The 1,153,433-nt window shown below is 43.9% G+C and overlaps 4 pseudogenes; all 4 read left to right on the forward strand.

The window, feature by feature from the left end:
• Positions 1 to 62,597: 62,597 nt before the first annotated feature.
• On the forward strand, positions 62,598 to 63,890 carry LOC135232967 (SERPINE1 mRNA-binding protein 1-like; annotated as a pseudogene).
• A 101,051-nt stretch (positions 63,891 to 164,941) lies between these two features.
• LOC100671542 (SERPINE1 mRNA-binding protein 1-like) lies at positions 164,942 to 166,958 on the forward strand (annotated as a pseudogene).
• A 530,368-nt stretch (positions 166,959 to 697,326) lies between these two features.
• Positions 697,327 to 699,674, forward strand: LOC100665555 (SERPINE1 mRNA-binding protein 1-like; annotated as a pseudogene).
• Positions 699,675 to 975,082: 275,408 nt separating this feature from the next.
• LOC135232968 (SERPINE1 mRNA-binding protein 1-like) lies at positions 975,083 to 977,433 on the forward strand (annotated as a pseudogene).
• The last annotated feature ends 176,000 nt before the right edge of the window (positions 977,434 to 1,153,433 follow it).

The raw sequence follows: 1,153,433 nt of genomic DNA on the forward strand, positions 1-1,153,433 counted from the left end.
CTTTATCCAGTCTGTGACTCTCTGTCTCTTTATTGGTGCATTTAGTCCATTTACATTCAGGGTAATTATAGATAAATAAGTTTTTAGTGCTGTCATTTTGATGCCTTTTTATGTGTGTTGTTGACAATTTCATTTTTCCGCATACTTTTTTGTGCTGAGGCGTTTTTCTTAGTAAATTGTGAGATCCTCATTTTCATAGTGTTTGACTTTGTTAGTTGAGTCGTTACGTTTTTCTTGGCTTTTATCTTGAGTTATAGAGTTGTTATACCTTTTTGTGGTTACCTTATTATTTACCCCTATTTTTCTAAGTAAAAACCTAACTTGTATTGTTCTATATCGCCTTGTATCACTCTCCATATGGCAGTTCAATGCCTCCTGTATTTAGTCCCTCTTTTTGATTATTGTGATCTTTTACCTGTTGACTTCCATGATTCCCTGTTATGTGTATTTTTTTTTTAATTAATCTTAATTTGTTTGTTTTTGTGATTTCCCTATTTGAGTTGATATCAGGACGTTCTGTTTTGTGACCTTGTGTTGTGCTGATATCTGATATTATTGGTTCTCTGACCAAACAATATCCTTTAGTATTTCTTGTAGCTTTGGTTTGGTTTTTGCAAATTCTCTAAACTTGTGTTTGTCTGTAAATATCTTAATTTCGCCTTCATATTTCAGAGAGAGTTTTGCTGGATATATGATCCTTGGCTGGCAGTTTTTCTCCTTCAGTGTTCTGTATATGTCGTCCCATTCCCTTCTTGCCTGCATGGTTTCTGCTGAGTAGTCTGAACTTATTCTTATTGATTCTCCCTTGAAGGAAACCTTTCTTTTCTCCCTGGCTGCTTTTAAAATTTTCTGTTTATCTTTGGTTTTGGTGAGTTTGATGATAATATGTCTTGGTGTTTTTCTTTTTGGATCAATCTTAAATGGGGTTCGATGAGCATCTTGGATAGATATCCTTTCGTCTTTCATCATGTCAGGGAAGTTTTGTGTCAGGAGTTCTTCAACTATTTTCTCTGTGTTTTCTGTCCCCCCTTGCTCTTCTGGGACCCCAATCATCCGCAGGTTATTCTTCTTGATAGAGTCCCACATAATTCTTAGGGTTTCTTCATTTTTTTTAATTCTTTTATCTGATTTTTTTCCGGCTATGTTGATGTTGATTCCCTGGTCCTCCAGATGTCCCAGTGTGCATTCTAATTGCTCAAGTCTGCTCCTCTGACATCCTATTGCATTGTCTAATTCTGTAATTTTATTGTTAATCTTTTGGATTTCTACATGTTGTCTCTCTATGGATTCTTGCAACTTATTAATTTTTCCACTATGTTCTTGAATAATCTTTTTGAGTTCTTCAACAGTTTTATCGGTGTGTTCCTTGGCTTTTTCTGCAGTTATCCTAATTTCATTTGTGATATCTTTAAGCATTCTGTAAATTAGTTTTTTATATTCTGTATCTGATAATTCCAGGATTGTATCTTCATTTGGGAAAGATTTTGATTCTTTTGTTTGGGGGGTTGGAGAAGCTGTCATGGTCTGCTTCTTTAAGTGGTTTGATATGGATTGTTGTCTCCGAGACATCACTGGGAAACTAGTTTTTCCAGAAAATCCGTTGCGTCCAGTCCAAATCCCGGTGAGATGGTTCCCCCGCTGGGACGCTGCTCTTCCTGCTCCAAGACCAGTCACTGCCTTCCGGGGACTTCTCCTACCGGCTGCGTCCCACGCCGCCCGCGGAACCGTCTCGTCTCCCTTCCGGGGTTAGTTCAGGGGGGTGGAGCAGCTCTCTGTGCTTGTGCCTTACCTGACTGGTATGCTGGCTCCAGGCTCTGGAAACAATCGCTGCTTCCCCGTATTAGTTCGTTCTCCGTCTCTAAATCTGTGTTTGTTGTCCAGGGTTCGTAGATTGTTACGTATGTGATCGATTCACTTGTTTTTCCTTGTCTTTGTTGTAAGAGGGATCCGAGGTAGCGTCTGCCTAGTCCGCCATTTTGGCTCCGCCCTCTCCCATCAATCTCTTTTGAGATATAAAAGAGCAGACTGAGCAAGTTAACAGGCAAGCAAGCAGAGATGGGGGAAAGTAGATGCCACACCACATGAGATCTCCACAGAACCAAGAAACAGAAGCTGAAAAGAGAAAAGGACTGTCCCCCAGAGCCAATAGAGAATCTTCTCCTATATCTGGCACCCTGAACTCAGACTTCTAGCCTCTTAACCTGTGAGAAAATAAATTTGTTTGTTCAAGCGACCCACTTAATTTATTTCTGTTACAGCAGCACTTGATAACTAATGCAGTGACCTAGTATATGCCCTATCCTGGAGAATAATCTGTGTGCACTAGAGAAGAATGTGTGTTCTAGTGATGTTGGGTGGAGTGTTCTATATATATCTACTAGGTCTAGTTGATTTTTGGTGTTGTTCAAACCCTCTATTTCACTACTGATGTTCTGTCTAGACATTCTGTGCATTATTTAAATAACTATGGACTGTAGAAGTGTCTCTCCTTTCGGTTCTGTCATGTTTATTTCATCTATTTTAGAACTCTGTTGTTTGGTACCTATGTAATAGGTAATATCTTCTTAATGAATCGACCCTTTTATCAGTATGTAACGTCCTTGTCTGTTGTAACAGATTCTGACCTAAAGTCTATTTCGTCTGATATTAATATAGCTATCCATCTCTTTTGGTTACAAGTTGCATAGAATTTCTCCCCCACCCTTTCAGTTTCAACCTGTTTGTATTTTGGATCTAAAGTGTGTGTCTTACAGATAGCATATCGACATGTGAAAACTTAGGGGAAGAGGTCTTGACCTAATACAGAAATGGGAATGACTAGTATATACAGGGCAGTTGAAGTCATGAAAATGGTTGTGAATGAGCAGAATGAGACGAGAATACGGGCAAGAATGCAGCTTTGGGGCACCCTTACTGGGAGATTAGGGGCAAGTCACTCAACCTTAGTTTTTTCATCTATAAGGATGGGCCTTGATGTTCTCTCCAGAGCCCTGGTGGTGCAGTGGTAAAGAGATTGGCTGCTAACCAAAAGGTTGACAGTTCAAATCTATGCTCCTTGGAAACACCATGTGACAGTTCTTCTCTGTCCTTTTGGGTCGCTGTAAGTTGGAATGGACTCTACGGCAATGGACTAATGTCCTCTCCAACCTGAAGAGCTATAGACAATTGGTGGACACACTCATTTCAGGCTGTTGCGTCTGAAGGCCATGAGGCCAAGGATCAAGTCTATTGTTTGTCATAGCAGACAGCAGGTGCTCACTAAGGGTTTGTTGAGTGAACAAATATCAGTGTTGACTGGTTGTGGGCTTTATCTTACATCTAATCAAATTACAAGAAACACTAGTTGTGAGATTCTTTTTTAAATGTTACGAATTTTGGTTGATAACTAATTTTCTATAGTGAGTTTATTGCCACAGTTAGGATTTGTTAGGTAAAGAATTGTCTCTTTAGACAGGCAAGGATTTTCTTCCATGGAAGATGGAAGGAGGTAGAACGAGACCACTTGACAACAGCAACAACAATACTGGTGATCAAAGTATTGGAGGTGAAGACTCTGGCAAAACTGTAATGGTCTTTAGAGGCCGGAAGCATGGAGGTGGTCCAGGCCATAGACATTGAGGCCTGGGAGTATGTAGTGGAGGCAGCTGATGAGGCCTAAATAGCCAGTGAGGTGGGGAATGTGGACAAAAGCTGGGTAGTGGAGGGGACTGCCAGTCATGTTGGGAAGTGCGAAGCCAGCCATGTGGGGGAGGGGAACCCAGGCATGTTTTGGAGTGGGACTCCAGTTGTGTTTTGGAGGGGAATCAAGGTTCAGGAACACGGGGGAGAGCGGGGAAGGGGGAAGGGTCTTGCAGAGGTCGAGAAACACAGGCGGGTGAAGAGCGGGGAAGGGTCTAGCTTAAGTCCGATAACAGAGGTAGGAGGAGAAGGTGGACTATCTGGCTAAGGTCCAGGAACAGAGCTGGCAGGAGGTGCCGCAGGTTTTGGTCAAGGTCCAGGAGCACAGCTGGAAAGAGGAGGTGTACTGTCTGGCTAAGGTCCAGGAACACAGCTGGGAGGAGATGGGGGAGTTTTTGGCCAAGGTTCAGGAACACTGCTGGGAGGAGAAAGTGGACTGTCTGGCTAAGGTCCAGGAATCCAGCTGAGAGGAAGTGGGGGAGGATCTGCTCAAGGCCTAGGAACACAGTTGGGAGAAGGAAAGGGAAGATCTGGCCTTGTTGAGAAAATTGTTGAGAAGAGGTGGTGGAGGGTTTGTCCAAAGTCCAGGAACACAGCTGGGAGGAGGAGGTCAAGGTTCTGGCCGAGGTCTAGGAACACAACTGGGAGGAGAAGGGGGAGAATCTGGCATTGTGGGAGGAACACAGTTGAGATGAGGTGGAGGAAGATCTGGCTGAGGTCCAGGAACATTTGGAAGGAGGATGGGGAAGGCTTGGCTAATATCCAGCAACATAGTTGGGAGAAGGTTGAGGGTCTGTCCAAGGTCCAGGAACACATTCCGGGGGAGGAGGTATACAGTATGTTTAATTTCCAGGAATACAGCTTCAGGAGGCGGGGGGAGCTTCTGTCTAAGGTTAAGGAAAGAGTAAAGGGAAGGTCTGGCCAAGATCCAGTAACAGAGCTGGGAGGAGGAGGGGTAGGATTTGGCCAAGATCCAGGAACACACCTGGGAGAAGGAGGGAGAGAATCTGGCCAAGGTCCAGGAACACAGCTGGGAGGAGAAAGGGGAGGGTCTGGCCTGGGTCCAAGAACACACTTGGGAAGAGTATGGGGAGGTTTTGTCCACGTTCCAGGAACGCGGTTGGATAATGGGGAGGGTCTGACCAAGGTCCAGGAACACAGTAGGGGAGAGAAGGTGGAGGGCCTGACCAAGGTCCAGGAACACAGTAGGGGAGAGAAGGTGGAGGGTCTGTCCAAGGTCCAGGAACATAGCTGGGAGGAGGAATGATAGGTTCTGGCCAAGGGTGAGGAACACAGCTGAGGAGTTGCAGGGTCTGACTGAAGTCCAGGAGCACAGCTGGGAAGAGTTGGAGGGTGTGTCCAAGGTCTAGGAACACAGTTGGTGGGAGGAGGTGGAGGGTTCTTCCAAGTTCTAGGAACATAGTTGGGAGGAGGGGTAGAGTCTGACCAAGGTCCAGGAACACAGCTAGTAGGAGGAACGGGGCGGTCTGGACGAGGTCCAGGCATAGCTGAGATGAGGAGATGGTGGGCCTGACCTAGGTCCAGGAATACAGCTGGGAGGAGGAGATGGAGGATCTGGCCAAGTTCCAGGAACATAGCTGAGAGGAGGAGGGGTACGGCCTGTCTGAAGTATAGGTATAGGGCCACAGCTTGGAGGAGAAGGAGGAGGGTCTGGCAGATGTCCAGAATACAGCTGGGAGGAGGAGGGGGAGGGTGTGGCCAAGGTTCAGGAACATAGCTAGAAGGAGATGGAGGGTTTCTCCAAGGTCTAGGTATACAGCTGGGAGGAGGGTGTGGAGGGTATGTCCAAGGTCTAGGAACACAGCTGGGAGGAGTATGGGGAGGGTCTTGACAAGGTTCAGGAACACAGCTGGGTGGAGGAATGGGAAGGTCTGGCTGAAATCCAGGAAGACGGCTGGGAGGAGTAAGGGAAGGGTCTGTCCAAGGTCAGGAACACCGTTGGGGGGAGGAGGGGAGTGATCTATCCAAGTTCTAGGAACACAGCTGGGAGGATGAGGGACAGGGTTTGGCTGAGATCGAGGAACACAGCTGGTAGGTGGAGGTGAAGGGTCTGGCCAAGGTCCATGAACACAACTGGATGGAGCAGATGGTCTGTCCAAGGTCCAGGAACACAGCTGCACGGAGCAGAGTGTCTGGCTATGGTCTAGGAACAGAGCTGGGAGGATGAGGTGGAAGGTCTAGCCAATGTCTAGAAACAGCTGGGAGGAGGAGATAGAGGGTCTGTCCGAAATCCAGGAACACAGCTGGGAGTAGTAGGAGTATGGCCTGGCTGAAGTCCAGCAGCATAGCTGCAAGGGGGAGTTGGAGGGTCTGGCCAGGTTCCCAGAACACAGCTGAGAGGAGGAGGGGGAGGGTCTGGCAGAGGTTGAGGAATACAGCTGAGAGGAGAATGTAGAGGGTCTTTCGAAGGTCAGGAGCACAGCTGGGAGGAAGTGGTGAAGGGTCTGGCCCAGGTCCAGGATCACAGCTGGGAGGAGTGGCGAGAGGGTCTTGACAAGGTTCAGGAAGACACCTGGGTGGAGGAATGGAAAGGTGTGGCTGAAGTCCATGAACACAGCTGGGCAGAGGAGGCGGATGGTGTGTCCAAGGTCCAGGAACACACTTGAGAGGAGGAGGTGGAGGATCTGACCAAGGTCCAAGAATAGAGATGGGGGGTGATGGGAAGGGTCTGTCCAAGTTCCAGTAACCCAGATGGCAGGAGGAGGGTTAGTATCTGGTCAAGGTCCAGGAACACAGCTGGGATGAGAAGGGGGATGGTCTGTCCAAGGTCCAGGAACACAGTTGGGAGTTGAAGGGGCAGCATCTAGCCAAGGTTCAGAAACACAGCTGGAAAGAGGAGTGGGAGGGTCTGGCCAAGGTTTCGGAACACATTTGGGAGGAGGAGGTAGAGGGTGTCTCCAAGGCCCAGGTATACAGCTGGGAGGAGGGGCCAGAGGTCCTGTCCCAGTTGTAGGAACACAGTTGGGAGGATGAGAGGCAGAGCCTGGCCCAGGTAGAACACAACTGGGAGGAGGAGGGGGAGTGTCTGTTCAAGGTCCCGGAACTCAGCTGTAAGGAATAGTGGAGGATCTGGCCAAGATCCAGGAACGCAGCTGGGAAGCGGAGGGGGAGGGTCTGACCAAGGTCCAGCAACACATCTGGAAGGAAGAAGTCCAGAATCTGGCAGAGGCCTGGGAACACAGCTGGGAGGATTTGGTGGACGTCTGACTGAAGTCTGGGAACACAGCTAAGAGGATGTGGTGGAGTGTACGGTGAAGGGTCCGACCAAGGCCTGAGAAGACATCTGGGTAGAGCACATGGCCCACTCCCCACATGTACTGATGGAGGGCATCTATTGGGCAATGTGTGGACGATCGTCCCAGACAAAGAGGATCCCTGGTGCAGCCCTCTGACTCTGCAGAATAGAAGCAGTTAATTTTTTAAAATACTTCTATAGGACAGACCAAAGCACTAAAAAAAAAAGCTGATAGAGAAAGATGCAGGTGTCAGCACCTGGCACCTTCCCATTGACCAGGTCTCTGATAAGCAGCATTAGCGCCATGAAACTCAATGGCTCCTGCTGATCCCATTGCAGATTACGGGGTTTAAAGGATGCAACCGAAATGCCAAAAAACAAAACAAAAACTAGATTGAAGAAGTCAAAGTGCACAAGATACTTTCAGATCATACGTAGGAGTTCAGCCAAGGCTTTGTTAAAAAGGAGGAAAGCACCCCTACCCTCAAGGCTCGAGTGAGGTCAGAATTGAGTGTTTGGAGCCCAGAAACAGCTGCCAAGGAAGTTGATACAGTGATGGTTACAGCACCCTTTAGAAATTCCGGTTCTTCCATTCTATGGTATTTTCATGGAGCATTTGTTCACTCTATCTGTGCAGAAACACATGCCCTCTTGTCTACGCAACGTAGAAAACCTGCTTTCTGCATCTTTCCACTTGACATTACATTAAGAGCATTTTCTGTGTTCTGAAATGTCTTTGAAGCTCATGACTTTTAGGAGCTGCCTCCACCGTAAGGATTTACACTAGATACAGAATCCCTCTACCATGGGTCATTCAGCTCGTTGCCACATTTTCACTGTAATCCATCTGGTTCCATTGAATGTGCTCTCACCAGGTCTTTGGAATCATGGTGGTCCTTTCATTAGGGTAGATGACTAGATGTGGCATGGTGCTGAATAAAGAAAAGAGTGTGAGCATTTCGAAGGCTTTGGGTAGACAGTGTTACATTGTATTTCGGGATGGTTGTGAGAAATCACATTTCCACTACCAGTGTGTGAAAGGGGCCCCAGAAGAGTTAATATTTATTACTTCGTTGGACAGAAAGAATTTGTCACTTAAAAGTTTTCTCATTGAAGTTATACAGTTGTCTTGTTCACTGATTATTCACTGAAAAAGATGAGATTATTTTACAGAGTTAGCTTGATTTCACTCATCAATTTGTGTTCTCATTTATAATGTGAAAATCCAGTAATAGGCCAGTGACTATAAAAATTCCTGATTAGTCATGATTCAAAGCATATCTAAAACCCATTGCCGTCGAGTCAATTCTGACTCATAGTGACGGTATAGGACAGAGTAGAACTGCCCCACAGAGTTTCCAAGGAGCGCCTGGTGGATTTGAACTGCCGACCTTTTGGTTAGCAGCCTTAGCCCTTATCCACTACGCCACCAGGGTTTCCAAAGCATTTCTATAATCCAAAAAAAAAAACATAAAAAAACCCAGCCTGGTGGTGCAGTGGTGAAGAGCTACTGCCGCTAACCAAAAGGTCAGCAGCTCGAATCCACCAGCTCCTCCTTGGAAACAATATGGGATAGCTATACTCTGCCCTGATTATTCATGATTCAAAGCAGATTTACAAGCTATGCTGAAATCCTCACTGAAAGGACAGTGCACACAAAGACTATTGCTAAAATAACTGCCCAGGAACAGAAAAACTTTGGCAAGTTTTTGATCTAGCCCAGAGAAACAATCGTCAAAGAGCTTAACCAGCTTCAAAGAAATGTACAATGTAGGAGTAAGATGTTATCATGGAGAGAAACCCTAATTCAACCTCCAAGAAGTAGCCCCACCCATCAAATATCTCCAGTGGATTCCACTGCTCCCAGGAAGACTGGAAGCTGGCCACCTGGTGTGTCCTAGGAGGCTGGCAGTGTTGCAGTGTGCTGCCTCTAATAGGGTTCTCACTAACCCTCTCTAACCACATCGTAAACACACACAAAGACAAACACATTCACACTGACCACAAAACTTCTGACCACATGAAAATCAATGCAAGACACACTTAGATATTGCAGATGATTGTGTATTCTGACAACACATCTACACTGAGAACTCACACATGTTCTGACCACACATCCTGAATTCACACACTGACCACACATTCTCACATTAGTCTACCTTTAAAATATACAAAACGCTGAGAACAAGCATACACTCATTGCACATTGTCCAAGATCCCACATGTCGATACACCCAACTGACCATAGCAAACATACATACAGAGACCCTGAAATGACCATCTACCTTCTGATTGTACCCAAATATGAAAATCATATGTACATACCCTAACATCATACTGACCCCCACCACAATGACCATTCACTGAATACACAGACAGACCACACACACCCCCAGAGTCAACAAGGCACCTGGCTGTGCATGTGTGGGCTCTGATCCTGGGGCATCGCCCACCTCAGCATCAACATAGAAACCCAGAGAAGGGTGGGGAGTCAGGTGACACAAGGACAAAGTGCAGGAGCTTGTGATGTTGGTCCCTCATGAGGTAAATCTGAGCCTTCAGAGCTGATTGTCACAGTAGCATGTGAAACAGAGATAGGAGAGCCAAGAGGATTAGAAATGGTGCCTAAGAGGTCTCTGATAAAATACCCATTTCCAAATAAAGAATTTAGATATTCCACTCAGTGAGGAAAGGATCTAATAGTTTATTTAATTGGGTTGCTGGAGCATGAATTATGCATTGGCCTGCAGTAAATGAAGTTGAAGTACCAGACATTCTGGCAAGGCTTGTAGGCTTTTGTCATTCTAGATCCTACAGCTAGAACCTGTTCATCTGACCTCCGATTCTTGGAACTTCAGCTACCAGCTTACTGTGGTCTTGCCTGCTGATCTTGGGATTTGTCAATCTCACAATTTGTGAGCAAGAGCCCTGCTCTCCTACTTGCCAATCTTGGGCTCGCCAGCTACTGCAGCTTCATGAATCAGGAGAAGCCTCTATTTTGACCCACGGACTTGGGAGCATTCCATCCTCAAGAACCGCATGACTAATTTCCATGATATAAATCTCTCTCTGTATATATATTTATACACCTCACTGGTTGGCTTCTCTAGAGAACCCAGCCTAAGACATTTGGTACCGAGAGTGGTTCTAGAGAAAGAAAATTGTAAGGTTGAGTCTTCTAAATTGGTTCTCAAGTCTGGTTAGTCTTCAAGATGTTGATGACTTTGCTAATCAATTGCTAATCAATGGTATGAGGTGGCAATACAAATATGCAAAACATCACCACCAATAGCTCAAATATTGGTGAAAGGCAAGGCTCTGGGTGATTGCATGTGTGATATCTTTCTACAGTTTTGCCAGAATAAGAAGTATAAGGTAGTTGGTTGGTTGATCCTACTATTCCTAGACAAACTGGTGAAACAAAGAGATGTGCTCAGGGCTTCAGAGTGAAAACTCAAGTGCTGAATAAACAACCTGAAAGTTTCCACTTGTGCCTTGAAAGAAAGCCTTGAATCTTGTAGTAACAGAGGGGATAGTGCCAAAAACCAAACCCAGAATCTCATTGTAACAGTGGTTGAATTACAATGCCAACTCAACTGTCAGCCTGGAAAGGTGTCTGAAGTTAAAGTGAGAGCATTGATTGGGAAGAAATGGGATCCTGAAACTTGAGATGGGGACATATGGGCAGATAATCAGGAAGCTGGAAATACCGAGCCCCAAAACTCCATTTACTCCTGCCAATAGAACCAGCCTTCTCATTCCCATCTGAAGAGACTATTCCGTGTTTGCCTGCTAAACCACCTTGCCCAGTAATACCATTAGCCCCTCCACTCCCACCTAATGAGATTAACCCAGCTGAGTCTAAAGCACCTTTTCTGAGTCATTGCCTAGCACCTTGCCTGAGGCAAATGTTTTACAAGACAATTCTGAATGTTCTCAAAACATTTCCCCACTGACCTATACCTAGACTTACATCCCAGTGAGCCCCAAAAGGTAAAGTACAAAGTGTGACCCAGGATGAGGTGTAGTACTTTCCAAAAGAATTGCTTGACTTTTCTACTATGTACCAACAAAAACCTGGGGAATATATATGGGAATGGCTATTAAGGGTGTGGGATAATAGTGAAAGGAACATAAAGATGGATCAACCTGAGTTTATTGATACGGATCTACTCAGCACAGATTCTTTCATTCAGTGTTTCAGCTCTAGAAGTGAGGAAAGGATCTAATAGTTTATTTAATTGGGTTGCTGGAGCATGAATTATGCATTGGCCTGCAGTAAATGAAGTTGAAGTACCAGACCTGCCTTGATATACTGTAGAAGAAAGTATTCAAAGACTTAGGGAAAATGGCATGCTAGAGTGGATTTGTCAGGTTAGACCCACAGACACACACAGAGGACACACCTTTTACCACAATGGTGAGGAACAAATTTGTGAAGGGAGCCCCAGGGCCCTTGAAGACTGCTGTGATTGCTATATTATGCAAGTCAGATTTGCCAGTGGGAATTGGCCGAAGTGAATTAAGGCCCCTAAGTATAATGGGGCTGATCGGACCCTGTGGTGGTAGGGGCCAAGTGGCAGCACTTGATTAATGAAGACAAGGTGGGCGTGGTTACTGTAGTGGACAGCAGAGTCAAAGTGGTAATCAGAATAATCTGACTCTTATGGATTAACAGCATGGGCTACTTAATCTTGGTGTCCCTTGGAGTGAAATAGATGGGAAATCTACTAAATATTTACTTGATCTGTACAAGCAGATGAACAACTGTCTAACTTGGATCGCCAGAATAGAGAGACAAGGTTCGTCAATCAATTCCTAGACTTGAGTGAGTTTAAAAACCCACAACCCCTTGAATAAAGGGGATGCCGGGTCTCCTTGAGAAAAGACTCCAATATGCTGCCAAAAACTTACACTGTTGTCCTTTCTCCCAGCCTTCCTCAAAGGGATGTCCTTGTAGGAGAGTGACTGTTCATTGGGGAACAGGAAATAATCAGACTTTTCAGGGATTACTGGACACTGGTTGTGAACTGACAGTGATTCTGGGAGACCACTGTGGTCCACCAGTCAGAGTGGGGACATGTGCAGGTCAGGTTATTAATGGAGCCTTAGCTCATATCCGTCTGAAGTAGGCTCAGTGGGTCCCTGAACCTATCCTGTAGTGATTTCCCCAGTTAAGGAATGCAAAATTGGAATAGATATACTCAGTAACTGGCAAAACCTCTACATTGGATCCCTGACAAGTGGAGTAAGGGCTATCATGGTAGGAAAAGCCAAGTGGAGGCCATTAGAAATGCCGCTACCCAGGAAAATAGTAAAGCAAAGGAATACCACACTCATGGAGGGATTGTGGAGATTACGGCCACCATCAAGGACTTGAAGGGTGCAGGGGTGGTAATTCCCACCATATCCCCATTCAGCTCTTCAGTTTGGCCCTTGGGAAACATGGATGAATCTTAGGGAAAGCCAGTGGATTTTCTAAAACTTAACCAGGTGGTGACTCCAATTGCAACTCCTATTCCAGATGTAGTTTCATTGCTTGAGCAAATTGACACTTCTCCTGGTAACTGGTATGCAGCTTTTGATCTGGCTTTTCTCCATACCTGTTTTGAAGGACCATCAGAAGCAGTTTGCCTTCAGCTGGTAAGGCCAGCAGTGTACCTTCAGTTGCCTACCTCAGGGCTACATCAGCTGTCCAGCCTCATGTCATAATTTAGTCTGCAGGGAACTTGATAACCTTTCCCTTAAACTAGACATCACACTGGTCCATTACATTGTTGTCATCATGCTGATTGGACCTAGCAAGGAAGAAGCGTCAATGACTCTGGACTTATTGGTAAAACTTTTGTGTGCTATGGGTGGAAAATTCACACTACAAAAATTCAGATGACTTCCACCTCAGTGAAATTTCTAGGGGTCCAGTGGTGTGGGGCATGTCGAGATATTCCTTCTAAAGGGAAGGATACATTATAGCATCTGATTTCTCCCACAAGTAAAAACAAGGCACAATGCCGGATACGCTTCTTTGGATTTTGGAGACAACATATTCCTCATTTGGGTGTGCTACTCCAGCCTATTTATCAAGTGACTCGAAAAGCTGCTGGTTTTGAGTGGGGCCCAGAAAAAGAGAGGGCTCTGCAACAGGTTCAGGCTGCCGTGCAAGCCACTCTACCACTTGGGCCATAGGATCCGGCTGATCCAATGGTGCCTGCAGTGGCAGTGGCAGATAGAGATGCTGTCTGGAGTCTTTGGTAGGTTGCTATTTGTGAATCACAGTGCAGACCCTTAGGATTTTGGAACAAAGTCCTATCATCCTGTGCTGATAACTACTGTCCTTTTGAGTAACAACTTTAGGTTTGTTACTGGGCCTTAGTAGAGACGAAATGCTTAACCATGGACCACCAAGTCAAGGTGTGGCCTGTGGTGCCCATCATGAACTAGGTGTTGTCTGACCCACAGAGTCATACAGTTGGATGTGCACAGCAGCACTCCGTCATTAACTGGAAGTGGTATATACGAGATCGGGCCTGAACAGGACCTGAAGACACAAGTAAGTGGCATGAGGAAGTGGTGAAAATGCCCATGGTCTCTGCTTCTGTCACATTGCCTTCCATCTCCCAGTCTGCACCTATGGCGTCCTCATCATGAGTTGACTGAGGAAGAGAAAATGTGTGCCTGGTTACAGATGGTTGTGCGTGATATACAGGCACTACTCAAAAGTGGACTGCAGGAGCACCACAGCCCCTTTCGGGGACCTCCTGAAGGACAGTGGTGGAGACAAATCCTCGCAGTGGGCAGAACTTCGAGCAGTGCACCTGGTTGTTCACTTTGCTTGGAAGGAGAAATGGTCAGATGTACAGTTGTATACTGATTCATGGGCTGTGGCCAAAGGTCTGGATATTCAGGGACTTGGCAGGAACGTGACTGGAAAATTGGAGACAAAGAAGTATGGGCAAGAGGTATGTGGATAGACCTGTCCAAATGGGCCATAGAATTGAAGATATTTGTGTCTCATGTGAATGCTCACCAAAGGGTGACCTCAGCAGAGGAGGATTTTAACAATCAAGTGGATAGGATGTCGTATTCTGTGGAAGCCAGGCGTTCTGTTTCCCTAGCTACTCCTCTTATTGCTCAAAGGGCTCATGAAAAAAGTGGCCATAGTGGCAGGGATGGAGGTTAAGCATGGACTCAGCAATGTGGGCTTTCACTCACCAAGGCCAACTTGGCTACAGCCACTACTAAGTGCCCAGTCTGCCAGCAGCAGACCAGCCCTGAGTCCCTGATATGGTATCATCCGTCGAGGTGATCAGCCAATAAGCTAGTGGCAAGTTCATTATGTTGGACCACTTCTATCATGGATAGGGCAGTGTTTTGTTCTTCCTAGTATAGACACGTACTCTGGATATGGATTTGCCTTCCCTTTATGTAATGCTTCTGCCAAAACTACCATCTGTGGACTTACAGAATACCTTATCCACTGTCATGGTATCCCACATAGCATTGCCTTGGATCAAGGACTCACTTCATAGCAAATGAAATGCAGTAAAGGGCCCATTCTTATGGAATTCAGTGGCCTTACCATGTTCCTCATCATCCTGAAGTACCTCATGTGATAGAACAATGGAATGGCCTTCTAAAGACACAATTAGAGCAACAGCTAGGTGGCAATACCTTGCAGGGTTGGGGCAGTGTTCTCCAGGAGGCTGCATGTGCTCTGAACCAGTGTCCAATATGTGGTTCTCTTTCTCCCATAGCTAGGACTCATGGATCAAGGAATCAGAGGTGGAAATGGGAATGGAACTGCTCACTATTATCCCTAGTCACCCACTCACAAGATTTTTGCTCCACGTCCCCACGACCTTATGCTCTGCAGATCTAGAGGTCTTAGTTCAAAGGGAGGAATGGTCCCACCAGGAGAAACATCAGAGTCCATTGAAGTGGAAGCTAAGAATGTCACCTGGCCACTTTGGGCTCCTCATGCCTCTGGATCAACAGGCAAAGAAGGGAGTTGTCGTACTGGCTGGTGTGATTGATCCTGATTACCAAGAGGAAATCGGATTTATTTTACATCATGAAGGCAAAGAAGAGTATGTCTGGAAAGCAGGTGATCTCTTAGGGTGTTTCTTAGTCCTACCACGCCCTGTGATTAAAGTCAATGGAATACTATAGCAGCCTAATTCCAACATGTAAATTCCAGCATGAATGAAGGTTTGAGTTACCCCACCAAACAAAGAACCACGACTAGCTGAGGGGCTTGCTAAAGGCAAAGGGAATACGGAATGGGTGGTGGAAGAAGGTAGTTCTAAATACCAGTTACAACCACATGACCGGTTGCAAAAATGAAGACTGTAATTTTTATGAGTGTTTCTGCTTTGTATGTGTACATCCGTGAAATGTTTTTGTTTTCTTCACTCATAAAAATAAGATGTAAACAGGCCTAGGTCATGTTTGGTTGTGTGTGTTCACTGTATCATATTATGCCCAAATATGACTTTTAAATAGTCTTTATTCAGAGGTTTTGTATGGTTCAACAAAATGTATGTAGGTGCCAAGTTGACAAAGGGTGAACTGTGATGGTTTAGATTGCGTGCCAACTTGGCTGTGCCAGGATATTTAGTGTTTTGGCAGTTCGTGCAGTGTTGTGATGACTTCCTGTTGAGATTTGATATGTGATCACCCCCATGATGGGATCTGATGTGAGCAGCCAGTCAGTCAAAAGGGAGTTTCCTTGGGCGTGTGGGTGCATGGAATATAAGTGGACATTCTGGCAAGGCTTGGGAGCTTTTTGCTGGTGCTGGATCCTGCACCTGGCTCCCGTTATGTGACCCCCAGTTCTTGGGACTTGAGCTAGCAGCTTTCCTGTGATCTTGCCTTCCAGTCTTGGGATTCATCAATCTTCCAAGCTAGTGAGCAAGAGCCCTGCTATCCAACCTACTGCCCTTGTGTTTGCCAGCCCCTGCAGCTACGTGAATCAGGAGAAGCCTCTATCTTGACCCATAGACTTGGGGCATTGCAACCTCTATAACCGAGTGAGCCATTGCCTTGATGTAAATCTGTTTCTCTCTCTATATATTTATATGCTTTACTGGTTTTGCTTCTCTAGAGAATCGAACCAGGACAGTGTGTATCTGGGCGTGTGTGTCCCTCCTGGAGTGTCTGTGTTTCTGATCTGTGTCTGTGTGTGTGTGTAAATGTGATCTTTGGGTGTTTTTGAGTGTGGATCTGTGTGTGCGTGCATCCATCATGTGTCATCTCATCCTGGGGCTGTCTTGGATGATCTTGAGTGTCTGTGTGTTTGTGTACTCCCTCCAGTGTCTGTGCCAGGGTCTACAATGTGGGTCCATGTGAACTTGTCCATGAGCCTACACCCATGTGCCCCACTGAGTCTGGGAGGTCCTTATGTGTACATCTCCGTGGTTGTTGTCTCGGCACACTTCTGAGTGTGTGTATGTGTGTCTGTGAGTGTGCACCCCAGGAACAAGCAGACACAGAGGGGACTTCTTCTAGGGCCACCGCCAGAGGTGGGTGAAAGGTGACAGTATGTCTATCCTCCTCCCTCAGGCGGGGCTGGGCCCTTCTGCCCCTGCTCCCTTAGCCCCTGGTGTCCTCTTGGTGGTCCCACCACACGCCTCAAGGATTGAGGAAGTGAAGAGTTTGTTCACGGGAACCCCACCCAGGGTTTGATGTAGAGGGTTAAAGTGAGTGGGTGTCTACGGAGCTGCTTGGGCCCCTGGGAAGGGCTGAGGGGGTACTGGGTCCCTGGGAAACATGATTGAGTGAGTGTCCCTAGGGAAAGCTGGGGGTCTGTAGTGCTCTGTGTCCCTGGGGTGGGGTGAGTAGCTGGAGGTTGATGGGAGGGTGGGGGAAGTCCTGGATCCCTGGAGAGGGGTCAAGTGGGGGAGATCTCTATGGAAATCTGAGGGGAGGGCTCTTGGGTCCCTGGTTAGGGGTGAGTGGGGAGCACATCTGGGGAGGATTGGAGAAGTCCCTGGGGATCTTGGATCCCCAGAGAGCCCTGGTATCCCACTCACCGTTATGGCCAGGAGCTGGGGCAGCAGCAGCATTAGTGTCAGGCACAAAGGTGACAGACCCACTGGATGGTGGCAGGTTCTGTGGTATCCGGCCATCAAGTACAGTCATCAAGGGCCGAGCCCCCAGATGCCCCTCTCACCCCACCTTTGGGCTTACCCTCCTTAGGGGCCCAGGAGGAGCCCAGCAGGGCCAGAGCCTAGGGTCACATGGCGTTTCCCTCCCAACCTGAGTGTCCCTGGCCATGGGAATAGACACATGGCGTCACTAGATGGTGCTGGGTCCAGTAAGGAGAATCCATCTGCCTCAGGATATCTCACATTCGTGGTTGGGGAGAATCGCAGAGGAAGTTGTGAGAAGCACTTAGCACAGGCCCAGGCACAGAGGAAGCTCAGAAAACAGAGCCTCTGTTGATGTTGTTGGTGGCATTTTATTACCTGCCAGCCCCAGTCCCAGAACTCACCTGGTCAAACCTAAGGGGGCAGAGCAGGGGAAGAAAGGGTAGTGACTGAATTTACCTTCAGGGAGGAAAAATGTGGGAACCTAGCTGCTCCTGATCCACTTTGAAATCAACTCTCTCAACACACCTCCACCCCACCATACTGGGGAAACTGAGTCGGCCAGAGGTGTGTCCAAGTTCACTCAGTGGGCCTGAGTTGACGGCCGATTTCATCTACCGAAACTCCTTTTCTGAAGTTCACTCCGTTTGAACTTGCCAGTGATGGTTTTGGGCAGCTCTGGGACAAACTCCGCCTGAACAAGGAGAGAGCATATCCAACCTGACTTGGTCCTGCTCTCAGTTCCTTCCATTTCTCACTCACCTACTTGTCACCTGCATAGACCCTAGATATGCTAATGCCATGTGGGGGTCTCCATGGGGTTCACCAGGTATCTCAGGTCCTCCTACTGACTCCCTGTCTGTGGATGTAGCCACGTGACTTCCTTTGATCAAGGAAGTGTGAAGTGTGTCACCTCTAGTTAGAAGAGTTCTGGATGCTGGCCACCTGTCTTCGTATCGGCATAGCACCTGGCAGGTTTCTATATGCTAACTGTCCTTTATCCTGGTCCCTGGGTGAGGGAACATGGAGCAGAGTTCCCAGAAGACCCATAGTAATAAAGTTTCATCGCTCTAGGCCAGCGAATAAGACTTTGGGGCTGTTCGTTACCCACAGTATAACCTAGCCCACCTAATGCTGTGCATCATTTGTTCTGTTCTCTACGAGACAGCATTGCTGTTGCTCTTAGTTGCCATTGAGCCAGCTCCAGCTTGTGATCACCCAAGGACAACAGAATGAAATGTTGCCTGGTCCTGTGCCATCTTCATGGTCATTGGATGCTCAAGCCCTTTGTTTTGGCCACTATGGATTCTGAGTACCTTCCTACCTAGCAGGCTCATCCCTAACACTGTATCAGAAAATATTTTGTTGTAATCCATAGGATTTTCATTTGCTAATTTTGGGAAGTAGATTGGCAAGCCTTTGTTCCTAGTCTGCCTTAGTCTGGAAGCTCCACTGAAACCTGTCCAGCATGGGTGGCCCTGGTGATGTTTGCAATACTTCTCTGCCGGTTGGTGTTTCTGTGGTGCTTGGGTGTTGCTATGATGTGAAAGCTATGAGGCAACAGCCGAAAATGAAAAGAATGAACTTTGTTGTCAGACACACCTGGGTTTGAGCTCCAGCCCTGCATTGTATTAGCTGTAATTTGAGGCCATTTGCTTTGTCTGTGCCTTAGTTTCCTCTATGTAGAACAGGATAGTTACACCATAGCAGGCTGAGACAGGGATTGAATGCGACATGTAGAAGATTTCCTACAGGGCCTGGCATGTAGACTAAGTGATGAATAAACGTTAGCTATATATTTTTTTTATATGATGGATATTGATTGTAAAAATTCAGACAATGCAGCAAAGTGTTAGATAAGAAAGAAATGTTAAGTCTTTGGCATCTGTATCCATTCCAACTTTATTTTTAAGCAAGTAGGATCATACTACATATACTATTCCATATTCTGCTTTCTTCTCTTAATAATGTGTTGCTGAGATCTCTTTAGGTCAAAAAAGAAAATATGTGCATCATCATTTTTAAGTAGGAAAAAACGAAACCCACTGTCATTAAGTCGATTCTGACTCATGGTGACCCTTGAGGACAGAGCAGAACTGCCCCTGAGGATTTCCAAGGCTGAAATCTTTCCAGAAGCAGACTGCCACATCTTTCTCCCAGGGAGCACCTCGTGGGCTTGATCCGCCAACCTTTTTGGTAGCATCCGAGCACTTCACCACTGTGCCACCATGAGGAGCCCATGTTAATTCCATGAATAATTGAATCACTTCCCTATTTTGGACATTGAGATCAGTGATTTTCAAACCGTAGGCTGCCACTCATTAGTGAGTTTTCAAAGGAATTTTGTAGGTTGCAGGCAGCATTAAAAAAAATTAAGTAGAATAGAATATTTTGAATGTATTGCAAGACAGAAGGATAAGTATTTTATTAGGTTTTTAGTGTTATATTAATGTGTATATGTATTGGGTTGCAATACAAAATGTGTTTCTCCCTGTGAATCATGTTACAAAAAGTTTGAAAGCTGCTGGTTTTTACTTCATTTTCAGATTCTGCAGGATTATAAATAACCTTCTTGCAGGTATGTCTTTGGACACGATTTTTTTCTTTAGGTTAACTTGCCAGCAGTGAGTTCCTTTATGGTTTCTGACACAGGCTAGAGGCTCCCATCTAATAAAGTCTGCTTCACACTGTCCTTAAGTTGAATTGCTTCTTAAGTTGAATTGTGGTGGAAAAAGCTAGTGCTGTTGTTTCCCTAAGCTTACCCTAACTGCCCTGGAGGACTTGGGAGAGCTGAGCACCAGAGGCAGCCAGGAGGACCAGACCCCATCCATCTGCATGCTCCCCTTTGTGGGGTGCTTGTACGGGGCTGTCACTCCCTTCACATGCTGCTGCAGTTCCTTGGTGAGCTGGTCCCAGTCACGGGACAGGAACTGTGGGGACATGACAATGAACACCTTCACCCCCTGCAGCTCAGGAGTGAATTCATGGTGAGTGTCAACAAATTATACCCCCAGCCATTGCCATAGAGTTGATTCCCACCAGTAGCGACCGTATAGGGCAGAGTAGAACTGCCCTATAGGGCTTCCAAGGCTTTATGGAAGCAGACTGCCACATGTTTGTCCAGCAGAGGGGCTAGTGTGTTTGAACCGCCGACCTTCCGGATAGCAGCCGAGCATTTAACCACCGCAACACCAAAAATGCCATGTTTATTGAATGAGTGGAAAAGCAAGATGATGCTTGAGCCATGTACTTGATAAGAGCGTGGCGACTTTGGAAAAGAAAGGATCAGGTTCAAATCCCAGTACTTCTAATTCTATCTACGTGTTTGCAAAATTATTTAACGCTCTTAAATTCAGTTTCCTTCTCTGTGAAATGGGGACAATAAAATTTCATCCGTTACTGGGTATCTGTAAATATTCCAAGTGATGATATATGTGAAACATCTGGCTAGTTTAAATTTATTGTTACTGTTGTTTTAAGTAGTAGTATCATCATAGTTATTATTATTTTATGTACAGTTCCCTACATGGAACCTAGTGAGTACTAAATATTGGTCATTGATGATGATGATTAATGATGTCCCCAATTTAACTGCATAGGGCTCAGCACATAGTAGGTTTTCAATAAATCCTTGTTAAATCAAGGAATACAGGCTGTGGAGCCAGATTGCTTAGTTTCCCATTCAGACCCCATCACTTATTAGCTGTGTGATCCAGGTGAGTTAATTTCTTTATGCCTGTGTCCTCAATTATACAAACCAAACCAAACTCATTGCCTTCCAGTCGATTCTGACTCATGGAGACACCATGTGTTAATGGGTAGAATTGCTCCGTAGGATCGTCTTGGCTATACTCTTTATACACGGTGATCGCCAGGCCTTTCTTCTGCAGTGCCACTAGGTGGGTTCAAATCGTCAACCTTTAAGTTAATTTCTGACCTCTTGCCCAGCCAGGGATTGCTGCTCATCTATAAAAAGGGTATAATAAGAGTCCTTAACTCATTCGAAACCCTAGTGGCGCAGTCATTATGAACTTGGCTTCTAACCCAAAGGCTGGTAGTTTGAATCCATCAGCCGCTCCTTGGAGCACTTCAACTTTGTCCTATACGGTCACTATTAGTTGGTATTGACTCGATAGCAACGGGTTTTTTTTTTTTTTCTTTCCTCTTATACCTCATTGGGTTGTTGTGAGGGTTAAATGAGTTGGCACATAGTAAGTACTCATTAAATATTAGCTGTCATCATTGTCACCATCATCATCATTCATAATTATTATTTACAGTGCCACAGAGGAGGCCAATGCCATCTGCTGACCACACAGTGTAAGTCCACACGCACATCAATTATGCCCCCTGCCAGAGGACCAAGACTGGCTAGATAGTGCCTTGATGTTGATCCTGCTTCTGGCTTCCCAGTGCCCACATGCAGATATGATCCTCTACTCACCTCCCCTGGAATGGGGTCCAGACTGCTCGCCACGGCTGATTCAGCCACCTCTGGGTGCTCCGCCAGGGCATTCTCCACCTCTGCTAGAGCAACTCAGTACCTGAAAGATCTGCTGTTCCTTCACGGGGTTTGGAGGCAGATGCCAGAATTGGGGTGACCCATTGCCAAGATATCCGCTTTGAAGGGTCACGACTTCCTTTGGCACAGAGAGTAACTGGCATAGGGAGCCTGAGACTCGCAATCTGCCTATGTCCTGGACTCAAAAAGTAAAACCCTCGACACTCTATGCTAAGAAATACCAACACTCAGGTGCTTTCCAGGGCAGTCATGACCTCAGATGACAGAGAGGGCGATGCTTTGTCTTCCCAGAGCTCTGTGTCCTTGGCTCAAGCAGCTTCCACCAGTGGGAAATTACTTAGAAGCGTCAAATTTTATCATAATCATTTATGTAAATTTAGCATCTTTCCCCTAATGTGTAATGTTTGCTTTAGAAATTAAAAAAAAAAAAACAACTTGATTTCTTTTAATATCTAAGATTATTGGTGTAGGGTAATGTGTTTATTTTTTTTTTCTTAGTGTAGGGACTTGGGACATGAATTTGGAGTCAGACAACCTTGATTAAAATCTGAACTATACCATATGATAGGTTTGAGACTGAAGGCAACCTTCTTCACTGATCTGTGACTCAGTTTCCTCATCCTAAAATGGTATAAAAGTAGTATCTGCCTCCTACCATTGAAGGAGCCTGGGTGGTGCGAGAAGTTTGTGATCAGCTACTAACCCAAAGGTTGGCAGGTGGAACCCACCCAGTGATACCGTGGAAGAAAGGCCCGGTGATCTGCCAAGAAAACCCTACGGAACAGTTCTGTTCTGTAACACATGGCGTCTCCAGGAGTCTGGGGCCAACTCTATGGCAGCGAAGAGCAGCACAACATTGGGGGCTGGGTTAAATGAGTTAATGGGTATGAAGCTTTAGGAGAGTGCTTTCACATCCTAAGTACTCTGTGAAACCAAAATACAAAACCCGTTGCCGTCGAGTTGATTCCGACTCACAACAGCCCTATAAGACCCAGCAGAACTGCCCCATAGGGTTTCCAAGGAGCAGCTGGTAGATTCTTACTGCTGACCTCTTGGTTAGCAGCCAAGCCCTTAACCACTACAGCACCAGAGCTCCTTAACCTGGGAAGTGCAAGCTCTTAACCCCAGATGCGTACACCTGTGTAAACACCACTAAGATCATGACCCTCAGAATCGCTCCAGTTCCCAGCTGACTCCCTCAGGCCCTGTCCTACTCGGCAACCCCGGAAGACAACCAATAGCCAGTTAAAGCCCCTTAGTAGTTCACAGGAGTCCTTGGGTTGCACACATGTGTAAGTTCTTCACTTCTGGCTGAAACGTCGGCGGTTCAAACTCCCCCAGAGGTGCCTCAGAAGACAGACCTGACAGTCTGCTTCTGAAAGGTCACAGCACTGAAAACCCTGTGGAGCACAGCTCTACCGTGAAACGTGTGGGGTCAGCATGAGTTGGAACTGACTTCACGACAACCACCAGCAACAAGGGTAGTTACCAGAAAGGCTGTGACTGAGAAGGATGGGTCTTGGTCCTCCCCGACTGAAGCGAAGTGAGGTGATCAGATCCAAGCTCGCTCCCTAGGGCAGGCTTTTTCATGGAAGAGCAGGAAGATCAGGAGAGGGTTGGGTGGGAGAGATGGTGCCACCACCTTTCATGGTTTGGTGGGATGGGGTTCTCTGGGGATTATAGGGCTTTATTCCTGGGCCAGCCCTAAAGGAGTCAGTTCAAATTGAACCCTGGAGAAGGGCCCACTGGCATCTTCATTACCCCAGGGTCTCATTGGTCCTAAACATGGTGATCTTTACTAATGAACTCACTGCTTATGTCAGTGGTCCCTGTAATGGTTTGTAATGTGTCAGTGTGGCATCCATTCACGTCTCCTGAAGCATACTTACTGTCCGAATAAAGACATGCTTCCACCGAACATGGTCCAACTATGCTGCATACAACCGAGTACATAGTCCCTGCTTTGTCTTTGGGTGTTCTTCTTATGTATCCCTCCCTGTTTTTCTCAGGGGTGTGTGTGCCAGATCCTCCTTTCAACGGCTTTGTTGCTTGGCCTCTCTTGCTGATTGTCCATGAGGCATAAGATTCAAAATGGGAGGAGGGTGATGTTGAAGGCATTCTAAGAACCTTCACAAAACTATTGGCAAATATGGACTTCAGAGAGTTAGGGCAGTTTACATTTGAAAGAGGGAAAATGAACAAGAGGGGAGATGGAATAGGCCCTTCAGAAGAGAATGAATTTCCTATCAGGTATTTTGAGTCTCTTGGGAAAATTGCTAAAGCCCTGAAATTTTTGGGTAAAAAAAGAAAAAGCCCGTCTTGTCGTGGTGGTGTACAAGTTAGCAATGGAGTGAAAGATGTCCTGATACTCATCATATCATTTTGTTGGAAAGTTTGTACCTAAACTCCTCTCCATGGACGTCCATTCATTCTTGGTTTATTCCAGGAATTAGAGCATAGTTGCGATTATAACCTAAATGTGGTTAAATATAAACTTATTTTGACACACTTCAGATTTTTTTTTCCGACGCAAATTCTCACTGTGATTTTCTTCTTTCACTATGTGCTTGTAACTTTTGGATTCTAAATGGACTCACAGTTTTTTATATTATTTTATTGTGATTTCAGTGAAAGTTTACACAGCAAATTAGGTTTCCATTTAACAATTTCTATACATATTGTTCCATGGCATTGGTTACATTTTTTAGAATGTGTCAGCATTTTCATTATTTCCATTCTGGTTGATCTGCCTCCATTAATCTAGCTTCCCTATCCCCCACCCCCTTATCTTCTCATCTTTCCTGTAGGGTAAATATTGATCCTTTGGTCTCATATAGGTGATTATATAAAGGAGGACAGTACTCAAGGGGGATATTGTTTATTATTTTATGAGCCAATCTGTCATTTGTTTGAAAGTTGACCTATGGGAGTGGCTCCAGTTCCAAGTTTAAAGGGTTTGTCAGGGTGAGAGCCTCGGGACTTCCTTTTGTCTGTTCTGGTCCAGGAAGTCTGGCCTTTTTTAGGAATCTGAGTTTTGTTCAGCTTTTTTCTCCCATTCTGTCTAGGCCCATCTGTTGTGTGCCTGATCAGAATATTTGGTAATGGTATCTGTGCACCATCTAGCTCCTCTGGTCTAAGAATATATGAGGCCGTGGTTTTTGTGGGCTATTAGTTCTGTAGACTAGTTTGTTCTTTGAGTCTTTGGTTTCCCTGTTTCCTTTTCAACCAGGCGAGTAGAGACTGGTAGGTGTATCTTAGATGGCCGCTGGCAAGTTTAAGACTGCAGATACTACTCACCAAACTAGTATGTAGAACATTATGTTTATGAACTTATGTTATGCCAGTTGACCGAGTTGTCCCATGAGACTCTAGTCCTAAGCCTTCAAACCCAGTAAACCAATCCTGAAAGGTGTTTGGTTATGTCTAGAAAGTATTTGTAACCGTGCCCCCTATGTGCTTTGTTATATATGAGTATATATGCAGCACACAGAGACATGTACATACGTATGCCTACACAGGCACTTGTACCTGAACACCCACATATTCTCAAGTGCCTTCCTGTACACATAGTTGCATTCATATCTACTTATGTAGCCATACACATATTTTTTGGTTGTTATTGCCAAATTGTATATGTTAACAGCATTTACCAAAATTGTCCCTTATTCTCGTGCCCTTAGTGTTATTGTTCACCTTGGCCAGATTGTGCAGATATCACCCATATTGGGTATTGCCTTTCCCATTACCGAAAATAACAAGTGTCTGCTCTCTAGAAAGTGATTTCTCCTCCCTCCCTCTCCCATCCCTGGTAACCACCAAAGAAGATAGCTTTCTGTATGAATTAATGTAGCTTCTCTTGTCTTTTTATAAAAGTGAGACCATACACTATTTGTCCTTTTGTGATTGCCTTATTTCACTCAGCATAATGGCCTCCAGATTCATCCATTTTATAAAATGTTTTGAGAACTCATCATTATCATATTTTAATTGTGCTTCAGGCGAAAGTTTACAGCTCACGTTAGTTTCTCATACAAAAATGTATACACACATTGTTATGTGACCCTAGTTGCTATTCATAGCTGTGCCAGCACACTCCCCCTTTCCACTCCAGATTTCCTGTGTCCATTCAAGCACCTTCTCTCCCTTTCTGCTTTCTCATCCCATCTCCAGACAGGAGCTGCCCATTTAATCTCGTGTATCTACTTGAACTAAGAAGCACAATCTTCAAGAGTATCATTTTCTGTATTATAGTCCAGTGCAATATTTGTCTAAAGAGTTGGCTTCAGAAATGGTTTTAGTTTTGGGTTAACAGAGTTTGGGGGCCATGTCTTCTGGGGTTCCTCTAGTCTCAGTCAAAGCATTAAGTCTGGTCTTTTTACATCAATTTCAGTTCTGCACCCCACTTTTCTCCTGCTCCATCAGGGACCCTCTGTTGTGTTCCCCATCAGGGCAGTCATTGGTGGTAGCTGGGCACCAGCTGGTTCTTCTAGCCTCAGGCTGTTGGGGTCTTCAGTTTATGGGGACTTTTTTGTCTGTTGGGGTAATATATTCCTTGTATCTTTGGTGTTCTCCATTTGCCTTTGCTCCAGGTAAGTTGGGTCCAATTGATGTATCTTAGATGGCCACTCGTAGGTTTAAGGCCCCAGATGCCACTCACCAAAGAGGGATGCAGAACATTTTCTTGGTAAACTTTATTATGCCAACTGATCTAGATGTCTCCAAAAACCATGGTCCCCAGACCCCTGCCCCTGCCACTCTGTCCCTCGAAATGTTTGGTAGTGTTCAGGAAACTTCTTAGTTTTTGCTTTAGTCCAGGTGTGCTGACTTCTCCTGTATTGTGTTATCCTTCCCTTCACCTAAGATAAGTCTTGTCTACCATCCAGTCAGTGAGTTCCCCTCTTCCTCTCTCCCTACCCTGTAAACATCAAAGAATGTTTTCTTCTGTGTTTAAACCTTTTCTTGAGTTCTTATAAATGTGGTCTCATACAATATTTGTCCTTTTGCGTCTGATTAATTTCATTCAGCATAATGCCTTTCAGATTCATCTATGTTATGAGATTTTTTGAGGATTCATCATTGTTCTTTATGATTGCGTAGTGTTCCATTGTGTGCATATACCATAATCTGTTTATCCATTCATCCATTGATGGGGACCTAAGTTGTTTCCATCTTTTTGCTATTGTGAACAGTGCTGTAGTGAACGTGGGTGTGCATATATCTATTCATGTGATGACTCTTATTTCTCTAGGATACATCTCAAGGAGTGGGATTGCTGGATCCTGTGGTACTTCTATTTATAGTTTTAAGGAAGCGCCAAATTGTTTTGCAAAGTGGTTGTAGAATTTTCCATTTCCACCAGCAGTGTGTAAGTGTTTCAGGCTCTCCACAACCTTTCTAACATTTATTACTCTGTGTTTTTGGATTAATGCTAGCCTCCTTAGGGTGCGATGGTATCTCGTTGTAGTTTTGATTTTCATTTCTCTAAAGGCTAATAATCCTGAGCATATCCTTATGTATCTCTAAGCTGCGTGAAGGCCTTCTTTGATGAAGTGTCTGTTCATATCCTTTGCCCATTTTGTAATGGGGTTATGTTTCTTTTTCTTGTTGAAGTTTTGCAGTATCTTGTAGATTTTAGCGACTAGATTCTGATTGAATATGTCAGCCAAAATTTTTTTCTCAGTCTGTAGGTCACCTTTCTACTCTTTTGGTGAAGTCTTTTGATGAGTGTGTTTGATTTTTAGGAGCTCCCAGTAGTTATCTAGTTTCTCTTCTGTTGTTTATGCATTGTTAGTTATGTTTCTATTCTGTTTATGCCATGTATTAGGGCTCCTATCAGCGTCCCTACTTTTTCTTCCATGATCTTTATTGGTTTTGATTTTATATTTAGGTCTCTGATCCATTTTGAGTTAGTTTTTGTGCATGGTGTGAGATATGGGTGATATTTCATTTATTTGCAAGTGGAAATCCAGTTATGCCAGCACCATTTGTTAAAGAGATTGTGTTTTCTCCATTTAATGGACTTTGGGCCTTTGTCAAATATCAGGTGCTCATAGGTAGACAAATTTACGTCTGGATTCTCAATTCTGTTGCATTGGTCTATGTATCTCTTGTTGTACCAGTACCAGACTGTTTTGAGTACCGAGGTGGTCTAGTTGGTTCTAAAACCAGATAGTGTCATGGCCCCTGGGACCCATCCTCAGCCTAGTTGGGGTCCCTTACCCCATCGGTGACCTGAGGGTTAGAGTCCCTCTGAGTCATCTGTGGTCACCATGTTGGTAACCGCAGGGTTTGAATTCTTCTGTCTTTGGGAACACTCTTCTCTGTCTGCTCTCTATCCTTTATTTTCCTTCTCTTTCCTCTCCAAGTGGAAAAGGGTGGCTTTTCACCCCAAGGCAAAGTGTAACCCCAAGAATTACCAACCTTGGCTGTGGGCGTAGTTTAGGAATTGTGGTAACTTAAAACCTAGTAGTGGTAAATACTTAGAGGAAATGGTGAACAAAAGTTGAATAGCTTGTGACTTCCCTTAGGGGTATGTCATAAAGAATTGTGACCTTTTCAAATCTGAGGGAATGAAGAAGAAAAGGTAATTTTCTCAGGTAATAGTGCTTGTCCCCAATATTGTTTACGGGACCAAGGAAGGTGGTCATTGAATGGGTCGCGGAACAGCAACACCATTCTTCAGCTAGATTTATATTGTACGTGAAATGGTAAGTGGGATGAAAAGCATTATGTGGAGGCCTTCATGTCATTGCAAAATGTTAATGAAACTCAGAAGGCTTGCAAAATCTGTGTACAAAAGGACAAGGAAAAGCCCATCGCTCTGTGGCCGGTGCTAGTGGCGGAGGACCGTTTGAACCCCAGCAGTGTGTCTATCTACAGCTCTCCTCCCTCACCTGCACCTGCTGGAGAAGGGCAGCTGGGGCAAGAAGGAGTGGGCTGGTGAGAGGGGGCAGAGAGCATGCTCCAGCTCCCCTTCTTGGCGATTGTTGTTTCCTGGAGCGGAGTGGAGGGTGGGGAGAGATGGAGAATTGAAGAGAAAAGCAAGGCTGTGCAAGTGCCCTGGGAATCTTCCTTAGCCATCACCCCATACAAGGGGGGGCACCCTATCAAGGGTCAAATGTGGCCCAGGGTGCCACAGAGCCAGGACAGAGCCAACAGGAAGGGCCAGCCTCTGGCTAGTGTCCCTTCCACCAAACAACTCCAGCAGCAGACAGGGGCCAGGTTCAGGTTTGTGTTGCTTTTAGTATAGCAAACCTGATTAACTAGAAGAATTACATTGTGGGATATCTCAAGAACCCTAAAGAAATGTATGAAGTCTTTACTACCATCTTTAACTCTTTTGATGTCACATGGGCAGACTGTCAGTCCCTCTTCAGCACTCTCCTCTGCCCAGAAGAGAGATGGGTAATCCTAGACAGGGCTGGAGAGGAAGCCCAGAGATGACATGATGCTCAGCCAACCAGAGATACAGTTGATGACATCTCCCCCTTAGAGACCCTCCCTGGGATCACAATCACGCAGCAGAGTATGGTATGCTCACCCATTATCGGCAATGTCTCTTAGTGGGCTTTAAAAATGGAGTATCTAAGCACTTAAATTGGAATAAGGTAGCAGAACGAAGAGTTTTCTGGTTCTGTGGTGCAATGGATAGTGCACTGGATGTCTGGCTAGATAGAGGCGCTCAAAGTTATTGGCTCGAATCTCAGCAGAGTGAAGATAAGGATCCTTTAGCTTTCCTCAAGAAAGATTTATAGAGTCTTTAGGCAATATACAGATCAGGATCCAGGATACCTAGTGGAGATGGCATTCAAGGCCTCTAACAACAGGGAAGACAAAGGCAGAAAGCGCCAGGTTGCCTTACTAGCAGCAGCAGTACAGGATAGGCTCCCCGAGAGGAGAAGACCTGTGGGCCCTAGTGGGGCCCGACCCCAACCCCTAGTGTGAAAGAACCAGTGTACATATTGTAAGAAGGAGGGCCACTGGAAAAGAGTATGACCCAAGAAAAAGATTGGGCAATGAGTAACTCAAATGTTAGCCCTCACTCTGGAGGAAGACTCTGACTAGGGTGGACCAGGGGCAGGACCTCCACCTGAGCCTCTGGTTATAATGAATATGGAGGAAGAACCTACTCAATTTTCTAGCCACACCTCTCCCCACTCTGCTCCTGGGAGATCGCATCCACCATGACTGTGTCCAGACGGTGGACCTGGCCTGTGCCAGGCACCCAGACTTCCCTGTTGGTGACCTGAGGATTTGAGTCTTTTTGTGGTAGCTTCATAGAGGGTGGCCAGAAAGGGCTGGCTACGCAGTCTCAGCCACACCAAGGACCTCAAAGCAAACGGTCTCCCAAACGGAACCTCAGCCCAAAAAGCCGAGCTGGTTGCAGCGATGCTGGCTTTGTGGCTGGCCAAGCTCCGAAGTGGGCGATCATTTGTACAGATTGGAAGAATGTGTTGTCAGTTTTACATGCACACGGGGATCTGTGGAAACAGAGGAGGCTTTGAATTCGGCTGATAAAGGAATCAAACACAGCCAACAGATTTTTCAACCTCTTGAGGCAGTGTTATTCCCCTGTGCTCTGGCCATGGGACACTGCAAAGACATCAGCAGAACGTTACACCAGAGGCCCAGGGCAAAGGAAGGGCCGACTTAGAGGCCAAGTGAGCAGCAAGAACAATGACCCCAGCAGTAGTGGTGGCCTTCTTCCACACCCTGGCCCGCCACAAGCCACAGAAGACCCTGGTTACAGTGACACAGACCTTTATGTGGCCCATTAGTGAAAAAGTATGAGTGACTCTGTATGAGGGATGGCAGACATCCTAAAGCACGTACACGAGGCCACTCAGTACAGGAGGAAAATAATGTATGATCAGGTAAAGAGACACTTTGTCGGCCAGACTTTGCAGCCAATTTTCAGAGACATTATTAGACAGTGTGTCACCTGTCAGAAAAGCAACCCCAGGACATTCTAGGCAGTGCCAGAGTGGACCAAGTACCAAGAGTATGTTCCAAGAAATGACTGGCAGATAGACTTCACTGAGATACCCAGGGCTCCAGGTGATTGCCAGTGTCTGCTGGTGTTTGCAGACAGCTCTTTCCAATTGCATAGAAGCATTCCCCTGCAGGACTGAGAAGGCCACAGAAATTGCCAGAAGCCTACTAGAAGACATCATCCCCAGGTATGGCCTTCTCCAAGCCATCAGGAGTGGACACTACCAGAGGGTTCGAGTCCCTCTGTGATCGGCTCTGTTGAGGTTTCAAGTCCTTACCTGTTCTGCTCAGGTCACACAGCTTGTGTCCCAACAACTAAGGATTAAGTGATGTTTTCGCAGTGCCTGGAGACTCCAGTTCAGTAGAAAAGTAGAAGGACTGAACCCAACTAAGGAAATCCATCTGACCAACCTTTCCCAGAAGATCGAATTAACATGGGTGAAGACCCTTCCCTTGGCTGTGTTCAGCATCAGGGTTGCACCTCAAACCAAACTTCAGGTAAGTCCTTTTGAGCTTATGTATGGGCATCACCAACTCTGTGTAACTTTTGGGAGGACTTAAATACTTTGGGTCCTGAAAACACCCTGGAGGCTAAGAACATACACAAGCAAGGCTAGGTCACTATTTGACAATATTTGTATTTTGTGGCGGGGGTCCTTCACTGTCTTTCCAAGTACCCAGTGTGGCAGACACCTGCAGAGCCTGAAGTCTCTCTCCACGTCCAGACCTGGAACACACCAGACCTCACAGGAAAAATAGAAGGGACCTTTTGAGGTGTTGATCACACACACACACACACACACACACACACAGTGCAGTCAAGGTCTCCAGACACGCACACACACACACAGTGCAGTCAAGGTCTCCAGAAGGCGAGTGGGAATCCACCACTCTCGCATCAGACCAGCAACTGCAAAACAGTAAGAGCTGGCAGGGCAGTGATAATTGGAATACTCAGGCTTTAGAGGATTTAAAGTGCTAGATAATTTTTTCCGTTGATTGTCACCCCCTGGTGGCTGTGGGGCTTGTTTGCCTCATTGGTGGTTTATTTTCTGGCTCTGGCTTTGTATGGCCTGGTGCCTGTTTCCCACTGGACTCAGCAACCAGCTGTCACCTCGCTCTGTTTATGGCTGTGTTTGTGTTTGCCACCCACGTGCCTATGGTTGCAATGGAAATTTTGCCCGGCAAACTGTCCAGGGTCTCGCTGACTCCAGTGCTGAAGTCCTGGACAGTTGGTGTGGGACAGCTTATGTAGAGGCTGGTCTGGCCGGCTGGGTCTGCTGCACAGGGGCACCTGCTGGGGAGGGTGTCCAGGAATTTCCCAAGGGTTTTTTGTTTGCTCTTTGGCTGTTTCTTGCCCAGCCACAGGGGGCCTACAGCCTGGATAGGTTCGACTGCCTCTGAGGCATATTCGCAGTGCTGTAGGAGAAAGAGCCAGGGCCCCCGAGTGCCAAGTGTGCTGACCTGAGCTTTGTGCTCTCCTGGCCCTGAAATTGCAGAGCGGTGCTTGGGTCCAGCGGGCTTGCATAGCCTTCAGTGGCTGTGCCATCGCTGGGTCTTTGTCTGCCCCCTGTGGATGTATCTGGGTGCGTGGGTCCCGCTCGAGCCCAGCCGGCTGGGCGATTCCTTGCATCGACCCTGTCACTACCACCAGCCAGTGCTCTCTAGGATTTTTCTCCCCCTCAGGCACCAGTGTCCAATTATACCAGGCCTCTAACTGAACCTCAGGTAATAGATGAAAGAGAGCCCTAGGTTTAATCCTGACTGGGGCAGGTGTAGTAATAGGGCTCCTGGCTCCCTGGGGAGGATTTGCGTATCATGAAGCCACTCTCCATAATCTGACTTTGTGTATAGACAATACTGTGTAATCCACTGCTCGAGCCATCGATGATCAACAAATGAGCATTGACTTTCTGCCAAGGGTGGTCTTAGAGCATCATGTAGTTTGGACTACTTGCTAACTGAACAAGGAGGCGTTTGTGCAGTAGCCAGCACCTCTTGCTGCACTTACATCAACACCTCTGGAGAGGTGGAAATAAATGTGAAGAAAGATTTACAAGAAAGCTGAGGAGGTAGAATGTGACTATTTAATAACAGCGACAGGAATCAGGGTCTTGGAGGGAAGGTTCTGGCACTTCTGGAATTGTATCCAGTGGCCGGAAGCTTTTAGATGGTCGCCACCGAGGACGTTGAGGCCGAGGAGTACTTGGTGCAGGCAGCTTTGGAGGCTCACATGGCTTCTTGGGTGGTGCAAGTGGACCACAGGCGAGCGGGGGAGGGGGACCCCAGCCAGGTGGGGGAGGCCGGAAGGGTGTGGGAGGGGGATGCCAGCCAGGTGGGGGGGGGCCTGAAGGGTGGGGGAGGGGGTCGCCAGCAAGGTGGGGGTGGCCAGACAGATGGGGGAGGAGGACACCAGCCAAGTGGGGGTGGGGGACGCCAGCCAGGTGGGGGAGGCCTGAAGGGAGTGGGAGGGGGATGCCAGCCAGGTGGGGGAGGCCTAGAGGGTGGGGGAGGGGGACGCCAGCCAGGTGGGGGAGGGGCATACCAGATGGATTGGGGAGGAGGTTGCTGGCCTGGTGGAGGTGGTGGAGGCCAGAAGGGTGGAAGAGGTGAGCACTCTGGTGCAGGCTTGATAGCTTTGCAGGGTATGCAAGGAGGTGGAGCCTCTGTCCCAGCCTTGGGAGGCCAGCTGGGAGGAGGCCTGGAAGGGTCTAGGGGTGGTCCAGGAACAGGGCTGAGAGGAAGAGGGGGAGGTTGTAGTGGAGGACCCAGAATACTGCTGGCAGGAGGAGGGGGAGGCTCTGGCTGAGGTTTGGGAACACAGGTGGGAGGAGGAAGGGGAGGGTCTGGCCTGGTTTTAGGAACAAGAGTGGGAGGAGGAGGGGGAGGGTCTAGCCCAGGTTTGGGAACACTGGTGGGTGGAGGTGGGGGAAGGTGTGGCCTAGGTTTGGGAACATGGGTGGGAGGAGGAGAGGGAGGGTCTGGCCTGGTTTGGGAAATAAGAATGGGAGGAGGAGGGGGAGGGTCTGGCCAGGCTTTAGGAACATGAGTGGGAGAAGGAGGGGGAAGTTCTGGCCTAGGTCTGGGAACGTAGGGGGGAGGAGAAGGGGGAGGGTCTGGCCAGGCTTTAGGAACATGAGTGGGAGGAGGAGGGGAAAGGTCTGGCCTAGGTCTGGGAACATGGGTGGGAGGAGGAGGGGGAGGGTCTGGCCCACTTTGGGGATCATATCTGGGAGGAGGTGGTAGAAGGTATGGTGAACAGTCAGTCCAAGGCTGGGGAATACATCTGGGTGGAGCTGGTGGCCCACTGCCCATGGGTACTGCTGGAGGGCATCTGATGGGGCAGCGTGTGGCCGATCCTCCGGGGCCAGGAAGGGTCCCTGCTGAAGCCCGCAGACCCTACAGAATAGAAGCAGTTTCATTTTTAAAATACTTCAATAGGACAGACCAAAACACTACAAAGTATAAAAGCTGAAACATAATGATGCATGCAGGCGTCCGTAGCTAACACCTTCCCCTCCACCAGGTCTCAAAAGAGCATTGGTGCCAGAAAATTCTATTCCTCCTGCTGTTCCACTACAGTTCAGGGGTGCTAAAGGATCCAACCAAAAAGCGAAAAACAAAAACTAGATTGAGTAAGTCACAGTGCACAAGAAACTTTGAGATCTTACTTAGGAGTAAGGAAGGAAAAGAGGAAGCCAGGCCCCTCCTGGGCCTTTCACTTAGAGTCCAACCAAGCCTTTGGTAAAAAGGAAGGAGAAAAGTGCCCCCAACCTCAATGCTGGAGTGAGGACAGAATTGAGTATTCAGAGCCCCAGAAATAACTGTCAAGAAGTTGATACAGAGGTGGTTACAGCACCCTTTAGAAAGCCCTGTTCTTCCATTCTGTGGTATTTTCATTTGTTCACTCTCTCTGTGCAGAACCATATGCACTCTTCCCTTCACAACACAGAAAGCCTGGTTTCTGGGTCTTTCCACTTGACATTACATTAAGAGCATTTTCTGTGTCCTGAAATGTCTTTGAAACATATGAGTTTCAGGAGCTGCCTCCAGTGTAAGGGTTTACACTAGTTCCACCATCCCTCTACCATGAGTGATTCAGTTTGTTGCCACATTTGCACTGTAATCCATCCTGTTCCACTGAATGTGCTCTTGCCAGGTCTTTGGATACGTGGTGGTTCTTTCATTAGGGGAGATGACTAGACGTGGGATTGTGCTGAATAAAAGGGTGTGAGTATTTGGAAGGCTTCGGGTAGACAGTGTTACATTGCATTTCAGGATGGTTGTGAGAATTCACAATTCCACTATCAGTGTGTGAAAGGGGCCCCAGAAGAGTTAATATTTAATTCTTTGATAGAATTTATCAATTTAAAGTTTTCTCATTGAAGTTATATAGTTGTCTTATTCACTGATTCTTCACTAAAAACGATGAGACTGTTGTACAAATTTAGCTTTGGTTTCACGCATGAATTTGTGTTCTCATTAGTAGATTAAAGGCAAATCCAATAATAGGCCAGTGAATATAAAAATTCCTGATTATTCATGATTCAAAGCATATGTATAAACGAGAAAAACCCAGGCCTGGTGGTGTCGTGGTTAAGAGCTAAGGCTGCTAACCCAAAGGTCGACATTCCAGTCCACCTGCTGCTCCTTGGAAACCCTATTGGCCATTCTACTGTGTCCTGATTATCCATGATTCAAAGATATCCATAAGGTATGTTAAAATACTCACCAAACGGAGACGGAAGAGAAAGAGTATTACTAAAGTACCAATCTGCAGAAGGAGGTACGCCGTTAAAAGTTTTTCGTCCGGCTCAGGAAGACTATTGTCAATGGGCTGAAAGAGCAATATTGAAAGTCACAAGAAGCCTCAAAGGAATGGACAGTATAGCAGTCCCAGGGAATCATGGAGAGAAACCCCACATCAGCCTCCGAGAACCATCCCCCCACCAGATATCTCCAGTGGATTTCTCTGGTTCCTGGAAGGTTGGCAGCTGGCCACCTGGTGTTTCTTCTGAGTCTGGCAGTGTTGTTAGAGGTTGTGAGTGTGCTTTCTCTAAATGCGGCTCAATCTCTGGTTCCCCAGAGGCTCTACCTGCCCTTGTGTCTAATGCTGAATCACACTTTTCTCATGGATACATTGAGTTTTTAGCATCTTAAGGACAACCACAGGGCAAAAAAACAAAACAAAACAAAAAAACAGAAGATCACTACACAGATGTCTTTATTCAGAATTAATGAACTTTTAGGGCTTGAATAAAAGCAAAGTGGTGACCATGAAGATGACACTAACAATGTGCAGTTTCTCTAAGATCCTTGATCTTAATTCTATTCTACTCCTCTGTGAATGGAGACAGATATCCTCTGAGTAAGTTGTGACTGCCCCAATACCTGGTCTGGAGAGATTGCTTTGGATTTAACTGTTTGTTCTTGAAAACTCATTATTTTCATTCTAAACGTTTCCTTCAAGACAGTGTGTTCAACAGAGATATGCATTCGACAGAATATGATTCAGCAATAGAAACGAATGAATTATGGAACCAAGCAAGAATGATTCATCATGAACTTGCAAAATGGAAGTATAAGCTGGGACAAACAACCCTGTAAAGGTGCTGCTTTCTGGGTTTTTGTTTAAAGGGCCATGTCCTAACGGGAAGAACCAGCTCTCTAAGTCTCTTTCCAAGGTAAAGGATCAAGGTAAAGGATAAACACACTGTGGCATATTCATATATACAACTTCTACTCAGTAATGAAAACGAAGCAACTATTAGCACACCAAACATCCTGGATAAATCTAAAAATGATTCTGCTGACTTAAAGAATCCTGAATAAAAACAAAAAGTAAATCTTGTATCCTTCAATTACATAAAAGTTCTCTAAAAATGCAGATCAGTGGTTGGAAGAGGGGTGGCAGAAACGGAGGGAGAGGACAGAATGAATTAAATGAATCAGCAGGAGTGTTTTGGGGGCGAGGGTTAGGCTCATTATCTTGATTATGGTAATGGTTTCATGGCCATATACACACATCCAAATTCGACAAACTGGATACTTTAATTAGGTGCTGATTATTATACATCACTTATACACGAGGTGTAGGAAAAAAGATTAGATATACAAACTGTTACAGTTTTCTATTTCCTTGACCAAAAGAATATTGTAAGTATTTTAAAAAAGACAACAGGATAAAAGTTATGAATGTATAAGCCAATTTAGAATTGAGGAAAAAATACTTACATTACGTGGGAATCCTGGCACTCTACAATGGTTAAGAGTACACCCAACCTGTAGGAAAGCCTGAGAAATAATAGGCATGAAAATTCTGTATTAAAGAGAGTATATTTGAGATAAATATAGATATATATAGTTACGGCCATAACTAGGAGAGATAGGCAGTTGCCATCATAAATTCATATTCCAATAAAAAGTACAGAATACTGTTAACACCAAGTTTCTAAAACCATTGCAGTTTTCTTTCAACATTCATTTTCATTCTGAACCAGGCCATGTCATGTCAGATTTTTGAAGTCCATAAGTATTTGCATGAAAGAGGAATCTTGTGTATTATAGATTAAAACTATGAAAATAGCAGCTAGTTAGCAACGCAATTCCAGATAGCCATTAACAAGAATTTCCTTTCATATTTCATAGTATTTCACGTAAACCAATGAATAGCAACATGGAAACTAATACATAAAAGGAATATCAAAATTTCTGGAATGTATGGTCACCACAACAAAAGGCAAATCTTGTTTCTTTAAAAACAAGATTATACAAGTATTTTAGGAGAAAATAACTTTGGAATGGAATTGATACTAATCCACATGGAGATTCAGTTTCATACAGATTGAAATCTCTCTGGAAAACAAAGTCTGAGCTCTCTAACAGTTTCATCTCAGCCCTCACAGCTGAGGTGACTACCGTGTGTGCTTTCAGAAAACACACTGTCTTTGAGTAGCCACTGTCTACAAGGGAGCAGTCACTCTCAGCAGATTCATTAAAGAAGCGGATCAGATGCATGAAGAGACCAAGGCCATCCTTTCCTCACTGGTCAAACACCCCAGTTCTGGGCGCTCTTGTTCCATCTGACTATGGTCGAGACGCTGGTGTCAGGAGAGCCCTACTCCCTAAGTCAGCTCAGACAGGGGCCACTAAACACTGTGGTTCTGCTGGTCACCCTTTGTGCTGGACTGAGTCCCCCTCAATCACCCCAGGAAAAGCTGTTGTTTAAACTAGTGTGAACTAGTGTGAAAAAAAGTGTGAAAGAGCCCAATAAAAGGTCAGAAAGTACGGCATGTTCAAGGATTACTCACATTTTCCAATGGAGTAGTTGGTGGCCAGAGCACCAGGAACCAGAACAATACCCTTTGTGCCTTCATGTCCTGTCCCCTTGACGAGGCTCAGTGGCACAAAGTAGGAGTCGGGTACGTGTGGGATGGGGACAGGGCCAGTTGTATATGAGAGTGGAACAAGGAGTATGGCCTGGAGAGACGGGGGTGCTTGTTCTCCTGGGGGGGGGGGGAAGGGGAGGGAAGGGAAGGGAAAATGGTAAAGATGGCAGGAGTGGGATGGATGAGCAAGGACGCCACACAGGAGAGAAGTTGGAGGAGGTTTCGAAGTCGGTCAGTAGGTGAATAAGGCAGCAAGGAGCAGAAGAGTTGGACTCGCAGGATCAGTAGCCTTCTCCTGTCTGGTCGATGCCTTAGTAACCTGCATGGCTTATAAATTCTCCCTCGTCCAATCCCTGCCTTCGCCCCTGATGCATCACAATGGAACCCAAGCCTGACATACCACAGGTAACCCACCATGTACCATCCCAGACCAACTGCCATACCAAGTACAGGTCCTCTCTGGGACCATCAAGAAACTTGTGATTTATGGTCCTTCCCAACCCATCTTCCTTGTCCCCCACATTCTGGGTTGTTCCCCTCTTTCCCTAGCTCCCAGAATTTCCCATCCGAAGTCTTGGCTACAAAACTTATAGAGTGAACAGTGACAGAGCTTCTAGAAGAAACAAAGAGAAGCAGAGCAGGGGATTTCCACCCCTGCCCTCTCTCTGCAACTGATAGAATAAACAGACAAAAATCAGTAAGGATGTGGAACGTTTGAATAGCAAACCGATATATATATGTGCTTATCTTATTATTCCTAACAGCTGTACTGGAAACGTTATTTTCAAGCACACGTGGTACATTTAAAAAAATCACTCTATTCTGGACTTGAAGCTCGTCTCCATCAATGTCAGAGGAATGAAATCACAGAGAACATGTTCTCTTGTTTTGTGATCATAAGATAATCGTGCTAGAAATTATGATAGAGCACTAACTAGAAACTCCCCATGGTGGAACTGGTAATGTGCTGTTTTAAATGAAACACGAATCAAAGGAGAAATCTCAGGAGTAAAGGAATATGTGTGAACTCAGTGATACCAAAGCCAGATATAGAAAGACCTCATGAGCAAATAAAAATGTAGAGCACTATCCCTTAAGAATATGGATGTAAAAATCCTCAGTGTAAATCTGACAGCACATCCAAGGGATTATACACTGTGAGCAAGAGGGATTTATCCCAGAAATGCGACGGTGATTTTAGGTAAAAGTCGATCAATGTAACAGACTACATTAATAGAATGAAGCACAAAAGCCCATACATGATCATGTTGATTGATTCAGATAAAGCATTTGAGAGTATCCAATACTCTGTCATGAAAAAAACGTTGAGAAAGTTTGAACTAAGAGGGAACTTTCTCAACATGATAAAGACCATATAGGAAAAACCCACAGCTAACGTTATACTTGATGGTGAATGACTGGAAGCTTTTCCCCTAACATCAGGAACGGGACAAGGATCCTTGCTGTGAATACTTCTGTTCAACATGTAACGGAAGTTCTGGCCGCATTAGGCAAGAAAAGAAGTAATTACCCACACTGGATTGGAAGAAGTCAAACTATCCCTACTTACAGTGGATGTAATCTTGTAAAGATTAAAGCCTAAAGAATTAACAGAAAACACTGTTAGAGCAAAGAAACAAATTTGGCAAGGTTACTGGATACAAGATCAGCACAAAAAATCAGCTGAATGTCTATACAGTAGCATTGAAAAATCAAGAAGTAAACCGAGAAAAAAATTCCATTTACAATAGCATCCAAATGAATACAGTACCTAGGAATAAATATAAGCAATGAGGTAAGGTTGAAAGATTTGTACCCTGAAAACTAAAAAACATTTCTGCAGGAATTTAAAGAAGATCTAAATAAATGGAAAGGTCCTGTGTTGGTGAATGGAAAGATTTAATATCCTTCAAATGGCAGTATTCCCTAAAGTAATCCACATATGTAATTCCCTGCCTATCAAAATTGCTACCCTTTTTGTGTAGAAATGGTAAAGTGGGTTCTGATGTTGGTACAGAATTGCAAGGAAACTCAGGTAGCCAAAATAATCTTGAAAAAGAAGAGCACGTGACAGGACTCTCATTTTCCAATTTCAAAACTTACTACAAAGGTTCAATAATCAAAACAGTGTGGCACTAGCATAGAGATACACGTATAGATCAATAGAATAGAACTGAGCATCCAGAGCTGAACCCTCACCTACGAGGCCAATTGCTTTTCCACAAGGCTGCCAAGTCCATTCAATGAAGGAAGAAGAGTCTTTCAACAAATGATGCTAGGGGAACTGGATATCACATACAGAAATTGATGTTGGACTTTTCCTCACCTTGTATACAAACATTAATTCAAAATAATCATTTAAATATAGGTACTTCAACTATAAAAGCCTTCTTAGAAGAAAACACAGGTGTAGTTTTCATGACCTCGGATTGGCCAATGGTGTCTTAGAAGTGTCATCTAAAGCACAAGCACCTACTAAAGAAGTCGAGAAATTGAATTTCATCAAAAGGAAAAATTCTTGTGCATCAAAGGACACTAACCAGAGAGTGGAAAACAAATACAGAATGAGGGAAAATGTTCGCAAATCATATTTGATAAAGGTCTAGTATCCAGAAGTTATTGAGAAAACTAAGGACAAAATCACAAACCACCCAATGCAAAACTGGGCAAAGGAATTGACATTTCTCCAAAGAAGATTACAAATGGCCGACAGGCACATGGAAAGATGCTGAACGTTATTAGTCACAAACCCTATTGCACAAAGCCCTCAATCACGATCCCATATAGGTCTACAGTTCCTGGTGCCTGCAGGCTCCCGGACTCTTTAAATCTACAGAGCCCAAATCCCTGTCTCCAGCGGGTCAAGAACCTGGGCACTTCTCTGTCTTCAGCATTAGTAGCTCCCATTGCCCTGACCCCTCTGTTCTTTCTTCCTTTTTCCAGGCCCCTCAGATAACCTTTGGGCATTTCCTAGACAAACTGGGGCTCTAGGGAAGGTGACTGCTGAGTAGTTGGGCAAGTGTTCGATGCTGCTCGTTACTAACACTCTAACCACATCATAAACACGCGCTCAAGACACACACATTCACACTGATCACACAACTTCTAAGCACATAAACATGAGTGCAGCACACACAGATATTGTAAATGATTTTTTATCTTCTAACAACCCATCAGCACTGAGAACTCACACATATTTTGACCACACTCACATCCTGAATTCACACACTGACCACACATTCTCACATTAGCCCACTTTAAAAACACACCGAAGTCTGACAAGCACACACTCATTGCATATTGTCTAAATTCCCACATGTCCATACACCCAACTGACCATAGCAAACATACATACAAAGAGACCCTGAAATGACTATCTACCCTCTGATCATACCCAAATATGAAAATCATGTACACACCCTAACAACATACGGACCCCAAGCACAATGACCGTTCACTCTCTGCACACACACAAAGACAGACCGCACACACACCCAGAGTTAACAAGGCACCTGGCTGTGCATGTGTGGGCTTTGATCAAGGGGCATCTCCCACCTCAGCATCAACATAGAAACCCAGAGAAGGGTGGGGAGTCATGTGACACAGGGACAAAGTGCAGGAGATTGTGATGTTGGTCCCTCATGAAGTACATCTGAGCCTTCAGAGCTGGTTGTCACAGTAGCATGTGAAACAGAGATAAGAGAGCCAAGAGGATCAGAAATGGTGTCTAAGAGATCTCTGATAAAACACCCATTTCCAACTAAAGAAAAAAAAAAAATTTTTTTTTTCCCCCGACTAAAGGATGTAGTTATTCCACTCAAGCTATGAAGAGAATTCGTCAAGGAGTTAATTAACGTGTTTTCATTTTAACGTGATGATGGAGAATTCTCCCTGGAGATCAGCCAGTATTGCTGGTGAAATTCCTATTAAACCTATTTTTTTGTTTAAATATCACTTAGAACTGAGAATGTCTGTCCTTCGCAGGGGTGCGCGGCCTCCGCTAAAGAGCAGGCACAAAGCCACCTTCCCTGCGCGCCAACAGCCGGCAGAGGGCGCCCCGTCTCCTTTTCTGGCCCTTGGTTCCTCAAAGAGCAGAGGCGCTGAGCTGGGCGTCAGCCTGGCTGGTGAAGGTGCCACTGGGGCGGGAAGAAGAGCTTCGTTTCCACAGGACCCAGCCCCAGGGAGGCGCCCGAGGCTTTGGGACCTGAGAGTCAACAGTGAGTACAAAGCTTCCTTTTAAAAGGGGCCCAGAGTGCTGAGGAGAAGGAGCTTTGCTGTGGCTTCTCCAGGCCAGTCATGGTGGAGCCTGAGGTCAAAGGAAAGATGCGCGGCCCTGTGTACAGGCTGTTGTTAACTTTTTAATGGTTCCTTTTACTTTTCGCTATGAGTCGAAATGCACTCGACGGCAACGGTTTGGTTTGGTTTTTACTTTTAGAAAAAGTCCTCATGGCTCAGTGTTTAAGCGCTCGGCTGCGGTTGGAACCCACCAGCCGTTCAGCGGGACAAAGATGTGGCAGCCTGTTTCCGTAAAGATGACAGCCGAGGAAACCCCGTAGAAACCCTGGTGGAAGCCCTGTGGAAACTCTGGTGGCGTAGTGGTTCAGTGCTAGGTTGGCAGTTTCGAATCCACCAGGCGCTCTTTGGAAAGCCTATGAGGCAGTTCTACTCTGTCTTATAGGGCCGCTATGAGTCGGAATCAACTGGAAGAACAATGGGTTTGCGTTCTTTGTTTTTTTTTTTTAATGAGTCGGAATTGACTTGAAGGCAGTGGGTTTGGTTTTTGTTTCCGTTTTTACCTGTAACTTTGAAGAAGCTGGGAAATAGTAAAAAAAAAATTGAAAAGTAGATGTATTAAAACCCTGAACATTAATTTTAATTATTTTCTTTATTAATATACTAGAAATTACTATAATTTTCCTGTCCTAGTTTTCATGAAGGCGTTGCTGTTGTTAGTTGTGGTGGAGTGAACTGGATTCTGACTGAGAGCGACCCATGTGAGCAGAGTAGAACTGCTCCCTAGGGCTTTGAAGGCTGTGACCTTTCGCAAGCAAATTGCCAGGTGTGTCTTACCAGGTGCTTCTGGGTGGCTTCCAACCACAAACCTTTTGGCTTATAGTCCAGTGCTTAACCATCTTCGCAACCCGGGGAATCCTCATAGAAGCATAAAAACAAACCAAAACCAAAAACAAACAAAAAAAAAAAAGTTGCCATCATGTCTGACTCATGACGACCCTGTAGGACAGAATAGAACTCCCCCATAGAGTTTCCAAGGAGCGGCTGGTAAATTCCAACTGTCAACCTTTTGATTAGCAGCTGTAGCTCTTAACCACTGCACCACCAGGACTCCCATGGAACGATAGTCATCAATAATATTTTTTAAATATAATCCTATTTTTTTTGTCTCATTTTCAATTGAGATAATTGCCAAGTTTGAGGATTTCCATGACTCAGTGATGACCTCGAATAATTTCAAATTTCAGCTTTCTGAAAGGTATTTCATAGGACCCCATCGTGGCCATTAATGTTCAAAAAAAAAATTACCAAAACTTGCTCCAGTCGGTATAATATTGTCCTAAGCACAATTCCTGAATCAGATTTAGATGAACAAAGAACGTTGATATCTATTTTAGTACCAACTATTGATATCTGACACAGCTTAAAACTCTTTAAGATGAAATTTCTGCAGGACTTAAGTTGCTAGAATTTTTAATAGCCAAGCCAATGGCTGTAAGTTGGATGTAGTCATTGAAAATAATTTTTTTTTCTTTTAAAAATTCAAGATTCAGACACAGTAAACTTTTTATGTCTTCACTTTAAGGGCAAAGTCGGGGTGTTCATAATGTCCTGTTTAAAATTTATCTGTTCCCGTAATAATTGATACTTGGATCCAGTGAACCATACATTTCCCATTCCTTCATTTTCCTATATTTACATTCAGAAGTATATGTCTTGTTAAAGTTTTACATCCACCAAACATGCTTTCCAAGTTACTTTCTCTCATTTGCTGTAAGCAAGGGGCTAGGCCTTCTAATAGTCGTGGAGCTTTCTGTGTACTCAGGATTTCTCACTGGACAGCTTTACCGACTGTTTCTCCTCGGTTCAAAATATCATCCCACATTGAGGAGTTACACAAAAAGTTGGAATCTATTTGCACAAATATGCTTTTCATTTCAGCATAGGAGCTTTCTCCATTTGATATTTTATGTATATTAATATTGGAATAATATGTCAGTTTCTATGGGCATTGCTCTGATAACTGTACATCTGATCTTCACATTTATTGGGTATCTTTATGTGTTTATAATGTAGTTTTTAGAATACATATGAGGATATCTTATCTGCTCGTTTAATTTAAACCAAGGTAGTATATTCTTTGTTCTATATTTTAAAGGGTGGTTGTTGTTATTTGCCATGGAGTCCATTCCAACACACAGCAAACTTATAGGACATAATGGGACACATTTTTGTGGCTCTTGTGTCAATCCATCTCATCGAAGGCTTCTCGTATTTTTGCTGACCCTCTGTTTTACCAAACACGATGTCCTTTGTCTAGTGATTGGTTTTTCCTGATGACATGTCCAAAACAAGAGAGCCAAAGTAAACCTTGCCATCCTCACTTCAAGGAGCCTTCTGATTGTATTTCTTCTAAGACTGATTTGTTTGTTCTTCCAGCACTCCACAGTATATTCTATATTCTTTGCCAACACCACAGTTTCTCTTCTGCCTTCCCTTTAAATGCATCAGCTTTGCTCCTGCCTTCCCTTTTCATTGTTCAGGTTTTGCATGCATGAGGGGATTGAAAAGACCATAGTTTAGGTCAGGGGCATCTCAGTCATCTAAGTGACATTTCCAGTTTTTCAAACTTTAAAGAGGTCCTTTGCAGATTCGCCCAATGCAATGCATTTTTTGATTTCTTGACTGCTGTTTACATGGATGCATTCATCGTCAAAAAGACCATTTCAAGATGTATCCTGAAGTACATTGCTGTCAGTGATAGGATAATACCCATATACCTGAAAGGAAGACCAGTTAGTAAGACTATTATTCAAATTTACACATGAATCACTAAGGCCAAACATGAAGAAATTGAAGAGTTTACTAACCTCTGCAGTCTGAAATTGATCAAACGTGCAATCAGGATGCATTGATAATTACTGGTGATTGGAATGCGAAAGTTGGAGACGAAGAAGAATTGGTAGTTGGAAAATATAGCCTTGGTGATAGAAATGATGCTGGAGATCACATGATAGAATTTTGCAAGACCAACGACTTCTTCATTGCAAATACCTTTTTTCAACAACATAAATGGCTACTGTACACGTGGATCTTGCTAGATGGAATACACAGGAATCAAATCAACTACATCTGTGGAAAGAGACGATGGAAAAGCGCAATACCATCAGTCAAAACAAGGCCAGGGGCTGATTGCGAAACAGACAATCAGTTGCTCATATGCAAGTTCAAGTTGAAACTGAAGAAAACTAAAACAAGTCCACAAGAGCCAAGGCATGACCTTGAACACATCACATGTGAATTTAGAGACTATCTCAAGAATAGATTTGACACATTGAACACTAATGACTGAAGATCAGATGAGTTGTGGAAGGACATCATACATGAAGAAAGCAAAAAAAACAAAAACTCATTTCCATTGACTTGATTCTGACTTATAGCAACCCTATAAGACAGAATAAGAACTCCCCCATAGAGTTTCCACGGAGCACCTGGTGGATTCGAACTGCTAACCTTTTAACCAAAAGCCATAGCACTTAACCATTACGCTACCAGGGGATGTCATTAAAAAGACAGGAAAGAAAGATAAGACCAAAATGGATGTCAGAAGAGACTCTGAAACTTGCTCTTGAACGTCCAGCAACTAAAATGAAAGGAAGAAATGATGAGGTGAAAGAACTGAATAGAAGATTTCAAAGGGCGTCTCGAGAAGACAAATTAAACTGTTGTAATGACATGTGCAAAGGCCTGAAGATAGAAAACCAAAAGGGAAGAACACACTTGGCATTTCTCAAGCTGAAGGAACTGAAAAAAAAAAAAAAAAATTCAAGCCTCGGGTAGCAATACTGAAGGATTCTACAGGGAAAATATTAAATGACGCACAAAGCATCAAAAGAAGGAATACACAGAGTCACTATACCAAAAAGAATTCATCAACATTCAGCCATTTCAGGAGGTAGCATATGATCAGGAACCGATGGTATTGAAGGAAGAAGTCCAAGTTTCACTGAAGGCATTGGCAAAAAACAAGTCTCCAGGAATTGATGGAATACATATTGAGGTGTTTCAAGAAATGGATGCAGTACTGGAAGTGCTTGCCCATCAATGCAAGAAATTTGGAATAAAGCTACCTGGCCAAGCGCCTGGAAGAGATACGTATTTATGTCTATTCCCAAGAAAGGTAATCCAGCCAAATGCACAAATTATTGAACAATATCGTTAATGTCACATGCAAGTAAAATTTGATGAAGATGATTCAAAAGCGGCTGAAACACTGTCTCGACCAGGAACTACCAGAAATTCAAACGAAATTCAGAAGAGGAAGTGGAACCAGGGATATCATCGGTGATGTCAGATGGATCCTGGCTGAAAGCAGAGAACACAGGAAAGATATTTCGCTGTGTCTTATTGACTATGCAAAGGCATTCGACTGTATGAATCATAAGATATTATGGATAACATTGCAAAGAATGGGAATTCCAGAACACTTAATTGTGCTCATGAGGAACCTATAACATAGATCAAGAGTCAGTCGTTGGAACACAACAAGGGGATACTGCGTGGTTTAGTCAGGAAAGGTGTGCATCAAGGTTGTATCCTTTTGCAATACTTATTCAGTCTGTATGCTGAAGGAATAACCCGAGGGGCTGTACTATATGAAGAAGAATGGGGCATCAGGATTGGAAGAAGACTCATTAACAACCTGCGATATACAGGTGAACGACCTTGCTTGCTGAAGGTGAAGATGACTTGAAACGCTTACTGATGAAGATCAAGGACCACAGCCTTCAGTATGGATTACACCTCGACAAAAAGAAAACAAAATCTTCACAACTGGACCAATAAGCAACATCATGATAAACAGGGAAAAGACTGAAGTTGTCAGGGATTTCATTTGACTTGGATCCACAATCAACACCCACGGAAGCAGCGGTCAGGAAATCAAAAGTCGCATTGCATTGGGCAAACCTGCTGCAAAAGACTTCTTTAAAGGTTTGAAAAGCAAAGATGTCATCCTGAAGAGTAAGGTACACCTGACCCAAGCCATGGTTCTTTCAATCACCTCATATGCGTGGGAAAGCTGGACGATGAATAATGAAGACGGAATAAGAATTGACACCTTTGAATTATGGTGTTGGCAAAGAATAGTGAATACACCCTGAACCCCCAAAAGAACAAACAAATCTGTCTTGGTACAAGAACAACCAGAATGCTCCTTAGAAGCAAGGATGGCAAGACTGTGTCTCACATCTTTGGACATGTTGTCAGGAGGGATCAGTCCCTGGAGAAGGACATGATGCTTGGTAAAGTAGAGGACCAGTGAAAAAAAGGAAAACCCTCAGCAAGATGGACTGAAGTAGTGACTGCAGCAATGGGCTCAAGGATAACAACCGTTGCGAGGATGACCCAAGACTGGGCAGTGTTTCATTATGTTGTACATAGCGTTGATATGAGTCAATGTCACCTAACTACAACAACAGCTTGCATGGATATTTATTATTGATCGTAGTAGGATGAAATCTTTGACAACTTCAATATATTTGCCATCTAGCATGACGTGGTTTATTGGTCCAGTTGTGAGAATTTTTGTTTTCTTCACATTTGGGCGAAATCTATAGTGAAAGCTCTAGTCTTTGACTTTGATCAGTAAGTGCTTCAAGTCGTCTTCATTTTCAGGAAGCAAGGTTGTGTCAATTGATTATTGAATTTGTTAATGAGTGTTCCTCCTTTCCTGATGCTGTCTTCTTCATATAGCCCAGCTTGTAGGATTATTTGTTCAACGTGCAGATTAAATAAGTAAGGTGAAAAAATGCAACCCTGCCACACACCTTTTTCAATTTGTTCTGTTTGAACAAGTGTCTCTTGTTCCATGTTGAGGTTAGGCATGAGCACAATTAGGTATTCTGGAGTTCCCATTATTTATAATGTTACTCATGTCTGGAATATGCTTTGTTTATTAACTGGGCATTTCCTCTGTTTATCCTGTAGGACAGGCCCTTTGCCTTCCCTTACTTTTGCACACACAGGTACGACTGACACACAAAACTAATCATCACAACACCTATGAAAATTGACAACAGTTCCTGTGGCCTACCTTGACCTCTGCATCCACCAGGCTGTACGAGACACCCCCACTCTAAGGGTCCCTGACAGGATCCAAGTCCCAACCTTGTGCCCAGAGGCTCTTGCCACAGCCACCTAGGTCTGGCCACTCTCAGAGCCCTGGGCACAGCCCTCTAGAGGGCCCCAGCATGAATTTGGAGCCAGGAAAGCACTCCCTGTTGTGACAGCTTCGATGGAGCAGGGCATGCCTGGACCGTAGTCCCGTTTGCCTGCAGTGGCCTCTGTTGGGAGTGCCAGGGCCCTCTGTGTGTCCTGTGGGGCCAAGGGTCTGTGCATGTGTGTGAATGTGTGCGTGCAGTTGTGTAATCTGTGTGGCTGTCTCTGAGTTTCTGAGTCAGTGAGTATATTGATTGTGTGTTGTGTTTTCTCATGTGGCTGTTGTGCCTCTATGGTCTTCTGTATGTGTCTGTGTGTCTGTCTCAGTGAAGAGGTGTATGTCATTTGTGGAAATCCATGTATCTCTGTGCCTGTGCCTCTGTGTGTGTGAGTGTGTGTATCTGGGCATGTGTTTCCTTGCTGGAGTGTCTGTGTGTGTCTGTGTTTTGGATCTGTGTGCTTGTGTAAATTTGCTCCTTTGTGTGTTCCTTACTGTCCATTGTGTGTCAGTTTGCTTGGGGGTTGTCTCAGGTGACCCTGAGTGTGTGTCTGTGTGTGCGTGCGCTCCCCATAGTGTCTCTGCCTGGGTCTGCTGTGTGGGGCCCTGTGAACCTGTACATGAGCCCACATCTGTGTTCCCAGCTGAGACCGGGTGGTCTCTGTTTAAGCGTCTGTGTGCTCATTCCATCTATACATTTCCCACTGAGTGTGTGTATGTGTGTGTGTGTGTGTGTGTTCCCCAGGAACATGCAGCCACAGAGGGGACTTCTTCGAGGGCCACCCCCATGTAGGTGAGAGGAGACAGTTTGCCCATCCTCCTTCCTCAGATGGGGCTGGGCCCTTCTGTCGCTGATCCATCAGCCTCTGGTGTGGTCCTGGTGGTCCTACCTCAGGCCCCAAGGATGGAGGGAGGGAAGGGTCAGTTCACAGGACACCCAACCAGAGGGCAGCTGCAGAGAGTTATAGTGAGTGAGAGAGGATCGGGGGTGGGGTTGGGGGATTCTTGGGTTCCTGGGAGGGGTGATTGTGTGGGTGTCCTAGGGAGTCCTGAGGGTCTGTAGGGCTCTGTGTCCCTGGGGTGGTGTGAGTAGCTGGGGGTTGGTGGGAGAGTTGGGGCAGTCCTGGGTCCCTGGCAAAGGTTTGGGTAGGAGAGATCTCTAGGGATATCCAAGGGGGAGGGCTCCTGGGGCCTGGTTAGTGGTGAATGGGCAGCACACCTGGGGAGGACTGGGGTAGTCCTTGGGGCTCCTGGATCCCCAGAGAGCCCTCATCCCTCACTCACCATGGTGGCCAGGAGGTCGGGCGGTGGTAGCAGCAACAGCAGCATTACTGTCAGGCACAAAGCAACAGACCCACTGGATGGTGGCAGGTGCTGGACTAACTGGGAAACGAGTACAGGCACCAACCAAGGGCCAACCCTGTAGACACTGCTCCTGGGTGACTTTTGGGCCCACCCTCGTGTGAGGCCCAGTAGGAGCCCAGCAGAGCCTGAGCCTAGGGCCACATGGAGTTTCCCTTCGGGCCTCAGTGTACCTGGCCATGGAAACGGGCACATGGGGCCGCCTGATGGTGCTGGATCCAGTAGGGAGAACCTTTCTGGCCTGGGTTATCTCAGATTGAGAGTTGGGGAGACTCGCAGAGGAAGTTGTGAGAAGTGCTTAGCACAGGCCCAGGCACAGAGCAAGCTCACAAAACAGTACAACTGTAGACATTGATGGTGGCATTGTATTACTCCTCAGCCCCAGTCCTAGCGCTTTCCTGGCAACCCCAAAGGGACAGAGCAGTGGGAGGAAGGGTCCTGACTGAATTTAACTTCAAAGAGGAAAAATGTAGGAACCTAGGCACTCCTGATCCCCTTTGAAATCAGATTTCTCAACAACACCTCCCCCCACCACATAGGGGAAACTGAGGCGGCGAGGGGTGTGCCCAAGTTCACTCAAGGGGCCTGAGGTGACTGTCGGTTCAATCCACCCAAACTCCTTTTTCCTAAGTTCACTGAGTTTCATCTCTTGCCAGTGATGGTTTTGGGCAGCTCGGGAACAAACTCCACCTGCACAAGGAGAGAGCAAACCCGACCTGACTCAGTCCTGCTATCATTTCCTTCCATTTCCGACTCTTTACCTTGTCACCTGCACAGACCTCAGACAGGCTGACACCATGTGGGAGTCTCTGTGGGGTTCACCAGGTATCTCAGGTCCTCATCCTGACTCTCTGAAAGTGAATGTAGCGACACGATTTGCTTTGGCCAATGAACTGTGAAGTGTGTTACCTGTAGGCAGAAGAGTTCAGAACCCCTCAGATGGGAGGCTGACCACCCTGTCTTCCCATCAGCATAATACCTGGCAAGTGTCTACAGGGTGGCTGCACTTTATCCAGGTCCCAGGATGATGGGACGTGGAGCAGAGTTCCCAGAAGACCTATGGCAATAAACTTTCATTGGTATCGGCCACTAAGATTTTTGGGCAGTTTGTTATTGTTTTAGGCTGGATTCTGAGGCGAAGGAAAACCAGAAAAGCATATATGTATATATCAATAAAATGGCTGACACAGTTGTAGACTGGAAAGTCCCAAGTCCATGGCTCAGGGTGGACGCTTCTCCTGATTCACGTAGCTGCAAGGGCTGGCAAACCCAAGTTCGGCAGGTTGGAGAGCACGGCTGTTGTTCACAGGCTGTGAAGTTTGATGAATCCCAAGATTGGCAGACAAGACCACAGGGAAGCTGCTAGCTCAAGTCCTGAGAACTGGAGGTCAGATGAACAGGAGCCAGCTGCGGGATTCAGATCTAGCAAAAGCCACTGAGCCCTGCCAGAATGTCCCCCCACACTCCATGCAGGCCATGTGCCCACAGAAACTCCCTTTCAACTGATTGGCTACTTGCAGCTAATCCCATCATGGGGGTGATCACGTATCAAATCTCAACAGGGAAACGATCACAACATTATAAGACTGCCAAAACACTGAGAATCATGCCACAGCCAAGCTGACACACAATAGTAATTATCACAGTTACCCACAGTACAACCTAGGCCACCTAATCCTGTACATCATTTTTCTCTTCACTGTGAACATTGTTGTTGCTGTTAGTTGCCATTGAGTCAGCTCCTACTCATGATGACCCCAAGGACAAGAGAATGAAATGGTGCCTGGTCCTGTGCCATCTTCATGGTCACTATTATGCTCAAGCCCATTGTTTTGGCCACTATGTGTTTACAGTACATTCCAACTTAGAGGGCTCATCTTCCAACTGTGTATCAGAAAATATTCTGTTGTAATCCATAGGATTTCCATTAACTAACTTTTAGAAGTAATTCGCCAGGCCTTTGTTCCTATTCTGTCATAGCCTGAAAAATCCACTGAAACCTGTCCACCATGGGTGGTCCTGCCGATGTTTGCAATACTTATCTAATCTGCCTGTTGGTCTTACTGTGGCGGCTTGGGTGTTGCCATGATGTGAAAGCTATGAGCCATCCTTACAATCGTTGTTATGCTTGAGCTCATTGTTGCAGCCACCGTGTCAATCCACCTCATTGAGGGTCTCCATCCTTTCTGCTGACCCTGTACTCTGCCAAGCATGATGTCCTTCTCCAGGGACTGATCCCTCCTGACAACATGTCCAAAGTATGTAAGATGCAGTCTCACCATCCTTGCTTCTAAGGAGCATTCTGGTTGTACTTCTTCTAAGACAGATTTGTTCCTTCTTTTGGCAGTCCGTGGTATGTTCAATATTCTTCGCCAACACCACAATTCGAAGGCATCAGTTCTTCTTTGATCTTCCTTATGCATTGTCCAGCTTTCACATGCGTATGATGCGATTGAAAATACTACGGCTTGGGTCAGGCGCACCTTAGTCTTCAAGGTGACATCTTTGCTCTTCAACACTTTAAAGAGGTCCTTTGCAGCAGATTTGCCCAGTGCAATGCATCTTTTGATTTCTTGACTGCTGCTTGCATGGCTGTTGATTGTGGATCCAAGTAAAATGAAGTCCTTAACAAATTCAGTCTTCTCTCCGTTAATCATGATGTTGCTCATTGGTCCAGTTATGTTTTGTTTTCTTTATATTGAGGTGCAATCCATACTGAAGGCTTTGGTCTTTGAAATTCATTAATAAGTGCTTCAAGTCCTCTTCACTTTCAGCAAGCAAGGTTGTGTCATCTGCATAACGCAGGTTGTTAATGAGTCTTCCTCCAATCCTGATGCCCCGTTCTTCTTCATATACTCTAGCTTCTCGGATTATTTGCTCAGCACACAGATTGAATAGGTGTGGTGAAAGAATACAACCCTGACGCACATCTTTCCTGACATTAAACCACTCAGTATCCCCTTGTTCTGTCCGAACAACTGCTTCTTGATCTATGTAAAGGTTCCTCATGAGCACAATCAAGTGTTCTGGAATTCCCATTCTTCACAATGTTATCTGTAATTTGTTATGATCCACACAGTCGAATGCCTTTGCATAATCAATAAAACACAGGTAAACATCCTTCTGGTATTCTTTGCTCTCAGCCAGGATCCATCTGACGTCAGCAGTGATATCCCTGGTTCCACGTCCTCTTCTGAAACCGGCCTGAATTTCTGGCAGTTCCCTGTCAATATACTGCTGCCACCGTTTTTGAAAGATCCTCAGCAAAATTTTGCTTGCGTGTGATATTAATGATACTGTTCTATAACTTAATTCGGTTGGCTCACCTTTCTTGGGAATAGGCATAAATATGGATCTCTTCTAGTCAGTTGGCCAGGAAGCTGTCTTCCATATTTCTTGGCATAGACAAGTGAGCACCTCCAGCGCTGCATCTGTTTGTTGAAACATCTCAATTGATATGCCATCAATTCCTGGAGCCTTGTTTTTCGCCAATGCCTTCAGAGCATCTTGGACTTCTTCCTTCAGTACCATCAGTTCCTGATCTTATGCCACCTCTTGAAATGGCTGAACATCGACTAATTCTTTTTGGTATAATGACTCTGTGTATTCCTTCCATCTTCTATTGATGTTTCCTGGGTCATTTAATATTTTCCCCATAGAATCCTTCATTATTGCAACTCGAGGCTTGAAGTTTTTCTTCAGTTCTTTCAGCTTGAGAAACGCTGAGCGTGTTCTTCCCTTTTGGTTTTCCATCTCCAGCTCTTTGCACATGTCATTATAATACTTTCCTTTGTCTTCTCAAGAGGTCCTTTGAAATCTTCTGTTCAGTTGTTTTACTTCATCAATTCTTCCTTTTGCTTTAGCTGCTCGACGTTCAAGAGGAAGTTTCAGAGTCTCCTCCGACATCCATCTTGGTCTTTTCTTTCTTTCCTGTCTTTTCAATGACCTCTTGCTTTCTTCATGTATGATGTCCTTGATGTCATTCCACAACTCATCTGGTCTTCTGTCACTAGTTTTCAATGCATCAAATCTGTTCTTCAGATGGTCTCTATATTTAGGTGGGATATACTCAGGGTCATATTTTGGCTCTCGTGGACTTGCTCTGATTTTCTTCAGTTTCAGCTTGAACTTGCATATGAGCAATTGATGGTCGGTTCCACAGTCGGCCCCTGGCCTTGTTCTGAGTGATGATATCAAGCTTTTCCATTGTCTCTTTCCACAGATGTAGTCAATTTGATTTCTGTGCGTTCCATGTGGCGAGGTCCATGTATATAGTCGCTGTTTATGTTGGTGAAACTGACAGACGTGTGGGGGGTATAAGATCATATCATCTGCAAATAGGGATACTTTTACTTCTTTGTTACCAGCTTGAATGCCCTTTATTTCGTTTTCTTGCCTTACCGCTCTGGCTCAGACCTCCAGCAAAATGTTGAATAAAAGTGGTGGTACAGGACATCCTTCTGTGGTTCCCATTCTGAAGGGCAATGCTTTCAGACTCTGTCTACTACGATGTTGGCTGTTGGCTTTGTGTAAGTGTCCTTTATTATGTTGAGGAATTTGCCTTCTATGTCTATTTTGCTAAGCGTTTTTATCATGAATGGGCATTGGACTTTGTCAAATACCGTTTCTGCATCAATCGATAATATCAACTGGTTCCTATCTTTTATTTTATTTATGTGATGGATAACATTGACTGTTTCTCAAATGTTGAAGCAGACCTGCATGCCTGGCATGAATTCCACTTGGTCATGGTGAATTATTTTCTTTGATATGTTTTTGAATTCTATTGGCTAGAATTTGTTGAGGATTTTTGCATCTAAGTTCATGGGGGATAAAAAAGTTCATGGGGGATATTGGTGTTTAATTTTCTTGTTGTGTTGTGGCGTTACCTGTTTTTGGTATCAGGGTTACGCTGGCTTCATAGAAAGAGTTTGGGAGTATTCCATCCTTTTCTATGCTCTGACATACCTTTAGTAGTACTGGTGTTAACTCTTCTCTGAAAGTTTGATAGAATTCTCCAGTGAAGCCCTCAGGGCCAGGGCCTTTTTTTTCCCTTGGGAGAATTTAAATTACCTCTTCAGTCTCTTCTTATAAGTTTATTTTGTTGTTCTACCTATGTCTGTGATAGTTTAGGTAGGTAGTGTGTTTGTAGACATTTGTCCATTTCCTCTAGGTTTTCAAATTTGTTAGAGTACAATTTTTCATGATAATCTGATATGATTCTTTAAATTTCAGTAGGTTTCTGTTTTGATATTTCCCATTTCATTTCTTATTCAAGTTACTTGCTTTGTCTGCTGTTTTTCTTTTATCAGTCTGGACAATGGTTTATTGATTTTGTTGATCTTTCCAAAGAACCAGCTTTCAGTCTTGTTAACTCTTTCAATTGTTTTTCTGTTCTCTATTTCATTTATTTCTGCTCTAATTTTTATTATTTCCTTTCTTCCAGTGCCGAAGGGGTTTTTTTTACTGCTGTCTCTCTATTTGTTCAAGTTGAAGGGTAAATGTTTTGATTTTGGCCCTTTCTTCTTTTTGGATCTGTGCATTTACTGCAAAAATGACCTCTGAGCACTGCTTTTGCTATGTCCCAAAGGTTCTGGTTGAATGTGTTTTCGTTCTCATTTGATTCTGTGACTGTCTTTGTTCTTCCCTTAATTTCTTCTATAACCCAGTAGTTTTTGACCAAGGTGTTGTTCAGTTTCCATGTATTTAATTTTTTTCTTTGCTCTTTCTGTTATTCATTTCCACCTTTTATGGCTTTATGGTCAGAGAAGATACTTTGTAATATTTCAATGTTTTGGGTTCTGTTAAGGCTTGCTTTTGTGGCCTAGTATGTGGTCTTCTCTAGAGAGTGTTCCATGTGTGTTGCAAAAGAAAGTATACTTGGCTGCTGTTGGATGGAGTGTTTTGTATATGTCTATGAGGTCAGGTTGGTTGATTGTGGTATTTAGATCGTCCATGTCTTTACTGAGTTTCTGTTTGGATATTCTGTCCTTCACCAAAAGTGGCGTATTGAAGTCTCTTACTATTATTGTAGTGCTAAGTCTCTTTTCAATGCTGTTAGAGTTTCTTTTATGTATTTTGAAGCCCTGTCATTGGGCACATAAATATTTATTGTGGTTATGTCCACCTGGTATATTGACCTTTTAATCATTACATAGTGTCCTTCCTTATCCTTTGTGGTGGATTTAAAGTCTATTTTGTCAGAAATTAATTTTGCCACCCCTACTATTTTGGTCATTACTCTTTTTTGGTCATTGTTTGGTTGATGTATTTTTTCCATCCTTTGAGTTTTAGTTTGTTTGTGTCTTGAAGTCTAATGTGTGTCTCTTGTGGGCAACATATAGATGGATAGTGTTTTTTATCCATTCTGTCACTCTCTGTCTCATTATTAGTGCATTTAGTCCATTTACATTCAGCATAATTATCGGTAGGTATGAGTTTAGTGGTGTCATGTTGGTATCTTTTTTGTGTGTTGTTGACAGTTCCTTTTTTCCACCTCATTTTTTGTGCTGAGTATTTTATCTCTATATATTGTCTTTTCCTCATTTTCATTGTTGTTGATTTTGTTTTTCCTGCATCTTTATGTTTTTCTTGTATTTTATTTTGATGTGTAGAATTGTTAGTCTCCTTTGTGGTTACCTTATTATTTACCCCTATTTTTCTTTTTTTTTTATTTTTCTAAGCTTAAATCAAACTTTTATCTCTCTATATTGCCTTGACTTCCTCTCCATATGAAAGATCCATGACTTCATTTTTTATTCCCTCTTTATTGATTTAATGTTGTTATCTTTTACATATTGATGTTCCCGATTCCCTGTTTTTAGGGTTTCAGCATTGATTTATTTTTGTGACTTCCCTATCTAGGTTGATATTTGGTTGTTCTGTCCTGTGTTCTAGTTTTGAGTTGTTTTCTGATGTTATTAATTTTCTGACCCGAGGACTCCCTTTAGTATTTCTTATAATTTTGGTTTGGTTTTTACAAATTCCCTTAACTTCTTTTTATCTGGAAATGCCCTAATTTTGCCATCATATTTGGGAGTCAGTTTTGCTGGATATATAACACTTGGCTTTTGGATTTCCATTTGCTCTCTGTCTATGGATTCTTGCAGCCTGTTAAATTTGTCATTATGCCAGTATATAACCTTCTTATGTTCATCTGTTGCTTTGTCTGTGTGTTCCTTGACGTGGTCTCCATTTTTCCTAATCTCCTTTTTGATCTCTTAAAGAACTCTTTATATTAATCTTTTGAATTCTGCCCCTAGAAACTCCAAGACCCTCTCTCCCTCCAAGAGGTTTCTTGGTCCTTTGTTTTGGTCACTTGCTGAAGCCATCATGGTGTGCCTCTTTATATGATTTGATATTGACTGTTGACTCTGAACCACCAAAAATGTATTATATTTATTTCATGTTTGCTTACTGTGTCCTAGCTTCTTGTTTTGTTTTGTTTTGGTATGCCCAAGTAGTCTGGTCATGTGAGCTACATTGATTATTGGCGTCTTTGAAGCTCTCAGGTCCTGTCACCAGGTGGTTAGATGTGTTACTAGGTACACGAACCCAGGAGTCCATTTACTTTTCTTGAGTGGGTACACTTCGGGTGTCCAGGTCACTGGTCATCGAGTGCGTGGTGCAGGGTGTCACCTACAATCCTAGAAGGGCAGGACTACGCAGGGGTGATTGGAGCAGGCACAGGTATCTGATTGCAGTTGGGGGTTATGTGCTGAGCAAGGTTAAGGGGATGACAGTTGCCACTGAGCGCCTGAGTGGAATTTATGTCCCTGTTACCTAGAGTGCGTAAGTGGGTGAATTTTGTAACTGGACTCTGGGTACCCAGTACTGTTGGCTGTAGAGACTGAGAGGCAACACTTATTCTCAGACCCCTGTTGCGGGTGGCTAGGTGGAGTGAGTGGAGCCACCAGTTCTCAGGCCCCTGATGTGGGTAGGTAAGGATCCTGCTATATGGGCAGGGTGGTGTCAGATGTCATGAATCTGCCACTCCCCGTTAGCTGTTGCAGTTGAAAATAGGCTTCAGGTCTATACCCTGTTGTACTGTGGTAATGAGGGCGTATGCTGTTGAAATGGCCCCACACAGGTCTAGGTAGGGGTGAAGGGCATTCAAAGTCTGTGGATCCTTTGTGCCTGTATCTAGCCAAAGGGGCTGTGCCTGCCCTGAGTTCCTGATTTAGGGGAGCTGGCAGATTATTTTTTCCTGTTTATTAATTTGTTCCCTCTCCACAGCTGGCAGAATGGCTTGGGATGAGCTACAGGTTGTACTTGTGGCCCAGGGGGCAAGGCAATGGCTGTACCAGAGTGGGGGGAGGGGGTGAGTAAGTGGGGTAGAGGTATTTCCCAAAGGGGAGAAGGGATTTTTTCATCCATTGTGGTAGGTTAGACACTTCCACTTAACATTCACAGATTCAGCACTGCTTCTTCCTGGTTCCGGAGGCTTGAGCAGACTCTCCACCGCTCAGTTTCTTCAGGTGTAAAAAATGCATCCCGAGGACTCCAGGGTGCTGGCCAGATCAGGTCTGGCAAATCCTTGGTGCTTCTGAACTGTGTCTCCCTCCCTGTAACACTCAGTCCAGATCCTCAACTTTGTATTTGGTGTTCAGGGCTCCTACATTGTAATACGTAATTGATTCAATTGTTTCTTCAGGTCTTTGTTGTAAGTGGGAACATAGGAAGCATCTGACTAGCCCACCATCTTGGCGCCACCTTCCCTCAATCTCTCTTGTGATATAAAAGTGCAGATGGAGCCAAGTAAGCAGGCAAACAGAATGGGGGAGGATAGATGCCACACCACATGAGATCTCCATGGAACCAAGAAAGAGAAGTTGAAGAGTGTTAGGGACCGTCTCCTAGAGCCAACAGAGAGTCTTCCCCTATAGCTGGCACTCTGAATTCAGACTTCTAGCATCTTAAACTGTGAGAAAATGCATTTGCTAAAGCCACCCACTTGAGGTATTTCTGCTGTAATAGCACTTGATAACTAAGACAATAACCTACTATATGCTCTATCCTAAAGTCTATGTGCACTGGAGAAGAATGTATGTACTACTGATGTTGTGTGGAGTGTTCTATATAGTTCTACTAGGTCTAGTTTGTTTAGAGTGTTGTTCAAAGCCTCTATTTCCCTATTGATGTTCTGTATAGACATTCTGTCCATTTTTGAAACAACTAAGGCTGTAGAACTATTTCTATGCTCAGTTCTGTCATGTTTACTTCATCTATTTTAGGGCTCTGTTGTTAGGTAATATCTTAATGAATTGACCCTTTTATCAGTATGTAATGTCCTTGTCTGTTGTAACAGATTTTGACCTAAAGTCTATTTTGTCTGATATTAATACAGCCATCCAACTCTTTTGGTTGCTATTTGCACAGAATTTCTTTTCCCATCCTTTCAGTTTCAACCCATTTGTGTATTGGATCTAAGGTGCATCTCTTGTAGACAGCATATCGACACATGAAAACTTAGGGAAAGAAGTCTTTACCTAATATACAAATGGGAATCACTAGTATGTAGAGGGCAGTTTAAGTCATGAAAGTGGTTGTGAATGAGCAGAATGACACGAGAATACAGTCAAGAACACAACTTTGGGGCATTCTTACTGGGAGATAGGGGCATGTCTCTCAACCCTACTTTCTTCAGAGGTGACTTTTTTGGGCCCTGATGTCCTCTCTGGAGCCCTGGTGGCACAGTGGTGAAGAAATCACTTGCTAACCAAGAGGTCGACAGTTCAAATCCACACTGCTTGGAAACACCATGGGACAGTTCTGTTCTGTCCTGTGGGGTTGCTGTGAGTTGGAATGGACTCTATGGCGACAGGTTAATGTCCACTCCAGCCCGAAGAGCTTTTGACAATTGTTGCACACACTTATTTCAGACTGTTGCATCTGAAGGCCAGGTGGCCAAGGATCAAGTGTATTTTTTGTCATAGCATACAGCAGGTGCTCAATAAAGCTTTGTTGAGTAAACAAATATCAGTGTAGACTGGTCGTGTAGTTATCTTACATCTAATGAAGTTATGCCAGATACCAGTTGTAAGATTCTTCTTTAAATGTTATGAGTTTTGGTTGATAACTGATTTTCTCTAGTGATCAGGGTATTGGAAGAGGAGACTCTGGCAACTCTGTAATGCTCTTCAGAGACCGGAAGCATAAAGGTCGTTGAGGCCGTGGACATTTCAGCCTGGGAGTATGTGGAGGAGGCTGCTGATGAGACCCACATGGCCAGTTGGGTGGGTAAGGTAGACAAGAGCTGGGTAGCAAAGTAGAGCGCCAGTCATGTGGTAGAGTGTGATGCCAGTCATGTGTGGGAGGGGGGCCCCTTCCCTGTGGGCAAATTAGGGAGTGGGGACTCCAGCTGTGTTTGGGAGGGGAATCAAGGCCCAGGAACACAGTTGGGAGGGTAAAGGGGAAGAGTGTGGCAGAGGTCCAGAAAGACAGCTGGGAGGAGGAGGGGGAGGGTCTAGCCTAGGTCCAATAACACAGCTGGGAGAAGATGGACTGTATGGTTAAGGTCCAGGAACACAGCTGGAAGGGGGAGGGGGGGAGGTTTTGTCCAAAGTCTAGGAACACAGCTGGGAGGAGGTGAGGGAGTTTTTGGCCAAGGTCCAGGAACGTAGCTGGGAGGAGGAGGGACAGGGTGTGTCCAAGTCTAGGAACACAGTTGGGAGCAGGAAAGGGAGGGCCTGGCTTTGTTGAGGAAAATATTGGGAGAAGGAGGAGGTGGGTCTGGCTGAAGTCTAGGAACACAGGTGGGAGGAGGAGGTGAAGGGTCTGTCCAAGGTCTAGGAACACAGCTGATGAGAGGAGGTGGAGAGTCCTTCCAAGTTCTAGCAACACAGTTGGGAGGAGGAGTAGGGCTTGACCAAGGTCCTGGAGCACAGCTGGTAGGAGAAATGGTAAGGGTCTGGCAGAAGTCCAGGCACAGCTGAGAGGAAGAGGTGGATGGTGGGGCCTAGGTCCAGGAGCACAGCTGGGTGGAGGTGGGTCTTTCCAAGTTCCAGGAACACAGTTGGGATGAAGAGGTGGAGGTACTGACTGAGGTCCAGGAACACAGCTGGGACGAAGAGCAGGATAGCCTATCCAAGTTCCAGGAACACAACTCAGAGGAGGAGGGAGAGGGTCTGGCCAAGGTCCAGGAACTCAGGTGGGAGGAACAGGTGGAGGGTATGGCCAAGATCCAGGAACACAGCTGGGAGGAGTGGAAGGAGAGTCTAGCCTAGGTCCAGGAACACAGTGGGGAAGAGGAGGGGGAGGGTCTGAACAAGATCCTCAGCACATCTGGGAGGAGGAAGTCCAGAGTCTGGCAGAGGTCCAGGAATACAGCTGGGAGGAGTTGGTGGAGAGTCTGACTGAGGTCAAGGAACACACCTGGGAGGACGTGGTGGAGTGTACGGTGAAGGATCCAACCAAAGCCTTGGAAGACATCCTGGTAGAGCACATGGCCCACTCCCTATGTGTGCTGAAATCGTCCTGGGCAAAGAAGGTCTCTCCTGCAGCCCTCTGATTCTGCTGAATAAAAACAGTTAAATTTTTTCAAATATTCCTGTAGAACAGACCAAAGCACTTCAAAATATAAAAGCTGTAACAAAAAGATGCGGGTGTCATCACCTGGCACCTTCCCCTCCACCAGCTCTCTGAAGATCAGCATCAGGAGGTGGAGCGAAGATGTCAGAATAGACAGACGCTTCTGGTGGGCCCTCTTTACAACAAAGACCCGAAAAACAAGTCTTCATGAGTATATTTATGACAGGCTAGGCGCCCTGAGCATCAAAGGCAAGCTTGGAAAACAAACTGAGGGGCAGGGGGAGGAAGAGACGGTTCAGAAGCAGAGGAGACTTACCAGACCTGCATCGTGGAGTGCCCTCAAGCACCATTCCTGGGAGCGGTGGTGACAGGCTGGCAGTAGTGTTTGGCCACAGTTTCCTCAGGAAGAAGCAGCCAGCCACACAGCCTGGTCACACCTCCGGAACCAGAGAAGAATGGCGCTCTTGGCAAAAGCTAAGTACTTGTATGTATTTCACCACACCCCCACCCCTGCCTACTCCCACGCCGGCTTCAGTGGCTGACTTCTTTGGGCCGAGATAGGCCCTGTTGAATGCCTAGAGCCATGCTCCCAGCCTTGGAGATAGAATAAACTTGAAATTGGGGGAAAAGATAATTTGCCAGCTCCACTAACTGGGGGAGCTGAGGACAGACGCATCTCCTGTCCAGGCATAAACGGTCCATGGACTTTGAGTACCTTTCCCCTCTGCATGGACCTGTGTGGGCCTATTTCAGAAGAATAGGCCCCTGTTGGCAGACTCCAACCATTTCAGCTGTGCAGTGGAGAGGTGGGTGTTTGATGTTTGACATTGCTTTGCCTATTAAACAGGGTCCTCACCAACCCACATCATGGGCATAAGGACTGGTGGCTCCACTCAGGTCACCCAGCCACCCACAACAGGGGTCCAAGGATAAGTGGTACTTCCCAGTCCTTACAACCAAAAACATTGGGTGCCCATGGTCTGTCTGCAGAACCCACCTATCTGCTCTAGGGAACAGGGACATGCTTTCCTCAGAGACACATGGGGGACGATTCTCAGCCCCCTGCCTTGTTCAGAGTGTGACCCCCTGCGGTAACCAGATACCATTACCTACACCAATCACCCCTGTCCCTCTAGGACTGTAGGACAGAGCCTGTACCACACACTTGATGATCAGCTACCTGGACACCTGAGCTGAATTCATACAAGAAAAGTGAATGGACTCCTAGACTGATATACCTGAGAACAGCTCTAGCCACTGGGGAAAGGATGTCAGAGCTCCAAAGGCAAAAATCATCAAATTAGCTCACTCAAGCAACCCATTTGGGCATATCAAAACAAAACAAAGTCCATCTTGTGGGAAGAGCTGAAGCAGGCACTCTTGGCTCAGCGCGGCCCACAGCAATCTGTGGAGGAACGCACCGCCCAGCCACCATCATGCCTGGGCACTTACAGGAAGGCTTCGGCTGCGTGGTCACCAACCGATTCGACCAGTTATTTGACGACTAATTGGATCCCTTCGAGGTGTTGAAGGCAGCAGACAACAAGAAAAAAGAAGCTGGCGGGGGTGGTGTTGGGGGCCCTGGGGTCAAGAGCACAACTCAGGCCACAGCCCAGACGAACTCCAATGTGGCAGGCAAACAACTGCATAAAGAGTCCCAGAAAGACCGCAAGAACCCACTGCCTCCCAGTGCTGGCGTGGTTGACAAGAAAGAGGAGATGCAGCCACCCATGGCACTTAAGAAAGAAGGAATTAGACGTGTTGGAAGAAGACCTGATCAGGAACTTCAGGGTGAAGGGAAAATAATGGATAGAAGACCAGACAGGCAACCACCTCGGAAAAGACGATTTGAAAAACCACTTGAAGAAAAGGGTGAAGGAGGAGAATTTTCAGTTGATAGACCAATCATTGACCGGCCTATTCGGGGCCATGGTGGTCTTGGAAGAGGTTGAGGAGGCCGTGGACGTGGAATGGGCCAAGGACATGGATTTGATTCTCGTGGCAAATGTGAATTTGATAGGCATAGTGGAAGTGATAGATCTGGCCTGAAAAACGAAGACAAGTGGGGAGGTAGCAGATCTCACAACTGGGGGACTGTCAAATATGAATTAACTGACTTGGATCAATCAAATGTGACTGAGGAAACACCTGAAGGTGAAGAACATCCAGTGGCAGGCACTGAGAATGAGGAGAACGAAGTTGAAGAGGTAAAGGAAGAGGGTCCAAAAGAGATGACATTGGATGAGTGGAAGGCTATTCAAAATGAGGATCGGGCAAAAGTAGAATTTAATATCTGAAAACCAGATGAAGGTGCCGATGGGCAGTGGAAGAAGGGACTTGTTCTTCACAAGTCAAAGAGTGAAGAGGTTCATGCTGAAGATTCGGTCATGGATCATCATTTCCGGAAGCCAGCAAATGATATAACGTCCCAGCTGGAGATCAACCTTGGAGAACTTGGCCGTCCAGGACATGGTGGCAGGGGAGGAAGGGGTGGACGTGGGTGTGGTGGACATCCCAATCGTGGCAGCAGGACTGACAAGTCAAGTGCTTCTGCCCCTGATGTAGACGACCCAGAGGCATTCCCAGCTCTGGCCTAACTGGATGCCATAAGACAACCCTGCTTAAAGATCCCAAACAACTAAGAAATTAAAAAAAAAAAGACTCATTCATACCATTCACACCTAAAGACTGAATTTTATCTGTTTTGAAAATGAACTTCTCTTGCTACACAGAAGTAACAAATATGGTAGTCAGTTTTGTATTTAGAAATGTATTGGTAACAGGGATGTTTTCATAATTTTCAGAGATTATGCATTCTTCATGAATACTTTTGTATTGCTGCTTGCAAATAAGCATTTCCAAACTTGAAATATAGGTGTGAACAGTGTGTACCAGTTTAAAACTTTCACTTCATTTGTGTTTTTTAATTAAGGATTTAGATGTTCCCTCAATTACAAAGTGATTTTAAATATTAGACATAATATTGGTTTTAATACCTGCTTTGTGTTTTCACACATGGTCAGCTGAGACATGTAAACTTGATATGTCAAATTTTATGCTGTGTGGAATACTAACTACTTTATGTATTTTAATTTAGTTTTAATATTTTCATTTTTGGGGAAAAATCTTTTTTTCAATTCTCATGATAGCTGTTATATATGCTAAATCTTTATATACAAAAATATCAGTACTTGAACAAATTCAAAGCACATTGGTTTATTAACCCTTGCTGCTGCAGTGATGCATGGTTCATTAGGTTCAAATTATACTTGTTCACAATTTTAACTATATGACTTTTCCATTTAAAAAAGCAAATTAGATACATTATAGGTGAAAGTTGTTTAAGCTTATTGTTGATAGACAAATCCTGTCGAGTGAAGTAGTTACATGGGTATGGATTTTTTCCCCCTCCAACAGAGTAGTGGAATAGTTTGATTTGGCTAATGCATAATATTTAAAGTATGTAAAATAAGTGTCTGGCCCTTCAGTATGATTTGTATATTTGAAAGGTCCCCAAATCAAAATTGTACTTCTTTAAACAACTCTTTAACCCTTCCTTGTTCTGAAGAAACCAAAGGGCACTGGCTAGTATGGTGAGAGGGGGAGTATTTTAATTTTTGGAATTTGGAAAGCAGGCAGCTTTACATTATAAGGTTGGAACAGCAGCACTATCCATGAAATACAAACAAAAATCTTAAAAAAAAAAAAAAAAGCAAGAAGCTACAACACAGTAAGCAAACATAAAAAACTAATATAATAACTTATACATGGCTCAGAGACAACAGTCAATATCAAGTCACATAAAGAAACAGACCATGATCGCCTCAACAAGCTCTCAAAACAAAGAGTCAAGGGATCTTCTAGGTGAAAGTGCATTCCTGGAATTATCAGAGGCAGAATACAAGAAATTAATATACAGAACCCTTCAAGACATCAGGAAGGAAATGAGGTAATATGGAGAACAAGCCAAGGAACACACAGATAAAGCAATTGAAGAAATTAAAAAGATAATTCAGAAACATAGTGAAAAATTTAAAAAGCTGGAAAAATCCATAGGCAGACAGCAATCGGAAATCTGGAAGCTTAACAATAAAACTACAGAAGTAAATGCAATAGAAAGTCAGAGGATCAGAACTGAACAACTGGAAGGCAGAATTCCTGAACTTGAAGATAAAACACTTGGCACTAATATATTTGAAGAAAAATCAGATAAAATAATTTTAAAAAATGAAGAAAACTTAAGAATCATGTGGGACTCTATCAAGAGAAATAACCTGTGAGTGGTTAGAGTACCAGACCAGGGAGGGATAACAGAAAATACAGAGAGAATTGTTGAAGATTTGTTGGCAGAAAACTTCCCTGATATTGTGAAAGATGAAAAGATATCTATCAAAGATGCTGGTCGAACTCCACATAAAGTAGATGTTAAAGTCACCAAGACATATCATAATCAAATTAGCCAAAACCAAAGATAAAGAGAGAATTATAATAGCAGCTAGGGATAAATGAAAAGTCACCTACAAAGGAGAGCCAAAAAGAATAAGCTCGGACTACTCAGCAAAACCATGCAGGCAAGGAGGCAATGGGAATCCTCACGAGAGCATTAAAACAACAACAACAAAAACGTTGCTGTTGCATCCAACCTACAGCGACCCTATAGGACAGAGTAGAACTGCCCCATGAGCTTTCCAAAGAGTGACTGGTGGGTTGGAACTGCCAACCTTTTGGTTAGCAGCCTAGTTCTTAACCACTGTGCCACCAGGGCTGCCACAGAAGCATAGTCATCAATAATATTTTAAAACTGTAATTCTTAGTTTGTGTCATTTTCAATGGAGGTAATTGTTGTGTTTGTTGATTTTGATGATCTCAAAGAATTTTAAATTTCAGCTTTCTGAACCATCTTTCATAGGATCCATTGGGATCATTAATGTTTAAAAAAAATTACCAAGGCTCATTCCAAGTTGGGATAATATTGTACTAAGCACAATTCATGAGTCAGATGTAGGTGGACAAAGAACATTAATGTATTTTTTAGTACCAACAGTTGATATTTTACACAGCTTAAGACTGTGTAAGATGAAACTTCTACAAGATATAATTTGCTAGAATATTTAAAAAAAAAAAAACTTTTTAAGAGCCAATCAAATGACTGCAATTTGGATGTTTTCATTGAAAATACATTTTTTCTATTAAAAAGTCAAGATTTGAAAACTGAGTTTTTTTATATCTTCACTTCAAAGGTGAAATCAGGATGTCTATAATGTCCTGTTTAAAATATATCTATTCCCATAATAATTGATAGTTGGATCCAGTGAGTCATACATGTCCCGTTCCATTACTTCTCTTTATTTTGAAATTCAGAAATGTACTCATACGTCTTGTGAAAGTTTTACATTCACCGAACATGCTTTCAAAGTTACTTTTTCTCATTTGCTGTAAGCAAGGGGCTAGGCCTTCTCATAGGCCTGGAGCTTGATATACACTCTGGATTTCTTATTGGACGGCTTTATTGACTCTTTCCACTTGGTTTAAAATATCATCCCACATTCAGGAGTTGCATAAAAGGTTGTAATCTATTTGCACAAATATGCTTTTCATTTTGAGCAGAGGCACTTTCTCCCTTTGGTATTTTATATATATTTTATTGGGATAATACGTGAATTTGTATGGGCATTGCCCTGATCACCATACATCTGAGCTTGACATCCCTTGAATATCCTTATATGTTTATAATGCAGTTTTTAGAATAAACATGAGAATATCCTATCTGCTCATTTAATTAAAAAGAAGGTGATGTATCATTGTTCTATATTTTAAGGAAAGCCTGGTGGCTTAGTAGTTAAGAGCTGCAGCTGCTAACCAAAGTGTCAGCAGTTGAAATCCACCAGGCACTCCTTGGAAACCCTGTGGGGCAGTTCTGCTCTGTGCTGTATTTTAAAAGGTTGTTGTTTGTGTTTTTTTGTTGTTATTTGCCATGGAGTCCATTCCGACTCACGGCAACTTTATAAGACATAATGAAGTCCATCGTTGTGGCTGTTGTGTCAGTCCATCTCCTTGGGGGTTTCCCTTGTTTTTGTTGCCTGTTTATGTTACCAAACACAATGTCTTTCTCTAGCGATTGGTCTTTCCTGATGACACGTCCAAAATAAGCAAAACAAAGTAGATCTTGACATCTTCATTTCTAAGGAGCCTCCTGCTTGTATTTCTTCTAAGACTGACTTGTTTGTTCTTCTGGCACTCCACAGTATATTCAATATTTTTTGCCAACACCACAATTTAAGTGCATCAGTTCTTCTTCTGCTTTCCTTTTTCATTGTCCAAGTTTCCCATGTATATGAGGTGATTGAAAAGACCATGGCTTAGGCCAGGGACATCTTAGTCATCAAAGTAACTTTTCAGTGTTTAAAACTTTAAAGAGGTCGTGTACAGCAGATTTACCCAATGCAATACATTTTTTGATTTCTTGACTTTTCCTTGCATGGATATTGATTGTTGATCCAAGTAGGGTGAAATCCTTGACAACTTCAGTTTCTTTGCCATTTATCATGACATTGTTTATTGGTCCAGGTGTGAGTATTTTTCTCTTGTTCACATTTAGGCGTAAAAGGCTCTGTCTTTAACTTCATCAGCAAGGGCTTCAAGTCGTCTTCATTTTCTGCAAGCAAGGTTGTGTCAATTGAGTTTGTTAATGAGTATTCCTCCCATCCTGATGCTGTCTTCTGCATATAGTCCAGCTTCTAAGATTACTTGTTTAGTGTGCAGATTGTATAAGTAAGGTAAAAGAATACAACACTGCCGTACACGTTTTGCAGTTTATTCTGTTGGAACAATCGCCTCTTGATCTGTGTAGAGGGTAGACATGAGCGCAATGTAGTGTTCTGGAAGTCCCATTAGTTGTAATGTTACTCCTGTCTGGAATATGCTTTCTTTATTAACTGGGCGTTTCCTCTGTTGATCCTCTAGGACAGTCCACTTGCCTTTCCTTAGATTTACACACACAGGTAAGATTGACACACAAAATTAATCATCACAACACCTATGAAAATGAACAACAGTTCCTGTGGCCTCCCTTGACCCATTCATCCACCAGGCTTCATAGGACCCCCCCACCCCACCCCCACTCTAAGGGCCCCTAACAGGGTTCGAGCCCCAACCTCGGGCCCAGAGGCTCTTCTCAAAGCCACCCTACCCTGGCCACTCTCAGCGCCTTGGGCAGAGCATGAATTTGGACCCAGGAAGGACTCCCTGTTGTGACAGCTTCAGAGGAGCAGGGCATGTGTGAGCTTTAGCCGTATTTGCCTGCAGTGCCTCTGTTGGGAGTGCCAGGTCTATCTGTCTGTCCTGTGGAGCCAAAGGACTGTGCGTGTGTGTGTCTGTGTGCAGTTGTGTAATCGGTGTGGCTGTGTCTGTCTGAGTTTCTGAGTCTATGAGTATATTGATTGTGTGTTTTGTTTTCCCCTGTGTGGCTGTTGTGTGTATCTCTGTGCCCTTCTCTGTATATGCATGTGTGTGTTTGTGCATCTGTCAGTGAAAGGGTGTGTGTCAGTTGAGGAAATCCATGTAATCCATGTGCCTCTGTGGCTGTGGTGTGTGTGGGAATGTGTGTCCCTGTTGGAGTATCTGTATTCTGGATCCATGTGTGTGTGACTTTGCAACTTTGCGTGTTCCTAAGTGTGGCTCTGTGTGTGCATGTGCCCATCATGTGACAGTTTGTCCTGGGTGGACGTCTGGGGTGGCCCTGAGTGTGTGTCTGTGTGAGCCTCTCCATGAGCCCGCACCCTTTGCCCAGGTGTGTCTGGGTGGTCCTTGTCTGCACGTCTCCATGCTCGTTGTGTGTGTACACTTCTCACTGAGTGTGTTTGTGTGAGCGTGTGTACCCCAGGAACACACAGATACAGAGGAGACTTGCTCGAGAGCCACCCTAGGGATGGGTGAGAGGAGACACTATGTCCATCCTCCTCCCTCAGGTGGGGCTGGACCCTTCTGCCCCTGCTCCTCTCAGCCTCTGCTGTCCTCCTGATGGTCCCACCTCAGCCTCAAGGATGGAGGCAGTGAAGGGTCAGTTCACGTGGCCCCCAGCCAGGGGACAAGTGCAGAGGGCTAGAGTGAGTGGGAGGGCTAGAGAGGATCCTGGGTTCCAGGGGAGGGTCTTGGGGAGTCCTGGATCCCTGGGAGGGGTGATTGAGTGGGTGTCCCTTGGGAGGGCTGGGTTCTGAGGGCTCTGTGTCCCTGGAGTTGGGCAAGTAGATGGACATTGGTGGGAGTTTTGGGGGAGTCCTGGATTCCTGGGCATAGGTTGAGTTGGGGAATTTGTAGGGAAATTCAAGGGGGAAGGCTTCTGGGGCTCTGGTTAGGGGTGAGTGGGCAGCACACCTGGGGAGGACTTGGGTCCCCAGAGAGCCCTGGTCCCTCAGTCACCATGGTAGCCAGGAGCTGTGGTGGTAGCATCAACAGCAGCGTTACTGTCAGGCACAAAGTGACAGACCCACTGGATGGTGGCAGGTGCTGGACTGTCTATCCAGCAAGCGCAGCCACCAAGGGAGGGCCGAGCGCCCAGAAGCCCTTCCTGGGCCACTCCTGGGTTCACCCTCCTGTGGAGCCACGAGGAGCCCAAAGCACTGAAGCCTAGGGCCACCTGGAATTTCCCTCCCAACCTCAGTGTCCCTGACCATGGGAAGGGATACACTGGGCCACCTGATGGTGCTGAATCGAGGAGGGAGAACTCTTCTCTCAGATTGGGGATTGGGGAGGATGGCAGAAGAAGTCGTGAGAAGACTTAGCACAGGCCCAGGCACGGAACAAGCTCGCAAAACAGAGGCGCTGTAGACGTTGATGGTGGCATTTTATTACCCCTCAACCCCAGTCCCAGCACTCACCTGGCCAATCCCAAAGGGACAGACCAGGGAAAGAGGGGTAGTGACTGAATTTAACTTTAAAGAAGAAAAATGTAGGAATCTAGGCACTCCTGATCCCCTTTGAAATCAACTCTCTTAACACAACTCCCCCCACCGTATTGGGGAAACTGAGGCTGCTGGGGGTGTGTCCAAGTTCACTCAGTGGGCCTGAGTTGACTTGTTGACTATATCCACCCAAACTCATTTTTCCGAGGTTCACTCTGTTTGATCTTGCCAGCAATGGTTTTGGGCAGCTCTGGGATAAACTCCACCTGGACGAGGAAGAACCATATCCAATCTGACTCAGTCCTGCTATCATTTCCTTCCATTTCCCACTCCCTTCCTTGTCACCTCCACAGACTCCAGAGAGGGTAACACCATGTAGGGGTCTCCATGGGGCTCACCAGGTATCTCAGGTCCTCCTCCTGACTTCAGGAGGGTGGATGTAGCCACAAGACTTGCTTTGGCCAGTGAACTGTGACGTGTGTCACCTCTAGGCAAAAGAGCTCAGAATCCTTCAGATGGAAGGCTGACCACCCTGTCTTCCCACCAGAATAGTACGTGACAGGTGTCTACATGGTAGCCGTGCTTTCTCCAGGTCCCAGGGTGCCAGAACATGGAGCAGAGTTCCCAAGAGACCCATGATAAAAAACTTTCTTTGCTATCAGCCACTAAGACTCTAGAGCTGTTTGTTATTGTCTTAGGCTGGGTTCTATAGAGAAGAAAAACCCGTAAACCTTATATATGTATTATTTTTATTTTATTTTATTTTTTATATGTATATATAAACCAAACCAAAACCAAACCCAGTGCCTTCGAGTTGAGTCCTACTCATAGCGACCCTATAGGACAGAGTAGAACTGCCGTATAGAGTTTCCAAGGGACACTTGGTGGATTCAAACTGCCAACCCTTTGGTTAGCAGCTGTAGCACTTAACCACTATGCCAGGAGGGTTTCCATATATATGTATATATATATATGCATATATATATATATATACACACACGTATATATATAGAGAGAGAGATTTATATCAAGGAAATGGCTCGCACGGTTGTAGAGGCAGGAATGTCCCAAGTCCGTAGTCAGAATGGAGGCTTCTCCTGATTGACGCAGCTGCAGGGGCAGGCAAATTCAAGATCATCAGGTTGGAGTGTAGGGCTGTTGTTCACAGATGGTGAAGATTGATGAATCCCAAGATCGGCAGGCAAGACCACAGGTAAACAGCTAGCTCAAGCCCTGAGAACTGGAGGTCAGATGAACAGGAGTCAGCTGGAGGATCCAGAACTGGCAAAAGGCCCTGAGCCGTGTCAGAATGTCCCCCCACACTCGATGGAGACCACACACCCAAGGAAACTTCCTTTGAACTGACTGGCTACTCACAGCAGATCCCATTATTGAGGTGATCACACATCAGATCTCAACAGGGAAGTGATCACAACATCATGTGACTGCCAAAACCCTGAGAATCATGCCCCAGCCAAGTTGACACACAATCTTAACCATCACAGTTACCATAGTATGACGTAGCCCACCTAGCATCATTTTTTCTGTTTTCTGTGAGGCAGCATTGTTATTGCTGTGAGCTGCCACTGAGTGAGTTCTGATGCATGACGACCCCAAGGACAACAGAATGAAATGTTGCCTGGTCCTGTGCCATCTCCATGATCATTGTTATGCTCAAGCCCATTGTTTTGGCCACAATGTATTTTGAGCACATTCCAACTGAGAAGGCTCATGTTTCAACTCTATACCAGAAAATCCTCTGTTGTGATCCATAGGATTTCCATTAGCTAAGTTTTGGAAGTAGATTGCCAGGCCTTTGTTGCTGTTTTGTCTTAGTCTGGAAACTCCACTGAAACCTGTCCACCATGGGTGGTCCTGCTGATGTTTGCAATACTTATCTGCCTGTTGGTCTTACTGGTGTTGTATGATGTGAAAGCTATGAGGCAACATAGCCTAAAATGAAAAGCATTGCTTTGCCTATGAAACAGGATCCTCACCTGCCCACATCATGGTCCTAAGGACTGGTAGCTCCACTCAGGTCACCCAGCCACCCGCGAAAGAGGTCCAAAGATAACTGGTACCTCCCAGCCCTTACAACCAAAAACTTTGGGTGCCCATGGTCCCTCTGCAGAACCCACCCACCAGCACACTCTAGGGAACAGAGCCGTGTTTTCCTCAGAGACACATGGGGGTTGGTTCTCAGCCCCCTGCCTTGTTCAGAGCGTGACCCCCTGCTCCAATCAGATACCAGTATATACGCCAATCACCCCTGCCCCTCTAAGAATGTAGGACCTGGAAATGGTGCCTGAGGGCTCCCTGCGATTGAGGTCCAGTGACTCTTCTCCACTTCTGAATGGCCTGTTCCTCTCCCGCCCCTCAGTTCATTGTCTAAGCTTGCCTTTGATGCTCAGGGCTCCCAGCTTGTCACAAATGTACTCATTTCACTTGTTTTTCTGGGTCTTTGTCGTAAAGAGGGCTCCATGGAAGCGTCTGTCTGTTCTGCCCTCTTGGCTCTACCTCCCTTAGTAACATTCTTCAATTCAAAAGGCTGCACCTTGAGAACCAGCTCCAAGTGGCCACCCAGGCTCTGGCAAATTCTGACCTCGGAACTTCCCTCCTCTGGAGGGGTGCACAATCATTAGCCCACCGCTGTACCTGCAGCCCATTCTGGAGCGAAAGCTCCATCTACCAGTACATGCAACCCAAGATGACTCGACAAACTCCCAAACTGGGACGGGGAGGGGAATTCCAAGAATGGGCAGGCTAAAGGGACTGAGGTATAAGATTTGGAACTAGTCTCCCCCTTAAAGATCCCCAAGTTAGAAAAAGAAGAAGAAAGTGGGAGGCCACATTCTACCTGATTTCAGAACCTATTATACAGCCACAGTAGTCAAAACAGCCTGGTACTGGTACAACAGCAGACACACAGACCAGTGGAACAGAATTGAGAACCCAGACATAAATCCATCCACATATGAGCAGTTGATATTTGACAAAGGCCCAGTGTCAGTTAATTGGGGAAAAGATAGCCTTTTTAACAAATGGTGCTGGCACAACTGGATATCCATTTGCAAAAAAATGAAACAGGACCCATACCTCACAGCATGCACAAAAACTAACTCCAAGTGGATCAAAGACCTAAACATAAAGACTAAAACGATTAAGATCATGGAAGAAAAAAATAGGGACAACCTTAGGAGCCCTAATACAAGGCATAAACAGAATACAAAACATTAGCAAAAATGACAAAGAGAAACCAGATAACTGGGAGCTCCTGAAAATCAAACACATAGTATGCTCATCTAAAGACTTCACCAAAAGAGTAAAAAGACCACCTACAGACTGGGAAAGAATTTTCAGCTATGACATCTCCGACCAGCACCTGATCTCTAAAATCTATACGATTCTATTAAAACTCAACCACAAAAAGACAAACAACCCAATCAAGAAGTGGGCAAAGAATATGAACAGACACTTCACTAAAGAAGATATTCAGGCAGCTAACAGATACATGAGAAAATGCTCTCTATCATTAGCCACTAGAGAAATGCAAATTAAAACTGTGATGAGATTCCATCTCACTCCAAGAAGGCTGGCATGAATCCAAAAAACACAAAACAATAAATGTTAGGCTGCGGAGAGATTGGAACTCTTATACACTGCTGGTGGGAATGTAAAATGGTACAACCACTTTGGAAATCTATCTGGCGTTATCTTAAACAGTTAGAAATAGAACTACCATACAACCCAGAAATCTCACTCCTCGGAATATACCCTAGAGAAATAAGAGCCTTCACACAAACAGATATATGCACACCCATGTTTATTGCAGCTCTGTTTACAATAGCAAAAAGCTGGAAGCAACCAAGGTGTACATCAGCGGAGGAATGGGTGAATAAATTGTGGTATATTCACACAATGGAATACTACGCATCGATAAAGAACAGTGACAAATCTCTGAAACATTTCATAACATGGAGGAACCTGGAAGGCATTATGCTGAGCGAAATGAGTCAGAGGCAAAAGGACAAATATTGTATAAGACCACTATTATAAGATCTTGAGAAATAGTAAAAACTGAGAAGAACACATACTTTTGTGGTTACGAGGAGGGGAAGGAGGGAGGGTGGGAGAGGGTTTTTTACTGATTAATTAGTAGATAAGAACTGCTTTAGGTGAAGGGAAGGACAATACTCAATACATGGAAGGTCAGCTCAACTGGACTGGACCAAAAGCAAAGAAGTTTCTGGGATAAAATGAATGCTTCAAAGGTCAGCGGAGTAGGGGCTGGGGTCTGGGGACCATGGTTTAAGGGGACTTCTAAGTCAATTGGCAAAATAATTCTATTATGAAAACATTCTGCATCCCACTTTGAAATGTGGCATCTGGGGTCTTAAATGCTAACAAGCGGCCAACTAAGATGCATCAATTGGTCACAACCCACCTGGAGCAAAGGAGAATGAAGAACACCAAGGTCACACGATAACTAAGAGCCCAAGAGACAGAAAGGGCCACATGAACCAGAGACCTACATCATCCTGAGACCAGAAGAACTAGTTGGTGCCTGGCCACAATCGATGACTGCCCTGACAGGGAGCACAACAGAGAACCCCTGAGGGAGCAGGAGATCAATGGGATGCAGACCCCAAATTCTCACAAAAAGACCATACTTAATGGTCTGACTGAGACTAGAGGAATCCCGGCGGCCATGGTCCCCAAACCTTCTGTTGGCACAGGACAGGAACCATTCCCGAAGACAACTCATCAGACATGAAAGGGACTGGACAGTAGGTAGGACAGAGATGCTGATGAGGAGTGATCTAATTATATCAGGTGGACATTTGAGACTGTGTTGGCATCTCCTGTCTGGAGGGGGGATGGGAGGATAGAGAGAGATGGAAGCTGACAAAATTGTCACGAAAGAAGAGACTGGAAGGGCTGACTCATTGGGGGAGAACAAGTGGGAATACGGAGTAAGGTGTATATAAACTTATATGTGACAGTCTGACTTGATTTGTAAACGTTCACTTGAAGCTCAATAAAAGTTAATTAAAAAAAAAAAAAAAAATTTCCCAAGTTACCAGCTTGGGGAGTTCATGGTTTAGACCCTGCGTTGCTCCTTATCTGCACGGATAATAAACTTGCCACTTTCTGTTTCCCTTAAAACTGTTGTCCCTCTTACTTCAATGGGGAACCCTGGGGCCTATGGTTAAGTGCTAGCTAGGGCTGCTAACCAAGAGTCGGCAGTGTGAATTCACCAGGCGCTCCTTGGAAACTCTGTGGGGCCTTTCTACTCTGTCCTGTAGGGTTGCTATGAGTAGGAATTGACTTGATGGCAACCAGTTTGGCTTTTTTTTTTGTTTTAATGATAGATTCTAAGAACCTAAGAGGCCTTGGGTTACAGAGGCAGCTGCTGAGGCCCATATGGCAGATTGGGCAGGGAAGATGGAGGACAGCCAAGGGATGGAGGGGGACGCCAGGCAGGTGGGTTACTGGGCCCCCAGGTGGGTGGGGGAGCGGGATACCACTGGGGTGGAGGAGGGGGACCCAACTCATGAGGAGGAGGTCGACCCCACCCACCAGGGGGAGGGGGACAGCAGCCAGGTTGACAAGGGTCGCAGCATCCGGGTGGGGGGGATGGACAGCTGCTGGATGGAGTGGGTGGATGGCATCCGGGTGGGGTAGGTGGATGGTAGCCAGGTGGGGTTGGTGGACAGCTGCCCGATGGGGTGGATGGACGGCATACTGGCGGGTTGAGTGGAGAGCAGCCTCCTGTGTTAGGCAGAAGCCAGCTACCTGGAGCCAGGGGAAGCGAGCTGGGTTGGGGAGAGGGCTCCCAGAAGGGTAAGGGAGGGGGAAGCCAGCCAGGTGGGGGAGGGGCTTGCCAGAGCGGTGGAGGAGGAGCGAGCCAGCCTGGTAGAGGAGGTGGAGGCCAGAAGGGAGGGGGAAGTGAGCACCCTGGTGGAGGCTTGGGAGGACAGCAGGGTGTACAAGGAGGTGGAGATTCTGGCGAAGCGTTGGGAGGCCAGCGGGGAGGAGGAGGGGAAGGGTCTAGGTGAGGTCCAGGAACAGGGTTAGGAGGAGGAGGGGGAGGGTATAATGGAGGATCCAGAATACTGCTGGGAGGAGGAAGGGGAGGCTCTGGCCCAGGTTTGGGAACACAGGAGGGAGGAGGAGGGGGAGGGTCTGATCCGGATTTGGGAACTCCAGTGGGAGGAGGCTGGGGAGGCTCTGGCCCAGGTTTGGGAGCACAGGTGGGACAAGGAGGAGGGGGAGGGTCTGGCCCATGTTTGGGAACATGGGTGAGAGGAGGAGGGGGAAGGTCTGGCCCAGGTTTGGGAACACGGGTGAGTGGAGGAGGGGGAGGGTCTGGCCCTGTTTTGGGAACACGGGTGGCAGGAGGAGGATGGTCTGGCTGGGGTTTGGGAACACAGGTGGGAGGTGGAGGTGGAGGTGGAGGGTCTAGCCCGGGTTTGGTAACACGGGTGGGAGGAGGTGGTAGAAGGTATGGTGAAAGGTCATTCCAAGATTGGGGAAGACATCCGGGTGGAGCTGGTGGCCCACCGCGTCTAGCCAATCCTTCTGAGCAAGGAAGGGTCCCTGCTGAAGCCTGCTCACCCTGCAGAATAGAAGCAGTTTCATTTTTAAAATACTTCAATAGGACAGACCAAAACACTATGAATTATAAAAGCTGAAACATAACGATGCAAGCAGGTGTCCACACCTGGCACCTTCCCCTCCACCAGGTCTCAAAAGAGCATCAGTGCCAGAAAACTCTGTCCCTCCCGCTGATCCCAGTACAGTTTAGGGGGTGGTAAAGGATGCAGCCAAAAAGCAAAAAACAAAAACTAGATTGAGAAGTCAAGGTGTACAAGGAACTTTGAGATCATACATAGGAGTAAGGAAGGAAGAGAGGAAGCCAGGCCCCTCCTAGGCCTGTCACTTAGAGTCCAACCAAGCCTTTGGTAAAAAGGAGGAAAGCGCCCCCACCCTCAATGGTTGAGTGAGGACACAATTGAGTGTTTGGAGCCCCAGAAATAACTGTCAAGAAGTTGATACAGAGGTGGTTACAGCACCCTTTAGAAAGTCCTGTTCTTCCATTATGTGGTGTTTTCTGAAGCATTTGTTCACTCTTTCTGTGCAGAAACATATACACTCTTCTCTACACAACATAGAAAGCCTGGTTTCTGGGTCTTTCCACTTGACATTATGTTAAGAGCATTTTCTGTGTTCTGAAATGTCTTTGAAACATATGACTTTTAGGAGCTCCCTCCACTGTAAGGATTTACACTAGTTACAGAATCCCTCTACCATGAGTCATTTAGCTCGTTGCCACATTTTCACTGTAATCCATCCTGTTCCACTTGAATGTGGACTCACCAGGTCTTTGGATACGTGGTGGTTCTTTCATTAGGGCAGCTGACTAGACGTGCAATTGTGCTGAATACAAGGGTGTGAGTACTTGGAAGGCTTCGGGTAGACAGTGAGTGTTACATTGCATTTCAGGATGGTTGTGAGAATTCACAATTCCACTATCAATGTGTGAAAGGGGCCCCAGAAGAGTTAATATTTAATTCCTTTGATAGAAAGAATTTATCAATTAAAAGTTTTCTCGTTGAAGTTCCATAGTTGTCTTGTTCACTGATTCTTCACTAAAAAAGATGAGACTGTTGTACGTTAGCTTTGGTTTCACTCATCAATTTGTGTTCTCATTAGTAGTTTAAAGGGAAATCCAATAATAGTCCAGTGAGTATAAAAATTCCTGATTATTCATGATTCAAAGCATATGTATAAACAAACAAACAAAAAAAAACCCAGGCCTGGTGGTGTAGTGGTTAAGATCTAAGGCTGCTAACCCAAAGGTCGGCATTCCAGTCCACCTGCTGCTCCTTGGAAACCCTACTGGCCACTCCACTCTGTCCTGATTATCCATGATTCAAAGCGTATCTATAAGGTATGTTAAGACACTCACCGAACAGAGACTGAGGAGAAAGATTATTGCTAAAACAGCAATGTCCAGAAAGAGGAACATCGTTGCAAGTTTTTGGTCCAGCCCAGGAAAACTGTTGTCAATGAGCTGAGAGAGCAATGTTCAAAGTCACCTGAAGCCTCAAAAGAAATGTACAATATAGCAGTCACATGGACTCCTGGAGAGAAACCCCAAATCAGCCTCCAAGAACGAGCCCCACCCATCAGATATCTCCAGTGGATTTCTCTGCTTCCAGGAAGCTTGGCAGCTGGCCACCTGGCCCTTCTTCTGAGTCTGGCAGTGTTGTTAGAGGTTGTGAGTGTCCTGTCTGTAACGGTGCTCAATCTCTAGTTCCCCAGAGACTCTACCTGCCCTTGTGTCTAATGCTGAATCACACTTTTCTCGTGGATACATTGACTTTTTAACATTTTAAAGATCAGCATAGGGCAAAACAAACAAACAAAAAAAACAGAAAATCACTACAGAGATGTCTTATTCAGAATTAATCAACTTTTAGGGCTTGAACAAAAGCAAAGTGGTGACCATGCAGATGACACTAACAACATGAGGCTTCTCTAAGATCCTTGATTTTAATTCTATTCCACTCCTCTGTGCATGTAGACAGACTTCATATGAGTAAGTTCGGTCTTTTCTGATGCCTGGTCGGGAGAGATTGCTTTGGTTTGAACTGTTTGTTCTTGAAAACTCATTACTTTCATTCTGAACATTTCCTTCAAGACAGTGTGTTCAACAGAGATACACATTCGACAGAATATGATTCAGCAACAGAAACGAATGAATTATGGAAGGAGGCAAGAATGATCCATCTTGAACTTGCAAAATGCAAGTATAAGCTGGGAGAAACAACCCTGTAAAGGGGCTGCTTTCTGGGCTTTTGATTAAAGGGCCACGGCCCATTTGGAAAAACCAGCCCCCGAGGTCTCTTCCCAAGGTAAAGGGCAAACCCACTGTGGTATATTCATATACAGGACTTCTACTGAGCAAGGAAAACAAAGCAGCTACTAGTACACCAAACATCCCGGATGAATCTAAAACGAGTATGCTGACTTAAAGGATCCTGGATAAAAACAAAGTAAATCTCGTACGCTTCGATTACACAAACGTTCTTTAATACTGCAGATCAGCGGTTGGAAGAGGGGTGGCAGAAATGGAGGGAGAGGACAGAATGAATTAAAAAAAGCAGCAGGAGTGTTTGGGGGTGAGGGTTGGGTTCATTATCTTGATTATGGTAATGGTTTCATGACGCATATACACGTCGAAATTCAACAAACTCCATACTTTAATTAATTAAACCCACTGCGGCCGAGTGGATTCCGACTCATAGCGACCCTATAGGACAGAGTAGAACTGCCCCATAGAGTATCCAAGGAGCGCCTGGCAGATCTGAACTGCAACCTCTTGGTTAGCAGCCATAGCACTTAACCACTACGCCACCAGGGTTTCCATACTTTAATTAGGTGCTGATTATTTTACATCACTTATACATAAGCCGTAGGAAAAAAGATTAGATATACAAACTGTTACAGTTTTTTATTTCCTTGACCAAAAGAATATTGCAAGTATCTTTAAAAAGTCAACAGGATATAATTTATGAATTTATAAGCCAATTTAGAATTGAGGAAAAAATACATACTTACATTATGTGGGAATCCTGGCACTTCACAATGGTTAGGAATATACCCAACCTGTATGAAAGCATGAGAAATAATAAGAATGAAAATTCTGTGTTAAAGAGAGTATATGCGAGATAAATAACATAACTAGGAGAGGTAGGAAGTTGCCATCATAATTTCATATTCCAATGAAAGGTACAGAATACTGTTAACATCCAGCTTCTAAAATCATTGGTTTTCCTTCAACATTCATTTTCATTCTGAACCAAGCCATGTCATGTCAGATTTTTGAAGTCCATAAAAGATTTGCATAAAAGAGGAATCTTGTGTATTATATGATTAAAACTATGAAAATAGCAGCTAGTTAGCAACACAATTCCAGGTAGCTATTAACAAGAATTAGTTTTGTATTTCATGGTACTTCACCTGAACCAATGAATAGGAACATGGAAACTAATATGTAAAAGGAATACGCAACTTTCTGGAATGTATGATGGCCACAACAAAAGGCAAATCTTGTTTCTTTAAAAACAAGATTGTACAAGTATTTTAGGAGAAAATAACTTTGCAATGGAATTCATACTAACCCACATGGAAGTTCAGTTTCATGCAGATTGAAATCTCTCTGGAAAATAAACTCTGAGCTCTCTAACACTGTCATCTCAGCCCTCACAGCTGAGGTGACTACCGTGTGTGATTTCAGGAAACACACTGTCTTTGAGTAGCCACTGTCTAAAAGGGAGCAGTCACCTCAGCAAATTCATTAAAGAAGCAGATCAGATGCATGAAAAGACCAAGGCCATCCTTTCCTCACTGGTCAAACACCCCAGTTCTGGGCGCTCTTGTTCCATCTGGCTATGGTCGAGACGCTGGTGTCAGGAGTGCCCTACTACCTAAGTCAGCTCAGACGGGGCCACTAAACACTGTAGTTCTGCTGGTCACCCTTCGTGCTGGACTGAGTCCCCCTCAATCACCCCAGGAAAAGCTGTTGTTTAAACTAGTGTGAAAGAGCCCAATAAAAGGTGAGAAAGCATGGCATGTTCAAGGACTACTCACATTTTCCAATGGAGTAGTTGGTGGCCAGAGCACCAGGAACCAGAACAATACCCTTTGTACCTTCATGTCCTGCCCCCTTGAGGAAGCTCAGTGGGACAAAGAGTCGGGTAAGTATGGAATGGGGACAGGGTCAGTTGTATATGAGAGTGGAACAAGGGGTATGGCCTGGAGGGACAGGGGGTGCTTGTTCTCCTGGGAGGGGGGAAGTGGGGGAAAGGAAGGGAAAACGGTAGAGATGGCAGGAGTGGGATGGATGAGCAAGGAGACCACACAGGAGAGAAGTTGGAGGAGGTTCCAAAGTTGGTCAGTAGGTGAGTAAGTCAGCAGGTCAGTAGGATGCAAGGAGCAGAAGAGTTGGACTCACAGGATCAGTAGCCTTCTCCTGTCTGGTCGATGCCTTAGTAACCTGCATGGTTTATAAATTCTCCCTCGTCCAATCCCTGCCTTCGCCCCTGATGCATCACAGTAGAACCCATACCTGACACACCACAGGTAACCCACCGTGTACCATCCCCCAGCAACTGCCATACCAACTACAGGTCCTCTCTGGGACCATCAAGAAACTTGTGATTTATGGTCCTTCCCAACCCATCTTCCTTGTCCCCCACATTCTGGGTTCCTCCTTTCCTGCACTCCCAGAATTTCCCATCCTAACTGTTGGCTACAAAACTTACTGCGTGAGTGATGACAGAGCTGCTAGAAGAAACAAACAGAAGCAGAGCAGGGGAGTTCACACCCCTGGCATCTCTCTGCAACTCGTATAATAAACAGACAAATGTCAGTGACGATGTGGAACATTTGAATAGCAAACCGATACATATGTGTTTATCTCATTATTCCTAACAACTGTACAAGAAACGTTATTTTCAAGTACACATGGTACATTTACAAAAATCACTCTATTTTGGACTTGAAGCTCGTCTCCATTAATTTCAGAGGAATGAAATCACAGAGAACACATTTTCTAGTTTTATGATCATAACTGTGCTAGAAATAACGATATAGCGCTAACTAGAAACTCCCCGTGTTGGAAATGGTAATATGCCCTTTTAAATGAAACACGAATCAAAGGCAAAATCTCAAGGGAAAAGGAATATATGGGACCTCGGTGATAAGGATAACATAAAACGGAATTAAAATGCAACTCCTTTTGGCCTGGGATTTCCGATTTGGGTTGGGAAGATTTTCGGGTCTCAAAATCATCCCTTATTAACTTAGAAAATATCACACCTTAAATAGTTATAAAATGTCAATTAACTGTGTCACCCCACTATTCATTAGTGTGGATTTTAAATGATGCACATAAATGGGGAATGTATCAAGCTGACTCTCACACTTGAACTTCCTAGGATCTCCAAAGAACTTGTGCATTTCAAGAAAGTTTCTCAGCTTCAGTCCTGGAGGACAAATAATACCCAGAGAGCATGGCAACCCCAGGAATAATGGGTGATGAGTGTCAAGCAGGTAGGCAGGGCCTGGGGGCGCCGGTGACTAGCACAAACCTGCACAGGTGATCATCTTTCCCAGGCCCTGTCCTGAGTTGAACTCTTATTTAGGTGTTTATCTGCATGATTGAACCTAGTGATTCTGAAATTTATTCAGGCCCATGGCAGCTTCAAGATTGTTACATTAACCCAAATTACAAGAATCAAAAATGAAAGTGATGACATTACTATCAGCCTTACAGAAATAAAAATAGGTTTTAAGTGAATACTTTGAACAACTGAAAGCCAACCAAATAAATAGGGTAAATCAAATGAGCAAATTCCAAGAAACACACGTACTACAAAAGAGCTCAAAAAGGAATAGGAAATGTGTATAGACTTATGACAAGGGATTGAATCAGTCATAAAAAATCTCCCAACAATAAAGGCTGAGAACAGAAGTTTTTGTGGCTAAATTCTACCAAACATTTAAACAATTATCACCAATTCTTCTCAAAATTTTCAAAAACATAAGAAGAGGAGGTAATACTTCCTCACTCATTCTGTGAGGTCAGCATTACTCTGATACCAAAGGCAGAAACAGACTGCATAAGAAAAGAAAAATGTAGCACACTATTCCTTAAGAATATAGACATAAAAGTCCTCAACCTTTTTTTTTTTTTAACCAAACAAGGGCAACGCAAATCCAGCAGCACAGCAAAAGGATTATACACTGTGAGCAAGAGGGGTTTACCCCAGAAATCCATGGGTGTTTTAACATAATCAACCAATGTAATATGCTTCATTAATATAAGGAAGCACACAAGCCCACACATGATCATGTTAACTGATGGAGATAAAGCATTTGAGAACATCGAATAGTCTGTCGTGAAACAAACATTCAGAAAGTTTGAACTAAGAGAATTTCCTCAACATGACAAAGGCCATATATGGAAAAACCCACAGCGAATGTTATACTCAATGGTGAAAGACTGAAAGCTTTTCCCCCTAACATCAGGAACAGGACAAAGATTCTTGCTGTCAATACTACTATTCAACTTGTATTGGAAATTCTATCCAGATTAGTCAGGCAAGAAAAAGAAATAACGTATCCAGGCTGAACTGGAAGAAGTCAAACTATCTGTACTCACAGTTGATATGATAGTATAAAGATTAAATCCTAAAGAATTAACAACAAACACTGTTAGAGCTAATCAACAAATTCAGCAAGGTTGCAGGATACAAGACCAACACAAAAAATCAGTTGAATATTTATACGCTAGCATTGAAAACTCCAGGAAGGAAACTGAGAGGACAATTCCATTTACAATACCATCCAAATGAATACAATACCTAGGAATAAAATTAACCAATGAGGTGAAAGATTTGTACCCTGAAAACTACAAAATATCTCTGCAGGAATTTAAAAAAGACCTAAATAAATGCAAAGATCCTGTGTTTGTGAATAGAAAGATTTAATACTCTTAAAATGGCAATATTTCCTAAGGGAATTCACATATGCAATGCCTTACCTATCAAAATGCCAACCTTTTTTTACAGAAATGATAAAGCCAGTCCTAAACTTGGTATAGAATTTCGGGGAATCTCATGTAGCCAAAGTTATTTTTAAAAAGAAGAACCAAGAAGGCATACTTTCCAATTTCAAAACTTGCTACAAACCTTCAGTCATTAAAACAGCATCATACTGGCATAGAAATATACATATAGATCAACAGAGCATCCAGAATTGAACCCTCACGTATGAGGCCAATTGCTTTTCCACAAGGCTGCCGCGTCCACTGGATGGAGAAAGAAGAGTCTTTTCAACAAATGATGTTAAGGGAACTGGATATCACATACAAAAACTGATGTTGGACTTTTACCTCACCTCATATACAAATATGAATTCAAAATAATCGAAGATCTAAATATAGGTACCAAAGTCTTAGAAGAAAACATAGGTGCAATTTTCACGACCTTGCATTTGGCCATGGTTTCTTAGAAATGGCACCTAAAGCACAAGCAACTATAGAAGAAATAGAGAAACTGATTTTCATCCAATTAAAACAAATTTTTGCATCAAAGGATGCTAACCAGAGAGTGGAAAACAAACCACAGAATGGGAGAAAATGTTTGCAAATCATGCATTTGATAAAGGTCTAGTATCCCGAAGATACAAAGAACACTAAGAACGAAATCATAAACCAGCCAATGCAAAACTGGTGAAAGGACTTGAATAGACATTTCTCCAAAGAAGATCACAAATGGCCAATAGGCACATGAAAAGTAGTTCAACATTCTTAGTCCCAAATCCCTATCTTGCACAAAGCCCTTAATCAAGATCCCATAAAGTTCTACAGTTACTGATGCCTGCAGGTTCCCCAACCCCTTGAACCTACAGAACCCAAATCCCTGTCTCTAGCTGGTCCAGAACCTGTCCTGAGCATTAGTAGCTCCCATTGCCCTGATCCCTCTGTTCTTTCCTCCTTTTTGCAGACCCTCAGGTAACCTTTGGGCAATTCCTGGATAAACTGGGGCTCCAGGGAAGGTGACTGCTGAATAGTTGGGCAAGTGTTCAATGCTGCTTCTCACTAACACTCTGTAACCACAGCATAAACACACACACAGACACATTCACACTGACCACACAACTTCTGGCCACATGAAAATGAATGCAGCACACACAGAGATATTGCAAATGATTGTATATTCTGACAGCACATCAACACTGAGAACTCACACATATTCTGACCACACTCACATCCTGAATTCACACACTGATCACACATTTTCACATGTCAGTCCACTTTAGAAACGCACAAAACACTGCCAACAAACACACATTGCACATTCTCCAAGATTCCACATGTCCATACTCCCACTGACCATAGCAAACATAATAAAATACACATACAAAGAGACCCTGAAATGACCGTCTACCTTCTGATCGTACATAAACATGAAAATCATATGTACACACCCTAACAACACACTGACCCCCACCACAGTGACCACTCACTCTCTGAATACACACAGAGACCAGACACACAGCCAGAGTCAAAAAGGCACCTGACTATGCATGTGTGGGCTTTGATCATGGGGCATGTCCCACCTCACCATCAACATAGAAACCCAGAGAAGAATAGGGAGTCATGGGACACAGGGACAAAGTGCAGGAGATTGTGATGTTTGTCCCTCATGAAGTACATCTGAGCTTTCAGAGCTGGTTGTTATAGTGGCATGTGAAAAAGAGGAGAGCCACGAGGGTTTCACAAATGATGCATAAGACGTCTCTGATAAATACTTATTTCCAGATAAACAATATAGGTATTCCACTCAAGCTCTGAGGAGAATTCCTCAAGGAATTACCGTGTGTTCATTTTAACGTGATAATGGAGAATTCTTCCTGGAAATCAGTCAATATTGCTGGTAAAATTCCTATTTAAGTGCTTCTCTAGATAAAACTGTAATTAATCTTTTTTTTTTTTTTTTTGGTTTAAAACATCACTTAGAATTGAGAATGTCATTCCCAGGGGGCGGTGCGGACACCGCCAACAGTTTGCACAAAGCCACCTTTCCTGGGCGGCAGCAGCTGGCAGAGGGCAGCCAGGTCGCAATTTTGACCGGCGGCGCCTGAAGAGCTGGTGGGTCGGAGCTTCGGCCTGGAGGGTGACCGGGCTGTCGGGGAAGGAAAAAGAGCTTAGTTTCCAGGGGACCCAGCGTCAGGGAGGCCTCGCGGCTATGGGACCCGAGAGTCAACAGTGAGTACAAAGCTTTCTTTTAGGGCCCTGAGTGCTGAGGAGAAGGGGCTTTGCTGTGGCTTCTCAGGCCAGCCACTGTGGAGCCCGAGGGGAAAGGGAAGACGCTACCCCTGTGTACAGGCTGTTGTTGCCTTTTTAATGGTTCTTTTTTTTTTTTTTAACCTAAAGAAGGAACCCAGGTGGAGGCGCAGTGGTGAAGCGCTCGGCTGCTAACCGAAATGTTGGCGTTTGGAACCCACCAGCCACTCAGCTGGAGAAAGATGTGGCAGTCAGCTTCCTTGAAGATGACATCCTTGGAACCCCTAGGGGCCAGTTGTCCTCTGTCCTGCAGGGCTGATATGAGTTGCAGTGGACTTGATGGCAGCGGGTTTTTGTTGTTATTTTTACATATAACTTTAAAGTAGCTGGGAAATAATAAAAAATTGAACAGTAGGTGTATGAAAACACTCAACATTAATTTGAATTATTTTTCTTTATTAAAATATTAGAAATTACTCTAATTTTATTGTCCTGGTTTTCGTGAAACTGCTGATGTTTTTAGTTGCGGTAGAGCGGGTTCGATTTTGGTTCAGGGTGACCCCATGTGTGCAGAGTAGAACTGCTCTATAGGGCTTTCAAGGCTATGATGTTATTGGAAGCAGATTGCCAAGTTTGTATTACAAGGCAAGTCTGGGTGGGTTCCAACCGCCAACCATTTGGCTTATAGTCCAGCGCTTAATCATCTGCACAGCCCAGGGAGTCCTCATGGAACCAGGAAAAAACAAAACAACAAGAAAAAACAAACTCAAGTTACTGCGGCGTCCACCCTGTAGAGACTCTATAGGACAGAGTAGAACTGCCCCGTAGGGTTTCTGAGGAGTGGCTGGTGGATTGGAACTGCCAACTATTTGGTTAGCAGCCTAGGTCTTAACCACTGTGCCACCAGGGTTCCCATGGAAGGATAGTCATCAATTACATCTTTGAAATATAATTATTAGTTTGTCACATTTTCAATGGAAATAATTGCCGTGTTTGTTGATTTTCATGCCCTCAAAGAATTCTAAATTTCAGCTTTCTGAACCATCTTTCATAGGATCCAGTGGGACCACTAATGTTTTAAAAAAAAATTTACCAAGGCTTGTTCCAATGAGTGGATAAATAAATTATTTATGATGAATGGATAAATAGATTATGGTGTATTCACACAGTGGAACACTATGCATCAATAAAGAACAGTGATGAATCTGTGAAACATTTTATAACATGGAGGAATCTGGAAGGCATTATGCAGAGTGAATTAGTCAGTTGCAAAAGGACAAATATTGTATAAGGCAAGTATTATACGAACTCAAGAAATAGTTTAAACAGAGAAGAAAATATTTTTTGATGGTTACGAGGGGGAGGGAGGGAGGATGGGAGAGGGGTACTCGCTAATTAGATAGTAGATAAGAACTACTTTAGGTGATGAGAAAGACAACACAGTATAGGCGAGGTCAGCACAACTGGACTAAACGAAAAGCAAAGAAGTTTCCGGAATAAACTGAATGCTTCGAAGGCCAGCGTAGCAGGGGTAGGGGTTTGGGGACCATGGTTCCAGGGGACATCTAAGTCAATTGGCAGAATAAAAGTCTATTAAGAAAACATTCTCCATCCCACCTTGGAGAGAGGTGTCTGGGGCCTTTAACGCTAGCAAGTGGCCATCTAAGGTGCATCACTTTGTCTCAACCCACCCGGATCAAAGGAGAATGAAGAACACCAAGGACACAAGGTAATTACGAGCCCAAGAGACAGAAAGGGCCGCAGAAACCAGAGACTACATCATCCTGAGACCAGAAGAACTACATGGTGCCCAGCTACAACCGATGACTGCCCTGACCGGGACTGCAACAGAGAACCCCTGAGGGAGCAGGAGAACAGTGGGATGCAGACCCCAAATTCTCATAAAAAGACCAGACTTAATGGTCTGACTGAGACTAGATAGACCTCAGTGGTCATGGCCCCCAGACCTTCTGTTGGCCCAGGACAGGAACCATTCCCAAAGCCAAATATGCATACAGGGATTGGATTGGACAATGGGTTGGAAAGGGATGCTAGTGAGGAGTGAGCTTCTTGGATCAGGTGGACACTTGAGACTATGTTGGCATCTCCTCCCTGGAGGGGGTTAGAAGCTGGCGAAATGGACAGGAAAAGAGAGTGGAGGGAGGGAGTGGGTTGTCTCATTAGGGGGAGAGCAGTTGGGAGTATGTAACAAGGTGTATATAAGTTTTTGTGAAAGACTGACTTGATATGTAAACTTTCACTTAAAGCCCAATAAAAATTAAAAAAAAAACTTTAAAGAGGTCTTTTGCAGATTTGCCCAATGCAATACATTCTCTGATTTCTTGACTGCTGCTTGCATGGATATTGATTGTTGATACAACTAGAAGGAAATCCTTGACAACTTCAGTTTCTCTGCCATTTATCATGACGTTGTTTATTGGTGCAGTGTGATAATTTTTGTTTTCTTCACATTCAGGCATCATCTATACCAAAGGCTCTATGTAGTCTTTGACTTTGATCAGTAAGTGCTTCAAGTCTCTTCATTTTCAGCAAGCAAGGTTCTGTCAATTGATTATTGAGTTTGTTAATGAGTGTTCCTTCCATCCTGATGCTGTCTTCTTTATATCCCAGCTTCCAGGATTATTTGTTTAGCGTACAGACTGTATAAGTAAGGTAAAAGGATAGAACCCTGCCGTACCTTTTGCAATTTATTCCGTTTCGACAGTTGCCTCTGGATTAATGTGAAGGTTAGGTATGAGCACAATGAAGTGTTCTGGAGTTGCCATTATTTATAACTTTACTCCTGTCTGGAATATACTTTCTTTATTAACTGGACATTTCCTCTGTTGATCCAGTAGGACAGGCCCCTTCCCTTTCCTTACCTTTGCACACACAGGTAGAACTGACACACAAAATTAATCATCCCAACACCTATAAAAATTAACTACAGTTCCTGAAGCCTCCCTTGACCTCTGCATCCACCAGCCTCTACAGGACACCCCCACTTTAAGGGCCCCTGACAGGGTCCCGAGTCCTAATCTCAGCCCCAGAGGCTCTTCCCAGAGCCACCCTGCCCTGGCCACTCTCAGCGCCCTGGGCACAGCCCTCTAGAGGGCTCCAGCATGAATTTGGAGCCAGGAAAGCACTCCCTGTAGAGACAGCTTCAGTGGAGCAGGGCATGCCTGGACTGTAGCCTCATTTGCCTGCAGTGGCCTCTGTTGGGAGTGCCGGGGCTATCTGTGCCTCCTGGGGAGCCAAGGGCCTGTGCATGTGTGTGATTGTGTGCGTGCAGGTGTGTAATCTGTGTGGCTGTCTCTGTCTGAGTTTCTGAGTCTGTGAGTGCATCGATTGTGTGCTGTGCTTTCCCCTGTGTGGCTGTTGTGCGTTTCTCTGTGCCCTTCTCTGTGTATGTGTGTGTCTTGGTCATCTAGTGCTGCCATAACAGAAATACCACAAGTGGATGGCTTTAACAAACAGAATTTTATTTTCTTATACTCTGGTAGATTACAAGGACAAATTGAGGGCGTGGGCTCCAGGGGAAGCTTTTCTTGCTTTGTTGGCTCTGGAGGAAGATCCTTGTCCTCAATCTTCCCCTGGTCGAGGAGCTTCACAGGCACAGGGGCCCTGTGGCCAAAGGACACACTCTGCTCCTGGTGCTGCTTTCCTGGTGGTATGAGGTCCCCAACTCTCTGCTTGCTTCCCTTTCCTTTTATCTCTTGAGAGATAAAAGGTCCAGGCCACACCCCAGGGAAACTCCCTTTACCTTGCATTAAGGAGGTGACATGATTAAGGGCAGTGTTTCAATCCCACCCTGATCTTCTCAGCTTAAAATTACAATCACAAAATGGAGGACAGCCACACAATACCAGGAATCATGGCCTAACCAAGTTGACACATATTTTTTTTGGGAAACAATTCCATCCATTACAGTGTGTATGTGTTTTCGTGTGTGTCAATGAAAGGGTATGTGTCAGTTGTGGAAATGCATGTAATCCATGTGCCTCTGGGCCTGTGTCTGTGTGTGGGAATGTGTGTCCCTATTGGAGTATGTGTGTTTTGGATCCGTGTGTGTGTAAATTGCTCTTTTGGGTATTCCTGAGTGTGCATCTGTGTATGCGTGTGTCCATCGTATGAAAGTTTGCCCTGGGGGGCCATCTAGGGTGACCCTGAGTGTGTGTCTGTGTGCTCCCCACGTTGTCTCTGCCTGGGTCTGCAGTGTGGGGCCATGTGAGCCTCTCCATGAGCCCACACCCTTTGCCAGGTGAGTCTAGGTGGTCCTTGTCTGTGCATCTCCATGCTCGTTGTGTGTGTACACTTCTCACTGAGTGTGTATATGTATATGTGTGTGTATGCACCTCAGGAATATGCAGACACAGAGTGGACTTTTTGGAGAGCCATCCCAGGGGTGGGTGAGAGGAGACGGTGTGTCCATCCTCTGTCAGGCCAGGCTGGACCTTTCTGCCCCTGCTCCTCTCAGCCTCTGCTGTCCTTCTGGTGGTCCCATCTCAGGCCCCAAGATGGAGGGAGTGAAGGGTCAGTTCACAGGACCCCCCAGCCAGGGGGCAACTGCAGAGGTTTATAGTGAGTGGGAAGGGTGGAGGGGGTCCTGGGCCCCTGGGAGAGGTGATTGAGTGAGTGTCCCTACGGAGGGCTAGGGTCTCAGGGCTCTGTGGCCTGGGGGTGAGGTGAGTAGCTAGGCATTGGTGGGAGTTTTGGGGGAGTTCTGGATTCCTGGGGTTGGGTTGAGTGAGGGAGATCTCTAGGGAAATTCGAGGGGGAGGGCTTCTGGGGCCCTGGTTAATGGTGAGTATGCAGCACACCTAGGTTGACTCAGGGAGTCTTTGGGGCTCTTGGAATCCTAGAGAGTCCGGGTCCCTCCCTCACTGTGGTGGCCAGGAGCTGTGGTGGTAGCAGCAACAGCAACGTTACTGTCAGGCACAAAGTTGACAGACCCACTGGGTGGTGGCAGGTACTAGACTATCTAGCCAGCCGGTGAAGCCACCAAGCAAGGGCCGAGGCCCCAGATGCCCTTCCAGGGCCACGCCAGGCTTACCCTCCTGTAGGGTCAGGAGGAGCCCAGCAGGTCTAGAGCCTAGGGCCACCTGAAGTTTCCCTCCCAGCCTCAGTGTCTCTGGCCATGGGAATGGGCACACGGGGCCCCCAGATGGTGCTGGTTCCAGAAGGGAGAATCCATCTGGCCTGGGATCTTCAATTGGGGGTTGGGGAGAACCTCAGAGGAAGTTGCGAGAAGCAGTTAACACAGGCCCAGGCATTTTTATCTCCCCTCAGTCCCAGTCCTAGCACTCACCTGGCGAACCCCAAAGGGACAGAGCAGTGGGAGGAGGTGTGGTGACTGAATTTAACTTCAAAGGAGAAAAATGTAGGAATCTAGGCTCTCCTGATCCCCTTTGAAATCCAGTCTGTGAACACACCTCCCCCCGACCACACTGGGGAAACTGAGATGGGGTGTGCCCAGTTTTACTCCATGGGTCTGAGTTGACTGTCGATTACATCAGCTACAACTCTTTTCCCGAAGTTCACTCTGTTTGATCTTGCTAGTGATGGTTTTGGGCAGCTATTTAACAAACTCCACCTGGACCAGGAGAAAGCAGATCTGGCCTGACTTGGTCCTGCTATCATTTCCTTCCGTTTCGCACTCCCATTCTTGTCACCTATAGAGACCCCAGACAGGCTGGCATCATGAGGGGGTCTCCATGTATCTCACCAGGTATCTCAGGTCCTCCCCCTGTCTCCCTGAGGGTGGACGTAGCCACATGACTTCCTTTGGCCAATGAACTGTGAAGTGTGTCACCTCTAGGCAGAAGAGTTCAGAACCTTTTAGATGGAAGGCTGACCAGTGTTTCTTCCCATCGCATAGCACCTGGCAGGTGTCTCTATAGTGGCTGTGCTTTATCCAAGTCCCAGAGAGTGACAGGATGTGGAGCAGAGTTCCCAAAATACCCACAGTAATAAGCTTTCTTCGCTGTCAGCCACTAAGATTTTAGGGCTGTTCATAATTGTCTGAGGCTGGATTCTCTAGAGAAGAAAAACCAGTAAAGCTTATAAATATATATAAAGAGAGAAAGATTTATATCAAGGAAATGGCTCATGCAATTGTAGAGGCTGGAACATCCCAAGTCCGTGGATCAGGATGGAGGGTTCTACTGATTCACATAGCTGCAGGGGCTGGTGAACCCAAGATCATCTGGTTGGAGAGCCGGGCTGTTGTTCACAGGCTATGAAGATTGATGAATCCCAAGATCGGCAGGCAAGACGGCAGGTAAGCTGCTAGCTCAAGTCCCGAGAATGGGAGTTCAGATGAACTGGAGCCAGCTGTAGGATCCAGAACTAGCAAAAGCCCCTGAGCCCTGCCAGAATGTCCCCCCACACTTGATGCATGACACATGCCCAAGAAAACTCCTTCAACTGATTGGCCGGCCACTCGCAGCAGATCCCATCATAGGGGTGATCACATATCAAATCTCAACAAGGACGTGATCACAATCTGAAACGACTGCCAAAACACTGAGAATCAGGCTCTAGCCAAGCTGATGCACAATCTTAACCATCACAGTTCCCCACAGTACAACCTAATTCTATGCATCGTTTTTTCTGTTCTCTGTGAGGTAGCGTTGTTGTTGCTGTTCGTTGGCATTAAGTCGGGTCCAATTCATGACGACCCCAAGGACAACAGAATGAAATGTTGACTGGTCCTGTGCCATCTTCGTGATCATTGTTATGCTCAAGCCCATTGTTTTGGCCACGACGTGTTTTGAGTACCTCCCAACTTAGAGGGCTCATCTTCCAACTCTACATCAGAAAATATTTTGTTGTGATCCATAGGATTTCCATTAGCTAACTTTTGGAAGTAGATTTCCGGGCCTTTGTTCCTTTTCTGTCTTAGTCTGGAAACTCCACTGAAACCTGTCTGCCATGGGTGGTCCTGCTGATGTTTACAATACTTGTCTGTCTTTTGGTGTTACGGTGGTGGCTTGGGTGTTGCCATGATATGAAAGCTATGAGGCAACGGAGCCTAAAATGGAAAGCATGAACTCTGTTGTCAGATACATCTGGGTTTGAGTTCCAGCTCTGCCTTTTATTAGCTGGAATTTCAGGCAATCTACTTTGTGTCTTACTTTCCTCCACGTAGAACAGGAGAGTTATACCATAGCAGGTTATGGCAAGGATGAAGCGAAATAATGCTACATGTAGAGTATTTGCTACAGGGCCCAGGACACAGGGTAGGTGATCAATAAATATTAGACATGTAGCTACATAATATGCATTGATTGTAAAGATTCAAAAAATGCCACAAAGTATTACAAAAGAAGGAAATGTTAAATCTTTGGCATCTGTACCCTTTCAAACTCTGAGCACGTAGGATCATACATCATATACCATTCCGTATTCTGCCATGTGCTGTCGAGATCTGTTTATGTAAAAAATTAAATATGTGCAATCATTTCTAACTATATAAAAAAAATCCTGTTGCCATTAAGGTTGATTACGACTCATAGTGCTCCTACAGGACAGAGTGGAACTTCCCCATAGGGTTTCCAACACTATAATCTTTGCAGAAGCAGACTGCCACATCTTTCTCTCAGAGAGCAGTTGGAGAGTTCAAACTGTCTACTTTTTTGTTGGCAGCCAAGCAATTAACCACTGTGCCATCAGGAGGTGCCCATATTAATTCTGGGAATAATTGAATCACTTCTCTATGTTGGACATTGAGATCAGTGATTTTCAAACCATATTGTGGCCCATTAGATAGTTGTAAAAGAAATTTTGTTGGTTGCAAGTAGCATTTAAAAACAAAGAAGTAGAACAGGAAGTACTGAATGTATTGAGTTATAATGATATTTTATTAACTTTTATATGTCATATTTATGTATATATGTATTGGGCTGCAATACAAAATGTATTTCTTACAATAAATCATGTTAGAGATAGTTTTGAAGCTGCTGATTTGGATTTTTTTTTCAGATTCTGGAGGCTTATAAATAACCTTCTTGCACTTACGTCTGTGGACACTTGTCTGATTTTTTTTCTTTAGGTTAACTTACCAGCAGTGAGTTCCTTTTTGGTTTCTGACACATGCTCAAGGATCCCAATCAATTAAGTCCGCTCCACCGTATCCTTAAGTTGAATTGGGTCTTCTGCAGTAGAAAAAGGTAGTGCGGTTGTTTACCTAAGCTTACGCTAACCACCTTGGAGGACTTGGGAGAGCTGAGCACCAGACCCAGCCCACAGGGCCAGACCCCATCCATCTGCCATGCTCACCTTCCTCGGGTACTTGTGTGGGGCTGTCGCTCCCTTCACGTGCTGCTGTATCTCCTTGGTGAGATGGTCCTGGTCACGGGACAGGATCAGTGGGGCCAGGACAATGAACACCATCACCACCTGCAGCACAGGAGTGAAGTCATGGTGAGTGCCAAGAAATGATACCCCCACCCACTGGCTTCACATCAATTGCCACCTGTAGGACAGAGGAGAACTGCCCCATAGGGTTTACAAGGCTTTATGGAAGCAGACTACCACATCTTTTTCCTGCAGAGTGGCTGGTGGGTTTGAACTGCCAACCTTTCAGGTAACAGCCAAGTACTTAAGCACTGTGATGGCAAAAATGTAATGTTTATTGAATGAATGGAAAAGCAAGGTGATGCTTGTGCTGTGTTCTTGCTAAGAGCATGGTGACTGTCTTAGTTATGTAGCTTTGCTATAACATAAATACCACAAGTGGATGGCTTCAACAAAGAGAAATTTACTTGCTCACAGCTTACTAGCTCAAATTCAGGGCATCAGCTTTGCAGGGAGGCTCTGGGGGAAGATCCTTCTCATCAATCTTCCCTTGGACTAGGAGCTTCTCCACTCAGGAACCCCAGTCCAAAGGACACGCTCTGCTCTTGGCACTGCATTCTTGGTGGTATGAGGTCCCCACTCTGGTCTTGCTTCTCTTTCCTATTAGCTATTACAAGGTAACATTTGGTGCAGGCCACATTCCAGGGAAAGTCCGTTTACATTGGATGAGGGATGTGACCTTAGTAAGGGTGTTACCATCCCACCCTAATCCTCTGTAACATAAAATTACAATTACAAAATGGAGGACAACCACACATTACTGGGAATCGTGGCCTAAACAAGTTGACACATACTTTTGGGGGCCACAATTGAATCCATGCCATCAACTTTGGAAAAGGAAAGAGTCGGGTTCAAATCTAACTACTTCCAATTCCATCTATGTCTTGGAAAATTATTTCCTTCTCTTAACTTCAGTTTCCTTGTCTATGAAACAGATACAATAAAAGTTCATCCCTTACTGGGTATCTGTGAATATTCCAGGTAATGATACATGTGAACCATCTGGCTAGTTTAAATTTATTGTTAGTATTAGTAGCATCATCATAATTATTAATCTTATTGTATGTACAGTTCCCTACATGGGACCTAGTGAGTAATACTTATTGGCAATTGATGATTATGATTAAGGATATCCCCAAACTGACTGCATAGGCCCAGTACATAGCAGGTTTTCAATAAATACTTGTTGAATGAAGGAATACAAGCTGTGGAGCCAGGTTGCTTAGATTCCCATTCTAGCTCCATCACTTATTAGAAGTGTGATCCAGGTGAGTTACAGAACTTTTTTATGCCTGTTTCCTCATCTATAAAACCAAACCAAACCCATTGCCTTCCAGTTGATCCTGACTCATGGTGAAGCCATGTGTTACAGGGTAGAATTGCTCCACAGGGTTTTCTTGGATATAATCTTCATGGAAGTAGATCACCAGGCTTTTCTTCTCCAGTGCCATTGGGTGGGTTCAAACCGCCAACCTTCAAAAAAAAAAAAAAAAAGTTAAAAAGACCTCTGCTTGCCAGGACCGCACCTTATCTGTAAAAACAGTATATAAGAGTACTTAACTCCTTGGATTTTTGTGAGAGTTAAGTGAGTTGGCAGATAGTAAGGATTGCTGCTCACAGGCTGTGAAGATCGATGAATCCAAAGATCAGCAGGCAAGACCACAGGTAAGCTGCTAGCTAGTCTCAGGAACTGGAGGTGAGACGAACAGGAGCCAGGTGCAGAATCCAGAAGGAGTAAAAGCCCACAAGCGTTGTCAGAATATCCACTTACATTCAATGCAGGACAAATGACCAAGGAAACTCCCTTTCAACTGATTGGCTACTCAGACCAGATGCCATCGTGGAGGTGATCACATTATATCAAATTTGATCATGGAAGTGATCACAACTTCATATGACTGTCAAGCTACAATGAATCATGGCCGAGCCAAGTTGACACACAACCTTAACCATCACAGCCTTCATCATCATCATTCATAATCCTTATATACAGAGCCACAGATGAGGCCCACTACCACCTGCTGACCACATAGTGAAGTCCACACACACATCAGTTATGCCCTCTGCCCCAGAGGACCAAGGCTGGTTAGATAGTGCCTTGAAGTTTCTCCTGCTTCTGGCTTCCAAGTGCCCACATGCAGACATGATCACATCGTGTCCTGTACTCACCTCCCATCTAATGGGATCTGGACTGCTCACCTCGGCTGACTCACCGGACTCTGGGAGCTCGGCCAGGGCATTCTCCATCTCTGCCTGACTGATTTGGTAACTGCAAGATCAGCTCTTTATTCCATCATGAGTTCAAAGGCAGATGCTAGGATTGGGGTGACCCAAGGCCAAAGATTGGCTTTGAAAGGTCACATCTTCCCTTGGCACAGAGAGTAACTAGCATAGGGAGCCCAAGACTCATGACCTGCGGGACCTGGACCCGAAAAGTGAAGACCTCGACACTCTATGCTATGAAACACCAATGCTCAGGCACACCCAAGGGCTCTCACAGCCTCAGATGACAGAGGGTGGATGCTTTGTCTTTCTAGAGCTCCGGGTCCTTAGCTCAAGCAGCTTCCACCAGTATGAAATTTCTAGAAACTCCAAATTTTATCTTAATCATTTATGTAAATTCAGCATCTTATTCGCCAATATCTAAGTGTTTGCTTTAGAAATTAAAAAAAAAAAAAAAAAACTCTATTTCCTGTAATATCCAAGCATTATAGCTCTAGGGTATTGTCTCATTCTCTCTCTCCTTTTTTTTTTAGTGTAGGGGTTAGGAACGTGGATTTAGAGCCAGACAAGCTCGGTTAAAATACGAACTCCACCGTGTGATATCTTTGAGACTTAAGGCAACATTCTTCACTGCTTTGTGACACAGTTTCCTTATCCTAAAATGGGATAAAAATAGCATCTGCCTCTTACTGTTGAAGGAGCCTGGGTGGTGCAAGAAGTTTGCCATCAGCTGCTAATGCAAAGGTTGGTGGGTCAAACCCACCCAGTGATACTGTGGAAGAAAGGCCTGGTAATCTGCCAAGAAGACCCTACGGAACAGTTCTACTCTGTAACACATGGGATCTGCAGGAGCCTGGGGCTGACTCGATGGCAGCTAACAACAACAAAAACAACACAGTATTGAGGGCCAGGTGAAATGAGTTAATAGGTATAAAGCTTTAGGAGAGTGCTTTCACATCTTAAGTACTCTATGAAACCAAAAACACCAAACCTGTTGCCATTGAGCCGATTCTGACTCATAGCGACCCTCTAGGACACAGTAGAACTGTCCCATAAGGTTTCCAAGGAGTGGCTGGTAGATTCTTAACTGCTGAAGTTTTGGTTAGCAGCCTGAGCTCTTAACCACTTCACCGCTGGAACTCCATAAGCTGTAAAGTGCAATTTCTTAACCACATATGCATACACCTCTGTAACACCACCAAGATCATGACCCTGAGATTAGGGCCAGTTTCCAGTTAACTCCCTTACAGCCTTGTCCCACTCAGTATTACCTGAAAGTAGCCACTAGCCATTTTAAAACCCTTTAGTAGTTCATAGGAGTACTTGGGTGGCACAAACTGTTAAGTGCTTCACTACTAACTGAAAGGTTGGCAGTTCAAACCCACCCAGCGGTGCCTTGAAAGACAGATCTGGCAATCTGCTTCTGCAAGGTCACAACATTGAAATCCCTATGGAGCCCATGTCTACTGTGAAATATATGAGTCGAAATTGTTTCAACAACAACTACCAACAACAGTAGTTAACAGAAAGGCTATGACATAGAAGGACGTGTCTTGTCTCCTCCAGGGTTGAATCAAAGAGGGCTGATCAGATCCATGCTTGCTCTCGAGGGCATGCTTCCTTTTCAGGGGAGAGCAGAAAGATCAGGAGAGGGATAGGTGGAAGCGATGGCAACAACACCTTTCATGGTCTGGTGAGGTGGGGTTGTTTGGGGAGCATAGGGCTTTATTCCTGGTCCAGCTCTAGAGGATTCAGTCAGTTCAGATTGAACCGTGAAGAAGGGACCACTGGCATGTTCATTACCTTGGGGCTCCATTGGCCCTAAACACAATGATATTTACTGATGAACTCCCTGCTTATGTCAGTGTTCCCTGGGTGAGTTGTCCTGTGTCTGTGTGGCCATCCGTTCATGTCTCCTTAAACAGAATTATTCTCCAAATAAAGCCATGCTTCCATCTAACATGGTGTAACTATGCTGCATACAACTGAGTACATTTTCTTTGGGTCTTCTTCTTATGTATCCCTCCCTGTTTAAGTCAGGGGTTTATATTCCAGACTCTCCTCTCAACAGCTTTGTTACTTGGCCTTTCTTACTGATTGTCCATGAGGTTTAAAATTCAAGATGGAAGCAGGGTGATGCTGAAGAAACTCTAATGTCATTGACAAAACTATTGGCAAATAAGGACTTCAGAGAGTTAGGGCAGCTTCCATTTGCAAGAGAGAAAATGAACAAGAGGGCTGAAGGCATAGGCCCTTCAGAAGAGAATGAATTTCCTATTAGCTATTTAGAGTCTCTGGGGAAATTGTTGAAGCCCTCAAAATTTGGGGTAAAAAAATATTTATACCTAAACTCTCCATCGATGTTGATTGACTGTTTATTCTGAGAATTGGAGCATAGTTGGAATTCTAACCTAAATATGGCTGAATATGAAGTAAACTTATTTTCATACCCTTCAGATTTTCTTTTCCCTAGGCAAATTCTCACATTTCTTTTCCCTTTTTTCTATGTACTATGTATTTATTTTAAAAGTTTTTTGAAAAAAATTTAGTCTCCTGTATCTACTTGAACTAAGAAGCACACTCTCCATAGGTATTGTTAAATTACTGTAAAGTCCAGCCTAATGTTTGTCGGAAGAGTTGGCTTTGAGAATGGTTTTAGTTCTGGGTGAACAGAGAGTCTGGGGGCCATGCCTTCTGGGGTTCTTCTAGGCTCAGTCAACCGTCAAATCTGGTCTTTTTACGTGAATTTGTGTTCTGCACCACAGTTTTCTCCTGCTCTGTCAAGGGCTCTGTTGTGTTCCTTCTAAGGGCAGTCGTTGGTGGTAAGAATTGGTGGTAGCTGGGCACTATCTAGTTCTTCTGTTGTCACACTGATGGAACTTCTGGTTTACGTGGCCCTCTTGTCTCTTTTCTTTTTTTGTCTCTTGGGCTAATATTTTCCTTGTGTGTTTGGTGTCCATTTTCCTTTGCTCCAGGTGGGTTGGAACCAATTGATGCATCTTAGATGGCTGCTCCCAAGCTCTTAAGACCCCAGATGCAACTCAGCAAAGTGGGATGCAGAACGTTTTCTTAATCAACTTTGTTATGCCAGTTGACCAAGATGTCCCCCGAAACTAAGGTCCCTTGACCCTCACTTCTGGTACTCTCTCCCTCAAAGTGTTTGGTAGTGTGTTCAGGAACCTTCTCAGCTTTTGGTTTAGTCCAGTTGTGCTGACTTACCCTGTACTGTGTGTTGTCCTTCCCTTCACCTAAGATATAATTCTTGTCTACTATCTGGTTAGTGAATACCCCTCTCCCTCCCTCCGCACCCTTATAAGGATGAAGGAATGTTTTCTTCTGTGTTTAAACATTTCTTGAGTTCTTATAATAGTGGTCTCATACAATCTTTGTCCTTTTGCGACTTACTAATTTCACTCAGCATAATGCCTTCCAGATTCATCATGTTGTGAGATGTTTTGCAGATTCATCGTTGTTCTTTATCATTGCATAGTATTCCATTGTGTGAAATATACCATAATTTGTTCATCGATTCATCCGTTGATGGGATCCTATGTTGTTTTCATCTTTTTGTTATTGTTAACAGTGCTGCAATGAAGATGGGTGTGCATATATCTGTTTGCGTGATGGCTCTTATTTCTCTAGAATATATTGCAGGGAATAGGATTGCTGGATTGTATGGTACTTCTATTTCTAGCTTTGTAAGGAAGCACCAAATCGATTTTCAAAGTGGTTGAACCATTTTACATACCCACCAGCATTATGTAAGTGTTCTAGGCTCTCTACAACCTCTCCAACATTTATTATTTTGTATTTTTTGGATTAATTCTATCCTTGTTGGGGAGAGATGGTATCTCGTTGTAGTTTTGATTTGCATTTCTCTAATGGCTAATGATCATGAGCATTTCCTCTTATGTCTGTTAGTTGCCTAAATGTCTCCTTGGTGAAGTTCCTGTTCCTATCCTTTGCCCATTTTTTAATGGGTTATTTGTCTTTTTGCTGTTGAAGTTTTGCAGTATCTTGTAGATTTCAGAGATTAGACCCTGATTGGATATGTCGTAACCAAAATTTTTTTGTGATCTCTAGATTGTCTTTTTACTCTTTTGGTGAAGTCTTTTGATGAGCATTAAGTGTTTGACTTTTAGGAACTCCTAGTTATCTACCTTCTCTTCTGTTCTTTGTGAATTGTTAGCTATGTTTTGCGTTTTGTTTCTGCCATGTATGAGGGCTCTAAACGTTGTCCCTATTTTTTCTTCCATGATCTTTATCATTTTAGACTTTATATTTATGTCTTGGATCCTCTTTGAGATAGCTTGTACATGGTGTGAGGTGTGAGTCTTGTTTCATTTTTTCCAGATGGGTATCCAGTTATGCCAGCACCACTTGTAAAAGAGATTGTCTTTTTCCCGTTTAATGGAGTTTGGGCCTTCGTCAAATATCAGCTGCTCACAGACGGATGAATTCACGTCTGGATTCTCAATGCTGTTGCATTGGTCTATGTATCTCTTGTACTAGTACCAAGCTGTTTTACTGTTGTTTGACTGCCATAGTATAATAGGTTCTAAAATCAGGTAGTGTGAGGCCTCCCACATTGTTCTTCTCCTTCAGTAATGCTTTATTTATCTGGGGTCTTTTCCCTTTCTATATGAAGTTGTCAGTTTGTTTCTCTGTCTCATTAAAAAACGTCATTGTAGTTTGGATTGTATTGCCTTGTATCTGTAGATAGTTTGGGGTAAAATTGAGATTTTGACAATGTTGAGTCTTTCTATCCATGAGCAAGGTATATTTTTCCACTTACGTGGGTCTCTTTTGGTTTCTTTCAGTAGTGTCTTGTATTTTTCTTTGTATATGTCTTTTACATCTCTGGTTGTATTTATTCCTAAGTATTTTCTCTTCTTGGAGGCTATTGTAAATGGTATTACCTTGGTGATTTCCTCTGAGTTTCTGTTTGTTGGTGTAGAGGGATCCAACTGATTTTTGTATGTTTATCTGCTATCCTGATACTTTGCTGAAATCGTCTATTAGTTCCAGTAATTCTCTTATGGATTCCTTGGGGTTTTCTGTGTATAAGATCATATCATCTGCAAATAGGGATACTTTTATTTCTTCCTTACCAATTTGGATGCCCTTTATTTCTTTCTCTTACCTTATAGCTGGGGCTAGGACCTCCAGCACAATATTGAATAAGAGTGGTGATAAAGGGCATCGTGTGGATCCCCTTCTCAAGAGAAATGCTTTCAGACCCTCTCCATTTAGGATGATGTTGGTTGTTTGCTTTGAATAATGCCCTTTATTATGTTAAGGAATTTTGCTTCTATTCTTATTTTGCTGAGTTTTTATCATGAATGGGTATCAGACCTTGTCAAATGCCATTTCTTTGTCAATTGATAAGATCATGTCGTTCTTATCTTTTATTTATATGAGGAATTACATTAATTATTTTTCTAATGTTGAACCATCCCTACATACCTGGCATGAATCCCACATGGTCATAGTGAATTATCTCTTTGATATGTTTTTTTAATTCAGTTGGCTAGAGAATTGCTCAGGATTTTTGCGCCTGTTTTAGGGGTTTACTGGTGCGTAATTTCCTTTCTTTTTTTTTTTTTTTTGTGGTGTCTTTACCTGGTTTTGGTATCAGAGTTATGCTGGCATCATAGAATGAGTTCGGAACTTTTCAATCCTTTTCTATGCACTGACATACCTTTACTAGTAGTGGTATTAACTGTTTTCTGAAAGTTTGGTGGAATTCTCCAGTGTAGCCATTAGAGCTAGGGCTTTTTTGGTGTGGGAGGGGCAGCTTTTTAATTACCTCTTCAATCTCTTCTTTTGTTATGAGTTTATTTGGTTGTTCTGTCTCTGTTAGTTTAGGTAGGTAGTGTGTTTCTAGAAATTTGTCCATTTCCTCTAGGTTTTCAAATTTGTTGCAGTACAGTTTTTCATAGTATTCTGTTATGATTCTTTTAATTTCAGTTGAGTCTGTTTTGTTATCGCCCATCTCATTTCTTATTTGGGTTATTTGCTTCCTCTCCTGTTTTTCTTCAGTCACTTTGGTCAATGGTTTATCAATTTTGTAGATCTTCTCAAAGTACCAGCTTTTGGTCTTGTTAACTCTTTCAGTTGTTTTTCTATTCTCCATATCATTCATTTCTTCTCTAATTTTTATTATTTCCTTCTTCTGGTGCCCATGAGCTTATTCTGCTGCTGTTTTTCTATTTGTTCGAGTTGTAGGGTTAGTGTTTTGATTTGGGCCCTTTCTTCTTTTTGGATGTGTGCATTTATTGCTATAAGTTGACCTCTGAACAGTGCTTTTGCCCTGCCTCAGAGGTTCTTGTTGGATGTGTTTTCGTTCTCATTGAATTCTGTGAATATGTTTGTTGTATCTTTAATTTCTTCTATAACCCAGTAGTTTTGGAGCAAGGTGTTCTTCAGTTTCCATGTATTTGATTTTTTTGTTTTTTTCCTTTTTCTTTTATTGCTTTCTACTTTTATGTCTTTATGGTCAGAGAAGATGCTGTGTAATATTTTGATGTTTTTGATTCTGTTAAGGCTTGCTTTTTTGGCCTAATACGTGCTCTGTTTTGGAGAATGTTCCATGTGTGTTGGAAAAGGAAGTATACTGGGCTTCAGTTGGGTGGAGTGTTCTGTATATGTCTATGAGATCAAGTTGGGGTGACTGTGGCCTTTAGATTTGCCATGTCTTTATTGAGCTTCTTTTCGGATGTTCTGTCCTTCAGCAAAAAGTGGTCGGTCAAAGACTCCTACTATTGTTGTGGAGCTATGTCTCTTCTCAGTGCTGTTAGAGTTTGTTTTATGTATTTTGGAGCCCTGTTTTTGGGTGCATAAATATTTAGTATGGTTATGTCCTCCTGGTGTATTGACCCTTAAGCATTATATAGTGTCCTTCCTTAACTTTTGTGGTGGGTTTTGCTGTAAAGCCTATTTTGTCAGAGATGAGTATTGCCACTCCTACTCTTTTTTGATTGTTTTCTTAACATATTTTTTTCCGTCCTTTGAGTTTTAGATTGTTTGTGCCTTTGAATCTAAGTGTGTCTCTCGTAGGCTGCCTATAGACAGATCATTTTTTAAAATCTATTCTGCCACTCTCTGTTTATTAGTGCATTTATTCCATTTACATTCAGTGTAATTATTGAAAGGTATGAGTTTAGTGCTGTCATTCTGATGTATCTGTGTGTGTATGCATGTGTGTTGTTTTTGACAGTTTCTTTGTTGAGTTAATTTTCTGTGCTGAGTCATTTTTCTTTATGTATTTTCTTTTCAACTTTTTTTCATTATTATTTCTTTTATATTTGTTAAGTCTTTATGTTTTTCTTATTTTTTAATTGGGTGTGTAGGATAGTTTCCTTTGTGGTTACCTTAATATTTACCTCTCTGTTTCTAAGTTTAAACCAATCTTTTATTTCGAGATACCGCCTTGACTTCATCACCATATGAAAGTTCTATGACTATCTTACTTAGTCCCTCTTTTTTTGTTCTAATGTTGTCATCTTTTACATATTGATGTCTCTGTTTCCCTATTTTCAATGTTTTAGCTTTGATTTATTTTTTTGACTTTCCTATCTGGGTTGATATTTGGTTGTTCTGTCCTGTGTTCTAGTCTTGGGTTGTTTTCTGATATTATTGATTTTGTGACCGGAGGACTCCCTTTAGTATTTCTTGTAATTTTGGTTTGGTTTTTCCGCATATCCTAAAGTTCTGTTTATCTGGAAATGCCCTAATTTCTCCATCATATTTGACAGAGATTTTTGCCTGATATATAATTCTTGACTGGCATTTTCTTTTTTGTTCAAGGTTTTATATATGTCATCCCATTGCCTTCCTGCCTGCATGTTTTCTGCTGAGTAGTCAGAGTATAGTCTTATTGACTCTCCTTTTTAGATGACTTTTCATTTATCCCCAACTGCTGTTAAAATTCTCTCTTTATCTTTGGTTTGATTATACTATGTCTTGGTGAGTTTCTTTTCAGATCTATCCTCTGTGGGGCTCTGTGAGTTTCTTGAACAGGTGTCTTCTCATCTTTTATGATATCAAGGAAGTGTTTGCTGGCATATCTTCAACAATTCTGTCTGTATTATCCACTCCCCTCCCCCCGTTCTAGTACTCTAGTCACTTATAGATTATTCTTCTTGATAAAGTCCCACATAATTCTTAGGGTTTCTTCATTTTTTAAAATTCTCGTAGCAGGTTTTTCCTCAAAAAATTGCTGTCAAATGCTTTCTCTGCAGTCTCACTAATTGTGACTTCCATTCCCTCAATTCTGCTCCTATGCATTTCTATTCAGTTGTATAATTCTGAAATTTTGTTGTTAATATATTGGGTTTCTGTCTGCTGTTTCTCTATGGATTATTGCAGCTTGTTAAATTTGTCATTATGCTCTTGTATAGCATCCTTATGTTCTACTATTGCTTTGTCTGTGTGTTCCTTGACTTGGTCTGCATTTTGCCTGATCTCCTTCCCGATCTCTTAAAGAGCTCTGTATGTTAATCTTTTTAATTTTACCTCCGATAACTCCAAGACTTTTTCGTCCTCCAGGAAGTTTCTTGGTTCTTTGTTTTGGTCACTTGCTGAAGCCATCATGGTCTGCCTCTTTCTGTGATTTGATATTGACTGTTGTCTCTAACCCATCAATAAGTTATATTTATTTGTTTTATGTTTCCTTACTGCTTCCTAGCTTCTTGTTTTATTCCACTTTGATATGCCCAAGTAGGCTGGTCGTTTGAGCTACTTTGATTATTGGCATTATTGAAGCTCTCACATCCTGATAGCAGGCAGTTAGAGCTGTTATTAGGTATGTGAGCCCAGGAGTCCATTTATTTTTCTTGTGTGGATTCAGCTCAGGTGTCCATGTCTTCGGTCATCAAGTATGTGGTGCAGGCTCTCACCTACAGTCCTAGATGGGCAGGACTACATAGGGCTGATTGGATTAGGCATAGGTATCTGATCGACTCGACGGCACTGGGCTTGTGTTATCTGGGTATAGTCAGGGTTATGTGCTGAGCAAGGTAGGGGGCTGACAGTTGCCACTGAGTGGCTGGGTGGAAGGTATGTCTGTGTTTTCTAGAGCTCGTAAGTGGGTGGGCTTTGCATCTGGACTTTGGGGACCCCATGCTGTCGGCTGTAGAGACTGGGAGGCAACACTTATTCTTGGACCCCTGTTGTGGGTGGCTAGATGGAGTGCGTGAAGCCAACAGTCCTCAGGCATCTGATGTGGGTAGTCAAGGACCCTGCTTAATGGACAGTGTGGTGTCCAATGTCAAGAATATGCCACTCGTCCTTAGTGGTTGCAGTTGAAAATAGGCTCCAATTATATACCCTGTTGTACTGTGCTAATGAGTGGATACACTGTTGAAATGGGCCCACACAGGTCTAGGCAGGGGTGAAAGGCATTCTAAGTCTGTGGGCTCATGCCTGTGCCTAGGCAAAGGGTCTGTGCCTGCCCTGAGTTCCTGGCTTAGGGGAGCTGGCAGATTATTTTTTCCTGTTTCTTAATTTGTTCCCGCTCGAAAGCTGAGAGAATGTTTGAGGACATGCGATGGGTTCCACTTCAAGCCTAGGGGGCGAGGGTGTACTTGAAGTAGAGTGAGAGGGGCTGTGTATATAGGAGAGAGGCACTTCGCAGAAGGGAAAAAGGTTTTTTGAATCCCTTGTGGTAGATTAGATGCTTGCACTTAACTTCCGCAGATTCAGTGCCAATTCTCCTTGGTACCAGAGGCTTGAGCAGACTCTCCACCACTTGGTTTCCTCTGATATGGAAGAGGCATCCCGAGCGCTACTGCTTGCCTCAGCCAGCACACGCAAGGTAATCTAGGCTGCAGGGTGCCGACCAAGGCAGGTCTCGCAAATCCTTGCTGCTTCTGAATTGTCTCTCCATCCCCGATGCTCAGTCTGACTCTTCAACTTTGTCTTTAATGTTCAGGGCTCCTAGATTATCATATATAATTGATTTACTTGTGTTTTCAGGTTTTTGTTGTAAGAGGGACCATAGGAAGCACCTGCCTGGTCCACCGTCTTGACCCCGCCTCCCCTCAATCTCTTTTGAGATATAAAAGAGCAGACTGAGCAAGTTAACAGACAAGCAAGCAGAGATGGGGGAAGGTAGATACCACACCACATGAGATCTCCACAGAACCAAGAAACAGAAGCTGAAAAGAGAAAAGGACTGTCCCCCAGAGCCAACAGAGAGTCTTCCCCTATATCTGGCACCCTGAACTCAGACTTCTAGCCTCTTAACCTGTGAGAAGATAAATTTGTTTAAGCCACCCACTTAATTTATTTCTGTTATAGCAGCACTTGATAACTAATACAATGACCTAGTACATGCCCTATCCTGGAGAATAATCTATGTGCACTAGAGAAGAATGTGTGTTCTACTGATGTTGGGTGGAGTGTTCTATATATATCTACTAGGTCTAGTTGTTTTTTGGTGTTGTTCACACCCTCTATTTCACTATGGATGTTCTGTCTAGACATTCTGTGCATTATTGAAATAACTATGGACTGTAGAAGTGTCTCTCCTTTCAATTCTGTCATGTTTATTTCACCTATTTTAGGACTGTGTTGTTTGGTACATATGTAATAGGTAATATCTTCTTGATGAATTAACCCTTTTATCAGTATGTAATGTCCTTGTCTGTTGCAACAGATTCTGACCTAAAGTCTATTTCGTCTGATATTAATATAGCTATCCATCTGTTTTGGTTACAATTTGCATAGAATTTCTCCCCCACCATTTCAGTTTCAACCTGTTTGTATTTTGGATCTAAAGCGTGTGTCTTATAGATAGCATATCGACACGTGAAAACTTAGGGGAAGAGATCTTGACCTAATATAGAAATAGGAATGACTAGTATATACAGGGCAGTTGAAGTCATGAAAATGGTTGTGAATGAGCAAAATGGGACTAGAATATGGGCAAGAATGCAGCTTTGGGGCACCCTTACTGGGAGATTAGGTGCAAGTCACTCAACCTTAGTTTTTTCATCTGTGAGGTTGGGCCTTGATGTTCTCTCCAGAGCCCTAGTGGTGCAGTGGTAAAGAGATTGGCTGCTAACCAAAAGGTTGACAGTTCAAATCTATGCTCCTTGGAAACACCATGTGACAATTCTTCTCTGTCCTTTGGGTCACTATGAGTTGGAATGGACTGTACGGCAATGGATTAATGTCCTCTCTAACCTGAAGAGCTATAGGCAATTGGTGCACACACTCATTTCAGACTGTTGCGTCTGAAGGCCGTGAGGCCAAGGGTCAAGTCTATTGTTTGTCATAGCAGACAGCAGGTGCTCACTAAGGGTTTGTTGAGTGAACAAATATCAGTGTTGACTGGTTGTGGGCTTTATCTTACATCTAATCAAATTACAAGAAACACTAGTTGTGAGATTCTTTTTTAAATGTTATGAATTTTAGTTGATAACTAATTTTCTATAGTGAGTTTATTGCCATAGTTAAGATTTGTTAGGTAAAGAATTGTCTCTTTAGACAGGCAAGGATTTTCTTCCATGGAAGATGGAAGGAGGTAGAATGAGACCACTTGAGAACAGCAACAACAATACTGGTGATCAAAGTATTGGAGGAGAAGACTCTTGTAAGACTGTAATGGTCTTTAGAGGCCGGAAGCATGGAGGTGGTCCAGGCCATAGACATTGAGGCCTGGGAGTATGTAGTGGAGGCAGCTGATAAGGCCTAAATGGCCAGTGAGGTGGGGAATGTGGAGAAAAGCTGGGTAGTGGAGGGGGCTGCCAGTCATGTTGGGAAGTGTGAAGCCAACCATGTGGGGGAGGGGAACCCAGGCATGTTTTGGAGTGGGACTCCAGTTGTGTTTTGGAGGGGAATCAAGGTCCAGGAACACAGTCGGGGGAGAGGGAGTAAGGGGGAAGGGTCTTGCAGAGGTCCAGAAACACAGCCAGGGGAGGAGCGGGGAAGGGTGTAGCCTAAGTCTGGTAACAGAGCTAGGAGGAGAAGATGGTCTATCTGGCTAAGGTCCAGGAACAGAGCTGGCAGGAGGTGCAGCAGGTTTTGGTCAAGGTCCAGGAGCACAGCTGGAAAGAGGAAGTGGACTGTCTGGCTAAGGTCCAGGAATCCAGCTGAGAGAAAGTAGGGGAGGACCTGCTCAAGGCCTAGGAACACAGTTGGGAGAAGGAAAGGGAAGATCTGGCCTTGTTGAGAAAATTGTTGAGAGGAGGCGGTGGAGGGTCTGTCCAAAGTCCAGGAACACAGCTGGGAGGAGGAGGTCAAGGTTCTGGCCGAGGTCCAGGAACACAGCTAGGAGGAGAAGGGGGAGAATCTGGCATTGTGGAGGAACACAGTTGAGATGAGGTGGAGGAAGATCTGGCTGAGGTCCAGGAATATTTGGAAGGAGGATGGGGAGGGCTTGGCTAATATCCAGCAACATAGGTGGGAGAAGGTTGAGGGTCTGTCCAAGGTCCAGGAACACATTCCGGGGGAGGAGGTATACGGTATGTTTAATTTCCAAGAATACAGCTCGGAGGAGGGGGGGAGCTTCCGTCTAAGGTTCAGGAACACAGCTAGAAAGAGTAAAGGGTAGGCCTGGCCATAATCCCGGAACACAGCTGGGAGGAGGAAGGGTAGGGTTTGGCCAAGATCCAGGAACACACCTGGGGGGAGGAGGGAGAGAATCTGGCCAAGGTCCAGGAACACAGCTGGGAGGAGAAAGAGGAGGGTCTGGCCTAGGTCTAAGAACACACTTGGGACGAGGATGGGGACTTTTTTCCACGTTCAAGGAACACGGTTGGATAATGGGGAGGGTCTGACCAAGGTCCAGGAACACAGTAGGGGAGAGAAGGTGGAGGGTCTGTCCAAGTTCCAGGAACACAGCTGGGAGGAGGAAGGATAGGTTCTGGCCAAGGTTGAGGAACACAGCTGAGAAGAGGAGGGGCAGGGTCTGAATGAGGTCGAGGAGCACAGCTGGGAAGAGTTGGAGGGTGTGTCCAAGGTCTAGGAACACAGTTGGTGGGAGGAGGTGGAGGGTTCTTCCAAGTTCTAGGAACATAGTTGGGAGGAGGGGTAGAGTCTGACCAAGGTCCAGGAACACAACTAGTAGGAGGCACGGGTGGGGGGGTCTGGCCGAGGTCCAGGCACATCTAAGACGAGGAGGTGGATGGCCTGGCCTAGGTCCAGGAATACAGCTGGGAGGAGGAGAAGATGGAGGATCTGGCCAGGTTCCAGGAACATAGCTGAGAGGAGGAGGGCGAGGGCCTTCTGAAGTATAGGTATAGGCACACAGCTTGGAGGAGAAGGAGGAGGGTCTGGCAGATGTCCAGAATACAGCTGGGAGAAGGAGGGGGAGGGTGTGGCCAAGGTTCAGGAACATAGCTAGAAGGAGATGGAGGGCCTCCCCAAGGTCTAGGTATACATCTGGGAGGAGTGTGTGGAAGGTATGTCCATGGTCCAGGAACACAGCTGGGAGGAGTATGGGGAGGGTCTTGACAAGGTTCAGGAACACAGCTGGGTGGAGGAGTGGGAAGGTCTGGCTGAAATCCAGGAAGACGGCTGGGAGGAGTAAGGGCAGGGTCTGGCCAAGGTCCAGGAACACAGCTGGAAGGAGGAGGCAGAGGGTCTCTCTAAGGTCTAGGCATAGAGCTGAGAGAGGAGTGGAGAGTCTGTCCAAGGTCAGGAACACAGTTGGGGCAGGAGGGGAATGATTTGTCCAAGTTCTAGGAACACAGCTGGGAGGATGAGGGGCAGGGTTTGGCTGAGGTCGAGGAACCCAGCTGGTAGGTGGAGGTGGAGGGTCTGGCCAAGGTCCATGAACACAACTGGATGGAGCAGATGGTCTGTCCAAGGTCCAGGAACACAGCTGCATGGAGCAGAGTGTCTGGCCAAGGTCTAGGAACACAGCTGGGAGGATGAGGTGGAAGGTCTAGCCAATGTCTAGAAATAGCTGGGAGGAGGAGATACAAGGTCTGTCCAAAATCCAGAAACACAGCTGGGAGTAGTAGGGGTAGGGCCTGGCTGAAGTCCAGCAGCATAGCTGCAAGGAGGAGATGGAGGGTCTGGCCAGGTTCCAGGAACACAGCTGAGAGGAGGAGGGGGAGTGTCTGGCAGAGGTCAAGGAGTACAGCTGAGAGGAGGATGTAGAGGGTCTTTTGAAGGTCAGGAGCACAGCTGGGAGGAAGTGGTGAAGGGTCTGGCCCAGGTCCAAGATCACAGCTGGGAGGAGTAGTGAGAGTGTCTTGACAAGGTTCAGGAACACACCTGGGTGGAGGAAAGGAAAGGTGTGGCTGAAGTCCATGATACAGCTGGGCAGAGGAGGCGGATGGTGTGTCCAAGGTCCAGGAACACACTTGAGAGGAGGAGGTGGAGGATCTGACCAAGGTCCAAGAATAGAGATGGGGGGTGATGTGAAGAGTCTGTCCAAGTTCCAGTAACCCAGATGGCAGGAGGAGGGTTAGTGTCTGGTCAAGGTCCAGGAACACAGCTGGGATGAGAAGGAGGATGGTCTGTCCAAGGTCCAGGAACACAGTTGGGAGTTGAAGGGGCAGCATCTAGCCAAGGTTCAGAAACACAGCTGGAAAGAGGAGTGGGAGGGTCTGGCCAAGGTTTCGGAAAACATTTGGGAGGAGGAGGTGGAGGGTCTCTCCAAGGTCCGGGTATACAGCTGGGAGGAGGGGCCAGAGGTCCTGTCCAAGTTGTAGGAACACAGTTGGGAGGGTGAGAGGCAGAGCCTGGCCCAGGTAGAACAAAACTGGGAGGAGGAGGGGGAGTGTCTATTCAAGGTCCAGGAACTCAGCTGGAAGGATTAGGTGGAGGATCTGGCTAAGATCCAGGAATGCAGCTAGGAGGAGTAGGTGGAGGGTCTGGCCTAGGTCCAGGAACACAGCTGGGAAGAGGAGGGGGAGGGTCTGACCAAGGTCCAGCAACACATCTGGAAGGAAGAAGTCCAGAATCTGGCAGAGGCCTGGGAACACAGCTGGGAGGAGTTGATGGAGGTCTGACTGAAGTCTGGGAACGCAGCTGAGAGGATGTGGTGGAGTGTATGGTGAAGGGTCTGACCAAGGCCTGAGAAGACATCTGGGTAGAGCACATGGCCCACTCCCCATGTGTGCTGATGGAGGGCATCTATTGGGCAATGTGTGAACGATCGTCCCATACAAAGAGGGTACCTAGTGCAGCCCTCTGACTCTGCAGAATAGAAGCAGTTAATTTTTTTTTAAACACTTCTATAGGACAGACCAAAGCACTAAAAAAAAAAAAAAAAAGCTGATACAGAAAGATGCAGATGTCAGCACCTGGCACCTTCCCATCCACCAGGTCTCTGATGAGCAGCATCAGCACCATGAAACTCAATGGCTCCTGCTGATCCCATTGCAGATTACGGGGTTTAAAGGATGCAACTGAAATGCAAAAAAACAAAACAAGAACTAGATTGAAGAAGTCAAAGTGCACAAGATAGTTTCAGATCATATGTAGGAGTTCAACCAAGGCTTTGTTAAAAAGGAGGAAAGCGCCCCTACCCTCAAGGCTGGAGTGAGGACAGAATTGGGTGTTTGGAGCCCAGAAACAGCTGCCAAGGAAGTTGATACAGTGATGGTTACACCACTCTTTAGAAATTCTGGTTCTTCCATTCTATGGTATTTTCATGGAGCATTTGTTCACTCTCTCTGCGCAGAAACACATATGCTCTTCTCTACACAACGTAGAAAACCTGGTTTCTGGGTCTTTCCACTTGACATTACATTAAGAGCATTTTCTGTGTTCTGAAATGTCTTTGAAGCTCATGACTTTTAGGAACTGCCTGCACCGTAAGGATTTACACTAGTTACAGAATCCCTCTACCATGAGTCATTCAGCTCGTTGCCACATTTTCACTGTAATCCATCCGGTTCCATTGAATGTGCTCTCACCAGGTCTTTGGAATCATGGTGGTCCTTTCATTAGGGTAGATGACTAGATGTGGGATTTTGCTGAATAAAGAAAAGAGTGTGAGCATTTTGAAGGCTTTGGGTAGACAGCGTTACATTGTATTTCGGGATGGTTGTGAGGAATCACATTTCCACTACCAGCATGTGAACGGGGCCCCAGAAGATTTAATATTTATTACTTCGTTGGATGGAAAGAATTTGTCACTTAAAAGTTTTCTGATTGAAGTTACGCAGTTGTCTTGTTCACTGATTATTCCCTAAAAAAGATGAGATTATTTTACAGAGTTAGCTTGATTTCACTCATCAATTTGTGTTCTCATTTATAATCTGAAAATCCAGTAATAGGCCAGTAACTATAAAAATTTCTGATTAGTCATGATTCAAAGCACATCTAAAACCCATTTCCATCGAGTCAAGTCTGACTCATAGCGACCGTATAGGACAGAGTAGAACTGCCCCATAGAGTTTCCAAGGAGCGCCTGGTGGATTTGAACTGCCGACCTTTTGGTTAGCAGCCTTAGCCCTTATCCATTACGCCACCAGGGTTTCCAAAGCATTTCTATACTCCAAAAAAAAAAACACATAAAAAAAAACCCAGCCTGGTGGTGCAGTGGTGAAGAGCTACTGCCGCTAAGCAAAAGGTCAGCAGTTTGAATCCACCAGCTCCTCCTTGGAAACAATATGGGATAGCTATACTCTGCCCTGATTATTCATGATTCAAAGCAGATTTACAAGGTATGTTGAAATACTCACTGAAAGGACAGCGCAGACAAAGACTATTGCTAAAATAACTGCCCAGGAACAGAAAAGCTTTGGTAAGTTTTTGATCTGGCCCAGAGAAACAATTGTCAAAGAGCTTAAACAGCTTCAAAGAAGTGTATAATGTAGGAGTAAGATGTTATCATGGAGAGAAACCCTAATTCAACCTCCAAGAAGTAGCCCCACCCATCAAATATCTCCAGTGGATTCCACTGCTCCCAGGAAGACTGGAAGCTGGCCACCTGGTGTTTCTTAGAAGGCTGGCAGTGTTGCAGTGTGCTGTCTCTAATAGGGCTCTCACTAACCCTCTCTGACCACATCGTAAACACAGACAAAGACACACATTCACACTGACCACAAAACTTCTGAGCACATAAAAATCAATGCAAGACACACTTAGATATTGCAAATGCTTGTATATTCTGACAACACATCTACACTGAGAACTCACACATATTCTGACCACACTCACATCCTGAATTCACACACTGACCACACATTCTCACATTAGTCTACCTTTAAAACATACAAAACGCCGACAACAAGCATACACTCATTGCACATTGTCCAAGATCCCACATGTCAATACACCCAATTGACCATAGCAAACATGCATACAAAGAGACCCTGAAATGACCATCTACCTTCTGATTGTACCCAAATATGAAAATTGTATGTACATACCCGAACAACATACTGACCCCCACCACAATGACCGTTCACTAAATAGACAGACCACACGCACCCCCAGAGTCAACAAGGCACCTGGCTGTGCATGTGTGGGCTTTGATCCTGGGGCATCTCCCACCTCAGCATCAACATAGAAACCCAGAGAAGGGTGGGGAGTCAGGTGACACAAGGACAAAGTGCAGGAGCTTGTGATGTTGGTCCCTCATGAGGTAAATCTGAGCCTTCAGAGCTGATTGTCACAGTAGCATGTGAAACAGAGATAGGAGAGCCAAGAGGATTAGAAATGGTGCCTAAGAGGTCTCTGATAAAACACCCGTTTCCAAATAAAGAATTTAGATATTCCACTCAAGGTCTGAGGAGACATCCTCAAGAAGTTAACGTGTTTTCATTTTAACATGATGATGGAGAATTCTTCCTGGAGGTCAGTGTTGCTGGTAAAATTCTTATTTAAACGATTCCCTACATGAAAGTGAAATTAACCTATTTTTTGGTGTAAATATCACTTAGAATTGAGAATATCCATCATTCCCATGGGGCACTGCTACCTTTAAGCAGCCGGCACAAAGCGACCATCCCTGCGCGCCAGTAGCCGGCAGAGGGCGCACCTCGCCTTATCTGACCGGTGGCTCTTGGAAGGGTTGGTGGTTCTGGGCTTGGGCCTGGTGGGTGACGGTGCCGCTGGGCGGGAAGGAGAGCTTCATTTCCACAGGACCCAGCGCCAGGGAGGCGCCCCTTAGCTTCGGGACCCGAGAGTCAACAGTGAGTACAAAGCTTCCTTTTGGGGCCCTGAGTGCTGAGGAGAAGGGGCTTTGCTGTGGCTTCTCCAGGCCACCCGTGGTGGAGCCTGAGATGAAAGGGAAGGTGCGAGTCCCTGTGTACAGGTTGTTAACTTTTTCATGATTGTTTTACGTATAGAAGGAGCTGTGGTTGCGCAGTGGTTAAGCGCTTGGCTGCTAACCGAAAGGTTTCTGGTTGGAACCCACCAGCTGCTCAGCTGGAGAAAAGTGTGGCAGTAGGCTCCCTATAGATTACAGCTTTGGAAACCCTATGGGACAGTTCTACTGTGTCCTACAGAGTCGCTGGGAGTCGGAATTGACTTGATGGTAGTGGTTTTGTTTGTTTTGACCTATAACTTTAAAGTAGCTGGGAAATAGTAAAAAATGGAAAAGTGGATGTATTAATACTCTCAACCTTATGTTAAGTTTAATTATTTTTCTTCATTAAAATATTAGAAATTATTCTAATTTTACTATCCTATTTTTCATGAAAGCCTTGTTGCTTTAGTTGTGGTGGAGTGGATTCAATTTTGACTCAGGGCCAACCCATGTGTGCAGAGTAGAACTGCTCCTTAGGGTTTCCAAGGAACTGCTGGTGGATTTGAACTTCCAGACTTCTGGTTAGCAGCCATAGCTCTTGACCACTGCAGCACCAGGGCTCCCATGGAAGCATAGTCATCAATAATATTTCTAAAATGTCATTCTTAGTTTGTCTCATTTTCAGTTGAGATAATTCCCGTGTTTAATGATTTTCATGATCCTGTGATGACCTCAAATAATTTGAAATTTCAGCTTTGTGAGCTGTCTTTCACAGGACACATTGTGACCATGAATGGTATTTAAAAAAAAAAGACCAAGGCTTGTTCCAAGTTGGAATAATACTGTACTAAGCAGAACTCGTGAATCAGCTTTAGAGGAACAAAGAACGGTGATATCTTTTTTTAGTACTAACTCTTGATATTTTACAGAGCTTAAAACTGTTTAAGGTGAAATTTCCACTGGATATAAAGTTGCTAGAATATTTAAGAGCTAAGCAAGCCAGTGCTGTAATTTAGATGTATTTATTGAAAATAAATATTTTTCAACTAAAAATTCAAGATTTGAATACAGCGACTTTTTTTATGTCTTCACTTCAAAGGTGAAATCAGGATGTCCATAATGTCCTGTTTAAAATATATCTTTTCCCATAGTAATTGATACTTGGACCAGTGAATCATACATTTTCCATTCCTTTGCTTTATTTTCAAGTTCAGAAATACACTCATGTGGCTTGTTGAAGTTTTATATTCCCCAAACAACTCTCAAAGCTACTTTTCCTCATTTGCTGTAAGCAAGGGCCTAGGCCTTCTAATAGGCATGGAGCTTTATATACACTCTGGATTACTCATTGGATGGCTTTATTGACCTTTTTCACTTCATTCAAAATATCTTTTCACATTGAGGAGTTGCATGAAATGTTGAATCTATTTGCACAAGTATGCTGTTCATTTCAGTAGAGGAGATTTCTCCATTTGATATGTAAATTAGTATTGGGATAATATGTGAGTTTGTATGGTCATTGCCCTAATTACTGTACATCAGACCTTGACATCCATTGGGTATTCTTATGAGTTTATAATGTAGTTTTTAGAATACACATGAGAACATCCTATCTGCTCATTTAATTTAAAAAAAGTGTTATATCCTTTGTTGTATATTTTAAAAGGTTATTGTCGTTATTTGCCATGGAGTCCATTCCAAATCACAGCAGCCTTATATGACGTAATGAGGCCCATTGTGGTGGCCATAGTGTCAATCCATCTCATTGAGGTTTTCCCGTGTTTTTGCTGACCCTCTGTTTTATCAAACACGATGTCCTTCTCTAGTGATTCTTCCTTCCTGATGACATGTTCACAAGAAGAGAGCCAAAGTTAAGTCTTGTCATCCTCACTTCTAAGGAGGGTTGTGATTGCATTTCCTCTAAGACTGATTTGTTTGTTCTTCTGGCACTCCACAGGGTAGTCTATATTCTTTGCCAACACTGTGATTTAACTGCATTAATTCTTCTTCTGCCTTCCTTTTTCATTGTCCAAGTTTCACATGTATATGAGGTGATTGAAAAGACGATGGCTTAGGTCAGGGGCATCTTAGTTATCAAAGTGACATTTTCAGGTTTTAAAACTTTAAAGAGGTCGTGTGCAGCAGATTCGCCCAATGTAATATGCTATTTGATTTCTTGACTGCTGCTTATATGGATATTCTTGATCCGGGTAGGATGAAATCCTTGACAACTTCAGTTTCTTTGCCATTCATCACGATGTTGTTTATTGGTCCAGTTTTGAAGATTTTTGTTTTCTTCACATTCAGGTGTAATCTCTACTGAAGGCTCTAGCCTTTGAGTTTGGTCAAAAGTGCTTCAAGTCGTCTTCATTTTCAGAAAGCAAGGTTGTGTCAATTGACTATTGAGTTTGTTAATGAGTGTTCCTCCCATCCTGATGCTGTCTTCTTCATATAATCCATTTTCTAGGAGTACTTCTTTATCGTGCAGATTGAATAAGTAAGGTAAAAGGATAAACCCAGCTGCAGACCTTTTATAATTCATTCCGTTCAAGCAGTTGCCTCTTGATCCATGTAGAGGTTAGGCATGAGCACAATAGAGTGTTCTGCAGTTCCGATTATTTATAATGTTACTCCTATCTGGAATATGCTTTCCTTATTAACTGGGCGTTTCCTCTGTTGATCCCCTATGACAGGCCCCTTACCTTTCCTTACATTTACACACACAGGTAGGATTGACACACAGAATTAATCATCACAACACCTATGAAAATTAAGAACAGTTCCTGTGGCCTCCCTTGACCCCTGTGTCCACCAGTTCCCACAGGACACCCCTACTCTAAGGGCCCCTGACAGTGTCAGAGTCCCAACCTTGTGCCCAGAGACTCTTACCAGAGCCACCATGCCGTGGCCACTCTCTGGCACCTCAGTGCCCTGGGCACAGCCCTCCAGAGGGCCCTAGCCTGAATTTTGAACCAGGAAAGCACTTCCTGTTGTAACAGCTTCAGTGCAGTAGGACATGCTGGGAATGAAGCCCCGTTTGCCTGCAGTGGCCTCTGTTGGGAGTGCCAGGGCTTCCTGTGTATCCAGTGCGGCTAAGAGTTTGTGGGTGTGTGAGTGTGTGTGCAGTTGTGAAATCTGTGTGGCTGTCCATGTGTGTCTGGGATTCTGACTCTGTGAATATATCGGTTGTGTTTTGTGTTTTCCCCTGTGTGACTGTTGTTTACTTCTGTGTGTTTTTGTGTGTGTGCGTATGCGAGTCTGTGTCAGTGAATGGTGTGTGTCAGTTGTTGAAATCTGTGTATGTCTCTGTGCCTGTGTGTGTGTCGGTCTGTGTGATGGTTAAGATTTTGTGTCAACTTGGCTGGGCCATGAAGCTCAGTGTTTTGGCAGCCTTTTAATGTTGTGATCACTTCCCTGTTGAGATTTGCTATGTGAACACCCTCGTGATGGGATTTGCTCTGAGTAGCCAGACAGTTGAAAGGATGTTTCCTTGGGCATGTGGCCTGCATCGAATATAGGCAGACATTCTGGCAAGGCTTGTAGGCTTTTGTCATTCTAGATCCTGCAGCTGGCACCTGTTCATCTGACCTCTGATTCTTGGAACTTCAGCTACCAGCTTACTGTGGTCTTGCCTGCTGATCTTGGGATTTGTCAATCTCACAACTTGTGAGCAAGAGCCCTGCTCTCCTACTTTCCAATCTTGGGCTCACGAGCCACTGCAGCTACATGAATCAGGAAAACCTCTATTCTGACCCACGGACTTGGGAGCATTCCAGCCTCAACAACCGCATGACTAATTTCCATGATATAAATCTCTCTCTGTATATGTATTTATACACCTCGCTGGTTTGCTTCTCTAGAGAACCCAGCCTAAGACATTTGGTACCGAGAGTGGTTCTAGAGAAAGAAAATTGTAAGGGTGAGTCTTCTAAATTGGTTCTCAAATCTGGTTAGTCTTCAAGATGTTGATGACTCTGCTAATCAATTGCTAATCAATGGTATGAGGTGGCAATACAAATATGCAAAACATCACCACCAATAGCTTAGATACTGGTGAAAGGCAAGGCTCTGGGTGATTGCATGTGTGATATCTTTCTACAGTTTTGCCAGAATAAGAAATATAAGGTAGCTGGTTGGTTGATCCTACTGTTCCTAGACAAACTGGTGACAGAAAGAGATGTGCTCAGGGCTTCAGAGTCAAAGCTCAAGTGCCGCATAAATGACTTGAAAGTTTCCACTTGTGCCTTGAAAGAAAGCCTTGAATCTTGTAGTAACAGAGCGGATAGTGCCAAAAACCAAATCCAGAGTCTTATTGTAACAGTGGTTGAATTACAATGCCAACTCAACCGTCAGCCTGGAAATGTGTCTGAAGTCAAAGTGAGAGCATTGATTGGGAAGAAATGGGATCCTTAAACTTGAGTTGGGGACATATGGGCAGATAATCAGGAAGCTGGAGATACTGAGCCCCAAAACTCCATTTACTGCTGCCAATAGAACCAGCCTTCTCACTCCCATCTGAAGAGACCGTTCTGTGTTTGCCTGCTAAACCACCTTGCCCAGCAATACCATTAGCCCCTCCACTCCCATCTAATGAGATTAACCCAACTGAGTCTAAAGCACCTTTTCTGAGTCATTGCCTAGGGCCTCGCCTGAGGCAAATGTTTTACAAGACAATGCTGAATGTTCTCAAAACATTTCCCCACTGATTTGGGCTTCTAGGCCTATACCTAGACTTAAATCCCAGTAAGCCCCAAAAGGCAGTGGGTTTTTTTTTTTTTTTTTTAAGCCCCAAAAGGTAAAGTATAAAGTATGACCCAGGATGAGGTGCACTACTTTCCAAAAGAATTGCTTGACTTTTCTACTATGTACCAACAAAAACCTAGGGAATATATATGGGAATGGCTATTAAGGGTGTGGGATAATAGTGAAAGGAACATAAAGATGGATCAGTCTGAGTTTATTGATACGGGTCTACTAAGCACAGATTCTTTCATTCAGTGTTTCAGCTCTAGAAGTGAGGAAAGGATCTAATAGTTCATTTAATTGGGTTGCTGGAGCATGAATTATGCATTGGCCTACAGTAAATCAAGTTGAAGTACCAGACCTGCTTTGATATACTGTAGAAGAAAGTATTCAAAGGCTTAGGGAAAATGGCATGCTAGAGTGGTTTTATAAGGTTAGACCCACAGACACACACAGAGGACACACCTTTTACCACAATGGTGAGAAACAAATTTGTGAAGGGAGGTGCAGGGCCCTTGAAGACTGTTGTGATTGCTATATTATGCAAGTCAGATTTGCCAGTGGGAATTGGCCGAAGTGAATTAAGGCACCTAAGTATAATGGGGCTGATTGGACCCTGTGGTGGTAGGGGCCAAGTGGCAGCACTTGATTAATGAAGACAAGGTGGGCGTGGTTACTGTAGTGGACAGCAGAGTCAAAGTGGTAATCAGAATAATGACTCTTATGGATTTACAGCATGGGCTACTTAATCTTGGTGTCCCTTAGAGTGAAATAGATAGGAAATCTACTAAATATTTACTTGATCTGTACAAGCGGATGAATTCTAGGTCAAGTGAACAACAGTCTAACTCGGAGCCGCTAGAATAGAGTCAGGGTTCGTCAATCAATTCCTAGACTTAAGCGAGTTTAAAAACCCACAACCCCTTGAATAAAGGGGATGCTGGGTGCCCTTGAGAAAAGACTCCAATATGCTGCCAAAAACTTACACTGTTATTCTTTCTCCCAGCCTTCCTCAAAGGGATCTCCTTGTAGGAGAGTGACTGTTCATTGGCGAAGAGGAAATAATCAGACTTTTCAGAGATTACTGGACACTGGTTGTGAACTGACACTGATTCTGGGAGACCACTGTGGTCCACTAGTCAGAGTGGGGACATATGCAGGTCAGGTTATTAATGGAGCCTTAGCTCATAGCCGTCTCTAGTAGGCTCAGTGGGTCCCTGAACCTATCCTGTAGTGATTTCCCCAGTTAAGGAATGCAAAATTGGAATAGATATACTCAGTAACTGGCAAAACCCCCACATTGGATCCCTGATAAGTGGAGTAAGGGCTATCATAGTAGGAAAAGCCAAGTGGAGGCCATTAGAAATGCCGCTACCCAGGAAAATAGTAAAGCAAAGGAATACCACATTCATGGAGGGATTGTGGAGATTATGGCCACCATCAAGGACTTGAAGGGTGCAGGGGTGGTAATTCCCACCATATCCCCATTCAGCTCTTCAGTTTGGCCCTTGGGAAACATGGATGAATCTTAGGGAAAGCTAGTGGATTTTCTAAAACTTAACCAGGTGGTGACTCCAATTGCAGCTGCTATTCCAGATGTAGTTTCATTGCTTGAGCAAATTAAGACTTCTCCTGGTAACTGGTATGCAGCTTTTGATCTGGCTTTTCTCCATACCTGTTTTGAAGGATCATCAGAAGCAGTTTGCCTTCAGCTGGTAAGGCCAGCAGTGTACCTTCAGTTGCCTACCTCAGGGCTACATCAGCTGTCCAGCCTCATGTCATAATTTAGTCTGCAGGGAACTTGATAACCTTTCCCTTAAACTAGACATCACACTGGTCCATTACATTGTTGTCATCATGCTGATTGGACCTAGCAAGGAAGAAGCGTCAATGACTCTGGACTTATTGGTAAAACTTTTGTGTGCTATGGGTGGAAAATTAACACTACAAAAATTCAGATGACTTCCACCTCAGTGAAATTTCTAGGGGTCCAGTGGTGTGGGGCATGTCGAGATATTCCTTCTAAAGGGAAGGATACATTATAGCATCTGACTTCTCCCGCAAGTGAAAACAAGGCACAGTGCCATATAGGCCTCTTTGGATTTTGCAGACAACATATTCCTCATTTGGGTGTGCTTCTCGAGCCTATTTATCAAGTGACTCGAAAAGCTGCTAGTTTTGAGTGGGGCCCAGAAAAAGAGAGGGCTCTGCAACAGGTTCAGGCTGCCGTGCAAGCCACTCTGCCACTTGGGCCATAGGATCCGGCTGATCCAATGGTGCCTGCAGTGTCAGTGGCAGATAGAGATGCTGTTTGGGGTCTTTGGTAGGTTGCTATTTGTGAATCACAGTGCAGACCCTTAGGATTTTGGAACAAAGTCCTATCATCCTATGCTGATAACTACTGTCCTTTTGAGTAACAACCTTAGGTTTGTTACTGGGCCTTAGTAGAGACGAAATGCTTAACCATGGACCACCAAGTCAAGGTGTGGCCTGTGGTGCCCATCATGAACTAGGTGTTGTCTGACCCACAGAGTCATACAGTTGGATGTGCACAGCAGCACTCCGTCATTAAATGGAAGTGGTATATACGAGACTGGGCCTGAGCAGGACCTGAAGACACAAGTAAGTGGCATGAGGAAGTGTTGAAAATGGCCATGGTCTCTGCTTCTGTCACATTGCCTTCCATCTCCCAGTCTGCACCTATGGCCTCCTCATCATGAGTTGACTGAGGAAGAGAAAATGTGTGCCTGGTTACAGATGGTTGTGCGTGATATGCAGGCACTACTCAAAAGTGGACTGCAGGAGCACCACAGCCCCTTTCGGGGACCTCCTGAAGGACAGTGGTGGAGACAAATCCTCGCAGTGGGCAGAACTTCGAGCAGTGCACCTGGTTGTTCACTTTGCTTGGAAGGAGAAATGGCCAGATGTGCAATTGTATACTGATTCATGCATTGTGGCCAAAGGTCTGGCTGGATGTTCAGGGACTTGGCAGGAACGTGACTGGAAAATTGGAGACAAAGAAGTACAGGCAAGAGGTATGTGGATAGACCTGTCTGAATGGGCCAAAGATTTGAAGATATTTGTGTCTCATGTGAATGCTCACCAAAGGGTGACCTCAGCAGAGGAAGATTTTAACAATCAAGTGGATGGGATGTCATATTCTGTAGAAGCCAGGCATTCTGTTTCCCTAGCTACTCCTGTTATTGCTCAATGGGCTCATGAAAAAAGTGGCCGTAGTGGCAGGGATGGAGGTTAAGCATGGACTGAGCAATGTGGGCTTCCACTCACCAAGGCCAACTTGGCTACAGCCACTACTAAGTGCCCAGTCTGCCAGCAGCAGACCAGCCCTGAGTCCCTGATATGGTATCATCCCTCAAGGTGATCAGCCAATAACCTAGTGGCAAGTTCATTATGTTGGACCACTTCTATCATGGATAGGGCAGTGTTCTGTTCTTACTAGTATAGACACGTACTCTGGATATGGATTTGCCTTCCCTTCATGTAATGCTTCTGCCAAAACTACCATCTGTGGACTTACAGAATACCTTATCCACTGTCATGGTATCCCACATGGCATTGCCTTGGATCAAGGACTCATTCATAGCAAATGAAATGCAGTAAAGGGCCCATTCTTATGGAATTCAGTGGTCTTACCATGTTCCTCATCATCCTGAAGTACCTCATGTGATAGAACAATGGAATGGCCTTCTAAAGACACAATTAGAGCAACAGCTAGGTGGCAATACCTTGCAGGGTTGGGGCAGTGTTCTCCAGGAGGCTGCATGTGCTCTGAACCAGTGTCCAATATGTGGTTCTCTTTCTCCCATAGCCAGGACTCATGGATCAAGGAATCAAGAGGTGGAAATGGGAATGGAACCGCTCACTATTATCCCTAGTCACCCACTCAAAAGATTTTTGCTCCACGTCCCCACGACCTTATGCTCTGCAGATCTAGAGGTCTTAGTTCAAAGGCAGGAATGGTCCCACCAGGAGAAACATCAGAGTCCATTGAAGTGGAAGCTAAGAATGTCACCTGGCCACTTTGGGCTCCTCATGCCTCTGGATCAACAGGCAAAGAAGGGAGTTGCCATACTGGCTGGTGTGATTGATCCTGATTACCAAGAGGAAATCGGATTTATTTTACATCATGAAGGCAAAGAAGAGTATGTTTGGAAAGCAGGTGATCTCTTAGGGTGTCTCTTAGTCCTACCATGCCCTGTGATTAAAGTCAATGGAATACTATAGCAACCTAATTCCAACATGTAAATTCCAACATGAATGAAGGTTTGAGTTACCCCACCAAACAAAGAACCACGACCAGCGGAGGGGCTTGCTAAAGGCAAAGGGAATACGGAACAGGTGGGGAAAGAAGGTAGTTCTAAATACCAGTTGCAATCACATGACCAGTTGCAAAAATGAAGACTGAAATTTTTGTGAGTGTTTCTGCTTTGTATGTGTACATCCGTCAAATATTTTTATTTTCTTCACTCATAAAAATAAGATGTAAACAGGCCTACTACATGTTTGGTTGTGTGTGTTCACTGTATCATATTATGCCCAAATATGACTTTTAAATAGTCTTTATTCAGAGGTTTTGTATGGTTTAATAAAATGTATGTAGGTGCCAAGTTGACAAGGGGTGAACTGTGATGGTTAAGATTGTGTGCCAACTTGGCTGTGCCAGGATTTTTAGTGTTTTGGCAGTTCATACAATGTTACGATCACTTTCTATTGAGATTTGATATGTGATCACCCCCATGATGGGATCTGATGTGAGCAGCCAGTCATTCAAAAGGGAGTTTCTTTGGGCGTGTGGGTGCATAGAATATAAGTGGACATTCTGGCAAGGCTTGGGAGCTTTTTGCTGGTGCTGGATCCTGTAGCTGGCTCCCGTTATGTGACCCCCAGTTCTTGGGACTTGAGCTAGCAGCTTTCCTGTGATCTTGCCTTCCAGTCTTGGGATTCATCAATCTTCCAAGCTTGTGAGCAAGAGCCCTGCTATCCAACCTACTGCCCTTGTCTTTGCCAGCCCCTGCAGCTACATGAATCAGGAGAAGCCTCTATCTTGACCCATGGACTTGGGGCATTGCAACCTCTATAACCGAGTGAGCCATTGCCTTGATGTAAATCTGTTTCTCTGTCTATATATTTATACGCTTTACTGGTTTTGCTTCTCTAGAGAATCGAACCAGGACAGTGTGTATCTGGGCGTGTGTGTCCCTCCTGGAGTGTCTGTGTTTCTGATCTGTGTGTGTGTGTGTGTGTCAATTTGATCCTTTGGGTGTTTTTGAGTGTGGATCTGTGTGTGCGTGCATCCATCATGTGTCATCTCATCCTGGGGCCGTCTTGGATGATCCTGAGTGAGTGTCTGTGTGTTCGTGTACTCCCTCCAGCGTCTGTGCCAGGGTCTACAATGTGGGGCCATGTGAACTTGTCCATGAGCCCACACCCGTGTGCCCGCTGAGTCTGGGTGGTCCTTATGTGTACATCTCCGTGGTTGTTGTCTCAGCACACTTCTGAGTGTGTGTATGTGTGTCTGTGAGTGTGCACCCCAGGAACAAGCAGGCATAGAGGGGACTTCTTCTAGGGCCACCGCCAGAGGTGGGTGAGAGGTGACAGTATGTCTATCCTCCTCCCTCAGGCGGGGCTGGGCCCTTCTGCCCCTGCTCCCTTAGCCCCTGGTGTCCTCCTGTTGGTCCCACCACACGCCTTAAGGATTGAGGAACTGAAGAGTTTGTTCACAGGAACCCCACCCAGGGATGGATGTAGAGGGTTATAGTGAGTGGGTGTCTACGGAGCTGCTTGGGCTCCTGGGAAGGGCTGAGGGGGTACTGGGTCCCTGGGAAGCATGACTGAGTGAGTGTCCCTAGGGAGAGCTTGGGTCTGTAGTGCTTTGTGTCCCTGGGGTGGAGTGAGTAGCTGGAGGTTGATAGGAGGGTTGGGGAAGTCCTGGATCCCTGGAGAGGGGTCAAGTGGGGGAGATCTCTATGGAAATCTGAGGGGGACGGCTCTTGGGTCCCTGGTTAGGGGTGAGTTGGCAGCACATCTGGGGAGGATTGGAGAAATCCTTGGGGATCTTGGATCCCCAGAGAGCCCTGGTATCCCACTCACTGTTGTGGCCAGGAGCTGGGGCAGCAGCAGCATTAGTGTCAGGCACAAAGGTGACAGACCCACTGGATGGTGGCAGGTTCTGTGGTATCCAGCCATCAAGTACCGTCATCAAGGGCTGAGCCCCCAGATGCCGCTCTCACCCCACCTTTGGGCTTACCCTCCTGTGGGCCCAGGAGAAGCCCAGCAGGGCCAGAGCCTAGGGTCACATGGAGTTTCCCTCCCAACCTCAGTGTCCCTGGCCATGGGAATAGACACACGGCGTCACTAGATGGTGCTGGATCCAGTAAGGAGAATCCATCTGCCTCAGGATATCTCACATTGGGGGTTGGGGAGAATCGCAGAGGAAGTTGTGAGAAGCACTTAGCACAGGCCCAGGCACAGAGGAAGCTCACAAAACAGAGGCTCTGTTGATGTTGATGGTGGCATTTTATTACCTGCCAGCCCCAGTCCCAGAGCTCACCTGATCAACCCTAAGGGGGCAGAGCAGGGGAAGAAAGGGTAGTGACTGAATTTACCTTCAAAAAGGAAAAATGTGGGAACCAAGCTGTTCCTGATCCACTTTGAAATCAACTCTCTCAACACACCTCCACCCCAACATACTGGGGAAACTGAGTCTGCCAGAGGTGTGTCCAAGTTCACTCAGTGGGCCTGAGTTGACTGCCGATTACATCCACCGAAACTCCTTTTCTGAAGTTCACTCCGTTTAAACTTTCCAGTGATGGTTTTGGGCAGCTCTGGGACAAACTTCGCCTTAAGAAGGAGAAAGCAAATCCAACCTGACTCGGTCCTGCTCTCAATTCCTTCCATTTCCCACTCACCTACTTGTCACCTAATAGACCCCAGACATGCTAATGGCATGTGGGGGTCTCCATGGGGTTCACCAGGTGTCTCAGGTTCTCCTAGTGACTCCCTGTCTGTGGATGTAGCCACGTGACTTCCTTTGATCAAGGAAGTGTGAAGCGTGTCACCTCTAGGTAGAAGAGTTCAGGATGCTGGCCACCTGTCTTCGTATCGGCATAGCACCTGGCAGGTTTCTATATGCTAACTGTGGTTTATCCTGGTCCCGGTGTGAGGGAACATGGAGCAGAGTTCCCAGAAGACCCATGGTAATAAAGTTTCATCGCTGTAGGCCAGCGAATAAGACTTTGGGGCTGTTCGTTACCCCCAGTATAACCTAGCCCACCTAATGCTGTGCATCATTTGTCCTGTTCTCTAGGAGACAGCATTGCTGTTGCTGTTAGTTGCCATGGAGTCGGCTCCAGCTTGTGATCACCCAAGGACAACAGAATGCAATGTTGCCTGGTCCTGTGCCATCTTCATGGTCATTGGATGCTCAAGCCCTTTGTTTTGGCCACCATGGATTCTGGGTACCTTCCTACCTAGCAGGCTCATCCCTAACACTGTATCAGAAAATATTCTGTTGTAATCCATACGATTTTCATCAGGTAATTTTGGGAAGTAGATTGGCAGGCCTTTGTTCCTAGTCTGCGTTAGTCTGGAAGCTCCACTGAAACCTGTCCAGCATGGGTGGCCCTGGTGATGTTTGCAATACTTCTCTGCCGGTTGGTGTTTCTGTGGTGCTTGGGTGTTGCTATGATGTGAAAGCTATGAGGCAACAGCCAAAAATGAAAAGAATGAACTTTGTTGTCAGACACACCTGGGTTTGAGCTCCAGCCCTGCAATGTATTAGCTGTAATTTGAGGCCATTTGCTTTGTCTGTGCCTTAGTTTCCTCTATGTAGAACAGGATAGTTACACCATAGCAGATTGTGGCAAGGATTGAATGCGACATGTAGAAGATTTCCTACAGGGCCTGGCATGTAGAATAAGTGATCAGTAAACCTTAGCTATATGATGGGTATTGATTGTAAAAATTCAGACAATGCAGCAAAGTGTTAGATAAGAAAGAAATGTTAAGTCTTTGGCATCTGTATCCATTCCAACTTTATTTTTAAGCAAGTAGAATCATACTACATATACTATTCCATATTCTGCTTTCTTCTCTTAATAATGTGTTGCTGAGATCTTTTTAGGTCAAAAAATAAAATATGTGCATCATCATTTTTAAGTATGAAAAAACCAAACCCACTGTCATTAAGTCGATTCTGACTCATGGTGACCCTTGAGGACAGAGCAGAAGTGCCCCTGAGGATTTCCAAGGCTGAAATCTTTACAGAAGCAGACTGCCACATCTTTCTCCCAGGGAGCACCTCGTGGGCTCGATCCGCCAACCTTTTTGTTAGCATCTGAGCACTTCACCACTGTACCACCATGAGGAGCCCATGTTAATTCCATGAATAATTGAATCACTTCCCTATTTTGGACATTGAGATCAGTGATTTTCAAACTGTAGGCTGCCACTCATTAGTGAGTTTTCAAAGGAATTTTGTAGGTTGCAGGCAGCATTAAAAAAAATGAAGTAGAATAGAATGTTTTGAATGTATTGCAAGATAGAAGGATAAATATTTTATTAGATTTTTAATGTTATATTAATGTGTATATGTATTGGGTTGCAATACAAAATGTGTTTCTTCCTGTGAATCATGTTACAAAAAGTTTGAAAGCTGCTGGTTTGTACTTCATTTTCAGATTTTGCAGGATTATAAATACCCTTCTTGCAGGTATGTCTTTGGACATGATTTTTTTCTTTAGGTTAACTTGCCAGCAATGAGTTCCTTTATGGTTTCTGACACAGGCTAGAGGCTCCTATCTAATAAACTCTGCTTCACACTGTCCTTAAGTTGAATTGCTTCTTAAGTTGAATTGTGGTGGAAAAAGCTAGTGCTGTTGTTTACCTAAGCTTACCCTAACTGCCCTGGAGGACTTGGGAGAGCTGAGCACCAGAGGCAGCCAGGAGTACCAGACCCCATCCATCTGCATGCTCCCCTTCGTGGGGTGCTTGTACGGGTCTGTCACTCCCTTCACATGCTGCTGCAGTTCCTTGGTGAGCTGGTCCCAGTCATGGGACAGGAACTGTGGGGACATGACAGTGAACACCTTCACCCCCTGCAGCTCAGGAGTGAATTCATGGTGAGTGTCAACAAGTTATACCCCCATCCATTGCCATAGAGTTGATTCCCACCAGTAGTGACCCTATAGGACAGAGTAGAACTGCCCTATAGGGTTTCCAAGGCTTTATGGAAGCAGACTGCCACATGTTTTTCCAGCAGAGGGGCTGGTGTGTTTGAACCGCCGACCTTTCGGATAGCAGCCGAGCATTTAACCACCGCAACACCAAAAATGCCGTGTTTATTGAATGAGTGGAAAAGCAAGATGATGCTTGAGACATGTACTTGATAAGAGCATGGCGACTTTGGAAAAGAAAGGATCAGGTTCAAATCCCAGTACTTCTAATTCTATCTACGTGTTTGCAAAATTATTTAACTCTCTTAAATTCAGTTTCCTTCTCTGTGAAATGGGGACAATAAAATTTCATCCGTTACTGGGTATCTGTAAATATTCCAAGTGATGATATATGTGAAACATCTGGCTAGTTTAAATTTATTGTTACTGTTGTTCTAAGTAGTAGTATCATCATAGTTATTATTAGTTTATGTACACTTCCCTACATGGAACCTAGTGAGTACTAAATATTGGTCATTGATGATGATTAATGATATCCCCAATTTAACTGCACAGGGCTCAGCACATAGTAGGTTTTCAATAAATCCTTGTTGAATCAAGGAATACAGGCTGTGGAGCCAGATTGCTTAGTTTCCCATTCAGACCCCATCACTTATTAGCTGTGTGATCCAGGTGAGTTAATTTCTTTATGCCTGTGTCCTCAATTATACAAACCAAACCAAACTCATTGCCTTCCAGTCGATTCTGACTCATGGAGACACCATGTGTTACAGGGTAGAATTGCTGCATAGGATCGTCTTGGCTGTACTCTTTATGGACAGTGATCACCAGGCCTTTCTTCTGCAGTGCCACTAGGTGGGTTCAAATCGTCAACCTTTAAGTTAATTTCTGACCTCTTGCCCAGCCAGGGATTGCCGCTCATCTATAAAAAGGGTGTAATAAGAGTCCTTAACTCATTGGGAACCCTGGTGGTGCATTCATTGTCAACTTGGCTTCTAACCCAAAGGCTGGTAGTTTGAATCCATCAGTCGCTCCTTGGAGCACTTCAACTTTGTCCTATAGGGTCACTATTAGTTCGTATTGACTCGATAGCAACGGTTTTTTTTTTTTCTCTTATACTTTACTGGGTTGTTGTGAGGGTTAAATGAGTTAGCACATAGTAAGTACTCATTAAATATTAGCTGTCATCATTGTCACCATCATCATCATTCATAATTATTATTTACAGTGCCACAGAGGAGGCCAATGCCATCTGCTGACCACACAGTGTAAGTCCACACACACATCAATTATGCCCCCTGCCAGAGGATCAAGACTGGCTAGATAGTGCCTTGAAGTTGATCCTGCTTCTGGCTTCCCAGTGCCCACATGCAGATGTGATCCTCTACTCACCTCCCCTGGAATGGGATCCAGACTGCTCGCCACGGCTGATTCAGCCACCTCTGGGTGCTCCGCCAGGGCATTCTCCGCCTCTGCTAGAGCAATTCAGTACCTCGAAGACCTGCTGTTCCTTCGTGGGGTTTGGAGGCAGGTGCCATAATTGGGGTGATCCATTGCCCAAATATCCGCTTTGAGGGGTCACGACTTCCCTTGGCACAGAGAGTAACTGGCATAGGGAGCCTGAGACTCGCAATCTGCCTCTGTCCTGGACTTGAAAATTAAAACCCTCGACACTCTATGCTAAGAAATACCAACACTCAGGTGCTTTCCAGGGCTGTCATGACCTGAGATGACAGAGAGGGTGATGTTTTGTGTTCCCAGAGCTCTGGGTCCTTGGCTCAAGCAGCTTCCACCAGTGGGAAATTACTTAGAAGTATCAAATTTTATCGTAATCATTTATGTAAATTTGGCATCTTTCCCCTAATGTGTAATGTTTGCTTTAGAAATTAAAAAAAAAAAACAATTTGATTTCTTTTAATATCTAAGGTTATTGGTGTAGGGTAATGTGTTTATTTTTTTTTTCTTAGTGTAGGGGCTTGGGACATGAATTCGGAGTCAGACAACCTCGATTAAAATCTGAGCTACACCATATGATAGGTTTGAGACTGAAGGCAACCTTCTTCACTGATCTGTGACTCAGTTTCCTCATCCTAAAATGGTATAAAAATAGTATCTGCCTCCTACCATTGAAGGAGCCTGGGTGGTGCGAGAAGTTTGTGATCAGCTACTAACCCAAAGGTTGGCAGGTAGAACCCATCCAGTGATACCGTGGAAGGAAGGCCCGGTGATCTGCCAAGAAAACCCTACGGAACAGTTCTGTTCTGTAACACATGGCGTCTCCAGGAGTCTGGGGCCAACTCTATGGCAGCAAAGAGCAGCACAACATTGGGGGCTGGGTTAAATGAGTTAATGGGTATGAAGCTTTAGGAGAGTGCTTTCACATCCTAAGTACTCCGTGAAACCAAAATACAAAACTCGTTGCCGTCGAGTTGATTCCGACTCACAACAGTCCTATAAGACCAAGCAGAACTGCCCCATAGGGTTTCCAAGGAGCAGCTGGTAGATTCTTACTGCTGACCTCTTGGTTAGCAGCCAAGCCCTTAACCACTACAGCACCAGAGCTCCTTAACCTGTGAAGTGCAAGCTCTTAACCCCATATGCGTACACCTGTGTAAACACCACTAAGATCGTGACCCTCAGAATCGCTCCAGTTCCCAGTGACTCCCTCAGGCCCTGTCCTACTCGGCAACCCCGGAAGACAACCAATAGCCAGTTAAAGCCCCTTAGTAGTTCACAGGAGTCCTTGGGTTGCACAAATGTGTAAGTTCTTCACTTCTGGCTGAAACGTCGGCAGTTCAAACTCCCCCAGAGGTGCCTCAGAAGACACACCTGACAGTCTGCTTCTGAAAGGTCGCAGCATTGAAAACCCTGTGGAGCACAGCTCTACCCTGAAACGTGTCGGGTCGGCATGAGTTGGAACTGACTCCACAACAACCACCAGCAACAAGAGTAGTTACCAGAAAGGCTGTGACTGAGAAGGATGGGTCTTGGCTCCTCCACGACTGAAGCAAAGTGGGCTAATCAGATCCAAGCTCGCTTCCTAGGGCAGGCTTTTTCATGGAAGAGCAGGAAGATCAGGAGAGGGATGGGTGGGAGTGATGGTGCCAACACCTTTCATGGTTTGGTGGGATGAGGTTCTCTGGGGACTATAGGGCTTTATTCCTGGGCCAGCCCTAAAGGAGTCAGTTGAAATTGAACCCTGGAGAAGGGCCCACTGGCATCTTCATTACCCCAGGGTCGCATTGGTCCTAAACACAGTGATCTTTACTAATGAACTCACTGCTTATGTCAATGGTCCCCGTGATGGTTTGTAATGTGTCAGTGTGGCATCCATTCACATCTCCTGAAGCATACTTACTGTCCGAATAAAGACATGCTTCCACCGAACATGGTCCAACTCTGCTGCATACAACCGAGTACGTAGTCCCTGCTTTGTCTTTGGGTGTTTTTCTTATGTATCCCTCCCTGTTTTTCTCAGGGGTGTGTGTGCCAGATCCTCTTTTCAATGGCTTTGTTGCTTGGCCTCTCTTGCTGATTGTCCATGAGGCATAAGATTCAAAATGGGAGGAGGGTGATGTTGAAGGCATTCTAAGAACCTTCACAAAACTATTGGCAAATATGGACTTCAGAGAGTTAGGGCAGTTTACATTTGAAAGAGGGAAAATGAACAAGAGGGGAGATGGAATAGGCCCTTCAGAGGAGAATGAATTTCCTATCAGGTATTTTGAGTCTCTTGGGAAAATTGCTAAAGCCCTGAAATTTTTGGGTAAAAAAAAAAAAGTCCATGTTGTCATGGTGGTGTACAGGTTAGCAATGGAGTGAAAGATGTCCTGATACTCATCATATCATTTTGTTGGAAAGTTTGTACCTAAACTCCTCTCCATGGACGTCCATTCATTCTTGGTTTATTCCAAGAATTAGAGAATAGTTGCGATTATAACCTAAATGTGGTTGAATATAAACTTATTTTGACACACTTCAGATGTTTTTTTTCCATCGCAAATTCTCACTGTGATTTTCTTCTTTCACTATGTACTAGTAACTTTTGGATTCTAAATGGACTCACAGTTTTTTATATTATTTTATTGTGATTTCAGTGAAAGTTTACACAGCAAATTAGGTTTCCATTTAACAATATCTATACATATTGTTCCATGGCATTGGTTACATTTTTTACAAGGTGTCAGCATTCTCATTATTTCCATTCTGGTTGATCTGCCTCCATTAATCTAGCTTCCCTATCCCCCACTCCCTTATCTTCTCACCTTTCCTGTAGGGTAAATATTGATCCTTTAGTCTCGTATAGATGATTATATAAAGGAGGACAGTACTCAAGGGGGATATTGTTTATTATTTTATGAGCCAATCTGTTATTTGTTTGAAAGGTGACCTATGGGAGTGGCTCCAGTTCCAAGTTTAAAGGGTATGTCAGGGTGAGAGCCTCGGGACTTCCTTTTGTCTGTTTTGGTCCAGGAAGTCTGGACTTTTTTAGGAATCTGAGTTTTGTTCAGCTTTTTTCTCCCATTCTGTCTAGGCCCATCTGTTGTGTCCCTGATCAGAATATTTGGTAATGATATCTGTGCACCATCTAGCTCCTCTGCTCTCAGAATACATGAGGCCGTGGTTTGTGTGGGCTATTAGTCCTGTAGACTAGTTTGTTCTTTGAGTCTTTGGTTTCCCTGTTTTCTTTTCAACCAGGCGAGTAGAGACTGGTAGGTATATCTTAGATGGCCGCTGGCAAGTTTAAGACTGCAGATACTACTCACCAAACTAGTATGTAGAACATTATGTTTATGAACTTATGTTATGCCAGTTGACCGAGTTGTCCCATGAGACTCTGGTCCTAAGCCTTCAAACCCAGTAAACCAATCCTGAAAGGTGTTTGGTTATGTCTAGAAAGTATTCGTAACTGTGCCCCCATGTGCTTTATTATATATGAGTATATATGCAGCACACACAGACATGTACATACGTATGCCTACACAGGCACTTGTACCTGAATACCCATATATTCTCAAGTGCCTTCCTGTACACATAGTTGCATTCATATCTACTTATGTAGCCATACACATATTTTTTGATTGTTATTGCAAAATTGTATATGTTACAGCATTTACCAAAATTGTCCCCTATTCTCGTGCCCTTAGTGTTATTGTTCACCTTGGCCAGATTGTGCAGATATCACCCATATTGGGTATTGCCTTTCCCATCACCAAAAATAACAAGCGTCTGCTCTCTAGAAAGTGATTTCTCCTCCCTCCCTCTCCCTTCCCTGGTAACTACCAAAGAAGATAGCTTTCTGTATGAATTAATATAGCTTCTCTTGTCTTTTTATGAAAGTGAGACCATACACTATTTGTCCTTTTGTGATTGCCTTATTTCACTCAGCATAATGTCCTCCAGATTCATCCATTTTATAAGATGTTTTGAGAACTCGTCATTATCATTTTTTAATTGGGCTTTAGGTGAAAGTTTACAGCTCAAGTTAGTTTCTCGTGTAAAAGTGTATACACACATTGTTATGTGATCCTAGTTGCTATCCGTATACTGTGACAGCACACTGCCCCTTTGTGTCCATTCAAGCAGCTTCTCTCCCTTTCTGCTTTCTCATCCCATCTCCAGACAGGAGCTGCCCATTTAATCTCGTGTATCTACTTGAACTAAGAAGCACGATCTTCAAGGGTATCATTTTATGTCTTATAGTCCAGTGTAATATTTGTCTAAAGAGTTGGCTTCAGGAATGGTTTTAGTTTTGGGTTAACAGAGTTTGGGGGCCATGTCTTCTGGGGTTTCTCTAGTCTCAGTCAAACCATTAAGTCTGGTCTTTTTACATCAATTTCAGTTCTGCACCCCACGTTTCTCCTGCTCCATTAGGGACCCTCTGTTGTGTTCCCCATCAGGGCAGTCATTGGTGGTAGCTGGGCACCACCTGGTTCTTCTAGCCTCAGGCTGTTGGGGTCTTCAGTTTATGGAGACTTTTTTGTCTGTTGGGGTAATATTTTCCTTGTATCTTTGGTGTTCTCCATTCGCCTTTGCTCCAGGTGAGTTGGGTCCAATTGATGTACCTTAGATGGCCACTCGTAGGTTTAAGACCCCAGATGCCACTCACCAAAGAGGGATGCAGAACATTTTCTTAATAAACTTTATTATGCCAACTGATCTAGATGTCTCCAAAAACCATGGTCCCCAGACCCCTGCCCCTGCCACTCTGTCCCTCAAAATGTTTGGTAGTGTTCAGGAAACTTCTTAGCTTTTGCTTTAGTCCAGGTGTGCTGACTTCTCTTCTATTGTGTTATCCTTCCCTTCACCTAAGATAAGTCTTGTCTACCACCCAGTCAGTGAGTTCCCCCTCCCTCTCTCCCTACCCTGTAAACATCAAAGAATGTTTTCTTCTGTGTTTAAACCTTTTCTTGAGTTCTCATAAATGTGGTCTCATACAATATTTGTCCTTTTGCGTCTGATTAATTTCATTCAGCATAATGCCTTTCAGATTCATCTATGTTCTGAGATATTTTGAGAATTCATCATTATTCTTTATCATTGCGTAGTGTTCCATTGTGTGCATATACCATAATCTGTTTATCCATTCATCCATTGATGGGCACCTAAGTTGTTTCCATCTTTTTGCTATTGTGAAGAGTGCTGTAGTGAACGTGGGTGTGCATATAGCTATTCGTGTGATGACTCTTATTTCTCTAGGATACATCTCAAGCAGTGGGATTGCTGGATCCTGTGGTACTTCTATTTATAGCTTTTTAAGGAAGCGCCAAATTGTTTTGCAAAGTGGTTGTTTCCATTTCTACCAGCAGTGTATAAGTGTTTCGGTCTCTCCACAACCTTTCTAACATTTATTACTTTGTGTTTTTGGATTAATGCTAGCCTCATTAGCGTGCGATGGTATCTCATTGTAGTTTTGATTTTCATTTCTCTAAAGGCTAATAATCCTGAGCATTTCCTTATGTATCTCTAAGCCACGTGAAGGCCTTCTTTGATGAAGTGCCTGTTCATATCCTTTGCCCATTTTGTAATGGGGTTATGTTTCTTTTTGTTGTTGAAGTTTTGCAGTATCTTGTAGATTTTAGCGACTAGATTCTGATTGAATATGTCGTAGCCAAATTTTTTTTCTCAGTCTATAGGTTGCCTTTTTACTCTTTTGGTGAAGTCTTTTGATGGGTGTGTTTGATTTTTAGTAGCTCCCAGTAGTTATCTAGTTTCTCTTCTGTTGTTTATGCACTGTTAGTTATGTTTGTATTCTGTTTATGCCATGTATTAGGGCTTCTATCACCATCCCTACTTTTTCTTCCATGATCTTTATTGTTTTTTATTTTATATTTAGGTCTCTGGTCCATTTTGAGTTAGTTTTTGTGCATGATGTGAGATGTGGGTGATATTTCATTTATTTACAAGTGGAAATCCAGTTATGCCAGCACCATTTGTTAAAGAGATTGCGTTTTCTTCATTTAACGGACTTTGGACCTTTGTCAAATATCAGGTGCTCATAGGTAGACAAATTTACGTCTGGATTCTCAATTCTGTTGCATTGGTCTGTGTACCTCCTGTTGTACCAGTACCAGACTGTTTTGAGTACCGGGGTGGTCTAGTTGGTTCTAAAATCAGATAGTGTCATGGCCCCTGGGACCCATCCTCAGCCTAGTTGGGGTCCCTTCCCTCATCGGTGACCTGAGGGTTAGAGTCCCTCTGAGTTGTCTGTGGTCACCATGTCGGTAACCGCAGGGTTTGAATTCTTCTGTCTTTGGGAACACTCTTCTCTGTCTGTTCTCTATCCTGTATTTTCCTTCTCTTTCCTCTCCAAGTGGAAAAGGGTGGCTTTTCACCCCAAGGCAAAGTGTAACCTCAAGAATTACCAACCTTGGCTGTGGGCGTAGTTTAGGAATTGTGGTAACTTAAAACCTAGTACTGGTAAATACTTAGAGAAAATGGTGAACTAAAGTTGAATAGCTTGTGACTTCCCTTAGGGGTATGTCATAAAGAATTGTGATTTTTTCAAACCTGAGGGAATGAAGAAGAAAAGCTAATTTTCTCACGTAATAGTGCTTGGCCCCATTATTGTTTATGGGACCAAGGAAGGTGGTCATTGAATGGGTTGCTGAACGGCAACACCATTCTTCAGCTAGATTTATATTGTACGTGAAATGGTAAGTGGGATGAAAAGCATTATGTGGAGGCCTTCATGTCATTGCAAAATGTTAATGAAACTCAGAAGGCTTGCAAAATCTATGTACAAAAGGACAAGGAAAAGCCCATCACTCTGCGGCCAGTGCTAGTGGCAGAGGACCGTTTGAACCCCAGCAGTGTGTCTATCTATAGCTCTCCTCCCTCACCTGCACCTGCTGGAGAAGGGCAGCAGGGGCAAGAAGGAGTGGGCTGGTGAGAGGGGGCAGAGAGCATGCTCCAGCTCCCCTTCTTGGGCATTGTTGCTTCCTGGAGCGGGGTGGAGGGTGGGGAGAGATGGAGAATTGAACAGAAAAGCAAGGCTGTGCAAGTGCCCTGGGAATCTTCCTTAGCCATCACCCCATACAAGGAGGGGCACCCTATCAAGGGGCAAATGTGGCCCAGGGTGCCACAGAGCCAGGACAGAGCCAAGAGGAAGGGCCAGCCTCTGGCTAGTGTCCCTTCCGCCAAAAAACTGCAGCAGCAGACAGGGGCCAGGTTCAGGTTTGTGTTGCTTTTAGTATAGCAAACCTGATTAACTAGAAGAATTACATCGTGGGATATCTCAAGAACCCTAAAGAAATGTATGAAGTCTTTACTACCATCTTTAACTCTTTTGATGTCACATGGGCAGACTGTCAGTCCCTCTTCAGCACTCTCCTGTCCCCAGAAGAGAGGTGGGTGATCCTAGACAGGGCTGGAGAGGAAGCCCAGAGATGACGTGATGCTCAGCCAAGCAGAGATGCAGTTGATGACATCTCCCCCTTAGAGACCCTCCCTGGGATCACAATCACGCAGCAGAGTATGGTATGCTCACCCATTATCGGGACTGTCTCTTAAGTGGGCTTTAAAAATGGAGTATCTAAGCACTTAAATTGGAGTAAGGTAAATGAAATTAAATAGCAGAAAGAAGAGTTTTCTGGTTCCGTGTGCAATGGATAGTGCTCCGGATGTCTGGCTAGATGGAGGCACTCAAAGTTATGGGCTCGAATCTCACCAGAGTGAAGAAAAGGATCCTTTAGCTTTCCTCAAGAAAGATTTATAGAGTCTTTAGGCAATATACAGATCAGGATCCAGGATACCTAGTTGAGATGGCACTCAAGGCCTCTAACAAGAGGGAAGACAAAGGCGGAAAGCGCCAGGTTGCCTTACTAGCAGCAGCAGTACAGGATAGGCTCCCTGAGAGGAGAAGACCTGTGGGCCCTAGTGGGGCCCAACCCCAACCCCTACTGGGAAAGAACCAGTGTACATATTGTAAGAAGGAGGGCCACTGGAAAAGAGTATGACCCAAGAAAAAGATTGGGCAATGAGTAACTCAAATGTTAGCCCTCACTCTGGAGGAAGACTCTGACTAGGGTGGACCATGGGCAGGACCTCCACCTGAGCCTCTGGTTATAATGAATATGGAGGAAGAACCTACTCAATTTTCTAGCCACACCTCTCCCCACTCTGCTCCTGGCAGACCGCATCCACCATGACTGTGTCCAAACGGTGGACCTGGCCTGTGCCAGGCACCCAGACCTCCCTGTTGGTGACCTGAGGATTTGAGTCTCTCTGTGGTAGCTTCATAGAGGGTGGCCAGAAAGGGCTGGCTACGCAGTCTCAGCCACACCAAGGACCTCAAAGCAAACGGTCTCCCAAACGGAACCTCACCCCAAAAAGCCAAGCTGGTTGCAGCGATGCTGGCTTTGTGTCTGGCCAAGCCCCGAAGTGGGCGATCATTTGTACAGATTGGAAGAATGTGTTGTCAGTTTTAAATGCACACGGGGATCTGTGGAAACGGGAGGCTTTGAATTCAGCTGATAAAGGAATCAAACACAGCCAACAGATTTTTCAACCTCTGGAGGCAGTGTTATTCCCCTGTGCTCTGGCCGTGGGACACTGCAAAGACATCAGCAGAACGTTACACCAGAGGCCCAGGGCAAAGGAAGGGCTGACTTAGAGTCCAAGTGGGCAGCAAGAACAATGACCCCAGCAGTAGTGGTGGCCTTCTTCCACACCCTAGCCCACCACAAGCCACAGAAGACCCTGGTTACAGTGACACAGACCTTTATGTGGCCCAATATTGAAAAAGTATAAGAGACTCTGTATGAGGGATGGCAGACATCCTAAAGCACGTACACGAGGCCACTCAGTACAGGAGGAAAATAATGTATGATCAGGTAAAGAGACACTTTGTCCGCCAGACTTTGCAGGCTATTTTCAGAGACATTATTAGACAGTGTGTCACCTGTCAGAAAAGCAAACCCAGGACATTCTAGGCAGTGCCAGAGTGGACCAAATACCAAGAGTATGTTCCAAGAAATCACTGGCAGATAGACTTCACTGAGATACCCAGGGCTCCAGGTGATTACCGGTATCTGCTGGTGTTTGCAGACAGCTTGTTCTAATTGCATTGAAGCATTCCCCTGCAGGACTGAGAAGGCCACAGAAATTGCCAGAAGCCTACTAGAAGACTTCATCCCCAGGTATGGCCTTTTCCAAACCATCAGGAGTGGACACTACCAGAGGGTTCGAGTCCCTCTGTGATCGGCTGTGTTGAGGTTTCGAGTCCCTACCTGTTCTGCTCAGGTCACACAGCTTGTGTCCCAACAACTAAGGATTAAGTGATGTTTTTGCAGTGCCTGGAGACTCCAGTTCAGTGGAAAAGTAGAAAGACTGAACCCAACTATGGAAATCCATCTGACCAACCTTTCCCAGAAGATCGAGTTAACATGGGTGAAGACCCTTCCCTTGGCTGTGTTCAGCATCAGGGTTGCACCTCAAACCAAACTTCAGGTAAGTCCTTTTGAGCTTATGTATGGGCATCCCCAACTCTGTGTAACTTTTGGGAGGACTTAAATACTTTGGGTCCTGAAAACACCCTGGAGGCTAAGAACATACACAAGCAAGGCTAGGTCACTATTTGACAATATTTGTATTTTGTGGCGGGGGTCCTTCACTGTCTTTCCAAGTACGCAGTGTTGCAGACACCTGCACAGCCTGAAGTCTCTCTCCTCGTCCAGACCTGGAACACATCAGACGTGGCAGGAAAAATAGAAGGGACCTTTTGAGGTGTTGATGACACACACAGAGACACAGACACAGACAGACAGACACACACACTGCAGTCAAGGTCTCCAGACACACACACACACACACACACACACACACACACACACACAGTGCAGTCAAGGTCTCCAGAAGGGGAGTGGGGATCCACCACTCTCGCATCAAACCAGCAACCGCAAAACAGTAAGAGTTGGCAGGGCAGTGATAATTGGAAGACTCAGGCTTTAGAGGATTTAAAGTGATAGACAATTGTTTCCGTTGATTGTCACCCCCTGGTGGCTGTGGGGGTTGTTTGCCTTATTGGTGGTTTATTTTCTGGCCCTGGCTTTGTATGGCCTGGTGCCTGTTTCCCACTGGACTCAGCAACCAGCTGTCACCTAGCTCTGTTCATGGCTGTGTTTGTGTTTGCCACCCACGTGCCTATGGTTGCAATGGAAATTTTGCCCAGCAAACTGTCCAGGGTCTCGCTGACTCCAGTGCTGAAGTCCTGGACAGTTGGTGTGGGACAGCTTGTGTAGAGGCTGGTCTGGCCGGCTGGGTCTGCTGCACAGGGGCACCTGCTGGGGAGGGTGTCCAGGAATTTCCCAAGGGTTTTTTGTTTGCTCTTTGGCTGTTTCTTGCCCAGCCACAGGGGGCCTACAGCCTGGACAGGTTCGACTGCCTCTGAGGCATATTCGCAGTGCTGTAGGAGAGAGAGCCAGGGCCCCCGAGTGCCAAGTGTGCTGACCTGAGCTTTGTGCTCTCCTGGCCCTGAAATTGCAGAGCGGTGCTTGGGTCCAGCAGGCTTGCATAGCCTTCAGTGGCTGTGCCATCGCTGGGTCTTTGTCTGCCCCCTGTGGATGTATCTGGGTGCGTGGGTCCCGCTCGAGCCCAGCCGGCTGGGCAATTCCTTGCATCGACCCTGTCACTACCACCAGTCAGTGCTCTCTAGGATTTTTCTCCCCCTCAGGCACCAGTGTCCAATTATACCAGGCCTCTAACTGAACCTCAGGTAATAGATGAAAAAGAGCACTAGGTTTAATCCTGACTGGGGCAGGTGTAGTAATAGGGCTCCTGGCTCCTTGGGGAGGATTTGCGTATCATGAAGCCACTCTCCATAATCTGACTTTGTCTATAGAGAATACTGTGTAATCCACTGCTCGAGCCATCGACGATCAACAAATGAGCATTGACTTTCTGCCTAGGGTGGTCTTAGAGCATCATGTAGTTTGGGCTACTTGCTAGATGAACAAGGAGGTGTTTGTGCAGTAGCCAACACGTCTTGCTGGACTTACATCAACACCTCTGGAGAGGTGGAAATAAATGTGAAGAAAGATTTACAAAGAAAGCTGAGGAGGTAGAATGTGACTATTTAATAACAGCGACAGGAATCAGGGTCTTGGAGGGAAGGTTCTGGCACTTCTGGAATTGTATCCAGTGGCCGGAAGCTTTTAGATGGTCACCACCGAGGACGTTGAGGCCGAGGAGTACTTGGTGCAGGCAGCTTTGGAGGCTCACATGGCTTCTTGGGTGGTGCAAGTGGACCACAGGCGAGCGGGGGAGCGGGACCCCAGCCAGGTGGGGGAGGCCGGAAGCGTGGGGGAGGGGGATGCCAGCCAGGTGGGGGAGGCCGGAAGGGTGGGGGAGGAGGTCGCCAGCCTGGTGGGGGTGGCCAGACGGATGGGGGAGGAGGACACCAGCCAAGTGGGGGTGGGGGACGCCAGCCAGGTGGGGGAGGCCTGAAGGGAGTGGGAGGGGGATGCCAGCCAGGTGGGGGAGGCCTGGAGGGTGGGGGAGGGGGACGCCAGGCATGTGTGGGAGGGGCATACCAGATGGATGGGGGAGGAGGTTGCTGGCCTGGTGGAGGTGGTGGAGGCCAGAAGGGTGGAAGAGGTGAGCACTCTGGTGCAGGCTTGATAGCTTTGCAGGGTATGCAAGGAGGTGGAGCCTCTGTCCCAGCCTTGGGAGGCCAGCTGGGAGGAGGCCTGGAAGGGTCTAGGGGTGGTCCAGGAACAGGGCTGAGAGGAAGAGGGGGAGGTTGTAGTGGAGGACCCAGAATACTGCTGGCAGCAGGAGGGGGAGGCTCTGGCTGAGGTTTGGGAACACAGGTGAGAGGAAGAAGGGGAGGGTCTGGCCTGGTTTTAGGAACAAGAGTGGGAGGAGGAGGGGGAGGGTCTAGCCCAGGTTTGGGAACACTGGTGGGAGGAGGTGGGGGAAGGTCTGGCCTAGGTTTGGGAACATGGGTGGGAGGAGGAGAGGGAGGGTCTGGCCTGGTTTGGGGAATAAGAATGGGAGGAGGAGGGGGAGGGTCTGGCCAGGCTTTAGGAACATGAGTGGGAGAAGGAGGGGGAAGTTCTGGCCTAGGTCTGGGAACGTAGGGGGGAGGAGAAGGGGGAGGGTCTGGCCAGGCTTTAGGAACATGAGTGGGAGGAGGAGGGGGAAGGTCTGGCCTAGGTCTGGGAACATGGGTGGGAGGAGGAGGGGGAGGGTCTGGCCCACTTTGGGGATCATATCTGGGAGGAGGTGGTAGAAGGTATGGTGAACAGTCAGTCCAAGGCTGGGGAATACATCTGGGTGGAGCTGGTGGCCCACTGCCCATGGGTACTGCTGGAGGGCATCTGATGGGGCAGTGTGTGGCCAATCCTCCGGGGCCAGGAAGGGTCCCTGCTGAAGCCTGCAGACCCTGCAGAATAGAAGCAGTTTCATTTTTAAAATACTTCAATAGGACAGACCAAAACACTACAAAGTATAAAAGCTGAAACATAATGATGTATGCAGGCGTCTGCAGCTAACACCTTCCCCTCCACCAGGTCTCAAAAGAGCATTGGTGCCAGAAAATTCTATTCCTCCTGATGTTCCGCTACAGTTCAGGGGTACTAAAGGATCCAACCAAAAAGCGAAAAACAAAAACTAGATTGAGTAAGTCACAGTGCACAAGAAAATTTGAGATCTTACTTAGGAGTAAGGAAGGAAGAGGAAGCCAGGCCCCTCCTGGGCCTTTCACTTAGAGTCCATCCAAGCCTTTGGTAAAAAGGAAGGAGAAAAGTACCCCCACCCTTAATGCTGGAGTGAGGACAGAATTGAGTGTTCAGAGCCCAAGAAATAACTGTCAAGAAGTTGAAACAGAGGTGGTTACAGCACCCTTTAGAAAGCCCTGTTCTTCCATTCTGTGGTATTTTCATTTGTTCACTCTCTCTGTGCAGAACCATATGCACTCTTCCCTTCACAACACAGAAAGCCTGGTTTCTGGGTCTTTCCACTTGACATTACATTAAGAGCATTTTCTGGGTTCTGAAATGTCTTTGAAACATATGAGTTTCAGGAGCTGCCTCCACTGTGAGGATTTACACTAGTTCTACCATCCCTCTACCATGAGTGATTCAGTTTGTTGCCACATTTTCACTGTAATCCATCCTGTTCCACTGAATGTGCTCTTGCCAGGTCTTTGGATACGTGGTGGTTCTTTCATTAGGGTAGATGACTAGACGTGGGATTCTGCTGAATAAAAGGGTGTGAGTATTTGGAAGGCTTCGGGTAGACAGTGTTACATTGCATTTCAGGATGGTTGTGAGAATTCACAATTCCACTCTCAGTGTGTGAAAGGGGCCCCAGAAGAGTTAATATTTAATTCTTTGATAGAATTTATCAATTTAAAGTTTTCTCATTGAAGTTATATAGTTGTCTTATTCACTGATTCTTCACTAAAAACGATGAGACTGTTGTACAAAGTTAGCTTTGGTTTCACTTATCAGTTTGTGTTCTCATTAGTAGATTAAAGGCAAATCCAATAATAGGCCAGTGAATATAAAAATTCCTGATTATTCATGATTCAAAGCATATGTATAAACCAGAAAAACCCAGGCCTGGTGGTGTCGTGGTTAAGAGCTAAGGCTGCTAACCCAAAGGTCGACATTCCAGTCTACCTGCTGCTCCTTGGAAACCCTATTGGCCATTCTACTGTGTCCTGATTATCCATGATTCAAAGATATCCATAAGGTATGTTAAAATACTCACCAAACGGAGACTGAAGAGAAAGAGTATTACTAAAGTACCAATCTGCAGAAGGAGATACGCCGTTAAAAGTGTTTCGTCCGGCTCAGGAAAGCTATTGTCAATGGGCTGAAAGAGCAATATTCAAAGTCACAAGAAGCCTCAAAGGAATGGACAGTATAGCAGTCACACGGGATCATGGACAGAAACCCCAAATCAGCCTCCAAGAACCATCCCCACCCACCAGATATCTCCAGGGTAATTCTCTGCTTCCTGGAAGGTTGGCAGCTGGCCACCTGGTGTTTCTTCTGAGTCTGGCAGTGTTGTTAGAGGTTGTGAGTGTGCTTTCTCTAAATAGGGCTCAATCTCTGGTTCCCCAGAGGCTCTACCTGCCCTTGTGTCTAATGCTGAATCACACTTTTCTCATGGATACATTGAGTTTTTAGCATCTTAAAGACAAGCACAGGGCAAAAAAACAAACCAAACCAAAAAAAACCCCAGAAGATCACTACAGAGATGTCTTTATTCAGAATTAATGAACTTTTAGGGCTTGAATAAAAGCAAAGTGGTGACCATGAAGATGACACTAACAACGTGAAGTTTCTCTAAGATCCTTGATTTTAATTCTATTCTACTCCTCTGTGAATGGAGACAGACATCCTCTGAGTAAGTTCTGACTGCCCCGATACCTGGTCTGGAAAGATTGCTTTGGATTTAACTGTTCTTGAAAACTCATTATTTTCATTCTAAACGTTTTCTTCAAGACAGTGTGTTCAACAGAGATATGCATTCGACAGAATATGATTCAGCAATAGAAACGAATGAATTATGGAACCAGGCAAGAATGATTCATCATGAACTTACAAAATGAAAATATAAGCTGGGACAAACAACCCTGTAGAGGTGCTGCTTTCTGGGTTTTTGTTTAAAGGGCCATGTCCTAATGGGAAGAACCAGCTCTCTAAGTCTCTTTCCAAGGTAAAGGATCAAGGTAAAGGATAAACACACTGTGGCATATTCATATGTAGACCTTCTACTCAGTAATGAAAACGAAGCAACTACTAGTACACCAAACATCCTGGATAAATCGAAAAATGATTCTGCTGACTTAGAGAATCCTGAATAAAAACAAAAAGTAAATCTTGTATCCTTCAATTACATAAAAGTTCTCTAAAAATGCAGATCACTGGTTGGAAGAGGGGTGGCAGAAATGGAGGGAGAGGACAGAATGAATTAAAAGAATCAGCAGGAGTGTTTTGGGGGTGAGGGTTAGGCTCATTATCTTGATTATGGTAGTGGTTTCATGGCCATATACACACGTCCAAACTCGAGAAACTGGATCCTATAATTAGGTGCTCATTGTTATAAATCACTTATACACGAGGTGTAGGAAAAAAGATTAGATATACAAACTGTTATAGTTTTTTATTTCCTTGACCAAAAGAATATTGTAAGTATTTTTAGAAAGCCAACAGGATAAAATTTATGAATTTATAAGCCACTTTAGAATTGAGGAAAAAATACTTACATTACGTTGGAATCCTGGCACTCTACAATGATTAAGAGTACACCCAACGTGTAGGAAAGCCTGAGAAATAATAGGCATGAAAATTCTGTATTAAAGAGAGTATATTTGAGATAAATATAGATATATATAGTTACAGCCATAACTAGGAGAGATAGGCAGTTGCCATCATAAATTCATATTCCAATAAAAGTACAGAATACTGTTAACATCAGGTTTCTAAAACCATTGCAGTTTTCTTTCAACATTCATTTTCATTCTGAACCAGGCGATGTCATGTCAGATTTTTGGAGTCTATAAATATTTGCATGAAAGAGGAATCTTGTGTACTATAGATTAAAACTATGAAAATAGCAGCTAGCTAGCAACGCAATTCCAGATAGCCATTAACAAGAATTTCCTTTCATATTTTGTAGTATTTCACCTAAACCAATGAATAGCAACATGGAAACTAATACATAAAAGGAATATCAAAATTTCTGGAATGTATCGTCACCACAACAAAAGGCAAATCTTGTTTCTTTAAAAACAAGATTGTACCAGTATTTTAGGAGAAAATAACTTTGCAATGGAATTCATACTCATCCACATGGAGGTTCAGTTTCCTGCAGCTTGAAATCTCTCTGGAAAATCAACTCTGAGCTCTCTAACACTTTCTTCTCAGCCCTCACAGCTGAGGTGACTACCGTGTGTGCTTTCAGAAAACACACTGTCTTTGAGTAGCCACTGTCTAAAAGGGAACAGTCATCTCAGCAAATTCATTAAAGAAGCGGATCAGATGCATGAAGAGACCAAGGCCATCCTTTCCTCACTGGTCAAACACCCCAGTTCTGGGCACTCTTGTCCCATCTGGCTATGGTCGAGACGCTGGTGTCAGGAGTGTCCTACTCCCTAAGTCAGCTCAGACAGGGGCCACTAAACACTGTGGTTCTGCTGGTCACCCTTTGTGCTAGGCTGAGTCCTCCTCAATCACCCGAGGAAAAGCTGTTGTTTAAACTAATGTGAAAGAGCCCAATAAAAGGTGAGAAAGTACAGCATGTTCAAGGATTACTCACATTTTCCGGTGGAGTAGTTGGTGGCCAGAGCACCAGGAACCAGAACAGTACCCTTTGTGCCTTCATGTCCTGTCCCCTTGACGAGGCTCAGTGGCACAAAGTAGGAGTCGGGTAAGTGTGGGATGGGGACAGGGCCAGTTGTATATGAGAGTGGAACAAGGGGTATGGCCTGGAGAGACGGGGGTGCTTGTTGTCCTGGGAGGGGGGAAGGGGGGGAAGGGAAGGGAAAATGGTAGAGATGGCAGGAGTGGGATGGATGAGCGAGGAGACCACACAGGAGAGAAGTTGGAGTAGGTTTCAAAGTCGGTCAGTAGGTCAGCAGGTAAGCAGGTCAGTAGGATTCGAGGAGCAGAAGAGTTGGACTCGCAGGATCAGTAGCCTTCTCCTGTCTGGTCGATGCCTTAGTAACCTGCATGGCTTATAAATTCTCCCTCGTCCAATCCCTGCCTTCGCCCCTGACGCATCACAATGGAACCCAAGGCTGACATACCACAGGTAACCCACCATGTACCATCCCAGACCAACTGCCATACCAACTACAGGTCCTCTCTTGGACCATGAAGAAACTTGTGACTTATGGTCCTTCCCAACCCATCTTCCTTGTCCCCCACATTCTGGGTTGTTCCCCTCTTTCCTGAGCTCCCAGAATTTCCCATCCGAAGTCTTGGCTACAAAACTTATAGCGTGAATGAAGCCAGAGCTCTGAGTAGAAACAAACAGAAGCAGAGCAGGGGATTTCCACCCCTGCCCTCTCTCTGCAACTGATAGAATAAACAGACAAAAATCAGTAAGGATGTGGAACATTTGAATAGCAAACCGATATATATGGGCTTATCTCATTATTCCTAACAGCTGTACTGGAAACGTTATTTTCAAGCACACGTGGTACATTTAAAAAAATCACTGTATTCTGGACTTGAAGCTCGTCTCCATCAATGTCAGAGGAATGAAATCACAGAGAACATGTTCTCTTGTTTTGTGATCATAACATAATCGTGCTAGAAATTATGATAGAGCACTAACTAGAAACTCCCCATGGTGGAACTGGTAATGTGCTGTTTTAAATGAAACACGAATCAAAGGAGAAATCTCAGGGCTAAAGGAATATATATGAACTCAGTGATACCAAAGCCAGATATAGAAAGACTTCTTGAGCAAATAAAAATGTAGAGCACTATCCCTTAAGAATATGGATGTAAAAATCCTCAGTGTAAATCTGACAGCACATCCAAGGCATTATACACTGTAAGCAAGAGGGGTTTATCCCAGAAATGCGAGGGTGCTTTAACATAAAAATCAATCAATGTAACAGACTACATTAATAGAATGAAGGACAAAAGCCCACACATGATCATGCTAATTGATGCAGATAAAGCATTTGAGAATACCCAATACTCTGTCATGAAAAACAGCTTTCAGAAAGTTTGAACTAAGAGGGATGTTCCTCAACATGATAAAGGCCAAATAGGAAAAACCCACTTTTTTTTTTTTTTTTAACGTTATACTTGATGGTGAATGACTGGAAGCTTTTCCCCTAACATCAGGAACGGAACAAGGATCCTTGCTGTGAATACTTCTGTTCAACGTGTAACAGAAGTTCTAGCCAGATTAGGCAAGAAAAGAAATAATTACCCACATTGGATTGGAAGAAGTCAAACTATCCCTACTTACAGCTGATGTGATCTTGTAAAGATTAAAGCCTAAAGAATTAACAAAAAACACTGTTAGAGCAAAGAAACAAATTTGGCAAGGTTACTGGATACAAGACCAGCCCATAAAATCAGCTGAATGTCTATACAGTACCATTGAAAAATCAAGAAGTAAACCGAGAAAAACATTCCATTTATAATAGCATCCAAATGAATACAGTACCTAGGAATAAATATAACCAATGAGGTAAGGTTGAAAGATTTGTACCCTGAAAACTAAAAAGCATTTCTGCAGGAATTTAAAGAAGATCTAAATAAATGGAAAGGTCCTGTGTTGGTGAATGGAAAGATTTAATATCCTTCAAATGGCAGTATTCCCTAAAGTAATCCACATGTGTAATTCCCTGCCTATCAAAATTGCTACCCTTTTTGTGTAGAAATGGTAAAGTGGGTTCTGATGTTGGTACAGAATTGCAAGGAAACTCAAGTAGCCAAAATAATCTTCAAAAAGAAGACCACGTGGCAGGACTCTCATTTTCCTATTTCGAAGCTTACTACAAAGGTTCAATAATCAAAACAGTGTGGTGCTAGCATAGAGATACACGTATAGATCAATAGAATAGAACTGAGCATCCAGAGCTGAACCCTCACCTACGACGCCAATTGCTTTTCCACAAGGCTGCCAAGTCCATTCAATGAAGAAAGAAGAGGCTTTTCAACAAATGATGCTAGGGGAACTGGATATCACATACAGAAATTGATGTTGGACTTTTCCTCACCGTGTATACAAACATTAATTCAAAATAATGATTTAAATATAGGTACTTCAACTATAAAAGCCTTCTTAGAAGAAAACACAGGTGTAGTTTTCGTGACCTCGGATTGGCCAATGGTTCCTTAGAAGTGGCACCTAAAGCACAAGCACCTACTAAAGAAGTCGAGAAATTGAATTTCATCAGAAGAAACAATTCTTGTGCATCAAAGGCTGCTAACCAGAGAGTGGAAAACAAATACAGAAAGAGAGCAAATGTTTGCAAATCATATATTTGATAAAGGTCTAGTATCCAGAAGGTATTGAGAAAACTAAGCACAAAATCACAAACCACCCAATGCAAAACTGGGCAAAGGAATTGACATTTCTCCAAAGAAGATTACAAATGGCTGACAGGCACATGGAAAGATGCTGAACATTATTAGTCACAAACCCTATTGCACAAAGGCCTCAATCAGGATCCCATATAGGTCTACAATTACTGGTGCCTGCAGGCTCCCCGACCCTTTAAACCTACAGAGCCCAAATCCCTGTCTCCAACTTGTCAAGAACCGGGGCACTTCTCTGTCTTGAGCATTAGTAACTCCCATTGCCCTGCCCCTCTGTTCTTTCCTCCTTTTTCCAGGCCCCTCAGATAACCTTTGGGCACTTCCTAGACGAACTGGGGCTCCAGGGAAGGTGACTGCTGAGTAGTTGGGCCAGTGTTCGATGCTCGTTACTAACACTCTAACCACATCATAAACACACGCTCAAGCCACACATTCACACTGATCACACAACTTCTGACCACATGAAAATGAGTGCAGCACACACAGGTATTGTAAATGATTTTTTATCTTCTAACAACCCATCAGCACTGAGAACTCACACATATTCTGACCACACTCACATCCTGCATTCACACACTGACCACACATTCTCACATTAGTCCATCTTAAAAACACACAGAACTCTGACAAGCACACACTCATTGCATATTGTCCAAATTCCCACATGTCCATACACCCAACTGACCATAGCAAACATACATGCAAAGAGACCCTGAAATGACCATCTACCCTCTGATCATACCCAAATATGAAAATCATGTACACACCGTAACAACATACTGACCCCCACCACACTGACCGTTCACTCTCTGCACACACACAAACACAGACCACACATGCACCCAGAGTTAACAGGGCATCTGGCTGTGCTTGTGTGGGCTTTGATCATGGGGCATCTCCCACCTCAGCATCAACATGGAAACCCAGAGAGGGGTGGGGACTCATGTGACACAGGGACAAAGTGCAGGAGATTGTGATGTTGGTCCCTCATGAAGTACATCTGAGCCTTCAGAGCTGGTTGTCACAGTAGCATGTGAAACAGAGATAAGAGAGCCAAGAGGATCAGAAATGGTGTCTAAGAGGTCTCTGATAAAATACCCATTTCCAACTAAAGGATGTAGTTATTCCACTCAAGCTATGAAGAGAATTCGTCAAGGAGTTAATTGACGTGTTTTCATTTTAACGTGATGATGGAGAATTCTCCCTGGAGATCAGCCAGTATTGCTGGTGAAATTCCTATTTCAATTTCTATTAAATCTTATTTTTTGTTTAAAATATCACTTAGAACTGAAAATGTCTGTCCTTCGCAGGGGTGTGCGGCCTCTGCTAAACAGCAGGCACAAAGCCACCTTGCCTGCGCTCCAACAGCCGGCAGAGGGCGACCCGTCTCCTTTTCTGGCCCTTGGTTCCTCAGAGAGCAGAGGCGCTGAGCTGGAGGTCAGCCTAGCTGGTGATGGTGTCACTGGGGCGGGAAGAAGAGCTTCGTTTCCACAGGACCCAGCCCCAGGGAGGCGCCCCAGGCTTTGGGACCTGAGAGTCAACAGTGAGTACAAACTTCCTTTTGGGGCCCAGAGTGCTGAGGAGAAGGGGCTTTGCTGTGGCTTCTCCAGGCCAGTCATGGTGGAGCCTGAGGTCAAAGGAAAGATGCGGGGCCTTGCCTACAGGCTGTTGTTAACTTTTTAATGGTTGCTTTTACTTTTCGCTATGAGTCGAAATGCACTCGACCGCAATGGTTTGGTTTGGTTTTTACTTTTAGAAAGAGCCCTGATGGCTCAGTGTTTAAGCGCTCGGCTGCGGTTGGAACCCACCAGCCGCTCAGCGGGACAAAGATGTGGCAGTCTGTTTCCGTAAAGATGACAGCCGAGGAAACCCTGTAGAAACTCTGGTGGAAGCCCTGTGGAAACTTGGGTGGCGTAGTGGTTCAGTGCTACGTTGGCAGTTCGAATCCACCCGGCGCTCTTTGGAAAGCCTATGAGGCAGTTCTACTCTGTCCGATAGGGCCGCTATGAGTCAGAATGGACTGGACGAACAATGGGTTTGGGTTTTTTTTTAATGAGTCGGAATTAACTTGAAGGCAGTGGGTTTGGTTTTTGTTTCAGTTTTTACCTATAACTTTGAAGTAGCTGGGAAATAGTAAAAAAATTGAAAAGTAGATGTATTAAAACCCTGAACATTAATTTTAATTATTTTCTTTATTAATATACTAGGAATTACTGTAATTTTACTGTCCTAGTTTTCATGAAGGCATTGCTGTTGTTAGTTGTGGTGGAGTGAACTGGATTCTGACTGAGAGCAACCCATGTGAGCAGAGTAGAACTGCTCCATAGGGCTTTCAAGGCTGTGAGCTTTCCCAAGCAAATTGCCAGGTGTGTCTTACAAGGTGCTTCTGGATGACTTCCAACCGCCAACCTTTTGGCTTATAGTCCAGTGCTTAACCATCTTCGCAACCCAGGGAATCCTCATAGAAGCATAAAAACAAACCCAAACCAAAAACAAACAAACAAACAAAAACGTTGCCATCATGTCTGACTCATGACGACCCTGTAGGACAGAATAGAACTCCCCCATGGAGTTTCCAAGGAGCGGCTGGTAGATTCCAACTGTCAACCTTTTGATTAGCAGCTGTGGCTCTTAACCACTGCACCACCAGGGCTCCCATGGAAAGATAGTCATCAATAACATTTTTTTAATATAATTCTATTTTTTGTCTCATTTTCAATTGAGATAATTGCCGAGTTTGAGGATTTTCATGACTCAGTGATGACCTCGAATAATTTCGAATTTCAGCTTTCTGAAAGGTATTTCATAGGACCCCATCGTGGCCATTAATGTTGAAAAAAAAAAATTTACCAAAACTTGCTCCAAGTCGGTATAATATTGTCCTAAGCACAATTCCTGAATCAGATTTAGATGAATAAAGAATGTTGATATCTATTTTAGTACCAACTATTGATATTTGACACAGCTTCAAACTCTTTAAGATGAAATTTCTGCAGGACTTAAGTTGCTAGAATTTTTAATAGCCAAGCCAATGGCTGTAAGTTGGATGTAGTCATTGAAAATAATTTTTTTTTCTATTAAAAATTCAAGATTTAGACACAGTAAACTTTTTCTGTCTTTAAGGGCAAAGTCGGGGTGTTCATAATGTCCTGTTTAAAATACATCTATTCCCGTAATAATTGATACTTGAATCCAGTGAACCATACATTTCCCATTCCTTCATTTTCTTATATTTGCATTCAGAACTATATGTCTTGTTAAAGTTTTACCTCCACAAAACATGCTTTCCAAGTTACTTTCTCTCATTTGCTGTAAGCAAGGGGCTAGGCCTTCTAATAGTCATGGAGCTTTCTGTGTACTCAGGATTTCTCACTGGACAGCTTTATTGACTTTTTCTCCTGGGTTCAAAATATCATCCCACACTGAGGAGTTACACAAAAAGTTGGAATCTATTTGCACAAATATGCTTTTCATTTCAGCATAGGAGCTTTCTCCATTTGATATTTTATGTATGTTAGTATTGGAATAATATGTCAGTTTGTATGGGCATCGCTCTGATAACTGTACATCTGATCTTCACATCCATTGAGTATCTTTATGTGTTTATAATGTAGTGTTTAGAATACATATGAGAATATCTTATCTGCTCATTTAATTTAAACCAAAGTAGTATATTCTTTGTTCTACATTTTAAAGGGTGGTTGTTGTTATTTGCCATGGAGTCCATTCCGACTCACAGCAACCTTATAGGACATCATGGGACACATTTTTGTGGCTATTGTGTCAATCCATCTCATCGAAGGCTTCCCGTGTTTTTGCTGACCGTCTGTTTTACCAAACACGATGTCCTTTGTCTAGTGATTGGTTTTTCCTGATGACATGTCCAAAACTGGAGAGCCAAAGTAAACCTTGCCATCCTCACTTCAAGGAGCCTTCTGATTGTATTTCTTCTAAGACTGATTTGTTTGTTCTTCTGGCACTCCACAGTATATTCTATATTCTTTGCCAACACCACAGTTTTTCTCCTGCCTTCCCTTTTAAATGCACCAGATTTTCTCCTGCCTTCCCTTTTCATTGTTCATGTTTTGCATGCATGAGGGGATTGAAAAGACCATAGTTTAGGTCAGGGGCATCTCAGTCATCAAAGTGACATTTCCAGTTTTTCAAACTTTAAAGAGGTCTTTTGCAGATTCGCCCAATGCAATGCATTTTTTGATTTCTTGACTGCTGTTTACATGGATGCTTTCATCGTCAAAAAGACCATTTCAAGATGTATCCTGAAGTACATTGCTGTCAGTGATAGGATAATACCCATATCCCTGAAAGGAAGACCAGTTAGTAAGAATGTTATTCAAATTTACACATGAATCACTAAGGCCAAACATGAAGAAATTGAAGAGTTTTACCAACCTCTGCAGTCTGAAATTGATCAAACATGCAGTCAGGATGCATTGATAATTACTGGTGACTGGAATGCGAAAGTTGGAGACAAAGAAGAATTGTTACTTGGAAAATATAGCCTCGGTGATAGAAATGATGCTGGAGATCACATGATAGAATTTTGCAAGACCAGTGACTTCTTCATTGCAAATACCTTTTTTCAACAACATAAATGGCTACGGTACACGTGGATCTTGCTAGATGGAATACACAGGAATCAAATCAACTACATCTGTGGAAAGAGACGATGGAAAAGCTCAATACCATCAGCCAAAACAAGGCCAGGGGCTGATTGCAAAACAGACAATCAGTTGCTCATATGCAAGTTCAAGTTGAAACTGAAGAAAATTAAAACAAGTCCACAAGAGCCAAGGCATGACCTTGAGCATATCACATGTGAATTTAGAGTCTATCTCAAGAATAGATTTGACACATTGAATACTAATGACCGAAGATCAGATGAGTTGTGGAAGGACATCATACATGAAGAAAGCAAAAAAATACAAAAACTCATTTCCATTGACTTGATTCTGACTTATAGCAACCCTATAAGATAGAATAAGAACTGCCCCATAGAGTTTCCAAGAAGCACCTGGTGGATTCGAACTGCTAACCTTTTAACCAAAAGCCAGGGCACTTAACCATTACGCCACCAGGGGAGGTCATTAAAAAGACAGGAAAGAAAGATAAGACCAAAATGAATGTCAGAAGAGACTCTCTGAAACTTGCTCTTGAACGTCCAGCAACTAAAATGAAAGGAAGAAATGATGAGGTGAAAGAACTGAATAGAAGATTTCAAAAGGCGTCTCAAGAAGACAAAGTAAAGGGTTGTAATGACATGTGCCAAGACCTGAAGATAGAAAACCAAAAGGGAAGAACACCTTTGGCATTTCTCAAGCCGAAGGAACTGAAAAAAAAAATTCAAGCCTCGGGTTGCAATATTGAAGGATTCTACAGGGAAATATTAAACAACGCACAAAGCATTAAAAGAAGGAATACACAGAGTCACTATACCAAAAAGAATTCATCAACATTCAACCATTTCAGGAGGTAGCATATGATCAGGACCCAATGGTACTGAAGGAAGAAGTCCAAGTTTCACTGAAGGCACTGGCAAAAAACAAGGCTGCAGGAATTGATGGAATACATACTGAGGTGTTTCAAGAAATGGATGCAGCACTGGAAGTGCTCACTCATCACTGCAAGAAATTTGGACCACAGACACCTGGTCAAGCGCCTGGAAGAGGTACGTATTTATGTCTATTCCCAAGGAAGGTAATCCAGCCAAACGCACAAATTATTGAACAATATCATTAATGTCACATGCAAGTAAAATTTGATGAAGATGATTCAAAAGCGGCTGAAACACTGTATCGACCAGGAGCTACCAGAAATTCAAATGAAATTCAGAAGAGGAAGTGGAACCAGGGATATCATTGCTGATGTCAGATGTATCCTGGCTGAAAGCAGAGAACACAGGAAAGATGTTTCCCTGTGTCTTATTGACTATGCAAAGGCGTTCGACTGTGTGAATCATAAGATATTACGGATAACATTGCAAAGAATGGGAATTCTATAACACTTAATTGTGCTCATGAGTCACCTATACATAGATGAAGAGTCCGTTGTTGGAACACAAGGAGGGGATACTGTGTGGTTTAGTCAGGAAAGGTATGCATCAAGGTTGTATCCTTTCGCCATACTTATTCAGCTTGTATGCTGAACAAATAACCTCAGGAGCTGTACTGTATAAAGAAGAATGGGGCATCAGGATTGGAAGAAAACTGCGATATACAGGTGAACGACCTTGCTTGCTGAAAGTGAAGACGACTTGAAGCACTTACTGATGAAGATCAAGGACCACAGCCTTCAGTATGGATTACACCTCAACAAAAAGAAAACAAAATCTTCACACTGGACCAATAAGCAACATCATGATAAACGGGAAAAGACCGAAGTTGTCAGGGATTTCATTTTACTTGGATCCACAATCAACACCCACGGAAGCAGTGGTCAGGAAATCAAAAGCCGCATTGCATTGGACAAACCTGCTGCAAAAGACTCCTTTAAAGGGTTGAAAAGCACAGATGTCATCTTGAAGAGTAAGGTACACCTGACCCAAGCCATGGTGCTTTCAATCACCTCATATGCATGGGAAAGCTGGACGATGAATAACGAAGACAGAATAAGAATTGACACCTTTGAATTGTGGTGTTGGCAAAGAATAGTGAATACACCCTGAACCCCCAAAAGAACAAACAAATCTGTCTTGGTAGAAGAACAACCCGAATGCTCCTTAGAAGAAAGGATGGCGAGACTGTGTCTCACATCTTTTGGACATGTTGTCAGGAGGGATCAGTCCCTGGAGAAGGACATCATGCTTGGTAAAGTAGAGGACCAGTGAAAAAAAGGAAAACCCTGAGCAAGATGGACTGAAATAGTGACTGCAGCAATGGGCTCAAGGATAACAACCGTTGCGAGGATGACCCAAGACTGGGCAGTGTTTCATTATGTTGTACATAGGGTCGATATGAGTCAACGGCACCTAACGACAACAGCTTGAGTGGATATTTATTATTGATCGTAGTAGGATGAAATCTTTGACAACTTCAATATATTTGCCATCTAGCATGACGTGGTTTATTGGTCCAGTTGTGAGAATTTTTGTTTTCTTCACATTTGGGCGAAATCTATAGTGAAAGCTCTAGTCTTTGACTTTGATCAGTAAGTGCTTCAAGTCGTCTTCATTTCCAGGAAGCAAGGTTGTGTCAATTGATTATTGAATTTGTTAATGAGTGTTCCTCCTTTCTTGATGCTGTCTTATATAGCCCAGCTTGTAGGATTATTTGTTCAACATGCAGATTAAATAAATAAGGTGAAAAAATGCAACCCTGCCACACACCTTTTGCAATTTGTTCTGTTTGAACAATTGTCTCTTGTTCCATGTCGAGGTTAGGCATGAGCACAATTAGGTGTTCTGGAGTTCCCTTTACTTATAATGTTCCTCATGTGTGGAATATGCTTTGTTTATTAACTGGACATTTCCTCTGTTCATCCTCTAGGACAGGCCCCTTGCCTTCCCTTTCATTTGTACACACAGGTGGGACTAGCACACAAAACTAATCATCACAACACCTATGAAAATTAACAACAGTTCCTGTGTCCTACCTTGACCTCTGCATCCACCAGGCTATACAAGACACCCCCTCTCTCAGGGTCCCTGACAGGATCCAAGTCCCAACCTTGTACCCAGAGGCTTTTGCCACAGCCACCCAGGCCTGGCCACTCTCAGAGCCCTGGGCACAGCCCTCTAGAGGGCCCCAGCATGAATTTGGAGCCAGGAAAGCACTCCCTGTTGTGACAGCTTTGATGGAGCAGGGCATGCCTGGATCATAGCCCCGTTTGCCTGCAGTGGCCCCTGTTGGGAGTGCCAGGGCCCTCTGTGTGTCCTGTGGGGCCAAGGGTCTGTGCATGTGTGTGAGTGTGTGCGTGCAGTTGTGTAATCTGTGTGGCTGTCTCTGAGTTTCTGAGTTAGTGAGTATATTGATTGTGTGTTGTGTTTTCTCGTGTGGCTGTTGTGTCTCTATGCTCTTCTGTATGTGTCTGTGTGTCTGTCTCATTGAAGAGGTGTATGTCATTTGTGGAAATCCATGTATCTCTGTGCCTGTGCCTCTGTGTGTGTGTATCTGGGCATGTGTTTCCTTGCTGGAGTGTCTGTGTGTATCTGTGGTTTGGATCTGTGTGCTTGTGTAAATTTGCTCCTTTGTGTTTTCCTGACTGTGTATCTGTGTGTGTGTGTCCATCGTGTGTCAGTTTGCCTGGGGGCTGTCTCAGGTGACCCTGAGTGTGTGTCTGTGTGTGCGTGTACTCCCCATAGTGTCTCTGCCTGGATCTGCTGTGTGGGGCCCTGTGAACCTGTACATGAGCCCACATCAGTGTTCCCAGCTGAGAGCGGGTGTTCTCTGTTTATGCGTCTGTGTGCTCGTTCCATCTATACATTTCCCAATGAGTGTGTGTATGTGTTTGTGTGTTCCCCAGGAACATGCAGCCACAGAGGGGACTTCTTCGAGGGCCACCCCCATGTAGGTGAGAGAAGACAGTTTGTCCACCCTCCTCCCCAAGGCAGGGCTGGGTCCTTCCGTCACTGATCCATCAGCCTCTGGTGTGCTCCTGGTGGTCCCACCTCAGGCCCCAAGGATGGAGGGAGTGAAGGGTCAGTTGACAGGACACCCAACCAGGGGGCAGCTGCAGTGAGTTATAGTGAGTGGGAAAGGATCGGGGGTGGGGTTGGGGGAGTCTTGGGTTCCTGGGAGGGGTGATTGTGTGGGTGTCCTAGGGAGGCCTGGGGGTCTGTAGGGCTCTGTGTCCCTGGGGTGGTGTCAGTCGCTGGGAGTTGGGGAGAGAGTTGGGGCAGTTCTGGATCCCTGGCAAAGTTTTGGGTAGGAGAGATCTCTAGGGAAATCCAAGGAAGAGGGCTCCTGGGGCCTGGTTAGTGGTGAATGGGCAGCACACCTGGGGAGGACTCGGGGAGTCCTTGGGGCTCCTGGATCCCCAGAGAGCCCTCGTCCCTCACTCACCGTGGTGCCTAGGAGGTCGGGCAGTGGTAGCAGCAACAGCAGCGTTACTGTCAGGAGCAAAGGCGACAGACCCACTGGATGGTAGCAGGTGGTGGAGTAACTGGGAAATGAGTACAGGCACCAAGCAAGGGCCAATCCTGCAGACACTGCTCCTGGGTGACTTTTGGGCCCACCCTCCTGTGAGGCCCAGTAGGAGCCCAGCAGAGCCCGAGCCTAGGGCCACATGGAGTTTCCCTTCGGGCCTCAGTGTCCCTGGCCATGGAAACGGGCACATGGGGCCACCAGATGGTGCTAGATCCAGTAGGGAGAACCTTTGTGGCCTGGGTTATCTTGGATTGGGGATTGGGGAGACTCGCAGAGGAAGTTGTGAGAAGTGCTTAGCACAGGCCCAGGCACAGAGCAAGCTCACAAAACAGGACAATTGTAGACGTTGATGGTGGCATTGTATTACTCCTCACCCCAGTCCTAGCACCCTCCTGGCAACCCCAAAGGGACAGAGCCGCAGGAGGAAGGGTCCTCGCTGAATTTAACTTCAAAGAAGAAAAATGTAGGAACCTAGGCGCTCCTCATCCCCTTTGCGATCAGCTTTCTCAACAACACCTCCCCCCACCACATAAGGGAAACTGAGGCGGTGAGGGGTATGCCCATGTTCACTCAGGGGGCCTGAGGTGACTGCCGGTTCAATCCACCCAAACTCCTTTTTCCTAAGTTCACTGAGTTTCATCTTGCCAGTGATGGTTTTGGGCAGCTCTGGGACAAACTCCACCTGGACAAGGAGAAAGCAAACCTGACCTGACTCAGTCCTGCTATCATTTCCTTCCATTTCCGGCTCTTTTACCTTGTCACCTGCACAGACCTCAGACAGGCTGACACCATGTGGGAGTCTCTGTGGGGTTCACCAGGTAACTCAGGTCCTCATCCTGACTCTCTGAAAGTGAATGTAGCGACACGATTTGCTTTGGCCAATGAACTGTGAAGTGTGTTACCTCTAGGCAGAAGAGTTCAGAACCCCTCAGATGGGAGGCTGACCACCCTGTCTTCCCATCAGCATAATACCTGGCAAGTGTCTACAGGGTGGCTGCACTTTATCCAGGTCCCAGGATGATGGGACGTGGAGCAGAGTTCCCAGAAGACCCATGGCAATGAACTTTCATTGGTATCAACCTCTAAGATTTTTGGGCTGTTTGTTATTATGTTAGGCTGGATTCTGAGGCGAAGGAAAACCAGAAAAGCATATATGTATATATCAATAAAATGGCTGACGCAGTTGTAGACTGGAAAGTCCCAAGTCCACGGATCAGGTTGGACGCTTCTCCTGATTCACGTAGCTGCAAGGGCTGGTAAACCCAAGTTCGGCAGGTTGGAGAGTACCGCTGTTGTTCACAGGCTGTGAAGATTGATGAATCCCAAGATTGGCAGACAAGACCGCAGGGAAGCTGCTAGCTCAAGTCCTGAGAACCGGAGGTCAGATGAACAGGAGCCAGCTGCAGGATTCAGATCTAGCAAAAGCCACTGAACCCTGCCAGAATGTCCCCCCACACTCCATGCAGGCCACAAGCCCACAGAAACTCCGTTTCAACTGATTGGCTACTAGTAGCAGATCCCATCTTGTGTGGGTACACCTCAGGTGTCCAGGTCATTGGTCATCGAGTGTGTGGTAGAGGGCATCACCTACAATCCTAGAAGGGCAGGACTGCGTAGGGGTGATTGGAACAGGCACAGGTATCTGGTTGCAGTTGGGGGTTATGTGCTGAGCAAGGTTACAGGGATGACAGCTGCCACTGAGCGCCGGGGTGGAAGTCACGTCCCTGTTCCCTAGAGCGCATAAGTGGGTGAATTTTGTAGCTGGTCTCCGGGCGCCCAGTACTGTTGGCTGTAGAGACTGAGAGGCAACACTTATTCTCAGACCCTTGTTGCGGGTGGCTGGTGGAGTGAGTGGAGCCACCAGTTCTCAGGCCCCTGATGTGGGTAGGTAAGGACCCTGCTTTATGGGCAGGGTGGTGTCAGATGTCACGAATCTGCCACTCCCCCTTAGCTCTTGCAGTTGAAAATAGGCTTCAGGTATATACCCTGTTGTACTGTGGTAATGAGGGGTATGCTGTTGAAATGGCCCCACACAGGTCAACGCAGGAGTGAAGGGCATTCAAAGTCTGTGGATCCTTTGTGGCTGTATCTAGTCAAAGGGACTGTGCCTGCCCTGAGTTCCTGGTTTAGGGGAGCTGGCAGATTATTTTTTCCTTTTTGTTAATTTGTTCCCTCTCCACAGCTGGCAGAATGGCTTGGGATGAGCTACAGGTTGTACTTGTGGCCCAGGGGGCAAGGCAATGGCTGTACCAGAGTGGGGAGGGGGTGAGTAAGTGGGATAGAGGTATTTCCCAAAGGGGAGAAGGGATTTTTTTTATCCGTAGGTTAGACGCTTCCACTTAACGTTCACAGATTCAGCACTGCTTTTCCCTGGTACTGGAGGCTTGAACAGACTCTCCACCGCTCAGTTTCTTCAGGTGTGGAAAGTGCATCCTGAGCACTGCTGCTTGCCTTAGGCAGTGTGAGCCAGCCGATCTAGGCTCCAGGGTGCTGGCCAGATCAGGTCTGGCAAATCCTTGGTGCTTCTGAACTGTGTCTCCCTCCCTGTAACACTCAGTCCAGATCCTCAACTTTGTATTTGGTGTTCAGGGCTCCTAGATTGTCATATATAATTGATTCAATTGTTTCTTCAGGTCTTTGCTGTAAGTGGGAACATAGGAAGCATCTGACTAGCCCACCATCTTGTCGCCACCTTCCCTCAATCTCTTTCGTGATATAAAAGTGCAGATGGAGCAAGTAAGCAGGCAAACAGAGATAGATGCCACACCACATGAGATCTCCATGGAACCAAGAAAGAGAAGTTGAAGAGTGATAGGGACCGTCTCCCAGAGCCAACAGAGAGTCTTCCCCTATAGCTGGCACTCTGAATTCAGACTTCTAGCATCTTAAACTGTGAGAAAATGCATTTGTTAAAGCCACCCACTTGAGGTATTTCTGCTGTAATAGCACTTGATAACTAAGACAATAACCTACTATATGCTCTATCCTAAAGTCTGTGTGCACTGGAGAAGAATGTATGTACTACTGATGTTGGGTGGAGTGTTCTATATAGTTCTACTAGGTCTAGTTGGTTTAGAGTGTTGTTCAAAGCCTCTATTTCCCTACTGATGTTCTGTATAGACATTCTGTCCATTTTTGAAACAACTATGACTGTAGAACTATTTCTACGCTCAGTTCTGTCATGTTTACTTCATCTATTTTAGGGCTCTGTTGTTAGGTAATATCTTCTTAATGAATTGACCCTTTTATCAGTATGTAATGTCCTTGTCTGTTGTAACAGATTTTGACCTAAAGTCTCTTTCATCTGATATTAATACAGCCATCCAACTCTTTTGGTTGCTATTTGCATAGAATTTCTTTTTCCCATCCTTTCAGTTTCAACCCATTTGTGTATTGGATCTAAAGTGCGTCTCTTGTAGACAGCATATCAACACATGAAAACTTAGGGAAAGAGGTCTTTACCTACTATACAAATGGGAATCACTAGTATGTAGAGGGCAATTTAAGTCATGAAAGTGGTTGTGAATGAGCAGAATGACGTGAGAATACAGTCAAGAACACAACTTTGGGGCATTCTTACTGGGAGATAGGGGCATGTCACTCAACCTTAGTTTCTTCAGAGGTTACTTTTTTGGGCCCTGATGTCCTGTCTGGAGCTGTGTTGGCACAGTGGTGAAGAGATCACCTGCTAACCAAGAGGTTGACAGTTCATATCCACACTCCTTGGAAACACCAGGGGACAGTTCTACTCTGTCCTATGGGGTTGCTGTGAGTCGGAATGGACTCTATGGCGACAGGTTAATGTCCACTCCAGCCCGAAGAGCTTTTGACAATTGTTGCACACACTTATTTCAGACTGTTGCATCTGAAGTCCATGTGGCCAAGGATCAAGTGTATTGTTTGTTATACCAGACAGCAGGTGCTCAATAAAGCTTTGTTGAATAAACAAATATCAGTGTAGACTGGTCGTGTACTTATCTTACATCTAATGAAGTTATGCCAGATAGCAGTTGTAAGATTCTTCTTTAAATGTTATGAATTTTGGTTGATAACTGATTTTCTCTAGTGATCAAGGTATTGGAAGAGGAGACTCTGACAACTCTGTAATGCTCTTCAGAGACTGGAAGCATAAAGGTGGTTGAGGCCGTGGACATTTCGACCTTGGAGTATGTAGAGGAGGCTGCTGATGAGACCCACATGGCCAGTTGGATGGGTAAGGTGGACAAGAGCTGGGTAGCAAAGTAGAGCACCAGTCATGTGGTAGAGTGTGATGCCAGTCATGTGGGGGAGGGGGGCCCCTTCCCTGTGGGCAAATTAGGGAGTGGGGCTCCAGCTGTGTTTGGGAGGGGAATCAAGGCCCAGGAACACAGTTGTGGGGGTAAAGGGGAAGAGTCTGGCAGAGGTCCAGAAAGACAGCTAGGAGGGGGAGGGGGAGGGTGTGGCCTAGGTCCAGTAACACAGCTGGGAGGAGAAGATGGACTATATGGTTAAGGTCCAGGGACACAGCTGAGAGGAGGTGGGGGAGGTTTTGGCCAAGGTCCAGGAACAGAGCTGGTATGAGGAGGTGGACTTGCTGGCTAAGATCCAGGAATACAGCTGGGTGGAGGCAGGGAAGGTTTGGGTCAAGGTCCAGGAACACAGCTGGGAAGGGGAGGGGGAGAGGCAGGTTTTGTCCAACGTCTAGGAACAAAGCTGGGAGGAGGTGAGGGAGTTTTTGGCCAAGGTCCAGGAACATAGCTAGGAGGAGGTAGGGGAGGATCTGGCCAAGGTCTGGGAACATAGCTGGGAGGAGGAGGGACAGGGTGTGTCCAAGTTCTAGGAACACAGTTGGGAGGAGGAAAGGGAGGGCCTGGCTTTGTTGAGGAAAATATTGGGAGAAGGAGGAGGTGGGTCTGGCGGAAGTCTAGGAACACAGCTGGAAGGAGGAGGTGAAGGGTCTGTCCAAGGTCCAGGAACACAGCTGGTGGGAGGAGGTGGAGGGTCCTTCCAAGTTCTAGGAACACAGCTGGGAGGAGGAGTAGGGCTTGACCAAGGTCCTAGGGCACAGCTGATAGGAGAAATGGTAAGGGTCTGGCAGAAGTCCAGGCACAGCTGAGAGGAAGAGATGGATGGTCTGGCCTAGGTGCAGGAGCACAGCTGGGAGGAGGTGGAGGGTCTTTCCAAGTTCCAGGAACACAGTTGGGATGAAGAGGTGGAGGTACTGACTGAGGTCCAGGGACACAGCTGGGACAAAGAGCAGGATAGCTATCCAAGTTCCAGGAACACAGCTCAGAGGAGGAGGGAGAGGGTCTGTCCAAGGTCCAGGAACTCATGTGGGAGGAACAGATGGAGGGTATGGCCAAGATCCAGGACCACAGCTGGGAGGAGTGGAAGGAGAGTCTAGCCTAGGTCCAGGAACACAGTGGGGAAGAGGAGGGGGAAGGTCTGAACAATGTCCTCAGCACATCTGGGAGGAGGAAGTCCAGAGTCTGGCAGAGGTCCAGGAACACAGCTGGGAGGAGTTGGTGGAGGGTCTGACTGAGGTCAAGGAACACTCCTGGGAGGACGTGGTGGAGTGTATGGTGAAGGATCCAACCAAGGCCTGGGAAGACATCCTGGTAGAGTACATGGCTCACTCCCCATGTGTGCTGATGGAGGGAGTTTATTGGGCAGTGTGTGGCCAATCGTCCTGGGCAAAGAAGGTCTCTCCTCAGCCCTCTGATTCTGTTGAAGAAACAGTTAAATTTTTAAAAAATGTTCCTGTAGAACAGACCAAAGCACTTCAAAATATAAAAGCTGTAACAAAAAGATGCGGGTGTCATCACCTGGCACCTTCCCCTCCACCAGCTCTCTGAAGATCAGCATCAGGAGGCAGAGCAAAGATGGCAGAATAGACAGACGCTTCTGGTGGGCCCTCTTTACAACAAAGACCCGAAAAAACAAGTGAAATGAGTATATTTATGACAAGCTAGGTGCCCTGAGCATCAAAGGCAAGCTTAGAAAACAAACTGAGGGGCCGGGGGAGGAAGAAAACAAACTGAGGGGCAGGGGGAGGAAGAGACGGTTCAGAAGCAGAGAGGACTTACCAGACCTGCATCGTGGAGTGCCCTCAGGCACCATTCCTGGGAGCGGTGGTGGCAGGCTGGCAGTAGTGTTTGGCCACAGTTTCCTCAGGGAGAAGCAGCCAGCCACACAGCCTAGTCACACCTCCGGAACCAGAGAAGAATGGCGCTCTTGGCAAAAGCTAAGTAGTTGTATAGATTTCACCACACCCCCACCCCGCCTACTCCCACGCCGGCTTCAGTGGCTGACTTCTTTGGGCCGAGATAGGCCCTGTTGAGTGCCTAGAGCCATCCTCCCAGCCTTGGAAATGGAATAAACTTGACATTGGGGGAAAAGATAATTTGCCAGCTCCACTAACTGGGGGAGCTCAAGACAGATGCATCTCCCATCCAGGCATAAATGGTTCATGGACTTTGAGTACCTTTCCCCTCTGCATGGACCTGTGTGGACCTATTTTAGGAAAATAGGCCCCTGTCGGCAGACTCAAACCGTTTCAGCTGTGCAGTGGAGAGGTGGGTGTTTGATGTTTGACATTGCTTTGCCTATTAAACAGGGTCCTCACCAACCCACATGATGGGCGTAAGGACTGGTGGCTCCACTCAGGTCACCCAGCCACCCACAACAGGGGTCCAAGGATAACTGGTACCTCCCAGTCCTTACAACCAAAAACATTGGGTGCCCATGGTCTGTCTGCAGAACCCACCTATCTGTATGCTCTAGGAAACAGGGACATGCTTTCCTCAGAGACACATGGGGGACGATTCTCAGCCCCCTGCCTTGTTCAGAGTGTGACCCCCTGCTGCAACCAGATACCATTACCTACAGCAATCACCCCTCCCCCTCTAAGACTATAGGACAGAGCCTGTACCACACAACTGATGATCAGCTACCTGGACACCTGAGCTGAATTCATACAAGAAAAGTGAATGGACTCCTAGACTGATATACCTGATAACAGCTCTAGCCATCTGGGGAAAGGATGTCAGAGCTCCAAAGGCAAAAATCATCAAATTAGCTCACTCAAGCAACCCATTTGGGCATATCAAAACAAAACAAAGTCCATCTTGTGCGAAGAGCTGAAGCAGGCACTCTTGGCACAGCGCAGCCCACTGCAATCCGTGGAGGAACGTGCCGCCCAGCCACCATCATGCCTGGGCACTTACAGGAAGGCTTCGGCTGCGTGGTTACCAACCGATTCGACCAGTTATTTGACGACAAATCGGATCCCGTCGAGGTGTTGAAGGTAGTGGAGAACAAGAAAAAAGAAGCCAGCGGGGGCAGTGTTGGGGGCCCTGGGGCCAAGAGCGCAGCTCAGGCCGCAGCCCAGACCAACTCCTATGAGGCAGGCAAACAGCTGCATAAAGAGTCCCAGAAAGACCGCAAGAACCCACTGCCTCCCAGTGCTGGCATGGTTGACAAGAAAGAGTAGACGCAGTCACCCGTGGCACTTAAAAAAGAAGGAATTAGACGTGTTGGAAGAAGACCTGATCAGCAACTTCAGGGTGAAAGGAAAATAATTGATAGAAGACCAGAAAGGTGACTACCTCGGGAAAGACGATTTGAAAATCCACTTGAAGAAAAGGGTGAAGGAGGAGAATTTTCAGTTGATAGACCAATCATTGACTGGCGTATTCGGGGCCGTGGTGCTCCTGGAAGAGGTCGAGGAGGCCGTGGACGTGGAATGGGCCGAGGAGATGGATTTGATTCTCATGGCAAATGTGAATTTGATAAGCATAGTGGAAGTGATAGATCTGGCCTGAAACACGAAGACAAACGGGGAGGTAGCAAATCTCACAACTGCGGGACTGTCAAAGATGAATTAACTGACTTGGATCAATTGAATGTGACTGAGGAATCACCTGAAGGTGAAGAACATCCAGTGGCAGACACTGAGAATAAGAAGAACGAAGTTGAAGAGGTGAAGGAAGAGGGTCCAAAAGAGATGACATTGGATGAGTGGAAGGCTATTCAAGATAAGGACCGGGCAAAAGTAGAATTTAATATCCGAAAACCAAATGAAGGTGCTGATGGGCAGCGGAAGAAGGGATTTGTTCTTCACAAGTCAAAGAGCGAAGAAGCTCATGCTGAAGATTCGGTCATGGATCATCATTTCCGGAAGCCAGCAAATGATATAACGTCCCAGCTGGAGATCAACCTTGGAGACCTTGGCTGTCCAGGACGTGGTGGCAGGAAGAGGTGGACGTGGGCATGGTGAACGTCCCAATCGTGGCAGCAGGACTGACAAGTCAAGTGCTTCTGCCCCTGATGTAGATGACCCAGAGGCATTCCCAGCTCTGGCCTAACTGGATGTCATAAGACAACCCTGGTTCCTTTGTGGACCCTCCTCTCTGAGGCTTTGCATGCTTAAGGATCCCAAACAACTAAGAAATTAAAAAAAAAAAAAAAAGACTCATTCATACCATTCACACCTAAAGACTGAATTTTATCTGTTTTGAAAATGAACTTCTCTTGCTACACAGAAGTAACAAATATGGTAGTCAGTTCTGTATTTAGAAATGTATTGGTAACAGGAATGTTTTCATAATTTTTAGAGATTATGCATTGTTCATGAATTCTTTTGTATTGCTGCTTGCAAATAAGCATTTCCAAACTTGAAATATAGGTGCGAACAGTGTGTACCAGTTTAAAGCTTTCACTTCATTTGTTTTTTTTAATTAAGGATTTAGATGTTCCCTCAATTCCAAAGTGATTTTAAATATGGACATAATATTGGTTTTAATACCTGCTTTGCATTTTCACACATGGTCAGCTGAGACATGTAAACTTGATTTGTCAAATTTTATGCTGTGTGGAATACTAACTACTTTATGTATTTTGACTCAGTTTTAATATTTTCATTTTTTGGGAAAAATCTTTTTTCTATTCTCATGATAGCTGTTATATATGCTAAATCTTTATATAGAAAAATATCAGTACTTGGACAAATTCAGAGCACATTGGTTCATTAACACTTGCTCCTGCAGTGATGCATGGTTCATTAGGTTCAAATTATACTTGATTCAAGATTTTAACTATATGACTTTTCCATTTTAAAAAGCCAATTAGATACTTTATAGGTGAAAGTTGTTTAGGCTTATTGTTGATAGACAAATCCTGTCGAGTGAAGTAGTTACATGGGTATGGATTTTTTCCCCCTCCAACAGAGTAGTGGAATAGTTTGATTTGGCTAATGCATAATATTTAACCTATGTAAAATAAGTGTCTGGCCCTTCAGTATGATTCGTATATTTGAAAGGTCCCCAAATCAAAATTGTACTTCTTTAAACAACTCTTTAACCCTTCCTTGTTCTGAAGAAACCAAAGGGCACTGGCTAGTATGGTGAGAGGGGGAGTATTTTAATTTTTGGAATTTGGAAAGCAGGCAGCTTTACATTATAAGGTTGGAACAGCAGCACTATCTATGAAATACAAACAAAAATCTTAAAAAAAAAGAAGCTACAACACAGTAAGGAAACATAAAATAAGCTAATACAATAACTTATACATGGCTCAGAGACAACAGTCTATCAAGTCACGTAAAGAAACAGACCATGATCGCCTTAACAAGCTCTCAAAACAAAGAGTCAAGGGATCTTCTAGGTGAAAGTGCATTCCTGGAATTATCAGAGGCAGAATACAAAAGATTAATATACAGAACCCTTCAAGACATCAGGAAGGAAATGAGGTAATATGCAGAACAAGCCAAGGAACCCACAGATAAAGCAATTGAAGAAATTAAAAAGATTATTCAGAAACATAATGAAAAATTTAATAAGCTGGAAAAATCCACAGGCAGACAGCCATCAGAAATCTGGAAGCTTAACAATAAAACTACAGAAGTAAATGCAATAGAAAGTCAGAGAAGCAGAACTGAATAACTGGAAGGCAGAATTCCTGAACTTGAAGATAAAGCACTTGGCACTAATATATTTGAAGAAAAATTAGATAAAATAATTTTAAAAAATGAAGAAAACTTAAGAATCATGTGGGACTCTATCAAGAGAAATAAGCTCTGAGTGATTGGAGTGCCAGACCAGGGAGGGGTAACAGAAAATACAGAGAGAATTGTTGAAGATTTGTTGGCAGAAAACTTCCCTGATATTGTGAAAGATGAAAAGATATCTATCAAAGATGCTGGTCGAACTCCACATAAGGTAGATGTTAAAAGAAAGTCACCAAGACATATCATAATCAAATTAGCCAAAACCAAAGATAAAGAGAGAATTATAATAGCAGCTATGGATAAATGAAAAGTCACCTACAAAGGAGAGCCAAAAAGAATAAACTCAGACTACTCAGCAAAACATGCAGGTAAGAAGGCAATGGAAATCCTCATGAGAGCATTAAAACAACAACAACAAAAACGTTGCTGTTGCGTCCAACCTACAGCGACCCTATAGGACAGAGTAGAACTGCCCCCTGGGCTTTCCAAGGAGTGACTGGTGGGTTGGAACTGCCAACCTTTTGGTTAGAAGCCTAGTTCTTAACCACTGTGCCACCAGGGCTGCCACGGAAGCATAGTCATCAATAATATTTTAAAACTGTAATTCTTAGTTTGTCTCATTTTCAATGGAGATAATTGTTGTGTTTGTCGATTTTGATGACCTTAAAGAATTTTAAATTTCAGCTTTCTGAACCATCTTTCATAGGATCCATTGGGATCATTAATGTTTAAAAAAAATTACCAACGTTCGTTCCAAGTTGGGATAATATTCAACAAAGCACAATTCATGAGTCAGATGTTGATGAACAAAGAACATTAATATATTTTTTAGTACGAACTATTGATATTTTACACAGCTTAAAACTCTATAAGATGAATCTTCTACAAGATATAATTTGCTAGAATATTTAAGAGCCAATCAAATGACTGCAATTTGGATGTTTTCATTGAAAATACATTTTTTCTATTAAAAAGTCAAGATTTGAAAACTGAATTTTTTTATGTCTTCACTTCAAAGGTGAAATCAGGATGTCCATAATGTCCTGTTTAAAATATATCTATTCTCATAATAATTGATAGTTGGATCCAGTGAGTCATACATGTCCCATTCCTTTACTTTTCTTTATTTTCAAATTCAGAAATGTACTCTTATGTCTTGTGAAAGTTTTACATTCACCGAACATGCTTTCAAAGTTACTTTTTCTCATTTGCTGTAAGCAAGGGGCTAGGCCTTCTCATAGGCCTGGAGCTTGATATACACTCTGGATTTCTTATTGGACGGCTTTATTGACTCTTTCCACTTGGTTTAAAATATCATCCCACATTCAGGAGTTGCATAAAAGGTTGTAATCTATTTGCACAAATATGCTTTCCATTTTGAGCAGAGGCACTTTCTCCCTTTGGTATTTTATGTATATTTTATTGGGATAATATGTGAATTTGTATGGGCATTGCCCTGATCACCATACATCTGAGCTTGACATCCATTGAATATGCTTTTATGTTTATAATGCAGTTTTTAGAATAAACATGAGAATATCCTATCTGCTCATTTAATTAAAAAGAAGGTGATGTATCATTTGTTGTATATTTTAAGGAAAGCCTGGTGGCGTAGTAGTTAAGAGCTGCAGCTGCTAACCAAAGTGTCAGCAGTTCAAATCCACCAGGCACTCCTTGGAAACCCTGTGGGGCAGTTCTGCTCTGTGCTGTATTTTAAAAGGTTGTTGTTTGTGTTTTTTTGTTGTTATTTGCCATGGAGTCCATTCCGACTCACGGCAACTTTATACGACATAATGAAGTCCATTGTTGTGGCTGTTGTGTCAGTCCATCTCCTTGGGGGTTTCCCTTGTTTTTGTGGCCTCTTTATGTTACCAAACACAATGTCCTTCTCTAGCGATGGGTCATTCCTGATAAAAAAAAAAAAGATGACACGTCCAAAATAAGCAAAACAAAGTAGATCTTGACATCTTCATTTCTAAGGAGCCTCCTGCTTGTATTTCTTCTAAGACTGACTTGTTTGTTCCTCTGGCACTCCACAGTATATTCAATATTTTTTGCCAACACCACAATTTAAGTGCATCAGTTCTTCTTCTGACTTCCTTTTTCATTGTCCAAGTTTCCCATGTATATGAGGTGATTGAAAAGACCATGGCTTAGGCCAGGGGCATCTTAGTCATCAAAGTAACTTTTCAGTTTTCAAAACTTTAAAGAGGTCGTGTGCAGCAGATTTGCCCAATGCAATACATTTTTTGATTTCTTGACTGCTGCTTGCATGGATATTGATTGTTGATCCAAGTAGGGTGAAATCCTTGACAACTTCAGTTTCTTTGCCATTTATCATGACATTGTTTATTGGTCCAGGTGTGAGTATTTTTCTCTTCTTCACATTCAGGCATAATCTATACGGAAGGCTCTGTCTTTAACTTCATTGGCAAGTGCTTCAAGTCGTCTTCATTTTCTGCAAGCAAGGTTGTGTCAGTTGTTTGTTAATGAGTATTCCTCCCATCCTGATGCTGTCTTCTGCATATAGTCCAACTTCTAAGATTATTTGTTTAGTGTGCAGATTGTATAAGTAAGGTAAAAGGATACAACCCTGCCGCACACCTTTTGCAGTTTCTTCTGTTGGAACAATCGCCTCTTGATCTGTGTGGAGGGTAGGCATGAGCGCAATGTAGTGTTCCGAAGGTCCCATTATTTGTAATGTTACTCCTGTCTGGGATATACTTTCTTTATTAACTAGGCATTTGCTCTGTTGATCCTCTAGGACAGTCCACTTGCCTTTCCTTACATTTACACACACAGGTAAGAGTGACGCACAAAATTAATCATCACAACACCTATGAAAATGAACAATAGTTCCTGTGGCCTCCCTTGACCCATTCATCCACCAGGCTTCATAGGATCCCCCCACTCCCACTTTAAGGGCCCCTAACAGGGTTCGAGCCCCAACCTCGGGCCCAGAGGCTCTTCTCAAATCTACCCTGCCCTGGCCACTCTCAGCGCCTTGGGCAGAGCATGAATTTGGACCGAGGAAAGGACTCCCTGTTGTGACAGCTTCAGTGGAGCAGGGCATGTCTGAGCTTTAGCCGTATTTGCCTGCAGTGGCCTCTGTTGGGAGTGCCGGGTCTGTCTGTCTGTCCTGTGGCACCAAAGGACTGTGCGTGTGTGTGTCTGTGTGCAGTTGTGTAATCTGTGTGGCTGTGTCTGTCTGAGTTTCTGAGTCTATGAGTGTACTGATTGTGTTTTGTTTTCCCCTGTGTGGCTGTTGTGTGTATCTCTGTGCTCTTCTCTGTATATGTGTGTGTGTGTGTTTGTGCATCTGTCAGTGAAAGGGTGTGTGTCAGTTGTGGAAATCCATGTAATCCATGTGCCTCTGTGCCTGTGGTGTGTGTGGGAATGTGTGTCCTTGTTGGAGTATCTGTATTCTGGATCCATGTGTGTGTGAATTTGCACCTTTGGGTGTTCCTGAGTGTGGATCTGTGTGTGCGTGTGCCCATCATGTGGCAGTTTGTCCTGGGTGGACGTCTAGTGTGGCCCTGAGTGTGTGTCTGTGTGAGCCTCTCCATGAGCCCGCACCCTTTGCCCAGGTGTGTCTGGGTGGTCCTTGTCTGCACGTCTCCATGCTCGTTGTGTGTACACTTCTCACCATGTGTGTTTGTGTGTGTGTACCCCAGGAACACACAGACATAGCGGGGACTTCCTCGAGAGCCACTCCAGAGGTGGGTGAGACTAGACAGTATGTCCATCATCCTCCCTCAGGTGGGGCTGGACCCTTCTGCCCCTGCTTCTCTCAGCCTCTGCTGTCCTCCTGGTGGTCCCACTTCAGCCTCAAGGATGGAGGCAGTGAAGGGTCAGTTCACGTGGCCCCCAGCCAGGGGGCAACTGCAGAGGGCTAGAGTGAGTGGGAGGGCTAGAGAGGGTCCTGGGTTCCAGGGGAGGGTCTGGGGGAGTCCTGGGTCCCTGGGAGGGGTGATTGAGTGGGTGTCCCTTGGGAGGGCTGGGTTCTGAGGGCTCTGTGTCCTTGGGGTGGGGCAAGTAGCTGGAGTTTGTTGGGAGTTTTGGGGGAGTCCTGGATTCCTGGGCATAGGTTGAGTTTGGGAATTCTGTAGGGAAATTCAAGGGGGAAGGCTTCTGGGGCCCTGGTTAGGGGTGAGTGGGCAGCACACCTGGGGAGGACTTGGGTCCCCAGAGAGCCCTGATCCCTCAGTCATCATGGTGGCCAGGAGCTGTGGTGGTAGCATCAACAGCAGCGTTACTGTCAGGCACAAAGTGACAGACCCACTGGATGGTGGCAGGTGCTGGACTGTCTAGCCAGCAAGTGCAGCCACCAAGGGAGGGCCAAGCCTCCAGAAGCCCTTCCCGGGCCACTCCTGGGTTCACCCTCCTGTGGAGCCAAGAGGAGCCCAAAGAGCTAAAGCCTAGGGCCACCTGGAATTTCCCTCCCAATCTCAGTGTCCCTGACCATGGGAATGGCCACAGTGGGCCACCTGATGGTGCTGAATCGAGGAGGGAGAACCTATCTGGCCGGGGTTATCTCAGATTGGGGGCTGGGGAGGATGGCAGAAGAAGTTGTGAGAAGACTTAGCACAGGCCCAGGCATGGAACAAGCTCGCAAAACAAAGGCACTGTAGACGGTGATGGTGGCATTTTATTACCCCTTATCCCCAGTCGCAGCACTCACTTGGCCAATCCCAAAGGGATAGAGCAGGGAAGGAGGGGCAGTGAGTGAATTTAACTTCAAAGAAGAAAAATGTAGGAATCTAGGCACTCCTGATCCCCTTCGAAATCAACTCTCTTAACACAACTCCCCCGACCATGTTGGGGAAACTGAGGCTGCTGGGGGTGTGTCCAAGTTCACTCAATGGGCCTGAGTTAACTTGTTGATTATATCTACCCAAACTCATTTTTCCGAGGTTCACTCTGTTTGATCTTGCCAGCAATGGTTTTGGGCAGCTCTGAGATAAACTCCACCTGGATAAGGAAGAACCATATCCAACCTGACTCAGTCCTGCTATCATTTCCTTCCATTTCCCACTCCCTTCCTTGCCACCTGCACAGACCCCAGACAGGGTAACACCATGTAGGGGTCTCCATGGGGCTCACCAGGTATCTCAGGTCCTCCTCCTGACTTCTGGAGGGTGGATGTAGCCACAAGACATGCTTTGGCCAGTGAACTGTGAAGTGTGTCACCTCTAGGCAGAACAGTTCAGAACCCTTCAGATGGGAAGCTGACCACCCTGTCTTCCCATCAGAATAGTACATGACAGGTGTGTACATGGTATTCGTGCTTTATCCAGGTCCCAGGGTGACGGAACATGGAGCAGAGTTCCCAGGAGACCCATGGTAAAAAACTTTCTTCGCTATCAGCCACTAAGACTCTAGAGCTGTTTGTTATTGTCTTAGGCTGGGTTCTCTAGAGAGGAAAAACCCGTATACCTTATATACGTATATGTATAAAGAAAAAAATATATATAAACCAAACCAAAACCAAACCCAGTGCCTTTGAGTTGAGTCCTATTCATAGCGACCCTATAGGACAGAGTAGAACTGCCGCATAGAGTTTCCAAGGAACGCCTGGTGGATTCAAACTGCCGACCCTTTGGTTAGCAGCTGTAGCACTTAACCACTATGCCACGAGGCTTTCCATATATATGTATATGATCCATTGCCGTATATATGTATGTATATATATATGTACATATATATATACATGCATATATATACACACACGTATATATATAGAGAGAGAGAGATTTATATCAAGGAAATGGCTCACGCCATTGTAGAGGCAGGAATGTCCCAAGTCCGTGGGTCAGAATGGAGGCTTCTCCTGATTGACGCAACTGAAGGGGCAGGCAAATTCAAGATCATCAGGTTGGAGAGCAGGGCTGTTGTTCACAAACTGTGAAGACTGATGAATCCCAAGATCGGCAGGCAAGACCTCAGATAAACAGCTAGCTCAGGCCCCGAGAACTGGAGGTCAGATGAACAGGAGCCAGCTGCAGGATACAGAACTGGCAAAAGGCCCTGAGCCATGTCAGAATGTCCCCCCACACTCGATGGAGACCACACACCCAAGGAAACTTCCTTTGAACTGACTGGCTACTCACAGCAGATCCCATCTTGGGGGTGATCACGCATCAGATCTCAACAGGGAAGTGATCACAACATCATGTGATTGCCAAAACACTGAGAATCATGCCCCAGCCAAGTTGACACACAATCTTAACCATCACAGTTACCCATAGTATAACGTAGCCCACCTAATGCTATGCATCATTTTCTCTATTCTCTGTGAGGCAGCATTGTTGTTGCTGTGAGCTGCCACTGAGTCAGTTCTGATGCATGACGACCCCAAGGACAATAGAATGAAGTGTTGCCTGGTCCTGTGCCATCTCCATGATCATTGTTATGCTCAAGCCCATTGTTTTGGCCATGATGTATTTGAGCACATTCCAACTGAGAAGGCTCATCTTCCAACTCTATACCAGAAAATACCCTGTTGTGATCCATAGGATTTCCATTAGCTAAGTTTTGAAAGTAGATTGCCAGGCCTTTGTTCCTGTTTTGTCTTAGTCTGGAAACTCCACTGAAACCTGTCCACCATGGGTGGTCCTGCTGATGTTTGTAACACCTATCTGCCTGTTGGTCTTACTGGTGTTGCATGATGTGAAAGCTATGAGGCAACATAGCCTAAAATGAAAAGCATTGCTTTGCCTATGAAACAGGATCCTCACCTACCCACATCATGATCCTAAGGACTGGTAGCTCCACTCAGGTCACCCAGCCACCCGCGAAAGAGGTCCAAAGATAACTGGTACCTCCCAGTCCTTACAACCAAAAACTTTGGGTGCCCATGGTCTGTCTGCAGAACCCACCTATCTGTATGCTCTAGGGAACAGGGACATGCTTTCCTCAGAGACACATGGGGGATGATTCTTAGCCCCCTGCCTTGTTCAGAGTGTGACCCCCTGCCGCAACCAGATACCATTACCTACACCAATCACCCCTGCCCCTCTAAGACTGTAGGACCCGGAAATGGTGCCTGAGGGCTCCCTGGGATGGAGGTCCAGTGACTCTTCTCCACTTCTGAATGGCCTGTTCCTCCCCCGCCCCTCAGTTCATTGTCTAAGCTTGCCTTTGATGCTCAGGCCTCCCAGCTTGTCACAAATATACTGATTTCACTTGTTTTTCCGGATCTTTGTTGTAAAGAGGGCTAGATGGAAGCGTCTGTCTAATCTGCCCTCTTGGCTCCGCCTCCCTTAGTAACATTCTTCAAGGCAAAAGGCTGCACCTTGAGAATCAGCTCCAAGCAGCCACCCAGGCTCTTGCAGATTCTGACCTCAGAACTTCCCTCCTCTGGAGGGGTGCACAATCACTAGCCCACCGTTGTACCTGGAGCCCATTCTGGAGCGAAAGTTCCATCTACCAGTACATGCAACCCAAGATTACTCAACAGACTCCCAAACTTGGACAGGGGAGGGGAATTCCAAGAATGGGCAGGCTAAAGGGACTGAGGTATAATTCCCGGAACTAGTCTCCCCCTTAAAGACCCCCAAGTTACCAGCTTGGGGAGCTCATGGTCTAGACCCTGCGTTGCTCCTTATCTGCGCTGATAATAAACTTGCCACTTTCTGTTTCCCTTAAAACTGTTGTCCCTCTTACTTCAATTGGGAACCTTGGGGCCTATGGTTAAGTGCTAGGGCTGCTAACCAAAAGTTGGCAGTGTGAATTCACCAGGCCCTCCTTGGAAACTCTCTGGAGCCTTTCTACCCTGTCCTGTAGGGTTGCTATGAGTAGGAATTGACTTGATGGCAACCAGTTTGGCTTTTTTTTGTTTTAATGGTAGATGCTAAGAACCTAAGAGGCCTTGGGTTACAGAGGCAGCTGCTGAGGCCCCTATGGCAGATTGGGCAGGGAAGGTGGAGGACACCAAGGGATGGAGGGGGATGCCAGCCAGGTGGGTTACTGGGCCCCCAGGTGGGTGGGGGAGCGGGATACCACTGGGGTGGAGGAGGGGGACCCAACTCATGAGGGGGAGGTTGACCCCACCCACCAGGGGGAGGGGGGCCCCAGCCATGTGGGGGAGAGGGACAGCAGCCAGGTTGACAAGGGTCGCAGCATCCAAGTAGGGGGGACGGACGGCTGCTGGATGGAGTGGGTGGATGGCACACTGGGGGGTTGGGTGGAGGGCAGCCTCCTGTCGTAGGCGGAAGCCAGCTACATGGAGGCAGGGGAAGCGAGCTGGGTTGGGGAGAGGGATCCCAGAAGGGTAAGGGAGGGGGACGCCAGCCAGGTGGGGGAGGAGGGTGCCAGCCTGGTAGAGGAGGTGGAGGCCAGAAGGGAGGGGGAAGTGAGCACCCTGGTGGAGGCTTGGGAGGACAGCAGGGTGTACAAGGAGGTAGAGACTCTGGCCAAGCCTTCGGAGGCCAGCAGGGAGAATGAGGGGAAGGGTCTAGGCGAGGTCCAGGAACAGAGTTAGAAGGAGGAGTGGGAGGGTGTAATGAAGGATCCAGAATACTGCTGGGAGGAGGAAGGGGAGGCTCTGGCCCAGGTTTGGGAACACGGGAGGGAGGGGGAGTGGGAGGGTCTGGCCGGAATTTGGGAACACCAGTGGAAGAGGTTGGGGAGGCTCTGGCCCAGGTTTGGGAGCACATGTGGGACAAGGAGGAGGGGGAGGGTCTGGCAGATGTTTGGGAACACGGGTGGAAGGAGGAGGGGGAGGGTCTGGCCTAGGTTTGGAAACACGGGTGGGAGGGGGAGGGTTTGGCCCAGGTTTGGGAGCACAGGTGGGATGAGGAGGAGGGGGAGGGTCTGGCCCAGGTTTGGGAACTCGGGTGGGAGGAGGTTGGGGAGGGCCTGGCCCAGTTTTGGGAATGTATCTGGGAGGAGGTGGTAGAAGGCATGGTGAAGGGTCATTCCAAGATTGGGGAAGACATCCTGGTGGAGCTGGTGGCCCACCGCCCATGGGTACTGATGGAGGCCATCTGATGGGGCAGCGTGTAGCCGATCCTTCTGGGCAAGGAAGGGTCCCTGCTGAAGCTAGCTGACCCTGCAGAATAGAAGCAGTTAAATTTTTAAAATACTTCAATAGGACAGACCAAAACACTATGAATTATAAAAGGTGAAACATAATGATGCAGGCGGGTGTCCACACCTGGCACCTTCCCCTCCACCAGGTCTCAAAAGAGAATCAGTGCCAGAAACCTCTGTCCCTCCCGCTGATCCCACTACAGTTTAGGGGGTGGTAAAGGACGCAACCAAAAAGCAAAAAACAAAAACTAGATTGAGAAGTCAGAGTGCACAAGAAACTTTGCGATCATACATAGGAGTAAGGAAGGAAGAGAGGAAGCCAGGCCCCTCCTAGGCCTGTCACTTAGAGTCCAACCAAGCCTGTGGTAAAAAGGAGGAAAGTGCCCCCACCCTCAATGGTGGAGTGAGGACAGAATTGAGTGTTTGGAGCCCCAGAAATAACTGTCAAGAAGTTGATACAGAGGTGGTTACGGCACCCTTTAGAAAGTCCTGTTCTTCCATTATGTGGTGTTTTCTGAAGCATTTGTTCACTCTTTCTGTGCAGAAACATATACATTCTTCTCTACACAACATAGAAAGGCTGGTTTCTGGGTCTTTCCACCTGACATTATGTTAAGAGCATTTTCTGTGCTCTGAAATGTCTTTGAAACATATGACTTTTAGGAGCTGCCTCCGCTGTAAGGATTTACACTAGTTCCCCAATCCCTCTACCATGAGTCATTTAGCTCGTTGCCACATTTTCACTGTAATCCATCCTGTTCCACTTGAATGTGGTCTCACCAGGTCTTTGGATACATGGTGTTTCTTTCATTAGGGCACTGACTAGACGTGTAACTGTGCTGAATAAAAGGGTGTGAGTATTTGGAAGGCTTCGGGTAGACAGTGTTACATTGCATTTCAGGATGGTTGTGAGAATTCACAATTCCACTATCAATGTGTGAAAGGGGCCCCAGAAGAGTTAATATTTAATTCCTTTGATAGAAAGAATTTATCAAATAATAGTTTTCTCATTGAAGTTATATAGTTGTCTTGTTCACTGATTCTTCACTAAACAAGATGAGACTGTTGTACAAATTTAGCTTTGGTTTCACTCATCGATTTGTGTTCTCATTAGTAGTTTAAAGGGAAATCGAATAATAGACCTGTGAGTATAAAAATTCCTGATTATTCATGATTCAAAGCATATGTATAAACCAAAAGAAACCCAGCCCTGGTGGTATAGTGTTTAAGAGCTAAGGTTGCTAACCCAAAGGTCGGCATTCCAGTCCACCTGCTGCTCCTTGGAAACCCTACTGGCCACTCTACTCTGTCCTGATTATCCATGATTCGAAGTGTATCTATAAGGTATGTTAAGATACTCACCAAACAGAGACTGAGGAGAAAGATTATTGGTAAAACAGCAATCTCCAGAAAGAGGAACATCGTTACAAGTTTTTGGTCCAGCCCAGGAAAACTGTTGTCAATGAGCTGAAAGAGCAGTATTCGAAGTCACGTGAAGCCTCAAAAGAAATGTACAATATAGCAGTCACATGGACTCCTGGAGAGAAACCCCAAATCAGCCTCCAAGAAGGAGCCCCACCCCTCAGATATCTCCAGTGGATTTCTCTGCTTCCAGGAAGCTTGGCAGCTGGCCACCTGGTGCTTCTTCTGAGCCTGGCAGTGTTGTTAGAGGTTGTGAGTGTCCTGTCTGTAATGGGGCTCAATCTCTAGTTCCCCAGAGACTCTACCTGCCCTTGTGTCTAATGCTGAATCACACTTTTCTCATAGATACATTGACTTTTTAGCATCTTAAAAACCAGCACAGGGCAAAAAAACAAAATCACTACAGAGATGTCTTTATTCAGAATTAATCAACTTTTAGGGCTTGAATAAAACAAAGTGGTGACTATGCAGATGACACTAACAACATGAGGCTTTTCTAAGATCCTTGATTTTAATTCTATTCCACTCCTCTGTGCACGTAGACGGACTTCATCTGAATAAGTTCGGACTTTTCTGATACCTGGTCGGGAGAGATTGCTTTGGTTTGAACTGTTTGTTCTTGAAAACTCATTACTTTCATTCTAAACATTTCCTTCAAGACAGTGTGTTCAACAGAGATACCCATTCGACAGAATATGATTCAGCAACAGAAACGAATGAATTATGGAACGAGGCAAGAATGATCCATCTTGAACTTGCAAAATGCAAGTATAAGCTGGGACAAACAACCCTGTAAAGGGGCTGCTTTCTGGGCTTTTGATTAAAGGGCCACGGCCCATTTGGAAAAAACAGCCCCCGAGGTCTCTTTCCAAGGTAAAGGGCAAACCCACTGTGGTATATTCATATACAGGACTTCTACTGAGCAAGGAAAACAAAGCAGCTACTAGTACACCAAACATCCCGGATGAATCTAAAACGAGTATGCTGACTTAAAGGATCCTGGATAAAAACAAAAAGTAAATCTCGTACGCTTCGATTACACAAAAGTTCTTTAAAAATGCGGATCAGCGGTTGGAAGAGGGGTGCCAGAAATGGAGGGAGAGGACAGAATGAATTAAAAGAATCAGCAGGAGTGTTTTGGGGGTGAGGGTTAGGCTCATTATTCAAAATTCAACAAACTGCATACTTTAATTAGGTGCTGATTATTATATATCACTTATACACGAGCTGTCGGAAAAAAGATTAGATATACAAACTGTTATAGTTTTTTATTTCCTTGACCAAAAGAATATTGCAAGTATCTTTAAAAAGTCAACAGGATATAATTTATGAATTTATAAGCCAATTTAGAATTGAGGAAAAAATACATACTTAGATTATGTGGGAATCCTGGCAATTTACAATGGTTAGGAGTACACCTAACCTGTATGAAAGCATGAGAAATAATAGGAATGAAAATTCTGTGTTAAAGACAGTATATGTGAGATACATGTAGATATAGTTATGGCCCTAACGAGGAGAGAGAGGCAGTTGCCATCATAAGTTCCTATTCCAATAAAAGGTACAGAATACTGTTAACATCAAGTTTCTAAAATCATTGAAGTTTTGTTTCAGCATGCATTTTCATTCTGAACCAAGCCATGTCATGTCAGATTTTTGAAGTCCATAAAAGATTTGCATAAAAGAGGAATTTTGTGTATTCTATCATTAAAACTATGAAATTAGCAGCCAGTTAGCAACACAATTCCAGACAGCCACTAACAAGAATTTAGTTTTGTATTTCATAGTACTTCACCTGAAGCAACGAATAGCAACATGGAAACTAATACGTAAAAGGAATACAAAAATTTCTGGAATGTATGGTCACCACAACAAAAGGCAAATCTTGTTTCTTTAAAAACAAGATTGTACAAGTATTTTAGGAGAAAATAACTTTACAATGGAATTCATACTAACCCACATGGAGGTTCAGTTTCATGCAGATTGAAATCTCTCTGGAAAATAAACTCTGAGCTCTCTAACACTTTTCATTTCAGCCCTCACAGCTGAGGTGACTACCGTGTGTGCTTTCAGGAAACACACTGTCTTTGAGTAGCCACTGTCTAAAAGGGAGCAGTCACTCTCAGCAGATTCATTAAAGAAGCAGATCAGATGCATGAAAAAACCAAGGCCATCCTTTCCTCACTGGTCAAACACCCCAGTTCTGGGCACGCTTGTCCCATCTGGCTATGGTCGAGACGCTGGTGTCAGGAGTGCCCTACTGGCTAAGTCAGCTCAGACAGGGGCCACTAAACACTGCAGTTCTGCTCATCACCTTTCATGCTGGACTGAGTCCCCTTCAACCACCCTGGGAAAAGCTGTTGTTTAAACTGGTGTTAAAGAGCCCAATAAAAGGTGAGAAAACACGGCATGTTCAAGGACTACTCACATTTTGCAATGGAGTAGTTGGTGGCCAGAGCACCAGGAACCAGAACAATACCCTTTCTGCCTTCATGTCCTGTCCCCTTGAGGAAGCTCAAGTGGCACAAAGAAAGAGTCTGGTAAGTGTGGGATGGGAACAGGGCCAATTGTGTATGAGAGTGTAACAAGGGGTATGGCCTGGAGGGATAGGGGATGCTTGCACTCCTGGGAGGGGGAAGGGAGGGAAAGGGATGGGAAAACGGTGGAGATGGCAGGAGTGGGCTGGAGGAGGAAGGAGACCACACAGGAGAGAAGTTGGAGGAGAGTTCAAAGTCAGTCAGTCAATGAGTAGATCAGCAGGTCAGTAGGATGCAAGGAGCAGAAGAGTTGGACTCACAGGATCAGTAGCCTTCTCCTGTGTGGTCGATGCCTTAGTAACCTGCATGGTTTATAAATTCTCCCTCGTCCAATCCCTGCCTTCGCCCCTGAAGTATCACAATGGAACCCAAGCCTGACACACCACAGGTAACCCACCATGTACCATCCCAGACCAACTGCCATACCAACTACAGGTCCTCTCTGGGACCATCAAGAAACTTGTGATTTATAGTCTTTCCCAACCCATCTTCCTTGTCCCCCACATTCTGGGTTCCTCCTTTCCTGCACTCCCAGAATTTCCCATCCTAACTGATGGCTATGAAACTTATAGCATGAGTGATGACAGAGCTGCGAGAAGAAACAAACAAAAGCAGAACAGGGGAGTTCACACCCCTGCCCCCTCTCTGCAACTGATGCAATAAACAGACAAAAATCAGAGGATGTGGAACATTTGAATAGCATGTTGAGTACATGTGTTTATCTCATTTTTCCTAAGAACTGTACAAGAAACGTTATTTTCAAATACACATTTACAAAAATCACTCTACTTTGGACTTGAAGCTCGTCTCCATCAATTTCAGAGGAATGAAATCACAGAGAACACATTTTCTTGTTTTGTGATCATAACATAACTGTGCTAGAAATAACGATATAGCGCTAACTAGAAACTCCCCATGTTGGAAATGGTAATGTGCCCTTTTAAATGAAATACTAATCAAAGGCGAATTCTCAAGGGAAAAGGAATATATGGGACCTTGGTGATAAGGATAACAGAAAACGGAATTCAAATGCAACTCCTTTTGGCCTGGGAATTCCGATTTGGGTTGGGAAGATATTCGGGTCTCAAAATCATCCCTTATTAACTTAGAAAATATCACACCTTAAATAGTTATAAAATGTCAGTTAACTATGTCACCCCACTATTGATTAGCATGGATTTTAAATGATGCACATAAATGTATGTATGTATGAAGCTGACTCTCACACTTGAACTTCCTGGGATCTCCAAAGAACTTGTGCATTTTAAGAAAGTTCCTTAGCTTCTGTTCTGGGGGACAAATAAACAATACCCAGAGAGCATGGCAACCCCAGGAATAATGGGTGGTGAGCGTCAAGCAGGTAGGCAGGGCCTGGGGGCGCCGGTGACTAGGACAAACGTGCACACGTGATCATCTTTCCCAGGCCCTGTCCTGAGTTGAACTCTTATGTAGGTGTTTATCTGCATGATTGAACACAGTGATTCTGAAACTTATTCAGGCCCATGGCAGCTTCAAGATTGTTACATTAACTCAAATTACAAGAATCAAAAATGAAAGTGATGACATTACTATCAGTCTTACAGAAATAAAAATAGGTTGTAAGTGAATGCTTTGAACAACTGAAAGCCAACCAAATAAATAGGGTAAATCAAATGAGCAAATTCCAAGAAACACACATACTACAAAAGAGCTCAAAAAGAAACAGGAAGTGTGTATAGACTTATAACAAGAGATTGAATCCAGCATAAAAAAATCTCCCAACAATAAAGCCTGAGAACAGAAGTTTTTGTGGCTAAATTCCACCAAACATTTAAAGAATTATCACTAATTCTTCTCAAAATCTTCAAACACAAAAGAAGACGAGGGAATACTTCCTCACTCATTCTATGAAGTCAGCATTACTCTGATACTAAAGACAGAAATAGACTTCACAAGAAAAGAAAAATGTGGCACACTATTCCTTAAGAATATAGACATAAAAATCCTCAACCAAACAAGGGCAACGCAAATCCAGCAGCACAGCAAAAGGATTATACACTGTGAGCAAGAGGGGTTTACCCCAGAAATCCATGGGTGGTTTAACATAATCAATCAATGTAATATGCTTCATTAATATAAGGAAGCACACAAGCCCACACATGATCCTGTTAATTGATGCAGGTACAGCATTTGAGAACATCCAATAGTCTGTCATGAAACAAATGTTCAGAAAGTTTGAACTAAGAGGGAATTTCCTCAACATGATAAAGGCCATATATGGAAAAACCAACAGCTAACGTTATACTCAATGGTGAAAGACTGAAAGCTTTTCCCCCTAACATCAGGAACAGGACAAAGATTCTTGGTGTCAATACTACTATTCAACTTGTATTGGAAGTTCTAGCCAGATTAGTCAGGCAGGAAAAAGAAATAACGTATCCAGGCTGAACTGGAAGAAGTCAAACTATCTGTACTCACAGTTGATATGATAGTGTAAAGATTAAATCCTAAAGAATTAACAACAAACACTGTTAGAGCTAATCAACAAATTCAGCAAGGTTGCAGGATACAAGACCAACAGAAAAAAAACAGTTGAATATCTATACGCTAGCACTGAAAACTCCAAGAAGGAAACTGAGAGAACAATTCCATTTACAATAGCATCCAAATAAATACAATACCTAGGAATAAAATTAACCAATGAGGTGAAAGATTTGTACCCTGAAAACTATAAAATATCTCTGCAGGAATTTAAAAAAGACCTCAATAAATGCAAAGATCCTGTGTTTGTGAATAGAAAGATTTAATACTCTTAAAATGGCAATATTTCCTAAGGGAATTCACATATGCAATGCCTTGCCTATCAAAATGCCAACCTTTTTTTACAGAAATGATAAAGCCAGTCCTAAACTTGGTATAGAATTTCGGGGAATCTCATGTAGCCAAAATTATTTTTAAAAAGAAGAACCAAGTGGCAGAACGCATACTTTCCAATTTCAAAACTTACTAGAAACCTTCAGTCATTAAAACAGCGTCATACTGGCATAGAAATACACATATAGATCAGCAGAGCCTCCAGAATTGAACCCTCACATATGAGGCCAATTGGTTTTCAACAAGGCTGCCAAGTCCACTGGATGGAGAAAGAAGAGTCTTTTCAACAAATGCTGTTAGGGGAGCTGGATATCACGTACAAAAACTGATGTTGGACTTTTACCTCGCCTCATATACAAATATGAATTCAAAATAATCAAAGATCTAAATATAGGTACCAAAACTATAAAAGTCTTAGAAGAAAACATAGGTGCAATTTTCACGACCTTGCATTTGGCAATGGTTTCTTAGAAATGGCACCTAAAGCACAAGCAACTATAGAAGAAATAGAGAAACTGATTTTCATCCAATTAAAACAAATTTTTGCATCAAAGGATGCTAACCAGAGAGTGGAAAACAAACCACAGAAAGGGAGAAAATGTTTGCAAATCATACATTTGATAAAGGTCTAGTATCCAGGAGATACAAAGAACATTAAGAACGAAATCATAAACCAGCCAACTCAAAACTGAGCAAAGAGGAGGGGGCCAAGATGGCTGACCAGGTGGACACTACCTCGGATCCCTCTTGCAACAAAGACTCGGAAAAACAAGTGAATCGATCACATACATGACAATCTACGAACCCTGACCAACAAACACAGATTTAAAGAGTTGACCTGAGTGACAGAGACCAAGAAGGAACAACTACGGGGAAGCAGCGACTATTTTTGGAGCCTGGAGGCAGCATCCCAGTCAGGAAACCTCGGCACCGGGCTTTGGATTGGGTGCAGGGGAGCTGGGCACGGCATCCTGTGTCGGTGGAAACATGGGGTGCAGCCCTACCCTTAGGAGGGGGCCTAGCCGATCTGCGTGGGCAGTGTGGCGACACGGCTGGTGGGAGGAGAAGTCCCTGGGAGGCAGCGGCTGGTTTTGGAGCCGGGAGTGCAGCGTCCCAGCTGGGGAACCTTGGCGCGTGGCTTTGGACTGGACACGGGAGCTGAGCATGGCATCCTGTGACGGTACAAACACGGGGCGCAGCCCCAGCCCCCTGAACTGACCTCGGGGGAAGCCCATCCAATGCACACAAGCGGCGCAGCGGCGCGGATGACAGGAGGAGAAGTCACCGGGAGGCAGCGACTGTTTTTGGAGCCGGGAGTGCAGTGTCACAGCCGGGGAACCTTGATGCTGGGCTTTGGACTGGCAGCAGAGGAACTGACCGTGGCTTCTGAGACAGCACAAGCACGGGACACGGGCCTGACCCTCAGGGGCAATCTCTACCCAGCCAGCGCACACAGGCGACGCGCCCCTCAGGAATCTCAGATAAAACAGTCATCCCTAGCAAGATAAGTAACTTTGTCTATATTCCGGGGTGCTACTCTCTCCTGTTTTTCTGAACCCTGCCCTCCCCTTCCCAGGCGGCTTCATTAACATTGGAATTTCCTGAGCCAGAGGGAGAACAGCTCCGTGGTTTTTCTTTTCCTTTTTTTTGGTCTTTTCCTAACCCATTCTTCTGGCCTGAGAGAAGCAACCACAAAAAACCCAGGGACCAAAAATCCTTCCCTAATTGGACTAAAAACATGGAACCAGCTCCAGCCAAGCATATGTGATCCACAGTCTCGGGCTTTCATCCCTACAGGGAACAAGGTGGCTATTATAATGCAAAGGCATTTCTGATAGGGATCTGACTGCAATTGTTTTAGCAGATTTACTGGAAAGACAAGTTTCCCAGGTCTGATATCTCTGCGTATTCAACAGAGCCCTCACTGACCCACAACAGGGAACTGAGGGCTGAAGCTCCCCCAGACCACCTAGCCTCCTGCCTTAGGGGTCTAAGGAGGGTGACACCTACCAATCTGTAGAGGTGCTTGCATTGGGGGCCTAAGGTACAGCTGACTGGCTACTCAAAACAAATCCCATCACGAGGTTGTTCACATAGCAAATCTCAACAGGGAAGTGATCACAACATTAAAAGGCTGCCAAAATACTGAGATTCATGGCCCAGCCAAGTTGACACAAAATCTTGACCGACACACACACAGGCACAGAGACATACACAGGTTTCAACAACTGACACACACCATTCACTGACACAGACTCGCATATGCACACACACAAACACACACAGAAGAACACAACAGCCACACAGGGGAAAACACAAAACACAACCGATATATTCACAGAGAATCCCAGACACACATGGACAGCCACACAGATTACACAACTGCACACACACACTCACACACCCACAAACTCTTAGCCACACTGGATACACAGGAAGCCCTGGCACTCCCAACAGGGGCCACTGCAGGCAAACGGGGCTTCATTCCCAGCATGTCCTACTGCACTGAAGCTGTTACAACAGGAAGCGCTTCCTGGTTCAAAATTCAGGCTGGGGCCCTCTGGAGGGCACTGAGGTGCCAGAGAGTGGCCAGGGCTTGGTGGCTCTGGTAAGAGCCTCTGGGCACAAGGTTGGGAATCTGACACTATCAGGGGCCCTTAGAGTGGGGGTGTCCTGTGGGGACTGGTGGACACAGGGGTCAAGAGAGGCCACAGAAACTGTTGCTAATTTTCATAGGTGTTGTGATGATTAATTCTGTGTGTCAATCCTACCTGTGTGTGTAAATGTAAGGAAAGGTAAGGGGCTTGTCCTAGAGGATCAACAGAGGAAATGCCCAGTTAATAAAAAAAAGCACATTCCAGACAGGAGTAGCATTAGAAATAATCGGAACTGCAGAACACTTCATTGTGCTCATGCCTAACCTGTATATGCATCAAGAGGCAACTGTTCGAACAGAATGAATTACAAAAGGTGTGCAGCTGGGTTTATCCTTTCACCTTACTTATTCAATCTGCACGATAAACAAGTACTCCTAGAAGATGGATTATATGAAGAAGACAGCATCAGGATGGGAGGAACACTCATTAACAAACTCAATAGTCAATTGACACAGCCTTGCTTTCTGAAAATGAAGACGACTTGAAGCACTTTTGACCAAAGTCAAAGGCTAGAGCCTTCAGTAGAGATTACGCCTGAATGTGAAGAAAACAAAAATCTTCAAAACTGGACCAATAAACAACATCGTGATGAATGGCAAAGTAACTGAAGCTGTCAAGGATTTCATCCTACTCGGATCAACAATATCCATATAAGCAGCAGTCAAGAAATCAAAAATCATATTACATTGGGCAAATCTGCTGCACACGACCTCTTTAAAGTTTTAAAACCTGAAAATGTCACTTTGATAACTAAGATGCCCCTGACCTAAGCCATGGTCTTTTCAGTCACCTCATATACATGTGAAACTTGGACAATGAAAAAGGAAGGCAGGAGAAGAATTGATGCAGTTAAATTACAGTGTTGGCAAAGAATATAGACTACCCTGTGGAGTGCCAGAAGAACAAACAAATCAGTCTTAGAGGAAATGCAATCACAAGCCTCCTTAGAAGTGAGGATGACAAGACTTAACTCTGGCTCTCTTCTTGTGAACATGTCATCAGGAAGGAAGAACCACTAGAGAAGGACATCGTGTTTGGTAAAACAGAGGGTCAGCAAAAACACGGGAAAACCTCAATGAGATGGATTGACACTATGGCCACCACAATGGGCCTCATTACGTTATATAAGGCTGCTGTGATTTGGAATGGACTCCACGGCAAATAACGACAATAACCTTTTAAAATATACAACAAAGGATATAACACTTTTTTTAAATTAAATGAGCAGATAGGATGTTCTCATGTGTATTCTGAAAACTACATTATAAACTCATAAGGATACCCAATGGATGTCAAGGTCTGATGTACAGTAATTAGGGCAATGACCATACAAACTCACATATTATCCCAATAGTAATTTACATATCAAATGGAGAAATCTCCTGTACTGAAATGAACAGCATACTTGTGCAAATAGATTCTAACATTTCATGCACCTCCTCAGTGTGAAAAGATACTTTGAATGAAGTGAAAAAGGTCCATAAATCCATCCAATGAGTAAACCAGAGTGTATATAAAGCTCCATGCCTATTAGAAGGCCTAGCCCCTTGCTTACAGCAAATGAGAAAAAGTAGCTTTGAGAGCTGTTTGGGGAATGTAAAACTTCAACAAGCCACAAGAGTGTATTTCTGAATTTGAAAATAAAGGAAAGGGATGGGAAATGTATGATTCACTGGTCCAAGTATCAATTATTATGGGAAAAGATATATTTTAAACAGGACATTATGGACATCCTGGCTTCACCTTTGAAGTGAAGACATAAAAAAAGTCGCTGTGTTCAAATCTTGAATTTTTAGTTGAAAAATATTTATTTTCAATAAATATGTCGAATTTACAGCACTGGCTTAGTTCTTAAATATTCTAGCAACTTTATATCCAGTGGAAATTCTACCTTAAAGAGTTTTAAGCTCTGTAAAATATCAAGAGTTGGTACTGTTCATCTAAATCTTATTCATGAATTCTGCTTAGTACAGTATTATTCCAACTTGGAACAAGCCTTGGTCTTTTTTTTTTTTTTTTTATACCATTCATGGTCACAATGTGTCCTATGAAAGACGGCTCAGAAAGCTGAAATTTAAAATTATTTGAGGTCATAAAAATAGGATCATGAAAATCATTAAACACGGCAATTATCTCAACTGAAAATGAGACAAACTAAGAATGACATTTTAGAAATATTATCAATGACTGCTTCCATCGGAGCCCTGGTGCTGTAGTGGTTAACAGCTATGGCTGCTAACCAGAAGTCTGGAAGTTCAAATCCACCAGGAGCTCCTTTGAAACCCTAAGGAGCAGTTCTACTCTGCACACATGGGTTGGCCCTGAGCCAAATTGAATCCACTCCACCACAACTAAAGCAACAAGGCTTTCATGAAAACTGGGATAGTAAAATTAGAATAATTTCTAATATTTTAATGAAGAAAAATAATTAAACTTAACATAAGGTTGAGAGTATTAATACATCCACTTTTCCATGTTTTACTATTTCCCAGCTACTTTAAAGTTATAGGACAAAACAAACAAACCAACCCACTACCATCAAGTCAATTCCGATTCCCACCGACTCTCTAGGACAGAGTAGAACTGTCCCATAGGGTTTCCAAAGCTGTAATCTACAGGAAGCCTACTGCCACACTTTTCTCCAGCTGAGCAGCTGGTGGGTTCCAACCGGAAACCTTTCGGTTAGCAGCGAGCGCTTAACCACTGCGCTACCACGGCTCCTTCTATAGGTAAAACAATCATGAAAAAGTTAACAACACCCTGTACACAGGAACCCGCACCTTCCCTTTCATCTCGGGCTCCACCATGGGTGGCCTGGAGAAGCCACAGCAAAGCCCCTTCTCCTCAGCACTCAGGGCCCCAAAAGGAAGCTTTGTACTTACTGTTGACTCTCGGGTCCCGAGGCTAAGGGGCGCCACCCTGACGCTGGGTCCTGTGGAAATGAAGCTCTCCTTCCCGCCCAGAGGCACCATCACCCACCAGGCCCAAGCCCAGAACCACCAACCCTTCCAGGCGCCACCGGTCAGATAAGGCGAGGTGCGCCCTCTGCCGGCTATTGGCGCGCAGGGATGGTCACTTTGTGCCGGCTGTTTAAAGGTAGCAGTGCCCCCATGGGAATGACGGACATTGTCAATTCTAAGTGATATTTACACCAAAAAATAGGTTAATTCCACTTTTATGCAGGGAATCATTTAAATAAGAATTCCATCATCACGTTAAAATGAAAACACGTTAATTTCTTGAGGAAATCTCCTCAGACCTTGAGTGGAATATCTAAATTCTTTATTTGGAAATGGGTATTTTATCAGAGACCTCTTAGGCACCATTTCTAATCCTCTTGGCTCTCCTATCTCTGTTTCACATGCTACTGTGACAATCAGCTCTGAAGGCTCAGGTTTACTTCATGAGGGACCAACATCACAACCTCCTGCACTTTGTTCCTGTTTCACCTGACTCCCCACCCTTCTCTGGGTTTCTATGTTGATGCTGAGGTGGGAGATGCCCCAGGATCAAAGCCCACACATACACAGCCAGGTGCCTTGTTGACTCTGTGTGTGTGTGTGGTCTGAGTATTCAATGAATGGTCGTGGTGGGGGTCAGTATGTTGTTAGGGTGTGTACATATGATTTTCATATTTGGGTACAATCAGAAGGTAGTTGGTCATTTCAGGGTCTCTTTGTATATTTGCTATGGTCAGTTGGGTGTATTGACATGTGGGATCTTGGACAATGTGCAATGAGTGTATGCTTGTTGTCAGCGTTTTGTATGTTTTAAAGGTAGACTAATGTGAGAATGTGTGGTCAGTGTGTGAATTCAGGATGTGAGTGTGGTCAGAATATGTGTGAGTTCTCAGTGTAGATGTGTTGTCAGAATATACAATCATTTGCAATATCTAAGTGTGTCTTGCATTGATTTTCATGTGGTCAGAAGTTTTGTGGTCAGTGTGAATGTGTGTGTCTTTGTGTGTGTTTACGATGTGGTTAGAGAGGGTTACTGAGAGCCCTATTAGAGATAGCACACTGCAACACTGCCAGCCTCCTAAGAAACACCAGGTGGCCGGCTACCAGTCTTCCTGGGAGCAGTGGAATCCACTGGAGATATGTGATGGGTGGGGCTACTTCTTGGAGGTTGAATTAGGGTTTCTCTCCATGGTAACATCTTACTCCTACATTGTACATTTCTTTGAAGCTGTTTAAGCCCTTTGACAATTGTTTCTCTGGGCCAGATCAAAAACTTACAAAAGCTTTTCTGTTCCTGGGCAGTTATTTTAGCAATAGTCTTTGTGTGCACTGTCCTTTCAGTGAGTATTTCAACATACCTTGTAAATCTGCTTTGAATCATGAATAATCAGGGCAGAGTATAGCTATCCCATATTGTTTCCAAGGAGGAGCTGGTGGATTCGAACTGCTGACCTTTTGGTTAGCGGCAGTAGCTCTTCACCGCTGCACCACCAGGCTGAGTTTTTTTTTTTTTTTTGATTGTAGAAATGCTTTGGAAACCCTGCTGGTGTAGTGGATAAGGGCTAAGGCTGCTAACCAAAAGGTCGGCAGTTCAAATCCACCAGGCGCTCCTTGGAAACTCTGTGGGGCAGTTCTACTCTGTCCTATACAGTCACTATGAGTCAGAATTGACTCGACGGCAATGGGTTTTAGATATGCTTTGAATCATGACTGATCAGGAATTTTTATAGTCACTGGCCTATTATTGGATTTTCAGATTATAAATGAGAACACAAATTGATGAGTGAAATCAAGCTAACTCTGTAAAATAATCTCATCTTTTATAGTGAATAATCAGTGAATAAGACAACCGTATAACTTCAATGAGAAAACTTTTAAGTGACAAATTCCTTCTGTCCAACGAAGTAATAAATATTAACTCTTCTGGGGCCCCTTTCACACACTGGTAGTGGAAATGTGATTTCTCACAACCATCCCGAAATACAGTGTAACGCTGTCTACCCAAAACCTTCGAAATGCTCACACTCTTTTCTTTATTCAGCACCATCCCAAATCTAGTCCTCTACCCTAATGAAATGACCACCATGAGTCCAAAGACCTGGTGAGAGCACATTCAATGGAACCAGATGGATTACAGTGAAAATGTGGCAAGGAGCTGAATGACCCATGGTAGAGGGATTCTGTAACTAGTGTAAATCCTTACAGTAGAGGCAGCTCCTAAAAGTCATAAGCTTCAAAGACATTTCAGAACACAGAAAATGCTCTTAATATAATGTCAAGTGGAAAGATGCAGAAACCAGGTTTTCTACATTGTGTGGAGAAGAGCGTATGTGTTTCTGCACAGATAGAGTGAACAAATGCTCCATGAAAATACCATAGAATGGAAGAACCGGAATTTCTTAAGGGTGCTGTAACCATCACTGTATCAACTTCCTTGGCAGCTGTTTCTGGGCTCCAAACACCCAATTCTGTCCTCACTCCAGCCTTGAGGGTAGGGGCGCTTTCCTCCTTTTTAACAAAGCCTTGGTTGAACTCCTACATATGATCTCAAAGTTTCTTGTGCACGGTGACTTCTTCAATCTAGTTTTTGTTTGGTTTTTTGCATTTTGGTTGCATCCTTTAAACCCCGTAATCTGCAATGGGATCAGGAGGAGCCATTGAGTTTCATGGCACTAATGCTGCTCATCAGAGACGTGGTGGATGGGAAGGTGCCAGGTGCTGACATCTGCATCTTTCTGTATCAGTTTTTTTTGTGTGTGTGCTTTTTTGGTCTGTCCTATAGAAGTATTTAAAAAAAATAATAACTTCTTCTATGCTGCAGAGTCAGAGGGCTGCAGCAGGACCCTCTTTGTCCGGGACGATCGTCCACACATTGCCCAATAGATGCCCTCCATCAGCACACGTGGGGAGTGGGCCATGTGCTCCACCCAGATGTCTTCTCAGGCCTTGGTCGGACCCTTCACCATACAGTCCACCACATACTTCAGTCAGACGCCCACCAACTCCTCCCAGCTATGTTCCCAGACTTCAGTCAGACCTCCATCAACTCCTCCCTGCTGTGTTCCCAGGCCTCTGCCAGATGTGTTGCTGGACCTTGGCCAGACCCTCCCACTCCTCTTTCCAGCTGTGTTTCTGGACCTTGGCTAGATGCTGCCCCTTCAACTCCCAACTGTGTTCCTGGACCTTGGACAGACCATCCTCCTTCTCATCCCAGCTGTGTTCCTGGACCTTGACCAGACACTAACCCTCCTCCTGCCATCTGGGTTACTGGAACTTGGACAGACCCTTCACATCACCCCCCATCTGTACTCTTGGACCTTGGTCAGATCCTCTACCTCCTCCTTTCAAGTGTGTTCCTGGACCTTGGACACACCATCCGCCTCCTCTGCCCAGCTGTGTTCGTGGACTTCAGCCACACCTTTCCATTCCTCCACCCAGGTGTCTTCCTGAACCTTGTCAAGACACTCTCACTACTCCTCCCAGCTGTGATCCTGGACCTGGGCCAGACCCTTCACCACTTCCTCCCAGCTGTGCTCCTGACCTTCAAAAGACCCTCTACATCCTCCTTTCAGCTGTACTCCTTGACCTCTGCCAGACACTCCCCCTCCTCCTCCCAGCTGTGTTCCTAGAACCTGGCCAGACCCTCCAACTCCTTGTAGCTATGCTGCTGGACTTCAGCCAGGCCATACCCCTACTCCTCCCAGCTGTGTTCCTGGATTTCGGACAGACCCTCTATCTCCTCCTGCCAGCTCTTTCTAGACATTGGCTAGACATTCCACCTCGTTCTCCCAGCTGTGTTCCTAGACCTTGGCCAGACACTCTGCTCCGTGCAGCTGTGTTCCTGGACCTTGGACAGACCATCTGCTCCATCCAATTGTGTTCCTGGACCTTGGCCAGACCCTCCACCTCCACCTTCCAGCTGTGTTCCTCGACCTCAGCCAAACCCTATCCCTCATCCTCCCAGCTGTGTTCCTAGAACTTGGACAGATCATTCCCTTCCTCCCCCCAACTGTGTTCCTGACCTTGGACAGACTCTCCACTCTTCTCTCAGCTCTGTGCCTAGACCTTGGAGAGACCCTCTGCCTCCTCCTTCCAGCTGTGTTCCTGAACCTTGGCCAGACCCTGCCCTTACTCCTCCCAGCCATCTTCCTGGATTTCAGCCAGACCTTCCCATTCCTCCACCCAGCTGTGTTCCTGAACCTTGTCAAGACCCTTCCTGTACTCCTCCCAGCTGTGTTCCTGGACCTTGGACATACCCTCTACACCCTCCTCCCAGCTGTATACCTAGACCTTGGAAAGACCCTCCATCTCCTTCTAGCTATGTTTCTGATCCTTGTCCACACCCTCCCCCTCCTCCTCCCAGCTGTATTCTGGACATCTGCCAGACCCTCCTCCTTCTCCTCCAAGCTGTGTGCCTATACCTATACCTCAGAAGGCTCTCCCCCTCCTCCTCTCAGCTATGTTCCTGGAACTTGGCCAGATCCTCCATCTCCTCCTCCCAGCTGTATTCCTGGACCTAGGCCAGGTTATCTACCTCCTCATCTCAGCTGTGCCTGGAGCTCAGCCAGACCGCCCCATTCCTCCTACTAGCTGTGTTCCTGGACCTTGGTCAGACTCTACCCCTCCTCCCAACTATGTTCTTGAACTTGGAAGAACCCTCCACCTCCTCCCACCAGCTGTGTTCCTAGACCTTGGACACACCCTCCAACTCTTCCCAGCTGTGCTCCTGGACTTCAGTCAGACCCTGCCCCTCGTCTTCTCAGCTGTGTTCCTCACCCTTGGCCAGAACCTATCCTTCCACCTCCCAGCTATGTTCCTGGAACTTGGACAGACCTTTCACCTTCTCTCACCTGCTGTGTTCCTGGACCTTGGTCAGACCCTCCCCATTAACCAACCAACTGTATTCCTGGAACGTGGACAAAACCTCCCCATCGTTGTCCCAAGTGTGTTCTTGGACCTAGGCCAGACCCTCCCTTTTCTCCTCCCAGTTGTGCTTCTGGACCTTGGCCAGATTCTCTCCCTCCTCCTCCCAGGTGTGTTCCTGGATCTTGGCCAAACCCTACCCCTCCTCCTTCCAGCTGTGTTCCTGGATCTAGGCCAGATCCTCCCTTTACTCTTTCCAGCTGTGTTCCTGAACCTTAGACAGAAGTTCCCCCCCGCGCCCCCTGCCCTGAGCTGGATTCCTGGAAATTAAACATACCGTATACCTCCTCCCCCGGAATGTGTTCCTGGACCTTGGACAGACCCTCAACCTTCTCCCATCTATGTTGCTGGATACTGGCCAAGCCCTCCCCATCCTCCTTCCAAATGTTCCTGGACCTCAGCCAGATCTTCCTCCACCTCATCTCAACTGTGTTCCCCCCACAATGCCAGATTCTCCCCCTTCTCCTCCCAGCTGTGTTCCTGGACCTCGGCCAGAACGTTGACCTCCTCCTCCCAGCTCTGTTCCTGAACTTTGGACAGACCCTCCACTGCCTCCTCCCAACAATTTTCTCAACAAGGCCAGATCTTCCCTTTCCTTCTGCCAAATGTGTTCCTAGGCCTTGAGCAGATCCTCCCCCACTTCCTCTCAGCTGGATTCCTGGACCTTAGCCATAGAGTCTACGTTCTCATTCCAGCTGTGTTTCTGGACCTTAGCCAGACAGTCCACTTCCTCTTTCCAGCAGTGCTCCTGGACCTTGACTCAAACCAGCCGCACCTCCTGCCAGCTCTGTTCCTGGACCTTAGCCAGATACTCCATCTTCTCCTCCTAGCTCTGTTACCAGACTTTGGCTACACCCTTCCCCGCTCCTCCCCCGGCTGTGTTTCTGGACCTCTGCAAGGCCCTTCCCTCTTGCCCCCACTCCCCCGACTGTGTTCCTAGAACTTGATTCCCCTCCAAAACACAACTGGAGTCCCACTCCAAAACATGCCTGGGTTCCCCTCCCCCACGTGGCTGGCTTCGCACTTCCCAACATGACTGGCAGTCCCCTCCACTACCCAGCTTTTGTCCACATTCCCCACCTCACTGCCCATTTAGGCCTTATCAGCTGCCTCCACTACATACTCCCAGGCCTCAATGTCTACGGCCTGGACTACTTCCATGCTTCCGGCCTCTAAAGACCATTACAGTGTTGCCAGAGTCTCTTCCTGCAATACTTTGGTCACCAGTATTGCTGTTGGTGTTGTCAAGAGGTCTCGTTCTACCTCTTTCTATCTTCCATGGAAGAAAATCCTTTCCTGTCTAAAGAGACAATTCTTTACCTAACAAATCTTAACTGTGGCAATAAACTCACTATAGAAAATTAGTTACCAACCAAAATTTATAACATTTAAAAAAGAATCTCACAACTAGTGTTTCTTGTAATTTGATTAGATGTAAGATAAAGCCCACAACCAATCAACACTGATATTTGTTCACTCAACAAACCCTTAGTGAGCACCTGCTGTATGCTATGACAAACAATAGACTTGATCCTTGGCCTCATAGCCTTCAGATGCAACAGTCTGAAATGAGTGTGTGCACCAATTGTCTATAGCTCTTCACGTTGGAGAGGATATTAATCCATTGCTGTAGAGTCCATTCCAACTCATAGTGACCCCAAAGGACAGAGAAGAACTGTCACATGGTGTTTCCAAGGAGCATAGATTTGAACTGTCAACCTTTTGCTTAGCAGCCAATCTCTTTACCACTGCACCACCAGGGCTCTGGAGAGAACATCAAGGCCCATCCTTACAGATGAAAAAACTAAGGTTGAGTGACTTGCACCTAATCTCCCAGTAAGGGTGCCCCAAAGCTGCATTCTTGCCCATATTCTCGTCTCATTCTGCTCATTCACAACCATTTTCATGACTTCAACTGCCCTGTATACACTAGTCATTCCCATTTCTGTATTAGGTCAAGACCTCTTCCCCTAAGTTTTCACGCGTCGATATGCTATCTATAAGACACACACTTTAGATCTAAAATACAAACAGGTTGAAACTGAAAGGGTGGGGGAGAAATTCCATGGAAATTGTAAACAAAAGAGACGGATAGTTATATTAATATCAGATGAAATAGACTTTAGGTCAGAATCTGTTACAACAGACAAGGACATTACATACTGATAAAAGGGTCGATTCATTAAGAAGATATTACCTATTACGTATGTACCAAACAACAGAGTCCTAAAATAGATAAAATAAACATGACAGAACTGAAAGGAGAGACACTTCTACAGTCCATAGTTATTTCAATCATGCACAGAATGTCTAGACAGAACATCAGTAGTGAAATAGGGGGTTTGAACAACACCAAAAAACAACTAGACCTAGTAGATATATATAGAACACTCCACCCAACATCAGTAGAACACACATTCTTCTCTAGTGCACATAGATTATTCTCCAGGATAGGGCATATACTAGGTCATTGTATTACTTATCAAGTGCTGCTATAACAGAAATAAATTAAGTAGGTGGCTTGAACAAGCAAATTTATTTTCTCACAGGTTATGAGGCTAGAAGTCTGAGTTCAGGGTGCCAGATATAGGGGAAAACTCTCTGTTGGCTCTGGGGGACAGTCCTTTTCTCTTTTGACCTTCTGTTTCTTGGTTCTGTGGAGATCTCATGTGGTGTGGCATCTACTTTCCCCCATCTCTGCTTGCTTGCCTGTTAACTTGCTCAGTCTACTCTTTTATATCTCAGAAGAGATGGAGGGGAGGCGGGGTCAAGACGGTGGACCAGGCAGATGCTTCCTATGGTCCCTCTTACAACAAAAACCTGAAAAAACAAGTAAATCAATTTTATATGACAATCTAGGAGCCCTGAACATTAAAGACAAAGTTGAAGAGTCGGACTGAGCATCAGGGGGATGGAGAGACAATTCAGAAGCAGCCAGGATTTGCAAGACCTGACTTGGCCAGCACCCTACAGCCTAGATTAGCTTGCATGTGCTGGCTGAGGCAAGCAGAAGCGCTCAGGATGCCTCTTTCATATCAGCAGAAACCAAGTGGCGTAGAGTCTGCTCAAGCCTCTGGTACCAAGGAGAAGTGGCACTGAATCTGCGGAAGTTAAGTGCAAGCATCTAATCTACCACAAGGGATCCAAAAAGCCTTTTTCCCTTCTGGGAAGTAACTCTCTCCTATATACGCAGCCCCTCTCACCCTGCTTCAAGGACACCCTCACCCCCTGGGCCAGAAGTGGAACCCATCGAGTGTCCTGAACCATTCTCTCGGCTTTCGAGCGGGAACAAATTAAGAAACAGGAAAAAATAATCTGCCAGCTCCCCTAAGCCAGGAACTCAGGGCAGGCACAGACCCTTTGCCTAGGCACAGGTATAAGGAGTCCACAGACTTAGAATGCCTTTCACCCCTGCCTAGACCTGTGTGGGCCCCTTTCAACAGTGTGTCCCCTCATTAGCACAGTACAACAGGGTATATAATTGGAACCTATTTTCAACTGCAACCACTAAGGACGAGTGGCATATTCTTGACATTGAATACCACCCTGTCCATTAAGCAGGGTCCTCGCCTACCCACATCGGATGCCTGAGGACTGGTGGCTTCACCCGCTCCACCTAGCCACCCACAACAGGGGTCCAAGACTAAGTGTTGCCTCCCAGTCGCTACAGCCAACAGCAATGGGTGCCCAAAGTCCGGATGCAAAACCCACCCACTTACGAGCTCTAGAAAACACAGGCATACCTTCTATCCAGCCACTCAGTGGCAGCTGTCAGCTCCCTCCTTGCTCAGCACATAACCCTGACTACAGCCAGATAACACAAACCCAGTGCCGTCGAGTCGATCAGATACCTATGCCTAATCCAATCAGCCCTATGTAGTCCTGCCCATCTAGGACTGTAGGTGAGAGCCTGCACCACACACTTGATGACCGAAGACATGGACACCTGAATCCACACAAGAAAAATAAATGGACTCCTGGGCTCACATACCTAATAACAGCTCTAACTGCCTGGTGTCAGGATGTGAGAGCTTCAAAAACGCCAATAATCAAAGTAGCCCAAATGACCAACCTGCCTGGGCATATCAAAGTGGAATAAAACAAGAAGCTAGGATGCAGTAAGGAAACATAAAATAAATAAATAAATATTTTTTTGTTTTCTATCAAGAAGAATAATCTATGAGTGACTAGAGTGCTAGAATGGGGGGGTGGATAATACAGAGTGAATTGTTGAAGATATGCCAGCAAAAACTTCCTCGATATCATAAAAGATGAGAAGATACCTGTCCAAGAAACTCATCAAGCCTCACAGATGGTAGATCCCAAAAGAAACTCACCAAGACATACTATAATCAAACCAAAGATAAAGAGAATTTTAAGAGCAGTTGGGGATAAATGAAAAGTCATCTAAAAAGGAGAGTCAATAAGACTATATTCTGACTACTCAGTAGAAAACATGCAGGTAGGAAGTCAATGGGATGACATATATAAAACCTTGAACAAAAAAGAAAATGCCAGCCAAGGATTATATATCAGGCAAAGCTCTCTGTCAAATATGATGGAGAAATTAGGGCATTTCCAGATAAACAGAACTTTAGGATATTTGTAAAAAACAAACCAAAATTACAAGAAATACTAAAGGGAGTCCTCCGGTTACAAAATCAATAATATCAGAAAACAACCCAAGACTCGAACACAGGACAGAACAACCAAATATCAACCCAGATAGGGAAGTCAAAAACATAAATCAAAGCTAAAACATTGAAAATAGGGAAACAGAGACATCAATATGTAAAAGATGACAACATTAAAACAAAAAAAGAGGGACTAAGTAATGTAGTCATAGAACTTTCATATGGTGATGAAGTCAAGGTGGTATCTAGAAATAAAAGATTGGTTTAAACTTAGAAACACAGAGGTAAATATTAAGGTAATTACAAAGGAAACTAACTATCCTACACATCCAAATAAAAAATAAGAAAACATAAAGGCAAATAAAAATCAACAATAATGAAAAAAAGTTGAAAAGAAAATACATAAAGAAAAATGACTCAGCACAGAAAATTAACTGGAACAAAGAAACTGTCAAAAACAACACACATACACACACACACACAGATACATCAGAAAGGCAGCACTAAACTCATACCTTTCAATAATTACACTGAATGTAAATGGAATAAATGCACTAATAAACAGAGAGTGGCAGAACAGATTTAAAAAACTTGATCTGTCTATATGCAGCCTACGAGAGACACACTTAGATTCAAAGGCACAAACAATCTAAAACTCAAAGGATGGAAAAAAATATATTAAGAAAACAATCAAAAAAGAGCAGGAGTGGCAATACTCATCTCTGACAAAACAGGCTTTAAAGCAAAACCCACCACAAAGGTTAAGGAAGGACACTATATAATGCTTAAGGGTCAACACACCAGGAGGACACAACCATACTAAATATTTATGCACCCAAAAACAGGGCTCCAAAATACATAAAACAAACTAACAGCACTGAGAAGAGACATAGCTCCACAACAATAGTAGGAGACTTCGACCGACCACTTTTTGGTGAAGGACAGAACATCCGAAAAGAAGCTCAATAAAGACATGGCAAATCTAAAGGCCACAGTCACCCCAACCTGATCTCATAGACATATACAGAACACTCCACCCAACTGAAGCCCCGTATACTTTCTTTTCCAACACACATGGAACATTCTCCAGAATAGAGCACGTATTAGACCAAAAAAGCAAGGCTTAACAGAATTGAAAACATCAAAATATTACACAGCATCTTCTCTGACCATAAAGCCATAAGAGTAGAAACCAACAAAAGAAAAAGGAAAAAAACAAAAAAATCAAATACATGGAAACTGAAGAACACCTTGCTCCAAAACTACTGGGTTATAGAAGAAGTTAAGGATACAGCAAACAAATTCACAGAATTCAATGAGAACGAAAACACATCCAACAAGAACCTCTGAGGCAGGGCAAAAGCACTGTTCAGAGGTCAACTTATAGCAATAAATGCACACATCCAAAAAGAAGAAAGGGTCAAAATCAAAACACTAACCCTACAACTCGAACAAACAGAAAAACAGCAGCATAATAAGCTCATGGGCACCAGAAGAAGGAAATAATAAAAATTAGAAAAGAAATGAATGATATGGAGAATAGAAAAACAATTGAAAGAGTTAACAAGACCAAAAGCTGGTTCTTTGAAAAGATCTACAAAACTGATAAACCATTGACCAAAGTGACTGAAGAAAAACAGGAGAGGAAGCAAATAACCCAAATAAGAAATGAGATGGGCGATAACAAAACAGACTCAACTGAAATTAAAAGAATCATAACAGGAGGCGGGGCCAAGATGGCTGACTAGGTAGAAGCTACCTCAGATCCCTCTTGCAACAAAGACTTGGGAAATCAAGTGTATCGATCACATACATGACAATCTATGAACCCTGACCATCAAACAGATCTAAAGAGTTGACCTGAGTGACAGAGACTGAGAAGGGACAACCACGGGGAAGCAGCGACTGTTTTCGGAGCCTGGAGCCAGCGTCCCAGTCAGAAACCTTGGCGCCGGGCTTTGGTCTGGGCACAGGGGAGCTGAGCACAGCATCCTGAGATGGCGCAAATATGGGGCACAGGCTAGCCCCCTGAAGTGACCCCAGGGGAAGCCCAGCCAGTGCACACAGGCAGCGCAGTTATGCAGCTGACAGGAGGAGGAGTCACCGGGAGGCAGCGACTGATTTTGGAGCCTGGAGTGCGGCATCCCAGCCGGGGAACCTTGGCGCTGGGCTTTGGACTGGGAGCAGAGGAACTAACCATGGCTTCTGGGACAGCACAAGCAGAGGACACGGGCCTGACCCTCGGGGGCATTCTCTACCCAGCCAGCGCACACAGTCAATGCGCCCCTCGGGAATCTCAGATAAAACAGTCATCCCAAGCAAGATAAGTAACTTTGTCTATATTCCAGGGTGCTACCCTCTCCTATTTATCTGAACCCTCCCCTCCCCTTCCCAGGCAGCTTCATTAACTTTGGAATTTCCTGAGCCAGAGAGTGAACTGCGCTGCGGTTTTCTTTCTTTCTTTTTTTTTTTTTTTTGGTCTTTTCCTAACCCATTCTCCTGGCCTGAGAGAAGCAGCTACAAAAAACCCAGGGACCAAAAATCCTTCCCTAATTGGACTAAAAATACAAAACCAGCTCCAGCCAAGCATATGTGATCCACAGTCTTGGGCTTTCATCCCTACAGGGAACAAGGTGGCTATTATAATGCAAAGGCATTTCTGATAGGGATCTGACTGCAATTGTTTTAGTGGATTACTGGAAAGACAAGTTTCCCAGGTCTGATATCTCTGTGTATTCAACAGAGCCCTCGCTGACCCACAACAGGGAACTGAGGGCTGAAGCTCCCCCAGACCACCTAGCCTCCTGCCTTAGGGGTCTAAGGAGGGTGACACCTACCAATCTGTAGAGGTACTTGCATTGGGGGCCTTAGGTACAGCTGCAGAGCTCACCCACCAAAGTGCCTTAGGAATAGAGACACACCTACCTCACTGGCACTTGGGGGAAGCCTGTCAGCATCCTGCCCCCCCTGGAGCGTGAACCCCTGCTGCTACTAGAATCTGGTGCACACAACTATCACCACTACTTCTCAAGGTGGATAGGTGAGAGTCTGCACCACACACTTGATGACCCAAAATCAGATTCTACTCAAGAATAGTGAATGGATTCTTAGGCTTATATATTTGGTAACAGCCCAAACCAGCTGGTAATAGGACATAAGTGAGTCAAGGGCTACAACACCCAAGACAGCACAATCTAGTAGCCCATCTACGTATATTGAAAGAAAACAAAACAAGATAAGACTCAGTGAGCAAATATACAATAAATCACTACAATATCTTAGTGATGGCTCAGAGACAGCAGTCGATATCAAACCACATAAAGAAGCAGACCATGATTGCTTCTACAACTCCCCAAATTAAAGAATCAAAATCTTTCCCAAATGAAGATACAATCCTGGAATTGCCAGATGCAGAATATAAAAACTAATTTACAGAATGCTTCAAGACATCAGGGATGACCTCAGAAATGAAATAAGGCAAGCTACAGAAAAAGCCAAGGAACACGGTGATAAAGCAGTTGAAGAACTCAAAAGATTATTCAAGAACATAGTGGAAAAATGAATAAGTTGCAAGAATTCATAGAGAGACAGCATTCAGAAATCCAAAAGATTAACAGGAAAATTACAGAATTAGACAATGCAATAGGAAGTCAGAGGAGGAGACTCGAGCAATTAGAATGCAGAGTGGGAGATCTGGAGGACCAGGGAATTGACACCAATATAGCTGAAGAAAAATCAGATAAAATAATTTAAAAAAATGAAGAAACCCTAAGAATCATGTGGGACTCTATCAAGAAGAGTAACTTGCATGTGATTGGAGTCCCAGAACAGGGAGGGAAAACAGAAAACACAGAGAGAATAGTTGAAGATCTGCTGGCAGAAAACTTCCCTGACATCATGAAAGACGAAAGGATATCTATCCAAGATGCTCATCGAACCCCATATAAAATTGATGCAAAAAGAAAATCACCAAGACATATTATCATCAAACTTGCCAAAACCAAAGATAAAGAGAAAATTTTAAAAGCAGCCAGGGAGAAAAGAAAGGTCTCCTTCAAGGGAGAATCAATAAGAATAAGTTCAGACTACTCAGCAGAAACCATGCAGGCAAGAAGGCAATGGGATGACATATACAGAACACTGAAGGAGAAAAACTGCCAGCCAAGGATCATATATCCAGCAAAACTCTCTCTGAAATATGAAGGCGAAATTAAGATATTTACAGATAAACACAAGCTTAGAGAATTTGCAAAAACCAAACCAAAGCTACAAGAAATACTAAAGGATATTGTTTGGTCAGAAAACCAATAATATCAGATACCAGCACAACACAAGGTCACAAAACAGAACATCCTGATATCAACTCAAATAGGGAAATCACAAAAACAAATTAAGATTAATTTTAAAAAGAAAAAAACCCTCAAAACAGGGAATCATTGAAGTCAATATGTAAAAGATCACAATAATAAAAAAAAAGGGACTAAATACAGGTGGCATAGAACTGCCATATGGAGACGGATACAAGGCAATATCGGACAATACAAGTTAGGTTTTTACTTAGAAAAATAGGGGTAAATATTAAGGTAACCACAAAGAGGTACAACAACTCCATAACTGAAAATAAAAACCAAGAAAAACATAAGAACTCGGCAAACATTAAGTCAAATACTATGAAAATGAGGAACACACAATTTACAAAGAAAAACGTCTCAGCACAAAAAAGTAAGTGGAAAAATGAAATTGTCAACAACACACATAAAAAGGCATCAAAATGACAGCACTAAACACATACTTATCTATAATTACGCTGAATGTAAATGGACTAAATGCACCAATAAAGAGACAGAGAGTCTTAGACTGGATAAAGAAACATGATCTGTCTATATGCTGCCTACAAGAAACACACCTTAGACTTAGAGACACAAACAAACTAAAACTCAAAGGATGGAAAAAAATATATCAAGCAAACAATAAGCGAAAAAGAGCAGGAGTAGCAATATTAATTTCTGACAAAATAGACTTTAAACTTAAATCCACCACAAAGGATAAAGAAGGACACTACATAATGATTAAAGGGACAATTGACCAGGAAGATATAACCATATTAAATATTTATGCACCCAGTGACAGGGCTGCAAGATACATAAAACAAACCTTAACAGAACTGAAAAGTGAGATAGACACCTCCACAGTTATAGTAGGAGACTTCAACACACCACTTTCGGATAAGGACAGGACATCCAGTAAGAAGCTCAATAGAGACACAGAAGACATAATTGCTACTATCAACCAACTTGACCTCATACACTTATACAGAACACTCCACCCAACTGCTGCAAAGTATACTTTTTTTTCTAGCACACATGAAACATTCTCTAGAATAGATGACATATTAGGTCATAAAACAAACCTTTGCAGAATCCAAAACATCGAAATATTACAAAGCGTCTTCTCAGACCATAAGGCTATAAAAGTGGAAATAAATAGCTGAAAAATTAGGGAAAAGAAATCAAATACTTGGAAACTGAACCATACCCTGCTGAAAAAAGACTGGGTTATAGAAGACATTAAGGAGGGAATAAAGAAATTCATAGAATGCAACGAGAATCAAAACACTTCCTATCAAAACCTCTGGGACTCAGCAAAAGCAGTGCTCAGAGGTCAATTTATATCGATAAATGCACACATACAAAAAGAAGAAAGAGCCAAAATCAGAGAACTGTCCCTACAACTTGAACAAATAGAAAGTGAGCAAGGAAAGAATCCATCAGGCACCAGAAGAAAAAAATAATAAAAATTAGAGCTGAACTAAATGAATTAGAGAACAGAAAAACAATTGAAAGAATTAACAAAGCCAAAAGCTGGTTTTTTGAAAAAATTAACAAAATTGATAAATCATTGGCCAGACTGACTAAAGAAATACAGGAAACAAATAACCTGAATAAGAAACGAGATGGGCCACATCACAACAGACCCAACTGAAATTAAAAGAATCATATCAGATTATTACAAAAAATTGTACTCTAACAAATTTGCAAACCTAGAAGAAATGGCTGAATTCCTAGAAAAACACTACCTACCTAAACTAACACAATCAGAAGTAGAACAACTAAATAGGCCCACAACAGAAAAAGAGATTGAAACGGTAATCAAAAAACTCCCAACAAAAAAAAGCCCGGGCCAGGACGGCTTTACTGCAGAGTTCTACCAAACTTTCAGAGAAGAGTTAATACCACTACTGCTAAAGGTATTTCAAAGCATAGAAAATGATGAAATACTGCCTAACTCATTTTATGAAGCCACCATAACCCTGATACCCAAACCGGGTAAAGACATCACAAAAAAGGAAAATTACAGAACTATATCCCTCATGAACATAGATGCAAAAATCCTCAACAAAATTCTAGCCAATAGAATTCAACAACATATCAAAAAAAAATGCACCACGACCAAGTGGGATTTATACCAGGTATGTAAGGTTGGTTTAATATTAGAAAAACCATTAATGTAATCCACCATATAAATAAAACAAAAGACAAAAACCACATGATCTTATCAATTGATGCAGAAAAGGCATTTGACAAAGTCCAACACCCATTTATGATAAAAACTCTCAGCAAAAAAACAAAGCCAACAGCCAACATCATTTTAAATGGAGAGATCCTGAAAGCATTTCCCTTGAGAATGGGAACCAGACAGGGATGCCCTTTATCACTGCTCTTATTCAACATTGTGCTAGAGGTCCTAGCCAGAGCAATTAGGCTAGACAAAGAAATAAAGGGCATCCGAATTGGCGAGGACGAAATAAAATTATCTCTATTTGTAGATGACATGATCTTATACACAGAAAACCCTAAGGAATCCTCCAGAAAACTACTGAAACTAATAGAAGAGTTTGGCAGAGTCTCAGGTTACAAGATAAACATACAAAAATCACTTGGATTCCTGTACATCAACAAAAAGAGCATCGAAGAGGAAATCACCAAATCAATACCATTCACAGTAGCCCCCAAGAAGATAAAATACTTAGGAATAAATCTTACCAAAGATGTAAAAGACGTATACAAAGAAAACTACAAAGTACTACTACAAGAAACTAAAAAGGATCTACTTAAGTGGAAAAACATACCTTGCTCATGGATAGGAAGACTTAACATAGTAAAAATGTCTATTCTACCAAAAGCCATTTATACATACAATGCACTTCCGATCCAAATTCCAATGACATTTTTTAATTTGATGGAGAAACAAATCGCCAACTTCATATGGAAGAGAAAGAAGCCCCGGATAAGTAAAGCATTACTGAAAAAGAAGAAGAAAGTGGGAGGCCTCACTCTACCTGATTTCAGAAGCTATTATACAGCCACAGTAGTCAAAACAGCCTGGTACTGGTACAACAATAGGCACTTAGATCAATGGAACAGAATTGAGAACCCAGATATAAATCCTTCCACATATGAGCAGCTGATATTTGACAAAGGCCCAGTGTCAGTTAATTGGGGAAAAAATAGTCTTTTTAACAAATGGTGCTGGCATAACTGGATATCCATTTGCAAAAAAATGAAACAGGACCCATACCTCACACCATGCACAAAAACTAACTCCAAGTGGGTCAAAGACCTAAACATAAAGACTAAAACGATAAAGATCATGGAACAAAAAATAGGGACAACCTTAGGAGCCCTAATACAAGGCATAAACAGAATACAAAACATTACCAAAAATGACGAAGAGAAACCAGATAACTGGGAGCTCCTAAAAATCAAACACCTATGCTCATCTAAAGACTTCACCAAAAGAGTAAAAAGACCACCTACAGACTGGGAAAGAATTTTCAGCTATGACATCTCCGACCAGCGCCTGATCTCTAAAATCTATATGATTCTGTCAAAACTCAACCACAAAAAGACAAACAACCCAATCAAGAAGTGGGCAAAGGATATGAACACACGCTTCACTAAAGAAGATATTCAGGCAGCTAACAGATACATGAGAAAATGCTCTCGATCATTAGCCATTAGAGAAATGCAAATTAAAACTACGATGAGATTCCATCTCACTCCAACAAGGCTGGCATTAATCCAAAAAACACAAAATAATAAATGTTGGAGAGGCTGCGGAGAGATTGGAACTCTTATACACTGCTGGTGGGAATGTAAAATGGTACAACCACTTTGGAAATCTATCTGGCGTTATCTTAAACAGTTAGAAATAGAACTACCATACAACCCAGAAATCCCACTCCTCGGAATATACCCTAGAGAAATAAGAGCCTTCACACAAACAGATATATGCACACCCATGTTTATTGCAGCTCTGTTCACAATAGCAAAAAGCTGGAAGCAACCAAGGTGTCCATCAACGAATGAATGGCGAAATAAATTGTGGTATATTCACACAATGGCATACTACGCATCGATAAAGAACAGTGACGAATCTATGAAACATTTCATAACATGGAGGAACCTGGAAGACATTATGCTGAGCTAAATTAGTCAGAAGCAAAAGGACAAATATTGTATAAAACCACTATTATAAGATCTTGAGAAATAGTATAAACTGAGAAGAGCACATACTTTTCTGGTTACGAGGAGGGGAAGGAGGGAGGGTGGGAGAGCGTTTTTTACTGATTAGTTAATAGATAAGAACTGCTTTAGGTGAAGGGAAGGACAATACTCAATACATGGAAGGTCAGCTCAACTGGACTGGACCAAAAGCAAAGAAGTTTCCGGGATAAACTGAATGCTTCAAAGGTCAGTGGAGCAAGGGCGGGGGTTTGGGGTCCATGGTTTAAGGGGACTTCTAAGTCAATTGGCAAAATAATTCTATTATGAAAACATTCTGCATCCCACTTTGAAAGGTGGTGTCTGGGGTCTTAAATGGTATCAAGCGGCCATCTAAGATGCATCAATTGGTCTCACCCCACCTGGATCAAAGGAGAATGAAGAACACCACGCGGCCCTTTCTGTCTCTTGAGCTCTTAGTTATCGCACAATAACTAAGAGGTCAAGAGACAGAAAGGGCCGCATGAACCAGAGACCTACATCATCCTGAGACCAGAAGAACTAGTTGGTGCCCGGCCACAACCGATGACTGCCCTGACAGGGAGCACAACAGAGAACCCCTGAGGGAGCAGGAGATCAGTGGGATGCAGACCCCAAATTCTCACAAAAAGACCACACTTAATGGTCTGACTGAGACTAGAGGAATCCCGGCGGTCATGGTCCCCAAACCTTCTGTTGGCCCAGGACAGGAACCATTCCGGAAGACAACTCATCAGACATGGAAGGGACTGGACAGTGCGTAGGAGAGAGATGCTGATGAAGAGTGAGCTATTTGTATCAGGTGGACACTTGAGACTGTGTTGGCATCTCCTGTCTGGAGGGGGGATGGGAGGATAGAGAGAGTTGGAAGCTGGCAAAATTGTCAGGAAAGGAGATACTGGAAGGGCTGACTCATTACGGGGAGAGCAAGTAGGGTACGGAGTAAAAAAAAAAAAAAATTTTTTTTTTTTGTGGAGTAAGGTGTATATAAACTTATATGTGACAGTTTGACTTGATTTGTAAACGTTCACTTGAAGCTCAATAAAAGTTAATTAAAAAAAATTTTGGATACATAAAAAAAAATTTTTTTGCATCAAAGGATGCTAACCAGAGAGTGGAAAACAAACCACAGAATAGGAGAAAATGTTTGCAAATCATACATTTGATAAAGATCTAGTATCCAGAAGATACAAAGAACATTAAGAACGAAATCATAAACCAGCCAATGCAAAACTGAGCAAAGGACTTGAATAGACATTTCTCCAAAGAAGATTACAAATGGCCAATAGGCACATGAAAAGTAGTTCAGCATTCTTAGTCCCAAATCCCTATCTTGCACAAAGCCCTTAATCAGGATCCCATAAAGTTCTACTGATGCCTGCAGGTTCCCCAACCCCTTGAACCTACAGAACCCAAATCCCTGTCTCTAGCTGGTCAAGAACCTGTCCTGAGCGTTAGTAGCTCCCATTGTCCAGATCCCTCTGTTCTTTCCTCCTTTTTGCAGACCCTCAGGTAACCTTTGGGCAATTCCTGTATGAACTGGGGGTCCAGGGAAGGTGACTGCTGAATAGTTGGGCAAGTGTTCAATGCTGCTCCTCACTAACACTCTCCAACCACATCATAAACACACACACATACACACATTCACACTGACCACACAACTTCTGGCCACATGAAAATGAATGCAGCACACACAGAGATATTGCAAATGATTGTATTCTTCTGACAGCACATCAACACTGAGAACTCAGACATATTCTGACCACATTCACATCCTGAATTCACAAACTGATCACACATTTTCACATGTCAGTCCACTTTAGAAACGCACAAAACACTGACAACAAACACACATTGCACATTCGCCAAGATTCCACATGTCCATACTCCCACTGGCCACAGCAAACATAATAAAATACACATACAAAAAGACCCTGAAATGACCATCTACCCTCTGATCATACATAAACATGAAAATCATATGTACACACCCTAACAACACACTGACCCCCACCACAATGACCACTCACTCTCTGAATACACACAGAGACCAGGCACACACCCAGAGTCAAAAAGGCACCTGACTATGCATGTGTGGGCTTTGATCATGGGGCATGTCCCACCTCACTATCAACACAGAAACCCGGAGAAGGACAGGGAGTCATGGGACACAGGGACGAAGTGCAGGAGATTGTGATGTTTGTCCCTCATGAAGTACATCTGAGCTTTCAGAGCTGGTTGTTATAGTGGCAGCATGTGAAAAAGAGATAGGAGAGCCAAGAGGGTCAGAAATGATGCATAAGACGTCTCTGATAAATACTTATTTCCAAATCAAGAATATAGATATTCCACTCAAGCTCTGAGGAGAATTCCTCAAGGAATTACCGTGTGTTCGTTTTAATGTGATAATGGAGAATTCTTCCTGGAGATTAGTCAATATTGCTGGTGAAATTCCTATTTAAATGCTTCTCTAGATAACACTGTAATTAACCTTTTTTTTTTTTTCTTTTTGGTTTAAAACATCACTTAGAATTGAGAATGTCATTCCCAGGGGGCGGTGCGGCCACCGCCAACAGTTTGCACAAAGCGACCTTTCCTGGGCGGCAGCAGCCGGCAGAGGGCGCCCCGTCGCCATTTTGACGGGCGGCGCCTGGAAGAGCTGGTGGATCGGGGAGCTTCGGCCTGGAGGGTGACCTGGCTGTCGGGGAAGGGAAAAGAGCTTAGTTTCCAGGGGACCCAGCGTCAGGGAGGCCCCGCGGCTATGGGACCCGAGAGTCAACAGTGAGTACAAAGCTTTGTTTTGGGGCCCTGAGTGCTGAGGAGAAGGGGCTTTGCTGTGGCTTCTCAGGCCAGCCACGGTGGAGCCCGAGGGGAAAGGGAAGACGCTACCCCTGTGTACAGGCTGTTGTTGCCTTTTTAATGGTTCTTTTTACCTAAAGAAGGAACCCAGGTGGAGGCGCAGTGGTGAAGTGCTCGGCTGGTAACCGAAATGTTGGCGTTTGGAACCCACCAGCCGCTCAGCTGGAGAAAGATGTGGCAGTCAGCTTCCTTGAAGATGACATCCTTGGAACCCCTAGGGCCCAGTTCTCCTCTGTCCTGTAGGGTTGATGTAAGTTGCAGTGGACTTGATGGCAGCGGGTGTTTGTTGTTATTTCTAAGTGTAACTTTAAAGTAGCTGGGAAATAGTAAAAAATTGAAAAGTAGGTGTATGAAAACACTCAACATTACTTTAAATTTAATTATTTTTCTCTATTAAAATATTAGAAATTACTCTAATTTTATTGTCCTGGTTTTTGTGAAAGCGCTGATGTTTTTGTTGCGGTAGAGCGGGTTCGATTTTGGTTCAGGGCGACCCCATGTGTGCAGAGTAGAACTGCTGTATAGGGCTTTCAAGGCTATGATGTTATTGGAAGAAGATTGCCAAGTTTGTATTACAAGGCGCGTCTGGGTGGGTTCCAACCGCCAACCGTTTGGCTTATAGTCCAGCACTTAATCATCTACACAGCCCAGGGAGTCCTCATGGAACCATGAAAAAACAAAACAACAACAAAAAACAAACTCACGTTGCTGCGGCATCCACCCTGTAGAGACTCTATAGGACAGAGTAGAACTGCCCTGTAGGGTTTCAGAGGAGTGGCTGGTGGATTGGAACTGCCAACTATTTGGTTAGCAGCCTAGGTCTTAACCAGTGTGCCACCAGGGTTCCCATGGAAGGATAGTCATCAATTACATCTTTGAAATATAATTATTAATTTGTCTCATTTTCAATGGAAATAATTGCCGTCTTTGTCGATTTTCATGACCTCAAAGAATTCTAAATTTCAGCTGTCTGAACCATCTTTCATAGGATCCAGTGGGACCACCAATGTTTTAAAAAAAAAATTTTACCAAGGCTTGTTCCAATGAATGGATAAATAAATTATTTATGATGAATGGATAAATAAATTATGGTATATTCACACAGTGGAATAGTATGCATCAATAAAGAACAGTGATGAATCTGTGAAACATTTCATAACATGGAGGAATCTGGAAGGCATTAAGCAGAGTGAAATTAGTTGCAAAAGGACAAATATTGTATAAGGCTACTATTATATTATACGAACTCAAGAAATAGTTTAAACAGAGAAGAAAATATTGTTTGATGGTTACAAGGGGGAGGGAGGGAGGGTGGGAGAGGAGTACTCACTAATTAGATAGTAGATAAGAAGTACTTTAGGTGATGAGAAAGACAACACAATATAGGCGAGGTCAGCACAACTGGACTAAACGAAAAGCAAAGAAGTTTCCAGAATAAACTGAATGCTTCAAAGGCCAGCGTAGCAGGGGCAGGGGTTTGGGGACCATGGTTCCAGGGGACATCTAAGTCAATTGGCACAATAAAAATCTATTAAGAAAACATTCTGCATCCCACCTTGGAGAGAGGTGTCTGGGGCCTTAAACGCTAGCAAGTGGCCATCTAAGGTGCATCAATTTGTCTCAACCCACCCGGATCAAAGGCGAATGAAGAACACCAAAGACACAAGGTAATTACGAGCCCAGGAGACAGAAAGGGCCACATAAACCAGAGACTACATCATCCTGAGACCAGAAGAACTAGATGGTGCTCAGCTACAACCGATGACTGCCCTGACAGGGACTACAACAGAGAACCCCTGAGGGAGCAGGAGAACAGTGGGATGCAGACCCCAAATTCTCATAAAAAGACCAGACTTAATGGTCTGACTGAGACTAGATGGACCCCAGTGGTCATGGCCCCGAGACCTTCTGTTGGCCCAGGACAGGAACCATTCCCAAAGCCAAATCTTCATACAGGGATTGGATTGGACAATGGGTTGGAGAGGGTTGCTAGTGAGGAGTGAGCTTCCTGGATCAGGTGGACACTTGAGACTATATTGGCATCTCCTCCCTGGAGGGGGTTAGAAGCTGGTGAAATGGACAGGAAAAGAGAGTGGAGGGAGGGAGTGGGTTGTCTCATTAGGGGGAGAGCAGTTGGGAGTATGTAGCAAGGTGTATATAAGTTTTTGTGTGAGAGACTGACTTGATATGTAAACTTTCACTTAAAGCACAATAAAAATTAAAAAAAAAAAACTTTAAAGAGGTCTTTTGCAGATTTACCCAATGCAATACATTCTCTGATTTCTTGACTGCTGCTTGCATGAATATTGATTGTTGATACAACTAGGAGGAAATCCTTGACAACTTCAGTTTCTCTGCCATTTATCATGACGTTGTTTATTGGTCCAGTCTGAGGATTTTTGTTTTCTTCACATTCAGTCATCATCTATACCAAAGGCTCTATGTAGTCTTTGACTTTGATCAGTAAGTGCTTCAAGTCTCTTCATTTTCAGCAAGCAAGGTTCTGTCAATTGATGATTGAGTTTGTTAATGAGTGTTCCTTCCATCCTGATGCTGTCTTCTTCATATGCCAGCTTCCAGCATTATTTGTTTAGCGTACAGACTGTATAAGTAAGGTAAAAGGATAGAATCCTGCCGCACGTTTTGCAATTTATTCCTTTTCGACAATTGCCTCTGGATCCATGTGAAGGTTAGGCATGAGCACAATGAAGTGTTCTGGAGTTGCCGTTATTTATAACGTTACTCCTGTCTAGAATATACTATCTTTATTTACTGGGCATTTCCTCTGTTGATCCACTAGGACAGGCCCCTTCCCTTTCCTTACATTTGCACACACAGGTAGAACTGACACACAAAATTAATCATCACAACACCTATGAAAATTAACAACAGTTCCTGAAGTCTCCCTTGACCTCTGCATCCACCAGGCTCTACAGGACACCCCCACTTTAAGGGCCCCTGACAGGGTCCCGAGTCCTAATCTCAGCCCCAGAGGCTCTTCCCAGAGCCACCCTGCCCTGGCCACTCTCAGCGCCCTGGGCACAGCCCTCTAGAGGGCTCCAGCATGAATTTGGAGCCAGGAAAGCACTCCCTGTAGAGACAGCTTCAGTGGAGCAGGGCATGCCTGGACTGTAGCCTCATTTGCCTGCAGTGACCTCTGTTGGGAGTGCAGGGGCTATCTGTGCCTCCTGGGGGGCCAAGGGTCTGTGCACATGTGTGATTGTGTGCGTACAGGTGTGTAATCTGTGTGGCTGTCTCTGTCTGAGTTTCTGAGTCTGTGAGTGCATTGAGTGTGTGCTGTGCTTTCCCCTGTGTGGCTGTTGTGCGTTTCTCTGTGCCCTTCTCTGTGTATGTGTGTGTCTTGGTCATCTAGTGTTGCCATAACAGAAATACCACAAGTGGATGGCTTTAACAAACAGAATTTTATTTTGTTATACTTTAGTAGATTACAAGTCCAAATTGAGGGCGTGGGCTCCAGGGGAAGCTTTTCTTCCTTTGTTGGCTCTGGAGGAAGACCCTTGTCCTTAATCTTCCCCTGGTCGAGGAGCTTCACAGGCACAGGGGCCCTGTGGCCAAAGGACACACTCTGCTCCTGGTGCTGCTTTCTTGGTGGTATGAGGTCCCCAACTCTCTGCTTGCTTCCCTTTCCTTTTATCTCTTGAGAGATAAAAGGTGGTCCAGGCCACACCCCAGGGAAACTGCCTTTACCTTGCATTAAGGAGGTGACATGATTAAGGGCAGTGTTTCAATCCCACCCTAATCTTCGCAGTTTAAAATTACAATCGCAAAATGGAGAACAGCCACACAATACGAGGAATCATGGCCTAAACAAGTTGACACATATTTTTGGGGGGAAACAATTCCATCCATTACAGGGTGTGTGTGTTTTCGTGTCTGTCAGTGAAAGGGTATGTGTCAGTTGTGGAAATGCATGTAATCCATGTGCCTCTGGGCCTGTGTATGTGTGTGGGAATGGGTGTCCCTATTGGAGTATCTGTGTTTTGGATCCGTGTGTGTGTAAATTGCTCTTTTGGGTATTCCTGAGTGTGCATCTGTGTATGCGTGTGTCCATCGTATGAAAGTTTGCCCTGGGGGGCCATCTAGGGTGACCCTGAGTGTGTGTCTGTGTGCTCCCCACATTGTCTCTTCCTGGGTCTGCAGTGTGGGGCCATGTGAGCCTCTCCATGAGCCCACACCCTTTGCCAGGTGAGTCTAGGTGGTCCTTGTCTGTGCATCTCCATGCTCGTTGTGTGTGTACACTTCTCACTGAGTGTGTATATGTGTATGTATGTGTATGCACCCTAGGAACATATAGACACAGAGTGGATTTTTTTTTTTTATCCCAGGGGTGGGTGAGAGGAGACGGTATGTCCATCCTCTGTCAGGAGGGGCTGGACCTTTCTGCCCCTGCTCCTCTCAGCCTCTGCTGTCCTTCTGGTGGTCCCATCTCAGGCCCCAAGATGGAGGGAGTGAAGGGTCAGTTCCCAGACCCCCCAGCCAGGGGGCAACTGCAGAGGTGTATAGTGAGTGGGAAGGGTGGAGGGGGTCCTGGGCCCCTGGGAAGGGACTGGGGGAGTCCTTGGTCCCTGAGAGAGGTGATTGAGTGAGTGTCCCTACGGAGGGCTAGGGTCTCAGGGCTCTGTGGCCTGGGGGTGAGGTGAGTAGCTAGGCATTGGTGGGAGTTTTGGAGGAGTCCTGGATTCCTGGGGATGGGTTGAGTGAGGGAGATCTCTAGGGAAATTCGAGGGGGAGAGCTTCTGAGGCCCTGGTTAGTGGTGAGTATGCAGCACACCTAGGTAGACCGGGGAGTCTTTGTGGCTCTTGGAATCCTAGAGAGCCCGGGTCCCTCCCTCACTGTGGTGGCCAGGAGCTGTGGTGGTAGCAGCAACAGCTGCTGTCAGGCACAAAGGTGACAGACCCACTGGGTGGTGGCAGGTAATAGACTATCTAGCCAGCAAGTGAAGCCACCAAGCAAGGGCCGAGGCCCCAGATGCCCTTCCAGGGCCACGCCAGGCTTACCCTCCTGTAGGGCCAGGAGGAGCCCAGCAGGTCTGGAGTCTAGGGCCACCTGGAGTTTACCTCCCAGCCTCAGTGTCTCTGGCCATGGGAATGGGCACCCGGGGCCCCCAGATGGTGCTGGTTCCAGAAGGGAGAATCCATCTGGCCTGGGATCTTGAATTGGGGGTTGGGGAGAATCTCAGAGGAAGTTGTGAGAAGCACTTAACACAGGCCCAGGCATTTTTATCGCCCCTCAGTAAAAAAAAAAAAAAAAAAAAAATTTCAGTCCCAGTCCCAGCACTCACCTGGCCAACCCCAAAGGGACAGAGCAGTGGGAGGAGGTGTGGTGACTGAATTTAACTTCAAAGAGGAAAAATGTAGGAATCTGGGCGCTCCTGATCCCCTTTGAAATCCAGTCTCTGAACACACCTCCCCCTGACCATAGTGGGGAAACTGAGATGGACTGGGGTGTGCCCAGGTTCACTCTGTGGGCCTGAGTTGACTGTCGATTACATCAGCTGCAACTCTTTTTCCGAAGTTCAGTCTGGTCGATCTTGCTAGTGATGGTTTTGGGCAGCTATTTAACAAACTCCACCTGGACCAGGAGAAAGCCGATCTGGCCTGACTTGGTCCTGCTATCATTTCCTTCCGTTTCCCAGTCCCATCCTTGTCACCTGCAGAGACCCCAGACAGGCTGACATCATGAGGGGGTCTCCATGTATCTCACCAGGTATCTCAGGTCCTCCCCCTGTCTCTCTGAGGGTGAATGTAGCCACATGACTTCCTTTGGCCAATGAACTGTGAAGTGTGTCACCTCTAGGCAGAAGAGTTCAGAACCTTTTAGATGGAAGGCTGACCACCATTTCTTCCCATCAGCATAGCACCTGGCAGGTGTCTCTATAGTGGCTGTGGTTTATCCAGGTCCCAGAGTGACAGGATGTGGAGCAGAGTTCCCAGAATACCCATGGTAATAAGCTTTCTTCGCTATCAGCCACTAAGATTTTAGGGCTGTTCATTATTGTTTAAGGCTGAGTTCTCTAGAGAAGAAAAACCAGTAAAGCTTATAAATATACATAAAGAGAGAAAGATTTAAATCAAGGAAATGGCTCATGCAGTTGTAGAGGCTGGAACATCCCAAGTCCGTGGATCTGGATGGAGGGTTCTCCTGATTCACGTAGCTGCACGGGCTGGTGAACCCAAGATCATCTGGTTGGAGAGCCGGGCTGTTGTTCACAGGCTATGAAGATTGATGAATCCCAAGATTGGCAGGCAAGACGGCAGGTAAGCTGCTAGCTCAAGTCCTGAGAATGGGAGTTCAGATGAACTGGAGCCAGCTATAGGATCCAGAACTACCAAAAGCCCCTGAGCCCTGCCAGAATGTCCCCCCACACTTGATGCATGACACATGCCCAAGAAAACTCCTTCAACTGATTGGCCACTCGCAGCAGATCCCGTCATAGGGGTGATCACATATCAAATCTCAATAGGGACGTGATCACAACATGAAACGACTGCCAAAACACTGAGAATCAGGCTCTAGCCAAGCTGATGCACAATTTTAACCATCACAGTTCCCCACGGTACAACCTCATGCTATGCGTCATTTTTTCTGTTCTCTGTGAGGTAGCGTTGTTGTTGCTGTTCGTTGGCATTAAGTCGGCTCCAACTCATGACGACCCCAAGGACAACAGAATGAAATGTTGACTGGTCCTGTGCCATCTTCATGATCATTGTTATGCTCAAGCCCATTGTTTTGGCCACGACGTGTTTTGAGTACCTCCCAACTTAGGGGGCTCATCTTCCAGCTCTATATCAGAAAATATTCTGTTGTGATCCATAGGATTTCCATTAGCTAACTTTTGGAAGTAGATTACCAGGCCTTTCTACTTATTCTGTCTTGGTCTGGAAACTCCACTGAAACCTGTCCACCATGGGTGGGCCTGCTGATGTTTGCAATACTTGTCTGTCTGTTGATCGTACTGTGGTGGCTTGGGTGTTGCCATGATATGAAAGCTGTGAGGCAACGGAGCCTAAAATGGAAAGCATGAACTCTGTTGTCAGATACACCTGGGTTTGAGTTCCAGCTCTGCCTTTTATTAGCTGTAATTTCAGGCTATTTACTTTGTGTCTTAGTTTCCTCCATGTAGAACAGGAGAGTTTTCCATAGCAGGTTGTGGCGAAGATTAAGTGAAATAATACTACATGTAGAGCATTTACTACAGGGCCCAGGACACAGGATAGGTGATCAATTAGCTAGAATTATCAATTATCAAGTAGCTACATAATATGCATTGATTGTAAAGATTCGAACAATGCCGTAAAGTACTACAAAAGAAGGAAATGTTAAATTTGGCATCTGTTTTACCCTTTCAAACTCTGAGCACGTAGGATCATACATCATATACCATTCCATATTCTGCCATGTGCTGTCGAGATCTGTTTATGTAAAAAATTAAATATGTGCAATCATTTCTAACTATAAAAAAACAATCCTGTTGCCACTAAGGTTGATTACGACTCATAGTGATCCTGCAGGACAGAGTGGAACTGCCCCATAGGGTTTCCAAGGCTCTAATCTTTACAGAAGCAGACTGCCACATCTTTCTCTCAGAGAGCGGTTAGAGAGTTCAAACAGTCTACTTTTTTGTTGGCAGCCAAGCAGTTAACCACTGTGCCCTCAGGAGGTGCCTATATTAATTCTGGGAATAATTGAATCACTTCTCTATGTTGGACATTGAGATCCGTGATTTTCAAACCATATTGTGGCCCATTAGATAGTTGTAAAAGAAATTTTGTTGGTTGCATGTAGCATTTAAAAACAAAGAAGTAGAACAGAAAGTACTGAATGTATTGAGTTATAATGATATTTTATTAACTTTTATATGTCATATTTATGTATATATATATTGGGCTGCAATACGAAATGTGTTTCTTACGATGAATCATGTTAGAGATAGTTTTGAAGCTGCTGATTTGGACTTTTCTTTTTCGGATTCTGGAGGCTTATAAATAACCTTCTTGCACTTATGTCTATGGACACTTGTCTGATTTTTTTTCTTTAGGTTAACTTACCAGCAGTGAGTTCCTTTTTGGTTTCTGACACACGCTCGAGGATCCCAATCAATTAAGTCCGCTCCACCACATCCTTAAGTCGAATTGGGTCTTCTGCAGTAGAAAAAGGTAGTGAGGTGGTTTACCTAAGCTTACTCTAACCACCTTGGAGGACTTGGGAGAGCTGAGCACCAGAACCAGCCCAGAGGGCCAGACCCCATCCATCTGCCATGCTCACCTTCCTCGGGTACTTGTGTGGGGCTGTCACTCCCTTCACGTGCTGCTGTAACTCCTTGGTGAGATGGTCTTGGTCATGGGACAGGAACAGTGGGGCCAGCACAATGAACACCATCACCACCTGCAGCACAGGAGTGAAGTCAGAGTGAATGCCAAGAAATGATACCCCCACCCACTGGCTTCACATCAATTGCCACCCATAGCAGCCCTATAGGACAGAGGAGAACTGCCTCATAGGGTTTACAAGGCTTTATGGAAGCAGACTACCACATCTTTTTCCTGCGGAGTAGCTGGTGGGTTTGAACCGCCAACCTTTCAGGTAACAGCCAAGCACTTAACCACTGTGACGGCAAAAATGTAATGTTTATTAAATGAATGGAAAAGCAAGGTGATGCTTGAGCTGTGTTCTTGATAAGAGCATGGTGACTGTCTTAGTTATGTAGCTTTGCTATAAATACATATAAATACCACAAGTGGATGGCTTCAACAAAGAGAAATTTACTTGCTCACAGCCTACTAGCTAGAAGTTCAAATTCAGGGCATCAGCTTCACAGGAAGGCTCTGGGGGAAGATCCTTTTCATTAATGTTCCCTTGGACTAGGAGCTTCTCTGCTCAGGAACCCCGGTCCAAAGGACATGCTCTGCTCTTGGCACTGCTTTCTTGGTGGTGTGAGGTCCCCGCTCTGGCCTTGCTTCTCTTTCCTGTTATCTATTGCAAGGTAACAGTTGGTGCAGGCCACACTCCAGGGAAACTCCCTTTACATTGGATCAGGGATGTGACCTTAGTAAGGGTGTTACCATCCCACCCTAATCCTCTGTAACATAAAATTACAATTATAAAATGGAGGACAACCACACATTACTGGGAATCGTGGCCTAACCAAGTTGACACATACTTTTGGGGGACACAATTGAATCCATGCCATCAACTTTGGAAAAGGAAAGAGTCGAGTTCAAATCTAACTACTTCCAATTGCATCTATGTCCTTGGAAAATTATTTCCTTTTCTTAAGTTCAGTTTCCTTGTCTATGAAAGAGATACAATAAAAAATCATCCCTTACTGGATATCTGTAAATATTCCAGGTAATGATACACGTGAACCATCTGGTTAGTTTAAATTTATGTTACTGTTAGTAGTAGTAGTATCATCATAATTATTAATCTTATTGTATGTACAGTTCCCTACATGGGACCTAGCGAGTAATACTTATTGGCAATTGATGATTATGATTAAGGATATCCCCCAATTGACTGCGTAGGGCCCAGTACATAGTCAGTTTTCAATAAATACTTGTTGAATGAAGGAATAGAGGCTGTGGAGCCAGGTTGCTTAGATTCCCATTCTAGCTCCATCACTTATTAGAAGTGTGATCCAGGTGAGTTACAGAACTTCTTTATGCCTGTCTCCTCATCTGTAAAACAAAACCAAACCCATTGCCTTCCAGTTGATCCTGACTCATGGTGAAGCCATGTGTTACAAGGTAGAATTGTTCCATAGGGTTTTCTTGGATATAATCTTCATGGAAGTAGATCACCAGGCTTTTCTTCTCCAGTGCCACTGGGTGGGTTCAAACCACCAACCTTCAGGTTAGGTTAAAAAGACCTCTGCTTGCCAGGACCACACCTTATCTGTAAAAACAGTATATAAGAATACTTAACTCCTTGGATTTTTGTGAGGGTTAAGTGAGTTGGCCCATAGTAAGTACTGCTGCTCACAGGCTGTGAAGATCGATGAATCCAAAGATCAACGGGCAAGACCATAGGTAAGCTGCTAGCTAGTCTCAAGAACTGGAGGTGAGACAAACAGGAGCCAGGTGCAGAATCTGGAAGGAGTAAAAGCCCACAAACATTGTCAGAATATCCACTTGTATTCAATGCAGGACAAATGACCAAGGAAACTCCCTTTCAACTGATTGGCTACTCAGACCAGATGCCATCGTGGACGTGATCACATCATATCAAATTTCATCATGGAAGTGATCACAACTTCATATGACTGTCAAGCTACCAAGAATCATGGCCGAGCCAAGTTGACACACAACCTTAACCATCACAGCCTTCATCATCATCATTCATAATCCTTAGGTACAGAGCCACAGATGAGGCCCACTGCCACCTGCTGACCACATAGTGAAGTCCACACACACATCAGCTGTGCCCTCTGCGCCAGAGGACCAAGGCCGGCTAGAGAGTGGCTTGAAGTTTCTCCTGCTTCTGGCTTCCAAGTGCCCACATGCAGACTTGATCACATTGTGTCCTGTACTCACCTCCCATCTAATGGGATCTGGACTGCTCACCTCGGCTGACTCACCCGCCTCTGGGAGCTCCGCCAGGGCATTCTCCATCTCTGCCTGACTGATTCGGTAACTGCAAGATCAGCTGTTTGTTCCATCATGAGTTCGGAGGCAGATGCCAGGATTGGGGTGACCCAAGGCCAAAGATTGGCTTTGAAAGGTCACATCTTCCCTTGGCACAGAGAGTGACTAGCATAGGGAGCCCAAGGCTCGTGACCTGCTTGGGACCTGGACCCGAAAAGTGAAGACCTCGACACTCTATGCTAAGAAACACCAATGCTCAGGCACACCCAAGGGCTCTCACAGCCTCAGATAACAGAGGGCCGATGCTTTGTCTTCCCAGAGCTCTGGGCCCTTAGCTCAAGCAGCTTCCACCAGTGTGAAATTTCATAAAAACTGCAAATTTTATCTTAATCATTTATGTAAATTCAGCATCTTATTCTCCAATATCTAAATGTTAGCTTTAGAAATTAAAAAAAAAAAAACAAAACTCTATTTCCTGTAATATCCAAGCATTATAGCTCTAGGGTATTGTCTCATTCTCTCTCTGTCTTTTTTTTTTCCTTTTTTTAGTGTACGGGTTAGGAACATGGATTTAGAGCCAGACAAGCTCGGTTAAAATATGAACTCCACCGTGTGATATCTTTGAGACTTAAGGCAACATTCTCCACTGCTTTGTGACACAGTTTCCTTATCCTAAAATGGGATAAAAATAGCATCTGCCTCATACTGTTGAAGGAGCCTGGGTGGTGCACGAAGTTTGCCATCAGCTGCTAATGCAAAGATTGGTGGGTCGAACCCATCCAGTGATACTGTGGAAGAAAGGCCTGGTAATCTGCCAAGAAGACCCTACGCAACAGTTCTACTCTGTAACACAGGGGGTCTGCAGGAGCCTGGGGCTGACTCGATGGCAGCTAACAACAACAACAACACAGTACTGAGGGCTAGGTGAAATGAGTTAATAGGTATAAAGCTTTAGGAGAGTGCTTTCACATCCCAAGTACTCTATGAAACCAAAAACACCAAACCTGTTGCCATTGAGCCGATTCTGACTCATAGCGACCCTCTAGAACACAGTAGAACTGTCCCATAAGGTTTCCAAGGAGTGGCTGGTAGATTGTTACTGCTGAACTGTTGGTTAGCAGCCTGAGCTCTTAACCACTCCACCGCTGGAACTCCATAAGCTGTAAAGTGCAATTTCTTAACCACATATGCATACACCTCTGTAACACCACCAAGATCATGACCCTGAGAGTAGGGCCAGTTTCCAGTTAACTCCCTTACAGCCTTGTCCCACTCAGTATTACCTGAAAGTAACCACTAGCCATTTTAAAACCCTTTAGTAGTTCATAGGAGTACTTGGGTGGCACAAACTGTTAAGTGCTTCACTACTAACTGAAAGGTTGGCAGTTCAAACCCACCCAGCTGTGCCTTGAGAGACAGATCTGGCAATCTGCTTCTGCAAAGTCACAGCACTGAAATCCCTATGGAGCCCATGTCTACTGTGAAATATATGAGTCAAAATTGTCTGAACAAGAACTACCAACAACACTAGTTAACAGAAAGGCTATGACATAGAAGGACGTGTCTTTTCTCCTCCAGGGTTGAATCCAAGAGGGCTGATCAGATCCATGCTTGCTCTCGAGGGCATGCTTCCTCTTCAGGGGAGAGCGGACAGATCAGGAGAGGGATAGGTGGGAGCGATGCCAACAACACCTTTCGTGGTCTGGTGAGGTGGGGTTGTTTGGGGAGCATAAGGCTTTATTCCTGGTCCAGCTCTAGAGGACTCAGTCAGTTCAGATTGAACTGTGAAGAAGGGACCACTGGCATGTTCATTACCTTGGAGCTCCATTGGCCCTAAACACAATGATATTTTCTAATGAACTCCCTGCTTATGTCAGTGTTCCCTGGGTGATTCGTACTGTGTCTGTGTGGCATCCATTCATGTCTCCTTAAACATAATTATTCTCCAAATAAAGCCATGCTTCCATCTAACATGGTGTAACTGTGTTGCATACAACTGAGTACATTTTCTTTGGGTCTTCTTCTTATGTATCCCTCCCTGTTTAAGTCAGGGGTGTATATTCCAGACTCTCCTTTCAACAGCTTTGTTACTTGGCCTTTCTTGCTGATTGTCCATGAGGTTTAAAATTCAAGATGGGAGGAGGGTGATGCTGAAGAAACTCTAACGTCATTGACAAAACTATTGGCAAATAAGGACTTCAGAGAGTGAGGGCAGCTTCCATTTGAAAGAGAGAAAATGAACAAGAGGGCTGAAGGCATAGGCCGTTCAGAAGAGAATGAATTTCCTATCAGCTATTTAGAGTCTCTGGGGAAAATTGTCGAAGCCCTCCAAATTTGGGGTAAAAATATATTTATAACTAAACTCTTCATCGATGTGGATTCACTCTTTGTTTATTCCGAGAATTAGTTGGAATTCTAACCTAAATATGGTTAAATACGAAGTAAACTTATTTTCATACCCTTCAGATTTTCTTTCCCCAAGGCAAATTCTCACATTTCCTTTTGTTCTATGTTTTTTATGTATTTATTTTAAAATTAAAAAAAAAAATTTAGTCTCATGTATCTACTTGAACTAAGAAGCATGCTCTCCATGGGTATTATTAAAGTACTGTAAAGTCCAGCCTAATCTTTGTAGGAAGAGTTGGCTTCGGGAATGGTTTTAGTTCTGGGTGAACAGAGAGTCTGGGGGCCGTGCCTTCTGGGGTTCCTCTAGGCTCAGTCAACCGTCAAGTCTGGTCTTTTTTACGTGAATTTGTTTTCTGCACCACACTTTTCTCCTGCTCCATCAAGGACTCTGTTGTGTTCCTTCTAAGGGCAGTCATTGGTGGTAACAATTGGTGGTAGCTGGGCACTACCTAGTTCTTCTGTTCTCACACTGATGGAACGTCTGATTTACGTGGCCCTTTTGTCTCTTGGGCTAATATTTTCCTTGTGTCTTTGGTGTCCTTCATTCTCCTTTGCTCCAGGTAGGTTGGAACCAATTGATGGATCTTAGATAGCTGCTCCCAAGCTCTTAAGACCCCAGATGTGACTCAGGAAAGTGGGATGCAGAACATTTTCTTAATCAACTTTGTTATGCCAGTTGACCTAGATGTCCCCCGAAACCAAGGTCCCCCGACCCTCACCCCTGGTACTCTGTCCCTCAAAGTGTTTGGTAGTGTTCAGGAACCTTGTCAGCTTTTGGTTTAGTCCAGTTGTGCTGACTTACCCTGTATTGTGTGTTGTCCTTCCCTTCGCCTAAGATAATTCTTATCTACTATCTAGTTGGTGAATACCCCTCTCCCTCCCTCCCCACCCTTATAACCAGGAAAGAATGTTTCCTTCTGTGTTTAAACTTTTCTTGAGTTCTTATAATAGTGGTCTCATACAATATTTGTCCTTTTACGACTTACTGATTTCACTCAGCATAATGCCTTCCAGATTCATCATGTTGTGAGATGTTTTGCAGATTCATCATTGTTCTTTATCATTGCATAGTATTCCATTGTGTGAAATATACCATAATTTGTTTATCGATTCATCCGTTGATGGGATCCTATGTTGTTTTCATCTTTTTGTTATTGTTAACAGTGCTGCAGTGAAGATCGGTGTGCATGTATCTGTTTCTGAGATGGCTCTTATTTCTCTAGGATATATTGCAGGGAATAGGATTGCTGGATTGTATGGTACTTCTATTTCTAGCTTTGTAAGGAAGCACCAAATTGATTTTCAAAGTGGTTGAACCATTTTACATACCCAGCAGCATTATGTAAGTGTTCTAGGCTCTGCACAACCTCTCCAACATTTATTATTTTGTATTTTTTGGATTAATTCTATCCTTGTTGGGGAGAGATGGTATCTCATTGTAGTTTTGATTTGCATTTCTCTAATGGCTAATGATCATGAGCATTTCCTCTTATGTCTGTTAGGCGCGTAAATGTCTCCTTGGTGAAGTTCCTGTTCCTATCCTTTGCCCATTTTTTAATGGGTTGTTTGTCTTTTTGCTGTTGAAGTTTTGCAGTATCTTGTAGATTTCAGAGATTAGACCCTGATCGGATATGTTGTAACCAAAATTTTTTTCGTGGTCTGTAGGCTGTCTTTTTACTCTTTTGGTGAAGTCTTTTGATGAGCATAAGTGTTTGACTTTTCGGAACTCCTAGTTATCTACCTTCTCTTCTGTTCTTTGTGAATTGTGAGTTAGGTTTTGTATTTTGTTTCTGCCATGTATTAGGGCTCTTAGCATTGTCCCTATTTTTTCTTTCATGATCTTTATCATTTTAGACTTTATATTTAGGTCTTGGATCCACTTTGAGATCGTTTGTACATGGTGTGAGGTGTGAGTCTTGTTTCATTTTTTTCCAGATGGATATCCAGGTATGCCAGCACCACTTGTAAAAGAGATTGTCTTTTTCCCGTTTAATGGAGTTTGGGCCTTCGTCAAATATCAGCTGCTCATAGACGGATGAATTCACGTCTGGATTCTCAATGCTGTTGCATTGGTCTATGTATCTCTTGTACTAGTACCGAGCTGTTTTAGTGTTGTTTGACTGCCATGGTATGATAGGTTCTAAAGTCAGGTTGTGTGAGGTCTCCCACATTGTTCTTCTCCTTCAGTAATGCTTTATTTATCTGGGGTCTTTTTCCTTTCCATATGAAGTTGTCAGTTTGTTTCTCTGTCTCATTAAAAAACGTCATTGTAATTTGGATTGTATTGCCTTGTATCTGTAGATAGTTTGGGGTAAAATTGAGATTTTGACAATGTTGAGTCTTCCTATCCATGAGCAAGGTATATTTTTCCACTTACGTGGGTCTCTTTTGGTTTCTATCAGCAGTGTCTTGTATTTTTCTTTGTATAGGTCTTTTACATCTCTGGTTGTATTTATTCCTAAGTTTTTTCTCTTCTTGGAGGCTATTGTAAATGGTACTGGTTTGGTGATTTCCTCTGAAATTCTGTTTGTTGTTGTAGAGGGATCCAACTGATTTTTGTATGTTTATCTAATATCCTGATACTTTGCTGAAATCGTCTATTAGTTCCAGTAATTCTCTTATGGATTCCTTGGGGTTTTCTGTGTATAAGATCATATCATCTGCAAATAGGGATACTTTTATTTCTTCCTTACCAATTTGGATGCCCTTTATTTCTTTCTCTTACCTTATAGCTCCAGCTAGGACCTCCAGCATAATATTGAATAAGAGTGGTGATAAAGGGCATCGTGTGGATCCCCTTCTCCAGGGAAACGCTTTCAGACCCTCTCCATTTAGGATGATGTTGGTTGTTGTCTTTGTATATATGCCCTGTATTATTTTAAGGAATTTTCCTTCTATTCTAATTTGCTGAGAGTTTTTATCATGAATGGGTATTGGACTTTGTCAAATGCCATTTCTTCGTCAATTGATAAGATCGTATCATTCTTATCTTTTGTTTTATTTATATGAGGGATTAGATTGTTTTTCTAATGTTGAACCATCCCTGCATGACTGGCATGAATCCCACTTGGTTATAGTGAATTATTTTTTTGATATGTTTTTTAATTCTATTGGCTAGAATTTTGCCGAGGATTTTTGCGCCTGTTTTAGGGGGATATTGGTGTGTAATTTTATTTTTTTTTATTTTTTTTTATTTTGTGGTGTCTTTACCTGGTTTTGGTATCAGAGTTACGCTGGCTTCATAGAATGAGTTCGGAAGTATTCCATCCTTTTCTATCCACTGACATACCTTTAGTAGTAGTGGAATTAACTCTTTTCTGAAAGTTTGATACAATTCTCCAGTGCAGCCATCAGGGCTAGGGCTTTTTTGAGGGGGAGGGGAAGCTTTTTAATTACCTCTTCAATCTCTTCTTTTCTTATAAGTTTATTTGGTTGTTCTGTCTCTGTTAGTTTAGGTAGGTAGTGTGTTTCTAGAAATTTGTCCATTTCCTCTAGGTTTTCAAATTTGTTGCAGTACAGTTTTTCATAGTATTCTGTTATGATTCTTTTAATTTCATTTGAGTCTGTTTTGTTATCGGACATCTCATTTCTTATTTGGGTTATTTGCTTCCTCTCCTGTTTTTCTTCAGTGACTTTAGTCAATGGTTTATCAGTTTTGTAGATCTTCTCAAAGTACCAGCTTTTGGTCTTGTTAACTCTTTCAGTTGTTTTTCTATTCTCCATATCATTCATTTCTTCTCTAATTTTTCTTATTTCCTTCTTCTGGTGCCCATGAGCTTATTCTGCTGCTGTTTTTCTATTTGTTCAAGTTGTAGGGTTAGTGTTTTGATTTTGGCCCTTTCTTCTTTTTGGATGTGTGCATTTATTGCTATAAGTTGACCTCTGAACAGTGCTTTTGCCCTGCCTCAGAGGTTCTTGTTGGATGTGTTTTCGTTCTCATTGAATTCTGTGAATTTGTTTGCTGTATCTTTAATTTCTTCTGTAACCCAGTAGTTTTGGAGCAAGGTGTTCTTCAGTTTCCATGTATTTGATTTTTTTGTTTTTTTCCTTTTTCTTTTATTGCTTTCTACTTTTATGTCTTTATGGTCAGAGAAGATGCTGTGTAATATTTTGATGTTTTTGATTCTGTTAAGCCTTGCTTTTTTGGCCTAATACGTGCTCTGTTTTGGAGAATGTTCCAAGTGTGTTGGAAAAGAAAGTATACTGGGCTTCAGTTGGGTGGAGTGTTCTGTATATGTCTATGAGATCAAGTTGGGGTGACTGTGGCCTTTAGATTTGCCATGTCTTTATTGAGCTTCTTTTCGGATGTTCTGTCCTTCACCAAAAAGTGGTCGGTCGAAGTCTCCTACTGTTGTTGTGGAGCTATGTCTCTTCTCAGTGCTGTTAGAGTTTGTTTTATGTATTTTGGAGCCCTGTTTTTGGGTGCATAAATATTTAGTATGGTTATGTCCTCCTGGTGTATTGACCCTTAAGCGTTATATAGTGTCCTTCTTAACCTTTTTGGTGGGTTTTGCTTTAAAGCCTGTTTTGTCAGAGATGAGTATTGCCACTCCTGCTCTTTTTTGATTGTTTTCTTAATATATTTTTTTCCATCCTTTGAGTTTTAGATTGTTTGTGCCTTTGAATCTAAGTGTGTCTCTCGTAGGCTGCATATAGACAGATCAAGTTTTTTAAATCTATTCTGCCACTCTCTGTTTATTAGTGCATTTATTCCATTTACATTCAGTGTAATTATTGAAAGGTATGAGTTTAGTGCTGTCATTCTGATGTATCTGTGTGTGTGTGCATGTGTGTTGTTTTTGACAGTTTCTTTCTTGAGTTAATTTTCTGTGCTGAGTCATTTTTCTTTATGTATTTTCTTTTCAACTTTTTTTCATTATTGTTTCTTTTATATTTGTTAAGTCTTTATGTTTTTCTTATTTTTTAATTGGGTGTGTAGGATAGTTTCCTTTGTGGTTACCTTAATATTTACCTCTGTGTTTCTAAGTTTAAACCAGTCTTTTATTTCGAGATACCGCCTTGACTTCATCACCATCTGAAAGTTCTATGACTACATTACTGAGTCCCTCCTTTTTTGTTTTAATGTTGTCATCTTTTACATATTCATGTCTCTGTTTCCCTATTTTCAATGTTTTAGCTTGGATTTATTTTTTTGACTTCCCTATCTGGGTTGATATTTGGTTGTTCTGTCCTGTGTTCTAGTCTTGGGTTGTTTTCTGATATTATTGATTTTGTAACCAGAGGACTCCCTTTAGTATTTCTTATAATTTCGGTTTGTTTTTTACAAATATCCTAAAGTTCTGTTTATCTGGAAATGCCCTAATTTCTCCATCATATTTGACAGAGAGCTTTGCCTGATATATAATCCTTGGCTGGCATTTTCTTTTTTGTTCAAGGTTTTATATATGTCATCCCATTGCCTTCCTGCCTGCATGTTTTCTGCTGAGTAGTCAGAGTATAGTCTTATTGACTCTCCTTTTCAGATGACTTTTCATTTATCCCCAACTGCTGTTAAAATTCTCTCTTTATCTTTGGTTTGATTATACGATGTCTTGATGAGTTTCTTTTGGGATCTACCCTCTGTGGGGCTTGATGAGTTTCTTGGACAGGTATCTTTTCATCTTTTATGATATCAAGGAAGTTTTTGCTGGCATATCTTCAACAATTCTGTCTGTTTTATCCTCCTCCCCCTCCTCCCCATTCTAGTACTCAAGTCACTCATAGATTATTCTTCTTGATAGAGTCCCACATAATTCTTAGGGTTTCTTCATTTTTTAAAATTCTTGTAGCAGATTTCCCCTCAAAAAATTGCTGTCAAATGCTTTCTCTGCAGTCTCACTAATTCTGACTTCCATTGCCTCAATTCTGCTCCTATGCATTTCTATTCAGTTGTATAATTCTGAAATTTTGTTGTTAATATATTGGGTTTCTGTTTGCTGTTTCTCTTTGGATTATTGCAGCTTGTTAAATTTGTCATTATGCTCTTGTCTAGCATCCTTATGTTCCACTATTGCGTTGTCTCTGTGTTCCTTGACTTGGTCTACATTTTGCCTGATCTCCTTCCTGATCTCTTAAAGAGCTCTGTATGTTAATCTTTTTAATTTTACCTCTGATAACTCCAAGAGTTTTTCATCCTCCAGGAGACTTCTTGGTTCTTTGTTTTGGTCACTTGCTGAAGCCATCATGGTCTGCCTCTTTCTGTGATTTGATATTGACTGTTGTTTCTAACCCATCAATAAGTTATATTTATTTATTTTATGTTTCCTTACTGCTTCCTAGCTTCTTGTTTTATTCCACTTTGATATGCCCAAGTAGGCTGGTCATTTGAGCTACTTTGATTATTGGCATTTTTGAAGCTCTCACATCCTGATACCGGGCAGTTAGAGCTGTTATTGGGTATGTGAGCCCAGGAGTCCATTTATTTTTCTTGTGTGGATTCAGCTCAGGTGTCCATGTCTTCGGTCATCAAGTGTGTGGTGCAGGCTCTCACCTACAGTCCTAGATGGGCAGGACTACACAGGGCTGATTGGATTAGGCATAGGTTTCTGATCGACTCGATGGCACTGGGCTTGTGTTATCTGGCTATAGTCAGGGTTATGTGCTGAGCCAGGTAGGGGGCTGACAGTTGCCACTGAGTGGCTGGATGGAAGGTATGTCTGCTTTCTAGAGCTCGTAAGTGGGTGGGCTTTGCATCCGGACTTTGGGGACCCCGTGCTGTTGGCTGTAGAGACTGGGAGGCAACACTTATTCTTGGACCCCTGTTGTTGGTGGCTAGGTGTAGTGGGTGAAGCCACCAGTCCTGAGGCGTCTGATGTGGGTAGTCAAGGACCCTGCTTAATGGACAGGGTGGTGTCTAATGTCAAGAATATGCCACTCGTCCTTAGTGGTTGCAGTTGAAAACAGGCTCCAATTATATACCCTGTTGTACTGTGCTAATGAGGGGATATACTGTTGAAATGGGCCAACACAGGTCTAGGCAGGGGTGAACGGCATTCTAAGTCTGTGGACTCCTTATGCCTGTGCCTAGGCAAAGGGTCTGTGCCTGCCCTGAGTTCCTGGCTTAGGGGAGCTGACAGATTATTTTTTCCTGTTTCTTAATTTGTTCTTTCTCAAAAGCCAAGAGAATGGTTCAGGACATGCGATGGGTTCCACTTTAGGCCCAGGGGGTGAGGGTGTACTTGAAGCAGAGTGAGAGGAGCTGGGTATATAGGAGAGAGGTACTTCCCAGAAGGGAAAAAGGTTTGTTGGATCCCTTGTGGTAGATTAGATGCTTGCACTGAACTTCCGTAGATTCAGTGCCACTTCTCCTTGGAACCAGAGGCTTGAGCAGATTCTCCGCCACTTGGTTTCTGCCGATATGGAAAAGGCATCCCGAGCGCTACTCTTGCCTCAGCCAGCACCCGCAAGCTAATCTAGGCTGCAGGGTGCTGGCCAAGTCAGGTCCCGCAAATCCTTGCTGCTTTTGTATTGTCTGTCCATCCCCCTGATGCTCAGTCCAACTCTTCAACTTTGTCTTTAATGTTCAGGGCTCCTAGATTGTCATATATAATTGATTTACTTGTTTTTTCAGGTTTTTGTTGTAAGAGCGACCATAGGAAGCATCTGCCTGGTCCACCGTCTTGACCCCACATCCCCTTAATCTCTTTTGAGATATAAAAGAGCAGACTGAGCAAATTAACAGGCAAGCAAGCAGAGATGGGGGAAGGTAGATGCCACACCACATGAGATCTCCACAGAACCAAGAAACAGAAGCTGAAAAGAGAAAAGGACTGTCCCCCAGAGCCAATAGAGAGTCTTGCCCTGTATCTGGCACCCTGAACTCAGACTTCTAGCCTCTTAACCTGTGAGAAAATAAATTTGTTTGTTCAAGCCACCCTCTTAATTTATTTCTGTTATAGCAGCACTTGATAACTAATGCAATGACCTTGTATCTGCCCTATCTATGAGAATAATGTATGTGCACTAGAGAAGAATGTGTGTTCTACTGATGTTGGGTGGAGTGTTATATATATAGCTTCTAGGTCTAGTTGATTTTTGGTGTTGTTCAGACCCTCTATTTCACTACTGATGTTCTGTCTAGACATTCTGTGCATTACTGAAATAACTATGGACTGTAGAAGTGTCTCTCGTTTCGGTTCTGTCATGTTTATTTCATCTATTTTAGGACTCTGTTGTTTGGTACCTATGTAATAGGTAATATCTTCTTAATGAATCGACCCTTTTATCAGTATGTAATGTCCTTGTCTGTTATAACAGATTGTGACCTAAAGTCTATTTCGTCTGATATTAATATAACTCTCCGTCTCTTTTGGTTGCAATTTGCATAGAATTTCTCCCCCACCCTTTCAGTTTCAACCTGTTTGTATTTTGGATCTAAATTGTGTGTCTTACAGATAGCATATCGACACGTGAAAACTTAGGGGACAAGGTCTTGACCTAATACAGAAATGGGAATGACTAGTATTTACAGGGCAGTTGAAGTCATGAAAATGGTTGTGAATGAGCAGAATGAGACGAGAATACGGGCAAGAATGCAGCTTTGGGGCACCCTTACTGGGAGATTAGGTGCAAGTCACTCAACCTTAGTTTTTTCATCTGTAAGGATGGGCCTTGATGTTCTCTCCAGAGCCCTGGTGGTGCAGTGGTAAAGAGATTGGCTGCTAACGAAAAGGTTGACAGTTCAAATCTATGCTCCTTGGAAACACCATGTGACAGTTCTTCTCTGTCCTTTTGGGTCACTGTAAGTTGGAGTGGACTCTACGGCAATGGACTAATGTCCTCTCCAACGTGAAGAGCTATAGACAATTGGTGCACACACTCATTTCAGACTGTTGCGTCTGAAGGCCGTGAGACCAAGGATCAAGTCTATTGTTTGTCATAGCAGACAGCAGGTGCTCACTAAGGGTTTGTTGAGTGAACAAATATCAGTGTTGACTGGTTGTGGGCTTTATCTTACATCTAATCAAATTACAAGAAACACTAGTTGTGAGATTCTTTTTTAAATGTTACGAGTTTTGGTTGATAACTCATTTTCTATAGTGAGTTTATTGCCACAGCTACGATTTGTTAGGTAAAAATTGTCTCCTTAGACAGGCAAGGATTTTCTTCCATGGAAGATGGAAGGAGGTAGAACGAGACCACTTGAGAACAGGAACAACAATACTGGTGATCAAGGTATTGGAGGAGAAGACTCTTGCAACACTGTAATGGTCTTTAGAGGCCGGAAGCATGGAGGTGGTCCAGGCCGTAGACATTGAGGCCTGGGAGTATGTAGTGGAGGCAGCTGATAAGGCCTAAATGGCCAGTGAGGTGGGGAATGTGGGCAAAAGCTGGGTAGTGGAGGGCGCTGCCAGTCATGTTGGGAAGTGCGAAGCCCGCTATGTGGGGGAGGGGAACCCAGGCATGTTGTGGAGTGGGACTCCAGTTGTGTTTTGGAGGTGAATCAAGGTCCAGGAACACAGTTGGAGGAGAGCGGGGAAGGGGGAAGGGGGAAGGGTCTTGCAGAGGTCCAGAAACACAGCCAGGGGAGGAGCGGGGAAGGGTGTAGCCTAAGTCTGGTAACAGAGCTAGGAGGAGAAGATGGTCTATCTGGCTAAGGTCCAGGAACAGAGCTGGCAGGAGGTGGGGCAGGTTTTGGTCAAGGTCCAGGAGCACAGCTGGAAAGAGGAAGTGGACTGTCTGGCTAAGGTCCAGGAACACAGCTGGGAGGAGATGGGGGAGTTTTTGGCCAAGGTCCAGGAACACAGCCGGGAGGAGAAAGTGGACTGTCTGGCTAAGGTCCAGGAATCCAGCTGAAAGGAAGTGGGGGAGGATCTGCTCAAGGCCTAGGAACACAGTTGGGAGAAGGAAAGGGAAGATCTGGCCTTGTTGAGAAAATTGTTGAGAGGAGGCGGTGGAGGGTCTGTCCAAAGTCCAGGAACACAGCTGGGAGGAGGAGGTCAAGGTTCCGGCCAAGGTCTAGGAACACAGCTGGGAGGAGAAGGGGGAGAATCTGGCATTGTGGGAGGAACACAGTTGAGATGAGGTGGAGGAAGATCTGGCTGAGGTCCAGGAACATTTGGAAGGAGGATGGGGAGGGCTTGGCTAATATCCAGCAACATAGGTGGGAGAAGGTTGAGGGTCTGTCCAAGGTCCAGGAACACATTCCGGGGGAGGAGGTATACGGTATGTTTAATTTCCAGGAATACAGCTCGGGGAGGCGGGGGGAGCTTCTGTCTAAGGTTAAGGAACACAGCTTGAAAGAGTAAAGGGAAGGTCTGGCCAAGATCCAGGAACAGAGGTGGGAGGAGGAGGGGTAGGGTTTGGCCAAGATCCAGGAACACACCTGGGAGGAGGAGGGAGAGAATCTGGCCAAGGTCCGGGAACACAGCTGGGAGGAGAAAGGGGATGGTCTGGCCTAGGTCCAAGAACACACTTGGGAAGAGGATGGGGAGGTTTTGTCCACGTTCCAGGAACACAGTTGGTTGGATAATGGGGAGGGTCTGACCAAGGTCGAGGAACACAGTAGGGGAGAGAAGGTGGAGGGTCTGTCCAAGTTCCAGGAACATAGCTGGGAGGAGGAGGGATAGGTTCTGGCCAAGGGTGAGGAACACAGCTGAGAAGACGAGGGGCAGGGTCTGACCGAAGTCCAGGAGCGCAGCTGGGAATAGTTGGAGGGTGTGTCCAAGTTCTAGGAATACAGCTGGTGGGAGGAGGTGGAGGGTTCTTCCAAGTTCAAGAACATAGTTGGGAGGAGGGGTAGAGTCTGACCAAGGTCCAGGAACACAGCTAGTAGGAGGAACGGGGCGGTCTGGCTGAGGTCCAGGCATAGCTGAGATGAGGAGGTGGATGGCCTGGCCTAGGTCCAGGAATACAGCTGGGAGGAGGAGATGGAGGATCTGGCCAGGTTCCAGGAACATAGCTGAGAGGAGGAGGGGTAGGGCCTGTCTGAAGTATAGGTATAGGCACACAGCTTGGAGGAGGAGGAGGGTCTGGCAGATGTCCAGAATACAGCTGGGAGGAGGAGGGGGAGGGTGTGGCCAAGGTTCAGGAACATAGCTAGAAGGAGATGGAGGGCCTCTCCAAGGTCTAGGTATACAGCTGGGAGGAGGGTGTGGAGGGTATGTCCAAGGTCTAGGAACACAGCTGGGAGGAGTATGGGGAGGGTCTTGACAAGGTTCAGGAACACAGCTGGGTGGAGGAATGGGAAGGTCTGGCTGAAATCCAGGAAGACGGCTGGGAGGAGTAAGGGAAGGGTCTGTCCAAGGTCAGGAACACAGTTGGGGAGAGGAGGGGAGTGATCTATCCAAGTTCTAGGAACACAGCTGGGAGGATGAGGGACAGGGTTTGGCTGAGATCGAGGAACACAGCTGGTAAGTGGAGGTGAAGGGTCTGGCCAAGGTCCATGAACACAACTGTACAGAGCAGATGGTCTGTCCAAGGTCCAGGAACACAGCTGCACGGAGCAGAGTGTCTGGCCAAGGACTAGGAACAGAGCTGGGAGGATGAGGTGGAAGGTCTAGCCAATGTCTAGAAACAGCTGGGAGAAGGAGATAGAGGGTCTGTCCGAAATCCAGGAACACAGCTGGGAGTAGTAGGGGTATGGCCTGACTGAAGTCCAGCAGCATATCTGCAAGGAGGAATCGGAGGATCTGGCCAGGTTCCCGGAACACATCTGAGAGGAGGAGGGGGAGGGTCTGGCAGAGGTCGAGGAATACAGCTGAGAGGAGAAAGTAGAGGGTCTTTCGAAGGTCAGGAGCACAGCTGGGAGGAAGTGATGAAGGGTCTGGCCCAGGCCCAGGATCACAGCTGGGAGGAGTGGCGAGAGTGTCTTGACAAGGTTCAGGAAGACACCTGGGTGGAGGAATGGAATGGTGTGGCTGAAGTCCATGAACACAGCTGGGCAGAGGAGGCGGATGGTGTGTCCAAGGTCCAGGAACACACTTGAGAGGAGGAGGTGGATGACCTGACCAAGGTCCAAGAATACAGATGGGGGGTGATGTGAAGGGTCTGTCCAAGTTCCAGTAACCCAGATGGCAGGAGGAGAGTTAGTATCTGGTCAAGGTCCAGGGACACAGCTGGGATGAGAAGGAGGATGGTCTGTCCAAGGTCCAGGAACACAGTTGGGAGTTGAAGGGGCAGCATCTTGCCAAGGTTCAGAAACACAGCTGGAAAGAGGAGTGGGAGGGTCTGGCCAAGGTTTAGGAACACATTTGGGAGGAGGAGGTAGAGGGTCTTTCCAAGGCCCAGTTATACAGCTGGGAGGAGGGGCCAGAGGTCCTGTCCAAGTTGTAGGAACACAGTTGGGAGGATGAGAGGCAGAGCCTGGCCCAGGTAGAACACACCTGGGAGGAGGAGGAGGAGTGTCTGTTCAAGGTCCAGGAAGTCAGCTGGAAGGAATAGGTGAAGGATCTGGCCAAGATCCAGGAACGCAGCTGGGAAGTGGAGGGGGAGGGTCTGACCAAGGTCCAGCAACACATCTGGAAGGAAGAAGTCCAGAATCTGGCAGAGGCCTGGGAACACAGCTGGGAGGATTTGGTGGATGTCTGACTGAAGTCTGGGAACACAGCTAAGAGGATGTGGTGGAGTGTATGGTGAAGGGTCCGACCAAGGCCTGAGAAAACATCTGGGTAGAGCACATGGCCCACTCCCCACGTGTACTGATGGAGGGCATCTATTGGGCAATGTGTGGACGATCGTCCCGGACAAAGAGGGTCCCTGCTGCAGCCCTCTGACTCTGCAGAATAGAAGCAGTTAATTTTTTAAAATACTTGTATAGGACAGACCAAAGCACTGAAAAAAAAAAGCTGATAGAGAAAGATGCAGGTGTCAGCACCTGGCACCTTCCCATCGACCAGGTCTCTGATAAGCAGCATTAGCGCCATGAAACTCAATGGCTCCTGCTGATCCCATTGCAGATTACGGGGTTTAAAGGATGCAACCGAAATGCAAAAAAACAAAACAAGAACTAGATTGAACAAGTCAAAGTGCACAAGAAACTTTGAGATCATATGTAGGAGTTCAACCGAGGCTTTGTTAAAAAGGAGGAAAGCGCCCCTACCCTCAAGGCTGGAGTGAGGACAGAATTGAGTGTTTGGAGCCCAGAAACAGCTGCCAAGGAAGTTGATACAGTGATGGTTACAGCACCCTTTAGAAATTCTGGTTCTTCCATTCTATGGTATTTTCATGGAGCATTTGTTCACTCTATCTGTGCAGAAACACATACCCTCTTTTCTACACAACGTAGAAAACCTGGTTTCTGGGTCTTTCCACCTGAGATTACATTAAGAGCATTTTCTGTGTTCTGAAATGTCTTTGAACCTTATGATTTTTAGGAGCTGCCTCCACCGTGAGGATTTACACTAGTTACGGAATCCCTCTACCATGGGTCATTCAGCTCATTGCCACATTTTCACTGTAATCCATCTGGTTCCATTGAATGTGCTCTCACCAGGTCTTTGGAATCATGGTGGTCGTTTCATTAGGGTAGATGACTAGATTTGGGATGGTGCTGAATAAAGAAAAGAGTGTGAGCATTTTGAAGGCTTTGGGTAGACAGCGTTACATCGTATTTCGGGATGGTTGTGAGAAATCACATTTCCACTTCCAGTGTGTGAAAGGGGCCCCAGAAGAGTTAATATTTATTACTTCGTTGGACAGAAAGAATTTGTCACTTAAAAGTTTTCTCATTGAAGTTATACGGTTGTCTTGTTCACTGATTATTCACTAAAAAAGATGAGATTATTTTACAGAGTTAGCTTGATTTCACTCATCAATTTGTGTTCTCACTTACAATGTGAAAATCCAATAATAGGCCAGTGGCTATAAAAATTCCTGATTAGTCATGATTCAAAGCATATCTAAAACCCATTGCCGTCAAGTCAATTATGACTCATAGTGATGGTATAGGACAGAGTAGAACTGCCCCACAGAGTTTCCAAGGAGCGCCTGGTGGATATGAACTGCCGACCTTTTGGTTAGCAGCCTTAGCCCTTATCCACTACACCAGCAGGGTTTCCAAAGCATTTCTATAATCCAAAAAAAAACCATAAAAAAACCCAGCCTGGTGGTGCAGTGGTGAAGAGCTACTGCCGCTGAGCAAAAGGTCAGCAGTTCGAATCCACCAGCTCCTCCTTGGAAACAATATGGGATAGCTATACTCTGCTCTGATTATTCATGATTCAAAGCAGATTTACAAGGTATGTTGAAATACTCACTGAAAGGACAGCGCAGACAAAGACTATTGCTAAAATAACTGCCCAGGAACAGAAAAGCTTTGGTAAGTTTTTGATCTGGCTCAGAGAAACAATTGTCAAAGAGCTTAACCAGCTTCAAAGAAATGTACAATGTAGGAGTAAGATGTTATCATGGAGAGAAACCCTAATTCAACCTCCAAGAAGTAGCCCCACCCATCAAATATCTCCAATGGATTCCACTGCTCCCAGGAAGACTGGAAGCTGGCCACCTGGTGTTTCCTAGGAGGCTGGCAGTGTTGCAGTGTGCTGCCTCTAACAGGGTTCTCACTAACCCTCTCTAACCATATTGTAAACACACACAGGGACACACACATTCACACTGACCACAAAACTTCTGACCACATGAAAATCAATATAAGACACACTTAGATATTGCAAATTATTGTGTATTTCGACAACACATGTACACTGAGAACTCACACATATTCTGACCACACTCACATCCTGAATTTACACACTGACCACACATTCTCACATTAGTCTACCTTTAAAACACACAAAACGCTGACAACAAGCATACACTTGTTGCACATTGTCCAAGATCCCACATGTCGATACACCCAACTGACCATAGCAAACATACATACAAAGAGACCCTGAAATGACCATCTACCTTCTGATTGTACCCAAATATGAAAATCATCTGTACATACCCTAACAACATACTGACCCCCATCACAATGACCATTCATTGAATACACAGACAGACCACACACACACCCAGAGTCAACAAGGCACCTGGCTGTGCATGTGTGGGCTCTGATCCTGGGGCATCTCCCACCTCAGCATCAACATAGAAACCCAGAGAAGGGTGGGGAGTCAGGTGACACAAGGACAAAGTGCAGGAGGTTGTGATGTTGGTCCCTCATGAGGTAAATCTGAGCCTTCAGAGCTGATTGTCACAGTAGCATGTGAAACAGGGATAGGAGAGCCAAGAGGATTAGAAATGGTGCCTAAAAGGTCTCTGATAAAATACCCATTTCCAAATAAAGAATTTAGATATTCCACTCAAGGTCTGAGGAGACATCCTCAAGAAATTAACGTGTTTTCATTTTAACGTGATGATGGAGAATTCTTCCTGGAGGTCAGTGTTGCTGGTGAAATTCTTATTTAAATGATTCCCTACATAAAAGTGGAATTAACCTATTTTTTGGTGTAAATATCACTTAGAATTGAGAATGTCCGTCATTCCCATGGGGGCACTGCTACCTTTAAGCAGCCGGCACAAAGTGACCATCCCTGCGCGCCAATAGCCAGCAGAGGGCGCACCTCGCCTTATCTGACCGGTGGCTCCTGGAAGGGTTGGTGGTTCTGGGCTTAGGCCTGGTGGGTGATGGTGCAGCTGGGGCGGGAAGAGAGCTTCATTTCCACAGGATCCAGCATAAGGGAGGCGCCCCTTAGCTTCGGAACCCGAGAGTCAACAGTGAGTGCCAAGCTTCCTTCTGGGGCCCTGAGTGATGAGGAGAAGGGGCTTTGCTGTGGCTTCTCCAGGCCACCCATGGTGGAGCCCGAGATGAAAGGGAAGGTGCGGGTCCCTGTGTACAGGGTGTTGTTAACTTTTTCATGATTGTTTTACCTATAGAAGGAGCCGCGGTAGCGCAGTGGTTAAGCGCTCGGCTGCTAACCAAAAGGTTTCCGATTGGAACCCGCCAGCTGCTCAGCTGGAGAAAAGTGTGGCAGTAGGCTTCCTGTAGATTACAGCTTTGGAAACCCTATGGGACAGTTCTACTGTGTCCTACAGAGTCTCTGGGAATCGGAATTTACTTGATGGTAGTGGGTTTGTTTGTTTGTTTTGACCTATAACTTTAAAAAAAAAAAAAGTAGCTGGGAAATAGTAAAAATGGAAAAGTAGATGTATTAATATTCTCAACCTTATGTTAAGTTTAATTTTTTTTCTCATTAAAGTATTAGAAATTATTCTAATTTTACTATCCTATTTTTCATGAAAGTGTTGTTGCTTTAGTTGTGGTGGAGTGGATTCAATTTTGACTCAGAGCCAAGCCATGTGTGCAGAGTAGAACTGCTCCTTAGAGTTTCCAAGGAGCTGCTGGTGGATTTGAACTGCCAAACTTCTGGTTAGCGGCCATATCTCTTAACCACTGCAGCACCAGGGCTCCCATGGAAGCATAGTCATCAATAATATTTCTAAAATGTCATTCTTAGTTTGTCTCGTTTTCAGTTAAGATAATTGCCATGTTTAATGATTTTCATAATCCTATGATGACCTGAAATAATTTGAAATTTCAGCTTTCTGAGCTGTCTTTCATAGGACACATTGTGACCATGAATGTTATTTAAAAAAAAAAAATGACTAAGGCTTCTTCCAAGTCGGAATAATACTGTAGTAAGCAGAATTCGTGAATGAGATTTAGATGAACAAAGAACGGTGATATGTTTTTTTAGTACCAACTCTTGATATTTTACAGAGCTTAAAACTCTTTAAGGTGAAATTTCCACTGGGTATAAAGTTGCTAGAATATTTAAGAACTAAGCTAGTGCTGTAATTTAGATGTATTTATCGAAAATAAATATTTTTCAACTAAAAATTCAAGATTTGAATACAGTGACTTTTTTTATGTCTTCACTTCTAAGGCGAAATCAGGATGTCCATAATGTCCTGTTTAAAATATATCTTTTCCCATAATTGATACTTGGATCCAGTGAATCATACATTTCCCATCCCTTTTCTTTATTTTCAAATTCAGAAATACACTCATGTGACTTGTTGAAGTTTTACATTCCCCAAACAGCTCTCAAAGCTACTTTTTCTCATTTGCTGTAAGCAAGGGGCTAGGTCTTCTAATAGGCATGGAGCTTTATATACACTCTGGATTACTCATTGGATGGATTTATGGACATTTTTCACTTCATTCAAAATATCTTTTCACATTGAGGAGTTGCATGAAATGTTAGAATCTATTTGCACAAGTATGCTGCTCATTTCAGTAGAGGAGATTTCTCCATTTGATATGTAAATTAGTATTGAGATAATATGTGAGTTTGTATGGTCATTGCCCTAATTACTGTACATCAGACCTTGACATCCACTGGGTATCCTTATGTGTTTATAATGTAGTTTTTAGAATACACATGAGAACATCCTATCTGCTCATTTAATTTAAAAAAAGTGTTATATCCTTTGTTCTATATTTTAAAAGGTTATCTTCAGTATTTGCCATGGAGTCCATTCCAAATCACAGCAGCCTTATATAACGTAATGAGGCCCATTGTGGTGGCCATAGTGTCAATCCGCCTCATTGAGGTTTTCCCGTGTTTTTGCTGACCCTCTGTTTTACCAAACACGATGTCCTTCTCTAGTGATTCTTCCTTCCTGATGACATGTTCACAAGAAGAGAGCCAGAGTTAAGTCTTGTCATCCTCACTTCTAAGGAGGCTTTTGATTGCATTTCCTCTAAGACTGATTTGTTTGTTCTTCTGGCACTCCACAGGGTAGTCTATATTCTTTGCCAACACTGTAATTTAAAGGCATCAATTCTTCTTCTGCCTTCCTTTTTCATTGTCCAAGTTTCACATGTGATTGAAAAGACCATGGCTTAGGTCAGGGGCATCAAAGTGACATTTTCAGTTTTTAAAACTTTAAAGAGGTCGTGTGCAGCCGATTCGCCCAATGTAATATGATTTTTGATTTCTTGACTGCTGCTTATATGGATATTGTTGATCCGAGTAGGATGAAATCCTTGACAGCTTCAGTTTCTTTGCCATTCATCACGATGTTGTTTATTGGTCCAGTTTTGAAGGTTTTTGTTTTCTTCACATTCAGGCGTAATCTCTACTGAAGGCTCTAGCCTTTGACTTTGGTCAAAAGTGCTTCAAGTCGTCTTCATTTTCAGAAAGCAAGGTCGTGTCAATTGACTATTGAGTTTGTTAATGAGTGTTCCTCCCATCCTGATGCTGTCTTCTTCATATAATCCATTTTCTAGGAGTACTTGTTTCTCGTGCAGATTGAATAAGTAAGGTGAAAGGATAAACCCAGCTGCAGACGTTTTGTAATTCATTCCGTTCAAACAGTTGCCTCTTGATCCATGTACAGGTTAGGCATGAGCACAATGGAGTGTTCTGCACTTCCGATTATTTGTAATGTTACTCCTGTCTGGGATGTGCTTTCTTTATTAACTGGGCATTTCCTCTGTTGATCCTCTAGGACAAGCCCCTTACCTTTCCTTACATTTACGCACACAGGTAGAATTGACACACAGAATTAATCATCACAACACCTATGAAAATTAAGAATAGTTCCTGTGGCCTCCCTTGACCCCTGTGTCCACCAGTCCCCACAGGACACCCCCACTCTAAGGGCCCTTGACAGCGTCAGAGTCCCAACCTTGTGCCCAGAGGCTCTTACCAGAGCCACCATGCCCTGGCCACTCTCTGGCACCTCAGTGCCCTGGGCACAGCCCTCCAGAGGGCCCCAGCCTGAATTTTGAACCAGGAAAGCGCTTCCTGTTGTAACAGCTTCAGTGCAGTAGGACATGCTGGGAATGAAGCCCCGTTTGCCTGCAGTGGCCCCTGTTGGGAGTGCCAGGGCTTCCTGTGTATCCAGTCCGGCTAAGAGTTTGTGGATGTGTGAGTGTGTGTGTGCAGTTGTGTAATCTGTGTGGGTGTCCATGTGTGTCTGGCATTCTGACTCTGTGAATATATCGGTTGTGTTTTGTGTTTTCCCCTGTGTGGCTGTTGTTTACTTCTGTGTGTTTTTGTGTGTGTGCGTATGCGAGTCTGTGTCAGTGAATGGTGTGTGTCAGTTGTTGAAATCTGTGTATGTCTCTGTGCGTGTCGGTCTGTGTGATGATTCAGATTTTGTGTCAGCTTGGCTGGGCCATGAATCTCAGTGTTTTGACAGCCTTTTAAATTTGTGATCACTTCCCTGTTGAGATTTGCTTTGTGAACACCCTCGTGATGGGATTGCTCTGAGTAGCCAGACAGTTGAAAGGATGTTTCCTTGGGCATGTGGCCTGCATCGAATATAGGCAGACATTCTGGCAAGGCTTGTAGGCTTTTGTCATTCTAGATCCTGCAGCTGGCACCTGTTCATCTGACCTCCGATTCTTGGAACTTCAGCTACCAGCTTACTGTGGTCTTGCCTGCTGATCTTGGGATTTGTCAATCTCACAATTTGTGAGCAAGAGCCCTGCTCTCCTACTTTCCAATCTTGGGCTCACGAGCCACTGCAGCTACATGAATCAGGAGAAGTCTCTATTCTGACCCATGGACTTGGGAGCATTCCAGCCTCAAAGACAGCATGACTAATTTCCATGATATAAATCTCTCTCTGTATATATATTTATACACCTCGCTGGTTTGCTTCTCTAGAGAACCCAGCCTAAGACATTTGGTACCAAGAGTGGTTCTAGAGAAACAAAATTGTAAGGGTGAGTCTTCTAAATTGGTTCTCAAATCTGGTTAGTCTTCAAGATGTTGATGACTTTGCTAATCAATTGCTAATCAATGGTATGAGGTGGCAATACAAATATGCAAAACATCACCACCAATAGCTCAGATATTGGTGAAAGGCAAGGCTCTGGGTGATTGCATGTGTGATATCTTTCTACAGTTTTGCCAGAATAAGAAATATAAGGTACTGGTTGGTTGATCCTACTCTTGCTAGACAAACTGGTGAAAAAAAGAGATGTGCTGAGGGCTTCAGAGTCAAAGCTCAAGTGCCGCATAAATGACTTGAAAGTTTCCACTTGTGCCTTGAAAGAAAGCCTTGAATCTTGTAGTAATAGAGCGGATAGTGCCAAAAACCAAATCCAGAATCTTATTGTAACAGTGGTTGAATTACAATGCCAAGTCAACTGTCAGCCTCGAAAGGTGTCTGAAGTTAAAGTGAGAGCATTGATTGGGAAGAAATGGGATCCTGAAACTTGAGATGGGGACATATGGGCAGATAATCAGGAAGCTGGAGATACCGAGCCCCAAAACTCCATTTACTCCTGCCAATAGAACCAGCCTTCTCAATCCCATCTGAAGAGACCATTCCGTGTTTGCCTGCTAAACCACCTTGCCCAGTAATACCATTAGCCCTTCCACTCCCATCTAATGAGATTAACCCAGCTGAGTCTAAAGCACCTTTTCTGAGTCATTGCCTAGCACCTCGCCTGAGGCAAATATTTTACAAGACAATGCTGAATGTTCTCCAAACATTTCCCCACTGACCTATACCTAGACTTACATCCCAGTGAGCCCCAAAAGGTAAAGTACAAAGTGTGACCCAGGATGAGGTGTAGTACTTTCCAAAAGAATTGCTTGACTTTTCTACTATGTACCAAGAAAAACCTGGGGAATATATATGGGAATGGCTATTAAGGGTGTGGGATAATAGTGAAAGGAACATGAGGATGGATCAGTCTGAGTTTGTTGATACAGGTCTACTCAGCACAGATTCTTTCATTCAGTGTTTCAGCTCTAGAAGTGAGGAAAGGATCTAATAGTTTATTTAATTGGGTTGCTGGAGCATGAATTATGCATTGGCCTACAGTAAATCAAGTTGAAGTAGCAGACCTGCTTTGATATACTGTAGAAGAAAGTATTCAAAGGCTTAGGGACAATGGCATGCTAGAGTGGTTTTATCAGGTTAGACCCACAGACACACACAGAGGACACACCTTTTACCACAATGTTGAGGAACAAATTTGTGAAGGGACCCCAGGGTCCTTGAAGACTGCTGTGATTGCTATATTATGCAAGTCAGATTTGACAGTGGGAATTGGCCGAAGTGAATTAAGGCACCTAAGTATAATGGGGCTGATTGGACTCTGTGATGGTAGGGGCCAAGTGGCAGCGCTTGATTAATGAAGACAAGGTGGGCGTGGTTACTGTAGTGGACAGCAGAGTCAAAGTGGTAATCAGAATAATCTGACTCTTATGGATTTACAGCATGGGCTACTTAATCTTGGTGTCCCTTAGAGTGAAATAGATAGGAAATCTACTAAATATTTACTTGATCTGTACAAGCGGATGAATTCTAGGTCAGGTGAACAACAGTCTAACTCGGAGCCGCCAGAATAGAGTCAGGGTTCATCAATCAGTTCCTAGACTTGAGCGAGTTTAAAAACCCACAACCCCTTGAATAAAGGGGATGCTGGGTCCCCTTGAGAAGAGACTCCAATATGCTGCCAAAAACTTACACTGGTATTCTTTCTCCCAGCCTTCCTCAAAGGGATGTCCTTGTAGGAGAGTGACTGTTCATTGGGGAAGAGGAAATAATCAGACTTTTCAGGGACTACTGGACACTGGTTGTGAACTGACACTGATTCTGGGAGACCACTGTGGTCCACCAGTCAGAGTGGGGACATATGCAGGTCAGGTTATTCATGGAGCCTTAGCTCATATCCATCTGAAGTAGGCTCAGCGGGTCCCTGAACCCATCCTGTAGTGATTTCCCCAGTTAAGGAATGCAAAATTGGAATAGATATACTCAGTAACTGGCAAACCCCCCACATTGGATCCCTGACAAATGGAGTAAGGGCTATCATGGTAGGAAAAGCCAAGTGGAGGCCATTAGAAATGCCACTACCCAGGAAAATAGTAAAGCAAAGGAATATCACATTCATGGAGGGATTGTGGAGATTACAGCCACCATCAAGGACTTGAAGGATGCAGGGGTGGTAATTCCCACCATATCCCCATTCAGCTGTTCAGTTTGGCCTTTGGAAAACACGGATGAATCTTAGGGAAAGCCAGTGGAGTGTCTAAAACTTAACCAGGTGGTGACTCCAATTGCAGCTCCTATTCCAGATGTAGTTTCATTACTTAAGCAAATTAAGACTTCTCCTGGTAACTGGTATGCAGCTTTTGATCTGGCTTTTCTCCATACCTGTTTTGAAGGACCATCAGAAGCAGTTTGCCTTCAGCTGGGAAGGCCAGCAGTGTACCTTCAGTTGCCTACCTCAGGGCTACATCAGCTGTCCAGCCTTATGTCATAATTTAGTCTGCAGGGAACTTGATAACCTGCTGGGAGCCAGGCTGCAAGGGCGGCCCCTCTGCACCCACTGCCCCCAGCATAAACATTGAAGAATTCCTGAAAAGTCAGGAAGAGCCAGGCTGCAAGGGCGGCCCCTCTGCACCCACTGCCCCTAGCATAAACATCGAAGAATTCCTGAAAAGTCAGGAATATCTCTGTCATCTGTGTTATGTTTCTGTTTCATTTTCAGCCTGTGTACAGCAGAATGTATAAGCATAAAATTCCATTATAGATTTAGGGACCTTTGGACGGGGGGCGTCCTACTCATAATCCCCTGGTGAAATCTCGGGTAGGGACAGCCCGTGTGTTACTTGGGGATCAACATGAAGTTGTCTTAGGGGAAAAACAAATAGCTCGACTATGGAAAACAAGAATAGGATGGTGAAATCCTGGTATTTACCAAGGCCCCTTTTGTGATTAAACCACCACCCACACATGATCCCATAAAAGTAGAAAAACAAAAGGCAGTGAGTTCTCTCAGCCAATTTCTCAGCCAATTACAGGTCAACCTTCTCGTCTACCCCGCTCACTGCTGCGCTTGACTGGTCTTTGGGTATAGAGATTGGGCTAATTGTCCTTGGCATAATCGTGGACAATATGATGTAACCCAAAGTGGCTGGACTTCAAGAACTTGACCACCCTGGACAAGATGGACAAAGCCTATGTGGCAATGGTTTTGCAAAAAGATTAATTGTTATAAAAACTGTGGAAGGTATTGCAAGATTAAGCATAAGTGTAAAGCAGTGTGAAGTCAATTGTTACTCTAAATCAACTAAACAAAAGCTCATTGTATTTGTGTGTGTATGCGGAACTGTACTATGTGTCACTTGGAAAATTATGTCTCTGGGAAATGATGTTTATGATTATATCTTGTACTGCCCCTTTATTGATCATGCGATGTTATGCTTTTGTAAGCTTATGATATAAAAGACCATGTAAAAAATAAAGAGCAGAGGCTTCTTTTTCTGCAGAATGAAAATATAAGACACTCTACCTCTCATTCTTCTTTTTCGCCGAACTTTACCCCTCCTCTGGTAACCCTGTTCATTGCTGAGGCTGGCCCCCGGCAACTGGCGCCCGAACAGGGACCTGAAGGTAAGCATTGTCGTCTCGGGGTAGATAGGGCTGTTGCCTAGAGCTAAATAAGAAAGGAGAAAAGCTCCCTTTAGCCACCCCGTTGTTAGAGAGGACGGGGATAGGAAAGGAAAGATAGGCAAAACATATGAGAAGTTGTTAGACCCCTGTATAAGCAGGAGAATACTAGAAAAACACTATGGGACAAACATCCTCTGCAGAAAGGAAACTGTTTATTGATATCATCACGTGTATGCTCAAAAAAAGGGGAACCGCAGTGACTAGAAGCCAAGTAGCTCGGTTTTTACATTTTGTTCAGGAACAATGCCCCTGGTTCCCAGAGGGAGGCTCGGTTAATTTGGACATATGGAAAGCTGTGGGAGAACAGCTACAAAAACATTATACTAGATGTGGTCCTGAGGGGGTGCCTGTTGATGCTTTTGCATTATGGATGCTTATCAGAGATACTCTTGACCCAACTCCCGATTCTGTTAAAGCATTCCAAGTACTAGACAATCCTGACTCTGACCCCACTTTAGAGGAGGAAGAAACACCTCTGCTTCAGAAACATCCTTCTGTAGTGTCTACCCCTTCAGCCCCTCCCTTTGTTGGTCTATCTAATCCAATCACGAATGACACTCTGAGCCCGGAGGAGCAAGTCGATCTAGAGGAGGAGGCTGCTAGATATCATCAGGATGAGGATATTGTTCTTCCTTTACGAAAGTTGCAAATTGAGTCACAGCCTCCAAAGTATGAGGTTAAATCATTGACCTTTACTCCTCGAAATAGAGTACCTTTACCTCCCCCACCTCCTTCTCTGGCAGGAAAATCAAAAATCAAAGCAGCCTTAAAACAAGGCTTGTCTGAGGGGGACGTTACCCTCCCTTTGTGCTTTCCAGTACATTATAGCGGGGAATTTGATGAGGATGCAGAATGGACTCCTCTTTCTTATAAATTCCTCAAGGAGGTTAAAAATGCCTGCAAAGAATATGGACCCCTGTCTCCATATACATTGTCGTTAATAGATATTCTGTCAACCAGCTGGATGACTCCTTATGATTGGTATCAGCTGGCAAAAACCTGCTTACCAGGGGGTAGTTTCTTGTTATGGAAAATGGAAAAGACCTGACCCATTAATCTCTTGTGGAAGAGGCTATGCTTGTGTTTTCCTACAGGACAAAACTTCCCCTTTGTGGATACCCGGCAGACTCATCAGACATGCAAGACCCAAAAACCACCAAAAATCCTCCAACACTTCCTCCCTCACTGCTCACAAACCTAACACCTCCCATGACTCTTCTGAGAAATCTGTCTCTTGAAAATGCTCCATCTACACCCCCACCTTCGCCTGTCTCTAGTTCTTCCTCCTCTTCATCTTCTACTCCACCCCCTCTCACTGACTTTATACAACCCTCTACAAACCTCAACAACTCTTCATCTCGAGACAAAGTGCGGTGGAGAAGCCGGAGATATATTCCTTATTCAAGAACCCATCGAACCATTGCGGCTGAGCCCCCAACTTGGGGCCAACTCAAAAAACTTACTCATCTGGCTCACACCTTAACCGTGGATCAACATATTCCCATAAATGCGGGTACTCTTTTTGTGGCTATGCTCGCTATCATTTCCTGCCAGGTATGTGTTGTTACGGCTGATATACATTGGGCTTATGTCCCAAAACCTCCTATATTTCATCCCGTCACCTGGGAAGATCCTTCCCCCTCTGTATTTACTAATAATTCTGCATTACTGGGGGGCGAAACCATATTTTGGAACCCTCAGGGCTTTAATTCTAATTATTCCTATTCTGGTATGTCAGATAATCCTCCTATTTGTATTCAATTAAGAAATTTGCAAAAAACTATCCCTGGCTGTATTCCTTTTGGCTTCAAATCAATGATTACTGATTCACCTAATGGAAATCAAAACCAACAGCCTTACAGATTATTATGGGCTCTACGCCTCATCCTTCCAGAAAAAACTGACTTTCTTAAAGGTATCCCAAAAGTACACACTCCTCTTTTTCCTACCTGTGATAAGTCGCCTCCTGAGGATTCTAAGAGCAATCAAGATTGGGCTATGATTGACCCTTCAAAAGGATTTCCTATTTGGAGAAATTGTATGTATAATTCACAAGTTGTATATGCTTTGCCTAAAATGTCTGCACGTCTTATTGATTGTAGTATTTTAAATCCTGAAGATGATTATCGTCTATTTTTACAATCAGCTCGATATCGTTTTAATTGGCAAGATACCTTAGTCCCTCTCTCACAAAAAGTTAATCGTTGGCATATAAATGGATGGGTTCCCCCTATTCTTTCTACCTTCACGGGTAACATACATCCATCTTTGTGGAGACTGGCAACTGCTGCCGGCAATGTCACTTTGTCCCGTCCTTTTAATAATGAGAGTTTTGATATTCAAGCTTGTGTACCTGCTCCATATGTGTTATTAATTAGCCGCAACAATCACTCTAGTATTGTTATAGAAAACAAGAAAACACATTATGTTAGTTCTTGTGAAAATTGTATACTGACCAGTTGTATAAATCCTGCAATTCCTGTCGAAAGTATGATGATTTTACAACAGCCAAAATATATTATGATTCCTGTACATTTACAAGAAGATTGGTATGATGATTCAGGCCTAGAAGCCTTAAAACAAGCTTCTGCTATTTTATCTCGAGCCAAACGGTTTGTAGCAGCTTTAATACTGGGGATTTCCGCTCTCATAGCTTTAGCAACTTCTCTTTCACTTTCTGCTATGGCGTTAACACAACAGATTCATACGGCAAACTATGTAGATAATTTAAGTAAAAATATTACTTTAGCCTTAGCCACACAAGAAGCCATTGATAGAAAATTACAACAAGAAATTAATGCCCTTGAAGAAGCAATTCTATATATAGGACAAGAAATCACTAATCTCAAAGTGCGACTTACTTTGAGATGCCATGTAAGTTTCAGATGGATTTGTGTTACTCCACTGCCTGTAAATACTACCATACATAATTGGGAAAAAATCAAAAATCATATCCAGGGCATATGGAATCATTCCGATTTGAGTTTTAATATTGACAAATTACATATGGAAATATAAGATATTACAAATGCAGAAAAAGATTTTTCCTCTTCTCAAACAGCCAAACAATTTATTGATTCCTTAAATTCCTTTATTCAAAAATATAGTCTTAAAAACATTCTGTTAAACACGGGTATTTCTTTATGTTTATTCTTGATTTTGTTGTTCTTCCTTCCAGTCATCTTCCGAATCTTAAATCAAGCTATCCAAAAGGTGGCTTCAGATCTTCATCTAGCGAAATTAAAAAATAAAAAAGGGGGAGATGCTGGGAGCCAGGCTGCAAGGGCGGCCCCTCTGCACCTACTGCCCCCAGCATAAACATTGAAGAATTCCTGAAACGTCAGGAAGAGCCAGGCTGCAAGGGCGGCCCCTCTGCACCCACTGCCCCTAGCATAAACATCGAAGAATTCCTGAAAAGTCAGGAATATCTCTGTCATCTGTGTTATGTTTCTGTTTCATTTTCAGCCTGTGTATAGCAGAATGTATAAGCATAAAATTCCATTATAGATTTAGGGACCTTTGGACGGGGGGCGTCCTACTCATAATCCCCTGGTGAAATCTCGGGTAGGGACAGCCCGTGTGTTACTTGGGGATCAACATGAAGTTGTCTTAGGGGAAAAACAAATAGCTCGACTATGGAAAACAAGAATAGGATGGTGAAATCCTGGTATTTACCAAGGCCCCTTTTGTGATTAAACCACCACCCACACATGATCCCATAAAAGTAGAAAAACAAAAGGCAGTGAGTTCTCTCAGCCAATTTCTCAGCCAATTACAGGTCAACCTTCTCGTCTACCCCGCTCACTGCTGCGCTTGACTGGTCTTTGGGTATAGAGATTGGGCTAATTGTCCTTGGCATAATCGTGGACAATATGATGTAACCCAAAGTGGCTGGACTTCAAGAACTTGACCACCCTGGACAAGATGGACAAAGCCTATGTGGCAATGGTTTTGCAAAAAGATTAATTGTTATAAAAACTGTGGAAGGTATTGCAAGATTAAGCATAAGTGTAAAGCAGTGTGAAGTCAATTGTTACTCTAAATCAACTAAACAAAAGCTCATTGTATTTGTGTGTGTATGCGGAACTGTACTATGTGTCACTTGGAAAATTATGTCTCTGGGAAATAATGTTTATGATTATATCTTGTACTGCCCCTTTATTGATCATGCGATGTTATGCTTTTGTAAGCTTATGATATAAAAGACCATGTAAAAAATAAAGAGCAGAGGCTTCTTTTTCTGCAAAATGAAAATATAAGACACTCTACCTCTCATTCTTTTTTCGCCGAACTCTACCCCTCCTCTGGTGACCCTGTTCATTGCTGAGGCTGGCCCCCGGCAATAACCTTTCCCTTAAACTAGACATCACAGTGGTCCATTACATTGTTGTCATCATGCTGATTAGACCTAGCAAGGAAGAAGCGTCAATGACTCTGGACTTATTGGTAAAACTTTTTGTGTGCTAGAGGGTGGAAAATTCACACTACAAAAATTCAGATGACTTCCACCTCAGTGAAATTTCTAGGGGTCCAGTGGTGTGGGGCATGTGGAGATATTCCTTCTAAAGGGAAGGATACATTATAGCATCTGACTTCTCCCACAAGTAAAAACAAGGCACAGTGCCGTATAGGCCTCTTTGGATTTTGGAGACAACATATTCCTCATTTGGGTGTGCTTCTCCAGCCTCTTTATCAAGTGACTCAAAAAGCTGCTAGTTTTGAGTGGGGCCCAGAAAAAGAGAGGGCTCTGCAACAGGTTCAGGCTGCCGTGCAAGCCACTCTACCACTTGGGCCATAGGATCCGGCTGATCCAATGGTGCCTGCAGTGTCAGTGGCAGATAGAGATGCTGTCTGGAGTCTTTGGTAGGTTGCTATTTGTGAATCACAGTGCAGACCCTTAGGATTTTGGAACAAAGTCCTATCATCCTGTGCTGATAACTACTGTCCTTTTGAGTAACAACTTTAGGTTTGTTACTGGGCCTTAGTAGAGACAAAATGCTTAACCATGGACCACCAAGTCAAGGTGTGGCCTGTGGTGCCCATCATGAACTAGGTGTTGTCTGACCCACAGAGTCATACAGTTGGATGTGCACAGCAGCACTCTGTCATTAACTGGAAGTGGTATATATGAGATCGGGCCTGAGCAGGACCTGAAGACACAAGTGGCATGAGGAAGTGGTGAAAATGCCCATGGTCTCTGCTTCTGTCACATTGCCTTCCATCTCCCAGTCTGCATCTATGGCCTCCTCATCATGAGTTGACTGAGGAAGAGAAAATGTGTGCCTGGTTACAGATGGTTGTGCGTGATATACAGACACTACTCAAAAGTGGACTGCAGGAGCACCACAGCCCCTTTTGGGGACCTCCTGAAGGACAGTGGTGGAGACAAATCCTCGCAGTGGGCAGAACTTCGAGCAGTGCACCTGGTTGTTCACTTTGCTTGGAAGGAGAAATGGCCAGATGTGCAGTTGTATACTGATTCATGGGCTGTGGCCAAAGGTCTGGCTGGATGTTCAGGGACTTGGCAGGAACGTGACTGGAAAATTGGAGACAAAGAAGTACGGGCAAGAGGTATGTGGATAGACCTGTCCAAATGGGCCATAGAATTGAAGATGTTTGTGTCTCATGTGAATGCTCACCAAAGGGTGACCTCAGCAGAGGAGGATTTTAACAATCAAGTGGATGGGATGTCGTATTCTGTGGAAGCCAGGCGTTCTGTTTCCCTAGCTACTCCTGTTATTGCTCAATGGGCTCATGAAAAAAGTGGCCGTAGTGGCAGGGATGGAGGTTAAGCATGGACTGAGCAATGTGGGCTTCCACTCACCAAGGCCAACTTGGCTACAGCCACTACTAAGTGCCCAGTCTGCCAGCAGCAGACCAGCCCTGAGTCCCTGATATGGTATCATCCGTCGAGGTGATCAGCCAATATGCTAGTGGCAAGTTCATTATGTTGGACCACTTCTATCATGGATAGGGCAGTGTTTTGTTCTTCCTAGTATAGACACGTACTCTGGATATGGATTTGCCTTCCCTTCATGTAATCCTTCTGCCAAAACTACCATCTGTGGACTTACAGAATACCTTATCCACTGTCATGGTATCCCACATGGCATTGCCTTGGATCAAGGACTCATTCATAGCAAATGAAATGCAGTAAAGGGCCCATTCTTATGGAATTCAGTGGTCTTACCATGTTCCTCATCATCCTGAAGTACCTCATGTGATAGAACAATGGAATGGCCTTCTAAAGACACAATTAGAGCAACAGCTAGGTGGCAATACCTTGCAGGGTTGGGGCAGTGTTCTCCAGGAGGCTGCATGTGCTCTGAACCAGTGTCCAATATGTGGTTCTCTTTCTCCCATAGCTAGGACTCATGCATCAAGGAATCAGAGGTGGAAATGGGAATGGAACTGCTCACTATTATCCCTAGTCACCCACTCACAAGATTTTTGCTCCACGTCCCCACGACCTTATGCTCTGCAGATCTAGAGGTCTTAGTTCAAAGGGAGGAATGGTCCCACTAGGAGAAACATCAGAGTCCATTGAAGTGGAAGCTAAGAATGTCACCTGGCCACTTTGGGCTCCTCATGCCTCTGGATCAACAGGCAAAGAAGGGAATTGCCATACTGGCTGGTGTGATTGATCCTGATTACCAAGAGGAAATCGGATTTATTTTACATCATGAAGGCAAAGAAGAGTATGTTTGGAAAGCAGGTGATCTCTTAGGGTGTCTCTTAGTCCTACCATGCCCTGTGATTAAAGTCAATGGAATACTATAGCAACCTAATTCCAACATGTAAATTCCAACATGAATGAAGGTTTGAGTTACCCCACCAAACAAAGAACCACGACCAGCGGAGGGGCTTGCTAAAGGCAAAGGGAATACGGAATGGGTGGTGGAAGAAGGTAGTTCTAAATACCAGTTACAACCACATGATCAGTTGCAAAAATGAAGACTGTAATTTTTATGAGTGTTTCTGCTTTGTAAAATATGTGTACATCCGTGAAATATTTTTGTTTTCTTCACTCATAAAAATAAGATGTAAACAGGCCTACTACATGTTTGGTTGTGTGTGTTCACTGTATCATATTATGCCCAAATATGACTTTTAAATAGTCTTTATTCAGAGGTTTTGTATGGTTTAATAAAATGTATGTAGGTGCCAAGTTGACAAAGGGTGAACTGTGATGGTTTAGATTGTGTGCCAACTTGGCTGTGCCAGGATATTTAGTGTTTTGGCAGTTCGTGCAGTGTTGTCATCACTTCCTGTTGAGATTTGATATGTGATCACCCCCATGATGGGATCTGATGTGAGCAGCCAGTCAGTGAAAAGGGAGTTTCCTTGGGCGTGTGGGTGCATGGAATATAAGTGGACATTCTGGCAAGGCTTGGGAGCTTTTTGCTGGTGCTGGATCCTGTACCTGGCTCCCGTTATGTGACCCCCAGTTCTTGGGACTTGAGCTAGCAGCTTTCCTGTGATCTTGCCTTCCAGTCTTGGGATTCATCAATCTTCCAAGCTAGTGAGCAAGAGCCCTGCTATCCAACCTACCGCCCTTGTGTTTGCCAGCCCCTGCAGCTACGTGAATCAGAAGAAGCCTCTATCTTGACCCATGGACTTGGGGCATTGCAGCCTCTATAACTGAGTGAGCCATTGCCTTGATGTAAATCTGTTTCTATATATTTATACGCTTTACTGGTTTTGCTTCTCTAGAGAATCGAACCAGGACAGTGTGTATCTGGGCGTGTGTGTCCCTCCTGGAGTGTCTGTGTTTCTGATCTGTGTGTGTGTGTGTGTGTAAATTTGATCTTTGGGTGTTTTTGAGTGTGGATCTGTGTGTGCGTGCATCCATCATGTGTCATCTCATCCTGGGGCTGTCTTGGATGATCTTGAGTGTCTGTGTGTTTGTGTACTCCCTCCAGTGTCTGTGCCAGGGTCTACAATGTGGGTCCATGTGAACTTGTCCATGAGCCCACACCCGTGTGCCCCACTGAGTCTGGGAGGTCCTTATGTGTACATCTCCGTGGTTGTTGTCTCGGCACACTTCTGAGTGTGTGTATGTGTGTCTGTGAGTGTGCACCCCAGGAACAAGCAGACACAGAGGGGACTTCTTCTAGGGCCACCGCCAGAGGTGGGTGAAAGGTGACAGTATGTCTATCCTCCTCCCTCAGGTGGGGCTGGGCCCTTCTGCCCCTGCTCCCTTAGCCCCTGGTGTCCTCTTGGTGGTCCCACCACACGCCTCAAGGATTGAGGAAGTGAAGAGTTTGTTCACGGGAACCCCACCCAGGGTTTGATGTAGAGGGTTAAAGTGAGTGGGTGTCTACGGAGCTGCTTGGGCCCCTGGGAAGGGCTGAGGGGGTACTGAGTCCCTGGGAAACATGATTGAGTGAGTGTCCCTAGGGAGAACTCTGGGTCTGTAGTGCTCTGTGTCCCTGGGGTGGGGTGAGTAGCTGGAGGTTGATGGGAGGGTGGGGGAAGTCCTGGATCCCTGGAGAGGGGTCAAGTGGGGGAGATCTCTATGGAAATCTGAGGGGAGGGCTCTTGGGTCCCTGGTTAGGGGTGAGTGGGGAGCACATCTGGGGAGGATTGGAGAAGTCCTTGGGGATCTTGGATCCCCAGAGAGCCCTGGTATCCCACTCACCGTTATGGCCAGGAGCTGGGGCAGCAGCAGCATTAGTGTCAGGCACAAAGGTGACAGACCTACTGGATGGTGGCAGGTTCTGTGGTATCCGGCCATCAAGTACAGTCATCAAGGGCCGAGCCCCCAGATGCCCCTCTCACCCCACCTTTGGGCTTACCCTCCTTGGGGGCCCAGGAGGAGCCCAGCAGGGCAGAGCCTAGGGTCACATGGCGTTTCCCTCCCAACCTGAGTGTCCCTGGCCATGGGAATAGACACACGGCGTCACTAGATGGTGCTGGGTCCAGTAAGGAGAATCCATCTGCCTCAGGATATCTCACATTGGGGGTTGGGGAGAATCGCAGAGGAAGTTGTGAGAAGCACTTAGCACAGGCCCAGGCACAGAGGAAGCTCACAAAACAGAGGCTCTGTTGATGTTGTTGGTGGCATTTTATTACCCGCCAGCCCCAGTCCCAGAGCTCACCTGGTCAACCCTAAGGGGGCAGAGCAGGAGAAGAAAGGGTAGTGACTGAATTTACCTTCAGAGAGGAAAAATGTGGGAACCTAGCTGCTCCTGATCCACTTTGAAATCAACTCTCTCAACACACCTCCACCCCACCATACTGGGGAAACTGAGTCGGCCAGAGGTGTGTCCAAGTTCACTCAGTGGGCCTGAGTTGACGGCCGATTTCATCTACCGAAACTCCTTTTCTGAAGTTCACTCCGTTTGAACTTGCCATTGATGGTTTTGGGCAGCTCTGGGACAAACTCCGCCTGAACAAGGAGAGAGCATATCCAACCTGACTTGGTCCTGCTCTCAATTCCTTCCATTTCTCACTCACCTACTTGTCACCTGCATAGACCTTAGATATGCTAATGCCATGTGGGGGTCTCCATGGGGTTCACCAGGTATCTCAGGTCCTCCTACTGACTCCCTGTCTGTGGATGTAGCCACGTGACTTCCTTTGATCAAGGAAGTGTGAAGTGTGTCACCTCTAGGTAGAAGAGTTCTGGATGCTGGCCACCTGTCTTCGTATCGGCATAGCACCTGGCAGGTTTCTATATGCTAACTGTGGTTTATCCTGGTCCCGGTGTGAGGGAACATGGAGCAGAGTTCCCAGAAGACCCATAGTAATAAAGTTTCATCGCTCTAGGCCAGCGAATAAGACTTTGGGGCTGTTCATTACCCACAGTATAACCTAGCCCACCTAATGCTGTGCATCATTTGTTCTGTTCTCTACGAGACAGCATTGCTGTTGCTCTTAGTTGCCATTGAGCCAGCTCCAGCTTGTGATCACCCAAGGACAACAGAATGAAATGTTGCCTGGTCCTGTGCCATCTTCATGGTCATTGGATGCTCAAGCCCTTTGTTTTGGCCACTATGGATTCTGAGTACCTTCCTACCTAGCAGGCTCATCCCTAACACTGTATCAGAAAATATTTTGTTGTAATCCATAGGATTTTCATTTGCTAATTTTGGGAAGTAGATTGGCAAGCCTTTGTTCCTAGTCTGCCTTAGTCTGGAAGCTCCACTGAAACCTGTCCAGCATGGGTGGTCCTGCTGATGTTTGCAATACTTCTCTGCCGGTTGGTGTTTCTGTGGTACTTGGGTGTTGCTATGACGTGAAAGCTATGAGGCAACAGCCGAAAATGAAAAGAATAAACTTTGTTGTCAGACACACCTGGGTTTGAGCTCCAGCCCTGCATTGTATTAGCTGTAATTTGAGGCCATTTCCTTTGTCTGTGCCTTAGTTTCCTCTATGTAGAACAGGATAGTTATACCATAGCAGGCTGTGGCAGGGATTGAATGCGACATGTAGAAGATTTCCTACAGGGCCTAGCATGTAGATAAAGTGATGAATAAACGTTAGCTATATATATTTTTTATATGATGGGTATTGATTGTAAAAATTCAGACAATGCAGCAAAGTGTTAGATAAGAAAGAAATGTTAAGTCTTTGGCATCTGTATCCATTCCAACTTTATTTTTAAGCAAGTAGGATCATACTACATATACTATTCCATATTCTGCTTTCTTCTCTTAATAATGTGTTGCTGAGATCTCTTTAGGTCAAAAAAGAAAATATGTGCATCATCATTTTTAAGTATGAAAAAATGAAACCCACTGTCATTAAGTCGATTCTGACTCATGGTGACCCTTGAGGACAGAGCAGAACTGCCCCTGAGGATTTCCAAGGCTGAAATCTTTCCAGAAGCAGACTGCCACATCTTTCTCCCAGGGAGCACCTCGTGGGCTTGATCCGCCAACCTTTTCGGTAGCATCCGAGCACTTCACCACTGTGCCACCATGAGGAGCCCATGTTAATTCCATGAATAATTGAATCACTTCCCCATTTTGGACATTGAGATCAGTGATTTTCAAACTGTAGGCTGCCACTCATTAGTGAGTTTTCAAAGGAATTTTGTAGGTTGCAGGCAGCATTAAAAAAAAATGAAGTAGAATAGAATATTTTGAATGTATTGCAAGATAGAAGGATAAGTATTTTATTAGGTTTTTAATGTTATATTAATGTGTATATGTATTGGGTTGCAATACAAAATGTGTTTCTCCCTGTGAATCATGTTACAAAAAGTTTGAAAGCTGCTGGTTTGTACTTCATTTTCAGATTCTGCAAGATTATAAATACCTTTCTTGCAGGTATGTCTTTGGACACGATTTTTTTCTTTAGGTTAACTTGCCAGCAGTGAGTTCCTTTATGGTTTCTGACACAGGCTAGAGGCTCCCATCTAATAAAGTCTGCTTCACACTGTCCTTAAGTTGAATTGCTTCTTAAGTTGAATTGTGGTGGAAAAAGCTAGTGCTGTTGTTTACCTAAGCTTACCCTAACTGCCCTGGAGGACTTGGGAGAGCTGAGCACCAGAGGCAGCCAGGAGGACCAGACCCCATCCATCTGCATGCACCCGTTCCTGGGGTGCTTGTACGGGTCTGTCACTCCCTTCACATGCTGCTGCAGTTCCTTGGTGAGCTGGTCCCAGTCATGGGACAGGAACTGTGGGGACATGACAATGAACACCTTCACCCCCTGCAGCTCAGGAGTGAATTCATGGTGAGTGTCAACAAATTATACCCCCAGCCATTGCCATAGAGTTGATTCCCACCAGTAGCGACCGTATAGGGCAGAGTAGAACTGCCCTATAGGGCTTCCAAGGCTTTATGGAAGCAGACTGCCACATGTTTGTCCAGCAGAGGGGCTAGTGTGTTCGAACCGCCGACCTTCCGGATAGCAGCCGAGCATTTAACCACCGCAACACCAAAAATGCCATGTTTATTGAATGAGTGGAAAAGCAAGATGATGCTTGAGCCATGTACTTCATAAGAGCATGGCGACTTTGGAAAAGAAAGAATCAGGTTCAAATCCCAGTACTTCTAATTCTATCTACGTGTTTGCAAAATTATTTAACTCTCTTAAATTCAGTTTCCTTCTCTGTGAAATGGGGAGAGTAAAATTTCATCCGTTACTGGGTATCTGTAAATATTCCAAGTGATGATATATGTGAAACATCTGGCTAGTTTAAATTTATTGTTACTGTTGTTCTAAGTAGTAGTATCATCATAGTTGTTATTATTTTACGTACAGTTCCCTACACGGAACCTAGTGAGTACTAAATATTGGTCATTGATGATGATGATTAATGATGTCCCCAATTTAACTGCATAGGGCTCAGCACATAGTAGGTTTTCAATAAATACTTGTTAAATCAAGGAATACAGGCTGTGGAGCCAGATTGCTTAGTTTCCCATTCAGACCCCATCACTTATTAGCTGTGTGATCCAGGTGAGTTAATTTCTTTATGCCTGTGTCCTCAATTATACAAACCAAACCAAACTCATTGCCTTCCAGTCGATTCTGACTCATGGAGACACCATGTGTTAATGGGTAGAATTGCTCCGTAGGATCGTCTTGGCTTACTCTTTATACACGGTGATCGCCAGGCCTTTCTTCTGCAGTGCCACTAGGTGGGTTCAAATCGTCAACCTTTGAGTTAATTTCTGACCTCTTGCCCAGCCAGGGATTGCTGCTCATCTATAAAAAGGGTATAAGAAGAGTCCTTAACTCATTCGAAACCCTAGTGGCGCAGTCATTATGAACTTGGCTTCTAACCCAAAGGCTGGTAGTTTGAATCCATCAGTCGCTCCTTGGAGCACTTCAACTTTGTCGTATAGGGTCACTATTAGTTGGTATTGACTCGATAGCAACGGGTTTTTTTTTTTTTTTCTTTCCTCTTATACCTCATTGGGTTGTTGTGAGGGTTAAATGAGTTGGCAAATAGTAAGTACTCATTAAATATTAGCTGTCATCATTGTCACCATCATCATCATTCATAATTATTATTTACAGTGCCACAGAGGAGGCCAATGCCAGCTGCTGACCACACAGTATAAGTCCACACGCACATCAATTATGCCCCCTGCCAGAGGACCAAGACTGGCTAGATAGTGCCTTGAAGTTGATCCTGCTTCTGGCTTCCCAGTGCCCACATGCAGATATGATCCTCTACTCACCTCCCCTGGAATGGGATCCAGACTGCTCGCCACGGCTGTTTCAGCCACCTCTGGGTGCTCCGCCAGGGCATTCTCCACCTCTGCTAGAGCAACTCAGTACCTGGAAGATCTGCTGTTCCTTCACGGGGTTTGGAGGCAGATGCCAGAATTGGGGTGACCCATTGCCAAGATATCCCCTTTGAAGGGTCACGACTTCCTTTGGCACAGAGAGTAACTGGCATAGGGAGCCTGAGACTCGCAATCTGCCTATGTCCTGGACTCGAAAATTAAAACCCTCGACACTCTATGCTAAGAAATACCAACACTCAGGTGCTTTCCAGGGCAGTCGTGACCTGAGATGACAGAGAGGGCGATGCTTTGTCTTCCCAGAGCTCTGTGTCCTTGGCTCAAGCAGCTTCCACCAGTGTGAAATTACTTAGAAGCATCAATTTTTATCATAATCATTTATGTAAATTTAGCATCTTTCCCCTAATGTGTAATGTTTGCTTTAGAAATTAAAAAAAAAAAAACAACTTGATTTCTTTTAATATCTAAGATTATTGGTGTAGGGTAATGTGTTTATTTTTTTTTTCTTAGTGTAGGGACTTGGGACATGAATTTGGAGTCAGACAACCTTGATTAAAATCTGAACTATACCATATGATAGGTTTGAGACTGAAGGCAACCTTCTTCACTAATCTGTGACTCAGTTTCCTCATCCTAAAATGGTATAAAAGTAGTATCTGCCTCCTACCATTGAAGGAGCCTGGGTGGTGCGAGAAGTTTGTGATCAGCTACTAACCCAAAGGTTGGCAGGTGGAACCCACCCAGTGATACCGTGGAAGAAAGGCCCGGTGATCTGCCAAGAAAACCCTATGGAACAGTTCTCTTCTGTAACACATGGCGTCTCCAGGAGTCTGGGGCCAACTCTATGGCAGCGAAGAGCAGCACAACATTGGGGGCTGGGTTAAATGAGTTAATGGGTATGAAGCTTTAGGAGAGTGCTTTCACATCCTAAGTACTCTGTGAAACCAAAATACAAAACCTGTTGCCGTCAAGTTGATTCCGACTCACAACAGCCCTATAAGACCAAGCAGAACTGCCCCATAGGTTTCCAGGGAGCAACTGGTAGATTCTTACTGCTGACCTCTTGGTTAGCAGCCAAGCCCTTAACCACTACAGCACCAGAGCTCCTTAACCTGGGAAGTGCAAGCTCTTAACCCCATATGCGTACACCTGTGTAAACACCACTAAGATCATGACCCTCAGAATCGCTCCAGTTCCCAGCTGACTCCCTCAGGCCCTGTCCTACTCGGCAACCCCGGAAGACAACCAATAGTCAGTTAAAGCCCCTTAGTAGTTCACAGGAGTCCTTGGGTTGCACAAATGTGTAAGTTCTTCACTTCTGGCTGAAACGTCGGCGGTTCAAACTCCCCCAGAGGTGCCTCGGAAGACAGGCCTGACAGTCTGCTTCTGAAAGGTCACAGCACTGAAAACCCTGTGGAGCACAGCTGTACCCTGAAACGTGTGGGGTTGGCATGAGTTGGAACTGACTCCACGACAACCACCAGCAACAAGAGTAGTTACCAGAAAGGCTGTGACTGAGAAGGATGGGTCTTGGCTCCTCCCCGACTGAAGCAAAGTGGGCTGATCAGATCCTAGCTCACTCCCTAGGGCAGGCTTTTTCATGGAAAAGCAGGAAGATCAGGAGAGGGATGGGTGGGAGCGATGGTGCCACCACCTTTCATGGTTTGGTGGGATGGGGTTCTCTGGGGACTATAGGGCTTTATTCCTGGGCCAGCCCTAAAGGAGTCAGTTCAAATTGAACCCTGGAGAAGGGCCCACTGGCATCTTCATTACCCCAGGGCCTCATTGGTCCTGAACATGGTGATCTTTACTAATCAGCTCACTGCTTATGTCAGTGGTCCCTGTAATGGTTTGTAATGTGTCAGTGTGGCATCCATTCATGTCTCCTGAAGCATACTTACTGTCTGAATAAAGACATGCTTCCACCGAACATGGTCCAACTATGCTGCATACAACCGAGTACATAGTCCCTGCTTTGTCTTTGGGTGTTCTTCTTATGTATCCCTCCCTGTTTTTCCCAGGGCTGTGTGTGCCAGATCCTCCTTTCAACGGCTTTGTTGCTTGGCCTCTCTTGCTGATTGTCCATGAGGCGTAAGATTCAAGATGGGAGGAGGGTGATGCTGAAGGCATTCTAAGAACATTCACAAAACTATTGGCAAATATAGACTTCAGAGAGTTAGGGCAGTTTACATTTGAAAGAGGGAAAATGAACAAGAGGGGAGATGGAATAGGCCCTTCAGAAGAGAATGAATTTCCTATCAGGTGTTTAGAGTCTCTTGGGAAAATTGCTAAAGCCCTCAAATTTTTGAGAAAAAAAAAAAAAAAAAAAGGCCATCTTGTCATGGTGGTGTACAGGTTAGCAATGGAGTGAAAGATGTCCTGATACTCATCATATCATTTTGTTGGAAAGTTTGTACCTAAACTCCTCTCCATGGACATCCATTCATTCTTGGTTTATTCCAGGAATTAGAGCATAGTTGCGATTATAACCTAAATGTGGTTAAATATAAACTTATTTTGACACACTTCAGATGTTTTTTTTCCATCGCAAATTGTCACTGTGATTTTCTTCTTTCACTATGTGCTTGTAACTTTTGGATTCTAAATGGACTCACAGTTTTTTATATTATTTTATTGTGATTTCAGTGAAAGTTTACACAGCAAATTAGGTTTCCATTTAACAATTTCTGTACATATTGTTCCATGGCATTGGTTACATTTTTTAGAATGTGTCAGCATTCTCATTATTTCCATTCTGGTTGATCTGCCTCCATTAATCTAGCTTCCCTATCCCCCACCCCCTTATCTTCTCATCTTTCCTGTAGGGTAAATATTGATCCTTTGGTCTCATATAGGTGATTATATAAAGGAGGACAGTACTCAAGGGGGATATTGTTTATTATTTTATGAGCCAATCTGTCATTTGTTTGAAAGTTGACCTATGGGAGTGGCTCCAGTTCCAAGTTTAAAGGGTTTGTCAGGGTGAGAGCCTCGGGACTTCCTTTTGTCTGTTGTGGTCCAGGAAGTCTGGCCTTTTTTAGGAATCTGAGTTTTGTTCAGCTTTTTTCTCCTATTCTGTCTAGGCCCATCTGTTGTGTCCCTGATCAGAATATTTGGTAATGGTATCTGTGCACCATCTAGCTCCTCTGCTCTCAGAATATATGAGGCCGTGATTTTTGTGGGCTATTAGTTCTGTAGACTAGTTTGTTCTTTGAGTCTTTGGTTTCCCTGTTTCCTTTTCAACCAGATGAGTAGAGACTGGTAGGTGTATCTTAGATGGCCGCTGGCAAGTTTAAGACTGCAGGTACTACTCACCAAACTAGTATGTAGAACATTATGTTTATGAACTTATGTTATGCCAGTTGACCGAGTTGTCCCATGAGACTCTGGTCCTAAGCCTTCAAACCCAGTAAACCAATCCTGAAAGGTGTTTGGTTATGTCTAGAAAGTATTTGTAACCATGCCCCCTATGTGCTTTGTTATATATGAGTATATATGCAGCACACAGAGACATGTACATACGTATGCCTACAGAGGCACTTGTACCTGAACACCCATATATTCTCAAGTGCCTTCCTGTATACATAGTTGCATTCATATCTACTTATGTAGCCATACACATATTTTTTGGTTGTTATTGCCAAATTGTATATGTTACAGCATTTACCAAAATTGTCCCTTATTCTCGTGCCCTTAGTGTTATTGTTCACCTTGGCCAGATTGTGCAGATATCACCCATATTGGGTATTGCCTTTCCCATCACCAAAAATAACAAGTGTCTGCTCTCTAGAAAGTGATTTCTCCTCCCTCCCTCTCCCATAACTGGTAACCACCAAAGAAGATAGCTTTCTGTATGAATTAATGTTGCTTCTCTTGTCTTTTTATAAAAGTGAGACCATACACTATTTGTCCTTTTGTGATTGCCTTATTTCACTCAGCATAATGTCCTCCAGATTCATCCATTTTATAAAATGTTTTGAGAACTCATCATTATCATATTTTAATTGTGCTTTAGGCGAAAGTTTACAGCTCACGTTAGTTTCTCACACAAAAATGTATACACACATTGTTATGTGACCCTATTTGCTATTCGTATGCTGTGCCAGCACACTCCCCCTTTCCACTCCAGATTTCCTGTGTCCATTCAAGCACCTTCTCTCCCTTTCTGCTTTCTCATCCCATCTCCAGACAGGAGCTGCCCGTTTAATCTCGTGTATCTACTTGAACTAAGAAGCACAATCTTCAAGAGTATCATTTTCTGTCTTATAGTCCAGTGTAATATTTGTCTGAAGAGTTGGCTTCAGAAATGGTTTTAGTTTTGGTTTAACAGAGTTTGGGGGCCATGTCTTCTGGGGTTTCTCTAGTCTCAGTCAAACCATTAAGTCTGGTCTTTTTACATCCATTTCAGTTCTGCACCCCACTTTTCTCCTGCTCCATCAGGGACCCTCTGTTATGTTCCCCATCAGGGTAGTCATTGGTGGTAGCTGGGCACCAGCTGGTTCTTCTAGCCTCAGGCTGTTGGGATCTTCAGTTTATGGGGACTTTTTTGTCTGTTGGGATAATATATTCCTTGTATCTTTGGTGTTCTCCATTCGCCTTTGCTCCAGGTAAGTTGGGTCCAATTGATGTATCTTAGATGGCCACTTGTAAGTTTAAGGCCCCAGATGCCACTCACCAAAGAGGGATGCAGAACATTTTCTTAATAAACTTTATTATGCCAGCTGATCTAGATGTCTCCAAAAACCATGGTCCCCAGACCCCTGCCCCTGCCACTCTGTCCCTCAAAATGTTTGGTAGTGTTCAGGAAACTTCTTAGTTTTTGCTTTAGTCCAGGTGTGCTGACTTCTCCTGTATTGTGTTATCCTTCCCTTCACCTAAGATAAGTCTTGTCTACCATCCAGTCAGTGAGTTCCCCTCTCCCTCTCTCCCTACCGTGTAAACATCAAAGAATGTTTTCTTCTGTGTTGAAACCTTTTCTTGAGTTCTTATAAATGTGGTCTCATACAATATTTGTCCTTTTGCATCTGATTAATTTCATTCAGCATAATGCCTTTCAGATTCATCTATGTTATGAGATTTTTTGAGGATTCATCATTGTTCTTTATGATTGCGTAGTGTTCCATTGTGTGCATATACCATAATCTGTTTATCCATTCATCCATTGATGGGGACCTAAGTTGTTTCCATCTTTTTGCTATTGTGAACAGTGCTGTAGTGAACGTGGGTGTGCATATATCTATTCGTGTGATGACTCTTCTTTCTCTAGGATACATGTCAAGGAGTGGGATTGCTGGATCCTGTGGTACTTCTATTTATAGCTTTTTAAGGAAGCACCAAATTGTTTTGCAAAGTGGTTGTAGAATTTTCCATTTCCACCAGCAGTGTGTAAGTGTTTCAGGCTCTCCACAACCTGTCTAACATTTATTACTCTGTGTTTTTGGATTAATGCTAGCCTCCTTAGGGTGCGATGGTATCTCGTTGTAGTTTTGATTTTCATTTCTCTAAAGGCTAATGATCCTGAGCATTTCCTTATGTATCTCTAAGCTGCGTGAAGGCCTTCTTTGATGAAGTGTCTGTTCATATCCTTTGCCCATTTTGTAATGGGGTTATGTTTCTTTTTCTTGTTGAAGTTTTGCAGTATCTTGTAGATTTTAGCGACTAGATTCTGATTGAATATGTCATAGCCAAAATTTTTTTCTCAGTCTGTAGGTCACCTTTCTACTCTTTTGGTGAAGTCTTTTGATGAGTGTGTTTGATTTTTAGGAGCTCCCAGTAGTTATCTAGTTTCTCTTCTGTTGTTTATGCACTGTTAGTTATGTTTGTATTCTGTTTATGCCATGTATTAGGGCTCCTATCAGCGTCCCTACTTTTTCTTCCATGATCTTTATTGGTTTTGATTTTATATTTAGGTCTCTGATCCATTTTGAGTTAGTTTTTGTGCATGGTGTGAGGTATGGGTGATATTTCATTTATTTGCAAGTGGAAATCCAGTTATGCCAGCACCATTTGTTAAAGAGATTGTGTTTTCTCCATTTATTGGACTTTGGGCCTTTGTCAAATATCAGGTGCTCATAGGTAGACAAATTTACGTCTGGATTCTCAATTCTGTTGCATTGGTCTATGTATCTCTTGTTGTACCAGTACCAGACTGTTTTGAGTACCGGGGTGGTCTAGTTGGTTCTAAAATCAGATAGTGTCATGGCCCCTGGGACCCATCCTCAGCCTAGTTGGGGTCCCTTGCCCCATCGGTGACCTGAGGGTTAGAGTCCCTCTGAGTCATCTGTGGTCACCATGTTGGTAACCGCAGGGTTTGAATTCTTCTGTCTTTGGGAACACTCTTCTCTGTCTGTTCTCTATCCTTTATTTTCCTTCTCTTTGCTCTCCAAGTGGAAAAGGGTGGCTTTTCACCCCAAGGCAAAGTGTACCCCAAGAATTACCAACTTTGGCTATGGGCGTAGTTTAGGAATTGTGGTAACTTAAAACCTAGTAGTGGTAAATACTTAGAGGAAATGGTGAACAAAAGTTGAATAGCTTGTGACTTCCCTTAGGGGTATGTCATAAAGAATTGTGACTTTTTCAAATCCGAGGGAATGAAGAGGAAAAGGTTATTTTCTCAGGTAATAGTGCTTGGCCCCAATATTGTTTACGGGACCAAGGAAGGTGGTCATTGAATGGGTCGCTGAACGGCAACACCATTCTTCAGCTAGATTTATATTGTACGTGAAATGGTAAGTGGGATGAAAAGCATTATGTGGAGGCCTTCATGTCATTGCAAAATGTTAATGAAACTCAGAAGGCTTGCAAAATCTGTGTACAAAAGGACAAGGAAAAGCCCATCGCTCTGTGGCCAGTGCTAGTGGCGGAGGACCGTTTGAACCCCAGCAGTGTGTCTATCTGTAGCTCTCCTCCCTCACCTGCACCTGCTGGAGAAGGGCAGCTGGGGCAAGAAGGAGTGGGCTGGTGAGAGGGGGCAGAGAGCATGATCCAGCTCCCCTTCTTGGGGATTGTTGTTTCCTGGAGCGGAGTGGAGGGTGGGGAGAGATGGAGAATTGAAGAGAAAAGCAAGGCTGTGCAAGTGCCCTGGGAATCTTCCTTAGCCATCACCCCATACAAGGTGGGGCACCCTATCAAGGGTCAAATGTGGCCCAGGGTGCCACAGAGCCAGGACAGAGCCAAGAGGAAGGGCCAGCCTCTGCTTAGTGTCCCTTCCGTCAAACAACTGCAGCAGCAGACAGGGGCCAGGTTCAGGTTTGTGTTCCTTTTAGTATAGCAAACCTGATTAACTAGAAGAATTACATTGTGGGATATCTCAAGAACCCTAAAGAAATGTATGAAGTCTTTACTACCATCTTTAACTCTTTTGATGTCACATGGGCAGACTGTCAGTTCCTCTTCAGCACTCTCCTCTCCAGAAGAGAGGTGGGTGATCCTAGACAGGGCTAGAGAGGAAGCCCAGAGATGACGTGATGCTCAGCCAACCAGAGATGCAGTTGATGACATCTCCCCCTTAGAGACCCTCCCTGGGATCACAATCACGCAGCAGAGTATGGTATGCTCACCCATTATCGGCACTGTCTCTTAGTGGGCTTTAAAAATGGAGTATCTAAGCACTTAAATTGGAGTAAGGTAGCAGAACGAAGAGTTTTCTGGTTCTGTGGTGCAATGGATAGTGCCCTGGATGTCTGGCTAGATAGAGGCACTCAAAGTTATTGGCTCGAATCTCAACAGAGTGAAGATAAGGATCCTTTAGCTTTCCTCAAGAAAGATTTATAGAGTCTTTAGGCAATATACAGATCAGGATCCAGGATACCTAGTGGAGATGGCATTCAAGGCCTCTAACAACAGGGAAGACAAAGGCGGAAAGCGCCAGGTTGCCTTACTAGCAGCAGCAGTACAGGATAGGCTCCCTGAGAGGAGAAGACCTGTGGGCCCTAGTGGGGCCCAACCCCAACCCCTAGTGTGAAAGAACCAGTGTACATATTGTAAGAAGAGGGCCATTGGAAAAGAGTATGACCCAAGAAAAAGATTGGGCAATGAGTAACTCAAATGTTACCCCTCACTCTGGAGGAAGACTGACTAGGGTGGATCAGGGGCAGGACCTCCACCTGAGCCTCTGGTTATAATGAATATGGAGGAAGAACCTACTCAATTTTCTAGCCACACCTCTCCCCACTCTGCTCCTGGGAGACGGCATCCACCATGACTGTGTCCAGACAGTGGACCTGGCCTGTGCCAGGCACCCAGACTTCCCTGTTGGTGACCTGAGGATCTGAGTCTCTCTGTGGTACCTTCATACAGGGTGGCCAGAAAGGGCTGGCTACACAGTCGTCAGCCACACCAAGGACCTCAAAGCAAACAGTCTCCCAAACGGAACCTCAGCCCAAAAAGCCGAGCTGGTTGCAGCGATGCTGGCTTTGTGGCTGGCCAAGCCCCGAAGTGGGCGATCATTTGTACAGATTGGAAGAATGTGTTGTCAGTTTTACATGCACACGGGGATCTGTGGAAACAGGGGAGGCTTTGAATTCGGCTGATAAAGGAATCAAATGCAGCCAACAGATTTTTCAACCTCTTGAGGCAGTGTTATTCCCCTGTGCTCTGGCCGTGGGACACTGCAAAGACATCAGCAGAACGTTACACCAGAGGCCTAGGGCAAAGGAAGGGCTGACTTAGAGGCCAAGTGGGCAGCAAGAACAATGACCCCAGCAGTAGTGGTGGCCTTCTTCCACACCCTAGCCCGCCACAAGCCACAGAAGACCCTGGTTACAGTGACACAGACCTTTATGTGGCCCATTAGTGAAAAACTATAAGTGACTCTGTATGAGGGATGGAAGACATCCTAAAGCACGTACACGAGGCCACTCAGTACAGGAGGAAAATAATTTATGATCAGGTAAAGAGACACTTTGTCGGCCAGACTTTGCAGGCAATTTTCAGAGACATTATTAGACAGTGTGTCACCTGTCAGAAAAGCAACCCCAGGACATTCTAGGCAGTGCCAGAGTGGACCAAGTACCAAGAGTATGTTCCAAGAAATGACTGGCAGATAGACTTCACTGAGATACCCAGGGCTCCAGGTGATTACCAGTGTCTGCTGGTGTTTGCAGACAGCTCTTTCCAATTGCATAGAAGCATTCCCCTGCAGGACTGAGAAGGCCACAGAAATTGCCAGAAGCCTACTAGAAGACATCATCCCCAGGTATGGCCTTCTCCAAACCATCAGGAGTGGACACTACCAGAGGGTTCGAGTCCCTCTGTGATCGGCTCTGTTGAGGTTTCAAGTCCTTACCTGTTCTGCTCAGGTCACACAGCTTGTGTCCCGACAACTAAGAATTAAGTGATGTTTTCGCAGTGCCTGGAGACTCCAGTTCAGTAGAAAAGTAGAAAGACTGAACCCAACTAAGGAAATCCATCTGACCAACCTTTCCCAGAAGATGGAATTAACATGGGTGAAGACCCTTCCCTTGGCTCTGTTCAGCATCAGGGTTGCACCTCAAACGAAACTTCAGGTAAGTCCTTTTGAGCTTATGTATGGGCATCACCAACTCTGTAACTTTTGGGAGGACTTAAATACTTTGGGTCCTGAAAACACCCTGGAGGCTAAGAACATACACAAGCAAGGCTAGGTCACTATTTGACAATATTTGTATTTTGTGGCAGGGGTCCTTCACTGTCTTTCCAAGTACCCAGTGTGGCAGACACCTGCAGAGCCTGAAGTCTCTCTCCACGTCCAGACCTGGAACACACCACACCTCACAGGAAAAATAGAAGGGACCTTTTGAGGTGTTGATGACACACACACACACACACAGACACACACACAGTGCAGTGAAGGTCTCCAGACACACACACACACACACATACACAGTGCAGTCAAGGTCTCCAGAAGGGGAGTGGGAATCCACCACTCTTGCATCAGACCAGCAACTGCAAAACAGTAAGAGTTGGCAGGGCAGTGATAATTGGAAGACTCAGGCTTTAGAGGATTTAAAGTGATAGACAATTGTTTCCGTTGATTGTCACCCCCTGCTGGCTGTGGGGCTTGTTTGCCTCATTGGTGGTTTATTTTCTGGCTCTGGCTTTGTATGGCCTGGTGCCTGTTTCCCACTGGACTCAGCAACCAGCTGTCACCTCGCTCTGTTTATGGCTGTGTTTGTGTTTGTCACCCACGTGCCTATGGTTGCAATGGAAATTTTGCCCGGCAAACTGTCCAGGGTCTCGCTGACTCCAGTGCTGAAGTCCTGGACAGTTGGTGTGGGACAGCTTGTGTAGAGGCTGGTCTGGCCGGCTGGGTCTGCTGCACAGGGGCACCTGCTGGGGAGGGTGTCCAGGAATTTCCCAAGGGTTTTTTGTTTGCTCTTTGGCTGTTTCTTGCCCAGCCACAGGGGGCCTACAGCCTGGATAGGTTCGACTGCCTCTGAGGCATATTCGCAGTGCTGTAGGAGAAAGAGCCAGGGCCCCCGAGTGCCAAGTGTGCTGACCTGAGCTTTGTGCTCTCCTGGCCCTGAAATTGCAGAGCGGTGCTTGGGTCCAGCGGGCTTGCATAGCCTTCAGTGGCTGTGCCATCGCTGGGTCTTTGTCTGCCCCCTGTGGATGTATCTGGGTGCGTGGGTCCCGCTCGAGCCCAGCCGGCTGGGCGATTCCTTGCATCGACCCTGTCACTACCACCAGTCAGTGCTCTCTAGGATTTTTCTCCCCCTCAGGCACCAGTGTCCAATTATACCAGGCCTCTAACTGAACCTCAGGTAATAGACGAAAGAGAGCCCTAGGTTTAATCCTGACCGGGGCAGGTGTAGTAATAGGACTTCTGGCTCCTTGGGGAGAATTTGTGTATCATGAAGCCACTCTCCATAATCTGACTTTGTCTATAGAGAATACTGTATAATCCACTGCTCGAGCCATCGACGATCAACAAATGAGCATTGACTTTCTGCCAAGGGTGGTCTTAGAGCATCATGTAGTTTGGGCTACTTGCTAACTGAACAAGGAGGCATTTGTGCAGTAGCCAACACCTCTTGCTGCACTTACATCAACACCTCTGGAGAGGTGGAAATAAATGTGAAGAAAGATTTACAAGAAAGCTGAGGAGTTAGAATGTGACTATTTAATAACAGCGACAGGAATCAGGGTCTTGGAGGGAAGGTTCTGGCACTTCTGGAATTGTATCCAGTGGTCGGAAGCTTTTAGATGGTCGCCATTGACGACGTTGAGGCCGAGGAGTACTTGGTGCAGGCAGCTTTGGAGGCTCACATGGCTTCTTGGGTGGTGCAAGTGGACCACAGGTGAGCGGGGGAGCGGGACCCCAGCCAGGTGGGGGAGGCCGGAAGGGTGTGGGAGGGGGATGCCAGCCAGGTGGGGGAGGCCGGAAGGGTGGGGGAGGGGGATGCCAGCCAGGTGGGGGAGGCCTGAAGGGTGGGGGAGGGGGTCGCCAGCCAGGTGGGGGTGGCCAGACGGATGGGGGAGGAGGACACCAGCCAAGTGGGGGTGGGGGACGCCAGCCAGGTGGGGGAGGGGCATACCAGATGGATTGGGGAGGAGGTTGCTGGCCTGTTGGAGGTGGTGGAGGCCAGAAGGGTGGAAGAGGTGAGCACTCTGGTGCAGGCTTGATAGCTTTGCAGGGTATGCAAGGAGGTGGAGCCTCTGTCCCAGCCTTGGGAGGCCAGCTGGGAGGAGGCCTGGAAGGGTCTAGGGGTGGTCCAGGAACAGGGCTGAGAGGAAGAGGGGGAGGTTGTAGTGGAGGACCCAGAATACTGCTGGCAGGAGGAGGGGGAGGCTCTGGCTGAGGTTTGGGAACACAGGTGGGAGGAGGAAGGGGAGGGTCTGGCCTGGTTTTAGGAACAAGAGTGGGAGGAGGAGGGGGAGGGTCTAGCCCAGGTTTGGGAACACTGGTGGGAGGAGGTGGGGGAAGGTCTGGCCTAGGTTTGGGAACATGGGTGGGAGGAGGAGAGGGAGGGTCTGGCCTGGTTTTGGGAATAAGAATGGGAGGAGGAGGGGGAGGGTCTGGCCAGGCTTTAGGAACATGAGTGGGAGGAGGAGGAGGAATGTCTGGCCTAGGTCTGGGATCGTAGGGGGGAGGAGAAGGGGGAGGGTCTGGCCAGGCTTTAGGAACATGAGTGGGAGGAGGAGGGGGAAGGTCTGGCCTAGGGCTGGGAACATGGGTGGGAGGAGGAGGGGGAGGGTCTGGCCCACTTTGGGGATCATATCTGGGAGGAGGTGGTAGAGCGTATGGTGAACAGTCAGTCCAAGGCTGGGGAATACATCTGGGTGGAGCTGGTGGCCCACTGCCCATGAGTACTGCTGGAGGGCATCTGATGGGGCAGCGTGTGGCCAATCCTCCGGGGCCAGGAAGGGTCCCTGCTGAAGCCCGCAGACCCTGCAGAATAGAAGCAGTTTCATTTTTAAAATACTTCAATAGGACAGACCAAAACACTACAAAGTATAAAAGCTGAAACATAATGATGCATGCAGGCGTCCGTAGCTAACACCTTCCCCTCCACCAAGTCTCAAAAGAGCATTGGTGCCAGAAAATTCTATTCCTCCTGCTGTTCCGCTACAGTTCAGGGGTGCTAAAGGATCCAACCAAAAAGCGAAAAACAAAAACTAGATTGAGTAAGTCACAGTGCACAAGAAACTCTGAGATCTTACGTAGGAGTAAGGAAGGAAAAGAGGAAGCCAGGCCCCTCCTGGGCCTTTCACTTAGAGTCCATCCAAGCCTTTGGTAAAAAGGAAGGAGAAAAGTGCCCCCACCCTCAATGCTGGAGTGAGGACAGAATTGAGTATTCAGAGCCCCAGAAATAACTGTCAAGAAGTTGATAGAGAGGTGGTTACAGCACCCTTTAGAAAGCCCTGTTCTTCCATTCTGTGGTATTTTCATGGAGCATTTGTTCACTCTCTCTGTGCAGAGCCATATGCACTCTTCCCTTCACAACACAGAAAGCCTGGTTTCTGGGTCTTTCCACTTGAGATTACATTAAGAGCATTTTCTGTGTTCTGAAATGTCTTTGAAACATATGACTTTCAGGAGCTGCCTCCACTGTGAGGATTTACACTAGTTCCACCATCCCTCTACCATGAGTGATTCAGTTTGTTGCCACATTTGCACTGTAATCCATCCTGTTCCACTGAATGTGCTCTTGCCAGGTCTTTGGATACGAGGTGGTTCTTTCATTAGGGGAGATGACTAGACGTGGGATTGTGCTGAATAAAAGGGTGTGAGTATTTGGAAGGCTTCGGGTAGACAGTGTTACATTGCATTTCAGGATGGTTGTGAGAATTCACAATTCCACTCTCAGTGTGTGAAAGGGGCCCCAGAAGAGTTAATATTTAATTCTTTGATAGAATTTATCAATGTAAAGTTTTCTCATTGAAGTTATATAGTTGTCTTGTTCACTGATTCTTCACTAAAAACGACGAGACTGTTGTACAAAGTTAGCTTTGGTTTCACGCATGAATTTGTGTTCTCATTAGTAGATTAAAGGCAAATCCAATAATAGGCCAGTGAGTATAAAAATTCCTGATTATTCATGATTCAAAGCATATGTATAAACGAGAAAAACCCAGGCCTGGTGGTGTCGTGGTTAAGAGCTAAGGCTGCTAACCCAAAGGTCGACATTCCAGTCCACCTGCTGCTCCTTGGAAACCCTATTGGCCATTCTACTGTGTCCTGATTATCCATGATTCAAAGATATCCATAAGGTATGTTAAAATACTCACCAAACGGAGACGGAAGAGAAAGAGTATTACTAAAGTACCAATCTGCAGAAGGAGGTATGCCGTTAAAAGTTTTTCGTCCGGCTCAGGAAGACTATTGTCAATGGGCTGAAAGAGCAATATTGAAAGTCACAAGAAGCCTCAAAGGAATGGACAGTATAGCAGTCCCAGGGAATCATGGAGAGAAACCCCACATCAGCCTCCGAGAACCATCCCCCCCACCAGATATCTCCAGTGGATTTCTCTGCTTCCTGGAAGGTTGACAGCTGGCCACCTGGTGTTTCTTCTGAGTCTGGCAGTGTTGTTAGAGGTTGTGAGTGTGCTTTCTCTAAATGGGGCTCAATCTCTGGTTCCCCAGAGGCTCTACCTGTCCTTGTGTCTAATGCTGAATCACACTTTTCTCATGGATACATTGAGTTTTTTAGCATCTTAAGGACAAGCACAGGGCAAAAAAACAAAACAAAACAAAAAAACAGAAGATCACTACAGAGATGTCTTTATTCAGAATTAATGAACTTTTAGGGCTTGAATAAAAGCAAAGTGGTGACCGTGAAGATGACACTAACAATGTGAAGTTTCTCTAAGATCCTTGATTTTAATTCTATTCTACTGCTCTGTGAATGGAGACAGACATCCTCTGAGTAAGTTCTGACTGCCCCAATACCTGGTCTGGAGAGATTGCTTTGGATTTAACTGTTTGTTCTTGAAAACTCATTATTTTCATTCTAAACGTTTCCTTCAAGACAGTGTGTTCAACAGAGATATGCATTCGACAGAATATGATTCAGCAATAGAAACGAATGAATTATGGAACCAAGCAAGAATGATTCATCATGAACTTGCAAAATGGAAGTATAAGCTGGGACAAACAACCCTGTAAAGGTGCTGCTTTCTGGGTTTTTGTTTAAAGGGCCATGCCCTAACGGGAAGAACCAGCTGTCTAAGTCTCTTTCCAAGTTAAAGGATCAAGGTAAAGGATAAACACGCTGTGGCATATTCATATACAGAACTTCTACTCAGTAATGAAAACGAAGCAACTATTAGCACACCAAACATCCTGGATAAATCTAAAAATGATTCTGCTGACTTAAAGAATCCTGAATAAAAACAAAAAGTAAATCTTGTATCCTTCAATTACATAAAAGTTCTCTAAAAATGCAGATCAGTGGTTGGAAGAGGGGTGGCAGAAACGGAGGGAGAGGACAGAATGAATTAAAAGAATCAGCAGGAGTGTTTTGGGGGTGAGGGTTAGGCTCATTATCTTGATTATGGTAATGGTTTCATGGCCATATACACACGTCCAAATTCGACAAACTGGATACTTTAATTAGGTGCTGATTATTATACATCACTTATACACGAGGTGTAGGAAAAAAGATTAGATATACAAACTGTTATAGTTTTCTATTTCCTTGACCAAAAGAATATTGTAAGTATTTTAAAAAAGACAGCAGGATAAAAGTTATGAATGTATAAGCCAATTTAGAATTGAGGAAAAAATACTTACATTACGTGGGAATCCTGGCACTCTACAATGGTTAAGAGTACACCCAACCTGTAGGAAAGCCTGAGAAATAATAGGCATGAAAATTCTGTATTAAAGAGAGTATATTTGAGACAAATATAGATATATATAGTTACGGCCATAACTAGGAGAGATAGGCAGTTGCCATCATAAATTCATATTCCAATAAAAAGTACAGAATACTGTTAACATCAAGTTTCTAAAACCATTGCAGTTTTCTTTCAACATTCATTTTCATTCTGAACCAGGCCATGTCATGTCAGATTTTTGAAGTCCATAAATATTTGCATGAAAGAGGAATCTTGTGTATTATAGATTAAAACTATGAAAATAGCAGCTAGTTAGCAACGCAATTCCAGATAGCCATTAACAAGAATTTCCTTTCATATTTCATAGTATTTCACCTAAACCAATGAATAGCAACATGGAAACTAATACATAAAAGGAATATAAAAATTTCTGGAATGTATGGTCAAAACAACAAAAGGCAAATCTTGTTTCTTTAAAAACAAGATTGCACAAGTAATTTAGGAGAAAATAACTTTGGAATGGAATTCATACTAATCCACATGGAGATTCAGTTTCATGCAGATTGAAATCTCTCTGGAAAATAAACTCTGAGCTCTCTAACACTTTCATCTCAGCCCTCACAGCTGAGGTGACTACCGTGTGTGCTTTCAGAAAACACAGTGTCTTTGAGTACCCACTATCTACAAGGGAGCAGTCACTCTCAGCAGATTCATTAAAGAAGCGGATCAGATGCATGAAAAGACCAAGGCCATCCTTTCCTCACTGGTCAAACACCCCAGTTCTGGGCACTCTTGTCCCATCTGGCTATGGTCGAGACGCCGGTGTCAGGAGTGCCCTACTCCCTAAGTCAGCTCAGACAGGGGCCACTAAACACTGTGGTTCTGCTGGTCAGCCTTTGTGCTGGACTGAGTCCCCCTCAATCACCCCAGGAAAAGCTGTTGTTTAGTGTGAAAGAGCCCAATAAAAGGTGAGAAAGTACGGCATGTTCAAGGATTACTCACATTTTCCAATGGAGTAGTTGGTGGCCAGAGCACCAGGAACCAGAACAATACCCTTTGTGCCTTCATGTCCTGTCCCATTGAGGAGGCTCAGTGGCACAAAGTAGGAGTCCGGTAAGTGTGGGATGGGGACAGGGCCAGTTGTATATAAGAGTGGAACAAGGAGTATGGCCTGGAGAGACGGGGGTGCTTGTTCTCCTGGAGGGGGGGAAGGGGAGGGAAGGGAAGGGAAAATGGTTAAGATGGCAGGAGTGGGATGGCTGAGCGAGGACGCCACACAGGAGAGAAGTTGGAGGAAGTTTCGAAGTCGGTCAGTAGGTGAGTAAGGCAGCAAGGAGCAGAAGAGTTGGACTCGCAGGATCAGTTCCCTTCTCCTGTCTGGTCGATGCCTTAGTAACCTGCATGGCTTATAAATTCTCCCTCGTCCAATCCCTGCCTTCGCCCCTGACGCGTCACAATGGAACCCAAGCCTGACACACCACAGGTAACCCACCATGTACCATCCCCCAGCAACTGCCATACCAACTACAGGTCCTCTCTGGGACCATCAAGAAACTTGTGATTTATGGTCCTTCCCAACCCATCTTCCTTGTCCCCCACATTCTGGGTTGTTCCCCTCTTTCCCTAGCTCCCAGAATTTCCCATCCGAAGTCTTGGCTACAAAACTTACAGAGTGAACAGTGACAGAGCTTCTAGAAGAAACAAAGAGAAGCAGAGCAGGGGATTTCCACCCCTGCCCTCTCTCTGCAACTGATAGAATAAACAGACAAAAATCAGTAAGGATGTGGAACATTTGAATAGCAAACCGATATATATGGGCTTATCTCATTATTCCTAACAGCTGTACTGGAAACGTTATTTTCAAGCACACGTGGTACATTTAAAAAAATCACTCTATTCTGGACTTGAAGCTCGTCTCCATCAATGTCAGAGGAATGAAATCACAGAGAACATGTTCTCTTGTTTTGTGATCATAACATAATCGTGCTGGAAATTATGATAGAGCACTAACTAGAAACTCCCCATGGTGGAACTGGTAATGTGCTGTTTTAAATGAAACACGAATCAAAGGAGAAATCTCAGGAGTAAAGGAATATGTATGAACTCAGTGATACCAAAGCCAGATATAGAAAGACCTCATAAGCAAATTAAAATGTAGAGCACTATCCCTTAAGAATATGGATGTAAAAATCCTCAGTGTAAATCTGACAGCACATCCAAGGGATTATACACTGTGAGCAAGAGGGATTTATCCCAGAAATGCGAGGGTGATTTTACGTAAAAGTCGATCAATGTAACAGACTACATTAATAGAATGAAGCACAAAAGCCCATACATGATCATGTTGATTGATTCAGATAAAGCATTTGAGAGTATCCAATACTCTGTCATGAAAAAAACATTGAGAAAGTTTGAACTAAGAGGGAACTTTCTCAACATGATAAAGACCATATAGGAAAAACCCACAGCTAACGTTATACTTGATGGTGAATGACTGGAAGCTTTTCCCCTAACATCAGGAACGGGACAAGGATCCTTGCTGTGAATACTTCTGTTCAACATGTAACGGAAGTTCTGGCCGCATTAGGCAAGAAAAGAAGTAATTACCCACATTGGATTGGAAGAAGTCAAACTATCCCTACTTACAGTTGATGTGATCTTGTAAAGATTAAAGCCTAAAGAATTAACAAAAAACACTGTTAGAGCAAAGAAACAAATTTGGCAAGGTTACTGGATACAAGATCAGCACAAAAAATCGGCTAAATGTCTATACAGTAGCATTGAAAAATCAAGAAGTAAATCGAGAAAAAAATTCCATTTACAATAGCATCCAAATGAATACAGTACCTAGGAATAAATATAACCAATGAGGTAAGGTTGAAAGATTTGTACCCTGAAAACTAAAAAACATTTCTGCAGGAATTTAAAGAAGATCTAAATAAATGGAAAGGTCCTGTGTTGGTGAATGGAAAGATTTAATATCCTTCAAATGGCAGTATTCCCTAAAGTAATCCACATGTGTAATTCCCTGCCTATCAAAATTGCTACTCTTTTTGTGTAGAAATGGTAAAGTGGGTTCTGATGTTGGTACAGGATTGCAAGGAAACTCAGGTAGCCAAAATAATCTTGAAAAAGAAGAGCACGTGCCAGGACTCTCATTTTCCAATTTCAAAACTTACTACAAAGGTTCAATAATCAAAACAGTGTGGCACTAGCATAGAGATACACGTATAGATCAATAGAATAGAACTGAGCATCCAGAGCTGAACCCTCACCTACGAGGCCAATTGCTTTTCCACAAGGCTGCCAAGTCCATTCAATGAAGGAAGAAGAGTCTTTCAACAAATGATGCTAGGGGAACTGGATATCACATACAGAAATTGATGTTGGACTTTTCCTCACCTTGTATACAAACATTAATTCAAAATAATCATTTAAATATAGGTACTTCAACTATAAAAGCCTTCTTAGAAGAAAACACAGGTGTAGTTTTCATGACCTCGGATTGGCCAATGGTGTCTTAGAAGTGTCATCTAAAGCACAAGCACCTACTAAAGAAGTCGAGAAATTGAATTTCATCAGAAGGAAAAATTCTTGTGCATCAAAGGACACTAACCAGAGAGTGGAAGACAAATACAGAATGAGAGAAAATGTTCGCAAATCATATTTGATAAAGGTCTAGTATCCAGAAGTTATTGAGAAAACTAAGGACAAAATCACAAACCACCCAATGCAAAATTGGGCAAAGGAATTGACATTTCTCCAAAGAAGATTACAAATGGCCGACAGGCACATGGAAAGATGCTGAACATTATTAGTCACAAACCCTATTGCACAAAGCCCTCAATCAGGATCCCATATAGGTCTACAGTTCCTGGTGCCTGCAGGCTCCCGGATCCTTTAAATCTACAGAGCCCAAATCCCTGTCTCCAGCGGGTCAAGAACCTGGGCACTTCTCTGTCTTCAGCATTAGTAGCTCCCATTGCCCTGACCCCTCTGTTCTTTCTTCCTTTTTCCAGGCCCCTCAGATAACCTTTGGGCATTTCCTAGACAAACTGGGGCTCCAGGGAAGGTGACTGCTGAGTAGTTGGGCAAGTGTTCGATGCTGCTCGTTACTAACACTCTAACCACATCATAAACACACGCTCAAGACACACATTCACACTGATCACACAACTTCTAAGCACATAAACATGAGTGCAGCACACACAGATATTGTAAATGATTTTTTATCTTCTAACAACCCATCAGCACTGAGAACTCACACATATTTTGACCACACTCACATCCTGAATTCACACACTGACCACACATTCTCACATTAGCCCACTTTAAAAACACACCGAAGTCTGACAAGCACACACTCATTGCATATTGTCCAAATTCCCACATGTCCATACACCCAACTGACCATAGCAAACGTACATACAAAGAGACCCTGAAATGACTATCTACCCTCTGATCATACCCAAATATGAAAATCATGTACACACCCTAACAACATACGGACCCCAAGCACAATGACCGTTCACTCTCTGCACACACACAAACACAGACCACACACACACCCAGAGTTAACAAGGCACCTGGCTGTGCATGTGTGGGCTTTGATCAAGGGGCATCTCCCACCTCAGCATCAACATAGAAACCCAGAGAAGGGTGGGGAGTCATGTGACACAGGGACAAAGTGCAGGAGATTGTGATGTTGGTCCCTCATGAAGTACATCTGAGCCTTCAGAGCTGGTTGTCACAGTAGCATGTGAAACAGAGATAAGAGAGCCAAGAGGATCAGAAGTGGTGTCTAAGAGATCTCTGATAAAACACCCATTTCCAACTAAAAAAAAAAAAAAAATTTTTTTTTTTTCCCCAACTAAAGGATGTAGTTATTCCACTCAAGCTATGAAGAGAATTCGTCAAGGAGTTAATTAACGTGTTTTCATTTTAACGTGATGATGGAGAATTCTCCCTGGAGATCAGCCAGTATTGCTGGTGAAATTCCTATTAAACCTATTTTTTTGTTTAAATATCACTTAGAACTGAGAATGTCTGTCCTTCGCAGGGGTGCGCGGCCTCCGCTAAAGAGCAGGCACAAAGCCACCTTCCCTGCGCGCCAACAGCCGGCAGAGGGCGCCCCGTCTCCTTTTCTGGCCCTTGGTTCCTCAAAGAGCAGAGGCGCTGAGCTGGGTGTCAGCCTGGCTGGTGAAGGTGCCACTGGGGCGGGAAGAAGAGCTTCGTTTCCACAGGACCCAGCCCCAGGGAGGCGCCCGAGGCTTTGGGACCTGAGAGTCAACAGTGAGTACAAAGCTTCCTTTTAAAAGGGGCCCAGAGTGCTGAGGAGAAGGAGCTTTGCTGTGGCTTCTCCAGGCCAGTCATGGTGGAGCCTGAGGTCAAAGGAAGGATGCGCGGCCCTGTGTACAGGCTGTTGTTAACTTTTTAATGGTTCCTTTTACTTTTCGCTATGAGTCGAAATGCACTCGACGGCAACGGTTTGGTTTGGTTTTTACTTTTAGAAAAAGTCCTCATGGCTCAGTGTTTAAGCGCTCGGCTGCGGTTGGAACCCACCAGCCGTTCAGCGGGACAAAGATGTGGCAGCCTGTTTCCGTAAAGATGACAGCCGAGGAAACCCTGTAGAAACTCTGGTGGAAGCCCTATGGAAACTCTGGTGGCGTAGTGATTCAGTGCTAGGTTGGCAGTTTCGAATCCACCCGACGCTCTTTGGAAAGCCTATGAGGCAGTTCTACTCTGTCTTATAGGGCCGCTATGAGTCGGAATCAACTGGAAGAACAATGGGTTTGCGTTCTTTGTTTTTTTTTTTAATGAGTCGGAATTGACTTGAAGGCAGTGGGTTTGGTTTTTGTTTCAGTTTTTACCTGTAACTTTGAAGAAGCTGGGAAATAGTAAAAAAAAATTGAAAAGTAGATGTATTAAAACCCTGAACATTAATTTTAATTATTTTCTTTATTAATATACTAGAAATTACTATAATTTTACTGTCCTAGTTTTCATGAAGGCGTTGCCGTTGTTAGTTGTGGTGGAGTGAACTGGATTCTGACTGAGAGCGACCCATGTGAGCAGAGTAGAACTGCTCCCTAGGGCTTTGAAGGCTGTGACCTTTCTCAAGCAAATTGCCAGGTGTGTCTTACGAGGTGCTTCTGGGTGGCTTCCAACCACAAACCTTTTGGCTTATAGTCCAGTGCTTAACCATCTTCGCAACCCAGGGAATCCTCATAGAAGCATAAAAACAAACCAAAACCAAAAACAAACAAACAAAAAAAAGTTGCCATCATGTCTGACTCATAACGACCCTGTAGGACAGAATAGAACTCCCCCATGGAGTTTCCAAGGAGCGGCTGGAAGATTCCAACTGTCAACCTTTTGATTAGCAGCTGTAGCTCTTAACCACTGCACCACCAGGACTCCCATGGAACGATAGTCATCAATAATATTTTTTAAATATAATTCTATTTTTTGTCTCATTTTCAATTGAGATAATTGCCAAGTTTGAGGATTTTCATGACTCAGTGATGACCTCGAATAATTTCAAATTTCAGCTTTCTGAAAGGTATTTCATAGGACCCCATCTTCGCCATTAATGTTGAAAAAAAAAATTACCAAAACTTGCTCCAAGTCGGTATAATATTGTCCTAAGCACAATTCCTGAATCAGATTTAGATGAACAAAGAACGTTGATATCTATTTTAGTACCAACTATTGATATTTGACACAGCTTCAAACTCTTTAAGATGAAATTTCTGCAGGACTTAAGTTGCTAGAATTTTTAATAGCCAAGCCAATGGCTGTAAGTTGGATGTAGTCATTGAAAATAATTTTTTTTTCTTTTAAAAATTCAAGATTCAGACACAGTAAACTTTTTATGTCTTCACTTTAAGGGCAAAGTCGGGGTGTTCATAATGTCCTGTTTAAAATTTATCTATTCCCATAATAATTGATACTTGGATCCAGTGAACCATACATTTCCCATTCCTTCATTTTCCTATATTTACATTCAGAAGTATATGTCTTGTTAAAGTTTTACATCCACCAGACATGCTTTCCAAGTTACTTTCATTTGCTGTAAGCAAGGGGCTAGGCCTTCTAATACTCATGGAGCTTTCGGTGTACTCAGGATTTCTCATTGGACAGCTTTATTGACTTTCTCTCCTTGGTTCAAAATATCATCCCACGTTGAGGAGTTACACAAAAAGTTGGAATCTATTTGCACAAATATACTTTTCATTTCAGCACAGGAGCTTTCTCCATTTGATATTTTATGTATATTAGTATTGGAATAATATGTCAGTTTGTATGGGCATTGCTCTGATAACTGTACATCTGATCTTCACATCCATTGTGTATCTTTATTTGTTTATAATGTAGTGTTTAGAATACATATGAGAATATCGTATTTGCTCATTTAATTTAAACCAAAGTAGTATATTCTTTGTTCTACATTTTAAAGGGTGGTTGTTGTTATTTGCCATGGAGCCCATTCCGAGTCACAGCAACCTTATAGGACATCATGGGACACATTTTTATGGCTCTTGTGTCAATCCATCTCATCGAAGGCTTCTCATGTTTTTGCTGACCCTCTGTTTTACCAAACACGATGTCCTTTGTCTAGTGATTGATATTTCCTGATGACATGTCCAATACAGGAGAGCCAAAGGAAACCTTGCCATCCTCACTTCAAGGAGCCTTCTGATTGTATCTCTTCTAAGACTGATTTGTTTGTTCTTCTGGCACTCCACAGTATATTCTATATTCTTTGCCAACACCACAGTTTTTCTTCTGCCTTCCCTTTTAAATGCATCAGCTTTTCTCCTGCCTTCCCTTTTCATTGTTCAGGTTTTGCATGCATGAGGGGATTGAAGAGACCATAGTTTAGGTCAGGGGCATCTCAGTCATCAAAGTGACATTTCCAGTTTTTCAAACTTTAAAGAGGTCTTTTGCAGATTGGCCGAATGCAATGCATCTTTTGATTTCTTGACTGCTGTTTACATGGATGCATTCATCGTCAAAAAGACCATTTCAAGATCTATCCTGAAGTATATTGCTGTCAGTGATAGGATAATACCCATATACCTGAAAGGAAGACCAGTTAGTAAGAATGTTATTCAAATTTACACATGAATCACTAAGGCCAAACATGAAGAAATTGAAGAGTTTTACCAACCTGTGCAGTCTGAAATTGACCAAACACGCAATCAGGATGCATTGATAATTACTGGTGATTGGAATGCGAAAGTTGGAGACGAAGAAGAATTGGTAGTTGGAAAATATAGCCTTGGTGATAGAAATGATGCTGGAGATCACATGATAGAATTTTGCAAGACCAACGACTTCTTCATTGCAAATACCTTTTTTCAACAACATAAATGGCTACTGTACACGTGGATCTTGCTAGATGGAATACACAGGAATCAAATCAACTACATCTGTGGAAAGAGACGATGGAAAAGCGCAATACCATCAGCCAAAACAAGGCCAGGAGCTGATTGCGAAACAATCAATTGCTCATATGCAAGTTCAAGTTGAAACTGAAGAAAATTAAAACAAGTCCACAAGAGCCAAGGCATGACCTTGAGCATATCACATGTGAATTTAGAGACTATCTCAAGAATAGATTTGACACATTGAACACTAATGACCAAAGATCAGACGTGTTGTGGAATGACATCAAGGACATCATACATGAAGAAAGCAAAAAAAAACAAAAACTCATTTCCATTGACTTGATTCTGACTTATAGCAACCCTATAAGACAGAATAAGAACTGCCCCATAGAGTTTCCAAGAAGCACCTCGTGGATTCGAACTGCTAACCTTTTAACCAAAAGCCAGAGCACTTAACCATTACGCCACCAGGGGAGGTCATTAAAAAGACAGGAAAGAAAGATAAGACCAAAATGAATGTCAGAAGAGACTCTGAAACTTGCTCTTGAACGTCCAGCAACTAAAATGAAAGGAAGAAATGATGAGGTGAAAGAACTGAATAGAAGATTTCAAAAGGCGTCTCAAGAAGACAAAGTAAAGGGTTGTAATGACATGTGCCAAGGCCTGAAGATAGAAAACCAAAAGGGAAGAACACATTTGGCATTTCTCAAGCTGAAGGAACTGAAAAAAAAATTCAAGCCTCGGGTTGCAATATTGAAGGATTCTACAGGGAAATATTAAACAACGCACAAAGCATTAAAAGAAGGAATACACAGAGTCACTATACCAAAAAGAATTCATCAACATTCAACCATTTCAGGAGGTAGCATATGATCAGGACCCAATGGTACTGAAGGAAGAAGTCCAAGTTTCACTGAAGGCACTGGCAAAAAACAAGGCTGCAGGAATTGATGGAATACGTACTGAGGTGTTTCAAGAAATGGATGCAGCACTGGAAGTGCTCACTCATCACTGCAAGAAATTTGGAACACAGACACCTGGTCAAGCGCCTGGAAGAGGTACGTATTTATGTCTATTCCCAAGAAAGGTAATCCAGCCAAACGCACAAATTATTGAACAATATCGTTAATGTCACATGCAAGTAAAATTTGAAAAGATGATTCAAAAGTGGCTGAAACACTGTATCGACCAGGAACTACCAGAAATTCAAATGAAATTCAGAAGAGGAAGTGGAACCAGGGATATCATTGCTGATGTCAGATGGATCCTGGCTGAAAGCAGAGAACACAGGAAAGATGTTTCCCTGTGTCTTATTGACTATGCAAAGGCGTTCGACTGTGTGAATCATAAGATATTACGGATAACATTGCAAAGAATGGGAATTCTATAACACTTAATTGTGCTCATGAGTTACCTATACATAGATCAAGAGTCAGTCATTGGAACACAACAAGGGGATACTGTGTGGTTTAGTCAGGAAAGGTGTGCATCAAGGTTGTATCCTTTCGCCATACTTACTCAGTCTGTATGCTGAACAAATAACCTGAGGAGCTGTACTATATGAAGAAAAATGGGGCATCAGGATTGGAAGAAGACTTATTAACAACCTGCGATATACAGGTGAACGACCTTCCTTGCTGAAGATGAAGAGGACTTGAAGCACTTACTGATGAAGATCAAGGACCACAGCCTTCAGTACGGATTACACCTCAACAAAAAGAAAACAAAATCTTCACAACTGGACCAGTAAACAACATCATGATAAACGGGGAAAAGACTGAAGTTGTCAAGGATTTCATTTGACTTGGATCCACAGTCAACACCCATGGAAGCAGCGGTCAGGAAATCAAAAGTCGCATTGCATTGGGCAAACCTGCTGCAAAAGACTTCTTTAAAGGGTTGGAAAGCAAAGATGTCATCTTGAAGAGTAAGGTACACCTGACCCAAGCCATGGTGCTTTCAGTCACCTCATATGCGTGGGAAAGCTGGAGGATGAATAACGAAGACGGAATAAGAATTGACACCTTTGAATTATGGTGTTGGCAAAGAATAGTGAATACAACCTGAACCCCCAAAAGAACAAACAAATCTGTCTTGGTACAAGAACAACCAGAATGCTCCTTACAAGCAAGGATGGCAAGACTGTGTCTCACATCTTTGGACATGTTGTCAGGAGGGATCAGTCCCTGGAGAAGGACATCATGCCTGGTAAAGTAGAGGACCAGTGAAAAAAAGGAAAACCCTCAGCAAGATGGACTGAAATAGTGACTGCAGCAATGGGCTCAAGGATAACAACCGTTGCGAGGGTGACCCAAGATTGGGCAGTGTTTCATTATGTTGTACATAGGGTCAATATGAGTCAACGGCACCTAACGACAACAGCAGCTTGCGTGGATATTTATTATTGATCGAAGTAGGATGAAATCTTTGACAACTTCAATATATTTGCCATCTAGCATGACATGGTTTATTGGTCCAGTTGTGAGAATTTTTGTTTTCTTCACATTCGGGCGAAATCTATAGTGAAAGCTCTAGTCTTTGACTTTGATCAGTAAGTGCTTCAAGTTGTCTTCATTTTCAGGAAGCCAGGTTGTGTCAGTTGATTATTGAATTTGTTAATGAGTGTTCCTCCTTTCCTGATGCTATTTTTTTCTTATAGCCCAGCTTCTAGGATTATTTGTTCAACATGCAGATTAAATAAGTAAGGTGAAAAAATGCAACCCTGCCACATACCTTTTGCAATTTGTTCTGTTTGAACAATTGTCTCTTGTTCCATGTCGAAGTTAGGCATGAGCACAATTAGGTGTTCTGGAGTTCCCTTTATTTATAATGTTACTCCTGTCTGGAATATGCTTTGTTTATTAACTGGGCATTTCCTCTGTTCATCCTCTAGGACAGGCCCCTTGCCTTCCCTTACCTTTGCACACACAGGTAGGACTGGCACACAAAACTAATCATCACAACACCTATGAAAATTAACAACAGTTCCTGTGGCCTACCTTCACCACTGCATCCACCAGGCTGTATAAGACACCTCCACTCTAAGGGTCCCTGACAGGATCCAAGTCCCCACCTTGTGCTCAGAGGTTTTTGCCACAGCCACCCAGGCCTGGCCACTCTCAGAGCCCTGGGCACAGGCCTCTAGAGGGCCCCAGCATGAATTTGGAGCCAGGAAAGCACTCCCTGTTGTGACAGCTTCGATGGAGCAGGGCATGCCTGGATCATAGCCCCGTTTGCCTGCAGTGGCCTCTGTTGGGAGTGCCAGGGCCCTCTGTGTGTCCTGTGAGGCCATGGATCTGTGCATGTGTGTGAGTGTGTGCGTGCAGTTGTGTAATCTGTGTGGCTGTCTCTGAGTTTCTGAGTCAGTGAGCATATTGATTGTGTGTTGTGTTTTCTCATGTGGCTGTTGTGTCTCTATGCTCTTCTGTATGTGTCTGTGTGTCCGTCTCAGTGAAGAGGTGTGTGTCATTTGTGGAAATCCATGTATCTCTCTGCCTGTGCCTGTGTGTGTGTGTGTGTATCTGGGCATGTGTGTCCTTGCTGGAGTGTCTGTGTGTGTCTGTATTTTGGATCTGTGTGCTGGTGTAAATTTGCTCCTTTGTGTGCTCCTGACTGTGTATCTGTGTGTATGTGTCCATCGTGTGTCAGTTTGCCTGGGAGCTGTCTCAGGTGACCCTGAGTGTGTGTCTGTGTGTGCGTGTGCTCCCCATAGTGTCTCTGCCTGGATCTGCTGTGTGGGGCCCTGTGAACCTGTACATGAGCCCACATCTGTGTTCCCAGCTAAGACAGGGTGTTCTCTGTTTATGCGTCTGTGTGCTCGTTCCATCTATACGTTTCCCACTGAGTGTGTGTATGTGTGTGTGTGTTCCCCAGGAACATGCAGCCACAGAGGGGACTTCTTCGAGGGCCACCCCCATGTAGGTGAGAGGAGACAGTTTGTCCACCCTCCTCCCTCAGGCGTGGCTGGGCCCTTCTGTCGCTGATCCATCAGCCTCTGGTGTGCTCCTGGTGGTCCCACCTTAGGCCCCAAGGATGGAGGGAGTGAAGGGTCAGTTTATAGGACCCCCAACCAGGGGGCAGCTGCAGTGGGTTACAGTGAGTGGGAGAGGATCGGGGGTGGGGTTGGGCGAGTCTTGGGTTCCTGGGAGGGGTGATTGTGTGGGTATCCATAGGGAGGCCTGGGGGGTCTGTAGGGCTCTGTGTCCCTGGGGTGGTGTGAGTAGCTGGCGGTTGGTTGTAGAGTTGGGGCTATTCTGGATTCCTGGCAAAGGTATGAATAGGAGAGATCTCTAGGGAAATCCGAGGGAGAGGGCTCCTGGGGCCTGGTTAGGGGTGAATGGGCAGCACACCTGGGGAGGACTCGGGGAGTTCTTGGGGCTCCTGGATCCCCAGAGAGCCCTCGTTCCTCACTTACCGTGGTGCCTAGGAGGTCGGGCGGTGGTAGCAGCAACAGCAGCGTTACTGTCAGGAGCAAAGGCAACAGACCCACTGGATGGTAGCAGGTGGTGGAGTAACTGGGAAATGAGTACAGGCACCAAGCAAGGGCCAACCCTGCAGACACTGCTCCTGAGTGAGTTTTGGGCCCACCCTCGTGTGAGGCCCAGTAGGAGGCCAGCAGAGCCTGAGCCTAGGGCCACATGGAGTTTCCCTTCGGGCCTCAGTGTCCCTGGCCATGGAAACGGGCACATGGGGCCACCAGATGGTGCTGGATCCAGTAGGGGGAACCTTTCTGGCCTGGGTTATCTCGGATTGGGGACTGGGGACACTCGCAGAGGAAGTAGTGAGAAGCGCTTAGCACAGGCCCAGGCACAATGCAAGCTCACAAAACAGGGCAACTGTAGACGTTGATGGTGGCATTGTATTACTCCTCACCCCCAATCCTAGTGCTCTCCTGGCACCCTTAAAGGGACAGAGCAGCGGGAGGAAGGGTCCTGACTCAATTTAACTTCAAAGAGGAAAAGAACCTAGGCGTTCCTGATCCCCTTTGAAATCAACTTTCTCAACAACACCTCCCCCCACCACGTAGGGGGTACTGAGGCGGCGAGGGGTATGCCCAAGCTCACTCAGGGGGCCTGAGGTGACTGCGGATTCAATCTGCCCAAACTCGTTTTACTGAAGTTCACTGAGTTTCATCTTGCCAGTGATAGTTTTGGGCAGCTCGCGGACAAACTCCACCTGGACAAGGAGAAAACAAACCCGACCTGACTCAATCCTGCTATCATTTCCTTCCATTTCCGACTCTTTACCTTGTCACCTGCACAGATCTCAGACAGGCTGACACCATGTGGGAGTCTCTATGGGGTTCACCAAGTATCTCAGGTCCTCATCCTGACTCTCTGAAAGTGAATGTAGCGACACAATTTGCTTTGGCCAATGAACGGTGAAGTGTGTTACCTCTAGGCAGAAGAGTTCAGAACCCCTCAGATGGGAGGCTGACCATCCTGTCTTCCCATCAGCATAATACCTGGCAAGTGTCTACAGGGTGGCATCCAGGATGATGGGACGTGGAGCAGAGTTCCCAGAAGACCCATGGCAATAAACTTTCATTGGTATCAACCACTAAGATTTTTGGGCAGTTTGTTATTATGTTAGGCTGGATTTCTGAGGCGAAGGAAAAGCATATATGTATATATCAATAAAATGGCTGATGCAGTTGTAGACTGGAAAGTCCCAAGTCCATGGATCAGGTTGGACGCTTCCCCTGATTCACGTAGCTGCAAGGGCTGGCAAACCCAAGATTGGCAGGTTGGAGAGCACGGCTGTTGTTCACAGGCTGTGAAGATTGATGAATCCCAAGATTGGCAGAGAAGACCGCAGGGAAGCTGCTAGCTCAAGTCCCGAGAACCGGAGGTCAGATGAACAGGAGTCAGCTGCAGGATTCAGAACTAGCAAAAGCCACTGAGCCCTGCCAGAATGTCCCCCCACACTCCATGCAGGCCACATGCCCACAGAAACTCCCTTTCAACTGATTGGCTACTTGCAGCTAATCCCATCATGGGGGTGATCACATATCAAATCTCAACAGGGAAGCGATCACAACATTATAAGACTGCCAAAACACTGAGAATCATGCCACAGCCAAGCTGACACACAATAGTAATCATCACAGTTACCCACAGTACAACCTAGGCCACCTAATTCTGTGCATCATTTTTCTGTTCACTGTGAACATTGTTGTTGCTGTTAGTTGCCATTGAGTCAGCTCCTACTCATGATGACCCCAAGGACAAGAGAATGAAATGATGCCTGGTCCTGTGCCATCTTCATGGTCGTTGTTATGCTCAAGCCCATTGTTTTGGCCACTATGTATTTAGAGTACATTCCAACTTAGAGGGCTCATCTTCCAGCTGTATATCAGAAAATATTCTGTTGTGATGGATAGGATTTCCATTAGCTAACTTTTAGAAGTAGATTGCCAGGCTTTTGTCCCTATTCTGTCTTAGCCTGAAAACTCCACTGAAACCTGTCCACCATGGGTGGTCCTGCTGATGTTTGCAATACTTATCTGCCTCTTGGTCTTACTGTGGTGGCTTGGGTGTTGCCATGATGTGAAAGCTATGAGCCATCCATACAATCGTTGTAATGCTTGAGCTCATTGTTGCAGCCACTGTGTCAATCCACCTCATTGAGGGTCTGTCTCCCTCCTTTCCGCTGACCCTGTACTCTGCCAAGCATGATGTCCTTCTCCAGGGACTGATCCCTCCCGACAACATGTCCAAAGTATGTAAGATGCAGTCTCGCCATCCTTGCTTCTAAGGAGCATTCTGGTTGTACCTCTTCTAAGACAGATTTGTTCCTTCTTTTGGCAGTCCATGGTATATTCAATATTCTTTGCCAACACCACAATTTGAAGGCATCAACTCTTCTTTGGTCTTCCTTATTCATTGTCCAGCTTTCACATGCATATGATGCAACTGAAAACACCATGGCTTGGGTCAGGTGCACCTTAGTCTTCAAGGTGACATCTTTGCTCTTCAACACTTCGAACAGGTCCTTTGCAGCAGATTTGCCCAATGCAATGCGTCTTTGGATTTCTTGAGTGCTGTTTCCATGGCTCTTGATTGTGGATGCAAGTAAAATGAAATCCTTGACAACTTCAACCTTTTCTCCGTTTATCATGATGTTGCTCATTGGTCCAGTTGTAAGGATTTTTGTTTTCTTTATGTTGAGGTGTAATCCGTACTGAAAGCTGTGGTCTTTGATCTTCATTAGTAAGTGCTTCAGGTCCTCTTCACTTTCAGCAAGCAAGGTTGTGTCATCTGCATAACGCAGGTTGTTCATGAGTCTTCCTCCAATCCTGATGCCCCGTTCTTCAAAGTGTTGTGGAATTCCCATTCTTCCCAGTGTTATCCATAGTTTGTTATGATCCACACAGTCGAATGCCTTTGCATAATCAATAAAACACAGGTAAACATCCTTCTGGTATTCTCTGCTTTCAGCCAGGATCCATCTGACATCAGCAATGATATCCCTGGTTCCACGTCCTCTTCTGAAACCAGCCTGAATTTCCGGCAGTTCCCTGTCGATATACTGCTGCAGCCATTTTTGAATGATCTTCAGCAAAATTTTGCTTGCGTGTGATATTAATGATATTATTCTATAATTTCCACATTCAGTTGGATCACCTTTCTTGGGAATAGGCATAAATATGGATCTCTTCCAGTCAGTTGGCCAGAACGCTGTCTTCCATATTTCTTGGCATAGACAAGTGAGCACCTCCAGCGCTGCATCTGTTTGTTGAAACGTCTCAGTTGACATTCCATCAATTCCTGGAGCCTTGTTTTTCGCCAGTGCCTTCAGAGTAGCTTGGACTTCTGCTTTCAGTACCATTGGTTCCTGATCATATGCCACCTCTTGAAATGGTTGAATATCAACTAATTCTTTTTGGTATAATGACTCTGTGTATTCCTTCCAACTTCTCTTGATGCTTCCTGAGTCGTTTAATATTTTCCCCATGGAATCCTTCACTATCGCAACTCGAGGCTTGAATTTTTTCTTCAGTTCTTTCAGCTTGAGAAACGCAGAGCGTGGTCTTCCCTTTTGGTTTTCCATCTCCAGCTCTTTGCACATGTCGTTATAATACTTTCCTTTGTCTTCTCGAGAGGCCCTTTGAAATCTTCTGTTCAGTTCTTTTACTTCATCAATTCTTTCTTTTGCTTTAGCTGCTCAACGCTCAAGAGCAAGACCCTTTATAAATTTCTCTTCTTCCATTCTATGGTATTTTCATGAAGTATTTTTTCAGTCTCTCTGTGCTGACGTATACACGCCTCTCCACACAACATGGAAAGCCTGGTTTCTGCGTCTTTAGACTAGACTTTACGTTAAGAGCATTTTCTGTGTTCTGAAATGTCTCGGAATCTTAGGATTGCTTCCACTGTAAAGATTTACATTAGTTCCACAATCTGCCTACCATGGGTCATTTAGCTTGTTGCCACAATTGCACTGTAATCCATCCTGTTCCATTGAATGTGCTCTCACCAGGTCTTTGGATGCATGGTGGTCATTTCATTAGGATAGATGACTAGATGTGGGATTGTGCTGAATGAAAAAAAGGGTGTAAACATTTTGAAGTCCTTAGGTACATAGTGTTACACTGCATTTCAGGATGGTTGTGAGAATTCACAATTCCACTACCAGTGTGTGAAAGGGGCCTAAGAAGAGTTAATATTTATTAATTCTTTTGATAGAATTTATCACTTGAAAGCCTTCTCTTTGAAGTTATACAGTTTTCTCATTCTCTGGTTCTTCACTAAAGAGGATGAGACTATTTAACAAAGTTAGTTTGATTTCACCCATCAATTTGTGTTCTCATTTGTAATCTGAAAGGAAATCCAATATGAGGCCAGTGACTATAAAAATTCCTGATTATTCATGATTCAAAGTGTATGTGTAAACCAAAACAAACAAACCCATCCCTGGTGGTGCAGTGGTTAAGCGCTACTGCTGTGAACCAAAAGATCAGCAGCTCGAATCCACCAGCTCCTACTGGAAACCCTGTGGGGTAGTTCTACTCTCTCCTGATTATTCATGATTCAAAGCACATCTATAAAGTATGTTAAAATACTCACTAAAAGGACAGTGCAGACAAAGACTATTGTTAAATAGCAATGCCCAGGAAAGGAAAAGCCTTCGTAAGTTTCTGGTCTGGCCAGAGAAACAATTGTCAATGAGCCGAAAAAGCAATATTCAAAGTCACAAGAAGCCTCAAAGAAATGGACAGTATAGCAGTCACGAATTGGAATCATGGAGAGAAACCCTAAATCCGCCTCCAAGAACTATCCCCACCCATCAGATATCTCCAGTGGATTCCTCTGCTTCCAGGAAGGTTGGCAGCTGGCCACCTGGTGTTTCTTCTGAGTCTGGCAGTGTTGTTAGAGGTTGTGAGTGTGCTGTGTCTAATAGGGATCAATTTCTGGTTCACCAAATGCTTTACTTGCCCTTTTGTCTAATGCTGAATCACACTTTTCTCATGGATACATTCATGTTTTAACATGTGAAAGACCAGCACAGGGGGAAAAAAAAGTCAGCGATGTCTTTCTTCAGAATTAATTAACTTGCAGGGCTTGAATAAAAGCAAAGTGGTGACCATGAAGATGACACTAACAATGTGCAATTTCTCTAAGATCCTTGATTTTATTTCTTTTCCACATTTCTGTGAATGGAGACAGACTTCCTCTGAGTAAGTTTTGACAGTCCTGATAACTGGTATGGAGATATTGCTTTGAATTTAACTGTTCTTGAAAACTCCCTACTATAATTCTAAACGTTTCCTCCAAGACAGTGTGTTCAACCGAGATACTCATTCAACAGAATATGATTCAGCAACAGAAACGAATGAATTATGGATCCAAACAACAATGATTCATCGTGAACTTGCAAAATATAAATGTAAGCTGGGACAACCCTGCAAAGGTGTTGCTTTCTGGGTTTCTGTTTAAAGGGCCATGGCCTAATGGGAAAAACATGCCTTAAGTCTCTTTCCAATGTAAAGGATAATCAGATTGTTGTATATTCGTATATAGGAATTCTACACAGGAACGAAAACGAAAAAACCATTAGTACATCAAAATCATGTATAAATCTAAAAATGGCTATGCTGACTTAAAGAATCCTGAACAGAAACAAAAAGTAAATCCTATCTGCTTTGATTACATTAAAATTCTATAAAAATGCAGATCACTGGTTGGAAGAGGCATGGCATGAATGGAGGAAAAGGGCAGAAGATTGACTTCAAAGAATCAAGAGACATCTTTTTGGGATAAAGGATATGCTATTTATCTTGATTATCGTAATGGTTTCATGGCTGTATACGTATGTCAGAAATTAACAAATTGGATACTTTAACTAGGTACTGTTTATTCTACATCACTTATACATAATCAAGCTAAAGGAAAAAATTGGACACAGAAACTATTATACTTTATTTCCTTGACCAGAATAATATTGCAAGTATTTTTTAAAAAGTCAACAGGATATATTTTATGAATTTATAAGGCAATTTAGAATTGAGTGAAAAATTCATACTTACATTATGTGGGAATCCTGGCACTGTTAAATTGAGTGAAAAATTCATACTTACATTATTTGGGAATCCTGGCATTGTATAATGGCTAAAATTACACCTAACCTGTATGAAAGAATGGGAAATAATAGGAATCACAATTCCGCATTAAAAATAGTAAGTATGAGATAAATATAGAAATGTTGATATATAGCTACAGTTATGGACATAAATAAGAGAGACAAGCAGTTGCTATCATAATTTTATATTCCAATACAAAGTACAGAATACTGTTAACATCAAGTTTCTAAAACCATTGAAGTTTTCTTTCAACATTCATTTTCATTCTGAACCAGGTAATGTTAGAATTTTGAAGTTCATAAAAGACTTGTCTAAGAGAGGAATCTTGTGTACTTTCTGATTGAAATTATGAAAATAGAAGCTACTTAGCAACACAATTCCAGATACCCACTAACAAGAATTTAGTTTCATGTTTCATAGTATTTCACCTAAACCAATGAATAAAAAAAAAAACTAATACATGAAAGGAATACAAAAATTTCTGGAAGGTATGGTCACAACAAAAGTTAAATACTGTTTCCTCAAAAACAAGATTGTACAAGTATTTTAGGAGAAAATAAATTAATCCACACGGAGGTTCAGTTTCATGCAGATTGAAATCGCTCTTGAAAATAAACTCTGAGCTCTCTAACACTTTTCATTTCAGCCCCCACAGCTGAGGTGACTACCGTGTGTGCTTTCAGGAAACACACTGTCTTCGAGTAGCCACTGTCTAAAAAGGAGCATTAACTCTCTGCACATTCTTTAAAGAAGCAGATCAAATTCATGAAAAGACCAAGGCCATCCTTTCCTCACTGGTCAAACAGCCCAGTTCTGGGCACTCTTGTTCCATCTGGCTATTGTTGAGATGCCGGTGTCAGGAGTGCCCTACTACCTAAGTCAGATCAGACAGGGCCACTAGATGCTGCAGTTCTGCTGATCACTCCCTCAATCACCCCCAAGTAAAGCTGCTATTTAAACTACAGTGTGAAACATTCCAATAAAATGTGAGAAACCACGCATGTCCAAGGATCACTCCCATGTTCATTTGGAGGAGCTGTTGGGCAGAGCAGCAGGATCCAGAAGAATAGACTTTATGCCTTCGTGTCCTGTCCCCTTGAGTAAGCTCAAGTAGCACAAGAAAGGAGGTAGGGCAGGGCCTGGGAGGGACAGGGGGTGTGTCAGCTCCTGAAGGGGGAAGGCAGATGGCTAGGGGGAATTGGTATGTGGAAAGGCTAGAGATGGGAGGGGTGTGATGGAGGGGTGAGGAGACCACAAAGGAGAGAAGTTGGAGAAGGTTTCAAAGTTGACCAGTCAGTGAGTAGGACAGCAAATCAGTAGGATGCAAGGAGCAGAAGAATTGGATTCTCACGATTAGTAGCCTTCTCTTGTCTGGTCAAGGCCTTAGTAGCCTGGCTGTGTGTGCCTTTCTCTGTTTTTTAGAAATCTAGTTTCTTACCTCTCTCTCCCTTCCTCCCTTTCCTTTATCCCACCCACCTAGCTGCCTGTGCCATATCTGTCCGTTCTTAATGGTCTGTGCCACACCACCAAGCTAGAAAGCCTCCAGCACGCACACTCTCCAAATCTACACTACTATCAAGACAGGCTCCCTCAGCATTTTTTATCTGGCTTTTGTTTTTCCTCTCCTCTTTCTATGCTTTCCCACACACACTTAGCACCAAACATTGTGTCCTTCTCACTCCCTCCTGCTTATTTGCACCTTGCACTGAACATCACACACCCAAGCAGCACAGTCACGGTCTATCGGAACCTGCCCTGCACTGCCCCTGGCGTGGCTCTGTCAGCCTCAGTATGTGGTACAAACGACCCATGCCAGGCCCTCCCCCTCCACTAGATCTGCCCTGCTGCACCATAGCTGAGAGATGAGCCCTGCCCATTGGACAAGGTGGTGAGAAGTATCATGCCCACAGATGAACAAACAACAAAGAAACGCCCACCCCATCTGCTTAGACATAATCGAAACAAAACAAAACAGGATGAAACAAATATACAACCGATAAATGAAGAAAATAATTACTGAATGTCCTGAAGACAGCAGACATATATCAAAAAAAAAAAAAAAAAAAGAAAGGAGACAGGGTGGTTGCAGTAGGTGTCCAAAATAAAACACCAGATGACTTTCAAGTAGAAGAAAAGGCAGTGAAACTACGTGATAGGGAATTCAAATCCAAGAGATGGAAGAAAAAGCAGATAAAAATGAATAAAAATAGACCAAATCATGGAAAATACAGAAAAAATCATGGAAAAGGCTCAAAAAACAATGGAAGAATTTAGGAAGATAATTCAGGAACCAAATGTCAAAATAAACTCACAACTAGAAATCATACAAAAACAGCAATTAGAAATCCAAAAGAAAAACAACCGAATTTCAGAAATGGACAGTGTCATACAAGGTTTGAAGAGCAGCTTAGAAACAATGGAGGGCAGGATCAGTGAAATTGAAGACCAATCCTTGGATACTACTTTGAGGAAAAATCAGAGAAAAGAAGGAGAAAAATGAAGAAACGGTGAGAACGATGTAGGATACAATCAAAAGCAAAAGCTTGCAAGTGATCAGAGTTCCAGAGCAGGGGGAGAAAATGGAAAACACAGAGGAGCATCGAAGAATTGCTGGCAGAAAACTTCCCTAATATCATGAAAGATGAAAAACTGACCAATTCAAGAAACTCAACGAATACCGTATAGGATAGACCCCAAAAGAAAATCACTGAGGCATATCATAATCACACTTGCTAAAACCAAAGAGAAAGGAGGAATTCTGAGAGCAGCTCGAGAAAAATGAAAAGTCACAGAGGGGAAACAGTAAGACTAAGCTCTGATTACTTGGCAGAAACCATGCAGGCAAGAAGGCAATGGGATGACTTATATAAAACCTTGAAAGAAAAAAAAAATGCTAATCAAAAATGATATATCCTGCAAAACTCTTGCTCAAATATAATGGTGAAATTAGGACATTTCCAGATAAACAGAAATTAAGGGAATATGTAAAACCCAAACCAGATTTCCAAGAATTATTAAAGGGAGTCCTTTGGTTAGAGAACAAACAACATCATAAAATAGCCTGAATCTAGGAAACAAGACTACATCAGCCAGATACCAACGTAGGTAATGAATTCTCAAGGATAAAGCAAAAGTAAAAGATTTACCAGAAGAAATCCTAAAGGTTAGGCTGTAAATGATAACAATGTGAGAACAATAAAAGAGGGAATAATTGGTGTAGGTGTAGAACTTTCAAATGGAGAGGAAGTCAAGACAATGCCAAATAATAAAAGACTGGTTCAAACTCAGGAAGACAAGGGTAAATTCAAGGTGACCACAAAGAATGTTAACAAACCTACTCATCAAAGAGGAAAAATGTAAAGTCTCAGTAAACACAAAATGTACAAAAATGAAAGAAAGGAAAAGAAAAATCCACAGACAAAAAGGAATTCAACGCAGAAGAAGAAAAGAAATAAAGAAAATGCCAGCACCACACACACAAAAAAAAAGCACTATGAAATGACAGCAACAAACTCACACCCATCAATAATTACACTGATGTAAGTGGCCTAAATGCACGAATAAAGAAACAGAAAGTGACACAATGAAATAAGAATAACAAGACCGATGCATATACTGTCTGCAAAAGACACACCTTGGAAACAAAGACATAAATTAATTAAAAATCAAAGGATGAAAAAAATATGTCAAACAAACAATTACCAAAAAAAAAGAGCAGGAGTGGCAACGCTAATCTCAGGTAAAATAGACTTTAAAATAAAATCCACCATAGAAGACAAAGAGGGGCATGATAGAATGATTAAAATGGCAATGCATCATGAAGACTTAAGCATAATAAATATCTACGCAGCCAGTGAGAGGGCTCTGAAACACATAAAACAAACTCCAACAGCAATGAAAAGAGAAATTAATTGTTCCACATTAGTAAGAGGCTTCAACACACCACCCTCGATAAGGGACAGAGTATGTAGAAAGAAAGCCAACAAAGATACAGAAGATTTAAAGGCCACAATCAGCCAACTTGACCTGGTAGACGTCTATAGAACAGTTCACTTAACAGCTGCAAACGACACAATTTTTTCTAACGCACATGGAATATTCTCCAGAACAGACCACATCTTAGGCCACAAAGCAACCCTCAACAAAACACTGAGATAATACAGAGTTTCTTCTCTGATCACAACACTATGGAAGTAGAAATTAACAACATGAGGAGTAAGAAAAAAAATTCAACTACATGGAAACTGAATAACACCCTGTGTAACAACCACTGGTTGATAGAAAAAATCCAAGACGGAATAAAAAAAATTCCTAGACTCAAATGAGAATGGAAACACATCATTCCAAAACCTCTGGACACAGCAAAGGCAGTGCTCAGAGGTCCATTTATACCAATAGACATACATCAAAAAAGCAGAAAGAGACAAAATCAAAATACTAGCTACACAATTCAAACAAATAGGAAGAGAAGAACAAAAGAAGGCCACAGACACCAGAAGAAAGGAAATAATAAAGATCAGAACAGAAATAAATAGAGAATGTAAAAACAATAAGAAGGATCAACAAAACCAAAAGTTGGCTCTTTGAAGGGATCAACAAAATTGACAACCATTGGCCAAATTGACAAAGGAAAAACAGGAGAAGATGCAAATTAACCACATAAGAAATGAAATGGGGGACATTACAACAGACCCAACTAAAATAAAAAGGATCACATGAGAGTACTATGAAAATCTATACTCCAAGAAATTTGAAAACCTAGAGGTAATGGACAAACTTCTAGAAACACACTACCAACCCAAAGTAACATGAGCTGAAGTTGAAAATCTGAATAGACCATAACAAGAGAAGACATTGAAAAGGTAAAAAATAAATAAATAAAAATTTAAGAAGCCCTGCCCCAAATGGCATCACTGGAGAATTCTACCAAACATTCAGAGAAGAGCTTACACTAGTATTTCTCAAACTATTTCAGAACATAGAAAGGAAGGGATACTTCCGAATTCATTCTATGAAACCAGCATAACCTTGTTACCAAAACCAGGCACAGACACCACAAAAAATGAAAATTAATGACCAATATCACTCATGAATATAGATGCAAAATTTCTCAGCAAAATTCTATCCAATAGAATTCAGCATCATATCAAAAAAATAAAACACCACAACAAAGTGGGATTCATACCAGGTATGCAAGGATGGTTCAACATTAGAAAATCAATCAATGTAGTCCACCATATAAATAAAAAATCACATGATCATCTCAATCGAGGCTGAAAAGGCATTTGACAAAGTCCAACAACCATTCCTGATAAAAAAAAACTCTCAATAAAATAGGTAGAAAAAGAAAATTCCTCAACGTGATGAAGGGTATCTATACAAAACCAACAGCCAGCATCGTTACTAATGAAGAGAGGCTGAAAGATTACCCTTGAAAACAGGAACAAGACAAGGATGCCTTTATCACCATTCCTATTTAACATTGTAAAAGATATCATAGCATGAGCAATAAGGCAAGAAAAAGAAATAAAGGGTACCCAAACTGGTAACAAAGAAATAAAACTGTCTGTATTTGCAGATGATATGATACTATACGTAAAATACTCAAAAGACTTCACGAGAAAACTACTGGAACTAATAGAAAGATTCAGCAGATTAGCAGGATATAAGATAAACATAGGAAAATCATTTGGATTCCTATACATCGATAAAGGGAAGGACAAAAAGGAAATCAGGAAAACGATACCATTTATAATAGCCCCTAAAAACATAAAATACTTAGGAATAAATCTAATCAAGGATGTAAAAGACGTGTACAAAGAAAACTACAAAACACTACTGCAAGAAATCAGAAGAGAACTACAGAAATGGAAGAACATACCATGCTCACAAATAGGTGGACTCAACATTGGGAAAATGTCGCTTCTACCCAAAGCGATCTACAAACACAATGCAATCTGGATCCAAAATACCAACAGCATTCTTTAAAGAGATGGAAAACCTAATCCTTAACTTTATATGGAAGGGGAAGTGGCACTGGATAAGTAAAGCGCTACTAAAGAAGAAGAATAAAGTAGGGGTACTCACACTACCTCACCTGAGAACCTACTCTACAGCTATGGTAGTCAAAACAGCCTGGTGCTGTTCCAAGGACAGATACATTGACAAATGGAACAGAATCGAGAACCCCAATTTAAATCCATCCATCTATGGTCACCTGATCTTCTACAAGGGCCCAAAATCCATCAAATGGGGAAAAGACAATCTTTTTAACAAGTGGTACTGGCAAAACTGGATATCCATTTGCAAACAAATAGAACAGGAACCATACGTTACACAATACACAAAAACTGATTCCAAATGGATCAAAGACCTCAATATAAAAGCCAAAAGTATAAAGATAATAGAAGTGAAAATAGGATCAGTGCTAGAGGCCCTAATACATGGCATTAACAGGATACACACTGAAACTAAGGACACAAACTCTAGAAGATAAGCTAGATAACTGGGATCTTCTGAAAATTAAACAATTCTGGTCATCAAAAGACTTCACCAAAAGAGTAAAAAGAGAACCTACAGACTGGGAGAAAAATTTTGGCTATGACAAATCTGACAAAGGTCTAATATCTAAAGAAAAACCCAACACATCTACAACAAAAAGACAAATTATCCAGTTAAAAAATGGCCCGATGATATGAAGAGACACTTCACCAAAGAAGACATTGAAGCAGCTAATGGACATAAGGAAATGCTCCAAATCACTAGCCATTAGAGAAATGCAAATCAAAGTGACAATGAGATACCATCTCACCCTGGCATTACTGACACAAATTATAAAAACAAAAAGTAAGAAATGTGGGAGAGGCTGCAGGGAGATTGGAACCCTTATGCAGTGATGGTGGGAATGCAAAATGGCACAACCATTTTGGGAAACGATATGGTGCTTCCTTAGAAAGCTAGAAATAGAAAATACCTTATGATCCAGCAATCTCACTCCTAGGAATATATCCTAGAGAAATAATAGCTGTCGCCCTTGTTCTTTGCAGCATTGTGTACAGTAGCGAAAAGGTGCAAACAACCTAGATGCTCATCAGTAGATGAATGGATAAACGGCTATGGTACATACACACAGCTGAGTACTTCCCAACTATAAAGAAAAATGATGCGAAGCATCTCACAACATGGATGAATCTGAAGGGCATTATGCTGAGTGAAGTAAGTCAATCACAAAAGGGCAAATATTGTATGAGACCACTATTATAAAATCTCACGAAAAAGTTTATGCACGAAAAGAAACGACCTTTGATGGTTATGAGAGAGGGGAGGGGTGGCGATGGAAAAACACTAAATAGACAATAAATATGCAGTAATTTTAGTGAAGGGTAAGACAGTACACAATACTTGGGAAGCAAGCATAAGCTGTCCAGGGCAAGGTCGTGGAAGCTCCATAGACACATCCTAACTCCCTGAGGGACTGAAACACTGGCTGAGGGATGTGGGGACCATGGTCTCGGGGAACATCTAGCTCAACTGGCATAACATAGTTTACAAGGGAAATGTTCTCCATTCTCCTTTGGTGAGTAGTGTCTGAGATCTTAAAAGCTTATGAGTGGCCTATAAGATACTCCTCTGGTCTCACCCCATCTGGTGCAAGGGAGAATGAAGAAAACCAAAGACACAAGGGAAAGATAGTCCAGAAGACTGATGGACCACAATTCCGCCAGACTTAGTCCAGCACAAGTAGATGGTGCCTGGCTGCCACCACTGACTGCTGTGACAGGGATCACAATAGAGTATCTGAGACAGAGCTGGAGAAAAATGGAGAACAAAATTACAACAAAAACCGCCCAGGTTTAATGGCTTGACACAGACAAGAGAAACCCTCAGAGTATGGCCCCCAGACACCGTTGTAGCTCAGTAATGAAGTCACTCCTGAGGTTCACCCTTCAGCCAAAGATTAGACAGGCCTATAAAACAAAACCATACTAAAGGGGCACACCAGCCCTGGGGCAAGGACTAGAAAGCAGGAGGGGAGAGGAAAGCTGTTAAGAAGGAACCCGAGGTCGAGAAGGGGAGAGTGTTGACATGTCGTGGGGTTGGTAACCAAAGTCACAAAAAACAATGTGTACATATTGTTTAATGAAAAGCTAGTTTGTTCTGTAAATCTTCATCTCGATTACAAGAAAAAAAGAGTACAGATGTAAAAATCCTCAACCAAATACCAGCAATGCAAATCCAGCAGCACATCTAAAGGATTATAAACCATGAGCAAGAAGGATTTATCCCAGAAACGTAATGATGATTTGAAATAAAACCAATCAAGGTAATATAGTACATTAATAGAATGAAGCACAAAATCCCACACATGATCGTGTTAATTGATGCAGACAAAGCATTTGAGAATATCCAATACTCTTTGATGAAAAAATTGTTCAGAAAGTTTGAACTCAGAGGGAACGTCCTCAACATAATAAAGCCCATATGTGAAAAACCCACAGCCAACATCTACTCAATGGTGAATGACTGGAAGCTTTTCCCCTAACATCAGGAACAGGACAAGGATCCTTGCTGCCAATGCGTCTATTCAACACGTAGCGGAAGTTCTAGCCAGATTAGTCAGGCCAGAAAAAGAAGTAATTATCCAAATTAGACTAGAAAAAGAAAAGCAGGATACACAATATTGCTGATGAAATTCCCATTTAAATGTTTCTCTACATAAAAGTGGCGTTGGGTGAAAATATCACTTAGAATTGAGAATATCCGTCATTCCCAGGGGGGCGCAGCCACCGCTAAACAACCAGCACAGAGCGGCCCTCCTTGAGCCCCAACAGCCAGCAGAGGGGACGCTGTCGCCTTTTTGACCCAGGGTGCCTAGAAGAGATGGCGGAGGCCGGCTTCAGCCTGGGGGGTGACGGGGCCCCTGGGGCAGGAAGAAGAGCTTCGTTTCCACAGGACCCAGCCCCAGGGAGGTCCCCCGCGGCTTTAGGACTCAAGACTCAACAGTGAGTACAAAACTTCCTTTTCTGGCCCTGAGTGTTAAGGAGAAGCGGCTTTGCTGCAGCTTCTCCAGGCCAGTCATTGTGGAGGTCGAGGTGAAAAGGGAGATATGCGCCCCTGTGCACCGGTTGTTGTTATCTTTTTAATGGTTCTTTTTTTACCAATAGAAGGAGCCCTGGTGGTACAGTGGTGAAGCGCTTGGCTGCTTGGCGGTTTGCAGTTGGAACCCACCAGCCACTCAGCTGGAGAAAGATGTGGCAGTCAGCTTCCCTAAAGATGACAACTTTGGAAGCCCTGTGGGCCAGTTCTACTCTGTCCTGTAGGGTTGATAGGAGTTGCAGTAGACTTGATGGCAGTGGGGTTTTTTTTGTTGCTTTTTTTACGTATAACTTTAAAGTAGCTGGGAAATAGTAAAAAACTGAAAAGTAGGTTATTAAAACACTGAACATTACTTATTTTTCTTTATTAAAACATTAGGAATTACTCTAATTTTACTGTCCTTGTTTTCGTGAAAGTGTGGGGGTGGTTAGTTGCAGTAGAGTGGATTCCAGTCTGATTCAAGGAGATCACATGTGTGCAGAGTAGAACTGCTCCATAGGGCTTTCAAGGCTGTGATCTTATTGGAAGCAGATTGCCAGGCTTGCCTTACAGTGCGCCTCTGGGTGGGTTCCAACCACCAGCTGTTTGGCTTGTAGTCCAGCCCTTAACTGTCTGCACAACTCAGGGAATCCTCATGAGAGCATTAAAACAACAACAACAAAAACGTTTCTGTTGCGTCCAACCTATAGCAACCCTATAGGACAGAGTAGAACTGCCCCATGGGCTTTCCAAGGAGTGACTGGTGGGTTGGAACTGCAAACCTTTTGGTTAGCAGCCTAGTTCTTAACCACTGTGCCACCAGGGCTGCCCCGGAAGCATAGTCATCAATAACTTTTTTAAAAATAATTTTTATTGTGCTTTAAGTGAAAGTTTACAAATCAAGTCAGCCTGTCACATATAAACTTATATACACCTTACTACATACTCCCATTTACTCTCCTCCTAATGAGTCAGCCTGTTCCCTCTTTCCAGTCTCTCCTTTAGTGACCGTTTTGCCAGTTTCTAACCCTCTCTACTCTCCCATCTCCTCTCCAGACAGGAGATGCCATCACAGTCTCAAGTGTCCACCTGATACTAGTAGCTCACTCTTCATCAGCATCTCTCTCCAACCCATTGTCCAGTCCCGTCCATGTCTGATGAGTTGTCTTCGAGAATGGTTCCTGTCCTGGGCCAACAGAAGGTTTGGGGACCATGACTGCTGGGATTCTTCTAGTCTCAGTCAGAGCATTAAGTCTGGTCTTTTCATGAGAATTTGGGGTCTGCATCCCACTGTTCTCCTGCTCCCTCAGTGGTTCTCTGTTGTGCTTCCTGTCAGGGCAGTCATCGGTTGTGGCCAGACACCATCTAGTTCTTCTGGTCTCAGGATGATGTAAGTCTCTAGTTCATGTGGCCCTTTCTGCCTTTTGGGCTCATAGTTATTGTGTGACCTTGGTGTTCTTCATTCTCCTTTGATCCAGGTGGGTTGAGACCAATTGTTGCATCTTAGATGGCCACTTGTTAGTATTTAAGACCCCAGACGCAACCCTTCAAAGTGGGATGCAGAATGTTTTCTTAATAGAATTTATTTTGCCAATTGACTTAGAAGTCCCCTTAAGCCATGGTCCCCAAACTCCTGCCCTTCCTCCGCTGACCTTCAAAGCATTCAGTTTATCCCGGAAACTTCTTTGCTTTTGGTCCAGTCCAGTTGAGCTGACCTTCCCTGTGTTGAGTATTGTCCTTCCCTTCACCTAAAGTAGTTCTTATCTACTATCTAATCAGTAAATAACCCTCTCCCACCCTCCCTCCCTCCCCCCTCTCATAACCACAAAAGAATGTGTTCTTCTCAGTTTATACTATTTCTCAAGATCTTATAATAGTGGTCTTATACAATATTTGTCCTTTTGTATCTGACTAATTTCACACAGCATAATGCCTTCCAGTTCCTCCATGTTATGAAATGCTTCACAGATTCATCACTCTTCTTTATCGATGCGTAGTATTCCATCGTGTGAATATACCATAATTTATTTAACCATTCATCTGTTGATGGACACCTTGGTTGCTTCCAGCTTTTTGCTATTGTAAACAGAGCTGCAATAAACATGGGTGTGCATATATCTGTTCGTGTAAAGGCTCTTGTTTCTCTAGGGTGTATTCCGAGGAGTGGGATTTCTGGGTTGTACGGTAGTTCTATTTCTAACTGTTTAAGAAAATGCCAGATAGATTTCCAAAGTTCCCACCAGAAGCGTATAAGAGTTCCATTCTCTCCGCAGCCTCTCCAACATTTATTATTTTGTGTTTTTTGGATTAATGCCAGCCTTGTTAGAGTGAGATGGAATCTCATCGTAGTTTTAATTTGCATTTCTCTAATGGCTAATGATCGAGAGCATTTTCTCACGTATCTGTTAGCTGCCTGAATATCTTCTTTAGTGAACTGCGTGTTCATATCCTTTGCCCACTTTTTGATTGGGTTGTTTGTCTTTTTGTGGTTGAGTTTTAACAGAATCATGTAGATTTTAGAGATCAGGCGCTGGTCGGAGATGTCATAGCTGAAAATTTTTTCCCAATCTGTAGGCGGTCTTTTTACTCTTTTGGTGAAGTCTCTAGATGAGCATAGGGGTTTGATTTTTAGGAGCTCCCAGTTATCTGGTTTCTCTTCGTCATTTTTAGTAATCTTTTGTATTCTGTTTATGCCTTGTATTAGGGCTCCTAAGGTTGTCCCTATTTTTTCTTCCATGATCTTTATTGTTTTAGTCTTTATGTTTAGGTCTTTGATCCACTTGGAGTTGGTTTTTGTGCATGCTGTGAGGTATGGGTCCTGTTTCACTTTTTTGCAAATGGATATCCAGTTATGCCAGCACCATTTGTTAAAAAGACTATCTTTTCCCTAATTAACTGACACTAGGCCTTTGTCAAATATCAACTGCTCATATGTGGATTGATTTATATCTGGGTTCTCAATTCTATTCCATTGGTCTATTTGCCTGTTGTTGTACCAGTACCAGGCTGTTTTGACTACTGTGGCTGTATATATGTTCTAAAATCAGGTAGACTGAGGCCTCCCACTTTCTTCTTCTTTTTCAGTAATGCTTTACTTATCCGGGGCTTCTTTCTCTTCCATATGAAGTTGGCGATTTGTTTCTCCATCACATTAAAAAATGTCATTGGAATTTGGATCGGAAGTGCATTGTATGTATAGATGGCTTTTGGTAGAATAGACATTTTTACTATGTTAAGTCTCCCTATGCATGAGCAAGGTATGTTTTTCCACTTATGTAGGTCCCTTTTAGTTTCTTGTACTAGTATTTTGTAGTTTTCCTTGTATAGGTCTTTTACATCTTTGGTAAGATTTATTCCTAAGTATTTGATCTTCTTGCGGGCTACTGTGAATGGTATTGGTTTGGCGATTTCCTCTTTGATGTTCTTTTTGTTGATGTAGAGGAATCCAAGTGACTTTTGTATGTTTATCGTGTAACCTGAGACTCTGCCAAACTCTTCTATTAGTTTCAGTAGTTTTCTGGAGGATTCCTTAGGGTTTTCTGTGTATAAGATCATGTCATCTGCAAATGGAGATAATTTTACTTCCTCCTTGCCAATCTGGATGCCCTTTATTTCTTTGTCTAGCCTAATTGCTCTCGGTAGGACCTGTAGCACAATGTTGAATAAGAGCGGTGATAAAGGGCATCCTTGTGTGGTTCCCGTTCTTAAGGGAAATGCTTTCAGGCTCCCTCCATTTAGAATGATGTTGGCTGTTGGCTTTGTATAGATGCCCTTTATTATGTTGAGGAATTTTCCTTCAATTCCTATTTTGCTGAGAGTTTTTATCATGAATGGGTGTTGGACTTTGTCAAATGCCTTTTCTGCATCAACTGATAAGATCATGTGGTTTTTGTCTTTTGTTTTATTTATATGGTGGATTACATTAATGGTTTTTCTAATATTAAACTAACCTTGCATACCTGGTATAAATCCCACTTGGTCATGGTGGATTATTTTTTTGATATGTTATTGAATTCTATTGGCTAGAATTTTATTGAGGATTTTTGCATCTATGTTCATGAGGGATATAGGTCTGTAATTTTCTTTTTTTTGTGGTGTCTTTACCTGGTTTTGGTATCAGGGATATGCTGGCTTCATAGGATGAGTTCGGTAGTATTCCATCATTTTCTGTGCTTTGAAATACCTTTAGTAGTAGTGGTATTAACTCTTCTCTGAAAGTTTGGTAGAAGTCTGCAGTGAAGCCGTCCGGGCCAGGGCTTTTTTTCGTTGGGAGTTTTTTGATTACCTTTTCAATGTCTTTTTTTGTTATGGGTTTATTTAGTTGTTCTACTTCTGATTGTGTTAGTTTAGGTAGGTAGTGTTTTTCTAGGAATTCATCCATTTCTTCTAGGTTTTCAAATTTGTTAGAGTACAATTTTTCATAATAATCGGATATGATTCTTTTAATTTCAGTTGCGTCTGTTGTGATATGACCCATCTCGTTTCTTATTCGGGTTATTTGTTTCCTTTCCTGTATTTCTTTAGTCAGTCTGGCCAATGGTTTATCAATTTTGTTAATTTTTTCAAAGAACCAGCTTTTGGCTTTGTTAATTTTTTTAATTGTTTTTCTGTTCTCTAATTCATTTAGTTCAGCTCTAATTTTTATTATTTGTTTTCTTCTGGTGCCTGATGGATTCCTTTGTTGCTCACTTTCTATTTGTTCAAGTTGTAGGGACAGTTCTCTGATTTTGGCTCTTTCTTCTTTTTGTATGTGTGCATTTATCGATATAAATTGACCTCTGAGCACTGCTTTTGCTGTGTCCCACAGGTTTTGATAGGAAGTGTTTTCATTCTCATTGAATTCTATGAATTTCTTTATTCCCTCCTTAATGTCTTCTATAACCCAGGGTTTTTTCAGCAGGGTATTTATTGTTCAGTTTCCAAGTATTTGTTTTCTTTTCCCTAATTTTTCTGTTATTGATTTCCACTCTTATGGCCTTGTGGTCTGAGAAGATGCTTTGTAATATTTCTATGTTTTGGATTCTGCAAAGGTTTGTTTTATGACCTAATATGTGATCTAGTCTAGAGAATGTTCCATGTGCACTAGAGAAAAAAAGTATACTTTGCAGCTGTTGGGTGGAGTGTTCTGTACAAGTGTATGAGGTCAAGTTGGTTGATTGTAGCAATTAGGTCTTCCGTGTCCCTGTTGAGCTTCTCACTGGAAGTCCTATCCTTCTCCGAAAGTGGTGTGTTGAAGTCTCCTACTATAATTGTGGAGGTGTCTATCTCACTTTTCAGTTCTGTTAAAGTTTGTTTTATGTATCTTGCAGCCCTGTCATTGGGTGCATAAATATTTAATATGGCTATATCTTCCTGGTGAATTGTCCCTTTAATCATTATGTAGTGTCCTTCTTTATCCTTTGTGGTGGATTTAACTTTGAAGTCTATTTTGTCAGAAATTAATATTGCTACTCCTGCTCTTTTTTGATTGTTATTTGCTTGATATATTTTTTTCCATCCTTTGATTTTTAGTTTGTTTGTGTCTCTAAGTCTAAGGTGTGTCTCTTGTAGGCAGCATATAGACGGATCGTGTTTCTTTATCCACTCTGAGACTCTCTGTCTCTTCATTGGTGCATTTAGTCCATTTACATTCAGCGTAATCATAGATAAGTGTGTGTTTAGTGCTGTCATTTTGATGCCTTTTTGTGCGTGTTGTTGACAATTTCATTTTTCCACTTGCTTGTTTGTGCTGAGACTTTTTTTTTGTAAATTGTGTGTTCCTCATTTTCATAGTAGTTGAATTTATGTTTGCTGAGTCGTTATGTTTTTCTTGGTTTTTATTTTGAGTTATGGAATTGTTAGACCTCTTCGTGGTTACCTTAATATTTACCCCTATTTTTCTAAGTAGAAACCTAACTTGTATTGTCCTATATCGCCTTGTTTTCCTCTCCATATGGCAGTTCTGTGCCTCCTGTATTTAGTCCCTCTTTTTGATTATTGTGATCTTTTACATAATTACTTCAATGATTCCCTGTTTTGAGCATTTTTTTTCTTTTTAAAATTAATCTTAATTTGTTTTTGTGATTTGCCTGTTTGAGTTGATATCAGGATGTTCTGTTCTGTGTTGTGTTGGTATCTGATATTATTGATTTTCTGACCAAACAATATCCTTTAGTATTTCTTGTAGCTTTGGTTTGGTTTTTGCAAATTCTGTAAGCTCGTGTTTATCTGTAAATGTCTTAATTTCACCTTCGTATTTGAGAGAGAGTTTTGCTGGATATATGATCCTTGGCTGGCAGTTTTTCTCCTTCAGTGCTCTGTATATGTCATCCCATTGACTTCTAGACTGCATGGTTTCTGCTGAGTAGTCTGAACTTATTCTTATTGATTCTCCTTTGTAGGAGACCTTTCTCTTATCCCCGGCTGCTTTTAAAATTTTCTCTTTATCTTTGGTTTTGGCAAGTTTGATGATAATATGTCTTGGTGATTTTCTTTTTGGATCAGTCTTATATGGGGTTCAATGAGCATCTTGGATAGACATCCTTTCGTCTTTCATGATGTCAGGGAAGTTTTCTGCCAACAGATCTTCAGGTATTCTCTCTGTATTTTCTGTTATCCCTCCCTTTTCGGGAACTCCAATCACATGCAAGTTATTCTTCTTGATAGAGTCCCAGATGATTCCTAGGGTTTCTTCATTTTTTTTAACTCTTTTATCTGATTTCTCTTCAACTATATTGGTGTGAATTGCCTTATCCTCCAACCCCCCCACTCTGCATTCCAGCTGCTTGATTCTGCTCCTCTGACTTCCTATTGCATTGTCTAATTCTGTAATTTTCCTGTTAATCTTTTGGATTTCTGAATGCTGTCTCCCTATGGATTCTTGCAGCTTATTAATTTTTCCACTATGTTCTTGAATAATCTTTTTGGTGTCTTCAACTGCTTTATCAGTGTGTTCCTTGGCTTTTTCTGTAGATTGCCTTATTTCATTTTTGAGGTCCTCCCTGATGTCTTGAAGCATTCTGTAAATTAGTTTTTATATTCTGCATCTGGCAATTCCAGGATTGAATCTTCATTTGGGAAAGATTTTGATTCCTTAATTTGGGGAGTTGTAGAAGCAATCATGGTCTGCTTATTTATGTGGTTTGATATCGACTGCTGTCTCCGAGCCATCTATAAGATATTGTAATGATTTATTTTATATTTGCTCACTGAGTCTCGTTTTGTTTTCTTTCAATATACGTAGATGGGCTACTAGATTGCGCTGTCTTGATTGTTGTAGCCTTTGAATCATTTATGTCCTATTACCCGCTGGTTTCGGCTGTTACCAGATATATAAGCCTAAGAGTCCATTCACTATTCTTGAGTAGAATCTGATTTTGAGTCACTAAGTGTGGGATGTAGAGTGTCACCTATTAACTTAGAGAAGTAGTGGTGATAGTTGTGTGCACCAGATTGTACTAGCAGGAGGGGGTCATACTCCAGGGGGGGCAGGATGCTGACAGGCTTCCCCCAAGTGTCAGTGAGGTAGGTGTGTCTCTATTGCTAAAGCACTGTGGTGGGTGGGCTCTGCAGCTGTACCTTAGGCACCCAATGCATTTACCTCTACAGATTGGTAGGTGTCACTATCCTCAGACCCCTTTGGCAGGAGGCTAGGTGGTTTGGGTGGAGCTTCAGCTGTCAGTTCCCCGTTGTGGATCAGTGAAAAAAAAACAGGGCTCTGTTTAATAGGTAGAGATATCAGACCTGGAACACGTGTCTTTCCAGTAATTGGCTAAAACAATTACAGTCAGATCACTATCAGAATTGCCTTTGCATTATAATAGCCACCTTGTTCCCTGTAGGGATGAAAGCCCAAGACTGTGGATTTCATATGCTTGGCTGGAGCTGGTTCTGTATTTTTATTCCAATTTTGAGAAGTCAGGGAAGGATTTTTGGTCCCTGGGTTAGAGAACCCAGTACCTACTGGGTACTGGGTTCTCTCAGGCCAGGAGAATGGGTTAGGAAAAGACAAAAAAACAAAAAGAAAAAACAGCAGAACACTTTGCTCCCTGGCCCAGGAAATTCCAATGTTAATGAAGCCACCTGGGAAGGGAGGGGAGGGGTCAGATAGATAGGAGAGAGTAGCACCCAGGAATATAGACAAAGTTATTTATCTTGCTTGGTGATGACTGTTTTATCTGAGATTCCCGAGGGGCGTGTAGCCTGTGTGCGCTGGCTGGGTCGAGATTGCCCCCGAGGGTCAGGCCTGCGTCCCGTGCTTGTGCTGTCTCAGAAGCAGTGGTCAGTTCCTCCGCTCCCAGTCCAAATCCCAGCGCCAAGGTTCCCCAGCTGGTAGGCCGCACTCCAGGCTCCAAAACCAATTGTTCCCTCCCGGTGACTTCTCCTGTGAGCCGCGTCGCTGCGCTGCCTGTGTGCACTGGCTGGGTTTCCCCCGAGGTCGCTTCTGGGGGCTAGGGCTGCATCCCGTGTTTGCGCCCTCTCCGGAAACCGTGCTCAGCTCCCCGACGCCCAGTCCAAAGCCTGGCGCCATGGTTTTCTCAGTGGGATGCTGGCTCCAGGCTCTGAAAAGAGTCGCTGCTTCCCGTGGTTGCTCGTTCTCTCATTAGCGGCGTCAGTGTGCAGCCTGCTTGTGCTGGCTGAGTCTCTGTCACTCAGGTCAACTCTCTGATGTCAGGGTTCGTAGATTGTCATGTATGTGACCGATTCACTTGTTTTTCTGAGTCTTTGATGCAAGAGGGATCCTAGGTAGCTTCTACCTAGTCAGCCATCTTGGCACCGCCCATCAATAATATTTTACATCTGTAATTCTTAATTTGTCTCATTTTCAATGGAGATAATTGTTGTGTTTGCCGATTTTGATGACCTCAAAGAATTTTAAATTTCAGCTTTCTGAACCATCTTTCATAGGATCCATTGGGATCATTAATGTTTTAAAAAAAACAAATTACCAAGGCACGTTCCAAGTTGGGATAATACCGTACTAAGCACAATTCGTGAGTCAGATGTAGATGAACAAAGAACATTAATACATTTTTTAGTGCCAACTGTTGATATTTTACACAGCTTAAAACTGTAAGATGAAACTTCTACAAGATATAATTTGCTAGAATATTTAAGAGCCAATCAAATGACTGCAAATTGGATGTTTTCATTGAAAATACATTTTTTCTATTAAACAGTCAAGATTTGAAAACTGAATTTTTTTATATCTTCACTTCAAAGGTGAAATCAGGATGTCCATAATGTCCTGTTTAAAATATATCTATTCCTGTAATAATTGATAGTTGGATCCAGGGAGTCATACACGTCCCATTACTTTTCTTTATTTTCAAATTCAGAAATGTACTCATGTGTCTTGTGAAAGTTTTACATTCACCGAACATGCTTTCAAAGTTACTTTTTCTCATTTGCTGTAAGCAAGGGGCTAGGCCTTCTCATAGGCCTGGAGCTTGATACACACTCTGGATTTCTTATTGGATGGCTTTATTGACTCTTTCCACTTGGTTTAAAATATCATCCCACATTCAGGAGTTGCATAAAAGGTTGTAATCTATTTGCACAAATATGCTTTTCATTTTGAGCAGAGGCACTTTCTCCCTTTGGTATTTTATGTGTATTTTATTGGGATAATATGTGAATTTGTATGGGCATTGCCCTGATCACCATACATCTGAGCTTGACATCCATTGGGTATCCTTATATGTTTATAATATAGTTTTTAGAATAAACATGAGAATATCCTATCTGCTCATTTAATTAAAAAGAAAGTAATGTATCGTTTTTCTATATTTTAAGGAAAGCCTGGTGGCGTAGTAGTTAAGAGCTGCAGCTGCTAACCAAACAGTCAGCAGCTGAAATCCACCAGGCACTCCTTGGAAACCCTGTGGGGCAGTTCTACTCTGTGCTGTATTTTAAAAGGTTGTTGTTGTTATTTGCCATGGAGTCCATTCCGACTCACAGCAACTTTATATGAGATAATGAAGTCCATCGTTGTGGCTGTTGTGTCAGTCCATCTCACTGGGGGTTTCCCTTGTTTTTGTGGCCTCTTTATGTTACCAAACACAATGTCCTTCTCTAGCGAGTGGTCTTTCCTGATGACACGTCCAAAATAAGCAAAACAAAGTAGATCTTGACATCTTCATTTCTAAGGAGCCTCCTGCTTGTATTTCTTCTAAGACTGACTTTTTTGTTCTTCTGGCACTCCACAGTATATTCAATATTTTTTGCCAACACCACAATTTAAGTGCATCAGTTCTTCTTCTGCCTTCCTTTTTCACTGTCCAAGTTTCCCATGTATATGAGGTGATTGAAAAGACCATGGCTTAGGCCAGGGGCATCTTAGTCATCAAAGTAACTTTTCAGTTTTCAAAACTTTAAAGAGGTCGTGTACAGCAGATTTGCCCAATGCAATACATTTTTTGATTTCTTGACTGCTGCTTGCATGGATATTGATTGTTCATCCAAGTAGGGTGAAATCCTTGAAAACTTCAGTTTCGTTGCCGTTTATCATGACATTGTTTATTGGTCCAGGTGTGAGTATTTTTCTCTTCTGCACATTCAGGCATAATCTATACGGAAGGCTCTGTCTTTAACTTCATTGGCAAGTGCTTCAAGTCGTCTTCATTTTCTGCAAGCAAAGTTGTGTCAACTGAGTTTGTTAATGAGTGTTCCTCCCATCCTGATGCTGTCTTCTGCATATAGTCCAGCTTGTAAGATTATTTGTTTAGTGTGCAGATTGTATAAGTAAGGTAAAAGGATACAACCCTGCCGCACACCTTTTGCAGTTTCTTCTGTTGGAACAATCGCCTCTTGATCTGTGTAGAGGGTAGGCATGAGCGCAATGTAGTGTTCTGGAAGTCCCATTATTTGTAATGTTACTCCTGTCTAGGATATACTTTCTTTATTAACTAGGCATTTCCTCTGTTGATCCTCTAGGACAGTCCCCTTGCCTTTCCTTACATTTACACACACAGGTATGATTGACAAACAAAATTAATCATCACAACACCTATGAAAATGAACAACAGTTCCTGTGGCCTCCCTTGACCTATTCATCCACCAGGCTTCATAGGACCCCCCCACCCCCACTCTAAGGGCCCCTAACAGGGTTCGAGCCCCAACCTCGGGCCCAGAGGCTCTTCTCAAAGCTACCCTGCCCTGACCACTCTCAGCGCCTTGGGCAGAGCATGAATTTGGACCCAGGAAAGGACTCCCTGTTGTGACAGCTTCAGTGGAGCAGGGCATGTCTGAGCTTTAGCCGTATTTGCCTGCAGTGGCCTCTGTTGGGAGTGCCGGGTCTGTCTGTCTGTCCTGTGGCACCAAAGGACTGTGCGTGTGTGTGTCTGTGTGCAGTTGTGTAATCTGTGTGGCTGTGTCTGTCTGAGTTTCTGAGTCTATGAGTATATTGATTGTGTGTTTTGTTTTCCCCTGTGTGGCTGTTGTGTGTATCTCTGTGCCCTTCTCTGTATATGCATGTGTGTGTTTGTGCATCTGTCAGTGAAAGGGTGTGTGTCAGTTGTGGAAATCCATGTAATCCATGTGCCTCTGTGCCTGTGGTGTGTGTGGGAATGTGTGTCCTTGTTGGAGTATGTGTATTCTGGATCCATGTGTGTGTGAATTTGCACCTTTGGGTGTTCCTGAGTGTAGATCTGTGTGTGCGTGTGCCCATCATGTGGCAGTTTGTCCTGGGTGGACGTCTAGTGTGGCCCTGAGTGTGTGTCTGTGTGAGCCTCTCCATGAGCCCGCACCCTTTGCCCAGGTGTGTCTGGGTAGTCCTTGTCTGCACGTCTCCATGCTCGTTGTGTGTGTACACTTCTCACCGAGTGTGTTTGTGTGTGTGTACCCCAGGAACACACAGACACAGCGGGGACTTCCTCGAGAGCCACTCCAGAGGTGGGTGAGACTAGGCAGTATGTCCATCCTCCTCCCTCAGGTGGGGCTGGACCCTTCTGCCCCTGCTCCTCTCAGCCTCTGCTGTCCTCCTGGTGGTCCCACCTCAGCCTCAAGGATGGAGGCAGTGAAGGGTCAGTTCACGTGGCCCCTAGCCAGGGGGCAACTGCAGAGGGCTAGAGTGAGTGGGAGGGCTAGAGAGGGTCCTGGGTTCCAGGGGAGGTTCTGGGGGAGTCCTGGGTCCCTGGGAGGGGTGTTTGAGTGGGTGTCGCTTGGGAGGGCTGGGATCTGAGGGCTCTGTATCCCTGAGGTGGGGCAAGTAGCTGGAGTTTGGTGGGAGTTTTGGGGGAGTCCTGGATTCCTGGGCATAGGTTGAGTTGGGGAATTCTGTAGGGAAATTCAAGGGGGAAGGCTTCTGGGGCCCTGGTTAGGGGTGAGTGGGCAGCACACCTGGGGAGGACTTGGGTCCCCAGAGAGCCCTGATCCTTCAGTCCTCATGGTGGCCAGGAGCTGTGGTGGTAGCATCAACAGCAGCATTACTGTCAGGAACAAAGTGACAGACCCACTGGATGGTTGCAGGTGCTGGACTATCTATCCAGCAAGTGCAGCCACCAAGGGAGGGCCGAGCCCCCAGAAGCCCCTCCCAGGCCACTCCTGGGTTCACCCTTGTGTGGAGCCAAGAGGAGCCCAAAGGGCTAAAGCCTAGGGCCACCTGGAATTTCCCTCGCAACCTCAGTGTCCCTGACCATGGGAATGGGTACACTGGGTCACCTGATGGTGCTGAATCGAGGAGGGAGAACCTATCTGGCCGGGGTTATCTCAGGTTGGCGGTTGGGGAGGATGGCAGAAGAAGTTGTGAGAAGACTTAGCACAGGCCCAGGCATGGAACAAGCTTGCAAAACTAAGGCACTGTAGACGTTGATGGTGGCATTTTATTACCCCTCATTTTCCCTAGTACCAGCACTCACTTGGCCAATCCCAAAGGGATAGAGCAGGGAAGGAGGGGCAGTGAGTGAATTTAACTTCAAAGAAGAAAAGTGTAGGAATCTAGGCACTCCTGATCCCCTTTGAAATCAACTCTCTTAACACAACTCCCCCCACCATGTTGGGGAAACTGAGGCTGCTGGGGGTGTGTCCAAGTTCACTCAATGGGCCTGAGTTAACTTGTTGATTATATCCACCCAAACTCATTTTTCCGAGGTTCACTCTGTTTGATCTTGCCAGCAATGGTTTTGGGCAGCTCTGAGATAAACTCCACCTGGATAAGGAAGAACCATATCCAACCTGACTCAGTCCTGCTATCATTTCCTTCCATTTCCCACTCCCTTCCTTGCCACCTGCACAGACCCCAGAGAGGCTAACACCATGTAGGGGTCTCCATGGGGCTCACCAGGTATCTCAGGTCCTCCTCCTGACTTGCGGAGGGTGGATGTAGCCACAAGACATGCTTTGGCCAGTGAACTGTGAAGTGTGTCACCTCTAGGCAGAACAGTTCAGAACCCTTCAGATGGGAAGCTGACCACCCTGTCTTCCCATCAGAATAGTACATGACAGGTGTGTACATGGTATTCGTGCTTTATCCAGATCCCAGGGTGACGGAACATGGAGCAGAGTTCCCAGGAGACCCATGGTAAAAAACTTTCTTTGCTATCAACCACTAAGACTCTAGAGCTGTTTTTTATTGTCTTAGGCTGGGTTCTCTAGAGAGGAAAAACCCGTATACCTTATATATGTATATGTATAAAATATATATATATATATATATATATATATATATATAAACCAAACCAAAACCAAACCCAGTGCCTTCGAGTTGAGTCCTATTCATAGCGACCCTATAGGACAGAGTAGAACTGCCGCATAGAGTTTCCAAGGAACGCCTGGTGGATTCAAACTGCCGACCCTTTGGTTAGCAGCTGTAGCACTTAACCACTATGCCACGAGGCTTTCCATATATATGTATATGATCCATTGCCGTATATATGTATGTATAAATTTTTTTTTTATATATATGTATATACATACATATATATACACACGTATATATATATATAGAGAGAGATTTATATCAAGGAAATGGCTCACACCATTGTAGAGACAGGAATGTCCCAAGTCCGTGGGTCAGAATGGAGGCTTCTCCTGATTGACGCAGCTGAAGGGGCAGGCAAATTCAAGATCATCAGGTTGGAGAGCAGGGCTGTTGTTCACAAACTGTGAAGATTGATGAATCCCAAGATCGGCAGGCAAGACCTCGGATAAACAGCTAGCTCAGGCCCTGGGAACTGGAGGTCAGATGAACAGGAGTCAGCTGCAGGATCCAGAACTGGCAAAAGGCCCTGAGCTGTGTCAGAATGTCCTCGCACACTCGATGGAGACCACACACCCAAGGAAACTTCCTTTGAACTGACTGGCTACTCACAGCAGATCCCATCGTGGGGGTGATCACGCATCAGATCTCAACAGGGAAGTGATCAGAACATCATGTGACTGCCAAAACACTGAGAATCATGCCCCAGTCGACACACAATCTTAACCATCACAGTTACCCATAGTATAACGTAGCCCACCTAATGCTATGCATCATTTTCTCTATTCTCTGTGAGGCAGCATTGTTGTTGCTGTGAGCTGCCACTGAGTCAGTTCTGATGCATGACGACCCCAAGGACAATAGAATGAAGTGTTGCCTGGTCCTATGCCATCTCCATGATCATTGTTATGCTCAAGCCCATTGTTTTGGCCACAATGTATTTTGAGCACATTCCAACTGAGAAGGCTCATCTTCCAACTCTATACCAGAAAATACCCTGTTGTGATCCATAGGATTTCCATTAGCTAATCTTTGGAAGTAGATTGCCAGGCCTTTGTTCCTGTTTTGTCTTAGTCTGGAAACTCCACTGAAACCTGTCCACCATGGGTGGTCCTGCTGATGTTTGTAATACTTATCTGCCTGTTGGTCTTACTGGTGTTGCGTGATGTGAAAGCTATGAGGCAACATAGCCTAAAATGAAAAGCATTGCTTTGCCTATGAAACAGGATCCTCACCTACCCACATCATGGTCCGAAGGACTGGTAGCTCCACTCAGGTCACCCAGCCACCCACAACAGGGGTCCAAGGATAACTGGTACCTCCCAGTCCTTACAACCAGAAACTTTGGGTGCCCATGGTCTGTCTGCAGAACCCACCTATCTGTATGCTCTAGGGAACAGGGACATGCTTTCCTCAGAGACACATTGGGGACGATTCTCAGCCCCCTGCCTTGTTCAGAGTGTGACCCCCTGCCGCAACCAGATACCATTACCTACACCAATCACCCCTGCCCCTCTAAGACTGTAGGACCCGGAAATGGTGTCTGAGGGCTCCCCGTGATGGAGGTCCAGTGACACTTCTCCACTTCTGAATGGCCTGTTCCTCCCCCACCCCTCAGATCATTGTCTAAGCTTGCCTTTGATGCTCAGGCCTCCCAGCTTGTCACAAATATACTGATTTCACTTGTTTTTCCGGATCTTTGTTGTAAAGAGGGCTAGATGGAAGCGTCTGTGTAATCTGCCCTCTTGGCTCTGCCTCCCTTAGTAACATTCTTCAAGTCAAAAGGCTGCACCTTGAGAATCAGCTCCAAGCGGCCACCCAGGCTCTCGCAGATTCTGACCTCGGAACTTCCCTCCTCTGGAGGGGTGCACAATCACTAGCCCACCGTTGTACCTGGAGCCCATTCTGGAGCGAAAGTTCCATCTACCAGTACATGCAACCCAAGATGACTCGACAGACTCCCAAACTTGGACAGGGGAGGGGAATTCCAAGAATGGGCATGCTAAAGGGACTGAGGTATAAGACCCGGAACTAGTCTTCCCCTTAAAGACCCCCAAGTTAGCAGCTTGGGGAGCTCATGGTCTAGACCCTGCGTTGCTCCTTATCTGCGCTGATAATAAACTTGCCACTTTCTGTTTCCCTTAAAACTGTTGTCCCTCTTACTTCAACAGGGAACCTTGGGGCCTATGGTTAAGTGCTAGGGCTGCTAACCAAAAGTCGGCAGTGTGAATTCACCAGGCGCTCCTTGGAAACTCTGTGGGGCCTTTCTACTCTGTCCTGTAGGGTTGCTATGAGTAGGAATTGACTTGACGGCAACCAGTTTGGCTTTTTTTTGTTTTAATGGTAGACGCTAAGAACCTAAGAGGCCTTGGGTTACAGAGGCAGCTGCTGAGGCCCCTATGGCAGATTGGGCAGGGAAGGTGGAGGACACCAAGGGATGGAGGGGGATGCCAGCCAGGTGGGTTACTGGGCCCCCAGGTGGGTGGGGGAGCGGGATACCACTGGGGTGGAGGAGGGGGACCCAACTCATGAGGGAGAGGTCGACCCCACCCACCAGGGGGAGGGGGGCCCCAGCCATGTGGGGGAGAGGGACAGCAGCCAGGTTGACAAGGGTCGCAGCATCCAAGTAGGGGGGATGGACGGCTGCTGGATGGAGTGGGTGGACGGCACACTGGGGGGTTGGGTGGAGGGCAGCCTCCTGTGGTAGGCGGAAGCCAGCTACATGGAGGCAGGGGAAGCGAGCTGGGTTGGGGAGAGGGATTCCAGAAGGGTAAGGGAGGGGGACGCCAGCCAGATGGGAGAGGAGGGTGCCAGCCTGGTAGAGGAGGTGGAGGCCAGAAGGGAGGGGGAAGTGAGCACCCTGGTGGAGGCTTGGGAGGACAGCAGGGTGTACAAGGAGGTGGAGACTCTGGCCAAGCCTTGGGAGGCCAGCAGGGAGAAGGAGGGGAAGGGTCTAGGCAAGGTCCAGGAACAGAGTTAGAAGGAGGAGGGGGAGGGTGTAATGGAGGATCCAGAATACTGCTGGGAGGAGGAAGGGGAGGCTCTGGCCCAGGTTTGGGAACACGGGAGGGAGGGGGAGTGGGAGGGTCTGGCCGGAATTTGGGAACACCAGTGGAAGAGGTTGGGGAGGCTCTGGCCCAGGTTTGGGAACACAGGTGGAACAAGGAGGAGGGGGACGGTCTGGCCTAGATTTGGAAACACAGGTGGGAGGGGGAGGGTTTGGCCCAGGTTTGGGAGCACAGGTGGGATGAGGAGGAGGGGGAGGGTCAGGCCCAGGTTTTGTAACACGGGTGGGAGGAGGAAGGGGAGAGTCTGGCCCAGTTTGGGGAACACAGGTGGCAGGAGGAGGATGGTCTGGCCAGGGTTTGGGAACACAGGTGGGAGGAGGCTGGGGAGGCTGTGGCCCAGGTTTCGGAGCACAGGTAGATCAAGGAGGAGGGGGAGAGTCTGGCCCATGTTTGGGAACACAGGTGGGAGGTGGAGGTGGAGGGTCTAGCCCGGATTTGGTAACACGGGTGGGAGTAGGAGGGGTGGGTCTGGCCTGAATTTGGGAACACAAGTGGGAGGAGGCTGGGGAGGCTCTGGCCCAGATTTCGGAGCACAGGTGGGACAAGGAGGGGGAGGGTCTGGCCCATGTTTGGGAACATGGGTGGGAGGAAGAGGGGGAGGGTCAGGCCTAGGATTGGAAACACGGGTGGGAGAGGGAGGGTTTGGCCCAGGTTTGGGAACACGGGTGGCAGGAGGAGGATGGTCTGGCCGGGGTTTGGGAACACAGGTGGGAGGTGGAGGTGGAGGGTCTAGCCCCGGTTTGGTAACATTGGTGGGGGGAGGAGGGGGAGGGTCTGACCTGGGTTGGGGAACACAGGTGGGAGGAGGAGGGGGAGGGTCTGGCTTGGGTTTGGGAAAACGGGTGGGAGGATGTAGGGGAGGGCCTGGCCCAGTTTTGGGAATGTATCTGGGAGGAGGTGGTAGAAGGTATGGTGAAGGGTCATTCCAAGATTGGGGAAGACATCCTGGTCGAGCTGGTGGCCCACCACCCATGGGTACTGATGGAGGCCATCTGATGGGGCAGCGTGTAGCCGATCCTTCTGGGCAAGGAAGGGTCCCTGCTGAAGCTAGCTGACCCTGCAGAATAGAAGCAGTTAAATTTTTAAAATACTTCAATAGGACAGACCAAAACACTATGAATTATAAAAGGTGAAACATAATGATGCAGGCGGGTGTCCGCACCTGGCACCTTCCCCTCCACCAGGTCTCAAAAGAGCATTGGTACCAGAAAACTCTGTCCCTCCCGCTGATCCCACTACAGTTTAGGGGGTGGTAAAGGATGCAACCAAAAAGCAAAAAACAAAAACTAGATTGAGAAGTCAGAGTGCACAAGAAACTTTGAGATCATACATAGGAGTAAGGAAGGAAGAGAGGAAGGCAGGCCCCTCCTGGGCCTGTCACTTAGAGTCCAACCAAGCCTGTGGTAAAAAGGAGGAAAGTGCCCCCACCCTCAATGGTAGAGTGAGGACAGAATTGAGAGTTTGGAGCCCCAGAAATAACTGTCAAGAAGTTGATACAGAGGTGGTTACAGCACCCTTTAGAAAGTCCTGTTCTTCCATTATGTGGTGTTTTCTGAAGCATTTGTTCACTCTTTCTGTGCAGAAACATATACATTCTTCTCTACACAACATAGAAAGCCTGGTTTCTGGGTCTTTCCACCTGACATTATGTTAAGAGCATTTTCTGTGTTCTGAAATGTCTTTGAAACATAGGACTTTTAGGAGCTGCCTCCACTGTAAGGATTTACACTAGTTCCACCATCCCTCTACCATGAGTCATTTAGCTCGTTGCCACATTTTCACTGTAATCCATCCTGTTCCACTTGAATGTGGACTCACCAGGTCTTTGGATACGTGGTGGTTCTTTCATTAGGGCAGCTGACTAGACGTGCAATTGTGCTGAATAAAAGGGTGTGAGTTTTGGAAGGCTTCGGGTAGACAGTGTTACATTGCATTTCAGGATGGTTGTGAGAATTCACAATTCCACTATCATGTGTGAAAGGGGCCCCAGAAGAGTTAATATTTAATTCCTTTGATAGAAAGAATTTATCAAATAAAATTTTTCTCATTGAAGTTATATAGTTGTCTTGTTCACTCATTCTTCACTAAAAAAGATGAGACTGTTGTACAAATTTAGCTTTGGTTTCACTCATCGATTTGTGTTCTCATTAGTAGTTTAAAGGGAAATCCAATAATAGGCCTGTGAGTATAAAAATTCCTGATTATTCATGATTCAAAGCATATGTATAAACCAAAAGAAACCCAGCCCTGGTGCTATGGTGGTTAAGAGCTAAGGCTGCTAACCCAAAGGTTGGCATTCCAGTCCACCTGCTGCTGCTTGGAAACCCTACTGGCCACTCTACTCTGTCCTGATTATCCATGATTCGAAGCGTATCTATAAGGTATGTTAAGATACTCACCGAACAGAGACTGATGAGAAAGATTATTGCTAAAACAGCAATCTCCATAAAGAGGAACATCGTTAGAAGTTTTTGGTCCAGCCCAGGAAAACTATTGTCAATGAGCTGAAAGAGCAATATTCAAAGTCACGTGAAGCCTGAAAAGAAATGTACAATATAGCAGTCACATGGACTTTTGGAGAGAAACCCCAAATCAGCCTCCAAGAAGGAGCACCACCCATGAGATATCTCCAGTGGATTTCTCTGCTTCCAGGAAGCTTGGCAGCTGGCCACCTGGTGCTTCTTCTGAGCCTGGCAGTGTTGTTAGAGGTTGTGAGTGTCCTGTCTGTAATGGGGCTCAATCTCTAGTTCCCCAGAGACTCTACCTGCCCTTGTGTCTAATGCTGAATCACACTTTTCTCGTGGATACATTGACTTTTTAACATTTTAAAGACCAGCATAGGGCAAAACAAACAAACCCAGAAAATCACTACAGAGATGTCTTATTCAGAATTAATCAACTTTTAGGGCTTGAATAAAAGCAAAGTGGTGACCATGCAGATGACACTAACAACGTGAGGCTTCTCTAAGATCCTTGATTTTAATTCTATTCCACTCCTCTGTGCACGTAGAGAGACTTCATCTGAGTAAGTTCGGACTTTTCTGATGCCTGGTCGGGAGAGATTGCCTTGGTTTGAACTGTTTGTTCTTGAAAACTCATTACTTTCATTCTAAACATTTCCTTCAAGACAGTGTGTTCAACAGAGGTACACATTCGACAGAATATGATTCAGCAACAGAAACGAATGAATTATGGAAGGAGGCAAGAATGATCCATCTTGAACTTGCAAAATGCAAGTATAAGCTGGGAGAAACAACCCTGTAAAGGTGCTGCTTTCTGGGCTTTTGATTAAAGGGCCACGGCCCATTTGGAAAAAACAGCCCCCGAGGTCTCTTTCCAAGGTAAAGGGCAAACCCACTGTTGTATATTCATATACAGGACTTCTACTGAGCAAGGAAAACAAAGCAGCTACTAGTACAGCAAACATCCCGGATGAATCTAAAATGAGTATGCTGACTTAAAGGATCCTGGATAAAAACAAAAAGTAAATCTCGTACGCTTCGATTACACAAAAGTTCTTTAAAAATGCGGATCAGCAGTTGGAAGAGGGGTGGCAGAAATGGAGGGAGAGGACAGAATGAATTAAAAGAATCAGCAGGAGTGTTTTGGGGCTGAGAGTTAGGCTCATTATTCAAAATTCAACAAACTGCATACTTTAATAGGTGCTGATTATTATATATCACTTATACACGTGCTGTCGGAAGAAAAATTAGATATACAAATTGTCAGAGTTTTTTATTTCCTTGACCAAAAGAATATTGCAAGTATCTTTAAAAAGTCAATTCATGAATTTATAAGGCAATTTAGAATTGAGGAAAAAATACATACTTAGATTTTGTGGGAATCCTGGCACTCTACAATGGTTAGGAATACACCCAACCTGTATGAAAGCATGAGAAATAATAGGAATGAAAATTCTGTGTTAAAGAGAGTATATGTGAGATAAATGTAGATATAGTTATGGCCATAACTAGGAGAGAGAGGCAGTTGGCATCATAAGTTCCTATTCCAATAAAAGGTACAGAATACTGCTAACATCAAGTTTCTAAAATCATTGAAGTTTTGTTTCAGCATGCATTTTCATTCTGAACCAAGCCATGTCATGTCAGATGTTTGAAGTCCATAAAAGATTTGCATAAAAGAGGAATTTTGTGTATTATATGATTAAAACTATGAAATTAGCAGCCAGTTAGCAACACAATTGCAGATAGCTGCTAACAAGAATTTAGTTTTGTATTTCATGGTACTTCACCTGAACCAATGAATAGCAACGTGGAAACTAGTATGTAAAAGGAATACAAAAACTTCTGGAGTGTATGGTCAACACAACAAAAGGCAAATCTCGCTTCTTTAAAAGCAAGATTGTACAAGTATTTTAAGAGAAAATAACTTTGGAATGGAATTCATACTAATCCACGTGGAGGTTCAGTTTCATGCAGATTGAAATCTCTCTGGAAAGTAACCTCTGAGCTCCCTAACACTGTCATCTCAGGCTTCACAGCTAAGGTGACTACCCTGTGTGCTTTCAGGAAACAGACTGTCTTTGTGTAGCCACTGTCTAAAAGGGAGGAGTCACTCTCAGCAGATTCATTAAAGAAGCAGACCAGATGCATGAAAAGACCAAGGCCATCCTTTCCTCACTGGTCAAACACCCCAGTTCTGGGCACTCTTGTTCCATCTGGCTATGGTCAAGACGCTGGTGTCAGGAGTGCCCTACTACCAACTTCAGCTCAGACAGTGCCCTTTTAAATGTGCCCTTTTAAATGAAACACTAATCAAAGCCGAAATCTCAAGGGAGAAAGAATATATGGGACCTCAATGATAAGGATAACATAAAATGGAATTAAAATGCAACTCCTTTTGCCCTGGGAATTCCGATTTGGGTTGGGAAGATATTCAGGTCTCAAAATCATCCCTTATTAACCTAGAAAATGTCACACCTTAAATAGTTATAAAATGTCAGTTAACTATGTCACCCCACTATTGATTAGCATGGATTTTAAATGATGCACATAAATGTATGTATGTATCAAGCTGACTCTCACACTTGAACTTCCTGGGATCTCCCAAGAACTTGTGCACTTTAAGAAAGTTCCTCAGCTTCTGTCCTGGGGGACAAATAAACAATACCTAGAGAGCATGGCAACCCCAGGAATAATGGGTGGTGAGTGTCAAGCAGGTAGGCAGGGCCTGGGGGCGCCCGTGACTAGCACAAACCTGCGCAGGTGATCATCTTCCCCAGGCCCTGTCCTGAGTTGAACTCTTATGTAGGTGTTTATCTGCAGGATTGGACACAGTGATTCTGAAATTTATTCAGGCCCATGGCAGCTTCAAGATTGTTACATTAACTCAAATTACAAGAATCAAAAATGAAAGTGATGACATTACTATCAGCCTTACAGAAATAAAAATGGGTTGTAAGAAAATGCTTTGAACAACTGAAAGCCAACCAAATAAATAGGGTAAATCAAATGAGCAAATTCCAAGAAACACACATACTACAAAAGAGCTCAAAAAGAAATAGGAAATGTGTATAGACTTATAACAAGAGATTAAATCAGGCATAAAAAATCTCCCAACAATAAAGCCTGAGAACAGAAGTTTTTGTGGCTAAATTCCACTAAACATTTAAAGAAGAATTATCACCAATTCTTCTCAAAATCTTCAAAAACAAAAGAAGACGAGGGAATACTTCCTCACTCATTCTGTGAGGTCAGCATTACTCTGATACCAAAGGCAGAAATAGACTTCACAAGAAAAGAAAAATGTGGCATACTATTCCTTAAGAATATAGACATAAAAATCCTCAACCAAACAAGGGCAACGCAAATCCAGCAGCACAGCAAAAGGATTATACACTGTGAGCAAGAGGGGTTTACCCCAGAAATCCATGGGTGGTTTAACATAATCAATCAATGTAATATGCTTCATTAATATAAGGAAGCACACAAGCCCACACATGATCATGTTAATTAATGGAGATACAGCATTTGAGAACATCCAGTAGTCTGTCATGAAACAAATGTTCAGAAAGTTTGAACTAAGAGGGAATTTCCTCAACATGATAAAAGCCATATGTGGAAAAACCAACAGCTAATGTTATACTCAATGGTGAAAGACTGAAACCTTTTCCCCCTAACATCAGGAACAGGACAAAGATTCTTGGTGTCAATACTACTATTCAACTTGTATTGGAAGTTCTATCTAGCCAGATTAGTCAGGCAAGAAAAAGAAATAGCGTATCCAGGCTGAACTGGAAGAAGTCAAACTATCTGTACTCACAGTTGATATGATAGTGTAAAGATTAAATCCTAAAGAATTAACAACAAACACTGTTAGAGCTAATCAACGAATTCAGCAAGGTTGCAGGATACAAGACCAACACAAAAAATCAGTTGAATGTAAAACTCCAGGAAGAAAACTGAGAGAACAATTCCATTTACAATAGCATCCAAATTTTGACCGGCGGCGTCTGGAAGAGCTGGTGGATCCGAGCTTCGGCCTGGAGGGTGACCGGGCTGTCGGGGAAGGACAAAGAGCTTAGTTTCCGGGGGACCCAGCGTCAGGGAGGCCCCGCGGCTATGGGACCCGAGAGTCAACAGTGAGTACAAAGCTTTGTTTTGGGGCCCTGAGTGCTGAGGAGAAGGGGCTTTGCTGTGGCTTCTCAGGCCAGCCACGGTGGAGCCCGAGGGGAAAGGGAAGACGCTACCCCTGTGTACAGGCTGTTGTTACCTTTTTAATGGTTCTTTTTACCTAAAGAAGGAACCCAGGTGGAGGCGCAGTGGTGAAGCGCTCGGCTGGCTGGTAACCGAAATGTTGGCGTTTGGAACCCACCAGCCGCTCAGCTGGAGAAAGATGTGGCAGTCAGCTTTCTTGAAGATGGCATCCTTGGAACCCCTAGGGGCCAGTTCTCCTCTGTCCTGTAGGGTTGATATGAGTTGCAGTGGACTTGATGGCAGCGGGTTTTTGTTGTTATTTTTACGTATAACTTTAAAGTAGCTGGGAAATAGTAAAAAATCGAAAAGTAGGTTATGAAAACACTCAACATTACTTTAAGTTGAATTATTTTTCTTTATTGAAATATTAGAAATTACTCTAATTTTATTATCCTGGTTTTTGTGAAAGCGCTATTTTTGTTGCGGTAGAGTGGGTTTGATTTTGGTTCAGAGTGACCCCATGTGTGCAGAGCAGAACTGCTCTATAGGGCTTTCAAGGCTGTGATGTTATTGGAAGCAGATTGCCAAGTTTGTATTACAAGGCGCGTCTGGGTGGGTTCCAACCGCCAACCGTTTGGCTTCTAGTCCAGCGCTTAATCATCTACACAGCCCAGGGAGTCCTCATGGAACCATGAAAAAACAAAACACCAACAAAAAACAAACTCACGTTGCTGCGGCATCCACCCTGTAGAGACTCTATAGGACAGAGTAGAACTGCCCCGTAGGGTTTCTGAGGAGTGGCTGGTGGATTGGAACTGCCAACTATTTGGTTAGCAGCCTAGGTCTTAACCAGTGTGCCACCAGGGTTCCCATGGAAGGATAGTCATCAATTACATCTTTGAAATGTAATTATTAGTTTGTCTCATTTTCAATGGAAATAATTGCCATGTTTGTCGATTTTCATGCCCTCAAAGAATTCTAAATTTCAGCTTTCTGAACCATCTTTCATAGGATCCAGTGGGACCACTAATGTTTAAGAAAAAAATTTACCAAGGCTTGTTCCAATGAGTGGATAAATAAATTATTTATGATGAATGGATAAATAAATTATGGTGTATTCACACAGTGGAACACTATGCATCAATAAAGAACAGTGATGAATCTGTGAAACATTTTATAACATGGAGGAATCTGGAAGGCATTATGCAGAGTGAAATTAGTCAGTTCCAAAAGGACAAATATTGTGTAAGGCAAGTATTATATTATACGAATTCAAGAAATAGTTTAAATAGAGAAGAAAATATTCTTTGATGGTTACGAGGGGGAGGGAGGGAGGGTGGGAGAGGGGTACTCACTAATTAGATAAAAAAAAAATGAGATAGTAGATAAGAAGTACTTTAGGTGATGAGAAAGACAACACAATATAGGCGAGGTCAGCACAACTGGAGTAAACGAAAATCAAAGAAGTTTCCGGAATAAACTGAACTTCGAAGGCCAGCGTAGCAGGGGTACGGGTTTGGGGACCATGGTTCCAGGGGACATCTAAGTCAATTGGCACAATAAAAATCTATTAAGAAAACATTCTGCATCCCACCTTGGAGAGAGGTGTCTGGGGCCTTAAACGCTAGCAAGTGGCCATCTAAGGTGCATCAATTTGTCTCAACCCACCCGGATCAAAGGAGAATGAAGAACACCAAGGACACAAGGTAATTACAAGCCCAAGAGACAGAAAGGGCCACATAAACCAGAGACTACATCATCCTGAGACCAGAAGAACTAAATGGTGCCCAGCTACAACTGATGACTGCCCTGACAGGGACCACAACAGAGGACCCCTGAGGGAGCAGGAGAGCAGTGGGATGCAGACCCCAATTTCTCATAAAAAGACCAGACTTAATGGTCTGACTGAGACTAGATAGACCCCAGTGGTCATGGCCCCCAGACCTTCTGTTGGCCCAGGACAGGAACCATTCCCAAAGCCAAATCTTCATACAGGGATTGGATTGGACAATGGGTTGGAGAGGGATGCTAGTGAGGAGTGAGCTTCTTGGATCAGGTGGACAGTTGAGACTATGTTGGCATCTCCTCCCTGGAGGGGGTTAGAAGCTGACAAAATGGACAGGAAAAGAGAGAGTGGAGGGACGGAGTGGGTTGTCTCATTAGGGGGAGGGCAGTTGGGAGTATGTAGCAAGGTGTATATAAGTTTTTGTGTGAGAGACTGACTTGATATGTAAACTTTCACTTAAAGCACAATAAAAATTAAAAAAAGAAAAAAAGCTTTAAAGAGGTCTTTTGCAGATTTGCCCAATGCAATCCATTCTCCGATTTCTTGACTGCTGCTGATTGTTGATACAACTAGGAGGAAATCCTTGACAACTTCAGTTTCTCTGCCATTTATCATGACGTTGTTTATTGGTCCAGTCTGAGGATTTTTGTTTTCTTCACATTCAGGCATCATCTATACCAAAGGCTCTATGTAGTCTTTGACTTTGATCAGTAAGTGCTTCAAGTCTCTTCATTTTCGGCAAGCAAAGTTCTGTCAATTGATTATTGAGTTTGTTAATGAGTGTTCCTTCCATCCTGATGCTGTCTTCTCCATATGCCAGCTTCCAGGATTATTTGTTTAGCGTACAGACTGCATAAGTAAGGTAAAAGGATAGAACCCTGCCGCACCTTTTGCAATTTATTCTGTTTCGACAATTGCCTCTGGATCCGTGTGAAGGTTAGGCATGAGCACAATGAAGTGTTCTGGAGTTGCCATTATTTATAACGTTACTCCTGTCTGGAATATGCTTTCTTTATTAACTGGGCATTTCCTCTGTTGATGCACTAGGACAGGCCCCTTCCCTTTCCTTACATTTGCACACACAGGTAGAACTGACACATAAAATTAATCATCACAACACCTATGAAAATTAAGAACAGTTCCTGAAGCCTCCCTTGACCTCTGCATCCACCAGGCTCTACAGGACATCCCCACTTTAAGGGCCCCTGACAGGTTCGGAGTCCTAATCTCAGCCCCAGAGGCTCTTCCCAGAGCCACCCTGCCCTGACCACTCTCAGTGCCCTGGGCACAGCCCTCTAGAGGGCTCCAGCATGAATTTGGAGCCAGGAAAGCACTCCCTGTAGAGACAGCTTCAGTGGAGCAGGGCATGCCTGGACTGTAGCCTCATTTGCCTGCAGTGGCCTCTGTTGGGAGTGCCGGGGCTATCTGTGCCTGCTGGGGGGGCCAAGGGTCTGTGCATGTGTGTGATTGTGTGTGTACAGGTGTGTAATCTCTGTGGCTGTCTCTGTCTGTTTGAGTTTCTGAGTCTGTGAGTGCATTGATTGTGTGCTGTGCTTTCCCCTGTGTGGCTGTTGGTGTTTCTCTGTGCCCTTCTCTGTGTATGTGTGTATCTTGGTCATCTAGTGCTGCCATAACAGAAATACCACAAGTGGATGGCTTTAACAAAGAGAATTTTATTTTTTTATACTCTAGTAGATTACAAGTCCAAATTGAGGGCGTGGGCTCCAGGGGAAGCTTTTCTTGCTTTGTTGGCTCTGGAGGAAGATCCTTGTCCTCAATCTTCCCCTGGTCGAAGAGCTTCACAGGCATAGGGATCCTGTGGCCAAAGGACACACTCTGCTCCTGGTGCTGCTTTCTTGGTGGTATGAGGTCCCCAACTCTCTGCTTGCTTCCCTTCCCTTTTATCTCTTGAGAGATAAAAGGTGGTCCAGGCCACACCCCAGGGAAGCTCCATTTACCTTGCAGGTGGGGCTGGACCTTTCTGCCCCTGCTCCTCTCAGCCTCTGCTGTCCTTCTGGTGATCCCATCTCAGGCCTCAAGATGGAGGGAGTGAAGGGTCAGTTGACAGGACCTCCTAGCCAGGGGGCAACTGCAGAGGTGTATAGTGAGTGGGAAGGGTGGAGGGGGTCCTGGGCCACTGGGAGAGGTGATTGAGTGAGTGTCCCTACGGAGGCTAGGGTCTCAGAGCTCTGTGGCCCGGGGGTGAGGTGAGTAGCTAGGCATTGGTGGGAGTTTTGGGGGAGCCCTGGATTCCTGGGGATGGGTTGAGTGGGGGAGATCTCTAGGGAAATTCAAGGGGGAGGGCTTCTGGGGCCCTGGTTAGTGGTGAGTATGCAGCACACCTAGGTAGACTCGGGGAGTCTTTGTGGCTCTTGGAATCCTAGAGAGCCCGGGTCCCTCCCTCACTGTGGTGGCCAGGAGCTGTGGTGGTAGCAGCAACAGCAGCATTACTCTCAGGCACAAAGGGGACAGACCCACTGGGTGGTGGCAGGTACTGGACTATCTAGCCAGCAGGTGAAGTCACCAAGCAAGGGCCGAGGCCCCAGACGCCCTTCCAGGGCCACGCCAGGCTTACCCTCCTGTAGGGTCAGGAGGAGCCCAGCAGGTCTGGAGCCTAGGGCCACCTGAAGTTTCCCTCCCAGCTTCAGTGTCTCTGGCCATGGGAATGGGCACACGGGGCCCCCAGATCGTGCTGGTTCCAGAAGGGAGAATCCATTTGGCCTGGGATCTTGAATTGGGGGTTGGGGAGAATCTCAGAGGATTACCACAGGCCCAGGCATTTTTATTGCCCCTCAGTCCCAGTCCCAGCACTCAGCTGGCCAACCCCAAAGGGACAGAGGAGGTGTGGTGACTGAATTTAACTTCAAAGAAGAAAAATGTAGGAATCTAGGCTCTCCTGATCCCCTTTGAAATCCAGTCTTTGAACACACATCCCCCCGACCATACTGGGGTAACTGAGATGGACTGGGTTGTGCCCAGGTTCACTCCGTGGGCCTGAGTTGACTGTCGATTACATCAGCTACACCTCTTTTTCCTAAGTTCACTCTGTTGGATCTTGCTAGTGATGGTTTTGGGCAGCTATTTAACAAACTCTACCTAGACCAGGAGAAAGCAGATCCAGCCTGACTTGGTCCTGCTATCATTTCCTTCCATTTCCCACTCCCATCCTTGTCACCTGCGGAGACCCCAGGCAGGCTGGCATCATGAGGGGGTCTCCATGTATCTCAGCAGGTATCTCAGGTCCTCCTCTTGTCTCCCTGAGAGTGGACGTAGCCACATGACTTCCTTTGGCCAATGAACTGTGAAGTGTGTCACCTCTAGGCAGAAGAGTTCAGAACCTTTTAGATGGAAGGCTGACCACCATTTCTTCCCATCAGCATAGCACCTGGCAGGTGTCTCTATAGTGGCTGTGGTTTATCCAGGTCCCAGAGTGACAGGATGTGGAGCAGAGTTCCCAGAATACCCACGGTAATAAGCTTTCTTCACTATCAGCCACTAAGATTTTAGGGCTGTTCGTTATTGTTTGAGGCTGAGTTCTCTAGAGAAGACAAACCAGTAAAGCTTATAAATATATATAAAGAGAGAAAGATTTAAATAAAGGAAATGGCTCATGCAGTTGTAGAGGCTGGAACATCTCAAGTCCGTGGATCAGGATGGAGGGTTCTCCTGATTCACATAGCTGCACGGGCTGGTGAACCCAAGATCATCTGGTTGGAGAGCCGGGCTGTTGTTCACAGGCTATGAAGATGGATGAATCCCAAGATCGGCCGGCAACACGGCAGGTAAGCTGCTAGCTCAAGTCCCGAGAATGGGAGTTCAGATGAACTGGAGCCAGCTGTAGGATCCAGAACTACCAAAAGCCCCTGAGCCGTGCCAGAATGTCCCCCCACACTTGATGCATGACACATGCCCAAGAAAACTCCTTCAACTGATTGGCCACTCACAGCAGATCCCATCATAGGGGTGATCACATATCAAATCTCAACAGGGACGTGATCACAACATGAAACGACTGCCAAAACACTGAGAATCAGGCTCTAGCCAAGCTGATGCACAATCTTAACCATCACAGTTCCCCACGGTACAACTTAATGCTATGCATCGTTTTTTCTGTTCTCTGTGAGGTAGCGTTGTTGTTGCTGTTCGTTGGCATTAAGTCGGCTCCAACTCATGACGACCCCAAGGACAACAGAATGAAATGTTGACTGGTCCTGTGCCATCTTCATGATCATTGTTATGCTCAAGCCCATTGTTTTGGCCACGACGTGTTTTGAGTACCTCCCAACTTAGGGGGCTCATCTTCCAATTCTACATCAGAAAATATTCTGTTGTGATCCATAGGATTTCCATTAGCTAACTTTTGGAAGTAGATTACCAGGCCTTTCTACTTATCCTGTCTTGGTCTGGAAACTCCACTGAAACCTGTCCACCATGGGTGGGCCTGCTGATGTTTGAAATACTTGTCTGTCTGTTGATCATACTGTGGTGGCTTGGGTGTTGCCATGATATGAAAGCTGTGAGGCAACGGAGCCTAAAATGGAAAGCATGAACTCTGTTGTCAGATACACCTGGGTTTGAGTTCCAGCTCTGCCTTTTATTGCCTGGAATTTCAGGCCATTTACTTTGTGTCTTAGTTTCCTCTACATAGAACAGGAGAGTTATACCATAGCAGGTTGTGGCAAGGATTAAGTGAAATAATGCTACATGTAGAGCATTTATTACAGGGCCCAGGACACAGGGTAGGTGATCAATAAATACTAGACATACAGCTACATAATGTGCATTGATTGTAAAGATCCGAACAATGCCACAAAGTATTACAAAAGAAGGAAATGTTAAATCTTTGGCATCTGTACCCTTTCAAACTCTGAGCACGTAGGATCATACATCATATACCATTCCATATTCTGCCATGTGCTGTCGAGATCTGTTTATGTAAAAAATTAAATATGTGCAATCATTTCTAAGTATATAGAAAAAAATCCTGTTGCCATTAAGGTTGATTACGACTCATAGCAATCCTACAGGACAGAGTGGAACTGCCCCATAGGGTTTCCAACGCTATAATCTTTACAGAAGCAGACTGCCACATCTTTCTCTCAGAGAGCAGTTAGAGAGTTCAAACTGTCTACTTTTTTGTTGGCAGCCAAGCAATTAACCACTGTGCCATCAGGAGGTGCCCATATTAATTCTGGGAATAATTGAATCACTTCTCTATGTTGGACATTGAGATCAGTGATTGTCAAGCCATATTGTGGCCCATTAGATAGTTGTAAAAGAAATTTTCTTGCTTGGAGGTAGCATTTAAAAACAAAGAAGTAGAACAGAAAGTACTGAACGTGTTGAGTTATAATGATATTTTATTAACTTTTATATGTCATATTTATGTGTATATGTATATTGGGCTGCAATACAAAATGTATTTCTTATGATGAATCATGTTAGAGATAGTTTTGAAACTGCTGATTTGGACTTTTCTTTTTCAGATTCTGGAGGCTTATAAATACCCTTCTTGAACTTATGTCTGTGGACACTTTTCTGATTTTTTTTCCTTTAGATTAACTTACCAGCAGTGAGTTCCTTTTTGGTTTCTGACACACGCTCAAGGATCCCAATCAATTAAGTGCGCTCCATCACATCGTAAAGTTGAATTGGTTCTTCTGCAGTAGAAAAAGGTAGTGCGGTGGTTTACCTAAGCTTACGCTAACCACCTTGGAGGACTTGGGAGAGCTGAGCACCAGAACCAGCCCAGAGGGCCAGACCCCATCCATCTGCCATGCTCACCTTCCTCGGGTACTTGTGTGGGGCTGTTGCTCCCTTCACGTGCTGCTGTAACTCCTTGGTGAGATGGTCATGGGACAGGAATAGTGAGGCCAGGACAATGAACACCATCACCACCTGCAGCACAGGAGTGAAGTCATGGTGAGTGCCAAGAAATGATACCCCCACCCACTGGCTTCACATCAACTGCCACCCATAGCAACCCTATGGGACAGAGGAGAACTGCCCCATAGGGTTTACAAGGCTTTATGGAAGCAGACTACCACATCTTTCTCCTGCGGAGTGGCTGGTGGGTTTGAACTGCCAACCTCTCAGGTAACAACCAAGCACTTAACCACTGTGACGGCAAAAATGTAATGTTTATTAAATGAATGGAAAAGCAAGGTGATGCTTGAGCTGTGTTCTTGATAAGAGCATGGTGACTGTCTTAGTTATGTAGCGCTGCTATAACAGAAATATCACAAGTAGATGGCTTCAACAAAGAGAAATTTACTTCCTCACAGCCTAGTAGCTAGAAGTTCAAATTCAGGCATCAGCTTCACAGGAAGGCTCTGGGGGAAGATCCTTCTCATCAATCTTCCCTTGGACTAGGAGCTTCTCTGCTCAGGAACCCCGGTCCAAAGGACATGCTCTGCTCTTGGCACTGCTTTCTTGGTGGTATGAGGTCCCCACTCTGGTCTTGCTTCTCTTTCCTATTATCTGTTGTAAGGTAAAAGGTGGTGCAGGCCATACTCCAGGGAAAGTCCCTTTGCATTGGATCAGGGATGTGACCTTAGTAAGGGTGTTACCATCCCACCCTAATCCTCTGTAACATAAAATTACAATTACAAAATGGAGGACAACCACACAATACTGGGAATCGTGGCCTAACCAAGTTGACACATACTTTTGGGGGACACAATTGAATCCATGACATCAACTTTGGAAAAGGAAAGAGTCAGGTTCAAATCTAACTACTTCCAATTGCATCTATGTCCTTGGAAAATTATTTCCTTCTCTTAACTTCAGTTTCCTTGTCTATGAAAGAGATACAGTAAAAATTCATCCCTTACTGGGGTATCTGTAAATATTCCAGGTAATGATACATGTGAACCATCTGGTTAGTTTAAATTTATTGTTACTATTAGTAGTAGTAGTATCATCATAATTATTAATCTTATTGTATGTACAGCTCCCTACATGGGACCTAGTGAGTAATACTTATTGGCAATTGATGATTATGATTAAGGATATCCCCAAATTGACTGCATAGGGCCCAGTACATAGTCGGTTTTCAATAAATACTTGTTGAATGAAGGAATAGAGGCTGTGGAGCCAGGTTGCTTAGATTCCCATTCTAGCTCCATCACTTATTAGAAGTGTGATCCAGGTGAGTTACAGAACTTCTTTATGCCTGTCTCCTCATCTATAAAACCAAACCAAACCCATTGCCTTCCAGTCGATCCTGACTCATGGCGAAGCCAAGTGTTACAGGGTAGAATTGTTCCATAGGGTTTTCTTGGATATAATCTTCATGGAAGTAGATCACCAGGCTTTTCTTCTCCAGTGCCACTGGGTGGGTTCAAACCACGAACCTTCAGATTAGGTTAAAAAGACCTCTGCTTGCCAGGACCACACCTTATCTGTAAAAACCATGAATAAGAATACTTAACTCCTTGGATTTTTGTGAGGGCTAAGTGAGTCGGCACATAGTAAGTACTCCTGCTCACAGGCAGTGAAGATGGATGAATCCAAAGATCAGCAGGCAAGACCACAGGTAAGCTGCTAGCTAGTCTCAAGAACTGGAGGTGAGACGAACAGGAGCCAGGTGCAGAATCCAGAAGGAGTAAAAGCCCACAAGCGTTGTCAGAATATCCACTTACATTCAATGCAGGACAAATGACCAAGGAAACTCCCTTTCAACTGATTGGCTACTCAGACCAGATGCCATCGTGGAGGTGATCACATTATATCAAATTTGATCATGGAAGTGATCACAACTTCATATGACTGTCAAGCTACCAAGAATCATGGCCGAGCCAAGTTGACACACAACCTTAACCATCACAGCCTTCATCATCATCATTCATAATCCTTATGTACAGAGCCACAGATGAGGCCCACTGCCACCTGCTGACCACATAGTGAAGGCCACACACACATCAGCTGTGCCCTCTGTGCCAGAGGACCAAGGCTGGCTAGATAGTACCTTAAAGTTTCTCCTGCTTCTGACTTCCAAGTGCTGACATGCAGACATGATCGCATCGTGTCCTCTACTCACCTCCCATCTAATGGAATCTGGACTGCTCACCTTGGCTGACTCACCCACCTCTGGGTGCTCCGCCAGGGCATTGTCCATCTCTGCCTGACTGATTCAGTAACTGCAAGATCAGCTGTTTGTTCCATCATGAGTTCGGAGGCAGATGCCAGGATTGGGGTGACCCAAGGCCAAATACTGGTTTTGAAATGTCACATCTTCCCTTGGCACAGAGAGTAACTAGCATAGGGAGCCCAAGACTCATGACCTGCCTAGGACCTGGACCCAAAAAGTGAAGACCTCGACACTCTATGCTAAGAAACACCAATGCTCAGGCACACCCAAGGGCTCTCCCAGCCTCAGATGACAGAGGACAGATGCTTTGTCTTCCCAGAGCTCTGGGTCCTTAGCTCAAGCAGCTTCCACCAGTGTGAAATTTCTTAGAAACTCCAAATGTTATCTTAATCATTTATGTAAATTCAGCATCTTATTCCCCAATATCTAAGTGTTTGCTTTAGAAATTAAAAAAACTCCAAAACTCTATTTCCTGTAATATCGAAGCATTATAGCTCTGGGATATTGTCTCATTCTCTCTCCTTTTTTTTTTTTTTTTTAGTGTAGGTGTTAGGAACATGGATTTAGAGCCAGAGAAGCTCAGTTAAAATTTGAACTCCACCGCGTGATATCTTTGAGATTTAAGGCAACATTCTTCACTGCTTCGTGACACAGTTTCCTTATCCTAAAATGGGATAAAAATAGCATCTGCCTCATACTGTTGAAGGAGCCTGGGTGGTGCAAGAAGTTTGCCATCAGCTGCTAATGCAAAGGTTGGTGGGTCGAACCCACCCAGTGATACTGTGGAAGAAAGGCCTGGTGATCTGCCAAGAAGACCGTATGGAACAGTTCTACTCTGTAACACATGGGATCTGCAGGAGCCTGGGGCTGACTCGATGGCAGCTAACAACAACAACAACAACACAGTATTGAGGGCTAGGTGAAATGAGTTAATAGGTATCAAGCTTTAGGAGAGTGCTTTGACATCCTAAGTACTCTATGAAACGAAAAACACCAAACCTGTTGCCATTGAACTTATTCTGACTCATAGCGACCCTCTGGGACACAGTAGAACTGTCCCAGAAGGTTTCCAAGGAGTGGCTGGTAGATTGTTACTGCTGAACTGTTGGTTAGCAGCCTGAGCTCTTAACCACTCCACCGCTGGAACTCCATAAGCTGTAAAGTGCAATTTCTTAACCACATATGCATACACCTCTGTATCACCACCAAGATCATGACCCTGAGAATAGGGCCAGTTCCCAGTTAACTCCCTTACAGCCTCGTCCCACTCAGTATTACCTGAAAGTAACCACTAGCCATTTTAAAACCCTTTAGTAGTTCATAGGAGTACTTGGGTGGCACAAACTGTTAAGTGCTTCACTACTAACTGAAAGGTTGGCAGTTCAAACCCACCCAGCGGTGCCTTGAAAGACAGACCTGGCAATCTGCTTCTGCAAGGTCACAACATTGAAATCCCTATGGAGCCCATGTCTACTGTGAAATATATGAGGTCAGCATGAGTCGAAATTGACTCAATAACAACTACCGACAACAGTAGTTAACAGAAAGGCTATGACATAGAAGGACATGTCTTGTCTCCTCCAGGGTTGAATCAAAGAGGGCTGATCAGATCCATGCTTGTTCTCGAGGGCATGCTTCCTTTTCAGGGGAGAGCAGAAAGATCAGGAGAGGGATAGGTGGGCGCGATGGCAACAACACCTTTCATGGTCTGGTGAGGTGGGTTTGTTTGGGGAGCATAGGGCTTTATTCCTGTTCCAGCTCTAGAGGACTCAGTCAGTTGAGATTGAACCGTGAAGAAGGGACCACTGCCATGTTCATTACCTTGGGGCTCCATTGGCCCTAAACACAATGATATTTACTAATGAACTCCCTGCTTATGTCAGTGTTCCCTGGGTGAGTTGTCCTGTGTCTGTGTGGCATCCATTCATGTCTCCTTAAACATAATTATTCTCCAAATAAAGCCATGCTTCCATCTAACATGGTGTAACTATGCTGCATACAACTGAGTACATTTTCTTTGGGTCTTCTTCTTATGTATCCCTCCCTGTTTAAGTCAGGGGTGTATATTCCAGACTCTCCTCTCAACAGCTTTGTTACTTGGCCTTTCTTACTGATTGTCCATGAGGTTTAAAATTCAAGATGGGAGGAGGGTGATGCTGAAGAAACTCTAACGTCATTGACAACACTGTTGGCAAATAAGGACTTCAGAGAGTGAGGGCAGCTTCCGTTTGAAAGAGAGAAAATGAACAAGAGGGCTGAAGGCATAGGCCATTCAGAAGAGAATGAATTTCCTATCAGCTATTTAGAGTCTCTGGGGAAAATTGTCGAAGCCCTCCAAATTTGGGGTAAAAATATATTTATACCTAAACTCTTCGTCGATGTGGATTCACTCTTTTTTTATTCCGAGAATTAGTTGGAATTCTAACCTAAAAAAAAAAAAAAAAATACGAAGTAAACTTATTTTCATACCCTTCAGATTTTCTTTTCCCAAGGCAAATTCTCACATTTCCTTTTGTTCTATGTTTTTTATGTATTTATTTTAAAATTAAAAAAAAAAATTTAGTCTCATGTATCTACTTGAACTCAGAAGCACACTCTCCATGGGTGTTATTAAAGTACTGTAAAGTCCAGCCTAATCTTTGTAGGAAGAGTTGGCTTCGGGAATGGTTTTAGTTCTGGGTGAACAGAGAGTCTGGGGGCCATGCCTTCTGGGGTTCCTCTAGGCTCAGTCAACCGTCAAGTCTGGTCTTTTTTACGTGAATTTGTTTTCTGCACCACACTTTTCTCCTGCTCCATCAAGGACTCTGTTGTGTTCCTTCTGAGGGCAGTCATTGGTGGTAACAATTGGTGGTAGCTGGGCACTACCTAGTTCTTCTGTTCTCACACTGATGGAACTTCTAGTTTACGTGGCCCTTTTGTCTCTTGGGCTAATATTTTCCTTGTGTCTTTGGTGTCCTTCATTCTCCTTTGCTCCAGGTAGGTTGGAACCAATTGATGCATCTTAGATAGCTGCTCCCAAGCTCTTAAGACCCCAGATGTGACTCAGCAAAGTGGGATGCAGAACATTTTCTTAATCAACTTTGTTATGCCAGTTGACCTAGATGTCCCCCGAAACCAAGGTCCCCCGACCCTCACCCCTGGTACTCTGTCCCTCAAAGTGTTTGGTAGCGTTCAGGAACCTTCTAAGCTTTTGGTTTAGTCCAGTTGTGCTGACTTACCCTGTACTGTGTGTTGTCCTTCCCTTCGCCTAAGATAATTCTTATCTACTATCTAGTTAGTGAATACCCCTCTCCCTCCCTCCCCACCCTTATAACCAGGAAAGAATGTTTCCTTCTGTGTTTAAACTTTTCTGGAGTTCTTATAATAGTGGTCTCATACAATATTTGTCCTTTTACGACTTACTGATTTCACTCAGCATAATGCCTTCCAGATTCATCATGTTGTGAGATGTTTTGCAGATTCATCATTGTTCTTTATCATTGCGTAGTATTCCATTGTGTGAAATATACCATAATTTGTTTATCGATTCATCCGTTGATGGGATCCTATGTTGTTTTCATCTTTTTGTTATTGTTAACAGTGCTGCAGTGAAGATCGGTGTGCATGTATCTGTTTCTGAGATGGCTCTTATTTCTCTAGGATATATTGCAGGGAATAGGATTGCTGGATTGTATGGTACTTCTATTTCTAGCTTTGTAAGGAAGCACCAAATTGATTTTCAAAGCGGTTGAACCATTTTACATACCCAGCAGCATTATGTAAGTGTTCTAGGCTCTCCACAACCTCTCCAACATTTATTATTTTGTATTTTTTGGGTTAATTCTATCCTTGTTGGGGAGAGATGGTATCTCATTGTAGTTTTGATTTGCATTTCTCTAATGGCTAATGATCATGAGCATTTCCTCTTATGTCTGTTAGGCGCGTAAATGTCTCCTTGGTGAAGTTCCTGTTCCTATCCTTTGCCCATTTTTTAATGGGTTGTTTGTCTTTTTGCTGTTGAAGTTTTGCAGTATCTTGTAGATTTCAGAGATTAGACCCTGATCGGATATGTTGTAACCAAAATTTTTTTCGTGGTCTGTAGGTTGTCTTTTTACTCTTTTGGTGAAGTCTTTTGATGAGCATAAGTGTCTGACTTTTAGGAACTCCTAGTTTTTTTTTTTTTTAGTTATCTACCTTCTCTTCTGTTCTTTGTGAATTGTGAGTTATGTTTTGTATTTTGTTTCTGCCATGTATTAGGGCTCTTAGCATTGTCCCTATTTTTTCTTCCATGATTTTTATCATTTTAGACTTTATATTTAGGTCTTGGATCCACTTTGAGATAGTTTGTACATGGTGTGAGGTGTGAGTCTTGTTTCATTTTTTTCCAGATGGATATACAGGTATGCCAGCACCACTTGTAAAAGAGATTGTCTTTTTCCTGTTTAATGGAGTTTGGGCCTTCGTCAAATATCAGCTGCTCATAGACGGATGAATTCACGTCTGGATTCTCAATGCTGTTGCATTGGTCTATGTATCTCTTGTACTAGTACCGAGCTGTTTTAGTGTTGTTTGACTGCCATGGTATGATAGGTTCTAAAATCAGGTAGTGTGAGGCCTCCCACATTGTTCTTCTCCTTCAGTAATGCTTTATTTATCTGGGGTCTTTTTTCTTTCCATATGAAGTTGTCAGTTTGTTTCTCTGTCTCATTAAAAAACGTCATTGTAATTTGGATTGTATTGCCTTGTATCTGTAGATAGTTTGGGGTAAAATTGAGATTTTGACAATGTTGAGTCTTCCTATCCATGAGCAAGGTATATTTTTCCACTTACGTGGGTCTCTTTTGGTTTCTATCAGCAGTGTCTTGTATTTTTCTTTGTATAGGTCTTTTATATCTCTGGTTGTATTTATTCCTAAGTTTTTTTTCTCTTCTTGGAGGCTATTGTAAATGGTACTGGTTTGGTGATTTCCTCTGAAATTCTGTTTGTTGTTGTAGAGGAATCCAACTGATTTTTGTATGTTTATCTAATATCCTGATACTTTGCTGAAATCGTCTATTAGTTCCAGTAATTCTCTTATGGATTCCTTGGGGTTTTCTGTGTATAAGATCATATCATCTGCAAATAGGGATACTTTTAGTTCTTCCTTACCAATTTGGATGCCCTTTATTTCTTTCTCTTACCTTATAGCTCCGGCTAGGACCTCCAGCATAATATTGAATAAGAGTGGTGATAAAGGGCATCGTGTGGATCCCCTTCTCCAGGGACACGCTTTCAGACCCTCTCCATTTAGGATGATGTTGGTTGTTGTCTTTGTATATATGCCCTGTATTATTTTAAGGAATTTTCCTTCTATTCTAATTTGCTGAGAGTTTTTATCATGAATGGGTATTGGACTTTGTCAAATGCCATTTCTTCGTCAATTGACAAGATCGTGTCATTCTTATCTTTTATTTATATGAGGGATTAGATTGTTTTTCTAATGTTGAACCATCCCTGCATAACTGGCATGAATCCCACTTGGTCATAGTGAATTATTTTTTTGATATGTTTTTTAATTCTATTGGCTAGAATTTTGCCGAGGATTTTTGCGCCTGTTTTAGGGGGATATTGCTGTGTAATTTTCTTTGTTTTTTTTTTTTTTATTTTGTGGTGTCTTTACCTGGTTTTGGTATCAGAGTTATGCTGGCTTCATAGAATGAGTTTGGAAGTATTCCATCCTTTTCTATCCACTGACATACCTTTAGTAGTAGTGGTATTAACTCTTTTCTGAAAGTTTGGTAGAATTCTCCAGTGCAGCCATCAGGGCTAGGGCTTTTTTGAGGGGGAGGGGAAGCTTTTTAATTACCTCTTCAATCTCTTCTTTTCTTATGAGTTTATTTGGTTGTTCTACCTGTCTCTGTTAGTTTAGGTAGGTAGTGTGTTTCTAGAAATTTGTCCATTTCCTCTAGGTTTTCAAATTTGTTGCAGTACAGTTGTTCATAGTATTCTGTTATGATTCTTTTAATTTCAGTTGAGTCTGTTTTGTTATCGGACATCTCATTTCTTATTTGGGTTATTTGCTTCCTCTCCTGTTTTTCTTCAGTGACTTTGGTCAATGGTTTATCAATTTTGTAGATCTTCTCAAAGTACCAGCTTTTGGTCTTGTTAACTCTTTCAGTTGTTTTTCTATTCTCCATATCATTCATTTCTTCTCTAATTTTTCTTATTTCCTTCTTCTGGTGCCCATGAGCTTATTCTGCTGCTGTTTTTCTATTTGTTCGAGTTGTAGGGTTAGTGTTTTGATTTTGGCCCTTTCTTCTTTTTGGATGTGTGCATTTATTGCTATAAGTTGACCTCTGAACAGTGCTTTTGCCCTGCCTCAGAGGTTCTTGTTGGATGTGTTTTCGTTCTCATTGAATTCTGTGAATTTGTTTGCTGTATCTTTAATTTCTTCTGTAACCCAGTAGTTTTGGAGCAAGGTGTTCTTCAGTTTCCATGTATTTGATTTTTTTGTTTTTTTCCTTTTTCTTTTATTGCTTTCTACTTTTATGGCTTTATGGTCAGAGAAGATGCTGTGTAATATTTTGATGTTTTTGATTCTGTTAAGGCTTGCTTTTTTGGCCTAATACGTGCTCTGTTTTGGAGAATGTTCCAAGTGTGTTGGAAAAGAAAGTATACTGGGCTTCAGTTGGGTGGAGTGTTCTGTATATGTCTATGAGGTCAAGTTGGGGTGACTGTGGCCTTTAGATTTGCCATGTCTTTATTGAGCTTCTTTTCGGATGTTCTGTCCTTCACCAAAAAGTGGTCGGTCGAAGTCTCCTACTGTTGTTGTGGAGCTATGTCTCTTCTCAGTGCTGTTAGAGTTTGTTTTATGTATTTTGGAGCCCTGTTTTTGGGTGCATAAATATTTAGTATGGTTATGTCCTCCTGGTGTATTGACCCTTAAGCGTTATATAGTGTCCTTCTTAACCTTTTTGGTGGGTTTTCCTTTAAAGCCTATTTTGTCAGAGACGAGTATTGCCACTCCTACTCTTTTTTGATTGTTTTCTTAATATATTTTTTTCCATCCTTTGAGTTTTAGATTGTTTGTGCCTTTGAATCTAAGTGTGTCTCTCGTAGGCTGCATATAGACAGATCATTTTTTAAAATCTATTCTGCCACTCTCTGTTTATTAGTGCATTTATTCCATTTACATTCAGTGTAATTATTGAAAGGTATGAGTTTAGTGCTGTCATTCTGATGTATCTGTGTGTGTGTGCATGTGTGTTGTTTTTGACAGTTTCTTTCTTGAGTTAATTTTCTGTGCTGAGTCATTTTTCTTTATGTATTTTCTTTTCAACTTTTTTTCATTATTGTGTCTTTTATATTTGTTAAGTCTTTATGTTTTTCTTATTTTTTAATTGGGTGTGTAGGATAGTTTCCTTTGTGGTTACCTTAATATTTACCTCTGTGTTTCTAAGTTTAAACCAGTTTTTTATTTCTAGATACCGCCTTGACTTCATCATCATATGAAAGTTCTATGACTACATTACTGAGTCCCTCCTTTTTTGTTTTAATGTTGTCATCTTTTACATATTCATGTCTCTGTTTCCCTATTTTCAATGTTTTAGCTTGGATTTATTTTTTTGACTTCCCTATCTGGGTTGATATTTGGTTGTTCTGTCCTGTGTTCTAGTCTTGGGTTGTTTTCTGATATTATTGATTTTGTAACCAGAGGACTCCCTTTAGTATTTCTTGTAATTTCGGTTTGTTTTTTACAAATATCCTAAAGTTCTGTTTATCTGGAAATGCCCTAATTTCTCCATCATATTTGACAGAGAGCTTTGCCTGATATATAATCCTTGGCTGGCATTTTCTTTTTTGTTCAAGGTTTTATATATGTCATCCCATTGCCTTCCTGCCTGCATGTTTTCTGCTGAGTAGTCAGAGTATAGTCTTATTGACTCTCCTTTTCAGATGACTTTTCATTTATCCCCAACTGCTGTTAAAATTCTCTCTTTATCTTTGGTTTGATTATACGATGTCTTGATGAGTTTCTTTTGGGATCTACCCTCTGTGGGGCTTGATGAGTTTCTTGGACAGGTATCTTTTCATCTTTTATGATATCAAGGAAGTTTTTGCTGGCATATCTTCAACAATTCTGTCTGTTTTATCCTCCTCCCCCTCCTCCCCATTCTAGTACTCAAGTCACTCATAGATTATTCTTCTTGATAGAGTCCCACATAATTCTTAGGGTTTCTTCATTTTTTAAAATTCTTGTCGCAGATTTCCCCTCAAAAAATTGCTGTCAAATGCTTTCTCTGCAGTCTCACTAATTCTGACTTCCATTGCCTCAATTCTGCTCCTATGCATTTCTATTCAGTTGTATAATTCTGAAATTTTGTTGTTAATATATTGGGTTTCTGTTTGCTGTTTCTCTGTGGATTATTGCAGCTTGTTAAATTTGTCATTATGCTCTTGTCTAGCATCCTTATGTTCCACTATTGCGTTGTCTCTGTGTTCCTTGACTTGGTCTACATTTTGCCTGATCTCCTTCCTGATCTCTTAAAGAGCTCTGTATGTTAATCTTTTTAATTTTACCTCTGATAACTCCAACACTTTTTCATCCTCCAGGAGACTTCTTGGTTCTTTGTTTTGGTCACTTACTGAAGCCATCATGGTCTGCCTCTTTCTGTGATTTGATATTGACTGTTGTCTCTAACCCATCAATAAGTTATATTTATTTATTTTATGTTTCCTTACTGCTTCCTAGCTTCTTGTTTTATTCCACTTTGATATGCCCAAGTAGGGTGGTCATTTGAGCTACTTTGATTATTGGCATTTTTGAAGCTCTCACATCCTGATACCAGGCAGTTAGAGCTGTCATTGGGTATGTGAGCCCAGGAGTCCATTTATTTTTCTTGTGTGGATTCAGCTCAGGTGTCCATGTCTTCGGTCATCAAGTGTGTGGTGCAGGCTCTCACCTACAGTCCTAGATGGGCAGGACTACACAGGGCTGATTGGATTAGGCATAGGTTTCTGATCGACTCGATGGCACTGGGCTTGTGTTATCTGGCTATAGTCAGGGTTATGTGCTGAGCAAGGTAGGGGGCTGACAGTTGCCACTGAGTGGCTGGGTGGAAGGTATGTCTGTGCTTTCTAGAGCTCGTAAGTGGGTGGGCTTTGCATCCGGACTTTGGGGAGCCCATGCTGTCGGCTGTAGAGACTGGGAGGCAACACTTATTCTTGGACCCCTGTTGTGGGTGGCTAGGTGGAGTGCGTGAAGCCACCAGTCCTTAGGCATCGGATGTGGGTAGTCAAGGACCCTGCTTAATGGACAGGGTGGTGTCTAATGTCAAGAATATGCCACTCGTCCTTAGTGGTTGCACTTGAAAATAGGCTCCAATTATATACCCTGTTGTACTGTGCTAATGAGGGGATACACTGTTGAAATGTGCCAACACAGGTCTAGGCAGGGGTGAACGGCATTCTAAGTCTGTGGACTCATGCCTGTGCCTAGGGAAAGGGTCTGTGCCCGCCCTGAGTTCCTGGCTTAGGGGAGGTGGCAGATTATTTTTTCCTGTTTCTTAATTTGTTCCTTCTGAAAAGCTAAGAGAATGGTTCAGGACATGCGATGGGTTCCACTTCAGGCTCAGGGGGTGAGGGTGTACTTGAAGCAGAGTGAGAGGAGCTGGGTATATAGGAGAAAGGTACTTCCCAGAAGGGAAAAAGGTTTTTTGGATCCCTTGTGGTAGATTAGATGCTTGCACTTAACTTCCACAGATTCAGTGCCACTTCTCCTTGGAACCAGAGGCTTGAGCAGACTCTCCGCCACTTGGTTTCTGCCGATATGGAAAAGGCATCCCGAGTGCTACTGCTTGCCTCAGCCAGCACACGCAAGCTAATCTAGGCTGTAGGGTGCTGGCCAAGTCAGGTCTTGCAAATCCTGGCTGATTCTGAATTCTCTCCATCCCCCTGATGCTCAGTCCGACTCTTCAACTTTGTCTTTAATGTTCAGGGCTCCTAGATTGTCATATATAATTGATTTACTTGTTTTTTCAGGTTTTTGTTGTAAGAGGGACCATAGGAAGCATCTGCCTGGTCCACCGTCTTGACCCCACCTCCCCTCAATCTCTTTTGAGATATAAAAGAGCAGACTGAGCAAGTTAACAGGCAAGCAAGCAGAGATGGGGGAAGGTAGATGCCACACCACATGAGATCTCCACAGAACCAAGAAACAGAAGCTGAAAAGAGAAAAGGACTGTCCCCCAGAGCCAACAGAGAGTCTTCCCCTGTATCTGGAACCCTGAACTCAGACTTCTAGCCTCTTAACCTGTGAGAAAATAAATCTGTTTTTTCAAGCCACCTACTTAATTTATTTCTGTTATAGCAGCACTTGATAACTAATGCAATGACCTTGTGTATGCCCTATCCTGGAGAATAATGTATGTGCACTAGAGAAGAATGTGTGTTCTAGTGATGTTGGGTGGAGTGTTCTATATATATCTACTAGGTCTAGTTGATTTTTGGTGTTGTTCAAACCCTCTATTTCACTACTGATGTTCTGTCTAGACATTCTGTGCATGATTGAAATAACTATGGACTGTAGAAGTGTCTCTCGTTTCGGTTCTGTCATGTTTATTTCATCTATTTTAGGACTCTGTTGTTTGGTACCTGTGTAATAGGTAATATCTTCTTAATGAATCGACCCTTTTATCAGTATGTAATGTCCTTGTCTGTTGTAACAGATTCTGACCTAAAGTCTATTTCGTCTGATATTAATATAGCTATCCATCTCTTTTGGTTACACTTTGCATAGAATTTCTCCCCCACCCTTTCAGTTTCAACCTGTTTGTATTTTGGATCTAAAGTGTGTGTCTTACAGATAGCATATCAACACGTGAAAACTTAGGGGATGAGGTCTTGACCTAATACAGAAATGGGAATGACTAGTATATACAGGGCAGTTGAAGTCATGAAAATGGTTGTGAATGAGCAGAATGAGATGAGAATACGGGCAAGAATGCAGCTTTGGGGCACCCTTACTGGGAGATTAGGTGCAAGTCACTCAACCTTAGTTTTTTCATCTGTAAGGTTGGGCCTTGATGTTCTCTCCAGAGCCCTGGTGGTGCAGTGGTAAAGAGATTGGCTGCTAACCAAAAGGTTGACAGTTCAAATCTATGCTCCTTGGAAACACCATGTGACAGTTCTTCTCTGTCCTTTTGGGTCGCTGTAAGTTGGAGTGGACTCTACGGCAATGGACTAATGTCCTCTCCAACGTGAAGAGCTATAGACAATTGGTGCACACACTCATTTCAGACTGTTGCGTCTGAAGGCCGTGAGGCCAAGGATCAAGTCTATTGTTTGTCATAGCAGACAGCAGGTGCTCACTAAGGGTTTGTTGAGTGAACAAATATCAGTGTTGACTGGTTGTGGGCTTTATCTTACATCTAATCAAATTACAAGAAACACTAGTTGTGAGATTCTTTTTTAAATGTTATGCATTTTGGTTGATAACTAATTTTCTATAGTGAGTTTATTGCCACAGCTACGATTTGTTAGGTAAAAATTGTCTCCTTAGACAGGCAAGGATTTTCTTCCATGGAAGATGGAAGGAGGTAGAACGAGACCACTTGAGAACAGGAACAACAATACTGGTGATCAAGGTATTGGAGGAGAAGACTCTTGCAACACTGTAATGGTCTTTAGAGGCCGGAAGCATGGAGGTGGTCCAGGCCGTAGACATTGAGGCCTGGGAGTATGTAGTGGAGGCAGCTGATAAGGCCTAAATGGCCAGTGAGGTGGGGAATGTGGAGAAAAGCTGGGTAGTGGAGGGGGCTGCCAGTCATGTTGGGAAGTGCGAAGCCCGCTATGTGGGGGAGGGGAACCCAGGCATGTTGTGGAGTGGGACTCCAGTTGTGTTTTGGAGGGGAATCAAGGTCCAGGAGCACAGTCGGGGAAGGAGCGGGGAAGGGTCTAGCCTAATTCCAGTAACAGAGCTAGGAGAAGAAGGTGGACTATCTGGCTAAGGTCCAGGAACAGAGCTGGCAGGAGGTGTGGCAGGTTTTGGTCAAGGTCCAGGAGTACAGCTTGAAAGAGGAAGTGGACTGTGTGGCTAAGGTCCAGGAACACAGCTGGGAGGAGATGGGGGAGTTTTTGGCCAAGGTCCAGGAACACAGCTGGGAGGAGAAAGTGGACTGTCTGGCTAAGGTCCAGGAATCCAGCTGAGAGGAAGTGGGGGAGGATCTGCTCAAGGCCTAGGAACACAGTTGGGAGAAGGAAAGGGAAGATCTGGCCTTGTTGAGAAAATTGTTGAGAGGAGGCGGTGGAGGGTCTGTCAAAGTCCAGGAACACAGCTGGGAGGAGGAGGTCAAGGTTCTGGCCAAGGTCTAGGAACACAGCTGGGAGGAGAAGGGGGAGAATCTGGCATTGTGGGAGGAACACAGTTGAGATGAGGTGGAGGAAGATCTGGCTGAGGTCCAGGAACATTTGGAAGGAGGATGGGGAGGGCTTGGCTAATATCCAGCAACATAGATGGGAGAAGGTTGAGGGTCTGTCCAAGGTCCAGGAACACATTCCGGGGGAGGAGGTATACGGTATGTTTAATTTCCAGGAATACAGCTTCAGGAGGCGGGGGGAGCTTCTGTCTAAGGTTAAGGAACACAGCTGGAAAGAGTAAAGGGAAGGTCTGGCCAAGATCCAGTAACAGAGCTGGGAGGAGGAGGGGTAGGGTTTGGCCAAGAGATCCAGGAACACACCTGGGAGGAGAAGGGAGAGAATCTGGCCAAGGTCCAGGAACACAGCTGGGAGGAGAAAGGGGATGGTCTGGCCTAGGTCCAAGAACACACTTGGGAAGAGGATGGGGAGGTTTTGTCCACGTTCCAGGAACACAGTTGGTTGGATAATAGGGAGGGTCTGACCAAGGCCCAGGAACACAGTAGGGGAGAGAAGGTGGAGGGTCTGTCCAAGTCCCAGGAACATAGCTGGGAGGAGGAAGGATAGGTTCTGGCCAAGGGTGAGGAACACAGCTGAGAAGACGAGGGGCAGGGTCTGACTGAAGTCCAGTAGCGCAGCTGGGAAGAGTTGGAGGATGTGTCCAAGTTCTAGGAATACAGCTGGTGGGAGGAGGTGGAGGGTTCTTCCAAGTTCTAGGAACATAGTTGGGAGGAGGGGTAGAGTCTGACCAAGGTCCAGGAACACAGCTAGTAGGAGGAACGGGGCAGTCTGGCTGAGGTCCAGGCATAGCTGAGATGAGGAGGTGGATGGCCTGGCCTAGGTCCAGGAATACAGCTGGGAGGAGGAGATGGAGGATCTGGCCAGGTTCCAGGAACATAGCTGAGAGGAGGAGGGGTAGGGCCTGTCTGAAGTATAGGTATAGGGCCACAGCTTGGAGGAGAAGGAGGAGGGTCTGGCAGATGTCCAGAATACAGCTGGGAGGAGGAGGGGGAGGGTGTGGCGAAGGTTCAGGAACATAGCTAGAAGGAGATGGAGGGCCTCCCCAAGGTCTAGGTATACAGCTGGGAGGAGGGTGTGGAGGGTATGTCCAAGGTCTAGGATCAGAGCTGGGAGGAGTATGGGGAGGGTCTTGACAAGGTTCAGGAACACAGCTGGGTGGAGGAATGGGAAGGTCTGGCTGAAATCCAGGAACACGTCTGGGAGGAATAAGGGAAGGCTCTGTCCAAGGTCAGGAACACAGTTGGGGGGAGGAGGGGAATGATCTATCCATGTTCTAGGAACACAGCTGGGAGGATGAGGGACAGGGTTTGGCTGAGATCGAGGAACACAGCTGGTAGGTGGAGGTGAAGGGTCTGGCCAAGGTCCATGAACACAACTGGATGGAGCAGATGGTCTGTCCAAGGTCCAGGAACACAGCTGCACGGAGCAGAGTGTCTGGCCAAGGTCTAGGAACACTGCTGGGAGTATGAGGTGGAAGGTCTAGCCAATGTCTAGAAACAGCTGGGAGGAGGGGATAGAGGGTCTGTCTGAAATCCAGGAACACAGCTGGGAGTAGTAGGGGTATGGCCTGGCTGAAGTCCAGCAGCATAGCTGCAAGGAGGAGTTGGAGGATCTGGCCAGGTTCCCGGAACACAGGTGAGAGGAGGAGGGGGAGGGTCTGGCAGAGGTTGAGGAATACAGCTGAGAGGAGAATGTAGAGGGTCTTTCGAAGGTCAGGAGCACAGCTGGGAGGAAGTGGTGAAGGGTCTGGCCCAGGCCCAGGATCACAGCTGGGAGGAGCGGCGAGAGGGTCTTAACAAGGTTCAGGAAGACACCTGGGTGGAGGAATGGAAAGGTGTGGCTGAAGTCCATGAACACAGCTGGGCAGAGGAGGCGGATGGTGTGTCCAAGGTCCAGGAACACACTTGAGAGGAGGAGGTGGAGGACCTGACCAAGGTCCAAGAATACAGATGGGGGGTGATGTGAAGGGTCTGTCCCAGTTCCAGTAACCCAGATGGCAGGAGGAGAGTTAGTATCTGGTCAAGGTCCAGGGACACAGCTGGGATGAGAAGGAGGATGGTCTGTCCAAGGTCCAGGAACACAGTTGGGAGTTGAAGGGGCAGCATCTAGCCAAGGTTCAGAAACACAGCTGGAAAGAGGAGTGGGAGGGTCTGGCCAAGGTTTTGGAACACATTTGGGCGGAGGAGGTAGAGGGTCTCTCCAAGGCCCAGGTATACAGCTGCGAGAAGGGACCAGAGGTCCTGTCCCAGTTGTAGGAACACAGTTGGGAGGATGAGAGTCAGAGCCTGGCCCAGGTAGAACACACCTGGGAGGAGGAGGGGGAGTGTCTGTTCAAGGTCCAGGAAGTCAGCTGGAAGGAATAGGTGGAGGATCTGGCCAAGATCCAGGAACGCAGCTGGGAAGCGGAGGGGGAGGGTCTGACCAAGGTCCAGCAACACATCTGGAAGGAAGAAGTCCAGAATCTGGCAGAGCCCTGGGAACACAGCTGGGAGGATTTGGTGGATGTCTGACTGAAGTCTGGGAACACAGCTAAGAGGATGTGGTGGAGTGTATGGTGAAGGGTCCGACCAAGGCCTGAGAAAACATCTGGGTAGAGCACATGGCCCACTCCCCACGTGTACTGATGGAGGGCATCTATTGGGCAATGTGTGGACGATCGTCCCGGACAAAGAGGGTCCCTGCTGCAGCCCTCTGACTCTGCAGAATAGAAGCAGTTAATTTTTTAAAATACTTGTATAGGACAGACCAAAGCACTAAAAAAAAAAAAGCTGATAGAGAAAGATGCAGGTGTCAGCACCTGGCACCTTCCCATCGACCAGGTCTCTGATAAGCAGCACTAGCGCCATGAAACTCGTGGCTCCTGCTGATCCCATTGCAGATTACGGGGTTTAAAGGATGCAACCGAAATGCCAAAAAAACAAAACAAAAACTAGATTGAAGAAGTCAAAGTGCACAAGAAGCTTTGAGATCATATATAGTAGTTCAGCCAAGGCTTTGTTAAAAAGGAGGAAAGCGCCCCTACCCTCAAGGCTGGAGTGAGGACAGAATTGAGTGTTTGGAGCCCAGAAACAGCTGCCAAGGAAGTTGATACAGTGATGGTTACAGCACCCTTAAGAAATTCTGGTTCTTCCATTCGATGGTATTTTCATGGAGCATTTGTTCACTCTATCTGTGCAGAAACACATACCCTCTTTTCTACACAACGTAGAAAACCTGGTTTCTGGGTCTTTTCACTTGACATTACATTAAGAGCATTTTCTGTGTTCTGAAATGTCTTTGAAGCTTATGATTTTTAGGAGCTGCCTCCACCGTAAGGATTTACACTAGTTACGGAATCCCTCTACCATGGGTCATTCAGCTCGTTGCCACATTTTCACTGTAATCCATCTGGTTCCATTGAATGTGCTCTCACCAGGTCTTTGGAATCATGGTGGTCCTTTCATTAGGGTAGATAACTAGATGTGGGATGGTGCTGAATAAAGAAAAGAGTGTGAGCATTTCGAAGGCTTTGGGTAGACAGCGTTACATCGTATTTCGGGATGGTTGTGAGAAATCACATTTCCACTTCCAGTGTGTGAAAGGGGCCCCAGAAGAGTTAATATTTATTACTTCGTTGGACAGAAAGAATTTGTCACTTAAAAGTTTTCTCATTGAAGTTATACGGTTGTCTTGTTCACTGATTATTCACTAAAAAAGATGAGATTATTTTACAGAGTTAGCTTGATTTCACTCATCAATTTGTGTTCTCATTTATAATGTGAAAATCCATTAATACGCCAGTGACTATAAAAATTCCTGATTAGTCATGATTCAAAGCATATCTAAAACCCATTGCCGTCGAGTCAATTCTGACTCATAGTGATGGTATAGGACAGAGTAGAACTGCCCCATAGAGTTTCCAAGGAGCGCCTGGTGGATTTGAACTGCCTACCTTTTGGTTAGCAGCCTTAGCCCTTATCCACTATGCCACCAGGGTTTCCAAAGCATTTCTATAATCCAAAAAAAAAAAAACCCAGCCTGGTGGTGCAGTGGTGAAGAGCTACTGCCGCTAACCAAGAGGTCAGCAGTTCGAATTCACCAGCTCCTCCTTGGAAAAATATGGGATAGCTATACTCTGCTCTGATTATTCATGATTCAAAGCAGATTTACAAGGTATGTTGAAATACTCACTGAAAGGACAGCGCAGACAAAGACTATTGCTAAAATAACTTCCCAGGAACAGAAAAGCTTTTGTAAGTTTTTGATCTGGCCCAGAGAAACAATTGTCAAAGAGCTTAACCAGCTTCAAAGAAATGTACAATGTAGGAGTAAGATGTTATCATGGAGAGAAACCCTAATTCAACCTCCAAGAAGTAGCCCCACCCATCAAATATCTCCAGTGGATTCCACTGCTCCCAGGAAGACTGGAAGCTGGCCACCTGGTGTGTCCTAGGAGGCTGGCAGTGTTGCAGTGTGCTGCCTCTAACAGGGTTCTCACTAACCCTCTCTAACCACATCGTAAACACACACAAGGACACACACATTCACACTGACCACAAAACTTCTGACCTCATGAAAATCAATGGAAGACACACTTAGATATTGCAAATGATTGTGTATTCTGACAACACATCTACACTGAGAACTCACAGATATTCTGACCACACTCACATCCTGAATTCACACACTGACCACACATTCTCACATTAGTCTACCTTTAAAACACACAAAACGCTGACAACAAGCATACACTCATTGCACATTGTCCAAGATCCCACATGTCAATACACCCAACTGACCATAGCAAACATACGTACAGAGACCCTGAAATGACCATCTACCTTGTGATTGTACCCAAATATGAAAATCATATGTACATACCCTAACAACATACTGACCCCCATCACAATGACCATTCAGTGAATACACAGACAGACCACACACACACCCAGAGTCAACAAGGCACCTGGCTGTGCATGTGTGGGCTCTGATCCTGGGGCATCTCCCACCTCAGCATCAACATAGAAACCCAGAGAAGGGTGGGGAGTCAGGTGACACAAGGACAAAGTGCAGGAGGTTGTGATGTTGGTCCCTCATGAGGTAAATCTGAGCCTTCAGAGCTGATTGTCACAGTAGCATGTGAAACAGAGATAGGAGAGCCAAGGGGATTAGAAATGATGCCTAAGAGGTCTCTGATAAAACACCCGTTTCCAAATAAAGAATTTAGATATTCCACTCAAGGTCTGAGGAGACTTCCTCAAGAAATTAACGTGTTTTCATTTTAACGTGATGATGGAGAATTCTTCCTGGAGGTCAGTGTTGCTGGTGAAATTCTTATTTAAATGATTCCCTACATAAAAGTGGAATTAACCTATTTTTTGGTGTAAATATCACTTAGAATTGAGAATGTCGGTCATTCCCATGGGGGCACTGCTACCTTTAAACAGCCGGCACAAAGTGACCATCCCTGCGCGCCAATAGCCGGCAGAGGGCGCACCTCGCCTTATCTGACCGGTGGCTCCTGGAAGGGTTGGTGGTTCTGGGCTTAGGCCTGGTGGGTGATGGTGCAGCTGGTGTGGGAAGGAGAGCTTCATTTCCACAGGATCCAGCATAAGGGAGGTGCCCCTTAGCTTAGGAACCCGAGAGTCAACAGTGAGTGCCAAGCTTCCTTTTGGGGCCCTGAGTGATGAGGAGAAGTTGCTTTGCTGTGGCTTCTCCAGGCCACCCATGGTGGAGCCCGAGATGAAAGGGAAGGTGCGGGTCCCTGTGTACAGGGTGTTGTTAACTTTTTCATGATTGTTTTACCTATAGAAGGAGCCTTGGTAGCGCAGTGGTTAAGCGCTCGGCTGCTAACCGAAAGGTTTCCGGTTGGAACCCACCAGCTGCTCAGCTGGAGAAAAGTGTGGCAGTAGGCTCCCTATAGATTACAGCTTTGGAAACCCTATGGGACAGTTCTACTGTGTCCTACAGAGTCTCTGGGAGTCGGAATTGACTTGATGGTAGTGGGTTTGTTTGTTTGTTTTGACCTATAACTTTAAAGTAGCTGGGAAATAGTAAAAAATGGAAAAGTAGATGTATTAATATTCTCAACCTTATGTTAAGTTTAATTATTTTTCTTCATTAAAATATTAGAAATTATTCTAATTTTACTATGCTATTTTTCATGAAAGTGTTGCTTTAGTTGTGGCGGAGTGGATTCAATTTTGACTCAGGGCCAACCCATGTGTGCAGAGTAGAACTGCTCCTTAGGGTTTCCAAGGAGCTGCTGGTGGATTTGAACTGCCAAACTTCTGGTTAGCGGCCATATCTCTTAACCACTGCAGCACCAGGGCTCCCATGGAAGCATAGTCATCAATAATATTTCTAAAATGTCATTCTTAGCTTGTCTCGTTTTCAGTTCAGATAATTGCCATGCTTAATGATTTTCATAATCCTATGATGACCTGAAATAATTTGAAATTTCAGCTCTCTGAGCTGTCTTTCATAGGACACATTGTGACCATGAATGTTATTTAAAAAAAAAAAAATGACCAAGGCTCGTTCCAAGTCGGAATAATACTGTACTAAGCAGAATTCATGAATGAGATTTAGATGAACAAAGAACGGTGATATCTTTTTTTAGTACCAACTCTTGATATTTTACAGAGCTTAAAACTGTTTAAGGTGAAATTTCCACTGGATATAAAGTTGCTAGAATATTTAAGAACTAAGCCAGTGGTGTAATTTAGATGTATTTATTGAAAATAAATATTTTTCAACTAAAAATTCAAGATTTGAATACAGCGACTTTTTTTATGTCTTCACTTCTAAGGCGAAATCAGGATGTCCATAATGTCCTGTTTAAAATATATCTTTTCCCATAATTGATACTTGGATCCAGTGAATCATACATTTCCCATCCCTTTTCTTTATTTTCAAATTCAGAAATATACTCATGTGACTTGTTGAAGTTTTACATTCCCCAAACAGCTCTCAAAGCTACTTTTTCTCATTTGCTGTAAGCAAGGGTCTAGGCCTTCTAAACCTTTTTCACTTCATTCAAAATATCTTTTCACATTGAGGAGTTGCATGAAATGTTACAATCTATTTGCACAAGTATGCTGTTCATTTCAGTAGAGGAGATTTCTCCATTTGATATGTAAGTTAGTATTGGGATAATATGTGAGTTTGTATGGTCATTGCCCTAATTACTGTACATCAGACCTTGACATCCACTGGGTATCCTTATGAGTTTATAATGTAGTTTTTAGAATACACATGAGAACATCCTATCTGCTCATTTAATTTAGAAAAAGTGTTATATCCTTTGTTCTATATTTTAAAAGGTTATTGTCAGTATTTGCCATGGAGTCCATTCCAAATCACAGCAGCCTTATATAACGTAATGAGGCCCATTGTGGTGGCCATAGTGTCAATCCATCTCATTGAGGTTTTCCCGTGTTTTTGCTGACCCTCTGTTTTACCAAACACGATGTCCTTCTCTAGAGATTCTTCCTTCCTGATGACATGTTCACAAGAAGAGAGCCAAAGTTAAGTCTTGTCATCCTCACTTCTAAGGAGGCTTGTGGTTGCATTTCCTCTAAGACTGATTTGTTTGTTCTTCTGGCACTCCACAGGGTAGTCTATATTCTTTGCCAACACTGTAATTTAACTGCATCAATTCTTCTTCTGCCTCCCTTTTTCATTGTCCAAGTTTCACATGTATATGAGCTGATTGAAAAGACCATGGCTTAGGTCAGGGGCATCTTAGTTATCAAAGGGACATTTTCAGTTTTTAAAACTTTAAAGAGGTCGTGTGCAGCCGATTCGCCCAATGTAATATGATTTTTGATTTCTTGACTGCTGCTTATATGGATATTGTTGATCCGAGTAGGATGAAATCCTTGACAACTTCAGTTTCTTTGCCATTCATCACGATGTTGTTTATTGGTCCAGTTTTGAAGGTTTTTGTTTTCTTCACATTCAGGCGTAATCTCTACTGAAGGCTCTAGCCTTTGACTTTGGTCAAAAGTGCTTCAAGTCGTCTTCATTTTCAGAAAGCAAGGTCGTGTCAATTGACTATTGAGTTTGTTAATGAGTGTTCCTCCCATCCTGATGCTGTCTTCTTCATATAATCCATCTTCTAGGAGTACTTGTTTCTCGTGCAGATTGAATAAGTAAGGTGCAAGGATAAACCCAGCTGCAGACGTTTTGTAATTCATTCTGTTCAAACAGTTGCCTCTTGATCCATGTACAGGTTAGGCATGAGCACAATGGAGTGTTCTGCACTTCCGATTATTTGTAATGTTACTCCTGTCTGGGATGTGCTTTCTTTATTAACTGGGCATTTCCTCTGTTGATCCTCTATGACAGGCCCCTTACCTTTCCTTACATTTACGCACACAGGTAGGATTGACACACAGAATTAATCATCACAACACCTATAAAAATTAAGAACAGTTCCTGTGGCCTCCCTTGACCCCTGTGCCCACCAGTCCCCACAGGACACCCCCACTCTAAGGGCCCTTGACAGCGTCAGAGTCCCAACCTTGTGCCCAGAGGCTCTTACCAGAGCCACCATGCCCTGGCCACTCTCTGGCACCTCAGTGCCCTGGGCACAGCCCTCCAGAGGGCCGCAGCCTGAATTTTGAACTAGGAAAGCACTTCCTGTTGTAACAGCTTCAGTGCAGTAGGACATGCTGGGAATGAAGCCCCATTTGCCTGCAGTGGCCCCTGTTGGGAGTGCCAGGGCTTCCTGTGTATCCAGTGCGGCTAAGAGTTTGTGGGTGTGTGAGTGTGTGTGTGCAGTTGTGTAATCTGTGTGGCTGTCCATGTGTGTCTGGGATTCTGACTCTGTGAATATATCGGTTGTGTTTTGTATTTTCCCCTGTGTGGCTGTTGTTTACTTCTGTGTGTTTTTGTGTGTGTGCGTATGCGAGTCTGTGTCAGTGAATGGTGCGTGTCAGTTGTTGAAATCTGTGTATGTCTCTGTACGTGTCAGTCTGTGTGATGGTTAAGATTTTGTGTCAGCTTGGCTGGGCCATGAATCTCAGTGTTTTGACAGCCTTTTAATGTTGTGATCACTTCCCTGTTGAGATTTGATATGTGAACACCCTCGTGATGGGATTTGCTCTGAGTAGCCAGTCAGTTGAAAGGACGTTTCCTTGGGCATGTGGCCTGCATCGAATATAGGCAGACATTCTCGCAAGGCTTGTAGGCTTTTGTCATTCTAGATCCTGCAGCTGGCACCTGTTCATCTGACCTCCGATTCTTGGAACTTCAGCTACCGGCTTACTGTGGTATTGCCTGCTGATCTTGGGATTTGTCAATCTCACAACTTGTGAGCAAGAGCCCTGCTCTCCTACTTGCCAATCTTGGGCTCGCGAGCCACTGCAGCTACATGAATCAGGAGAAGCCTCTATTCTGACCCACGGACGTGGGAGCATTCCAGCCTCAACAACCGCATGACTAATTTCCATGATATAAATCTCTCTCTGTATATATATTTATACACCTCACTGGTTTGCTTCTCTAGAGAACCCAACCTAAGACATTTGGTACCAAGAGTGGTTCTAGAGAAAGAAAATTGTAAGGGTGAGTCTTCTAAATTGGTTCTCAAGTCTGGTTAGTCTTCAAGATGTTGATGACTTTGCTAATCAATTGCTAATCAATGGTATGAGGTGGCAATACAAATATGCAAAACATCACCACCAATAGCTCAGATATTGGTGAAAGGCAAGGCTCTGGGTGATTGCATGTGTGATATCTTTCTACAGTTTTGCCAGAATAAGAAATATAAGGTAACTGGTTGGTTGATCGTACTATTCCTAGACAAACTGGTGAAAGAAAGAGATGTGCTGAGGGCTTCAGAGTCAAAGCTCAAGTGCCGCATAAATGACTTGAAAGTTTCCACTTGTGCCTTGAAAGAAAGCCTTGAATCTTGTAGTAACAGAGCGGATAGTGCCAAAAACCAAATCCAGAATCTTATTGTAACAGTGGTTGAATTACAATGCCAAGTCAACTGTCAGCCTGGAAAGGTGTCTGAAGTTAAAGTGAGAGCATTGATTGGGAAGAAATGGGATCCTGAAACTTGAGATGGGGACATATGGGCAGATAATCAGGAAGCTGGAGATACCGAGCCCCAAAACTCCATTTACTGCTGGCAATAGAACCAGCCTTCTCACTCCCATCTGAAGAGACCATTCCGTGTTTGCCTGCTAAACCACCTTGCCCAGTAATACCATTAGCCCTGCCACTCCCATCTAATGAGACTAACCCAGCTGAGTCTAAAGCACCTTTTCTGAGTCATTGCCTAGCACCTCGCCTGAGGCAAATATTTTACAAGACAATGCTGAATGTTCTCAAAACATTTCCTCACTGACCTATACCTAGACTTACATCCCAGTGAGCCCCAAAAGGTAAAGTACAAAGTATGAGCCAGGATGAGGTGTAGTACTTTCCAAAAGAATTGCTTGACTTTTCTACTATGTACCAACAAAAACCTGGGGAATATATATGGGAATGGCTATTAAGGGTGTGGGATAATAGTGAAAGGAACCTAAAGATGGATCAGTCTGAGTTTATTGATACGGGTCTACTAAGCACAGATTCTTTCATTCAGTGTTTCAGCTCTAGAAGTGAGGAAAGGATCTAATAGTTTATTTAATTGGGTTGCTGGAGCATGAATTATGCTTTGGCCTACAGTAAATCAAGTTGAAGTACCAGACCTGCTTTGATATACTGTAGAAGAAAGTATTCAAAGGCTTAGGGAAAATGGCATGCTAGAGTGGTTTTATCAGGTTAAACCCACAGGCACACACAGAGGACACCCCTTTTACCACAATGTTGAGGAACAAATTTGTGAAGGGAGCCCCAGGGCCCTTGAAGACTGCTGTGATTGCTATATTATGCAAGTCAGATTTGCCAGTGGGAATTGGCCGAAGTGAATTAAGGCACCTAAGTATAAGGGGGCTGATCGGACCCTGTGGTGGTAGGGGCCAAGTGGCAGCACTTGATGAATGAAGAAGACAAGGTGGGCGTGGTTACTGTAGTGGACAGCAGAGTCAAAGTGGTAATCAGAATAATCTGACTCTTATGGATTAACAGCATGGGCTACTTAATCTTGGTGTCCCTTAGAGTGAAATAGATGGGAAATCTACTAAATATTTACTTGATCTGTACAAGCGGATGAATTCTAGGTCAAGTGAACAACAGTCTAACTCGGACCCCGCCAGAATAGAGTCAGGGTTCGTCAATCAATTCCTAGACTTGAGCGAGTTTAAAAACCCACAACCCCTTGAATAAAGGGAATGCCGGGTCCCCTTGAGAAAAGACTCCAATATGCTGCCAAAAACTTACACTGTTATCCTTTCTCCCAGCCTTCCTCAAAGGGATCTCCTTGTAGGAGAGTGACTGTTCATTGGGGAAGAGGAAATAATCAGACTTTTCAGGGATTACTGGACACTGGTTGTGAACTGACACTGATTCTGGGAGACCACTGTGGTCCACCAGTCAGAGTGGGGACATATGCAGGTCAGGTTATTCATGGAGCCTTAGCTCATATCCGTCTGAAGTAGGCTCAGTGGGTCCCTGAACCTATCCTGTAGTGATTTCCCCAGTTAAGGAATGCAAAATTGGAATAGATATACTCAGTAACTGGCAAAACCCCCACATTGGATCCCTGACAAATGGAGTAAGGGCTATCATGGTAGGAAAAGCCAAGTGGAGGCCATTAGAAATGCCACTACCCAGGAAAATAGTAAAGCAAAGGAATACCACATTCATGGAGGGATTGTGGAGATTACAGCCACCATCAAGGACTTGAAGGATGCAGGGGTGGTAATTGCCACCATATCCCCATTCAGCTCTTCAGTTTGGCCTTTGGAAAACATGGATGAATCTTAGGGAAAGCCAGTGGATTGTCTAAAACTTAACCAGGTGGTGACTCCAATTGCAGCTGCTATTCCAGATGTAGTTTCATTGCTTGAGCAAATTAAGACCTCCTGGTAACTGGTATGCAGCTTTTGATCTGGCCTTTCTCCATACCTGTTTTGAAGGACCATCAGAAGCAGTTTGCCTTCAGCTGGGAAGGCCAGCAGTGTACCTTCAGTTGCCTACCTCAGGGCTACATCAGCTGTCCAGCCTCATGTCATAATTTAGTCTGCAGGGAACTTGATAACCTTTCCCTAAAACTAGACATCACACTGGTCCATTACATTGTTGTCATCATGCTGATTAGACCTAGCAAGGAAGAAGCGTCAATGACTCTAGACTTATTGGTAAAACTTTTTGTGTGCTAGAGGGTGGAAAATTCACACTACAAAAATTCAGATGACTTCCACCTCAGTGAAATTTCTAGGGGTCCAGTGGTGTGGGGCATGTCGAGATATTCCTTCTAAAGGGAAGGATACATTATAGCATCTGACTTCTCCCACAAGCAAAAATAAGGCATAATGCCAGATAGGCCTCTTTGGATTTTGGAGACAACATATTCCTCATTTGGGTGTGCTACTCCAGCCTATTTATCAAGTGACTCAAAAAGCTGCTAGTTTTGAGTGGGGCCCAGAAAAAGAGAGGGCTCTGCAACAGGTTCAGGCTGCCGTGCAAGCCACTCTGCCCCTTGGGCCATAGGATCCGGCTGATCCAATGGTGCTTACAGTGTCAGTGGCAGATAGAGATGCTGTCTGGAGTATTTGGTAGGTTGCTATTTGTGAATCACAGTGCAGACCCTTAGGATTTTGGAACAAAGTCCTATCATCCTGTGCTGATAACTACTGTCCTTTTGAGTAACAACTTTAGGTTTGTTGCTGGGCCTTAGTAGAGACTGAATGCTTAACCATGGACCATCAAGTCAAGGTGTGGCCTGTGGTGCCCATCATGAACTAGGTGTTGTCTGACCCACAGAGTCATAAAGTTGGATGTGCAGAGCAGCACTCCGTCATTAAATGGAATTGGTATATATGAGATCGGGCCTGAGCAGAACCTGAAGACACAAGTGGCATGAGGAAGTGGTGAAAATGCCCATGGTCTCTGCTTCTGTCACATTGCCTTCCATCTCCCAGTCTGCATCTATGGCCTCCTCATCATGAGTTGACTGAGGAAGAGAAAATGTGTGCCTGGTTACAGATGGTTGTGCGTGATATGCAGGCCCTACTCAAAAGTGGACTGCAGGAGCACCACAGCCCCTTTCGGGGACCTCCTGAAGGACAGTGGTGGAGACAAATCCTCGCAGTGGGCAGAACTTCGAGCAGTGCACCTGGTTGTTCACTTTGCTTGGAAGGAGAAATGGCCAGATGTGCAATTGTATACTGATTCATGGCCAAAGGTCTGGATGTTCAGGGACTTGGCAGGAACGTGACTGGAAAATTGGAGACAAAGAAGTACGGGCAAGAGGTATGTGGATAGACCTGTCCAAATGGGCCATAGAATTGAAGATATTTGTGTCTCATGTGAATGCTCACCAAAGGGTGACCTCAGCAGAGGAGGATTTTAACAATCAAGTGGATGGGATGTCGTATTCTGTGGAAGCCAGGCGTTCTGTTTCCCTAGCTACTCCTGTTATTGCTCAATGGGCTCATGAAAAAAGTGGCCATAGTGGCAGGGATGGAGGTTAAGCATGCACTCAGCAATGTGTGCTTCCACTCACCAAGGCCAACTTGGCTACAGCCACTACTAAGTGCCCAGTCTGCCAGCAGCAGACCAGCCCTGAGTCCCTGATATGGTATCATCCCTCAACGTGATCAGCCAATACGCTAGTGGCAAGTTCATTATGTTGGACCACTTCTATCATGGATAGGGCAGTGTTCTGTTCTTCCTAGTATAGACACGTACTCTGGATATGGATTTGCCTTCCTTTTATGTAATGCTTCTGCCAAAACTACCATCTGTGGACTTAGAGAATACCTTATCCACTGTCATGGTATCCCACATAGCATTGCCTTGGATCAAGGACTCATTCATAGCAAATGAAATGCAGTAAAGGGCCCATTCTTATGGAATTCAGTGGTCTTACCATGTTCCTCATCATCCTGAAGTACCTCATGTGATAGAACAATGGAATGGCCTTCTAAAGACACAATTAGAGCAACAGCTAGGTGGCAATACCTTGCAGGGTTGGGGCAGTGTTCTCCAGGAGGCTGCATGTGCTCTGAACCAGTGTCCAATATGTGGTTCTCTTTCTCCCATAGCTAGGACTCATGGATCAAGGAATCAAGAGGTGGAAATGGGAATGGAACCGCTCACTATTATCCCTAGTCACCCACTCACAAGATTTTTGCTCCACGTCCCCACGTCCTTATGCTCTGCAGATCTAGAGGTCTTAGTTCAAAGGGAGGAATGGTCCCACCAGGAGAAACATCAGAGTCCATTGAAGTGGAAGCTAAGAATGTCACCTGGCCACTTTGGGCTCCTCATGTCTCTGGATCAACAGGCAAAGAAGGGAATTGCCATACTGGCTGGTGTGATTGATCCTGATTACCAAGAGGAAATCGGATTTATTTTACATCATGAAGGCAAAGAAGAGTATGTTTGGAAAGCAGGTGATCTCTTAGGGTGTCTCTTAGTCCTACCATGCCCTGTGATTAAAGTCAATGGAATACTATAGCAACCTAATTCCAACATGTAAATTCCAACATGAATGAAGGTTTGAGTTACCCCACCAAACAAAGAACCACGACCAGCTGAAGGGCTTGCTAAAGGCAAAGGGAATACGGAATGGGTGGTGGAAGAAGGTAGTTCTAAGTACCAGTTACAACCACATGACCAGTTGCAAAAATGAAGACTGTAATTTTTATGAGTGTTTCTGCTTTGTATGTGTACATCCGTGAAATGTTTTTGTTTTCTTCACTCATAAAAATAAGATGTAAACAGGCCTAGGTCATGTTTGGTTGTGTGTGTTCACTGTATCATGTTATGCCCAAATATGACTTTTAAGTAGTCTTTATTCAGAGGTTTTGTATGGTTTAATAAAATGTATGTAGGTGCCAAGTTGACAAGGGGTGAACTGTGATGGTTAAGATTGTGTGCCAACTTGGCTGTGCCAGGATTTTTAGTGTTTTGGCAGTTGGTACAATGTTGTGATCACTTCCTGTTGAGATTTGATATGTGATCACCCCCATGATGGGATCTGATGTGAGCAGCCAGTCAGTCAAAAGGGAGTTTCCTTGGGTGTGTGGGTGCATGGAATATAAGTGGACATTCTGGCAAGGCTTGGGGGCTTTTTGCTGGTACTGGATCCTGTAGCTGGCTCCCGTTATGTGACCCCCAGTTCTTGGGACTTGAGCTAGCAGCTTTCCTGTGATCTTGCCTTCCAGTCTTGGGATTCATCAATCTTCTAAGCTTGTGAGCAAGAGCCCTGCTATCCAACCTACCGCCCTTGTGTTTGCCAGCCTCTGAATCAGGAGAAGGCTCTATCTTGACCCATGGACTTGGGGCATTGCAACCTCTATAACCGAGTGAGCCATTGCCTTGATGTAAATCTGTTTCTCTCTCTCTATATTTATACGCTTTACTGGTTTTGCTTCTCTAGAGGTTCGAACCAGGACAGTGTGTATCTGGGCGTGTGTGTCCCTCCTGGAGTGTCTATGTTTCTCATCTGTGTGTGTGTGTGTGTGTAAATTTGATCCTTTGGGTGTTTTTTTGAGTGTGGATCTGTGTGTGTGTGCATCCATCATGTGTCATCTCTTCCTGGGGCCGTCTTGGATGATCTTGAGTGAGTGTCTGTGTGTTCGTGTACTCCCTCCAGTGTCTGTGCCAGGGTCTACAATGTGGGTCCATGTGAACTTGTCCATGAGCCCACACCCGTGTGCCCCGCTGAGTCTGGGTGGTCCTTATGTGTACATCTCCGTGGTTGTTGTCTCAGCATACTTCTGAGTGTGTGTATGTGTGTCTGTGAGTGTGCACCCCAGGAACAAGCAGACACAGAGGGGACTTCTTCTAGGGCCACCGCCAGAGGTGGGTGAGAGGTGACAGTATGTCAATCCTCCTCCCTCAGGCGGGGCTGGGCCCTTCTGCCCCTGCTCCCTTAGCCCCTGGTGTCCTCCTGGTGGTCCCACCACATGCCTCAAGGATTGAGGAAGTGAAGAGTTTGTTCACTGGAACCCCACCCAGGGGTGAATGTAGAGGGTTATGGTGAGTGGGTGTCTACGGAGCTCCTTGGGCCCCTGGGAAGGGCTGAGGGGGTACTGGGTCCCTGGGAAGCATGACTGAGTGAGTGTCCCTAGGGAGAGCTCTGGGTCTGTAGTGCTTTGTGTCCCTGGGGTGGGGTGAGTAGCTGGAGGTTGATAGGAGGGTTGGGGAAGTCCTGGATCCCTGGAGAGGGGTCAAGTGGGGGAGATCCTGTGGAAATCTGAGGGGGAGGGCTCTTGGGTCCCTGGTTAGAGGTGAGTGGGCAGCACATCTCGGGAGGATTGGAGAAGTCCTTGGGGATCTTGGATCCGCAGAGAGCCCTGGTATCCCACTCACCATTATGGCCAGGAGCTGGGGCAGCAGCAGCATTAGTGTCAGGCACAAAGGTGACAGACCCATTGGATGGTGGCAGGTTCTGTGGTATCCGGCCATCAAGTACAGTCATCAAGGGCTGAGCCCCCAGATGCCCCTCTCACCCCTCCTTTGGGCTTACCCTCCTTGGGGGCCCAGGAGGAGCCCAGCAGGGCCAGAGCCTAGGGTCACATGGAATTTCCCTCCCAACCTGAGTGTCCCTGGCCATGGGAATAGACACACGGCGTCACTAGATGGTGCTGGGTCCAGTAAGGAGAATCCATCTGCCTCAGGATATCTCACATTGGGGGTTGGGGAGAATCGCAGAGGAAGTTGTGAGAAGCACTTAGCACAGGCCCAGGCATAGAAGAACCTCACAAAACAGAGGCTCTGTTGATGTTGTTGGTGGCATTTTATTACCCGCCAGCCCCAGTCCCAGAGCTCACCTGGTCAACCCTAAGGGGGCAGAGCAGGGGAAGAAAGGGTAGTGACTGAATTTACCTTCAGAGAGGAAAAATGTGGGAACCTAGCTGCTCCTGATCCACTTTGAAACCAACTCTCTCAACACACCTCCACCCCACCATACTGGGGAAACTGAGTCGGCCAGAGGTGTTTCCAAGTTCACTCAGTGGGCCTGAGTTGACTGCCGATTTCATCTACCGAAACTCCTTTTCTGAAGTTCACTCCGTTTGAACTTGCCATTGATGGTTTTGGGCAGCTCTGGGACAAACTCCGCCTGAAGAAGGAGAAAGCAAATCCAACCTGACTTGGTCCTGCTCTCAATTCCTTCCATTTCTCACTCACCTACTTGTCACCTGCATAGACCCCAGACATGCTAATGCCATGTGGGGGTCTCCATGGGGTTCACCAGTTATCTCAGGCCCTCCTACTGACTCCCTGTATGTGGATGTAGCCACATGACTTCCTTTGATCAAGGAACTGTGAAGTGTGTCACCTCTAGGTAGAAGAGTTCAGGATGCTGGCCACCTGTCTTCGTATCGGCATAGCACCTGGCAGGTTTCTATATGCTAACTGTGGTTTATCCTGGTCCCGGTGTGAGGGAACATGGAGCAGAGTTCCCAGAAGACCCATGGTAATAAACTTTCATCTCTCTAGGCCAGCCACTAAGACTTTGGGGCTGTTCGTTACCCACAGTATAACCTAGCCCACCTAATGCTGTACATCATTTGTTCTGTTCTCTATGAGACAGCATTGCTGTTGCTGTTAGTTGCCATGGAGTCGGCTCCAGCTTGTGATCACCCAAGGACAACAGAATGAAATGTTGCCTGGTCCTGGGCCATCTTCATGGTCATTGGATGCTCAGGCCCTTTATTTTGGCCACTATGGATTCTGAGTACCTTCCTACCTAGCAGGCTCATCCCTAACACTGTATCGGAAAATATTCTGTTGTAATCCATAGGATTTTCATCAGGTAATTTTGGGAAGTAGATTGGCAGGCCTTTGTTCCTAGTCTGCCTTAGTCTGGAAGCTCCACTGAAACCTGTCCAGCATGGGTGGCCCTGCTGATGTTTGCAATACTTCTCTGCCGGTTGGTGTTTCTGTGGTGCTTGGGTGTTGCTATGATGTGAAAGCTATGAGGCAACAGCCGAAAATGAAAAGAATGAACTTTGTTGTCAGACACACCTGGGTTTGAGCTCCAGCCCTGCATTGTATTAGCTGTAATTTGTGGCCATTTGCTTTGTCTGTCTCTTAGTTTCCTCTATGTAGAACAGGATAGTTACACCATAGCAGATTGTGGCAGGGATTGAATGCGACATGTAGAAGATTTCCTACAGGGCCTGGCATGTAGAATAAGTGATGAATAAACGTTAGCTATATGATGATTTTTTTTTATATGATGGGTACTGATTGTAAAAATTCAGACAATGCAGCAAAGTGTTAGATAAGAAAGAAATGTTAAGTCTTTGGCATCTTTATCCTTTCCAACTTTATTTTTAAGCAAGTAGGATCATACTACATATACTATTCCATATTCTGCTTTCTTCTCTTAATAATGTGTTGCTGAGATCTCTTTAGGTCAAAAAATAAAATATGTGCATCATCATTTTTAAGTATGAAAAAACGAAACCCACTGTCATTAAGTCGATTCTGACTCATGGTGACCCTTGCGGACAGAGCAGAACTGCCCCTGAGGATTTCCAAGGCTGAAAGGTTTACAGAAGCAGACTGCCACATCTTTCTCCCAGGGAGCACCTCGTGGGCTCGATCTGCCAACCTTTTTGGTAGAATCCGAGCACTTCACGACTGTACGACCATGAGGAGCCCATGTTAATTCCATGAATAATTGAATCACTTCCCTATTTTGGACATTGAGATCAGTGATTTTCAAACCGTAGGCTGCCACTCATTAGTGAGTTTTCAAAGGAATTTTGTAGGTTGAAGGCAGCATTAAAAAAAATGAAGTGGAATAGAATATTTTGAATGTATTGCAAGATAGAAGGATAAATATTTTATTAGATTTTTAATGTTATATTAATGTGTATATGTATTGGGTTGCAATACAAAATGTGTTTCTTCCTGTGAATCATGTTACAAAAAGTTTGAAAGCTGCTGGTTTGTACTTCATTTTCAGATTCTGCAGGATTATAAATAACCTTCTTGCAGGTATGTCTTTGGACACGATTTTTTTCTTTAGGTTAACTTGCCAGCAGTGAGTTCCTTTATGTTTTCTGACACAGGCTGGAGGCTCCCATCTGATAAAGTCTGCTTCACACTGTCCTTAAGTTGAATTGCTTCTTAAGTTGAATTGTGGTGGAAAAAGCTAGTGCTGTTGTTTACCTAAGCTTACCCTAACTGCCCTGGAGGACTTGGGAGAGCTGAGCACCAGAGGCAGCCAGGAGGACCAGACCCCATCCATCTGCATGCTCCCGTTCCTGGGGTGCTTGTACGGGGCTGTCACTCCCTTCACATGCTGCTGCAGTTCGTTGGTGAGCTGGTCCCAGTCATGGGACAGGAACTGTGGGGACATGACAATGAACACCTTCACCACCTGCAGCTCAGGAGTGAATTCATGGTGAGTGTCAACAAATTATGCCCCCAGCCATTGCCATAGAGTTGATTCCCACCAGTAGCGACCCTATAGGACAGAGTAGAACTGCCCTATAGAGTTTCCAAGGCTTTATGGAAGCAGACTGCCACATGTTTGTCCAGCAGAGGGGCTGGTGTGTTTGAACCGCCGACCTTTCGGATAGCAGCCGAGCATTTAACCACTGCAACACCAAAAATGCCATGTTTATTGAATGAGTGGAAAAGCAAGATGATGCTTGAGCCATGTACTTCATAAGAGCGTGGCGACTTTGGAAAAGAAAGGATCAGGTTCAAATCCCAGTACTTCTAATTCTAACTACGTGTTTGCAAAATTATTTAACTCTCTTAAATTCAGTTTCCTTCTCTGTGAAATGGGGACAATAAAATTTCATCCGTTACTGGGTATCTGTAAATATTCCAAGTGATGATATATGTGAAACATCTGGCTAGTTTAAATTTATTGTTACTGTTGTTCTAAGTAGTAGTATCATCATAGTTACTATTATTTTGTGTACAGTTCCCTACATGGAAGCTAGTGAGTACTAAATATTGGTCATTGATGATGATGATTAATGATATCCCCAATTTAACTGCATAGGGTTCAGCACATAGTAGGTTTTCAATAAATCCTTGTTAAATCAAGGAATACAGGCTGTGGAGCCAGATTGCTTAGTTTCCCATTCAGACCCCATCACTTATTAGCTGTGTGATCCAGGTGAGTTAATTTCTTTATGCCTGTTTCCTCAATTATACAAACCAAACCAAACTCATTGCCTTCCAGTCGATTCTGACTCATGGAGACACCATGTGTTAATGGGTAGAATTGTTCCGTAAGATTGTCTTGGCTATACTCTTTATGGACGGTGATCGCCAGGCCTTTCTTCTGCAGTGCCACTAGGTGGGTTCAAATCGTCAACCTTTAAGTTAATTTCTGAGCTCTTGCCCAGACAGGGATTGCTGCTCATCTATAAAAAGGGTATAATAAGAGTCCTTAACTCATTCGAAACCCTAGTGGCGCAGTCATTATGAACTTGGCTTCTAACCCAAAGGCTGGTAGTTTGAATCCATCAGCCGCTCCTTGGAGCACTTCAACTTTGTCCTGTAGGGTCACTATTAGTTTGTATTGTTTCCAACGGGGTTTTTTTTTTTTTTTTCTCTTATACCTCATTGGGTTGTTGTGAGGGTTAAATGAGTTGGCACATAGTAAGTACTTATTAAATATTAGCTGTTGTCATTGTCACCATCATCATCATTCATAATTATTATGTACAGTGCCACAGAGGAGGCCAGCGCCATCTGCTGACCACACAGTGTAAGTCCACACGCACATCAATTATGCCCCCTGCCAGAGGACCAAGACTGGCTAGATAGTGCCTTGAAGTTGATCCTGCTTCTGGCTTCCCAGTGCCCACATGCAGATATGATCCTCTACTCACCTCCCCTGGAATGGGGTCCAGACTGCTCGCCACGGCTGATTCAGCCACCTCTGGGTGCTCCGCCAGGGCATTCTCCGCCTCCGCTAGAGCAATTCAGTACCTGGAAGATCTGCTGTTCCTTCACGGGGTTTGGAGACAGGTGTCATAATTGGGGTGACCCATTGCCCAGATATCTGCTTTGAAGGGTCACGACTTCCTTTGGCACAGAGAGTAACTGGCATAGGGAGCCTGAGACTCGCAATCTGCCTATGTCCTGGACTCGAAAAGTAAAACCCTCGACACTCTATGCTAAGAAATACCAACACTCAGGTGCTTTCCAGAGCAGTCATGACCTGAGATGACAGAGAGGGCGATGCTTTGTCTTCCCAGAGCTCTGGGTCCTTGGGTCAAGCAGCTTCCACTAGTGTGAAATTACTTAGAAGCGTCAAATTTTATTATAATCATTTATGTAAATTTAGCATCTTTCCCCTAATGTGTAATGTTTGCTTTAGAAATTAAAAAAAAAAAAAAACTTGATTTCTTTTAATATCTAAGATTATTGGTGTAGGGTAATGTGTTTATTTTTTTTTTCTTAGTGTAGGGGCTTGGGACATGAATTCGGAGTCAGACAACCTTGATTAAAATCTGAACTACACCATATGATAGGTTTGAGACTGAAGGCAACCTTCTTCACTGATCTGTGACTCAGTTTCCTCATCCTAAAACGGTATAAAAGTAGTATCTGCCTCATACCACTGAAGGAGCCTGGGTGGTGTGAGAAGTTTGTGATCAGCTACTAACCCAAAGGTTGGCAGGTGGAACCCACCCAGTGATATCGTGGAAGAAAGGCCCGGTGATCTGCCAAGAAAACCCTACGGAACAGTTCTGGTCTGTAACACCTGGCGTCTCCAGGAGTCTGCGGCCAACTCTATGGCAGCGAAGAGCAGCACAACATTGGGGGCTGGGTTAAATGAGTTAATGGGTATGAAGCTTTAGGAGAGTGCTTTCACATCCTAAGTACTCTGTGAAACTAAAATACAAAACCCGTTGTCGCCGAGTTGATTCCGACTCACAACAGCCCTATAAGACCAAGCAGAGCTGCCCCATAGGGTTTCCAGGGAGCAGCTGGTAGATTCTTACTGCTGACCTCTTGGTTAGCAGCCAAGCCCTTAACCACTACAGCACCAGAGCTCCTTAACCTGGGAAGTGCAAGCTCTTAACCCCATATGCGTACACCTGTGTAAACACCACTAAGATCGTGACCCTCAGAATCGCTCCAGTTCCCAGCTGACTCCCTCAGGCCCTGTCCTACTCGGCAACCCCGGAAGACAACCAATACCCATTTAAAGCCCCTTAGTAGTTCACAGGAGTCCTTGGGTTGCACAAATGTTTCAGTTCTTCACTTCTGGCTGAAACGTCGGCAGTTCAAACTCCCCCAGAGGTGCCTCATGAGACACACCTGACAGTCTGCTTCTGAAAGGTCAGAGCATTGAAAACCCTGTGGAGCACAGCTCTACCCTGAAACGTGTGGGGTCGGCATGAGTTGGAACTGACTCCACAACAACCACCAGCAACAACAGTAGTTACCAGAAAGGCTGTGACTGAGAAGGATGGGTCTTGGCTCCTCCCCGACTGAAGCAAAGTGGGCTGATCAGATCCTAGCTCGCTCCCTAGGGCAGGCTTTTTCACGGAAGAGCAGGAAGATCAGGAGAGGGATGGGTGGGAGCGATGGTGCCACCACCTTTCATGGTTTGGTGGGATGAGGTTCTCTGGGGACTATAGGGCTTTATTCCTGGGCCAGCCCTAAAGGAGTCAGTTCAAATTGAACCCTGGAGAAGGGCCCACTGGCATCTTCATTACCCCAGGGCCGCGTTGGTCCTAAACACAGTGATCTTTACTAATGAACTCACTGTTATGTCAGTGGTCCCTGTGATGGTTTGTAATGTGTCAGTGTGGCATCCATTCACGTCTCCTTAAGCATACTTACTGTCCGAATATAGACATGCTTCCACCAAACATGGTCCAACTCTGCTGCATACAACCGAGTACATAGTCCCTGCTTTGTCTTTGGGTGTTTTTCTCATGTATCCCTCCCTGTTTTTCCCAGGGGTGTGTGTGCCAGATCCTCCTTTCAACGGCTTTGTTGCTTGGCCTCTCTTGCTGATTGTCCATGAGGCGTAAGATTCAAAATGGGAGGAGGGTGATGATGAAGGCATTCTAAGAACATTCACAAAACTATTGGCAAATATGGACTTCAGAGAGTTAGGGCAGTTTACATTTGAAAGAGGGAAAATGAACAAGAGGTGAGATGGAATAGGCCCTTCAGAAGAGAATGAATTTCCTATCAGGTATTTTGAGTCTCTTGGGAAAATTGCTAAAGCCCTGAAATTTTTGAGTAAAAAAAAAAAAAAGGCCATCTTGTCATGGTGGTCTACAGGTTAACAATGGAGTGAAAGATGTCCTGATACTCATCATATCATTTTGTTGGAAAGTTTGTACCTAAACTCCTCTCCAAGGACGTCCATTCATTCTTGGTTTATTCCAAGAATTAGAGCATAGTTGCGATTATAACCTAAATGTGGTTAAATATAGACTTATTTTGACACACTTCAGATTTTTTTTTTCCATCGCAAATTCTCACTGTGATTTTCTTCTTTCACCATGTACTTGTAACTTTTGGATTCTAAATGGACTCACCGTTTTTTATATTATTTTATTGTGATTTCAGTGAAAGTTTACACAGCAAATTAGGTTTCCATTTAACAATTTCTATACATATTGTTCCATGGCATTGGTTACATTTTTTACAAGGTGTCAGCATTCTAATTATTTCCATTCCGGTTGATCTGCCTCCATTAATCTAGCTTCCCTATCCCCCACCCCCTTATCTTCTCATCTTTCCTGTAGGGTAAATATTGATCCTTTGGTCTCGTATAGATGATTATATAAAGGAGGACAGTACTCAAGGGGGATATTGTTTATTATTTTATGAGCCAATCTGTTATTTGTTTGAAAGGTGACCTATGGGAGTGGCTCCAGTTCCAAGTTTAAAGGGTATGTCAGGGTGACAGCCTCGGGACTTCCTTTTGTCTGTTCTGGTCCAGGAAGACTGGACTTTTTTAGGAATCTGAGTTTTGTTCAGCTTTTTTCTCCCATTCTGTCTAGGCCCATCTGTTGTGTCCCTGATCAGAATATTTGGTAATGGTATCTGTGCACCATCTAGCTCCTCTGGTCTCAGAATACATGAGGCCGTGGTTTGTGTGGGCTATTAGTCCTGTAGACTAGTTTCTTCTCTGAGTCTTTGGTTTCCCTGTTTCCTTTTCAACCAGGCAAGTAGAGAGTGGTAGGTGTATCTTAGATGGCCGCTGGCAAGTTTAAGACTGCAGATACTACTCACCAAACTAGTATGTAGAACATTAAGTTTATGAAGTGTGTTATGCCAGTTGACCGAGTTGTCCCATGAGACTCTGGTCCTAAGCCTTCGAACCCAGTAAACCAATCCTGAAAGGTGTTTGGTTATGTCTAGAAAGTATTCATAACCGTGCCCCCTATGTGCTTTATTATATATGAGTATATATGCAGCACACACAGACATGTACATACGTATGCCTACAGAGGCACTTGTACCTGAATACCCATATGTTGTCAAGTGCCTTCCTGTACACATAGTTGCATTCATATCTACTTACGTAGCCATAAACAAATTTTTTGATTGTTAATGCAAAATTGTATGTGTTACAGCATTTACCAAAATTGTCCCTTATTCTTGTGCCCTTAGTGTTATTTTTCACCTTGGCCAGATTGTGCGGATATCACCCGTATTGGGTATTGTCTTTCCCATCACCAAAAATAACAAGTGTCTGCTCTCTAGAAAGTGATTTCTCCTCCCTCCCTCTCCCATCCCTGGTAACCACCAAAGAAGATAGCTTTCTGTATGAATTAATGTAGCTTCTCTTATCTTTTTATAAGAGTGAGACCATACACTATTTGTCTTTTTGTGATTGCCTTATTTCACTCAGCATAATGTCCTCTAGATTAATTCATTTTATAAGATGTTTTGAGAACTCATCATTATCATTTTTTAATTGTGCTTTAGGCGAAAGTTTACAGCTCAAGTTAGTTTCTCGTGTAAAAATGTATACACACATTATTATGTGACCCTAGTTGCTATCCATATACTGTGACAGCACACTGTCCCTTTGCACTCCAGATTTCCCCTGTCCATTGAAGCAGCTTCTCTCCCTTTCTGCTTTCTCATCCCATCTCCAGACAGGAGCTGCCCATTTAATCTCGTGTATCTACTTGAACTAAGAAGCACAATCTTCAAGAGTATCATTTTATATCTTATAGTCCAGTGTAATATTTGTCTAAAGAGTTGGCTTCAGGAATGGTTTTAGTTTTGGGTTAACAGAGTTTGGGGGCCATGTCTTCTGGGGTTTCTCTAGTCTCAGTCAAACCATTAAGTCTGGTCTTTTTACATCAATTTAAGTTCTGCACCCCACTTTTCTCCTGCTCCATCAGGGACCCTCTGTTGTGTTCCCCACCGGGGCAGTCATTGGTGGTAGCTGGGTACCACCTGGTTCTTCTAGCCTCAGGCTGTTGGGGTCTTCAGTTTATGGGGACTTTTTTGTCTGTTGGGCTAATATTTTCCTTGTATCTTTGGTGTTCTCCATTCGCCTTTGCTCCAGGTGAGTTGGGTCTAATTGATGTACCTTAGATGGCCACTCGTAGGTTTAAGACCCCAGATGCCACTCACCAAAGAGGGATGCAGAACATTTTCTTAATAAACTTTATTATGCCAACTGATCTAGATGTCTCCAAAAACCATGGTCCCCAGACCCCTGCCCCTGCCACTCTGTCCCTCGAAATGTTTGGTAGTGTTCAGGAAACTTCTTAGCTTTTGCTTTAGTCCAGGTGTGCTGACTTTTCCTGTATTGTGTTATCCTTCCCTTCACCAAAGATAAGTCTTGTCTACCATCCAGTCAGTGAGTTCCCCCTCCCTCTCTCCCTACCCTGTAAACATCAAAGAATGTTTTCTTCTGTGTTTAAACCTTTTCTTGAGTTCTCATAAATGTGGTCTCATACAATATTTGTCCTTTTGCGTCTGATTAATTTAATTCAGCATAATGCCTTTCAGATTCATCTGTGTTCTGATATATTTTGAGAATTCATCATTGTTCTTTCTCATTGCGTAGTGTTCCATTGTGTGCATATACCATAATCTGTTTATCCATTCATCCATTGATGGGCACCTAAGTTGTTTCCATCTTTTTGCTATTGTGAACAGTGCTGTAGTGAACGTGGGTGTGCATATATCTGTTCGTGTGATGACTCTTATTTCTCTAGGATACATCTCAAGCAGTGGGATTGCTGGATCCTGTGGTACTTCTATTTATAGCTTTTTAAGGAAGAGCCAAATTGTTTTGCAAAGTGGTTGTTTCCATTTCCACCAGCAGTGTATAAGTGTTTCGGTCTCTCCACAACCTTTCTAACATTTATTACTTTGTGTTTTTGGATTAATGCTAGCCTCGTTAGGGTGCGATGGTATCTCATTGTAGTTTTAATTTTCATTTCTCTAAAGGCTAATAATCCTGAGCATTTCCTTATGTATCTCTAAGCCACGTGAAGGCCTTCTTTGATGAAGTGTCTGTTCATATCCTTTTCCCATTTTCTAATGGGGTTATATTTCTTTTTGTTGTTGAAGTTCTGCAGTATCTTGTAGATTTTAGCGACTAGATTCTGATTGAATATGTCGTAGCCAAATTTTTCTTCTCAGTCTGTAGGTTGCCTTTTTACTCTTTTGGTGAAGTCTTTTGATGAGTGTGTTTGATTTTTAGGAGCTCCCAGTAGTTATATAGTTTCTCTTCTGTTGTTTATGCACTGTTAGTTATGTTTGTATTCTTTTTATGCCATGTATTAGGGCTTCTATCACCATCCCTACTTTTTCTTCCATGATCTTTATTGTTTTTGATTTTATATTTAGGTCTCTGGTCTATTTTGAGTTAGTTTTTGTGCATGGTGTGAGATATGGGTGATATTTCATTTATTTGCAAGTAGAAATCCAGTTATGCCAGCACCATTTGTTAAAGAGATTGCATTTTCTCCATTTAACGGACTTTGGGCCTTTGTCAAATATCAGGTGCTCATAGGTAGACAAATTTACGTGTGGATTCTCAATTCTGTTGCATTGGTCTATGTTATCTCTTGTTGTACCAGTACCAGACTGTTTTGAGTACCGGGGTGGTCTAGTTGGTTCTAAAATCAGATAGTGTCATGGCCCCTGGGACCCATCCTCAGCCTAGTTGGGGTCCCTTACGCCATCGGTGACCTGAGGGTTAGAGTCCCTCTGAGTTGTCTGTGGTCACCATGTTGGTAACCGCAGGGTTTGAATTCTTCTGTGTTTTGGAACACTCTTCTGTGTCTGTTCTCTATCCTTTATTTTCCTTCTCTTTCCTCTCTAAGTGGAAAAGGGTGGCTTTTCACCCCAAGGCAAAGTGTAACCCCAAGAATTACCAACCTTGGCTGTGGGCGTAGTTTAGGAATTGTGGTAACTTAAAACCTAGTAGTGGTAAATACTTAGAGGAAATGGTGAACTAAAGTTGAATAGCTTGTGACTTCCCTTAGGGGTATATCATAAAGAATTGTGATTTTTTCAAATCCGGGGGAATGAAGAAGAAAAGCTAATTTTCTCACGTAATAGTGCTTGGCCCCATTATTGTTTACGGGACCAAGGAATGTGGTCATTGAATGGGTTGATGAACGGCAACACCATTCTTCAGCTAGATTTATATTGTACGTGAAATGGTAAGTGGGATGAAAAGCATTATGTGGAGGCCTTCATGTCATTGCAAAATGTTAATGAAACTCAGAAGGCTTGCAAAATCTGTGTACAAAAGGACAAGGAAAAGCCCATTGCTCTGCGGCCAGTGCTAGTGGCGGAGGACCGTTTGAACCCCAGCAGTGTGTCTATCTACAGCTCTCCTCCCTCACCTGCACCTGCTGGAGAAGGGCAGCAGGGGCAAGAAGGAGTGGGCTGGTGAGAGGGGGCAGAGAGCATGCTCCAGCTCCCCTTCTTGGCGATTGTTGTTTCCTGGAGCGGGGTGGAGGGTGGGGAGAGATGGAGAATTGAACAGAAAAGTAAGGCTGTGCAAGTGCCCTGGGAATCTTCCTTAGCCATCACCCCATACAAGGGGGGGCACCCTATCAAGGGGCAAATGTGGCCCAGGGTGCCACAGAGCCAGGACAGAGCCAAGAGGAAGGGCCAGTCTCTGGCTAGTGTCCCTTCCGCCAAACAACTCCAGCAGCAGGCAGGGGCCAGGTTCAGGTTTGTGTTCCTTTTAGTATAGCAAACCTGATTAACTAGAAGAATTACATTGTGGGATATCTCAAGAACCCTAAAGAAATGTATGAAGTCTTTACTACCATCTTTAACTCTTTCGATGTCACATGGGCAGACTGTCAGTCCCTCCTCAGCACTCTCCTCTCCCCAGAAGAGAGGTGGGTGATTCTAGACAGGGCTGGAGAGGAAGCCCAGAGATGACATGATGCTCAGCCAACCAGAGATGCAGTTGATGACATCTCCTTAGAGACCCTCCCTGGGATCACAATCGTGCAGCAGAGTATGGTATGCTCACCCATTATTGGCACTGTCTCTTAGTGGGCTTTAAAAATGGAGTATCTAAGCACTTAAATTGGAGTAAGGTAAATGAAATTAAATAGCAGAAAGAAGAGTTTTCTGGTTCCGTGGTGCAATGGATAGTGCACTGGATGTCTGGCTAGATAGAGGCACTCAAAGTTATGGGCTCGAATCTCACCAGAGTTGTTAAGATAAGGATCCTTTAGCTTTCCTCAAAAAAGATTTATAGAGTTTTTAGGTAATATACTGATCAGGATCCAGGATACCTAGCCAAGATGGCATTCAAGACCTATAACAACAGGGAAGACAAAGGCGGAAAGCGCCAGGTTGCCTTACTAGCAGCAGCAGTACAGGATAGGCTCCCTGAGAGGAGAAGAGCTGTGGGCCCTAGTGGGGCCTGACCCCAACCCCTCCTGGGAAAGAGCCAGTGTACATATTGTAGGAAGGAGGGCCACTAGAAAACAGTATGTCCCAAGAAAAAGATTGGGCAATGAGTAACTCAAATGTTAGCCCTCACTCTGGAGGAAGACTCTGACTAGGGTGGACCAGGGGCAGGACCTCCACCTGAGCCTCTGGTTATAATGAATATGAAGGAAGAACCTACTCAGTTTTCTAGGCACACCTCTCCCCACTCTGCTCCTGGGAGACCGCATCCACCATGACTGTGTCCAGACGGTGGACCTGGCCTGTGCCAGGCACCCAGACCTCCCTTTTGGTGACCTGAGGATTTGAGTCTCTCTGTGGTAGCTTCATAGAGGGTGGCCAGAAAGGACTGGCTACGCAGTCTCAGCCACACCAAGGACGTCAAAGCAAACGCTCTCCCAAACGGAACGTCAGCCGAAAAAGCCGAGCTGGTTGCGTTGATCCTGGCTTTGTGGCTGGCCAAGCCCCGAAGTGGGCGATCATTTGTACAGATTGGAAGAATGTGTTGTCAGTTTTACATGCACACGGGGATCTGTGGAAACAGTGGAGGCTTTGAATTCGGCTGATACAGGAATGAAACACAGCCAACAGATTTTTCAACCTCTTGAGGCAGTATTATTCTGCAGTGCTCTGGCCGTGGGACACTGCAAAGACATCAGCAGAACGTTACACCAGAGGTCCAGGGCAATGGAAGGGCTGACTTAGAGGCCAAGTGGGCAGCAAGAACAATGACCCCAGCAGTAGTGGTGGCCTTCTTCCACACCCTAGCCCGCCACAAGCCACAGAAGACCCTGGTTACAGTGACACAGACCTTTATGTGGCCCATTAGTGAAAAAGTATAAGAGACTCTGTATGAGGGATGGCAGACATGCCAAAGCACGTACACGAGGCCACTCAGTACAGGAGGAAAATCATGTATGATCAGGTAAAGAGACACTTTGTCGGCCAGACTTTGCAGGCTATTTTCAGAGACATTATTAGACAGTGTGTCACCTGTCAGAAAAGCAACCCCAGGACATTCTAGGCAGTGCCAGGGTGGACCAAGTACCAAGAGTATGTTCCAAGAAATGACTGGCAGATAGACTTCACTGAGATACCCAGGGCTCCAGGTGATTACCGGTATCTGCTGGTGTTTGCAGACAGCTTTTTCTAATTGCATTGAAGCATTCCCCTGCAGGACTGAGAAGGCCACATAAATTGCCAGAAGCCTACTAGAAGACATCATCCCCAGGTATGGCCTTCTCCAAACCATCAGGAGTGGACACTACCAGAGGGTTCAAGTCCCTCTGTGATCGGCTCTGTTGAGTTTTCGAGTGCCTACCTGTTCTTCTCAGGTCACACAGCTTGTGTCCGGACAACTAAGGATTAAGTGATGTTTTCGCAGTGCCTGGAGACTCCAGTTCAGTAGAAAAGTAGAAAGACTGAACCCAACTATGGAAATCCATCTGACCAACCTTTCCCAGAAGATCGAATTAACATGGGTGAAGACCCTTCCCTTGGCTCTGTTCAGCGTCAGGGTTGCACCTCAAACGAAACTTCAGGTAAGTCCTTTTGAGCTTATGTATGGGCATCCCCAACTCTGTGTAACTTTTGGGAGGACTTAAATACTTTGGGTCCTGAAAACACCCTGGAGGCTAAGAACATACACAAGCAAGGCTAGGTCACTATTTGACAATATTTGTATTTTGTGGCGGGGGTCCTTCACTGTCTTCCCAAGTATGCAGTGTGGCAGACACCTGCAGAGCCTGAAGTCTCTCTCCACGTCCAGACCTGGAACACACCAGACCTGGCAGGAAAAATAGAAGGGACCTTTTGAGGTGTTGATGACACACACACACACACAGACACACACACACAGACACACACACAGTGCAGTCAAGGTCTCCAGACACACACACACACACACACACACACACACACACAGTGCAGTCAAGGTCTCCAGAAGAGGAGTGGGGATCTACCACTCTTGCATCAGACCAGCAACTGCAAAACAGTAAGAGTTGGCAGGGCAGTGATAATTGGAAGACTCAGGCTTTAGAGGATTTAAAGTGATAGACAATTGTTTCCGTTGATTGTCACCCCCTGGTGGCTGTGGGGGTTGTTTGCCTCGTTGGTGGTTTATTTTCTGGCTCTGGCTTTTGTATGGCCTGGTGCCTGTTTCCCACTGGACTCAGCAACCAGCTGTCACCTAGCTCTGTTCATGGCTGTGTTTGTGTTTGCCACCCACGTGCCTATGTTTGCAATGGAAATTTTGCCTGGCAAACTGTCCAGGGTCTCGCTGACTCCAGTGCTGAAGCCCTGGACAGTTGGTGTGGGACAGCTTGTGTACAGGCTGGTCTGGCTGGCTGGGTCTGCTGCACAGGGGCACCTGCTGGGGAGGGTGTCCAGGAATTTCCCAAGGGTTTTTTGTTTGCTCTTTGGCTGTTTCTTGCCCAGCCACAGGGGCCCTACAGCCTGGACAGGTTCGACTGCCTCTGAGGCATATTCGCAGTGCTGTAGGAGAGAGAGCCAGGGCCCCCGAGTGCCAAGTGTGTTGACCTGAGCTTTGTGCTCTCCTGGCCCTGAAATTGCAGAGCGGTGCTAGGGTCCAGCAGGCTTGCATAGCCTTCAGTGGCTGTGCCATCGCTGGGTCTTTGTCTGCCCCCTGTGGATGTATCTGGGTGCGTGGGTCCCGCTCGAGCCCAGCCGGCTGGGCGATTCCTTGCATCGACCCTGTCACTACCACCAGCCAGTGCTCTCTAGGATTTTTCTCCCCCTCAGGCACCAGTGTCCAATTATACCAGGCCTCTAACTGAACCTCAGGTAATAGATGAAAGAGAGCCCTAGGTTTAATCCTGACTGGGGCAGGTGTAGTAATAGGGCTCCTGGCTCCTTGGGGAGGATTTGCGTATCATGAAGCCACTCTCCATAATCTGACTTTGTCTATAGAAAATACTGTGTAATCCACTGCTGGAGCCATCGATGATCAACAAATGAGCATTGACTTTCTGCCAAGGGTGGTCTTAGAGCATCATGTAGTTTGGACTACTTGCTAACTGAACAAGGAGGCGTTTGTGCAGTAGCCAGCCCCTCTTGCTGTACTTACATCAACACCTCTGGAGAGATGGAAATAAATGTGAAGAAAGATTTACAAAGAAAGCTGAGGAGGTAGAATGTGACTATTTAATAACAGCGACAGGAATCAGGGTCTTGGAGGGAAGGTTCTGACACTTCTGGAATTGTATCCAGTGGCTGGAAGCTTTTAGATGGTCACCACCGAGGACATTGAGGCTGAGGAGTACTTGGTGCAGGCAGCTTTGGAGGCTCACATGGCTTCTTGGGTGGTGCAAGTGGACCACAGGCGAGCGGGGGAGGGGGATGCCAGCCAGGTGGGGGAGGCCGGAAGGGTGGGGGAGGGGGATGCCAGCCAGGTGGGGGAGGCCTGAAGGGTGGGGGAGGAGGTCGCCAGCCAGGTGGGGGTGGCCAGACGGATGGGGGAGGAGGACACCAGCCAAGTGGGGGTGGGCGACACCAGCCAGGTGGGGGAGGCCTGAAAGGAGTGGGAGGGGGATGCCAGCCAGGTGGGGGAGGCCTGGAGGGTGGGGGAGGGGGACGCCAGGCATGTGTGGGAGGGGCATACCAGATGGGTGGGGGAGGAGGTTGCTGGCCTGGTGGAGGTGGTGGAGGCCAGAAGGGTGGAAGAGGTGAGCACTCTGGTGCAGGCTTGATAGCTTTGCAGGGTATGCAAGGAGGTGGAGCCTCTGTCCCAGCCTTGGGAGGCCACCTGGGAGGAGGCCTGGAAGGGTCTAGGGGTGGTCCAGGAACAGGGCTGAGAGGAAGAGGGGGAGGTTGTAGTGGAGGACCCAGAATACTGCTGGCAGGAGGAGGGGGAGGCTCTGGCTGAGGTTTGGGAACACAGGTGGGAGGAGAAAGGGGAGGGTCTGGCCTGGTTTTAGGAACCAGAGTGGGAGGAGGAGGGGGAGGGTCTAGCCCAGGTTTGGGAACACTGGTGGGAGGTGGTGGGGGAAGGTCTGGCCTAGGTTTGGGAACATGGGTGGGAGGAGGAGAGGGAGGGTCTGGCCTGGTTTGGGGAATAAGAATGGGAGGAGGAGGGGGAGGGTCTGGCCAGGCTTTAGGAACATGAGTGGGAGGAGGAGGGGGAAGTTCTGGCCTAGGTCTGGGAACGTAGGGGGGAGGAGAAGGGGGAGGGTCTGGCCAGGCTTTAGGAACATGAGTGGGAGGAGGAGGGGGAAGGTCTGGCCTAGGTCTGGGAACATGGGCGGGAGGAGGAGGGGGAAGGTCTGGCCTAGGGCTGGGAACATGGGTGGGAGTAGGAGGGGGAGGGTCTGGCCCACTTTGGGGATCATATCTGGGAGGAGGTGGTAGAAGGTATGGTGAACAGTCAGTCCAAGGCTGGGGAATACATCTGGGTGGAGCTGGTGGCCCACTGCCCATGGGTACTGCTGGAGGGCATCTGATGGGGCAGCGTGTGGCCAATCCTCCGGGGCCAGGAAGGGTCCCTGCTGAAGCCCGCAGACCCTGCAGAATAGAAGCAGTTTCATTTTTAAAATACTTCAATAGGACGGACCAAAACACTACAAAGTATAAAAGCTGAAACATAATGATGTATGCAGGCGTCTGCAGCTAATACCTTCCCCTCCACCAGGTCTCAAAAGAGCATTGGTGCCAGAAAATTCTATTCCTCCTGCTGTTCCGCTACAGTTCAGGGGTACTAAAGGATCCAACCAAAAAGTGAAAAACAAAAACTAGATTGAGTAAGTCACAGTGCACAAGAAAATTTGAGATCTTACTTAGGAGTAAGGAAGGAAGAGGAAGCCAGGCCCCTCCTGGGCCTTTCACTTAGAGTCCCATCCAAGCCTTTGGTAAAAAGGAAGGAGAAAAGTACCCCCACCCTTAATGCTGGAGTGAGGACAGAATTGAGTGTTCAGAGCCCAAGAAATAACTGTCAAGAAGTTGAAACAGAGGTGGTTACAGCACCCTTTAGAAAGCCCTGTTCTTCCATTCTGTGGTATTTTCTTTTGTTCACTCTCTCTGTGCAGAACCGTATGCACTCTTCCCTTCACAACACAGAAAGCCTGGTTTCTGGGTCTTTCCACTTGACATTACATTAAGAGCATTTTCTGGGTTCTGAAATGTCTTTGAAACATATGACTTTCAGGAGCTGCTTCCACTGTGAGGATTTACACTAGTTCCACCATCCCTCTACCATGAGTGATTCAGTTTGTTGCCACATTTGCACTGTAATCCATCCTGTTCCACTGAATGTGCTCTCACCAGGTCTTTGGATACGTGGTGGTTCTTTCATTAGGGTAGATGACTAGACGTGGGATTGTGCTGAATAAAAGGGTGTGAGTATTTGGAAGGCTTCGGGTAGACAGTGTTACATTGCATTTCAGGATGGTTGTGAGAATTCACAATTCCACTATCAGTGTGTAAAAGGGGCCCCAGAAGAGTTAATATTTAATTCTTTGATAGAATTTATCAATGTAAAGTTTTCTCATTGAAGTTATATAGTTGTCTTGTTCACTGATTCTTCACTAAAAACGATGAGACTGTTGTACAAAGTTAGCTTTGGTTTCACTCATCAGTTTGTGTTCTCATTAGTAGATTAAAGGCAAATCCAATAATAGGCCAGTGAATATAAAAATTCCTGATTATTCATGATTCAAAGCAGATGTATAAACCAGAAAAACCCAGGCCTGGTGGTGTGGTGGTTAAGAGCTAAGGCTGCTAACCCAAAGGTCGACATTCCAGTCCACCTGCTGCTCCTTGGAAACCCTATTGGCCATTCTACTGTGTCCTGATTATCCATGATTCAAAGATATCCATAAGGTATATTAAAATACTCACCAAACGGAGACTGAAGAGAAAGAGTAGTACTAAAGTACCAATCTGCAGAAGGAGGTACGCCGTTAAAAGTGTTTCGTCCGGCTCAGGAAAGCTATTGTCAATGGGCTGAAAGAGCAATATTCAAAGTCACAAGAAGCCTCAAAGGAATGGACAGTATAGCAGTCACAGGGGATCATGGAGAGAAACCCCACATCAGCCTCCGAGAACCATCCCCCCCACCAGATATCTCCAGTGGATTTCTCTGCTTCCTGGAAGGTTGGCAGCTGGCCACCTGGTGTTTCTTCTGAGTCTGGCAGTGTTGTTAGAGGTTGTGAGTGTGCTTTCTCTAAATGGGGCTCAATCTCTGGTTCCCCAGAGGCTCTACCTGCCCTTGTGTCTAATGCTGAATCACACTTTTCTCATGGATACATTGAGTTTTTAGCATCTTAAAGACAAGCACAGGGCAAAAAAACAAACCAAACCAAAAAAAAACCCAGAAGATCACTACAGAGATGTCTTTATTCAGAATTAATGAACTTTTAGGGCTTGAATAAAAGCAAAGTGGTGACCATGAAGATGACACTAACAACGTGAAGTTTCTCTAAGATCCTTGATTTTAATTCTATTCTACTCCTCTGTGAATGGAGACAGACATCCTCTGAGTAAGTTCTGACTGCCCTAATACCTGGTCTGGAAAGATTGCTTTGGATTTAACTGTTCTTGAAAACTCATTATTTTCATTCTAAACGTTTCCTTCAAGACAGTGTGTTCAACAGAGATATGCATTCGACAGAACATGATTCAGCAATAGAAACGAATGAATTAATGGAACCAGGCAAGAATGATTCATCATGAACTTACAAAATGAAAATATAAGCTGGGACAAACAACCCTGTAAAGGTGCTGCTTTCTGGGTTTTTGTTTAAAGGGCCATGTCCTAACGGGAAGAACCAGCTCTCTAAGTCTCTTTCCAAGGTAAAGGATCAAGGTAAAGGATAAACACACTGTGGCATATTCATATGTAGACCTTCTACTCAGTAATGAAAACGAAGCAACTACTAGTACACCAAACATCCTGGATAAATCGAAAAATGATTCTGCTGACTTAGAGAATCCTGAATAAAAACAAAAAGTAAATCTTGTATCCTTCAATTACATAAAAGTTCTCTAAAAATGCAGATCACTGGTTGGAAGAGGGGTGGCAGAAATGGAGGGAGAGGACAGAATGAATTAAAAGAATCAGCAGGAGTGTTTTGGGGGTGAGGGTTAGGCTCATTATCTTGATTATGGTAGTGGTTTCATGGCCATATACACACGTCCAAACTCGAGAAACTGGATCCTATAATTAGGTGCTGATTGTTATAAATCACTTATACACGAGGTGTAGGAAAAAAGATTAGATATACAAACTGTTATAGTTTTCTATTTCCTTGACCAAAAGAATATTGTAAGTATTTTTAAAAAGCCAACAGGATAAAATTTATGAATTTATAAGCCACTTTAGAATTGAGGAAAAAATACTTACATTACGTGGGAATCCTGGCACTCTACAATGATTAAGAGTACACCCAACCCGTAGGAAAGCCTGAGAAATAATAGGCATGAAAATTCTGTATTAAAGAGAGTATATTTGAGATAAATATAGATATATATAGTTACAGCCATAACTAGGAGAGATAGGCAGTTGCCATCATAAATTCATATTCCAATAAAAGTACAGAATACTGTTAACATCAGGTTTCTAAAACCATTGCAGTTTTCTTTCAACATTCATTTTCATTCTGAACCAGGCCATGTCATGTCAGATTTTTGGAGTCTATAAATATTTGCATGAAAGAGGAATCTTGTGTACTATAGATTAAAACTATGAAAATAGCAGCTAGTTAGCAACGCAATTCCAGATAGCCATTAACAAGAATTTCCTTTCATATTTCATAGTATTTCACCTAAACCAATGAACAGCAACATGGAAACTAATACATAAAAGGAATATCAAAATTTCTGGAATGTATCGTCACCACAACAAAAGGCAAATCTTGTTTCTTTAAAAACAAGATTGTACCAGTATTTTAGGAGAAAATAACTTTGCAATGGAATTCATACTCATCCACATGGAGGTTCAGTTTCCTGCAGCTTGAAATCTCTCTGGAAAATCAACTCTGAGCTCTCTAACACTTTCTTCTCAGCCCTCACAGCTGAGGTGACTACCGTGTGTGCTTTCAGAAAACACACTGTCTTTGAGTAGCCACTGTCTAAAAGGGAGCAGTCATCTCAGCAAATTCATTAAAGAAGCAGATCAGATGCATGAAGAGACCAAGGCCATCCTTTCCTCACTGATCAAACACCCCAGTTCTGGGCACTCTTGTCCCATCTGGCTATGGTCAAGACGCTGGTGTCAGGAGTGTCCTACTCCCTAATCAGCTCAGACAGGGGCCACTAAACACTGTGGTTCTGCTGGTCACCCTTTGTGCTAGACTGAGTCCTCCTCAATCACCCGAGGAAAAGCTGTTGTTTAAACTAATGTGAAAGAGCCCAATAAAAGGTGAGAAAGTACAGCATGTTCAAGGATTACTCACATTTTCCGGTGGAGTAGTTGGTGGCCAGAGCACCAGGAACCAGAACAATACCCTTTGTGCCTTCATGTCCTGTCCCCTTGACGAGGCTCAGTGGCACAAAGTAGGAGTCGGGTAAGTGTGGGATGGGGACAGGGCCAGTTGTATATGAGAGTGGAACAAGGGGTATGGCCTGGAGAGACGGGGGTGCTTGTTGTCCTGGGAGGGGGGAAGGGGGGGAAGGGAAGGGAAAATGGTAGAGATGGCAGGAGTGGGATGGATGAGCGAGGAGACCACACAGTAGAGAAGTTGGAGTAGGTTTCAAAGTCGGTCAGTAAGTCAGCAGGTCAGCAGGTCAGTAGGATTCAAGGAGCAGAAGAGTTGGACTCGCAGGACAGTAGCCTTCTCCTGTCTGGTCGATGCCTTAGTAACCTGCATGGCTTATAAATTCTCCCTCGTCCAATCCCTGCCTTCGCCCCTGACGCATCACAATGGAACCCAAGCCTGACATACCACAGGTAACCCACCATGTACCATCCCAGACCAACTGCCATACCAACTACAGGTCCTCTCTTGGACCATGAAGAAACTTGTGATTTATGGTCCTTCTCAACTCATCTTCCTTGTCCCCCACATTCTGGGTTGTTCCCCTCTTTCCTGAGCTCCCAGAATTTCCCATCCTAAGTCTTGGCTACAAAACTTACAGCGTGAATGAAGCCAGAGCTCTGAGTAGAAACAAACAGAAGCAGAGCAGGGGATTTCCACCCCTGCCCTCTCTCTGCAACTGATAGAATAAACAGACAAAAATCAGTAAGGATGTGGAACATTTGAATAGCAAACTGATATATATGGGCTTATCTCATTATTCCTAACAGCTGTACTGGAAACGTTATTTTCAAGCACACGTGGTACATTAAAAAAAATCACTCTATTCTGGACTTGAAGCTCGTCTCCATCAATGTCAGAGGAATGAAATCACAGAGAACATGTTCTCTTGTTTTGAGATCATAACATAATCGTGCTAGAAATTATGACACAGCGCTAACTAGAAACTCCCCATGGTGGAACTGGTAATGTGCTGTTTTAAATGAAACACGAATCAAAGGAGAAATCTCAGGGCTAAAGGAATATGTATGAACTCAGTGATACCAAAGCCAGATATAGAAAGACTTCATGAGCAAATAAAAATGTAGAGCACTATCCCTTAAGAATATGGATGTAAAAATCCTCAGTGTAAATCTGACAGCACATCCAAGGCATTATACACTGTGAGCAAGAGGGGTTTGTCCCAGAAATGCGAGGGTGCTTTAACATAAAAATCAATCAATGTAACAGACTACATTAATAGAATGAAGGACAAAAGCCCACACATGATCATGCTAATTGATGCAGATAAAGCATTTGAGAATACCCAATACTCTGTCATGAAAAACAGCTTTCAGAAAGTTTGAACTAAGAGGGATGTTCCTCAACATGATAAAGGCCAAATAGGAAAAACCCACTTTTTTTTTTTTTTTTAACGTTATACTTGATGGTGAATGACTGGAAGCTTTTCCCCTAACATCAGGAACCGGACAAGGATCCTTGCTGTGAATACTTCTGTTCAACGTGTAACAGAAGTTCTAGCCAGATTAGGCAAGAAAAGAAATAATTACCCACATTGGATTGGAAGAAGTCAAACTATCCCTACTTACAGCTGATGTGATCTTGTAAAGATTAAAGCCTAAAGAATTAACAAAAAACACTGTTAGAGCAAAGAAACAAATTTGACAAGGTTACTGGATACAAGACCAGCACAAAAAATGGGCTGAATGTCTATACAGTAGCATTGAAAAATCAAGAAGTAAACCGAGAAAAACATTCCATTTATAATAGTATCCAAATGAATACAGTACCTAGGAATAAATATAACCAATGAGGTAAGGTTGAAAGATTTGTACCCTGAAAACTAAAAAACATTTCTGCAGGAATTTAAAGAAGATCTAAATAAATGGAAAGGTCCTGTGTTGGTGAATGGAAAGATTTAATATCCTTCAAATGGCAGTATTCCCTAAAGTAATCCACATGTGTAATTCTCTGCCTATCAAAATTCCTACCCTTTTTGTGTAGAAATGGTAAAGTGTGTTCTGATGTTGGTACAGAATTGCAAGGAAACTCAAGTAGCCAAAATAATCTTGAAAAAGAAGACCACGTGGCAGGACTCTCATTTTCCGATTACGAAGCTTACTACAAAGGTTCAATAATCAAAACAGTGTGGTGCTAGCATAGAGATACAGGTATAGATCAATAGAATAGAACTGAGCATCCAGAGCTGAACCCTCACCTACGAGGCCAATTGCTTTTCCACAAGGCTGCCAAGTCCATTCAATGAAGAAAGAAGAGGCTTTTCAACAAATGATGCTAGGGGAACTGGATATCACATACAGAAATTGATGTTGGACTTTTCCTCACCGTGTATACAAACATTAATTCAAAATAATGATTTAAATATAGGTACTTCAACTATAAAAGCCTTCTTAGAAGAAAACACAGGTGTAGTTTTCGTGACCTCGGATTGGCCAATGGTTCCTTAGAAGTGGCACCTAAAGCACAAGCACCTACTAAAGAAGTCGAGAAATTGAATTTCATCAGAAGAAACAATTCTTGTGCATCAAAGGCTGCTAACCAGAGAGTGGAAAACAAATACAGAAAGAGAGAAAATGTTTGCAAATCATATATTTGATAAAGGTCTAGTATCCAGAAGGTATTGAAAAAACTAAGCACAAAATCACAAACCACCCAATGCAAAACTGGGCAAAGGAATTGACATTTCTCCAAAGAAGATTACAAATGGCCGACAGGCACATGGAAAGATGCTGAACATTATTAGTCACAAACCCTATTGCACAAAGGCCTCAATCAGGATCCCATATAGGTCTACAATTACTGGTGCCTGCAGGCTCCCCGACCCTTTAAACCTACAGAGCCCAAATCCCTGTCTCCAACTTGTCAAGAACCCGGGCACTTCTCTGTCTTGAGCATTAGTAACTCCCATTGCTCTGCCCCTCTGTTCTTTCCTCCTTTTTCCAGGCCCCTCAGATAACCTTTGGGCACTTCCTAGATGAACTGGGGCTCCAGGGAAGGTGACTGCTGAGTAGTTGGGCCAGTGTTCGATGCTCGTTACTAACACTCTAACCACATCATAAACACACGCTCAAGCCACACATTCACACTGATGACACAACTTCTGACCACATGAAAATGAGTGCAGCACACACAGATATTGTAAATGATTTTTTATCTTCTAACAACCCATCAGCACTGAGAACTCACACATATTCTGACCACACTCACATCCTGCATTCACACACTGACCACACATTCTCACATTAGTCCACCGTAAAAACGCACAGAACTCTGACAAGCACACACTCATTGCATATTGTCCAAATTCCCACATGTCCATACACCCAACTGACCATAGCAAACATACATGCAAAGAGACCCTGAAATGACCATCTACCCTCTGATCATACCCAAATATGAAAATCATGTACACACCGTAACAACATACTGACCCCCACCACACTGACCGTTCACTCTCTGCACACACACAAACACAGACCACACATGCACCCAGAGTTAACAGGGCATCTGGCTGTGCTTGTGTGGGCTTTGATCATGGGGCATCTCCCACCTCAGCATCAACATGGAAACCCAGAGAGGGGTGGGGACTCATGTGACACAGGGACAAAGTGCAGGAGATTGTGATGTTGGTCCCTCATGAAGTACATCTGAGCCTTCAGAGCTGGTTGTCACAGTAGCATGTGAAACAGAGATAAGAGAGCAAAGAGGATCAGAAATGGTGTCTAAGAGGTCTCTGATAAAATACCCATTTCCAACTAAAGGATGTAGTTATTCCACTCAAGCTATGAAGAGAATTCGTCAAGGAGTTAATTAACGTGTTTTCATTTTAACGTGATGACGGAGAATTCTCCCTGGAGATCAGCCAGTATTGCTGGTGAAATTCCTATTTCAATTTCTATTAAATCTTATTTTTTGTTTAAAATATCACTTAGAACTGAAAATGTCTGTCCTTCGCAGGGGTGCGTGGCCTCTGCTGAACAGCAGGCACAAAGCCACCTTGCCTGCGCGCCAACAGCCGGCAGAGGGCGCCCCGTCTCCTTTTCTGGCCCTTGGTTCCTCAGAGAGCAGAGGCGCTGCGCTGGAGGTCAGCCTGGCTGGTGAAGGTGCCACTGGGGCGGGAAGAAGAGCTTCGTTTCCACAGGACCCAGCCCCAGGGAGGCGCCCCAGGCTTTGGGACCTGAGAGTCAACAGTGAGTACAAAGCTTCCTTTTGGGGCCCTGAGTGCTGAGGAGAAGGGGCTTTGCTGTGGCTTCTCCAGGCCAGTCATGGTGAAGCCTGAGGTCAAAGGAAAGATGCACGGCCCTGTGTACAGGCTGTTGTTAACTTTTTAGTGGTTGCTTTTACTTTTCGCTATGAGTCGAAATGCACTCGACCGCAATGGTTTGGTTTGCTTTTTACTTTTAGAAAGAGCCCTGATGGCTCAGAGTTTAAGCGCTCGGCTGCGGTTGGAACCCACCAGCCGCTCAGCGGGACAAAGATGTGGCAGCCTGTTTCCGTAAAGATGACAGCCGAGGAAACCCTGTAGAAACCCTGGTGGAAGCCCTGTGGAAACTTGGGTGGCGTAGTGGTTCAGTGCTAGGTTGGCAGTTCGAATCCACCCGGCGCTCTTTGGAAAGCCTATGAGGCAGTTCTACTCTGTCCTATAGGGCCGCTATGAGTCAGAATGGACTGGACGAACAATGGGTTTGGGTTTTTTTTTAATGAGTCGGAATTGACTTGAAGGCAGTGGGTTTGGTTTTTGTTTCAGTTTTTACCTATAACTTTGAAGTAGCTGGGAAATAGTAAAAAAATTGAAAAGTAGATGTATTAAAACCCTGAACATTAATTTTAATTATTTTCTTTATTAATATACTAGGAATTACTGTAATTTTACTGTCCTAGTTTTCATGAAGGCGTTGCTGTTGTTAGTTGTGGTGGAGTGAACTGGATTCTGACTGAGAGCAACCCATGTGAGCATAGTAGAACTGCTCCCTAGGGCTTTCAAGGCTGTGAGCTTTCGCAAGCAAATTGCCAGGTGTGTCTTACAAGGTGCTTCTGGATGACTTCCAACCGCCAACCTTTTGGCTTATACTCCAGTGCTTAACCATCTTCGCAACCCAGGGAATCCTCATAGAAGCATAAAAACAAACCCAAACCAAAAACAAAGAAACAAACAAAAACGTTGCCATCATGTCTGACTCATGACGACCCTGTAGGACAGAATAGAACTCCCCCATGGAGTTTCCAAGGAGCGGCTGGTAGATTCCAACTGTCAACCTTTTGATTAGCAGCTGTGGCTCTTAACCACTGCACCACCAGGGCTCCCATGGAACGATAGTCATCAATAACATTTTTTTAATATAATTCTATTTTTTGTCTCATTTTCAATTGAGATAATTGCCGAGTTTGAGGATTTTCATGACTCAGTGATGACCTCGAATAATTTCAAATTTCAGCTTTCTGAAAGGTATTTCATAGGACCCCATCGTGGCCATTAATGTTGAAAAAAAAAAATTTACCAAAACTTGCTCCAAGTCGGTATAATATTGTCCTAAGCACAATTCCTGAATCAGATTTAGATGAACAAAGAATGTTGATATCTCTTTTAGTACCAACTATTGATATTTGGCACAGCTTCAAACTCTTTAAGATGAAATTTCTGCAGGACTTAAGTTGCTAGAATTTTTAATAGCCAAGCCAATGGCTGTAAGTTGGATGTAGTCATTGAAAATAATTTTTTTTTCTATTAAAAATTCAAGATTTAGCCACAGTAAACTTTTTATGTCTTCACTTTAAGGGCAAAGTCGGGGTGTTCATAATGTCCTGTTTAAAATATATCTATTCCCGTAATAATTGATACTTGGATCCAGTGAACCATACATTTCCCATTCCTTCATTTTCTTATATTTACATTCAGAAGTATATGTCTTCTTAAAGTTTTACCTCCACAAAACATGCTTTCCAAGTTACTTTCTCTCATTTGCTGTAAGCAAGGGACAAGGTCTTCTAGTAGTCATGAAGCTTTCTGTGTACTCAGGATTTCTCATTGGACAGCTTTATTGACTTTTTCTCCTTGGTTCAAAATATCATCCCACATTGAGGAGTTACACAAAAAGTTGGAATCTATTTGCACAAATATGCTTTTCGTTTCAGCATAGGAGCTTTCTCCATTTGATATTGTATGTACATTAGTATTGGAATAATATGTCAGTTTGTATGGGCATTGCTCTGATAACTGTACATCTGATCTTCACATCCATTGGGTATCTTTATGTGTTTATAATGTAGTGTTTAGAATACCTATGAGAATATCTTATCTGCTCATTTAATTTAAACCAAAGTATTATATTCTTTGTTCTATATTTTAAAGGGTGGTTCTTGTTATTTGCCATGGAGTCCATCCCTACTCACAGCAACCTTATAGGACATCATGGGACACATTTTTGTGGCTCTTGTGTCAATCCATCTCATCGAAGGCTTCTCATGTTTTTGCTGACCCTCTGTTTTACCAAACACGATGTCCTTTGTCTAGTGATTGGTTTTTCCTGATGACATGTCCAAAACAGGAGAGCCAAAGTAAACCTTGCCATCCTCACTTCAAGGAGCCTTCTGATTGTATTTCTTCTAAGACTGATTTGTTTGTTCTTCTGGCACTCCACAGTATATTCTGTATTCTTTGCCAACACCACAGTTTTTCTTCTGCCTTCCCTTTTAAATGCATCAGATTTTTTCCTGCCTTCCCTTTTCATTGTTCAGGTTTTGCGTGCATGAGGGGATTGAAAAGACCATAGTTTAGGTCAGGGGCATCTCAGTCATCAAAGTGACATTTCCAGTTTTTCAAACTTTAAAGAGGTCTTTTGCAGATTGGCCCAATGCAATGCATTTTTTGATTTCTTGACTGCTGTTTACATAGATGCATTCATCATCAAAAAGACCGTTTCAAGATCTGTCGTGAAGTACATTGCTGTCAGTGATAGGATAATACCCATATACCTGAAAGGAAGACCAGTTAGTAAGACTATTATTCCAATTTACACATGAATCACTAAGGCCAAACATGAAGAAATTGAAGAGTTTTACCAACCTCTGCAGTCTGAAATTGATCAAACATGCAATCAGGGTGCATTGATAATTACTGGTGATTGGAATGCGAAAGTTGGAGACTAAGAGGAATTGGTAGTTGGAAAATATAGCCTTGGTGATAGAAATGATGCTGGAGATCACATGATAGAATTTTGCAAGACCAAGGACTTCTTCATTGCAAATACCTTTTTTCAACAACATAAATAGCTACTGTACACGTGGATCTTGCTAGATGGAATACACAGGAATCAAATCAACTACATCTGTGGAAAGAGACGATGGAAAAGCTCAATAACATCAGCCAAAACAAGGCCAGGGGCTGATTGCAAAACAGACAATCAGTTGCTCATATGCAAGTTCAAGTTGAAACTGAAGAAAATTAAAACAAGTCCACAAGAGCCAAAGCATGACCTTGAGCATATCACATGTGAATTTAGAGACTATCTGAAGAATAGATTTGACACATTGAGCACTAATGACCGAAGATCAGACGAGTTGTGGAAGGACATCAAGGACATCATACATGAAGAATGCAAAAAAAAAAATAAATAAAAACTCATTTCCATTGACTTGATTCTGACTTATAGCAACCCTATAAGACAGAATAAGAACTGCCCCATAGAGTTTCCAAGAAGCACCGGGTGGATTCGAACTGCTGACCTTTTAACCAAAAGCCATAGCACTTAACCATTATGCTACCAGGGGTGGTCATTAAAAAGACAGGAAAGAAAGATAAGACCAAAATGGATGTCAGAAGAGACTCTGAAACTTGCTCTTGAACGTCCAGCAACTAAAATGAAAGGAAGAAATTATGAGGTGAAAGAACTAAATACAAGATCTCAAAAGGCGTCTCGAGAAGACAAAGTAAAGGGTTGTAATGACATGTGCAAAGGCCTGAAGATAGAAAACCAAAAGGGAAGAACACACTTGGCATTTCTCAAGCTGAAGGAACTGAAAAAAAATTCAAGCCTTGAGTTGCAATATTGAAGGATTCTACAGGGAAAATATTAAACGGCGCACAAAGCATCAAAAGAAGGAATACACAGAGTGAGTATACCGAAAAAAATTCGTCAACATTCAACCATTTCAGGAGGTAGCATATGATCAGGAACCGATGGTATTGAAGGAAGAAGTCCAAGCTTCACTGAAGGCATTGGCAAAAAACAAGGCTCCAGGAATTGATGGAATACATATTGAGGTGTTTCAAGAAATGGATGCAGTACTGGAAGTGCTCACTCATCAATGCAAGAAATTTGGAATAAAGCTACCTGGCCAAGCGCCTGGAAGAAATACCTATTTATGTCTATTCCCAAGAAAGGAATCCAGCCAAATGCACAAATTATTGAACAACATCGTTAATGTCACATGCAAGTAAAATTTGATGAAGATGATTCAAAAGCGGCTGAAACACTGTATCGACCAGGAACTACCAGAAATTCAAACGAAATTCAGAAGAGGAAGTGGAACCAGGGATATCATTGCTGATGTCAGATGGATCCTGGCTGAAAGCAGAGAACACAGGAAAGATGTTTCCCTGTGTCTTATTGACTATGCAAAGGTGTTCGACTGTGTGAATCATAAGATATTATGGATAACATTGCAAAGAATGGGAATTCCAGAACCCTTAATTGTGCTCGTGAGGAACCTATACATAGATCAAGAGTCAGTCGTTGGAACACAACAAGGGGATACTGTGTGGTTTAGTCAGGAAAGGTGTGCATCAAGGTTGTATCCTTTCGCCATACTTATGCAGCCTGTATGCTGAACAAATAACCTCAGGAGCTGTACTGTATAAAGAAGAATGGGGCATCAGGATTGGAAGAAGACTGCGATATACAGGTGAACGACCTTGCTTGCTGAAAGTGAAGACGACTTGAAGCACTTACTGATGAAGATCAAGGACCACAGCCTTCAGTATGGATTATACCTCAACAAAAAGAAAACGAAATCTTCACAACTGGACCAAAAAGCAACATCATGATAAACGGGGAAAAGACCGAAGTTGCCAGGGATTTCATTTTACTTGGATCCACAATCAACACCCACGGAAGCAGCGGTCAGGAAATCAAAAGTCGCATTGCATTGGGCAAACCTGCTGCAAAAGACTTCTTTAAAGGGTTGAAAAGCAAAGATGTCATCTTGAAGAGTAAGGTACACCTGACCCAAGCCATGGTGCTTTCAATCACCTCATACGCGTGGGAAAACTGAACTATGAATAACGAAAACGGAATAAGAATTGACACCTTTGAATTGTGGTGTTGGCAAAGAATAGTGAATACACCCTGAACCCCCAAAAGAACAAACAAATCTTTCTTGGTAGAAGAACAACCAGAATGCTCCTCAGAAGCAAGGATGGTGAGACTGTGTCTCACATCCTTTGGACATGTTGTTAGGAGGCATCAGTCCCCGGAGAAGGACATTATGCTTGGTAAAGTAGAGGACCAGTGAAAAAAGGAAAGCCCTCAGCAAGATGGACTGAAATAGTGACTGCAGCAATGGGCTTAAGGATAACAACCGTTGCAAGGGTGACCCAAGACTGGGCAGTGTTTCATTAGGTTGTACATAGGGTTGATATGACTCAACGGCACCTAATTACAACAGCTTGCATGGATATTTATTATTGATCGAAGTAGGATGAAATCTTTGCCAACTTCAATATATTTGCCTTCTAGCATGACGTGCTTTATTGGTCCAGTTGTGAGAATTTTTGTTTTCTTCACATTTGGGCAAAATCTATAGTGAAAGCTCTAGTCTTTGACTTTGTTCAGTAAGTGCTTCAAGTCATCTTCATTTTCAGCAAGCAAGGTTGCGTCAATTGATTATTAAATTTGTTAATGAGTGTTCCTCCTTTCTTGATGCTGTCTTCTTCATATAGCCCAGCTTCTAGGATTATTTGCTCAACATACAGATTAAATAAGTAAGGTGAAAAAATGCAATCCTGCCACACACCTTTTGCAATTTGTTCTGTTTGAACAATTGTCTCTTGTTCCGTGTCGAAGTTAGGCATGAGCACAATTAGGTGTTTTGGAGTTCCCTTTATTTATAATGTTACTCCTGTCTGGAATATGCTTTGTTTATTAACTGGGCATTTCCTCTGTTCATCCTCTAGGACAGGCCCCTTGCCTTCCCTTACGTTTGCACACACAGGTAGGACTGGCACACAAAACTAATCATCACAACACCTATGAAAAGTAACAACAGTTCCTGTGGCCTACCTTGACCACTGCATCCACCAAGCTGTATAAGACACTCCCACTCTAAGGGTCCCTGACAGGATCCAAGTCCCAACCTTGTGCCCAGAGGCTTTTGCCACAGCCACCCAGGCCTGGCCACTCTCAGAGCCCTGGGCACAGCCCTCTAGAGGGCCCCAGCATGAATTTGGAGCCAGGAAAGCACTCCCTGTTGTGACAGCTTCGATGGAGCAGGGCATGCCTGGATCATAGCCCCGTTTGCCTGCAGTGGCCTCTGTTGGGAGTGCCAGGGCCCTCTGTGTGTCCTGTGGGGCCACGGGTCTGTGCATGTGTGTGAGTGTGTGCGTGCAGTTGTGTAATCTGTGTGGCTGTCTCTGAGTTTCTGAGTCAGTGAGTATATTGATTGTGTGTCGTGTTTTCCCATGTGGCTGTTGTGTCTCTATGCTCTTCTGTATGTGTCTGTGTGTCCGTCTCAGCGAAGAGGTGTGTGTCATTTGTGGAAATCCATGTATCTCTCTGCCTGTGCCTGTGTGTGTGTGTGTGTATCTGGGCATGTGTGTCCTTGCTGGAGTGTGTGTGCTTTGGATCTGTGTGCTCGTGTAAATTTGCTCCTTTGTGTGCTCCTGACTGTGTATCTGTGTGTGTGTATGTCCATCGTGTGTCAGTTTGCCTGGGAGCTGTCTCAGGTGACCCTGAGTGTGTGTCTGTGTGTGCGTGCGCTCCCCATAGTGTCTCTGCCTGGGTCTGCTGTGTGCGGCCCTGTGAACCTGTACATGAGCCCACATCTGTGTTCCCAGCTGAGACCGGGTGGTCTCTGTTTATGCGTCTGTGTGCTCGTTCCATCTTTACATTCCCCACTGAGTGTGTGCATGTGTGTGTGTGTTCCCCAGGAACATGCAGCCACAGAGGGGACTTCTTCGAGGGCCACCCCCATGTAGGTGAGAGGAGACAGTTTGTCCATCCTCCTCCCTCAGGCATGGCTGGGCCCTTCTGTCGCTTATCCATCAGCCTCTGGTGTGCTCCTGGTGGTCCCACCTCAGGCCCCAAGGATGGAAGGAGTGAAGGGTCAGTTCATAGGACCCCCCAACCAGGGGGCAGCTGCAGAGAGTTATACTGAGTGCGAGAGGATCGGGGGTGGGGTTGGGGGAGTCTTGGGTTCCTGGGAGGGGTGATTGTGTGGGTGTCCCTAGGGAGGCCTGGGGGTCTGTAGGGCTCTGTGTCCCTGGGGTAGTGTGAGTAGCTGGGGGTTGGTTGGAGAGTTGGGGCAGTTCTGGATCCCTGGCAAAGGTTTGGGTAGGAGAGATCTCTAGGGAAATCCAAGGGAGAGGGCTCCTGGGGCCTGGTTAGGGGTGAATGGGCAGCACACCTGGGGAGGACTCGGGGAGTCCTTGGGGCTCCTAGATCCCCAGAGAGCCCTCGTCCCTCACTCACCGTGGTGCCTAGGAGGTTGGGCGGTGGTAGCACCAACAGCAGACAGTATGTCAGGAGCAAAGGCGACAGACCCACTGGATGGTAGCAGGTGCTGGAGTAACTGGGAAACGAGTACAGCCACCAAGCAAGGGCCAACCGTGTAGACACTGCTCCTGGGTGACTTTTGGGCCCACCCTCGTGTGAGGCCCAGTAGGAGCCCAGCAGAGCCTGAGCCTAGGGCCACATGGAGTTTCCCTTCAGGCCTCAGTGTCCCTGGCCATGGAAACGGGCACATGGGGCCACCAGATGGTGCTCGTTCCAGTAGGGAGAACCTTTCTGGCCTGGGTTATCTCAGATTGGGGGTTGGGGAGACTCACAGAGGAAGTTGTGAGAAGCGCTTAGCACAGGCCCAGGCACAGAGCAAGCTCACAAAACAGGGCAACTGTAGACATTGATGGTGGCATTGTATTACTCCTCAGCCCCAGTCCTAGCACTCTCCTGGCAACCCCAAAGGGGAATAGGCATAAATATGGATCTCTTCCAATGAGTTGGCCAGGAAACTGTCTTCCATATTTCTTGGCATAGACGAGTGAGCACCTCTAGCACTGCATCTGTTTGTTGAAACATCTCAATTGATATCCCATCAATTCCTGGAGCCTTGTTTTTCGCCAATGCCTTCAGAGCAGCTTGGACTTCTTCCTTCAGTACCATCGGTTCTTGATCGTATGCTACCTCTTGAAATGGTTGAACAGCGACTAATTCTTTTTGGTATAATGAGTCTGTGTATTCCTTCCATCTTCTTTTTTGCTTCCTGCGTCGTTTAATATTTTCCCCATAGAATCCTTCCCTATTGCAACTCGAGGCTTGAATTTTTTCTCCAGTTCTTTCAGCTTGAGAAACGCCGGGCGTGTTCTTCCCTTTTGGTTTTCCATCTCCAGCTCTTTGTACATGTCATTATAATACTTTCCTTTGTCTTCTCGAATGTCTTTGAAATCTTCTGTTCAGTTCTTTTACTTCATCAATTCTTCCTTTTGCTTTAGCTGCTCGATGTTCGAGAGCAAGTTTCAGAGTCTCCTCCGACATCCATCTTGGTCTTTTCTTTCTTTCCTGTCTTTTCAATGACCTCTTGCTTTCTTCACGTACGATGTCCTTGATGTCATTCCACAACTCATCTGGTCTTCGGTCAGTAGTTTTCAATGCGTCAAATCTATTCCTCAGATGGTCTCTAAATTCAGGTGGGATATACTCAGGGTCATATTTTGGCTTTCGTGGACTTGCTCTGATCTTCTTCAGTTTCAGCTTGAACTTGCATATGAGCAATTGATGGTCTGTTCCACAGTCGGCCCCTGGCCTTGTTCTGAGTGATGATATTGAGCTTTTCCATGATCTCTTTCCACAGATGTAGTCAATTTGATTTCTGTGTGTTCCATGTGGCGAGGTCCATGTATATAGTCACCGTTTATGTTGGTGAAACTGACAGACGTGTGGGGGGTATAAGATCATCCAGAACCCAAAAAACCCAATGCTGTCGAGTCGATTCCGACTCATAGTGACCCTATAAGACAGAGTAGAACTGCCCCATAGAGTTTCCAAGGAGCGCCTGGTGGATTTGAACTGCCTACCGAATAGGGATACTTTTACTTCTCTGTTACCAGCTTGGACGCCCTTTATTTCTTTTTCTTGCCTTACTGCTCTGGCTCGGACCTCCAGCAAAACGTTGAATAAGAATGGTGGTAAAGGACATCCTTGTATGGTTCCCATTCTGAAGGGCAATGCTTTCAGACTCTGTCTACTATGATGTTGGCTGTTGGCTTTGTGTAAATCCCCTTTATTATGTTGAGGAATTTGCCTTCTATTTCTATTTTGCTAAGAGTTTTTATCATGAATGGGCGTTGGACTTTGTCAAATACCGTTTCTACATCAATTGATAATATCAAGTGGCTCTTATCTTTTGTTTTATTTATGTGATGGATAACATTGATTGTTTCTCTAATGTTGAAGCATACCTGCATACCTGGCATGAATTCCACTTGGTCATGGTGAATTTTTTTTTTTTGATGTATTGTTGAATTCTATTGGCTAGAATTTGTTGAGGGTTTTCGCATCTAAGTTCATGGGGGATATTGGTCTGTAATTTTCTTGTGGCTTTCCCTGTTTTTGGTATCAGGGTTACGCTGGCTTCATAGAATGAATTCGGGAGTATTCCATCCTTTTCTATGCTCTGACATACCTTTAGTAGTACTGGTGTTAACTCTTCTCTGAAAGTTTGATAGAATTCTCCAGTGAAGCCCTCAGGGCCAGGGCTATTTTTTTCCCTTGGGAGATTTTAAATTACCTCTTCAATCTCTTCTTTTCTTATAAGTTTATTTTGTTGTTCTACCTAAGTCTGTGATAGTTTAGGTAGGTAGTGTGTTGTAGACATTTGTCCATTTCCTCTAGGTTTTCAAATTTGTTAGAATACAATTTTTCATAGTCATCTGATATGATTCTTTAAATTTCAGTAGGTTTCTGTTTTGATATTGCCCATCTCATTTCTTATTCGGGTTAATTGCTTCATCTGCTGTTTTTCTTTTGTCAGTCTGGCCAGTGGTTTATTGATTTTGTTGATCTTTTCAAAGAACCAGCTTTCAGTCTTGTTAACTCTTTCAATTGTTTCTCTGTTCTTTTTTTTTATTTCACTTATTTCTGCTCTAATTTTTATTATTTCCTTTCTTCTGGTGCCCAAAGGATTCTTTTACTGCTGTCTCTCTATTTGTTCAAGTTGTAGGGTAAATGTTTTGATTTTGGCCCTTTCTTCTTTTTGGATCTGTGCATTTACTGCAAAAATGACCTCTGAGCACTGCTTTTGCTATGTCCCAAAGGTTCTGGTTGGATGTGTTTTCGTTCTCATTTGATTCTGTGAATATCTTTGTTCTGTCCATAATTTCTTCTATAACCCAGTAGTTTTTGACCAAGGTATTGTTCAGTTTCCATGTATTTAATTGTTTTCTTTGCTTTTTCTGTTATTCATTTCTACTTTTATGGCTTTACGGTCAGAGAAGATATAGTAATATTTCAATATTTTGGATTCTGTTAAGGCTTGCTTTTGTGGCCTAGTATGTGGTCTACTCTAGAGAGTGTTCCATGTGTGTTGCAAAAGAAAGTATACTTGGCTGCTGTTGGATGGAATGTTTTGTATATGTCTATGAGGTCAAGTTGGTTGGTTGTGGTATTTAGATCGTCCGTGTCTTTACTGCGTTTCTTCCTGGATATTCTGTCCTTCACCGAAAGTGGTGTATTGAAGTCTCTTACTATTATTGTGGAGCTAAGTCTCTTTTCAATGCTGTTAGAGTTTGTTTTATGTATTTTGAAGCCCTGTCATTGGGCCCATAAATATTTATTATGGTTATGTCCACCTGGTATATTGATCCTTTAATTATTATATAGTGTCCTTCCTTATCCTTTGTGGTTGATTTAAAGTCTATTTTGTCAGAAATTAATATTGCCACCCCTGCTCTTTTTTGATTGTTGTTGGTTGATGTATTTTTTCCATCCTTTGAGTTTTAGTTTGTTTGTGTCTTTAAGGCTAATGTGTGTCTCTTGTAGGCAGCATATAGATGGATAGTGTTTTTTATCCATTCTGCCACTCTCTATCTCATTATTAGCACATTTAGTCCATTTACATTCAGCAGAATTATGGGTAGGTATGAGTTTTTTTTATGAGTTTAGTGCTGTCATGTTGATATCTTTTTTGTGTGTTGTTGACAGTTCCTTTTTCCCACTTAATTTTTTGTGCTGAGTATTTTATCTCTATATATTGTCTTTTCCTCATTTTCATTGTTGTTGATTTTGTTTTTCCTGCATCTTTATGTTTTTCTTGTATTTTATTTTGATGTGTAGAATTGTTAGTTTTTTTGTGTGTGTGTGGTTACCTTATTATTTACCCATATTTTTCTAAGCTTAAACCAAACTTTCATCTTTATATATTGCCTTGACTTCCTCTCCATATGGAAGATCCATGACTTCATTTTTTAGCCCCTCTTCCTTGATTTAATGTTGTCATCTTTTACCTATTGATGTCCCTGTTTCCCTGTTTTCAGGGTTTCAGCTTTATTTTTGTAACATCCCTATCTAGGTTGGTATTTGGTTGTTCTGTCCCGTGTTCTAGTTTTGAGTTGTTTTCTGACGTTATTAATTTTCTAACCCGAGGAATCTCTTTAGTATTTCTTGTAATTTTGGTTTGGTTTTTACAAATTCCCCTAACTTCTTTTTATCTGGAAATGCCCTAATTTTGCCATCATATTCGAGAGAGAGTTTTGCTGGATGTATAATTCTTGGCTTTTGAGTTTCCATTTGCTGTCTCTCTGTGGATTCTTGCAGCTTGTTAAATTTGTCATTATGCCATTGTATAACCTTCTTATGTCCGTCTGTTGCTTTGTCTGTGTGTTCCTTGACTTGGTCTGCATTTTTCCTAATTTCCTTCCTGATCTCCTAAAGAACTCTGTATATTAACCTTTTGAATTCTACCCCTGGAAACTCCAAGACCCGCTCTTCCTCCAAGAGGTTTCTTGGTTCTTTGTTTTGGTCACTTGCTGAAGCCGTCACGGTGTGCCTCTTTATATGCTTCTATATTGACTGTTGACTCTGAACCACCAAAAATATATTATATTTATTTTACATTTGCTTACTGTGTCCTAGCTTCTTGTTTTGTTTTGATATGCCCAAGCAGGCTGGTCATGTGAGCTACTTTGATTATTGGCGTCTTTGAAGCTCTCAGGTCTTATCACCAGGTGGTTAGAGCTCTTACTAGGTATGCGAACCCAGGAGTCCATTTACTTTTCTTGTGTGGGTACACCTCAGGTGTCCAGGTCATTGGTCATCGTGTGTGTGGTGCAGGGTGTCACCTACAATCCTAGAAGGGCAGGACTACATCGGGGTGATTGGAGCAGGCACAGGTATCTGGTTGCAGTTGGGGGTTATGTGCTGAACAAGGTTAGGGGGATGACAGCTGCCACTGAGCGCCTGGCTGGAAGTCACGTCCCTGTTCCCTAGAGCGCATAAGTGGGTGAATTTTGTAGCTGGTCTCCGGGCACCCAGTACTGTTGGCTGTAGAGACTGAGAGGCAACACTTATTCTCAGACCCCTGTTGCGGGTGGCTAGGTGGAGTGAGTGGAGCCACCAGTTCTCAGGCCCCTGATGTGGGTAGGTAAGGACCCTGCTTTATGGGCAGGGTGGTGTCAGATGTCACGAATCTGCCACTCCCCCTTAGCTGTTGCAGTTGAAAATAGGCTTCAGGTATATACCCTGTTGTACTGTGGTAATGAGGGCGTATGCTGTTGAAATGGCCCCACACAGGTCTAGGCAGGGGTGAAGGGCATTCAAAGTCTGTGGATCCTTTGTGCCTGTATCTAGCCAAAGGGACTGTGCCTGCCCTGAGTTCCTGATTTAGGAGAGCTGGCAGATTGTTTTTTCCTGTTTGTTCATTTGTTCCCTCTCCACAGCTGGCAGAATGGCTTGGGATGAGCTACAGGTTGTACTTGTGGCCCAGGGGGCAAGGCAATGGCTGTACCAGAGTGGGGAGGGGGTGAGTAAGTGGGATAGAGGTATTTCCCAAAGGGAAGAAGGGATTTTTTTATCCATGTGGTAAGTTAGACACTTCCACTTAACGTTCACAGATTCAGCACTGCTTCTCCCTGGTTCCGGAGACTTGAGCAGACTCTCCACCGCTCAGTTTCTTCAGGTGTGGAAAATGCATCCCGAGCACTGCTGCTTGCCTTAGGCAGTGTGAGCCAGCCGATCTAGGCTCCAGGGTGCTGGCCAGATCAGGTCTGGCAAATCCTTGGTGCTTCTGAACTGTGTCTCCCTCCCTGTAACACGGAGTCCAGATCCTCAACTTTGTATTTGGTGTTCAGGGCTCCTAGATTGTCATATATAATTGATTCAATTGTTTCTTCAGGTCTTTGCTGTAAGTGGGAACATAGGAAGCATCTGACTAGCCCACCGTCTTGGCGCCACCTTCCCTCAATCTCTCTTGTGATATAAAAGTGCAGATGGAGCCAAGTAAGCAGGCAAACAGAATGGGGGAAGATAGATGCCACACCAGATGAGATCTCCATGGAACCAAGAAAGAGAAGTTGAAGAGTGATAGGGACCGTCTCCTAGAGCCAACAGAGAGTCTTCCCCTATAGCTGGCACTCTGAATTCAGACTTCTAGCATCTTAAACTGTGAGAAAATACATTTGTTAAAGGCACCCACTTGAGGTATTTCTGCTATAATAGCACTTGATAACTAAGACAATAACCTACTATATGCTCTATCCTAAAGTCTGTGTGCACTGGAGAAGAATGTATGTACTACTGATGTTGGGTGGAGTGTTCTATATAGTTCTACTAGGTCTAGTTGGTTTATAGTGTTGTTCAAAGCCTCTATTTCCCTTTTGATGTCCTGTATAGACATCAATACATTGTTCCATTTTTGAAACAACTATGACTGTAGAACTATTTCTACGCTCAGTTCTATCATGTTTACTTCATCTGTTTTAGGGCTCTGTTGTTAGGTAATATCTTCTTAATGAATTGACCCTTTTGTCAGTATGTAATGTCCTTGTCTGTTATAACAGATTTTGACCTAAAGTCTATTTTGTCTGATATTAATACAGCCATCCACTCTTTTGGTAGCTATTTGCATAGAATTTCTTTTTCCCATCCTTTCAGTTTCAACCCATTTGTGTATTGGATCTGAAGTGTGTCTCTTGTAGACAGCATATCGACACATGAAAACTTAGGGAAAGAGGTCTTTACCTAATATACAAATGGGAATCAGTAGTATGTAGAGGGCAGTTTAGGTCATGAAAGTGGTTGTGAATGAGCGGAATGACTCAGGAATACAGTCAAGAACACAACTTTGGGGCATTCTTACTGGGAGATAGGGGCATGTCACTCAACCTTAGTTTCTTCAAAGGTGACTTTTTTGGGCCCTGATGTCCTCTCTGGAACCCTGTTGGCACAGTGGTGAAGAGGTCACCTGCTAACCAAGAGGTTGACAGTGCAAATCCACACTCCTTGGAAACACCAGGGGACAGTTCTACTCTGTCCTATGGGGTTGCTGTGAGTCGGAATGGACTCTATGGAGACAGGTTAATATCCACTCCAGCCCGAAGAGCTTTTGACAATTGTTGCACACACTTATTTCAGACTCTTGCATCTGAAAGCCATGTGGCCAAGGATCAAGTGTATTGTTTGTCATAGCAGACAGCAGGTGCTCAATAAAGCTTTGTTTAGTAAACAAATATCAGTGTAGACTGGTCGTGTACTTATCTTACATCTAATGAAGTTATGCCAGATACCAGTTGTAAGATTCTTCTTTAAATGTGATTAATTTTGGTTGATAACTGATTTTCTCTAGTGATCAGGGTATTGGAAGAGGAGACACTGGCAACTCTGTAATGCTCTTCAGAGACCGGAAGCATAAAGGTGATTGAGGCCGTGGACATTTCACCCTGGGAGTATGTGGAGGAGGCTGCTGGTGAGACCCACATGGCCGGTTGGGTGGGGAAGGTGGACAAGAGCTGGGTAGCAAAGTAGAGCACCAGTCATGTGGTAGAGTGTGATGCCAGCCATGTGTGGGAGGGGGGCCCCTTCCCTGTGGGCAAATTAGGGAGTGGGGACTCCAGCTGTGTTTGGGAGGGGAATCAAGGCCCAGGAACACAGTTGGAGGGTAATGGGAAAGCGTCTGGCAGAGGTCCAGAAAGACAGCTAGGAGGAGGAGGGGGAGGGTGCAGCCTAGGTCCAGTAACACAGCTAGGAGGAGAAGATGGACTATATGGTTAAGGTCCACGAACACAGCTGGAAGGAGGTGAGGGAGGTTTTGGCCAAGGGCCAGGAACACAGCTGGTGGGAGGAGGTGGAGGGTCCTTCCAAGTTCTAGGAACACAGTTGGGAGGAAGACTAGGGCTTGAGCAAGGTCCTAGGGCACAGCTGATAGGAGAGATGGTAAGGGCCTGGCAGAAGTCCAGGCACAGCTGAGAGGAAGAGATGGATGGTCTGGCCTAGGTCCAGGAGCACAGCTGGGAGGAGGTGGAGGGTCTTTCCAAGTTCCAGGAACAGAGTTGGGATGAAGAGGTGGAGGTACTGATTGAGGTCCAGAAACACAGCTGGGAGGAAGAGCAGGATAGCCTATCCAAGTTCCAGGAACACAACTCAGAGGAGGAGGGAGAGGGCCTGGCCAAGGTCCAGGAACTCAGGTGGGAGGAAAAGTTGGAGGGTATGGCCAAGATCCAGAAACATAGCTGTGAAGAGGGGAAGGAGAGTCTAGCCTAGGTCCAGGAACACAGTGGGGAAGAGAAGGGGGAAGGTCTGAACAAGGTCCTCAGCACATCTGGGAGAAGAAAGTCCAGAGTCTGGCAGAGGTCCAGGAACACAGCTGGGAGGAGTTGGTAGAGGGTCTGACTGAGGTCAAGGAACACACCTGGGAGGACGTGGTGGAGTGTATGGTGAAGGATCCAGCCAAGGCCTGGGAAGACATCCTGGTAGAGTACTTTGCTCACTCCCCATGTGTGCTGATGGAGGGAGTTTATTGGGCAGTGTGTGACCAATCGTCCTGGGCAATGAAGGTCTCTCCTCAGCCCTCTGATTCTGCTGAATAGAAACAGTTAAATTTTTAAAAATATTCTTGTAGAACAGACCAAAGCACTTCAAAATATAGAAGCTGTAACAAAAAGATGCGGGTGTCATCACCTGGCACCTTCCACTCCTCCAGCTCTCTATCAGCATCAGGAGGCAGAGCCAAGATGGCAGAATAGACAGACGCTTCTGGTGGGCCCTCTTTACAACAAAGATCCGAAAAAACAAGTGAAATGAGTACATTTATGACAAGCTAGGTGCCCAGAGCATCAAAGGAAAGCTTAGAAAACAAACTGAGAGGCAGGGGGAGGAAGAGACGGTTCAGAAGCAGAGAGGACTTACCAGACCTGCATCGTGGAGAGCCCTCAGGCACCATTCCTGGGACCGGTGGTGGCATGCTGGCACTAGTGTTCGGCCACAGTTTCCTCAGAGAGAAGCAGCCAGCCACACAGCCTAGTCACACCTCCGGAACCAGAGAAGAATGGCGCTCTTGGCAAAAGCTAAGTACTTGTATAGATTTCACCACGCCCCCACCCCTGCCTACTCCCACACCAGCTTCACTGGCTGACTTCTTTGGGCCTGAGATAGGCCCTGTTGAGTGCCTAGAGCCATCCTCCTGGCCTTGCAGATGGAATAAAGTTGAAATTGGGGGAAAAGATAATTTGCCAGCTCCACTAACTGGGGGAGCTCAGGACAGACGTGTCTCCTGTCCAGGCATAAATGGTCCATGGACTTTGAGTACCTTTCCCCTCTGCATGGACCTGTGTGGGCCTATTTTAGGAGAATAGGCCCCTGTCGGCAGACTCCAGTCGCTTCAGCTGTGCAGTGGAGAGGTGGGTGTTTGATGTTTGACATTGCTTTGCCTATTAAACAGGGTCCTCACCAACCCACATGATGGGCGTAAGGACTGGTGGCTCCACTCAGGTCACCCAGCCATCCACAACAGGGGTCCAAGGATAACTGGTACCTCCCAGTCCTTACAACCAAAAACATTGGGTGCCCATGGTCTGTCTGCAGAACCCACCTATCTGTATGCTCTAGGAAACAGGGACATGCTTTCCTCAGAGACACATGGGGGACGATTCTCAGCCCCCTGCCTTGTTCAGAGTCTGACCCCCTGCTGCAACCAGATACCATTACCTACACCAATCACCCCTGCCCCTCTAAGACTGTAGGATAGAGCCTATACCATACACTTGATGATCAGCTACCTGGATATCTGAGCTGAATTCACACAAGAAAAGTGAATGGACTCCTAGACTGATATACCTGATAACAGCTCTAGCCATCTGGGGAAAGGATGTCAGAGCTCCAAAGGCGAAAATAATCAAATTAGCTCCCTCAACCAACCCATTTGGGCATATCAAAACAAAACAAAGGCCATCTTGTGGGAAGTGCTGAAACAGGCACTCTTGGCTCAGCGCGGCCCGCTGCAATCCATGGAGGAATGTGCCGCCCAGCCACCATCATGCCTGGGCACTTACAGGAAGGCTTCGGCTGCGTGGTCGCCAGCCGATTTGACCAGTTATTTGATGACGAATCAGATCCCTTCGAGGCGTTGAAGGTGGTGGAGAACAAGAAAAAAGAAGCTGGTGGAGGCAGTGTTGGGGGCCCTCTGGCCAAGGGCGCACCCCAGACCAACTCCTATGAGGCAGGCAAACAGTTGAGTAAAGAGTCCCAGAAAGACCGCAAGAACCCACTGCCTCCCAGTGCTGGCGTGGTTGACAAGAAAGAGGAGACGCAGCCACCCGTGGCGCTTAAGAAAGAAGGAATTAGACGTGTTGGAAGAAGACCTGATCAGCAACTTTAGGGTGAAGGGAAAATAACTGATAGAAGACCAGAAAGCTGACCACCTCAGGAAAGATGATTTGAAAAACCACTTGAAGAAAAGGGTAAAGGAGGAGAATTTTCATTTGATAGACCAATCATTGATTGGCCTATTCGGGGCTGTGGTGGTCCTGGAAGAGGTCGAGGAGGCCGTGGACGTGGAATGGGCCAAGGAGATGGATTTGATTCTCATGGCAATTGTGAATTTGATAGGCATAGTGGAAGTGATAGATCTGGCCTGAAACATGAAGACAAACGGGGAGGTAGCAAATCTCACAACTGGGGACTATCGAAGATGAATTAACTGACTTGGATCATTCGAATGTGACTGAAGAAGCACTTGAAGGTGAAGAACATCCAGTGGCAGACACTGAGAATAAGGAGAACGAAGTCAAAGAGGTAAAAAAAGAGGGTCCAAAAGAGAAGACATTGGATGAGTGGAAGGCTATTCAAGATAAGGACTGGGCAAAAGTAGAATTTAATATCGGAAAACCAAATGAAGGTGCTGATGGGCAGTGGAAGAAGGGATTTGTTCTTCACAAGTCAAAGAGTGAAGAGGCTTATGCTGAAGATTCGGTCGTGGATCATCATTTCCGGAAGCCACCAAATGATACAACGTCCCAGCTGGAGATCAACCTTGGAGACCTTGGCCGACCAGGACGTGGTGGCAGGGGAGGAAGAGGTGGATGTGGGTGTGGTGGGCATCCCAATCATGGCAGCAGGACTGACAAGTCAAGTGCTTCTGCCCCTGATGTAGACGACCCAGAGGCATTCCCAGCTCTGGCCTCACTGGATGCCACAAGACAACTCTGATTCCTTTGTGGACCCTCCTCTCTGAGGCTTTGCATGCTTAAGGATCCCAAACAACTAAGAAATTAAAAAAAAAAAAAAAGACTCATTCATACCATTCACAACTAAAGAGTGAATTTCATCTGTTTTGAAAATGAACTTCTCTTGCTACACAGAAGTAACAAATATGGTAGTCAGTTTTGTATTTAGAAATGTACTGGTATCAGGGATGTTTTCATAATTTTTAGAGATTTTGCATTCTTCATGAATACTTTTGTGTTGCTGCTTGCAAATAAGCATTTCCAAACTTGAAATATAGGTGTGAACAGTGTGTACCAGTTTAAAGCTTTCACTTCATTTGTGTTTTTTAATTAAGGATTTAGATGTTCCCTCAATTCCAAAGTGATTTTAAATATTGGACATAATATTGGTTTTTATACCTGCTTTGCGTTTTCACGCATGGTCAGCTGAGACATGTAAACTTGATTTGTGAAATTTTATGCTGTGTGGAACACTAACTACTTTATGTATTTTAACGTAGTTTTAATATTTTCATTTTTGGGGAAAAATCTTTTTTCAATTCTCATGATAGCTGTTATATATGCTAAATCTTTATATATAAAAATATCAGTACTTGAACAAATTCAAAGCACATTGGTTTATTAACCCTTGCTCCTGCAGTGATGCATGGTTCATTAGGTTCAAATTATACTTGGTTTACGATTTTAACTATATGACTTTTCCATTTTAAAAAACAAATTAGAAATACGGGGGCAGAGCCAAGATGGAGGACTAGGCAGACGCTACCTCGGATCCCTCTTACAACAAAGACACGGAAAAACAAGTGAATCGATCACATACATAACAATCTACGAACCCTGAACAACAAACACAGATTTAGAGACGGAGAATGAACTAATACGGGGAAGCAGCGATTGTTTCCAGAGCCTGGAGCCAGCGTACCAGTCAGGTACGGCACAAACACAGAGAGTGGCTCCACCCCCCTGAACTAACCCCGGGAGGGAGACCAGCCGGTTCCACGGGCGGCGTGGGACGCAGCCGGTAGGAGAAGTCCCCGGGAGGCAGTGACTGGTCTTGGAGCAGAAAGAGCAGCGTCCGAGCCGGGGAACCGTCCCGCAGGGATTTGGACTGGACGCAGGTACGCCATAAACACGGAGAGTTGCTCCACCCCCCTGAACTAACCCCGGGAAGGGGACCAGCCGGGTCACGCGGGCGGCGTGGGACGCAGCCGGTAGGAGAATTCCCTGGGAGGCAGCGACTGGTATTGGAGCGGGGAGAACAGCGTCCCAGCCGGGACACTCGGTCACGGCCCAAGCACGGGGACCTGCTCCACCCATCTGAACTAACCCCGGGAGGAGGCCCAACTGGTTCTCGGAGGCGGCACGGCCACGCGGCTGGAGGGACGAGAAGTCCCTGGGAGGCAGCGACTGATTTTGGAGTCGAGAGTGCACCGTCCCAGTAGGGGAGCCTTGACGCTGGGCGTGGGGCTGGAAGCAGAGGATCTGACCGTGACTTCAGCGGGCCAGACCCCCCGGGGGCAATCTCCACATAGCCAGCACACATAGGCGACGCGCCCCGCAGGAGTCTCAGATATAATAGTCATTCCAAGCAAGACAAGCAACTCTGGCTATATTCTGAGGTGCTACTCTCCTATCTCTCTGTTCCCTCCCCCACCCTCCCCAGGTGGCTTCATTAACATGTGAATAGCCTGAGCCAGAGGGAGAACTCTGATAGGGATCTGACTGCATTTTTTTTTTAGCGGATTTTCTGGAAAAACTAGTTTCCCAGTGATGGCTCGGAGACAACAATCCATATCAAACCACTTAAAGAAGCAGACCATGACAGCTTCTCCAACCCCCCAAACAAAAGAATCAAAATCTTTCCCAAATGAAGATACAATCTTGGAATTATCAGATACAGAATATAAAAAACTAATTTACAGAATGCTTAATGATATCACAAATGAAATTAGGATAACTGCAGAAAAAGCCAAAGAACACACTGATAAAACTGTTGAAGAACTCAAAAAGATTATTCAACAACATAGTGGAAAAATTAATAAGTTGCAAGAATCCATAGAGAGACAACATGTAAAAATCCAAAAGATTAACAATAAAATAACAGAATTAGACAACGCACTAGGAAGTCAGAGGAGCAGAGTCGAGCAATTAGAATGCAGACTGGGACATCTGGAGGACCAGGGAATCAACACCAACATAGCTGAAAAAAAATCAGATAAAAGAATTAAAAAAAATGAAGAAACCCTAAGAATTATGTGGGACTCTATCAAGAAGGATAACCTGCGGGTGATTGGAGTCCCAGAACAGGGAGGGGGGACAGAAAACACAGAGAAAATAGATGAAGAACTCCTGACAGAAAACTTCCCTGACATCACGAAAGACGAAAGGATATCTATCCAAGATGCTCATCGAACCCCATTAAGATTGATCCAAAAAGAAAAACACCAAGACATATTATCATCAAACTCACCAAAACCAAAGATAAACAGAAAATTTTAAAAGCAGCCAGGGAGAAAAGAAAGGTTTCCTTCAAGGGAGAATCAATAAGAATAAGTTCAGACTACTCAGCAGAAACCATGCAGGCAAGAAGGGAATGGGACGACATATACAGAACACTGAAGGAGAAAAACTGCCAGCCAAGGATCATATATCCAGCAAAACTCTCTCTGAAATATGAAGGTGAAATTAAGATATTTACAGACAAACACAAGTTTAGAGAATTTGCAAAAACCAAACCAAAGCTACAAGAAATACTAAAGGATATTGTTTGGTCAGAGAACCAATAATATCAGATATCAGCACAACACAAGGTCACAAAACAGAACGTCCTGATATCAACTCAAATAGGGAAATCACAAAAACAAATTAAGATTAATTAAAAAAAAAATACACATAACAGGGAATCATGGAAGTCAATAGGTAAAAGATCACAAAAATCAAAAAGAGGGACTAAATACAGGAGGCATTGAACTGCCATATGGAGAGTGATACAAGGCGATATAGAACAATACAAGTTAGGTTTTTACTTAGAAAAATAGGGGTAAATAATAAGGTAACCACAAAAAGGTATAACAACTCTATAACTCAAGATAAAAACCAAGAAAAACGTAACGACTCAACTAACATAAAGTCAAGCACTATGAAAACGAGGATCTCACAATTTACTAAGAAAAACGCCTCAGCACAAAAAAGTATGTGGAAAAATGAAATTGTCAACAACACACATAAAAAGGCATCAAAATGACAGCACTAAAAACTTATTTATCTATAATTACCCTGAATGTAAATGGACTAAATGCACCAATAAAGAGACAGAGAGTCACAGACTGGATAAAGAAACACGATCCATCTATATGCTGCCTACAAGAGACACACCTTAGACTTAGAGACACAAACAAACTAAAACTCAAAGGATGGAAAAAAGTATATCAAGCAAACAATAAGCAAAAAAGAAGAGGAGTAGCAATATTAATTTCTGACAAAATAGACTTTAGACTTAAATCCACCACAAAGGATAAAGAAGGACACTATATAATGATAAAAGGGACAATTGATCAGGAAGACATAACCATATTAAATATTATGCACCCAATGACAGGGCTGCAAGATACATAAATCAAATTTTAACAGAATTGAAAAGCGAGATAGATACCTCCACAATTATAGTAGGAGACTTCAACACACCACTTTCAGAGAAGGACAGGACATCCAGTAAGAAGCTCAACAGAGACACGGAAGATCTAATTACAACAATCAACCAACTTGACCTCATTGACTTATACAGAACTCTCCACCCAACTGCTGCAAAGTATACTTTTTTTTCTAGCGCACATGGAACATTCTCTAGAATAGACCACATATTAGGTCATAAAACAAACCTTTGCAGAGTCCAAAACATCGAAATATTACAAAGCATCTTCTCAGACCACAAGGCAATAAAACTAGAGATCAATAACAGAAAAACTCGGGAAAAGAAATCAAATACTTGGAAAATGAACAACACCCTTCTGAAAAAAGACTGGGTTATAGAAGACATTAAGGAGGGAATAAGGAAATTCATAGAAAACAACGAGAATGAAAATACTTCCTATCAAAACCTCTGGGACACAGCAAAAGCAGTGCTCAGAGGTCAATTTATATCAATAAATGCACACATACAAAAAGAAGAAAGAGCCAAAATCAGAGAACTGTCCCTACAACTTGAACAAATAGAAAGTGAGCAACAAAAGAATCCATCAGGCAACAGAAGAAAACAAATAATAAAAATTAGAGCTGAACTAAATGAATTAGAGAACAGAAAAACAATCGAAAGAATTAACAAAGCCAAAAGCTGGTTCTTTGAAAAAATTAACAAAATTGATAAACCATTGGCTAGACTGACTAAAGAAATACAGGAAAGGAAACAAATAACCCGAATAAGAAATGAGAAGGACCACATCACAACAGAACCAAATGAAATTAAAAGAATCATTTCACATTATTATGAAAAATTGTACTCTAACAAATTTAAAAACCTAGAAGAAATGGATGAATTCCTGGAAAAACACTACCTACCTAAACTAACACATTCAGAAGTAGAACAACTAAATAGACCCATAACAAAAAAAGAGATTGAAACGGTAATCAAAAAACTCCCAACAAAAAAAAGCCCTGGCCCGGACGGCTTCACTGCAGAGTTCTACCGAACTTTCAGAGAAGAGTTAACACCACTACTACTAAAGGTATTCCAAAGCATAGAAAATGACGGAATACTACCCAACTCATTCTATGAAGCCACCATCTCCCTGATACCAAAACCAGGTAAAGACATTACAAAAAAAGAAAATTATAGACCTATATCCCTCATGAACATTGATGCAAAAATCCTCAACAAAATTCTAGCCAATAGAATCCAACAACACATCAAAAAAATAATTCACCCTGATCAAGTGGGATTTATACCAGGTATGCAAGGCTGGTTTAATATCAGAAAAACCATTAATGTAATCCATCACATAAATAAAACAAAAGACAAAAACCACATGATCTTATCAATTGATGCAGAAAAGGCATTTGACAAAGTCCAACACCCATTTATGATAAAAACTCTTACCAAATTAGGAATTGAAGGAAAATTCCTCAACATAATAAAGGGCATCTATGCAAAGCCAAGAGCCAATATCACTCTAAATGGAGAGAACCTGAAAGCATTTCCCTTGAGAACGGGAACCAGACAAGGATGCCCTTTATCACCGCTCTTATTCAACATCGTGTTGGAAGTCTTAGCCAGGGCAATTAGGCTAGACAAAGAAATAAAAGGTATCCGGATTGGCAAGGAAGAAGTAAAGTTATCACTATTGGCAGATGACATGATTATATACACAGAAAACCCTAAGGAATCCTCCAGAAAACTACTGAAACTAATAGAAGAGTTTGGCAGAGTCTCAGGTTATAAAATAAACATACAAAAATCACTTGGATTCCTCTACATCAACAAAAAGAACACCAAAGAGGAAATAACCAAATCAATACCATTCACAGTAGCCCCCAAGAAGATAAGATACTTAGGAATAAATCTTACCAAGGATGTAAAAGACCTATACAAAGAAAACTACAAAGCTCTACTACAAGAAATTCAAAAGGACATACTTAAGTGGAAAAACATACCCTGCTCATGGATAGGAAGACTTAACATAGTAAAAATGTCTATTCTACCAAAAGCCATCTATACATTTAACGCACTTCCGATCCAAATTCCAATGTCATATTTTAAGGGGATAGAGAAACAAATCACCAATTTCATATGGAAGGGAAAGAAGCCCGGGATAAGCAAAGCACTACTGAAAAAGAAGAAGAAAGTGGGAGGCCTCACCTTACCTGACTTCAGAACCTATTATACAGCCACAGTAGTCAAAACAGCCTGGTATTGGTACAACAACAGACACATAGACCAATGGAACAGAATTGAGAACCGAGACATAGATCCATCCACGTATGAGCAGCTGATATTTGACAAAGGACCAGTGTCAATTAACTGGGGAAAAGATAGCCTTTTTAACAAATGGTGCTGGCATAAACTGGATATCCCTTTGCAAAAAAATGAAACAGGACCCATACCTCACACCATGCACAAAAACTAACTCCAAGTGGATCAAAGACCTAAACATAAAGACTAAAACGATAAAGATCATGGAAGAAAAAATTGGGACAACCCTAGGAGCCCTAATACAAGGTATAAACAGAATACAGAACATTACCAAAAATGATGAAGAGAAACCCAATAACTGGGAGCTCCTAAAAATCAAACACCTATGCTCATCTAAAGACTTCTCCAAAAGAGTAAAAAGACCACCTACAGACTGGGAAAGAATTTTCAGCTATGACATCTCTGACCAGCGCCTGATCTCTAAAATCTACATGATTCTGTCAAAACTCAACCACAAAAAGACAAACAACCCAAACAAGAAGTGGGCAAAGGATATGAACACACATTTCACTAAAGAAGATATTCAGGCAGCCAACAGATACATGAGAAAATGCTCTCGATCATTAGCCATTAGAGAAATGCAAATTAAAACTACGATGAGATTCCATCTCACGCCAGCAAGGCTGGCATTAATCCAAAAAACACAAAATAATAAATGTTGGAGAGGCTGCGGAGAGATTGGAACTCTCATACACTGCTGGTGGGAATGCAAAATGATGGTACAACCACTTTGGAAATCTATCTGGCGTTATCTTAAACAGTTAGAAATAGAACTACCATACAACCCAGAAATCCCACTCCTAGGAATATACCCTAGAGATACAAGAGCCTTCATACAAACAGATACATGCACACCCATGTTTATTGCAGCTCTGTTTACAATAGCAAAAAGTTGGAAGCAACCAAGGTGTCCATCAACGGATGAATGGGTAAATAAATTGTGGTATATTCACACAATGGAATACTACGCATCGATAAAGAACAGTGACGAATCTCTGAAAAATTTCATAACATGGAGGAACCTGGAAGGCATTATGCTGAGCGAAATGAGTCAGAGACAAAAGGACAAATATTGTATAAGACCACTATTATAAGATCTTGAGAAATAGTAAACCTGAGAAGAACACATACTTTTGTGGTTACGAGGTGGGGAGGGAGGGAGGGTGGGAGAGGGTTTTTTATTGATTAATCAGTAGATAAGAACTGCTTTAGATGAAGGGAAAGACAACACTCAATACATGGAAGGTCAGCTCAATTGGACTGGACCAAAAGCAAAGAAGTTTCCGGGATAAAATGAATGCTTCAAAGGTCAGCGGAGCAAGTGCGGGTGTCTGGGGAACATGGTTTGCAGGGACTTCTAAGTCAATTGGCAAAATAATTCTATTATGAAATCATTCTGCATCCCACTTTGAAATGTGGCGTCTGGGGCCTTAAATGCTAACAAGCGGCCATCTAAGATGCAGCAATTGGTCTCAACCCACCTGGAGCAAAGTAAAATGAAGAACACCAAGGCCACACGACAACTAAGAGCCCAAGAGACAGAAAGGGCCACATGAACCAGAGACCTACATCATCCTGAGACCAGAAGAACTAGTTGGTGCCTGGCCACAATCGATGACTGCCCTGACAGGGAGCACAGCAGAGGACCCCTGAGGGAGCAGGAGATCAGTGGGATACAGACCCCAAATTCTCATAAAAAGAACAAACTTAATGGTCTGACTGAGACTGGAGGAATCCTGGCGGCCATGCTCCCCAGACCTTCTGTTGACACAGGACAGGAACCATCCCCGAAGACAACTCATCAGAAATGAAAGGGACTGGTCAGCGGGTGGGAGAGAGACGCTGATGAAGAGTGAGCTAATTATATCAGGTGGACACTTGAGATTGTGTTGGCAACTCTTGTCTGGAGGGGGGATGGGAGGATAGAGAGAGAGGGAAGCCGGCAAAATTGTCCAGAAAGGAGAGACTGAAAGGGCTGACTCAAGAGGGGGAGAGCAAGTGGGAGTAGGGAGTGAGATATATGTAAACTTATATGTGACAGACTGATTGGATTTGTAAACGTTCACTTGAAGCTTAATAAAAGTTATTAAAAAAAAAATTACACACATTACAGGTGAAAATTGTTTAAGCTTATCGTTGATAGACAAATCCTGTCAAGTGAAGTAGTTACATGGGTATGGATTTTCTCCCCCTCCAACAGAGTGGTGGAATAGTTTGATTTGGCTAATGCATAATATTTAAACTATGTAAAATGAGTGTCTGGCCCTTCAGTATGATTTGTATATTTGGAAGTTCCCAAAATCAAAATTGTACTTCTTTAAACAACTCTTTAACCCTTCCTTGTTCTGAAGAAGCCAAAGGGCACTGCCTAGTATGGTGAGAGGGGGAGTATTTTAATTTTTGGAATTTGGAAAGCAGGCAGCTTTACATTATAAGGTTTGAACAGCAGCACTATCCATGAAATACAAACAAAAATCTTAAAAAAAAAAATAAAAAACAAAGCGAGAAGCTACAACACAGTAAAAAAACATAAAATAAACTAATACAATAACTCATAGATGGCTCAGAGACAACAGTCAATATCAAGTCACATAAAGAAACAGACCATGATCGCCTCAACAAGCTCTCAAAACAAAGAGTCAAGGGATCTTCTAGGTGAAAGTGCATTCCTGGAACTATCAGAGACAGAATATAAGAGATTAATATACAGAACCCTTCAAGACATCAGGAAGGAAATGAGGCAATATGCAGAACAAGCCAAGGAACCCACAGATAAAGCAATTGAAGAAATTAAAAAGATTATTCAGAAACATAATGAAAAATTTAATAAGCTGGAGAAATCCGTAGGCAGAAAGCAATCAGAAATCTGGAAGATTAACAATAAAACTACACAAGTAAATGCAATAGAAAGTCAGAGGAGCAGAACTGAACAACTGGAAGGCAGAATTCCTCAACTTGAAGATAAAACACTTGGCACTAATATATTTGAAGCAAAATCAGATAAAATAATTTAAGAACATGAAGAAAACTTAAGAATCATGTGGGATTCTATCAAGAGAAATAACCTCTGAGTGATTGGAGTAACAGACCAGGGAGGGATAACAGAAAATACAGAGAGAACTGTTGAAGATTTGTTGGCAGAAAACTTCCCTGATATTGTGAAACATGAAAAGATACCTATCAAAGATGCTTGTCGAACTCCACATAAGGTAGATGTTAAAAGAAAATCACCAAGACATATTATAATCAAACTAGCCAAAACCAAAGATAAAGAGAATTATAAGAGCAGCTAGGGATAAATGAAAAGTCACCTACAAAGGAGAGCCAAAAAGAATAAACTCGGACTACTCAGCAAAACCATGCAGGCAAGAAGGCAATGGAAATCCTCATGAGAGCATTAAAACAGCAATAACAAAAACGTTGCTGTTGCGTCAAACCTACAGTGACCCCATGGGCCAGAGTAGAACTGCCCCCTGGGCTTTCCAAGGAGTGACTGGTGGGTTGGAACTGCCAACCTTTTGGTTAGAAGCCTAGTTCTTAGCCACTGTGCCACCAGGGCTGCCATGGAAGCATAGTCATCAATAATATTTTAAAACTGCAATTCTTAGTTTGTCTCATTTTCAATGGAGATAATTGTGTTTGTCGATTTTGATGACCTCAAAGAATTTTAAATTTCAGCTTTCTGAACCATCTTTCATGGGATCCTTTGGAATCATTAATGTTTAAAAAAAAATTACCAAGGCTTATTGCAATTTGGGATAATATTGTACTAAGCACAATTCATGAGTCAGATGTAGATGAACAAAGAACATTAATGTATTTTTTAGTACCAACTATTGATATTTCACACAGCTTAAAACTCTATAAGATGAATCTTCTACAAGATATAATTTGCTAGAATATTTAAGAGCCAATCGAATGACTGCAATTTGGATGTTTTCATTGAAAATACATTTTTTCTATTAAAAAGTCAAGATTTGAAAACTTAATTTTTTTATATCTTCACTTCAAAGGTGAAATCAGGATGTCCATAATGTCCTGTTTAAAATATATCTATTCTCATAATAATTGATAGTTGGATCCAGTGAGTCATACATGTCCCATTCCTTTACTTTTCTTTATTTTCAAATTCAGAAATGTACTCATATGTCTTGTTAAAGTTTTACATTTACCAAACATGCTTTCAAAGTTACTTTTTCTCATTTGCTGTAAGCAAGGGGCTAGGCCTTCTCATAGGCCTGGAGCTTGATATACACTCTGGATTTCTTATTGGATGGCTTTATTGACTCTTTCCACTTGGTTTAAAATATCATCCCACATTCAGGAGTTGCATAAAAGGTTGTAATCTATTTGCACAAATATGCTTTTCATTTTGAGCAGAGGCACTTTCTCCTTTTGGTATTTTATGTATATTTTATTGGGATAATATGTGAATTTGTATGGGCATTGCCCTGATCACCATACATCTCAGTTTGAGATCCATTGGATATCCGTATAAGTTTATAATGCAGTTTTTAGAATAAACATGCAAATATCCTATCTTCTCATTTAATTAAAAAGGTGATGTATGGTTTTTCTATATTTTAAGGAAAGCCTGGTGGCGTAGTAGTTGAGAGCTGCAGCTGCTAACCAAACAGTCAGCAGTTGAAATCCACCAGGCACTCCTTGGAAACCCTGTGGGGCAGTTCTGCTCTGTGCTGTATTTTAAAAGGTTGTTGTTTGTGTTTTTTGTTGTTATTTGCCATGGAGTCCATTCCGACTCACAGCAACTTTATACGACATAATGAAGTCCATCGTTGTGGCTGTTGTGTCAGTCCATCTCATTGGGGGTTTCCCTTGTTTTTGTTGCCTCTTTATGTTACCAAACACAATGTCCTTCTCTAGCGATTGGTCTTTCCTGATGACACGTCCAAAATAAGCAAAACAAAGTAGATCTTGACATCTTCATTTCTAAGGAGCCTCCTGCTTGTATGTCTTCTAAGACTGACTTGTTTGTTCTTCTGGCACTCCACAGTATATTCAATATTTTTTGCCAACACCACAATTTAAATGCATCAGTTCTTCTTCTGCCTTCCTTTTTCATTGTCCGAGTTTCCCATGTATATGAGGTGATTGAAAAGACCATGGCTTAGGCCAGGGGCATCTTAGTCATCAAAGTAACTTTTCAGTGTTTAAAACTTTAAAGAGCTCGTGTGCAGCAGATTTGCCCAATGCAATAGATTTTTTGATTTCTTGACTGCTGCTTGCATGGATATTGATTGTTGATCCAAGTAGGGTGAAATCCTTGACAACGTCAGTTTCGTTGCCATTTATCATGACGTTGTTTATTAGTTCAGGTGTGAGTATTTTTCTCTTCTTCACATTCAGGCATAATCTATACGGAAGGCTCTGTGTTTAACTTCATCAGCAAGTGCTTCAAGTCTTCTTCATTTTCTGCAAGCAAGGTTGTGTCAGTTGAGTTTGTTAATGAGTATTCCTCCCATCCTGATGCTGTCTTCTGCATATAGTCCAGCTTCTAAGATTATTTGTTTAGTGTGCAGATTGTATAAGTAAGGTAAAAGGATACCACCCTGCCGCACACCTTTTGCAGTTTATTCTGTTGGAACAGTCGCCTCTTGATCTGTGTAGAGGGTAGGCATGAGCGCAATGTAGTGTTCTGAAAGTCCCATTATTTGTAATGTTACTCCTGTCTGGGATATGCTTTCATTATTAACTGGGCATTTCCTCTGTTGATCCTCTAGGACAGTCCCTTGCCTTTCCTTACATTTATACACACAGGTAAGATTGACACACAAAATCAATCATCACAACACCTATGAAAATGAACAACAGTTCCTGTGGCATCCCTTGACCCATTCATCCACCAGGCTTCATAGGACCCCCTACCCCACCCCTACTCTAAGGACCCCTAACAGGGTTCGAGCCCCAACCTCGGGCCCAGAGGCTCTTCTCAAAGCCACGCTGCCCTGGCCACTCTCAGCGCCTTGGGCAGAGCATGAATTTGGACCGAGGAAAGGACTCCCTGTTGTGACAGCTTCAGTGGAGCAGGGCATGTCTGAGCTTTAGCCGTATTTGCCTGCAGTGGCCTCTGTTGGGAGTGCCGGGTCTGTCTGTCTGTCCTGTGGCACCAAAGGACTGTGCGTGTGTGTGTCTGTGTGCAGTTGTGTAATCTGTGTGGCTGTGTCTGTCTGAGTTTCTGAGTCTATGAGTGTACTGATTGTGTTTTGTTTTCCCCTGTGTGGCTGTTCTGTGTATCTCTGTGCCCTTCTCTGTATATGTGATTGTGTGTTTGTGCATCTGTCAGTGAAAGGGTGTGTGTCAGTTGTGGAAATCCATGTAGTCCATGTGCCTCTATGCCTGTGGTATGTGTGGGAATGTGTGTTCTTGTTGGAGTATCTGTATTCTGGATCCGTTTCTGTGTGAATTTGCAACTTTGGGTGTTCCTGAGTGTGGATCTGTGTGTGCGTGTGCCCATCATGTGACAGTTTGTCCTGGGTGGACATCTAGGGTGGCCCTGAGTGTGTGTCTGTGTGAGCCTCTCCATGAGCCCGCACCCTTTGCCCAGGGGTGTCTGGGTGGTCCTTATCTGCACGTCTCCATGCTTGCTGTGTGTGTACACTTCTCACTGAGTGTGTTTGTGTGTGTGTACCCCAGGAACACACAGACACAGAGGGCACTTCCTCGAGAGCCACCCCAGGGGTGGGTGAGAGGAGACAGTATGTCCATCATCCTCCCTCAGGTGGGGCTGGACCGTTCTGCCCCTGCCCCTCTCAGCCTCTGCTGTCCTCCTGGTGGTCCCACCTCAGCCTCAAGGATGGAGGCAGTGAAGGGTCAGTTCACGTGGCCCCCAGCCAGGGGGTAACTGCAGAGGGCTAGAGTGAGTGGGAGGGCTAGAGAGGGTCCTGGGTTCCAGGGGAGGTTCTGGGGGAGTCCTGGGTCCCTGGGAGGGGTGATTCAGTGGTTGTCCCTTGGGAGGGCTGGGTTCTGAGGGCTCCGTGTTCCTGGAGTGGGGAAAGTAGCTGGAGTTTGTTGGGAGTTTTGGGGGAGTCCTGGATTCCTGGGCATAGGTTGAGTTGGGGAATTCTGTAGGGAAATTCAAGGGGGAAGGCTTCTGGGGCCCTGGTTAGGGGTGAGTGGGCAGCACACCTGGGAAGGACTTGGGACCCCAGAGAGCTCTGGTCCCTCACTCACCATGGTGGCCAGGAGCTGTGGTGGTAGCAGCAGTAGCAGCGTTACTCTCAGGCACAAAGTGACAGACCCACTGGATGGTGGCAGGTGCTGGACTATCTATCCAGCAAGTGCAGCCACCAAGGGAGGGCCGAGCCCCCAGAAGCCCCTCCCAGGCCACTCCTGGGTTCACCCTCCTCTAGAGCTAAGAGGAGCCCAAAGGGCTAAAGCCTAGGGCCACCTAGAATTTCCCTCCCAACCTCAGTGTCCCTGACCATGGGAAGGGGTACACTGGGCCACCTGATGGTGCTGAATCGAGGAGGGAGAACCCATCTGGCCGGGGTTATCTTAGATTGGGGGCTGGGGAGGATGGCAGAAGAAGTTGTGAGAAGACTTAGCACAGGCCCAGGCACGGAACAAGCTCGCAAAACAGAGGTGCTGTAGACGTTGATGGTGGCGTTTTATTACCCCTCAACCCCAGTACCAGCACTCACCTGGCCAATCCCAAAGGGACAGAGCAGGGAAGGAGGGGTAGTGACTGAATTTAACTTCAAAGAAGAAAAATGTAGGAATCTAGGCACTCCTAATCCCGTTTGAAATCAACTCTCTTAACACAACTCCCCCCCACTGTATTGGGGAAACTGAGGCTGCTGGGAGTGTGCCCAAGTTCACTCAGTGGGCCTGAGTTGACTGTTGATTATATCCACCCAAACTCATTTTTCCGAGGTTCACTCTGTTTGATCTTGCCAGGAATGGTTTTGGGCAGCTCTGAGATAAACTCCACCTGGATGAGAAAGAACCATATCCAACCTGACTCAGTCCTGCTATCATTTCCTTCCATTCCCCACTCCCTTCCTTGTCACCTGCACGGACCCCACACAGGCTAACACCATGTAGGGGTCTCCATGGGGCTCACCAGGTGTCTCAGGTCCTCCTCCTCACTTCCGGAGGGTGGATGTAGCTGCAAGACTTGCTTTGGCCAGTGAACTGTGAAGTGTGTCACCCCTAGGCAAAAGAGCTCAGAACCCTTCAGATCGGAGGCTGACCACCCTGTCTTCCCATCAGAATAGTACGTGACAGGTGTCTACATTGTAGTTGTGCTTTATCCAGGTCCCAGGATGACGGAACATGGAGCAGAGTGTCCAGGAGACCCATGGTAAAAAACTTTCTTTGCTATCAGCCACTAAGACTCTAGAGCTGTTTGTTATTGTCTTAGGCTGGGTTTTATAGAGAAGAAAAACCCATAAACCTTATATATGTATGTGTATGTATATATATATATATATATATATATAAACCAAACCAAAACCAAACCCAGTGCCTTCAAGTTGAGTCCTACTCATAGCGACCCTATAGGACAGAGTAGAACTGCTGCATAGAGTTTCCAAGGAATGCCTGGTGAATTCAAACTGCCAACCCTTTGGTTAGCAGCTGTAGCACTTAACCACTACGGCACGAGGGTTTCCATATATATGTATATATATATATATGCATATATATATATATACACACACGTAAAAAAAAAAAAATTTTTTTTTTTTTTTTTTATATAGAGAGAGAGATTTATATCAAGGAAATGGCTCACGCGGTTGTAGAGGCAGGAATGTCCCAAGTCCGTAATCAGAATGGAGGCTTCTCCTGATTGACGCAGCTGCAGGGGCAGGCAAATTCAAGATTATCAGGTTGGAGAGCAGGGCTGTTGTTCACAGATGGTGAAGATTGATGAATCCCAACATCAGCAGCCAAGACCACAGGTAAACAGCTAGCTCAAGCCCTGAGAACTGGATGTCAGATGAACAGGAGTCAGCTGCAGGATCCAGAACTGGCAAAAGGCCCTGAGCCGTGTCAGAATGTCCCCCCACACTCGATGGAGACCACACACCCAAGGAAACTTCCTTTGAACTGACTGGCTACTCACAGCAGATCCCGTCGTGGGGGTGATCACATATCAGATCTCAACAGGGAAGTGATCACAACATCATGTGACTGCCAAAACACTGAGAATCATGCCCCAGCCAAGTTGACACACAATCTTAACCATCACAGTTACCCATAGTATAATGTAGCCCACGTAATGCTATGCATCATTTTCTCTATTCTCTGTGAGGCAGCATTGTTGTTGCTGTGAGCTGCCACTGAGTCAGTTCTGATGCATGACAACCCCAAGGACAGCAGAATGAAATGTTGCCTGGTCCTGTGCCATCTCTATGATCATTGTTATGCTCAAGCCCATTGTTTTGGCCAGAATGTATTCTGAGCACATTCCAACTGAGAAGGCTCATCTTCCAACTCTATACCAGAAAATACTCTGTTGTGATCCATAGGATTTCCGTTAGCTAAGTTTTGGAAGTAGATTGCCAGGCCTTTGTTCCTGTTTTGTCTTAGTCTAGGAACTCCACTGAAACCTGTCCACCATGGGTGGTCCTGCTGATGTTTGCAATACTTATCTGCCTGTTGGTCTTACTGGTGCTGCATGATGTGAAAGCTATGAGGCAACATAGCCTAAAATGAAAAGCATTGCTTTGCCTATGAAACAGGATCCTCACCTACCCACATCATGGTCCTAAGGACTGGTAGCTCCACTCAGGTCACCCAGCCACCCGCAAAAGGGGTCCAAAGATAACTGGTACCTCCCAGTCCTTACAACCAAAAACTTTGGGTGCCCATGGTCCCTCTGCAGAACCCACCCACCAGCACGCTCTAGGGAACAGAGACGCGTTTTCCTCAGAGACACTTGGGGGTTGGTTCTCAGCCCCCTGCCTTGTTCAGAGCATGACCCCCTGCTCCAATCAGATACTGGTATATATGCCAGTCACCCCTGCCCCTCTAAGACTGTAAAAAAAAAAAAAAAAACTGTAGGACCCGGAAATAGTGCCTGAGGGCTCCCCGTGATTGAGGTCCTGGTGACTCTTCTCCACTCTGAATGGCCTGTTTCTCCCCCACCCCTCAGTTCACTGTCTAAGCTTGCCTTTGATGCTCAGGCCTCCCAGCTTGTCACAAATGTACTCATTTCAGTTGTTTTTCTGGGTCTTTGTTGTAAAGAGGGAAGCTTCTGTCTATTCTACCCTCTTGGCTCCGCCTCCCTTAGTAACATTGTTTAAGTCAAAAGGCTGCACCTTGAGAACCAGCTCCAAGCGGCCACCCAGGCTCTCAGAGATTCTGACCTTGGAACTTCCCTCCTCTGGAGGGGTGCACAATCATTAGCCCATGGTTGTACCTGGAGCCCATTCTGGAGCGGAAGTTCCATCCACCAGTACGTGCAACCCAAGATGACCCGACAGACTCCCAAACTTGGACGGGGCGGGGGGAATTCCAAGAATGGGCAGGCTAAAGGGACTGAGGTATAAGACTCGGAACTAGTCTCCCCCTTAAAGACCCCCAAGTTACCAGCTTGGGGAGCTCATGGTCTAGACCCTGAGTTGCTCCTTATCTGCGCCGATAATAAACCTGCCACTTTCTGTTTCCCGTAAAACTGTTGTCCCTCTTACTTCAACGGGGAACCCTGGGGCGTATGGTTAAGTGCTAGGGCTGCTAACCAAGTCGGCAGTGTGAATTCACCAGGCGCTCCTTGGAAACTCTGTGGGGCCTTTCTACTCTGTCCTGTAGGGTTGCTATGAGTAGGAATTGACTTGACGGCAACCAGTTTGGCTTTTTTTTTTGTTTTAATGGTAGACGCTAAGAACCTACGAGGCCTTGGGTTATAGAGGCAGCTGCTGAGGCCCATATGGCAGATTGTGTAGGGAAGGTGGAAGACACCAAGGGATGGAGGGGGATGCCAGCCAGGTGGGTTACTGGGCCCTCAGGTGGGTGGGGGAGCGGGATACCACTGGGGTGGAGGAGGGGGACCCCACTCTTGAGGAGGGGGAGGTCGACCCCACCCACCAGGGGGAGGGGACCCCAGCCATGTGGGGGAGAGGAACAGTAGCCAAGTTGACAAGGGCCGCAGCATCTGGGTGGGGGGGATGGTCGGTAGCCAGGTGGGGTTGGTGGATGGCTGCCCGATGGGGTGAATGGACGGCATACTGGCGGGTTGGGTGGAGGGCAGCCTCCTGTGTTAGGCAGAAGCCAGCTACGGGGATGCAGGAGAAGCGAGCTGTGTTGGGGAGAGGGCTCCCAGAAGGGTAAGGGAGGGGGAAGCCAGCCAGGTGGGGGAGGGGCTTGCCAGAGTGGTGGGGGAGGAGGGTGCCAGCCTGGTAGATGAGGTGGAGGCCAGAAGGGAGGGGGAGGTGAGCACCCTGGTGGAGGCTTGGGAAGACAGCAGGGTGTACAAGGAGGTGGAGATTCTGGGGAAGCCTTGGGAGGCCAGCGGGGAGGAGGAGGGGAAGGGTCTAGGCGATGTCCAGGAACAGGGTTAGGAGGAGGAGGGGGGGGGTGTAATGGAGGATCCAGAATACTGCTGGGAGGAGGAAGGGGAGGCTCTGGCCCAGGTTTGGGAACTCAGGAGGGAGGAGGAGGGGCAGGTTCTGGCTTGGATTTGTGAACTCCAGTGGGAGGAGGCTGGGGAGGCTCTGGCCCATGTTTGGGAGCACAGGTGGGAGGAGGAGGGGGAGGGTCTGGCCCATATTTGGGAACACAGGTGCGAGGAGGAGGGGGAGGATCGGGCCTAGGTTTGCAAACACGGTTGGGGGGGGTTGGCCCAGGTTTGGGAGCAGAGGTGGGATGATGAGGAGGGGGAGGGTCTGGCCCAGGTTTGGGAACACTGGTGAGAGGAGGAGGAGAGGGTCGGGCCCAGGTTTCCTAACAGGGGTGGGAGGAGGAGGGGGAGGGTCTGGCCCAATTTTGGCAACATGGGTGGCAGGAGGATGGTCTGGCCGGGGTTTGGGAACACAGGTGGGAGGTGGAGGTAGAGGGTCTAGCCCGGGTTTGGTAACACGGGTGGGAGGGTGTGGGGGAGGGCCTGGCCCAGGTTTGGGAATGTACCTGGGAAGAGGGGGTAGAAGGTATGCTGAAGGGTCATTCCAAGATTGGGGAAGACATCCAGGTGGAGCTTGTGGCCCACCACCCATGGGTACTGATGGAGGCCATCTGATGGGGCAGCGTGTAGCATATCCTTCTGGGCAAGGAAGGGTCCCTGCTGAAGCCTACTGACCCTACAGAATAGAAGCAGTTAAATTTTTAAAATACTTCAATAGGACAGACCAAAACACTATGAATTATAAAAGCTGAAACATAATGATGCAGGCCAGTGTCTACACCTGGCACCTTCCCCTCCACCAGGTCTCAAAAGAGCATCAGTGCCAGAAAACTCTATCGCTCCCGCTGATCTCACTACAGTTTAGGGGGTGGTAAAGGATGCAACCAAAAAGCAAAAAAACAAAAACTAGATTGAGGAGTCAAAGTGCACAAGAAACTTTGAGATCATACATAGGAGTAAGGAAGGAAAAGAGGAAGCCAGGCCCCTCCTGGGCCTGTCACTTAGAGTCCAGCCAAGCCTTTGGTAAAAAGGGGGAAAGCGCCCCCACCCTCAATGGTGGAGTGAGAACAGAATTGAGTGTTTAGAGCCCAAGAAATAACTGTCAAGAAGTTGATACAGAGGTGGTTACAGCACCCTTTAGAAAGCTCTGTTCTTCAATTCTATGGTATTTTCATGAAACATTTGTTCACTCTCTCTGTGCAGAAACATATACACTCTTCTCTACACAACATAGAAAGCCTGGTTTCTGGGTCTTTCCACTTGACATTACGTTAAGAGCATTTTCTGTGTTCTGAAATGTCTTTGAAACATATGACTTTTAGGAGCTGCCTCCACTGGAAGGATTTACTCTAGTTCCACCATCCCTCTTCCATGAGTCATTCAGCTCGTTGCCACATTTTCACTGTAATCCATCCTGTTCCGCTTGAATGTGGTCTCACCTGGTCTTTCGATATGTGGTGGTTCTTTCATTAGGGTAGATGACTAGAAGTGCAATTGTGCTGAATAAAAGGGTGTGAGTATTTGGAAGGCTTCTGGTAGAGAGTATTACATTGCATTTCAGGATGGTTGTGAGAATTCACAATTCCACTATCAGTGTGCGAAAGGAGCCCCAGAAGAGTTAATATTTAATTCCTTTGATAGAAAGAATTTATCAATAAAAGTTTTCTCATTGAAGTTATATAGTTGTCTTATTCACTGATTCTTCACTAAAAAAGATGAGACTGTTGTACAAATTTAGCTTTGGTTTCACTCATCGATTTGTGTTCTCATTAATAGTTTAAAGGGAAATCGAATAATAGACCTGTGAGTATAAAAATTCCTGATTATTCATGATTCAAAGCATACGTATAAACAAAGGAACAACAACAACAACAAAAAAAAAACCCAGCTCTGGTGGTGTAGTGGTTAAGAGCTAAGGCTGCTAACCCAAAGGTCGGCATTCCAGTCCACCTGCTGCTGCTTGGAAATCCTACTGGCCTTTCTACTCTATCCTGATTATCCATGATTCGAAGCGTATCTATAAGGTATGTTAAGGTAGTCTCTGAACAGAGACTGAGGAGAAAGATTATTGCTAAAACAGCAATCTCCAGAAAGAGGAACATTGTTACAAGTTTTTGGTCCAGCCCAGGAAAACTATTGTCAATGAGCTGAAAGAGTAATATTCAAAGTCACGTGAAACCTCAAAAGAAATGTACAATATAGCAGTCACGTGGACTCCTGGAGAGAAACCCCAAATCAGCCTCCAAGAAGGAGCCCCACCCATCAGATATCGCCAGTGGATTTCTCTGCTTCCAGGAAGCTTGGCACCTGGCCACCTGGTGTTTCTTCTGAGTCTGGCAGTGTTCTTAGAGGTTGTGAGTGTCCTGTCTGTAATGGGGCTCAATCTCTGGTTCCCCAGAGACTCTACCTGCCCTTGTGTCTAATGCTGAATCACACTTTTCTCATGGATACATTGACTTTTTAACATTTTAAAGACCAGCATAGGGCAAAACAAACAAACCCAGAAAATCACTACAGAGATGTCTTATTCAGAATTAATCAACTTTTAGGGCTTGAATAAAAGCAAAGTGGTGACCATGCAGATGACACTAACAATGTGAGGCTTCTCTAAGATCCTTGATTTTAATTCTATTCCACTCCTCTGTGCATGTAGACAGACTTCATCTGAGTAAGTTCGGACTTTTCTGATACCTGTTCGGGAGAGCTTGCTTTGGATTGAACTGTTTGTTCTTGAAAACTCACATTTCCTTCAAGACAGTGTGCTCAACAGAGATACACATTCAACAGAATATGATTCAGCAACAGAAACGAATGAATTATGGAATGAGGCAAGAATGATCCATCTTGAACTTGCAAAATGCAAGTATAAGCTGGGAGAAACAACCCTGTAAAGGTGCTGCTTTCTGGGCTTTTGATTAAAGGGCCATGGCCCATTTGGAAAAACCAGCCCCCGAGGTCTCTTTCCAAGGTAAAGGGCAAACCCACTGTGGTATATTCATATACAGAACTTCTACTGAGCAAGGAAAACAAAGCAGCTACTAGTACACCAAACATCCCGGATGAATCTAAAACGAGTATGCTGACTTAAAGGGTCCTGGATAAAAACAAAAAGTAAATCTCGTACCCTTCGATTACACAAAAGTTCTTTAAAACTGCAAATCAGCAGTTGGAAGAGAGGTGGCAGAAATGGAGGGAGAGGACAGAATGAATTAAAAGAATCAGCAGAAGTGTTTTGGGGGTGAGAGTTAGGCTCATTATTCAAAATTCAACAAACTGCATACTTTAATTAGGTGCTGATTATTATATATCATTTATACACGAGCTGTAGGAAAAAAGATTAGATATACAAACTGTTATAGTTTTTTATTTCCTTGACCAAAAGAATATTGCAAGTATCTTTAAAAAGTCAATTCATGAATTTATAAGCCAATTTAGAATTGAGGAAAAAATACATACTTACGTTATGTGGGAATCCTGGCACTTTACAATGGTTAGGAGTACACCTAACCTCTATGAAAGCATGAGAAATAATAGGAATGAAAATTCTGTGTTAAAGAGAGTATATGTGAGATACATGTAGATATAGTTATGGCCATAACTAGGAGAGAGAGGCAGTTGCCATCATAAGTTCATATTCCAATAAAAGGTACAGAATACTGTTAACATCAAGTTTCTAAAATCATTGAAGTTTTCTTTCAACATTCATTTACATTCTGAACCAAGCCATGTCATGTCAGATGTTTGAAGTCCATAAAAGATTTGCATAAAAGAGGAATTTTGTGTATTCTATCATTAAAACTATGAAATTAGCAGCCAATTAGCAACACAATTCCAGACAGCCACTAACAAGAATTTAGTTTTGTATTTCATAGTACTTCACCTGAACCAATGAATAGCAACATGGAAACTAATACATAAAAGGAATACAAAAATTTCTGGAATGTATGGTCACCACAACAAAAGGCAAATCTTGTTTCTTTAAAAACAAGATTGTACAAGTATTTTAGTAGAAAATAACTTTACAATGGAATTCATACTAACCCACACGGAGGTTCAGTTTCATGCAGATTGATATCTCTCTGGAAAATAAACTCTGAGCTCTGTAACACTTTCATCTCAGCCCTCACAGCTGAGGTGACTACCGTGTGTGCTTTCATGAAACACACTGTCTTTGAGTAGCCACTGTCTAAAAGGGAGCAGTCACTCTCTGCAGATTCATTAAAGAAGCAGATCAGATGCATGAAAAAACCAAGGCCATCCTTTCCTCACTGGTCAAACACCCCAGTTCTGGGCACTCTTGTCCCATCTGGCTATGGTCGAGACGCTGTGTCAGGAGTGCCCTACTGCCTAAGTCAGCTCAGACAGGGGTCACTAAACACTGCAGTTCTGCTGGTCACCCTTTGTGCTAGACTGAGTCCCCTTCAACCACCCCAGGAAAAGCTGTTGTTTAAACAGGTGTTAAAGAGCCCAATAAAAGGTGAGAAAACACGGCATGTTCAAGGACTACTCACATTTTGCAATGGAGTAGTTGGTGGCCAGAGCACCAGGAACCAGAACAATACCCTTTGTGCCTTAATGTCCTGTCCCCTTGAGGAAGCTCAAGTGGCACAAAGAAGGAGTCTGGTAAGTGTGGGATGGGGACAGGGCCAATTGTGTATGAGAGTGTAACAAGGGGTATGGCCTGGAGGGATAGGGGATGCTTGTTCTCCTGGGAGGGAGAAGGGAGGGAAAGGGACGGGAAAACGGTGGAGATGGCAGGAGTGGGCTGGAGGAGGAAGGAGAGCACACAGGAGAGAAGTTGGAGGAGAGTTCAAAGTCAGTCAGTCAATGAGTAGATCAGCAGGTCAGTAGGATGCAAGGAGCAGAAGAGTTGGATTCGCAGGATCAGTAGCCTTCTCCTGTGTGGTCGATGCCTTAGTAACCTGCATGGTTTATAAATTCTCCCTCGTCCAATCCGTGCCTTCGCCCCTGAAGCATCACAATGGAACCCAAGCCTGACACACCACAGGTAACCCACCATGTACCATCCCAGACCAACTGCCATACCAACTACAGGTCCTCTCTGGGACCATCAAGAAACTTGTGATTTATAGTCTTTCCCAACCCATCTTCCTTGTCCCCCACATTCTGGGTTCCTCCTTTCCTGCACTCCCAGAATTTCCCATCCTAACTGATGGCTATGAAACTTATAGCATGAATGATGACAGAGCTGCGAGAAGAAACAAACAAAAGCAGAACAGGGGAGTTCACACCCCTGCCCTCTCTCTGCAACTGATACAATAAACAGACAAAAATCAGTGAGGATGTGGAACATTTGAATAGAATGTTGAATATATTTGTTTATCTCATTTTTCCTAAGAACTGTACAAGAAACATTATTTTCAAATACACATTTACAAAAATCACTCTACTTTGGACTTGAAGCTCGTCTCCATCAATTGCAGAGGAATGAAATCACAGAGAACACATTTTCTTGTTTTGTGATCATAACATAACTGTACTAGAAATAACGACATAGCGCTAACTAGAAACGCCCCATGTTGGAAATGGTAATGTGCCCTTTTAAATGAAATACTAATCAAAGGCGAATTCTCAAGGGAAGAGGAATATATGGGACCTCGGTGATAAGGATAACAGAAAACGGAATTCAAATGCAACTCCTTTTGCCCTGGGAATTCCGATTTGGGTTCGGAAGATATTCGGGTCTCAAAATCATCCCTTATTGACTTAGAAAATATCACACCTTAAATAGTTATAAAATGTCAGTTAACTATGTCACCCCACTATTGATTAGCATGGATTTTAAATGATGCACATAAATGTATGTATGTATGAAGCTGACTCTCACACTTGAACTTCCTGGGATCTCCAAAGAACTTGTGCATTTTAAGAAAGTTCCTCAGCTTCTGTCCTGGGGGACAAATAAACAATACCCAGAGAGCATGGCAACCCCAGGAATAATGGGTGGTGAGTGTCAAGCAGGTAGGCAGGTCCTAGGGGCGCCGGTGACTAGGACAAACCTGCACACGTGATCATCTTTCCCAGGCCCTGTCCTGAGTTGAACTCTTATGTAGGTGTTTATCTGCATGATTGAAGACAGTGATTCTGAAATTTATTCAGGCCCATGGCAGCTTCAAGATTGTTACATTAACTCAAATTACAAGAATCAAAAATGAAAGTGATGACATTACTATCAGCCTTACAGAAATAAAAATAGGTTGTAAGTGAATGCTTTGAACAACTGAAAGCCAACCAAATAAATAGGGTAAATCAAATGAGCAAATTCCAAGAAACACACATACTACAAAAGAGCTCAAAAAGAAATAGGAAATGTGTATAGACTTATAACAAGAGATTGAATCAGGCATAAAAAATCTCCCAACAATAAAGCCTGAGAACAGAAGTTTTTGTGGCTAAATTCCACCAAACATTTAAAGAATTATCACTAATTCTTCTCAAAATCTTCAAACACAAAAGAAGACGAGGGAATACTTCCTCACTCATTCTATGAGGTCAGCATTACTCTGATACTAAAGGCAGAAATAGACTTCAGAAGAAAAGAAAAATGTGGCACACTATTCCTTAAGAATATAGACATAAAAATCCTCAACCAAACAAGGGCAACGCAAATCCAGCAGCACAGCAAAAGGATTATACACTGTGAGCAAGAGGGGTTTACCCCAGAAATCCATGGGTGGTTTAACATAATCAATCAATGTAATATGCTTCATTAATATAAGGAAGCACACAAGCCCACACATGATCCTGTTAATTGATGGAGATACAGCATTTGAGAACATCCAATAGTCTGTCATGAAACAAATGTTCAGAAAGTTTGAACTAAGAGGGAATTTCCTCAACATGATAAAGGCCATATATGGAAAAACCAACAGCTAACGTTATACTCAATGGTGAAAGGCAGAAAGCTTTCCCCCCTAACATCAGGAACAGGACAAAGATTCTTGGTGTCAATACTACTATTCAACTTGTATTGAAAGTTCTAGCCAGATTAGTCAGGCAGGAAAAAGAAATAACATATCCAGGCTGAACTGGAAGAAGTCAAACTATCTGTACTCACAGTTGATATGATAGTGTAAAGATTAAATCCTAAAGAATTAACAACAAACACTGTTAGAGCTAATCAACGAATTCAGCAAGGTTGCAGGATACAAGACCAACAACAACAACAACAAAAACCAGTTGAATATCTATACGCTAGCACTGAAAACTCCAAGAAGGAAACTGAGAGAACAATTCCATTTACAATAGCATCCAAATAAATACAATACCTAGGAATAAAATTAACCAATGAGGTGAAAGATTTGTACCCTGAAAACTATAAAATATCTCTGCAGGGATTTAAAAAAGACCTAAATAAATGCAAAGATCGTGTGTTTGTGAATAGAAAGATTTAATACTCTTAAAATGGCAATATTTCCTAAGGCAATTCACATATGCAATGCCTTGCCTATCAAAATGCCAACCTTTTTTTACAGAAATGATAAAGCCAGTCCTAAACTTGGTATAGAATTTCGGGGAATCTCATGTAGCCAAAATTATTTTTAAAAAGAAGAACCAAGTGGCAGAATGCATACTTTCCAATTTCAAAACTTACTAGAAACCTTCAGTCATTAAAACAGCGTCATACTGGCATAGAAATACACATATAGATCAGCAGAGCATCCAGAATTGAATCCTCACGTATGAGGCCAATTGCTTTTCCACAAGGCTGCCAAGTCCATTGGATGGAGAAAGAAGAGTCTTTTCAACAAATGCTGTTAGGGGAACTGGATATCACAAACAAATACTGATGTTGGACTTTTACCTCACCTCATATACAAATATGAATTCAAAATAATCGAAGATCTAAATATAGGTACCAAAATTATAAAAGTCTTAGAAGAAAACACAGGTGCAATTTTCACGACCTTGCATTTGGTGATGGTTTCTTAGAAATGGCACCTAAAGCACAAGCAACTGTAGAAGAAATAGAGAAACTGATTTTCATCTAATTAAAACAAATTTAGCATCAAAGGATGCTAACCAGAGAGTGGAAAACAAACCACAGAATGGGAGAAAATGTTTGCAAATCATACGTTTGATAAAGGTCTAGTATCCAGGAGATACAAAGAACATTAAGAAAGAAATCATAAACCAGCCAATGCAAAACTGAGCAAAGAGGAGGGGGCCAAGATGGCTGACCAGGTGGACACTACCTCGGATCCCTCTTGCAACAAAGACTCGGAAAAACAAGTGAATCGATCACATACATGACAATCTACGAACCCTGACCAATAAACACAGATTTAAAGAGTTGACCTGAGTGACAGAGACAAAGAACGAACCACTACGGGGAAGCAGCGACTGTTTTCGGAGACTGGAGCCAGCGTCCCAGTCAGGAAACCTCGGCACCGGGCTCTGGACTGGGTGCAGGGGAGCTGAGCATGGCATCCTGTGACGGTGCAAACATGGGGTGCAGCCCTACCCCCCTGAACTGACCTCAGGAGGGGCCTAGCCGATCTGCGTGGGCAGTGCTGCGATGCGGCTGGTGGGAGGAGAAGTCGCCGGGAGGCTGCAGCTGGTTTTGGAGCCGGGAGTGCAGCATCCTAGCCGGGGAACCTTGGCACGGGGCTTTGGACTGGACACAGGGGAGCTGAGCATGGCATCCTGTGACAGTGCAAACACGGGGCACAGCCCCAGCCCCCTGAACTGACCTCGGGGGAAGCCCATCCTATGCACACAAGCGGCGCAGCGACGCGGATGACAGGTGGAGAAGTCACCGGGAGGCAGCGACTGTTTTTGGAGCCGGGAGTGCAGTGTCCCAGCCTGGGAACCTTGACGCTGGGCTTTGGACTGGCAGCAGAGGAACTGACCGTGGCTTCTGAGACAGCACAAGCACGGGACACGGGCCTGACCCTCAGTGGCAATCTCTACCCAGCCAGCGCACACAGGCGATGCGCCCCTCAGGAAGCTCAGATAAAAGAGTCATCCCGAGCAAGATAAGTAACTTTGTCTATATTCCGGGGTGCTACTCTCTCCTGTTTTTCTGAACCCTCCCCTCCCCTTCCCAGGCGGCTTCATTAACATTGGAATTTCCTGAGCCAGAGGGAGAACAGCTCCGTGGTTTTTCTTTTCCTTTTTTTCTGGTCTTTTCCTAACCCATTCTTCTGGCCTGAGAGAAGCAACCACAAAAAACCCAGGGACCAAAAATCCTTCCCTAATTGGACTAAAAACACAGAACCAGCTCCAGCCAAGCATATGTGATCCACAGTCTCGGGCTTTCATCCCTACAGGGAACAAGGTGGCTATTATAATACAAAGGCATTTCTGATAGGGATCTGACTGCAATTGTTTTAGCGGATTTACTGGAAAGACAAGTTTCCCAGGTCTGATATCTCTGCGTATTCAACAGAGCCCTCACGGACCCACAACAGGGAACTGAGGGCTGAAGCTCCCCCAGACCACCTAGCCTCCTGCCTTAGGGGTCTAAGGAGGGTGACACCTACCAATCTGTAGAGGTACTTGCATTGGGGGCCTAAGGTACAGCTGCAGAGCCCACCCTCCAAGGTGCTTTAGGAATAGAGGCACACCTACCTCACTGGCACTTGGGGGAAGCCTGTCAGCATCCTGCCTCCCCTGGAGTGTGAACCCCAGCTGCCACTAGAATCTGGTGCACACAGCTATCACCACTACTTCTCAAGGTGGATAGGTGACAGTCTGCATCACACACTTGATGACCCAAAATCAGATTCTACTCAAGAATAGTGAATGGACTCAGGCATATATATCCGGTAACAGCCCAAACCAGCTGGTAATGGGTCATAAGTGAGTCAAGGGCTACAACTCTCAAGACAGCGCAATCTAGTAGCCCATCTACGTATATTGAAAGAAGACAAAACAAGATAAGACTCAGTGAGCAAATATAGAATAAATCACTACAATATCTTAGTGATGGCTCAGAGACAGCAGTCAATGTAAAACCACATAAAGAAGCAGACCATGACTGCTTCTACAACCCCCCAAACTAAAGAATCAAAATCTTTCCCAAATGAAGATACAATCCTGGAATTGCCAGATGCAGAATATAAAAACAATTTTACAGAATGCTTCAAGACATCAGGGATGACCTCAGAAATGAAATAAGGCAAGCTACAGAAAAAGCCAAGGAACACACTGATAAAGCAGTTGAAAAACTCAAAAAGATTATTCAAGAACATAGTGGAAAAATTAATAAGTTGCAAGAATCCATAGAGAGACAGCATTCAGAAATCTAAAAGATTAACAATAAAATTACAGAATTAGACAATGCAATAGAAAGTCAGAGGAGCAGACTCGAGCAATTAGAATGCAGAGTGGAAAATCTGGAGGACCAGGGAATTAACACCAACATAGCTGAAAAAAAAATCAGATAAAAGAATTAAAAAAAATGAAGAAACCCTAAGAATCATGTGGGACTCTATCAAGAAGGATAACTTGTGTATGATTGGAGTCCTAGAACAGGGAGGGATAACAGAAAACACAGAGAGAATAGTTGAAGATCTGCTGGCAGAAAACTTCCCTGACATCATGAAAGATGAAAGGATATCTCTCCAAGATGCTCATCAAACCCCATTTAAGATTGATCCAAAAAGAAAATCACCAAGACATATTATCATCAAACTTGCCAAAACCAAAGATAAACACAAAATTTTAAAAGCAGCCAGGGATAAAAGAAAGGTCTCCTACAAGGGAAAATCAATAAGAATAAGTTCAGACTACTCAGCAGAAACCATGTAGGCAAGAAGTCAATGGGATGACATACACAGAGCACTGAAGGAGAAAAACTGCCAGCCAAGGATCATATATCCAGCAAAACTCTCTCTGAAATATGAAGGCGAAATTAAGATATTTACAGATAAACACAAGCTTAGAGAATTTGCAAATCCAAACCAAAGCTACCAGAAATACTAAAGGAAATTGTTTGGTCAGAAAACCAATAATAACAGATACCAGCACAACACAAGGTCATAGAACAGAGCATCCTGATATCTACTCAAATAGGGAAATCACAAAAACAAATTAAGACTAATTTAAAAAAAAAAAAAAAGCTCAAAACGGAATCATTGAAGTCAATATGTAAAAGATCACAATAATCAGAAAGAGGGACTAAATACAGGTGGCATAGAACTGCCATATGGAGACGGATACAAGGCGATATAGGACAATACAAGTTAGATTTTTACTTGGAAAAATAGGGGTAAATATTAAGGTAACCACAAAGAGGTATAACAACTCCATAACTCAAAATAAAAACCAAGAAAAACGTAACAACTCAGCAAACATAAAGTCAAATACTATGAAAATGAGGAACACACAATTTACGAAAAACATCTCAGCATAAAAAAGTAAGTGGAAAAATGAAATTGTCAACAACACACACAAAGAGTCAAAAAAATAAAAAAATAAAACACATACTTATCTATTATTACGCTGAATGTAAATGGACTAAACGCACCAATAAAGAGACAGAGAGTCTCAGACTGAATAAAGAAGCACGATCCGTCTATATGCTGCCTACAAGAGACGCACTTTAGACTTAGAGACACAAACAAACTCAAACTCAAAGGATGGAAAAAAGTATATCAAGCAAACAATAAGCAAAAAAGAAGAGGAGTAGCAATATTAATTTCTGACAAAATAGATTTTAAAGTTAAATCCACCACAAAGGATAAAGAAGGACACTACATAATGATTAAAGGGACAATTGACCAGGAAGATATAACCATATTAAATATTTATTCAGCCAATGACAGGGCTGCAAGATGCATAAAACAAATTTTAACAGAACTGAAATGTGGGATAGACACCTCCAAAATTATAGTAGGAGACTTCAACACACCACTTTCGGAGAAGGACAGGACATCCAGTAAGAAGCTCAATAGAGCCTCGGAAGACCTAATTACTACAATCAACCAACTTGACCTCATTGTCTTATACAGAACTCTCCACCCAACTGCTGCAAAGTATACTTTTTTTTTTGGCGCACATGGAACATTTTCTAGAATAGACCACATATTAGGTCATAAAACAAACCTTTGCAGAATCCAAAACATCGAAATATTACAAAGCATCTTCTCAGACCACAAGGCCATAAAAGTGGAAATCAATAACAGAAAAATTAGGGAAAAGAAATCAAATACTTGGAAACTGAACAATACCCTGCTGAAAAACCCTGGGTTATAGAAGACATTAAGGAGGGAATAAGGAAATTCATAGAATGCAACGAGAATGAAAATACTTCCTATCAAAACCTCTGGGACACAGCAAAAGCAGTGCTCAGAGGCCAATTTATATCGATAAATGCACACATACAAAAGAAGAAAGAGCCAAAATCAGAGAACTGTCCCTACAACTTGAACAAATAGAAAGTGAGCAACAAAAGGATCCATCAGGCACCAGAAAAAAACAAATAATAAAAATTAGAGCTGAACTAAATGAATTAGAGAACAGAAAAACAATTGAAAGAATTAACAAAGCCAAAAGCTGGTTCTTTGAAAAAATTAACAAAATTGATAAACCATTGGCCAGACTGACTAAAGAAATACAGGAAAGGAAACAAATAACCCGAATAAGAAACGAGAAGGGCCACATCACAACAGACCCAACTGAAATTAAAAGAATCATATCCGATTATTACGAAAAATTGTACTCTAACAAACTTGCAAACCTAGAAGAAATGGATGAATTCCTAGAAAAACACTACCTACCTAAACTAACACAATCAGAAGTAGAACAACTAAGTAGACCCATAACAAAAAAAGAGATTGAAACGGTAATCAAAAAACTCCCAACAAAAAAAAGCCCTGGCCCGGATGGCTTTACTGCAGAGTTCTACCAAGCTTTCAGAGAAGAGTTAACACCACTACTCCTAAAGGTATTTCAAAGCATAGAAAATGACGGAATACTACCCAACTCATTCTATGAAGCCACCATTTCCCTGATACCAAAACCAGGTAAAGACATCAAAAAAAAAAAGAAAATTACAGACCTATATCCCTCATGAACATAGATGCAAAAATCCTCAACAAAATTCTAGCCAATAGAATTCAACAACATATCAAAAAAATAATCCACCATGACCAAGTGGGATTTATACCAGGTATGCAAGGCTGGTTTGACATTAGAAACACCATTAATGTAATCCACCATATAAATAAAACAAAAGACAAAAACCACATGATCTTATCAATTGATGCAGAAAAGGCATTTGACAAAGTCCAACACCCATTTATGATAAAAACTCTCAGCAAATTAGGAATTGAAGGAAAATTCCTCAACATAATAAAGGGCATCTATACGAAGCCAACAGCCAACATCACTCTAAATGGAGAGAGCCTGAAAGCATTTCCCTTAAGAATGGGAACGAGATAAGGATGCCCTTTATCACCACTCTTATTCAACATTGTGCTAGAGGTCCTAGCCAGAGCAATTAGGCTAGACAAAGAAATAAAGGGCATCCAGATTGGCAAGGAGGAAGTAAAATTATCTCCATTTGCAGATGACATGATGTTATACACAGAAAACCCTAAGGAATCCTCCAGAAAACTACTGAAATGAATAGAAGAGTTTGGCAGAGTCTCAGGTTATAAGATAAACATACAAAAATCACTTGGATTCCTTTACATCAACAAAAAGAACATCGAAGAGGAAATCACCAAATCAATCCCATTCACAGTAGCCCCCAAGAAGATCAAATACTTAGGAATAAATCTTACCAAAGATGTAAAAGACCTATACAAAGAAAACTACAAAATACTACTACAAGAAACTAAAAAGGATCTACTTAATTGGAAAAACATACCTTGCTCATGGATAGGAAGACTTAACATAGTAAAAATCTCTATTCTACCAAAAGCCAACTATACATACAATGCACTTCCGATCCAAATTCCAATGTCATTTTTTAATGTGATGGAGAAACAAATCACCAACTTCATATGGAAGGGAAAGAAGCCTCGGATAAGTAAAGCGTTACTGAAAAAGAAGAAGAAAGTGGGAGGCCTCAGTCTACCTGATTTCAGAACCTATTATACAGCCACAGTAGTCAAAACAGCCTGGTACTGGTACAACAATAGGCACATAGATCAATGGAACAGAATTGAGAACCCAGATATAAATCCTTCCACATATGAGCAGCTGATATTTGACAAAGGCCCAGTGTCAATTAATTGGGGAAAAGATAGTCTTTTTAACAAATGGTGCTGGCATAACTGGATATCCATTTGCAAAAAAATGAAATAGGACCCATACCTCACACCACGCACAAAAACTAACTCCAAGTGGATCAAAGACCTAAACATAAAGACTAAAACGATAAAGATGATGGAACAAAAAATAGGGACAACCTTAGGAGCCCTAATACAAGGCATAAACAGAATACAAAACATTACCAAAAACGACGAAGAGAAACCAGATAACTGGGAGTTCCTAAAAATCAAACCCCTATGCTCATCTAAAGACTTCACCAAAAGAGTAAAAAGACCACCTACAGACTGGGAAAGAATTTTCAGCTATGACATCTCCGACCAGCGCCTGATCTCTAAAATCTATATGATTCTGTCAAAACTCAAACACAAAAAGACAAACAACCCAATCAAGAAGTGGGCAAAGGATATGAACACACGCTTCACTAAAGAAGATATTCAGGCAGCTAACAGACACATGAGAAAATGCTCTCGATCATTAGCCATTAGAGAAATGCAAATTAAAACTACGATGAGATTCCATCTCACTCCAACAAGGCTGGCATGAATCCAAAAAACACAAAATAATAAATGCTGGAGAGGCTGCGGAGATATTGGAACTCTTATACACTGCTGGTGGGAATGTAAAATGATACAACCACTTTGGAAATCTATCTGGTGTTACCTGAAACAGTTAGAAATAGAACTACCATACAACCCAGAAATCCCACTCCTCGGAATATACCCTAGAGAAATAAGAGCCTTCACACAAACAGATATATGCACACCCATGTGTATTGCAGCTCTGTTCACAATAGCAAAAAGCTGGAAGCAACCAAGGTGTCCATCAAGGGATGAATGGCTAAATAAATTGTGGTATATTCACACAGTGGAATACTACGCATCGATAAAGAACAGTGACGAATCTGTGAAACATTTCATAACATGGAGGAACCTGGAAGGCATTATGCTGAGCGAAATGAGTCAGAGGCAAAAGGACAAATATTGTATAAGACCCCTATTATAAGATCTTGAGAAATAATAAACTGAGAAGAACACATACTTTTGTGGTTAGGAGCGGGGGAGGGAGGGAGGGTGGGAGAGGGTTTTTTACTGATTAGTTAGTAGATAAGAACTGCTTTAGGTGAAGGGAAGGACAATACTCAATACATGGAAGGTCAGCTCAACTGGACTGGACCAAAAGCAAAGAAGTTTCCGGGATAAACTGAATGCTTCAAAGGTCAGTGGAGCAAGGGCGGGGGTTTGGGGTCCATGGTTTAAGGGGACTTCTAAGTCAATTGGCAAAATAATTCTATTATGAAAACATTCTGCATCCCACTTTGAAAGGTGGTGTCTGGGGTCTTAAATGGTATCAAGCGGCCATCTAAGATGCATCAATTGGTCTCACCCCACCTGGATCAAAGGAGAATGAAGAACACCACGCGGCCCTTTCTGTCTCTTGAGCACGATAACTAAGAGCTCAAGAGACAGAAAGGGCCGCATGAACCAGAGACCTACATCACCCTGAGACCAGAAGAACTAGTTGGTGCCCGGCCACAACCGATGACTGCCCTGACAGGGAGCACAACAGAGAACCCCTGAGGGAGCAGGAGATCAGTGGGATGCAGACCCCAAATTCTCACAAAAAGACCACACTTAATGGTCTGATTGAGACTAGAGGAATCCCGGCGGTCATGGTCCCCAAACCTTCTGTTGGCCCAGGACAGGAACCATTCCCGAAGACAACTCATCAGACATGGAAGGGACTGGACAGTGCGTAGGAGAGAGATGCTGATGAAGAGTGAGCTATTTGTATCAGGTGGACACTTGAGACTGTGTTGGCATCTCCTGTCTGGAGGGGGGATGGGAGGATAGAGAGAGTTGGAAGCTGGCAAAATTGTCAGGAAAGGAGATACTGGAAGGGCTGACTCATTACGGGGAGAGCAAGTGGGGGTACGGAGTAAAAAAAAAAAAAAAAATTTTTTTTTTTTGTGGAGTAAGGTGTATATAAACTTATATGTGACAGTTTGACTTGATTTGTAAACGTTCACTTGAAGCTCAATAAAAGTTAATTAAAAAAAATTTTTTTCATACATAAAAAAATTTTTTTTTTATCAAAGGATGCTAACCAGAGAGTGGAAAACAAACCACAGAATAGGAGAAAATGTTTGCAAATCATACATTTGATAAAGATCTAGTATCCAGAAGATACAAAGAACATTAAGAACGAAATCATAAACCAGCCAATGCAAAACTGAGCAAAGGACTTGAATAGACATTTCTCCAAAGAAGATTACAAATGGCCAATAGGCACATGAAAAGTAGTTCAGCATTCTTAGTCCCAAATCCCTATCTTGCACAAAGCCCTTAATCAGGATCCCATAAAGTTCTACAGTTACTGATGCCTGCAGGTTCCCCAACCCTTTGAACCTACAGAACCCAAATCCCTGTCTCTAGCTGGTCAAGAACCTGTCCTGAGCATTAGTAGCTCCCATTGTCCAGATTCCTCTGTTCTTTCCTCCTTTTTGCAGACCCTCAGGTAACCTTTGGGCAATTCCTGGATAAATTGGGGGTCCAGGGAAGGTGACTGCTGAATAGTTGGGCAAGTGTTCAATGCTGCTCCTCAGTAATACTCTCTAACCACATCATAAACACACACACATACACACATTCACACTGACCACCCAACTTCTGGCCACATGAAAATGAATGCAGCACACACAGAGAGAATGCAAATGATTGTATTCTTCTGACAACACATCAACACTGAGAACTCAGACATATTCTGACCACACTCACATCCTGAATTCACACACTGATCACACATTTTCACATGTCAGTCCACTTTAGAAATGCACAAAACACTGACAACAAACACACATTGCACATTCTCCAAGATTCCACATGTCCATACTCCCACTGACCATAGCAAACATAGTAAAATACACATACAAAAAGACCCTGAAATGACCATCTACCCTCTGATCATACATAAACATGAAAATCATATGTACACACCCTAACAACACACTGACCCCCACCACAATGACCATTCACTCTCTGAATACACACAGAGACCAGGCACACACCCAGAGTCAAAAAGGCACCTGACTATGCATGTGTGGGCTTTGATCATGGGGCATGTCCCACCTCAATATCAACACAGAAACCCGGAGAAGGATGGGGAGTCATGGGACACAGGGACAAAGTGCAGGAGATTGTGATGTTTGTCCCTCATGAAGTACATCTGAGCTTTCAGAGCTGGTTGTTATAGTGGCAGCATGTGAAAAAGAGATAGGAGAGCCAAGAGGGTCAGAAATGATGCATAAGACGTCTCTGATAAACACTTATTTCCAAATAAATAATATAGATATTCCACTCAAGCTCTGAGGAGAATTCCTCAAGGAATTACCGTGTGTGTGTGTTCGTTTTAACGTGATAATGGAGAATTGTTCGTGGAGATTAGTTAATATTGCTGGTGAAATTCCTATTTAAATGCTTCTCTAGATAAAACTGTAATTAACCTTTTTTTTTTGTTTGTTTTTTGGTTTAAGACATCACTTAGAATTGAGAATGTCATTCCCAGGGGGCGGTGCGGCCACCGCCAACAGTTTGAACAAAGCGACCTTTTCTGGGCGGTAGCAGCCGGCAGGGGGAGCCCCGTCGCCATTTTGACCGGCGGCGCCTGGAAGAGGTGGTGGATCGGAGCTTCGGCCTGGAGGGTGACGGGGCTGTCGGGGAAGGACAAAGAGCTTAGTTTCCAGGGGACCCAGCGTCAGGGAGGCCCCGCGGCTGTGGGACCCGAGAGTCAACAGTGAGTACAAAGCTTTCTTTTGGGGCCCTGAGTGCTGAGGAGAAGGGGCTTTGCTGTGGCTTCTCAGGCCAGCCACGGTGGAGCCCGAGGGGAAAGGGAAGACGCTACCCCTGTGTACAGGCTGTTGTTACCTTTTTAATGGTTCTTTTTACCTAAAGAAGGAACCCAGGTGGAGGCGCAGTGGTGAAGCGCTCGGCTGCTAACCGAAATGTTGGCATGTGGAACCCACCAGCCGCTCAGCTGGAGAAAGATGTGGCAGTCAGCTTCCTTGAAGATGACATCCTTGGAACCCCTAGGGGCCAGTTCTCCTCTGTCCTGCAGGGCTGATATGAGTTGCAGTGGACTTGATGGCAGCGGGTTTTTGTTGTTATTTCTACGTATAACTTTAAAGTAGCTGGGAAATAATAAAAAATTGGAAAGTAGGTGTATGAAAACACCCAACATTACTTTAAGTTCAATTATTTTTCTTTATTAAAATATTAGAAATTACTCTAATTTTATTATCCTGGTTTTTGTGAAAGCGCTGATGTTTTTAGTTGTGGTAGAATGGGTTCGATTTTGGTTCAGGGTGACCCCATGTGTGCAGAGCAGAACTGCTCTATAGGGCTTTCAAGGCTATGATGTTGTTGGAAGAAGATTGCCAAGTTTGTATTACAAGGCACGTCTGGGTGGGTTCGAACCGCCAACCGTTTGGCTTATAGTCCAGCGCTTAATCATCTACACAGCCCAGGGAGTCCTCATGGAACCATGAAAAAACAAAACACCAACAAAAACCAACCTCACGTTGCTGCGGCATCCACCCTGTAGAGACTCTATACGACAGAGTAGAACTGCCCCGTAGGGTTTCTGAAGAGTGGCTGGTGGATTGGAACTGCCAACTATTTGGTTAGCAGCCTAGGTCTTAACCAGTGTGCCACCAGGGTTCCCATGGAAGGATAGTCATCAATTACATCTTTGAAATATAATTATTAGTTTGTCGCATTTTCAATGGAAATAATTGCCGTGTTTGTCGATTTTCATGACCTCAAAGAATTCTGAATTTCAGCTTTCTGAACCGTCTTGCAGTGGGACCACCAAAGTTTAAAAAAAAAATTTACCAAGGCTTGTTCCAATGAATGGATAAATAAATTATTTATAATGAATGGATAAATAAATTATGGTATATTCACACAGTGGAATAGTATGCATCAATAAAGAACAGTGATGAATCTGTGAAACATTTCATAACATGGAGGAATCTGGAAGGCATTATGCAGAGTGAAATTAGTCAGTTGCAAAAGGACAAATATTGTATAAGGCTACTATTATATTATACGAACTCAAGAAATAGTTTAAACAGAGAAGAAAGTATTGTTTGATGGTTACAAGGGGGAGGGAGGGAGGGTGGGAGAGGGGTACTGGCTAATTAGATAGTAGATAAGAACTACTTTAGGTGATGAGAAAGACAACACAATATAGGCGAGGTCAGCACAACTGGACTAAACGAAAAGCAAAGAATTTTCCGGAATAAACTGAATGCTTCGAAGGCCAGCGTAGCAGGGGTAGGGGTTTGGGGACCATGGTTCCAGGAGACATCTAAGTCAATTGGCACAATAAAAATCTATTAAGAAAACATTCTCCATCCCACCTTGGAGAGAGGTGTCTGGGGCCTTAAACGCTAGCAAATGGCCATCTAAGGTGCATCAATTTCTCTCAACCCACCTGGATCAAAGGAGAATGAAGAACACCAAAGACACAAGGTAATTACGAGCCCAAGAGACAGAAAGGGCCACATAAACCAGAGACTACATCATCCTGAGACCAGAAGAACTAGATGGTGCCCAGCTACAACTGATGACTGCCCTGACAGTGACTACAACAGAGAACCCCTGAGGGAGCAGGAGAACAGTGGGATGCAGACCCCAAATTCTCATAAAAAGACCAGACTTAATGGTCTGACTGAAACTAGATGGACCCCAGTGGTCATGGCCCCCAGACCTTCTGTTGGCCCAGGACAGGAACCATTCCCAAAGCCAAGTCTTCATACAGGGATTGGATTGGACAATGGGTTGGAGAGGGATGCTAGTGAGGAGTGAGCTTCTTGGATCAGGTGGACACTTGAGACTATGTTGGCATCTCCTCCCTGGAGGGGGTTAGAAGCTGGCGAAATGGACAGGAAAAGAGAGTGGAGGGAGGGAGTGGGTTTTCTCATTAGGGGGAGAGCAGTTGGGAGTATGTAGCAAGGTGTATATAAGTTTTTGTGTGAGAGACTGACTTGATATGTAAACTTTCACTTAAAGCACAATAAAAACTAAAAAAAAAAAAAAACTTTAAAGAGGTCTTTTGCAGATTTACCCAATGCAATACATTCTCTGATTTCTTGACTGCTGCTTGCATGGATATTGATTGTTGATACAACTAGGAGGAAATCCTTGACAACTTCAGTTTCTCTGCCATTTATCATGGCGTTGTTTATTGGTCCAGTCTGAGGATTTTTGTTTTCTTCACATTCAGTCATCATCTATACCAAAGGCTCTATGTAGTCTTTGACTTTGATCAGTAAGTGCTTCAAGTCTCTTCATTTTCAGCAAGCAAGGTTCTGTCAATTGATTATTGCGTTTGTTAATGAGTGTTCCTTCCATCCTGATGCTGTCTTCTTCATATGCCAGCTTCCAGGATTATTTGTTTAGCGTACAGACTGTATAAAGTATAAGTAAGGTAATAGGATAGAACCCTGCCGCACGTTTTGCAATTTATTCCGTTTCGACAATTGCCTCTGGATCCATGTGAAGGTTAGGCATGAGCACAATGAAGTGTTCTGGAGTTGCCATTATTTATAACGTTACTCCTGTCTGGAATATACTTTCTTTATTTACTGGGCATTTCCTCTGTTGATCCACTAGGACAGGCCCCTTCCCTTTCCTTATATTTGCACACACAGGTAGAACTGACACACAAAATTAATCATCACAACACCTATGAAAATTAACAACAGTTCCTGAAGCCTCCCTTGACCTCTGCATCCACCAGGCTCTACAGGATACCCCCACTTTAAGGGCCCCTGACAGGGTCCCGAATCCTAATCTCAGCCCCAGACGCTCTTCCCAGAGCCACCCTGCCCTGGCCACTCTCAGCGCCCTGGGCACAGCCCTCTAGAGGGCTCCAGCATGAATTTGGAGCCAGGAAAGCACTCCGTGTAGAGACAGCTTCAGTGGAGCAGGGCATGCCTGGAGTGTAGCCTCATTTGCCTGCAGTGGCCTCTGTTGGGAGTGCCCGGGCTATCTGTGCCTGCTGGGGGGGCCAAGGGTCTGTGCATGTGTGTGATTGTGTGCGTGCAGGTGTGTAATCTGTGTGGCTGTCTCTGTCTGAGTTTCTGAGTCTGTGAGTGCATTGATTGTGTGCTGTGCTTTCCCCTGTGTGGCTGTTGTGCGTTTCTCTGTGCCCTTCTCTGTGTATGTGTGTGTTTTGGTCATCTAGTGCTGCCATAACAGAAATACCACAAGTGGATGGCTTTAACAAAGAGAATTTTATTTTCTTATACTCTAGTAGATTACAAGTCCAAATTGAGGGCGTCAGCTCCAGGGGAAGCTTTTCTTGCTTTGTTGGCTCTGGAGGAAGATCCTTGTCCTCAATCTTGCCCTGGTCGAGGAGCTTCACAGGCACAAGGACCCCGTGGCCAAAGGACACACTCTGCTCCTGGTGCTGCTTTCTTGGTGGTATGAGGTCCCCAACTCTCTGCTTGCTTCCCTTTCCTTTTATCTCTTGAGAGATAAAAGGTGGTCCAGGCCACACCCCAGGGAAACTGCCTTTACCTTGCATTAAGGAGGTGACATGATTAAGGGTGGTGTTTCAATCCCACCCTAATCTTCGCAGCTTAAAATTACAATCACAAAATGGAGGACAGCCACACAATACCAGGAATCATGGCCTAACCAAGTTGACACATATTTTTTGGAGGAAACAATTCCATCCATTACAGTGTGTGTGTGTTTTCGTGTCTGTCAATGAAAGGGTATGTGTCAGTTGTGGAAATACTTGTAATCCATGTGCCTCTGGGCCTGTGTATGTGTGTGGGAATGTGTGGCTCTATTGGAGTATCTGTGTTTTGGATCCGTGTGTGTGTAAATTGCTCTTTTGGGTATTCCTGAGTGTGCATCTGTGTATGCGTGTGTCCATCGTATGAAAGTTTGCCCTGGGGGGCCATCTAGGGTGACCCTGAGTGTGTGTCTGTGTGCTCCCCACGTTGTCTCTGCCTGGGTCTGCAGTGTGGGGCCATGTGAGCCTCTGCATGAGCCCACACCCTTTGCCAGGTGAGTCTAGGTGGTCCTTGTCTGTCCATCTCCATGCTCCTTGTGTGTGTACACTTCTCACTGAGTGTGTGTATGTATATATGTGTGTATGCACCCCAGGAACATGCAGACACAGAGTGGACTTTTTGGAGAGCAATCCCAGGGGTGGGTGAAAGGAGACGGTATGTCTATCCTCTGTCAGGCGGGGCTGGTCCTTTCTGCCCCCGCTCCTCTCAGCCTCTGCTGTCCTTCTGGTGGTCCCATCTCAGGCCCCAAGATGAGGGAGTGAAGGGTTAGTTTACAGGACCCCCCAGCCAGGAGGCAACTGCAGAGGTGTATAGTGAGTGGGAAGGGTGGAGGGGGTCCTGGGCCCCTGGGAGAGGTGATTGAGTGAGTGTCCCTACGGAGGGCTAGGGTCTCAGGGCTCTGTGGCCCGGGGGTGAGGTGAGTAGCTAGGCATTGGTGGGAGTTTTGGGGGAGTCCTGGATTCCTGGGGATGGGTTGCGTGAGGGAGATCTCTAGGAAAATTTGATGGCGGGGGGGGCTTCTGGGGCCCTGGTTAGTGGTGAGTATGCAGCACACCTAGGTAGACTCGGGGAGTCGTTGTGGCTCTTGGAATCCTAGAGAGCCCGGGTCCCTCCCTCACTGTGGTGGCCAGGAGCTGTGGTGGTAGCAGCAACAGCAGCGTTACTGTCAGGCACAAAGGTGACAGACCCACTGGGTGGTGGCAGGTACTAGACTATCTAGCCAGCAGGTGAAGCCACCAAGCAAGGACTGAGGCCCCAGATGCCCTTCCAGGGCCACGCCAGGCTTACCCTCCTGTAGGGTCAGGAGGAGCCCAGCAGGTCTGGAGCCTAGGGCCACCTGAAGTTTCCCTCCCAGCCTCAGTGTCTCTGGCCATGGGAATGGGCACACGGGGCCCCCAGATGGTGCTGGTTCCAGAAGGGAGAATCCATCTGGCCTGGGATCTTGAATTGGGGGTTGGGGAGAACCTCAGAGGAAGCACTTAACGCAGGCCCAGAAATTTTTATCGCCACTCAGTCCCAGTCCCAGCACTCACCTGGCCAACCCCAAAGGGACAGAGCAGTGGGAGGAGGTGTGCTGACTGAATTTAACTTCAAAGAAGAAAAATGTAGAAATCTGGGCTCTCCTGATCCCCTTTGAAATCCAGTCTGTGAACACACATCCCCCCGACCATACTGGGGAAACTGAGATGGGGTGTGCCCAGGTTTACTCCATGGGCCTGAGTTAACTGTCGATTGTATCAGCTGCAACTCTTTTTCCGAAGTTCACTCTGTTCGATCTTGCTAGTGATGGTTTTGGGCAGCTATTTAACAAACTCCACCTGGACCAGGAGAAAGCAGATCCGGCTTGACTTGGTCCTGCTATCATTTCCTTCCATTTCCCACTCCCATCCTTGTCACCTGCAGAGACCCCAGACAGGCTGGCATCATGAGGGGGTCTCCATGTATCTCACCAGGTATCTCAGGTCCTCCCCCTGTCTCCCTGAGAGTGGACGTAGCCACATGACTTCCTTTGGCCAATGAACTGTGAAGTGTGTCACCTCTAGGCAGAAGAGTTCAGAACCTTTTAGATGGAAGGCTGACCACTGTTTCTTCCCATCAGCATAGCACCTGGCAGGTGTCTCTATAGTGGCTGTGGTTTATCCAGGTCCCAGAGTGACAGGATGTGGAGCAGAGTTCCCAGAATACTCACGGCAATAAGCTTTCTTCGCTACCAGCCACTAAGATTTAGGGCTGTTCGTTATTGTTTGAGGCTGGGTTCTCTAGAGAAGAAAAACCAGTAAAGCTTATAAATATATATAAAGAGAGAAAGATTTATAGCAAGGAAATGGCTCATGCAGTTGTAGAGGCTAGAACATCCCATGTCTGTGGATCAGGATGGAGGGTTCTCCTGATTCACGTAGCTGCAGGGGCTGGTGAACCCAAGATCATCTGGTTGGAGAGCCAGGCTGTTATTCACAGGCTATGAAGATTGATGAATCCCAAGATCAGCCGGCAAGACGGCAGGTAAGCTGCTTGCTCAAGTCCCGAGAATGGGAGTTCAGATGAACTGGAGCCAGCTGTAGGATCCAGAACTACCAAAAGCCCCTGGGCCCTGCCAGAATGTCCCCCCACACCTGATGCATGACACATGCCCAAGAAAACTCCTTCAACTGATTGGCCGCTTGCAGCAGATCCTATCATAGGGTTGATCACATATCAAATCTCAACAGGGACGTGATCACAACCTGAAACGACTGCCAAAACACTGAGAATCAGGCTCTAGCCAAGCTTATGCACAATCTTAACCATCACAGTTCCCCACGGTACAACCTCATGCTATGCGTCATTTTTTCTGTTCTCTGTGAGGTAGCGTTGGTATTGCTGTTCGTTGGCATTAAGTCAGCTCCAACTCATGACAACCCCAAGGACAACAGAATGAAATGTTGACTGGTCCTGTGGCATTTCCATGATCATTGTTATGCTCAAGCCGATTGTTTTGGCCATGACGTATTTTGAGTACTTCCCAACTTAGGGGGCTCATCTTCCAACTCTACATCAGAAAATATTCTGTTGTGATCCATAGGATTTCCATTAGCTAACTTTTGGAAGTAGATTTCCGGGCCTTTGTTCCTTTTCTGTCTTAGTCTGGAAACTCCACTGAAACCTGGGTGGTCCTGCTGATGTTTGCAATACTTGTCTGTATGTTGGTGTTACTGTGGTGGCTTGGGTGTTGCCATGATATGAAAGCTATGAGGCAACGGAGCCTAAAATGGAAAGCATGAACTCTGTTGTCAGATACACCTGGGTTTGAGTTCCAGCTCTGCCTTTTATTAGCTGTGATTTCAGGCCATTTACTTTGTATCTTAGTTTCCTCCATGTAGTACAGGAGAGTTATACCATAGCAGGTTATGGCAAGGATTAAGCGAAATAATGCTACATGTAGAGCATTTACTACAGGGCCCAGGACACAGGGTAGGTGATCAGTAAATATTAGACATGTAGCTACATAATATGCATTGATTGTAAAGATTCGAACAATGCCGCAAAGTATTACAAAAGAAGGAAATGTTAAATCTTTAACATCTGTACCCTTTCAAACTCTGAGCACGTAGGATCATACATCATATACCATTCCATATTCTGCCATGTGCTGTCGAGATCTGTTTATGTAAAAAATTAAATATGTGCAATCATTTCTAACTATATAAAAAAAATCCTGTTGCCATTAAGGTTGATTACGACTCATAGTGCTCCTACAGGACAGAGTGGAACTGCCCCATAGGGTTTCCAAGGCTCTAATCTTTACAGAAGCAAACTGCCACATCTTTCTCTCAGAGAGCAGTTAGAGAGTTCAAACTGTCTACTTTTTTGTTGGCAGCCACGCAATTAACCACTGTGCCATCAGGAGGTGCCTGTATTAATTCTGGGAATAATTGAATCACTTCTCTATGTTGGACATTGAGATCAGTGATTGTCAAACCACACTGTGGCCCATTAGATAGTTGTAAAAGAAATTTTGTTGGTTGCAAGTAGCATTTAAAAACAAAGAAGTAGAACAGAAAGTACTGAATGTATTGAGTTATAATGATATTTTATTAACTTTTATATGTCATATTTATGTATATATGTATTGGGCTGCAATACGAAATGTGTTTCTTACGATGAATCATGTTAGAGATAGTTTTGAAGCTGCTGATTTGGACTTTTCTTTTTCAGATTCTGGAGGCTTATAAATACCCTTCTTGCACTTATGTCTGTGGACACTTGTCTGATTTTTTTTCTTTAGGTTAACTTACCAGCAGTGAGTTCCTTTTTGGTTTCTGACACACGCTCGAGGATCCCAATCAGTTAAGTCCACTCCATCACATCCTTAAGTTGAATTGGGTCTTCTGCACTAGAAAAAGGTAGTGCGGTGGTTTACCTAAGCTTACCCTAACCACCTTGGAGGACTTGGGAGAGCTGAGCACCAGAACCAGCCAAGTGGGCCAGACCCCATCCATCTGCCATGCTCACCTTCCTCGGGTACTTGTGTGGGGCTGTCGCTCCCTTCACGTACTGCTGTAACTCCTTGGTGAGATGGTCATGGGACAGGATCAGTGGGGCCAGGACAATGAACACCGTCACTACCTGCAGCACAGGAGTGAAGTCATGGTGAGTGCCAAGAAATGATACCCCCACCCAGTGGCTTCACATCAATTGCCACCCATGGCAACCCTATAGGACAGAGGAGAACTGCCCCATAGGGTTTACAAGGCTTTATGGAAGCAGACTACCACATCTTTCTCCTGCGGAGTGGCTGGTGGGTTTGAACTGCCAACCTCTCAGGTAACAGCCAAGCACTTAACCCCTGTGACGGCAAAAATGTAACGTTTATTCAATGAATGGAAAAGCAAGGTGATGCTTGAGCTGTGTTCTTGATAAGAGCATGGTGACTGTCTTAGTTATGTAGCTTTGCTATAACAGAAATACCAGAAGTGGATGGCTTCAACAAAGAGAAATTTACTTCCTCACAGCCGACTAGCTAGAAGTTCAAATTCAGGGCATCAGCTTCACAGGAAGGCTCTGGGGGAAGATCCTTCTCATCAATCTTCCCCTGGACTAGGAGCTTCTCTGCTCAGGAACCCCGGTCCAAAGGACACACTCTGCTCTTGTCGCTGCTTTCTTGGTGGTATGAGGTCCCCACTCTGGTCTTGCTTCTCTTTCCTGTTATCTCTTCTAAGGTAAAAGGTGGTGCAGGCCACACTCCAGGGAAACTTCCTTTACATTGGATCAGGGATGTGACCTTAGTAAGGGTGTTACCATCCTACCCTAATCCTCTGTAACATAAAATTACAATTTCAAAATGGAGGACAACCACACAATACTGGGAATCATGGCATAACCAAGTTGACACATACTTTTGGGGGACACAATTGAATCCATGACATCAACTTTGGAAAAGGAAAGACTCGGATTCAAATCTAACTACTTCCAATTCCATCTATGTCTTGGAAAATTATTTCCTTTTTTTAACTTCAGTTTCCTTGTCTATGAAACAGAGACAATAAAAGTTCATCCCTTACTGGGTATCTGTAGATATTCCAGGTAATGATACATGTGAACCATCTGGTTAGTTTAAATTTATTGTTACTATTAGTAGTAGTAGTATCATCATAATTATTAATCTTATTGTATGTACAGTTCCCTACATGGGACCTAGTGAGTAATACTTATTGGCAATTGATGATTATGATTAAGGATATCCCCAAATTGACTGCATAGGGCCCAGTACATAGTCGGTTTTCAATAAATACTTGTTGAATGAAGGAATAGAGGCTGTGGAGCCAGGTTGCTTAGATTCCCATTCTAGCTCCATCACTTATTAGAAGTGTGATCCAGGTGAGTTACAGAACTTCTTTATGCCTGTCTCCTCATCTATAAAACAAAACCAAACCCATTGCCTTCCAGTTGATCCTGACTCATGGCAACCCCATCTGTTACTGGGTACAGTTGCTCCATACGGTTTTCTTGGATATAATCTTCATGGAAGTAGATCACCAGGCTTTTCTTCTCCAGTTCCACTGGGTGGGTTCAAACCACAAACCTTCAGGATAGGTTAAAAAGACCTCTGCTTGCCAGGACCGCACCTTATCTGTAAAAACAGTATATAAGAATACTTAACTCCTTGGATTGTTGTGAGGGTTAAATGAGTTGGTGCATAGTAAGTACTCCTGCTCACAGGCTGTGAAGATCGATGAATCCAAAGATCAGCAGGCAAGACCACAGGTAAGCTGCTAGGTAGTCTCAAGAACTGGAGGTGAGACGAACAGGAGCCAGGTGCAGGATCCAGAAGAAGTAAAAGCCCACAAGCGTTGTCAGAATATCCGCTTATATTCAATGCAGGACGAATGACCAAGGAAACTCCCTTTCAACTGATTGGCTACTCAGACCAGATGCCGTCATGGAGGTGATTACATCATATCAAATTTCATCATGGAAGTGAGCACAGCTTCATATGACTGTCAAGCTACCAAGAATCATGGCCGAGCCAAGTTGACACACAGCTTTAACCATCACAGCCTTCATCATCATCATTCATAATCCTTATGTACAGAGCCACAGATGAGGCCCACTGCTACCTGCTGACCACATAATGAAGTCCACACACACATCAGCTGTGCCCTCTGCACCAGAGGACCAAGGCTGGCTAGAGAGTGGCTTGAAGTTTCTCCTGCTTCTGGCTTCCAAGTGCCCACATGCAGACATGATCACATCGTGTCCTCTACTCACCTCCCATCTAATGGGATCTGGACTGCTCGCCTCAGCTGAGTCACCCGCCTCTGGGTGCTCCACCAGGGCATTGTACATCTCTGCCTGACTGATTTGGTAACTGCAAGATCAGCTTTTTTTTCCATCATGAGTTCGGAGGCAGATGCCAGGATTGGAGTGACCCAAGGCCAAATATTGGCTTTGAAAGGTCACATCTTCCCTTGGCACAGAGAGTAAATAGCATAGGGAGCCCAAGACTCGTGACCTGCCTAGGACCTGGACCCGAAAAGTGAAGACCTCGACACTCTATGCTAAGAAACACCAATGCTCAGGCACACCCAAGGGCTCTCCCAGCCTCAGATGACAGATTACGGATGCTTTGCCTTCCCAGGGCTCTGGGTCCTTAGCTCAAGCAGCTTCCACCAGTATGAAATTTCTTAGAAACTCCAAATTTTATCTTAATCATTTATGTAAATTCAGCATCTTATTCGCCAATATCTAAGTGTTTGCTTTAGAAATTAAAAAAAAAAAAAAAAGAACTCTATTTCCTGTAATATCCAAGCATTATAGCTCTAGGGTATTGTCTCATTCTCTCTCTCCTTTTTTTTTTTTTTTTAGTGTAGGTGTTAGAAACATGGATTTAGAGCCAGTCAAGCTCAGTTAAAATTTGAACTCCACCGTGTGATATCTTTGAGACTTAAGGCAACATTCTTCACTGCTTTGTGACAGAGTTTCCTTATCCTAAAATGGGATAAAAATAGCATCTGCCTCATACTGTTGAAGGAGCCTGGGTGGTGCAAGAAGTTTGCCATCAGCTGTTAATGCAAAGGTTGGTGGGTCGAACCCACCCAGTGATACTGTGGAAGAAAGGCCTGGTAATCTGCCAAGAAGACCCTAGGAAACAGTTCTACTCTGTAACACATGGGGTCTGCAGGAGCCTGGGGCTGACTCGATGGCAGCTAACAACAACAACAACACAGTACTAAGGGCTAGGTGAAATGAGTTAATAGGTATCAAGCTTTAGGAGAGTGCTTTGACATCCTAAGTACTCTATGAAACCAAAAACACCAAACCTGTTGCCACTGAGCAGATTCTGACTCATAGCGACCCTCTAGGACACAGCAGAACTGTCCCATAAGGTTTCCAAGGAGTGGCTGGTAGATTGTTACTGCTGAACTGTTGGTTAGCAGCCTGAGCTCTTAACCACTCCACCGCTGGAACTCCATAAGCTGTAAAGTGCAATTTCTTAACCACATATGCATACACCTCTATAACACCATGATCCTGAGAATAGGGCCAGTTTCCAGTTAACTCCCTTACAGCCTTGTCCCACTCAGCATTACCTGAAAGTAACCACTAGCCATTTTAAAACCCTTTAGTAGTTCATAGGAGTACTTGGGTGGCACAAACTGTTAAGTGCTTCACTACTAACTGAAAGGTTGGCAGTTCAAACCCACCCAGCGGTGCCTTGAAAGACAGACCTGGCAATCTGCTTCTGCAAGGTCACAACATTGAAATCCCTGTGGAGCCCATGTCTACTGTGAAATACATGAGGTCAGCATGAGTCGAAACTGACTCAACAACAACTACCAACAACAGTAGTTAACAGAAAGGCTATGACATAGAAGGACGTGTCTTGTCTCCTCCAGGGTTGAATCCAAGAGGGCAGATCAGATCCATGCTTGCTCTCTAGGACGTGCTTCCTCTTCAGGGGAGAGCAGAAAGATCAGGAGAGGGATAGGTGGGAGTGATGGCAACAACACCTTTCATGGTCTGGTGAGGTGGGGTTGTTTGGGGAGCATAGGGCTTTATTCCTGTTCCAGCTCTAGAGGACTCAGTCAGTTCAGATTGAACCGTGAAGAAGGAACCACTGGCATGTTCATTACCTTGGGGCTCCATTGGCCCTAAACACAATGATATTTACTAATGAACTCCCTGCTTATGTCAGTGTTCCCTGGGTGATTTGTCCTATGTCTCTGTGGCATCCATTCACGTCTCCTTAAACATAATTATTCTCCAAATAAAGCCATGCTTCCATCTAACATGGTGTAACTATGCTGCATACAACTGAGTACATAGTCTCTGTTTTGTCTTTGGGTCTTCTTCTTATGTATCCCTCCCTGTTTAAGTCAGGGGTGTATATTCCAGACTCTCCTTTCAACAGCTTTGTTACTTGGCCTTTGTTGCTGATTGTCCATGAGGTTTAAAATTCAAGATGGGAGGAGGGTGATGCTGAAGAAACTCTAACGTCATTGACAAAACTATTGGCAAATAAGGACTTCAGAGAGTGAGGGCAGCTTCCATTTGAAAGAGAGAGAATGAACAAGAGGGCTCATGGCCTAGGCCGTTCAGAAGAGAATGAATTTCCTATCAGCTATTTAGAGTCTCTGGGGAAAATTGTCGAAGCCCTCAAAATTTGGGGTTAAAAAATATTTATACCTAAACTCTCCATCGATGTTGATTCACTGTTTATTCTGAGAATTAGAGCATAGTTGGAATTCTAACCTAAATATGGTTAAATATGAAGTAAACTTATTTTCATACCCTTCAGATTTTCTTTCCCCAAGGCAAATTCTCACATTTCCTTTTGTTCTATGTTTTTTATGTATTTATTTTAAAATTAAAAAAAAAAAAATTAGTCTCATGTATCTACTTGAACTAAGAAGCACGCTCTCCATGGGTATTATTAAAGTACTGTAAAGTCCAGCCTAATCTTTGTCGGAAGAGTTGGCTTTGGGAATGGTTTTAGTTCTGGGTGAACAGAGAGTCTGGGGGCCATGCCTTCTGGGGTTCCTCTAGGCTCAGTCAACCGTCAAGTCTGGTCTTTTTTACGTGAATTTGTTTTCTGCACCACACTTTTCTCCTGCTCCATCAAGGACTCTGTTGTGTTCCTTCTAAGGGCAGTCATTGGTGGTAACAATTGGTGGTAGCTGGGCACTATCTAGTTCTTCTGTTGTCACACTGATGGAACTTCTGGTTTACGTGGCCCTTTTGTCTCTTGGGCTAATATTTTCCTTGTGTCTTTGGTGTCCTTCATTCTCCTTTGCTCCAGGTAGGTTGGAACCAATTGATGGCATCTTAGATAGCTGCTCCCAAGCTCTTAAGACCCCAGATGTGACTCAGCAAAGTGGGATGCAGAACATTTTCTTAATCAACTTTGTTATGCCAGTTGACCTAGATGTCCCCCGAAACCAAGGTCCCCCGACCCTCACCCCTGGTACTCTGTCCCTCAAAGTGTTTGGTAGTGTTCAGGAACCTTGTCAGCTTTTGGTTTAGTCCAGTTGTGCTGACTTACCCTGTATTGTGTGTTGTCCTTCCCTTCGCCTAAGATAATTCTTATCTACTATCTAGTTAGTGAATACCCCTCTTCCTCCCTCCCCACCCTTATAACCACAAAAGAATGTTTCCTTCTGTGTTTAAACTTTTCTTGAGTTCTTATAATAGTTGTCTCATACAATATTTGTCCTTTTGCGACTTACTAATTTCAGTCAGCATAATGCCTTCCAGATTCATCATGCTGTGAGATGTTTTGCAGATTCATCGTTTTTCTTTATCATTGCGTAGTATTCCATTGTGTGAAATATACCATAATTTGTTTATCCATTCATCCGTTGATGGGATCCTATGTTGTTTTCATCTTTTTGTCATTGTTAACAGTGCTGCAATGAAGATGGGTGTGCATATATATGTTTGTGTGATGGCTCTTATTTCTCTAGGATATATTGCAGGGAATAGGATTGCTGGATTGTATGGTACTTCTATTCCTAGCTTTGTAAGGAAGCACCAAATTGATTTTCAAAGTGGTTGAACCATTTTACATACCCAGCAGCATTATGTAAGTGTTCTAGGCTCTCCACAACCTCTCCAACATTTATTATTTTGTATTTTTTGGATTAATACTCCCCCTGGTTTGGGTTGTTGAGGAGAGATGGTATCTCACTGTAGTTTTGATTTGCATTTCTCTAATGGCTAATGATCATGAGCATTTCCTCACATGTCTGTTAGTCGCCTAAATGTCTCCTTGGTGAAGTTCCTGTTCCTATCCTTTGCCCATTTTTTAATGGGTTATTTGTCTTTTTGCTGTTGACGTTTTGCAGTATCTTGTAGATTTCAGAGATTAGACCCTGATCGGATATGTTGTAACCAAAATTTTTTTCCTGGTGTTTAGGTTGTCTTTTTACTCTTTCGGTGAAGTCTTTTGATGAGCATAAGTGTTTGACTTTTAGGAGCTCCCAGTTATCTACCTTCTCTTCTGTTCTTTGTGAATTGTTAGTTATGTTTTGTGTTTTGTTTCTGCCATGTATGAGGGCTCTTAGCATTGTCCCTATTTTTTCTTCCATGATCTTTATCATTTTAGACTTTATATTTAGGTCTTAGATCCACTTTGAGATAGTTTGTACATGGTGTGAGATGTGAGTCTTGTTTCATTTTTTTCCAGATGGGTATCCAGTTATGCCAGCACCACTTGTAAAAGAGATTGTTTTTTTCCCGTTTCTTGGAGTTTGGGCCTTTGTCAAATATCAGCTGCTCATAGACGGATGAATTCACGTCTGGATTCTCAATGCTGTTGCATTGATCTATGTATCTCTTGTACTAGTACCAAGCTGTTTTACTGTTGTTTGACTGCCATGGTATAATAGGTTCTGAAATCAGGTAGTGTGAGGCTTCCCACATTGTTCTTCTCCTTCAGTAATGCTTTATTTATCTGGGGTCTTTTTCCTTTCCATATGAAGTTGTCAGTTTGTTTCTCTGTCTCATTAAAAAACGTCATCGTAATTTGGATTGTATTGCCTTGTATCTGTAGATAGTTTGGGGTAAAATTGAGATTTTCACAATGTTGAGTCTTCCTATCTATGAGCAAGGTATATTTTTCCACTTAGGTGGGTCTCTTTTGGTTTCTTTCAGTAGTGTCTTGTATTTTTCTTTGTATAGGTCTTTTACATCTCTGGTTATATTTTTTCCTAAGTAGTTTTCTCTTCTTGGAGGCTATTGTAAATGGTATTGGTTTGGTGATTTCCTCTGAGATTCTGCTTGTTGTTGTAGAGGAATCCAACTGATTTTTGTATGTTTATCTGCTATCCTGATACTTTGCTGAAATCGTCTATTAGTTCCAGTAATTCTCTTATGGATTCCTTGGGGTTTTCTGTGTATAAGATCATATCATCTGCAAATAGGGATACTTTTATTTCTTCCTTACCAATTTGGATGCTCTTTATTTCTTTCTCTTACCTTATAGCTCCGGCTAGGACCTCCAGCACAATCTTGAATAAGAGTGGTGATAAAGGGCATCGTGCGGACCCCCTTCTCAAGGGAAACGCTTTCAGACCCTCTCCATTTAGAATGATGTTGGTTGTTGTCTTTGTATATATTCCCTTTATTATGTTAAGGAATTTTCCTTCTATTCTTATTTTGCTGAGAGTTTTTATCATGAATGGGTATTGGACTTTGTCAAATGCCATTTCTTTGTCAATTGATAAGATCGTGTCATTCTTATCTTTTGTTTTATTTATATGAGGGATTACATTAATTGTTTTTCTAGTGTTGAACCATCCCTGCATAACTGGCATGAATTCCACTTGGTCATAGTGAATTATTTTTTTGATATGTTTTTTAATTCTCCTGGCTAGAATTTTGCCGAGGATTTTTGCGCCTGTTTTAGGGGGATATTGGTGTGTAATTTTCTTTGTTTTTTTTATTTTGTGGTGTCTTTACCTGGTTTTGGTATCAGAGTTACGCTGGCTTCATAGAATGAGTTCGAAAGTATTCCATCCTTTTCTATCCACTGACATACCTTTAGTAGTAGTGGTATTAACTCTTTTCTGAAAGTTTGATACAATTCTCCAGTGCAGCCATCAGGGCTAGGGCTTTTTTGGGGCGGGGGAGGGGGAGCTTTTTAATTACCTCTTCGACCTCTTCTTTTCTTATGAGTTTATTTGGTTGTTCTACCTGTCTCTGTTAGTTTAGGTAGGTAGTGTGTTTCTAGAAATTTGTCCATTTCCTCTAGGTTTTCAAATTTGTTGCAGTACAGTTGTTCATAGTATTCTGTTATGATTCTTTTAACTTCAGTTGAGTCTGTTTTGTTATCGCCCATCTCATTTCTTATTTGTGTTACTTGCTTCCTCTCCTGTTTTTCTTCAGTGACTTTGGTCAATGGTTTATCAATTTTGTAGATTTTCTCAAAGCACCAGCTTTTGGTCTTGTTAACTCTTTCAGTTGTTTTTCTATTCTCCATATCATTCATTTCCTCTCTAATTTTTCTTATTTCCTTCTTCTGGTGCCCATGAGCTTATTCTGCTGCTATTTTTCTATTTGTTCGAGTTGTAGGGTTAGTGTTTTGATTTTGGCCCTTTCTTCTTTTTGAATGTGTGTATTTATTGCTATAAGTTGACCTCTGAACAGTGCTTTTGCCCTGCCTCAGAGGGTTCTTGTTGGATGTGTTTTCATTCTTATTTAGTTCTGTGAATTTGTTTGCTGTATCCTTAACTTCTTCTATAACCCAGTAGTTTTGGAGCAAGGTGTTCTTCAGTTTCCATGTATTTGATTTTTTTGTTTTTTTCCTTTTTCTTTTATTGCTTTCTACCTTTATGGCTAAATGGTCAGAGAAGAACCTTTGTAATATTTTGATGTTTTTGATTCTGTTAAGGCTTGCTTTTTTGGTCTAATACGTGCTCTATTCTGGAGAATGTTCCATGTGTGTTGGAAAAGAAAGTATACAGGGCTTCAGTTGAGTGGAGTATTCTGTATATATCTATGAGATCAAGTTGGGTGACTGTGGCATTTAGGTTTGCCATTTCTTTTTTGAGCTTGTTTTTGGATGTTCTGTCCTTCACCAAAAAGTGGTCTGTCAAAGTCTCCTACTATTGTTGTGGAGCTGTGTCTCTTCTCAGTGTTGTTAGAGTTTGTTTTATGTATTTTGGAGCCCTGTTTTTGGGTGCATAAATATTTAGTATGGTTATGTCCTCCTGGTGTATTGACCCTTAAGCATTATATAGTGTCCTTCCTTAACCTTTTTGGTGGGTTTTGCTTTAAAGCCTATTTTGTCAGAGATGAGTATTGCCACTCCTGCTCTTTTTTAATTGTTTTTTTAATATATTTTTTTCCATCCTTTGAGTTTTAGATTGTTTGTGCCTTTGAATCTAAGTGTGTCTCTCGTAGGCTCCATATAGACAGATGATGTTTTTTAAATCTATTCTGCTGCTTTCTGTTTATTAGTGCATTTATTCCATTTACATTCAGTGTAATTATTGAAAGGTATGAGTTTAGTGCTGTTCTGATGTATCTGTGTGTGTATGTGTGCTGTTTTTGACAGTTTCTTTATTGCAGTTAATTTTCTGTGCTGAGTCATTTTTCTTTATATATTTTCTTTTCAACTTTTTTTCATTATTGTTGATTTTGTATTTGCTAAATCTTTATGTTTTTCGTATTTTTTATTTGGGTGTGTAGGATAGTTTCCTTTGTGGTTACTTTAATATTTACCTGTGTGTTTCTAAGTTTAAACCAAGCTTTTATTTCTAGATACCGCTTTGACTTCATCACCATATGAAAGTTCTATGACTACATTACTTAGCCCCTCCTTTTTTGTTCTAATGTTGTCATCTTTTACATATTGATGTCTCTGTTTCCCTATTTTCAATGTTTTAGCATTGATTTATTTTTTTGACTTCTCTATCTGGGTTGATATTTGGTTGTTCCGTCCTGTGCTCTAGTCTTGGGTTGTTTTCTGATATTATTGATTTTGTAACCGGAGGACTCCCTTTAGTATTTCTTGTAATTTTGGTTTGTTTTCAAAAAATATCCTAAAGTTCTGTTTATCTGGAAATGCCCTAATTTCTCCATCATATTTGACAGAGAGTTTTGCCTGATATAGAATTCTTGGCTGCCATTTTCTTTTTTGTTCAAGGTTTTATATATGTCATCCCATTGCCTTCCTGCCTGCATGTTTTCTGCTGAGTAGTCAGAATATAGTCTTATTGACTCTCCTTTTTAGATGACTTTTCATTTATCCCCAATTGCTCTTAAAATTCTCTATCTTTGATTTGATTATACTATGTCTTGGTGAGTTTCTTTTGGGATCTACCCTCTGTGGGGCTTGATGAGTTTCTCGGACAGGTATCTTCTCATCTTTTATGATATCAAGGAAGTTTTTTGCCGGCATATCTTCAACAATTCTGTCTGTATTATCCTCCTCCCCCCGCTCCCCGTTCGAGTACTCAAGTCACTCATAGATTATTCTTCTTGATAGAGTCCCACATAATTCTTAGGGTTTCTTCATTTTTTAAAATTCTCGTAGCAGATTTTTCCTCAAAAAATTGCTATCAAATGCTTTCTCTGCAGTCTCACTAATTCTGACTTCCATTGCCTCAATTCTGCTCCTATGTGTTTCTATTCAGTTGTATAATTCTGAAATTTTGTTGTTAATATATTGGGTTTCTGTTTGCTGTTTCTCTGTGGATTATTGCAGCTTGTTAAATTTGTCATTATGCTCTTGTCTAGCATCCTTATGTTCCACTATTGCTTTGTCTCTGTGTTCCTTGACTTGGTCTGCATTTTGCCTGATCTCCTTCCTGATCTCTTAAAGAGCTCTGTATGTTAATCTTTTTAATTTTACCTCTGATGACTCCAAGACTTTTTCATCCTCCAGGAGGTTTCTTGGTTCTTTGTTTTGGTCACTTGCTGAAGCCATCATGGTCTGCCTCTTTCTGTGATTTGGTTTTGACTGTTCTCTCTAACCCATCAATGAGTTATATTTATTTATTTTATGTTTCTTTACTGCTTCCTAGCTTCTTGTTTTATTCCACTTTGATGTGCCCAAGTAGGCTGGTCATTTCAGCTATTTTGATTATTGGCGTTTTTGAATCTCTCACATCCTGATAGCAGGCAGTTATAGCTGTTATTAGGTATGTGAGCCCAGGAGTCCATTTATTTTTCTTGTGTGGATTCAGCTCAGGTGTCCATGTCTTCGGTCATCAGGTGTGTGGTGCAGGCGCTCACCTACAGTCCTAGATGGGCAGGACTACATAGGGCTGATTAGATTAGGCATAGGTATCTGATCGACTCGATGGCAGTGGGCTTGTGTTATCTGCCTATAGTCAGGGTTATGTGCTGAGCCAGGTAGGGGGCTGACAGTTGCCACTGAGTGGCTGGGTGGAAGGTATGTCTGTGTTTTCTACAGCTCATAAGTGGGTGGGCTTTGCATCCGGACTTTGGGGACCCCATGCTGTTGGCTGTAGAGACTGGGAGGCAACACTTATTCTTGGACCCCTGTTGTGGGTGGCTAGGTGGAGTGGGTGAAACCACCAGTCCTCAGGCATCTGATGTAGGTAGTCGAGGACCATGCTTTATGGACAGGGTGGCGTCCAATGTCAAGAATATGCCACTCGTCCTTAGTGGTTGCAGTTGAAAATAGGCTCCAATTATATACCCTGTTGTACTGTGCTAATGAGGGGATACACTGTTGAAAGGGGCAACACAGGTCTAGGCAGGGGTGAAAGACATTCTAAGTCTGTGGACTCATGCCTGTGCCTAGGCAAAGGGTCTGTGCCTGCCCTGAGTTCCTGGCTTAGGGGAGCTGACAGATTACTTTTTCCTGTTTCTTAATTTGTTCCCTCTTGAAAGCCAAGAGAATGGTTCAGGACATGCGATGGGTTCCACTTCAGGCTCAGGGGGTGAGGGTGTACTTGAAGCAGAGTGAGAGGAGCTGGGTATATAGGAGAGAGGTACTTCCCAGAAGGGAAAAGGGTTTGTTGGATCCCTTGTGGTAGATTAGATGCTTGCACTGAACTTCCGCAGATTCAGTGCCACTTCTCCTTGGAACCAGAGGCTTGAGCAGACTTTCTGCCGCTTGGTTTCTGCCGATATGGAAGAGGCATCCCGAGCGCTACTCTTGCCTCAGCCAGCACCCGCAAGCTAATCTAGGCTGTAGGGTGCTGGCCAAGCCAGGTCTTGCAAATGCTTGCTGCTTCTGAATTGTCTCTCCATACCCAATGCTCAGTCCGACTCTTCAACTTTGTCTTTAATGTTCAGGGCTCCTAGATTGTCATATATAATTGATTTACTTGTTTTTTCAGGTTTTTGTTGTAAGAGGGACCATAGGAAGCACCTGCCTGGTCCACCGTCTTGACCCCACCTCTCCTCAATCTCTTTTGAGATGTAAAAGAGCAGACTGAGCAAGTTAACAGGCAAGCAAGCAGAGATGGGGGAAGGTAGATGCCACACCACATGAGATCTCCACAGAACTAAGAAACAGAAGCTGAAAAGAGAAAAGGACTGTCCCCCAGAGCCAATAGAGAGTCTTCCCCTGTATCTGGCACCCTGAACTCAGACTTCTAGCCTCTTAACCTGTGAGAAAATAAATCTGTTTTTTCAAGCCACCTACTTAATTTATTTCTGTTATAGCAGCACTTGATAAGTAATACAATGACCTAGTATATGCCCTATCCTGGAGAATAATCTATGTGCACTAGAGAAGAATCTGTGTTCTACTGATGTTGGGTGGAGTGTGCTATATATATCTACTAGGTCTAGTTGAATTTTGGTTTTGTTCAACCCCTCTATTTCACTACTGATGTTCTGTCTAGACATTCTGTGCGTTATTGAAATAACTATGGACTGTAGAAGTGTCTCTCCTTTCAGTTCTGTCAAGTTCATTTCATCTATTTTAGGACTCTGTTGTTTGGTACCTGTGTAATAGGTAATATCTTCTTAATGAATTGACCCTTTTATCAGTATGTAATATCCTTGTCTGTTATAACAGATTCTGACCTAAAGTCTATTTCGTCTGATATTAATATAGCTATCCATCTCTTTTGGTTACAATTTGCATAGAATTTCTCCCCCACCCTTTCAGTTTCAACCTGTTTGTATTTTGGATCTAAAGTGTGTGTCTTACAGATAGCATATCGACGCATGAAAACTTAGGGGAAGAGGTCTTGACCTAATACAGAAATGGGAATGACTAGTAAATACAGGGCAGTTGAAGTCATGAAAATGGTTGTGAATGAGCAGAATGAGGCGAGAATATGGGCAAGAACGCAGCTTTGGGGCACCCTTACTGGGAGATTAGGTGCAAGTTACTCAACCTTAGTTTTTTCATCTGTAAGGATGGGCCTTGATGTTCTCTCCAGAGCCCTGGTGGTGCAGTGGTAAAGAGATTGGCTGCTAACGAAAAGGTTGACAGTTCAAATCTATGCTCCTTGGAAACACCATGTGACAGTTCTTCTCTGTCCTTTTGGGTTGCTATAAGTTGGAATGGACTCTACAGCAATGGATTAATGTCCTCTCCAACCTGAAGAGCTATAGACAGTTGGTGCACACACTGATTTCAGACTGTTGCATCTGAAGGCCATGAGGCCAAGGATCAAGTCTATTGTTTGTCATAGCAGACAGCAGGTGCTCACTAAGGGTTTGTTGAGTGAACAAATATCAGTGTTGACTGGTTGTGGGTTTTATCTTACATCTAATCAAATTACAAGAAACACTAGTTGTGAGATTCTTTTTTAAATGTTACGAATTTTGGTTGATAACTAATTTTCTATAGTGAGTTTATTGCCACAGTTAAGATTTGTTAGGTAAAGAATTGTCTCTTTAGACAGGCAAGGGTTTTCTTCCATGGAAGATGGAAGGAGGTAGAACGAGACCACTTGAGAACAGCAACAACAATACTGGTGATCAAAGTATTGGAGGTGAAGACTCTGGCAAGACTGTAATGGTCTTTAGAGGCCAGAAGCATGGAGGTGGTCCAGGCCGTAGACATTGAGGCCTGGGAGTATGTAGTGGAGGCAGCCGATAAGGCCTAAATGGCCAGTGAGGTGCGGAATCTGGACTAAAGCTGGGTGGGTAGTGGAGGGGGCTGCCAGTCATGTTGGGAAGTGCGAAGCCAGCCATGTGGGGGAGGGGAACCCAAGCATGTTGTGGAGTGGGACTCCAGTTGTGTTTTGGAGGGGAATCAAGGTCCAGCGGCACAGTCGAGGAAGAGGAGGTAAGGGGGAAGGGTCTTGCAGAGGTCCAGAAGCACAGCCAGGGGATGAGCGGGGAAGGTTCTAGCCTAGGTCCCAGAACAGAGCTAGGAGGGGAAGGTCGACTATCTGGCTAAGGTCCAGGAACAGAGCTGGCAGGAGGTGCGGCAGGTTTTGGTCACGGTCCAGGAGCACAGCTGGAAAGAGGAAGTGGACTGTGTGGCTAAGGTCCAGGAACACAGCTGAGAGGAGATGGGGGAGTTTTTGGCCAAGGTCCAGGAACACAGCTGGGAGGAGAAAGTGGACTGTCTGGCTAAGGTCCAGGAATCCAGCTGAGAGGAAGTGGGGGAGGATCTGCTCAAGGCCTAGGAACACAGTTGTGTGGAGGAAAGGGAAGATCTGGTCTTGTTGAGAAAATTGTTGGGAGGAGGCGGTGGAGGGTCTGTCCAAAGTCCAGGAACACAACTGGGAGGAGGAGGTCAAGGTTCTGGCTGAGGTCCAGGAACACAGCTGGGAGGAGAAGGGGGAGAATCTGGCATTGTGGGAGGAACACAGTTGAGATGAGGTGGAGGAATATCTGTCTGAGGTCCAGGAATATTTGGAAGGAGGATGAGGAGGGCTTGGCTAATATACAGCAACATAGTTGGGAGAAGGTTGAGGGTCTGTCCAAGGTCCAGGAACACATTCCGGGGGAGGAGGTATACGGTATGTTTAATTTCCAGGAATACAGCTTGGAGGAGGGGGGGAGCTTCTGTCTAAGGTTAAGGAACACAGCTGGAAAGAGTAAAGGGTAGGTCTGGCCAAGATCCAGGAACACACCTGGGAGGAGGAGGGAGAGAATCTGGCCAAGGTCCAGGAACACAGCTGGGAGGAGAAAAGGGAGGGTCTGGCCTAGGTCCAAGAACACACTTGGGAAGAGGATGGGGAGGTTTTGTCCACGGTCCAGGAACCAGTTGGTTGGATAATGGGGAGGGTCTGACCAAGGTCCAGGAACACAGTATGGGAGAGAAGGTGGAGGGTGTGTCCTAGTTCTAGGAACACAACTGGTGGGAGGAGGTGGAGGGTTCTTCCAAGTTCTAGGAACATAGTTGGGAGGAGGGGTAGAGTCTGACCAAGGTCTAGGAACACAGCTAGTAGGAGGAATGGGGCGTTCTGGCCCAGGTCCAGGCATAGCTGAGATGAGGAGGTGGAGGGCCTGGCCTAGGTCCAGGAATACAGCTGGGAGGAGGAGATGGAGGATCTGGCCAGGTTCCAGGAACATAGCTGAGAGGAGGATGGGGAGGGCCTGTCTGAAGTATAGGTATTGGCCCACAGCTTCGAGGAGAAGGAGAAGGATCTGGCAGATGTCCAGAATACAGCTGGGAGGAGGAGGGGGAGGGTGTGGCCAAGGTTCAGGAACATAGCTAGAAGGAGATGAAGGGTCTCTCCAAGGTCTAGGTATACAGCTGGGAGGAGGGTGTGGAGGGTATGTCCGAGGTCCAGGAACAGAGCTGGGAGGAGTATGAGGAGGGTCTTGACAAGGTTCAGGAACACAGCTGGGTGGAGGAATGGGAAGGTCTGGCTGAAATCCAGGAAGACAGCTGGGAGGAGTAAGGGAAGGGTCTGTCCAAGGTCAGGAACACAGTTGGGGGGAGGAGGGGAATGATCTGTCCAAGTTCTAGGAACACAGCTGGGAGGATGAGGGACAGGGTTTGGCTGAGATCGAGGAACACAGCTGGTAGGTGGAGGTGAAGGGTCTGGCCAAGGTCCATGAACACAACTGGATGGAGCAGATGGTCTGTCCAAGGTCCAGGAACACAGCTGCACAGAGCAGAGTGTCTGGCCAAGGTCTAGGTACACAGCTGGGAGGACCAGGTGGAAGGTCTAGCCACTGTCTAGAAACAGCTGGGAGGAGGAGATAGAGGGTCTGTCCGAAATCCAGGAACACAGCTGGGAGTAGTAGGGGTAGGGCCTGGCTGAAGTCCAGCAGCATAGCTGCAAAGAGGAGTTGGAGGGTCTGGCCAGGTTCCAGGAACACAGCTGAGAGGAGAAGGGGGAGGGTCTGGCAGAGGTGGAGGAATACAGCTGAGAGGAGAATGTAGAGGGTCTTTCGAAGGTCAGGAGCACAGCTGGGAGGAAGTGGTGAAGGGTCTAGCCCAAGCCCAGGATCACAGCTGAGAGGAGTAGTGAGAGGGTCTTGACAAGGTTCAGGAAGACACCTGGGTGGAGGAATGGAATGGTGTGACTGAAGTCCATGAACACAGCTGGGCAGAGGAGGCGGATGGTGTGTCCAAGGTCCAGGAACACACTTGAGAGGAGGAGGTGGATGACCTGACCAAGGTCCAAGAATACAGATGGGGGGTGATGTGAAGGGTCTGTCCAAGTTCCAGTAACCCAGATGGCAGGAGGAGGGTTAGTATCTGGTCAAGGTCCAGGGACACAGCTGGGATGAGAAGGAGGATGGTCTCTCCAAGGTCCAGGAACACAGTTGGGAGTTGAAGGGGCAGCATCTAGCCAAGGTTCAGAAACACAGCTGGAAAGAGGAGTGGGAGGGTCTGGCCAAGGTTTCGGAACACATTTGGGAGGAGGAGGTGGAGGGTCTCTCCAAGGCCCTGGTATACAGCTGGGAGGAGGGGCCAGAGGTCCTGTCCAAGTTGTAGGAACACAGTTGGGAGGATGAGAGTCAGAGCCTGGCCCAGGTAGAACACACCTGGGAGGAAGAGGGGGAGTGTCTGTTCAAGGTCCAGGAACTCAGCTGGAAAGAATAGGTGGAGGATCTGGCCAAGATCCAGTAAAGCAGCTAGGAGGAGCGGGTGGAGGGTCTGGCCTAGATCCAGGAACACAGCTGTGAAGAGGAGGGGGAGGGTCTGACCAAGGTCCAGCAACACATCTGGAAGGAAGAAGTCCAGAATCTGGCAGAGGCCTGGGAACAGAGCTGGGAGGATTTGGTGGACGTCTGACTGAAGTCTGGGAACACAGCTGAGAGGATTTGGTGGAGTGTATGGTGAAGGGTCCAACCAAGGCCTGAGAAGACATCTGGGTAGGGCACATGGCCCACTCCCCACGTGTACTGATGGAGGGCATCTATTGGGCAATGTGTGGATGATCATTGCGGACAAAGAGGGTCCCTGCTGCAGCCCTCTGACTCTGCAGAATAGAAGCAGTTAATTTTTTTAAATACTTCTATAGGACAGACCAAAGCACTAAAAAAAAAAAAAAAAAGCTGATACAGAAAGATGCAGATGTCAGCACCTGACACCTTCCCATCCACCAGGTCTCTGATGAGCAGCATTAGCACCATGAAACTCAATGGCTCCTGCTGATCCCATTGCAGATTACGGGGTTTAAAGGATATAACCGAAATGCAAAAAACCAAACAAAAACTAGATTGAAGAAGTCACAGTGCACAAGAAACTTTGAGATCATATGTAGGCGTTCAACCAAGGCTTTGTTAAAAAGGAGGAAAGCGCCCCTACCCTCAAGGCTGGAGTAAGGACAGAATTGAGTGTTTGGAGCCCAGAAACAGCTGCCAAGGAAGTTGATACAGTAATGGTAACAGCACCCTTTAGAAATTCCGGTTCTTCAATTCTATGCTATTTTCATGAAGCATTTGTTCACTCTTTTTGTGCAGAAACACATGCACTCTTCTTTACACAACGTAGAAAAGCTGGTTTCTGCCTCTTTCCGCTTAACATTACATTAAGAGCGTTTTCTGTGTTCTGACATGTCTTTGAAGCTTATGACTTTTAGGAGCTGCCTCCCGTGTAAGGATTTACACTAGTTACAGAATCCCTCTACCATGGATCATTCAGCTCGTTGCCACATTTTCACTGTAATCTATCCGGTTCCATTGAATGTGCTCTCGCCAGGTCTTTGGAATCATGGTGGTCCTTTCATTAGGGTAGATGACTAGATGTGGGATGGTGCTGAATAAAGAAAAGAGTGTGAGCATTTCAAAGGCTTTGGGTAGACAGCGTTACATTGTATTTCGGGATGGTTGTGAGAAATCACATTTCCACTACCAGTGTGTGAAAGGGGCCCCAGAAGAGTTAATATTTATTACTTCGTTGGACAGAAAGAATTTGTCACTTAAAAGTTTTCTCATTGAAGTTATACAGTTGTCTTGTTTACTGATTATTCACTGAAAACGATGAGATTATTTTACAGACTTAGCTTGATTTCACTCATCAATTTGTATTCTCATTTATAATCTGAAAATCCAATAATAGGCCAGTAACTATAAAAATTCCTGATTAGTCATGATTCAAAGCATATCCAAAACCCATTGCCGTTGAGTCAATTTTAACTCATAGTGACGGTATAGGACGGAGTAGAACTGCCGCATAGAGTTTCCAAGGAGCGCCTGGTGGATTTGAACTGCTGACCTTTTGGTTAGCGGCTTTAGCCCTTATCTACTATGCCACCAGGGTTTCCAAAGCATTTCTATAATCCAAAAAAAAAAAAAAAACCCAGCCTGGTGGTGCAGTGGTGAAGCGCTACTGCTGCTAACCAAAAGGTCAGCAGTTCGAATCCACCAGCTCCTCCTTGGAAACAATATGGGATAGCTATACTCTGACCTGATTATTCCTGATTCAAAGCAGATTTACAAGGTATGTTAAAATCCTCACTGAAAGGACAGTGCACACAAAGACTATTGCTAAAATAACTGCCCAGGAACAGAAAAGCTTTTGTAAGTTTTTCATCTGGCCCAGAGAAACAATTGTCAAAGAGCTTAAACAGCTTCAAAGAAATATACAATGTAGGAGTAAGATGTTATCATGGAGAGAAACCCTAATTCAACCTCCAAGAAGTAGCCCCACCCATCAAATATCTCCAGTGGATTCCACTGCTCCCAGGAAGACTGGAAGCTGGCCACCTGGTGTTTCCTAGGAGGCTGGCAGTGTTGCAGTGTGCTGTCTCTAATAGGGTTCTCACTAACCCTCTCTAACCACATTGTAAACACAAACAAAGACACACACATTCACACTTACCACAAAACTTCTGACCACATAAAAATCAATGCAAGACACACTTAGATATTGCAAATGATTGTGTATTTCGACAACACATGTACACTGAGAACTCACACATATTCTGACCACACTCACATCCTGAATTCACACGCTGACCACACATTCTCACATTAGTCTACCTTTAAAACATACAAAACGCTGACAACAAGCATACACTCATTGCTCATTGTCCAAGATCCCACATGATGATACACCCAAGTGACCATAGAAAACATACATAGAAAGAGACCCTGAAATGACCATCTACCTTCTGATTGTACCCAAATACGAAAATCATATGTAGACACCCTAACAACATACTGACCCCCACCACAATGACCATTCACAGAATACACAGACAGACCGCACACACACCCAGAGTCAACAAGGCACCTGGCTGTGCATGTGTGGGCTCTGATCCTGGGGCATCTCCCACCTCAGCATCAACATAGAAACCCAGAGAAGGGTGGGGAGTCAGGTGACACAAGGACAAAGTGCAGGAGGTTGTGATGTTGGTCCCTCATGAGGTAAATCTGAGCCTTCAGAGCTGATTGTCACAGTAGCATGTGAAACAGAGATAGGAGAGCCAAGAGGATTAGAAATGGTGCCTAAAAGGTCTCTGATAAAATACCCATTTCCAAATAAAGAATTTAGATATTCCACTCAAGGTCTGAGGAGACATCCTCAAGAAATTAACGTGTTTTCATTTTAACATGATGAAGGAGAATTCTTCCTGGAGGTCAGTGTTGCTGGTGAAATTCTTATTTAAATGATTCCCTACATAAAAGTGGAATTAACCTATTTTTTGGTGTAAATATCACTTAGAATTGAGAATGTCCGTCATTCCCATGGGGCACTGCTACCTTTAAACAGCCGGCAGAAAGTGACCATCCCTGTGCGCCAATAGCCAACAGAAGGCGCACCTTGCCTTATCTGACCGGTGGCTCCTGGAAGGGTTGGTGGTTCTGGGCTTATGCCTGGTGGGTGACAGTGCCATTGGTGCGGGAAGGAGAGCTTCATTTCCACAGGATCCAGCCTAAGGGAGGCGCACCTTAGCTTCGGAACCCGAGAGTCAACAGTGAGTGCCAAGCTTCCTTCTGGGGCCCTGAGTGATGAGAAGGGGCTTTGCTGTGGCTTCTCCAGGCCACCCATGGTGGAGCCCGAGATGAAAGGGAAGGTGCGGGTCCCTGTGTACAGGGTGTTGTTAACTTTTTCCTGATTGTTTTACCTATAGAAGGAGCCATGGTAGCGCAGTGGTTAAGCGCTCGGCTGCTAACCGAAAGGTTTCCGGTTGGAACCCAGCAGCTGCTCAGCTGGAGAAAAGTGTGGCAGTAGGCCTCCTATAGATTACAGCTTTGGAAGCCCTATGGGACAGTTCTACTGTGTCCTACAGAGTCGCTGGGAGTCGGAATTGACTTGATGTTAGTGGGTTTGTTTGTTTGTTTTGACCTATAACTTTAAAGTAGCTGGGAAATAGTAAAAAATGGAAAAGTAGATGTATTAATATTCTCAACCTTATGTTAAGTTTAATTTTTTTTCTTCTTTAAAATACTAGAAATTATTCTAATTTTACTATGCTATTTTTCATGAAAGTGTTGTTGCTTTAGTTGTGGTGGAGTGGATTCAATTTTGACTCAGGGCCAACCCATGTGTGCAGAGTAGAAGTGCTCCTTAGGGTTTCCACGGAGCTGCTGGTGGATTTGAACTGCCAAACTTCTGGTTAGCGGCCATAGCTCTTAACCACTACAGCACCAGGGCTCCCATGGAAGCATAGTCATCGATAATACTTCTAAAATGTCCTTCTTAGTTTGTCTCGTTTTCAGTTCAGATAATTGCCATGTTTAATGATTTTCATAATCCTTTTTTTTTTTTATGATGACCTGAAATAATTTGAAATTTCAGCTTTCTGAGCTGTCTTTCATAGGACACAGTGACCATGAATGTTATTAAAAAAAAAAAAAATGACCAAGCCTTGTTCCAGGCTGGAATAATATAGTACTAAGCAGAATTCGTGAATGAAATTTAGATGAACAAAGAACGGTGATATCTTTTTTTAGTACCAACTCTTGATATTTTACAGAGTTTAAAACTCTTTAAGGTGAAATTTTCACTGGATATAAAGTTGCTAGAATATTTAAGAACTAAACCAGTGCTGTAAATAAGACGTATGTATTGAAAATAAATATTTTTCAACTAAAAATTCAAGATTTGAATACAGCGGCTTTTTTTATGTCTTCACTTCAAAGGTAAAATCAGGATGTCCATAAAAATAAATATTTTTCAACTAAAAATTCAAGATTTGAATACAGCGGCTTTTTTTATGTCTTCACTTCAAAGGTAAAATCAGGATGTCCATAATGTCCTGTTTAAAATATATCTTTTCCCATAATAATTGAAACTAGGATCCAGTGAATCATACCTTTCCCATCCCTTTTCTAAAATTTTCAAATTCAGAAATACACTCAAGTGGCTTGTTGAAGTTTTACATTCCCCAAACAGCTCTCAAAGCTACTCATTTGCTATAAGCAAGGGGCTAGGCCTTCTAATAGGCATGGAGCTTTATATACACTCTGGATTACTCATTGGATGGATTTATGGACCTTTTTCACTTCATTCAAAATATCTTTTCACATTGAGGAGTTGCATGAAATGTTAGAATCTATTTGCACAAGTATGCTGTTCATTTCAGTACGGGAGATTTCTCCATTTGATATGTAAATTAGTATTGGGATAAAGTGTGAGTTTGTATGGTCATTGCCCTAATTACTGTACATCAGACCTTGACATCCATTGGGTATCCTTATGTGTTTATAATGTTGTTTTTAGAATACACATGAGAACATCCTATCTGCTCATTTAATTAAAAAAAGGTGTTATATCCTTTGTTGTATTTTTTAAACAGTTATTGTCAGTATTTGCCATGGAGTCCATTCCAAATCACAGCAGCCTTATATAACGTAATGAGGCCCATTGTGGTGGCCATAGTGTCAATCCATCTCATTGAGGTTTTCCCGTGTTTTTGCTGACCCTTTTTGTTTTTCTGTTTTACCAAACACGATGTCCTTCTCTAGAGATTCTTCCTTCCTGATGACATGTTCACAAGAAGAGAGCCAAAGTTAAGTCTTGTCATCCTCACTTCTAAGGAGGCTTGTGGTTGCATTTCCTCTAAGACTGATTTGTTTGTTCTTCTGGCACTCCACAGGGTAGTCTATATTCTTTGCCAACACTGTGATTTAACTGCATCAATTCTTCTTCTGCCTTCCTTTTTCATTGTCCAAGTTTCACATGTGTATGAGGTGATTGAAAAGACCATGGCTTAGGTCAGGGGCATCTTAGTTATCAAAGTGACATTTTCAGTTTTAAAACTTTAAAGAGGTCGTGTGCAGCCGATTCGCCCAATGTAATATGATTTTTGATTTCTTGACTGCTGCTTATATGGATATTGTTGATCCGAGTAGGATGAAATCCTTGACAGCTTCAGTTTCTTTGCCATTCATCACGATGTTGTTTATTGGTCCAGTTTTGAAGGTTTTTGTTTTCTTCACATTGAGGCGTAATCTCTACTGAAGGCTCTAGCCTTTGACTTTGGTCAAAAGTGCTTCAAGTCTTCTTCGTTTTCAGAAATGAAGGTCGCGTCAATTGACTATTGAGTTTGTTAATGAGTGTTCCTCCCATCCTTATGCTGCCTTCTTCATATAATCCATCTTCTAGGAGTACTTGTTTATCGTGCAGATTGAATAAGTAAGGTGAAAGGATAAATCCAGCTGCACACCTTTTGTAATTCATTCTGTTCAAACAGTTGCCTCTTGATCCATGTACAGGTTAGGCATGAGCACAACGGAGTGTTCTGCACTTCCGATTATTTGTAATGTTACTCCTGTCTGGGATATGCTTTCTTTATTAACTGGGCATTTCCTCTGTTGATCCTCTAGGACAAGCCCCTTACCTTTCCTTCCATTTACACACACACGTAGGATGGACACACAGAATTAATCATCACAACACCTATGAAAATTAACAACAGTTCCTGTGGCCTCCCTTGACGCATTCATCCACCAGGCCCCACAGGACACCTCCACTCTAAGGGCCCCTGACAGTGCCGGAGTCCCAACGTTGTGCCCAGAGGCTCTTACCAGAGCCACCATGCCCTGGCCACTCTCTGGCACCTCAGTGCCCTGGGCTCAGCCCTCCAGAGGGTCCCAGCCTGAATTTTGAACTAGGAAAGCACTTCCTGTTGTAACAGCTTCGGTGCGGCAGGACATGCTGGGAATGAAGCCCCATTTCCCTGCAGTGGCCTCTGTTGGGAGTGCCAGGGCTTCCTGTGTATCCAGTGTGGCTAGAGTTTGTGGGTGTGTGAGTGTGTGTGTGCAGTTGTGTAATCTGTGTGGCTGTCCATGTGTGTCTGGGATTCTGACTCTGTGAATATATCGGTTGTGTTTTGTGTTTTCTCCTGTGTGGCTGTCGTTTACTTCTGTGTGTTTTTGTGTGTGTGCGTAAGCGAGTCTGTGTCAGTGAATGGTGTGTGACAGTTGTTGAAATCTGTGTATGTCTCTGTGCGTGTCGGTCTGTGTGATGGTTAAGATTTTGTGTCAGCTTGCCTGGGCCATGAATCTTAGTGTTTTGGCAGCCTTTTAATGTTGTGATCACTGCCCTGTTGAGATTTGCTATGTGAACACACTCGTGATGGGATTTGCTCTGAGTAGCCAGACAGTTGAAAGGATGTTTCCTTGGGCATGTGGCCTGCATCGAATATAGGCAGACATTCTGGCAAGGCTTGTAGGCTTTTGTCATTCTAGATCCTACAGCTGGCACCTGTTCATCTGACCTCCAATTCTTGGAACTTCAGCTACCAGCTTACTGTGGTATTGCCTGCTGATCTTGGGATTTGTCAATCTCACAATTTGTGAGCAAGAGCCCTGCTCTCCTACTTTCCAATCTTGGGCTCGCGAGCCACTGCAGCTACATGAATCAGGAGAAGCCTCTATTCTGACCCACGGACTTGGGGGCATTCCAGCCTCAACAACCGCATGACTAATTTCCATGATTTAAATCTTTCTCTGTATATATATTTATACACTTCACTGGTTTGCTTCTCCAGAGAACCCAGCCTAAGACATTTGGTACCAAGAGTGGTTCTAGAGAAAGAAAATTGTAAGGGTGAGTCTTCTAAATTGGTTCTCAAGTCTGGTTAGTCTTCAAGATGTTGATGACTCTGCTTCCAGTAGTAAAGGGGGCATTGGTAATCAATGGTATGAGGTGGCAATACAATATGCAAAATATCACCACCAATAGATCAGATATTGGTGAAAGGCAAGGCTCTGGGTGATTGCATGTGTGATATCTTTCTACAGTTTTGCCAGAATAAGAAGTATAAGGTAGCTGGTTGGTTGGTCCTACTATTGCTAGACACACTGGTCAAAGAAAGAGATGTGCTCAGGGCTTCAGAGTCAAAGCTCAAGTGCCGCATAAATGACTTGAAAGTTTCCACTTGTGCCTTGAAAGAAAGCCTTGAATCTTGTAGTAACAGAGGGGTTAGTGCCAAAAACCAAATCCAGAGTCTTATTGTAACAGTGGTTGAATTACAATGCCAACTCAACTGTCAGCCTCGAAAGATGTCTGAAGTTAAAGTGAGAGCATTGATTGGGAAGAAATGGGATCCTGAAGCTTGCGATGGGGATATATGGGCAGATAATCAGGAAGCTGGAGATACCGAGCCCCAAAAGTCCATTTACTGCTGCCAATAGAACCAGCCCTCTCACTCCCATCTGAAGAGACCATTCCGTGTTTGCCTGCTAAACCACCTTGCCCAGTAATACCATTAGCCCTTCCACTCCCATCTAATGAGATTAACCCAGCTGAGTCTAAAGCACCTTTTCTGAGTCATTGCCTAGCACCTCGCCTGAGGCAAATGTTTTACAAGACAATGCTGAATGTTCTCCAAACATTTCCCCACTGACCTATACCTAGACTTACATCCCAGTGAGCCCCAAAAGGTAAAGTACAAAGTATGAGCCAGGATGAGGTGCACTACTGTCCAAAAGAATTGCTTGACTTTTCTACTATGTACCAACAAAAACCTGGGGAATATATATGGGAATGGCTATTAAGGGTGTGGGATAATAGTGAAAGGAACCTAAAGATGGATCAGTCTGAGTTTATTGATACGGGTCTACTCAGCACAGATTCTTCATTCAGTGTTTCAGCTCTAGAAGTGAGGAAAGGATCTAATAGTTTATTTAATTGGGTTGCTGGAGCATGAATTATGCATTGGCCTACAGTAAATCAAGTTGAAGTACCAGACCTGCTTTGATATACTGTAGAAGACGGTATTCAAAGGCTTAGGGAAAATGGCATGCTAGGTTGGATTTATCAGGTTAGACCCACAGACACACACAGAGGACACACCTTTTACCACAATGGTGAGGAACAAATTTGTGAAGGGAGCCCCAGGGCCCTTGAAGACTGCTGTGATTGCTATATTATGCAAGTCAGATTTGCCAGTGGGAATTGCCCGAAGTGAATTAAGGCACCTAAGTATAATGGGGCTGATCGGACCCTGTGGTGGTAGGGGCCAAGTGGCAGCACTTGATTAATGAAGACAAGGTGGGTGTGGTTACTGTAGTGGACAGCAGAGTCAAAGTGGTAATCAGAATAATCTGACTCTTATGGATTAACAGCATGGGCTACTTAATCTTGGTGTCCCTTGGAGTGAAATAGATGGGAAATCTACTAAATATTTACTTTATCTGTACAAGTGGATGAACAACAGTCTAACTCAGACCCACCAGAATAGAGTCAGGGTTCGTCAATCAATTCCTGCTGGGAGCCAGGCTACAAGGGCGGCCCCTCTGCACCCACTGCCCCCAGCATAAACATCGAAGAATTCCTGAAAAGTCAGGAATATCTCTGTCATCTGTGTTATGTGTCTATTTCATTTTCAGCCTGTGTATAGCAGAATGTATAAGCATAAAATTCCATTATAGATTTAGGGACCTTTGGACGGGGGGCGTCCTACTCATAATCCTCTGGTGAAATCTCGGGTAGGGACAGCCCATGTGTTACTTGGGGATCAACATGAAGTTGTCTTAGGGGAAAAACAAATAGCTCGACTATGGAAAACAAGAATAGGATGGTGAAATCCTGGTATTTACCAAGGCCCTTTTTGTGATTAAACCACCACCCACACATGACCCCATAAAAGTGGAAAAACAAAAGGCAGTGAGTTCTCTCAGCCAATCTCTCAGCCAATTACAGGTCAACTTTCTCGTCCACCCCGCTCACTGCTGCGCTTGACTGGTCTTTGGGTATAGAGATTGGGCTAATTGTCCTTGGCATAATCGTGGACAATATGACGTAACCCAAAGTGGCTGGACTTCAAGAACTTGACCACCCTGGACAAGATGGACAAAGCCTATGTAACAATGATTTTGCAAAAAGATTAATTGTTATAAAAACTGTGGAAGGTATTGCAAGATTAAGCATAAGTGTAAAGCAGTATGAAGTCAATTGTTACTTTAAATCAACTAAACACAAACTCATTGTATTTGTGTGTGTATGCGGAACTGTACTATGTGTCACTTGGAAAATTATGTCTCTGGGAAATAATGTTTATGATTATATCTTGTACTGCCCCTTTGTTGATCATGCGATGTTATGCTTTTGTAAGCTTATGATATAAAAGACCATGTAAAAAATAAAGAGCAGAGCTTTCTTTTTCTGCAGAATGAAAATATAAGACACTCTACCGCTCATTCTTTTTTCGCCGAACTCTACCCCTCCTCTGGTAACCCTGTTCATTGCTGAGGCTGGCCCCCGGCAAATTCCTAGACTTGAGCGAGTTTAAAAACCCACAACCCCTTGAATAAAGGGGATGCCGGGTCCCCTTGAGAAAAGACTCCAATATGCTGCCAGAAACGTACACTGTTATTCTTTCTCCCAGCCTTCCTCAAAGGAATCTCCTTTTAGGAGAGTGACTGTTCATCAGACTTTTCAGGGATTACTGGACACTGGTTGTGAACTGACACTGATTGTGGGAGACCACTGTGGTCCACCAGTCAGAGTGGGGACATATGCAGGTCAGGTTATTAATGGAGCCTTAGCTCATATCTGTCTGAAGTAGGCTCAGTGGGTCCCTGAACCTATCCTGTAGTGATTTCCCCAGTTAAGGAATGCAAAATTGGAGTGGATATACTCAGTAACTGGCAAAACCCCCACATTGGATCCCTGACAAATGGAGTAAGGGCTGTCATGATAGGAAAAGCCAAGTGGAGGCCATTAGAAATGCCGCTACCCAGGAAAATAGTAAAGCAAAGGAATACCACACTCATGGAGGGATTGTGGAGATTACAGCCACCATCAAGGACTTGAAGGATGCAGGGGTGGTAATTCCCACCATATCCCCATTCAGCTCTTCAGTTTCGCCTTTGCAAAACACCGATGAACCTTAGGGAAAGCCAGTGGATTATCTAAAACTTAACCAGGTGGTGACTCCAATTGCAGCTCCTATTCCAGATGTAGTTTCATTGCTTGAGGAAATTAACACTTCTCCTTGTAGCTGGTATGCAGCTTTTGATCTGGCCTTTCTCCATACCTGTTTTGAAGGACCATCAGAAGCAGTTTGCCTTCAGCTGGGAAGGCCAGCAGTGTACCTTCAGTTGCCTACCTCAGGGCTACATCAGCTGTCCAGCCTCATGTCATAATTTAGTCTGCAGGGAACTTGATAACCTTTCCCTTAAAAAAGACATCACACTGGTCCATTACATTCATGTCATCATGCTGATTGGACCTGGCAAGGAAGAAGTGTCAATGACTCTGGACTTATTGGTAAAACTTTTGTGTGCTAGAGGGTGGAAAGTTAACACTACAAAAATTCAGATGACTTCCACCTCAGTGAAATTTCTAGGGGTCCATTGGTGTGGGGCATGTGGAGATATTCCTTCTAAAGGGAAGGATACATTATAGCATCTGACTTCTCCCACAAGTAAAAACAAGGCACAGTGCCAGATAGGCCTCTTTGAATTTTGGAGACAACATATTCCTCATTTGGGTGTGCTTCTCCAGCCTATTTATCATGTGACTCGAAAAGCTGCTAGTTTTGAGTGGAGCCCAGAAAAACGAAAGGGCTCTGCAACAGGTTCAGGCTGCCGTGCAAGCCACTCTACCACTGGGGCCATAGGATCCGGCTGATCCAATGGTGCTTGCGGTGTCAGTGGCAGACAGAGATGCTGTTTGGAGTCTTTGGTAGGTTGCTATTTGTGAATCACAGTGCACACCCTTAGGATTTTGGAACAAAGCCCTATCATCCTGTGCTGGTAACTACTGTCCTTTTGAGTAACAAATTTAGGTTTGTTACTGGGCCTTAATAGAGACTGAATGCTTAACCATGGACCACCAAGTCAAGATGTGGCCTGTGGTGCCCATCATGAACTAGGTGTTGTCTGACCCACAGAGTCATAAAATTGGATGTGCACAGCAGCACTCCATCGTTAAATGGAAGTGGTATATACGAGATCGAGCCTGAATAGGACCTGAAGACACAAGTAAGTGGCATGAGGAAGTGGTGAAAATGCCCATGGTCTCTGCTTCTGTCACATTGCCTTCCATCTCCCAGTCTGCACCTATGGCCTCCTCATCATGAGTTGACTGAGGAAGAGAAAATGTGTGCCTGGTTACAGATGGTTGTGCATGATATACAGGCACTACTCAAAAGCGACTGCAGGAGCACCACAGCCCCTTTCGGGGACCTCCTGAAGGACAATGGTGGAGACAAATCTTCGCAGTGGGCAGAACTTCGAGCAGTGCACCTGGTTGTTCACTTTGCTTGGAAGGAGAAATGGCCAGATGTGCAATTGTATACTGATTCATGGGCTGTGGCCAAAGGTCTGGCCGGATGTTCAGGGACTTGGCAAGAACGTGACTGGAAAATTGGAGACAAAGATGTACGAGGAAGAGGTATGTAGTTAGACCTGTCCGAATAGGCCAAAGAATTGAAGATATTTGTGTCTCATGTGAATGCTCACCAAAGGGTGACCTCAGCAGAGGAGGATTTTAACAATCAAGTGGATGGGATGTCGTATCCTGTGGAAGCCAGGCATTCTGTTTCCCTAGCTACTCCTGGAATTGCTCAATGGGCTCATGAAAAAAGTGGCCGTAGTGGCAGGGAGGGAGGTTGTGCGGACTCAGCAATGTGGGCTTCCACTCACCAAGGCCAACTTGCCTAGAGCCACTATTAAGTGTCCAGTCTGCCAGTAGCAGACCAGCGCTGAGTCCCCGATACGGTATTATCCCTCGAGGTGACCAGCCAATAAGCTAGTGGCAAGTTCATTATGTTGGACCACTTCTATCATGGATAGGGCAGTGTTCTGTTCTTCCTAGTATAGACACGTACTCTGGATATGGATTTGCCTTCCCTTTATGTAATGCTTCTGCCAAAACTACCATCTGTGGACTTACAGAATACAACATTATCCACTGTCATGGTATCCCACATAGCATTGCCTTGATCAAGGACTCAGTTCATAGCAAATGAAATGCAGTAATGGGCCCATTTTTATTTGATTCAGTGGTCTTACCTCATCATCCTGAAGTACCTCATGTGATAGAACAATGGAATGGCCTTCTAAAGACACAATTAGAGCAGCAGCTAGGTGGCAATACCTTGCAGGGTTGGGGCAGGGTTCTACAGGAGACTGTATGTGCTCTAAACCAGTGTCCAATATGTGGTTCTGTTTCTCCCATAGCCAGGACTCATGGATCAAGGAATCAAGAGGTGGAAATGGGAATGGAACCGCTCACTATTATCCCTAGTCACCCACTCACAAGATTTTTGCTCCATGTCCGCACGACGTTATGCTCTGCAGGTTTAGAGGTCTTCGTTCCTAAGGGAGGAATGGTCCCACCAGGAGAAATATCAGAGTCCATTGAAGTGGAAGCTAAGAATGTCATCTGGCCACTTTGGGCTCCTCATGCCTCTGGATCAACAGGCAAAGCAGGGAGTTACCATACTGGCTGGTGTGATTGATCCTGATTACCAAGAGGGAATCGGATTTATTTTACATCATGAAGGCAAAGAAGAGTATGTCTGGAACGCAGGTGATCTCTTAGGGTGTCTCTTAGTCCTACCATGCCCTGTGATTAATGTCAATGGAATACTATAGCAACCTAATTCCGACATGACTAGTAATGGCCCAGACTCTTCCGGAATGAAGGTTTGAGTTACCCCATCAAACAGAGAACCACGACTAGCTGAGGGGCTTGCTTAAGGCAACGGGAATACGGAATTGGTGGGGGAAGAAGGTCGTTCTAAATACCAGTTACAATCACATGACCAGTTGCAAAATTGAAGACTGTAATTTTTATGAGTGTTTCTGCTTTGTATGTGTACATCCATCAAATATTTTTGTTTTTTTCACTCATAAAAATAAGATGTAAACAGGCCTAGTATATGTTTGGTTGTGTGCGTTCATTGTATCATATTATGCCCAAATATGACTTTTTAATTGTCTTTATTCAGAGGTTTTGTATGGTTTAATAAAATGTATGTAGGTGCCAAGTTGACAAGGGGTGAACTGTGATGGTTAAGATTGTGTGCCAACTTGGCTGTGCCAGGATTTTTAGTGTTTTGGCAGTTGGTACAATGTTGTGATCACTTCCTGTTGAGATTTGATATGTGATCACCCGCATGATGGGATCCGCTGTGAGCAGCCAGTCAGTCGAAAAGGATTTTCCTTGGGCGTGTGGGTGCATGGAATATAAGTGGACATTCTGGCAAGGCTTGGGGGCTTTTTGCTGGTGCTGGATCCTGTAGCTGGCTCCCGTTATGTGACCCCCAGTTCTTGGGACTTGAGCTAGCAGCTTTCCTGTGATCTTGCCTTCCAGTCTTGGGATTCATCAATCTTCCAAACTTGTGAGCAAGAGCCCTGCTATCCAACCTACCGCCCTTGTGTTTGCCAGCCCCTGCAGCTACGTGAATCAGGAGAAGCCTCTATCTTGACCCATGGACTTGGGGCATTGCAACCTCTACAACCGAGTGAGCCATTGCCTTGATGTAAATATGTCTCTCTCTCTATATATTTATACGCTTTACTGGTTTTGCTTCTCTAGAGAATCGAACCAGGACAGTGTGTATCTGGGCATGTGTGTCCCTCCTGGAGTGTCTGTGTTTCTGATCTGTGTGTGTGTGTGTGTGTGTCAATTTGATCCTTTGGTGTTTTTGAGTGTGGATCTGTGTGTGCATGCATCCATCATATGTCATCTCATCCAGGGCCCATCTTGGATGATCTTGAGTGAGTGTCTGTGTGTTCGTGTACTCCCTGCAGTGTCTGTGCCAGGGTCTACAATGTGGGGCCATGTGAGCTTGTCCATGAGCCCACACCCATGTGCCCCACTGAATCTGGGTGGTCCTTGTCTGTGCATCTCCATGGTTGTTGTCTCTGCACACTTCCGAGTGTGTGTATGTGTGTCTGTGAGTGTGCACCCCAGGAACAAGCAGACACAGAGGGGACTTCATCTAGAGCCACCCCCAGAGGTGGGTGAAAGGAGACAGTATGTCTATCCTCCTCCCTCAGGTGGGGCTGGGCCCTTCTGGCCCTGTTCCCTTAGCCCCTGATGTCCTCCTGGTGGTCCCACCACACACCTCAAGGATTGAGGAAGTTAAGAGTTTGTTCACGGACACCCCACCCAGGGGTGAATGTAGAGGGTTATGGTGAGTGGGTGTCTACAGAGCTCCTTGGGCCCCTGGGAAGGGCTGAGGGGGTACTGGGTCCCTGGGAAGCATGACTGAGTGAGTGTCCCTAGGGAGAGCTCTGGGTCTGTAGTGCTTTGTGTCCCTGGGGTGGGGTGAGTAGCTGGAGGTTGATAGGAGGGTTGGGGAAGTCCTGGATCCCTGGAGAGGGGTCAAGTGGGGGAGATCTCCTTGGAAATCTGAGGAGGAGGGCTCTTGGGTCCCTGGTTAGAGGTGAGTGGGCAGCACATCTGGGGTGGATTGGAGAAGTCCTTGGGGATCTTGGATCCCCAGAGAGCCCTGGTATCCCACTCACCGTTATGGCCAGGAGCTGGGGCAGCAGCAGCATTAGTGTCAGGCACAAAGGTGACAGACCCACTGGATGGTGGCAGGTTCTGTGGTATCCAGCCATCAAGTACAGTCATGAAGGGCCGGGCCCCCAGATGCCCCTCTCACCCCACCTTTGGGCTTACCCTCCTTGGGGGCCCAGGAGGAGCCCAGCAGGGCCAGAGCCTAGGGTCACATGGAGTTTCCCTCCCAACCTCAGTGTCCCTGGCCATGGGAATAGACACATGGCATCACTAGATGGTGCTGGGTCCAGTAAGGAGAATCCATCTGCCTCAGGATATCTCACATTGGGGGTTGGGGAGAATCGCAGAGGAAGTTGTGAGAAGCACTTGGCACAGGCCCAGGCACAGAGGAAGCTCACAAAACAGAGGCTCTGTTGATGTTGTTGGTGGCATTTTATTACCCGCCAGCTCCAGTTCCAGAGCTCACCTGATCAACCCTAAGGGGGCAGAGCAGGGAGAGAAAGGGTAGTGACTGAATTTATCTTCATAGAGGAAAAATGTTGGAATCTAACCGCTCCTGATCCACTTTGAAATCAACTCTCTCAACACACCTCCACCCCACCATACTGGGGAAACTGAGTCGGCCAGAGGTGTGTCCAAGTTCACTCAGTGGGCCTGAGTTGACTGCCGATTACACCCACCCAAACTCCTTTTCTGAAGTTCACTCCGTTTGAACTTGCCAGTGATGGTTTTGGGCCGCTCTGGGACAAACTCCGCCTGAAGAAGGAGAAAGCAAATCCAACCTGACTCGGTCCTGCTCTCCATTCCTTCCATTTCCCGTTCCCCTGCTTGTCACCTGCCTAGACCGCAGACATGCTAACACCATGTGGGGGACTCCATGGGGTTCACCAGGTATCTTAGGTCCTCCTACTGACTCCCTGCATGTGGATGTAGCCACATGACTTCCTTTGATCAAGGAAGTGTGAAGTGTGTCACCTCTAGGTAGAAGAGTTCTGGATGCTGGCCACCTGACTTCGTATCGGCATAGCACCTGGCAGGTTTTTATATGCTAACTGTGGTTTATCCTGGTCCCGGGGTGAGGGAACATGGAGCAGCGTTCCCAGGAGACCCATAGTAATAAACTTTCATCGCTCTAGGCCAGCCACTAAGACTTTGGGGCTGTTTGTTACCCACAGTATAACCTAGCCCACCTAATGCTGTGCATCATTTGTTCTGTTCTCTACGAGACAGCATTGCTGTTGCTCTTAGTTGCCATTGAGTCGACTCCAGCTTGTGATCACCCAAGGACAACAGAATGAAATGTTGCCTGGTCCTGTGCCATCTTCATGGTCATTGGTATGCTCAAGCCCTTTGTTTTGGCCACTGTGGATTCTGAGTACCTTCCTACCTAGCAGGCTCATCCCTAACACTGTATCAGAAAATATTCTGTTGTAATCCATAGGATTTTCATTAGCTAATTTTGGGAAGTAGATTGGCAGACCTTTGTTCCTAGTCTGCCTTAGTCTGGAAGCTCCACTGAAACCTGTCCAGCATGGGTGGCCCTGCTGATGTTTGCAATACTTCTCTGCCGGTTGGTGTTTCTGTGGTGCTTGGGAGTTGCTGATGTGAAAGCTATGAGGCAACAGCCAAAAATGAAAAGAATGAACTTTGTTGTCAGACACACCTGGGTTTGAGCTCCAGCCCTGCGTTTTATTATCTGTAATTTGAGGCCATTTGCTTTGTCTGTGTCTTAGTTTCCTCTATGTAGAACAGGATAGTTACACCATAGCAGGCTGTGGCAGGGATTGAATGCGACATGTAGAAGATTTACTACAGGGCCTGGCATGTAGAATAAGTGATCGATAAACGTTAGCTATATGATGGGTATTGATTGTAAAAATTCAGACAATGCAGCAAAGTGTTAGATAAGAAAGAAATGTTAAGTCTTTGGCATCTGTGTCCTTTCCAACTTTATTTTTAAGCAAGTAGGATCATACTACATATACTATTCCATATTCTGCTTTCTTCTCTTAATAATGTGCTGCTGAGATCTTTTTACGTCAAAAAATAAAATACGTTCATCATCATTTTTAAGTATGAAAAAACGAAACCTACTGTCATTAAGTCGATTCCGACTCATGGTGACCCTTGAGGACAGAGCAGAACTGCCCCTGAGGATTTCCAAGGCTGAAAGGTTTACAGAAGCAGACTGCCACATCTTTCTCCCAGGGAGCACCTCGTGGGCTCGATCCACCGACATTTTTGTTAGCATCCGAACACTTCACCACTGTGCCACCATGAGGAGCCCATGTTAATTCCATGAATAATTGAATCACTTCCCTATTTTGGACATTGAGATCATGATTTTCAAACCGTAGGCTGCCACTCATTAGTGAGTTTTCAAAGGAATTTTGTAGGTAGCAGGTAGCATTAAAAAAAATGAAGTAGAATAGAATATTTTGAATGTATTGCAAGATAGAAGGATGAATATTTTATTAGGTTTTTAATGTTATATTAATGTGTATTTGTATTGGGTTGCAATACAAAATGTGTTTCTTCCTATGAATCATGTTACAGAAAGTTTGAAAGCTGCTGGTTTGGACTTCATTTTCAGATTTTGCAGGATTATAAATAAACTTCTTGCAGGTTTGTCTCTGGATACGATTTTTTTCTTTAGGTTCACTTACCAGCAATGAGGTCCTTTATGGTTTCTGACACAGGCTAGAGGCTCCCATCTAATAAAGTCTGCTTCACACTGTCCTTAAGTTGAATTGTTTCTTAAGTTGAATTGTGGTGGGAAAAGCTAGTGCTTTGTTTACCTAAGCTTACCCTAACTGCCCTGGAGGACTTGGGAGAGCTGAGCACTAGAGGCAGCCAGGAGGACCAGACCCCATCCATCTGCATGCTCCCGTTCCTGGGGTGCTTGTATGGGGCTGTCACCCCCTTCACATGCTGCTGCAGTTCCTTGGTGAGCTGGTCCCAGTCACGGGACAGGAACTGTGGGGACATGACAATGAACACCTTCACCACCTGCAGCTCAGGAGTGAAGTCATGGTGAGTGTCAACAAATTATGCCCCCAGCCATTGCCATAGAGTTGATTCCCACCAGTAGTGACCCTATAGGACAGAGTAGAACTGCCCTATAGGGTTTCCAAGGCTTTATGGAAGCAGACTGCCACATGTTTGTCCAGCAGAGGGGCTGGTGTGTTTGAACCGGGGACCTTTCGGATCACAGGTGAGCTTTTAACCACCGCAACACCAAAAATGCCATGTTTATTGAATGAGTGGAAAAGCAAGATGATGCTTGAGCCATGTACTTGATAAGAGCATGGCGACTTTGGAAAAGAAAGGATCAGGTTCAAATCCCAGTACTTCTAATTCTATCTACGTGTTTGCAAAATTATTTAACTCTCTTAAATTCAGTTTCCTTCTCTGTGAAATGGGGACAATAAAATTTCATCCTTTACTGGGTATCTGTAAATATTCCATGTGATGATATATGTGAAACATCTGGCTAGTTTAAATTTATTGTTACTGTTGTTCTAAGTAGTAGTATCATCATAGTTATTATTATTTTATGTACAGTTCCCTACATGGAACCTAGTGAGTACTAAATATTGGTCACTGATGATGATGATAAATGATATCCCCAATTTAACTGCATAGGGTTCAGCACATAGTAGGTTTTCAATAAATCCTTGTTGAATCAAGGAATACAGGCTGTGGAGCCAGATTGCTTAGTTTCCCATTCAGACCCCATCACTTATTAGCTATGTGATCCAGGTGAGTTAATTTCTTTATGCCTGTGTCCTCAATTATACAAACCAAACCAAACTCATTGCCTTCCAGTCGATTCTGACTCATGGAGACACCATGTGTTACAGGGTAGAATTGCTGCATAGGATCGTCTTGGCTGTACTCTTTATGGACGGTGATCGCCAGGCCTTTCTTCTGCAGTGCCAGGAGGTGGATTCAAATCGTCAACCTTTAAGTTAATTTCTGACCTCTTCCCCAGCCAGGGATTGCTGCTCATCTATAAAGAGGCTGTAATAAGAGTCCTTAACTCATTGCGAACCCTGGTGGCTCAGTCATTATGAATTTGGCTTCTAACCCAAAGGCTGATAGTTTGAATCCATCAGCCGCTCCTTGGAGTACTTCAACTTTGTCCTATAGGGTCACTATTAGTTGGTATTGACTCGATAGCAACGGTTTTTTTTTTTTTTCTCTTATACCTCATTGGGTTGTTGTGAGGGTTAAATGAGTTGGCACATAGTAAGTACTTATTAAATATTAGCTGTTGTCATTGTCACCATCATCATCATTCATAATTATTATGTACAGTGCCACAGAGGAGGCCAGCGCCATCTGCTGACCACACAGTGTAAGTCCACACGCACATCAATTATGCCCCCTGCCAGAGGACCAAGACTGGCTAGATAGTGCCTTGAAGTTGATCCTGCTTCTGGCTTCCCAGTGCCCACATGCAGATATGATCCTCTACTCACCTCCCCTGGAATGGGGTCCAGACTGCTCGCCACGGCTGATTCAGCCACCTCTGGGTGCTCTGCCAGGGCATTCTCCACCTCTGCTAGAGCAATTCAGTACCTGGAAGATCCGCTGTTCCTTCACAGGGTTTGGAGGCAGGTGCCAGAATTGGGGTGACCCATTGCCCAAATATCCGCTTTGAAGGGTTATGACTTCCCTTGGCACAGAGAGTAACTGGCATAGGGAGCCTGAGACTCGCAATCTGCCTCTGTCCTGGACTCGAAAAGTAAAACCCTCGACACTCTATGCTAAGAAATACCAACACTCAGGTGCTTTCCAGGGCAGTCATGACCTGAGATGACAGAGAGGGTGATGCTTTGTCTTCCCAGAGCTCTGGGTCCTTGGGTCAAGCAGCTTCTACCAGTGTGAAATTACTGAGAAGCGTCAAGTTTTATCTTAATCATTTATGTAAATTTGGCATCTTTCCCTTAATGTGTAATGTTTGCTTTAGAAATTAAAAAAAAAAAACTCGATTTGTTTTAATATCTAAGATTATTGGTGTAGGGAAATGTGTTAATTTTTTTTTTTTTCTTGGTGTAGGGGCTTGGGACATGAATTCAGAGTCAGACAACCTCGATTAAAATCTGAACTACACCATATGATAGGTTTGAGACTGATGGCAACCATGTTCACTGATCTGTGACTCAGGATCCTCATCCTAAAATGGTATAAAAATAGCATCTGCCTCATACCATTGAAGGAGCCTGGGTGGTGCGAGAAGTTTGTGATCAGCTACTAACCCAAAGGTTGGCAGGTGGAACCCACCCGGTGATACTGTGGAAGAAAGGCCCAGTGATCTGCCAAGAAAACCCTACGGAACAGTTCTGTTCTGTAACACATGGCGTTTCCAGGAGTCTGGGGCCAACTCTATGGCAGCGAAGAGCAGCACAACATTGGGGGCTGGGTTAAATGAGTTAATAGGTATGAAGCTTTAGGAGAGTGCTTTCACATCCTAAGTACTCCGTGAAACCAAAGATATAAAACCCGTAGTCATCGAGTTGATTCCGACTCACAACAGCCGTATAAGACCAAGCAGAACTGCCCCATAGGGTTTCCAAGGAGCAGCTGGTAGATTCTTACTGCTGACCTCTTGGTTAGCAGCCAAGCCCTTAACCACTACAGCAGCAGAGCTCCTTAACCTGGGAAGTGCAAGCTCTTAACCCCAGATGCGTACACCTGTGTAAATACCGCTAAGATCATGACCCTCAGAATCGCTCCAGTTCCCAGCTGACTCCCTCAGGCCCTGTCCTACTCGGCAACCCCGGAAGACAACCAATAGCCAGTTAAAGCCCCTTTAGTTCACAGGAGTCCTTGGGTTGCACAAATGTTTAAGTTCTTCACTTCTGGCTGAAACGTCGGCGGTTCAAACTCCCCCAGAGGTGCCTCGGAAGACAGGCCTGACAGTCTGCTTCTGAAAGGTCACAGCATTGAAAACCCTGTGGAGCACAGCTCTACCCTGAAACGTGTGGGGTCAGCATGAGTTGGAACTGACTCCACGACAACCACCAGCAACAAGAGTAGTTACCAGAAAGGCTGTGACTGAGAAGGATGGGTCTTGGCTCCTCCCCGACTGAAGCAAAGTGGGCTGATCAGATCCAAGCTCGCTCCGTAGGGCAGGCTTTTTTATGGAAGAGCAGAAAGATCAGGCGGGGGATGGGTGGGAGCGATGGTGCCACCACTTTTCATGGTTTGGTGGGATCGGGTTCTTTGGGGATTATAGGGCTTTATTCCTGGGCCATCCCTTAAGGAGTCAGTTCAAATTGAACCCTGGAGAAGGGCCCACTGGCATCTTCATTACTCCAGGGCCACATTGGTCCTAAACACAGTGATCTTTACTAATGAGCTCACTGCTTATGTCAGTGGTCCCTGTGATGGTTTGTAATGTGTCAGTGAGGCATCCATTCACGTCTCCTTAACCATACTTATTGTCCGAATAAAGACATGCCTCCACCGAACATGGTCCAGCTATGCTGCATACAACCGAGTACATAGTCCCTGCTTTGTCTTTGGGTGTTCTTTGTATGTATGCCTCCCTGTTTTTCTCAGGGGTGTGTATGCCAGATCCTCCTTTCAACGGCTTTGTTGCTTGGCCTGTCTTGCTGAGGGTCCATGAGGCATAAGATTCAAATTGGGAGGAGGGTGATGTTGAAGGCATTCTAAGAACCTTCACAAAACTATTGGCAAATATGGACTTCAGAGAGTTAGGGCAGTTTACATTTGAAAGAGGGGAGATGGAATAGGCCCTTCAGAAGAGAATGAATTTCCTATGAGGTATTTAGAGTCTCTTGGGAAAATCACTAAAGCCGTTAAATTTTTGAGTAAAAAAAAAAGAGGCCATCTGGTCATGGTGGTGTACAAGTTAGCAATGGAGTGAAAGATGTCCTGATACTCATCATATCATTTTGTTGGAAAGTTTGTACCTAAACTCCTCTCCATGGACATCCATTCATTCTTGGTTTATTCCAAGAATTAGAGCATAGTTAGATTATAACCTAAATGTGGTTAAATATAAACTTATTTTGACACACTTCAGATTTTGTTTTTTCCATTGCAAATTCTCACTGTGATTTTCTTCGTTCACTATGTCCTAGTAAATTTTGGATTCTAAGTGGACTCACAGTTTTTTGTATTATTTTATTGTGATTTCAGTGAAAGTTTACACAGCAAAGCAGGTTCCCATTTAACAATTTCTGTACATATTGTTCCATGGCACTGGTTACATTTTTTACAATGTGTAAGCATTCTCATTATTTCCATTCTGTTTGTTCTGTCTCGATTAATCTAGCTTCCCTATCCTCCACCCTCTTATCTTCTCATCTTTCTTGTTGGTAAATATTGATCCTTTGGTCTCATAGAGGTGATTATATAAAGGAGGACAGTACTCAAGGGGGATATTGTTTATTATTTTATGAGCCAATCTGTTATTTGTTTGAAAGGTGACCTATGGGAGTGGCTCCAGTTCCAAGTTTAAAGGGTATGTCAGGGTGACAGTCTCGGAACGTCCTTTTGTCTGTTCTGGTCCAGGAAGTCTGGCCTTTTTTAGGAATCTGAGTTTTGTTCAGCTTTTTCCTCCCACTCTGTCTGGGCCCATCTGTTGTGTCTCTGATCAGAACGTTTGGTAATGGTATCTGTGCACCATCTAATTCTTCTGGTCTCAGAATACATGATGCTGTGGTTGGGTGGGCTATTAGTCCTGTAGACAAGTTTGTTCTTTGAGTCTTTGGTTTCCCTCTTTCCTTTTCAACCAGGCAAGTAGAGACTGGTAGGTGTATCTTAGATGGCTGCTGGCAAGTTTAAGACTGCAGATACTACTCACCAAACTAGTATGTAGAACATTATGTTTATGAACTATGTTATGCCAGTTGACTGAGTTGTCCCATGAGACTCTGGTCCTAAGCCTTCAAACCCAGTAAACCAATCCTGAAAGGTGTTTGGTTATGTCTAGAAAGTATTCGTAACCGTGCCCCCATGTGCTTTATTATATATGAGTATATATGCAGCACACACAGAAATGTACACACGTATGCCTACAGAGGCACTTGTACCTGAACACCCATATTTTGTCAAGTGCCTTCCTGTACACATAGTTGCATTCATATCTACTTATGTAGCCATACACATATTTTTTGGTTGTTATTGCAAAATTGTATGTGTTACCGCATTTACCAAAATTGTCCCTTATTCTTGTGCCCTTAGTGTTATTGTTCACCTTGGCCAGATTGTGCAGATATCACCCATGTTGGGTATTGCCTTTCCCATCACCAAAAATAACAAGCATCTGCTCTCTAGAAAGTGATTGCTCCTCCCTCCCTCTCCCATCCCTGGTAACCACCAAAGAAGATAGCTTTCTGTATGAGTTAATATAGCTTCTCTTGTCTTTTTATAGAAGTGAGACCATACACTATTTGTCCTTTTGTGATTGCCTTATTTCACTCAGCATAATGTCCTCCAGATTCATCCATTTTATAAGATGTTTTGAGAACTCATCATTGTCATTTATTAATTGTGTTTTAAGCAAAATTTTACAGCTCAGGTTAGTTTCTCGTATAAAAATGTATACACAGGTTATGATGTGACCCTAGTTGCTATCCATATACTGTGACAGCACACTCCCCCTTTCCACTCCAGATTTCCCATGTCCATTGAACCAGCCCCTCTCCCTTTCTGCTTTCTCATCCCATCTCCAGACAGGAGCTGCCCATTTAATCTCATGTATCTACTTGAACTAAGAAGCACAATCTTCAAGAGTATTATTTTATGTCTTATAGTCCAGTGTAATACTTGTCTGAAGAGTTGGCTTCAGGAATGGTTTTAGTTTTGGGTTAACAGAGTTTGGGGGCCATATCTTCTGGGGTTCCTCTAGTCTCAGTCAAACCATTAAGTCTGGTCTTTTTACATCAATTTCAGTTCTACACCCCACTTTTCTCCTGCTCCATCAGGGACCCTCTGTTTTTTTCCCCATCAGGGCAGTCATTGGTGGTAGCTGGGCACCACCTGGTTCTTCTAGTCTCAGGCTGTTGGGGTCTTCAGTTTATGGGGACTTTCTTGTCTGTTGGGCTAATATTTTCCTTGTATCTTTGGTGTTCTCCATTTGCCTTTGCTCCAGGTGAGTTTGGTCCAATTGTTGTATCTTAGATGGCCACTCATAGGTTTAAGACCCCAGATGCCACTCACCAAAGAGGGTTGCAGAACATTTTCTTAATAAACTTTATTATGCCAACTGATCTAGATGTCTCCAAAAACCATGGTCCCCAGACCCCTGCCCCTGCCACTCTGTCCCTCGAAATGTTTGGTAGTGTTCAGGAAAGTTCTTAGCTTTTACCTTAGTCCAGGTGTGCTGACTTCTCCTGTATTGTGTTATCCTTCCCTTCACCTAAGATAAGTCTTGTCTACCATCCAGTTAGTGAGTTCCCCCTCCCTCCCTCCCTACCCTGTAAACATCAAAGAATGTTTTCTTCTGGGTTTAAACCTTTTCATGAGGTCTTATAAAAGTGGTCTCATACAGTATTTGTCCTTTTGCATCTGACTAGCTTCACTCAGCATAATGCCTTCCAGATTCATTTATGTTATAAGATATTTTGAGGATTCATCATTGTTCTTTATCATTGCATAGTATTCCATCGTGTGCATATACGGTAATCTGTTTATCCATTCATCCATTGATGGGCACCCATGTTTTTTCCATCTTTTTGCTATTGTGAACAGTGCTGTAGTGAACGTGGGTGTGCATATATCTATTCGTGTGATGACTCTTATTTCTCTAGGATACATCTCAAGCAGTGGGATTGCTGGATCGTGTGATACTTCTATTTATGGCTTTTTAAGGAAGCGCCAAATTGATTTCCAAAGTGGTTTTACCATTTTCCATTTCCACCGGCAGTGTATAAGTGTTTTAGTCTCTCCACAACCTTTCTAACATTTATTATTTTGTGTTTTTGGATTAATGCTAGCCTCCTTAGGGTGCGAGGGTATCTCATTGTAGTTTTGATTTTCATTTGTCTAAAGGCTAATGATCCTGAGCATTTTGTCATGTATCTATAAGCCACCTGAAGGCCTTCTTTGATGACATGCCTGTTCATATCCTTTGCCCATTTTGTAATGGGGTTATGTTTCTTTTTGTTGTTGAAGTTTTGCAGTATCTTGTAGATTTTAGAGACTAGATTCTGATTGAATATGTCGTAGTGAAAATTTTTGTCTCAGTCTGTAGGTCACCTTTTTATGCTTTTGGTGAAGTCTTTTGATGAGTGTAAGTGTTTGATTTTCAGGAGCTCCCAGTAGTTATCTAGTTTCTTTTCTGTTGTTTATGCATTGTTAGTTATGTTTTGTATTCTGTTTATGCCATGTATTAGGGCTCCTATCACTGTCCCTACTTTTTCTTCCATGATCTTTTTTGTTTTTGCATTTATATTTAGGTCTCTGATCCATTTTGAGTTAGTTTTTGTGCGTGGTGTGAGATATGGGTGATATTTCATTTATTTGCAAGTGGAAATCCAGTTATGCCAGCACCATTTGTTAAAGAGATTGTGTTTTCTCCATTTGACGGACTTTGGGCCTTTGTCAAATATCAGGTGCTCATAGGTAGACGAATTTACGTTCGGATTCTCAATTCTGTTGCATTGGTCTATGTATCTCTTGTTGTACCAGTACCAGCCTGTTTTGACTACCGGGGTGGAATAGTTTGTTCTAAAATCAGATAGTGTGAGGCCTCCCACTTTGTTCTTCTTCTTCAGTAATGGTTTACTTATCCAAGGCCTCTTCCTTTTCCATATGAAGTTGATGATTTGTTTTTTCAGCTCATTTAACATTGTCGTTGGAATTTGGGTAAAGATTGCATTGTATCTGTAGGTTGCTTTGGGTGGAGCTGATGTTTTTCCAATCTTGAGTCTTCCTATCCATGAGCAAGGTATGTTTTTCCACTTATGTAGGTCTTTTTTGGTTTCTTGCAGTAGTGTCTTGTAGTTTTCTTTGTATAGGTCTTTCACATCTCTGGTTCAATTTATTCCTAAGTATTTTATCTTCTTGGGGGCTATTGTAAATGATATTGATTTGGTGCTTTCCTCTTCGAAGTTCTCTTTCTTGGTGTAGAGGAAGCCAACTGATTTTTGTATATTTGTGCCCTGCTACGTTGCTGAAATCTATTATTTCCAGTAGTTTTCTTGGGGATTCTTTGGGGTTTTGTGTCGATGAGATCATATCATCTGCCAATAGGGATACTTTTTTTCTTCCTTACTAATTCGGTTGCCTTCTATTTCTTTTTCTAGCCTAATTACTCTAGCTAGGAGCTGCAGCACAATGTTGCCTAAGAATGATGATAAAGGACATCCTTGTCTGGTTCCCATTCTAAAGGGGAATGCTTTCAGATTCTGTCTATTTAGGATGATGTTGGCTGTTGGCTTTCTATAAATGCCCTTATTATGTTGAGGAATTTTCCTTCTTCCTATTTTTCTGAGAGTTTTTATCATGAATGGGTGTTTCACTTTGTCAAATGCCTTTTTTGCGTCAATTGATAAGATCATGTGGTTCTTGTCCTTTGTTTTATTTATGTGATGGATTACATTGATTTTTTTCTAATGTTGAACCATCCCTGCATAGCTGGTATGAATCCCACTTAGTCATGGTGAATTATTCTTTTGGTATATTGCTGAATTCTATTGGTGAGAATTTTGTTGAGAATTTTCTATGTTCCTGAAGGATATTGGTCTGTAATTTTCTTTTTTTAAGGGTGGGTGTCTTTACCTGGTTTCAGTATCAGGGTTATGGTGGCTTCAGAGACTGATTTGGGGAGTATTCCATCCTTTTCTATGCTCTTAATACCTTTAGTAGTAGTGGTGTTAACTCTTCTCTGAAAGTTTGATAGATTTCTGCAGTGAAGCCATCAGGGCCAGGGCTTTTTTTCTTGTTGGGAGTTTTTAAATTACCTTTTCAATCTCTTCTTTGGTTTTAAGTTTATTTAGTTGTTCCACCTCTGTTTGCATTAGTTTATGTAGGTAGTGTGTTTCTAGAAATTTTCCATTTCCTCTAGGTTTTCAACTTTTTTGAAGTATACTTTTTCATAGTATTGTGTTATGGTTCTTTTAATTTCAATTGAGTCTGTTGTGATATTGCCCATCTGGTTTCTTATTCAAGGTATTTGCTTCCTCTCCTGTTTTTCTTTTGTCAATTCAGCCAGCCAGCGGTTTATGGATTTTGTTGATGTTTTCAAAGAACTAGTTTTTTTCCTGCTAACTCTTTCAATTGTTTTCCTATTGTCCATTTCATTTAATTCTGCTCTAATTTTTCTTTTTCCTTTCTTCTGATGCCTGAGGGCTTCTATTGCTGCCCTCTTTCTACTTGTTCGAGTTGTAGGGTTAATGTTTTGGTTTTGGCTCTTTCCTCTTTTTGGATGTTTGCATTTATTGCTATAAATTGATCTCTGAGCAGTGCTTTTGCTGTGTCCCAAAGGTTCTGGTGGGAAGCATTTACATTCTCATGTGATTCTGTGAATTTCTTTATTCCATCCTTGATTTCCTCTATAACTCAGTAGTTTTTGAGCAAGGTGTTGTTCAGTTTCCCTCTGTTTAGTTTTTTTTTTTTTTTTCCTTGCTTTTTTCTGTTACTGATTTCTGCTTTTATGGCTTCATGGTCAGAAAAGGTGGTTTATGGTATTTTGATGTTTTGGATTCTGTTAAGTCCTGCTTTGTGACCTAATATGTCGTCTATTCTGGAGAATGTTCCATGTGTGTTGGGAAAGAAAGTATAGTTGGCTGCTGTTGAGGAGGATGTTCTGTATATGTCTATGAGATCTAGTTGGTTGGTTGTGGCATTTAGATCTTGCATGTCTTTATTGAGCTTCTTTTTGGATGTTCTGTCCTTCACTGAAAGTGGTGTGTTGAAGTCTCCTACTGTTACTGTGGAGCTGTCTATCTGTCTTTTCAATGCTCTTAGAGTTTGTTTTATGTGTTTTGGAGCCCTGTCATTGCGTGGGTAAATATTTAGAATGGTTATGTCCTCCTGGTATATTGACCCTTTAATCATTATATGCTGTCCTTTTTTAATCCTTTGTGAAGTGAATTTTTCTTTAAATTCTATTTTGTCAGAGATTAGTACTGCCACTCCTGCTCTTTTTTGAATGTTGTTTGCTTGATAAATTTTTTCTGTCCTTTGAGTTTGAGTTTGTTTGTGTCTTTGAGTCTAATGTGCGTCTCTTGGAGGCAGCATGTTGACAGGTCTTTTTTCTTTATCCATCCTGCAACTCTGGCTCTTTATTGGTGCAGTTAGTCCATTTACATTCAGTGTAATTATTGATAGGTGTGAGTTTAGTGCTGTCATTTTGATATAATTGGGGGGGGCATTGTAGACAGTTTCTTTATTCCACTTACTTTTCTGTGCTGAGCATTTTTCTTTATGTATTTTCTTTTCATCTTTTTCATTGTTGTAGATTTTGTATTTCTGAGTCTTCATGTTTTTCTTGTTTTTTATTTTGATGTGTAGGATTGTTAGCTTCCTTTGTGGTTACCTTAATATTTACCTCTATTTTTCTAAGTTTAAGCCAATCTTTTATTTCATGATACCGCCTTGACTTCCTCTTCATATGAAAACTCTGTGACTACATTATTTACTCCTCCTTTTTTGTTTTAATGTTGTTTTCTTTTACATATTGACACCTTTATTTCCCTATTTGCAGTGTTTTAGCTTTGTTTATTTTTGTGAACTCCCCATCAGGGTTGGTATCTGGTTGTTCTCTCCTGTGTTCTAGTGTTGGGTTGCTATCTGATGTTATTGATTTTCTATCTGGAGGACTCCATTCAGTGTTTCTTGTAATTTTGTTTTGGTTTTTACAAATTCCCGAAACTTCCATTTATCTGGAAATGCCCTAATTTCGCCATCACATTTGAGAGACACTTTTGCTGGATATATAATTTCTTGTTTGGCAGTTTTTTCCTTCAAGGCTTTATATGTGCCATCCCATTGCCTTCCTGCCTACATGGTTTGTACTGAGTAGTCTGAGCCAAGTCTTATTGAGTCTCGTTTGTAGATGACTTCTTGTTTATCCCTAGCTGCTCTTAAAATTCACTTTATCTTTGGTTTTGGCAAATTTGATTATCTTGGTGAATATCTTTTGGGATCTACCCTGTGTTGACTTCAATGAGCTTCTTGTATAGATATCTTCTCATGTTTCATGATATCAGGGATGTTTTCTGCCTACATATCTTCAACAATTCCCTCTGTATTTTATGTTATCCCCCCTGTTCTGGTACTCCAATCTCTCGTAGATTATTCCTCTTAATAGAGTCCCACTGCATAATTCTTAGGGTGCTTTTATTTTTTAAAAATTCTTTTATCTGATTTTTCCTCAAAAAAGTTGGTGTGAAGTGCTTTACCTTCAGTCTCACTAATTCTATCTTCCACTGCGTCAATTCTGCTCCTATGACTATGTATTGAGTTGTATAATTCTGAAATTTTATTGTTAATCTTTTGGATTCCTGTTTACTGTCTCTCTGTGGATTCTTGCAGCCTGTTCAATTTGTCATTATGGTCTTGTTTAACCTTCTGAAATTCCTCTGTTGGTTTGTCTGTGTGTTCCTTGGCTGGCCTGTGTTTTGCCTGATCTCCTTCCTGATCTCTTGAAGAGCTGTGTATATTAATCTTTTGAATTCTACCTCTGGTAATTCCAAGAAGTTATCTTCCTCCAGGAGGTTTTTTGATTCTTTGTTTTGGTCACTTGCTGAAGCCATCATGGTCTGCCTCATTATGTGATTTGATAATGAGTGTTGTCTCCGAGCCCTCAATTAGTTTTTATACTTATTTATTTGTTACCATGTCCTAGCTTCTTGTTTTGCTTTGTTTTGTTATGCCCAAAGAGGCAGGTCGTGTGAGCTACTTTGATTATTGGTGTCTTTGAAACTGTCACGTTCCATCACGAGGTGGTTAAGAGCTGTTAGTAGGTTTGTGAGCTCAGGAGTCCATTTACTTTTCTTATGTGGATTCAGCTCAGTTATCCAGGATTTCGGTCACCGAGCGTGTGGTGCAGGCTCTCACCTACAGTCCTAGATGGGCAGGGGTGATTGGATTAAGCATAGGTAATGGGCTGCAGCAGGATGTCATTTGCTGAGCAAGGCAGGAGGCTGATGGCTGCCCCTGAGTGTCTGGGTAGAAGACATGTCCCTGTTCCCTAGGATCCATAGTTGGATGGGCTTTGCAACCGGACTTTGGGCACCCAGTTGTGTTGGTTGTAAGGACTGGGAGGCAGCACTTATTCTCGGACCCCTGTCACGGGTGGCTAGATGGAGTGGGTGGCGCCACCAGTCCTCAGGCCCCTGATGTATGTAGGTGAAGACCCAGCTTAGTGGAAAAGCTGGTGTCAAATATTACGAATCTGCCACTCCCCGTTATTGCTGTTGCAGTTGAAAATAGACTTCAGGTATATACCCTGTTATACTGTGCTATTAAGGGCCTAGAGTTTTGAAACATGCCCACACAGATCTGTGCAGTGGTTAAAGCCATTCAGTATCCATGGGCCTTTTATGCCTGTGGCTAGGCAAAGGGGCTGTGTCTACCATGAGTTCACGGGTTACGGGAGCTCCAGATTATTTTTCTCTTGTTTCTTAACTATTTCTCTCTCCAAAGCCAAGAAAATGCCTTGGGCCATGCAACAGGTCCTACCTCCATCCCAGGGGGTGCAACAATTGCTGAAGCTGAACCAGGCCCAGAGCTGAGCAAGGAGGGCCAGGTAAATGGGAGAGAGGTACTTTCCAAAGGGGGAGGGTTTTTTTTGATCCACATGGTAGGTTAGATGCTTGTCCTTATCCACCGCAGATTGAGCGCCGCTTCTCCCTGGTACTGGAGCTTAGGCAGGCTCTCTGCTGCTCGTTTTCTCCCAGTGTGGAAAATGCATCTTGAGCTCTACTGCTTGCCTTAGCCTGTATGTGCCAGCTGATCCAGCCTACAAGGTACCGGCCAGGTCAGATTCAGCAAATCCTCGCTGCTTCTGGATGGTCTCTCCCCCCACCATTCTGCTCAATCCAACTCCTCAACTTTGTCTTTGATGTTCAGGGCTCCTAGATGGCCATAGGTAATCAATTTCCTTGTTTCTTTCTGGTCTTTATGTTAAGAGGGACCACAGGAAGCATCTGACTAGTCTGTCAGCTTGGCACTGCCTCTAATCATTTTTATAACTCCATAACATTCCATTGTTTGCATGTACCACAATTTGTTTATCCATTCCTCCGTTGCTGGACAGTTAGGTTTTTTCTGTCTTTTGGCTATTGTGGATAATGCTGCAAAGAACTTAGGTGTGCGTATGTCTATTCATGTCACTGCTGTTAGATCCCTAAACCAAAAAAACCAAACCCAGTGCCGTCGAGTCAATTCTGACTCATAGAGAACCCTATAGGACAGAGTAGAACTGCCCCATAGAGTTTCCAAGGAGCACCTGGTGGATTCGAAGTGCCAGCCCTTTGGTTAGCAGCCGTAGCACTTAACCACGATGCCACCAACTTTTTGAGGAAGTTCCGTATCATATTCCATAGTGGTTGTAGCATTTTACAATCCTACCAGCAATGTGAAAGTGTTCCAAACTCCCCACAGCCTCACCAGCATTTGTTGTTTTCTGCTTTTTTGATCAATGCTGTTTTTGCAGGGGAAAGATGATGACTTAGCTATTTAGTCCTGCTATAAAACATATACCACAAGTGGGTGGCTTTAACAAACAGAAATTTATTCTGTCACATTTTAGGAACCTGGAAGTCTGAATTCAGTGACCCAGCTCCAGGGAGAAGGCTTTCTGTCTGTGTCAGCTCTGGGTAAGGTCCTTGTAGACAATGTTACCTTGGTATAGGAACATCTTAGCACAGGGACCCTGAGTCTAAAGCACTCAGTCTGCTCCTGGCTCTTCTTGCTGAGTAGTAATGAAGTCCCTCTCTCTCTGCTTGCTTCTCTCTCCTTTTATCCTGAGGAAAGCTATTGCATCTTGCTCTAATGCCCTTTAACATAACCTAATCTTACCTCCTTAACCACAGTTGGATATTAGAATTTATAGCATAGGAAAATTACATCAGATCGCAAAGTGGAGGAGAACCATACAATTCTAGGAATCATGGCCTAGCCAAGTTGACACATTTTTGGGGGGACAGAATTCAATCTATGGCAGGTGGTATCTCATAGCAGTTTTAACTTGCATCTTCCTAATCGCTAATGCTCGCAAACAAATTTTCATATGTTTCTTGGCCGCCTGAATGTCCTCTTTGGTGAAGTGGCTGGATTCGTGTTTTAATTTTCAGTGTTGATTTTTTCTTTTAAAAAGTCTTTTATTGTTGTAAAAATATAAGGAATATATTTGCCAATTAAACATTTTTTCCATGTACAATTCCATAAAACCAAATATATCAGTCATGTGCAACCACCATCAATATCTAGCACCAGATTTTCCATCTCCGTAAACAAGAACCGTGTGCTACCTAAACAATGAAACATCCCTTCCCCCTATCCGTCCTGCCCCTGGTAATCACTCTTAATCTCTGATGTCAATACTTTTGCCTATTCTAGGTACTTCATGTCAGTGGGTGACTAATTTCACTCAACGTAATGTTTTCTATTGTGACATGGATCAGGACTTCGTTTAGCTTGATGGCAGAGTAGTATTCCCTTGTATGTATGTACCACATTTTGATTATTCATTCTTCTGTTGATGGACATTTGGGTCATTTCCACCTTTTGGCTATTGGTGTACATGTGCCTGCTGGTGTCACTGCTTTCAAGTGTCTTAAGAGTGGAGTTGCTGGGCCATATGGTAGTTTTATATTTAGTTTTTTTTTTTTTTTTACATATATAACTTTTTAGAACCTCCATAACCACTTTCCAGAGTGGCTATGCCATTTTGCATTCCCAGCAGCAATGGAGGAGGGTTCCAGTTTTCTATATCCTTGTCAACACTTCTGATATTCCATTTTCTAAACTTAGCCATGTTAGTGGGAGTGACAGGGTATGTCACTATGGTTTTGATTTTCTTCTCCCTAATGGATAGTGATGTTTAGCATGGTTTCATGTGCTTGTTGGCCATTTGCATATCCTCTTTGGTGAAATATTTATTTAGGTCCTTTGCCTATTTTTTGATTGGGTTGTTTATCTTTTTCATGTAAAGTTGTAGTAGTTCTTTGTATATCCTGGATATTAAACCTTTATCTGATATATGGGTCCCAAACATTTTCTCCCATTCTGTAGGTTGTTTCTTCACTTTGTTGATAAGGTCCTTTGTTGCACAGAAGTTTTTGATTTTGATGAGATCCCATTTACCCATTTTCTGTTTTGTTGCTTGTGCTTTTGTTGTCATATATAAGAATCTTTTGGAGACTAGGTCCCAGAACATTACCTCTATGTTTTCTTCTAAGGCTTTTATGGTGTTAGGTTGTACATTTAGGTCTTTGATCCATTTTTAATTAGTTTTTGTACATGGTGTAAGACATGTATCTAACACCAATCTTTTGCATGTGGAAATCCCGTAGTTGTCCCAGCAGTGTTTATTAAAGAGACGATTCTTTCCCCATTTGATGAATTTAGCAGCATTATAGAAAATTAATTCACCGTGTATGCGTGAGCTGAACTCTGGATACTCAATTCTATTCCGTTGGCCTATATGTCTATGACTATACCATTACAAGAGTGTTTTGATTACTGCAGCTTTATAATCTGTTTTGAGATCAGGAAGCAAGAAACCTCCTACTCTGTTCTTTTTTGAGATTGCTTTGGCTGTTCATGGTCTTCTGCAGTTCCATATAAATCTGAGGATTGGCTTTTCCAGTTCTGCAGAGAAGGCTGTTGGAATTTTGATAGGGATTTCATTGATTGCTTTCTATATTATTGACATCTTGACAATATTAAACCTTCTGATCCACGAACAAGGAATGTCTTTTCATTTGTTGAGGTGATCTTTAATTTCTTTCAGTAGCATTATATAGTTTTGGGTGTATAGGTCTTTCACCTCTCTCATTAATTCCTAAGCACTTTATTTGTTTTGATTACTGTAGCTGGATGGTATGTTTTGAAATTGCAAAGTGTGAGTCCTCTTAATTTCTTTTTCTTTTTCAAGATTGTTTGGGCTATTTGGGACCCCTTGCAATTCCATATGAATTTGAGACTCAGCTTTTCCATTTTTGCAAAATAGGGCCATTGGAATTTGTAATGGATTGACTTGTTTCTCCCCAAAATATGTGTTCTAAATCCTAACCACTATGCCTGTGTTTATAATCCCATTTGGGAATGGATTGTCTTTGTTTTGATAATGAGAAAGGATTAATGTAGAGTGTATCTTAAATTCAGCTCTACTGAAATATGAAAGAGATTGAACAGACAAGCTAAAGAAACAGAGATGGGGGAAAGAGATGCCATGCAATATGAAAATCACCCAGCAACAGAAGCTCGAAGAGAAAAGGACCTTCCTACAGGGCCATCAGAGAAAACCTTCCTGTATAGTTGGAACCCTGAATTCAGAGTTGTAGCCACCTAAAATGTGAAAAAATAAAATTTTGTCTGTTAAAGTCATCTACTTGTAGCATTTCTGTTATAGCAACACTAGATAACTAAACAGAATTGGTACAGGGATTACCTTGAACTATAGATTACTTTGTGTAGTATTGACATCTTAACAATATTACGTCTTCCAATCCATAACGTGAAGTGTTCTTCCTTTATCCAGGTCTTCTTTCATTTTCTTCAGCATCGTTTTATACTTTTCAGTGTACAAATCTTTCACTTCCCTGGTTAACTTTATTCCAAGGTATTTTATTCTTTTTTATACTGTTTTAAATGCAATTGTTTTCTTTAAATCCTGTTCAGATTGTTCATTGCTGGTGTATAGAAACCGCACTTACTTTTATGTGTTGATCTTATTATATATTGCAACTTTGCTAAATTCATTTATTAGCTGCACTATTTTCGGTGTATGTGTTTGTGACTGTGGCTTCTTTGGGATTTTCTACATACAGGATCATGTCATCTGCAAATAGGAATAGTTTTATTTCCTCCTTTCCAATTTGGATACTTTTCTTTTCCTTGCCTATTAGCCGTGGCTAGAACTTCCAGTACAATGCTGAAAAGCAGTGGTGAGAGCAGGCCTCCTCGTCTGGTCCTGACCTTAGATGCAGAGTTATCAGTCTTTTACCATTGAGTATGATGTGAACTGTGGGTGTTTCATAAATGCCCTTCATCACATTAAGTAAGTTCCTTCCTGTGCCTAGATTTTTGACTGATTTTCTCATGAAAGCATATTGGGTTTTGTCACCTGTCCTTTGTGCATCAGCTGAGATGATCGTGTGGTTCTTTTCCTTCACTGTATTACGCTGATAGATTTCCTGATGTTGAACCACCCTTGCATTCCTGGGAGAAACCCCACTCAGTCGTGGGTACGGTTTGCTAATATTTTGTTAAGGACTTTTATCTCTGTGTTCATTAGGGATATTTGCTTGTAGTTTTCTTGTAGTATCCTTGTCAGGATAATGGTGGCCTGAAAAAATGAGTTAGGAAGTGATCCGTCCTTTTTTGAGGGGGAGAGTGTGAGACATATTGGTGTCAAGTTTTCTTTAAATGTTTGATAGACTTCCCCACTGAAGCCATCTGGTTCTGGGCTTTTCTTTGTTGGGAGGTTTTTGATTACTGATTCAATTTCTTCATGTGTTATGGAATTGCTGAGATTTTTTATTCTTGAATCAATATGAGTAATTTGTGTGTTTCTAGGAATGTGTCTCATTCGTCTAGGTTATCTAATTTGTTGGTGTACAATTGTTCCTCGTTTTCTTTTATATTAATTTGCATTTCTGTAAATGCAAATACATTCTGTTGTAATGTCCCTACTTTCATTTCTTGCTTTAGTAATTTGCACCTTCTCTTTTTTTTGTCAGTCTAGCTACTGATTTGTCAATTTGATTGATCTTTTCAAAGAACCGACTTCTAATTTTGTTGGTTTTGTTCTATAGTTTTGCTATTCTGTGTATCATTTATCTCTGCTTTGACCTTTGTTATTTCCTTCCTTTTGGTAGCTTTGGAATTAGTTTGTTCTTCTTTTTCTAGTTTCTCAAATTGTAAAGTTGCCTTATTGATTTGATTTTTTTTCCCATGTAAGCATTTACAACTATACATTTCCCTCTAAGCCCTGCCCTTACTGCATCTCTTAAGTTTTGAGGTGTTGTTTTCATTTTGTTTGTCTCTCAGCATTTTTTAATTTCCTTTACTTTCTTCTTTGACCACTGGTTAATAATGTGTTGTTTAACTTCCATATATGTTTGTACTTTCCAGTTTTTTTTCCGTTACTGGTTTTCTAGTTTCATTCCATGTGGTCAGAGAAGATGCTTCGTATGATTTTAATCTTTTCAAATTTATTGAGATTTGTTTTGTGACTGTTATGAATTGAGTTGTGTCTCCCCAAAATATGGATTGTAAATCTTAACCCCTATTCCTGTGGTTATAATCCCATTTGGAAATAGGTTTTCATTGTTATATGAATGAGGCAGCATTTAGTGTAGGATGTATCTTAAATCAATCTCTTTTGAGATATAAAAGAGCAGGTTAAGCAGGTGACCAAGCCAGCAAACAGAGATGGGGGAAGTTAGATGCCACACCACATGACATCTCCACGGAACCAAGAAACAGGAGCTGAAAAGAGATAAGGACCATCCCGCAGAGTCAACAGAATCTTCCCCTATAGCTGTCACCGTGAATCACACTTCTAGCCTCTTATATTGTGAGAAAATAAATTTGTTTGTTAAATCCACCCACTTAAGGTATTTCCGTTATAGCAGCACTTGATAAGCAAGACAGTGACCTAGTATATGATCTGTCTTGAAGACTAATCTGTATTCACTGGAGAAGAATGTGTGCTCTGGTGTTGGGTGGAGTGTTCTATCTATGTCTGTTAGGTCTAGTTGGTTTATAGTGTTGTTCAAACCCTCTATTTCCTTATTGATATTCTGTCCACTAGTGAAATAACTAGGACTGTACAACTATTTCTCTTTTCAATTCTGTCATGTTTATTTCATCTATTTTAGGACCTGTTGTTAGGTACATTTGTAATGGTTATATCTTAATGAATTGACCCTTCTATCAGTATATGATGTCCTTGTGTGTTTTAAGGAAACCCTGGTGGCGTAGTGGTTAAGTGCTACGGCTGCTAACCAAAAGGTCAGCAGTTTGATTCTGCCAGGCGCTCCTTGGAAACTCTATGGGGCAGTTCTACTCTACTCAATAGGGTCACTATGAGTTGGAATCGACTCGACGGCAGTGGGTCTGTTTTAACAGATTTGACCTAAAGCCTATATTGTCTGCAATTAATATAGCCCTCCAACTTTTTTGGTTACAATTTACGTGGAATATTTTTTTCCATCCTTCCATTTTCAACCTGTTTTTGTTTTGGATCTAAAGTGTTTCTTTTACAGACAGCATATTGACACATAAAAATGTAGGGAAAGAGGTCTTGACCTAAAGTACAAATGGGCATAACTAGTATATACAGAGCAGTTGAAGTCATGCAAGTGGGTGTGAATGTGTGGAATGGGACAAGAATACGGCCAAGGACACAACCTTGGGGCACCCTTACATGGAGACTGGGGGCAAGTCACTCAACCTTAGTTTTTTCATTTGTAACAGGTGACTTTTTTGCACCCTGATGTCCTCTCTACAGCCCTGGTGGCATTGTGGTAAAGAGATTGGCTGCTAACCAAAAGGTCCACAGTTCAAATCTACACTCTTTGGAAACCCCAAGGGGCAGTTCTGCTCTGTCCTTTGTGATCACTGTGAATCAGAATGGACTTGAGCATTGTTGCACACACTTATTTCAGAGTGTTGTATCTGAAGGCTGTGAGGCCAGGGATCAAGTCTATGGTCTGTCATAGCAGAGAACAGGTGCTCAATAAGGGTTTGTTGAGTAAATAAATATCAGTGTTGACTGGTTGTATGCTCATTTTACATTTGATCAACTTATGAGAGACATCAGTTGTGAGATTCTTTTTTAAATATTATCCATTTTAGTTGATAACGCATTTTCTGTAGTGAGTTTAATGTCACAGTTAAGATTTCTTAAAGAATTGTATCTTTCCACAGGCAAGGCTTTCTTTCCATGGAGGATGGTATAACGGAATTCCTCGGGTTCTTGTCCTCCTCTACTAGCCAATGGAAATAAGACAGATGTTAGTTTCAAGGCAAACAGAAAGTGGCAATTTATTGTCACGCATTCCTTGTCTACAGACAATAAATTGCCACTTTCTGTTTCCCTTGAAACTAGCATCTGTCTCATTTAGGTCAGGTAATCGGACAGAACAAGAACCCGAGGAATTCGGTTACAAATCCTGGCTACTCTGCTGGAACCTGTGGACCCTGAAACCTGCGCGGTAAGTATCTGGACCCCTGAAGCCCCTTAAAGCATGCCCTGATCTTGTTTCATTGGTAAGGCATTTCGGGTGGCCACCATGATCCCCACCCCAGGATGAGGTCCACCGGTTCCCACCTTAGCTCAGGAACAGGAACTGGACGGGAGCGGGTTAGAGTCCCTCCCCTAAATTAAGATAAGTGTGCTCAGCCAGTTTGTTCCACTGGTCTTGGGGGTTAGAGTCCCCCAGGGGAACTAGGCAAGAAGAGGGTGTCAAAAGCACAGACCTAGGACCAGACCCTAAGGGTTAAAGCCTCATTAGAAAATGAGGGAAGTAGGGGTCATGGCCCCTGGGACCCATCTTCAGCCTAGCTGGGGTCCCTCACTACATTGGTGACCTGAGGGTTAGAGTCCCTCTGAGTCATCTGTGGTCACCGTATTGGTAACCAGAGGGTTCGAATTCCTCTGTCTTTCAGAACACTCTTCTCTGTCTGCTCTCTATCCTTTATTTTCCTTCTCTTTCCTCTCCAAGTGGAAAAGGGTGGCTTTTCACTCCCAGGTAAAATGTAAGCCCAAGAAATACCAACCTTAGCAGTGGGCATGGGTTAGGAACTGTGGTAACTTAAAACCTAGTAGTGGTAAATACTTAAAGGAAATGGGGAACAAAAGTTTGATACCTTGTGACTCCCCTTAGGGGTGTGTCATAAAAAATTGAGATTTTTTCAAATCTGAGGGAATGAAGAAGGAAAGCTAATTTTCTCATGTAATATTGCTTGGCCCCAGTATTGTTTAGAGGACCAAGTAAGGTGGTCAGTGACTGGGTCACTGAATGGCAACACCATTCTTTAGCTAGATTTATATTGTACAAGAAATGGTAAGTGGGATGAAAAGCGTTATGTGGAAGCCTTCATGTCATTGCATAATGTTAAAGAAACTCAGGAGGCTTGCAAAATCTGTGTACAAAAGGAAAAGGAAATGTCCACCGAGCTGCCAATAGTGCTAGTGGTGGAGGACTGTTTCAACCTCAGCAGTGTATCTATCTACAGCCCTCCTCCCTGACCTGCACCTGGCGGGGGAGGGCAGCTGGGTCGAGAAGGAGTGGGTCGGTGAGAGGGGCTGAGAGCATACTCCAGCTCCCCTTCTTGGCCACTGTTGTTTCCTGGAGCGGGGTGGGGGGTGGGGAGTGGTGGAGAATCGAACAGAAAAGCAGGGCCGTCCAAATGGCCTGGGAATCTTCCTTAGCTGTCACCCCACACAAGGGAGGGCACCATATCAAGGGATACATGTGGCCAAGGATGCCACAGAGCCAGGACAGAGGCAACAGGGAGGGCCAGCCTGCAGCTCATATCCCTTCTGCCAAACAACTCCAGTGGCAGACAGGGGCCGGGTTCGGGTTCGTGTTCCCCTTAGTACAGCAAACCTGATTAACTAGAAGAATTATACCCTGGGATATCTCGAGAACCTGAAGAAAATGTATAAACTGTTTACTACCATCATTAACTCTTTTGATCTCACATGGGCAGACTGTCAGTCTCTCTTCAGCACCCTCCTCTCCCCAGAAGAGAGGCAGATGATCCTAGACAGGGCTGGAGAGGAAGCCCAGAGATCACATGACGTTCAGCCAACCAGAGATGCAGTTGATGATATCTCTGCCTCAGAGAACTCCACTGGGATCACAATCACACAGCAGAGTATGGTATGCTCACACGCTATCGGGACTGTCTCTTAGTGGGCTTTAAAAATGGAGTATCTAAGCACTTAAATTGGAGTAAGGTATGTGAAATTAAAGAGCAGAAAGAAGAGTTATCTGGCTCCATGGTGCAATGGATAGCGCATTGGACTTCTGGCCAGATAGAGGCACTCAAAATTATGGGTTCAAATCTCACCAGAGATGTCAAGATGAGGATCCTTTAGCTTTCCTCAAAAAAGATTTATAGTGTCTTTAGGCAATATACCAATCAGGATACCTAGTTGAGTTGGCGTTCAAGGCCTATAGCAACAGGGAAGACAAAGGCAGAAAGCGCCAGCCTGCCTTACTAGCAGCAGCAGGACAGGATAGGCTCCCTGAGAGCAGAAGACCTGTGGGCCCTAGCAGGGCCCAACACCGGCTCCTACTGGGAAAGAACCAGTGTACATATTGTAAAAAGGAGGGCCACTGGAAAAGAAAATGTCCCAAGAAACAGAGTGGGGAATGAGTAACTCAAATGTCAGCCCTTGCTCTGGAGGAAGACTCTGACTAGGGTGGACCAGGGGCAGGACCTCCACCTGAGCCTCTGGTTATCATGAATGTGGAGGAAGAACCTACTCAATATTCTAGCCACCCCTGTCCCCACTCTGCTCCTGGGAGACCGCATCCACCATGACTGTCCAGACGGTGGACCTGGCCTATGCCAGCCACCCAGACCTCCCTGTTGGTGACCTGAGGATTTGAGTCTGTCTGTGGTAGCTTCATAGAGGGTGGCCAAAAGGGGCTGGCTACGCAGTCGTCAGCCACACCCAGGACCTCCAACAAACGCTCTCCCAAAGGGAACCTCAACCCAAAAAGCCGAGCTGGTTACAGTGATCCAGGCTTTGTTGCTGGCCAAGTCCCCAAGGGGGTGATCATGTATACAGATTGGAAACATGTCAGTCTTACATGCACACGGGGAACTGTGGAAAAGCGGAAGCTTTGAATTCTGCTGGTAAAGAAATCAAACACAGCCAACAGATTTTTCAGCCTCTTGAGGGAGTGTTACTCCCTTCTGCTCTGGCTGTGGGACACTGCAAAGACATCAGCAGGAAGTTACAGCAGTGGCCCAGGGCAAATGAAGGGCCAACTTAGAGGCCAAGTGGGCGGCAAGGACAATGACCCCAGTAGTAGTGGCCGCCCTCTTTCCACACCCTAGCCCGCCACAAGCCACAGAAGACCCTGATTACAGTGACACAGACCTTTATATGGCCCATTAATGAAAAAGGATAAGTGACTCTGTATGAGGGATGGAAGACATCCTAAAGCACCTACATGAGGCCACTCAATACGGGCGGGAAATGATGTATGATCGGGTAAAGAGACACTTTGTCAGCCAGAATTTGCAGGCTATTTTCAGAGACATTATTAGACAGTGTGTCACCTGTCAGAAAAGCAACCCTAGGACATTCTCAGCAGTGCTGGAGGGCACCAAGTACCAAGAATATGTTCCAGGAAATGACTGGTAGATAGACTTCATTGAGATGCCCCGGGCTCCAGGTGATTACAAGTATCTGCTGGTGTTTGCAGACAGCTTTTTCCAATTGCATCGAAAGCATTCCCCTGCAGGACTGAGAAGACCACAGAAGTTGCCAAAAGCCTACTCGAAGACATCATCCCCAGGTTTGGCCTTCCCCAAACCATTAGGAGTGGACACTACCAGAGGGTTTAAGTCTCTGTGATCGGCTCTGTTGAGGTTTCGAGTCCCTACCTGTTCTGCTCAGGTCACACAGCTTGTGGCCCGACAACTAAGGATTAAGTGATGTTTTCACAGTGCCTGGAAGTTCTAGTCCGGTAGAAAAGTAGAGTGAATCTGACTGTGGAAACCCATCTGACCAACCTTTCCCAGAAGATTGAATTAACATGGGTGAAGATCCTTCCCTTGGCTCTGTTCAGCATCAGGGTTGCACCTGAAACCGAACTTCAGGTAAGCCCTTTTGAGCTTATGTATGGGCATCCCCAACTCTGTACCTTTTGGGAGGTCTTAAATACTTTGGGTCCTGAAAACACCCTGGAGGCTAAGGACATACACAAGCAAGGCTAGGTCATTATTGAAGAATATTTGCATTGTATGGCAGGGGTCCTTGACTGTCTTTACAAATACTCGGCGTGACAGACACCTCCACAGCCTGAAGTGTCTCTCTGCATCAAGCCCTGGAACACTCCAGACCTGGCAGGAAAAATAGAAGGGACCTTTTGAGGTGTTGATGTCAAACCCCCCTCCCCACACCCACACTGCAGTCAAGGTCTCCAGAAGCAGAGTGTGGATCCACCACTCCCATATTAAACCAGCTCCTACTGCCAATATCAACCAACAAACCCTGCAAAACAGTAAGAATTGGCAGGACAGTGATAATTGGAAGACTCAAGCTTTAGGTGATTTGAAGTGATAGACAATTGTGCCAGTTGATTGTCACCCCCTGGTGACTGTGGGGTTGTTTGCCTTATTGGTAGTTTATTTTCTGGCTCTGGCTTTGTATGGCCTGGTGTCTGTTCCCTGCTGGGCTCAGTGACCGACTGTCACCTAGCTCTGTTCATGGCTCTGTTCACATTTGCCATCCACATGCCTATGGTTGCAATGGAAATTTTGACTGGCAAACTGTCCGGGGCCTCGCTGACTCCAGTGCTGAAGCCCTGGACTGTTGGAGTGCGACAGCTTGTTTACAGGCTGGTCTGGCCGGCCAGGTCTGCTGCATGGGGGCACTTGCTGGGGAGGGTGTCCAGGAATTACCCAAGGGCTTTTTGTTTGCTCTTTGGCTGTTTCTTGCCCAGCCCCAGAGGGCCTGCACCCGAGGCACGCTTGATTGCCTCCGAGGTGTTTTTGCAATGCTGCAGGAGAGAGAGCCAGGGCCCAGAATGCTGAGTGTGCCTGGGCCCGAAATTACAGAGCAGCGCTGCGCCATCGCTGGGTCTACGTCTGCCCCTGGTTAATGTATCTGGGTGTGTGGGTCCCGCTCGAGCCCAGGTGGCCACAGCCTGCTTGTCGTGTCTGGGATATGACTGGGCGATTCCTTGCATCGACCCTGTCACTACCACCAGTCAGTGCTCTCTAGGATTTTTATCTGCCTCAGGTTCCAGTGTCCACTTACACCAGGCCTCTAACTGAACCTCAAGAAATAAACAAAAGAGAGCACTAGGTTTAATCCTGACTGGGACAGTTGTAGTAATAGGGCTCCTGGCTCCTTGGGGAGGATTTGCGTATCATGAAGCCACTCTCCATAATCTGACTTTGTCTATAGAAAATACTGTGTAATCCACTGCTTGAGCCATCGACGATCAACCAATGAGCATTGGCTTTCTGCCAAGGGTGGCCTTAGAGCATCATGTAGTTTGGACTACTTGCTAGCTGAATAAGCAGGCGTTTGTGCAGTAGCCAACACCTCTTGCTGCACTTACATCAACACCTCTGGAGAGGTGGAAATAAACGTGAAGAAAGATTTACAAAGAAAGCTGAAGAGGTAGACTGTGACTATTTAATAACAGCGACAGGAATCAGGGTCTTGGAGGGAAGGCTCCGGCACCTCTGGAATTGTATCCAGTGGCCGGAAGCTTTTAGAGGGTCGCCGCCGACGACGCGGAGGCCGAGGAATACGTGGTGCCTGCAGTTTAGGAGGCTCACATGGCTGGTTGAGTGGGGCAAGTGGACCACATGTATGAGGGGGAGGGGGACCCCAGCCAGGTGGGGGAGGCCAGAAGGGCGGGTTAGGGGGTCGCCAGACACGTGGGGGAGGGGCGTGCCACATGGGTGGGGGAGGAGGCTGCTGGCCTGGTGCAGGTGGTGGAGGCCAGAAGGGTAGAGAAGACGAGCACTCTGGTGGAGGCTTCATAGCTTTGCAGGGTGTACAAGGAGGTGGAGACTCCGGCCAAGCCTTGTGAGGCCAGCTGGGAGGAGGCCAGGAAGGGTTTAGGGCCGGTCCAGAAACAGGGCTGGGAGAAGGGAGGGGAGGGTGTAGTAGAGGACCCGGAATACTGCTGGGAGGAGGAGGGGGAGGCTCTGGCCGAGGTTTGGGAGGAGGACAGAGAGGGGCTGGCCCAACTTTAGGAACATGGGTAGGAGGAGGAAGAGGAGGGCCTGGCCCAGTTTTGGGAACACGGGTGGGAGGAGGAGGGGGAAGTTCTGGTCCAATTTTGGGAACATATCTTGGAGGAGGCGGCAAAAGACATGGTGAAGGGTCAGTCCAAGGCTGGGGAAGACATCTGGGTGGAGCTGGTGGCCCACCACCCATGGGTACTGATGGAGGGCATCTGATGGGGCAGCGTGTGGCCGATCCTCCTGGGCCAGGAAGAATCCCTGCTGAAGCCCGCTGACCCTGCAGAATAGAAGCAGTTTCATTTTTAAAATACTTCAATAGGACAGACCAAAAAACTACAAATTATAAAAGCTGAAACATAATGCTGCAAGCAGGTGTCCGCACCTGGCACCTTCCCCTCCACCAGGTCTCAAAAGAGCATTGGTGCCAGAAAGTTCTATCCCTCCTGCTGATCCCACTACAGTTTACAGGGTGGTAAATGGTGCAACCAGAAAGTGAGAAACAGAAACTAGATTGAGTAAGTCAAAGTGCACAAGAAACTTTGAGATCATACGTAGGAGTAAGGAAGGAAGAGAGGAAGCCAGGCCCCTCCTGGGCCTGTCACCTAGAGTCCAACCAAGCCTTTGGTAAAAAGGAAGGAGAAAAGTACCCCCACCCTCAACGGTGGAGTGAGGACAGAATTGAGTGTTCAGAGCCCCAGAAATAACTGTCAAGAAGTTGATACAGTGGTGGTTACAGCACCGTTTAGAAAGCCCTGTTCTTCCATTCTGTGGTGTTTTCATGAAGCATTTGTTCACTCTCTCTGTGCAGAAACACATACACTCTTCTCTAGACAACATAGAAAGCCTGGTTTCTGGGTCTTTCCTCTTGACATTATATTAAGAGCATTTTCTGTGTTCTGAAATGTCTTTGAAACATATGACTTTTAGGAGCTGCCTCCACTGTGAGGATTTACAGTAGTTCCACCATCCCTCTACCATGAGTGATTCAGTTTGTTGCCATATTTTTGCTGTAATCCATCCTGTTCCACTGAATGTTGTCTCACCAGGTCTTTGGATGCGCGGTGGTCGTTTCATTAGGGGAGATGACTAGACGTGGGATTGTGCCGAATAAAAGGCTGTATTTCTAAGGCTTTGGGTAGACATTGCATTTCAGGATGGTTGTGAGAATTCACAATTGTACTACCAGTGTGTGAAAGGGGCCCCAGAAGAGTTAATATTTAATTCCTTTGATAGAAAGAATTTATCAATTAAAAGTTTTCTCATTGAAGTTATATAGTTGTCTTGTTCACTGATTCTTCACTAAAAAAGATGAGACTGTTGTACAAAGTTAGCTTTGGTTTCACTCATCAATTTGTGTTCTCATTAGTAGTTTAAAGGCAAATCCAATAATAGGCCCGTGAGTGTAAGAATTCCTGATTATTCATGATTCAAAGCATATGTATAAACCAAAAGAAACCCAGGCCTGGTGGCAAAGTGGTTAAGAGCTAAGGCTGCTAACCCAAAGGTCGGCATTCCAGTCCATCTGCTGCTCCTAGGAAACCCTGTGGGGCCGTTCTACTCTATCCTGATTATTCATGATTCAAAGCATGTGTTTAAGGTATGTTAAAATACTCACCGAACGGACAGTGCGGAGAAAGAGTATTGCTAAAATAGCAATACCCAGAAAGAGGAACGTCTTTATAAGTTTTTGGACCGGCCCAGGAAAACAACTGTCAATGAGCTGAAAGAGCAATATTGAAAGTCACAAGAAGCCTCAAAGGAATGGACAGTATAGCAGTCACAGGGAATCATGGACAGAAACCCTACATCAGCCTCCGAGAACCATCCCCACCCACCAGATATGTCCAGTGGATTTCTCTGCTTCCTGGAAGGTTGGCAGCTGGCCACCTGGTGTTTCTTCTGAGTCTGGCAGTGTTGTTAGAGGTTGTGAGTGTGCTTTCTCTAAATGGGGCTCAATCTCTGGTTCCCCAGAGGCTCTACCTGCCCTTGTGTCTAATGCTGAATCACACTTTTCTCATGGATACAGCTTAAAGACCAGCACAAGGCAAAAAAAAAAAAAAAAAAAAAAAAAAACCCAGGAAATCATTACAGAGATGCCTTTATTCAGAAATAATCAACTTTTAGGGTTTGAATAAAAGCAAAGCGGTGACCATGTAGATGACACTAACAGTGTTAGGTTTCTCTAAGATCCTTGATTTTAATTCTATTCCAGTCGTTTGTGAATGCAGACAGACTTCTGAGGATATTCAGACTGTCCTGATACCTGATCTGGAGAGATGTCTTTAGGTTTAACTGTTTGTTCTTGAAAACCCATTATTTTCATTCTAAACGTTTCCTTCAAGACAGTGTGTTCAACAGAGAGATGCATTCGACAGAATATGATTCAGCAATAGAAACGAATGAATTATGGAACCAGGCAAGAAAAATTCATCATGAACTTGCAAAATGGAAGTATAACCTGGGACAATGCTGTGAAGGTGCTGCTTTCTGGGTTTTAATTTAAAGGGCCATGTCCTAACAGGAAAAACCAGCCCCCAAAGTCTCTTTCCAAGGTAAAGGATATAAACAATGTGGTATATTCATATATAGACCTTCTACTCAGCAATGAAAACGAAGCAACTATTAGCACACCAAAAAAACATCCTGGATAAATCTAAAAATGATTCCGCTGACTTAAAGAATCCTGAGTAAAAAGAAAAAGTGAATCTTGTATCCTTCAATTACATAAAAGTTCTCTAAAAATGCAGATCAGTGGTTGGAAGAGGGGTGGCAGAAATGGAGGGAGAAGACAGAATGAATTAAAAGAATCAGCAGGAGTGTTTTGGGGGTGAGGGTTAGGCTCATTATCTTGACGATGGTAGTGGTTTCATGGCTGTATACCACACATCAAAATTCAACAAACTGCATACTTTAATTAGGTGCTGATTATTATACATCACTTATACACGAGCTGTAGGAAAAAAGATTAGATACACAAACTGTTATAGTTTTTTTTTTCCTTGACCAAAAGAATATTGCAAGTATTTTTAAAAAGTCAACAGGATATAATTTGTGAATTTGTAAGCCAGTTTAGAATTGAGAAAAAAATATACACTTACATTATATGGGAATCCTGGCACTTTACAGTTGTTAACAGTATACCCAGCCTGTAGGAAAGCATAAGAAATAATAAGAATGAAAGTTCTGTATTAAAGAGAGTATATTTGAGATAAATATAGATATATAGTTATGGCCATAACTAGCAGAGATAGATAGTTGCCATCATAAATTCCTATTCCAGTAAAAACTACAGAATACTGTTAATATCAAGTTTCTAAAACCATTGAAGTTTTCTTTCAACATTCATTTTCATTCTGAACCAGGCCATGTCATGTCAGTGTTTTGAAGTCCATGAAAGATTTGCATAAAAGAGGAATCTTGTGTATATGATTAAAACTGTGACAATAGCAGCTAGTTAACAACACAATTCCAGATAGCCACTGACAAGAATTTACTTTCATATTTCTTAGTATTTCACCTAAACCAATGAGTAGGAACATAGAAACTAGTATGTAAAGGAATACAAAAATTTCTGGAATGTATGGTCAAAACAACAAAAGGCAAATCTTGTTTCTTTAAAAACAAGATTGTACAAGTATTTTAGGAGAAAATAACTTTGGAATGGAATTCATACTAATCCACATGGAGGTTCAGTTTCATGCAGATTGAAATCTCTCTGGAAAGAAAACTCTGAGCTCCCTAACACTGTCATCTCAGCCTTCACAGCAGAGGTGACTACCCTGTGTGCTTTCAGGAAACACACTATCTTTGAGTAGCCACTGTCTAAAAGGGAACAGTAACTCTCAGCAGATTCATTAAAGAAGCAGATCAGATGCATGAAAAGGCCAAGGCCATCCTTTCCTCACTGGTCAAACACCGCAGTTCTGGGCACTCTTGTTCCATCGGGCTATGGTCAAGACGCTGGTGCCAGGAGTGCCCTACTACTGAAGTCAGCTTAGACAGGGGCCACTAAACACTGTGGTTCTGCTGGTCACCCTTTGTGCTGGACTGAGTCCCCCTCAATCACCCCAGGAAAAGCTGTTGTTTAAACTAGTGTGAAAGAGCCCAATAAAAGGTGAGAAAGTACAGCATGTTCAAGGATTACTCACATTTTCCAATGGAGTAGCTGGTGGCCAGAGCACCAGGAACCAGAACAATACCCTTTGTGCCTTCATGTCCTGTCCCCTTGAGGAGACTCAGTGGTACAAAGGAGGAGTCGGGTAAGTGTGGGATGGGGACAGGGCCAATTGTGTATGAGAGTGTAACAAGGTGTATGGCCTGGAGGGGCAGGGGTGCTTGTTCTCCTGGGAGGGGGGGAAGGAGGGAAAGGAAGGGAAGGAAAAACGGTAGAGATGGCAGGAGTGGGATGGATGAGCGAGGACGCCACACAGGAGAGAAGTTGGAGAAGGTTTCAAAGTCGGTCAGTAGGTGAGCACGTCAGCAGGTCAGTAGGATGCAAGGAGCAGAAGAGTTGGACTCGCAGGATCAGTAGCCTTCTCCTGTCTGGTCAATGCCTTAGTAACCTGCACGGCTTATAAATTCTCCCTCGTCCAATCCCTGCCTTCGCCCCTGACGCATCACAATGCAACCTAAGCCTGAAACACCACAGGCAACCCACCATGTACCATCCCAGAGCAACTGCCATACCAACTACAGGTCCTCTCTGGGACCGTCAAGAAACTTGTGATTTATGGTCCATCCCAACCCATCTTCCTTGTCCCCCACATTCTGGGTTGTTCCCCTCTTTCCTGAGCTCTCAGAATTTCCCATCCTAAGTCTTGGCTACAAAACTTATAGCGTGAATGATGCCAGAGCTGTGAGTAGAAACAAACAGAAGCAGAGGTGGGGAGTTCACACCTCTGCCTTCTCTCTGCAACTCATATAATCAACAGACAAATGTCAGTGAGGATGTGGAACATTTGAATAGCAAACTGATATGTATGTATGTGTTTATCTCGTTATTCCTAAGAACTGTACAAGAAACATTATTTTCAAGCACACATGGTACATTTACCAAAATCACTCTATTCTGGACTTGACGCTCGTCTCCATCAATTTCAGAGGAATGAAATCACAGAGAACATACTCTTGTTTTCTGATCATAACGTAATTGTGCTAGAAATTATGATAAAGTGCTAACTAGAAACTCCTCATGTTGGAAATGGTAATTTACCCTTTTAAACAAAACACGAAGCAAAGGAGAAATCTCAGGGATAAAGGAATATATATGGACTCAGTGATAGCAAAGCCAGACACAGAAAGACTTCACAAGAAATTAAAAAATGTAGAGCACTATCCCTTAAGGATATAGATGTAAAAATCCTCAATGTAAGTCCGGCAGCACATGCAAAGGATTAAACACTCCGAGTGAGAAGGATTTATCCCAGACATGCAAGGGTGATTTAACATAAAAATCAATGTAATAGACTACATTAATATCATGAAGCACAAAAGCCCACACATGATCATGTTAATTGATGCAGATAAAACATTTGAGAGTAACCAATACTCTCATGAAAAAAAAGTTCAGGAAGTTTGAACTCAGAGGGAACTTCCTCAGCATGATTAAGGCCATATATGAAAAACCCACAGCTAGCATTACACTCAGTGGTGAAAGACTGCAAGCTTTTCCCCTAACATCAGGAACAGGAAAAGGATCCTTGCTGTCAATACTTCTATTCAACTTCTATTGGAAGTTTAAGCCAGAAATGGTATAGAAATTGTGTAGAAATGGTAAAGTGGGTTCTGATGTTGGTACAGAATTGCAAGGAAACTCAAGTAGCCAAAATAATCTTGAAAAAGAAGACCACGTGGCAGGACTCTCATTTTCCAATTCCAAAACTTACTATAAAGCTTGAATAATCAAAACAGTGTGGTACTAGCATAGAGATACACGTATAGATCAATAGAATAGAACAGAGCATCCAGAATTGAACCCTTACCTATGAGGCCAATTGCTTTTCCACAAGGCTGCCAAGTCCATTCAACAGGGAAAGAAGAGACTTTTCAACAAATGACGCTAGGGGAACTGGGTATCACATACAGAAATTGATGTTGGACTTTTACCTCACCTCATGTACAAATATTAATTAGAAATAACCAATGATTTAATTGTAGGAACTTTAAAAGCCTTAGAAGAAAGCATAAGTGTCATTTTCATGACCTTGGATTTGGCAAAGGTTTCTTAGAAATGGCACCTAAAGCACAAGCAACTACCAAAGGAATAGAGAAATTGAATTTCATCAAAAGGAAAACTTCTTGTGCATCAAAGGATGTTAACCAGAGAGTGGAAAACAAATACAGAAAGAGAGAAAATGTTTGTATATCATATATTTGATAAAGGTCTAGTATTCAGAAGTTATCGAGAAAAGTAAGGACAAAATCACAAACCACCCAGTGCAAAACTGGGCAAAGGAATTGACATTTCTCCAAAGAAGATTACAAATGGCCGACAGGCACAGGGAAAGATGCTAAACATTATTAGTCACAAACCCTACTGCACAAAGCCCTCAGTCAGGATCCCATATAGGTCTGCAGTTACTGGTGCCTGCAGGCTCCCCGACCCCTTAAACCTACAGAGCCCAAATCCTTGTCTCCAACTGGTCAAGAACCCGGGCACTTCTCTGTCCTGAGCATTAGTAGCTCCAATTGCCCTGACCCCTCTGTTCTCTTTTTTCCAAGCCCCTCAGATAACCTTTGGACAATTCCTGGACAAACTGGGACTCCAGGGAAGGTGACTGCTGAATAGTTGGGCAAGTGTTCTGTGCTGCTCCTCACTAACACTCTCTAACCACGTCGTAAACACACACACAGACACACACATTCACACTGACCACACAACTTCTGACCACATGAAAATGAATGTGCCCACTGCTCAGCGGTAGCCATGCTGCCAGGGAAGGACGGACATTCTCAATTCTAAGTGATACGGCAAATGATTGTATATTCTGACAACACATCAACACTGAGAACTCACACATATTCTGACCACACTTACAGCCTGAATTCACACACTGACCACACATTCTCACGTTAGTCCACCTTAAAAACACACAGAACTCTGACAACAAGCACACACTCATTGCACACTGTCCCAGATCCCACATGTGCATACACCCAACTGACCATAGCAAACATACATACAAAGAGACCCTGAAATGACCATCTACCTTCTGATCATACCCAAGTATGAAAATCATATGCACACAACCTAACAGCATACGGAGCCCAAGCACAATGACCATTCACTCCCTGGACACACACAGACACAGACCACACACACAACCAGAGTGAACAAGGCACCTGGCTGTGCTTGTGTGGGCTTTGATCATGGGGCATCTCCCACCTCAGCATCATCATAGAAACCCAGAGAAGGGTGGGGAGTCATGGGACACAGGGACAAAGCGCAGGAGACTGTGTTGTTTGTCCTCAAGAAGTACACATGAGCCTTCAGAGCTGGTTGTCACAGTAGCTTGTGAAACAGAAATAAGAGATCCAAGAGGATCAGAAATGATGCTTAAGAGGTCCCTGATAAAATACCCATTTCCAAATAAAGAATTTAGATATTCCACTCAAGCTCTGAGGAGAATTCCTCAAGGAATTAACATGTTTTCATTTTAACGTGATGATGGAGAATTCTTCCTGGAGATCAATCAATATTGCTGGTGAAATTCTTATTTAAATGCTTCCCTATATAAAACTGGAATTAACCTAATTTTTGGTTTAAATATCACTTAGAATTGAGAATGTCCGTCCTTCCCTGGCAGCATGGCTACCGCTGAGCAGTGGGCACAAAGTGACCATCCCTGCGTGCCCATAGCCGGCAGAGGGCGCCCCGTCGCCGCCTCTGACCGGCGGCGCCTGGAAGAGCTTCAGCCTGGTGGGTGGTGGGGCCGCTGGGGCAGGAAGAAGAGCTTCGTTTCCACAGGACCCAGCGTCAGGGAGGCTCCCCCACCCCCCACTCCCCGAGGCTTTGGGACCCGAGAGTCAACAGTGAGTACAAAGCTTTCTTCTGGGGCCCTGAGTGCTGAGGAGAAGGGGCTTTGCTGTGGCTTCTCCAGGTCACCCATGGTGGAGCCTGAGATGAAAGGGAAGATGCAGGTCCCTGTGTACCGGGTGTTGTTAACTTTTTCATGGTTGTTTTACCTATAGAAGGAGCTTGGTAGCGCAGTGGTTAAGCGCTCGGCTGCTAACCGAAAGGTTTCCGGTTGGAACCCACCAGCTGCTCAGCTGGAGAAAGGTGTGGCAGTAGGCTTCCTATAGATTACAGCTTTGGAAACCCTATGGGACAGTTCTACTCTGTCCTATAGAGTCTCTGGGAGTCGGAATTGACTTGATGGTAGTGGGTTTGTTTGGTTTTCACCTACTGGGACTTGGATAAACCCCTGGGAAATAGTAAAAAATGGAAAAGTAGATGTACTAATGTTATGTTCAGTTTAATTATTTTTCTTCATTAAAATATTAGAAATTACTCTAACTTTACTATCGTAGTTTTCATGAAAGCGTCGTTGCTTTAGTTGTGGTGGAGTGGATTCACTCTTGATTCGGGGCCAGCCCATGTGTGCAGAAAAGAACTGCTCCTTAGGGTTTCCAAGGAGCTGCTGGTGGATTTGAACTGCCAAACTTTTGGGTAGCAGTCATAGCTCTTAACCACTGCAGCACCAGGGCTCCCATGGAAGCATAGTCATCAATAATATTTCTAAAATGTCCTTCTTAGTTTGTCTCGTTTTCAGTTGAGATAATTGCCGTGTTTAATGAGATGACCTCAAATAATTTGAAATTTCAGGTTTCTGAGCCATCTTTCATAGGACATGTTGTGACTGTTAATGTTGTAAGAAAAAATGACCAAGTCTTCTTCCAAGTTGGAATAGTATTGTACTAAGCAGAATTTGTCAATCAGATATAGATGAACAAAGAACGGTGATATCGTTTTTAGTACCAACTCTTGATATTTTACAGAGCTTAAAACTCTTTAAGAGGAAATTTCTACTGGATGTAAAGTTGCTAGAATATTTAAGAGCTAAGCCAATGGCTGTAAATTGGATGTATTTATTGAAAATAAATATTTTTCAATTAAAAATTCAAGATTTGAATACAGTGACTTTTTTTTATGTCCTCACTTCAAAGGTGAAATCAGGACGTCCATAATGTCCTGTTTAAAATATATCTTTTCCCATAATAATTGATACCTGGATCCAGTGAATCATACATTTCCCATTCCTTTGCTTTATTTTCAAGTTCAGAAATACACTCATGTGGCTTATTGAAGTTTTATATTCCCCAAACAGCTCTCAAAGCTACTTTTTCTCATTTGCTGTAAGCAAGGGGGTGGGCCTTCTAATAGGCATGGAGCTTTATATGTAGTCAGGGTTTCTCATTGGATGGCTTCATTGACCTTTTTCACTTAATTCAAAGTATCTTTTCACATTGAGGAGTTGCATGAAATGTTAGAATCTATTTGCACAAGTATGCTGTTCATTTTAGTACAGGAGATTTCTCCGTTTGATATGTAAATTAGTATTGGGATAATATGTGAGTTTGTATGCTCATTGCCCTAATTACTGTACATCAGACCTTGATATCCATTGGGTATCCTTATTTGTTTATAATGTAGTTTTTAGAATACACATGAGAATATCTTATGTGCTCATTTAATTTTAAAAAATTGTTATATCCTTTGTTCTATATTTTAAAAGGTTGTTTTTGTTATTTGCCATGGAGTCCATTCTGAGTCAGCAACCTTATATAACATAAGGAGGCCCCTTATGGTGGCTGTAGTATCAGTCCATCTCACTGAGGGTTTCCTGTGTTTTTGCTGACCCTTTATTTTACCAAACACGATGTCCTTGTTGTCTAGTGATTGGTCTTGCCTGATGACATGTTCTCAGTAAGAGAGCCAAAGTTAAGTCTTGTCATCCTCACTTCTAAGGAGGCTTGTGATTGTATTTCCTCTAAGACTGATTTGTTTGTTCTTCTGGCACTCCACAGGGTAGTCTATATTCTTTCCCAACACGTAATTTAAATGCATCAATTTTTCTTCTGCCTTCCATTTTCAGTGTCCAAGTTTCGCATGCATATGAGGTGATTAAAAAGGCCGTAGCTTAGGGCAGGGGCATCTTAGTTACCAAAGTGACATTTTCCATTTTTAAAACTTTAAAGAGGTCTTGTGCAGCAGATTTGCCCAATGCAATAGTTTCTGATTTCTTGACTGCTGTTTATATGGATATTGATTATTGATCCGAGTAGGATGAAATCCTTGACAACTTCAGTTTCTTTGCCATTTATCATGATGTTGTTTATCGGTCCAGTTTTGAGGATTTTTGTTTTCTTCACATTTGGGTGTAATCTCTACTGAAGGCTCTAGTCTTTGACTTTGGTCAGTAAGTGCTTCAAGTCATCTTCGTTTTCAGCAAGCAAGGTTGTGTCGATTGCTTCTTGAGTTTGTTAATGAGTGTTCCTCCCATCCTGATGCTGTCTTCTTCATATAATCCATCTTGTAGGAGTATTTGTTTATGGTGCAGATTGAAAACGTAAGGTGAAAGGATACAACCCAGCTGCACACCCTTTATAATTCATTGTGTTCAAACAGTTGCCTCTTGATCCATGTGAAGGTTAGGCATGAGCACAATGAAGTGTTCTGGAGTTCCTATTATTTGTAATGTTACTCCTGTCTGGGATATGCTTTCTTTATTAACTGGGCATTTCCTCTGTTGATCCTCTAAGACAGGCCCCTTGCCTTCCTTACATTTACACACACAGGTAGGTTTGACACACAAAATTAATCATGACAACACCTATGAAAATTAACAACAGTTCCCGTGGATTTCCCTGACCTCTGTGTCCACCAGACCCCACAGGACACCCCAACCTTACAGTCCCCTGACAGGATCTGAGTCCCAGCCTCATGCCCAGAGGCTCTTACCAGAGCCACCATGCCGTGGCCACTCTCTGGCACCTCAGTGCCCTGGGCACAGCCCCCCACAGGGCCCCAGCCTGAATTTTGAACCAGGAAGGCACTCCCTGTTGTGACAGCTTCAGTGCTGCAGGGCATGCCGGGAACGAAGCCCCGTTTGCCTGCAGCGGCCTCTGTTGGGAATGCCAGGGCTTCCTGTGTATCGGGTGCAGCCAAGAGTGTGTGCATGCAAGTGTGTGTGTGTGTGTGTGTGTGTGCAGTTGTGTAATCTGTGTGGCTGTCCATGTGTGTCTGGGACTCTGAGCCTGTGAATATATTGATTTTTGTCTTTTCCCCTGTGTGTCTATTGTGTGTCCCTGTGTTCTGTGTGTGCGTGTGTGTGCGTTTGCGTGCCTGTGCATTTGTGTGCCTGTGGCAATGAATGGTGTGTGGCAGTTGTTGAAATCTGTGTATGTCTCTGTGCCTGTGTGCGTGTGCATGTGGGTGTGTGTGATGCTTAAGATTTCGTGCCAACTTGGCTGGGCTATGAATCTCAGTGTTTTGGCAGTCTTATAATGTGATCACTTCCCTGTTGAGATTTGATATGTGATCGCCCTCATGATGGGATTTGCTGTGACTAGCCTGTCAGTTGAAAGGAATTTTCCTTCGGCATGTGGCCTGCATTGAACATAAGCAGACATTCTGGCAAGGCTTGTGGGCTTTTGTCATTCTGGATCCTGCAGCTGGCACCTGTTCATATGACCAGCCATTCTTGGGACTTGAGCTAGTAGCTTCCTGTGGTCTTTGTTGCTGATGTTGGGATTTGTCAGTCTCACAGCTTGTGTGCAAGAGCCCTGCCCTCTGACTTGCCAGTCTTGAGTGTGCCAGCCCCTGCAACTGCATGAATCAGGAGAACCTGTATCCTGACCCACAGACTCGGGGCGTTCCAGCCTCAACAACCGCATGATCAATTTCCTTGATATAAATCTCTCTCTCTCTCTCTTTCTATATATATATATATATTTATAAACGTCACTGGTTTGCTTCTCTAGGGAACCCAGCCTAAGACATTTGGTACCAAGAGTGGTTCTAGAGAAACAAAATTGTAAGGGTGAGTCTTCTAAATTGGTTCTCAAGTCTGGTTAGTCTTCAAGATGTTGATGACTCTGCTTCCAGTAGTAAAGGGGGCATTGCTAATCAATGGCCTGAGGTGGCAATACAATATGCAAAATATCACCACCAATAGATCAGATATTGGTGAAAGGCAAGGCTCTGGGTGATTGCATGTGTGATATCTTTCTACAATTTTGTCAGAGTAAGAAATATAAGGAAGCTGGTTGGTTGGTCCTACTTTTGCTAGACAAACTAGTGAAAGAAAGAGATGTGCTCAGGGCTTCAGAGTCAAAGCTCAAGTGCCATATAAATGACCTCAAAGTTTCCACTTATGCCTTGAAAGAAAGCCTTAAATCTTGTAGTACCAGAGTGGATACTGCTGAAAACCAAACCCAGAATCTTATTGTAACAGTGGTTGAATTACAATGCCAACTCAACTGTCAGCCTCAAAAGGTTGTGAGTTAAAGTGAGAGCATTGATTGGGAAGAAATGGGATCCTGAAATTTGAGATGGGGACATATGGGCTGATAATCAGGAAGCTGGAGACACTGAGCCCCTAAACTCCATTGAATCACTCCTGCCAATAGAACCAGCCCTCTACTCCCATCTGAAGAGACTATTCCATATTTGTCTGCTAAACCACCTTGCCCAGTAATACCATTAGCCCCTCCACTCCCATCTAATGAGATTAAGCCAGCTGTGTCTAAAGCTCATTTGTCTGAGTCATTATTGCCTAGCACCTCGCCTGAGGCAAATGCTTTACAAGACAATGCTGAAAGTTCTCAAAACATTTCCCCACTGATTTTGGCTTCTAGACATATACCTGGACTTACATCCCAGTGAGCCCCAAAAGGTAAGGTACAAAGTGTGACCCAGGATGAGGTATGCTACTCTCCAAAAGAACTGCTTGACTTTTCTAATATGTGCCAACAGAAAGCTGGGGAATATGTGTGGGAATGGTTATAAGGGTGAGGCATAATGGTGCAAGGAACATAAAGATGAATCGGTCTGAGTTTGTTGATATGGGTCCACTAAGCACAGGTTATTCATTCAGTGTTTTTCAGCTCTAGAAGTGAGGAAAGGATCTAATAGTTTATTTGGTTGGGTTGCTGAAGCATGAATTGTGCATTGGCCTACACTAAATCAAGGTGAAGTACCACACTTGCCTTGGCATACACTAGAAGAACGTATTCAAAGGCTTAGGGAAAATGGCATGTTAGAGTGGATTTATCAGGTTAGATCCACAGATACACACATGGATTACCCAGAGGACATACCTTTTAGCACAATGGTGAAGAACAAATTTGTGAAGGGAGGTGCAGGGCCCTTGAAGACTGCTGTGATTGCTATATTATGCAAGTCAAATTTGACAGTGGGAATTGCCCTAACTGAATTAAGACACTTAGGTATAATGGGGCTGATTGGACCCTGTGGTGGTAGGACCAAGTGATGGCAGTTGATCAATAAAGAGAAGGTGGGCATGGTTACTGTAATGGACAGCAGAGTCAAAGTGGTAATCAGAATAATCTGACTTGTATGGATTTATGGCATTGGCTACTTAATCTTGGTGTCCCTTGGTGTGAAATAGACAGGAAATCTACTAAATGTTTACTTGATCTGTACAAGCGGATGAATTCGTGGTCAAGTGAACAGCAGTCTAACTGTAATCGCCAGAATAGAGAGTCAGTGTTCCTCAATCAATTCCCAGACTTGAGCGAATTTAAAGACCCACAACCCCTTGAATGAAGGGGAGGCGGGGTCCCCTTGGTAAAAGACTCCAATACGCTGTCAAAAACTTATTCTGTTAATTTTTCTCCCAGCCTTCCCCAAAGGGATCTCTGCCCTTTTAGAAGAGTGACTGTTCATTGGGGAAGAGGACATAATCAGACTTTTGGGGGATTAGTGGACTCTGGCTGTGAACTGACACTGATGCCAGGAGACCCAAAACATCACTGTGGTCCACAAGTTAGAGTGGGGGCATATGCTGATCAGGTTATTAATGGAGCTTTAGCTCATGTCTGTCTCACAGTAGGTCCAGTGGGTCCCTGAATCTATCCTGTAGTGATTTCCCCAGTTTAGGAATGCAAAATTGGAATAGATATACTCAGTAACTGGGAAAACCACCAGATTGGGTCCCTGACAAATGGAGTAAGGGCTATCATGGCAGGAAAAGGCAGTGGAGGTCATTACCAATGCCCCTACCTAGAAAAATAGTAAACCAAAGGAATACTACATTCATGGAGGGGTTCTAGAGATTACTACCACCATCAAGGACTGGAAGGATGCAGGGGTAGTGATTCCCACCACATCCCCATTCAACTCTGCAAATTGACCTTTGCAAAAAACAGATGAATCTTAGAGAAAGACAGTGGATTCCCTAAAACCTAACCAGGTGGTGACTCCAATTGCAGCTGCTGTTCCAGATGTTGTTTCATTGCTTGAGCAAATTAACACTTCTCCTGGTACCTGGTATGCAACTGTTGGTCTGGCTAATGCCTTTTCTCCACACCTGTTTTGAAGGACCATCAGAAGCAGTTTCCATTCAAGTGACTAAGCCTACAATACACCTTCAGTTGCCTACCTCTGTGCTACATCAGCTGTCCAGCCTTATGTCATCATTTAGTCTGCAGTGAACTTGATAACCTTTCCCTTAAACAAGACATCACACTGGTCCATTACATTGACGTCATCATGCTGATTGGACCTAGTAAGGAAGAAGTATCGATGACTCTGGACTTATTGGTAAAACATTTGTGTGCTAGAGGGTGGAAAATTAATCCCACAATAATTCAGGGGGCTTCCACCTCAGTGAAATTTCTGGGGGTCTAGTGGTGTGGAGCAATGTCGAGATATTCCTTCTAAAGGGAAGGATACGTTATTGCATGTGATTCCTCCCACAAGTAAAAAGGAGATATAACGCCTGATGGGCCTCTTTGGATTTTGGAGACAACATATTCCTCATTTGGGTGTGCTACTCCAGCCTATTTATCAAGTGACTCGAAAAGCTGCTGGTTTTGAGTGGGTCCCAGAATAAGAGAGGGCTCTGCAACAGGTTCAGGCTGCCGTGCAAGGCACTCTGCCACTTGGGCCATAGGATCCAGCTGATGCAACGATGCTTGAAGTGGCAGTGACAGATAGAGATGCTGTTTGGAGTCTTTGGTAGGCCCATATTTGTGAATCACAGTGCAGATCCTTAGGATTTTGGAGCAAAGCTCCGTCTTCCTCTGCAGATAACTACTCTCCTTTTGAGTAACAACTTTAGGTTTGTTACTGGGCCTTAGAGACTGAACGCTTAACCATGGACCACCAAGTCATGATGTGGCCTGAGGTGTCCAGCATGAACTAGGTGTTGTCTGACCCACAGAGTCATAAAGTTGGATGTGCACAGCAGCACTCTGTCATTAAATGGAAGTGGTATATACGAAATCAGGCCTGAGCAGGACCTGAAGACACAAGTAAGTGGCATGAGGAAGTGGTCAAAATGCCCATGGTCTCTGCTTCTGTCACATTGCCTTCTATCTCCCAGTCTACACCTATGGCCTGATGGAGAGTTCCTCATCATGAGTTGACTGAGGAAGAGAAAACACATGCCTGGTTTACAGATGGTTGTGCGTGATATGCAGGCATTAGTCAAAAGTGGACAGCAGGAGCACTACAGCCCCTTTTGGGGACCCGCTGAAGGACAGTGGTGAAGACAAATCCTTCCAATGGGCAGAACTTTGAGGAGTGCACCTGGTTGTTCACTTTGCTTGGAAGGAGAAGTGGCCAGATGTGCAATTGTATACTGATTCATGGGCTGTGGCCAAAGGTCTGGCCAGATGGTCAGGGACTTGGAAGGAACGTGATAGGAAAATTGGAGACAAGGAGGTACAGGCAAGAGGTATGTGGATAGACCTGTTTGAATGGGCCAAAGAATTGAAGGTATTTGTGTCTCATGTGAATGCTCACCAAAGGGTGACCTCAGCAGAGGAGGATTTTAACAATCAAGTGGATAGGATGTCACGTTCTGTGGAAGCCAGTCATTCTGTTTCCCCAGCTACTCCTGTTATTGCTCAAAGGGCTCATGAAAAATGTGGCCATAGTGGCAGGGATGGAGGTTATGCATGGACTTGGCAACATGGACTTCGACTTACCAAGGCCGACTTGGCTACACCAACTACTAAGTGCCCACTCTGCCAGCAACAGAGACCAGCACTGAGTCCCCGATATGGCATCATCCCTCGAGGTGATCAGCCAGTAACCTAGTGGCTAGTTGATTATATTGGACCACTTCCATCATGGAAAGGGTAGTGTTTTGTTCTTAGTAGAGTAGGCACTTACTGTGGATATGGATTTGCCTTCCCTTCATTCAATGCTTCTGCCAAAACTACCATCTGTGAACTTACAGAATGCCTTATCCACTGTCATGGTGTCCCACACAGCATTGCCTTGAATCAAGGACTCACTTCATAGCAAATGAAATGCAGTAACGGGCCCATTCTCATGGAGTTCAGTGGTCTTACCATGTTCCTCATCATCCTGAAGCAGCTGGCTTGATAGAACAATGGAATGGCCTTCTAAAGACATGATTACAGCACCAGCTAGGCAGCAATACCTTGTAGGGTTGGGGCAGTGTTCTCCAGGAGGCTGTATATGCTCTAAACCAGTGTGCAATATATGGTTCTGTTTCTCCCATAGCCAGGATTCGTAGGTCAAGGAATCAAGAGGTGGAAATGGGCTTGGCACCACTGTCTCTTATCTGTAGTCACCCGCTCTCAAGACTTTTTCTCCCTGTCCCCTCCCCTCCCCCCGCCGACCTTATGCCCTGCATGTCTAGAGGTCTTAGTCTTAGTTCCAAAGGGAGGAGTGGCCCCACCAGGAGAAACATCAGAGTCCATTGAAGTGGAAGCTAAGAATGTCACCTGGCCACTTTGGGCTCCTCATGCCTCTGGATCAACAGGCAAAGAAGGGAGTTACCATACGGGCTGGTGTGATCGATCCTGATTACCCAGAGGAAATCGGATTGGTATTACATAATGGAGGTAAAGAAGAGTATGTCTGGAATGCAGGTGATCTCTTAGGGTGTCTCTTAGTACTACCATGCCCTGTGATTAAAGTCAATGGAATACTATAGCAACCTATTCCGACATGATTACTAATGGCTCAGAGTCTCCTGGAATGAAAAAAACAAAAAAATTGAGTTACCCCACCAAGCAAAGAACCACGACGAGCTGAGGTGCTTGAAAAGGGCAAAGGGAATACGGAATGGGTGGGGGAAGAAGGTAGTTCTAAATACCAGTTACAATCACATGACCAGTTGCAAAAATGAAGACTGTAATTTTTATGAGTGTTTCTGCATTGTATGTGTGCATCCATCATGTTTGTTTTCTTCACTTATAAAATACAGGATGTAAACAGGCCTAGTACAATTTTGGTTGGTGTGTGTGTTCATTGTATCATGTTAGGCCAAATATGACTTTTTAATTGTCTTTAATCAGAGGTAATGTATGGTTTAATGAGATGTATATAGGTGCCAAGTTGACAAGGGGTGAGTTGTGATGGATAAGATTGTGTGTCAACGTGGCTGGACTAGGATTCTTAGTGTCTTGGCAGTCGTATAATATTGCGATCACGTCCCTGTTGAGATTTGATTTGTCATCGTCCCCATGATGGGATCTGCTGCGAGTAGCCAGTCAGTTGAAAGGGAGTTTCCTTGGGTGTGTGGCTGCATGGAATGTAAGTGGACATTCTGGCAAGGCTTGAGGGCTTTTTGCTTGTGCCGGATCCTGCAGCTGGCTCCTGTTCATGTGACCCCCAGTTCTTGGGACTTGAGCTAGCAGCTTACCTGTGATCTTGTCTTCCAGTCTTGGGATTCATCAATCTTCCAAGCTTGTGAGCAGGAACCCTGCTCTCTAACCTGCTGATCTTCGGTTTACCAGCCCCTGCAGCTACATGAATCAGGAGAAGTCTCTATCCTGACCTACGGACTTGGGACAGTGCAACCTCTACGACCCAGTGAGCCTTTGCCTGGATGTAAATTTATCTCTCTCTCTCTCTATATATATTCATACGCTTTACTGGTTTTGCTTCTCTAGAGCATCGAGCCCAGGACAGTGTGTATCTGGGTATGTGTTTCCCTCCTGGAGTGTCTGTGTTTCCGATCAGTGTGTGTGTGTGTGAAATTGATCCTTTGGGCGTTTTTGAGTGTGGATCTGTGTGTGCGTGTGTCCATCATGTGTCATCTTGTCCTGTGGGCCGTCTTGGATGATCCTGGGTACGTGTCTGCATGTGTGCATGCTCCCTGCAGTGTTTGTACGAGGGTCTACAATGTGGGGCCCTGTGAGCTTGTCCATGAGCCCACACCCGTGTGCCCAGCTGAGTCTGGGTGGTCCTTGCCTGTGCATCTCCATGCTTGTTGTCTGTACACTTCTCACTGAAAGTGTGTGTGGGTGTGGGTTTGGGTGTGTGTGCACCACAGGAACAAGCAGACACAGAGGGGACTTCTTCTAGGGCCACCCCCAGAGGTGGGTGAGAGGAGACAGTATGTACATCCTCCTCCCTCAGGCAGGGCTGGGCCCTTCTGCCCCTGCTCCCTTAGACTCTGGTGTCCTCCTGGTGGTCCCACCACACGCCTCAAGGATGGAGGAAATGAAGGGTCTGTTCACAGGACCTCCAGCCAGGGATGGCTGTAGAGGGTTATAATGAGTGAGAGGGTTGTCTAGGGAGGTCTTTGGGCCCCTTGGGAGGGGCTGAGGGGGTACTGGGTCCCTAGGAGGGGTGATTGAGTGTATGTCACTAGGGAGAGCTGGGAGTCTGTAGAGCTCTGTGTCCCTGGGGTGGGGTGGGTAGCTAGAGGTTGGTGGGAGGGTTGGGGGAGTCATGGATCCCTGGGGAGGTGTTAAGTGGGGGAAATGTCTATTGAAATCCGAGGGGAAGGGCTCTTGGGGCCCTGGTTAGGGGTGAGTGGGCAGTACACCTGGGGAAGACTGGGGGAGTCCTTGGGGATCTTGGATCCCCAGAGAGCCCTGGTATCCCACTCACCGTTGTGGCCAGGAGCTGGAGCAGTGTTAGTGTCAGGCATAAAGGTGACAGACCCACTGGATAGTGGCATGTGCAGTGGTATCTGGCCATCAAGTACAGTCACCAAGGGCCGAGCCCCCAGATGCTCCTCCCAGTCCACCTCAGGGCTTACCCTCCTGTGGGCCCAGGAGGAGCCCAGCAGGGCCAGAGCCTAGGGTCACGTGGAGTTTCCCTCCAAACCTCAGTGTCCCTGGCCATGGGAATGGACACATGGGGTCACTAGATGGTGCTGGATCCAGGAAGGAGAATCCATCTGCCTCAGGATATCTCGCATTGGGGGTTGGGGAGAATCGCAGAGGAAGTTGTGAGAAGCACTTAGCACAGGCCCAGGCACAGAGGAAGCTCACAAAACAGAGGCTCTGTTGATGTTGATGGTGGCATTTTGTCACCCACCAGCTTCAGTCCCAGTGCATACCTGGCCAACCCCAAGGGGACGGAACATGGGGGAAGGGGTAGTGACTGAATTCAACCTCAAAGAGGAAAAATGTAGGAATCTAGGCGCTCCTGATCCCCTTTGAAATCAACTGTCTCAACACACCTCCACCCCACCATATTGGGGAAACTGAGTTGGCCAGGGGTGTGCGCAAGTTCACTCAGTGGGCCTGAGTTGACTGCCGATTACATCCGCCCAAACTCTTTTCTGAAGTTCACTCCGTTTGAACTTGCCGGTGATGGTTTTGGGCAGCTCTGGGACAAAATCCCCCTGAACGAAGAGAAAGCAAATCCAAACTGACTCGGTTCTGCTGTCATTTCCTTCCACTTGTCACCTACATAGACCCCAGACACGCTAACACCATGTGGGGGTCTCCATGGGGCTCACCAGGTATCTCAGGTCCTCCTACAGACTCCCTGAGGGTGGATGTTGCCACGTGACTTGCTTTGATCGAAGAACTGTGAAGTGTGTCACCTCTAGGCAGAAGAGTTCAGGATGCTAGCCACCTGTCTTCCTATCGGCATAACACCTGGCAGGTTTCTATATGCTAACCGTGCTTTATCTTGATCCCAGGGTGAGGCAATGTGGAGCAGACTTCCAGAAGACCCGTGGTAATAAACTTTCATCGCTCTAGGCCAGCCACTAAGACTTTGGGGCTGTTCGTTACCCACAGTATAACCTACCCTACCTAATGCTGTGCATCATTTGTCCTGTTCTCTACGAGACAGCATTGCTGTTGCTGTTAGTTGCCATGGAGTCGGCTCCAGCTTGTGATCACCCAAGGACAACAGAATGAAATGTTGCCTGGTCCTGTGCCATCTTCATGGTCATTGGTATGCTCAAGCCCTTTGTTTTGGCCACCATGGATTCTGAGTACCTTCCTACCTAGCGGGCTCATCTCCAACACTGTATCAGAAAATATTCTGTTGTAATCCATAGGATTTTCATTAGCTAATTTGGGGAAGTAGATTGGCAGGCCTTTGTTCCTAGTCTGCCTTAGTCTGGAAGCTCCACTGAAACCTGCCCAGCATGGGTGGCCCTGGTGATGTTTGCAATACTTCTCTGCCGGTTGGTGTTTCTGTGGTGCTTGGGTGTTGCTATGATGTGGAAGCTATGAGGCAACAGCCGAAAATGAAAAGAATGAACTTTGTTGTCAGACACACCTGGGTTTGAGTTCCAGCTCTGCCTTTTATGAGCCGTAATTTGAGGCCGTTTGCTTTGTCTGTGTCTTAGTTTCCTCTATGTAGAACAGGATAGTTACACCATAGCAGGTTGTGGCAGGGATTAAATGCGACATGTAGAAGATTTCCTACAGGGCCTGGCATGTAGAATAAGTGATCATTAAACATTAGCCATATAGCTATATAATGGGTATTGATTGTAAAAATTCAAACAATGCAGGAAAGTGTTAGATAAGAAAGAAATGTTAAGTCTTTGGCATCTGTATCCTTTCCAACTTTATTTTTAAGCAAGTTTTAAGAATATCGAATATACCATGGACTGCCAAAAGAACGAACAAATCTGTCTTAGAAGAAGTACAACCACAATGCTCCTTAGAAGCAGGGTGGCGAGACTGCATCTTACATACTTTGGACATGTTGTCAGGAGGGATCAGTCCCTGGAGAAGGACATCATGCTTGGCAGAGTACGGGGTTAGCGGAAAAGAGGAAGACCCTCAACGAGGTGGATTGACACAGTGGCTGCAACTATGAGCTCAAGCATAACAACAATTGTAAGGATGGCGCAGGACCAGGCAGTGTTTTGTTCTGTTGTGCATAGGGTTGCTATGAGTCAGAACCAACTCGACGGCACCTAACAACAACAATAACGACAACAGGATCATACTACATGTACTATTCCATATTCTGCTTTCTTCTGTTACTAATGTACTGTCGAGATCTTTTTATGTCAAAAAATAAAATACGTGCATCATCATTTTAAGTATGAGAAAACCAAACCCACTGTCATTAAGTCGATTCTGACTCATAGTGACCCTTGAGGACAGAGCAGAACTGCCCCTGAGGATTTCCAAGGCTGTAATCTTTACAGAAGCAGGCTGCCACATCTTTCTCCCAGGGAGTACCTCATGGACTCGATGCACCAACCTTTTTGTTAGCATCCGAGCACTTAACCACTGTGCCACCATGAGGAGCCCATGTTAATTCCATGAATAACTGAATCACTTCCCTATTTTGGACATTGAGATCAGTGGTTTTCAAACCGTAGGCTGCCACTCATTAGTGAGTTTTCAAAGGAATTTTGTAGGTTGCAAGCAGCGTTTTAAAAAATGAAGTAGGGTAGAATATACTGAATGTATTGCAAGATAGAAGGATAAATATTTTATTAGCTTTTGTAATGTTATATTAATGTATATGTGTATTGGGTGCAATACAAATGTATTTCTTCCTCTGAATCATGTTACAGAAAGTTTGAAAGCTGCTGGTTTGTACTTCATTTTCAGATTTTGCAGGATTATAAATACCCTTCTTGTAGATATGTTTTTGGACAGTTGTCTGATTTTTCTGTTTAGGTTAACTTGCCAGCAGTGAGTTCCTTTATGGTTTCTGACACAGGCTGGAGGCTCCCATCCAATAAAGTCTGCTTTACCCTATCCTTAAGTTGAGTTGCTTCTTAAGTTGAATTGTGGTGGAAAAAGCTAGTGCTGTTGTTTACCTAAGCTTACCTAACCACCCTGGAGGACTTGGGAGAGCTGAGCACCAGAGGCAGCCAGGAGGACCAGACCCCATCCATCTGCATGCTCCCCTTTGTGGGGTGCTTGTACGGGGCTGTCACTCCCTTCACATGCTGCAGCAGCTCCTTGGTGAGCTGGTCCTGGTCATGGGACAGGAACTGTGGGGACATGACAATGAACACCTTCACCCCCTGCAGCTCAGGAGTGAAGTCATGGTGAGTATCAACAAATTATGCCCCCACCCATTGCCATAGAGTTGATTCTCACCAGTAGTGACCCTATAGGACAGAGTAGAACTGCCCTATAGGGCTTCCAAGGCTTCATGGAAGCAGACTGCCACATGTTTGTCCAGCAGAGGGGCTGGTGTGTTTGAACCGCCTTTCAGATAGCAGCCGAGCATTTAACCACCATGACACCAAAAATGCCATGTGTATTGAATGAGTGGAAAAGCAAGATGATGCTTGAGCCACGTACTTGATAAGAGCATGGCGACTTTGGAAAAGACAGGATCAGGTTCACATCCCAGTACTTCTAATTCTATCTACGTGCTTTCAAAATTATTTAACGCTCTTAAATTCAGTTTCCTTCTCTGTGAAATGGGGACAATAAAATTTCGCCCTTTACTGGGCATCTGTAAATATTCCAAGTGATGATATATGTGAAACATCTGGCTAGTTTAAATTTACTGTTACTATTGTTCTAAGTAGTAGTATCATCATAATTATTAATGTTATTTTATGTACAGTTCCCTACATGGAACCTAGTGAGTACTAAATATCGATCATTGATGATGATGATTAATGATATCCCCAATTTAACTGCATAGGGCTCAGCACATAGTAGGTTTTCAATAAATACTTGTTGAATCAAGGAATACAGGCTGTGAAGCCAGATCTCTTAGATTCCATTCTGGCCCCATCTCTTATTAGCTGTGTGATCCAGGTGAGTTATTTAAATTCTTTATGCCTGTTTCCTCAATTATAAAAACCAAACCAAACTCTTTGCCTTCCAGTCAATTCTGACTCCTGGAGCCCCCTGTGTTACAGGGTAGATCTGCTCCACAGGGTCTTCTTGGCTGTACTCTTTATGGAAGCCGATCGCCAGGCCTTTCTTCTGCAGTGCCACTAAACCAAAACCAAAACCAAACCCAGGGCCGTCAAGTTGATTCTGACTCATAGCGAGCCTGTAGGACAGAGTAGAACTGCCCCATACAGTTTCCAAGGAGCGCCTGGCGAATTCAAACTGCCCACCCTTTGGTTAGCAGCCGTAGCACTTAACTGCTACACCACCAGGGTTTCTTCTAGCTGGTTTGAAACCGTCAGTGTTTAGGTTAATAGCCGACCTCTTACCCATTCAGAGGTCGCTCCTTATCTGTAGAAAGGGTATAATAAGAGTCCTTAACTCATTGGGAGCCCTGGTGGCACGGTCGTTATGAGCTTGGCTTCTAACCCAAAGGTTGGTAGTTCAGATCCATCAGTTGCTCCTTGGAGTGCTTCTACTTTGTCCTATAGGGTCACTATTAGTTGGTACTGACTCTATGGTAATGTTTTTTTTTTTTTTCTCTTAACTCATTGGGTTGTTGTGTGGGTTAAATGAGTTGGCTCATAGTAAGTACTCCTTAAATAAATATTAATTAAATTTATAAATATTAAATATAATTTAATTAAATATTAGCTGTCATTATCGTCACCACCGTCATTCATAATTATTATATACAGTGCCACAGAGGAGGCCAGCGCCACCTGCTGACCACACAGTGTAAGTCCACACACACATCAATTATGCCCCCTGCCAGAGGACCAAGACTGGCTAGATAGTGCCTTGAAGTTGATCCTGCTTCTGGCTTCCCAATGCCCACATGCAGATATGATCCTCTACTCACCTCCCCTGGAATGGGATCCAGACTGCTCGCCACGGCTGATTCAGCCACCTCTGGGTGCTCCGCCAGGGCATTCTCCCCCTCTCCTAGACCGATTCGGTACCTGGAAGATCTGCTGTTCCTTCACGGGGCTCGGAGGCAGGTGCCATAATTGGGGTGACCCATTGCCCAAATATCCGCTTTGAAGGGTCACGACTTCCCTTGGCACAGATAGTAACTGGCATAGGGAACCTGAGACTTGCAATCTGCCTATGTCCTGGACTCGAAAAGTAAAAACCTCGACATTCTATGCTAAGAAATACCAACACTCAGGTGCACCCCAGGGCTGTCATGGCCTCAGATGACAGAGAGGGCGATGCTTTGTCTTCCCAGAGCTCTGGGTCCTTGGCTGAAGCAGCTTCTACCACTGTGAAATTACTTAGAAGCATCAAATTTTATCTTAATCATTTATGTAAGTTTGGCATCTTTTCCCTAATGTGTTATGTTTGCTTTAGAAATTAAAAAAAAAAAAAAAAACTTGATTTCTTTTGATATCTAAGATTATTGCTCTAGGGCAATTTTTTCTTTTTTAGTTTTGGGGCTAGGGACATGAGTTCAGAAATAGACAACCTTGATTAAAATCTAACTACACCGTATGATAGATTTGAGACTTAAGGGCAGCCTTCTTCACTGATCTGTGACTCAGTTTCCTCATCCTAAAATGGTATTAAAATAGCATCTGCCTCATACCATTGAAGGAGCCTGGGTGGTGCGAGAAGTTTGTGATCAGCTACTAACCCAAAGGTTGGCAGGCGGAACCCACCCGGTGATACCATGGAAGAAAGGCCCAGTGATCTGCCAAGAAAACCCTACGGAACAGTTCTGTTCTGTAACACATGGCGTCTCCAGGAGTCTGGGGCCAACTCTATGGCAGCGAAGAGCAGCACAACATTGGGGGCTGGGTTAAATGAGTTAATAGGTATGAAGCTTTAGGAGAGTGCTTTCACATCCTAAGTACTCCGTGAAACCAAAGATATAAAACCCATAGTCATCGAGTTGATTCCGACTCACAACAGCCCTATAAGACCAAGCAGAACTGCCCCATAGGGTTTCCAAGGAGCAGCTGGTAGATTCTTACCGCTGACCTCTTGGTTAGCAGCCAAGCCCTTAACCACTACAGCACCAGAGCTCCTTAACCTGGGAAGTGCAAGCTCTTAACCCCATATGCGTACATCTGTGTAAACACCACTAAGATCGTGACCCTCAGAATCGCTCCAGTTCCCAGCTGACTCCCTCAGGCCCTGTCCTACTCGGCAACCCCGGAAGACAACCAATAGCCATTTAAAGCCCCTTAGTAGTTCACAGGAGTCCTTGGGTTGCACAAATGTTTAAGTTCTTCACTTCTGGCTGAAACGTCGGCGGTTCAAACTCCCCCAGAGGTGCCTCGGAAGACACCTGACAGTCTGCTTCTGAAAGGTCGCAGCATTGAAAACCCTGTGGAGCACAGCTCTACCCTGAAACGTGTGGGGTCAGCATGAGTTGGAACTGACTCCACGACAAGCACCAGCAACAAGAGTAGTTACCAGAAAGGCTGTGACTGAGAAGGATGGGTCTTGGCTCCTCCCCGACTGAAGCAAAGTGGGCTGATCAGATCCAAGCTCACTCCCTAGGGCAGGCTTTTTCACGGAAGAGCAGAAAGATCAGGAGAGGGATGGGTGGGAGAGATGGTGCCACCACTTTTCATGGTTTGGTGGGATGGGGTTCTTTGGGGATTATAGGGCTTTATTCCTGGGCCAGCCCTAAAGGAGTCAGTTCAAATTGAACCCTGGAGAAGGGCCCACTGGCATCTTCATTACCCCAGGGCCGCATTGGTCCTAAACACAGTGATCTTTACTAATGAACTCACTGCTTATGTCAGTGGTCCCTGTGATGGTTTGTAATGTGTCAGTGAGGCATCCATTCACGTCTCCTTAACCATACTTATTGTCCGAATAAAGACATGCTTCCACCGAACATGGTCCAACTATGCTGCATACAACCGAGTGCATAGTCCCTGCTTTGTCTTTGGGTGTTCTTCGTATGTATCCCTCCCTGTTTTTCTCAGGGGTGTGTGTGCCAGATCCTCCTTTCAATGGCTTTGTTGCTTGGCTTCTCTTGCTGATTGTCCATGAGGCGTAAGATTCAAGATGGGAGGTGGGTGATGTTGAAGAGATTCTAAGATCCTTCAGAACACTATTGGCAAATATGGACTTCAGAGAGTTAAGGCAGTTTACATTTGAAAGAGAGAAAATGAACAAGAGGGGAGATGGAATAGGCCCTTCAGAAGAGAATGAATTTCCTACCAGGTATTAGGGTCTCTTGGGGATATTACTAAAGCCCTCAAATTTTTGAGTAAAAAAAAAAAAAAAAAAAAAGGCCATCTTGTCAAGGTGGTGTACAGGTTAGCAATGGAGTGAAAGATGTCCTGATACTCATCGTATCATTTTGTTGGAAAGTTTGTACCTAAACTCCTCTCCATGGACGTTCATTCATTCTTGGTTTATTCTAAGAATTTGAGCACAGTTGTGATTATAACTTAAATGCGGTTAAATATGAAGTAAACTTATTTTGATACACTTTAGATTTTTTTTTCCGACGGAAATTCTCACTGTGATTTTCTTCTTTCACTATGTACTTGTAACTTTTGGATTGTAAATGGACTCACCGTTTTTTATATTATTTTATTGTGATTTCAGTGAAAGTTTACACAGCAAATTAGATTTCCATTTAACAATTTCTATACATATTGTTCCATGGCATTGGTTACATTTTTTACAAAGTGTCAGCATTCTCATTATTTCCATTCTGGTTCTTCTGCCTCCATTAATCTAGCTTCCCTATCCCCCACCCCCTCATCCTCTCATCTGTCCTGTAGGGTAAATATTGATCTTTTTGTCTCGTATAGATGATTATATAGAGGAGGACAGTACTCAAGGGGGATATTGTTTATTATTTTATGAGCCAATCTGTTATTTGTTTGAAAGGTGACCTATGGGAGTGGCTCCAGTTCCAAGTTTAAAGGGTATGTCAGGGTGATAGTCTCGGGACTTCCTTTTGTCTGTTCTGGTCCAGGAAGTCTGGCCTTTTTTAGGAATCTGAGTTTTGTTCAGCTTTTTTCTCCCACTCTGTCTGGACCCATCTGTTGTGTCCCTGATCAGAACGTTTGGTAATGGTATCTGTGCACCATCTAGCTCCTATGGTCTCAGAATACATGAGGCCGTGTTTTGTGTGGGCTATTAGTCCTATAGACTAGTTTGTTCTTTGAGTCTTTGGTTTCCCTGTTTCCTTTTCAACCAGGCGAGTAGAGACTGGTAGGTGTATCTTAGATGGCCGCTGGCAAGTTTAAGACTGCAGATACTACTCACCAAACTAGTATGTAGAACCTTATGTTTATGAACTATGTTATGCCAGTTGACTGAGTTGTCCCATGAGACTCTGGTCCTAAGCCTTCAAACCCAGTAAACCAATCCTGAAAGGTGTTTGGTTATGTCTAGAAAGTATTCGTAACCGTGCCCCCATGTGCTTTATTATATATGAGTATATATGCAGCACACACAGACATGTACATATGTATGCCTACAGAGGCACTTGTACCTGAACACCCATATATTGTCAAATGCCTTCCTGTACACATAGTTGCATTCATATCTACTTATGTAGCCATACACATATTTTTTGATTGTTATTGCAAAATTGTATATGTTAACAGCATTTACCAAAATTGTCCCTAGTTCTTGTGCCCTTAGTGTTATTGTTCACCTTGGCCAGATTGTGCAGATATCACCCATATTGGGTATTGCCTTTCCCATCACCAAAAATAATAAGCATCTGCTCTCTAGAAGGTGATTGCTCCTCCCTCCCTCTCCCATCCCTGGTAACTACCAAAGAAGATAGCTTTCTGTATGAATTAATATAGCTTCTCTTGTCTTTTTATAAAAGTGAGACCATATACTGTTTGTCCTTTTGTGATTGCCTTATTTCACTCAGCATAATGTCCTCCAGATTCATCCATTTTATAAGATGTTTTGAGAACTCATCATTATCATTTTTTAATTGTGCTTTAGGTGAAAGTTTACAGCTCACGTTAGTTTCTCATACAAAAATGTATACACACATTGTTATGTGACCCTAGTTGCTATCCATATACTGTGACAGCACACTCCCCCTTTCCACTCAAGATTTCCCGTGTACATTCAACTAGCCCCTCTCCCTTTCTGCTTTCTCATCCCATCTCCAGACAGGAGCTGCCCATTTAATCTCGTGTGTCTACTTGAACTAAGAAGCACAATCTTCAAGAGTATCATTTTATATCTTATAGTCCAGTGTAATATTTGTCTGAAGAGTTGGCTTCAGGAATGGTTTTAGTTTTGGGTTAACAGAGTTTGGGGACCATGTCTTCTGGGGTTCCTCTGGTCTCAGTCAAACCATTAAGTCTGGGCTTTTTATGTCAATTTCAGCCCTACACCCCGCTTTTCTCCTGCTCCATCAGGGACCCTCTGTTGTGTTCCCCATCAGGGCAGTCATTGCTGGTAGTTGGGCACCACCGGGTTCTTCTAGCCTCAGGCTGTTGGGGTCCTCAGTTTATGGGGAATTTTTTGTCTGTTGGGCTAATATTTTCCTTGTATCTTTGGTGTTCTCCATTCGCCTTTGCTCCAGGTGAGTTGGGTCCAATTGATGTATCTTAGATGGCCACTCGTAGGTTTAAGACCCCAGATGCCACTCACCAAAGAGGGATGCAGAACATTTTCTTAATAAACTTTATTATACCAACTGATCTAGATGTCTCCAAAAACCATGGTCCCCAGACCCCTGCCCCTGCCACTCTGTCCCTCGAAATGTTTGGTAGTGTTCAGGAAACTTCTTAGGTTTTGCTTTAGTCCAGGTGTACTGACTTCTCCTGTATTGTATTATCCTTCCCTTCACCTAAGATAAGTCTTGTCTACCATCGAGTCAGTGAGTTCCCCTCTCCCTCTCTCCCTACCCTGTAAACATCAAAGAATGTTTTCTTCTGTGTTTAAACCTTTTTTTTTGAGTTCTTATAAAAGTGGTCTCATACAGTATTTGTCCTTTTGCGTCTGATTAATTTCATTCAGCATAATGCCTTCCAGATTCATCTATGTTATGAAATATTTTGAGGATTCATCATTGTTCTTTATCATTGCGTAGCGTTCCATTGTGTGCATATACCATAATCTGTTTATCCATTCATCCATTGATGGGCACCTAAGTTGTTTCCATCTTTTTGCTATTGTGAACAGTGTTGTAGTGAACGTGGGTGTGCATGTATCTATTCGTGTGATGACTCTTATTTCTCTAGGATACATCCCAAGCAGTGGGATTGCTGGATCCTGTGGTACTTCTATTTATAGCCTTTTAAGGAAGCGCCAAATTGTTCTGCAAAGTGGTTGTACCATTTTCCATTCCACCAGCAGTGTATAAGTGTTTTAGTCTCTCCAAAACCTTTCTAACATTTATAACTTTGTGTTTTTGGATTAATGCTAGCCTCCTTAGGGTGCGATGGTATCTCATTGTAGTTTTGATTTTCATTTCTCTAATGGCTAATGATCCTGAGCATTTCCTCATGTATCTATAAGCCGCGTGAAGGCCTTCTTTGATGAAGTGTCTGTTCATATCCTTTGCCCATTTTTTAATGGGGTTATGTTTCTTTTTGTTGTTGAAGTTTTGCAGTATCTTGTAGATTTTAGCGACTAGATTCTGATTGAACATGTCGTAGCCAAAATTTTTTTTTCAGTCTGTAGGTCACCTTTTTACTCTTTTGGTGAAGTCTTTTGATGAGTGTGTTTGATTTTTAGAAAGTCTCTGTAGTTATCTATTTTCTCTTCTTTATGCATTGATAGTTATGTTTTGTATTCTGTTTATGCCATGTATTAGGGCTCCTATCACTGTCCCTACATTTTCTTCCATGATCTTTATTGTTTTTGATTTTATATTTAGGTCTCTGATCTATTTTGAGTTAGTTTTTGTGCATGGTGTGAGATATGGGTGATATTTCGTTTTTTTTGCAAGTGGAAATCCAGTTATGCCAGCAGCATTTGTTAAAGAGATTGCATTTTCTCCATTTAACGGACTTTGGGCCTTTGTCAAATATCAGGTGCTCATAGGTAGATGAATTTACGTCTGGGTTCTCAATTCTGTTGCATTGGCATATGTATCTCCTGTTGTACCAGTACCAGCCTGTTTTGAGTACCAGGGTGGTATAGTTGGTTCTAAAATCAGATAGTGTCACGGCCCCTGCGACCCATCCTCAGCCTAGTTGGGGTCCCTTCCCCCATCAGTGACCTGAGGGTTAGAGTCCCTGAAGGCATCTGTGGTCACCGTGTTGGTAACCGCAGGGCTTGAATTCTTCTGTCTTTCAGAACACTCTTCTCTGTCTGCTCTCTATCCTTTATTTCCCTTCTCTTTCCTCTCCAAGTGGAAAAGGGCGGCTTTTCACCCCAAGGCAAAGTGTAACCCCAAGAATTACCAACCTTGGCAGTGGGTGTAGGTTAGGAATTGTGGTAACTTAAAACCTAGTAGTGGTAAATACTTGAAGGAAATGTGGAACAAAAGATGAATACCTTGTGACCCCCCTTAGGGGTATGTCATAAAGAATTGTGATTTTTTCAAATCTGAGGGAATGAAGAAGAAAAGCTAATTTTCTCACGTAATAGTGCTTTACGGGACCAAGGAAGGTGGCCGTGGAATGGGTCACTGAACGGCAGCACCATTCTTCAGCTAGACTTATATTATACGAGAAATGGTAAGTGGGATGAAAAGTGTTATGTGGAGGCCTTCATGTCATTGCAAAATGTTAACAAAACTCAGAAGGCTTGCAAAATCTGTGTACAAAAGGATAAGGAAAAGCCCATCGCTCTGCGGCCAGTGCTAGTGGCGGAGGACCGTTTGAACCCCAGCAGTGCGTCTATCTACAGCTCTCCTCCCTCACCTGCACCTGCTAGAGAAGGGCAACTGGGGCAAGAAGGAGTGGGCTGGTGAGAGGGGGCAGAGAGCATGCTCCAGCTCCCCTTCTTGACGATTCTTGTTTCCTGGAGTGGGGTAGGGGGTGGGGAGAGATGGAGAACTGAAGAGAAAAGCAAGGCTGTGCAAGTGCCCTGGGAATCTTCCTTAGCCATCACCCCATACAAGGGGGGGCACCCTATCAAGGGTCAAATGTGGCCCAGGGTGCCACAGAGCCAGGACAGAGCCAACAGGAAGGGCCACCCTCTGGCTAGTGTCCCTTCCGCCAAACAACTCCAGCAGGAGACAGGGGCCGGGTTCAGGTTTGTGTTCCCTTTAGTATAGCAAACCTGATTAAGTAGAAGAATTACATCATGGGATACCTCGAGAACCCGAAAGAAATGTATGAAGTCTTTACTACCATCTTTAACCCTTTTGATGTCACATGGGCAGACTGTCAGTCTCTCTTCAGCACTCTCCTCTCCCCAGAAGAGAGGTGGATGATCCTAGACAGCGCTGGAGAGGAAGCCCAGAGATGACGTGATGCTCAGCCAACCAGAGATGCAGTTGATGACATCTCCCCCTTAGAGACCCTCCCTGGGATCACAATCACGCAGCAGAGTATGGTATGCTCACCCATTATCGGGACTGTCTCTTAGTGGGCTTTAAAAATGGAGTATCTAAGCACTTAAATTGGAGTAAGGTAAATGAAATTAAAGAGCAGAAAGAAGAGTTTTCTGGTTCCGTGGTGCAATGGATAGTGCATTGGATGTCTGGCTAGATAGAGGCACTCAAAGTTATGGGCTCGAATCTCACCAGAGTTGTTAAGATAAGGATCCTTTAGCTTTCCTCAAAAAAGATTTATAGAGTGTTTAGGTAATATACTGATCAGGATCGGGGATACCTAGCCAAGATGGCATTCAAGACCTATAACAACAGGGAAGACAAAGGCGGAAAGCGCCAGGTTGCCTTACTAGCAGCAGCAGTACAGGATAGGCTCCCTGAGAGGAGAAGACCTGTGGGCCCTAGTGGGGCCCGACCCCAACCCCTCCTGGGAAAGAGCCAGTGTACATATTTTAAAAAGGAGGGCCACTAGAAAAGAGTATGTCCCAAGAAAAAGATTGGGCAGCGAGTAACTCAAATGTTAGCCCTCATTCTGGAGGACGACTCTGACTAGGGTGGACCAGGGGCAGGACCTCCACCTGAGCCTCTGGTTATAATGAATATGGAGGAAGAACCTACTCAATTTTCTAGCCACACCTCTCCCCACTCTGCTCCTGGGAGACCGCATCCACCATGACTGTGTCCAGACAGTGGACCTGGCCTGTGCCAGGCACCCAGACCTCCCTGTTGGTGACCTGAGGATTTGAGTCTCTCTGTCGTAGCTTCATAGAGGGTGGCCAAAAAGGGCTGGCTACACGGTCGTCAGCCACACCAAGGACCTCAAATCAAACGCTCTCCCAAATGGAACGTCAGCCCAAAAAGCCGAGCTGGTTGCGGTGACCCTGGCTTTGTGGCTGGCCAAGCCCCGAAGTGGGCGATCATTTGTACAAATTGGAAGAATGTGTTGTCAGTTTTACATGCACACGGGGATCTGTGGGAACAGGGGAGGCTTTGAATTCGGATGATAAAGGAATCAAACACAACCAACAGATTTTTCAGCCTCTGGAGGCAGTGTTATTCCCCTGTGCTCTGGCCGTGGGACACTGCAAAGACATCAGCAGAAAGTTATGCCAGTGCCCCAGGGCAAAGGAAGGGCCGACTTAGAGGCCAAGTGAGCAGCAAGAACAATGACCCCAGCAGTAGTGGCGGCCTTCTTCCACACCCTAGCCCTCCGCAAGCCACAGAAGACCCTGGTTACAGTGACACAGACCTTTATGTGGCCCAATAGTGAAAAAGTATAAGTGACTCTGTGTGAGGGATGGAAGACATCCTAAAGCACGTACACGAGGCCGCTCAATATGGGCGGAAAATAATGTATGATCAGGTAAAGAGACACTTTGTCGGCCAGACTTTGCAGGCTATTTTCAGAGACATTATTAGGCAGTGTGTCACCTGTCAGAAAAGCAACCCCAGGACATTCTAGGCAGTGCCAGAGTGGACCAAGTACCAAGAGTATGTTCCAAGAAATGACTGGCAGATAGACTTCACTGAGATACCCAGGGCTCCAGGTGATTACCGGTATCTGCTGGTGTTTGCAGACAGCTTTTTCCAATTGCATTGAAGCATTCCCCTGCAGGACTGAGAAGGCCACAGAAATTGTCAGAAGCCTACTAGAAGACATCATCCCCAGGTCTGGCCTTCTCCAAACCATCACAAGTGGACACTACCGGAGGGTTTGAGTCCCTGTGTGATCGGCTCTGTTGAGGTTTCGAGGCCTTACCTGTTCTTCTCAGGTCATACAGCTTGTGTCCCAACAACTAAGGATTAAGTGATGTTTTCGCAGTGCCTGGAGACTCCAGTTCAGTAGAAAAGTAGAAAGACTGAACCCAACTATGGAAACCCATCTGACCAACCTTTCCCAGAAAATCAAATTAACATGGTTGAAGACCCTTCCCTGGCTCTGTTCAGCATCAGGGTTGCACCTCAAACCAAACTTCAGGTAAGTCCTTTTGAGCTTATGTATGGGCATCACCAACTCTGTAACTTTTGGGAGGACTTAAATACTTTCAGTCCTGAAAACACCCCGGAGGCTAAGAACATACACAAGCAAGGCTAGGTCACTATTTGACAATATTTGTATTTTGTGGCGGGGGTCCTTCACTGTCTTTCCAAGTACGCAGTGTGGCAGACAGCTGCACAGCCTGAAGTCTCTCTCCAGGTCCAGACTTGGAACACACCAGACCTGGCAGGAAAAATAGCAGGGACCTTTTGAGGTGTTGATGTCAAACCCTGCCCCCTACATACACACACACACACACTGCAGTCAAGGTCTCGAAAAGGGGAGTGGGGATCCACCACTCTGCCATCAAACCATCTCCTGTTCTGGATATCGGATATCGACCAACAAACCCTGCAAAACAGTAAGAGTTGGCAGGACAGTGATAATTGGAAGACTCAGGCTTTAGAGGATTTAAAGTGATAGACAATTGTTTCCGTTGATTGTCACCCCCTGGTGGCTGTGGGGGTTGTTTGCCTTAAATGCCTTATTGGTGGTTTATTTTCTGGCTCTGGCTTTGTATGGCCTGGTGCCTGTTTCCCACTGGACTCAGCAACCAGCTGTCACCTAGCTCTGTTCATGGCTGTGTTTGTGTTTGCCACCCACGTGCCTATGGTTGCAATGGAAATTTTGCCTGGCAAACTGTCCAGGGTCTCGCTGACTCCAGTGCTGAAGCCCTGGACAGTTGGTGTGGGACAGCTTGTGTACAGGCTGGTCTGGCTGGCTGGGTCTGCTGCACAGGGGCACCTGCTGGGGAGGGTGTCCAGGAATTTCCCAAGGGTTTTTTGTTGCTCTTTGGCTGTTTCTTGCCCAGCCACAGGGGGCCTACAGCCTGGATAGGTTCGACTGCCTCTGAGGCATATTCGCAGTGTTGTAGGAGAGAGAGCCAGGGCCCGAGTGCCAAGTGTGCTGACCTGAGCTTTGTGCTCTCCTGGCCCTGAAATTGCAGAGCGGTGCTTGGGTCCAGTGGGGGCACAGCCTTCAGAGGCTGTGCCATCGCTGGGTCTTTGTCTGCCCCCTGTGGATGTATCTGGGTGCGTGGGTCCCGCTCGAGCCCAGCCGGCTGGGCGATTCCTTGCATCGACCCTGTCACTACCACCAGTCAGTGCTCTCTAGGATTTTTCTCCCCCTCAGGCACCAGTGTCCAATTATACCAGGCCTCTAACTGAACCTCAGGTAATAGATGAAAGAGAGCACTAGGTTTAATCCTGACTGGGGCAGGTGGAGTAATAGGGCTCCTAGCTCCTTGGGGAGGATTTGCGTATCATGAAGCCACTCTCCATAATCTGACTTTGTCTATAGAAAATACTGCGCAAATCACTGCTCAAGCCATCAAAGATCAACAAATGAGCGTTGACTTTCTGCCAAGGGTAGTCTTAGAGCATCATGTAGTTTGGACTACTTGCTAGCTGAACAAGGAGGCGTTTGTGTAGTAGCCAACACCTCTTGCTGCACTTACATCAACACCTCTGGAGAGGTGGAAATAAATGTGAAGAAAGATTTATAAGAAAGCTGAGGAGGTAGAATGTGACTATTTAATAACAGCGACAGGAATCAGAGTCTTGGAGGGAAGGCTCTGGCACTTCTGGAATTGTATCCAGTGGCCGGAAGCTTTTAGATGGTCGCCATTGACGTCGTTGAGGCCGAGGAGTACTTGGTGCAGGCAGCTTTGGAGGCTCACATGGCTTCTTGGGTGGTGCCAGTGGACCACAGGCGAGCGGGGGAGGGGGACCCCAGCCAGGTGGGGGAGGCGGGAAGGGTGTGGGAGGGGAATGCCAGCCAGGTGGGGGAGGCCGGAAGGGTGGGGGAGGGGGTCGCCAGCCAGGTGGGGGTGGCCAGAAGGATGGGGAAGGAGGACACCAGCCAAGTGGGGGTGAGGGACGCCAGCCAGGTGGGGGAGGCCTGAAGGGAGTGGGAGGGGGATGCCAGCCAAGTGGGGGAGGCCTGGAGGGTGGGGGAGGGGGACGCCAGGCATGTGGGGGAGGGGCATACCAGATGCGTGGGGGAGGAGGTTGCTGGCCTGGTGGAGGTGGTGGAGGCCAGAAGGGTGGAAGAGGTGAGCACTCTGGTGCAGGCTTGATATAGCTTTGCAGGGTATGCAAGGAGGTGGAGCCTCTGTCCCAGCCTTGGGAGGCCAGCTGGGAGGAGGCCTGGAAGGGTCTAGGGGTGGTCCAGGAACAGGGCTGAGAGGAAGAGGGGGAGGTTGTAGTGGAGGACCCAGAATACTACTGGCAGGAGGAGGGGGAGGCTCTGGCTGAGGTTTGGGAACACAGGTGGGAGGAGAAAGGGGAGGGTCTGGCCTGGTTTTAGGAACAAGAGTGGGATGAGGAGGGGGAGGGTCTAGCCCAGGTTTGGGAACACTGGTGGGAGGAGGTGGGGGAAGGTCTGGCCTAGGTCTGGGAACATGGGTGGGAGGAGGAGGGGGAGGGTCTGGCCAGGCTTTAGGAACATGAGTGGGAGGAGGAGGGGGAAGTTCTGGCCTAGGTCTGGGAACATGGGTGGGAGGAGAAGGGGGAGGGTCTGGCCAGGCTTTAGGAACAAGAGTGGGAGGACGAGGGGGAAGGTCTGGCCTAGGTCTGGGAACATGGGCGGGAGGAGGAGGGGGAAGGTCTGGCCTAGGTCTGGGAACATGGGTGGGAGGAGGAGGGGGAGGGTCTGGCCCACTTTTGGGATCATATCTGGGAGGAGGTGGTAGAAGGTATGGTGAACAGTCAGTCCAAGGCTGGGGAATACATCTGGGTGGAGCTGGTGGCCCACTGCCCACGGGTACTGCTGGAGGGCATCTGATGGGGCAGCGTGTGGCCAATCCTCCGGGGCCAGGAAGGGTCCCTGCTGAAGCCCGCAGACCCTGCAGAATAGAAGCAGTTTCATTTTTAAAATACTTCAATAAGACAGACCAAAACACTACAAAGTATAAAAGCTGGAACATAATGATGCAGGCAGGCGTCCATAGCTAACACCTTCCCCTCTACCAGGTCTCAAAAGAGCATTGATGCCAGAAAATTCTGTTCCTCCTGCTGTTCCGCTACAGTTCAGGGGTGCTAAAGGATCCAACCAAAAAGTGAAAAACAAAAACTAGATTGAGTAAGTCACAGTGCACAAGAAACTTTGAGCTCTTACATAGGTGTAAGGAAGGGAAAGAGGAAGCCAGGCCCCTCTTGGGCCTGTCACCTAGAGTCCAACCAAGCCTTTGGTAAAAAGGAAGGAGAAAAGTACCCCCACCCTCAATGCTGGAGTGAGGACAGAATTGAGTGTTCAGAGCCCCAGAAATAACTGTCAAGAAGTTGAAACAGAGGTGGTTACAGCACCCTTTAGAAAGCCCTGTTCTTCTATTCTGTGGTATTTTCATGGAGCATTTGTTCACTCTCTCTGTGCAGAACCATATACGCTCTTCTCTACACAACATAGAAAGCCTGGTTTCTGGGTCTTTCCACTTGACATTACATTAAGAGCGTTTTCTGGGTTCTGAAATGTCTTTGAAACATATGACTTTCAGGAGCCGCCTCCACTGTGAGGATTTACACTAGTTCCACCATCCCTCTACCATGAGTGATTTAGTTTGTTGCCACATTTGCACTGTAATCCATCCTGTTCCACTGAATGTGCTCTCACCAGGTCTTTGGATACGTGGTAGTTCTTTCATTAGGGTAGATGACTAGACGTGGGATTGTGCTGAATAAAAGGGTGTGAGTATTTGGAAGGCTTCGGGTAGACAGTGTTACATTGCATTTCAGGATGGTTGTGAGAATTCACAATTCCACTATCAGTGTGTGAAAGGGGCCCCAGAAGAGTTAACATTTAATTCTTTGATAGAATTTATCAATTTAAAGTTTTCTCATTGAAGTTATGTAGTTGTCTTATTCACTGATTCTTCACTAAAAACGATGAGACTGTTGTACAAAGTTAGCTTTGGTTTCACTCATCAGTTTGTGTTCTCATTAGTAGATTAAAGGCAAATCCAATAATAGGCCAGTGAGTATAAAAATTCCTGATTATTCATGATTCAAAGCATATGTATAAACCAGAAAAACCCAGGCCTGGTGGTGTGGTGGTTAAGAGCTAAGGCTGCTAACCCAAAGGTCGACATTCCAGTCCACCTGCTGCTCCTTGGAAACCCTATTGGCCATTCTACTGTGTCCTGATTATCCATGATTCAAAGATATCCATAAGGTATGTTAAAATACTCACCAAACGGAGATGGAAGAGAAAGAGTATTACTAAAGTACCAATCTGCAGAAGGAGGTACGCCGTTAAAAGTTTTTCGTCCGGCTCAGGAAAACTATTGTCAATGGGCTGAAAGAGCAATATTCAAAGTCACAAGAAGCCTCAAAGGAATGGACAGTATAGCAGTCCCAGGCAATCATGGAGAGAAACCCCACATCAGCCTCCAAGAACCATCCCCCCCACCAGATATCTCCAGTGGATTTCTCTGCTTCCTGGAAGGTTGACAGCTGGCCACCTGGTGTTTCTTCTGAGTCTGGCAGTGTTGTTAGAGGTTGTGAGTGTGCTTTCTCTAAATAGGGCTCAATCTCTGGTTCCCCAGAGGCTCTACCTGCCCTTGTGTCTAATGCTGAATCACACTTTTCTCATGGATACATTGAGTTTTTAGCATCTTAAAGACAAGCACAGGGCAAACAAACAAAAAACCCAGAAGATCACTACAGAGATGTCTTATTCAGAATTAATGAACTTTTAGGGCTTGAATAAAAGCAAAGTGGTGACCATGAAGATGACACTAACAATGTGAAGTTTCTCTAAGATCCTTGATTTTAATTCTATTCTACTCCTCTGTGAATGGAGACAGACATCCTCTTGAGTAACCTCTGACTGCAACAATACCTGGTCTGGAGAGATTGCTTTGGATTTAACTGTTTGTTCTTGAAAACTCATTATTTTCATTCTAAACGTTTCCTTCAAGACAGTGTGTTCCACAGAGATATGCATTTGACAGAATATAATTCAGCAATAGAAACTAATGAATTATGGAACCAGGCAAGAATGATTCATCATGAACTTGCAAAATGGAAGTATAACCTGGGACAATGCTGTGAAGGTGCTGCTTTCTGGGTTTTTGTTTAAAGGGCCATGTCCTAATGGGAAGAACCAGCTCTCTAAGTCTCTTTCCAAGGTAAAGGATAAACACACTGTGGCATATTCATATGTAGACCTTCTACTCAGGAATGAAAACGAAGCAACTACTAGTACACCAAACATCCTCGATAAATCGAAAAATGATTCTGCTGACTTAGAGAATCCTGGATAAAAACAAAAAGTAAATCTTGTATCCTTCAATTACATAAAAGTTCTCTAAAAATGCAGATCAGTGGTTGGAACAGGGGTGGCAGCAATGGAGGGAGAGGACAGAATGAATTAAAAGAATCAGCAGGAGTGTTTTGGGGGTGAGGGTTAGGCTCAGTATCTTCATTATGATAATGGTTTCATGGCCGTATACACAAGTCCAAATTCGACAAACTGCATACTTTAATTTTAATTAGGTGCTGATTATTATACATCACTTATACACGAGCTGTAAGAAAAAAGATTAGATATACAAACTGTTATAATTAATTTTTTATTTCCTTGACCAAAAGAATATTGTAAGTATTTTAAAAAAGCCAACAGGATAAAATTTATGCATTTATAAGCCACTTTAGAATTGAGGAAAAAATACTTACATTACGTAGGAATCCTGGCACTCTACAATGGTTAAGAGTACACCCAACCTGTATGAAAGCAAGAGAAATAATAGGCATGAAAATTCTGTATTAAAGAGAGTATATTTGAGATAAATATAGATAAATATAGTTACGGCCATAACTAGGAGAGATAGGCAGTTGCCATCATAAATTCATTTTCCAATAAAAAGTACAAAATACCATTAACATCAAGTTTCTAAAACCATTGCAGTTTTCATTCAACATTCATTTTCATTCTGAACCAAGCCATGTAATGTCAGATTTTTGAAGTCCATAAAAGATTTGCATGAAAGAAGAATCTTGTGTATTATATGATTCAAACTATGAAAATAGCAGCTAGTTAGCAACACAATTCTAGATAGCCACTAACAAGAATTTCCTTTCATATTTCATAGCATTTCACCTAAACCAATGAATAGCAACATGGAAACTAATACATAAAAGGAATATAAAAATTTCTGTAATGTATGGTCACCACAACAAAAGGCAAATCTTGTTTCTTTAAAAACAAGATTGTACAAGTATTTTAGGAGAAAATAACTTTGCAGTGGAATTCATACTAATCCACATGGAGGTTCAGTTTCATGCAGATTGAAATCTCTCTGGAAAATCAACTCTGAGCTCTCTAACACTGTCATCTCAGCCCTCACAGCTGAGGTGACTATTGTGTGTGCTTTCAGGAAACATACTGTCTTTGAGTAGCCACTATCGAAAAGGGAGCAATAACTCTCAGCAGATTCATTAAAGAAGCAGATCAGATGCATGAAAAGACCAAGGCCATCTTTTCCTCACTGGTCAAACACCCCAGTTCTGGGCACTCTTGTCCCATCTGGCTATGGTCGAGACGCCGGTGTCAGGAGTGCCCTACTACCTAAGTCAGCTCAGACAGGTGCCACTAAACACTGTGGTTCTGCTGGTCACCCTTTGTGCTGGACTGAGTCCCCCTCAATCACCCCAGGAAAAGCTGTTGTTTAAACTAGTGTGAAAGAGCCCAATAAAAGGTGAAAAAGTACAGCATGTTCAAGGATTACTCACATTTTCCAATGGAGTAGCTGGTGGCCAGAGCACCAGGAACCAGAACAATACCCTTTGTGCCTTCATGTCCCGTCCCCTTCAGGAGACTCAGTGGCACAAAGTAGGAGTCGGGTAAGTGTGGGATGGGGACAGGGCCAGTTGTATATGAGAGTGGAACAAGGGGTATGGCCTGGAGAGACAGGGGGTGCTTGTTCTCCTGGGAGGGGGGGAAGGAGGGGAAGGGAAGGGAAAATGGTAGAGATGGCAGGAGTGGGATGGATGAGCAAGGAGACCACACAGGAGAAAAGTTGGATGAGGTTTCAAAGTCGGTCAGTAGGTGAGTAGGTCAGAAGTTCAGTATGATGCAAGGAGCAGAAGAGTTGGACTCGCAGGATCAGTAGCCTTCTCCTGTCTGGTCGATGCCTTTGTAACCTGCATGGTTTATAAAATCTGCCTCGTCCAATCCCTTCCTTCGACCCTGACACATCACAATGGACCCCAAGCCTGACACACCACAGGTAACCCACCATGTACCATCCCCCGGCAACTGCCATACCAACTATAGGTCCTCTCTGGGACCATGAAGAAACTTGTGATTATGGTCCTTCCCAACCCATCTTCCTTGTCCCCCACATTCTGGGTTGCTCCTCTCTTTCCTGAGCTCCGAGAATTTCCCATCCTAAGTCTTGGCTACAAAACTTATAGCATGAATGAAGCCAGAGCTCTGAGTAGAAACAAGCAGAAGCAGAGAAGGAGAATTCACACCCCTGCCCTCTCTCTGGAACTGATAGAATAAACAGACAAAAATCAGTGAGGATGTGGAACATTTGAATAGCAAACCGATATATATATGTACTTACCTCATTATTCCTAACAGCTGTACTAGAAACGTTATTTTCAAGCACACGTGGTACATTTACAAAAATCACTGTATTCTGGACTTGAAGCTCGTCTCCATCAATGTCAGAGGAATAAAATCACAGAGAACATGTTCTCTTGTTTTGAGATCATAACATAATCGTGCGAGAAATTACGACACAGCGCTAACTAGAAACTCCCCATGGTGGAACTGGTAATGTCCTGTTTTAAGTGAAACACGAATCAAACGAGAAATCTCAGCGGTAAAGGATATGTATGAACTCAGTGATACCAAAGCCAGATATAGAAAGACCTCATAAGCAAATAAAAATGTAGAGCACTATCCCTTAAGAATATGGATGTAAAAATCCTCAGTGTAAATCTGAGAGCACATCCAAGGCATTATACACTGTGAGCAAGAGGGGTTTATCCCAGAAATGCGAGGGTGCTTTAACATAAAAATCAATCAATGTAACAGACTACATTAATAGAATGAAGGACAAAAGCCCACACATGATCATGCTAATTGATGCAGATAAAGCATTTGAGAATATCCAATACTCTGTCATGAAAACAGCTTTCAGAAAGTTTGAACTAAGAGGGATGTTCCTAAACATGATAAAGGCCAAACAGGAAAAATCCACAGCTAACGTTATACTTGATGGTGAATGACTGGAAGCTTTTCCCTTAACATCAGGAATGGGACAAGGATCCTTGCTGTGAATACTTCTGTTCAACATGTAACGGAAGTTCTGGCCGCATTAGGCAAGAAAAGAAGTAGTTACCCACATTGGATTGGAAGAAGTCAAACTATCCCTACTTACAGTTGATGTGATCTTGTAAAGATTAAAGCCCAAAGAATTAACAAAAAACACTGTTGGAGCAAAGAAACAAATTTGGCAAGGTTACTGGATATAAGACCAGCACAAAAAATCAGCTGAACGTCTATACAGTAGCATTGAAAAATCAAGAAGTAAACCGAGAAAAACATTCCATTTACAATAGCATCCAAATGAATACAGTACCTAGGAATAAATATAACCAATGAGGTAAGGTTGAAAGATTTGTACCCTGAAAACTAAAAATCATTTCTGCAGGAATTTAAAGAAGATCTAAATAAATGGAAAGGTCCTGTGTTGGTGAATGGAAAGATTTAATATCCTTCAAATGGCAGTATTCCCTAAAGTAATCCACATGTGTAATTCCCTGCCTATCAAAATTCCTACCCTTTTTGTGTAGAAATGGTAAAGTGGGTTCTGATGTTGGTACAGGATTGCAAGGAAACTCAAGTAGCCAAAATAATCTTGAGAAAGAAGACCACGTGGCAGGACTCTCATTTTCCAATTTCAAAGCTTACTACAAAGGTTCAATAATCAAAACAGTGTGGTGCTAGCATAGAGATACACGTATAGATCAATAGAATAGAACTGAGCATCCAGAGCTGAACCCTCACCTACGAGGCCAATTGCTTTTCCACAAGGCTGCCAAGTCCATTCAATGAAGGAAGAAGAGTCTTTCAACAAATGATGCTAGGGGAACTGGATATCACATACAGAAATTGATGTTGGACTTTTCCTCACCGTGTATACAAACATTAATTCAAAATAATGATTTAAATATATGTATTTCAACTATAAAAGCCTTCTTAGAAGAAAACACAGGTGTAGTTTTCATGACCTCGGATTGGCCAATGGTTCCTTAGAAGTGGCACCTAAAGCACAAGCACCTACTAAAGAAGTCGAGAAACTGAATTTCATCAAAAGACAAAATTCTTGCACATCAAAGGCTGCTAACCAGAGAGTGGAAAACAAATACAGAAAGAGAGAAAATGTTTGCAGATCATATATTTGATAAAGGTCTAGTATCCAGAAGGTATTGAGAAAAGTAAGGAGAAAATCACAAACCACCCAATGCAAAACTGGGCAAAGGAATTGACATTTCTCCAAAGAAGATTACAAGTGGCCGACAGGCACATGGAAAGATGTGAACATTATTAGTCACAAACCCTATTGCACAAAGCCCTCAATCACGATCCCATATAGGTCTACAATTACTGGAGCCTGCAGGCTCCCCGACCCTTTAAACCTACAGAGCCCAAATCCCTGTCTCCAACTGGTCAAGAACCCGGGCACTTCTCTGTCTTGAGCATTAGTAACTCCCATTGCCCTGCCCCTCTGTTCTTTCCTCCTTTTTCCAGGCCCCTCAGATAACCTTTGGGCAATTCCTAGACAAACTGGGGCTCCAGGGAAGGTGACTGCTGAGTAGTTGGGCAAGTGTTCGATGCTGCTCGTTACTAACACTCTGTAACCACATCATAAACACACGCTCAAAACACACACATTCACACTGATCACACAACTTCTGAGCACATGAAAATGAGTGCAGCACACACAGATACTGTAAATGATTTTTTATCTTCTAACAACCCATCAGCACTGAGAACTCACACATATTCTGACCACACTTACATCCTGAATTCACACACTGACCACATATTCTCACATTAGTCCACCGTAAAAACACACAAAACACTGACAAACACACGCTCATTGCATATTGTCCAAATTCCCACATGTCCATACACCCAGCTGACCGTAGCAAACATACATACAAAGAGACCCTGAAATGACCATCTACCCTCTGATCATACCCAAATATGAAAATCATGTACACACCCTAACAACATACTGACCCCCACCACACTGACCATTCACTCTCTGCACACACACAAACACAGACCACACACACACCCAGAGTTAACAAGGCACCTGGGTGTGCTTGTGTGGGCTTTGATCAAGGGGCATCTCCCACCTCAGCATCAACATGGAAACCCAGATAAGGGTGGGGAGTCATGTGACACAGGGACAACGTGCAGGAGATTGTGATGTTGGTCCCTCATGAAGTACATCTGAGCCTTCAGAGCTGGTTGTCACAGTAGCATGTGAAACAGAGATAAGAGAGCCAAGAGGATCAGAAATGGTGTCTAAGAGGTCTCTGATAAAATACCCATTTCCAACTAAAGGATGTAGTTATTCCACTCAAGCTATGAAGAGAATTCGTCAAGGAGTTAATTAACGTGTTTTCATTTTAACGTGATGATGGAGAATTCTCCCTGGAGATCAGCCAGTATTGCTGGTGAAATTCCTATTTCAATTTCTGTTAAATCTTATTTTTTGTTTAAATATCACTTAGAACTGAGAATGTCTGTCCTTCGCGGGGGTGCGCGGTCTCCGCTAAACAGCAGGCACAAAGCCACCTTCCCTGCGCTCCAACAGCCGGCAGAGGGCGCCCCGTCTCCTTTTCTGGTCCTTGGTTCCTCAAGAGAGCAGAGGCTCTGAGCTGGGTGTCAGCCTGGCTGGTGATGGTGCCCCTGGGGCGGGAAGAAGAGCTTCGTTTCCACAGGACCCAGCCCCAGGGAGGCGCCCCAGGCTTTGGGACCTGAGAGTCAACAGTGAGTACAAAGCTTCCTTTTGGGGCCCTGAGTGCTGAGGAGAAGGGGCTTTGCTGTGGCTTCTCCAGGCCAGTCATGGCGGAGCCTGAGGTCAAAGGAAAGATGCCCGGCCCTGTGTACAGGCTGTTGTTAACTTTTCAATGGTTGCTTTTACTTTTCGTTATGAGTCGAAATGCACTCGACGGCAACGGTTTGGTTTGGTTTTTGCTTTTAGAAAGAGCCCTGATGGCTCAGTGTTTAAGCGCTCGGCTGCGGTTGGAACCCACCAGCCGTTCAGCGGGACAAAGATGTGGCAGCCTGTTTCCGTAAAGATGACAGCCGAGGAAACCCTGTGGAAACCCTGGTGGAAGCCCTATGGAAACTCTGGTGGCGTTGTGGTTCAGTGCTAGGTTGGCAGTTCGAATCCACCTGGCGCTCTTTGGAAAGCCTATGAGGCAGTTCTACTCTGTCCTATAGGGCCGCTATGAGTCGGAATCAACTGAACGAACAATGGGTTTGGGTTTTTTTTTTTTTTTAATGAGTCGGAATTGACTTGAAGGCAGTGGGTTTGGTTTTTGTTTCAGTTTTTACCTGTAACTTTGAAGTAGCTGGGAAATAGTAAAAAAATTGAAAAGTAGATGTATTAAAACCCTGAACATTAATTTTAATTATTTTCTTTATTAATATACTAGAAATTACTGTAATTTTACTGTCCTAGTTTTCATGAAGGCATTGCTGTTGTTAGTTGTGGTGGAGTGAACTGGATTCTGACTGAGAGCAACCCACGTGAGCAGAGTAGAACTGCTCCATAGGGCTTTCAAGGCTGTGAGCTTTCGCAAGCAAATTGCCAGGTGTGTCTTACAAGGTGCTTCTGGATGACTTCCAACCGCCAACCTTTTGGCTTATACTCCAGTGCTTAACCATCTTTGCAACCCAGGGAATCCTCATAGAAGCATAAAAACAAACCCAAACCCAAAACAAACAAACAAACAAAAACGTTGCCATCATGTCTGACTCATAACAACCCTGTAGGACAGAATAGAACTCCCCTATAGAATTTCCAAGGAGCGGCTGGTAGATTCCAACTGTCAACCTTTTGATTAGCAGCTGTAGCTCTTAACCACTGCACCACCAGGGCTCCCATGAAACGATAGTCATCAATAATATTTTTTAAATATAATTCTATTTTTTCTCTCATTTTCAATTGAGATAATTGCCAAGTTTGAGGATTCTCATGACTCAGTGATGACCTCGAATAATTTCGAATTTCAGCTTTCTGAAAGGTATTTCATAGGACCCCATCGTGGCCATTAATGTTTAAAAAAAAAAAAAATTACCAAAACTTGCTCCAAGTCGGTATAATATTGTCCTAAGCACAATTCCTGAATCAGATTTAGATGAACAAAGAACATTGATATCTGTTTTAGTACCAACTATTGATATTTGACGCAGCTTAAAACTCTTTAAGATGAAATTTCTGCAGGACTCAAGTTGCTAGAATTTTTAATAGCCAAGCCAATGGCTGTAAGTTGGATGTAGTCATTGAAAATAATTTTTTTTTCTATTAAAAATTCAAGATTTAGACACAGTAAACTTTTTATGTCTTTGCTTTAAGGGCAAAGTCGGGGTGTTCATAATGTCCTGTTTAAAATTTATCCATTCCCATAATAATTGATACCTGGATCCAGTGAACCATACATTTCCCATTCTTTCATCTTCCTATATTTACATTCAGAAGCATATGTCTTGTTAAAGTTTTACCTCCACAAAACATGCTTTCCAAGTTACTTTCATTTGCTGTAAGCAAGGGGTAGGCCTTCTAATACTCATGGAGCTTTCTGTGTACTCAGGATTTCTCATTGGACAGCTTTATTGACTTTTTCTCCTTGGTTCAAAATATCATCCCACGTTGAGGAGTTACACAAAAAGTTGGAATCTATTTGCACAAATATACTTTTCATTTCAGCATAGGAGCTTTCTCCATTTGATATTTTATGTATATTAGTATTGGAATAATATGTCAGTTTGTATGGGCATTGCTCTGATAACTGTACATCTCAACTTCACATCCATTGTGTATCTTTATTTGTTTATAATGTAGTGTTTAGAATACATATGAGAATATCGTATTTGCTCATTTAATTTAAACCAAAGTAGTATATTCTTTGTTCTGTATTTTAAAGGGTGGTTGTTGTTATTTGCCATGGAGCCCATTCCGAGTCACAGCAACCTTATAGGACATCATGGGACACATTTTTGTGGCTCTTGTGTCAATCCATCTCATCGAAGGCTTTCCGTGTTTTTGCTGACCCTCTGTTTTACCAAACACAATGTCCTTTGTCTAGTGATTGGTATTTCCTGATGACATGTCCAATACAGGAGAGCCAAAGTAAACCTTGCCATCCTCACTTCAAGGAGCCTTCTGATTGTATTTCTTCTAAGACTGATTTGTTTGTTCTGCTGGCACTCCACAGTATATTCTATATTCTTTGCCAACACCACAGTTTTTCTTCTGCCTTCCCTTTTAAATGCATCAGCTTTTCTCCTGCCTTCCCTTTTCATTGTTCAGGTTTTGCATGCATGAGGGGATTGAAAAGACCATAGTTTAGGTCAGGGGCATCTCAGTCATCAAAGTGACATTTCCAGTTTTTCAAACTTTAAAGAGGTCTTTTGCAGATTGGCCCAATGCAATGCATCTTTTGATTTCTTGACTGCTGTTTACATGGATGCATTTATCGTCAAAAAGACCATTTCAAGATCTATCCTGAAGTATATTGCTGTCAGTGATAGGATAATACCCATATACCTGAAAGGAAGACCAGTTAGTAAGAATGTTATTCAAATTTACACATGAATCACTAAGGCCAAACATGAAGAAATTGAAGAGTTTTACCAACCTGTGCAGTCTGAAATTGACCAAACACGCAATCAGGATGCATTGATAATTACTGGTGATTGGAACGTGAAAGTTGGAGACGAAGAAGAATTGTTACTTGGAAAATATAGCCTTGGTGATAGAAATGATGCTGGAGATCACATGATAGAATTTTGCAAGACCAACGACTTCTTCATTGCAAATACCTTTTTTCAACAATGTAAATGGCTACTGTACACGTGGATCTTGCTAGATGGAATACACAGGAGTCAAATCAACTACATCTGTGGAAAGAGACAATGGAAAAGCGCAATACTATCAGCCAAAACAAGGCCAGGGGCTGATTGCAAAACAGACAATCAGTTGCTCATATGCAAGTTCAAGTTGAAACTGAAGAAAATTAAAACAAGTCCACAAGAGCCAAGGCATGACCTTGAGCATATCACATGTGAATTTAGAGACTATCTCAAGAATAGATTTGACACATTGAATACTAATGACCAAAGATCAGACGCGTTGTGGAATGACATCAAGGACATCATACATGAAGAAAGCAAAAAAAAAACAAAAACTCATTTCCATTGACTTGATTCTGACTTATAGCAACCCTATAAGACAGAATAAGAACTGCCCCATAGAGTTTCCAAGAAGCACCTGGTAGATTCGAACTGCTAACCTTTTAACCAAAAGCCAGAGCACTTAACCATTACGCCACCAGGGGAGGTCATTAAAAAGACAGGAAAGAAAGATAAGACCAAAATGGATGTCAGAAGAGACTCTGAAACTTGCTCTTGAACGTCCAGCAACTAAAATGAAAGGAAGAAATGATGAGGTGAAAGAACTGAATAGAAGATTTCAAAAGGCGTCTCGAGAAGACAAAGTAAAGGGTTGTAATGACATGTGCCAAGGCCTGAAGATAGAAAACCAAAAGGGAAGAACACATTTGGCATTTCTCAAGCTGAAGGAACTGAAAAAAAAAATTCAAGCCTCGGGTTGCAATATTGAAGGATTCTACAGGGAAATATTAAACAACGCACAAAGCATTAAAAGAAGGAATACACAGAGTCACTATACCAAAAAGAATTCATCAACATTCAACCATGTCAGGAGGTAGCATATGATCAGGACCCAATGGTACTGAAGGAAGAAGTCCAAGTTTCACTGAAGGCACTGGCAAAAAACAAGGCTGCAGGAATTGATGGAATACATACTGAGGTGTTTCAAGAAATGGATGCAGCACTGGAAGTGCTCACTCATCACTGCAAGAAATTTGGAACACAGACACCTGGTCAAGCGCCTGGAAGAGGTATGTATTTATGTCTATTCCCAAGAAAGGTAATCCAGCCAAACGCACAAATTATTGAACAATATCGTTAATGTCACATGCAAGTAAAATTTGATGAAGATGATTCAAAAGCGGCTGAAACACTGTATCGACCAGGAACTACCAGAAATTCAAATGAAATTCAGAAGAGGAAGTGGAACCAGGGATATATCATTGCTGATGTCAGATGAATTCTGGCTGAAAGCAGAGAACACAGGAAAGATGTTTCCCTGTGTCTTATTGACTATGCAAAGGCGTTCGACTGTGTGAATCATAAGATATTACGGATAACATTGCAAAGAATGGGAATTCTATAACACTTAATTGTGCTCATGAGTTACCTATACATAGATCAAGAGTCAGTCATTGGAACACAACAAGGGGATACTGTGTGGTTTAGTCAGGAAAGGTGTGCATCAAGGTTGTATCCTTTCGCCATACTTACTCAGTCTGTATGCTGAACAAATAACCCGAGGAGCTGTACTATATGAAGAAAAATGGGGCATCAGGATTGGAAGAAGACTTATTAACAACCTGCGATATACAGGTGAACGACCTTCCTTGCTGAAGATGAAGAGGACTTGAAGCACTTACTGATGAAGATCAAGGACCACAGCCTTCCGTATGGATTACACCTCAACAAAAAGAAAACAAAATCTTCACAACTGGACCAATAAACAACATCATGATAAACGGGGAAAAGACTGAAGTTGTCAAGGATTTCATTTGACTTGGATCGGCAATCAACACCCACGGAAGCAGCGGTCAGGAAATCAAAAGTCGCATTGCATTGGGCAAACCTGCTGCAAAAGACTTCTTTAAAGGGTTGGAAAGCAAAGATGTCATCTTGAAGAGTAAGGTACACCTGACCCAAGCCATGGTACTTTCAGTCACCTCATATGCGTGGGAAAGCTAGACGATGAATAACAAAGATGGAATAAGAATTGACACCTTTGAATTATGGTGTTGGCAAAGAATAGTGAATACACCCTGAACCCCCAAAAGAACAAACAAATCTGTCTTGGTACAAGAACAACCAGAATGCTCCTTACAAGCAAGGATGGCAAGACTGTGTCTCACATCTTTGGACATGTTGTCAGGAGGGATCAGTCCCTGGAGAAGGACATCATGCCTGGTAAAGTAGAGGACCAGTGAAAAAAAGGAAAACCCTCAGCAAGATGGACTGAAATAGTGACTGCAGCAATGGGCTCAAGGATAATAACAGTTGCGAGGGTGACCCAAGACTGGGCAGTGTTTCATTATGTTGTACATAGGGTCAATATGAGTCAACGGCACCTAACGACAACAACAGCTTGCGTGGATATTTATTATTGATCGAAGTAGGATGAAATCTTTGACAACTTCAATATATTTGCCATCTAGCATGACATGGTTTATTGGTCCAGTTGTGAGAATTTTTGTTTTCTTCACATTCGGGCGAAATCTATAGTGAAAGCTCTGGTCTTTGACTTTGATCAGTAAGTGCTTCAAGTTGTCTTCATTTTCAGGAAGCAAGGTTGTGTCAGTTGATTATTGAATTTGTTAATGAGTGTTCCTCCTTTCCTGATGCTGTCTTTTTCATATAGCCCAGCTTCTAGGATTATTTGTTCAACATGCAGATTAAATAAGTAAGGTGAAAAAATGCAACCCTGCCACATACCTTTTGCAATTTGTTCTGTTTGAACAATTGTCTCTTGTTCCATGTCGAGGTTAGGCATGAGCACAATTAGGTGTTCTGGAGTTCCCTTTATTTATAATGTTACTCCTGTCTGGAATATGCTTTGTTTATTAACTGGGCATTTCCTCTGTTCATCCTCTAGGACAGGCCCCTTGCCTTCCCTTACATTTGCACACACAGGTAGGACTGGCACACAAAACTAATCATCACAACACCTATGAAAATTAACAACAGTTCCTGTGGCCTACCTTGACCTCTGCATCCACCAGGCTGTATAAGACACCTCCACTCTAAGGGTCCCTGACAGGATCCAAGTCCCCACCTTGTGCTCAGAGGTTTTTGCCACAGCCACCCAGGCCTGGCCACTCTCAGAGCCCTGGGCACAGGCCTCTAGAGGGCCCCAACATGAATTTGGAGCCAGGAAAGCACTCCCTGTTGTGACAGCTTTGATAGAGCAGGGCATGCCTGGATCATAGCCCCGTTTGCCTGCAGTGGCCTCTGTTGGGAGTGCCAGGGCCCTCTGTGTGTCCTGTGAGGCCACGGGTCTGTGCATGTGTGTGAGTGTGTGCGTGCAGTTGTGTAATCTGTGTGGCTGTCTCTGAGTTTCTGAGTCAGTGAGCATATTGATTGTGTGTTGTGTTTTCTCATGTGGCTGTTGTGTCTCTATGCTCTTCTGTATGTGTCTGTGTGTCCGTCTCAGTGAAGAGGTGTGTGTCATTTGTGGAAATCCATGTATCTCTCTGCCTGTGCCTCTGTGTGTGTGTGTGTATCTGGGCATGTGTTTCCTTGCTGGAGTGTCTGTGTGTGTCTGTATTTTGGATCTGTGTGCTGGTGTAAATTTGCTCCTTTGTGTGCTCCTGACTGTGTATCTGTGTGTATGTGTCCATCGTGTGTCAGTTTGCCTGGGAGCTGTCTCAGGTGACCCTGAGTGTGTGTCTGTGTGTGCGTGTGCTCCCCATAGTGTCTCTGCCTGGGTCTGCTGTGTGGGGCCCTGTGAACCTGTACATGAGCCCACATCTGTGTTCCCAGCTAAGACAGGGTGTTCTCTGTTTATGCGTCTGTGTGCTCGTTCCATCTATACGTTTCCCACTGAGTGTGTGTATGTGTGTGTGTGTTCCCCAGGAACATGCAGCCACAGAGGGGACTTCTTCGAGGGCCACCCCCATGTAGGTGAGAGGAGACAGTTTGTCCACCCTCCTCCCTCAGGCGTGGCTGGGCCCTTCTGTCGCTGATCCATCAGCCTCTGGTGTGCTCCTGGTGGTCCCACCTTAGGCCCCAAGGATGGAGGGAGTGAAGGGTCAGTTTATAGGACCCCCAACCAGGGGGCAGCTGCAGTGGGTTATAGTGAGTGGGAGAGGATCGGGGGTGGGGTTGGGCGAGTCTTGGGTTCCTGGGAGGGGTGATTGTGTGGGTATCCATAGGGAGGCCTGGGGGTCTGTAGGGCTCTGTGTCCCTGGGGTGGTGTGAGTAGCTGGCGGTTGGTTGTAGAGTTGGGGCTGTTCTGGATCCCGGGCAAAGGTTTGGATAGGAGAGATCTCTAGGGAAATCCGAGGGAGAGGGCTCCTGGGGCCTGGTTAGGGGTGAATGGGCAGCACACCTGGGGAGGACTCGGGGAGTTCTTTGGGCTCCTGGATCCCCAGAGAGCCCTCGTCCCTCACTTACTGTGGTGCCTAGGAGGTCGGGCAGTGGTAGCAGCAACAGCAGCGTTACTGTCAGGAGCAAAGGCGACAGACCCAGTGGATGGTAGCAGGTGCTGGAGTAACTGGGAAATGAGTACAGGCACCAACCAAGGGCCAACCCTGCAGACACTGCTCCTGGGTGAGTTTTGGGCCCACCCTCGTGTGAGGCCCAGTAGGAGGCCAGCAGAGCCTGAGCCTAGGGCCACATGGAGTTTCCCTTCGGGCCTCAGTGTCCCTGGCCATGGAAACGGGCACATGGGGCCACCAGATGGTGCTGGATCCAGTAGGGAGAACCTTTCTGGCCTGGGTTGTCTCGGATTGGGGACTGGGGAGACTCGCAGAGGAAGTAGTGAGAAGCCTTTAGCACAGGCCCAGGCACAAAGCAAGCTCACAAAACAGGGCAACTGTAGACGTTGATGGTGGCATTGTATTACTCCTCACCCCCAATCCTAGTGCTCTCCTGGCACCCCCCCAAGGGACAGAGCAGCGGGAGGAAGGGTCCTGACTGAATTTAACTTCAAAGAGGAAAAGAACCTAGGCGCTTCTGATCCCCTTTGAAATCAACTTTCTCAACAACACCTCCCCCAACCACGTAGGGGATACTGAGGCGGCGAGGGGTATGCCCAAGTTCACTCAGGGGGCCTGAGGTGACTGCCGATTCAATCTGCCCAAACTCCTTTTTCTGAAGTTCACTGAGTTTCATCTTGCCAGTGATAGTTTTGGGCACCTGGACAAGGAGAAAACAAACCCGACCTGACTCAGTCCTGCTATCATTTCCTTCCATTTCCGACTCTTTACCTTGTCACCTGCACAGACCTCAGACAGGCTGACACCATGTGGGAGTCTCTATGGGGTTCACCAGGTATCTCAGGTCCTCATCCTGACTCTCTGAAAGTGAATGTAGCGACACAATTTGCTTTGGCCAATGAACTGTGAAGTGTGTTACCTGTAGGCAGAAGAGTTCAGAACCCTTCAGATGGGAGGCTGACCACCCTGTCTTCCCATCAGCATAATACCTGGCAAGTGTCTACAGGGTGGCATCCAGGATGATAGGACGTGGAGCAGAGTTCCCAGAAGACCTATGGCAATAAACTTTCATTGGTATCGGCCACTAAGATTTTTGGGCAGTTTGTTATTATGTTAGGCTGGATTTCTGAGGCGAAGGAAAAGCATATATGTATATATCAATAAAATGGCTGATGCAGTTGTAGACTGGAAAGTCCCAAGTCCATGGATCAGGTTGGACGCTTCCCCTGATTCACGTAGCTGCAAGGGCTGGCAAACCCAAGTTCGGCAGGTTGGAGAGCACGGCTATTGTTCACAGGCTGTGAAGATTGATGAATCCCAAGATTGGCAGAGAAGACCTCAGGGAAGCTGCTAGCTCAAGTCCCGAGAACCGGAGGTCAGATGAACAGGAGCCAGCTGCAGGATTCAGAACTAGCAAAAGCCACTGAGCCCTGCCAGAATGTCCCCCCACACTCCATGCAGGCCACATGCCCACAGAAACTCCCTTTCAACTGATTGGCTACTTGCAGCTAATCCCATCGTGGGGGTGATCACATATCATATCTCAACAGGGAAGCGATCACAACATTATAAGACTGCCAAAACACTGAGAATCATGCCGCAGCCAAGCTGACACACAATAGTAATCATCCCAGTTACCCACAGTACAACCTAGGCCGCCTAATTCTGTGCATCATTTTTCTGTTCACTGTGAACATTGTTGTCGCTGTTAGTTGCCATTGAGTCAGCTCCTACTCATGATGACCCCAAGGACAAGAGAATGAAATGATGCCTGGTCCTGTGCCATCTTCATGGTCGTTGTTATGCTCAAGCCCATTGTTTTGGCCACTATGTATTTAGAGTACATTCCAACTTAGAGGGCTCATCTTCCAGCTGTATATCAGAAAATATTCTGTTGTGATGGATAGGATTTCCATTAGCTAACTTTTAGAAGTAGATTGCCAGGCTTTTGTCCCTATTCTGTCTTAGCCTGAAAACTCCACTGAAACCTGTCCACCATGGGTGGTCCTGCTGATGTTTGCAATATTATCTGCCTCTTGGTCTTACTGTGGTGACTTGGGTGTTGCCATGATGTGAAAGCTATGAGCCATCCGTACAATCGTTGTAATGCTTGAGCTCATTGTTGCAGCCACCGTGTCAATCCACCTCATTGAGGGTCTGTCTCCCTCCTTTCCGCTGACCCTGTACTCTGCCAAGCATGATGTCCTTCTCCAGGGACTGATCCCTCCCGACAACATGTCCAAAGTATGTGAGATGCAGTCTCACCATCCTTGCTTCTGAGGAGCATTCTGGTTGTACTTCTTCTAAGACAGATTTGTTCCTTCTTTTGGCAGTCCATGGTATATTCAATATTCTTTGCCAACACCACAATTTGAAGGCATCAACTCTTCTTTGGTCTTCCGTATTCATTGTCCAGCTTTCACATGCATATGATGCAACTGAAAACACCATGGCTTGGGTCAGGCGCACCTTAGTCTTCAAGGTGACATCTTTGCTCTTCAACACTTCGAACAGGTCCTTTGCAGCAGATTTGCCCAATGCAATGCGTCTTTGGATTTCTTGAGTGCTGCTTCCATGGCTGTTGATTGTGGATCCAAGTAAAATGAAATCCTTGACAACTTCAACCTTTTCTCCGTTTATCATGATGTTGCTCATTGGTCCAGTTGTGAGGATTTTTGTTTTCTTTATGTTGAGGTGTAATCCGTACTGAAAGCTGTGGTCTTTGATCTTCATTAGTAAGTGCTTCCGGTCCTCTTCACTTTCAGCAAGCAAGGTTGTGTCATCTGCATAACTCAGGTTGTTCATGAGTCTTCCTCCAATCCTGATGCCCCGTTCTTCAAAGTGTTGTGGAATTCCCATTCTTCCCAGTGTTATCCATAGTTTGTTATGATCCACACAGTCGAATGCCTTTGCATAATCAATAAAACACAGGTAAACATCCTTCTGGTATTCTCTGCTTTCAGCCAGGATCCATCTGACATCAGCAATGATATCCCTGGTTCCACGTCCTCTTCTGAAACCAGCCTGAATTTCCGGCAGTTCCCTGTCGATATACTGCTGCAGCCGTTTTTGAATGATCTTCAGCAAAATTTTGCTTGCGTGTGATATTAATGATATTGTTCTATAATTTCCACATTCAGTTGGATCACCTTTCTTGGGAATAGGCATAAATATGGATCTCTTCCAGTCAGTTGGCCAGAACGCTGTCTTCCATATTTCTTGGCATAGACAAGTGAGCACCTCCAGCGCTGCATCTGTCTGTTGAAACGTCTCAGTTGACATTCCATCAATTCCTGGAGCCTTTTTTTTCGCCAGTGCCTTCAGAGTAGCTTGGACTTCTGCTTTCAGTACCATTGGTTCCTGATCATATGCCACCTCTTGAAATGGTTGAATATCGACTAATTCTTTTTGGTATAATGACTCTGTGTATTCCTTCCAACTTCTCTCGATGCTTCCTGCGTCATTTAATATTTTCCCCATGGAATCCTTCACTATCGCAACTCGAGGCTTGAATTTTTTCTTCAGTTCTTTCAGCTTGAGAAACGCAGAGCGTGGTCTTCCCTTTTGGTTTTCCACCTCCAGCTCTTTGCACATGTCGTTATAATACTTCCCTTTGTCTTCTCAAGAGGCCCTTTGAAATCTTCTGTTCAGTTCTTTTACTTCATCAATTCTTTCTTTTGCTTTAGCTGCTCAACGCTCAAGAGCAAGACCCTTTATAAATTTCTCTTCTTCCATTCTATGGTATTTTCATGAAGCATTTTTTCAGTCTCTCTGTGCGGACGTATACACGCCTCTCTACACAACATGGAAAGCCTGGTTTCTGCGTCTTTAGACTAGACTTTACGTTAAGAGCGTTTTCTGTGTTCTGAAATGTCTCGGAAACTTAGGATTGCTTCCACTGTAAAGATTTACATTAGTTCCACAATCTGCCTACCATGGGTCATTTAGCTTGTTGCCACAATTGCACTGTAATCCATCCTGTTCCATTGAATGTGCTCTCACCAGGTCTTTGGATGCATGGTGGTCATTTCATTAGGATAGATGACTAGATGTGGGATTGTGCTGAATGAAAAAAAGGGTGTAAACATTTTGAAGTCTTTGGGTACATAGTGTTACACTGCATTTCAGGATGGTTGTGAGAATTCACAATTCCACTACCAGTGTGTGAAAGGGGCCTAAGAAGAGTTAATATTTATTAATTCTTTTGATAGAATTTATCACTTGAAAGCCTTCTCTTTGAAGTTATACAGTTTTCTCATTCTCTGGTTCTTCACTAAAGAGGATGAGACTATTTAACAAAGTTAGTTTGATTTCACCCATCAATTTGTGTTCTCATTTGTAATCTGAAAGGAAATCCAATATGAGGCCAGTGACTATAAAAATTCCTGATTATTCATGATTCAAAGTGTATCTATAAACCAAAACAAACAAACCCATCCCTGGTGGTGCAGTGGTTAAGCGCTACTGCTGTGAACCAAAAGATCAGCAGCTCGAATCCACCGGCTCCTACTGGAAACCCTGTGGGGTAGTTCTACTCTCTCCTGATTATTCATGATTCAAAGCACATCTATAAAGTATGTTAAAATACTCACTAAAAGGACAGTGCAGACAAAGACTATTGTTAAATAGCAATGCCCAGGAAAGGAAAAGCCTTCGTAAGTTTCTGGTCTGGCCCAGAGAAACAATTGTCAATGAGCCGAAAAAGCAATATTCAAAGTCACAAGAAGCCTCAAAGAAATGGACAGTATAGCAGTCACGAATTGGAATCATGGAGAGAAACCCTAAATCGGCCTCCAAGATCTATCCCCACCCATCAGATATCTCCAGTGGATTCCTCTGCTTCCAGGAAGATTGGAAGCTGGCCACCTGGTGTTTCTTCTGAGTCTGGCAGTGTTGTTAGAGGTTGTGAGTGTGCTGTCTCTGATAGAGATCAATTTCTGGTTCACCAGATGCTTTACTTGCCCTTTTGTCTAATGCTGAATCACACTTTTCTCATGGATACATTCATGTTTTAACATGTGAAAGACCAGCACAGGGGGGAAAAAAAAAGTCAGCGATGTCTTTCTTCAGAATTAATTAACTTGCAGGGCTTGAATAAAAGCAAAGTGGTGACCATGAAGATGACACTAACAATGTGCGATTTCTCTAAGATCCTTGATTTTATTTCTTTTCCACATTTCTGTGAATGGAGACAGACTTCCTCTGAGTAAGTTTCGACAGTCCTGATAACTGGTATGGAGATATTGCTTTGAATTTAACTGTTCTTGAAAACTCCCTACTATAATTCTAAACGTTTCCTCCAAGACAGTGTGTTCAACTGAGATACTCATTCAACAGAATATGATTCAGCAACAGAAACGAATGAATTATGGATCCAAACAACAATGATTCATCGTGAACTTGCAAAATACAAATGTAAGCTGGGACAACCCTGCAAAGGTTTTGCTTTCTGGGTTTCTGTTTAAAGGGCCATGGCCTAATGGGAAAAACATGCCTTAAGTCTCTTTCCAATGTGAAGGATAATCAGATTGTTGTATATTCATATATAGGAATTCTACACAGGAACGAAAATGAAAAAACCAGTAGTACATCAAAATCATGTATAAATCTAAAAATGGCTATGCTGACTTAAAGAATCCTGAACAGAAACAAAAAGTAAATCCTATATGCTTTGATTACATTAAAATTCTATAAAAATGCAGATCACTGGTTGGAAGAGGCATGGCATGAATGGAGGAAAAGGGCAGAAGATTGACTTCAAAGAATCGAGGGACATCTTTTTGGGATGAAGGATATGCTATTTATCTTGATTATCGTAATGGTTTCATGGCTGTATACGTATGTCAGAAATTAACAAATTGGATACTTTAACTAGGTACTGTTTATTCTACATCACTTATACATAATCAAGCGAAAGGAAAAAATTGGACACAGAAACTATTATACTTTATTTCCTTGACCAAAATAATATTGCAAGTATTTTTAAAAAAGTCAACAGGATATATTTTATGAATTTATAAGGCAATTTAGAATTGAGTGAAAAATTCATACTTACATTATGTGGGAATCCTGGCACTGTTAAATTGAGTGAAAAATTCATACTTACATTATTTGGGAATCCTGGCATTGTATAATGGCTAAAATTACACCTAACCTGTATGAAAGAATGGGAAATAATAGGAATCACAATTCTGCATTAAAAATAGTACATATGAGATAAATATAGAAATGTTGATATATAGATACAGTTATGGACATAAATAACTAAGAGAGACAAGCAGTTGCTATCATAATTTTATATTCCAGTAAAAAGTACAGAATACTGTTAACATCAAGTTTCTAAAACCATTGAAGTTTTCTTTCAACATTCATTTTCATTCTGAACCAGGTAATGTTAGAATTTTGAAGTCCATAAAAGACTTGTCTAAGAGAGGAATCTTGTGTACTTTCTGATTGAAATTATGAAAATAGAAGCTACTTAGCAACACAATTCCAGATACCCACTAACAAGAATTTAGTTTCATGTTTCATAGTATTTCACCTAAACCAATGAATAGCAACATGAAAACTAATACATGAAAGGAATACAAAAATTTCTGGAATGTATGGTCACAACAAAAGTTAAATACTGTTTCCTCAAAAACAAGATTGTACAAGTATTTTGGGAGAAAATAAATTAATCCACACGGAGGTTCAGTTTCATGCAGATTGAAATCTCTCTTGAAAATAAACTCTGAGCTCTCTAACACTTTTCATTTCAGCCCCCACAGCTGAGGTGACTACGGTGTGTGCTTTCAGGAAACACACTGTCTTTGAGTAGCCACTGTCTAAAAAGGAGCATTAACTCTCTGCACATTCTTTAAAGAAGTAGATCAAATTCATGAAAAGACCAAGGCCATCCTTTCCTCACTGGTCAAACAGCCCAGTTCTGGGCACTCTTGTTCCATCTGGCTATTGTTGAGATGCCGGTGTCAGGAGTGCCCTACTACCTAAGTCAGATCAGACAGGGCCACTAAATGCTGCACTTCGGCTGATCACTCCCTCAATCACCCCCAAGTAAAGCAGCTATTTAAACTACAGTGTGAAACATTCCAATAAAATGTGAGAAACCACACATGTCCAAGGATCACTCCCATGTTCATTTGGAGGAGCTGTTGGGCAGAGCAGCAGGATCCAGAAGAATAGACTTTATGCCTTCGTGTCCTGTCCCCTTGAGAAAGCTCAAGTAGCACAAGAAAGGAGGTAGGGCAGGGCCTGGGAGGGACAGGGGCTGTGTCAGCTCCTGAAGGGGGAAGGCAGATGGCTAGGGGGAATTGGTATGTGGAAAGGCTAGAGATGGGAGGGGTGTGATGGAGGGGTGAGGAGACCACAAAGGAGAGAAGTTGGAGAAGGTTTCAAAGTTGACCAGCCGGTGAGTAGGACAGCAAATCAGTAGGATGCAAGGAGCAGAAGAATTGGCTTCTCACGATTAGTAACCTTCTCTTGTCTGGTCAAGGCCTTAGTAGCCTGGCTGTGTGTGTCTTTCTCTGTTTTTTAGAAATCTAGTTTCTTACCTCTCTCTCCCTTCCTCCCTTTCCTTTATCCCACCCACCTAGCTGCCTGTGCCATATCTGTCCGTTCTTAATGGTCTGTGCGACACCACCAAGCTAGAAAGCCTGCAGCATGCACACTCTCCGAATCTACACTGCTATCAAGACAGGCTCCCTCAGCATTTTTTATCTGGCTTTTGTTTTTCTCTCCTCTTTCTATTTTTTCCCACACACACTTAGTGCCACACATCATGTCCTTCTCACTCCCTCCTGCTTATTTGCACCTTGCACTGAACATCACACACCCAAGCAGCACAGTCACGGTCTGTCGGAACCTGCCCTGCACTGCCCCTGGCCTGGCTCTGTCAGCCTCAGTATGTGGTACAAATGACCCATGCCAGGCCCTCCCCCTCCACTAGATCTGCCCTGCTGCACCATAGCTGAGAGATGGGCCCCGCCCATTGTACAAGGTGGTGAGAAGTATCATGCCCACAGATGAACAAACAACAAAGAAACACTCACCCCATCTGCTCAGACATAATAATAATAATAAAAAAACAGAATGAAACAAATATACAACCGATAAATGAAGAAAATAATTACTGAATGTCCTGAAGACAGCAGACATATATCAAAACAAATAAAAAAAAAAAAGAGACAGGGTGTTTGCAGTAGGTGTCCAAAATCAAACACCAGATGACTTTCAAGTAGAAGAAAAGGCAGTGAAACTACGTGATAGGGAATTCAAATCCAAGAGATGGAAGAAAAAGCAGATAAAAATGAATAAAAATAGACAAAATCATGGAAAATACAGAAAAAATCATGGAAAAGGCTCAAAAAACAATGGAAGAATTTAGGAAGATAATTCAGGAACCAAATGTCAAAATAAACTCACAACTAGAAATCATACAAAAACAGCAATTAGAAATCCAAAAGAAAAACAACCGAATTTCAGAAATGGACAGTGTCATACAAGGTTTGAAGAGCAGCTTTGAAACAATGGAGGGCAGGATCAGTGAAATTGAAGACCAATCCTTGGATACTACTTTGAGGAAAAATCAGAGAAAAGAAGGAGAAAAATGAAGAAACGGTGAGAACGATGTAGGATACAATCAAAAGCAAAAGTTTGCAAGTGATCAGAGTTCCAGAGCAGGGGGAGAAAATGGAAAACACAGAGGACCATCGAAGAATTGCTGGCAGAAAACTTCCCTAATATCATGAAAGATGAAAAACTGACCAATTCAAGAAACTCAACGAATACCGTATAGGATAGACCCCAAAAGAAAACCACTGAGGCATATCATAATCACACTTGCTAAAACCAAAGAGAAAGAAGGAATTCTGAGAGCAGCTCGAGAAAAATGAAAAGTCACAGAGGGGAAACAGTAAGACTAAGCTCTGATTACTTGGCAGAAACCATGCAGGCAAGAAGGCAATGGGATGACTTATATAAAACCTTGAAAGAAAAAAAAAATGCTAATCAAAAATGATATATCCTGCAAAACTCTTGCTCAAATATAATGGTGAAATTAGGACATTTCCAGATAAACAGAAATTAAGGGAATATGTAAAACCCAAACCAGATTTCCAAGAATTATTAAAGGGAGTCCTTTGGTTAGAGAACAAACAACATCATAAAATAGCCTGAATCTAGGAAACAAGACTACATCAGCCAGATACCAACGTAGGTAATGAATTCTCAAGGATAAAGCAAAAGTAAAAGATTTACCAGAAGAAATCCTAAAGGTTGGGCTGTAAATGATAACAATGTGAGAACAATAAAAGAGGGAATAATTGGTGTAGGTGTAGAACTTTCAAATGGAGAGGAAGTCAAGACAATGCCAAATAATAAAAGACTGGTTCAAACTCAGGAAGACAAAGGTAAATTCAAGGTGACCACAAAGAATGTTAACAAACCTACTCATCAAAGAGGAAAAATGTAAAGTCTCAGTAAACACAAAATGTACGAAAATGAAAGAAAGGAAAAGAAAAATCCACAGACAAAAAGGAATTCAACACAGAAGAAGAAAAGAAATAAAGAAAATGCCAGCACCACACACACACAAAAAAAGCACTATGAAATGACAGCAACAAACTCACACCCATCAATAATTACACTGATGTAAGTGGCCTAAATGCACGCATAAAGAGACAGAAAGTGACACAATGGAATAAGAATAACAAGACCGATCCATATACTGTCTACAAAAGACACACCTTAGAAACAAAGACATAAATTAATTAAAAATCAAAGGATGAAAAAAATATGTCAAACAAAAAATTACCAAAAAAAAAAAAAAAAAAGAGCAGGAGTGGCAACGCTAATCTCAGGTAAAATAGACTTTAAAATAAAATCCACCATAGAAGACAAAGAGGGGCATGATATAATGATTAAAATGGCAATCCATCATGAAGACTTAAGCATAATAAATATCTACGCGGCCAGTGAGAGGGCTCCGAAACACATAAAACAAACTCCAACAGCAATGAAAAGAGAAATTGATTGTTCCACATTAATAGTAGGAGGCTTCAACACACCACCCTCGATAAGGGACGGAGTATGTAGAAAGAAAGCCAACAAAGATACAGAAGATTTAAAGGCCACAATCAGCCAACTTGACCTTGTAGACATCTATAGAACAGTTCACTTAACAGCTGCAAACGACACAATTTTTTCTAACGCACATGGAATATTCTCCAGAACAGACCACATCTTAGGCCACAAAGCAACCCTCAACAAAACACTGAGATAATACAGAGTTTCTTCTCTGATCACAACACTATGAAAGTAGAAATTAACAACATGAGGAGTAAGAAAAAAAATTCAACTACATGGAAACTGAATAACACCCTGTGTAACAACCACTGGTTGATAGAAAAAATCCAAGACGGAATAAAAAAAAATTCCTAGACTCAAAGGAGAATGGAAACACATCATTCCAAAACCTCTGGACACAGCAAAGGCAGTGCTCAGAGGTCCATTTATACCACTAGACATACATCAAAAAAGCAGAAAGAGACAAAATCAAAATACTAGCTACACAATTCAAACAAATAGGAAGAGAAGAACAAAAGAAGGCCACAGACACCAGAAGAAAGGAAATAATAAAGATCAGAACAGAAATAAATAGAGAATGTAAAAACAATAAGAAGGATCAACAAAACCAAAAGTTGGCTCTTTGAAGGGATCAACAAAATTGACAACCATTGGCCAAATTGACAAAGGAAAAACAGGAGAAGATGCAAATTAACCACATAAGAAATGAAATGGGGGACATTACAACAGACCCAACTAAAATAAAAAGGATCACATGAGAGTACTATGAAAACCTATACTCCAAGAAATTTGAAAACCTAGAGGTAATGGACAAACTTCTAGAAACACACTACCAACCCAAAGTAACATGAGCTGAAGTTGAAAATCTGAATAGACCATAACAAGAGAAGAGATCAAAAAGGTAAAAAATAAATAAATAAAAATTTAAGAAGCCCTGCCCCAAATGGCATCACTGGAGAATTCTACCAAACATTCAGAGAAGAGCTTACGCTAGTATTTCTCAAACTATTTCAGAACATAGAAAGGAAGGGATGCTTCCGAATTCATTCTATGAAACCAGCATAACCTTGTTACCAAAACCAGGCACAGACACCACAAAAAATGAAAATTAATGACCAATATCACTCATGAATATAGATGTAAAATTTCTCAGCAAAATTCTATCCAATAGAATTCAGCATCATATCAAAAAAATAAAACACCACAACAAAGTGGGATTCATACCAGGTATGCAAGGATGGTTCAACATTAGAAAATCAATCAATGTAGTCCACCATATAAATAAAAAATCACATGATCATCTCAATCGAGGCTGAAAAGGCATTTGACAAAGTCCAACAACCATTCCTGATAAAAAAAAAACTCTCGATAAAATAGGTAGAAAAAGAAAATTCCTCAACGTGATGAAGGGTATCTATACAAAACCAACAGCCAGCATCGTTACTAATGAAGAGAGGCTGAAAGATTACCCTTGAAAACAGGAACAAGACAAGGATGCCTTTATCACCATTCCTATTTAACATTGTAAAAGATATAGCATGAGCAATAAGGCAAGAAAAAGAAATAAAGGGTACCCAAACTGGTAACAAAGAAATAAAACTGTCTGTATTTGCAGATGATATGATACTATACATAAAATACTCAAAAGACTTCACGAGAAAACTACTGGAACTAATAGAAAGATTCAGCAGATTAGCAGGATATAAGATAAACATAGGAAAATCATTTGGATTCCTATACATCGATAAAGGGAAGGACAAAAAGGAAATCAGGAAAACGATACCATTTATAATAGCCCCTAAAAACATAAAATATTTAGGAATAAATCTAATCAAGGATGTAAAAGACGTGTACAAAGAAAACTACAAAACACTACTGCAAGAAATCAGAAGAGAGCTACAGAAATGGAAGAACATACCATGCTCACAAATAGGTGGACTCAACATTGGGAAAATGTCGCTTCTACCCAAAGCGATCTACAAACACAATGCAATCTGGATCCAAAATACCAACAGCATTCTTTAAAGAGATGGAAAACCTAATCCTTAACTTTATATGGAAGGGGAAGTGGCACCGGATAAGTAAAGCGCTACTAAAGAAGAAGAATAAAGTAGGGGTACTCACACTACCTCACCTGAGAACCTACTCTACAGCTATGGTAGTCAAAACAGCCTGGTGCTGTTCCAAGGACAGATACATTGACAAATGGAACAGAATCGAGAACCCCAATTTGAATCCATCCATCTATGGTCACCTGATCTTCTACAAGGGCCCAAAATCCATCAAATGGGGAAAAGACAGTCTTTTTAACAAGTGGTACTGGCAAAACTGGATATCCATTTGCAAACAAATAGAACAGGAACCATACGTTACACAATACACAAAAACTGATTCCAAATGGATCAAAGACCTCAATATAAAAGCCAAAAGTATAAAGATCATAGAAGTGAAAATAGGATCAGTGCTAGAGGCCCTAATACATGGCATTAACAGGATACACACCGAAACTAAGGACACAAACTCTAGAAGATAAGCTAGATAACTGGGATCTTCTGAAAATTAAACAATTCTGGTCATCAAAAGACTTCACCAAAAGAGTAAAAAGAGAACCTACAGACTGGAAGAAAAATTTTGGCTGTGACAAATCTGACAAAGGTCTAATATCTAAAGAAAAACCCAACACATGTACAACAAAAAGACAAATTATCCAATTAAAAAATGGCCCGATGATATGAAGAGACACTTCACCAAAGAAGACGTTGAAGCAGCTAACGGACATAAGGAAATGCTCCAAATCACTAGCCATTAAGAGAAATGCAAATCAAAGTGACAATGAGATACCATCTCACCCTGGCATTACTGACACAAATTATAAAAACAAAAAGTAAGAAATGTGGGAGAGGCTGCAGGGAGATTGGAACCCTTATGCAGTGATGGTGGGAATGCAAAATGGCACAACCATTTTGGGAAACGATATGGTGCTTCCTTAGAAAGCTAGAAATAGAAAATACCTTATGATCCAGCAATCTCACTCCTAGGAATATATCCTAGAGAAATAATAGCTGTCGCCCTTGTTCTTTGCAGCATTGTGTACAGTAGCGAAAAGGTGCAAACAACCTAGGTGCTCATGAGTAGATGAATGGATAAACGGCTATGGTACATACACACAACTGAGTACTTCCCAACTATAAAGAAAAATGATGCGAAGCATCTCACAACATGGATGAATCTGAAGGGCATTATGCTGAGTGAAGTAAGTCAATCACAAAAGGGCAAATATTGTATGAGACCACTATTATAAAATCTCACGAAAAAGTTTATGCACGAAAAGAAACGACCTTTGATGGTTATGAGAGAGGGGAGGGGTGGTGATGGAAAAACACTAAATAGACAATAAATATGCAGTAATTTTAGTGAAGGGTAAGACAGTACACAATACTTGGGAAGCAAGCATAAGCTGTCCAGGGCAAGGTCGTGGAAGCTCCATAGACACATCCTAACTCCCTGAGGGACTGAAACACTGGCTGAGGGATGTGGGGACCATGGTCTCGGGGAACATCTAGCTCAACTGGCATAACATAGTTTACAAGGGAAATGTTCTCCATTCTCCTTTGGTGAGTAGTGTCTGAGATCTTAAAAGCTTATGAGTGGCCTATAAGATACTCCCCTGGGGAGGCGGAGCCAAGATGGCGGACTAGGCAGACGCTACCTCGGATCCCTCTTACAACAAAGACACGGAAAAACAAGTGAATCGATCACATACATAACAATCTACGAACCCTGAACAACAAACACAGATTTAGAGATGGAGAACGAACTAATACGGGGAAGCAGCGATTGTTTCCAGAGCCTGGAGCCAGCGTACCAGTCAGGTACGGCACAAGCACAGAGACCTGCTCCACCCCCCTGAACTAACCCCGGGAGGGGGACCAGCTGGTTCCACGGGCGGCGTGGGACGCAGCCGGTAGGAGAAGTCCCTGGGAGGCAGTGACTGATCTTGGAGCAGAAAGAGCAGCATCCGAGCCGGGGAACCGTCCCGCAGGGATTTGGACTGGACGTAGGTACGCCATAAACACGGAGAGTTGCTCCACCCCCCTGAACTAACCCCGGGAAGGGGACCAGCCGGGTCGCGCGGGCGGCGTGGGACGCAGCCGGTAGGAGAAGTCCCCGGGAGGCAGTGACTGGTATTGGAGCGGGGAGAACAGCATCCCAGCCGGGACACTTGGTCACGGCACAAGCACGGGGAGCTACTCCACCCATCTGAACTAACCCCGGGAGGAGGCCCAATTGGTTCTCGGGGGCAGCACGGCCACGTGGCTGGAGGGACAAGAAGTCCCCGGGAGGCAGCGACTGATTTTGGAGTCGAGAGTGCACCGTCCCAGTAGGGGAGCCTTGACGCTGGGCGTGGGGCTGGAAGCGGAGGATCTGACCGTGACTCCAGCGGGCCAGACCCCCCGGGGGCAATCTCCACACAGCCAGCACACATAGGCGACGCGCCCACGGGAATCTCAGATATAATAGTCATTCCAAGCAAGACAAGCAACTCTGGCTATATTCTGAGGTGCTACTCTCCTATCTCTCTGTTCCCTCCCCCACCCTCCCCAGGCGGCTTCATTAACATCGAATAGCCTGAGCCAGAGGGAGAACTCTGATAGGGATCTGACTGCAGTTTTTTTTTAGCAGATTTTCTGGAAAAACTAGTTTCCCAGTGATGGCTCGGAGACAACAATCCATATCAAACCACTTAAAGAAGCAGACCATGACAGCTTCTCCAACCCCCCAAACAAAAGAATCAAAATCTTTCCCAAATGAAGATACAATCTTGGAATTATCAGATACAGAATATAAAAAACTAATTTACAGAATGCTTAATGATATCACAAATGAAATTAGGATAACTGCAGAAAAAGCCAAGGAACACACTGATAAAACTGTTGAAGAACTCAAAAAGATTATTCAAGAACATACTGGAAAAATAAGTTGCAAGAATCCATAGAGAGACAACATGTAGAAATCCAAAAGATTAACAATAAAATAACAGAATTAGACAACACACTAGGAAGTCAGAGGAGCAGACTTGAGCAATTAGAATGCAGACTGGGACATCTGGAGGACCAGGGAATCAACACCAACATAGCTGAAAAAAAATCAGATAAAAGAATTAAAAAAAATGAAGAAACCCTAAGAATTATGTGGGACTCTATCAAGAAGGATAACCTGCGGGTGATTGGAGTCCCAGAACAGGGAGGGGGGACAGAAAACACAGAGAAAATAGATGAAGAACTCCTGACAGAAAACTTCCCTGACATCATGAAAGACGAAAGGATAGCTATCCAAGATGCTCATCGAACCCCATTTAAGATTGATACAAAAAGAAAAACACCAAGACATATTATCATCAAACTCACCAAAACCAAAGATAAACAGAAAATTTTAAAAGCAGCCAGGGAGAAAAGAGAGGTTTCCTTCAAGGGAGAATCAATAAGAATATGTTCTGACTACTCAGCAGAAACCATGCAGGCAAGAAGGGAATGGGACGACATATACAGAACACTGAAGGAGAAAAACTGCCAACCAAGGATCATATATCCAGCAAAACTCTCTCTGAAATATGAAGGCGAAATTAAGATATTTACAGACAAACACAAGTTTAGAGAATTTGCAAAAACCAAACCAAAGCTACAAGAAATACTAAAGGATATTGTTTGGTCAGAGAACCAATAATATCAGATATCAGCACAACACAAGGTCACAAAACGGATCGTCCTGATATCAACTCAAATAGGGAAATCACAAAAACAAACAAATTAAGATTAATTAAAAAAAAATACACATAACAGGGAATCATGGAAGTCAATAGGTAAAAGATCACAATCATCAAAAAGAGGGACTAAATACAGGAGGCATTGAACTGCCATATGGAGAGTGATACAAGGCGATATAGAACAATACAAGTTAGGTTTTTACTTAGAAAAATAGGGGTAAATAAAAAGGTAACCACAAAAAGGTATAACAACTCTATAACTCAAGATAAAAACCAAGAAAAACGTAACGACTCAACTAACATAAAGTCAAGCACTATGAAAATGAGGATCTCACAATTTACTAAGAAAAACACCTCAGCACAAAAAAGTATGTGGAAAAATGAAATTGTCAACAACACACATAAAAAGGCATCAAAATGACAGCACTAAAAACTTATTTATCTATAATTACCCTGAATGTAAATGGACTAAATGCACCAATAAAGAGACAGAGAGTCACAGACTGGATAAAGAAACACGATCCATCTATATGCTGCCTACAAGAGACACACCTTAGACTTAGAGACACAAACAAACTAAAACTCAAAGGATGGAAAAAAGTATATCAAGCAAACAATAAGCAAAAAAGAAGAGGAGTAGCAATATTAATTTCTGACAAAATAGACTTTAGACTTAAATCCACCACAAAGGATAAAGAAGGACACTATATAATGATAAAAGGGACAATTGATCAGGAAGACATAACCATATTAAATATTTATGCACCCAATGACAGGGCTGCAAGATACGTAAATCAAATTTTAACAGAATTGAAAAGCGAGATAGATACCTCCACAATTATAGTAGGAGACTTCAACACACCACTTTCGGAGAAGGACAGGACATCCAGTAAGAAGCTCAACAGAGACACGGAAGATCTAATTACAACAATCAACCAACTTGACCTCATTGACTTATACAGAACTCTCCACCCAACTGCTGCAAAATATACTTTTTTTTCTAGCGCACATGGAACATTCTCTAGAATAGACCACATATTAGGTCATAAAACAAACCTTTGCAGAGTCCAAAACATCGAAATATTACAAAGCATCTTCTCAGACCACAAGGCAATAAAACTAGAGATCAATAACAGAAAAACGAGGGAAAAGAAATCAAATACTTGGAAAATGAACAATACCCTCCTGAAAAAAGACTGGGTTATAGAAGACATCAAGGAGGGAATAAGGAAATTCATAGAAAGCAACGAGAATGAAAATACTTCCTATCAAAACCTCTGGGACACAGCAAAAGCAGTGCTCAGAGGCCAATTTATATCAATAAATGCACACATACAAAAAGAAGAAAGAGCCAAAATCAGAGAACTGTCCCTACAACTTGAACAAATAGAAAGTGAGCAACAAAAGAATCCATCAGGCACCAGAAGAAAACAAATAATAAAAATTAGAGCTGAACTAAATGAATTAGAGAACAGAAAAACAATCGAAAGAATTAACAAAGCCAAAAGCTGGTTCTTTGAAAAAATTAACAAAATTGATAAACCATTGGCTAGACTGACTAAAGAAATACAGGAAAGGAAACAAATAACCCGAATAAGAAATGAGAAGGACCACATCACAACAGAACCAAATGAAATTAAAAGAATCATTTCAGATTATTATGAAAATTGTACTCTAACAAATTTGAAAACCTAGAAGAAATGGATGAATTCCTGGAAAAACACTACCTACCTAAACTAACACATTCAGAAGTAGAACAACTAAATAGACCCATAACAAAAAAAGAGATTGAAACGGTAATCAAAAAACTCCCAACAGAAAAAAGCCCTGGCCAAGACGGCTTCACTGCAGAGTTCTACCAAACTTTCAGAGCAGAGTTAATACCACTACTACTAAAGGTATTCCAAAGCATAGAAAATGACGGAATACTACCCAACTCATTCTATGAAGCCACCATCTCCCTGATACCAAAACCAGGTAAAGACATTACAAAAAAAGAAAATTATAGACCTATATCCCTCATGAACATTGATGCAAAAATCCTCAACAAAATTCTAGCCAATAGAATCCAACAACACATCAAAAAAATAATTCACCCTGATCAAGTGGGATTTATACCAGGTATGCAAGGCTGGTTTAATATCAGAAAAACCATTAATGTAATCCATCACATAAATAAAACAAAAGACAAAAACCACATGATCTTATCAATTGATGCAGAAAAGGCATTTGACAAAGTCCAACACCCATTCATGATAAAAACTCTTACCAAAATAGGAATTGAAGGAAAATTCCTCAACATAATAAAGGGCATCTATGCAAAGCCAACAGCCAATATCACTCTAAATGGAGAGAACCTGAAAGCATTTCCCTTGAGAACGGGAACCACACAAGGATACCCTTTATCACCGCTCTTATTCAACACCGTGTTGGAAGTCTTAGCCAGGGCAATTAGGCTAGACAAAGAAATAAAAGGTATCCGGATTGGCAAGGAAGAAGTAAAGTTATCACTATTTGCAGATGACATGATTATATACACAGAAAACCCTAAGGAATCCTCCAGAAAACTACTGAAACTAATAGAAGAGTTTGGCAGAGTCTCAGGTTATAAAATAAACATACAAAAATCACTTGGATTCCTCTACATCAACAAAAAGAACACCGAAGAGGAAATCACCAAATCAATACCATTCACAGTAGCCCCCAAGAAGATAAGATACTTAGGAATAAATCTTACCAAGGATGTAAAAGACCTATACAAAGAAAACTACAAAGCTCTACTCCAAGAAATTCAAAAGGGCATACTTAAGTGGAAAAACATACCCTGCTCATGGATAGGAAGACTTAACATAGTAAAAATGTCTATTCTACCAAAAGCCATCTATACATTTAACGCACTTCCGATCCAAATTCCAATGTCATATTTTAAGGGGATAGAGAAACAAATCACCAATTTCATATGGAAGGGAAAGAAGCCCGGGATAAGCAAAGCACTACTGAAAAAGAAGAAGAAAGTGGGAGGCCTCACCTTACCTGACTTCAGAACCTATTATACAGCCACAGTAGTCAAAACAGCCTGGTATTGGTACAACAACAGACACATAGACCAATGGAACAGAATTGAGAACCCAGACATAGATCCATCCATGTATGAGCAGCTGATATTTGACAAAGGACCAGTGTCAATTAACTGGGGAAAAGATAGCCTTTTTAACAAATGGTGCTGGCATAACTGGATATCCATTTGCAAAAAAATGAAACAGGACCCATACCTCACACCATGCACAAAAACTAACTCCAAGTGGATCAAAGACCTAAACATAAAGACTAAAACGATAAAGATCATGGAAGAAAAAATTGGGACAACCCTAGGAGCCCTAATACAAGGTATAAACAGAATACAAAACATTACCAAAAATGATGAAGAGAAACCCGATAACTGGGAGCTCCTAAAAATCAAACACCTATGCTCATCTAAAGACTTCACCAAAAGAGTAAAAAGACCACCTACAGATTGGGAAAGAATTTTCAGCTATGACATCTCCGACCAGCGCCTGATCTCTAAAATCTACATGATTCTGTCAAAACTCAACCACAAAAAGACAAACAACCCAATCAAGAAGTGGGCAAAGGATATGAACACACATTTCTCTAAAGAAGATATTCAGGCAGCCAACAGATACATGAGAAAATGCTCTCGATCATTAGCCATTAGAGAAATGCAAATTAAAACTACGATGAGATTCCATCTCACACCAGCAAGGCTGGCATTAATCCAAAAAACACAAAATAATAAATGTTGGAGAGGCTGCGGAGAGATTGGAACTCTCATACACTGCTGGTGGGAATGTAAAATGATACAACCACTTTGGAAATCTATCTGGCGTTATCTTAAACAGTTAGAAATAGAACTACCATACAACCCAGAAATCCCACTCCTAGGAATATACCCTAGAGATACAAGAGCCTTCATACAAACAGATATATGCACACCCATGTTTATTGCAGCTCTGTTTACAATAGCAAAAAGTTGGAAGCAACCAAGGTGTCCATCAACGGATGAATGGGTAAATAAATTGTGGTATATTCACACAATGGAATACTACGCATCGATAAAGAACAGTGACGAATCTCTGAAACATTTCATAACTTGGAGGAACCTGGAAGGCATTATGCTGAGTGAAATTAGTCAGAGGCAAAAGGACAAATATTGTATAAGACCACTATTATAAGATCTTGAGAAATAGTAAACCTGAGAAGAACACATACTTTTGTGGTTACGAGGCGGGGAGGGAGGGAGGGTGGGAGAGGTTTTTTTTATTGATTAATCAGTAGATAAGAACTGCTTTAGGTGAAGGGAAAGACAACACTCAATACATGGAAGGTCAGCTCAATTGGACTGGACCAAAAGCAAAGAAGTTTCCGGGATAAAATGAATGCTTCAAAGGTCAGCGGAGCAAGCGCAGGGGTCTGGGGAACATGGTTTGCGGGGACTTCTAAGTCAATTGGCAAAATAATTCTATTATGAAATCATTCTGCATCCCACTTTGAAATGTGGCGTCTGGGGTCTTAAATGCTAATAAGCGGCCATCTAAGATGCATCAATTGGTCTCAACCCACCTGGAGCAAAGGAAAATGAAGAACACCAAGCCCACACGGCAACTAAGAGCCCAAGAGACAGAAAGGGCCACATGAACCAGAGACCTACATCATCTTGAGACCAGAAGAACTAGTTGGTGCCCGGCCACAATCGATGACTGCTCTGACAGGGAGCACAGCAGAGGACCCCTGAGGGAGCAGGAGATCAGTGGGATGCAGACCCCAAATTCTCATAAAAAGACCAGACTTAATGGTCTGACTGAGACCGGAGGAATCCCGGCGGCCATGCTCTCCAGACCTTCTGTTGACACAGGACAGGAACCATCCCCGAAGACAACTCATCAGAAATGAAAGGGACTGGTCAGCGGGTGTGAGAGAGACGCTGATGAAGAGTGAGCTAATTATATCAGGTGGACACTTGGGATTGTGTTGGCAACTCTTGTCTGGAGGGGGGATGGGAGGATAGAGAGAGAGGGAAGCCGGCAAAATTGTCAAGAAAGGAGAGACTGAAAGGGCTGACTCAATAGGGGGAGAGCAAGTGGGAGTAGGGAGTGAGATGTATGTAAACTTATATGTGACAGACTGATTGGATTTGTAAACGTTCACTTGAAGCTTAATAAAAGTTATTAAAAAAAAAAAAAAAAAAAAGATACTCCCCTGGTCTCACCCCATCTGGTGCAAGGGAGAATGAAGAAAACCAAAGACACAAGGGAAAGATAGTCCAGAAGACTGATGGACCACAATTCCACCAGACTTAGTCCAGCACAAGTAGATGGTGCCTGGCTGCCACCACTGACTGCTGTGACAGGGATCACAATAGAATATCTGAGACAGAGCTGGAGAAAAATGTAGAACAAAATTAGAACAAAAAACGCCCAGGTTTAATGGCTTGACACAGACAAGAGAAACCCTCAGAGTATGGCCCCCAGACACCGTTGTAGCTCAGTAATGAAGTCACTCCTGAGGTTCACCCTTCAGCCAAAGATTAGACAGGCCTGTAAAACAAAACCATACTAAAGGGGCACACCAGCCCTGGGGCAAGGACTAGAAAGCAGGAGGGGAGAGGAAAGCTGTTAAGAAGGAAGCCGAGGTCAAGAAGGGGAGAGTGTTGACATGTCGTGGGGTTGGTAACCAAAGTCACAAAAAATAATGTGTACATATTGTTTAATGAAAAGCTAGTTTGTTCTGTAAATCTTCATCTCGATTACAAGAAAAAAAGAGTACAGATGTAAAAATCCTCAACCAAATACCAGCAATGCAAATCCAGCAGCACATCTAAAGGATTATAAACCATGAGCAAGAAGGATTTATCCCAGAAATGTAATGATGATTTGAAATAAAACCAATCAATGTAATATAGTACATTAATAGAATGAAGCACAAAATCCCACACATGATCGTGTTAATTGATGCAGACAAAGCACTTGAGAATATCCAATACTCTTTGATGAAAAAATTGTTCAGAAAGTTTGAACTCAGAGGGAACGTCCTCAACATAATAAAGCCCATATGTGAAAAACCCACAGCCAACATCTACTCAATGGTGAATCTGGAAGCTTTTCCCCTAACATCAGGAACAGGACAAGGATCCTTGCTGCCAATGCTTCTATTCAACACGTAGCGGAAGTTCTAGCCAGATTAGTCAGGCAAGAAAAAGAAGTAATTATCCAAATTAGACTGGACGAAGAAAAGCAGGATACACAATATTGCTGATGAAATTCCCATTTAAGTGTTTCTCTACATAAAAGTGGCGTTGGGTGAAAATATCACTTAGAATTGAGAATATCCGTCATTCCCAGGGGGGCGCAGCCACCGCTAAACAACCAGCACAGAGCGGCCCTCCCTGAGCCCCAACAGCCAGCAGAGGGGACGCTGTCGCCTTTTTGACCCAGGGCGCCTAGAAGAGATGGCGGAGGCCGGCTTCAGCCTGGGGGGTGACGGGGCCCCTGGGGCAGGAAGAAGAGCTTCGTTTCCACAGGACCCAGCCCCAGGGAGGTCCCCCGCGGCTTTGGGACTCAAGACTCAACAGTGAGTACAAAACTTCCTTTTCTGGCCATGAGTGTTGAGGAGAAGCGGTTTTGCTGCAGCTTCTACAGGCCAGTCATTGTGGAGGTCGAGGTGAAAGGGGAGATATGCGCCCCTGTGCACTGGTTGTTGTTATCTTTTTAATGGTTCTTTTTTTACCAATAGAAGGAGCCCTGGTGGTACAGTGGTGAAGCGCTTGGCTGCTTGGCGGTTTGCAGTTGGAACCCACCAGCCACTCAGCTGGAGAAAGATGTGGCAGTCAGCTTCCCTAAAGATGACAACTTTGTAAGCCCTGTGGGCCAGTTCTACTCTGTCCTGTAGGGTTGATATGAGTTGCAGTAGACTTGATGGCAGTGGGGTTTTTTTGTTGTTTTTTTTACGTATAACTTTAAAGTAGCTGGGAAATAGTAAAAAACTGAAAAGTAGGTTATTAAAACACTGAACATTACTTATTTTTCTTTATTAAAATATTAGGAATTACTCTAATTTTACTGTCTTTGTTTTTGTGAAAATGTGGGGGTGGTTAGTTGCAGTAGAGTGGATTCCAGTCTGATTCAAGGAGATCACATGTGTGCAGAGTAGAACTGCTCCATAGGGCTTTCAAGGCTGTGATCTTACTGGAAGCAGATTGCCAGGCTTGCCTTACAGTGCGCCTCTGGGTGGGTTCCAACCACCAGCTGTTTGGCTTGTAGTCCAGCCCTTAACTGTTTGCACAACTCAGGGAATCCTCATGAGAGCATTAAAACAACAACAATAAAAACGTTTCTGTTGCGTCCAACCTATAGCAACCCTATAGGACAGAGTAGAACTGCCCCATGGGCTTTCCAAGGAGTGACTGGTGGGTTGGAACTGCAAACCTTTTGGTTAGCAGCCTAGTTCTTAACCACTGTGCCACCAGGGCTGCCCCGGAAGCATAGTCATCAATAACTTTTTTAAAAATAATTTTTATTGTGCTTTAAGTGAAAGTTTACAAATCAAGTCACTCTGTCACATATAAACTTATATACACCTTACTACATACTCCCATTTACTCTCCTCCTAATGAGTCAGCCTGTTCCCTCTTTCCAGTCTCTCCTTTAGTGACCGTTTTGCCAGTTTCTAACCCTCTCTACCCTCCCATCTCCTCTCCAGACAGGAGATACCATCACAGTCTCAAGTGTCCACCTGATACTAGTAGCTCACTCTTCATCAGCATCTCTCTCCAACCCATTGTCCAGTCCTGTCCATGTCTGATGAGTTGTCTTCGAGAATGGTTCCTGTCCTGGGCCAACAGAGGGTTTGGGGACCATGACTGCTGGGATTCTTCTACTCTCAGTTAGAGCATTAAGTCTGGTCTTTTTATGAGAATTTGGGGTCTGCATCCCACTGTTCTCCTGCTCCCTCAGTGGTTCTCTGTTGTGCTTCCTGTCAGGGCAGTCATCGGTTGTGGCCAGGCACCATCTAGTTCTTCTGGTCTCAGGATGATGTAAGTCTCTCGTTCATGTGGCCCTTTCTGTCTTTTGGGCTCCTAGTTATTGTGTGACCTTGGTGTTCTTCATTCTCCTTTGATCCAGGTGGGTTGAGACCAATTGTTACATCTTAGATGGCCACTTGTTAGTATTTAAGACCCCAGACGCAACCCTTCAAAGTGGGATGCAGAATGTTTTCTTAATAGAATTTATTTTGCCAATTGACTTAGAAGTCCCCTTAAGCCATGGTCCCCAAACTCCTGCCCTTGCTCCGCTGACCTTCGAAGCATTCAGTTTATCCCGGAAACTTTTTTGCTTTTGGTCCAGTCCAGTTGAGCTGACCTTCCCTGTATGGAGTATTGTCCTTCCCTTCACCTAAAGTAGTTCTTATCTACTATCTAATCAGTAAATAACCCTCTCCCACCCTCCCTCCCTCCCCCCTCTCATAACCACAAAAGAATGTGTTCTTCTCAGTTTATACTATTTCTCAAGATCTTATAATAGTGGTCTTATACAATATTTGTCCTTTTGCATCTGACTAATTTCACACAGCATAATGCCTTCCAGTTCCTCCATGTTATGAAATGCTTCACAGATTCATCACTCTTCTTTATTGATGCGTAGTATTCCATCGTGTGAATATACCATAATTTATTTAACCATTCATCTGTTGATGGACACCTTGGTTGCTTCCAGCTTTTTGCTATTGTAAACAGAGCTGCAATAAACATGGGTGTGCATATATCTGTTCGTGTAAAGGCTCTTGTTTCTCTAGGGTGTATTCCGAGGAGTGGGATTTCTGGGTTGTATGGTAGTTCTATTTCTAACTGTTTAAGAAAACGCCAGATAGATTTCCAAAGTTCCCACCAGAAGCGTATAAGAGTTCCATTCTCTCCACAGCCTCTCCAACATTTATTATTTTGTGTTTTTTGGATTAATGCCAGCCTTGTTAGAGTGAGATGGAATTTCATCGTAGTTTTAATTTGCATTTCTTTTTTTTTTTAATGGCTAATGATCAAGAGCATTTTCTCACGTATCTGTTAGCTGCCTGAATATCTTCTTTAGTGAACTGCGTGTTCATATCCTTTGCCCACTTTTTGATTGGGTTGTTTGTCTTTTTGTGGTTGAGTTTTAACAGAATCATGTAGATTTTAGAGATCAGGCGCTGGTCGGAGATGTCATAGCTGAAAATTTTTTCCCAATCTGTAGGTGGTCTTTTTACTCTTTTGGTGAAGTCTTTAGATGAGCATAGGGGTTTGATTTTTAGGAGCTCCCAGTTATCGGGTTTCTCTTCGTCATTTTTAGTAATCTTTTGTATTCTGTTTATGCCTTGTATTAGGGCTCCTAAGGTTGTCCCTATTTTTTCTTCCATGATCTTTATTGTTTTAGTCTTTATGTTTAGGTCTTTGATCCACTTGGAGTTGGTTTTTGTGCATGCTGTGAGGTATGGGTCCTGTTTCACTTTTTTGCAAATGGATATCCAATTATGCCAGCACCATTTGTTAAAAAGACTATCTTTTCCCTAATTAACTGACACTAGGCCTTTGTCAAATATCAGCTGCTCATATGTGGATTGATTTATATCTGGGTTCTCAATTCTATTCCATTGGTCTATTTGCCTGTTGTTGTACCAGTACCAGGCTGTTTTGACTACTGAGGCTGTATATATGTTCTAAAATCAGGTAGACTGAGGCCTCCCACTTTCTTCTTCTTTTTCAGTAATGCTTTACTTATCCGGGGCTTCTTTCTCTTCCATATGAAGTTTGCGATTTGTTTCTCCATCACATTAAAAAATGTCATTGGAATTTGGATCGGAAGTGCATTGTATGTATAGATGGCTTTTGGTAGAATAGACATTTTTACTATGTTAAGTCTCCCTATGCATGAGCAAGGTATGTTTTTCCACTTATGTAGGTCCCTTTTAGTTTCTTGTACTAGTACTTTGTAGTTTTCCTTGTATAGGTCTTTTACATCTTTGGTAAGATTTATTCCTAAGTATTTGATCTTCTTGCGGGCTACTGTGAATGGTATTGGTTTGGCGATTTCCTCTTTGATGTTCTTTTTGTTGATGTAGAGGAATCCAAGTGACTTTTGTATGTTTATCTTGTAACCTGAGACTCTGCCAAACTCTTCTATTAGTTTCAGTAGTTTTCTGGAGGATTCCTTAGGGTTTTCTGTGTATAAGATCATGTCATCTGCAAATGGAGATAATTTTACTTCCTCCTTGCCAATCTGGATGCCCTTTATTTCTTTGTCTAGCCTAATTGCTCTGGCTAGGACCTCTAGCACAATGTTGAATAAGAGCGGTGATAAAGGGCATCCTTGTGTGGTTCCCGTTCTTAAGGGAAATGCTTTCAGGCTCCCTCCATTTAGAATGATGTTGGCTGTTGGCTTTGTATAGATGCCCTTTATTATGTTGAGGAATTTTCCTTCAATTCCTATTTTGCTGAGAGTTTTTATCATGAATGGGTGTTGGACTTTGTCAAATGCCTTTTCTGCATCAACTGATAAGATCATGTGGTTTTTGTCTTTTGTTTTATTTATATGGTGGATTACATTAATGGTTTTTCTAATATTAAACTAACCTTGCATACCTGGTATAAATCCCACTTGGTCATGGTGGATTATTTTTTTGATATGTTATTGAATTCTATTGGCTAGAATTTTGTTGAGGATTTTTGCATCTATGTTCATGAGGGATATAGGTCTGTCTTTACCTGGTTTTGGTATCAGGGATATGCTGGCTTCATAGGATGAGTTCGGTAGTATTCCATCATTTTCTGTGCTTTGAAATACCTTTAGTAGTAGTGGTATTAACTCTTCTCTGAAAGTTTGGTAGAAGTCTGCAGTGAAGCCGTCCGGGCCAGGGCTTTTTTTCGTTGGGAGTTTTTTGATTACCTTTTCAATGTCTTTTTTTGTTATGGGTTTATTTAGTTGTTCTACTTCTGATTGTGTTAGTTTAGGTAGGTAGTGTTTTTCTAGGAATTCATCCATTTCTTCTAGGTTTTCAAATTTGTTAGAGTACAATTTTTCATAATAATCGGATATGATTCTTTTAATTTCAGTTGCGTCTGTTGTGATATGGCCCATCTCGTTTCTTATTCGGGTTATTTGTTTCCTTTCCTGTATTTCTTTAGTCAGTCTGGCCAATGGTTTATCAATTTTGTTAATTTTTTCAAAGAACCAGCTTTTGGCTTTGTTAATTTTTTTAATTGTTTTTCTGTTCTCTAATTCATTTAGTTCAACTCTAATTTTTATTATTTGTTTTCTTCTGGTGCCTGATGGATTCTTTTGTTGCTCACTTTCTATTTGTTCAAGTTGTCGGGACAGTTCTCTGATTTTGGCTCTTTCTTCTTTTTGTATGTGTGCATTTATCGATATAAATTGACCTCTGAGCACTGCTTTTGCTGTGTCCCACAGGTTTTGATAGGAAGTGTTTTCATTCTCATTGAATTCTATGAATTTCTTTATTCCCTCCTTAATGTCTTCTATAACCCAGGGTGTTTTCAGCAGGGTATTGTTCAGTTTCCAAGTATTTGTTTTCTTTTCCCTAATTTTTCTGTTATTGATTTCCACTTTTATGGCCTTGTGGTCTGAGAAGATGCTTTGTAATATTTCTATGTTTTGGATTCTGCAAAGGTTTGTTTTATGACCTAATATGTGATCTAGTCTAGAGAATGTTCCATGTGCACTAGAGAAAAAAAGTATACTTTGCAGCTGTTGGGTGGAGTGTTCTGTACAAGTGTGTGAGGTCAAGTTGGTTGATTGTAGCAATTAGGTCTTCCGTGTCCCTGTTGAGCTTCTCACTGGAAGTCCTATCCTTCTCCGAAAGTGGTGTGTTGAAGTCTCCTACTATAATTGTGGAGGTGTCTATCTCACTTTTCGGTTCTGTTAAAGTTTGTTTTATGTATCTTGCAGCCCTGTCATTGGGTGCATAAATATTTAATATGGCTATATCTTCCTGGTGAATTGTCCCTTTAATCATTATGTAGTGTCCTTCTTTATCCTTTGTGGTGGATTTAACTTTAAAGTCTATTTTGTCAGAAATTAATATTGCTACTCCTGCTCTTTTTTGATTGTTATTTGCTTGATATATTTTTTTCCATCCTTTGATTTTTAGTTTGTTCGTGTCTCTAAGTCTAAGGTGTGTCTCCTGTAGGCAGCATATAGACGGATTGTGTTTCTTTATCCACTCTGAGACTCTCTGTCTCTTCATTGGTGCATTTAGTCCATTTACATTCAGCGTAATCATAGATAAGTGTGTGTTTAGTGCTGTCATTTTGATGCCTTTTTGTGCGTGTTGTTGACAATTTCATTTTTCCACTTGCTTTTTTGTGCTGAGACTTTTTTTTTGTAAATTGTGTGTTCCTCATTTTCATAGTAGTTGAATTTATGTTTGCTGAGTCGTTATGTTTTTCTTGGTTTTTATTTTGAGTTATGGAATTGTTAGACCTCTTCGTGGTTACCTTAATATTTACCCCTATTTTTCTAAGTAAAAACCTAACTTGTATCGTCCTATATCGCCTTGTTTTCCTCTCCATATGGCAGTTCTGTGCCTCCCGTATTTAGTCCCTCTTTTTGATTATTGTGATCTTTTACATAATTACTTCAATGATTCCCTGTTTTGAGGATTTTTTTTCTTTTTAAAATTAATCTTAATTTGTTTTTGTGATTTGCCTATTTGAGTTGATATCAGGATGTTCTGTTCTGTGTTGTGTTGGTATCTGATATTATTGATTTTCTGACCAAACAATATCCTTTAGTATTTCTTGTAGCTTTGGTTTGGTTTTTGCAAATTCTGTAAGCTTGTGTTTATCTGTAAATGTCTTAATTTCACCTTCGTATTTGAGAGAGAGTTTTGCTGGATATATGATCCTTGGCTGGCAGTTTTTCTCCTTCAGTGCTCTGTATATGTCATCCCATTGACCTCTAGACTGCATGGTTTCTGCTGAGTAGTCTGAACTTATTCTTATTGATTCTCCTTTGTAGGATACCTTTCTCTTATCCCTGGCTGCTTTTAAAATTTTCTCTTTATCTTTGGTTTTGGCAAGTTTGATGATAATATGTCTTGGTGATTTTCTTTTTGGATCAGTCTTATATGGGGTTCAATGAGCATCTTGGATAGATATCGTTTCATCTTTCATGATGTCAGGGAAGTTTTCTGCCAACAGATCTTCAGGTATTCTCTCTGTATTTTCTGTTATCCCTCCCTGTTCGGGAACTCCAATCACATGCAAGTTATTCTTCTTGATAGAGTCCCAGATGATTCTTAGGGTTTCTTCATTTTTTTTAATTCTTTTATCTGATTTTTCTTCAACTATATTGGTGTGAATTGCCTTATCCTCCAACCCCCCCACTCTGCATTCCAGCTGCTTGATTCTGCTCCTCTGACTTCCTATTGCATTGTCTAATTCTGTAAGTTTCCTGTTAATCTTTTGGATTTCTGAATGCTGTCTCCCTATGGATTCTTGCAGCTTATTAATTTTTCCACTATGTTCTTGAATAATCTTTTTGGTGTCTTCAACTGCTTTATCAGTGTGTTCCTTGGCTTTTTCTGTAGATTGCCTTATCTCATTTTTGAGGTCCTCCCTGATGTCTTGAAGCATTCTGTAAATTAGTTTTTATATTCTGCATCTGGCAATTCCAGGATTGTATCTTCATTTGGGAAAGATTTTGATTCTTTAATTTGGGGAGTTGTAGAAGCAATCATGGTCTGCTTATTTATGTGGTTTGATATCGACTGCTGTCTCCGAGCCATCTATAAGATATTGTAATGATTTATTTTATATTTGCTCACTGAGTCTCGTTTTGTTTTCTTTCAATATACGTAGATGGGCTACTAGATTGCGCTGTCTTGATTGTTGTAGCCTTTGAATCGCTTATGTCCTATTACCCGCTGGTTTCGGCTGTTACCAGATATATAAGCCTAAGAGTCCATTCACTATTCTTGAGTAGAATCTGATTTTGAGTCACTAAGTGTGGGATGTAGACTGTCACCTATTAACTTAGAGAAGTAGTGGTGATAGTTGTGTGCACCAGATTGTAGTAGCAGGAGGGAGTCATACTCCAGGGGAGGCAGGATGCTGACAGGCTTCCCCCAAGTGTCAGTGAGGTAGGTGTGTCTCTATTGCTAAAGCACTTTGGTGGGTGGGCTCTGCAGCTGTACCTTAGGCACCCAGTGCATTTACCTCTACAGATTGGTAGGTGTCACTATCCTCAGACCCCTTTGGCAGGAGGCTAGGTGGTTTGGGTGGAGCTTCAGCTGTCAGTTCCCCATTGTGGGTCAGTGAAAAAAAAACAGGGCTCTGTTTAATAGGTAGAGATATCAGACCTGGAACACGTGTCTTTCCAGTAATTGGCTAAAACAATTACAGTCAGATCACTATCAGAATTGCCTTTGCATTATAATAGCCACCTTGTTCCCTGTAGAGATGAAAGCCCAAGACTGTGGATCTCATATGCTTGGCTGGAGCTGGTTCTGTGTTTTTATTCCAATTTTGGGAAGTCAGGGAAGGATTTTTGGTCCCTGGGTTAGAGAACCCAGTACCTACTGGGTACTGGGTTCTCTCAGGCCAGGAGAATGGGTTAGGAAAAGACAAAAAAATAAAAAGAAAAAACAGCAGAACACTTTGCTCCCTGGCCCAGGAAATTCCAATGTTAATGAAGCCACCTGGGAAGGGAGGGGAGGGGTCAGATAGATAGGAGAGAGTAGCACCCAGGAATATAGACAAAGTTACTTATCTTGCTTGGTGATGACTGTTTTATCTGAGATTCCCGAGAGGCGTGTAGCCTGTGTGCGCTGGCTGGGTCGAGATTGCCCCCGAGGGTCAGGCCCGCGTCCCGTGCTTGTGCTGTCTCAGAAGCAGTGGTCAGTTCCTCCACTCCCAGTCCAAATCCCAGCGCCAAGGTTCCCCAGCTGGTACGCCGCACTCCAGGCTCCAAAACCAATTGTTGCCTCCCGGTGACTTCTCCTGTGAGCCGCGTCACTGCGCTGCCTGTGTGCACTGGCTGGGTTTCCCCCGAGGTCGCTTCTGGGGGCTAGGGCTGCATCCCGTGTTTGCACCCTCTCCGGAAACCGTGCTCAGCTCCCCGGCGCCCAGTCCAAAGCCCGGCGCCAAGGTTTTCTCACTGGGACGCTGGCTCCAGGCTCTGAAAAGAGTCGCTGCTTCCCGGGGTTGCTCGTTCTCTCATTAGCGGCATCAGTGTGCAGCCTGCTTGTGCTGGCTGAGTCTCTGTCACTCAGGTCAACTCTTTGATGTCAGGGTTCGTAGATTGTCATGTATGTGACCGATTCACTTGTTTTTCTGAGTCTTTGATGCAAGAGGGATCCTAGGTAGCTTCTACCTAGTCAGCCATCTTGGCACCGCCCATCAATAATATTTTACATCTGTAATTCTTAATTTGTCTCATTTTCAATAGAGATAATTGTTGTGTTTGCCGATTTTGATGACCTCAAAGAATTTTAAATTTCAGCTTTCTGAACCATCTTTCATAGAATCCATTGGGATCATTAATGTTTTAAAAAAAACAAATTACCAAGGCACGTTCCAAGTTGGGATAATACCGTACTAAGCACAATTCGTGAGTCAGATGTAGATGAACAAAGAACATTAATACATTTTTTAGTGCCAACTGTTGATATTTTACACAGCTTAAAACTGTAAGATGAAACTTCTACAAGATATAATTTGCTAGAATATTTAAGAGCCAATCAAATGACTGCAAATTGGATGTTTTCATTGAAAATACATTTTTTCTATTAAACAGTCAAGATTTGAAAACTGAATTTTTTTATATCTTCACTTCAAAGGTGAAATCAGGATGTCCATAATGTCCGGTATAAAATATATCTATTCCTGTAATAATTGATAGTTGGATCCAGGGAGTCATACACATCCCATTACTTTTCTTTATTTTCAAGTTCAGAAATGTACTCATATGTCTTGTTAAAGTTTTACATTCACCGAACATGCTTTCAAAGTTACTTTTTCTCATTTGCTGTAAGCAAGGGGCTAGGCCTTCTCATAGGCCTGGAGCTTGATACACACTCTGGATTTCTTATTGGATGGCTTTATTGACTCTTTCCACTTGGTTTAAAATATCATCCCACATTCAGGAGTTGCATAAAAGGTTGTAATCTATTTGCACAAATATGCTTTTCATTTTGAGCAGAGGCACTTTCTCTCTTTGGTATTTTATGTGTATTTTACTGGGATAATATGTGAATTTGTATGGGCATTGCCCTGATCACCATACATCTGAGCTTGACATCCATTGGGTATCCTTATATGTTTATAATGTAGTTTTTAGAATAAACATGAGAATATCCTATCTTCTCATTTAATTAAAAAGAAAGTGATGTATCGTTTTTCTATATTTTAAGGAAAGCCTGGTGGCGTAGTAGTTAAGAGCTGCAGCTGCTAACCAAACAGTCAGCAGTTGAAATCCACCAGGCACTCCTTGGAAACCCTGTGGGGCAGTTCTACTCTGTGCTGTATTTTAAAAGGTTGTTGTTGTTATTTGCCATGGAGTCCATTCCGACCCACAGCAACTTTATATGACATAATGAAGTCCATCGTTGTGGCTGTTGTGTCAGTCCATCTCATTGAGGGTTTCCCTTGTTTTTGTTGCCTCTTTATGTTACCAAACACAATGTCCTTCTCTAGCGAGTGGTCTTTCCTGATGACACGCCCAAAATAAGCAAAACAAAGTAGATCTTGACATCTTCATTTCTAAGGAGCCTCCTGCTTGTATTTCTTCTAAGACTGACTTGTTTGTTCTTCTGGCACTCCACAGTATATTCAATATTTTTTGCCAACACCACAATTTAAGTGCATCAGTTCTTCTTCTGCCTTCCTTTTTCACTGTCCAAGTTTCCCATGTATATGAGGTGATTGAAAAGACCATGGCTTAGGCCAGGGGCATCTTAGTCATCAAAGTAACTTTTCAGTTTTCAAAACTTTAAAGAGGTCGTGTGCAGCAGATTTGCCCAATGCAATACATTTTTTGATTTCTTGACTGCTGCTTGCATGGATATTGATTGTTGATCCAAGTAGGGTGAAATCCTTGAAAACTTCAGTTTCGTTGCCATTTATCATGACGTTGTTTATTGGTCCAGGTGTGAGTATTTTTCTCTTCTTCACATTCAGGCATAATCTATACGGAAGGCTGTGTCTTTAACTTCATCAGCAAGTGCTTCAAGTCGTCTTCATTTTCTGCAAGCAAAGTTGTGTCAACTGAGTTTGTTAATCAGTATTCCTCCCTTCCTGATGCTGTCTTCTGCATATAGTCCAGCTTGTAAGATTATTTGTTTAGTGTGCAGATTGTATAAGTAAGGTAAAAGGATACAACCCTGCCGCACACCTTTTGCAGTTTTTTCTGTTGGAACAATCGCCTCTTGATCTGTGTAGAGGGTAGGCATGAGTGCAATGTAGTGTTCTGGAAGTCCCATTATTTGTAATGTTACTCCTGTCTAGGATATACTTTCTTTATTAACTAGGCATTTTCTCTGTTGATCCTCTAGGACAGTCCCCTTGCCTTTCCTTACATTTACACACACAGGTAGGATTGACACACAGAATTAATCATCACAACACCTATGAAAATGAACAACAGTTCATGTGGCCTCTCTTGACCTATTCATCCACCAGGCTTCATAGGACCCCCCCACCCCACCGCCACTCTAAGGGCCCCTAACAGGGTTCGAGCCCCAACCTCGGGCCCAGAGGCTCTTCTCAAAGCCACCCTACCCTGGCCACTCTCAGCGCCTTGGGCAGAGCATGAATTTGGACCGAGGAAAGGACTCCCTGTTGTGACAGCTTCAGTGGAGCAGGGCATGTCTGAGCTTTAGCCATATTTGCCTGCAGTGGCCTCTGTTGGGAGTGCCGGGTCTCTCTGTCCTGTGGCACCAAAGGACTGTGCGTGTGTGTGTCTGTGTGCAGTTGTGTAATCTGTGTGGCTGTGTCTGTCTGAGTTTCTGAGTCTGTGAGTATATTGATTGTGTGTTTTGTTTTCCCCTGTGTGGCTGTTGTGTGTATCTCTGTGCCCTTCTCTGTATATGTGTGTGTGTGTATTTGTGCATCTGTCAGTGAAAGGGTGTGTGTCAGTTGAGGAAATCCATGTAATCCATGTGCCTCTGTGCCTGTGGTGTGTGTGGGAATGTGTGTCCTTGTTGGAGTATGTGTATTCTGGATCCATGTGTGTGTGAATTTGCACCTTTAGGTGTTCCTGAGTGTAGATCTGTGTGTGCGTGTGCCCATCATGTGGCAGTTTGTCCTGGGTGGACGTCTAGTGTGGCCCTGAGTGTGTGTCTGTGTGAGCCTCTCCATGAGCCACACCCTTTGCCCAGGTATGTCTGGGTGGTCCTTGTCTGCACGTCTCCATGCTCGTTGTGTGTGTACACTTCTCACCGAGTGTGTTTGTGTGTGTGTACCCCAGGAACACACAGACACAGTGGGGACTTCCTCGAGAGCCACTCCAGAGGTGGCTGAGACTAGGCAGTATGTCCATCCTCCTCCCTCAGGTGGGGCTGGACCCTTCTGCCCCTGCTCCTCTCAGCCTCTGCTGTCCTCCTGGTGGTCCCACCTCAGCCTCAAGGATGGAGGCAGTGAAGGGTCAGTTCACGTGGCCCCTAGCCAGGGGGCAACTGCAGAGGGCTAGAGTGAGTGGGAGGGCTAGAGAGGGTCCTGGGTTCCAGGGGAGGTTCTGGGGGAGTCCTGGGTCCCTGGGAGGGGTGTTTGAGTGGGTGTCGCTTGGGAGGGCTGGGATCTGAGGGCTCTGTATCCCTGAGGTGGGGCAAGTAGCTGGAGTTTGGTGGGAGTTTTGGGGGAGTCCTGGATTCCTGGGCATAGGTTGAGTTGGGGAATTCTGTAGGGAAATTCAAGGGGGAAGGCTTCTGGGGCCCTGGTTAGGGGTGAGTGGGCAGCACACCTGGGGAGGACTTGGGTCCCCAGAGAGCCCTGATCCTTCAGTCCTCATGGTGGCCAGGAGCTGTGGTGGTAGCATCAACAGCAGCATTACTGTCAGGAACAAAGTGACAGACCCACTGGATGGTTGCAGGTGCTGGACTATCTATCCAGCAAGTGCAGCCACCAAGGGAGGGCCGAGCCCCCAGAAGCCCCTCCCAGGCCACTCCTGGGTTCACCCTTGTGTGGAGCCAAGAGGAGCCCAAAGGGCTAAAGCCTAGGGCCACCTGGAATTTCCCTCGCAACCTCAGTGTCCCTGACCATGGGAATGGGTACACTGGGTCACCTGATGGTGCTGAATCGAGGAGGGAGAACCTATCTGGCCGGGGTTATCTCAGGTTGGCGGTTGGGGAGGATGGCAGAAGAAGTTGTGAGAAGACTTAGCACAGGCCCAGGCATGGAACAAGCTTGCAAAACTAAGGCACTGTAGACGTTGATGGTGGCATTTTATTACCCCTCATTTTCCCTAGTACCAGCACTCACTTGGCCAATCCCAAAGGGATAGAGCAGGGAAGGAGGGGCAGTGAGTGAATTTAACTTCAAAGAAGAAAAGTGTAGGAATCTAGGCACTCCTGATCCCCTTTGAAATCAACTCTCTTAACACAACTCCCCCCACCATGTTGGGGAAACTGAGGCTGCTGGGGGTGTGTCCAAGTTCACTCAATGGGCCTGAGTTAACTTGTTGATTATATCCACCCAAACTCATTTTTCCGAGGTTCACTCTGTTTGATCTTGCCAGCAATGGTTTTGGGCAGCTCTGAGATAAACTCCACCTGGATAAGGAAGAACCATATCCAACCTGACTCAGTCCTGCTATCATTTCCTTCCATTTCCCACTCCCTTCCTTGCCACCTGCACAGACCCCAGAGAGGCTAACACCATGTAGGGGTCTCCATGGGGCTCACCAGGTATCTCAGGTCCTCCTCCTGACTTGCGGAGGGTGGATGTAGCCACAAGACATGCTTTGGCCAGTGAACTGTGAAGTGTGTCACCTCTAGGCAGAACAGTTCAGAACCCTTCAGATGGGAAGCTGACCACCCTGTCTTCCCATCAGAATAGTACATGACAGGTGTGTACATGGTATTCGTGCTTTATCCAGATCCCAGGGTGACGGAACATGGAGCAGAGTTCCCAGGAGACCCATGGTAAAAAACTTTCTTTGCTATCAACCACTAAGACTCTAGAGCTGTTTTTTATTGTCTTAGGCTGGGTTCTCTAGAGAGGAAAAACCCGTATACCTTATATATGTATATGTATAAAATATATATATATATATATATATATATATATATATATATATATAAACCAAACCAAAACCAAACCCAGTGCCTTCGAGTTGAGTCCTATTCATAGCGACCCTATAGGACAGAGTAGAACTGCCGCATAGAGTTTCCAAGGAACGCCTGGTGGATTCAAACTGCCGACCCTTTGGTTAGCAGCTGTAGCACTTAACCACTATGCCACGAGGCTTTCCATATATATGTATATGATCCATTGCCGTATATATGTATGTATAAATTTTTTTTTTTATATATATGTATATACATGCATATATATACACACGTATATATATAGAGAGAGAGAGATTTATATCAAGGAAATGGCTCACACCATTGTAGAGACAGGAATGTCCCAAGTCCGTGGGTCAGAATGGAGGCTTCTCCTGATTGACGCAGCTGAAGGGGCAGGCAAATTCAAGATCATCAGGTTGGAGAGCAGGGCTGTTGTTCACAAACTGTGAAGATTGATGAATCCCAAGATCGGCAGGCAAGACCTCGGATAAACAGCTAGCTCAGGCCCTGGGAACTGGAGGTCAGATGAACAGGAGTCAGCTGCAGGATCCAGAACTGGCAAAAGGCCCTGAGCTGTGTCAGAATGTCCTCGCACACTCGATGGAGACCACACACCCAAGGAAACTTCCTTTGAACTGACTGGCTACTCACAGCAGATCCCATCGTGGGGGTGATCACGCATCAGATCTCAACAGGGAAGTGATCAGAACATCATGTGACTGCCAAAACACTGAGAATCATGCCCCAGTCGACACACAATCTTAACCATCACAGTTACCCATAGTATAACGTAGCCCACCTAATGCTATGCATCATTTTCTCTATTCTCTGTGAGGCAGCATTGTTGTTGCTGTGAGCTGCCACTGAGTCAGTTGTGATGCATGACGACCCCAAGGACAATAGAATGAAGTGTTGCCTGGTCCTATGCCATCTCCATGATCATTGTTATGCTCAAGCCCATTGTTTTGGCCACAATGTATTTTGAGCACATTCCAACTGAGAAGGCTCATCTTCCAACTCTATACCAGAAAATACCCTGTTGTGATCCATAGGATTTCCATTAGCTAAGCTTTGGAAGTAGATTGCCAGGCCTTTGTTCCTGTTTTGTCTTAGTCTGGAAACTCCACTGAAACCTGTCCACCATGGGTGGTCCTGCTGATGTTTGTAATACTTATCTGCCTGTTGGTCTTACTGGTGTTGCATGATGTGAAAGCTATGAGGCAACATAGCCTAAAATGAAAAGCATTGCTTTGCCTATGAAACAGGATCCTCACCTACCCACATCATGGTCCGAAGGACTGGTAGCTCCACTCAGGTCACCCAGCCACCCACAACAGGGGTCCAAGGATAAGTGGTACCTCCCAGTCCTTACAACCAAAAACTTTGGGTGGCCATGGTCTGTCTGCAGAACCCACCTATCTGTATGCTCTAGGGAACAGGGACATGCTTTCCTCAGAGACACATTGGGGACGATTCTCAGCCCCCTGCCTTGTTCAGAGTGTGACCCCCTGCCGCAACCAGGTACCATTACCTACACCAATCACCCCTGCCCCTCTAAGACTGTAGGACCCGGAAATGGTGTCTGAGGGCTCCCCGGGATGGAGGTCCAGTGACACTTCTCCACTTCTGAATGGCCTGTTCCTCCCCCTCCCCTCAGATCATTGTCTAAGCTTGCCTTTGATGCTCAGGGCTCCCAGCTTGTCACAAATATACTGATTTCACTTGTTTTTCTGGATCTTTGTTGTAAAGAGGGCTAGATGGAAGCGTCTGTCTAATCTGCCCTCTTGGCTCCGCCTCCCTTAGTAACATTCTTCAAGGCAAAAGGCTGCACCTTGAGAATCAGCTCCAGTTGGCCACCCAGGCTCCTGCAGATTCTGACCTCGGAACTTCCCTCCTCTGGAGGGGTGCACAATCACTAGCCCACCGTTGTACCTGGAGCCCATTCTGGAGCGAAAGTTCCATCTACCAGTACATGCAACCCAAGATGACTGGACAGACTCCCAAACTTGGACAGGGGAGGGGAATTCCAAGAATGGGCAGGCTAAAGGGACTGAGGTATAAGATCTGGAACTAGTCTCCCCCTTAAAGACCCCCAAGTTAGCATCTTGGGGAGCTCATGGTCTAGACCCTGCGTTGCTCCTTATCTGCGCTGATAATAAACTTGCCACTTTCTGTTTCCCTTAAAACTGTTGTCCCTCTTACTTCAACGGGGAACCTTGGGGCCTATGGTTAAGTGCTAGGGCTGCTAACCAAAAGTCGGCAGTGTGAATTCACCAGGCGCTCCTTGGAAACTCTGTGGGGCCTTTCTATTCTGTCCTGTAGGGTTGCTATGAGTAGGAATTGACTTGATGGCAACCAGTTTGGCTTTTTTTTGTTTTAATGGTAGACGCTAAGAACCTAAGAGGCCTTGGGTTACAGAGGCAGCTGCTGAGGCCCCTATGGCAGATTGGGCAGGGAAGGTGGAGGACACCAAGGGATGGAGGGGGATGCCAGCCAGGTGGGTTACTGGGCCCCCAGGTGGGTGGGGGAGCGGGATACCACTGGGGTGGAGGAGGGGGACCCCACTCATGAGGGGGAGGTCGACCCCACCCACCAGGAGGAGGGGGCCCCAGCCATGTGGGGGAGAGGGACAGCAGTCAGGTTGACAAGGGTCGCAGCATCCAAGTAGGGGGGATGGACGGCTGCCGGATGGAGTGGGTGGACCACACACTGGGGGGTTGGGTGGAGGGCAGCCTCCTGTGGTAGGTGGAAGCCAGCTACATGGAGGCAGGGGAAGCGAGCTGGGTTGGGGAGAGGGATCCCAGAAGGGTAAGGGAGGGGGACGCCAGCCAGGTGGGGGAGGAGGGTGCCAGCCTGGTAGAGGAGGTGGAGGCCAGAAGGGAGGGGGAAGTGAGCACCCTGGTGGAGGCTTGGGAGGACAGCAGGGTGTACAAGGAGGTGGAGACTCTGGCCAAGCCTTGGGATGCCAGCAGGGAGAAGGAGGGGAAGGGTCTAGGCAAGGTCCAGGAACAGAGTTAGAAGGAGGAGAGGGAGGGTGTAATGGAGGATCCAGAATACTGCTGAGAGGAGGAAGGGGAGGCTCTGGCCCAGGTTTGGGAACACGGGAGGGAGGGGGAGTGGGAGGGTCTGGCCGGAATTTGGGAACACCAGTGGAAGAGGTTGGGGAGGCTCTGGCCCAGGTTTGGGAACACAGGTGGAACAAGGAGGAGGGGGAGGGTCTGGCCTAGATTTGGAAACACGGGTGGGAGGGGGAGGGTTTGTCCCAGGTTTGGGAGCACAGGTGGGATGAGGAGGAGGGGGAGGGTCAGGCCCAGGTTTTGTAACACGGGTGGGAGGAGGAAGGGGAGAGTCTGGCCCAGTTTGGGCAACACGGGTGGCAGGAGGAGGATGGTCTGGCCAGGGTTTGGGAACACAGGTGGGAGGAGGCTGGGGAGGCTGTGGCCCAGGTTTCGGAGCACAGGTAGATCAAGGAGGAGGGGGAGAGTCTGGCCCATGTTTGGGAACACAGGTGGGAGGTGGAGGTGGAGGGCCTAGCCAGGATTTGGTAACACCGGTGGGAGTAGGAGGGGTGGGTCTGGCCTGAATTTGGGAACACAAGTGGGAGGAGGCTGGGGAGGCTCTGGCCCAGGTTTCGGAGCACAGGTGGGACAAGGAGGGGGAGGGTCTGGCCCATGTTTGGGAACATGGGTGGGAGGAAGAGGGGGAGGGTCAGGCCTAGGATTGGAAACACGGGTGGGAGGGGGAGGGTTTGGCCCAGGTTTGGGAGCACAGGTGGGATGAGGACGAGGGGGAGGGTCTGGCCCAGGTTTGGGAACACGGGTGGCAGGAGGAGGATGGTCTGGCCGGGGTTTGGGAACACAGGTGGGAGGTGGAGGTGGAGGGTCTAGCCCCGGTTTGGTAACATTGGTGGGGGGAAGAGGGGGAGGGTCTGACCTGGGTTGGGGAACACAGGTGGGAGGAGGAGGGGGAGGGTCTGGCTTGGGTTTGGGAAAACGGGTGGGAGGAGGTAGGGGAGGGCCTGGCGCAGTTTTGGGAATGTATCTGGGAGGAGGTGGTAGAAGGTATGGTGAAGGGTCATTCCAAGATTGGGGAAGACATCCTGGTGGAGCTGGTGGCCCACCACCCATGGGTACAGATGGAGGCCATCTGATGGGGCAGCGTGTAGCCGATCCTTCTGGGCAAGGAAGGGTCCCTGCTGAAGCCTGCTGACCCTGCAGAATAGAAGCAGTTAAATTTTTAAAATACTTCAATAGGACAGACCAAAACACTATGAATTATAAAAGGTGAAACATAATGATGCAGGCGGGTGTCCGCACCTGGCACCTTCCCCTCCACCAGGTCTCAAAAGAGCATTGGTGCCAGAAAACTCTGTCCCTCCCGCTGATCCCACTACAGTTTAGGGGGTGGTAAAGGACGCAACCAAAAAGCAAAAAACAAAAACTAGATTGAGAAGTCAGAGTGCACAAGAAACTTTGAGATCATACATAGGAGTAAGGAAGGAAGAGAGGAAGGCAGGCCCCTCCTGGGCCTGTCAGTTAGAGTCCAACCAAGCCTGTGGTAAAAAGGAGGAAAGTGCCCCCACCCTCAATGGTGGAGTGAGGACAGAATTGAGAATTTGGAGCCCCAGAAATAACTGTCAAGAAGTTGATACAGAGGTGGTTACAGCACCCTTTAGAAAGTCCTGTTCTTCCATTATGTGGTGTTTTCTGAAGCATTTGTTCATTCTTTCTGTGCAGAAACATATACATTCTTCTCTACACAACATAGAAACCCTGGTTTCTGGGTCTTTCCACCTGACATTATGTTAAGAGCATTTTCTGTGTTCTGAAATGTCTTTGAAACATCTGACTTTTAGGAGCTGCCTCCGCTGTAAGGATTTACACTAGTTCCCCCATCCCTCTACCATGAGTCATTTAGCTCGTTGCCACATTTTCACTGTAATCCATCCTGTTCCACTTGAATGTGGACTCACCAGGTCTTTGGATACGTGGTGGTTCTTTCATTAGGGCAGCTGACTAGACGTGCAATTGTGCTGAATAAAAGGGTGTGAGTATTTGGAAGGCTTCGGGTAGACAGTGTTACATTGCATTTCAGGATGGTTGTGAGAATTCACAATTCCACTATCAATGTGTGAAAGGGGCCACAGAAGAGTTAATATTTAATTCCTTTGATAGAAAGAATTTATCAAATAAAAGTTTTCTCATTGAAGTTACATAGTTGTCTTGTTCACTGATTCTTCACTAAAAACGATGAGACTGTTGTACAAATTTAGCTTTGGTTTCACTCATCGATTTGTGTTCTCATTAGTAGTTTAAAGGGAAATCCAATAATAGGCCTGTGAGTATAAAAATTCCTGATTATTCATGATTCAAAGCATATGTATAAACCAAAAGAAACCCAGCCCTGGTGGTATGGTGGTTAAGAGCTAAGGCTGCTAACCCAAAGGCTGGCATTCCAGTCCACCTGCTGCTCCTTGGAAACCCTAATGGCCACTCCACTCTGTCCTGATTATCCATGATTCGAAGCGTATCTATAAGGTATGTTAAGATACTCACCGAACAGAGACTGATGAGAAAGATTATTGCTAAAACAGCAATCTCCAGAAAGAGGAACATCGTTAGAAGTTTTTGGTCCAGCCCAGGAAAACTATTGTCAATGAGCTGAAAGAGCAGTATTCGAAGTCACGTGAAGCCTGAAAAGAAATGTACAATATAGCAGTCACATGGACTTTTGGAGAGAAACCCCAAATCAGCCTCCAAGAAGGAGTCCCACCCATGAGATACCTGCAGTGGATTTCTCTGCTTCCAGGAAGCTTGGCAGCTGGCCACCTGGTGCTTCTTCTGAGCCTGGCAGTGTTGTTAGAGGTTGTGAGTGTCCTGTCTGTAATGGGGCTCAATCTCTAGTTCCCCAGAGACTCTACCTGCCCTTGTGTCTAATGCTGAATCACACTTTTCTCGTGGATACATTGACTTTTTAACATTTTAAAGAGCAGCATAGGGCAAAACAAACAAACCCAGAAAATCACTACAGAGATGTCTTATTCAGAATTAATCAACTTTTAGGGCTCGAATAAAAGCAAAGTGGTGACCATGCAGATGACACTAACAATGTGAGGCTTCTCTAAGATCCTTGATTTTAATTCTATTCCACTCCTCTGTGCATGTAGACAGACTTCATTTGAGTAAGTTCGGACTTTTCTGATGCCTGGTCGGGAGAGATTGCTTTGGTTTGAACTGTTTGTTCTTGAAAACTCATTACTTTCATTCTAAACATTTCCTTCAAGACAGTGTGTTCAACAGAGATACACATTCGACAGAATATGATTCAGCAACAGAAACGAATGAATTATGGAAGGAGGCAAGAATGATCCATCTTGAACTTGCAAAATGCAAGTATAAGCTGGGAGAAACAACCCTGTAAAGGGGCTGCTTTCTGGGCTTTTGTTTAAAGGGCCACGGCCCATTTGGAAAAACCAGCCCCCGAGGTCTCTTTCCAAGGTAAAGGGCAAACCCACTGTGGTATATTCATATACAGGACTTCTACTGAGCAAGGAAAACAAAGCAGCTACTAGTACAGCAAACATCCCGGATGAATCTAAAACAAGTATGCTGACTTAAAGGATCCTGGATAAAAACAAAAAGTGAATCTCGTACGCTTCGATTACACAAAAGTTCTTTAAAAATGCGGATCAGCAGTTGGAAGAGGGGTGCCAGAAATGGAGGGAGAGGACAGAATGAATTAAAAGAATCAGCAGGAGTGTTTGGGGGTGAGAGTTAGGCTCATTATTCAAAATTCAACAAACTGCATACTTTAATTAGGTGCTGATTATTATATATCACTTATACACGTGCTGTCGGAAAAAAGATTAAATATACAAATTGTCAGAGTTTTTTATTTCCTTGACCAAAAGAATATTGCAAGTATCTTTAAAAAGTCAACAGGATATAATTTATGAATTTATAAGCCAATTTGGAATTGAGGAAAAAATACATACTTAGATTTTGTGGGAATCCTGGCACTTTACAATGGTTAGGAGTACACCCAACCTGTATGAAAGCATGAGAAATAATAGGAATGAAAATTCGGTGTTAAAGAGAGTATATGTGAGATAAATGTAGATATAGTTATGGCCATAACTAGGAGAGAGAGGCAGTTGCCATCGTAAGTTCCTATTCCAATAAAAGGTACAGAATACTGCTAACATCAAGTTTCTAAAATCATTCAAGTTTTGTTTCAGCATGCATTTTCATTCTGAACCAAGCTATGTCATGTCAGATTTTTGAAGTCCATGAAAGATTTGCATAAAAGAGGAATTTTGTGTATTATATGATTAAAACTATGAAATTAGCAGCCAGTTAGCAGCACAATTCCAGATAGCTGCTAACAAGAATTTAGTTTTGTATTTCATGGTACTTCACCTGAACCAATGAATAGCAACATGGAAACTAATATGTAAAAGGAATACAAAAACTTCTGGAGTGTATGGTCAACACAACAAAAGGCAAATCTCGCTTCTTTAAAAGCAAGATTGTACAAGTATTTTAGGAGAAAATAACTTTGGAATGGAATTCATACTAATCCACATGGAGGTTCAGTTTCATGCAGATTGAAATCTCTCTGGAAAGTAAACTCTGAGCTCCCTAACACTGTCATGTCAGGCTTCACAGCTAAGGTGACTACCCTGTGTGCTTTCAGGAAACACACTGTCTTTGTGTAGCCACTGTCTAAAAGGGAGGAGTCACTCTCAGCAGATTCATTAAAGAAGCAGACCAGATGCATGAAAAGGCCAAGGCCATCCTTTCCTCACTGGTCAAACACCCCAGTTCTGGGCACTCTTGTTCCATCTGGCTATGGTCAAGACGCTGGTGTCAGGAGTGCCCTACTACCAAATTCAGCTCAGACAGTGCCCTTTTAAATGTGCCCTTTTAAATGAAACACTAATCAAAGCCGAAATCTCAAGGGAGAAAGAATATATGGGACCTCAATGATAAGGATAACATAAAATGGAATTAAAATGCAACTCCTTTTGCCCTGGGAATTCCGATTTGGGTTGGGAAGATATTCAGGTCTCAAAATCATCCCTTATTAACCTAGAAAATGTCACACCTTAAATAGTTATAAAATGTCAGTTAACTATGTCACCCCACTATTGATTAGCATGGATTTTAAATGATGCACATAAATGTATGTATGTATCAAGCTGACTCTCACACTTGAACTTCCTGGGATCTCCCAAGAACTTGTGCACTTTAAGAAAGTTCCTCAGCTTCTGTCCTGGGGGACAAATAAACAATACCCAGAGAGCATGGCAACCCCAGGAATAATGGGTGGTGAGTGTCAAGCAGGTAGGCAGGGCCTGGGGGCGCCCGTGACTAGCACAAACCCGCGCAGGTGATCATCTTCCCCAGGCCCTGTCCTGAGTTGAACTCTTACGTAGGTGTTTATCTGCAGGATTGGACACAGTGATTCTGAAATTTATTCAGGCCCATGGCAGCTTCAAGATTGTTACATTAACTCAAATTACAAGAATCAAAAATGAAAGTGATGACATTACTATCAGCCTTACAGAAATAAAAATGGGTTGTAAGTAAATGCTTTGAACAACTGAAAGCCAACCAAATAAATAGGGTAAATCAAATGAGCAAATTCCAAGAAACACACATACTACAAAAGAGCTCAAAAAGAAATAGGAAATGTGTATAGACTTATAACAAGAGATTGAATCAGGCGTAAAAAATCTCCCAACAATAAAGCCTGAGAACAGAAGTTTTTGTGGCTAAATTCCACTAAACATTTAAAGAAGAATTATCACCAATTCTTCTCAAAATCTTCAAAAACAAAAGAAGACGAGGGAATATTTCCTCACTCATTCTGTGAGGTCAGCATTACTCTGATACCAAAGGCAGAAATAGACTTCACAAGAAAAGAAAAATGTGGCATACTATTCCTTAAGAATATAGACATAAAAATCCTCAACCAAACAAGGGCAACGCAAATCCAGCAGCACAGCAAAAGGATACACTGTGAGCAAGAGGGGTTTACCCCAGAAATCCATGGGTGGTTTAACATAATCAATCAATGTAAAATGCTTCATTAATATAAGGAAGCACACAAGCCCACACATGATCATGTTAATTGATGGAGATACAGCATTTGAGAACATCCAGTAGTCTGTCATGAAACAAGTATTCAGAAAGTTTGAACTAAGAGGGAATTTCCTCAACATGATAAAAGCCATATATGGAAAAACCAACAGCTAATGTTATACTCAATGGTGAAAGACTGAAAGCTTTTCCCCCTAACATCAGGAACAGGACAAAGATTCTTGGTGTCAATACTACTATTCAACTTGTATTGGAAGTTCTATCTAGCCAGATTAGTCAGGCAAGAAAAAGAAATAGCGTATCCAGGCTGAACTGGAAGAAGTCAAACTATCTGTACTCACAGTTGATATGATAGTGTAAAGATTAAATCCTAAAGAATTAACAACAAACACTGTTAGAGCTAATCAACGAATTCAGCAAGGTTGCAGGATACAAGACCAACACAAAAAATCAGTTGAATGTTTATATGCTAGCGTCGAAAACTCCAGGAAGGAAACTGAGAGAACAATTCCATTTACAATAGCATCCAAATTTTGACCAGCGGCGTCTCGAAGAGCTGGTGGATCCGAGCTTCGGCCTGGAGGGTGACCGGGCTGTCGGGGAAGGACAAAGAGCTTAGTTTCCGGGGGACCCAGCGTCAGGGAGGCCCCGCGGCTATGGGACCCGAGAGTCAACAGTGAGTACAAAGCTTTGTTTTGGGGCCCTGAGTGCTGAGGAGAAGGGGCTTTGCTGTGGCTTCTCAGGCCAGCCACGGTGGAGCCCGAGGGGAAAGGGAAGACGCTACCCCTGTGTACAGGCTGTTGTTACCTTTTTAATGGTTCTTTTTACCTAAAGAAGGAACCCAGGTGGAGGCGCAGTGGTGAAACGCTTGGCTGCTAACCGAAATCTTGGCGTTTGGAACCCACCAGCCGCTCAGCTGGAGAAAGATGTGGCAGTCAGCTTCCTTGAAGATGGCATCCTTGGAACCCCTAGGGGCCAATTCTCCTCTGTCCTGTAGGGTTGATATGAGTTGCAGTGGACTTGATGGCAGCAGGTTTTTGTTGTTATTTTTACGTATAACTTTAAAGTAGCTGGGAAATAGTAAAAAATCGAAAAGTAGGTTATGAAAACACTCAACATTACTTTAAGTTGAATTATTTTTCTTTACTGAAATATTAGAAATTACTCTAATTTTATTATCCTGGTTTTTGTGAAAGCGCTATTTTTGTTGCGGTAGAGTGGGTTTGATTTTGGTTCAGAGTGACCCCATGTGTGCAGAGTAGAACTGCTGTATAGGGCTTTCAAGGCTGTGATGTTATTGGAAGCAGATTGCCAAGTTTGTATTACAAGGAGCGTCTGGGTGGGTTCCAACTGCCAACCGTTTGGCTTCTAGTCCAGCGCTTAATCATCTACACAGCCCAGGGAGTCCTCATGGAACCATGAAAAAACAAAACACCAACAAAAAACAAACTCACGTTGCTGCGGCATCCACCCTGTAGAGACTCTATAGGACAGAGTAGAACTGCCCCGTAGGGTTTCTGAGGAGTGGCTGGTGGATTGGAACTGCCAACTATTTGGTTAGCAGCCTAGGTCTTAACCAGTGTGCCACCAGGTTTCCCATGGAAGGATAGTCATCAATTACATCTTTGAAATATAATTATTAGTTTGTCTCATTTTCAATGGAAATAATTGCCATGTTTGTCGATTTTCATGCCCTCAAAGAATTCTAAATTTCAGCTTTCTGAACCATCTTTCATAGGATCCAGTGGGACCACTAATGTTTAAGAAAAAAATTTACCAAGGCTTGTTCCAATGAGTGGATAAATAAATTATTTATGATGAATGGATAAATAAATTATGGTGTATTCACACAGTGGAACACTATGCATCAATAAAGAACAGTGATGAATCTGTGAAACATTTCATAACATGGAGGAATCTGGAAGGCATTATGCAGAGTGAAATTAGTCAGTTGCAAAAGGACAAATATTGTGTAAGGCAAGTATTATATTATACGAACTCAAGAAATAGTTTAAATAGAGAAGAAAATATTCTTTGATGGTTACGAGGGGGAGGGAGGGAGGGTGGGAGAGGGGTACTCACTAATTAGATAAAAAAAAATGAGATAGTAGATAAGAAGTACTTTAGGTGATGAGAAAGACAACACAATATAGGCGAGGTCAGCACAACTGGACTAAAGGAAAAGCAAAGAAGTTTCCGGAATAAACTGAACTTCGAAGGCCAGCGTAGCAGGGGTACGGGTTTGGGGACCATGGTTCCAGGGGACATCTAAGTCAATTGGCACAATAAAAATCTATTAAGAAAACATTCTGCATCCCACCTTGGAGAGAGGTGTCTGGGGCCTTAAACGCTAGCAAGTGGCCATCTAAGGTGCATCACTTTGTCTCAACCCACCCGGATCAAAGGAGAATGAAGAACACCAAGGACACAAGGTAATTACAAGCCCAAGAGACAGAAAGGGCCACATAAACCAGAGACTACATCATCCTGAGACCAGAAGAACTAGATGGTGCCCAGCTACAACTGATGACTGCCCTGACAGGGACCACAACAGAGGACCCCTGAGGGAGCAGGAGAGCAGTGGGATGCAGACCCCAAATTTTCATAAAAAGACCAGACTTAATGGTCTGACTGAGACTAGATAGACCTCAGTGGTCATGGCCCCCAGACCTTCTGTTGGCCCAGGACAGGTACCATTCCCAAAGCCAAATCTTCATACAGGGATTGGATTGGACAATGGGTTGGAGAGGGATGCTAGTGAGGAGTGAGCTTCTTGGATCAGGTGGACAGTTGAGACTATGTTGGCATCTCCTCCCTGGAGGGGGTTAGAAGCTGACAAAATGGACAGGAAAAGAGAGAGTGGAGGGACGGAGTGGGTTGTCTCATTAGGGGGAGGGCGGTTGGGAGTATGTAGCAAGGTGTACATAAGTTTTTGTGTGAGAGACTGACTTGATATGTAAACTTTCACTTAAAGCACAATAAAAATTAAAAAAAGAAAAAAAGCTTTAAAGAGGTCTTTTGCAGATTTGCCCAATGCAATACATTCTCTGATTTCTTGACTGCTGCTGATTGTTGATACAAGTAGGAGGAAATCCTTGACAACTTCAGTTTCTCTGCCATTTATCGTGACGTTGTTTATTGGTCCAGTTTGAGGATTTTTGTTTTCTTCACATTCAGGCATCATCTATACCAAAGGCTCTATGTAGTCTTTGACTTTGATCAGTAAGTGCTTCAAGTCTCTTCATTTTCAGCAAGCAAGGTTCTGTCAATTGATTATTGAGTTTGTTAATGAGTGTTCCTTCCATCCTGATGCTGTCTTCTCCATATGCCAGCTTCCAGGATTATTTGTTTAGCGTACAGACTGCGTAAGTAAGGTAAAAGGATAGAACCCTGCCGCACCTTTTGCAATTTATTCCTTTTCGACAATTGCCTCTGGATCCGTGTGAAGGTTAGGCATGAGCACAACGAAGTGTTCTGGAGTTGCCATTATTTATAACGTTACTCCTGTCTGGAATATGCTTTCTTTATTAACTGGGCATTTCCTCTGTTGATGCACTAGGACAGGCCCCTTCCCTTTCCTTACATTTGCACACACAGGTAGAACTGACACATAAAATTAATCATCACAACACCTATGAAAATTAAGAACAGTTCCTGAAGCCTCCCTTGACCTCTGCATCCACCAGGCTCTATAGGACACCCCCACTTTAAGGGCCCCTGACAGGTTCGGAGTCCTAATCTCAGCCCCAGAGGCTCTTCCCAGAGCCACCCTGCCTCGGCCACTCTCAGTGCCCTGGGCGCAGCCCTCTAGAGGGCTCCAGCATGAATTTGGAGCCAGGAAAGCACTCCCTGTAGAGACAGCTTCAGTGGAGCAGGGCATGCCTGGACTGTGGCCTCATTTGCCTGCAGTGGCCTCTGTTGGGAGTGCCGGGGCTATCTGTGCCTGCTGGGGGGGCCAAGGGTCTGTGCATGTGTGTGATTGTGTGTGTACAGGTGTGTAATCTCTGTGGCTGTCTCTGTATGAGTTTCTGAGTCTGTGAGTGCATTGATTGTGTGCTGTGCTTTCCCCTGTGTGGCTGTTGGTGTTTCTCTGTGCCCTTTTCTGTGTATGTGTGTATCTTGGTCATCTAGTGCTGCCATAACAGAAATACCACAAGTGGATGGCTTTAACAAAGAGAATTTTATTTTTTTATACTCTAGTAGATTACAAGTCCAAATTGAGGGCGTGGGCTCCAGGGGAAGCTTTTCTTGCTTTGTTGGCTCTGGAGGAAGATCCTTGTCCTCATTCTTCCCCTGGTCGAAGAGCTTCACAGGCATAGGGACCCCGTGGCCAAAGGACACACTCTGCTCCTGGTGCTGCTTTCTTGGTGGTATGAGGTCCCCAACTCTCTGCTTGCTTCCCTTCGCTTTTATCTCTTGAGAGATAAAAGGTGGTCCAGGCCACACCCCAGGGAAGCTCCGTTTACCTTGCAGGCGGGGCTGGACCTTTCTGCCCCTGCTCCTCTCAGCCTCTGCTGTCCTTCTGGTGATCCCATTTCAGGCCTCAAGATGGAGGGAGTGAAGGGTCAGTTGACAGGACCTCCTAGCCAGGGGGCAACTGCAGAGGTGTATAGTGAGTGGGAAGGGTGGAGGGGGTCCTGGGCCACTGGGAGAGGTGATTGAGTGAGTGTCCCTACGGAGGCTAGGGTCTCAGAGCTCTGTGGCCCAGGGGTGAGGTGAGTAGCTAGGCATTGGTGGGAGTTTTGGGGGAGCCCTGGATTCCTGGGGATGGGTTGAGTGAGGGAGATCTCTAGGGAAATTCAAGGGGGAGGGCTTCTGGGGCCCTGGTTAGTGGTGAGTATGCAGCACACCTAGGTAGACCTGGGAAGTCTTTGGGGCTCTTGGAATCCTAGAGAGCCCGGGTCCCTCCCTCACTGTGGTGGCCAGGAGCTGTGGTGGTAGCAGCAACAGCAGCGTTACTGTCAGGCACAAAGGTGACAGACCCACTGGGTGGTGGCAGGTACTGGACTATCTAGCCAGCAGGTGAAGTCACCAAGCAAGGGCCGAGGCCCCAGACGCCCTTCCAGGGCCACGCCAGGCTTACCCTCCTGTAGGGTCAGGAGGAGCCCAGCAGGTCTGGAGCCTAGGGCCACCTGAAGTTTCCCCCCCAGCCTCAGTGTCTCTGGCCATGGGAATGGGCACACGGGGCCCCCAGATGGTGCTGGTTCCAGAAGGGAGAATCCATTTGGCCTGGGATCTTGAATTGGGGGTTGGGGAGAATCTCAGAGGAAGTTGTGAGAAGCACTTACCACAGGCCCAGGCATTTTTATTGCCCCTCAGTCCCAGTCCCAGCACTCACCTGGCCAATCCCAAAGGGACAGAGGAGGTGTGGTTACTGAATTTAACTTCAAAGAAGAAAAATGTAGGAATCTAGGCTCTCCTGATCCCCTTTGAAATCCAGTCTTTGAACACACCTCCCCCCGACCATACTGGGGTAACTGAGATGGACTGGGGTGTGCCCAGGTTCACTCTGTGGGCCTGAGTTGACTGTCGATTACATCAGCTACAACTCTTTTTCCTAAGTTCACTCTGTTGGATCTTGCTAGTGATGGTTTTGGGCAGCTATTTAACAAACTCTACCTGGACCAGGAGAAAGCAGATCCAGCCTGACTTGGTCCTGCTATCATTTCCTTCCATTTCCCACTCCCATCCTTGTCACCTGCGGAGACCCCAGACAGGCTGGCATCATGAGGGGGTCTCCATGTATCTCACCAGGTATCTCAGGTCCTCCTCTTGTCTCCCTGAGAGTGGACGTAGCCACATGACTTCCTTTGGCCAATGAACTGTGAAGTGTGTCACCTCTAGGCAGAAGAGTTCAGAACCTTTTAGATGGAAGGCTGACCACCATTTCTTCCCATCAGCATAGCACCTGGCAGGTGTCTCTATAGTGGCTGTGCTTTATCCAGGTCCCAGAGTGACAGGATGTGGAGCAGAGTTCCCAGAATACCCACGGTAATAAGCTTTCTTCGCTACCAGCCACTAAGATTTTAGGGCTGTTCGTTATTGTTTGAGGCTGAGTTCTCTAGAGAAGAAAAACCAGTAAAGCTTATAAATATATATAAAGAGAGAAAGATTTAAATAAAGGAAATGGCTCATGCAGTTGTAGAGGCTGGAACATCTCAAGTCCGTGGATCAGGATGGAGGGTTCTCCTGATTCACATAGCTGCAGGGGCTGGTGAACCCAAGATCATCTGGTTGGAGAGCCCGGCTGTTGTTCACAGGCTATGAAGATTGATGAATCCCAAGATCGGCCGGCAAGACGGCAGGTAAGCTGCTAGCTCAAGTCCCGAGAATGGGAGTTCAGATGAACTGGAGCCAGCTGTAGGATCCAGAACTAGCAAAAGCCCCTGAGCCGTGCCAGAATGTCTCCCCACACTTAATGCATGACACATGCCCGAGAAAACTCCTTCAACTGATTGGCCACTCGCAGCAGATCCCATCATAGGGGTGATCACATATCAAATCTCAACAGGGACGTGATCACAACATGAAACGACTGCCAAAACACTGAGAATCAGGCTCTAGCCAAGCTGATGCACAACCTTAACCATCACAGTTCCCCACGGTACAACCTAATGCTATGCGTCATTTTTTCTGTTCTCTGTGAGGTAGCGTTGTTGTTGCTGTTCTTTGGCATTAAGTCGGGTCCAACTCATGACGACCCCAAGGACAACAGAAGGAAATGTTGACTGGTCCTGTGCCATCTTCATGATCATTGTTATGCTCAAGCCCATTGTTTTGGCCACGACGTGTTTTGAGTACCTCCCAACTTCGGGGGCTCATCTTCCAACTCTACATCAGAAAATATTCTGTTGTGATCCATAGGATTTCCATTAGCTAACTTTTGGAAGTAGATTACCAGGCCTTTCTACTTATCCTGTCTTGGTCTGGAAACTCCACTGAAACCTGTCCACCATGGGTGGGCCTGCTGATGTTTGCAATACTTGTCTGTCTGTTGCTCGTACTGTGGTGGCTTGGGTGTTGCCATGATATGAAAGCTGTGAGGCAACGGAGCCTAAAATGGAAAGCATGAACTCTGTTGTCAGATACACCTGGGTTTGAGTTCCAGCTCTGCCTTTTATTGCCTGGAATTTCAGGCCATTTACTTTGTGTCTTAGTTTCCTCTACGTAGAACAGGAGAGTTATACCATAGCAGGTTGTGGCAAGGATTAAGTGAAATAATGCTACATGTAGAGCATTTATTACAGGGCCCAGGACACAGGGTAGGTGATCGATAAATATTAGACATACAGCTACATAATATGCATTGATTGTAAAGATCCGAACAATGCCACAAAGTATTACAAAAGAAGGAAATGTTAAATCTTTGGCATCTGTACCCTTTCAAACTCTGAGCACGTAGGATCATACATCATATACCATTCCATATTCTGCCATGTGCTGTCGAGATCTGTTTATGTAAAAAATTAAATATGTGCAATCATTTCTAAGTATATAGAGAAAAATCCTGTTGCCATTAAGGTTGATTACGACTCATAGCGATCCTACAGGACAGAGTGGAACTGCCCCATAGGGTTTCCAAGGCTCTAATCTTTACAGAAGCAGACTGCCACATCTTTCTCTCAGAGGGCAGTTAGAGAGTTCCAACTGTCTACTTTTTTGTTGGCAGCCAAGCAATTAACCACTGTGCCATCAGGAGTTGCCCATATTAATTCTGGGAATAATTGAATCACTTCTCTATGTTGGACATTGAGATCAGTGATTGTCAAGCCATATTGTGGCCCATTAGATAGTTGTAAAAGAAATTTTCTTGCTTGGAGGTAGCATTTAAAAACAAAGAAGTAGAACAGAAAGTACTGAACGTGTTGAGTTATAATGATATTTTATTAACTTTTATATGTCATATTTATGTGTATATGTATATTGGGCTGCCATACAAAATGTATTTCTTATGATGAATCATGTTAGAGATAGTTTTGAAACTGCTGATTTGGACTTTTCTTTTTCAGATTCTGGAGGCTTATAAATACCCTTCTTGCACTTATGTCTGTGGACACTTGTCTGATTTTTTTCCTTTAGATTAACTTACCAGCAGTGAGTTCCTTTTTGGTTTCTGACACACGCTCAAGGATCCCAATCAATTAAGTGCGCTCCATCACATCGTAAAGTTGAATTGGTTCTTCTGCAGTAGAAAAAGGTAGTGCGGTTGTTTACCTAAGCTTACCCTAACCACCTTGGAGGCCTTGGGAGAGCTGAGCACCAGACCCAGCCCAGAGGGCCAGACCCCATCCATCTGCCATGCTCACCTTCCTCGGGTACTTGTGTGGGGCTGTCGCTCCCTTCACGTGCTGCTGTAACTCCTTGGTGAGATGGTCATGGGACAGGAATAGTGGGGCCAGGACAATGAACACCATCACCACCTGCAGCACAGGAGTGAAGTCAGGGTAAGTGCCAAGAAATGATACCCCCACCCACAGGCTTCACATCAACTGCCACCCATAGCAACCCTATGGGACAGAGGAGAACTGCCCCATAGGGTTTACGAGGCTTTATGGAAGCAGACTACCACATCTTTCTCCTGCGGAGTGGCTGGTGGGTTTGAACTGCCAACCTCTCAGGTAACAACCAAGCACTTAACCACTGTGACGGCAAAAATGTAATGTTTATTAAATGAATGGAAAAGCAAGGTGATGCTTGAGCTGTGTTCTTGATAAGAGCATGGTGACTGTCTTAGTTATATAGCGCTGCTATAACAGAAATATCACAAGTAGATGGCTTCAACAAAGAGAAATTTACTTCCTCACAGCCTAGTAGCTAGAAGTTCAAATTCAGGCATCAGCTTCACAGGAAGGCTCTGGGGGAAGATCCTTCTCATCAATCTTCCCTTGGACTAGGAGCTTCTCTGCTCAGGAACCCCGGTCCAAAGGACATGCTCTGCTCTTGGCACTGCTTTCTTGGTTGTATGAGGTCCCCACTCTGGTCTTGCTTCTCTTTCCTATTATCTGTTGTAAGGTAAAAGGTGGTGCAGGCCATACTCCAGGGAAAGTCCCTTTGCATTGGATCAGGGATGTGACCTTAGTAAGGGTGTTACCATCCCACCCTAATCCTCTGTAACATAAAATTACAATTACAAAATGGAGGACAACCACACAATACTGGGAATCGTGGCCTAACCAAGTTGACACATACTTTTGGGGGACACAATTGAATCCATGCCATCGACTTTGGAAAAGGAAAGAGTCAGGTTCAAATCTAACTACTTCCAATTGCATCTATGTCCTTGGAAAATTATTTCCTTCTCTTAACTTCAGTTTCCTTGTCTATGAAAGAGATACAGTAAAAATTCATCCCTTACTGGGGTATCTGTAAATATTCCATGTAATGATACATGTGAACCATCTGGTTAGTTTAAATTTATTGTTACTATTAGTAGTAGTAGTATCATCATAATTATTAATCTTATTGTATGTACAGTTCCCTACATGGGACCTAGTGAGTAATACTTATTGGCAATTGATGATTATGATTGAGGATATCCCCAAATTGACTGCATAGGGCCCAGTACATAGTCGGTTTTCAATAAATACTTGTTGAATGAAGGAATAGAGGCTGTGGAGACAGGTCGCTTAGATTCCCATTCTAGCTCCATCACTTATTAGAAGTGTGATCCAGGTGAGTTACAGAACTTCTTTATGCCTGTCTCCTCATCTATAAAACCAAACCAAACCCATTGCCTTCCAGTCGATCCTGACTCATGGCGAAGCCAAGTGTTACAGGGTAGAATTGTTCCATAGGGTTTTCTTGGATATAATCTTCATGGAAGTAGATCACCAGGCTTTTCTTCTCCAGTGCCACTGGGTGGGTTCAAACCACGAACCTTCAGATTAGGTTAAAAAGACCTCTGCTTGCCAGGACCACACCTTATCTGTAAAAACCATGAATAAGAATACTTAACTCCTTGGATTTTTGTGAGGGCTAAGTGAGTCGGCACATAGTAAGTACTCCTGCTCACAGGCAGTGAAGATGGATGAATCCAAAGATCAGCAGGCAAGACCACAGGTAAGCTGCTAGCTAGTCTCAAGAACTGGAGGTGAGACGAACAGGAGCCAGGTGCAGAATCCAGAAGGAGTAAAAGCCCACAAGCGTTGTCAGAATATCAACTTATATTCAATGCAGGACAAATGACCAAGGAAACTCCTTTTCAACTGCTTGGCTACTCAGAGCAGATGCCATCATGGAGGTGATCACATCATATCAAATTTGATCATGGAAGTGATCACAACTTCATATGACTGTCAAGCTACCAAGAATCATGGCCGAGCCAAGTTGACACACAACCTTAACCATCACAGCCTTCATCATCATCATTCATAATCCTTATGTACAGAGCCACAGATGAGGCCCACTGCCACCTGCTGACCACATAGTGAAGGCCACACACACATCAGCTGTGCCCTCTGTGCCAGAGGACCAAGGCTGGCTAGACAGTACCTTAAAGTTTCTCCTGCTTCTGACTTCCAAGTGCTGACATGCAGACATGATCGCATCGTCTCCTCTACTCACCTCCCATTTAATGGAATCTGGACTGCTCACCTTGGCTGACTCACCCACCTCTGGGTGCTCCGCCAGGGCATTGTCCATCTCTGCCTGACTGATTCAGTAACTGCAAGATCAGCTGTTTGTTCCATCATGAGTTCGGAGGCAGATGCCAGGATTGGGGTGACCCAAGGCCAAATACTGGTTTTGAAATGTCACATCTTCCCTTGGCACAGAGAGTAACTAGCATAGGGAGCCCAAGACTCATGACCTGCCTAGGACCTGGACCCAAAAAGTGAAGACCTCGACACTCTATGCTAAGAAACACCAATGCTCAGGCACACCCAAGGGCTCTCACAGCCTCAGATGACAGAGGACAGATGCTTTGTCTTCCCAGAGCTCTGGGTCCTTAGCTCAAGCAGCTTCCACCAGTGTGAAATTTCTTAGAAACTCCAAATGTTATCTTAATCATTTATGTAAATTCAGCATCTTATTCCCCAATATCTAAGTGTTTGCTTTAGAAATTAAAAAACCCCAAAACTCTATTTCCTGTAATATCGAAGCATTATAGCTCTGGGATATTGTCTCATTCTCTCTCTCCTTTTTTTTTTTTTTTTTTTTTGTGGTGTAGGTGTTAGGAACATGGATTTAGAGCCAGACAAGGTCAGTTAAAATTTGAACTCCACCGAGTGATATCTTTGAGATTTAAGGCAACATTCTTCACTGCTTTGTGACACAGTTTCCTTATCCTAAAATGGGATAAAAATAGCATCTGCCTCATACTGTTGAAGGAGCCTGGGTGGTGCAAGAAGTTTGGCATCAGCTGCTAATGCAAAGGTTGGTGGGTCGAACCCACCCAGTGATACTGTGGAAGAAAGGCCTGGTGATCTGCCAAGAAGACTGTATGGAACAGTTCTACTCCGTAACACATGGGATCTGCAGGAGCCTGGGGCTGACTCGATGGCAGCTAACAACAACAACAACAACACAGTATTGAGGGCTAGGTGAAATGAGTTAATAGGTATCAAGCTTTAGGAGAGTGCTTTGACATCCTAAGTACTCTATGAAACGAAAAACACCAAACCTGTTGCCATTGAGCTTATTCTGACTCATAGCGACCCTCTGGGACACAGTAGAACTGTCCCATAAGGTTTCCAACGAGTGCCTGGTAGATTGTTACTGCTGAACTGTTGGTTAGCAGCCTGAGCTCTTAACCACTCCACCGCTGGAACTCCATAAGCTGTAAAGTGCAATTTCTTAACCACATATGCATACACCTCTGTAACACCACCAAGATCATGACCCTGAGAATAGGGCCAGTTCCCAGTTAACTCCCTTACAGCCTCGTCCCACTCAGTATTACCTGAAAGTAACCACTAGCCATTTTAAAACCCTTTAGTAGTTCATAGGAGTACTTGGGTGGCACAAACTGTTAAGTGCTTCACTACTAACTGAAAGGTTGGCAGTTCAAACCCACCCAGCGGTGCCTTGAAAGACAGACCTGGCAATCTGCTTCTGCAAGGTCACAACATTGAAATCCCTATGGAGCCTATGTCTACTGTGAAATATATGAGGTCAGCATGAGTCGAAATTGACTCAACAGCAACTACCGACAACAGTAGTTAACAGAAAGGCTATGCCATAGAAGGACATGTCTTGTCTCCTCCAGGGTTGAATCAAAGAGGGCTGATCAGATCCATGCTTGCTCTCTAGGGCATGCTTCCTTTTCAGGGGAGAGCAGAAAGATCAGGAGAGGGATAGGTGGGCGCTATGGCAACAACACCCTTCATGGTCTGGTGAGGTGGGTTTGTTTGGGGAGCATAGGGCTTTATTCCTGGTCCAGCTCTAGAGGACTCAGTCAGTTCAGATTGAACCGTGAAGAAGGGACCACTGGCTTGTTCATTACCTTGGGGCTCCATTGGCCCTAAACACAATGATATTTACTAATGAACTCCCTGCTTATGTCAGTGTTCCCTGGGTGAGTTGTCCTGTGTCTGTGTGGCATCCATTCATGTCTCCTTAAACATAATTATTCTCCAAATAAAGCCATGCTTCCATCTAACATGGTGTAACTATGCTGCATACAACTGAGTACATTTTCTTTGGGTCTTCTTCTTATGTATCCCTCCCTGTTTTAAGTCAGGGGTGTATATTCCAGACTCTCCTCTCAACAGCTTTGTTACTTGGCCTTTCTTACTGCTTGTCCATGAGGTTTAAAATTCAAGATGGGAGGAGGGTGATGCTGAAGAAACTCTAACGTCATTGACAAAACTATTGGCAAATAAGGACTTCAGAGAGTGAGGGCAGCTTCCATTTGAAAGAGAGAAAATGAACAAGAGGGCTGATGGCCTAGGCCCTTCAGAAGAGATTGAATTTCCTATCAGCTATTTAGAGTCTCTGGGGAAAATTGTCGAAGCCCTCCAAATTTGGGGTAAAAATATATTTATAACTAAACTCTTCATCGATATGGATTCACTCTTTGTTTATTCCAAGAATTAGTTGGAATTCTAACCTAAATATGGTTAAATACGAAGTAAACTTATTTTCATACCCTTCAGATTTTCTTTCCCCAAGGCAAATTCTCACATTTCCTTTTGTTCTATGTTTTTTATGTATTTATTTTAAAAAAAAAAAATTTAGTCTCATGTATCTACTTGAACTAAGAAGCACGCTCTCCATGGGTGTTATTAAAGTACTGTAAAGTCCAGCCTAATCTTTGTCGGAAGAGTTGGCTTTGGGAATGGTTTTAGTTCTGGGTGAACAGAGAGTCTGGGGGCCATGCCTTCTGGGGTTCCTCTAGGCTCAGTCAACCGTCAAGTCTGGTCTTTTTTACGTGAATTTGTTTTCTGCACCACACTTTTCTCCTGCTCCATCAAGGACTCTGTTGTGTTCCTTCTAAGGGCAGTCATTGGTGGTAACAATTGGTGGTTGCTGGGCACTATCTAGTTCTTCTGTTGTCCCACTGATGGAACTTCTGGTTTACGTGGCCCTTTTGTCTCTTGGGCTAATATTTTCCTTGTGTCTTTGGTGTCCTTCATTCTCCTTTGCTCCAGGTAGGTTGGAACCAATTGATGCATCTTAGATAGCTGCTCCCAAGCTCTTAAGACCCCAGATGTGACTCAGGAAAGTGGGATGCAGAACATTTTCTTAATCAACTTTGTTATGCCAGTTGACCTAGATGTCCCCCGAAACCAAGGTCCCCCGACCCTCACCCCTGGTACTCTGTCCCTCAAAGTGTTTGGTAGCGTTCAGGAACCTTGTCAGCTTTTGGTTTAGTCCAGTTGTGCTGACTTACCCTGTATTGTGTGTTGTCCTTCCCTTCGCCTAAGATAATTCTTATCTACTATCTAGTTAGTGAATACCCCTCTCCTTCCCTCCCCACCCTTATAACCACGAAAGAATGTTTCCTTCTGTGTTTAAACTTTTCTGGAGTTCTTATAATAGTGGTCTCATACAATATTTGTCCTTTTACGACTTACTAATTTCACTCAGCATAATGCCTTCCAGATTCATCATGTTGTGAGATGTTTTGCAGATTCATCATTGTTCTTTATCATTGCATAGTATGCCATTGTGTGAAATATACCATAATTTGTTTATCGATTCATCCGTTGATGGGATCCTATGTTGTTTTCATCTTTTTGTTATTGTTAACAGTGCTGCAGTGAAGATCGGTGTGCATGTATCTGTTTCTGAGATGGCTCTTATTTCTCTAGGATATATTGCAGGGAATAGGATTGCTGGATTGTATGGTACTTCTATTTCTAGCTTTGTAAGGAAGCACCAAATTGATTTTCAAAGTGGTTGAACCATTTTACATACCCAGCAGCATTATGTAAGTGTTCTAGGCTCTCCACAACCTCTCCAACATTTATTATTTTGTATTTTTTGGATTAATTCTATCCTTGTTGGGGAGAGATGGTATCTCATTGTAGTTTTGATTTGCATTTCTCTAATGGCTAATGATCATGAGCATTTCCTCTTATGTCTGTTAGTCGCCTAAATGTCTCCTTGGTGAAGTTCCTGTTCCTATCCTTTGCCCGTTTTTTAATGGGTTATTTGTCTTTTTGCTGTTGAAGTTTTGCAGTATCTTGTAGATTTCAGAGATTAGACCCTGATCGGATATGTTGTAACCAAAATTTTTTTCGTGGCCTGTAGGTTGTCTTTTTACTCTTTTGGTGAAGTCTTTTGATGAGCATAAGTGTTTGACTTTTAGGAACTCCTAGTTATCTACCTTCTCTTCTGTTCTTTGTGAATTGTGAGTTAGGTTTTGTATTTTGTTTCTGCCATGTATTAGGGCTCTTAGCATTGTCCCTATTTTTTCTTCCATGATCTTTATCATTTTAGACTTTATATTTAGGTCTTGGATCCACTTTGAGATAGTTTGTACATGGTGTGAGGTGTGAGTCTTGTTTCATTTTTTTCCAGATGGATATCCAGGTATGCCAGCACCACTTGTAAAAGAGATTGTCTTTTTCCCGTTTCATGGAGTTTGGGCCTTTGTCAAATATCAGCTGCTCCTAGACGGATGAATTCACGCCTGGATTCTCAATGCTGTTGCATTGGTCTATGTATCTCTTGTACTAGTACTGAGCTGTTTTAGTGTTGTTTGACTGCCATGGTATGATAGGTTCTAAAGTCAGGTTGTGTGAGGTCTCCCATATTGCTCTTCTCCTTCAGTAATGCTTTATTTATCTGGGGTCTTTTTCCTTTCCATATGAAGTTGTCAGTTTGTTTCTTTCTCTGTCTCATTAAAAAATGTCATTGTAATTTGGATTGTATTGCCTTGTATCTGTAGATAGTTTGGGGTAAAATTGAGATTTTGACAATGTTGAGTCTTCCTATCCATGAGCAAGGTATATTTTTCCACTTACGTGGGTCTCTTTTGGTTTCTATCAGCAGTGTCTTGTATTTTTCTTTGTATAGGTCTTTTACATCTCTGGTTGTATTTATTCCTAAGTTTTTTCTCTTCTTGGAGGCTATTGTAAATGGTACTGGTTTGGTGATTTCCTCTGAAATTCTGTTTGTTGTTGTAGAGGGATCCAACTGATTTTTGTATGTTTATCTAATATCCTGATACTTTGCTGAAATCGTCTATTAGTTCCAGTAATTCTCTTATGGATTCCTTAGGGTTTTCTGTGTATAAGATCCTATCATCTGCAAATAGGGATACTTTTATTTCTTTCTTACCAATTTGGATGCCCTTTATTTCTTTCTCTTACCTTATAGCTCCGGCTAGGACCTCCAGCATAATATTGAATAAGAGTGGTGATAAAGGGCATCGTGTGGATCCCCTTCTCAAGGGAAACGCTTTCAGACCCTCTCCATTTAGGATGATGTTGGTTGTTGTCTTTGTGTATATGCCCTGTATTATTTTAAGGAATTTTCCTTCTATTCTAATTTGCTGAGAGTTTTTATCATGAATGGGTATTGGACTTTGTCAAATGCCATTTCTTCATCAATTGATAAGATCGTATCATTCTTATCTTTTGTTTTAGTTATATGAGGGATTAGATTGTTTTTCTAATGTTGAACCATCCCTGCATAACTGGCATGAATCCCACTTGGTCATAGTGAATTATTTTTTTGATATGTTTTTTAATTCTATTGGCTAGAATTTTGCCGAGGATTTTTGCGCCTGTTTTAGGGGGATATTGGTGTGTAATTTTCTTTTTTTATTTTGTGGTGTCTTTACCTGGTTTTGGTATCAGAGTTACGCTGGCTTCATAGAATGAGTTCGGAAGTATTCCATCCTTTTCTATCCACTGACATACCTTTAGTAGTAGTGGAATTAACTCTTTTCTGAAAGTTTGATACAATTCTCCAGTGCAGCCATCAGGGCTAGGGCTTTTTTGAGGGGGAGGGGAAGCTTTTTAATTACCTCTTCAATCTCTTCTTTTCTTATGAGTTTATTTGGTTGTTCTGTCTCTGTTAGTTTAGGTAGGTAGTGTGTTTCTAGAAATTTGTCCATTTCCTCTAGGTTTTCAAATTTGTTGCAGTACAGTTTTTCATAGTATTCTGTTATGTTCCTTTTAATTTCAGTTGAGTCTGTTTTGTTATCGCCCATCTCATTTCTTATTTGGGTTATTTGCTTCCTCTCCTGTTTTTCTTCAGTGACTTTGGTCAATGGTTTATCAATTTTGTAGATCTTCTCAAAGTACCAGCTTTTGGTCTTGTTAACTCTTTCAGTTGTTTTTCTATTCTCCATATCATTCATTTCTTGTCTAATTTTTCTTATTTCCTTCTTCTGGTGCCCATGAGCTTATTCTGCTGCTGTTTTTCTATTTGTTCGAGTTGTAGGGTTAGTGTTTTGATTTTGGCCCTTTCTTCTTTTTGGATGTGTGCATTTATTGCTATAAGTTGACCTCTGAACAGTGCTTTTGCCCTGCCTCAGAGGTTCTTGTTGGATGTGTTTTCGTTCTCATTGAATTCTGTGAATTTGTTTGCTGTATCTTTAATTTCTTCTATAACCCAGTAGTTTTGGAGCAAGGTGTTCTTCAGTTTCCATGTATTTGATTTTTTTGTTTTTTTCCTTTTTCTTTTATTGCTTTCTACTTTTATGTCTTTATGGTCAGAGAAGATGCTGTGTAATATTTTGATGTTTTTGATTCTGTTAAGGCTTGCTTTTTTGGCCTAATACGTGCTCTGTTTTGGAGAATGTTCCATGTGTGTTGGAAAAGAAAGTATACTGGGCTTCAGTTGGGTGGAGTGTTCTGTATATGTCTATGAGATCAAGTTGGGGTGACTGTGGCCTTTAGATTTGCCATGTCTTTATTGAGCTTCTTTTTGGATGTTCTGTCCTTCAGCAAAAAGTGGTCGGTCGAAGTCTCCTACTATTGTTGTGGAGCTATGTCTCTTCTCAGTGCTGTTAGAGTTTGTTTTATGTATTTTGGAGCCCTGTTTTTGGGTGCATAAATATTTAGTATGGTTATGTCCTCCTGGTGTATTGACCCTTGAGCGTTATATAGTGTCCTTCTTAACCTTTTTGGTGGGTTTTGCTTTAAAGCCTATTTTGTCAGAGATGAGTATTGCCACTCCTACTCTTTTTTGATTGTTTTCTTAATATAGTTTTTTCCGTCCTTTGAGTTTTAGATTGTTTGTGCCTTTGAATCTAAGTGTGTCTCTTGTAGGCTGCATAGAGACAGATCATTTTTTAAAATCTCTTCTGCCACTCTCTGTTTATTAGTGCATTTATTCCATTTACATTCAGTGTAATTATTGAAAGGTATGAGTTTAGTGCTGTCATTCTGATGTATCTGTGTGTGTGTGCATGTGTGTTGTTTTTGACAGTTTCTTTGTTGAGTTAATTTTCTGTGCTGAGTCATTTTTCTTTATGTATTTTCTTTTCAACTTTTTTTCATTATTATATTTGTTAAGTCTTTATGTTTTTCTTATTTTTTAATTGGGTGTGTAGGATAGTTTCCTTTGTGGTTACCTTAATATTTACCTCTCTGTTTCTAAGTTTAAACCAATCTTTTATTTCGAGATACCGCCTTGACTTCATCACCATATGAAAGTTCTATGACTACATTACTGAGTCCCTCCTTTTTTGTTTTAATATTGTCATCTTTTACATATTCATGTCTCTGTTTCCCTATTTTCAATGTTTTAGCTTTGATTTATTTTTTCCACTTCCCTATCTGGGTTGATATTTGGTTGTTCTGTCCTGTGTTCTAGTCTTGGGTTGTTTTCTGATATTATTGATTTTGTAACCAGAGGACTCCCTTTAGTATTTCTTGTAATTTCGGTTTGTTTTTTACAAATATCCTAAAGTTCTGTTTATCTGGAAATGCCCTAATTTCTCCATCATATTTGACAGAGAGCTTTGCCTGATATATACTCCTTGTCTGGCATTTTCTTTTTTGTTCAAAGTTTTATGTATGTCATCCCATTGCCTTCCTGCCTGCATGTTTTCTGCTGAGTAGTCAGAGTATAGTCTTATTGACTCTCCTTTTCAGATGACTTTTCATTTATCCCCAACTGCTGTTAAAATTCTCTCTTTATCTTTGGTTTGATTATACGATGTCTTGATGAGTTTCTTTTGGGATCTACCCTCTGTGGGGCTTGATGAGTTTCTTGGACAGGTATCTTTTCATCTTTTATGATATCAAGGAAGTTTTTGCTGGCATATCTTCAACAATTCTGTCTGTTTTATCCTCCTCCCCCTCCTCCCCATTCTAGTACTCAAGTCACTCATAGATTATTCTTCTTGATAGAGTCCCACATAATTCTTAGGGTTTCTTCATTTTTTTAAATTCTTGTAGCAGATTTTCCCTCAAAAAATTGCTGTCAAATGCTTTCTCTGCAGTCTCACTAATTCTGACTTCCATTGCCTCAATTCTGCTCCTATACATTTCTATTCAGTTGTATAATTCTGAAATTTTGTTGTTAATATATTGGGTTTCTGTTTGCTGTTTCTCTTTGGATTATTGCAGCTTGTTAAATTTGTCATTATGCTCTTGTCTAGCATCCTTATGTTCCACTATTGCGTTGTCTCTGTGTTCCTTGACTTGGTCTACATTTTGCCTGATCTCCTTCCTGATCTCTTAAAGAGCTCTGTATGTTAATCTTTTTAATTTTACCTCTGATAACTCCAACACTTTTTCATCCTCCAGGAGGTTTTTTGGTTCTTTGTTTTGGTCACTTGCTGAAGCCATCATGGTCTGCCTCTTTCTGTGATTTGATATTGACTGTTGTCTCTAAGCCATCAATAAGTTATATTTATTTCTTTTATGTTTCCCTACTGCTTCCTAGCTTCCTGTTTTATTCCACTTTGATATGCCCAAGTAGGCTGGTCATTTGAGCTACTTTGATTATTGGCATTATTGAAGCTCTCACATCCTGATACCAGGCAGTTAGAGCTGTCACTGGGTATGTGAGCCCAGGAGTCCATTTATTTTTCTTGTGTGGATTCAGCTCAGGTGTCCATGTCTTCGGTCATCAAGTGTGTGGTGCAGGCTCTCACCTACAGTCCTAGATGGGCAGGACTACACAGGGCTGATTGGATTAGGCATAGGTTTCTGATCGACTCGATGGCACTGGGCTTGTGTTATCTGGCTATAGTCAGGGTTATGTGCTGAGCCAGGTAGGGGGCTGACAGTTGCCACTGAGTGGCTGGATGGAAGGTATGTCTGCTTTCTAGAGCTCGTAAGTGGGTGGGCTTTGCATCCAGACTTTGGGGACCCCGTGCTGTTGGCTGTAGAGACTGGGAGGCAACACTTATTCTTGGACCCCTGTTGTTGGTGGCTAGGTGTAGTGGGTGAAGCCACCAGTCCTGAGGCGTCTGATGTGGGTAGTCAAGGACTCTGCTTAATGGACAGGGTGGTGTCTAATGTCAAGAATATGCCACTCCTCCTTAGTGGTTGCAGTTGAAAACAGGCTCCAATTATATACCCTGTTGTACTGTGCTAATGAGGGGATACACTGTTGAAATGCGCCAACACAGGTCTAGGCGGGGTGAACAGCATTCTAAGTCTGTGGACTCATGCCTGTGCCTAGGCAAAGAGTCTGTGCCTGCCCTGAGTTCCTGGCTTAGGGGAGCTGACAGATTATTTTTTCCTGTTTCTTAATTTGTTCTTTCTCAAAAGCCAAGAGAATGGTTCAGGACATGCGATGGGTTCCACTTTAGGCCCAGGGGGTGAGGGTGTACTTGAAGCAGAGTGAGAGGAGCTGGGTATATAGGAGAGAGGTACTTCCCAGAAGGGAAAAAGGTTTTTTGGATCCCTTGTGGTAGATTAGATGCTTGCACTGAACTTCCACAGATTCAGTGCCACTTCTCCTTGGAACCAGAGGCTTGAGCAGACTCTCCGCCACTTGGTTTCTGCCAATATGGAAAAGGCATCCCGAGCGCTACTCTTGCCTCAGCCAGCACCCGCAAGCTAATCTAGGCTGCAGGGTGCTGGCCAAGTCAGGTCCACAAATCCTTGCTGCTTCTGAATTGTCTCTCCATCCCCCTGATGCTCAGTCCGACTCTTCAACTTTGTCTTTAATGTTCCTAGATTGTCATATATAATTGATTTACTTGTTTTTTCAGGTTTTTGTTGTAAGAGGGACCATAGGAAGCATCTGCCTGGTCCACCGTCTTGACCCCACCTCCCCTTAATCTCTTTTGAGATATAAAAGAGCAGACTGAGCAAATTAACAGGCAAGCAAGCAGAGATGGGGGAAGGTAGATGCCACACCACATGAGATCTCCACAGAACCAAGAAACAGAAGCTGAAAAGAGAAAAGGACTGTCCCCCAGAGCCAATAGAGAGTCTTGCCCTGTATCTGGCACCCTGAACTCAGACTTCTAGCCTCTTAACCTGTGAGAAAATAAATTTGTTTGTTCAAGCCACCCTCTTAATTTATTTCTGTTATAGCAGCACTTGATAACTAATGCAATGACCTTGTATATGCCCTATCTATGATAATAATGTATGTGCACTAGAGAAGAATGTGTGTTCTACTGATTTTGGGTGGAGTGTTCTATATATATCTACTAGGTCTAGTTGATTTTTGGTGTTGTTCAAACCCTCTATTTCACTACTGATGTTCTGTCTAGACATTCTGTGCATTACTGAAATAACTATGGACTGTAGAAGTGTCTCTCGTTTCGGTTCTGTCATGTTTATTTCATCTATTTTAGGACTCTGTTGTTTGGTACCTATGTAATAGGTAATATCTTCTTAATGAATCGACCCTTTTATCAGTATAGACCCTAAAGTCTATTTCGTCTGATATTAATATAACTCTCCGTCTCTTTTGGTTACAATTTGCATAGAATTTCTCCCCCACCCTTTCAGTTTCAACCTGTTTGTATTTTGGATCTAAATTGTGTGTCTTACAGATAGCATATCGACACGTGAAAACTTAGGGGACAAGGTCTTGACCTAATACAGAAATGGGAATGACTAGTATTTACAGGGCAGTTGAAGTCATGAAAATGGTTGTGAATGAGCAGAATGAGGCGAGAATACGGGCAAGAATGCAGCTTTGGGGCACCCTTACTGGGAGATTAGGTGCAAGTCACTCAACCTTAGTTTTTTCATCTGTAAGGTTGGGCCTTGATGTTCTCTCCAGAGCCCTGGTGGTGCAGTGGTAAAGAGATTGGCTGCTAACCAAAAGGTTGACAGTTCAAATCTATGCTCCTTGGAAACACCATGTGACAGTTCTTCTCTGTCCTTTTGGGTCACTGTAAGTTGGAGTGGACTCTACGGCAGTGGACTAATGTCCTCTCCAACCTGAAGAGCTATAGACAATTGGTGCACACACTCATTTCAGACTGTTGCGTCTGAAGGCCGTGAGACCAAGGATCAAGTTTATTGTTTGTCATAGCAGACAGCAGGTGCTCACTAAGGGTTTGTTGAGTGAACAAATATCAGTGTTGACTGGTTGCGCGCTTTATCTTACATCTAATCAAATTACAAGAAACACTAGTTGTGAGATTCTTTTTTAAATGTTACGAGTTTTGGTTGATAACTCATTTTCTATAGTGAGTTTATTGCCACAGCTAAGATTTGTTAGGTAAAGAATTGTCTCTTTAGACTGGCAAGGATTTTCTTCCATGGAAGATGGAAGGAGGTAGAACGAGACCACTTGAGAACAGGAACAACAATACTGGTGATCAAGGTATTGGAGGAGAAGACTCTGGCAACACTGTAATGGTCTTTAGAGGCTGGAAGCATGGAGGTGGTCCAGGCCGTAGACATTGAGGCCTGGGAGTATGTAGTGGAGGCAGCCAATAAGGCCTAAATGGCCAGTGAGGTGGGGAATGTGGAGAAAAGCTGGGTAGTGGAGGGCGCTGCCAGTCATGTTGGGAAGTGCGAAGCCCGCTATGTGGGGGAGGGGAACCCAGGCATGTTGTGGAGTGGGACTCCAGTTGTGTTTTGGAGGTGAATCAAGGTCCAGGAACACAGTCGGGGAGAGCGGGGAAGGGGGAAGGGGGAAGGGTCTTGCAGAGGTCCAGAAACACAGCCAGGGGAGGAGCGGGGAAGGGTGTAGCCTAAGTCTGATAATAGAGCTAGGAGGAGAAGATGGTCTATCTGGCTAAGGTCAAGGAACAGAGCTGGCAGGAGGTGCGGCAGGTTCTGGTGAAGGTCCAGGAGCACAGCTGGAAAGAGGAAGTGGACTGTCTGGCTAAGGTCCAGGAACACAGCTGGGAGGAGATGGGGGAGTTTTTGGCCAAGGTCCAGGAACACAGCCGGGAGGAGAAAGTGGACTGCCTGGCTAAGGTCCAGGAATCCAGCTGAGAGGAAGTGGGGGAGGATCTGCTCAAGGCCTAGGAACACAGTTGGGAGAAGGAAAGGGAAGATCTGGCCTTGTGGACAAAATTGTTGAGAGGAGGCGGTGGAGGGTCTGTCCAAAGTCCAGGAACACAGCTGGGAGGAGGAGGTCAAGGTTCTGGCCGAGGTCTAGGAACACAGCTGGGAGGAGAAGGGGGAGAATCTGGCATTGTGGGAGGAACACAGTTGAGATGAGGTGGAGGAAGATCTAGCTGAGGTCCAGGAACATTTGGAAGGAGGATGGGGAGGGCTTGGCTAATATCCAGCAACATAGGTGGGAGAAGGTTGAGGGTCTGTCCAAGGTCCAGGAACACATTCCGGGGGAGGAGGTATATGGTATGTTTAATTTCCAGGAATACAGCTCGGGGAGGCGGAGGGAGCTTCTGTCTAAGGTTAAGGAACACAGCTGGAAAGAGTAAAGGGAAGGTCTGGCCAAGATCCAGGAACAGAGGTGGGAGGAGGAGGGATAGGGTTTGGCCAAGATCCAGGAACACACCTGGAAGGAGGAGGGAGAGAATCTGGCCAAGGTCCAGGAACACAGCTGGGAGGAGAAAGGGGACGGTCTGGCCTAGGTCCAAGAACACACTTGGGAAGAGGATGGGGAGGTTTTGTCCACATTCCAGGAACACAGTTGGTTTGATAATGGGGAGGGTGTGACCAAGGTCGAGGAACACAGTAGGGGAGAGAAGGTGGAGGGTCTGTCCAAGTCCCAGGAACATAGCTGGGAGGAGGAAGGATAGGTTCTGGCCAAGGGTGAGGAACACAGCTGAGAAGACGAGGGGCAGGGTCTGACTGAATTCCAGGAGCGCAGCTGGGAATAGTTGGAGGATGTGTCCAAGTTCTAGGAATACAGCTGGTAGGAGGAGGTGGAGGGTTCTTCCAAGTTCTAGGAACATAGATGGGAGGAGGGGTAGAGTCTGACCAAGGTCCAGGAACACAGCTAGTAGGAGGAACGGGGCGGTCTGGCTGAGGTCCAGGCATAGCTGAGATGAGGAGGTGGAGGGCCTGGCCTAGGTCCAGGAATACAGCTGGGAGGAGGAGATGGAGGATCTGGCCAGGTTCCAGGAACATAGCTGAGAGGAGGAGAGGTAGGGCCTGTCTGAAGTATAGGTATAGGCACACAGCTTGGAGGAGAAGGAGGAGGGTCTGGCAGATGTCCAGAATACAGCTGGGAGGAGGAGGGGGAGGATGTGGCCAAGGTTCAGGAACATAGCTAGAAGGAGATGGAGGGTTTCTCCAAGGTCTAAGTATACAGCTGGGAGGAGGGTGTTGAGGGTATGTCCAAGGTCTAGGAACACAGCAGGGAGGAGTATGGGGAGGGTCTTGACAAGATTCAGGAACACAGCTGAGTGGAGGAATGGGAAGGTCTGGCTGAAATCCAGGAAGACAGCTGGGAGGAGTAAGGGAAGGGTCTGTCCAAGGTCAGGAACACAGTTGGGGGGAGGAGGGGAGTGATCTATCCAAGTTCTAGGAACACAGCTGGGAGGATGAGGGACAGGGTTTGGCTGAGATCGAGGAACACAGCTGGTAGGTGGAGGTGAAGGGTCTGGCCAAGGTCCATGAACACAACTGTACAGAGCAGATGGTCTGTCCAAGGTCCAGGAACAGAGCTGCACGGAGCAGAGTGTCTGGCCAAGGTCTAGGAACAGAGCTGGGAGGATGAGGTGGAAGGTCTAGCCAATGTCTAGAAACAGCTGGGAGGAGGAGATAGAGGGTCTGTCCAAAATCCAGGAACACAGCTGGGAGTAGTAGGGGTAGGGCCTGGCTGAAGTCCAGCAGCATAGCTGCAAGGAGGAGTTGGAGGATCTGGCCAGCTTCCCGGAACACAGCTGAGAGGAGGAGGGGGAGGGTCTGGCAGAGGTTGAGGAATACAGCTGAGAGGAGAATGTAGAGGGTCTTTCGAAGGTCAGGAGCACAGCTGAGAGGAAGTGATAAAGGGTCTGGCCCAGGCCCAGGATCACAGCTGGGAGGAGTGGCGAGAGTGTCTTGACAAGGTTCAGGAAGACACCTGGGTGGAGGAATGGAATGGTGTGGCTGAAGTCCATGAACACAGCTGGGCAGAGGAGGCGGATGGTGTGTCCAAGGTCCAGGAACACACTTGAGAGGAGGAGGTGGATGACCTGACCAAGGTCCAAGAATACAGATGGGGGGTGATGTGAAGGGTCTGTCCAAGTTCCAGTAACCCAGATGGCAGGAGGAGGGTTAGTATCTGGTCAAGGTCCAGGGACACAGCTGGGATGAGAAGGAGGATGGTCTGTCCAAGGTCCAGGAACACAGTTGGGAGTTGAAGGGGCAGCATCTAGCCAAGGTTCAGAAACACAGCTGGAAAGAGAAGTGGGAGGGTCTGGCCAAGGTTTAGGAACACATTTGGGAGGAGGAGGTAGAGGGTCTTTCCAAGGCCCAGTTATAGAGCTGGGAGGAGGGGCCAGAGGTCCTGTCCAAGTTGTAGGAACACAGTTGGGAGGATGAGAGGCAGAGCCTGGCCCAGGTAGAACACACCTGGGAGGAGGAGGAGGAGTGTCTGTTCAAGGTCCAGGAACTCAGCTGGAAGGAATAGGTGAAGGATCTGGCCAAGATCCAGGAACGCAGCTGGGAAGCGGAGGGGGAGGGTCTGACCAAGGTCCAGCAACACATCTGGAAGGAAGAAGTCCAGAATCTGGCAGAGGCCTGGGAACACAGCTGGGAGGATTTGGTGGACGTCTGACTGAAGTCTGGGAACACAGCTAAGAGGATGTGGTGGAGTGTATGGTGAAGGGTCCGACCAAGGCCTGAGAAAACATCTGGGTAGAGGACATGGCCCACTCCCCATGTGTACTGATGGAGGGCATCTATTGGGCAATGTGTGGATGATCGTCCCGGACAAAGAGGGTCCCTGGTGCAGCCCTCCGACTCTGCAGAATAGAAGCAGTTAATTTTTTAAAATACTTCTATAGGACAGACCAAAGCACTAAAAAAAAAAAGCTGATAGAGAAAGATGCAGGTGTCAGCACCTGGCACCTTCCCATCGACCAGGTCTCTGATAAGCAGCATTAGCGCCATGAAACTCAATGGCTCCTGCTGATCCCATTGCAGATTATGGGGTTTAAAGGATGCAACTGAAATGCAAAAAAACAAAACAAGAACTAGATTGAACAAGTCAAAGTGCACAAGAAACTTTGAGATCATATGTAGGAGTTCAACCGAGGCTTTGTTAAAAAGGAGGAAAGCGCCCCTACCCTCAAGGCTGGAGTGAGGACAGAATTGGGTGTTTGGAGCCCAGAAACAGCTGCCAAGGAAGTTGATACAGTGATGGTTACAGCACCCTTTAGAAATTCCGGTTCTTCCATTCTATGGTATTTTCATGGAGCATTTGTTCACTCTATCTGTGCAGAAACACATACCCTCTTTTCTACACAACGTAGAAAACCTGGTTTCTGGGTCTTTCCACCTGAGATTACATTAAGAGCATTTTCTGTGTTCTGAAATGTCTTTGAAGCTTATGATTTTTAGGAGCTGCCTCCACCGTATGGATTTACACTAGTTACGGAATCCCTCTACCATGGGTCATTCAGCTCATTGCCACATTTTCACTGTAATCCATCTGGTTCCATTGAATGTGCTCTCACCAGGTCTTTGGAATCATGGTGGTCCTTTCATTAGGGTAGATAACTAGATTTGGGATGGTGCTGAATAAAGAAAAGAGTGTGAGCATTTCGAAGGCTTTGGGTTGACAGCGGTACATCGTATTTCGGGATGGTTGTGAGAAATCACATTTCCACTTCCAGTGTGTGAAAGGGGCCCCAGAAGAGTTAATATTTATTACTTCGTTGGACAGAAAGAATTTGTCACTTAAAAGTTTTCTCATTGAAGTTATACGGTTGTACTGTTCACTGATTATTCACTAAAAAAGATGAGATTATTTTACAGAGTTAGCTTGATTTCACTCATCAATTTGTGTTCTCACTTACAATGTGAAAATCCAATAATAGGCCAGTGACTATAAAAATTCCCGATTAGTCATGATTCAAAGCAGATGTACAAGGTATGTTGAAATACTCACTGAAAGGACAGCGCAGACAAAGACTATTGCTAAAATAACTGCCCAGGAACAGAAAAGCTTTGGTAAGTTTTTGATCTGGCTCAGAGAAACAATTGTCAAAGAGCTTAACCAGCTTCAAAGAAATGTACAATGTAGGAGTAAGATGTTATCATGGAGAGAAACCCTAATTCAACCTCCAAGAAGTAGCCCCACCCATCAAATATCTCCAATGGATTCCACTGCTCCCAGGAAGACTGGAAGCTGGCCACCTGGTGTTTCCTAGGAGGCTGGCAGTGTTGCAGTGTGCTGCGTCTAACAGGGTTCTCACTAACCCTCTCTAACCACATTGTAAACACACACAGGGACACACACATTCACACTGACCACAAAACTTCTGACCACATGAAAATCAATATAAGACACACTTAGATATTGCAAATGATTGTGTATTTCGACAACACGTGTACACTGAGAACTCACACATATTCTGACCACACTTACATCCTGAATTTACGCACTGACCACACATTCTCACATTAGTCTACCTTTAAAACACACAAAACGCTGACAACAAGCATACACTCGTTGCACATTGTCCAAGATCCCACATGTCGATACACCCAACTGACCATAGCAAACATACATACAAAGAGACCCTGAAATGACCATCTACCTTGTGATTGTACCCAAATATGAAAATCATATGTACATACCCTAACAACATACTGACCCCCATCACAATGACCATTCATTGAATACACAGACAGACCACACACACACCCAGAGTCAACACGGCACCTGGCTGTGCATGTGTGGGCTCTGATCCTGGGGCATCTCCCACTTCAGCATCAACATAGAAACCCAGAGAAGGGTGGGGAGTCAGGTGACACAAGGACAAAGTGCAGGAGGTTGTGATGTTGGTCCCTCATGAGGTAAATCTGAGCCTTCAGAGCTGATTGTCACAGTAGCATGTGAAACAGGGATAGGAGAGCCAAGAGGATTAGAAATGGTGCCTAAGAGGTCTCTGATAAAATACCCATTTCCAAATAAAGAATTTAGATATTCCACTCAAGGTCTGAGGAGACATCCTCAAGAAATTAACGTGTTTTCATTTTAACGTGATGAAGGAGAATTCTTCCTGGAGGTCAGTGTTGCTGGTGAAATTCTTATTTAAATGATTCCCTACATAAAAGTGGAATTAACCTATTTTTTGGTGTAAATATCACTTAGAATTGAGAATGTCCGTCATTCCCATGGGGGCACTGCTACCTTTAAGTAGCGGGCACAAAGTGACCATCCCTGCGCGCCAATAGCCAGCAGAGGGCGCACCTCGCCTTATCTGACCGGTGGCTCCTGGAAGGGTTGGTGGTTCTGGGCTTAGGCCTGGTGGGTGATGGTGCAGCTGGGGCGGGAAGGAGAGCTTCATTTCCACAGGATCCAGCATAAGGGAGGCGCCCCTTAGCTTCGGAACCCGAGAGTCAACAGTGAGTGCCAAGCTTCCTTCTGGGGCCCTGAGTGATGAGGAGAAGGGGCTTTGCTGTGGCTTCTCCAGGCCACCCATGGTGGAGCCCGAGATGAAAGGGAAGGTGCGGGTCCCTGTGTACAGGGTGTTGTTAACTTTTTCATGATTGTTTTACCTATAGAAGGAGCCGTGGTAGCGCAGTGGTTAAGCGCTCGGCTGCTAACCAAAAGGTTTCCGGTTGGAACCCAGCAGCTGCTCAGCTGGAGAAAAGTGTGGCAGTAGGCTTCCTGTAGATTACAGCTTTGGAAACCCTATGGGACAGTTCTACTGTGTCCTACAGAGTCTCTGGGAATCGGAATTGACTTGATGGTAGTGGGTTTGTTTGTTTGTTTTGACGTATAACTTTAAAGTAGCTGGGAAATAGTAAAAAATGGAAAAGTAGATGTATTAATATTCTCAACCTTATGTTAAGTTTAATTTTTTTCTCATTAAAATATTAGAAATTATTCTAATTTTACTATCCTATTTTTCATGAAAGTGTTGTTGCTTTAGTTGTGGTGGAGTGGATTCAATTTTGACTCAGAGCCAAGCCATGTGTGCAGAGTAGAACTGCTCCTTAGAGTTTCCAAGGAGCTGCTGGTGGATTTGAACTGCCAAACTTCTGGTTAGCGGCCATAGCTCTTAACCACTACTGCACCAGGGCTCCCATGGAAGCATAGTCATCAATAATATTTCTAAAATGTCATTCTTAGTTTGTCTCGTTTTCAGTTAAGATAATTGCCATGTTTAAAGATTTTCATAATCCTATGATGACCTGAAATAATTTGAAATTTCAGCTTTCTGAGCTGTCTTTCATAAGACACATTGTGACCATGAATGTTATTTAAAAAAAAAAAATGACTAAGGCTTCTTCCAAGTCGGAATAATACTGTACTAAGCAGAATTCGTGAATGAGATTTAGATGAACAAAGAACGGTGATATGTTTTTTTAGTACCAACTCTTGATATTTTACAGAGCTTAAAACTCTTTAAGGTGAAATTTCCACTGGATATAAAGTTGCTAGAATATTTAAGAATTAAGCCAGTGCTGTAATTTAGATGTATTTATTGAAAATAAATATTTTTCAACTAAAAATTCAAGATTTGAATACAGTGACTTTTTTTATGTCTTCACTTCTAAGGGGAAATCAGGATGTCCATAACGTCCTGTTTAAAATATATCTTTTCCCATAATTGATACTTGGATCCAGTGAATCATACATTTCCCATCCCTTTTCTTTATTTTCAAATTCAGAAATACACTCATGTGGCTTGTTGAAGTTTTACATTCCCCAAACAGCTCTCAAAGCTACTTTTTCTCATTTGCTGTAAGCAAGGGGCTAGACCTTCTAATAGGCATGGAGCTTTATATACACTCTGGATTACTCATTGGATGGCTTTATGGACCTTTTTCACTTCATTCAAAATATCTTTTCACATTGAGGAGTTGCATGAAATGTTAGAATCTATTTGCACAAGTATGCTGCTCATTTCAGTAGAGGAGATTTCTCCATTTGATATGTAAGTTAGTATTGGGATAATATGTGAGTTTGTATGGTCATTGCCCTAATTACTGTACATCAGACCTTGACATCCACTGGGTATCCTTATGTGTTTATAATGTAGTTTTTAGAATACACATGAGAACATCCTATCTGCTCATTTAATTTAAAAAAAGTGTTATATCCTTTGTTCTATATTTTAAAAGGTTATTGTCAGTATTTGCCATGGAGTCCATTCCAAATCACAGCAGCCTTATATAACGTAATGAGGCCCATTGTGGTGGCCATAGTGTCAATCCATCTCATTGAGGTTTTCCCGTGTTTTTGCTGACCCTCTGTTTTACCAAACACGATGTCCTTCTCTAGAGATTCTTCCTTCCTGATGACATGTTCACAAGAAGAGAGCCAGAGTTAAGTCTTGTCATCCTCACTTCTAAGGAGGCTTGTGATTGCATTTCCTCTAAGACTGATTTGTTTGTTCTTCTGGCACTCCACAGTGTAGTCTATATTCTTTGCCAACACTGTAATTTAAAGGCATCAATTCTTCTTCTGCCTTCCTTTTTCATTGTCCAAGTTTCACATGTGTATGAGGTGATTGAAAAGACCATGGCTTAGGTCAGGGGCATCTTAGTTATCAAAGGGACATTTTCAGTTTTTAAAACTTTAAAGAGGTCGTGTGCAGCCGATTCGCCCAATGTAATATGATTTTTGATTTCTTGACTGCTGCTTATATGGATATTGTTGATCCGAGTAGGATGAAATCCTTGACAGCTTCAGTTTCTTTGCCATTCATCACGATGTTGTTTATTGGTCCAGTTTTGAAGGTTTTTGTTTTCTTCACATTGAGGCGTAATCTCTACTGAAGGCTCTAGCCTTTGACTTTGGTCAAAAGTGCTTCAAGTCGTCTTCATTTTCAGAAAGCAAGGTTGTGTCAACTGACTACTGAGTTTGTTAATGAGTGTTCCTCCCATCCTGATGCTGTCTTCTTCATATAATCCATCTTCTAGGAGTACTTGTTTATCATGCAGATTGAATAAGTAAGGTGAAAGGATAAACCCAGCTGCACACCTTTTGTAATTCATTCCGTTCAAGCAGTTGCCTCTTGATCCATGTACAGGTTAGGCATGAGCACAATGGAGTGTTCTGCAGTTCCGATTATTTGTAATGTTACTCCTATCTGGAATATGCTTTCTTTATTAACTGGGCATTTCCTCTGTTGATCCTCTATGACAGGCCCCTTACTTTTCCTTACATTTACGCACACAGGTAGGATTGACACACAGAATTAATCATCACAACACCTATGAAAATTAAGAACAGTTCCTGTGGCCTCCCTTGACCCCTGTGTCCACCAGTCCCCACAGGACACCCCCACTCTAAGGGCCCTTGACAGCGTCAGAGTCCCAACCTTGTGCCCAGAGGCTCTTACCAGAGCCACCATGCCGTGGCCACTCTCTGGCACCTCAGTGCCCTGGGCACAGCCCTCCAGAGGGCCCCAGCCTGAATTTTGAACCAGGAAAGCACTTCCTGTTGTAACAGCTTCAGTGCAGTAGGACATGCTGGGAATGAAGCCCCGTTTGCCTGCAGTGGCCCCTGTTGGGAGTGCCAGGGCTTCCTGTGTATCCAGTGCGGCTAAGAGTTTGTGGATGTGTGAGTGTGTGTGCGCAGTTGTGTAATCTGTGTGGGTGTCCATGTGTGTCTGGGATTCTGACTCTGTGAATATATCGGTTGTGTTTTGTGTTTTCCCCTGTGTGGCTGTTGTTTACTTCTGTGTGTTTTTGTGTGTGTGCATATGGCGAGTCTGTGTCAGTGAATGGTGTGTGTCAGTTGTTGAAATCTGTGTATGTCTCTGTGCCTGTGTGTGTGTCAGTCTGTGTGATGGTTAAGATTTTGTGTCAACTTGGCTGGGCCATGAAGCTCAGTGTTTTGGCAGCCTTTTAATGTTGTGATCACTTCCCTGTTGAGATTTGCTATGTGAACACCCTCGTGATGGGATTTGCTCTGAGTAGCCAGTCAGTTGAAAGGATGTTTCCTTGGGCATGTGGCCTGCATCGAATATAGGCAGACATTCTGGCAAGGCTTGTAGGCTTTTGTCATTCTAGATCCTGCAGCTGGCACCTGTTCATCTGACCTCCGATTCTTGGAACTTCAGCTACCAGCTTACTGTGGTCTTGCCTGCTGATCTTGGGATTTGTCAATCTCACAATTTGTGAGCAAGAGCCCTGCTCTCCTACTTTCCAATCTTGGGCTCACGAGCCACTGCAGCTACATGAATCAGGAGAAGCCTCTATTCTGACCCATGGACTTGGGAGCATTCCAGCCTCAAAAACAGCATGACTCATTTCCATGATATAAATCTCTCTCTGTATATATATTTATACACCTCACTGGTTTGCTTCTCTAGAGAACCCAGCCGAAGACATTTGGTACCGAGAGTGGTTCTAGAGAAACAAAATTGTAAGGGTGAGTCTTCTAAATTGGTTCTCAAGTCTGGTTAGTCTTCAAGATGTTGATGACTTTGCTAATCAATTGCTAATCAATGGTATGAGGTGACAATACAAATATGCAAAACATCACCACCAATAGCTCAGATATTGGTGAAAGGCAAGGCTCTGGGTGATTGCATGTGTGATATCTTTCTACAGTTTTGCCAGAATAAGAAATATAAGGTAGCTGGTTGGTTGATCCTACTATTCCTGGACAAACTGGTGAAAGAAAGAGATGTGCTGAGGGCTTCAGAGTCAAAGCTCAAGTGCCGCATAAATGACTTGAAAGTTTCCACTTGTGCCTTGAAAGAAAGCCTTGAATCTTGTAGTAACAGAGCGGATAGTGCCAAAAACCAAATCCAGAATCTTATTGTAACAGTGGTTGAATTACAATGCCAAGTCAACTGTCAGCCTCGAAAGGTGTCTGAAGTTAAAGTGAGAGCATTGATTGGGAAGAAATGGGATCCTGAAACTTGAGATGGGGACATATGGGCAGATAATCAGGAAGCTGGAGATACCAAGCCCCAAAACTCCATTTACTCCTGCCAATAGAACCAGCCTTCTCACTCCCATCTGAAGAGACCATTCCGTGTTTGCCTGCTAAACCACCTTGCCCAGTAATACCATTAGCCCTTCCACTCCCATCTAATGAGATTAACCCAGCTGAGTCTAAAGCACCTTTTCTGAGTCATTGCCTTGTACCTCGCCTGAGGCAAATGTTTTACAAGACAATGCTGAATGTTCTCCAAACATTTCCCCACTGACCTATACCTAGACTTACATCCCAGTGAGCCCCAAAAGGTAAAGTACAAAGTGTGACCCAGGATGAGGTGCACTACTTTCCAAAAGAATTGCTTGACTTTTCTACTATGTACCAACAAAAACCTGGGGAATATATATGGGAATGGCTGTTAAGGGTGTGGGATAATAGTGAAAGGAACATGAGGATGGATCAGTCTGAGTTTATTGATACGGGTCTACTCAGCACAGATTCTTTCATTCAGTGTTTCAGCTCTAGAAGTGAGGAAAGGATCTAATAGTTTATTTAATTGGGTTGCTGGAGCATGAATTATGCATCGGCCTACAGTAAATCAAGTTGAAGTAGCAGACCTGCTTTGATATACTGTAGAAGAAAGTATTCAAAGGCTTAGGGACAATGGCATGCTAGAGTGGTTTTATCAGGTTAGACCCACAGACACACACAGAGGACACACCTTTTACCACAATGTTGAGGAACAAATTTCTGAAGGGACCCCAGGGCCCTTGAAGACTGCTGTGATTTCTATATTATGCAAGTCAGATTTGACAGTGGGAACTGGCCGAAGTGAATTAAGGCCCCTAAGTATAATGGGGCTGATCGGACTCTGTGATGGTAGGGGCCAAGTGGCAGCACTTGATTAATGAAGACAAGGTGGGCGTGGTTACTGTAGTGGACAGCAGAGTCAAAGTGGTAATCAGAATAATCTGACTCTTATGGATTTACAGCATGGGCTACTTAATCTTGGTGTCCCTTAGAGTGAAATAGATAGGAAATCTACTAAATATTTACTTGATCTGTACAAGCGGATGAATTCTAGGTCAAGTGAACAACAGTCTAACTCGGAGCCGCCAGAATAGAGTCAGGGTTCATCAATCAGTTCCTAGACTTGAGCGAGTTTAAAAACCCACAACCCCTTGAATAAAGGGGATGCCGGGTCCCCTTGAGAAAAGACTCCAATATGCTTCCAAAACCTTACACTGGTATTCTTTCTCCCAGCCTTCCTCAAAGGGATCTCCTTGTAGGAGAGTGACTGTTCATTGGGGAAGAGGAAATAATCAGACTTTTCAGGGATTACTGGACACTGGTTGTGAACTGACAGTGATTCTGGGAGACCACTGTGGTCCACCAGTCAGAGTGGGGACATATGCAGGTCAGGTTATTCATGGAGCCTTAGCTCATATCCGTCTGAAGTAGGCTCAGTGGGTCCCTGAACCTATCCTGTAGTGATTTCCCCAGTTATGGAATGCAAAATTGGAATAGATATACTCAGTAACTGGCAAAACCCCCACAGTGGATCCCTGACAAATGGAGTAAGGGCTATCATGGTAGGAAAAGCCAAGTGGAGGCCATTAGAAATGCCACTTCCCAGGAAAATAGTAAAGCAAAGGAATATCACATTCATGGAGGGATTGTGGAGATTACAGCCACCATCAAGGACTTGAAGGATGCAGGGTGGTAATTCCCTCCATATCCCCATTGAGCTCTTCAGTTTGGCCTTTGGAAAAGACGGATGAATCTTAGGGAAAGCCAGTGGAGTGTCTAAAACTTAACCAGGTGGTGACTCCAATTGCAGCTCCTATTCCAGATGTAGTTTCATTGCTTAAGCAAATTAAGACTTCTGGTAACTGGTATGCAGCTTTTCATCTGGCTTTTCTCCTTACCTGTTTTGAAGGACCATCAGAAGCAGTTTGCCTTCAGCTGGGAAGGCCAGCAGTGTACCTTCAGTTGCCTACCTCAGGGCTACATCAGCTGTCCAGCCTCATGTCATAATTTAGTCTGCGGGGAACTTGATAACCTTTCCCTTAAACTAGACATCACACTGGTCCATTACATTGTTGTCATCATGCTGATTGGACCTAGCAAGGAAGAAGCGTCAATGACTCTGGACTTATTGGTAAAACTTTTTGTGTGCTAGAGGGTGGAAAATTAACACTACAAAACTTCAGATGACTTCCACCTCAGTGAAATTTCTAGGGGTCCATTGGTGTGGGGCATGTGGAGATATTCCTTCTAAAGGGAAGGATACATTATAGCATCTGACTTCTCCCACAAGTAAAAACAAGGCACAGTGCCAGATAGGCCTCTTTGGATTTTGGAGACAACATATTCCTCATTTGGGTGTGCTTTACTCCAGCCTATTTATCAAGTGACTCGAAAAGCTGCTAGTTTTGAGTGGGGCCCAGAAAAAGAGAGGGCTCTGCAACAGGTTCAGGCTGCCGTGCAAGCCACTCTGCCACTGGGGCCATAGGATCCGGCTGATCCAATGGTGCCTGCAGTGTCAGTGGCAGATAGAGATGCTGTCTGGAGTATTTGGTAGGTTGCTATTTGTGAATCACAGTGCAGACCCTTAGGATTTTGGGACAAAGTCCTATCATCCTGTGCTGATAACTACTGTCCTTTTGAGTAACAACTTTAGGTTTGTTACTGGGCCTTAGTAGAGACGAAATGCTTAACCATGGACCACCAAGTCAAGGTGTGGCCTGTGGTGCCCATCATGAACTAGGTGTTGTCTGACCCACAGAGTCATACAGTTGGATGTGCACAGCAGCACTCCGTCATTAACTGGAAGTGGTATATACGAGATCGGGCCTGAACAGGACCTGAAGACACAAGTAAGTGGCATGAGGAAGTGGTGAAAATGCCCATGGTCTCTGCTTCTGTCACATTGCCTTCCATCTCCCAGTCTGCACCTATGGCCTCCTCATCATGAGTTGACTGAGGAAGGGAAAATATGTGCCTGATTACAGATGGTTGTGCGTGATATACAGGCACTGCTCAAAAGTGGACTGCAGGAGCACCACAGCCCCTTTCGGGGACCTCCTGAAGGACAGTGGTGGAGACAAATCCTCGCAGTGGGCAGAACTTCGAGCAGTGCACCTGGTTGTTCACTTTGCTTGGAAGGAGAAATGGTCAGATGTACAGTTGTATACTGATTCATGGGCTGTGGCCAAAGGTCTGGATGTTCAGGGACTTGGCAGGAACGTGACTGGAAAATTGGAGACAAAGAAGTACGGGCAAGAGGTATGTGGATAGACCTGTCCAAATGGGCCATAGAATTGAAGATATTTGTGTCTCATGTGAATGCTCACCAAAGGGTGACCTCAGCAGAGGAGGATTTTAACAATCAAGTGGATGGGATGTCGTATTCTGTGGAAGCCAGGCGTTCTGTTTCCCTAGCTACTCCTCTTATTGCTCAAAGGGCTCATGAAAAAAGTGGCCATAGTGGCAGGGATGGAGGTTAAGCGTGGACTGAGCAATGTGGGCTTCCACTCACCAAGGCCAACTTGGCTACAGCCACTACTAAGTGCCCAGTCTGCCAGCAGCAGACCAGCCCTGAGTCCCTGATATGGTATCATCCGTCGAGGTGATCAGCCAATAAGCTAGTGGCAAGTTCATTATGTTGGACCACTTCTATCATGGATAGGGCAGTGTTTTATTCTTCCTAGTATAGACACGTACTCTGGATATGGATTTGCCTTCCCTTTATGTAATGCTTCTGCCAAAACTACCATCTGTGGACTTAGAGAATACCTTATCCACTGTCATGGTATCCCACATAGCATTGCCTTGGATCAAGGACTCACTTCATAGCAAATGAAATGCAGTAAAGGGCCCATTCTTATGGAATTCAGTGGTCTTACCATGTTCCTCATCATCCTGAAGTACCTCATGTGATAGAACAATGGAATGGCCTTCTAAAGACACAATTAGAGCAACAGCTAGGTGGCAATACCTTGCAGGGTTGGGGCAGTGTTCTCCAGAAGGCTGCATGTGCTCTGAACCAGTGTCCAATATGTGGTTCTCTTTCTCGCATAGCTAGGACTCATGGATCAAGGAATCAGAGGTGGAAATGGGAATGGAACTGCTCACTATTATCCCTAGTCACCCACTCACAAGATTTTTGCTCCACGTCCCCACGACCTTATGCTCTGCAGATCTAGAGGTCTTAGTTCAAAGGGAGGAATGGTCCCACCAGGAGAAACATCAGAGTCCATTGAAGTGGAAGCTAAGAATGTCACCTGGCCGCTTTGGGCTCCTCATGCCTCTGGATCAACAGGCAAAGAAGGGAGTTGTCGTACTGGCTGGTGTGATTGATCCTGATTACCAAGAGGAAATCAGACTTATTTTACATCATGAAGGCAAAGAAGAGTATGTTTGGCAAGCAGGTGATGTCTTAGGGTGTCTCTTAGTCCTACCACGCCCTGTGATTAAAGTCAATGGAATACTATAGCAACCTAATTCCAACATGTAAATTCCAGCATGAATGAAGGTTTGAGTTACCCCACCAAACAAAGAACCACGACTAGCTGAGGGGCTTGCTAAAGGCAAAGGGAATACGGAATGGGTGGTGGAAGAAGGTAGTTCTAAATACCAGTTACAACCACATGACCAGTTGCAAAAATGAAGACTGTAATTTTTATGAGTGTTTCTGCTTTGTATGTGTACATCCGTCAAATATTTTTGTTTTCTTCACTCATAAAAATAAGATGTAAACAGGCCTAGGTCATGTTTGGTTGTGTGTGTTCACTGTATCATATTATGCCCAAATATGACTTTTAAATAGTCTTTATTCAGAGGTTTTGTATGGTTTAATAAAATGTATGTAGGTGCCAAGTTGACAAAGGGTGAACTGTGATGGTTTAGATTGCGTGCCAACTTGGCTGTGCCAGGATATTTAGTGTTTTGGCAGTTCGTGCAGTGTTGTGATGACTTCCTGTTGAGATTTGATATGTGATCACCCCCATGATGGGATCTGATGTGAGCAGCCAGTCAGTGAAAAGGGAGTTTCCTTGGGCGTGTGGGTGCATGGAATATAAGTGGACATTCTGGCAAGGCTTGGGAGCTTTTTGCTGGTGCTGGATCCTGCACCTGGCTCCCGTTATGTGACCCCCAGTTCTTGGGACTTGAGCTAGCTGCTTTCCTGTGATCTTGCCTTCCAGTCTTGGGATTCATCAATCTTCCAAGCTAGTGAGCAAGAGCCCTGCTATCCAACCTACCGCCCTTGTGTTTGCCAGCCCCTGCAGCTACGTGAATCAGGAGAAGCCTCTATCTTGACCCATGGACTTGGGGCATTGCAACCTCTATAACCGAGTGAGCCATTGCCTTGATGTAAATCTGTTTCTCTCTCTATATATTTATATGCTTTACTGGTTTTGCTTCTCTAGAGAATCGAACCAGGACAGTGTGTATCTGGGCGTGTGTGTCCCTCCTGGAGTGTCTGTGTTTCTGATCTGTGTGTGTGTGTGTGTGTAAATTTGATCTTTGGGTGTTTTTGAGTGTGGATCTGTGTGTGCGTGCATCCATCATGTGTCATCTCATCCTGGGGCTGTCTTGGATGATCTTGAGTGTCTGTGTGTTTGTGTACTCCCTCCAGTGTCTGTGCCAGGGTCTACAATGTGGGTCCATGTGAACTTGTCCATGAGCCCACACCCGTGTGCCCCACTGAGTCTGGGAGGTCCTTATGTGTACATCTCCGTGGTTGTTGTCTCGGCACACTTCTGAGTGTGTGTATGTGTATCTGTGAGAGTGCACCCCAGGAACAAGCAGACACAGAGGGGACTTCTTCTAGGGCCACCGCCAGAGGTGGGTGAAAGGTGACAGTATGTCTATCCTCCTCCCTCAGGCGGGGCTGGGCCCTTCTGCCCCTGCTCCCTTAGCCCCTGGTGTCCTCTTGGTGGTCTAACCACACGCCTCAAGGATTGAGGAAGTGAAGAATTTGTTCACGGGAACCCCACCCAGGGTTTGATGTAGAGGGTTAAAGTGAGTGGGTGTCTACGGAGCTGCTTGGGCCCCTGGGAAGGGCTGAGGGGGTACTGGGTCCCTGGGAAACATGATTGAGTGAGTGTCCCTAGGGAAAGCTGGGGGTCTGTAGTGCTCTGTGTCCCTGGGGTGGGGTGAGTAGCTGGAGGTTGATGGGAGGGTGGGGGAAGTCCTGGATCCCTGGAGAGGGGTCAAGTGGGGGAGATCTCTATGGAAATCTGAGGGGAGGGCTCTTGGGTCCCTGGTTAGGGGTGAGTGGGGAGCACATCTGGGGAGGATTGGAGAAGTCCTTGGGGATCTTGGATCCCCAGAGAGCCCTGGTATCCCACTCATCGTTATGGCCAGGAGCTGGGGCAGCAGCAGCATTAGTGTCAGGCACAAAGGTGACAGACCTACTGGATGGTGGCAGGTTCTGTGGTATCCGGCCATCAAGTACAGTCATCAAGGGCCGAGCCCCCAGATGCCCCTCTCACCCCACCTTTGGGCTTACCCTCCTTGGGGGCCCAGGAGGAGCCCAGCAGGGCCAGAGCCTAGGGTCACATGGCGTTTCCCTCCCAACCTGAGTGTCCCTGGCCATGGGAATAGACACACGGCGTCACTAGATGGTGCTGGGTTCAGTAAGGAGAATCCATCTGCCTCAGGATATCTCACATTGGGGGTTGGGGAGAATCGCAGAGGAAGTTGTGAGAAGCACTTAGCACAGGCCCAGGCACAGAGGAAGCTCACAAAACAGAGCCTCTGTTGATGTTATTGGTGGCATTTTATTACCTGCCAGCCCCAGTCCCAGAGCTCACCTGGTCAAACCTAAGGGGGCAGAGCAGGGGAAGAAAGGGTAGTGACTGAATTTACCTTCAGAGAGGAAAAATGTGGGAACCTAGCTGCTCCTGATCCACTTTGAAATCAACTCTCTCAACACACATCCACCCCACCATACTGGGGAAACTGAGTCGGCCAGAGGTGTGTCCAAGTTCACTCAGTGGGCCTGAGTTGACGGCCGATTTCATCTACCGAAACTCCTTTTCTGAAGTTCACTCCGTTTGAACTTGCCAGTGATGGTTTTGGGCAGCTCTGGGACAAACTCCGCCTGAACAAGGAGAAAGCATATCCAACCTGACTTGGTCCTGCTCTTAGTTCCTTCCATTTCTCACTGACCTACTTGTCACCTGCATAGACCCTAGATATGCTAATGCCATGTGGGGGTCTCCATGGGGTTCACCAGGTATCTCAGGTCCTCCTACTGACTCCCTGTCTGTGGATGTAGCCACGTGACTTCCTTTGATCAAGGAAGTGTGAAGTGTGTCACCTCTAGGTAGAAGAGTTCTGGATGCTGGCCACCTGTCTTCGTATCGGCATAGCACCTGGCAGGTTTCTATATGCTAACTGTCCTTTATCCTGGTCCCGGGGTGAGGGAACATGGAGCAGAGTTCCCAGAAGACCCATAGTAATAAAGTTTCATCGCTCTAGGCCAGCGAATAAGACTTTGGGGCTGTTCGTTACCCACAGTATAACCTAGCCCACCTAATGCTGTGCATCATTTGTTCTGTTCTCTACGAGACAGCATTGCTGTTGCTCTTAGTTGCCATTGAGCCGGCTCCAGCTTGTGATCACCCAAGGACAACAGAATGAAATGTTGCCTGGTCCTGTGCCATCTTCATGGTCATTGGATGCTCAAGCCCTTTGTTTTGGCCACTATGGATTCTGAGTACCTTCCTACCTAGCAGGCTCATCCCTAACACTGTATCAGAAAATATTTTGTTGTAATCCATAGGATTTTCATTTGCTAATTTTGGGAAGTAGATTGGCAAGCCTTTGTTCCTAGTCTGCCTTAGTCTGGAAGCTCCACTGAAACCTGCCCAGCATGGGTGGCCCTGCTGATGTTTGCAATACTTCTCTGCCGGTTGGTGTTCCTGTGGTACTTGGGTGTTGCTATGATGTGAAAGCTATGAGGCAACAGCCGAAAATGAAAAGAATGAACTTTGTTGTCAGACACACCTGGGTTTGAGCTCCAGCCCTGCATTGTATTAGCTGTAATTTGAGGCCATTTCCTTTGTTTGTGCCTTAGTTTCCTCTATGTAGAACAGGATAGTTACACCATAGCAGGCTGAGGCAGGGATTGAATGCGACATGTAGAAGATTTACTACAGAGCCTGGCATGTAGAATAAGTGATGAATAAACGTTAGCTATATATTTTTTTTATATGATGGGTATTGATTGTAAAAATTCAGACAATGCAGCAAAGTGTTAGATAAGAAAGAAATGTTAAGTCTTTGGCATCTGTATCCATTCCAACTTTATTTTTAAGCAAGTAGGATCATACTACATATACTATTCCATATTCTGCTTTCTTCTCTTAATAGTGTGTTGCTGAGATCTCTTTAGGTCAAAAAATAAAATATGTGCATCATGATTTTTAAGTATGAAAAAACGAAACCCACTGTCATTAAGTCGATTCTGACTCATGGTGACCCTTGAGGACAGAGCAGAACTGCCCCTGAGGATTTCCAAGGCTGAAATCTTTACAGAAGCAGACTGCCACATCTTTCTCCCAGGGAGCACCTCGTGGGCTTGATCCGCCAACCTTTTTGGTAGCATCCGAGCACTTCACCACTGTGCCACCATGAGGAGCCCATGTTAATTCCATGAATAATTGAATCACTTCCCTATTTTGGACATTGAGATCAGTGATTTTCAAACCGTAGGCTGCCACTCGTTAGTGAGTTTTCAAAGGAATTTTGTAGGTTGCAGGCAGCATTAAAAAAAATGAAGTAGAATAGAATATTTTGAATGTATTGCAAGATAGAAGGATAAGTATTTTATTAGGTTTTTAGTGTTATATTAATGTGTATATGTATTGGGTTGCAATACAAAATGTGTTTCTCCCTGTGAATCATGTTACAAAAAGTTTGAAAGCTGCTGGTTTGTACTTCATTTTCAGATTCTGCAGGATTATAAATAACCTTCTTGCAGGTATGTCTTTGGACACGATTTTTTTCTTTAGGTTAACTTGCCAGCAGTGAGTTCCTTTATGGTTTCTGACACAGGCTAGAGGCTCCCATCTAATAAAGTCTGCTTCACACTGTCCTTAAGTTGAATTGCTTCTTAAGTTGAATTGTGGTGGAAAAAGCTAGTGCTGTTGTTTACCTAAGCTTACCCTAACTGCCCTGGAGGACTTGGGAGAGCTGAGCACCAGAGGCAGCCAGGAGGACCAGACCCCATCCATCTGCGTGCTCCCGTTCCAGGGGTGCTTGTAGGGGTCTGTCACTCCCTTCACATGCTGCTGCAGTTCCTTGGTGAGCTGGTCCCAGTCATGGGACAGGAACTGTGGGGACATGACAATGAACACCTTCACCCCCTGCAGCTCAGGAGTGAATTCATGGTGAGTGTCAACAAATTATACCCCCAGCCATTGCCATAGAGTTGATTCCCACCAGTAGCGACCGTATAGGGCAGAGTAGAACTGCCCTATAGGGCTTCCAAGGCTTTATGGAAGCAGACTGCCACATGTTTGTCCAGCAGAGGGGCTAGTGTGTTTGAACCGCCGACCTTCCGGATAGCAGCCGAGCATTTAACCACCGCAACACCAAAAATGCCATGTTTATTGAATGAGTGGAAAAGCAAGATGATGCTTGAGCCATGTACTTGATAAGAGCATGGCGACTTTGGAAAAGAAAGAATCAGGTTCAAATCCCAGTACTTCTAATTCTATCTACGTGTTTGCAAAATTATTTAACTCTCTTAAATTCAGTTTCCTTCTCTGTGAAATGGGGACAGTAAAATTTCATCCGTTACTGGGTATCTGTAAATATTCCAAGTGATGATATATGTGAAACATCTGGCTAGTTTAAATTTATTGTTACTGTTGTTCTAAGTAGTAGTATCATCATAGTTATTATTATTTTATGTACACTTCCCTACATGGAACCTAGTGAGTACTAAATATTGGTCATTGATGATGATGATTAATGATGTCCCCAATTTAACTGCATAGGGCTCAGCACATAGTAGGTTTTCAATAAATACTTGTTAAATCAAGGAATACAGGCTGTGGAGCCAGATTGCTTAGTTTCCCATTCAGACCCCATCACTTATTAGCTGTGTGATCCAGGTGAGTTAATTTCCTTATGCCTGTGTCCTCAATTATACAAACCAAACCAAACTCATTGCCTTCCAGTCGATTCTGACTCATGGAGACACCATGTGTTAATGGGTAGAATTGCTCCGTAGGATCGTCTTGGCTATACTCTTTATACACGGTGATCGCCAGGCCTTTCTTCTGCAGTGCCACTAGGTGGGTTCAAATCGTCAACCTTTAAGTTAATTTCTGACCTCTTGCCCAGCCAGGGATTGCTGCTCCTCTATAAAAAGGGTATAATAAGAGTCCTTAACTCATTCGAAACCCTAGTGGCGCAGTCATTATGAACTTGGCTTCTAACCCAAAGGCTGGTAGTTTGAATCCATCAGCCGCTCCTTGGAGCACTTCAACTTTGTCGTATAGGGTCACTATTAGTTGGTATTGACTCGATAGCAACGGGTTTTTTTTTTTTTCTTTCCTCTTATACCTCATTGGGTTGTTGTGAGGGTTAAATGAGTTGGCAAATAGTAAGTACTCATTAAATATTAGCTGTCATCATTGTCACCATCATCATCATTCATAATTATTATTTACAGTGCCACAGAGGAGGCCAATGCCATCTGCTGACCACACAGTGTAAGTCCACACGCACATCAATTATGCCCCCTGCCAGAGGACCAAGACTGGCTAGATAGTGCCTTGATGTTGATCCTGCTTCTGGCTTCCCAGTGCCCACATGCAGATATGATCCTCTACTCACCTCCCCTGGAATGGGGTCCAGACTGCTCGCCACGGCTGATTCAGCCACCTCTGGGTGCTCCGCCAGGGCATTCTCCACCTCTGCTAGAGGAACTCAGTACCTGGAAGATCTGCTGTTCCTTCACGGGGTTTGGAGGCAGATGCCAGAATTGGGGTGACCCATTGCCAAGATATCTGCTTTGAAGGGTCACGACTTCCTTTGGCACAGAGAGTAACTGGCATAGGGAGCCTGAGACTGTCAATCTGCCTATGTCCTTGACTCAAAAAGTAAAACCCTCGACACTCTATGCTAAGAAATACCAACACTCAGGTGCTTTCCAGGGCAGTCATGACCTGAGATGACAGAGAGGGCAATGCTTTGTCTTCCCAGAGCTCTGTGTCCTTGGCTCAAGCAGCTTCCACCAGTGTGAAATTACTTAGAAGCGTCAAATTTTATCATAATCATTTATGTAAATTTAGCATCTTTCCCCTAATGTGTAATGTTTGCTTTAGAAATTAAAAAAAAAAAAACAACTTGATTTCTTTTAATATCTAAGATTATTGGTGTAGGGTAATGTGTTTATTTTTTTTTTCTTAGTGTAGGGCCTTGGGACATGAATTCGGAGTCAGACAACCTTGATTAAAATCTGAACTATACCATATGATAGGTTTGAGACTGAAGGCAACCTTCTTCACTGATCTGTGACTCAGTTTCCTCATCCTAAAATGGTATAAAAGTAGTATCTGCCTCCTACCATTGAAGGAGCCTGGGTGGTGCGAGAAGTTTGTGATCAGCTACTAACCCAAAGGTTGGCAGGTGGAACCCACCCAGTGATACCGTGGAAGAAAGGCCCGGTGATCTGCCAAGAAAACCCTACAGAACAGTTCTGTTCTGTAACACATGGCGTCTCCAGGAGTCTGGGGCCAACTCTATGGCAGCGAAGAGCAGCACAACATTGGGGGCTGGGTTAAATGAGTTAATGGGTATGAAACTTTAGGAGAGTGCTTTCACATCCTAAGTACTCTGTGAAACCAAAATACAAAACCCGTTGCCGTCGAGTTGATTCCGACTCACAACAGCCCTATAAGACCCAGCAGAACTGCCCCATAGGGTTTCCAAGGAGCAGCTGGTAGATTCTTACTGCTGACCTCTTGGTTAGCAGCCAAGCCCTTAACCACTACAGCACTAGAGCTCCTTAACCTGGGAAGTGCAAGCTCTTAACCCCATATGCGTACACCTGTGTAAACACCACTAAGATCATGACCCTCAGAATCGCTCCAGTTCCCAGCTGACTCCCTCAGGCCCTGTCCTACTCGGCAACCCCGGAAGACAACCAATAGCCAGTTAAAGCCCCTTAGTAGTTCACAGGAGTCCTTGGGTTGCACACATGTGTAAGTTCTTCACTTCTGGCTGAAACGTCGGCGGTTCAAACTCCCCCAGAGGTGCCTCAGAAGACAGACCTGACAGTCTGCTTCTGAAAGGTCACAGCACTGAAAACCCTGTGGAGCACAGCTCTACCGTGAAACGTGTGGGGTCAGCATGAGTTGGAACTGACTTCACAACAACCACCAGCAACAAGAGTAGTTACCAGAAAGGCTGTGACTGAGAAGGATGGGTCTTGGCTCCTCCACGACTGAAGCAAAGTGGGCTGATCAGATCCAAGCTCGCTCCCTAGGGCAGGCTTTTTCATGGAAGAGCAGGAAGATCAGGAGAGGGATGGGTGGGAGCGATGGTGCCACCACCTTTCATGGTTTGGTGGGATGGGGTTCTCTGGGGATTATGGGGCTTTATTCCTGGGCCAGCCCTAAAGGAGTCAGTTCAAATTGAACCCTGGAGAAGGGCCCACTGGCATCTTCATTACCCCAGGGCCTCATTGGTCCTAAACATGGTGATCTTTACTAATGAACTCACTGCTTATGTCAGTGGTCCCTGTAATGGTTTGTAATGTGTCAGTGTGGCATCCATTCACGTCTCCTGAAGCATACTTACTGTCCGAATAAAGACATGCTTCCACCGAACATGGTCCAACTCTGCTGCATACAACCGAGTACATAGTCCCTGCTTTGTCTTTGGGTGTTCTTCTTATGCATCCCTCCCTGTTTTTCTCAGGGGTGTGTGTGCCAGATCCTCCTTTCAACGGCTTTGTTGCTTGGCCTCTCTTGCTGATTGTCCATGAGGCATAAGATTCAAAATGGGAGGAGGGTGATGTTGAAGGCATTCTAAGAACCTTCACAAAACTATTGGCAAATATGGACTTCAGAGAGTTAGGGCAGTTTACATTTGAAAGAGGGAAAATGAACAAGAGGGGAGATGGAATAGGCCCTTCAGAAGAGAATGAATTTCCTATCAGGTATTTTGAGTCTCTTGGGAAAATTGCTAAAGCCCTGAAATTTTTGGGTAAAAAAAGAAAAAGGCCGTCTTGTCGTGGTGGTGTACAAGTTAGCAATGGAGTGAAAGATGTCCTGATACTCATCATATCATTTTGTTGGAACGTTTGTACCTAAACTCCTCTCCAAGGACGTCCATTCATTCTTGGTTTATTCCAGGAATTAGAGCATAGTTGCGATTATAACCTAAATGTGGTTAAATATAAACTTATTTTGACACACTTCAGATGTTTTTTTTCCATCGCAAATTCTCACTGTGATTTTCTTCTTTCACTATGTGCTTGTAACTTTTGGATTCTAAATGGACTCACAGTTTTTTATATTATTTTATTGTGATTTCAGTGAAAGTTTACACAGCAAATTAGGTTTCCATTTAACAATTTCTATACATATTGTTCCATGGCATTGGTTACATTTTTTAGAATGTGTCAGCATTCTTATTATTTCCATTCTGGTTCTTCTGCCTCCATTAATCTAGCTTCCCTATCCCCCAGCCCCTTATCTTCTCATCTTTCCTGTAGGGTAAATATTGATCCTTTGGTCTCATATAGGTGATTATATAAAGGAGGACAGTACTCAAGGGGGATATTGTTTATTATTTTATAAGCCAATCTATCATTTGTTTGAAAGTTGACCTATGGGAGTGGCTCCAGTTCCAAGTTTAAAGGGTTTGTCAGGGTGAGAGCCTCGGGACTTCCTTTTGTCTGTTCTGGTCCAGGAAGTCTGGCCTTTTTTAGGAATCTGAGTTTTGTTCAGCTTTTTTCTCCCATTCTGTCTAGGCCCATCTGTTGTGTCCCTGATCAGAATATTTGGTAATGATATCTGTGCACCATCTAGCTCCTCTGGTCTCAGAATATATGAGGCCGTGGTTTTTGTGGGCTATTAGTTCTGTAGACTAGTTTGTTCTTTGAGTCTTTGGTTTCCTTGTTTCCTTTTCAACCAGGCGAGTAGAGACTGGTAGGTGTATCTTAGATGGCTGCTGGCAAGTTTAAGACTGCAGATACTACTCACCAAACTAGTATGTAGAACATTATGTTTATGAACTTATGTTATGCCAGTTGACCGAGTTGTCCCATGAGACTCTAATCCTAAGCCTTCAAACCCAGTAAACCAATCCTGAAAGGTGTTTGGTTATGTCTAGAAAGTATTTGTAACCGTGCCCCCTATGTGCTTTGTTATATATGAGTATATATGCAGCACACAGAGACATGTACATACGTATGCCTACAGAGGCACTTGTACCTGAACACCCATATATTCTCCAGTGCCTTCCTGTACACATAGTTGCATTCATATCTACTTATGTAGCCATACACATATTTTTTGGTTGTTATTGCCAAATTGTATATGTTACAGCATTTACCAAAATTGTCCCTTATTCTCGTGCCCTTAGTGTTATTGTTCACCTTGGCCAGATTGTGCAGATATCACCCATATTGGGTATTGCCTTTCCCATTACCGAAAATAACAAGTGTCTGCTCTCTAGAAAGTGATTTCTCCTCCCTCCCTCTCCCATCCCTGGTAACCACCAAAGAAGATAGCTTTCTGTATGAATTAATGTAGCTTCTCTTGTCTTTTTATAAAAGTGAGACCATACACTATTTGTCCTTTTGTGATTGCCTTATTTCACTCAGCATAATGTCCTCCAGATTCATCCATTTTATAAAATGTTTTGAGAACTCATCATTATCATATTTTAATTGTGCTTCAGGCGAAAGTTTACAGCTCACGTTAGTTTCTCATACAAAAATGTATACACACATTGTTATGTGACCCTAGTTGCTATTCGTAGCTGTGCCAGCACACTCCCCCTTTCCACTCCAGATTTCCTGTGTCCATTCAAGCACCTTCTCTCCCTTTCTGCTTTCTCATCCCATCTCCAGACAGGAGCTGCCCGTTTAATCTCGTGTATCTACTTGAACTAAGAAGCACAATCTTCAAGAGTGTCATTTTCTGTATTATAGTCCAGTGCAATATTTGTCTAAAGAGTTGGCTTCAGAAATGGTTTTAGTTTTGGTTTAACAGAGTTTGGGGGCCATGTCTTCTGGGGTTCCTCTAGTCTCAGTCAAAGCATTAAGTCTGGTCTTTTTACATCAATTTCAGTTCTGCACCCCACTTTTCTCCTGCTCCATCAGGGACCCTCTGTTGTGTTCCCCATCAGGGCAGTCATTGGTGGTAGCTGGGCACCAGCTGGTTCTTCTAGCCTCAGGCTGTTGGGGTCTTCAGTTTATGGGGACTTTTTTGTCTGTTGGGGTAATATATTCCTTGTATCTTTGGTGTTCTCCATTCGCCTTTGCTCCAGGTAAGTTGGGTCCAATTGATGTATCTTAGATGGCCACTCGTAGGTTTAAGGCCCCAGATGCCACTCACCAAAGAGGGATGCAGAACATTTTCTTGATAAACTTTATTATGCCAACTGATCTAGATATCTCCAAAAACCATGGTCCCCAGACCCCTGCCCCTGCCACTCTGTCCCTCAAAATGTTTGGTAGTGTTCAGGAAACTTCTTAGTTTTTGCTTTAGTCCAGGTGTGCTGACTTCTCCTGTATTGTGTTATCCTTCCCTTCACCTAAGATAAGTCTTGTCTACCATCCAGTCAGTGAGTTCCCCTCTCCCTCTCTCCCTACCCTGTAAACATCAAAGAATGTTTTCTTCTGTGTAAACCTTTTCTTGAGTTCTTATAAATGTGGTCTCATACAATATTTGTCCTTTTGCGTCTGATTAATTTCATTCAGCATAATGCCTTTCAGATTCATCTATGTTATGAGATTTTTTGAGGATTCATCATTGTTCTTTATGATTGCGTAGTGTTCCATTGTGTGCATATACCATAATCTGTTTATCCATTCATCCATTGATGGGGACCTAAGTTGTTTCCATCTTTTTGCTATTGTGAACAGTGCTGTAGTGAACGTGGGTGTGCATATATCTATTCATGTGATGACTCTTATTTCTCTAGGATACATCTCAAGGAGTGGGATTGCTGGATCCTGTGGTACTTCTATTTATAGTTTTAAGGAAGCGCCAAATTGTTTTGCAAAGTGGTTGTAGAATTTTCCATTTCCACCAGCAGTGTGTAAGTGTTTCAGGCTCTCCACAACCTTTCTAACATTTATTACTCTGTGTTTTTGGATTAATGCTAGCCTCCTTAGGGTGCGATGGTATCTCGTTGTAGTTTTGATTTTCATTTCTCTAAAGGCTAATAATCCTGAGCATATCCTTATGTATCTCTAAGCTGCGTGAAGGCCTTCTTTGATGAAGTGTCTGTTCATATCCTTTGCCCATTTTGTAATGGGGTTATGTTTCTTTTTCTTGTTGAAGTTTTGCAGTATCTTGTAGATTTTAGCGACTAGATTCTGATTGAATATGTCAGCCAAAATTTTTTTCTCAGTCTGTAGGTCACCTTTCTACTCTTTTGGTGAAGTCTTTTGATGAGTGTGTTTGATTTTTAGGAGCTCCCAGTAGTTATCTAGTTTCTCTTCTGTTGTTTATGCATTGTTAGTTATGTTTCTATTCTCTTTATGCCATGTATTAGGGCTCCTATCAGCGTCCCTACTTTTTCTTCCATGATCTTTATTGGTTTTGATTTTATATTTAGGTCTCTGATCCATTTTGAGTTAGTTTTTGTGCATGGTGTGAGATATGGGTGATATTTCATTTATTTGCAAGTGGAAATCCAGTTATGCCAGCACCATTTGCTAAAGAGATTGTGTTTTCTCCATTTAATGGACTTTGGGCCTTTGTCAAATATCAGGTGCTCATAGGTAGACAAATTTACGTCTGGATTCTCAATTCTGTTGCATTGGTCTATGTATCTCTTGTTGTACCAGTACCAGACTGTTTTGAGTACCGGGGTGGTCTAGTTGGTTCTAAAACCAGATAGTGTCATGGCCCCTGGGACCCATCCTCAGCCTAGTTGGGATCCCTTACCCCATCGGTGACCTGAGGGTTAGAGTTCCTCTGAGTCATCTGTGGTCACCATGTTGGTAACCGCAGGGTTTGAATTCTTCTGTCTTTGGGAACACTCTTCTCTGTCTGCTCTCTATCCTTTATTTTCCTTCTCTTTCCTCTCCAAGTGGAAAAGGGTGGCTTTTCACCCCAAGGCAAAGTGTAACCCCAAGAATTACCAACCTTGGCTGTGGGCGTAGTTTAGGAATTGTGGTAACTTAAAACCTAGTAGTGGTAAATACTTAGAGGAAATGGTGAACAAAAGTTGAATAGCTTGTGACTTCCCTTAGGGGTATGTCATAAAGAATTGTGACTTTTTCAAATCCGAGGGAATGAAGAAGAAAAGGTAATTTTCTCAGGTAATAGTGCTTGGCCCCAATATTGTTTACGGGACCAAGGAAGGTGGTCATTGAATGGGTCGCTGAACGGCAACACCATTCTTCAGCTAGATTTATATTGTACGTGAAATGGTAAGTGGGATGAAAAGCATTATGTGGAGGCCTTCATGTCATTGCAAAATGTTAATGAAACTCAGAAGGCTTGCAAAATCTGTGTACAAAAGGACAAGGAAAAGCCCATCGCTCTGTGGCCAGTGCTAGTGGCGGAGGACCGTTTGAACACCAGCAGTGTGTCTATCTACAGCTCTCCTCCCTCACCTGCACCTGCTGGAGAAGGGCAGCAGGGGCAAGAAGGAGTGGGCTGGTGAGAGGGGGCAGAGAGCATGATCTAGCTCCCCTTCTTCGCGATTGTTGTTTCCTGGAGCGGAGTGGAGGGTGGGGAGAGATGGAGAATTGAAGAGAAAAGCAAGGCTGTGCAAGTGCCCTGGGAATCTTCCTTAGCCATCACCCCATACAAGGGGGGGCACCCTATCAAGGGTCAAATGTGGCCCAGGGTGCCACAGAGCCAGGACAGAGCCAAGAGGAAGGGCCAGCCTCTGGCTAGTGTCCCTTCCACCAAACAACTCCAGCAGCAGACAGGGGCCAGGTTCAGGTTTGTGTTCCTTTTCATATAGCAAACCTGATTAACTAGAAGAATTACATCGTGGGATAGCTCAAGAACCCTAAAGAAATGTATGAAGTCTTTACTACCATCTTTAACTCTTTTGATGTCACATGGGCAGACTGTCAGTCCCTCTTCAGCACTCTCCTCTGCCCAGAAGAGAGGTGGGTAATCCTAGACAGGGCTGGAGAGAAAGCCCAGAGATGACGTGATGCTCAGCCAACCAGAGATGCAGTTGATGACATCTCCCCCTTAGAGACCCTCCCTGGGATCAGAATCACGCAGCAGAGTATGGTATGCTCACCCATTATCGGCAATGTCTCTTAGTGGGCTTTAAAAATGGAGTATCTAAGCACTTAAATTGGAGTAAGGTAGCAGAACGAAGAGTTTTCTGGTTCTGTGGTGCAATGGATAGTGCACTGGATGTCTGGCTAGATAGAGGCACTCAAAGTTATTGGCTCGAATCTCAGCAGAGTGAAGATAAGGATCCTTTAGCTTTCCTCAAGAAAGATTTATAGAGTCTTTAGGCAATATACAGATCAGGATCCAGGATACCTAGTGGAGATGGCATTCAAGGCCTCTAACAACAGGGAAGACAAAGGCAGAAATCGCCAGGTTGCCTTACTAGCAGCAGCAGTACAGGATAGGCTCCCTGAGAGGAGAAGACCTGTGGGCCCTAGTGGGGCCCAACCCCAACCCCTAGTGTGAAAGAACCAGTGTACATATTGTAAGAAGGAGGGCCACTGGAAAAGAGTATGACCCAAGAAAAAGATTGGGCAATGAGTAACTCAAATGTTAGCCCTCACTCTGGAGGAAGACTCTGACTAGGGTGGACCAGGGGCAGGACCTCCACCTGAGCCTCTGGTTATAATGAATATGGAGGAAGAACCTACTCAATTTTCTAGCCACACCTCTCCCCACTCTGCTCCTGGGAGACCGCATCCACCATGACTGTGTCCAGACGGTGGACCTGGCCTGTGCCAGGCACCCAGACTTCCCTGTTGGTGACCTGAGGATTTGAGTCTCTCTGTGGTAGCTTCATAGAGGGTGGCCAGAAAGGGCTGGCTACGCAGTCTCAGCCACACCAAGGACCTCAAAGCAAACAGTCTCCCAAACGGAACCTCAGCCCAAAAAGCCGAGCTGGTTGCAGCGATGCTGGCTTTGTGGCCGGCCAAGCCCCGAAGTGGGCGATCATTTGTACAGATTGGAAGAATGTGTTGTCAGTTTTACATGCACACGGGGATCTGTGGAAACAGGGGAGGCTTTGAATTCGGCTGATAAAGGAATCAAACACAGCCAACAGATTTTTCGACCTCTTGAGGCAGTGTTATTGCCCTGTGCTCTGGCCGTGGGACACTGCAAAGACATCAGCAGAACGTTACACCAGAGGCCCAGGGCAAAGGAAGGGCCGACTTAGAGGCCAAGTGGGCAGCAAGAACAATGACCCAGCAGTAGTGGTGGCCTTCTTCCACACCCTGGCCCGCCACAAGCCACAGAAGACCCTGGTTACAGTGACACAGACCTTTATGTGGCCCATTAGTGAAAAAGTATGAGTGACTCTGTATGAGGGATGGAAGACATCCTAAAGCACGTACACGAGGCCACTCAGTACAGGAGGAAAATAATTTATGATCAGGTAAAGAGACACTTTGTCGGCCAGACTTTGCAGGCTATTTTCAGAGACATTATTAGACAGTGTGTCACCTGTCAGAAAAGCAACCCCAGGACATTCTAGGCAGTGCCAGAGTGGACCAAGTACCAAGAGTGTGTTCCAAGAAATGACTGGCAGATAGACTTCACTGAGATACCCAGGGCTCCAGGTGATTGCCAGTGTCTGCTGGTGTTTGCAGACAGCTCTTTCCAATTGCATAGAAGCATTCCCCTGCAGGACTGAGAAGGCCACAGAAATTGCCAGAAGCCTACTAGAAGACATCATCCCCAGGTATGGCCTTCTCCAAACCATCAGGAGTGGACACTACCAGAGGGTTCGAGTCCCTCTGTGATCGGCTCTGTTGAGGTTTCAAGTCCTTACCTGTTCTGCTCAGGTCACACAGCTTGTGTCCCGACAACTAAGGATTAAGTGATGTTTTCGCAGTGCCTGGAGACTTCAGTTCAGTAGAAAAGTAGAAAGACTGAACCCAACTAAGGAAATCCATCTGACCAACCTTTCCCAGAAGATCGAATTAACATGGGTGAAGACCCTTCCCTTGGCTCTGTTCAGCATCAGGGTTGCACCTCAAACCAAACTTCAGGTAAGTCCTTTTGAGCTTATGTATGGGCATCACCAACTCTGTAACTTTTGGGAGGACTTAAATACTTTGGGTCCTGAAAACACCCTGGAGGCTAAGAACATACACAAGCAAGGCTAGGTCACTATTTGACAATATTTGTATTTTGTGGCGGGGGTCCTTCACTGTCTTTACAAGTACGCAGTGTGGCAGACACCTGCAGAGCCTGAAGTCTCTCTCCACATCCAGACCTGGAACACACCAGACCTCACAGGAAAAATAGAAGGGACCTTTTGAGGTGTTGATCACACACACACACACACACACACACAGTGCAGTCAATGTCTCCAGACACACACACACACACACACACACACACACACACACACAGTGCAGTCAAGGTCTCCAGAAGGGGAGTGGGAATCCACCACTCTCGCATCAGACCAGCAACTGCAAAACAGTAAGAGTTGGCAGGGCAGTGATAATTGGAAGACTCAGGCTTTAGAGGATTTAAAGTGATAGACAATTTTTTCCGTTGATTGTCACCCCCTGGTGGCTGTGGGGCTTGTTTGCCTCATTGGTGGTTTATTTTCTGGCTCTGGCTTTGTATGGCCTGGTGCCTGTTTCCCACTGGACTCAGCAACCAGCTGTCATCTCGCTCTGTTTATGGCTGTGTTTGTGTTTGCCACCCACGTGCCTATGGTTGCAATGGAAATTTTGCCCGGCAAACTGTCCAGGGTTTCGCTGACTCCAGTGCTGAAGTCCTGGACAGTTGGTGTGGGACAGCTTGTGTACAGGCTGGTCTGGCTGGCTGGGTCTGCTGCACAGGGGCACCTGCTGGGGAGGGTGTCCAGGAATTTCCCAAGGGTTTTTTGTTTGCTCTTTGGCTGTTTCTTGCCCAGCCACAGGGGGCCTACAGCCTGGACAGGTTCGACTGCCTCTGAGGCATATTCACAGTGCTGTAGGAGAGAGAGCCAGGGCCCCGAGTGCCAAGTGTGCTGACCTGAGCTTTGTGCTCTCCTGGCCCTGAAATTGCAGAGTTGTGCTTGGGTCCAGCTGGCTTGCATAGCCTTCAGTGGCTGTGCCATCGCTGGGTCTTTGTCTGCCCCCTGTGGATGTATCTGGGTGCGTGGGTCCCGCTCGAGCTCAGCCGGCTGGGCGATTCCTTGCATCGACCCTGTCACTACCACCAGTCAGTGCTCTCTAGGATTTTTCTCCCCCTCAGGCACCAGTGTCCAATTATACCAGGCCTCTAACTGAACCTCAGGTAATAGATGAAAGAGAGCACTAGGTTTAATCCTGACTGGGGCAGGTGTAGTAACAGGGCTCCTGGCTCCTTGGGGAGGATTTGCGTATCATGAAGCCACTCTCCATAATCTGACTTTGTCTATAGAAAATACTGTGCAATCCACTGCTCGAGCCATGGAAGATCAACAAATGAGCATTGACTTTCTGCCAAGGGTGGTCTTAGAGCATCATGTAGTTTGGGCTACTTGCTAGCTGAACAAGGAGGCGTTTGTGCAGTAGCCAACACCTCTTGCTGCACTTACATCAACACCTCTGGAGAGGTGGAAATAAATGTGAAGAAAGATTTACAAGAAAGCTGAGGAGGTAGAATGTGACTATTTAATAACAGCGACAGGAATCAGGGTCTTGGAGGGAAGGTTCTGGCACTTCTGGAATTGTATCCAGTGGCCGGAAGCTTTTAGATGGTCGCCATTGACGACGTTGAGGCCGAGGAGTACTTGGTGCAGGCAGCTTTGGAGGCTCACATGGCTTCTTGGGTGGTGCAAGTGGACCACAGGCGAGCGGGGGAGCGGGACCCCAGCCAGGTGGGGGAGGCCTGAAGGGTGGGGGAGGGGGTCGCCAGCCAGGTGGGGGTGGCCAGACAGATGGGGGAGGAGGACACCAGCCAAGTGGGGGTGGGGGACGCCAGCCAGGTGGGGGAGGCCTGAAGGGAGTGGGAGGGGGATGCCAGCCAGGTGGGGGAGGCCTGGAGGGTGGGGGAGGGGGATGCGAGGCATGTGGGGGAGGGGCATACCAGATGGATTGGGGAGGAGGTTGCTGGCCTGTTGGAGGTGGTGGAGGCCAGAAGGGTGGAAGAGGTGAGCACTCTGGTGCAGGCTTGATAGCTTTGCAGGGTATGCAAGGAGGTGGAGCCTCTGTCCCAGCCTTGGGAGGCCAGCTGGGAGGAGGCCTGGAAGGGTCTAGGGGTGGTCCAGGAACAGGGCTGAGAGGAAGAGGGGGAGGTTGTAGTGGAGGACCCAGAATACTGCTGGCAGGAGGAGGGGGAGGCTCTGGCTGAGGTTTGGGAGCACAGGTGGGAGGAGGAAGGGGAGGGTCTGGCCTGGTTTTAGGAACAAGAGTGGGAGGAGGAGGGGGAGGGTCTAGCCCAGGTTTGGGAACACTGGTGGGTGGAGGTGGGGGAAGGTGTGGCCTAGGTTTGGGAACATGGGTGGGAGGAGGAGAGGGAGGGTCTGGCCTGGTTTGGGGAATAAGAATGGGAGGAGGAGGGGGAGGGTCTGGCCAGGCTTTAGGAACATGAGTGGGAGGAGGAGGGGGAAGGTCTGGCCTAGGGCTGGGAACATGGGTGGGAGGAGGAGGGGGAGGGTCTGGCCCACTTTTGGGATCATATCTGGGAGGAGGTGGTAGAAGGTATGGTGAACAGTCAGTCCAAGGCTGGGGAATACATCTGGGTGGAGCTGGTGGCCCACTGCCCATGAGTACTACTGGAGGGCATCTGATGGGGCAGCGTGTGGCCAATCCTCCGGGGCCAGGAAGGGTCCCTGCTGAAGCCCGCAGACCCTACAGAATAGAAGCAGTTTCATTTTTAAAATACTTCAATAGGACAGACCAAAACACTACAAAGTATAAAAGCTGAAACATAATGATGCAGGCAGGCGTCCGTAGCTAACACCTTCCCCTCCACCAGGTCTCAAAAGAGCATTGGTGCCAGAAAATTCTGTTCCTCCTGCTGTTCCGCTACAGTTCAGGGGTGCTAAAGGATCCAACCAAAAAGCGAAAAATAAAAACTAGATTGAGTAAGTCACAGTGCACAAGAAACTTTGAGATCTTACTTAGGAGTAAGGAAGGAAAAGAGGAAGCCAGGCCCCTCCTGGGCCTTTCACTTAGAGTCCAACCAAGCCTTTGGTAAAAAGGAAGGAGAAAAGTGCCCCCACCCTCAATGCTGGAGTGAGGACAGAATTGAGTATTCAGAGCCCCAGAAATAACTGTCAAGAAGTTGATAGAGAGGTGGTTACAGCACCCTTTAGAAAGCCCTGTTCTTCCATTCTGTGGTATTTTCATTTGTTCACTCTCTCTGTGCAGAGCCATATGCACTCTTCCCTTCACAACACAGAAAGCCTGGTTTCTGGGTCTTTCCACTTGACATTACATTAAGAGCATTTTCTGTGTTCTGAAATGTCTTTGAAACATATGAGTTTCAGGAGCTGCCTCCACTGTGAGGATTTACACTAGTTCCACCATCCCTCTACCATGAGTGATTCAGTTTGTTGCCACATTTGCACTGTAATCCATCCTGTTCCACTGAATGTGCTCTTGCCAGGTCTTTGGATACGTGGTGGTTCTTTCATTAGGGTAGATGACTAGACGTGGGATTGTGCTGAATAAAAGGGTGTGAGTATTTGGAAGGCTTCGGGTAGACAGTGTTACATTGCATTTCAGGATGGTTGTGAGAATTCACAATTCCACTCTCAGTGTGTGAAAGGGGCCCCAGAAGAGTTAATATTTAATTCTTTGATAGAATTTATCAATTTAAAGTTTTCTCATTGAAGTTATATAGTTGTCTTATTCACTGATTCTTCACTAAAAACGATGAGACTGTTGTACAAAGTTAGCTTTGGTTTCACGCATGAATTTGTGTTCTCATTAGTAGATTAAAGGCAAATCCAATAATAGGCCAGTGAGTATAAAAATTCCTGATTATTCATGATTCAAAGCATATGTATAAACGAGAAAAACCCAGGCCTGGGGTGGTGTCGTGGTTAAGAGCTAAGGCTGCTAACCCAAAGGTCGACATTCCAGTCCACCTGCTGCTCCTTGGAAACCCTATTGGCCATTCTACTGTGTCCTGATTATCCATGATTCAAAGATATCCATAAGGTATGTTAAAATACTCACCAAACGGAGACGGAAGAGAAAGAGTATTACTAAAGTACCAATCTGCAGAAGGAGGTACGCCGTTAAAAGTTTTCCGTCCGGCTCAGGAAGACTATTGTCAATGGGCTGAAAGAGCAATATTCAAAGTCACAAGAAGCCTCAAAGGAATGGACAGTATAGCAGTCACACGGGATCATGGACAGAAACCCCACATCAGCCTCCGAGAACCATCCCCCCACCAGATATCTCCAGTGGATTTCTCTGCTTCCTGGAAGGTTGACAGCTGGCCACCTGGTGTTTCTTCTGAGTCTGGCAGTGTTGTTAGAGGTTGTGAGTGTGCTTTCTCTAAATGGGGCTCAATCTCTGGTTCCCCAGAGGCTCTACCTGCCCTTGTGTCTAATGCTGAATCACACTTTTCTCATGGATACATTGAGTTTTTAGCATCTTAAGGACAACCACAGGGCAAAAAAACAAAACAAAACAAAAAAACAGAAGATCACTACACAGATGTCTTTATTCAGAATTAATGAACTTTTAGGGCTTGAATAAAAGCAAAGTGGTGACCATGAAGATGACACTAACAATGTGCAGTTTCTCTAAGATCCTTGATCTTAATTCTATTCTACTCCTCTGTGAATGGAGACAGACATCCTCTGAGTAAGTTGTGACTGCCCCAATACCTGGTCTGGAGAGATTGCTTTGGATTTAACTGTTTGTTCTTGAAAACTCATTATTTTCATTCTAAACGTTTCCTTCAAGACAGTGTGTTCAACAGAGATATGCATTCGACAGAATATGATTCAGCAATAGAAACGAATGAATTATGGAACCAAGCAAGAATGATTCATCATGAACTTGCAAAATGGAAGTATAAGCTGGGACAAACAACCCTGTAAAGGTGCTGCTTTCTGGGTTTTTGTTTAAAGGGCCATGTCCTAACGGGAAGAACCAGCTCTCTAAGTCTCTTTCCAAGGTAAAGGATCAAGGTAAAGGATAAACGCACTGTGGCATATTCATATATACAACTTCTACTCAGTAATGAAAACGAAGCAACTATTAGCACACCAAACATCCTGGATAAATCTAAAAATGATTCTGCTGACTTAAAGAATCCTGAATAAAAACAAAAAGTAAATCTTGTATCCTTCAATTACATAAAAGTTCTCTAAAAATGCAGATCAGTGGTTGGAAGAGGGGTGGCAGAAACGGAGGGAGAGGACAGAATGAATTAAATGAATCAGCAGGAGTGTTTTGGGGGTGAGGGTTAGGCTCATTATCTTGATTATGGTAATGGTTTCATGGCCATATACACACGTCCAAATTCGACAAACTGGATACTTTAATTAGGTGCTGATTATTATACATCACTTATACACGAGGTGTAGGAAAAAAGATTAGATATACAAACTGTTACAGTTTTCTATTTCCTTGACCAAAAGAATATTGTAAGTATTTTAAAAAAGACAACAGGATAAAAGTTATGAATGTATAAGCCAATTTAGAATTGAGGAAAAAATACTTACATTACGTGGGAATCCTGGCACTCTACAATGGTTAAGAGTACACCCAACCTGTAGGAAAGCCTGAGAAATAATAGGCATGAAAATTCTGTATTAAAGAGAGTATATTTGAGATAAATATAGATATATATAGTTACGGCCATAACTAGGAGAGATAGGCAGTTGCCATCATAAATTCATATTCCCATAAAAAGTACAGAATACTGTTAACATCAAGTTTTTAAAACCATTGCAGTTTTCTTTCAACATTCATTTTCATTCTGAACCAGGCCATGTCATGTCAGATTTTTGAAGTCCATAAATATTTGCATGAAAGAGGAATCTTGTGTATTATAGATTAAAACTATGAAAATAGCAGCTAGTTAGCAACGCAATTCCAGATAGCCATTAACAAGAATTTCCTTTCATATTTCATAGTATTTCACGTAAACCAATGAATAGCAACATGGAAACTAATACATAAAAGGAATATCAAAATTTCTGGAATGTATGGTCACCACAACAAAAGGCAAATCTTGTTTCTTTAAAAACAAGATTGTACAAGTATTTTAGGAGAAAATAACTTTGGAATGGAATTCATACTAATCCACATGGAGATTCAGTTTCATACAGATTGAAATCTCTCTGGAAAATAAACTCTGAGCTCTCTAACACTTTCATCTCAGCCCTCACAGCTGAGGTGACTACCGTGTGTGCTTTCAGAAAACACACTGTCTTTGAGTAGCCACTGTCTACAAGGGAGCAGTCACTCTCAGCAGATTCATTAAAGAAGCGGATCAGATGCATGAAAAAACCAAGGCCATCCTTTCCTCACTGGTCAAACACCCCAGTTCTGGGCACTCTTGTCCCATCTGGCTATGGCCAAGACGCCGGTGTCAGGAGAGCCCTACTCCCTAAGTCAGCTCAGACAGGGGCCACTAAACACTGTGGTTCTGCTGGTCACCCTTTGTGCTGGACTGAGTCCCCCTCAATCACCCCAGGAAAAGCTGTTGTTTAGTGTGAAAGAGCCCAATAAAAGGTGAGAAAGTACGGCATGTTCAAGGATTACTCACATTTTCCAATGGAGTAGTTGGTGGCCAGAGCACCAGGAACCAGAACAATACCCTTTGTGCCTTCATGTCTTGTCCCCTTGACGAGGCTCAGTGGCACAAAGTAGGAGTTGGGTAAGTGTGGGATGGGGACAGGGCCAGTTGTATATGAGAGTGGAACAAGGAGTATGGCCTGGAGAGACGGGGGTGCTTGTTCTCCTGGGGAGGGGGGGGAAGGGGAGGGAAGGGAAGGGAAAATGGTAAAGATGGCAGGAGTGGGATGGATGAGCAAGGACGCCACACAGGAGAGAAGTTGGAGGAGGTTTCGAAGTCGGTCAGTCGGTGAGTAAGGCAGCAAGGAGCAGAAGAGTTGGACTCGCAGGATCAGTAGCCTTCTCCTGTCTGGTCAATGCCTTAGTAACCTGCATGGCTTATAAATTCTCCCTCGTCCAATCCCTGCCTTCGCCCCTGACGCATCACAATGGAACCCAAGCCTGACATACCACAGGTAACCCACCATGTACCATCCCAGACCAACTGCCATACCAACTACAGGTCCTCTCTGGGACCATCAAGAAACTTGTGATTTATGGTCCTTCCCAACCCATCTTCCTTGTCCCCCACATTCTGGGTTGTTCCCCTCTTACCCTAGCTCCCAGAATTTCCCATCCGAAGTCTTGGCTACAAAACTTATAGAGTGAACAGTGACAGAGCTTCTAGAAGAAACAAAGAGAAGCAGAGCAGGGGATTTCCACCCCTGCCCTCTCTCTGCAACTGATAGAATAAACAGACAAAAATCAGTAAGGATGTGGAACATTTGAATAGCAAACCGATATATATATGTGCTTATCTCATTATTCCTAACAGCTGTACTGGAAACGTTATTTTCAAGCACACGTGGTACTTTTAAAAAAATCACTCTATTCTGGACTTGAAGCTCGTCTCCATCAATGTCAGAGGAATGAAATCACAGAGAACATGTTCTCTTGTTTTGTGATCATAAGATAATCGTGCTAGAAATTATGATAGAGCACTAACTAGAAACTCCCCATGGTGGAACTGGTAATGTGCTGTTTTAAATGAAACACGAATCAAAGGAGAAATCTCAGGGCTAAAGGAATATGTATGAACTCAGTGATACCCAAGCCAGATATAGAAAGACTTCATGAGCAAATAAAAATGTAGAGCACTATCCCTTAAGAATATGGATGTAAAAATCCTCAGTGTAAATCTGACAGCACATCCAAGGGATTATACACTGTGAGCAAGAGGGGTTTATCCCAGAAATGCGAGGGTGATTTTAGGTAAAAGTCGATCAATGTAACAGACTACATTAATAGAATGAAGCACAAAAGCCCATACATGATCATGTTGATTGATTCAGATAAAGCATTTGAGAGTATCCAATACTCTGTCATGAAAAAAACGTTGAGAAAGTTTGAACTAAGAGGGAACTTTCTCAACATGATAAAGACCATATAGGAAAAACCCACAGCTAACGTTATACTTGATGGTGAATGACTGGAAGCTTTTCCCCTAACATCAGGAACGGGACAAGGATCCTTGCTGTGAATACTTCTGTTCAACATGTAACAGAAGTTCTGGCCGCATTAGGCAAGAAAAGAAGTAATTACCCACACTGGATTGGAAGAAGTCAAACTATCCCTACTTACAGTGGATGTAATCTTGTAAAGATTAAAGCCTAAAGAATTAACAGAAAACACTGTTAGAGCAAAGAAACAAATTTGGCAAGGTTACTGGATACAAGATCAGCACAAAAAATCAGCTGAATGTCTATACAGTAGCATTGAAAAATCAAGAAGTAAACCGAGAAAAACATTCCATTTACAATAGCATCCAAATGAATACAGTACCTAGGAATAAATATAACCAATGAGGTAAGGTTGAAAGATTTGTACCCTGAAAACTAAAAAACATTTCTGCAGGAATTTAAAGAAGATCTAAATAAATGGAAAGGTCCTGTGTTGGTGAATGGAAAGATTTAATATCCTTCAAATGGCAGTATTCCCTAAAGTAATCCACATGTGTAATTCCCTGCCTATCAAAATTCCTACGCTTTTTGTGTAGAAATGGTAAAGTGGATTCTGATGTTGGTACAGGGTTGCAAGGAAACTCAAGTAGCCAAAATAATCTTGAAAAAGAAGACCACGTGGCAGGACTCTCATTTTCCAATTTCAAAGCTTACTACAAAGGTTCAATAATCAAAACAGTGTGGCGCTAGCATAGAGATACACGTATAGATCAATAGAATAGAACTGAGCATCCAGAGCTGAACCCTCACCTACGAGGCCAATTGCTTTTCCACAAGGCTGCCAAGTCCATTCAATGAAGGAAGAAGAGTCTTTCAACAAATGATGCTAGGGGAACTGGATATCACATACAGAAATTGATGTTGGACTTTTCCTCACCTTGTATACAAACATTAATTCAAAATAATGATTTAAATATAGGTACTTCAACTATAAAAGCCTTCTTAGAAGAAAACACAGGTGTAGTTTTCATGACTTCGGATTGGCCAATGGTTCCTTAGAAGTGGCACCTAAAGCACAAGCACCTACTAAAGAAGTCGAGAAATTGAATTTCATCAAAAGACAAAATTCTTGTGCATCAAAGGACACTAACCAGAGAGTGGAAAACAAATACAGAATGAGGGAAAATGTTCGCAAATCATATTTGATAAAGGTCTAGTATCCAGAAGTTATTGAGAAAACTAAGGACAAAATCACAAACCACCCAATGCAAAACTGGGCAAAGGAATTGACATTTCTCCAAAGAAGATTACAAATGGCCGACAGGCACATGGAAAGATGCTGAACATTATTAGTCACAAACCCTATTGCACAAAGCCCTCAATCAGGATCCCATATAGGTCTACAGTTCCTGGTGCCTGCAGGCTCCCGGACCCTTTAAATCTACAGAGCCCAAATCCCTGTCTCCAGCGGGTCAAGAACCTGGGCACTTCTCTGTCTTCAGCATTAGTAGCTCCCATTGCCCTGACCCCTCTGTTCTTTCTTCCTTTTTCCAGGCCCCTCAGATAACCTTTGGGCATTTCCTAGGCAAACTGGGGCTCCAGGGAAGGTGACTGCTGAGTAGTTGGGCAAGTGTTCGATGCTGCTCGTTACTAACACTCTAACCACATCATAAACACACGCTCAAGACACACACATTCACACTGATCACACAACTTCTAAGCACATAAACATGAGTGCAGCACACACAGATACTGTAAATGATTTTTTATCTTCTAACAACCCATCAGCACTGAGAACTCACACATATTTTGACCACACTCACATCCTGAGTTCACACACTGACCACACATTCTCACATTAGCCCACTTTAAAAACACACCGAAGTCTGACAAACACACACTCATTGCATATTGTCTAAATTCCCACATGTCCATACACCCAACTGACCATAGCAAACATACATACAAAGAGACCCTGAAATGACTATCTACCCTCTGATCATACCCAAATATGAAAATCATGTACACACCCTAACAACATACGGACCCCAAGCACAATGACCGTTCACTCTCTGCACACACACAAAGACAGACCGCACACACACCCAGAGTTAACAAGGCACCTGGCTGTGCATGTGTGGGCTTTGATCAAGGGGCATCTCCCACCTCAGCATCAACATAGAAACCCAGAGAAGGGTGGGGAGTCATGTGACACAGGGACAAAGTGCAGGAGATTGTGATGTTGGTCCCTCATGAAGTACATCTGAGCCTTCAGAGCTGGTTGTCACAGTAGCATGTGAAACAGAGATAAGAGAGCAAAGAGGATCAGAAATGGTGTCTAAGAGATCTCTGATAAAACACCCATTTCCAACTAAAAAAAAAAAAAAAAAAAATTTTTTTTTTTCCCCCAACTAAAGGATGTAGTTATTCCTCTCAAGCTATGAAGAGAATTCGTCAAGGAGTTAATTAACGTGTTTTCATTTTAACGTGATGATGGAGAATTCTCCCTGGAGATCAGCCAGTATTGCTGGTGAAATTCCTATTAAACCTATTTTTTTGTTTAAATATCACTTAGAACTGAGAATGTCTGTCCTTCGCAGGGGTGCGCGGCCTCCGCTAAAGAGCAGGCACAAAGCCACCTTCCCTGCGCGCCAACAGCCGGCAGAGGGCGCCCCGTCTCCTTTTCTGGCCCTTGGTTCCTCAAAGAGCAGAGGCTCTGAGCTGGGTGTCAGCCTGGCTGGTGAAGGTGCCACTCGGGCGGGAAGAAGAGCTTCGTTTCCACAGGACGCAGCCCCAGGTAGGCGCCCGAGGCTTTGGGACCTGAGAGTCAACAGTGAGTACAAAGCTTCCTTTTAAAAGGGACCCAGAGTGCTGAGGAGAAGGAGCTTTGCTGTGGCTTCTCCAGGCCAGTCATGGTGGAGCCTGAGGTCAAAGGAAAGATGCGCGGCCCTGTGTACAGGCTGTTGTTAACTTTTTAGTGGTTCCTTTTACTTTTCGCTATGAGTCGAAATGCACTCGACGGCAACGGTTTGGTTTGGTTTTTACTTTTAGAAAAAGTCCTCATGGCTCAGTGTTTAAGCGCTCGGCTGCGGTTGGAACCCACCAGCCGTTCAGCGGGACAAAGATGTGGCAGCCTGTTTCCGTAAAGATGACAGCCGAGGAAACCCCGTAGAAACCCTGGTGGAAGCCCTGTGGAAACTCTGTTGGCGTAGTGGTTCAGTGCTAGGTTGGCAGTTTCGAATCCACCAGGCGCTCTTTGGAAAGCCTATGAGGCAGTTCTACTCTGTCTTATAGGGCCGCTATGAGTCGGAATCAACTGGAAGAACAATGGGTTTGCGTTTTTTGTTTTTTTTTTTAATGAGTCGGAATTGACTTGACGGCAGTGGGTTTGGTTTTTGTTTCAGTTTTTACCTGTAACTTTGAAGAAGCTGGGAAATAGTAAAAAAAAATTGAAAAGTAGATGTGTTAAAACCCTGAACATTAATTTTAATTATTTTCTTTATTAATATACTAGAAATTACTGTAATTTTACTGTCCTAGTTTTCATGAAGGCGTTGCTGTTGTTAGTTGTGGTGGAGTGAACTGGATTCTGACTGAGAGCGACCCATGTGAGCAGAGTAGAACTGGTCCCTAGGGCTTTGAAGGCTGTGACCTTTCACAAGCAAATTGCCAGGTGTGTCTTACCAGGTGCTTCTGGGTGGCTTCCAACCACAAACCTTTTGGCTTATAGTCCAGTGCTTAACCATCTTCGCAACCCGGGGAATCCTCATAGAAGCATAAAAACAAACCAAAACCAAAAACAAACAAACAAACAAACAAAAACGTTGCCATCATGTCTGACTCATAACGACCCTGTAGGACAGAATAGAACTCCCCCATGGAGTTTCCAAGGAGCGGCTGGTAGATTCCAACTGTCAACCTTTTGATTAGCAGCTGTAGCTCTTAACCACTGCACCACCAGGACTCCCATGGAACGATAGTCATCAATAATATTTTTTAAATATAATTCTATTTTTTTGTCTCATTTTCAATTGAGATAATTGCCAAGTTTGAGGATTTTCATGACTCAGTGATGACCTCGAATAATTTCAAATTTCAGCTTTCTGAAAGGTATTTCATAGGACCCCATCGTGGCCATTAATGTTCAAAAAAATAATTACCAAAACTTGCTCCAAGTCGGTATAATGTTGTCCTAAGCACAATTCCTGAATCAGATTTAGATGAACAAAGAACGTTGATATCTATTTTAGTACCAACTATTGATATTTGACACAGCTTAAAACTCTTTACGATGAAATTTCTGCAGGACTTAAGTTGCTAGAATTTTTAATAGCCAAGCCAATGGCTGTAAGTTGGATGTAGTCATTGAAAATAATTTTTTTTTTCTTTTAAAAATTCAAGATTCAGACACAGTAAACTTTTTATGTCTTCACTTTAAGGGCAAAGTCGGGGTGTTCATAATGTCCTGTTTAAAATTTATCTATTCCCGTAATAATTGATACTTGGATCCAGTGAACCATACATTTCCCATTCCTTCATTTTCTTATATTTACATTCAGAAGTATATGTCTTGTTAAAGTTTTACATCCACCAAACATGCTTTCCAAGTTACTTTCTCTCATTTGCTGTAAGCAAGGGGCTAGGCCTTCTAATAGTCGTGGAGCTTTCTGTGTACTCAGGATTTCTCACTGGACAGCTTTACCGACTGTTTCTCCTCGGTTCAAAATATCATCCCACATTGAGGAGTTACACAAAAAGTTGGAATCTATTTGCACAAATATGCTTTTCATTTCAGCATAGGAGCTTTCTCCATTTGATATTTTATGTATATTAATATTGGAATAATATGTCAATTTGTATGGGCATTGCTCTGATAACTGTACATCTGATCTTCACATCTATTGGGTATCTTTATGTGTTTATAATGTAGTTTTTAGAATACATATGAGGATATCTTATCTGCTCGTTTAATTTAAACCAAGGTAGTATATTCTTTGTTCTATATTTTAAAGGGTGGTTGTTGTTATTTGCCATGGAGTCCATTCCGACACACAGCAAACTTATAGGACATCATGGGACACATTTTTGTGGCTCTTGTGTCAATCCATCTCATCGAAGGCTTCTCGTATTTTTGCTGACCCTCTGTTTTACCAAACACGATGTCCTTTGTCTAGTGATTGGTTTTTCCTGATGACATGTCCAAAACAAGAGAGCCAAAGTAAACCTTGCCATCCTCACTTCAAGGAGCCTTCTGATTGTATTTCTTCTAAGACTGATTTGTTTGTTCTTCCGGCACTCCACAGTATATTCTATATTCTTTGCCAACACCACAGTTTCTCTTCTGCCTTCCCTTTAAATGCATCAGCTTTGCTCCTGCCTTCCCTTTTCATTGTTCATGTTTTGCATGCATGAGGGGATTGAAAAGACCATAGTTTAGGTCAGGGGCATCTCAGTCATCTAAGTGACATTTCCAGTTTTTCAAACTTTAAAGAGGTCCTTTGCAGATTGGCCCAATGCAATGCATTTTTTGATTTCTTGACTGCTGTTTACATGGATGCATTCATCGTCAAAAAGACCATTTCAAGATGTATCCTGAAGTACATTGCTGTCAGTGATAGGATAATACCCATATACCTGAAAAGAAGACCAGTTAGTAAGACTATTATTCAAATTTACACATGAATAACTAAGGCCAAACATGAAGAAATTGAAGAGTTTACTAACCTCTGCAGTCTGAAATTGATCAAACATGCAATCAGGATGCATTGATAATTACTGATGATTGGAACGCGAAAGTTGGAGACAAAGAAGAATTGGTAGTTGGAAAATATAGCCTTGGTGATAGAAATGATGCTGGAGATCACATGATAGAATTTTGCAAGACCAACGACTTCTTCATTGCAAATACCTATTTTCACCAACATAAATGGCTACTGTACACGTGGATCTTGCTAGATGGAATACTCAGGAATCAAATCAACTACATCTGTGGAAAGAGACGATGGAAAAGCTCAATACCATCAGTCAAAACAAGGCCAGGGGCTGATTGCGAAACAGACAATCAGTTGCTCATATGCAAGTTCAAGTTGAAACTGAAGAAAACTAAAACAAGTCCACAAGAGCCAAGGCATGACCTTGAGCATATCACATGTGAATTTAGAGACTATCTCAAGAATAGATTTGACACATTGAACACTAATGACTGAAGATCAGATGAGTTGTGGAAGGACATCATACATGAAGAAAGCAAAAAACACAAAAACTCATTTCCATTGACTTGATTCTGACTTATAGCAACCCTATAAGACAGAATAAGAACTCCCCCATAGAGTTTCCAGGGAGCACCTGGTGGATTCGAACTGCTAACCTTTTAACCAAAAGCCATAGCACTTAACCATTACGCCACCAGGGGAGGTCATTAAAAAGACAGGAAAGAAAGATAAGACCAAAATGGATGTCAGAAGAGACTCTGAAACTTGCTCTTGAACGTCCAGCAACTAAAATGAAAGGAAGAAATGATGAGGTGAAAGCACTGAATAGAAGATTTCAAAGGGCGTCTCGAGAAGACAAATTAAACTGTTGTAATGACATGTGCAAAGGCCTGAAGATAGAAAACCAAAAGGGGAGAACACACTTGGCATTTCTCAAGCTGAAGGAACTGAAAAAAAAAAAAAAATTCAAGCCTCGGGTAGCAATACTGAAGGATTCTACAGGGAAAATATCAAATGACGCACAAAGCATCAAAAGAAGGAATACACAGAGTCACTATACCAAAAAGAATTCATCAACATTCAGCCATTTCAGGAGGTAGCATATGATCAGGAACCGATGGTATTGAAGGAAGAAGTCCAAGTTTCACTGAAGGCACTGGCAAAAAACAAGTCTCCAGGAATTGATGAAATACATACTGAGGTGTTTCAAGAAATGGATGCAGCACTGGAAGTGCTTGCTCATCACTGCAAGAAATTTGGAATAAAGCTACCTGGCCAAGCGCCTGGAAGAGATACGTATTTATGTCTATTCCCAAGAAAGGTAATCCAGCCAAATGCACAAATTATTGAACAATATCGTTAATGTCACATGCAAGTAAAATTTGATGAAGATGATTCAAAAGCGGCTGAAACACTGTATCGACCAGGAACTACCAGAAATTCAAATGAAATTCAGAAGAGGAAGTGGAACCAGCGACATCATCGGTGATGTCAGATGGATCCTGGCTGAAAGCAGAGAACACAGGAAAGATATTTTGCTGTGTCTTATTGACTATGCAAAGGCATTCGACTGTATGAATCATAAGATATTATGGATAACATTGCAAAGAATGGGAATTCCAGAACACTTAATTGTGCTCATGAGGAACCTATAACATAGATCAAGAGTCAGTCGTTGGAACACAAGAAGGGGATACTGCGTGGTTTAGTCAGGAAAGGTGTGCATCAAGGTTGTATCCTTTTGCAATACTTATTCAGTCTGTATGCTGAAGGAATAACCCGAGGGACTGTACTATATGAAGAAGAATGGGGCATCAGGATTGGAAGAAGACTCATTAACAACCTGCAATATACAGGTGAACGACCTTGCTTGCTGAAGGTGAAGATGACTTGAAACGCTTGCTGATGAAGATCAAGGACCACAGCCTTCAGTATGGATTACACCTCAACAAAAAGAAAACAAAATCTTCACAACTGGACCAATAAGCAACATCATGATAAACAGGGAAAAGACTGAAGTTGTCAGGGATTTCATTTGACTTGGATCCACAATCAACACCCACGGAAGCAGCGGTCAGGAAATCAAAAGTCGCATTGCATTGGGCAAACCTGCTGCAAAAGACTTCTTTAAAGGTTTGAAAAGCAAAGATGTCATCCTGAAGAGTAAGGTACACCTGACCAAGCCATGGTGCTTTCAGTCACCTAATATGCGTGGGAAAGCTGGACGATGAATAACGAAGACGGAATAAGAATTGACACCTTTGAATTATGGTGTTGGCAAAGAACAGTGAACACACCCTGAACCCCGCAAAGAACAAACAAATCTGTCTTGGTAGAAGAACAACCAGAATGCTCCTTAGAAGCAAGGATGGCGAGACTGTGTCTCACATCCTCTGGATATGTGTTGTCAGGAGGGATCAGTCCCTGGAGAAGGACATGATGCTTGGTAAAGTAGAGGACCAGTGAAAAAAAGGAAAACCCTCAGCAAGATGGACTGAAGTAGTGACTGCAGCAATGGGCTCAAGGATAACAACCGTTGCGAGGATGGCCCAAGACTGGGCAGTGTTTCATTATGTTGTACATAGCGTTGATATGAGTCAATGTCACCTAACTACAACAACAGCTTGCATGGATATTTATTATTGATCCAAGTAGGATGAAATCTTTGACAACTTCAATATATTTGCCATCTAGCATGACATGGTTTATTGGTCCAGTTGTGAGAATTTTTGTTTTCTTCACATTCGGGCGAAATCTATAGTGAAAGCTCTAGTCTTTGACTTTGATCAGCAAGTGCTTCAAGTCGTCTTCATTTTCAGGAAGCAGGGTTGTGTCAATTGATTATTGAATTTGTTAATGAGTGTTCCTCCTTTCTTGATGCTGTCTTACATAGCCCAGCTTGTGGGATTATTTGTTCAACATGCAGATTAAATAAGTAAGGTGAAAAAATGTAACCCTGCCACACACCTTTTTCAATTTGTTCTGTTTGAACAAGTGTCTCTTGTTCCATGTTGAGGTTAGGCATGAGCACAATTAGGTATTCTGGAGTTCCCATTATTTATAATGTTACTCATGTGTGGAATATGCTTTGTTTATTAACTGGGCATTTCCTCTGTTTATCCTGTAGGACAGGCCCCTTGCCTTCCCTTACTTTTGCACACACAGGTACGACTGGCACACAAAACTAATCATCACAACACCTATGAAAATTAACAACAGTTCCTGTGTCCTACCTTGACCTCTGCATCCACCAGGCTATACGAGACACCCCCACTCTAAGGGTCCCTGACAGGATCCAAGTCCCAACCTTGTGCCCAGAGGCTCTTGCCACAGCCACCTAGGTCTGGCCACTCTCAGAGCCTTGGGCACAGCCCTCTAGAGGGCCCCAGCATGAATTTGGAGCCAGGAAAGCACTCCCTGTTGTGACAGCTTCGATGGAGCAGGGCATGCCTGGACCGTAGTCCCGTTTGCCTGCAGTGGCCTCTGTTGGGAGTGCCAGGGCCCTCTGTGTGTCCTGTGGGGCCAAGGGTCTGTGCATGTGTGTGAATGTGTGCGTGCAGTTGTGTAATCTGTGTGGCTGTCTCTGAGTTTCTGAGTCAGTGAGTATATTGATTGTGTGTTGTGTTTTCTCGTGTGGCTGTTGTGTCTCTATGGTCTTCTGTATGTGTCTGTGTGTCTGTCTCATTGAAGAGGTGTATGTCATTTGTGGAAATCCATGTATCTCTGTACCTGTGCCTCTGTGTGTGTGAGTGTGTGTATCTGGGCATGTGTTTCCTTGCTGGAGTGTCTGTGTGTGTCTGTGTTTTGGATCTGTGTGCTTGTGTAAATTTGCTCCTTTGTGTGTTCCTTACTGTCCATTGTGTGTCAGTTTGCTTGGGGGTTGTCTCAGGTGACCCTGAGTGTGTGTCTGTGTGTGCGTGCGCTCCCCATAGTGTCTCTGCCTGGGTCTGCTGTGTGGGGCCCTGTGAACCTGTACATGAGCCCACATCTGTGTTCCCAGCTGAGACCGGGTGGTCTCTGTTTAAGCGTCTGTGTGCTCATTCCATCTATACATTTCCCACTGAGTGTGTGTATGTGTGTGTGTGTGTTCCCCAGGAACATGCAGCCACAGAGGGGACTTCTTCGAGGGCCACCCCCATGTAGGTGAGAGGACACAGTTTGCCCATCCTCCTTCCTCAGATGGGGCTGGGCCCTTCTGTCGCTGATCCATCAGCCTCTGGTGTGGTCCTGGTGGTCCTACCTCAGGCCCCAAGGATGGAGGGAGGGAAGGGTCAGTTCACAGGACACCCAACCAGGGGGCAGCTGCAGAGAGTTATAGTGAGTGCGAGAGGATCGGGGGTGGGGTTGGGGGAGTCTTGGGTTCCTGGGAGGGGTGATTGTGTGGGTGTCCTAGGGAGGCCTGAGGGTCTGTAGGGCTCTGTGTCCCTGGGGTGGTGTGAGTAGCTGGGGGTTGGTGGGAGAGTTGGGGCAGTCCTGGGTCCCTGGCAAAGGTTGGGTAGGAGAGATCTTTAGGGATATCCAAGGGGGAGGGCTCCTGGGGCCTGGTTAGGGGTGAATGGGCAGCACACCTGGGGAGGACTGGGGTAGTCCTTAGGGCTCCTGGATCCCCAGAGAGCCCTCATCCCTCACTCACCATGGTGGCCAGGAGGTCCGGCGGTGGTAGCAGCAACAGCTGCATTACTGTCAGGCACAAAGCAACAGACCCACTGGATGGTGGCAGGTGCTGGAGTAACTGGGAAACGAGTACAGGCACCAACCAAGGGCCAACCCTGCAAACACTGCTCCTGGGTGAGTTTTGGGCCCACCCTCCTGTGAGGCCCAGTAGGAGGCCAGCAGAGCCTGAGCCTAGGGCCACATGGAGTTTCCCTTCGGGCCTCAGTGTACCTGGCCATGGAAACGGGCACATGGGGCCGCCTGATGGTGCTAGATCCAGTAGGGAGAACCTTTCTGGCCTGGGTTATCTCAGATTGAGGGTTGGGGAGACTCGCAGAGGAAGTTGTGAGAAGTGCTTAGCACAGGCCCAGGCACAGAGCAAGCTCACAAAACAGTACAACTGTAGACATTGATGGTGGCATTGTATTACTCCTCAGCCCCAGTCCTAGCGCTTTCCTGGCAACCCCAAAGGGACAGAGCAGTGGGAGGAAGGGTCCTGACTGAATTTAACTTCAAAGAGGAAAAATGTAGGAACCTAGGCGCTCCTGATCCCCTTTGAAATCAGATTTCTCAACAACACCTCCCCCCACCACATAGGGGAAACTGAGGCGGCGAGGGGTATGCCCATGTTCACTCAAGGGGCCTGAGGTGACTGTCGGTTCAATCCGCCCAAACTCCTTTTTCCTAAGTTCACTGAGTTTCATCTTGCCAGTGATGGTTTTGGGCAGGTCGGGAACAAACTCCACCTGCACAAGGAGAAAGCAAACCCGACCTGACTCAGTCCTGCTATCATTTCCTTCCATTTCCGACTCTTTACCTTGTCACCTGCACAGACCTCAGACAGGCTGACACCATGTGGGAGTCTCTGTGGGGTTCACCAGGTATCTCAGGTCCTCATCCTGACTCTCTGAAAGTGAATGTAGCGACACGATTTGCTTTGGCCAATGAACGGTGAAGTGTGTTACCTGTAGGCAGAAGAGTTCAGAACCCCTCAGATGGGAGGCTGACCACCCTGTCTTCCCATCAGCATAATACCTGGCAAGTGTCTACAGGGTGGCATCCAGGATGATGGGACGTGGAGCAGAGTTCCCAGAAGACCCATGGCAATAAACTTTCATTGGTATCGGCCACTAAGATTTTTGGGCTGTTTGTTATTGTTTTAGGCTGGATTCTGAGGCAAAGGAAAACCAGAAAAGCATATATGTATATATCAATAAAATGGCTGACGCAGTTGTAGACTGGAAAGTCCCAAGTCCATGGCTCAGGGTGGACGCTTCTCCTGATTCACGTAGCTGCAAGGGCTGGCAAACCCAAGATCGGCAGGTTGGAGAGCACGGCTGTTGTTCACAGGCTGTGAAGTTTGATGAATCCCAAGATTGGCAGAGAAGAACGCAGGGAAGCTGCTAGCTCAAGTCCTGAGAACCGGAGGTCAGATGAACAGGAGCCAGCTGCGGGATTCAGATCTAGCAAAAGCCACTGAGCGCTGCCAGAACGTCCCCCCACACTCCATGCAGGCCATGTGCCCACAGAAACTCCCTTTCAACTGATTGGCTACTTGGAGCAGATCCCATCATGGGGGTGATCACGTATCAAATCTCAACAGGGAAGCGATCACAACATCATAAGACTGCCAAAACACTGAGAATCATGCCGCAGCCAAGCTGACACACAATAGTAATCATCACAGTTACCCACAGTACAACCTAGGCCACCTAATCCTGTACATCATTTTTCTCTTCACTGTGAACATTGTTGTTGCTGTTAGTTGCCATTGAGTCAGCTCCTACTCATGATGACCCCAAGGACAAGAGAATGAAATGATGCCTGGTCCTGTGCCATCTTCATGGTCACTATTACGCTCAAGCCCATTGTTTTGGCCACTATGTGTTTACAGTACATTCCAACTTAGAGGGCTCATCTTCCAACTGTGTATCAGAAAATATTCTGTTGTAATCCATAGGATTTCCATTAACTAACTTTTAGAAGTAATTCGCCAGGCTTTTGTCCCTATTCTGTCATAGCCTGAAAAATCCACTGAAACCTGTCCACCATGGGTGGTCCTGCTGATGTTTGCAATACTTATCTGCCTCTTGGTCTTACTGTGGTGGCTTGGGTGTTGCCATGATGTGAAAGCTATGAGCCATCCTTACAATCGTTGTTATGCTTGAGCTCATTGTTGCAGCCACCGTGTCAATCCACCTCATTGAGGGTCTCCATCCTTTCTGCTGACCCTGTACTCTGCCAAACATGATGTCCTTCTCCAGGGTCTGATCCCTCCTGACAACATGTCCAAAGTATGTAAGATGCAGTCTCACCATCCTTGCTTCTAAGGAGCATTCTGGTTGTACTTCTTCTAAGACAGATTTGTTCCTTCTTTTGGCAGTCCGTGGTATGTTCAATATTCTTCGCCAACACCACAATTCGAAGGCATCAGTTCTTCTTTGGTCTTCCTTATGCATTGTCCAGCTTTCACATGCGTATGATGCGATTGAAAATACTACGGCTTGAGTCAGGCGCGCCTTAGTCTTCAAGGTGACATCTTTGCTCTTCAACACTTTAAAGAGGTCCTTTGCAGCAGATTTGCCCAATGCAATGCATCTTTTGATTTCTTGACTGCTGCTTGCATGGCTGTTGATTGTGGATCCAAGTAAAATGAAGTCCTTAACAAATTCAGTCTTCTCTCCGTTAATCATGATGTTGCTCATTGGTCCAGTTATGTTTTGTTTTCTTTATATTGAGGTGCAATCCATACTGAAGGCTTTGGTCTTTGATATTCATTAGTAAGTGCTTCAAGTCCTCTTCACTTTCAGCAAGCAAGGTTGTGTCATCTGCATAACGCAGGTTGTTAATGAGTCTTCCTCCAATCCTGATGCCCTGTTCTTCTTCATATACTCTAGCTTCTCGGATTATTTGCTCAGCACACAGATTGAATAGGTGTGGTGAAAGAATACAACCCTGACGCACATCTTTCCTGACATTAAACCACTCAGTATCCCCTTGTTCTGTCCGAACAACTGCTTCTTGATCTATGTAAAGGTTCCTCATGAGCACAATCAAGTGTTCTGGAATTCCCATTCTTCACAATGTTATCTGTAATTTGTTATGATCCACACAGTCGAATGCCTTTGCATAATCAATAAAACACAGGTAAACATCCTTCTGGTATTCTTTGCTCTCAGCCAGGATCCATCTGACGTCAGCAGTGATATCCCTGGTTCCACGTCCTCTTCTGAAACCGGCCTGAATTTCTGGCAGTTCCCTGTCAATATACTGCTGCCACCGTTTTTGAAAGATCCTCAGCAAAATTTTGCTTGCGTGTGATATTAATGATACTGTTCTATAACTTAATTCGGTTGGATCACCTTTCTTGGGAATAGGCATAAATATGGATCTCTTCTAGTCAGTTGGCCAGGAAGCTGTCTTCCATATTTCTTGGCATAGACAAGTGAGCACCTCCAGCGCTGCATCTGTTTGTTGAAACATCTCAATTGATATGCCATCAATTCCTGGAGCCTTGTTTTTCGCCAATGCCTTCAGAGCATCTTGGGCTTCTTCCTTCAGTACCATCAGTTCCTGATCTTATGCCACCTCTTGAAATGGCTGAACATCGACTAATTCTTTTTGGTATAATGAGTCTGTGTATTCCTTCCATCTTCTATTGATGTTTCCTGGGTCATTTAATATTTTCCCCATAGAATCCTTCATTATTGCAACTCGAGGCTTGAAGTTTTTCTTCAGTTCTTTCAGCTTGAGAAACGCTGAGCGTGTTCTTCCCTTTTGGTTTTCCATCTCCAGCTCTTTGCACATGTCATTATAATACTTTCCTTTGTCTTCTCAAGAGGTCCTTTGAAATCTTCTGTTCAGTTGTTTTACTTCATCAATTCTTCCTTTTGCTTTAGCTGCTCGACGTTCAAGAGGAAGTTTCAGAGTCTCCTCCGACATCCATCTTGGTCTTTTCTTTCTTTCCTGTCTTTTCAATGACCTCTTGCTTTCTTCATGTATGATGTCCTTGATGTCATTTCACAACTCATCTGGTCTTCTGTCACTAGTTTTCAATGCATCAAATCTGTTCTTCAGATGGTCTCTATATTTAGGTGGGATATACTCAGGGTCATATTTTGGCTCTCGTGGACTTGCTCTGATTTTCTTCAGTTTCAGCTTGAACTTGTATATGCGCAATTGATGGTCTGTTCCACAGTCGGCCCCTGGCCTTGTTCTGAGTGATGATATCAAGCTTTTCCATTGTCTCTTTCCACAGATGTAGTCAATTTGATTTCTGTGCGTTCCATGTGGCGAGGTCTATGTATATAGTCGCTGTTTATGTTGGTGAAACTGACAGATGTGTGGGGGGTATAAGATCATATCATCTGCAAATAGGGATACTTTTACTTCTTTGTTACCAGCTTGGATGCCCTTTATTTCTTTTTCTTGCCTTACCGCTCTGGTTCAGACCTCCAGCAAAATGTTGAATAAAAGTGGTGGTACAGGACATCCTTGTGTGGTTCCCATTCTGAAGGGCAATGCTTTCAGACTCTGTCTACTACGATGTTGGCTGTTGGCTTTGTGTAAGTGTCCTTTATTATGTTGAGGAATTTGCCTTCTATGTCTATTTTGCTAAGTGTTTTTATCATGAATGGGCATTGGACTTTGTCAAATACCGTTTCTGCATCAATCGATAATATCAGCTGGTTCCTATCTTTTATTTTATTTATGTGATGGATAACATTGACTGTTTCTCAAATGTTGAAGCAGACCTGCATGCCTGGCGTGAATTCCACTTGGTCATGGTGAATTATTTTCTTTGATATGTTTTTGAATTCTATTGGCTAGAATTTGTTGAGGATTTTTGCATCTAAGTTCATGGGGGATAAAAAAGTTCATGGGGGATATTGGTGTTTAATTTTCTTGTTGTGTTGTGGCGTTACCTGTTTTTGGTATCAGGGTTACGCTGGCTTCATAGAAAGAGTTTGGGAGTATTCCATCCTTTTCTATGCTCTGACATACCTTTAGTAGTACTGGTGTTAACTATTCTCTGAAAGCTTGATAGAATTCTCCAGTGAAGCCCTCAGGGCCAGGGCCTTTTTTTTCCCTTGGGAGAATTTAAATTACCTCTTCAGTCTCTTCTTATAAGTTTATTTTGTTGTTCTACCTATGTCTGTGATAGTTTAGGTAGGTAGTGTGTTTGTAGACATTTGTCCATTTCCTCTAGGTTTTCAAATTTGTTAGAGTACAATTTTTCATGATAATCTGATATGATTCTTTAAATTTCAGTAGGTTTCTGTTTTGATATTTCCCATTTCATTTCTTATTCAAGTTACTTGCTTTGTCTGCTGTTTTTCTTTTATCAGTCTGGACAATGGTTTATTGATTTTGTTGATCTTTCCAAAGAACCAGCTTTCAGTCTTGTTAACTCTTTCAATTGTTTTTCTGTTCTCTATTTCATTTATTTCTGCTCTAATTTTTATTATTTCCTTTCTTCCAGTGCCGAAGGGATTTTTTTTACTGCTGTCTCTCTATTTGTTCAAGTTGTAGGGTAAATGTTTTGATTTTGGCCCTTCTTCTTTTTGGATCTGTGCATTTACTGCGAAAATGACCTCTGAGCACTGCTTTTGCTATGTCCCAAAGGTTCTGATTGAATGTGTTTTTGTTCTCATTTGATTCTGTGACTGTCTTTGTTCTTCCCTTAATTTCTTCTATAACCGAGTAGTTTTTGACCAAAGTGTTGTTCAGTTTCCATGTATTTAATTTTTTTCTTTGCTCTTTCTGTTATTCATTTCCACCTTTTATGGCTTTATGGTCAGAGAAGATACTTTGTAATATTTCAATGTTTTGGGTTCTGTTAAGGCTTGCTTTTGTGGCCTAGTATGTGGTCTTCTCTAGAGAGTGTTCCATGTGTGTTGCAAAAGAAAGTATACTTGGCTGCTGTTGGATGGAGTGTTTTGTATATGTCTATGAGGTCAGGTTGGTTGATTGTGGTATTTAGATCGTCCATGTCTTTACTGAGTTTCTTTTTGGATATTCTGTCCTTCACCAAAAGTGGCGTATTGAAGTCTCTTACTATTATTGTAGCCCTAAGTCTCTTTTCAATGCTGTTAGAGTTTCTTTTATGTATTTTCAAGCCCTGTCATTGGGCACATAAATATTTATTGTGGTTATGTCCACCTGGTATATTGACCCTTTAATCATTACATAGTGTCCTTCCTTATCCTTTGTGGTGGATTTAAAGTCTATTTTGTCAGAAATTAATTTTGCCACCCCTACTATTTTGGTCATTACTCTTTTTTGGTCATTGTTTGGTTGATGTATTTTTTCCATCCTTTGAGTTTTAGTTTGTTTGTGTCTTGAAGTCTAATGTGTGTCTCTTGTGGGCAACATATAGATGGATAGTGTTTTTTATCCATTCTGTCACTCTCTGTCTCATTATTAGTGCATTTAGTCCATTTACATTCAGCATAATTATCGGTAGGTATGAGTTTAGTGGTGTCATGTTGGTATCTTTTTTGTGTGTTGTTGACAGTTCCTTTTTTCCACCTCATTTTTTGTGCTGAGTATTTTATCTCTATATATTGTCTTTTCCTCATTTTCATTGTTGTTGATTTTGTTTTTCCTGCATCTTTATGTTTTTCTTGTATTTTATTTTGATGTGTAGAATTGTAGTCTCCTTTGTGGTTACCTTATTATTTACCCCTATTTTTCTAAGCTTAAATCAAACTTTTATCTATCTATATTGCCTTGACTTCCTCTCCATATGAAAGATCCATGACTTCATTTTTTATTCCCTCTTTATTGATTTAATGTTGTTATCTTTTACATATTGATGTTCCCGTTTCCCTGTTTTTAGGGTTTCAGCATTGATTTATTTTTGTGACTTCCCTATCTAGGTTGATATTTGGTTGTTCTGTCCTGTGTTCTAGTTTTGAGTTGTTTTCTGATGTTATTAATTTTCTGACCTGAGGACTCCCTTTAGTATTTCTTGTAATTTTGGCTTGGTTTTTACAAATTCCCTTAACTTCTTTTTATCTGGAAATGCCCTAATTTTGCCATCATATTTGGGAGTCAGTTTTGCTGGATATATAACACTTGGCTTTTGGATTTCCATTTGCTCTCTGTCTATGGATTCTTGCAGCCTGTTAAATTTGTCATTATGCCATTATATAACCTTCTTATGTTCATCTGTTGCTTTGTCTGTGTGTTCCTTGACGTGGTCTCCATTTTTCCTAATCTCCTTTTTGATCTCTTAAAGAACTCTGTATATTAATCTTTTGAATTCTGCCCCTAGAAACTCCAAGACCCTCTCTCCCTCCAAGAGGTTTCTTGGTCCTTTGTTTTGGTCACTTGCTGAAGCCATCATGGTGTGCCTCTTTATATGATTTGATATTGACTGTTGACTCTGAACCACCAAAAATGTATTATATTTATTTCATGTTTGCTTACTGTGTCCTAGCTTCTTGTTTTGTTTTGTTTTGGTATGCCCAAGTAGTCTGGTCATGTGAGCTACATTGATTATTGGCGTCTTTGAAGCTCTCAGGTCCTGTCACCAGGTGGTTAGACGTGTTACTAGGTACACAAACCCAGGAGTCCATTTACTTTTCTTGAGTGGGTACACTTCAGGTGTCCAGGTCACTGGTCATCGAGTGCGTGGTGCAGGGTGTCACCTACAATCCTAGAAGGGCAGGACTACGCAGGGGTTATTGGAGCAGGCACAGGTATCTGATTGCAGTTGGGGGTTATGTGCTGAACAAGGTTAGGGGGATGACAGCTGCCACTGAGCGCCTGAGTGGAATTTATGTCCCTGTTCCCTAGAGTGTGTAAGTGGGTGAATTTTGTAACTGGACTCTGGGTACCCAGTACTGTTGGCTGTAGAGACTGAGAGGCAACACTTATTCTCAGACCCCTGTTGCGGGTGGCTAGGTGGAGTGAGTGGAGCCACCAGTCCTCAGGCCCCTGATGTGGGTAGGTAAGGATCCTGCTATATGGGCAGGGTGGTGTCAGATGTCATGAATCTGCCACTCCCCGTTAGCTGTTGCAGTTGAAAATAGGCTTCAGGTATATACCCTGTTGTACTGTGGTAATGAGGGCGTATGCTGTAGAAATGGCCCCACACAGGTCTAGGTAGGGGTGAAGGGCATTCAAAGTCTGTGGATCCTTTGTGCCTGTATCTAGCCAAAGGGGCTGTGCCTGCCCTGAGTTCCTGATTTAGGGGAGCTGGCAGATTATTTTTTCCTGTTTGTTAATTTGTTCCCTCTCCACAGCTGGCAGAATGGCTTGGGATGAGCTACAGGTTGTACTTGTGGCCCAGGGGGCAAGGCAATGGCTGTACCAGAGTGGGGGGAGGGGGTGAGTAAGTGGGGTAGAGGTATTTCCCAAAGGGAAGAAGGGATTTTTTCATCCATTGTGGTAGGTTAGACACTTCCACTTAACATTCACAGATTCAGCACTGCTTCTCCCTGGTTCCGGAGGCTTGAGCAGACTCTCCACCGCTCAGTTTCTTCAGGTGTGGAAAATGCATCCCGAGCACTGCTGCTTGCCTTAGGCAGTGTGAGCCAGCTGATCTAGACTCCAAGGTGCTGGCCAGATCAGGTCTGGCAAATCCTTGGTGCTTCTGAACTGTGTCTCCCTCCCTGTAACACTCAGTCCAGATCCTCAACTTTGTATTTGGTGTTCAGGGCTCCTACATTGTAATACATAATTGATTCAATTGTTTCTTCAGGTCTTTGTTGTAAGTGGGAACATAGGAAGCATCTGACTAGCCCACCATCTTGGCGCCACCTTCCCTCAATCTCTCTTGTGATATAAAAGTGCAGATGGAGCCAAGTAAGCAGGCAAACAGAATGGGGGAAGATAGATGCCACACCAGATGAGATCTCCATGGAACCAAGAAAGAGAAGTTGAAGAGTGATAGGGACCGTCTCCTAGAGCCAACAGAGAGTCTTCCCCTATAGCTGGCACTCTGAATTCAGACTTCTAGCATCTTAAACTGTGAGAAAATGCATTTGCTAAAGCCACCCACTTGAGGTATTTCTGCTGTAATAGCACTTGGTAACTAAGACAATAACCTACTATATGCTCTATCCTAAAGTCTATGTGCACTGGAGAAGAATGTATGTACTACTGATGTTGTGTGGAGTGTTCTATATAGTTCTACTAGGTCTAGTTGGTTTAGAGTGTTGTTCAAAGCCTCTATTTCCCTATTGATGTTCTGTATAGACATTCTGTCCATTTTTGAAACAACTAAGGCTGTAGAACTATTTCTACGCTCAGTTCTGTCATGTTTACTTCATCTGTTTTAGGGCTCTGTTGTTAGGTAATATCTTAATGAATTGACCCTTTTATCAGTGTGTAGTGTCCTTGTCTGTTGTAACAGATTTTGACCTAAAGTCTATTTTGTCTGATATTAATACAGCCATCCAACTCTTTTGGTTGCTATTTGCATAGAATTTCTTTTTCCCATCCTTTCAGTTTCAACCCATTTGTGTATTGGATCTAAAGTGCATCTCTTGTAGACAGCATATCGACACATGAAAACTTAGGGAAAGAAGTCTTTACCTAATATACAAATGGGAATCACTAGTATGTAGAGGGCAGTTTAAGTCATGAAAGTGGTTGTGAATGAGCGGAATGACTCGAGAATACAGTCAAGAACACAACTTTGGGGCATTCTTACTGGGAGATAGGGGCATGTCTCTCAACCTTACTTTCTTCAGAGGTGACTTTTTTGGGCCCTGATGTCCTCTCTGGAGCCCTGGTGGCACAGTGGTGAAGAAATCACTTGCTAACCAAGAGGTCGACAGTTCAAATCCACACTGCTTGGAAACACCATGGGACAGTTCTGTTCTGTCCTGTGGGGTTGCTGTGAGTCGGAATGGACTCTATGGCGACAGGTTAATGTCCACTCCAGCCCGAAGAGCTTTTGACAATTGTTGCACACACTTATTTCAGACTGTTGCATCTGAAGGCCAGGTGGCCAAGGATCAAGTGTATTTTTTGTCATAGCATACAGCAGGTGCTCAATAAAGCTTTGTTGAGTAAACAAATATCAGTGTAGACTGGTCGTGTACTTATCTTACGTCTAATGAAGTTATGCCAGATAGCAGTTGTAAGATTCTTCTTTAAATGTTATGAATTTTGGTTGATAACTGATTTTCTCTAGTGATCAGGGTATTGGAAGAGGAGACTCTGGCAACTCTGTAATGCTCTTCAGAGACCGGAAGCATAAAGGTCGTTGAGGCCGTGGACATTTCAGCCTGGGAGTATGTGGAGGAGGCTGCTGATGAGACCCACATGGCCAGTTGGATGGGTAAGGAAGACAAGAGCTGGGTAGCAAAGTAGAGTGCCAGTCATGTGGTAGAGTGTGATGCCAGTCATGTGTGGGAGGGGGGCCCCTTCCCTGTGGGCAAATTAGGGAGTGGGGACTCCAGCTGTGTTTGGGAGGGGAATCAAGGCCCAGGAACACAGTTGGGAGGGTAAAGGGGAAGAGTGTGGCAGAGGTCCAGAAAGACAGCTGGGAGGAGGAGGAGGAGGGTCTAGCCTAGGTCCAATAACACAGCTGGGAGAAGATGGACTGTATGGTTAAGGTCCAGGAACACAGATGGGAGGAGGTAGGGGAGGTTTTGGCCAAGGTCCAAGAACACAGCTGGGAGGCGGTAGGGGACGTTTTAGCCAATGTCCAGGAACACAGCTGGTAGGAGGAGGTGGAATGGCTGGATAAGATCCAGGAATACAGCTGGGTGGAGGCAGAGAAGGTTTGGGTCAAGGTCCAGGAACACAGCTGGGAGGGGGAGGGGAGGTTTTGTCCAAAGTCTAGGAACACAGCTGGGAGGAGGTGAGGGAGTTTTTGGCCAAGGTCCAGGAACGTAGCTGGGAGGAGGAGGGACAGGGTGTGTCCAAGTCTAGGAACACAGTTGGGAGCAGGAAAGGGAGGGCCTGGCTTTGTTGAGGAAAATATTGGGAGAAGGAGGAGGTGGGTCTGGCTGAAGTCTAGGAACACAGGTGGGAGGAGGAGGTGAAGGGTCTGTCCAAGGTCTAGGAACACAGCTGATGAGAGGAGGTGGAGAGTCCTTCCAAGTTCTAGCAACACAGTTGGGAGGAGGACTAGGGCTTGACCAAGGTCCTGGAGCACAGCTGGTAGGAGAAATGGTAAGGGTCTGGCAGAAGTCCAGGCACAGCTGAGAGGAAGAGGTGGATGGTGGGGCCTAGGTCCAGGAGCACAGCTGGGTGGAGGTGGGTCTTTCCAAGTTCCAGGAACACAGTTGGGATGAAGAGGTGGAGGTACTGACTGAGGTCCAGGAACACAGCTGGGACAAAGAGCAGGATAGCCTATCCAAGTTCCAGGAACACAACTCAGAGGAGGAGGGAGAGGGTCTGGCCAAGGTCCAGGAACTCAGGTGGGAGGAACAGGTGGAGGGTATGGCCAAGATCCAGGAACACAGCTGGGAGGAGTGGAAGGAGACTCTAGCCTAGGTCCAGGAACACAGTGGGGAAGAGGAGGGGGAGGGTCTGAACAAGATCCTCAGCACATCTGGGAGGAGGAAGTCCAGAGTCTGGCAGAGGTCCAGGAATACAGCTGGGAGGAGTTGGTGGAGGGTCTGACTGAGGTCAAGGAACACACCTGGGAGGACGTGGTGGAGTGTATGGTGAAGGATCCAACCAAAGCCTCGGAAGACATCCTGGTAGAGTACATGGCCCACTCCCCATGTGTGCTGAAATCGTCCTGGGCAAAGAAGGTCTCTCCTGCAGCCCTCTGATTCTGCTGAATAAAAACAGTTAAATTTTTTCAAATATTCCTGTAGAACAGACCAAAGCACTTCAAAATATAAAAGCTGTAACAAAAAGATGTGGGTGTCGTCACCTGGCACCTTCCCCTCCACCAGCTCTCTGAAGATCAGCATCAGGAGGTGGAGCGAAGATGTCAGAATAGACAGACGCTTCTGGTGGGCCCTCTTTACAACAAAGACCCGAAAAACAAGTCTTCATGAGTATATTTATGACAGGCTAGGCGCCCTGAGCATCAAAGGCAAGCTTGGAAAACAAACTGAGGGGCAGGGGGAGGAAGAGACGGTTCAGAAGCAGAGGGGACTTACCAGACCTGCATCGTGGAGAGCCCTCAAGCACCATTCCTGGGAGCGGTGGTGACAGGCTGGCACTAGTGTTTGGCCACAGTTTCCTCAGGAAGAAGCAGCCAGCCACACAGCCTAGTCACACCTCCGGAACTAGAGAAGAATGGCGCTCTTGGCAAAAGCTAAGTACTTGTATGGATTTCACCACACCCCCACCCCTGCCTACTCCCACGCCGGCTTCAGTGGCTGACTTCTATGGGCCGAGATAGGCCCTGTTGAGTGCCTAGAGCCATGCTCCCAGCCTTGGAGATAGAATAAACTTGAAATTGGGGGAAAAGATAATTTGCCAGCTCCACTAACTGGGGGAGCTGAGGACAGACGCATCTCCTGTCCAGGCATAAACGGTCCATGGACTTTGAGTACCTTCCCCTCTGCATGGACCTGTGTGGGCCTATTTCAGAAGAATAGGCCCCTGTTGGCAGACTCCAACCATTTCAGCTGTGCAGTGGAGAGGTGGGTGTTTGATGTTTGACATTGCTTTGCCTATTAAACAGGGTCCTCACCAACCCACATCATGGGCATAAGGACTGGTGGCTCCACTCAGGTCACCGAGCCACCCACAACAGGGGTCCAAGGATAACTGGTACCTCCCAGTCCTTACAACCAAAAACATTGGGTGCCCATGGTCTGTCTGCAGAACCCACCTATCTGCTCTAGGGAACAGGGACATGCTTTCCTCAGAGACACATGGGGGACGATTCTCAGCCCCCTGCCTTGTTCAGAGTGTGATCCCCTGCGGTAACCAGATACCATTACCTACACCAATCACCCCTGTCCCTCTAAGACTGTAGGACAGAGCCTGTACCACACACTTGATGATCAGCTACCTGGACACGTGAGCTGAATTCATACAAGAAAAGTGAATGGACTCCTAGACTGATATACCTGAGAACAGCTCTAGCCACTGGGGAAAGGATGTCAGAGCTCCAAAGGCAAAAATCATCAAATTAGCTCACTCAACCAACCCATTTGGGCATATCAAAACAAAACAAAGGCCATCTTGTGGGAAGAGCTGAAGCAGGCACTCTTGGCTCAGCGCGGCCCACAGCAATCTGTGGAGGAACGCACCGCCCAGCCACCATCATGCCTGGGCACTTACAGGAAGGCTTCGGCTGCGTGGTCACCAACCGATTCGACCAGTTATTTGACGACTAATTGGATCCCTTCGAGGTGTTGAAGGCAGCAGACAACAAGAAATAAGAAGCCGGCGGGGGTGGTGTTGGGGGCCCTGGGGTCAAGAGCACAGCTCAGGCCGCAGCCCAGACGAACTCCAATGTGGCAGGCAAACAACTGCATAAAGAGTCCCAGAAAGACCGCAAGAACCCACTGCCGCCCAGTGCTGGCGTGGTTGACAAGAAAGAGGAGATGCAGCCACCCATGGCACTTAAGAAAGAAGGAATTAGACGTGTTGGAAGAAGACCTGATCAGGAACTTCAGGGTGAAGGGAAAATAATGGATAGAAGACCAGACAGGCAACCACCTCGGAAAAGACGATTTGAAAAACCACTTGAAGAAAAGAGTGAAGAAGGAGAATTTTCAGTTGATAGACCAATCATTGACCGGCCTATTCGGGGCCATGGTGGTCTTGGAAGAGGTTGAGGAGGCCGTGGACGTGGAATGGGCCAAGGACATGGATTTGATTCTCGTGGCAAATGTGAATTTGATAGGCATAGTGGAAGTGATAGATCTGGCCTGAAACACGAAGACAAGTGGGGAGGTAGCAGATCTCACAACTGGGGGACTGTCAAATATGAATTAACTGACTTGGATCAATCAAATGTGACTGAGGAAACACCTGAAGGTGAAGAACATCCAGTGGCAGACACTTGAGAATGAGGAGAACGAAGTTGAAGAGGTAAAGGAAGAGGGTCCAAAAGAGATGACATTGGATGAGTGGAAGGCTATTCAAAATGAGAATCGGGCAAAAGTAGAATTTAATATCTGAAAACCAGATGAAGGTGCTGATGGGCAGTGGAAGAAGGGACTTGTTCTTCACAAGTCAGAGAGTGAAGAGGTTCATGCTGAAGATTCGGTCATGGATCATCATTTCCGGAAGCCAGCAAATGATATAACGTCCCAGCTGGAGATCAACCTTGGAGAACTTGGCCGTCCAGGACGTGGTGGCAGGGGAGGAAGGGGTGGACGTGGGTGTGGTGGACATCCCAATCGTGGCAGCAGGACTGACAAGTCAAGTGCTTCTGCCCCTGATGGAGACGACCCAGAGGCATTCCCAGCTCTGGCCTAACTGGATGCCATAAGACAACCCTGCTTAAAGATCCCAAACAACTAAGAAATTAAAAAAAAAAAGACTCATTCATACCATTCACAGCTAAAGACTGAATTTTATCTGTTTGGAAAATGAACTTCTTTTGCTACACAGAAGTAACAAATATGGTAGTCAGTTTTGTATTTAGAAATGTATTGGTAACAGGGATGTTTTCATAATTTTCAGAGATTATGCATTCTTCATGAATACTTTTGTATTGCTGCTTGCAAATAAGCATTTCCAAACTTGAAATATAGGTGTGAACAGTGTGTACCAGTTTAAAACTTTCACTTCATTTGTGTTTTTTAATTAAGGATTTAGATGTTCCCTCAATTACAAAGTGATTTTAAATATTAGACATAATATTGGTTTTAATACCTGCTTTGTGTTTTCACACATGGTCAGCTGAGACATGTAAACTTGATATGTCAAATTTTATGCTGTGTGGAATACTAACTACTTTATGTATTTTAATTTAGTTTTAATATTTTCATTTTTGGGGAAAAATCTTTTTTTCAATTCTCATGATAGCTGTTATATATGCTAAATCTTTATATACAAAACTATCAGTACTTGAACAAATTCAAAGCACATTGGTTTATTAACCCTTGCTGCTGCAGTGATGCATGGTTCATTAGGTTCAAATTATACTTGTTCACGATTTTAACTATATGACTTTTCCATTTAAAAAAGCAAATTAGATACATTATAGGTGAAAGTTGTTTAAGCTTATTGTTGATAGACAAATCCTGTCGAGTGAAGTAGTTACATGGGTATGGATTTTTTCCCCCTCCAACAGAGTAGTGGAATAGTTTGATTTGGCTAATGCATAATATTTAAACTATGTAAAATAAGTGTCTGGCCCTTCAGTATGATTTGTATATTTGAAAGGTCCCCAAATCAAAATTGTACTTCTTTAAACAACTCTTTAACCCTTCCTTGTTCTGAAGAAACCAAAGGGCACTGGCTAGTATGGTGAGAGGGGGAGGATTTTAATTTCTGGAATTTGGAAAGCAGGCAGCTTTACATTATAAGGTTGGAACAGCAGCATTATCCATGAAATACAAACAAAAATCTTAAAAAAAAAAAAAAAGCAAGAAGCTACAACACAGTAAGCAAACATAAAAAACTAATACAATAACTTATACATGGCTCAGAGACAACAGTCAATATCAAGTCACATAAAGAAACAGACCATGATCGCCTCAACAAGCTCTCAAAACAAAGAGTCAAGGGATCTTCTAGGTGAAAGTGCATTCCTGGAATTATCAGAGGCAGAATACAAGAAATTAATATACAGAACCCTTCAAGACATCAGGAAGGAAATGAGGTAATATGCAGAACAAGCCAAGGAACACACAGATAAAGCAATTGAAGAAATTAAAAAGATAATTCAGAAACATAGTGAAAAATTTAAAAAGCTGGAAAAATCCATAGGCAGACAGCAATCGGAAATCTGGAAGCTTAACAATAAAACTACAGAAGTAAATGCAATAGAAAGTCAGAGGAGCAGAACTGAACAACTGGAAGGCAGAATTCCTGAACTTGAAGATAAAACACTTGGCACTAATATATTTGAAGAAAAATCAGATAAAATAATTTAAAAAAATGAAGAAAACTTAAGAATCATGTGGGACTCTATCAAGAGAAATAACCTGTGAGTGATTAGAGTACCAGTCCAGGGAGGGATAACAGAAAATACAGAGAGAATTGTTGAAGATTTGTTGGCAGAAAACTTCCCTGGTATCGTGAAAGATGAAAAGATATCTATCAAAGATGCTGGTCGAACTCCACATAAAGTAGGTGTTAAAGTCACCAAGACATATTATAATCAAATTAGCCAAAACCAAAGATAAAGAGAGAATTATAAGAGCAGCTAGGGATAAATGAAAAGTCACCTACAAAGGAGAGCCAAAAAGAATAAGCTCGGACTACTCAGCAAAACCATGCAGGCAAGAAGGCAATGGGAATCCTCACGAGAGCATTAAAACAACAACAACAAAAACGTTGCTGTTGCGTCCAACCTACAGCGACCCTATAGGACAGAGTAGAACTGCCCCATGAGCTTTCCAAAGAGTGACTGTTGGGTTGGAACTGCCAACCTTTTGGTTAGCAGCCTAGTTCTTAACCACTGTGCCACCAGGGCTGCCACAGAAGCATAGTCATCAATAATATTTTAAAACTGTAATTCTTAGTTTGTGTCATTTTCAATGGAGGTAATTGTTGTGTTTGTTGATTTTGATAACCTCAAAGAATTTTAAATTTCAGCTTTCTGAACCGTCTTTCATAGGATCCATTGGGATCATTAATGTTTAAAAAAAATTACCAAGGCTCATTCCAAGTTGGGATAATATTGTACTAAGCACAATTCATGAGTCAGATGTAGGTGGACAAAGAACATTAATGTATTTTTTAGTACCAACAGTTGATATTTTACACAGCTTAAAACTGTGTAAGATGAAACTTCTACAAGATATAATTTGCTAGAATATTAAAAAAAAAAAAAACTTTTTAAGAGCCAATCAAATGACTGCAATTTGGATGTTTTCATTGAAAATACATTTTTTCTATTAAAAAGTCAAGATTTGAAAACTGAGTTTTTTTATATCTTCACTTCAAAGGTGAAATCAGGATGTCTATAATGTCCTGTTTAAAATATATCTATTCCCATAATAATTGATAGTTGGATCCAGTGAGTCATACATGTCCCATTCCATTACTTCTCTTTATTTTGAAATTCAGAAATGTACTCATATGTCTTGTGAAAGTTTTACATTCACCGAACATGCTTTCAAAGTTACTTTTTCTCATTTGCTGTAAGCAAGGGGCTAGGCCTTCTCATAGGCCTGGAGCTTGATATACACTCTGGATTTCTTATTGGATGGCTTTATTGACTCTTTCCACTTGGTTTAAAATATCATCCCACATTCAGGAGTTGCATAAAAGGTTGTAATCTGTTTGCACAAATATGCTTTTCATTTTGAGCAGAGGCACTTTCTCCCTTTGGTATTTTATGTATATTTTATTGGGATAATACGTGAATTTGTATGGGCATTGCCCTGATCACCATACATCTGAGCTTGACATCCCTTGAATATCCTTATATGTTTATAATGCAGTTTTTAGAATAAACATGAGAATATCCTATCTTCTCATTTAATTAAAAAGAAGGTGATGTATCATTGTTCTATATTTTAGGGAAAGCCTGGTGGCGTAGTAGTTAAGAGCTGCAGCTGCTAACCAAAGTGTCAGTAGTTCAAATCCACCAGGCACTCCTTGGAAACCCTGTGGGGCAGTTCTGCTCTGTGCTGTATTTTAAAAGGTTGTTGTTTGTGTTTTTTTGTTGTTATTTGCCATGGAGTCCATTCCGACTCACGGCAACTTTATATGACATAATGAAGTCCATCGTTGTGGCTGTTGTGTCAGTCCATCTCATTGGGGCTTTCCCTTGTTTTTGTGGCCTCTTTATGTTACCAAACACAATGTCCTTCTCTAGCGAGTGGTCTTTCCTGATGACACGTCAAAATAAGGAAAACAAAGTAGGTCTTGACATCTTCATTTCTAAGGAGCCTCCTGCTTGTATTTCTTCTGAGACTGACTTGTTTGTTCTTCTGGCACTCCACAGTATATTCAATATTTTTTGCCAACACCACAATTTAAATGCATCAGTTCTTCTTCTGCCTTTCTTTTACATTGTCCAAGTTTCCCATGTATATGAGGTGATTGAAAAGACCATGGCTTAGGCCAGGGGCATCTTAGTCATCAAAGTAACTTTTCAGTGTTTAAAACTTTAAAGAGGTCGTGTACAGCAGATTTACCCAATGCAATACATTTTTTGATTTCTTGACTTTTCCTTGCATGGATATTGATTGTTGATCCAAGTAGGGTAAAATCCTTGACAACTTCAGTTTCTTTGCCATTTATCATGACATTGTTTATTGGTCCAGGTGTGAGTATTTTTCTCTTCTTCACATTTAGGCGTAAAAGGCTCTGTCTTTAACTTCATCAGCAAGGGCTTCAAGTTGTCTTCATTTTCTGCAAGCAAGGTTGTGTCAATTGAGTTTGTTAATGAGTATTCCTCCCATCCTGATGCTGTCTTCTGCATATAGTCCAGCTTCTAAGATTACTTGTTTAGTGTGCAGATTGTATAAGTAAGGTAAAAGAATACAACACTGCCATACACGTTTTGCAGTTTATTCTGTTGGAACAATCGCCTCTTGATCTGTGTAGAGGGTAGACATGAGCGCAGTGTAGTGTTCTGGAAGTCCCATTAGTTGTAATGTTACTCCTGTCTGGAATATGCTTTCTTTATTAACTGGGCGTTTCCTCTGTTGATCCTCTAGGACAGTCCACTTGCCTTTCCTTACATTTACACACACAGGTAAGATTGACACACAAAATTAATCATCACAACACCTATGAAAATGAACAACAGTTCCTGTGGCCTCCCTTGACCCATTCATCCACCAGGCTTCATAGGACCCCCCCACCCCACCCCCACTCTAAGGGCCCCTAACAGGGTTCGAGCCCCAACCTCGGGCCCAGAGGCTCTTCTCAAAGCCACCCTACCCTGGCCACTCTCAGCGCCTTGGGCAGAGCATGAATTTGGACCCAGGAAGGACTCCCTGTTGTGACAGCTTCAGTGGAGCAGGGCATGTCTGAGCTTTAGCCGTATTTGCCTGCAGTGCCTCTGTTGGGAGTGCCAGGTCTATCTGTCTGTCCTGTGGAGCCAAAGGACTGTGCGTGTGTGTGTCTGTGTGCAGGTGTGTAATCGGTGTGGCTGTGTCTGTCTGAGTTTCTGAGTCTATGAGTATATTGATTGTGTGTTTTGTTTTCCCCTGTGTGGCTGTTGTGTGTATCTCTGTGCCCTTCTCTGTATATGTGTGTGTGTGTGTGTTTGTGCATCTGTCAGTGAAAGGGTGTGTGTCAGTTGTGGAAATCCATGTAATCCATGTGCCTCTGTGGCTGTGGTGTGTGTGGGAATGTGTGTCTCTGTTGGAGTATCTGTATTCTGGATCCATGTGTGTGTGACTTTGCAACTTTGCATGTTCCTGAGTGTGGATCTGTGTGTGCATGTGCCCATCATGTGACAGTTTGTCCTGGGTGGACGTCTGGGGTGGCCCTGAGTGTGTGTCTGTGTGAGCCTCTTCATGAGCCCGCACCCTTTGCCCAGGTGTGTCTGGGTGGTCCTTGTCTGCACGTCTCCATGCTCGTTGTGTGTGTACACTTCTCACTGAGTGTGTCTGTGTGAGCGTGTGTACCCCAGGAACACACAGATACAGAGGAGACTTGCTCGAGAGCCACCCTAGGGATGGGTGAGAGGAGACACTATGTCCATCCTCCTCCCTCAGGTGGGGCTGGACCCTTCTGCCCCTGCTCCTCTCAGCCTCTGCTGTCCTCCTGGTGGTCCCACCTCAGCCTCAAGGATGGAGGCAGTGAAGGGTCAGTTCACGTGGCCCCCAGCCAGGGGGCAACTGCAGAGGGCTAGAGTGAGTGGGAGGGCTAGAGAGGGTCCTGGGTTCCAGGGGAGGGTCTTGGGGAGTCCTGGGTCCCTGGGAGGGGTGATTGAGTGGGTGTCCCTTGGGAGGGCTGTGTTCTGAGGGCTCTGTGTCCCTGGAGTTGGGCAAGTAGCTGGACATTGGTGGGAGTTTTGGGGGAGTCCTGGATTCCTGGGCATAGGTTGAGTTGGGGAATTTGTAGGGAAATTCAAGGGGGAAGGCTTCTGGGGCTCTGGTTAGGGGTGAGTGGGCAGCACACCTGGGGAGGACTTGGGTCCCCAGAGAGCCCTGGTCCCTGAGTCACCATGGTAGCCAGGAGCTGTGGTGGTAGCATCAACAGCAGCGTTACTGTCAGGCACAAAGTGACAGACCCACTGGATGGTGGCAGGTGCTGGACTGTCTAGCCAGCAAGTGCAGCCACCAAGGGAGGGCCGAGCGCCCAGAAGCCCTTCCTGGGCCACTCCTGGGTTCACCCTCCTGTGGATCCACGAGGAGCCCAAAGGGCTGAAGGGCCACCTGGAATTTCCCTCCCAACCTCAGTGTCCCTGACCATGGGAATGGGTACACTGGGCCACCTGATGGTGCTGAATCGAGGAGGGAGAACTCTTCTCTCAGATTGGGGATTGGGGAGGATGGCAGAAGAAGTCGTGAGAAGACTTAGCACAGGCCCAGGCACGGAACAAGCTCACAAAACAGAGGCGCTGTAGACGTTGATGGTGGCATTTTATTACCCCTCAACCCCAGTCCCAGCACTCACCTGTTCAATCCTAAAGGGACAGACCAGGGAAAGAGGGGTAGTGACTGAATTTAACTTTAAAGAAGAAAAATGTAGGAATCTAGGCACTCCTGATCCCCTTTGAAATCAACTCTCTTAACACAACTCCCCCCACCATATTGGGGAAACTGAGGCTGCTGGGGGTGTGTCCAAGTTCACTCAGTGGGCCTGAGTTGACTTGTTGACTATATCCACCCAAACTCATTTTTCCGAGGTTCACTCTGTTTGATCTTGCCAGCAATGGTTTTGGGCAGCTCTGGGATAAACTCCACCTGGACGAGGAAGAACCATATCCAATCTGACTCAGTCCTGCTATCATTTCCTTCCATTTCCCACTCCCTTCCTTGTCACCTGCACAGACTCCAGAGAGGGTAACACCATGTAGGGGTCTCCATGGGGCTCACCAGGTATCTCAGGTCCTCCTCCTGACTTCGGGAGGGTGGATGTAGCCACAAGACTTGCTTTGGCCAGTGAACTGTGACGTGTGTCACCTCTAGGCAAAAGAACTCAGAATCCTTCAGATGGAAGGCTGACCACCCTGTCTTCCCACCAGAATAGTACGTGACAGGTATCTACATGGTAGCCGTGCTTTATCCAGGTCCCAGGGTGACAGAACATGGAGCAGAGTTCCCAAGAGACCCATGATAAAAAACTTTCTTTGCTATCAGCCACTAAGACTCTAGAGCTGTTTGTTATTGTCTTCGGCTGGGTTCTATAGAGAAGAAAAACCCGTAAACCTTATATATGTATATGTATATATAAACCAAACCAAAACCAAACCCAGTGCCTTCGAGTTGAGTCCTACTCATAGCGACCCTATAGGGCAGAGTAGAACTGCCGTATAGAGTTTCGAAGGGACACTTGGTGGATTCAAACTGCCAACCCTTTGGTTAGCAGCTGTAGCACTTAACCACTATGCCAGGAGGGTTTCCATATATATGTATATATGTGTATATATATATATATATATATTTTTTTTTTATACACACACATGTATTTTATATATAGAGAGAGAGAGATTTATATCAAGGAAATGGCTCGCACGGTTGTAGAGGCAGGAATGTCCCAAGTCCATAGTCAGAATGGAGGCTTCTCCTGATTGACGCAGCTGCAGGGGCAGGCAAATTCAAGATCATCAGGTTGGAGTGTAGGGCTGTTGTTCACAGATGGTGAAGATTGATGAATCCCAAGATCGGCAGGCAAGACCACAGGTAAACAGCTAGCTCAAGCCCTGAGAACTGGAGGTCAGATGAACAGGAGTCAGCTGGAGGATCCAGAACTGGCAAAAGGCCCTGAGCCGTGTCAGAATGTCCCCCCACACTCGATGGAGACCACACACCCAAGGAAACTTCCTTTGAACTGACTGGCTACTCACAGCAGATCCCATTATTGAGGTGATCACACATCAGATCTCAACAGGGAAGTGATCACAACATCATGTGACTGCCAAAACCCTGAGAATCATGCCCCAGCCAAATTGACACACAATCTTAACCATCACAGTTACCATAGTATGACGTAGCCCACCTAGCATCATTTTTTCTGTTTTCTGTGAGGCAGCATTGTTATTGCTGTGAGCTGCCACTGAGTGAGTTCTGATGCATGACGACCCCAAGGACAACAGAATGAAATGTTGCCTGGTCCTGTGCCATCTCCATGATCATTGTTATGTTCAAGCCCATTGTTTTGGCCACAATGTATTTTGAGCACATTCCAACTGAGAAGGCTCATGTTTCCACTCTATACCAGAAAATCCTCTGTTGTGATCCATAGGATTTCCATTAGCTAAGTTTTGGAAGTAGATTGCCAGGCCTTTGTTGCTGTTTTGTCTTAGTCTGGAAACTCCACTGAAACCTGTCCACCATGGGTGGTCCTGCTGATATTTGCAATACTTATCTGCCTGTTGGTCTTACTGGTGTTGTATGATGTGAAAGCTATGAGGCAACATAGCCTAAAATGAAAAGCATTGCTTCTCCTATGAAACAGGGTCCTCACCTACCCACATCATGGTCCTAAGGACTGGTAGCTCCACTCAGGTCACCCAGCCACCCATGAGAGGGGTCCAAAGATAACTGGTACCTCCCAGTCCTTACAACCAAAAACTTTGGGTGCCCATGGTCCCTCTGCAGAACCCACCCACCAGCACACTCTAGGGAACAGAGCCGTGTTTTCCTCAGAGACACATGGGGGTTGGTTCTCAGCCCCCTGCCTTGTTCAGAGCGTGACCCCCTGCTCCAATCAGATACCGGTATATATGCCAATAACCCCTGCCCCTCTAAGAATGTAGGACCTGGAAATGGTGCCTGAGGGCTCCCTGCGACTGAGGTCCAGTGACTCTTCTCTACTTCTGAATGGCCTGTTCCTCTCCCGCCCCTCAGTTCATTGTCTAAGCTTGCCTTTGATGCTCAGGGCTCCCAGCTTGTCACAAATGTACTCATTTCACTTGTTTTTCTGGGTCTTTGTTGTAAAGAGGGCTCCATGGAAGCGTCTGTCTGTTCTGCCCTCTTGGCTCCACCTCCCTTAGTAACATTCTTCAATTCAAAAGGCTGCACCTTGAGAACCAGCTCCAAGTGGCCACCCAGGCTCTCGCAAATTCTGACCTCGGAACTTCCCTCCTCTGGAGGGGTGCACAATCATTAGCCCACCGCTGTACCTGCAGCCCATTCTGGAGCGAAAGTTCCATCTACCAGTACATGCAACCCAAGATGACTCGACAAACTCCCAAACTTGGACAGGGGAGGGGAATTCCAAGAATGGGCAGGCTAAAGGGACTGAGGTATAAGATTTGGAACTAGTCTCCCCCTTAAAGATCCCCAAGTTAGAAAAAGAAGAAGAAAGTGGGAGGCCTCACTCTACCTGATTTCAGAACCTATTATACAGCCACAGTAGTCAAAACAGCCTGGTACTGGTACAACAACAGACACACAGACCAGTGGAACAGAATTGAGAACCCAGATATTAATCCATCCACATATGAGCAGCTGATATTTGACAAAGGCCCAGTGTCAGTTAATTGGGGAAAAGATAGCCTTTTTAACAAATGGTGCTGGCATAACTGGATATCCATTTGCAAAAAAATGAAACAGGACCCATACCTCACACCATGCACAAAGACTAACTCCAAGTGGATCAAAGACCTAAACATAAAGACTAAAACGATAAAGATCATGGAAGAAAAAAATAGGGACAACCTTAGGAGCCCTAATACAAGGCATAAACAGAATACAAAACATTAGCAAAAATGACAAAGAGAAACCAGATAACTGGGAGCTCCTAAAAATCAAACACATAGTATGCTCATCTAAAGACTTCACCAAAAGAGTAAAAAGACCACCTACAGACTGGGAAAGAGTTTTCAGCTATGACATCTCCGACCAGCACCTGATCTCTAAAATCTATACGATTCTATTAAAACTCAACCACAAAAAGACAAACAACCCAATCAAGAAGTGGGCAAAGGATATGAACAGACACTTCACTAAAGAAGATATTCAGGCAGCTAACAGATACATGAGAAAATGCTCTCTATCATTAGCCATTAGAGAAATGCAAATTAAAACTACTATGAGATTCCATCTCACTCCAACAAGGCTGGCATGAATCCAAAAAACACAAAACAATAAATGTTAGAGAGGCTGCGGAGAGATTGGAACTCTGATACACTGCTGGTGGGAATGTAAAATGGTACAACTACTTTGGAAATCTATCTGGCGTTATCTTAAACAATTAGAAATAGAACTACCATACAACCCAGAAATCTCACTCCTCGGAATATACCCTAGAGAAATAAGAGCCTTCACACAAACAGATATATGCACACCCATGTTTATTGCAGCTCTGTTTACAATAGCAAAAAGCTGGAAGCAACCAAGGTGTACATCAGCGGAGGAATGGGTGAATAAATTGTGGTATATTCACACAATGGAATACTACCCATCGGTAAAGAACAGTGACGAATCTATGATACATTTCATAACATGGAGGAACCTGGAAGGCATTATGCTGAGCGAAATGAGTCAGAGGCAAAAGGACAAATATTGTATAAGACCACTATTATAAGATCTTGAGAAATAGTATAAACTGAGAAGAACACATACTTTTGTGGTTACGATGGGGGGAGGGAGGGAGGGTGGGAGAGGGTTTTTTACTGATTAATTAGTAGATAAGAACTGCTTTAGGTGAAGGGAAGGACAATACTCAATACATGGAAGGTCAGCTCAACTGGACTGGACCAAAAGCAAAGAAGTTTCCGGGATAAAATGAATGCTTCAAAGGTCAGCGGAGTAGGGGCTGGGGTCTGGGGAACATGGTTTAAGGGGACTTCTAAGTCACTTGGCAAAATAATTCTATTATGAAAACATTCTGCATCCCACTTTGAAATGTGGCATCTGGGGTCTTAAATGCTAACAAGCGGCCAACTAAGATGCATCAATTGGTCACAACCCACCTGGAGCAAAGGAGAATGAAGAACACCAAGGTCACACGATAACTAAGAGCCCAAGAGACAGAAAGGGCCACATGAACCAGAGACCTACATCATCCTGAGACCAGAAGAACTAGTTGGTGCCCGGCCAAAATCGATGACTGCCCTGTCAGGGAGCACAACAGAGAACCCCTGAGGGAGCAGGAGATCAATGGGATGCAGACCCCAAATTCTCACAAAAAGACCATACTTAATGGTCTGACTGAGACTAGAGGAATCCCGGTGGCCATGGTCCCCAAACCTTCTGTTGGCACAGGACAGGAACCATTCCCGAAGACAACTCATCAGACATGAAAGGGACTGGACAGTAGGTAGGACAGAGATGCTGATGAAGAGTGATCTAATTATATCAGGTGGACATTTGAGACTGTGTTGGCATCTTCTGTCTGGAGGGGGGATGGGAGGATAGAGAGAGATGGAAGCTGACAAAATTGTCACGAAAGAAGAGACTGGAAGGGCTGACTCATTGGGGGAGAGCAAGTGGGAGTACGGAGTAAGGTGTATATAAACTTATATGTGACAGTCTGACTTGATTTGTAAACGTTCACTTGAAGCTCAATAAAAGTTAATTAAAAAAAAAAAAAAACTCCCCAAGTTACTAGCTTGGGGAGTTCATGGTTTAGACCCTGCGTTGCTCCTTATCTGCACGAATAATAAACTTGCCACTTTCTGTTTCCCTTAAAACTGTTGTCCCTCTTACTTCAATGGGGAACCCTGGGGCCTATGGTTAAGTGCTAGGGCTGCTAACCAAGAGTCGGCAGTGTGAATACACCAGGCGCTCCTTGGAAACTGTGTGGGGCCTTTCTACTCTGTCCTGTAGGGTTGCTATGAGTAGGAATTGACTTGATGGCAACGAGTTTGGCTTTTTTTTGTTTTAATGATAGATGCTAAGAACCTAAGAGGCCTTGGGTTACAGAGGCAGCTGCTGAGGCCCCTATGGCAGATTGGGCAGGGAAGGTGGAGGACACCAAGGGATGGAGGGGGATGCCAGCCAGGTGGGTTACTGGGCCCCCAGGTGGGTGGGGGAGCGGGATACCTCTGGGGTGGAGGAGGGGGACCCAACTCATGAGGAGGAGGTCGACCCCACCCACCAGGGGGAGGGGGACAGCAGCCAGGTTGACAAGGGTCGCAGCATCCGGGTGGGGGGGATGGACGGCTGCTGGATGGAGTGGGTGGATGTCATCCGGGTGGGGTAGGTGGATGGTAGCCAGGTGGGGTTGGTGGACAGCTGCCCGATGGGGTGGATGGACGGCATACCGGCAGGTTGAGTGGAGAGCAGCCTCCTGTGTTAGGCAGAAGCCAGCTACCTGGAGCCAGGGGAAGCGAGCTGGGTTGGGGAGAGGGCTCCCAGAAGGGTAAGGGAGGGGGAAGCCAGCCAGGTGGGGGAGGAGCGCGCCAGCCTGGTAGAGGAGGTGGAGGCCAGAAGGGAGGGGGAAGTGAGCACCCTGGTGGAGGCTTGGGAGGACAGCAGGGTGTACAAGGAGGTGGAGATTCTGGCGAAGCCTTGGGAGGCCAGCGGGGAGGAGGAGGGGAAGGGTCTAGGTGAGGTCCAGGAACAGGGTTAGGAGGAGGAGGGGGAGGGTATAATGGAGGATCCAGAATACTGCTGGGAGGAGGAAGGGGAGGCTCTGGCCCAGGTTTGGGAACACAGGAGGGAGGAGGAGGGGGAGGGTCTGATCCGGATTTGGGAACGCCAGTGGGAGGAGGCTGGGGAGGCTCTGGCCCAGGTTTGGGAGCACAGGTGGGACAAGGAGGAGGGGGAGGGTCTGGCCCATGTTTGGGAACACGGGTGAGAGGAGGAGGGGGAAGGTCTGGCCTAGGTTTGGAAACACGGGTGGGAGGGGGAGGGTTTGGCCCAGGTTTGGGAGCACAGGTGGGATGAGGAGGAGGGGGAGGGTCTGGCCCAGGTTTGGGAACACAGGTAAGTGGAGGAGGGGGAGGGTCTGGCCCTGTTTTGGGAACACGGGCGGCAGGAGGAGGATGGTCTGGCTGGGGTTTGGGAACACAGGTGGGAGGTGGAGGTGGAGGTGGAGGATCTAGCCCGGGTTTGGTAACACGGGTGGGAGGAGGTGGTAGAAGGTATGGTGAAAGGTCATTCCAAGATTGGGGAAGACATCCGGGTGGAGCTGATGGCCCACCGCGTCTAGCCAATCCTTCTGAGCAAGGAAGGGTCCCTGCTGAAGCCTGCTCACCCTGCAGAATAGAAGCAGTTTCATTTTTAAAATACTTCAATAGGACAGACCAAAACACTATGAATTATAAAAGCTGAAACATAACGATGCAAGCAGGTGTCCACACCTGGCACCTTCCCCTCCACCAGGTCTCAAAAGAGCATCAGTGCCAGAAAACTCTGTCCCTCCCGCTGATCCCAGTACAGTTTAGGGGGTGGTAAAGGACGCAGCCAAAAAGCAAAAAACAAAAACTAGATTGAGAAGTCAAGGTGTACAAGAAACTTTGAGATCATACATAGGAGTAAGGAAGGAAAAGAGGAAGCCAGGCCACTCCTAGGCCTGTCACTTAGAGTCCAACCAAGCCTGTGGTAAAAAGGAGGAAAGCGCCCCCACCCTCAATGGTGGAGTGAGGGCAGAATTGAGTGTTTGGAGCCCCAGAAATAACTGTCAAGAAGTTGATACAGAGGTGGTTACACCACCCTTTAGAAAGTCCTGTTCTTCCATTATGTGGTGTTTTCTGAAGCATTTGTTCACTCTTTCTGTGCAGAAACATATAGACTCTTCTCTATACAACATAGAAAGCCTGGTTTCTGGGTCTTTCCACTTGACATTATGTTAAGAGCATTTTCTGTGTTCTGAAATGTCTTTGAAACATATGACTTTTAGGAGCTGCCTCCACTGGAAGGATTTACACTAGTTCCACCATCCCTCTAGCATGAGTCATTCAGCTCGTTGCCACATTTTCACTGTAATCCATCCTGTTCCACTTGAATGTAGACTCACCAGGTCTTTGGATACGTGGTGGTTCTTTCATTAGGGCAGCTGACTAGACGTGCAATTGTGCTGAATACAAGGGTGTGAGTATTTGGAAGGCTTCGGGTAGACAGTGAGTGTTACATTGCATTTCAGGATGGTTGTGAGAATTCACAATTCCACTATCAGTGTGTGAAAGGGGCCCCAGAAGAGTTAATATTTAATTCCTTTGATAGAATTTATCAATTAAAAGTTTTCTCGTTGAAGTTCTATAGTTGTCTTGTTCACTGATTCTTCACTAAAAAAGATGAGACTGTTGTACAAAGTTAGCTTTGGTTTCACTCATCGATTTGTGTTCTCATTAGTAGTTTAAAGGGAAATCCAATAATAGTCCAGTGAGTATAAAAATTCCTGATTATTCATGATTCAAAGCATATGTATAAACAAACAAACAAAAAAAACCCAGGCCTGGTGGTGTCATGGTTAAGATCTAAGGCTGCTAACCCAAAGGTCGGCATTCCAGTCCAACAGCTGCTCCTTGGAAACCCTACTGGCCACTCCACTCTGTCCTGATTATCCATGATTCGAAGCGTATCTATAAGGTATGTTAAGACACTCACCGAACAGAGACTGAGGAGAAAGATTGTTGCTAAAACAGCAATCTCCAGAAAGAGGAACATCGTTGCAAGTTTTTGGTCCAGCCCAGGAAAACTGTTGTCAATGAGCTGAGAGAGCAATGTTCAAAGTCACCTGAAGCCTCAAAAGAAATGTACAATATAGCAGTCACATGGACTCCTGGAGAGAAACCCTAAATCAGCCTCCAAGAACGAGCCCCACCCATCAGATATCTCCAGTGGATTTCTCTGCTTCCAGGAAGCTTGGCAGCTGGCCACCTGGCGCTTCTTCTGAATCTGGCAGTGTTGTTAGAGGTTGTGAGTGTCCTGTCTCTAATGGGGCTCAATCTCTAGTTCCCCAGAGACTCTACCTGCCCTTGTGTCTAATGCTGAATCACACTTTTCTCGTGGATACATTGACTTTTTAACATTTTAAAGACCAGCATAGGGCAAAACAAAAAAAAAAACAGAAAATCACTACAGAGATGTCTTATTCAGAATTAATCAACTTTTAGGGCTTGAACAAAAGCAAAGTGGTGACCATGCAGATGACACTAACAACTTGAGGCTTCTCTAAGATCCTTGATTTTAATTCTATTCCACTCCTCTGTGCATGTAGACAGACTTCATTTGAGTAAGTTCGGACTTTTCTGATGCCTGGTCGGGAGAGATTGCTTTGGTTTGAACTGTTTGTTCTTGAAAACTCATTACTTTCATTCTAAACATTTCCTTCAAGACAGTGTGTTCAACAGAGATACACATTCGACAGAATATGATTCAGCAACAGGAATGAATGAATTATGGAAGGAGGCAAGAATGATCCATCTTGAACTTGCAAAATGCAAGTATAAGCTGGGAGAAACAACCCTGTAAAGGGGCTGCTTTCTGGGCTTTTGATTAAAGGGCCATGGCCCATTTGGAAAAACCAGCCCCCGAGGTCTCTTTCCAAGGTAAAGGGCAAACCCACTGTGGTATATTCATATACAGGACTTCTACTGAGCAAGGAAAACAAAGCAGCTACTAGTACAGCAAACATCCTGGGTGAATCTAAAACGAGTATGCTGACTTAAAGGATCCTGGATAAAAACAAAAAGTAAACCTCGTACGCTTCGATTACACAAAAGTTCTTTAAAACTGCAGATCAGCGGTTGGAAGAGGGGTGGCAGAACTGGAGGGAGAGGACAGAATGAATTAAAAGAAGCAGCAGGAGTGTTTGGGGGTGAGGGTTAGGTTCATTATCTTGATTATGGTAATGGTTTCATGACGTATATACATGTCGAAATTCAACAAACTCCATACTTTAATTAATTAAACCCACTGTAGCCGAGTCGATTCCGACTCATAGCGACCCTATAGGACAGAGTAGAACTGCCCCATAGAGTTTCCAAGGAGTGCCTGGCAGATCTGAACTGCAACCTCTTGGTTAGCAGCCATAGCACTTAACCACTACACCACCAGGGTTTCCATACTTTAATTAGGTGCTGATTATTATACATCACTTATACATAAGCCGTAGGAAAAAAGATTAGATATACAAACTGTTACAGTTTTTTATTTCCTTAACCAAAAGAATATTGCAAGTATCTTTAAAAAGTCAACAGGATATAATTTATGAATTTATAAGCCAATTTAGAATTGAAGAAAAAATACATACTTACATTATGTGGGAATCCTGGCACTTCACAATGGTTAGGAATATACCCACCCTGTATGAAAGCGTGAGAAATAATAAGAATGAAAATTCTGTTTTAAAGACAGTATATGCGAGATAAATACAGATATAGTTATAGCCATAACTAGGAGAGGTAGGAACTTGCCATCATAAGTTCATATTCCAATGAAAGGTACAGAATACTGTTAACATCCAGCTTCTAAAATCATTGGTTTTCCTTCAACATTCATTTTCATTCTGAACCAAGCCATGTCATGTCAGATTTTTGAAGTCCATAAAAGATTTGCACAAAAGAGGAATCTTGTGTATTATATGATTAAAACTATGAAAATAGCAGCTAGTTAGCAACACAATTCCAGGTAGCTATTAACAAGAATTAGTTTTGTATTTCATGGTACTTCACCTGAACCAATGAATAGGAACATGGAAACTAATATGTAAAAGGAATACGCAACTTTCTGGAATGTATGATGGCCACAACGAAAGGCAAATCTTGTTTCTTTAAAAACAAGATTGTACAAGTATTTTAGGAGAAAATAACTTTGCAATGGAATTCATACTAACCCACATGGAAGTTCAGTTTCATGCAGATTGAAATCTCTCTGGAAAATAAACTCTGAGCTCTCTAACACTGTCATCTCAGCCCTCACAGCTGAGGTGACTGCCGTGTGTGCTTTCAGGAAACACACTGTCTTTGAGTAGCCACTGTCTAAAAGGGAGCAGTCACCTCAGCAAATTCATTAAAGAAGCAGATCAGATGCATGAAAAGACCAAGGCCATCCTTTCTTCACTGGTCAAACACCCCAGTTCTGGGCGCTCTTGTTCCATCTGGCTATGGTCGAGACGCTGGTGTCAGGAGTGCCCTACTACCTAAATCAGCTCAGACAGGGCCACTAAACACTGTAGTTCTGCTGGTCACCCTTCATGCTGGACTGAGTCCCCCTCAATCACCCCAGGAAAAGCTGTTGTTTAAACTAGCGTGAAAGAGCCCAATAAAAGGTGAGAAAGCATGGCATGTTCAAGGATTACTCACATTTTCCAATGGAGTAGTTGGTGGCCAGAGCACCAGGAACCAGAACAATACCCTTTGTACCTTCATGTCCTGCCCCCTTGAGGAAGCTCAGCGGGGCAAAGAGTCGGGTAAGTATGGAATGGGGACAGGGCCAGTTGTATATGAGAGTGGAACAAGGGGTATGGCCTGGATGGACAGGGGGTGCTTGTTCTCCTGGGAGGGGGGAAGGGGGTGAAAGGAAGGGAAAACGGTAGAGATGGCAGGAGTGGGATGGATGAGCAAGGAGAGCACACAGGAGAGAAGTTGGAGGAGGTTCCAAAGTTGGTCAGTAGGTTAGTAAGTCAGCAGGTCAGTAGGATGCAAGGAGCAGAAGAGTTGGACTCGCAGGATCAGTAGCCTTCTCCTGTCTGGTCGATGCCTTAGTAACCTGCATGGTTTATAAATTCTCCCTCGTCCAATCCCTGCCTTCGCCCCTGATGCATCACAGTAGAACCCATACCTGACACACCACAGGTAACCCACCGTGTACCATCCCCCAGCAACTGCCATACCAACTACAGGTCCTCTCTGGGACCATCAAGAAACTTGTGATTTATGGTCCTTCCCAACCCATCTTCCTTGTCCCCCACATTCTGGGTTCCTCCTTTCCTGCACTCCCAGAATTTCCCATCCTAACTGTTGGCTACAAAACTTACTGCGTGAGTGATGACAGAGCTGCTAGAAGAAACAAACAGAAGCAGAGCAGGGGAGTTCACACCCCTGGCATCTCTCTGGAACTCGTATAATAAACAGACAAATGTCAGTGATGATGTGGAACAATTGAATAGCAAACCGATACATATGTGTTTATCTCATTATTCCTAACAACTGTACAAGAAACGTTATTTTCAAGTACACATGGTACATTTACAAAAATCACTCTATTTTGAACTTGAAGCTCGTCTCCATTAATTTCAGAGGAATGAAATCACAGAGAACACATTTTCTAGTTTTATGATCATAACTTAACTGTGCTAGAAATAACGATATAGCGCTAACTAGAAACTCCCCGTGTTGGAAATGGTAATATGCCCTTTTAAATGAAACATGAATCAAAGGCAAAATCTCAAGGGAAAAGGAATATATGGGACCTCGGTGATAAGGATAACATAAAACGGAATTAAAATGCAACTCCTTTTGGCCTGGGATTTCCGATTTGGGTTGGGAAGATTTTCAGGTCTCAAAATCATCCCTTATTAACTTAGAAAATATCACACCTTAAATAGTTATAAAATGTCAATTAACTGTGTCACCCCACTATTCATTAGTGTGGATTTTAAATGATGCACATAAATGGGGAATGTATCAAGCTGACTCTCACACTTGAACTTCCTAGGATCTCCAAAGAACTTGTGCATTTTAAGAAAGTTTCTCAGCTTCTGTCCTGGGGGACAAATAATACCCAGAGAGCATGGCAACCCCAGGAATAATGGGTGGTGAGTGTCAAGCAGGTAGGCAGGGCCTGGGGGCGCCGGTGACTAGGACAAACCTGCACAGGTGATCATCTTTCCCAGGCCCTGTCCTGAGTTGAACTCTTATTTAGGTGTTTATCTGCATGATTGAACCCAGTGATTCTGAAATTTATTCAGGCCCATGGCAGCTTCAAGATTGTTACATTAACTCAAATTACAAGAATCAAAAATGAAAGTGATGACATTACTATCAGCCTTACAGAAATAAAAATAGGTTTTAAGTGAATACTTCAGCCAACCAAATAAATAGGGTAAATCAAATGAGCAAATTCCAAGAAACACACATATTACAAAAGAGCTCAAAAAGAAATAGGAAATGTGTATAGACTTATGACAAGAGATTGAATCAGTCATAAAAAATCTCCCAACAATAAAGGCTGAGAACAGAAGTTTTTGTGGCTAAATTCTACCAAACATTTAAACAATTATCACCAATTCTTCTCAAAATTTTCAAAAACATAAGAAGAGGAGGTAATACTTCCTCACTCATTCTATGAGGTCAGCATTACTCTGATACCAAAGGCAGAAACAGACTGCATAAGAAAAGAAAAATGTAGCACACTATTCCTTAAGAATATAGACATAAAAGTCCTCAACCTTTTTTTTTTTTAACCAAACAAGGGCAACGCAAATCCAGCAGTACAGCAAAAGGATTATACACTGTGAGCAAGAGGGGTTTACCCCAGAAATCCATGGGTGTTTTAACATAATCAACCAATGTAATATGCTTCATTAATATAAGGAAGCACACAAGCCCACAGATGATCATGTTAATTGATGGAGATAAAGCATTTGAGAACATCGAATAGTCTGTCGTGAAACAAACATTCAGAAAGTTTGAACTAAGAGAATTTCCTCAACATGATAAAGGCCATATATGGAAAAACCCACAACGAACGTTACACTCAATGGTGAAAGACTGAAAGCTTTTCCCCCTAACATCAGGAATAGGACAAAGATTCTTGGTGTCAATACTACTATTCAACTTGTATTGGAAGAAGTCAAACTATCTGTACTCACAGTTGATATGATAGTGTAAAGATTAAATCCTAAAGAATTAACAACAAACACTGTTAGAGCTAATCAACAAATTCAGCAAGGTTGCAGGATACAAGACCAACACAAAAAAATCAGTTGAATATTTATACGCTAGCGTTGAAAACTCCAGGAAGGAAACTGAGAGGACAATTCCATTTACAATACCATCCAAATGAATACAATACCTAGGAATAAAATTAACCAATGAGGTGAAAGATTTGTACCCTGAAAACTACAAAATATCTCTGCAGGAATTTAAAAAAGACCTAAATAAATGCAAAGATCCTGTGTTTGTGAATAGAAAGATTTAATACTCTTAAAATGGCAATATTTCCTAAGGGAATTCACATATGCAATGCCTTGCCTATCAAAATCCCAACCTTTTTTTACAGAAATGATAAAGCCAGTCCTAAACTTGGTATAGAATTTCGGGGAATCTCATGTAGCCAAAATTATTTTTAAAAAGAAGAACCAAGAAGGCATACTTTCCAATTTCAAAACTTGCTACAAACCTTCAGTCATTAAAACAGCATCATACTGGCGTAGAAATACACATATAGATCAACAGAGCATCCAGAATTGAACCCTCACGTATGAGGCCAATTGCTTTTCCACAAGGCTGCCACGTCCACTGGATGGAGAAAGAAGAGTCTTTTCAACAAATGATGTTAAGGGAACTGGATATCACATACAAAAACTGATGTTGGACTTTTACCTCACCTCATATACAAATATGAATTCAAAATAATTGAAGATCTAAATATAGGTACCAAAGTCTTAGAAGAAAACATAGGTGCAATTTTCACGACCTTGCATTTGGCCATGGTTTCTTAGAAATGGCACCTAAAGCACAAGCAACTATAGAAGAAATAGAGAAACTGATTTTCATCCAATTAAAACAAATTTTTGCATCAAAGGATGCTAACCAGAGAGTGGAAAACAAACGACAGAATGGGAGAAAATGTTTGCAAATCATGCATTTGATAAAGGTCTAGTATCCAGAAGATACAAAGAACACTAAGAACGAAATCATAAACCAGCCAATGCAAAACTGGGGAAAGGACTTGAATAGACATTTCTCCAAAGAAGATTACAAATGGCCAATAGGCACATGAAAAGTAGGTCAACATTCTTAGTCCCAAATCCCTATCTTGCACAAAGCCCTTAATCAGGATCCCATAAAGTTCTACAGTTACTGATGCCTGCAGGTTCCCCAACCCCTTGAACCTACAGAACCCAAATCCCTGTCTCTAGCTGGTCAAGAACCTGTCCTGAGCATTAGTAGCTCCCATTGCCCTGATCCCTCTGTTCTTTCCTCCTTTTTGCAGACCCTCAGGTAACCTTTGGGCAATTCCTGGATAAACTGGGGCTCCAGGGAAGGTGACTGCTGAATAGTTGGCAAGTGTTCAATGCTGCTCCTCACTAACACTCTGTAACCACATCATAAACACACACACAGACACACACATTCACACTGACCACACAACTTCTGGCCACATGAAAATGAATGCAGCACACACAGAGAGAATGCAAATGTTTGTATATTCTGACAACACATCTATACTGAGAACTCACACATATTCTGACCACACTCACATCCTGAATTCACACACTGATCACACCTTTTCACATGTCAGTCCACTTTAGAAACGCACAAAACACTGACAACAAACACACATTGCACATTCTCCAAGATTCCACATGTCCATACTCCCACTGACCATAGCAAACATAATAAAATACACATACAAAGAGACCCTGAAATGACCATCTACCTTCTGATTGTACATAAACATGAAAATCATATGTACACACCCTAACAACACACTGACCCCCACCACAATGACCACTCACTCTCTGAATACCCACAGAGACCAGACACACACCCAGAGTCAAAAAGGCACCTGACTATGCATGTGTGGGCTTTGATCATGGGGCATGTCCCACCTCACTATCAACACAGAAACTCGGAGAAGGATAGGGAGTCATGGGACACAGGGACAAAGTGCAGGAGATTGTGATGTTTGTCCCTCATGAAGTACATCTGAGCTTTCAGAGCTGGTTGTTATAGTGGCATGTGAAAAAGAGGAGAGCCACGAGGGTTTCACAAATGATGCATAAGACGTCTCTGATAAATACTTATTTCCAGATAAACAATATAGATATTCCACTCAAGCTCTGAGGAGAATTCCTCAAGGAATTACCGTGTGTTCGTTTTAACGTGATAATGGAGAATTCTTCCTGGAGATCAGTCAATATTGCTGGTAAAATTCCTATTTAAGTGCTTCTCTAGATAAAACTGTAATTAATCTTTTTTTTTTTTTTGGTTTAAAACATCACTTAGAATTGAGAATGTCATTCCCAGGGGGCGGTGCGGCCACCGCCAACAGTTTGCACAAAGCCACCTTTCCTGGGCGGCAGCAGCTGGCAGAGGGCGGCCAGGTCGCAATTTTGACCAGCGGCGCCTGAAGAGCTGGTGGATCGGAGCTTCGGCCTGGAGGGTGACCGGGCTGTCGGGGAAGGACAAAGAGCTTAGTTTCCAAGGGACCCAGCGTCAGGGAGGCCCCGCGGCTATGGGACCCGAGAGTCAACAGTGAGTACAAAGCTTTGTTTTAGGGCCCTGAGTGCTGAGGAGAAGGGGCTTTGCTGTGGCTTCTCAGGCCAGCCACGGTGGAGCCCGAGGGGAAAGGGAAGACGCTACCCCTGTGTACAGGCTGTTGTTGCCTTTTTAATGGTTTTTTTTTTTTTTTTACCTAAAGAAGGAACCCAGGTGGAGGCGCAGTGGTGAAGCGCTCGGCTGCTAACCGAAATGTTGGCGTTTGGAACCCACCAGCCGCTCAGCTGGAGAAAGATGTGGCAGTCAGCTTCCTTGAAGATGACATCCTTGGAACCCCTAGGGGCCAGTTCTCCTCTGTCCTGTAGGGTTGATAAGAGTTGCAGTGGACTTGATGGCAGCGGGTTTTTGTTGTTATTTTTACATATAACTTTAAAGTGGCTGGGAAATAGTAAAAAATTGAAAAGTAGGTGTATGAAAACACTCAACATTACTTTAAATTTAATTATTTTTCTCTATTAAAATATTAGAAATTACTCTAATTTTATTGTCCTGGATTTCGTGAAACTGCTGATGTTTTTAGATGCGGTAGAGCGGGTTCGATTTTGGTTCAGGGCGACCCCATGTGTGCAGAGCAGAACTGCTCTATAGGGCTTTCAAGGCTATGATGTTATTGGAAGCAGATTGCCAAGTTTGTATTACAAGGCACGTCTGGGTGGGTTCCAACCGCCAACCGTTTGGCTTATAGTTCAGCGCTTAATCATCTGCACAGCCCAGGGAGTCCTCATGGAACCATGAAAAAACAAAACAACAACAAAAAACAAACTCACATTACTGCGGCGTCCACCCTGTAGAGACACTATAGGACAGAGTAGAACTGCCCCGTAGGGTTTCTGCGGAGTGGCTGGTGGATTGGAACTGCCAACTATTTGGTTAGCAGCCTAGGTCTTAACGAGTGTGCCACCAGGTTTCCCATGGAAGGATAGTCATCAATTACATCTTTGAAATATAATTATTAGTTTGTCTCATTTTCAATGGAAATAATTGCCGTGTTTGTCGATTTTCATGCCCTCAAAGAATTCTAAATTTCAGCTTTCTGAACCATCTTTCATAGGATCCAGTGGGACCACTAATGTTTAAAAAAAAATTTACCAAGGCTTGTTCCAATGAGTGGATAAATAAATTATTTATGATGAATGGATAAATAAATTATGGTGTATTCACACAGTGGAACACTATGCATCAATAAAGAACAGTGATGAATCTGTGAAACATTTTATAACATGGAGGAATCTGGAAGGCATTATGCAGAGTGAAATTAGTCAATAGGGCAAATATTGTATAAGGCGACTATTATATGAACTCAAGAAATAGTTTAAACAGAGAAGAAAATATTCTTTGACTGTTACGAGGGGGAGGGAGGGAGGGTGGGAGAGGGGTACTCACTAATTAGATAGTAGATAAGAACTACTTTAGGTGATGAGAGAGACAACACAATATAGGCGAGGTCAGCACAACTGGACTAAACGAAAAGCAAAGAAATTTCCGGAATAAACTGAATGCTTCGAAGGCCAGCGTAGCAGGGGTAGGGGTTTGGGGACCATGGTTCCAGGGGACATCTAAGTCAATTGGCAGAATAAAAGTCTATTAAGAAAACATTCTGCATCCCACCTTGGAGAGAGGTGTCTGGGGCCTTTAACGCTAGCAAGTGGCCATCTAAGGTGCATCAATTTGTCTCAACCCACCCGGATCAAAGGAGAATGAAGAACACCAAGGACACAAGGTAATTACGAGCCCAAGAGACAGAAAGGGCCGCAGAAACCAGAGACTACATCATCCTGAGACCAGAAGAACTACATGGTGCCCAGCTAGAACCGATGACTGCCCTGACTGGGACTGCAACAGAGAACCCCTGAGGGAGCAGGAGAGCAGTGGGATGCAGACCCCAAATTCTCATAAAAAGACCAGACTTAATGGTCTGACTGAGACTAGATAGACCCCAGTGGTCATGGCCCCCAGACCTTCTGTTGGCCCAGGACAGGAACCATTCCCAAAGCCAAATCTTCATACAGGGATTGGATTGGACAATGGGTTGGCGAGGGATGCTAGTGAGGAGTGAGCTTCTTGGATCAGGTGGACACTTGAGACTATGTTGGCATCTCCTCCCTGGAGGGGGTTAGAAGCTGACGAAATGGACAGGAAAAGAGAGTGGAGGGAGGGAGCGGGTTGTCTCATTAGGGGGAGAGCAGTTGGGAGTATGTAACAAGGTGTATATAAGTTTTTGTGAAAGACTGACTTGATATGTAAACTTTCACTTAAAGCCCAATAAAAATTAAAAAAAAAACTTTAAAGAGGTCTTTTGCAGATTTGCCCAATGCAATACATTCTCTGATTTCTTGACTGCTGCTTGCATGGATATTGATTGTTGATACAACTAGGAGGAAATCCTTGACAACTTCAGTTTCTCTGCCATTTATCATGACGTTGTTTATTGGTTCAGTGTGATAATTTTTGTTTTCTTCACATTCAGGCATCATCTATACCAAAGGCTCTATGTAGTCTTTGACTTTGATCAGTAAGTGCTTCAAGTCTCTTCATTTTCAGCAAGCAAGGTTCTGTCAATTGATTATTGAGTTTGTTAATGAGTGTTCCTTCCATCCTGATGCTGTCTTCTTTATATCCCAGCTTCCAGGATTATTTGTTTAGCATACAGACTGTATAAGTAAGGTAAAAGGATAGAACCCTGCCGTACCTTTTGCAATTTATTCCGTTTCAACAGTTGCCTCTGGATCCATGTGAAGGTTAGGCATGAGCACAATGAAGTGTTCTGGAGTTGCCATTATTTATAACGTTACTCCTGTCTGGAATATACTTTCTTTATTTACTGGGCATTTCCTCTGTTGATCCACTAGGACAGGCCCCTTCCCTTTCCTTACATTTGCACACACAGGTAGAACTGACACACAAAATTAATCATCCCAACACCTATGAAAATTAACTACAGTTCCTGAAGCCACCCTTGACCTCTGCATCCACCAGGCTCTACAGGACACCCCCACTTTAAGGGCCCCTGACAGGGTCCCGAGTCCTAATCTCAGCCCCAGAGACTCTCCCCAGAGCCACCCTGCCTCGGCCACTCTCAGTGCCTTGGGCACAGCCCTCTAGAGGGCTCCAGCATGAATTTGGAGCCAGGAAAGCACTCCCTGTAGAGACAGCTTCAGTGGAGCAGGGGATGCCTGGACTGTAGCCTCATTTGCCTGCAGTGGCCTCTGTTGGGAGTGCCCGGGCTATCTGTGCCTCCTGGGGGGCCGAGGGTCTGTGCATGTGTGTGATTGTGTGCGTGCAGGTGTGTAATCTGTGTGGCTGTCTCTGTCTGAGTTTCTGAGTCTGTGAGTGCATTGATTGTGTGCTCTGCTTTCCCCTGTGTGGCTGTTGTGCGTTTCTCTGTGCCCTTCTCTGTGTATGTGTGTGTCTTGGTCATCTAGTGCTGCCATAATAGAAATACCACAAGTGGATGGCTTTAACAAAGAGAATTTTATTTTCTTATACTCTGGTAGATTACAAGGACAAATTGAGGGCGTGGGCTCCGGGGAAGCTTTTCTTGCTTTGTTGGCTCTGGAGGAAGATCCTTGTCCTCAATCTTCCCCTGGTCGAGGAGCTTCACAGGCACAGGGACCCTGTGGCCAAAGGACACACTCTGCTCCTGGTGCTGCTTTCTTGGTGGTATGAGGTCCCCAACTCTCTGCTTGCTTCCCTTTCCTTTTATCTCTCGAGAGCTAAAAGGTCCAGGCCACACCCCAGGGAAACTCCCTTTACCTTGCATTAAGGAGGTGACATGATTAAGGGCAGTGTTTCAATCCCACCCTGATCTTCTCAGCTTAAAATTACAACCACAAAATGGAGGACAGCCACACAATACCAGGAATCATGGCCTAACCAAGTTGACACATATTTTTGGGGGGAACAATTCCATCCATTACAGTGTGTATGTGTTTTCGTGTGTGTCAATGAAAGGGTATGTGTCAGTTGTGGAAATGCATGTAATCCATGTGCCTCTGGGCCTGTGTCTGTGTGTGGGAATGTGTGTCCCTATTGGAGTATCTGTGTTTTGGATCCGTGTGTATGTAAATTGCTCTTTTGGGTATTCCTGAGTGTGCATCTGTGTATGCGTGTGTCCATCGTATGAAAGTTTGCCCTGGGGGGCCATCTAGGGTGACCCTGAGTGTGTGTCTGTGTGCTCCCCACGTTGTGTCTGCCTGGGTCTGCAGTGTGGGGCCAGGTGAGCCTCTCCATGAGCCCACACCCTTTGCCAGGTGAGTCTAGGTGGTCCTTGTCTGTGCATCTCCATGCTCGTTGTGTGTGTACACTTCTCACTGAGTGTGTATATGTATATGTGAGTGTATGCACCCCAGGAACATGCAGACACAGAGTGGACTTTTTGGAGAGCCATCCCAGGGGTGGGTGAGAGGAGACGGTGTGTCCATCCTCTGTCAGGCGGGGCTGGACCTTTCTGCCCCTGCTCCTCTCAGCCTCTGCTGTCCTTCTGGTGGTCCCATCTCAGGCCAGAAGATGGAGGGAATGAAGGGTCAGTTCACAGGACCCCCCAGCCAGGGGGCAACTGCAGAGGTTTATAGTGAGTGGGAAGGGTGGAGGGGGTCCTGGGCCCCTGGGAGAGGTGATTGAGTGAGTATCCCTACGGAGGCTAGGGTCTCAGGGCTCTGTGGCCCGCGGGTGAGGTGAGTAGCTAGGCATTGGTGGGAGTTTTGGGGGAGTTCTGGATTCCTGGGGTTGGGTTGAGTGAGGGAGATCTCTAGGGAAATTCGAGGGGGAGGGCTTCTGGGGCCCTGGTTAATGGTGAGTATGCAGCACACCTAGGTAGACTCGGGGAGTCTTTGGGGCTCTTGGAATCCTAGAGAGTCTGGGTCCCTCCCTCACTGTGGTGGCCAGGAGCTGTGGTGGTAGCAGCAACAGCAACGTTACTGTCAGGCACAAAGTTGACAGACCCACTGGGTGGTGGCAGGTACTAGACTAGCCAGCCGGTGAAGCCACCAAGCAAGTGCCGAGGCCCCAGATACCCTTCCAGGGCCACGCCAGGCTTACCCTCCTGTAGGGTCAGGAGGAGCCCAGCAGGTCTAGAGCCTAGGGCCACCTGAAGTTTCCCTCCCAGCCTCAGTGTCTCTGGCCATGGGAATGGCCACACGGGGCCCCCAGATGGTGCTGGTTCCAGAAGGGAGAATCGGTCTGGCCTGGGATCTTGAATTGGGGGTTGGGGAGAACCTCAGAGAAAGTTGCGAGAAGCAGTTAACACAGGCCCAGGCATTTTTATCTCCCCTCAGTCCCAGCACTCACCTGGCAAACCCCAAAGGGACAGAGCAGTGGGAGGAGGTGTGGTGACTGAATTTAACTTCAAAGGAGAAAAATGTAGGAATCTAGGCTTTCCTGATCCCCTGTGAAATCCAGTCTTTGAACACACCTCCCCCCGACCACACTGGGGAAACTGAGATGGGGTGTGCCCAGTTTTACTCCATGGGCCTGAGTTGACTGCCGATTACATCAGCTACAACTCTTTTCCCGAAGTTCACTCTGTTCGATCTTGCTAGTGATGGTTTTGGGCAGCTATTTAACAAACTCCACCTGGACCAGGAGAAAGCCGATCTGGCCTGACTTGGTCCTGCTATCATTTCCTTCCGTTTCGCACTCCCATTCTTGTCACCTACAGAGACCCCAGACAGGCTGGCATCATGAGGGGGTCTCCAAGTATCTCACCAGTATCTCAGGTCCTCCCCCTGTCTCCCTGAGGGTGGACGTAGCCACATGACTTCCTTTGGCCAATGAACTGTGAAGTGTGTCACCTCTAGGCAGAAGAGTTCAGAACCTTTTAGATGGAAGGCTGACCAGTGTTTCTTCCCATCGCATAGCAACTGGCAGGTGTCTCTATAGTGGCTGTGCTTTATCCAGGTCCCAGAGAGTGACAGGATGTGGAGCAGAGTTCCCAAAATACCCACGGTAATAAGCTTTCTTCGCTGTCAGCCACTAAGATTTTAGGGCTGTTCGTAATTGTCTGAGGCTGGATTCTCTAGAGAAGAAAAACCAGTAAAGCTTATAAATATATATAAAGAGAGAAAGATTTAAATCAAGGAAATGGCTCATGCAGTTGTAGAGGCTGGAACATCTCAAGTCCGTGGATCAGGATGGAGGGTTCTCCTGATTCACATAGCTGCAGGGGCTGGTGAACCCAAGATCATCTGGTTGGAGAGCCCGGCTGTTGTTCACAGGCTATGAAGATTGATGAATCCCAAGATCGGCCGGCAAGACGGCAGGTAAGCTGCTAGCTCAAGTCCCGAGAATGGGAGTTCAGATGAACTGGAGCCAGCTGTAGGATCCAGAACGAGGAAAATCCCCTGAGCCCTGCCAGAATGTCCCCCCACACTTGATGCATGACACATGCCCAAGAAAACTCCTTCAACTGATTGGCCGGCCACTCGCACCAGATCCCATCATAGGGGTGATCACATATCAGATCTCAACAGGGACGTGATCACAACATGAAACGACTGCCAAAACACTGAGAATCAGGCTCTAGCCAAGCTGATGCACAATCTTAACCATCACAGTTCCCCACGGTACAACCTAATTCTATGCATCGTTTTTTCTGTTCTCTGTGAGGTAGCGTTGTTGTTGCTGTTCGTTGGCATTAAGTCGGGTCCAATTCATGACGACCCCAAGGACAACAGAATGAAATGTTGACTGGTCCTGTGCCATCTTCGTGATCATTGTTATGCTCAAGCCCATTGTTTTGGCCACGACGTATTTTGAGTACCTCCCAACTTAGAGGGCTCATCTTCCAACTCTACATCAGAAAATATTCTGTTGTGATCCATAGGAGTTCCATTAGCTAACTTCTGGAAGTAGATTTCCGGGCCTTTGTTCCTTTTCTGTCTTAGTCTGGAAACTCCACTGAAACCTGTCTGCCATGGGTGGTCCTGCTGATGTTTACAATACGTGTCTGTCTGTTGGTGTTACTGTGGTGGCTTGGGTGTTGCCATGATATGAAAGCTATGAGGCAACGGAGCCTAAAATGGAAAGCATGAACTCTGTTGTCAGATACATCTGGGTTTGAGTTCCAGCTCTGCCTTTTATTAGCTGGAATTTCAGGCAATCTACTTTGTGTCTGAGTTTCCTCCACGTAGAACAGGAGAGTTATACCATAGCAGGTTATGGCAAGGATGAAGTGAAATAATGCTACATGTAGAGCATTTGCTACAGGGCCCAGGACACAGGGTAGGTGATCAATAAATATTAGACATGTAGCTACATAATATGCATTGATTGTAAAGATTCGAACAATGCCACAAAGTATTACAAAAGAAGGAAATGTTAAATCTTTGGCATCTGTACCCTTTCAAACTCTGAGCACGTAGGATCATACATCATATACCATTCCGTATTCTGCCATGTGCTGTCGAGATCTGTTTATGTAAAAAATTAAATATGTGCAATCATTTCTAACTATATAAAAAAAATCCTGTAGCCCTTAAGGTTGATTATGACTCATAGTGCTCCTACAGGACAGAGTGGAACTGCCCCATAGGGTTTCCAAGGCTCTAATCTTTACAGAAGCAGACTGCCACATCTTTCTCTCAGAGAGCAGTTAGAGAGTTCCAACTGTCTACTTTTTTGTTGGCAGCCAAACAATTAACCACTGTGCCATCAGGAGGTGCCTGTATTAATTCTGGGAATAATTGAATCACTTCTCTATGTTGGACATTGAGATCAGTGATTTTCAAACCATATTGTGGCCCATTAGATAGTTGTAAAAGAAATTTTGTTGGTTGCAAGTAGCATTTAAAAACAAAGAAGTAGAACAGGAAGTACTGAATGTATTGAGTTATCATGATATTTTATTAACTTTTATATGTCATGTTTATGTATATATGTATTGGGCTGCAATACAAAATGTATTTCTTACAATGAATCATGTTAGAGATAGTTTTCCAGCTGCTGATTTGGATTTTTTTTTCGGATTCTGGAGGCTTATAAATAACCTTCTTGCACTTATGTCTGTGGACACTTGTCTGATTTTTTTTCTTTAGGTTTACTTACCAGCAGTGAGTTCCTTTTTGGTTTCTGACACATGCTCAAGGATCCCAATCAATTAAGTCCGCTCCACCACATCCTTAAGTTGAATTGGTTCTTCTGCAGTAGAAAAAGGTAGTGTGGTTGTTTACCTAAGCTTACCCTAACCACCTTGGAGGGCTTGGGAGAGCTGAGCACCAGAACCAGCCAAGAGGGCCAGACCCCATCCATCTGCCATGCTCACCTTCCTCGGGTACTTGTGTGGGGCTGTCGCTCCCTTCACGTGCTGCTGTATCTCCTTGGTGAGATGGTCCTGGTCATAGGACAGGATCAGTGGGGCCAGGACAATGAACACCATCACCACCTGCAGCACAGGAGTGAAGTCAGGGTGAGTGCCAAGAAATGATACCCCCACCCACTGGCTTCACATCAATTGCCACCTGTAGGACAGAGGAGAACTGCCCCATAGGGTTTACAAGGCTTTATGGAAGCAGACTACCACATCTTTTTCCTGCGGAGTGGCTGGGGGGTTTGAACTGCCAACCTTTCAGGTAATAGCCAAGTACTTAAGCACTGTGACGGCAAAAATGTAATGTTTATTTAATGAATGGAAAAGCAAGGTGATGCTTGTGCTGTGTTCTTGATAAGAGCATCGTGACTGTCTTAGTTATGTAGCTTTGCTGTAACATAAATACCACAAGTGAATGGCTTCAACAAAGAGAAATTTACTTGGCCACAGCCTACTAGCTAGAAGTTCAAATTCAGGGCATCAGCTTTGCAGGGAGGCTCTGGGGGAAGATCCTTCTCATCAATCTTCCCTTGGACTAGGAGCTTCTCCACTCAGGAACCCCAGTCCAAAGGACACACTCTGCTCTTGGCACTGCTTTCTTGGTGGTATGAGGTCCCCACTCTGGTCTTGCTTCTCTTTCCTATTAGCTATTACAAGGTAACATTTGGTGCAGGCCACATTCCAGGGAAAGTCCGTTTACATTGGATCAGGGATGTGACCTTAGTAAGGGTGTTACCATCCCACCCTAATCCTCTGTAACATAAAATTACAATTACAAAATGGAGGACAACCACACATTACTGGGAATCGTGGCCTAAACAAGTTGACACATACTTTTGGGGGACACAATTGAATCCATGACATCAACTTTGGAAAAGGAAAGAGTCGGGTTCAAATCTAACTACTTCCAATTCCATCTATGTCTTGGAAAATTATTTCCTTCTCTTAACTTCAGTTTCCTTGTCTATGAAACAGATACAATAAAAGTTCATCCCTTACTGGGTATCTGTAAATATTCCATGTAATGATACAGGTGAACCATCTGGCTAGTTTAAATTTATTGTTACTATTAGTAGTAGTAGTATCATCATAATTATTAATCTTATTGTATGTACAGTTCCGTACATGGGACCTAGTGAGTAATACTTATTGGCAATTGATGATTACGATTAAGGATATCCCCAAACTGACTGCTTAGGCCCAGTACATAGTTGGTTTTCAATAAATACTTGTTGAATGAAGGAATACAAGCTGTGGAGCCAGGTTGCTTAGATTCCCATTCTAGCTCCATCACTTATTAGAAGTGTGATCCAGGTGATTTACAGAACTTTTTTATGCCTGTTTCCTCATCTATAAAACCAAACTAAACCCATTGCCTTCCAGTTGATCCTGACTCATGGCAAAGCCATGTGTTACAGGGTAGAATTGCTCCATAGGGTTTTCTTGGATATAATCTTCATGGAAGTAGATCACCAGGCTTTTCTTCTCCAGTGCCATTGGGTGGGTTCAAACCGCCAACCTTCAGGTTAGGTTAAAAAGACCTCTGCTTGCCAGGACCGCACCTTATCTGTAAAAACAGTATGTAAGAGTACTTAACTCCTTGGATTTTTGTGAGGGTTAAGTGAGTTGGCAGATAGTAAGGATTGCTGCTCACAGGCTGTGAAGATCGATGAATCCAAAGATCAGCAGGCAAGACCACAGGTAAGCTGCTAGCTAGTCTCAGGAACTGGAGGTGAGACAAACAGGAGCCAGGTGCAGAATCCAGAAGGAGTAAAAGCCCACAGGCGTTGTCAGAATATCCACTTACATTCAATGCAGGACAAATGACCAAGGAAACTCCCTTTCAACTGATTGGCTACTCAGACCAGATGCCATCGTGGAGGTGATCACATCATATCAAATTTGATGGTGGAAGTGATCACAACTTCATATGACTGTCAAGCTACAATGAATCATGGCCAAGCCAAGTTGACACACAACCTTAACCATCACAGCCTTCATCATCATCATTCATAATCCTTATGTACAGAGCCACAGATGAGGCCCACTGCCACCTGCTGACCACATAGTGAAGTCCACACACACACCAGTTATGCCCTCTGCCCCAGAGGACCAAGGCTGGTTAGATAGTGCCTTGAAGTTTCTCCTGCTTCTGGCTTCCAAGTGCCCACATGCAGACTTGATCACATCGTGTCCTGTACTCACCTCCCATCTAATGGGATCTGGACTGCTCACCTTGGCTGACTCACCCGACTCTGGGAGCTCGGCCAGGGCATTGTCCATCTCTGCCTGACTGATTTGGTAACTGCAAGATCAGCTCTTTATTCCATCATGAGTTCAAAGGCAGATGCCAGGATTGGGGTGACCCAAGGCCAAAGATTGGCTTTGAAAGGTCACATCTTCCCTTGGCACAGAGAGTAACTAGCATAGGAAGCCCAAGACTGGTGACCTGCTTGGGACCTGGACCCGAAAAGTGAAGACCTCGACACTCTATGCTATGAAACACCAATGCTCAGGCACACCCAAGGGCTCTCACAGCCTCAGGTGACAGAGGGTGGATGCTTTGTCTTCCTAGAGCTCCGGGTCCTTAGCTCAAGCAGCTTCCACCAGTATGAAATTTCTAGAAACTCCAAATTTTATCTTAATCATTTATGTAAATTCAGCATCTTATTCCCCAATATCTAAGTGTTTGCTTTAGAAATTAAAAAAAAAAAAAAAAAACTCTATTTCCTGTAATATCCAAGCATTATAGCTCTAGGGTATTGTCTCATTCTCTCTCTCCTTTTTTTTTTAGTGTAGGGGTTAGGAACGTGGATTTAGAGCCAGACAAGCTCGGTTAAAATACGAACTCCACCGTGTGATATCTTTGAGACTTAAGGCAACATTCTTCACTGCTTTGTGACACAGTTGCCTTATCCTAAAATGGGATAAAATAGCATCTGCCTCATACTGTTGAAGGAGCCTGACTGGTGCAAGAAGTTTGCCATCAGCTGCTAATGCAAAGGTTGGTGGGTCGAACCCACCCAGTGATACTGTGGAAGAAAGGCCTGGTAATCTGCCAAGAAGACCCTACGGAACAGTTCTACTCTGTAACACATGGGATCTGCAGGAGCCTGGGGCTGACTCGATGGCAGCTAACAACAACAACAACAACACAGTATTGAGGGCCAGGTGAAATGAGTTAATAGGTATCAAGCTTTAGGAGAGTGCTTTGACATCCTAAGTACTCTATGAAACCAAAAACACCAAACCTGTTGCCATTGAGCCGATTCTGACTCATAGCGACCCTCTGGGACACAGTAGAACTGTCCCATAAGGTTTCCAAGGAGTGGCTGGTAGATTCTTAACTGCTGAAGTTTTGGTTAGCAGCCTGAGCTCTTAACCACTCCACCGCTGGAACTCCATAAGCTGTAAAGTGCAATTTCTTAACCACATATGCATACACCTCTGTAACACCACCAAGATCATGACCCTGAGAGTAGGGCCAGTTTCCAGTTAACTCCCTTACAGCCTCGTCCCACTCAGTATTACCTGAAAGTAACCACTAGCCATTTTAAAACCCTTTAGTAGTTCATAGGAGTACTTGGGTGGCACAAACTGTTAAGTGCTTCACTACTAACTGAAAGGTTGGCAGTTCAAACCCACCCAGCGGTGCCTTGAAAGACTGTCCTGGCAATCTGCTTCTGCAAGGTCACAACATTGAAATCCCTATGGAGCCCATGTCTACTGTGAAATATATGAGGTCAGCATGAGTCGAAACTGACTCAACAACAACTACCAACAGCAGTAGTTAACAGAAAGGCTATGCCATAGAAGGACATGTCCTGTCTCCTCCAGGGTTGAATCCAAGAGGGCTGATCAGATCTATGCTTGCTCTCTAGGGCATGCTTCCTTCTCAGGGGAGAGCAGAAAGATCAGGAGAGGGATAGGTGGGCGCGATGGCAACAACACCTTTCATGGTCTGGTGAGGTGGGGTTGTTTGGGGAGCATAGGGCTTTATTCCTGGTCCAGCTCTAGAGGACTCAGTCAGTTCAGAATGAACTGTGAAGAAGGGACCACTGCCATGTTCATTACCTTGGGGCTCCATTGGCCCTAAAGACAATGATATTTACTAATGAACTCCCTGCTTATGTCAGTGTTCCCTGGGTGAGTTGTCCTGTGTCTGTGTGGCATCCATTCATGTCTCCTTAAACATAATTATTCTCCAAATAAAGCCATGCTTCCATCTAACATGGTGTAACTATGCTGCATACAACTGAGTACATTTTCTTTGGGTCTTCTTCTTATGTATCCCTCCCTGTTTAAGTCAGGGGTGTATATTCCAGACTCTCCTCTCAACAGCTTTGTTACTTGGCCTTTCTTACTGCTTGTCCATGAGGTTTAAAATTCAAGATGGAAGCAGGGTAATGCTGAAGAAACTCTAATGTCATTGACAAAACTATTGGCAAATAAGGACTTCAGAGAGTGAGGGCAGCTTCCATTTGAAAGAGAGAAAATGAACAAGAGGGCTGAAGGCATAGGCCCTTCAGAAGAGAATGAATTTCCTATTAGCTATTTAGTGTCTCTGGGGAAATTGTTGAAGCCCTCAAAATTTGGGGTAAAAAAATATTTATACCTAAACTCTCCATCGATGTTGATTGACTCTTTGTTTATTCTGAGAATTGGAGCATAGTTGGAATTCTAACCTAAATATGGCTGAATATGAAGTAAACTTATTTTCATACCCGTCAGATTTTCTTTTCCCTAGGCAATTCTCACATTTCTTTTCCTTTTTTTCTGTGTACTATGTATTTATTTTAAAAGTTTTTTGAAAAAAATTTAGTCTCCTGTATCTACTTGAACTAAGAAGCACACTCTCCATAGGTATTGTTAAATTACTGTAAAGTCCAGCCTAATGTTTGTCGGAAGAGTTGGCTTTGAGAATGGTTTTAGTTCTGCGTGAACAGAGAGTCTGGGGGCCATGCCTTCTGGGGTTCCTCTAGGCTCAGTCAACCGTCAGGTCTGGTCTTTTTACGTGAATTTGTGTTCTGCACCACACTTTTCTCCTGCTCTGTCAAGGGCTCTGTTGTGTTCCTTCTAAGGGCAGTCATTGGTGGTAAGAATTGGTGGTACCTGGGCACTATCTAGTTCTTCTGTTGTCACACTGGTGGAACTTCTGGTTTACGTGGCCCTTTTGTCTCTTTTCTTTTTTTGTCTCTTGGGCTAATATTTTCCTTGTGTGTTTGGTGTCCATTTTCCTTTGCTCCAGGTGGGTTGGAACCAATTGATGCATCTTAGATGGCTGCTCCCAAGCTCTTAAGACCCCAGATGCAACTCAGCAAAGTGGGATGCAGAACGTTTTCTTAATCAACTTTGTTATGCCAGTTGACCAAGATGTCCCCCGAAACTAAGGTCCCTTGACCCTCACTTCTGGTACTCTGTCCCTCAAAGTGTTTGGTAGTGTTCAGGAACCTTCTCAGCTTTTGGTTTAGTCCAGTTGTGCTGACTTACCCTGTACTGTGTGTTGTCCTTCCCTTCACCTAAGATATAATTCTTGTCTACTATCTGGTTAGTGAATACCCCTCTCCCTCCCTCCGCACCCTTATAAGGATGAAGGAATGTTTTCTTCTGTGTTTAAACATTTCTTGAGTTCTTATAATAGTGGTCTCATACAATCTTTGTCCTTTTGCGACTTACTAATTTCACTCAGCATAATGCCTTCCAGATTCATCATGTTGTGAGATGTTTTGCAGATTCATCGTTGTTCTTTATCATTGCATAGTATTCCATTGTGTGAAATATACCATAATTTGTTCATCGATTCATCCGTTGATGGGATCCTATGTTGTTTTCATCTTTTTGTTATTGTTAACAGTGCTGCAATGAAGATGGGTGTGCATATATCTGTTTGCGTGATGGCTCTTATTTCTCTAGAATATATTGCAGGGAATAGGATTGCTGGATTGTATGGTACTTCTATTTCTAGCTTTGTAAGGAAGCACCAAATCGATTTTCAAAGTGGTTGAACCATTTTACATACCCACCAGCATTATGTAAGTGTTCTAGGCTCTCTACAACCTCTCCAACATTTATTATTTTGTATTTTTTGGATTAATTCTATCCTTGTTGGGGAGAGATGGTATCTTGTTGTAGTTTTGATTTGCATTTCTCTAATGGCTAATGATCATGAGCATTTCCTCTTATGTCTGTTAGTTGCCTAAATGTCTCCTTGGTGAAGTTCCTGTTCCTATCCTTTGCCCGTTTTTTAATGGGTTATTTGTCTTTTTGCTGTTGAAGTTTTGCAGTATCTTGTAGATTTCAGAGATTAGACCCTGATCGGATATGTCGTAACCAAAATTTTTTTGTGGTCTCTAGATTGTCTTTTTACTCTTTTGGTGAAGTCTTTTGATGAGCATTAAGTGTTTGACTTTTAGGAGCTCCTAGTTATCTACCTTCTCTTCTGTTCTTTGTGAATTGTTAGTTATGTTTTGTGTTTTGTTTCTGCCATGTATGGGGGCTCTTAGCGTTGTCCCTATTTTTTCCTCCATGATCTTTATCATTTTAGACTTTATATTTACGTCTTGGATCCTCTTTGAGATAGCTTGTACATGGTGTGAGGTGTGAGTCTTGTTTCATTTTTTCCAGATGGGTATCCAGTTATGCCAGCCCCACTTGTAAAAGAGATTGTCTTTTTCCCGTTTAATGTAGTTTGGGCCTTTGTCAAATATCAGCTGCTCCTCGACGGATGAATTCACGTGTGGATTCTCAATGCTGTTGCATTGGTCTATGTATCTCTTGTACTAGTACCAAGCTGTTTTACTGTTGTTTGACTGCCATGGTATAATAGGTTCTAAAATCAGGTAGTGTGAGGCCTCCCACATTGTTCTTCTCCTTCAGTAATGCTTTATTTATCTGGGGTCTTTTCCCTTTCTATATGAAGTTGTCAGTTTGTTTCTCTGTCTCATTAAAAAACGTCATTGTAGTTTGGATTGTATTGCCTTGCATCTGTAGATAGTTTGGGGTAAAATTGAGATTTTGACAATGTTGAGTCTTCCTATCCATGAGCAAGGTATATTTTTCCACTTAGGTGGGTCTCTTTTGGTTTCTTTCAGTAGTGTCTTGTATTTTTCTTTGTATATGTCTTTTACATCTCTGGTTGTATTTATTCCTAAGTATTTTCTCTTCTTGGAGGCTATTGTAAATGGTATTAGTTTGGTGATTTCCTCTGAGATTCTGTTTGTTGTTGTAGAGGGATCCAAGTGATTTTTGTATGTTTATCTAATATCCTGATACTTTGCTGAAATCATGTTAGTTCCAGTAATTCTCTTATGGATTCCTTGGGGTTTTCTGTGTATAAGATCATATCATCTGCAAATAGGGATACTTTTATTTCTTCCTTACCAATTTGGATGCCCTTTATTTCTTTCTCTTACCTTATAGCTCTGGCTAGGACCTCCAGCACAATATTGAATAAGAGTGGTGATAAAGGGCATCGTGTGGATCCCCTTCTCAAGAGAAATGCTTTCAGACCCTCTCCATTTAGGATGATGTTGGTTGTTTGCTTTGAATAATGCCCTTTATTATGTTAAGGAATTTTGCTTCTGTTCTTATTTTGCTGAGTTTTTATCATGAATGGGTATGAGACCTTGTCAAATGCCATTTCTTTGTCAATTGATAAGATCATGTCGTTCTCATCTTTTATTTATATGAGGAATTACATTAATTATTTTTCTAATGTTGAACCATCCATACATACCTGGCATGAATCCCACATGGTCGTAGTGAATTATTTCTTTGATATGTTTTTTTAATTCAGTTGGCTAGAGAATTGCTCAGGATTTTTGCGCCTGTTTTAGGGGTATATTGGTGTGTAATTTTCTTTCTTTCTTTTTTTTTGTGGTGTCTTTAGCTGGTTTTGGTATCAGAGTTATGCTGGCATCATAGAATGAGTTCGGAACTTTTCAATCCTTTTTTATGCACTGACATACCTTTACTAGTAGTGGTATTAACTGTTTTCTGAAAATTTGGTGGAATTCTCCAGTGTAGCCATTAGAGCTAGGGCTTTTTTGGTGTGGGAGGGGCAGCTTTTTAATTACCTCTTCAGTCTCTTCTTTTCTTATGAGTTTATTTGGTTGTTCTGTCCCTGTTAGTTTAGGTAGGTAGTGTGTTTCTAGAAATTTGTCCATTTCCTCTAGATTTTCAAATTTGTTGCAGTACAGTTTTTCATAGTATTCTGTTATGATTCTTTTAATTTCAGTTGAGTCTGTTTTGTTATCGCCCATCTCATTTCTTATTTGGATTATTTGCTTCCTCTCCTGTTTTTCTTCAGTGACTTTGGTCAATGGTTTATCAATTTTGTAGATCTTCTCAAAGTACCAGCTTTTGGTCTTGTTAACTCTTTCAGTTGTTTTTCTATTCTCCATATCATTCATTTCTTCTCTAATTTTTCTTATTTCCTTCTTCTGGTGCCCATGAGCTTATTCTGCTGCTGTTTTTCTATTTGTTCGAGTTGTAGGGTTAGTGTTTTGATTTTGGCCCTTTCTTCTTTTTGGATGTGTGCATTTATTGCTATAAGTTGACCTCTAAACAGTGCTTTTGCCCTGCCTCAGAGGTTCTTCTTGGATGTGTTTTCGTTCTCATTGAATTCTGTGAATTTGTTTGCTGTATCTTTAATTTCTTCTGTAACCCAGTAGTTTTGGAGCAAGGTGTTCTTCAGTTTCCATGTATTTGATTTTTTTGTTTTTTTCCTTTTTCTTTTATTGCTTTCTACTTTTATGTCTTTATGGTCAGAGAAGATGCTGTGTAATATTTTGATGTTTTTGATTCTGTTAAGGCTTGCTTTTCTGGCCTAATACGTGCTCTGTTCTGGAGAATGTTCCATGTGTGTTGGAAAAGAAAGTATACTGGGCTTCAGTTGGGTGGAGTGTTCTGTATATGTCTATGAGATCAAGTTGGGGTGACTGTGGCCTTTAGATTTGCCATGTCTTTATTGAGCTTCTTTTCGGACGTTCTGTCCTTCAGCAAAAAGTGGTCGGTCGAAGTCTCCTACTATTGTTGTGGAGCTATGTCTCTTCTCAGTGCTGTTAGAGTTTGTTTTATGTATTTTGGAGCCCTGTTTTTGGGTGCATAAATATTTAGTATGGTTATGTCCTCCTGTTGTATTGACCCTTAAGCATTATATAGTGTCCTTCCTTAACCTTTGTGGTGGGTTTTGCTTTAAAGCCTATTTTGTCAGAGATGAGTATTGCCACTCCTGCTCTTTTTTGATTGTTTTCTTAACATATTTTTTTCCGTCCTTTGAGTTTTAGATTGTTTGTGCCTTTGAATCTAAGTGTGTCTCTCGTAGGCTGCATATAGACAGATCATTTTTTAAAATCTCTTCTGCCACTCTCTGTTTATTAGTGCATTTATTCCATTTACATTCAGTGTAATTATTGAAAGGTATGAGTTTAGTGCTGTCATTCTGATGTATCTGTGTGTGTGTGCATGTGTGTTGTTTTTGACAGTTTCTTTGTTGAGTTAATTTTCTGTGCTGAGTCATTTTTCTTTACGTATTTTCTTTTCAACTTTTTTTCATTATTGTTTCTTTTATATTTGTTAAGTCTTTATGTTTTTCTTATTTTTTAATTGAGTGTGTAGGATAGTTTCCTTTGTGGTTACCTTAATATTTACCTCTCTGTTTCTAAGTTTAAACCAATCTTTTATTTCGAGATACCGCCTTGACTTCATCACCATATGAAAGTTCTATGACTACCTTACTTAGTCCCTCTTTTTTGTTTTAATGTTGTCATCTTTTACATATTGATGTCTCTGTTTCCCTATTTTCAATGTTTTAGCTTTGATTTATTTTTTTGACTTCCCTATCTGGGTTGATATTTGGTTGTTCTGTCCTGTGTTCTAGTCTTGGGTTGTTTTCTGATATTATTGATTTTGTAACCAGAGGACTCCCTTTAGTATTTCTTGTAATTTCGGTTTGTTTTTTACAAATATCCTAAAGTTCTGTTTATCTGGAAATGCCTTAATTTCTCCATCATATTTGACAGAGAGTTTTGCCTGATATATAATTCTTGACTGGCATTTTCTTTTTTGTTCAAGGTTTTATATATGTCATCCCATTGCCTTCCTGCCTACATGTTTTCTGCTGAGTAGTCAGAATATAGTCTTATTGACTCTCCTTTTTAGATGACTTTTCATTTATCCCCAACTGCTGTTAAAATTCTCTCTTTATCTTTGGTTTGATTATACTATGTCTTGGTGAGTTTCTTTTTGGATCTACCCTCTGTGGGACTCGGTGAGTTTCTTGGACAGGTATCTTCTCATCTTTTATGATATCAAGGAAGTTTTTGCTGGCATATCTTCAACAATTCTGTCTGTATTATCCACTCCCCTGCCCCCGTTCTAGTACTCTAGTCACTTATAGATTATTCTTCTTGATAGAGTCCCACATAATTCTTAGGGTTTCTTCATTTTTTCAAATTCTCCTAGCAGGTTTTTCCTCAAAAAATTGCTGTCAAATGCTTTCTCTGCAGTCTCACTAATTCTGACTTCCATTGCCTCAATTCTGCTCCTATGCGTTTCTATTCAGTTGTATAATTCTGAAATTTTGTTGTTAATATATTGGGTTTCTGTTTGCTGTTTCTCTATGGATTATTGCAGCTTGTTAAATTTGTCATTATGCTCTTGTCTAGCATCCTTATGTTCTACTATTGCTTTGTCTGTGTGTTCCTTGACTTGGTCTACATTTTGCCTGATCTCCTTCCTGATCTCTTAAAGAGCTCTGTATGTTAATCTTTTTAATTTTACCTCTGTCCTCCAGGAGGTTTTTTGGTTCTTTGTTTTGGTCACTTGCTGAAGCCATCATGGTCTGCCTCTTTCTGTGATTTGATATTGACTGTTGTCTCTAAGCCATCAATAAGTTATATTTATTTCTTTTATGTTTCCTTACTGCTTCCTAGCTTCTTGTTTTATTCCACTTTGATATGCCCAAGTAGGCTGGTCATTTGAGCTACTTTGATTATTGGCATTTTTGAAGCTCTCACATCCTGATAACAGGCAGTTATAGCTGTTATTAGGTATGTGAGCCCAGGAGTCCATTTATTTTTCTTGTGTGGATTCAGCTCAGGTGTCCATGTCTTCGGTCATCAAGTATGTGGTGCAGGCTCTCACCTACAGTCCTAGATGGGCAGGACTACATAGGGCTGATTGGATTAGGCATAGGTATCTGATCGACTCGACGGCACTGGGCTTGTGTTATCTGGCTATAGTCAGGGTTATGTGCTGAGCAAGGTAGGGGGCTGACAGTTGCCACTGAGTGGCTGGGTGGAAGGTATGTCTGTGTTTTCTACAGCTCGTAAGTGGGTGGGCTTTGCATCCGGACTTTGGGGACCCCATGCTGTCGGCTGTAGAGACTGGGAGGCAACACTTATTCTTGGACCCCTGTTGTGGGTGGCTAGGTGGAGTGGCTGAAGCCACCAGTCCTCAGGCATCTGATGTGGGTAGTCAAGGACCCTGCTTAATGGACAGGGTGCTGTCCAATGTCAAGAATATGCCACTCCTCCTTAGTGGTTGCAGTTGAAAATAGGCTCCAATTATATACCCTGTTGTACTGTGCTAATCAGGGGATACACTGTTGAAATGGGCCCACACAGGTCTAGGCAGGGGTGAACGGCATTCTAAGTCTGTGGACTCATGCCTGTGCCTAGGCAAAGGGTCTGTGCCTGCCCTGAGTTCCTGGCTTAGGGGAGCTGGCAGATTATTTTTTCCCGTTTCTTAATTTGTTCCCGCTCGAAAGCTGAGAGAATGGTTGAGGACATGTGATGGGTTCTGCTTCAGGCCTAGGGGGCGAGGGTGTACTTGGAGTAGAGTGAGAGGAGCTGGGTATATAGGAGAGAGGCACTTCCCAGAAGGGAAAAAGGTTTTTTGGATCCCTTGTGGTAGATTAGATGCTTGCACTTAACTTCCGCAGATTCAGTGCCACTTCTCCTTGGTACCAGAGGCTTGAGCAGACTCTCTGCCACTTGGTTTCCTCTGATATGGAAGAGGCATCCCGAGCGCTACTGCTTGCCTCAGCCAGCACACGCAAGGTAATCTAGGCTGCAGGGTGCCGACCAAGTCAGGTCTCGCAAATCGTTGCTGCTTCTGAATTGTCTCTCCACCCCCCTGATGCTCAGTCCGACTCTTCAACTTTGTCTTTAATGTTCAGGGCTCCTAGATTATCATATATAATTGATTTACTTGTGTTTTCAGGTTTTTGTTGTAAGAGGGACCATAGGAAGCATCTGCCTGGTCCACCGTCTTGACCCCACCTCCCCTTAATCTCTTTTGAGATATAAAAGAGCAGACTGAGCAAGTTAACAGGCAAGCAAGCAGAGATGGGAGAAGGTAGATGCCACACCACATGAGATCTCCACAGAACCAAGAAACAGAAGCTGAAAAGAGAAAAGGACTGTCCCCCAGAGCCAATAGAGAGTCTTCCCCTATATCTGGCGCCCTGAACTCAGACTTCTAGCCTCTTAACCTGTGAGAAGATAAATTTGTTCAAGCCACCCACTTAATTTATTTCTGTTATAGCAGCACTTGATAACTAATACAATGACCTAGTACATGCCCTATCCTGGAGAATAATCTATGTGCACTAGAGAAGAATGTGTGTTCTACTGATGTTGGGTGGAGTGTTCTATATATATCTACTAGGTCTAGTTGTTTTTTGGTGTTGTTCACACCCTCTATTTCACTACGGATGTTCTGTCTAGACATTCTGTGCATTATTGAAATAACTATGGACTGTAGAAGTGTCTCTCCTTTCAATTCTGTCATGTTTATTTCACCTATTTTAGGACTGTGTTGTTTGGTACATATGTAATAGGTAATATCTTCTTAATGAATTAACCCTTTTATCAGTATGTAATGTCCTTGTCTGTTGCAACAGATTCTGACCTAAAGTCTATTTCGTCTGATATTAATATAGCTATCCATCTGTTTTGGTTACAATTTGCATAGAATTTCTCCCCTACCATTTCAGTTTCAACCTGTTTGTATTTTGGATCTAAAGCGTGTGTCTTATAGATAGCATATCGACACATGAAAACTTAGGGGAAGAGGTCTTGACCTAATATAGAAATAGCAATGACTAGTATATACAGGGCAGTTGAAGTCATGAAAATGGTTATGAATGAGCAAAATGGGACGAGAATATGGGCAAGAATGCAGCTTTGGGGCACCCTTAGTGGGAGATTAGGGGCAAGTCACTCAGCCTTAGTTTTTTCATCTGTGAGGTTGGGCCTTGATTTTCTCTCCAGAGCCCTGGTGGTGCAGTGGTAAAGAGATTGGTTGCTAACCAAAAGGTTGACAGTTCAAATCTATGCTCCTTGGAAACACCATGTGACAATTCTTCTCTGTCCTTTGGGTCACTATGAGTTGGAATGGACTGTACGGCAATGGATTAATGTCCTCTCTAACCTGAAGAGCTATAGACAATTGGTGCACACACTCATTTCAGACTGTTGCGTCTAAAGGCCGTGAGGCCAAGGATCAAGTCTATTGTTTGTCATAGCAGACAGCAGGTGCTCACTAAGGGTTTGTTGAGTAAACAAATATCAGTGTTGACTGGTTGTGGGCTTTATCTTACATCTAATCAAATTACAAGAAACACTAGTTGTGAAATTCTTTTTTAAATGTTATGAATTTTAGTTGATAACTAATTTTCTATAGTGAGTTTATTGCCATAGTTAAGATTTGTTAGGTAAAGAATTGTCTCTTTAGACAGGCAAGGATTTTCTTCCATGGAAGATGGAAGGAGGTAGAACGAGACCACTTGAGAACAGCAACAACAATACTGGTAATCAAAGTATTGGAGGTGAAGACTCTGGCAACACTGTAATGGTCTTTAGAGGCCGGAAGCATGGAGGTGGTCTAGGCCGTAGACATTGAGGCCTGGGAGTATGTAGTGGAGGCAGCTGATAAGGCCTAAATGGCCAGTGAGGTGGGGAATGTGGAGAAAAGCTGGGTAGTGGAGGGGGCTGCCAGTCATGTTGGGAAGTGTGAAGCCAACCATGTGGGGGAGGGGAACACAGGCATGTTTTGGAGTGGGACTCCAGTAGTGTTTTGGAGGGGAATCAAGGTCCAGGAATACAGTCGGGGGAGAGGGAGTAAGGGGGAAGGGTCTTGCAGAGGTCCAGAAACACAGCCAGGGGAGGAGCGGGGAAGGGTGTAGCCTAAGTCTGGTAACAGAGCTAGGAGGAGAAGATGGTCTATCTGGCTAAGGTCCAGGAACAGAGCTGGCAGGAGGTGCGGCAGGTTTTGGTCAAGGTCCAGGAGCACAGCTGGAAAGAGGAAGTGGACTGTCTGGCTAAGGTCCAGGAACACAGCTGGGAGGAGATGGGGGAGTTTTTGCCAAGGTCCAGGAACACAGCTGGGAGGAGAAAGTGGACTGTCTGGCTAAGGTCCAGGAATCCAGCTGAGAGAAAGTAGGGGAGGACCTGCTCAAGGCCTAGGAACACAGTTGGGAGAAGGAAAGGGAAGATCTGGCCTTGTTGAGAAAATTGTTGAGAGGAGGCGGTGGAGGGTCTGTCCAAAGTCCAGGAACACAGCTGGGAGGAGGAGGTCAAGGTTCTGGCCGAGGTCCAGGAACACAGCTAGGAGGAGAAGGGGGAGAATCTGGCATTGTGGGAGGAACACAGTTGAGATGAGGTGGAGGAAGATCTGGCTGAGGTCCAGGAACATTTGGAAGGAGGATGGGGAGGGCTTGGCTAATATCCAGCAACATAGGTGGGAGAAGGTTGAGGGTCTGTCCAAGGTCCAGGAACACATTCCGGGGGAGGAGGTATACGGTATGTTTAATTTCCAAGAATACAGCTCGGAGGAGGTGGGGAGCTTCTGTCTAAGGTTCAGGAACACAGCTAGAAAGAGTAAAGGGTAGGCCTGGCCATAATCCCGGACCACAGCTGGGAGGAGGAAGGGTAGGGTTTGGCCAAGATCCAGGAACACACCTGGGGGGAGGAGGGAGAGAATCTGGCCAAGGTCCAGGAACACAGCTGGGAGGAGAAAGGGGACGGTCTGGCCTAGGTCCAAGAACACACTTGGGAAGAGGATGGGGAGGTTTTGACCACGTTCCAGGAACACGGTTGGATAATGGGGAGGGTCTGACCAAGGTCCAGGAACACAGTAGGGGAGAGAAGGTGGAGGGTCTGTCCAAGTTCCAGGAACATAGCTGGGAGGAGGAAGGATACGTTCTGGCCAAGGTTGAGGAACACAGCTGAGAAGAGGAGGGGCAGGGTCTGAATGAAGTCGAGGAGCACAGCTGGGAAGAGTTGGAGGGTGTGTCCAAGGTCTAGGAACACAGTTGGTGGGAGGAGGTGGAGGGTTCTTCCAAGTTCTAGGAACATAGTTGGGAGGAGGGGTAGAGTCTGACCAAGGTCCAGGAACACAGCTAGTAGGAGGAACGGGTGGGGGGGTCTGGCCGAGGTCCAGGCACATCTGAGACGAGGAGGTGGATGGCCTGGCCTAGGTCCAGGAATACAGCTGGGAGGAGGAGAAGATGGAGGATCTGGCCAGGTTCCAGGAACATAGCTGAGAGGAGGAGGGGTAGGGCCTGTCTGAAGTATAGGTATAGGGCCACAGCTTGGAGGAGAAGGAGGAGGGTCTGGCAGATGTCCAGAATACAGCTGGGAGGAGGAGGGGGAGGGTGTGGCCAAGGTTCAGGAACATAGCTAGAAGGAGATGGAGGGTCTCTCCAAGGTCTAGGTATACATCTGGGAGGAGTGTGTGGAAGGTATGTCCGTGGTCCAGGAACACAGCTGGGAGGAGTATGAGGAGGGTCTTGACAAGGTTCAGGAACACAGCTGGGTGGAGGAATGGGAAGGTCTGGCTGAAATCCAGGAAGACGGCTGGGAGGAGTAAGGGCAGGGTCTGGCCAAGGTCCAGGAACACAGCTGGAAGGAGGAGGCAGAGGGTCTCTCCAAGGTCTAGGCATAGAGCTGAGAGAGGAGTGGAGAGTCTGTCCAAGGTCAGGAACACAGTTGGGGGGAGGAGGGGAATGATTTGTCCAAGTTCTAGGAACACAGCTGGGAGGATGAGGGGCAGGGTTTGGCTGAGGTCGAGGAACCCAGCTGGTAGGTGGAGGTGGAGGGTCTGGCCAAGGTCCATGAACACAACTGGATGGAGCAGATGGTCTGTCCAAGGTCCAGGAACACAGCTGCATGGAGCAGAGTGTCTGGCCAAGGTCTAGGAACACAGCTGGGAGGATGAGGTGGAAGGTCTAGCCAATGTCTAGAAACAGCTGGGAGGAGGAGATACAAGGTCTGTCCAAAATCCAGAAACACAGCTGGGAGTAGTAGGGGTAGGGCCTGGCTGAAGTCCAGCAGCATAGCTGCAAGGAGGAGATGGAGGGTCTGGCCAGGTTCCAGGAACACAGCTGAGAGGAGGAGGGGGAGTGTCTGGCAGAGGTCAAGGAGTACAGCTGAGAGGAGGTTGTAGAGGGTCTTTTGAAGGTCAGGAGCACAGCTGGGAGGAAGTGGTGAAGGGTCTGGCCCAGGTCCAAGATCACAGCTGGGAGGAGTAGTGAGAGTGTCTTGACAAGGTTCAGGAACACACCTGGGTGGAGGAAAGGAAAGGTGTGGCTGAAGTCCATGATACAGCTGGGCAGAGGAGGCGGATGGTGTGTCCAAGGTCCAGGAACACACTTGAGAGGAGGAGGTGGAGGATCTGACCAAGGTCCAAGAATACAGATGGGGGGTGATGTGAAGGGTCTGTCCAAGTTCCAGTAACCCAGATGTCAGGAGGAGGGTTAGTGTCTGGTCAAGGTCCAGGAACACAGCTGGGATGAGAAGGAGGATGGTCTGTCCAAGGTCCAGGAACACAGTTGGTAGTTGAAGGGGCAGCATCTAGCCAAGGTTCAGAAACACAGCTGGAAAGAGGAGTGGGAGGGTCTGGCCAAGGTTTCGGAACACACCTCCTCAGGAGGTGGAGGGTCTCTCCAAGGTTCGGGTATACAGCTGGGAGAAGGGGCCAGAGGTCCTGTCCAAGTTGTGGGAACACAGTTGGGAGGGTGAGAGGCAGAGCCTGGCCCAGGTAGAACACAGCTGGGAGGAGGAGGGGGAGTGTCTGTTCAAGGTCCAGGAACTCAGCTGGAAGGAATAGGTGGAGGATCTGGCCAAGATCCAGGAACGCAGCTAGGAGGAGCGGGTGGAGGGTCTGGCCTAGGTCCAGGAACACAGCTGGGAAGAGGAGGGGGAGGGTCTGACCAAGGTCCAGCAACACATCTGGAAGGAAGAAGTCCAGAATCTGGCAGAGGCCTGGGAACACAGCTGGGAGGAGTTGATGGAGGTCTGACTGAAGTCTGGGAACGCAGCTGAGAGGATGTGGTGGAGTGTATGGTGAAGGGTCTGACCAAGGCCTGAGAAGACATCTGGGTAGAGCACATGGCCCACTCCCCATGTGTGCTGATGGAGGTCATCTATTGGGCAATGTGTGAACGATCGTCCCATACAAAGAGGGTACCTAGTGCAGCCCTCTGACTCTGCAGAATAGAAGCAGTTAATTTTTTTTAAACACTTCTATAGGACAGACCAAAGCACTAAAAAAAAAAAAAGCTGATACAGAAAGATGCAGATGTCAGCACCTGACACCTTCCCATCCACCAGGTCTCTGATGAGCAGCATTAGCGCCATGAAACTCAATGGCTCCTGCTGATCCCATTGCAGATTACGGGGTTTAAAGGATGCAACTGAAATGCAAAAAAACAAAACAAGAACTAGATTGAACAAGTCAAAGTGCACAAGAAACTTTGAGATCATATGTAGGAGTTCAACCGAGGCTTTGTTAAAAAGGAGGAAAGCGCCCCTACCCTCAAGGCTGGTGTGAGGACAGAATTGTGTGTTTGGAGGCCAGAAACAGCTGCCAAGGAAGTTGATACAGTGATGGTTACAGCACTCTTTAGAAATTCCAGTTCTTCCATTCTATGGTATTTTCATGAAGCATTTGTTCACTCTCTTTGTGCAGAAACACATATGCTCTTCTCTACACAACGTAGAAAACCTGGTTTCTGGGTCTTTCCACTTGACATTACATTAAGAGCATTTTCTGTGTTCTGAAATGTCTTTGAAGCTCATGACTTTTAGGAGCTGCCTCTACTGTAAGGATTTACACTAGTTACAGAATCCCTCTACCATGGGTCATTCAGCTTGTTGCCACATTTTCACTGTAATCTACCCAGTTCCATTGAATGTGCTCTCGCCAGGTCTTTGGAATCATGGTGGCCGTTTCATTAGGGTAGACGACTAGATGTGGGATTTTGCTGAATAAAGAAAAGAGTGTGAGCATTTTGAAGGCTTTGGGTAGACAGCGTTACATTGTATTTCGGGATGGTTGTGAGAAATCACATTTCCACTACCAGTGTGTGAAAGGGGCCCCAGAAGAGTTAATATTTATTACTTCGTTGGATGGAAAGAATTTGTCACTTAAAAGTTTTCTGATTGAAGTTATACAGTTGTCTTGTTCACTGATTATTCCCTAAAAAAGATGAGATTATTTTACAGTTAGCTTGATTTCACTCATCAATTTGTGTTCTCATTTATAATCTGAAAATCCAGTAATAGGCCAGTAACTATAAAAATTTCTGATTAGTCATGATTCACAGCACATCTAAAACCCGTTTCCATCGAGTCAATTCTGACTCATAGTGATGGTATAGGACAGAGTAGAACTGCCCCATAGAGTTTCCAAGGAGCGCCTGGTGGATTTGAACTGCCTACCTTTTGGTTAGCAGCCTTAGCCCTTATCCATTACGCCACCAGGGTTTCCAAAGCATTTCTATAATCCAAAAAAAAAAAAACATAAAAAAAAACCCAGTCTGGAGGTGCAGTGGTGAAGAGCTACTGCCGCTAAGCAAAAGGTCAGCAGTTTGAATCCACCAGCTCCTCCTTGGAAACAATATGGGATAGCTATACTCTGCCCTGATTATTCATGATTCAAAGCAGATTTACAAGGTATGTTGAAATACTCACTGAAAGGACAGCGCAGACAAAGACTATTGCTAAAATAACTGCCCAGGAACAGAAAAGCTTTGGTAAGTTTTTGATCTGGCCCAGAGAAACAATTGTCAAAGAGCTTAACCAGCTTCAAAGAAATGTACAATGTAGGAGTAAGATGTTATCATGGAGAGAAACCCTAATTCAACCTCCAAGAAGTAGCCCCACCCATCAAATATCTCCAATGGATTCCACTGCTCCCAGGAAGACTGGAAGCTGGCCACCTGGTGTTTCTTAGGAGGCTGGCAGTGTTGCAGTGTGCTGTCTCTAATACGGCTCTCACTAACCCTCTCTGACCACATCGTAAACACAAAGACACACATTCACACTGACCACAAAACTTCTGAGCACATAAAAATCAATGCAAGACACACTTAGATATTGCAAATGATTGTATATTCTGACAACACATCTACACTGAGAACTCACACATATTCTGACCACACTCACATCCTGAATTCACACAGTGACCACACATTCTCACATTAGTCTACCTTTAAAACATACAAAACGCTGACAACAAGCATACACTCATTGCACATTGTCCAAGATCCCACATGTCAATACACCCAATTGACCATAGCAAACATGCATACAAAGAGACCCTGAAATGACCATCTACCTTCTGATTGTACCCAAATATGAAAATCATATGTACACACCCTAACAACATACTGACCCCCACCACAATGACCGTTCACTAAATAGACAGACCACACGCACCCCCAGAGTCAACAAGGCACCTGGCTGTGCATGTGTGGGCTTTGATCCTGGGGCATCTCCCACCTCAGCATCAACATAGAAACCCAGAGAAGGGTGGGGAGTCAGGTGACACAAGGACAAAGTGCAGGAGGTTGTGATGTTGGTCCCTCATGAGGTAAATCTGAGCCTTCAGAGCTGATTGTCACAGTAGCATGTGAAACAGAGATCGGAGAGCCAAGAGGATTAGAAATGGTGCCTAAGAGGTCTCTGATAAAATACCCATTTCCAAATAAAGAATTTAGATATTCCACTCAAGGTCTGAGGAGACTTCCTCAAGAAATTAATGTGTTTTCATTTTAACGTGATGATGGAGAATTCTTCCTGGAGGTCAGTGTTGCTGGTGAAATTCTTATTTAAACGATTCCCTACATGGAAGTGGAATTAACCTATTTTTTGGTGTAAATATCACTTAGAATTGAGAATATCCATCATTCCCATGGGGCACTGCTACCTTTAAGCAGCCGGCACAAAGCGACCATCCCTGCGCGCCAGTAGCCGGCAGAGGGCGCACCTCGCCTTATCTGACCGGTGGCTCTTGGAAGGGTTGGTGGTTCTGGGCTTGGGCCTGGTGGGTGACGGTGCCGCTGGGCGGGAAGGAGAGCTTCATTTCCACAGGACCCAGCGCCAGGGAGGCGCCCCTTAGCTTCGGAACCCGAGAGTCAACAGTGAGTACAAAGCTTCCTTTTGGGGCCCTGAGTGCTGAGGAGAAGGGGCTTTGCTGTGGCTTCTCCAGGCCACCCATGGTGGGGCCTGAGATGAAAGGGAAGGTGCGAGTCCCTGTGTACAGGATGTTGTTAACTTTTTCATGATTGTTTTACGTATAGAAGGAGCCGTGGTAGCGCAGTGGTTAAGCGCTCGGCTGCTAACCGAAAGGTTTCCGGTTGGAACCCAGCAGCTGCTCAGCTGGAGAAAAGTGTGGCAGTAGGCTTCCTATAGATTACAGCTTTGGAAACCCTATGGGACAGTTCTACTGTGTCCTACAGAGTCGCTGGGAGTCGGAATTGACTTGATGGTAGTGGTTTTGTTTGTTTTGACCTATAACTTTAAAGTAGCTGGGAAATAGTAAAAAATGGAAAAGTGGATGTATTAATACTCTCAACCTTATGTTAAGTTTAATTATTTTTCTTCATTAAAATATTAGAAATTATTCTAATTTTACTATCCTAGTTTTCATGAAAGCCTTGTTGCTTTAGTTGTGGTGGAGTGGATTCAATTTTGACTCAGGGCCAACCCATGTGTGCAGAGTAGAACTGCTCCTTAGGGTTTCCAAGGAACTGCTGGTGGATTTGAACTTCCAGACTTCTGGTTAGCAGCCATAGCTCTTAACCACTGCAGCACCAGGGCTCCCATGGAAGCGTAGTCATCAGTAATATTTCTAAAATGTCATTCTTAGTTTGTCTCATTTTCAGTTGAGATAATTCCCGTGTTTAATGATTTTCATGATCCTGTGATGACCTCAAATAATTTGAAATTTCAGCTTTGTGAGCCGTCTTTCATAGGGCACATTGTGACCATGAATGTTATTTAAAAAAAAAAGACCAAGGCTTGTTCCAAGTTGGAATAATACTGTACTAAGCAGAACTCGTGAATCAGCTTTAGAGGAACAAAGAACGGTGATACCTTTTTTTAGTACTAACTCTTGATATTTTACAGAGCTTAAAACTGTTTAAGGTGAAATTTCCACTGGATATAAAGTTGCTAGAATATTTAAGAGCTAAGCAAGCCAGTGCTGTAATTTAGATGTATTTATTGACAATAAATATTTTTCAACTAAAAATTCAGGATTTTAATACAGTGACTTTTTTTATGTCTTCAGTTCAAAGGTGAAATCAGGATGTCCATAATGTCCTGTTTAAAATATATCTTTTCCCATAATAATTGATACTTGGACCAGTGAATCATACATTTTCCATTCCTTTGCTTTATTTTCAAGTTCAGAAATACACTCATGTGGCTTGTTGAAGTTTTACATTCCCCAAACAACTCTCAAAGCTACTTTTCCTCATTTGCTGTAAGCAAGGGCCTAGGCCTTCTAATAGGCATGGAGCTTTATATACACTCTGGATTACTCATTGGATGGCTTTATGGACCTTTTTCACTTCATTCAAAATATCTTTTCACATTGAGGAGTTGCATGAAATGTTAGAATCTATTTGCACAAGTATGCTGCTCATTTCAGTAGAGGAGATTTCTCCATTTGATATGTAAGTTAGTATTGGGATAATATGTGAGTTTGTATGGTCATTGCCCTAATTACTGTACATCAGACCTTGACATCCACTGGGTATCCTTATGTGTTTATAATGTAGTTTTTAGAATACACATGAGAACATCCTATCTGCTCATTTAATTTAAAAAAAGTGTTATATCCTTTGTTCTATATTTTAAAAGGTTATTGTCAGTATTTGCCATGGAGTCCATTCCAAATCACAGCAGCCTTATATAACGTAATGAGGCCCATTGTGGTGGCCATAGTGTCAATCCGCCTCATTGAGGTTTTCCCGTGTTTTTGCTGACCCTCTGTTTTACCAAACACGATGTCCTTCTCTAGAGATTCTTCCTTCCTGATGACATATTCACAAGAAGAGAGCCAAAGTTAAGTCTTGTCATCCTCACTGCTAAGGAGGCTTGTGATTGCATTTCCTCTAAGACTGATTTGTTTGTTCTTCTGGCACTCCACAGGGTAGTCTATATTCTTTGCCAACACTGTGATTTAACTGCATCAATTCTTCTTCTGCCTTCCTTTTTCATTGTCCAAGTTTCACATGTATATGAGGTGATTGAAAAGACCATGGCTTAGGTCAGGGGCATCTTAGTTATCAAAGTGACATTTTCAGGTTTTAAAACTTTAAAGAGGTCGTGTGCAGCCGATTCGCCCAATGTAATATGATTTTTGATTTCTTGACTGCTGCTTATATGGATATTGTTGATCCGAGTCGGATGAAATCCTTGACAACTTCAGTTCCTTTGCCATTCATCACGATGTTGTTTATTGGTCCAGTTTTGAAGATTTTTGTTTTCTTCACATTGAGGCGTAATCTCTACTGAAGGCTCTAGCCTTTGACTTTGGTCAAAAGTGCTTCAAGTCGTCTTCATTTTCAGAAAGCAAGGTTGTGTCAATTGACTCTTGAGTTTGTTAATGAGTGTTCCTCCCATCCTGATGCTGTCTTCTTCATATAATCCATTTTCTAGGAGTACTTGTTTATCATGCAGATTGAATAAGTAAGGTGAAAGGATAAACCCAGCTGCAGACCTTTTATAATTCATTCCGTTCAAGCAGTTGCCTCTTGATCCATGTAGAGGTTAGGCATGAGCACAATGGAGTGTTCTGCAGTTCCGATTATTTGTAATGTTACTCCTATCTGGAATATGCTTTCCTTATTAACTGGGCGTTTCCTCTGTTGATCCTCTATGACAGGCCCCTTACCTTTCCTTACATTTACACACACAGGTAGGATTGACACACAGAATTAATCATCACAACACCTTTGAAAATTAAGAACAGTTCCTGTGGCCTCCCTTGACCCCTGTGTCCACCAGTTCCCACAGGACACCCCTACTCTAAGGGCCCCTGACAGTGTCAGAGTCCCAACCTTGTGCCCAGAGACTCTTACCAGAGCCACCATGCCGTGGCCACTCTCTGGCACCTCAGTGCCCTGGGCACAGCCCTCCAGAGGGCCCCAGCCTGAATTTTGAACCAGGAAAGCACTTCCTGTTCTAACAGCTTCAGTGCAGTAGGACATGCTGGGAATGAAGCCCCGTTTGCCTGCAGTGGCCTCTGTTGGGAGTGCCAGGGCTTCCTGTGTATCCAGTGCGGCTAAGAGTTTGTGGGTGTGTGAGTGTGTGTGCAGTTGTGAAATCTGTGTGGCTGTCCATGTGTGTCTGGGATTCTGACTCTGTGAATATATCGGTTGTGTTTTGTGTTTTCCCCTGTGTGGCTGTTGTTTACTTCTGTGTGTTTTTGTGTGTGTGCGTATGGCGAGTCTGTGTCAGTGAATGGTGTGTGTCAGTTGTTGAAATCTGTGTATGTCTCTGTGCCTGTGTGTGTGTCAGTCTGTGTGATGGTTAAGATTTTGTGTCAACTTGGCTGGGCCATGAAGCTCAGTGTTTTGGCAGCCTTTTAATGTTGTGATCACTTCCCTGTTGAGATTTGCTATGTGAACACCCTCGTGATGGGATTTGCTCTGAGTAGCCAGTCAGTTGAAAGGATGTTTCCTTGGGCATGTGGCCTGCATCGAATATAGGCAGACATTCTGGCAAGGCTTGTAGGCTTTTGTCATTCTAGATCCTGCAGCTGGCACCTGTTCATCTGACCTCCGATTCTTGGAACTTCAGCTACCAGCTTACTGTGGTCTTGCCTGCTGATCTTGGGATTTGTCAATCTCACAATTTGTGAGCAAGAGCCCTGCTCTCCTACTTTCCAATCTTGGGCTCACGAGCCACTGCAGCTACATGAATCAGGAGAAGCCTCTATTCTGACCCATGGACTTGGGAGCATTCCAGCCTCAAAAACAGCATGACTCATTTCCATGATATAAATCTCTCTCTGTATATGTATTTATACACCTCACTGGTTTGCTTCTCTAGAGAACCCAGCCTAAGACATTTGGTACTGAGAGTGGTTCTAGAGAAACAAAATTGTAAGGGTGAGTCTTCTAAATTGGTTCTCAAGTCTGGTTAGTCTTCAAGATGTTGATGACTCTGCTAATCAATTGCTAATCAATGGTATGAGGTGGCAATACAAATATGCAAAACATCAGCACCAATAGCTCAGATATTGGTGAAAGGCAAGGCTCTGGGTGATTGCATGTGTGATATCTTTCTACAGTTTTGCCAGAATAAGAAATATAAGGTAACTGGTTCGTTGATCCTACTATTCCTGGACAAACTGGTGAAAGAAAGAGATGTGCTGAGGGCTTCAGAGTCAAAGCTCAAGTGCCGCATAAATGACTTGAAAGTTTCCACTTGTGCCTTGAAAGAAAGCCTTGAATCTTGTAGTAACAGAGCGGATAGTGCCAAAAACCAAATCCAGAGTCTTATTGTAACAGTGGTTGAATTACAATGCCAACTCAACCGTCAGCCTGGAAAGGTGTCTGAAGTCAAAGTGAGAGCATTGATTGGGAAGAAATGGGATCCTTAAACTTGAGTTGGGGACATATGGGCAGATAATCAGGAAGCTGGAGATACCGAGCCCCAAAACTCCATTTACTGCTGCCAATAGAACCAGCCTTCTCACTCCCATCTGAAGAGACCATTCCGTGTTTGCCTGCTAAACCACCTTGCCCAGTAATACCATTAGCCCCTCCACTCCCATCTAATGAGATTAACCCAACTGAGTCTAAAGCACCTTTTCTGAGTCATTGCCTAGCACCTCGCCTGAGGCAAATGTTTTACAAGACAATGCTGAATGTTCTCAAAACATTTCCCCACTGATTTGGGCTTCTAGGACTATACCTAGACTTACATCCCAGTGAGCCCCAAAAGGTAAAGTATAAAGTATGACCCAGGATGAGGTGCACTACTGTCCAAAAGAATTGCTTGACTTTTCTACTATGTACCAACAAAAACCTAGGGAATATATATGGGAATGGCTATTAAGGGTGTGGGATAATAGTGAAAGGAACATAAAGATGGATCAGTCTGAGTTTATTGATACGGGTCTACTAAGCACAGATTCTTTCATTCAGTGTTTCAGCTCTAGAAGTGAGGAAAGGATCTAATAGTTCATTTAATTGGGTTGCTGGAGCATGAATTATGCATTGGCCTACAGTAAATGAAGTTGAAGTACCAGACCTGCTTTGATATACTGTAGAAGAAAGTATTCAAAGGCTTAGGGAAAATGGCATGCTAGAGTGGTTTTATAAGGTTAGACCCACAGACACACACAGAGGACACACCTTTTACCACAATGGTGAGGAACAAATTTGTGAAGGGAGCCCCAGGGCCCTTGAAGACTGCTGTGATTGCTATATTATGCAAGTCAGATTTGCCAGTGGGAATTGGCCGAAGTGAATTAAGGCACCTAAGTATAATGGGGCTGATCGGACCCTGTGGTGGTAGGGGCCAAGTGGCAGCACTTGATTAATGAAGACAAGGTGGGCGTGGTTACTGTAGTGGACAGCAGAGTCAAAGTGGTAATCAGAATAATCTGACTCTTATGGATTTACAGCATGGGCTACTTAATCTTGGTGTCCCTTAGAGTGAAATAGATAAAAAATCTACTAAATATTTACTTGATCTGTACAAGCGGATGAATTCTAGGTCAAGTGAACAACAGTCTAACTCGGAGCCGCCAGAATAGAGTCAGGGTTTGTCAATCAATTCCTAGACTTGAGCGAGTTTAAAAACCCACAACCCCTTGAATAAAGGGGATGCCGGGTCCCCTTGAGAAAAGACTCCAATGTGCTGCCAAAAACTTACACTGTTATTCTTTCTCCCAGCCTTCCTCAAAGGGATCTCCTTGTAGGAGAGTGACTGTTCATTGGCGAAGAGGAAATAATCATACTTTTCAGAGATTACTGGACACTGGTTGTGAACTGACACTGATTCTGGGAGACCACTGTGGTCCACTAGTCAGAGTGGGGACATATGCAGGTCAGGTTATTAATGGAGCCTTAGCTCATATCCGTCTGAAGTAGGCTCAGTGGGTCCTTGAACCTATCCTGTAGTGATTTCCCCAGTTAAGGAATGCAAAATTGGAATAGATATACTCAGTAACTGGCAAAACCCCCACATTGGATCCCTGATAAGTGGAGTAAGGGCTATCATAGTAGGAAAAGCCAAGTGGAGGCCATTAGAAATGCCGCTACCCCGGAAAATAGTAAAGCAAAGGAATACCACATTCATGGAGGGATTGTGGAGATTACGGCCACCATCAAGGACTTGAAGGGTGCAGGGGTGGTAATTCCCACCATATCCCCATTCAGCTCTTCAGTTTGGCCTTTGGAAAACACGGATGAATCTTAGGGAAAGCCAGTGGATTGTCTAAAACTTAACCAGGTGGTGACTCCAATTGCAGCTGCTATTCCAGATGTAGTTTCATTGCTTGAGCAAATTAACACTTCTCCTGGTAACTGGTATGCAGCTTTTGATCTGGCTTTTCTCCATACCTGTTTTGAAGGACCATCAGAAGCAGTTTGCCTTCACCTGGGAAGGCCAGCAGTGTACCTTCAGTTGCCTACCTCAGGGCTACATCAGCTGTCCAGCCTCATGTCATAATTTAGTCTGCAGGGAACTTGATAACCTTTCCCTTAAACTAGACATCACACTGGTCCATTACATTGTTGTCATCATGCTGATTGGACCTAGCAAGGAAGAAGCGTCAATGACTCTGGACTTATTGGTAAAACTTTTAAGCAAGGAAGAAGCGTCAATGACTCTGGACTTATTGGTAAAACTTTTGTGTGCTAGAGGGTGGAAAATTAACACTACAAAAATTCAGAAGACTTCCACCTCAGTGAAATTTCTAGGGGTCCAGTGGTGTGGGGCATGTGGAGATATTCCTTCTAAAGGGAAGGATACATTATAGCATCTGACTTCTCCCACAAGTAAAAACAAGGCACAATGCCGTATAGGCCTCTTTGGATTTTGAAGACAACATATTCCTCATTTGGGTGTGCTACTCCAGCCTATTTATCAAGTGACTCGAAAAGCTGCTAGTTTTGAGTGGGGCCCAGAAAAAGAGAGGGCTCTGCAACAGGTTCAGGCTGCCGTGCAAGCCACTCTGCCACTTGGGCCATAGGATCCGGCTGATCCAATGGTGCCTGCAGTGTCAGTGGCAGATAGAGATGCTGTTTGGAGCCTTTGGTAGGTTGCTATTTGTGAATCACAGTGCAGACCCTTAGGATTTTGGAACAAAGTCCTATCATCCTGTGCTGATAACTACTGTCCTTTTGAGTAACAAATTTAGGTTTGTTACTGGGCCTTAAAAAAAACCATGGACCACCAAGTCAAGGTGTGGCCTGTGGTGCCCGTCATGAACTAGGTGTTGTCTGACCCACAGAGTCATAAAGTTGGATGTGCACAGCAGCACTCCGTCATTAAATGGAAGTGGTATATACGAGATCGGGCCTGAGCAAGACCTGAAGACACAAGTAAGTGGCATGAGGAAGTGGTGAAAATGGCCATGGTCTCTGCTTCTGTCACATTGCCTTCCATCTCCCAGTCTGCACCTATGGCCTCCTCATCATGAGTTGACTGAGGAAGAGAAAATGTGTGCCTGGTCACAGATGGTTGTGTGTGATATGCAGGCACTACTCAAAAGTGGACTGCAGGAGCACCACAGTCCCTTTTGGGGACCTCCTGAAGGACAGTGGTGGAGATAGATCTTCGCAGTGGGCAGAACTTCGAGCAGTGCACCTGGTTGTTCACTTTGCTTGGAAGGAGAAATGGCCAGATGTGCAATTGTGTACTGATTCATGGGCTGTGGCCCAAGGTCTGGCTGGATGTTCAGGGACTTGGCAGGAACGTGACTAGAAAATTGGAGACAAAGAAGTACGGGCAAGAAGTATGTGGATAGACCTGTCCAAATGGGCCATAGAATTGAAGATATTTGTGTCTCATGTGAATGCTCACCAAAGGGTGACCTCAGCAGAGGAAGATTTTAACAATCAAGTGGATAGGATGTCATATTCTGTGGAAGCCAGGCATTCTGTTTCCCTAGCTACTCCTGGTATTGCTCAACGGGCTCATGAAGAAAGTGGCCATAGTGGCAGGGATGGAGGTTAAGCATGGACTCAGCAATGTGGGCTTCTACTCACCAAGGCCAACTTGGCTACAGCCACTACTAAGTGCCCAGTCTGCCAGTAGCAGACCAACCTTGAGTCCCTGATACGGTATCATCCCTCAAGGTGATCAGCCAGTAACCTAGTGGCAAGTTCATTATGTTGGACCACTTCTATCATGGATAGGGCAGTGTTCTGTTCTTACTAGTATAGACACGTACTCTGGATATGGATTTGCCATGCCTTTGTGTAATGCTTCCACCAAAACTACCATCTGTGGACTTACAGAATACAACATTATCCGCTGTCATGGTATCCCACATAGCATTGCCTTGGATCAAGGACTCACTTCATAGCAAATGAAATGCAATAATGGGCCCATTCTTATGGAATTCAGTGGTCTTACCATGTTCCTCATCATCCCGAAGTACCTCATGTGATAGAACAATGGAATGGCCTTCTAAAGACACAATTAGAGCAACAGCTAGGTGGCAATACCTTGCAGGGTTGGGGCAGTGTTCTCCAGAAGGCTGCATGTGCTCTAAACCAGTGTCCAATATGTGGTTCTGTTTCTCCCATAGCCAGGACTCATGGATCAAGGAATCAAGAGGTGGAAATGGAAATGGAACCGCTCACTTTTATCCCTAGTCACCCACTCACAAGATTTTTGCTCCACATCCCCACGACCTTATGCTCTGCAGATCTAGAGGTCTTAGTTCAAAGGGAGGAATAGTCCCACTAGGAGAAATATCAGAGTCCATTCAACTGGAAGCTAAGAATGTCACCTGGCCACTTTGGGCTCCTCATGCCTCTGGATCAACAGGCAAAGAAGGGAGTTGCCATACTGGCTGGTGTGATTGATCCTGATTACCAAGAGGAAATCGGATTTATTTTACATCATGAAGGCAAAGAAGAGTATGTCTGGAAAGCAGGTGATCTCTTAGGGTGTCTCTTAGTCCTACCATGCCCTGTGATTAACGTCAAGGGAATACTATAGCAACCTAATTCCAACATGAATGAAGGTGTGAGTTACCCCACCAAATAAAGAACCACGACCAGCTGAGGGGCTTGCTAAAGGCGAAGGGAATACGGAATGGGTGGTGGAAGAAGGTGGTTCTAAATACCAGTTACAATCACATGACCAGTTGCAAAAATGAAGACTGTAATTTTTATGAGTGTTTCTGCTTTGTATGTGTACATCCATCAAATATTTTTGTTTTCTTCACTCATAAAAATAAGAAGTAAACAGGCCTAGTACATGTTTGGTTGTGTGTGTTCACTGTATCATGTTATGCCCAAATATGACTTTTAAATTGTCGTTATTCAGAGGTTTTGTATGGTTTAATATAATGTATGTAGGTGCCAAGTTGACAAGGGGTGAACTGTGATGGTTAAGATTGTGTGCCAACGTGGCTGTGCCAGGATTTTTAGTGTTTTGGCAGTTTGTACAATGTTGTGATTACTTCCTGTTGAGATTTGATGTGTGATCACCCCCATGATGGGATCTGATGTGAGCAGCCAGTCAGTCAAAAGGGAGTTTCCTTGGGTGTGTGGGTGCATGGAATATAAGTGGACATTCTGGCAAGGCTTGGGGGCTTTTTGCTGGTGCTGGATCCTGTAGCTGGCTCCCGTTATGTGACCCCCAGTTCTTGGGACTTGAGCTAGCAGCTTTCCTGTGATCTTGCCTTCCAGTCTTGGGATTCATCAGTCTTCCAAGCTTGTGAGCAAGAGCCCTGCTATCCAACCTACCGCCCTTGTATTTGCCAGCCCCTGCAGCTACATGAATCAGGAGAAGCCTCTATCTTGACCCATGGACTTGGGGCATTGCAACCTCTATAACTGAGTGAGCCATTGCCTTGATGTAAATCTGTTTCTCTCTCTATATATTTATATGCTTTACTGGTTTTGCTTCTCTAGAGAATCGAACCAGGACAGTGTGTATCTGGGCGTGTGTGTCCCCCCTGGAGTGTCTGTGTTTCTGATGTGTGTGTGTGTCAATTTGATCCTTTGGGTGTTTTTGAGTGTGGATCTGTGTGTGCGTGCATCCATCATGTGTCATCTCATCCTGGGGCCGTCTTGGATGATCTTTAGTGAGTGTCTGTGTGTTTGTATACTCCCTCCAGTGTCTGTGCCAGGGTCTACAATGTGGCTCCATGTGAACTTGTCCATGAGCCCACACCCATGTGCCCCACTGAGTCTGGGAGGTCCTTATGTGTACATCTCCGTGGTTGTTGTCTCGGCACACTTCTGAGTGTGTGTATGTGTGTCTGTGAGTGTGCACCCCAGGAACAAGCAGACACAGAGGGGACTTCTTCTAGGGCCACCGCCAGAGGTGGGTGAGAGGTGACAGTATGTCTATCCTCCTCCCTCAGGCGGGGCTGGGCCCTTCTGCCCCTGCTCCCTTAGCCCCTGGTGTCCTCCTGGTCGTCCCACCACATACCTCAAGGATTGAGGAAGTGAAGAGTTTGTTCACAGCAACCCCACCCAGGGGTGGATGTAGAGGGTTATAGTGAGTGGGTGTCTACGGAGCTGCTTGGGCCCCTGGGAAGGGCTGAGGGGGTACTGGGTCCCTGGGAAGCATGATTGAGTGAGTGTCCCTAGGGAGAGCTCTGGGTCTGTAGTACTTTGTGTCCCTGGGGTGGGGTGAGTAGCTGGAGGTTGATAGCAGGGTGGGGGAAGTCCTGGATCCCTGGAGAGGGGTCAAGTGGGGGAGATCTCTATGGAAATCTGAGTGGGAGAGCTCTTGGGTCCCTGGTTAGAGGTGAGTGGGCAGCACATCTGGGGAGGATTGGGGGAGTCCTTGGGGATCTTGGACCCCTGGTATCCCACTCATCGTCGTGGCCAGGAGCTGGGGCAGCAGCAGCATTAGTGTCAGGCACAAAGGTGACAGACCCACTGGATGGTGACAGGTTCTGTCGTATCTGGTCATCAAGTATAGTCACCAAGGGCCGAGCCCCCAGATGCCCCTCTCAGCCCACCTTTGGGCTTACCCTCCTTGGGGGCCCAGGAGGAGCCCAGCAGGGCCAGAGCCTAGGGTCACATGGAGTTTCCCTCCCAACCTCAGTGTCCCTGGCCATGGGAATAGACACAGGGCATCACTAGATGGTGCTGGATCCAGTAAGGAGAATCCATCTGCCTCAGGATATCTCACATTGGGGGTTGGGGAGAATTGCAGAGGAAGTTGTGAGAAGCACTTAGCATAGGCCCAGGCACAGAGGAAGCTCACAAAACAGAGGCTCTGTTGATGTTGATGGTGGCATTTTATTACCCGCCATCCCCAGTCCTAGAGCTCACCTGGTCAACCCTAAGGGGGCAGAGCAGGGGAAGAATGGGTAGTGACTGAATTTACCTTCAAAGAGGAAAAATGTGGGAACGTAGCAGCTCCTGATCCACTTTGAAAACAACTCTCTCAACACACCTCCACCCCACCATACTGGGGAAACTGAGTCGGCCAGAGGTGTATCCAAGTTCACTCAGTGGGCCTGAGTTGACTGCCGATTACATGCACCCAAACTCCTTTTCTGAAGTTCACTCCGTTTGAACTTTCCAGTGATGGTTTTGGGCAGCTCTGGCACAAACTCCGCCTGAACAAGGAGAAAACAAATGCAACCTGACTCCGTCCTGCTCTCAATTCCTTCCATTTCCCACTCACCTACTTGTCACCTGCATAGACCTCAGACATGCTAGTGCCATGTGGGGGACTCCATGGGGTTCACCAGGTATCTCAGGTCCTCCTACTGACTCCCTATAGGTGGATGTAGCCACATGACTTCCTCTGATCAAGGAAGTGTGAAGTGTGTCACCTCTAGGTAGGAGAGTTCAGGATGCTGGCCACCTGTCTTCGTATCGGCATAGCACCTGGCAGGTTTCTATATGCTAACTGTGGTTTATCGTGGTCCTGGGGTGAGGGAACATGGAGCAGAGTTCCCAGAAGACCCATGGTAATAAACTTTCATCGCTCTGGGCCAGCCAATTAGACTTTGGGGCTGTTCGTTACCCACAGTATAACCTAGCCCACCTAATGCTGTGCATCATTTGTTCTGTTCTCTACGAGACAGCATTGCTGTTCCTGTTAGTTGCCATGGAGTCGGCTCCAGCTTGTGATCACCCAAGGACAACAGAATGAAATGTTGCCTGGTCCTGTGCCATCTTCATGGTCATTGGATGCTCAAGCCCTTTGTTTTGGCCACTTCGGATTCTGAGTACCTTCCTACCTAGCGGGCTCATCCCTAACACTGTATCAGAAAATATTCTGTTGTAATTAATTTCTTTTTTAATCCATAGGATTTTCATTAGCTAATTTTGGGAAGTAGATTGGCAGGCCTTTGTTCCTAGTCTGCCTTAGTCTGGAAGCTCCACTGAAACCTGTCCACCATGGGTGGCCCTGCTGATGTTTGCAATACTTCTCTGCCGGTTGGTGTTTCTGTGGTGCTTGGGTGTTGCTATGATGTGAAAGCTATGAGGCAGCAGCCGAAAATGAAAAGAATGAACTTTGTTGTCAGACACACCTGGGTTTGAGTTCCAGCTCTGCCTTTTATGAGCTGTAATTTGAGGCCATTTGCTTTGTCTGTGTCTTAGTTTCCTCTATGTAGAACAGGATAGTTACACCATAGCAGGTTGTGGCAGGGATTAAATGCGACATGTAAAAGATTTCCTACAGGGCCTGGCATGTAGAATAAGTGATCAGTAAACATTAGCCATATAGCTATATAATGGGTATTGATTGTAAAAATTCAGACAATGCAGCAAAGTGTTAGATAAGAAAGAAATGTTAAGTCTTTGGCATTTGTATCCATTCCAACTTTATTTTCAAGCAAGTAGGATCATACTACATATACTATTCCATATTCTGCTTTCTTCTCTTAATAATGTGTTGCTGAGATCTCTTTAGGTCAAAAAATAAAATATGTGCATCATCATTTTTAAATATGAAAAAACCAAACCCACTGTCATTAAGTCGATTCCAACTGATGGTGATGCTTGAGGACAGAGCAGAACTGCCCCTGAGGATTTCCAAGGCTGAAATCTTTGCAGAAGCAGACTGCCACATCTTTCTCCCAGGGAGCACCTCGTGGGCTTGATCCGCCAACCTTTTTGTTAGCATCCGAGCACATCACCACTGTGCCACCATGAGGAGCCCATGTTAATTCCATGAATAATTGAATCACTTCCCTATTTTGGACGTTGAGATCAGTGATTTTCAAACCGTCGGCTGCCACTCGTTAGTGAGTTTTCAAAGGAATTTTGTAGGTTGCAGGCAGCATTAAGAAAAATGAAGTAGGGTAGAATATTTTGAATGTATTGCAAGATAGAAGGATAAGTATTTTATTAGGTTTTTAATGTTATATTAATGTGTATATGTATTGGGTTGCAATACAAAATGTGTTTCTTCCTGTGAATCTTGTTACAGAAAGTTTGAAAGCTGCTGGTTTGTACTTCATTTTCAGATTCTGCAGGATTATAAATAACCTTCTTGCAGGTATGTCTTTGGACACGATTTTTTTCCTTAGGTTCACTTGCCAGCAGTGAGTTCCTTCATGGTTTCTGAAACAGGCTAGAGGCTCCCATCTAATAAAGTCTGCTTCACACTGTCCTTAAGTTGAATTGCTTCTTAAGTTGAATTGTGGTGGAAAAAGCTAGTGCTGTTGTTTACCTAAGCTTACCGTAACTGCCCTGGAGGACTTGGGAGAGCTGAGCACCAGAGGCAGCCAGGAGGACCAGACCCCATCCATCTGCATGCTCCCGTTCCTGGGGTGCTTGTACGGGGCTGTCACTCCCTTCACATGCTGCTGCAGTTCCTTGGTGAGCTGGTCCCAGTCATGGGACAGGAACTGTGGGGACATGACAATGAACACCTTCACCTCCTGCAGCTCAGGAGTGAGGTCATGGTGAGTGTCAACAAATTATGCCCCCAGCCATTGCCATAGAGTTGATTCCCACCAGTAGCGACCCTATAGGACAGAGTAGAACTGCCCTATAGGGTTTCCAAGGCTTTATGGAAGCAGACTGCCACATGTTTGTCCAGCAGAGGGGCAGGTGTGTTTGAACCGCCTTTCGGATAGCAGCTGAGCGTTTAACCACCGTGACACCAAAAATGCCATGTTTATTGAATGAGTGGAAAAGCAAGATGATGCTTGAGCCATGTACTTGATAAGAGCATGGCGACTTTGGAAAAGAAAGGATCAGGTTCAAACCCCAGTAGTTCTAATTCTATCTACGTGTTTGCAAGATTATTTAACTCTCTTAAATTCAGTTTCCTTCTCTGTGAAATGGGGACAATAAAATTTCATCCTTTACTGGGCATCTATAAATATTCCAAGTGATGATATATGTGAAACATCTGGCTAGTTTAAATTTATTGTTACTGTTGTTCTAATCATCATAAAAGTTATTATTATTTCGTGTACAGTTCCCTACATGGAACCTAGTGAGTACTAAATATTGGTCATTGATGATGATGATTAATGATATCCCCAGATTAACTGCATAGGGCTCAGCACATAGTAGGTTTTCAATAAATCCTTGTTGAATCAAGGAATACAGGCTGTGGAGCCAGATTGCTTAGTTTCCCATTCTGACGCCATCACTTATTAGCTGTGTGATCCAGGTGAGTTAATTTCTTAATGCCTGTTTCCTCAATTATAAAATCCAAACCAAACTCATTGCCTTCCAGTCGATTCTGACTCATGGAGACACCATGTGTTACAGGGTAGAATTGCTCCATAGTATCGTCTTGGCTGTACTCATTAGGGACAGTGATCGCCAGGCCTTTCTTCTGCAGTGCCAGTAGGTGGGTTCAAATCGTCAACCTTTAAGTTAATTTCTGACCTCTTGCCCAGCCAGGGATTGCTGCTCATCTATAAAAAGGGTATAATAAGAGTCCTTAACTCATTGGGAACCCTGGTAGCGCAGTCATTATGAACTTGGCTTCTAACCCAAAGGCTGGTAGTTTGAATCCATCAGCCGCTGCTTGGAGCATTTCAACTTTGTCGTATAGGGTCACTATTAGTTGGTATTGACTCGATAGCAATGGGTTTTTTTTTTTTTTTTTGCCTTATAACTCATTGGGTTGTTGTGAGGGTTAAATGAGTTGGCAAATAGTGAGTACTCATTAAATATTAGCTGTCATCATTGTCACCATCATCATCATTCATTATTATTATTACAGTGCCACAGAGGAGGCCAGCGCCATCTCCTGACCACACAGTGTATGTCCCCACACACATCAATTATGCCCCCTGCCAGAGGACCAAGACTGGCTAGATAGTGCCTTGAAGTTGATCCTGCTTCTGGCTTCCCAGTGCCCACATGCAGATATGATCCTCTACTCACCTCCCCTGGAATGGGGTCCAGACTGCTCGCCACGGCTTCAGCCACCTCTGGGTGCTCTGCCAGGGCATTCTCCCCCTCTGCTAGAGCAATTCAGTACCTGGAAGATCTGCTGTTCCTTCACAGGGTTTGGAGACAGGTGCCAGAATTGGGGTGACCCATTGCCCAAATATCCGCTTTGAAGGGTCACGACTTCCCCTGGCACAGAGAGTAACTGGCATAGGGAGCCTGAGACTCGCAATCTGCCTATGTCCTGGACTCGAAAAGTAAAACCCTCGACACTCTATCTTTCCCTTAATGTGTAATGTTTGCTTTAGAAATTAAAAAAAAAAAAAAAAAACTCGATTTCTTTTAATATCTATGATTATTGGTGTATAGTAATGTGTTTATTTTTCTTTTCTTAGTGTAGGGGCTTGGGACATGAATTCGGAGTCAGACAACCTCGATTAAAATCTGAACTATACCATGTGATAGGTTTGAGATTGAAGGCAACCTTCTTCACTGATCTGTGACTCAGTTTCCTCATCCTAAAATGGTATAAAAATACTATCTGCCTCCTACCATTGAAGGAGCCTGGGTGGTGCGAGAAGTTTGTGATCAGCTACTAACCGAAACGTTGGCAGGTGGAACCCACCCAGTGATACTGTGGAGGAAAGGCCCGGTGATCTGCCAAGAAAACCCTACGGAACAGTTCTGTTCTGTAACACATGGCGTCTCCAGGAGTCTGGGGCCAACTCTATGGCAGCGAAGAGCAGCACAACACTGGGGGCTGGGTTAAATGAGTTAATGGGTATGAAGCTTTTGGAGAGTGCTTTCACATCCTAAGTACTCTGTGAAACCAAAGATACAAAACCCGTTGCCGTCGAGTTGATTCTGACTCACAACAGCCCTATAAGACCGAGCAGAACTGCCCCATAGGGTTTCCAAGGAGCAGCTGGTAGATTCTTACTGCTGACCTCTTGGTTAGCAGCCAAGCTCTTAACCACTACAGCACCAGAGCTCCTTAACCTGGGAAGTGCAAGCTCTTAACCCCATATGCGTACACCTGTGTAAACACCACTAAGATCATGACCCTCAGAATAGCTCCAGTTCCCAGCTGCCTCCCTCAGGCCCTGTCCTACTCAGCAACCCCAGAAGACAACCAATAGCCATTTAAAGCCCCTTAGTAGTTCACAGGAGTCCTTGGGTTGCACAAATGTTTCAGTTCTTCACTTCTGGCTGAAACGTCGGTGGTTCAAACTCCCCCAGAGGTGCCTCAGAAGACAAACCTGACAGTCTGCTTCTGAAAGGTCACAGCATTGAAAACCCTGTGGAGCACAGCTCTACCCTGAAACGTGTGGGGTCGACATGAGTTGGAACTGACTCCACGACAAGCACCAGCAACAAGAGTAGTTACCAGAAAGGCTGTGACTGAGAAGGATGGGTCTTGGCTCCTCCCCGACTGAAGCAAAGTGGGCTGATCAGATCCTAGCTCGATGCCTAGGGCAGGCTTTTTCACGGAAGAGCAGAAAGATCAGGAGAGGGATGGGTGGGAGCGATGGTGCCACCACCTTTCATGGTTTGGTGGGATGGGGTTCTCTGGGGATTATAGGGCTTTATTCCTGGGCCAGCCCTAAAGGAGTCAGTTCAAATTGAACCCTGGAGAAGGGCCCACTGGCATCTTCATTACCCCAGGGCCACATTGGTCCTACACACAGTGATCTTTACTAATGAACTCACTGCTTATGTCAGTGGTCCCTGTAATGGTTTGTAATGTGTCAGTGTGGCATCCATTCACGTCTCCTGAAGCACACTCATTGTCCGAATAAAGACATGCTTCCACCTAACATGGTCCAACTATGCTGCATACAACCGAGTACGTAGTCTCTGCTTTGTCTTTGCGTGTTCTTATATATCCCTCCCTGTTTTTCCCAGGGGTGTGTGTGCCAGATCCTCCTTTCAACGGCTTTGTTGCTTGACCTCTCTTGCTGATTGTCCATGAGGCATAAGATTCAAGATGGGAGGAGGGTGATGTTGAAGAAATTCTAAGATCATTCACAAAAGTATTGGCAGAGGCCGGGCCAAGATGGCGGACTAGGTGGACGCTACCGCAGATCCCTCTTGCAACAAAGACTCAGAAAAACAAGTGAATCGATCACATACATAACAATCTACAAACCCTGAACAACAAACACAGATTTAGAGACGGAGAACGAACAAATACGGGGAGGCAGCAATTGTTTTCAGAGCCTGGAGCCAGCGTAACAGTCAGGTGATCTTCGGCGCCCGATTTGGGGCAGAGCCCATGGGGGCAGACGGCACAAACAAGGGGCCCAGCCCTGACCCCCGAACTCATTCCGGGAGGGGGCCCCTCCTGTTCACGCGGGCGGCGTGGCGGCGCAGCCAGTGGGAGAAGTCCCCGGGAGACAGTGACGGGTCTTGGAGCGGGGAGAGCGGCGTCCCAGCCGGGGAACCGTCCCACCGGAATTTTGACTGAGCGCAGGCACGGCATAGGCGCGGAGAGCTGCTTCACCCCCCTGAACTAGACCCGGGGGGGCCCAGCAGGTTCACAGGGGCGGTGTGGCAATGTGGCTGGTGGGGGAGGTCCCCCGGGGGCAGTGACTGGTCTTGGAGCGAGGAGAGCGGCATCCCAGCCGGGACGCGTGGTCACGGTGTAGGCACAGGGAGCTGCTCCATTCGCCTGAGCTGACCCCAGGGGGGAGGTTTAGCCGGTTCGCAGGGGCGGCGCGGCGACGCGGCTGGCGGGACGGGGAGTCCCCGGGAGGCAGCGACTGATTTTGGAGTCGGGAGTCCACCGTCCCAGTAGGGCAACCTTGACGTTGGGCGTGGGGCTGGCAGCTGAGGATCTGACCGTGACTCCAGCAGGCCAGACCCCCCGGGGGGCAATCTCCACACAGCCAGCACAAATAGGCGACGCACCCCGTGGAAATCTCAGATATAATAGTCATTCCAAGCAAGACAAGCAACTCTGCCTATATTCTGAGGTGCTACTCTCCTATCTCTCTGATCCCTCCCCCACCCTCCCCAGGCGGCTTCATTAACATCCGAATAGCCTGAGCCAGAGGGAGAACTCTGATAGGGATCTGACTGCATTTTTTTTTAGCGGATTTTCTGGAAAAACTAGTTTCCCAGTGATGGCTCGGAGACAGCAGTCTGTATCAAACCACATAAAGAAGCAGACCATGACAACTTCTCCAACCCCCCAAACAAAAGAATCAAAATCTTTCCCAAATGAAGATACAATCCTGGAATTATCAGATACAGAATATAAAAAACTAATTTACAGAATGCTTCAAGACATCACAAACGAAATAAGGCAAACTGCAGAAAAAGCCAAGGAACACACTGATAAAACTGTTGAAGAACTCAAAAAGATTATTCAAGAATATAGTGGAAAAATTAATAAGTTGCAAGAATCCATAGAGAGACAGCATGTAGAAATCAAAAGATTAACAATAAAATTACAGAATTAGACAACGCAATAGGAAGTCAGAGGAGCAGACTCGAGCAATTAGAATGCAGACTGGGACATCTGGAGGACCAGGGAATCAGCACCGACATAGCTGAAAAAAAATCAGATTAAAGAATTAAAAAAAATGAAGAAACCCTAAGAATCATGTGGGACTCTATCAAGAAGGATAACTTGTGGGTGATTGGAGTCCCAGAACAGGGAGGGGGGACAGAAAACACAGGGAAAATAGTTGAAGAACTCCTGACAGAAAACTTCCCTGACATCATGAAAGACGAAAGGATATCTATCCAAGATGCTCATCGAACCCCATTCAAGATTGATACAAAAAGAAAAACACCAAGACATATTATCATCAAACTCACCAAAACCAAAGATAAACAGAAAATTTTAAAAGCAGCCAGGGAGAAAAGAAAGGTTTCCTTCAAGGGAGAATCAATAAGAATATGTTCTGACTACTCAGCAGAAACCATGCAGGCAAGAAGGGAATGGGACGACGTATACAGAGCCCTGAAGGAGAAAAACTGCCAGCCAAGGATCATATATCCAGCAAAACTCTCTCTGAAATATGAAGGCGAAATTAAGATATTTACAGACAAACACAAGTTTAGAGAATTTGCAAAAACCAAACCAAAGCTACAAGAAATACTAAAGGATATTGTTTGGTCAGAAAACCAATAATAGCAGATACCACCACAACACAAGGTCACAAAACAGAACGTCCTGATATCAACTCAAATAGGGAAATCACAAAAACAAACAAATTAAGACTAATTAAAAAAAAAATAATAATACACATAACAGGGAATCATGGAAGTCAATAGGTAAAAGATCACAATCATCAAAAAGAGGGACTAAATACAGGAGGCATTGAACTGCCATATGGAGAGTGATACAAGGCGATATAGAACAATACAAGTTAGGTTTTTACTTAGAAAAATAGGGGTAAATAATAAGGTAACCACAAAAAGGTATAACAACTCCATAACTCAAGATAAAAGCCAAGAAAAACGTAACGACTCAACTATCATAAAGTCAAACACTATGAAAATGAGGATCTCACAATTTACTAAGAAAAACGTCTCAGCACAAAAAAGTATGCGGAAAAACGAAATTGCCAACAACACACATGAAAAGGCATCAAAATGACAGCACTAAAAACTTATTTATCTATAATTACCCTGAATGTAAATGGACTAAATGCACCAATAAAGAGACAGAGAGTCACGGACTGGATAAAGAAACACGATCCATCTATATGCTGCCTACAAGAGACACACCTTAGACTTAGAGACACAAACAAACTCAAACTCAAAGGATGGAAAAAAATATATCAAGCAAACAATAAGCAAAAAAGAAGAGGAGTAGCAATATTAATTTCTGACAAAATAGACTTTAGACTTAAATCCACCACAAAGGATAAAGAAGGACACTATATAATGATAAAAGGGACAATTGATCAGGAAGACATAACCATATTAAATATTTATGCACCCAATGACAGGGCTGCAAGATACATAAATCAAATTTTAACAGAATTGAAAAGTGAGATAGACACCTCCACAATTATAGTACACACCACTTTCAGAGAAGGACAGGACATCCAGTAAGAAGCTCGATAGAGACACGGAAGACCTACTTACAACAATCAACCAACTTGACCTCATTGACTTCTACAGAACTCTCCACCCAACTGCTGCAAAGTATACTTTTTTTTCTAGCGCACATGGAACATTCTCTAGAATAGACCACATATTAGGTCATAAAACAAACCTTTGCAGAGTCCAAAACATCGAAATATTACAAAGCATCTTCTCAGACCACAAGGCAATAAAACTAGAGATCAATAACAGAAAAACTAGGGAAAAGAAATCAAATATTTGGAAAATGAACAACACCCTTCTGAAAAAAGACTGGGTTATAGAAGACATCAAGGAGGGAATAAGGAAATTCATAGAATGCAACGAGAATGAAAATACTTCCTATCAAAACCTCTGGGACAGAGCAAAAGCAGTGCTCAGAGGCCAATTTATATCGATAAATGCACACATACAAAAAGAAGAAAGAGCCAAAATCAGAGAACTGTCCCTACAACTTGAACAAATAGAAAGTGAGCAACAAAAGAACCCGTCAGGCACCAGAAGAAAACAAATAATAAAAATTAGAGCTGAACTAAATGAATTAGAGAACAGAAAAACAATTGAAAGAATTAACAAAGCCAAAAGCTGGTTCTTTGAAAAAATTAACAAAATTGATAAACCATTGGCTAGACGAACTAAAGAAATACAGGAAAGGAAACAAATAACCTGAATAAGAAACGAGAAGGACCACATCACAACAGAACCAAATGAAATTAAAAGAATCATTTCAGATTACTACGAAAAATTGTACTCTAAGAAATTTGAAAACCTAGAAGAAATGGATGAATTCTTGGAAAAACACTACCTACCTAAACTAACACATTCAGAAGTAGAACAACTAAATAGACCCATAACAAAAAAAGAGATTGAAACGGTAATCAAAAAACTTCCAACAAAAAAAAGCCCTGGTCCGGACGGCTTCACTGCAGAGTTCTACCAAACTTTCAGAGAAGAGTTAACACCACTACTACTGAAGGTATTTCAAAGCATAGAAAATGATGGAATACTACCCAACTCATTCTATGAAACCACCATCTCCCTGATACCAAAACCAGGTAAAGACATTACAAAAAAAGAAAATTATAGACCTATATCCCTCATGAACATAGATGCAAAAATCCTCAACAAAATTCTAGCCAATAGAATCCAACAACACATCAAAAAAATAATTCATCCTGATGAAGTGGGATTTATACCAGGTATGCAAGGCTGGTTTAATATCAGAAAAGCCATTAATGTAATCCATCACATAAATAAAACAAAAGACAAAAACCACATGATCTTATCAATTGATGCAGAAAAGGCATTTGACAAAGTCCAACACCCATTTATGATAAAAACTCTTACCAAAATAGGAATTGAAGGAAAATTCCTCAACATAATAAAGGGCAGCAAAGCCAACAGCCAATATCACTCTAAATGGAGAGAACCTGAAGCATTTCCCTTGAGAATGGGAACCAGACAAGGATGCCCTTTATCACCGCTCTTATTCAACATCGTACTTGAAGTCCTAGCCAGGGCAATTAGGCTAGACAAAGAAATAAAAGGTATCCGGATTGGCAAGGAGGAAGTAAAGTTATCACTATTTGCAGATGACATGATCTTATACACAGAAAACCCTAAGGAATCCTCCAGAAAACTACTGAAACTAATAGAAGAGTTTGGCAGAGTCTCAGGTTATAAAATAAACATACAAAAATCACTTGGATTCCTCTACATCAACAAAAAGAACACCGAAGAGGAAATCACCAAATCAATACCATTCACAGTAACCCCCAAGAAGATAAGATACTTAGGAATAAATCTTACCAAGGATGTAAAAGACCTATACAAAGAAAACTACAAAGCTCTACTACAAGAAATTCAAAAGGACATACTTAAGTGCAGAAAACGTACCTTGCTCATGGATAGGAAGACTTAACATAGTAAAAATGTCTATTCTACCAAAAGCCATCTATACATACAACGCACTTCCGATCCAAATTCCAATGTCATATTTTAAGGGGATAGAGAAACAAATCACCAATTTCATATGAAAGGGAAAGAAGCCTCAGATAAGCAAAGCATTACTGAAAAAGAAGAAGAAAGTGGGAGGCCTCACTCTACCTGATTTCAGAACCTATTATACAGCAACAGTAGTCAAAACAGCCTGGTACTGGTACAACAACAGGCACGTAGACCAATGGAACAGAATTGAGAACCCAGATATAAATCCATCCACGTATGAGCAGCTGATATTTGACAAAGGCCCAGTGTCAGTTAATTGGGGAAAAGATAGTCTTTTTAACAAATGGTGCTGGCATAACTGGATATCCATTTGCAAAAGAATGAAACAGGACCCATACCTCACACCATGCACAAAAACTAACTCCAAGTGGATCAAAGACCTAAACATAAAGACTAAAACGATAAAGATCATGGAAGAAAAAATTGGGACAACCCTAGGAGCCCTAATACAAGGCATAAACAGAATACAAAACATTACCAAAAATGATGAAGAGAAACCCGATAACTGGGAGCTCCTAAAAATCAAACACCTATGCTCATCTAAAGACTTCACCAAAAGAATAAAAAGACCACCTACAGATTGGGAAAGAATTTTCAGCTATGACATCTCAGACCAGCGCCTGATCTCTAAAATCTACATGATTCTGTCAAAACTCAACCGCAAAAAGACAAACAACCGAATCAAGAAGTGGGCAAAGGATATGAACACACATTTCAGTAAAGAAGATATTCAGGCAGCTAACAGATACATGAGAAAATGCTCTGGATCATTAACCATTAGAGAAATGTAAATTAAAACCACGATGAGATTCCATCTCACTCCAACAAGGCTGGCATTAATCCAAAAAACACAAAATAATAAATGCTGGAGAGGCTGCGGAGAGATTGGAACTCTTATACACTGCTGGTGGGAATGTAAAATGGTACAACCACTTTGGAAATCTATCTGGCGTTATCTTAAACAGTTAGAAATAGAACTACCATACAACCCAGAAATCCCAGTCTTCGGAATATACCCTAGAGATACAAGAGCCTTCACACAAACAGATATATGCACACCCATGTTTATTGCAGCTCTGTTTACAATAGCAAAAAGCTGGAAGCAACCAAGGTGTCCATCAACGGATGAATGGGTAAATGAATTGTGGTATATTCACACAATGGAATACTACGCATCGATAAAGAACAGTGACGAATCTGTGAAACATTTCATAACATGGAGGAACCTGGAAGGCATTATGCTGAGCGAAATGAGTCAGAGGCAAAAGGGCAAATATTGTATAAGACCACTATTATAAGATCTTGAGAAATAGTAAAAACTGAGAAGGACACATACTTTTGTGGTTACGAAGGGGGTAGGGAGGGAGGGAGGGAGAGGGTTTTTTATTGATTAATCAGTAGATAAGAACTGCTTTGGGTGAAGGGAAAGACAACACTCAATACATGGAAGGTCAGCTCAAGTGGACTGGACCAAAACCAAAGAAGTTTCCGGGATAAAATGAATGCTGCAAAGGTCAGCGGAGCAGGGGCGGGGGTCTGGGGAACATGGTTTGAGGAGACTTCTAAGTCAATTGGCAAAATAATTCTATTATGAAAACATTCTGCATCCCACTTTGAAATGTGGCGTCTGAGGTCTTAAATGCTAACAAGCGGCCATCTAAGATACATCAATTGGTCTCAACCCACCTGGAGCAAAGGAAAATGAAGAACACCAAGGTCACACGACAACTAAGAGCCCAAGAGACAGAAAGGGCCACATGAACCAGAGACCTACATCATCCTGAGACCAGAAGAACTAGTTGGTGCCCGGCCACAATCGATGACTGCCCTGTCAGGGAGCACAACAGAGAACTCCTGAGGGAGCGGGAGATCAGTGGGATGCAGACCCCAATTTCTCATAAAAAGACCATACTTAATGGCCTGACTGAGACTAGAGGAATCCCGGCGGCCATGCTCCCCAGACCTTCTGTTGGCACAGGACGGGAACCATCCCCAAAGACAACTCATCAGACATGAAAGGGACTGGTCAGCGGGTGGGAGAGAGATGCTGATGAAGAGTGAGCTAATTATATCAGGTGGTCACTTGAGAGTGTGGGCAACTCTTGTCTGGAGGGGGGATGGGAGGATAGAGAGAGAGGGAAGCTGGCAAAATTGTCACGAAAGGAGAGACTGAAAGGGCTGACTCAATAGGGGGAGAGCAAGTGGGAGTATGGAGTAAGAATTATGTAAACTTATATGTGACAGACTGGATTTGTAAATGTTCACTTGAAGCTTAATAAAATTTAATAATAAAAAAAAAGTATTGGCAAATATGGACTTCAGAGAGTTAGGGCAGTTTACATTTGAAAGAGGGAAAATGAACAAGAGGGGAGATGGAATAGGCCCTTCAGAAGAGAATGAATTTCCTATCAGGTATTTAGAGTCTCTTGGGAAAATTGCTGAAGCCCTCAAATTTATGAGTTTAAAAAAAAAAAAAAAAAAGGCCATCTTGTCATGGTGGTGTACAAGTTAGCAATGGAGTGAAAGATGTCCTGATACTCATCATATCATTTTGTTGGAAAGTTTGTACCTAAACTCCTCTCCATTGACATCCATTCATTCTTGGTTTATTCCAAGAATTAGAGCATAGTTGCGATTATAACCTAAATGTGGTTAAATATAAACTTATTGTGACACACTTCAGATTTTTTTTCTATCGCAAATTCTCACTGTGATTTTCTTCTTTCAATATGTACTAGTAAATTTTGGATTCTAAATGGACTCACAGTTTTTTGTATTATTTTATTGTGATTTCAGTGAAAGTTTACACAGCAAATTAGGTTCCCATTTAACAATTTCTATATATATTGTTCCATGGCACTGGTTACATTTTTTACAACGTGTAAGCGTTCTCATTATTTCCATTCTGGTTGTTCTATCTCGGTTAATCTAGCTTCCCTATCCCCCACCCTCTTATCTTCTCAACTTTCTTGTTCGGTAAATATTAATCCTTTGGTCTCATACAGGTGATTATATAAAGGAGGACAGTACTCAAGGGGGAAATTGTTTATTATTTTATGAGCCAATCTGTTATTTGTTTGAAAGGTGACCTATGGGAGTGACTCCAGTTCCAAGTTTAAAGGGTATGTCAGGGTGACAGCCTCGGGACTTCCTTTTGTCTGTTCTGGTCCAGGAAGTCTGCCTTTTTTAGGAATCTGAGTTTTGTTCAGCTTTTTTCTCCCACTCTGTCTGGGCCCATCTGTTGTGTCCCTGATCCGAACATTTGATAATGGTATCTGTGCACCATCTAGCTCCTCTGGTCTCAGAATACATGAGGCGGTGGTTGGGTGGGCTATTAGTCCTGTAGACGAGTTTGTTCTTTGAGTCTTCGGTTTCCCTCTTTCCTTTTCAATGAGGCAAGTAGAGACTGATAGTTGTATCTTAGATGGCCGCTGGCAGGTTTAAGACTGCAGATACTACCCACCAAACTCTTATGTAGAACATTATGTTTATGAACTATGTTATGCCACTTGACCGAGTTGTCCCATGAGACTCTGGTCCTAAGCCTTCAAACCCAGTAAACCAATCCTGAAAGGTGTTTGGTTATGTCTAGAAAGTATTCGTAACCGTGCCCCCTATGTGCTTTACTATATGTGAGTATATATGCAGCACACACAGACATGTACATACGTATGCCTACAGAGGCACTTGTACTTGAAGACCCATATATTGTCAAGTGCCCTCCTGTACACATACATGCGTACATAACTACTTATGTAGCCATACGCATATTTTTTGGTTGTTATTGCAAAATTGTATGTGTTACAGCATTTACCAAAATTGTCCCTTATTCTTGTGCCCTTAGTGTTATTGTTCACCTTGGCCAGATTGTGCAGATATCACCCATATTGGGTATTGCCTTTCCCATCACCAAAAATAACAAGTGTCTGCTCTCTAGAAAGTGATTGCTCCTCCCTCCCTCTCCCATCCCTGGTTAGAAGATAGCTTTCTGTATGAATTAATATAGCTTCTGTTGTCTTTTTATAAAAGTGAGACCATACACTATTTGTCCTTTTGTGATTGCCTAATTTCACTAAGCATAATGTCCTCTAGATTCATCCGTTTTATAAGATGTTTTGAGAACTCATCATTATCATTTTTTAATTGTGTTTTAGGCGAGAGTTTACAGCTCAAGTTAGTTTCTCGTATAAAAATGTATACACACGTTGTTATGTGACCCTAGTTGCTATCCGTATACTGTGACAGCACACTCCCCCTTTCCACTCCAGATTTCCCATGTCCATTCAACCAGCTCCTCTACCTTTCTGCGTTCTCATCCCATCTCCAGACAGGAGCTGCCCATTTAATCTCATGTATCTACTTGAACTAAGAAGCACAATCTTCAAGAGTATCATTTTATGTCTTATAGTCCAGTGTAATATTTGTCTGAAGAGTTGGCTTCAGGAATGGTTTTAGTTTTGGGTTAACAGAATTTGGGGTCCATGTCTTCTGGTTTCCTCTAGTCTCAGTCAAACCATTAAGTCTGGTCTTTTTATATCAATTTGAGCTCTGCACCTCACTTTTCTCCTGCTCCATCAGGGACCCTCTGTTTTGTTCCCCATCAGGGCAGTCATTGGTGGTAGCTGGGCACCACCTGGTTCTTCTAGTCTCAGGCTGTTGGGGTCTTCAGTTTATGGGGACTTTCTTGTCTGTTGGGCTAATATTTTCCTTGTATCTTTGGTGCTCTCCATTTGCCTTTGCTCCAGGTGAGTTTGGTCCAATTGATGTATCTTAGATGGCCACTCATAGGTTTAAGACCCCAGATGCCAGTCACCAAAGAGGGATGCAGAACATTTTCTTAATAAACTTTATTATGCCAACTGATCTAGATGTCTCCAAAAACCATGGTCCCCAGACCCCTGCCCCTGCCACTCTGTCCCTCAAAATGTTTGGTAGTGTTCAGGAAACTTCTTAGCTTTTGCTTTAGTCCAGGTGTGCTGACTTTTCCTGTATTGTGTTATCCTTCCCTTCACCTAAGATAAGTCTTGTCTACCATCCAGTCAGTGAGTTCCCCTCTCCCTCCCTCCCTACCCTGTAAACATCAAAGAATGTTTTCTTCTGTGTTGAAACCTTTTCTTGAGGTCTTATAAATGTGGTCTCATACAATATTTGTCCTTTTGCATCTGACTAATTTCACTCAGCATAATGCCTTCCAGATTCATTCATGTTATGAGATATTTTGAGGATTCATCATTGTTCTTTATCATTGCGTAATGTTCCATTGTGTGCATATACCATAACCTGTTTATCCATTCATCCATTGATGGGCACCTAAGTTGTTTCCATCTTTTTGCTATTGTGAACAGTGCTGTAGTGAACGTGGGTGTGCATATATCTATTCGTGTGATGACTCTTATTTCTCTAGGATACATCTCTAGGAGTGGGATTGCTGGATCGTGTGATACTTCTATTTATCGCTTTTTAAGGAAGCACGAAATTGATTTCCAAATTGATTGTACCATTTTCCGTTTCCACCAGCAGTGTATAAGTGTTTCAGTCTCTCCACAACCTTTCTAACATTTATTACTTTGTGTTTTTGGGTTAATGGTAGCCTCGTTAGGGTGCGATTGTATCTCATTGTAGTTTTGATTTTCATTTGTCTAAAGGCTAATGATCCTGAGCATTTTGTCATGTATCTATAAGCCACGTGAAGGCCTTCTTTGATGAAGTGCCTGTTCATATCCTTTGCCCCTTTTTAATTGGGTTATGTTTCTTTTTGTTGTTGAAGTTTTGCAGTATCTTGTAGATTTTAGAGACTAGATTCCGATTGAATATCTCGTAGCCAAATTTTTTTTCTCAGTCTGTAGGTCACCTTTTTATTCTTTTGGTGAAGTCTTTTGATGAGCGTAAGTATTTGATTTTCAGGAGCTCCCAGTAGTTATCTAGTTTCTCTTCTGTTGTTTATGCATTGTTAGTTATGTTTTGTATTCTGTTTATGCCATGTATTAGGGCTCCTATCACTGTCCCTACTTTTTCTTCCATGATCTTTATTGTTTTTGATTTTATACTTAGGTCTCTGATCCATTTTGAGTTAGTTTTTGTGCATGGTATGAGATATGGATGATATTTCGTTTTTTTGCAAGTAGAAATCCAGTTATGCCAGCACCATTTGTTAAAGAGATTGCATTTTCTCCATTTAACGGACTTTGGGCCTTTGTCAAATATCAGGTGCTCTTTTTTTTTTCCATAGGTAGATGAATTTACGTCTGGATTCTCAATTCTGTTGCGTTGGTCTATGTATCTCTTGTTGTACCAGTACCAGCCTGTTTTGACTACCGGGGTGGAATAGTTCTTTCTAAAATCAGATAGTATGAGGCCTCCCACTTTGTTCTTCTTCTTCAGTAATGCTTTACTTATCGAAGGCCTCTTCCTTTTCCATATGAAGTTGATGATTTGTTTCTTCAGCTCATTTAACATTGTCGTTGGAATTTGGATAAGGATTGCATTGTATCTGTAGGTTGCTTTGGGTGGAGCTGATGTTTTTCCAATCTTGAGTCTTCCTATCCATGAGCAAGGTATGTTTTTCCACTTATGTAGGTCTTTTTTGGTTTCTTGCAGTAGTGTCTTGTAGTTTTCTTTGTATCGGTCTTTCACATCTCTGGTTCAATTTATTCCTAAGTATTTTATCTTCTTGGGGGCTATTGTAAATGATATTGATTTGGTGCTTTCCTCTTCGAAATTCTCTTTGTTGGTATAGATGAAGCCAACTGATTTTTGTATATTTATCTTGTTCCCTGATACTTTGCTGAAATCTATTATTTCCAGTAGTTTTCTTGGAGATTCTATGGGGTTTTCTGTCGATGAGATCATATCATCTGCCAATAGGGGTACTTTTCTTCTTCCTTACTAATTCGGTTGCCTTCTATTTCTTTCTCTAGCCTAATTACTCTAGCTAGGACCTGCAGCAGAATGTTGCATAAGAATGATGATAAACGACATCCTTGTCTGGTTCCCATTCTAAAGGGAAATGCTTTCAGATTCTGTCTATTTAGGATGATGTTGGCTGTTGGCTTTCTATAAATGCCCTTATTATGTTGAGGAATTTTCCTTCTTCCTATTTTTCTGAGAGTTTTTATCATGAATGGGTGTTTCACTTTGTCAAATGCCTTTTTTGCATCAGTTGATAAGATCATGTGGTTCTTGTCTTTTGTTTTATTTATGTGATGGATTACATCGATTTTTTTCTAATGTTGAACCATCCCTGCATAGCTGGTATGAATCCCACTTAGTCATGGTGAATTATATCCTTTTGGTATATTGTTGGATTCTATTGGTGAGAATTTTGTTGAGAATTTTCTATGTTCCTGAGGGATATTGGTCTGTAATTTTCTTTTTTAAGGGTGGGATGTCTTTACCTGGTTTCAGTATCAGGGTTATGGTGGCTTCAGAGACTGATTTGGGGAGTGTTCCATCCTTTTCTATGCTCTTACATACCTTTAGTAGTAGTGGTGTTAACTCTTCTCTGAAAGTTTGGTAGATTTCTCCAGTGAAGCCATCAAGGCCAGGGGCTTTTTTTCTTCTTGGGAGTTTTTAAATTATCTTTTCAATCTCTTCTTTTGTTTTAAGTTTATTTAGTTGTTCCACCTCTGTTTGCATTAGTTTATGTAGGTAGTGTGTTTCTAGAAATTTTCCATTTCCTCTAGGTTATCAATTTTTTTGAAGTACACTTTTTCATAGTATTGTGTTATGGTTCTTTTAATTTCAATTGAGTCTGTTGTGATATTGCCCATCTGGTTTCTTATTCAAGGTATTTGCTTCCTCTCCTGTTTTTCTTTTGTGAGTTCAGCCAGCGGTTTATTGATTTTGTTGATCTTTTCAAAGAACTAGTTTTGGTCCTGCTAACTCTTTCAATTGTTTTTCTATTGTCTATTTCATTTAATTCTGCTCTAATTTTTATTTCTCCTTTCTTCTGATGCCTGAGGGCTTCTATTGCTGCCCTCTTTCTACTTGTTCGAGTTGTCGGGTTAATGTTTTGATTTTGGCTCTTTCTTCTTTTTGGATGTTTGCATTTATTGCTATAAATTGATCTCTGAGCAGTGCTTTTGCTGTGTCCCAAAGGTTCTGGTAGGAAGCATTTACATTCTCATGTGATTCTGTGAATTTCTTTATTCCATCCTTGATTTCCTCTATAACTCAGTAGTTTTTGAGCAAGGTGTTGTTCAGTTTCCCTCTGTTTAGTTTTTTTTTTTTTTTCCTTGCTTTTTTCTGTTATTGATTTCTACTTTTATGGCTTTATGGTCAGAAAAGGTGGTTTATGGTATTTTGATGTTTTGGATTCTGTTAAGTCCTGCTTTGTGACCTAATATGTGGTCTATTCTGGAGAATGTTCCATGTGTGTTGGGAAAGAAAGTATAGTTGGCTGCTGTTGAGGGGGATGTTCTGTATATGTCTATGAGATCTAGTTGGTTGGTTGTGGCATTTAGATCTTGCATGTCTTTATTGAGCTTCTTTTTGGATGTTCTGTCCTTCACTGAAAGTGGTGTGTCAAAGTCTCCTACTGTTACTGTGGAGCTGTCTATCTGTCTTTTCAATGCTGTTAGAGTTTGTTTTACGTATTTTGCAGCCCTGACATTGCGTGGGTAAATATTTAGAATGGTTATGTCCTCCTGGTATATTGACCCTTTAATCATTATATGCTGTCCTTTTTTATCCTTTGTGAAGTGAATTTTTCTTTAAATTCTATTTTGTCAGAGATTAGTACTGCCACTCCTGCTCTTTTTTGAATGCTGTTTGCTTGATAAAATTTTTCTGTCCTTTGAGTTTGAGTTTGTTTGTGTCTTTGAGTCTAATGTGCATCTCTTGGAGGCAGCATGTTGACAGGTCTTTTTTCTTTATCCGTCCTGCAACTCTGGCTCTTTCTTGGTGCAATTAGTCCATTTACATTCAGTGTAATTATTGATAGATGTGAGTTTAGTGCTATCATTTTGATATAATTGGGGGGGGCATTGTAGACAGTTTCTTTATTCCACTTACTTTTCTGTGCTGAGTCATTTTTCTTTATGTATTTTCTTTTCATCTTTTTCATTGTTGTAGATTTTGTATTTCTGAGTCTTCATGTTTTTCTTGTTTTTTATTTTGATGCGTAGGATTGTTAGCTTCCTTTGTGGTTACCTTAATATTTACCTCTATTTTTATAAGTTTAAGCCAATCTTTTATTTCATGATACCGCCTTGACTTCCTCTTCATATGAAAACTCTGTGACTACATTATTTACTCCTCCTTTTCTGTTTTAATGTTGTTTTCTTTTACATATTGACACCTTTATTTCCCTATTTTCAGTGTTTTAGCTTTGTTTATTTTTGTGAACTCTCCATCAGGGTTGATATCTGGTTGTTCTGTCTTGTGTTCTAGTGTTGGGTTGCTATCTGATGTTATTGATTTTCTATCTGGAGGACTCCGTTCAGTGTTTCTTGTAATTTTGTTTTGGTTTTTACAAATTCCCGAAACTTCCATTTATCTGGAAATGCCCTAATTTCGCCATCACATTTGAGAGACACTTTTGCTGGATATATAATTCTTGTTTGGCAGTTTTTTCCTTCAAGGCTTTATATGTGCCATCCCCTTGTCTTCTTGCCTACATGGTTTGTACTGAGTAGTCTGAGCTTAGTCTTATTGAGTCTCGTTTGTAGATGACTTTTTGTTTATCCCTAGCTGCTCTTAAAATTCACTTTATCTTTGGCTTGGCAAATTTGATTATCTTGGTGAATTTCTTTTGGGATCTACCTGGTGTGGACTTCCATGAGCTTCTTGTATAGATATCTTCTCATGTTTCATGATATCAGGGATGTTTTCTGCCTACGTATCTTCAACAATTCCCTCTGTATTTTATGTTATCCCCCCTGTTCTGGTACTCCAATCTCTCGTAGATTATTCCTCTTAATAGAGTCCCACTGCATAATTCTTAGGGTGTCTTTATTTTTTAAAAATTCTCTTATCTGATTTTTCCTCAAAAAAGTTGGTATGAAGTGCTTTATCTTCAGTCTCACTAATTCTATCTTCCACTGCCTCAATTCTGCTCCTATGACTACTATTGAGTTGTATAATTCTGAAATTTTATTGTTAATCTTTTGGATTCCTGTTTGCTGTCTCTCTATGGATTCTTGCAGCCTGTTCAATTTGTCATTATGGTCTTGTTTAACCTTCTGAAATTCCTCTGTTGGTTTGTGTGTTCCTTGGCTTGTCTGTGTTTTGCATGATCTCCTTCCTGATCTCCTGAAGAGCTGTGTGTATTAATCTTTTGAATTCTACCTCTGGTAATTCCAAGAAGTTATCTTCCTCCAGGAAGTTTATTGATTCTTTGTTTTGGTCACTTGCTGAAGCCATCATGGTCTGCCTCATTATGTGATTTGATAATGAGTGTTGTCTCCGAGCCCTCAATTAGTTTTTATACTTATTTATTTATTACCGCGTCCTAGCTTCTTGTTTTGCTTTGTTTTGTTATGCCCAAAGAGGCTGGTCGTATGAGCTACTTTGATTATTGGTGTCTTTGGAACTGTGACGTTCCATCACGAGGTGGTTAAGAGCTGTTAGTAGGTTTGTGAGCTCAGGTGTCCATTTACTTTTCTTATGTGGATTCAGCTCAGTTATCCAGGATTTCAGTCACCGAGCGTGTGGTGCAGGCTCTCACCTACAGTCCTAGATGGGCAGGGGTGATTGGATTAAGCATAGGTAATGGGCTGCAGCAAGATGTCATTTTCTGAGCAAGGCAGGAGGCTGATGGCTGCCCCGAGTGTCTGGGTAGAAGACATGTCCCTGTTCCGTAGGATCCATAGTTGGATGGGCTTTGCAACCGGACTTTGGGCATCCAGTTCTGTTGGTTGTAAGGACTGGGAGGCAACACTTATTCTCAGACCCCTGTCACGGGTGGCTAGTTGGAGTGGGTGGCGCTGCCAGTCCTCAGGCCCCTGATATATGTAGGTGAAGACCCTGCTTAGTGGAAAAGCCGGTGTCAAATATCATGAATCTGCCACTCCCCCTTATTGCTGTTGCAGTTGAAAATAGACTTCAGGTATATACCCTGTTATACTGTGCTATTAAGGGCCTAGACTTTTGAAATGTGCCCACACAGATCTGTGCAGTGGTTAAAGCCATTCGATATCCATGGGCCTTTTATGCCTGTGGCTAGGCAGAGGGGCTGTGTCTACCATGAGTTCACGGGTTACGGGAGCTCCAGATTATTTTTTTCCTGTTTGTTAATTAGTTCTCTCTCCAAAGCCAAGAAAATGCCTTGGGCCATGCAACAGGTCCTACTTCCATCCCAGGAGGTGCAACAATCGCTGAATCTGAACCAGGACCAGAGCTGAGCAAGGAGGGCCAGGTAAATGGGAGAGAGGTACTTTCCAAAAGGGGGAAGGGTTTTTTTTTGATCCACATGGTAGGTTAGATGCTTGTCCTTATCCTCCACAGACTGAGTGCCGCTTCTCCCTGGTACTGGAGGCTTAAGCAGGCTCTCCGCTGCTCATTTTCTCCCAATGTGGAAAATGCATCTTGAGCGCTACTGCTTGCCTCAGCCTGTATGTGCCAGCTGATGCAGCCTGCAGGGTACCGGTCAGGTCAGATTCAGCAAATCCTCACTGCTTCTGGATGGTCTCTCCCCCCACCATTCTGCTCAATCCAACTACTCAACTTTGTCTTTGATGTTCAGGGCTCCTAGATGGCCATAGGTAATCAATTTACTTGATTCTTTCTGGTCTTTGTGTTAAGAGGGACCACAGGAAGCATCTGACTAGTCTGTCATCTTGGCACTGCCTCTAATCATTTTTATAACTCCATAGTATTCCATTATTTGCATGTACCACAATTTGTTTATCCATTCCTCCGTTGCTGGACAGTTAGGTTTTTTTCCATCTTTTGGCTATTGTGGATAATGCTGCAAAGAACATAGGTGTGCGTATGTCTATTCATGTCACTGCTGTTAGATCCCTAAACCAAAAAAACCAAACCCAGTGCCGTCGAGTCAATTCTGACTCATAGAGAGCCCTATAGGACAGAGTAGAACTGCCCCACAGAGTTTCCAAGGAGCGCCTGGTGGATTCGAACTGCCAACCCCTTGGTTAGCAGCCATAGCCCTTAACCACTATGCCACCAGGGTTTCTGTTAAATCCCTAAGAGTGGCATTGTTGAATCATAAGGTATTTCTATTTCTAGCTTTTTGAGGAAGTGCCATATCATATTCCATAGTGGTTATAGCATTTTACAATCCTAGCAGCAATGTGAAAGTGTTCCAAACTCCCCACAGCCTCACAAGCATTTGTTGTTTTCTGCTTTTTTGATCAATGCTGTTTTTGCAGGGGAAAGATGATGACTTAGCTATTTAATACTGCTATAAAACATATACCCCAAATGGGTGGCTTTAACAAACAGAAATTTATTCTGTCACATTTTAGGAACCTAGAAGTCTGAATTCAGTGACCCAGCTCCAGGGAGAAGGCTTTCTGTCTGTGTCAGCTCTGGGTAAGGTCCTTGTAGACAATCTTACCTTGGTATAGGAGCATCTTAGCACAGGGACCCTGAGTCTAAAGCACTCGGTCTGCTCCTGGCTCTTCTTGCTGAGTAGTAATGAAGTCCCTCTCTCCCTGCTTGCTTCTCTCTCCTTTTATCCTGAGGAAAGCTATTGCATCTTGCTCTAATGCCCTTTAACATAACCTAATCTTACCTTGTTAACCACAGTTGGATATTAGAATTTATAGCATAGGAAAATTACATCAGATCGCAAAGTGGAGGAGAAGCATACAATCCTAGGAATCATGGCCTAACCAAGTTGACACATTTTTGGGGGGACACAATTCAATCTATGGCAAGTGGTATCTCATAGCAGTTTTAACTTGCATCTTCCTAATCGCTAATGCTCGCAAACAAATTTTCATATGTTTGTTGGCCGCCTGAATGTCCTCTTTGGTGAAGTGGCTGGATTTGTGTTTTAATTTTCAGTGTTGATTTTTTCTTTTAAAAAGTCTTTTATTGTTGTAAAAATATAAGGAATATATTTGCCAATTAAACATTTTTTCCATGTACAATTCCATAAAACCAAATATATCAGTCATATGCAACCACCATCAATATCTAGCACCAGATTTTCCATCTCCGTAAACAAGAACCGTGTGCTACCTAAACAATGAAACATCCCTTCCCCCCATCCGTCCTGCCCCTGGTAATCACTCTTAATCTCTGATGTCAATACTTTTGCCTATTCTAGGTACTTCATGTCAGTGGTTGACTAATTTCACTCAACATAATGTTTTCTATTGCGACATGGGTCAGGACTTCATTTAGCTTGATGGCAGAGTAGTATTCCCTTGTATGTATGTACCACATTTTGATTATTCATTCTTCTGTTGATGGACATTTGGGTCATTTCCACCTTTTGGCTATTGGCATACATGTGCCTGCTGGTGTCACTGCTTTCAAGTGTCTTAAGAGTGGAGTTGCTGGGCCATATGGTAGCTTTATATATATATATATATATATAACTTTTTAGAACCTCCATAACCACTTTCCAGAGTGGCTATGCCATTTTGCATTGCCACCAGCAATGGAGGAGGGTTCCAGTTTTCTATATCCTTGTCAACACTTCTGATTTTCCATTTTCTAAACTTAGCCATGTTAGTGGGAGTGACAGGGTATGTCACTATGGTTCTGATTTTCTTCTCCCTAATGGATAGTGACGTTTAGCATGGTTTCATGTGCTTGTTGGCCATTTGCATATCCTCTTTGGTGAAATATTTATTTAGGTCCTTTGCCTATTTTTTGATTGGGTTGTTTATCTTTTTCATGTAAAGTTGTAGTAGTTCTTTCTATATCCTGGATATTAAACCTTTATGTGATATATGGGTCCCACACATTTTCTCCCATTCTGTAGGTTGTTTCTTCACTTTATTGATAAGGTCCTTTGTTGCACAGAAGTTTTTAATTTTGATGAGATCCCATTTACCCATTTTCTGTTTTGTTGCTTGTGCTTTTGTTGTCATATATAAGAATCTGTTGGAGACTAGGTCCCAGAACATTACCTCTATGTTTTCTTCTAAGGCTTTTATGGTGTTAGATTGTACATTTAGGTCTTTGATCCATTTTTAATTAGTTTTTGTACATGGTGTAAGACATGTATCTAACACCAATCTTTTGCATGTGGAAATCCCGTAGTTGTCCCAGCAGTGTTTATTAAAGAGACGATTCTTTCCCCATTTGATGAATTTAGCAGCATTATAGAAAATTAATTCACCGTATATGTGTGAGCTTAACTGTGGATACTCAATTCCATTCCGTTGGCCTATATGTCTATGACTATACCAATACAAGAGTGTTTTGATTACTGCAGCTTTATAATCTGTTTTGAGATCAGGAAGCAAGAAACCTCCTACTTTGTTCTTTTTTGAGATTGCTTTGGCTGTTCATGGTCTTCTGCAGTTCCATATAAATCTGAGGATTGGCTTTTCCAGTTCTGCAGAGAAGGCTGTTGGAATTTTGATAGGGATTTCATTGATTGCTTTCTGTATTATTGACGTCTTGACAATATTAAGTCTTCTGATCCACAAACAAGGAATGTCTTTTCGTTTGTTGAGGTGGTCTTTAATTTCTTTCAGTAGCATTATATAGTTTTGGGTGTATAGGTCTTTCACCTGTCTCATTAATTCCTAAGCACTTTATTTGTTTTGATTACTGTAGCTGGATAGTATGTTTTGAAATTGCGAAGTGAGTCCTCTTAATTTCTTTTTCTTTTTCAAGATTGTTTCGGCTATTTGGGACCCCTTTCAATTCCACTTGAATTTGAGACTCAGCTTTTCCATTTTTGCAAAATAGGGCCATTGGAATTTGTAATGGATTGACTTGTTTCTCCCCAAAATATGTGTTCTAAATCCTAACCACTATGCCTGTGTTTATAATCCCATTTGGGAATGGATTGTCTTTGTTTTGATAATGAGAAAGGATTAATGTAGAGTGTATCTTAAGTTCAGCTCTACTGAAATATGAAAGAGATTGAACAGACAAGCTAAAGAAACAGAGATGGGGGAAAGAGATGCCATGCCATATGAAAATCACCCAGCAACAGAAGCTCGAAGAGAAAAGGACCTTCCTACAGGGCCATCAGAGAAAACCTTCCTGTATAGTTGGAACCCTGAATTCAGAGTTGTAGCCACCTAAAATGTGAAAAAATAAAATTTTGTCTGTTAAAGTCATCTACTTGTAACATTTCTGTTATAGCAACACTAGATAACTAAACAGAATTGGTACAGGGATTACCTTGAACTATAGATTACTTTGTGTAGTATTGACATCTTAACAATATTAAGTCTTCCAATCCATAACGTGAAGTGTTCTTCCTTTATCCAGGTCTTCTTTCATTTTCTTCAGCATCGTTTTATACTTTTCAGTGTACACATCTTTCACTTCCCTGGTTAACTTTATTCCAAGGTATTTTATTCTTTTTTATACTGTTTTAAATGAAATTGTTTTCTTTAAATCCTGTTCAGATTGTTCATTGCTGGTGTATAGAAACCCAACTTATTTTTATGTGTTGATCTTATATATTGCAACTTTGCGAAATTCATTTATTAGCTGCACTATTTTCGGTGTATGTGTTTGTGACTGTGGCTTCTTTGGGATTTTCTACATATAGGATCATGTCATCTGCAAATAGGAATAGTTTTATTTCCTCCTTTCCAATTTGGATACTTTTCTTTTCCTCTTTTCCTCTTTTCTTTTCCTTGCCTATTAGCCGTGGCTAGAACTTCCAGTACAATGCTGAAAAGCAGTGGTGAGAGCAGGCATCCTCGTCTGGTCCTGACCTTAGATGCAGAGTTATCAGTCTTTTACCATTGAGTATGATGTGAACTGTGGGTGTTTCATAAATGCCCTTCATCACATTAAGTAAGTTCCTTCCTGTGCCTAGATTTTTGACTGATTTTCTCATGAAAGCATATTGGGTTTTGTCACCTGTCCTTTGTGCATCAGCTGAGATGTTCGTGTGGTTCTTTCCCTTCACTGTATTACGCTGATAGATTTCCTGATGTTGAACCATCCTTGCATTCCTGGGAGAAACCCCACTCAGTCGTGGATAGGGTTTGCTAATATTTTGTTAAGGACTTTTATCTCTGTGTTCATTAGGGATATTTGCTTGTAGTTTTCTTGTAGTATCCTTGTCAGGATAATGGTGGCCTGATAAAATGAGTTAGGAAGCGATCCGTCCTTTTTTGGAGGGGACAGTTTGAGACATATTGGTGTCAAGTTTTCTTTAAATGTTTGATAGACTTCCCCACTGAAGCCGTCTGGTTCTGGGCTTTTCTTTGCTGGGAGGTTTTTGATTCAATTTCTTCACGTGTTATGGAATTGTTGAGATTTTTTATTCTTCTTGAATCAATATGAGTAATTTGTGTGTTTCTAGGAATGTGTCTCATTCGTCTAGGTTATCTAATTTGTTGGTGTACAATTGTTCCTCGTTTTCTCATATATTAATTTGCGTTTCTGTAAATGCAAATAAATCCTGTTGTAATGTCCCTACTTTCATTTCTTGCTTTAGTAATTTGTACCTTCTCTTTTTTTGTCAGTCAAGCTACTGATTTGTCAATTTGATTGATCTTTTCAAAGAACCGACTTCTGATTTTGTTCATTTTGTTCTATAGTTTTGCTATTCTGTGTATCATTTATCTCTGCTTTGATCTTTGTTATTTCCTTCCTTTTGGTAGCTTTGGAATTAGTTCTTCTTTTTCTAGTTTCTCAAATTGTAAAGTTGCCTTATTGATTTTATTTTTTTTCCCATGTAAGCATTTACAACTATACATTTCCCTCTAAGCCCTGCCCTTACTGCATCTCTTAAGTTTTGAGGTGTTGTTTTCATTTTGTTTGTCTCTCAGCATTTTTTGATTTCCTTTACTTTCTTCTTTGACCACTGGTTAATAATGTGTTGTTTAACTTTCGTATGCGTTTGTACTTTCCAGTTTTTTTTCTGTTACTGGTTTTCTAGTTTCATTCCATGTGGTCAGAGAAGATGCTTCGTATGATTTTAATCTTTTCAAATTTATTGAGATTTGTTTTGTGACTGTTATGAATTGAGCTGTGTCTCCCCAAAATATGAATTGTAAATCTTAACCCCTATTCCTGTGGTTATAATCCCACTTGGAAATAGGTTTTCATTGTTATATGAATGAGGCAGCATTTAGTGTAGGATATATCTTAAATCAATCTCTTTTGAGATATAAAAGAGCAGGTTAAGCAGGTGACCAAGCCAGCAAACAGAGATGGGGGAAGTTAGATGCCACACCACATGACATCTCCACGGAACCAAGAAACAGGAGCTGAAAAGAGATAAGGACCATCCCACAGAGTCAACAGAATCTTCCCCTATAGCTGTCACCGTGAATCACACTTCTAGCCTCTTATATTGTGAGAAAATAAATTTGTTTGTTAAATCCACCCACTTAAGGTATTTCCGTTACAGCAGCACTTGATAAGCAAGACAGTGACCTAGTATATGATCTGTCTTGAAGACTAATCTGTATTCACTGGAGAAGAATGTGTGCTCTGGTGTTGGGTGGAGTGTTCTATCTATGTCTGTTAGGTCTAGCTGGTTTATAGTGTTGTTCAAACCCTCTATTTCCTTATTGATATTCTGTCCACTAGTGAAATAACTAGGACTGTACAACTATTTCTCTTTTCAATTCTGTCATGTTTATTTCATCTATTTTAGGACCTGTTGTTAGGTACATTAGTAATGGTTATATCTTAACGAATTGACCCTTCTATCAGTATATAATGTCCTTGTGTGTTTTAAGGAAACCCCCGTTGCGTAGTGGTTAAGTGCTACGGCTGCTAACCAAAAGGTCAGCAGTTTGACTCTGCCAGGCGCTCCTTGGAAACTCTATGGGGCAGTTCTACTCTACTCAATAGGGTCACTATGAGTTGGAATCGACTCGACAGCAGTGGGTCTGTTTTAACAGATTTGACCTAAAGCCTATATTGTCTGCAATTAATATAGCCCTCCAACTTTTTTGGTTACAATTTACGTGGAATATTTTTTTCCATCCTTCCAGTTTCAACCTGTTTTTGTTTTGGATCTAAAGTGTTTCTTTTACAGACAGCATATTGACACATAAAAATGTAGGGAAAGAGGTCTTGACCTAATGTACAAATGGGCATAACTAGTATATACAGAGTAGTTGAAGTCATGCAAGTGGCTGTGAGTGTGTGGAATGAGACAAGAATACGGCCAAGGACATAACCTTGGGGCACCCTTACATGGAGACTGGGGACAAGTCACTCAACCTTAGTTTTTTCATTTGTAACAGGTGACTTTTTTGCACCCTGATGTCCTCTCTGCAGCCCTGCTGGCATTGTGGTAAAGAGACTGGCTGCTAACCAAAAGGTCCACAGTTCAAATCTACACTCTTTGGAAACCCCAAGGGGCAGTTCTGCTCTGTCCTTTGTGATGACTGTGAATCAGAATGGACTCAAGCATTGTTGCACACACTTATTTCAGAGTGTTGTATCTGAAGGCTGTGAGGCCAGGGATCAAGTCTATGATTTGTCATAGCAGACAACAGGTGCTCAGTAAGGGTTTGTTGAGTAAATAAATATCAGTGTTGACTGGTTGTGCGCTCATTTTACATTTGATCAACTTAAGAGAGACATCAGTTGTGAGATTCTTTTTTAAATATTATCCATTTTAGTTGATAACGCATTTTCTGTAGTGAGTTTAATGTCACAGTTAAGATTTCTTAAAGAATTGTATCTTTCCACAGGCAAGGCTTTCTTTCCATGGAGGATGGTATAACGGAATTCCTCGGGTTCTTGTCCTCCCCTACTAGCCAATGGTAATAAGACAGATGTTAGTTTCAAGGCAAACAGAAAGTGGCAATTTATTGTCACGCATTCCTTGTCTGCAGACAATAAATTGCCACTTTCTGTTTCCCTTGAAACTAGCATCTGTCTCATTTAGGTCGGGTAATCGGACAGGACAAGAACCCGAGGAATTCAGTTACAAATCCTGGCAACTCCGCTGGAACCTGTGGACCCTGAAACCTGCGCGGTAAGTATCTGGACCCCTGAAGCCCCTTAAAGCATGCCCTGATCTTGTTTGATTGGTAAGGCATTTCGTGTGGCCACCGTGATCCCTGCTCCAGGATGAGGTCCACCGGTTCCCACCTTAGCTCAGGAACAGGAACTGGACGGGAGCAGGTTAGAGTCCCTCCCCTAAATTAAGGTAAGTGTGCTCAGCCAGGTTGTTCCACTGGTCTTGGGGGTTAGAGTCCCCCAGGGGAACTAGGCAAGAAGAGGGTGGCAAAAGCACAGACCTAAGACCAGACCCTAAGGGTTAAAGCCTCATTAGAAAATGAGGGAAGTAGGGGTCATGGCCCCTGGGACCCATCTTCAGCCTAGCTAGGGTCCCTCACTGCATTGGTGACCTGAGGGTTAGAGTCCCTCTGAGTCATCTGTGGTCACCGTATTGGTAACCAGAGGGTTCGAATTCCTCTGTCTTTCAGAACACTCTTCTCTGTCTGCTCTCTATCCTTTATTTTCCTTCTCTTTCCTCTCCAAGTGGTAAAGGGTGGCTTTTCACTCCTAGGTAAGATGTAAGCCCAAGAAATACCAACCTTAGCAGTGGGCATAGGTTAGGAACTGTGGTAACTTAAAACCTAGTAGTGGTAAATACTTAAAGGAAATGGGGAACAAAAGTTTGATACCTTGTGACTCCCCTTAGGGGTGTGTCGTAAAAAATTGTGATTTTTTCAAATCTGAGGGAATGAAGAAGGAAAGCTAATTTTCTCATGTAATATTGCTTGGCCCCAGTATTGTTTAGGGGACCAAGTAAGGTGGTCAGTGACTGGGTCACTGAACGGCAACACCATTCTTTAGCTAGATTTATATTGTACAAGAAATGGTAAGTGGGATGAAAAGCGTTATGTGGAAGCCTTCATGTCATTGCATAATGTTAAAGAAACTCAGGAGGCTTGCAAAATCTGTGTACAAAAGGAAAAGGAAACATCCACCGAGCTGCCAATAGTGCTAGTGGTGGAGGACTGTTTCAGCCTCAGCAGCGTGTCTGTCTACAGCCCTCCTCCCTGACCTGCACCTGGCGGGGGAGGGCAGCTGGGTCGAGAAGGAGTGGGTCGGTGAGAGGGGCTGAGAGCATACTCCAGCTCCCCTTCTTGGCCACTGTTGTTTCCTGGAGCGGGGTGGGGGGTGGGGAGTGGTGGAGAATCGAACAGAAAAGCAGGGCCGTTCAAATGGCCTGGGAATCTTCCTTAGCTGTCACCCCACACAAGGGAGGGCACCGTATCAAGGGATACATGTGGCCCAGGATGCCACAGAGCCAGGACAGAGGCAACAGGGAGGGCCAGCCTGCAGCTCGTATCCCTTCTGCCAAACAAGTCCAGTGGCAGACAGGGGCCGGGTTCGGGTTCGTGTTCCCCTTAGTACAGCAAACCTGATTAACTAGAAGAATTACACCCTGGGATATCTCGAGAACCTGAAGAAAATGTATGAACTGTTTACTACCATCATTAACTCTTTTGATCTCACATGGGCAGACTGTCAGTCTCTCTTCAGCACCCTCCTCTCCCCAGAAGAGAGGCAGATGATCCTAGACAGGGCTGGAGAGGAAGCCCAGAGATCACATGACGTTCAGCCAACCAGAGATGCAGTTGACAATATCTCTGCCTCAGAGAACTCCGCTGGGATCACAATCACACAGCAGAGTATGGTATGCTCACCTGTTATCCAGACTGTCTCTTAGTGGGCTTTAAAAATGGAGTATCTAAGCCCTTAAATTGGAGTAAGATATGTGAAATTAAAGAGCAGAAAGAAGAGTTATCTGGCTCCATGGTGCAATGGATAGCGCATTGGACTTCTGGCCAGATAGAGGCACTCAAAATTATGGGCTCAAATCTCACCAGAGATGTCAAGATGAGGATCCTTTAGCTTTCCTCAAAAAAGATTTATAGTGTCTTTAGGCAATATACCAATCAGGATACCTAGTTGAGTTGGCGTTCAAGGCCTATAGCAACAGGGAAGACAAAGGCAGAAAGCGCCAGCCTGCCTTACTAGCAGCAGCAGGACAGAATAGGCTCCCTGAGAGGAGAAGACCTGTGGGCCCTAGCAGGGCCCAACACCGGCTCCTACTGGGAAAGAACCAGTGTACATATTGTAAAAAGGAGGGCCACTGGAAAAGAAAATGTCCCAAGAAACAGAGTGGGGAATGAGTAACTCAAATGTCAGCCCTTGCTCTGGAGGAAGACTCTGACTAGGGTGGACCAGGGGCAGGACCTCCACCTGAGCCTCTGGTTATCATGAATGTGGAGGAAGAACCTACTCAATTTTCTAGCCACCCCTGTCCCCACTCTGCTCCTGGGAGACCGCATCCACCATGACTGTCCAGACAATGGACCTGGCCTATGCCAGCCACCCAGACCTCCCTGTTGGTGACCTGAGGATTTGAGTCTCTCTGTGGTAGCTTCATAGACGGTGGCCAAAAGGGGCTGGCTACGCAGTCGTCAGCCACACCCAGGACCTCCAACAAACGCTCTCCCAAAGGGAACCTCAACCTAAAAAGCCAAGCTGGTTACAGTGATCCAGGCTTTGTTGCTGGCCAAGTCCCCAAGGGGGTGATCATGTATACAGATTGGAAGCATGTCAGTCTTACATGCACATGGGGAACTGTTGAAAAGGGGAGGCTTTGAATTCTGCTGGTAAAGAAATCAAACACAGCCAACAGATTTTTCAGCCTCTTGAGGGAGTGTTACTCCCTTCTGCTCTGGCTGTGGGACACTGCAAAGACATCAGCAGGAAGTTACAGCAGTGGCCCAGGGCAAATGAAGGGCCAACTTAGAGGCCAAGTGGGCGGCAAGGACAATGACCCCAGTAGTAGTGGCCGCCCTCTTTCCACACCCTAGCCCGCCACAAGCCACAGAAGACCCTGATTACAGTGACACAGACCTTTATATGGCCCATTAATGAAAAAGGATAAGTGACTCTGTATGAGGGATGGAAGACATCCTAAAGCACCTACGTGAGGACACTCAATACGGGCGGGAAATGATGTATGATCGGGTAAAGAGACACTTTGTCAGCCAGAATTTGCAGGCTATTTTCAGAGACATTATTAGACAGTGTGTCACCTGTCAGAAAAGCAACCCTAGGACATTCTCAGCAGTGCTGGAGGGCACCAAGTACCAAGAATATGTTCCAGGAAATGATTGGTAGATAGACTTCATTGAGATGCCCCGGGGTCCAGGTGATTACCAAGTATCTGCTGGTGTTTGCAGACAGCTTTTTCCAATTGCATCGAAAGCATTCCCCTGCAGGACTGAGAAGACCACAGAAGTTGCCAAAAGCCTACTCGAAGACATCATCCCCAGGTTTGGCCTTCCCCCAACCATTAGGAGTGGACACTACCAGAGGGTTTAAGTCTCTCTGTGATCGGCTCTGTTGAGGTTTCGAGTCCCTACCTGTTCTGCTCAGGTCACACAGCTTGTGGCCCGACAAGTAAGGATTAAGTGATGTTTTCACAGTGCCTGGAAGTTCTAGTCCGGTAGAAAAGTAGAGTGAATCTGACTGTGGAAACCCATCTGACCAACCTTTCCCAGAAGATTGAATTAACATGGGTGAAGATCCTTCCCTTGGCTCTGTGCAGCATCAGGGTTGCACCTCAAACTGAACTTCAGGTAAGCCCTTTTGAGCTTACGTATGGGCATCCCCAACTCTGTACCTTTTGGGAGGACTTAAATACTTTGGGTGCTGAAAACACCCTGGAGGCTAAGGACATACACAAGCAAGGCTAGGTCATTATTGAAGAATATTTGCATTGTATGGCAGGGGTCCTTGACTGTCTTTACAAATACTCGGCGTGACAGACACCTCCACAGCCTGAAGTGTCTCTCTGCATCAAGACCTGGAACACTCCAGACCTGGCAGGAAAAATAGAAGGGACCTTTTGAGGTGTTGATGTCAAACGCCCCCTCCCCACACCCACACTGCAGTCAAGGTCTCCAGAAGCGGAGTGTCGATCCACCACTCCCATATTAAACCAGCTCCTACTGCCAATATCAACCAACAAACCCTGCAAAACAGTAAGAATTGGCAGGACAGTGATAATTGGAAGACTCAAGCTTTAGGTGATTTAAAGTGATAGACAATTGTGCCAGTTGATTGTCACCCCCTGGTGACTGTGGGGTTGTTTGCCTTATTGGTAGTTTATTTTCTGGCTCTGGCTTTGTATGGCCTGGTGTCTGTTCCCTGCTGGGCTCAGTGACCGACTGTCACCTAGCTCTGTTCATGGCTCTGTTCACGTTTGCCATCCACATGCCTATGGTTGCAATGGAAATTTTGACTGGCAAACTGTCCGGGGCCTCGCTGACTCCAGTGCTGAAGCCCTGGACTGTTGGAGTGCGACAGCTTGTTTACAGGCTGGTCTGGCCGGCCAGGTCTGCTGCATGGGGGCACTTGCTGGGGAGGGTGTCCAGGAATTACCCAAGGGCTTTTTGTTTGCTCTTTGGCTGTTTCTTGCCCAGCCCCAGAGGGCCTGCACCCGAGGCACGCTTGATTGCCTCCGAGGTGTTTTTGCAATGCTGCAGGAGAGAGAGCCAGGGCCCAGAATGCTGAGTGTGCCTGGCCCCGAAATTACAGAGCAGCGCTTGGGTCCAGTGGGCTGGCATAGCCTTCGGTGGCTGTGCCATCGCTGGGTCTATGTCTGCCCCTGGTTAATGTATCTGGGTGTGTGGGTCCCGCTCAAGCCCAGGTGGCCACAGCCTGCTTGTCGTGTCTAGGGTATGGCTGGGCGATTCCTTGCATCGACCCTGTCACTACCACCAGTCAGTGCTCTCCAGGATTTTTATCCGCTTCAGTTTCCGTGTCCACTTACACCAGGCCTCTAACTGAACCTCAAGAAATAAACAAAAGAGAGCACTAGGTTTAATCCTGACTGGGACAGTTGTAGTAATAGGGCTCCTGGCTCCTTGGGGAGGATTTGCGTATCATGAAGCCACTCTCCATAATCTGACTTTGTCTATAGGAAATGCTGTGTAATCCACTGCTCGAGCCATCGAGGATCAACAAATGAGCATTGGCTTTCTCCCAAGGGTGGCCTTAGAGCATCATGTAGTTTGGACTACTTGCTAGCTGAATAAGCAGGCATTTGTGCAGTAGCCAACACCTCTTGCTGCACTTACATCAACACCTCTGGAGAGGTGGAAATAAACGTGAAGAAAGATTTACAAAGAAAGCTGAAGAGGTAGACTGTGACTATTTAATAACAGCGACAGGAATCAGGGTCTTGGAGGGAAGGCTCCGGCACCTCTGGAATTGTATCCAGTGGCCGGAAGCTTTTAGAGGGTCGCCGCCGACGACGCGGAGGCCGAGGAATACGTGGTGCCTGCAGCTTAGGAGGCTCACATGGCTGGTTGAGTGGGGCAAGTGGACCACATGTATGAGGGGGAGGGGGACCCCAGCCAGGTGGGGGAGGCCAGAAGGGCGGGTTAGGGGGTCGCCAGACACGTGGGGGAGGGGCGTGCCACATGGGTGGGGGAGGAGCCTGCTGGTCTGGTGCAGGTGGTGGAGGCCAGAAGGGTAGAGAAGACGAGCACTCTGGTGGAGGCTTCATAGCTTTGCAGGGTGTACAAGGAGGTGGAGACTCCGGCCAAGCCTTGTGAGGCCAGCTGGGAGGAGGCCAGGAAGGGTTTAGGGCCGGTCCAGAAACAGGGCTGGGAGGAGGGAGGGGAGGGTGTAGTAGACGACCCGGAATACTGCTGGGAGGAGGAGGGGGAGGCTCTGGCCGAGGTTTGGGAGGAGGACAGAGAGGGGCTGGCCCAGCTTTAGGAACATGGGTAGGAGGAGGAAGAGGAGGGCCTGGCCCAGTTTTGGGAACACAGGTGGGAGGAGGAGGGGGAAGTTCTGGTCCAATTTTGGGAACATATCTTGGAGGAGGCGGCAAAAGACATGGTGAAGGGTCAGTCCAAGGCTGGGGAAGACATCTGGGTGGAGCTGGTGGCCCACCACCCATGGGTACTGATGGAGGGCATCTGATGGGGCAGCGTGTGGCCGATCCTCCTGGGCCAGGAAGAATCCCTGCTGAAGCCCGCTGACCCTGCAGAATAGAAGCAGTTTCATTTTTAAAATACTTCAATAGGACAGACCAAAAAACTACAAATTATAAAAGCTGAAACATAATGCTGCAAGCAGGTGTCCGCACCTGGCACCTTCCCCTCCACCAGGTCTCAAAAGAGCATTGGTGCCAGAAAGTTCTATCCCTCCTGCTGATCCCACTACAGTTTACAGGGTGGTAAATGGTGCAACCAGAAAGTGAGAAACAGAAACTAGATTGAGTAAGTCAAAGTGCACAAGAAACTTTGAGATCATACGTAGGAGTAAGGAAGGAAGAGAGGAAGCCAGACCCCTCCTGGGCCTGTCACCTAGAGTCCAACCAAGCCTTTGGTAAAAAGGAGGAAAGCGCCCCCACACCCTCAACACTGGAGTGACAACAGAACTGAGTGTTCAGAGCCCCAGAAATAACTGTCAAGAAGTTGATACAGTGGTGGTTACAGCACCGTTTAGAAAGCCCTGTTCTTCCATTCTGTGGTGTTTTCGTGAAGCATTTGTTCACTCTCTCTGTGCAGAAACACATACACTCTTCTCTAGACAACATAGAAAGCCTGGTTTCTGGGTCTTTCCACTTGACATTATATTAAGAGCATTTTCTGTGTTCTGAAATGTCTTTGAAACATATGACTTTTAGGAGCTGCCTCCACTGTGAGGATTTACAGTAGTTCCACCATCCCTCTACCATGAGTGATTCAGTTTGTTGCCATATTTTTGCTGTAATCCATCCTGTTCCACTGAATGTTGTCTCACCAGGTCTTTGGATGCGCGGTGGTCGTTTCATTAGGGGAGATGACTAGACGTGGGATTGTGCTGAATAAAAGGCTGTATTTCTAAGGCTTCGGGTAGACATTGCATTTCAGGATGGTTGTGAGAATTCACAATTGTACTACCAGTGTGTGAAAGGGGCCCCAGAAGAGTTAATATTTAATTCCTTTGATAGAAAGAATTTATCAATTAAAAGTTTTCTCATTGAAGTTATATAGTTGTCTTATTCACTGATTCTTCACTAAAAAAGATGAGACTGTTGTACAAAGTTAGCTTTGGTTTCACTCATCAATTTGTGTTCTCATTAGTAGTTTAAAGGGAAATCCAATAATAGGCCCGTGAGTGTAAGAATTCCTGATTATTCATGATTCAAAGCATATGTATAAACCAAAAGAAACCCAGGCCTGGTGGCGTAGTGGTTAAGAGCTAAGGCTGCTAACCCAAAGGTTGGCATTCCAGTCCACCTGCTGCTCCTTGGAAACCCTGTGGGGCCATTCTACTCTATCCTGATTATTCATGATTCAAAGCATGTGTTTAAGGTATGTTAAAATACTCACCGAACGGACAGTGCGGAGAAAGAGTATTGCTAAAATAGCAATAGCCAGAAAGAGGAACATCTGTATAAGTTTTTGGAGCGGCCCAGGAAAATAATTGTCAATGAGCTGAAAGAGCAATATTGAAAGTCACAAGAAGCCTCAAAGGAATGGACAGTATAGCAGTCACAGGGAATCAGGGACAGAAACCCCAAATCAGCCTCCAAGAACCATCCCCACCCATCAGATATCTCCAGTGGATTTCTCTGCTTCCTGGAAGGTTGACAGCTGGCCACCTGGTGTTTCTTCTGAGTCTGGCAGTGTTTGTTAGAGGTTGTGAGTGTGCTTTCTCTAAATAGGGCTCAATCTCTGGTTCCCCAGAGGCTCTACCTGCCCTTGTGTCTAATGCTGAATCACACTTTTCTCATGGATACAGCTTAAAGACCAGCACAAGGCAAAAAAAAAAAAAAAAAAAAAAAAACCCCAGGAAATCATTACAGAGATGCCTTTATTCAGAATTAATCAACTTTCAGAGTTTGAATAAAAGCAAAGCGGTGACCATGTAGATGACACTAACAGTGTTAGGTTTCTCTAAGATCCTTGATTTTAATTCTATTCCAGTCGTTTGTGAATGCAGACAGACTTCTGAGGATGTTCGGACTGTCCTGATACCTGATCTGGAGAGATGTCTTTAGGTTTAACTGTTTGTTCTTGAAAACCCATTATTTTCATTCTAAACGTTTCCTTCAAGACAGTGTGTTCAACAGAGATATGCATTCGACAGAATATGATTCAGCAATAGAAACGAATGAATTATGGAACCAGGCAAGAATAATTCATCATGAACTTGCAAAATGGAAGTATAACCTGGGACAATGCTGTGAAGGTGCTGCTTTCTGGGTTTTTATTTAAAGGGCCATGTCCTAACAGGAAAAACCAGCCCCCAAAGTCTCTTTCCAAGGTAAAGGATATAAACAGTGTGGTATATTCATATATAGACCTTCTACTCAGCAATGAAAACGAAGCAACTATTAGCACACCAAAAAAACATCCTGGATAAATCTAAAAATGATTCCGCTGACTTAAAGAATCCTGAGTAAAAAGAAAAAGTGAATCTTGTATCCTTCAATTACATAAAAGTTCTCTAAAAATGCAGATCAGTGGTTGGAAGGGGGTGGCAGAAATGGAGGGAGAAGACAGAATGAATTAAAAGAATCAGCAGGAGTGTTTTGGGGGTGAGGGTTAGGCTCATTATCTTGACGATGGTAGTGGTTTCATGGCTGTATACCACAAATCAAAATTCAACAAACTGCATACTTTAATTAGGTGCTGATTATTATACATCACTTATACACGAGCTGTAGGAAAAAAGATTAGATACACAAACTGTTATAGTTTTTTTTTCCTTGACCAAAAGAATATTGCAAGTATTTTTAAAAAAGTCAACAGGATATAATTTGTGAATTTGTAAGCCAGTTTAGAATTGAGAAAAAAATATACACTTACATTATATGGGAATCCTGGCACTTTACAGTTGTTAACAGTATACCCAGCCTGTATGAAAGCATGAAAAATAATAAGAATGAAAGTTCTGTATTAAAGAGAGTATATTTGAGATAAATATAGATATATAGTTATGGCCATAACTAGGAGAGAGAGATAGTTGCCATCATAAATTCCTATTCCAGTAAAAACTACAGAATACTGTTAATATCAAGTTTCTAAAACCATTGACGTTTTCTTTCAACATTCATTTTCATTCTGAACCAGGCCATGTCATGTCAGTGTTTTGAAGTCCATGAAAGATTTGCATAAAAGAGGAATCTTGTGTATATGATTAAAACTGTGACAATAGCAGCTAGTTAACAACACAATTCCAGATAGCTACTGACAAGAATTTACTTTCATATTTCTTAGTATTTCACCTAAACCAATGAGTAGGAACATAGAAACTAATATGTAAAGGAATACAAAAATTTCTGGAATGTATGGTCAAAACAACAAAAGGCAAATCTTGTTTCTTTAAAAACAAGATTGTACAAGTATTTTAGGAGAAAATAACTTTGGAATGGAATTCATACTAATCCACATGGAGGTTCAGTTTCATGCAGATTGAAATCTCTCTGGAAAGAAAACTCTGAGCTCCCTAACACTGTCATCTCAGCCTTCACAGCAGAGGTGACTACCCTGTGTGCTTTCAGGAAACACACTATCTTTGAGTAGCCACTGTCTAAAAGGGAACAGTAACTCTCAGCAGATTCATTAAAGAAGCAGATCAGATGCATGAAAAGGCCAAGGCCATCCTTTCCTCACTGGTCAAACACCCCAGTTCTGGGCACTCTTGTTCCATCTGGCTATGGTCAAGACGCTGGTGCCAGGAGTGCCCTACTACCGAAGTCAGCTTAGACAGGGGCCACTAAACACTGTGGTTCTGCTGGTCACCCTTTGTGCTGGACTGAGTCCCCCTCAATCACCCCAGGAAAAGCTGTTGTTTAAACTAGTGTGAAAGAGCCCAATAAAAGGTGAGAAAGTACAGCATGTTCAAGGATTACTCACATTTTCCAATGGAGTAGCTGGTGGCCAGAGCACCAGGAACCAGAACAATACCCTTTGTGCCTTCATGTCCTGTCCCCTTGAGGAGACTCAGTGGTACAAAGGAGGAGTCGGGTAAGTGTGGGATGGGGACAGGGCCAATTGTGTATGAGAGTGTAACAAGGTGTATGGCCTGGAGGGGCAGGGGTGCTTGTTCTCCTGGGAGGGGGGGAAGGAGGGAAAGGAAGGGAAGGAAAAATGGTAGAGATGGCAGGAGTGGGATGGATGAGCGAGGACGCCACACAGGAGAGAAGTTGGAGAAGGTTTCAAAGTCGGTCAGTAGGTGAGCACGTCAGCAGGTCAGTAGGATGCAAGGAGCAGAAGAGTTGGACTCGCAGGATCAGTAGCCTTCTCCTGTCTGGTCAATGCCTTAGTAACCTGCACGGCTTATAAATTCTCCCTCGTCCAATCCCTGCCTTCGCCCCTGACGCATCACAATGCAACCTAAGCCTGAAACACCACAGGTAACCCACCATGTACCATCCCAGACCAACTGCCATACCAACTACAGTCCTCTCTGGGACCGTCAAGAAACTTGTGATTTATGGTCCATCCCAACCCATCTTCCTTGTCCCCCACATTCTGGGTATTTCCCCTCTTTCCTGAGCTCTCAGAATTTCCCATCCTAAGTCTTGGCTACAAAACTTATAGCGTGAATGATGCCAGAGCTGTGAGTAGAAACAAACAGAAGCAGAGGTGGGGAGTTCACACCTCTGCCCTCTCTCTGCAACTCATATAATCAACAGACAAATGTCAGTGAGGATGTGGAACATTTGAATAGCAAACTGATATGTATGTATGTGTTTATCTCGTTATTCCTAAGAACTGTACAAGAAACATTATTTTCAAGCACACATGGTACATTTACCAAAATCACTCTATCCTGGACTTGACGCTCGTCTCCATCAATTTCAGAGGAATGAAATCACAGAGAACATACTCTTGTTTTCTGATCATAACGTAATTGTGCTAGAAATTATGATAAAGTGCTAACTAGAAACTCCTCATGTTGGAAATGGTAATTTACCCTTTTAAACAAAACACGAAGCAAAGGAGAAATCTCAGGGATAAAGGAATATATATGGACTCAGTGATAGCAAAGCCAGACACAGAAAGACTTCACAAGAAATTAAAAAATGTAGAGCACTATCCCTTAAGGATATAGATGTAAAAATCCTCAATGCAAGTCCGGCAGCACATGCAAAGGATTAAACACTCCGAGTGAGAAGGATTTATCCCAGACATGCAAGGGTGATTTAACATAAAAATCAATGTAATAGACTACATTAATATCATGAAGCACAAAAGCCCACACATGATCATGTTAATTGATGCAGATAAAACATTTGAGAGTAACCAATACTCTCATGAAAAAAAAGTTCAGGAAGTTTGAACTCAGAGGGAACTTCCTCAGCATGATTAAGGCCATATATGAAAAACCCACAGCTAGCATTACACTCAGTGGTGAAAGACTGCAAGCTTTTCCCCTAACACCAGGAACAGGAAAAGGATCCTTGCTGTCAATACTTCTATTCAACTTCTATTGGAAGTTTAAGCCAGAAATGGTATAGAAATTGTGTAGAAATGGTAAAGTGGGTTCTGATGTTGGTACAGAATTGCAAGGAAACTCAAGTAGCCAAAATAATCTTGAAAAAGAAGACCACGTGGCAGGACTCTCATTTTCCAATTCCAAAACTTGCTATAAAGCTTGAATAATCAAAACAGTGTGGTACTAGCATAGAGATACACGTATAGATCAATAGAATAGAACAGAGCATCCAGAATTGAACCCTTACCTATGAGGCCAATTGCTTTTCCACAAGGCTACCAAGTCCATTCAACAGGGAAAGAAGAGACTTTTCAACAAATGACGCTAGGGGAACTGGGTATCACATACAGAAATTGATGTTGGACTTTTACCTCACCTCATGTACAAATATTAATTAGAAATAACCAATGATTTAATTGTAGGAACTTTAAAAGCCTTAGAAGAAAGCATAAGTGTCATTTTCATGACCTTGGATTTGGCAAAGGTTTCTTAGAAATGGCACCTAAAGCACAAGCAACTACCAAAGGAATAGAGAAATTGAATTTCATCAAAAGGAAAACTTCTTGTGCATCAAAGGATGTTAACCAGAGAGTGGAAAACAAATACAGAATGAGAGAAAATGTTTGTATATCATATATTTGATAAAGGTCGAGTAGATAAAGGGCTAGTATTCAGAAGTTATCGAGAAAAGTAAGGACAAAATCACAAACCACCCAGTGCAAAACTGGGCAAAGGAATTGACATTTCTCCAAAGAAGATTACAAATGGCCGACAGGCACAGGGAAAGGTGCTAAACATTATTAGTCACAAACCCTACTGCACAAAGCCCTCAGTCAGGATCCCATATAGGTCTACAGTTACTGGTGCCTGCAGGCTCCCCGACCCCTTAAACCTACAGAGCCCAAATCCCTGTCTCCAACTTGTCAAGAACCCGAGCCCTTCTCTGTCCTGAGCATTAGTAGCTCCAATTGCCCTAACCCCTCTGTTCTCTTTTTTCCAAGCCCCTCAGATAACCTTTGGACAATTCCTGGACAAACTGGGACTCCAGGGAAGGTGACTGCTGAATAGTTGGGCAAGTGTTCTATGCTGGTCCTCACTAACACTCTCTAACCACGTCGTAAACACACACAGAGACACACACATTCACACTGACCACACAACTTCTGACCACATGAAAATGAATGCAAAACACACAGAGATACTGCAAATGATTGTATATTCTGACAACACATCAACACTGAGAACTCACACATATTCTGACCACACTTACAGCCTGAATTCACACACTGACCACACATTCTCACGTTAGTCCACCTTAAAAACACACAGAACTCTGACAACAAGCACGCACTCATTGCACACTGTCCCAGATCCCACATGTGCATACACCCAACTGACCATAGCAAACATACATACAAAGAGACCCTGAAATGACCATCTACCTCTGATCATACCCAAGTATGAAAATCATATGCACACAACTTAACAGCATACGGACCCCAAGCACAATGACCATTCACTCCCTGGACACACACACAGACACAGACCACACACACACCCAGAGTGAACAAGGCACCTGGCTGTGCTTGTGTGGGCTTTGATCATGGGGCATCTCCCACCTCAACATCATCATAGAAACCCAGAGAAGGGTGGGGAGTCATGGGACACAGGGACAAAGCGCAGGAGACTGTGATGTTTGTCCTCATGAAGTACACATGAGCCTTCAGAGCTGGTTGTCACAGTAGCTTGTGAAACAGAAATAAGAGATCCAAGAGGATCAGAAGTGATGCTTAAGAGGTCCCTGATAAAATACCCATTTCCAAATAAAGAATTTAGATATTCCACTCAAGCTCTGAGAATTCCTCAAGGAATTAACATGTTTTCATTTTAACGTGATGATGGAGAATTCTTCCTGAAGATCAATCAATATTGCTGGTGAAATTCTTATTTAAATGCTTCCCTATATAAAACTGGAATTAACCTAATTTTTGGTTTAAATATCACTTAGAACTGAGAATGTCCGTCATTCCCTGGGAGCATGGCTATCCCTGAACAGTGGGCACAAAGTGACCATTCTTGCATGCCCATAGCCGGCAGAGGGCGCCCCGTCGCCGCCTCTGACCGGCGGCGCCTGGAAGAGCTCGTGGTTCTGGGCTTCAGCCTGGTGGGTGGTGGGGCCTCTGGGGCAGGAAGAAGAGCTTCGTTTCCACAGGACCCAGCGTCAGGGAGACCCCCCACCACACGCCCCTGAGGCTTTGGGACCCGAGAGTCAACAGTGAGTACAAAGCTTTCTTTTGGGGCCCTGAGTGCTGAGGAGAAGGGGCTTTGCTGTGGCTTCTCCAGGTCACCCATGGTGGAGCCTGAGATGAAAGGGAAGATGCAGGTCCCTGTGTACAGGGTGTTAACTTTTTCATGGTTGTTTTACCTATAGAAGGAGCTTGGTAGCGCAGTGGTTAAGCGCTCGGCTGCTAACCGAAAGGTTTCCGGTTGGAACCCACCAGCTGCTCAGCTGGAGAAAGGTGTGGCAGTAGGCTTCCTATAGATTACAGCTTTGGAAACCCTATGGGACAGTTCTACTCTGTCCTATAGAGTCTCTGGGAGTCGGAATTGACTTGATGGTAGTGGGTTTGTTTGTTTGGTTTTCACCTACTGGGACTTGGATAAACCCCTGGGAAATAGTAAAAAATGGAAAAGTAGATGTACTACTGTTATGTTCAGTTTAATTATTTTTCTTCATTAAAATATTAGAAATTACTCTAACTTTACTATCGTAGTTTTCATGAAAGCGTCGTTGCTTTAGTTGTGGTGGAGTGGATTCACTCTTGATTCGGGGCCAGCCCATGTGTGCAGAAAAGAACTGCTCCTTAGGGTTTCCAAGGAGCTGCTGGTGGATTTGAACTGCCAAACTTTTGGGTAGCAGTCATAGCTCTTAACCACTGCAGCACCAGGGCTCCCATGGAAGCATAGTCATCAATAATATTTCTAAAATGTCATTCTTAGTTTGTCTCGTTTTCAGTTGAGATAATTGCCGTGTTTAATGAGATGACCTCAAATAATTTGAAATTTCAGGTTTCTGAGCCATCTTTCATAGGACATGTTGTGACTGTTAATGTTGTAAGAAAAAATCACCAAGGCTTCTTCCAAGTCGGAATAATATTGTACTAAGCAGAATTTGTCAATCAGATATAGATAAACAAAGAACGGTGATATCGTTTTTAGTACCAACTCTTGATATTTTACAGAGCTTAAAACTCTTTAAGAGGAAATTTCTACTGGATGTAAAGTTGCTAGAATATTTAAGAGCTAAGCCAATGGCTGTAAATTGGATGTATTTATTGAAAATAAATATTTTTCAATTAAAAATTCAAGATTTGAATACAGTGACTTTTTTTATGTCCTCACTTCAAAGGTGAAATCAGAACGTCCATAATGTCCTGTTTAAAATATATCTTTTCCCATAATAATTGATACTTGGATCCAGTGAATCATACATTTCCCATTCCTTTGCTTTATTTTCAAGTTCAGAAATACACTCATGTGGCTTGTTGAAGTTTTATATTCCCCAAACAGCTCTCAAAGCTACTTTTTCTCATTTGCTGTAAGCAAGGGGGTGGGCCTTCTAATAGGCATGGAGCTTTATATGTAGTCAGGGTTTCTCATTGGACGGCTTCATTGACCTTTTTCACTTAATTCAAAGTATCTTTTCACATTGAGGAGTTGCATGAAATGTTAGAATCTATTTGCACAAGTATGCTGTTCATTTTAGTACAGGAGATTTCTCCGTTTGATATGTAAATTAGTATTGGGATAATATGTGAGTTTGTATGCTCATTGCCCTAATTACTGTACATCAGACCTTGATATCCATTGGGTATCCTTATTTGTTTATAATGTAGTTTTTAGAATACACATGAGAATATCCTATGTGCTCATTTAATTTTAAAAAAGTGTTATATCCTTTGTTCTATATTTTAAAAGGTTGTTTTTGTTATTTGCCATGGAGTCCATTCTGACTCAGCAACCTTATATAACATAAGGAGGCCCCTTATGGTGGCTGTAGTGTCAGTCCATCTCACTGAGGGTTTCCTGTGTTTTTGCTGACCCTTTATTTTACCAAACAGGATGTCCTTGTTGTCTAGTGATTGGTCTTGCCTGATGACATGTTCTCAGTAAGAGAGCCAAAGTTAAGTCTTGTCATCCTCACTTCTAAGAAGGCTTGTGATTGTATTTCCACTAAGACTGATTTGTTTGTTCTTCTGGCACTCCACAGTATAGTCTGTATTCTTTCCCAACACCGTAATTTAAATGCATCAATTTTTCTTCTGCCTTCAATTTTCATTGTCCAAGTTTCACATGCATATGAGGTGATTAAAAAGACCATAGCTTAGGGCAGGGGCATCTTAATTACCAAAGTGACGTTTTCCGTTTTTAACACTTTAAAGAGGTCTTGTGCAGCAGATTTGCCCAATGCAATAGTTTCTGATTTCTGACTGCTGTTTATAGGGATATTGATTATTGATCCGAGTAGGATGAAATCCTTGACAACTTCAGTTTCTTTGCCATTTATCATGATGTTGTTTATCGGTCCAGTTTTGAGGATTTTTGTTTTCTTCACATTTGGGTGTAATCTCTACTGAAGGCTCTAGTCTTTGACTTTGGTCAGTAAGTGCTTCAAGTCATCTTCGTTTTCAGCAAGCAAGGTTGTGTCAATTGCTTCTTGGGTTTGTTAATGAGTGTTCCTCCCATCCTGATGCTGTCTTCTTCATATAATCCATCTTGTAGGAGTATTTGTTTATGGTGCAGATTGAAAACGTAAGGTGAAAGGATACAACCCAGCTGCACACCTTTTATAATTCATTGTGTTCGAACAGTTGCCTCTTGATCCATGTGAAGGTTAGGCATGAGCACAATGAAGTGTTCTGGAGTTCCCATTATTTGTAATGTTACTCCTGTCTGGAATATGCTTTCTTTATTAACTGGGCATTTCCTCTGTTGATCCTCTAAGACAGGCCCCTTGCCTTCCTTACATTTACACACACAGGTAGGTTTGACACACAAAATTAATCATGACAACACCTATGAAAATTAACAACAGTTCCCATGGATTCCCCTGACCTCTGTGTCCACCAGACCCCACAGGACACCCCAAACTTACAGTCCCCTGACAGGGTCTGAGTCCCAGCCTCATGCCCAGAGGCTCTTACCAGAGCCACCATGCCCTGGCCACTCTCTGGCACCTCAGTGCCCTGGGCACAGCCCCCCACAGGGCCCCAGCCTGAATTTTGAACCAGGAAGGCACTCCCTGTTGTGACAGCTTCAGTGCTGCAGGGCATGCCGGGAATGAAGCCCCGTTTGCCTGCAGCGGCCTCTGTTGGGAATGCCAGGGCTTCCTGTGTATCGGGTGCAGCTGAGAGTGTGTGCATGCGAGTGTGTGTGTGTGTGTGTGTGTGTGTGTGTGTGCAGTTGTGTAATCTGTGTGGCTGTCCATGTGTGTCTGGGACTCTGAGCCTGTGAATATATTGATTTTTGTCTTTTCCCCTGTGTGTCTGTTGTGTGTCCCTGTGTTCTGTGTGTGCGTGTGTGTGCATTTGCGTGCCTGTGTCAATGAATGGTGTGTGGCAGTTGTTGAAATCTGTGTATGTCTCTGTGCCTGTGTGCGTGTGCGTGTGGGTGTGTGTGATGCTTAAGATTTCGTGCCAACTTGGCTGGGCTATGAATCTCAGTGTTTAGGCAGTCTTATAATGTGATCACTTCCCTGTTGAGATTTGATATGTGATTGCCCTCATGATGGGATTTGCTGTGACTAGCCTGTCAGTTGAAAGGAATTTTCCTTCGGCATGTGGCCTGCATTGAACATAAGCAGATATTCTGGCAAGGCTTGTGGGCTTTTGTCATTCTGGATCCTGCAGCTGGCACCTGTTCATATGACCAGCCATTCTTGGGACTTGAGCTAGTAGCTTCCTGTGGTCTTTGTTGCTGATGTTGGGATTTGTCAGTCTCACAGCTTGTGTGCAAGAGCCCTGCCCTCTGACTTGCCAGTCTTGAGTGTGCCATCCCCTGCAACTGCATGAATCAGGAGAACCTGTATCCTGACCCACAGACTCGGGGCGTTCCAGCCTCAACAACCGCATGATCAATTTCCTTGATATAAATCTCTCTCTCTCTCTCTCTTTCTATATATATATATATATATTTATAAACTTCACTGGTTTGCTTCTCTAGAGAACCCAGCCGAAGACATTTGGTACCAAGAGTGGTTCTAGAGAAACAAAATTGTAAGGGTGAGTCTTCTAAATTGGTTCTCAAGTCTGGTTAGTCTTCAAGATGTTGATGACTCTGCTTCCAGTAGTAAAGGGGGCATTGCTAATCAATGGCCTGAGGTGGCAATACAATATGCAAAATATCACCACCAATAGATCAGATATTGGTGAAAGGCAAGGCTCTGGGTGATTGCATGTGTGATATCTTTCTACAATTTTGTCAGAGTAAGAAATATAAGGAAGCTGGTTGGTTGGTCCTACTTTTGCTAGACAAACTAGTGAAAGAAAGAGATGTGCTCAGGGCTTCAGAGTCAAAGCTCAAGTGCCATATAAATGACCTCAAAGTTTCCACTTATGCCTTGAAAGAAAGCCTTAAATCTTGTAGTACCAGAGTGGATACTGCTGAAAACCAAACCCAGAATCTTATTGTAGCAGTGGTTGAATTACAATGCCAACTCAACTGTCAGCCTCAAAAGGTTGTGAGTTAAAGTGAGAGCATTGATTGGGAAGAAATGGGATCCTGAAATTTGAGATGGGAACATATGGGCTGATAATCAGGAAGCTGGAGACACTGAGCCCCTAAACTCCATTGAATCACTCCTGCCAATAGAACCAGCCCTCTACTCCCATCTGAAGAGACTATTCCATATTTGTCTGCTAAACCACCTTGCCCAGTAATACCATTAGCTCCTCCACTCCCATCTAATGAGATTAAGCCAGCTGTGTCTAAAGTTCATTTGTCTGAGTCATTATTGCCTAGCACCTCGCCTGAGGCAAATGCTTTACAAGACAATGCTGAATGTTCTCAAAACATTTCCCCACTGATTTTGGCTTCTAGACATATACCTGGACTTACATCCCAGTGAGCCCCAAAAGGTAAGGTACAAAGTGTGACCCAGGATGAGGTACACTACTCTCCAAAGGAACTGCTTGACTTTTCTAATATGTGCCAACAGAAAGCTGGGGAATATGTGTGGGAATGGTTATAAGGGTGAGGCATAATGGTGCAAGGAACATAAAGATGGATCAGTCTGAGTTTGTTGATATGGGTCCACTAAGCACAGATTCTTCATTCAGTGTTTTTCAGCTCTAGAAGTGAGGAAAGGATCTAATAGTTTTTTTGGTTGGGTTGCTGAAGCATGAATTATGCATTGGCCTACACTAAATCAAGGTGAAGTACCACACTTGCCTTGGCATACACTAGAAGAAAATATTCAAAGGCTTAGGGAAAATGGCATGTTAGAGTGGATTTATCAGGTTAGACCCACAGATACACACATGGATTACCCAGAGGACATACCTTTTACCACAATGGTGAAGAACAAATTTGTGAAGGGTGATGCAGGGCCCTTGAAGACTGCTGTGATTGCTATATTATGCAAGTCAAATTTGACAGTGGGAATTGCCCTAACTGAATTAAGACACTTAGGTATAATGGGGCTGATTGGACCCTGTGGTGGTAGGACCAAGTGATGGCAGTTGATCAATAAAGAGAAGGTGGGCGTGGTTACCGTAATGGACAGCAGAGTCAAAGTGGTAATCAGAATAATCTGACTTGTATGGATTTATGGCATTGGCTACTTAATCTTGGTGTCCCTTGGTGTGAAATAGACAGGAAATCTACTAAATATTTACTTGATCTGTACAAGTGGATGAATTCGTGGTCAAGTGAACAGCAGTCTAACTGGAATCGCCAGAATAGAGAGTCAGTGTTCCTCAATCAATTCCCAGACTTGAGCGAATTTAAAGACCCACAACCCCTTGAATGAAGGGGAGGCGGGGTCCCCTTGGTAAAAGACTCCAATACGCTGTCAAAAACTTATTCTGTTAATTTTTCTCCCAGCCTTCCCCAAAGGGATCTCTGCCCTTTTAGAAGAGTGACTGTTCATTGGGGAAGAGGAAATAATCAGACTTTTCAGGGATTAGTGGACACTGGTTGTGAACTGACACTGATGCCAGGAGACCCAAAACATCACTGTGGTCCACAAGTCAGAGTGGGGGCATGTGCTGGTCAGGTTATTAATGGAGCTTTAGCTCATGTCTGTCTCACAGTAGGTCCAGTGGGTCCCTGAATCTATCCTGTAGTGATTTCCCCAGTTTAGGAATGCAAAATTGGAATAGATATACTCAGTAACTGGGAAAACCACCAGATTGGGTCCCTGACAAATGGAGTAAGGGCTATCATGGCAGGAAAAGGCAGTGGAGGTCATTACCAATGCCTCTACCTGGAAAAATAGTAAACCGAAGGAATACTACATTCATGGAGGGGTTCTAGAGATTACTACCACCATCAAGGACTGGAAGGATGCAGGGGTAGTGATTCCCACCACATCCCCATTCAACTCTGCAAATTGACCTTTGCAAAAAACAGATGAATCTTAGAGAAAGACAGTGGATTCCCTAAAACCTAACCAGGTGGTGACTCCAATTGCAGCTGCTATTCCAGATGTTGTTTCATTGCTTGAGCAAATTAACACTTCTCCTGGTACCTGGTATGCAACTATTGGTCTGGCTAATGCCTTTTCTCCACACCTGTTTTGAAGGACCATCAGAAGCAGTTTCCATTCAACTGACTAAGCCCGCAATTCACCTTCAGTTGCCTACCTCTGTGCTACATCAGCTGTCCAGCCTTATGTCATCGTTTAGTCTGCAGTGAACTTGATAACCTTTCCCTTAAACAAGACATCACACTGGTCCATTACATTGACGTCATCATGCTGATTGGACCTAGTAAGGAAGAAGTATCGATGACTCTGGACTTATTGGTAAAACATTTGTGTGCTAGAGGGTGGAAAATTAATCCCACAATAATTCAGGGGGCTTCCACCTCAGTGAAATTTCTGGGGGTCTAGTGGTGTGGAGCAATGTCGAGATATTCCTTCTAAAGGGAAGGATACGTTATTGCATGTGATTCCTCCCACAAGTAAAAAGGAGATATAACGCCTGATGGGCCTCTTTGGATTTTGGAGACAACATATTCCTCATTTGGGTGTGCTACTCCAGCCTATTTATCAAGTGACTCGAAAAGCTGCTGGTTTTGAGTGGGTCCCAGAATAAGAGAGGGCTCTGCAACAGGTTCAGGCTGCCGTGCAAGGCACTCTGCCACTTGGGCCATAGGATCCAGCTGATGCAACGATGCTTGAAGTGGCAGTGACAGATAGAGATGCTGTTTGGAGTCTTTGGTAGGCCCATATTTGTGAATCACAGTGCAGACCCTTAGGTTTTGGAGCAAAGCCCCGTCATCCTCTGCAGATAACTACTCTCCTTTTGAGTAACAACTTTAGGTTTGTTACTGGGCCTTAGAGACTGAACGCTTAACCATGGACCACCAAGTTGTGATGTGGCCTGAGGTGTCCAGCATCAACTAGGTGTTGTCTGACCCACAGAGTCATAAAGTTGGATGTGCACAGCAGCACTCTGTCATTAAATGGAAGTGGTATATACGAAATCAGGCCTGAGCAGGACCTGAAGACACAAGTAAGTGGCATGAGGAAGTGGTCAAAATGCCCATGGTCTCTGCTTCTGTCACATTGCCTTCTATCTCCCAGTCTACACCTATGGCCTGATGGAGAGTTCCTCATCATGAGTTGACTGAGGAAGAGAAAACACATGCCTGGTTTACAGATGGTTGTGCGTGATATGCAGGCATTAGTCAAAAGTGGACAGCAGGAGCACTACAGCCCCTTTCGGGGACCCGCTGAAGGACGGTGGTGAAGACAAATCCTTCCAATGGGCAGAACTTTGAGGAGTGCACCTGGTTGTTCACTTGGCTTGGAAGGAGAAGTGGCCAGATGTGCAATTGTATACTGATTCATGGGCTGTGGCCAAAGGTCTGGCCAGATGGTCAGGGACTTGGAAGGAACGTGATAGGAAAATTGGAGACAAGGAGGTACAGGCAAGAGGTATGTGGATAGACCTGTTTGAATGGGCCAAAGAATTGAAGGTATTTGTGTCTCATATGAATGCTCACCAAAGGGTGACCTCAGCAGAGGAGGATTTTAACAATCAAGTGGATAGGATGTCACGTTCTGTGGAAGCCAGTCATTCTGTTTCCCCAGCTACTCCTGTTATTGCTCAAAGGGCTCATGAAAAATGTGGCCATAGTGGCAGGGATGGAGGTTATGCATGGACTTAGCAACATGGACTTCGACTTACCAAGGCCGACTTGGCTACACCAACTACTAAGTGCCCACTCTGCCAGCAACAGAGACCAGCACTGAGTCCCCGATATGGCATCATCCCTTGAGGTGATCAGCCAATAACCTAGTGGCCAGTTGATTATATTGGACCACTTCCATCATGGAAAGGGTAGTATTTTGTTCTTAGTAGAGTAGGCACTTACTGTGGATATGGATTTGCCTTCCCTTCATTCAATGCTTCTGCCAAAACTACCATCTGTGAACTTACAGAATGCCTTATCCACTGTCATGGTGTCCCACACAGCATTGCCTTGAATCAAGGACTCACTTCATAGCAAATGAAATGCAGTAACGGGCCCATTCTCATGGAGTTCAGTGGTCTTACCATGTTCCTCATCATCCTGAAGCAGCTGGCTTGATAGAACAATGGAATGGCCTTCTAAAGACATGATTACAGCACCAGCTAGGCAGCAATACCTTGTAGGGTTGGGGCAATGTTCTCCAGGAGGCTGTATATGCTCTAAACCAGTGTGCAATATATGGTTCTGTTTCTCCCATAGCCAGGATTCGTAGGTCAAGGAATCAAGGGGTGGAAATGGGCTTGGCACCACTGTCTCTTATCTGTAGTCACCCGCTCTCAAGACTTTTTCTCCCTGTCCCCTCCCCTCCCCCCGCCGACCTTATGCCCTGCATGTCTAGAGGTCTTAGTCTTAGTTCCAAAGGGAGGAGTGGCCCCACCAGGAGAAACATCAGAGTCCATTGAAGTGGAAGCTAAGAATGTCACCTGGCCACTTTGGGCTCCTCATGCCTCTGGATCAACAGGCAAAGAAGGGAGTTACCATACGGGCTGGTGTGATCGATCCTGATTACCCAGAGGAAATCGGATTGGTATTACATAATGGAGGTAAAGAAGAGTATGTCTGGAATGCAGGTGATCTCTTAGGGTGTCTCTTAGTACTACCATGCCCTGTGATTAAAGTCAATGGAATACTATAGCAACCTATTCCGACATGATTACTAATGGCTCAGAGTCTCCTGGAATGAAAAAAACAAAAAATTTGAGTTACCCCACCAAGCAAAGAACCACGACGAGCTGAGGTGCTTGAAAAGGGCAAAGGGAATACGGAGTGGGTGGGGGAAGAAGGTAGTTCTAAATACCAGTTACAATCACATGACCAGTTGCAAAAATGAAGACTGTAATTTTTATGAGTGTTTCTGCATTGTATGTGTGCATCCATCATGTTTGTTTTCTTCACTTATAAAATACAGGATGTAAACAGGCCTAGTACAATTTTGGTTGGTGTGTGTGTTCATTGTATCATGTTAGGCCAAATATGACTTTTTAATTGTCTTTAATCAGAGGTAATGTATGGTTTAATGAGATGTATATAGGTGCCAAGTTGACAAGGGGTGAATTGTAATGGATAAGATTGTGTGTCAACGTGGCTGGACTAGGATTCTTAGTGTCTTGGCAGTCGTATAATATTGCAATCACGTCCCTGTTGAGATTTGATTTGTCATCGTCCCCATGATGGGATCTGCTGCGAGTAGCCAGTCAGTTGAAAGGGAGTTTCCTTGGGTGTGTGGCTGCATGGAATGTAAGTGGACATTCTGGCAAGGCTTGGGGGCTTTTTGCTCGTGCCGGATCCTGCAGCTGGCTCCTGTTCATGTGACCCCCAGTTCTTGGGACTTGAGCTAGCAGCTTACCTGTGATCTTGTCTTCCAGTCTTGGGATTCATGAATCTTCCAAGCTTGTGAGCAGGAACCCTGCTCTCTAACCTGCTGATCTTCAGTTTACCAGCCCCTGCAGCTACATGAATCAGGAGAAGTCTCTGTCCTGACCTACGGACTTGGGACAGTGCAACCTCTACGACCCAGTGAGCCTTTGCCTTGATGTAAATTTCTCTCTCTCTCTCTCTATATATATTTATACGCTTTACTGGTTTTGCTTCTCTAGAGCATCGAGCCCAGGACAGTGTGTATCTGGGCATGTGTGTCCCTCCTGGAGTGTCTGTGTTTCCGATCAGTGTGTGTGTGTGTGTGTGTGAAATTGATCCTTTGGGCGTTTTTGAGTGTGGATCTGTGTGTGCGTGTGTCCATCATGTGTCATCTTGTCCTGTGGGCCATCTTGGATGATCCTGAGTACGTGTCTGTATGTGTGCATGCTCCCTGCAGTGTTTGTACCAGGGTCTACAATGTGGGGCCCTGTGAGCTTGTCCATGAGCCCACACCCGTGTGCCCAGCTGAGTCTGGGTGGTCCTTGCCTGTGCATCTCCATGCTTGTTGTCTGTACACTTCTCACTGAAAGTGTGTGTGGGTGTGGGTTTGGGTGTGTGTGCACCACAGGAACAAGCAGACACAGAGGGGACTTCTTCTAGGGCCACCCCCAGAGGTGGGTGAGAGGAGACAGTATGTACATCCTCCTCCCTCAGGCAGGGCTGGGCCCTTCTGCCCCTGCTCCCTTAGACTCTGGTGTCCTCCTGGTGGTCCCACCACACGCCTCAAGGATGGAGGAAATGAAGGGTCTGTTCACAGGACCTCCAGCCAGGGATGGCTGTAGAGGGTTATAATGAGTGAGAGGGTTGTCTAGGGAGGTCTTTGGGCCCCTTGGAAGGGTCTGAGGGGGGTACTGGGTCCCTAGGAGGGGTGATTGAGTGTATGTCACTAGGGAGAGCTGGGAGTCTGTAGAGCTCTGTGTCCCTGGGGTGGGGTGGGTAGCTAGAGGTTGGTGGGAGGGTTGGGGGAGTCATGGATCCCTGGGGAGGTGTTAAGTGGGGGAAATGTCTATTGAAATCCGAGGGGAAGGGCTCTTGGGGCCCTGGTTAGGGGTGAGTGGGCAGTACACCTGGGGAAGACTGGGGGAGTCCTTGGGGATCTTGGATCCCCAGAGAGCCCTGGTATCCCACTCACCGTTGTGGCCAGGAGCTGGAGCAGTGTTAGTGTCAGGCATAAAGGTGACAGACCCACTGGATAGTGGCAGGTGCAGTGGTATCTGGCCATCAAGTACAGTCACCAAGGGCCGAGCCCCCAGATGCTCCTCCCAGTCCACCTCAGGGCTTACCCTCCTGTGGGCCCAGGAGGAGCCCAGCAGGGCCAGAGCCTAGGGTCACATGGAGTTTCCCTCCAAACCTCAGTGTCCCTGGCCATGGGAATGGACACATGGGGTCACTAGATGGTGCTGGATCCAGGAAGGAGAATCCATCTGCCTCAGGATATCTCGCATTGGGGGTTGGGGAGAATCGCAGAGGAAGTTGTGAGAAGCACTTAGCACAGGCCCAGGCACAGAGGAAGCTCACAAAACAGAGGCTCTGTTGATGTTGGTGGTGGCATTTTGTCACCCACCAGCTTCAGTCCCAGTGCATACCTGGCCAACCCCAAGGGGACGGAACATGGGGGAAGGGGTAGTGACTGAATTCAACCTCAAAGAGGAAAAATAGGAATCTAGGTGCTCCTGATCCCCTTTGAAATCAACTCTCTCAACACACCTCCACCCCACCATATTGGGGAAACTGAGTTGGCCAGGGGTGTGCCCAAGTTCACTCACTGGGCCTGAGTTGACTGCCGATTACATCCGCCCAAACTCTTTTCTGAAGTTCACTCCGTTTGAACTTGCCGGTGATGGTTTTGGGCAGTTCTGGGACAAACTCCCCCTGAACAAAGAGAAAGCAAATCCAAACTGACTCGGTTCTGCTGTCATTTCCTTCCACTTGTCACCTACATAGACCCCAGACACGCTAACACCATGTGGGGGTCTCCATGGGGCTGACCAGGTATCTCAGGTCCTCCTACAGACTCCCTGAGGGTGGATGTTGCCACGTGACTTGCTTTGATCAAAGAACTGTGAAGTGTGTCACCTCTAGGCAGAAGAGTTCAGGATGCTAGCCACCTGTCTTCCTATCGGCATAACACCTGGCAGGTTTCTATATGCTAACCGTGCTTTATCTTGATCCCAGGGTGAGGCAATGTGGAGCAGACTTCCAGAAGACCCATGGTAATAAACTTTCATCGCTCTAGGCCAGCCACTAAGACTTTGGGGCTGTTTGTTACCCACAGTATAACCTACCCTACCTAATGCTGTGCATCATTTGTCCTGTTCGCTACGAGACAGCATTGCTGTTGCTGTTAGTTGCCATGGAGTTGGCTCCAGCTTGTGATCACCCAAGGACAACAGAATGAAATGTTGCCTGGTCCTGTGCCATCTTCATGGTCATTGGTATGCTCAAGCCCTTTGTTTTGGCCACCATGGATTCTGAGTACCTTCCTACCTAGCAGGCTCATCTCCAACACTGTATCAGAAAATATTCTGTTGTAATCCATAGGATTTTCATTAGCTAATTTGGGGAAGTAGATTGGCAGGCCTTTGTTCCTAGTGTGTCTTAGTCTGGAAGCTCCACTGAAACCTGTCCAGCATGGGTGGCCCTGCTGATGTTTGCAATACTTCTCTGCCGGTTGGTGTTTCTGTGGTGCTTGGGTGTTGCTGTGATGTGGAAGCTATGAGGCAACAGCCGAAAATGAAAAGAATGAACTTTGTTGTCAGACACACCTGGGTTTGAGTTCCAGCTCTGCCTTTTATGAGCTGTAATTTGAGGCCATTTGCTTTGTCTGTGTCTTAGTTTCCTCTGTGTAGAATAGGATAGTTACACCATAGCAGGTTGTGGCAGGGATTAAATGCGACATGTAGAAGATTTCCTACAGGGCCTGGCATGTAGAATAAGTGATCAGTAAACATTAGCCATATAGCTATATAATGGGTATTGATTGTAAAAATTCAAACAATGCAGGAAAGTGTTAGATAAGAAAGAAATGTTAAGTCTTTGGCATCTGTATCCTTTCCAACTTTGTTTTTAAGCAAGTTTTAAGAATATCGAATATACCATGGACTGCCAAAAGAACGAACAAATCTGTCTTAGAAGAAGTACAACCACAATGCTCCTTAGAAGCAGGGTGGCGAGACTGCATCTTACATACTTTGGACATGTTGTCAGGAGGGATCAGTCCCTGGAGAAGGACATCATGCTTGGCAGAGTACAGGATTAGCGGAAAAGAGGAAGACCCTCAACGAGGTGGATTGACACAGTGGCTGCAACTATGAGCTCAAGCATAACAACAATTGTAAGGATGGCGCAGGACCAGGCAGAGTTTTGTTCTGTTGTGCATAGGGTTGCTATGAGTCAGAACCAACTCGACGGCACCTAACAACAACAATAACGACAACAGGATCATACAACATGTACTATTCCATATTCTGCTTTCTTCTCTTACTAATGTACTGTTGAGATCTTTTTATGTCAAAAAATAAAATACGTGCATCATCATTTTAAGTATGAGAAAACCAAACCCACTGTCATTAAGTCGATTCTGACTCATAGTGACCCTTGAGGACAGAGCAGAACTGCCCCTGAGGATTTCCAAGGCTGTAATCTTTACAGAAGCAGGCTGCCACATCTTTCTCCCGGGGAGTACCTCATGGGCTCGATGCGCCAACCTTTTTGTTAGCATCCGAGCACTTAACCACTGTGCCACCATGAGGAGCCCATGTTAATTCCATGAATAACTGAATCACTTCCCTATTTTGGACATTGAGATCAGTGGTTTTCAAACCGTAGGCTGCTGCTCATTAGTGAGTTTTCAAAGGAATTTTGTAAGTTGCAAGCAGCGTTTAAAAAAATGAAGTAGGGTAGAATATATTGAATGTATTGCAAGATAGAACGATAAATATTTTATTAGCTTTTGTAATGTTATATTAATGTATATATGTATTGGGTGCAATACAAATGTATTTCTTCCTCTGAATCATGTTACAGAAAGTTTGAAAGCTGCTGGTTTGTACTTCATTTTCAGATTTTGCAGGATTATAAATACCCTTCTTGTAGATATGTTTTTGGACAGTTGTCTGATTTTTCTGTTTAGGTTAACTTGCCAGCAGTGAGTTCCTTTATGGTTTCTGACACAGGCTGGAGGCTCCCATCCAATAAAGTCTGCTGTACCCTATCCTTAAGTTGAGTTGCTTCTGAAGTTGTATTGTGGTGGAAAAAGTTAGTGCTGTTGTTTACCTAAGCTTACCTAACCACCCTGGAGGACTTGGGAGAGCTGAGCACCAGAGGCAGCCAGGAGGACCAGACCCCATCCATCTGCATGCTCCCCTTCGTGGGGTGCTTGTACGGGGCTGTCACTCCCTTCACATGCTGCAGCAGCTCCTTGGTGAGCTGGTCCTGGTCATGGGACAGGAACTGTGGGGACATGACAATGAACACCTTCACCACCTGCAGCTCAGGAGTGAAGTCATGGTGAGTATCAACAAGTTATGCCCCCAGCCATTGCCATAGAGTTGATTCCCACCAGTAGTGACCCTATAGGACAGAGTAGAACTGCCCTATAGGGCTTCCAAGGCTTCATGGAAGCAGACTGCCACATGTTTGTCCAGCAGAGGGGCAGGTGTGTTTGAACCGCCTTTCGGATAGCAGCCGAGCGTTTAACCACCGTGACACCAAAAATGCCATGTTTATTGAATGAGTGGAAAAGCAAGATGATGCTTGAGCCATGTACTTGATAAGAGCATGGCGACTTTGGAAAAGAAAGGATCAGGTTCAAACCCCAGTAGTTCTAATTCTATCTACGTGTTTGCAAGATTATTTAACTCTCTTAAATTCAGTTTCCTTCTCTGTGAAATGGGGACAATAAAATTTCGCCCTTTACTGGGCATCTGTAAATATTCCAAGTGATGATATATGTGAAACATCTGGCTAGTTTAAATTTACTGTTACTATTGTTCTAAGTAGTAGTATCATAATTATTAATGTTATTTTATGTACAGTTCCCTACATGGAACCTAGTGAGTACTAAATATCGATCATTGATGATGATGATTAATGATATCCCCAATTTAACTGCATAGGGGTCAGCACATAGTAGGTTTTCAATAAATACTTGTTGAATCAAGGAATTCAGGCTGTGAAGCCAGATCTCTTAGATTCCATTCTGGCCCCATCTCTTATTAGCTATGTGATCCAGGTGAGTTATTTAAATTCTTTATGCCTGTTTCCTCAATTATAAAAACCAAACCAAACTCTTTGCCTTCCAGTCAATTCTGACTCATGGAGCCCCCTGTGTTAGAGGGTAGATCTGCTCCATAGGGTCTTCTTGGCTGTACTCTTTATGGAAGCCAATCGCCAGGCCTTTCTTCTGCAGTGCCACTAAACCAAAACCAAAACCAAACCCAGGGCCGTCAAGTTGATTCTGACTCATAGCGAGCCTGTAGGACAGAGTAGAACTGCCCCATACAGTTTCCAAGGAGCGCCTGGCGAATTCAAACTGCTGACCCTTTGGTTAGCAGCCGTAGCACTTAACTGCTACACCACCAGGGTTTCTTCTAGCTGGTTTGAAACCGTCAGTGTTTAGGTTAATAGCCGACCTCTTGCCCATTCAGAGGTCGCTCCTTATCTGTAGAAAGGGTATAATAGGAGTCCTTAACTCATTGGGAGCCCTGGTGGCACAGTCCTTATGACCTTGGCTTCTAACCCAAAGGTTGGTAGTTCAGATCCATCAGTTGCTCCTTGGAGTGCTTCTACTTTGTCCTATAGGGTCACTATTAGTTGGTACTGACTCTATGGTAATGGTTTCTTTTTTTTTTCTCTTAACTCATTGGGTTGTTCTGTGGGTTAAATGAGTTGGCTCATAGTAAGTACTCATTAAATAAATACTAATTAAATTTATAAATATTAAGTATAATTTAATTAAATATTAGCTGTCATTATTGTCACCACCATCGTCATTCATAATTATTATATACAGTGCCACAGAGGAGGCCAGCGCCACCTGCTGACCACACAGTGTAAGTCCACACACACATCAATTATGCCCCCTGCCAGAGGACCAAGACTGGCTAGATAGTGCCTTGAAGTTGATCCTGCTTCTGGCTTCCCAGTGCCCACATGCAGATGTGATCCTCTACTCACCTCCCTTGGAATGGGATCCAGACTGCTCGCCACGGCTAATTCAGCCACCTCTGGGTGCTCCGCCAGGGCATTCTCCCCCTCTCCTAGACCGATTCGGTACCTGGAAGATCTGCTGTTCCTTCACGGGGCTCGGAGGCAGGTGCCAGAACTGGGGAGACCCATTGCCCAAATATCTGCTTTGAAGGGTCAAGACTTCCCTTGGCACAGAGAGTAACTGGCATAGGGAACCTGAGACTTGCAATCTGCCTATGTCCTGGACTCGAAAAGTAAAAACCTCGACATTCTATGCTAAGAAATACCAACACGCAGGTGCACCCCAGGGCTGTCATGGCCTCAGATGACAGAGAGGCGATACTTTGTCTTCCCAGAGCTCTGGGTCCTTGGCTGAAGCAGCTTCTACCACTGTGAAATTACTTAGAAGCATCAAATTTTATCTTAATCATTTATGTAAGTTTGGCATCTTTCCCCTAATGTGTTATGTTTGCTTTAGAAATTAAAAAAAAAAAACTTGATTTCTTTTAATATCTAAGATTATTGCTCTAGGGCAATTTTTTCTTTTTTAGTTTTGGGGCTAGGGACATGAGTTCAGAAATAGACAACCTCGATTAAAATCTAACTACACCAATAGAATCCAACAACACATGAAAAAAATAATTCACCCTAATCAAGTGGGATTTATACCAGGTATGCAAGGCTGGTTTAATATCAGAAAAACCATTAATGTAATCCATCACATAAATAAAACAAAAGACAAAAACCACATGATCTTATCAATTGATGCAGAAAAGGCATTTGACAAAGTCCAATACCCATTCATGATAAAAACTCTTACCAAAATAGGAATTGAAGGAAAATTCCTCAACATAATAAAGGGCATCTATGCAAAGCCAACAGCCAATATCACTCTAAATGGAGAGAACCTGAAAGCATTTCCCTTGAGAATGGGAACCAGACAAGGATGCCCTTTATCACCGCTCTTATTCAACATCGTGTTGGAAGTCTTAGCCAGGGCAATTAGGCTAGACAAAGAAATAAAAGGTATCCGGATTGGCAAGGAAGAAGTAAAGTTATCACTATTTGCAGATGACATGATTATATACACAGAAAACCCTAAGGAATCCTCCAGAAAACTACTGAAACTAATAGAAGAGTTTGGCAGAGTCTCAGGTTATAAAATAAACATACAAAAATCACTTGGATTCCTCTACATCAACAAAAAGAACACCGAAGAGGAAATCACCAAATCAATACCATTCACAGTAGCCCCCAAGAAGATAAGATACATAGGAATAAATCTTACCAAGGATGTAAAAGACCTATACAAAGAAAACTACAAAGCTCTACTACAAGAAATTCAAAAGGACATACTTAAGTGGAAAAACATACCCTGCTCATGGATAGGAAGACTTAACATAGTAAAAATGTCTATTCTACCAAAAGCCATCTATACATTTAACGCACTTCCGATCCAAATTCCAATGTCATATTTTAAGGGGATAGAGAAACAAATCACCAATTTCATATGGAAGGGAAAGAAGCCCCGGATAAGCAAAGCACTACTGAAAAAGAGGAAGAAAGTGGGAGGCCTCACTTTACTGACTTCAGAACCTATTATACAGCCACAGTAGTCAAAACAGCCTGGTATTGGTACAACAACAGACACATAGACCAATGGAACAGAATTGAGAACCCAGACATAGATCCATCCACGTATAAGCAACTGATATTTGACAAAGGACCAGTGTCAATTAACTGGGGAAAAGATAGCCTTTTTAACAAGTGGTGCTGGCATAACTGGATATCCATTTGCAAAAAAATGAAACAGGACCCATACCTCACACCATGCACAAAAACTAACTCCAAGTGGATCAAAGACCTAAACATAAAGACTAAAACGATAAAGATCATGGAAGAAAAAATTGGGACAACCCTAGGAGCCCTAATACAAGGTATAAACAGAATACAAAACATTACCAAAAATGATGAAGAGAAACCCGATAACTGGGAGCTCCTAAAAATCAAACACCTATGCTCATCTAAAGACTTCACCAAAAGAGTAAAAAGACCACCTACAGACTGGGAAAGAATTTTCAGCTATGACATCTCCGACCAGCGCCTGATCTCTAAAATCTACATGATTCTGTTAAAACTCAACCACAAAAAGACAAACAACCCAATCAAGAAGTGGGCAAAGGATATGAACACACATTTCACTAAAGAAGATATTCAGGCAGCTAACAGATACATGAGAAAATGCTCTCGATCATTAGCCATTAGAGAAATGCAAATTAAAACTACGATGAGATTCCATCTCACACCAGCAAGGCTGGCATTAATCCAAAAAACACAAAATAATAAATGCTGGAGAGGCTGCGGAGAGATTGGAACTCTCATACACTGCTGGTGGGAATGTAAAATGGTACAACCACTTTGGAAATCTATCTGGCGTTATCTTAAACAGTTAGAAATAGAACTACCATACAACCCAGAAATCCCACTCCTAGGAATATACCCTAGAGATACAAGAGCCTTCATACAAACAGATATATGCACACCCATGTTTATTGCAGCTGTGTTTACAATAGCAAAAAGTTGGAAGCAACCAAGGTGTCCATCAACGGATGAATGGGTAAATAAATTGTGGTATATTCACACAATGGAATACTACGCATCGATAAAGAACAGTGACGAATCTCTGAAACATTTCATAACATGGAGGAACCTGGAAGGCATTATGCTGAGCGAAATTAGAGGCAAAAGGACAAATATTGTATAAGACCACTATTATAAGATCTTGAGAAATAGTAAACCTGAGAAGAACACATACTTTTGTGGTTACGAGGTAGGGAGGGAGGGAGGGTGGGAGAGGGTTTTTTATTGATTAATCAGTAGATAAGAACTGCTTTAGGTGAAGGGAAAGACAACACTCAATACATGGAAGGTCAGCTCAATTGGACTGGACCAAAAGCAAAGAAGTTTCTGGGATAAAATGAATGCTGCAAAGGTCAGCGGAGCAAGCGCGGGGGTCTGGGGAACATGGTTTGCGGGGACTTCTAAGTCAATTGGCAAAATAATTCTATTATGAAATCATTCTGCATCCCACTTTGAAATATGGCGTCTGGGGTCTTAAATGCTAACAAGCGGCCATCTAAGATGCATCAATTGGTCTCAACCCACCTGGAGCAAAGGAAAATGAAGAACACCAAGGCCACACGACAACTAAGAGCCCAAGAGACAGAAAGGGCCACATGAACCAGAGACCTACATCATCCTGAGACCAGAAGAACTAGTTGGTGCCCGGCCACAATCGATGACTGCCCTGACAGGGAGCACAGCAGAGGACCCCTGAGGGAGCAGGAGATCAGTGGGATACAGACCCCAAATTCTCATAAAAAGAACAAACTTAATGGTCTGACTGAGACTGGAGGAATGCCGGCGGCCATGCTCCCCAGACCTTCTGTTGACACAGGACAGGAACCATCCCCGAAGACAACTCATCAGAAATGAAAGGGACTGGTCAGCGGGTGGGAGAGAGACGCTGATGAAGAGTGAGCTAATTATATCAGGTGGACACTTGAGACTGTGTTGGCAACTCTTGTCTGGAGGGGGGATGGGAGGATAGAGAGAGAGGGAAGCCGGCAAAATTGTCAAGAAAGGTGAGACTGAAAGGGCTGACTCAAGAGGGGGAGAGCAAGTGGGAGTAGGAAGTGAGATGTATGTAAACTTATATGTGACAGACTGATTGGATTTGTAAACGTTCACTTGAAGCTTAATAAAAGTTATTAAAAAAAAAATGGGAAAAAAAAATCTACACCATATGATAGATTTGAGACTTAAGGGCAGCCTTCTTCACTGATCTGTGACTCAGTTTCCTCATCCTAAAATGGTATTAAAATAGCATCTGCCTCATACCATTGAAGGAGCCTGGGTGGTGTGAGAAGTTTGTGATCAGCTACTAACCCAAAGGTTGGCAGGTGGAACCCACCCAGTGATACCGTGGAAGAAAGGCCCGGTGATCTGCCAAGAAAACCCTACAGAACAGTTCTGTTCTGTAACACATGGCGTCTCCAGGAGTCTGGGGCCAACTCTATGGCAGCGAAGAGCAGCACAACATTGGGGGCTGGGTTAAATGAGTTAGTGGGTATGAAGCTTTAGGAGAGTGCTTTCACATCCTAAGTACTCTGTGAAACCAAACATACAAAACCCGTTGTCGCCGAGTTGATTCTGACTCGCAACAGCCCTATAAGACCCAGCAGAACTGCCCCATAGGGTTTCCAAGGAGCAGCTGGTAGATTCTTACTGCTGACCTCTTGGTTAGCAGCCAAGCCCTTAACCACTACAGCACCAGAGCTCCTTAACCTGGGAAGTGCAAGCTCTTAACCCCATATGCGTACACCTGTGTAAACACCACTAAGATCGTGACCCTCAGAATCGCTCCAGTTCCCAGCTGACTCCCTCAGGCCCTGTCCTACTCGGCAACCCCGGAAGACAACCAATAGCCATTTAAAGCCCCTTAGTAGTTCACAGGAGTCCTTGGGTTGCACAAATGTTTCAGTTCTTCACTTCTGGCTGAAACGACGGCGGTTCAAACTCCCCCAGAGGTGCCTCGGAAGACACACCTGACAGTCTGCTTCTGAAAGGTCAGAGCATTGAAAACCCTGTAGAGCACAGCTCTACCCTGAAACGTGTGGGGTCGGCATGAGTTGGAACTGACTCCACAACAACCACCAGCAACAGCAGTAGTTACCAGAAAGGCTGTGACTGAGAAGGATGGGTCTTGGCTCCTCCCCGACTGAAGCAAAGTGGGCTGATCAGGTCCAAGCTCGCTCCCTAGGGCAGGCTTTTTTACGGAAGAGCAGGAAGATCAGGAGAGGGATGGGTGGGAGCGATGGTGCCACCACCTTTCATGGTTTGGTGGGATGGGGTTCTCTGGGGATTATAGGGCTTTATTCCTGGGCCAGCCTTAAAGGAGTCAGTTGAAATTGAACCCTGGAGAAGGGCCCACTGGCATCTTCATTACCCCAGGGCCGCATTGGTCCTAAACACAGTGATCTTTACTAATGAACTCACTACTTATGTCAGTGATCCCTGTGATGGTTTGTAATGTGTCAGTGTGGCATCCATTCACGTCTCCTGAAGCATACTCATTGTCCAAATAAAGACATGCTTCCACCTAACATGGTCCAACTATGCTGCATACAACCGAGTACATAGTCCCTGCTTTGTCTTTGGGTGTTCTTTGTATGTATCCCTCCCTGTTTTTCTCAGGGGTGTGTGTGCCAGATCCTCCTTTCAACGGCTTTGTTGCTTGGCCTCTCTTGCTGATTGTCCATGAGGCATAAGATTCAAAATGGGAGGAGGGTGATGTTGAAGGCATTCTAAGAACCTTCACAAAACTATTGGCAAATATGGACTTCAGAGAGTTAGGGCAGTTTACATTTGAAAGAGGGAAAATGAACAAGAGGGGAGATGGAATAGGCCCTTCAGAAGAGAATGAATTTCCTACCAGATATTAGGGTCTCTTGGGGATATTACTAAAGCCCTCAAATTTTTGAGTAAAAAAAAAAAAAAAAGTCTAACTTGTCATGGTGGTGTACAGGTTAGCAATGGAGTGAAAGATGTCCTGATACTCATCATATCATTTTGTTGGAAAGTTTGTACCTAAACTCCTCTCCATGGACGTCCATTCATTCTTGGTTTATTCCAAGAATTTGAGCATAGTTGTGATTATAACTTAAATGCAGTTAAATATGAAGTAAACTTATTTTGATACACTTTAGTTTTTTTTTCCGACGCAAATTCTCACTGTGATTTTCTTCTTTCACTATGTACTACTAACTTTTGGATTCTAAATGGACTCACCGTTTTTTATATTATTTTATTGTGATTTCAGTGAAAGTTTACACAGCAAATTAGATTTCCATTTAACAATTTCTATACATATTGTTCCATGGCATTGGTTACATTTTTTACAATGTGTCAGCATTCTCATTATTTCCATTCTGGTTCTTCTGCCTCCATTAATCTAGCTTCCCTATCCCCCACCCCCTCATCCTCTCATCTTTCCCGTAGGGTAAATATTGATCCTTTGGTCTCGTATAGATGATTATATAGAGGAGGACAGTACTCAAGGGGGATATTGTTTATTATTTTATGAGCCAATCTGTTATTTGTTTGAAAGGTGACCTATGGGAGTGGCTCCAGTTCCAAGTTTAAAGGGTATGTCAGGGTGATAGTCTCGGGACTTCCTTTTGTCTGTTGTGGTCCAGGAAGTCTGGCCTTTTTTAGGAATCTGAGTTTTGTTCAGCTTTTTTCTCCCATTCTGTCTGGACCCATCTGTTGTGTCCCTGATCAGAACGTTTGGTAATGGTATCTGTGCACCATCTACTTCTTCTGGTCTCTGAATACATGAGGCCATGTTTTGTGTGGGCTATTAGTCCTGTAGACTGGTTTGTTCTTTGAGTCTTTGGTTTCCCTGTTTCCTTTTCAACCAGGCGAGTAGAGACTGGTAGGTGTATCTTAGATGGCCGCTGGCAAGTTTAAGACTGCAGATACTACGCACCAAACTAGTATGTAGAACATTATGTTTATGAACTATGTTATGCCAGTTGACTGAGTTGTCCCATGAGACTCTGGTCCTAAGCCTTCAAACCCAGTAAACCAATCCTGAAAGGTGTTTGGTTATGTCTAGAAAGTATTCGTAACCGTGCCCCCTATGTGCTTTATTATATATGAGTATATATGCAGCACACACAGACATGTACATACGTATGCCTACAGAGGCACTTGTACCTGAACACCCATGTATTGTCAAGTGCCTTCCTGTACACATAGTTGCATTCATATCTACTTATGTAGCCATACACATATTTTTTGGTTGTTATTGCAAAATTGTATATGTTAACAGCATTTACCAAAATTGTCCCTAGTTCTTGTGCCCTTAGTGTTATTGTTCACCTTGGCCAGATTGTGCAGATATCACCCATATTGGGTATTGCCTTTCCCATCACCAAAAATAACAAGTGTCTGCTCTCTAGAAAGTGATTGCTCCTCCCTCCCTCTCCCATCCCTGGTAACTACCAAAGAAGATAGCTTTCTGTGTGAATTAATATAGCTTCTCATGTCTTTTTATAAAAGTGAGACCATACACTGTTTGTCCTTTTGTGATTGCCTTATTTCACTCAGCATAATGTCCTCCAGATTCATCCATTTTATAAGATGTTTTGAGAACTCATCATTATCATTTTTTAATTGTGCTTTAGGCGAAAGTTTACAGCTCACGTTAGTTTCTCATATAAAAATGTATACACACATTGTTATGTGACCCTAGTTGCTGTCCGTATACTGTGACAGCACACTCCACCTTTCCACTCCAGATTTCCCGTGTCCATTCAGCTAGCCCCTCTCCCTTTCTGCTTTCTCATCCCATCTCCAGACAGGAGCTGCCCATTTAATCTCGTGTGTCTACTTGAACTAAGAAGCACAGTCTTCAAGAGTATCATTTTATATCTTATTGTCCAGTGTAATATTTGTCTGAAGAGTTGGCTTCAGGAATGGTTTTAGTTTTGGGTTAACAGAGTTTGGGGACCATGTCTTCTGGGGTTCCTCTAGTCTCAGTCAAACAATTAAGTCTGGGCTTTTTATGTCAATTTCAGCTCTACACCCCGCTTTTCTCCTGCTCCATCAGGGACCCTCTGTTGTGTTCCCCATCAGGGCAGTCATTGCTGGTAGTTGGGCACCACCTGGTTCTTCTAGCCTCAGGCTGTTGGGGTCCTCAGTTTATGGGGAATTTTTTGTCTGTTGGGCTAGTATTTTCCTTGTATCTTTGGTGTTCTCCATTTGCCTTTGCTCCAGGTGAGTTGGGTCCAATTGAGGTACCCTGGATGGCCACTCGTAGGTTTAAGACCCCAGATGCCACTCACCAAAGAGGGACGCAGAACATTTTCTTAATAAACTTTATTATGCCAACTGATCTAGATGTCTCCAAAAACCATGGTCCCCAGACCCCTGCCCCTGCCACTCTGTCCCTCGAAATGTTTGGTAGTGTTCAGGAAACTTCTTAGCTTTTGCTTTAGTCCAGGTGTACTGACTTCTCCTGTATTGTATTATCCTTCCCTTCACCTAAGATAAGTCTTGTCTACCATCCAGTCAGTGAGTTCGCCTCTCCCTCTCTCCCTACCCTGTAAACATCAAAGAATGTTTTCTTCTGTGTTTAGACCTTTTTTTTGAGTTCTTATAAATGTGGTCTCATACAATATTTGTCCTTTTGCGTCTGATTAATTTCATTCAGCATAATGCCTTCCAGATTCATCTATGTTATGAGATATTTTGAGGATTCATCATTGTTCTTTATCATTGCGTAGCGTTCCATTGTGTGCATATACCATAATCTGTTTATCCATTCATCCATTGATGGGCACCTAAGTTGTTTCCATCTTTTTGCTATTGTGAACAGTGTTGCAGTGAACGTGGGTGTGCATATATCTATTCGTGTGATGACTCTTATTTCTCTAGGATACATCCCAAGCAGTGGGATTGCTGGATCCTGTGGTACTTCTGTTTATAGCCTTTTAAGGAAGCGCCAAATTGTTTTGCAAAGTGGTTGTACCATTTTCCATTCCACCAGCAGTGTATAAGTGTTTTAGTCTCTCCAAAACCTTTCTAACATTTATAACTTTGTGTTTTTGGATTAATGCTAGCCTCCTTAGGGTGCGATGGTATCTCATTGTAGTTTTGATTTTCATTGTTCTAATGGCTAATGATCCTGAGCATTTCCTCATGTATCTATAAGCCACGTGAAGGCCTTCTTTGATGAAGTGTCTGTTCATATCCTTTGCCCATTTTTTTAATGGGGTTATGTTTCTTTTTGTTGTTGAAGTTTTGCAGTATCTTGTAGATTTTAGCGACTAGATTCTGATTGAATATGTCGTAGCCAAAATTTTTTTTTCAGTCTGTAGGTCACCTTTTTACTCTTTTGGTCAAGTCTTTTGATGAGTGTGTTTGATTTTTAGAAGGTCCCTGTAGTTATCTATTTTCTCTTCTGTTCTTTATGCATTGATAGTTATGTTTTGTATTCTGTTTATGCCATGTATTAAGGCTCCTATCACTGTCCCTACATTTTCTTCCATGATCTTTATTGTTTTTGATTTTATATTTATGTCTCTGATCCATTTTGAGTTAGTTTTTGTGCGTGGTGTGAGATATGGGTGATATTTCGTTTTTTTTTGCAAGTGGAAATCCAGTTATGCCAGCACCATTTGTTAAAGAGATTGCATTTTCTCTATTTAACGGACTTTGGGCCTTTGTCAAATATCAGGTAGATGAATTTACGTCTGGGTTCTCAATTCTGTTGCATTGGTCTATGTATCTCCTGTTGTACCAGTACCAGACTGTTTTGAGTACCAGGGTGGTCTAGTTGGTTCTAAAATCAGATAGTGTCATGGCCCCTGGGACCCATCCTCAGCCTAGTTGGGGTCCCTTCCCCCATCGGTGACCTGAGGGTTAGAGTCCCTCAAGGCATCTTTGGTCACCGTGTTGGTAACCGCAGGGTTTGAATTCTTCTGTCTTTCAGAACACTCTTCTCTGTCTGCTCTCTATCCTTTATTTTCCTTCTCTTTCCTCTCCAAGTGGAAAAGGGTGGCTTTTCACCCCAAGGCAAAGTGTAACCCCAAGAATTACCAACCTTGGCAGTGGGTGTAGGTTAGGAATTGTGGTAACTTAAAACCTAGTAGTGGTAAATACTTGAAGGAAATGTGGAACAAAAGATGAATACCTTGTGACCCCCTTTAGGGGTATGTCATAAAGAATTGTGATTTTTTCAAATCTGAGGGAATGAAGAAGAAAAGCTAATTTTCTCACGTAATAGTGCTTTACGGGACCAAGGAAGGTGGTCGTGGAATGGGCCACTGAACGGCAGCACCATTCTTCAGCTAGACTTATATTATACAAGAAATGGTAAATGGGATGAAAAGCGTTATGTGGAGGCCTTCATGTCATTGCAAAATGTTAACAAAACTCAGAAGGCTTGCAAAATCTGTGTACAAAAGGATAAGGAAAAGCCCATCGCTCTGCAGCCATTGCTAGTGGCAGAGGACCGTTTGAACCCCAGCAGGGTGTCTATCTACAGCTCTCCTCCCTCACCTGCACCTGCTGGAGAAGGGCAGCTGGGGCAAGAAGGAGTGGGCTGGTGAGAGGGGGTGGAGAGCATGCTCCAGCTCCCCTTCTTGGCGACTGTTGTTTCCTGGAGCGGGGTGGGGAGAGGGGAGAGATGGAGAATTGAAGAGAAAAGCAAGGCTGTGCAAGTGCCCTGGGAATCTTCCTTAGCCATCACCCCATACAAGGAGGGGCACCCTATCAAGGGTCAAATGTGGCCCAGGGTGCCACAGAGCCAGGACAGAGCCAACAGGAAGGGCCAGCCTCTGGCTAGTGTCCCTTCCGCCAAACAACTGCAGCAGCAGACAGGGGCCAGGTTCAGGTTTGTGTTCCCTTTAGTACAGCAAACCTGATTAAGTAGAAGAATTACATCATGGGATACCTCGAGAACCCGAAAGAAATGTATGAACTCTTTACTACCATCTCTAACCCTTTTGATGTCACATGGGCAGACTGTCAGTCTCTCTTCAGCACTCTCCTCTCCGCAGAAGAGAGGTGGATGATCCTAGACAGGGCTGGAGAGGAAGCCCAGAGATGACGTGATGCTCAGCCAACCAGAGATGCAGTTGATGACATCTCCCCCTTAGAGACCCTCCCTGGGATCACAATCACGCAGTAGAGTATGGTATGCTCACCCATTATCGGGACTGTCTCTTAGTGGGCTTTAAAAATGGAGTATCTAAGCACTTAAATTGGAGTAAGGTAAATGAAATTAAAGAGCAGAAAGAAGAGTTTTCTGGTTCCGTGGTGCAATGGATAGTGCATTGGATGTCTGACAAGACAGAGGCACTCAAAGTTATGGGCTCAAATCTCACCAGAGTTGTTAAGATAAGGATCTTTTAGCTTTCCTCAAAAAAGATTTATAGAGTCTTTAGGTAATATACTGATCAGGATCCAGGATACCTAGCCAAGATGGCACTCAAGGCCTATAACAACAGGGAAGACAAAGGCGGAGAGCGCCAGGTTGCCTTACTAGCAGCAGCAGTACAGGATAGGCTCCCTGAGAGGAGAAGACCTGTGGGCCCTAGTGGGGCCCGACCCCAACCCCTCCTGGGAAAGAGCCAGTGTACATATTGTAAAAAGGAAGGCCACTAGAAAAGAGTATGTCCCAAGAAAAAGATTGGGCAATGAGTAACTCAAATGTTAGCCCTCACTCTGGAGGAAGACTCTGACTAGGGTGGACCAGGGGCAGGACCTCCACCTGAGCCTCTGGTTATAATGAATATGGAGGAAGAACCTACTCAATTTTCTAGCCACCCCTGTCCCCACTCTGCTCCTGGGAGATCGCATCCACCATGACTGTGTCCAGACAGTGGACCTGGCCTGTGCCAGCCACCCAGACTTCCCTGTTGGTGACCTGAGGATTTGAGTCTCTCTGTGGTAGCTTCATAGAGGGTGGCCAAAAAGGGCTGGCTACACAGTCGTCAGCCACACCAAGGACCTCAAAGGAAACGCTCTCCCAAATGGAACGTCAGCCCAAAAAGCCGAGCTGGTTGCGGTGATCCTGGCTTTGTGTCTGGCCAAGCCCCGAAGTGGGCGATCATTTGTACAAATTGGAAGAATGTGTTGTCAGTTTTACATGCACACGGGGATCTGTGGGAACAGGGGAGGCTTTGAATTCAGCTGATAAAGGAATCAAACACAACCAACAGATTTTTCAACCTCTGGAGGCAGTGTTATTCCCCTGTGCTCTGGCCGTGGGACACTGCAAAGACATCAGCAGAAAGTTATGCCAGTGCCACAGGGCAAAGGAAGGGCCGACTTAGAGGCCAAGTGGGCAGCAAGAACAATGACCCCAGCAGTAGTGGCGGCTGTCTTCCACACCCTAGCCCTCCACAAGCCACAGAAGACCCTGGTTACAGTGACACAGACCTTTATGTGGCCCATTAGTGAAAAAGTATAAGTGACTCTGTATGAGGGATGGAAGACATCCTAAAGCACGTACATGAGGCCGCTCAATACGGGCGGAAAATAATGTATGATCAGGTAAAGAGACACTTTGTCGGCCAGACTTTGCAGGCTATTTTCAGAGACATTATTAGACAGTGTGTCACCTGTCAGAAAAGCAACCCCAGGACATTCTAGGCAGTGCCAGAGTGGACCAAATACCAAGAGTATATTCCAAGAAATGACTGGCAGATAGACTTCACTGAGATACCCAGGGCTCCAGGTGATTACTGGTATCTGCTGGTGTTTGCAGACAGCTTTTTCCAATTGCATGGAAGCATTCCCCTGCAGGACTGAGAAGGCCACAGAAATTGCCAGAAGCCTACTAGAAGACATCATCCCCAGATTTGGCCTTCTCCAAACCATCACGAGTGGACACTACCGGAGGGTTTGAGTCCCTGTGTGATCGGCTCTGTTGAGGTTTCGAGTGCCTACCTGTTCTTCTCAGGTCATACAGCTTGTGTCCCAACAACTAAGGATTAAGTGATGTTTTCGCAGTGCCTGGAGACTCCAGTTCCGTAGAAAAGTAGAAAGACTGAACCCAACTATGGAAATCCATCTGACCAACCTTTCCCAGAAGATTGAATTAACATGGGTAAAGACCCTTCCCTGGCTCTGTTCAGCATCAGGGTTGCACCTCAAACCAAACTTCAGGTAAGTCTGTTTGAGCTTATGTATGGGCATCACCAACTCTGTACCTTTTGGGAGGACTTAAATACTTTGGGTCCTGAAAACACCCTGGAGGCTAAGAACATACACAAGCAAGGCTAGGTCACTATTTGACAATATTTGTATTTTGTGGCGGGGGTCCTTCACTGTCTTTACAAGTACGCAGTGTGGCGGACAGCTGCACAGCCTGAAGTCTCTCTCCACGTCCAGACTTGGAACACACCAGACCCGGCAGGGACCTTTTGAGGTGTTGATGTCAAACCCTGCCCCCTACATACACACACACACACACTACAGTCAAGGTCTCCAAAAGGGGAGTGGGGATCCACCACTCTGGCATCAAACCATCTCCTGTTCCGGATATTGGATATCGACCAACAAACCCTGCAAAACAGTTAAGAGTTGGCAGGACAGTGATAATTGGAAGACTCAGACTTTAGAGGATTTAAAGTGATAGACAATTGTTTCCATTGATTGTCACCCCCTGGTGGCTGTGGGGGTTGTTTGCCTTAAATGCCTTATTGGTGGTTTATTTTCTGGCTCTGGCTTTGTATGGCCTGGTGCCTGTTTCCCACTGGACTCAGCAACCAGCTGTCACCTAGCTCTGTTCATGGCTGTGTTTGTGTATGCCACCCACGTGTCTATGGTTGCAATGGAAATTTTGCCCGGCAAACTGTCCAGGGTCTCGCTGACTCCAGTGCTGAAGCCCTGGACAGTTGGTGTGGGACAGCTTGTGTAGAGGCTGGTCTGGCCGGCTGGGTCTGCTGCACAGGGGCACCTGCTGGGGAGGGTGTCCAGGAATTTCCCAAGGGTTTTTTGTTTGCTCTTTGGCTGTTTCTTGCCCAGCCACAGGGGGCCTACAGCCTGGACAGGTTCCACTGCCTCTGAGGCATATTCGCAGTGCTGTAGGAGAGAGAGCCAGGGCCCCCGAGTGCCAAGTGTGCTGACCTGAGCTTTGTGCTCTCCTGGCCCTGAAATTGCAGAGCGGTGCTAGGGTCCAGCAGGCTTGCATAGCCTTCAGTAGCTGTACCATCGCTGGGTCTTTGTCTGCCCCTGTGGATGTATCTGGGTGCGTGGGTCCCGCTCGAGCCCAGCCGGCTGGGCGATTCCTTGCATCGACCCTGTCACTACCACCAGTCAGTGCTCTCTAGGATTTTTCTCCCCCTCAGGCACCAGTGTCCAATTATACCAGGCCTCTAACTGAACCTCAGGTAATAGATGAAAGGGAGCACTAGGTTTAATCCTGACTGGGGCAGGTGTAGTAATAGGGCTCCTGGCTCCTTGGGGAGGATTTGCATATCATGAAGCCACTCTCCATAATCTGACTTTGTCTATAGAAAATACTGTGTAATCCACTGCTCAAGCCATCGAAGATCAACAAATGAGCATTGACTTTCTGCCAAGGGTGGTCTTAGAGCATCATGTAGTTTGGACTACTTGCTAACTGAACAAGGAGGCGTTTGTGCAGTAGCCAACACCTCTTGCTGCACTTACATCAACATCTCTGGAGAGGTGGAAATAAATGTGAAGAAAGATTTACAAGAAAGCTGAGGAGGTAGAATGTGACTATTTAATAACAGCGACAGGAATCAGGGTCTTGGAGGGAAGGCTCTGGCACTTCTGGAATTGTATCCAGTGGCCGGAAGCTTTTAGATGGTCGCCATTGACGTCGTTGAGGCCGAGGAGTACTTGGTGCAGGCAGCTTTGGAGGCTCACATGGCTTCTTGGGTGGTGCAAGTGGACCACAGGCGAGCGGGGGAGGGGGACCCCAGCCTGGTGGGGGAGGACAGAGGGATGGGGAAGGAGGACACCAGCCAAGTGGGAGTGGGGGACGCCAGCCAGATGGGGGAGGCCTGAAGGGAGTGGGAGGGGGATGCCAGCCAAGTGGGGGAGGCCTGGAGGGTGGGGGACGGGGATGCCAGGCATGTGGGGGAGGGGCATACCAGATGGGTGGGGGAGGAGGTTGCTGGCCTGGTGGAGGTAGTGGAGGCCAGAAGGGTGGAAGAGGTGAGCACTCTGGTGCAGGCTTGATAGCTTTGCAGGGTATGCAAGGAGGTGGAGCCTCTGTCCCAGCCTTGGGAGGCCAGCTGGGAGGAGGCCTGGAAGGGTCTAGGTGGTCCAGGAACAGGGCTGAGAGGAAGAGGGGGAGGTTGTAGTGGAGGACCCAGAATACTACTGGCCGGAGGAGGGGGAGGCTCTGGCTGAGGTTTGGGAACACAGGTGGGAGGAGGAAGGGGAGGGTCTGGCCTGGTTTGGGGAACAAGAGTGGGGGGGGGGTTCTAGCCCAGGTTTGGGAACACTGGTGGGAGGAGGTGGGGGAAGGTCTGGCCTAGGTCTGGGAACATGGGTGGGAGGAGAAGGGGGAGGGTCTGGACAGGCTTTAGGAACACGAGTGGGAGGAGGAGGGGGAAGTTCTGGCCTAGGGCTGGGAACATGGGTGGGAGGAGGAGGGGGAGGGTCTGGCCCACTTTTGGGATCATATCTGGGAGGAGGTGGTAGAAGGTATGGTGAACAGTCAGTCCAAGGCTGGGGAGTACATCTGGGTGGAGCTGGTGGCCCACTGCCCATGGGTACTGCTGGAGGGCATCTGATGGGGCAGCGTGTGGCCAATCCTCCGGGGCCAGGAAGGGTCCCCGCTGAAGCCCGCAGACCCTGCAGAATAGAAGCAGTTTCATTTTTAAAATGCTTCAATAGGACAGACCAAAACACTACAAAGTATAAAAGCTGGAACATAATCATGCAGGCAGGCGTCCATAGCTAACACCTTCCCCTCTACCACGTCTCAAAAGAGCATTGGTGTCAGAAAATTCTGTTCCTCCTGCTGTTCCGCTACAGTTCAGGGGTGCTAAAGGATCCAGCCAAAAAGCGGAAAATGAAAACTAGATTGAGTTAGTCAAAGTGCACAAGAAACTTTGAGCTCTTACATAGGTGTAAGGAAGGGAAAGAGGAAGCCAGGCCCCTCTTGGGCCTGTCACCTAGAGTCCAACCAAGGCTTTGATAAAAAGGAAGGAGAAAAGTACCCCCACCCTCAACGGTGGAGTGAGGACAGAATTGAGTGTTCAGAGCCCCGGAAATAACTGTCAAGAAGTTGAAACAGAGGTGGTTACAGCACCCTTTAGAAAGCCCTGTTCTTCTATTCTGTGGTATTTTCATGGAGCATTTGTTCACTCTCTTTGTGCAGAACCATATACACTCTTCTCTACACAACATAGAAAGCCTGGTTTCTGGGTCTTTCCACTTGACATTACATTAAGAGTATTTTCTGTTTTCTGAAATGTCTTTGAAACATATGACTTTCAGGAGCTATCTCCACTGTGAGGATTTACACTAGTTCCACCATCCCTCTACCATGGGTGATTCAGTTTGTTGCCACATTTTCACTGTAATCCATCCTGTTCCACTGAATGTGCTCTCACCAGGTCTTTGGATACGGGGTAGTTCTTTCATTAGGGGAGATGACTAGACGTGGGATTGTGCCGAATAAAAGGGTGTGAGTATTTGGAAGGCTTCGGGTAGACAGTGTTACATTGCATTTCAGGATGGTTGTGAGAATTCACAATTCCACTCTCAGTGTGTGAAAGGGGCCCCAGAAGAGTTAATATTTAATTCTTTGATAGAATTTATCAATGTAAAGTTTTCTCATTGAAGTTATGTAGTTGTCTTATTCACTGATTCTTCACTAAAAACGATGAGACTGTTGTACAAAGTTTCACTCATCAATTTGTGTTCTCATTAGTAGATTAAAGGCAAATCCAATAATAGGCCAGTGAGTATAAAAATTCCTGATTATTCATGATTCAAAGCATATGTATAAACGAGAAAAACCCAGGCCTGGTGGTGTCGTGGTTAAGAGCTAAGGCTGCTAACCCAAAGGTCGGCATTCCAGTCCACCTGCTGCTCCTTGGAAACCCTATTGGCCATTCTACTGTGTCCTGATTATCCATGATTCAAAGATATCCATAAGGTATGTTAAAATACTCACCAAACGGAGACTGAAGAGAAAGAGTATTACTAAAGTACCAATCTGCAGAAGGAGGTACGCCGTTAAAAGTTCTTCATCCGGCTCAGGAAAACTATTGTCAATGAGCTGAAAGGGCAATATTCAAAGTCACAAGAAGCCTCAAAGGAATGGACAGTATAGCAGTCACAGGGAATCATGGATAGAAACCCCAAATCAGCCTCCGAGAACCATCCCCCCCTCCAGATATCTCCAGTGGATTTCTCTGCTTCCTGGAAGGTTGGCAGCTGGCCACCTGGTGTTTCTTCTGAGTCTGGCAGTGTTGTTAGAGGTTGTGAGTGTGCTTTCTCTAAATAGGGCTCAATCTCTGGTTCCCCAGAGGCTCTACCTGCCCTTGTGTCTAATGCTGAATCACACTTTTCTCATGGATACATTGAGTTTTTAGCATCTTAAAGACAAGCACAGGGCAAACAAACAAAAAACCCAGAAGATCACTACAGAGATGTCTTATTCAGAATTAATGAACTTTTAGGGCTTGAATAAAAGCAAAGTGGTGACCATGAAGATGACACTAACAATGTGAAGTTTCTCTAAGATTCTTGATTTTAATTCTATTCTACTCCTCTGTGAATGGAGACAGACATCCTCTGAGTAAGTTGTGACTGCCCCAATACCTGGTCTGGAGAGATTGCTTTGGATTTAACTGTTTGTTCTTGAAAACTCATTATTTTCATTCTAAACGTTTCCTTCAAGACAGTGTGTTCCACAGAGATATGCATTTGACAGAATATGATTCAGCAATAGAAACGAATGAATTATGGAACCAAGCAAGAATGATTCATCATGAACTTGCAAAATGGAAGTATAACCTGGGACAATGCTGTGAAGGTGCTGCTTTCTGGGTTTTTGTTTAAAGGGCCATGTCCTAGCGGGAAGAAGCAGCTCTCTAACTCTCTTTCCAAGGTAAAGGATAAACACACTGTGGCATATTCATATGTAGACCTTCTACTCAGTAATGAAAACGAAGCAACTACTAGTACACCAAACATCCTGGATAAATCTAAAAATGATTCTGCTGACTTAGAGAATCCTGGATAAAAACAAAAAGTAAATCTTGTATCCTTCAATTACATAAAAGTTCTCTAAAAATGCAGATCAGTGGTTGTAAGAGGGGTGGCAGCAATGGAGGGAGAGGACAGAATGAATTAAAAGAATCAGCAGGAGTGTTTTGGGGGTGAGGGTTAGGCTCATTATCTTGATTATTGTAGTGGTTTCATGGCCATATACACAAGTCCAAATTCGACAAACTGCATACTTTAATTTTAATTAGGTGCTGATTATTATACATCACTTATACACGAGCTGTAGGAAAAAAAATTAGATATACAAACTGTTATACTTTTTTATTTCCTTGACCAAAAGAATATTGTAAGTATTTTAAAAAAGCCAACAGGATAAAATTTATGCATTTATAAGCCAATTTAGAATTGAGGAAAAAATACTTACATTACGTAGGAATCCTGGCACTCTACAATGGTTAAGAGTACACCCAGCCTGTATGAAAGCATGAAAAATAATAGGCATGAAAATTCTGTATTAAAGAGAGTATATTTGAGATAAATATAGATATATATAGTTACGGCCATAACTAGGAGAGATAGGCAGTTGCCATCATAAATTCATTTTTCAATAAAAAGTACAGAATACTGTTAACATCAAGTTTCTAAAAGCATTGCAGTTTTCATTCAACATTCATTTTCATTCTGAACCAAGCCATGTAATGTCAGATTTTTGAAGTCCATAAATATTTGCGTGAAAGAAGAATCTTGTGTATTATATGATTCAAACCATGAAAATAGCAGCTAGTTAGCAACACAATTCTAGATAGCCACTAACAAGAATTTCCTTTCATATTTCATAGTATTTCACCTAAACCAATGAATAGCAACATGGAAACTAATACATAAAAGGAATATAAAAATTTCTGGAATGTATGGTCACCACAACAAAAGGCAAATCTTGTTTCTTTAAAAACAAGATTATACAAGTATTTTAGGAGAAAATAACTTTGCAGTGGAATTCATACTAATCCACATGGAGTTTCAGTTTCATGCAGATTGAAATCTCTCTGGTAAATAAACTCTGAGCTTTCTAACACTGTCATCTCAGCCCTCACAGCTGAGGTGACTATTGTGTGTGCTTTCAGGAAACATACTGTCTTTGAGTAGCCACTATCGAAAAGGGAGCAATAACTCTCAGCAGATTCATTAAAGAAGCAGATCAGATGCATGAAAAGACCAAGGCCATCCTTTCCTCACTGGTCAAACACCCCAGTTCTAGTCACTCTTGTCCCATCTGGCTATGGTTGAGATGCTGGTGTCAGGAGTGCCCTAATGGCTAAGTCAGCTCAGACAGGGGCCACGAAACACTGTGGTTCTGCTGGTCACCCTTTGTGCTGGACTGAGTCCCCCTCAATCACCCCAGGAAAAGCTGTTGTTTAAACTAGTGTGAAAGAGCCCAATAAAAGGTGAGAAAGTACGGCATGTTCAAGGATTACTCACATTTTCCAATGGAGTAGCTGGTGGCCAGAGCACCAGGAACCAGAACAATACCCTTTGTGCCTTCATGTCCTGTCCCCTTGAGGAGACTCAGTGGCACAAAGTAGGAGTCGGGTAAGTGTGGGATGGGGACGGGGCCAGTTGTATATGAGAGTGGAACAAGGGGTATGGCCTGGAGAGACAGGGGTGCTTGTTCTCCTGGGAGGGGGGGAGGGGGGGGAAGGGAAGGGAAAATGGTAGAGATGGCAGGAGTGGGATGGATGAGCAAGGAGACCACACAGGAGAGAAGTTGGAGGAGGTTTCAAAGTCGGTCAGTAGGTGAGTAAGTCAGAAGTTCAGTATGATGCAAGGAGCAGAAGGGTTGGACTCGCAGGATCAGTAGCCTTCTCCTGTCTGGTCGATGCCTTTGTATCCTGCATGGTTTATAAAATCTCCCTCGTCCAATCCCTGCCTTCGACCCTGATGCATCACAATGGACCCCAAGCCTGACACACCACAGGTAACCCACCACGTACCATCCCCCGGCAACTGCCATACCAACTACATGTCCTCTCTGGGACCATGAAGAAACTTGTGATTATGGTCCTTCCCAACCCATCTTCCTTGTCCCCCACATTCTGGGTTGTTCCCCTCTTTCCTGAGCTCCCAGAATTTCCCATCCTAAGTCTTGGCTACAAAACTTATAGCGTGAATGATGCCAGAGCTCTGAGTAGAAACAAGCAGAAGCAGAGAAGGCGAATTCACACCCCTGCCCTCTCTCTGGAACTGATAGAATAAACAGACAAAAATCAGTGAGGATGTGGAACATTTGAATAGCAAACTGATATATATATGTACTTACCTCATTATTCCTAACAGCTGTACTAGAAACGTTATTTTCAAGCACACGTGGTACACTTACAAAAATCACTGTATTCTGGACTTGAAGCTCGTCTCCATCAATGTCAGAGGAATGAAATCACAGAGAACATGTTCTCTTGTTTTGAGATCATAACATAATCGTGCTAGAAATTATGACACAGCGCTAACTAGTAACTCCCCATGGTGGAACTGGTAATGTGCTGTTTTAAGTGAAACACGAATCAAAGGAGAAATCTCAGCGGTAAAGGATATGTATGAACTCAGTGATACCAAAGCCAGATATAGAAAGACCTCATAAGCAAATAAAAATGTAGAGCACTATCCCTTAAGAATATGGATGTAAAAATCCTCAGTGTAAATCTGAGAGCACATCCAAGGCATTATACACTGTGAGCAAGAGGGGTTTATCCCAGAAATGTGAGGGTGCTTTAACATAATAATCAATCAATGTAACAGACTACATTAATAGAATGAAGGGCAAAAGCCCACACATGATCATGCTAATTGATGCAGATAAAGCATTTGAGAATATCCAATACTCTGTCGTGAAAAAAGCGTTCAGAAAGTTTGAACTAAGAGGGATGTTCCTCAACATGATAACGGCCAAACAGGAAAAATCCACAGCTAACGTTATACTTGATGGTGAATGACTGGAAGCTTTTCCCCTAACATCAGGAACGGGACAAGGATCCTTGCTGTGAATACTTCTGTTCAACATGTAATGGAAGTTCTGGCCGCATTCAGCAAGAAAAGAAGTAGTTACCCGCATTGGATTGGAAGAAGTCAAACTATCCCTACTTACAGTTGACGTGATCTTGTAAAGATTAAAGCCTAAAGAATTAACAAAAAACACTGTTGGAGCAAAGAAACAAATTTGACAAGGTTACTGGATACAAGACCAGCCCAAAAAATCAGCTGAACGTCTATACAGTAAAAAAAAAACAGTAGCATTGAAAAATCAAGAAGTAAACCGAGAAAAACATTCCATTTACAATAGCATCCAAATGAATACAGTACCTAGGAATAAATATAACCAATGAGGTAAGGTTGAAAGATTTGTACCCTGAAAACTAAAAAACATTTCTGCAGGAATTTAAAGAAGATCTAAATAAATGGAAAGGTCCTGTGTTGGTGAATGGAAAGATTTAATATCCTTCAAATGGCAGTATTCCCTAAAGTAATCCACATGTGTAATTCCCTGCCTATCAAAATTCCTACCCTTTTTGTGTAGAAATGGTAAAGTGGGTTCTGATGTTGGTACAGAATTGCAAGGAAACTCAAGTAGCCAAAATAATCTTGAAAAAGAAGACCACATGGCAGGACTCTGATTTTCCAATTTCAAAACTTACTACAAAGGTTCAATAATCAAAACAGTGTGGCGCTAGCATAGAGATACAGGTATAGATCAATAGAATAGAACTGAGCATCCAGAGCTGAACCCTCACCTACAAGGCCAATTGCTTTTCCACAAGGCTGCCAAGTCCATTCAATGAAGGAAGAAGAGTCTTTCAACAAATGATGCTAGGGGAACTGGATATCACATACAGAAATTGATGTTGGACTTTTCCTCACCGTGTATACAAACATTAATTCAAAATAATTATTTAAATATAGGTACTTCAACTATAAAAGCCTTCTTAGAAGAAAACACAGGTGTAGTTTTCGTGACCTCGGATTGGCCACTGGTTCCTTAGAAGTGGCACCAAAAGCACAAGCACCTACTAAAGAAGTCGAGAAACTGAATTTCATCAAAAGACAAAATTCTTGCACATCAAAGGCTGCTAACCAGAGAGTGGAAAACAAATACAGAAAGAGAGAAAATGTTTGCAGATCATATATTTGATAAAGGTCTAGTATCCAGAAGGTATTGAGAAAAGTAAGGAGAAAATTACAAACCACCCAATGCAAAGCTGGGCAAAGGAATTGACATTTCTCCAAAGAAGATTACAAATGGCCGACAGGCACATGGAAAGATGTGAACATTATTAGTCACAAACCCTATTGCACAAAGTCCTCAATCAGGATCCCATATAGGTCTACAATTACTGGTGCCTGCAGGCTCCCCGACCCTTTAAACCTACAGAGCCCAAATCCCTGTCTCCAGCGGGTCAAGAACCCGGGCACTTCTCTGTCTTGAGCATTAGTAACTCCCATTGCCCTGCCCCTCTGTTCTTTTCTCCTTTTTCCAGGCCCCTCAGATAACCTTTGGGCAATTCCTAGACAAACTGGGGCTCCAGAGAAGGTGACTGCTGAGTAGTTGGGCAAGTGCTCGATGCTGCTCGTTACTAACACTCTGTAACCACATCATAAACACACGCTCAAGACACACACATTCACACTGATCACACAACTTCTAAGCACATGAAAATGAGTGCAGCACACACAGATATTGTAAATGATTTTTTATCTTCTAACAACCCATCAGCACTGAGATCTCACACATATTCTGACCACACTTACATCCTGCATTCACACACTGACCACATATTCTCACATTAGTCCACCGTAAAAACACACAAAACACTGACAAACACACGCTCATTGCATATTGTCCAAATTCCCACATGTCCATACACCCAGCTGACCGTAGCAAACATACATACAAAGAGACCCTGAAATGACCATCTACCCTCTGATCATACCCAAATATGAAAATCATGTACACACCCTAACAACATACTGACCCCCACCACACTGACCATTCACTCTCTGCACACACACAAACACAGACCACACACACACCCAGAGTTAACAAGGCACCTGGGTGTGCTTGTGTGGGCTTTGATCAAGGGGCATCTCCCACCTCAGCATCAACATGGAAACCCAGATAAGGGTGGGGAGTCATGTGACACAGGGACAACGTGCAGGAGATTGTGATGTTGGTCCCTCATGAAGTACATCTGAGCCTTCAGAGCTGGTTGTCACAGTAGCATGTGAAACAGAGATAAGAGAGCCAAGAGGATCAGAAATGGTGTCTAAGAGGTCTCTGATAAAATACCCATTTCCAACTAAAGAATGTAGTTATTCCACTCAAGCTATGAAGAGAATTCGTCAAGGAGTTAATTAACGTGTTTTCATTTTAACGTGATGATGGAGAATTCTCCCTGGAGATCAGCCAGTATTGCTGGTGAAATTCCTATTTCAATTTCTGTTAAATCTTATTTTTTGTTTAAATATCACTTGTAACTGAGAATGTCTGTCCTTCGCAGGGGTGCGCGGTCTCCGCTAAACAGCAGGCACAAAGCCACCTTCCCTGCGCTCCAACAGCCGGCAGAGGGCGCCCCGTCTCCTCTTCTGGCCCTTGGTTCCTCAGAGAGCAGAGGCTCTGAGCTGGGTGTCAGCCTGGCTGGTGAGGGTGCCCCTGGGGCGGGAAGAAGAGCTTCGTTTCCACAGGACCCAGCCCCAGGGAGGCGTCCCAGGCTTTGGGACCTGAGAGTCAACAGTGAGTAGAAAGCTTCCTTTTGGGGCCCTGAGTGCTGAGGAGACAGGGCTTTGCTGTGGCTTCTCCAGGCCAGTCATGGTGGAGCCTGAGGTCAAAGGAAAGATGCCCGGCCCTGTGTACAGGCTGTTGTTAACTTTTCAATGGTTGCTTTTACTTTTCGTTATGAGTCGAAATGCACTCGACGGCAACGGTTTGGTTTGGTTTTTGCTTTTAGAAAGAGCCCTGATGGCTCAGTGTTTAAGCGCTCGGCTGCGGTTGGAACCCACCAGCCGTTCAGCGGGACAAAGATGTGGCAGTCTGTTTCCGTAAAGATGACAGCCGAGGAAACCCTGTAGAAACCCTGGTGGAAGCCCTATGGAAACTCTGGTGGCGTAGTGATTCAGTGCTAGGCTGGCAGTTCGAATCCACCCGGCGCTCTTTGGAAAGCCTGTGAGGCAGTTCTACTCTGTCCTATAGGGCCGCTATGAGTCAGAATCGACTGGACGAACAATGGGTTTGGGTTTTTTTATTTTAATGAGTCGGAATTGACTTGAAGGCAGTGGGTTTGGTTTTTGTTTCAGTTTTTACCTGTAACTTTGAAGTAGCTGGGAAATAGTAAAAAAATTGAAAAGTAAATGTATTAAAACCCTGAACATTAATTTTAATTATTTTCTTTATTAATATACTAGAAATTACTATAATTTTACTGTCCTAGTTTTCATGAAGGCGTTGCTGTTGTTAGTTGTGGTGGAGTGAACTGGATTCTGACTGAGAGCAACCCATGTGAGCAGAGTAGAACTGCTCCGTAGGGCTTTCAAGGCTGTGACCTTTCGCAAGCAAATTGCCAGGTGTGTCTTACAAGGTGCTTCTGGATGACTTCCAACCGCCAACCTTTTGGCTTATAGTCCAGTGCTTAACCATCTTTGCAACCCAGGGAATCCTCATAGAAGCATAAAAACAAACCAAAACCAAAAACAAACAAACAAACAAACAAAAACGTTGCCATCATGTCTGACTCATAACGACCCTGTAGGACAGAATAGAACTCCCCCATGGAGTTTCCAAGGAGCGGCTGGTAGATTCCAACTGTCAACCTTTTGATTAGCAGCTGTAGCTCTTAACCACTGCACCACCAGGGCTCCCATGGAACGATAGTCATCAATAACATTTTTAAAATATAATCCTATTTTTTGTCTCATTTTCAATTGAGATAATTGCCAAGTTTGAGGATTCTCATGACTCAGTGATGACCTCGAATAATTTCGAATTTCAGCTTTCTGAAAGGTATTTCATAGGACCCCATCGTGGCCATTAATGTTGAAAAAAAAAAAAATTACCAAAACTTGCTCCAAGTCGGTATAATATTGTCCTAAGCACAATTCCTGAATCAGATTTAGATGAACAAAGAACGTTGATATCTATTTTAGTACCAACTATTGATATTTGACACAGCTTCAAACTCTTTAAGATGAAATTTCTGCAGGACTTAAGTTGCTAGAATTTTTAATAGCCAAGCCAATGGCTGTAAGTTGGATGTAGTCATTGAAAATAATTTTTTTGTCTATTAAAAATTCAAGATTTAGACAGAATAAACTTTTTATGTCTTTGCTTTAAGGGCAAAGTTGGGGTGTTCATAATGTCCTGTTTAAAATTTATCCATTCCCATAATAATTGATACCTGGATCCAGTGAACCATACATTTCCCATTCTTTCATCTTCCTATATTTACATTCAGAAGCATATGTCTTGTTAACGTTTTACCTCCACAAAACATGGTTTCCAAGTTACTTTTATTTGCTGTAAGCAAGGCGCTAGGCTTTCTAATACTCATGGAGCTTTCTGTATACTCAGGATTTCTCATTGGACAGCTTTATTGACTTTTTCTCCTTGGTTCAAAATATCATTCCACATTGAGGAGTTACACAAAAAGTTGGAATCTATTTGCACAAATATACTTTTCATTTCAGCATAGGAGCTTTCTCCATTTGATATTTTATGTATATTAGTATTGGAATAATATGTCAGTTTGTATGGGCATTGCTCTGATAACTGTACATCTGATCTTCACATCCATTGTGTATCTTTATTTGTTTATAATGTAGTGTTTAGAATACATATGAGAATATCGTATTTGCTCATTTAATTTAAACCAAAGTAGTATATTCTTTGTTCTATATTTTAAAGGGTGGTTGTTGTTATTTGCCATGGAGCCCATTCCGAGTCACAGCAACCTTATAGGAAATCATGGGACACATTTTTGTGGCTCTTGTGTCAATCCATCTCATCGAAGGCTTTCCGTGCTTTTGCTGACCCTCTGTTTTACCAAACACGATGTCCTTTGTCTAGTGATTGGTATTTCCTGAAGACATGTCTAATACAGGAGAGCCAAAGTAAACCTTGCCATCCTCACTTCAAGGAGCCTTCCGATTGTATTTCTTCTAAGACTGATTTGTTTGTTCTTCTGGCATTCCACCGTATATTCTATATTCTTTGCCAACACCACAGTTTTTCTTCTGCCTTCCCTTTTAAATGCATCAGCTTTTCTCCTGCCTTCCCTTTTCATTGTTCAGGTTTTGCATGCATGAGGGGATTGAAGAGACCATAGTTTAGGTCAGGGGCATCTCAGTCATCAAAGTGACATTTCCAGTTTTTCAAACTTTAAAGAGGTCTTTTGCAGATTGGCCGAATGCAATGCATCTTTTGATTTCTTGACTGCTGTTTACATGGATGCATTCATCTTCAAAAAGACCATTTCAAGATCTATCCTGAAGTATATTGCTGTCAGTGATAGGATAATACCCATATACCTGAAAAGAAGACCAGTTAGTAAGAATGTTATTCAAATTTACAGATGAATCACTAAGGCCAAACATGAAGAAATTGAAGAGTTTTACCAACCTGTGCAGTCTGAAATTGACCAAACACGCAATCAGGATGCATTGATAATTACTGGTGATTGGAACGCGACAGTTGGAGACGAAGAAGAATTGGTAGTTGGAAAATATAGCCTTGGTGATAGAAATGATGCTGGAGATCACATGATAGAATTTTGCAAGACCAACAACTTCTTCATTGCAAATACCTATTTTCACCAACATAAATGGCTACTGTACACATGGATCTTGCTAGATGGAATACACAGGAATCAAATCAACTACATCTGTGGAAAGAGACGATGGAAAAGCTCAATACCATCAGCCAAAACAAGGCCAGGAGCTGATTGCGAAACAATCAGTTGCTCATATGCAAGTTCAAGTTGAAACTGAAGAAAATTAAAACAAGTCCACAAGAGCCAAGGCATGACCTTGAGCATATCACATGTGAATTTAGAGACTATCTCAAGAATAGATTTGACACATTGAACACTAATGACCAAAGATCAGAGGTGTTGTGGAATGACATCAAGGACATCATACATGAAGAAAGCAAAAAAAAACAAAAACTCATTTCCATTGACTTGATTGTGACTTATAGCAACCCTATAAGACAGAATAAGAACTGCCCCATAGAGTTTCCAAGAAGCACCTGGTGGATTCGAACTGCTAACCTTTTAACCAAAAGCCATAGCACTTAACCATTACGCCACCAGGGGAGGTCATTAAAAAGACAGGAAAGAAAGATAAGACGAAAATGGATGTCAGAAGAGACTCTGAAACTTGCTCTTGAACGTCCAGCAACTAAAATGAAAGGAAGAAATGATGAGGTGAAAGAACTGAATAGAAGATTTCAAAAGGCGTCTCGAGAAGACAAAGTAAAGGGTTGTAATGACATGTGCCAAGGCCTGAAGATAGAAAACCAAAAGGGAAGAACACATTTGGCATTTCTCAAGCTGAAGGAACTGAAAAAAAAAATTCAAGCCTCGAGTTGCAATATTGAAGGATTCTACAGGGAAATATTAAACAACGCACAAAGCATTAAAAGAAGGAATACACAGAGTCACTATACCAAAAAGAATTCATCAACATTCAACCATTTCAGGAGGTAGCATATGATCAGGACCCAATTGTACTGAAGGAAGAAGTCCAAGTTTCACTGAAGGCACTGGCAAAAAACAAGGCTCCAGGAATTGATGAAATACGTACTGAGGTGTTTCAAGAAATGGATGCAGCACTGGAAGTGCTCACTCATCACTGCAAGAAATTTGGAACACAGACACCTGGTCAAGCGCCTGGAAGAGGTACGTATTTATGTCTATTCCCAAGGAAGGTAATCCAGCCAAACGCACAAATTATTGAACAATATCGTTAATGTCACATGCAAGTAAAATTTGATGAAGATGATTCAAAAGCAGCTGAGACACTGTATCGACCAGGAACTACCAGAAATTCAAACGAAATTCAGAAGAGGAAATGGAACCAGGGATATCATTGGTGATGTCAGATGGATCCTGGCTGAAAGCAGAGAACACAGGAAAGATGTTTCCCTGTGTCTTATTGACTATGCAAAGGCGTTCGACTGTGTGAATCATAAGATATTACGGATAACATTGCAAAGAATGGGAATTCTATAACACTTAATTGTGCTCATGAGTTACCTATACATAGATGAAGAGTTAGTCATTGGAACACAACAAGGGGATACTGTGTGGTTTAGTCAGGAAAGGTGTGCATCAAGGTTGTATCCTTTCGCCATACTTACTCAGTCTGTATGCTGAACAAATAACCCGAGGAGCTGTACTATATGAAGAAAAATGGGGCATCAGGATTGGAAGAAGACTTATTAACAACCTGCGATATACAGGTGAACGACCTTCCTTGCTGAAGATGAAGAGGACTTGAAGCACTTACTGATAAAGATCAAGGACCACAGCCTTCCGTATGGATTACACCTCAACAAAAAGAAAACAAAATCTTCACAACTGGACCAATAAACAACATCATGATAAACGGGGAAAAGACTGAAGTTGTCAAGGATTTCATTTGACTTGGATCGGCAATCAACACCCACGGAAGCAGCGGTCAGGAAATCAAAAGTCGCATTGCATTGGGCAAACCTGCTGCAAAAGACTTCTTTAAAGGGTTGGAAAGCAAAGATGTCATCTTGAAGAGTAAGGTACACCTGACCAAGCCATGGTGCTTTCAGTCACCTCATATGCGTGGGAAAGCTGGAGGATGAATAACGAAGACGGAATAAGAATTGACACCTTTGAATTATGGTGTTGGCAAAGAATAGTGAATACACCCTGAACCCCCAAAAGAACAAACAAATCTGTCTTGGCACAAGAACAACCAGAATGCACCTTAGAAGCAAGGATGGCAAGACTGTGTCTCACATCTTTGGACATGTAGTCAGGAGGGATCAGTCCCTGGAGAAGGACATCATGCCTGGTAAAGTAGAGGACCAGTGAAAAAAAGGAAAACCCTCAGCAAGATGGACTGAAATAGTGACTGCAGCAATGGGCTCAAGGATAACAACTGTTGCGAGGATGACCCAAGACTGGGCAGTGTTTCATTATGTTGTACATAGGGTCGATATGAGTCAACGGCACCTAACGACAACAACAGCTTGCATGGATATTTATTATTGATCGAAGTAGGATGAAATCTTTGACAACTTCAATATATTTGCCATCTAGCATGACGTGGTTTATTGGTCCAGTTGTGAGAATTTTTGTTTTCTTCACATTTGGGCGAAATCTATAGTGAAAGCTCTAGTCTTTGACTTTGATCAGTAAGTGCTTCAAGTCGTCTTCATTTTCAGGAAGCAAGGTTGTGTCTGTTGATTATTGAATTTATTAATGAGTGTTCCTCCTTTCCTGATGCTGTCTTCTTCATATAGCCCAGCTTCTAGGATTATTTGTTCAACATGCAGATTAAATAAGTAAGGTGAAAAAATGCAACCCTGCCACACACCTTTTGCAATTTGTTCTGTTTGAACAATTGTCTCTTGTTCCGTGTCGAGGTTAGGCATGAGCACAATTAGGTGTTCTGGAGTTCCCTTTATTTATGATGTTACTCCTGTCTGGAATATGCTTTGTTTATTAACTGGGCATTTCCTCTGTTCATCCTCTAGGACAGGCCCCTTGCCTTCCCTTACATTTGCACACACAGGTAGGACTGGCACACAGAACTAATCATCACAGCACATATGAAAAGTAACAACAGTTCCTGTGGCCTACCTTCACCACTGCATCCACCAGGCTGTATAAGACACCCCCACTCTAAGGCTCCCTGACAGGATCCAAGTCCCCACCTTGTGCTCAGAGGTTTTTGCCCCAGCCACCCAGGCCTGGCCACTCTCAGATCCCTGGGCACAGCCCTCTAGAGGGCCCCAGCATGAATTTTGAGCCAGGAAAGCACTCCCTGTTGTGACAGCTTCGATGGAGCAGGGCATGCCTGGATCATAGCCCCGTTTGCCTGCAGTGGCCTCTGTTGGGAGTGCCAGGGCCCTCTGTGTGTCCTGTGAGGCCACGGGTCTGTGCATGTGTGTGAGTGTGTGCGTGCAGTTGTGTAATCTGTGTGGCTGTCTCTGAGTTTCTGAGTCAGTGAGCATATTGATTGTGTGTTGTGTTTTCTCATGTGGCTGTTGTGTCTCTATGCTCTTCTGTATGTGTCTGTGTGTCTGTCTCAGTGAAGAGGTGTGTGTCATTTGTGGAAATCCATGTATCTCTCTGCCTGTGCCTCTGTGTGTGTGTGTGTGTATCTGGGCATGTGTGTCCTTGCTGGAGTGTCTGTATTTTGGATCTGTGTGCTCGTGTAAATTTGCTCCTTTGTGTGCTCCTGACTGTGTATCTGTGTGTGTGTGTCCATCGTGTGTCAGTTTGCCTGGGGACTGTCTCAGGTGATCCTGAGTGTGTGTCTGTGTGTGCGTGTGCTCCCCATAGTGTCTCTGCCTGGATCTGCTGTGTGGGGCCCTGTGAACCTGTACATGAGCCCACATCTGTGTTCCCAGCTAAGACCGGGTGTTCTCTGTTTATGCGTCTGTGTGCTCGTTCCATCTATACATTTCCCACTGAGTGTGTATATGTGTGTGTGTGTTCCCCAGGAACATGCAGCCACAGAGGGGACTTCTTCGAGGGCCACCCCCATGTAGGTGAGAGGAGACAGTTTGTCCACCGTCCTCCCTCAGGCGGGGCTGAGCCCTTCTGTCGCTGATCCATCAGCCTCTGGTGTGCTCCTGGTGGTCCCACCTTAGGCCCCAAGGATGGAGGGAGTGAAGGGTCAGTTTATAGGACCCCCAACCAGGGGGCAGCTGCAGTGGGTTATAGTGAGTGGGAGAGGATCGGGGGTGGGGTTGGGGGAGTCTTGGGTTCCTGGGAGGGGTGATTGTGTGGGTATCCATAGGGAGGCCTGGGGGGTCTGTAGGGCTCTGTGTCCCTGGGGTGGTGTGAGTAGCTGGCGGTTGGTTGGAGAGTTGGGGCTGTTCTGGATCCCTGGCAAAGGTTTGGATAGGAGAGATCTCTAGGGAAATCTGAGGGAGAGGGCTCCTGGGGCCTGGTTAGGGGTGAATGGGCAGCACACCTGGGGAGGACTCGGGGAGTTCTTGGGGCCCCTGGATCCCCAGAGAGCCCTCGTCCCTCACTTACCGTGGTGCCTAGGAGGTTGGGCGGTGGTAGCAGCAACAGCAGCGTTACTGTCAAGAGCAAAGGCAACAGACCCACTGGATGGTAGCAGGTGGTGGAGTAACTGGGAAATGAGTACAGGCACCAACCAAGGGCCAACCCTGCAGACACTGCTCCGGGGTGACTTTTGGGCCCACCCTCGTGTGAGGCTCAGTAGGAGCCCAGCAGAGCCTGAGCCTAGGGCCACATGGAGTTTCCCTTCGGGCCTCAGTGTCCCTGGCCGTGGAAACGGGCACATGGGGCCACCAGATGGTGCTGGATCCAGTAGGGAGAACCTTTCTGGCCTGGGTTATCTCGGATTGGGGACTGGGGAGACTCGCAGAGGAAGTAGTGAGAAGCGCTTAGCACAGGCCCAGGCACAAAGCAAGCTCACAAAACAGGGCAACTGTAGACGTTGATGGTGGCATTGTATTACTCCTCACCCCCAATCCTAGTGCTCTCCTGGCACCCCCCAAGGGACAGAGCAGCGGGAGGAAGGGTCCTGACTGAATTTAACTTCAAAGAGGAAAAGAACCTAGGCGCTCCTGATCCCCTTTGAAATCAACTTTCTCAACAACACCTCCCCCACCACATAGGGGATACTGAGGCGGCGAGGGGTATGCCCAAGTTCACTCAGGGGGCCTGAGGTGACTGCCGGTTCAATCTGCCCAAACTCCTTTTTCTGAAGTTCACTGAGTTTCATCTTGCCAGTGATAGTTTTGGGCAGCTCGCGGACAAACTCCACCTGGATAAGGAGAAAATAAACCCGACCTGACTCAATCCTGCTATCATTTCCTTCCATTTCCGACTCTTTACCTTGTCACCTGCACAGACCTCAGACAGGCTGACACCATGTGGGAGTCTCTATGGGGTTCACCAGGTATCTCAGGTCCTCATCCTGACTCTCTGAAAGTGAATGTAGCGACACGATTTGCTTTGGCCGATGAACGGTGAAGCGTGTTACCTGTAGGCAGAAGAGTTCAGAACCCTTCAGATGGGAGGCTGACCACCCTGTCTTCCCATCAGCATAATACCTGGCAAGTGTCTACAGGGTGGCATCCAGGATGATGGGACGTGGAGCAGAGTTCCCAGTAGACCTATGGCAATAAACTTTCATTGGTATCGGCCACTAAGATTTTTGGGCAGTTTGTTATTATGTTAGGCTGGATTTCTGAGGCGAAGGAAAAGCATATATGTATATATCAATAAAATGGCTGATGCAGTTGTAGACTGGAAAGTCCCAAGTCCATGGATCAGGTTGGACGCTTCCCCTGATTCACGTAGCTGCAAGGGCTGGCAAACCCAAGATTGGCAGGTTGGAGAGCACGGCTGTTGTTCACAGGCTGTGAAGATTGATGAATCCCAAGATTGGCAGAGAAGACCACAGGGAAGCTGCTAGCTCAAGTCCCGAGAACCGGAGGTCAGATGAACAGGAGTCAGCTGCAGGATTCAGAACTAGCAAAAGCCACTGAGCCCTGCCAGAATGTCCCCCCACACTCCATGCAGGCCACATGCCCACAGAAACTCCCTTTCAACTGATTGGCTACTTGCAGCTAATCCCATCATGGGGGTGATCACATATCATATCTCAACAGGGAAGCGATCACAACATTATAAGACTGCCAAAACACTGAGAATCATGCCGCAGCCAAGCTGACACACAATAGTAATCATCACAGTTACCCACAGTACAACCTAGGCCGCCTAATTCTGTGCATCATTTTTCTGTTCACTGTGAACATTGTTGTCGCTGTTAGTTGCCATTGAGTCAGCTCCTACTCATGATGACCCCAAGGACAAGAGAATGAAATGATGCTTGGTCCTGTGCCATCTTCATGGTCGTTGTTATGCTCAAGCCCATTGTTTTGGCCACTATGTATTTAGAGTACATTCCAACTTAGAGGGCTCATCTTCCAGCTGTATATCAGAAAATATTCTGTTGTGATGGATAGGATTTCCATTAGCTAACTTTTAGAAGTAGATTGCCAGGCTTTTGTCCCTATTCTGTCTTAGCCTGAAAACTCCACTGAAACCTGTCCACCATGGGTGGTCCTGCTGATGTTTGCAATACTTATCTGCCTCTTGGCCTTACTGTGGTGGCTTGGGTGTTGCCATGATGTGAAAGCTATGAGCCATCCGTACAATCGTTGTAATGCTTGAGCTCATTGTTGCAGCCACTGTGTCGATCCACCTCATTGAGGGTCTGTCTCCCTCCTTTCCGCTGACCCTGTACTCTGCCAAGCATGATGTCCTTCTCCAGGGACTGATCCCTCCCGACAACATGTCCAAAGTATGTAAGATGCAGTCTCGCCATCCTTGCTTCTAAGGAGCATTCTGGTTGTACCTCTTCTAAGACAGATTTGTTCCTTCTTTTGGCAGTCCATGGTATATTCAATATTCTTTGCCAACACCACAATTTGAAGGCATCAACTCTTCTTTGGTCTTCCTTATTCATTGTCCAGCTTTCACATGCATATGATGCAACTGAAAACACCATGGCTTGGGTCAGGCGCACCTTAGTCTTCAAGGTGACATCTTTGCTCTTCAACACTTCGAAGAGGTCCTTTGCAGGAGATTTTCCCAATGCAATGCGTCTTTGGATTTCTTGAGTGCTGCTTCCATGGCTGTTGATTGTGGATGCAAGTAAAATGAAATCCTTGACAACGTCAACCTTTTCTCCGTTTATCGTGATGTTGCTCATTGGTCCAGTTGTAAGGATTTTTGTTTTCTTTATGTTGAAGTGTAATCCGTACTGAATACTGTGGTCTTTGATCTTCATTAGTAAGTGCTTCAGGTCCTCTTCACTTTCAGCAAGCAAGGTTGTGTCATCTGCATAACGCAGGTTGTTCATGAGTCTTCCTCCAATCCTGATGCCCCGTTCTTCAAAGTGTTGTGGAATTCCCATTCTTCCCAGTGTTATCCATAGTTTGTTATGATCCACACAGTCAAATGCCTTTGCATAATCAATAAAACACAGGTAAACATCCTTCTGGTATTCTCTGCTTTCAGCCAGGATCCATCTGACATCAGCAATGATATCCCTGGTTCCACGTCCTCTTCTGAAACCAGCCTGAATTTCCGGCAGTTCCCTGTCGATATACTGCTGCAGCCGTTTTTGAATGATCTTCAGCAAAATTTTGCTTGCGTGTGATATTAATGATATTGTTCTATAATTTCCACATTCAGTTGGATCACCTTTCTTGGGAATAGGCATAAATACGGATCTCTTCCAGTCAGTTGGCCAGAACGCTGTCTTCCATATTTCTTGGCATAGACAAGTGAGCACCTCCAGCGCTGCATCTGTTTGTTGAAACGTCTCAATTGACATTCCATCAATTCCTGGAGCCTTGTTTTTCGCCAGTGCCTTCAGAGTAGCTTGGACTTCTGCTTTCAGTACCATTGGTTCCTGATCATATGCCACCTCTTGAAATGGTTGAATATCGACTAATTCTTTTTGGTATAATGACTCTGTGTATTCCTTCCAACTTCTCTCAATGCTTCCTGCGTCGTTTAATATTTTCCCCATGGAATCCTTCACTATCGCAACTCGAGGCTTGAATTTTTTCTTCAGTTCTTTCAGCTTGAGAGACGCAGAGCGTGGTCTTCCCTTTTGGTTTTCCATCTCCAGCTCTTTGCACATGTCGTTATAATACTTCCCTTTGTCTTCTCAAGAGGCCCTTTGAAATCTTCTGTTCAGTTCTTTTACTTCATCAATTCTTTCTTTTGCTTTAGCTGCTCAACGCTCAAGAGCAAGACCCTTTATAAATTTCTCTTCTTCCATTCTATGGTATTTTCATGAAGCATTTTTTCAGTCTCTCTGTGCTGACGTATACACGCCTCTCTACACAACATGGAAAGCCTGGTTTCTGCGTCTTTAGACTAGACTTTACGTTAAGAGCATTTTCTGTGTTCTGAAACGTCTCGGAAACTTAGGATTGCTTCCACTGTAAAGATTTACATTAGTTCCACAATCTGCCTACCATGGGTCATTTAGCTTGTTTCCACAATTGCACTGTAATCCAGCCTGTTCCATTGAATGTGCTCTCACCAGGTCTTTGGATGCATGGTGGTCATTTCATTAGGATAGATGACTAGATGTGGGATTGTGCTGAATGAAGAAAAGGGTGTAAACATTTTGAAGTCTTTGGGTATATAGTGTTACACTGCATTTCAGGATGGTTGTGAGAATTCACAATTCCACTACCAGTGTGTGAAAGGGGCCTAAGAAGAGTTAATATTTATTAATTATTTTGATAGAATTTATCACTTGAAAGCCTTCTCTTTGAAGTTATACAGTTTTCTCGTTCTCCGGTTCTTCACTAAAGAGGATGAGACTGTTTAACAAAGTTAGTTTGATTTCACCCATCAATTTGTGTTCTCATTTGTAATCTGAAAGGAAATCCAATATGAGGCCAGTGACTATAAAAATTCCTGATTATTCATGATTCAAAGTGTATCTGTAAACCAAAACAAACAAACCCATCCCTGGTGGTGCAGTGGTTAAGAGCTACTGCTGTGAACCAAAAGATCAGCAGCTCGAATCCACCGGCTCCTACTGGAAACCCTATGGGGTAGTTCTACTCTCTCCTGATTATTCATGATTCAAAGCACATCTATAAAGTATGTTAAAATACTCACTAAAAGGACAGTGCAGACAAAGACTATTGTTAAATAGCAATGCCCAGGAAAGGAAAAGCCTTCGTAAGTTTCTGGTCTGGCCCAGAGAAACAATTGTCAATGAGCCGAAAAAGCAATATTCAAAGTCACAAGAAGCCTCAAAGAAATGGACAGTATAGCAGTCACGAATTGGAATCATGGAGAGAAACCCTAAATCGGCCTCCAAGATCTATCCCCACCCATCAGATATCTCCAGTGGATTCCTCTGCTTCCAGGAAGATTGGAAGCTGGCCACCTGGTGTTTCTTCTGAGTCTGGCAGTGTTGTTAGAGGTTGTGAGTGTGCTGTGTCTAAAAGGGATCAATTTCTGGTTCACCAGATGCTTTACTTGCCCTTTTGTCTAATGCTGAATCACACTTTTCTCATGGATACATTCATGTTTTAACATCTGAAAGACCAGCACAGGGGGGAAAAAAAAGTCAGCGATGTCTTTCTTCAGAATTAATTAACTTGCAGGGCTTGAATAAAAGCAAAGTGGTGACCATGAAGATGACACTAACAATGTGCGATTTCTCTAAGATCCTTGATTTTAATTCTTTTCCACATTTCTGTGAATGGAGACAGACTTCCTCTGAGTAAGTTTCAACAGTCCTGATAACTGGTATGGAGATATTGCTTTGAATTTAACTGTTCTTGAAAACTCCCTACTATAATTCTAAATGTTTCCTCCAAGACAGTGTGTTCAACCGAGATACTCATTCAACAGAATATGATTCAGCAACAGAAACGAATGAATTATGGATCCAAACAACAATGATTCATCGTGAACTTGCAAAATATAAATGTAAGCTGGGACAACCCTGCAAAGGTGTTGCTTTCTGGGTTTCTGTTTAAAGGGCCATGGCCTAATGGGAAAAACATGCCTTAAGTCTCTTTCCAATGTGAAGGATAATCAGATTGTTGTATATTCATATATAGGAATTCTACACAGGAGCGAAAACGAAAAAACCATTAGTACATCAAAATCATGTGTAAATCTAAAAATGGCTATGCTGACTTAAAGAATCCTGAACAGAAACAAAAAGTAAATCCTATATGCTTTGATTACATTAAAATTCTATAAAAATGCAGATCACTGGTTGGAAGAGGCATGGCATGAATGAAGGAAAAGGGCAGAAGACTGACTTAAAAGAATCGAGAGACATGTTTTTGGGATGAAGAATATGCTATTTATCTTGATTATCGTAATGGTTTCATGGCTGTATACGTATGTCAGAAATTAACAAATTGGATACTTTAACTAAAAAAAAAAAAACTAGGTACTGTTTATTCTACATCACTTATACATAATCAAGCTAAAGGAAAAAATTGGACACAGAAACTATTATACTTTATTTCCTTGACCAAAATAATATTGCAAGTATTTTTAAAAAAGTCAACAGGATATATTTTATGAATTTATAAGGCAATTTAGAATTGAGTGAAAAATTCATACTTACATTATGTGGGAATCCTGGCATTGTATAATGGCTAAAATTACACCTAACCTGTATGAAAGAATGGGAAATAATAGGAATCACAATTCTGCATTAAAAATAGTACGTATGAGATAAATATAGAAATGTTGATATATAGCTACAGTTATGGACATAAATAACTAAGAGAGACAAGCAGTTGCTATCATAATTTTATATTCCAATAAAAAGTACACAATACTGTTAACATCAAGTTTCTAAAACCATTGAAGTTTTCTTTCAACATTCATTTTCATTCTGAACCAGGTAATGTTAGAATTTTGAAGTCCATAAAAGACTTGTCTAAGAGAGGAATCTTGTATACTTTCTGATTGAAATTATGAAAATAGAAGCTACTTAGCAACACAATTCCAGATACCCACTAACAAGAATTTAGTTTCATATTTCATAGTATTTCACCTAAACCAATGAATAGCAACATGAAAACTAATACATGAAAGGAATACAAAAATTTCTGGAATGTATGGTCACAACAAAAGTTAAATACTGTTTCCTCAAAAACAAGAGTGTACAAGTATTTTAGGAGAAAATAAATTAATCCACACGGAGGTTCAGTTTCATGCAGATTGAAATCTCTCTTGAAAATAAACTCTGAGCTCTCTTAACACTTTTCATTTCAGCCCCCACAGCTGAGGTGACTACCGTGTGTGCTTTCAGGAAACACACTGTCTTTGAGTAGCCACTGTCTAAAAAGGAGCATTAACTCTCTGCACATTCTTTAAAGAAGTAGATCAAATTCATGAAAAGACCAAGGCCATCCTTTCCTCACTGGTCAAACAGCCCAGTTCTGGGCACTCTTGTTCCATCTGACTATTGTTGAGATGCAGGTGTCAGGAGTGCCCTACTACCTAAGTCAGATCAGACAGGGCCACTAAATGCTGCAGTTCTGCTGATCACTCCCTCAGTCACCCCCAAGTAAAGCTGCTATTTAAACTACAGTGTGAAACATTCCAATAAAATGTGAGAAACCACGCATGTCCAAGGATCACTCCCATGTTCATTTGGAGGAGCTGTTGGGTAGAGCAGCAGGATCCAGAAGAATAGACTTTATGCCTTCGTGTCCTGTCCCCTTGAGTAAGCTCAAGTAGCACAAGAAAGGAGGTAGGGCAGGGCCTGGGAGGGACAGGGGGTGTGTCAGCTCCTGAAGGGGGAAGGCAGATGGCTAGGGGCAATTGGTATGTGGAAAGGCTAGAGATGGGAGGGGTGTGATGGAGGGGTGAGGAGACCACAAAGGAGAGAAGTTGGAGAAGGTTTCAAAGTTGACCAGTCAGTGAGTAGGACAGCAAATCAGTAGGATGCAAGGAGCAGAAGAATTGGATTCTCACGATTAGTAGCCTTCTCTTGTCTGGTCAAGGCCTTAGTAGCCTGGCTGTGTGTGTCTTTCTCTGTTTTTTAGAAATCTAGTTTCTTACCTCTCTCTCCCTTCCTCCCTTTCCTTTATCCCACCCACCTAGCTGCCTGTGCCATATCTGTCCGTTCTTAATGGTCTGTGCCACACCACCAAGCTAGAAAGCCTGCAGCATGCACACTCTCCGAATCTACACTGCTATCAAGACAGGCTCCCTCAGCATTTTTTATCTGGCTTTTGTTTTTCTCTCCTCTTTCTATTTTTTCCCACACACACTTAGTGCCACACATCATGTCCTTCTCACTCCCTCCTGCTTATTTGCACCTTGCACTGAACATCACACACCCAAGCAGCACAGTCACGGTCTATCAGAACCTGCCCTGCACTGCCCCTGGCCTGGCTCTGTCAGCCTCAGTATGTGGTACAAATGACCCATCCCAGGCCCTCCCCCTCCACTAGATCTGCCCTGCTGCACCATAGCTGAGAGATGGGCCCCGCCCATTGTACAAGGTGGTGAGAAGTATCATGCCCACAGATGAACAAACAACAAAGAAACACTCACCCCATCTGCTCAGACATAATAATAAAAAAACAGAATTAAACAAATATATAACCGATAAATGAAGAAAATAATTACTGAATGTCCTGAAGACAGCAGACATATATCAAAACAAATAAAAAAAACAAAAAAAGGAGACAGGGTGTTTGCAGTAGGTGTCCAAAATCAAACACCAGATGACTTTCAAGTAGAAGAAAAGGCAGTGAAACTACGTGATAGGGAATTCAAATCCAAGAGATGGAAGAAAAAGCAGGTAAAAATGAATAAAAATAGACAAAATCATGGAAAATACAGAAAAAATCATGGAAAGGGCTCAAAAAGCAATGGAAGAATTTAGGAAGATAATTCAGGAACCAAATGTCAAAATAAACTCACAACTAGAAATCATACAAAAACAGCAATTAGAAATCCAAAAGAAAAACAACCGAATTTCAGAAATGGACAGTGTCATACAAGGTTTGAAGAGCAGCTTAGACACAATGGAGGGCAGGATCAGTGAAATTGAAGACCAATCCTTGGATACTACTTTGAGGAAAAATCAGAGAAAAGAAGGAGAAAAATGAAGAAACGGTGAGAACGATGTAGGATACAATCAAAAGCAAAAGCTTGCAAGTGATCAGAGTTCCAGAGCAGGGGGAGAAAATGGAAAACACAGAGGACCATCGAAGAATTGCTGGCAGAAAACTTCCCTAATATCATGAAAGATGAAAAACTGACCAATTCAAGAAACTCAACGAATACCGTATAGGATAGACCCCAAAAGAAAATCACTGAGGCATATCATAATCACACTTGCTAAAACCAAAGAGAAAGAAGGAATTCTGAGAGCAGCTCGAGAAAAATGAAAAGTCACAGAGGGGAAACAGTAAGACTAAGCTCTGATTACTTGGCAGAAACCATGCAGGCAAGAAGGCAATGGGATGACTTATATAAAACCTTGAAAGAAAAAAAAAATGCTAATCAAAAATGATATATCCTGCAAAACTCTTGCTCAAATATAATGGTGAAATTAGGACATTTCCAGATAAACAGAAATTAAGGGAATATGTAAAACCCAAACCAGATTTCCAAGAATTATTAAAGGGAGTCCTTTGGTTAGAGAACAAACAACATCATAAAATAGCCTGAATCTAGGAAACAAGACTACATCAGCCAGATACCAACGTAGGTAATGAATTCTCAAGGATAAAGCAAAAGTAAAAGATTTACCAGAAGAAATCCTAAAGGTTAGGCTGTAAATGATAACAATGTGAGAACAATAAAAGAGGGAATAATTGGTGTAGGTGTAGAACTTTCAAATGGACAGGAAGTCAAGACAATGCCAAATAATAAAAGACTGGTTCAAACTCAGGAAGACAAGGGTAAATTCAAGGTGACCACAAAGAATGTTAACAAACCTAATCACCAACGAGGAAAAATGTAAAGTCTCAGTAAACACAAAATGTACAAAAATGAAAGAAAGGAAAAGAAAAATCCACAGACAAAAAGGAATTCAACACAGAAGAAGAAAAGAAATAAAGAAAATGCCAGCACCACACACACACACAAAAAAAGCACTATGCAATGACAGCAACAAACTCACACCCATCAATAATTACACTGATGTAAGTGGCCTAAATGCACGCATAAAGAGACAGAAAGTGACACAATGGAATAAGAATAACAAGACCGATCCATATACTGTCTACAAAAGACACACCTTAGCAACAAAGACATAAATTAATTAAAAATCAAAGGATGAAAAAAATACGTCAAACAAACAATTACCAAAAAAAAAAAAAAAGACCAAGAGTGGCAACGCTAATCTCAGGTAAAACAGACTTTAAAATAAAATCCACCATAGAAGACAAAGAGGGGCATGATATAATGATTAAAATGGCAATCCATCATGAAGACTTAAGCATAATAAATATCTACGCGGCCAGTGAGAGGGCTCCGAAACACATAAAACAAACTCCAACAGCAATGAAAAGAGAAATTGATTGTTCCACATTAATAGTAGGAGGCTTCAACACACCACCCTCGATAAGGGACGGAGTATGTAGAAAGAAAGCCAACAAAGATACAGAAGATTTAAAGGCCACAATCAGCCAACTTGACCTTGTAGGCATCTATAGAACAGTTCACTTAACAGCTGCAAACGACACAATTTTTTCTAACGCACATGGATTATTCTCCAGAACAGACCACATCTTAGGCCACAAAGCAACCCTCAACAAAACACTGAGATAATACAGAGTTTCTTCTCTGATCACAACACTATGAAAGTAGAAATTAACAACATGAGGAGTAAGAAAAAAAATTCAACTACATGGAAACTGAATAACACCCTGTGTAACAACCACTGGTTGATAGAAAAAATCCAAGACGGAATAAAAAAATTCCTAGACTCAAATGAGAATGAAAACACATCATTCCAAAACCTCTGGACACAGCAAAGGCAGTGCTCAGAGGTCCATTTATACCACTAGACATACATCAAAAAAGCAGAAAGAGACAAAATCAAAATACTAGCTACACAATTCAAACAAATAGGAAGAGAAGAACAAAAGAAGGCCACAGACACCAGAAGAAAGGAAATAATAAAGATCAGAACAGAAATAAATAGAGAATGTAAAAACAATAAGAAGGATCAACAAAACCAAAAGTTGGCTCTTTGAAGGGATTAACAAAATTGACAACCATTGGCCAAATTGACAAAGGAAAAACAGGAGAAGATGCAAATTAACCACATAAGAAATGAAATGGGGGACATTACAACAGACCCAACTAAAATAAAAAGGATCACATGAGAGTACTATGAAAATCTATACTCCAAGAAATTTGAAAACCAAGAGGTAATGGACAAACTTCTAGAAACACACTACCAACCCAAAGTAACATGAGCTGAAGTTGAAAATCTGAATAGACCATAACAAGAGAAGAGATTGAAAAGGTAAAAAATAAATAAATAAAAATTTAAGAAGCCCTGCCCCAAATGGCATCACTGGAGAATTCTACCAAACATTCAGAGAAGAGCTTACACTAGTATTTCTCAAACTATTTCAGAACATAGAAAGGAAGGGATGCTTCCGAATTCATTCTATGAAACCAGCATAACCTTGTTACCAAAACCAGGCACAGACACCACAAAAAATGAAAATTAATGACCAATATCACTCATGAATATAGATGTAAAATTTCTCAGCAAAATTCTATCCAATAGAATTCAGCATCATATCAAAAAAATAAAACACCACAACAAAGTGGGATTCATACCAGGTATGCAAGGATGGTTCAACATTAGAAAATCAATCAATGTAGTCCACCATATAAATAAAAAATCACATGATCATCTCAATCGAGGCTGAAAAGGCATTTGACAAAGTCCAACAACCATTCCTGATAAAAAAAAAAACTCTCAATAAAATAGGTAGAAAAAGAAAATTCCTCAACGTGATGAAGGGTATCTATACAAAACCAACAGCCAGCATCGTTACTAATGAAGAGAGGCTGAAAGATTACCCTTGAAAACAGGAACAAGACAAGGATGCCTTTATCACCATTCCTATTTAACATTGTAAAAGATATCATAGCATGAGCAATAAGGCAAGAAAAAGAAATAAAGGGTACCCAAACTGGTAACAAAGAAATAAAACTGTCTGTATTTGCAGATGATATGATACTATACATAAAATACTCAAAAGACTTCACGAGAAAACTACTGGAACTAATAGAAAGATTCAGCAGATTAGCAGGATATAAGGTAAACATAGGAAAATCATTTGGATTCCTATACATCGATAAAGGGAAGGAGAAAAAGGAAATCAGGAAAACGATACCATTTATAATAGCCCCTAAAAACATAAAATACTTAGGAATAAATCTAATCAAGGATGTAAAAGACGTGTACAAAGAAAACTACAAAACACTACTGCAAGAAATCAGAAGAGAGCTACAGAAATGGAAGAACATACCATGCTCACAAATAGGTGGACTCAACATTGGGAAAATGTCGCTTCTACCCAAAGCGATCTACAAACACAATGCAATCTGGATCCAAAATACCAACAGCATTCTTTAAAGAGATGGGAAACCTAATCCTTAACTTTATATGGAAGGGGAAGTGGCACCGGATAAGTAAAGTGCTACTAAAGAAGAAGAATAAAGTAGGGTTACTCACACTACCTCACCTGAGAACCTACTCTACAGCTATGGTAGTCAAAACAGCCTGGTGCTGTTCCAAGGACAGATACATTGACAAATGGAACAGAATCGAGAACCCCAATTTAAATCCATCCATCTATGGTCACCTGATCTTCTACAAGGGCCCAAAGTCCATCAAATGGGGAAAAGACAGTCTTTTTAACAAGTGGTACTGACAAAACTGGATATCCATTTGCAAACAAATAGAACAGGAACCATACGTTACACAATACACAAAAACTGATTCCAAATGGATCAAAGACCTCAATATAAAAGCCAAAAGTATAAAGATCATAGAAGTGAAAATAGGATCAGTGCTAGAGGCCCTAATACATGGCATTAACAGGATACACACCGAAACTAAGGACACAAACTCTAGAAGATAAGCTAGATAACTGGGATCTTCTGAAAATTAAACAATTCTGGTCATCAAAAGACTTCACCAAAAGAGTAAAAAGAGAACCTACAGACTGGGAGAAAAATTTTGGCTATGACAAATCTGACAAAGGTCTAATATCTAAAGAAAAACCCAACACATCTACAACAAAAAGACAAATTATCCAATTAAAAAATGGCCCGATGATATGAAGAGACACTTCACCAAAGAAGACATTGAAGCAGCTAACGGACATAAGGAAATGCTCCAAATCACTAGCCATTAGAGAAATGCAAATCAAAGTGACAATGAGATACCATCTCACCCTGGCATTACTGACACAAATTATAAAAACAAAAAGTAAGAAATGTGGGAGAGGCTGCAGGGAGATTGGAACCCTTATGCAGTGATGGTGGGAATGCAAAATGGCACAACCATTTTGGGAAACGATATGGTGCTTCCTTAGAAAGCTAGAAATAGAAAATACCTTATGATCCAGCAATCTCACTCCTAGGAATATATCCTAGAGAAATAATAGCTGTCGCCCTTGTTCTTTGCAGCATTGTGTACAGTAGCGAAAAGGTGCAAACAACCTAGGTGCTCATCAGTAGATGAATGGATAAACGGCTATGGTACATACACACAACTGAGTACTTCCCAACTATAAAGAAAAATGATGCGAAGCATCTCACAACATGGATGAATCTGAAGGGCATTATGCTGAGTGAAGTAAGTCAATCACAAAAGGGCAAATATTGTATGAGACCACTATTATAAAATCTCACGAAAAAGTTTATGCACGAAAAGAAACGACCTTTGATGATTATGAGAGAGGGGAGGGGTGGCGATGGAAAAACACTAAATAGACAATAAATATGCAGTAATTTTAGTGAAGGGTAAGACAGTACACAATACTTGGGAAGCAAGCATAAGCTGTCCAGGGCAAGGTCGTGGAAGCTCCATAGACACATCCTAACTCCCTGAGGGACTGAAACACTGGCTGAGGGATGTGGGGACCATGGTCTCGGGGAATGTCTAGCTCAACTGGCATAACATAGTTTACAAGGGAAATGTTCTCCGTTCTCCTTTGGTGAGTAGTGTCTGAGATCTTAAAAGCTTATGAGTGGCCTATAAGATACTCCCCTGGTCTTACCCCATCTGGTGCAAGGGAGAATGAAGAAAACCAAAGACACAAGGGAAAGATAGTCCAGAAGACTGATGGACCACAATTCCACCAGACTTAGTCCAGCACAAGTAGATGGTGCCTGGCTGCCACCACTGACTGCTGTGACAGGGATCACAATAGAATATCTGAGACGGAGCTGGAGAAAAATGTAGAACAAAATTACAACAAAAAACACCCAGGTTTAATGGCTTGACACAGACAAGAGAAACCCGCAGAGTATGGCCCCCAGACACCGTTGTAGCTCAGTAATGAAGTCACTCCTGAGGTTCACCCTTCAGCCAAAGATTAGACAGGCCTATAAAACAAAAGCGTACTAAAGGGGCACACCAGCCCTGGGGCAAGGACTAGAAAGCAGGAGGGGAGAGGAAAGCTGTTAAGAAGGAAGCCGAGGTCGAGAAGGGGAGAGTGTTGACATGTCGTGGGGTTGGTAACCAAAGTCACAAAAAATAATGTGTACATATTGTTTAATGAAAAGCTAGTTTGTTCTGTAAATCTTCATCTCGATTACAAGAAAAAAAGAGTACAGATGTAAAAATCCTCAACCAAATACCAGCAATGCAAATCCAGCAGCACATCTAAAGGATTATAAACCATGAGCAAGAAGGATTTATCCCAGAGACGTAATGATGATTTGAAATAAAACCAATCAATGTAATATAGTACATTAATAGAATGAAGCACAAAATCCCACACATGATCGTGTTAATTGATGCAGACAAAGCATTTGAGAATATCCAATACTCTTCGATGAAAAAATTGTTCAGAAAGTTTGAACTCAGAGGGAACGTCCTCAACATAATAAAGCCCATATGTGAAAAACCCACAGCCAGCATCTACTCAATGGTGAATGACTGGAAGCTTTTCCCCTAACATCAGGAACAGGACAAGGATCCTTGCTGCCAATGCTTCTATTCAATACGTAGCGGAAGTTCTAGCCAGATTAGTCAGGCAAGAAAAAGAAGTAATTATCCAAATTAGACTGGAAGAAGAAAAGCAGGATACACAATATTGCTGATGAAATTCCCATTTAAATGTTTCTCTACATAAAAGTGGCGTTGGGTGAAAATATCACTTAGAATTGAGAATATCCGTCATTCCCAGGGGGGCGCAGCCACCGCTAAACAACCAGCACAGAGCGGCCCTCCCTGAGCCCCAACAGCCAGCAGAGTGGACGCTGTCGCCTTTTTGACCCAGGGCGCGTAGAAGAGATGGTGGAGGCCGGCTTCAGCCTGGGGGGTGACGGTGCCCCTGGGGCAGGAAAAAGAGCTTCGTTTCCATAGAACCCAGCCCCAGGGAGGTCCCCCGCGGCTTTGGGACTCAAGACTCAACAGTGAGTACAAAACTTCCTTTTCTGGCCCTGAGTGTTGAGGAGAAGCGGTTTTGCTGCAGCTTCTCCAGGCCAGTCATTGTGGAGGTCGAGGTGAAAGGGGAGATATGCGCCCCTGTGCACCGGTTGTTGTTATCTTTTTAATGGTTCTTTTTTTACCAATAGAAGGAGCCCTGGTGGTACAGTGGTGAAGCGCTTGGCTGCTTGGCGTTTTGAGGTTGGAACCCACCAGCCACTCAGCTGGAGAAAGATGTGGCAGTCAGCTTCCCTAAAGATGACAACTTTGGAAGCCCTGTGGGCCAGTTCTACTCTGCCCTGTAGGGTTGATAGGAGTTGCAGTAGACTTGATGGCAGTGGGGTTTTTTTTGTTGTTTTTTTTACGTATAACTTTAAAGTAGCTGGGAAATAGTAAAAAACTGAAAAGTAGGTTATTAAAACACTGAACATTACTTATTTTTCTTTATTAAAATATTAGGAATTACTCTAATTTTACTGTCCTTGTTTTCATGAAAGTGTGGGGGTGGTTAGTTGCAGTAGAGTGGATTCCAGTCTGATTCAAGGAGATCACATGTGTGCAGAGTAGAACTGCTCCATAGGGCTTTCAAGGCTGTGATCTTATTGGAAGCAGATTGCCAGGCTTGCCTTACAGTGCGCCTCTGGGTGGGTTCCAACCACCAGCTGTTTGGCTTGTAGTCCAGCCCTTAACTGTCTGCACAACTCAGGGAATCCTCATGAGAGCATTAAAACAACAACAACAAAAACGTTTCTGTTGCGTCCAACCTATAGCAACCCTATAGGACAGAGTAGAACTGCCCCATGGGCTTTCCAAGGAGTGACTGGTGGGTTGGAACTGCAAACCTTTTGGTTAGCAGCCTAGTTCTTAACCACTGTGCCACCAGGGCTGCCCCAGAAGCATAGTCATCAATAACTTTTTTAAAAATAATTTTTATTGTGCTTTAAGTGAAAGTTTACAAATCAAGTCAGTCTGTCACATATAAACTTATATACACCTTACTACATACTCCCATTTACTCTCCTCCTAATGAGTCAGCCTGTTCCCTCTTTCCAGTCTCTCCTTTAGTGACCGTTTTGCCAGTTTCTAACCCTCTCTACCCTCCCATCTCCTCTCCAGACAGGAGATGCCATCACAGTCTCAAGTGTCCACCTGATACTAGTAGCTCACTCTTCATCAGCATCTCTCTCCAACCCATTGTCCAGTCCCGTCCATGTCTGATGAGTTGTCTTCGAGAATGGTTCCTGTCCTGGGCCAACAGAAGGTTTGGGGACCATGACTGCTGGGATTCTTCTAGTCTCAGTCAGAGCATTAAGTCTGGTCTTTTTATGAGAATTTGGGGTCTGCATCCCACTGTTCTCCTGCTCCCTCAGGGGTTCTCTGTTGTGCTTCCTGTCAGGGCAGTCATCGGTTGTGGCCAGGCACCATCTAGTTCTTCTGGTCTCAGGATGATGTAAGTCTCTCGTTCATGTGGCCCTTTCTGTCTTTTGGGCTCATAGTTCTTGTGTGACCTTGGTATTCTTCATTCTCCTTTGATCCAGGTGGGTTGAGACCAATTGTTGCATCTTAGATGGCCACTTGTTAGTATTTAAGACCCCAGACGCAACCCTTCAAAGTGGGATGCAGAATGTTTTCTTAATAGAATTTATTTTGCCAATTGACTTAGAAGTCCCCTTAAGCCATGGTCCCCAAACTCCTGCCCGTGCTCCGCTGACCTTCGAAGCATTCAGTTTATCCAGGAAACTTCTTTGCTTTTGGTCCAGTCCAGTTGAGCTGACCTTCCCTGTATTGAGTATTGTCCTTCCCTTCACCTAAAGTAGTTCTTATCTACTATCTAATCAGTAAATAACCCTCTCCCACCCTCCCTCCCTCCCCCCTCTCATAACCACAAAAGAATGTGTTCTTCTCAGTTTATACTATTTCTCAAGATCTTATAATAGTGGTCTTATACAATATTTGTCCTTTTGCATCTGACTAATTTCACACAGCATAATGCCTTCCAGTTCCTCCATGTTATGAAATGCTTCACAGATTCATCACTCTTCTTTATCGATGCGTAGTATTCCATTGTGTGAATATACCATAATTTATTTAACCATTCATCTGTTGATGGACACCTTGGTTGCTTCCAGCTTTTTGCTATTGTAAACAGAGCTGCAATAAACATGGGTGTGCATATATCTGTTCGTGTAAAGGCTCTTGTTTCTCTAGGGTGTATTCCGAGGAGTGGGATTTCTGGGTTGTATGGTAGTTCTATTTCTAACTGTTTAAGAAAACGCCAGATAGATTTCCAAAGTTCCCACCAGAAGCGTATAAGAGTTCCATTCTCTCCGCAGCCTCTCCAACATTTATTATTTTGTGTTTTTTGGATTAATGCCAGCCTTGTTAGAGTGAGATGGAATCTCATCGTAGTTTTAATTTGCATTTCTCTAATGGCTAATGATCGAGAGCATTTTCTCACGTATGTGTTAGCTGCCTGAATATCTTCTTTAGTGACCTGCGTGTTCATATCCTTTGCCCACTTTTTGATTGGGTTGTTTGTCTTTTTGTGGTTGAGTTTTAACAGAATCATGTAGATTTTAGAGATCAGGCGCTGGTCTGAGATATCATAGCTGAAAATTTTTTCCCAATCTGTAGGTGGTCTTTTTACTCTTTTGGTGAAGTCTTTAGATGAGCATAAGGGTTTGATTTTTAGGAGCTCCCAGTTATCTGGTTTCTCTTCGTCATTTTTAGTAATCTTTTGTATTCTGTTTATGCCTTGTATTAGGGCTCCTAGGGTTGTCCCTATTTTTTCTTCCATGATGTTTATTGTTTTAGTCTTTATGTTTAGGTCTTTGATCCACTTGGAGTTGGTTTTTGTGCATGCTGTGAGGTATGGGTCCTGTTTCATTTTTTTGCAAATGGATATCCAGTTATGCCAGCACCATTTGTTAAAAAGACTATCTTTTCCCTAATTAACTGACACTAGGCCTTTGTCAAATATCAGCTGCTCATATGTGGATTGATTTATATCTGGGTTCTCAATTCTATTCCATTGGTCTATTTGCCTGTTGTTGTACCAGTACCAGGCTGTTTTGACTACTGTGGCTGTATATATGTCCTAAAATCAGGTAGAGTGAGGCCTCCCACTTTCTTCTTCTTTTTCAGTAATGCTTTACTTATCCGGGGCTTCTTTCTCTTCCGTATGAAGTTGGCGATTTGTTTCTCCATCACATTAAAAAATGTCATTGGAATTTGAATCGGAAGTGCATTGTATGTATAGATGGCTTTTGGTAGAATAGACATTTTTACTATGTTAAGTCTCCCTATGCATGAGCAAGGTATGTTTTTCCACTTATGTAGGTCCCTTTTAGTTTCTTGTACTAGTACTTTGTAGTTTTCCTTGTATAGGTCTTTTACATCTTTGGTAAGATTTATTCCTAAGTATTTGATCTTCTTGCGGGCTACTGTGAATGGTATTGGTTTGGCGATTTCCTCTTTGATGTTCTTTTTGTTGATGTAGAGGAATCCAAGTGACTTTTGTATGTTTATCTTGTAACCTGAGACTCTGCCAAACTCTTCTATTAGTTTCAGTAGTTTTCTGGAGGATTCCTTAGGGTTTTCTGTGTATAAGATCATGTCACCTGCAAATGGAGATAATTTTACTTCCTCCTTGCCAATCTGGATGCCCTTTATTTCTTTGTCTAGCCTAATTGCCCTAGCTAGGACCTCTAGCACAATGTTGAATAAGAGCGGTGATAAAGGGCATCCTTGTGTGGTTCCCGTTCTTAAGGGAAATGCTTTCAGGCTCCCTCCATTTAGAATGATGTTGGCTGTTGGCTTTGTATAGATGCCCTTTATTATGTTGAGGAATTTTCCTTCAATTCCTATTTTGCTGAGAGTTTTTATCATGAATGGGTGTTGGACTTTGTCAAATGCCTTTTCTGCATCAACTGATAAGATCATGTGGTTTTTGTCTTTTGTTTTATTTATATGGTGGATTACATTAATGGTTTTTCTAATATTAAACTAACCTTGCATACCTGGTATAAATCCCACTTGGTCATGGTGGATTATTTTTTTGATATGTTATTGAATTCTATTGGCTAGAATTTTGCTGAGGATTTTTGCATCTATGTTCATGAGGGATATAGGTCTGTAATTTTCTTTTTTTGTGGTGTCTTTACCTGGTTTTGGTATCAGGGATATGCTGGCTTCATAGGATGAGTTCGGTAGTGTTCCATCATTTTCTGTGCTTTGAAATACCTTTAGTAGTAGTGTTATTAACTCTTCTCTGAAAGTTTGGTAGAAGTCTGCAGTGAAGCCGTCCGGGCCAGGGCTTTTTTTCGTTGGGAGTTTTTTGATTACCTTTTCAATGTCTTTTTTTGTTATGGGTCTATTTAGTTGTTCTACTTCTGATTGTGTTAGTTTAGGTAGGTAGTGTTTTTCTAGGAATTCATCCATTTCTTCTAGGTTTGCAAATTTGTTAGAGTACAATTTTTCATAATAATCGGATATGATTCTTTTAATTTCAGTTGCGTCTGTTGTGATATGGCCCATCTCGTTTCTTATTCGGGTTATTTGTTTCCTTTCCTGTATTTCTTTAGTCAGTCTGGCCAATGGTTTATCAATTTTGTTAATTTTTTCAAAGAACCAGCTTTTGGCTTTGTTAATTTTTTTAATTGTTTTTCTGTTCTCTAATTCATTTAGTTCAGCTCTAATTTTTATTATTTGTTTTCTTCTGGTGCCTGATGGATTCCTTTGTTGCTCACTTTCTATTTGTTCAAGTTGTAGGGACAGTTCTCTGATTTTGGCTCTTTCTTCTTTTTGTATGTGTGCATTTATTGATATAAATTGACCTCTGAGCACTGCTTTTGCTGTGTCCCACAGGTTTTGATAGGAAGTGTTTTCATTCTCATTGAGTTCTATGAATTTCTTTATTCCCTCCTTAATGTCTTCTATAACCCAGGGTTTTTTCAGCAGGGTATTGTTCAGTTTCCAAGTATTTGTTTTCTTTTCCCTAATTTTTCTGTTATTGATTTCCACTTTTATGGCCTCGTGGTCTGAGAAGATGCTTTGTAATATTTCTATGTTTTGGATTCTGCAAAGGTTTGTTTTATGACCTAATATGTGATCTATTCTAGAGAATGTTCCATGTGCACTAGAGAAAAAAAGTATACTTTGCAGCTGTTGGGTGGAGTGTTCTGTACAAGTGTATGAGGTCAAGTTGGTTGATTGTAGCAATTAGGTCTTCCGTGTCCCTGTTGAGCTTCTCACTGGAAGTCCTATCCTTCTCCGAAAGTGGTGTGTTGAAGTCTCCTACTATAATTGTGGAGGTGTCTATCTCACTTTTCAGTTCTGTTAAAGTTTGTTTTATGTATCTTGCAGCCCTGTCATTGGGTGCATAAATATTTAATATGGTTATATCTTCCTGGTGAATTGTCCCTTTAATCATTATGTAGTGTCCTTCTTTATCCTTTGTGGTGGATTTAACTTTAAAGTCTATTTTGTCAGAAATTAATATTGCTACTCCTGCTCTTTTTTGATTGTTATTTGCTTGATATATTTTTTTCCATCCTTTGATTTTTAGTTTGTTCGTGTCTCTAAGTCTAAGGTGTGTCTCTTGTAGGCAGCATATAGACGGATCGTGTTTCTTTATCCACTCTGAGACTCTCTGTCTCTTCATTGGTGCATTTAGTCCATTTACATTCAGCGTAATCATAGATAAGTGTGTGTTTAGTGCTGTCATTTTGATGTCTTTTTGTGCGTGTTGTTGACAATTTCATTTTTCCACTTGCTTTTTTGTGCTGAGACTTTTTTTTTGTAAATTGTGTGTTCCTCATTTTCATAGTAGTTGAATTTATGTTTGCTGAGTCGTTATGTTTTTCTTGGTTTTTATTTTGAGTTATGGAATTGTTAGACCTCTTCGTGGTTACCTTAATATTTACCCCTATTTTTCTAAGTAAAAACCTAACTTGTATCGTCCTATATCGCCTTGTTTTCCTCTCCATATGGCAGTTCTGTGCCTCCCGTATTTAGTCCCTCTTTTTGATTATTGTGATCTTTTACATAATTACTTCAATGATTCTCTGTTTTGAGCATTTTTTTTCTTTTTAAAATTAATCTTAATTTGTTTTTGTGATTTGCCTATTTGAGTTGATATCAGGATGTTCTGTTCTGTGTTGTGTTGGTATCTGATATTATTGATTTTCTGACCAAACAATTTCCTTTAGTATTTCTTGTAGCTTTGGTTTGGTTTTTGCAAATTCTGTAAGCTTGTGTTTATCTGTAAATGTCTTAATTTCACCTTCGTATTTGAGAGAGAGTTTTGCTGGATATATGATCCTTGGCTGGCAGTTTTTCTCCTTCAGTGCTCTGTATATGTCATCCCATTGACTTCTAGACTGCATGGTTTCTGCTGAGTAGTCTGAACTTATTCTTATTGATTCTCCTTTGTAGGAGACCTTTCTCTTATCCCTGGCTGCTTTTAAAATTTTCTCTTTATCTTTGGTTTTGGCAAGTTTGATGATAATATGTCTTGGTGATTTTCTTTTTGGATCAGTCTTATATGGGGTTCAATGAGCATCTTGGATAGATATCCTTTCGTCTTTCATGATGTCAGGGAAGTTTTCTGCCAACAGATCTTCAGGTATTCTCTCTGTATTTTCTGTTATCCCTCCCTGTTCGGGAACTCCAATCACATGCAAGTTATTCTTCTTGATAGAGTCCCAGGTGATTCTTAGGGTTTCTTCATTTTTTTTAATTCTTTTATCTGATTTTTCTTCAACTATATTGGTGTGAATTGCCTTATCCTCCAACCCCCCCACTCTGCATTCCAGCTGCTTGATTCTGCTCCTCTGACTTCCTATTGCGTTGTCTAATTCTGTAATTTTCCTGTTAATCTTTTGGATTTCTGAATGCTGTCTCCCTATGGATTCTTGCAGCTTATTAATTTTTCCACTATGTTCTTGAATAATCTTTTTGGTGTCTTCAACTGCTTTATCAGTGTGTTCCTTGGCTTTTTCTGTAGATTGCCTTATTTCATTTTTGAGGTCCTCCCTGATGTCTTGAAGCATTCTGTAAATTAGTTTTTATATTCTGCATCTGGCAATTCCAGGATTGTATCTTCATTTGGGAAAGATTTTGATTCTTTAATTTGGGGAGTTGTAGAAGCAATCATGGTCTGCTTCTTTATGTGGTTTGATATCGACTGCTGTCTCCGAGCCATCTATAAGATATTGTAATGATTTATTTTATATTTGCTCACTGAGTCTCGTTTTGTTTTCTTTCAATATACGTAGATGGGCTACTAGATTGCGCTGTCTTGATTGTTGTAGCCTTTGAATTACTTATGTCCTATTACCCGCTGGTTTCGGCTGTTACCAGATATATAAGCCTAAGAGTCCATTCACTATTCTTGAGTAGAATCTGATTTTGAGTCACTAAGTGTGTGATGTAGACTGTCACCTATTAACTTAGAGAAGTAGTGGTGATAGTTGTGTGCACCAGATTGTACTAGCAGGAGGGGGTCATACTCCAGGGGGGGCAGGATGCTGACAGGCTTCCCCCAAGTGTCAGTGAGGTAGGTGTGTCTCTATTGCTAAAGCACTTTGGTGGGTGGGCTCTGCAGCTGTACCTTAGGCACCCAATGCATTTACCTCTACAGATTGGTAGGTGTCACTATCCTCAGACCCCTTTGGCAGGAGGCTAGGTGGTTTGGTGGAGCTTCAGCTGTCAGTTCCCCATTGTGGGTCAGTGAAAAAAAAACAGGGCTCTGTTTAATAGGTAGAGATATCAGACCTGGAACACGTGTCTTTCCAGTAATTGGCTAAAACAATTACAGTCAGATCACTATCAGACTTGCCTTTGCATTATAATAGCCACCTTGTTCCCTGTAGGGATGAAAGCCCAAGACTGTGGATCTCATATGCTTGGCTGGAGTTGGTTCTGCATTTTTATTCCAATTTTGGGAAGTCAGGGAAGGATTTTTGGTCCCTGGGTTAGAGAACCCAGTACCTACTGGGTACTGGGTTCTCTCAGGCCAGGAGAATGGGTTAGGAAAACACAAAAAAACAAAAAGAAAAAACAGCAGAACACTTTGCTCCCTGGCCCAGGAAATTCCAATGTTAATGAAGCCACCTGGGAAGGGAGGGGAGGGGTCAGATAGATAGGAGAGTAGCACTCAGGAATATAGACAAAGTTACTTATCTTGCTTGGTGATGACTGTTTTATCTGAGATTCCCGAGGGGCATGTAGCCTGTGTGCGCTGGCTGGGTCGAGATTGCCCCTGAGGGTCAGGCCCGCGTCCCGTACTTGTGCTGTCTCAGAAGCAGTGGTCAGTTCCTCTGCTCCCAGTTCAAATCCCAGCGCCAAGGTTCCCTAGCTGGTACGCCGCACTCCAGGCTCCAAAACCAATTTTTGCCTCCCGGTGACTTCTCCTGTGAGCCGCGTCGCTGCGCTGCCTGTGTGCCCTGGCTGGGTTTCCCCCGAGGTCGCTTCTGGGGGCTAGGGCTGCATCCCGTGTTTGCGCCCTCTCAGGAAACCGTGCTCAGCTCCCCGGTGCCCAGTCCAAAGCCCCGCGCCAAGGTTTTCTCAGTGGGACGCTGGCTCCAGGCTCTGAAAAGAGTCGCTGCTTCCCGTGGTTGCTCGTTCTGTCATTAGCCGCGTCAGTGTGCAGCCTACTTGTGCTGGCTGAGTCTCTGTCCCTCAGGTCAACTCTTTGATGTCAGGGTTCGTAGATTGTCACGTATGTGACCGATTCACTTGTTTTTCTGAGTCTTTGATGCAAGAGGGATCCTAGGTAGCGTCTACCTAGTCAGCCATCTTAGCACCGCCCATCAATAATATTTTACATCTGTAATTCTTAATTTGTCTCATTTTCAATGGAGATAATTGTTGTGCTTGTCGATTTTGATGACCTCAAAGAATTTTAAATTTCAGCTTTCTGAACCGTCTTTGATAGGATCCATTGGGATCATTAATGTTTAAAAAAAAAAAATTACCAAGGCACGTTCCAAGTTGGGATAATATCGTACTAAGCACAATTCGTGAGTCAGATGTAGATGAACAAAGAACATTAATACATTTTTTAGTGCCAACTGTTGATATTTTACACAGCTTAAAACTGTAAGATGAAACTTCTACAAGATATAATTTGCTAGAATATTTAAGAGCCAATCAAATGACTGCAAATTGGATGTTTTCATTGAAAATACATTTTTTCTATTAAACAGTCAAGATTTGAAAACTGAATTTTTTTATATCTTCACTTCAAAGGTGAAATCAGGATGTCCATAATGTCCTGTTTAAAATATATCTATTCCCGTAATAATTGATAGTTGGATCCAGGGAGTCATACACGTCCCATTCCTTTACTTTTCTTTATTTTCAAATTCAGAAATGTACTCATATGTCTTGTTAAAGTTTTACATTCACCAAACATGCTTTCAAAGTTACTTTTTCTCATTTGCTGTAAGCAAGGGGCTAGGCCTTCTCAGAGGCCTGGAGCTTGATATACACTCTGGATTTCACACTGGACAGCTTTATTGACTCTTTCCACTTGGTTTAAAATATCATCCCACATTCAGGAGTTGCATAAAAGGTTGTAATCTATTTGCACAAATATGCTTTTCATTTTGAGCAGAGGCACTTTCTCCCTTTGGTATTTTATGTGTATTTTATTGGGATAATATGTGAATTTGTATGAGCATTGCCCTGATCACCATACATCTGAGCTTGACATCCATTGGGTATCCTTATATGTTTATAATGTAGTTTTTAGAATAAACATGAGAATATCCTATCTTCTCATTTAATTAAAAAGAAAGTGATGTATCGTTTTTCTATATTGTAAGGAAAGCCTGGTGGCGTAGTAGTTAAGAGCTGCAGCTGCTAACCAAACAGTCAGCAGTTGAAATCCACCAGGCACTCCTTGGAAACCCTGTGGGGCAGTTCTACTCTGTGCTGTATTTTAAAAGGTTGTTGTTGTTATTTGCCATGGAGTCCATTCCGACTCACAGCAACTTTATATGACATAATGAAGTCCATCGTTGTGGCTGTTGTGTCAGTCCATCTCATTGGGGATTTCCCTTGTTTTTGTTGCCTCTTTATGTTACCAAACACAATGTCCTTCTCTAGCGAGTGGTCTTTCCTGATGACACGTCCAAAATAAGCAAAACAAAGTAGATCTTGACATCTTCATTTCTAAGGAGCCTCCTGCTTGTATTTCTTCTAAGACTGACTTGTTTGTTCTTCTGGCACTCCACAGTATATTCAATATTTTTTGCCAACACCACAATTTAAATGCATCAGTTCTTCTTCTGCCTTCCTTTTTCACTGTCCAAGTTTTCCATGTATATGAGGTGATTGAAAAGACCATGGCTTAGGCCAGGGGCATCTTAGTCATCAAAGTAACTTTTCAGTTTTCAAAACTTTAAAGAGGTCGTGTGCAGCAGATTTGCCCAATGCAATACATTTTTTGATTTCTTGACTGCTGCTTGCATGGATATTGATTGTTGATCCAAGTAGGGTGAAATCCTTGAAAACTTCAGTTTCGTTGCCATTTATCATGACGTTGTTTACTGGTCCAGGTGTGAGTATTTTTCTCTTCTTCACATTCAGTCATAATCTATACGGAAGGCTGTGTCTTTAACTTCATCGGCAAGTGCTTCAAGTTGTCTTCATTTTCTGCAAGCAAAGTTGTGTCAACTGAGTTTGTTAATGAGTCCCATTATTTGTAATGTTACTCCTGTCTACGATATACTTTCTTTATTAACTAGGCATTTCCTCTGTTGATCCTCTAGGACAGTCCCCTTGCCTTTCCTTACATTTACACACACAGGTAGGATTGACACACAAAATTAATCATCACAACACCTATGAAAAGTAACAACAGTTCCTGTGGCCTCCCTTGACCTATTCATCCACCAGGCTTCATAGGACCCCCCCACTCCACCCCCACTCTAAGGGCCCCTAACAGGGTTCGAGCCCCAACCTCGGGCCCAGAGGCTCTTCTCAAAGCTACCCTGCCCTGACCACTCTCAGCGCCTTGGGCAGAGCATGAATTTGGACTCAGGAAAGGACTCCCTGTTGTGACAGCTTCAGTGGAGCAGGGCATGTCTGAGCTTTAGCCATATTTGCCTGCAGTGGCCTCTGTTGGGAGTGCCGGGTCTCTCTGTCCTGTGGCACCAAAGGACTGTGTGTGTGTGTGTCTGTGTGCAGTTGTGTAATCTGTGTGGCTGTGTCTGTCTGAGTTTCTGAGTCTGTGAGTATATTGATTGTGTGTTTTGTTTTCCCCTGTGTGGCTGTTGTGTGTATCTCTGTGCCCTTCTCTGTATATGTGTGTGTGTGTGTGTTTGTGCATCTGTCAGTGAAAGGGTGTGTGTCAGTTGTGGAAATCCATGTAATCCATGTGCCTCTGTGCCTGTGGTGTGTGTGGGAATGTGTGTCCTTGTTGGAGTATGTGTATTCTGGATCCATGTGTGTGTGAATTTGCACCTTTAGGTGTTCCTGAGTGTAGATCTGTGTGTGCGTGTGCCCATCATGTGGCAGTTTGTCCTGGGTGGACGTCTAGTGTGGCCCTGAGTGTGTGTCTGTGTGAGCCTCTCCATGAGCCCACACCCTTTGCCCAGGTATGTCTGGGTGGTCCTTGTCTGCACGTCTCCATGCTCGTTGTGTGTATACACTTCTCACCGAGTGTGTTCGTGTGTGTGTACCCCAGGAACACACAGACACAGCGGGGACTTCCTCGAGAGCCACTCCAGAGGTGGGTGAGACTAGGCAGTATGTCCATCCTCCTCCCTCAGGTGGGGCTGGACCCTTCTGCCCCTGCTCCTCTCAGCCTCTGCTGTCCTCCTGGTGGTCCCACCTCAGCCTCAAGGATGGAGGCAGTGAAGGGTCAGTTCACATGGCCCCCAGCCAGGGGGCAACTGCAGAGGGCTAGAGTGAGTGGGAGGGCTAGAGAGGGTCCTGGTTTCCAGGGGAGGGTCTGGGGGAGTCCTGGGTCCCTGGGAGGGGTGTTTGAGTGGGTGTCCCTTGGGAGGGCTGGGATCTGAGGGCTCTGTATCCCTGGGGTGGGGCAAGTAGCTGGAGTTTGGTGGGAGTTTTGGGGGAGTCCTGGATTCCTGGACATAGGTTGAGTTGGGGAATTCTGTAGGGAAATTCAAGGGGGAAGGCTTCTGGGGCCCTGGTTAGGGGTGAGTGGGCAGCACACCTGGGGAGGACTTGGGTCCCCAGAGAGCCCTAATCCTTCAGTCCTCATGGTGGCCAGGAGCTGTGGTGGTCACATCAACAGCAGCATTACTGTCAGGCACAAAGTGACAGACCCACTGGATGGTGGCAGGTGCTGGACTATCTATCCAGCAAGTGCAGCCACCAAGGGAGGGCCGAGCCCCCAGAAGCCCCTCCCAGGCCACTCCTGGGTTCACCCTTGTGTGGAGCCAAGAGGAGCCCAAAGGGCTAAAGCCTAGGGCCACCTGGAATTTCCCTCCCAACCTCAGTGTCCCTGACCATGGGAATAGGTACACTGGGGCACCTGATGGTGCTGAATCGAGGAGGGAGAACCTATCTGGCCGGGATTATCTCAGGTTGGGGGTTGGGGAGGATGGCAGAAGAAGTTGTGAGAAGACTTAGCACAGGCCCAGGCACGGAACAAGCTCGCAAAACAAAGGCACTGTAGACGTTGATGGTGGCATTTTATTACCCCTTTTTTTTTTTCATCCCTAGTCCCAGGACTCACTTGTCCAATCCCAAAGGGATAGAGCAGGGAAGGAGGGGCAGTGAGTGAATTTAACTTCAAAGAAGAAAAATGTAGGAATCTAGGCACTCCTGATCCCCTTTGAAATCAACTCTCTTAACACAACTCCCCCCACCTTGTTGGGGAAACTGAGGCTGCTGGGGGTGTGTCCAAGTTCACTCAATGGGCCTGAGTTAACTTGTTGATTATATCCACCCAAACTCATTTTTCCGAGGTTCACTCTGTTTGATCTTGCCAGCAATGGTTTTGGGCAGCTCTGAGATAAACTCCACCTGGATAAGGAAGAACCATATCCAACCTGACTCAGTCCTGCTATCATTTCCTTCCATTTCCCACTCCCTTCCTTGCCATCTGCACAGACCCCAGAGAGGCTAACACCATGTAGGGGTCTCCATGGGGCTCACCAGGTATCTCAGGTCCTCCTCCTGACTTGCGGAGGGTGGATGTAGCCACAAGACATGCTTTGGCCAGTGAACTGTGAAGTGTGTCACCTCTAGGCAGAACAGTTCAGAACCCTTCAGATGGGAAGCTGACCACCCTGTCTTCCCATCAGAATAGTACATGACAGGTGTGTACATGGTATTCGTGCTTTATCCAGGTCCCAGGGTGACGGAACATGGAGCAGAGTTCCCAGGAGACCCATGGTAAAAAACTTTCTTCGCTATCAGCCACTAAGACTCTAGAGCTGTTTTTTATTGTCTTAGGCTGGGTTCTCTAGAGAGGAAAAACCCGTATACCTTATATATGTATATGTATAAAATATATATATATATATATATATAAACCAAACCAAAACCAAACCCAGTGCCTTCGAGTTGAGTCCTATTCATAGCGACCCTATAGGACAGAGTAGAACTGCCGCATAGAGTTTCCAAGGAACGCCTGGTGGATTCAAACTGCTGACCCTTTTGTTAGCAGCTGTAGCACTTAACCACTATGCCACGAGGCTTTCCATATATATGTATATGATCCATTGCCGTATATATGTATGTATATATATATGTATATACATGCATATATATACACACACGTATATATATATAGAGAGAGAGATTTATATCAAGGAAATGGCTCACGCCATTGTAGAGGCAGGAATGTCCCAAGTCCGTGGGTTAGAATGGAGGCTTCTCCTGATTGACGCAGCTGAAGGGGCAGGCAAATTCAAGATCATCAAGTTGGAGAGCAGGGCTGTTGTTCACAAACTGTGAAGACTGATGAATCCCAAGATCGGCAGGCAAGACCTCAGATAAACAGCTAGCTCAGGCCCCGGGAACTGGAGGTCAGATGAACAGGAGTCAGCTGCAGGATCCAGAACTGGCAAAAGGCCCTGAGCTGTGTCAGAATGTCCTCGCACACTCGATGGAGACCACACACCCAAGGAAACTTCCTTTGAACTGACTGGCTACTCACAGCAGATCCCATCGTGGGGGTGATCACGCATCAGATCTCAACAGGGAAGTGATCACAACATCATGTGACTGCCAAAGCACTGAGAATCATGCCCCAGTCGACACACAATCTTAACCATCACAGTTACCCATAGTATAACGTAGCCCACCTAATGCTATGCATCATTTTCTCTATTCTCTGTGAGGCAGCATTGTTGTTGCTGTGAGCTGCCACTGAGTCAGTTCTGATGCATGACGACCCCAAGGACAATAGAATGAAGTGTTGCCTGGTCCTATGCCATCTCCATGATCATTGTTATGCTCAAGCCCATTGTTTTGGCCACAATGTATTTTGAGCACATTCCAACTGAGAAGGCTCATCTTCCAACTCTATACCAGAAAATACCCTGTTGTGATCCATAGGATTTCCATTAGCTAAGCTTTGGAAGTAGATTGCCAGGCCTTTGTTCCTGTTTTGTCTTAGTCTGGAAACTCCACTGAAACCTGTCCACCATGGGTGGTCCTGCTGATGTTTGTAATACTTATCTGCCTGTTGGTCTTACTGGTGTTGCATGATGTGAAAGCTATGAGGCAACATAGCCTAAAATGAAAAGCATTGCTTTGCCTATGAAACAGGATCCTCACCTACCCACATCATGGTCCTAAGGACTGGTAGCTCCACTCAGGTCACCCAGCCACCCACAACAGGGGTCCAAGGATAAGTGGTACCTCCCAGTCCTTACAACCAAAAACTTTGGGTGCCCATGGTCTGTCTGCAGAACCCACCTATCTGTATGCTCTAGGGAACAGGGACATGCTTTCCTCAGAGACACATTGGGGACGATTCTCAGCCCCCTGCCTTGTTCAGAGTGCGACCCCCTGCCGCAACCAGATACCATTACCTACACCAATCACCCCTGCCCCTCTAAGACTGTAGGACCCGGAAATGGTGTCTGAGGGCTCCCCGTGATGGAGGTCCAGTGACACTTCTCCACTTCTGAATGGCCTGTTCCTCCCCCACCCCTCAGATCATTGTCTAAGCTTGCCTTTGATGCTCAGGGCTCCCAGCTTGTCACAAATATACTGATTTCACTTGTTTTTCTGGATCTTTGTTGTAAAGAGGGCTAGATGGAAGCGTCTGTCTAATCTGCCCTCTTGGCTCCGCCTCCCTTAGTAACATTCTTCAAGTCAAAAGGCTGCACCTTGAGAATCAGCTCCAAGCGGCCACCCAGGCTCTCGCAGATTCTGACCTCGGAACTTCCCTCCTCTGGAGGGGTGCACAATCATTAGCCCACCGTTGTACCTGGAGCCCATTCTGGAGCGAAAGTTCCATCCACCAGTACATGCAACCCAAGATGACTCAACAGACTCCCAAACTTGGACAGGGGAGGGGAATTCCAAGAATGGGCAGGCTAAAGGGACTGAGGTATAAGACCCGGAACTAGTCTCCCCCTTAAAGACCCCCAAGTTAGCATCTTGGGGAGCTCATGGTCTAGACCCTGAGTTGCTCCTTATCTGCACGGATAATAAACTTGCCACTTTCTGTTTCCCTTAAAACTGTTGTCCCTCTTACTTCAATGGGGAATCCTGGGGCCTATGGTTAAGTGCTAGGGCTGCTAACCAAAAGTCGGCAGTGTGAATTCACCAGGCGCTCCTTGGAAACTGTGTGGGGCCTTTCTACTCTGTCCTGTAGGGTTGCTATGAGTAGGAATTGACTTGATGGCAACCAGTTTGGCTTTTTTTTGTTGTTTTAATGGTAGATGCTAAGAACCTAAGAGGCCTTGGGTTACAGAGGCAGCTGCTGAGGCCCATATGGCAGATTGGGCAGGGAAGGTGGAGGACACCAAGGGATGGAGGGGGATGCCAGCCAGGTGGGTTACCGGGCCCCCGGTGGGTGGGGGAGCGGGATACCACTGGGGTGGAGGAGGGGGACCCAACTCATGAGGGAGAGGTCGACCCCACCCACCAGGAGGAGGGGGGCCCCAGCCATGTGGGGGAGAGGGACAGCAGCCAGGTTGACAAGGGTCGCAGCATCCAAGTAGGGGGGATGGACGGCTGCTGGATGGAGTGGGTGGATGGCACACTGGGGGGTTGGGTGGAGGGCAGCCTCCTGTGGTAGGCGGAAGCCAGCTACATGGAGGCAGGGGAAGCGAGCTGGGTTGGGGAGAGGGATCCCAGAAGGGTAAGGGAGGGGGACGCCAGCCAGGTGGGGGAGGAGGGTGCCAGCCTGGTAGAGGAGGTGGAGGCCAGAAGGGAGGGGGAAGTGAGCACCCTGGTGGAGGCTTGGGAGGACAGCAGGGTGTACAAGGAGGTGGAGACTCTGGCCAAGCCTTGGGAGGCCAGCAGGGAGAAGGAGGGGAAGGGTCTAGGCAAGGTCCAGGAACAGAGTTAGAAGGAGGAGGGGGAGGGTGTAATGGAGGATCCAGAATACTGCTGGGAGGAGGAAGGGGAGGCTCTGGCCCAGGTTTGGGAACACGGGAGGGAGGGGGAGTGGGAGGGTCTGGCCGGAATTTGGGAACACCAGTGGAAGAGGTTGGGGAGGCTCTGGCCCAGGTTTGGGAACACAGGTGGAACAAGGAGGAGGGGAAGGGTCTGGCCTAGATTTGGAAACACGGGTAGGAGGGAGAGGGTTTGGCCCAGGTTTGGGAGCACAGGTGGGATGAGGAGGAGGGGGAGGGTCAGGCCCAGGTTTTGTAACACGGGTGGGAGGAGGAAGGGGAGAGTCTGGCCCAGTTTGGGGAACACGGGTGGCAGGAGGAGGATGGTCTGGCCAGGGTTTGGGAACACAAGTGGGAGGAGGCTGGGGAGGCTGTGGCCCAGGTTTCGGAGCACAGGTAGATCAAGGAGGAGGGGGAGAGTCTGGCCCATGTTTGGGAACACAGGTGGGAGGTGGAGGTGGAGGGTCTAGCCCGGATTTGGTAACACGGGTGGGAGTAGGAGGGGTGGGTCTGGCCTGAATTTGGGAACACAAGTGGGAGGAGGCTGGGGAGGCTCTGGCCCAGGTTTCAGAGCACAGGTGGGACAAGGAGGGGGAGGGTCTGGCCCATGTTTGGGAACATGGGTGGGAGGAAGAGGGGGAGGGTCAGGCCTAGGATTGAAAACATGGGTGGGAGGGGGAGGGTTTGGCCCAGGTTTGGGAGCACAGGTGGGATGAGGACGAGGGGGAGGGTCTGGCCCAGGTTTGGGAACACGGGTGGCAGGAGGAGGATGGTCTGGCCGGGGTTTGGGAACACAGGTTGGAGGTGGAGGTGGAGGGTCTAGCCCCGGTTTGGTAACATTGGTGGGGGGAGGAGGGGGAGGGTCTGACCTGGGTTGGGGAACACAGGTGGGAGGAGGAGGGGGAGGGTCTGGCTTGGGTTTGGGAAAACGGGTGGGAGGAGGTAGGGGAGGGCCTGGCGCAGTTTTGGGAATGTATCTGGGAGGAGGTGGTAGAAGGTATGGTGAAGGGTCATTCCAAGATTGGGGAAGACATCCTGGTGGAGCTGGTGGCCCACCACCCATGGGTACAGATGGAGGCCGTCTGATGGGGCAGTGTGTAGCCGATCCTTCTGGGCAAGGAAGGGTCCCTGCTGAAGCCTGCTGACCCTGCAGAATAGAAGCAGTTAAATTTTTAAAATACTTCAATAGGACAGACCAAAACACTATGAATTATAAAAGGTGAAACATAATGATGCAGGCGGGTGTCCGCACCTGGCACCTTCCCCTCCACCAGGTCTCAAAAGAGCATTGGTGCCAGAAAACTCTGTCCCTCCCGCTGATCCCACTACAGTTTAGGGGGTGGTAAAGGACGCAACCAAAAAGCAAAAAACAAAAACTAGATTGAGAAGTCAGAGTGCACAAGAAACTTTGAGATCATACATAGGAGTAAGGAAGGAAGAGAGGAAGCCAGGCCCCTCCTGGGCCTGTCACTTAGAGTCCAACCAAGCCTGTGGTAAAAAGGAGGAAAGTGCCCCCACCCTCAATGGTGGAGTGAGGGCAGAATTGAGAATTTGGAGCCCCAGAAATAACTGTCAAGAAGTTGATACAGAGGTGGTTACAGCACCCTTTAGAAAGTCCTGTTCTTCCATTATGTGGTGTTTTCTGAAGCATTTGTTCACTCTTTCTGTGCAGAAACATATACATTCTTCTCTACACAACATAGAAAGGCTGGTTTCTGGGTCTTTCCACCTGACATTATGTTAAGAGCATTTTCTGTATTCTGAAATGTCTTTGAAACGTATGACTTTTAGGAGCTGCCTCCAGTGTAAGGATTTACACTAGTTCCCCCATCCCTCTACCATGAGTCATTTAGCTCGTTGCCACATTTTCACTGTAATCCATCCTGTTCCACTTGAATGTGGACTCACCAGGTCTTTGGATACGTGGTGGTTCTTTCATTAGGGCAGCTGACTAGAAGTGCAATTGTGCTGAATAAAAGGGTGTGAGTTTTGGAAGGCTTCGGGTAGACAGTGTTACATTGCATTTCAGGATGGTTGTGAGAATTCACAATTCCACTATCAATGTGTGAAAGGGGCCCCAGAAGAGTTAATATTTAATTCCTTTGATAGAAAGAATTTATCAAATAAAAGTTTTCTCATTGAAGTTATATAGTTGTCTTGTTCACTGATTCTTCACTAAAAAAGATGAGACTGTTGTACAAATTTAGCTTTGGTTTCACTCATCGATTTGTGTTCTCATTAGTAGTTTAAAGGGAAATCCAATAATAGCCCTGTGAGTATAAAAATTCCTGATTATTCATGATTCAAAGCATATGTATAAACCAAAAGAAACCCAGCCCTGGTGGTATGGTGGTTAAGAGCTAAGGCTGCTAACCCAAAGGTTGGCATTCCAGTCCACCTGCTGCTCCTTGGAAACCCTACTGGCCACTCCACTCTGTCCTGATTATCCATGATTCGAAGCGTATCTTTAAGGTATGTTAAGATACTCACCGAACAGAGACTGATGAGAAAGATTATTGCTAAAACAGCAATCTCCAGAAAGAGGAACATCGTTAGAAGTTTTTGGTCCAGCCCAGGAAAACTATTGTCAATGAGCTGAAAGAGCAGTATTCGAAGTCACGTGAAGCCTCAAAAGAAATGTACAATATAGCAGTCACATGGACTTTTGGAGAGAAACCCCAAATCAGCCTCCAAGAAGGAGCCCCACCCATGAGATACCTCCAGTGGGTTTCTCTGCTTCCAGGAAGCTTGGCAGCTGGCCACCTGGTGCTTCTTCTGAGCCTGGCAGTGTTGTTAGAGGTTGTGAGTGTCCTGTCTGTAATGGGGCTCAATCTCTAGTTCCCCAGAGACTCTACCTGCCCTTGTGTCTAATGCTGAATCACACTTTTCTCGTGGATACATTGACTTTTTAACATTTTAAAGAGCAGCATAGGGCAAAACAAACAAACCCAGAAAATCACTACAGAGATGTCTTATTCAGAATTAATCAACTTTTAGGGCTTGAATAAAAGCAAAGTGGTGACCATGCAGATGACACTAACAACGTGAGGCTTCTCTAAGATCCTTGATTTTAATTCTATTCCACTCCTCTGTGCATGTAGAGAGACTTCATCTGAGTAAGTTCGGACTTTTCTGATGCCTGGTCAGGAGAGATTGCTTTGGTTTGAACTGTTTGTTCTTGAAAACTCATTACTTTCATTCTAAACATTTCCTTCAAGACAGTGTGTTCAACAGAGATACACATTCGACAGAATATGATTCAGCAACAGAAACGAATGAATTATGGAATGAGGCAAGAATGATCCATCTTGAACTTGCAAAATGCAAGTATAAGCTGGGAGAAACAACCCTGTAAAGGGGCTGCTTTCTGGGCTTTTGATTAAAGGGCCACGGCCCATTTGGAAAAACCAGCCCCCGAGGTCTCTTCCCAAGGTAAAGGGCAAACCCACTGTGGTATATTCATATACAGGACTTCTACTGAGCAAGGAAAACAAAGCAGCTACTAGTACACCAAACATCCCGGATGAATCTAAAACGAGTATGCTGACTTAAAGGATCCTGGATAAAAACAAAAGGTAAATCTCGTACGCTTCGATTACACAAAAGTTCTTTAAAAATGCGGATCAGCAGTTGGAAGAGGGGTGCCAGAAATGGAGGGAGAGGACAGAATGAATTAAAAGAATCAGCAGGAGTGTTTTGGGGGTGAGAGTTAGGCTCATTATTCAAAATTCAACAAACTTTAATTAGGTGCTGATTATTATATATCACTTATACACGAGCTGTCGGAAAAAAGATTAGATATACAAATTGTCAGAGTTTTTTATTTCCTTGACCAAAAGAATATTGCAAGTATCTTTAAAAAGTCAACAGGATATAATTTATGAATTTATAAGCCAATTTAGAATTGAGGAAAAAATACATACTTAGATTTTGTGGGAATCCTGGCACTTTACAATGGTTAGGAGTACACCCAACCTGTATGAAAGCATGAGAAATAATAGGAATGAAAATTCTGTGTTAAAGAGAGTATATGTGAGATAAATGTAGATATAGTTATGGCCATAACTAGGAGAGAGAGGCCGTTGCCATCTTAAGTTCCTATTCCATTAAAAGGTACAGAATACTGCTAACATCAAGTTTCTAAAATCATTCAAGTTTTGTTTCAGCATGCATTTTCATTCTGAACCAAGCCATGTCATGTCAGATTTTTCAAGTGCATAAAAGATTTGCATAAAAGAGGAATTTTGTGTATTCTATCATTAAAACTATGACATTAGCAGCCAGTTAGCAACACAATTCCAGATAGCTGCTAACAAGAATTTAGTTTTGTATTTCATGGTACTTCACCTGAACCAATGAATAGCAACATGGAAACTAATATGTAAAAGGAATACAAAAACTTCTGGAGTGTATGGTCAACACAACAAAATGCAAATCTCGCTTCTTTAAAAACAAGATTGTACAAGTATTTTAGGAGAAAATAACTTTGGAATGGAATTCATACTAATCCACATGGAGGTTCAGTTTCATGCAGATTGAAATCTCTCTGGAAAGTAAACTCTGAGCTCCCTAACACTGTCATGTCAGGCTTCACAGCTAAGGTGACTACCCTGTGTGCTTTCAGGAAACACACTGTCTTTGTGTAGCCACTGTCTAAAAGGGAGGAGTCACTCTCAGCAGATTCATTAAAGAAGCAGACCAGATGCATGAAAAGGCCAAGGCCATCCTTTTCTCACTGGTCAAACACCCCAGTTCTGGGCACTCTTGTTCCATCTGGCTATGGTCAAGACGCTGGTGTCAGGAGTGCCCTACTACCAACTTCAGCTCAGACAGTCCCCTTTTAAATGTGCCCTTTTAAATGAAACACTAATCAAAGCCGAAATCTCAAGGGAGAAAGAATATATGGGACCTCAATGATAAGGATAACATAAAATGGAATTAAAATGCAACTCCTTTTGCCCTGGGAATTCCGATTTGGGTTGGGAAGATATTCAGGTCTCAAAATCATCCCTTATTAACCTAGAAAATGTCACATCTTAAATAGTTATAAAATGTCAGTTAACTATGTCACCCCACTATTGATTAGCGTGGATTTTAAATGATGCACATAAATGTATGTATGTATCAAGCTGACTCTCACACTTGAACTTCCTGGGATCTCCCAAGAACTTGTGCACTTTAAGAAAGTTCCTCAGCTTCTGTCCTGGGGGACAAATAAACAATACCCAGAGAGCATGGCAACCCCAGGAATAATGGGTGGTGAGTGTCAAGCAGGTAGGCAGGGCCTGGGGGCGCCCGTGACTAGCACAAACCCGCGCAGGTGATCATCTTCCCCAGGCCCTGTCCTGAGTTGAATTCTTATGTAGGTGTTTATCTGCATGATTGGACACAGTGATTCTGAAATTTATTCAGGCCCATGGCAGCTTCAAGATTGTTACATTAACTCAAATTACAAGAATCAAAAATGAAAGTGATGACATTACTATCAGCCTTACAGAAATAAAAATGGGTTGTAAGTAAATGCTTTGAACAACTGAAAGCCAACCAAATAAATAGGGTAAATCAAATGAGCAAATTCCAAGAAACACACATACTACAAAAGAGCTCAAAAAGAAATAGGAAATGTGTATAGACTTATAACAAGAGATTGAATCAGGCGTAAAAAATCTCCCAACAATAAAGCCTGAGAACAGAAGTTTTTGTGGCTAAATTCCACTAAACATTTAAAGAAGAATTATCACCAATTCTTCTCAAAATCTTCAAAAACAAAAGAAGACGAGGGAATACTTCCTCACTCATTCTGTGAGGTCAGCATTACTCTGATACCAAAGGCAGAAATGGACTTCACAAGAAAAGAAAAATGTGGCATACTATTCCTTAAGAATATAGACATAAAAATCCTCAACCAAACAAGGGCAACGCAAATCCAGCAGCACAGCAAAAGGATTATACACTGTGAGCAAGAGGGGTTTACCCCAGAAATCCATGGGTGGTTTAACATAGTCAATCAATGTAATATGCTTCATTAATATAAGGAAGCACACAAGCCCACACATGATCATGTTAATTGAAGGAGATACAGCATTTGAGAACATCCAGTAGTCTGTCATGAAACAAATGTTCAGAAAGTTTGAACTAAGAGGGAATTTCCTCAACATGATAAAAGCCATATATGGAAAAACCAACAGCTAATGTTATACTCAATGGTGAAAGACTGAAAGCTTTTCCCCCTAACATCAGGAACAGGACAAAGATTCTTGGTGTCAATACTACTATTCAACTTGTATTGGAAGTTCTATCTAGCCAGATTAGTCAGGCAAGAAAAAGAAATAGCGTATCCAGGCTGAACTGGAAGAAGTCAAACTATCTGTACTCACAGTTGATATGATAGTGTAAAGATTAAATCCTAAAGAATTAACAACAAACACTGTTAGAGCTAATCAACAAATTCAGCAAGGTTGCAGGATACAAGACCAACACAAAAAATCAGTTGAATATTTATACGCTGGCGTCGAAAACTCCAGGAAGGAAACTGAGAGAACAATTCCATTTACAATAGCATCCAAATTTTGACCGGCGGCATCTGGAAGAGCTGGTGGATCCAAGCTTCGGCCTGGAGGGTGACCGGGCTGTTGGGGAAGGACAAAGAGCTTAGTTTCCGGGGGACCCAGCGTCAGGGAGGCCCCGCGGCTATGGGACCCGAAAGTCAACAGTGAGTACTAAGCTTTCTTTTGGGGCCCTGAGTGCTGAGGAGAAGGGGCTTTGTTTGCTGTGGCTTGTCAGGCCAGCCAGGGTGGAGCCCGAGGGGAAAGGGAAGACGCTACCCCTGTGTACAGGCTGTTGTTACCTTTTTAATGGTTCTTTTTACCTAAAGAAGGAACCCAGGTGGAGGCGCAGTGGTGAAGCGCTCGGCTGCTAACCGAAATGTTGGCGTTTGGAACCCACAAGCCGCTCAGCTGGAGAAAGATGTGGCAGTCAGCTTCCTTGAAGATGGCATCCTTGGAACCCCTAGGGGCCAGTTCTCCTCTGTCCTGTAGGGTTGATATGAGTTGCAGTGGACTTGATGGCAGCGGGTTTTTGTTGTTATTTTTACGTATAACTTTAAAGTAGCTGGGAAATAGTAAAAAATTGAAAAGTAGGTTATGAAAACACTCAACATTACTTTAAGTTGAATTATTTTTCTTTATTGAAATATTAGAAATTACTCTAATTTTATTATCCTGGTTTTTGTGAAAGCGCTATTTTTGTTGCGGTAGAGTGGGTTTGATTTTGGTTCAGAGTGACCCCATGTGTGCAGAGCAGAACTGCTCTATAGGGCTTTCCAGGCTGTGATGTTATTGGAAGCAGATTGCCAAGTTTGTATTACAAGGCGCGTCTGGGTGGGTTCCAACTGCCAACCATTTGGCTTCTAGTCCAGCGCTTAATCATCTACACAGCCCAGGGAGTCCTCATGGAACCATGAAAAAACAAAACACCAACAAAAAACAAACTCACGTTGCTGCGGCATCCACCCTGTAGAGACTCTATAGGACAGAATAGAACTGCCCCGTAGGGTTTCTGAGGAGTGGCTGGTGGATTGGAACTGCCAACTATTTGGTTAGCAGCCTAGGTCTTAACCAGTGTGCCACCAGGGTTCCCATGGAAGGATAGTCATCAATTACATCTTTGAAATATAATTATTAGTTTGTATCATTTTCAATGGAAATAATTGCCGTGTTTGTCGATTTTCATGTCCTCAAGGAATTCTAAATTTCAGCTTTCTGAACCATCTTTCATAGGATCCAGTGGGACCACTAATGTTTAAGAAAAAAATTTACCAAGGCTTGTTCCAATGAGTGGATAAATAAGTTATTTATGATGAATGGATAAATAAATTATGGTGTATTCACACAGTGGAACACTATGCATCAATAAAGAACAGTGATGAATCTGTGAAACATTTTATAACATGGAGGAATCTGGAAGGCATTATGCAGAGTGAAATTAGTCAGTTGCAAAAGGACAAATATTGTGTAAGGCAAGTATTATATTATACGAACTCAAGAAATAGTTTAAATAGAGAAGAAAATATTCTTTGATGGTTACGAGGGGGAGGGAGGGAGGGTGGGAGAGGGGTACTCACTAATTAGATAGTAGATAAGAAGTACTTTAGGTGATGAGAAAGACAACACAATATAGGCGAGGTCAGCACAACTGGAGTAAACGAAAATCAAAGAAGTTTCCGGAATAAACTGAACTTCGAAGGCCAGCGTAGCAGGGGTACGGGTTTGGGGACCGTGGTTCCAGGGGACATCTAAGTCAATTGGCACAATAAAAATCTATTAAGAAAACATTCTGCATCCCACCTAGGAGAGAGGTGTCTGGGGCCTTAAACGCTAGCAAGTGGCCATCTAAGGTGCATCAATTTGTCTCAATCCACCCGGATCAAAGGAGAATGAAGAACACCAAGGACACAAGATAATTACAAGCCCAAGAGACAGAAAGAGCCACATAAACCAGAGACTACATCATCCTGAGACCAGAAGAACTAGATGGTGCCCAGCTACAACTGATGACTGCCCTGACAGGGACCACAACAGAGGACCCCTGAGGGAGCAGGAGAGCAGTGGGATGCAGACCCCAAATTCTCATAAAAAGACCAGACTTAATGGTCTGACTGAGACTAGATAGACCCCAGTGGTCATGGCCCCCAGACCTTCTGTTGGCCCAGGACAGGTACCATTCCCAAAGCCAAATCTTCATACAGGGATTGGATTGGACAATGGGTTGGAGAGGGATGCTAGTGAGGAGTGAGCTTCTTGGATCAGGTGGACAGTTGAGACTATGTTGGCATCTCCTCCCTGGAGGGGGTTAGAAGCTGACGAAATGGACAGGAAAAGAGAGTGGAGGGACGGAGTGGGTTGTCTCATTAGTGGGAGGGCAGTTGGGAGTATGTAGCAAGGTGTACATAAGTTTTTGTGTGAGAGACTGACTTGATATGTAAACTTTCACTTAAAGCACAATAAAAATTAAAAAAAGAAAAAAAGCTTTAAAGAGGTCTTTTGCAGATTTGCCCAATGCAATACATTCTCTGATTTCTTGACTGCTGCTGATTGTTGATACAAGTAGGAGGAAATCCTTGACAACTTCAGTTTCTCTGCCATTTATCGTGACGTTGTTTATTGGTCCAGTTTGAGGATTTTTGTTTTCTTCACATTCAGGCATCATCTATACTAAAGGCTCTATGTAGTCTTTGACTTTGATCAGTAAGTGCTTCAAGTCTCTTCATTTTCGGCAAGCAAAGTTCTGTCAATTGGTTATTGAGTTTGTTAATGAGTGTTCCTTCCATCCTGATGCTGTCTTCTTCGTATGCCAGCTTCCAGGATTATTTGTTTAGCGTACAGACTGCATAAGTAAGGTAAAAGGATAGAACCCTGCCGCACCTTTTGCAATTCATTCTGTTTCGACAATTGCCTCTGGATCCATGTGAAGGTTAGGCATGAGCACAATGACGTATTCTGGAGTTCCCATTATTTATAACGTTACTCCTGTCTGGAATATGCTTTCTTTATTAACTGGGCATTTCCTCTGTTGATGCACTAGGACAGGCCCCTTCCCTTTCCTTACATTTGCACACACAGGTAGAACTGACACATAAAATTCATCATCACAACACCTATGAAAATTAAGAACAGTTCCTGAATCCTCCCTTGACCTCTGCATCCACCAGGCTCTACAGGACACCCCCACTTTAAGGGCCCCTGACAGGGTCCGAGTCCTAATCTCAGCCCCAGAGGCTCTTCCCAGAGCCACCCTGCCCTGGCCACTCTCAGCGTCCTGGGCACAGCCCTCTAGAGGGCTCCAGCATGAATTTGGAGCCAGGAAAGCACTCCGTGTAGAGACAGCTTCAGTGGAGCAGGGCATGCCTGGACTGTAGCCTCATTTGCCTGCAGTGGCCTCTGTTGGGAGTGCCCGGGCTATCTGTGCCTGCTGGGGGGGCCAAGGGTCTGTGCATGTGTGTTATTGTGTGCGTGCAGGTGTGTAATCTGTGTGGCTGTCTCTGTCTGAGTTTCTGAGTCTGTGAGTGCATTGATTGTGTGCTGTGCTTTCTCCTGTGTGGCTGTTGTGCGTTTCTCTGTGCCCTTCTCTGTGTATGTGTGTGTCTTGGTCATCTAGTGCTGCCATAACAGAAATACCACAAGTGGATGGCTTTAACAAAGAGAATTTTATTTTGTTATACTCTAGTGGATTACAAGTCCAAATTGAGGGCGTGGGCTCCAGGGGAAGCTTTTCTTGCTTTGTTGGCTCTGGAGGAAGATCCTTGTCCTCAATCTTCTCCTGGTCGAGGAGCTTCACAGGCATAGGGACCCCGTGGCCAAAGGACACACTCTGCTTCTGGTGCTGCTTTCTTGGTGGTATGAGGTCCCCAACTCTCTGCTTGCTTCCCTTCCCTTTTATCTCTTGAGAGATAAAAGGTGGTCCAGGCCACACGCCAGGGAAGCTCCATTTACCTTGCAGGCGGGGCTGGACCTTTCTGCCCCTGCTCCTCTCAGCCTCTGCTGTCCGTCTGGTGATCCCATCTCAGGCCTCAAGATGGAGGCAGTGAAGGGTCAGTTGACAGGACTTCCTAGCCAGGGGGCAACTGCAGAGGTGTATAGTGAGTGGGAAGGGTGGAGGGGGTCCTGGGCCACTGGGAGAGGTGATTGAGTGAGTGTCCCTACGGAGGCTAGGGTCTCAGAGCTCTGTGGCCCAGGGGTGAGGTGAGTAGCTAGGCATTGGTGGGAGTTTTGGGGGAGTCCTGGATTCCTGGGGATGGGTTGAGTGGAGGAGATCTCTAGGGAAATTCAAGGGGGAGGGCTTCTGGGACCCTGGTTAGTGGTGAGTATGCAGCACACCTAGGTAGACTCGGGGAGTCTTTGTGGCTCTTGGAATCCTAGAGAGCCCGGGTCCCTCCCTCACTGTGGTGGCCAGGAGCTGTGGTGGTAGCAGCAACAGCAGCGTTACTGTCAGGCACAAAGGGGACAGACCCACTGGGTGGTGGCAGGTACTGGACTATCTAGCCAGCAGGTGAAGTCACCAAGCAAGGGCCGAGGCCCCAGACGCCCTTCCAGGGCCACGCCAGGCTTACCCTCCTGTAGGGTCAGGAGGAGCCCAGCAGGTCTGGAGCCTAGAGCCACCTGAAGTTTCCCTCCCAGCCTCAGTGTCTCTGGCCATGGGAATGGGCACACGGGGCCCCCAGATGGTGCTGGTTCCAGAAGGGAGAATCCATTTGGCCTGGGATCTTGAATTGGGGGTTGGGGAGAATCTCAGAGGAAGTTGTGAGAAGCACTTACCACAGGCCGAGGCATTTTTATTGCCCCTCAGTCCCAGTCCCAGCACTCACCTGGCCAACCCCAAAGGGACAGAGGAGGTGTGGTGACTGAATTTAACTTCAAAGAAGAAAAATGTAGGAATCTAGGCTCTCCTGATCCCCTTTGAAATCCAGTCTTTGAACACACCTCCCCCCGACCATACTGGGGTAACTGAGATGGACTGGGGTGTGCCCAGGTTCACTCTGTGGGCCTGAGTTGACTTTCGATTACATCAGCTACACCTCTTTTTCCTAAGTTCACTCTGTTGGATCTTGCTAGTGATGGTTTTGGGCAGCTATTTAACAAACTCTACCTGGACCAGGAGAAAGCAGATCCAGCCTGACTTGGTCATGCTGTCATTTCCTTCCATTTCCCACTCCCATCCTTGTCACCTGCGGAGACCCCAGACAGGCTGGCATCATGAGGGGGTCTCCATGTATCTCAGCAGGTATCTCAGGTCCTCCTCTTGTCTCCCTGAGGGTAGACGTAGCCACATGACTTCCTTTGGCCAATGAACTGTGAAGTGTGTCACCTCTAGGCAGAAGAGTTCAGAACCTTTTAGATGGAAGGCTGACCACTATTTCTTCCCATCAGCATAGCACCTGGCAGGTGTCTCTATAGTGGCTGCGGTTTATCCAGGTCCCAGAGTGACAGGATATGGAGCAGAGTTCCCAGAATACCCACGGTAATAAGCTTTCTTCACTATCAGCCACTAAGATTTTAGGGCTGTTCGTTATTGTTTGAGGCTGAGTTCTCTAGAGAAGAAAAACCAGTAAAGCTTTTAAATATATATAAAGAGAGAAAGATTTAAATCAAGGAAATGGCTCATGCAGTTGTAGAGGCTGGAACATCTCAAGTCCGTGGATCAGGATGGAGGGTTCTCCTGATTCACATAGCTGCAGAGGCTGGTGAACCCAAGATCATCTGGTTGGAGAGCCCGGCTGTTGTTCACAGGCTATGAAGATTGATGAATCCCAAGATCGGCCGGCAACACAGCAGGTAAGCTGCTAGCTCAAGTCCCGAGAATGGGAGTTCAGATGAACTGGAGCCAGCTGTAGGATCCAGAACTAGCAAAAGCCCCTGAGCCCTGCCAGAATGTCTCCCCACACTTGATGCATGACACATGTCCAAGAAAACTCCTTCAACTGATTGGCCACTTGCAGCAGATCCCATCATAGGGGTGATCACATATCAAATCTCAACAGGGACGTGATCACAACCTGAAACGACTGCCAAAACACTGAGAATCAGGCTCTAGCCAAGCTGATGCACAATCTTAACCATCAGAGTTCCCCACGGTACAACCTAATGCTATGCATCGTTTTTTCTGTTCTCTGTGAGGTAGCGTTGTTGTTGCTGTTCTTTGGCATTAAGTCGGCTCCAACTCATGACGACCCCAAGGACAACAGAATGAAATGTTGACTGGTCCTGTGCCATCTTCATGATCATTGTTATGCTCAAGCCCATTGTTTTGGCCACGACGTGTTTTGAGTACCTCCCAACTTAGGGGGCTCATCTTCCAACTCTACATCAGAAAATATTCTGTTGTGATCCATAGGATTTCCATTAGCTAACTTTTGGAAGTAGATTACCAGGCCTTTCTACTTATCCTGTCTTGGTCTGGAAACTCCACTGAAACCTGTCCACCATGGGTTGGCCTGCTGATGTTTGCAATACTTGTCTGTCTGTTGCTTGTACTGTGGTGGCTTGGGTGTTGCCATGATATGAAAGCTGTGAGGCAACGGAGCCTAAAATGGAAAGCATGAACTCTGTTGTCAGATACACCTGGGTTTGAGTTCCAGCTCTGCATTTTATTGCCTGGAATTTCAGGCCATTTACTTTGCGTCTTAGTTTCCTCCACGTAGAACAGGAGAGTTATACCATAGCAGGTTGTGGCAAGGATTAAGTGAAATAATGCTACATGTAGAGCATTTATTACAGGGCCCAGGACACAGGGTAGGTGATCAATAAATATTAGACATACAGCTGCATAATATGCATTGATTGTAAAGATCCGAACAATGCCACAATGTATTACAAAAGAAGGAAATGTTAAATCTTTGGCATCTGTACCCTTTCAGACTCTGAGCACATAGGATCATACATCATATACCATTCCATGTTCTGCCATGTGCTGTCGAGATCTGTTTATGTAAAAAATTAAATATGTGCAATCATTTCTAAGTATATAGAAAAAAATCCTGTTGCCATTAAGGTTGATTACGACTCATAGCGATCCTACAGGACAGAGTGGAACTGCCCCATAGGGTTTCCAAGGCTCTAATCTTTGCAGAAGCAGACTGCCACATCTTTCTCTCAGAGAGGAGTTAGAGAGTTCAAACTGTCTACTTTTTTGTTGGCAGCCAAGCAATTAACCACTGTGCCATCAGGAGTTGCCCATATTAATTCTGGGAATAATTGAATCACTTCTCTATGTTGGACATTGAGATCAGTGATTGTCAAGCCATATTGTGGCCCATTAGATAGTTGTAAAAGAAATTTTCTTGCTTGGAGGTAGCATTTAAAAACAAAGAAGTAGAACAGAAAGTACTGAACGTGTTGAGTTATAATGATATTTTATTAACTTTTATATGTCATATTTATGTGTATATGTATATTGGGCTGCAATACAAAATGTATTTCTTATGATGAATCATGTTAGAGATAGTTTTGAAACTGCTGATTTGGACTTTTCTTTTTCAGATTCTGGAGGCTTATAAATACCCTTCTTGCACTTATGTCTGTGGACACTTGTCTGATTTTTTTCCTTTAGATTAACTTACCAGCAGTGAGTTCCTTTTTGGTTTCTGACACACGCTCAAGGATCCCAATCAATTAAGTGCGCTCCATCACATCCTAAAGTTGAATTGGTTCTTCTGCAGTAGAAAAAGGTAGTGCGGTTGTTTACCTAAGCTTACCCTAACCACCTTGGAGGACTTGGGAGAGCTGAGCACCAGACCCAGCCCAGAGGGCCAGACCCCATCCATCTGCCATGCTCACCTTCCTCGGGTACTTGTGTGGGGCTGTCGCTCCCTTCACGTGCTGCTGTAACTCCTTGGTGAGATGGTCATGGGACAGGAATAGTGGGGCCAGGACAATGAACACCATCACCACCTGCAGCACAGGAGTGAAGTCAGGGTGAGTGCCAAGAAATGATACCCCCACCCACTGGCTTCACATCAACTGCCACCCATAGCAACCCTATGGGACAGAGGAGAACTGCCCCATAGGGTTTACAAGGCTTTATGGAAGCAGACTACCACATCTTTCTCCTGCGGAGTGGCTGGTGGGTTTGAACTGCCAACCTCTCGGGTAACAACCAAGCACGTAACCACTGTGACGGCAAAAATGTAATGTTTATTAAAAGAATGGAAAAGCAAGGTGATGCTTGAGCTGTGTTCTTGATAAGAGCATGGTGACTGTCTTAGTTATGTAGCGCTGCTATAACACAAATATCACAAGTAGATGGCTTCAACAAAGAGAACTTCACTTCCTCACAGCCGACTAGCTAGAAGTTCAAATTCAGGCATCAGCTTCACAGGAAGGCTCTGGGGGAAGATCCTTCTCATCAATCTTCCCTTGGACTAGGAGCTTCTCTGCTCAGGAACCCCGGTCCAAAGGACATGCTCTGCTCTTGGCACTGCTTTCTTGGTGGTATGAGGTCCCCACTCTGGTTTGCTTCTCTTTCCTATTATCTGTTGTAAGGTAAAAGGTGGTGCAGGCCATACTCCAGGGAAAGTCCCTTTACATTGGATCAGGGATGTGACCTTAGTAAGGGTGTTACCATCCCACCCTAATCCTCTGTAACATAAAATTACAATTACAAAATGGAGGACAACCACACAATACTGGGAATCGTGGCCTAGCCAAGTTGACACATACTTTTGGGGGACACAATTGAATCCATAACATCAACTTTGGAAAAGGAAAGAGTCAGGTTCAAATCTAACTACTTCCAATTGCATCTATGTCCTTGGAAAATTATTTCCTTCTCTTAACTTCAGTTTCCTTATCTATGAAAGAGATACAATAAAAATTCATCCCTTCCTGGGGTATCTGTAAATATTCCAGGTAATGATACATGTGAACCATCTGGTTAGTTTAAATTTATTGTTACTATTAGTAGTAGTAGTATCATCATAATTATTAATCTTATTGTGTGTACAGTTCCCTACATGGGACCTAGTGAGTAATACTTATTGGCAATTGATGATTATGATTAAGGATATCCCCAAATTGACTGCATAGGGCCCAGTACATAGTCAGTTTTCAATAAATACTTGTTGAATGAAGGAATAGAGGCTGTGGAGACAGGTCGCTTAGATTCCCGTTCTAGCTCCATCACTTATTAGAAGTGTGATCCAGGTGAGTTGCAGAACTTCTTTATGCCTGTCTCCTCATCTATAAAACCAAACCAAACCCATTGCCTTCCAGTTGATCCTGACTCATGGCAAAGCCATGTGTTACAGGGTAGAATTGTTCCATAGGGTTTTCTTGGATATAATCTTCATGGAAGTAGATCACCAGGCTTTTCTTCTCCAGTGCCACTGGGTGGGTTCAAACCACGAACCTTCAGATTAGGTTAAAAAGACCTCTGCTTGCCAGGACCACACCTCATCTGTAAAAACCATGAATAAGAATACTTAACTCCTTGGATTTTTGTGAGGGCTAAGTGAGTTGGCACATAGTAAGTACTCCTGCTCACAGGCAGTGAAGATGGATGAATCCAAAGATCAGCAGGCAAGACCACAGGTAAGCTGCTAGCTAGTCTCAAGAACTGGAGGTGAGACGAACAGGAGCCAGGTGCAGAATCCAGAAGGAGTAAAAGCCTGCAAGCGTTGTCAGAATATCAACTTATATTCAATGCAGGACAAATGACCAAGGAAACTCCCTTTCAACTGATTGGCTATTCAGAGCAGATGCCATCGTGGAGGTGATCACGTCATATCAAATTTGATCATGGAAGTGATCACAACTTCATATGACTGTCAAGCTACCAAGAATCATGGCCGAGCCAAGTTGAAACACAACCTTAACCATCACAGCTTTCATCATCATCGTTCATAATCCTTATGTACAGAGCCACAGATGAGGCCCACTGCCACCTGCTGACCACATAGTGAAGGCCACACACACATCAGCTGTGCCCTCTGTGCCAGAGGGCCAAGGCTGGCTAGACAGTACCTCAAAGTTTCTCCTGCTTCTGACTTCCAAGTGCTGACATGCAGACATGATCGCATCGTGTCCTCTACTCACCTCCCATCTAATGGAATCTGGACTGCTCACCTTGGCTGACTCACCCACCTCTGGGTGCTCCGCCAGGGCATTGTCCATCTCTGCCTGACTGATTCAGTAACTGCAAGATCAGCTGTTTGTTCCATCATGAGTTCGGAGGCAGATGCCAGGATTGGGGTGACCCAAGGCCAAAGATTGGCTTTGAAATGTCACATCTTCGCTTGGCACAGAGAGTAACTAGCATAGGGAGCCCAAGACTCATGACCTGCCTAGGACCTGGACCCGAAAAGTGAAGACCTCGACACTCTATGCTAAGAAACACCAACGCTCAGGCACACCCAAGGGCTCTCACAGCCTCAGATGACAGAGGACAGATGCTTTGTCTTCCCAGAGCTCTGGGTCCTTAGCTCAAGCAGCTTCCACCAGTGTGAAATTTCTTAGAAACTCCAAATTTTATCTTAATCATTTATGTAAATTCAGCATCTTATTCCCCAATATCTAAGTGTTTGCTTTAGAAATTAAAAAAACCCCAAAACTCTATTTCCTGTAATATCGAAGCATTATAGCTCTAGGATATTGTCTCATTCTCTCTCTCCTTTTTTTTTTTTTTTTAGTGTAGGTGTTAGGAACATGGATTTAGAGCCAGACAAGGTCAGTTAAAATTTGAACTCCACCGCGTGATATCTTTGAGATTTAAGGCAACATTCTTCACTGCTTTGTGACACAGTTTCCTTATCCTAAAATGGGATAAAAATAGCATCTGCCTCATACTGTTGAAGGAGCCTGGGTGTTGCAAGAAGTTTGCCATCAGCTGCTAATGCAAAGGTTGGTGGGTCGAACCCACCCAGTGATACTGTGGAAGAAAGGCCTGGTGATCTGCCAAGAACACCATATGGAACAGTTCTACTCCGTAACACATGGGATCTGCAGGAGCCTGGGGCTGACTCGATGGCAGCTAACAACAACAACAACAACAACAACAACAACAACAACAACAACACAGTATTGAGGGCTAGGTGAAATGAGTTAATAGGTATCAAGCTTTAGGAGAGTGCCTTCACATCCTAAGTACTCTATGAAACGAAAAACACCAAACCTGTTGCCACTGAGCTTATTCTGACTCATAGCGACCCTCTGGGACACAGTAGAACTGTCCCATAAGGTTTCCAAGGAGTGGCTGGTAGATTGTTACTGCTGAACTGTTGGTTAGCAGCCTGAGCTCTTAACCACTCCACCGCTGGAACTCCATAAGCTGTAAAGTGCAATTTCTTAACCACATATGCATACACCTCTGTAACACCACCAAGATCATGACCCTGAGAATAGGGCCAGTTCCTAGTTAACTCCCTTACAGCCTCGTCCCACTCAATATTACCTGAAAGTAACCACTAGCCATTTTAAAACCCTTTAGTAGTTCATAGGAGTACTTGGGTGGCACAAACTGTTAAGTGCTTCACTACTAACTGAAAGGTTGGCAGTTCAAACCCACCCAGCGGTGCCTTGAAAGACAGACCTGGCAATCTGCTTCTGCAAGGTCACAACATTGAAATCCCTATGGAGCCCATGTCTACTGTGAAATACATGAGGTCAGCATGAGTCGAAATTGACTCAATAACAACTACCGACAACAGTAGTTAACAGAAAGGCTATGACATAGAAGGACATATCTTGTCTCCTCCAGGGTTGAATCAAAGAGGGCTGATCAGATCCATGCTTGTTCTCGAGGGCATGCTTCCTTTTCAGGGGAGAGCAGAAAGATCAGGAGAGGGATAGGTGGGCGCGATGGCAACAACACCTTTCATGGTCTGGTGAGGTGGGTTTGTTTGGGGAGCATAGGGCTTTATTCCTGGTCCAGCTCTAGAGGACTCAGTCAGTTGAGATTGAACCGTGAAGAAGGGACCACTGGCATGTTCATTACCTTGGGGCTCCATTGGCCCTAAAGACAATGATATTTACTAATGAACTCCCTGCTTATGTCAGTGTTCCCTGGGTGATTTGTCCTGTGTCTGTGTGGCATCCATTCATGTCTCCTTAAACATAATTATTCTCCAAATAAAGCCATGCTTCCATCTAACATGGTGTAACTCTGCTGCATACAACTGAGTACATTTTCTTTGGGTCTTCTTCTTATGTATCCCTCCCTGTTTAAGTCAGGGGTGTATATTCCAGACTCTCCTCTCAACAGCTTTGTTACTTGGCCTTTCTTACTGATTGTCCATGAGGTTTAAAATTCAAGATGGGAGGAGGGTGATGCTGAAGAAACTCTAACATCATTGACAACACTGTTGGCAAATAAGGACTTCAGAGAGTGAGGGCAGCTTCCATTTGAAAGAGAGAAAATGAACAAGAGGGCTGATGGCCTAGGCCCTTCAGAAGAGAATGAATTTCCTATCAGCTATTTAGAGTCTCTGGGGAAAATTGTCGAAGCCCTCCAAATTTGGGGTAAAAATATATTTATAACTAAACTCTTCATCGATGTTGATTCACTCTTTGTTTATTCCGAGAATTAGTTGGAATTCTAACCTAAATATGGTTAAATACGAAGTAAACTTATTTTCATACCCTTCAGATTTTCTTTCCCCAAGGCAAATTCTCACATTTCCTTTTGTTCTATGTTTTTTATGTATTTATTTTAAAATTAAAAAAAAAAAATTTAGTCTCATGTATCTACTTGAACTAAGAAGCACACTCTCCATGGGTGTTATTAAAGTAGTGTAAAGTCCAGCCTAATCTTTGTTGGAAGAGTTGGCTTTGGGAATGGTTTTAGTTCTGGGTGAACAGAGAGTCTGGGGGCCATGCCTTCTGGGGTTCCTCTAGGCTCAGTCAACCGTCAAGCCTGGTGTTTTTTACGTGAATTTGTTTTCTGCACCACACTTTTCTCCTGCTCCATCAAGGACTCTGTTGTGTTCCTTCTAAGAGCAGTCATTGGTGGTAACAATTGGTGGTAGCTGGGCACTATCTAGTTCTTCTGTTGTCACACTGATGGAACTTCTGGTTTACGTGGCCCTTTTGTCTCTTGGGCTAATATTTTCCTTGTGTCTTTGGTGTCCTTCATTCTCCTTTGCTCCAGGTAGGTTGGAACCAATTGATGCATCTTAGATAGCTGCTCCCAAGCTCTTAAGACCCCAGATGTGACTCAGGAAAGTGCGATACAGAACATTTTCTTAATCAACTTTGTTATGCCAGTTGACCTAGATGTCCCCCAAAACCAAGGTCCCCCGACCCTCACCCCTGGTACTCTGTCCCTCAAAGTGTTTGGTAGTGTTCAGGAACCTTCTCAGCTTTTGGTTTAGTCCAGTTGTGCTAACTTACCCTGTATTGTGTGTTGTCCTTCCCTTCGCCTAAGATAATTCTTGTCTACTATCTTTTTTTACTATCTAGTTAGTGAATACCTCTCTCCCTCCCTCCGCACCCTTATAACCATGAAAGAATGTTTTCTTCTGTGTTTAAACTTTTCTGGAGTTCTTATAATAGTGGTCTCATACAATATTTGTCCTTTTGCGACTTACTAATTTCACTCAGCATAATGCCTTCCAGATTCATCATGTTGTGAGATGTTTTGCAGATTCATCATTGTTCTTTATCATTGCATAGTATTCCATTGTGTGAAATATACCATAATTTGTTTATCAATTCATCCGTTGATGGGATCCTATGTTGTTTTCATCTTTTTGTTGTTGTTAACAGTGCTGCAGTGAAGATCAGTGTGCATGTATCTGTTTGTGAGATGGCTCTTATTTCTCTAGGATATATTGCAGGGAATAGGATTGCTGGATTGTATGGTACTTCTATTTCTAGCTTTGTAAGGAAGCACCAAATTGATTTTCAAAGTGGTTGAACCATTTTACATACCCACCAGCATTATGTAAGTGTTCTAGGCTCTCCACAACCTCTCCAACATTTATTATTTTGTATTTTTTGGATTAATTCTATCCTTGTTGGGGAGAGATGGTATCTCATTGTAGTTTTGATTTGCATTTCTCTAATGGCTAATGATCATGAGCATTTTCTCTTATGTGTGTTAGGCGCGTAAATGTCTCCTTGGTGAAGTTCCTGTTCCTATCCTTTGCCCATTTTTTAATGGGTTATTTGTCTTTTTGCTGTTGAAGTTTTGCAGTATCTTGTAGATTTCAGAGATTAGACCCTGATCGGATATGTTGTAACCAAAATTTTTTTTGTGGTCTGTAGACTGTCTTTTTACTCTTTTGGTGAAGTCTTTTGATGAGCATAAGTGTTTGACTTTTAGGAACTCCTAGTTATCTACCTTCTCTTCTGTTCTTTGTGAATTGTGAGTTATGTTTTGTATTTTGTTTCTGCCATGTATTAGGGCTCTTAGCATTGTCCCTATTTTTTCTTCCATGATCTTTATCATTTTAGACTTTATATTTAGGTCTTGGATCCACTTTGAGATCGTTTGTACATGGTGTGAGGTGTGAGTCTTGTTTCATTTTTTTCCAGATGGATATCCAGGTATGCCAGCACCACCTGTAAAAGAGATTGTCTTTTTCCCGTTTAATGGAGTTTGGGCCTTCGTCAAATATCAGCTGCTCATAGACGGATGAATTCACGTCTGGATTCTCCGTGCTGTTGCATTGGTCTATGTATCTCTTGTACTAGTACCGAGCTGTTTTAGTGTTGTTTGACTGCCATGGTATGATAGGTTCTAAAGTCAGGTTGTGTGAGGTCTCCCACATTGTTCTTCTCCTTCAGTAATGCTTTATTTATCTGGGGTCTTTTTCCTTTCCATATGAAGTTGTCAGTTTGTTTCTCTGTCTCATTAAAAAACGTCATTGTAATTTGGATTGTATTGCCTTGTATCTGTAGATAGTTTGGGGTAAAACTGAGATTTTCACAATGTTGAGTCTTCCTATCCATGAGCAAGGTATATTTTTCCACTTAGGTGGGTCTCTTTTGGTTTCTATCAGCAGTGTCTTGTATTTTTCTTTGTATAGGTCTTTTACATCTCTGGTTGTATCTATTCCTAAGTTTTTTCTCTTCTTGGAGGCTATTGTAAATGGTACTGGTTTGGTGATTTCCTCTGAAATTCTGTTTGTTGTTGTAGAGGGATCCAACTGATTTTTGTATGTTTATCTAATATACTGATACTTTGCTGAAATCGTCTATTAGTTCCAGTAATTCTCTTATGGATTCCTTGGGGTTTTCTGTGTATAAGATCATATCATCTGCAAATAGGGATACTTTTATTTCTTTCTTACCAATTTGGATACCCTTTATTTCTTTCTCTTACCTTATAGCTCCGGCTAGGACCTCCAGCATAATATTGAATAAGAGTGGTGATAAAGGGCATCGTGTGGATCCCCTTCTCAAGGGAAACGCTTTCAGACCCTCTCCATTTAGGATGATGTTGGTTGTTGTCTTTGTATATATGCCCTGTATTATTTTAAGGAATTTTCCTTCTATTCTAATTTGCTGAGAGTTTTTATCATGAATGGGTATTGGACTTTGTCAAATGCCATTTCTTCGTCAATTGATAAGATCGTATCATTCTTATCTTTTGTTTTATTTATATGAGGGATTAGATTGTTTTTCTAATGTTGAACCATCCCTGCATAACTGGCATGAATCCCACTTGGTCATAGTGAATTATTTTTTTGATATGTTTTTTAATTCTATTGGCTAGAATTTTGCCGAGGATTTTTGCGCCTGTTTTAGGGGGATATTGGTGTGTAATTTTCTTTTTTTTTTTTTTTTATTTTGTGGTGTCTTTACCTGGTTTTGGTATCAGAGTTATGCTGGCTTCATAGAATGAGTTCGGAAGTATTCCATCCTTTTCTATCCACTGACATACCTTTAGTAGTAGTGGTATTAACTCTTTTCTGAAAGTTTGATACAATTCTCCAGTGCAGCCATCAGGGCTAGGGCTTTTTTGAGGGGGAGGGGAAGCTTTTTAATTACCTCTTCAATCTCTTCTTTTCTTATGAGTTTATTTGGTTGTTCTGTCTCTGTTAGTTTAGGTAGGTAGTGTGTTTCTAGAAATTTGTCCATTTCCTCTAGGGTTTCAAATTTGTTGCAGTACAGTTTTTCATAGTATTCTGTTATGATTCTTTTAATTTCAGTTGAGTCTGTTTTGTTATCGCCCATCTCATTTCTTATTTGGGTTATTTGCTTCCTCTCCTGTTTTTCTTCAGTGACTTTGGTCAATGGTTTATCAATTTTGTAGATCTTCTCAAAGTACCAGCTTTTGGTCTTGTTAACTCTTTCAGTTGTTTTTCTATTCTCCATATCATTCATTTCTTCTCTAATTTTTCTTATTTCCTTCTTCTGGTGCCCATGAGCTTATTCTGCTGCTGTTTTTCTATTTGTTCGAGTTGTAGGGTTAGTGTTTTGATTTGGGCCCTTTCTTCTTTTTGGATGTGTGCATTTATTGCTATAAGTTGACCTCTGAACAGTGCTTTTGCCCTGCCTCAGAGGTTCTTGTTGGATGTGTTTTCGTTCTCATTGAATTCTGTGAATTTGTTTGCTGTATCTTTAATTTCTTCTATAACCCAGTAGTTTTGGAGCAAGGTGTTCTTCAGTTTCCATGTATTTGATTTTTTTGTTTTTTTCCTTTTATTGCTTTCTACTTTTATGTCTTTATGGTCAGAGAAGATGCTGTGTAATATTTTGATGTTTTTGATTCTGTTAAGGCTTGCTTTTTTGGCCTAATACGTGCTCTGTTTTGGAGAATGTTCCATGTGTGTTGGAAAAGAAAGTATACTGGACTTCAGTTGGGTGGAGTGTTCTGTATATGTGTATGAGATCAAGTTGGGGTGACTGTGGCCTTTAGATTTGCCATGTCTTTATTGAGCTTCTTTTCGGATGTTCTGTCCTTCACCAAAAAGTGGCCGGTCGAAGTCTTCTACTATTGTCGTGGAGCTATGTCTCTTCTCAGTGCTGTTAGAGTTTGTTTTATGTATTTTGGAGCCCTGTTTTTGGGTGCATAAATATTTAGTATGGTTATGTCCTCCTGGTGTATTGACCCTTAAGCGTTGTATAGTGTCCTTCTTAACCTTTGTGGTGGGTTTTGCTTTAAAGCCTATTTTGTCAGAGATGAGTATTGCCACTCCTGCTCTTTTTTGATTGTTTTCTTAATATATTTTTTTCCGTCCTTTGAGTTTTAGATTGTTTGCGCCTTTGAATCTAAGTGTCTCTCGTAGGCTGCCTATAGACAGATCATTTTTTAAAATCTATTCTGCCACTCTCTGTTTATTAGTGCATTTATTCCATTTACATTCAGTGTAATTATTGAAAGGTATGAGTTTAGTGCTGTCATTCTGATGTATCTGTGTGTATGTGCATGTGTGTTGTTTTTGACAGTTTCTTTGTTGAGTTAATTTTCTGTACTGAGTCATTTTTCTTTATGTATTTTCTTTTCAACTTTTTTTCATTATTGTTTCTTTTATATTTGTTAAGTCTTTATGTTTTTCTTATTTTTTAATTGGGTGTGTAGGATAGTTTCCTTTGTGGTTACCTTAATATTTACCTCTCTGTTTCTAAGTTTAAACCAATCTTTTATTTCGAGATACCGCCTTGACTTCATCACCATATGAAAGTTCTATGACTACATTACTGAGTCCCTCGTTTTTTCTTTTAATGTTGTCATCTTTTACATATTGATGTCTCTGTTTCCCTATTTTCAATGTTTTAGCTTTCATTTATTTTTTTGACTTCCCTATCTGGGTTGATATTTGGTTGTTCTGTCCTGTGTTCTAGTCTTGGGTTGTTTTCTGATATTATTCATTTTGTAACCAGAGGACTCCCTTTAGTATTTCTTGTAATTTCGGTTTCTTTTTTACAAATATCCTAAAGTTCTGTTTATCTGGAAATGCCCTAATTTCTCCATCATATTTGACAGAGAGCTTTGCCTGATATATAATCCTTGGCTGGCATTTTCTTTTTTTGTTCAAGGTTTTATATATGTCATCCCATTGCCTTCCTGCCTACATGTTTTCTGCTGAGTAGTCAGAGTATAGTCTTATTGACTCTCCTTTTCAGATGACTTTTTATTTATCCCCAACTGCTGTTAAAATTCTCTCTTTATCTTTGGTTTGATTATACGATGTCTTGATGAGGTTCTTTTGGGATCTACCCTCTGTGGGGCTTGATGAGTTTCTTGGACAGGTATCTTTTCATGTTTTATGATATCAAGGAAGTTTTTGCTGGCATATCTTCAACAATTCTGTCTGTTTTATCCTCCTCCCCCTCCTCCCCATTCTAGTACTCAAGTCACTCATAGATTATTCTTCTTGATAGAGTCCCACATAATTCTTAGGGTTTCTTCATTTTTTAAAATTCTTGTAGCAGATTTCCCCTCAAAAAATTGCTGTCAAATGCTTTCTCTGCAGTCTCACTAATTCTGACTTCCATTGCCTCAACTCTGCTCCTATGCATTTCTATTCAGTTGTATAATTCTGAAATTTTGTTGTTAATCTATTGGGTTTCTGTTTGCTGTTTCTCTTTGGATTATTGCAGCTTGTTAAATTTGTCATTATGCTCTTGTCTAGCATCCTTATGTTCCACTATTGCGTTGTCTCTGTGTTCCTTGACTTGGTCTACATTTTGCCTGATCTCCTTCCTGATCTCTTAAAGAGCTCTGTATGTTAATCTTTTTAATTTTACCTCTGATAACTCCAACACTTTTTCATCCTCCAGGAGACTTCTTGGTTCTTTGTTTTGGTCACTTGCTGAAGCCATCATGGTCTGCCTCTTTCTGTGATTTGATATTGACTGTTGTCTCTAATCCATCAATAATAATAAAAAAAAAAATCCATCAATACGTTATATTTATTTCTTTTATGTTTCCTTACTGCTTCCTAGCTTCTTGTTTTATTCCACTTTGATATGCCCAAGTAGGCTGGTCATTTGAGCTACTTTGATTATTGGCATTATTGAAGCTCTCACATCCTGATAGCAGGCAGTTAGAGCTGTTATTGGTTATGTGAGCCCAGGAGTCCCTTTATTTTTCTTGTGTGGATTCAGCTCAGGTGTCCATGTCTTCGGTCATCAAGTGTGTGGTGCAGGCTCTCACCTACAGTCCTAGATGGGCAGGACTACACAGGGCTGATTGGATTAGGCATAGGTTTCTGATCGACTCGATGGCACTGGGCTTGTGTTATCTGGCTATAGTCAGGGTTATGTGCTGAGCAAGGTAGGGGGCTGACAGTTGCCACTGAGTGGCTGGATGGAAGGTATGTCTGCTTTCTAGAGCTCGTAAGTGGGTGGGCTTTGCATCCGGACTTTGGGGACCCCGTGCTGTTGGCTGTAGAGACTGGGAGGCAACACTTATTCTTGGACCCCTGTTGTTGGTGGCTAGGTGCAGTGGGTGAAGCCACCAGTCCTGAGGCGTCTGATGTGGGTAGTCAAGGACTCTGCTTAATGGACAGGGTGGTGTCTAATGTCAAGAATATGCCACTCCTCCTTAGTGGTTGTAGTTGAAAACAGGCTCCAATTATATACCCTGTTGTACTGTGCTAATGAGGGGATACACTGTTGAAATGCGCCAACACAGGTCTAGGCAGGGGTGAACGGCATTCTAAGTCTGTGGACTCGTGCCTGTGCCTAGGCAAAGGGTCTGTGCCTGCCCTGAGTTCCTGGCTTAGGGGAGCTGACAGATTATTTTTTCCTGTTTCTTAATTTGTTCTTTCTCAAAAGCCAAGAGAATGGTTGAGGACATGCGATGGGTTCCACTTTACGCCCAGGGGGTGAGGGTGTACTTGAAGCAGAGTGAGAGGAGCTGGGTATATAGGAGAGAGGTACTTCCCAGAAGGGGAAAAGATTTTTTGGATCCCTTGTGGTAGATTAGATGCTTGCACTGAACTTCCACAGATTCAGTGCCACTTCTCCTTGGAACCAGAGGCTTGAGCAGACTCTCCGCCACTTGGTTTCTGCCGATATGGAAAAGGCATTCCGAGCGCTACTCTTGCCTCAGCCAGCACCCGCAAGCTAATCTAGGCTGCAGGGTGCTGGCCAAGTCAGGTCCCGCAAATCCTTGCTGCTTCTGAATTGTCTCTCCATCCCCCTGATGCTCAGTCCGACTCTTCAACTTTGTCTTTAATGTTCAGGGCTCCTAGATTGTCATATATAATTGATTTACTTGTTTTTTCAGGTTTTTGTTGTAAGAGGGACCATAGGAAGCATCTGCCTGGTCCACCATCTTGACCCCACCTCCCCTTAATCTCTTTTGAGATATAAAGGAGCAGACTGAGCAAATTAACAGGCAAGCAAGCAGAGATGGGGGAAGGTAGATGCCACACCACATGAGATCTCCACAGAACCAAGAAACAGAAGCTGAAAAGAGAAAAGGACTGTCCCCCAGAGCCAACAGAGAGTCTTGCCCTGTATCTGGCACCCTGAACTCAGACTTCTAGCCTCTTAACCTGTGAGAAAATAAATTTGTTTGTTCAAGCCACCCTCTTAATTTATTTCTGTTATAGCAGCACTTGATAACTAATGCAACGACCTTGTTTATGCCCTATCTATGAGAATAATGTATGTGCACTAGAGAAGAATGTGTGTTCTAGTGATGTTGGGTGGAGTGTTCTATATATATCTACTAGGTCTAGTTGATTTTTGGTGTTGTTCAAACCCTCTATTTCACTACTGATGTTCTGTCTAGACATTCTGTGCATTACTGAAATAACTATGGACTGTAGAAGTGTCTCTCGTTTCGGTTCTGTCATGTTTATTTCATCTATTTTAGGACTCTGTTGTTTGGTACCTATGTAATAGGTAATACCTTCTTAATGAATCGACCCTTTTATCAGTATGTAATGTCCTTGTCTGTTATAACAGATTGTGACCTAAAGTCTATTTCGTCTGATATTAATATTACTCTCCGTCTCTTTTGGTTACAATTTGCATAGAATTTCTCCCCCACCATTTCAGTTTCAACCTGTTTGTATTTTGGATCTAAATTGTGTGTCTTACAGATAGCATATCGACACGTGAAAACTTAGGGGACAAGGTCTTGACCTAATACAGAAATGGGAATGACTAGTATATACAGGGCAGTTGAAGTCATGAAAATGGTTGTGAATGAGCAGAATGAGACAAGAATACGGGCAAGAATGCAGCTTTGGGGCACCCTTACTGGGAGATTAGGTGCAAGTCACTCAACCTTAGTTTTTTCATCTGTAAGGTTGGGCCTTGATGTTCTCTCCAGAGCCCTGGTGGTGCAGTGGTAAAGAGATTGGCTGCTAACCAAAAGGTTGACAGTTCAAATCTATGCTCCTTGGAAACACCATGTGACAGTTCTTCTCTGTCCTTTTGGGTCACTGTAAGTTGGAGTGGACTCTACGGCAATGGACTAATGTCCTCTCCAACCTGAAGAGCTATAGACAATTGGTGCACACACTCATTTCAGACTGTTGCGTCTGAAGGCCGTGAGACCAAGGATCAAGTCTATTGTTTGTCATAGCAGACAGCAGGTGCTCACTAAGTGTTTGTTGAGTGAACAAATATCAGTGTTGACTGGTTGCGGGCTTTATCTTACATCTAATCAAATTACAAGAAACACTAGTTGTGAGATTCTTTTTTAAATGTTACGAGTTTTGGTTGATAACTCATTTTCTATAGTGAGTTTATTGCCACAGCTAAGATTTGTTAGGTAAAAAATTGTCTCTTTAGACAGGCAAGGATTTTCTTCCATGGAAGATGGAAGGAGGTAGAACGAGACCACTTGAGAACAGGAACAACAATACTGGTGATCAAGGTATTGGAGGAGAAGACTCTGGCAACACTGTAATGGTCTTTAGAGGCTGGAAGCATGGAGGTGGTCCAGGCCGTAGACATTGAGGCCTGGGAGTATGTAGTGGAGGCAGCTGATAAGGCCTAAATGGCCATTGAGGTGGGGAATGTGGGCAAAAGCTGGGTAGTGGAGGGCGCTGCCAGTCATGTTGGGAAGTGCGAAGCCTGCTATGTGGGGGAGGGGAACCCAGGCATGTTGTGGAGTGGGACTCCAGTTGTGTTTTGGAGGTGAATCAAGGTCCAGGAACACAGTCGGGGGAGGAGCGGGGAAGGGTGTAGCCTAAGTCTGGTAACAGAGCTAGGAGGAGAAGATGGTCTATCTGGCTAAGGTCCAGGAACAGAGCTGGCAGGAGGTGCCGCAGGTTTTGGTCAAGGTCCAGGAGCACAGCTGGAAAGAGGAAGTGGACTGTCTGGCTAAGGTCCAGGAACACAGCTGGGAGGAGATGGGGGAGTTTTTGCCAAGGCCCAGGAACACAGCTGGGAGGAGAAAGTGGACTGTCTGGCTAAGGTCCAGGAATCCAGCTGAGAGGAAGTGGGGGAGGATCTGCTCAAGGCCTAGGAACACAGTTGGGAGAAGGAAAGGGAAGATCTGGCCTTGTTGAGAAAATTGTTGAGAGGAGGCGGTGGAGGGTCTGTCCAAAGTCCAGGAACACAGCTGGGAGGAGGAGGTCAAGGTTCTGGCCGAGGTCTAGGAACACAGCTGGGAGGAGAAGGGGGAGAATCTGGCATTGTGGGAGGAACACAGTTGAGATGAGGTGGAGGAAGATCTAGCTGAGGTCCAGGAACATTTGGAAGGAGGATGGGGAGGGCTTGGCTAATATCCAGCAACATAGATGGGAGAAGGTTGAGGGTCTGTCCAAGGTCCAGGAACACATTCCGGGGGAGGAGGTATACGGTATGTTTAATTTCCAGGAATACAGCTCGGGGAGGCGGGGGGAGCTTCTGTCTAAGGTTAAGGAACACAGCTTGAAAGAGTAAAGGGAAGGTCTGGCCAAGATCCAGGAACAGAGGTGGGAGGAGGAGGGGTAGGGTTTGGCCAAGATCCAGGAACACACCTGGGAGGAGGAGGGAGAGAATCTGGCCAAGGTCCAGGAACACAGCTGGGAGGAGAAAGGGGACGGTCTGGCCTAGGTCCAAGAACACACTTGGGAAGAGGATGGGGACGTTTTGTCCACGTTCCAGGAACACAGTTGGTTGGATAATGGGGAGGGTCTGACCAAGGTCGAGGAACACAGTAGGGGAGAGAAGGTGGAGGGTCTGTCCAAGTTCCAGGAACATAGCTGGGAGGAGGAAGGATAGGTTCTGGCCAAGGGTGAGGAACACAGCTGAGAAGACGAGGGGCAGGGTCTGACTGAAGTCCAGGAGCACAGCTGGGAAGATTTGGAGGATGTGTCCAAATTCTAGGAATACAGCTGGTGGGAGGAGGTGGAGGGTTCTTCCAAGTTCTGGGAACATAGTTGGGAGGAGGGGTAGAGTCTGACCAAGGTCCAGGAACACAGCTAGTAGGAGGAACGGGGCGGTCTGGCTGAGGTCCAGGCATAGCTGAGATGAGGAGGTGGAGGGCCTGGCCTAGGTCCAGGAATACAGCTGGGAGGAGAAGATGGAGGATCTGGCCAGGTTCCAGGAACATAGCTGAGAGGAGGAGGGGTAGGGCCTGTCTGAAGTATAGGTATAGGGCCACAGCTTGGAGGAGAAGGAGGAGGGTCTGGCAGATGTCCAGAATACAGCTGGGAGGAGGAGGGGGAGGGTGTGGCCAAGGTTCAGGAACATAGCTAGAAGGAGATGGAGGGCCTCCCCAAGGTCTAGGTATACATCTGGGAGGAGGGTGTGGAGGGTATGTCCAAGGTCTAGGAACACAGCTGGGAGGAGTATGGGGAGGGTCTTGACAAGGTTCAGGAACACAGCTGGGTGGAGGAATGGGAAGGTCTGGCTGAAATCCAGGAAGACGGCTGGGAGGAGTACGGGAAGGGTCTATCCAAGGTCAGGAACACAGTTGGGGGGAGGAGGGGAGTGATCTACCCAAGTTCTAGGAACACAGCTGGGAGGATGAGGGACAGGGTTTGGCTGAGGTCGAGGAACACAGCTGGTAGGTGGAGGTGAAGGGTCTGGCCAAGGTCCATGAACACAACTGTACAGAGCAGATGGTCTGTCCAAGGTCCAGGAACACAGCTGCATGGACCAGAGTGTCTGGCCAAGGTCTAGGAACAGAGCTGGGAGGATGAGGTGGAAGATCTAGCCAATGTCTAGAAACAGCTGGGAGGAGGAGATAGAGGGTCTGTCTGAAATCCAGGAACACAGCTGGGAGTAGTAGGGGTATGGCCTGGCTGAAGTCCAGCAGCATAGCTGCAAGGAGGAATGAGAGAATCTGGCCAGGTTCCCGGAACACATCTGAGAGGAGGAGGGGGAGGGTCTGGCAGAGGTTGAGGAATACAGCTGAGAGGAGAATGTAGAGGGTCTTTCGAAGGTCAGGAGCACAGCTGGGAGGAAGTGATGAAGGGTCTGGCCCAGGTCCAGGATCACAGCTGGGAGGAGTGGCGAGAGTGTCTTGACAAGGTTCAGGAAGACACCTGGGTGGAGGAATGGAATGGTGTGGCTGAAGTCCATGAACACAGCTGGGCAGAGGAGGCGGATGGTGTGTCCAAGGTCCAGGAACACACTTGAGAGGAGGAGGTGGATGACCTGACCAAGGTCCAAGAATACAGATGGGGGTTGATGTGAAGGGTCTGTCCAAGTTCCAGTAACCCAGATGGCAGGAGGAGAGTTAGTATCTGGTCAAGGTCCAGGGACACAGCTGGGATGAGAAGGAGGATGGTCTGTCCAAGGTCCAGGAACACAGTTGGGAGTTGAAGGGGCAGCATCTAGCCAAGGTTCAGAAACACAGCTGGAAAGAGAAGTGGGAGGGTCTGGCCAAGGTTTCGGAACACATTTGGGAGGAGGAGGTAGAGGGTCTCTCCAAGGCCCAGTTATACAGCTGGGAGGAGGGGCCAGAGGTCCTGTTCCAGTTGTAGGAACACAGTTGGGAGGATGAGAGTCAGAGCCTGGCCCAGGTAGAACACAGCTGGGAGGAGGAGGGGGAGTGTCTGTTCAAGGTCCAGGAACTCAGCTGTAAGGAATAGGTGGAGGATCTGGCCAAGATCCAGGAACGCAGCTGGGAAGCGGAGGGTTAGGGTCTGACCAAGGTCCAGCAAGACATGTGGAAGGAAGAAGTCCAGAATCTGGCAGAGGCCTGGGAACACAGCTGGGAGGATTTGGTGGACGTCTGACTGAAGTCTGGGAACACAGCTAAGAGGATGTGGTGGAGTGTATGGTGAAGGGTCCGACCAAGGCCTAAGAAAACATCTGGGTAGAGCACATGGCCCACTCCCCATGTGTACTGATGGAGGGCATCTATTGGGCAATGTGTGGACGATCGTCCCGGACAAAGAGGGTCCCTGGTGCAGCCCTCTGACTCTGCAGAATAGAAGCAGTTAATTTTTTAAAATACTTCTATAGGACAAACCAAAGCACTAAAAAAAAAAAAGCTGATAGAGAAAGATACAGGTGTCAGCACCTGGCACCTTCCCATCGACCAGGTCTCTGATAAGCAGCGTTAGCGCCATGAAACTCAATGGCTCCTGCTGATCCCATTGCAGATTACGGGGTTTAAAGGGTGCAACCGAAATGCAAAAAAACAAAACAAGAACTAGCTTGAACAAGTCAAAGTGCACAAGAAACTTTGAGATCATATGTAGGAGTTCAACCGAGGCTTTGTTAAAAAGGAGGAAAGCGCCCCTACCCTCAAGGCTGGAGTGAGGACAGAATTGAGTGTTTGGAGCCCAGAAACAGCTGCCAAGGAAGTTGATACAGTGATGGTTACAGCACCCTTTAGAAATTCCGGTTCTTCCATTCTATGGTATTTTCATGGAGCATTTGTTCACTCTATCTGTGCAGAAACACATACCCTCTTTTCTACACAACGTAGAAAACCTGGTTTCTGGGTCTTTCCCCTTGACATTACATTAAGAGCATTTTCTGTGTTCTGAAATGTCTTTGAAGCTTATGATTTTTAGGAGCTGCCTCCACCGTAAGGATTTACACTAGTTACAGAATCCCTCTACCATGGGTCATTCAGCTCGTTGCCACATTTTCACTGTAATCCATCTGGTTCCATTGAATGTGCTCTCACCAGGTCTTTGGAATCATGGTGGTCCTTTCATTAGGGTAGATAACTAGATTTGGGATGGTGCTGAATAAAGAAAAGAGTGTGAGCATTTCGAAGGCTTTCGGTTGACAGCGTTACATCGTATTTCGGGATGGTTGTGAGAAATCACATTTCCACTTCCAGTGTGTGAAAGGGGCCCCAGAAGAGTTAATATTTATTACTTCGTTGGAGAGAAAGAATTTGTCACTTAAAAGTTTTCTCATTGAAGTTATACAGTTGTCTTGTTCACTGATTATTCACTAAAAAAGATGAGATTATTTTACAGAGTTAGCTTGATTTCACTCATCAATTTGTGTTCTCATTTATAATGTGAAAATCCAATAATAGGCCAGTGGCTATAAAAATTCCTGATTAGTCATGATTCAAAGCATATCTAAAACCCATTGCCGTCAAGTCAATTCTGACTCATAGTGATGGTATAGGACAGAGTAGAACTGCCCCACAGAGTTTCCAAGGAGCGCCTGGTGGATTTGAACTGCCTACCTTTTGGTTAGCAGCCTTAGCCCTTATCCACTACACCACCAGGGTTTCCAAAGCATTTCTATAATCCAAAAAAAAAAACATAAAAAATCCCAGCCTGGTGGTGCAGTGGTGAAGAGCTACTGCCGCTGAGCAAAAGGTCAGCAGTTCGAATCCACCAGCTCCTCCTTGGAAACAATATGGGATAGCTATACTCTGCCCTGATTATTCATGATTCAAAGCAGATTTACAAGGTATGTTGAAATACTCACTGAAAGGACAGCGCAGACAAAGACTATTGCTAAAATAACTGCCCAGGAACAGAAAAGCTTTGGTAAGTTTTTGATCTGGCTCAGAGAAACAATTGTCAAAGAGCTTAACCAGCTTCAAAGAAATGTACAATGTAGGAGTAAGATGTTATCATGGAGAGAAACCCTAATTCAACCTCCAAGAAGTAGCCCCACCCATCAAATATCTCCAGTGGATTCCACTGCTCCCAGGAAGACTGGAAGCTGGCCACCTGGTGTTTCCTAGGAGGCTGGCAGTGTTGCAGTGTGCTGCCTCTAACAGGGTTCTCAATAACCCTCTCTAACCACATTGTAAACACACACAGGGACACACACATTCACACTGACCACAAAACTTCTGACCACATGAAAATCAATATAAGACACACTTAGATATTGCAAATGATTGTGTATTCTGACAACACATGTACACTGAGAACTCACACATATTCTGACCACACTCACATCCTGAATTTACGCACTGACCACACATTCTCACATTAGTCTACCTTTAAAACACACAAAACGCTGACAACAAGCATACACTCGTTGCACATTGTCCAAGATCCCACATGTCGATACACCCAATTGACCATAGCAAACATGCATACAAAGAGACCCTGAAATGACCATCTACCTTGTGATTGTACCCAAATATGAAAATCATATGTACATACCCTAACAACATACTGAACCCCATCACAATGACGATTCATTGAATACACAGACAGACCACACACACACCCAGAGTCAACAAGGCACCTGGCTGTGCATGTGTGGGCTCTGATCCTGGGGCATCTCCCACCTCAGCATCAACATAGAAACCCAGAGAAGGGTGGGGAGTCAGGTGACACAAGGACAAAGTGCAGGAGGTTGTGATGTTGGTCCCTCATGAGGTAAATCTGAGCCTTCAGAGCTGATTGTCACAGTAGCATGTGAAACAGAGATAGGAGAGCCAAGAGGATTAGAAATGGTGCCTAAGAGGTCTCTGATAAAATACCCATTTCCAAATAAAGAATTTAGATATTCCACTCAAGGTCTGAGGAGACATCCTCAAGAAATTAACGTGTTTTCATTTTAACGTGATGAAGGAGAATTCTTCCTGGAGGTCAGTGTTGCTGGTGAAATTCTTATTTAAATGATTCCCTACATAAAAGTGGAATTAACCTATTTTTTGGTGTAAATATCACTTAGAATTGAGAATGTCCGTCATTCCCATGGGGGCGCTGCTACCTTTAAGCAGCCGGCACAAAGCGACCATCCCTGCGCGCGAATAGCCAGCAGAGGGCGCACCTCGCCTTATCTGACCGGTGGCTCCTGGAAGGGTTGGTGGTTCTGGGCTTAGGCCTGGTGGGTGATGGTGCAGCTGGGGCGGGAAGGAGAGCTTCATTTCCACAGGATCCAGCATAAGGGAGGCGCCCCTTAGCTTCGGAACCCGAGAGTCAACAGTGAGTGCCAAGCTTCCTTCTGGGGCCCTGAGTGATGAGGAGAAGGTGCTTTGCTGTGGCTTCTCCAGGCCACCCATGGTGGAGCCCGAGATGAAAGGGAAGGTGCGGGTCCCTGTGTACAGGATGTTGTTAACTTTTTCATGATTGTTTTACCTATAGAAGGAGCCGTGGTAGCGCAGTGGTTAAGCGCTCGGCTGCTAACCAAAAGGTTTCCGGTTGGAACCCAGCAGCTGCTCAGCTGGAGAAAAGTGTGGCAGTAGGCTTCCTGTAGATTACAGCTTTGGAAACCCTATGGGACAGTTCTACTGTGTCCTACAGAGTCTCTGGGAATCGGAATTGACTTGATGGTAGTGGGTTTTTTTGTTTGTTTTGACGTATAACTTTAAAGTAGCTGGGAAATAGTAAAAAATGGAAAAGTAGATGTATTAATATTCTCAACCTTATGTTAAGTTTAATTTTTTTCTCATTAAAATATTAGAAATTATTCTAATTTTACTATCCTATTTTTCATGAAAGTGTTGTTGCTTTAGTTGTGGTGGAGTGGATTCAATTTTGACTCAGAGCTAAGCCATGTGTGCAGAGTAGAACTGCTCCTTAGAGTTTCCAAGGAGCTGCTGGTGGATTTGAACTGCCAAACTTCTGGTTAGCGGCCATAGCTCTTAACCACTGCAGCACCAGGGCTCCCATGGAAGCATAGTCATCAATAATATTTCTAAAATGTCATTCTTAGTTTGTCTCGTTTTCAGTTAAGATAATTGCCATGTTTAATGACCTGAAATAATTTGAAATTTCAGCTTTCTGAGTTGTCTTTCATAGGACACATTGTGACCATGAATGTTATTTAAAAAAAAAAAAATGACTAAGGCTTCTTCCAAGTCGGAATAATACTGTACTAAGCAGAATTCGTGAATGAGATTTAGATGAACAAAGAACGGTGATATGTTTTTTTAGTACCAACTCTTGATATTTTACAGAGCTTAAAACTCTTTAAGATGAAATTTCCACTGGATATAAAGTTGCTAGAATATTTAAGAACTAAGCCAGTGCTGTAATTTAGATGTATTTATTGAAAATAAATATTTTTCAACTAAAAATTCAAGATTTGAATACAGTGACTTTTTTTATGTCTTCACTTCTAAGGCGAAATCAGGATGTCCATAATGTCCTGTTTAAAATATATCTTTTCCCATAATTGATACTTGGATCCAGTGAATCATGCATTTCCCATGCCTTTTCTTTATTTTCAAATTCAGAAATACAGTCATGTGACTTGTTGAAGTTTTACATTCCCCAAACAGCTCTCAAAGCTACTTTTTCTCATTTGCTGTAAGCAAGGGTCTATGCCTTCTAACAGGCATGGAGCTTTATATACACTCTGGATTACTCATTGGATGGATTTATGGACCTTTTTCACTTCATTCAAAATATCTTTTCACATTGAGGAGTTGCATGAAATGTTAGAATCTATTTACACAAGTATGCTGCTCATTTCAGTACGGGAGATTTCTCCATTTGATATGTGAATTAGTATTGGGATAATATGTGAGTTTGTACGCTCATTGCCCTAATTACTGTACATCAGACCTTGACATCCACTGGGTATCCTTATGAGTTTATAATGTAGTTTTTAGAATACACATGAGAACATCCTATCTGCTCATTTAATTTAAAAAAAGTGTCATATCCTTTGTTCTATATTTTAAAAGGTTATTGTCGTTATTTGCCATGGAGTCCATTCCAAATCACAGCAGCCTTAGATAACGTAATGAGGCCCATTGTGGTGGCCATAGTGTCAATCCATCTCATTGAGGTTTTCCCGTGTTTTTGCTGACCCTCTGTTTTACCAAACACGATGTCCTTCTCTAGAGATTCTTCCTTCCTGATGACATGTTCACAAGAAGAGAGCCAAAGTTAAGTCTTGTCATCCTCACTTCTAAGGAGGCTTGTGGTTGCATTTCCTCTAAGACTGATTTGTTTGTTCTTCTGGCACTCCACAGGGTAGTCTATATTCTTTGCCAACACTGTAATTTAACTGCATCAATTCTTCTTCTGCCTCCCTTTTTCATTGTCCAAGTTTCACATGTATATGAGGTGATTGAAAAGACCATGGCTTAGGTCAGGGGCATCTTAGTTATCAAAGGGACATTTTCAGGTTTTAAAACTTTAAAGAGGTCGTGTGCAGCCGATTCGCCCAATGTAATACGATTTTTGATTTCTTGACTGCTGCTTATATGGATGTTGTTGATCCGAGTAGGATGAAATCCTTGACAACTTCAGTTTCTTTGCCATTCATCACGATGTTGTTTATTGGTCCAGTTTTGAAGGTTTTTGTTTTCTTCACATTGAGGCGTAATCTCTACTGAAGGCTCTAGCCTTTGACTTTGGTCAAAAGTGCTTCAAGTCGTCTTCATTTTCAGAAAGCAAGGTTGTGTCAATTGACTCTTGAGTTTGTTAATGCGTGTTCCTCCCATCCTGATGCTGTCTTCTTCATATAATCCATCTTCTAGGAGTACTTGTTTCTCGTGCAGATTGAATAAGTAAGGTGAAAGGATAAACCCAGCTGCAGACGTTTTGTAATTCATTCTGTTCAAACAGTTGCCTCTTGATCCATGTACAGGTTAGGCATGAGCACAATGGAGTGTTCTGCAGTTCCAATTATTTGTAATGTTACTCCTGTCTGGGATATGCTTTCTTTATTAACTGGGCATTTCCTCTGTTGATCCTCTATGACAGGCCCCTTACCTTTCCTTACATTTACACACACAGGTAGGATTGACACACAGAATTAATCATCACAACACCTATAAAAATTAAGAACAGTTCCTGTGGCCTCCCTTGACCCCTGTGCCCACCAGTCCCCACAGGACACCCCCACTCTAAGGGCCCTTGACAGCGTCAGAGTCCCAACCTTGTGCCCAGAGGCTCTTACCAGAGCCACCATGCCCTGGCCACTCTCTGGCACCTCAGTGCCCTGGGCACAGCCCTCCAGAGGGCCCCAGCCTGAATTTTGAACCAGGAAAGCGCTTCCTGTTGTAACAGCTTCAGTGCAGTAGGACATGCTGGGAATGAAGCCCCGTTTGCCTGCAGTGGCCTCTGTTGGGAGTGCCAGGGCTTCCTGTGTATCCAGTGCGGCTAAGAGTTTGTGGATGTGTGAGTGTGTGTGTGCAGTTGTGTAATCTGTGTGGGTGTCCATGTGTGTCTGGGATTCTGACTCTGTGAATATATCGGTTGTGTTTTGTGTTTTCCCCTGTGTGGCTGTTGTTTACTTCTGTGTGTTTTTGTGTGTGTGCGTATGCGAGTCTGTGTCAGTGAATGGTGTGTGTCAGTTGTTGAAATCTGTGTATGTCTCTGTGCGTGTCGGTCTGTGTGATGGTTGAGATTTTGTGTCAGCTTGGCTGGGCCATGAATCTCAGTGTTTTGGCAGCCTTTTAAATTTGTGATCACTTCCCTGTTGAGATTTGCTATGTGAACACCCTCGTGATGGGATTTGCTCTGAGTAGCCAGTCAGTTGAAAGGATGTTTCCTTGGGCATGTGGCCTGCATCGAATATAGGCAGACATTCTGGCAAGGCTTGTAGGCTTTTGTCATTCTAGATCCTACAGCTGGCACCTGTTCATCTGACCTCCGATTCTTGGAACTTCAGCTACCAGCTTACTGTGGTCTTGCCTGCTGATCTTGGGATTTGTCAATCTCACAATTTGTGAGCAAGAGCCCTGCTCTCCTACTTGCCAATCTTGGGCTCACGAGCCACTGCAGCTACATGAATCAGGAGAAGCCTCTATTCTGACCCACGGACTTGGGAGCATTCCAGCCTCAACAACCGCATGACTAATTTCCATGATATAAATCTCTCTCTGTATATGTATTTATACACCTCACTGGTTTGCTTCTCTAGAGAACCCAGCCTAAGACATTTGGTACCGAGAGTGGTTCTAGAGAAACAAAATTGTAAGGGTGAGTCTTCTAAATTGGTTCTCAAGTCTGGTTAGTCTTCAAGATGTTGATGACTTTGCTAATCAATTGCTAATCAATGGTATGAGGTGGCAATACAAATATGCAAAACATCACCACCAATAGCTCAGATATTGGTGAAAGGCAAGGCTCTGGGTGATTGCATGTGTGATATCTTTCTACAGTTTTGCCAGAATAAGAAATATAAGGTAGCTGGTTGGTTGATCCTACTATTGCTAGAGAAACTGGTGAAAGAAAGAGATGTGATCATGGCTTCAGAGTCAAAGCTCAAGTGCCGCATAAATGACTTGAAAGTTTCCACTTGTGCCTTGAAAGAATGCCTTGAGTCTTGTAGTAACAGAGCGGATAGTGCCATAAACCAAATCCAGAATCTTATTGTAACAGTGGTTGAATTACAATGCCAAGTCAACTGTCAGCCTCGAAAGGTGTCTGAAGTTAAAGTGAGAGCATTGATTGGGAAGAAATGGGATCCTGAAACTTGAGATGGGGACATATGGGCAGATAATCAGGAAGCTGGAGATACCGAGCCCCAAAACTGCATTTACTCCTGCCAATAGAACCAGCCTTCTCACTCCCATCTGAAGAGACTATTCCGTGTTTGCCTGCTAAACCACCTTGCCCAGTAATACCATTAGCCCTTCCACTCCCATCTAATGAGATTAACCCAGCTGAGTCTAAAGCACCTTTTCTGAGTCATTGCCTTGCACCTCGCCTGAGGCAAATGTTTTACAAGACAATGCTGAATGTTCTCCAAACGTTTCCCCACTGACCTATACCTAGACTTACATCCCAGTGAGCCCCAAAAGGTAAAGTACAAAGTATGACCCAGGATGAGGTGCACTACTTTCCAAAAGAATTGCTTGACTTTTCTACTATGTACCAACAAAAACCTGGGGAATTTATATGGGAATGGCTGTTAAGGGTGTGGGATAATAGTGAAAGGAACATGAGGATGGATCAGTCTGAGTTTATTGATACAGGTCTACTAAGCACAGATTCTTTCATTCAGTGTTTCAGCTCTAGAAGTGAGGAAAGGATCTAATAGTTTATTTAATTGGGTTGCTGGAGCATGAATTATGCATCAGCCTACAGTAAATCAAGTTGAAGTACCAGACCTGCTTTCATATACTGTAGAAGAAAGTATTCAAAGGCTTAGGGAAAATGGCATGCTAGAGTGGATTTATCAGGTTAGACCCACAGACACACACAGAGGACACACCTTTTACCACAATGTTGAGGAACAAATTTGTGAAGGGACCCCAGGGCCCTTGAAGACTGCTGTGACTGCTATATTATGCAAGTCAGATTTGACAGTGGGAACTGGCTGAAGTGAATTAAGGCACCTAAGTATAATGGGGTGGTCGAACTCTGTGATGGTAGGGGCCAAGTGGCAGCACTTGATTAATGAAGACAAGGTGGGCGTGGTTACTGTAGTGGACAGCAGAGTCAAAGTGGTAATCAGAATAATCTGACTCTTATGGATTTACAGCATGGGCTACTTAATCTTGGTGTCCCTTAGAGTGAAATAGATAAAAAATCTACTAAATATTTACTTGATCTGTACAAGCGGATGAATTCTAGGTCAAGTGAACAACAGTCTAACTCGGAGCCGCCAGAATAGAGTCAGGGTTCATCAATCAGTTCCTAGACTTGAGCGAGTTTAAAAACCCACAACCCCTTGAATAAAGGGGATGCCGGGTCCCCTTGAGAAAAGACTCCAATATGCTTCCAAAAACTTACACTGTTATTCTTTCTCCCAGCCTTCCTCAAAGGCATGTCCTTGTAGGAGAGTGACTGTTCATTGGGGAAGAGGAAATAATCAGACTTTTCAGGGATTACTGGACACTGGTTGTGAACTGACAGTGATTCTGGGAGACCACTGTGGTCCACCAGTCAGAGTGGGGACATATGCAGGTCAGGTTATTCATGGAGCCTTAGCTCATATCCGTCTGAAGTAGGCTCAGTGGGTCCCTGAACCTATCCTGTAGTGATTTCCCCAGTTAAGGAATGCAAAATTGGAATAGATATACTCAGTAACTGGCAAAACCTCTACATTGGATCCCTGACAAATGGAGTAAGGGCTATCATGGTAGGAAAAGCCAAGTGGAGGCCATTAGAAATGCCACTACCCAGGAAAATAGTAAAGCAAAGGAATATCACATTCATGGAGGGATTGTGGAGATTACAGCCACCATCAAGGACTTGAAGGATGCAGGGTGGTAATTCCCACCATATCCCCATTCAGCTCTTCAGTTTGGCCTTTGGAAAACACGGATGAATCTTAGGCAAAGCCAATGGAGTGTCTAAAACTTAACCAGGTGGTGACTCCAATTGCAGCTCCTATTCCAGATGTAGTTTCATTGCTTAAGCAAATTAAGACTTCTCCTGGTAACTGGTATGCAGCTTTTGATCTGGCTTTTCTCCATACCTGTTTTGAAGGACCATCAGAAGCAGTTTGCCTTCAGCTGGGAAGGCCAGCAGTGCACCTTCAGTTGCCTACCTCAGGGCTACATCAGCTGTCCAGCCTCATGTCATAATTTAGTCTGCGGGGAACTTGATAACCTTTCCCTTAAACTAGACATCACAGTGGTCCATTACATTGTTGTCATCATGCTGATTGGACCTAGCAAGGAAAAAGCGTCAATGACTCTGGACTTATTGGTAAAACTTTTTGTGTGCTAGAGGGTGGAAAATTAACACTACAAAAATTCAGAAGACTTCCACCTCAGTGAAATTTCTAGGGGTCCAGTGGTGTGGGGCATGTGGAGATATTCCTTCTAAAGGGAAGGATACATTATAGCATCTGACTTCTCCCACAAGTAAAAACAAGGCACAGTGCCATATAGGCCTCTTTGGATTTTGGAGACAGCATACTCCTCATTTGGGTGTGTTACTCCAGCCCATTTATCAAGTGACTCAAAAAGCTGCTAGTTTTGAGTGGGGCCCAGAGAAAGAGAGGGCTCTGCAACAGGTTCAGGCTGCCGTGCAAGCCACTCTACCACTGGGGCCATAGGATCCGGCTGATCCAATGGTGCCTGCAGTGTCAGTGGCAGATAGAGATGCTGTTTGGAGTCTTTGGTAGGTTGCTATTTGTGAATCACAGTGCAGACCCTTAGGATTTTGGAACAAAGTCCTATCATCCTGTGCTGATAACTACTGTCCTTTTGAGTAACAACTTTAGGTTTGTTACTGGGCCTTAGTAGAGACAAAATGCTTAACCATGGACCACCAAGTCAAGGTGTGGCCTGTGGTGCCCATCATGAACTAGGTGTTGTCTGACCCACAGAGTCATACAGTTGGATGTGCACAGCAGCACTCTGTCATTAACTGGAAGTGGTATATACGAGATCGGGCCTGAACAGGACCTGAAGACACAAGTAAGTGGCATGAGGAAGTGGTGAAAATGCCCATGGTCTCTGCTTCTGTCACATTGCCTTCCATCTCCCAGTCTGCACCTATGGCGTCCTCATCATGAGTTGACTGAGGAAGAGAAAATGTGTGCCTGGTTACAGATGGTTGTGTGTGATATGCAGGCACTACTCAAAAGTGGACTGCAGGAGCACCACAGCCCCTTTCAGGGACCTCCTGAAGGACAGTGGTGGAGACAAATCCTCGCAGTGGGCAGAACTTCGAGCAGTGCACCTGGTTGTTCACTTTGCTTGGAAGGAGAAATGGCCAGATGTGCAGTTGTATACTGATTCATGGGCTGTGGCCAAAGGTCTGGCCGGATGTTCAGGAACTTGGCAGGAACGTGACTGGAAAATTGGAGACAAAGAAGTACAGGCAAGAGGTATGTGGTTAGACCTGTCCAAATGGGCCATAGAATTGAAGATATTTGTGTCTCATGTGAATGCTCACCAAAGGGTGACCTCAGCAGAGGAGGATTTTAACAATCAAGTGGATGGGATGTCGTATTCTGTGGAAGCCAGGCGTTCTGTTTCCCTAGCTACTCCTCTTATTGCTCAAAGGGCTCCTGAAAAAAGTGGCCATAGTGGCAGGGATGGAGGTTAAGCATGGACTCAGCAATGTGAGCTTCCACTCACCAAGGCCAACTTGGCTACAGCCACTACTAAGTGCCCAGTCTGCCAGCAGCAGACCAGCCCTGAGTCCCTGATATGGTATCATCCGTCGAGGTGATCAGCCAATAAGCTAGTGGCAAGTTCATTATGTTGGACCACTTCTATCATGGATAGGGCAGTGTTTGGTTCTTCCTAGTATAGACACGTACTCTGGATATGGATTTGCCTTCCCTTTATGTAATGCTTCTGCCAAAACTACCATCTGTGGACTTAGAGAATACCTTATCCACTGTCATGGTATCCCACATAGCATTGCCTTGGATCAAGGACTCACTTCATAGCAAATGAAATGCAGTAAAGGGCCCATTCTTATGGAATTCAGTTGTCTTACCATGTTCCTCATCATCCTGAAGTACCTCATGTGATAGAACAATGGAATGGCCTTCTAAAGACACAATTAGAGCAACAGCTAGGTGGCAATACCTTGCAGGGTTGGGGCAGTGTTCTCCAGGAGGCTGCATGTGCTCTGAACCAGTGTCCAATATGTGGTTCTCTTTCTCCCATAGCTAGGACTCATGGATCAAGGAATCAGAGGTGGAAATGGGAATGGAACTGCTCACTATTATCCCTAGTCACCCACTCACAAGATTTTTGCTCCACGTCCCCACGACCTTATGCTCTGCAGATCTAGAGGTCTTAGTTCAAAGGGAGGAATGGTCCCACCAGGAGAAACATCAGAGTCCATTGAAGTGGAAGCTAAGAATGTCACCTGGCCACTTTGGGCTCCTCATGCCTCTGGATCAACAGGCAAAGAAGGGAGTTGTCATACTGGCTGGTGTGATTGATCCTGATTACCAAGAGGAAATCAGATTTATTTTACATCATGAAGGCAAAGAAGAGTATGTTTGGAGAGCAGGTGATCTCTTAGCGTGTCTCTTAGTACTACCATGCCCTGTGATTAAAGTCAATGGAATACTATAGCAACCTAATTCCAACATGTAAATTCCAGCATGAATGAAGGTTTGAGTTACCCCACCAAACAAAGAACCACGACTAGCTGAGGGGCTTGCTAAAGGCAAAGGGAATACGGAATGGGTGGTGGAAGAAGGTAGTTCTAAATACCAGTTACAACCACATGACCAGTTGCAAAAATGAAGACTGTAATTTTTATGAGTGTTTCTGCTTTGTATGTGTACATCCGTCAAATATTTTTGTTTTCTTCACTCATAAAAATAAGATGTAAACAGGCCTAGGTCATGTTTGGTTGTGTGTGTTCACTATATCATATTATGCCCAAATATGACTTTTAAATAGTCTTTATTCAGAGGTTTTGTATGGTTTAATAAAATGTATGTAGGTGCCAAGTTGACAAAGGGTGAACTGTGATGGTTTAGATTGCGTGCCAACTTGGCTGTGCCAGGATATTTAGTGTTTTGGCAGTTCGTGCAGTGTTGTGATCACTTCCTGTTGAGATTTGATATGTGATCACCCCCATGATGGGATCTGATGTGAGCAGCCAGTCAGTGAAAAGGGAGTTTCCTTGGGCGTGTGGGTGCATGGAATATAAGTGGACATTCTGGCAAGGCTTGGGAGCTTTTTGCTGGTGCTGGATCCTGCACCTGGCTCCCGTTATGTGACCCCCAGTTCTTGGGACTTGAGCTAGCAGCTTTCCTGTGATCTTGCCTTCCAGTCTTGGGATTCATCAATCTTCCAAGCTAGTGAGCAAGAGCCCTGCTATCCAACCTACCGCCCTTGTGTTTGCCAGCCCCTGCAGCTACGTGAATCAGGAGAAGCCTCTATCTTGACCCATGGACTTGGGGCATTGCAACCTCTATAACCGAGTGAGCCATTGCCTTGATGTAAGTCTGTTTCTCTCTCTATATATTTATATGCTTTACTGGTTTTGCTTCTCTAGAGAATCGAACCAGGACAGTGTGTATCTGGGCGTGTGTGTCCCTCCTGGAGTGTCTGTGTTTCTGATCTGTGTTTGTGTGTGTGTGTAAATTTGATCTTTGGGTGTTTTTGAGTGTGGATCTGTGTGTGCGTGCATCCATCATGTGTCATCTCATCCTGGGGCTGTCTTGGATGATCTTGAGTGTCTGTGTGTTTGTGTACTCCCTCCAGTGTCTGTGCCAGGGTCTACAATGTGGGTCCATGTGAACTTGTCCATGAGCCCACACCCGTGTGCCCCGCTGAGTCTGGGAGGTCCTTATGTGTACATCTCCCTGGTTGTTGTCTCGGCACACTTCTGAGTGTGTGTATGTGTGTCTGTGAGTGTGCACCCCAGGAACAAGCAGACACAGAGGGGACTTCTTCTAGGGCCACCGCCAGAGGTGGGTGAAAGGTGGCAGTATGTCTATCCTCCTCCCTCAGGCGGGGCTGGGCCCTTCTGCCCCTGCTCCCTTAGCCCCTGGTGTCCTCTTGGTGGTCCCACCACACGCCTCAAGGATTGAGGAAGTGAAGAGTTTGTTCACAGGAACCCCACCCAGGGTTTGATGTAGAGGGTTAAAGTGAGTGGGTGTCTACGGAGCTGCTTGGGCCCCTGGGAAGGGCTGAGGGGGTACTGGGTCCCTGGGAAACATGATTGAGTGAGTGTCCCTAGGGAGAGCTGGGGGTCTGTAGTGCTCTGTGTCCCTGGGGTGGGGTGAGTAGCTGGAGGTTGATGGGAGGGTGGGGGAAGTCCTGGATCCCTGGAGAGGGGTCAAGTGGGGGAGATCTCTATGGAAATCTGAGGGGAGGGCTCTTGGGTCCCTGGTTAGGGGTGAGTGGGGAGCACATCTGGGGAGGATTGGAGAAGTCCTTGGGGATCTTGGATCCCCAGAGAGCCCTGGTATCCCACTTACCGTTATGGCCAGGAGCTGGGGCAGCAGCAGCATTAGTGTCAGGCACAAAGGTGACAGACCCACTGGATGGTGGCAGGTTCTGTGGTATCCGGCCATCAAGTACAGTCATCAAGGGCCGAGCCCCCAGAAGCCCCTCTCACCCCACCTTTGGGCTTACCCTCCTTGGGGGCCCAGGAGGAGCCCAGCAGGGCCAGAGCCTAGGGTCACATGGCATTTCCCTCCCAACCTGAGTGTCCCTGGCCATGGGAATAGACACATGGTGTCACTAGATGGTGCTGAGTCCAGTAAGGAGAATCCATCTGCCTCAGGATATCTCACATTGGGGGTTGGGGAGAATCGCAGAGGAAGTTGTGAGAAGCACTTAGCACAGGCCCAGGCACAGAGGAAGCTCACAAAACAGAGGCTCTGTTGATGTTGTTGGTGGCATTTTATTACCCGCCAGCCCCAGTCCCAGAGCTCACCTGGTCAAACCTAAGGGGGCAGAGCAGGGGAAGAAAGGGTAGTGACTGAATTTACCTTCAAAAAGGAAAAATGTGGGAACCGAGCTGCTCCTGATCCACTTTGAAATCAACTCTCTCAACACACCTCCACCCCACCATACTGGGGAAACTGAGTCGGCCAGAGGTGTGTCCAAGTTCACCCAGTGGGCCTGAGTTGACGGCCGATTTCATCTACCGAAACTCCTTTTCTGAAGTTCACTCCGTTTGAACTTGTCAGTGATGGTTTTGGGCAGCTCTGGGACAAACTCCGCCTGAACAAGGAGAAAGCATATCCAACCTGACTTGCTCCTGCTCTCAATTCCTTCCATTTCTCACTGACCTACTTGTCACCTGCATAGACCCTAGATATGCTAATGCCATGTGGGGGTCTCCATGGGGTTCACCAGGTATCTCAGGTCCTCCTACTGACTCCCTGTCTGTGGATGTAGCCACGTGACTTCCTTTGATCAAGGAAGTGTGAAGTGTGTCACCTCTAGGTAGAAGAGTTCTGGATGCTGGCCACCTGTCTTCCTATCGGCATAGCACCTGGCAGGTTTCTATATGCTAACTGTCCTTTATCCTGGTCCCGGTGTGAGGGAACATGGAGCAGAGTTCCCAGAAGACCCATAGTAATAAAGTTTCATCGCTCTAGGCCAGCGAATAAGACTTTGGGGCTGTTCGTTACCCACAGTATAACCTAGCCCACCTAATGCTGTGCATCATTTGTTCTGTTCTCTACGAGACAGCATTGCTGTTGCTCTTAGTTGCCATTGAGCCGGCTCCAGCTTGTGATCACCCAAGGACAACAGAATGAAATGTTGCCTGGTCCTGTGCCATCTTCATGGTCATTGGATGCTCAAGCCCTTTGTTTTTGCCACTATGGATTCTGAGTACCTTCCTACCTAGCAGGCTCATCCCTAACACTGTATCAGAAAATATTCTGTTGTAATCCATAGGATTTTCATTTGCTAATTTTGGGAAGTAGATTGGCAAGCCTTTGTTCCTAGTCTGCGTTAGTCTGGAAGCTCCACTGAAACCTGTCCAGCATGGGTGGCCCTGGTGATGTTTGCAATACTTCTCTGCCGGTTGGTGTTTCTGTGGTGCTTGGGTGTTGCTATGATGTGAAAGCTATGAGGCAACAGCCGAAAATGAAAAGAATGAACTTTGTTGTCAGACACACCTGGGTTTGAGCTCCAGCCCTGCATTGTATTAGCTGTAATTTGAGGCCATTTCCTTTGTCTGTGCCTTAGTTTCCTCTATGTAGAACAGGATAGTTACACCATAGCAGGCTGAGGCAGGGATTGAATGCGACATATAGAAGATTTACTACAGGGCCTGGCATGTAGAATAAGTGATGAATAAACGTTAGCTATATATTTTTTTTATATGATGGGTATTGATTGTAAAAATTCAGACAATGCAGCAAAGTGTTAGATAAGAAAGAAATGTTAAGTCTTTGGCATCTGTATCCATTCCAACTTTATTTTTAAGCAAGTAGGATCATACTACATATACTATTCCATATTCTGCTTTCTTCTCTTAATAATGTGTTGCTGAGATCTCTTTAGGTCAAAAAATAAAATATGTGCATCATGATTTTTAAGTATGAAAAAACGAAACCCACTGTCATTAAGTCGATTCTGACTCATGGTGACCCTTGAGGACAGAGCAGAACTGCCCCTGAGGATTTCCAAGGCTGAAATCTTTACAGAAGCAGACTGCCACATCTTTCTCCCAGGGAGCACCTCGTGGGCTTGATCCGCCAACCTTTTTGGTAGCATCCGAGCACTTCACCACTGTGCCACCATGAGGAGCCCATGTTAATTCCATGAATAATTGAATCACTTCCCTATTTTGGACATTGAGATCAGTGATTTTCAAACCGTAGGCTGCCACTCATTAGTGAGTTTTCAAAGGAATTTTGTAGGTTGCAGGCAGCATTAAAAAAAATGAAGTAGAATAGAATATTTTGAATGTATTGCAAGATAGAAGGATAAGTATTTTATTAGGTTTTTAATGTTATAGTAATGTGTATATGTATTGGGTTGCAATACAAAATGTGTTTCTCCCTGTGAATCATGTTACAAAAAGTTTGAAAGCTGCTGGTTTGTACTTCATTTTCAGATTCTGCAGGATTATAAATAACCTTCTTGCAGGTATGTCTTTGGACACGATTTTTTTCTTTAGGTTAACTTGCCAGCAGTGAGTTCCTTTATGATTTCTGACACAGGCTAGAGGCTCCCATCTAATAAAGTCTGCTTCACACTGTCCTTAAGTTGAATTGCTTCTTAAGTTGAATTGTGGTGGAAAAAGCTAGTGCTGTTGTTTACCTCAGCTTACCCTAACTGCCCTGGAGGACTTGGGAGAGCTGAGCACCAGAGGCAGCCAGGAGGACCAGACCCCATCCATCTGCATGCTCCCGTTCCTGGGGTGCTTGTACGGGGCTGTCACTCCCTTCACATGCTGCTGCAGTTCCTTGGTGAGCTGGTCCCAGTCATGGGACGGGAACTGTGGGGACATGACAATGAACACCTTCACCTCCTGCAGCTCAGGAGTGAATTCATGGTGAGTGTCAACAAATTATACCCCCAGCCATTGCCATAGAGTTGATTCCCACCAGTAGCGACCGTATAGGACAGAGTAGAACTGCCCTATAGGGCTTCCAAGGCTTTATGGAAGCAGACTGCCACATGTTTGTCCAGCAGAGGGGCTGGTGTGTTTGAACCGCCGACCTTCCGGATAGCAGCCGAGCATTTAACCACCGCAACACCAAAAATGCCATGTTTATTGAATGAGTGGAAAAGCAAGATGATGCTTGAGCCATGTACTTGATAAGAGCGTGGCGACTTTGGAAAAGAAAGAATCAGGTTCAAATCCCAGTACTTCTAATTCTATCTACGTGTTTGCAAAATTATTTAACTCTCTTAAATTCAGTTTCCTTCTCTGTGAAATGGGAACAGTAAAATTTCATCCGTTACTGGGTATCTGTAAATATTCCAAGTGATGATATATGTGAAACATCTGGGTAGTTTAAATTTATTGTTACTGTTGTTCTAAGTAGTAGTTTCATCATAGTTATTATTATTTTATGTACAGTTCCCTACATGGAACCTAGTGAGTACTAAATATTGGTCATTGATGATGATGATTAATAATGTCCCCAATTTAACTGCATAGGGCTCAGCACATAGTAGGTTTTCAATAAATACTTGTTAAATCAAGGAATACAGGCTGTGGAGCCAGATTGCTTAGTTTCCCATTCAGACCCCATCACTTATTAGCTGTGTGATCCAGGTGAGTTAATTTCTTTATGCCTGTGTCCTCAATTATACAAACCAAACCAAACTCATTGCCTTCCAGTCGATTCTGACTCATGGAGACACCATGTGTTAATGGGTAGAATTGCTCCGTAGGATCGTCTTGGCTATACTCTTTATACACGGTGATCGCCAGGCCTTTCTTCTGCAGTGCCACTAGGTGGGTTCAAATCGTCAACCTTTAAGTTAATTTCTGACCTCTTGCCCAGCCAGGGATTGCTGCTCATCTATAAAAAGGGTGTAATAAGAGTCCTTAACTCATTCGAAACCCTAGTGGCGCAGTCATTATGAACTTGGCTTCTAACCCAAAGGCTGGTAGTTTGAATCCATCAGCCGCTGCTTGGAGCACTTCAACTTTGTCCTATAGGGTCACTATTAGTTGGTATTGACTCGATAGCAACGGTTTTTTTTTTTTTTTCTTTCCTCTTATACCTCATTGGGTTGTTGTGAGGGTTAAATGAGTTGGCAAAGAGTAAGTACTCATTAAATATTAGCTGTCATCATTGTCACCATCATCATCATTCATAATTATTATTTACAGTGCCACAGAGGAGGCCAATGCCATCTGCTGACCACACAGTGTAAGTCCACACGCACATCAATTATGCCCCCTGCCAGAGGACCAAGACTGGCTAGATAGTGCCTTGATGTTGATCCTGCTTCTGGCTTCCCAGTGCCCACATGCAGATATGATCCTCTACTCACCTCCCCCGGAATGGGGTCGAGACTGCTCGCCACGGCTAATTCAGCCACCTCTGGGTGCTCCGCCAGGGCATTCTCCACCTCTGCTAGAGGAACTCAGTACCTGGAAGATCCGCTGTTCCTTCACGGGGTTTGGAGGCAGATGGCAGAATTGGGGTGACCCATTGCCAAGATATCCGCTTTGAAGGGTCACGACTTCCTTTGGCACAGAGAGTAACTGGCATAGGGAGCCTGAGACTCGCAATCTGCCTATGTCCTGGACTCGAAAAGAAAAACCCTCGACACTCTATGCTAAGAAATACCAACACTCAGGTGCTTTCCAGGGCAGTCATGACCTGAGATGACAGAGAGGGCGATGCTTTGTCTTCCCAGAGCTCTGTGTCCTTGGCTCAAGCAGCTTCCACCAGTGTGAAATTACTTAGAAGCGTCAAATTTTATCATAATCATTTGTGTAAATTAGCATCTTTCCCCTAATGTGTAATGTTTGCTTTAGAAATTAAAAAAAAAAAACAACTTGATTTCTTTTAATATCTAAGATTATTGGTGTAGGGTGATGTGTTTAGTTTTTTTTTCTTAGTGTAGGGACTTGGGACATGAATTCGGAGTCAGACAACCTTGATTAAAATCTGAACTATATCATATGATAGGTTTGAGACTGAAGGCAACCTTCTTCACTGATCTGTGACTCAGTTTCCTCATCCTAAAATGGTATAAAAGTTGTATCTGCCTCCTACCATTGAAGGAGCCTGGGTGGTGCGAGAAGTTTGTGATCAGCTACTAACCCAAAGGTTGGCAGGTGGAACCCACCCAGTGATACCGTGGAAGAAAGGCCCGGTGATCTGCCAAGAAAACCCTACAGAACAGTTCTGTTCTGTAACACATGGCGTCTCCAGGAGTCTGGGGCCAACTCTATGGCAGCGAAGAGCAGCACAACATTGGGGGCTGGGTTAAATGAGTTAATGGGTATGAAGCTTTAGGAGAGTGCTTTCACATCCTAAGTACTCTGTGAAACCAAAATACAAAACCTGTTGCCGTCAAGTTGATTCCGACTCACAACAGCCCTATAAGACCAAGCAGAACTGCCCCATAGGGTTTCCAGGGAGAAACTGGTAGATTCTTACTGCTGACCTCTTGGTTAGCAGCCAAGCCCTTAACCACTACAGCACCAGAGCTCCTTAACCTGGGAAGTGCAAGCTCTTAACCCCATATGCGTACACCTGTGTAAACACCACTAAGATCATGACCCTCAGAATCGCTCCAGTTCCCAGCTGACTCCCTCAGGCCCTGTCCTACTCGGCAACCCCGGAAGACAACCAATAGCCAGTTAAAACCCCTTAGTAGTTCACAGGAGTCCTTGGGTTGCACACACGTGTAAGTTCTTCACTTCTGGCTGAAACGTCCACGGTTCAAACTCCCCCAGAGGTGCCTCGGAAGACAGACCTGACAGTCTGCTTCTGAAAGGTCGCAGCACTGAAAACCCTGTGGAGCACAGCTCTACCCTGAAACGTGTGGGGTCGGCATGAGTTGGAACTGACTCCACGACAACCACCAGCAACAAGAGTAGTTACCAGAAAGGCTGTGACTGAGAAGGATGGGTCTTGGCTCCTCCCCGACTGAAGCAAAGTGGGCTGATCAGATCCAAGCTCGCTCCCTAGGGCAGGCTTTTTCATGGAAGAGCAGGAAGATCAGGAGAGGGATGGGTGGGAGCGATGGTGCCACCACCTTTCATGGTTTTGTGGGATGGGGTTCTCTGGGGACTATAGGGCTTTATTCCTGGGCCAGCCCTGAAGGAGTCAGTTCAAATTGAACCCTGGAGAAGGGCCCACTGGCATCTTCATTACCCCAGGGCCTCATTGGTCCTAAACATGGTGATCTTTACTAATGAGCTCACTGCTTATGTCAGTGGTCCCTGTAATGGTTTGTAATGTGTCAGTGTGGCATCCATTCACGTCTCCTGAAGCATACTTACTGTCCGAATAAAGACATGCTTCCACCGAACATGGTCCATCTATGCTGCATACAACCGAGTACATAGTCCCTGCTTTGTCTTTGGGTGTTCTTCTTATGTATCCCTCCCTGTTTTTCCCAAGGGTGTGTGTGCCAGATCCTCCTTTCAACGGCTTTGTTGCTTGGCCTCTCTTGCTGATTGTCCATGAGGCATAAGATTCAAAATGGGAGGAGGGTGATGTTGAAGGCATTCTAAGAACCTTCACAAAACTATTGGCAAATATGGACTTCACAGAGTTAGGGCAGTTTACATTTGAAAGAGGGAAAATGAACAAGAGGGGAGATGGAATAGGCCCTTCAGAAGAGAATGAATTTCCTATCAGGTGTTTAGAGTCTCTTGGGAAAATTGCTAAAGCCCTCAAATTTTTGAGAAAAAAAAAAAAAGGCCATCTTGTCATGGTGGTGTACAGGTTAGCAATGGAGTGAAAGATGTCCTGATCATTTTGTTGGAAAGTTTGTACCTAAACTCCTCTCCATGGACATCCATTCATTCTTGGTTTATTCCAGGAATTAGAGCATAGTTGCGATTATAACCTAAATGTGGTTAAATATAAACTTATTTTGACACACTTCAGATGTTTTTTTTCCATCGCAAATTGTCACTGTGATTTTCTTCTTTCACTATGTGCTTGTAACTTTTGGATTCTAAATGGACTCACAGTTTTTTATATTATTTTGTTGTGATTTCAGTGAAAGTTTACACAGCAAATTAGGTTTCCATTTAACAATTTCTATACATATTGTTCCATGGCATTGGTTACATTTTTTAGAATGTGTCAGCATTCTCATTATTTCCGTTCTGGTTGATCTGCCTCCATTAATCTAGCTTCCCTATCCCCCAGCCCCTTATCTTCTCATCTTTCCTGTAGGGTAAATATTGATCCTTTGGTCTCATATAGGTGATTATATAAAGGAGGACAGTACTCAAGGGGGATATTGTTTATTATTTTATAAGCCAATCTATCATTTGTTTGAAAGTTGACCTATGGGAGTGGCTCCAGTTCCAAGTTTAAAGGGTTTGTCAGGGTGAGAGCCTCGGGACTTCCTTTTGTCTGTTGTGGTCCAGGAAGTCTGGCCTTTTTTAGGAATCTGAGTTTTGTTCAGCTTTTTTCTCCCATTCTGTCTAGGCCCATCTGTTGTGTCCCTGATCAGAATATTTGGTAATGGTATCTGTGCACCATCTAGCTCCTCTGGTCTAAGAATATATGAGGCCGTGGTTTTTGTGGGCTATTAGTTCTGTAGACTAGTTTGTTCTTTGAGTCTTTGGTTTCCCTGTTTCCTTTTCAACCAGGTGAGTAGAGACTGGTAGGTGTATCTTAGATGGCCGCTGGCAAGTTTAAGACTGCAGATACTACTCACCAAACTAGTATGTAGAACATTATGTTTATTAACTTATGTTATGCCAGTTGACCGAGTTGTCCCATGAGACTCTGGTCCTAAGCCTTCAAACCCAGTAAACCAATCCTGAAAGGTGTTTGGTTATGTCTAGAAAGTATTTGTAACCGTGCCCCCTATGTGCTTTGTTATATATGAGTATATATGCAGCACACACAGACATGTACATACGTATGCCTACAGAGGCACTTGTACCTTAACACCCATATATTCTCAAGTGCCTTCCTGTAGACATAGTTGCATTCATATCTACTTATGTAGCCATACACATATTTTTTGGTTGTTATTGCCAAATTGTATATGTTACAGCGTTTCCCAAAATTGTCCTGTATTCTCGTGCCCTTAGTGTTATTGTTCACCTTGGCCAGATTGTGCAGATATCACCCATATTGGTTATTGCCTTTCCCATCACCGAAAATAACAAGTGTCTGTTCTCTAGAAAGTGATTTCTCCTCCCTCCCTCTCCCATCCCTGGTAACCACCAAAGAAGATAGCTTTCTGTATGAATTAATGTAGCTTCTCTTGTCTTTTTATAAAAGTGAGACCATACACTATTTGTCCTTTTGTGATTGCCTTATTTCACTCAGCATAATGTCCTCCAGATTCATCCATTTTATAAAATGTTTTGAGAACTCATCATTATCATATTTTAATTGTGCTTTAGGCGAAAGTTTACAGCTCACATTAGTTTCTCATACAAAAATGTATACACACATTGTTATGTGACCCTAGTTGCTATTCGTATGCTGTGCCAGCACACTCCCCCTTTCCACTCCAGATTTCCCGTGTCCATTCAAGCACCTTCTCTCCCTTTCTGCTTTCTCATCCCATCTCCAGACAGGAGCTGCCCGTTTAATCTCGTGTATCTACTTGAACTAAGAAGCACAATCTTCAAGAGTATCATTTTCTGTATTATAGTCCAGTGTAATATTTGTCTAAAGAGTTGGCTTCAGAAATGGTTTTAGTTTTGGTTTAACAGAGTTTGGGGGCCATGTCTTCTGGGGTTTCTCTAGTCTCAGTCAAACCATTAAGTCTGGTCTTTTTACGTCAATTTCCGTTCTGCACCTCACTTTTCTCCTGCTCCATCAGGGACCCTCTGTTGTGTTCCCCATCAGGGTAGTCATTGCTGGTAGCTGGGCACCAGCTGGTTCTTCTAGCCTCAGGCTGTTGGGGTCTTCAGTTTATGGGGACTTTTTTGTCTGTTGGGGTAATATATTCCTTGTATCTTTGGTGTTCTCCATTCGCCTTTGCTCCAGGTAAGTTGGGTCCAATTGATGTATCTTAGATGGCCACTTGTAAGTTTAAGGCCCCAGATGCCACTCACCAAAGAGGGATGCAGAACATTTTCTTAATAAACTTTATTATGCCAGCTGATCTAGATGTCTCCAAAAACCATGGTCCCCAGACCTCTGCCCCTGCCACTCTGTCCCTCGAAATGTTTGGTAGTGTTCAGGAAACTTCTTAGTTTTTGCTTTAGTCCAGGTGTGCTGACTTCTCCTGTATTGCGTTATCCTTCCCTTCACCTAAGATAAGTCTTGTGTACCATCCAGTCAGTGAGTTCCCCTCTCCCTCTCTCCCTACCCTGTAAACATCAAAGAATGTTTTCTTCTGTGTTGAAACCTTTTCTTGAGTTCTTATAAATGTGGTCTCATACAATATTTGTCCTTTTGCGTCTGATTAATTTCATTCAGCATAATGCCTTTCAGATTCATCTATGTTATGAGATTTTTTGAGGATTCATCATTGTTCTTTATGATTGCGTAGTGTTCCATTGTGTGCATATACCATAATCTGTTTATCCATTCATCCATTGATGGGGACCTAAGTTGTTTCCATCTTTTTGCTATTGTGAAGAGTGCTGTAGTGAACGTGGGTGTGCATATATCTATTCATGTGATGACTCTTATTTCTCTAGGATACATCTCAAGGAGCGGGATTGCTGGATCCTGTGGTACTTCTATTTATAGCTTTTTAAGGAAGCACCAAATTGTTTTGCAAAGTGGTTGTAGAATTTTCCATTTCCACCAGCAGTGTGTAAGTGTTTCGGTCTCTCCACAACCTTTCTAACATTTATTACTCTGTGTTTTTGGATTAATGCTAGCCTCCTTAGGGTGCGATGGTATCTCGTTGTAGTTTTGATTTTCATTTCTCTAAAGGCTAATGATCCTGAGCATTTCCTTATGTATCTCTAAGCTGCGTGAAGGCCTTCTTTGATGAAGTGTCTGTTCATATCCTTTGCCCATTTTGTAATGGGGTTATGTTTCTTTTTCTTGTTGAAGTTTTGCAGTATCTTGTAGATTTTAGCGACTAGATTCTGATTGAATATGTCATAGCCAAAATTTTTTTCTCAGTCTGTAGGCCACCTTTCTACTCTTTTGGTGAAGTCTTTTGATGAGTGTGTTTGATTTTTAGGAGCTCCCAGTAGTTATCTAGTTTCTCTTCTGTTGTTTATGCATTGTTAGTTATGTTTGTATTCTGTTTATGCCATGTATTGGGGCTCCTATCAGCGTCCCTACTTTTTCTTCCATGATCTTTATTGTTTTTGATTTTATATTTAGGTCTCTGATCCATTTTGAGTTAGTTTTTGTGCATGGTGTGAGATATGGGTGATATTTCATTTATTTGCAAGTGGAAATCCAGTTATGCCAGCACCATTTGTTAAAGAGATTGTGTTTTCTCCATTTATTGGACTTTGGGCCTTTGTCAAATATCAGGTGCTCATAGGTAGACAAATCTACGTCTGGATTCTCAATTCTGTTGCATTGGTCTATGTATCTCTTGTTGTACCAGTACCAGACTGTTTTGAGCACCGGGGCGGTCTAGTTGGTTCTAAAATCAGATAGTGTCATGGCCCCTGAGACCCATCCTCAGCCTAGTTGGGGTCCCTTACCCCATCGGTGACCTGAGGGTTAGAGTCCCTCTGAGTTGTCTGTGGTCACCATGTCGGTAACCGCAGGGTTTGAATTCTTCTGTCTTTGGGAACACTCTTCTCTGTCTGCTCTCTATCCTTTATTTTCCTTCTCTTTCCTCTCCAAGTGGAAAAGGGTGGCTTTTCACCCCAAGGCGAAGTGTACCCCAAGAATTACCAACTTTGGCTATGGGCGTAGTTTCGGAATTGTGGTAACTTAAAACCTAGTAGTGGTAAATACTTAGAGGAAATGGTGAACAAAAGTTGAATAGCTTGTGACTTCCCTTAGGGGTATGTCATAAAGAATTGTGACTTTTTCAAATCCGAGGGAATGAAGAAGAAAAGGTAATTTTCTCAGGTAATAGTGCTTGGCCCCAATATTGTTTACGGGACCAAGGAAGGTGGTGATTGAATGGGTCGCTGAACGGCAACACCATTCTTCAGCTAGATTTATATTGTTCGTGAAATGGTAAGTGGGATGAAAAGCATTATGTGGAGGCCTTCATGTCATTGCAAAATGTTAATGAAACTCAGAAGGCTTGCAAAATCTGTGTACAAAAGGACAAGGAAAAGCCCATCGCTCTGTGGCCAGTGCTAGTGGCAGAGGACCGTTTGAACCCCAGCAGTGTGTCTATCTATAGCTCTCCTCCCTCACCTGCACCTGCTGGAGAAGGGCAGCAGGGGCAAGAAGGAGTGGGCTGGTGAGAGGGGGCAGAGAGCATGCTCCAGCTCTCCTTCTTGGCGATTGTTGTTTCCTGGAGTGGAGTGGAGGGTGGGGAGAGATGGAGAATTGAAGAGAAAAGCAAGGCTGTGCAAGTGCCCTGGGAATCTTCCTTAGCCATCACCCCATACAAGGAGGGGCACCCTATCAAGGGGCAAATGTGGCCCAGGGTGCCACAGAGCCAGGACAGAGCCAAGAGGAAGGGCCAGCCTCTGGCTAGTGTCCCTTCCGCCAAACAACTCCAGCAGCAGACAGGGGCCAGGTTCAGGTTTGTGTTCCTTTTAGTATAGCAAACCTGATTAACTAGAAGAATTACATCGTGGGATATCTCAAGAACCCTAAAGAAATGTATGAAGTCTTTACTACCATCTTTAACTCTTTTGATGTCACATGGGCAGACTGTCAGTCCCTCTTCAGCACTCTCCTCTCCAGAAGAGAGGTGGGTGATCCTAGACAGGGCTAGAGAGGAAGCCCAGAGATGACGTGATGCTCAGCCAACCAGAGATGCAGTTGATGACATGTCCCCCTTAGAGACCCTCCCCGGGATCACAATTACGCAGCAGAGTATGGTATGCTCACCCATTATCGGCAATGTCTCTTAGTGGGCTTTAAAAATGGAGTATCTAAGCACTTAAATTGGAGTAAGGTAGGAGAACGAAGAGTTTTCTGGTCCTGTGGTGCAATGGATAGTGCCCTGGATGTCTGGCTAGATAGAGGCACTCAAAGTTATTGGCTCGAATCTCAGTAGAGTGAAGATAAGGATCCTTTAGGTTTCCTCAAGAAAGATTTATAGAGTCTTTAGGCAATATACAGATCAGGATCCAGGATACCTAGTGGAAATGGCATTCAAGGCCTCTAACAACAGGGAAGACAAAGGCGGAAAGCGCCAGGTTGCCTTACTAGCAGCAGCAGTACAGGATAGGCTCCCTGAGAGGAGAAGACCTGTGGGCCCTAGTGGGGCCCGACCCCAACCCCTAGTGTGAAAGAACCAGTGTACATACTGTAAGAAGAGGGCCACTGGAAAAGAGTATGACCCAAGAAAAAGATTGGGCAATGAGTAACTCAAATGTTAGCCCTCACTCTGGAGGAAGACTCTGACTAGGGTGGACCAGGGGCAGGACCTCCACCTGAGCCTCTGGTTATAATGAATATGGAGGAAGAACCTACTCAATTTTCTAGCCACACCTCTCCCCACTCTACTCCTGGGAGACCGCATCCACCATGACTGTGTCCAGACAGTGGACCTGGCCTGTGCCAGGCACCCAGACTTCCCTGTTCGTGACCTGAGGATTTGAGTCTCTCTGTGGTACCTTCATAGAAGGTGGCCAGAAAGGGCTGGCTACACAGTCGTCAGCCACACCAAGGACCTCAAAGCAAACGGTCTCCCAAACGGAACCTCAGCCCAAAAAGCCGAGCTGGTTGCAGCGATGCTGGCTTTGTGGCTGGCCAAGCCCTGAAGTGGGCCATCATTTGTACAGATTGGAAGAATGTGTTGTCAGTTTTACATGCACACGGGGATCTGTGGAAACAGGGGAGGCTTTGAATTCAGCTAATAAAGGAGTCAAACACAGCCAAAAGATTTTTCAGCCTCTTGAGGCAGTGTTATTCCCCTGTGCTCTGGCCGTGGGACACTGCAAAGACATCAGCAGAACGTTACACCAGAGGCCCAGGGCAAAGGAACGGCCTACTTAGAGGCCAAGTGGGCAGCAAGAACAATGACCCCAGCAGTAGTGGTGGCCTTCTTCCACACCCTAGCCCGCCACAAGCCACAGAAGACCCTGGTTACACTGACACAGACCTTTATGTGGCCCATTAGTAAAAAACTATAAGTGACTCTGTATGAGGGATGGAAGACATCCTAAAGCACGTACACGAGGCCACTCAGTACAGGAGGAAAATAATTTATGATCAGGTAAAGAGACACTTTGTCAGCCAGACTTTGCAGGCAATTTTCAGAGACATTATTAGACAGTGTGTCACCTGTCAGAAAAGCAACCCCAGGACATTCTAGGCAGTGCCAGAGTGGACCAAGTACCAAGAGTATGTTCCAAGAAATGACTGGCAGATAGACTTCACTGAGATACCCAGGGCTCCAGGTGATTACCAGTGTCTGCTGGTGTTTGCAGACAGCTCTTTCCAATTGCATAGAAGCATTCCCCTGCAGGACTGAGAAGGCCACAGAAATTGCCAGAAGCCTACTAGAAGACATCATCCCCAGGTATGGCCTTCTCCAAACCATCAGGAGTGGACACTACCAGAGGGTTCGAGTCCCTCTGTGATCGGCTCTGTTGAGGTTTCGAGTGCCTACCTGTTCTTCTCAGGTCACACAGCTTGTGTCCCGACAACTAAGAATTAAGTGATGTTTTCGCAGTGCCTGGAGACTCCAGTTCAGTAGAAAAGTAGAAAGACTGAACCCAACTAAGGAAATCCATCTGACCAACCTTTCCCAGAAGATCGAATTAACATGGGTGAAGACCCTTCCCTTGGCTCTGTTCAGCATCAGGGTTGCACCTCAAACCAAACTTCAGGTAAGTCCTTTTGAGCTTATGTATGGGCATCACCAACTCTGTAACTTTTGGGAGGACTTAAATACTTTGGGTCCTGAAAACACCCTGGAGGCTAAGAACATACACAAGCAAGGCTAGGTCAGTATTTGACAATATTTGTATTTTGTGGCGGGGGTCCTTCACTGTCTTTACAAGTACGCAGTGTGGCAGACACCTGCAGAGCCTGAAGTCTCTCTCCATGTCCAGACCTGGAACACACCAGACCTCACAGGAAAAATAGAAGGGACCTTTTGAGGTGTTGATGACAGACACACACACACAGACACACACAGACACACACACAGTGCAGTCAAGGTCTCCAGACACACACACACACACACACAGTGCAGTCAAGGTCTCCAGAAGGCGAGTGGGAATCCACCACTCTCGCATCAGACCAGCAACTGCAAAACAGTAAGAGCTGGCAGGGCAGTGATAATTGGAAGACTCAGGCTTTAGAGGATTTAAAGTGATAGACAATTGTTTCTGTTGATTGTCACCCCCTGGTGGCTGTGGGGCTTGTTTGCCTCATTAGTGGTTTATTTTCTGGCTCTGGCTTTGTATGGCCTGGTGCCTGTTTCCCACTGGACTCAGCAACCAGCTGTCACCTCGCTCTGTTTATGGCTGTGTTTGTGTTTGCCACCCACGTGCCTATGGTTGCAATGGAAATTTTGCCCGGCAAACTGTCCAGGGTCTCGCTGACTCCAGTGCTGAAGCCCTGGACAGTTGGTGTGGGACAGCTTGTGTAGAGGCTGGTCTGGCCGGCTGGGTCTGCTGCACAGGGGCACCTGCTGGGGAGGGTGTCCAGGAATTTCCCAAGGGTTTTTTGTTTGCTCTTTGGCTGTTTCTTGCCCAGACACAGGGGACCTACAGCCTGGATAGGTTCGTCTGCCTCTGAGGCATATTCGCAGTGCTGTAGGAGAGAGAGCCAGGGCCCCCGAGTGCCAAGTGTGCTGACCTGAGCTTTGTGCTCTCCTGGCCCTGAAATTGCAGAGTTGTGCTTGGGTCCAGCGGGGTTGCATAGCCTTCAGTGGCTGTGCCATCGCTGGGTCTTTGTCTGCCCCCTGTGGATGTATCTGGGTGCGTGGGTCCCGCTCGAGCCCAGCCGGCTGGGCGATTCCTTGCATCGACCCTGTCACTACCACCAGTCAGTGCTCTCTAGGATTTTTCTCCCCCTCAGGCACCAGTGTCCAATTATACCAGGCCTCTAACTGAACCTCAGGTAATAGACGAAAGAGAGCCCTAGGTTTAATCCTGACTGGGGCAGGTGTAGTAACAGGACTCCTGGCTCCTTGGGGAGAATTTGCGTATCATGAAGCCACTTTCCATAATCTGACTTTGTCTATAGAGAATACTGTGTAATCCACTGCTCGAGACATGGAAGATCAACAAATGAGCATTGACTTTCTGCCAAGGGTGCTCTTAGAGCATCATGTAGTTTGGGCTACTTGCTAACTGAACAAGGAGGCGTTTGTGCAGTAGCCAACACCTCTTGCTGCACTTACATCAACACCTCTGGAGAGGTGGAAATAAATGTGAAGAAACATTTACAAGAAAGCTGAGGAGGTAGAATGTGACTATTTAATAACAGCGACAGGAATCAGGGTCTTGGAGGGAAGGTTCTGGAACTTCTGGAATTGTATCCAGTGGTCGGAAGCTTTTAGATGGTCACCATTGACGACGTTGAGGCTGAGGAGTACTTGGTTCAGGCAGCTTTGGAGGCTCACATGGCTTCTTGGGTGGTGCAAGTGGACCACAGGCGAGCGGGGGAGCGGGACCCCAGCCAGGTGGGGGAGGCCGGAAGGGTGTGGGAGGGGGATGCCAGCCAGGTGGGGGAAGGGGATGCCAGCCAGGTGGGGGAGGCCTGAAGGGTGGGGGAGGGGGTCGCCAGCCAGGTGGGGGTGGCCAGACAGATGGGGCAGGAGGACACCAGCCAAGTGGGGGTGGGGGACGCCAGCCAGGTGGGGGAGGCCTGAAGGGAGTGGGAGGGGGATGCCAGCCAGGTGGGGGAGGCCTGGAGGGTGGGGGAGGCCTGGAGAGTGGGGGAGGGGGATGCCAGCCAGGTGGGGGAGGGGCATACCAGATGGATTGGGGAGGAGGTTGCTGGCCTGTTGGAGGTGGTGGAGGCCAGAAGGGTGGAAGAGGTGAGCACTCTGGTGCAGGCTTGATAGCTTTGCATGGTATGCAAGGAGGTGGAGCCTCTGTCCCAGCCTTGGGAGGCCAGCTGGGAGGAGGCCTGGAAGGGTCTAGGGGTGGTCCAGGAACAGGGCTGAGAGGAAGAGGGGGAGGTTGTAGTGGAGGACCCAGAATACTGCTGGCAGGAGGAGGGGGAGGCTCTGGCTGAGGTTTGGGAGCACAGGTGGGAGGAGGAAGGGGAGGGTCTGGCCTGGTTTTAGGAACAAGAGTGGGAGGAGGAGGGGGAGGGTCTAGCCCAGGTTTGGGAACACTAGTGGGTGGAGGTGGGGGAAGGTGTGGCCTAGGTTTGGGAACATGGGTGGGAGGAGGAGAGGGAGGGTCTGGCCTGGTTTGGGGAATAAGAATGGGAGGAGGAGGGGGAGGGTCTGGCCAGGCTTTAGGAACATGAGTGGGAGGAGGAGGGGGAATTTCTGGCCTAGGTCTGGGAAGGTAGCGGGGAGGAGAAGGGGGAGGGTCTGGCCAGGCTTTAGGAACATGAGTGGGAGGAGGAGGGGGAAGGTCTGGCCTAGGGCTGGGAACATGGGTGGGAGGAGGAGGGGGAGGGTCTGGCCCACTTTTGGGATCATATCTCGGAGGAGGTGGTAGAAGGTATGGTGAACAGTCAGTCCAAGGCTGGGGAATACATCTGGGTGGAGCTGGTGGCCCACTGCCCATGAGTACTACTGGAGGGCATCTGATGGGGCAGCGTGTGGCCAATCCTCCGGGGCCAGGAAGGGTCCCTGCTGAAGCCCGCAGACCCTACAGAATAGAAGCAGTTTCATTTTTAAAATACTTCAATAGGACAGACCAAAACACTACAAAGTATAAAAGCTGAAACATAATGATGCAGGCAGGCGTCCGTAGCTAACACCTTCCCCTCCACCAGGTCTCAAAAGAGCATTGGTGCCAGAAAATTCTGTTCCTCCTGCTGTTCCGCTACAGTTCAGGGGTGCTAAAGGATCCAACCAAAAAGCGAAAAATAAAAACTAGATTGAGTAAGTCACAGTGCACAAGAAACTTTGAGATCTTACTTAGGAGTAAGGAAGGAAAAGAGGAAGCCAGGCCCCTCCTGGGCCTTTCACTTAGAGTCCAACCAAGCCTTTGGTAAAAAGGAAGGAGAAAAGTGCTCCCACCCTCAATGCTGGAGTGAGGACAGAATTGAGTATTCAGAGCCCCAGAAATAACTGTCAAGAAGTTGATAGAGAGGTGGTTACAGCACCCTTTAGAAAGCCGTGTTCTTCCATTCTGTGGTATTTTCATTTGTTCACTCTCTCTGTGCAGAGCCATATGCACTCTTCCCTTCACAACACAGAAAGCCTGGTTTCTGGGTCTTTCCACTTGACATTACATTAAGAGCATTTTCTGTGTTCTGAAATGTCTTTGAAACATATGAGTTTCAGGAGCTGCCTCCACTGTGAGGATTTACACTAGTTCCACCATCCCTCTACCATGAGTGATTCAGTTTGTTGCCACATTTGCACTGTAATCCATCCTGTTCCACTGAATGTGCTCTTGCCAGGTCTTTGGATACGTGGTGGTTCTTTCATTAGGGTAGATGACTAGACGTGGGATTGTGCTGAATAAAAGGGTGTGAGTATTTGGAAGGCTTCGGGTAGACAGTGTTACATTGCATTTCAGGATGGTTGTGAGAATTCACAATTCCACTCTCAGTGTGTGAAAGGGGCCCCAGAAGAGTTAATATTTAATTCTTTGATAGAATTTATCAATTTAAAGTTTTCTCATTGAAGTTATATAGTTGTCTTATTCACTGATTCTTCACTAAAAACGATGAGACTGTTGTACAAAGTTAGCTTTGGTTTCACGCATGAATTTGTGTTCTCATTAGTAGATTAAAGGCAAATCCAATAATAGGCCAGTGAGTATAAAAATTCCTGATTATTCATGATTCAAAGCATATGTATAAACGAGAAAAACCCAGGCCTGGGGTGGTGTCGTGGTTAAGAGCTAAGGCTGCTAACCCAAAGGTCGACATTCCAGTCCACCTGCTGCTCCTTGGAAACCCTATTGGCCATTCTACTGTGTCCTGATTATCCATGATTCAAAGATATCCATAAGGTATGTTAAAATACTCACCAAACGGAGACGGAAGAGAAAGAGTATTACTAAAGTACCAATCTGCAGAAGGAGGTACGCCGTTAAAAGTTTTCCGTCCGGCTCAGGAAGACTATTGTCAATGGGCTGAAAGAGCAATATTCAAAGTCACAAGAAGCCTCAAAGGAATGGACAGTATAGCAGTCACACGGGATCATGGACAGAAACCCCACATCAGCCTCCGAGAACCATCCCCCCACCAGATATCTCCAGTGGATTTCTCTGCTTCCTGGAAGGTTGACAGCTGGCCACCTGGTGTTTCTTCTGAGTCTGGCAGTGTTGTTAGAGGTTGTGAGTGTGCTTTCTCTAAATGGGGCTCAATCTCTGGTTCCCCAGAGGCTCTACCTGCCCTTGTGTCTAATGCTGAATCACACTTTTCTCATGGATACATTGAGTTTTTAGCATCTTAAGGACAACCACAGGGCAAAAAAACAAAACAAAACAAAAAAACAGAAGATCACTACACAGATGTCTTTATTCAGAATTAATGAACTTTTAGGGCTTGAATAAAAGCAAAGTGGTGACCATGAAGATGACACTAACAATGTGCAGTTTCTCTAAGATCCTTGATCTTAATTCTATTCTACTCCTCTGTGAATGGAGACAGACATCCTCTGAGTAAGTTGTGACTGCCCCAATACCTGGTCTGGAGAGATTGCTTTGGATTTAACTGTTTGTTCTTGAAAACTCATTATTTTCATTCTAAACGTTTCCTTCAAGACAGTGTGTTCAACAGAGATATGCATTCGACAGAATATGATTCAGCAATAGAAACGAATGAATTATGGAACCAAGCAAGAATGATTCATCATGAACTTGCAAAATGGAAGTATAAGCTGGGACAAACAACCCTGTAAAGGTGCTGCTTTCTGGGTTTTTGTTTAAAGGGCCATGTCCTAACGGGAAGAACCAGCTCTCTAAGTCTCTTTCCAAGGTAAAGGATCAAGGTAAAGGATAAACGCACTGTGGCATATTCATATATACAACTTCTACTCAGTAATGAAAACGAAGCAACTATTAGCACACCAAACATCCTGGATAAATCTAAAAATGATTCTGCTGACTTAAAGAATCCTGAATAAAAACAAAAAGTAAATCTTGTATCCTTCAATTACATAAAAGTTCTCTAAAAATGCAGATCAGTGGTTGGAAGAGGGGTGGCAGAAACGGAGGGAGAGGACAGAATGAATTAAATGAATCAGCAGGAGTGTTTTGGGGGTGAGGGTTAGGCTCATTATCTTGATTATGGTAATGGTTTCATGGCCATATACACACGTCCAAATTCGACAAACTGGATACTTTAATTAGGTGCTGATTATTATACATCACTTATACACGAGGTGTAGGAAAAAAGATTAGATATACGAACTGTTACAGTTTTCTATTTCCTTGACCAAAAGAATATTGTAAGTATTTTAAAAAAGACAACAGGATAAAAGTTATGAATGTATAAGCCAATTTAGAATTGAGGAAAAAATACTTACATTACGTGGGAATCCTGGCACTCTACAATGGTTAAGAGTACACCCAACCTGTAGGAAAGCCTGAGAAATAATAGGCATGAAAATTCTGTATTAAAGAGAGTATATTTGAGATAAATATAGATATATATAGTTACGGCCATAACTAGGAGAGATAGGCAGTTGCCATCATAAATTCATATTCCCATAAAAAGTACAGAATACTGTTAACATCAAGTTTTTAAAACCATTGCAGTTTTCTTTCAACATTCATTTTCATTCTGAACCAGGCCATGTCATGTCAGATTTTTGAAGTCCATAAATATTTGCATGAAAGAGGAATCTTGTGTATTATAGATTAAAACTATGAAAATAGCAGCTAGTTAGCAACGCAATTCCAGATAGCCATTAACAAGAATTTCCTTTCATATTTCATAGTATTTCACGTAAACCAATGAATAGCAACATGGAAACTAATACATAAAAGGAATATCAAAATTTCTGGAATGTATGGTCACCACAACAAAAGGCAAATCTTGTTTCTTTAAAAACAAGATTGTACAAGTATTTTAGGAGAAAATAACTTTGGAATGGAATTCATACTAATCCACATGGAGATTCAGTTTCATACAGATTGAAATCTCTCTGGAAAATAAACTCTGAGCTCTCTAACACTTTCATCTCAGCCCTCATAGCTGAGGTGACTACCGTGTGTGCTTTCAGAAAACACACTGTCTTTGAGTAGCCACTGTCTACAAGGGAGCAGTCACTCTCAGCAGATTCATTAAAGAAGCGGATCAGATGCATGAAAAGACCAAGGCCATCCTTTCCTCACTGGTCAAACACCCCAGTTCTGGGCACTCTTGTCCCATCTGGCTATGGCCGAGACGCCGGTGTCAGGAGAGCCCTACTCCCTAAGTCAGCTCAGACAGGGGCCACTAAACACTGTGGTTCTGCTGGTCACCCTTTGTGCTGGACTGAGTCCCCCTCAATCACCCCAGGAAAAGCTGTTGTTTAGTGTGAAAGAGCCCAATAAAAGGTGAGAAAGTACGGCATGTTCAAGGATTACTCACATTTTCCAATGGAGTAGTTGGTGGCCAGAGCACCAGGAACCAGAACAATACCCTTTGTGCCTTCATGTCTTGTCCCCTTGACGAGGCTCAGTGGCACAAAGTAGGAGTTGGGTAAGTGTGGGATGGGGACAGGGCCAGTTGTATATGAGAGTGGAACAAGGAGTATGGCCTGGAGAGACGGGGGTGCTTGTTCTCCTGGGGAGGGGGGGGAAGGGGAGGGAAGGGAAGGGAAAATGGTAAAGATGGCAGGAGTGGGATGGATGAGCAAGGACGCCACACAGGAGAGAAGTTGGAGGAGGTTTCAAAGTCGGTCAGTAGGTGAGTAAGGCAGCAAGGAGCAGAAGAGTTGGACTCGCAGGATCAGTTCCCTTCTCCTGTCTGGTCAATGCCTTAGTAACCTGCATGGCTTATAAATTCTCCCTCGTCCAATCCCTGCCTTCGCCCCTGACGCATCACAATGGAACCCAAGCCTGACATACCACAGGTAACCCACCATGTACCATCCCAGACCAACTGCCATACCAACTACAGGTCCTCTCTGGGACCATCAAGAAACTTGTGATTTATGGTCCTTCCCAACCCATCTTCCTTGTCCCCCACATTCTGGGTTGTTCCCCTCTTACCCTAGCTCCCAGAATTTCCCATCCGAAGTCTTGGCTACAAAACTTATAGAGTGAACAGTGACAGAGCTTCTAGAAGAAACAAAGAGAAGCAGAGCAGGGGATTTCCACCCCTGCCCTCTCTCTGCAACTGATAGAATAAACAGACAAAAATCAGTAAGGATGTGGAACATTTGAATAGCAAACCGATATATATATGTGCTTATCTCAGTATTCCTAACAGCTGTACTGGAAACGTTATTTTCAAGCACACGTGGTACTTTTAAAAAAATCACTCTATTCTGGACTTGAAGCTCGTCTCCATCAATGTCAGAGGAATGAAATCACAGAGAACATGTTCTCTTGTTTTGTGATCATAAGATAATCGTGCTAGAAATTATGATAGAGCACTAACTAGAAACTCCCCATGGTGGAACTGGTAATGTGCTGTTTTAAATGAAACACGAATCAAAGGAGAAATCTCAGGGCTAAAGGAATATGTATGAACTCAGTGATACCCAAGCCAGATATAGAAAGACTTCATGAGCAAATAAAACTGTAGAGCACTATCCCTTAAGAATATGGATGTAAAAATCCTCAGTGTAAATCTGACAGCACATCCAAGGGATTATACACTGTGAGCAAGAGGGGTTTATCCCAGAAATGCGAGGGTGATTTTAGGTAAAAGTCGATCAATGTAACAGACTACATTAATAGAATGAAGCACAAAAGCCCATACATGATCATGTTGATTGATTCAGATAAAGCATTTGAGAGTATCCAATACTCTGTCATGAAAAAAACGTTGAGAAAGTTTGAACTAAGAGGGAACTTTCTCAACATGATAAAGACCATATAGGAAAAACCCACAGCTAACGTTATACTTGATGGTGAATGACTGGAAGCTTTTCCCCTAACATCAGGAACGGGACAAGGATCCTTGCTGTGAATACTTCTGTTCAACATGTAACAGAAGTTCTGGCCGCATTAGGCAAGAAAAGAAGTAATTACCCACACTGGATTGGAAGAAGTCAAACTATCCCTACTTACAGTGGATGTAATCTTGTAAAGATTAAAGCCTAAAGAATTAACAGAAAACACTGTTAGAGCAAAGAAACAAATTTGGCAAGGTTACTGGATACAAGATCAGCACAAAAAATCGGCTGAATGTCTATACAGTAGCATTGAAAAATCAAGTAGTAAACCGAGAAAAACATTCCATTTACAATAGCATCCAAATGAATACAGTACCTAGGAATAAATATAACCAATGAGGTAAGGTTGAAAGATTTGTACCCTGAAAACTAAAAAACATTTCTGCAGGAATTTAAAGAAGATCTAAATAAATGGAAAGGTCCTGTGTTGGTGAATGGAAAGATTTAATATCCTTCAAATGGCAGTATTCCCTAAAGTAATCCACATGTGTAATTCCCTGCCTATCAAAATTCCTACGCTTTTTGTGTAGAAATGGTAAAGTGGGTTCTGATGTTGGTACAGGGTTGCAAGGAAACTCAAGTAGCCAAAATAATCTTGAAAAAGAAGACCACGTGGCAGGACTCTCATTTTCCAATTTCAAAGCTTACTACAAAGGTTCAATAATCAAAACAGTGTGGCGCTAGCATAGAGATACACGTATAGATCAATAGAATAGAACTGAGCATCCAGAGCTGAACCCTCACCTACGAGGCCAATTGCTTTTCCACAAGGCTGCCAAGTCCATTCAATGAAGGAAGAAGAGTCTTTCAACAAATGATGCTAGGGGAACTGGATATCACATACAGAAATTGATGTTGGACTTTTCCTCACCTTGTATACAAACATTAATTCAAAATAATGATTTAAATATAGGTACTTCAACTATAAAAGCCTTCTTAGAAGAAAACACAGGTGTAGTTTTCATGACCTCGGATTGGCCAATGGTGTCTTAGAAGTGTCATCTAAAGCACAAGCACCTACTAAAGAAGTCGAGACATTGAATTTCATCAAAAGGAAAAATTCTTGTGCATCAAAGGACACTAACCAGAGAGTGGAAAACAAATACAGAATGAGGGAAAATGTTCACAAATCATATTTGATAAAGGTCTAGTATCCAGAAGTTATTGAGAAAACTAAGGACAAAATCACAAACCACCCAATGCAAAACTGGGCAAAGGAATTGACATTTCTCCGAAGAAGATTACAAATGGCCGACAGGCACATGGAAAGATGCTGAACATTATTAGTCACAAACCCTATTGCACAAAGCCCTCAATCACGATCCCATATAGGTCTACAGTTCCTGGTGCCTGCAGGCTCCCGGACCCTTTAAATCTACAGAGCCCAAATCCCTGTCTCCAGCGGGTCAAGAACCTGGGCACTTCTCTGTCTTCAGCATTAGTAGCTCCCATTGCCCTGACCCCTCTGTTCTTTCTTCCTTTTTCCAGGCCCCTCAGATAACCTTTGGGCATTTCCTAGGCAAACTGGGGCTCCAGGGAAGGTGACTGCTGAGTAGTTGGGCAAGTGTTCGATGCTGCTCGTTACTAACACTCTAACCACATCATAAACACACGCTCAAGACACACACATTCACACTGATCACACAACTTCTAAGCACATAAACATGAGTGCAGCACACACAGATACTGTAAATGATTTTTTATCTTCTAACAACCCATCAGCACTGAGAACTCACACATATTTTGACCACACTCACATCCTGAGTTCACACACTGACCACACATTCTCACATTAGCCCACTTTAAAAACACACCGAAGTCTGACAAGCACACACTCATTGCATATTGTCTAAATTCCCACATGTCCATACACCCAACTGACCATAGCAAACATACATACAAAGAGACCCTGAAATGACTATCTACCCTCTGATCATACCCAAATATGAAAATCATGTACACACCCTAACAACATACGGACCCCAAGCACAATGACCGTTCACTCTCTGCACACACACAAAGACAGACTGCACACACACCCAGAGTTAACAAGGCACCTGGCTGTGCATGTGTGGGCTTTGATCAAGGGGCATCTCCCACCTCAGCATCAACATAGAAACCCAGAGAAGGGTGGGGAGTCATGTGACACAGGGACAAAGTGCAGGAGATTGTGATGTTGGTCCCTCATGAAGTACATCTGAGCCTTCAGAGCTGGTTGTCACAGTAGCATGTGAAACAGAGATAAGAGAGCAAAGAGGATCAGAAATGGTGTCTAAGAGATCTCTGATAAAACACCCATTTCCAACTAAAAAAAAAAAAAAAAAAATTTTTTTTTTCCCCCAACTAAAGGATGTAGTTATTCCACTCAAGCTATGAAGAGAATTCGTCAAGGAGTTAATTAACGTGTTTTCATTTTAACGTGATGATGGAGAATTCTCCCTGGAGATCAGCCAGTATTGCTGGTGAAATTCCTATTAAACCTATTTTTTTGTTTAAATATCACTTAGAACTGAGAATGTCTGTCCTTCGCAGGGGTGCGCGGCCTCCGCTAAAGAGCAGGCACAAAGCCACCTTCCCTGCGCGCCAACAGCCGGCAGAGGGCGCCCCGTCTCCTTTTCTGGCCCTTGGTTCCTCAAAGAGCAGAGGCTCTGAGCTGGGTGTCAGCCTGGCTGGTGAAGGTGCCACTCGGGCGGGAAGAAGAGCTTCGTTTCCACAGGACGCAGCCCCAGGTAGGCGCCCGAGGCTTTGGGACCTGAGAGTCAACAGTGAGTACAAAGCTTCCTTTTAAAAGGGACCCAGAGTGCTGAGGAGAAGGAGCTTTGCTGTGGCTTCTCCAGGCCAGTCATGGTGGAGCCTGAGGTCAAAGGAAAGATGCGCGGCCCTGTGTACAGGCTGTTGTTAACTTTTTAGTGGTTCCTTTTACTTTTCGCTATGAGTCGAAATGCACTCGACGGCAACGGTTTGGTTTGGTTTTTACTTTTAGAAAAAGTCCTCATGGCTCAGTGTTTAAGCGCTCGGCTGCGGTTGGAACCCACCAGCCGTTCAGCGGGACAAAGATGTGGCAGCCTGTTTCCGTAAAGATGACAGCCGAGGAAACCCCGTAGAAACCCTGGTGGAAGCCCTGTGGAAAATCTGGTGGCGTAGTGGTTCAGTGCTAGGTTGGCAGTTTCGAATCCACCAGGCGCTCTTTGGAAAGCCTATGAGGCAGTTCTACTCTGTCTTATAGGGCCGCTATGAGTCGGAATCAACTGGAAGAACAATGGGTTTGCGTTTTTTGTTTTTTTTTTTAATGAGTCGGAATTGACTTGACGGCAGTGGGTTTGGTTTTTGTTTCAGTTTTTACCTGTAACTTTGAAGAAGCTGGGAAATAGTAAAAAAAAATTGAAAAGTAGATGTGTTAAAACCCTGAACATTAATTTTAATTATTTTCTTTATTAATATACTAGAAATTACTGTAATTTTACTGTCCTAGTTTTCATGAAGGCGTTGCTGTTGTTAGTTGTGGTGGAGTGAACTGGATTCTGACTGAGAGCGACCCATGTGAGCAGAGTAGAACTGGTCCCTAGGGCTTTGAAGGCTGTGACCTTTCACAAGCAAATTGCCAGGTGTGTCTTACCAGGTGCTTCTGGGTGGCTTCCAACCACAAACCTTTTGGCTTATAGTCCAGTGCTTAACCATCTTCGCAACCCGGGGAATCCTCATAGAAGCATAAAAACAAACCAAAACCAAAAACAAACAAACAAACAAACAAAAACGTTGCCATCATGTCTGACTCATAACGACCCTGTAGGACAGAATAGAACTCCCCCATAGAGTTTCCAAGGAGCGGCTGGTAGATTCCAACTGTCAACCTTTTGATTAGCAGCTGTAGCTCTTAACCACTGCACCACCAGGACTCCCATGGAACGATAGTCATCAATAATATTTTTTAAATATAATTCTATTTTTTTGTCTCATTTTCAATTGAGATAATTGCCAAGTTTGAGGATTTTCATGACTCAGTGATGACCTCGAATAATTTCAAATTTCAGCTTTCTGAAAGGTATTTCATAATACTATCTCTCTATGATTAATGTTCAAAAAAATAATTACCAAAACTTGCTCCAAGTCGGTATAATGTTGTCCTAAGCACAATTCCTGAATCAGATTTAGATGAACAAAGAACGTTGATATCTATTTTAGTACCAACTATTGATATTTGACACAGCTTAAAACTCTTTACGATGAAATTTCTGCAGGACTTAAGTTGCTAGAATTTTTAATAGCCAAGCCAATGGCTGTAAGTTGGATGTAGTCATTGAAAATAATTTTTTTTTTCTTTTAAAAATTCAAGATTCAGACACAGTAAACTTTTTATGTCTTCACTTTAAGGGCAAAGTCGGGGTGTTCATAATGTCCTGTTTAAAATTTATCTATTCCCGTAATAATTGATACTTGGATCCAGTGAACCATACATTTCCCATTCCTTCATTTTCTTATATTTACATTCAGAAGTATATGTCTTGTTAAAGTTTTACATCCACCAAACATGCTTTCCAAGTTACTTTCTCTCATTTGCTGTAAGCAAGGGGCTAGGCCTTCTAATAGTCGTGGAGCTTTCTGTGTACTCAGGATTTCTCACTGGACAGCTTTACCGACTGTTTCTCCTCAGTTCAAAATATCATCCCACATTGAGGAGTTACACAAAAAGTTGGAATCTATTTGCACAAATATGCTTTTCATTTCAGCATAGGAGCTTTCTCCATTTGATATTTTATGTATATTAATATTGGAATAATATGTCAATTTGTATGGGCATTGCTCTGATAACTGTACATCTGATCTTCACATCTATTGGGTATCTTTATGTGTTTATAATGTAGTTTTTAGAATACATATGAGGATATCTTATCTGCTCGTTTAATTTAAACCAAGGTAGTATATTCTTTGTTCTATATTTTAAAGGGTGGTTGTTGTTATTTGCCATGGAGTCCATTCCGACACACAGCAAACTTATAGGACATCATGGGACACATTTTTGTGGCTCTTGTGTCAATCCATCTCATCGAAGGCTTCTCGTATTTTTGCTGACCCTCTGTTTTACCAAACACGATGTCCTTTGTCTAGTGATTGGTTTTTCCTGATGACATGTCCAAAACAAGAGAGCCAAAGTAAACCTTGCCATCCTCACTTCAAGGAGCCTTCTGATTGTATTTCTTCTAAGACTGATTTGTTTGTTCTTCCGGCACTCCACAGTATATTCTATATTCTTTGCCAACACCACAGTTTTTCTCCTGCCTTCCCTTTTAAATGCACCAGATTTTCTCCTGCCTTCCCTTTTCATTGTTCAGGTTTTGCATGCATGAGGGGATTGAAAAGACCATAGTTTAGGTCAGGAGCATCTCAGTCATCAAAGTGACATTTCCAGTTTTTCAAACTTTAAAGAGGTCCTTTGCAGATTGGCCCAATGCAATGCATTTTTTGATTTCTTGACTGCTGTTTACATGGATGCATTCATCGTCAAAAAGACCATTTCAAGATGTATCCTGAAGTACATTGCTGTCAGTGATAGGATAATACCCATATACCTGAAAAGAAGACCAGTTAGTAAGACTATTATTCAAATTTACACATGAATAACTAAGGCCAAACATGAAGAAATTGAAGAGTTTACTAACCTCTGCAGTCTGAAATTGATCAAACATGCAATCAGGATGCATTGATAATTACTGATGATTGGAACGCGAAAGTTGGAGACAAAGAAGAATTGGTAGTTGGAAAATATAGCCTTGGTGATAGAAATGATGCTGGAGATCACATGATAGAATTTTGCAAGACCAACGACTTCTTCATTGCAAATACCTATTTTCACCAACATAAATGGCTACTGTACACGTGGATCTTGCTAGATGGAATACTCAGGAATCAAATCAACTACATCTGTGGAAAGAGACGATGGAAAAGCTCAATACCATCAGTCAAAACAAGGCCAGGGGCTGATTGCGAAACAGACAATCAGTTGCTCATATGCAAGTTCAAGTTGAAACTGAAGAAAACTAAAACAAGTCCACAAGAGCCAAGGCATGACCTTGAGCATATCACATGTGAATTTAGAGACTATCTCAAGAATAGATTTGACACATTGAACACTAATGACTGAAGATCAGATGAGTTGTGGAAGGACATCATACATGAAGAAAGCAAAAAACACAAAAACTCATTTCCATTGACTTGATTCTGACTTATAGCAACCCTATAAGACAGAATAAGAACTCCCCCATAGAGTTTCCAGGGAGCACCTGGTGGATTCGAACTGCTAACCTTTTAACCAAAAGCCATAGCACTTAACCATTACGCCACCAGGGGAGGTCATTAAAAAGACAGGAAAGAAAGATAAGACCAAAATGGATGTCAGAAGAGACTCTGAAACTTGCTCTTGAACGTCCAGCAACTAAAATGAAAGGAAGAAATGATGAGGTGAAAGCACTGAATAGAAGATTTCAAAGGGCGTCTCGAGAAGACAAATTAAACTGTTGTAATGACATGTGCAAAGGCCTGAAGATAGAAAACCAAAAGGGGAGAACACACTTGGCATTTCTCAAGCTGAAGGAACTGAAAAAAAAAAAAAAAATTCAAGCCTCGGGTAGCAATACTGAAGGATTCTACAGGGAAAATATTAAATGACGCACAAAGCATCAAAAGAAGGAATACACAGAGTCACTATACCAAAAAGAATTCATCAACATTCAGCCATTTCAGGAGGTAGCATATGATCAGGAACCGATGGTATTGAAGGAAGAAGTCCAAGTTTCACTGAAGGCACTGGCAAAAAACAAGTCTCCAGGAATTGATGAAATACATACTGAGGTGTTTCAAGAAATGGATGCAGCACTGGAAGTGCTTGCTCATCACTGCAAGAAATTTGGAATAAAGCTACCTGGCCAAGCGCCTGGAAGAGATACGTATTTATGTCTATTCCCAAGAAAGGTAATCCAGCCAAATGCACAAATTATTGAACAATATCGTTAATGTCACATGCAAGTAAAATTTGATGAAGATGATTCAAAAGCGGCTGAAACACTGTATCGACCAGGAACTACCAGAAATTCAAACGAAATTCAGAAGAGGAAGTGGAACCAGCGACATCATCGGTGATGTCAGATGGATCCTGGCTGAAAGCAGAGAACACAGGAAAGATATTTTGCTGTGTCTTATTGACTATGCAAAGGCATTCGACTGTATGAATCATAAGATATTATGGATAACATTGCAAAGAATGGGAATTCCAGAACCCTTAATTGTGCTCATGAGGAACCTATAACATAGATCAAGAGTCAGTCGTTGGAACACAAGAAGGGGATACTGCGTGGTTTAGTCAGGAAAGGTGTGCATCAAGGTTGTATCCTTTTGCAATACTTATTCAGTCTGTATGCTGAAGGAATAACCCGAGGGACTGTACTATATGAAGAAGAATGGGGCATCAGGATTGGAAGAAGACTCATTAACAACCTGCGATATACAGGTGAACGACCTTGCTTGCTGAAGGTGAAGATGACTTGAAACGCTTACTGATGAAGATCAAGGACCACAGCCTTCAGTATGGATTACACCTCAACAAAAAGAAAACGAAATCTTCACAACTGGACCAATAAGCAACATCATGATAAACAGGGAAAAGACTGAAGTTGTCAGGGATTTCATTTGACTTGGATCCACAATCAACACCCACGGAAGCAGCGGTCAGGAAATCAAAAGTCGCATTGCATTGGGCAAACCTGCTGCAAAAGACTTCTTTAAAGGTTTGAAAAGCAAAGATGTCATCCTGAAGAGTAAGGTACACCTGACCAAGCCATGGTGCTTTCAGTCACCTAATATGCGTGGGAAAGCTGGACGATGAATAACGAAGACGGAATAAGAATTGACACCTTTGAATTATGGTGTTGGCAAAGAACAGTGAACACACCCTGAACCCCGCAAAGAACAAACAAATCTGTCTTGGTAGAAGAACAACCAGAATGCTCCTTAGAAGCAAGGATGGCGAGACTGTGTCTCACATCCTCTGGATATGTGTTGTCAGGAGGGATCAGTCCCTGGAGAAGGACATGATGCTTGGTAAAGTAGAGGACCAGTGAAAAAAAGGAAAACCCTCAGCAAGATGGACTGAAGTAGTGACTGCAGCAATGGGCTCAAGGATAACAACCGTTGCGAGGATGGCCCAAGACTGGGCAGTGTTTCATTATGTTGTACATAGCGTTGATATGAGTCAATGTCACCTAACTACAACAACAGCTTGCATGGATATTTATTATTGATCCAAGTAGGATGAAATCTTTGACAACTTCAATATATTTGCCATCTAGCATGACATGGTTTATTGGTCCAGTTGTGAGAATTTTTGTTTTCTTCACATTCGGGCGAAATCTATAGTGAAAGCTCTAGTCTTTGACTTTGATCAGCAAGTGCTTCAAGTCGTCTTCATTTTCAGGAAGCAGGGTTGTGTCAATTGATTATTGAATTTGTTAACGAGTGTTCCTCCTTTCTTGATGCTGTCTTACATAGCCCAGCTTGTAGGATTATTTGTTCAACATGCAGATTAAATAAGTAAGGTGAAAAAATGTAACCCTGCCACACACCTTTTTCAATTTGTTCTGTTTGAACAAGTGTCTCTTGTTCCATGTTGAGGTTAGGCATGAGCACAATTAGGTATTCTGGAGTTCCCATTATTTATAATGTTACTCATGTGTGGAATATGCTTTGTTTATTAACTGGGCATTTCCTCTGTTTATCCTGTAGGACAGGCCCCTTGCCTTCCCTTACTTTTGCACACACAGGTACGACTGGCACACAAAACTAATCATCACAACACCTATGAAAATTAACAACAGTTCCTGTGTCCTACCTTGACCTCTGCATCCACCAGGCTATACGAGACACCCCCACTCTAAGGGTCCCTGACAGGATCCAAGTCCCAACCTTGTGCCCAGAGGCTCTTGCCACAGCCACCTAGGTCTGGCCACTCTCAGAGCCTTGGGCACAGCCCTCTAGAGGGCCCCAGCATGAATTTGGAGCCAGGAAAGCACTCCCTGTTGTGACAGCTTCGATGGAGCAGGGCATGCCTGGACCGTAGTCCCGTTTGCCTGCAGTGGCCTCTGTTGGGAGTGCCAGGGCCCTCTGTGTGTCCTGTGGGGCCAAGGGTCTGTGCATGTGTGTGAATGTGTGCGTGCAGTTGTGTAATCTGTGTGGCTGTCTCTGAGTTTCTGAGTCAGTGAGTATATTGATTGTGTGTTGTGTTTTCTCGTGTGGCTGTTGTGTCTCTATGGTCTTCTGTATGTGTCTGTGTGTCTGTCTCAGTGAAGAGGTGTATGTCATTTGTGGAAATCCATGTATCTCTGTACCTGTGCCTCTGTGTGTGTGAGTGTGTGTATCTGGGCATGTGTTTCCTTGCTGGAGTGTCTGTGTGTGTCTGTGTTTTGGATCTGTGTGCTTGTGTAAATTTGCTCCTTTGTGTGTTCCTTACTGTCCATTGTGTGTCAGTTTGCTTGGGGGTTGTCTCAGGTGACCCTGAGTGTGTGTCTGTGTGTGCGTGCGCTCCCCATAGTGTCTCTGCCTGGGTCTGCTGTGTGGGACCCTGTGAACCTGTACATGAGCCCACATCTGTGTTCCCAGCTGAGACCGGGTGGTCTCTGTTTAAGCGTCTGTGTGCTCATTCCATCTATACATTTCCCACTGAGTGTGTGTATGTGTGTGTGTGTGTGTGTGTTCCCCAGGAACATGCAGCCACAGAGGGGACTTCTTCGAGGGCCACCCCCATGTAGGTGAGAGGACACAGTTTGCCCATCCTCCTTCCTCAGATGGGGCTGGGCCCTTCTGTCGCTGATCCATCAGCCTCTGGTGTGGTCCTGGTGGTCCTACCTCAGGCCCCAAGGATGGAGGGAGGGAAGGGTCAGTTCACAGGACACCCAACCAGGGGGCAGCTGCAGAGAGTTATAGTGAGTGCGAGAGGATCGGGGGTGGGGTTGGGGGAGTCTTGGGTTCCTGGGAGGGGTGATTGTGTGGGTGTCCTAGGGAGGCCTGAGGGTCTGTAGGGCTCTGTGTCCCTGGGGTGGTGTGAGTAGCTGGGGGTTGGTGGGAGAGTTGGGGCAGTCCTGGGTCCCTGGCAAAGGTTGGGTAGGAGAGATCTTTAGGGATATCCAAGGGGGAGGGCTCCTGGGGCCTGGTTAGGGGTGAATGGGCAGCACACCTGGGGAGGACTGGGGTAGTCCTTAGGGCTCCTGGATCCCCAGAGAGCCCTCATCCCTCACTCACCATGGTGGCCAGGAGGTCCGGCGGTGGTAGCAGCAACAGCTGCATTACTGTCAGGCACAAAGCAACAGACCCACTGGATGGTGGCAGGTGCTGGAGTAACTGGGAAACGAGTACAGGCACCAACCAAGGGCCAACCCTGCAAACACTGCTCCTGGGTGAGTTTTGGGCCCACCCTCCTGTGAGGCCCAGTAGGAGGCCAGCAGAGCCTGAGCCTAGGGCCACATGGAGTTTCCCTTCGGGCCTCAGTGTACCTGGCCATGGAAACGGGCACATGGGGCCGCCTGATGGTGCTAGATCCAGTAGGGAGAACCTTTCTGGCCTGGGTTATCTCAGATTGAGGGTTGGGGAGACTCGCAGAGGAAGTTGTGAGAAGTGCTTAGCACAGGCCCAGGCACAGAGCAAGCTCACAAAACAGTACAACTGTAGACATTGATGGTGGCATTGTATTACTCCTCAGCCCCAGTCCTAGCGCTTTCCTGGCAACCCCAAAGGGACAGAGCAGTGGGAGGAAGGGTCCTGACTGAATTTAACTTCAAAGAGGAAAAATGTAGGAACCTAGGCGCTCCTGATCCCCTTTGAAATCAGATTTCTCAACAACACCTCCCCCCACCACATAGGGGAAACTGAGGCGGCGAGGGGTATGCCCATGTTCACTCAAGGGGCCTGAGGTGACTGTCGGTTCAATCCGCCCAAACTCCTTTTTCCTAAGTTCACTGAGTTTCATCTTGCCAGTGATGGTTTTGGGCAGGTCGGGAACAAACTCCACCTGCACAAGGAGAAAGCAAACCCGACCTGACTCAGTCCTGCTATCATTTCCTTCCATTTCCGACTCTTTACCTTGTCACCTGCACAGACCTCAGACAGGCTGACACCATGTGGGAGTCTCTGTGGGGTTCACCAGGTATCTCAGGTCCTCATCCTGACTCTCTGAAAGTGAATGTAGCGACACGATTTGCTTTGGCCAATGAACGGTGAAGTGTGTTACCTGTAGGCAGAAGAGTTCAGAACCCCTCAGATGGGAGGCTGACCACCCTGTCTTCCCATCAGCATAATACCTGGCAAGTGTCTACAGGGTGGCATCCAGGATGATGGGACGTGGAGCAGAGTTCCCAGAAGACCCATGGCAATAAACTTTCATTGGTATCGGCCACTAAGATTTTTGGGCTGTTTGTTATTGTTTTAGGCTGGATTCTGAGGCAAAGGAAAACCAGAAAAGCATATATGTATATATCAATAAAATGGCTGACGCAGTTGTAGACTGGAAAGTCCCAAGTCCATGGCTCAGGGTGGACGCTTCTCCTGATTCACGTAGCTGCAAGGGCTGGCAAACCCAAGATCGGCAGGTTGGAGAGCACGGCTGTTGTTCACAGGCTGTGAAGTTTGATGAATCCCAAGATTGGCAGAGAAGAACGCAGGGAAGCTGCTAGCTCAAGTCCTGAGAACCGGAGGTCAGATGAACAGGAGCCAGCTGCGGGATTCAGATCTAGCAAAAGCCACTGAGCGCTGCCAGAACGTCCCCCCACACTCCATGCAGGCCATGTGCCCACAGAAACTCCCTTTCAACTGATTGGCTACTTGGAGCAGATCCCATCATGGGGGTGATCACGTATCAAATCTCAACAGGGAAGCGATCACAACATCATAAGACTGCCAAAACACTGAGAATCATGCCACAGCCAAGCTGACACACAATAGTAATCATCACAGTTACCCACAGTACAACCTAGGCCACCTAATCCTGTACATCATTTTTCTCTTCACTGTGAACATTGTTGTTGCTGTTAGTTGCCATTGAGTCAGCTCCTACTCATGATGACCCCAAGGACAAGAGAATGAAATGATGCCTGGTCCTGTGCCATCTTCATGGTCACTATTACGCTCAAGCCCATTGTTTTGGCCACTATGTGTTTACAGTACATTCCAACTTAGAGGGCTCATCTTCCAACTGTGTATCAGAAAATATTCTGTTGTAATCCATAGGATTTCCATTAACTAACTTTTAGAAGTAATTCGCCAGGCTTTTGTCCCTATTCTGTCATAGCCTGAAAAATCCACTGAAACCTGTCCACCATGGGTGGTCCTGCTGATGTTTGCAATACTTATCTGCCTCTTGGTCTTACTGTGGTGGCTTGGGTGTTGCCATGATGTGAAAGCTATGAGCCATCCTTACAATCGTTGTTATGCTTGAGCTCATTGTTGCAGCCACCGTGTCAATCCACCTCATTGAGGGTCTCCATCCTTTCTGCTGACCCTGTACTCTGCCAAACATGATGTCCTTCTCCAGGGTCTGATCCCTCCTGACAACATGTCCAAAGTATGTAAGATGCAGTCTCACCATCCTTGCTTCTAAGGAGCATTCTGGTTGTACTTCTTCTAAGACAGATTTGTTCCTTCTTTTGGCAGTCCATGGTATGTTCAATATTCTTCGCCAACACCACAATTCGAAGGCATCAGTTCTTCTTTGGTCTTCCTTATGCATTGTCCAGCTTTCACATGCGTATGATGCGATTGAAAATACTACGGCTTGAGTCAGGCGCGCCTTAGTCTTCAAGGTGACATCTTTGCTCTTCAACACTTTAAAGAGGTCCTTTGCAGCAGATTTGCCCAATGCAATGCATCTTTTGATTTCTTGACTGCTGCTTGCATGGCTGTTGATTGTGGATCCAAGTAAAATGAAGTCCTTAACAAATTCAGTCTTCTCTCCGTTAATCATGATGTTGCTCATTGGTCCAGTTATGTTTTGTTTTCTTTATATTGAGGTGCAATCCATACTGAAGGCTTTGGTCTTTGATATTCATTAGTAAGTGCTTCAAGTCCTCTTCACTTTCAGCAAGCAAGGTTGTGTCATCTGCATAACGCAGGTTGTTAATGAGTCTTCCTCCAATCCTGATGCCCTGTTCTTCTTCATATACTCTAGCTTCTCGGATTATTTGCTCAGCACACAGATTGAATAGGTGTGGTGAAAGAATACAACCCTGACGCACATCTTTCCTGACATTAAACCACTCAGTATCCCCTTGTTCTGTCCGAACAACTGCTTCTTGATCTATGTAAAGGTTCCTCATGAGCACAATCAAGTGTTCTGGAATTCCCATTCTTCACAATGTTATCTGTAATTTGTTATGATCCACACAGTCGAATGCCTTTGCATAATCAATAAAACACAGGTAAACATCCTTCTGGTATTCTTTGCTCTCAGCCAGGATCCATCTGACGTCAGCAGTGATATCCCTGGTTCCACGTCCTCTTCTGAAACCGGCCTGAATTTCTGGCAGTTCCCTGTCAATATACTGCTGCCACCGTTTTTGAAAGATCCTCAGCAAAATTTTGCTTGCGTGTGATATTAATGATACTGTTCTATAACTTAATTCGGTTGGATCACCTTTCTTGGGAATAGGCATAAATATGGATCTCTTCTAGTCAGTTGGCCAGGAAGCTGTCTTCCATATTTCTTGGCATAGACAAGTGAGCACCTCCAGCGCTGCATCTGTTTGTTGAAACATCTCAATTGATATGCCATCAATTCCTGGAGCCTTGTTTTTCGCCAATGCCTTCAGAGCATCTTGGGCTTCTTCCTTCAGTACCATCAGTTCCTGATCTTATGCCACCTCTTGAAATGGCTGAACATCGACTAATTCTTTTTGGTATAATGAGTCTGTGTATTCCTTCCATCTTCTATTGATGTTTCCTGGGTCATTTAATATTTTCCCCATAGAATCCTTCATTATTGCAACTCGAGGCTTGAAGTTTTTCTTCAGTTCTTTCAGCTTGAGAAACGCTGAGCGTGTTCTTCCCTTTTGGTTTTCCATCTCCAGCTCTTTGCACATGTCATTATAATACTTTCCTTTGTCTTCTCAAGAGGTCCTTTGAAATCTTCTGTTCAGTTGTTTTACTTCATCAATTCTTCCTTTTGCTTTAGCTGCTCGACGTTCAAGAGGAAGTTTCAGAGTCTCCTCCGACATCCATCTTGGTCTTTTCTTTCTTTCCTGTCTTTTCAATGACCTCTTGCTTTCTTCATGTATGATGTCCTTGATGTCATTTCACAACTCATCTGGTCTTCTGTCACTAGTTTTCAATGCATCAAATCTGTTCTTCAGATGGTCTCTATATTTAGGTGGGATATACTCAGGGTCATATTTTGGCTCTCGTGGACTTGCTCTGATTTTCTTCAGTTTCAGCTTGAACTTGCATATGCGCAATTGATGGTCTGTTCCACAGTCGGCCCCTGGCCTTGTTCTGAGTGATGATATCAAGCTTTTCCATTGTCTCTTTCCACAGATGTAGTCAATTTGATTTCTGTGCGTTCCATGTGGCGAGGTCTATGTATATAGTCGCTGTTTATGTTGGTGAAACTGACAGATGTGTGGGGGGTATAAGATCATATCATCTGCAAATAGGGATACTTTTACTTCTTTGTTACCAGCTTGGATGCCCTTTATTTCTTTTTCTTGCCTTACCGCTCTGGTTCAGACCTCCAGCAAAATGTTGAATAAAAGTGGTGGTACAGGACATCCTTGTGTGGTTCCCATTCTGAAGGGCAATGCTTTCAGACTCTGTCTACTACGATGTTGGCTGTTGGCTTTGTGTAAGTGTCCTTTATTATGTTGAGGAATTTGCCTTCTATGTCTATTTTGCTAAGTGTTTTTATCATGAATGGGCATTGGACTTTGTCAAATACCGTTTCTGCATCAATCGATAATATCAGCTGGTTCCTATCTTTTATTTTATTTATGTGATGGATAACATTGACTGTTTCTCAAATGTTGAAGCAGACCTGCATGCCTGGCGTGAATTCCACTTGGTCATGGTGAATTATTTTCTTTGATATGTTTTTGAATTCTATTGGCTAGAATTTGTTGAGGATTTTTGCATCTAAGTTCATGGGGGATAAAAAAGTTCATGGGGGATATTGGTGTTTAATTTTCTTGTTGTGTTGTGGCGTTACCTGTTTTTGGTATCAGGGTTACGCTGGCTTCATAGAAAGAGTTTGGGAGTATTCCATCCTTTTCTATGCTCTGACATACCTTTAGTAGTACTGGTGTTAACTATTCTCTGAAAGCTTGATAGAATTCTCCAGTGAAGCCCTCAGGGCCAGGGCCTTTTTTTTCCCTTGGGAGAATTTAAATTACCTCTTCAGTCTCTTCTTATAAGTTTATTTTGTTGTTCTACCTATGTCTGTGATAGTTTAGGTAGGTAGTGTGTTTGTAGACATTTGTCCATTTCCTCTAGGTTTTCAAATTTGTTAGAGTACAATTTTTCATGATAATCTGATATGATTCTTTAAATTTCAGTAGGTTTCTGTTTTGATATTTCCCATTTCATTTCTTATTCAAGTTACTTGCTTTGTCTGCTGTTTTTCTTTTATCAGTCTGGACAATGGTTTATTGATTTTGTTGATCTTTCCAAAGAACCAGCTTTCAGTCTTGTTAACTCTTTCAATTGTTTTTCTGTTCTCTATTTCATTTATTTCTGCTCTAATTTTTATTATTTCCTTTCTTCCAGTGCCGAAGGGATTTTTTTTACTGCTGTCTCTCTATTTGTTCAAGTTGTAGGGTAAATGTTTTGATTTTGGCCCTTCTTCTTTTTGGATCTGTGCATTTACTGCGAAAATGACCTCTGAGCACTGCTTTTGCTATGTCCCAAAGGTTCTGATTGAATGTGTTTTTGTTCTCATTTGATTCTGTGACTGTCTTTGTTCTTCCCTTAATTTCTTCTATAACCGAGTAGTTTTTGACCAAAGTGTTGTTCAGTTTCCATGTATTTAATTTTTTTCTTTGCTCTTTCTGTTATTCATTTCCACCTTTTATGGCTTTATGGTCAGAGAAGATACTTTGTAATATTTCAATGTTTTGGGTTCTGTTAAGGCTTGCTTTTGTGGCCTAGTATGTGGTCTTCTCTAGAGAGTGTTCCATGTGTGTTGCAAAAGAAAGTATACTTGGCTGCTGTTGGATGGAGTGTTTTGTATATGTCTATGAGGTCAGGTTGGTTGATTGTGGTATTTAGATCGTCCATGTCTTTACTGAGTTTCTTTTTGGATATTCTGTCCTTCACCAAAAGTGGCGTATTGAAGTCTCTTACTATTATTGTAGCCCTAAGTCTCTTTTCAATGCTGTTAGAGTTTCTTTTATGTATTTTCAAGCCCTGTCATTGGGCACATAAATATTTATTGTGGTTATGTCCACCTGGTATATTGACCCTTTAATCATTACATAGTGTCCTTCCTTATCCTTTGTGGTGGATTTAAAGTCTATTTTGTCAGAAATTAATTTTGCCACCCCTACTATTTTGGTCATTACTCTTTTTTGGTCATTGTTTGGTTGATGTATTTTTTCCATCCTTTGAGTTTTAGTTTGTTTGTGTCTTGAAGTCTAATGTGTGTCTCTTGTGGGCAACATATAGATGGATAGTGTTTTTTATCCATTCTGTCACTCTCTGTCTCATTATTAGTGCATTTAGTCCATTTACATTCAGCATAATTATCGGTAGGTATGAGTTTAGTGGTGTCATGTTGGTATCTTTTTTGTGTGTTGTTGACAGTTCCTTTTTTCCACCTCATTTTTTGTGCTGAGTATTTTATCTCTATATATTGTCTTTTCCTCATTTTCATTGTTGTTGATTTTGTTTTTCCTGCATCTTTATGTTTTTCTTGTATTTTATTTTGATGTGTAGAATTGTAGTCTCCTTTGTGGTTACCTTATTATTTACCCCTATTTTTCTAAGCTTAAATCAAACTTTTATCTATCTATATTGCCTTGACTTCCTCTCCATATGAAAGATCCATGACTTCATTTTTTATTCCCTCTTTATTGATTTAATGTTGTTATCTTTTACATATTGATGTTCCCGTTTCCCTGTTTTTAGGGTTTCAGCATTGATTTATTTTTGTGACTTCCCTATCTAGGTTGATATTTGGTTGTTCTGTCCTGTGTTCTAGTTTTGAGTTGTTTTCTGATGTTATTAATTTTCTGACCTGAGGACTCCCTTTAGTATTTCTTGTAATTTTGGCTTGGTTTTTACAAATTCCCTTAACTTCTTTTTATCTGGAAATGCCCTAATTTTGCCATCATATTTGGGAGTCAGTTTTGCTGGATATATAACACTTGGCTTTTGGATTTCCATTTGCTCTCTGTCTATGGATTCTTGCAGCCTGTTAAATTTGTCATTATGCCATTATATAACCTTCTTATGTTCATCTGTTGCTTTGTCTGTGTGTTCCTTGACGTGGTCTCCATTTTTCCTAATCTCCTTTTTGATCTCTTAAAGAACTCTGTATATTAATCTTTTGAATTCTGCCCCTAGAAACTCCAAGACCCTCTCTCCCTCCAAGAGGTTTCTTGGTCCTTTGTTTTGGTCACTTGCTGAAGCCATCATGGTGTGCCTCTTTATATGATTTGATATTGACTGTTGACTCTGAACCACCAAAAATGTATTATATTTATTTCATGTTTGCTTACTGTGTCCTAGCTTCTTGTTTTGTTTTGTTTTGGTATGCCCAAGTAGTCTGGTCATGTGAGCTACATTGATTATTGGCGTCTTTGAAGCTCTCAGGTCCTGTCACCAGGTGGTTAGACGTGTTACTAGGTACACAAACCCAGGAGTCCATTTACTTTTCTTGAGTGGGTACACTTCAGGTGTCCAGGTCACTGGTCATCGAGTGCGTGGTGCAGGGTGTCACCTACAATCCTAGAAGGGCAGGACTACGCAGGGGTTATTGGAGCAGGCACAGGTATCTGGTTGCAGTTGGGGGTTATGTGCTGAACAAGGTTAGGGGGATGACAGCTGCCACTGAGCGCCTGAGTGGAATTTATGTCCCTGTTCCCTAGAGTGTGTAAGTGGGTGAATTTTGTAACTGGACTCTGGGTACCCAGTACTGTTGGCTGTAGAGACTGAGAGGCAACACTTATTCTCAGACCCCTGTTGCGGGTGGCTAGGTGGAGTGAGTGGAGCCACCAGTCCTCAGGCCCCTGATGTGGGTAGGTAAGGATCCTGCTATATGGGCAGGGTGGTGTCAGATGTCATGAATCTGCCACTCCCCGTTAGCTGTTGCAGTTGAAAATAGGCTTCAGGTATATACCCTGTTGTACTGTGGTAATGAGGGCGTATGCTGTAGAAATGGCCCCACACAGGTCTAGGTAGGGGTGAAGGGCATTCAAAGTCTGTGGATCCTTTGTGCCTGTATCTAGCCAAAGGGGCTGTGCCTGCCCTGAGTTCCTGATTTAGGGGAGCTGGCAGATTATTTTTTCCTGTTTGTTAATTTGTTCCCTCTCCACAGCTGGCAGAATGGCTTGGGATGAGCTACAGGTTGTACTTGTGGCCCAGGGGGCAAGGCAATGGCTGTACCAGAGTGGGGGGAGGGGGTGAGTAAGTGGGGTAGAGGTATTTCCCAAAGGGAAGAAGGGATTTTTTCATCCATTGTGGTAGGTTAGACACTTCCACTTAACATTCACAGATTCAGCACTGCTTCTCCCTGGTTCCGGAGGCTTGAGCAGACTCTCCACCGCTCAGTTTCTTCAGGTGTGGAAAATGCATCCCGAGCACTGCTGCTTGCCTTAGGCAGTGTGAGCCAGCTGATCTAGACTCCAAGGTGCTGGCCAGATCAGGTCTGGCAAATCCTTGGTGCTTCTGAACTGTGTCTCCCTCCCTGTAACACTCAGTCCAGATCCTCAACTTTGTATTTGGTGTTCAGGGCTCCTACATTGTAATACATAATTGATTCAATTGTTTCTTCAGGTCTTTGTTGTAAGTGGGAACATAGGAAGCATCTGACTAGCCCACCATCTTGGCGCCACCTTCCCTCAATCTCTCTTGTGATATAAAAGTGCAGATGGAGCCAAGTAAGCAGGCAAACAGAATGGGGGAAGATAGATGCCACACCAGATGAGATCTCCATGGAACCAAGAAAGAGAAGTTGAAGAGTGATAGGGACCGTCTCCTAGAGCCAACAGAGAGTCTTCCCCTATAGCTGGCACTCTGAATTCAGACTTCTAGCATCTTAAACTGTGAGAAAATGCATTTGCTAAAGCCACCCACTTGAGGTATTTCTGCTGTAATAGCACTTGGTAACTAAGACAATAACCTACTATATGCTCTATCCTAAAGTCTATGTGCACTGGAGAAGAATGTATGTACTACTGATGTTGTGTGGAGTGTTCTATATAGTTCTACTAGGTCTAGTTGGTTTAGAGTGTTGTTCAAAGCCTCTATTTCCCTATTGATGTTCTGTATAGACATTCTGTCCATTTTTGAAACAACTAAGGCTGTAGAACTATTTCTACGCTCAGTTCTGTCATGTTTACTTCATCTGTTTTAGGGCTCTGTTGTTAGGTAATATCTTAATGAATTGACCCTTTTATCAGTGTGTAGTGTCCTTGTCTGTTGTAACAGATTTTGACCTAAAGTCTATTTTGTCTGATATTAATACAGCCATCCAACTCTTTTGGTTGCTATTTGCATAGAATTTCTTTTTCCCATCCTTTCAGTTTCAACCCATTTGTGTATTGGATCTAAAGTGCATCTCTTGTAGACAGCATATCGACACATGAAAACTTAGGGAAAGAAGTCTTTACCTAATATACAAATGGGAATCACTAGTATGTAGAGGGCAGTTTAAGTCATGAAAGTGGTTGTGAATGAGCGGAATGACTCGAGAATACAGTCAAGAACACAACTTTGGGGCATTCTTACTGGGAGATAGGGGCATGTCTCTCAACCTTACTTTCTTCAGAGGTGACTTTTTTGGGCCCTGATGTCCTCTCTGGAGCCCTGGTGGCACAGTGGTGAAGAAATCACTTGCTAACCAAGAGGTCGACAGTTCAAATCCACACTGCTTGGAAACACCATGGGACAGTTCTGTTCTGTCCTGTGGGGTTGCTGTGAGTCGGAATGGACTCTATGGCGACAGGTTAATGTCCACTCCAGCCGGAAGAGCTTTTGACAATTGTTGCACACACTTATTTCAGACTGTTGCATCTGAAGGCCAGGTGGCCAAGGATCAAGTGTATTTTTTGTCATAGCATACAGCAGGTGCTCAATAAAGCTTTGTTGAGTAAACAAATATCAGTGTAGACTGGTCGTGTACTTATCTTACGTCTAATGAAGTTATGCCAGATAGCAGTTGTAAGATTCTTCTTTAAATGTTATGAATTTTGGTTGATAACTGATTTTCTCTAGTGATCAGGGTATTGGAAGAGGAGACTCTGGCAACTCTGTAATGCTCTTCAGAGACCGGAAGCATAAAGGTCGTTGAGGCCGTGGACATTTCAGCCTGGGAGTATGTGGAGGAGGCTGCTGATGAGACCCACATGGCCAGTTGGATGGGTAAGGAAGACAAGAGCTGGGTAGCAAAGTAGAGTGCCAGTCATGTGGTAGAGTGTGATGCCAGTCATGTGTGGGAGGGGGGCCCCTTCCCTGTGGGCAAATTAGGGAGTGGGGACTCCAGCTGTGTTTGGGAGGGGAATCAAGGCCCAGGAACACAGTTGGGAGGGTAAAGGGGAAGAGTGTGGCAGAGGTCCAGAAAGACAGCTGGGAGGAGGAGGAGGAGGGTCTAGCCTAGGTCCAATAACACAGCTGGGAGAAGATGGACTGTATGGTTAAGGTCCAGGAACACAGATGGGAGGAGGTAGGGGAGGTTTTGGCCAAGGTCCAAGAACACAGCTGGGAGGCGGTAGGGGACGTTTTAGCCAATGTCCAGGAACACAGCTGGTAGGAGGAGGTGGAATGGCTGGATAAGATCCAGGAATACAGCTGGGTGGAGGCAGAGAAGGTTTGGGTCAAGGTCCAGGAACACAGCTGGGAGGGGGAGGGGAGGTTTTGTCCAAAGTCTAGGAACACAGCTGGGAGGAGGTGAGGGAGTTTTTGGCCAAGGTCCAGGAACGTAGCTGGGAGGAGGAGGGACAGGGTGTGTCCAAGTCTAGGAACACAGTTGGGAGCAGGAAAGGGAGGGCCTGGCTTTGTTGAGGAAAATATTGGGAGAAGGAGGAGGTGGGTCTGGCTGAAGTCTAGGAACACAGGTGGGAGGAGGAGGTGAAGGGTCTGTCCAAGGTCTAGGAACACAGCTGATGAGAGGAGGTGGAGAGTCCTTCCAAGTTCTAGCAACACAGTTGGGAGGAGGACTAGGGCTTGACCAAGGTCCTGGAGCACAGCTGGTAGGAGAAATGGTAAGGGTCTGGCAGAAGTCCAGGCACAGCTGAGAGGAAGAGGTGGATGGTGGGGCCTAGGTCCAGGAGCACAGCTGGGTGGAGGTGGGTCTTTCCAAGTTCCAGGAACACAGTTGGGATGAAGAGGTGGAGGTACTGACTGAGGTCCAGGAACACAGCTGGGACGAAGAGCAGGATAGCCTATCCAAGTTCCAGGAACACAACTCAGAGGAGGAGGGAGAGGGTCTGGCCAAGGTCCAGGAACTCAGGTGGGAGGAACAGGTGGAGGGTATGGCCAAGATCCAGGAACACAGCTGGGAGGAGTGGAAGGAGACTCTAGCCTAGGTCCAGGAACACAGTGGGGAAGAGGAGGGGGAGGGTCTGAACAAGATCCTCAGCACATCTGGGAGGAGGAAGTCCAGAGTCTGGCAGAGGTCCAGGAATACAGCTGGGAGGAGTTGGTGGAGGGTCTGACTGAGGTCAAGGAACACACCTGGGAGGACGTGGTGGAGTGTATGGTGAAGGATCCAACCAAAGCCTCGGAAGACATCCTGGTAGAGCACATGGCCCACTCCCCATGTGTGCTGAAATCGTCCTGGGCAAAGAAGGTCTCTCCTGCAGCCCTCTGATTCTGCTGAATAAAAACAGTTAAATTTTTTCAAATATTCCTGTAGAACAGACCAAAGCACTTCAAAATATAAAAGCTGTAACAAAAAGATGTGGGTGTCGTCACCTGGCACCTTCCCCTCCACCAGCTCTCTGAAGATCAGCATCAGGAGGTGGAGCGAAGATGTCAGAATAGACAGACGCTTCTGGTGGGCCCTCTTTACAACAAAGACCCGAAAAACAAGTCTTCATGAGTATATTTATGACAGGCTAGGCGCCCTGAGCATCAAAGGCAAGCTTGGAAAACAAACTGAGGGGCAGGGGGAGGAAGAGACGGTTCAGAAGCAGAGGGGACTTACCAGACCTGCATCGTGGAGAGCCCTCAAGCACCATTCCTGGGAGCGGTGGTGACAGGCTGGCACTAGTGTTTGGCCACAGTTTCCTCAGGAAGAAGCAGCCAGCCACACAGCCTAGTCACACCTCCGGAACTAGAGAAGAATGGCGCTCTTGGCAAAAGCTAAGTACTTGTATGGATTTCACCACACCCCCACCCCTGCCTACTCCCACGCCGGCTTCAGTGGCTGACTTCTATGGGCCGAGATAGGCCCTGTTGAGTGCCTAGAGCCATGCTCCCAGCCTTGGAGATAGAATAAACTTGAAATTGGGGGAAAAGATAATTTGCCAGCTCCACTAACTGGGGGAGCTGAGGACAGACGCATCTCCTGTCCAGGCATAAACGGTCCATGGACTTTGAGTACCTTCCCCTCTGCATGGACCTGTGTGGGCCTATTTCAGAAGAATAGGCCCCTGTTGGCAGACTCCAACCATTTCAGCTGTGCAGTGGAGAGGTGGGTGTTTGATGTTTGACATTGCTTTGCCTATTAAACAGGGTCCTCACCAACCCACATCATGGGCATAAGGACTGGTGGCTCCACTCAGGTCACCGAGCCACCCACAACAGGGGTCCAAGGATAACTGGTACCTCCCAGTCCTTACAACCAAAAACATTGGGTGCCCATGGTCTGTCTGCAGAACCCACCTATCTGCTCTAGGGAACAGGGACATGCTTTCCTCAGAGACACATGGGGGACGATTCTCAGCCCCCTGCCTTGTTCAGAGTGTGATCCCCTGCGGTAACCAGATACCATTACCTACACCAATCACCCCTGTCCCTCTAAGACTGTAGGACAGAGCCTGTACCACACACTTGATGATCAGCTACCTGGACACGTGAGCTGAATTCATACAAGAAAAGTGAATGGACTCCTAGACTGATATACCTGAGAACAGCTCTAGCCACTGGGGAAAGGATGTCAGAGCTCCAAAGGCAAAAATCATCAAATTAGCTCACTCAACCAACCCATTTGGGCATATCAAAACAAAACAAAGGCCATCTTGTGGGAAGAGCTGAAGCAGGCACTCTTGGCTCAGCGCGGCCCACAGCAATCTGTGGAGGAACGCACCGCCCAGCCACCATCATGCCTGGGCACTTACAGGAAGGCTTCGGCTGCGTGGTCACCAACCGATTCGACCAGTTATTTGACGACTAATTGGATCCCTTCGAGGTGTTGAAGGCAGCAGACAACAAGAAATAAGAAGCCGGCGGGGGTGGTGTTGGGGGCCCTGGGGTCAAGAGCACAGCTCAGGCCGCAGCCCAGACGAACTCCAATGTGGCAGGCAAACAACTGCATAAAGAGTCCCAGAAAGACCGCAAGAACCCACTGCCGCCCAGTGCTGGCGTGGTTGACAAGAAAGAGGAGATGCAGCCACCCATGGCACTTAAGAAAGAAGGAATTAGACGTGTTGGAAGAAGACCTGATCAGGAACTTCAGGGTGAAGGGAAAATAATGGATAGAAGACCAGACAGGCAACCACCTCGGAAAAGACGATTTGAAAAACCACTTGAAGAAAAGAGTGAAGAAGGAGAATTTTCAGTTGATAGACCAATCATTGACCGGCCTATTCGGGGCCATGGTGGTCTTGGAAGAGGTTGAGGAGGCCGTGGACGTGGAATGGGCCAAGGACATGGATTTGATTCTCGTGGCAAATGTGAATTTGATAGGCATAGTGGAAGTGATAGATCTGGCCTGAAACACGAAGACAAGTGGGGAGGTAGCAGATCTCACAACTGGGGGACTGTCAAATATGAATTAACTGACTTGGATCAATCAAATGTGACTGAGGAAACACCTGAAGGTGAAGAACATCCAGTGGCAGACACTTGAGAATGAGGAGAACGAAGTTGAAGAGGTAAAGGAAGAGGGTCCAAAAGAGATGACATTGGATGAGTGGAAGGCTATTCAAAATGAGAATCGGGCAAAAGTAGAATTTAATATCTGAAAACCAGATGAAGGTGCTGATGGGCAGTGGAAGAAGGGACTTGTTCTTCACAAGTCAGAGAGTGAAGAGGTTCATGCTGAAGATTCGGTCATGGATCATCATTTCCGGAAGCCAGCAAATGATATAACGTCCCAGCTGGAGATCAACCTTGGAGAACTTGGCCGTCCAGGACGTGGTGGCAGGGGAGGAAGGGGTGGACGTGGGTGTGGTGGACATCCCAATCGTGGCAGCAGGACTGACAAGTCAAGTGCTTCTGCCCCTGATGGAGACGACCCAGAGGCATTCCCAGCTCTGGCCTAACTGGATGCCATAAGACAACCCTGCTTAAAGATCCCAAACAACTAAGAAATTAAAAAAAAAAAGACTCATTCATACCATTCACAGCTAAAGACTGAATTTTATCTGTTTGGAAAATGAACTTCTTTTGCTACACAGAAGTAACAAATATGGTAGTCAGTTTTGTATTTAGAAATGTATTGGTAACAGGGATGTTTTCATAATTTTCAGAGATTATGCATTCTTCATGAATACTTTTGTATTGCTGCTTGCAAATAAGCATTTCCAAACTTGAAATATAGGTGTGAACAGTGTGTACCAGTTTAAAACTTTCACTTCATTTGTGTTTTTTAATTAAGGATTTAGATGTTCCCTCAATTACAAAGTGATTTTAAATATTAGACATAATATTGGTTTTAATACCTGCTTTGTGTTTTCACACATGGTCAGCTGAGACATGTAAACTTGATATGTCAAATTTTATGCTGTGTGGAATACTAACTACTTTATGTATTTTAATTTAGTTTTAATATTTTCATTTTTGGGGAAAAATCTTTTTTTCAATTCTCATGATAGCTGTTATATATGCTAAATCTTTATATACAAAACTATCAGTACTTGAACAAATTCAAAGCACATTGGTTTATTAACCCTTGCTGCTGCAGTGATGCATGGTTCATTAGGTTCAAATTATACTTGTTCACGATTTTAACTATATGACTTTTCCATTTAAAAAAGCAAATTAGATACATTATAGGTGAAAGTTGTTTAAGCTTATTGTTGATAGACAAATCCTGTCGAGTGAAGTAGTTACATGGGTATGGATTTTTTCCCCCTCCAACAGAGTAGTGGAATAGTTTGATTTGGCTAATGCATAATATTTAAACTATGTAAAATAAGTGTCTGGCCCTTCAGTATGATTTGTATATTTGAAAGGTCCCCAAATCAAAATTGTACTTCTTTAAACAACTCTTTAACCCTTCCTTGTTCTGAAGAAACCAAAGGGCACTGGCTAGTATGGTGAGAGGGGGAGGATTTTAATTTCTGGAATTTGGAAAGCAGGCAGCTTTACATTATAAGGTTGGAACAGCAGCATTATCCATGAAATACAAACAAAAATCTTAAAAAAAAAAAAAAAGCAAGAAGCTACAACACAGTAAGCAAACATAAAAAACTAATACAATAACTTATACATGGCTCAGAGACAACAGTCAATATCAAGTCACATAAAGAAACAGACCATGATCGCCTCAACAAGCTCTCAAAACAAAGAGTCAAGGGATCTTCTAGGTGAAAGTGCATTCCTGGAATTATCAGAGGCAGAATACAAGAAATTAATATACAGAACCCTTCAAGACATCAGGAAGGAAATGAGGTAATATGCAGAACAAGCCAAGGAACACACAGATAAAGCAATTGAAGAAATTAAAAAGATAATTCAGAAACATAGTGAAAAATTTAAAAAGCTGGAAAAATCCATAGGCAGACAGCAATCGGAAATCTGGAAGCTTAACAATAAAACTACAGAAGTAAATGCAATAGAAAGTCAGAGGAGCAGAACTGAACAACTGGAAGGCAGAATTCCTGAACTTGAAGATAAAACACTTGGCACTAATATATTTGAAGAAAAATCAGATAAAATAATTTAAAAAAATGAAGAAAACTTAAGAATCATGTGGGACTCTATCAAGAGAAATAACCTGTGAGTGATTAGAGTACCAGTCCAGGGAGGGATAACAGAAAATACAGAGAGAATTGTTGAAGATTTGTTGGCAGAAAACTTCCCTGGTATCGTGAAAGATGAAAAGATATCTATCAAAGATGCTGGTCGAACTCCACATAAAGTAGGTGTTAAAGTCACCAAGACATATTATAATCAAATTAGCCAAAACCAAAGATAAAGAGAGAATTATAAGAGCAGCTAGGGATAAATGAAAAGTCACCTACAAAGGAGAGCCAAAAAGAATAAGCTCGGACTACTCAGCAAAACCATGCAGGCAAGAAGGCAATGGGAATCCTCACGAGAGCATTAAAACAACAACAACAAAAACGTTGCTGTTGCGTCCAACCTACAGCGACCCTATAGGACAGAGTAGAACTGCCCCATGAGCTTTCCAAAGAGTGACTGTTGGGTTGGAACTGCCAACCTTTTGGTTAGCAGCCTAGTTCTTAACCACTGTGCCACCAGGGCTGCCACAGAAGCATAGTCATCAATAATATTTTAAAACTGTAATTCTTAGTTTGTGTCATTTTCAATGGAGGTAATTGTTGTGTTTGTTGATTTTGATAACCTCAAAGAATTTTAAATTTCAGCTTTCTGAACCGTCTTTCATAGGATCCATTGGGATCATTAATGTTTAAAAAAAATTACCAAGGCTCATTCCAAGTTGGGATAATATTGTACTAAGCACAATTCATGAGTCAGATGTAGGTGGACAAAGAACATTAATGTATTTTTTAGTACCAACAGTTGATATTTTACACAGCTTAAAACTGTGTAAGATGAAACTTCTACAAGATATAATTTGCTAGAATATTAAAAAAAAAAACTTTTTAAGAGCCAATCAAATGACTGCAATTTGGATGTTTTCATTGAAAATACATTTTTTCTATTAAAAAGTCAAGATTTGAAAACTGAGTTTTTTTATATCTTCACTTCAAAGGTGAAATCAGGATGTCTATAATGTCCTGTTTAAAATATATCTATTCCCATAATAATTGATAGTTGGATCCAGTGAGTCATACATGTCCCATTCCCTTACTTCTCTTTATTTTGAAATTCAGAAATGTACTCATATGTCTTGTGAAAGTTTTACATTCACCGAACATGCTTTCAAAGTTACTTTTTCTCATTTGCTGTAAGCAAGGGGCTAGGCCTTCTCATAGGCCTGGAGCTTGATATACACTCTGGATTTCTTATTGGATGGCTTTATTGACTCTTTCCACTTGGTTTAAAATATCATCCCACATTCAGGAGTTGCATAAAAGGTTGTAATCTGTTTGCACAAATATGCTTTTCATTTTGAGCAGAGGCACTTTCTCCCTTTGGTATTTTATGTATATTTTATTGGGATAATACGTGAATTTGTATGGGCATTGCCCTGATCACCATACATCTGAGCTTGACATCCCTTGAATATCCTTATATGTTTATAATGCAGTTTTTAGAATAAACATGAGAATATCCTATCTTCTCATTTAATTAAAAAGAAGGTGATGTATCATTGTTCTATATTTTAGGGAAAGCCTGGTGGCGTAGTAGTTAAGAGCTGCAGCTGCTAACCAAAGTGTCAGTAGTTCAAATCCACCAGGCACTCCTTGGAAACCCTGTGGGGCAGTTCTGCTCTGTGCTGTATTTTAAAAGGTTGTTGTTTGTGTTTTTTTGTTGTTATTTGCCATGGAGTCCATTCCGACTCACGGCAACTTTATATGACATAATGAAGTCCATCGTTGTGGCTGTTGTGTCAGTCCATCTCATTGGGGCTTTCCCTTGTTTTTATGGCCTCTTTATGTTACCAAACACAATGTCCTTCTCTAGCGAGTGGTCTTTCCTGATGACACGTCAAAATAAGGAAAACAAAGTAGGTCTTGACATCTTCATTTCTAAGGAGCCTCCTGCTTGTATTTCTTCTGAGACTGACTTGTTTGTTCTTCTGGCACTCCACAGTATATTCAATATTTTTTGCCAACACCACAATTTAAATGCATCAGTTCTTCTTCTGCCTTTCTTTTACATTGTCCAAGTTTCCCATGTATATGAGGTGATTGAAAAGACCATGGCTTAGGCCAGGGGCATCTTAGTCATCAAAGTAACTTTTCAGTGTTTAAAACTTTAAAGAGGTCGTGTACAGCAGATTTACCCAATGCAATACATTTTTTGATTTCTTGACTTTTCCTTGCATGGATATTGATTGTTGATCCAAGTAGGGTAAAATCCTTGACAACTTCAGTTTCTTTGCCATTTATCATGACATTGTTTATTGGTCCAGGTGTGAGTATTTTTCTCTTCTTCACATTTAGGCGTAAAAGGCTCTGTCTTTAACTTCATCAGCAAGGGCTTCAAGTTGTCTTCATTTTCTGCAAGCAAGGTTGTGTCAATTGAGTTTGTTAATGAGTATTCCTCCCATCCTGATGCTGTCTTCTGCATATAGTCCAGCTTCTAAGATTACTTGTTTAGTGTGCAGATTGTATAAGTAAGGTAAAAGAATACAACACTGCCATACACGTTTTGCAGTTTATTCTGTTGGAACAATCGCCTCTTGATCTGTGTAGAGGGTAGACATGAGCGCAGTGTAGTGTTCTGGAAGTCCCATTAGTTGTAATGTTACTCCTGTCTGGAATATGCTTTCTTTATTAACTGGGCGTTTCCTCTGTTGATCCTCTAGGACAGTCCACTTGCCTTTCCTTACATTTACACACACAGGTAAGATTGACACACAAAATTAATCATCACAACACCTATGAAAATGAACAACAGTTCCTGTGGCCTCCCTTGACCCATTCATCCACCAGGCTTCATAGGACCCCCCCACCCCACCCCCACTCTAAGGGCCCCTAACAGGGTTCGAGCCCCAACCTCGGGCCCAGAGGCTCTTCTCAAAGCCACCCTACCCTGGCCACTCTCAGCGCCTTGGGCAGAGCATGAATTTGGACCCAGGAAGGACTCCCTGTTGTGACAGCTTCAGTGGAGCAGGGCATGTCTGAGCTTTAGCCGTATTTGCCTGCAGTGCCTCTGTTGGGAGTGCCAGGTCTATCTGTCTGTCCTGTGGAGCCAAAGGACTGTGCGTGTGTGTGTCTGTGTGCAGGTGTGTAATCGGTGTGGCTGTGTCTGTCTGAGTTTCTGAGTCTATGAGTATATTGATTGTGTGTTTTGTTTTCCCCTGTGTGGCTGTTGTGTGTATCTCTGTGCCCTTCTCTGTATATGTGTGTGTGTGTGTGTTTGTGCATCTGTCAGTGAAAGGGTGTGTGTCAGTTGTGGAAATCCATGTAATCCATGTGCCTCTGTGGCTGTGGTGTGTGTGGGAATGTGTGTCTCTGTTGGAGTATCTGTATTCTGGATCCATGTGTGTGTGACTTTGCAACTTTGCATGTTCCTGAGTGTGGATCTGTGTGTGCATGTGCCCATCATGTGACAGTTTGTCCTGGGTGGACGTCTGGGGTGGCCCTGAGTGTGTGTCTGTGTGAGCCTCTTCATGAGCCCGCACCCTTTGCCCAGGTGTGTCTGGGTGGTCCTTGTCTGCACGTCTCCATGCTCGTTGTGTGTGTACACTTCTCACTGAGTGTGTCTGTGTGAGCGTGTGTACCCCAGGAACACACAGATACAGAGGAGACTTGCTCGAGAGCCACCCTAGGGATGGGTGAGAGGAGACACTATGTCCATCCTCCTCCCTCAGGTGGGGCTGGACCCTTCTGCCCCTGCTCCTCTCAGCCTCTGCTGTCCTCCTGGTGGTCCCACCTCAGCCTCAAGGATGGAGGCAGTGAAGGGTCAGTTCACGTGGCCCCCAGCCAGGGGGCAACTGCAGAGGGCTAGAGTGAGTGGGAGGGCTAGAGAGGGTCCTGGGTTCCAGGGGAGGGTCTTGGGGAGTCCTGGGTCCCTGGGAGGGGTGATTGAGTGGGTGTCCCTTGGGAGGGCTGTGTTCTGAGGGCTCTGTGTCCCTGGAGTTGGGCAAGTAGCTGGACATTGGTGGGAGTTTTGGGGGAGTCCTGGATTCCTGGGCATAGGTTGAGTTGGGGAATTTGTAGGGAAATTCAAGGGGGAAGGCTTCTGGGGCTCTGGTTAGGGGTGAGTGGGCAGCACACCTGGGGAGGACTTGGGTCCCCAGAGAGCCCTGGTCCCTGAGTCACCATGGTAGCCAGGAGCTGTGGTGGTAGCATCAACAGCAGCGTTACTGTCAGGCACAAAGTGACAGACCCACTGGATGGTGGCAGGTGCTGGACTGTCTAGCCAGCAAGTGCAGCCACCAAGGGAGGGCCGAGCGCCCAGAAGCCCTTCCTGGGCCACTCCTGGGTTCACCCTCCTGTGGAGCCACGAGGAGCCCAAAGGGCTGAAGGGCCACCTGGAATTTCCCTCCCAACCTCAGTGTCCCTGACCATGGGAATGGGTACACTGGGCCACCTGATGGTGCTGAATCGAGGAGGGAGAACTCTTCTCTCAGATTGGGGATTGGGGAGGATGGCAGAAGAAGTCGTGAGAAGACTTAGCACAGGCCCAGGCACGGAACAAGCTCACAAAACAGAGGCGCTGTAGACGTTGATGGTGGCATTTTATTACCCCTCAACCCCAGTCCCAGCACTCACCTGTTCAATCCTAAAGGGACAGACCAGGGAAAGAGGGGTAGTGACTGAATTTAACTTTAAAGAAGAAAAATGTAGGAATCTAGGCACTCCTGATCCCCTTTGAAATCAACTCTCTTAACACAACTCCCCCCACCGTATTGGGGAAACTGAGGCTGCTGGGGGTGTGTCCAAGTTCACTCAGTGGGCCTGAGTTGACTTGTTGACTATATCCACCCAAACTCATTTTTCCGAGGTTCACTCTGTTTGATCTTGCCAGCAATGGTTTTGGGCAGCTCTGGGATAAACTCCACCTGGACGAGGAAGAACCATATCCAATCTGACTCAGTCCTGCTATCATTTCCTTCCATTTCCCACTCCCTTCCTTGTCACCTGCACAGACTCCAGAGAGGGTAACACCATGTAGGGGTCTCCATGGGGCTCACCAGGTATCTCAGGTCCTCCTCCTGACTTCGGGAGGGTGGATGTAGCCACAAGACTTGCTTTGGCCAGTGAACTGTGACGTGTGTCACCTCTAGGCAAAAGAACTCAGAATCCTTCAGATGGAAGGCTGACCACCCTGTCTTCCCACCAGAATAGTACGTGACAGGTATCTACATGGTAGCCGTGCTTTATCCAGGTCCCAGGGTGACAGAACATGGAGCAGAGTTCCCAAGAGACCCATGATAAAAAACTTTCTTTGCTATCAGCCACTAAGACTCTAGAGCTGTTTGTTATTGTCTTCGGCTGGGTTCTATAGAGAAGAAAAACCCGTAAACCTTATATATGTATATGTATATATAAACCAAACCAAAACCAAACCCAGTGCCTTCGAGTTGAGTCCTACTCATAGCGACCCTATAGGGCAGAGTAGAACTGCCGTATAGAGTTTCGAAGGGACACTTGGTGGATTCAAACTGCCAACCCTTTGGTTAGCAGCTGTAGCACTTAACCACTATGCCAGGAGGGTTTCCATATATATGTATATATGTATATATATATATATATATTTTTTTTTTTATACACACACATGTATTTTATATATATATAGAGAGAGATTTATATCAAGGAAATGGCTCGCACGGTTGTAGAGGCAGGAATGTCCCAAGTCCATAGTCAGAATGGAGGCTTCTCCTGATTGACGCAGCTGCAGGGGCAGGCAAATTCAAGATCATCAGGTTGGAGTGTAGGGCTGTTGTTCACAGATGGTGAAGATTGATGAATCCCAAGATCGGCAGGCAAGACCACAGGTAAACAGCTAGCTCAAGCCCTGAGAACTGGAGGTCAGATGAACAGGAGTCAGCTGCAGGATCCAGAACTGGCAAAAGGCCCTGAGCCGTGTCAGAATGTCCCCCCACACTCGATGGAGACCACACACCCAAGGAAACTTCCTTTGAACTGACTGGCTACTCACAGCAGATCCCATTATTGAGGTGATCACACATCAGATCTCAACAGGGAAGTGATCACAACATCATGTGACTGCCAAAACCCTGAGAATCATGCCCCAGCCAAATTGACACACAATCTTAACCATCACAGTTACCATAGTATGACGTAGCCCACCTAGCATCATTTTTTCTGTTTTCTGTGAGGCAGCATTGTTATTGCTGTGAGCTGCCACTGAGTGAGTTCTGATGCATGACGACCCCAAGGACAACAGAATGAAATGTTGCCTGGTCCTGTGCCATCTCCATGATCATTGTTATGTTCAAGCCCATTGTTTTGGCCACAATGTATTTTGAGCACATTCCAACTGAGAAGGCTCATGTTTCCACTCTATACCAGAAAATCCTCTGTTGTGATCCATAGGATTTCCATTAGCTAAGTTTTGGAAGTAGATTGCCAGGCCTTTGTTGCTGTTTTGTCTTAGTCTGGAAACTCCACTGAAACCTGTCCACCATGGGTGGTCCTGCTGATATTTGCAATACTTATCTGCCTGTTGGTCTTACTGGTGTTGTATGATGTGAAAGCTATGAGGCAACATAGCCTAAAATGAAAAGCATTGCTTCTCCTATGAAACGGGGTCCTCACCTACCCACATCATGGTCCTAAGGACTGGTAGCTCCACTCAGGTCACCCAGCCACCCATGAGAGGGGTCCAAAGATAACTGGTACCTCCCAGTCCTTACAACCAAAAACTTTGGGTGCCCATGGTCCCTCTGCAGAACCCACCCACCAGCACACTCTAGGGAACAGAGCCGTGTTTTCCTCAGAGACACATGGGGGTTGGTTCTCAGCCCCCTGCCTTGTTCAGAGCGTGACCCCCTGCTCCAATCAGATACCGGTATATATGCCAATCACCCCTGCCCCTCTAAGAATGTAGGACCTGGAAATGGTGCCTGAGGGCTCCCTGCGACTGAGGTCCAGTGACTCTTCTCTACTTCTGAATGGCCTGTTCCTCTCCCGCCCCTCAGTTCATTGTCTAAGCTTGCCTTTGATGCTCAGGGCTCCCAGCTTGTCACAAATGTACTCATTTCACTTGTTTTTCTGGGTCTTTGTTGTAAAGAGGGCTCCATGGAAGCGTCTGTCTGTTCTGCCCTCTTGGCTCCACCTCCCTTAGTAACATTCTTCAATTCAAAAGGCTGCACCTTGAGAACCAGCTCCAAGTGGCCACCCAGGCTCTCGCAAATTCTGACCTCGGAACTTCCCTCCTCTGGAGGGGTGCACAATCATTAGCCCACCGCTGTACCTGCAGCCCATTCTGGAGCGAAAGTTCCATCTACCAGTACATGCAACCCAAGATGACTCGACAAACTCCCAAACGTGGACAGGGGAGGGGAATTCCAAGAATGGGCAGGCTAAAGGGACTGAGGTATAAGATTTGGAACTAGTCTCCCCCTTAAAGATCCCCAAGTTAGAAAAAGAAGAAGAAAGTGGGAGGCCTCACTCTACCTGATTTCAGAACCTATTATACAGCCACAGTAGTCAAAACAGCCTGGTACTGGTACAACAACAGACACACAGACCAGTGGAACAGAATTGAGAACCCAGATATTAATCCATCCACATATGAGCAGCTAATATTTGACAAAGGCCCAGTGTCAGTTAATTGGGGAAAAGATAGCCTTTTTAACAAATGGTGCTGGCATAACTGGATATCCATTTGCAAAAAAATGAAACAGGACCCATACCTCACACCATGCACAAAGACTAACTCCAAGTGGATCAAAGACCTAAACATAAAGACTAAAACGATAAAGATCATGGAAGAAAAAAATAGGGACAACCTTAGGAGCCCTAATACAAGGCATAAACAGAATACAAAACATTAGCAAAAATGACAAAGAGAAACCAGATAACTGGGAGCTCCTAAAAATCAAACACATAGTATGCTCATCTAAAGACTTCACCAAAAGAGTAAAAAGACCACCTACAGACTGGGAAAGAGTTTTCAGCTATGACATCTCCGACCAGCACCTGATCTCTAAAATCTATACGATTCTATTAAAACTCAACCACAAAAAGACAAACAACCCAATCAAGAAGTGGGCAAAGGATATGAACAGACACTTCACTAAAGAAGATATTCAGGCAGCTAACAGATACATGAGAAAATGCTCTCTATCATTAGCCATTAGAGAAATGCAAATTAAAACTACTATGAGATTCCATCTCACTCCAACAAGGCTGGCATGAATCCAAAAAACACAAAACAATAAATGTTAGAGAGGCTGCGGAGAGATTGGAACTCTGATACACTGCTGGTGGGAATGTAAAATGGTACAACTACTTTGGAAATCTATCTGGCGTTATCTTAAACAATTAGAAATAGAACTACCATACAACCCAGAAATCTCACTCCTCGGAATATACCCTAGAGAAATAAGAGCCTTCACACAAACAGATATATGCACACCCATGTTTATTGCAGCTCTGTTTACAATAGCAAAAAGCTGGAAGCAACCAAGGTGTACATCAGCGGAGGAATGGGTGAATAAATTGTGGTATATTCACACAATGGAATACTACCCATCGGTAAAGAACAGTGACGAATCTATGATACATTTCATAACATGGAGGAACCTGGAAGGCATTATGCTGAGCGAAATGAGTCAGAGGCAAAAGGACAAATATTGTATAAGACCACTATTATAAGATCTTGAGAAATAGTATAAACTGAGAAGAACACATACTTTTGTGGTTACGATGGGGGGAGGGAGGGAGGGTGGGAGAGGGTTTTTTACTGATTAATTAGTAGATAAGAACTGCTTTAGGTGAAGGGAAGGACAATACTCAATACATGGAAGGTCAGCTCAACTGGACTGGACCAAAAGCAAAGAAGTTTCCGGGATAAAATGAATGCTTCAAAGGTCAGCGGAGTAGGGGCTGGGGTCTGGGGAACATGGTTTAAGGGGACTTCTAAGTCACTTGGCAAAATAATTCTATTATGAAAACATTCTGCATCCCACTTTGAAATGTGGCATCTGGGGTCTTAAATGCTAACAAGCGGCCAACTAAGATGCATCAATTGGTCACAACCCACCTGGAGCAAAGGAGAATGAAGAACACCAAGGTCACACGATAACTAAGAGCCCAAGAGACAGAAAGGGCCACATGAACCAGAGACCTACATCATCCTGAGACCAGAAGAACTAGTTGGTGCCCGGCCAAAATCGATGACTGCCCTGTCAGGGAGCACAACAGAGAACCCCTGAGGGAGCAGGAGATCAATGGGATGCAGACCCCAAATTCTCACAAAAAGACCATACTTAATGGTCTGACTGAGACTAGAGGAATCCCGGTGGCCATGGTCCCCAAACCTTCTGTTGGCACAGGACAGGAACCATTCCCGAAGACAACTCATCAGACATGAAAGGGACTGGACAGTAGGTAGGACAGAGATGCTGATGAAGAGTGATCTAATTATATCAGGTGGACATTTGAGACTGTGTTGGCATCTTCTGTCTGGAGGGGGGATGGGAGGATAGAGAGAGATGGAAGCTGACAAAATTGTCACGAAAGAAGAGACTGGAAGGGCTGACTCATTGGGGGAGAGCAAGTGGGAGTACGGAGTAAGGTGTATATAAACTTATATGTGACAGTCTGACTTGATTTGTAAACGTTCACTTGAAGCTCAATAAAAGTTAATTAAAAAAAAAAAAAACTCCCCAAGTTACTAGCTTGGGGAGTTCATGGTTTAGACCCTGCGTTGCTCCTTATCTGCACGAATAATAAACTTGCCACTTTCTGTTTCCCTTAAAACTGTTGTCCCTCTTACTTCAATGGGGAACCCTGGGGCCTATGGTTAAGTGCTAGGGCTGCTAACCAAGAGTCGGCAGTGTGAATACACCAGGCGCTCCTTGGAAACTGTGTGGGGCCTTTCTACTCTGTCCTGTAGGGTTGCTATGAGTAGGAATTGACTTGATGGCAACGAGTTTGGCTTTTTTTTGTTTTAATGATAGATGCTAAGAACCTAAGAGGCCTTGGGTTACAGAGGCAGCTGCTGAGGCCCCTATGGCAGATTGGGCAGGGAAGGTGGAGGACACCAAGGGATGGAGGGGGATGCCAGCCAGGTGGGTTACTGGGCCCCCAGGTGGGTGGGGGAGCGGGATACCTCTGGGGTGGAGGAGGGGGACCCAACTCATGAGGAGGAGGTCGACCCCACCCACCAGGGGGAGGGGGACAGCAGCCAGGTTGACAAGGGTCGCAGCATCCGGGTGGGGGGGATGGACGGCTGCTGGATGGAGTGGGTGGATGTCATCCGGGTGGGGTAGGTGGATGGTAGCCAGGTGGGGTTGGTGGACAGCTGCCCGATGGGGTGGATGGACGGCATACCGGCAGGTTGAGTGGAGAGCAGCCTCCTGTGTTAGGCAGAAGCCAGCTACCTGGAGCCAGGGGAAGCGAGCTGGGTTGGGGAGAGGGCTCCCAGAAGGGTAAGGGAGGGGGAAGCCAGCCAGGTGGGGGAGGAGCGCGCCAGCCTGGTAGAGGAGGTGGAGGCCAGAAGGGAGGGGGAAGTGAGCACCCTGGTGGAGGCTTGGGAGGACAGCAGGGTGTACAAGGAGGTGGAGATTCTGGCGAAGCCTTGGGAGGCCAGCGGGGAGGAGGAGGGGAAGGGTCTAGGTGAGGTCCAGGAACAGGGTTAGGAGGAGGAGGGGGAGGGTATAATGGAGGATCCAGAATACTGCTGGGAGGAGGAAGGGGAGGCTCTGGCCCAGGTTTGGGAACACAGGAGGGAGGAGGAGGGGGAGGGTCTGATCCGGATTTGGGAACGCCAGTGGGAGGAGGCTGGGGAGGCTCTGGCCCAGGTTTGGGAGCACAGGTGGGACAAGGAGGAGGGGGAGGGTCTGGCCCATGTTTGGGAACACGGGTGAGAGGAGGAGGGGGAAGGTCTGGCCTAGGTTTGGAAACACGGGTGGGAGGGGGAGGGTTTGGCCCAGGTTTGGGAGCACAGGTGGGATGAGGAGGAGGGGGAGGGTCTGGCCCAGGTTTGGGAACACAGGTAAGTGGAGGAGGGGGAGGGTCTGGCCCTGTTTTGGGAACACGGGCGGCAGGAGGAGGATGGTCTGGCTGGGGTTTGGGAACACAGGTGGGAGGTGGAGGTGGAGGTGGAGGATCTAGCCCGGGTTTGGTAACACGGGTGGGAGGAGGTGGTAGAAGGTATGGTGAAAGGTCATTCCAAGATTGGGGAAGACATCCGGGTGGAGCTGATGGCCCACCGCGTCTAGCCAATCCTTCTGAGCAAGGAAGGGTCCCTGCTGAAGCCTGCTCACCCTGCAGAATAGAAGCAGTTTCATTTTTAAAATACTTCAATAGGACAGACCAAAACACTATGAATTATAAAAGCTGAAACATAACGATGCAAGCAGGTGTCCACACCTGGCACCTTCCCCTCCACCAGGTCTCAAAAGAGCATCAGTGCCAGAAAACTCTGTCCCTCCCGCTGATCCCAGTACAGTTTAGGGGGTGGTAAAGGACGCAGCCAAAAAGCAAAAAACAAAAACTAGATTGAGAAGTCAAGGTGTACAAGAAACTTTGAGATCATACATAGGAGTAAGGAAGGAAAAGAGGAAGCCAGGCCACTCCTAGGCCTGTCACTTAGAGTCCAACCAAGCCTGTGGTAAAAAGGAGGAAAGCGCCCCCACCCTCAATGGTGGAGTGAGGGCAGAATTGAGTGTTTGGAGCCCCAGAAATAACTGTCAAGAAGTTGATACAGAGGTGGTTACACCACCCTTTAGAAAGTCCTGTTCTTCCATTATGTGGTGTTTTCTGAAGCATTTGTTCACTCTTTCTGTGCAGAAACATATAGACTCTTCTCTATACAACATAGAAAGCCTGGTTTCTGGGTCTTTCCACTTGACATTATGTTAAGAGCATTTTCTGTGTTCTGAAATGTCTTTGAAACATATGACTTTTAGGAGCTGCCTCCACTGGAAGGATTTACACTAGTTCCACCATCCCTCTAGCATGAGTCATTCAGCTCGTTGCCACATTTTCACTGTAATCCATCCTGTTCCACTTGAATGTAGACTCACCAGGTCTTTGGATACGTGGTGGTTCTTTCATTAGGGCAGCTGACTAGACGTGCAATTGTGCTGAATACAAGGGTGTGAGTATTTGGAAGGCTTCGGGTAGACAGTGAGTGTTACATTGCATTTCAGGATGGTTGTGAGAATTCACAATTCCACTATCAGTGTGTGAAAGGGGCCCCAGAAGAGTTAATATTTAATTCCTTTGATAGAATTTATCAATTAAAAGTTTTCTCGTTGAAGTTCTATAGTTGTCTTGTTCACTGATTCTTCACTAAAAAAGATGAGACTGTTGTACAAAGTTAGCTTTGGTTTCACTCATCAGTTTGTGTTCTCATTAGTAGTTTAAAGGGAAATCCAATAATAGTCCAGTGAGTATAAAAATTCCTGATTATTCATGATTCAAAGCATATGTATAAACAAACAAACAAAAAAAACCCAGGCCTGGTGGTGTCATGGTTAAGATCTAAGGCTGCTAACCCAAAGGTCGGCATTCCAGTCCAACAGCTGCTCCTTGGAAACCCTACTGGCCACTCCACTCTGTCCTGATTATCCATGATTCGAAGTGTATCTATAAGGTATGTTAAGACACTCACCGAACAGAGACTGAGGAGAAAGATTGTTGCTAAAACAGCAATCTCCAGAAAGAGGAACATCGTTGCAAGTTTTTGGTCCAGCCCAGGAAAACTGTTGTCAATGAGCTGAGAGAGCAATGTTCAAAGTCACCTGAAGCCTCAAAAGAAATGTACAATATAGCAGTCACATGGACTCCTGGAGAGAAACCCTAAATCAGCCTCCAAGAACGAGCCCCACCCATCAGATATCTCCAGTGGATTTCTCTGCTTCCAGGAAGCTTGGCAGCTGGCCACCTGGCGCTTCTTCTGAATCTGGCAGTGTTGTTAGAGGTTGTGAGTGTCCTGTCTCTAATGGGGCTCAATCTCTAGTTCCCCAGAGACTCTACCTGCCCTTGTGTCTAATGCTGAATCACACTTTTCTCGTGGATACATTGACTTTTTAACATTTTAAAGACCAGCATAGGGCAAAACAAAAAAAAAAACAGAAAATCACTACAGAGATGTCTTATTCAGAATTAATCAACTTTTAGGGCTTGAACAAAAGCAAAGTGGTGACCATGCAGATGACACTAACAACTTGAGGCTTCTCTAAGATCCTTGATTTTAATTCTATTCCACTCCTCTGTGCATGTAGACAGACTTCATTTGAGTAAGTTCGGACTTTTCTGATGCCTGGTCGGGAGAGATTGCTTTGGTTTGAACTGTTTGTTCTTGAAAACTCATTACTTTCATTCTAAACATTTCCTTCAAGACAGTGTGTTCAACAGAGATACACATTCGACAGAATATGATTCAGCAACAGGAATGAATGAATTATGGAAGGAGGCAAGAATGATCCATCTTGAACTTGCAAAATGCAAGTATAAGCTGGGAGAAACAACCCTGTAAAGGTGCTGCTTTCTGGGCTTTTGATTAAAGGGCCATGGCCCATTTGGAAAAACCAGCCCCCGAGGTCTCTTTCCAAGGTAAAGGGCAAACCCACTGTGGTATATTCATATACAGGACTTCTACTGAGCAAGGAAAACAAAGCAGCTACTAGTACAGCAAACATCCTGGGTGAATCTAAAACGAGTATGCTGACTTAAAGGATCCTGGATAAAAACAAAAAGTAAACCTCGTACGCTTCGATTACACAAAAGTTCTTTAAAACTGCAGATCAGCGGTTGGAAGAGGGGTGGCAGAACTGGAGGGAGAGGACAGAATGAATTAAAAGAAGCAGCAGGAGTGTTTGGGGGTGAGGGTTAGGTTCATTATCTTGATTATGGTAATGGTTTCATGACGTATATACATGTCGAAATTCAACAAACTCCATACTTTAATTAATTAAACCCACTGCAGCCGAGTCGATTCCGACTCATAGCGACCCTATAGGACAGAGTAGAACTGCCCCATAGAGTTTCCAAGGAGTGCCTGGCAGATCTGAACTGCAACCTCTTGGTTAGCAGCCATAGCACTTAACCACTACACCACCAGGGTTTCCATACTTTAATTAGGTGCTGATTATTATACATCACTTATACATAAGCCGTAGGAAAAAAGATTAGATATACAAACTGTTACAGTTTTTTATTTCCTTAACCAAAAGAATATTGCAAGTATCTTTAAAAAGTCAACAGGATATAATTTATGAATTTATAAGCCAATTTAGAATTGAAGAAAAAATACATACTTACATTATGTGGGAATCCTGGCACTTCACAATGGTTAGGAATATACCCACCCTGTATGAAAGCGTGAGAAATAATAAGAATGAAAATTCTGTTTTAAAGACAGTATATGCGAGATAAATACAGATATAGTTATAGCCATAACTAGGAGAGGTAGGAACTTGCCATCATAAGTTCATATTCCAATGAAAGGTACAGAATACTGTTAACATCCAGCTTCTAAAATCATTGGTTTTCCTTCAACATTCATTTTCATTCTGAACCAAGCCATGTCATGTCAGATTTTTGAAGTCCATAAAAGATTTGCACAAAAGAGGAATCTTGTGTATTATATGATTAAAACTATGAAAATAGCAGCTAGTTAGCAACACAATTCCAGGTAGCTATTAACAAGAATTAGTTTTGTATTTCATGGTACTTCACCTGAACCAATGAATAGGAACATGGAAACTAATATGTAAAAGGAATACGCAACTTTCTGGAATGTATGATGGCCACAACGAAAGGCAAATCTTGTTTCTTTAAAAACAAGATTGTACAAGTATTTTAGGAGAAAATAACTTTGCAATGGAATTCATACTAACCCACATGGAAGTTCAGTTTCATGCAGATTGAAATCTCTCTGGAAAATAAACTCTGAGCTCTCTAACACTGTCATCTCAGCCCTCACAGCTGAGGTGACTGCCGTGTGTGCTTTCAGGAAACACACTGTCTTTGAGTAGCCACTGTCTAAAAGGGAGCAGTCACCTCAGCAAATTCATTAAAGAAGCAGATCAGATGCATGAAAAGACCAAGGCCATCCTTTCTTCACTGGTCAAACACCCCAGTTCTGGGCGCTCTTGTTCCATCTGGCTATGGTCGAGACGCTGGTGTCAGGAGTGCCCTACTACCTAAATCAGCTCAGACAGGGCCACTAAACACTGTAGTTCTGCTGGTCACCCTTCATGCTGGACTGAGTCCCCCTCAATCACCCCAGGAAAAGCTGTTGTTTAAACTAGCGTGAAAGAGCCCAATAAAAGGTGAGAAAGCATGGCATGTTCAAGGATTACTCACATTTTCCAATGGAGTAGTTGGTGGCCAGAGCACCAGGAACCAGAACAATACCCTTTGTACCTTCATGTCCTGCCCCCTTGAGGAAGCTCAGCGGGGCAAAGAGTCGGGTAAGTATGGAATGGGGACAGGGCCAGTTGTATATGAGAGTGGAACAAGGGGTATGGCCTGGATGGACAGGGGGTGCTTGTTCTCCTGGGAGGGGGGAAGGGGGTGAAAGGAAGGGAAAACGGTAGAGATGGCAGGAGTGGGATGGATGAGCAAGGAGAGCACACAGGAGAGAAGTTGGAGGAGGTTCCAAAGTTGGTCAGTAGGTTAGTAAGTCAGCAGGTCAGTAGGATGCAAGGAGCAGAAGAGTTGGACTCGCAGGATCAGTAGCCTTCTCCTGTCTGGTCGATGCCTTAGTAACCTGCATGGTTTATAAATTCTCCCTCGTCCAATCCCTGCCTTCACCCCTGATGCATCACAGTAGAACCCATACCTGACACACCACAGGTAACCCACCATGTACCATCCCCCAGCAACTGCCATACCAACTACAGGTCCTCTCTGGGACCATCAAGATACTTGTGATTTATGGTCCTTCCCAACCCATCTTCCTTGTCCCCCACATTCTGGGTTCCTCCTTTCCTGCACTCCCAGAATTTCCCATCCTAACTGTTGGCTACAAAACTTACTGCGTGAGTGATGACAGAGCTGCTAGAAGAAACAAACAGAAGCAGAACAGGGGAGTTCACACCCCTGGCATCTCTCTGGAACTCGTATAATAAACAGACAAATGTCAGTGATGATGTGGAACAATTGAATAGCAAACCGATACATATGTGTTTATCTCATTATTCCTAACAACTGTACAAGAAACGTTATTTTCAAGTACACATGGTACATTTACAAAAATCACTCTATTTTGAACTTGAAGCTCGTCTCCATTAATTTCAGAGGAATGAAATCACAGAGAACACATTTTCTAGTTTTATGATCATAACTTAACTGTGCTAGAAATAACGATATAGCGCTAACTAGAAACTCCCCGTGTTGGAAATGGTAATATGCCCTTTTAAATGAAACATGAATCAAAGGCAAAATCTCAAGGGAAAAGGAATATATGGGACCTCGGTGATAAGGATAACATAAAACGGAATTAAAATGCAACTCCTTTTGGCCTGGGATTTCCGATTTGGGTTGGGAAGATTTTCAGGTCTCAAAATCATCCCTTATTAACTTAGAAAATATCACACCTTAAATAGTTATAAAATGTCAATTAACTGTGTCACCCCACTATTCATTAGTGTGGATTTTAAATGATGCACATAAATGGGGAATGTATCAAGCTGACTCTCACACTTGAACTTCCTAGGATCTCCAAAGAACTTGTGCATTTTAAGAAAGTTTCTCAGCTTCTGTCCTGGGGGACAAATAATACCCAGAGAGCATGGCAACCCCAGGAATAATGGGTGGTGAGTGTCAAGCAGGTAGGCAGGGCCTGGGGGCGCCGGTGACTAGGACAAACCTGCACAGGTGATCATCTTTCCCAGGCCCTGTCCTGAGTTGAACTCTTATTTAGGTGTTTATCTGCATGATTGAACCCAGTGATTCTGAAATTTATTCAGGCCCATGGCAGCTTCAAGATTGTTACATTAACTCAAATTACAAGAATCAAAAATGAAAGTGATGACATTACTATCAGCCTTACAGAAATAAAAATAGGTTTTAAGTGAATACTTCAGCCAACCAAATAAATAGGGTAAATCAAATGAGCAAATTCCAAGAAACACACATATTACAAAAGAGCTCAAAAAGAAATAGGAAATGTGCATAGACTTATGACAAGAGATTGAATCAGTCATAAAAAATCTCCCAACAATAAAGGCTGAGAACAGAAGTTTTTGTGGCTAAATTCTACCAAACATTTAAACAATTATCACCAATTCTTCTCAAAATTTTCAAAAACATAAGAAGAGGAGGTAATACTTCCTCACTCATTCTATGAGGTCAGCATTACTCTGATACCAAAGGCAGAAACAGACTGCGTAAGAAAAGAAAAATGTAGCACACTATTCCTTAAGAATATAGACATAAAAGTCCTCAACCTTTTTTTTTTTTAACCAAACAAGGGCAACGCAAATCCAGCAGTACAGCAAAAGGATTATACACTGTGAGCAAGAGGGGTTTACCCCAGAAATCCATGGGTGTTTTAACATAATCAACCAATGTAATATGCTTCATTAATATAAGGAAGCACACAAGCCCACAGATGATCATGTTAATTGATGGAGATAAAGCATTTGAGAACATCGAATAGTCTGTCGTGAAACAAACATTCAGAAAGTTTGAACTAAGAGAATTTCCTCAACATGATAAAGGCCATATATGGAAAAACCCACAGCGAACGTTACACTCAATGGTGAAAGACTGAAAGCTTTTCCCCCTAACATCAGGAATAGGACAAAGATTCTTGGTGTCAATACTACTATTCAACTTGTATTGGAAGAAGTCAAACTATCTGTACTCACAGTTGATATGATAGTGTAAAGATTAAATCCTAAAGAATTAACAACAAACACTGTTAGAGCTAATCAACAAATTCAGCAAGGTTGCAGGATACAAGACCAACACAAAAAAATCAGTTGAATATTTATACGCTAGCGTTGAAAACTCCAGGAAGGAAACTGAGAGGACAATTCCATTTACAATACCATCCAAATGAATACAATACCTAGGAATAAAATTAACCAATGAGGTGAAAGATTTGTACCCTGAAAACTACAAAATATCTCTGCAGGAATTTAAAAAAGACCTAAATAAATGCAAAGATCCTGTGTTTGTGAATAGAAAGATTTAATACTCTTAAAATGGCAATATTTCCTAAGGGAATTCACATATGCAATGCCTTGCCTATCAAAATCCCAACCTTTTTTTACAGAAATGATAAAGCCAGTCCTAAACTTGGTATAGAATTTCGGGGAATCTCATGTAGCCAAAATTATTTTTAAAAAGAAGAACCAAGAAGGCATACTTTCCAATTTCAAAACTTGCTACAAACCTTCAGTCATTAAAACAGCATCATACTGGCGTAGAAATACACATATAGATCAACAGAGCATCCAGAATTGAACCCTCACGTATGAGGCCAATTGCTTTTCCACAAGGCTGCCACGTCCACTGGATGGAGAAAGAAGAGTCTTTTCAACAAATGATGTTAAGGGAACTGGATATCACATACAAAAACTGATGTTGGACTTTTACCTCACCTCATATACAAATATGAATTCAAAATAATTGAAGATCTAAATATAGGTACCAAAGTCTTAGAAGAAAACATAGGTGCAATTTTCACGACCTTGCATTTGGCCATGGTTTCTTAGAAATGGCACCTAAAGCACAAGCAACTATAGAAGAAATAGAGAAACTGATTTTCATCCAATTAAAACAAATTTTTGCATCAAAGGATGCTAACCAGAGAGTGGAAAACAAACGACAGAATGGGAGAAAATGTTTGCAAATCATGCATTTGATAAAGGTCTAGTATCCAGAAGATACAAAGAACACTAAGAACGAAATCATAAACCAGCCAATGCAAAACTGGGGAAAGGACTTGAATAGACATTTCTCCAAAGAAGATTACAAATGGCCAATAGGCACATGAAAAGTAGGTCAACATTCTTAGTCCCAAATCCCTATCTTGCACAAAGCCCTTAATCAGGATCCCATAAAGTTCTACAGTTACTGATGCCTGCAGGTTCCCCAACCCCTTGAACCTACAGAACCCAAATCCCTGTCTCTAGCTGGTCAAGAACCTGTCCTGAGCATTAGTAGCTCCCATTGCCCTGATCCCTCTGTTCTTTCCTCCTTTTTGCAGACCCTCAGGTAACCTTTGGGCAATTCCTGGATAAACTGGGGCTCCAGGGAAGGTGACTGCTGAATAGTTGGCAAGTGTTCAATGCTGCTCCTCACTAACACTCTGTAACCACATCATAAACACACACACAGACACACACATTCACACTGACCACACAACTTCTGGCCACATGAAAATGAATGCAGCACACACAGAGAGAATGCAAATGTTTGTATATTCTGACAACACATCTATACTGAGAACTCACACATATTCTGACCACACTCACATCCTGAATTCACACACTGATCACACCTTTTCACATGTCAGTCCACTTTAGAAACGCACAAAACACTGACAACAAACACACATTGCACATTCTCCAAGATTCCACATGTCCATACTCCCACTGACCATAGCAAACATAATAAAATACACATACAAAGAGACCCTGAAATGACCATCTACCTTCTGATTGTACATAAACATGAAAATCATATGTACACACCCTAACAACACACTGACCCCCACCACAATGACCACTCACTCTCTGAATACCCACAGAGACCAGACACACACCCAGAGTCAAAAAGGCACCTGACTATGCATGTGTGGGCTTTGATCATGGGGCATGTCCCACCTCACTATCAACACAGAAACTCGGAGAAGGATAGGGAGTCATGGGACACAGGGACAAAGTGCAGGAGATTGTGATGTTTGTCCCTCATGAAGTACATCTGAGCTTTCAGAGCTGGTTGTTATAGTGGCATGTGAAAAAGAGGAGAGCCACGAGGGTTTCACAAATGATGCATAAGACGTCTCTGATAAATACTTATTTCCAGATAAACAATATAGATATTCCACTCAAGCTCTGAGGAGAATTCCTCAAGGAATTACCGTGTGTTCGTTTTAACGTGATAATGGAGAATTCTTCCTGGAGATCAGTCAATATTGCTGGTAAAATTCCTATTTAAGTGCTTCTCTAGATAAAACTGTAATTAATCTTTTTTTTTTTTTTGGTTTAAAACATCACTTAGAATTGAGAATATCATTCCCAGGGGGCGGTGCGGCCACCGCCAACAGTTTGCACAAAGCCACCTTTCCTGGGCGGCAGCAGCTGGCAGAGGGCGGCCAGGTCGCAATTTTGACCAGCGGCGCCTGAAGAGCTGGTGGATCGGAGCTTCGGCCTGGAGGGTGACCGGGCTGTCGGGGAAGGACAAAGAGCTTAGTTTCCAAGGGACCCAGCGTCAGGGAGGCCCCGCGGCTATGGGACCCGAGAGTCAACAGTGAGTACAAAGCTTTGTTTTAGGGCCCTGAGTGCTGAGGAGAAGGGGCTTTGCTGTGGCTTCTCAGGCCAGCCACGGTGGAGCCCGAGGGGAAAGGGAAGACACTACCCCTGTGTACAGGCTGTTGTTGCCTTTTTAATGGTTTTTTTTTTTTTTTTACCTAAAGAAGGAACCCAGGTGGAGGCGCAGTGGTGAAGCGCTCGGCTGCTAACCGAAATGTTGGCGTTTGGAACCCACCAGCCGCTCAGCTGGAGAAAGATGTGGCAGTCAGCTTCCTTGAAGATGACATCCTTGGAACCCCTAGGGGCCAGTTCTCCTCTGTCCTGTAGGGTTGATAAGAGTTGCAGTGGACTTGATGGCAGCGGGTTTTTGTTGTTATTTCTAAGTATAACTTTAAAGTGGCTGGGAAATAGTAAAAAATTGAAAAGTAGGTGTATGAAAACACTCAACATTACTTTAAATTTAATTATTTTTCTCTATTAAAATATTAGAAATTACTCTAATTTTATTGTCCTGGATTTCGTGAAACTGCTGATGTTTTTAGATGCGGTAGAGCGGGTTCGATTTTGGTTCAGGGCGACCCCATGTGTGCAGAGCAGAACTGCTCTATAGGGCTTTCAAGGCTATGATGTTATTGGAAGCAGATTGCCAAGTTTGTATTACAAGGCACGTCTGGGTGGGTTCCAACCGCCAACCGTTTGGCTTATAGTTCAGCGCTTAATCATCTGCACAGCCCAGGGAGTCCTCATGGAACCATGAAAAAACAAAACAACAACAAAAAACAAACTCACATTACTGAGGCGTCCACCCTGTAGAGACACTATAGGACAGAGTAGAACTGCCCCGTAGGGTTTCTGAGGAGTGGCTGGTGGATTGGAACTGCCAACTATTTGGTTAGCAGCCTAGGTCTTAACGAGTGTGCCACCAGGTTTCCCATGGAAGGATAGTCATCAATTACATCTTTGAAATATAATTATTAGTTTGTCTCATTTTCAATGGAAATAATTGCCGTGTTTGTCGATTTTCATGCCCTCAAAGAATTCTAAATTTCAGCTTTCTGAACCATCTTTCATAGGATCCAGTGGGACCACTAATGTTTAAAAAAAAAATTTACCAAGGCTTGTTCCAATGAGTGGATAAATAAATTATTTATGATGAATGGATAAATAAATTATGGTGTATTCACACAGTGGAACACTATGCATCAATAAAGAACAGTGATGAATCTGTGAAACATTTTATAACATGGAGGAATCTGGAAGGCATTATGCAGAGTGAAATTAGTCAATAGGGCAAATATTGTATAAGGCGACTATTATATGAACTCAAGAAATAGTTTAAACAGAGAAGAAAATATTCTTTGACTGTTACGAGGGGGAGGGAGGGAGGGTGGGAGAGGGGTACTCACTAATTAGATAGTAGATAAGAACTACTTTAGGTGATGAGAGAGACAACACAATATAGGCGAGGTCAGCACAACTGGACTAAACGAAAAGCAAAGAAATTTCCGGAATAAACTGAATGCTTCGAAGGCCAGCGTAGCAGGGGTAGGGGTTTGGGGACCATGGTTCCAGGGGACATCTAAGTCAATTGGCAGAATAAAAGTCTATTAAGAAAACATTCTGCATCCCACCTTGGAGAGAGGTGTCTGGGGCCTTTAACGCTAGCAAGTGGCCATCTAAGGTGCATCAATTTGTCTCAACCCACCCGGATCAAAGGAGAATGAAGAACACCAAGGACACAAGGTAATTACGAGCCCAAGAGACAGAAAGGGCCGCAGAAACCAGAGACTACATCATCCTGAGACCAGAAGAACTACATGGTGCCCAGCTAGAACCGATGACTGCCCTGACTGGGACTGCAACAGAGAACCCCTGAGGGAGCAGGAGAGCAGTGGGATGCAGACCCCAAATTCTCATAAAAAGACCAGACTTAATGGTCTGACTGAGACTAGATAGACCCCAGTGGTCATGGCCCCCAGACCTTCTGTTGGCCCAGGACAGGAACCATTCCCAAAGCCAAATCTTCATACAGGGATTGGATTGGACAATGGGTTGGCGAGGGATGCTAGTGAGGAGTGAGCTTCTTGGATCAGGTGGACACTTGAGACTATGTTGGCATCTCCTCCCTGGAGGGGGTTAGAAGCTGACGAAATGGACAGGAAAAGAGAGTGGAGGGAGGGAGCGGGTTGTCTCATTAGGGGGAGAGCAGTTGGGAGTATGTAACAAGGTGTATATAAGTTTTTGTGAAAGACTGACTTGATATGTAAACTTTCACTTAAAGCCCAATAAAAATTAAAAAAAAAACTTTAAAGAGGTCTTTTGCAGATTTGCCCAATGCAATACATTCTCTGATTTCTTGACTGCTGCTTGCATGGATATTGATTGTTGATACAACTAGGAGGAAATCCTTGACAACTTCAGTTTCTCTGCCATTTATCATGACGTTGTTTATTGGTTCAGTGTGATAATTTTTGTTTTCTTCACATTCAGGCATCATCTATACCAAAGGCTCTATGTAGTCTTTGACTTTGATCAGTAAGTGCTTCAAGTCTCTTCATTTTCAGCAAGCAAGGTTCTGTCAATTGATTATTGAGTTTGTTAATGAGTGTTCCTTCCATCCTGATGCTGTCTTCTTTATATCACAGCTTCCAGGATTATTTGTTTAGCATACAGACTGTATAAGTAAGGTAAAAGGATAGAACCCTGCCGTACCTTTTGCAATTTATTCCGTTTCAACAGTTGCCTCTGGATCCATGTGAAGGTTAGGCATGAGCACAATGAAGTGTTCTGGAGTTGCCATTATTTATAACGTTACTCCTGTCTGGAATATACTTTCTTTATTTACTGGGCATTTCCTCTGTTGATCCACTAGGACAGGCCCCTTCCCTTTCCTTACATTTGCACACACAGGTAGAACTGACACACAAAATTAATCATCCCAACACCTATGAAAATTAACTACAGTTCCTGAAGCCACCCTTGACCTCTGCATCCACCAGGCTCTACAGGACACCCCCACTTTAAGGGCCCCTGACAGGGTCCCGAGTCCTAATCTCAGCCCCAGAGACTCTCCCCAGAGCCACCCTGCCTCGGCCACTCTCAGTGCCTTGGGCACAGCCCTCTAGAGGGCTCCAGCATGAATTTGGAGCCAGGAAAGCACTCCCTGTAGAGACAGCTTCAGTGGAGCAGGGCATGCCTGGACTGTAGCCTCATTTGCCTGCAGTGGCCTCTGTTGGGAGTGCCCGGGCTATCTGTGCCTCCTGGGGGGCCGAGGGTCTGTGCATGTGTGTGATTGTGTGCGTGCAGGTGTGTAATCTGTGTGGCTGTCTCTGTCTGAGTTTCTGAGTCTGTGAGTGCATTGATTGTGTGCTCTGCTTTCCCCTGTGTGGCTGTTGTGCGTTTCTCTGTGCCCTTCTCTGTGTATGTGTGTGTCTTGGTCATCTAGTGCTGCCATAATAGAAATACCACAAGTGGATGGCTTTAACAAAGAGAATTTTATTTTCTTATACTCTGGTAGATTACAAGGACAAATTGAGGGCGTGGGCTCCGGGGAAGCTTTTCTTGCTTTGTTGGCTCTGGAGGAAGATCCTTGTCCTCAATCTTCCCCTGGTCGAGGAGCTTCACAGGCACAGGGACCCTGTGGCCAAAGGACACACTCTGCTCCTGGTGCTGCTTTCTTGGTGGTATGAGGTCCCCAACTCTCTGCTTGCTTCCCTTTCCTTTTATCTCTCGAGAGCTAAAAGGTCCAGGCCACACCCCAGGGAAACTCCCTTTACCTTGCATTAAGGAGGTGACATGATTAAGGGCAGTGTTTCAATCCCACCCTGATCTTCTCAGCTTAAAATTACAACCACAAAATGGAGGACAGCCACACAATACCAGGAATCATGGCCTAACCAAGTTGACACATATTTTTGGGGGGAACAATTCCATCCATTACAGTGTGTATGTGTTTTCGTGTGTGTCAATGAAAGGGTATGTGTCAGTTGTGGAAATGCATGTAATCCATGTGCCTCTGGGCCTGTGTCTGTGTGTGGGAATGTGTGTCCCTATTGGAGTATCTGTGTTTTGGATCCGTGTGTATGTAAATTGCTCTTTTGGGTATTCCTGAGTGTGCATCTGTGTATGCGTGTGTCCATCGTATGAAAGTTTGCCCTGGGGGGCCATCTAGGGTGACCCTGAGTGTGTGTCTGTGTGCTCCCCACGTTGTGTCTGCCTGGGTCTGCAGTGTGGGGCCAGGTGAGCCTCTCCATGAGCCCACACCCTTTGCCAGGTGAGTCTAGGTGGTCCTTGTCTGTGCATCTCCATGCTCGTTGTGTGTGTACACTTCTCACTGAGTGTGTATATGTATATGTGAGTGTATGCACCCCAGGAACATGCAGACACAGAGTGGACTTTTTGGAGAGCCATCCCAGGGGTGGGTGAGAGGAGACGGTGTGTCCATCCTCTGTCAGGCGGGGCTGGACCTTTCTGCCCCTGCTCCTCTCAGCCTCTGCTGTCCTTCTGGTGGTCCCATCTCAGGCCAGAAGATGGAGGGAATGAAGGGTCAGTTCACAGGACCCCCCAGCCAGGGGGCAACTGCAGAGGTTTATAGTGAGTGGGAAGGGTGGAGGGGGTCCTGGGCCCCTGGGAGAGGTGATTGAGTGAGTATCCCTACGGAGGCTAGGGTCTCAGGGCTCTGTGGCCCGCGGGTGAGGTGAGTAGCTAGGCATTGGTGGGAGTTTTGGGGGAGTTCTGGATTCCTGGGGTTGGGTTGAGTGAGGGAGATCTCTAGGGAAATTCGAGGGGGAGGGCTTCTGGGGCCCTGGTTAATGGTGAGTATGCAGCACACCTAGGTAGACTCGGGGAGTCTTTGGGGCTCTTGGAATCCTAGAGAGTCTGGGTCCCTCCCTCACTGTGGTGGCCAGGAGCTGTGGTGGTAGCAGCAACAGCAACGTTACTGTCAGGCACAAAGTTGACAGACCCACTGGGTGGTGGCAGGTACTAGACTAGCCAGCCGGTGAAGCCACCAAGCAAGTGCCGAGGCCCCAGATACCCTTCCAGGGCCACGCCAGGCTTACCCTCCTGTAGGGTCAGGAGGAGCCCAGCAGGTCTAGAGCCTAGGGCCACCTGAAGTTTCCCTCCCAGCCTCAGTGTCTCTGGCCATGGGAATGGCCACACGGGGCCCCCAGATGGTGCTGGTTCCAGAAGGGAGAATCCGTCTGGCCTGGGATCTTGAATTGGGGGTTGGGGAGAACCTCAGAGGAAGTTGCGAGAAGCAGTTAACACAGGCCCAGGCATTTTTATCTCCCCTCAGTCCCAGCACTCACCTGGCAAACCCCAAAGGGACAGAGCAGTGGGAGGAGGTGTGGTGACTGAATTTAACTTCAAAGGAGAAAAATGTAGGAATCTAGGCTTTCCTGATCCCCTGTGAAATCCAGTCTTTGAACACACCTCCCCCCGACCACACTGGGGAAACTGAGATGGGGTGTGCCCAGTTTTACTCCATGGGCCTGAGTTGACTGCCGATTACATCAGCTACAACTCTTTTCCCGAAGTTCACTCTGTTCGATCTTGCTAGTGATGGTTTTGGGCAGCTATTTAACAAACTCCACCTGGACCAGGAGAAAGCCGATCTGGCCTGACTTGGTCCTGCTATCATTTCCTTCCGTTTCGCACTCCCATTCTTGTCACCTACAGAGACCCCAGACAGGCTGGCATCATGAGGGGGTCTCCAAGTATCTCACCAGTATCTCAGGTCCTCCCCCTGTCTCCCTGAGGGTGGACGTAGCCACATGACTTCCTTTGGCCAATGAACTGTGAAGTGTGTCACCTCTAGGCAGAAGAGTTCAGAACCTTTTAGATGGAAGGCTGACCAGTGTTTCTTCCCATCGCATAGCAACTGGCAGGTGTCTCTATAGTGGCTGTGCTTTATCCAGGTCCCAGAGAGTGACAGGATGTGGAGCAGAGTTCCCAAAATACCCACGGTAATAAGCTTTCTTCGCTGTCAGCCACTAAGATTTTAGGGCTGTTCGTAATTGTCTGAGGCTGGATTCTCTAGAGAAGAAAAACCAGTAAAGCTTATAAATATATATAAAGAGAGAAAGATTTAAATCAAGGAAATGGCTCATGCAGTTGTAGAGGCTGGAACATCTCAAGTCCGTGGATCAGGATGGAGGGTTCTCCTGATTCACATAGCTGCAGGGGCTGGTGAACCCAAGATCATCTGGTTGGAGAGCCCGGCTGTTGTTCACAGGCTATGAAGATTGATGAATCCCAAGATCGGCCGGCAAGACGGCAGGTAAGCTGCTAGCTCAAGTCCCGAGAATGGGAGTTCAGATGAACTGGAGCCAGCTGTAGGATCCAGAACGAGGAAAATCCCCTGAGCCCTGCCAGAATGTCCCCCCACACTTGATGCATGACACATGCCCAAGAAAACTCCTTCAACTGATTGGCCGGCCACTCGCACCAGATCCCATCATAGGGGTGATCACATATCAGATCTCAACAGGGACGTGATCACAACATGAAACGACTGCCAAAACACTGAGAATCAGGCTCTAGCCAAGCTGATGCACAATCTTAACCATCACAGTTCCCCACGGTACAACCTAATTCTATGCATCGTTTTTTCTGTTCTCTGTGAGGTAGCGTTGTTGTTGCTGTTCGTTGGCATTAAGTCGGGTCCAATTCATGACGACCCCAAGGACAACAGAATGAAATGTTGACTGGTCCTGTGCCATCTTCGTGATCATTGTTATGCTCAAGCCCATTGTTTTGGCCACGACGTATTTTGAGTACCTCCCAACTTAGAGGGCTCATCTTCCAACTCTACATCAGAAAATATTCTGTTGTGATCCATAGGAGTTCCATTAGCTAACTTCTGGAAGTAGATTTCCGGGCCTTTGTTCCTTTTCTGTCTTAGTCTGGAAACTCCACTGAAACCTGTCTGCCATGGGTGGTCCTGCTGATGTTTACAATACGTGTCTGTCTGTTGGTGTTACTGTGGTGGCTTGGGTGTTGCCATGATATGAAAGCTATGAGGCAACGGAGCCTAAAATGGAAAGCATGAACTCTGTTGTCAGATACATCTGGGTTTGAGTTCCAGCTCTGCCTTTTATTAGCTGGAATTTCAGGCAATCTACTTTGTGTCTGAGTTTCCTCCACGTAGAACAGGAGAGTTATACCATAGGAGGTTATGGCAAGGATGAAGTGAAATAATGCTACATGTAGAGCATTTGCTACAGGGCCCAGGACACAGGGTAGGTGATCAATAAATATTAGACATGTAGCTACATAATATGCATTGATTGTAAAGATTCGAACAATGCCACAAAGTATTACAAAAGAAGGAAATGTTAAATCTTTGGCATCTGTACCCTTTCAAACTCTGAGCACGTAGGATCATACATCATATACCATTCCGTATTCTGCCATGTGCTGTCGAGATGTGTTTATGTAAAAAATTAAATATGTGCAATCATTTCTAACTATATAAAAAAAATCCTGTAGCCCTTAAGGTTGATTATGACTCATAGTGCTCCTACAGGACAGAGTGGAACTGCCCCATAGGGTTTCCAAGGCTCTAATCTTTACAGAAGCAGACTGCCACATCTTTCTCTCAGAGAGCAGTTAGAGAGTTCCAACTGTCTACTTTTTTGTTGGCAGCCAAACAATTAACCACTGTGCCATCAGGAGGTGCCTGTATTAATTCTGGGAATAATTGAATCACTTCTCTATGTTGGACATTGAGATCAGTGATTTTCAAACCATATTGTGGCCCATTAGATAGTTGTAAAAGAAATTTTGTTGGTTGCAAGTAGCATTTAAAAACAAAGAAGTAGAACAGGAAGTACTGAATGTATTGAGTTATCATGATATTTTATTAACTTTTATATGTCATGTTTATGTATATATGTATTGGGCTGCAATACAAAATGTATTTCTTACAATGAATCATGTTAGAGATAGTTTTCCAGCTGCTGATTTGGATTTTTTTTTCGAATTCTGGAGGCTTATAAATAACCTTCTTGCACTTATGTCTGTGGACACTTGTCTGATTTTTTTTCTTTAGGTTTACTTACCAGCAGTGAGTTCCTTTTTGGTTTCTGACACACGCTCGAGGATCCCAATCAATTAAGTGCGCTCCACCACATCCTTAAGTTGAATTGGTTCTTCTGCAGTAGAAAAAGGTAGTGTGGTTGTTTACCTAAGCTTACCCTAACCACCTTGGAGGGCTTGGGAGAGCTGAGCACCAGAACCAGCCAAGAGGGCCAGACCCCATCCATCTGCCATGCTCACCTTCCTCGGGTACTTGTGTGGGGCTGTCGCTCCCTTCACGTGCTGCTGTATCTCCTTGGTGAGATGGTCCTGGTCATAGGACAGGATCAGTGGGGCCAGGACAATGAACACCATCACCACCTGCAGCACAGGAGTGAAGTCAGGGTGAGTGCCAAGAAATGATACCCCCACCCACTGGCTTCACATCAATTGCCACCTGTAGGACAGAGGAGAACTGCCCCATAGGGTTTACAAGGCTTTATGGAAGCAGACTACCACATCTTTTTCCTGCGGAGTGGCTGGTGGGTTTGAACTGCCAACCTTTCAGGTAATAGCCAAGTACTTAAGCACTGTGACGGCAAAAATGTAATGTTTATTTAATGAATGGAAAAGCAAGGTGATGCTTGTGCTGTGTTCTTGATAAGAGCATCGTGACTGTCTTAGTTATGTAGCTTTGCTATAACATAAATACCACAAGTGAATGGCTTCAACAAAGAGAAATTTACTTGGCCACAGCCTACTAGCTAGAAGTTCAAATTCAGGGCATCAGCTTTGCAGGGAGGCTCTGGGGGAAGATCCTTCTCATCAATCTTCCCTTGGACTAGGAGCTTCTCCACTCAGGAACCCCAGTCCAAAGGACACACTCTGCTCTTGGCACTGCTTTCTTGGTGGTATGAGGTCCCCACTCTGGTCTTGCTTCTCTTTCCTATTAGCTATTACAAGGTAACATTTGGTGCAGGCCACATTCCAGGGAAAGTCCGTTTACATTGGATCAGGGATGTGACCTTAGTAAGGGTGTTACCATCCCACCCTAATCCTCTGTAACATAAAATTACAATTACAAAATGGAGGACAACCACACATTACTGGGAATCGTGGCCTAAACAAGTTGACACATACTTTTGGGGGACACAATTGAATCCATGACATCAACTTTGGAAAAGGAAAGAGTCGGGTTCAAATCTAACTACTTCCAATTCCATCTATGTCTTGGAAAATTATTTCCTTCTCTTAACTTCAGTTTCCTTGTCTATGAAACAGATACAATAAAAGTTCATCCCTTACTGGGTATCTGTAAATATTCCATGTAATGATACATGTGAACCATCTGGCTAGTTTAAATTTATTGTTACTATTAGTAGTAGTAGTATCATCATAATTATTAATCTTATTGTATGTACAGTTCCGTACATGGGACCTAGTGAGTAATACTTATTGGCAATTGATGATTACGATTAAGGATATCCCCAAACTGACTGCTTAGGCCCAGTACATAGTTGGTTTTCAATAAATACTTGTTGAATGAAGGAATACAAGCTGTGGAGCCAGGTTGCTTAGATTCCCATTCTAGCTCCATCACTTATTAGAAGTGTGATCCAGGTGATTTACAGAACTTTTTTATGCCTGTTTCCTCATCTATAAAACCAAACTAAACCCATTGCCTTCCAGTTGATCCTGACTCATGGCAAAGCCATGTGTTACAGGGTAGAATTGCTCCATAGGGTTTTCTTGGATATAATCTTCATGGAAGTAGATCACCAGGCTTTTCTTCTCCAGTGCCATTGGGTGGGTTCAAACTGCCAACCTTCAGGTTAGGTTAAAAAGACCTCTGCTTGCCAGGACCGCACCTTATCTGTAAAAACAGTATGTAAGAGTACTTAACTCCTTGGATTTTTGTGAGGGTTAAGTGAGTTGGCAGATAGTAAGGATTGCTGCTCACAGGCTGTGAAGATCGATGAATCCAAAGATCAGCAGGCAAGACCACAGGTAAGCTGCTAGCTAGTCTCAGGAACTGGAGGTGAGACGAACAGGAGCCAGGTGCAGAATCCAGAAGGAGTAAAAGCCCACAGGCGTTGTCAGAATATCCACTTACATTCAATGCAGGACAAATGACCAAGGAAACTCCCTTTCAACTGATTGGCTACTCAGACCAGATGCCATCGTGGAGGTGATCACATCATATCAAATTTGATGGTGGAAGTGATCACAACTTCATATGACTGTCAAGCTACAATGAATCATGGCCAAGCCAAGTTGACACACAACCTTAACCATCACAGCCTTCATCATCATCATTCATAATCCTTATGTACAGAGCCACAGATGAGGCCCACTGCCACCTGCTGACCACATAGTGAAGTCCACACACACATCAGTTATGCCCTCTGCCCCAGAGGACCAAGGCTGGTTAGATAGTGCCTTGAAGTTTCTCCTGCTTCTGGCTTCCAAGTGCCCACATGCAGACTTGATCACATCGTGTCCTGTACTCACCTCCCATCTAATGGGATCTGGACTGCTCACCTTGGCTGACTCACCCGACTCTGGGAGCTCGGCCAGGGCATTGTCCATCTCTGCCTGACTGATTTGGTAACTGCAAGATCAGCTCTTTATTCCATCATGAGTTCAAAGGCAGATGCCAGGATTGGAGTGACCCAAGGCCAAAGATTGGCTTTGAAAGGTCACATCTTCCCTTGGCACAGAGAGTAACTAGCATAGGAAGCCCAAGACTGGTGACCTGCTTGGGACCTGGACCCGAAAAGTGAAGACCTCGACACTCTATGCTATGAAACACCAATGCTCAGGCACACCCAAGGGCTCTCACAGCCTCAGGTGACAGAGGGTGGATGCTTTGTCTTCCTAGAGCTCCGGGTCCTTAGCTCAAGCAGCTTCCACCAGTATGAAATTTCTAGAAACTCCAAATTTTATCTTAATCATTTATGTAAATTCAGCATCTTATTCCCCAATATCTAAGTGTTTGCTTTAGAAATTAAAAAAAAAAAAAAAACTCTATTTCCTGTAATATCCAAGCATTATAGCTCTAGGGTATTGTCTCATTCTCTCTCTCCTTTTTTTTTTAGTGTAGGGGTTAGGAACGTGGATTTAGAGCCAGACAAGCTCGGTTAAAATACGAACTCCACCGTGTGATATCTTTGAGACTTAAGGCAACATTCTTCACTGCTTTGTGACACAGTTGCCTTATCCTAAAATGGGATAAAATAGCATCTGCCTCATACTGTTGAAGGAGCCTGACTGGTGCAAGAAGTTTGCCATCAGCTGCTAATGCAAAGGTTGGTGGGTCGAACCCACCCAGTGATACTGTGGAAGAAAGGCCTGGTAATCTGCCAAGAAGACCCTACGGAACAGTTCTACTCTGTAACACATGGGATCTGCAGGAGCCTGGGGCTGACTCGATGGCAGCTAACAACAACAACAACAACACAGTATTGAGGGCCAGGTGAAATGAGTTAATAGGTATCAAGCTTTAGGAGAGTGCTTTGACATCCTAAGTACTCTATGAAACCAAAAACACCAAACCTGTTGCCATTGAGCCGATTCTGACTCATAGCGACCCTCTGGGACACAGTAGAACTGTCCCATAAGGTTTCCAAGGAGTGGCTGGTAGATTCTTAACTGCTGAAGTTTTGGTTAGCAGCCTGAGCTCTTAACCACTCCACCGCTGGAACTCCATAAGCTGTAAAGTGCAATTTCTTAACCACATATGCATACACCTCTGTAACACCACCAAGATCATGACCCTGAGAGTAGGGCCAGTTTCCAGTTAACTCCCTTACAGCCTCGTCCCACTCAGTATTACCTGAAAGTAACCACTAGCCATTTTAAAACCTTTTAGTAGTTCATAGGAGTACTTGGGTGGCACAAACTGTTAAGTGCTTCACTACTAACTGAAAGGTTGGCAGTTCAAACCCACCCAGCGGTGCCTTGAAAGACTGTCCTGGCAATCTGCTTCTGCAAGGTCACAACATTGAAATCCCTATGGAGCCCATGTCTACTGTGAAATATATGAGGTCAGCATGAGTCGAAACTGACTCAACAACAACTACCAACAACAGTAGTTAACAGAAAGGCTATGCCATAGAAGGACATGTCCTGTCTCCTCCAGGGTTGAATCCAAGAGGGCTGATCAGATCTATGCTTGCTCTCTAGGGCATGCTTCCTTCTCAGGGGAGAGCAGAAAGATCAGGAGAGGGATAGGTGGGCGCGATGGCAACAACACCTTTCATGGTCTGGTGAGGTGGGGTTGTTTGGGGAGCATAGGGCTTTATTCCTGGTCCAGCTCTAGAGGACTCAGTCAGTTCAGAATGAACTGTGAAGAAGGGACCACTGCCATGTTCATTACCTTGGGGCTCCATTGGCCCTAAAGACAATGATATTTACTAATGAACTCCCTGCTTATGTCAGTGTTCCCTGGGTGAGTTGTCCTGTGTCTGTGTGGCATCCATTCATGTCTCCTTAAACATAATTATTCTCCAAATAAAGCCATGCTTCCATCTAACATGGTGTAACTATGCTGCATACAACTGAGTACATTTTCTTTGGGTCTTCTTCTTATGTATCCCTCCCTGTTTAAGTCAGGGGTGTATATTCCAGACTCTCCTCTCAACAGCTTTGTTACTTGGCCTTTCTTACTGCTTGTCCATGAGGTTTAAAATTCAAGATGGAAGCAGGGTAATGCTGAAGAAACTCTAATGTCATTGACAAAACTATTGGCAAATAAGGACTTCAGAGAGTGAGGGCAGCTTCCATTTGAAAGAGAGAAAATGAACAAGAGGGCTGAAGGCATAGGCCCTTCAGAAGAGAATGAATTTCCTATTAGCTATTTAGTGTCTCTGGGGAAATTGTTGAAGCCCTCAAAATTTGGGGTAAAAAAATATTTATACCTAAACTCTCCATCGATGTTGATTGACTCTTTGTTTATTCTGAGAATTGGAGCATAGTTGGAATTCTAACCTAAATATGGCTGAATATGAAGTAAACTTATTTTCATACCCGTCAGATTTTCTTTTCCCTAGGCAATTCTCACATTTCTTTTCCTTTTTTTCTGTGTACTATGTATTTATTTTAAAAGTTTTTTGAAAAAAATTTAGTCTCCTGTATCTACTTGAACTAAGAAGCACACTCTCCATAGGTATTGTTAAATTACTGTAAAGTCCAGCCTAATGTTTGTCGGAAGAGTTGGCTTTGAGAATGGTTTTAGTTCTGCGTGAACAGAGAGTCTGGGGGCCATGCCTTCTGGGGTTCCTCTAGGCTCAGTCAACCGTCAGGTCTGGTCTTTTTACGTGAATTTGTGTTCTGCACCACACTTTTCTCCTGCTCTGTCAAGGGCTCTGTTGTGTTCCTTCTAAGGGCAGTCATTGGTGGTAAGAATTGGTGGTACCTGGGCACTATCTAGTTCTTCTGTTGTCACACTGGTGGAACTTCTGGTTTACGTGGCCCTTTTGTCTCTTTTCTTTTTTTGTCTCTTGGGCTAATATTTTCCTTGTGTGTTTGGTGTCCATTTTCCTTTGCTCCAGGTGGGTTGGAACCAATTGATGCATCTTAGATGGCTGCTCCCAAGCTCTTAAGACCCCAGATGCAACTCAGCAAAGTGGGATGCAGAACGTTTTCTTAATCAACTTTGTTATGCCAGTTGACCAAGATGTCCCCCGAAACTAAGGTCCCTTGACCCTCACTTCTGGTACTCTGTCCCTCAAAGTGTTTGGTAGTGTTCAGGAACCTTCTCAGCTTTTGGTTTAGTCCAGTTGTGCTGACTTACCCTGTACTGTGTGTTGTCCTTCCCTTCACCTAAGATATAATTCTTGTCTACTATCTGGTTAGTGAATACCCCTCTCCCTCCCTCCGCACCCTTATAAGGATGAAGGAATGTTTTCTTCTGTGTTTAAACATTTCTTGAGTTCTTATAATAGTGGTCTCATACAATCTTTGTCCTTTTGCGACTTACTAATTTCACTCAGCATAATGCCTTCCAGATTCATCATGTTGTGAGATGTTTTGCAGATTCATCGTTGTTCTTTATCATTGCATAGTATTCCATTGTGTGAAATATACCATAATTTGTTCATCGATTCATCCGTTGATGGGATCCTATGTTGTTTTCATCTTTTTGTTATTGTTAACAGTGCTGCAATGAAGATGGGTGTGCATATATCTGTTTGCGTGATGGCTCTTATTTCTCTAGAATATATTGCAGGGAATAGGATTGCTGGATTGTATGGTACTTCTATTTCTAGCTTTGTAAGGAAGCACCAAATCGATTTTCAAAGTGGTTGAACCATTTTACATACCCACCAGCATTATGTAAGTGTTCTAGGCTCTCTACAACCTCTCCAACATTTATTATTTTGTATTTTTTGGATTAATTCTATCCTTGTTGGGGAGAGATGGTATCTTGTTGTAGTTTTGATTTGCATTTCTCTAATGGCTAATGATCATGAGCATTTCCTCTTATGTCTGTTAGTTGCCTAAATGTCTCCTTGGTGAAGTTCCTGTTCCTATCCTTTGCCCATTTTTTAATGGGTTATTTGTCTTTTTGCTGTTGAAGTTTTGCAGTATCTTGTAGATTTCAGAGATTAGACCCTGATCGGATATGTCGTAACCAAAATTTTTTTGTGGTCTCTAGATTGTCTTTTTACTCTTTTGGTGAAGTCTTTTGATGAGCATTAAGTGTTTGACTTTTAGGAGCTCCTAGTTATCTACCTTCTCTTCTGTTCTTTGTGAATTGTTAGTTATGTTTTGTGTTTTGTTTCTGCCATGTATGGGGGCTCTTAGCGTTGTCCCTATTTTTTCCTCCATGATCTTTATCATTTTAGACTTTATATTTACGTCTTGGATCCTCTTTGAGATAGCTTGTACATGGTGTGAGGTGTGAGTCTTGTTTCATTTTTTCCAGATGGGTATCCAGTTATGCCAGCCCCACTTGTAAAAGAGATTGTCTTTTTCCCGTTTCATGGAGTTTGGGCCTTTGTCAAATATCAGCTGCTCCTCGACGGATGAATTCACGTGTGGATTCTCAATGCTGTTGCATTGGTCTATGTATCTCTTGTACTAGTACCAAGCTGTTTTACTGTTGTTTGACTGCCATGGTATAATAGGTTCTAAAATCAGGTAGTGTGAGGCCTCCCACATTGTTCTTCTCCTTCAGTAATGCTTTATTTATCTGGGGTCTTTTCCCTTTCTATATGAAGTTGTCAGTTTGTTTCTCTGTCTCATTAAAAAACGTCATTGTAGTTTGGATTGTATTGCCTTGCATCTGTAGATAGTTTGGGGTAAAATTGAGATTTTGACAATGTTGAGTCTTCCTATCCATGAGCAAGGTATATTTTTCCACTTACGTGGGTCTCTTTTGGTTTCTTTCAGTAGTGTCTTGTATTTTTCTTTGTATATGTCTTTTACATCTCTGGTTGTATTTATTCCTAAGTATTTTCTCTTCTTGGAGGCTATTGTAAATGGTATTAGTTTGGTGATTTCCTCTGAGATTCTGTTTGTTGTTGTAGAGGGATCCAACTGATTTTTGTATGTTTATCTAATATCCTGATACTTTGCTGAAATCATGTTAGTTCCAGTAATTCTCTTATGGATTCCTTGGGGTTTTCTGTGTATAAGATCATATCATCTGCAAATAGGGATACTTTTATTTCTTCCTTACCAATTTGGATGCCCTTTATTTCTTTCTCTTACCTTATAGCTCTGGCTAGGACCTCCAGCACAATATTGAATAAGAGTGGTGATAAAGGGCATCGTGTGGATCCCCTTCTCAAGAGAAATGCTTTCAGACCCTCTCCATTTAGGATGATGTTGGTTGTTTGCTTTGAATAATGCCCTTTATTATGTTAAGGAATTTTGCTTCTATTCTTATTTTGCTGAGTTTTTATCATGAATGGGTATCAGACCTTGTCAAATGCCATTTCTTTGTCAATTGATAAGATCATGTCGTTCTCATCTTTTATTTATATGAGGAATTACATTAATTATTTTTCTAATGTTGAACCATCCATACATACCTGGCATGAATCCCACATGGTCGTAGTGAATTATTTCTTTGATATGTTTTTTTAATTCAGTTGGCTAGAGAATTGCTCAGGATTTTTGCGCCTGTTTTAGGGGTATATTGGTGTGTAATTTTCTTTCTTTGTTTTTTTTTGTGGTGTCTTTAGCTGGTTTTGGTATCAGAGTTATGCTGGCATCATAGAATGAGTTCGGAACTTTTCAATCCTTTTTTATGCACTGACATACCTTTACTAGTAGTGGTATTAACTGTTTTCTGAAAATTTGGTGGAATTCTCCAGTGTAGCCATTAGAGCTAGGGCTTTTTTGGTGTGGGAGGGGCAGCTTTTTAATTACCTCTTCAGTCTCTTCTTTTCTTATGAGTTTATTTGGTTGTTCTGTCCCTGTTAGTTTAGGTAGGTAGTGTGTTTCTAGAAATTTGTCCATTTCCTCTAGATTTTCAAATTTGTTGCAGTACAGTTTTTCATAGTATTCTGTTATGATTCTTTTAATTTCAGTTGAGTCTGTTTTGTTATCGCCCATCTCATTTCTTATTTGGATTATTTGCTTCCTCTCCTGTTTTTCTTCAGTGACTTTGGTCAATGGTTTATCAATTTTGTAGATCTTCTCAAAGTACCAGCTTTTGGTCTTGTTAACTCTTTCAGTTGTTTTTCTATTCTCCATATCATTCATTTCTTCTCTAATTTTTCTTATTTCCTTCTTCTGGTGCCCATGAGCTTATTCTGCTGCTGTTTTTCTATTTGTTCGAGTTGTAGGGTTAGTGTTTTGATTTTGGCCCTTTCTTCTTTTTGGATGTGTGCATTTATTGCTATAAGTTGACCTCTAAACAGTGCTTTTGCCCTGCCTCAGAGGTTCTTCTTGGATGTGTTTTCGTTCTCATTGAATTCTGTGAATTTGTTTGCTGTATCTTTAATTTCTTCTGTAACCCAGTAGTTTTGGAGCAAGGTGTTCTTCAGTTTCCATGTATTTGATTTTTTTGTTTTTTTCCTTTTATTGCTTTCTACTTTTATGTCTTTATGGTCAGAGAAGATGCTGTGTAATATTTTGATGTTTTTGATTCTGTTAAGGCTTGCTTTTCTGGCCTAATACGTGCTCTGTTCTGGAGAATGTTCCATGTGTGTTGGAAAAGAAAGTATACTGGGCTTCAGTTGGGTGGAGTGTTCTGTATATGTCTATGAGATCAAGTTGGGGTGACTGTGGCCTTTAGATTTGCCATGTCTTTATTGAGCTTCTTTTCGGACGTTCTGTCCTTCAGCAAAAAGTGGTCGGTCAAAGTCTCCTACTATTGTCGTGGAGCTATGTCTCTTCTCAGTGGTGTTAGAGTTTGTTTTATGTATTTTGGAGCCCTGTTTTTGGGTGCATAAATATTTAGTATGGTTATGTCCTCCTGTTGTATTGACCCTTAAGCATTATATAGTGTCCTTCCTTAACCTTTGTGGTGGGTTTTGCTTTAAAGCCTATTTTGTCAGAGATGAGTATTGCCACTCCTGCTCTTTTTTGATTGTTTTCTTAACATATTTTTTTCCGTCCTTTGAGTTTTAGATTGTTTGTGCCTTTGAATCTAAGTGTGTCTCTCGTAGGCTGCATATAGACAGATCATTTTTTAAAATCTCTTCTGCCACTCTCTGTTTATTAGTGCATTTATTCCATTTACATTCAGTGTAATTATTGAAAGGTATGAGTTTAGTGCTGTCATTCTGATGTATCTGTGTGTGTGTGCATGTGTGTTGTTTTTGACAGTTTCTTTGTTGAGTTAATTTTCTGTGCTGAGTCATTTTTCTTTATGTATTTTCTTTTCAACTTTTTTTCATTATTGTTTCTTTTATATTTGTTAAGTCTTTATGTTTTTCTTATTTTTTAATTGAGTGTGTAGGATAGTTTCCTTTGTGGTTACCTTAATATTTACCTCTCTGTTTCTAAGTTTAAACCAATCTTTTATTTCGAGATACCGCCTTGACTTCATCACCATATGAAAGTTCTATGACTACCTTACTTAGTCCCTCTTTTTTGTTTTAATGTTGTCATCTTTTACATATTGATGTCTCTGTTTCCCTATTTTCAATGTTTTAGCTTTGATTTATTTTTTTGACTTCCCTATCTGGGTTGATATTTGGTTGTTCTGTCCTGTGTTCTAGTCTTGGGTTGTTTTCTGATATTATTGATTTTGTAACCAGAGGACTCCCTTTAGTATTTCTTGTAATTTCGGTTTGTTTTTTACAAATATCCTAAAGTTCTGTTTATCTGGAAATGCCTTAATTTCTCCATCATATTTGACAGAGAGTTTTGCCTGATATATAATTCTTGACTGGCATTTTCTTTTTTGTTCAAGGTTTTATATATGTCATCCCATTGCCTTCCTGCCTGCATGTTTTCTGCTGAGTAGTCAGAATATAGTCTTATTGACTCTCCTTTTCAGATGACTTTTCATTTATCCCCAACTGCTGTTAAAATTCTCTCTTTATCTTTGGTTTGATTATACTATGTCTTGGTGAGTTTCTTTTTGGATCTACCCTCTGTGGGACTCGGTGAGTTTCTTGGACAGGTATCTTCTCATCTTTTATGATATCAAGGAAGTTTTTGCTGGCATATCTTCAACAATTCTGTCTGTATTATCCACTCCCCTGCCCCCGTTCTAGTACTCTAGTCACTTATAGATTATTCTTCTTGATAGAGTCCCACATAATTCTTAGGGTTTCTTCATTTTTTCAAATTCTCCTAGCAGGTTTTTCCTCAAAAAATTGCTGTCAAATGCTTTCTCTGCAGTCTCACTAATTCTGACTTCCATTGCCTCAATTCTGCTCCTATGCGTTTCTATTCAGTTGTATAATTCTGAAATTTTGTTGTTAATATATTGGGTTTCTGTTTGCTGTTTCTCTATGGATTATTGCAGCTTGTTAAATTTGTCATTATGCTCTTGTCTAGCATCCTTATGTTCTACTATTGCTTTGTCTGTGTGTTCCTTGACTTGGTCTACATTTTGCCTGATCTCCTTCCTGATCTCTTAAAGAGCTCTGTATGTTAATCTTTTTAATTTTACCTCTGTCCTCCAGGAGGTTTTTTGGTTCTTTGTTTTGGTCACTTGCTGAAGCCATCATGGTCTGCCTCTTTCTGTGATTTGATATTGACTGTTGTCTCTAAGCCATCAATAAGTTATATTTATTTCTTTTATGTTTCCTTACTGCTTCCTAGCTTCTTGTTTTATTCCACTTTGATATGCCCAAGTAGGCTGGTCATTTGAGCTACTTTGATTATTGGCATTTTTGAAGCTCTCACATCCTGATAACAGGCAGTTATAGCTGTTATTAGGTATGTGAGCCCAGGAGTCCATTTATTTTTCTTGTGTGGATTCAGCTCAGGTGTCCATGTCTTCGGTCATCAAGTATGTGGTGCAGGCTCTCACCTACAGTCCTAGATGGGCAGGACTACATAGGGCTGATTGGATTAGGCATAGGTATCTGATCGACTCGACGGCACTGGGCTTGTGTTATCTGGCTATAGTCAGGGTTATGTGCTGAGCAAGGTAGGGGGCTGACAGTTGCCACTGAGTGGCTGGGTGGAAGGTATGTCTGTGTTTTCTACAGCTCGTAAGTGGGTGGGCTTTGCATCCGGACTTTGGGGACCCCATGCTGTCGGCTGTAGAGACTGGGAGGCAACACTTATTCTTGGACCCCTGTTGTGGGTGGCTAGGTGGAGTGGCTGAAGCCACCAGTCCTCAGGCATCTGATGTGGGTAGTCAAGGACCCTGCTTAATGGACAGGGTGCTGTCCAATGTCAAGAATATGCCACTCCTCCTTAGTGGTTGCAGTTGAAAATAGGCTCCAATTATATACCCTGTTGTACTGTGCTAATCAGGGGATACACTGTTGAAATGGGCCCACACAGGTCTAGGCAGGGGTGAACGGCATTCTAAGTCTGTGGACTCATGCCTGTGCCTAGGCAAAGGGTCTGTGCCTGCCCTGAGTTCCTGGCTTAGGGGAGCTGGCAGATTATTTTTTCCCGTTTCTTAATTTGTTCCCGCTCGAAAGCTGAGAGAATGGTTGAGGACATGTGATGGGTTCTGCTTCAGGCCTAGGGGGCGAGGGTGTACTTGGAGTAGAGTGAGAGGAGCTGGGTATATAGGAGAGAGGCACTTCCCAGAAGGGAAAAAGGTTTTTTGGATCCCTTGTGGTAGATTAGATGCTTGCACTGAACTTCCGCAGATTCAGTGCCACTTCTCCTTGGTACCAGAGGCTTGAGCAGACTCTCTGCCACTTGGTTTCCTCTGATATGGAAGAGGCATCCCGAGCGCTACTGCTTGCCTCAGCCAGCACACGCAAGGTAATCTAGGCTGCAGGGTGCCGACCAAGTCAGGTCTCGCAAATCGTTGCTGCTTCTGAATTGTCTCTCCACCCCCCTGATGCTCAGTCCGACTCTTCAACTTTGTCTTTAATGTTCAGGGCTCCTAGATTATCATATATAATTGATTTACTTGTGTTTTCAGGTTTTTGTTGTAAGAGGGACCATAGGAAGCATCTGCCTGGTCCACCGTCTTGACCCCACCTCCCCTTAATCTCTTTTGAGATATAAAAGAGCAGACTGAGCAAGTTAACAGGCAAGCAAGCAGAGATGGGAGAAGGTAGATGCCACACCACATGAGATCTCCACAGAACCAAGAAACAGAAGCTGAAAAGAGAAAAGGACTGTCCCCCAGAGCCAATAGAGAGTCTTCCCCTATATCTGGCGCCCTGAACTCAGACTTCTAGCCTCTTAACCTGTGAGAAGATAAATTTGTTCAAGCCACCCACTTAATTTATTTCTGTTATAGCAGCACTTGATAACTAATACAATGACCTAGTACATGCCCTATCCTGGAGAATAATCTATGTGCACTAGAGAAGAATGTGTGTTCTACTGATGTTGGGTGGAGTGTTCTATATATATCTACTAGGTCTAGTTGTTTTTTGGTGTTGTTCACACCCTCTATTTCACTACGGATGTTCTGTCTAGACATTCTGTGCATTATTGAAATAACTATGGACTGTAGAAGTGTCTCTCCTTTCAATTCTGTCATGTTTATTTCACCTATTTTAGGACTGTGTTGTTTGGTACATATGTAATAGGTAATATCTTCTTAATGAATTAACCCTTTTATCAGTATGTAATGTCCTTGTCTGTTGCAACAGATTCTGACCTAAAGTCTATTTCGTCTGATATTAATATAGCTATCCATCTGTTTTGGTTACAATTTGCATAGAATTTCTCCCCTACCATTTCAGTTTCAACCTGTTTGTATTTTGGATCTAAAGCGTGTGTCTTATAGATAGCATATCGACACATGAAAACTTAGGGGAAGAGGTCTTGACCTAATATAGAAATAGCAATGACTAGTATATACAGGGCAGTTGAAGTCATGAAAATGGTTATGAATGAGCAAAATGGGACGAGAATATGGGCAAGAATGCAGCTTTGGGGCACCCTTAGTGGGAGATTAGGGGCAAGTCACTCAGCCTTAGTTTTTTCATCTGTGAGGTTGGGCCTTGATGTTCTCTCCAGAGCCCTGGTGGTGCAGTGGTAAAGAGATTGGTTGCTAACCAAAAGGTTGACAGTTCAAATCTATGCTCCTTGGAAACACCATGTGACAATTCTTCTCTGTCCTTTGGGTCACTATGAGTTGGAATGGACTGTACGGCAATGGATTAATGTCCTCTCTAACCTGAAGAGCTATAGACAATTGGTGCACACACTCATTTCAGACTGTTGCGTCTAAAGGCCGTGAGGCCAAGGATCAAGTCTATTGTTTGTCATAGCAGACAGCAGGTGCTCACTAAGGGTTTGTTGAGTAAACAAATATCAGTGTTGACTGGTTGTGGGCTTTATCTTACATCTAATCAAATTACAAGAAACACTAGTTGTGAAATTCTTTTTTAAATGTTATGAATTTTAGTTGATAACTAATTTTCTATAGTGAGTTTATTGCCATAGTTAAGATTTGTTAGGTAAAGAATTGTCTCTTTAGACAGGCAAGGATTTTCTTCCATGGAAGATGGAAGGAGGTAGAACGAGACCACTTGAGAACAGCAACAACAATACTGGTAATCAAAGTATTGGAGGTGAAGACTCTGGCAACACTGTAATGGTCTTTAGAGGCCGGAAGCATGGAGGTGGTCTAGGCCGTAGACATTGAGGCCTGGGAGTATGTAGTGGAGGCAGCTGATAAGGCCTAAATGGCCAGTGAGGTGGGGAATGTGGAGAAAAGCTGGATAGTGGAGGGGGCTGCCAGTCATGTTGGGAAGTGTGAAGCCAACCATGTGGGGGAGGGGAACACAGGCATGTTTTGGAGTGGGACTCCAGTAGTGTTTTGGAGGGGAATCAAGGTCCAGGAATACAGTCGGGGGAGAGGGAGTAAGGGGGAAGGGTCTTGCAGAGGTCCAGAAACACAGCCAGGGGAGGAGCGGGGAAGGGTGTAGCCTAAGTCTGGTAACAGAGCTAGGAGGAGAAGATGGTCTATCTGGCTAAGGTCCAGGAACAGAGCTGGCAGGAGGTGCGGCAGGTTTTGGTCAAGGTCCAGGAGCACAGCTGGAAAGAGGAAGTGGACTGTCTGGCTAAGGTCCAGGAACACAGCTGGGAGGAGATGGGGGAGTTTTTGCCAAGGTCCAGGAACACAGCTGGGAGGAGAAAGTGGACTGTCTGGCTAAGGTCCAGGAATCCAGCTGAGAGAAAGTAGGGGAGGACCTGCTCAAGGCCTAGGAACACAGTTGGGAGAAGGAAAGGGAAGATCTGGCCTTGTTGAGAAAATTGTTGAGAGGAGGCGGTGGAGGGTCTGTCCAAAGTCCAGGAACACAGCTGGGAGGAGGAGGTCAAGGTTCTGGCCGAGGTCCAGGAACACAGCTAGGAGGAGAAGGGGGAGAATCTGGCATTGTGGGAGGAACACAGTTGAGATGAGGTGGAGGAAGATCTGGCTGAGGTCCAGGAACATTTGGAAGGAGGATGGGGAGGGCTTGGCTAATATCCAGCAACATAGGTGGGAGAAGGTTGAGGGTCTGTCCAAGGTCCAGGAACACATTCCGGGGGAGGAGGTATACGGTATGTTTAATTTCCAAGAATACAGCTCGGAGGAGGTGGGGAGCTTCTGTCTAAGGTTCAGGAACACAGCTAGAAAGAGTAAAGGGTAGGCCTGGCCATAATCCCGGACCACAGCTGGGAGGAGGAAGGGTAGGGTTTGGCCAAGATCCAGGAACACACCTGGGGGGAGGAGGGAGAGAATCTGGCCAAGGTCCAGGAACACAGCTGGGAGGAGAAAGGGGACGGTCTGGCCTAGGTCCAAGAACACACTTGGGAAGAGGATGGGGAGGTTTTGACCACGTTCCAGGAACACGGTTGGATAATGGGGAGGGTCTGACCAAGGTCCAGGAACACAGTAGGGGAGAGAAGGTGGAGGGTCTGTCCAAGTTCCAGGAACATAGCTGGGAGGAGGAAGGATACGTTCTGGCCAAGGTTGAGGAACACAGCTGAGAAGAGGAGGGGCAGGGTCTGAATGAAGTCGAGGAGCACAGCTGGGAAGAGTTGGAGGGTGTGTCCAAGGTCTAGGAACACAGTTGGTGGGAGGAGGTGGAGGGTTCTTCCAAGTTCTAGGAACATAGTTGGGAGGAGGGGTAGAGTCTGACCAAGGTCCAGGAACACAGCTAGTAGGAGGAACGGGTGGGGGGGTCTGGCCGAGGTCCAGGCACATCTGAGACGAGGAGGTGGATGGCCTGGCCTAGGTCCAGGAATACAGCTGGGAGGAGGAGAAGATGGAGGATCTGGCCAGGTTCCAGGAACATAGCTGAGAGGAGGAGGGGTAGGGCCTGTCTGAAGTATAGGTATAGGGCCACAGCTTGGAGGAGAAGGAGGAGGGTCTGGCAGATGTCCAGAATACAGCTGGGAGGAGGAGGGGGAGGGTGTGGCCAAGGTTCAGGAACATAGCTAGAAGGAGATGGAGGGTCTCTCCAAGGTCTAGGTATACATCTGGGAGGAGTGTGTGGAAGGTATGTCCGTGGTCCAGGAACACAGCTGGGAGGAGTATGAGGAGGGTCTTGACAAGGTTCAGGAACACAGCTGGGTGGAGGAATGGGAAGGTCTGGCTGAAATCCAGGAAGACGGCTGGGAGGAGTAAGGGCAGGGTCTGGCCAAGGTCCAGGAACACAGCTGGAAGGAGGAGGCAGAGGGTCTCTCCAAGGTCTAGGCATAGAGCTGAGAGAGGAGTGGAGAGTCTGTCCAAGGTCAGGAACACAGTTGGGGGGAGGAGGGGAATGATTTGTCCAAGTTCTAGGAACACAGCTGGGAGGATGAGGGGCAGGGTTTGGCTGAGGTCGAGGAACCCAGCTGGTAGGTGGAGGTGGAGGGTCTGGCCAAGGTCCATGAACACAACTGGATGGAGCAGATGGTCTGTCCAAGGTCCAGGAACACAGCTGCATGGAGCAGAGTGTCTGGCCAAGGTCTAGGAACACAGCTGGGAGGATGAGGTGGAAGGTCTAGCCAATGTCTAGAAACAGCTGGGAGGAGGAGATACAAGGTCTGTCCAAAATCCAGAAACACAGCTGGGAGTAGTAGGGGTAGGGCCTGGCTGAAGTCCAGCAGCATAGCTGCAAGGAGGAGATGGAGGGTCTGGCCAGGTTCCAGGAACACAGCTGAGAGGAGGAGGGGGAGTGTCTGGCAGAGGTCAAGGAGTACAGCTGAGAGGAGGTTGTAGAGGGTCTTTTGAAGGTCAGGAGCACAGCTGGGAGGAAGTGGTGAAGGGTCTGGCCCAGGTCCAAGATCACAGCTGGGAGGAGTAGTGAGAGTGTCTTGACAAGGTTCAGGAACACACCTGGGTGGAGGAAAGGAAAGGTGTGGCTGAAGTCCATGATACAGCTGGGCAGAGGAGGCGGATGGTGTGTCCAAGGTCCAGGAACACACTTGAGAGGAGGAGGTGGAGGATCTGACCAAGGTCCAAGAATACAGATGGGGGGTGATGTGAAGGGTCTGTCCAAGTTCCAGTAACCCAGATGTCAGGAGGAGGGTTAGTGTCTGGTCAAGGTCCAGGAACACAGCTGGGATGAGAAGGAGGATGGTCTGTCCAAGGTCCAGGAACACAGTTGGTAGTTGAAGGGGCAGCATCTAGCCAAGGTTCAGAAACACAGCTGGAAAGAGGAGTGGGAGGGTCTGGCCAAGGTTTCGGAACACATTTGAGAGGAGGAGGTGGAGGGTCTCTCCAAGGTTCAGGTATACAGCTGGGAGAAGGGGCCAGAGGTCCTGTCCAAGTTGTGGGAACACAGTTGGGAGGGTGAGAGGCAGAGCCTGGCCCAGGTAGAACACAGCTGGGAGGAGGAGGGGGAGTGTCTGTTCAAGGTCCAGGAACTCAGCTGGAAGGAATAGGTGGAGGATCTGGCCAAGATCCAGGAACGCAGCTAGGAGGAGCGGGTGGAGGGTCTGGCCTAGGTCCAGGAACACAGCTGGGAAGAGGAGGGGGAGGGTCTGACCAAGGTCCAGCAACACATCTGGAAGGAAGAAGTCCAGAATCTGGCAGAGGCCTGGGAACACAGCTGGGAGGAGTTGATGGAGGTCTGACTGAAGTCTGGGAACGCAGCTGAGAGGATGTGGTGGAGTGTATGGTGAAGGGTCTGACCAAGGCCTGAGAAGACATCTGGGTAGAGCACATGGCCCACTCCCCATGTGTGCTGATGGAGGTCATCTATTGGGCAATGTGTGAACGATCGTCCCATACAAAGAGGGTACCTAGTGCAGCCCTCTGACTCTGCAGAATAGAAGCAGTTAATTTTTTTTAAACACTTCTATAGGACAGACCAAAGCACTAAAAAAAAAAAAAGCTGATACAGAAAGATGCAGATGTCAGCACCTGACACCTTCCCATCCACCAGGTCTCTGATGAGCAGCATTAGCACCATGAAACTCAATGGCTCCTGCTGATCCCATTGCAGATTACGGGGTTTAAAGGATGCAACTGAAATGCAAAAAAACAAAACAAGAACTAGATTGAACAAGTCAAAGTGCACAAGAAACTTTGAGATCATATGTAGGAGTTCAACCGAGGCTTTGTTAAAAAGGAGGAAAGCGCCCCTACCCTCAAGGCTGGTGTGAGGACAGAATTGTGTGTTTGGAGGCCAGAAACAGCTGCCAAGGAAGTTGATACAGTGATGGTTACAGCACTCTTTAGAAATTCCAGTTCTTCCATTCTATGGTATTTTCATGAAGCATTTGTTCACTCTCTTTGTGCAGAAACACATATGCTCTTCTCTACACAACGTAGAAAACCTGGTTTCTGGGTCTTTCCACTTGACATTACATTAAGAGCATTTTCTGTGTTCTGAAATGTCTTTGAAGCTCATGACTTTTAGGAGCTGCCTCTACTGTAAGGATTTACACTAGTTACAGAATCCCTCTACCATGGGTCATTCAGCTTGTTGCCACATTTTCACTGTAATCTACCCGGTTCCATTGAATGTGCTCTCGCCAGGTCTTTGGAATCATGGTGGCCGTTTCATTAGGGTAGATGACTAGATGTGGGATTTTGCTGAATAAAGAAAAGAGTGTGAGCATTTTGAAGGCTTTGGGTAGACAGCGTTACATTGTATTTCGGGATGGTTGTGAGAAATCACATTTCCACTACCAGTGTGTGAAAGGGGCCCCAGAAGAGTTAATATTTATTACTTCGTTGGATGGAAAGAATTTGTCACTTAAAAGTTTTCTGATTGAAGTTATACAGTTGTCTTGTTCACTGATTATTCCCTAAAAAAGATGAGATTATTTTACAGTTAGCTTGATTTCACTCATCAATTTGTGTTCTCATTTATAATCTGAAAATCCAGTAATAGGCCAGTAACTATAAAAATTTCTGATTAGTCATGATTCACAGCACATCTAAAACCCGTTTCCATCGAGCCAATTCTGACTCATAGTGATGGTATAGGACAGAGTAGAACTGCCCCATAGAGTTTCCAAGGAGCGCCTGGTGGATTTGAACTGCCTACCTTTTGGTTAGCAGCCTTAGCCCTTATCCATTACGCCACCAGGGTTTCCAAAGCATTTCTATAATCCAAAAAAAAAAAAACATAAAAAAAAACCCAGTCTGGAGGTGCAGTGGTGAAGAGCTACTGCCGCTAAGCAAAAGGTCAGCAGTTTGAATCCACCAGCTCCTCCTTGGAAACAATATGGGATAGCTATACTCTGCCCTGATTATTCATGATTCAAAGCAGATTTACAAGGTATGTTGAAATACTCACTGAAAGGACAGCGCAGACAAAGACTATTGCTAAAATAACTGCCCAGGAACAGAAAAGCTTTGGTAAGTTTTTGATCTGGCCCAGAGAAACAATTGTCAAAGAGCTTAACCAGCTTCAAAGAAATGTACAATGTAGGAGTAAGATGTTATCATGGAGAGAAACCCTAATTCAACCTCCAAGAAGTAGCCCCACCCATCAAATATCTCCAATGGATTCCACTGCTCCCAGGAAGACTGGAAGCTGGCCACCTGGTGTTTCTTAGGAGGCTGGCAGTGTTGCAGTGTGCTGTCTCTAATACGGCTCTCACTAACCCTCTCTGACCACATCGTAAACACAAAGACACACATTCACACTGACCACAAAACTTCTGAGCACATAAAAATCAATGCAAGACACACTTAGATATTGCAAATGATTGTATATTCTGACAACACATCTACACTGAGAACTCACACATATTCTGACCACACTCACATCCTGAATTCACACAGTGACCACACATTCTCACATTAGTCTACCTTTAAAACATACAAAACGCTGACAACAAGCATACACTCATTGCACATTGTCCAAGATCCCACATGTCAATACACCCAATTGACCATAGCAAACATGCATACAAAGAGACCCTGAAATGACCATCTACCTTCTGATTGTACCCAAATATGAAAATCATATGTACACACCCTAACAACATACTGACCCCCACCACAATGACCGTTCACTAAATAGACAGACCACACGCACCCCCAGAGTCAACAAGGCACCTGGCTGTGCATGTGTGGGCTTTGATCCTGGGGCATCTCCCACCTCAGCATCAACATAGAAACCCAGAGAAGGGTGGGGAGTCAGGTGACACAAGGACAAAGTGCAGGAGGTTGTGATGTTGGTCCCTCATGAGGTAAATCTGAGCCTTCAGAGCTGATTGTCACAGTAGCATGTGAAACAGAGATAGGAGAGCCAAGAGGATTAGAAATGGTGCCTAAGAGGTCTCTGATAAAATACCCATTTCCAAATAAAGAATTTAGATATTCCACTCAAGGTCTGAGGAGACTTCCTCAAGAAATTAATGTGTTTTCATTTTAACGTGATGATGGAGAATTCTTCCTGGAGGTCAGTGTTGCTGGTGAAATTCTTATTTAAACGATTCCCTACATGGAAGTGGAATTAACCTATTTTTTGGTGTAAATATCACTTAGAATTGAGAATATCCATCATTCCCATGGGGCACTGCTACCTTTAAGCAGCCGGCACAAAGCGACCATCCCTGCGCGCCAGTAGCCGGCAGAGGGCGCACCTCGCCTTATCTGACCGGTGGCTCTTGGAAGGGTTGGTGGTTCTGGGCTTGGGCCTGGTGGGTGACGGTGCCGCTGGGCGGGAAGGAGAGCTTCATTTCCACAGGACCCAGCGCCAGGGAGGCGCCCCTTAGCTTAGGAACCCGAGAGTCAACAGTGAGTGCCAAGCTTCCTTTTGGGGCCCTGAGTGCTGAGGAGAAGGGGCTTTGCTGTGGCTTCTCCAGGCCACCCATGGTGGAGCCTGAGATGAAAGGGAAGGTGCGAGTCCCTGTGTACAGGATGTTGTTAACTTTTTCATGATTGTTTTACGTATAGAAGGAGCCGTGGTAGCGCAGTGGTTAAGCGCTCGGCTGCTAACCGAAAGGTTTCCGGTTGGAACCCAGCAGCTGCTCAGCTGGAGAAAAGTGTGGCAGTAGGCTTCCTATAGATTACAGCTTTGGAAACCCTATGGGACAGTTCTACTGTGTCCTACAGAGTCGCTGGGAGTCGGAATTGACTTGATGGTAGTGGTTTTGTTTGTTTTGACCTATAACTTTAAAGTAGCTGGGAAATAGTAAAAAATGGAAAAGTGGATGTATTAATACTCTCAACCTTATGTTAAGTTTAATTATTTTTCTTCATTAAAATATTAGAAATTATTCTAATTTTACTATCCTAGTTTTCATGAAAGCCTTGTTGCTTTAGTTGTGGTGGAGTGGATTCAATTTTGACTCAGGGCCAACCCATGTGTGCAGAGTAGAACTGCTCCTTAGGGTTTCCAAGGAACTGCTGGTGGATTTGAACTTCCAGACTTCTGGTTAGCAGCCATAGCTCTTAACCACTGCAGCACCAGGGCTCCCATGGAAGCGTAGTCATCAGTAATATTTCTAAAATGTCATTCTTAGTTTGTCTCATTTTCAGTTGAGATAATTCCCGTGTTTAATGATTTTCATGATCCTGTGATGACCTCAAATAATTTGAAATTTCAGCTTTGTGAGCCGTCTTTCATAGGGCACATTGTGACCATGAATGTTATTTAAAAAAAAAAGACCAAGGCTTGTTCCAAGTTGGAATAATACTGTACTAAGCAGAACTCGTGAATCAGCTTTAGAGGAACAAAGAACGGTGATACCTTTTTTTAGTACTAACTCTTGATATTTTACAGAGCTTAAAACTGTTTAAGGTGAAATTTCCACTGGATATAAAGTTGCTAGAATATTTAAGAGCTAAGCAAGCCAGTGCTGTAATTTAGATGTATTTATTGACAATAAATATTTTTCAACTAAAAATTCAGGATTTTAATACAGTGACTTTTTTTATGTCTTCAGTTCAAAGGTGAAATCAGGATGCCCATAATGTCCTGTTTAAAATATATCTTTTCCCATAATAATTGATACTTGGACCAGTGAATCATACATTTTCCATTCCTTTGCTTTATTTTCAAGTTCAGAAATACACTCATGTGGCTTGTTGAAGTTTTACATTCCCCAAACAACTCTCAAAGCTACTTTTCCTCATTTGCTGTAAGCAAGGGCCTAGGCCTTCTAATAGGCATGGAGCTTTATATACACTCTGGATTACTCATTGGATGGCTTTATTGACCTTTTTCACTTCATTCAAAATATCTTTTCACATTGAGGAGTTGCATGAAATGTTAGAATCTATTTGCACAAGTATGCTGCTCATTTCAGTACGGGAGATTTCTCCATTTGATATGTAAATTAGTATTGGGATAATATGTGAGTTTGTGTGGTCATTGCCCTAATTACTGTACATCAGATCTTGACATCCATTGGGTATTCTTATGTGTTTATAATGTAGTTTTTAGAATACACATGAGAACATCCTATCTGCTCATTTAATTAAAAAAAAGTGTTATATCCTTTGTTCTATATTTTAAAAGGTTATTGTCGTTATTTGCCATGGAGTCCATTCCAAATCACAGCAGCCTTATATAACGTAATGAGGCCCATTGTGGTGGCCATAGTGTCAATCCGCCTCATTGAGGTTTTCCCGTGTTTTTGCTGACCCTCTGTTTTACCAAACACGATGTCCTTCTCTAGAGATTCTTCCTTCCTGATGACATATTCACAAGAAGAGAGCCAAAGTTAAGTCTTGTCATCCTCACTGCTAAGGAGGCTTGTGATTGCATTTCCTCTAAGACTGATTTGTTTGTTCTTCTGGCACTCCACAGGGTAGTCTATATTCTTTGCCAACACTGTGATTTAACTGCATCAATTCTTCTTCTGCCTTCCTTTTTCATTGTCCAAGTTTCACATGTATATGAGGTGATTGAAAAGACCATGGCTTAGGTCAGGGGCATCTTAGTTATCAAAGTGACATTTTCAGGTTTTAAAACTTTAAAGAGGTCGTGTGCAGCCGATTCGCCCAATGTAATATGATTTTTGATTTCTTGACTGCTGCTTATATGGATATTGTTGATCCGAGTCGGATGAAATCCTTGACAACTTCAGTTCCTTTGCCATTCATCACGATGTTGTTTATTGGTCCAGTTTTGAAGATTTTTGTTTTCTTCACATTGAGGCGTAATCTCTACTGAAGGCTCTAGCCTTTGACTTTGGTCAAAAGTGCTTCAAGTCGTCTTCATTTTCAGAAAGCAAGGTTGTGTCAATTGACTCTTGAGTTTGTTAATGAGTGTTCCTCCCATCCTGATGCTGTCTTCTTCATATAATCCATTTTCTAGGAGTACTTGTTTATCATGCAGATTGAATAAGTAAGGTGAAAGGATAAACCCAGCTGCAGACCTTTTATAATTCATTCCGTTCAAGCAGTTGCCTCTTGATCCATGTAGAGGTTAGGCATGAGCACAATGGAGTGTTCTGCAGTTCCGATTATTTGTAATGTTACTCCTATCTGGAATATGCTTTCCTTATTAACTGGGCGTTTCCTCTGTTGATCCTCTATGACAGGCCCCTTACCTTTCCTTACATTTACACACACAGGTAGGATTGACACACAGAATTAATCATCACAACACCTTTGAAAATTAAGAACAGTTCCTGTGGCCTCCCTTGACCCCTGTGTCCACCAGTTCCCACAGGACACCCCTACTCTAAGGGCCCCTGACAGTGTCAGAGTCCCAACCTTGTGCCCAGAGACTCTTACCAGAGCCACCATGCCGTGGCCACTCTCTGGCACCTCAGTGCCCTGGGCACAGCCCTCCAGAGGGCCCCAGCCTGAATTTTGAACCAGGAAAGCACTTCCTGTTCTAACAGCTTCAGTGCAGTAGGACATGCTGGGAATGAAGCCCCGTTTGCCTGCAGTGGCCTCTGTTGGGAGTGCCAGGGCTTCCTGTGTATCCAGTGCGGCTAAGAGTTTGTGGGTGTGTGAGTGTGTGTGCAGTTGTGAAATCTGTGTGGCTGTCCATGTGTGTCTGGGATTCTGACTCTGTGAATATATCGGTTGTGTTTTGTGTTTTCCCCTGTGTGGCTGTTGTTTACTTCTGTGTGTTTTTGTGTGTGTGCGTATGGCGAGTCTGTGTCAGTGAATGGTGTGTGTCAGTTGTTGAAATCTGTGTATGTCTCTGTGCCTGTGTGTGTGTCAGTCTGTGTGATGGTTAAGATTTTGTGTCAACTTGGCTGGGCCATGAAGCTCAGTGTTTTGGCAGCCTTTTAATGTTGTGATCACTTCCCTGTTGAGATTTGCTATGTGAACACCCTCGTGATGGGATTTGCTCTGAGTAGCCAGTCAGTTGAAAGGATGTTTCCTTGGGCATGTGGCCTGCATCGAATATAGGCAGACATTCTGGCAAGGCTTGTAGGCTTTTGTCATTCTAGATCCTGCAGCTGGCACCTGTTCATCTGACCTCCGATTCTTGGAACTTCAGCTACCAGCTTACTGTGGTCTTGCCTGCTGATCTTGGGATTTGTCAATCTCACAATTTGTGAGCAAGAGCCCTGCTCTCCTACTTTCCAATCTTGGGCTCACGAGCCACTGCAGCTACATGAATCAGGAGAAGCCTCTATTCTGACCCATGGACTTGGGAGCATTCCAGCCTCAAAAACAGCATGACTCATTTCCATGATATAAATCTCTCTCTGTATATGTATTTATACACCTCACTGGTTTGCTTCTCTAGAGAACCCAGCCTAAGACATTTGGTACTGAGAGTGGTTCTAGAGAAACAAAATTGTAAGGGTGAGTCTTCTAAATTGGTTCTCAAGTCTGGTTAGTCTTCAAGATGTTGATGACTCTGCTAATCAATTGCTAATCAATGGTATGAGGTGGCAATACAAATATGCAAAACATCAGCACCAATAGCTCAGATATTGGTGAAAGGCAAGGCTCTGGGTGATTGCATGTGTGATATCTTTCTACAGTTTTGCCAGAATAAGAAATATAAGGTAACTGGTTCGTTGATCCTACTATTCCTGGACAAACTGGTGAAAGAAAGAGATGTGCTGAGGGCTTCAGAGTCAAAGCTCAAGTGCCGCATAAATGACTTGAAAGTTTCCACTTGTGCCTTGAAAGAAAGCCTTGAATCTTGTAGTAACAGAGCGGATAGTGCCAAAAACCAAATCCAGAGTCTTATTGTAACAGTGGTTGAATTACAATGCCAACTCAACCGTCAGCCTGGAAAGGTGTCTGAAGTCAAAGTGAGAGCATTGATTGGGAAGAAATGGGATCCTTAAACTTGAGTTGGGGACATATGGGCAGATAATCAGGAAGCTGGAGATACCGAGCCCCAAAACTCCATTTACTGCTGCCAATAGAACCAGCCTTCTCACTCCCATCTGAAGAGACCATTCCGTGTTTGCCTGCTAAACCACCTTGCCCAGTAATACCATTAGCCCCTCCACTCCCATCTAATGAGATTAACCCAACTGAGTCTAAAGCACCTTTTCTGAGTCATTGCCTAGCACCTCGCCTGAGGCAAATGTTTTACAAGACAATGCTGAATGTTCTCAAAACATTTCCCCACTGATTTGGGCTTCTAGGACTATACCTAGACTTACATCCCAGTGAGCCCCAAAAGGTAAAGTATAAAGTATGACCCAGGATGAGGTGCACTACTGTCCAAAAGAATTGCTTGACTTTTCTACTATGTACCAACAAAAACCTAGGGAATATATATGGGAATGGCTATTAAGGGTGTGGGATAATAGTGAAAGGAACATAAAGATGGATCAGTCTGAGTTTATTGATACGGGTCTACTAAGCACAGATTCTTTCATTCAGTGTTTCAGCTCTAGAAGTGAGGAAAGGATCTAATAGTTCATTTAATTGGGTTGCTGGAGCATGAATTATGCATTGGCCTACAGTAAATGAAGTTGAAGTACCAGACCTGCTTTGATATACTGTAGAAGAAAGTATTCAAAGGCTTAGGGAAAATGGCATGCTAGAGTGGTTTTATAAGGTTAGACCCACAGACACACACAGAGGACACACCTTTTACCACAATGGTGAGGAACAAATTTGTGAAGGGAGCCCCAGGGCCCTTGAAGACTGCTGTGATTGCTATATTATGCAAGTCAGATTTGCCAGTGGGAATTGGCCGAAGTGAATTAAGGCACCTAAGTATAATGGGGCTGATCGGACCCTGTGGTGGTAGGGGCCAAGTGGCAGCACTTGATTAATGAAGACAAGGTGGGCGTGGTTACTGTAGTGGACAGCAGAGTCAAAGTGGTAATCAGAATAATCTGACTCTTATGGATTTACAGCATGGGCTACTTAATCTTGGTGTCCCTTAGAGTGAAATAGATAAAAAATCTACTAAATATTTACTTGATCTGTACAAGCGGATGAATTCTAGGTCAAGTGAACAACAGTCTAACTCGGAGCCGCCAGAATAGAGTCAGGGTTTGTCAATCAATTCCTAGACTTGAGCGAGTTTAAAAACCCACAACCCCTTGAATAAAGGGGATGCCGGGTCCCCTTGAGAAAAGACTCCAATGTGCTGCCAAAAACTTACACTGTTATTCTTTCTCCCAGCCTTCCTCAAAGGGATCTCCTTGTAGGAGAGTGACTGTTCATTGGCGAAGAGGAAATAATCATACTTTTCAGAGATTACTGGACACTGGTTGTGAACTGACACTGATTCTGGGAGACCACTGTGGTCCACTAGTCAGAGTGGGGACATATGCAGGTCAGGTTATTAATGGAGCCTTAGCTCATATCCGTCTGAAGTAGGCTCAGTGGGTCCTTGAACCTATCCTGTAGTGATTTCCCCAGTTAAGGAATGCAAAATTGGAATAGATATACTCAGTAACTGGCAAAACCCCCACATTGGATCCCTGATAAGTGGAGTAAGGGCTATCATAGTAGGAAAAGCCAAGTGGAGGCCATTAGAAATGCCGCTACCCCGGAAAATAGTAAAGCAAAGGAATACCACATTCATGGAGGGATTGTGGAGATTACGGCCACCATCAAGGACTTGAAGGGTGCAGGGGTGGTAATTCCCACCATATCCCCATTCAGCTCTTCAGTTTGGCCTTTGGAAAACACGGATGAATCTTAGGGAAAGCCAGTGGATTGTCTAAAACTTAACCAGGTGGTGACTCCAATTGCAGCTGCTATTCCAGATGTAGTTTCATTGCTTGAGCAAATTAACACTTCTCCTGGTAACTGGTATGCAGCTTTTGATCTGGCTTTTCTCCATACCTGTTTTGAAGGACCATCAGAAGCAGTTTGCCTTCACCTGGGAAGGCCAGCAGTGTACCTTCAGTTGCCTACCTCAGGGCTACATCAGCTGTCCAGCCTCATGTCATAATTTAGTCTGCAGGGAACTTGATAACCTTTCCCTTAAACTAGACATCACACTGGTCCATTACATTGTTGTCATCATGCTGATTGGACCTAGCAAGGAAGAAGCGTCAATGACTCTGGACTTATTGGTAAAACTTTTAAGCAAGGAAGAAGCGTCAATGACTCTGGACTTATTGGTAAAACTTTTGTGTGCTAGAGGGTGGAAAATTAACACTACAAAAATTCAGAAGACTTCCACCTCAGTGAAATTTCTAGGGGTCCAGTGGTGTGGGGCATGTGGAGATATTCCTTCTAAAGGGAAGGATACATTATAGCATCTGACTTCTCCCACAAGTAAAAACAAGGCACAATGCCGTATAGGCCTCTTTGGATTTTGAAGACAACATATTCCTCATTTGGGTGTGCTACTCCAGCCTATTTATCAAGTGACTCGAAAAGCTGCTAGTTTTGAGTGGGGCCCAGAAAAAGAGAGGGCTCTGCAACAGGTTCAGGCTGCCGTGCAAGCCACTCTGCCACTTGGGCCATAGGATCCGGCTGATCCAATGGTGCCTGCAGTGTCAGTGGCAGATAGAGATGCTGTTTGGAGCCTTTGGTAGGTTGCTATTTGTGAATCACAGTGCAGACCCTTAGGATTTTGGAACAAAGTCCTATCATCCTGTGCTGATAACTACTGTCCTTTTGAGTAACAAATTTAGGTTTGTTACTGGGCCTTAAAAAAAACCATGGACCACCAAGTCAAGGTGTGGCCTGTGGTGCCCGTCATGAACTAGGTGTTGTCTGACCCACAGAGTCATAAAGTTGGATGTGCACAGCAGCACTCCGTCATTAAATGGAAGTGGTATATACGAGATCGGGCCTGAGCAAGACCTGAAGACACAAGTAAGTGGCATGAGGAAGTGGTGAAAATGGCCATGGTCTCTGCTTCTGTCACATTGCCTTCCATCTCCCAGTCTGCACCTATGGCGTCCTCATCATGAGTTGACTGAGGAAGAGAAAATGTGTGCCTGGTCACAGATGGTTGTGTGTGATATGCAGGCACTACTCAAAAGTGGACTGCAGGAGCACCACAGTCCCTTTTGGGGACCTCCTGAAGGACAGTGGTGGAGATAGATCTTCGCAGTGGGCAGAACTTCGAGCAGTGCACCTGGTTGTTCACTTTGCTTGGAAGGAGAAATGGCCAGATGTGCAATTGTGTACTGATTCATGGGCTGTGGCCCAAGGTCTGGCTGGATGTTCAGGGACTTGGCAGGAACGTGACTAGAAAATTGGAGACAAAGAAGTACGGGCAAGAAGTATGTGGATAGACCTGTCCAAATGGGCCATAGAATTGAAGATATTTGTGTCTCATGTGAATGCTCACCAAAGGGTGACCTCAGCAGAGGAAGATTTTAACAATCAAGTGGATAGGATGTCATATTCTGTGGAAGCCAGGCATTCTGTTTCCCTAGCTACTCCTGGTATTGCTCAACGGGCTCATGAAGAAAGTGGCCATAGTGGCAGGGATGGAGGTTAAGCATGGACTCAGCAATGTGGGCTTCTACTCACCAAGGCCAACTTGGCTACAGCCACTACTAAGTGCCCAGTCTGCCAGTAGCAGACCAACCTTGAGTCCCTGATACGGTATCATCCCTCAAGGTGATCAGCCAGTAACCTAGTGGCAAGTTCATTATGTTGGACCACTTCTATCATGGATAGGGCAGTGTTCTGTTCTTACTAGTATAGACACGTACTCTGGATATGGATTTGCCATGCCTTTGTGTAATGCTTCCACCAAAACTACCATCTGTGGACTTACAGAATACAACATTATCCGCTGTCATGGTATCCCACATAGCATTGCCTTGGATCAAGGACTCACTTCATAGCAAATGAAATGCAATAATGGGCCCATTCTTATGGAATTCAGTGGTCTTACCATGTTCCTCATCATCCCGAAGTACCTCATGTGATAGAACAATGGAATGGCCTTCTAAAGACACAATTAGAGCAACAGCTAGGTGGCAATACCTTGCAGGGTTGGGGCAGTGTTCTCCAGAAGGCTGCATGTGCTCTAAACCAGTGTCCAATATGTGGTTCTGTTTCTCCCATAGCCAGGACTCATGGATCAAGGAATCAAGAGGTGGAAATGGAAATGGAACCGCTCACTTTTATCCCTAGTCACCCACTCACAAGATTTTTGCTCCACATCCCCACGACCTTATGCTCTGCAGATCTAGAGGTCTTAGTTCAAAGGGAGGAATAGTCCCACTAGGAGAAATATCAGAGTCCATTCAACTGGAAGCTAAGAATGTCACCTGGCCACTTTGGGCTCCTCATGCCTCTGGATCAACAGGCAAAGAAGGGAGTTGCCATACTGGCTGGTGTGATTGATCCTGATTACCAAGAGGAAATCGGATTTATTTTACATCATGAAGGCAAAGAAGAGTATGTCTGGAAAGCAGGTGATCTCTTAGGGTGTCTCTTAGTCCTACCATGCCCTGTGATTAACGTCAAGGGAATACTATAGCAACCTAATTCCAACATGAATGAAGGTGTGAGTTACCCCACCAAATAAAGAACCACGACCAGCTGAGGGGCTTGCTAAAGGCGAAGGGAATACGGAATGGGTGGTGGAAGAAGGTGGTTCTAAATACCAGTTACAATCACATGACCAGTTGCAAAAATGAAGACTGTAATTTTTATGAGTGTTTCTGCTTTGTATGTGTACATCCATCAAATATTTTTGTTTTCTTCACTCATAAAAAGAAGAAGTAAACAGGCCTAGTACATGTTTGGTTGTGTGTGTTCACTGTATCATGTTATGCCCAAATATGACTTTTAAATTGTCGTTATTCAGAGGTTTTGTATGGTTTAATATAATGTATGTAGGTGCCAAGTTGACAAGGGGTGAACTGTGATGGTTAAGATTGTGTGCCAACGTGGCTGTGCCAGGATTTTTAGTGTTTTGGCAGTTTGTACAATGTTGTGATTACTTCCTGTTGAGATTTGATGTGTGATCACCCCCATGATGGGATCTGATGTGAGCAGCCAGTCAGTCAAAAGGGAGTTTCCTTGGGTGTGTGGGTGCATGGAATATAAGTGGACATTCTGGCAAGGCTTGGGGGCTTTTTGCTGGTGCTGGATCCTGTAGCTGGCTCCCGTTATGTGACCCCCAGTTCTTGGGACTTGAGCTAGCAGCTTTCCTGTGATCTTGCCTTCCAGTCTTGGGATTCATCAGTCTTCCAAGCTTGTGAGCAAGAGCCCTGCTATCCAACCTACCGCCCTTGTATTTGCCAGCCCCTGCAGCTACATGAATCAGGAGAAGCCTCTATCTTGACCCATGGACTTGGGGCATTGCAACCTCTATAACTGAGTGAGCCATTGCCTTGATGTAAATCTGTTTCTCTCTCTATATATTTATATGCTTTACTGGTTTTGCTTCTCTAGAGAATCGAACCAGGACAGTGTGTATCTGGGCGTGTGTGTCCCCCCTGGAGTGTCTGTGTTTCTGATGTGTGTGTGTGTCAATTTGATCCTTTGGGTGTTTTTGAGTGTGGATCTGTGTGTGCGTGCATCCATCATGTGTCATCTCATCCTGGGGCCGTCTTGGATGATCTTTAGTGAGTGTCTGTGTGTTTGTATACTCCCTCCAGTGTCTGTGCCAGGGTCTACAATGTGGCTCCATGTGAACTTGTCCATGAGCCCACACCCATGTGCCCCACTGAGTCTGGGAGGTCCTTATGTGTACATCTCCCTGGTTGTTGTCTCGGCACACTTCTGAGTGTGTGTATGTGTGTCTGTGAGTGTGCACCCCAGGAACAAGCAGACACAGAGGGGACTTCTTCTAGGGCCACCGCCAGAGGTGGGTGAGAGGTGACAGTATGTCTATCCTCCTCCCTCAGGCGGGGCTGGGCCCTTCTGCCCCTGCTCCCTTAGCCCCTGGTGTCCTCCTGGTCGTCCCACCACATACCTCAAGGATTGAGGAAGTGAAGAGTTTGTTCACAGCAACCCCACCCAGGGGTGGATGTAGAGGGTTATAGTGAGTGGGTGTCTACGGAGCTGCTTGGGCCCCTGGGAAGGGCTGAGGGGGTACTGGGTCCCTGGGAAGCATGATTGAGTGAGTGTCCCTAGGGAGAGCTCTGGGTCTGTAGTACTTTGTGTCCCTGGGGTGGGGTGAGTAGCTGGAGGTTGATAGCAGGGTGGGGGAAGTCCTGGATCCCTGGAGAGGGGTCAAGTGGGGGAGATCTCTATGGAAATCTGAGTGGGAGAGCTCTTGGGTCCCTGGTTAGAGGTGAGTGGGCAGCACATCTGGGGAGGATTGGGGGAGTCCTTGGGGATCTTGGACCCCTGGTATCCCACTCATCGTCGTGGCCAGGAGCTGGGGCAGCAGCAGCATTAGTGTCAGGCACAAAGGTGACAGACCCACTGGATGGTGACAGGTTCTGTGGTATCTGGTCATCAAGTATAGTCACCAAGGGCCGAGCCCCCAGATGCCCCTCTCAGCCCACCTTTGGGCTTACCCTCCTTGGGGGCCCAGGAGGAGCCCAGCAGGGCCAGAGCCTAGGGTCACATGGAGTTTCCCTCCCAACCTCAGTGTCCCTGGCCATGGGAATAGACACAGGGCATCACTAGATGGTGCTGGATCCAGTAAGGAGAATCCATCTGCCTCAGGATATCTCACATTGGGGGTTGGGGAGAATTGCAGAGGAAGTTGTGAGAAGCACTTAGCATAGGCCCAGGCACAGAGGAAGCTCACAAAACAGAGGCTCTGTTGATGTTGATGGTGGCATTTTATTACCCGCCATCCCCAGTCCTAGAGCTCACCTGGTCAACCCTAAGGGGGCAGAGCAGGGGAAGAATGGGTAGTGACTGAATTTACCTTCAAAGAGGAAAAATGTGGGAACGTAGCAGCTCCTGATCCACTTTGAAAACAACTCTCTCAACACACCTCCACCCCACCATACTGGGGAAACTGAGTCGGCCAGAGGTGTATCCAAGTTCACTCAGTGGGCCTGAGTTGACTGCCGATTACATGCACCCAAACTCCTTTTCTGAAGTTCACTCCGTTTGAACTTTCCAGTGATGGTTTTGGGCAGCTCTGGCACAAACTCCGCCTGAACAAGGAGAAAACAAATGCAACCTGACTCCGTCCTGCTCTCAATTCCTTCCATTTCCCACTCACCTACTTGTCACCTGCATAGACCTCAGACATGCTAGTGCCATGTGGGGGACTCCATGGGGTTCACCAGGTATCTCAGGTCCTCCTACTGACTCCCTATAGGTGGATGTAGCCACATGACTTCCTCTGATCAAGGAAGTGTGAAGTGTGTCACCTCTAGGTAGGAGAGTTCAGGATGCTGGCCACCTGTCTTCGTATCGGCATAGCACCTGGCAGGTTTCTATATGCTAACTGTGGTTTATCGTGGTCCTGGGGTGAGGGAACATGGAGCAGAGTTCCCAGAAGACCCATGGTAATAAACTTTCATCGCTCTGGGCCAGCCAATTAGACTTTGGGGCTGTTCGTTACCCACAGTATAACCTAGCCCACCTAATGCTGTGCATCATTTGTTCTGTTCTCTACGAGACAGCATTGCTGTTGCTGTTAGTTGCCATGGAGTCGGCTCCAGCTTGTGATCACCCAAGGACAACAGAATGAAATGTTGCCTGGTCCTGTGCCATCTTCATGGTCATTGGATGCTCAAGCCCTTTGTTTTGGCCACTTCGGATTCTGAGTACCTTCCTACCTAGCGGGCTCATCCCTAACACTGTATCAGAAAATATTCTGTTGTAATTAATTTCTTTTTTAATCCATAGGATTTTCATTAGCTAATTTTGGGAAGTAGATTGGCAGGCCTTTGTTCCTAGTCTGCCTTAGTCTGGAAGCTCCACTGAAACCTGTCCACCATGGGTGGCCCTGCTGATGTTTGCAATACTTCTCTGCCGGTTGGTGTTTCTGTGGTGCTTGGGTGTTGCTATGATGTGAAAGCTATGAGGCAGCAGCCGAAAATGAAAAGAATGAACTTTGTTGTCAGACACACCTGGGTTTGAGTTCCAGCTCTGCCTTTTATGAGCTGTAATTTGAGGCCATTTGCTTTGTCTGTGTCTTAGTTTCCTCTATGTAGAACAGGATAGTTACACCATAGCAGGTTGTGGCAGGGATTAAATGCGACATGTAAAAGATTTCCTACAGGGCCTGGCATGTAGAATAAGTGATCAGTAAACATTAGCCATATAGCTATATAATGGGTATTGATTGTAATAATTCAGACAATGCAGCAAAGTGTTAGATAAGAAAGAAATGTTAAGTCTTTGGCATTTGTATCCATTCCAACTTTATTTTCAAGCAAGTAGGATCATACTACATATACTATTCCATATTCTGCTTTCTTCTCTTAATAATGTGTTGCTGAGATCTCTTTAGGTCAAAAAATAAAATATGTGCATCATCATTTTTAAATATGAAAAAACCAAACCCACTGTCATTAAGTCGATTCCAACTGATGGTGATGCTTGAGGACAGAGCAGAACTGCCCCTGAGGATTTCCAAGGCTAAAATCTTTGCAGAAGCAGACTGCCACATCTTTCTCCCAGGGAGCACCTCGTGGGCTTGATCCGCCAACCTTTTTGTTAGCATCCGAGCACATCACCACTGTGCCACCATGAGGAGCCCATGTTAATTCCATGAATAATTGAATCACTTCCCTATTTTGGACGTTGAGATCAGTGATTTTCAAACCGTCGGCTGCCACTCGTTAGTGAGTTTTCAAAGGAATTTTGTAGGTTGCAGGCAGCATTAAGAAAAATGAAGTAGGGTAGAATATTTTGAATGTATTGCAAGATAGAAGGATAAGTATTTTATTAGGTTTTTAATGTTATATTAATGTGTATATGTATTGGGTTGCAATACAAAATGTGTTTCTTCCTGTGAATCTTGTTACAGAAAGTTTGAAAGCTGCTGGTTTGTACTTCATTTTCAGATTCTGCAGGATTATAAATAACCTTCTTGCAGGTATGTCTTTGGACACGATTTTTTTCTTTAGGTTCACTTGCCAGCAGTGAGTTCCTTCATGGTTTCTGAAACAGGCTAGAGGCTCCCATCTAATAAAGTCTGCTTCACACTGTCCTTAAGTTGAATTGCTTCTTAAGTTGAATTGTGGTGGAAAAAGCTAGTGCTGTTGTTTACCTAAGCTTACCCTAACTGCCCTGGAGGACTTGGGAGAGCTGAGCACCAGAGGCAGCCAGGAGGACCAGACCCCATCCATCTGCATGCTCCCGTTCCTGGGGTGCTTGTACGGGGCTGTCACTCCCTTCACATGCTGCTGCAGTTCCTTGGTGAGCTGGTCCCAGTCATGGGACAGGAACTGTGGGGACATGACAATGAACACCTTCACCTCCTGCAGCTCAGGAGTGAAGTCATGGTGAGTGTCAACAAATTATGCCCCCAGCCATTGCCATAGAGTTGATTCCCACCAGTAGCGACCCTATAGGACAGAGTAGAACTGCCCTATAGGGTTTCCAAGGCTTTATGGAAGCAGACTGCCACATGTTTGTCCAGCAGAGGGGCAGGTGTGTTTGAACCGCCTTTCGGATAGCAGCTGAGCGTTTAACCACCGTGACACCAAAAATGCCATGTTTATTGAATGAGTGGAAAAGCAAGATGATGCTTGAGCCATGTACTTGATAAGAGCATGGCGACTTTGGAAAAGAAAGGATCAGGTTCAAACCCCAGTAGTTCTAATTCTATCTACGTGTTTGCAAGATTATTTAACTCTCTTAAATTCAGTTTCCTTCTCTGTGAAATGGGGACAATAAAATTTCATCCTTTACTGGGCATCTATAAATATTCCAAGTGATGATATATGTGAAACATCTGGCTAGTTTAAATTTATTGTTACTGTTGTTCTAATCATCATAAAAGTTATTATTATTTCGTGTACAGTTCCCTACATGGAACCTAGTGAGTACTAAATATTGGTCATTGATGATGATGATTAATGATATCCCCAGATTAACTGCATAGGGCTCAGCACATAGTAGGTTTTCAATAAATCCTTGTTGAATCAAGGAATACAGGCTGTGGAGCCAGATTGCTTAGTTTCCCATTCTGACGCCATCACTTATTAGCTGTGTGATCCAGGTGAGTTAATTTCTTAATGCCTGTTTCCTCAATTATAAAATCCAAACCAAACTCATTGCCTTCCAGTCGATTCTGACTCATGGAGACACCATGTGTTACAGGGTAGAATTGCTCCATAGTATCGTCTTGGCTGTACTCATTAGGGACAGTGATCGCCAGGCCTTTCTTCTGCAGTGCCAGTAGGTGGGTTCAAATCGTCAACCTTTAAGTTAATTTCTGACCTCTTGCCCAGCCAGGGATTGCTGCTCATCTATAAAAAGGGTATAATAAGAGTCCTTAACTCATTGGGAACCCTGGTAGCGCAGTCATTATGAACTTGGCTTCTAACCCAAAGGCTGGTAGTTTGAATCCATCAGCCGCTGCTTGGAGCATTTCAACTTTGTCGTATAGGGTCACTATTAGTTGGTATTGACTCGATAGCAATGGGTTTTTTTTTTTTTTTTTGCCTTATAACTCATTGGGTTGTTGTGAGGGTTAAATGAGTTGGCAAATAGTGAGTACTCATTAAATATTAGCTGTCATCATTGTCACCATCATCATCATTCATTATTATTATTACAGTGCCACAGAGGAGGCCAGCGCCATCTCCTGACCACACAGTGTATGTCCCCACACACATCAATTATGCCCCCTGCCAGAGGACCAAGACTGGCTAGATAGTGCCTTGAAGTTGATCCTGCTTCTGGCTTCCCAGTGCCCACATGCAGATATGATCCTCTACTCACCTCCCCTGGAATGGGGTCCAGACTGCTCGCCACGGCTTCAGCCACCTCTGGGTGCTCTGCCAGGGCATTCTCCCCCTCTGCTAGAGCAATTCAGTACCTGGAAGATCTGCTGTTCCTTCACAGGGTTTGGAGACAGGTGCCAGAATTGGGGTGACCCATTGCCCAAATATCCGCTTTGAAGGGTCACGACTTCCCCTGGCACAGAGAGTAACTGGCATAGGGAGCCTGAGACTCGCAATCTGCCTATGTCCTGGACTCGAAAAGTAAAACCCTCGACACTCTATCTTTCCCTTAATGTGTAATGTTTGCTTTAGAAATTAAAAAAAAAAAAAAAAAACTCGATTTCTTTTAATATCTATGATTATTGGTGTATAGTAATGTGTTTATTTTTCTTTTCTTAGTGTAGGGGCTTGGGACATGAATTCGGAGTCAGACAACCTCGATTAAAATCTGAACTATACCATGTGATAGGTTTGAGATTGAAGGCAACCTTCTTCACTGATCTGTGACTCAGTTTCCTCATCCTAAAATGGTATAAAAATACTATCTGCCTCCTACCATTGAAGGAGCCTGGGTGGTGCGAGAAGTTTGTGATCAGCTACTAACCGAAACGTTGGCAGGTGGAACCCACCCAGTGATACTGTGGAGGAAAGGCCCGGTGATCTGCCAAGAAAACCCTACGGAACAGTTCTGTTCTGTAACACATGGCGTCTCCAGGAGTCTGGGGCCAACTCTATGGCAGCGAAGAGCAGCACAACACTGGGGGCTGGGTTAAATGAGTTAATGGGTATGAAGCTTTTGGAGAGTGCTTTCACATCCTAAGTACTCTGTGAAACCAAAGATACAAAACCCGTTGCCGTCGAGTTGATTCTGACTCACAACAGCCCTATAAGACCGAGCAGAACTGCCCCATAGGGTTTCCAAGGAGCAGCTGGTAGATTCTTACTGCTGACCTCTTGGTTAGCAGCCAAGCTCTTAACCGCTACAGCACCAGAGCTCCTTAACCTGTGAAGTGCAAGCTCTTAACCCCATATGCGTACACCTGTGTAAACACCACTAAGATCATGACCCTCAGAATAGCTCCAGTTCCCAGCTGCCTCCCTCAGGCCCTGTCCTACTCAGCAACCCCAGAAGACAACCAATAGCCATTTAAAGCCCCTTAGTAGTTCACAGGAGTCCTTGGGTTGCACAAATGTTTCAGTTCTTCACTTCTGGCTGAAACGTCGGTGGTTCAAACTCCCCCAGAGGTGCCTCAGAAGACAAACCTGACAGTCTGCTTCTGAAAGGTCACAGCATTGAAAACCCTGTGGAGCACAGCTCTACCCTGAAACGTGTGGGGTCGACATGAGTTGGAACTGACTCCACGACAAGCACCAGCAACAAGAGTAGTTACCAGAAAGGCTGTGACTGAGAAGGATGGGTCTTGGCTCCTCCCCGACTGAAGCAAAGTGGGCTGATCAGATCCTAGCTCGATGCCTAGGGCAGGCTTTTTCACGGAAGAGCAGAAAGATCAGGAGAGGGATGGGTGGGAGCGATGGTGCCACCACCTTTCATGGTTTGGTGGGATGGGGTTCTCTGGGGATTATAGGGCTTTATTCCTGGGCCAGCCCTAAAGGAGTCAGTTCAAATTGAACCCTGGAGAAGGGCCCACTGGCATCTTCATTACCCCAGGGCCACATTGGTCCTACACACAGTGATCTTTACTAATGAACTCACTGCTTATGTCAGTGGTCCCTGTAATGGTTTGTAATGTGTCAGTGTGGCATCCATTCACGTCTCCTGAAGCACACTCATTGTCCGAATAAAGACATGCTTCCACCTAACATGGTCCAACTATGCTGCATACAACCGAGTACGTAGTCTCTGCTTTGTCTTTGGGTGTTCTTATATATCCCTCCCTGTTTTTCCCAGGGGTGTGTGTGCCAGATCCTCCTTTCAACGGCTTTGTTGCTTGACCTCTCTTGCTGATTGTCCATGAGGCATAAGATTCAAGATGGGAGGAGGGTGATGTTGAAGAAATTCTAAGATCATTCACAAAAGTATTGGCAGAGGCCGGGCCAAGATGGCGGACTAGGTGGACGCTACCGCAGATCCCTCTTGCAACAAAGACTCAGAAAAACAAGTGAATCGATCACATACATAACAATCTACAAACCCTGAACAACAAACACAGATTTAGAGACGGAGAACGAACAAATACGGGGAGGCAGCAATTGTTTTCAGAGCCTGGAGCCAGCGTAACAGTCAGGTGATCTTCGGCGCCCGATTTGGGGCAGAGCCCATGGGGGCAGACGGCACAAACAAGGGGCCCAGCCCTGACCCCCGAACTCATTCCGGGAGGGGGCCCCTCCTGTTCGCGCGGGCGGCGTGGCGGCGCAGCCAGTGGGAGAAGTCCCCGGGAGACAGTGACGGGTCTTGGAGCGGGGAGAGCGGCGTCCCAGCCGGGGAACCGTCCCACCGGAATTTTGACTGAGCGCAGGCACGGCATAGGCGCGGAGAGCTGCTTCACCCCCCTGAACTAGACCCGGGGGGGCCCAGCAGGTTCACAGGGGCGGTGTGGCAATGTGGCTGGTGGGGGAGGTCCCCCGGGGGCAGTGACTGGTCTTGGAGCGAGGAGAGCGGCATCCCAGCCGGGACGCGTGGTCACGGTGTAGGCACAGGGAGCTGCTCCATTCGCCTGAGCTGACCCCAGGGGGGAGGTTTAGCCGGTTCGCAGGGGCGGCGCGGCGACGCGGCTGGCGGGACGGGGAGTCCCCGGGAGGCAGCGACTGATTTTGGAGTCGGGAGTCCACCGTCCCAGTAGGGCAACCTTGACGTTGGGCGTGGGGCTGGCAGCTGAGGATCTGACCGTGACTCCAGCAGGCCAGACCCCCCGGGGGGCAATCTCCACACAGCCAGCACAAATAGGCGACGCACCCCGTGGAAATCTCAGATATAATAGTCATTCCAAGCAAGACAAGCAACTCTGCCTATATTCTGAGGTGCTACTCTCCTATCTCTCTGATCCCTCCCCCACCCTCCCCAGGCGGCTTCATTAACATCCGAATAGCCTGAGCCAGAGGGAGAACTCTGATAGGGATCTGACTGCATTTTTTTTTAGCGGATTTTCTGGAAAAACTAGTTTCCCAGTGATGGCTCGGAGACAGCAGTCTGTATCAAACCACATAAAGAAGCAGACCATGACAACTTCTCCAACCCCCCAAACAAAAGAATCAAAATCTTTCCCAAATGAAGATACAATCCTGGAATTATCAGATACAGAATATAAAAAACTAATTTACAGAATGCTTCAAGACATCACAAACGAAATAAGGCAAACTGCAGAAAAAGCCAAGGAACACACTGATAAAACTGTTGAAGAACTCAAAAAGATTATTCAAGAATATAGTGGAAAAATTAATAAGTTGCAAGAATCCATAGAGAGACAGCATGTAGAAATCAAAAGATTAACAATAAAATTACAGAATTAGACAACGCAATAGGAAGTCAGAGGAGCAAACTCGAGCAATTAGAATGCAGACTGGGACATCTGGAGGACCAGGGAATCAGCACCGACATAGCTGAAAAAAAATCAGATCAAAGAATTAAAAAAAATGAAGAAACCCTAAGAATCATGTGGGACTCTATCAAGAAGGATAACTTGTGGGTGATTGGAGTCCCAGAACAGGGAGGGGGGACAGAAAACACAGGGAAAATAGTTGAAGAACTCCTGACAGAAAACTTCCCTGACATCATGAAAGACGAAAGGATATCTATCCAAGATGCTCATCGAACCCCATTCAAGATTGATACAAAAAGAAAAACACCAAGACATATTATCATCAAACTCACCAAAACCAAAGATAAACAGAAAATTTTAAAAGCAGCCAGGGAGAAAAGAAAGGTTTCCTTCAAGGGAGAATCAATAAGAATATGTTCTGACTACTCAGCAGAAACCATGCAGGCAAGAAGGGAATGGGACGACGTATACAGAGCCCTGAAGGAGAAAAACTGCCAGCCAAGGATCATATATCCAGCAAAACTCTCTCTGAAATATGAAGGCGAAATTAAGATATTTACAGACAAACACAAGTTTAGAGAATTTGCAAAAACCAAACCAAAGCTACAAGAAATACTAAAGGATATTGTTTGGTCAGAAAACCAATAATAGCAGATACCACCACAACACAAGGTCACAAAACAGAACGTCCTGATAGCAACTGAAATAGGGAAATCACAAAAACAAACAAATTAAGACTAATTAAAAAAAAAATAATAATACACATAACAGGGAATCATGGAAGTCAATAGGTAAAAGATCACAATCATCAAAAAGAGGGACTAAATACAGGAGGCATTGAACTGCCATATGGAGAGTGATACAAGGCGATATAGAACAATACAAGTTAGGTTTTTACTTAGAAAAATAGGGGTAAATAATAAGGTAACCACAAAAAGGTATAACAACTCCATAACTCAAGATAAAAGCCAAGAAAAACGTAACGACTCAACTATCATAAAGTCAAACACTATGAAAATGAGGATCTCACAATTTACTAAGAAAAACGTCTCAGCACAAAAAAGTATGCGGAAAAACGAAATTGCCAACAACACACATGAAAAGGCATCAAAATGACAGCACTAAAAACTTATTTATCTATAATTACCCTGAATGTAAATGGACTAAATGCACCAATAAAGAGACAGAGAGTCACGGACTGGATAAAGAAACACGATCCATCTATATGCTGCCTACAAGAGACACACCTTAGACTTAGAGACACAAACAAACTCAAACTCAAAGGATGGAAAAAAATATATCAAGCAAACAATAAGCAAAAAAGAAGAGGAGTAGCAATATTAATTTCTGACAAAATAGACTTTAGACTTAAATCCACCACAAACGATAAAGAAGGACACTATATAATGATAAAAGGGACAATTGATCAGGAAGACATAACCATATTAAATATTTATGCACCCAATGACAGGGCTGCAAGATACATAAATCAAATTTTAACAGAATTGAAAAGTGAGATAGACACCTCCACAATTATAGTACACACCACTTTCAGAGAAGGACAGGACATCCAGTAAGAAGCTCGATAGAGACACGGAAGACCTACTTACAACAATCAACCAACTTGACCTCATTGACTTCTACAGAACTCTCCACCCAACTGCTGCAAAGTATACTTTTTTTTCTAGCGCACATGGAACATTCTCTAGAATAGACCACATATTAGGTCATAAAACAAACCTTTGCAGAGTCCAAAACATCGAAATATTACAAAGCATCTTCTCAGACCACAAGGCAATAAAACTAGAGATCAATAACAGAAAAACTAGGGAAAAGAAATCAAATATTTGGAAAATGAACAACACCCTTCTGAAAAAAGACTGGGTTATAGAAGACATCAAGGAGGGAATAAGGAAATTCATAGAATGCAACGAGAATGAAAATACTTCCTATCAAAACCTCTGGGACAGAGCAAAAGCAGTGCTCAGAGGCCAATTTATATCGATAAATGCACACATACAAAAAGAAGAAAGAGCCAAAATCAGAGAACTGTCCCTACAACTTGAACAAATAGAAAGTGAGCAACAAAAGAACCCGTCAGGCACCAGAAGAAAACAAATAATAAAAATTAGAGCTGAACTAAATGAATTAGAGAACAGAAAAACAATTGAAAGAATTAACAAAGCCAAAAGCTGGTTCTTTGAAAAAATTAACAAAATTTATAAACCATTGGCTAGACGAACTAAAGAAATACAGGAAAGGAAACAAATAACCTGAATAAGAAACGAGAAGGACCACATCACAACAGAACCAAATGAAATTAAAAGAATCATTTCAGATTACTACGAAAAATTGTACTCTAAGAAATTTGAAAACCTAGAAGAAATGGATGAATTCTTGGAAAAACACTACCTACCTAAACTAACACATTCAGAAGTAGAACAACTAAATAGACCCATAACAAAAAAAGAGATTGAAACGGTAATCAAAAAACTTCCAACAAAAAAAAGCCCTGGTCCGGACGGCTTCACTGCAGAGTTCTACCAAACTTTCAGAGAAGAGTTAACACCACTACTACTGAAGGTATTTCAAAGCATAGAAAATGATGGAATACTACCCAACTCATTCTATGAAACCACCATCTCCCTGATACCAAAACCAGGTAAAGACATTACAAAAAAAGAAAATTATAGACCTATATCCCTCATGAACATAGATGCAAAAATCCTCAACAAAATTCTAGCCAATAGAATCCAACAACACATCAAAAAAATAATTCATCCTGATGAAGTGGGATTTATACCAGGTATGCAAGGCTGGTTTAATATCAGAAAAGCCATTAATGTAATCCATCACATAAATAAAACAAAAGACAAAAACCACATGATCTTATCAATTGATGCAGAAAAGGCATTTGACAAAGTCCAACACCCATTTATGATAAAAACTCTTACCAAAATAGGAATTGAAGGAAAATTCCTCAACATAATAAAGGGCAGCAAAGCCAACAGCCAATATCACTCTAAATGGAGAGAACCTGAAGCATTTCCCTTGAGAATGGGAACCAGACAAGGATGCCCTTTATCACCGCTCTTATTCAACATCGTACTTGAAGTCCTAGCCAGGGCAATTAGGCTAGACAAAGAAATAAAAGGTATCCGGATTGGCAAGGAGGAAGTAAAGTTATCACTATTTGCAGATGACATGATCTTATACACAGAAAACCCTAAGGAATCCTCCAGAAAACTACTGAAACTAATAGAAGAGTTTGGCAGAGTCTCAGGTTATAAAATAAACATACAAAAATCACTTGGATTCCTCTACATCAACAAAAAGAACACCGAAGAGGAAATCACCAAATCAATACCATTCACAGTAGCCCCCAAGAAGATAAGATACTTAGGAATAAATCTTACCAAGGATGTAAAAGACCTATACAAAGAAAACTACAAAGCTCTACTACAAGAAATTCAAACGGACATACTTAAGTGCAGAAAACGTACCTTGCTCATGGATAGGAAGACTTAACATAGTAAAAATGTCTATTCTACCAAAAGCCATCTATACATACAACGCACTTCCGATCCAAATTCCAATGTCATATTTTAAGGGGATAGAGAAACAAATCACCAATTTCATATGAAAGGGAAAGAAGCCTCAGATAAGCAAAGCATTACTGAAAAAGAAGAAGAAAGTGGGAGGCCTCACTCTACCTGATTTCAGAACCTATTATACAGCAACAGTAGTCAAAACAGCCTGGTACTGGTACAACAACAGGCACGTAGACCAATGGAACAGAATTGAGAACCCAGATATAAATCCATCCACGTATGAGCAGCTGATATTTGACAAAGGCCCAGTGTCAGTTAATTGGGGAAAAGATAGTCTTTTTAACAAATGGTGCTGGCATAACTGGATATCCATTTGCAAAAGAATGAAACAGGACCCATACCTCACAGCATGCACAAAAACTAACTCCAAGTGGATCAAAGACCTAAACATAAAGACTAAAACGATAAAGATCATGGAAGAAAAAATTGGGACAACCCTAGGAGCCCTAATACAAGGCATAAACAGAATACAAAACATTACCAAAAATGATGAAGAGAAACCCGATAACTGGGAGCTCCTAAAAATCAAACACCTATGCTCATCTAAAGACTTCACCAAAAGAATAAAAAGACCACCTACAGATTGGGAAAGAATTTTCAGCTATGACATCTCAGACCAGCGCCTGATCTCTAAAATCTACATGATTCTGTCAAAACTCAACCGCAAAAAGACAAACAACCGAATCAAGAAGTGGGCAAAGGATATGAACACACATTTCAGTAAAGAAGATATTCAGGCAGCTAACAGATACATGAGAAAATGCTCTGGATCATTAACCATTAGAGAAATGTAAATTAAAACCACGATGAGATTCCATCTCACTCCAACAAGGCTGGCATTAATCCAAAAAACACAAAATAATAAATGCTGGAGAGGCTGCGGAGAGATTGGAACTCTTATACACTGCTGGTGGGAATGTAAAATGGTACAACCACTTTGGAAATCTATCTGGCGTTATCTTAAACAGTTAGAAATAGAACTACCATACAACCCAGAAATCCCAGTCTTCAGAATATACCCTAGAGATACAAGAGCCTTCACACAAACAGATATATGCACACCCATGTTTATTGCAGCTCTGTTTACAATAGCAAAAAGCTGGAAGCAACCAAGGTGTCCATCAACGGATGAATGGGTAAATGAATTGTGGTATATTCACACAATGGAATACTACGCATCGATAAAGAACAGTGACGAATCTGTGAAACATTTCATAACATGGAGGAACCTGGAAGGCATTATGCTGAGCGAAATGAGTCAGAGGCAAAAGGGCAAATATTGTATAAGACCACTATTATAAGATCTTGAGAAATAGTAAAAACTGAGAAGGACACATACTTTTGTGGTTACGAAGGGGGTAGGGAGGGAGGGAGAGAGAGGGTTTTTTATTGATTAATCAGTAGATAAGAACTGCTTTGGGTGAAGGGAAAGACAACACTCAATACATGGAAGGTCAGCTCAAGTGGACTGGACCAAAACCAAAGAAGTTTCCGGGATAAAATGAATGCTGCAAAGGTCAGCGGAGCAGGGGCGGGGGTCTGGGGAACATGGTTTGAGGAGACTTCTAAGTCAATTGGCAAAATAATTCTATTATGAAAACATTCTGCATCCCACTTTGAAATGTGGCGTCTGAGGTCTTAAATGCTAACAAGCGGCCATCTAAGATACATCAATTGGTCTCAACCCACCTGGAGCAAAGGAAAATGAAGAACACCAAGGTCACACGACAACTAAGAGCCCAAGAGACAGAAAGGGCCACATGAACCAGAGACCTACATCATCCTGAGACCAGAAGAACTAGTTGGTGCCCGGCCACAATCGATGACTGCCCTGTCAGGGAGCACAACAGAGAACTCCTGAGGGAGCGGGAGATCAGTGGGATGCAGACCCCAATTTCTCATAAAAAGACCATACTTAATGGCCTGACTGAGACTAGAGGAATCCCGGCGGCCATGCTCCCCAGACCTTCTGTTGGCACAGGACGGGAACCATCCCCAAAGACAACTCATCAGACATGAAAGGGACTGGTCAGCGGGTGGGAGAGAGATGCTGATGAAGAGTGAGCTAATTATATCAGGTGGTCACTTGAGAGTGTGGGCAACTCTTGTCTGGAGGGGGGATGGGAGGATAGAGAGAGAGGGAAGCTGGCAAAATTGTCACGAAAGGAGAGACTGAAAGGGCTGACTCAATAGGGGGAGAGCAAGTGGGAGTATGGAGTAAGAATTATGTAAACTTATATGTGACAGACTGGATTTGTAAATGTTCACTTGAAGCTTAATAAAATTTAATAATAAAAAAAAAGTATTGGCAAATATGGACTTCAGAGAGTTAGGGCAGTTTACATTTGAAAGAGGGAAAATGAACAAGAGGGGAGATGGAATAGGCCCTTCAGAAGAGAATGAATTTCCTATCAGGTATTTAGAGTCTCTTGGGAAAATTGCTGAAGCCCTCAAATTTATGAGTTTAAAAAAAAAAAAAAAAAGGCCATCTTGTCATGGTGGTGTACAAGTTAGCAATGGAGTGAAAGATGTCCTGATACTCATCATATCATTTTGTTGGAAAGTTTGTACCTAAACTCCTCTCCATTGACATCCATTCATTCTTGGTTTATTCCAAGAATTAGAGCATAGTTGCGATTATAACCTAAATGTGGTTAAATATAAACTTATTGTGACACACTTCAGATTTTTTTTCTATCGCAAATTCTCACTGTGATTTTCTTCTTTCAATATGTACTAGTAAATTTTGGATTCTAAATGGACTCACAGTTTTTTGTATTATTTTATTGTGATTTCAGTGAAAGTTTACACAGCAAATTAGGTTCCCATTTAACAATTTCTATATATATTGTTCCATGGCACTGGTTACATTTTTTACAACGTGTAAGCGTTCTCATTATTTCCATTCTGGTTGTTCTATCTCGGTTAATCTAGCTTCCCTATCCCCCACCCTCTTATCTTCTCAACTTTCTTGTTCGGTAAATATTAATCCTTTGGTCTCATACAGGTGATTATATAAAGGAGGACAGTACTCAAGGGGGAAATTGTTTATTATTTTATGAGCCAATCTGTTATTTGTTTGAAAGGTGACCTATGGGAGTGACTCCAGTTCCAAGTTTAAAGGGTATGTCAGGGTGACAGCCTCGGGACTTCCTTTTGTCTGTTCTGGTCCAGGAAGTCTGCCTTTTTTAGGAATCTGAGTTTTGTTCAGCTTTTTTCTCCCACTCTGTCTGGGCCCATCTGTTGTGTCCCTGATCCGAACATTTGATAATGGTATCTGTGCACCATCTAGCTCCTCTGGTCTCAGAATACATGAGGCGGTGGTTGGGTGGGCTATTAGTCCTGTAGACGAGTTTGTTCTTTGAGTCTTCGGTTTCCCTCTTTCCTTTTCAATGAGGCAAGTAGAGACTGATAGTTGTATCTTAGATGGCCGCTGGCAGGTTTAAGACTGCAGATACTACCCACCAAACTCTTATGTAGAACATTATGTTTATGAACTATGTTATGCCACTTGACCGAGTTGTCCCATGAGACTCTGGTCCTAAGCCTTCAAACCCAGTAAACCAATCCTGAAAGGTGTTTGGTTATGTCTAGAAAGTATTCGTAACCGTGCCCCCTATGTGCTTTACTATATGTGAGTATATATGCAGCACACACAGACATGTACATACGTATGCCTACAGAGGCACTTGTACTTGAAGACCCATATATTGTCAAGTGCCCTCCTGTACACATACATGCGTACATAACTACTTATGTAGCCATACGCATATTTTTTGGTTGTTATTGCAAAATTGTATGTGTTACAGCATTTACCAAAATTGTCCCTTATTCTTGTGCCCTTAGTGTTATTGTTCACCTTGGCCAGATTGTGCAGATATCACCCATATTGGGTATTGCCTTTCCCATCACCAAAAATAACAAGTGTCTGCTCTCTAGAAAGTGATTGCTCCTCCCTCCCTCTCCCATCCCTGGTTAGAAGATAGCTTTCTGTATGAATTAATATAGCTTCTGTTGTCTTTTTATAAAAGTGAGACCATACACTATTTGTCCTTTTGTGATTGCCTAATTTCACTAAGCATAATGTCCTCTAGATTCATCCGTTTTATAAGATGTTTTGAGAACTCATCATTATCATTTTTTAATTGTGTTTTAGGCGAGAGTTTACAGCTCAAGTTAGTTTCTCGTATAAAAATGTATACACACGTTGTTATGTGACCCTAGTTGCTATCCGTATACTGTGACAGCACACTCCCCCTTTCCACTCCAGATTTCCCATGTCCATTCAACCAGCTCCTCTACCTTTCTGCGTTCTCATCCCATCTCCAGACAGGAGCTGCCCATTTAATCTCATGTATCTACTTGAACTAAGAAGCACAATCTTCAAGAGTATCATTTTATGTCTTATAGTCCAGTGTAATATTTGTCTGAAGAGTTGGCTTCAGGAATGGTTTTAGTTTTGGGTTAACAGAATTTGGGGTCCATGTCTTCTGGTTTCCTCTAGTCTCAGTCAAACCATTAAGTCTGGTCTTTTTATATCAATTTGAGCTCTGCACCTCACTTTTCTCCTGCTCCATCAGGGACCCTCTGTTTTGTTCCCCATCAGGGCAGTCATTGGTGGTAGCTGGGCACCACCTGGTTCTTCTAGTCTCAGGCTGTTGGGGTCTTCAGTTTATGGGGACTTTCTTGTCTGTTGGGCTAATATTTTCCTTGTATCTTTGGTGCTCTCCATTTGCCTTTGCTCCAGGTGAGTTTGGTCCAATTGATGTATCTTAGATGGCCACTCATAGGTTTAAGACCCCAGATGCCAGTCACCAAAGAGGGATGCAGAACATTTTCTTAATAAACTTTATTATGCCAACTGATCTAGATGTCTCCAAAAACCATGGTCCCCAGACCCCTGCCCCTGCCACTCTGTCCCTCAAAATGTTTGGTAGTGTTCAGGAAACTTCTTAGCTTTTGCTTTAGTCCAGGTGTGCTGACTTTTCCTGTATTGTGTTATCCTTCCCTTCACCTAAGATAAGTCTTGTCTACCATCCAGTCAGTGAGTTCCCCTCTCCCTCCCTCCCTACCCTGTAAACATCAAAGAATGTTTTCTTCTGTGTTGAAACCTTTTCTTGAGGTCTTATAAATGTGGTCTCATACAATATTTGTCCTTTTGCATCTGACTAATTTCACTCAGCATAATGCCTTCCAGATTCATTCATGTTATGAGATATTTTGAGGATTCATCATTGTTCTTTATCATTGCGTAATGTTCCATTGTGTGCATATACCATAACCTGTTTATCCATTCATCCATTGATGGGCACCTAAGTTGTTTCCATCTTTTTGCTATTGTGAACAGTGCTGTAGTGAACGTGGGTGTGCATATATCTATTCGTGTGATGACTCTTATTTCTCTAGGATACATCTCTAGGAGTGGGATTGCTGGATCGTGTGATACTTCTATTTATCGCTTTTTAAGGAAGCACGAAATTGATTTCCAAATTGATTGTACCATTTTCCGTTTCCACCAGCAGTGTATAAGTGTTTCAGTCTCTCCACAACCTTTCTAACATTTATTACTTTGTGTTTTTGGGTTAATGGTAGCCTCGTTAGGGTGCGATTGTATCTCATTGTAGTTTTGATTTTCATTTGTCTAAAGGCCAATGATCCTGAGCATTTTGTCATGTATCTATAAGCCACGTGAAGGCCTTCTTTGATGAAGTGCCTGTTCATATCCTTTGCCCCTTTTTAATTGGGTTATGTTTCTTTTTGTTGTTGAAGTTTTGCAGTATCTTGTAGATTTTAGAGACTAGATTCCGATTGAATATCTCGTAGCCAAATTTTTTTTCTCAGTCTGTAGGTCACCTTTTTATTCTTTTGGTGAAGTCTTTTGATGAGCGTAAGTATTTGATTTTCAGGAGCTCCCAGTAGTTATCTAGTTTCTCTTCTGTTGTTTATGCATTGTTAGTTATGTTTTGTATTCTGTTTATGCCATGTATTAGGGCTCCTATCACTGTCCCTACTTTTTCTTCCATGATCTTTATTGTTTTTGATTTTATACTTAGGTCTCTGATCCATTTTGAGTTAGTTTTTGTGCATGGTATGAGATATGGATGATATTTCGTTTTTTTGCAAGTAGAAATCCAGTTATGCCAGCACCATTTGTTAAAGAGATTGCATTTTCTCCATTTAACGGACTTTGGGCCTTTGTCAAATATCAGGTGCTCTTTTTTTTTTCCATAGGTAGATGAATTTACGTCTGGATTCTCAATTCTGTTGCGTTGGTCTATGTATCTCTTGTTGTACCAGTACCAGCCTGTTTTGACTACCGGGGTGGAATAGTTCTTTCTAAAATCAGATAGTATGAGGCCTCCCACTTTGTTCTTCTTCTTCAGTAATGCTTTACTTATCGAAGGCCTCTTCCTTTTCCATATGAAGTTGATGATTTGTTTCTTCAGCTCATTTAACATTGTCGTTGGAATTTGGATAAGGATTGCATTGTATCTGTAGGTTGCTTTGGGTGGAGCTGATGTTTTTCCAATCTTGAGTCTTCCTATCCATGAGCAAGGTATGTTTTTCCACTTATGTAGGTCTTTTTTGGTTTCTTGCAGTAGTGTCTTGTAGTTTTCTTTGTATCGGTCTTTCACATCTCTGGTTCAATTTATTCCTAAGTATTTTATCTTCTTGGGGGCTATTGTAAATGATACTGATTTGGTGCTTTCCTCTTCGAAATTCTCTTTGTTGGTATAGATGAAGCCAACTGATTTTTGTATATTTATCTTGTTCCCTGATACTTTGCTGAAATCTATTATTTCCAGTAGTTTTCTTGGAGATTCTATGGGGTTTTCTGTCGATGAGATCATATCATCTGCCAATAGGGGTACTTTTCTTCTTCCTTACTAATTCGGTTGCCTTCTATTTCTTTCTCTAGCCTAATTACTCTAGCTAGGACCTGCAGCAGAATGTTGCATAAGAATGATGATAAACGACATCCTTGTCTGGTTCCCATTCTAAAGGGAAATGCTTTCAGATTCTGTCTATTTAGGATGATGTTGGCTGTTGGCTTTCTATAAATGCCCTTATTATGTTGAGGAATTTTCCTTCTTCCTATTTTTCTGAGAGTTTTTATCATGAATGGGTGTTTCACTTTGTCAAATGCCTTTTTTGCATCAGTTGATAAGATCATGTGGTTCTTGTCTTTTGTTTTATTTATGTGATGGATTACATCGATTTTTTTCTAATGTTGAACCATCCCTGCATAGCTGGTATGAATCCCACTTAGTCATGGTGAATTATATCCTTTTGGTATATTGTTGGATTCTATTGGTGAGAATTTTGTTGAGAATTTTCTATGTTCCTGAGGGATATTGGTCTGTAATTTTCTTTTTTAAGGGTGGGATGTCTTTACCTGGTTTCAGTATCAGGGTTATGGTGGCTTCAGAGACTGATTTGGGGAGTGTTCCATCCTTTTCTATGCTCTTACATACCTTTAGTAGTAGTGGTGTTAACTCTTCTCTGAAAGTTTGGTAGATTTCTCCAGTGAAGCCATCAAGGCCAGGGGCTTTTTTTCTTCTTGGGAGTTTTTAAATTATCTTTTCAATCTCTTCTTTTGTTTTAAGTTTATTTAGTTGTTCCACCTCTGTTTGCATTAGTTTATGTAGGTAGTGTGTTTCTAGAAATTTTCCATTTCCTCTAGGTTATCAATTTTTTTGAAGTACACTTTTTCATAGTATTGTGTTATGGTTCTTTTAATTTCAATTGAGTCTGTTGTGATATTGCCCATCTGGTTTCTTATTCAAGGTATTTGCTTCCTCTCCTGTTTTTCTTTTGTGAGTTCAGCCAGCGGTTTATTGATTTTGTTGATCTTTTCAAAGAACTAGTTTTGGTCCTGCTAACTCTTTCAATTGTTTTTCTATTGTCTATTTCATTTAATTCTGCTCTAATTTTTATTTCTCCTTTCTTCTGATGCCTGAGGGCTTCTATTGCTGCCCTCTTTCTACTTGTTCGAGTTGTCGGGTTAATGTTTTGATTTTGGCTCTTTCTTCTTTTTGGATGTTTGCATTTATTGCTATAAATTGATCTCTGAGCAGTGCTTTTGCTGTGTCCCAAAGGTTCTGGTAGGAAGCATTTACATTCTCATGTGATTCTGTGAATTTCTTTATTCCATCCTTGATTTCCTCTATAACTCAGTAGTTTTTGAGCAAGGTGTTGTTCAGTTTCCCTCTGTTTAGTTTTTTTTTTTTTTTCCTTGCTTTTTTCTGTTATTGATTTCTACTTTTATGGCTTTATGGTCAGAAAAGGTGGTTTATGGTATTTTGATGTTTTGGATTCTGTTAAGTCCTGCTTTGTGACCTAATATGTGGTCTATTCTGGAGAATGTTCCATGTGTGTTGGGAAAGAAAGTATAGTTGGCTGCTGTTGAGGGGGATGTTCTGTATATGTCTATGAGATCTAGTTGGTTGGTTGTGGCATTTAGATCTTGCATGTCTTTATTGAGCTTCTTTTTGGATGTTCTGTCCTTCACTGAAAGTGGTGTGTCAAAGTCTCCTACTGTTACTGTGGAGCTGTCTATCTGTCTTTTCAATGCTGTTAGAGTTTGTTTTACGTATTTTGCAGCCCTGACATTGCGTGGGTAAATATTTAGAATGGTTATGTCCTCCTGGTATATTGACCCTTTAATCATTATATGCTGTCCTTTTTTATCCTTTGTGAAGTGAATTTTTCTTTAAATTCTATTTTGTCAGAGATTAGTACTGCCACTCCTGCTCTTTTTTGAATGCTGTTTGCTTGATAAAATTTTTCTGTCCTTTGAGTTTGAGTTTGTTTGTGTCTTTGAGTCTAATGTGCATCTCTTGGAGGCAGCATGTTGACAGGTCTTTTTTCTTTATCCGTCCTGCAACTCTGGCTCTTTCTTGGTGCAATTAGTCCATTTACATTCAGTGTAATTATTGATAGATGTGAGTTTAGTGCTATCATTTTGATATAATTGGGGGGGGCATTGTAGACAGTTTCTTTATTCCACTTACTTTTCTGTGCTGAGTCATTTTTCTTTATGTATTTTCTTTTCATCTTTTTCATTGTTGTAGATTTTGTATTTCTGAGTCTTCATGTTTTTCTTGTTTTTTATTTTGATGCGTAGGATTGTTAGCTTCCTTTGTGGTTACCTTAATATTTACCTCTATTTTTATAAGTTTAAGCCAATCTTTTATTTCATGATACCGCCTTGACTTCCTCTTCATATGAAAACTCTGTGACTACATTATTTACTCCTCCTTTTCTGTTTTAATGTTGTTTTCTTTTACATATTGACACCTTTATTTCCCTATTTTCAGTGTTTTAGCTTTGTTTATTTTTGTGAACTCTCCATCAGGGTTGATATCTGGTTGTTCTGTCTTGTGTTCTAGTGTTGGGTTGCTATCTGATGTTATTGATTTTCTATCTGGAGGACTCCGTTCAGTGTTTCTTGTAATTTTGTTTTGGTTTTTACAAATTCCCGAAACTTCCATTTATCTGGAAATGCCCTAATTTCGCCATCACATTTGAGAGACACTTTTGCTGGATATATAATTCTTGTTTGGCAGTTTTTTCCTTCAAGGCTTTATATGTGCCATCCCCTTGTCTTCTTGCCTACATGGTTTGTACTGAGTAGTCTGAGCTTAGTCTTATTGAGTCTCGTTTGTAGATGACTTTTTGTTTATCCCTAGCTGCTCTTAAAATTCACTTTATCTTTGGCTTGGCAAATTTGATTATCTTGGTGAATTTCTTTTGGGATCTACCTGGTGTGGACTTCCATGAGCTTCTTGTATAGATATCTTCTCATGTTTCATGATATCAGGGATGTTTTCTGCCTACGTATCTTCAACAATTCCCTCTGTATTTTATGTTATCCCCCCTGTTCTGGTACTCCAATCTCTCGTAGATTATTCCTCTTAATAGAGTCCCACTGCATAATTCTTAGGGTGTCTTTATTTTTTAAAAATTCTCTTATCTGATTTTTCCTCAAAAAAGTTGGTATGAAGTGCTTTATCTTCAGTCTCACTAATTCTATCTTCCACTGCCTCAATTCTGCTCCTATGACTACTACTGAGTTGTATAATTCTGAAATTTTATTGTTAATCTTTTGGATTCCTGTTTGCTGTCTCTCTATGGATTCTTGCAGCCTGTTCAATTTGTCATTATGGTCTTGTTTAACCTTCTGAAATTCCTCTGTTGGTTTGTGTGTTCCTTGGCTTGTCTGTGTTTTGCATGATCTCCTTCCTGATCTCCTGAAGAGCTGTGTGTATTAATCTTTTGAATTCTACCTCTGGTAATTCCAAGAAGTTATCTTCCTCCAGGAAGTTTATTGATTCTTTGTTTTGGTCACTTGCTGAAGCCATCATGGTCTGCCTCATTATGTGATTTGATAATGAGTGTTGTCTCCGAGCCCTCAATTAGTTTTTATACTTATTTATTTATTACCGCGTCCTAGCTTCTTGTTTTGCTTTGTTTTGTTATGCCCAAAGAGGCTGGTCGTATGAGCTACTTTGATTATTGGTGTCTTTGAAACTGTGACGTTCCATCACGAGGTGGTTAAGAGCTGTTAGTAGGTTTGTGAGCTCAGGTGTCCATTTACTTTTCTTATGTGGATTCAGCTCAGTTATCCAGGATTTCAGTCACCGAGCGTGTGGTGCAGGCTCTCACCTACAGTCCTAGATGGGCAGGGGTGATTGGATTAAGCATAGGTAATGGGCTGCAGCAAGATGTCATTTTCTGAGCAAGGCAGGAGGCTGATGGCTGCCCCGAGTGTCTGGGTAGAAGACATGTCCCTGTTCCGTAGGATCCATAGTTGGATGGGCTTTGCAACCGGACTTTGGGCATCCAGTTCTGTTGGTTGTAAGGACTGGGAGGCAACACTTATTCTCAGACCCCTGTCACGGGTGGCTAGTTGGAGTGGGTGGCGCTGCCAGTCCTCAGGCCCCTGATATATGTAGGTGAAGACCCTGCTTAGTGGAAAAGCCGGTGTCAAATATCATGAATCTGCCACTCCCCCTTATTGCTGTTGCAGTTGAAAATAGACTTCAGGTATATACCCTGTTATACTGTGCTATTAAGGGCCTAGACTTTTGAAATGTGCCCACACAGATCTGTGCAGTGGTTAAAGCCATTCGATATCCATGGGCCTTTTATGCCTGTGGCTAGGCAGAGGGGCTGTGTCTACCATGAGTTCACGGGTTACGGGAGCTCCAGATTATTTTTTTCCTGTTTGTTAATTAGTTCTCTCTCCAAAGCCAAGAAAATGCCTTGGGCCATGCAACAGGTCCTACTTCCATCCCAGGAGGTGCAACAATCGCTGAATCTGAACCAGGACCAGAGCTGAGCAAGGAGGGCCAGGTAAATGGGAGAGAGGTACTTTCCAAAAGGGGGAAGGGTTTTTTTTTGATCCACATGGTAGGTTAGATGCTTGTCCTTATCCTCCACAGACTGAGTGCCGCTTCTCCCTGGTACTGGAGGCTTAAGCAGGCTCTCCGCTGCTCATTTTCTCCCAATGTGGAAAATGCATCTTGAGCGCTACTGCTTGCCTCAGCCTGTATGTGCCAGCTGATGCAGCCTGCAGGGTACCGGTCAGGTCAGATTCAGCAAATCCTCACTGCTTCTGGATGGTCTCTCCCCCCACCATTCTGCTCAATCCAACTACTCAACTTTGTCTTTGATGTTCAGGGCTCCTAGATGGCCATAGGTAATCAATTTACTTGATTCTTTCTGGTCTTTGTGTTAAGAGGGACCACAGGAAGCATCTGACTAGTCTGTCATCTTGGCACTGCCTCTAATCATTTTTATAACTCCATAGTATTCCATTATTTGCATGTACCACAATTTGTTTATCCATTCCTCCGTTGCTGGACAGTTAGGTTTTTTTCCATCTTTTGGCTATTGTGGATAATGCTGCAAAGAACATAGGTGTGCGTATGTCTATTCATGTCACTGCTGTTAGATCCCTAAACCAAAAAAACCAAACCCAGTGCCGTCGAGTCAATTCTGACTCATAGAGAGCCCTATAGGACAGAGTAGAACTGCCCCACAGAGTTTCCAAGGAGCGCCTGGTGGATTCGAACTGCCAACCCCTTGGTTAGCAGCCATAGCCCTTAACCACTATGCCACCAGGGTTTCTGTTAAATCCCTAAGAGTGGCATTGTTGAATCATAAGGTATTTCTATTTCTAGCTTTTTGAGGAAGTGCCATATCATATTCCATAGTGGTTATAGCATTTTACAATCCTAGCAGCAATGTGAAAGTGTTCCAAACTCCCCACAGCCTCACAAGCATTTGTTGTTTTCTGCTTTTTTGATCAATGCTGTTTTTGCAGGGGAAAGATGATGACTTAGCTATTTAATACTGCTATAAAACATATACCCCAAATGGGTGGCTTTAACAAACAGAAATTTATTCTGTCACATTTTAGGAACCTAGAAGTCTGAATTCAGTGACCCAGCTCCAGGGAGAAGGCTTTCTGTCTGTGTCAGCTCTGGGTAAGGTCCTTGTAGACAATCTTACCTTGGTATAGGAACATCTTAGCACAGGGACCCTGAGTCTAAAGCACTCGGTCTGCTCCTGGCTCTTCTTGCTGAGTAGTAATGAAGTCCCTCTCTCCCTGCTTGCTTCTCTCTCCTTTTATCCTGAGGAAAGCTATTGCATCTTGCTCTAATGCCCTTTAACATAACCTAATCTTACCTCGTTAACCACAGTTGGATATTAGAATTTATAGCATAGGAAAATTACATCAGATCGCAAAGTGGAGGAGAAGCATACAATCCTAGGAATCATGGCCTAACCAAGTTGACACATTTTTGGGGGGACACAATTCAATCTATGGCAAGTGGTATCTCATAGCAGTTTTAACTTGCATCTTCCTAATCGCTAATGCTCGCAAACAAATTTTCATATGTTTGTTGGCCGCCTGAATGTCCTCTTTGGTGAAGTGGCTGGATTTGTGTTTTAATTTTCAGTGTTGATTTTTTCTTTTAAAAAGTCTTTTATTGTTGTAAAAATATAAGGAATATATTTGCCAATTAAACATTTTTTCCATGTACAATTCCATAAAACCAAATATATCAGTCATATGCAACCACCATCAATATCTAGCACCAGATTTTCCATCTCCGTAAACAAGAACCGTGTGCTACCTAAACAATGAAACATCCCTTCCCCCCATCCGTCCTGCCCCTGGTAATCACTCTTAATCTCTGATGTCAATACTTTTGCCTATTCTAGGTACTTCATGTCAGTGGTTGACTAATTTCACTCAACATAATGTTTTCTATTGCGACATGGGTCAGGACTTCATTTAGCTTGATGGCAGAGTAGTATTCCCTTGTATGTATGTACCACATTTTGATTATTCATTCTTCTGTTGATGGACATTTGGGTCATTTCCACCTTTTGGCTATTGGCATACATGTGCCTGCTGGTGTCACTGCTTTCAAGTGTCTTAAGAGTGGAGTTGCTGGGCCATATGGTAGCTTTATATTTAGTTTATATATATATATATATAACTTTTTAGAACCTCCATAACCACTTTCCAGAGTGGCTATGCCATTTTGCATTGCCACCAGCAATGGAGGAGGGTTCCAGTTTTCTATATCCTTGTCAACACTTCTGATTTTCCATTTTCTAAACTTAGCCATGTTAGTGGGAGTGACAGGGTATGTCACTATGGTTCTGATTTTCTTCTCCCTAATGGATAGTGACGTTTAGCATGGTTTCATGTGCTTGTTGGCCATTTGCATATCCTCTTTGGTGAAATATTTATTTAGGTCCTTTGCCTATTTTTTGATTGGGTTGTTTATCTTTTTCATGTAAAGTTGTAGTAGTTCTTTCTATATCCTGGATATTAAACCTTTATGTGATATATGGGTCCCACACATTTTCTCCCATTCTGTAGGTTGTTTCTTCACTTTATTGATAAGGTCCTTTGTTGCACAGAAGTTTTTAATTTTGATGAGATCCCATTTACCCATTTTCTGTTTTGTTGCTTGTGCTTTTGTTGTCATATATAAGAATCTGTTGGAGACTAGGTCCCAGAACATTACCTCTATGTTTTCTTCTAAGGCTTTTATGGTGTTAGATTGTACATTTAGGTCTTTGATCCATTTTTAATTAGTTTTTGTACATGGTGTAAGACATGTATCTAACACCAATCTTTTGCATGTGGAAATCCCGTAGTTGTCCCAGCAGTGTTTATTAAAGAGACGATTCTTTCCCCATTTGATGAATTTAGCAGCATTATAGAAAATTAATTCACCGTATATGTGTGAGCTTAACTGTGGATACTCAATTCCATTCCGTTGGCCTATATGTCTATGACTATACCAATACAAGAGTGTTTTGATTACTGCAGCTTTATAATCTGTTTTGAGATCAGGAAGCAAGAAACCTCCTACTTTGTTCTTTTTTGAGATTGCTTTGGCTGTTCATGGTCTTCTGCAGTTCCATATAAATCTGAGGATTGGCTTTTCCAGTTCTGCAGAGAAGGCTGTTGGAATTTTGATAGGGATTTCATTGATTGCTTTCTGTATTATTGACGTCTTGACAATATTAAGTCTTCTGATCCACAAACAAGGAATGTCTTTTCGTTTGTTGAGGTGGTCTTTAATTTCTTTCAGTAGCATTATATAGTTTTGGGTGTATAGGTCTTTCACCTGTCTCATTAATTCCTAAGCACTTTATTTGTTTTGATTACTGTAGCTGGATAGTATGTTTTGAAATTGCGAAGTGTGAGTCCTCTTAATTTCTTTTTCTTTTTCAAGATTGTTTCGGCTATTTGGGACCCCTTTCAATTCCACTTGAATTTGAGACTCAGCTTTTCCATTTTTGCAAAATAGGGCCATTGGAATTTGTAATGGATTGACTTGTTTCTCCCCAAAATATGTGTTCTAAATCCTAACCACTATGCCTGTGTTTATAATCCCATTTGGGAATGGATTGTCTTTGTTTTGATAATGAGAAAGGATTAATGTAGAGTGTATCTTAAGTTCAGCTCTACTGAAATATGAAAGAGATTGAACAGACAAGCTAAAGAAACAGAGATGGGGGAAAGAGATGCCATGCCATATGAAAATCACCCAGCAACAGAAGCTCGAAGAGAAAAGGACCTTCCTACAGGGCCATCAGAGAAAACCTTCCTGTATAGTTGGAACCCTGAATTCAGAGTTGTAGCCACCTAAAATGTGAAAAAATAAAATTTTGTCTGTTAAAGTCATCTACTTGTAACATTTCTGTTATAGCAACACTAGATAACTAAACAGAATTGGTACAGGGATTACCTTGAACTATAGATTACTTTGTGTAGTATTGACATCTTAACAATATTAAGTCTTCCAATCCATAACGTGAAGTGTTCTTCCTTTATCCAGGTCTTCTTTCATTTTCTTCAGCATCGTTTTATACTTTTCAGTGTACAAATCTTTCACTTCCCTGGTTAACTTTATTCCAAGGTATTTTATTCTTTTTTATACTGTTTTAAATGAAATTGTTTTCTTTAAATCCTGTTCAGATTGTTCATTGCTGGTGTATAGAAACCCAACTTATTTTTATGTGTTGATCTTATATATTGCAACTTTGCGAAATTCATTTATTAGCTGCACTATTTTCGGTGTATGTGTTTGTGACTGTGGCTTCTTTGGGATTTTCTACATATAGGATCATGTCATCTGCAAATAGGAATAGTTTTATTTCCTCCTTTCCAATTTGGATACTTTTCTTTTCCTCTTTTCCTCTTTTCTTTTCCTTGCCTATTAGCCGTGGCTAGAACTTCCAGTACAATGCTGAAAAGCAGTGGTGAGAGCAGGCATCCTCGTCTGGTCCTGACCTTAGATGCAGAGTTATCAGTCTTTTACCATTGAGTATGATGTGAACTGTGGGTGTTTCATAAATGCCCTTCATCACATTAAGTAAGTTCCTTCCTGTGCCTAGATTTTTGACTGATTTTCTCATGAAAGCATATTGGGTTTTGTCACCTGTCCTTTGTGCATCAGCTGAGATGTTCGTGTGGTTCTTTCCCTTCACTGTATTACGCTGATAGATTTCCTGATGTTGAACCATCCTTGCATTCCTGGGAGAAACCCCACTCAGTCGTGGATAGGGTTTGCTAATATTTTGTTAAGGACTTTTATCTCTGTGTTCATTAGGGATATTTGCTTGTAGTTTTCTTGTAGTATCCTTGTCAGGATAATGGTGGCCTGATAAAATGAGTTAGGAAGCGATCCGTCCTTTTTTGGAGGGGACAGTTTGAGACATATTGGTGTCAAGTTTTCTTTAAATGTTTGATAGACTTCCCCACTGAAGCCGTCTGGTTCTGGGCTTTTCTTTGCTGGGAGGTTTTTGATTCAATTTCTTCACGTGTTATGGAATTGTTGAGATTTTTTATTCTTCTTGAATCAATATGAGTAATTTGTGTGTTTCTAGGAATGTGTCTCATTCGTCTAGGTTATCTAATTTGTTGGTGTACAATTGTTCCTCGTTTTCTCATATATTAATTTGCGTTTCTGTAAATGCAAATAAATCCTGTTGTAATGTCCCTACTTTCATTTCTTGCTTTAGTAATTTGTACCTTCTCTTTTTTTGTCAGTCAAGCTACTGATTTGTCAATTTGATTGATCTTTTCAAAGAACCGACTTCTGATTTTGTTCATTTTGTTCTATAGTTTTGCTATTCTGTGTATCATTTATCTCTGCTTTGATCTTTGTTATTTCCTTCCTTTTGGTAGCTTTGGAATTAGTTCTTCTTTTTCTAGTTTCTCAAATTGTAAAGTTGCCTTATTGATTTTATTTTTTTTCCCATGTAAGCATTTACAACTATACATTTCCCTCTAAGCCCTGCCCTTACTGCATCTCTTAAGTTTTGAGGTGTTGTTTTCATTTTGTTTGTCTCTCAGCATTTTTTGATTTCCTTTACTTTCTTCTTTGACCACTGGTTAATAATGTGTTGTTTAACTTTCGTATGCGTTTGTACTTTCCAGTTTTTTTTCTGTTACTGGTTTTCTAGTTTCATTCCATGTGGTCAGAGAAGATGCTTCGTATGATTTTAATCTTTTCAAATTTATTGAGATTTGTTTTGTGACTGTTATGAATTGAGCTGTGTCTCCCCAAAATATGAATTGTAAATCTTAACCCCTATTCCTGTGGTTATAATCCCACTTGGAAATAGGTTTTCATTGTTATATGAATGAGGCAGCATTTAGTGTAGGATATATCTTAAATCAATCTCTTTTGAGATATAAAAGAGCAGGTTAAGCAGGTGACCAAGCCAGCAAACAGAGATGGGGGAAGTTAGATGCCACACCACATGACATCTCCACGGAACCAAGAAACAGGAGCTGAAAAGAGATAAGGACCATCCCACAGAGTCAACAGAATCTTCCCCTATAGCTGTCACCGTGAATCACACTTCTAGCCTCTTATATTGTGAGAAAATAAATTTGTTTGTTAAATCCACCCACTTAAGGTATTTCCGTTATAGCAGCACTTGATAAGCAAGACAGTGACCTAGTATATGATCTGTCTTGAAGACTAATCTGTATTCACTGGAGAAGAATGTGTGCTCTGGTGTTGGGTGGAGTGTTCTATCTATGTCTGTTAGGTCTAGCTGGTTTATAGTGTTGTTCAAACCCTCTATTTCCTTATTGATATTCTGTCCACTAGTGAAATAACTAGGACTGTACAACTATTTCTCTTTTCAATTCTGTCATGTTTATTTCATCTATTTTAGGACCTGTTGTTAGGTACATTAGTAATGGTTATATCTTAACGAATTGACCCTTCTATCAGTATATAATGTCCTTGTGTGTTTTAAGGAAACCCCCGTTGCGTAGTGGTTAAGTGCTACGGCTGCTAACCAAAAGGTCAGCAGTTTGACTCTGCCAGGCGCTCCTTGGAAACTCTATGGGGCAGTTCTACTCTACTCAATAGGGTCACTATGAGTTGGAATCGACTCGACAGCAGTGGGTCTGTTTTAACAGATTTGACCTAAAGCCTATATTGTCTGCAATTAATATAGCCCTCCAACTTTTTTGGTTACAATTTACGTGGAATATTTTTTTCCATCCTTCCAGTTTCAACCTGTTTTTGTTTTGGATCTAAAGTGTTTCTTTTACAGACAGCATATTGACACATAAAAATGTAGGGAAAGAGGTCTTGACCTAATGTACAAATGGGCATAACTAGTATATACAGAGTAGTTGAAGTCATGCAAGTGGCTGTGAGTGTGTGGAATGAGACAAGAATACGGCCAAGGACATAACCTTGGGGCACCCTTACATGGAGACTGGGGACAAGTCACTCAACCTTAGTTTTTTCATTTGTAACAGGTGACTTTTTTGCACCCTGATGTCCTCTCTGCAGCCCTGCTGGCATTGTGGTAAAGAGACTGGCTGCTAACCAAAAGGTCCACAGTTCAAATCTACACTCTTTGGAAACCCCAAGGGGCAGTTCTGCTCTGTCCTTTGTGATGACTGTGAATCAGAATGGACTCAAGCATTGTTGCACACACTTATTTCAGAGTGTTGTATCTGAAGGCTGTGAGGCCAGGGATCAAGTCTATGATTTGTCATAGCAGACAACAGGTGCTCAGTAAGGGTTTGTTGAGTAAATAAATATCAGTGTTGACTGGTTGTGCGCTCATTTTACATTTGATCAACTTAAGAGAGACATCAGTTGTGAGATTCTTTTTTAAATATTATCCATTTTAGTTGATAACGCATTTTCTGTAGTGAGTTTAATGTCACAGTTAAGATTTCTTAAAGAATTGTATCTTTCCACAGGCAAGGCTTTCTTTCCATGGAGGATGGTATAACGGAATTCCTCGGGTTCTTGTCCTCCCCTACTAGCCAATGGTAATAAGACAGATGTTAGTTTCAAGGCAAACAGAAAGTGGCAATTTATTGTCACGCATTCCTTGTCTGCAGACAATAAATTGCCACTTTCTGTTTCCCTTGAAACTAGCATCTGTCTCATTTAGGTCGGGTAATCGGACAGGACAAGAACCCGAGGAATTCAGTTACAAATCCTGGCAACTCCGCTGGAACCTGTGGACCCTGAAACCTGCGCGGTAAGTATCTGGACCCCTGAAGCCCCTTAAAGCATGCCCTGATCTTGTTTGATTGGTAAGGCATTTCGTGTGGCCACCGTGATCCCTGCTCCAGGATGAGGTCCACCGGTTCCCACCTTAGCTCAGGAACAGGAACTGGACGGGAGCAGGTTAGAGTCCCTCCCCTAAATTAAGGTAAGTGTGCTCAGCCAGGTTGTTCCACTGGTCTTGGGGGTTAGAGTCCCCCAGGGGAACTAGGCAAGAAGAGGGTGGCAAAAGCACAGACCTAAGACCAGACCCTAAGGGTTAAAGCCTCATTAGAAAATGAGGGAAGTAGGGGTCATGGCCCCTGGGACCCATCTTCAGCCTAGCTAGGGTCCCTCACTGCATTGGTGACCTGAGGGTTAGAGTCCCTCTGAGTCATCTGTGGTCACCGTATTGGTAACCAGAGGGTTCGAATTCCTCTGTCTTTCAGAACACTCTTCTCTGTCTGCTCTCTATCCTTTATTTTCCTTCTCTTTCCTCTCCAAGTGGTAAAGGGTGGCTTTTCACTCCTAGGTAAGATGTAAGCCCAAGAAATACCAACCTTAGCAGTGGGCATAGGTTAGGAACTGTGGTAACTTAAAACCTAGTAGTGGTAAATACTTAAAGGAAATGGGGAACAAAAGTTTGATACCTTGTGACTCCCCTTAGGGGTGTGTCGTAAAAAATTGTGATTTTTTCAAATCTGAGGGAATGAAGAAGGAAAGCTAATTTTCTCATGTAATATTGCTTGGCCCCAGTATTGTTTAGGGGACCAAGTAAGGTGGTCAGTGACTGGGTCACTGAACGGCAACACCATTCTTTAGCTAGATTTATATTGTACAAGAAATGGTAAGTGGGATGAAAAGCGTTATGTGGAAGCCTTCATGTCATTGCATAATGTTAAAGAAACTCAGGAGGCTTGCAAAATCTGTGTACAAAAGGAAAAGGAAACATCCACCGAGCTGCCAATAGTGCTAGTGGTGGAGGACTGTTTCAGCCTCAGCAGCGTGTCTGTCTACAGCCCTCCTCCCTGACCTGCACCTGGCGGGGGAGGGCAGCTGGGTCGAGAAGGAGTGGGTCGGTGAGAGGGGCTGAGAGCATACTCCAGCTCCCCTTCTTGGCCACTGTTGTTTCCTGGAGCGGGGTGGGGGGTGGGGAGTGGTGGAGAATCGAACAGAAAAGCAGGGCCGTTCAAATGGCCTGGGAATCTTCCTTAGCTGTCACCCCACACAAGGGAGGGCACCGTATCAAGGGATACATGTGGCCCAGGATGCCACAGAGCCAGGACAGAGGCAACAGGGAGGGCCAGCCTGCAGCTCGTATCCCTTCTGCCAAACAAGTCCAGTGGCAGACAGGGGCCGGGTTCGGGTTCGTGTTCCCCTTAGTACAGCAAACCTGATTAACTAGAAGAATTACACCCTGGGATATCTCGAGAACCTGAAGAAAATGTATGAACTGTTTACTACCATCATTAACTCTTTTGATCTCACATGGGCAGACTGTCAGTCTCTCTTCAGCACCCTCCTCTCCCCAGAAGAGAGGCAGATGATCCTAGACAGGGCTGGAGAGGAAGCCCAGAGATCACATGACGTTCAGCCAACCAGAGATGCAGTTGACAATATCTCTGCCTCAGAGAACTCCGCTGGGATCACAATCACACAGCAGAGTATGGTATGCTCACCTGTTATCCAGACTGTCTCTTAGTGGGCTTTAAAAATGGAGTATCTAAGCCCTTAAATTGGAGTAAGATATGTGAAATTAAAGAGCAGAAAGAAGAGTTATCTGGCTCCATGGTGCAATGGATAGCGCATTGGACTTCTGGCCAGATAGAGGCACTCAAAATTATGGGCTCAAATCTCACCAGAGATGTCAAGATGAGGATCCTTTAGCTTTCCTCAAAAAAGATTTATAGTGTCTTTAGGCAATATACCAATCAGGATACCTAGTTGAGTTGGCGTTCAAGGCCTATAGCAACAGGGAAGACAAAGGCAGAAAGCGCCAGCCTGCCTTACTAGCAGCAGCAGGACAGAATAGGCTCCCTGAGAGGAGAAGACCTGTGGGCCCTAGCAGGGCCCAACACCGGCTCCTACTGGGAAAGAACCAGTGTACATATTGTAAAAAGGAGGGCCACTGGAAAAGAAAATGTCCCAAGAAACAGAGTGGGGAATGAGTAACTCAAATGTCAGCCCTTGCTCTGGAGGAAGACTCTGACTAGGGTGGACCAGGGGCAGGACCTCCACCTGAGCCTCTGGTTATCATGAATGTGGAGGAAGAACCTACTCAATTTTCTAGCCACCCCTGTCCCCACTCTGCTCCTGGGAGACCGCATCCACCATGACTGTCCAGACGGTGGACCTGGCCTATGCCAGCCACCCAGACCTCCCTGTTGGTGACCTGAGGATTTGAGTCTCTCTGTGGTAGCTTCATAGACGGTGGCCAAAAGGGGCTGGCTACGCAGTCGTCAGCCACACCCAGGACCTCCAACAAACGCTCTCCCAAAGGGAACCTCAACCTAAAAAGCCAAGCTGGTTACAGTGATCCAGGCTTTGTTGCTGGCCAAGTCCCCAAGGGGGTGATCATGTATACAGATTGGAAGCATGTCAGTCTTACATGCACATGGGGAACTGTTGAAAAGGGGAGGCTTTGAATTCTGCTGGTAAAGAAATCAAACACAGCCAACAGATTTTTCAGCCTCTTGAGGGAGTGTTACTCCCTTCTGCTCTGGCTGTGGGACACTGCAAAGACATCAGCAGGAAGTTACAGCAGTGGCCCAGGGCAAATGAAGGGCCAACTTAGAGGCCAAGTGGGCGGCAAGGACAATGACCCCAGTAGTAGTGGCCGCCCTCTTTCCACACCCTAGCCCGCCACAAGCCACAGAAGACCCTGATTACAGTGACACAGACCTTTATATGGCCCATTAATGAAAAAGGATAAGTGACTCTGTATGAGGGATGGAAGACATCCTAAAGCACCTACGTGAGGACACTCAATACGGACGGGAAATGATGTATGATCGGGTAAAGAGACACTTTGTCAGCCAGAATTTGCAGGCTATTTTCAGCGACATTATTAGACAGTGTGTCACCTGTCAGAAAAGCAACCCTAGGACATTCTCAGCAGTGCTGGAGGGCACCAAGTACCAAGAATATGTTCCAGGAAATGATTGGTAGATAGACTTCATTGAGATGCCCCGGGGTCCAGGTGATTACCAAGTATCTGCTGGTGTTTGCAGACAGCTTTTTCCAATTGCATCGAAAGCATTCCCCTGCAGGACTGAGAAGACCACAGAAGTTGCCAAAAGCCTACTCGAAGACATCATCCCCAGGTTTGGCCTTCCCCCAACCATTAGGAGTGGACACTACCAGAGGGTTTAAGTCTCTCTGTGATCGGCTCTGTTGAGGTTTCGAGTCCCTACCTGTTCTGCTCAGGTCACACAGCTTGTGGCCCGACAAGTAAGGATTAAGTGATGTTTTCACAGTGCCTGGAAGTTCTAGTCCGGTAGAAAAGTAGAGTGAATCTGACTGTGGAAACCCATCTGACCAACCTTTCCCAGAAGATTGAATTAACATGGGTGAAGATCCTTCCCTTGGCTCTGTGCAGCATCAGGGTTGCACCTCAAACTGAACTTCAGGTAAGCCCTTTTGAGCTTACGTATGGGCATCCCCAACTCTGTACCTTTTGGGAGGACTTAAATACTTTGGGTGCTGAAAACACCCTGGAGGCTAAGGACATACACAAGCAAGGCTAGGTCATTATTGAAGAATATTTGCATTGTATGGCAGGGGTCCTTGACTGTCTTTACAAATACTCGGTGTGACAGACACCTCCACAGCCTGAAGTGTCTCTCTGCATCAAGACCTGGAACACTCCAGACCTGGCAGGAAAAATAGAAGGGACCTTTTGAGGTGTTGATGTCAAACGCCCCCTCCCCACACCCACACTGCAGTCAAGGTCTCCAGAAGCGGAGTGTCGATCCACCACTCCCATATTAAACCAGCTCCTACTGCCAATATCAACCAACAAACCCTGCAAAACAGTAAGAATTGGCAGGACAGTGATAATTGGAAGACTCAAGCTTTAGGTGATTTAAAGTGATAGACAATTGTGCCAGTTGATTGTCACCCCCTGGTGACTGTGGGGTTGTTTGCCTTATTGGTAGTTTATTTTCTGGCTCTGGCTTTGTATGGCCTGGTGTCTGTTCCCTGCTGGGCTCAGTGACCGACTGTCACCTAGCTCTGTTCATGGCTCTGTTCACGTTTGCCATCCACATGCCTATGGTTGCAATGGAAATTTTGACTGGCAAACTGTCCGGGGCCTCGCTGACTCCAGTGCTGAAGCCCTGGACTGTTGGAGTGCGACAGCTTGTTTACAGGCTGGTCTGGCCGGCCAGGTCTGCTGCATGGGGGCACTTGCTGGGGAGGGTGTCCAGGAATTACCCAAGGGCTTTTTGTTTGCTCTTTGGCTGTTTCTTGCCCAGCCCCAGAGGGCCTGCACCCGAGGCACGCTTGATTGCCTCCGAGGTGTTTTTGCAATGCTGCAGGAGAGAGAGCCAGGGCCCAGAATGCTGAGTGTGCCTGGCCCCGAAATTACAGAGCAGCGCTTGGGTCCAGTGGGCTGGCATAGCCTTCGGTGGCTGTGCCATCGCTGGGTCTATGTCTGCCCCTGGTTAATGTATCTGGGTGTGTGGGTCCCGCTCAAGCCCAGGTGGCCACAGCCTGCTTGTCGTGTCTAGGGTATGGCTGGGCGATTCCTTGCATCGACCCTGTCACTACCACCAGTCAGTGCTCTCCAGGATTTTTATCCGCTTCAGTTTCCGTGTCCACTTACACCAGGCCTCTAACTGAACCTCAAGAAATAAACAAAAGAGAGCACTAGGTTTAATCCTGACTGGGACAGTTGTAGTAATAGGGCTCCTGGCTCCTTGGGGAGGATTTGCGTATCATGAAGCCACTCTCCATAATCTGACTTTGTCTATAGGAAATGCTGTGTAATCCACTGCTCGAGCCATCGAGGATCAACAAATGAGCATTGGCTTTCTCCCAAGGGTGGCCTTAGAGCATCATGTAGTTTGGACTACTTGCTAGCTGAATAAGCAGGCATTTGTGCAGTAGCCAACACCTCTTGCTGCACTTACATCAACACCTCTGGAGAGGTGGAAATAAACGTGAAGAAAGATTTACAAAGAAAGCTGAAGAGGTAGACTGTGACTATTTAATAACAGCGACAGGAATCAGGGTCTTGGAGGGAAGGCTCCGGCACCTCTGGAATTGTATCCAGTGGCCGGAAGCTTTTAGAGGGTCGCCGCCGACGACGCGGAGGCCGAGGAATACGTAGTGCCTGCAGCTTAGGAGGCTCACATGGCTGGTTGAGTGGGGCAAGTGGACCACATGTATGAGGGGGAGGGGGACCCCAGCCAGGTGGGGGAGGCCAGAAGGGCGGGTTAGGGGGTCGCCAGACACGTGGGGGAGGGGCGTGCCACATGGGTGGGGGAGGAGCCTGCTGGTCTGGTGCAGGTGGTGGAGGCCAGAAGGGTAGAGAAGACGAGCACTCTGGTGGAGGCTTCATAGCTTTGCAGGGTGTACAAGGAGGTGGAGACTCCGGCCAAGCCTTGTGAGGCCAGCTGGGAGGAGGCCAGGAAGGGTTTAGGGCCGGTCCAGAAACAGGGCTGGGAGGAGGGAGGGGAGGGTGTAGTAGACGACCCGGAATACTGCTGGGAGGAGGAGGGGGAGGCTCTGGCCGAGGTTTGGGAGGAGGACAGAGAGGGGCTGGCCCAGCTTTAGGAACATGGGTAGGAGGAGGAAGAGGAGGGCCTGGCCCAGTTTTGGGAACACAGGTGGGAGGAGGAGGGGGAAGTTCTGGTCCAATTTTGGGAACATATCTTGGAGGAGGCGGCAAAAGACATGGTGAAGGGTCAGTCCAAGGCTGGGGAAGACATCTGGGTGGAGCTGGCGGCCCACCACCCATGGGTACTGATGGAGGGCATCTGATGGGGCAGCGTGTGGCCGATCCTCCTGGGCCAGGAAGAATCTCTGCTGAAGCCCGCTGACCCTGCAGAATAGAAGCAGTTTCATTTTTAAAATACTTCAATAGGACAGACCAAAAAACTACAAATTATAAAAGCTGAAACATAATGCTGCAAGCAGGTGTCCGCACCTGGCACCTTCCCCTCCACCAGGTCTCAAAAGAGCATTGGTGCCAGAAAGTTCTATCCCTCCTGCTGATCCCACTACAGTTTACAGGGTGGTAAATGGTGCAACCAGAAAGTGAGAAACAGAAACTAGATTGAGTAAGTCAAAGTGCACAAGAAACTTTGAGATCATACGTAGGAGTAAGGAAGGAAGAGAGGAAGCCAGACCCCTCCTGGGCCTGTCACCTAGAGTCCAACCAAGCCTTTGGTAAAAAGGAGGAAAGCGCCCCCACACCCTCAACACTGGAGTGACGACAGAACTGAGTGTTCAGAGCCCCAGAAATAACTGTCAAGAAGTTGATACAGTGGTGGTTACAGCACCGTTTAGAAAGCCCTGTTCTTCCATTCTGTGGTGTTTTCGTGAAGCATTTGTTCACTCTCTCTGTGCAGAAACACATACACTCTTCTCTAGACAACATAGAAAGCCTGGTTTCTGGGTCTTTCCACTTGACATTATATTAAGAGCATTTTCTGTGTTCTGAAATGTCTTTGAAACATATGACTTTTAGGAGCTGCCTCCACTGTGAGGATTTACAGTAGTTCCACCATCCCTCTACCATGAGTGATTCAGTTTGTTGCCATATTTTTGCTGTAATCCATCCTGTTCCACTGAATGTTGTCTCACCAGGTCTTTGGATGCGCGGTGGTCGTTTCATTAGGGGAGATGACTAGACGTGGGATTGTGCTGAATAAAAGGCTGTATTTCTAAGGCTTCGGGTAGACATTGCATTTCAGGATGGTTGTGAGAATTCACAATTGTACTACCAGTGTGTGAAAGGGGCCCCAGAAGAGTTAATATTTAATTCCTTTGATAGAAAGAATTTATCAATTAAAAGTTTTCTCATTGAAGTTATATAGTTGTCTTATTCACTGATTCTTCACTAAAAAAGATGAGACTGTTGTACAAAGTTAGCTTTGGTTTCACTCATCAATTTGTGTTCTCATTAGTAGTTTAAAGGGAAATCCAATAATAGGCCCGTGAGTGTAAGAATTCCTGATTATTCATGATTCAAAGCATATGTATAAACCAAAAGAAACCCAGGCCTGGTGGCGTAGTGGTTAAGAGCTAAGGCTGCTAACCCAAAGGTTGGCATTCCAGTCCACCTGCTGCTCCTTGGAAACCCTGTGGGGCCATTCTACTCTATCCTGATTATTCATGATTCAAAGCATGTGTTTAAGGTATGTTAAAATACTCACCGAACGGACAGTGCGGAGAAAGAGTATTGCTAAAATAGCAATAGCCAGAAAGAGGAACATCTGTATAAGTTTTTGGAGCGGCCCAGGAAAACAATTGTCAATGAGCTGAAAGAGCAATATTGAAAGTCACAAGAAGCCTCAAAGGAATGGACAGTATAGCAGTCACAGGGAATCAGGGACAGAAACCCCAAATCAGCCTCCAAGAACCATCCCCACCCATCAGATATCTCCAGTGGATTTCTCTGCTTCCTGGAAGGTTGACAGCTGGCCACCTGGTGTTTCTTCTGAGTCTGGCAGTGTTTGTTAGAGGTTGTGAGTGTGCTTTCTCTAAATAGGGCTCAATCTCTGGTTCCCCAGAGGCTCTACCTGCCCTTGTGTCTAATGCTGAATCACACTTTTCTCATGGATACAGCTTAAAGACCAGCACAAGGCAAAAAAAAAAAAAAAAAAAAAAAAACCCCAGGAAATCATTACAGAGATGCCTTTATTCAGAATTAATCAACTTTCAGAGTTTGAATAAAAGCAAAGCGGTGACCATGTAGATGACACTAACAGTGTTAGGTTTCTCTAAGATCCTTGATTTTAATTCTATTCCAGTCGTTTGTGAATGCAGACAGACTTCTGAGGATGTTCGGACTGTCCTGATACCTGATCTGGAGAGATGTCTTTAGGTTTAACTGTTTGTTCTTGAAAACCCATTATTTTCATTCTAAACGTTTCCTTCAAGACAGTGTGTTCAACAGAGATATGCATTCGACAGAATATGATTCAGCAATAGAAACGAATGAATTATGGAACCAGGCAAGAATAATTCATCATGAACTTGCAAAATGGAAGTATAACCTGGGACAATGCTGTGAAGGTGCTGCTTTCTGGGTTTTTATTTAAAGGGCCATGTCCTAACAGGAAAAACCAGCCCCCAAAGTCTCTTTCCAAGGTAAAGGATATAAACAGTGTGGTATATTCATATATAGACCTTCTACTCAGCAATGAAAACGAAGCAACTATTAGCACACCAAAAAAACATCCTGGATAAATCTAAAAATGATTCCGCTGACTTAAAGAATCCTGAGTAAAAAGAAAAAGTGAATCTTGTATCCTTCAATTACATAAAAGTTCTCTAAAAATGCAGATCAGTGGTTGGAAGGGGGTGGCAGAAATGGAGGGAGAAGACAGAATGAATTAAAAGAATCAGCAGGAGTGTTTTGGGGGTGAGGGTTAGGCTCATTATCTTGACGATGGTAGTGGTTTCATGGCTGTATACCACAAATCAAAATTCAACAAACTGCATACTTTAATTAGGTGCTGATTATTATACATCACTTATACACGAGCTGTAGGAAAAAAGATTAGATACACAAACTGTTATAGTTTTTTTTTCCTTGACCAAAAGAATATTGCAAGTATTTTTAAAAAAGTCAACAGGATATAATTTGTGAATTTGTAAGCCAGTTTAGAATTGAGAAAAAAATATACACTTACATTATATGGGAATCCTGGCACTTTACAGTTGTTAACAGTATACCCAGCCTGTATGAAAGCATGAAAAATAATAAGAATGAAAGTTCTGTATTAAAGAGAGTATATTTGAGATAAATATAGATATATAGTTATGGCCATAACTAGCAGAGATAGATAGTTGCCATCATAAATTCCTATTCCAGTAAAAACTACAGAATACTGTTAATATCAAGTTTCTAAAACCATTGACGTTTTCTTTCAACATTCATTTTCATTCTGAACCAGGCCATGTCATGTCAGTGTTTTGAAGTCCATGAAAGATTTGCATAAAAGAGGAATCTTGTGTATATGATTAAAACTGTGACAATAGCAGCTAGTTAACAACACAATTCCAGATAGCTACTGACAAGAATTTACTTTCATATTTCTTAGTATTTCACCTAAACCAATGAGTAGGAACATAGAAACTAATATGTAAAGGAATACAAAAATTTCTGGAATGTATGGTCAAAACAACAAAAGGCAAATCTTGTTTCTTTAAAAACAAGATTGTACAAGTATTTTAGGAGAAAATAACTTTGGAATGGAATTCATACTAATCCACATGGAGGTTCAGTTTCATGCAGATTGAAATCTCTCTGGAAAGAAAACTCTGAGCTCCCTAACACTGTCATCTCAGCCTTCACAGCAGAGGTGACTACCCTGTGTGCTTTCAGGAAACACACTATCTTTGAGTAGCCACTGTCTAAAAGGGAACAGTAACTCTCAGCAGATTCATTAAAGAAGCAGATCAGATGCATGAAAAGGCCAAGGCCATCCTTTCCTCACTGGTCAAACACCCCAGTTCTGGGCACTCTTGTTCCATCTGGCTATGGTCAAGACGCTGGTGCCAGGAGTGCCCTACTACCGAAGTCAGCTTAGACAGGGGCCACTAAACACTGTGGTTCTGCTGGTCACCCTTTGTGCTGGACTGAGTCCCCCTCAATCACCCCAGGAAAAGCTGTTGTTTAAACTAGTGTGAAAGAGCCCAATAAAAGGTGAGAAAGTACAGCATGTTCAAGGATTACTCACATTTTCCAATGGAGTAGCTGGTGGCCAGAGCACCAGGAACCAGAACAATACCCTTTGTGCCTTCATGTCCTGTCCCCTTGAGGAGACTCAGTGGTACAAAGGAGGAGTCGGGTAAGTGTGGGATGGGGACAGGGCCAATTGTGTATGAGAGTGTAACAAGGTGTATGGCCTGGAGGGGCAGGGGTGCTTGTTCTCCTGGGAGGGGGGGAAGGAGGGAAAGGAAGGGAAGGAAAAATGGTAGAGATGGCAGGAGTGGGATGGATGAGCGAGGACGCCACACAGGAGAGAAGTTGGAGAAGGTTTCAAAGTCGGTCAGTAGGTGAGCACGTCAGCAGGTCAGTAGGATGCAAGGAGCAGAAGAGTTGGACTCGCAGGATCAGTAGCCTTCTCCTGTCTGGTCAATGCCTTAGTAACCTGCACGGCTTATAAATTCTCCCTCGTCCAATCCCTGCCTTCGCCCCTGACGCATCACAATGCAACCTAAGCCTGAAACACCACAGGTAACCCACCATGTACCATCCCAGACCAACTGCCATACCAACTACAGTCCTCTCTGGGACCGTCAAGAAACTTGTGATTTATGGTCCATCCCAACCCATCTTCCTTGTCCCCCACATTCTGGGTATTTCCCCTCTTTCCTGAGCTCTCAGAATTTCCCATCCTAAGTCTTGGCTACAAAACTTATAGCGTGAATGATGCCAGAGCTGTGAGTAGAAACAAACAGAAGCAGAGGTGGGGAGTTCACACCTCTGCCCTCTCTCTGCAACTCATATAATCAACAGACAAATGTCAGTGAGGATGTGGAACATTTGAATAGCAAACTGATATGTATGTATGTGTTTATCTCGTTATTCCTAAGAACTGTACAAGAAACATTATTTTCAAGCACACATGGTACATTTACCAAAATCACTCTATCCTGGACTTGACGCTCGTCTCCATCAATTTCAGAGGAATGAAATCACAGAGAACATACTCTTGTTTTCTGATCATAACGTAATTGTGCTAGAAATTATGATAAAGTGCTAACTAGAAACTCCTCATGTTGGAAATGGTAATTTACCCTTTTAAACAAAACACGAAGCAAAGGAGAAATCTCAGGGATAAAGGAATATATATGGACTCAGTGATAGCAAAGCCAGACACAGAAAGACTTCACAAGAAATTAAAAAATGTAGAGCACTATCCCTTAAGGATATAGATGTAAAAATCCTCAATGCAAGTCCGGCAGCACATGCAAAGGATTAAACACTCCGAGTGAGAAGGATTTATCCCAGACATGCAAGGGTGATTTAACATAAAAATCAATGTAATAGACTACATTAATATCATGAAGCACAAAAGCCCACACATGATCATGTTAATTGATGCAGATAAAACATTTGAGAGTAACCAATACTCTCATGAAAAAAAAGTTCAGGAAGTTTGAACTCAGAGGGAACTTCCTCAGCATGATTAAGGCCATATATGAAAAACCCACAGCTAGCATTACACTCAGTGGTGAAAGACTGCAAGCTTTTCCCCTAACACCAGGAACAGGAAAAGGATCCTTGCTGTCAATACTTCTATTCAACTTCTATTGGAAGTTTAAGCCAGAAATGGTATAGAAATTGTGTAGAAATGGTAAAGTGGGTTCTGATGTTGGTACAGAATTGCAAGGAAACTCAAGTAGCCAAAATAATCTTGAAAAAGAAGACCACGTGGCAGGACTCTCATTTTCCAATTCCAAAACTTACTATAAAGCTTGAATAATCAAAACAGTGTGGTACTAGCATAGAGATACACGTATAGATCAATAGAATAGAACAGAGCATCCAGAATTGAACCCTTACCTATGAGGCCAATTGCTTTTCCACAAGGCTGCCAAGTCCATTCAACAGGGAAAGAAGAGACTTTTCAACAAATGACGCTAGGGGAACTGGGTATCACATACAGAAATTGATGTTGGACTTTTACCTCACCTCATGTACAAATATTAATTAGAAATAACCAATGATTTAATTGTAGGAACTTTAAAAGCCTTAGAAGAAAGCATAAGTGTCATTTTCATGACCTTGGATTTGGCAAAGGTTTCTTAGAAATGGCACCTAAAGCACAAGCAACTACCAAAGGAATAGAGAAATTGAATTTCATCAAAAGGAAAACTTCTTGTGCATCAAAGGATGTTAACCAGAGAGTGGAAAACAAATACAGAATGAGAGAAAATGTTTGTATATCATATATTTGATAAAGGTCGAGTAGATAAAGGGCTAGTATTCAGAAGTTATCGAGAAAAGTAAGGACAAAATCACAAACCACCCAGTGCAAAACTGGGCAAAGGAATTGACATTTCTCCAAAGAAGATTACAAATGGCCGACAGGCACAGGGAAAGGTGCTAAACATTATTAGTCACAAACCCTACTGCACAAAGCCCTCAGTCAGGATCCCATATAGGTCTACAGTTACTGGTGCCTGCAGGCTCCCCGACCCCTTAAACCTACAGAGCCCAAATCCCTGTCTCCAACTTGTCAAGAACCCGAGCCCTTCTCTGTCCTGAGCATTAGTAGCTCCAATTGCCCTAACCCCTCTGTTCTCTTTTTTCCAAGCCCCTCAGATAACCTTTGGACAATTCCTGGACAAACTGGGACTCCAGGGAAGGTGACTGCTGAATAGTTGGGCAAGTGTTCTATGCTGGTCCTCACTAACACTCTCTAACCACGTCGTAAACACACACAGAGACACACACATTCACACTGACCACACAACTTCTGACCACATGAAAATGAATGCAAAACACACAGAGATACTGCAAATGATTGTATATTCTGACAACACATCAACACTGAGAACTCACACATATTCTGACCACACTTACAGCCTGAATTCACACACTGACCACACATTCTCACGTTAGTCCACCTTAAAAACACACAGAACTCTGACAACAAGCACGCACTCATTGCACACTGTCCCAGATCCCACATGTGCATACACCCAACTGACCATAGCAAACATACATACAAAGAGACCCTGAAATGACCATCTACCTCTGATCATACCCAAGTATGAAAATCATATGCACACAACTTAACAGCATACGGACCCCAAGCACAATGACCATTCACTCCCTGGACACACACACAGACACAGACCACACACACACCCAGAGTGAACAAGGCACCTGGCTGTGCTTGTGTGGGCTTTGATCATGGGGCATCTCCCACCTCAACATCATCATAGAAACCCAGAGAAGGGTGGGGAGTCATGGGACACAGGGACAAAGCGCAGGAGACTGTGATGTTTGTCCTCATGAAGTACACATGAGCCTTCAGAGCTGGTTGTCACAGTAGCTTGTGAAACAGAAATAAGAGATCCAAGAGGATCAGAAGTGATGCTTAAGAGGTCCCTGATAAAATACCCATTTCCAAATAAAGAATTTAGATATTCCACTCAAGCTCTGAGAATTCCTCAAGGAATTAACATGTTTTCATTTTAACGTGATGATGGAGAATTCTTCCTGAAGATCAATCAATATTGCTGGTGAAATTCTTATTTAAATGCTTCCCTATATAAAACTGGAATTAACCTAATTTTTGGTTTAAATATCACTTAGAACTGAGAATGTCCGTCATTCCCTGGGAGCATGGCTATCCCTGAACAGTGGGCACAAAGTGACCATTCTTGCATGCCCATAGCCGGCAGAGGGCGCCCCGTCGCCGCCTCTGACCGGCGGCGCCTGGAAGAGCTCGTGGTTCTGGGCTTCAGCCTGGTGGGTGGTGGGGCCGCTGGGGCAGGAAGAAGAGCTTCGTTTCCACAGGACCCAGCGTCAGGGAGACCCCCCACCACACGCCCCTGAGGCTTTGGGACCCGAGAGTCAACAGTGAGTACAAAGCTTTCTTTTGGGGCCCTGAGTGCTGAGGAGAAGGGGCTTTGCTGTGGCTTCTCCAGGTCACCCATGGTGGAGCCTGAGATGAAAGGGAAGATGCAGGTCCCTGTGTACAGGGTGTTAACTTTTTCATGGTTGTTTTACCTATAGAAGGAGCTTGGTAGCGCAGTGGTTAAGGGCTCGGCTGCTAACCGAAAGGTTTCCGGTTGGAACCCACCAGCTGCTCAGCTGGAGAAAGGTGTGGCAGTAGGCTTCCTATAGATTACAGCTTTGGAAACCCTATGGGACAGTTCTACTCTGTCCTATAGAGTCTCTGGGAGTCGGAATTGACTTGATGGTAGTGGGTTTGTTTGTTTGGTTTTCACCTACTGGGACTTGGATAAACCCCTGGGAAATAGTAAAAAATGGAAAAGTAGATGTACTACTGTTATGTTCAGTTTAATTATTTTTCTTCATTAAAATATTAGAAATTACTCTAACTTTACTATCGTAGTTTTCATGAAAGCGTCGTTGCTTTAGTTGTGGTGGAGTGGATTCACTCTTGATTCGGGGCCAGCCCATGTGTGCAGAAAAGAACTGCTCCTTAGGGTTTCCAAGGAGCTGCTGGTGGATTTGAACTGCCAAACTTTTGGGTAGCAGTCATAGCTCTTAACCACTGCAGCACCAGGGCTCCCATGGAAGCATAGTCATCAATAATATTTCTAAAATGTCATTCTTAGTTTGTCTCGTTTTCAGTTGAGATAATTGCCGTGTTTAATGAGATGACCTCAAATAATTTGAAATTTCAGGTTTCTGAGCCATCTTTCATAGGACATGTTGTGACTGTTAATGTTGTAAGAAAAAATCACCAAGGCTTCTTCCAAGTCGGAATAATATTGTACTAAGCAGAATTTGTCAATCAGATATAGATGAACAAAGAACGGTGATATCGTTTTTAGTACCAACTCTTGATATTTTACAGAGCTTAAAACTCTTTAAGAGGAAATTTCTACTGGATGTAAAGTTGCTAGAATATTTAAGAGCTAAGCGAATGGCTGTAAATTGGATGTATTTATTGAAAATAAATATTTTTCAATTAAAAATTCAAGATTTGAATACAGTGACTTTTTTTATGTCCTCACTTCAAAGGTGAAATCAGAACGTCCATAATGTCCTGTTTAAAATATATCTTTTCCCATAATAATTGATACTTGGATCCAGTGAATCATACATTTCCCATTCCTTTGCTTTATTTTCAAGTTCAGAAATACACTCATGTGGCTTGTTGAAGTTTTATATTCCCCAAACAGCTCTCAAAGCTACTTTTTCTCATTTGCTGTAAGCAAGGGGGTGGGCCTTCTAATAGGCATGGAGCTTTATATGTAGTCAGGGTTTCTCATTGGACGGCTTCATTGACCTTTTTCACTTAATTCAAAGTATCTTTTCACATTGAGGAGTTGCATGAAATGTTAGAATCTATTTGCACAAGTATGCTGTTCATTTTAGTACAGGAGATTTCTCCGTTTGATATGTAAATTAGTATTGGGATAATATGTGAGTTTGTATGCTCATTGCCCTAATTACTGTACATCAGACCTTGATATCCATTGGGTATCCTTATTTGTTTATAATGTAGTTTTTAGAATACACATGAGAATATCCTATGTGCTCATTTAATTTTAAAAAAGTGTTATATCCTTTGTTCTATATTTTAAAAGGTTGTTTTTGTTATTTGCCATGGAGTCCATTCTGACTCAGCAACCTTATATAACATAAGGAGGCCCCTTATGGTGGCTGTAGTGTCAGTCCATCTCACTGAGGGTTTCCTGTGTTTTTGCTGACCCTTTATTTTACCAAACAGGATGTCCTTGTTGTCTAGTGATTGGTCTTGCCTGATGACATGTTCTCAGTAAGAGAGCCAAAGTTAAGTCTTGTCATCCTCACTTCTAAGAAGGCTTGTGATTGTATTTCCACTAAGACTGATTTGTTTGTTCTTCTGGCACTCCACAGTATAGTCTGTATTCTTTCCCAACACCGTAATTTAAATGCATCAATTTTTCTTCTGCCTTCAATTTTCATTGTCCAAGTTTCACATGCATATGAGGTGATTAAAAAGACCATAGCTTAGGGCAGGGGCATCTTAATTACCAAAGTGACGTTTTCCGTTTTTAACACTTTAAAGAGGTCTTGTGCAGCAGATTTGCCCAATGCAATAGTTTCTGATTTCTGACTGCTGTTTATAGGGATATTGATTATTGATCCGAGTAGGATGAAATCCTTGACAACTTCAGTTTCTTTGCCATTTATCATGATGTTGTTTATCGGTCCAGTTTTGAGGATTTTTGTTTTCTTCACATTTGGGTGTAATCTCTACTGAAGGCTCTAGTCTTTGACTTTGGTCAGTAAGTGCTTCAAGTCATCTTCGTTTTCAGCAAGCAAGGTTGTGTCAATTGCTTCTTGGGTTTGTTAATGAGTGTTCCTCCCATCCTGATGCTGTCTTCTTCATATAATCCATCTTGTAGGAGTATTTGTTTATGGTGCAGATTGAAAACGTAAGGTGAAAGGATACAACCCAGCTGCACACCTTTTATAATTCATTGTGTTCGAACAGTTGCCTCTTGATCCATGTGAAGGTTAGGCATGAGCACAATGAAGTGTTCTGGAGTTCCCATTATTTGTAATGTTACTCCTGTCTGGAATATGCTTTCTTTATTAACTGGGCATTTCCTCTGTTGATCCTCTAAGACAGGCCCCTTGCCTTCCTTACATTTACACACACAGGTGGGTTTGACACACAAAATTAATCATGACAACACCTATGAAAATTAACAACAGTTCCCATGGATTCCCCTGACCTCTGTGTCCACCAGACCCCACAGGACACCCCAAACTTACAGTCCCCTGACAGGGTCTGAGTCCCAACCTCATGCCCAGAGGCTCTTACCAGAGCCACCATGCCCTGGCCACTCTCTGGCACCTCAGTGCCCTGGGCACAGCCCCCCACAGGGCCCCAGCCTGAATTTTGAACCAGGAAGGCACTCCCTGTTGTGACAGCTTCAGTGCTGCAGGGCATGCCGGGAATGAAGCCCCGTTTGCCTGCAGCGGCCTCTGTTGGGAATGCCAGGGCTTCCTGTGTATCGGGTGCAGCTGAGAGTGTGTGCATGCGAGTGTGTGTGTGTGTGTGTGTGTGTGCAGTTGTGTAATCTGTGTGGCTGTCCATGTGTGTCTGGGACTCTGAGCCTGTGAATATATTGATTTTTGTCTTTTCCCCTGTGTGTCTGTTGTGTGTCCCTGTGTTCTGTGTGTGCGTGTGTGTGCATTTGCGTGCCTGTGTCAATGAATGGTGTGTGGCAGTTGTTGAAATCTGTGTATGTCTCTGTGCCTGTGTGCGTGTGCGTGTGGGTGTGTGTGATGCTTAAGATTTCGTGCCAACTTGGCTGGGCTATGAATCTCAGTGTTTAGGCAGTCTTATAATGTGATCACTTCCCTGTTGAGATTTGATATGTGATTGCCCTCATGATGGGATTTGCTGTGACTAGCCTGTCAGTTGAAAGGAATTTTCCTTCGGCATGTGGCCTGCATTGAACATAAGCAGATATTCTGGCAAGGCTTGTGGGCTTTTGTCATTCTGGATCCTGCAGCTGGCACCTGTTCATATGACCAGCCATTCTTGGGACTTGAGCTAGTAGCTTCCTGTGGTCTTTGTTGCTGATGTTGGGATTTGTCAGTCTCACAGCTTGTGTGCAAGAGCCCTGCCCTCTGACTTGCCAGTCTTGAGTGTGCCATCCCCTGCAACTGCATGAATCAGGAGAACCTGTATCCTGACCCACAGACTCGGGGCGTTCCAGCCTCAACAACCGCATGATCAATTTCCTTGATATAAATCTCTCTCTCTCTCTCTCTTTCTATATATATATATATATATTTATAAACTTCACTGGTTTGCTTCTCTAGAGAACCCAGCCGAAGACATTTGGTACCAAGAGTGGTTCTAGAGAAACAAAATTGTAAGGGTGAGTCTTCTAAATTGGTTCTCAAGTCTGGTTAGTCTTCAAGATGTTGATGACTCTGCTTCCAGTAGTAAAGGGGGCATTGCTAATCAATGGCCTGAGGTGGCAATACAATATGCAAAATATCACCACCAATAGATCAGATATTGGTGAAAGGCAAGGCTCTGGGTGATTGCATGTGTGATATCTTTCTACAATTTTGTCAGAGTAAGAAATATAAGGAAGCTGGTTGGTTGGTCCTACTTTTGCTAGACAAACTAGTGAAAGAAAGAGATGTGCTCAGGGCTTCAGAGTCAAAGCTCAAGTGCCATATAAATGACCTCAAAGTTTCCACTTATGCCTTGAAAGAAAGCCTTAAATCTTGTAGTACCAGAGTGGATACTGCTGAAAACCAAACCCAGAATCTTATTGTAGCAGTGGTTGAATTACAATGCCAACTCAACTGTCAGCCTCAAAAGGTTGTGAGTTAAAGTGAGAGCATTGATTGGGAAGAAATGGGATCCTGAAATTTGAGATGGGAACATATGGGCTGATAATCAGGAAGCTGGAGACACTGAGCCCCTAAACTCCATTGAATCACTCCTGCCAATAGAACCAGCCCTCTACTCCCATCTGAAGAGACTATTCCATATTTGTCTGCTAAACCACCTTGCCCAGTAATACCATTAGCCCCTCCACTCCCATCTAATGAGATTAAGCCAGCTGTGTCTAAAGTTCATTTGTCTGAGTCATTATTGCCTAGCACCTCGCCTGAGGCAAATGCTTTACAAGACAATGCTGAATGTTCTCAAAACATTTCCCCACTGATTTTGGCTTCTAGACATATACCTGGACTTACATCCCAGTGAGCCCCAAAAGGTAAGGTACAAAGTGTGACCCAGGATGAGGTACACTACTCTCCAAAGGAACTGCTTGACTTTTCTAATATGTGCCAACAGAAAGCTGGGGAATATGTGTGGGAATGGTTATAAGGGTGAGGCATAATGGTGCAAGGAACATAAAGATGGATCAGTCTGAGTTTGTTGATATGGGTCCACTAAGCACAGATTCTTCATTCAGTGTTTTTCAGCTCTAGAAGTGAGGAAAGGATCTAATAGTTTTTTTGGTTGGGTTGCTGAAGCATGAATTATGCATTGGCCTACACTAAATCAAGGTGAAGTACCACACTTGCCTTGGCATACACTAGAAGAAAATATTCAAAGGCTTAGGGAAAATGGCATGTTAGAGTGGATTTATCAGGTTAGACCCACAGATACACACATGGATTACCCAGAGGACATACCTTTTACCACAATGGTGAAGAACAAATTTGTGAAGGGTGATGCAGGGCCCTTGAAGACTGCTGTGATTGCTATATTATGCAAGTCAAATTTGACAGTGGGAATTGCCCTAACTGAATTAAGACACTTAGGTATAATGGGGCTGATTGGACCCTGTGGTGGTAGGACCAAGTGATGGCAGTTGATCAATAAAGAGAAGGTGGGCGTGGTTACCGTAATGGACAGCAGAGTCAAAGTGGTAATCAGAATAATCTGACTTGTATGGATTTATGGCATTGGCTACTTAATCTTGGTGTCCCTTGGTGTGAAATAGACAGGAAATCTACTAAATATTTACTTGATCTGTACAAGTGGATGAATTCGTGGTCAAGTGAACAGCAGTCTAACTGGAATCGCCAGAATAGAGAGTCAGTGTTCCTCAATCAATTCCCAGACTTGAGCGAATTTAAAGACCCACAACCCCTTGAATGAAGGGGAGGCGGGGTCCCCTTGGTAAAAGACTCCAATACGCTGTCAAAAACTTATTCTGTTAATTTTTCTCCCAGCCTTCCCCAAAGGGATCTCTGCCCTTTTAGAAGAGTGACTGTTCATTGGGGAAGAGGAAATAATCAGACTTTTCAGGGATTAGTGGACACTGGTTGTGAACTGACACTGATGCCAGGAGACCCAAAACATCACTGTGGTCCACAAGTCAGAGTGGGGGCATGTGCTGGTCAGGTTATTAATGGAGCTTTAGCTCATGTCTGTCTCACAGTAGGTCCAGTGGGTCCCTGAATCTATCCTGTAGTGATTTCCCCAGTTTAGGAATGCAAAATTGGAATAGATATACTCAGTAACTGGGAAAACCACCAGATTGGGTCCCTGACAAATGGAGTAAGGGCTATCATGGCAGGAAAAGGCAGTGGAGGTCATTACCAATGCCTCTACCTGGAAAAATAGTAAACCGAAGGAATACTACATTCATGGAGGGGTTCTAGAGATTACTACCACCATCAAGGACTGGAAGGATGCAGGGGTAGTGATTCCCACCACATCCCCATTCAACTCTGCAAATTGACCTTTGCAAAAAACAGATGAATCTTAGAGAAAGACAGTGGATTCCCTAAAACCTAACCAGGTGGTGACTCCAATTGCAGCTGCTATTCCAGATGTTGTTTCATTGCTTGAGCAAATTAACACTTCTCCTGGTACCTGGTATGCAACTATTGGTCTGGCTAATGCCTTTTCTCCACACCTGTTTTGAAGGACCATCAGAAGCAGTTTCCATTCAACTGACTAAGCCCGCAATTCACCTTCAGTTGCCTACCTCTGTGCTACATCAGCTGTCCAGCCTTATGTCATCGTTTAGTCTGCAGTGAACTTGATAACCTTTCCCTTAAACAAGACATCACACTGGTCCATTACATTGACGTCATCATGCTGATTGGACCTAGTAAGGAAGAAGTATCGATGACTCTGGACTTATTGGTAAAACATTTGTGTGCTAGAGGGTGGAAAATTAATCCCACAATAATTCAGGGGGCTTCCACCTCAGTGAAATTTCTGGGGGTCTAGTGGTGTGGAGCAATGTCGAGATATTCCTTCTAAAGGGAAGGATACGTTATTGCATGTGATTCCTCCCACAAGTAAAAAGGAGATATAACGCCTGATGGGCCTCTTTGGATTTTGGAGACAACATATTCCTCATTTGGGTGTGCTACTCCAGCCTATTTATCAAGTGACTCGAAAAGCTGCTGGTTTTGAGTGGGTCCCAGAATAAGAGAGGGCTCTGCAACAGGTTCAGGCTGCCGTGCAAGGCACTCTGCCACTTGGGCCATAGGATCCAGCTGATGCAACGATGCTTGAAGTGGCAGTGACAGATAGAGATGCTGTTTGGAGTCTTTGGTAGGCCCATATTTGTGAATCACAGTGCAGACCCTTAGGATTTTGGAGCAAAGCTCCGTCTTCCTCTGCAGATAACTACTCTCCTTTTGAGTAACAACTTTAGGTTTGTTACTGGGCCTTAGAGACTGAACGCTTAACCATGGACCACCAAGTCATGATGTGGCCTGAGGTGTCCAGCATGAACTAGGTGTTGTCTGACCCACAGAGTCATAAAGTTGGATGTGCACAGCAGCACTCTGTCATTAAATGGAAGTGGTATATACGAAATCAGGCCTGAGCAGGACCTGAAGACACAAGTAAGTGGCATGAGGAAGTGGTCAAAATGCCCATGGTCTCTGCTTCTGTCACATTGCCTTCTATCTCCCAGTCTACACCTATGGCCTGATGGAGAGTTCCTCATCATGAGTTGACTGAGGAAGAGAAAACACATGCCTGGTTTACAGATGGTTGTGCGTGATATGCAGGCATTAGTCAAAAGTGGACAGCAGGAGCACTACAGCCCCTTTCGGGGACCCGCTGAAGGACGGTGGTGAAGACAAATCCTTCCAATGGGCAGAACTTTGAGGAGTGCACCTGGTTGTTCACTTGGCTTGGAAGGAGAAGTGGCCAGATGTGCAATTGTATACTGATTCATGGGCTGTGGCCAAAGGTCTGGCCAGATGGTCAGGGACTTGGAAGGAACGTGATAGGAAAATTGGAGACAAGGAGGTACAGGCAAGAGGTATGTGGATAGACCTGTTTGAATGGGCCAAAGAATTGAAGGTATTTGTGTCTCATATGAATGCTCACCAAAGGGTGACCTCAGCAGAGGAGGATTTTAACAATCAAGTGGATAGGATGTCACGTTCTGTGGAAGCCAGTCATTCTGTTTCCCCAGCTACTCCTGTTATTGCTCAAAGGGCTCATGAAAAATGTGGCCATAGTGGCAGGGATGGAGGTTATGCATGGACTTAGCAACATGGACTTCGACTTACCAAGGCCGACTTGGCTACACCAACTACTAAGTGCCCACTCTGCCAGCAACAGAGACCAGCACTGAGTCCCCGATATGGCATCATCCCTTGAGGTGATCAGCCAATAACCTAGTGGCCAGTTGATTATATTGGACCACTTCCATCATGGAAAGGGTAGTATTTTGTTCTTAGTAGAGTAGGCACTTACTGTGGATATGGATTTGCCTTCCCTTCATTCAATGCTTCTGCCAAAACTACCATCTGTGAACTTACAGAATGCCTTATCCACTGTCATGGTGTCCCACACAGCATTGCCTTGGATCAAGAACTCACTTCATAGCAAATGAAATGCAGTAACGGGCCCATTCTCATGGAGTTCAGTGGTCTTACCATGTTCCTCATCATCCTGAAGCAGCTGGCTTGATAGAACAATGGAATGGCCTTCTAAAGACATGATTACAGCACCAGCTAGGCAGCAATACCTTGTAGGGTTGGGGCAATGTTCTCCAGGAGGCTGTATATGCTCTAAACCAGTGTGCAATATATGGTTCTGTTTCTCCCATAGCCAGGATTCGTAGGTCAAGGAATCAAGAGGTGGAAATGGGCTTGGCACCACTGTCTCTTATCTGTAGTCACCCGCTCTCAAGACTTTTTCTCCCTGTCCCCTCCCCTCCCCCCGCCGACCTTATGCCCTGCATGTCTAGAGGTCTTAGTCTTAGTTCCAAAGGGAGGAGTGGCCCCACCAGGAGAAACATCAGAGTCCATTGAAGTGGAAGCTAAGAATGTCACCTGGCCACTTTGGGCTCCTCATGCCTCTGGATCAACAGGCAAAGAAGGGAGTTACCATACGGGCTGGTGTGATCGATCCTGATTACCCAGAGGAAATCGGATTGGTATTACATAATGGAGGTAAAGAAGAGTATGTCTGGAATGCAGGTGATCTCTTAGGGTGTCTCTTAGTACTACCATGCCCTGTGATTAAAGTCAATGGAATACTATAGCAACCTATTCCGACATGATTACTAATGGCTCAGAGTCTCCTGGAATGAAAAAAACAAAAAATTTGAGTTACCCCACCAAGCAAAGAACCACGACGAGCTGAGGTGCTTGAAAAGGGCAAAGGGAATACAGAGTGGGTGGGGGAAGAAGGTAGTTCTAAATACCAGTTACAATCACATGACCAGTTGCAAAAATGAAGACTGTAATTTTTATGAGTGTTTCTGCATTGTATGTGTGCATCCATCATGTTTGTTTTCTTCACTTATAAAATACAGGATGTAAACAGGCCTAGTACAATTTTGGTTGGTGTGTGTGTTCATTGTATCATGTTAGGCCAAATATGACTTTTTAATTGTCTTTAATCAGAGGTAATGTATGGTTTAATGAGATGTATATAGGTGCCAAGTTGACAAGGGGTGAATTGTAATGGATAAGATTGTGTGTCAACGTGGCTGGACTAGGATTCTTAGTGTCTTGGCAGTCGTATAATATTGCAATCACGTCCCTGTTGAGATTTGATTTGTCATCGTCCCCATGATGAGATCTGCTGCGAGTAGCCAGTCAGTTGAAAGGGAGTTTCCTTGGGTGTGTGGCTGCATGGAATGTAAGTGGACATTCTGGCAAGGCTTGAGGGCTTTTTGCTCGTGCCGGATCCTGCAGCTGGCTCCTGTTCATGTGACCCCCAGTTCTTGGGACTTGAGCTAGCAGCTTACCTGTGATCTTGTCTTCCAGTCTTGGGATTCATGAATCTTCCAAGCTTGTGAGCAGGAACCCTGCTCTCTAACCTGCTGATCTTCAGTTTACCAGCCCCTGCAGCTACATGAATCAGGAGAAGTCTCTGTCCTGACCTATGGACTTGGGACAGTGCAACCTCTACGACCCAGTGAGCCTTTGCCTTGATGTAAATTTCTCTCTCTCTCTCTCTATATATATTTATACGCTTTACTGGTTTTGCTTCTCTATAGCATCGAGCCCAGGACAGTGTGTATCTGGGCATGTGTGTCCCTCCTGGAGTGTCTGTGTTTCCGATCAGTGTGTGTGTGTGTGTGTGTGAAATTGATCCTTTGGGCGTTTTTGAGTGTGGATCTGTGTGTGCGTGTGTCCATCATGTGTCATCTTGTCCTGTGGGCCATCTTGGATGATCCTGAGTACGTGTCTGTATGTGTGCATGCTCCCTGCAGTGTTTGTACCAGGGTCTACAATGTGGGGCCCTGTGAGCTTGTCCATGAGCCCACACCTGTGTGCCCAGCTGAGTCTGGGTGGTCCTTGCCTGTGCATCTCCATGCTTGTTGTCTGTACACTTCTCACTGAAAGTGTGTGTGGGTGTGGGTTTGGGTGTGTGTGCACCACAGGAACAAGCAGACACAGAGGGGACTTCTTCTAGGGCCACCCCCAGAGGTGGGTGAGAGGAGACAGTATGTACATCCTCCTCCCTCAGGCAGGGCTGGGCCCTTCTGCCCCTGCTCCCTTAGACTCTGGTGTCCTCCTGGTGGTCCCACCACACGCCTCAAGGATGGAGGAAATGAAGGGTCTGTTCACAGGACCTCCAGCCAGGGATGGCTGTAGAGGGTTATAATGAGTGAGAGGGTTGTCTAGGGAGGTCTTTGGGCCCCTTGGAAGGGGCTGAGGGGGGTACTGGGTCCCTAGGAGGGGTGATTGAGTGTATGTCACTAGGGAGAGCTGGGAGTCTGTAGAGCTCTGTGTCCCTGGGGTGGGGTGGGTAGCTAGAGGTTGGTGGGAGGGTTGGGGGAGTCATGGATCCCTGGGGAGGTGTTAAGTGGGGGAAATGTCTATTGAAATCCGAGGGGAAGGGCTCTTGGGGCCCTGGTTAGGGGTGAGTGGGCAGTACACCTGGGGAAGACTGGGGGAGTCCTTGGGGATCTTGGATCCCCAGAGAGCCCTGGTATCCCACTCACCGTTGTGGCCAGGAGCTGGAGCAGTGTTAGTGTCAGGCATAAAGGTGACAGACCCACTGGATAGTGGCAGGTGCAGTGGTATCTGGCCATCAAGTACAGTCACCAAGGGCCGAGCCCCCAGATGCTCCTCCCAGTCCACCTCAGGGCTTACCCTCCTGTGGGCCCAGGAGGAGCCCAGCAGGGCCAGAGCCTAGGGTCACATGGAGTTTCCCTCCAAACCTCAGTGTCCCTGGCCATGGGAATGGACACATGGGGTCACTAGATGGTGCTGGATCCAGGAAGGAGAATCCATCTGCCTCAGGATATCTCGCATTGGGGGTTGGGGAGAATCGCAGAGGAAGTTGTGAGAAGCACTTAGCACAGGCCCAGGCACAGAGGAAGCTCACAAAACAGAGGCTCTGTTGATGTTGGTGGTGGCATTTTGTCACCCACCAGCTTCAGTCCCAGTGCATACCTGGCCAACCCCAAGGGGACAGAACATGGGGGAAGGGGTAGTGACTGAATTCAACCTCAAAGAGGAAAAATAGGAATCTAGGTGCTCCTGATCCCCTTTGAAATCAACTCTCTCAACACACCTCCACCCCACCATATTGGGGAAACTGAGTTGGCCAGGGGTGTGCCCAAGTTCACTCACTGGGCCTGAGTTGACTGCCGATTACATCCGCCCAAACTCTTTTCTGAAGTTCACTCCGTTTGAACTTGCCGGTGATGGTTTTGGGCAGTTCTGGGACAAACTCCCCCTGAACAAAGAGAAAGCAAATCCAAACTGACTCGGTTCTGCTGTCATTTCCTTCCACTTGTCACCTACATAGACCCCAGACACGCTAACACCATGTGGGGGTCTCCGTGGGGCTGACCAGGTATCTCAGGTCCTCCTACAGACTCCCTGAGGGTGGATGTTGCCACGTGACTTGCTTTGATCAAAGAACTGTGAAGTGTGTCACCTCTAGGCAGAAGAGTTCAGGATGCTAGCCACCTGTCTTCCTATCGGCATAACACCTGGCAGGTTTCTATATGCTAACCGTGCTTTATCTTGATCCCAGGGTGAGGCAATGTGGAGCAGACTTCCAGAAGACCCATGGTAATAAACTTTCATCGCTCTAGGCCAGCCACTAAGACTTTGGGGCTGTTTGTTACCCACAGTATAACCTACCCTACCTAATGCTGTGCATCATTTGTCCTGTTCGCTACGAGACAGCATTGCTGTTGCTGTTAGTTGCCATGGAGTTGGCTCCAGCTTGTGATCACCCAAGGACAACAGAATGAAATGTTGCCTGGTCCTGTGCCATCTTCATGGTCATTGGTATGCTCAAGCCCTTTGTTTTGGCCACCATGGATTCTGAGTACCTTCCTACCTAGCAGGCTCATCTCCAACACTGTATCAGAAAATATTCTGTTGTAATCCATAGGATTTTCATTAGCTAATTTGGGGAAGTAGATTGGCAGGCCTTTGTTCCTAGTGTGTCTTAGTCTGGAAGCTCCACTGAAACCTGTCCAGCATGGGTGGCCCTGCTGATGTTTGCAATACTTCTCTGCCGGTTGGTGTTTCTGTGGTGCTTGGGTGTTGCTGTGATGTGGAAGCTATGAGGCAACAGCCGAAAATGAAAAGAATGAACTTTGTTGTCAGACACACCTGGGTTTGAGTTCCAGCTCTGCCTTTTATGAGCTGTAATTTGAGGCCATTTGCTTTGTCTGTGTCTTAGTTTCCTCTGTGTAGAATAGGATAGTTACACCATAGCAGGTTGTGGCAGGGATTAAATGCGACATGTAGAAGATTTCCTACAGGGCCTGGCATGTAGAATAAGTGATCAGTAAACATTAGCCATATAGCTATATAATGGGTATTGATTGTAAAAATTCAAACAATGCAGGAAAGTGTTAGATAAGAAAGAAATGTTAAGTCTTTGGCATCTGTATCCTTTCCAACTTTGTTTTTAAGCAAGTTTTAAGAATATCGAATATACCATGGACTGCCAAAAGAACGAACAAATCTGTCTTAGAAGAAGTACAACCACAATGCTCCTTAGAAGCAGGGTGGCGAGACTGCATCTTACATACTTTGGACATGTTGTCAGGAGGGATCAGTCCCTGGAGAAGGACATCATGCTTGGCAGAGTACAGGATTAGCGGAAAAGAGGAAGACCCTCAACGAGGTGGATTGACACAGTGGCTGCAACTATGAGCTCAAGCATAACAACAATTGTAAGGATGGCGCAGGACCAGGCAGAGTTTTGTTCTGTTGTGCATAGGGTTGCTATGAGTCAGAACCAACTCGACGGCACCTAACAACAACAATAACGACAACAGGATCATACAACATGTACTATTCCATATTCTGCTTTCTTCTCTTACTAATGTACTGTTGAGATCTTTTTATGTCAAAAAATAAAATACGTGCATCATCATTTTAAGTATGAGAAAACCAAACCCACTGTCATTAAGTCGATTCTGACTCATAGTGACCCTTGAGGACAGAGCAGAACTGCCCCTGAGGATTTCCAAGGCTGTAATCTTTACAGAAGCAGGCTGCCACATCTTTCTCCCGGGGAGTACCTCATGGGCTCGATGCGCCAACCTTTTTGTTAGCATCCGAGCACTTAACCACTGTGCCACCATGAGGAGCCCATGTTAATTCCATGAATAACTGAATCACTTCCCTATTTTGGACATTGAGATCAGTGGTTTTCAAACCGTAGGCTGCTGCTCATTAGTGAGTTTTCAAAGGAATTTTGTAAGTTGCAAGCAGCGTTTAAAAAAATGAAGTAGGGTAGAATATATTGAATGTATTGCAAGATAGAACGATAAATATTTTATTAGCTTTTGTAATGTTATATTAATGTATATATGTATTGGGTGCAATACAAATGTATTTCTTCCTCTGAATCATGTTACAGAAAGTTTGAAAGCTGCTGGTTTGTACTTCATTTTCAGATTTTGCAGGATTATAAATACCCTTCTTGTAGATATGTTTTTGGACAGTTGTCTGATTTTTCTGTTTAGGTTAACTTGCCAGCAGTGAGTTCCTTTATGGTTTCTGACACAGGCTGGAGGCTCCCATCCAATAAAGTCTGCTGTACCCTATCCTTAAGTTGAGTTGCTTCTGAAGTTGTATTGTGGTGGAAAAAGTTAGTGCTGTTGTTTACCTAAGCTTACCTAACCACCCTGGAGGACTTGGGAGAGCTGAGCACCAGAGGCAGCCAGGAGGACCAGACCCCATCCATCTGCATGCTCCCCTTCGTGGGGTGCTTGTACGGGGCTGTCACTCCCTTCACATGCTGCAGCAGCTCCTTGGTGAGCTGGTCCTGGTCATGGGACAGGAACTGTGGGGACATGACAATGAACACCTTCACCACCTGCAGCTCAGGAGTGAAGTCATGGTGAGTATCAACAAGTTATGCCCCCAGCCATTGCCATAGAGTTGATTCCCACCAGTAGTGACCCTATAGGACAGAGTAGAACTGCCCTATAGGGCTTCCAAGGCTTCATGGAAGCAGACTGCCACATGTTTGTCCAGCAGAGGGGCAGGTGTGTTTGAACCGCCTTTCGGATAGCAGCCGAGCGTTTAACCACCGTGACACCAAAAATGCCATGTTTATTGAATGAGTGGAAAAGCAAGATGATGCTTGAGCCATGTACTTGATAAGAGCATGGCGACTTTGGAAAAGAAAGGATCAGGTTCAAACCCCAGTAGTTCTAATTCTATCTACGTGTTTGCAAGATTATTTAACTCTCTTAAATTCAGTTTCCTTCTCTGTGAAATGGGGACAATAAAATTTCGCCCTTTACTGGGCATCTGTAAATATTCCAAGTGATGATATATGTGAAACATCTGGCTAGTTTAAATTTACTGTTACTATTGTTCTAAGTAGTAGTATCATAATTATTAATGTTATTTTATGTACAGTTCCCTACATGGAACCTAGTGAGTACTAAATATCGATCATTGATGATGATGATTAATGATATCCCCAATTTAACTGCATAGGGGTCAGCACATAGTAGGTTTTCAATAAATACTTGTTGAATCAAGGAATTCAGGCTGTGAAGCCAGATCTCTTAGATTCCATTCTGGCCCCATCTCTTATTAGCTATGTGATCCAGGTGAGTTATTTAAATTCTTTATGCCTGTTTCCTCAATTATAAAAACCAAACCAAACTCTTTGCCTTCCAGTCAATTCTGACTCATGGAGCCCCCTGTTTTAGAGGGTAGATCTGCTCCATAGGGTCTTCTTGGCTGTACTCTTTATGGAAGCCAATCGCCAGGCCTTTCTTCTGCAGTGCCGCTAAACCAAAACCAAAACCAAACCCAGGGCCGTCAAGTTGATTCTGACTCATAGCGAGCCTGTAGGACAGAGTAGAACTGCCCCATACAGTTTCCAAGGAGCGCCTGGCGAATTCAAACTGCTGACCCTTTGGTTAGCAGCCGTAGCACTTAACTGCTACACCACCAGGGTTTCTTCTAGCTGGTTTGAAACCGTCAGTGTTTAGGTTAATAGCCGACCTCTTGCCCATTCAGAGGTCGCTCCTTATCTGTAGAAAGGGTATAATAGGAGTCCTTAACTCGTTGGGAGCCCTGGTGGCACAGTCCTTATGACCTTGGCTTCTAACCCAAAGGTTGGTAGTTCAGATCCATCAGTTGCTCCTTGGAGTGCTTCTACTTTGTCCTATAGGGTCACTATTAGTTGGTACTGACTCTATGGTAATGGTTTCTTTTTTTTTTCTCTTAACTCATTGGGTTGTTCTGTGGGTTAAATGAGTTGGCTCATAGTAAGTACTCATTAAATAAATACTAATTAAATTTATAAATATTAAGTATAATTTAATTAAATATTAGCTGTCATTATTGTCACCACCATCGTCATTCATAATTATTATATACAGTGCCACAGAGGAGGCCAGCGCCACCTGCTGACCACACAGTGTAAGTCCACACACACATCAATTATGCCCCCTGCCAGAGGACCAAGACTGGCTAGATAGTGCCTTGAAGTTGATCCTGCTTCTGGCTTCCCAGTGCCCACATGCAGATATGATCCTCTACTCACCTCTCTTGGAATGGGATCCAGACTGCTCGCCACGGCTAATTCAGCCACCTCTGGGTGCTCCGCCAGGGCATTCTCCCCCTCTCCTAGACCGATTCGGTACCTGGAAGATCTGCTGTTCCTTCACGGGGCTCGGAGGCAGGTGCCAGAACTGGGGAGACCCATTGCCCAAATATCTGCTTTGAAGGGTCAAGACTTCCCTTGGCACAGAGAGTAACTGGCATAGGGAACCTGAGACTTGCAATCTGCCTATGTCCTGGACTCGAAAAGTAAAAACCTCGACATTCTATGCTAAGAAATACCAACACGCAGGTGCACCCCAGGGCTGTCATGGCCTCAGATGACAGAGAGGCGATACTTTGTCTTCCCAGAGCTCTGGGTCCTTGGCTGAAGCAGCTTCTACCACTGTGAAATTACTTAGAAGCATCAAATTTTATCTTAATCATTTATGTAAGTTTGGCATCTTTCCCCTAATGTGTTATGTTTGCTTTAGAAATTAAAAAAAAAAAAAAACTTGATTTCTTTTAATATCTAAGATTATTGCTCTAGGGCAATTTTTTCTTTTTTAGTTTTGGGGCTAGGGACATGAGTTCAGAAATAGACAACCTCGATTAAAATCTAACTACACCAATAGAATCCAACAACACATGAAAAAAATAATTCACCCTAATCAAGTGGGATTTATACCAGGTATGCAAGGCTGGTTTAATATCAGAAAAACCATTAATGTAATCCATCACATAAATAAAACAAAAGACAAAAACCACATGATCTTATCAATTGATGCAGAAAAGGCATTTGACAAAGTCCAATACCCATTCATGATAAAAACTCTTACCAAAATAGGAATTGAAGGAAAATTCCTCAACATAATAAAGGGCATCTATGCAAAGCCAACAGCCAATATCACTCTAAATGGAGAGAACCTGAAAGCATTTCCCTTGAGAATGGGAACCAGACAAGGATGCCCTTTATCACCGCTCTTATTCAACATCGTGTTGGAAGTCTTAGCCAGGGCAATTAGGCTAGACAAAGAAATAAAAGGTATCCGGATTGGCAAGGAAGAAGTAAAGTTATCACTATTTGCAGATGACATGATTATATACACAGAAAACCCTAAGGAATCCTCCAGAAAACTACTGAAACTAATAGAAGAGTTTGGCAGAGTCTCAGGTTATAAAATAAACATACAAAAATCACTTGGATTCCTCTACATCAACAAAAAGAACACCGAAGAGGAAATCACCAAATCAATACCATTCACAGTAGCCCCCAAGAAGATAAGATACATAGGAATAAATCTTACCAAGGATGTAGAAGACCTATACAAAGAAAACTACAAAGCTCTACTACAAGAAATTCAAAAGGACATACTTAAGTGGAAAAACATACCCTGCTCATGGATAGGAAGACTTAACATAGTAAAAATGTCTATTCTACCAAAAGCCATCTATACATTTAACGCACTTCCGATCCAAATTCCAATGTCATATTTTAAGGGGATAGAGAAACAAATCACCAATTTCATATGGAAGGGAAAGAAGCCCCGGATAAGCAAAGCACTACTGAAAAAGAGGAAGAAAGTGGGAGGCCTCACTTTACTGACTTCAGAACCTATTATACAGCCACAGTAGTCAAAACAGCCTGGTATTGGTACAACAACAGACACATAGACCAATGGAACAGAATTGAGAACCCAGACATAGATCCATCCACGTATAAGCAGCTGATATTTGACAAAGGACCAGTGTCAATTAACTGGGGAAAAGATAGCCTTTTTAACAAGTGGTGCTGGCATAACTGGATATCCATTTGCAAAAAAATGAAACAGGACCCATACCTCACACCATGCACAAAAACTAACTCCAAGTGGATCAAAGACCTAAACATAAAGACTAAAACGATAAAGATCATGGAAGAAAAAATTGGGACAACCCTAGGAGCCCTAATACAAGGTATAAACAGAATACAAAACATTACCAAAAATGATGAAGAGAAACCCGATAACTGGGAGCTCCTAAAAATCAAACACCTATGCTCATCTAAAGACTTCACCAAAAGAGTAAAAAGACCACCTACAGACTGGGAAAGAATTTTCAGCTATGACATCTCCGACCAGCGCCTGATCTCTAAAATCTACATGATTCTGTTAAAACTCAACCACAAAAAGACAAACAACCCAATCAAGAAGTGGGCAAAGGATATGAACACACATTTCACTAAAGAAGATATTCAGGCAGCTAACAGATACATGAGAAAATGCTCTCGATCATTAGCCATTAGAGAAATGCAAATTAAAACTACGATGAGATTCCATCTCACACCAGCAAGGCTGGCATTAATCCAAAAAACACAAAATAATAAATGTTGGAGAGGCTGCGGAGAGATTGGAACTCTCATACACTGCTGGTGGGAATGTAAAATGGTACAACCACTTTGGAAATCTATCTGGCGTTATCTTAAACAGTTAGAAATAGAACTACCATACAACCCAGAAATCCCACTCCTAGGAATATACCCTAGAGATACAAGAGCCTTCATACAAACAGATATATGCACACCCATGTTTATTGCAGCTGTGTTTACAATAGCAAAAAGTTGGAAGCAACCAAGGTGTCCATCAACGGATGAATGGGTAAATAAATTGTGGTATATTCACACAATGGAATACTACGCATCGATAAAGAACAGTGACGAATCTCTGAAACATTTCATAACATGGAGGAACCTGGAAGGCATTATGCTGAGCGAAATTAGAGGCAAAAGGACAAATATTGTATAAGACCACTATTATAAGATCTTGAGAAATAGTAAACCTGAGAAGAACACATACTTTTGTGGTTACGAGGTAGGGAGGGAGGGAGGGTGGGAGAGGGTTTTTTATTGATTAATCAGTAGATAAGAACTGCTTTAGGTGAAGGGAAAGACAACACTCAATACATGGAAGGTCAGCTCAATTGGACTGGACCAAAAGCAAAGAAGTTTCTGGGATAAAATGAATGCTGCAAAGGTCAGCGGAGCAAGCGCGGGGGTCTGGGGAACATGGTTTGCGGGGACTTCTAAGTCAATTGGCAAAATAATTCTATTATGAAATCATTCTGCATCCCACTTTGAAATATGGCGTCTGGGGTCTTAAATGCTAACAAGCGGCCATCTAAGATGCATCAATTGGTCTCAACCCACCTGGAGCAAAGGAAAATGAAGAACACCAAGGCCACACGACAACTAAGAGCCCAAGAGACAGAAAGGGCCACATGAACCAGAGACCTACATCATCCTGAGACCAGAAGAACTAGTTGGTGCCTGGCCACAATCGATGACTGCCCTGACAGGGAGCACAGCAGAGGACCCCTGAGGGAGCAGGAGATCAGTGGGATACAGACCCCAAATTCTCATAAAAAGAACAAACTTAATGGTCTGACTGAGACTGGAGGAATGCCGGCGGCCATGCTCCCCAGACCTTCTGTTGACACAGGACAGGAACCATCCCCGAAGACAACTCATCAGAAATGAAAGGGACTGGTCAGCGGGTGGGAGAGAGACGCTGATGAAGAGTGAGCTAATTATATCAGGTGGACACTTGAGACTGTGTTGGCAAACTCTTGTCTGGAGGGGGGATGGGAGGATAGAGAGAGAGGGAAGCCGGCAAAATTGTCAAGAAAGGTGAGACTGAAAGGGCTGACTCAAGAGGGGGAGAGCAAGTGGGAGTAGGGAGTGAGATGTATGTAAACTTATATGTGACAGACTGATTGGATTTCTAAACGTTCACTTGAAGCTTAATAAAAGTTATTAAAAAAAAAATGGGAAAAAAAAATCTACACCATATGATAGATTTGAGACTTAAGGGCAGCCTTCTTCACTGATCTGTGACTCAGTTTCCTCATCCTAAAATGGTATTAAAATAGCATCTGCCTCATACCATTGAAGGAGCCTGGGTGGTGTGAGAAGTTTGTGATCAGCTACTAACCCAAAGGTTGGCAGGTGGAACCCACCCAGTGATACCGTGGAAGAAAGGCCCAGTGATCTGCCAAGAAAACCCTACAGAACAGTTCTGTTCTGTAACACATGGCGTCTCCAGGAGTCTGGGGCCAACTCTATGGCAGCGAAGAGCAGCACAACATTGGGGGCTGGGTTAAATGAGTTAGTGGGTATGAAGCTTTAGGAGAGTGCTTTCACATCCTAAGTACTCTGTGAAACCAAACATACAAAACCCGTTGTCGCCGAGTTGATTCTGACTCGCAACAGCCCTATAAGACCCAGCAGAACTGCCCCATAGGGTTTCCAAGGAGCAGCTGGTAGATTCTTACTGCTGACCTCTTGGTTAGCAGCCAAGCCCTTAACCACTACAGCACCAGAGCTCCTTAACCTGGGAAGTGCAAGCTCTTAACCCCATATGCGTACACCTGTGTAAACACCACTAAGATCGTGACCCTCAGAATCGCTCCAGTTCCCAGCTGACTCCCTCAGGCCCTGTCCTACTCGGCAACCCCGGAAGACAACCAATAGCCATTTAAAGCCCCTTAGTAGTTCACAGGAGTCCTTGGGTTGCACAAATGTTTCAGTTCTTCACTTCTGGCTGAAACGACGGCGGTTCAAACTCCCCCAGAGGTGCCTCGGAAGACACACCTGACAGTCTGCTTCTGAAAGGTCAGAGCATTGAAAACCCTGTGGAGCACAGCTCTACCCTGAAACGTGTGGGGTCGGCATGAGTTGGAACTGACTCCACAACAACCACCAGCAACAGCAGTAGTTACCAGAAAGGCTGTGACTGAGAAGGATGGGTCTTGGCTCCTCCCCGACTGAAGCAAAGTGGGCTGATCAGGTCCAAGCTCGCTCCCTAGGGCAGGCTTTTTTACGGAAGAGCAGGAAGATCAGGAGAGGGATGGGTGGGAGCGATGGTGCCACCACCTTTCATGGTTTGGTGGGATGGGGTTCTCTGGGGATTATAGGGCTTTATTCCTGGGCCAGCCTTAAAGGAGTCAGTTGAAATTGAACCCTGGAGAAGGGCCCACTGGCATCTTCATTACTCCAGGGCCGCATTGGTCCTAAACACAGTGATCTTTACTAATGAACTCACTACTTATGTCAGTGATCCCTGTGATGGTTTGTAATGTGTCAGTGTGGCATCCATTCACGTCTCCTGAAGCATACTCATTGTCCAAATAAAGACATGCTTCCACCTAACATGGTCCAACTATGCTGCATACAACCGAGTACATAGTCCCTGCTTTGTCTTTGGGTGTTCTTTGTATGTATCCCTCCCTGTTTTTCTCAGGGGTGTGTGTGCCAGATCCTCCTTTCAACGGCTTTGTTGCTTGGCCTCTCTTGCTGATTGTCCATGAGGCATAAGATTCAAAATGGGAGGAGGGTGATGTTGAAGGCATTCTAAGAACCTTCACAAAACTATTGGCAAATATGGACTTCAGAGAGTTAGGGCAGTTTACATTTGAAAGAGGGAAAATGAACAAGAGGGGAGATGGAATAGGCCCTTCAGAAGAGAATGAATTTCCTACCAGATATTAGGGTCTCTTGGGGATATTACTAAAGCCCTCAAATTTTTGAGTAAAAAAAAAAAAAAAAGTCTAACTTGTCATGGTGGTGTACAGGTTAGCAATGGAGTGAAAGATGTCCTGATACTCATCATATCATTTTGTTGGAAAGTTTGTACCTAAACTCCTCTCCATGGACGTCCATTCATTCTTGGTTTATTCCAAGAATTTGAGCATAGTTGTGATTATAACTTAAATGCAGTTAAATATGAAGTAAACTTATTTTGATACACTTTAGTTTTTTTTTCCGACGCAAATTCTCACTGTGATTTTCTTCTTTCACTATGTACTACTAACTTTTGGATTCTAAATGGACTCACCGTTTTTTATATTATTTTATTGTGATTTCAGTGAAAGTTTACACAGCAAATTAGATTTCCATTTAACAATTTCTATACATATTGTTCCATGGCATTGGTTACATTTTTTACAATGTGTCAGCATTCTCATTATTTCCATTCTGGTTCTTCTGCCTCCATTAATCTAGCTTCCCTATCCCCCACCCCCTCATCCTCTCATCTTTCCCGTAGGGTAAATATTGATCCTTTGGTCTCGTATAGATGATTATATAGAGGAGGACAGTACTCAAGGGGGATATTGTTTATTATTTTATGAGCCAATCTGTTATTTGTTTGAAAGGTGACCTATGGGAGTGGCTCCAGTTCCAAGTTTAAAGGGTATGTCAGGGTGATAGTCTCGGGACTTCCTTTTGTCTGTTGTGGTCCAGGAAGTCTGGCCTTTTTTAGGAATCTGAGTTTTGTTCAGCTTTTTTCTCCCATTCTGTCTGGACCCATCTGTTGTGTCCCTGATCAGAACGTTTGGTAATGGTATCTGTGCACCATCTACTTCTTCTGGTCTCTGAATACATGAGGCCATGTTTTGTGTGGGCTATTAGTCCTGTAGACTGGTTTGTTCTTTGAGTCTTTGGTTTCCCTGTTTCCTTTTCAACCAGGCGAGTAGAGACTGGTAGGTGTATCTTAGATGGCCGCTGGCAAGTTTAAGACTGCAGATGCTACTCACCAAACTAGTATGTAGAACATTATGTTTATGAACTATGTTATGCCAGTTGACTGAGTTGTCCCATGAGACTCTGGTCCTAAGCCTTCAAACCCAGTAAACCAATCCTGAAAGGTGTTTGGTTATGTCTAGAAAGTATTCGTAACCGTGCCCCCTATGTGCTTTATTATATATGAGTATATATGCAGCACACACAGACATGTACATACGTATGCCTACAGAGGCACTTGTACCTGAACACCCATGTATTGTCAAGTGCCTTCCTGTACACATAGTTGCATTCATATCTACTTATGTAGCCATACACATATTTTTTGGTTGTTATTGCAAAATTGTATATGTTAACAGCATTTACCAAAATTGTCCCTAGTTCTTGTGCCCTTAGTGTTATTGTTCACCTTGGCCAGATTGTGCAGATATCACCCATATTGGGTATTGCCTTTCCCATCACCAAAAATAACAAGTGTCTGCTCTCTAGAAAGTGATTGCTCCTCCCTCCCTCTCCCATCCCTGGTAACTACCAAAGAAGATAGCTTTCTGTGTGAATTAATATAGCTTCTCATGTCTTTTTATAAAAGTGAGACCATACACTGTTTGTCCTTTTGTGATTGCCTTATTTCACTCAGCATAATGTCCTCCAGATTCATCCATTTTATAAGATGTTTTGAGAACTCATCATTATCATTTTTTAATTGTGCTTTAGGCGAAAGTTTACAGCTCACGTTAGTTTCTCATATAAAAATGTATACACACATTGTTATGTGACCCTAGTTGCTGTCCGTATACTGTGACAGCACACTCCACCTTTCCACTCCAGATTTCCCGTGTCCATTCAGCTAGCCCCTCTCCCTTTCTGCTTTCTCATCCCATCTCCAGACAGGAGCTGCCCGTTTAATCTCGTGTGTCTACTTGAACTAAGAAGCACAATCTTCAAGAGTATCATTTTATATCTTATTGTCCAGTGTAATATTTGTCTGAAGAGTTGGCTTCAGGAATGGTTTTAGTTTTGGGTTAACAGAGTTTGGGGACAATGTCTTCTGGGGTTCCTCTAGTCTCAGTCAAACCATTAAGTCTGGGCTTTTTATGTCAATTTCAGCTCTACACCCCGCTTTTCTCCTGCTCCATCAGGGACCCTCTGTTGTGTTCCCCATCAGGGCAGTCATTGCTGGTAGTTGGGCACCACCTGGTTCTTCTAGCCTCAGGCTGTTGGGGTCCTCAGTTTATGGGGAATTTTTTGTCTGTTGGGCTAGTATTTTCCTTGTATCTTTGGTGTTCTCCATTTGCCTTTGCTCCAGGTGAGTTGGGTCCAATTGAGGTACCCTGGATGGCCACTCGTAGGTTTAAGACCCCAGATGCCACTCACCAAAGAGGGATGCAGAACATTTTCTTAATAAACTTTATTATGCCAACTGATCTAGATGTCTCCAAAAACCATGGTCCCCAGACCCCTGCCCCTGCCACTCTGTCCCTCGAAATGTTTGGTAGTGTTCAGGAAACTTCTTAGCTTTTGCTTTAGTCCAGGTGTACTGACTTCTCCTGTATTGTATTATCCTTCCCTTCACCTAAGATAAGTCTTGTCTACCATCCAGTCAGTGAGTTCGCCTCTCCCTCTCTCCCTACCCTGTAAACATCAAAGAATGTTTTCTTCTGTGTTTAAACCTTTTTTTTGAGTTCTTATAAATGTGGTCTCATACAATATTTGTCCTTTTGCGTCTGATTAATTTCATTCAGCATAATGCCTTCCAGATTCATCTATGTTATGAGATATTTTGAGGATTCATCATTGTTCTTTATCATTGCGTAGCGTTCCATTGTGTGCATATACCATAATCTGTTTATCCATTCATCCATTGATGGGCACCTAAGTTGTTTCCATCTTTTTGCTATTGTGAACAGTGTTGCAGTGAACGTGGGTGTGCATATATCTATTCGTGTGATGACTCTTATTTCTCTAGGATACATCCCAAGCAGTGGGATTGCTGGATCCTGTGGTACTTCTGTTTATAGCCTTTTAAGGAAGCGCCAAATTGTTTTGCAAAGTGGTTGTACCATTTTCCATTCCACCAGCAGTGTATAAGTGTTTTAGTCTCTCCAAAACCTTTCTAACATTTATAACTTTGTGTTTTTGGATTAATGCTAGCCTCCTTAGGGTGCGATGGTATCTCATTGTAGTTTTGATTTTCATTGTTCTAATGGCTAATGATCCTGAGCATTTCCTCATGTATCTATAAGCCGCGTGAAGGCCTTCTTTGATGAAGTGTCTGTTCATATCCTTTGCCCATTTTTTTAATGGGGTTATGTTTCTTTTTGTTGTTGAAGTTTTGCAGTATCTTGTAGATTTTAGCGACTAGATTCTGATTGAATATGTCGTAGCCAAAATTTTTTTTTCAGTCTGTAGGTCACCTTTTTACTCTTTTGGTGAAGTCTTTTGATGAGTGTGTTTGATTTTTAGAAGGTCCCTGTAGTTATCTATTTTCTCTTCTGTTCTTTATGCATTGATAGTTATGTTTTGTATTCTGTTTATGCCATGTATTAAGGCTCCTATCACTGTCCCTACATTTTCTTCCATGATCTTTATTGTTTTTGATTTTATATTTATGTCTCTGATCCATTTTGAGTTAGTTTTTGTGCGTGGTGTGAGATATGGGTGATATTTCGTTTTTTTTTGCAAGTGGAAATCCAGTTATGCCAGCACCATTTGTTAAAGAGATTGCATTTTCTCTATTTAACGGACTTTGGGCCTTTGTCAAATATCAGGTAGATGAATTTACGTCTGGGTTCTCAATTCTGTTGCATTGGTCTATGTATCTCCTGTTGTACCAGTACCAGACTGTTTTGAGTACCAGGGTGGTCTAGTTGGTTCTAAAATCAGATAGTGTCATGGCCCCTGGGACCCATCCTCAGCCTAGTTGGGGTCCCTTCCCCCATCGGTGACCTGAGGGTTAGAGTCCCTCAAGGCATCTTTGGTCACCATGTTGGTAACCGCAGGGTTTGAATTCTTCTGTCTTTCAGAACACTCTTCTCTGTCTGCTCTCTATCCTTTATTTTCCTTCTCTTTCCTCTCCAAGTGGAAAAGGGTGGCTTTTCACCCCAAGGCAAAGTGTAACCCCAAGAATTACCAACCTTGGCAGTGGGTGTAGGTTAGGAATTGTGGTAACTTAAAACCTAGTAGTGGTAAATACTTGAAGGAAATGTGGAACAAAAGATGAATACCTTGTGACCCCCTTTAGGGGTATGTCATAAAGAATTGTGATTTTTTCAAATCTGAGGGAATGAAGAAGAAAAGCTAATTTTCTCACGTAATAGTGCTTTACGGGACCAAGGAAGGTGGTCGTGGAATGGGCCACTGAACGGCAGCACCATTCTTCAGCTAGACTTATATTATACAAGAAATGGTAAATGGGATGAAAAGCGTTATGTGGAGGCCTTCATGTCATTGCAAAATGTTAACAAAACTCAGAAGGCTTGCAAAATCTGTGTACAAAAGGATAAGGAAAAGCCCATCGCTCTGCAGCCATTGCTAGTGGCAGAGGACCGTTTGAACCCCAGCAGGGTGTCTATCTACAGCTCTCCTCCCTCACCTGCACCTGCTGGAGAAGGGCAGCTGGGGCAAGAAGGAGTGGGCTGGTGAGAGGGGGTGGAGAGCATGCTCCAGCTCCCCTTCTTGGCGACTGTTGTTTCCTGGAGCGGGGTGGGGAGAGGGGAGAGATGGAGAATTGAAGAGAAAAGCAAGGCTGTGCAAGTGCCCTGGGAATCTTCCTTAGCCATCACCCCATACAAGGGGGGGCACCCTATCAAGGGTCAAATGTGGCCCAGGGTGCCACAGAGCCAGGACAGAGCCAAGAGGAAGGGCCAGCCTCTGGCTAGTGTCCCTTCCGCCAAACAACTGCAGCAGCAGACAGGGGCCAGGTTCAGGTTTGTGTTCCCTTTAGTACAGCAAACCTGATTAAGTAGAAGAATTACATCATGGGATACCTCGAGAACCCGAAAGAAATGTATGAACTCTTTACTACCATCTCTAACCCTTTTGATGTCACATGGGCAGACTGTCAGTCTCTCTTCAGCACTCTCCTCTCCGCAGAAGAGAGGTGGATGATCCTAGACAGGGCTGGAGAGGAAGCCCAGAGATGACGTGATGCTCAGCCAACCAGAGATGCAGTTGATGACATCTCCCCCTTAGAGACCCTCCCTGGGATCACAATCACGCAGTAGAGTATGGTATGCTCACCCATTATCGGGACTGTCTCTTAGTGGGCTTTAAAAATGGAGTATCTAAGCACTTAAATTGGAGTAAGGTAAATGAAATTAAAGAGCAGAAAGAAGAGTTTTCTGGTTCCGTGGTGCAATGGATAGTGCATTGGATGTCTGACTAGACAGAGGCACTCAAAGTTATGGGCTCAAATCTCACCAGAGTTGTTAAGATAAGGATCTTTTAGCTTTCCTCAAAAAAGATTTATAGAGTCTTTAGGTAATATACTGATCAGGATCCAGGATACCTAGCCAAGATGGCACTCAAGGCCTATAACAACAGGGAAGACAAAGGCGGAGCGCGCCAGGTTGCCTTACTAGCAGCAGCAGTACAGGATAGGCTCCCTGAGAGGAGAAGACCTGTGGGCCCTAGTGGGGCCCGACCCCAACCCCTCCTGGGAAAGAGCCAGTGTACATATTGTAAAAAGGAGGGCCACTAGAAAAGAGTATGTCCCAAGAAAAAGATTGGGCAATGAGTAACTCAAATGTTAGCCCTCACTCTGGAGGAAGACTCTGACTAGGGTGGACCAGGGGCAGGACCTCCACCTGAGCCTCTGGTTATAATGAATATGGAGGAAGAACCTACTCAATTTTCTAGCCACCCCTGTCCCCACTCTGCTCCTGGGAGATCGCATCCACCATGACTGTGTCCAGACAGTGGACCTGGCCTGTGCCAGCCACCCAGACTTCCCTGTTGGTGACCTGAGGATTTGAGTCTCTCTGTGGTAGCTTCATAGAGGGTGGCCAAAAAGGGCTGGCTACACAGTCGTCAGCCACACCAAGGACCTCAAAGGAAACGCTCTCCCAAATGGAACGTCAGCCCAAAAAGCCGAGCTGGTTGCGGTGATCCTGGCTTTGTGTCTGGCCAAGCCCCGAAGTGGGCGATCATTTGTACAAATTGGAAGAATGTGTTGTCAGTTTTACATGCACACGGGGATCTGTGGGAACAGGGGAGGCTTTGAATTCAGCTGATAAAGGAATCAAACACAACCAACAGATTTTTCAACCTCTGGAGGCAGTGTTATTCCCCTGTGCTCTGGCCGTGGGACACTGCAAAGACATCAGCAGAAAGTTATGCCAGTGCCACAGGGCAAAGGAAGGGCCGACTTAGAGGCCAAGTGGGCAGCAAGAACAATGACCCCAGCAGTAGTGGCGGCTGTCTTCCACACCCTAGCCCTCCACAAGCCACAGAAGACCCTGGTTACAGTGACACAGACCTTTATGTGGCCCATTAGTGAAAAAGTATAAGTGACTCTGTATGAGGGATGGAAGACATCCTAAAGCACGTACATGAGGCCGCTCAATACGGGCGGAAAATAATGTATGATCAGGTAAAGAGACACTTTGTCGGCCAGACTTTGCAGGCTATTTTCAGAGACATTATTAGACAGTGTGTCACCTGTCAGAAAAGCAACCCCAGGACATTCTAGGCAGTGCCAGAGTGGACCAAATACCAAGAGTATATTCCAAGAAATGACTGGCAGATAGACTTCACTGAGATACCCAGGGCTCCAGGTGATTACTGGTATCTGCTGGTGTTTGCAGACAGCTTTTTCCAATTGCATGGAAGCATTCCCCTGCAGGACTGAGAAGGCCACAGAAATTGCCAGAAGCCTACTAGAAGACATCATCCCCAGATTTGGCCTTCTCCAAACCATCACGAGTGGACACTACCGGAGGGTTTGAGTCCCTGTGTGATCGGCTCTGTTGAGGTTTCGAGTGCCTACCTGTTCTTCTCAGGTCATACAGCTTGTGTCCCGACAACTAAGGATTAAGTGATGTTTTCGCAGTGCCTGGAGACTCCAGTTCCGTAGAAAAGTAGAAAGACTGAACCCAACTATGGAAATCCATCTGACCAACCTTTCCCAGAAGATTGAATTAACATGGGTAAAGACCCTTCCCTGGCTCTGTTCAGCATCAGGGTTGCACCTCAAACCAAACTTCAGGTAAGTCTGTTTGAGCTTATGTATGGGCATCACCAACTCTGTACCTTTTGGGAGGACTTAAATACTTTGGGTCCTGAAAACACCCTGGAGGCTAAGAACATACACAAGCAAGGCTAGGTCACTATTTGACAATATTTGTATTTTGTGGCGGGGGTCCTTCACTGTCTTTACAAGTACGCAGTGTGGCGGACAGCTGCACAGCCTGAAGTCTCTCTCCACGTCCAGACTTGGAACACACCAGACCCGGCAGGGACCTTTTGAGGTGTTGATGTCAAACCCTGCCCCCTACATACACACACACACACACACTACAGTCAAGGTCTCCAAAAGGGGAGTGGGGATCCACCACTCTGGCATCAAACCATCTCCTGTTCCGGATATTGGATATCGACCAACAAACCCTGCAAAACAGTTAAGAGTTGGCAGGACAGTGATAATTGGAAGACTCAGACTTTAGAGGATTTAAAGTGATAGACAATTGTTTCCATTGATTGTCACCCCCTGGTGGCTGTGGGGGTTGTTTGCCTTAAATGCCTTATTGGTGGTTTATTTTCTGGCTCTGGCTTTGTATGGCCTGGTGCCTGTTTCCCACTGGACTCAGCAACCAGCTGTCACCTAGCTCTGTTCATGGCTATGTTTGTGTATGCCACCCACGTGTCTATGGTTGCAATGGAAATTTTGCCCGGCAAACTGTCCAGGGTCTCGCTGACTCCAGTGCTGAAGCCCTGGACAGTTGGTGTGGGACAGCTTGTGTAGAGGCTGGTCTGGCCGGCTGGGTCTGCTGCACCGGGGCACCTGCTGGGGAGGGTGTCCAGGAATTTCCCAAGGGTTTTTTGTTTGCTCTTTGGCTGTTTCTTGCCCAGCCACAGGGGGCCTACAGCCTGGACAGGTTCCACTGCCTCTGAGGCATATTCGCAGTGCTGTAGGAGAGAGAGCCAGGGCCCCCGAGTGCCAAGTGTGCTGACCTGAGCTTTGTGCTCTCCTGGCCCTGAAATTGCAGAGCGGTGCTAGGGTCCAGCAGGCTTGCATAGCCTTCAGTAGCTGTACCATCGCTGGGTCTTTGTCTGCCCCTGTGGATGTATCTGGGTGCGTGGGTCCCGCTCGAGCCCAGCCGGCTGGGCGATTCCTTGCATCGACCCTGTCACTACCACCAGTCAGTGCTCTCTAGGATTTTTCTCCCCCTCAGGCACCAGTGTCCAATTATACCAGGCCTCTAACTGAACCTCAGGTAATAGATGAAAGAGAGCACTAGGTTTAATCCTGACTGGGGCAGGTGTAGTAATAGGGCTCCTGGCTCCTTGGGGAGGATTTGCATATCATGAAGCCACTCTCCATAATCTGACTTTGTCTATAGAAAATACTGTGTAATCCACTGCTCAAGCCATCGAAGATCAACAAATGAGCATTGACTTTCTCCCAAGGGTGGTCTTAGAGCATCATGTAGTTTGGACTACTTGCTAACTGAACAAGGAGGCGTTTGTGCAGTAGCCAACACCTCTTGCTGCACTTACATCAACACCTCTGGAGAGGTGGAAATAAATGTGAAGAAAGATTTACAAGAAAGCTGAGGAGGTAGAATGTGACTATTTAATAACAGCGACAGGAATCAGGGTCTTGGAGGGAAGGCTCTGGCACTTCTGGAATTGTATCCAGTGGCCGGAAGCTTTTAGATGGTCGCCATTGACGTCGTTGAGGCCGAGGAGTACTTGGTGCAGGCAGCTTTGGAGGCTCACATGGCTTCTTGGGTGGTGCAAGTGGACCACAGGCGAGCGGGGGAGGGGGACCCCAGCCTGGTGGGGGAGGACAGAGGGATGGGGAAGGAGGACACCAGCCAAGTGGGAGTGGGGGACGCCAGCCAGATGGGGGAGGCCTGAAGGGAGTGGGAGGGGGATGCCAGCCAAGTGGGGGAGGCCTGGAGGGTGGGGGAGGGGGATGCCAGGCATGTGGGGGAGGGGCATACCAGATGGGTGGGGGAGGAGGTTGCTGGCCTGGTGGAGGTAGTGGAGGCCAGAAGGGTGGAAGAGGTGAGCACTCTGGTGCAGGCTTGATAGCTTTGCAGGGTATGCAAGGAGGTGGAGCCTCTGTCCCAGCCTTGGGAGGCCAGCTGGGAGGAGGCCTGGAAGGGTCTAGGTGGTCCAGGAACAGGGCTGAGAGGAAGAGGGGGAGGTTGTAGTGGAGGACCCAGAATACTACTGGCCGGAGGAGGGGGAGGCTCTGGCTGAGGTTTGGGAACACAGGTGGGAGGAGGAAGGGGAGGGTCTGGCCTGGTTTGGGGAACAAGAGTGGGGGGGGGGGTTCTAGCCCAGGTTTGGGAACACTGGTGGGAGGAGGTGGGGGAAGGTCTGGCCTAGGTCTGGGAACATGGGTGGGAGGAGAAGGGGGAGGGTCTGGACAGGCTTTAGGAACACGAGTGGGAGGAGGAGGGGGAAGTTCTGGCCTAGGGCTTGGAACATGGGTGGGAGGAGGAGGGGGAGGGTCTGGCCCACTTTTGGGATCATATCTGGGAGGAGGTGGTAGAAGGTATGGTGAACAGTCAGTCCAAGGCTGGGGAGTACATCTGGGTGGAGCTGGTGGCCCACTGCCCATGGGTACTGCTGGAGGGCATCTGATGGGGCAGCGTGTGGCCAATCCTCCGGGGCCAGGAAGGGTCCCCGCTGAAGCCCGCAGACCCTGCAGAATAGAAGCAGTTTCATTTTTAAAATACTTCAATAGGACAGACCAAAACACTACAAAGTATAAAAGCTGGAACATAATCATGCAGGCAGGCGTCCATAGCTAATACCTTCCCCTCTACCACGTCTCAAAAGAGCATTGGTGTCAGAAAATTCTGTTCCTCCTGCTGTTCCGCTACAGTTCAGGGGTGCTAAAGGATCCAACCAAAAAGCGGAAAATGAAAACTAGATTGAGTAAGTCAAAGTGCACAAGAAACTTTGAGCTCTTACATAGGTGTAAGGAAGGGAAAGAGGAAGCCAGGCCCCTCTTGGGCCTGTCACCTAGAGTCCAACCAAGGCTTTGATAAAAAGGAAGGAGAAAAGTACCCCCACCCTCAACGGTGGAGTGAGGACAGAATTGAGTGTTCAGAGCCCCAGAAATAACTGTCAAGAAGTTGAAACAGAGGTGGTTACAGCACCCTTTAGAAAGCCCTGTTCTTCTATTCTGTGGTATTTTCATGGAGCATTTGTTCACTCTCTCTGTGCAGAACCATATACACTCTTCTCTACACAACATAGAAAGCCTGGTTTCTGGGTCTTTCCACTTGACATTACATTAAGAGTATTTTCTGTTTTCTGAAATGTCTTTGAAACATATGACTTTCAGGAGCTATCTCCACTGTGAGGATTTACACTAGTTCCACCATCCCTCTACCATGGGTGATTCAGTTTGTTGCCACATTTTCACTGTAATCCATCCTGTTCCACTGAATGTGCTCTCACCAGGTCTTTGGATACGGGGTGGTTCTTTCATTAGGGGAGATGACTAGACGTGGGATTGTGCCGAATAAAAGGGTGTGAGTATTTGGAAGGCTTCGGGTAGACAGTGTTACATTGCATTTCAGGATGGTTGTGAGAATTCACAATTCCACTCTCAGTGTGTGAAAGGGGCCCCAGAAGAGTTAATATTTAATTCTTTGATAGAATTTATCAATGTAAAGTTTTCTCATTGAAGTTATATAGTTGTCTTATTCACTGATTCTTCACTAAAAACGATGAGACTGTTGTACAAAGTTTCACTCATCAATTTGTGTTCTCATTAGTAGATTAAAGGCAAATCCAATAATAGGCCAGTGAGTATAAAAATTCCTGATTATTCATGATTCAAAGCATATGTATAAACGAGAAAAACCCAGGCCTGGTGGTGTCGTGGTTAAGAGCTAAGGCTGCTAACCCAAAGGTCGGCATTCCAGTCCACCTGCTGCTCGTTGGAAACCCTATTGGCCATTCTACTGTGTCCTGATTATCCATGATTCAAAGATATCCATAAGGTATGTTAAAATACTCACCAAACGGAGACTGAAGAGAAAGAGTATTACTAAAGTACCAATCTGCAGAAGGAGGTACGCCGTTAAAAGTTCTTCATCCGGCTCAGGAAAACTATTGTCAATGAGCTGAAAGGGCAATATTCAAAGTCACAAGAAGCCTCAAAGGAATGGACAGTATAGCAGTCACAGGGAATCATGGATAGAAACCCCAAATCAGCCTCCGAGAACCATCCCCCCCTCCAGATATCTCCAGTGGATTTCTCTGCTTCCTGGAAGGTTGGCAGCTGGCTACCTGGTGTTTCTTCTGAGTCTGGCAGTGTTGTTAGAGGTTGTGAGTGTGCTTTCTCTAAATAGGGCTCAATCTCTGGTTCCCCAGAGGCTCTACCTGCCCTTGTGTCGAATGCTGAATCACACTTTTCTCATGGATACATTGAGTTTTTAGCATCTTAAAGACAAGCACAGGGCAAACAAACAAAAAACCCAGAAGATCACTACAGAGATGTCTTATTCAGAATTAATGAACTTTTAGGGCTTGAATAAAAGCAAAGTGGTGACCATGAAGATGACACTAACAATGTGAAGTTTCTCTAAGATCCTTGATTTTAATTCTATTCTACTCCTCTGTGAATGGAGACAGACATCCTCTGAGTAAGTTGTGACTGCCCCAATACCTGGTCTGGAGAGATTGCTTTGGATTTAACTGTTTGTTCTTGAAAACTCATTATTTTCATCCTAAACGTTTCCTTCAAGACAGTGTGTTCCACAGAGATATGCATTTGACAGAATATGATTCAGCAATAGAAACGAATGAATTATGGAACCAAGCAAGAATGATTCATCATGAACTTGCAAAATGGAAGTATAACCTGGGACAATGCTGTGAAGGTGCTGCTTTCTGGGTTTTTGTTTAAAGGGCCATGTCCTAGCGGGAAGAAGCAGCTCTCTAACTCTCTTTCCAAGGTAAAGGATAAACACACTGTGGCATATTCATATGTAGACCTTCTACTCAGTAATGAAAACGAAGCAACTACTAGTACACCAAACATCCTGGATAAATCTAAAAATGATTCTGCTGACTTAGAGAATCCTGGATAAAAACAAAAAGTAAATCTTGTATCCTTCAATTACATAAAAGTTCTCTAAAAATGCAGATCAGTGGTTGTAAGAGGGGTGGCAGCAATGGAGGGAGAGGACAGAATGAATTAAAAGAATCAGCAGGAGTGTTTTGGGGGTGAGGGTTAGGCTCATTATCTTGATTATTGTAGTGGTTTCATGGCCATATACACAAGTCCAAATTCGACAAACTGCATACTTTAATTTTAATTAGGTGCTGATTATTATACATCACTTATACACGAGCTGTAGGAAAAAAAATTAGATATACAAACTGTTATACTTTTTTATTTCCTTGACCAAAAGAATATTGTAAGTATTTTAAAAAAGCCAACAGGATAAAATTTATGCATTTATAAGCCAATTTAGAATTGAGGAAAAAATACTTACATTACGTAGGAATCCTGGCACTCTACAATGGTTAAGAGTACACCCAGCCTGTATGAAAGCATGAAAAATAATAGGCATGAAAATTCTCTATTAAAGAGAGTATATTTGAGATAAATATAGATATATATAGTTACGGCCATAACTAGGAGAGATAGGCAGTTGCCATCATAAATTCATTTTTCAATAAAAAGTACAGAATACTGTTAACATCAAGTTTCTAAAAGCATTGCAGTTTTCATTCAACATTCATTTTCATCCTGAACCAAGCCATGTAATGTCAGATTTTTGAAGTCCATAAATATTTGCATGAAAGAAGAATCTTGTGTATTATATGATTCAAACCATGAAAATAGCAGCTAGTTAGCAACACAATTCTAGATAGCCACTAACAAGAATTTCCTTTCATATTTCATAGTATTTCACCTAAACCAATGAATAGCAACATGGAAACTAATACATAAAAGGAATATAAAAATTTCTGGAATGTATGGTCACCACAACAAAAGGCAAATCTTGTTTCTTTAAAAACAAGATTATACAAGTATTTTAGGAGAAAATAACTTTGCAGTGGAATTCATACTAATGCACATGGAGTTTCAGTTTCATGCAGATTGAAATCTCTCTGGTAAATAAACTCTGAGCTTTCTAACACTGTCATCTCAGCCCTCACAGCTGAGGTGACTATTGTGTGTGCTTTCAGGAAACATACTGTCTTTGAGTAGCCACTATCGAAAAGGGAGCAATAACTCTCAGCAGATTCATTAAAGAAGCAGATCAGATGCATGAAAAGACCAAGGCCATCCTTTCCTCACTGGTCAAACACTCCAGTTCTAGTCACTCTTGTCCCATCTGGCTATGGTTGAGATGCTGGTGTCAGGAGTGCCCTAATGGCTAAGTCAGCTCAGACAGGGGCCACGAAACACTGTGGTTCTGCTGGTCACCCTTTGTGCTGGACTGAGTCCCCCTCAATCACCCCAGGAAAAGCTGTTGTTTAAACTAGTGTGAAAGAGCCCAATAAAAGGTGAGAAAGTACGGCATGTTCAAGGATTACTCACATTTTCCAATGGAGTAGCTGGTGGCCAGAGCACCAGGAACCAGAACAATACCCTTTGTGCCTTCATGTCCTGTCCCCTTGAGGAGACTCAGTGGCACAAAGGAGGAGTCGGGTAAGTGTGGGATGGGGACGGGGCCAGTTGTATATGAGAGTGGAACAAGGGGTATGGCCTGGAGAGACAGGGGTGCTTGTTCTCCTGGGGGGGGGGGAAGGGAAGGGAAAATGGTAGAGATGGCAGGAGTGGGATGGATGAGCGAGGAGACCACACAGGAGAGAAGTTGGAGGAGGTTTCAAAGTCGGTCAGTAGGTGAGTAAGTCAGAAGTTCAGTATGATGCAAGGAGCAGAAGGGTTGGACTCGCAGGATCAGTAGCCTTCTCCTGTCTGGTCGATGCCTTTGTATCCTGCATGGTTTATAAAATCTCCCTCGTCCAATCCCTGCCTTCGACCCTGATGCATCACAATGGACCCCAAGCCTGACACACCACAGGTAACCCACCACGTACCATCCCCCGGCAACTGCCATACCAACTACATGTCCTCTCTGGGACCATGAAGAAACTTGTGATTATGGTCCTTCCCAACCCATCTTCCTTGTCCCCCACATTCTGGGTTGTTCCCCTCTTTCCTGAGCTCCCAGAATTTCCCATCCTAAGTCTTGGCTACAAAACTTATAGCATGAATGAAGCCAGAGCTCTGAGTAGAAACAAGCAGAAGCAGAGAAGGCGAATTCACACCCCTGCCCTCTCTCTGGAACTGATAGAATAAACAGACAAAAATCAGTGAGGATGTGGAACATTTGAATAGCAAACTGATATATATATGTACTTACCTCATTATTCCTAACAGCTGTACTAGAAACATTATTTTCAAGCACACGTGGTACACTTACAAAAATCACTGTATTCTGGACTTGAAGCTCGTCTCCATCAATGTCAGAGGAATGAAATCACAGAGAACATGTTCTCTTGTTTTGAGATCATAACATAATCGTGCTAGAAATTATGACACAGCGCTAACTAGTAACTCCCCATGGTGGAACTGGTAATGTGCTGTTTTAAGTGAAACACGAATCAAAGGAGAAATCTCAGCGGTAAAGGATATGTATGAACTCAGTGATACCAAAGCCAGATATAGAAAGACCTCATAAGCAAATAAAAATGTAGAGCACTATCCCTTAAGAATATGGATGTAAAAATCCTCAGTGTAAATCTGAGAGCACATCCAAGGCATTATACACTGTGAGCAAGAGGGGTTTATCCCAGAAATGTGAGGGTGCTTTAACATAATAATCAATCAATGTAACAGACTACATTAATAGAATGAAGGGCAAAAGCCCACACATGATCATGCTAATTGATGCAGATAAAGCATTTGAGAATATCCAATACTCTGTCGTGAAAAAAGCGTTCAGAAAGTTTGAACTAAGAGGGATGTTCCTCAACATGATAACGGCCAAACAGGAAAAATCCACAGCTAACGTTATACTTGATGGTGAATGACTGGAAGCTTTTCCCCTAACATCAGGAACGGGACAAGGATCCTTGCTGTGAATACTTCTGTTCAACATGTAATGGAAGTTCTGGCCGCATTCAGCAAGAAAAGAAGTAGTTACCCGCATTGGATTGGAAGAAGTCAAACTATCCCTACTTACAGTTGACGTGATCTTGTAAAGATTAAAGCCTAAAGAATTAACAAAAAACACTGTTGGAGCAAAGAAACAAATTTGACAAGGTTACTGGATACAAGACCAGCCCAAAAAATCAGCTGAACGTCTATACAGTAAAAAAAAAACAGTAGCATTGAAAAATCAAGAAGTAAACCGAGAAAAACATTCCATTTACAATAGCATCCAAATGAATACAGTACCTAGGAATAAATATAACCAATGAGGTAAGGTTGAAAGATTTGTACCCTGAAAACTAAAAAACATTTCTGCAGGAATTTAAAGAAGATCTAAATAAATGGAAAGGTCCTGTGTTGGTGAATGGAAAGATTTAATATCCTTCAAATGGCAGTATTCCCTAAAGTAATCCACATGTGTAATTCCCTGCCTATCAAAATTCCTACCCTTTTTGTGTAGAAATGGTAAAGTGGGTTCTGATGTTGGTACAGAATTGCAAGGAAACTCAAGTAGCCAAAATAATCTTGAAAAAGAAGACCACATGGCAGGACTCTGATTTTCCAATTTCAAAACTTACTACAAAGGTTCAATAATCAAAACAGTGTGGCGCTAGCATAGAGATACAGGTATAGATCAATAGAATAGAACTGAGCATCCAGAGCTGAACCCTCACCTACAAGGCCAATTGCTTTTCCACAAGGCTGCCAAGTCCATTCAATGAAGGAAGAAGAGTCTTTCAACAAATGATGCTAGGGGAACTGGATATCACATACAGAAATTGATGTTGGACTTTTCCTCACCATGTATACAAACATTAATTCAAAATAATTATTTAAATATAGGTACTTCAACTATAAAAGCCTTCTTAGAAGAAAACACAGGTGTAGTTTTCGTGACCTCGGATTGGCCAATGGTTCCTTAGAAGTGGCACCAAAAGCACAAGCACCTACTAAAGAAGTCGAGAAACTGAATTTCATCAAAAGACAAAATTCTTGCACATCAAAGGCTGCTAACCAGAGAGTGGAAAACAAATACAGAAAGAGAGAAAATGTTTGCAGATCATATATTTGATAAAGGTCTAGTATCCAGAAGGTATTGAGAAAAGTAAGGAGAAAATTACAAACCACCCAATGCAAAGCTGGGCAAAGGAATTGACATTTCTCCAAAGAAGATTACAAATGGCCGACAGGCACATGGAAAGATGTGAACATTATTAGTCACAAACCCTATTGCACAAAGTCCTCAATCAGGATCCCATATAGGTCTACAATTACTGGTGCCTGCAGGCTCCCCGACCCTTTAAACCTACAGAGCCCAAATCCCTGTCTCCAGCGGGTCAAGAACCCGGGCACTTCTCTGTCTTGAGCATTAGTAACTCCCATTGCCCTGCCCCTCTGTTCTTTTCTCCTTTTTCCAGGCCCCTCAGATAACCTTTGGGCAATTCCTAGACAAACTGGGGCTCCAGAGAAGGTGACTGCTGAGTAGTTGGGCAAGTGCTCGATGCTGCTCGTTACTAACACTCTGTAACCACATCATAAACACACGCTCAAGACACACACATTCACACTGATCACACAACTTCTAAGCACATGAAAATGAGTGCAGCACACACAGATATTGTAAATGATTTTTTATCTTCTAACAACCCATCAGCACTGAGATCTCACACATATTCTGACCACACATCCTGCATTCACACACTGACCACATATTCTCACATTAGTCCACCGTAAAAACACACAAAACACTGACAAACACACGCTCATTGCATATTGTCCAAATTCCCACATGTCCATACACCCAGCTGACCGTAGCAAACATACATACAAAGAGACCCTGAAATGACCATCTACCCTCTGATCATACCCAAATATGAAAATCATGTACACACCCTAACAACATACTGACCCCCACCACACTGACCATTCACTCTCTGCACACACACAAACACAGACCACACACACACCCAGAGTTAACAAGGCACCTGGGTGTGCTTGTGTGGGCTTTGATCAAGGGGCATCTCCCACCTCAGCATCAACATGGAAACCCAGATAAGGGTGGGGAGTCATGTGACACAGGGACAACGTGCAGGAGATTGTGATGTTGGTCCCTCATGAAGTACATCTGAGCCTTCAGAGCTGGTTGTCACAGTAGCATGTGAAACAGAGATAAGAGAGCCAAGAGGATCAGAAATGGTGTCTAAGAGGTCTCTGATAAAATACCCATTTCCAACTAAAGAATGTAGTTATTCCACTCAAGCTATGAAGAGAATTCGTCAAGGAGTTAATTAACGTGTTTTCATTTTAACGTGATGATGGAGAATTCTCCCTGGAGATCAGCCAGTATTGCTGGTGAAATTCCTATTTCAATTTCTGTTAAATCTTATTTTTTGTTTAAATATCACTTGTAACTGAGAATGTCTGTCCTTCGCAGGGGTGCGCGGTCTCCGCTAAACAGCAGGCACAAAGCCACCTTCCCTGCGCTCCAACAGCCGGCAGAGGGCGCCCCGTCTCCTCTTCTGGCCCTTGGTTCCTCAGAGAGCAGAGGCTCTGAGCTGGGTGTCAGCCTGGCTGGTGAGGGTGCCCCTGGGGCGGGAAGAAGAGCTTCGTTTCCACAGGACCCAGCCCCAGGGAGGCGTCCCAGGCTTTGGGACCTGAGAGTCAACAGTGAGTAGAAAGCTTCCTTTTGGGGCCCTGAGTGCTGAGGAGACAGGGCTTTGCTGTGGCTTCTCCAGGCCAGTCATGGTGGAGCCTGAGGTCAAAGGAAAGATGCCCGGCCCTGTGTACAGGCTGTTGTTAACTTTTCAATGGTTGCTTTTACTTTTCGTTATGAGTCGAAATGCACTCGACGGCAACGGTTTGGTTTGGTTTTTGCTTTTAGAAAGAGCCCTGATGGCTCAGTGTTTAAGCGCTCGGCTGCGGTTGGAACCCACCAGCCGTTCAGCGGGACAAAGATGTGGCAGTCTGTTTCCGTAAAGATGACAGCCGAGGAAACCCTGTAGAAACCCTGGTGGAAGCCCTATGGAAACTCTGGTGGCGTAGTGATTCAGTGCTAGGCTGGCAGTTCGAATCCACCCGGCGCTCTTTGGAAAGCCTGTGAGGCAGTTCTACTCTGTCCTATAGGGCCGCTATGAGTCAGAATCGACTGGACGAACAATGGGTTTGGGTTTTTTTTTTTTAATGAGTCGGAATTGACTTGAAGGCAGTGGGTTTGGTTTTTGTTTCAGTTTTTACCTGTAACTTTGAAGTAGCTGGGAAATAGTAAAAAAATTGAAAAGTAAATGTATTAAAACCCTGAACATTAATTTTAATTATTTTCTTTATTAATATACTAGAAATTACTATAATTTTACTGTCCTAGTTTTCATGAAGGCGTTGCTGTTGTTAGTTGTGGTGGAGTGAACTGGATTCTGACTGAGAGCAACCCATGTGAGCAGAGTAGAACTGCTGCGTAGGGCTTTCAAGGCTGTGACCTTTCGCAAGCAAATTGCCAGGTGTGTCTTACAAGGTGCTTCTGGATGACTTCGAACCGCCAACCTTTTGGCTTATAGTCCAGTGCTTAACCATCTTTGCAACCCAGGGAATCCTCATAGAAGCATAAAAACAAACCAAAAACAAACAAACAAACAAACAAAAACGTTGCCATCATGTCTGACTCATAACGACCCTGTAGGACAGAATAGAACTCCCCCATGGAGTTTCCAAGGAGCGGCTGGTAGATTCCAACTGTCAACCTTTTGATTAGCAGCTGTAGCTCTTAACCACTGCACCACCAGGGCTCCCATGGAACGATAGTCATCAATAACATTTTTAAAATATAATCCTATTTTTTGTCTCATTTTCAATTGAGATAATTGCCGAGTTTGAGGATTCTCATGACTCAGTGATGACCTCGAATAATTTCGAATTTCAGCTTTCTGAAAGGTATTTCATAGGACCCCATCGTGGCCATTAATGTTGAAAAAAAAAAAAAATTACCAAAACTTGCTCCAAGTCGGTATAATATTGTCCTAAGCACAATTCCTGAATCAGATTTAGATGAACAAAGAACGTTGATATCTATTTTAGTACCAACTATTGATATTTGACACAGCTTCAAACTCTTTAAGATGAAATTTCTGCAGGACTTAAGTTGCTAGAATTTTTAATAGCCAAGCCAATGGCTGTAAGTTGGATGTAGTCATTGAAAATAATTTTTTTGTCTATTAAAAATTCAAGATTTAGACAGAATAAACTTTTTATGTCTTTGCTTTAAGGGCAAAGTCGGGGTGTTCATAATGTCCTGTTTAAAATTTATCCATTCCCATAATAATTGATACCTGGATCCAGTGAACCATACATTTCCCATTCTTTCATCTTCCTATATTTACATTCAGAAGCATATGTCTTGTTAACGTTTTACCTCCACAAAACATGGTTTCCAAGTTACTTTTATTTGCTGTAAGCAAGGCGCTAGGCTTTCTAATACTCATGGAGCTTTCTGTATACTCAGGATTTCTCATTGGACAGCTTTATTGACTTTTTCTCCTTGGTTCAAAATATCATTCCACATTGAGGAGTTACACAAAAAGTTGGAATCTATTTGCACAAATATACTTTTCATTTCAGCATAGGAGCTTTCTCCATTTGATATTTTATGTATATTAGTATTGGAATAATATGTCAGTTTGTATGGGCATTGCTCTGATAACTGTACATCTGATCTTCACATCCATTGTGTATCTTTATTTGTTTATAATGTAGTGTTTAGAATACATATGAGAATATCGTATTTGCTCATTTAATTTAAACCAAAGTAGTATATTCTTTGTTCTATATTTTAAAGGGTGGTTGTTGTTATTTGCCATGGAGCCCATTCCGAGTCACAGCAACCTTATAGGAAATCATGGGACACATTTTTGTGGCTCTTGTGTCAATCCATCTCATCGAAGGCTTTCCGTGCTTTTGCTGACCCTCTGTTTTACCAAACACGATGTCCTTTGTCTAGTGATTGGTATTTCCTGAAGACATGTCTAATACAGGAGAGCCAAAGTAAACCTTGCCATCCTCACTTCAAGGAGCCTTCCGATTGTATTTCTTCTAAGACTGATTTGTTTGTTCTTCTGGCATTCCACAGTATATTCTATATTCTTTGCCAACACCACAGTTTTTCTTCTGCCTTCCCTTTTAAATGCATCAGCTTTTCTCCTGCCTTCCCTTTTCATTGTTCAGGTTTTGCATGCATGAGGGGATTGAAGAGACCATAGTTTAGGTCAGGGGCATCTCAGTCATCAAAGTGACATTTCCAGTTTTTCAAACTTTAAAGAGGTCTTTTGCAGATTGGCCGAATGCAATGCATCTTTTGATTTCTTGACTGCTGTTTACATGGATGCATTTATCTTCAAAAAGACCATTTCAAGATCTATCCTGAAGTATATTGCTGTCAGTGATAGGATAATACCCATATACCTGAAAAGAAGACCAGTTAGTAAGAATGTTATTCAAATTTACAGATGAATCACTAAGGCCAAACATGAAGAAATTGAAGAGTTTTACCAACCTGTGCAGTCTGAAATTGACCAAACACGCAATCAGGATGCATTGATAATTACTGGTGATTGGAACGCGACAGTTGGAGACGAAGAAGAATTGGTAGTTGGAAAATATAGCCTTGGTGATAGAAATGATGCTGGAGATCACATGATAGAATTTTGCAAGACCAACAACATCTTCATTGCAAATACCTATTTTCACCAACATAAATGGCTACTGTACACGTGGATCTTGCTAGATGGAATACACAGGAATCAAATCAACTACATCTGTGGAAAGAGACGATGGAAAAGCTCAATACCATCAGCCAAAACAAGGCCAGGAGCTGATTGCGAAACAATCAGTTGCTCATATGCAAGTTCAAGTTGAAACTGAAGAAAATTAAAACAAGTCCACAAGAGCCAAGGCATGACCTTGAGCATATCACATGTGAATTTAGAGACTATCTCAAGAATAGATTTGACACATTGAACACTAATGACCAAAGATCAGAGGTGTTGTGGAATGACATCAAGGACATCATACATGAAGAAAGCAAAAAAAAACAAAAACTCATTTCCATTGACTTGATTGTGACTTATAGCAACCCTATAAGACAGAATAAGAACTGCCCCATAGAGTTTCCAAGAAGCACCTGGTGGATTCGAACTGCTAACCTTTTAACCAAAAGCCATAGCACTTAACCATTACGCCACCAGGGGAGGTCATTAAAAAGACAGGTAAGAAAGATAAGACCAAAATGGATGTCAGAAGAGACTCTGAAACTTGCTCTTGAACGTCCAGCAACTAAAATGAAAGGAAGAAATGATGAGGTGAAAGAACTGAATAGAAGATTTCAAAAGGCGTCTCGAGAAGACAAAGTAAAGGGTTGTAATGACATGTGCCAAGGCCTGAAGATAGAAAACCAAAAGGGAAGAACACATTTGGCATTTCTCAAGCTGAAGGAACTGAAAAAAAAAATTCAAGCCTCGGGTTGCAATATTGAAGGATTCTACAGGGAAATATTAAACAACGCACAAAGCATTAAAAAAAGGAATACACAGAGTCACTATACCAAAAAGAATTCATCAACATTCAACCATTTCAGGAGGTAGCATATGATCAGGACCCAATTGTACTGAAGGAAGAAGTCCAAGTTTCACTGAAGGCACTGGCAAAAAACAAGGCTCCAGGAATTGATGAAATACATACTGAGGTGTTTCAAGAAATGAATGCAGCACTGGAAGTGCTCACTCATCACTGCAAGAAATTTGGAATACAGACACCTGGTCAAGCGCCTGGAAGAGGTACGTATTTATGTCTATTCCCAAGAAAGGTAATCCAGCCAAACGCACAAATTATTGAACAATATCGTTAATGTCACATGCAAGTAAAATTTGATGAAGATGATTCAAAAGCAGCTGAGACACTGTATCGACCAGGAACTACCAGAAATTCAAACGAAATTCAGAAGAGGAAATGGAACCAGGGATATCATTGGTGATGTCAGATGGATCCTGGCTGAAAGCAGAGAACACAGGAAAGATGTTTCCCTGTGTCTTATTGACTATGCAAAGGCGTTCGACTGTGTGAATCATAAGATATTACGGATAACATTGCAAAGAATGGGAATTCTATAACACTTAATTGTGCTCATGAGTTACCTATACATAGATGAAGAGTTAGTCATTGGAACACAACAAGGGGATACTGTGTGGTTTAGTCAGGAAAGGTGTGCATCAAGGTTGTATCCTTTCGCCATACTTACTCAGTCTGTATGCTGAACAAATAACCCGAGGAGCTGTACTATATGAAGAAAAATGGGGCATCAGGATTGGAAGAAGACTTATTAACAACCTGCGATATACAGGTGAACGACCTTCCTTGCTGAAGATGAAGAGGACTTGAAGCACTTACTGATAAAGATCAAGGACCACAGCCTTCCGTATGGATTACACCTCAACAAAAAGAAAACAAAATCTTCACAACTGGACCAATAAACAACATCATGATAAACGGGGAAAAGACTGAAGTTGTCAAGGATTTCATTTGACTTGGATCCACAATCAACACCCACGGAAGCAGCGGTCAGGAAATCAAAAGTCGCATTGCATTGGGCAAACCTGCTGCAAAAGACTTCTTTAAAGGGTTGGAAAGCAAAGATGTCATCTTGAAGAGTAAGGTACACCTGACCAAGCCATGGTGCTTTCAGTCACCTCATATGCGTGGGAAAGCTGGAGGATGAATAACGAAGACGGAATAAGAATTGACACCTTTGAATTATGGTGTTGGCAAAGAATAGTGAATACACCCTGAACCCCCAAAAGAACAAACAAATCTGTCTTGGCACAAGAACAACCAGAATGCACCTTAGAAGCAAGGATGGCAAGACTGTGTCTCACATCTTTGGACATGTAGTCAGGAGGGATCAGTCCCTGGAGAAGGACATCATGCCTGGTAAAGTAGAGGACCAGTGAAAAAAAGGAAAACCCTCAGCAAGATGGACTGAAATAGTGACTGCAGCAATGGGCTCAAGGATAACAACTGTTGCGAGGATGACCCAAGACTGGGCAGTGTTTCATTATGTTGTACATAGGGTCGATATGAGTCAACGGCACCTAACGACAACAACAGCTTGCATGGATATTTATTATTGATCGAAGTAGGATGAAATCTTTGACAACTTCAATATATTTGCCATCTAGCATGACGTGGTTTATTGGTCCAGTTGTGAGAATTTTTGTTTTCTTCACATTTGGGCGAAATCTATAGTGAAAGCTCTAGTCTTTGACTTTGATCAGTAAGTGCTTCAAGTCGTCTTCATTTTCAGGAAGCAAGGTTGTGTCTGTTGATTATTGAATTTATTAATGAGTGTTCCTCCTTTCCTGATGCTGTCTTCTTCATATAGCCCAGCTTCTAGGATTATTTGTTCAACATGCAGATTAAATAAGTAAGGTGAAAAAATGCAACCCTGCCACACACCTTTTGCAATTTGTTCTGTTTGAACAATTGTCTCTTGTTCCGTGTCGAGGTTAGGCATGAGCACAATTAGGTGTTCTGGAGTTCCCTTTATTTATGATGTTACTCCTGTCTGGAATATGCTTTGTTTATTAACTGGGCATTTCCTCTGTTCATCCTCTAGGACAGGCCCCTTGCCTTCCCTTACATTTGCACACACAGGTAGGACTGGCACACAGAACTAATCATCACAACACATATGAAAAGTAACAACAGTTCCTGTGGCCTACCTTGACCACTGCATCCACCAGGCTGTATAAGACACCCCCACTCTAAGGGTCCCTGACAGGATCCAAGTCCCCACCTTGTGCTCAGAGGTTTTTGCCCCAGCCACCCAGGCCTGGCCACTCTCAGATCCCTGGGCACAGCCCTCTAGAGGGCCCCAGCATGAATTTTGAGCCAGGAAAGCACTCCCTGTTGTGACAGCTTCGATGGAGCAGGGCATGCCTGGATCATAGCCCCGTTTGCCTGCAGTGGCCTCTGTTGGGAGTGCCAGGGCCCTCTGTGTGTCCTGTGAGGCCACGGGTCTGTGCATGTGTGTGAGTGTGTGCGTGCAGTTGTGTAATCTGTGTGGCTGTCTCTGAGTTTCTGAGTCAGTGAGCATATTGATTGTGTGTTGTGTTTTCTCATGTGGCTGTTGTGTCTCTATGCTCTTCTGTATGTGTCTGTGTGTCTGTCTCAGTGAAGAGGTGTGTGTCATTTGTGGAAATCCATGTATCTCTCTGCCTGTGCCTCTGTGTGTGTGTGTGTATCTGGGCATGTGTGTCCTTGCTGGAGTGTCTGTATTTTGGATCTGTGTGCTCGTGTAAATTTGCTCCTTTGTGTGCTCCTGACTGTGTATCTGTGTGTGTGTGTCCATCGTGTGTCAGTTTGCCTGGGGACTGTCTCAGGTGATCCTGAGTGTGTGTCTGTGTGTGCGTGTGCTCCCCATAGTGTCTCTGCCTGGATCTGCTGTGTGGGGCCCTGTGAACCTGTACATGAGCCCACATCTGTGTTCCCAGCTAAGACCGGGTGTTCTCTGTTTATGCGTCTGTGTGCTCGTTCCATCTATACATTTCCCACTGAGTGTGTATATGTGTGTGTGTGTTCCCCAGGAACATGCAGCCACAGAGGGGACTTCTTCGAGGGCCACCCCCATGTAGGTGAGAGGAGACAGTTTGTCCACCGTCCTCCCTCAGGCGGGGCTGAGCCCTTCTGTCGCTGATCCATCAGCCTCTGGTGTGCTCCTGGTGGTCCCACCTTAGGCCCCAAGGATGGAGGGAGTGAAGGGTCAGTTTATAGGACCCCCAACCAGGCGGCAGCTGCAGTGGGTTATAGTGAGTGGGAGAGGATCGGGGGTGGGGTTAGGGGAGTCTTGGGTTCCTGGGAGGGGTGATTGTGTGGGTATCCATAGGGAGGCCTGGGGGGTCTGTAGGGCTCTGTGTCCCTGGGGTGGTGTGAGTAGCTGGCGGTTGGTTGGAGAGTTGGGGCTGTTCTGGATCCCTGGCAAAGGTTTGGATAGGAGAGATCTCTAGGGAAATCTGAGGGAGAGGGCTCCTGGGGCCTGGTTAGGGGTGAATGGGCAGCACACCTGGGGAGGACTCGGGGAGTTCTTGGGGCCCCTGGATCCCCAGAGAGCCCTCGTCCCTCACTTACCGTGGTGCCTAGGAGGTTGGGCGGTGGTAGCAGCAACAGCAGCGTTACTGTCAAGAGCAAAGGCAACAGACCCCCTGGATGGTAGCAGGTGGTGGAGTAACTGGGAAATGAGTACAGGCACCAACCAAGGGCCAACCCTGCAGACACTGCTCCGGGGTGACTTTTGGGCCCACCCTCGTGTGAGGCTCAGTAGGAGCCCAGCAGAGCCTGAGCCTAGGGCCACATGGAGTTTCCCTTCGGGCCTCAGTGTCCCTGGCCATGGAAACAGGCACATGGGGCCACCAGATGGTGCTGGATCCAGTAGGGAGAACCTTTCTGGCCTGGGTTATCTCGGATTGGGGACTGGGGAGACTCGCAGAGGAAGTAGTGAGAAGCGCTTAGCACAGGCCCAGGCACAAAGCAAGCTCACAAAACAGGGCAACTGTAGACGTTGATGGTGGCATTGTATTACTCCTAACCCCCAATCCTAGTGCTCTCCTGGCACCCCCCAAGGGACAGAGCAGCGGGAGGAAGGGTCCTGACTGAATTTAACTTCAAAGAGGAAAAGAACCTAGGCGCTCCTGATCCCCTTTGAAATCAACTTTCTCAACAGCACCTCCCCCACCACATAGGGGATACTGACACGGCGAGGGGTATGCCCAAGTTCACTCAGGGGGCCTGAGGTGACTGCCGGTTCAATCTGCCCAAACTCCTTTTTCTGAAGTTCACTGAGTTTCATCTTGCCAGTGATAGTTTTGGGCAGCTCGCGGACAAACTCCACCTGGATAAGGAGAAAATAAACCCGACCTGACTCAATCCTGCTATCATTTCCTTCCATTTCCGACTCTTTACCTTGTCACCTGCACAGACCTCAGACAGGCTGACACCATGTGGGAGTCTCTATGGGGTTCACCAGGTATCTCAGGTCCTCATCCTGACTCTCTGAAAGTGAATGTAGCGACACGATTTGCTTTGGCCGATGAACGGTGAAGCGTGTTACCTGTAGGCAGAAGAGTTCAGAACCCTTCAGATGGGAGGCTGACCACCCTGTCTTCCCATCAGCATAATACCTGGCAAGTGTCTACAGGGTGGCATCCAGGATGATGGGACGTGGAGCAGAGTTCCCAGTAGACCTATGGCAATAAACTTTCATTGGTATCGGCCACTAAGATTTTTGGGCAGTTTGTTATTATGTTAGGCTGGATTTCTGAGGCGAAGGAAAAGCATATATGTATATATCAATAAAATGGCTGATGCAGTTGTAGACTGGAAAGTCCCAAGTCCATGGATCAGGTTGGACGCTTCCCCTGATTCACGTAGCTGCAAGGGCTGGCAAACCCAAGATTGGCAGGTTGGAGAGCACGGCTGTTGTTCACAGGCTGTGAAGATTGATGAATCCCAAGATTGGCAGAGAAGACCACAGGGAAGCTGCTAGCTCAAGTCCCGAGAACCGGAGGTCAGATGAACAGGAGTCAGCTGCAGGATTCAGAACTAGCAAAAGCCACTGAGCCCTGCCAGAATGTCCCCCCACACTCCATGCAGGCCACATGCCCACAGAAACTCCCTTTCAACTGATTGGCTACTTGCAGCTAATCCCATCATGGGGGTGATCACATATCATATCTCAACAGGGAAGCGATCACAACATTATAAGACTGCCAAAACACTGAGAATCATGCCGCAGCCAAGCTGACACACAATAGTAATCATCACAGTTACCCACAGTACAACCTAGGCCGCCTAATTCTGTGCATCATTTTTCTGTTCACTGTGAACATTGTTGTCGCTGTTAGTTGCCATTGAGTCAGCTCCTACTCATGATGACCCCAAGGACAAGAGAATGAAATGATGCTTGGTCCTGTGCCATCTTCATGGTCGTTGTTATGCTCAAGCCCATTGTTTTGGCCACTATGTATTTAGAGTACATTCCAACTTAGAGGGCTCATCTTCCAGCTGTATATCAGAAAATATTCTGTTGTGATGGATAGGATTTCCATTAGCTAACTTTTAGAAGTAGATTGCCAGGCTTTTGTCCCTATTCTGTCTTAGCCTGAAAACTCCACTGAAACCTGTCCACCATGGGTGGTCCTGCTGATGTTTGCAATACTTATCTGCCTCTTGGCCTTACTGTGGTGGCTTGGGTGTTGCCATGATGTGAAAGCTATGAGCCATCCGTACAATCGTTGTAATGCTTGAGCTCATTGTTGCAGCCACTGTGTCGATCCACCTCATTGAGGGTCTGTCTCCCTCCTTTCCGCTGACCCTGTACTCTGCCAAGCATGATGTCCTTCTCCAGGGACTGATCCCTCCCGACAACATGTCCAAAGTATGTAAGATGCAGTCTCGCCATCCTTGCTTCTAAGGAGCATTCTGGTTGTACCTCTTCTAAGACAGATTTGTTCCTTCTTTTGGCAGTCCATGGTATATTCAATATTCTTTGCCAACACCACAATTTGAAGGCATCAACTCTTCTTTGGTCTTCCTTATTCATTGTCCAGCTTTCACATGCATATGATGCAACTGAAAACACCATGGCTTGGGTCAGGCGCACCTTAGTCTTCAAGGTGACATCTTTGCTCTTCAACACTTCGAAGAGGTCCTTTGCAGGAGATTTTCCCAATGCAATGCGTCTTTGGATTTCTTGAGTGCTGCTTCCATGGCTGTTGATTGTGGATGCAAGTAAAATGAAATCCTTGACAACGTCAACCTTTTCTCCGTTTATCGTGATGTTGCTCATTGGTCCAGTTGTAAGGATTTTTGTTTTCTTTATGTTGAAGTGTAATCCGTACTGAATACTGTGGTCTTTGATCTTCATTAGTAAGTGCTTCAGGTCCTCTTCACTTTCAGCAAGCAAGGTTGTGTCATCTGCATAACGCAGGTTGTTCATGAGTCTTCCTCCAATCCTGATGCCCCGTTCTTCAAAGTGTTGTGGAATTCCCATTCTTCCCAGTGTTATCCATAGTTTGTTATGATCCACACAGTCAAATGCCTTTGCATAATCAATAAAACACAGGTAAACATCCTTCTGGTATTCTCTGCTTTCAGCCAGGATCCATCTGACATCAGCAATGATATCCCTGGTTCCACGTCCTCTTCTGAAACCAGCCTGAATTTCCGGCAGTTCCCTGTCGATATACTGCTGCAGCCGTTTTTGAATGATCTTCAGCAAAATTTTGCTTGCGTGTGATATTAATGATATTGTTCTATAATTTCCACATTCAGTTGGATCACCTTTCTTGGGAATAGGCATAAATACGGATCTCTTCCAGTCAGTTGGCCAGAACGCTGTCTTCCATATTTCTTGGCATAGACAAGTGAGCACCTCCAGCGCTGCATCTGTTTGTTGAAACGTCTCAATTGACATTCCATCAATTCCTGGAGCCTTGTTTTTCGCCAGTGCCTTCAGAGTAGCTTGGACTTCTGCTTTCAGTACCATTGGTTCCTGATCATATGCCACCTCTTGAAATGGTTGAATATCGACTAATTCTTTTTGGTATAATGACTCTGTGTATTCCTTCCAACTTCTCTCAATGCTTCCTGCGTCGTTTAATATTTTCCCCATGGAATCCTTCACTATCGCAACTCGAGGCTTGAATTTTTTCTTCAGTTCTTTCAGCTTGAGAGACGCAGAGCGTGGTCTTCCCTTTTGGTTTTCCATCTCCAGCTCTTTGCACATGTCGTTATAATACTTCCCTTTGTCTTCTCAAGAGGCCCTTTGAAATCTTCTGTTCAGTTCTTTTACTTCATCAATTCTTTCTTTTGCTTTAGCTGCTCAACGCTCAAGAGCAAGACCCTTTATAAATTTCTCTTCTTCCATTCTATGGTATTTTCATGAAGCATTTTTTCAGTCTCTCTGTGCTGACGTATACACGCCTCTCTACACAACATGGAAAGCCTGGTTTCTGCGTCTTTAGACTAGACTTTACGTTAAGAGCATTTTCTGTGTTCTGAAATGTCTCGGAAACTTAGGATTGCTTCCACTGTAAAGATTTACATTAGTTCCACAATCTGCCTACCATGGGTCATTTAGCTTGTTTCCACAATTGCACTGTAATCCAGCCTGTTCCATTGAATGTGCTCTCACCAGGTCTTTGGAGGCATGGTGGTCATTTCATTAGGATAGATGACTAGATGTGGGATTGTGCTGAATGAAGAAAAGGGTGTAAACATTTTGAAGTCTTTGGGTATATAGTGTTACACTGCATTTCAGGATGGTTGTGAGAATTCACAATTCCACTACCAGTGTGTGAAAGGGGCCTAAGAAGAGTTAATATTTATTAATTATTTTGATAGAATTTATCACTTGAAAGCCTTCTCTTTGAAGTTATACAGTTTTCTCGTTCTCCGGTTCTTCACTAAAGAGGATGAGACTGTTTAACAAAGTTAGTTTGATTTCACCCATCAATTTGTGTTCTCATTTGTAATCTGAAAGGAAATCCAATATGAGGCCAGTGACTATAAAAATTCCTGATTATTCATGATTCAAAGTGTATCTGTAAACCAAAACAAACAAACCCATCCCTGGTGGTGCAGTGGTTAAGAGCTACTGCTGTGAACCAAAAGATCAGCAGCTCGAATCCACCGGCTCCTACTGGAAACCCTATGGGGTAGTTCTACTCTCTCCTGATTATTCATGATTCAAAGCACATCTATAAAGTATGTTAAAATACTCACTAAAAGGACAGTGCAGACAAAGACTATTGTTAAATAGCAATGCCCAGGAAAGGAAAAGCCTTCGTAAGTTTCTGGTCTGGCCCAGAGAAACAATTGTCAATGAGCTGAAAAAGCAATATTCAAAGTCACAAGAAGCCTCAAAGAAATGAACAGTATAGCAGTCACGAATTGGAATCATGGAGAGAAACCCTAAATCGGCCTCCAAGATCTATCCCCACCCATCAGATATCTCCAGTGGATTCCTCTGCTTCCAGGAAGATTGGAAGCTGGCCACCTGGTGTTTCTTCTGAGTCTGGCAGTGTTGTTAGAGGTTGTGAGTGTGCTGTGTCTAAAAGGGATCAATTTCTGGTTCACCAGATGCTTTACTTGCCCTTTTGTCTAATGCTGAATCACACTTTTCTCATGGATACATTCATGTTTTAACATCTGAAAGACCAGCACAGGGGGGAAAAAAAAAGTCAGCGATGTCTTTCTTCAGAATTAATTAACTTGCAGGGCTTGAATAAAAGCAAAGTGGTGACCATGAAGATGACACTAACAATGTGCGATTTCTCTAAGATCCTTGATTTTAATTCTTTTCCACATTTCTGTGAATGGAGACAGACTTCCTCTGAGTAAGTTTCAACAGTCCTGATAACTGGTATGGAGATATTGCTTTCAATTTAACTGTTCTTGAAAACTCCCTACTATAATTCTAAATGTTTCCTCCAAGACAGTGTGTTCAACCGAGATACTCATTCAACAGAATATGATTCAGCAACAGAAACGAATGAATTATGGATCCAAACAACAATGATTCATCGTGAACTTGCAAAATATAAATGTAAGCTGGGACAACCCTGCAAAGGTGTTGCTTTCTGGGTTTCTGTTTAAAGGGCCATGGCCTAATGGGAAAAACATGCCTTAAGTCTCTTTCCAATGTGAAGGATAATCAGATTGTTGTATATTCATATATAGGAATTCTACACAGGAGCGAAAACGAAAAAACCATTAGTACATCAAAATCATGTGTAAATCTAAAAATGGCTACGCTGACTTAAAGAATCCTGAACAGAAACAAAAAGTAAATCCTATATGCTTTGATTACATTAAAATTCTATAAAAATGCAGATCACTGGTTGGAAGAGGCATGGCATGAATGAAGGAAAAGGGCAGAAGATTGACTTAAAAGAATCGAGAGACATGTTTTTGGGATGAAGAATATGCTATTTATCTTGATTATCGTAATGGTTTCATGGCTGTATACGTATGTCAGAAATTAACAAATTGGATACTTTAACTAGGTACTGTTTATTCTACATCACTTATACATAATCAAGCGAAAGGAAAAAATTGGACACAGAAACTATTATACTTTATTTCCTTGACCAAAATAATATTGCAAGTATTTTTAAAAAAGTCAACAGGATATATTTTATGAATTTATAAGGCAATTTAGAATTGAGTGAAAAATTCATACTTACATTATGTGGGAATCCTGGCACTGTTAAATTGAGTGAAAAATTCATACTTACATTATTTGGGAATCCTGGCATTGTATAATGGCTAAAATTACACCTAACCTGTATGAAAGAATGGAAATAATAGGAATCACAATTCTGCATTAAAAATAGTACATATGAGATAAATATAGAAATGTTGATATATAGATACAGTTATGGACATAAATAACTAAGAGAGACAAGCAGTTGCTATCATAATTTTATATTCCAATAAAAAGTACAGAATACTGTTAACATCAAGTTTCTAAAACCATTGAAGTTTTCTTTCAACATTCATTTTCATTCTGAACCAGGTAATGTTAGAATTTTGAAGTCCATAAAAGACTTGTCTAAGAGAGGAATCTTGTGTACTTTCTGATTGAAATTATGAAAATAGAAGCTACTTAGCAACACAATTCCAGATACCCACTAACAAGAATTTAGTTTCATGTTTCATAGTATTTCACCTAAACCAATGAATAGCAACATGAAAACTAATACATGAAAGGAATACAAAAATTTCTGGAATGTATGGTCACAACAAAAGTTAAATACTGTTTCCTCAAAAACAAGATTGTACAAGTATTTTGGGAGAAAATAAATTAATCCACACGGAGGTTCAGTTTCATGCAGATTGAAATCTCTCTTGAAAATAAACTCTGAGCTCTCTAACACTTTTCATTTCAGCCCCCACAGCTGAGGTGACTACGGTGTGTGCTTTCAGGAAACACACTGTCTTTGAGTAGCCACTGTCTAAAAAGGAGCATTAACTCTCTGCACATTCTTTAAAGAAGTAGATCAAATTCATGAAAAGACCAAGGCCATCCTTTCCTCACTGGTCAAACAGCCCAGTTCTGGGCACTCTTGTTCCATCTGGCTATTGTTGAGATGCCGGTGTCAGGAGTGCCCTACTACCTAAGTCAGATCAGACAGGGCCACTAAATGCTGCACTTCGGCTGATCACTCCCTCAATCACCCCCAAGTAAAGCAGCTATTTAAACTACAGTGTGAAACATTCCAATAAAATGTGAGAAACCACACATGTCCAAGGATCACTCCCATGTTCATTTGGAGGAGCTGTTGGGCAGAGCAGCAGGATCCAGAAGAATAGACTTTATGCCTTCGTGTCCTGTCCCCTTGAGTAAGCTCAAGTAGCACAAGAAAGGAGGTAGGGCAGGGCCTGGGAGGGACAGGGGCTGTGTCAGCTCCTGAAGGGGGAAGGCAGATGGCTAGGGGGAGTTGGTATGTGGAAAGGCTAGAGATGGGAGGGGTGTGATGGAGGGGTGAGGAGACCACAAAGGAGAGAAGTTGGAGAAGGTTTCAAAGTTGACCAGTCGGTGAGTAGGACAGCAAATCAGTAGGATGCAAGGAGCAGAAGAATTGGCTTCTCACGATTAGTAACCTTCTCTTGTCTGGTCAAGGCCTTAGTAGCCTGGCTGTGTGTGTCTTTCTCTGTTTTTTAGAAATCTAGTTTCTTACCTCTCTCTCCCTTCCTCCCTTTCCTTTATCCCACCCACCTAGCTGCCTGTGCCATATCTGTCCGTTCTTAATGGTCTGTGCCACGCCACCGAGCTAGAAAGCCTGCAGCACGCACACTCTCCGAATCTACACTACTATCAAGACAGGCTCCCTCAGCATTTTTTATCTGGCTTTTGTTTTTCTCTCCTCTTTCTATTTTTTCCCACACACACTTAGCGCCACACATCATGTCCTTCTCACTCCCTCCTGCTTATTTGCACCTTGCACTGAACATCACACACCCAAGCAGCACAGTCACGGTCTATTGGAACCTGCCCTGCACTGCCCCTGGCATGGCTCTGTCAGCCTCAGTATGTGGTACAAACGACCCATGCCAGGCCCTCCCCCTCCACTAGATCTGCCCTGCTGCACCATAGCTGAGAGATGGGCCCCGCCCATTGGATAAGGTGGTGAGAAGTATCATGCCCACAGATGAACAAACAACAAAGAAACACTCACCCCATCTGCTCAGACATAATAATAATAATAAAAAAAACAGAATGAAACAAATATACAACCGATAAATGAAGAAAATAATTACTGAATGTCCTGAAGACAGCAGACATATATCAAAACAAATAAAAAAAAAAAAAAGGAGACAGGGTGTTTGCAGTAGGTGTCCAAAATCAAACACCAGATGACTTTCAAGTAGAAGAAAAGGCAGTGAAACTACGTGATAGGGAATTCAAATCTCTAATATTCAGGGCTATCCAAGAGATGAAAGAAAAAGCAGACAAAAATGAATAAAAATAGACAAAATCATGGAAAATACAGAAAAAATCATGGAAAGGGCTCAAAAAACAATGGAAGAATTTAGGAAGATAATTCAGGAACCAAATGTCAAAATAAACTCACAACTAGAAATCATACAAAAACAGCAATTAGAAATCCAAAAGAAAAACAACCGAATTTCAGAAGTGGACAGTGTCATACAAGGTTTGAAGAGCAGCTTAGAAACAATGGAGGGCAGGATCAGTGAAATTGAAGACCAATCCTTGGATACTACTTTGAGGAAAAATCAGAGAAAAGAAGGAGAAAAATGAAGAAACGGTGAGAACGATGTAGGATACAATCAAAAGCAAAAGTTTGCAAGTGATCAGAGTTCCAGAGCAGGGGGAGAAAATGGAAAACACAGAGGAGCATCGAAGAATTGCTGGCAGAAAACTTCCCTAATATCATGAAAGATGAAAAACTGACCAATTCAAGAAACTCAACGAATACCGTATAGGATAGACCTCAAAAGAAAATCACTGAGGCATATCTCATAATCACACTTGCTAAAACCAAAAAGAAAGAAGGAATTCTGAGAGCAGCTTGAGAAAAATGAAAAGTCACAGAGGGGAAACAGTAAGACTAAGCTCTGATTACTTGGCAGAAACCATGCAGGCAAGAAGGCAATGGGATGACTTATATAAAACCTTGAAAGAAAAAAAAAATGCTAATCAAAAATGATATATCCTGCAAAACTCTTGCTCAAATATAATGGTGAAATTAGGACATTTCCAGATAAACAGAAATTAAGGGAATATGTAAAACCCAAACCAGATTTCCAAGAATTATTAAAGGGAGTCCTTTGGTTAGAGAACAAACAACATCATAAAATAGCCTGAATCTAGGAAACAAGACTACATCAGCCAGATACCAACGTAGGTAATGAATTCTCAAGGATAAAGCAAAAGTAAAAGATTTACCAGAAGAAATCCTAAAGGTTAGGCTGTAAATGATAACAATGTGAGAACAATAAAAGAGGGAATAATTGGTGTAGGTATAGAACTTTCAAATGGGGAGGAAGTCAAGACAATGCCAAATAATAAAAGACTGGTTCAAACTCAGGAAGACAAGGGTAAATTCAAGGTGACCACAAAGAATGTTAACAAACCTAATCACCAACGAGGAAAAATGTAAAGTCTCAGTAAACACAAAATGTACAAAAATGAAAGAAAGGAAAAGAAAAATCCACAGACAAAAAGGAATTCAACACAGAAGAAGAAAAGAAATAAAGAAAATGCCAGCACCACACACACACAAAAAAAAAGCACTATGAAATGACAGCAACAAACTCACACCCATCAATAATTACACTGATGTAAGTGGCCTAAATGCACGCATAAAGAGACAGAAAGTGACACAATGGAATAAGAATAACAAGACCGATCCATATACTGTCTACAAAAGACACACTTTAGAAACAAAGACATAAATTAATTAAAAATCAAAGGATGAAAAAAATATGTCAAACAAACAATTACCAAAAAAAAAAAAAAAAAAAAGAGCAGGAGTGGCAACGCTAATCTCAGGTAAAATAGACTTTAAAATAAAATCCACCATAGAAGACAAAGAGGGGCATGATATAATGATTAAAATGGCAATCCATCATGAAGACTTAAGCATAATAAATATCTACGCGGCCAGTGAGAGGGCTCCGAAACACATAAAACAAACTCCAACAGCAATGAAAAGAGAAATTGATTGTTCCACATTAATAGTAGGAGGCTTCAACACACCACCCTCGATAAGGGACGGAGTATGTAGAAAGAAAGCCAACAAAGATACAGAAGATTTAAAGGCCACAATCAGCCAACTTGACCTTGTAGGCATCTATAGAACAGTTCACTTAACAGCTGCAAACGACACAATTTTTTCTAACGCACATGGAATATTCTCCAGAACAGACCACATCTTAGGCCACAAAGCAACCCTCCACAAAACACTGAGATAATACAGAGTTTCTTCTCTGATCACAACACTATGAAAGTAGAAATTAACAACATGAGGAGTAAGAAAAAAAATTCAACTACATGGAAACTGAATAACACCCTGTGTAACAACCACTGGTTGATAGAAAAAATCCAAGACGGAATAAAAAAAATTCCTAGACTCAAATGAGAATGGAAACACATCATTCCAAAACCTCTGGACACAGCAAAGGCAGTGCTCAGAGGTCCATTTATACCACTAGACATACATCAAAAAAGCAGAAAGAGACAAAATCAAAATACTAGCTACACAATTCAAACAAATAGGAAGAGAAGAACAAAAGAAGGCCACAGACACCAGAAGAAAGGAAATAATAAAGATCAGAACAGAAATAAATAGAGAATATAAAAACAATAACAAGGATCAACAAAACCAAAAGTTGGCTCTTTGAAGGGATCAACAAAATTGACAACCATTGGCCAAATTGACAAAGGAAAAACAGGAGAAGATGCAAATTAACCACATAAGAAATGAAATGGGGGACATTACAACAGACCCAACTAAAATAAAAAGGATCACATGAGAGTACTATGAAAACCTATACTCCAAGAAATTTGAAAACCTAGAGGTAATGGACAAACTTCTAGAAACACACTACCAACCCAAAGTAACATGAGCTGAAGTTGAAAATCTGAATAGACCATAACAAGAGAAGAGATTGAAAAGGTAAAAAATAAATAAATAAAAATTTAAGAAGCCCTGCCCCAAATGGCATCACTGGAGAATTCTACCAAACATTCAGAGAAGAGCTTACACTAGTATTTCTCAAACTATTTCAGAACATAGAAAGGAAGGGATACTTCCGAATTCATTCTATGAAACCAGCATAACCTTGTTACCAAAACCAGGCACAGACACCACAAAAAATGAAAATTAATGACCAATATCACTCATGAATATAGATGTAAAATTTCTCAGCAAAATTCTATCCAATAGAATTCAGCATCATATCAAAAAAATAAAACACCACAACAAAGTGGGATTCATACCAGGTATGCAAGGATGGTTCAACATTAGAAAATCAATCAATGTAGTCCACCATATAAATAAAAAATCACATGATCATCTCAATCGAGGCTGAAAAGGCATTTGACAAAGTCCAACAACCATTCCTGATAAAAAAAAACTCTCAATAAAATAGGTAGAAAAAGAAAATTCCTCAACGTGATGAAGGGTATCTATACAAAACCAACAGCCAGCATCGTTACTAATGAAGAGAGGCTGAAAGATTACCCTTGAAAACAGGAACAAGACAAGGATGCCTTTATCACCATTCCTATTTAACATTGTAAAAGATATCATAGCATGAGCAATAAGGCAAGAAAAAGAAATAAAGGGTACCCAAACTGGTAACAAAGAAATAAAACTGTCTGTATTTGCAGATGATATGATACTATACATAAAATACTCAAAAGACTTCACGAGAAAACTACTGGAACTAATAGAAAGATTCAGCAGATTAGCAGGATATAAGATAAACATAGGAAAATCATTTGGATTCCTATACATCGATAAAGGGAAGGAGAAAAAGGAAATCAGGAAAATGATACCATTTATAATAGCCCCTAAAAACATAAAATACTTAGGAATAAATCTAATCAAGGATGTAAAAGACGTGTACAAAGAAAACTACAAAACACTACTGCAAGAAATCAGAAGAGAACTACAGAAATGGAAGAACATACCATGCTCACAAATAGGTGGACTCAACATTGGGAAAATGTCGCTTCTACCCAAAGCGATCTACAAACACAATGCAATCTGGATCCAAAATACCAACAGCATTCTTTAAAGAGATGGAAAACCTAATCCTTAACTTTATATGGAAGGGGAAGTGGTACCGGATAAGTAAAGCGCTACTAAAGAAGAAGAATAAAGTAGTGGTACTCACACTACCTCACCTGAGAACCTACTCTACAGCTATGGTAGTCAAAACAGCCTGGTGCTGTTCCAAGGACAGATACATTGACAAATGGAACAGAATCGAGAACCCCAATTTAAATCCATCCATCTATGGTCACCTGATCTTCTACAAGGGCCCAAAATCCATCAAACGGGGAAAAGACAGTCTTTTTAACAAGTGGTACTGGCAAAACTGGATATCCATTTGCAAACAAATAGAACAGGAACCATACGTTACACAATACACAAAAACTGATTCCAAATGGATCAAAGACCTCAATATAAAAGCCAAAAGTATAAAGATCATAGAAGTGAAAATAGGATCAGTGCTAGAGGCCCTAATACATGGCATTAACAGGATACACACTGAAACTAAGGACACAAACTCTAGAAGATAAGCTAGATAACTGGGATCTTCTGAAAATTAAACAATTCTGGTCATCAAAAGACTTCACCAAAAGAGTAAAAAGAGAACCTACAGACTGGGAGAAAAATTTTGGCTATGACAAATCTGACAAAGGTCTAATATCTAAAGAAAAACCCAACACATCTACAACAAAAAGACAAATTATCCAATTAAAAAATGGCCCGATGATATGAAGAGACACTTCACCAAAGAAGACATTGAAGCAGCTAACAGACATAAGGAAATGCTCCAAATCACTAGCCATTAGAGAAATGCAAATCAAAGTGACAATGAGATACCATCTCACCCTGGCATTACTGACACAAATTATAAAAACAAAACGTAAGAAATGTGGGAGAGGCTGCAGGGAGATTGGAACCCTTATGCAGTGATGGTGGGAATGCAAAATGGCACAACCATTTTGGGAAACGATATGGTGCTTCCTTAGAAAGCTAGAAATAGAAAATACCTTATGATCCAGCAATCTCACTCCTAGGAATATATCCTAGAGAAATAATAGCTGTCGCCCTTGTTCTTTGCAGCATTGTGTACAGTAGCGAAAAGGTGCAAACAACCTAGGTGCTTATCAGTAGATGAATGGATAAACGGCTATGGTACATACACACAACTGAGTACTTCCCAACTATAAAGAAAAATGATGCGAAGCATCTCACAACATGGATGAATCTGAAGGGCATTATGCTGAGTGAAGTAAGTCAATCACAAAAGGGCAAATATTGTATGAGACCACTATTATAAAATCTCACAAAAAAGTTTATGCACGAAAAGAAACGACCTTTGATGATTATGAGAGAGGGGAGGGGTGGCGATGGAAAAACACTAAATAGACAATAAATATGCAGTAATTTTAGTGAAGGGTAAGACAGTACACAATACTTGGGAAGCAAGCATAAGCTGTCCAGGGCAAGGTCGTGGAAGCTCCATAGACACATCCTAACTCCCTGAGGGACTGAAACACTGGCTGAGGGATGTGGGGACCATGGTCTCGGGGAACATCTAGCTCAACTGGCATAACATAGTTTACAAGGGAAATGTTCTCCATTCTCCTTTGGTGAGTAGTGTCTGAGATTTTAAAAGCTTATGAGTGGCCTATAAGATACTCCCCTGGTCTCACCCCATCTGGTGCAAGGGAGAATGAAGAAAACCAAAGACACAAGGGAAAGATAGTCCAGAAGACTGATGGACCACAATTCCACCAGACTTAGTCCAGCACAAGTAGATGGTGCCTGGCTGCCACCACTGACTGCTGTGACAGGGATCACAATAGAATATCTGAGACAGAGCTGGAGAAAAATGTAGAACAAAATTACAACAAAAACCGCCCAGGTTTAATGGCTTGACACAGACAAGAGAAACCCTCAGAGTATGGCCCCCAGACACCGTTGTAGCTCAGTAATGAAGTCACTCCTGAGGTTCACCCTTCAGCCAAAGATTAGACAGGCCTATAAAACAAAAGCGTACTAAAGGGGCACACCAGCCCTGGGGCAAGGACTAGAGAGCAGGAGGGGAGAGGAAAGCTGTTAAGAAGGAAGCCGAGGTCGAGAAGGGGAGAGTGTTGACATGTCGTGGGGTTGGTAACCAAAGTCACAAAAAACAATGTGTACATATTGTTTAATGAAAAGCTAGTTTGTTCTGTAAATCTTCATCTCGATTACAAGAAAAAAAGAGTACAGATGTAAAAATCCTCAACCAAATACCAGCAATGCAAATCCAGCAGCACATCTAAAGGATTATAAACCATGAGCAAGAAGGATTTATCCCAGAAACTTAATGATGATTTGAAATAAAACCAATCAATGTAATATAGTACATTAATAGAATGAAGCACAAAATCCCACACATGATCGTGTTAATTGATGCAGACAAAGCATTTGAGAATATCCAATACTCTTTGATGAAAAAATTGTTCAGAAAGTTTGAACTCAGAGGGAACGTTCTCAACATGATAAAGCCCATATGTGAAAAACCCACAGCCAACATCTACTTAATGATGAATGACTGGAAGCTTTTCCCCTAACATCAGGAACAGGACAAGGATCCTTGCTGCCAATGCTTCTATTCAACACGTAGCGGAAGTTCTAGCCAGATTAGTCAGGCAAGAAAAAGAAGTAATTATCCAAATTAGACTGGAAGAAGAAAAGCAGGATACACAATATTGCTGATGAAATTCCCATTTAAATGTTTCTCTACATAAAAGTGGCGTTGGGTGAAAATATCACTTAGAATTGAGAATATCCGTCATTCCCAGGGGGGCGCAGCCACCGCTAAACAACCAGCACAGAGCGGCCCTCCCTGAGCCCCAACAGCCAGCAGAGGGGACGCTGTCGCCTTTTTGACCCAGGGTGCCTAGAAGAGATGGCGGAGGCCGGCTTCAGCCTGGGGGGTGACGGGGCCCCTGGGGCAGGAAGAAGAGCTTCGTTTCCACAGGACCCAGCCCCAGGGAGGTCCCCCGCGGCTTTGGGACTCAAGACTCAACAGTGAGTACAAAACTTCCTTTTCTGGCCCTGAGTGTTGAGGAGAAGCGGTTTTGCTGCAGCTTCTCCAGGCCAGTCATTGTGGAGGTCGAGGTGAAAGGGGAGATATGTGCCCCTGTGCACCGGTTGTTGTTATCCTTTTAATAGCTCTTTTTTTACCAACAGAAGGAGCCCTGGTGGTACAGTGGTGAAGCGCTTGGCTGCTTGGTGGTTTGCGGTTGGAACCCACCAGCCACTCAGCTGGAGAAAGATGTGGCAGTCAGCTTCCCTAAAGATGACAACTTTGGAAGCCCTGTGGGCCAGTTCTACTCTGCCCTGTAGGGTTGATAGGAGTTGCAGTAGACTTGATGGCAGTGGGTTTTTTTTGTTGTTTTTTTTACGTATAACTTTAAAGTAGCTGGGAAATAGTAAAAAACTGAAAAGTAGGTTATTAAAACACTGAACATTACTTATTTTTCTTTATTAAAATATTAGGAATTACTCTAATTTTACTGTCCTTGTTTTCATAAAAGTAGGGGGGGTGGTTAGTTGCAGTAGAGTGGATTCCAGTCTGATTCAAGGAGATCACATGTGTGCAGAGTAGAACTGCTCCATAGGGCTTTCAAGGCTGTGATCTTATTGGAAGCAGATTGCCAGGCTTGCCTTACAGTGCGCCTCTGGGTGGGTTCCAACCACCAGCTGTTTGGCTTGTAGTCCAGCCCTTAACTGTTTGCACAACTCAGGGAATCCTCATGAGAGCATTAAAACAACAACAATAAAAAACGTTTCTGTTGCGTCCAACCTATAGCAACCCTATAGGACAGAGTAGAACTGCCCCATGGGCTTTCCAAGGAGTGACTGGTGGGTTGGAACTGCCAACCTTTTCGTTAGCAGCCTAGTTCTTAACCACTGTGCCACCAGGGCTGCCCCGGAAGCATAGTCATCAATAACTTTTTTAAAAATAATTTTTATTGTGCTTTAAGTGAAAGTTTACAAATCAAGTCAGTCTGTCACATATAAACTTATATACATCTTACTACATACTCCCATTTACTCTCCTCCTAATGAGTCAGCCTGTTCCCTCTTTCCAGTCTCTCCTTTAGTGACCGTTTTGCCAGTTTCTAACCCTCTCTACCCTCCCATCTCCTCTCCAGACAGGAGATGCCATCACAGTCTCAAGTGTCCACCTGATACTAGTAGCTCACTCTTCATCAGCATCTCTCTCCAACCCATTGTCCAGTCCCGTCCATGTCTGATGAGTTGTCTTCGAGAATGGTTCCTGTCCTGGGCCAACAGAAGGTTTGGGGACCATGACTGCTGGGATTCTTCTAGTCTCAGTCAGAGCATTAAGTCTGGTCTTTTTATGAGAATTTGGGGTCTGCATCCCACTGTTCTCCTGCTCCCTCAGGGGTTCTCTGTTGTGCTTCCTGTCAGGGCAGTCATCGGTTGTGGCCAGACACCATCTAGTTCTTCTGGTCTCAGGATGATGTAAGTCTCTAGTTCACGTGGCCCTTTCTGTCTTTTGGGCTCATGGTTATTGTGTGACCTTGGTGTTCTTCATTCTCCTTTGATCCAGGTGGGTTGAGACCAATTGTTGCATCTTAGATGGCCACTTGTTAGTATTTAAGACCCCAGACGCAACCCTTCAAAGTGGGATGCAGAATGTTTTCTTAATAGAATTTATTTTGCCAATTGACTTAGAAGTCCCCTTAAGCCATGGTCCCCAAACTCCTGCCCTTGCTCCGCTGACCTTCGAAGCATTCAGTTTATCCCGGAAACTTCTTTGCTTTTGGTCCAGTCCAGTTGAGCTGACCTTCCATGTATTGAGTATTGTCCTTCCCTTCACCTAAAGTAGGTCTTATCTACTATCTAATCAGTAAATAACCCTCTCCCACCCTCCCTCCCTCCCCCCTCTCATAACCACAAAAGAATGTGTTCTTCTCAGTTTATACTGTTTCTCAAGATCTTATAATAGTGGTCTTATACAATATTTGTCCTTTTGTATCTGACTAATTTCACACAGCATAATGCCTTCCAGTTCCTCCATGTTATGAAATGCTTCACAGATTCATCACTCTTCTTTATCGATGCGTAGTATTCCATTGTGTGAATATACCATAATTTATTTAATCATTCATCTGTTGATGGACACCTTGGTTGCTTCCAGCTTTTTGCTATTGTAAACAGAGCTGCAATAAACATGGGTGTGCATATATCTGTTCGTGTAAAGGCTCTTGTTTCTCTAGGGTGTATTCCGAGGAGTGGGATTTCTGGGTTGTACGGTAGTTCTATTTCTAACTGTTTAAGAAAACGCCAGATAGATTTCCAAAGTTCCCACCAGAAGCGTATAAGAGTTCCATTCTCTCCGCAGCCTCTCCAACATTTATTATTTTGTGTTTTTTGGATTAATACCAGCCTTGTTAGAGTGAGATGGAATCTCATCGTAGTTTTAATTTGCATTTCTCTAATGGCTAATGATCGAGAGCATTTTCTCACGTATCTGTCAGCTGCCTGAATATCTTCTTTAGTGAACTGCGTGTTCATATCCTTTGCCCACTTTTTGATTGGGTTGTTTGTCTTTTTGTGGTTGAGTTTTAACAGAATCATGTAGATTTTAGAGATCAGGCGCTGGTCGGAGATGTCATAGCTGAAAATTTTTTCCCAATCTGTAGGTGGTCTTTTTACTCTTTTGGTGAAGTCTTTAGATGAGCATAGGTGTTTGATTTTTAGGAGCTCCCAGTTATCGGGTTTCTCTTCGTCATTTTTAGTAATCTTTTGTATTCTGTTTATGCCTTGTATTAGGGCTCCTAAGGTTGTCCCTATTTTTTCTTCCATGATCTTTATTGTTTTAGTCTTTATGTTTAGGTCTTTGATCCACTTGGAGTTGGTTTTTGTGCATGCTGTGAGGTATGGGTCCTGTTTCACTTTTTTGCAAATGGCTATCCAGTTATGCCAGCACCATTTGTTAAAAAGACTATCTTTTCCCTAATTAACTGACACTAGGCCTTTGTCAAATATCAGCTGCTCATATGTGGATTGATTTATATCTGGGTTCTCAATTCTATTCCATTGGTCTATTTGCCTGTTGTTGTACCAGTACCAGGCTGTTTTGACTACTGTGGCTGTATATATGTTCTAAAATCAGGTAGACTGAGGCCTCCCACTTTCTTCTTCTTTTTCAGTAATGCTTTACTTATCCGGGGCTTCTTTCTCTTCCATACGAAGTTGGCGATTTGTTTCTCCATCACATTAAAAAATGTCATTGGAATTTGGATCGGAAGTGCATTGTATGTATAGATGGCTTTTGGTAGAATAGACATTTTTACTATGTTAAGTCTCCCTATGCATGAGCAAGGTACGTTTTTCCACTTATGTAGGTCCCTTTTAGTCTCTTGTACTAGTACTTTGTAGTTTTCCTTGTATAGGTCTTTTACATCTTTGGTAAGATTTATTCCTAAGTATTTGATCTTCTTGCGGGCTACTGTGAATGGTATTGGTTTGGCGATTTCCTCTTTGATGTTCTTTTTGTTGATGTAGAGGAATCCAAGTGACTTTTGTATGTTTATCTTGTAACCTGAGACTCTGCCAAACTCTTCTATTAGTTTCAGTAGTTTTCTGGAGGATTCCTTAGGGTTTTCTGTGTATAAGATCATGTCATCTGCAAATGGAGTAATTTTACTTCCTGCTTGCCAATCTGGATGCCCTTTATTTCTTTGTCTAGCCTAATTGCTCTCGGTAGGGCCTCTAGCACAATGTTGAATAAGAGCGGTGATAAAGGGCATCCTTGTGTGGTTCCCGTTCTTAAGGGAAATGCTTTCAGGCTCCCTCCATTTAGAATGATGTTGGCTGTTGGCTAGAAGCCCTTTATTATGTTGAGGAATTTTCCTTCAATTCCTATTTTGCTGAGAGTTTTTATCATGAATGGGTGTTGGACTTTGTCAAATGCCTTTTCTGCATCAACTGATAAGATCATGTGGTTTTTGTCTTTTGTTTTATTTATATGGTGGATTACATTAATGGTTTTTCTAATATTAAACTAACCTTGCATACCTGGTATAAATCCCACTTGGTCATGGTGGATTATTTTTTTGATATGTTATTGAATTCTATTGGCTAGAATTTTGCTGAGGATTTTTGCATCTATGTTCATGAGGGATATAGGTCTGTAATTTTCTTTTTTTGTGGTGTCTTTACCTGGTTTTGGTATCAGGGATATGCTGGCTTCATAGGATGAGTTCGGTAGTGTTCCATCATTTTCTGTGCTTTGAAATACCTTTAGTAGTAGTGTTATTAACTCTTCTCTGAAAGTTTGGTAGAAGTCTGCAGTGAAGCCGTCCGGGCCAGGGCTTTTTTTCGTTGGGAGTTTTTTGATTACCTTTTCAATGTCTTTTTTTGTTATGGGTCTATTTAGTTGTTCTACTTCTGATTGTGTTAGTTTAGGTAGGTAGTGTTTTTCTAGGAATTCATCCATTTCTTCTAGGTTTGCAAATTTGTTAGAGTACAATTTTTCATAATAATCGGATATGATTCTTTTAATTTCAGTTGCGTCTGTTGTGATATGGCCCATCTCGTTTCTTATTCGGGTTATTTGTTTCCTTTCCTGTATTTCTTTAGTCAGTCTGGCCAATGGTTTATCAATTTTGTTAATTTTTTCAAAGAACCAGCTTTTGGCTTTGTTAATTTTTTTAATTGTTTTTCTGTTCTCTAATTCATTTAGTTCAGCTCTAATTTTTATTATTTGTTTTCTTCTGTTGCCTGATGGATTCCTTTGTTGCTCACTTTCTATTTGTTCAAGTTGTAGGGACAGTTCTCTGATTTTGGCTCTTTCTTCTTTTTGTATGTGTGCATTTATTGATATAAATTGACCTCTGAGCACTGCTTTTGCTGTGTCCCACAGGTTTTGATAGGAAGTGTTTTCATTCTCATTGAGTTCTATGAATTTCTTTATTCCCTCCTTAATGTCTTCTATAACCCAGGGTTTTTTCAGCAGGGTATTGTTCAGTTTCCAAGTATTTGTTTTCTTTTCCCTAATTTTTCTGTTATTGATTTCCACTTTTATGGCCTCGTGGTCTGAGAAGATGCTTTGTAATATTTCTATGTTTTGGATTCTGCAAAGGTTTGTTTTATGACCTAATATGTGATCTATTCTAGAGAATGTTCCATGTGCACTAGAGAAAAAAAGTATACTTTGCAGCTGTTGGGTGGAGTGTTCTGTACAAGTGTATGAGGTCAAGTTGGTTGATTGTAGCAATTAGGTCTTCCGTGTCCCTGTTGAGCTTCTCACTGGAAGTCCTATCCTTCTCTGAAAGTGTGTGTTGAAGTCTCCTACTATAACTGTGAAGGTGTCTATCTCACTTTTCGATTCTGTTAAAGTTTGTTTTATGTATCTTGCAGCCCTGTCATTGGGTGCATAAATATTTAATATGGTTATATCTTCCTGGTCAATTGTCCCTTTAATCGTTATGTAGTGTCCTTCTTTATCCTTTGTGGTGGATTTGACTTTAAAGTCTATTTTGTCAGAAATTAATATTGCTACTCCTGCTCTTTTTTGATTGTTATTTGCTTGATATATTTTTTTCCATCCTTTGATTTTTAGTTTGTTCGTGTCTCTAAGTCTAAGGTGTGTCTCCTGTAGGCAGCATATAGACGGATTGTGTTTCTTTATCCACTCTGAGACTCTCTGTCTCTTCATTGGTGCATTTAGTCCATTTACATTCAGCGTAATCATAGATAAGTGTGTGTTTAGTGCTGTCATTTTGATGCCTTTTTGTGCGTGTTGTTGACAATTTCATTTTTCCACTTGCTTTTTTGTGCTGAGACTTTTTTTTTTGTAAATTGTGTGTTCCTCATTTTCATAGTAGTTGAATTTATGTTTGCTGAGTCGTTATGTTTTTCTTGGTTTTTATTTTGAGTTATGGAATTGTTAGACCTCTTCGTGGTTACCTTAATATTTACCCCTATTTTTCTAAGTAAAAACCTAACTTGTATCGTCCTATATCGCCTTGTTTTCCTCTCCATATGGCAGTTCTGTGCCTCCTGTATTTAGTCCCTCTTTTTGATTATTGTGATCTTTTACATAATTACTTCAATGATTCTCTGTTTTGAGCATTTTTTTTCTTTTTAAAATTAATCTTAATTTGTTTTTGTGATTTGCCTATTTGAGTTGATATCAGGATGTTCTGTTCTGTGTTGTGTTGGTATCTGATATTATTGATTTTCTGACCAAACAATTTCCTTTAGTATTTCTTGTAGCTTTGGTTTGGTTTTTGCAAATTCTGTAAGCTTGTGTTTATCTGTAAATGTCTTAATTTCACCTTCGTATTTGAGAGAGAGTTTTGCTGGATATATGATCCTTGGCTGGCAGTTTTTCTCCTTCAGTGCTCTGTATATGTCATCCCATTGACCTCTAGACTGCATGGTTTCTGCTGAGTAGTCTGAACTTATTCTTATTGATTCTCCTTTGTAGGAGACCTTTCTCTTATCCCTGGCTGCTTTTAAAATTTTCTCTTTATCTTTGGTTTTGGCAAGTTTGATGATAATATGTCTTGGTGATTTTCTTTTTGGATCAGTCTTATATGGGGTTCAATGAGCATCTTGGATAGATATCCTTTCGTCTTTCATGATGTCAGGGAAGTTTTCTGCCAACAGATCTTCAGGTATTCTCTCTGTATTTTCTGTTATCCCTCCCTGTTCGGGAACTCCAATCACATGCAAGTTATTCTTCTTGATAGAGTCCCAGATGATTCTTAGGGTTTCTTCATTTTTTTTAATTCTTTTATCTGATATTTCTTCAACTATATTATTGTGAATTGCCTTATCCTCCAACCCCCCCACTCTGCATTCCAGCTGCTTGATTCTGCTCCTCTGACTTTCTATTGCATTGTCTAATTCTGTAATTTTCCTGTTAATCTTTTGGATTTCTGAATGCTGTCTCCCTATGGATTCTTGCATCTTATTAATTTTTCCACTATGTTCTTGAATAATCTTTTTGGTGTCTTCAACTGCTTTATCAGTGTGTTCCTTGGCTTTTTCTGTAGATTGCCTTATTTCATTTTTGAGGTCCTCCCTGATGTCTTGAAGCATTCTGTAAATTAGTTTTTATATTCTGCATCTGGCAATTCCAGGATTGTATCTTCATTTGGGAAAGATTTTGATTCTTTAATTTGGGGAGTTGTAGAAGCAATCATGGTCTGCTTCTTTATGTGGTTTGATATCGACTGCTGTCTCCGAGCCATCTATAAGATATTGTAATGATTTATTTTATATTTGCTCACTGAGTCTCGTTTTGTTTTCTTTCAATATACGTAGATGGGCTACTAGATTGCGCTGTCTTGATTGTTGTAGCCTTTGAATCACTTATGTCCTATTACCCGCTGGTTTCGGCTGTTACCAGATATATAAGCCTAAGAGTCCATTCACTATTCTTGAGTAGAATCTGATTTTGAGTCACTAAGTGTGTGATGTAGACTGTCACCTATTAACTTAGAGAAGTAGTGGTGATAGTTGTGTGCACCAGATTGTACTAGCAGGAGGGGGTCATACTCCAGGGGGGGCAGGATGCTGACAGGCTTCCCCCAAGTGTCAGTGAGGTAGGTGTGTCTCTATTGCTAAAGCACTTTGGTGGGTGGGCTCTGCAGCTGTACCTTAGGCACCCAATGCATTTACCTCTACAGATTGGTAGGTATCACTATCCTCAGACCCCTTTGGCAGGAGGCTAGGTGGTTTGGGTGGAGCTTCAGCTGTCAGTTCCCTGTTGTGGGTCAGTGAAAAAAAAACAAGGCTCTGTTTAATAGGTAGAGATATCAGACCTGGAACACGTGTCTTTCCAGTAATTGGCTAAAACAATTACAGTCAGATCACTATTAGAATTGCCTTTGCATTATAATAGCCACCTTGTTCCCTGTAGGGATGAAAGCCCAAGACTGTGGATCTCATATGCTTGGCTGGAGCTGGTTCTGTATTTTCATTCCAATTTTGGGAAGTCAGGGAAGGATTTTTGGTCCCTGGGTTAGAGAACCCAGTACCTACTGGGTACTGGGTTCTCTCAGGCCAGGAGAATGGGTTAGGAAAACACAAAAAAACAAAAAGAAAAAACAGCAGAACACTTTGCTCCCTGGCCCAGGAAATTCCAATGTTAATGAAGCCGCCTGGGGAGGGAGGGAAGGGGTCAGATAGATAGGAGAGAGTAGCACCCAGGAATATAGACAAAGTTACTTATCTTGCTTGGTGATGACTGTTTTATCTGAGATTCCTGAGGGGCGTGTAGCCTGCGTGCACTGGCTGGGTCGAGATTGCCCCCGAGGGTCAGGCCCGCGTCCCGTGCTTGTGCTGTCTCAGAAGCAGTGGTCAGTTCCTCTGCTCCCAGTCCAAATCCCAGCGCCAAGATTCCCCAGCTGGTACGCCGCACTCCAGGCTCCAAAACCAATTGTTGCCTCCCGGTGACTTCTCCTGTGAGCCGCGTCGCTGCGCTGCCTGTGTGCACTGGCTGGGTTTCCCCCGAGGTCGCTTCTGGGAGCTAGGGCTGCATCCCGTG

This window comes from Loxodonta africana, chromosome 12 (assembly GCF_030014295.1).
Source record: "Loxodonta africana isolate mLoxAfr1 chromosome 12, mLoxAfr1.hap2, whole genome shotgun sequence".
In the NCBI taxonomy this organism is placed as follows: Eukaryota; Metazoa; Chordata; class Mammalia; order Proboscidea; family Elephantidae; genus Loxodonta; species Loxodonta africana.